At 40.5% G+C, this 1,153,433-nt stretch overlaps 2 protein-coding genes and 2 long non-coding RNA genes across 6 annotated transcripts; 3 read left to right on the plus strand and 1 right to left on the minus strand.

Annotated features, from left to right (window-relative positions):
- The first annotated feature begins 12,456 nt into the window (after window positions 1-12,456).
- Window positions 12,457-907,317, plus strand: NRG3 (neuregulin 3). 2 transcript variants are annotated; one of them, XM_048857225.2, is made up of 9 exons: window positions 12,457-14,044; window positions 389,366-389,495; window positions 694,166-694,239; window positions 777,599-777,625; window positions 860,474-860,576; window positions 866,112-866,238; window positions 877,545-877,672; window positions 893,126-893,296; window positions 904,720-907,317. In XM_048857225.2, exons 1-9 carry the CDS (start codon window positions 13,333-13,335, stop codon window positions 905,225-905,227), a joined length of 1,980 nt encoding a protein of 659 aa, XP_048713182.1. In that variant the 5' UTR covers window positions 12,457-13,332; the 3' UTR covers window positions 905,228-907,317. The 2 variants fall into 2 exon arrangements, with proteins under 2 accessions (XP_048713182.1, XP_048713183.1); XM_048857226.2 differs by lacking the exon at window positions 12,457-14,044 and adding an exon at window positions 20,158-20,356.
- On the plus strand, window positions 115,211-117,147 carry LOC142072890 (myb/SANT-like DNA-binding domain-containing protein 7). The gene is made up of 2 exons (XM_075131172.1): window positions 115,211-115,839; window positions 116,426-117,147. The coding sequence occupies exons 1-2, from the start codon at window positions 115,256-115,258 to the stop codon at window positions 116,481-116,483; spliced, it is 642 nt and encodes a 213-aa protein (XP_074987273.1). The 5' UTR covers window positions 115,211-115,255; the 3' UTR covers window positions 116,484-117,147.
- On the minus strand, window positions 586,041-586,675 carry LOC142072779 (uncharacterized). The gene is made up of 2 exons (XR_012669351.1): window positions 586,508-586,675; window positions 586,041-586,288 (listed from the first exon to the last, which is right to left on the minus strand). It is a non-coding gene; the product is annotated as an uncharacterized LOC142072779 (long non-coding RNA).
- A 180,723-nt stretch (window positions 907,318-1,088,040) lies between the features above and the next one.
- LOC142072891 (uncharacterized) lies at window positions 1,088,041-1,147,165 on the plus strand. 2 transcript variants are annotated; one of them, XR_012669499.1, is made up of 4 exons: window positions 1,088,041-1,088,209; window positions 1,105,302-1,105,342; window positions 1,136,632-1,136,702; window positions 1,146,995-1,147,165. It is a non-coding gene; the product is annotated as an uncharacterized LOC142072891 (long non-coding RNA). The 2 variants fall into 2 exon arrangements; XR_012669498.1 differs by lacking the exon at window positions 1,088,041-1,088,209 and adding an exon at window positions 1,103,738-1,103,945.
- Window positions 1,147,166-1,153,433: the final 6,268 nt, after the last annotated feature.

Here is a 1,153,433-nt window from a genome sequence, read left to right on the forward strand (position 1 = left end):
TAGCCCTAAGATTCAGTGTTTATTTCGTAGTGTGAGATTGCAGATCTCTCTCCAATCTCTGAAATGAACTGTCACTCATTTCACACCTGTACTAAACTGACATAATGCTAACTGGCAGCGTGCTAACATCCCAAATTGCCACCAAACTAGTTAGCTCAGCAGTGGAATTCTCACTCAGATTCTACTCGCAGTGCTCACCACCTGCTGCCAGGGAACGTGTCAATACAGTGCAAGGTTATAATACTGAACAAGCTAGGATTTACAGTATGTTGGGGTACACGGTGCAAGTCACGTAGAACAAACTAACAGGGCAAAGCGTAGTTTGTCTGCCATAGCCAATGTCCAGTCTAAGCAGCCAAGGTGGAGAGAGAAGTAGCAGTTGGGAGCACTGAGAAATGAGATCAGTAGGGAACTAAGAGTAAATGTCACATTGGAAAGGAATAGAATTATTCATAGAAATTTGAATGTGGGGGTAAGTGGCAGCTAAGAACGGAGAGATCAATTCAGGTTATGAGGGATGCATTAACTGTAGCTAGGAATGGGCCATTAGGGAGCCACGTATATTAGCTGAGATGGAGAGGAAAGTAGTGGCTAAGTGCAGAAAAGGAACAGGAATATTGAGGAACCCACTAGGCTGAGGGAAACTGCCCATAAAATTTAATGTTCACATTATTGATAGCACCAGCCATAATTTCAGTGCTTTTTGTTTGTGAAACTAACTTTTGTTTACAGTAGCAGGTTGTCCACACTGTCAGAATCCAGTATGACAGAAATTTATTCTAGGAACTCATGCACTTCATGTTTTCAAGAGACTTTTTCATGCTACCATAGAGAGATCCATAAAGCTGAAAAACTCAAACTCATGCTGCTCACATCATCTTGTACCATTGATGGTATTCATGAACTAAAAATAATTTCAATTGTATTTGAAGATGTCATAAATATAAAGGGAAGGGTAACCACCTTTCTGTATACAGTGCTATAAAATCTCTCCTGGCCAGAGGCAAAGTCCTTTTACCTGTAAAGGGTTAAGAAGCTCAGGTAACCTGGCTGGCACCTGACCCAAAATGACCAATGAGGGGACAAGATAGTTTCAAATCTGGAGGGGGGGGAAAGGCTTTTGTCTGTCTGTGTGATACCTTTGGCGGGAACAGATCAAGGATGCAAGCCCTCCAACTCCTGTAAAGTTAGTAAGCAATCTAGCTAGAAAATGCATTAGGTTTTCTTTGTTTTGGCTTGTGAAATTCGCTGTGCTGGAGGAAATGTGTATTCCTGTTTTTGTGTCTTTTTGTAACTTAAGGTTTTGCCTATGTTTTGAATCTGACTGCCTGTAAGATTATCTTCCATTCTGATCTTACAGAGTTGTTCTCTTATCTTTTTTTTTTGTCCTTCTAATAAAGTTCTGTTTTTTAAGAATCTGAGTGGATTTTTTGGGTCTTAAAAATCCAAGGCTGGTTTGTGCTCATCTTGTTTATTCTCAAGCATCCCCAGGAAAGGGGGTGTAAGTGCTTGGGGGCATATTTTGGGGAAATAGGAACTCCAAGTGGTCCTTTTCCTGTTCTTTGTCTAAATCACTTGGTGGTGGCAGCATCCTGTTCAAGGACAAGGCAAAATTTGTGCTTTCGGAAAGTTTTTAACCTAAACTGGTAAAAATAAGCTTAGGCGTCTTTCATGCGGGTCCCCACATCTGTATCCTAGACTTCAGAGTGGGGAGGGAACCCTGACAGAAGAGTTGGGCCAAAAATGGAAATACAAATCTGAATCTCTTCTACATGTGTGTTTGTTGGATCTGAATCCTTGGATATGAAATTACCACTGTTTGCTTCTGCGTTGGCTCTGCTACTAGAAGGGGATTATTTGGGAATCTACTAATCTGTTTTCTAATTTTGGGTCAGACATGGCTCAATTTCATTTGTTTTATTATTAACTACGTGTATCATTGTAGCAACCAATATGGAGGCGCATTTACAATCAAAAGAAAGAAGACAAACAGCAACAGACAACCAAAATGGCTGAGATATGTTTCCTTTTCTTAAACATCAACCTATTTAAAATAAATAAATGAAGACTCACTCCTTTTTATTTATCCCCTCTCCCAGCAGATGTTAATCTCTCCCTCTTACTCTGAACCAAAATTTTGCCTATCCAGAATTCCCCCCGTCCCCCAGGGCACATCCTCCACATTCCAAAGAGTCCATACAACACTTTCTCAGTAAGAGCATTTTATGTGATAAAGTCACAGGAGTCTGAGCAATCAAAGCTTGTAAAGATGTGCTGACCTTGATGTTGCCATGGTTTTTTGTTCCCTTCCCAGAGGGACTTCAGGGCTTTTTAAAGCTATTCCTCAGGAAGGTGGTGGTTTGGGGACAGATCTCCTACCCACATAGTTGGGAGGCATAGGGAAATCCTACTGAGAGCTACCTCAGAACAACTGGAGTTAAGTTCAAGGTCTCAGCCTTTATCTGATTACCTAAAAGATTCCCTAAATCTCCACGATGAAGACTGTGGTTAGCAGCTCCACTCTCACCGTAAGGATCAAGCTCAGCTGTGCAGGTGTCATAAATATAAAGGGAAGGGTAAACCCCTTTGAAATCCCTCCTGGCCAGGGGAAAGCTCCTCTCACCTGTAAAGGGTTAAGAAGCTAAAGGTAACCTCGCTGGCACCTGACCAAAATGACCAATGAGGAGACAAGATACTTTCAAAAGCTGGGAGGAGGGAGAGAAACAAAGGGTCTGTGTGTCTGTCTATATGCTGGTTTCTGCCAGGGATAGACCAGGAATGGAGTCTTAGAACTTGTAGTAAGTAATCTAGCTAGGTATGTGTTAGATTATGATTTCTTTAAATGGCTGAGAAAAGAATTGTGCTGAATAGAATAACTATTTCTGTCTGTGTATCTTTTTTGTAACTTAAGGTTTTGCCTAGAGGGGTTCTCTATGTTTTTGAATCTAATTACCCTGTAAGATATCTACCATCCTGATTTTACAGGGGGGATTTCTTTATTTCTATTTACTTCTATTTTTATTAAAAGTCTTCTTGTAAGAAAACTGAATGCTTTTTCATTGTTCTCAGGTCCAAGGGTTTGGGTCTGTGGTCACCTATGCAAATTGGTGAGGCTTTTTATCCAACATTTCCCAGGAAAGGGGGGGTGCAAGTGTTGGGAGGATTGTTCATTGTTCTTAAGATCCAAGGGTCTGGGTCTGTAGTCACCTAGGCAAATTGGTGAGGCTTTTTACCAAACCTTGTCCAGGAAGTGGGGTGCAAGGTTTTGGGAAGTATTTTGGGGGGAAGGACGCGTCCAAACAGCTCTTCCCCAGTAACCAGTATTAGTTTGGTGGTGGTAGCGGCCAGTCCAAGGACAACGGGTGGAATATTTTGTACCTTGGGGAAGTTTTGACCTAAGCTGGTAAAGATAAGCTTAGGAGGTTTTTCATGCAGGTCCCCACATCTGTACCCTAGAGTTCAGAGTGGGGGAGGAACCTTGACATGGTGGCATAGTGGTGGGATTAACCTGAAATCATTTTGAGATCCAGTTGAGATTTTTTGAACTAGAAATACAGATTTTAAAAAGGAATTTTTTTTTTTCCTATGGAAAGGAAGTCCAGAAAGCAGCTAAAACTGAAAGCAGCTTGTTTTTTCTCTGCTTTGTGGCCAAGCAGAGACAAAAGGGGATTATCTTTGTGAATTGCAGGTTTTCTTTGCCTGGAGGCAGGGTACTTAACTCCTGCAGGGAAATTCACAGTCTTCCAACCCAGAGGTTTTTTTTTCTTTTCTTCCTAAAAGTAAATAGGGGGTGTGTGTTCTACCCATTTGCTTTTTCTTTGGGCTGGGTAAGCAGGTTTCCAAGTAGTTGGAGGTTTTTTGCTTTAATTTGGGCCCAGAGCAGAGAAAAGGGAATTGTCTTTTTCTGTAGGCTGACAATCACTATCAGAGAATAGGTATTCTATTCCAGCACAGCAAAATTTTACAGCCAAGTTTTGTTTGTTAATTTCTAAACCTCGGGTGTAAAGTTAGTTAAAAACAGAGAGGTTAGAATGACCAAATCCGCAGCTCGACTACAGCTGGAATTAGCCAAATTTCAGGCTGAGGAAAGACAAAGGGAACATGAAAGACAGATAGAACTCATGCGGCTGAAGAAGGAGGAGAAGGAAGAAGAGAGGAAGCATGTGAAGGAGGAGAAGGAAAAAGAGAGGAAGTATGTGGAGGAGGTGGAGAGGATAAAGGCCCGGCAGAATATACCAACAAACCCTAGCAATCCTTCTCCAGGTACCACTTCCCATCCCAGAAAGTTCCCCACCTACAAGGCAGGCGATGATACTGAGGCCTTCCTAGAAAACTTCGAAAGGGCCTGCCTTGGGTACAACATCTCTACTGACCAATACATGGTAGAGCTGAGGCCGCAGCTCAGTGGACCCTTAGCTGAGGTGGCAGCTGAAATGCCTAAAGAACACATGAACAAGTATGAACTGTTTAAATCCAAGGCGAGAGTCAGAATGGGGATAACACCCGAGCTGTCTCGTCGGAGGTTCACAGCCCTAAGGTGGAAACTAGACATGTCATTTACCCGACATGCCTACCACATTGTGAAACATTGGGATGCCTGGATATCAGGAGCAAGTGTTGAATCTCCAGAAAATTTGCCCTTCCTAATGCAAATGGAACAATTCTTAGAGAGTGTTCCTGAGGAAATAGAAAGATACATCCTAGATGGGAAACCCAAAACTGTAATCGAGGCACGAGAGATTGGAGCCAGATGGGTGGAGGTGGCAGAGAAGAAGAAAACTGGTCGCAGTTGGAGCGGAGACCAGAAGGGACCACCCCAGACCACACCCTATTACCAGGGGCCGCCCAAGGCCCCACCTACCTCCCAAAGAACCCTCCAGACCCCTTATCGTCCCACCACCCCATTCTCCAGCAACCCACCTCGCCCCAGTGACCCGTCAGCTGGACGATGTTTTAAATGTAATGAGCTGGGGCATGTAAAGGCCAACTGCCCCAAGAACCCCAACAGATTACAGTTCATTGCACCGGAATCACACCAGAGGTCCACAGGCCCTGATACCTCCCAGATACCCTTGGAGCGGAGGGAAACTGTGAGTGTGGGCGGGAAGAAGGTCACCGCGTGGAGGGACACCGGAGCACAAGTGTCAGCTATCCATGCTTCCTCAGTGGACCCCAATTTAATCAACCCAGAGATCCAAGTGACGATTCAACCCTTCAAGTCCAACTCTTTCAATTTGCCTACAGCCAAGTTGCCTGTCCAGTACAAGGGCTGGTCAGGAATGTGGACTTTTGCAGTCTATGATGATTATCCCATCCCCATGCTGTTGGGGGAAGACTTGGCCAATCATGTGAAGCAGGCCAAGAGGGTGGGAATGGTCACCCGCAGCCAGGCTAAACAAGCCGTGAGGCCTAGCTCTGTTCCGGAAACTTCTATCAGGACCCGGTCAGAGGTGATGGAGCCGGACCCCAGGCCACTGTCTGCAACAGCAGTAGTGGATCCAGTCCCAGAGACCCAGACGGAACCAGTCCCAGAACCGGAACCAGCCGAACAACCAACACCAGACCCCGTGTCAGCACTGAATCCAGTACTTGCAACCTCAACACCAGAGGGCCCCACCAAACCTGAACTGGCAGCAGCCGATAACCCTACACAAGAGGCTCAGCCGGAGCCTGAATCCCAACAGAGTGCACCAGCGGAGAGCGGTTCACAGTCAACAGAAACAGCTCCATCCCCTATATCGCTTCCAGAGGGACCAAGCCTAGGTCCACAATCCAATGAGGAACTGATGTCTCCAGCATCAAGGGAACAGTTCCAGACCGAACAGGAAGCAGATGAAAGCCTCCAGAGAGCTTGGACGGCGGCATGGAGCAACCCACCGCCTCTCAGCTCTTCTAATCGATCCAGGTTTGTTGTAGAAAGAGGACTTTTATACAAGGAAACTCTTTCTGGGGGACACCAGGAAGACTGGCATCCTCAGAGACAGTTGGTAGTTCCAACTAAATACCGGGCCAAGCTCTTGAGCTTAGCCCATGATCACCCTAGTGGCCATGCTGGGGTGAACAGGACCAAAGACCGTTTGGGGGGGTCATTCCACTGGGAGGGAATGGGCAAGGATGTTTCTACCTATGTCCAGTCTTGTGAGGTATGCCAAAGAGTGGGAAAACCCCAAGACCAGGTCAAAGCCCCTCTCCAGCCACTCCCCATCATTGAAGTTCCATTTCAGCGAGTAGCTGTGGATATTCTGGGTCCTTTTCCGAAAAAGACACCCAGAGGAAAGCAGTACATACTTACTTTCATGGATTTTGCCACCCGATGGCCGGAAGCAGTAACTCTAAGCAACACCAGGGCTAAAAGTGTGTGCCAGGCACTAGCAGACATTTTTGCCAGGGTAGGTTGGCCCTCCGACATCCTCACAGATGCAGGGACTAATTTCCTGGCAGGAACTATGAAAAACCTTTGGGAAGCTCATGGGGTAAATCACTTGGTTGCCACTCCTTACCACCATCAAACAAATGGCATGGTGGAGAAGTTTAATGGAACTTTGGGGGCCATGATACGTAAATTCGTACATGAGCACTCCAATGATTGGGACCTAGTGTTGCAGCAGTTGCTCTTTGCCTACAGAGCTGTACCACATCCCAGTTTAGGGTTTTCCCCATTTGAACTTGTATATGGCCGTGAGGTTAAGGGGCCATTGCAGTTGGTGAAGCAGCAAAGGGAGGGATTTACACCTTCTCCAGGAACTAACATTCTGGACTTTGTAACCAACCTACAAAACACCCTCCGAACCTCTTTAGCCCTTGCTAGAGAAAACTTACAGGATGCTCAAAAAGAGCAAAAAGCCTGGTATGATAAACATGCCAGAGAGCGTTCCTTCAAAGTAGGAGACCAGGTCATGGTCTTAAGGGCGCTCCAGGCCCATAAAATGGAAGCATCGTGGGAAGGGCCATTCACGGTCCAGGAGCGCCTGGGAGCTGTTAATTATCTCATAGCATTCCCCACCTCCAACCGAAAGCCTAAGGTGTACCATATTAATTCTCTAAAGCCCTTTTATTCCAGAGAATTAAAGGTTTGTCAGTTTACAGCCCAGGGAGGAGACGACGCTGAGTGGCGTGAAGGTGTCTACTATGAAGGGAAATGTGCTGGTGGTGTGGAAGAGGTGAACCTCTCCATGACCCTTGGGCGTATGCAGCGACAGCAGATCCAGGAGCTGTGCACTAGCTACGCGCCAACGTTCTCAGCCACCCCAGGACTGACTGAACGGGCATACCACTCCATTGACACAGGTAATGCTCACCCAATTAGGGTCCAACCTTACCGGGTGTCTCCTCAAGCTAAAACTGCTATAGAACGGGAGATCCAGGATATGTTACAGATGGGTGTAATCCGCCCCTCTGAAAGTGCATGGGCATCTCCAGTGGTTCTAGTTCCCAACCCAGATGGGGAAATACGTTTTTGCGTGGACTACCGTAAGCTAAATGCTGTAACTCGCCCAGACAACTATCCAATGCCATGCACAGATGAACTATTAGAGAAACTGGGACGGGCCCAGTTCATCTCTACCTTGGACTTAACCAAGGGGTACTGGCAGGTACCGCTAGATGAATCTGCCAAGGAAAGGTCAGCCTTCACCACACATCTCGGGCTGTATGACTTTAATGTACTCCCTTTCGGGCTGCGAAATGCACCCGCCACTTTCCAAAGACTTGTAGATGGTCTCCTAGCGGGATTAGGAGAATATGCAGTTGCCTACCTTGACGATGTGGCCATATTTTTGGATTCCTGGGCAGACCACCTGGAACATCTACAAAAAGTCCTTGAGCGCATAAGGGAGGCAGGACTAACTGTTAAGGCTAAGAAGTGTCAAATAGGCCTAAACAGAGTGACTTACCTTGGACACCAGGTGGGTCAAGGAACTATCAGCCCCCTACAGGCCAAAGTGGATGCTATCCAAAAGTGGCCTGTCCCAAAGTCAAAGAAACAGGTTCAATCCTTCTTAGGCTTGGCCGGTTATTACAGACTATTTGTACCACACTACAGCCAAATCGCTGCCCCACTGACAGACCTAACCAAAAAGAAACAGCCAAATGCTGTTCAGTGGACCGACAAGTGTCAGAAGGCCTTTAACAAGCTTAAAGCGACACTCATGTCTGACCCTGTACTAAGGGCCCCAGACTTTGACAAACCATTCCTAGTAACCACAGATGCGTCCGAGCGTGGTGTGGGAGCAGTTTTAATGCAGAAAGGACCTGATCAAGAATTCCACCCTGTAGTGTTTCTCAGCAAAAAAGTGTCTGAGAGGGAAAGCAACTGGTCAGTCACTGAAAAAGAATGTTACGCCATTGTCTACGCTCTGGAAAAGCTACGCCCATATGTTTGGGGACGGCGTTTCCACCTGCAAACCGACCATGCTGCACTGAAGTGGCTTCACACCGTCAAGGAAACTAACAAAAAACTTCTTCGGTGGAGTTTAGCTCTCCAAGATTTTGATTTCGACATCCAACACACCTCAGGAGCTTCTAACAAAGTGGCTGATGCACTCTCCCGTGAAAGTTTCCCAGAATCAACTGGTTAAAATCGTCCAAACAGCTCTTCCCCAGTAACCAGTATTAGTTTGGTGGTGGTAGCGGCCAGTCCAAGGACAACGGGTGGAATATTTTGTACCTTGGGGAAGTTTTGACCTAAGCTGGTAAAGATAAGCTTAGGAGGTTTTTCATGCAGGTCCCCACATCTGTACCCTAGAGTTCAGAGTGGGGGAGGAACCTTGACAGCAGGAGACAGCTTTCTCAGCAGATGCTATGACATGCTGGAATGTACTCCAATGAAAACTAATGGTCATCACAAACCTCCACAGTACAAACACAACCCCAAGGTCATAACACAAGGAAGAGGCCCTGTTATAATTGTCTTTAATGTGTGCACTGTCACACACAAACAGCTAATGCCCTTGACTGCTAAAGAAACAAATCCATTGCAGAGCTATGCAGCACCACAAGTGTGCACCAATGTTCCCTTTTGCATTTTCAGCAGCTTTACAGGATGTGAAGGTGTCCCTTGGCTCAGGCAGATATCATCCTCTGTCTGCCTGTTGTGCCAAGATGTGTGCACATATGTGATCACTGCTTTCCTTTGCCTGCTGGGAACTAGGACCAGCATGAATGTGCGTGGGATCTGGCTGCCTGTATAGAATTTGTAAACCAGACATGTCCTAAGCCTACGCAGTATGGAAACAACCTCTCACGGATGGTTTGCAGTGTGCAGCAGCCAATGATTACATGAACTGCATTTGCCACACTGGTATCCAGGTGGGTGAAGAGGCAACACCAACAAGCTTTCACCTACCAAATGCTCACTCCATGACATTCTGCACCTACTCACCTTGTGACTGGCTTCCCTTTTCCCAGGGTCAGTAATGTTGGGGTATGTTTTCCTGATTCACAGCAGGAACAGGTATGTGAAATTTCCCAAAATAACAGTAGGCACAGACACTATACAGAATCATATAATTTCTGGAAAATTAAGTCCTTTCTTCCCTCTTCAAGTACAATCCTGATCTTCTCACTGCCCTTGAATCATGAATCTTTCCAGTATTTCCCTATTTTAGTGGACCACAGAGGCAGATTCATGAATACTAAGCTTTGCGAAATGAGCGAATAGTAAGCTTTTCAGTTCTGTTACTCATTTTCCCCTGGGGAGGGCGGGGGGGGGGGGCAAAGTGATAGGGTATAAGTGCCAGCAATGGCCCACACACCATTTGGAAACCCCATGCCTCACAAGCCTGCACAACTACAAGCGTGACAATAGACTTTCCAACCCCACAGTGGTTTGCAATGGACCTATAGTTGCCTGGCGTAGCCACTGGCAATAACAACCCGCTTCTAAACCAGTATAGCTTCCATGAATCAATGGTTATGGCACCAGAGGATTGTGCAAGCTCATCAGACAGCTCCATGAAGGTCTGTTTTCTCAATTCTGAAGCTACTGCTGGTCTTCCCAGGTTTCCAAAATAATGTGATCTCACCACACTGACCTGGTTCTCACACACCAGAAGTCACAATCCATTAATGGGCATACCATGGCAATATTGGCATTCACCATCTCTCTCTCATGCAAGTTGAATGAATTGTCATTGACCCTCAAGGTCATCCACGTTTGACGTGTTAGAAAGTTGTACCCAAATTCCATCCAGTAACTTGTCATTCACCTACTCCACTGCATAAGCGTGTATACTGCGATCAGGAGTAGAACCAGATCATCATCCAGTTGCTCCATGTCTTCCACCCAGTTTTTCAGGGAATAGTAGTGGGGGCAACGTTATCAGGAACTCCCAGAGGGTGGACGATACCAACACAACACAAGAAAATGGTTCCTAGTGTGGCTCCCTGTGATGCACAGAACCCTAGTATGGTAGCGTTAATGTCACATACCTATAACGGCAGTGTGAACATAAGTATATGTGTGTACACAGCGTTTACATGTGTCCACCACAGCATATGTGAACTCTCAGACATGAGTAGGGGAAGCAACCAGGAGCATTTACATGATCCAGTACTTGGGGATGTGCACAGGTGGAGACATAGGCTAAACGAAATATGTAGCATTTGGATATGAATTAATACAAAGTTTAAAAAAAAAGTACACAGTACATAGCACAATGGTCACAACTCCAGGAGAAGGGAGAACAGATAGCCTAGAATACAGAACGAGTAGGAAGAAAGTAAATAAACCTATTAAAAGTATAATTTGTGAATTTACCGAGGATGCTAATATTAATTCTTTCAGTAGATAGGTAATTAAGAAGAATTTAGAGTTTGTGTTTTGTCTAAGGATGTGAAACAACTAAGATGTATGTAAAAAATACAAACTTTCTACTCATAGGGACCTAGTCTTCCCCTTACTTAAAGTCAATAGCAAAACCTTCATTGACTTTAGAGGAGTAGGATCAAGCTTATATTGCTTGAAAAGCATATATTGTAAAAATTATAGGTGAAATCTTGGCCCTATTGGAGTCTATGACAAAATTCCCATTGACGTCTAAGCTTTCACCCTATACTATTTCTTTTATTAGAGATCCATTGCTGAAATGCCTAATCGACAAGTCTACACTCTTATTCATGGACTAATGATTTCTTCCCATTTTCTTTCTAAATGCTTTCTCATCATCATTATTTCCTACTTAATAATTGGCTAAGAATGTGAACATTCAGATTTCTCCAAGGCCACCGTTAGCTCTACTTCACAGTGCTTTCTTATTCGGAAAGATTTGAAAAGCACATCTTCCTCATATGTCACTTCTGCTGCTTTCTCAACTGTTGTCAACCCAGGAACGTCTATCCCGAGACCTCTGTTGCCCTACATGAGTGTAACAAACTACCAGACCTGTTAAATCTAGTCTTAATATTTTATTTTAAATACCACTAAAATATACCATTTTGGGGGGGGGGGAGAATCAAGCAAGACACTGCACAGTTTTAATGTTTTTTTTCCTATTTCCTATATTTATTTACTGCATATATATGAATAATAAATGTTTCCCTATTTTATTGCTATTATATCTGCCAAATTAACTTCCTGTATAAATTTTATAAACATAGTCTAATAAATGGCTAAGGAAATGTCAGTGATGCATCAATACTAACAAAAATTAATGAGAGAAATACAATAAAGTAAAAGATGGTAGTAAAAGCAATATTTTCAAGAGAATTTTCTTTAAAAGCTGGTATTATTGATCTAGTGAAATAAAATTACCCCTTTGTCATTAACTCTTTAACTAGCTTCATGGTTACTTTAAGGTTTTCCTACTGAGAGGATGTAAAGGACACCTTGGTCTCAGCATTGGGTTTAAACTCTCTTCTGAAGGAGTAGATCAAAGAACTGCAGTAGTTTCAATGGAGAAACTTGACAGGCAGCATCTTGATAGACCATCACTTTGTTGTCTGTTTCATCAGCGGCTACTCTGTCTTCTGAAAGGAGCATCCATTTGTTGCAATTCTCTATTACTTTCATTTTCCTTTAGGGAAACCCTCTTAAACAACTACAACCCCTTACTCCTTACTACTTTTCAGAAATTAACAGTTTCAGGAAAGTATCTCTTGCAAACTCCGTTTATGGTCTTTCTCTAGCAATCCTCTATAAAGGTGTCTCCACCTCCTTCATACACACACCGACCCCTGATCTCCCCCACACACGTCTCTTCTACCATGCGGCAACACACCATGATCCTATTGGATTAATACACACGCAAGATAGTTTCAGGATCTGATTGGGAAAACAAACCAAAAAAAAAAAAAAACACACAACCCAAAAAAACCTAGCTTGCCATACACCTCCCGGGGGGATGGGGGTTGCCTGGATCATTTATTTATCTTGTGCGCATTAAGAAACCACCATTAGGCTGTGGTGGGAGGTGCTTTACTTTCTGAGTGCCAGCCTGCCTCTTTTGCACTGCAACAGGAATACACAATCGAACTGAAGCTGCAAGCTTGGCAGGAGCCGCCTGGTGTGTGCGTGCGTGTGTGGTTGTTGGTTCTGTCTATCGATCCAGCTCTCTCTCTTTCTCTCTCTGTGTGTTTTCTGATATATTTTTTGCTGGCGTTTTAGATTATTTTAATGACTATTTTGTTTTTTAAATCCTTGCCCGACTTTGATTGCAGCTTGGACTTAAGTGCAGCTGATCTGCTGCTTGGAGGAGAAAGAGCGAGCGAGGAAGCTCGGTCTCCTTTCCCTCCGCTCTGCCTTCGGATTGGTCTCTCTCCTAAAGTGCTGTCCAAGGGTTGGCTGCAGGGCTGCTGAATAACAGGTGCATTTTGCTGCTCCGTCGCCTCTCAGAGAAGCAGCCGAGGAATGCTGGTGCATCTGATCTGTGGATAAGAAGGAGCAAAAGGGGAGGGCGGGGGGGATCCTAACCCGACCCAGAAAGAGGCGAGCTGCCAGTGTGTAGGAATGTGGCCCGTCGTTGCAGGATCCGGATGCTTGGCATAAAAAAATTCAGGACGCTGATTCTTGTGACTTCTTAAAAACAAAGGGGGATCTGAAGAAGAAAGGAAGTGGGGAATACAAGCGAGCAGGATGCTCCGACTGCTGCTGCTCAAGGCTGGAGCGAGCCTGGCGGTTTAGCTGATTCAGCAGCTGCTGGAGGAGGTTGCATGAGGAGCCGCGGGAGGTTTCTGGGGCTGGAGACATGTCCCCTGACTGACTGACTGACAGACTGGGGGACCGATCGCTTTCCCCTCCCTTTCTCTCTCACCTGTCCGTCCGCATGCCGCTTTCCCCAGCGGCAGCTTCTCCCTGATGCCTTGTCTTTCCCTCTGGGGGTGTGAAAGGCGCCTAGGATGAGTGAAGGGGCAGCCTGCGCCTCCCCACCTGGTGCTGCTGCTGCTGAGGACGGGGCGGCGGCGGCGCCCGGGGGCCCGGACGGGGATGGGGCTCCCGACCCCCCCAGGGAGCTGCGATGTAGTGACTGCATCGTCTGGAACCGGCAGCAGACGTGGCTGTGTGTGGTGCCTCTTTTCATCGGCTTCATCGGTTTGGGGCTAAGCCTCATGCTGCTCAAGTGGATCGTGGTGGGCTCCGTCAAGGATTATGTCCCCACGGAGCTGATGGATTCCAAAGGGATTGGGCAGGACCCCTTCTTCCTCTCCAAGCCCACCACCCCGCCGAAGAGCATGGAGACCACCACCACCACCACCACGTCAAGGACACCCAACCGGATAAGCACCCGCTTAACCACCATGACCCGGGCCCCCACCCGCTTCCCGGGGACCCGGGTCCCCATCCGGGCGAGCCCCAGATCCACCACTGTGCGCCATACAGCTGCCCCCCCTACCAGCCTCTCCACCACGGTCCCCTTCAGCACCACCATCCTGACCTCCCGTCCGCTGCCCGGGACCCCCAGTACCCAGCCAGTGCCCATCTGGCCCACTGCGGCATACGCTACCTCCTCCTATAAAATCTATGTCCACGACTCTGCTCCATCCTGGACCTTATCTCCCTTCCAGGAGTCCACCACCACCACACCAGAAACTAGCCCTAGCCCCAAATTCCGTAAGTAAAGCGAAAGCTGCCTTGCCTTTGGGCACCCCCTTTTCACCGCTCCCCTACACCTGGTTTAGCCTTTGCATGGCTTCAAGAGCCAAGCTGGTGGTATTCCTAGTTTGGATGCTAATGTCTAGTATCGTCGGCAGACAAGGGTTAGCGTGCAATTACCGACACTGCAGAAATGCTGGAAAGCTCTTAGATTAAGTTTCTGCCTCTCTTCCCCGCACCCAGGCAAGTTCCCTGTTTGTGTGCTGGATGTTCACACGGTAGCAGTCATTTGAGGTGGAGATATCTCGCTATATTGTATAGAAAAGCAGCAGAGCCTCTTTCCACACAGCTTGGTCCAGGAAGGGCCGTTGAGAAATCAGTGGTCAGGAGGGATAAATGATGATCCAAAATTTGGTAGTGGATCTGGAGAAAGGCGGTGGCACTGATTCTGTGGCTGCTGAGATGAAGTGAAACTGGTAGACCGATGTTTGGCGCTCCTCGCATAGGGTGTGCTAAGGTGTGGGCGACAATGAGTGAGTTTCCTTTAGCCTTTCAGGTGGTCGTTAAAAAAAAAATCTTTAAATATAAAATGGGCTCCGAAGCAATCTCCCTTTCCTTGGTGCCTGGCTGTTGAAAAGACCCTTAGCCAGCGCTCTCCGAAAAGGACATGAGCCCGCCCCATGAATATGCATAAACGCTCAAATATGATCCAGTTTCATCTATTTGCCATCCGCCACCTCGGCAGATTACTGCCATCAATGACTAGCTGTTAGAAAGGGGGGGGGGGGTTTAATTTCCCTGAATGATGTTTGGTGGCTGACTTCTTCCCACCAGCCAGATCGCAAAGCGAAGGATTCTGGTTTAATTTGAAAATTAATTTGGATCAGGGACCTCTCCCCGCTGCCTGTGAAGGTTATCTAGGACGAACTGCAATCTCTGCCAGCGGAACTTCTGGGCAGGGCCGTTTAGTAAAACGATTAATTATACTGTATTAGAGTCTTGTGTGTTTTCTTGGCTACAGTCTAGGAAACGAGGCGCTGTGTGTCCCCCATTAGTGGCTTCTGCTAGGCAAGTCAATTCAATTGAATGTTATCAGCTGAATCGCTTTTATAGCCCGTGGCTCCCCTTTTTGCATGCTAATCTGAGGTTGTTCCGCTGGAGGATTTGGTTAGTTAGTCATTTAAACTTTTTTTTCCCCATTACATCTATTTGCTGATAAGCCCCAGGATAAAGAGTCCATATGCACAGCAAACTGATGCCGTGCATTGGCGAACCAGGCAGAAGAACGGGAAATCTGAACCGGGGGGTGCGAACACAGCTGCCACTAAATCAGAATGGCAAACAAGGCAATAACTCGCTTCTTCAGCCTTTGATCAAGGTAGGCGAGAGAGAACCTTCCCTTAAAGGTGCACCTGGCAAAAGGAAGTTGGAGGTTACAACCAGGAAAACCTTTTGTGGAAGAGCTCTAGGTCTGTCACTCTGTTTCTCATTTCTGCGTATAGAGCTGTATCTGAAATATACAGGTTTTTTTTTTTTTTCCGTTTCTCCCAAGGGTGCCAGATTTTCTTCCCATGCGCCTGTGTTCAAACCTTGTATAAGGCAACAAAGCTATATATGGCTTTTCAAACTGCATTGACTTCTGTGGGGTTGAAATGCTGCACGTTGGCTCAGGGCTTGTTGGAAGGGATTCTGCCAATATTTAAGTGTTACCATGCCATCTTGTAATCCATTTCCAGCTCTCAGTCCCATCTTTTTGGGTCTTTAAAGAGAAATCCACTGTAATTTCCGTCCCTCCATACTGCCTCCCTTCTATGCACTAAAGCGGACACAAGCCTTATTAATAAATCATGATCAGCTGGCAGGACCAGTCCAAACCAAGACAAAAAATCAACAACAAAATCTTGAGCTCGTCTGAACACTCACACAGATTGATAAGCAATATTTGTTCCCTTAGATTGCTAATACTAGATAGACCAGGGTGTTTCCCCTTATTAAATACCACTCCCTTGCAGGATGAAATGGAAGAAGTGCAAATCCATCAGAAATTGACCCTGTTTACGTGCATTGATAGCAGATATTATAATTAACGGAAGATTAAATAGATTACATAAAAAAGGATTTGAATTTATAGGGCATGTGGATATTTTTTAAGCCCTCAGCTTCATATAAGCTTTCTCTGAGGTTGCAATATGAACTGGGGAGAAGGAAATGTAATCTCTCTTTCATGAACTACTGACAGCGTGTGACCCTATGACCCAATATCTGCATCTTCCACTTGCTTTGATTGTGATTAACAGGTCTTGTGAGAAAAGGAACTCTGACTCTTTTTTTAAAAAAAATTCAGCTTCAGTTTCCAGGTTGAGCTGCCTGTTCTTTCTCTGCCCATTGCCTCAGCTGCTATTAAAATGAAAGTCATGGGTCTTGTTGTATCATGTGAATACAAATCTGATATGACAAGGCTGGTGCCCTGGCTTTCAAGACAAGTGCAGACCCTTGTTTGATCCTCTGCCTTGGAAAGGCACATGTGTAGTCAGGGGTCATAGATCATTTAGCATTTCACAGTTTACAAAAAGAGCTTTATCCAGATTGTTTTGTGTTGCATTTTATTAAATCATTTCAAGATGTGATAACACTGGGCTAAGAATATGACTTTGGAAAACAGAAGGCAAGTCTGGATGTATTTGTTCAGAAAGCTGGATTTATGTCCATTTAGTGTAAGTGTTGTAAAAAGATCTTTGGGGTGGGGGCTGGGGGATGTTCATCTGCAAAGATATCAGGAAGTCTCTCTGTTTTTGTGGATGTGCAGCATGAAAATCATTCTTGGTTCGGTTTTGCTCGCAGACAAGTTATCTATTTGCTGTTTTGAAAGTTCGTGATGAAATTCCTCCAGGTTATGACCAAGCAAAAGCTAGTTGCTTATCAGTTCACAAAAACCACACTCAATTCAGTGTTCAAAATAAAAATCAGTCATTAATCTAGAATGAGCATCTAGCTTGTGGATAAGAGGAACTGACCTCCTAACTGAAACATCCATAAGGCTTCATTTTTATTAAACATTGGTTTCATGTTTAAAGTATCATGCCCTGATTTTTTTTCAATATGCCTTTTGCTTGGTGTTCTGGGTCCTTCAGAAATCTTATTATTTATATGTTGAGATGTTGTACTTGAAATTCTTCATGCATGGATTCAGCTATGCAATGACATGGTGCTTCCTCCTGTATCTATACACCAAGAAGCTCAGGTCAGGCAGCCCTGGCTCCTATAATGCATTATAGCCAAGAAGAGAGATGATACAGAACTCCTAATCAATACCTTTTGTGAAATCCAATTGAGAGCTTTTTTTAAAAAAAAAAAATTGGTGCAGACTGAAACCCAAGTATATTTTGATTTTCATTGGTCTTAATTAGGATTATAAAACTTTTTCTGCTTTACTCAGTTATGTAAAGCATGTCCTTTATCTGCTTATTTTGCACAACATGGGTTGAAGAAACAAGCCTGGCACCTGAACTAGTGCCATCACCATTGGTTTCATTTCACAATGTATCAAGTATTTTTTTCCACATTAAGGGTGGTATTTAATATATGGCATGGGAGGGCTTTTACCAAAGAAATTCCATGTGAAAATGCTCTCCCTGCTATGTGTAGGAGATGCCAGACCCTCATGAAATGTGATCAGCTCTTTCCATGGCTCAGAAATCTTCTACCAACACTTGACCTGATCCTTGAAACACTTACCTGTGCTCTCAACTTTATTACCATGGGTAATCCCTGAAATCAATGGGACTACCCATGGTAGTAAAGTTAAGCAGGCTCACAAGGGTTTGCAGGATCAGGATCTTACTTTATTAACCAGTTTGCAATATATTTAAAGCTGATGAACCAAAGAAAACTACAGCCTGAAAGGCAGTTGCTTCCTCTACCCCTTTTACACACACACACTTTTGTTTTCCCCCAGATGAAACAATCAGTAGATAAAGGGAGACTGCGGTGTAAAAATCATGAATTTAAAAATTACTTAGCCACCAACTAATAATTTGGAGTAATTAAAATTTAAGTTGATTTTCACCAATTTCTCAGCCCTTCTTGTTTTTTTGTGTTTCCATCAACTTGGAGAGTGGTATAAGACTTGTTAATTTCATTTTCTATTTATACATAATTTTCATTTCTGGTAGTTATGAACTAGCACATTGTCATTGTGTCTGAGGTTGATTACTCTGCAGTGGAAGGTTTAAATAAAAATATACAAATACCAACATATTAATGTTTTTAAAATATCTTTAAATTTTGATTTTAATGATACTCAAATTATAGTTTTACACTTAAATAGACACTTAAAATTAGAAGCTATATAGAGCATTTGGTGTTACAAATCCATATAAAACAGTAATCAATTATAAAGCTTTTTGGTTTTGCCATTGAATACCATAAGAATATGTTTATAATAGTTTTCTTATAATAATTTAAACATATATTATATTAATGGATAGTAAGTGAGCATGCAATTGTGTCCAAGTGGAGTAGTTTTAAATGGTTGCGAATTATATATATTTCCTACTATACTATACAATTCTTCTTTTACTCAAATCTTTAACAAAGGTCGTTGGAAATATCGAGATAGAGGAAGAATGCAATAACAATTGTGCAGTACATGCAAATGGAAAACAGATGACTTATGTCCTGTAGAAATTGTTTAGATTCATAAGTCAAACTAAATATTGATTCATTTGTTTGGTTCAGGATTAGTACACTGTATTTCAACCAGTTACCCTAATTATCGAAGGAAAGGGACCGTAACGTTTCAAATTATTATGCTGCCTTTTAAGATCGAAGGACATTTTGAGGGGGGGCTGCAAAGCTATTCATTGGGGTGATATAATCTGTGATGTTTGGTAGAAGTAAATATTTCCTTTTTTCCCCCCATAGCATAAGTCTTCTTATTAGCAACTATGCAAGGATTATATATGATATATGTTGACAACAATATACTGTTATGAAAGTATTGACATATCACAAAATATTACCCTAAAGTAATGATAATGGTCTGTCCTAAACCACAGAAAATAGAAATTCAAAATTAAGGCAAACAAAAAATAAATCCGTCTCTACAGACCTTATTGTGTCTAGCTGTTGCAGCACATATGTGACTTTACAGCATGTAACCCATGGTTCAAAGATCTGCTGAAATACCCAATAAACATAGGGATGGTTATGATTTGGATTCAGCTTTACTTCTGAATTCGTTAGTATTTGTTGCTTTCAGGAGATATTTAACATTACATTTACATAGTTTTGTGTTGTTTAATTTTGTTTGTTTCTCTTACCATTTATTTGAAAATAAAAAAAAAACATGTCAATGAAATTACATGAAGTTGTTAACAATTTGGAGACTCTTATGGATCACTCACATGAAAGACTTCACTGATTACACAATATTAGACTGTTGAGTGAGCACAGTGGCTGTATATGTGGACAACTACCTGCACTCTGTATACCTCCTGGCATTTTTTTCTTAACTCTTCTTTTGCCATAGTTTGAACATAGACTCTTAAGACATGATCTGTCTCACACCACCCTACCCCCAACCACATACACCCATATACACACACACCCATTACATATCAGCAAAGGGCCTTCAGGGTTGTTCTGAACTCAGGGTCAGTCTATGTGAAGCAAGAAACTGTTGCAAAAACATTGATTGTATGAAATTGTTTGTGCTGCTTGTCCTTGCAATAGAGCTGATAAAAATCATCTGTGCTTTCCTGCTTACTAAGCTAATCTGTGGGAGGCCTTGCTGCAGCTGCAATTGGGGGCCCAAATCATTTTACATCAAGCCCCGCCTTCACAGTTTGACAGTTAATGTTTAGATGTGTTGGTAAGTGTAAAAATCAGTATTTCATTACAAAGGAAATGGCATATAGTGAGTAGGTGGGAAGTAGAAAACCAAGCAAAACAGTTCATGTAATGCAATCTATGTAATTCTTATTATGCTGGTACCTGATCCTTTGAACAGTCATGTGAGAGTAACAGATGTCATACCCTGTCCCTTGATAGGGAGGCTATTCTTTAGAATTCTTCCTTACAAAACCCTGGTGACTCTCCTTGTTTAGAACTACATTTCCCAGAATTCTATTCACTCAAGCCTCTCACACTCTTTCTCCATCCCCACCCACCCACTCACTCCTTCCTTCCTTCCTAACATCCAGCCATAGAGTGGAGTGTTTGCTCAGAAGAACAGGTCTCTTCCAGGGTGTTCTCAGATAAGTCTGCCAAAGCAGTGAGTATGTTCACACCCAGAAATGAGAGAGAATGAACACACAGACAGAATTCAAGGTAACAAATGCAGCAGTTCAAGCACAAGTGGCAGGACAATTGTTTTTGTACTTGTTGTTTAGCAACAAGCTCCTTCCCTTGGTGAAAATAAATTCTCAGGAAAAAGAGATGGGTAGCCCTCAAAGAAAAGGGATGGGAAGATGGAAAGGAGAAGTCTTTATTCATCATTCCCACTAGAAGGTGCTTGACAAATGTTGAGTTGTATTGTGCTTTTCTAGCCTAAGCTGGGCCTGGCTGGGAAGAATGCTTTTATTCATGTCATGTTTAGATATGTTCTCAGCTTTTCTGCAAAGGCACAGAGAGATTCAACTACACCCTGTGCCTACCTGTTTCCTGGGATTCCATCAGTTGCTAACTTATGTCTGTCCCCCATAACAGGTGGAGTCAAATTGTGTTTAAAAATACAGATTGTTAAACTTTATATAATTCTAACATGGAAACGTTTGACCAAAGCTTAGGATTTTTAAAAGAAAGTCTTCTGCCTTCAGAAATCTAGTATTATGTGTACTTTCCGTAAGATATTTGGCAGCCACAGTGCTAATAAAATAATTCAAAGACTATTTGAAATTCTATTTTTATAATTTTTATTGATTCTTTGCTCCTGATTCTCTTTGTGCAAGCTCTACCTCACCTATGAATTAGCAATCAAAAATAAAAAAACAGCAAAGTGTCAAAACCCAAATTGAGCACTATTTATCTGGTTTCAGATTTCATTATAATTGAAACTCAGACCAACTAAAGCACAATTCACAAAACTTAAAATACCTGAGTTGATTTTGTGATTTTTGCTTCAGAGTAACTGAAAGTTTTGCATGAAAATAAAATTTGAAACTTTAAAGCAGAGATTAGACAGGGTTCGGGAGCCTAGACACTGCAATGACAGCCTAAATAAATGGGTGAATAGGTGGATATATGGAGGTGAAGTCACACCTCTCTACCTCTGGGTTTACTGAGTTTTAAGGATTCTTTGCTCTACTGAATTTAAACTGCCTGTCTGCCTGATGTAACCCCACCCCCACTTTGTATTTTGCACTCCATGATTGGTCCACAAAACACACGAGACTGGCACTTGATCCTTGATGATATGTGTGGAAAAAGATGTTCCTAGTCTATAGAAAAATGAATTAACATTTTAAAAGCTTGTCTGAACAGATCTCTCCTAGAAGCATTTTGTAACTTAGCAGCACAATCTGGAAAAAATATATGCAGCCAATGATCTATGGAAATTTTGTGCTTATCTGGCAAAAATATGCTGAAGGACCTCAATTTGCAGTCTTTAACATTGAGATTGATATAGCCCCCAATCCTGCAAACGTGTTTTAACTTGACGTCTGTGAGCAGCGCAATATATTTCAAAGTTACACACACACAGTAAAATGTTTGCATAAACACACTTGTCTTTAAATGTAGTTTTCTTACTTTTGGTTGTTTTTAGGCAGTTGTGAGCAATACTTAAATGTGGTTATTAGTATTCAGTTTCCATTGGTGAGGTCGTCTTTATTTTGTTTAGTACTATATTGAAAAAAAGACTCTTTCTCTTCAAACTCCCCCCCCCCCAATAGTTTATAGTAAACTTTCATCTTTGTGTGATGTAATTGATTAGTTCTAGACCAGTGGCTCTCAACCTTTCCAGACTACTGTGCCACTTTCAGGAGTCTGACACAAAAGTGTCACAGGATACTATTACTGAAAAATTGCTTACTTTCTCATTTTTACCATATAATTACAAAATAACTCAATTGGAATATAAATATTGTACTTAAATTTCAGTGTATAGTATATAGAGCAGTATAAACCAGTCATTGTATGAAATTTTAGTTTGTACAGACTTTGCTAGTGTGTTTTATGTAGTCTGTTTTAAAACTAGGCAAATATCTAGATGAGTTGATGTGCCCCTTTGAAGACCTCTACATACCCACAGGAGTACTTATATACTTGGTTGAGAACCACCTGTTCTAGACCACCAAGTGTCATCTTAGTTGTGGATTTTTTTGCATGTTGATTTTAACCGATGCCCTCAAATCCAAGCTTGGTTCTGTATTACAATGGTAAAATACCAGGTGTATGGATGCTACTGCATGCATTTATTATTATTTTATTTTTTTAGTGTATATCTTTCTTTGCTGAGTTTTCAGGCAGAAATATGTTAATACTGACTCTTTCCAAAAGCATTATAAACATGAAATGTCTTTTGAAACTTTAAAGATGACCCGTTCCCTTGATGCATTTTCAGATTTAAGTATTTGTTAAAACTATATCATTAAACTATATTCATATTATTTCACAACATCATTGTTGTTATAAACCTCAGGATTTTAGTTCATTGTGAACTGAGACTTGATTGCTGGTTGTTACCAGATAGAGGGGCTGTAGCACTGTGTAACAGCAAACCCATTAAATTAATATTAATAACAAAGAGCTTCTTTTCCAGATCTGATCATTCTCACTGATGTCAGAACTTGTAACGCAAGCCATTGACATAAGATAGAGTTATTCTGTTGGAGTGTCTTCGTCGGTTTGTTTTAGTGGAATGACAAAGGTTATTTCTTATTTGGTTTGCAACTGATTTATGAAACATGCAAGGAAGCCTGGAACTGCTGTTTCTAAATATAATCAGGATCTTAATGAAATCAATTGTCATATAGTTTGTATCCAACACTGTTTCTAATCTTCAAAATTACCTGGCATTGTGCAACACTAAAATTTTACTCTTTCCCATATATGCATGCAATAAAAAAAATCCATGTGCAATTTATGATAAATGATGAAATGCTGTTTCCTATAATGTACTGAAAATGGCTGACTCTTGTAAAGCGCAAGTATCTCTATTAGGTCTAAGTGACTAGATAACACTCAAAACGTTAACCATAAATAAATAAAATGAAACATCAAATGTGTTAGTATATAAATGGGCTTAGAATTATAGCTAAAATAGCAGTAAATTATTCACTTGGTTGGCTTTTGAACTGTTCAGGTAATAAATAGCTTCCAATGGAATTCTCAAACATTGTATTCTTGGTACAGATTTTAGGGGTGTGGGGGTGTCTGTGGGAGAGTTAATGCCCTCTTTAAATCTGTGAATGACTCTGCGCTAGAGAAACAGGATTTTTGTTTGAACCTTGTGGAGATAAGCTGCACCAAAATGTTATGGTAATTTTTTCTTCATTTAATAGTATCGGAGATAAAGGTTTTGCAAGGGCAGAGTTCAATAGGTAGGAAACTTAACTGAGTGGATTATCCTGATGAAATTTCAGTGCTACTAACTCAAGCTGGAGGTGGTTTTATAATTATTCCACTGAGTGGCTGTTTCCCCAGGTTTCTGTTGTGAATGGCTTATTGCTATTACAGCATACGTTTTATAAAGGGTTTAGCAAATTTTAAAAGACCAGCTGTTTGTTCATAACACTATAGTGTAACCTTTATAAGGTACCCAACTTTTTTTTTTCTACAAAATAATTATAATCAGAGGGATGCTGAACTGACACAATGTTTTCTGATGTTAAACACAAATGGTGTGGTGGCATAATTTTTGCACAGGAAATGTTGTCTGCCTCTACTGGCCACACATATTAGCCTACTACTGCTACCTGGTAAGGAGGTTACACTTTGTAGCTCAAACAGTAGTGTTCTGAGCTATGGAGGCAAAGACCCTGGATTCAAACCTTCCCAATGACTCATATTGAGGGTCATTACTTACAACATGTGACATACATACAAAATACAGAGGATGTTCCATATGTTTACAATCTGAGGGCTCACTTTGTCTCTTCTGTATTGATGAAATGGAGGCACGCTGCCTGAATCAGCGTCGTGCCTTGTATCAATATGCTGTAGAAAAGGAATGATGCATCCCAGGTAACGGAGGTGAGCGGATAGCTGTGAAGCACCTCTTACTCTTACAATAATAAAAATAATAAATACCTAGAGCTTCTTCTCTGTAGATCTGAAAGCGCTTTACCTTGCAGTAAGTGTTATTACACTCTTTTTTGTAGATAGGGAAACTGTATGCTGAAGTGAGTATTGACAGAATATCCTTAGCACAGCTCAGGGACGACGTTGCAGAGATGTAGCTTCTGCCTGGCTCTCCTGTGTTCAATTTTACCCCTTGTTTGTGTAGGTACTGAGGAGGAGAAGGGTTACTGGTACCCTCATCTCTAAAGCACCTCCTAAGGGATGGCATAATTTAGCTCTAAATGAATAGAAAGAACCACAATTTAAAAAAAATATATTTATTTTAATGAATATGAGGCAATTGTAACATCTTGCAGAATTCTAAAGGGTTTAAGTCCTTTGCATAGCTAGATTTAGGCCAAGTATATGAGTGAGATTTAAGATCAATTTACAGTATGTTTAAGAAAGAAAATATTATGCTGGCATAATGATTGTTACTTTCACGATTTTTATTTCAAATTAGGATCATCATGTCCTCTCCATTTTAATAGACTGTTTGCTGGTTAAACTACCTGTCATGGAATGTAAGCACTCTTTGGTCAATTGCTGAAATATTGCCTGTGTCTACTGAAATTTTAGTAATTGGATATGCCACATAGCATGAAAAACTCAGTGGTTACATATGTTTTGTGAGCTTGACAGATTTAGGGTTTTGTAGCCAACTGCACCTCAGTTCCTGAGAAGTGCATATATAAATGTGAAAGTAACCCAGTTCCAGGAATTGTAGAGTAATGGCTTCTGTACTCGCTTCTGGCTTGCTCACAATGTATAATTTGGAAGGATGAACAGAGATATATTCATTTCTGATGATAATTTAAAATACATTTGCCCTGACTTTAGCAGCGTTCTTGGATTCTGAGCGTTGTTTCTTTTTTAAAATGTACTTGTAGAAAATGAAGATGGTAAGTAAGGGTCAATATCCAACAGCCTGATAATAAAGAAATTATTATAGGAGAGAGCCTTTACGATGAGGATAAAGTGTACTGGATTACAAAAAAAACCCCAAAAAACATTCCAATGAAGTATTTAATTTGCATACTGTGAGGTTTTTGTCAATGTAAAAGCAGTTGTGGATTTATTAGGGGGCTTATTTGTTGTTGTTTTTTAATGACAATCCCGCAAAGAAGATACCAAAAGATTATATCCAGGTAATTAAAAAATACATTACATTTGAACTGTTTAAGAAGAAATTATTTAAAAACAAGCTCTTAATATTCTAGTGGATCCTTAATTTTTTTTCTGTTTTTTATTTCTGCTTATTATTGCTGTCTATATGATGGCATACAGTCTTGGCCATTTTTTCTTGTTTTAAAAAAACCCCAAATTTATTATAATTTAGGTATAGTATATTCTGAGATCTGTAGAATTAATATTATTTAGAAATTTCTTGATATAGCAACTTTAATTTACCCAGTACTTTACACATCTAGAGAATTGTTTCCTGCCCCAAAGAATTCACATTCTAAAACAGATCAGATACACAACAGAGCAATGCACCAAAGGATGAGCTAGGAAAATATATTGGCAAAGAGAATGAGGGTCAGGATCCTTGGCAGAAGTTGGCTTTGAGAGGGGACAGGAAAGAGGGAAGACAGGAACTGGGGAACTGTCCCAAATACAGCATGCTCCTGGAAAGACGTAAGCACATGTTTAACTTTACACAGCCTTGAAGTTAAGCATGTGGATAAGTCTCTGCAGGATTGTGGCTGTGGAGGAGTGGGGAGAAGTACGAAGTGGGGCATATCAGAGAGACCCTGAGAGTGTGATCTTGTGAGCCTCAGAGCAGGTTCTGTGAAGTGGGCAGCAACACCTTGCTTTCAATGGGAGTTGCAGGATGTGTTAAAGGATTCCCTTAAGGAATCAGGAGATTATAGTGTGTACAGTCTCTACGTAAAAGAATAAATGGACACAAATCAGATGTCAAGAATTATAATATTCATAAACCAGTCGGAGAACACTTCAGTCTCTCTGGTCACTCGATTACAGACCTAAAGGTCGCAATATTACAACAAAAAAACTTCAAAAACAGACTCCAACGAGAGACTGCTGAATTGGAATTAATTTGCAAACTGGATACAATTAACTTAGGCTTGAATAGAGACTGGGAGTGGATGTGTCATTACACAAAGTAAAACTATTTCCCCAGGTTTATTCCCCCCACCCCCCACTGTTGCTCAGACGTTCCTGTTAACTGCTGGCAATGGCCCACCTTGATTATCACTACAAAAGGATTTCTCCCCCTCCCCCCCCGCCCCACTCTCCTGCTGGTAATAGCTCATCTTAAGTGATCACTCTCCTTACAATGTGTATAATAACACCCATTTTTTCATGTTCTGTGTGTATATAAAGCTCCTCACTGTATTTTCCACTGAATGCATCCGATGAAGTAAGCTGTAGCTCACAAAAGCTTATGCTCAAATAAATTGGTTAGTCTCTAAGGTGCCACTAGTACTCCTTTTCTTTTTGCGAATACAGACTAGCACGGCTGCTACTCTGAAAAGTGCGTACTGAGAGTCTGTATGGTGAGCAGAGAGACGCCAGAGCCTGAGTGCTTTAACAGAGAATTAGAGGATATACTCCTACTCAGACGTCCTCACAGAGGCCAGGACTTGATTCAGTTCCTCCTACAATGTATCTTGGTCCAGTCTGGTAAATGGAGGACCAAGAACTCCACAAGTTCAACTCAGCTCCACATAGAGTAAGATTGTGATGTGCATAAGCAGAGAGTGGGGTAAGTAGAAAGAAACAAGATCAGAGGTGTAGGTGGGGTGAAGATGAAGCAGTTTCAGCAACTATGAGGACAGGGTGATGTGGTCGTGTAGTGAGAATAGAAAATGAGTTTGTATAGAAGGAAGAGTTGAGAAGAAGGGGGAGTGATGTGATGACAAAACACAGCTTGCTTCTGTTTCACTGCCGTTTCTCTTATATTCGCAGTTTTCTGTAACATGAGCCAAAAAAAATTAGCATTCTCTAACCTATTGAAGATGTTGGGTCATGCATAGAATTGATAAAACTCCGTTTGGTCCGAATAATCCTCAAATTTAAAAATGCTTTTAATTATGTTTTGGCCCCAATCCAAATGTTTTGGCCCTTTGGCCCCAATCCTCTGTTGGTGTAAATGGGTGCAGCTCCACTAACTTCAGCGTGATTTCTCCATGCAGAGGACGGATTGTCCCCGAGGCTGCAATGCTGTCGTGAAAGACTGCTAATTACCATAAAAAAAATGAAGCATTTGTAGAAGAGTCTGTAATGGCTCCTAATAAGCCACTGCCATATGTTTTTCAACTCTTTTAAAGTAAAATAATTGATTTGTCTTTCCTGATATTCATCTCAAGAAAACAAAAATGAAGGAAATAGAGTTTATGAATCCAATTTTTAAACCATAAAGTATTTGAGGCTAAACATCTAATGTACTGTATAGTTAAATTTATATAATTGATTGTACCTTCTCTTGAACAATATCCTAATGGCCAGAACTATTAGACTGGGAAATAGCATCCCAAAAGAAGTGATGGAAGTCCCATTGTTTGGGCCATTTAACACTGGACTAGAAAAATCACTTGAAAACTAGGATCGATCCTGCCTTAGTGCAGGCGTATGAATGAGACAGTCTCTAATTCCTGTGATACTTTTGTTTCTCCTGCAGTTAGATCAGGTTACAAGTGAAGGGCCTGATTATGCCAGCAGCAGCAGGCACTTAAGTCCCATTGAAATCTCTCTTATCTTTATTCAGTATTCCATTGCCACGGGCGACATACTAATTATTGCCATTAATATTGCCACCTTATATTTTGGAGTTACAATGTTAATATAGTCACTCTTATTTTAACTAAGGGCTTGTCTACATTACCGCTTAAGTTGGTGTAAGTTACATTGCTAGGGGTGTGAAAAAACACTCCCCTGAGTGACATAACTTACATCAACTTAAAGTGGTGTCAACACTGCACTATGTCAGTGGGAAATGCTCTCCCACCGACATAGCTTCCACCTCTCATTGAGGTGGACTAATTACGTTGAGGGGAGGGCGCTTTCCTGTTGACGTAATGTATCTTGTGGTAGTGAAGACAAGTCCCAAGGAAAAATCTGTTTGAGTAGTCATCTTGTTTGTTAAGGAAGCAGTAATGTGGGCAGCCATAGTACAACTTATGGGCCTTTGCATCAGGCCCTACATGCATTCACTAATATGCTTAGTGGTGTTTCCAATAACCAAACAATTTGCTTGTATATACCAATAAAGGTGTTAACCCTGCTTGTGTGACCTTTGGGTGGGCTAGAGTTGACCTTCTCCGGTGCCTAAATCAACCCAACTCACATAGAAAAGCACCCAGAGACCCAGAATTCAGTCATCGAGGATTTTCAGGAAGGATTGCACAGATTCAATTCCCCAAAATCATTCCCAAAAGGAAAAAAGGAATGAACTTAATTCTTAAGAACCAACTATTATATGTTTCATTAAGATGTTATAAATAACTTCATTTTATAACATAACATGGCTACTTTATAATGCACATACATTGTCTTCACAGTTTATACATAAACATAAATAAAACAAATCTAAAAAGCTCACTCCCCACAGAAACACCGCGAGAAGAAACTCAGAGTTCCCAAAAGCTGCGAGGTTGATTTCACCTGAGTCTCAGAGTCTTTGGTCACCAAATCTATATAGTCTGCTGAGTCAAAAGCAACATCTTCCCTCCCCCCGCCCCCCCTCCCACTTGCTTGTGGGCATCTTCAGTTGGAATCCATGCAGATTCTTTCTCTTCTGAAATCACTGTTAGCCAGTCAGCTAACTGATTAACCAACCACACATTTAAGTATATAGATTCTGAGGGGAAAAAACCCTGCTGCAGAATGCTTCAGGGTTAAGGAAAACAGACAGCTTTCTGCTCCTGGGTTCAGCTTTTCCCAGCCCACACAGGGCACATGGCCTTTTGCATAGCAGCTGCCCTCACTGCTTGCTCGCCTGGAGTCTGAGTCCAGCAACACGGAACCTATTGAGCATATCCAAAACTACTACACCCAATTCCAGAAACTTCTGAGTGTGGAGAGTTAATTGTGCATCTGCCTAGCAGCAATGACCCAGACACAACTCATTCCACCCCCAGATAGATCTCTTAAAGAGATCTCTCCCTAGTAGGCATGTTGATTACACTTGCCTTACTCTGGTATGCTGGATTTGCCAGAAAGTTGTTATTTTTAAAATCTCAAAGATGTGCATTCCATGCCCCTGCACGTCTCTAAGAAAATATTATGAATTCTAATAATAATGGAAAGCAATCCCATATAGCAGGAAGATGGAATAGGTGATAACGCTGATCCCCTCTGCACTTCCCCATACACGTATGTGTTCTTTATGATTCCATGGTTTAAAAGGCATTAAAAAGATACCAAACTCTCTTTTGAAACTGCTGGTATAAATGATTCAATGTAGGCCTTAAAGTTAATCATGGGTGAACTTCCAAAGATGGGAAAACTTTGTATTTCATTCCAGAAATTGTACATTGGAGTAGGCAAACTGATTTAGAGTAAAAAGCAGTATGGAACCTATCCTTCACTCCGAACTTCAAGTGACCCCGAGCTACACTTTAAGGTTTTAAAAGAGTTTGATAACTATCATCACTTTTTTTGTTTGTCTGTATTTTATTTATTTCATGTCTCCACTTCCTAGTTTCAGCTGAAATCAGAAATGTCAATTGTGCCAAAGAAGACTGTGTTTTGTTGCCTGATTTTTAGGTTTTTTTAATATTGCTTATATAATAAAAGTTATAGGCTTGCCAGTGGATCTGATCGGAAGATAATACGGCTCTTGTCCCAGAATCAGGCTACACAGTGTCTTGCCAGGACCCTCAGGATGTTGACAAGTACACTTATGCTGAGAACAAAATACAGCCTTTAAGACTTTGATTGACATAAATGGAATAGTAGTCAAATGAAAAAGTAATCAACCAGAATTAAAAAGGAAATAATACTGTTGTGTTTTAGAGGTACATGTAGTATCATTTACTATAAAACTTCCTAGATTAACATACTCACACTCTTCCTTAATGAACTGGTGGTAAGAGAAAAAGGACCAGCCTCGTCTCTTCTGGCTGCCAAAAGAGCCCGATTGATCCAGGTTCCTCAATTCTCGAGTGGAAGATGGAAAATTTAGGAGAAGCTAGAGAGCTAGAAAGCTATAGAAAGACCCAAGAAAACCTAACCTAAAACTAGTTTAAAAATATGGTGGTTTGCCCCTCTTGTAGAGTTTGAGAACTATGTGTCCACCTTCCTTGTCCTCACTTAATTTCCTCACCCACATAAAATCGGGGCTCTCTAGCATGGCATATTCATACATATTAGTGACAATTAGCTCATTCTCACATCTGTTATTTCTGGCGTGAACTGGTTTGGTGGTGGTGACTTCCATGTTCTTTGTGGTGTTCCTGTTAAGAGGGCAAGTGGTAGGCCATGTATCTATGCCAGAGAACACAAACATATATATGCTAACTTGCTTTAGCTTATACAGGATGAGGCCTGTAGTTCCTTGTGTTACTGCCAAAAATACAGTAGCTCAAAGCTATAAATCTATTAGAATAAAACAAACAACAAACCCATAAGAAAGCATATAATAAAACAAGCAAGCAGGCCACCCTATGGGCTACAGTTCCCAACCCAGCTAGAAATTAGCATTATTGTCAGTCTCACTAGACTCTTCTCCTGAACTAGCCAAACCAGTTTTGCATTCACAGGGTTTTAAAAGATTTAGTTGTTAGCAATTCACATTGTGGTAGCATCTAGAGACCTGAGCCCCAAACTAAATTTTCCTATCTTGGAGGTTCACCCATCATTAATTTTAAGGCATAAACTGAATCATTTCAGTTTCAAAAAATATTTCAGTAATCCTCTTTTTAACACCTTTATGCCAGTATTTAATGACCATTAAATGACATAATCTACCATTTGGAATGGAGAACCAATATTATTCTTGTTGCAGATACAATAATGAAATGAGTGACAAACAAGAAGAAATAATAAATGAATGGAACCGTAGTATTAACATTTTATTTTATTACTGTTCAAGCATCGTTATGTTGAGCACTCTACAAAAGACAGAGGAAGACATGGGCATTCTGTGTTGTGCTTGACATCTTTTACCAGTGAAGCTCAAGATTAAAATTTGTCATTAACTACAAGTAGTAGGCCATCTAGGGTCTGATCTAGCTCCCATTAAAGTCAAGGGCAAAACTCCTATTGACTTTAATTGCACATGATCAAGCCCATACTTTTCCCCAAGGCCCTCATCAGCTCCTAATGAATTCAGTGGAAATTTGGCACTTAACCTGTGTTACACCCTGATCATGTTCCCAGTGAGGTCATTTCATATTCCAGAACATAATCCAGCATAATGTGACGCAAGACTGGAATAGTAGTTGAATATTAGGTGCATCTGCATTAATACAGCTATATGGAAAGTTTTTTCCAGTGCTTTTATGTTATGCCTGACTCCAGGCAATGCTATAAATCCTTTATTTTTAAAAGTTGTATCATTATCTTGTCACCTCAAAATAAAACTGCTAAAAATCAATGCAAAATTGCAGAGGTAGGGAATTTTTGCTACAAGTACAGTACAACATTTAAATTCTCCTCTGCTATTATTTTCCCCTTTGAAAGTGTATTAGTTATATAATGGTGTAATACATTGGCATTACATGCCTTTTGGGTCAATGAATACACGAGTTATTTAGTGTGTTATTATTTACAAGATGACCAACCTATGCATCTTTCATGCATTCAGTAAAGAAATAAAATCACTGATTTAATCACATGGAAAAAATAATGGATTGAATATTTTAAATCAGTAATTCATATGTACTAACTAGTGTCTGATCAACTATTCAAATTTTAGACCAAAATTATCATCAAGAATGATGGGCATATAGAACTAAAGTTTATTTTGTGTTCCTGTCAGTCTACTGCCAAATAATCTAAAGATCTATAGTAGAAAAACTACATAATTTTTAGGCTGAAGAGTCTACACCTGCCTATTGGCTAAACCCCTATGGAAAGAGGATTCATAAGCAGAACCAAGTCGTTCCAGTGAACTTGCAAAGTTAATAAACTTTGTAAATGTAAGACTGAAAATAGTGATAAATTCCATAGTATGAACTGTGGCTATATGAAACTCTCTTAATAATCTTACTGTAGATATTTTCAGCATTTCATTAATAGAGTATATAATCTGAGTAGCTGTGAGAGTGTATTCTATATAATGTGTCTACTTGATTTATATGCCTTGGTGTTAGATTTAGAGTATGTTCTTCTCCTATATGTATTCATTGCTCTGACTGATATTAGTAGTAGTTTAATGGATCCAGTGAAGGAGAAATTTAGCTTTTAGCAAGCTATCAAAATTATGAGCTGTGTTAGGCTAAAGAGCTTAAATATCCAATACACTACTGTATGGGTCATATTCTGCCACGTGCTCAATGATGATCGTGGTATCAGAAACTAGTCAGATGGTTGTGCATGCAGAATGCTGAAGTTCTAGCCTGGGGTTAGCATTTTTAACTTGTGCATCTTTGTTAATGAAAGCGAATATCCACAATACTGCTGCAACTTACTCTGCCTTTTCCCTATTATTACAGTTTAAGAGTAAAAGTTATTCGTTAAAAGTTGGAGTTTACCCTTGGGATATGGTAAGTCTTGTGCAGATAATATAAATTCAAAACACCAATTCCATTGGTTCAAGCCTCAGGAAGACAGAATCAAGAAAGTACACAAGGATACAGAACAACCCATGTTCTGCCTTTTTTTTTGTTTTTTTAGTTTTCTCTTATTTCTTATTTTGATTACAGTAGCACCAGCAATTCTGCTAGGGTTTTCTAAATATATAGAAAGGTGCAGCTCTCTCATTTTATGTAAAGTCTTGGTCTCTAAGTCTTGAATCTTCCAGTTTTTCCATTTTCTGAACTTTGCAGTTCCAGAGGCCTCTTAGGCCTCCAGCTGCACCGGAGGAGCTGCTCGCATGGGGCATTGGCTCCTGGGAGCAGTGGCCCTATGTTCCGCTCCTTTTGCTGCTGTGATATCTGGGAGAACCCTGGGGTTCCATGGATACCAATTTCTATCTTCTGTTATCCGCATCCACAGATAGAAATTTGTATCCGCACAAGACTCTAATGCTTTGGTGTTGTTTCAGCTGTTGATTTTAGTGTGCAGATGCTACATGGTATTGGTGGTCTATGATAAACAGAAGGTCAGAGTAGATCATCTGGTGGTTCCTTCTGGCCTTAAACTGACTCTAGGAATTTATAGTTTTGTAAGTAGGAAATCCATAGAGTATCTGTAATATTAACATATGGATGTAGTGTATGATTGTGTGGGAAAACCCTTTAAACTAAGATCTGGTATTCTATAAATAGGTTAAAATATCTATTTTAAACAAGTTTTGGCTTAATTTTGTGCAGTAGTAAAAGTAAAAAATTAAGTTCCATCTTTATTAGCTATGAACTATGATCCTCAAAATACACACTATTTATAATTAAATATAATCTAAATATAATCCTAATTATAACTAAATATCCTAATTATAACTGCAAAACTGCCAGAAGTCCATTTTTTTGGCTGGAGCTAACTCAGGTTTTACAATCCCAATCAAGCCTCAGTCCCAAGAACTGTGAAGTGGCAGTTTTTAAAGGCTGAAGTTCTGGCTTTCCATTACTATAGGCTGGAGGCTGCTGCTCCCTCTTTCTGCTTCACTGTGCCTTGTTGCTCCTTGGGGGAATGAGGTTTCAGTGAGCTGGGAGACAGATGAAACAGATCATCCCAATCCTCCATTACTTTGGGAGGAGAGAGAAGCATGGAAGCTACTTTGAGGCACTGGTAGAGAGAAAGATGGATTACACACCACAACTTCCCATTGCTTGAGGGGAGAAGCTCCTGAAGATGCCAGAATGACAGCAGAGCAGAACATTGCCCCCAGACAGCTGTGTGTAAGTGGATCCTGTTGAGGAACTGTTTGGAGATATGGGAGTTGCAGGGTCTTTTGTGGTTCCTCTTCTAGATCCAGATAAACATCCAACTTTTTTTGGATGCTTATCTGAACCCTAAACCCCGTGAGCCCTTATGATAAAGAAAATAGTTCTTTGGAGTGATTGTCCAAGTGATGTGTATATATATTTTTTAAATGCTATCAGCTATGTAACTGGTATTACAAGTGCTGGAAATGTAATTATAAACGGAAATATTCCCCTTCCCAAACCTATACAAACAACATAATCAGATGTGTTTCTCATAAAACATTAGGCACAAGTCACGAATGAAATATTTATAGCACTGGAAATGGGGACAAACTGACAAACACAAAATCCCATGGTGTACACATTGCACAGTTGGCATATGTGAGCAAAACTAAATCTTTTTGTGATTCTAAAAAGTTCAATTAATTATTTGACAATTATTTTTCACTTTTCTGAGCCTGGTTGCCTGGTTATAACCAAGATGCACAGTCCTAAAACCACACAACTAGAGTTGCAGTCCAGTTTTGTAGACCCAAGGGATTTGAATGATGCATGTAGGCTAATTATCTGAGCTCTGGGGTGCTTGTTTGATTTCACAGAATCTTAGACATTTTTGATATTTGCATGTCACTAATTTTGTTATGACTTGGAGCCCAGACCTTTGAGGTGCTGAGCACTTCCTGTAAAGTGCAGTGCACCGTAAATGTCCAGTCAGTACATTAGTGGGTTGTAGTCCACGGGAATGAAGGCTAATCATCACCACAAGGAAGCACTCGTATCTGTCAGTATGGGGTCTTTAACTTTAATTCCTAGTTCTTGACACCTTAAGACTGCAGTTGCATAGAAACAAACATTATATGGTCATCCAGTATTCAACATATTTCCTCTCATAATTAAAAAACCTTCATACAGACAAAAGAGATTGAATTTCTTTGCTCACATCAGATGGAAGACATTTACTTATTCTGTATTCTATTTCATTGGAGGAATCTATGGCGTCTGCTAGGTAAGTATGCAAGACATTTCATTTTACTCATGACAAGGGCATCTAGGGTTTATTGCCAGGTGACATACGACTTAGAGTATGTGTAAATGATACCATCTAACAAAATCTTCATTTTCTCATTCCGTTTATATCTGCAATATAATTTTTGTTCTTATTATAATTTATTTGGAAAGCTGTTCAACTGGAATAACAATGAGCATTGTATTCATGCCATTCAATAGTGAACATTGTTTTCAGTGCTCCATTCTTCTGCTTCCATTGTTACAGCTCTGTTTTAAATGTCAATGGAAACAAGTACATAGAGTCCTGGGTTCTTCTGTGTCTGTGACAACGCCTACTGAAAGGGAAATATTATCCTCAAACCCCCAGGTAATCCTCTTTGTGGCAGACAAAGATGGTCTGTTCCCTTTTAAGTAGTGCTGGGGACTGGAGCCAGCCAAACTAGTTTGATGGCATGGTCCCTTTAAGTACAAGTAGTTGAGGGAGTGATCACCAGACAAAACTGGGAATGGGGCCAAGTGCCTGAGTCGTGTTGTCACCCACTGAGAAGTAAAAAGCAAGGAGAGGGATCTTAGAGCGTATCAGCATTAGAAATTGACCAGAATAGCTATTGCAGAATAAAATGTTCAGCAATAGCTATTCCTGAATAAAAGTCCATTTATTCTGTAATAATTAGTGCAGAAGAAATTGTTCTGGAATAAGGTTGCTTATTCCAAAATAGTGTCCACAATAGATGTGCGATAAACTATTGAGCAGTAGCCACCCCACCTCCCCCACAATACCTATTCTGACTAATTTCCTCATGTACACAAGCCCTTAGAGTCAAGAGATACCTGGAGGGAGGCTCTCGTATGGTGAATCAGGATGATGAGGAAAGCTTGCCTAGATTCAAACACAGCAGCAAAAGGAGGGCTCTGGAGACCATGCCTCAAGGGAAGAAAAAGATTGATTCCAAGGACTGGGGTTTAAGAAGAGACCTGGGGGAAGGTCTCTTCAGAAAGGCCCAGGGGCTGGATGGGACTAGCGGACCTTCCCTGCTTAGAGGGAACTAGGGAACCCTGAACTAAGGGAAATGCGAAGCCCTGAGGAAGGAAAGTTTGAATCTGGAATCGGTAGAAGCTATTATGTTGTGAGGACTTAACTTTCCCCCTTTTGGGGCCTAATTTATTATGTTAACTTGAGGCTGTGACTGAATTTATTGTAGAACCCAGGAGGGAAATGAATTGGGTACTGTAGTGCTGCACCAGGTGTGAACTCCAGCATCGCAGCATCTCCCAGCAATCTGATGCATAATGGTGGCACCTCAGAAGGGGCAGGAGGCACATGCTTTAAAGCAGCGTTTCTCGACGGCTAATCCCTGAGAGCTCCCTGACGCAGTTCAGGAAGGCAGCGAGTGGGTCCTTGGTATCAAAAAGGTTGAGAAACGCTGCAAAAAAGCATGCAATAGCCATGGTCTTTTGAAGGGCGGAGAAGACTCTGTTCTTGGGCCAACATTGTGGATCCACTCAGCCTTTTCAGCCTCCCAAAACATGGCAGAATGTCTGACTGCCTCACTTACTTGCAGTTTTCACAAAAAAGATGTTTTGTTTTGAACCAGCTCTGATAGCATCTTTTTTTTGATTTCCAAAATTCAAAAAATTCCCACAAGTTCCACTTGCTATTGTGCCATTTGTCTCTGAGATAATTACCCTTCTCTGAGGGTCTCATGCGATGACAACTGAAGTTAGTGGAAAGATTTCATAGGACAGCTCTGCCCTTAGAGATTCACCTAATGTGAAGAGCACCTCTACGTTCATGGAGGTCTAGTCTAGTGGAATTGGCATAGCAAGCTTAATGGTGGCTTTCCTTGATGGCTGTTTTTCCCCTCTGCCACTTGCTATTTTTCCAGTTTCCATATCTCTGCTTCTCTCTTACTACATGTTGGAATTAAATGTATGGGTGATGAAAATTACAAAATAGTTTCATTGTGTCTGCGTGTGTGTGGGGGGGTCACCACACACAATGGTGTGCACACACACAAAGGGAGAAGGGGAGGATGAGTGCTGACGTTTGTGAGGGAGGAGGGTATTGTTTGGGGGCTTAGCCTTCTGGTTTGCTAGTGAGGATCTGCTACTGGCTTTATTTTTTTTATTGGATTAAATACATTTAAATAAATTTTTGACAAAGATCTTATAGTTCAGAGTAGTTTTTTCTACATATATGTATTGTTCTAGCTCCTTCTCTTTTGACACCTCTGTTTCTGAGAGTGCTTCATCTTCATTACCTGGAAGGAAGAAGCAGGTCTGGGGTATATATTGTGATGTTACACTCCATATTCTTCATAGAAATATGGTTATGATATGCATGTGGCATAACTAAGATATATTTGATGCAAGATGGCTTATGTAAGGGTATCATTGGAAAGCTTGGTTTCCGAGTAGCAGCCGTGTTAGTCTGTGTTCGCAAAAAGAAAAGGAGGACTTGTGGCACCGCAGAGACTAAGCAATTTATTTGAGCATGAGCTTTCGTGAGCTACAGCTCACTGCATCGGATTTTGTTTCCACCGAATGCATCCGATGAAGTGAGCTGTAGCTCACGAAAGCTCATGCTCAAATAAATTGCTTAGTCTCTAAGGTGCCACAAGTCCTCCTTTTCTTATTGGAAAGGTTGTGATTTCCGGAATGTGATTATCCAATCTGTATGCATGTATCATTTCTGTATCTAAAGTTAGGAATATTGACTATGTAACAATTACATCTGTGTATATAATTGGGAAACGCCCACCAGCCAGTAAGCAATCGGCCTTAATGGGCCATTAGAAAAAGACAATGAGTCTTCAAAGATGTGGATCTCCCATCTGTCTGGAGTTCCTTTCTGTGGACATTGCAACTAAATCTGGTTTCATAGTTGCTTTGACGTGCAAGCTCAGGTGATAAGATCACCTGATACAAAATACCACCTTGGACACTGCTGGTACTTTTCCTCTGTTGGAGGATGGGGATCAAACAAAGGTCTCCCACCTTAGGTAAATCCTTTTTAAGGCTGGGGAGGAGGTTAATCTGGTCACTCTCTCGTCCATTGCCAGACTGCTGAAAGTACCTGACAGGACAAAGGAACTAACCTGAGGGGAAAGGCAGGGGTGAGTCCAGACTGAGACAGGGGTCCAGTCTGTAAGAAGAAATAACTGGAACTCTAAGCTACAGAAAGTCTGCAATTTTACGGTGAGAAAACCAGTAGGAGAACACTTCAACCTCTCTGGCCACTCAGTAAAAGACTTAACAGTGGCAATTTTGCAACAGAAAAGCTTCAAAAACAGACTCCATCGAGAAACTGCTGAGCTTGAATTAATATATAAACTAGATACCATTAACTTGGGTTTGAATAGAGACTGGGAGTGACTGGGTCATTACACAAATTAAATCTATTTCCCTAAGTTAAGTATCCTCACACTGTCTTGTCAACTGTCTAAATGGGCCATCTTGATTATCACTACAAAAGTTTTTTTTCTCCTGCTGATAATAGCTCATCTTAATTAGCCTCTTACAATTTGTATGGAATTTTCTAACTTTTCTGTATGTATACATACAGAGATCTTCTTACTATATGTTCCATTCTATGCATCCGATGAAGTGGTCTGTAGCCCACGGAAGCTTATACTCTAATAAATTTGTTAGTCTCTAAGGTGCTACAAGTTCTTCTGTTCTTTTTTCTTGAATCCAGTCCCTTTAAAATCCTAAGCTTAGTATGCCTGTTTTGTTTTATTTGGTCAGTAATCTGCTTTGTTCTGTTTGCTATCCCTTATAGTCACTTAACATCTGGCTTTTGTGGTTAATAGATTTGTTTTGTTTATTATTAAACCCAGTTTGTGCCATTTCTAATGGGGGGGGGGCAAGAAGTTGTGCATATCTCTCTTCACATTGAGGGAGAGGGTGAATTTTTCTGCAGATCTTTTTACACAGCACAAGGCAGTATTATTTTGGGTTTATTCCCCAAAAGGGGTGTACATGTGATTACTGGGTGAATCCTCTCACACAGCGCTGACTTCAGTCTGTGTCTGCAATTGTGTGTGGCTCTACCTTTGTGTGTGATGCAAGAGGCTGGAGAGCCTAATTCAGCAAAACAGGGAGAGGGAATCCAGGCTGGTGGAGCAGGAAGGGCTCAGTGAAATCTCAGTACATCAGGTGGCATCTCAGAAGGGAGGTCCAACCCATCACATATATCTCTCCAAATTACTCTGGGTAAAGAGCAGTGCACAGAAATCACTTAGTTTCTTTGCAATATCCTTAATTGATTCTTTATTCCCTGAAAGTCCAGCAGACCCTCTGATTCTCTGTGTCTTCCTCCTTCTGGTGCACTTAAATGTGTTTTATATATTGTCTTTGACTAATTGCCCTTTAAATTCCCTCTTAGAACTGATCATTTTTCCTTGCCATATTGCATGTTGCTTCCTATTTGAGTTGCTTGGATATGAAAGAATCAAATTTGGCTCAAATAACTTCTTGTACCTTGTCATTTAACCATATTCCTGTCTCCCCTTTCTTGTCCTAAGTCCCTTTTTTTTCCCCTTAAAGGATGCACATAACTTCTAAGATTCAATTGCAATATCCTTAAATTGTTTATATGATTTTTTTTTTATTTCTTAAATTTTGACTTGTCTTTTTGACTAGCTTCTCTCTTCCCCTCCTCCTTTGTATCTCCCTTTCTAAATGTCAGGGTGTTAATGATAGTTTCAGAAACAGTTCATCCTCTGAGGGTGTTAACCTTCACTGTGTTGTGGTCACTATACTACTTGAACCCACTGCCTTCTGTTAATTCGGACTAAGTCAAAAATGATCTCCCTTCTCGTGTGCTCTAGAACTAGGTATTCCAAGAATCAGTTGTTTAAGAGCTGAAAAATTGTTACTCCAAATTTTGGCCCAACATGACAAGATAGTTTAATTTTCTCATTATCGTTACTGCTTTATTATGTTTTGTTGCTTCTTTGATTTCCTTTAGAATTGTGTACTCAATGGGCCCGGTTCTCTGCTTTATCTGTATGCAGGCAATCGGGCAGGCTCTCGGAGAGATGGTCACTGCCCCCTGATGTTTCTGTCCGGCCCCAGCATGTTAGAGAAGCCTGAAGGGTACTCTAAACTGCAGTAGTGCTCTGATCATTCCTCCTGTCTTGAGATATTCCATGTGCTGCAGGGAGTGAGGAAGGAACCAAAACCAGTGGGGCTGAGACTCTTGCCCACTATCTTTATCTTGATCTGGAAATTGGTAGTCTGGATTGTTTATGTTGTGGGATTTGTATCGACATGTCTGTCCAATGTCGAGAATTGGCAGAATACAATTTTAATATAATGTTGATGGGTAATATCGATGTTTTATTAAGCATTTTTTAAATTTTTGATTTAAATTTTTACAATTACTGGAAATTTATGGGGAGGGTCAGACAATTTAATGACACGTTAAGAATCAAAAAGGTAAAGCATTAGACCGTTAAAACATACATTGTCTACATTACCTATAAAAATATACATGGTAAATAGCTTTAAATCAAACGCTAAGCAGCATTTTTCTTACTTTGCCTGTCTGTAAAATTCAGTTATTCTAGATGGAAATAGTTTTTGGCCAGTTTGTGTGTGTATGGTGAAATGGCCATTTACGGATAAAAATCTAACCCTTCAATCCTATCCATGGGTGACCATTCAGAATGTTTATCTCATTAGATTGCACGGAAGCTTTTCATAACAGTGTTTCCCCTAGTCCCTCTCTCCTTTCAGCCAATCTGTCCCTCCTGTTGTATATTTTTGGCATTGCCCCGCATTCCAGAAATACTTATATCAAGGTGTTTTTCCTTTGACAGGCATCATAGGTGACCTGTTCTTGATTTTATGCTGCTTCCATTGCTGTGTACACATTTATAATTTTCCTATGTTTACTTAACTCTTTTATCTGTGTCACATGCTGGCTCATCCTTTAAGGGGAGTTGGGTTCAGCCTTGGCTGTAGTCGATCAGCTATTGCCCTCTCCCCGCCAAGCCGATTCCAAACATCACTTGGCCACATGGCAAGTATTCATACATTCTATGTTGCCTAGTTTACTGCACAGCTTCCATCTTGAACAGTGTGTTGCTCATCTTCTGCTTTCTTTTGTTTATACTGAATTATTTACTTTGGAAATGAATACTAGTTGGACCTAAGTTTTCTCCTTAAATTGGAAAGTAAAGGTTTTATACGTTACCTAATTAATTTTATTGACTGGATTTTCTTTTCTTTAGACCAGCAGTTCTCCAACTGTGGGTTGGGATCCCAAATTTTAATGGGATCACCAGGGCTGGCGTTAGACATGCTCAGGCCCAGGGCTGAAGCAGTAGCCTAAGCCCGAAGGCTTCAGCCCTGGGTGGTGTGGCTCAGGTTTCAGCTTCAGCCCTGGGGACCAGGGCTTAGGTTATAGCCTCCACATCCAGGGCTGAAGCCCTCAGGCTTTGGCTTCAAACCCCCATCCTCGCCTGGGGCAGCAAAGCTTGGGCTTGGGCTCAGGCTTCTGTCAAGTTTCCTCCCCCACTCTGAACTCTAGGGTACAGATGTGGGGACCTGCATGAAAAACCTCCTAAGCTTATCTTTACCAGCTTAGGTCAAAACTTCCCCAAGGTACAAAATATTCCACCCGTCGTCCTTGGATTGGCCGCTACCACCACCAAACTAATACTGGTTACTGGGGAAGAGCTGTTTGGACGCGTCTTTCCCCCCAAACTACTTCCCAAAACCTTGCACCCCACTTCCTGGACAAGGTTTGGTAAAAAGCCTCACCAATTTGCCTAGGTGACTACAGACCCAGACCCTTGGATCTTAAGAACAATGAACAATCCTCCCAACACTTGCACCCCCCCTTTCCTGGGAAATGTTGGATAAAAAGCCTCACCAATTTGCATAGGTGACCACAGACCCAAACCCTTGGATCTGAGAACAATGAAAAAGCATTCAGTTTTCTTACAAGAAGACTTTTAATAAAAATAGAAGTAAATAGAAATAAAGAAATCCCCCCTGTAAAATCAGGATGGTAGATATCTTACAGGGTAATTAGATTCAAAAACATAGAGAACCCCTCTAGGCAAAACCTTAAGATACAAAAAAGATACACAGACAGAAATAGTTATTCTATTCAGCACAATTCTTTTCTCAGCCATTTAAAGAAATCATAATCTAACACATACCTAGCTAGATTACTTACTAAAAGTTCTAAGACTCCATTCCTGGTCTATCCCCGACAAAGACGGACTATAGACAGACACACAGACCCTTTGTTTCTCTCCCTCCTCCTAGCTTTTGAAAGTATCTGGTCTCCTCATTGGTCATTTTGGTCAGGTGCCAGCGAGGTTACCTTTAGCTTCTTAACCCTTTACAGGTGAGAGGAGCTTTCCCCTGGCCAGGAGGGACTTCAAAGGGGTTTACCCTTCCCTTTATATTTATGACAGCTTCAGACCCCCTTCTTGGGATCATGTAATTTTTGTTGTCACAAGGGGGTCGCAGTGTAATGAAATTTGAGAACCGCTGCTTTAGACCATTAGCAATTAATTAATTAAACCAAATCAGTGTGAATTTCAAGGGGAGATGCAGTGAGTTACAAATTATAGCCTCATTAAAAATATTGTTTCCTTTCCTCCATGAGTTATATGTACACATTTACCACTTAGAGAAAATGGATTTTCCTAATTTTCTTTTCTTCTTCCCTTTTAGAGACTTAATGCTCTGTTTTCAAAACATCTCCTTTTCTGTTGGCTATCTTTCTACAGCTTGTTTTTTGCTCTCCACTTCTGCTCTTATTTCCTCCCTGTTTTCCAGAACAGGATTTAAGCAAATGCTGCAATGATCCATGAACTACTAATTCTGAACTTTAGGATAATGATTGTCTGATACTTATTTGTAAGCATTTGGACTAATCAGAAACTTTGCTCTGTAAGTCTGCAGTGACTGCAGTTTCTTTCTAAGCAGACAACGTACTTTAACAACAGAAAATAGATAGCATAATTTTTTAAAAGTGAAGACTATTTCTGTGCTATCTTATTACCTGCAAAATTCAGGAAATGTTAAAGTAATATTAACTTATTTAAAGGAGCATTAAGGAATTTTAAAGAATAAAGGATTTTTTTAATTGATATTGACCTTGTCTTATTCTCCTTAATGTGACACGCAAGCCTTTATTGTTTTGCATGAGAACTTAAAAATTATACAGTTAAACATGTACAAGATGTTCAGTAAAACCTGTCAAGAGCAACTACTCATGGGAGTTAGCAAAAGTTGTCGTTTGTAAGAGGTAGTTTGCTGCCTTCAGAGCTGGACGGCCAGAGAGCAGGGGGTACTGGCCAGGCGCCCAGCTCTGAAGGGAGTAAGAAAATGTGGTTGCTGGTCGTAGATGACAGGTGGTTGCTCTTCACAGTTTCTTCCCCCTCAGAGTAGAGGGGAAAATATTCCATGGCCTCTGCAAGTAGTCGCTTGTAACAGGTGGCCTCTCTTCAGAGGTGGTCGCTAAGGCAGGTTTTACTGTATTTATCCTTTTGGATTTAGACTTGCAGTAAGGTTTGCACTGTAAAACTTATAAAAGACAATTAACTTATGTGTAAGCAGGGGAAATGGTCCTGCTATTGTGGGGAACTTTCCTGGCTTCTGCACTACCCCGGTGAAGTGGGCTAGCGAAAGGATCTGAGTCCTCGCTCCCACTTCGTTTACCCAGAGGCCTCCCTGCCCTTGAGGACTCCCCTTCCACTCTCCTGTCTGGCAGAGTCCTTGTAACCCCGACAAGGCTGGGCCCAGGATTCCTGGGGGCCCGACCCCCAACCTTGCTGTGGTCACCTAGGACAGGGGCTAGGGTGTCCCCACTTCAGGGTACTCTCTCTGCACTGGGCACTTCCCTAACCCACTGATCATTTCATACAATTTAAAGCAAATACAAGTTGTGTAATTAACAATTTAAAAAAAGAACAAGGAAAAATGGGAAAGGTGCAAGGAAAACACATCACCCTGCTCTGTGGCAGGTAACATTACAAACTGTGTCTCTGGAACGTCAGAGTAATTCACAATCTGTTCCTTGTAGGTTCCAGGTCACCTTCTCAGGCCCTGGCTGTGCTGCAGGGATGCTGCGGGTTGGACACTTGCAATGGTGGTGGCCACACACCCCCAGGCTTTGGGTGGTGGGACCCTTCTCCCCAGCGTCAGCCCCCCATTGGGTTAAGATCCCCCTCCCAGCTTGGTCTGCAAGGACCGTTGGCTGGGGGTGTCTTTCTGCGCTGGGCCCTTTGCCTAAGGTCCCCCCCTTGGCTGGCCCCAGTTGCTCACCACACCTGGCTCTATGGTTGAAGCTCTGCTCCCAGCACAGTTTTTGCTCTCTCCCTGGGCTGCTTCTGTGACTCTGCTCCCAACTCTGACCTGCTTCCTGGGCTGCTTTTCTGGCCCCTTTGGATCTGGCATGGCTCTGCTTCCCAACTCCGCTTGGGACCCTCTTTTCTCCTTATCTCCACCACACTCTGTCTGACCCAGGCAATTCCAGGTCACATGGAGGACGGGACCTCCCTGGCCTCCTGACTCCCTGATTAGCCTGCCCTGTCATTCAGGCTGACCTGGAGCATTGGCCTCTCCCCATTGTTCCTGGGGACTATCAGTCTCAGGGTCCTGATTTCCCATTGACTCTTCTCCTTTTAGTACTGGAGCTAGCCAACCAAAACACCCCCACTGAATGTTAGTAAGGGGGCAACAGTCTCCTTACATATGTAAACATCTATTTTATTCTGCACTTTTCCTGTTAGTGCAACTAAAAGTTACTATCACAGAGAAGCATAAAGATTCAACAGTAGTCTTTCAAAATAAATTGCAGGAAAGTTAGACTTGAACTTCTTAAAGTGTCTCTTCCTATTTGATTTAAGTGTTAAGGCCATGTAGGATTAAAAACAATAGGCTTATAAATCCATATTTATGCACCTAAATAAGTAGCCTGATTTTCAGAAGTTCTGAGCACCCAGTAATTCCCACTGACATCAGTGGGATCTGTAGTGCACTCAAGCCAGTTTTTAACAAATGCTAATTTTAGGTTGCAATTTTAAAAAATTTGATCCAGGTAATTTATTTAGGCCACAATTTTCACAATAGAAATTAGGGGCCTGTGTACATTTCTCCAAAGCTGCTCCCAGATTGTAGTTTCAAGTTTGTAATAGATTCATTGGTAGCTGTTAATGTCTCTGAGCCACAGTTTACCTATTTGGCTTTTACATGTCAGAAACTTGGATAAAAAGTGCTATGAAAATGCACACTATTAATACTGTAATCTGTTTATCTCTTTGAGTTACTATGGGTCAGTTACTGTCTGTATTTGACAGAAAAGCTAGTATTTTCAGAATGCTTCATTCCCAGTTATATCATCTTTTTATATAACTTGTTGATAAACTCAAAATCTTATTTTTTTGAACTGCTTTGCCATTAATCAGTTACTTCAGCAGCATCTACCTCACTGAGCAGAATGCTTTCCGAGACTTTTTATTCCTCCCTCTCTTATCTCACTGGGTCCCATGCATTGCATCATTGCAACAGTTTTAATGACATCAAAGTGAATCATTTTTCTTCACCTCTTGCCATCTCTTTTTCATGTGGACCATAAGTTGCGTGTGTATGCACACATGCAAATCTCCTTACTGTCAGCCAACATGCACCTCAGATGCAAAACTCTTATAAGTTTTCAAACGAGCACTAACCATTCCTACCTACTGCATTTGAAAACACCAAAGGGGTCTACTAGTCTAATGATACGTGGGAGAGATGTGTATGTTTTTCCATTACTCTACAGCCATACTTCAAGACTGGTCCTATTCTGTATAGGTTCTGACACTGTGCTTGTCACCGTAGTATCTGAGCGCCTTGCCATAGTGTGTGAAGCAACATGCCTACATATCTATCATGTGGTGTTTGTTTTCTCATCCTCTCCCCAGAGGGAGAAACATATGGAGTGGAATGTCTTTTTGTGTGTGTGTTTCAAATATAAAGGTATCTGTTGCTATGTGTTAAGATTAATGGCCCCACTTCATCTTAAGCCTTTATATATTACTCCTTTTCCTTCCCTACAGTTGTTATTTGGAGTATGTCTATGCTGCAGTTGGAGGCGTGATTTCAGCACGTGTGTGTAGGCGTACAGAAGTTAGCTTTAATCTAGCTAGTTCAGATACCAATAGCAGAGAAGCCCTAGGTACATGGTTACGCACCCAGGCTGCTGGGCACATTTCTACAGCCTGTACTGAAGCCCATGCTGTCACAGCTTCAATGCTATTAGTATCTGGTAAGCTATCTTGGGTATGCCTATGTGTGCGGCGATCACCTGATTGTGGTGTAGACATACCCTTTGGCTTAGGGCCTGATTCTGATTAATTTTCATTAGTTTTACAGCAGTGTAACAATTATTTTAGTGACATTACATCTCATTTACACCAATGGAAATGAGAGAATCAAGCCCTTAGGTCATAGCAAGATAACGAAAATACTTTACCCAACTAATACCTTTCATCTGAGTTCAAAGGATTTTCTGAATAATAATCAAACAACCTTCTCCCATCATTCAATTCTGAACCCATTTGCGGAGATTGCACACTGAGGCAGTGTTGGAGAATGAGCTGGAACCCTGGTGTTCGGGCTCCCCTTTCTTTACCACAAAGCACTCCCTTTTCCCCATCATAACAGTCTCTCCCTCTGCTCATCACATTATACCTTGGTTTGCTTATTTGTTTTGTTCAGGGAAGGGTTGGAGGAGAGGAATATGAAATTAGAAAATTAAGTTTGAATTTAAACTTCCTGGGGAAAATATAGATATTATTTTCTGGTTTCTGTACTACCAACATTACAATAGTCTTGGGAGAAACTCAGACAATGTACATGAAAATCCTGAAAATATAATACATTTCATAGCACACAGGAAGAAAGGTCAGGCTTCATAATATTAGATAATGAAAGCATGGAAGTGAATTTTTTCATCCGTATAAAAAATTTTTGTTCATATCCTTTGGTTAGGTGTGTGTTTGGCTGGGGAAAGCTGCAAAGGTCAGAAAGATTGAAATGGCTTGAGATACGCATTGCCTCAGCTTCCCAGAAATACAAACCAGCCTTTTTTCTTTTTTTAAACGTGCATGTAGGTCATTGCTAATTTTACAGTGGGTCATTTTTGGACAGTTTTTTTTTTCTGTTGGCATCTGAAGCAGATGCGAGTCGTGGATCTGCAAGTGAAATTTTGTTGACTTTCCTATACTAATAGGATTTTAAAGTTTTAGTTCCTTGTACGATCTGCAATGGATTATAGCTTGAATGTCTTTGAGATTATTGAAGACCTCATTTGATGACTAGTTTAATGCTGCTTCCAACAGCAGTTTGCAGAGATTAGGATTTAAACTGAGATATCATTGGAGGATTAGCGATTGCTTTTTAAGACACTCAGTTGACAGCTAATGGATGGTCTAAATTGATAGCTCTTTTGTAGTTGTGTGTAGCTGGATAAAAACATCAATGAGAAAGTGAACTTAACTTTGTTTATCCATTAATTTTGACTTTAACAGATGTCTGGATACCATAGTAACCTGCTTAATTTGTTGTCTTGGTATATCATGATCTAGGTAACCTCAATTAACACACCAATTAGTACTTTAATTCTTTTCCAGTGGTTTTCCTCATGACTACACAATGTGAATGACTCTCTTCTTGGCATGCTTGAGAAGATGGAATGCATCTTCATACATCATCAGATAAACAGAATTTAATTGTAGAATACTTTACTCTTCCCTCTGTAACAGAGCATGGATTCACCACCACAGCACCTCCTGCTGGTTGCTCCAGGAATTTAGTTCTGTCCAGCTGTGGAGCACCCTCTGCAGGTGGTGTCTCACCCGTTATCTGCTCTGCTGTGGTGTCTTGGACCCACATTGCTCCCTGCCTTCTGGCGTCCTCTTCTGGACACAGCCCTCCAGCTGTGCCCCTGCTCTATTTCCCACCCCCCATTCCGGGAGTATCAGCGGGTCCTCAGTGTGCACCTGCCTTTGTGGCCAGCTGCAGCCCCAGAGTCTAACCCCTTGACTAAGAGGCAAGCCACAGTCTGTATCGGGCCATGCTCCTCCACAGCCAGGTGCACTGTAAGGGGGGCAGGGACCCAGGCCCGCTCACTACGCTGGGTCCCAGCCCAGGGACTCTCTGGCAGCAGCCATGTCCTGCTCTCCTCCTCTCCCCAGGGCCGTCCCTAGACATACGCAGCTGCGTACGGCACCAAGAAATTTGGGGCACCAAATTGCCTCAAATTTCATGGGGCCCTAGGCAGCTGCGTGGTGCATACATGGTAGCACCAGCTCCAGGTACCAGCCCTATCCCTCAGCTGGCCCCCCCCACAGGCTGCACCCACTATAAGGGGAAGGGTTGTCCCCAGGGGGGTGTGGGGCCCCGGACAACTCTTTCTGCCCCACCTCTTACCCTTCCCCCCTGCTCTGCCTCTGGCCTGCCACCATTCCACCTCTTCCCCCAGCGACTCCATACTCACTGGCAGTGGCGGGAAGCAGAGCAACCCAGCCCCAGCCTGCTCTACTCCACCAGCTCCCCGCTGCGGTGCTCTGCTTCCTGCCGCTGTCAGTGCGGGGAGGTTGGGGAAAGGATGACCCCCGCACTCACTGCCAGTGGGAAGCGGAATGATGAGGCCCCACCCCCTCCATTTCCCTTGTCATTTGGGTTAGGGAAAGGATCGCCCCCCGCTCTCACCGGCGGCGGGAAGCACAGCGCCACAGCTGGGAGCTGGCGGAGTAAAGCTGGCTGGGGCCGGGCTGCTCCGCTTCCCACTGCTGCCGGTGAGTGGGGGGGGATCCCTTCCTCCAAACCCCCTCCCCTGAGTGACATGGCTGGGGCAAGGGAAGCAGAGCGGCCTCCTCCCAGCCCCCCGTTAATCCCCCAGGCCACTCTGGGTTTGTGGGGCCCCCCAAAGCTCCTGCCTCTCAGACACTGGAGGGGAGAGGCCTGGGGCCCCACACAGCCCCCTTGCGGGGGGGCTGTCTAGGGCGTCCAAATGGCTAGAGATGGCCCTGCCTCTCCCCTCTACTGCTCGTACTCCCTGGGGCCAGTTCCCTTTGGCCCTGGCACCTTCTCAGCCCTTTCTTTCAGGGGTTTCAGCCTGGCAGGTATCAAGCTGGAGCTTTTCCTCTGCTCCCCTGAACCTGCCCAGCACTGTTCTAGCTAAGGTAATATCCCTGGGAGCCAGTCCTCCTCCCTTGCTTGTCAGGGAGATACTCCTCTCTCTTCCATTTTGCAGCCTTTTATATAGGGCCCAGCCTGGCCCTGATTGGCTGGGTTTGGCACAGCTGCTCCAAGGGCTGCTATTAACCCTTTGTCTGCAAAAGTGGGGCAACTGCCTCACTACACACTCCCAGTTCAGACTAGCCCAAACATTGTCTTTGAAATATCTACTTTTTAATAATGAGTAGAATAATAACAATGATACTTTACACTTTAATTGAACCTTCAGATCACAAAGCACTTTGCAAATATCCATACATTAATCCTCTCAATATACATGTCCGGTAAGTATTATTATTCCCATTTGTACAAATTGGTAAATTGAGGCACAGAGAGGTTATATGACCTGCTCAGAGTCACACAGCCACTACTGTGGCAGATTCTGTAATGAATCCTGAGATTCCAAACTCCATATCATCAGTTCTAACAGTGTTCTGGAATCTTGCAGAAGAATGTTGGCTTCCAGTGGCAGGTGACAGCTCAGTTAGAATCATTCACTTTTCAAGACCATCTTTTCCTTCTTCTGTTGTTCCCTGGCAGAAATCACTTTTACCCACCTTATTCCTTCCCTGACTAGCAGCCAAGATTAAGCTGACTATGAATTGAGTGAGGAGAGGAGTTGGAAAGAAAGATAGGTAAAGCTTCTAAACACAAAACCTTGAGAATAGCAGTAATCAAAAGTAGCATCCCAGAAAGTAGTAATTGGCACATAGGATAAATAGCATTTTAAGAGAGAGAATTCTGGAGAAGATGATATAGACACGAATTTTATAAAATAGGCAAATACATACACAGGAAAGATGTTATAGAAAACTATGAAATAAACCATTTTACACTACATAATAATCCATTTTACACTTTAAGTAATAATGATGAACAGTCTTATTTTCTAACCCACCAAAAGCCTCCAGGCTGCCTGTTTGTCACAAGAAACATTTTCCCTTCTATTGTGCATGAGAATGAGCTGCAGCATTTTGTTAGTAGTCATGCTACACGCTGTGTGTGTGGGGAGGGGGTGGGGGGCGATACTTTGATAGGTTTTCATTGAATAGTTTCACTTGTACTTTTAAAGTTCCTTTACTCATACCACAGTGTGCATAATATTTCTGTACAGAATGCATGATGGTCAACTTGAACCAGTATTCATAAGATCTGAATAATACAGTGAAATTAATTTAAATCTACCCATTCTGTTAGAATGTGTTGTCTTCCTTCTTGCTAAGCAATTATTTTCCCTGCTGGTGCTAGACTTTCACATGATGGTACACATATTTTAAACATCCAATAAAATGTTAAGTGAATAAGATAAAATCTTTAGTCATCTTAAACTGGTTATAGCTAATTGTCATTTAGCTTCAACTTTTACTTATTTCTCAAAGCAAACCCAAATCCTTCATGAGATTTGGTAATCTTTCCCTTTCACTACCTCACTGATATTACTAAAGATGGCAGGCACTCTTGAAGAGCTTGTTGACAATAGGAGACTTTGTAGCCATTTTCTGGAAGTGATGCTGGTAAACTACTGCTACCAGTGATGCAAGCAACTCTAGTATAGGGTGGTCTCCAGTATACGCTGCTTCGTTGGTAGAGACAGCTTAGGAGGCAGAGTGGCTCTCTACAATTTTACTGGCAGCAGAAGAATTTAGTCTGGGGTCCTCTTGCAGAAGTTTTCTTTAGATTTAAAAAAATCATATGTTGGGGGGAGAAAGATAACCCTTCCCGACCCCTGCAGATGTCCAGTTGAAATCTTGAAGCATGAGAACATAAGACATAAACCAGAAGTGAGCATTAGGACTGCTGAGCCATGACAGACTCTCTCCCGCCCATGAGCACAAGCAATTCCACCATATAGTTACCTATAATAATAAAGTTCACAGGCAAGATGATTTATTAATACTAATGGGAAATGATATAAACACATAGAAAATTCCATCAAAAAGAGACCCGTTTTCTGTTTCATCAAATTTGTGCCTTTTAACTTCCAACAATAGAATGCCAGCAAGTTGTCTGAGTCTGATTTTTAGATCTTTACCCAAAATCCTTTGTCAACTGCTGAAACCTGCTAGAAGGCATATTTAAACAAACAGTCCAAAATCTTATATGATACAAAGTATAAAAGGAATGAACAATGCAGATAAGGTGAACATACACTTGTTTGCTGCAGGGGATTTATATAAGAACATAAGAATGGCCATACTGAGTTGGACCAGTGGTCCATCTATCCCTGTGTCCTGTCTTCCAGAAGTGGCTGGTGCCAGATACTTCAAAAGGGAATGAACAGAATAAGGTAATTTATCAACTGATCCATCCCCTGTTGCCCAGTCCCAGCTTCTGGCAGTCAGAAGTTTAGGGACACCCAGGGCATGAGGTTGCATCCCTGACCCTCTTGGCTAATAGCCATTGATAGACCTATCCTCCATGAACTTGGGTAGTTCTTTTTTGTACCCAGTTATACTTTTGGCCTTTGTAGCTTCTCCTAGCAACAAGTTCCACAGGTTGACACTTTATTGTGTGAAGTACTTCCTAATGTTAGTTTTAAACCTTCTGCCTATTAATTTCATTGGGTGACCACTGATTCTTGTATTATCTGAAGAAGTAAATAACACTTATTCACTTTCTCTGCACCATTCATGATTTTATAGACCTTGATCATATCCCTCCCTTCCTCCCTCAGTTGTTTTCTTTTCTAAACTGAACAGTCCCAGTGTTTTAATCTCTCCTCATATGGAAGCTGTTCATACCCCTAATCATTTTTGCCCTTCTCTGTACTTTTTCCAATGCTAATATCTTTTTTCCCCCTTGAGATGGGGAGAATAGAACTGCATGCAGTATTCAAGGTGTGTGCATACCATGGATTTATATAGTGGCAATGATGGGGTGTCCACTTTGCACAAGGCAGAGAAGGTTAAACCTGATAGGCTGCACCTGGGAGAGATCCAGGGGTTGAAAGGCTGATTGATGATAGAGCTCAGTTGAGACGGAACAGGCAGGGCTGGTATAAAGCAAGGAAGTTGGCAGCAGAAAGGGGTTGCAGGAGAAGCAGGCTGTAGTCATTTCCTGGCTGAAGAGAGGTGAGTTTAGGACTATGGAATGAAGTAGTCCCTAGTTATTCCCTGGGAGGAGAGAGTTTGGGCTGGTAAACCCAGAGATGGGGAGCCACAAGCTGTAGGAAGGAATCTAGGGAAATAGCAACAGGGTTTGGGAGCAAGCCACAGTTGCCAGTCATAGGTTTCCTGAACTGGAACCCAGAGTACAGGGTTGGGCCCAGGTCACCTTACCAGCCTCTGAGGAAGTGGCACAGTCTGGGCAGTGAAGGAAAGATTGCTGTTTTGGATAGAGACCTTGTCCTCCCATTTGAGGGTATCTATAGTGACCTAGTTGGAGGGCCAAACCATGAAGAGAGAGTACTCTGAGCCACAGAGAGGTTTGTGAACAAGCACCTGAAGAGAGCATTGGACCTGGGAGGAGCTAATCCCCAGAGCAGCCATTGGGAGGAGCCCTAGCAGTGAGCATACTGTTACAGTGGCATTATGATATTTTCTGTCTCGTTATCGATTGCTTTCCTAATAGGTCCTAATATAGCTTTTTTGGACTGCTGTCCTGCAGGGTGTATTATGTTGCATAACACCTGTTGGGTTTTTTCCTACTTTCAATATTATAATGGATGACTTTAAGACCTAGACTACAGGTTAGAGTCTGCATACATTTTTTTATTTGCTTTGGTGTAATTCCATTGATTTAGCATCTGTTTCTTAATTATTTAATTTTGTAAATAAGTGCTAACTGGTAATCAGTTTTCTATAAATCAATTAAATATAAATGCCAGATTCAGGTGATCTTGAGTTTGGCGTTTTTACCTTAAATTTATTTCATGAGCTCAATCTCTTTTGCTCTATGAGTTCCAGGGATGTCTGGATGTGCTGTCTGAGTTTGGCCTAGTATAGTGATATGCTTCATGGTGAAATTCAAGAGTTCAGTGGTGTATTAGCTTCTGGTTTGAACTGTCTCTCTAACAAAAACACTTAACCAGATTTGAAGTAGTAGTTAGAGTGAGGTGGTATTGTATTGTGTACATCAAGAATGTATTCACTTACTCCGAGGTCCAGAAAGAGGTGAGAGGCAGACAAGTTGAAAGTCTCTGGGTGAGGATAAAAGGGATGGGGGAAACAAAGCGATGTCCTGGTTGGGGGTCTACAAAATCAGGAGGAGGAGGTGGATGAGGCATTTCTAGAACAAACAGAAATATCTAAAACACAAGACCTGATAGTAATGAGGAACTTTAATTGCCCATCTGTTGGGAAAGTAATACAGGAAAACAAATGTTTAATAAGTTCTTAGAATATAGTGGAAACAACTTCTTGTTTCAGAAGGTAGAGGAGGTAATTGGGAGGGCAGTCATTTTAGACTTCATTATGACTAACTGGGAGGAATTGGTTGTGCATCTGAAGGTAGAAGGCAATTCGGGTGAAAGTGATTGTGAAATGATACTTCATGATTCCTAAGGAAAGGAAGGAGTGAGAGCAGCAGAATAAGGTCAATGAACTTAAAAAAAAAAAAAAAAAAAGCAGACTATAACAAATTCAGAGAACTAGTAGGTAAGGTCCCACAGGAAGAAAATCTAAGGGAAAAGAGTTCATGAGAGTTGGCAGTTTCTCAGAGATGATATTTAAGAGTGAACTAGCTAAATGAAAAGGACATAGAAGAGGCCAGTATGGGTGCATCAGGAGATCTTTAATGGAATCTTTAAGGAATCCTACAAAAATGGAAATACGAACAAAGTCGCTAAGGAGGAGTGCAAAAGCATTAGGGACAAAATGAGTTACACCTAGAAAAACTTCTGTCAATGCATTGGGAGCAAGAGAAAGGTGAAGGAAACTGTAGGTCCTCATTTAGCAGGGAAGGAGAGCTAAAATGGCTGAAGTGTTTGTCTAGATGGCTTCAGTCTTCTCTAAAAAAAGTTAATTGTTACTGGATGCTTAGCAATTAATAGTAACAAGAGGGAAGAAACAAAAGCCACAATGGGTCAAGAACATATTAAAGAATAGTTAGAAGTATTTAGTTCAATAAGGTGTAATGAAATGAATCCTAGGGTACTTAAAGAAGTAGTTGAATCACTCTCTGAACCACTAGTGATTATTTCTGAGAACTCCTGGAGGATGAGTGAGACCTCAGATTGGAGAAGGGAAAATATAGTACCTATTTTTTAAAAAGGGGAACAAAAGCAATCTGTGGCATTAGCCCAGTCAGCCTAACTTTCACATCTGGAAAGATATTGGAACAAATTGTTGAACAATCAGTTTGTAAGTACCTAGAGGATAATAGGATAAGTAATAGCCAACATAGATTTGTCAAACAAATTACACCAAACTAATTGAATTTCCTTCTTTGACAGGGTTATGGGGGAAGGGAACCAGATAAGTCTTCAAATATCTGAAGGAATGCTATAAAGAGGATTGTGATCAGTTGTTCTATATGTATGCTGATTGGTAGGACAATTAGTAATCAGATTAATCTGCAATCAGGGAGATTTAGATTTGAAATTAGGGGAAAAAATCCAGCTATAACAATAGTTATGTGTTGGTGTAGTCTACCAAGGGAGGCTGTGGAATCCCTGTCTTTGAAAATTAAGAACAGGTTTGGCAAATAGCTGTCAGGGATGGTTTAGGTATACTTGGTCCTGCCTCAGATCAGGGGGATGGACTAGATCGGGGTGGGCAAACTTTTTGGCCCAAGGGCCACATCGGGGTGGAAAACTGTATGGAAGGCCTGGTAGGTAAAGCTGTGCCCCCCAAACAGCCTGGTCCCTTCCCTCTATTCAGGCCCTCCCACTTCCTGTCCCCTGACTGCCCCCTCCTGGAACTCCCCGCCCCAAATTGCCCCCCCCCGGGATCTCACCCCCTATCCAACCCCTCCTGACTGCCCCGACCTAGCCACACCCCTGCCCCCTGACAGGCCCCCTGGGACTCCCAGGCCCTATCCAAACCCCCCTGTTCCCCAGAACCTCTGCCCCATCCAGCTGCACCCCACCCCTAACCGCTCCCTGTCCCCTGACTGCCCGCTGGGACCTGCTACCCAAACCCCACCCCCAGCCACCATGCGCGCCGCCGCCTCCTTACCATGCTGCTCAGAGCGGCAATTGCTTGCAGCCCTGCTGCCTGCGGGGAAGGGGCTGGGGCTAGCTTCCCCAGCCAGGAGCTCAGGGGACTGGCAGGATGGTCCCGTGGGCCGTAGTTTGCCCACCTCCGGACTAGATGATCTCTCAGGGTCTCTTACAGCCCTACCTTTCTGTGATTCTGTGCAAAATATAATCCAGTGTGATGCTGAATATTAGTAATCTGTTTCTAATTTACCTTTTTATATATCTGCATTATTATTCACAGTACAGATCTATGCAACAGTAAGATTACATTAGTTGAAATAATCAGCAGGTTATTTCTACACTTAAGGGCACATCTTCTAGAGCTGTAAATGAATTGCTTACTTGTGTTTACATTAGGTAATATTGTTTCTGTCCTTGAAGGTGAAGTTTGAGATGTGCTCCCTGTAAACATCTGCAAAGCTACCGTATTATCTTCCTTCAAAGTCCTGCTTAAAACTCTCACCTGCCATGATGCCTACAAAAACTTGACAATAGTTAGGCTGCTGGAGTGCTGAGACCATGGCCTATCAAGTTTACCAGTATTGTCTCACTGTTTCCTTGTACACACCTGGTTGTTTATATCCATCTATTGCCTTGTCTTATTCTTGGACTGTACATTCTTTTGGGCCATGGATTTTTTTTGGTTCTGTTTGTGCAGTGTCTAGCAGAGTGGCATCTTGATCCTTGACTGGGACTCCGAGGTGCTATCACAGTACAAATTATTACACATATATTTTCATTGAATGTAGAAGAAAGAAAATGGACTTGGGGAATGTAGGGCTTATTCTTTGCTGCCTTGTCCACTGCATAGTATTTTACACCAGTGCAGTGTGTGTAAATCACTATCAAGTCAAAATGGAAGTGGTTTACTCACTTTCCAGATGTACATGACTACACCTGCGGGGGGGGGGGGGGGGGTCAAGTGGAGAATTAGACCCAGAATATTACTTTAAAAGAGCCAGTTTGCAGGTCACTGATATTCTTTGTATTTAATGGAAGGGATTGTGTACAGCTATGCCAAATGGTGGCAATTTCCCCCTTCCTATGGTGCATGATCTTCTCCATTTCCATGATACCCATAATTTGGTGAGCCACTTACCATTATTAGAAACTGGATTTTCTCTATCCCTGTGCCTTTTGTAACAGCCAGCCAGGGTCAATAAAGGAAAGGCTTACATCCTCCCCTCCCCCTTTTTTGAAAAATCCTTGTTTCTAATATTATGCCACTTGTAGACATAATTATTTAATATTTACATATCAATTAATGTGAGTGCATGTTGTTGTCCATTAAAGTATTTTTTATTTTTAACGGGTGCAGTTTAAAAAAAACCCAGAGTGGGAAGATTACATTTTGTAATAGGAAATTGGTATGGAAGGTGATGGTGGTTAAGCCATTTAAAAAGTAGTAGTAATGCTAGAATAAATATTACCTATTATCTATCAGTGATGGAACTTTTAGAATGGTTCTCTTTTAGAAGCATTTATTTTGGCTTTAGACCATAATTCTCAGGTGTTCCTCAGTTCAAGGGATGTCACCCAATTTTAATATCAAATTATCAACATTCCACACACAGGTTTTTTTGTTTGTTGGTTTGTTTTTGGGTTTGGGGGTTGTTTTTCCTGAAAACTGTTCACATCCAAAGTAAATTCTAAGCCTGAGATTAGAGGTAGAAGTTATTTCTCCTATAGGACTGCCTATAACACTGATTGCCTTTTATGAATTATATATACTGTGACAAAGCTTTGTCCTTGCCTCCGTGGGTCCTGCGTTTCCTGATGGATTTCGCTAGCCTCAGATGCTCACCGTGACCCTCCACGTAACCTTTCTTTCTCTAGAGACAAGGGTCACAGTCTAATGAGCCGTTTTCATCATAAGCAAACAACGAACGTGAGGAGAAGTTATCCATCCTTGCACAGTCTCTGTTGTCTCCGAGTCTCAGTGATTAATCAGGGGGCAAAGGTTCAGGGGGAGCCCAGGCCCACCCTCTACTCCAGGCTCCAGCCCAGGGACCCTAATAGTATCAGCTATGGTAGCTGACCTTTTAGAAACACGACATGTACAATTCCCTGGGCTACTTCCTCAAGTTCCACTTCACCCTTACCTCAGGGCCTCCTTCCTTGTGCCTGATACGGTGTGTACTACTCAGCCTCTCCAACAGTACAACTTCCTCCCACAGCTCCTGACATGCACCCCCACCTGACTGACTGGGAGGCTTTTAACTAGTTTCAGCCAGCCCCTGATTGGCTTCAGGTGTCCCAATCAACCTAGCATTCTCCCTGCCTTCTGGAAAGTTCTGAATTGGCCCCAGGTGTCTTAATTGACCTGGAGCAGCTTCTATTTCACTTAACCTGGTACCAGGGATTTGTTTAGCCTGGAGCTAATATATCTATCTCCCACTACTTTTCTATAGCCAGCTAGCCTTGCCCCGTCACAATACATATAATTTGGTTTCCCTTATTTTGGGTGGTGTCAATATGTTGTGTGTACCACTTTTGGGCCTTGGTGTGTATACTCTAGCCACTTCTACAAACACTAAAAATATACAGAAGGATCAGTATCCATAAATGAAAGTCTGATCTACATTCTTTCAAATTGGTACCATATCTACAAATTTAAGTCATCCAATTAGTTACAACAGCACATAATAAAACCACCACATCTCCCTCAGTCCTCTCCATCAGGAAAACCTAGGAAAAAGGATGACTCTTTAGGGCCAAGTTTGTAGGTTTGATTCTATCTATCTAAACTGGTGGTGGTGAGGGGGAAATGCTTTAAAACCATTGTCCCAACAGATACATGTATGTCAGTCAGTGACAAATGATCCCAGTTCTTAACTTTTGTTTCTCTTGACTCCTTTAGGCTGCTCAGTATTAGTGTTGATGATATAAATTCCAGTGAGTAGAATTTTTTGTTTACATACTGAAGTCCCTCAGTGTTGGTTTTTTACCCTGAGATTAGATCCAGATCATTACCACAAAGATAGTCAAACACCCACTATCTCCTTGGCAAGCTGAAGGACAAGTTTTGTCTTCTGCAGAACGCTATGTCTTGGGATTTATGATTTCCTCCTTTCCTTCACCTCTCCCCATATGGCTTCTGATTTGCCAACATTCCTCGTGATTTATCTAGTTTGCTATCTATTTTGTCAGTCCTACATTATGGATTTTCAAGACAGATACAATTGTTCATCATAAAAATATTAATAAAAATATTTCACTTAATAAGGTGAAATATTTATAATAGTATCCATGTGTAAGTCAGACATGACCATCAAATGATTTAATTTGAATTTTTAATAGTGAGTGTCCTCTTAGAGGCATGATGCTGCAATTAATTAAATGTGTCACTATGCCCCTGGTATTTTCCATTCTGGAGTGTTCAAGAGGCATCTACCTCATGTGTCATCTCTCCTTTGAAGGGGATGAGAAAGGGTGCAAGCATCTCTCTCCTGGGGGCGAGGGAGGGGTCTCAGGCTATCACTAGCAATATCAGTGGAGTTCCTTTGAAAAATAAAAAGAGAAAGAGAAATAACTTTCTAATACAAACAAGTATTGTAGACCAAGATAATTCTGTATTCACCCTCATTCTGGCAGATAGTTGAATTTATCACTGAACAAAAAATTGATGGCTGTCTACACACAATCATGGCCTAATCTCAATTGTTATGTGAAAACAGAATATAATTCCAACCAGTAATATATATTTTACACACACGCACACAGTTGGTGCTTTAAAAGGCCAATTTCCCAAAGCTGAAAACAATCTTGAGCAAAATTAAGTGGGAGAAAAAATGGAAACACAACAATGTGAATAATAATTAATAGTTGAGGAATGCTTTATTAGATGGGGGAAGGAGAAGAAACATCATCCTGATTAAGAAGGGAAGTGAAAGCAGTAATAAAAATAATTTTAAAAAGCAAATGGAGAAGCTGAAAAGTACAAATATGCAGTTAGGAATCACAGACAATTGATGATATGGGAAGTTAAAGCTATCCGTGAAAAATTGTGGTCTGTAGGGTTATGGACAAAAAGAAAAAAATATTTAAATATATTGGGAACAAACAAAATTCTAGCAAAAGTATAGGTCCAGTGCTACATATGCATCTGCCAGATGCTTGAGGTGGGAGTGGAAATGTTTGGATGAACATGAATGGTATCTGGTGGCTGAGTCTTGCCCACGTGCTCAGGATTTAGCTGATCGCCATATTTGGGGTTGGGAAGGAATTTTCCTTCAGGGCAGATTGGCAGAGGCCCTGGGGGTTTTTCGCCTTCCTCTGCAGTGTGGGGCATGGGTCACTTGCTGGAGGATTCTCTGCACCTTGAAGTCTTTAAACTACTATTTTCTGTGGCCTGCATTGTGCAGGAGGTCAGACTAGACTATATAATGGTCCCTTCTGACCTTGAAGTCTATAATTCTATTAATATTATATTTGTAGTCTAAATGTTTCCCAAATACCTGCAGATATGAGCACCATCATGTTTGAATTCTGTACATCTCTGGTTCTGTACATTCTGGACATCTCTGGTTCTGATGCAGCTCAACCTGCTTAGCTAATAGAATATAAGATTATAGCCTGAGGTAGTATGGTGATAGCTTTCACTTGAGTGGAAATAGGTTTGCATTATTCCCAAAATATGCCTTTCTTCATAACTGATGTTCTAGATGTTACAATTATATGTATCTTGCTCACTGTACTCAATTGTCTTGTCACTGTGATGTACCAGAAACATATGAGTAAAGTGTAAAGAGACACTTTTTGTATAATTCAGCTAATACTTTATCATGCAGCTCCGTAATTTCCTACTGGATAATAATAATTTGTAATGGAATTATGAATTAAGACTACAATGATTATTAGTATTAAGATGGACAATTTAATGACAATCCATTAATCTGAGACTTTAAATGTAATTCTTTTATTCGTGTGTGAGAGAGAGTTAAGTGATGTCGAAAGAATCTGAGTTAAACTTTTTTGAAAGGTGTGCAAGGTGCATTGGAAGTCAATAGGATTTATGCACCTAAATAACACTGATACCTTTTTAAAATCCTACTCTCTGGTAATAAGTAAAATAAAGATCCATGTCTGAAGGATTGGGGTTTTTGTTTGTTTTTTAACTAACTTAATTCACTATGCATCTCTTTGCTTATTTCTTCCATCATAACCTACATCCTCCATTACCATTTATATCACTGACTTTAAATGTGGATTTTCTGCTTAGTCAAACTGCGGACCATATGGATTGAATTCAGTCAATATCCTTACAAGTGAAAAGAGTTCAGCAATCTCTAACACTTAAAATTTCTTCTATTTTGCTTCATGTTGTACCTCTAAGCCTGTTGCACTGGAACTGAATAAATGTTATCCTTGTTGAACAGTACTAAGAAAAACCTTTTTCCCTGTGTAGATTGTCTTAACAGTGATACACTGATAATGGGAGAAGGGAGTGGTTGCTGTGTTTGACAGCTGGAAGTGCGGTCTGCGTACGTTAGATATGTCAGTCCCTTTCAGTTGTTACCATAGGAATACAAGATAAGACAGTACTGCTACTTTATTGAACAAGGCCCCATGCAAATTGCTTCTGTAACTAAGTGATTAGTTCGCCTTAAGGAAATAGAAGATGTTATCCCATGCTGATGTTTCCCAGTTGCATGCACCTGCAGCTTAATCAAGCCTTATTTATTTTTCTTTTTAGTTTTGCTTGACTGAAACTTGAGAGCTTGCAGATCATTCCCTTGGAAATATATAAAACTGCATATGTAAAACAGGAAATTCTGTAAACCAGTAATATTTTAAAATTGGCCCATTTGATCATAGATGCAGTGGGACCTTCCAGAAGGGACCAGACTGCAAGAATACCTGAAACTCTTTATTATAGAAACATTATGCAGCTATGTTAACTGGCTAGTTTGAGCATGCCCCTCAATATAATGTATTTCTGACATTGCACTGAAATTTCACAAAAACAACAAGGAGTACTTGTGGCACCTTACAGACTAACAAATTTATTTGGGCATAAGCTAACACCCACTTCATCAGATGCATGGAGTGGAAAATACAGTAGGACTATATATAAACAGTACATGAAAAGATGGGAGTTGCCTTACCAAGCACGAGGTCGAGACAATTCAGTTAAAGTGGGCTATTATCAACAGGATGAAGAATCACTTGTGCAGTGGTAACCATGGCGGCTCATTTCAAACAGTTGACAAGAAGATGAGAGTAACAGCAGGGGGAAATTAGTTTTTAGTTCTTGTACTGACTTTCTTGTCTTGTAGTGACTTTCTTGAATTGTACTGACAACTTTGAGTTTGTCCAGTCTGAATGAAATAGCAGGAATTGTCAGTTTCTAAGAAAATGGTTTCCATTTATTAGATACTCTATCAACATGCTAAGAAATGGTTACTAGATTTGGTTTTCAAGTATTTAAAGAATAAGAGATGCTGCAAAAAGTTGTCCTCTTCTCCTTGATGTAATGAAAGGCAAAGCATAGACTATTGCTCTAGTTAAATATAGCTGTTGTGGATGATTATTGGGTTAATAATTGCACAATTTTAAAATAAAACATTGCAGTTAACTTTCTATAAGTAGTTTATTGAACTATGTCCACTTAATGGAAATTGTATTCCAAATTATAATATCTCTGCTCATGAGGGTGAATCTGGCCTAGTATGTCAAACACCAGCACATTTTTAAACTGGGGGCCCAATTCACAATTGTGTTGCATCAATTTTACACCATGTATCTTCTCTGATATCAATGGAGTTACAAACTTGTATAAAACCGGAGTAATGAGTAATCTGATGATGAATCTGCCTCTATTTGTATTTTGGTTTAATCCAGAAGTGTAATTTAGTCCCTTTGTGTTGGGTATTACACAAATAAGATGTAGTCTGTGTAGGAGTAGATATTTTGAGCATCTTTTGTATCTCTCTGCCATTACAATGTGTGATACAGTGTATTTCATTAGATTTGTATTTTCATTGAGGCATCATCCTAGGAAGAGTTTAAAAATTGTGAAATTCAAACTGTCATGGATGAAACTCAGACCTAAAATGTATGATGAATAATGAGCTCAGTTGGCACTGGATTGTTGGCTGGCTGGATTCTGTTCCCCATCCTGATCTGGCACTCCCTATGGTCAGTAAGGGCTAGAAGCTCTGTGAAGCCAACACAGGCAGAGGGGTGGGGTGGGGGATTCAAAGATCATGTCGTTTCCCAGGAATTGCTCCAGCTGATTAAAGAATGAGCTCTAAAGGGAATCCCTTTCATTCCTCTGCCGTAATAATGATGCCTAACATTTGTGTTATTGGAGTTATGGGTTTAGTTAAAGATAGGGACACTTGACTGATGCCTCAGAACCAGTAAATGTGTGGGGGAACCATTGGAGTTTATTTTTAATTTTGTGTTCTAAGCATATAGTGGCTACCTGGCTTGTGACTTCTAAAGCCATCTGATAGGCATCATATTTACGCCTTTTTCTTATACTCCCCTTCATACAGTCTGCTATACCTCTGGAGGCTCAGAGAAATGATATAGTACTGATTTATCCACAAGAGATTTCTTCTTGTTATATCTCCCTTCTGAGCCCCAAATGTTAAATTTTTATCATTCCTACTAACAACTGCAGTATTCCAACTGAGTTGTGAGAGTTAACTAAACTGAGCCACAGCTAAGTGACTTGTCAAAGGTGTCACAGCTCAGTTGCATAGGTGAATTTGGAACTCTGAATGTCAGACACCAAGTTGTCCCCTTTAAATTGTAGCCTCAGTATCTCCTGTGCATTCACTAAGCACCTAGACACACTAACCAAACTGCATATAGGGCAACAGTAATTCCCAGTTTATAGGTGCTAAGTTCCAACTATTTGTGTTTATAAACTTTGCTACAACAAAAAACTGAACGATGAGACAGACTTCTTGATCGCAGGTTGCATTGTACTGTATTTGAAAGATTTAGGCCTTCATATCTGGCCAGCTGGCTTCAGAAATATGACCTCACAGTTGACCAGTATTAAAGATCAGTTGTCTATCACTGCTCCTTTGAGCAACTGCCTCTACAAAGGAGTGGAGAATAAACTGCAGTAACAATTACATTGGGGTGTTCTGAAGGTTCAGTATATTTCAGTAACCTAAATCAATTTTAGAAGCAATCTGAGAATAAATTAACTAAACTAGTGTGCTCGTTTTCAAAATATGCAGTGTAATTAACAAAAGTCCTTGTGAGCAGTGAGCCCTAAACTTAGTTGAGTTTCAGAAGTACCATTAAGGAGGAGGAAGCCAGCTGAATTAAAACAGAAATGGAGTCAAACTCAGAGCGCCTCCTTTTTCTGGCCAATGTCTTGCCTGCCTTAGGGCCCTGTGTCCCTCCCGGACCCTGGTGTCCCTTTACCTCAAGGTTCTGCCCCAGCAGTACCTCCACGCTCTGGGTCTCCCCTCCCAGGAGGAACCTCCAACCCTCTATCCCCACCTTGCCTCATTGGCTACTGCCAGTCATCATCCAGCCCCCTTTCACCGGGGCAGACTGCAGTCTGCCATGGCTACTCATCATTGGCAAGGAGGTGGACCAGCTGCTTTTGCCTATCCCCAGGCTACCCCTCTGCAGCCCCAGTACCTTTCGTAGGCCTTCAAGGCCTGCAGCCTTGGGGTTTATCAGGCTGGAGCTCCCCAGCTCCCTTTGCCAGCACTGCTCCACTTTAGGTATCTTGCTCCCAGGCACCTAGGCCCTTCTCCCTCCCAGCTAGAGACAGAGTCCTCTCAGTTCCTGGCTCACAGCTCCTTTATGGGGCCAGCTGTGGCCTGATTGGGCTGGCCACACTTGTGGTCAGCTACTTCCTCAGCTGCTTTCACTCCTTTTCCCTGCCGCAGCCCTCTTCAGGGCTGCTTTTAACCCCTGTTCTGTGAGAGTGTGGCAGCCGCCCAACTACAGTTGGATTTCCATGTACATATGCACTTTTTGATTCCAGCTGCCAATGAGGCTAGAGTGGAAGCATGTACTGTCAGCATCCCATAATATATCTTTTTCAGCCAAATTTTGTAGACTGAAGACTTCAAATAAACATCTAGGATGAAATTCTGGTTCCATTGAAGTCAATTGCAAAAATCCCATTGACTTCAATGGAACTAAGATTTCACTCCTGAACTCTTAGATGCTCAAGGTTACATTTGAACTTTCAGTTTCACTCATTGCTAATTACCACCTTGATTGTGTATGCTAACTACACAAAATCAGTGGCTACAGCTAGAAGTGTTCTAAAGCAGCATGTTCACTTTTCAGGTATTGCAATTATGGCTCTTTCAATATTTAACAAAATGATTACCTTAACATCAGACCAATAAACCCTTTGATACAGAATGAAAACTGAAATACATCTTGAACAATTTTTTTTGCAGAAAAAAAATAGTTGTTAACAAACTCATTTAATTCAAAAGGTGACAGACAGATAATCTGGGATCCCATCCATTCAGATTCAGTTTACGAGAGAGAGAGAGAGAGAGAGAAGGGGCAGCCACACTCTTATGTGGTTAATACAGGAGCAGCTTGAACTGTGAGGGCCTATTCTTGTGCCAGAGATGGTAAGTCAGGACTAAGTGTTCCTCTGTGGCTGGCCTCAGAGAATCCACACTTCCATTTCCAGAGTATGGATGCCAGTGGAGAGACAGAAAAGGTTTTTGAAGGCCTTTTGATTCCCTGCAGCCAGATTAGAATGTCCCATCTCTAGAGACAAGAGATTGGGTTCAGGTTCTTCAAAATTGCTTGATTGTAGTCACTGGCAGAACCTGAACCAGAACATCTGTGCGTTTTTTACTACACTGTTGCCAAATCTAGTAATGCCTGCTCTTTTTTTCTTAAAAGCCCTAACTGCTACAATTGAGAAATTTGGCTTTCATTAAACAAAAAAATAGTAAGCTTCAGGAATGTGAAATGGGTGAACCCTATGGGTTCAGGAACCAGAAGGCAAGTAAAAAGGATCTTCTATTTATTATTTTTAAATAGTTGGAGTTGGTGGTGCTCCTCCTGGTAAGTCACATTGTGTGTATTCACATTCTCTTGATGTGTCATTAGCGAAGGTCAATACAGTTGAGATATTAAACTCAAAGTGAGGGACTTTGTGAGTAAACTTAAAGTGAGGGACACTCACACTTCAAATTGAAAAAATTTAACTAAAGTACACCTCTAACCCGATATAACATGATCCAATATAACACAAATTTGGGATATAACGTGGTAAAGCATTTCCCCTCCTCCCCCCTTCCTCCTAGGTTTGCGCAAGCTTGGGAGGGAGGAGAAGAGGAGTGGCGGCATGCTCAGGGGAGGAGGCGGAGCGGTGGTGAGCTGGGGAGGGCCGCAGCAAATAATGGGTGGGGGGGGAGGCCGGTACAGAGGAACCGATCCCTGCTCCAGCTCACCTGTGGTCCACCTCCCCCGAGCACTCCACCGCTCCGCTTCTCCCCCCTCCCTCCCAGGCTTGCCGCACCAAACAGGTGATTTGTGTCAAGCCTTGGAGGGGGGAGAAGCTGGAGCAGGGGGCCGGAGCAGGGAGCTGCCGGTGGATGCTCTGCCCCGGAGCACCCACGGAGTCGGCGCCTATGATGGCAGCGTGTCTGGCTCCGACACGCTGCTCTGAGCAGCGTGTTAAGGGGGCTGGGCTGGGGCCGAGGGGGTTGGAAAAGGAGCAGAGGGTCGGGGGGCAGTCAGGGGACAGGGAGAAGGGTGGGTTGGATGGGTTGGGGGTTCTGAGGGGTCAGTCAGGGAGCAGGTTGGATAGGGGGCGGGGCCAGACTGTTTGGGGAGGCACCTCCTTCCCTACCCAGCCCTCCATAGCAAGTTCAATATAACGTGGTTCCACATATAACGCAGTAAGATTTTTTGGCTTCAGAGGACCACGTTATATCGGGGTAGAGGTGTATATAATTTCAGTCAATTTCAGTTACCAACACACTAAAAGATCAGGAGGAAAGCACATGGTATAAGAGCTTGTCTATCAGAGGATGCGGGGGAGGGGGGAGGTTTCAGACTAGATTTAGTGAAAAGGAAAATGGTTCTTAACTTTGCACTATTTGGGGTTGATTCCCTAAAACCGTTGCTTTATTCAGACAACAATCTCTTTAATACTTCCAAAAGATACTTTTTCACTTAATGGATTTTTTTCATTTACATGATCCAAAATACATTTCAGTGGATGTGATAGCTGAAAGATTTCTTCACCAACTAGTCACTGAATCAACAAGATATGATGCCATTTTAGATTTAGTATTGGTAAGTAGTGAGAACTGGTTGTAGAGGAAGCACTGGTTCAAGTGAGCATTAGCTTATTCAATTTAAACTAAATGGAAGTATAAACAAAAATAGGTTTGCAACTAGGGTCCTTTATTACAAAATGGCAAGTTTTAAAAAAAATTAATGGAATTCGTTAGGGAAGTGGACTGGACTGAAGAACTCAAGGACTGGTATGTGGAGGAGTTAGAACTAAGTCAAAGTTGCAGAAGCTTTCTGAAGCCTGCATTCCATGTAAGGGGAAAAATTGTAGGGAAGGGTTGCAAACCAAACTGGATGAGCAAGCATCTCAAACACATTATTAAGAGAGAGCCTACAAGGAATAGAAGATGGGATAGATCTTTTTCCCTACTTGGTCAGAAAGTGTAGGAAAAAAGTGAGAATTGCCAAAAGCCAAGCAGAGTTGAACCTTGCAAAGAAAATTTAAAACAAATAGTAAAAGGTTCTGTAGCCGTATACATAAAAAGAAAACAAGGAAAAAGTGGGACAGCTAAACATTGAGGCTGGAGTAGAGAATAAAGATAATCTAGACATGGCCCAATAACTAAACAAATATTTTGTCTGTTTTTAATAAGGGTAATGAGAAGCTAAGGGGTGGTGGCAGAATAACTAATGGAAATGAGGAGATGGAAGTAGAAATTACCAAACTGGAGGTGGAAGTCAAACTCAAACAACTTAATGGGACCAAATTGGGGGCCTAGATAATCTCTATCCAAGAATACTAAAGGAACTGGCACATGAAATTGTAAGCCCAAATGCGAGGATTTTTAGTGAATCTGTAAACTCAGGGGTTGTAGTATCTGCAAATACAATACCTTCTAAGAAAAGGGGGTGGGGGGAATCTAGCAAACCACAGGCCCTTTAGTTTAACTTCAATTATTTGTAAGGTCTTGGAATAAATTTTGAAAGAGAAAGTAGTTAAGGCCTTGGAGGTAAATAGTAATTGGGATAAAATACAGCATGGCCTTACAAAAAGTAGATCATGCCAGACCAACCTGATCACCACCTTTGAGAAGATAACTGATCTTTTTTTAGATAAAGAAAATATAGTAGATCTAATCTACCTGGATTTCAGTAAAGCATTTGATCCATTTCCACATGGAAAATTATTAGTTAAATTGGAGATGATGGGGGATTAATATGAGAATTGAAAAGTGGATAAGGAACTGGTTAAAGAGACTGGAGACTGTGATGGGTCATACTGAAAGGTGAACTGTCAGGATGGAGTGGACTTCATCTTGGTCTTGGAACCAATCTTATTTAACATTTCTTTCATGACCTTGGCACACAAAGTGGGAGTGTGCTAATAAAATGTGTGGAGGGCAGTTGTGATGTGTTGCCAATATTTTAAAGGGCCAGAATATCATACAAGAACATCTGGTGGCTGCCATTTTGTGAGAATCACAAGGGGTGTGAAATCTGTATGCAACTAAAAGGAAGTGTTGACTAAACACTACCTAAGGATTAATGATAAGAAGGCTAGACAGAGGCGTAATGAACAGTTCACATTGTTCTGCATTGTTCACTTAAATACTGTCGCTGTGCTTTGCCATAATTTAATCTACTCCTACATTTTGCCGTCCCTCTCTTAGTCTGCTTGTTTCTCTTTGCCTTTTTTGGACACTCCCACACACTGGAACAAACGTTGTATCATTAAACACTAGCAAGAATATATTTTATTATACAAGCATATTGAACTTCAGTGTCAGAAAGAACTGAACTACTGAATTATGTTTAGGATTCTACATCATATGTCAGATAGAAGGAGGTGAGAACTTTAAGGAAAACACTGAGAATGATGATAAAAAACTTTGAATAATGTAGACAAACTCTATTGTAACAATATTATTCTGGAAGACAAATGTATGGCTGTTGTATCTGTAAACAAAAATTTGCCCTAGCTATGTAGTATTTCTTATGTAGGGAAAAACTGAAGGTAAAGTAGTGGGAATGCAATTAAATTTGTTTAGCTGATTTCAAGTTTTAATTAGGTACTGGGTAACACTGATACTCGTTACAGTTGATACTGGATCACAGTACTTGCATTAAATTGAAAAATGCATCATACAGTTGGCTTTAGGCATTATTTTACACAAATATAAATGAAAGTAACAACATAACTGGTTTACTGACTTCCTGGCCAAAAGGTTATTTGGACGTTACTTTAGTCTATTCTGAGAAGGCCTTCAATAGACATTAAAATGATTGGAGATGATGTTGTAAAGCTTCTCCTCATGCCTAGGCTGCAAACTGTTTGAGGAAGAATGACTTCATTATGTATTTGTACAGTACCTGGTGCAATGGGCCCCTGAGCCTTGATTTGGGTTCCTAGGTGCTACAGCCATCAAATTACAGTCTCAAAAGAGAACAGGTATAGCATGACCATGAAGACTGAAAGTACCCTTTTTCCCTTACAGTTGGCCCATCTAGACACACTGACGGGACATTGCTGTGACGCTTGGGCTATCGTTGCCAGCAAAATAGTTGTTCAATAGATAAATAAGCACTTCAGTTCACAGATTTGCTAACCTGGCACCTTTCATAAACACTAATATTTTTCCCTACGAAGCAAGAGCTTCTCTCCATTCTCTATCCATAGCACTATAACTGTTATGAAAAGCCTCACATTTTTAAAAAAGTTTTACCAAACAAATAATTTGCATATACTATTAACTGTGATATTCTAAACATGTTTAATTAAAATGCCTAAACCTGCTAATTAATTTCATTTCACTCCTGTAGAAAAATACATTAGAATTAAAAATTAAATACACAAATAAATGACAGGGGAGAGTGCAAAGCAAAAGCTATGATCAGCTGTTGCACAGTCATTACATGACTCTGTACCCTCTGCCTTTCATGGGTTATACATTTATCTCTTTAACACTCAAAAATAGAAAGTGTATGTTACTTAAAGATGACAGTGGAAAGTGTGTGTGTGTCTTTCACACATCAGACTTCTAAATAATTCCCTTCTTTTTCCCTTTTGGTCAAATCGAAAATACATTTAGTTATTTTTCATTTATCTACACAAAGCAGTTGGAGAGAGATTTGTCCGGGGGCATTATTTGATAGCCATGGTGTCTTTCTGGAAGACCAAAGATAATGAGAAATCCAGTGCTAAGATTTTAACTGCAGGTATCAACAGAACATGACAGTTTGGGTACTGCTTTCAGATGTGTAATATGTGTATTGACTTTTATAGAGCTGTCCTTCTTCTTTTGGATGAGGTTACACATTTCATTCTGTCTTTTCTGAAACTGGGCCCCCAAGTATATGATATCAATGTGACAGTTATTCTCTAGCCCTGAATAAAGAACCATTCTTTCACAGGAACAACATTTAAATGCTTTATCTGGTAGAGTGCTGATCAACCCACACTGATTATTTTCAGCATCTTTTTTCTTTTTAAGGCATAAATGATCCAGAGATTTTGAAGATCACTCCAAAGCATGTGGGGGTGTGCATGGAAATAAACAATTCTTAAGAAGAATATTAACAATACAAGTAATTGTTGGTGTTTTTCTGCATTCTCAGCGTAGTTGTTGGTGGACAAATATGTATGACACATTTAATATATAATTCTGTGTATGACACAAGAAATCAGGGGCATGTACGCCGTACTTTTGTCATCAAAACAATGTGTCTGGCCACAATTAAAAATGACCCTCCATAAATTTGTATAGGTGAGCTACAAGTATAATACTTAAGGCTACAAAGCAACATAGTAAACATGCATTGCCACAGAATATTAGGGGTATTGCTCTGTAAGCAAATCTCCCCTTTCTAAAAAGTAGCAATGAAGTAGATTTACCACAAAATCCAGCTTTCTCTTTTGTCTGTGTGCCTCTGAATTTCCTGTATGTTTTTTATTTTTAAACTCAAAACAAAAGCTGTAAAGGGATGAAATTACTGTGCTCAATGTTGAGAACTCATGATTTTTTATCTTGATTCTTGTGATATTTGATCCTTTCTTCAAATTATCAGCTCCCGAAGTCACTTAAGTGAGACTCTCAATTCTCATATTTTTAAAGTAAGTTTCTAGCCCTCATGTGTGGAGAAAAGTTTGAAAATGTGTCCCGTAAAAGCTCAAAAACTAGAAGGCAAATTAAAAGAACCCAAAATATTCTGTCATTAAATATCATCATGAATTTTAAGTCAATCTAATTATTTCTTTGGGGGGGGGGGGGAAAGGTATCCAATTGGTTTATCCAGTTACCTAGAATTGCTACACACACACACACAATCCCTTTCTATTTCCTAAAAGAAATACGAGGAACAGCTGTGCTCTTTCTACTTCTCAGCAAGAGGAAATGTTAATAATTTCCCTACTAACCCCCAGATGAGAGAGATGCACCATAGCAGATACTATTACTAATGTGACTATTACACTTGAGTAACAAGTAATGGTGCTGATCTCTACAACCTCCTGCTTGAAGTAGGGGTGGACTAAATACTATTCCTAACAATGTCATGTACAAAATGGTAGGTGAGAGGGGTATAGACCCTTCCTGGCATTGGCAGGGAGAATGCTCTCACCTAACTAAGTATTAGAAAGACAAGAGTTGCAGGGAGCCTCAGAATAGCAAGGGGGCAACTTTGGTGAAATAATTAATCTGAGGAGTTCTTCCTGGCATAGGTACTGGAACTAGGGGTTCTGGGGGTGTAGCTGCACCTTCAGGCTCGAAGTAGTGATAACCCAAATACATGGTTTCCACCTTTAGCACCCACACTACAAACATTGATCCAGCACCACAGCTTCCTGGCTGAGGCTAGAAACCTGCTTGTAAGTGTTAGCTAGAGAGTCATAGATTTCAGTTCACAAGGACTCATAGGATGTTCTAGCCTGACCTTCAGTTTAACACAGGCCTGAGAAATTCACTCAGTCATTCCTCCATCAATCCTAAAACTTCTTGTTGAACCACAATATATCTTTTCAAAAGGACATACAGGATGGGATTTGTAAAAGCTCTTAAATCATTAGGTGCATGAACTTGTGTTCCTAAATTAGAAGTGCTTTTGAAAATACCACCCATAGTCTTTAAAGCAAGACTTTTATATGATGGAGATTTCAACACATCCCTTGGCCAGGTTGTGCCAGTGGTTAAATTACTTCACTGCTAAACATTTGCAGCTTGTGGCCTATAAAAGCCCTCTTTTTGACCATTTTAAACTGGCTGCCCAAAGTCATTTTTTGTTATTTGTGTTTAACTAAAGTCAGAAGGAAGCCTTTTTGAACTCTTAATGACCCTTACTGTGTTTTAATTTCTATTTTGTTTTACCCAGGCTTTGAAAAAGGCCAGTTATCAAAAAAATTGTTATAGGTGACATTTCATTTGCACATCACTCCATATTTTTTTTTTATGTGAGAAACTGGGTGGTCCCGGTTTTGTGTGCTAGCATATAAGGAATATTGCCAGATGTTGCACTCTTGAGACTTGTGTTGTATTTTCAGATGGTAATTCTCAGACACTTCAAAAACAATTTAAAATATTGAATCATCATTTGAAACTAACGATTTCCAATGCTGCAGTTAAGATTTTAATGTTTCGCTCTCTGCATTTTAACTTACTGTCAGGCTGTCCTACTCCCACAGTATCTTCCATGTGTCACAGAAATATAAAACATTTGGTTTCATAATATGAATATGGGAAAATCTCTGAGTTATTATCCTAAAGTAGGTTTATAGATTGGTACCTTACACTATGTGGATAGCTGCTTTAGATCATCATTACAAAGCCAGCAGGGGGGTAGGGGTTTCACAGCAGGCATGGACACCAATCAGCATGTTTAAGTGGTTTGAGAGAAGCGGACATTTATTTTGTCTGCTCCAGCAATATCCCTGTATATATGGCTATGTTTACAAATGTAAAAATACATGCAGCTTGTTGAACTAATTAAGAGCTTCTGTACCGTATCACTTATTTCTGCTGCATTGTGATGCATTTCAGGGAGCAATTCTGCATTTGTACAGAGATGGACTGTATGGACTAAAATGTTTTCCATCACTAACATCTGTGGCCTTGTGATAGCAATTTAATGTCAAGTATGTAGACTTTGAACTAATCATTTTTAAATAGTGACTAGAAAACAAACATTTTACAAGTAGTATCTTAACAGAGAAAATTAATATCTGCTCCCAAACAAGTCTATTTTTAAGGATCACTCCGCCCTCTAGTCTTTGGGAGTAGCAGGGAAGATATCAATAAACCAAATCTGTTGCATGAAGCCTCATTGTGCTTTTGTTGTCACAGGTACTTTTTAAATCCTCAATTTAGATATTGAAGTGAACTGATGAAAACAGTGGGCCACATTGTTCCCTCATACATCCATGTATGACGCCTTCTGAAGCCAGTAGGAGCTGCATACATGTATGTTTTGTTTCCTTTAGCGTTTACACCTTAAACTCTGCTCCCTCGGCAATTTGAGAGGTCTTTATTCAGCCAACCATCAAAATGATCATATCAGTCTAGCCACATCATTTTTCTCTTTTCTTGAGCTGAGTCATTGCTACTCAATCTTGTGTTTTATAATGATCTGTGATGATAAAACCATTTAAACACAAGCTGCAGAGATGCAGCCTTTTAGAAAAAACAAGGCTGTTGCCTCTTCCCTTTCAGATTTCAAGCACAGCTTTAATCTAGAGAGGTTTCCCCCAGATTGTAGTTGGAATGACTCTTCTTCACCCTATTACCTCACACTGTACTGATTAAATCTCTCAAGGGTGAATGCAGTCTCTTTCTACCCTTGTTTTGTTCTGTGGTGTTTAACCAAAGCTGCTTGTCTCCTTTCTTTTTGTCACTGCTGAAAGACTCAGTCCAGTTTTGATTTTATCATTGGTTCTGTGATTGTTTGGCATTCTCCATCGGTATTGTTCCTTTTACTCAAATGGTAACTGACTGCTTTCTCCCTTTTGCATCTCCCATCCAAGGAGTGTCCAAAGCTTGCTGCTGCTTCCTCCAAAACTGTCCCCTGGTTCTGTTCCATTTTGATTACTGTAACTTCTCACTGCCACCCATACAAACTGTTGCCAGTAATGTCCTCTTTCTTGCCCATTGATCTAACCATGACACATGCACTTTCCTTTCTTGTTTGCATTCTACTTGTTTTAGCAGTGACCTCAGGTGTGAAGAGGGTTGATGTTAGTTGTTTTGTCCTCCTGTTTTGGATCATTTTATCTCCATATGTTTTAGTGGGCATCTTGTAGCAACTGCCAGTTATAATTAAAGTGTGTTGGGACTTTTATGACAACATTCATTTTCACTGGCTTATAACTTTGTCAAGAGTTTTTGTATAGAATATTATCAATAAGCAGGTATCCTTATTTGTGTGTGCATATGTATTATATTATTTGTAATGGGGTGCCTTGGAGCCCAAGTCATGGATCAAGAAGACCCCAATGTGCTAGGCATTGTACAAACCCAGAACAAAAAGATGGTCCCTGCTCCAAAGAAGTTGCAGTTTGTGTGTGTACACTCACAAATAATAGCTCTTTACAAAAATTGACATTTTAGTCAATCTCAGAAGTGAAGGCTTTAAAGTTCACATCACTAATATTTAAGCACCATTAAATATCCTAGTCACTTTTTAAAATAACTCCAGCAATAGTTTGACCATCCTCCTTTGTAAGAAATCTGTCATCTATCACACTTTTGTTGATGGCTTTATAATTAATATGCCACAAAGTTAGCAAGCTTCTATTCAAGATCACCCAGGGGAGCCACCCTAGAAGTGTGTTTAAAAAAAAATCATATTTTGAATATGATTTCATTGTTTAGCAATACATTAAAAACATATACATTCCAGTCATGATTGTTCAACAGCTACATTCTCATTTGGTATCTGAAAAACTGTTCTAAAAATCTGTTAGAGATTAAGGGAATTATATGGGTACTCGGTGAAAGGCTTGAATACTCTTGAAATACTGTGCCTCATCACATCAATTAAGGATGCACTGCACCTTTTTCCAGTTACAAGCTTGAACAATTCCCCTCTGAGCTTACAGCCATTTGCCTAGCTCACTTTTGGTATCGTAGCTGAATGCAGCTTTTTTTATCCTCAATGAACAGCAGACCCAAAAGTATGAATGTAGAGGTAATGCTGAGCTGGAATCATGAGTCAGTGGAGTTTCTGAAAAGAAAGGGAAACATTCCTAATAAGTTGGCATTGTGATTGGCATAATATATTGGCATTTTGAATTGTAGATGTCATATCCTCAAATGGATAACATTCTGATGATCAGTGCAAACCTTTCACTGCTCCTCCTTTCCTAAAAGCCACAGAAAAGATTTTGAGAGAGAGAATATAAATTGAGTGATAAATGTCTTTGCTAATGATAACCATAATTTTGGATGTTTCTTATTTCCTTGCATTATTTTAACATTGACCTTAATCTCTCACTAGGCTCACAAGTACAACTGATTTAGAAAACCAAGAATATATGGGTGAAAATGTTCACGAAAAACTCATCTGTTTTTGTCAAATTTCATATTTTGAGTTTTTTTCAGTCAGTTCTACTCACAAGTCAAGTGTACTTGAAGAATATGTTAGCTTACTTCCTGAGTGAAGCTTTTTCCATTAGTGACTCTGATGGGTACAATAGTCAACCATTCTACAACAAGAACTCCACAGTCTTTAGCTGAGATTGACCTTGTTTTGAGGTTGTTCATTCTTAGTATTCTGAATAGAGGGTAATTTTCCCCCTTTCTAGCACCTCCTCTTCTCAATACAGATCTCTCACAGACTAACTCACTCTTCCAACAGCCGATTCTTTCCCATTCTACCAAGTCACCTCCCTGACCAATCTCCTTGCCAAGTGTTGGAACATTCACTCCCATGGTAGGCTGGTAAACTTTGTGCTCCCTTCCTCCTGTATGTGTATGTTACCAGCTCCTTCTTCCACATGGTTCCATATGCTTTCATGCCACTTCTGGCCTGGTGTGAACCTCCAAAATAATTCTTCTCTTCTAGATAGAGGATCTGAGAGGGAGCCATAGATGGGGAGATCCGCCCTTTTGGGAGTTCAGGCCTGGAAAATAGGAAGGGATTTCTGCAGCTGGCTTCCAGGTTTGGTCTGGATTCTTAAGTTTGTTGGGACAAAACACTCATCAGATGTTGCCAATCCTCTTCTTCTCTGAGCCTCTAAAGGCCCATTTCTTGATGTAATCCACTTGAAAATTATCTAGCTCTTTAATCTTTAAAAAAAGAGAGAGAGAGCAAGCCACGCTATATAATGACCCATTTAATTGGCTAACTAGGGTAGAATATGTCTGTAAAGTAGACATTTTGGCACCAAAAACAAAAGTGTTATGACTGAAGCTCCTATCAATCAAGGAAGCTCCAATAAATCAATTATTTTTTTAAATCAAAATGTTTTTTTATTTAAATCGGATTTTTTATAGGTTTTTTCCTCAAAAAGCATTATTTAAAGATAGTTTTAATTAAGATACATTATAGCTCAAAGATCTCATCATGGAATAGGGATTATAAATTCTAATTCTACAGTATGAGACAATATATTCATGTAATGTTTAAGAAAAGTTTTTTGTAAATGAGTTCCAATAGTTGATGGATTAGGGACGCAATCTTATGGGTTCCACAGGCTTCTGTATAGATTGTTTAGGTTAATCTTTCTATCTACCCAATGTGACTCGGTGCTCAGTTTAGAAGACACCATCAGAGATGCTTAGTTTTGCAGTTCTCAAACTGTGAATTTGTGTCTCCAGAGGTAACATGCTTGTTAACAACAAAAATGCTTTTAAATAAATAATATATAGAGGTGAGAAATAACAGACCTCCACTCTATTGTCCCTCTGCAAGTTTGTGTACACAGTCAATCCCTTACCTCTCTCTCTAAAAGTGAAAAGTTTCAAAAAGTTCAGTGAATATTAGATTGTTGGGGGCGGAATAGATCTGGACAAGGAGAAGAAGTCTGGAGATAAATGTGAGAAGCAAGGAACATATGCTTGTTTTGTTAAAATATTATATGTTTGCTGTTGAAGAAAAACCAGAATACTTAAAGAAGTTGTTGTTGTTTTAGTTAAATAAAACAATTTAAATGCCTGTCTGGTGATATTCTCCTCCTAATACAGCATGGCAAGAAAATCCTCCAAATATTAATGATAGTTCACCTCCCAGTGACTTCATAAATATCTGCTTCAGTTACCTTTGGTAAATGAAATAACCAAACACGCATTCATTGTCTGATTAGAGCTGTAAAACTAATCTGAAAAGTTTTCAGAATAAATCACTTTTAAAATGTATAGTGTGTACCTTCTAAAAATGAAACCTACATCTATCTAAGAATATGTATTAAGGTTATAACAACCAGCCATGCACTTTTATGTAGAAAACCATGATTAAATTGATTCTTCCTGACGAGTGATTTAAATCATGATTTAAATCAAATCCGCCCTTGGGGCATTACCACAGAATTTGTTCAAGTCTTAACGGTCTTCCTATCATTTCTTCAAGTTGAGTAGTGCTGCCAAAGCTAAGCAGGAATATTGACTCAATCACAAGGCTGTTAAACTGGAAACATTGTTAAGGGTGTATAAAGGAACTGGAAATTTATTTTAGTTTTCCTATTTAATTTTGAATCGCAAACTAACATTGCGCACATTTGCTTGTTTTTGTTGTTTGGAGGGAGGTGCTTCCCCCCCTCCCCCGAACTTGCAGACACATTTCTAGTTGTGATTCATTTCCTAGGGGTCCCATCCCCACCAATAATATCTCCGTTGTGAAATTTGTTGCAAGGTCAGATTTTGAATGACCATGCTAGTTAGCATGTGTAGATGGGCTAAATTCTGTTTAAAAAGGCTTTTGAAACACATTTCTGATGCTTGTTTTAACAACTGCATTAGAATGTGGATCGGATCTATGTACATTAAAAATGATATATAGTACAGTTCCTTTTCCCTAAAAGTTAAGAAACGTATAGCTTCTGTTGAAGTCAGTGGGTATTATGATGGTCAGCATTTCTGAAAATTAGATTCTTTATGAATTTTACTTATGAAATTGCACAGGGGTGTCCAAAGTTTTAGTTAGCATTTTTGTTGTGATTATATGAAATACAGTGAAGCACCCTTTTTTTTTTTTTACAAATCTTTTTCCTTATGTGAATATTGGGAGCACTGATATAAACTGTTGAAATAGATTAAATTATTTTACAGTAAGAAATCTAGACTCCATATATTTATGGATATCTTCCATTGCCTGGTGCTCTTGTTTTATCTCGAAGGTGTTTTCTTTTATTGCTCAATATGTAAACTGGCGAGAGTATTATATTTTGTTCATATACTAGTTTTCTGACAAAACTATAAAATGAAATGTGCACCAAGAATTATTCATTCAGAAATCAGCATTGATCTTGCATTAATATAAGATTAAAGGAGTCTTTGTTGTTTGAAATTTATTGATGGGCATCTTTCAACAAATGACTGTCCTCACATCTGATTCCATATCAAGATTCTGTTGGTTGTTTCAGGAAGAGGTTGGACGAAAAGTCAAGTAAGCTGCAATTTCAGTTATGATTTGAGTGAGACAGAGGGATGAAAATTTAAATATTTATCCGTTTCATTATTTCACCGTAGTTATCCCTGAAGATGAAAGCATTCTATTTACTGTTAAATATTTAAAGTACTGAGCAGAATTCTTTGATAAAACACTTCAATGTTTTAAAATTGTAATTGGAAGCAGTCTGAGACCTTCAAATCTAGGTCACTGATTTGAGCCTAAAAGATCAAGTGATGACTGATCGCAAGGGCACAAAGATCCTCTTTCCAGTGGGATTTAGATCAGTCCCCTAATATCTGCTTCATCTCTTTGGATATGTTGGTGATACGAATCTGAGTTCTAATGGGGAAGTGTCCGTATCACGTTTTTGGCATTAGGTGGCACAGAGAATAGAAACAAGAAATACCAGATGCTAATCACTGTACTACCCACTCACTCCGGTTCAAAACATGTTAACACGCCATTATGGGGGAAGCAAGCACTGATGCTTTCTGTTCTACAGATAAATAAGCAGGCTACATTTGCCATGCTGTCAATACAGCTGCTTTCAAGGGCACTACATTTACTTTAAAAAATGTTTTTTTTTTAAAAAGTGTATGTACCAGAAATGAAATACCAACTGTTCAAGGTAACTAAAATTCTTCAGCCAGAGGTGTTCTATCTAATCTGTTGTTACCTGCCAAATTTTTAGCTGTTGAACAGATTAACCAATTCTTTCAATGGATATTCGTTCTAATGTTTTAGAATGTGTGTGTGCGCACACGCATGCTATTCTAGAACTAACCCTTTTTTAGAAGTGTGGGTTTATTCTTTGAAAACCATTAATTTTACAGTACCAAGGCTAACACATCCCCCGTAAAGGGCCTGATTCAGGAAGCCTTAACTTCAATCGGACTTAAGTATGTGCTTTCTTGAATAGAGTTGTAAGTACATGCTTAAGTTCTTTCCTGAATTGGGGCCAAAATCTCTTGATGGCTAAACACAAGTTTCCAAATTCTCAACTGATGCGATAGATCGACTTTTTGAGGAGCTGTGCTGATTTACACCAGGTAACTATGGTTGAAATGGATTTGCCTCTCCAGAGATTTCCTAATTTTGGACAAAGATTCTTTGGCATGCAATGAACATTGAAATCTAAAGTTTGTAACAAAAATGGGGTGGGTGTGTGTGTGACTTTTTCTGCCCCCATTCCTGGAAAAAATCACTCCACAAGAATAGATTAGGAATGTGCTATGTTTAAAACTATCAAATTCTTGTATAAGGAAGTGACATGATATCTGTCTGTATTCTGTGGAAGAAAGTAAGCTTTTAAAAAACTTATTAAATGAATGGCTAAATCTTCTCCTTGAGCTGTGTGCTCATAATATGGCTTATGGAACATCTGCTATTAAATGGATATGTGCATATAATTTTTTCAAGATGTATAAAGATGCACAGCCATATACATTACTGGAAAGTTCAAATGAACACACAAACATGAATCTTTTTAAATATTTTGTATTTTGACTGGCTAGCTATTCCACCTCTTCTTTGGCAGGTTGTAAACAGAAGAAAATAGGAATTGTCAACAAATCAAATTACAGAACACTGAAAATGTCATAGCTGTAGTGTTCATAATCCTCATTAACAGAATATTAGTTATTAAAATTCTGATGTTGGTTTCAGTGTGACTGAGTTTGTAGTGAGAATGAAAAAAAGACATAGCCTGCTCCTGGTCTTTTGACAATGATTTTTATGAAAATTAAAAACAATACAAAAATTACTCCATATTCATTTTGCGATCTTAAGGTTTTCCCTGTCCTAATGATGTAATGGACAAATGGTTGAACTTAACTTTTGAGTAGTTCAGTATAAAAGGCATACATTTTTGGGGGGTGAAACTTTGAGTAAAAATATTTCTAACTCTGTCATGTATTCCATCACTATTCCTAACCCTGTCAAACTTGATTTATTTGCAGTATTAGTGAAACCATTGTTTTTGCACAGAAAAACATGAACACTTAAATTTTAATGTTTTCAGTGTAGAAGCCATCTTTGATCCAAAACTGGGTCACTTTTACTGGGCGGCTGGTGAAATACTCATGTCCACACAAGCCTGGGCATTTCCAGCATTTGATGAGAAGAAGAGTCAATTCATGCTGGTTGCCACAGTGGTTTTATTTATTTTTAAGACCTGTTCTCCTGGAAATGGATTAACATCATATCTGGTTAGAAACAAGTTTTGGTAGGTAAGAGTGCTACAAAACTTGTTCAAAGGCTCCCAGATCACGTTAATCTGGCTTTGTTTCTTTGCAAACTTTACACTCGGGCAAGGTTCAACAAAAGTTGAACCTGAGCAGTTTCCAGTGAGGCTGGAATGATATTTATGGCTTTGCCCACCCCTGTTGTAAAGCATCCAGCAAATGTTTTGGCCCGATGGCCACATCGGGCTTGCAAAACTGTACGGAGGGCCGGGTAGGGAAGGGTGTGCCTCCCCAACCAACCTGGCCCCACTCCCTTCCACTTCCCACTCCCTGACTGCCCCCCTCAGAACTCCCGACTCATCCAACCCCCCACCGCTCCTTGTCCCCTTACTGCCCCCTCGTGACCCCACCGCCTATCCACCCCCCCAGCTCCCTGATTGCCCCGACCCCTATCCACATCCCTGACCGCCCCCCCAGAACTCCCACACCTATCCAACCCCCCCATTCCCTGACCACCACCCCCAGAACCTCTGCCCCATCCAACCGCCCCCTGCTCCCTGTCTGCCCTCCCCCCCCGGGACCCCCTGCCCCTTTACCATGCCACTCAGAGCAGCAGGAGCTCATAGCCACACGGCCCAGCCGGAGCCAGCCCCGCTGCCCGGAGCACTGGCAGCGCAGCAAGCTGAGGCTGCAGGGGAGGGGGGACAGCAGGGAGGGTCCAGGGCTAGCCTCCCTGGCCAGGAGCTCAAGGGCTGGGCAGGATGTCCCATGGGCCGGATGTGGCCCACGGGCTGTAGTTTGCCCACCTCTGCTGTAGATGGTGGGTTGGAAGCATGGGTGGAGCAGTGCCTTCTGCCAGAAGCAGCAGCCAGGATTCTTTTTGAAGGGTCAGTTTCTTCCTCCATGGCTGGTGGTGCTCCTGCAGTCCTCTCAATCTAGATTTCTTTGTCAGACTTGGAGGTCTCCATATGCATGTTTCCAATGAATTTTTTCCTACGTATAGATGCTCCTCAGCCTAACCACCACCTCCTGTAGCTCTCCTACCTACCTTCTGAAAGAGATTCTACCAGTAGGCACATCTTATACTGCATGGTCTCATTCCCCACCAGCCTGGTTTTCTACGGTGAGGAACTGCAGAGCACAGTATCTGCCAATCTACACCAGGATCTGAGGAGAGGCATCCGTGGTCAAATTCTCTGTCTGGACACGGATGCAGGTGGAGGAGACAGGAGCAGTGTTGGCATTGGTGATGCAGCCTTTCTGAACCATGCTGATTTTTATTCTTTCTCCCTCCTACAAACCCCAACTCTCCTGTTTGCTAGCCCCCCTTGTTTGCTTAACATCTCTCTTTTTTAAGCCCACCTATCCTAGGTCAGCCCTGCCCCCTCATTAACCTTAGCCTGCAAAGGTTTGCTATAGTAATTGTAAACTGTCATTTCAAGTGGACAGAAGTTAAATTCATTGGAAAGGTTACCATTGAATAGTCATTATGTTCATGTCATTAATCTTCACCCAAAAAGGATTTCCCAAGGAATTGACAACTAACAATGGAATGCAGTTGACCATTGCTGAAAAGCAACACTACCTCAGTAGCAATGGTATCAAACACAAAAAATCTTTGTTTATACCATCCGAGAACTAATGGTCTGGTCAAGAGAATGAACAGACTAGTGAAAGTTTCCAATGTACTGTTCGTTAGTGAGGCCATGGAGAGAAGCCTTATGTGAAACATTGTTTACTTACAGGACCACTCCACACTCAACAGCAGGAGTTGTTTGAGCAACTAAGAGGACGCCAGGCCAATACACAACTTCCTACCTGTCAAGAGCTTACACATTTTCCTATTTCAATCAAAACTTTTGATGAAACTATTAGTGAATATGTTAAGAACAAACAGGAGAAGTACATGCAATATGTAGATTGTAAGAAATGTGCTAAATCTCATAAGTTTCAAATTAGAGATTTTCATAGAATATCAGGGTTGGAAGGGACCCCAGAAGGTCATCTAGTCCAACCCCCTGCTCGAAGCAGGACCAATTCCCAGTTAAATCATCCCAGCCAGGGCTTTGTCAAGCCTGACCTTAAAAACCTCTAAGGAAGGAGATTCTACCACCTCCCTAGGTAACGCATTCCAGTGTTTCACCACCCACATAGTGAAAGTTTTTCCTAATATCCAATCTAAACCTCCCCCACTGCAACTTGAGACCATTACTCCTCGTTCTGTCATCTGCTACCACTGAGAACAGTCTAGAGCCATCCTCTTTGGAACCCCCTTTCAGGTAGTTGAAAGCAGCTATCAAATCCCCCCTCATTCTTCTCTTCTGCAGACTAAACAATCCCAGCTCCCTCAGCCACTCCTCATAAGTCATGTGTTCTAGACCCCTAATCATTTTTGTTGCCCTTCGCTGGACTCTCTCCAATTTATCCACATCCTTCTTGTAGTGTGGGGCCCAAAACTGGACACAGTACTCCAGATGAGGCCTCACCAATGTCGAATAGAGGGGAACGATCACGTCCCTCGATCTGCTGGCTATGCCCCTACTTATACATCCCAAAATGCCATTGGCCTTCTTGGCAACAAGGGCACACTGCTGACTCATATCCAGCTTCTCGTCCACTGTCACCCCTAGGTCCTTTTCCGCAGAACTGCTGCCTAGCCATTCGGTTCCTAGTCTGTAGCGGTGCATTGGATTCTTCCATCCTAAGTGCAGGACCCTGCACTTATCCTTATTGAACCTCATCAGATTTCTTTTGGCCCAATCCTCCAATTTGTCTAGGTCCCTCTGTATCCTATCCCTCCCCTCCAGCGTATCTACCACTCCTCCCAGTTTAGTATCATCCGCAAATTTGCTGAGAGTGCAATCCACACCATCCTCCAGATCATTTATGAAGATATTGAACAAAACCGGCCCCAGGACCGACCCTTGGGGCACTCCACTTGATACCGGCTGCCAACTAGACATGGAGCCATTGATCACTACCCGTTGAGCCCGACAATCTAGCCAGCTTTCTACCCACCTTGTAGTGCATTCATCCAGCCCATACTTCTTTAACTTGCTGACAAGAATACTGTGGGAGACCGTGTCAAAAGCTTTGCTAAAGTCAAGAAACAATACATCCACTGTTTTCCCTTCATCCACAGAACCAGTAATCTCATCATAGAAGGCGATTAGATTAGTCAGGCATGACCTTCCCTTGGTGAATCCATGCTGGCTGTTCCTGATCACTTTCCTCTCATGCAAGTGCTTCAGGATTGATTCTTTGAGGACCTGCTCCATGATTTTTCCAGGGACTGAGGTGAGGCTGACTGGTCTGTAGTTCCCAGGATCCTCCTCCTTCCCTTTTTTAAAGATTGGCACTACATTAGCCTTTTTCCAGTCATCTGGGACTTCCCCGGTTCGCCACGAGTTTTCAAAGATAATGGCCAATGGCTCTGCAATCACAGCCGCCAATTCCTTCAGCACTCTCGGATGCAACTCGTCCGGCCCCATGGACTTGTGCATGTCCAGCTTTTCTAAATAGTCCCTAACCACCTCTATCTCCACAGAGGGCTGGCCATCTCTTCCCCATTTTGTGATGCCCAGCGCAGCAGTCTGGGAGCTGACCTTGTTAGTGAAACCAGAGGCAAAAAAAGCATTGAGTACATTAGCTTTTTCCACATCCTGTCACTAGGTTGCCTCCCTCATTCAGTAAGGGGCCCACACTTTCCTTGGCTTTCTTCTTGTTGCCAACATACCTAAAAAAACCCTTCTTGTTACTCTTGACATCTCTTGCTAGCTGCAGCTCCAGGTGCGATTTGGCCCTCCTGATATCATTCCTACATGCCCGAGCAATATTTTTACTCTTCCCTGGTCATATGTCCAACCTTCCACTTCTTGTAAGCTTCTTTTTTATGTTTAAGATCCGCTAGGATTTCACCATTAAGCCAAGCTGGTTGCCTGCCATATTTACTATTCTTTCGACTCATTGGGATGGTTTGTCCCTGTAACCTCAACAGGGATTCCTTGAAATACAGCCAGCTCTTCTGGACTCCTTTCCCCATTTTGTTCACATCAAGCTGCCATAAAGAGTCAAAGGATGCTCAAGATATTCATATTCCTTGCAGATAACAGAAATATGAGGAGATTTTGCTGTATTAATACAGGGAAAGAAATTAAACATTTCAAGATTGTCCACAGCTCTTTAAACGGTTGATGAAGAAGAGTGCTGTTTTCCACATTGGGTTAGAATACATTGATGACCCTGATAGTGATGAACAATCTATAGTAGTAGGAATTGCTTCATTGCGTAGTCTCATTCCTGACTCTCCAGGTATTAGAAGCGTGAGACAGAGGTGACTGCCTGAAAGATGGAAATTATCAGACTCAAGTGACAATTTGGAAGTGACTATTTAAAGTTTTACAATGCTTATTGTAAAGGGGAAAAGAGTGTTGTATCTTAGTTAGGTGCAGATAGCGATCAGTTTGATTTACATTTGTTCATAGACATTTCCTGTACATTTGAGTCCGTGCACTACAATTTCCCAGGATGCACTGGGGGAGGCTGAGATGGGAGAGAAGGAAATAGGAGAAGGAAAAGAAGAATGTGAACTCCATGGAAGAGTGATGGAGATACACCTCACCTTTGCTGTTATCAAGCTCCTGAGTCTTCCTCAGAGACCCAGAAAACAATCTTGAGGGATACATAAATGTAAAGGTCCAAGATTCGTATCCCTTGTGCAGAGGTTGAAGATCAACTCTCAAACTCCCCAATAGAAATTTTATTTTACTTTGTATTGTGGTAGCTCATAGAAGACCAAATCACAGACCAGCACCCCACTGTTTAAGGTTCAAAAAGAATCACCTTATTATCATATACACCTTTTCAGAAATGTGGTTATACAACATACATCCATGCAGGGAAAAATAAGATACAGCATGTGGAATGTTTTGCATGAAGTTTATCACTTTAATTTGCTGCTGGGATTATCTAGATTCACTCAGACACTTTGTATGTGCATTCTTTTGCCAGTTTTCAGTTCTTAATTCAAAAAAACAGCACAAGCTCTTCTTTCTTTTAATACAAGGTATGAAGTTTGAAACTGTCTAACCAGTGGAAGGAGGATGCGGGGGGAAGGATTTGAATTTGTAGCAGCAACAAGGAAGCTTTAGTTCCTTTCCAAGCTGTATTTTGTAATCCAAATAGGTGGTAAGCCCTGTCACTGATTATACCAATCAGCCATCAGTCAGTGCTCCCTATTTCCTATTGCTAATTAACATGTCAGGGTTTGAAGAGTTTTTGAATGCCTGTTTTCACATTTTTTTCTCCGCTTTACGTGGCATTGATTTGATATTTTTGTTTATGTGTTTAATACAATCTGTCCCATCATATTGAGAAATGTATTAATTAAACAAGGTAATTGAAAATCAATCAATTAGCTTAATTATGGATTGCGCCACTAAGAAATTTATCTGGCTAATTTTGGAGCACAGAGTATATTGGACCAAATCATCCTCTGCATAACATCACTGAAGTCGGTATTATTATATCAGGGTAAAATTGGCACTCTCTGTCTGAAGGAGATGAATCTATTCAATCATAAATATTAGCAGAAAATAGATTGGAAGGAAAAAATGAAGGGATGAATGGGATTCAGTTGGAAGGTAAAACCCTTTTTTCTAGAAATTGAATCTGTCTATAGCATCTCAATCACAAATTGTTAAGAGCGTGTTAATCCTGCCACATTCTACTGAGTTGTATTATCAACCTGATAAGAATAGTTTTTTTTTTTCCAACTTGCAATTGAGGTTAGGCTTGAATTATGATAGCAAGAGTGAAATGTCAGTGATCTATCTGCTCTCCTTAAAGAAACATTTCCTAGAAGACTTAACATACTTTTGCTATTTATTGTCCTTTTAGTCTCTAAATTATGTTCTGTTAGTTGATGATTAAAGTTAAGCAGCCTTCTGTTACTACTTTACGAGAAACAATACCATATTGTAAGAACATTGACATTCAAGTAATCCTAAATTCCCAAAATATCTCCAAGCCTTTTGGGTCAATCTACATTATGTCCTTAAACAGAATCTTTCCAAGCTAAGTTCTTCCATTTCACATGTGACTTTGAGGGGGCAACACTCAGAATCCCCTACATATATTTTCATCATTGATTACATGGGTTAATATACCTGTTGTCCTCTCTGACCATGTTTGTTAAAGTGCCTGACTTTGGTTCCATCTTCTAAAGTGAGTCTTGTGGTGCCTTTTTTAAAGCTTTCATTATTCGCTACAAACACAAAAGGAAATGCTTTACATTCATAAAAGCTGGGCTCTTTTTGGAAGCTTTGGAGGATATTTGTGGCTTATGAATTTCTGAAACTCCCCAAAGGATCTTAAATGCAATCTTTACTTGTACTGATAAAGTTAGCAGCCTCCAGTGCTTTTGAAAAGTTGAGTTCAAGCTGAAATAAAAGAAAAGCAATAACTGCAGCTCTCTATTTTTTTTCCCTATGTTTATATATAAACGGGCCATCAACTTGTTTTAGGCTTGAAATTAGACAAAGGTTTCTAACCATCATTGGAGTGACGTTCTGTAACTGCCTCCCAAGGGAGGAGCAGGAGGGGCAAAAAAACAACCTAGCTTGAAAACGGAGCTTGATAAGTTTATGGGAGGGGATGGTATGAGACTGCCTACAATGGCATTCAGCCAATCTGTGACTGCAAATATCCCCAGTGGCTGGAGATGGGATACTGGATGGAGAGGGCTCTGAGTTACTAGAGAGAATTCTTTCCCAGGTGTCTGGCTGCTGCGTCTTGCCGAAATGCTCAGGGTCCAACTGACTGCCATATTTGGGATTGGGAAGGAATATTCCCCTAGGTCAGATGGGCAGAGACCTGGGTTGTTTTTTTTTTCACCTTCCTCTGCATCTTAGGGCACGGGTCATTTGCAAGTTTAAACTCGTGTAAATAGTGGATTGTATGTAACTTGAAGTCTTACATCGTGGTTTGAGGACTTCAGTAACTCAGCCAGAGGCTGTAGCTCTACTGCAGGAATGGGTGGGCGACATTCTGTGCAGGAGGTCAGACTTGATAATCATGATGGTCCCTTCTGCCCTTGAAGTTTGAGTCTATATAAACCCATATGTGTTGTATGTAAACGTACTCCTAGTTTCCTTTTATTTACATTCCTGTGGGAAAATTTGATATTCCTAGTTCTGGAATTTTGAATTTCCATTGTTTTATTCCTAATCTCCTAATTGCCATTAGGTTTATACAAAATAACTATATTGCAGATATGCTAGATTTTGCAGAAAAGATATAGCTTTGTGATATTTGAGGATGTACATTTGGAGGCATTATTGATCTTTAAGTAAAAATTGTACCTGTAATCCTGTCAGGGTCAACATGAGCTTGAGTTATCAGTCTCATAAGTACAAGTTGTTCAAGATGCTCAGGACACCTGATTTTTTTTTTTTAAAGTAAGTTTTAAATTAAAATACCTTTTTAATCTCCTTTTTCTCATCTTTTTCATAGGTGTTTTTTATTTGAGCAGCCCCTCTCTGTAGAGAAACATTCATGTGGAATAGTAATATTTTCACAGGCAAATTTTTCTCTCAAATCTGCAACTGTAGAATTCCAACATTTTTGTGAATAGGTTTGTAATAGTATGTTTTAGATCGGGGCGGGCAAACTTTTTGGCCTGGGGGCCGCATCGGGTTTCTGAAATTATGTGGGCCAGTTAGGGGAGGCTGTGCCTCACGAAACAGCCAGACATGGCCCAGCCCCCGACACTTATCCAACCCCTCTGAGGTGTCTCCCCTCACCCCCCCTGCTTTCAGTCCCCTGACCGCCCCCGGACCCTCCACCCCTGACTGCCCCCCTGACTCCTGCTCCCTGTCCCCTGACCGCCCCCCACTGCCCCATCCAACCCCTCCTCTCCTTCCTGACTGCCCCTCCTCCCCCCGGGACCCCTGCCCCCATTCAACCCCCCTGTTCTCTGCCCTCTGACCGCCCCAACCCCATCCACGCTCCTGACCACCCCCTAAACTCCCTTACCCTCTATCCAACCGCTCCTGCTTCTTGCCCCCTTACTGCGCTGCCTGGAGCACTGGTGGCTGGCGGCGTGGCTGTACCAGGAGAGGCAGCACAGAGAGGCAGCACAGGCCAGGCTCTGCAGGCGCACTGCCCCAGGAGCACGCTGCCCCGCCGCCCAGAGCATTGCGCCAGCGACGCAGCAAGGTGAGGCAGCAGGGGAGAGTCCAGGGGCTCGCCTCCCAGGCCAGGAGCTCAGGGGCAGTGCAGGATGGTCCCTCAGGCCGGATGTGGCCCGCGGGTCGTAGTTTGCCCACCTCTGTTTTAGAGGGTCCATATCTGGATTACTAAACTTCTCAGATTCCAGTATTCTACTGTGTTCTGAAAATTGCAGAGCTCCATGCTCCTGGTGTTTGTGCTCGTGAGTCTCCAAAAATACAGTGCAAAGTGACCAAAAACCACATTACCTATATTCTGAATCTTGAAGTCCATAGAGACATTTGTTTCCTCTTCAAAACGAATCATTTCTGCTCGTGGTCATAATTAAAAGTATGCCAGTAGGAAGCTACCTTGTTGCACGACTGTTTAGTCACCTTTCAGTTAAAGTAAAGATCTCAATAGTGCTCATGAGGATTTTTGACACACCCTAACGTTTTTGTTCACATATCAGTGAAATAATTGCATTCACAGACGCACATTTACAATAGGCTTTTGGTTTTGTTTTTGTGTTTTTGTTTTCTCTCCACTTATGACAAAAGGAAAACTGATGCCCATGTCTGAGGCTTAACTAAATAAATCTTGGTACAATGCAACGAAGATCAACTGAATTGCTAACACCCAGATGACTTCCAAATCAAATGGTACTGGTACTGGTTTGTGGAGAGGGAAGCCTTTGCCAGAGTTAAAAAATGAAATTTACTTTCTATGGCAAGCCAGATTCTACCCTCTCAGGAATAGGTAACTGCTCTTCTATTTAGGTCCTCAGCAGCTCCTATGGACTTTAGAAAGTTTGCATCTGGGAGACATGGAGCAGAAGTCACTTTTTAGAATATAGCTTAACAACTCTGCAAGGTATCTTGTTCCCTGCCTCTCAATGAATATGCAGTGGGGACAAATAAAATGAAATTCTATAGAGATTCAAAGACAAAATATATAATAGATTTTAAGGCTAGAAGGGATTATTATGATATCTAGTTTGACCTCCTAGAAGTGTAGAAAAGCATAATAAAAGTCCTCCAGACATTCTTATTCTGCCCCCAGAGTAATAGTTCGGGAGAAAATAAAACCCTGGAAACTTCAGGCAAACAAATGCACCTGTAAATTATTTAACCAGCAAACACAAATCCTGCTAGGGATTCCTCTTAGCTATACAGTGGAGATACTGGCTGTAGACTACCTTATGGCCACAGGCAATGCACAGATTATGATGTGGTTTTATAAAATCCCGATTAGGCAAATAGCATACTGATAGCACTCATTTCCCTACTATTAATGGACCTGGTAATGGCCCTCACTCATGATACCTTACTTCACACAATGAAATCAGTGGGTCTACCTACCACAGAGCAAAGTCTACTCATTGTAAGTAAGGGTGGCAGAATCATAGCCTAAGTGTGCCATCAATCATACAAGAGTTCATAGCTAACATATCTACTTATGCCAGACCTAGCTTCTAATGCTGTTTTTTGTTAACTACAGCATTCTTTTAAGGTTTTTACCTTGATATGTATTGTCAACATGAATCATAGAAATGTATGGCTGGAAGTCATCAACTCCACACAGAACAAGTATACCTAGACCATCTCAGACAGAAATGTCTCATCTGCTTTTAAACTTCAATAACTGTGATTCTGCAACCTCCCTTAACTGTCCTTATAGTTATAAAGTTTTTCCTAATACCTAATCTAAATCTCCCTTGCTCCAGATTATTTTTTTTTATCCAACCTTCAGTGGACGTGGAGTACAATAGGTCACTGTCTTGTTTGTTACAGCCCTTAACATATTTGAAGATTTATGTAGTTACCGTTCATTTTACTTTCCTCAAGATTAAACATACCTAGTTTTTTTTATACTTTCCTCATAGTTCAGGCTTTCTAAACCTTTTATCAGTTTTGCTGCTCTCCTCTGGACTCTCACCATTTTATACATACATTTTCTACAGTGTGATGCCCACAAGTGGGCACCACACTCCATCTGAGATCTCACCAACGTGAAGTAGAGTGGGATAATTACCACCCATGTCTGACATATGACACCTCTGTTAATACACCTCAGAATATTAGCCTTTTTGCAACTGCATCACATTGAATATGAATCAACAATTTGTGATCATTCTAACCCCCATATCTTTTTCAGCAGTGCTACCATCTAACCAGTTATTCCCCATTTTGTAGTTGTGCATTTGATTCTCTTCTCCCCCCGCTTCTTCAGTGTACTATTTTATGTTTGTCTTTATTGAATTTCATGTTGTTGAATTCAGACCAGTTATCCAATTTATTAATTTATTCCTGTTGCATTCTAATGCCATCCTCCAGAGTGCTTGCAACCCCTTCTAGCTGGGTGTCCTCCACAAATGTCATGGTACTCTCCACTCCTTTATCCAAATCCTTAATGAAAATATTGATTTCTATTGGGCCCAGGACAGACCCCTGCAGGACCTCACTAGATACATTCCCATAGCTGGATAGTGAACCAGGGATGATCATTGTTTAGGTATGGTCTTTCAATCACTGTACACATTGTTCCAGCACCCCTGCATTTCCCTAGCTTTGAGAATGTCATGTGGGACTGTGTCAAAAGCTTTACTAAAATCAAGATGTATCACATTGCAGGGTTCTAAAGCCTGGGCTCCAGCCCAAGCCCAGAAGTCTACACTGCAATTAAACAGCCCTGCAGCCCGAGCCCCACAAGCCTGAATCAGCTGGCACAGGCCAGCCACAGGTTTTAATTGCAGTGTAGACATATCCACAATGGCTTAGAGGGGGATAGAGTACAGGAATGGGACTCAAGAGACTTTGGATCTATTCCAGGCCCTATCACTGGACTGCTGCATGGCCAATGGGCAAGTCACTTCACTGCTTTGTGCCTCAGTTTCCCTATCTGGTTACTTTCCTTGCTTTGAAAAGTCTTTTGAAGTCTACAGATAAGTGTTATAAGAGCTAGGTATTTTTATTACAGTACTGCCAGGTTCACAACAATATTTTAATGATCCAACCACCTCCCTTACTTTCCATTTCCTGGCTGATAAGTGAGAATGGTCTCCAAACAACTTTTCTGTGTGGCTTGATATTAAAATGTTAGTGTTTTGTCACCTTTTATTTAAGATGAAAAGTTAAGCTGTTGGAGAGCCCACTGGAATTGCACGAAACAAAATACGATATGCATAAGCAGGGAACCTTACAAAATGTAGCTTTTGGGGTTAATTTAAACTGTATTGTTCCTCTTTAACATGATACTTATGCTCTCTGCATTAATGTGAAAGTATAGAGCTCAACCCTGCCCTATACACACATCTTATAGTTAGGGCAATGAAAAACTTTTCCATCCCAATTGGTGCACCAGTAAATATTCTGGGTCAGAGAGGAAGAATGCTTCCCGGAGTGCCTGGTCATCCAGAAGCTTCAGCTTCCTGGCTTGCTCCACTGACTGATGCATATGGTCATCTGTGTCATTGTCACTGAGCTCATGGGTAGTAAAGAGGGATCACTGCCAGTGTTTAGCCAAGGATAGGAGGCTTGAGTGATCATTGTGATGCACCTTATGCAGTCACAGGAATTGCTGTCAGACCAGTGGTCCAGCTATCCTGTCTAACAGTGACCAGCTACTTTAGAGGAAGAAAATGCTACAGTAGGCAGTTATGGGATAACCTGCTCTGATACTTCCTGAGGATACCCAGGTTATGTCTCACCTCTCTATCACCTGTGCTTAATGAGAGGAAGGCTTGTCTGTACTTGCTGTGAGTCAGTTCCCTGAAACCCCTAACCTCTAGCAACACATGTACTGCCTTCCAGGCCTCCGCAGGCCTCACTCTCTCTTCAAAAGTTATTGATAGGTGTACTACAACCCCTACATCCTCTGAGTATCCCCCTGGAGTGCCCAGACTCTGGTCCATTGCAGACACTCAGAATTCCCACATCCTCTGGTCCCAAAGGAACAGTACACCGCAGCATACCAGTTACACTGTTGAACACAGCTCTGCTTAATGGACAGCACTTATATTAGTTTAGAGAGAAAGCAAGTGTACGTTTATTTAACAAAGAACAGAGATTTTAATGATAGCAAGCTGAAATATTGGAAATAAAGGGTTACATACAATTTTATTTTATAACATGTATACTAGAGCTTATGACGTTGTCATAAGAGCAAAAGCTCCTCCAAAATCCCTCCAGCATATTACAACCAGGCTTGACTGTGATCTTCTGTTAGTGAAACAGGTCGTACTCTCTTCTTGCTTCCTCAGTGGAGAGAGCCAGAGTTTTTTCTGTGTCTCTTTAGTCCAGAAATCTACTGCCTGCTCTTGTAAATAGGATAACCCTGCTACTTGTGTTTTCCTATCTAGTGTCTTCCCTGGAGACTTGGCAATCACTTGATTAGCATTTTGTTTAAACTGTACATGAGCGCCCATTGTGAACCATACAATACTCAAGTTACATGTAAACTGACAGGTTGATAGGTTTCTTTCAGGCAAGAGAGATTTTTCTTCCCATTTCAGGTAACCCAGCCCCAAGTCAGACCTTAAGAACATAAATGTCAAGTTACGTATATGTACATATATCTGTTTATATTATCCATCTAGGCATTGCACAGTGGGTATGAAGACCAGTATGACACAGAATTTCATTAGAAACCTTAGTAGTTCACCAAAGAGTGTCATATATATATATATAGATAACAGACCCAAAGGATCCCTGTAACCTTTATGTACCCCTGTGCGTTGTGCCAGTTGGCACCAAGAGGTCCCTGGGTCACACCTGCTCCAGGAAAAGTTTTTCTCCTAACACTCAATAGTTGCAGATTGAGGGCATATGCCTTGAAACATGAAAAACTACATCTCTTCCAAAATGCATTTTTAACAAATATTTGCTCTTATAACTCTGGATGTTGTTGCCATCTGTAAAAATGTCCACTCCTTTTCAGAATACAGCTAAGCTCTTGGTCTCAGTGATATCTTGTGGCAAAATGTTCCAGAGGCTAATTGTGGGGGGTGGGTGTGTGTGTGTGTGTGTAGAGGAGGTGTTTCAATATTTTTCCTTTTTTTATTTGCCCCCTTTCATTATAATTCAATCAGTTGCATTTTATGCATGTTTTGCACTTGCTTTCCTCTGATTTATGATGACTGCACAAGATGTAAAATATCAGAATTGGGCCCCCGGGGACTGCAATTTTGCAAGGCCCTTCACTGGGCTATGAAATGAGGATAAAGGCTCCTTGAAGTCTGTCCTTGTGCTCATGTATTAGCTAGGCAGAATTAGATAGATTAACATACCTATGCTGTTGTTTGTTTGGATCCCTGTGTGCTTATGCAATGTAAGTGATTTTATGCATACTTCAGTCTGAGTTCCTGTTACACAACCCAAAAGCTATTGACTATATTTTGAAAAAAAGAAATGAGTAGGCAACAATCATAAGAAATACTTAGCTGTCACTGTGAAGCAGCCCTTAATGCAATATAAGCACTTTTGCTGGGCTTATTATAATTGAACATCTATCTTATTTACTGTTTAAAAGACTTGCACTCAAAGCTGTAAAGCTGGAGGTGAAAGAACTCAAATTATTCATATATGGAGCAAGGACCTGCACGACAGGTGACTTTTTTAAAAGATCCCAGCTTTGGCAGACAAGAACTACATCCCTAGCAAAATCTAGTCCTGGGACTTTGCTTGTAAATATGTATGCATGTCTAGAAGCACATCATTAATGCTGCTATGTGGGTTGCATTCCCAAATTACTCATATTTTGGTTGAAACAAAAACCACAAGATCCTGCCTCTGGGAATCTCTTGGAGGTGTATGCTAACCAGCAACTGTTGTTCCACTTTTCAGAAAGGTGGATTTTGTGCTGCCATCGGTGCTGGTCTCTGAAGCTTTCCATGAGCATAGGACCACAGTCATATCCTCATCTTTGCTTATGCTCTCTGGTGTTCAACATTACTTGCAGTGTCTCCCTTTTGTCCTCAGGTGGTACTGGCCAAAGTGTTTGGGTTGCTTCCTGCCTGCAAATGTTGCTGCCCAGCCAAACTGGAAGAAAGAAAAGGGACAATGGTTTCATTAGGCTGCAACTTCATTCATTTAAAATATCTAGGAGCACCCATGCAGTGACAAGTTGTACAGTGCAGGTCGTCATGCTTTCCTTAATCATTTCCAAACAATCCCAAACAGGTCCCAACTATCCCATTACTGGGACCTTCCCTCATTTGAAGTGAAAAGGGCCTATAAAAGAAAGGGGGTCAGCTGCCTGCTGTTCCAGATGAAGGAGCCTCAAACACCCTTCCTCAGCTCCCTTAGAGGGGGCTATGAGAAGAAAGGGGATCAACTCCTTGCTGTATGAGACGTAGGAGCCCCAAACTTCCCTCTGCTCCCATAAGGAATGCTTTCTTTTAAATCCTCGGTCTATTTTTTCCAATAACCATATTCCTTCTATACCAAGTACCTGCACTGGACATCCACCACAAGGAGGCACTACCAACATGTTTGGCTGCCTGCTACTTACCCAGAGGAGAAATTAACTAGATTCAATAAATTATTTGATAGTGTTATATAATTTCATACAGGAAGTGAGACTTTAGGAAGCAGGTTAATAAAGGGTTCACTTGGTAGATTGCAGTGGGGAGGCTATTCAGTGTGCATTGGGTGGTGTGTGTGTGGGCAGGGGGGGAAGCATTGAGATGGTTGTGTGAGAAGAAATGATGGACTGAAGCACCAAGGCTGAGGACATCGTCAGAAAGGAGGAGGCCTGTGTAATAGGAAACAAGGTCTGTGATCTGTAGGCAAGGGCAATTGTTAGAACTGAATGGGAAGGGCGGGGGGAGCTAAGGCAAGGCATTTAAAGAGGGAGGTGATGTGGTCAGATCAGCAGTGAAGAAGATCAAATTATCAGCTACAGTTTGGATGAACTTGAAGTGTTTTGGTAAGGCCAGAGTCCAGTGATAACATTTATATTTGTTTTAGGATTTTGCAAGTGCCTTTGTGTAGTATAGTTAGGAGTAAAAGTATCTTTACAACCAAATGGGAAGTGATAGTCCCTTGGAAAGGTGTGTTCTAGTTAATATTCACCACCGACTTCAGTCAAAGAACAAAGCTGAGTATTTGACAAGTTTATCTGTCTTGTTTCTGCTCTGTTTCAAAGCACAGAAAATTCTTGGTCTGTAGGGAGCGAAAGATAATATTACAGTGCAGATGTTTCCTGTAAGCACTCTTTACACGGTAATTTTAATCATTTAATTACATGGCAAGTATTATGTAGAAAACAAATGTATAGTAAATACCATATAAATTGGTGCCAGAATATACAAGAGACTTGTGCAGCCTTGGAAGAGGTTATATCTCAGACAATGTGGTTGTTTTCTCTTTGACATGACTACTGCTATTTTGAACATTTCTGGGCATTTTGTAAAAAAAGAGGAGGAGAGAGGTTGTTCTTTTCCAGAGAATGTGCAGTTCTGATGCTCTTTGTGAAGACTGCTTAATGGGACGAGATGTCTGTTCTCTGTACACAGTGAAATGTTAATTTGTTAAGAGTTTAAGGCCAGGAAGGGCTAACAGATCATCTGGTCTGACCACCTGTATTTCACAGACCTTTACATTTCACCTAGCTACTCCTATGTTGAGCCCAATAACTTGTTTCACTAAACTTGCAGACTTTATCTGAAGGCATCCAGAATTCATTTGAAGACATCATGTGATGGAGAATCTACCGCTTCCCATAGTAGTTGGTTCCTGTGGTTTAATCATCCTTACTGTTAAAAATGTGTGCCTGATTTCTCATTTGAACTTCTGTGGCTTCAGTTGCCAGCCACTGGTTCTTGTTATATCTTTAGCCAATAGATTGAAGAGTGCTTAGGACATAGTATTTTCTCACCTTAAGGTATTTAGGGACTATAGTCAAGTTGCTTCTCATCATCTTTTCGATAACTGAAACTCTTTAAAATTGAGCTCTTTAAATTTCTCACTGTAAGGCATTTTCTCTCACCCTCAAATAATTTTGTGGTGCTTTTCTGCACCCACCAATTTTTCAATATTGTTTTTAAAATGTGAAGTCTAGAACTGTCCTCAGTATTGTAGTATCTATCTCAGAGGCCTTATATGGAGGGAAAATCACCTCCCTACTGCACACTCTTCCCTTATCTTATACATCCATGGATTGCATTTTGTCAGAGCATCACGAGGCGCACATTTGAGTTGCTTGCCCTCTGACCTTAAATCCTTTTCAGTCACTATATAGGAATGCTATTGGACAGGACTTCCATTTAACAAGGATTAAAATGGTTAGTTTATTTATTAGGAGTTTAAAAATCAAATTTCTAATGCAATGATCTCAAAATTCCAAAGACATTTATATAATATATACAAATAAGTGTTCCTCCCATTTGTTCTTTTAACTGGGCAGGGGAGTAGAGAAGGGGGAGGTTATCATGTGGGGAGGGGAGACACATATTTTGGATTAAAAATATAGAATATTCTGTGCATTGTGTAACATGCCAGAGGTTTAAAGGACTGCTAGGGTCAGTGTTTCCCAAAGCCAGTAGTTATCTGGCCAGCACACTTTCTGTACTGAAAACAAGAAGCAAAGAAAAATGCTTATGAGTAAATTTTTAAAAATATAAGTAACTTATTTAAAAAGTAACATTACAAGAGCCTGCTCAAAAGCCCACTCAAGTCAATGGGGGTCTTTTCATTGAGTTCAATAGGCTTTGGGTCAGGCCTTACGTAAACTGCAATGGGATGTAGAGGGTTTGGAGAAAGGAAATATGAACTGTATAGTAGGAACACATCCAGTGACGACCAGCTGTGTTCTGTCATCAGCTTTATACGGAGCTCCCCACTGATTTTATTGAAGATTCTGTATAAAAGTCAAAGGTGCAACATGGCCCACTGAGATCTACTAGGCTGGGTAATAGTTTCCCAAGGGAAACTGTGAAAACTCCAATGCTTTACCCATTTGAAACCTAGACTGGACAAAGCACTTGACGACAAATATACTGTTAGTAACTATGTTAGTTATGTCCACTCAGGTGGACAGGATGAATTAATAGATCTTTTTCCATTTCCAATTAATATATACAAGTGCATGTATTCCACTACCTTTGGTTCATGATTTTTTTACTATGTTGTTGTAAAGCAGATAAATATGTATTCTGTGCTATCAAAATGCAATTTACAAAAACTTAATACAGTTCTCCATCTTATTCAGTATAAGCCTGTAACAAAATAAGCAATGGTATCTTATATTCTCTAATAGCCTTATGGCATGACTTTGAGGGGGAATCTCTTTCTAGATCTATTGGCAATAATCTTAGCTACTATAGATACAAGAAGGTGAAATTTCCTTATCTCATATGTTGGTTTTAAGGTGTGCATCTAATGGGCTGTGCACTGAATTACAAAGGTATGCCTGGTTTGTTTAGAAACCCATTTAGAAGTTTGTCTATCTGTCAGACCCTGTTACTTTATTCTCACGCTTCATGAGGAACATAACATTTCATAGCACTAGGTCATGCTTAGCCCCTGTGTGCATGGGCAAGGCACAAGACAAAACACGGCTTGGTCATAACTGCAGCCACTGCGCACCTCTGAGTGTAAAGTGCTGTGGACATCCATGCCTGGATGGAAAGAGGTGATGCTGTGGCTAGTCTTCACCACTGGACTGGCTGGGAAACAGACCAGCCATGGTAGAAGTGCTTGCTGCAACCACCCAAGAAGTGACACAGTGGCCACCTGCATGCTTAGAAGATCTGAGAGGCATTGTCTGCCTTAGGTACAATGTGTCCAATACTAGGCTGTTATTCAATGACACACTTTAGTCCCATGATGATTATTGCTATATAAAGCCTGGTCTGGCTTTTAAGTGAATTCATCCCTTTGGAATCTGGACACTGGACATAGCTCTAATGAAATCAGTTACATTTATTATAATGTTTCCTAATATTATGGTTCAATCCTATTCTTGGTTACACTAATACGGCCCCCCCCCACTGAAATCAGTGACTCTACTTTTATGTGCATTTGAAAGGTATATTTGACCTATAGTGTCCAAAACCAAAATGTGTTGGAATAATAATAAAAAAATGTCTAGTTGCATTATTTTCCTTCAGTTTACTCTGAAGTGGCACATAATGGCCATTGGTAGAAGCAAGTTGATATTGTAATTTTAGCGTAGCATCATTTCTGAATAATGTGGCTCAAGTATAAAAACTTCAGACCCAATTCTGCTTCACTTATGATGAGCAGTATCTTACTCAATAAGTTGTCTCAACTGGAGGACTAAAGTTATTTGGAGATTTTGGGTGCTCAACACGTCATAGAAATTTGGCTACTAACATAGGAGACTAAATTTAAGCTGCCCTTTTATATAATCTTGGCCTATGTGCTTGAGAACATTTTTCTCCTCCCCACTTTCTTCTTTATTTAATAGGATCCTGCTAGTAGTTATTTAAACTACAAGTTTCAGATTATACCCTAGTTGCTTTGGTTCTACTAAAGAGACATAAAGCTCTCTGGATGGCAGAGAATTAAAACAGCACAATAGAAGTGCCCTTGTTAGACTGAATAAATTGACTTTCATATTCTAAATCATTTTTAAGGGACTAAAAATGTTTTACTTGAATTTGGTGGCTTTGAAGAGTCGTCATTTTGTGTAGGCTTTATGATGGTACTGTATATTACTGCTGATGCCTTGCTATGACAATCTTAATATCGGTAAAATTATACTAAAGTGGTAAAGCCATTAATATTATCTGTGTGTTTCTCTACCCGGTTCTTGCAGGTTTCTGTTACGTTAGGGAATTTCATTCAGGTCTTCCTCACATTTACCCTAGTATTACACTATTGTTGTGGGGGAGGAGCTGTGGGGAGACACGCTCTTGGAGCGTAGACCTTCCTTCTAAAAAAAGAAAAGGAGTACTTGTGGCACCTTAGAGACTAACAAGTTTATTTGAGCATAAGCTTTCATGAGCTACAGCTCACTTCATCGGATGCATGCAGTGGAAAATACAGTGGGGAGATTTTGTATACATAGAGAACATGAAACAATGGGTGTTACCATACACACTGTAAGGAGAGTGATCAGGTAAGGTGAGCTATTACCAGCAGGAGAGGGGAAAAAAAACCCCTTTCGTAGTGATAATCAAGGTGGGCCATTTCCAGCAGTTGACAAGAACCTGGGAGGAACAGTGGGAGGTGGGTGGGGGAGGGAATAAACATGAGGAAATAGTTTTACTCTGTGTAATTCAAGCCGAATAAACACTGGGAGTGGACATGTCATTACACAAAGCTTCAGCATGGAGCCTGATCCTTATGAAGGATTTTCCATTTGTCTGGAGCAATGGGAAAACGATGTCTCAGAATTAGCACATCCTCTTCTGTGCTCTCTTCCCGGTGTCTTCAAAATTTCTATGTATAAAATTACAAGGCTAAAAAGAAATAATTTCCAAAACAGAATTTATATAGCATTGAGACCTACCCCTACTCATTGAGATGAGTTCTTTATAATGACTAAAAATCCCATAAACTTGTGATATTTAGATGCAAACCAACCTATGACTTAAGATCGCTTAGTTAAAATCTTGTATTGTAAAGCAGAAATTAATGTAAGCACATATACTTTGTTGTTCTGTCATAACTTGTCACATAGCTCAAATGACAGAACATTATAATGCATTATTCTTTAAATATGAGAGAGACCTGAGCCACAAAGTTTAAATATAAACTTTGGGCATGGGAATGTTCAGACCCAAAGTTCCAGTTTGAGACCATCTGCGTTTTAGATTGTACAAAATGAGGCTACTCTCCTTCAGAGTATTGCATAGGTGCTGGAACTAAGGGTGCAGGGAGTGCTGCAGCACCCCCTGGCTTAAAATGGTTTCCATTATATACAGGATTTACAGTTTGGTTCACTGGCTCTCAGCACCCCCACTATAAAAATTGTTCCAGTACTCCTGGCAGGTAGCTTGGCAAATGTTTCAATGATTTTTGTGACAGGTTTCAGAGTAGCAGCCATGTTAGTCTGTATCCGCAAAAAGAAAAGGAGGACTTGTGGCACCTTAGAGACTAACAAATTTATTTGAGCATAAGCTTTCGTGAGCTACAGCTCACTTCATCGGATGGTGAGCTATTACCAGCAGGAGAGGAAAAAAACCTATTGTAGTGATAACCAAGGTGGACCATTTCCAGCAGTTGACAAGAACTTTTGAGAAACAGTAGGCGGGGGGGAAATAAACATGGGGAAATAGTTTTACTTTGTGTAATGACACATCCACTCCGTCTTTATTCAACCTAATTTAATGGTGTCCAGTTTGCAAATTAATTCCAATTCAGCAGTCTCTCGTTGGAGTCTGTTTTTGAAGTTTTTTGTTGTAATATTGCGACTTTTAGGCCTGTAATCGAGTGACCGGAGAGATTGAAGTGTTCTCTGACTGGTTTTTGAACGTTATAATTCTTGACGTCTGATTTGTGTCCATTTAGTCTTTTCCATAGACAAACTTCAGCTTAGAGGAGTGGAAATGTCCTGAATTAATACAATCTTGAATACTGTTTATCCAACCCCTATTAACTGAAACACCCATCTGAAAAAAACCTCAAAACAAATTTCATTGCACTGTTTAAAGCTGATGTTAGGTAGCTCATACTTCTCTAATCCTTTCCTTATAATATTTAAGAAACTGCTATTTTCCTTCTAATTCACCTCCATTCCACTAGACTAAAAGCAATATTCTGTGCCAGTCACATATTCAGCTCATGCAGTCATGCTCACTCACATGTTCTGTATGAATACAGTGACAATGTACAAAAGAGAATCAATAATAGATCATTCTGTTTTAACAATAGAATTGTGTTTACAAATCTGTGTTCGGTTCTTCCTTAAATCTAGGGGAAAATGATGACTAAAGTAATGTAACAATAGCATTATAAAGTGCCTTATCCAATGTGCTGATGGAGAGAGAGCACCTTCTGGAACGAGCTACTTTTATATTTTTCCATTTAACGGGTATACTGAGGGAAAGAAAGCAATATTTAAATTTAATAAAATATATATTCAGTGTTTTCTGGTTTTTCTATTTTTGTCATTCTATATTTCAGTGTTTTGTAATCAAATAGTCTGGTGCCCTGTATATGCATTATGTAGGCAATCTTGATTTAGTCGTCAGTGGAACTCAGGATCTGGTCCAAGAGGTGCATATAGCTGAACTGCTCAGTAATAGCAACCATCATGTAATTTTTTAAATTTAACATTCTTGTAAGGGGGCAAATGCCAATCCCCTACAGCTGCTTTTTGAAGTTCAATGATACCACACAAAAATGAGGAAGCTGGTTAAACAGAAATTAAAAGGGACAGTCACAAGGGTGAAATACCAGCAAGCTGAATGGAGACTAATTAAAAACTCCATAATAGACTCTCAAACTATAAGTAAACTCCAAAGAGAAAAACAGTCAGGGGACCAAAAAAATGGCACTGTAGCTAAATCAGCAGAGTGAAAGAAGCAGTTCAAAAATTGGAAGTCTCATCCTACCGAGGAAAATAGGAGCATAAACTTGGCAAGTCAAGTGTAAAAATATAACAAGACAGGCCCAGAAACAAGCTGAAGAGCAACTAGCTAAAGAGACAAGACTAACAGCATTTTATTTTTTCAGTACAACCAAGGCAAGCAGCTTGTCAGACATTCAGTGGCCCAATGGACAATCAAGGTGCTAAAGGAACACTCCAAAAAGGCAAGTCTATTGCAAAGAAGCTAAACTATTTCTTCGCATTGGTCTTCGCTGTAGAAGATATGGGAGAGATCCCTGCACCCAAGCCATTCTTTTTTAGATGACAGATCTGTTCCAGACTGAGGTATCGTTAGAGGAGGTTTTGTAGCAAATTCATAAAGTAAACTGTAATAAGTCACCAGGACCAGATGGTATTCACTCAAGAATTCTGAAGGAACTCAAACATGAAATTGCAGAACTACTAACTGTGGTAGGTGACCTATTACTTAAACCAGCCTCGATACCAGGTGACTGAAGGGTAGCTAATCTAACATTTATCATCAGACTCCTAGATAGATAAACACAATATGTTGGGGAAGAGTCAACATGGCTTTTGCAAATGGAAATCATGACTTATCAATCTATTAGAATTTTTTGAGGGTGTCAACAAACGTGGACAAAGGTGATCCAGTTGATACTGGGTACTTGGACTTTCAGAAAGCCTTTGACAAGGTCCTTCATCAAAGGCTCTTAAGCAAAGTGATTAGTCCTGGGATAAGAGGGAAGGTCCTCTCATGGATCAGTAATGATTAAAAGTCAGGAAAAAAAGGGTAGGAGTAAATTATCCATTTTCAGAATGGAGAGTGGTAAATCATGGGGTCCCGCAAGGATCTGCACTGGGTTTGGAAAAAGGGGTCAACAATGGGGTGCCAGCATTTGAAGATGATACAAAATTACTCAAGATAGTTCAGTTCAAAGCTGTCTGTGAAGAATTACAAAGAGATCTCACTAAACTGGATGACAAAATGGCAGGTGACATTCAGTGCTGATAAATGAGAAGTAATGCACATCGGAAAACATAATCCCAGCTATACATACAAAATGATGGGGTAAATTAGCTCTTGCCACTCAATAAAGAGATCTTGGAGTCATCATGGATAGTTCCCTGAAAGCATCTGCTCAGTGTCCAGCGGCAGTCAAAAAGCTATCAAATGTTAGGGAACATTAGGAAAAAGTTAGATAATGACAGAAAATATCATAATTACATGATATAAATCCATGTTATGCCCACACTTTGAATAATGAGTGCAGTTCTGGTCACCATCTTAAAAAGATGTATTAGAATTGGAAAAGGTGTGGAGAAGAGCAATGAAAATGGTTCCATGGTATGGAACAAGTTCTGTATGGGAGACATTAAAAAGACTGGGACTGTTCGCTTTGGAAAAGAGATGACTAAAGGGGGATATGATCGAGGTCTACAAAATTATGCATGTTTCTGAGAGTGTTATTTACCCCTTCACATAATACAACAATCAGGGATCACCCAATGAAATGAATAGGCAGCAGGTTTAAAACAAACAAAAGGAAGCACTTCTTCATACAATGCACAGTCAACCTGTGGAACTCATTGCCATGGGATACTGTGAAAGTTAAAAGTATTACTGGGTTAAAAAAAAAGTCCATCAATGGGTGTTAGCCAAGATGGTCTGGGGGTGCAACCACATTCTCTAGGTGTCTCTAAACTTCTCACTGTTTGAAGCTGGGTGTGGATGACAGGATGGATCACTCAGTTATTCTGTTCATTCTCTCTGAAGCATCTACCACTGTCAGAGACAGGATATTAGGCTAGATGGACTGTACGTCTGATCCAGTATGGCTGTTCTTATGTTCTAGGGTATCACAGTCACTTTGACAGGGGTAGCACCATTCAGCTTTGGCTTTCAGAACTCTCTGAGACAGATGCAAAAAAACCCTTAAAAATATGAGAGAGGTGCTACCTGACCACATTTAATTGCATTTAATCTTTTTTCACAATAATAACACATGCATACTAATCAACATGTATATAATTTTGCTATTGACTCTGAGGGTCCAAGTTCTTCTTCCCATTCACATAAAATGCAATGTAAGAGCCAAATCCTACTAGCTTTTATAAGACTAGTCCTATTGCCTTCAGTGTGAATTATTTCCTGGGTAAGGCCAGCAGGATGTGGTCCCCAAAGTAACACCACAATTAGTATTAAGTATCATGTAATATTAAATATATACCATGCTATTTTGTTTTCAGGTGGTTCTAAAGCATGTCACCCTGGCTCCTAGGCAGAAAAGGTGGATTTAGAATGAGTAGGAGGATTACTTGATCAGTTTTGATCAGCAATGTTTGTGTGTTGGGCCACAGCCCTCTCTTTCTCTGCTTGAGGAATCCCTCTCATTTGCCAGGCTACAAGGACATGAATCCTAGGCTGGGTGGAATGTTGTCAGTGTCTAATCTCCATTATGGGCCATATCCTGGCCATTGTGCTGGCCACTTTGCATAGTTCCAGTGACATAAGGGAGTACTAAACCCAGCAGATCCATCCCTATAGATGGAGGCTTCATGCTCTGTAGAGGCATTTTCAGGTGGCTTAGAGCTGCTGGAAGCAGTTCCTATTCCACCTTTTCTTTTGGCAGTATAAGAGGTAGTAGAAGTCTTGCTGGGGAAAAGAAAATGTAGCCAGGAACTCCTAGCATCTCAGCAATCACTCGGTAACAGGGTAAGTGGCCCCTTAAAGGTAGTAAGGACTAGTGGTCAGTCAACACCTGTTCCGTGGTGTTTTTCTTAAGTCCTGGGACTTTTGGCACAGATGGAGACCTTCTCTCACAGTCAATTGGGACAAGCTCTGAGGAGAAGGCTGTATATATTTTTGTCTCCCTCTGTTCTGAGGGAAGAGACACATCAGGGTAAGTACAGCTACCTGTGGATCTTTCTCAGTCCAGGTAGGTAAGGTAAAGAATGCTAAAAAGGTTCCAGAAGAAAGTGGCTGGGGAAGCTGAGGAGAACCCAGAAACAGGCCCAAAGAAGGAGGGCTGTACAACCTCCAAAAGCCAGAGAAAGAGAGTGCAGGCCAGAGAGACTTTATTTTAAGCCTTTTAGGGGTTTTACTTTCTTATGTCCAAACAGGGGAATTTTGTCCTTACCTTTGGACTGTGTGGTGTTATCAAGGGGCCCTGCAAGAAAGGAAACTGAGGTTGGTAGCTGAAGAGCCATGGGGGGGCTACAACCTGGCTTCCCCAAAGGTCCGTTGATGCTAGACATGAGTTAAAGCAACCTTGAAGCTGGGATTGGCTGGGCATCATGCACCCTAGAACTTCTCTCTCTCTCTCTAGAAATCCAATCCCACCTCCCTGGCATCTAGGTGGAGCTAAGAACTACTTACTTTCTGAGTCAGCAGAATCCAATTAACATTTCCAGCAAGGTCTGTTCCAATGATGAGGCGTTCAGACTAGCACTGACTGCCTGTTGCCCAATAGTCTGTGCAATATAACAACCACAACATATTCATGTTTATTGGGAATGAAGTGCAATAAACATTCATGATTTCTTTTGCATGTCACTGAACAGGGCATTGTCTAAATTGTCATTATATAGTACATATTTTTAATGTACTCCATGACCGTATTTGAAATTATGTTCATTCATGGGATTGCTGAACTTCATTCCTTATTCGTATGTTCTGACATTTGTTTTAGTCCTCCACAGTTGTGGCATCTATCTTATTTCTAATATCTATAAGGTAAATATGCTCAACAAACTACACAAACTCCTCAGGCATAAGAGGGGAGGTGCACAAATGTCTTGCAAATATGAAAAATCTGAAGACTCTTTCATTTCTTCCTCTAAAAAAACCCTTAACTATGATGCCTTTTTTGATAGTAAAAACACTTTTTAAATACACTTTTCAGCATCATGTGGACCATAATAAATATTCCTAAATTTAAGATACATCTGGAGTAAACCTGGAGAAATGCCCAAATGCATCTGAAATACGTTTATCTTGGTTTGGGAGGGGGGCAGCTCTTAGAAACCACACCTCAAGCCTTTTAATGTATTTTAATGCTGAAAGCTTTCAAAAGAGATATGGGCTTCCCAGATAATGGATTAGTTCCATCCACAGTAATAATATAGAACAGGTTAAAAGGTCTACTTTTTTTGTTTTGTTTTTATCTTATTATTCAACTCCTTAAAGAAAGTGGTTGAGAAAATTGCATTAGAAATATTTTTGGGGGGGGAGTGTGGGGGAGCTAACATGGCTCCTGGGGTGGGGGGGGGATACTTTTTAATTTATTCCTAGTGTATACTGAAATATTTTGGTGACTGAAATGAACATTAAGTATAATTGTATTAACTATGTAAGCATCCTATACAATATGATGGATTAGATGTTGTTGAGACGGCTAATGATGGCCATTTATCAAGCAGTATCTGAAAATAATGTCCAAGTACAATATGTGTTCAGAGTTGGTGACAGGACTTCAGGGGAGGTGGGCTCCCATTCTCCATTGGCCGTGTAAAACTCCCACTCTGAGGGTATCCCTGTGAAATTCCCCCAAATCATATTATTGGAACAAAGGGGTTCATGCCCCCAAAACCTGCCTATACCCCAAGGCCTGTAGGAAGCCAGGGTGGGGAAGCACTGTGTGTCTGCCCTAGTTGGTAATCCTCTCCTGTACCATACCCCCAGCTGCTAAGCACATGGGCAAAGTAATAACCAAGTCCAAAGTATATTCTCCTCCTACTTACACTGGCATAAATCAGGAGTAAATCTATTGAAGTCACTCTGGTTTTACACTGGTGTAACTCTACTATTTGAAAAGACTTGGACCCTCAGTTTCTATGCTGTTTCTTTTGGTATATATTGCCTTATCTATAAGAATAGTTTGGACTAGATCCTTGAGCCAGGTTTTCATTGTGGCGTGTTTTTCCTCAACCATTTTATTCTTAACCAATTACAGCTAATGAGAAGATTTCCCTTCCTGTCAATGCCTTTATCCTCCGAGGTATTTAGCAAGCACAGTTTGGGGATGGCTGACACAGACATGTTTGTACTATCCACCAGAATTGCTGTTCATCTTTAACTATTAGTCACGCATGATGGGGGTTGGGAGCATTCCCATTTCAGCTGGAAAAATAAAAATTGTTTGTGCTGCATGGAAGACATCTGTCTGGTTTTGTTTTTAGTCTGCGCGGGTGACTTTTTATGTGTGTGCTGATGGCATGCAGGATTTGTGTAAGAAGAGTATATCAAATTGGGTCTTGCACTAACAGGTATTTTTAGCCTCACTGAACAGTGTCATCCAAGTTTTGTCTACTCTCTCCATTTCTAGGTCAATCTCCTACATGGCTTTCACTTTGAGTTTACTGTCTCTTTACAGCTGTGATAAATTCAGCATACATACTGGTGATCATGTCAACCACTCCTCTATTCCCTTGTAAGCCTTTTTCCTAGGAGAAGCTTGTTGAGCTGCAAGGTCAAAAACCACTTGAAACATTTTGGAGATCAGAAAACTAGTTTTGAGTTTGAAAAATTAATTTGAAGTAATTTATACCCCACACTGTTTTCCTTCCCATGAGTTTCATCTAAAAAAAGAAACAAAAAAAACCCTATCTTTCTTACATGTTAGGGATAAGAAGATGGATTGGGCACCCCCTTCCCCCCAGTGCCAATGTGTACTGTAGTGTCTCCTTTTTAAATTATAATTTTTTTCATCTCCTCTGCTCTTTTGTTCAAACTAACTGTATTTTTGCACTATTCCATTTTTTCAACTGTATTTTTTATTCTATTGTTTCTTTTTCTCTTCCACATTTTCCCCTAAGTGACTATGCAATCAGTTTAATTTTAAACTTATCATATTCAAGTGGGTCTGAAATACAGCTGGTCAAAAGTCAGAAATCCCATTCCATGGGAAATTCCCAAATTCTGGAAAATCATCAAAATACTTTATTTTGAAATTTTTGAAACAAACTCTGAGGCTACTGGCTCAACCATGACTCCCACTCATCTCTAGCCTGGGAGCACTGAGGTCCCTGGAGCTAAGGCAGTCCACACAGTGGGGCTTCTCTAAAGCCACAGATCCTAGAAGCCCTGGCTCCTTTGCATCCCACCAGGTGAGCTGGCAGGAAAGTAGTCAAGTTTCCAGAATCCTGCCTAAGTTTCTTAGGAAGAGCAGCAAATATGGAACATTTTTGCCAAACATCTGTCTTGATAAATCAGCATTTTCCAATGAAAACCTGTTTTGTTGTAAAATTCCTGATCAGTTCTAGTTTGGAATTAGCCAAAAGTAAGAACAACACATAACGCCCACATCACATTTTATATACTTGCAACAAATCCAGTTTCTCCATCTTGGTTTCTAGTCCTAATGGAAGTAGCTAACAAAAGCTGGCTCTACCTCAGCCTGTAACTTGTATTGGATTTGCAGGGATAGCCTAACTCTACTGTTTTTGTTTATGTTCATATTCTGTTTAATTTCTTCAGCACTCCAATGCCCAAATGCTCTGTTTAACTTGAATTCTAGGAAGGCTCTTGTGACTTGTTACGTTCAGCAATTTGGATCCTGAGCCAAATATAGCCTTGGTGTAACTGCAGAAGTTAGTGGAGTTACGCCAGAGATGTATCTGGTCAATTGTTAGTATTTCAATAGAACTTGCTTTATAGTCTAGGTCAGGGGTTCTCACAACAAAAGTTTTGGTGGCCTGGAAGTGCAGCCACCAACTCTTGCTGGTGGCCACACTGAATTTTTCCTAAAATACTTAACTTTAGGAAACACAAATATATGTGCACATACACATGTCCAAATCATTGTAATTTGTTGAATCTTTTTGCAGACTCAATAATAAAAATAACATACAGTTGTCTCTCTTCTTTACAGGACCTAAACAGAATAGAAACAGAAATAAGGTGCTCTGCAGGTTCTTGTCTTTTTTGTTGTTGCTTCTTTTCCTTTTTTTGGTTGCTTTTTAAAAGACTTGCTAGCTAGTAAGTCTGCTGCTGTGAAAAGTGATAATAACAAACATACAAATATCACTTTCCACAGCAGCAGACTTACTCAGTCCTGGCAAGCCCAGGGACAAATTAAGCCTTGGATGGGGAGGTCGGTAGGGGGAAAGTGCAGGGGGAATGCATGACGAGCCAGTGGAGGCAGTGAGGTGGGGAGGATGAGCCCTGCAGCTGGGAGTTGGAGGCCTATGGTCATAGCCTGCTGCCTGTCACTCCAGGGCTGGAGCCCAACCCTACACCCCCAGGAAGGTGGGGAACTCACTAGCTGCCTCCTCCTCCAGCATTTGTCTCCAAAGCAGGGCAGAGACCACTGCTTTGCCCCCTCCCCCATCACTGCCCAGGAGACTGTGGCTGCTTGCGGCCACAGTGGCTGCATTTGAGAAACACTGGACTAGGTGGCTTTTAGTTTGACGGTAGTTTCTTCAATAACTGTCTGGTCACATACTGTACATTCATCCATTTTTGATCCATTTGCATTTGTCCAAAGGCAACAAGTGGGTGGGAGCTAGGACACTTAAGGTAAGTGTACACTGCAGCTAGGAGCATGTCCCATAGCCCAGCTAGACCAACTTACACAAGTTGGCTAAAAATAATAGTTTGGATGTTGCAGCTTGGGTGGCAGTTCTAGTTGGCCCCCTGTGCTTGGCTGTCCCAAACCACCGCCCAGGCTGCAATGTCTACGCTGCTATTTTTAGCATACTAGCTTGAGCAGAGTTAGTGTCAGTCTGTCTACCACGGTTGGGAGGCATGCTTCTGGCTGCAGTGTAGACATACCCTGGGGGTGAAACTGAGGCCCCACTGAAGTCAATAGTAATCCTTCCATTAATTTCAGTGAAGCCAGGATTAAACCCCGCCTCCGGGGCCTATTTCAAATCCATGGCAATATTTCATAATGTGAAGTTTTAAAATTGGGATAATTTTAGCATGAACATTGATACATTTATCCAATTAGTGTTTCATCCCCAAAATGAAGTATTCATAATTGTGTTCACCTGACTATAAGGGAAGCTAGCGCTAATGTCTAAAACAAAGATCCTTAGGGAAACTTTGGAGAATATCTTAACTGAACCAAATATTGTTTGTTCATACCTAGCCTAGGGAAGTAGTGAATGGAAGTTATTATCGAATTGGATTGAGATGTTCAAAACTGACTTGGGGATTTAGACACATATAGCTCCCATAGAAATGTATGTGAACTGTGTGTCAAAATTAGAACTGGTTGGGAATTTTTCAAAGAAATGTCTGTCAGAAAATTCAGATTCATTGAAACTGAAACTTTTTCTGAGATCATATGTTTCTGTGAAAGCTTTGTCAAGAAATAATTCTTGGATCCGGAGGGCATTTCTCATCAAAACAAGAGAAAGAAAGGGAGACCTCTCATTCCAAAATAGCCAATAGCCCAGGGCCTAGGGTACTCACCTGAGACGGTAGACAGGTTCAAGTTACCTGTCTACCACATCCTAGGTGAGTGCCCTAACTACCGGGTTACTGGTGCATGCTCTTGCTAGCTTGCTCATATTTTGTCTCCCCTCCCCTTCACCCTCCAGAAAAAGAGAGGCTGAAGGTTTGAGTTCCATCCTGATGTAGAATGGGTACATTCAAAACAGCACACATGGTGAAGTTGAGTGTAACTTTTTACAGAAGTTTATCAAACACATCATTACGGTATAAACCAATCTTGGATCCTTAGAATTGAAAAAAGGTCTATGCAATTAAAGTTTTATTTGTCTTTGGTTCCTACTGTAGGCAGAATAAATAGATTAGGATTTGATAATGAAGACATTCATGCATATGCTAGTCTTTATAGTACCATAATGTCTGCAGCAAGCAACACTATCAGACGCTTTGCCTAAGTTTTGTTTATTTCTTTACCATCACTGCAAGAAGTCTTTTCCTACTTTTATAATAAAAAAAACTCTTAATAAAAATAAAAAAATTAACTTTCATTGCTAACTTCTAGATGATCATAAGAGATGAAAAATATTTTTTCTCTCTTAAGCTGTTATGGCTCAAAAAGCAGGTGCCATTCTTTTTTCCAATAGAAAAAGGTTTTCAGTGTTTTAAAAACTGGTATAGAGCCAAACTCTCTCTATACATCTTCCTACAAAGTAATATGCCAATATATCTTTGTCAAGCAATGAAATGCATGAAAGTTAAAGCAGATACTCTGACATGACTGTAGATTACTATATCTGGTCACTGATACACGCACAAGCACAAACAGTGGACTTCAGCTGTCATTACTACTGGCAGCACAAATATAGTTGAAGACATGAAATATAATAATGGTAATAATTTCCAGAGTCCATTCTCCCATCAGAGTATAAGGATAACTTTCATGTTATATGCACGCATCAAAAGAACCCATTCCATAGGGCCGTATGGTTTTTTAGTCTACTGTATGTATAGCATTCCTCTGGCATGAAAAGTTCCAGCAAAACATATTCTGATCAAAATAAAAGAAAGAGAAAAGACAAATATTTGCATATAAACACTGCACAGACTGAATTCATCAGTTGCTTCTGTCAAGGCAGTAATTTATAGATTAATTTTAAATCTGTTTGGAGATATTTTGTTTCTTGATTAGTTATTGGTGTAAAATCACAGTAAAGGTAAGCAAAACAATGTCAGGAAAGATCAGAGGTGAAAGTAAGCTGGTATGGGCTGGTACGGCATACTGGTGGTAAAGTGATGGCTGGTACACAGCCGACATTAATGTGCTGCCACTGCAGGGCCTCTGTTGGGGAGGAAGGGGGCAGAGCAGCCAGAGCCCTGGGCCCTTTAAATTGTGGCTGGAGCCCCAGGCCTTTTAAATTGCCCAGGGCTCCAGTAGCAATGTGGGCTGGGCAGTGCTGACAGGCTGGCTGAGGGAGTCTGGCCCCAGCCCTGCCCCTTCTGCCTGAGTCCCCGCCAGTTCCAGGGGCCCAGAGGCTCCCCCCCTTGCCCAGGAGCCCGGCCGACCTGCATACCGGTAAGTCTTCAAGTTACTTTCACCCCTAGGAAAGATGTAACCCAGTGTGCATTCAGAGGAGCATACATACTGCCTCCAGGGCCACTGAAGGGAGTGTGATCACTGTCAGCCTTTGCCACAGTTGAAGGGGGAGAGGTGTAGCATGAACTCCTCTGGTATAGTTCTCCAGGTGCTTGCTGGTGAGATGGCCAATGCACTGAAGATTGAACCATGGAGCACCCAGATCTAAAAGCATGAGATGGTACTGCTTGAGCTAAAGCTCTATCACTGGAACAGTAACAGTTGAATTCTCTGCCTATCGGACATGGGGGAAACCTGTAACATACCCTCAAACTTTGGTTACACTACTGTATAGGGGATACTGGGAAAAACTGACACATCCCACTCTCACATCCGTCATGTGGCATTATGCGCTGCTGTTCCCAGCCTTGAGTATGGGGAGTGCAGGCAGACACACTGATGACCAGGCTCCCTTCTGTGTATGTATACTGCTTGAGAGAAGAGCACAATAATTATGGACAGCCATACATTAATTTGTCCTAGGTCTCCACTTTGCAGTTTTATATTTAGCTTTACTTTTTTTCTCCTCAACTAATCTTCTGGATAATTTCCTACACCTCCTGATCCTGACTGGGAATGAATAGAGTTTGAAGTCTTTATTTATCGTAGCATGTGCTATCTTCTAATGTTGTCTTTAGGTGTCAACAATAGCTTACCTTTTCTTACTGGAGAGACATGTCAAGGATTTGGTCCCTGGACAGCTGTGTGTTGCAGATACCACAAAGCTGAACTATCCACTTAAAAATGTGTATAGCATACAGATGGGAGAGCTGTCAGTGTATACCTAAGAGCTGGCAACTTTATATATACGAAAAGTAATGTTCGCTTTATGTCATCCTTATAAAAGTGAAATGAAGCTGAAAGAGTGAAACACAATGACAAATGATTGTGTAACATTATTTAATAAATAAATAAATAAATAAATTTTGTTAGTCTCTAAGGCGCCACAAGTACTCCTTTTCTTTTTGCGAATACAGACTAACACGGCTGCTACTCTGAAACCTGTCATTATTTAAGATTTCCCCCTCTATTCACATTCATCGCAATACTATTTTTGTTTTGTTTTTATGTGGTCACTAATGTGTGATATGATTGGAAGAGTTCCTATAGGGTGCGTGTTGCAACTGTGCACATCAGGGATCCTAACTATATAATACTTTGAATAATACTGGACTTGATCTTGGGACAAGAACTTGTCATCCTTCAAAATGGGAATTCTTAAGTAATCAATATAATTAATACATAATCTACAGATCAGGTACAGATTTCATTATCTCAGTGTAATATACATAATGTTAAATTATGTCTCACCTTAGGGCAGATTCTGTCACCCTTACTCACCTTGAGTAGAACCTCACTCTGAGTAGTTCCACTCACTACAAAGCACTTTTCAGTATATATAAATATGGCAAAATCTGGTTTTAGATAAGTAGAACAGTTCTTTCATTTCTGCCATTGTAACTAAGAAAAAAAATTGGTTCATTTTGTTAACCGTTAGATGAATTTTGCATTTGCTGAGGTATCTGTAGCAGCTGTCCTGCTTAATATACTGGCTTCATAATATCATAGTGGTTCTCTTGGTCTCATAAATAAAAGGAATGATTCTGATTGTTGAATCTACTTTAAAATGGAGTATGGAAGCAATATTGGTGGTCAGCTGTATGCAGTGAATAAATTGAATGTCTGAGGTTGATATTGAGTGAAGTAAGTGTTTTTTTGTTTTTTTTTTTTTTGGTTTTCATAAAGAAAACCCTTAGCTCCATAATAGATATGTACTGATTTGTTTGAAAATGTTGAATTCAGAAATACTGAAGTCTCTTTGAATAACAATGAGCCTTCAGTCAACCCACCTTTTCTAACTTTGCAAAAATACTGATTTGACCAAGAAATGTCACTGCAAATTACATTAGATACTTAGATTAAACAAAAAATCTTCTACCTTCCATAGTTAATTGCTCCAAGGCCCCGCTCCCGCGAACAATTAATGCACTTATTAATCATGCTCATGTGAGTTAACACATTGACTTCTTTGGAGCCAGGTTTTTACCCAATGGGAATCTTGCCACTGGCTTTGGTGTGGCTAATCATTACTCAATGATTTAAAAGGGGCTCTTCTTATGCTTAAAGTTAGACATGTACGTTGTTTAACAGATTCTAACCCTGAAGGTTTTTCCACATGAGTGATCCCCCGAGCCTGCTCTGAGCCTTCTTGAAATCGGGGGAGGGAGGGGCGCACAGGCACTGGGGTCTAACCAGCATGGAACCACATAAGGAACAGGGCCATAGTGTAGATGCATTGGGGTACAAAGATTTGATCCTGCAAGGTGCAGAGCACCTTCAACTCTCATTAAAGTTTGTTGGAGTCAGGGGTATTTAATGGGTCAGATGAGTGCTCAGTACATAGTGTAACCCACACACCTCCTGGGTGTGGTGTTCTGTCCCATTGAGTGGCACTGAGACCACTTAGCCCTGGTCTACACTAGGACTTTAGGTCAAATTTAGCAGCATTAAATCGATGTAAACCTGCACCCGTCCACACAATGAAGCCCTTTATTTCGACTTAAAGGGCTCTTAAAATCGATTTCCTTACTCCACCCCTGACAAGTGGATTAGCGCTTAAATCGACGTTGCCGGCTCGAATTTGGGGTACTGTGGACACAATTCGATGGTATTGGCCTCCGGGAGCTATCCCAGAGTGCTCCATTATGACCGCTCTGGACAGCAGTCTCAACTCAGATGCACTGGCCAGGTAGACAGGAAAAGAACCACGAACTTTTGAATCTCATTTCCTGTTTGGCCAGTGTGGCAAGCTGCAGGTGACCATGCAGAGCTCATCAGCACAGGTGACCATGATGGAGTCCCAGAATCGCAAAAGAGCTCCAGCATGGACCGAACGGGAGGTACGGGATCTGATCGCTGTTTGGGGAGAGGAATCCGTGCTATCAGAACTCCGTTCCAGTTTTCGAAATGCCAAAACCTTTGTGAAAATCTCCCAGGGCATGAAGGACAGAGGCCATAACAGGGACCTGAAGCAGTGCCGCGTGAAACTGAAGGAGCTGAGGCAAGCCTACCAGAAAACCAGAGAGGCGAACAGCCGCTCTGGGTCAGAGCCCCAAACATGCCGCTTCTATGATGAGCTGCATGCCATTTTAGGGGGTTCAGCCACCACTACCCCAGCCGTGTTGTTTGACTCCTTCAATGGAGATGGAGGCAATACGGAAGCAGGTTATGGGGACGAAGAAGATGATGATGATGAGGAGGTTGTAGATAGCTCACAGCAAGCAAGCGGAGAAACCGGTTTTCCCGACAGCCAGGAACTGTTTCTCACCCTAGACCTGGAGCCAGTACCCCCCCGAACCCACCCAAGGCTGCCTCCTGGACCCAGCAGGCGGAGAAGGGACCTCTGGTGAGTGTACCTTTTAAAATACTATACATGGTTTAAAAGCAAGCATGTGAAAGGATTACTTTGCCCTGGCATTTGCGGTTCTCCTAGATGTAGTCCTAAAGCCTTTGCAAAAGGTTTCTGGGGAGGGCAGCCTTATTGTGTCCTTCATGGTAGGACACTTTACCACTCCAGGCCAGTAACACGTACTCGGGAATCATTGTAGAACAAAGCATTGCAGTGTATATTTGCTGGCATTCAAACAACATCCGTTCTTTATCTCTCTGTGTTATCCTCAGGAGAGTGAGATCTAATTCATGGTCACCTGGTTGAAATAGAGTGGTTTTCTTCAGGGGACACTCAGAGGAGCCCATTCCTGCTGGGCTGTTTGCCTGTGGCTAAACAGAAATGTTCCCCGCTGTTAGCCACAGGGAGGGGGGAAGGTTGAGGGGGTAGTCACGCGGTGGGAGGAGGCAAAATGCGACCTTGTAACGAAAGCACATGTGCTATGTATGTAATGTTAACAGCAAGGTTTACCCTGAAAGAGTGTAGCCACTGTTTTATAAAATGTCTTTTTAAATACCGCTGTCCCTTTTTTTTCCTCCACCAGCTGCATGTGTTTCAATGATCACAGGATCTTCTCCTTCCCAGAGGCTAGTGAAGCTTAGAAAGAAAAAAAAAAAACGCACTCGCGATGAAATGTTCTCCGAGCTCATTCTGTCCTCCCACACTGACAGAGCACAGACAAATGCGTGGAGGCAAATAATGTCAGAGTGCAGGAAAGCACAAAATGACCGGGAGGAGAGGTGGCGGGCTGAAGAGAGTAAGTGGCGGGCTGAAGACAGGGCTGAAGCTCAAATGTGGCGGCAGCGTGATGAGAGGAGGCAGGATTCAATGCTGAGGCTGCTGCAGGACCAAACCAGTATGCTCCAGTGTATGGTTGAGCTGCAGCAAAGGCAGCTGGAGCACAGACTGCCACTGCAGCCCCTCTGTAACCAACCGCCCTCCTCCCCAAGTTCCATAGCCTCCACACCCAGACGCCCAAGAACGCGGTGGGGGGGCCTCCGGCCAACCAGCCACTCCACCACAGAGGATTGCCCCAAAAAAAGAAGGCTGGCATTCAATAAATGTTAAAGTTGTAAACTTTTAAAGTGCTGTGTGGCATTTTCCTTCCCTCCTCCACCACCCCTCCTGGGCTACCTTGGTAGTCATCCCCCTATTTGTGTGATGAATGAATAACGAATGCATGAATGTGAAGCAACAATGACTTTATTGCCTCTGCAAGCGGTGATTGAAGGGAGGAGGGGCGGGTGGTTAGCTTACAGGGAAGTAGAGTGAACCAAGGGGCGGGGGGTTTCATCAAGGAGAAACAAACAGAACTTTCACACCGTAGCCTGGCCAGTCATGAAACTGGTTTTCAAAGCTTCTCTGATGCGTACCGTGCCCTCTTGTGCTCTTCTAACCGCCCTGGTGTCTGGCTGCGCGTAACCAGCAGCCAGGCGATTTGCCTCAACCTCCCACCCCGCCATAAACGTCTCCCCCTTACTCTCACAGATATTGTGGAGCACACAGCAAGCAGTACTAACAGTGGGAATATTGGTTTCGCTGAGGTCTAAGCGAGTCAGTAAACTGCGCCAGCACGCCTTTAAACGTCCAAATGGACATTCTACCACCATTCTGCACTTGCTCAGCCTGTAGTTGAACAGCTCCTGACTACTGTCCAGGCTGCCTGTGTACGGCTTCATGAGCCATGGCATTAAGGGGTAGGCTGGGTCCCCAAGGATACATATAGGCATTTCAACATCCCCAACAGTTATTTTCTGGTCTGGGAATAAAGTCCCTTCCTGCAGCTTTTGAAACAGACCAGAGTTCCTGAAGATGCGAGCGTCATGCACCTTTCCCGGCCATCCCACGTTGATGTTGGTGAAACGTCCCTTGTGATCCACCAGAGCTTGCAGCACTATCGAAAAGTACCCCTTGCGGTTTATGTACTCGGCGGCTTGGTGCTCCGGTGCCAAGATAGGGATATGGGTTCCGTCTATAGCCCCACCACAGTTAGGGAATCCCATTGCAGCAAAGCCATCCACTATGACCTGCACATTTCCCAGGGTCACTACCCTTGATATCAGCAGATCTTTGATTGCGTGGGCTACTTGCATCACAGCAGCCCCCACAGTAGATTTGCCCACTCCAAATTGATTCCCAACTGACCGGTAGCTGTGAATTTATATTGTAAATATAAATGAATTTATATTATAAATTCTGAGTCTACCCTAGGAGCCTACTTTTCCCCCTCCCCATCCAAAGTAATGCGTCTGTTGCCGGCAATAGATGCACTGACGCTGCCGGCATCGAGGCATTTGACTTTTTTTTGTACTTCAGATCGTTAAGAGCAAATACTTTCTTTCATTAAATGAAAATTTATAGTAGCATTGAATAGGCTTATGGAAACATACAAGCTATTGGCTTACCCCTTACACCTATATATTAAATCTGTCACTTAAATTTTGAGTTTAGCTGTCTGGCGTTGCAAGCTTCCACAGGGCTATCGCCACTCGCTTCTCAACTGTGAGGGCTGCTCTCATCTTGGTATTCATGCGCCTCAGGGCAGGGGAAAGCAAGTCACAAAGTTCCATGAAAGTGCCCTTACGCATGCGAAAGTTTCACAGCCACTGGGAATCGTCCCAGACCTGCAACACTATGCGGTCCCACCAGTCTGTGCTTGTTTCCCGAGCCCAGAATCGGCGTTCCACAGCATGAACCTGCCCCATTAGCACCATGATGCATGCATTGTCAGGGCCCATGCTTTCAGAGAAATCTGTGTCCATGTCCTGATCACTCACGTGACCGCGCTGACGTCGCCTCCTCGCCCGGTATCGCTTTGCCAGGTTCTGGTGCTGCATATACTGCTGGATAATGCGTGTGGTGTTTAATGTGCTCCTAATTGCCAAAGTGAGCTGAGCGGCCTCCATGCTTGCCTTGGTATGGCGTCCGCACAGAAAAAAGGCGCGGAACGATTGTCTGCCGTTGCTCTGACGGAGGGAGGGGCGACTGACGACACGGCTTACAGGGTTGGCTTCAGGGAGCTAAAATCAACAAAGGGGGTGCCTGTACATCAAGGAGTATTTCAGGCAGGACTTCACGGAGGGTTCCAATAAGAAATGGTGCACCTAAGTTATTGTCCTTATTGGAACAAGAAGGTTAGCCTGGCCTCTGATTGATACATGGCTAGATTTACCTCGCTGCACCTTCTCTGTGAGTGACTGCAGTATGATCTAGAAGAATGAGTCCCCTAGACAGGGGAGGGGGGGAAGCAAATGAGTACAAAACAAATCTGGTCTATTTCTTGTTTTGATCCACTCCATCTATCTTTTACATCTTTGGCTGGCAGCAGACGGTGTAGAAGGACTGCATGCCATCCACATCTCATGGCTGCTCGGCAGAAGATGGTACAGTACGACTGCTAGCAGTCCGTATCGCCTGCCCGCTCACCATAAGACGGTTCAATCGGACTGACTGCAGTACTAAAGAGAATGACCTGGTCAAGTCACTCCAAATTTAGTCCCTGCGCCCATGTCTGCCCAGGCGCTCCCAGCCGACTTGGCCAGGAGCACCTCGGACATGACGATGACGGCTACCAGTCGTACTGTACCGTCTGCTGCCACAAGGCAAGGGGTTGCTGCTACTGTGTAGCAATGCCGTACCGCGTCTGCCAGCACCCAGGAGACATAAGGTGACGGTTACCTGAGTGGGCTCCCTGCTTGCAGTGGTATGGCGTCTGCACAGGTAACTCAGGAAAAAAGGCGCGAAATGATTGTCTGCCCTTGCTTTCACGGAGGGAGGGAGGGAACGGGGGCCTGATGATATGTACCCATAACCACCCGCGACAATGTTTTAGCCCCATCAGGCATTGGGATCTCAACCCAGAATTCCAATGGGCAGCGGAGACTGTGGGAACTATGGGATAGCTACCCACAGTGCAACGCTCCGGAAGTCGACTCTAGCCTCGGTACTGTGGAAGCGCTCCGCCGAGTTAATGCACTTAATGCACTTAGAGCATTTTCTGTGGGGACACACACGCTCGAATATATAGAACCGATTTCTAAAAAACCGACTTCTATAAATTCGACCTTATTCCGTAGTGTAGACATACCCTTAGAGAGAGATTAATGAGACTGCTCTACAGCCTTAGCTAATAGGCATATGGTTTTTAGCTCCTGCAGTACAGGCTCATGCATTTAGCTCCAGAGGTCCCAGGTTCAATCCCAACCAGGGTCTGTTGGTGTTACAATTGAAGGATTGACTAAATGGGGTCAGTTTAAAATAGCCTCTTACTCCTTACAGGACAATTTTCAAGCCGATTGAATGAACTGTAAAATGTACAATTGTCATTAACCATTCCTTATTCTTAAAATAGAAATATATATTGCTAACATAAATTTGACTAAAGCACAATAACAAAGTATTTTTGAATTATTAAAAAGGTCTTGAACTTGAGCAAAATACCTTACTGGTACTCTAAGCGGCTTACAGAGGTTTCACCTTCAAAAAGTTAAAAATGTGAAGCTGTGCAACGAAAAAGGTTATCATTGATTTACGCTTGTTTCCTTTTTCTAAATATTACCTTTAACATGTTAATACCTCTCTCTCGCGCGCGTGCGCACACACGCACACTTATTTCTGTTCAACCCAGCTTCTTTCTGTTTACTGAATCCAATCGATTACCATTCAGAATCATCCTCAAATCAGTATAGAAAATCCATCTTTTTCACATTCGCTACTTTAATTGGAGCAAACCTATATTTTTAAATATGTCCATTGCTTTGGTTTGAATCATTCTCCACCTTTCCCAAACTAACCACTACAGGAGCTATAACTTGTTAATCAGCATTAAATCTGTCAAATAAAAGGCAAAGAAAAATAGGGCTGAATCCTGCCCTGAGTCTCTGTACAACACTTTTGAACTTATCCCTTCATCATGCTAGGAAGACTACCTACTAACACATACCAGGATGCATACATCCCAGAGAGGTCACAGTCAATTCATTAAATGGCAGATGCACACATCTTTATCTGGATGGGCAGCTAAGTTTACCCCAAAGCTCCACCTTGTGGGAACTTGTCAATAGGATTCCTTTGGAAGAAGATGCACTAGGAAAGCAATTATGTTGATCGTTTTTTCTAGCTAGAGCTAGATTTGACCTATATTTAGGTTTGCATGCCAATGACAAAACTCCTGTTGACTTCAGTGGGGCCAGAATTTCACCCTAGGCATTTATACTCATCCCAAGGTTCAGGGAATTATTATTTATGCATATCTCACACAAGACTGTTTGATCTTTGAGTGTCAGACCTTGTATGTACTGGCCTAGTGAAATCCTAACCCTGTTGAAGTCAATAGCATTTTGCCACTGACTTTAATAGGGCCAGAATTTCATCCAAATTTTTATATATACTAGGTTTCAGAGTAACAGCCGTGTTAGTCTGTATTCGCAAAAAGAAAAGGAGTACTTGTGGCACCTTAGAGGCTAACCAATTTATTTGAGCATGAGCTTTCGTGAGCTACAGCTCACTTCATCGGATGCATACCGTGGAAACTGCAGCAGACTTTATATACACACAGAGAATATGAAACAATACCTCCTCCCACCCCACTGTCCTGCTGGTAATAGCTTATCTAAAGTGATCATCAGGTTGGGCCATTTCCAGCACAAATCCAGGTTTTCTCACCCTCCACCCCCCCACACAAATTCACTCTCCTGCTGGTGATAGCACCAGTGAATTTGTGTGGGGGGGTGGAGGGTGAGAAAACCTGGATTTGTGCTGGAAATGGCCCAACCTGATGATCACTTTAGATAAGCTATTACCAGCAGGACAGTGGGGTGGGAGGAGGTATTGTTTCATATTCTCTGTGTGTATATAAAGTCTGCTGCAGTTTCCACGGTATGCATCCGATGAAGTGAGCTGTAGCTCATGAAAGCTCATGCTCAAATAAATTGATTAGTCTCTAAGGTGCCACAAGTACTCCTTTTCTTTTTTTATATATACTAGGAAAACTATCACAATCAAATTTAATTTTGATCAAGTGATTTCAGTAGAATTTGAGCAGATGCTCTTTCTATGTAGCCAAAGGGAACATATTTCTTCTACAGATTCTCCTTATTTGTCTGGAATATTCATTTAGGACTGTGTACTCTTTGAGCCTTTCTTTTTTGCATTTTCATTGGTTTAGTTATAACATTGAATTCCCCTACCACGCTGTGCAAAACAATATCAAAACTCCAACACTTTATCTCCCTCAAACTTGAGTGCTCATATTAGTCAGTCTATGTGTTTAGTTCTTCAAAAGACAAATAAATGGATTTTATTCTGAAAAGCATATTTATATATATAATAAAGCTGGTCTAGTAAACGATACAGTTAGGACTCTGTAATGCCAAACCTAAATGTTCAAAAATCATGCGACTGGCTAAAATGCCATGAGATTTAAAAACAAATAATATTGGGTTCCATTTATTTATCTTCTGATTTTTAAAACTTTCTTTGTAACTAAGATGGCTAGAAAGAAAAACAAAGTCTCACATAGTTACATGATTCCATATACACTGGTTAGTTGTGCTGGCTGGTGCACTCAGGGAATAGAGTCCTGTCTATCACTGCCCACTTCCTGACTTATGGAAAGGGAGTAAATGGAGGAACAGCATGTTTTACCTTTGCACACCTGGACCAAGGTTCCAAGTAGCCCATGCAGCTGTTTCACTGCACCACACAGGCATACAAATTGCATCTACCCCTTATTTTCTGTACCATCGCAAACACATTGCAACAATCAAGTAATATTTTGTATTTTACCATATAGGTCGTTTCCTTTTACTTTTGGCATTTCAACCAGCTGAGAAGATGACACTAGACTGGTCAGTTTCACTTCACTTCGGTTTCTAATTAATTTCAGCCTCTTCATATGACATGCTGACCCAGTACTGTTTAAATAATTAAAGACAAGCTTATCATTAACTTTAACTGGGAAAGCTTTTCCATGCACAGTACCCCCATTATAATTATATGCAATAAGTGGAACTGATGATGGAGGTTAGGGTTGAGGGCTCTGATCAGCAGTTTAGGTGATACTGGGGTTTTTGGATGATTAAGAAGGAATCTGGCCAGCTTTTTTCAATGTGTTGCTTCTTTCTATTTAGTTACTATTAAATAATTACTACCTCTTGCATTAAACCTCTGATTGTTAATTGGAAATTTTAAAATACCTTTAATATGATTTGAGTAGCCAAGAACAGTTTTACTTCTTTGCCCTAAGAATATAATTATAATAACTTGTTCATGTTTTACTTAGACACATTCATTTGCCTAAAGAATTTATTTGAAAGGTCTCATGCTGTAACATTTTTGGTCCTGTGTGCACTGGATTTTAAACAGAGACTGGGAACTCTGTTTACACTTGGTTTTAGTAGTTAATACTATATATCCTTATTATTGTTAGCCTAATGCTGGAAGGCTACAGCTGAGATCAAGGCAATTGTGCTTGCACTGAACATACACATAGCAAATTGAACTGCTCAATGTTGTTCCAATAATTTTTATGAAAAAATGGAAAAGCCTGGAAATTCTGATGAGAAAAATCACAGAATATTTTTGTTTTGTTTTTTCAACCAGCTATAGAGTTTCTCAAGATTTTGAGAGGTTTCTTTTTGGGGGATCATTGACATTTTGAAAATGCAGACAAATTTAAAAATAATTGAAACATGTTTTACAATTTTTCGGTTTCTTTTTCTACCCGTTCTAAGGGCTTAGAGTTTAAACAGGCCAGACAGATGAATGGAGGGAGAAAGGAAGTATTATCATCTTCACTTTATAGATGGGGAAAATTGAGGCACAGAGGTAATCAATCACTTGCCAAAGGTTGCACAGGAAGTGTGTGGCAAAGCTTCCCCAGAGCCACAGGCAGCTGCCACTGGAGGCTTTCACAAATTGGATTCCACAGCACAGAATTGTTCCTGAGGAAAATTAATAAATCCCAGGCTGTATTAAATTACAGGCGGGGGGGAGCTGGCCCCAGGCCTCCAGAGGGGACGGGGGCTGGCCACTTCCTGCCGCAAGTGGAGTGACCCGACCCTAAGTTGCTCTGCTCCCCAGGCTCGCTGGCTGCGCGGCTGGGAGCCAAGGGAGTGGAGCAGGCTGGAGCTGAGTCACTCCACTTCCCACAGGAAGGGGCCAGCCCCCATTCCCCCATGGAGGCCTGGGGCCAGCCCCGTGGAGGCCGCAGGGGCTGCATAAGGCACCAAAATAGCTAGGGAGGGCCCTGCCTGAGCTCCTGGCCTGGGAGCTCGCCCCCTGCCCCCACCGCTGTCCTCCCTCCCACGCAGCCTGACCCGGTGCTCTGGGCGGTGCGGCCGTAGCACCTCCAGGCAGCGCAGTAAGGGGGCCGTGGGGAGGTTGGATAGGGGATGTGGTCGGGGCGGTCAGAGGGTGGGGAACAGAGGGGTCGGGGGGGGCGATCAGGAATGAGGGGGGGGGTTGGATGGGGCGGTGGGGGCAGTCAGGGGTGGGAGGTCCGGGCGTGGTCAGGGCACAGGGAATGGGGGGATTGGATGGGGCAGGATTCCCGGGGGAGCCGTCAGGGGGCGAGAAGCGGGGGGGTTGGATAGGAGGCAAGGGCTGGGCCACGCCTGGCTGTTTGTGGAGACGCAGCCTCCCCTCACCGGGCCTCCATACAATTTTGGAAACCCGATGTGGCCCTCAGGTCGAAAAGTTTGCCTGGCCCGGATTTAGCATCATGATTCTTCTTCTTTTTAACATTACCCTCAACTTAACCACTGCTGCTCTATTTTCAGCTGGCATTGTTTGAAATCCTTTGCATTTCATAACCCAAAGGATGACTTTGTAATAATCCCATCACTTTCCAGAACCCCATCTTCAAATCAGTGATTGCAGCAAATCACTTTATTTGCTATCTGTCCTGTGAGTTATATCACAAGTGAGCAATTTTGGGTGAAGGAATAAATAATATCTCTTTTTTAAAATATCTGAAAGTAAGCATAGTTTATCCTACAATTGTTTAGACTTTTTCAGAGAAAATGCATAATTAAGCATTCCCTCCTGCTCCCCCCACCCTAAGACCACTCCTTCTCCTATGCAGATCTCAAAAAGCGTTCATGCATTCTTAACGCTACGCTAAAATGAAGGTACTGTGGTATAGGTTTATCAAAATCTGGGAACTTCCACTATGTCTTTAGTATATTTACCAGTAGCAATACCAATACCAATAATCCTGAAGTCAGTTGGTTTCAGTGAGCTTTGGATCTGACTGCAGGTTGTTTGCTCAAATAAAAGTAGAAATTGTTTTAATTAAATAGGGTGCAAGGGCACCATGACATACACGTTCACAAATGACTTTTGTATAACAAGCTTTATTGCTTCAAATAGTCACCAAACCGCAAACACAATTCTTCATAGTGGAGAAAATTATCTTAAAACAGGCTTTCAAGTAACTTTTGTGTAAATGTAACAACCTTTACCAAATGCTTGGAAAAGTACATATATTTCTATTTAACCATAGGTGCTTTCATTTCCTTTACTAAAGAGAGCCAGGTGCCTTTGATGAACCTTTTACAGTTACAAACATCCTTTGTTTCAAGGGAACACATTTCACAGTTGTCTTTGGCTAGGGCAATGAGGTGTACATCAATGCACGGCCTTTTCACTGGTAAAGATTCTTTCAAGAATACAATTCAGTAAACGACTTCTTGGTTTTTTTGAAGCTTTTTGAAGTTAGTCTTGGCACTGCACAATCTCGGTTACAGCTGAAAATTAGGTAAAACAACATAGCAATTCCTGCTACTTTTCCAGAGTCTAACATATTGATGATAGTAAACATGACTTGATAAAGTGGACAGCACATGAGTTTACGTGATCTTTGGCCTTTCTGTAATTTGTGACATTTCTGGAAACCATCTGGGATAATACATCATACAACAGTCTTTCAAATTTTCTGTTGTGATGCTGTTCTTCCAGCATACACACAACAATAAAACAATTCCCAATTGGGATGCTATCCACATCCATTCAAATTAAAAAGGAACAAGTACTGGAGTACTGTGTCCAGTTTTGGGCCCCACACTACAAGAAGGATGTGGAAAAATTGGAAAGAGTCCAGCAGAGGGCAACAAAAATGATTAAGGGATTGGAACACATGACTTATGAGGAGAGGCTGAGGGAACAGAGGATGTTTAGTCTACGGAAGAGAAAAATGAGGGGGGATTTGATAGCTGCTTTCAACTACCTGAAAGGGGGTTCCAAAGAGGATGGCTCTAGACTGTTCTCAGTGGTAGCAGATGACAGAACAAGGAGTAATGGTCTCAAGTTGCAGTGGGGGAGATTTAGGTTGGATATTAGGAAAAACTTTTTCACTATGAGGGTGGTGAAACACTGGAATGCGTTACCTAGGGAAGTGGTGGAATCTCCTTCCCTAGAAGTTTTTAAGGTCAGGCTTGACAAAGCCCTGGCTGGGATGATTTAGTCAGGGATCGGTCCTGCTTTGAGCAGGGGGTTGGACTAGATGACCTCCTGAGGTCCCTTCCAACTCTGATATTCTATGATTGTGAGGCTATCTATTCATTGAATGCTGACCATATGTTTGAACAGGCCAATCTGGACGCTTGATCTTTACAAGGAGATCAGGGAGGATTTAGATGGATGATTTCCACAGACTCATTTGGAGGCTAAAGAGACAGAGTCAACTGGGAGGTCTACCCATGTGTCTCACAGACAGTAGAATGTAGCTGTTAGTGTTGTAACGTGAATGGATGTTGTAGCATAAAGAAATAATTTTGGTTAGTCGGACACTGCAATTATGAGGGATATATCATAAAAAAAAAGAGTGAGGTGATAAAATCACTTACCACAGTAATGTGAGACTGTACACATTGTATTGCATGCAAGATTAGTTCTATGTCATCAAATAAGGGATCTCATCTAAGCAGCTTTAGTTAGTTTCGTGTTCTATAATGATTGACGGCAAATCCTCACACATGTCCAGTCATTATGTCAGAGATTGGGTAATCAAGATTTGCAAGCTCTGAAACAAATCCCTTTAAAAAAAACAAAACTAACCGCATTTTCCTCTGACTAGTATAAATAAATCATTTGCATTTGTTTGGATACCCAGTTCCACTAGTTCTAATGGGAAATATCTAGACTGAAAATGGGGTTTCTCATAATGTGCAATGTTACTCAGGAAGGCGTGCCCTTATTCATATGAGCAGGAAGTGTTGGACTATTGGGCTAAAGCTGTATATAAAAATGAATTGTTTTAAAAAGTTGCAACACAAGGGTCTACTTATGCAGCCATTTTGCACATGGAATTCCTTTTGAAATCAGTTGTGACTTTCTACACAGTTAATTGCAAGATTAGTTTGATTTCTACAACATCTTTAATACTATGTGGTACTGAAACAGCTGAACTGAAGAAATATATTGCACATGGAAAAATATGTTAGAATAAAAACTATTTGATTATTTTTCTCTTAGAAGCTTACATTATAGATGTCCTTGTAAATACCATGATTATGAGGAGGTTTTAGATACAAATTTTTTTAAAATTATGACTGGGCTAAACCCCGAGCAACACTTTTTGAAAATGGACTGTAGGGGCTGTACTGTTCTACACTGGACCCAAGTCAGAATGGTTCACAGTAAAGAACCAGAAATGTTGTTGAGGACAGAGCTGGAGTTTTTCACACTGGCTCATTCCATAGAATTCTTGCCTTTCATGATATGTATCAAAATACTCTGAGTAGCACCTGTGTTCCTGTGTAGTGAGAGATCAAGATTTGGGAGTTAATGTTGGCCTTATTTCCCTAGATCAGTAGGGTGCTTGAGGTAACGCCTGTATCTTCTGTGAAGAGTGAGGCAACGTATAGCATTCCTTAGGAAGAATGAATGTTACTATGATGTCAAGTGCTGATTGTGGGGCAAGTCAAATGAGTAAATGGTGAAAGTCTTGGGGTTCCAATAGGGGCTAGGAAAACGCAAAATGAGAGAAATAGGGGCCTGATTTAAAGCCCTCCGTAGTTAGTGGAAAAGCTCCCATTGACTTCAACCGTCTTTGGATCAGACTCAACATCCCACTTAAGAGTGCACCCGACAAGCGATGGAGAAAAAAATGGTGTACCCTACCAAAAAGTGTGTCTCAGAAAGGGCCCTCTTAAGTAAATATACCTGACTCAGATTGGGCATTTTAGGAAATTTCTCCCTTCTAAATGCTCTGGGTGTTCTTGATAAATCTAGTGATAGCGGTGATGCTATAATTTGATATGAATCATGATTCATTCCTTCTACAGAAACTTTTGCCATCACTGAAATATTAATGATGTCCAATAAATACTTTCCTTCTCATTTTGACGTTGAACCCAGATAGAGGTGGTTGAAAAAAATAGAATATTTTTTCGGAAAACAAGGGACACATTTGTCATGCAAAATTTTCCTCTCCACTTTCTCCTCCCACAACCATCCTTAAGTGTAGCACATACCTACACCAACAAACAATACTACTAGATATCCTTTTAAATGTAAATGAAATGTGAATGCATGCTAGTGGATTGTATGCTATCAGATAATTATATACTTGTATCAGGTATATATTTGTCTCCCTTTTAAAATCAGGTACTGTTACATAATCCAATTCAGCAGTAATTCTTCTGAAAATATTTTGGCAGATTTGTGCATGGTTTTCTACATTAGTCGTAATTTCATGGTGCTAAAATAGAAATTTCTGGGGTAAAAATGCTATGCATAGACCCTGTACCACTGTATTTCTGCTTCTGAAAAGACAGAGGGGAACAGAATCCATTGAAAACACAATATATGTGGGATAGTGTTACAAATCTACTTATTCTTACTGGATTTTATTGGCGAGGTCTTACTTCTGTCAAGTCAAATGTCGCTTTCCAGCTGTGCTAAGTAAACATCCCACTTAAATGATTTCAGAAACATACTTCTGTCTGAAATATTTATAACTTTTTAGCTGTTATAGTTGCAAGTAATGCCTGAAGATTATTATTACTAAAAGAGATTGGAGAGAAATAAAAAAAAAATGTTTTTCTGTTTGTTTATCCATTTGACAGCACTTTATGTCCAGTAATTGTCAATGTTCCCTTAGTTAGTCAGTTTACCCTCTTTGTGTGAGTACATAGAGGGTAAACTGACTAGCTAAGATGAGAAGTGAGAGTAATGTGTAAAATGAGGCTTTTAAAATACAAAACTGGCCTGAGGACTCATGGGAAGATTCAGCAGATACAGTTCTGAACATATTTCCTTTTTTTTTTTTTTTTTGGGACTAGTGGTCAAATTCCTGCACCCCCAAACAAAACAACTTATTGTAAGAATGACGTACACAGAAAAATATTGGGCTTGACATATTACGGTTCCTGTTTTACACGTTTATCTATGTCCTGTAAAATATCTGAATGTATGAATATAGAGTGAAATATGAAAAGCAGACTCTTAGTTGGTCATTCTATGCTGGATATATGAGGAAAAATGCTATTTTCATGCTTCATTATTATTGTGCTTTTGAACTATTGAAAGTGTAAGCTTAAAAACAAAATAAAAACATACCAACCCTGCTGGTTTATAGCAAATCAACCACATATCCCTTTTTTTTCATTATACTAATACCCATCTATAAAAAAAATAATTTCCTTCGGAGTTCAGATGTGGTTAATTAATATCTCTTCTCTCCTTTAGAAATCTTGCATTACCTCTGTTATTTCATTCCAATGACTTTGTCAGCAAATAATGATAATGCATTACCATTGCAGGAACGTATGTGAATGTAAATCAACAACTTTTATTGATAAATACTTTTTTTCTATACTGCCATATATGATTAATGCCTTTCTACTAGTTTGACAGTGTGTGTGTGTGTGTATATATATATACTCAAATTTTTTTAAAATTATTGGGGGGAGAAAAATATTGTAGCATAAACTTGAGATGCCCATTTTTGTCAGGCTTCAAGTCATACTCTCTGATATTCTTAGGTGAAAGAGAATAATTCTCATTTTTGGATGGCAAAGAAAGCACTGGAAACGTCATTCTAAAATTTTTCAAAACTAGGTTTCCCGCTGTTTGAACAGTAGTGCTTTATTAGTGTCCTGCCACATCTTGCATTTTGTGCAGGCACTTGTAAAGACCCTTGAAGGCAGTCAATGAAGAAGTCAGTAAGATCTTGAAAGCGAAAGGAGGGAATAAGGTGGCAGTAGGAGAATTCCATTTAAAAGTGGGGGTGGAGCACGGGAGGCTAATAGGGAAACTGTCAGCTAACTGTATTTTAGACTTTGGCTCATTAACAAAGTTTTGCTTAAAAAAGAATGTCCTGGGGTCATCTTAAGACCATTATTAGCAGAATGCAATTATGAAGTAAAGGCTTAAGAACATAAAGGACTTAGACATTAATATTAGATCAAAGCTTACTTTTCCTATATTTTAAATGGCTTTTCCAACTACAGAGCAAGAACAGTGTTGCGGGCACAAAGAAGGTCCGGAAATTACTTTTGATCCATATTTTGGTCCATACTATATTTTACTCAAATATGAATTAAAAAGCTCTTTAATTTGCAAAGAAGATAACTTTTGTTTGATATGCCAGTGACTGTGGACTTCAGGATTGTCTAAGCCTTGGTAAGGAGCCACGCAGTAACAGTATTTAAAATTCATTCATGTGCCGCAAAGTTTTTAAGGTACATGGTTTAAAGAAACGTACTTATTACTGACTTATTGAAATAAGTAGCCAAAACGATGCTCTTATTTTGCAATATTGCAGCACAGCCACAAATGTGTTTCATTTGTATGTTCTTTACCCAGTTTGTTAGAGGATTAATAGCTGCATGATTTGGCAAGATTTTGATGTTCAGTAAGGTTTTTAAGCACTTTTATAACATGAAGCATCAGAATAATTCCATTCACATCTCAAAATCATTGGGGCTACTCATGTGCCTCAGGGTAAGCACATATTGAAGTACCTTGAGGCCATAATGATTAAACTATGGCCTTGTATTTGTCTCTCACATGTACAGGCAATATAGGCTTATCCCAGCTTGCTCTTGGAAATCTCGCCAGTGGTCTCTAGTATCTTGATTATGTGATCAGGAAGTTCCGTAGTGGAGGATAGTTTCGTTGTTGGAAGGTTGGAGCTGATTTCCTATATACTAAGGGAGGTGGGGAGATCTTCTGTGTTTATTTCTTATGAACGGATGGTCACTGCTCCTGTTGTTTCGAGGTAGGAATGCTCTGGTGTCAGTCACTTGGATATGGTTGCTATTCTCATAATTTTATTTTTAATTCTAGTCCAGCTGAGCCTTTTTCTTGTGCGGGTTTGGCTGTATTTTGTTTGCATTATGTTTTTCCTTTTTTTTTTTTTATTTGCATTTGGTTTTTACTGGTAAGGTATACACATCTTCTTTTTTCTTTTTTTAAAGATAACTTGAAATAAAGGATTGCCAAAATCAGCACTATTCCCCCCATATTATTCTGGCACAAAGATATTAACTGTTTAATGCCTGTATGTAAAAGGCCATTGGTGTTACTGCATAGTGGTGGTGTGAATCTGAACTGATCTTACATTAAGTAGGGTAGGAGTGGCATCATGGAATGTAACTCCCAAACGTAAAACTAGTTACATTACAATTTGTGGGACAAATTGTGTTTCACTTAGTACAGGCAGCAGCATTGTATAAGGGAATTGCATGGAGCCCTATTACACCTTTGTGCCAGCTATGCGCTTCATGGATAGCAGTGCATAAGAGGATGCAGGCTCCACAGACATGCTACTTCGCCCTGGTGCAGGTGGGTGTGAGGGGATGGGGTATGGCTTTGCTCCTCCTCTCCCCTCAGTCACATAGCAACCATGCAGCAATATAGATCCAGTGCCATTTACTCCTCCTCTGGATGAGTGGGGGAGTTGGGAAGGAGACTGTGCCACACTCTGCCAGGCTGACGTTTGTTTAGGTCAGATTGTTGTTTCACAATCTAGTTTTATGTAAATTTGTTGCATTTGTAAATTGTTTTTAAAATGACTGTTGCCATGGTAGCCAAGAATGCCAATAAACATTGACCTCTAGGCTAGATCTGTATAATGGATTTTTTGCTAAGAGTAGAAAATTAGGGGTTCTCTGTTCTGCAGAACACTTGGGAAGAGAATGATCATCTTGTTGCCCTGCCAATTTTTCTCCTTGTTTGTCATAAAGTTAATTCTCTGCGCCACAGCTGATTCATTCTACAGTGTGAGAACAATTGGGTTGAGGGATGTTTTGTCATTGGGAATATCATTTTTCAAATTAGATTTAAATCCAAGATTCTGACTGCATGGAATCATTAAAGGCCTGATTCTACAGGGTACTAAGCACCTTTGATTCCTCTGAGGGCCTGACTCTGATGCTATGCTTTCACTTCCAAAAATGTTGGTGTTTTTTAATGCAGGATAAGCAATGTGTGTTAACTATCTGGCTGTAAATTCCTAGTTGAGACAAGATACAGGTTGTTTTTGCCATGATGCACTTTGGTAAGGTCCAGTGCAGGTGGGAGTATAATGTTCACCTCACCTAGATATATTATGATAAAAAGTACCTGTGCCTTGTCTTCACTAGGATTCTATAACAGACAGGTAACTCACGTTGTTATCTTGCTGTTTTTTCTTTAAAATAAATAAATCTTTTTTGGCAGTGAAGACACAGCCTGAGAAATGCTGAACAACTGTCATTCCCATACTTCATTGGGTGGCAGCTTCCCAGTACCTCCTACAATAGTAAACTCTAAAGGTACTATGACACTTGGCTATGATTTTAGAAAGCGTTTTCTATTCTGTTTGGTTATATACTTCTATTCTTATAATCAATAACACTGTAAAACACAATGGATGTCATTTCATTAAAGTGAACAGCTGTAACTAGCTCAATAACAAGTGTTTCAATTACTTAAATAATTTAGAAGAATATCTGAGAGTTGACTATTCTGTTTGCATGTTAAAAATTTGAAGGCTTATTCCTCTGCAATGTCACTTCAAATTAATTACATTAGAAAAGAACATTATTTGAAGGTGTCAGTTACTGGAATCAGCAGTGAAAAGGTTAATGGTAGCATTTAAATAGTAATGATGATGATTGTGTTTGTTTTAATAACCTATTGAGATTAATGGAGTAGAGCTGGGTGGGAAATGTTTCTCCCCATCCATGAGAATTTTTGAGATGTCAACAGATTTTTGTGTCCCCAATCAGGATGAAAAGTCAAAATCTCAAAAAATGCAAAGTTGGGGTGGGAAGAGAAATTGGGTCAATCCAAAACATTTGGTTTCAATAAATTGGAAATGTTTCATTTAGATTTTGACTTTTTTATATTTTACTTTTTTTATTCTCCGTTAATTTTATTTCTGAATGAAAAGTTATTTTGAATAAAAAAAAAAACCCTCAACTTTTCATTTTGAAAATGTCAAAACGGGATGTTTTGACAATGTCATTAAAAACATTGTCTCAATTTTTTCAAAACAGGAAATATATCTAAGCCAACCCTTTCCCAACAACAGTTTTGGTATCAGTGACAGGCTTTTTCTGACCCCCGCCTCACCAAAAAAACCCAAAAACCCTAAAAAATTGCCAACCAGCTCTAGAGTGGAGGAACTTCACACTTTTCTCAGAATTAGTGTATCACTCAGTGAATGATGTTTTATTCCCAACCAAAAGGCCAGTCAGGATCTCAAAATGGTTTACAAATATCGGTGAATTAAGCTTTGCAACATTCCTGTGATACCTGTGATACATTCCTCATTTTACAGATGAGGAAACTGAAGCTTAGATAGGGTAAGACATTCTCAATGCCAAACAATAAATGCGTGACAGAGTCAGGTATGCTCTCGCCAAGTCATTCTGCAGTTTGGTCCAGTTCAGAGCAAACAGGTCTTCCACAGAGCCACACTGAGGTGCAGCTGTGTAATTCTCAATTACTGTGGGATAAGCATCTTCTTGTATGTTTCCAAGTTTTTGATTTTGGTGTAAACCGCAAATTTGATCATGATTAAATCCCCAGAGCTAAAGAAACATAGAAAGATATTAAGTAATTGTACAAAAAGCACAAGAAATTTTTTTCTTCAGTCTATGAAAAAAATGAGGAAGCTGTAAAGGAATCCTAGGCTGGGCTACAACTAGCAGGAAATTTTAATTGTGGGCATACAGACAGATGTTTCACAGTTGTGATAGATGCAGCTTTGTGGACCACCTGGTAGTACTCCACAGGGACCTCAATTTGAGAACCACTGCAGTGAGTTAAGAATATGTGGGGCTGTCAGCCAACTGTGTGCAACATTTCTTATGTTGTCTTTATTGAATTTTCTGATCTACTTTAACAAGCATAAAAAAGTGAAAGTGTCCTCATGAGACCATCTCCAGTATACATTGCTACCTGAATAGCATGCAGTTTCTTACACACTTGAATGTTATTAAGTTGGGAATTTCTTCTGTGCTAGAGATGACAGACCAGGTCCATTTCTGACTTAGGTCCATTTGGGTGAACCTTAACAAAACTAAGAATAACAAATGAATTCTAGGACTCAGTCAGTGCTAGGGATTCATGATACATTTTTGCAGTAATGTTATCTATGTCAGGTTTCCTGCATCCCAAATCCTTTCGTCAGACTTTCTTGTGTTACTTATTTGATCTACTGCTTATTAGAATACCAACCACGGTAGTACTATTATTACCCTTAAAACAATGTATTTAGTTTTGCCTTTGATATTACCTCAGTATTTGCCTTCATTACTTCAGTATTTACAGTATTCTGTAGATAGTTGAGTACTGCGGATACTAAGATTAATTATCTAAGGTAAATTGTAAAGCAACTACTTAGAGGCCTTAAAGTACCCAAATCATATATATCAAGTAGAAATAAGCCATCATGCAGTAAAATAAGAGGCAAGTGTATGCCTGGACTCACTACTAGCCCTACTGTAGATATGCAATATCACTGTCACAGACAGTAGTGAATATATCCAACATTCATTTACTTTATTGATTACCCGACACAATCTACAGATCATTACTGGTGTATATGTAACCCGCACTCTTTCTGGGTGTGGTGTTGTGTCCCATCTAGTGGCACCGAGACCACTTAGGGAGATAAAATGAGTCTGCTCTACAGCTTTAGCTAATAGCCAGTTGGCTTTCCATTCACGTGGTAGAGGCTCATGCACTAAGCTCCAGAGGTCGCAGGTTCAATCCCATCCGCTGACAACCGGGGTCTGTTGATGTTACATATAGTCACTATGGTTCTTCCTTCTACACAGGAGCAGTCTCCTGACATATGAGAAGGCAATCAATGCTCATTTTCCTTCTTCACTTGACACCCTTGAAAAGCAACAATTTTAATTAGTAACTGTATTAATTGTGGTAATCCAGCATTTTAAGACCATGTCTGTGAATATTCTTCAGTAGTTTCAGAGTTTCATGTCTTCTCCATTTTGGTGAATGGAGCCAAAAATAGTTGTATTTTTCCAAAAGTTTAAGTAGTTTCTTATTGTTTCTGTGGTGATCCCTAACTGTGCAGTGTATTGAGGAGAAGAGCATGAAAAATAGATATAGTGTACATAGGTGTCTGTATAGAACACTACCTTTCTGCATAGTTGCTTGCATTCCTCTCTGCAAATATTCTGAGCTGTCAGACATTAGGGTGGATCAAGCAATGAGGTGAAGGGTAAGGAAACCAGGAAGAGAAGCTTTGTTCCGTCTCCTTTGTGGAGGTGGCCACATGCCCACATACGCAAATTGGAGAGTAATCCATGCTATTCAAACTAGTATTAATTATCCCGGTGCATCCTTTGAGCCCCATCAGAGGCACTGTAAAGTGAAGCTGCAGATTGCCAGACAGTGTCCGCACAATGGTAAGCCGTTGCTGAGCGTAGATTTAAAACTCTTCTGCAAAGCCAAGTGTTGGAGCCAAGGATCCCCAGGCATGTCTGGCATTTATAAGCATTCCCCTGTGCATAATTTTGCCACCATTAGTTCTTCATAGAGAAGGAGATGCTGGACTTCTCCAGTCCAGTGCACCGTTGGGGTATGTGCTCCCTTCCTGTGCTGATTTTATATTCATTGGAGATCTAATCCCAAGTCTATTGAAGTAAATGGGGAAATTCCCTTTGACTTCACTGGGTGCTGGATTGGACTTTAGGGGAATATATGCGCATATGCTACTTTTTTTTTTTTAAGGAAAAACCAAAAATTATTAATGTGAAACCAATGTATTTAGTGAGCCAAATAGCACACACATTTCTGTTGGCAATGTGAAAGCATTTGTGTTGGTGAAGGCAAATTTGCACCAGATAGTGTGTAGTAAATTTGCTCCCTTTGTGGAAGGATATAATTCAGCCCTTGAGTCTCTCAAATGTGTCATCAACCTACCGTGTGTGCCAATAAGAGCTTTTACTCATTTCTTTGTTAAATCAGAAATCTAAATGCTAAATCTATCACTGTGTGGATTTGTAACACTGCACAGAGGACTTCAGGTTCAGAAATCCATGATGGGATTATACTTCTTCATAAATGCAGGGTTTTTTCATCTCTAACAAATATTATATTGATCTTCTTCTTACTTAACTTTGAGAGAATACAAATGACCATACTTCCACAACATGTGAGTGAGGGTTGCAACATTCCATGGCACAATCAAAGTATCAGCTTACCATATACCTTGAATTTCATTAACAAACATACCCCATAAGCATCATTGCAAAACATTGCAATAGTTGTAGTGGTGAGTTTTGGATCAGCATTGGGATTTGTCATAGTTGAGCTAAAACTATAAATGGAAGCTGTCTTTATCCATCATACACTGTCTCTCGGTCACACTTGGATTGCCTGAGTTACTTTTTGATCTGAGGAATGTTTAATTTTCTCACATTAAACCAATTCTAGATATTATCAAGTGTGATAATTAAAGGAAGAGGAAGATCATTTTAGATGGGAGAGTCAAAAAGGTACATAGCTGACTAAAAGAAGAAAGTTTTGCTCTGTTACACCCATGAAGCTTTATTGGCTTCACTGTTGGTTTCACAGTTGTAAATTAGAACATTTTTTTCTCCACAAGCTGTATAGGGACATAAATGGGGTGATTTCTGATTGTATTTTTGCAGAAGCATAGAAATCCCCCACACAGCCAGACCCACTAACACAAATCCATGAAAATTAAAGACTAAGGCCCAATCTTGCAAAGACTTTTCATGTGTTTAACTTTAGTCATATGTTAATAGGATCATGTAAGTAAAGCTAAGCACATGTGTAAGTTTCTCTCGGACTGAGGCTACCTTCTCTTATAAATGTTACTGCCATGGATATGTGCAGAGAGACATGGAAATCTGCTTTAAAAATTAAAATGTTGGTCCTCAGTAAGCATTCTATTTATTATTAATAATTATCAAATTCATTTGATTTAATTAATTTAACTGTTAATTATCAACATGTTTGCTAATGTATGATCAAATAATAAATTTAAATAAAATTGCTAATTGTTCCCATGTTTGTGCATTTGCAGTGTCAGATCTTGTTCACAATTATTTTCAATTTATGAATCTTCATTGAGCAAGCAATCAGATCCAGTTGATACAGCAGAGCCAGCATTTCATCTACTGGAATCTCTTTTGGTTGTTCGCATCTTGGAACCACACATTTATTGGCCTTTAAAGTCTTGGGCCATGTTCACCATTTAATGGTGACCTTTTAAAGAGTTTTATAAGAGCATAGCCATGCTTGTTATCATTAATGGAAGCTCTATACCTTTAAACTGCGCAACGCTATGAAAAAGTGGAAGTTAGCATTAACAAATAAATCTGATAAATACTTTGCGTTCCTCTAGACAATTCAAGGGTATTTGCTTGGGTTGCTTCAGGAAGGTTACAGAAATCCAATACAACCGGCAGGAGCCATGTAGATTATTTGCAATCATCTATTGAAAGACACAAATTGGCATTTTCTAAATGACCGTATTACTTCCTTTAGTGAAGGATGTAAGGACATTAATGAAATCGTCTTTGTATTTGCACAATCTAATCTGAACTTTTGGTCGTATCGTTTTCTAATCAATTTTGGTGTGCAGTGTGTGGAACAAAAACTCTGATTACGTTTCACAGTATGATAAGCAAAAATTCCTTTTGGCTGAAGCTAAATGCAGTTGTTTTTTATCATTGTCATTATTTACAAACAGATTCAAAACTTTGGTGCTGGAGTTTTATGTGTTTGTTGCCAACAAACAAGCTGCTATATGAAAACAGCCCCAAGACATGAAGAAAAAATTGAATTGAATTGTCTATAGTAAATGTATTCATTTCTTCTCAGGAAAAGAAAATCGCTAATGGTAGTGCAGCATTCAATCTAGCTTTGTAATTCTGGAAGCTAAAGAGATGCTACTATCTGAAAGATCCATGTCTCTGGACATGTTCTTATCATTTCAAAACAAAGGGGAAACATGAAACAAAAACCAAACAAACACACACCAGAGCACTAACTCATAAGTGTGGGACAGACCAATCAAGACCCTAAAGTGGGTCTTAGTCATAGTTTCTCCACTGCGCGGTTTCTTTATAAGAAGGAAGGGACATCTTTGTGGGGAGGCAGAAGGTTAGGAACCAAATGAGTTCCCTCAGGAATTCAAGGGAAGAGAGCAGGATAGCCATGCCCAGTTCTCCAAAGCCTATATTAAAAGGAAAGAGGGCTGCTGCTCTATGGAGAAAATTGCTCTCCACCCTCTGGTGGAGACTTCTGGATGCTACAGTGATGAGAGCCAAGTAAGAACCTGAATATAACATAACAGATGTAGGTATCCTAGTCTGCTGATTTTATTCTGAGGACTTACTTTTGAATAAGCATGTTGAGGACCTTAGTGATACTGAAAATATTTTTAAAATTCAAAAAACAAACAAAAAATCTCTCACACATTATTGGGCCTGCCAAATCAGAAACTAATTTTAGGTATAGTTCAGATTTTTAAGCAAAGTCATTATTCGTTTACTTCCATTCTCTAATATTTATATACAGTGTTTCATGGACAGTCATGGAAGTTTCACTGTGATTTAAGATTTCATAATTTTTGGTTGGGATTGAGGTGTATTCATACAATAGGTACAAATGCAATTTGTACATTGATTCTAGCTTTAACAGTTATTTCAAAAACAGCCAATGTCTTGTCTTCTATCCAGGTTGCCATTACATACTGGCTTTTCCCACGGTTGTTTCACAATGTGCAGCCTGTTTCATTTTTCTCCAGTATTAAATCTGAAAGCACTGCTGCTCATAGTAACAATTTCCTCTTTATATTGTTTGTTGTGTGATTCATGCTGATATAATTACAGAGGAGGGGAAGGCCCTCTAATGATTTAAAGTAGTACCTTCCTTCAGCTGTACTGCTGGAAATCACAGCATGAAGACAACAGGGACAAATGAATGTATTCCCATTATTTCTATGGGGAACTCTGAGGCATTGCATTACAAAATAATACTATTCTTGTGAAACCTGGACATCTTGTTATCTCCTAATAAATCAGAACTTATTTACCTACTAAACAGACTAAAATATCCTATCTGAATGCTGGTCAAAGAAAAACCAAATTATGCGAACTTCAGATTTGACCTCTGCAATAATTAAGAAACATAATTATTAGGTCTGTTTCCCTGGATACCTTTACAACAGGCTTGGCAATTCCCAATATGCAAGCAGCTCTAAATCTATGATGATTGAAAGTGCATTGATTAGCATACCTTGTTAAACCCTTTCCTAGGATATACAATGTCCAAACGTTCCTATAAGATTTCCTTCCAGGTAGTGAAAGGTGATCTACAAAGAATTTCTGCTCCTAACAGTCTGTGTGTGTGTGCGCACGCACTCCAGTCTTAATTCCTTCAGAACCTTCCTTTACAGGGGGATAGTAATATCACTAAGAAATGCTCATAGTTTATTTACAATCTGAGCTTCTACTATCCTCATAATTCCCTCAAGTCCTCTCTTCATTGCTCTGAAGCTTGATGGGTTGCGGAACAAATAAAGTAGAAAAGAAAGAAACCCAGCCATTCTCCCCCATTTGAGTCTCCTGCCCTCTTCACCTGCTGTGCTATGTGGAAAGAAAGCACGCGCACACTCCCTCCACTCTTGTTATCCCAGAACATCTGCTCCCCTAAATTGATACATATTCTAACTTCAGTGCACCTATAGTGATTGATGCATTGTTCCCCTCTCCCTGGAGTGTGCTCCTGTAATTGGAGATATGAATAGGTCTGTAATCCCTGATTTGCCACCTCCTGACAATTTCTAGTATTATCTTGTACCAGGGAGGTTGATTGTCCCTCTAGACTCTTGTAACTCTCTCTATATGCATGTATACACAATGCATGCAGTGTATCATCCAAGCCAACCACTTCAGCACTAGCCCAAATAACATAGACATAAGATACCATCTCCCCTACTTCAGATCAACAAGTAAAGCCCCACTGTAGACCTGCACCCCAGCTGTGGCTTAATTTAAATTATACTGATTTCAACTGAGGTAAAGATGTTAACTAGTGAGATTGGGAAGTGTCAGTGTTGATGATGAATTCCTGGGAAGTTGCTGTTCCCATGATGATTTGTTTTGAAGCATTTTCTGCTCATGCTGCTTCTGTTCTCTCATATCTGTTTCTTTTTCAGCCAATTCAGTATTCTTCCACTTCCCCACCCACTGAGCACTACTGTATAAGAACATAAGAATGGCCCTACTGGCTCAGATCAGTAGTCTGTCTAGCCCAGTATCCTGTCTTCCAGCAGTGGCTGGTGCCAGATGCTTCAGAGAGAATGAACAGAACAGGGCAATTACTGAATGATCCACGCCCTGTTGTCCAGTCCTAACTCCTGGCAGTTGGAGGTTTAGGGACATGGGAGATGGGATTGCATAGGTCACCTTTACAGGACTTACCACCGTGCCTAGGGAACTACTGATTGCAAGGTTCCTTTCTTCAAAAAGGTCTGAATCTTCTATGTCATTTGAAAGTTGGGAGTTTTACACTGTAAGTTGGTGTGAGTATGCTGTCATGAGGGGTTGAGGCTGTCTGATTCCTGAGGTAAGATTCAACATACATAACATACCTATTTGCCTGTGTAGCTTCTTGGCCTTACTCTTTGAACAGGGGTGCAGTGTTTTTGTGGTGGAGCATGTGGCATGACTTTGTGAAGTGGAGAACAGGATATTGGAGAACAGCTCACAGCCACCTTCTTTCTTCTGTTTTTTTGTCACAATGTTATGAACAGTATATGAAGAGATGGCCCAGGAAGAGTAGGTTAGTGGAAAGCTAAGAGTCCCAACCCCGACCCTCAACCTGAGACTCTATTTCCAGTATGGTCTTCACTCCTTAACTGCCATCATTAAGCATGGATGGTGAGTTTTGCTACCATATTCACCCCTCAAGTTACCCTGTAGAAATTGTTGGGTGTAAAAGTTGGGCAATTGATTCACAAATCCACTCAATTTTGGCTCAATCAATTTTTTATCTTTATTTATATAATTTCAGACTGAATTGTTGTCACTTACGGCATCTGGACATATATTTATGCCAGACAAATAATAATAGGCAAGACAGAAATTGATCAGTAGGCCTGAGTTATCACATTCTGGGGCACTGGGAAATTCTTCCGCCGTCAATGATAGTTATGGCTTTCTCTGATCCCTTGGTCCGGTCCTTCAGTCCTGTTCTTCCGTTTCTGGTCTGGTGTATCTCCAGTTTTGGCCCATGTTCACTTAGGTCTTGTATACGTTGCTACGTTATAGATTATTTAATCTTTATCCCATTGGCTTTTAGCATATCAACTTTTGGATTTTCAGTAACCTGTACATTATACATGCACAAGCTTCAGTTACCCAACTTCTATATTTTTCCTGCTGTTTTTGCAATTTATGGACCATGTTGTTTTTGTGTCACCCTGCCTTTGGTTTTCCCAGAAAAAGTGGTTTTTGTTTTTAATCATTACATGTTTGTGTTTCTTTCACTTACGTCTTTCAACATGACATTACCATTGTTTTGTCAGCAATAATGTTTTAAGTAGATTAGCAAGTTTATGTAAAGGAATTGGCAAAACCACACTTCGACCAGCAAAGGCTTAGGCTAAGTGTTACTTCATTTGCACTCATTCACTATACATAATTACAAATCATTAAAACTATAGCTTCAAAGCTCATAATTTTACAATTTAGTGGTCCTTCATTGTATATTTCCATGTTATAAATCAGGATATGTTACTCTGTGCTATGCTCTATTAAAAACGGGAGGGGGAGATATGGAAAACATTCCGGTTCTTTAATATCAACATTACTTATCTTCTTTAAACATGGTTTTTGCATTCAAAGACTAATTTTATTTGTGAATCATTACAAAGAAACTTTATTATACATTTTCTTATGAATGCATTTTGAGAGGTGTCTCAATTTTAGGGCTTTGATATTTAGTTGCTTTGGACGGTACTTCAACAAGATGATTTTGTGTGAAATTGCTTATACATGATGCAATTTTAAAATTCAGTAACTATGCTTTCACGCTAAGTTAATAAACATTTAAAGTAACTGATTGTTCTAGAGCCAGTGTTTCAATATGGAAAAACAAGGGATTACAGAATCTTATATACATGGACCTTGGTATAGTCATGATATGCTCACAGCCACCTTCTCGCCTCTGTGTATTTTTGTCACAATGTTAGAGCCTGATCTGCTGAGCAATCTCAGCTCACCTTACTGGGAAAGGGGATGTTTGCTTGACAGTAATGAGGATGAGTAAATGTATCAAGTCTCAAAACACAGAATGGTGACCTAAAAGTTTAGCTGGCCCTGTCCCATTCATCATAAGCGTGCCGGGAGGTGGGAAAGGCTGCCCAATTATCAAGGGGTCTTCTTTTAAAAGAATCTACTATACCAGTCATGGGGTAGGTTGAAGTCAAATTTTATTATTTCTTTTGGTTCAAGAAATTAATCAGTCTCAGTAAAGATACAGGCAAAATACACATTTCCTTTTTTGTTTCATCTTTGTATCTTATTTCACTTTTGCAGTTTTTTTTCCCTGTAATTTTCATCATATTGTCAAAATGCCATAATCTTCTACAGGGATTGCAGAAAACAAAGAGATGCAGAAACAAGAGAATCATTTGATAAAGCTGTGCAATAACTTTAAAATGAAAATACATTCACTTTCATAAATGAATAACAAAATTTATGGCTACGAATGCACACTCCAAATATTGTAGCCTGCTACTGAAGATCACAGCTATGGATATATTATATTAACATATTTTTTTAATTTTTTCATTATGTTGAAGCTCATAGTAAATTATTGGATATTCAGGGAGTGTATAAATGAGTTTTACAGAAAATAAAACAACTTTTCCTTATAACCGATAAGTTGCAGTAGAGTCATTGTTGGGGACAGGACTTTGTGCTTTTCAGTAATAACCTAATGCATCCATTCTTAGTATTAATTACTTTGTAACAATGATCTTGTTTGTCTTTTCAGTATCCTCACTGATTATCGACCCAGCTGACTGGATTTCAGTTGGCATATAGAAATGGGGAGAGAGATTCCATTGTTTTGTACACCTCTTCAATGTGCTGCTTCACTTTGGTTGTTAAGGGCTCTTGTGGCCCTATTGGCACGGAGGTTTTGTTTCAGGTAATGAGATGGCTTACCCATTCATTTAGTAAAAGAAAAAAACCATCAATGCAAGAGGTGTTTTGTTGAGATTAGCTTTATGAGTCAGAGTTGATCATTGTTGAGAATTCGCCTTTCACTTTATGCCTTAAAATGTCAAAAGAGTCTCACAGTAGGATGGAAATCTGTATCTGAAAATAAGCACATTCAGTATCATTTGCATGAATGGGACAATACCAGTATTTCAACAGGCTCAAACCTATATGAGGACTGAATCAAACCATCTCACAAAGAGGCAAAATTCCTTTGGCAGTGCACCGAGGCAGTTTTACGATGTAACTGAACGGAGACACTAATGTGGAGTGTAGTCTAAAAAGTAGTGGGACATAGCCCTTTAGATCAACATCTCAGCTAAACACCGTCTTCATTTGGAGTCATGTTACTTTTTTCCCCATCTACATTAATAGGTTTTTTTGTTTACTTGTTTGTTTTAAAGGTAATAGCACATTGGTCATGAAACTGGAAGATCTCTCTTGCCATCCCCCTCCTCCCCAATACAGACAGGGAAGAATAGGATTGCCTGCATTGCAATGCTTTTGACACTTGGAGAGCTGCATTAAGACAAGGGCTATAATCAAATCTCATGCTTCAGGGCTTCAGCTGGTCATCTCAGAGGTCAAGAATTTTGTTCCTCAGTTCACAAGTGGCCAGATATATTTTGAGAGTTTTTTTGTCTTGTTTTGTTTTATGTTGGTGAGTTTTTCTTTGCTTCCTCTGAAGCATCAGAGATTGGCCACAGTTGGAGACAAGACACTGGATCTGGTTGATCAGTGGTCTGAGATGGTGCAGAGAATCCTGCTTTGGCTGCCTGGCATGCTCAGGGACAAACTGATCACTAGATTTGGGGTCAAGAAGGTATTTTCCTCCAGATCAGAATGGCAGGGACCTTAGTGGTTTTTCACCTTCGTTTGCAGTGTGGGGGAATTGTCACAGGCTGGCCAGCCTCAGCTTTGCCTGTGACCTGGCTAGCAGCTATCCCTCAGGCTTGCTGATGACCTAGCAACTTAGTGATAAATAGTGAGCTTAGCTGAATGTGATAGTGGCTTAATTATAATAACATACCCCAGCTGTGGGGAATCAGAAAGAGAGGAATACTTAGAGGTATGAAATCAGCTTAAGGCACACAACAGTTGGGTTCCCTCTCTGGGAAAGACCTGGGAAAGTCAAGCTGGAAGAGACACCCAGGAAACAGGTTAGGCTCCTGTGGGGGAAGTCCTGAGACTGGATTTGTAAAGGGCAGGGAGTTCCCTGAGGTAAACTGCCAGAGGTTTTTGGGGGTGGCAGACAGTGGAGAAATCCTTCTGGGGGAAGGAGCAGCATGGGAGGAACTCTGTAGGGCTCCTGCAAAACCAGGAGACCATAGAGTAGCCCAAGAGGGCCAGAAGAATCATTAGCTGGAGACATATTTGTACTTATACTTTGACTTCTGGTACCCTGGAAGGAGACTGATTGATTTAACATGACCAGAGGACTGGACCATAGAACAGCTAGACAGAGAATCAGGAGAATGCACTGGCTGGGAAAGGGCTCAGGAAGAGGCCACCAGAAATGAGGACCCCTTGCAATGCCACCTCCAGTCACAAGGGGGCACTATGGTGGTAGGACAAACCTTAGAAGCATGGTGACATATCTCACCTAATCAATTCCCTGCCATTGTGGGGGCCTCTGCCATTGGTGGCACCTCATACTCCCCTGATTTTTGCCTTTGGTACACAACAATTTAGACTACTGAGGACTGAAATGCTTTAGTTTAACTAAAGTCATTGGGCTCAATATAGGGATATTTGCCTGAGATTTAATGGCCTGTAATATGAAAATCTGATGGTTTCTTCTGGCCTTAAACTCTATGAAACCATTGGCATTTTTAATCTAATGATTTAAAAGCATTTAAAAAAAGAAATGTGATTATAGTCTCAATAAATAAGTTTTGAGTATAAGACCTCTCTTCTTAGGTATCTCTGAGGCACCTATTGTTGTATATAAGCTCTGACTATAAAATACGTGGGGGTTACTTATGTGAGCAAATGCTCACCAATTTAAGTGTGGACTCTGAAATGGCTCCATCAACTTTCGGGCAGGGATGGGGCCACGTATTCTGTTTAGTCAAACTCCAATACCACTCACATTGTGGCACTGCAAGGATATTAACTAACAGTAATGCTATTTTGACAATGTAGGTATTTGACTTTTCCAGAGCATGTTGAAAATTAGCTGAATGAAGAAAACAGATGCTACTGACTTATTTTTTTTGAGCATTGCAATTTAGGGGTTAGGAATGTAATTTTTTATTATCTCCTTCTAATGCTGCTAGTGGTTAATTGCGTCTCCTACACACTTGTTGTGCCATACTCCCTTCCTCTCCTACAGACCCTGTTTATCCTGTGCTCTCTACCCCCACTGCTTTTCTGTAGTTTCTATCTTTTTTTAATTCTTTGCTGCTTTCACCTTTTCCTGTGCTATCACAGTCATGTAATCTTTCTGTCATTCTTTCGTTGCCCCTAGCACATTTCCAGTATTAACTGTGTTTTTACTTCAGTCTTGTGTGTTTACCTGAGTCACTAAAGTAGCTAGAATCTGGCATTTTTTTAACCATTTACAAACAAAACTGCTTGTTCAGCATTTTTCTAGAGAAAATGCTGTTTTACACGTTTTTTTATATTTTAACATTTTAAGCTTAACATTTACTAATGACTTTGATTTTGGCAAATCGTTAGCCATGCACAATTTTCTGCACTGATTTATATGTGAGTTATTCAAAATCAAAATGCAGCATTGTTATCATATGGTGGTAATACTCTCTCCATTCCACTAGTATATTTGGAAGATGCTAAACAGAAGCTATGAAAGTTAGACACTTTAAAATCAGCAGGTCCATATAAGTTGCATCTAAGAGTTTTTGAAGAGCTGGCTGAGGAACTCACTGGAACATTAATATTGATTTTCAATAAATATTGGAGCACTGGAAGGAAGCTCCAGAAGACTGGAAGAAAACTAATATTGTGCCAGTGTTTAAAAGGGCAAACAGGATTGTGATGGGTTGGAGCCCCCCTTCTGGGATGCCCTGATGTACTGGGGTTTCACTGAGCCCCTTCTGCTCCACCAGCCTGGATTCCCTCTCCCTGTTTTGCTGAATTAGGCTCTCCAGCCTCTTGGAGCAGCACACATACAGGTAGGGCCACACACAGGTGCAGACACAGACTGGTGTCAGCTGTGTGTGAGAGGATTCATCCAGTACTTGCATGTACACTCCCTTTGGAGAATAAACCCCCCCAAAATACTGCCTTGCGCTGTATAGAAAGATCTGCACAGTGCAAGCTCATAAAAATTCACCCTCTCCCTCAAAGTGAAGAGAGAGATGCACAACATCTTGTCCCCCCAGTTAGAAATTTCACAAACTGAGTTTAATAATAAATAAACAAATGAATTAACTATAAAAGGCAGATTTTAAGTGATTATAAGGGATAGCAAACAGAACAAAGCAGATTACTGAGCAAATAAAACAAAATATTTAAGCTTAAGATCTTAGACACTGGTTTCAAGAAGTAATTTCTCACCCTAAATGATATTTTAGGCAAGTTGCAGAGTTTTTGTAGCTTAGAGTTCCAGTTATTTCTTCTTACAGACTAGACCCCTGTCTCAGGGTTTGGACACACTTACATTTGATAGCGCTTTAATGTGCTGGCTCAGGGGTGTGAAAAATCACCCCCCTGAGCACAGCAAGTCAGAACGCTTTAAAGCACTAGTGTAAACAGGCTCCGAGTGCTCAGAGATAGTCCCCTCGTGGAGGTGGATTACCAGGAGTGCTGGGAGAGCTCTCTTACAGCGCTCGCGCACGACCACACTCGCACTTCAAAGCGCTGCTGCAGGAGCACTCACATGACAGCGCTTTGAAGTTTCCAGTGTAGCCATGCCCTCAGTCTGGACTCGCCCCTGCCTTTCCCCTCAGGTTAGTTCCTTTGTCCCTTCAGGTACTTTCAGCAGTCTGGCAATGGAGGAGAGAGTGACCAGATTACCCTCCTCCCCATCCTTAAAAAGGATTGACCTAAGGCAGGAAACCTTTATTTGATCCCCATCCCCCTGCAGAGGAAAAGTACCAGCAGTGTCCAAGGTGGTATTTTCCATCGGGTGACATTATTACCTGATCTTGTAGTGTCACAGCTACTTTCCAGGACACCTCTCAGGAAGGAGAGAGATTAGTATCCTTACAGTCTTAAAAAGAAAAGGAGTACTTGTGGCACCTTAGAGACTAACAAATTTATTTAAGCATAAGCTTTTGTGAGCTACAGCATCCGATGAAGTGAGATGCATCCGATGAAACTCACGAAAGCTTATGCTCGAATAAATTTGTTAGTCTCTAAGGTGCCACAAGTACTCCTTTTCTTTTCGCGAATACAGGCTAACACGGCTGCTACTCTGAAACCTTACAGTCTTATTGTTTCTTCCTAATGGCCCATCAAGGCTGTGATGGTCAGTTGTCTGGTGTGTGTCTCCCAGATATACACCCACACATAGTTGTAATTGTTACATAGTCAATATTACTAACTTTAAGATACAGAAATGATACATGCATACAAATTCGATAATCACATTCATAACCAGGAAATCATAACCTTTCCAATATACGTAAGCCATCTTGCATAAAATATGTCTTAGATATGCCATATGCATAACAACCATATTTCTATGAAGAATATGGGGTGTAATGTCACAAGGACGTCCCAGGTAATTATAGGCCTGTGTTCCTGATATCGATTCTGTTACAGGACTTGATTAATAATAAACTAAAAGACGGTACTGTAATTAATGAAAATCAACATGGGTTTATGGAAAGTAGATCCCGTCGAGCTAACTTGATCTCTTTTTTTATGAGATTACAAGTTTGGTTGATAAAGAGTAATAGTGTTGACATAATAGACCTATGTGAGGTGTCTGATTTGGTGCTGCATGACATTTTGATTTAAAAAAGTAGAACAATATAAAATTAACATGGCACACATTAAATGGAATATGAACTGGATAACTGAAAGGTCTCAATGTAACGGGAATCATTATTGAGAGGTTCTATTCTGATGGGGTTCTGCAGGTTTTGGTCCTTGGCTTCATGCTATAGAACATCTTTATCAATGACCTAGAACAAAACATAAAATCATCACTGATAAAGCTTGAAGTTGATACACACAGCTGGGAGCGCAGTTGGCGGGGGAAGGAATGGAATATGCAGCAATCATTAAAGGGCTGTCCCTTCCCACTTTCATCCAGACAACAGGAGATCTCTGGAGGGCACTGTGCTTCTTTGCTACCGAATGTGATCTGCTGTGGCAGTGAGACTGACACCAATGCCATGATTCAGCCTTCTCAACATGAGAAGGGATTGAGATATTTTCACTCTGTCCTAGAAAGTTTCAAACCCCAAGAAGCTGATCACAATAACTCCATCAGCCCATCTTGTTGGAGATGAGTTCTGTGGATTGAGAAAATGCTTGTAATGTCACCCAGTGAAAAGTATTTCTTCTTGTGTAAATGAATACTGTAATCATTCTGCATTGCTTAATAAGAAACAGATTAAAATAACCAGCATTTGACTGTATTGTTAATGAAATAACCAGATATGATGACAGACAAAATAATATTTCTACTTCCTTTTGCAGCGTTAGTGAATAGTCAGCACAAAAACCAACAATACTGTGGGGGTAATCAATTGAAGTATATTAATCTTAGCAGCAAACTTTGTAAAAGGGAAATTTATTACAGAAGTTTCTTGGTTAATTTATTTTTTCATAAATTAATATGTTAACAATCAATCTGTTATATCCCATAACAGCTGGGTAATGGGAACTGGTCTATTCATTGACAGAATGATTTTTGTTCCCTGAAAGACAATACTAATCAAAAGAGCTGTTACATGCTGACTAGGGTCCTTTCTTGGTTTGGTGAATGCACAATCAATAGCTTCAAATTTAATGTACCAAGCAGACAAATGCAGCGTCAATAACATATCAGTGAAAATACTAGTTATTTTTTAAAACTTGTGTCAGAACAAATGCTTTCTGCAGTCCCCATCATCTGCCAAAAATCTATATCCTAAAAGGTACGTTTTGAACATTTCTTAGTTACTGACCTTTTAGAGAGGTAATATAAACTAAACATTGTCTAGCACACATTCAAAGGGTATTTCTCATGCGCTCTATAATGAATTACCTTATAGCAAGTCAGTCTATTCACTTGTTCTGTTCATTGCAATTTTCTATTCAATAAGCGCTACCATTAAATGACCAAATCTCTATTAAACCATATCATAGTTTGTATGAATAATCCATCCCAAATCAGTATCTTATTCTATTTATAGACCACTATAATTATGTAAGTGTTTGAATAAAGGCTGCAGAGGTGACCAAATTATGGAGCACAAGCACTCTGAACAAAGGGAGTCCACAGACATTGGGCCAGATGCTCTCCTCAATTAACACTAATGGTGGAGAGCACACATCACAAATTTTGCCCAGAAAGGCCCTGCAGTGGGGAGACTACCAGTACTGAGGCATGATCCTACTGTCACCACAGAGGTTCCCTTGTGTGGTCTCTGTGACTGGGGGGGATTGGGTGTGTTGTGCAGAGTTCTGCCATTTCTCAAGTCTAAGGATCCCATTAGTGCACTTAATGAGGACCCCATCAATGCAGTTAATGATGACAGTCAACTGGTTAACTGTGTGAAATCCTGATTTCAAATTCAAGTTTAATCTCCTTTAAAATAAAAGTAGTGAACAAGGGTGTTGACTGTAAATTACTGTGTCCTTGTTTTGATTTCACATCAATGGGGAAAGAGCACAGGGGTGGGCAAACTTTTTGGCCTGAGGGCCGCATCTGGATATGGAAATTGTATGGTGGGCCATGAACGCTCATGAAATTGGGGGTTGGAGTGCGGCAGAGGGTGAGGGCTCTGGCTGGGGGTGAGGGCTCTGGGGGGTGGCCATAAATGAGGAGTTCAGGGTGCGCGAGTGGTGTCTAGGCTGGGGTTGGGGTGCGGGGTGGGGCTGAGGATGAGAGGTTGGGGGTGCAGGACGGTGCTCTGGGCTGGGACTGAGGGATTCAGAGGGCAGGTGGGGCAGGGGGTGGAAGCTGTGGGGTGCGCTTACCTCAAGCAGCTCCCAGAAGCAGTGGCATGTCCCCCCTCTGGCTCCTATGCAGAGGCGCAGCCAGGCGGGTCTGTGTGCTGCCCCATCCACAGGCGCCACCCCTGCAGCTCCCTTTGGCCGTGGTTCTCGGCCAATGAGAGCTACAGGAGTGGCTCTTGGGGCGGGGGCAGTGTGCAGAGCCCCCTGTTGCTCCTATGCGTAGGAGCCAAAAGGTGGACAAGCTGCTGCTTTTGGGAGCTGCACAGAGCGAGTCAAGCCCCCAACCTCGCTCTGCTGCTGGAATAGGGCAAGCCCCGCAACCCGCTCCCCAGCGGGAGCTCGAGGGCTGGATTAAAACATCTGGAGGGCCAGATGCAGTCCCCAGGCTGTAGTTTGCCCACCCCTGACCTAGCAAGAATGTGTGATGTTTTGTCCTACACCTCCATGTGTCATAAGTCCTGTCACTCCGATACTAGCTCAGTCACGGTAAACATACTTTTAAGATGCTAGGGATATATCTCATTCAGCAGTCCTGGTTAGCAAATTGCCCAGACAAACGATAGTCCTAGTAACCATAGCAAGGGAAGACGAAAAAAACTGATTTTCTCTGGTGTTACTAGAACTGGCATTTCTGCACCCCTGTTCTGCAGCACACTGTTGTAAACATAGCTTTCTCACTCCCGTGCCCACCTTTATTAGTGTTAAATCATATAGGAGAAGAAAGCATAGTTGTTCTCCACCCAATGTTAGCTGGACAGGAGATTTTAATTGAATATCTGCATGGCTGTATTGTGGGTACTCTCCGGAAAGCACTTGTCAAGGTTAATATTGTACAAATTGGCCTTGCTTCCATCAACTCTTAATTATTCCCATATTACAAAGCATTGGAAACTTCTCAGTTGCTGCTGCTTGGCAATAGACTGTGCTAAAAAGAATTATCTTTTTTTGGCTAACTATATTAACCTATTATCTCTGCTTATCAGGCTCAAGCAAATTTTTCTACATAGTACTATTTTTCTTTGCCATTTCCATTTGATTACTGAATGAGAGTGCACATTCCAGTCAAGATAATTTCTTTATTCATTTATCTAGTTTGGATAGACTTTTATGTGATTAGTATAACTGTACATGTTTTTGTTAAGTATGTGTTCTAATTTCATGTGTGTATTAATTTCAGACGTATTTGGGGAATCTGGCAACAGGTGTTGTATATATTGAGTAATAATGGATTGCTATCAAACATTAGATACAAGGTATTTGAGAAAGAAATGTTGTTACAGAATTGACAGTAGGGTTTTTAAATCTTTCCATGTTCCTCTGTACCACCAGCTTGTGCTGCACTTGTATGGTCTTTTGTAGAGTGGTTATGTGCGTGCTGTTAAAGAGGGTACAAGCAGTGCAGTTCATTATATTTCACAGAGGCTCCAATCTAAAAAAGCATCGAAGCATATGTTCAACTTTAAGCATGTGAACAGTGCCATTAATTTCAAGTTAAGCGTGTGCTTAAGTGTTTTGCTGGATTAGAGCCAAGTGCAAGAGCTACTTTACAGATATGTAAGAAAAATCTATAGCCAGTAGAGCTGTGTACTGAAAGTACCAGTAATTTGTGGCTGAAACTTTCAGGACACCTAGGGTATTTGGACATTGAATTTCCATTAATTTCAGGGAACTAGGTGTCCAGATCTCTTAGGCAGCTTTGAAAATCTCAGACTAGATGTTTAACTATCTGATCTGCATGTTCAGCTAATATTGTTATTGCCTCGAGTTTAGGTGGCTAGATATCTATAAAAAGAAAAGGAGTACTTGTGGCACCTTAGCGACTAACCAATTTATTTGAGCATGAGCTTTCGTGAGCTACAGCTCACTTCATCGGATGCTGTAGCTCACGAAAGCTCATGCTCAAATAAATTGGTTAGTCTCTAAGGTGCCACAAGTACTCCTTTTTTTTTTTTTTTTTTTTTTGCGAATACAGACTAACACGGCTGTTACTCTGAAACCTATAGATATCTATAGTCTATGAACTGTGCTTTTACAAACAACGGGGAAAAATCTTTAGCCTTCTACCCTTAATCAAGTCAATCGCTCTGTGTCCCCATGCCCCTGGATAAATTTAATTCCCATTGAAGTTAATGGGAGTTTTGTTTGCATGTTCAATGATAGTATTTGATTTCTCCTCCCTACAACAGGCCTCTTAGTTATATTGTCTCTTGAATCCTTTAATTCTATGTGATCCAAATTTTTTTTTAAAGGATAATTTATTTTCCAAAAAACTCAAGCCTACTGGATTTGAAAAGCAGAACCGAATCTTGCAGTTTAATACTTGTAGAAAAATTCTAATTATTTTTACATGCACAACAATATTCCGGTGAAAGTGCTGTCGATACGAGAGAGATAAATAGTGTGCCAAAACAACGGTGACAAGTGAGAGGGTGCAGTGAAATGTTCCAACTTCCATTACAAAATAATGACCTTCTTGGCTGAGTAAAATTTTTTTAATTAAATACCAACAATTTCTAGTAATCAGTGAACCTATTAGCCATGAAATTTGATTCCCTTATCATGGACTGTTCACTTATCAAATGCAGGCAGAAATGCATGTGCATGCCATTTGCAGTCTAATGTTTATAGTTTTAAAATACTATTGCAATATTTCTGTAGGTCAGGGAAAGTGTAGCATTTATTCTTCTGCAAGAGTTGCTAAATGACTAACAAGAAGAGGTAGCTAATACTTCTGTTCCTTTTTGTCAACAATCTGATGCTTCAATGAAAAATGGATTGACACTGATCTGTATTATGAGTCAGGTCAGCTGATCATCACTAGCAATGTGCTTTCTTTCCCTCCAGTTGGATTTCTTTAATCTCCTACTGACTTTATTAACAGGAAAACTACACATTCGGAGAATTCAGTCTGCAACAATATTTCCAAATGCAGACAACATTTGCATGAATTGCACTACAATCTTGTTAACAATATTTTGAAAGCCATTAATAATTGGTTGTTCTGCTTTATTAGCAAATGGAAATACAAGTAATGTGGCTTTTTATGGAGCCAGAATGGCAATAAGAAAATACATTGTTGGTTTATACAATTGCAGCTTATATACTAATATTTCTAGTTTATTTTTGCTTTCTGCAAACCCAACAGAACTATTAGTTAAGGAGGCACATCTCCTAGTCCGCCTCAGAATCACTGCAAGATCTAATTGATACACGTAACTCTCATGGCAGAGTTAAACTCATAAAAACCACAAGTATTCCATTTTAAATCTCTGCTGTGAGGTTTTTACACGATTCTTAAATTTTTCAGACATGAAACAGAGGAGTCCTGTGCATAAGTGGGTTGTTGTAAAGCCCTTCCATTGGTTAATAGAGAAGTATGGCCTGAGGCACATCTATGGTTGAGCAATTTTGGGCCTAATTCTATTCCCTTCCATTCAGTGGAAAATTTGACATTCACCTAGATGAGAGAAAGATTCAGTCCTTTGGACATGGAGCATATTAACTGTTTTGCTTGCCTTTACAATCATAAGGCAGGTGTTAGGAGAAGCTGCAAATACACCCTGTACCTCTGCAGCTTTCCATACTATATTGGTTGATGTCACTCCAGCTTCTGGTATTGGAACCATCAATGTGTTGTAACCCCCTTTTCCCCGTCTGACTAACCTCTTTGGCCATTTGTTTTCTTACTGCTGCTTCTTCTGCACAAGAGATTTGTTTTACCACTTCCTAGATTTTCTTCATAATTAATTTTGCTACCTCTTTGGTTCTCATTTGTTTTAGCCAGCTGGTAATTTACTCATTTAATTTGCTATTCTAAACTATTTATTAACCCTATGCTTTTCTGACTCCCTTCCCTAGCCACTATGCAAACCACACTTATTCCCTGCTTTCTTTTCTCCTTCTACCTCCACATATTTCCCTTTATTTTCTGTCCTCCTTCACTCATCAGCTCTTCCCCCTTTTATCTGCACTCTGCCTTCACATGCTTCTTTGCCATCTCCTTCTTGCCTGTGGTGACATTTCTCTCAGTCCTGGCAGTCCTTGCACTTTCTTTGTCAGTAACAACCACACCTTTCCCTCCCACCAAATCCCATCCCTTTAATTCCATACATTGGGACTGGGTAGAAATGTCACTCTTCTCTCAGTACAGCTTTTCCTGCTTCTTCTGCTATGCTCATGTGTTCAGCTCCTTCTCCTGGCACTTACAGAACCCTGGATCTCCCTGTCTCACACAGCCTCTGCAGCTGTGCAATATTATGGTGGCTGTTCATTATTACACATGCCACACCTCAAATCATTCCCAAGGGACCATGGTGAAACATTGGATGACTCCTCTCCCATTTCTGCTGATTCCAGGTCTTTTACACTGACCTCTGGCTCCTTTACTTTTCAGTGCAAACATTCTCCTGGCTCCCTATTCTCAAAAAGCTTCCCTTCCACCTTAAGCTTTCCCTTGACCTCTTCAACTATTGCCACAACTCTGCTGTTCTCTTCAACTCTAAACTCAATTAACATGACAAATAACCGTTGCCTGGAGTTCCTCTCCTCCAAAATGGTTTCCACACTCTTATCAGTGACCCACTTTCACTAATGCTTCTAATGACCTTTTCTTTGGCCATATCCTAATGTTGTACTCCTCTCTACTGTGTCTGTTTGGCTTTAGATGGTGAACTTCTTAACACAGGCAGCTACCTCCTTTTCTCATCAGAAAGCACCTAGCACATTGTGGACACAACTGAAAATAAATAATAATGTTAACAATTTTCTCCTTTGTTTGGTTACAGTGCATTCTGCAATACACAGAGCCACGTAATTTATATTATCAAGATTCTTTTGCAGAAAACTGCAGAATGCAACAAAAAACAAAGCAAACAAACAAAAAGTCTCAAGCCACTCCTTCCCAATCACTGCTCCTGGCATAAGGGATGGGTTGTATGCTGCACTCCCAATTTTTCACAGCCATTTTAGCCAGAACATGAGTTAGAGCCTCAAAACTGATGTAACTTCTCCCCAGGTCTGGGCAGGCTCCTAGACAATCTGAAAATATTAAAAATCTGAAGGTGATTAAATTGACTTTTGACACCTCCTTCCACCTCATAGCAATGGAAAATCAGGCCCATTGTTTGCAAATGTGGTCTATGTATCTTGTGTCTGTTAGGATTTGTTTTCTGTGTATTTTGCCTTTACATGGAGAGAAAAGTCCCCTTCCCAGGTAGAAAGGCAGCTACCAATTGAGAGTCAGAGTCAGCTTGCTAGAGAAGAGAGAGACACGTTCACTGTAAGCTTTGTGGAGGAATCCAACTATTCTCCTTGCTTCTTTTTGTGGTTGATTTTTTGGGGTGGGGAAATTTCTCTAGCCTCAGCATTTTTACATCCTTCTTTGCATTGCTCCCTGCCTCAAAGACTCCTGCATGATTTATAACACCTACATCACATTTAGCACGTGCTTGCTTAGAGAAAGGGTCTTGATCTAGAAATGCAGCACCATCAATTCAAAAATGGTAGTTTGCTGTTCTAATTGACAAAGAAAAAAATACTGCAACTTGATATTTAAGTGCAAGACAGGAATGTCTTAACTAGAACACAGTTTGCAAGGGGAATGTTGCCTGCCTTCTTCTGGGTGAATGACTTTTATTTTGTTTTTCATAACTAGCTTATTAGAGTAATTAAGGAGGAGCCTCAAGAACTAGACATCTCTTCTTATTTTTCAGCTTTGCTTTGTTTTAAGTATCAAGGGAGAACGGATTCTAGGTCAAAAGAATATGTTGAATAAAATTACAGACAAGAAAAAAATAGTCTTGTATGGAAATTATATTCATGAATGCCCACTGATGCCTAATGACAACCTTTGAAAAACATTCTATTTGGAGACAGTTCTGCTGTATTTAAAGTATATGTTATGTAATCCTTCCCTACCTTCTGTATGTTTTATTATTCAATATTAAATTTCATATACAGGATCTTTGTTGTTAAGAATGCAGCTATTCTCTCAGTCCTTAGCTTTGTTCATTATGATTAAATTAACCTGCTGTGAAGTCACAATATGAGATTGTACTCATGATATAAGCCCCATACAAGGGGTGTATGATGGTGATATCCAGAGGCTATGCAGCTATCTGAGGTGTTTGTACTATAGAAAAAGTCTCTGTTATCATCTTGTTGGCATTAGCTCTTGGTTGAGCTAGATGAGGGGTCTCAGGTCCATGTTGAAACGGTTCTAGTCACCCCATCAGTCTGTGCGACTGGTACACAAGGGCTCTAGCAGTGGCCATAGGGGGCTGTACAGCCTTGAGTTGGATTTCATCTCCCTACCAGCTTTGTGCTTCACTTCCATATGGCCTGATCCAAAACCCATTGAAGCCAAAGGTTGTGTTTTCCATTGACTTCAGTGAGCTCTGTATCACACTCAGAAAACCTAAGGACATAGCTTTCTGGAGATGTAGTGAATTTTACTCTGAGTTTAGGTCATGATTCTAAAGTTACTTAAACGTGTGCCTAATGTTAGCAACATGAATAGTGTCAAAGAAGTCATTGGTCTCAATGGGACTACAGATGCCAAAATACTTTGCTGAATCAGGGCTATAGCAAATAGCTAATTGAAAATCTCCTGTGCATTTTCAGTTTGCAATTCTCTGACTTTCACACATTCGTTAAATCAAAACCGATCTTCTCCAGAAAACTCAAACTCCTCCTGATATCGCTAATTCCATGTCATATTTCACTTTAGAATTCCCAGCTTTTTATCCATAAAAAGGTGGTGGTGGTGGTTGTTTTTAATAATAGGGAAGGTATACTTTTTTTTACACTTACTCAAAAGCAGTTAAACTGGTTTGTTCATGTTCCAATTCACCTTTAAGCAGATACTAATCCTGGAAAGTTTTGGTTGTTAAATTGAAGATTCAGGAAGTTATGAGTCACAGAAAAGAGTGGGTTGGAATGGAAACTCTTAAGGAACTTTAGCATTGGCATTGCTGCAGCTTACTCCACAGTCATGTATTAACATTACATAATCCACTGAAGATGAATCCACTGAAGATTTGTGGTGACTTGAACTCACCATATTAGTAAATTTTTCTTAGTAGAAACTCTGTGAAACTGTTAGTGGAATTACTGCAGGGTTCAAATGTGATTGAGGGTATATTATTCCTTATTATTTAGTATTCTATTTTCACCCTCTGAATAATCCTTCTGTTTTTATATTTAAATTATTTCCCCCCAAAGGATGGAGTGTTGATGACAGGGAAATGTAGTACTATTGGACCATATTAAGTCCTAACAGGAAAATTAGAGCTGCATCTAATGAAGTCCCCAATGTAGCTTATACGTTTCTGATTAATACCACCACTTTGAATTTACGGCACTGTTTAATATAATAAATCTACTCTCCTTATGAATACTAATCTTGAATGGCTAAGAATGGTCTGGAAATGCAGCACTGAAAACTGTAAGTATACCAGTAAATAAGGTTAGCTTGTCCTTTGTGCTTTGATTAGTGATATTGTACTGATCAAGACCTCTTCTATGTTGTGGGTTGCATAGACTTGCATTTACCACATCTAAGAGTTGAAATGGTTACTGTGATGCTTGCAATATACATAGAATCAGGAATTCACACAAATACCATAAACAATTTTTTTTTTGCCATTTATTATTTTTAAAGGTTACCGGTCCATATTGAGTGTAATGGATACATGGTTTATAAATTAACAGTTCTCTTAAAGAAAAATACAAGAGAATGATGGAAATACCCTTAAACAGTGCTTAATTTGTGCCCTGGCATCTCTAGTTGGAATTTGTGCCCTTGGCAATTCATAGCCCCAGGACCTCTTTCATTATGTTAAGGACTATGGAGCTTATGTATTGAGAAAACAGCAGGAATGTTTGAAAATTTTTAATTTACACTTCAGAAATACCACATGGATTTTACTACTACTTTAAAAACAAACAAACAAAAAACGTGGGCCTTTTGTTGAAAAATTTGGTGATATTCATATTTAGCTCCCTGTCCATATCACTAGAAATGGATTTGTTATTCATCATCCTTTCTTATTGTGAATCTTAGGTTTCTCATAGTTGGGCCAAAGTGAAAAAAAGTGAAAAACAAATCTAAATGTTGAAAAATACCTTGGTGACAAGGAACAGCATGGAAATAAATTGAAAATAACTCTAGCTGAAAAGGTGTAAACATGCTGCTAACAAAATGTATACTGCATTAGACGAAGCTATATTTGGAATGACTATCCTTTATTTCTCAAGACCACTAAATCCTAAGGACAAAATGGTGATTTGGCTTCTGACATGAAGTCATCAAACTTCAATATCAGTGATTGATTTCATCATCTTTTTTGGGAGGATTTAGAAAAAGCTAGACTCTAGATCCTGATTTAGGATTCTAAATGGATGGCCAGAGTTTCAAACATTCTGGACACCCAGCATTTCCCACTTATCCAGGTAGGAGTTCCTGAGTACTTAGCACTATGTAAATGTAGCACACTTATTTAGTTTTGTAAAGAAGGATGTTCAAAAGCATGACACACTATGGACAGGTGGGTATATACATCACCCCACCTGGGAAGAGCTCACAGTCTAAATACTAAATGAGTACTTAGATACAGGATTAAGAACCAGCACATTTTAGAAGATGGGTGTGGGATGGAGGGGGAGCAAACACAATTCAGAGGAGAAAAACATGTTTTAACATTGTTATTTTACCTTTTATCATCTTCCAGTCTATGCAGCTAAATCAATGGAGACATTTTTTTCCTATGATAAATAATACCAAGGATATTTGAGTACTGTAAGGACAGGCTGTATCTGAATTTAGGTCTGAGTCACTTTGGTTGGCCACATGTATAACAAGAGTTAGCATTTCTAAGAGGTGCTTAAAGCAGCTTTTTGTATGTGGGTAAAGGGTTAGTAGGATAAAGGCTATATGCTTGTTCTAGCAACTACCTCACTTCTTAGTGTCATAATAAACTCAGTGTCATGAAAATGTGTGGAAATGAGTGAATGTATGACTTTGAGTAAGTCCTGAATTATATTTAAACAAGCAAGACATTTGAATCTGGAGCCTAAAGGAGAAACTTGCCTTACCTTTCATATCACATGACAATTTACGTCCTGTTTTCAAGAGATGTACGTTTACAGTTCGTAACAAATCAGGTTACAATACCACCACCCTAGCCTGGAACCTTCGATGTAGCTCCTAGACCAAGGTGTCAGTCAGACAGAGAAGGAGAAGTGAAGAAGAATGCTGAAACCAACTAAGCCAAGCCTGAGGTGTAACTGAGAAAAAGGTATAGATCAAAGCCCTACTGCACATGGAACTGCAGACCACATCTTACCGAGAAAGATAGTAGTAAATATCAACTGTTAAGTCAGAGGTAGGACCATCCCTTGAGTTAGAGGCTTTAAAGAGAAGAAGGACTGAAGATCCTTCTGTAGAGCAATCTGAAAATGTGTGAATCATTCCAACGCCCACTAGAGTTTGTGCTCACACAGGTGTCTGTCTATCTCTCTCTCTTTGTGTATTACTAACTATTCCTCAAAGTCGATATGAAACTCTCAAGTCTGGTAATGAAACAATGAGGGATCCCTGGATTAAATCCATGTTCTAAAGCTGTTATAAATCTGGAATTTTAGAAATCATCTTGTTTGTTCCAGATTGTCAGAAAACTACACACATTGTATAACCTAGGGAGGGAACTATATTAGACAAACCAAGCTTAGTATCATCTTCATGAACAGCAAATCTTAATGGGAGAAGCTACAAGGAAATCAAGCTTCCTGCCAAAAGGAAGCTACCAGAAAATCATTTTGTGAGTTGTAGTTCATTAAAATCAAGATGTAGTAAAAGCTTCTGCTTTCAGCAGACTTTGAGTTAAATTAAAAGTTAAAGGGAAATTGATTCTCCCATCAACCTTTCTGTAAAACCTTAAGAAGGATTGTTTTTCTTAACTTACTCAGTATGATTTAATTACCAATTGTAGTAAGTGGCGAGCCAGAAAAATCAAACCATTGACTTACTCATTGTATTTCAACTGTAATATCAATTTGACCATGATAATGTATTTCCTGTAAATAAAGTCAGGAGAACTAAATTCACCTAGCTAGTGGCAGGTTTCAGAGTAACAGCCATGTTAGTCTGTATTCGCAAAAAGAAAAGGAGTACTTGTGGCACCTTAGAGACTAACCAATTTATTTGAGCATAAGCTTTCGTGAGCTACAGCTCACTTCATCGGATGCATACTGTGGAAACTGCAGAAGACATTATATACACCGAGACCATGAAACAATACCTCCTCCCACCCCACTCTCCTGCTGGTAATAGCTTATCTAAATTGATCACTCTCCTTACAATGTGTATGATAATCAAGGTGGGCCATTTCCAGCATAAATCCAAGTTTAACCAGAACGTCTGGGGGGGTAGGAAAAAACAAGGGGAAATAGGCTACCTTGCATAATGACTTAGCCACTCCCAGTCTCTAGTTAAGCCTAAATTAATAGTATCCAATTTGCAAATGAATTCCAATTCAGCAGTTTCTCGCTGGAGTCTGGATTTGAAGTTTTTTTGTTGTAGGATAGCGACCTTCATGTCTGTAATTGCGTGACCAGAGAGATTGAAGTGTTCTCCGACTGGTTTATGAATGTTATAATTCTTGACATCTGATTTGTGTCCATTTATTCTTTTACGTAGAGACTGTCCAGTTTGACCAATGTACATGGCAGAGGGGCATTGCTGGCACATGATGGCAAATATCACATTGGTGGATGTGCAGGTGAACGAGCCTCTGATAGTGTGGCTGATGTTATTAGGCCCTGTGATGGTGTCCCCTAATAGATATGTGGGCACAGTTGGCAACGGGCTTTGTTGCAAGGATAGGTTCCTGGGTTAGTGGTTCTGTTGTGTAGTATATGGTTGTTGGTGAGTATTTGCTTCAGGTTGGGGGGCTGTCTGTAGGCAAGGACTGGCCTGTCTCCCAAGATTTGTGAGAGTGTTGGGTCATCCTTCAGGATAGGTTGTAGATCCTTAATAATGCGTTGGAGGGGGTTTTAGTTGGGGGCTGAAGGTGACGGCTAGTGGCGTTCTGTTATTTTCTTTGTTAGGCCTGTCCTGTAGTAGGTGACTTCTGGGAACTCTTCTGGCTCTATCAATCTGTTTCTTCACTTCCGTAGGTGGGTATTGTAGTTGTAAGAATGCTTGATAGAGATCTTGTAGGTATTTGTCTCTGTCTGAGGGGTTGGAGCAAATGCGGTTGTATCGCAGAGCTTGGTTGTAGACGATGGATCGTGTGGTGTGGTCAGGGTGAAAACTGGAGGCATGTAGGTAGAAATAGCGGTCATTAGGTTTCCGGTATAGGGTGGTGTTTATGTGACCATTGTTTATGAGCACTGTAGTGTCCAGGAAGTGGATCTCTTGTGTGGACTGGACCAGGCTGAGGTTGATGGTGGGATGGAAATTGTTGAAATCATGGTGGAATTCCTCAAGGACTTCTTTTCCATGGGTCCACATGATGAACATGTCATCAATATAGCGCAAGTAGAGTAGGGGCGTTAGGGGACGAGAGCTGAGGAAGCGTTGTTCTAAATCAGCCATAAAAATGTTGGCATACTGTGGGGCCATGCGGGTACCCATAGCAGTGCCGCTGATCTGAAGGTATACATTGTCCCCAAATGTGAAATAGTTATGGGTAAGGACAAAGTCACAAAGTTCAGCCACCAGGTTAGCCGTGACATTATCGGGGATAGTGTTCTTGACGGCTTGTAGTCCATCTTTGTGTGGAATGTTGGTGTAGAGGGCTTCTACATCCATAGTGGCCAGGATGGTGTTATCAGGAAGATCACCGATGGATTGTAGTTTCCTCAGGAAGTCAGTGGTGTCTCGAAGGTAGCTGGGAGTGCTGGTAGCGTAGGGCCTGAGGAGGGAGACTACATAGCCAGACAATCCTGCTGTCAGGGTGCCAATGCCTGAGATGATGGGGCGCCCAGGATTTCCAGGTTTATGGATCTTAGGTAGTAGATAGAATATCCCAGGTCGGGGTTCCAGGGATGTGTCTGTGCGGATTTGATCTTGTGCTTTTTCAGGAAGTTTCTTGAGCAAATGCTGTAGTTGCTTTTGGTAACTCTCAGTGGGATCAGATGGTAATGGCTTATAGAAAGTGGTTTTGGAGAGCTGCCGAGCAGCCTCTTGTTCATATTCCGACCTAGTCATGATGACGACAGCACCTCCTTTGTCAGCCTTTTTGATTATGATGTCAGAGTTGTTTCTGAGGCTGTGGATGGCATTGTGTTCTGCACGGCTGAGGTTATGGGGCAAGTGATGCTGGTTTTCCACAATTTCAGCCCGTGCATGTCGGCGGAAGCATTCTATGTAGAAGTCCAGTCTGCTGTTTCGACCTTCAGGAGGAGTCCACCTAGAATCCTTCTTTTTGTAATGTTGGTAGGGAGGCCTCTGTGGATTAGTATGTTGTTCAGAGGTATTTTGGAAATATTCCTTGAGTCGGAGACGTCGAAAATAGGATTCTAGGTCACCACAGAACTGTATCATGTTCGTGGGGGTGGAAGGGCAGAAGGAGAGGCCCCGAGATAGCACAGCTTCTTCTGCTGGGCTGAGAGTATAGTTGGATAGGTTAACAATATTGCGGGGTGGGGTGAGGGAACCATTGCTGTGGCCCCTTGTGGCATGTAGTACTTCAGAAAGCTTAATGTCCTTTTTCTTTTGTAGAGAAGCAAAGTGTGCGTTGTAAATGGCTTGTCTAGTTTTAGTAAATTCCAGCCACGAGGAAGTTTGTGTGGAAGGTTGGTTTTTTATGAGAGTATCCAGTTCTGAGAGCTCATTCTTAATCTTTCCCTGTTTGCTGTAGAGGATGTTGATCAGGTGATTCCGCAGTTTCTTTGAGAGCGTGAGGCACAAGCTGTCAGCATAGTCTGTGTGGTATGTAGATTGTAATGGAATTTTTACCTTCAGTCCTTTTGGTACGATGTCCATCTGTTTGCATTTGGAAAGGAAGATGATGTCTGTCTGTATCTGTACAAGTGTTTTCATGCAGTTGATAGATAACATTCATAAACCAGTCGGAGAACACTTCAATCTCTCTGGTCACGCAATTACAGACATGAAGGTCACTATCTTAAAACAAAAAAACTTCAAATCCAGACTCCAGCGAGAAACTGCTGAATTGGAATTCATTTGCAAATTGGATACTATTAATTTAGGCTTAACTAGAGACTGGGAGTGGCTAAGTCATTATGCAAGGTAGCCTATTTCCCCTTTTTTTTCCTACCCCCCCCAGACGTTCTGGTTAAACTTGGATTTATGCTGGAAATGGCCCACCTTGATTATCATACACATTGTAAGGAGAGTAGTCAGTTTGGATGAGCTATTGCCAGCAGGAGAGTGAGTTTGTGGGGGGGGGGAGGGGGGGAGAAAACCTGGATTTGTGCTGGAAATGGCCCACCTTGATTATCATGCACATTGTAGGGACAGTGGTCACTTTGGATAAGCTATTATCAGCAGGAGAGTGAGTTTGTGTGTGTGTGTTTTGGGGGGTGGGGGGTGAGAAAACCTGGATTTGTGCTGGAAATGGCCCACCTTGATTATCATACTCATTGTAAGGAGAGTGATCACTTTAGATAAGCTATTATCAGCAGGAGAGTGGGTAGGAGGAGGTATTGTTTCATGGTCTCTGTGTATATAATGTCTTCTGCAGTTTCCACAGTATGCATCCGATGAAGTGAGCTGTAGCTCACGAAAGCTTATGCTCAAATAAATTGGTTAGTCTCTAAGGTGCCACAAGTACTCCTTTTCTTCTAGCTAGTGGCATATTTCACTTAAACTTAAATTTGGTTTATAACTACAGTACCTGTTTAATCTTCTAATAAATGTATAAAATCCCCCACACTGAACTGGTTTATTTCCCAGATCTTTGATGCAAAGTAATCTACATAGAAGAAAAAGGTAAAATCCTTAACAGTCATTTCTGGTCCCATTCTATATTTCAGTAACTTAAAATATAGGTCTATTATTCCTACAACTTCATTCAGCACAAGAAAATAATACAGCTTGCTAGGGAGATTAGAAACATTATCTAACCTAACAAAATGAGAGTCAACTTTAAAAACTGCAAGCTGATACATTTGGGGGAAAATAATCTGAAATACATACTCCCTGTCAGGGAGAAATACAGGAAGCTGTAAAGCTGAATGATACGATTGGACAGCATATTAGATATGAGACTGCAGTACAAAAAGGCAGCATAAAAAGGCCAATATAATTTGGGTCTACATCATTCCAGAGCAAGGAGATAATAGTCTGCTGCATACTGCTCTGAATCAACTACACCTGGAACATTGTATTAATTTCTGGGCACTGCACCAACAGACAGATATTGACAATTTGGAAGGTGTTAAGAGAAGAGCAACAAAAGGAACAGAAGTACGGAGGGACTGACTTATGATGAACAACTAAAAACTAATCTATATAATATGAGAGAAGTTTTAAAATGTTTGGGGCAAGTCCTATCTTTTTGTTATGTGTTTATACACCTAAAACAGTCGGCTCCTGGTCCATGACTGGGGCTGTTGGATTCTATCACAGTATAAATAATAACAATAAGAGCATAACAGCAAAGAAAGAGCAAAGGTAGTCAGATTGTTTGGGGAAGGATAGGGCAACGTAGCTTTCCACAAACAGTGGAAAGGTGTAATGCCAAGGGAGTATTTTATATGGAGGTATAACTACGAATAATGTGATGAAATTAAGAGAGGGGAAACACTAGGCTGAATATCAAGAAATGCTTCCAGAGAGGAAGGGATGTTAGGCTGTTGGATAGTCTCCCTAGGATAGTGATGTATTTCCCATGATCTCTTAAGACATTTAAGATTCAAAACATTTTCTGTACGGAATAATCATGCATAGATACAGAGACGGACCTGCATCAGCGCCCTTTCCAGCCCAAACATTTATGATAACGTGATAAGTAAAATCACTACCACTGTTTGTCCTCCTATACCACATGGCTGGTCTTCCTGTCCTTCATCATATACTTGGTAGTAGAAAAAAAATGTTATTTGTATTGATTCCATAGTGCTGAGAGGAACCTACTATATTGCTAACTCCAATATACGTTACACCTGGTTCATTAAGAAAAAATGTCTAATATAGGTGAATAGGATGTGAAAGGATTTTAGTTGAGTACAGTTCAAAAAACTGAAGATCAAAGAAGCAGTTACTGCACATTCAGCTCTCAGAAATGCCGTAGTGCTTACACATGTGTATGAAAGCGACAAAATGACAACACGACACAAAACAGAGTAGTAAAAAATAATGTTCTCCTTTTTAATTACTACAAATATATATATTTTTAAAAGGATAACCAAGAAAAACTATAACACTTGGCTATAAAATAAGCCTTAGAAATTTGGGTAGCAGGGAGAAGGGAAATCATCTTAATGTCTGGATAGAACTACAATTATCTTTCAACATTCAGCCTTACTTTCAGGCTGTGAACATCATCCTCAGATGCAATGCGAGAATTGGTTTCAACTTTTTGGACTTTTTAAAAAAGATTTTCTAAGAACATAAGAACAGCCATATTGGGTTAGACCAGGGGTCAGCAACCTACAGCATGCATGCCAAAGATGACACAGGAGCCAATTTTTTAATGGAACGCTGCTGCCTGCCAGGTCCCAGCCGCCGGCCCCGCTCAGCCCGCTGCTGAACCCCGGCAGGCAGCAGTGTGCCATTAAAAATCCTTCCCGCCCCGGCCCACTCTTCTCCACCCCCTGTGCCCCCTCCCCGCAGGGGCAGGGTGAAGAAGCTTGGTCTGCGGCTGCTGCTGCAGGGCAGACAAGCTCCCCCTTCCCCCGCCTTTTCCCCTAGCGTGCTGGGTTCCTGCCCCTCCTCCTCTCCGTCCCTGCAGCTGATCCACTGATGGCCCTTGTGAGGAGGGGCAGAAGTGGAGCTGCAGTGAGCTTGCTGCTCCAGGGAGGAGGCGGAGAAGAGGTGTCGGTGGGACCTTGGGGAAGGGGCGTGGAATCAGGGCATAACCCCTCCAGCCCCCTGCTGTGACAGGGGGCTGGGAGCACACCCACGACCCTAGCCCACACCCCTTCCCTCTGCTCTGACCCCTACACCCCCGCACACACACACTCCCAGCCCTGTGCCCTGACCCCTGCACCCCCCACACCCCCCAGCTCTGACTCCACCACCCTCACGCATGCCCCCAGCCCTCTGTCCTGACTCCTGCACTCTCCTCACACACACCCAGCCCCCCCACTCCATGCCCTGACTCTTGCACCCCCCACATTCCCACCCCCCACCCTGAGCACCAAACGGGAGCTCCTGCACCCCCCTCCCCACCTGCACCCCTTGCACCAAATGGGAACTGCCCAGGTAAGCACTCCACACCCAAACCTCCTGCCCCAATCCTGAGCCCCCTCCCTCATTCTAGCTCCTGGTCAGACCCTGCACCCCAACCCCCAGCCTGCTCCTTCACCCCCAGCCCTGTGCTCAGTGCTCTCCCACCCTCAGCTCAGTGCAGAGAGAGGGGAAGAGAATGGGCTAGAACCAGGGAGAAGCTAGGTACCCACTCTGTGTGGGCAGGGCCGTGATTCCAGACCAGCAGCGGGCTGAGTGGGGCTGGCAGCCAGGATCCTGGTTGGCAGGAGCCAGTTGACGGAACCCCAGACCAGCAGTGGGCTGAGTGGCAGCAGGCTGCCTGCTGCCGGCCTGGGGTTCTGGCTGCCAGCCCCTTGCCAGCCGGGGTCCCAGCCGCAGGCCCTGCTCAGCCTGCTGCTAGCCTAGGTGAACGGAACCCCAGGCTGGCAGCGAGCTGAGCGGGCCGGCAGCGTAAGATCAGCATTTTAATTTAATTTTAAATGAAGCTTCTTAAACATTTTGAAAACCTTGTTTACTTTACAATAGTTTAGTTATATAATATATAGACTTATAGCGAGAGAGAGACCTTCTAAAAAAGGTTTAAATGCATTACTGGCACGCGAAACCTTAAATTAAAGTGAATAAATGAAGACTCGGCACACCACTTCTGAAAGGTTGCTGACCCCTGGGTTAGACCAATGGTCCATCTAGTCCAGTATCCTGTCTTCCAACAGTGGCCAACGCCAGGTGCCCCAGAGGGAATGAACAGAACATGCAATCATTGAGTGATCCATTCCCTGTCGCCCATTCCCAGCTTCTGGCAAAAAAGAGGCTAAGGACCCTTCAGAGCATGGTTTTGCATCCATGACCATCCTGGTTAAAGGCCATTTATGGACCGATCCTCCATGAATTTATCTAGTTGTTTTTTGAACCCTGTTATAGTCTTGGCCTTCACAACATCCTCTGGCAAAGAGTTCCACAGGTTGACTGTGCATTGTGTGAAGAAATACTTCCTTTTGTTTGATTTAAACCTGTTGCCTATTCATTTAATTTGGTGACCCCTAGTTTTTGCGTTATGAGAAGGAGTAAATAACACTTCCTTATGTGCTTTTTCCACAGCAGTCATGATTTTATAGATTTCTATCATATCCCCCGCCCCTTAGTCGCCTCTATTCCAAGCTGAAAATCCCCAGTCTTGTTAATCTCTCCTCACGTGGAAGCTGTTCCATACCCCTAATCATTTTTGTTGCCCTCTTTTTTGCAACCACCTCTTCACTCAGTATTCAGATGTGTGTACACAATGGATTTATGGAGCGGCAGTATGATATTTTCTGTCTTATTATCTAACCCTTTCCTAATCTCAACATTTTGTTAGCTGTTTTTGACTGATGCTGCATATTGAATGGTTCAGAGAAATATACACAGTGACTCCAAGATCTTTCTTCAGTGGTAACAGCTAATTTAGACACATTATGTTGCATTTATCAACATTAAATTTCATCTACCATTTTGTTGCCCCGTCATCTAGTTTTGCGAGGTCCTTCTGTAACTCTTTGCAGTCTGCTTTGGACTTAACTATCTTGAGTATTTTTGTATCACCTGCAAATGTTGCCACCTGTTTCCCCCTTTTTCCAGATCATTTATGAATATGTTGAATAGGACTGGTCCCAGTACAGACCCCTGGGGGACACAACTATTTACCTCTCTCCATTGTGAAAACTGATCATTTATTCCTACCCTTTATTTCCCCTCTTTTAACAAGTTACTGATCCAGGAGAGGAACTTCCCTCTTATCCCATGACAGCTTACTTGGCTTATGAGCCTTTGGTGAGGGACCTTGTCAAAGGCTTTCTGAAAAGCTAAGTACACTATATCCACTGGATCTCCCTTGTCCACATGCTTGTTGACCCCGTAATAGATTGCTGAGGCATGATTTCCCTTTACAAAAAACAGGTTGACTCTTTCCCAACAAATGGCATTCCTCTATGTGTCTGATAATTCCATTCTTTACTATAGTTTCAACCAGTTTATTTGGTACTGAAGCTAGCCTTACTGGCCTGCAATTGCTGGGATCACCTTTTTTAAAAATTGGTGTCACATTAACTGTCCTCCAGTCACCTGGTACAGAAGCTGATATTTAAATGTTAGGTTATATACCACAGTTAGTACTTCTTCAATTTCACATTTGAGTTCCTTCAGAACTCTTGGGTGAATACCATCCTGTCCTGCCTACTTATTGCTGTTTAATTTATTTAATCAATTTGTTCACAAACCACCAATAATGACACTTCAATCTAGGACAGTTCCTCAGATTTGTCACCTAAAAGAATGGCTCAGGTGTGGAAATCTCCCTCACATTCTCAGCAGGATTCCTTCTAAGCTGCGCATCTGTGCAACAGTCCATCAAGGGTCACACACTTGATTATTACAGACGCGCAGTGAAAAGGCAGTGGAAGACACATCTAAACCCATCAGGACATGGGGGACAGGATTAAGGAAACTCCCCTAGCCTCATTTGCATCAAAGATGGGAGGGAGGCATCTCCATTAGCATACAGAATGCAGAACAGAGATTACAATACAAGAACCGCACTGAACGATGGGACCAGAAAAGCCGGGAAGCACTGCATGCTGGGGGTTCTCTGCTCCAGCTGTTAATGAACCCACACCTGCACACACCCTGCTCAGTAGTTATCAGACCAATTCTAGTAATAAATCCTTTATTGGTATCCAAAATACTGAAGCTGCCTAATTGCATTGTGACCTCCCTCAGAAGAACACTGCCCATAGCCAGGAATAATCAGTTCCTATTGTCGAGCCTGAACAAAACAACTTTGGTAAACTCCCTTGAGCCATCAGTTTACCCACAAACAAATCAAGGTTTCTCCCTTGAACCATTGTTCTTTCCCTATAAAAACCCCTACCCATGCTCAAGTAAGTGCTCTGATGCCTGCATCCAAAATCTGCATCAGTTCCATTGGGACTTCATCTTCTCCTGACTGATCATGCTGGGGGCTCTGCCTGTCTTCAGCACTCCGGACCCTCAGCTACCACCACCTCCTGGGAACCCCGATCAATTCAAGCTTCACGGAGTGGTGAGAACCCAACTCTTTTTTGATATAGCCTTCTGACCCTGACTTTCTAAACCTGACTTTTTAGTAATCAATTTTAAGTTAGATTTAATAATATAATGGTTTTGTTTGTTTGGCTCCCCTTGAATGGTTATTACTTGGCAATAAATAATTTTCATGGTTAAGCTGGTTGCGTCTCTCTCTCTGCAGCAACGCTCCTCGTACTTAAGCTAAAGATCCCTGCAGCACCCAAAAATCCTGTGAGATTTGCTCATCAAGTGGGTTACTACCAGAACAATTGTAACATGAAAGTGGCAATAAGGACGTGCTGAACCTGGGGCCCATGAGCATGGCAGCTTGGAAGTGCTGCTCAATCCAGCCTGATGAATCCAGGGGCTTATAAAAGTGACGCTCGACCCAGCCTGTTCAGGCGTACTCTATTCCAGTGTGGCACCCATGGCATAGGAGGGTTACAGCTTTGAGGTGCTGTTCGACCCTGCCTACTTAGGCAAGGGACATATAAGGAGTCAGCTTAGGAGTGCTGATTAACCCAGTCCTCTCAGACTTGTGTGTGTGTGTGAGAGAGATTCTGGGGCTGGGAGAACCCAGCCCTGGGGAACCTAGGTCCTGCAGGATAGCTCCATTGGGAGGGGACTTGCAGAAGGAAGAAGTAGAGCTCCGCATAAGAACATAAATGACACAAGCAGTACATTGATAGAATTACGGAACCCACCTCCCCAGAGGAGTAACCCTAATGAATGAGCATATTCCCAAAGTAATGGGCAAATCTAGTAACACTTACCCCCGTCCATGCCCTCCCAGAGCTGAGGTTGGGAGCAGGGCCGTGTGTCCAGGAGTGGGGAACCCAGACAAGGCTGGGGCCATATCTGGGGGTGGGTGTGGGGCCAGGAATGGAAATCCGGGTGTGGAGCTGGGGCATGCGGGCCAGGAGCAGAGCACGGACACGAGGCCAGCAGCTGCTGCCCTCCAACCTTCCCCTTTGTACCCACTGCCCTCCACCTTCCCTTCAGTAGCTGTTGCCCCTACCTTCCCTGCTACCCCCTGCATCCACGGCCCCTACCTGTGTCCTCTGCTTCCCCCCACCTTCCCCTGTAATCATGGACAGTTGCCCTCACCTGGACCCTCTGCTCCCCTTGACCATCCTCTCTGTAATCACTGCCCCCACTTGTAGTTTCTCCGCGGCCACCCTTCCTCACTATAAGTGCTGCCCCAAACTGGACCCTCTGCTCCATCTTCTCAGTTTTCCCACTCGTCTCTTTATATCCACTGCCTTCCATACCTTCCCCGCTGCCCCCCACCTTCCTCTCTATCCCCACCTGTACCCTCTCCATCTTTCTATCTATACTCACTGCCCCGACCTGTACCTTTCTTGCTGTCATCTTCCTTCCTCTCTGACTGCCCATACTTTCCTCTTTGTACCCTCTTCCTTCTCCTTTCCCTAGGGCCCCCAATGTCTTCCTTTCTGCCTCCACATCATTCCCTTCTGTCCCGCCACCTGGTTCCTCCATTTGCCTCCAAATGCCTTCCATTCTGCTCTTACTTGTCCCCCCAAGATTTCACCCTCTCACCGTATCTTTCTCTTTCCCACCTGTCCGCAGAGCTTTTTTCTCAATGTAAACTACTGTCTTCTCCTCTCCTTAGATCATGTTCCTGCTAATATTTTCCATCCATGTGCAGAATGAATGTTTTAATATCTTTCTTTTCTTCTTCCATACCTATGGTAACTTTTAAAAATATATATTATACATAGGACTTTTGTTTCTACTGGTGGCGCACATCGGCACATTACCTCAATATTGGTGCACATAACAAAATCCATTCCACAGATGGATGGAAAAAATTAGAGGGAACATTGATCCTCAACCGTAACGACTGATGCAAAGAATTCATTTAGTTTCTCCGCAATAGCCTTACCTTCCTTGAGTGCTCCTTTAGCATCTTGATCATCCAGTGGGCCCACTAGTTGTTTAGCAGGCTTCCTGTTTCGGAGGTACTTAATATTTTTTTGTGCTGTCTCTCTTCTCTCTTCTTTCATGTTAGTTGAAATCATCCCAAAGGGGGATCTGGTGTTCAGCCAGCAAATTACTTTATTGAGGTCTCTGCTTTAAACCAAGGACGTACTGTTGGTGGCAATAGATCAGAACTGTTGGAACTGAATTAAAATTTCATTTAATACAATGTGATGCAGAGGACTATTAGGACATTGGATTTCTTATTTTAAGCATGCCAACATTCAATGCTTGTGATTTTCTTTGACTATCACTTTGTGAATTTCACTTGACATATGGCAGGGGGTTTAGGGAGGCTGGTTTGCTACAAGCAAGCAGTACTGATATGCAAAATAAAAGGAAAATCAAATTTCCATTCTAGTTCATTGCAGTGAATTTGTTTAACATTAACTTATCACAGTAGCCAAGTAAGTAAATTCCCCTTTAATGTCTGTTTCACTTTTCTGAAAGATGACTTGAAACACACTGACACAGTTAAAAAGAGCATTAGTTTTATTTCGTGTGCTATGCCTTTTGGGGCTGGCACAAAGAGTCCAAACCATGTTGCATGTCTCTATTTGTCTAGTATAGTCTGCATTAACTGGATCAATACGGAAATCCATCCTTTGGGGGTTTATGCTTTTTTCCCCTAAATAATTGACAATACAAAACACTTGATTTTCTTTTCTAACCTGCAAGTTCTTTTACTGTGATTTTTTTTATGCCAGTCATTTTGTAGGACACATGATTTCTATCTTTATAAAAACATAAAAGGCGAAATGCGGCTTTCATTTATGTACCAACACTGATGCAGGTCCACTGAAGTCTAAGGAGTAGTATAAAAAGCAGCAGTATAACTGGGAGCAGAATTAGTCCCTCTAACAACTGAGATACTATCATAATACACAGAGAATGCTGGATAAATTTATTTTTCCAAATGTGTAACTGTCTTATTAATATACACCACTGGACTGACGGATAAAGTAGACATGCTCTTGACTTGCTTGTTTCCTATTTTTGAAGTGTATGGTGATTCTGAGCCGTATATGAATAACAAAATCCAACATGAATAAATAAACTTTCTATTTTAAAAAAAATTAAGCTTGAAACAAGATAGGAATAGACCTGGGATATGTGTGTCACAAGGTTTAGGCTGCAGTTTACTGCAAAGTACAAAACCTGTAAAAATAAGGGTGCATAATGGCAACTTTTCACAGCCTCAACTCAAGCAGCACAAACAGACCGCTACCTAAAGGATATCATTGTACCTGCTCCTCTAATTATATTATTTATTACTGTAATTACCCTCATTAAAACACCCCAGGGCTGATCCTCTTCTTAGATCCCTGAGTTCCAGTGCAGTTACTCGAGACTTGTACTGCTATAAGTGAGAGGTGACTCAGGCATTGTCCGTTTCTAACATAGAAAATACTTGAGCCTGATTCTGGTTTCATTGTACTCTATAGAAGTTTAGCTTCCAACAAAAATAGATGCTGCAGTGATTTACAGGGTATAATTGATCTAGTTATTTAGAATTATTCAACATGTTTGCTTCCCTTCTGACCACCCAAGGGGAGAATGAAGAATCACCTCCACATGAGGAATCTGCCTTCATCTGTTTTGGTTTTGGAGGTGGAGGAGAAGAAGGGGGAGAAGAATCTCCCCATTTTCCTTTTCATTCTGCAGCATGTTGAGTCAATCTGTTATTTCTTCTGAGGAAAGTCCAAGGCAGACTTCTCCAGGTTGTGAAGGCCCCATCTCTTCATTCTGACCACATAGCTCAATTCTGTTCCAAGCCCCAGACTGTTAATGCTGGAACCTAGACATGTGTGGCAGGTGAACCCCCGTTTGGGGAGGCTAGTCTACTGACCCCCACCCCTCCCACTTCCTATGGCTAGAGCCCCAAGCATGCACGCGCATACACACACACCCCTTGGCCGGAGAAGCCCCAGTCACCCTGAGCTGCCTGCCGGCCTGAGTAGCAGCCTGTGACGCTGTCTGGAGCTCAGCCGTCGCCAGCTTCAGGGGAGAGGGAGGGAGAAGGGGTGGAGCATGTAACCCAGGCCATGGCCCTGCCCGGGAGGCTTACTCTCCCCTAGCCTACGATACCTGCCGCCCATGAACCTAGATTCCATTCCACCTCATGTGATCAACACAATGATTAGACCATCAGACTGGTTGAATTATACTTAAAACTATGTCACTTTATATAGATTTTGGCAAGTGTTCAGTATTCTATTTCAAAAGAGAAGAGGGTGAGTGACAGAGTAACAACTAATGGTCCCTTGTGTCTCTGATGCCCTCTAACTAGAAATCCAGGATTCAAAAGTAAAAGACTGATTTGCTGTTCCTGACCATCTTATCAAAGCCCAGCCTTTCTGTCTGAGTAGAGAAGGTTCTCTGCCTAGCGTTGCCTCCATCTTGCAGCCTGATAAATTCTATGTTCAGACTATTACATCTGTAAGCGTCTGAACGTCAGCCATTTTGGACAGAGGCAACCCTGGTGTGATAGATCAGTTCAGTTTTGGATGAATCAGCCTGTCTGAACAGGTCCATCTGGAGTATTCCCATCAAAAGTTAAGTTCCAATCCTATACTTGGGGTTGCCATTACATGACATTTCTAGAAATAGAAAAATAGTCCGTCCAAGAAAGAAATGCTCATACACTATAAGCCATAAATTTTAAAGAGAAATAGCCAGGTGAACTCGGAAAACAAGAAAGAAGTTGCACAGCTTATTGTACACTATTTGACATTATGAAAATAAGCAGCTTTTATAGTCACAAATATGTCAATGTTATGAAAAAAGAACTGGTAGTTGGGAAACTTTTTTTTTATTAGTCAAGTGAATGTATTTGATTAAGTGACGATCTGGTTAGATCCTCATTACCAGCAAAACCACTGAATCTTGAATATTGCATAGTTTGTGTATGTGCCAAGTAAAATGTTGATAAAAGTTGTTGCTGGGAAAACCCATTGAACAGTAATTGGACCTTAAAACTACCACACAGATCTTGAACATTTTCCCTCTCATAGAAGTGTAGCTCAAGAGTAATTCCATCAAGTTGCATGTGTACAATTGGCATAAAGGAAGGAAGACTGTGTATTTAGATCAGCAGATATATTGAAGAAGCATTGGTTTCTGCCAACACAGATCATCATGCTGATTTCTGCTGCATGCCCATACTGTGTAATTTCAATGGCCTCAAAGATATTTTAAGAGTATGGTAATGTTCTGCAAGCACAGTGAAAGCACATCAGTGTGAGAATGTCCTTTGTTACTGCCTTAGGCCTTTAAAGTATTACAGTAAAAGCTGTGTTGTCCGACACTTTATCAATGTGATGTGGCCGTGAAAAAAGCTAATGTGGTCTTGGGATGCATCAGGCGAGGTATTTCCAGTAGAGATAAGGAGGTGTTAGTACCGTTATACAAGGCAGTGGTGAGACCTCACCTGGAATACTGTGTGCAGTTCTGGTCTCCCATGTTTAAGAAGGATGAATTCAAACTGGAACAGGTACAGAGAAGGGCTACTAGGATGATCCGAGGAATGGAAAACTGGTCTTATGAAAGGAGACTCAAGGAGCTTGGCTTGTTTAGCCTAACTAAAAGAAGGTTGAGGGGAGATATGATTGCTCTCTATAAATATATCAGAGGGGTAAATACCGGAGAGGGAGAGGAATTATTTAAGCTCAGTACCAACGTGGACACAAGAACAAATGTAATAAACCGGTCATTGGGAAGTTTAGACTTGAAATTAGACGAAGGTTTCTAACCATCAGAGGAGTGAAGTTTTGGAATAGCCTTCCAAGGGAAGCAGTGGGGGCAAAAGATCTATCTGGCTTTAGGATTAAACTCTATAAGTTTATGGAGGAGATGGTATGATGGGATAACATGATTTTGGTAATTAATTGATCTTTAAATATTCATGGTAAATAGGCCCAATGGCCTGTGATGGGATGTTAGATGGGGTGGGATCTGAGTTACCCAGGAAAGAATTTTCTGTAGTATCTGGCTGGTGAATCTTGCCCATATGCTCAGGGTTTACCTGATCGCCATATTTGGGGTTGGGAAGGAATTTTCCTCCAGGGCAGATTGGAAGAGGCCCTGGAGATTTTTCGCCTTCCTCTGTAGCATGGGGCATGGGTCACTTGCTGGAGGATTCTCTGCTCCTTGAAGTCTTTAAACCACAGTTTGAGGACTTCAATAGCTCAGACATAGGTGAGAGGTTTGGGTGGGTGAGATTCTGTGGCCTGCGTTGTGCAGGAGGTCGGACTAGATGATCATAATGGTCCCTTCTCACCTTAGTATCTATGAATCTGGAAAGCTCTATTAACCGGCATTTCTGATATCTCCCAATACAAATCTTGAATATAGTAACTGGGACTAGTATACTGCCCAGAATGTTATGGAATTGCACATTCTGCACTCTCCTTTAATGCAAAAGACGCAGAAGACAAGTAAGCAAGCTGGTATCAGGGTTTCATTCAGAAAAGCAGCTTCCAGGATGTGTCATAGGGTCATTACAGATTCAGCCCAATCTCCTACATCTAGAATGATAATTGATGTTGATAAATAGGACCCTTAGGAACTGCAAGATCCTGAAGTGCCTTCTGAATCATCAAAGAAAGATTAAATTATGTTCAGTATAGTTTTAGTGTTAAGTGTATTTTTAGTGATCTGGGTGTCTGCCGTGTGCTGCCCATAGTGATATATATTGTCATAAGATAACCTACTGCATAGAAAACTTTACCTGTATACACCTAAGTGCTTCAAGAAACCAATCACTCTGCAGTGCAGTACTACTACTGGATTGATGAGTACCTGTTTACTATTTTATACTTTATTCATTTTATTGTATTCTAATTCTCTGAAATTGGTATTCCATTGGTAAGTATAACTCTTAGTTAACTAACTGGTGCCTCACCCCCCCCCCCGCACCCCCAATTCCCCCAACATGCTGGATAACAAAGCTTTTACTGTATTAATAAATTATAGGAATTTCAAAATCCATGAGTGATGTGACTTTCTCCTGCGAGCTTTTATTTTACATATTAACAGTGAGCACATTGACATCCCTGTGTTTATCAGATTCTAAAAAAGATGTTTGGGGCAAATTTATTTTTTCCTCTCTCTCTCTCTACCTTTTTGGCATGAACACAAAATGTATTTGGCTCCTATGGGCAAGTATCTTACAATAACAAATGATCTCTTCTGTGGAGGCAAGGAGGAAGGCTGGGAATGGAGGATTAATTCTGGAGGCAGACTGGTGCTATGGGATGTCATGGGGGTGGGATGTAGAAGGAAGGCAGAATGAGTCTTTGAGGTATATCTGGTAGAGCACAATGTTGGGATTGCTAGGGAAGCAAAAGGCTTCTGTGGAGGTGTGGGGCCTGGGTGTAGGTGGGAGGAGAATGTGTGGCTAAACAGGATGCTTAGAATAGGTGAGGAGTCCTGGCTTCTATACCAAGGCATTAGCACTTGAAGGACTCCCATGGCATTGCTGCCTTGGTTTCTTGACACGTTGAAGCAGCAGCAACATGGGGAGACTGTGCTCCTCCAGCAATGCAATTTAGGCTTTTTAGCTCACTGGGCAGCATGGGAGCCTAGTATCACTGCATTCAGATGTCAGTGCCTCAAGAGCATTCCATAATGCAGCTGCCTCATTCATGTTTTGTTCAATATCTTCATTAATGATCTGGAGGATGGCGTAGATTGCACCCTCAGCAAGTTTGCAGATGACACTAAACTGGGAGGAGAGGTAGATGTGCTGGAGGGTAGGGATAGGATACAGAGGGACCTAGACAAATTAGAGGATTGGGCCAAAAGAAATCTGATGAGGTTCAACAAGGACAAGTGCAGAGTCCTGTACTTAGGATGGAAGCATCCCATGCACCGCTACAGACTAGGGACCGAATGGCTAGGCAGCAGTTCTGCAGAAAAGGACCTACGGGGTACAGTGGACGAGAAGCTGGATATGAGTCAACAGTGTACCCTTGTTGCCAAGAAGGCCAATGGTATTTTGGGATGTATAAGTAGGGGCATTGCTAGCAGATCGAGGGATGTGATCGTTCCCCTCTATTCGACATTGGTGAGACCTCATCTGGAGTGCTGTGTCCAGTTTTGGGCCCCATGCAACAAGGAGGATGTGGAAAAATGGGAAAGCGTCCAGCAGAGGGCAACAAATGATTAGGGGACTGGAACACATGACTTATGAGGAGAGGCTGAGGGAACTGGGATTGTTTAGTCTGCAGAAGAGAAGAATGAGGGGGGATTTGATAGCTGCTTTCAACTACCTGAAAGGGGGTTCCAAAGAAGATGGATCTAGACTGTTCTCAGTGGTAGCAGATGACAGAACAAGGAGTAATGGTCTCAAGTTGCAGTGGGGGAGGTTTAGGTTGGCTATTAGGAAAAACTTTTTCACTAGGAGGGTGGTGAAACACTGGAATACGTTACCTAGGGAGGTGGTGGAATCTCCTTCCTTTGAGGTTTTTAAGGTCAGGCTTGACAAAGCCCTGGCTGGGATGAGTTAGTTGAGGATTGGCCCTGCTTTGAGCAGGGGGTTGGACTAGATGACCTCCTGAGGTCATATAAGCAGAACCTTGTATGCGCTTTGATCTCTCATTTAAAAAGGTAAATATAATTCTTAAACAAGTGAACAGCTATGATTTAAATATAAACATTTAATGCAATGTGGATTTAACCTTTAAAGCTTTAAATACTCGGGGAGCCAGTTATCTAAGAAACCACCTCTCGCTGTATACCCCATAGCAACGGTCAAGACAGCCTTGTAAAACTGTTGTCATGAAAATTTACTAGCTGAGGCACAATGCCTGCTTGCAGCCCATTACCATGATTGATGCAGGGCATTCTCAGCAGAGAGACCCTTAATTTACTCCAGGGCTGGATTCCCATGGGCCTAAGAACAATCACTAGATTCTGACACAACGTGGGCAGGTATTGTGAAAGCGTCTCTTAATAACTAGGCTAGTTCAACTCAGTTCTGACCTGAACTAGTCTTACATTGCCACAGCAGAGATAACCACCTAATATGCGGAGTTGTTGTACACAAGTGTGTGTTCCTTTGAGGAAATGGACTGATGCCTATCAAGACTATGATGCAGCAACAATACTAATTATTACTTGTGACTCTCAACCAGGACTGAACTGTGACTACCAAAGATGAAATGTAAGCTGCAAGTAGAACAGGTACTCTTCTAAATCAGGTAATTGTAGTGCCATTTTTTCTATGCACCAGACATCACATACTTCTCTATGCCTTAATTTTGTATGTCCTAGGAGTGAGTAATGTTCTTTTCCATGATGTTAAATATGGATGCTACAGTGACTCTTCTTTGAGGGTTATGGCAGAAGGGGCTCAGTAAGGAGAACTCTATTTTTGTTATGTTTTAATACTCAAAACATTGCTCTACTAAATATGAACTAACCAGAAGAGAAAAATGCAAAATCCCGTTGATTTTTTTTTTAAATTATGACAAAGCTAAAGTTTTATGGCATTTGTATTCCATAGTAAATACAGTCCTCTTGGGATTCAATTGTGATACTTGAGCTAATTCTAATGAAATATGCTGGAAAGAGTAGTTTGCAGTTATTGTATTACCTAGCCCCCATTTAAAATGAAAAGTGCCCTGATCAAATATGGAACAAGCTGAAGAGAAGCTGCTGTCATGTGACTTCTCTTAACAAACATTTTTACCTCTCTGAGAAAGAGCATAGGAATAATTAATTCTTTATATTTACCAGTGCTGGAAATCCAGTTGATGTTCTCATAGAAGGAGCTTCAGCAGTTTATAAGCTCTGTCATCTTTCAAAGTAGAAGTCAAAGATCAGTTCCTCTGTCTTTTTTAAATTTAATTTAATTTTACTTATTTTATTGTAGTTCTTCTATTATAATTTCAAGTTTATGGAGTCCTTAGTGGTTTAATTTCACATAGCTTCATGGAGCAATGCTTGTTTACATTCTCTGGGGATCTTGCCTGGGGTATTTTGTCTTGAACTCTTACAAAAATTTTGCTGCATGCAAAATACCACAGAAGTGCATTGTTTGGTATAAACAGACAGACAAGAACAAAAGTATCTAACAGCATGTTTTATACGCTGCTAGTACACTGCTCACAGAATGAATATATAGTTAGAGGTTGGTTTGAGTACACTGTATTCACAATGAAGAACATATTACAACCATCAAATAATGCTCTATTCAGCTATGCATGCAAAGCCAGCATAGAAGTCAAGGTTGGCATTTTTTCCCACATGATCTCCGAAAACAAAAGGTGTGTGTGTGTGTGTGTGTGTGTGTGTGGGGCTGTGGCTGTGTGTATAAATGTACTAATTTAATACAAGGGGAAAAACCTGCTAAAGCCATCACCTGTCCTTTTCACTGCGATGAGGAGCCATAACAGGAGTGGTGGGGTTACGGTGTGTGTTAGGGAAACAGCACAAGGCAGCAATCAGCCTGCCAGTCTCAGGCCATGATTTTTCAATTGAGTCATTTCACCCCATTTGTCCCAAAGGATGACTTCAGTTGGTCATTTGGCTCATGGACGGCTACCTTTTTACTAGAGCTGTTGGGGAATCTTCTGTGAGAATAACTTTCTGCAAAATCAAAATTTTTCATGGAAAAATTTCAGTTTTTCCATTTTAGTTTACATTTTTCCATTGAGAAAATCAAAATTAAATATTTTGTTTTGAGTTGGTTCAACCTGGATCACAATATTTTGTTTTATTAAATTGGCCTGAAAATGTAGTTTCAAATCAGTTTAAAAAAACAACCTAAACTTGATTGTTTAGTGTATGGCTTTATGGGAGTTATAGTTCAGTCTTTCACTATATTGTATAAGCCAGGCTCTCCTGATACTCCAGGCAGCTTGAGTTTGCATTGCATTGTGGGAGATGTAAAGGAATAATGAGATCCAGTGGTTGGACTATTAAGCTAGACAAATTCAGTTGAGAAATAAGGTGCAATTTTTTCAGTGAAGGTCTTGCCATCATTTTCAATTTCTAAAATTAAGACTAGATATTGTTCTAAAAGATATGCTGTTCCTCAAATGGAGGCAATGGGTCTGAAGCAGAGATTACTAGGTGAAATTCTTTGGCCTGTGCTATGCGGAAGGGGAGACTAGATGATCATAACGATCCCTTCTAGCCTTAAAATCTATGAACTCTTTGCCAGCTAAATAAATAAATAATGAGAGTGAGTGATACCTCCACCATTTAGCAACTAACACTATTATACTTAATGTTTCTTTTTAAAAAAATCAATTTTGAAAGCGTTATTGCTTATGAATAGCATATTTAGATTTGAAACGCTCATAAAGTGGCAAGGCAATCTGGCTGGTGAAGAGGCTTTTCAATTCAAATGCGTACAGTTTTTGAGATAATTGCATAGGTGGAAAATCACTTCATCTCCATTCATCCAGGCTGTTTTATAAACATACAACTGTTTCCCCCAAATAGTATGACATACAGAAAATACTCCTTTCGAGGTGGACACCACAGATATTTTCAGTTGAGATGGGGATGTTTTTCCGTTTTGCACTCAGTTGACAATAAGTTAGGAGTGGCACCACATAGTCAAGATGAGTCATGTTGTAAAGTTCAATTTATGTAATCATTACCCACATACGCAATACAGTATGGGCGGGTGATTTTCACAGAATTCAATGTATCAAATGTATGAGAATGAAAACTACTGTGATAAAGATTTTGAGGAGAAATAAATTTGCTTTAATAAGGTCCAAGGTATCTGTCATTGAAAGACGTTAATATGTCAATGGGATTTCAGTTAAAAATGGTGTAACAATTGAAGGTGCAGTCTCATTTTTCTTTGACCTGGCAATACTCAGTACTGACAATAAAATCCAGATGATAATTAATATTATTTAAGAGCTTCTCTAATTTATGAAAATAGCACATCATACAATAATGTCTGATTGAGTAAGTATGCATAATAAACCAGTGTAAATGTAAAAAGACAAAAGGTACAAAGTAATCAAAATAAATATCAATTAAAATAATAGTCTATATGCACCAACATTCAATTGACACAAAAAATAGATCACCCTAAGTATTACATACTACTGTTACACATTTGTTTCTTATAAGAATACAGGACTTAAATATAAAGGAAATGGTAAACAAACAAACAAAAAAATCTCAACAACAAACCAAAATTCTGCCATTTTATTTAGAAAAGTTAGGTAACACTCCGATGATTGTAAATGAAGTTTTACGACTAGTGGAATCTGTGATCCCTTGTCTGACCAAGAAGGAAGGCTTTTAACCTAACTAAACTGGAAGCTGGTCACTCAAAATCCCCCATTCAATATTTGAGCCATAGGCAGAGGTGAAAGTAAGCCGGTCCAGTCCGGTACGGCGTACTGGCAAGAGCCAGTATGCCGTGCTGGATCGGACCAGCTTCCCTAGACTGGCGATTTAAAGGGCCTGGGGCTCCGGCTACTGCAGGGAGCCCCAGGCCCTTTAAAGTGCCATCCGAGCCCTGCTGCCAAAGCCCTGGGGTAGTGGTGGCAGGGCTCCGACGGTGATTTAAAGGGCTGGGGCTCCAGCCACTGTGAGGAGTCCTGGGCCTTTTAAATTGCCCTTGAGCCCTGGGGCTCCCAGCCGCCTTTGCAGCTGGTAGCTCCGGGGGTGATTTTAAGGCCCTGGGGCTCCCAGCCGCAGCCCCAGGGCCTTTAAATCTTGATTTAAAGGGCCCGGGTATTTAAAGGCCACGCCTCCTCTGGTTAAGGCCACACCCCCAATGCTCAGGACTCCAGAGTACCGTTAAATCCTTGAAGTTACTTTCACCCCTGGCCCTAAGCCATCTAGCCCAGATAATTCATTAGATACTGTGCTATCTCCATGAAGAGTTAGAACTACCCATTATGGAAAACTGCAGGCACACTCTACTAGCCTGTTTCAAAACATCTCATGGTTTGGAATAATAATTCCTCACTTCCCAATAAGGCTGGTTGGGAAACATAAAACACTTCTTCTAAGTCATCCACAAAATCAGTGCAATCATTTTGTCATCTGCTAAGTACCACTTTAACTCTTCAATGAAATAAACAAGTTGTGATAAAAGGTTCATGCACATGACAAGAACCAAACCCATAAAGAAATACTGTACCTCTGACTGTATGCTAATCAGGCATTCCTATAACTGAATAACAGAATGGTTAGTGTAACAACAACAACATGCAATATAGCTGTCAGTATTGCAAACACAGTAGCAAACTGGAACACATTGTCCTCATTAACACTAAACCACTGTGTGTTATGACGGAGGTGCTTAGAATGCTTCCTAACAAGGAGAATGACCCCATCTCATGCAGTTTCTTCTATATAAGGAGTAGAGCTGAGCTAAATTAGGAATTTCAGACCAAATTCTGATATTTCAAAATTGGTTTTCATTCCAAAACAGGACCGAAATTTCAAAAAAATTTGCAGAATTTTTAAATGTTTAACCATTTTTATTTCCACAATTTCCATCAAAACATTTTGACATTCCTGTAGTTTAAGTGTTTAATTTTGTTTAGCTAAATTGATCTGAAATATTTCCTTAGTCACATCAACATTAAACTGCATGTCCTTTGCCTTATGGGAGCTTTAGATTATCATGACTGGTGGACCAAGCGCCCCAGAAGACTACGTCTTCTGCAGTGCAATGCAGATCTAGTGAATGAGCTGTGTGATGCATCAGAAATGTCATTATCACTGAAGATACGAATATTTTAACCTGCTTCTTTCCAGATATATAACAGAAATATTTCTTGACTACTACTCCCTTTTCTATAGCATGATTGACAGTTTTACAGTTGGTGATGCTTTACTAATTTGAGAGCCTACATATCATGTTCTGCAGATGTCGACCTTTCTTCTTCAATTTCCTAGTAAATAAAACAAGTTTATGTGACTAGAAAACAACTGCAGCAAAGTAGATCTTTTTTTTTACTTTCCTGCAGTTCTTTAGGAACAGAAATGTGTGATGAAGCCCCTTTTTCCTAAGGAAAAAAACAAACACACATTCTCTTGATATGATATATGTTTAAATGTAATCATTTAAGAAGTATATCTATGTATGACCCGCGAAGATCCATAAATGTAAGCATGTAAGTACTACTATTTACATACTTAAAGTTAGGCATATGAGTAAGTCTTTTATAAACTCTAAGTGCTGTAGGGCCTGATTCTTCATTGCACTGCATCTTGTGTAAAGTGGGCACAGAATACTACCAAATCAGAATAATGTTTGTAGCGCTTGTCTTGAAAAACTTTTTTCTCAAGAAATATTCACAATAATGAGTAACTTCCTCAAAATTGTTGTGGTTTCTGTCAAAAAACAACAAAAACTGGCATTTTTGGAGGGCTTCGATGTTTGTTTTAAATGAAAACATGAACATTTTTGAGGCAGATGTACATTTTCTGTTAATTTTCATTTTTATAAAAACAAATTGAAAGACAAAATTTCTTACAGTTCTAGTGTTTTGCATCCACTTTGTACAGGTATACATGACTACATAAGATGCAGGACAAGGAAGAATTGCACCCTCACTTTGTTGAGGAATTAAACCGTGTTTCCACCTGTAGTGGGGCAGTTGGCCCACACTGGGAAGAGGAAGGGTTAAAGCAGGCCAGAGGGAGCCTGCGCAGAATCCTCCAATTAGAAGAGGGCTCACTAAGCAAGCCAGCAGGGAGGTTGCTTGTTGCAGCAGCCAATCAGGGCCAGCAGGGGCCATATGTAAAGGGCTGCTCAAAAGAGCAGAGGGCAGTCTTTCCCTGGCCTGCTAGGGAGACGGACTAGCGGCTTAGGAGCACCATGGCAAGAGCAGTGCTGGGCAGGATAGCAGAGCAGAAGGAATTTCTGGCTGACTACTGCCAAACTGAGGCCCTGGAGGAAGGTTTGATAAGGTGCTAGAGCTGCCCCCACTTGCTCTGAGGAAGTGGCCAACACAGACTGCAGTTTTCCCCTGGAGCAAGAGACGAGACTGGTGACTGCAGCAGGCCACCGAGGTGAGTGTCTGGACTATAGGCTGCTGGTTTCCCCAAAAGTGAGGGAGTTGTGTGTAGAAGAGGGAGATGCAGGTCCCAGAGAGATGGAGACAGCAAAGCGGGAGTAATGGTGAGTGAGACACCACCAGAGGAGGGTGCCCTGCGGAAGGACTTGAACTAATCCCAAAATGAGCAGCAGGAGGTGCCACTTTGGTGAGTCTCAGTCTGCTACACCACCCCAGCAGGTGCCTTTGAAAATAGTGGAATCCTTTGAAATCCTGTCATGCTGGGTGGAGTGCCCAGAGTGGGTGCTCTCCAGGCATTTCATTTTTTTAATTTATTCATTTTTGAGGCTCTGCATGCACCCATCTAACACATTAAATTCTTTTTTGAATTCTGAGAAGCACTCTAATAACACATTAACTCAAACTGAACCTTGTAACAACTTCCCCAGTAAGCTGCACACTGCACATTGCAAAGAGTACATTATTACAATACTTTAGAATTATGTCTCCATTCCCCTCTTCAAAGGGAGAGGGGAGGAAAAGAGATATTATGTAGTCTTGCTGGTGCAAAATTTAGGCCAAACTCCATTGAAGACGTGATTGGATGATGTGCTCCCTGGCCTAATTCTGAGCTTCCTGTACAGATCTGGAGAAGTCAGTGAGCTTGCATGGGTGTAAGAGAGGAGAGAATTTGGCTCATAGTGCTTTGGGATCTCCCTGGATCACAAGTACATTATGAGTATAAGCTATGCTACAAAGATATCAGACTAAAAGTATAGTTATGTAAATAATATATTTTGTGAGAGAAGGGACTGAGTAACTCACCTGGGGCTTCCTAGGTCACAAGTTATGATCTTTCAACTCACTGAAGAAATACAACTTAAGTGCAGTGCTTGTCTCCACTGGAATGCTCTGTTTGTTGGCAATGAATACACCTTTTAGCTTTCCTTCATGAAAAGGCATTTTCTTTGCCTACACATAGTGTATTCTGTTTGTGCCAGATAATATATATATAATATATATTTTGTACAGTACTTTAAACTTCAGTTTTATAACCAGGCTTCCTAACAGGGCTATGACATAACTCATCCGTGTAACAGTTAGAGTGGGAAAATATCAACTGCAGTTGCCTTCAATAAACAATGCTCATATACAAGGACCTTTGTATTAAGCTTGTTATAACAATCAGTGAAATGTTAAAATAACACAGTGTAAATGAGTGGGATTTCCAAGGGAAAGGTCTCCAAATGTGAATATTTTCCAACAGGTATTTTCTCCAGCTTCCTGTAGGAGGTTTAAGCTGAGTACCTTTTCATGACCCTTCAAAGACTGACTCTGAAGTAGAGACAGGCTAACCCTTTTTTTATAAATATCAAATCTCTAGATAGTCGGTGTTTGAAATGACAAAAATAAGAGCCCAATTCAATAAAAAAGATGTCCAATCTGCCTCACTGCAAAGTCCATGCAAGAAAGGAAAAGGAAATTGATTTCTTGTGTGTGTGGCTGCTTTAGCTTGGGCTTCTTAAGCATGGAAGGAGGACATACTTCTTTATTGATTTGGCTCTGAACTTCTCTAATCCTTGATAAACGCAAATTGAAAGAGCCACCAGAATAGTAGCTCTAAAGATAGAGAGGAAACTACTTGATACAGTTACATTTATGAGACTCCCTTTTATTCCCTCATACTATGACTTATCCATTCGATCACAAGCATAGTAATTACACCAGGGCCCAAATATTAATATATGGCATACAGTCAAAGGGTTGTTCTTGGGGTGACTGATGCCTGCAGTATAGTGATAGTAGAGGAAGAAGTTTATAATTTAAGTGCAGAGTAAGGTTGACAGGAGTGAAGCCTTTAACAGTTCTGGAAGCTTTTTGTGTATCCAGGGAATGTTGCACTAGTTGTTACTGTGAGAAGAATAAATGGAAAAGAACTTGGGGGAAAAACAAAGCTTTAAGAATCATCTTGTTTTCATTTTAAGTCACATTAGGCTAGATTTACAAAGGCACTCTGAACACAGCAACTCGCATTGTTCTGCATGGGAGCAGTTTGGGTGTGGAGTGCTTTTGAAAATCTGGACGCCTCACTTAGGTGCTTAAATGGGAGCTGAGCACTTGTGGCACTGATGGGTTGATATTCAAAAGGTTTGGAACTTTAGCTCATGGAAGTGCCAAGCACCCTCAGTTCTCATTGACACCAGCAGGAACTGAGGGTGACCTACACCTTGCAGGAGTGGGAGCTAAACCTCTTGTAGAAAAGAATTATGGTTTCCCATTTGGACTTTCACAGTTAAATAAACAGAGTCCACTTCTCCTCTCAGTTTTATCAGCTTCACAATAGTATTGGTCCTTTATATTCAGTGAGTTGCTCCTGATTTACCTTAGTGTGTAAATGGTAGGAGAAATTGGGCCCATCTAATATATTTTTAAACTTGTTTTGCTCAGGAGAGGAGGATACTGTGTCATTCTCCAAACCACATTCTTCCAGGAACGCTACTGTTATCTCTGCATACGCTAGCAGATAAGTTGGACTTATTATTTCAACTTTATCATAAACTGGATTTTCTCGTTGGTTTGAAGCAATCTAAATCACATTGTCAGCATGCTGCTTTGTACTATCGTCCTTAAAAAATCTTTATAGCTTTGCTTTACCCAGCCAAAGGCAGAGATAACATTGAGCCATTTCTAGTATGTACGTAATTTAAAAATCAGCAGAGAATATTTCTTGCGCAGGAATCAATAAAGTATGAATATAAACTTGCCAGGTGATGAGAACATGATGCAGGGGATCAGTGAGTTGTCCTTTTATTATCAGGGACCTGAGTTCAAACCTAGACACAACAGCTCGGAAATATTATCATGCCCCAGAGGCTTTAGTAGTCTCAAGGGAAATAAGGTAATATTGGTAAAGGACCCCAGTCTAGCTGGGTAATGTTAAACATTGTACTTATTTTTTATTTCTTCTTGGTAAAATAATCTTTGCGGAAGAGAAGCTCAGCATTCTAAGAGACAAGTCCTGCTTGTTGATCACCTTACACTCACTCCTTCCTGTCAAAGTGAAGCCCACTCCAAAGTAAAGCTAATATCATTTTAGCATATTCAAGATTTTGTTTTGTTTGCATGTGCTCACAAGACAGCGTTTTTGCTCTTAGATGCAGTGCCAGGCCGGATTTAGTCATATGCATTAGTAATGAAGGGAATAAGGTCTGAGCAACCTTTTGCTGGAAATGGGGGCGGGAGGGGGGAGAATAGTGTAACTGGTTCCCATTTATTAGTAAAAGAGATCAACCAACACCTTTTTCTTCAGTCTACGCTAGAGCTGGTTGCTATGGGAACCCTCCTAGCAGTGACCTCCTTTAGTGCTTAAATAAACAAGCTGAAAATCTGTGGTTTAAAAAAAAAAAAATCTGCTTGTCTTTAAGACAAACCGGCTACAAGCCGATTCAACATTTTATCGATCCAACTCTCGGAAATGATATTAAATAAAGATTGCCTGCTGGGTGCATTTAAATATGCTGTTTTACCTCTAGGGCAAGGCCTGGGAATCCTAGCTCACATCGCAGCTATAGTTTGAATTGCACCTCTGAAAAAGTCATGGATTAGTTTGAGACATCAGTTAAGTTATATTTTGGAATTCGCTTGTTAGAGCATAAATTGCTGCTTCTGCATTATCTTGGGTACTGCATGGTACTCGATAAGCAGTAACATCATACATCATAATTGCAATATGAAAAAAAGTAAAAAACTCAGTTTTTCATTAAAATTGGCTATTTTAGCTCAGTTGATTGCGGGAGAAATGATGCATTCTCAGTCACTTTGTACTAACCATTGATCCTTATGCTAATGTCAGCATTATTGCAGTTTTACTGAATTCCTGTTTCTTTTGTATGTAAATCTCAAGAATAACAAAATAGCAGCTATCATATTAGTTGGGAAAACACACTCCAATGGACATGAAATGTGTCTCTCATGGCCAGCCATGCTTTATCAAGACTTGGAATGTGGTGGATACTGCCTCAGTCTCCCCTTGTGTTATAATTTTCACCCAAAGACATAGGGTTTACTACTCCAGAACAAACTGGTGGCCCTAGCCAGTTATTCTACCTTCAGTAGAGGCCTATAACAGATACTGCAGAGGTTGTCAGAGTCAACCCCTCTGCCCAATAATGCACAATACTATACCAGGAGAGAGAAGGATTTATTCTTGATCCCAGGTAGTGATCAGCCTGATGCCTAAGGCTGATGCTATATTCTCAAGCATTAAAATACTCAGTGAAGTTCTTAAATGTCTATTCCTACCCGTCAAGAGAGATGCTAGTAAGAGGGACTTTGACAGAGCTGGGCTTACACACAATGTTTCCCTCCCTCCAAGCAGGTTTTTTTTTCCCACTTAAGCAGGGTTTTCCAAGCTTTGAGAGCTGCTGACCCACTTCTAGAGTAAGAATATTTTCTGATCCTCCTTCCCAAAGACCACTTACTCATGGTTGGAGCTAGAGAAGTTTTGTCATAACATGAGGTTGAACTGAGAAAATATATAGTCGTAGGTCAGTTTTGATTGACAAGCAGTAGGGATACTTCATTTTTTACTGCTACCAAAGTGAAACCAGACTTTCAGAGATACAAGTTTTAAATCTGGTGTTGTTTTAATTTTCCTTTTAAATACTGTCATGGCAACATTGATACATTGTCCTCCCCAAAGACTATGGTAGCACCACATACTTCACTGTAGAAATATGATAGATTGGATACATTCCCAAACACATGTACAACTTATGCATGGGAATCACTTCACCTGCCACTGAAATGCAGAAATCTTTCCAGTGAAACACAGCAATGACCGAAGAGGTTCCAATTCATTTGTATTTATTAAAGCGAATTATTTAAGATGTTAACCAGGACTGTCAATTAATTGCAGTTCACTCATGCGATTAAATTTTAAAAATTAATCACAATAAAAAAAATTAATCATGATTAATCACACAGTTAAACAATAGACTACCAATTGAAATTTATTAAATGTTTTGGATGTTTTTCTACATTTTCATATGTATTGTATTCTGTGTTGTAATTCAAATCAAAGTGTGTATTTTTTATTTCAAATATTTACCCTGTAAAATGATAAACAAAATAAATCATATGTTTCAGTTCACCTCATTCAAGTACTGTCATACAATCTCTTTATCATGAAAGTTGAACTTACAAATGTATAATAAAACCTGCCTTCAAAACTAAAAGAACTTAAAATTTTAGAGCCTACAAGTCCACTCAGTCCTACTTCTTGTTCAGCCGATTGCTAAGACAAATAAGTTTGTTTACTTTTACAGGCCCTCGTCTTACAATGTTGCCCTCTTCTTATTTATGATGTCACCAGAAAGTGAGAACAGGCATTCACATGGCACTTCTATAGCCAGCTTTGCGAGGTATTAACGTGCCAGATATGTTAACATTTGTGTGCCCCTTCATGCTTTGGCCACTGTTCCAGAGGACATGCTTCCATGCTGATGACACTCATTTTAAAAAAAATGCGTTAATTAAATTTATGACTGAATTCCTTGGGGGAGAATTGTATGTTCCCTGCTCTGTTTTACCCGCATCTGCAATATATTTCATGTTATAGCAGTCTCAGATGATGACCCAGCACATGTTGTTTGTTTTTAAGAACACTTTCACTGCAGAGTTGACAAAACACAAAGAAGGAACCAATGTGAGATTTCTAAAGATAGCGACAGCACTCACCCAAGGTTTAAGAATCTGAAGTGCCTTCCAAAATCTGAGAGGGATGAGGTGGGGAGAAGTATGCTTTCAGAAGTCTTAAAAGAGGAACACTCCAATGTGGAAACTAAAGAACCTGAACCACCAAAAAAGAAAGTCAACCTTCTGCTGGTGGCATCTGATTCAGATAATGAAAATGAACATGCATCAGTTTGCAGTGCTTTGGATTGTTATCTAGCCGAACCCGTCATCAGCATGGAGGCATGTCCCCTGGAATGGTGGTTGAAGCATGGAGGGACATATGAATCTTTAGTGCATCTGGCACATAAATATCTTGCAACGCCGGCTACAACAGTGCCATGAGAATGCCTGTTCTCACTTTCAGGTGACATTGTGAACAAGAAGTGGGCAGCATTATCTCCTGCAAATGTAAACAAATTTGTTTGTCTGAGCGATTGGCTGAACAAGAAGTAGGACTGAGTGGACTTGCAGGTTCTAAAATTTTACATTGTTTTATTTTTGAAGGCAGGTTTTTTGTACATAATTCTACATTTGTAAGTTCAACTTTCATGATAGAGGGATTGCATGACAGTACTTGTATTAGGTGAATTGAAAAATACGATTTTGTTTGTTTTTTTAGAGTGCAAATACTTGTAATCAAATATAATGTGAGCACTGTTCACTTTGTATTCTGTGTTGTAATTGAAATCAATATATTTGAAAATGGAGAAAACATCCAAAAATATTTAAATAAATGTATTCTATTGTTTAACCGTGCGATTAATCGTGATTAATTTTTTTATTTGCTTGACAGCACCACTTTATGCCAATAATAGTCTGCTGAATGGAATGCTAAGGGAGAAAGTATTTCCAAACTGTAGGTGACATGATTGATTTACATAGCATTCTCTTCCCATAGTTCAGTAACTTGTCAGAACTCTGCAAACCTATTAAAGTCTGTGTCTGTAGTCAAAAGATCTACACATTGGAATCCTGGGATTAGTAAGGGTGACAACCTTTTTATGGGATTTGTGATGTTTCTGTCATACTTAATTATGCACCTTCTTTGTCCACCTGAGAGCAAATTGTGTACGGAATGTTTATAATTTTTACCTGCAAAAGCTGCCACAGCTATATGTATCAAATCAGGGGAAACAATTGTTCTATCTACATCTCAGTTGAAGAATTTGCTCTAGTTTTGTTCATTCGTACCTTTAAAAATGTAATGAAAAGCATGCACTATTAAATCAAGCCTCTACGTGTCTCTGAGGCTGTGCTTCTGCTATGAGAGGCAGATACAGGATGTTGGATTCCTGCTCACAGAGTCCATGCTCAAAAATGCTGGGGAGCGTAGGAAAATAGGAAATGTCGTACTGGATTGGACCCGAGGTCTGCCTAGTCCTGTATCTTTTCTCCAACAGTGGGTGGCAGCAGATGCTTCAGAGCAAGGTGAAATAAATTCCACAATAAAAACAGTGGTGGGATAATCTCCTCCCCACCCCCAATGGTCTCAACCTAATTCATAATAGTTAGAGATTGGTTTAAGGCCTGCTGTGTGAGATTTTATATCCCATGCAAAACTCTTTGTGTTTTGATAGCTGCTGATATGGAGCTGTGTGCCCCAGGGACCAACTCCAACCTGGTACACCAGGGCCCATTACTGGATGGAATGTCACACCTACGCTGTATTCAGTTGTAACTTCCTTGCTATCTCGTGGTGAGACTGACATATTGGAAAGAAAACTGGACTTACCAAGTTTCATGTTTTGTTACAAAAGCCAAATTCAAAGGGGGTTAATCTCTACACATGTAGAGCTTCGCAGCAGACCAGGACTCTATGTTGAGTGAACCAAGGCTGTTTTATGCATTGAAACCAGGAGAAATTGCATCCTTCCTCCACTAGTAGCAACAGCCTGAGCAGGAATTAGCGAACAATTTCAGTCACCCAGATGAAGTTTGTGGGATGAAGTCCTGATGCTGACGATCAATTGGGTGGAGCAGGTTGTGATAAGAGCAGAAGAAGCACTGATCAAAGCAGAAATTGGACTAAGATGTTTTAATTTTTGGAAACTGTCCCTTGCCCCATCATTGTCAAGAAAGAAAATGCCAACTGCTTTCCTTTTTTAAGGCTATTTGGAATTTGAAAAATGAAAACAGATCAGAATATATTTTAATTGTTTTACATGAATATTGTTCAATAAGTGATGGTCTGAAGTGTTGTACTGACCTGCTTGGTGTAGGAGCTCTGTAGCTATCCTTGCATAAAGTAGTTAAATGGGTTGAAAGCCTTTTAGACAGTCAAATCACATCTTACATCAAAGCCCAATTCAAACTCTGTGTTGCGCTTTTTCATTTTATTTCATTACTGGGGTTTTCATCCTGATATCCTGACACCTTTCTGTGAATGTGGTGGCAGTTACTTTTGGGTTTGGGGATAATTCTGGATATTATATCCTCTAAATAAATTGTACATTCAATATAAATATTTATGTTCATATTCTTTTCCTCTTCCCCATCACTCCACACACACCTTTTATTCATATTGATTAGCATCTCAGTCTGCTATTAGTTACACTGACTTCAAATCATTATTGAACCTGTGTAAGGTTGAAAAGTCTGACCCATAGCTTGCACAGGTTGCTGGGACTTTTTGATTTTAGGTAAAGTAAGAAGTTATCCATCTAATTGTGTTCTTCTATTCTTTACTTTATCTGCACCAAGTAGAAACACTTTAACAGTGTTAAGGTTAAACAATTAAATAGGCCCCTTTATCTTTCTGGTTTGATAGGCTCTTTTATGTTCTGTTTTACTTTTTGAGTTTTAAGAGAAAATTTGTTAAGGGATAGCTAAGAAAGCAAAAACATGTTATATGAAATGTTTAATCTCTTCTTTCTTTGAAAAATCAGGAACTCCAAAAGAACCTATAATACAAGTGTCAATATTTGGGCTTCCAAATTTTATAGGCTTCATCTGTAGTTGATAATTTAGTTAAATTAGGAGCATGTTTAAACTGCACACGTAAAGAAATTTAGTGAAAATGGTTAGCAACTATTCACAGTGGATAATTTGCTCATTCCATTTCTGGAAGCTCCGCTTAATTTAGAAAAGTAACAGAACTTGCAGCCACCTGCTTGTGAGTAATTGCTACCTATGCAAACTTGGATAAGCTCGAAGGTCAGAATCTCTCTTTTTATTCGTAACATGTAAAAGAAGCCTCATCTTGTAAGGTCTATTTATGCGCTGTGGAACAAGATATATCTCATTAGATGTAGGCAAGAACTGGAGCAAGTACTTGATAGGTCAGTAGGTGATATTTAATTTAAAAATATTAAACCACACATCTGGCAAAAAAAAAAAAAAGTAAGGAATGTGAATTAGAGAGAGGGAAAGAAAAAAGATGTAAGTAACCTAAAAGACAGATCCATTAATCTGTTTTGAATTAAAAATGAGAAATTAAGATGTGCACAATTGTGCACATCTTTTTTGTGTGCACGTAAAATTTATGTGCACAAATGCTGCATGAATGCCAAATTAGGTACTGGTGTATATTTGTGCATGACTGTGGGTGTCTGAATGCATAAATTGTGTGTGTAATTGTCTGTGCTTAATGTTAGGAAAAAACATAGCTCATGATATATATTTCTTTTCTTTGCAGAGGAATATGTTAATAGTTATATTTGGGGCCTGATTTTCAAAACAGTTACTTGTTGTTTTCAAAGCAACCCATACCATCAGATAGGCCAGATTATGAAAATGACACAACACTTATAAAAGGGAGTAGTGCCCCAGCAGGAATATTGTGAGGAATTCTCCCTGGGGCAGGAAGAAAAGCTCTTGGAGCTTCTAGGTACCCAGCTCTGTTTGCCTGCTAATATACCCTCTAGCAGCATGCAGCTGTCTCCTTCCCTCATAGCTGGCTGGTTTCACTGGCCAGCACACAGGGTTGGAAGTCATGGTCCCACCCCTTCTGCCCCTTAACACACCATGATTCCTAAGGGAAGAGGGACAGGACAGTCCCTGGCTTCACAAGAAACAGGAGACTAAAATTCTGTCCAGTGGAATTTTTCTTGGGAGAGGCTCCTTAGGCGCGCTCCCCTTACCAAGCATTCATGATAAGGACTATGCACATTCTGGAACTTAGTTAAAAGTTGCTTTGCAGTTATAACTGTAATGCTTTGCAATTTTTGTGTGTGGCTTTATTGAATTTTGGTGGTGTTGAAAAAGTGGCAAATGATGCTGGGTATATGTGCCTTGGTCACAGGGATGAGGTCTTTAGAATGAGGATTGGAAGGTGAGAGAAATGTAGAAAATCTAGGAGAGAGAACATATGTATCAGACTCATTAATTCCTGGTTTACTGCCATTCCCCACTACACCCTCTGGTATTCTGGAAGAACTTAAATGATTATAATACTCTTCTTATCGGTGAACCAGTGGGTGATGACTATAGATTTGGAGACTGATTCGTTACCTTGAGGATTGAACATGCATTTCAGTTTCCAGCTGAAATACTGATGTTTTGGACGCAGCTGGAGATTTTAACAGGGGCATGTTTCTGTTGCAATAAGGACAATGTGCAAAGTTTTCAGTTCTCTTTCACATACAGCATCAACCTCTTGCAGAGCTTGAACATCATATGCTATCTTTCTTCATTGCTTTGGCCCCAAAAGTAACCAATTATGTTAAATATGTTGCGTTTACAATGCAACAAGATCCTGTCTGGGGTCCTTAGGCACTTCTGCTGTAGAAATAATAATCCATAATAAAGTACGTGGTGAGTCCGTCCCAGGGATTCAGCCTGACTTATCAATTAATTTTACTTGTAATATCAATTATTCTGTTATTGGAGCAGCTGAGAACCTGCCCCTCCTGCCAGACAAATAATAATAATTTTTAAAAAAACAACAAAAAACAGAGTGAAACTAAAGAAAATGACCTCTGCCTTACCTAAAATACTAATTGCTGCTGATTTGTTATGTCATAGATTCATAGATATTTAGGCCAGAAGGGACCATTATGATCATCTAGTCTGACCTCCTGCACAATGCAGGCCACAGAATTTCACCCACCACTCCTAAAAAAGACCTCACACCTATATCTGTGCTATTGAAGTCCTCAAATTGTAGTTTGAAGACCTCAAGGAGCAGAGAATCCTCCAGCAAGTGACCCGTGCCCCATGCTACAGAGGAAGGCGAAAAACCTCCAGGGCCTTCCAATCTGCCCTGGAGGAAAATTCCTTCCCGACCCCAAATATGGCGATCAGCTAAACCCTGAGCATATGGGCAAGATTCATCAGCCAGATACTACAGAAAATTCTTTCCCGGGTAACTTGGATCTTACCCCATCTAAAAACCCATCACAGGCCATTGGGCCTATTTACCATGAATATTTAATTACCAAAACCATGTTATCCCATCATACCATCTCCTCCATAAACTTATCGAGTTTAATCTTAAAGCAAGATAGATCTTTTGCCCCCACTACTTCCCTCGGAAGGCTATTCCAAAACTTCACTCCTCTGATGGTTAGAAACCTTCGTCTAATTTCTAATCTAAATTTCCTAGTGGCCAGTTTATATCCATTTGTTCTTGTGTCCACATTGGTACTGAGTTTAAATAATTCTTCTCCCTCTCTGGTATTTATCCCTCTGATATATTTATAGAGAGCAATCATATCTCCCCTCAACCTTCTTTTAGTTAGGCTAAACAAGCCAAGCTCCCTGAGTCTCCTTTCATAAGACAAGTTTTCCATTCCTCGGATCATCCCAGTAGCCCTTCTCTGTACCTGTTCCAGTTTGAATTCATCCTTCTTAAACATGGGAGACCAGAACTGCACACAGTATTCCAGGTGAGGTCTCACCAGTGCCTTATATAATGGTACTAAAACCTCCTTATCCCTACTGGAAATACCTCTCCTGATGCATCCCAAGATGACATTAGCTTTTTTCACAGCCATATCACATTGGCAGCTCATAGTCATCCTATGATCAACCAATACTCCAAGGTCCTTTTCCTCCTTCGTTACTTCTAGTTGATGCGTCCCTAGCTTATAACTAAAATTCTTGTTATTAATCCCTAAATGCATGACCTTACACTTCTCACTATTAAATTTCATCCTATTCCTATTACTCCAGTTTACAAGGTCATCCAGATCCTCCTGTAGGGTATCCCTGTCCTTCTCTAAATTAGCAATACCTCCCAGCTTTGTATCATCTGCAAACTTTATTAGCACAACCAGAGTTGAACTGTTAATTATTTTTTTTATTACTGTGTGTTTCATTCCTGCTGATCTTCCTGGTTACTTTCCTGGAAGCACTGAGACATTGCAAGAAGGCTTGTTCTTATTGTATTTCTAGGCTGACTGTGGAAGCAGAAAAACCAAAGCATGTGTCAGAAGAGCCTGTCCTCAGCCCAGTATTACAGACTTGGGTAACTAGGATAAGAACTGTGAACTGGGAGCTCTAGTCAGTTTGAGATTCAGTCATCACTAATAGACACACTTTGCTGTTCATAGATACCTCTTGGATTCAAAGGGGATGTCTGAAAGACAGAAGTGCTATATCTTCACTTGCTGCTTTAACTATTGGGAAGAAAAAATGCACTGAGCAACAGTGAGATAACAAGTATTGTAAAAATCAGCTGAAAAATTTCATCCAACTCTATTCACACCTCACTCCCCCATCCTGCATGTATTGGATACCCAAAACTTCCAGTGAGCTCCCATTGCACAGATGATGCAACTGCAACAAAAATTTCCCCAAAGTCAGAGAAGAGTCAAAATTAGAGCTAAGATTAGAATTTAGGAGTTCATGGCTCTGAGTCCTGTGCTTCCAAGCCACTTCTCTTAGGGTCTGATCTGATGTCCATTGAATTCAATGGAAAGACTCCCATAAACTTCATTGGACGTTACCAATCAGTATTCTGAGGGTTTTTTTTGATAGTTGTTTTTTAAAGCATCCAAGATTCTCAAAAAGTATTAGTGATTTTGGGTCTCAATGTGAGACTTTTTTAGGTGCCTGATTATGAGAAATTTCTGACCCTTTCAAGGTGTCCTAAGTTGGGCAACCAAAATTGTTTAGAAAATCTTAGCTGATTGATTGAAAACATGTGGCTGAACTGGAATATGCATTTACCTTTGTGCTCTTCTGGTTTTTTAGGTAAGTAATCTGTACTCTATATCCTTCAATGACCGGTTTTTGTTTTGTTATGTTTTTTAAACAATGTTGCATCCAGGGAAATTTTATGCTAGATTTACTATTTTAAGGGAATTATGGTTGGTTACTTGCAGTAATCATCCACAGATGAGAAAACTGGTTGTCAATTTGAATGCCATGTAATTTTATAGAATAATTACCAACATTACCCAGGTATTAAAGGTGAGTTACCAGGAGTTATGAAATTTGAATAGTCACTAGCCTGTTGACCTAATATCAAATTTTAAGTCTGATTTATCACTAGCTAACCACCCTTCTAGACCACTGATTCCAAGCTAAAAGCTTTACAGGCTGTTTCCTTTTTAGGCTTTAAAAACTTTTTAGTCACACACAATTTCAAACTTTATAGCTGTCTCTTTTGCTTAGGAAACGATATATTTTTTGCTTTAAAAAATGTGACAGTTAACAATACTTGTTACCATGACCAGTGCTTTTTTTTAACATGTATCTGAGTATTCATTTCTCCAAATAAACAAGCAATTATTACACAACAAAACAGCTATTTACAAATATCTGTATTCCATTAACTAAAATGAAAGTGTTTACCCCCTCTTTGTTTCTCACAGGATTGATACATTTCGTACCCAAGAATTATTTTGAAATAATCCCAAGACTTTCACAATTTACAATCAGCAAATTGCCTCTGTCACCAGATTTTATTATCCTAATCTGATTATTTCAGAAAAGATAATTGCAAATCATTTTACTATGAATTAACATCTGAACTCCCATATTATTCCCAAATAATTACTCGATGTTGTTCCAAAATGATATGCACTGGCTTTAAAACTGATTTCTGTGAGTTTGGAAAATTTGATATGAGGCAAGACTCTTCTCCCCTCCCCGCCTCAAAAAAACAGAATGAACCATAAGGAATTTTAGTTATTTTATTTACCTTTGCTGCAATCTGTTGCAAAGGGTGGGTACAAAGGCTGTCCCAAAGCATCACAGGTGTGTTCATTTACAAGTCTTTCTGTAATTTTTACAAAGTGCTCTGAGTTCACTTGGCAATTATGACTAAAATGGCATGTAGTCTTGAGATTTTTGTGTTAGATGCACAAGCTTAATCGTTGGCAAAATACTCACTTGATCTCCCTGGTCTCCCAAACCCAATCCCCCTCTTTTGTCTGTCTCCGGGTGGTTGCCGACAGCATTCACAACCTCCACAGTGTGGGAACATACTGTGTCATGATTCCAATCTGCTTCGCAGCACATGCTGCTGTGTTGCCTTCTATTCTCATTTCAGCCACATTCAGAGAACTCCCAATTGTGTTCAGTATTCCTCTCAGACAATTAAATTCCTTTCCTAGTGGTTTAGCACCCTCTAGCAGGGGTTTGCAATGGCTTTTTATTGTGTTCCATCCATTTTACCTCCTACCAACCATCTCTTAAAGGGGCAATGATAGTGTGTGATCTCCATTTCCTTAGTCAATGTCAATTCTTTCTTTATATTTAGCATCTAACCCAAATCATCCACTCCTGAGGTCCTATCTCTATTCACAGAATTCCAACCTGCTGTGAAGCTAAAGACAACTCAGGCTTTCCCGGACTGTGTTTTGGACAGATGAATGCTAGGTCGAAAAGATAATTCAGTTTCCATGTTTATTCAGTGCTTGATTTCTTTGCTGAGATTGCCAACGATTCCACACACAATTGTGTTAGCTTTAAATAAACAAAATGGTAATGTTGTGACCCAAAGTGAAAGTAGCCTGCTCTTTTAAAAGTAAGACTGACAGATTGTTGTTTCCATACAACACAATTTACGGGTGAAGTGTCAGCCTTAACTTCAAATATGGCCCTTTTATTGATTTTTGTCACCACCTTCACGCTATATTTTAGTTTTTTCTCCCTCATGAATTAGTTTGGTTTACTTGCTCAGAATGAAAGAACACATTTTCCTTCCACTTCCAAGCCATTTAATCCTCTCCGTTAAATTTCTTCTCTTGGGATTACGTTGTGGGTTGATAATTCTTCTTTAACTGTGACTGTTCCTAGAATGCAAAGTGACAGAGGGCACAATTAAGGAGTTGGTGTTTGCTTATTTAGAATTAAATTGTGTGTATTTTGCTTATTTTCTATTTAACAAACAATTCTGAAAATAACATGACATTTTGGATTGCACCCTTGTTTTGTGGCTTAGCACCACAACTGATGTCAGCCCAGCTCTTGAAGTAGTACATTATTAACAGGTACTGCACATGAGCAACATGTCATAGATGGAGCACATAAATAAAGATTTTTTCAAGCCATCGTTTTGTGTAGGTGCAGTTTAATAACAATTACTGTTTGAGGTATTTATTCAGCTTTTAAAGATAAATATTCAAAATGTTCCTTGGTTTATAACAGTTTTTTGAGACAGATGTGTTGGCTCTGTTGCTTGACCGACAAGCATGCTTTGAGATCATCAGATGAAAGGAGAAATATTATAAAGTAGTTAGTGTTGTCCAGTAAATAATAATGATGTACGTGTCAGAGGCAGTAGATACTAAATCAGTCTGTGTTGGGTGAAAGGCTCAGTACACAGTTATTGTTTTCAAGACAAGTGATATCTTTTCCTTTCATACCTGGTGGTAGCAAGGCTTTGTACTTGTCCAACTGCCAAAAATCATAACAGTCAACAAAGGATTGAATTACAGTGTTCAATAGGCGAGTCAATGATCCAATTTAAATGTGTACTTGGGTAAGTGTATGAACAGCTATGACAAGTGGGTTATACACTTAAGCAGAATGTACTGTAAGTGGCTAGAAACCAAAACATCTGCATTGTTATTTTGAACCCAGTTGGTTTTAGAGACACCATTTTACTCTGAATATTCACATTATTCTCTTGTTAATTCATAGCTCTGCAGCTTAATGACCTTTTTATTTATTAAACAATTTGACATGATTGAATATAAAAAGACTGGGGGCTTAAAAGAAATGCTTTGTCCTTTTGTACTTTCATTTTTATCCTCAGAAATATGACTTATTTATACTTGTTATTTATTGTTCCCTGTGGCTGGCTTTTGTCATGCAGTGGTGAGCCCTGTGTATTCTTATTGCTTTAAAAAAAACCCAAAAAACTCTTAGAAGGAAATCAGATGCTACAATGATTGGAGGAGGTGGTGGTGGTGGTGGGGGAGTTGGTTAGTCATGTAATTATCTAGTTAGATAAAGGAGAATTAATGTAAAAGCTGGATTTCCATTAATATTTCTGTGTCCTTCTGTAGCAGTAGTTTGGACTCTGTGAAAAATATGCTTGATGTTTAACAGACTCTGATTCTGCCAATCCGTACAGTACCTTACTCAAGTGAGCAATCCCATGGACTGGGATCAGGGTTACTTATGCCAGGATGCTTCTCATCATTCCCATGGACTAGGATCATGGCTGTAAATTGGGGCCCCAATTACTAGCTGTGCTTCTACAGAGCTAGATCATTACAAGGCAAAGTGGTCATATAAGGTGTATGACCACATAGCCAAATACAATATAAGGTATATAAGGTATAAGGCACCCATTGACACTCTTGTGCGGGCAACCTATACCGCAGGTTAAAGATGTGATGGTAGACAGAATTGCCTCCCCCCCGACACCGCCCTGAGCAGAGTAGGCTGAGCAGAGCCTTGGCTTCATTAGGTATAAACTGGGTTCAAATTGCTTTGTTTCCAGACCAGGCAGGAGACTAGAATGCAGATTGCAATTCTCCAATGAACAATCTTCTTTTTGGGCTGTTCCTGGGGCAGCACAACTTGCTGCCCCTTGCTCAGGGCTGATCATAAAATGAGTGATCTAGCCTGCATTGAGGTGCCCATTCAGCAAAGCACTGAAGCACATGTGTGACCTGAAGCATGTGAGTAATCCCATCTTGCTCAGCAAAGCATTAATGCTTAATGAAGTCTCACCCTTATTTTGACATCACCGTGCACCATTGTGCCGTGACATCACTCGTTGCCCAGTCTGACAGGCTGAGAATACTTCTACACTGCAAAGAAAACCCTGCAGAAGCAAATCTCAGAATCCAAGTCAACTGACTCCTGCTTGTGAAGCTCACGCAATGGGGCTAATTATAGCAGGGTAGATGTCCCGGCTCAGGCTTTAGCCTGGACTCTGAGACCTGGTGAGAGGGGAGGGTCTCAGAGCCTGGGTTCTAGCACAAGTGGGAATATCTACTCTTTTTAGCACTATAGCGTGAGCCCCTCCCAGCCAGAGTCAGTTGACTCAGGATCTGAGGCTTATTCCCACAGGGTTGTGCAGCTTTTTATGCGTAAACATTCCCTAAGAGTCTACTACTTGGCAGTTGCTAATAGGATAAATTGCATGAAATGATTGTAAATGGTTAATTAAACCACATGTGGCACATTCTTCCAGAAATGGCTGCCCTAACGTCAGCAAAAGAAGAAAACTCTGCTTCTGAAAAACTGCAGGTCACACAGTTTTAATGTTCAAACACATTATTTTGCTGTTATTGTAGCAATATTCCACATATTTTTGAACTTTTTTTGTGTCTTATAAATCTTATGCATTGTTTGGAGTTTTTTTGTTGAATATTATTATTTATTATATCTTCTCTTCCTTTCTGGATGACATTAGAGAATTGGAGTAGAAGCTTTCTTAGCCCTTTTGTGAAAGAGCAGGGATGTCTGAGTCTTCATCAAATAACTTTTTTCCTCATTATTTTTCTCCAGACAAACAAAAGCAGAAGAGAAGATGTGAACTTACTCTAGCCCCATGAACCATATTTACTTAAATACAAAACTTAATTAAGCAGAGTTATTGGTTTTTCCTCTCATCCTTTTAAAAATACAAACAATTATCCAAAACATAATTATTTTAAATTATTTTAATTAAATTATGCCACCTTAATATTACATTAAGTCAAGGTTCCTTCATCAAACTCAACTCAGCCCTATTCCCCATCCTGTAGGTTTTATGGAATGCATTTGAAATATAAACAGAAATATATTAAATTAGATGTGAACAAGACAAATAGAATGTCACCAAGTTAAAATTTTTGTAAAAGCTTCTCTTTCATTTCCTTACTTATTAAGGAAGGTGAAAGGTTAACATTGGAATAATGAGTTCGGTTTTTTTAACACTGCCTTTGTTTTTTTTTGTTTTTTTGTTGTTGTTGCTTTTTCCATTACTCCAGATTATAACAGTGTGTTCCCCGGCTACGTAGGGGCTGCAGCACTGTCTGGGTCCTTCATAGCACCACCTTCAGAGGTGGTCCCGTTTCCGCATCCTTGGCATGCCACCCACAACAGAGCTTGAAAGGGGCATGGCTGATTTCCTGTCAGAATCATCTCCTGGCTGCTTTTACCTGGCATATAGGAGCCAAGCAGGGGTAATGATCTTACCTTTTGGTGTTTTATTTTTGAAGGACCATCTGGTGCACCTCAAATCTCAGCAAGTACTTTATGTAATAATAAATAGTAGTGAGATCCACCTTCCAATTACTAAAAAGATTCACTTTCTGGAATCTTCAAAATGTTCCTATCACACAATTAGAAAACTTTCTTTTAAAGTCAGGCTAGTTACTGGCTTGTTAAGTGCAATGTTTTCATTCCTTGAAGTTTTCTATTATATTCAGCTGTCCTTTAAACTTTTTTTTCTTCCTTTTAGTTAATATGTTGTCACCTCTCCAGCATTTGTAACTCCTAGCAGTTTAATTGGCCTAAACTGAAGACGAATTCTAAGTGTGTGGAAAATTCCAGAAATGAAATATTTCTGTTCCTGGGAGAGGATCAAATTTTCCTACAGGGTGCTTGCTTACTAGTTGGTAGAGATGGGCCCAGTCTCATACCCTGGATCTGGACAACCCAAACTCTGGGGCTCTTTGAAATCTGGATCTGAATTTTCTTTAAGAGTGGAATCTTAATTCCAGCTCTAAATTTTAGGATATGAATAATCTAAATTTTGCTGCTTGACCATCTCTCTGTTGATAATTTGGGGGAGGAACAAATCTTTCTTAGAAAAAAATCAAGAATGAAACCGAGCCTTGTGTGTGCTAAAGAGAACTCCAGAATTTTCCTAGATTATCCTTCTGGAAGTGTGAGGGATTGTTTATATGTAATGAACAAGCATTTGGACTCTCAGTACTAGCAGATCTTCCAGAATTTGCTAGAAGCCAAAACTATGTATACAGAGAGATCCTTTATCCCCACACTGGTTCCTGCTTTTTAACAGCATAGCTCCATTGGCACCATCTCCTGGTTGTGGCTTTCTGTGGTACCTTTCCCAAAGGGGGTTTAGGAAGCGGAGGGTGGGAATTAAAGACACACAATCAATTTGAATTCTTTTATATTAACTAGTGTATGTAATTTTAAATAGAGGGTTTATTTATATATATATATATAATATATGTGTATGTATGTGTATATATAGTATTTTACTTCTCCTGCCATTTACCTATACTATAGGTAGCAGCATGGAGAGGAGAGAAGCCTCTCGGGGGCTGCTGCACACCTCTCTCCCATGCCCATGTAGATGGGGAATGAGTGGGAAAAGGCAGGGAATTAGTAAGACCTTGGCTCCACTCTGACAACATGCCAGCCAACATTGCTGTGCTGGTGCACTGGGGAACACACACTGCACTAGGGGTGGTGCAGGGAATGTCTCCATCCTGAAGTAGGGGGAATCTAGGAGGCAGATTGTGGTTAAATGCCTCCTGTGCTTCTCCCCAAGCTGTGAAGCAATACACAGAGCTTGTGGCAAAGTCACAATTGATCTGCACATCAATAATGCATTTTATGGTCCTATTGGATGTTTATACACTGTCACTTATACAGAGATCCTTTTCTGCTGTATCTAGAATTTTAGAGTATGGATACTTACATTGCTGCTGTTTCCTGGAGCTAATGATTTACCATGGAAACCAAGATTTTTATCTTCATCTTATCATGAGTTTTGAAACTTTAATGATGCTACAAATGACTCATCTTTAAGAAACAACTGTAAATACTAAAAATTAATTTATTGTAGGGAAATTAAAATGGAGAATGCACTGGTGGCTCAAATGGAGAGTGCCCAGTGCACACTGTTTTCTTTGAACATTTTGTCCTCTTTTTTCCTAAAGGGAAAACCCTTCCACAAATATGCAGCTCAGATAAACAAAGGGGCTAGGGAAATAGAGTAAGGAATCTTCCACAAGGTCATGAAGTGACACTAAGTCTAATCCACAGCTTCTAAAGCCATCCTGAGGTTCCTGTAGATTCCCTGATTCCTGTGGGAGACTGTCTGGTGGAGCCATGTAGTGAGTTATCATGGATTAGGGCTCCAGGGCATACAAGAGGTGCAAATCTCACCCTCACCCGCCCCGCCCCCCCCCGGCTTTAAATTGAGCTGCTAACCAAGTTGCTGTTTCTTTGCTGCTATTTTAACATGAATTAGCTAATGTGGGTTAGATAAAAAGTGTGGTTCTTAATCAGATTTGCAGTATAGATGTACCCTAAGAATCTCCATCCTATGTGCAGTATGAGGTGAGAAATTTCTTAGTGAATTTCTGAGATAGATTCTCCTTCAGATAGCATGATGACAAATTGACATATGGCTATATTGTAGTATTCTGACATTAAAAAAATGCCACTTTTCTAACTGAGCTATGCTGTTTTATTGCTGATTTTGAAACCTGTTATAAGCTTGTATTTTAGGGCTGTTTATATGTGATAGTTATTTGCAGACACACACGATAAAAACATTAGATACAAGTAAGTGATGTTAGCGAACTCTATTCTCCTTGTATTTACAAATCGAGACTGTCTAGAAAATTTTACAATTAAAATGCAGACATGAATTTCTTCAGCTTCCACCCTTTAAATGAAATTTCAAATTCTGATAATAAAAATTGTATTCCCGTGCTCTTAATCAAATCAGCATAATTTACAACACAGGTTTATTGGCAGCTGGGGAAGATAACTGAAGAGATGTTTAAAGCAAGTGGTGAAAGTCTCCAGACTTTCCTTGTGTTTTTGGGTAGGATATGGAAGGAAGAAAAGAACCCAACCCCATGGAAGACAGACGTTTTATCGTACAATTGCCAAAGAAGGGCGATCGCACCAATTGCAGTAACTGGCAGGGAATCCCATAACTCTCAGTGCCTGGGAAAATCATGTGCAAACATCATCCTGGAAAATATCAAGAAACAAACAGACCTTCAACTTAAAGAGGAATAAGCAGGTTCTTTAGACCACTGAGATGATGTGTTGACTATCTTGCTTGTCCAGCTATGCTGGAAAAAGTACAGGAGACACTGGATGTGCTTTAATTAGGCTGCAACTTTGTTAAATGTCTGGGAGTACCCGGCAGATAACAGTCTATGGTACAGGTAATTCCATAATCATTTCACTATATACCTGGGAGGCTTGCTCTGCTTGCTCTGTCCCGGCTGACTGTCAACACCTCCCTATGCAACAATGATTAATATGTCTAAATATTCTCTGCTCAATATTTTATCTTTAGTAGTACTAAGAAGGTGAACTCCCATAGGTCAGTTACCCAGCATAACCATACTTGTGACTGACCATTGGGGCACCCTCAGTGCTCTGTTGCCCCCCAGATGCCCTCGGAGCAGCAATTCTATACCACAGATTTACATTCCCTGTCAATGGATGAGTTGTAATGTCCCCAGAAATCACATACCCCTTCTTAAGGTCCCCCACCCTGTGGCGAGGAGTTTGCCCCACCTATTGCCTGTCTCCCAAACTTGAGCTCATGCTCAAACCATCCTATGTGGTTTATTTAAAACTCCCTAATCTGCACATGCAATCCTAGCATGCTGTGTGTATGCTGAATGACAACATTTAGTGTAATGAAGGCTTTCTGTGTCAGATAAACAGGATGGAACCAGAGAGAGGAGATGAGGGGACACATGAGGGAGGATGAGAGTTGGAAGGGAATAGACGTGTGGGGTTGGTGAACAGGTCAGAGAAAAACAGAAGGAAGGAGACTTTAATATTAGATCTAGGAGACAAGAAGGAGAGGGAAATACAGGAGAAAAAGATTTTAATCTAATTTTGGTTTCCCATTTTCTCTTATCATCCTACTAATCAGGTCACAAATAACACACAAAGTAGGGAAAGGAGAATTGTATAGAACTCAACCTAATTTCAGTTCCTAGTAATGCAGGTTTTCCATTTTTTTAACTATAATATATTAATTGTTGCATTATTGGATATGATTGCTTAAACTTTAGGTTACTCCCACTAAATATTCTTAAAACACTCTCTTTATATGATAGAAAGAAAAACAGTTGGAGAGGCTATCTTGCATGACCTTTGGATACTAATTATGATTACAACACTGATGATAACAGCAAATGTTGTTACATTTGAAGCACAGAAAGCATTTCTGTATATTTCAACCAATTCATAACTTTATCAACAAGTTTCTCTTGAGATTGGAACGTCCCATAATTGGTCTTTAGAATAGTGGTTGGTTGGTTTTGTGTTTTTTTTATTCCAGATTTTGAGTCAAATCATGGTAGTTGTTTTGCAGTTAGCTTAGCATTAACAGATAAATATATTCTTTTAAACAATGTTTTATAACCCCCAGAAAACTAAAAAATGGTTAATTGTGAGAACTCTGAAGTGTACATATTCATAGTCCACAGGGAGGAATAACCATAACTTTTAATCAGCTACAGAATATCAATTGAAAGCATTTACTGTGCTTACACAAATGTCACCTGAGACTGTATGGCACACACAATTAATATGAAGTGAGAGGTGGATATTATTAACCTGTAAGTCATTTCCCTCCCTTTATTGTTGTCAAGAACATCCTTGCATACTTTATTCTGCATTTTGTCATGTGCCTTAATATTTGCTGATAAATGTGGTTAATTTCTCCTGAACAGCAGTGCATCCATACATAACTAAGCTTAACTCTACCTTACTTTGCTTTTTCAGTGTCAATTTTATGTATAAAATTTGGGTTTGGGTGTGTGTGTGTACGTTTGTGTTTTTCCCCCAAATTAGAGAGATTCTGACCTCAAATTAGGAGGTATATTTGTGATTTTCTTTTCAGATTTTTTAATACAGTAGGAATCCATAATAAAGGACTTAGACCAGCAGGCATACGAGGTAATCATGATATTTTTCCTATATTTAAAATAGAAAATATGATGGCTCAACAATTCTTAAATATATGTTGAGTTTTAAATGTTGCTTACTCTATTTTACAAAAGGGGCTGCTTTTATTTTGGGGGACAGAAGTGTGGGTAAAAAAAAATAGCTCATACTGAAGTACAGCATAAGCTACTTGGTTGGTTTTCCCCTTCTGTTCTATGTTGAGGTTTTATGCGTGTCAGTGCTGTAAGTGGAGAATACAGCCTTAGCCTCAGAGTCTAGGAAATATTTCCAAATATTTTTGAGATGCCTAGTTGTGTTTATTCCTTTGGAAGCAATGACTATATGTTGCCTGAACTCCCCCCTAATCAGCAGACTTAAAATTTGATTTCTCAGGAAACAAAACACCTGTTTAATGTATTATTACATTTTCAGCAGGACTTTTTTGTTTCCAAATATTAATTTACGTATTAAATTTCTCAGAAGTCATTAATTTACTGAGCTAACATGAGAAAGTATAGTTGAAAAGAGCTTTTTGGTTTATAAGTGATACCATCAAATCTCAGTGTCGTGCTGTTTAATGGCATTATAATATATTAAAGACAAAGCATGCCAGGAAATTAGGAACTGATTGTATTAGAAATGTTAAGTCACTAGGAATATTTGCAGCATTAATTGTAGTATACTCAATAAATGTGAATTGGCAGTGTAAATAACAATGACAGTGAACCACATCAACCCAGTTCAAAGTTATTCACCCAGGTAAATCTGAACAATAGTAATGAACCCAATGTTAATACAGCTATGAAGTACAGACTCATTATGATCTATATTGGGGGTCGGCAACCTGAAGCACGGGTGCCAAAGGCGGCTCAAGAGCTGATTTTTAGTGGCACTCTGCTGCCAGCCAGCGTCCTGGCTGCCAGCCCCACTTAGCCCGCTTCCGGCCTGGATGGACAGAACCCCGGGCTGAGCTGGGCCGGCGGCCGGGACCCCGGCTGGCAGCGGGCTGAGTGGCGCAGCACGCTGCTGGTCTGGGGTTCCGTCTGCCACCTGCGCTACCAGTCTGGGGTTCTGTCCACCGGCCTCTGCCAGCCAGGGTCCCAACCATCGGTCCCGCTCAGCCCGCTGCCAGCCCGGGGTTCTGTCCATCCAGGCCAGCAGCAGGATGAGCGTGTCTGGCAGCCGGGACCCCAGACCAGCAGCACGGGTGGCAGATGGAACCCCAGACTGGCAGGTTCTGTCTGCCGCCTACGCTGCCGGTCTGGGGTTCCATCCGCTGGCCCCTGCCAGCTGGGGTCCTGGCCGCTGGCACCGCTCAGCCCACTGCCAGTCTGGGGTTCCGTTGCGGGGCCCCTGTAAATGTGAAATTTATTACTGGCATGTGAAACCTTAAATTAATGAAGACTTGGCACGCCACTTCTCAAAGGTTGCCAACCCCTGAACTATATAGATATAAACTAATTGCAAATATCATATATATAAATAAACTGATTGAAAACGTGATAGTAATGAAGCCTGGATTTGCTTTGATTATTCCTAAAGTCAAGACATTTGGTGCATTTTTAAAATTTAGTTTTCTGCAACTCTGTTGGAACTTCAGTAAATTAGGATATCCAAATAAATGAACCCCACTAATAAACACAACCTGCCCATCTAGTTGTAACTCATTTGCTCCTGCTTGTTTTACGTACCTCTCCTATCTGTGGGCTTCATGTGTATTACAAGAATTTATTTATTTACTTGTGCTTGGGCCTGTCGCAGAGCACAGCAGGGCCCCCTTGGCTCCCGCCTCTGCTAGGTTCACATAAGTCATTTTGAGACCCTGGGGTTAGTTACCACTGGTGCAGTTTATTCACTGTCTCGTTCACACCACCATTTCAGTTGACCCTTCACCGTATGCAGGCAGGAGGGAAGAGCTACCTCCCTACTTCTGCTCCCTGCCTTTCCCCTTTTTTTCTGCTCCCTCCCCTGGCTTCCGTCCTCTGAGGCTTTTATAGAGCCCCAGGCTAATTAGGCGGCAGCTGTCTCTGCTTCCCCAGTTAGGGCCAGGTTACCTCCAGTCAGCTCTAATTTATTCCCCTAAATGGGAGCAGCAACCCTGTCACAGGGCCAAATAATGAGTTTGATGGGTGAGCAGAGTATCAGTGGTAGTTCATTTTGAACTGTTGTCATGGTAAACAGAAGAAGAGTAGAGTGAAATCCTGGTCCCATTGCAGCCTATGGCAGAATTTCTGTGGGGGAAAGGATTTCACCCTTTTTTTTTTTTTTTTTGCCTGAGTTTATGGGGCTTTGAGAGTTTACCATGTTTATCAAGTCTACCAAGCACTTTGCCCATTGAAGTCACCAAGTTTCTCACATATTCACTTATCACTAATCTAGTTCTCAGACTATCTTTTAACCTTCTACGGGGGGGGAGTATGATCTGGTGATTAAAATGGAATCAGGAATTCTCGGTTCTGACTGTGCCACAAACATCCTCTGTGGCCTTTGGCAAATAACATAACCTCTCAGTTTCTTCACAGTCCTCCACATTGTTGGAGAGTTGTGAGGATTAGTTCATTAACATTTGTAATGCTTTAAGAACCTTAGATGAAAATTTCTAGAGAAAGGCAAAGTGTTGTTTTACATTTCAAGTTACAATAACAGTTTGCATTCATTTATTAGAATAAACATTTCCTTCAATTTCTCAATATTGTAATTTGTTATTTATTTGTACTGTCCTAGCACCTATGAGCCCCAGTCATGGACCAGGACTTTGGTAGGTGCTGTACAAATACAGAACAAAAAAGACAGTTCCTGTCCCAGGGAGCTTACAGTCCAAGTATTACACAAAAGACAACAGATGGATACAGACAGACAGAGAGGGGTACAAGGAAACAATGAGTTAATATTATTCAAGCAGATAATTCAGACAGGGTGAGGAAAGGGTGAATGCACACACACAAGCAGAGTGAACAATTCGATGGTGGTAAACGTTGTGCTAGTTCCACAATTTTTTTGGGTGGCAGAGGAGGAAGAGGTAGGTAGGTTTATTTAGTAAGTGATCAGCTAAAGGGACAGAATGGAGAGGAAGGGGATAACAATATCATTCCCCTTTATTTCTAATGTGGTTACAAGTCTCTGTTGTGGCTGTTGATAAAGGGATAGAATGGCTAGAAATCTTCCAGTGACTGTTCCCTAAATTCTTTGTTTAGTTTCAGTTGTTGAGTAGAAGTGCTAATCTACATGCTCATTCAAGAGACGCACTCTTTCATGACCTGTACAGGTTAATACAGAAATGTAAGGATCCTCATTACCCTAAAGTTATTGTTACTCTTACTAGTTTTGCAGGAATCAGTTGTGAAGGTAATTTCTTGGTTTGTTGAAGATTTAATTTGGTTTGTGTAATGGGAAGGATGTCTGTGCAAGTCTCAAAAGATGTCTGAATGGTGGTGGGGGAAAATCTCATAGTACCAGACAGCACACAGAATAAAGAGAAAGCATTCAGTATTGATAATACTTCCTGCAAGGCTAATTAAAAGCACTGAGATCACATATAGAGCTTACAAATGCTAAATGTTTCAGGAACATTGCATTTGATTCAGTTTCTTCTGAGGCTTCATAAATAGATTTATCCTCCCAAATCACATTATTAAGAAATCTGTTTCAAGCTCAAATTATCTGTCATTTCTATATTTTTGTGCCAAAGATGGAACATCAGATATCTGGTGTCCATTAAATCCATGAAGATATATATTTTAATGAGTTTATCCCTGACAATATGTACAGGATTGGCATATCTCATTTCTGCCACACAGATTCACCAAGGAGTCCCTAGATACGTATGAATGAATAGCTCTTCAGAAGTTAGAAATAGGGATTCTGATTTTGAAGACATGGAGTCATGTGATTATTTTGTTACAATACCAATGGGAGTGAGGAACATAATCTGTATTTTAAATGATACAGCTATCAATTTTAGATGTTGTTCTAGATTTATTTGAAGAAAATGTGACGACTTTGATCAGCCAAAGCACTAACACTCAGGCTCAAGGAATTGTTTCATCACTATACCTTGTCAACTAAAATTAGAACCAAAAGTATGGCATTTTGTCTGCAGCTTCATTATCACTGCAACATAGAAAACGAAGGGAGAGAATATTTTATCCTGTAAATCCATACTCATCATGTGAGGAAGTGTTTGAAGGATAAAATGAGCAAGTGATTTTTGTTTGTGAATAATCCAAGGAGTGCCCCTACTGAGGCACCGTTCTGTCATTTTCTCACCTTAAGTTGCCAAATGTATGCCCAGGCATTAAGGAAATGTTTTCTGGAAGAGGAAGTGAGTCTTTTGTAAGATGCCCTGAAGGTGATATACCAGGGTATATGTGTGAAAGTCATATTGAGCTTCTCCTGCCACTTTTCCCTGACTGACGTTTGCACTGGATGGGGCCATGTGACTTTTGGAATACGATACTATTTACTATTACATTTTAGGACTCATTCACTTACACCACTACTTTTTAAGATTGTTACAGTGTGAGAGCCTTTTAGTTATTCTTCCTGCATGTTTCTGATGGGCAGTCATCGGAACATCTCCAAATCTATCCATTATGGAAAGTTTATAACTGAATATGGGCATAAGGCTAATTCTTTAATCAGCTATCAAAGTGCAACATCCTCAATTGGTGTCTGTCTGCATGCTTTCCCTTCTGAACATACAATAGACCCATTGACTTAAATGGCATTTGTCACATGATTAAAGTTAAGCATGTGCGTAAGTGCTTGGCTGGATTGGGAATCCATGTATGCTTGAGGATCTGGCTTTCAAACTGGTTGTACAGACTTGTGTCTGAATGCATCATTAAGATGACCTCATTGTTGCATCATTGTGGACTTTTTTTTAAAACAAATTAACCGTGTTTTTATTTGACTGCCTGAGTCTTTGCTATAAGAGAGCATCTATCTAGATTTTTTCAGGTTATTATCTCTGATTATTAGAGACAGAGATAAAGCATTGTAAAAAGTGCTTTATTCCCCTTGCAAGGGTTAACCATCCTCACCAGGATCAGTGTGTTCCTACTGGTTAGGAAGGACCTACTATGACATTTCCTTTTACAATGAAACCTCTATATTATTCATCTGCCGGTGTGAAAAACTAATAAGGTAATCTAGAGAATTTTTTTTTCTGGATCCATGCAGCACACCTTTGTTTTGAATAGCTACTTCTTTTTGAGGAGTTATTTCTATGGCTGCTAATTTTTTTCACAATATTCCTATAAACCACTGAAGGTAGCCACAATTAGTGATGAACAAAAAGTTCTCTTATGGCTACATACCCAATGAGAGAATACCAGATAATGATGTTTTCATATAAACAACTGTTTCTTTATTTTTCAATGAATGAGGATGAGCAGAACTGAACAGAACAATATACACCTACCGCCAACAGACTCTTTATCCTGCCTTGTTAGCATGGGACTGTGAGGTCCAAGTATCTTCTAAATGGCTACAAATGGGGAGAGACCCCCAAATGTCTCATTTTCTTCAGTTAAAACTCTAATATGTAGATTTATTTGGTCATACAGTAACTGCAACTTGTAAACCCTGAAGGATCAGTTTTTACCTAGTCAGAATGAAGGTACTGTACTTAAGGTACTTCACAACGAAAGCATTTCTCCTACTAGAGAGAGATTATTTCCATTGTGGATAGATTACTCCTTTAAGCATCCAGTTGTTCTACCAGCCTGTTAAAAAGTTTGAACATATGTATATAGGGCTTACATCCAGAGTGTTTCACAGCTTTCATTTTACGTAAATGAAGTTTATATCTTTATTATTGTCACCTCATGTGCCTTATAGCACTAGTCTACTCCAATAAGCTAATGCCACATTGGGATCTTTTCAAAATTCTGGAGCTCTCAGCTGTGAAGTTCCAGGGACCAGTAACTGCTAAGGAGAAACACTTTACAATACAGTACTTGTGGTTGTTGCTGGGTGCAGTGCACACTACCACTGGCTTTGCCAATTGTGTTGTCAGTATAATGAAGGAAAACATTGCAGGTAACATACTGAATATAGACAGGGAGAAGAGCTATGGAGTTAAGATGGCGCCATTTTTACAAAGGCCATAACCATACTTTCCTTAGAACAATGTTTTGAAGGACTAATGTAAAAGATTTTAAGTGGGTAAGAGAATTGACTGTGAGTTTAATCCTAGAATTCAGTGAACCCATGGAGTGAATTAATTGTTGAGGTATGTTTTATGAAAAGAGACTTGTAAAGCCAAATCACTGTATATTATTCTTTTGTTTAGCTCTGTTCAGCATTCTTTACATGCAAAGGGTCTCCTCAAAGTCAATGAAACTGTTCATATTTGAAAAGGCTACAGAATCAGGACTACAATTTAAGGTCTCGCTTGTCTTAAAGTATGGCCTGGAGCAGGGCGCTGTGCAAACAGCACCAACCCAGGAGTAGCCCTCTGAAGAATTCTGACAAAGAAATACTCTTTCCCTGCTTTCTCCATGCCATGGTGGTGAATATGGTAATTTGCTAGTAGACTAGATTCACAACTAATTATTTCCTGCCAGCTCAGTGTTGCCGACCAGCAAGTAAGAGAGCCAAGGCTCTGCTCATTCCCCACCCACATATTATAAGTGTGAGGGAGTAGGCAGACAGGTAGATCCTAATTACTCCTTCCTACATACCTGGACTCAAGATCTGGGTATTCTTGTATTGTGGTGTAGGAAGAGCTCTTCCTACTTGAGAGTCACAGCTTAGTTTATTAAATGTAGTGTTCTCCAGCTCGAGACCCCTAAGGTTAGAACATGGAGTCTCAAGGATCAAACAAGGACACATTGCATGAACTGAAAAACGAGGATTTTCTATCTAAAGTTTGGAGTTCTTAAGCAATTTAAGCTTGCAAAATGCAATCACTGAATGAATTTAATCTTCCTGTCAGTTTCTATGAATTCTCAAAACCAGTTAATATTTTTGCATATTTTTAACCAATGTACAAAAATAAAATTCCTCCTGGAGAGTGAAGATAATATCCTAATAAATGTCTCTAATATCCTGCTTTGTTCACAATATATCACTGTAATTATTAAATAGACAGAAGTGAATGCCCTAAGAAACCATCTACCATGCCCCACACTTCACTACATCTCATAAGCCTGTCTTGTAAACTCTAATTAAAAATATATTGCAATAAAAAGAGACATGATTCAATGCTAATAAGTACCTGTTAATTTTGCTTCTTGTTTATGATGGAGCTGCTTGAATCAGAATCTAATGTAATGTCTAAACTGTTAAACACATCCAGCAGGGGGCATCCATGTTTTTTTATAGATTAGAGGTATGAGAAATGAGCAGTTAACTTATATGCAATGTTATTGAGAATGGATACCAGACAAGTTAACTTTATCCTTTCCTCACAATGAGAATTGGTATATGTAGATCCAAGCATGGAGGATTGAATATCAACACTGATATATTTTGATGCCTGTGGTGTTTTATTTTGAAATATTCAAGTACTGAGTCTATTCTAAAGTGGTGATTCAGATTAGAGAGTCAATTTGAGATTATTTACTCAGAGGAATGAAGACTGGGTGAACTGCTTAGGTAACATATTAGAGACTTGGCTGTGGAATCTGTTGGCTGTACAACCATTTAGTTTTTCTCATTTCAAATTTGCCTAAATTTGGTTAGTTATAAAGAAACTGCAACTTCTGGTGCTATAAAAATGAGGTTAGCATTTCTGGTACTGGAATTTAAGCACTGTTTTTGGCAATTGCAATCCACAGAACTTCTAAGTAGCGGTAGTTTACATGTGCACACACAAAAAATTGCCCCTGCCTTTTTTTTCATCAAAACCTTTTGAAACTTAAATTTTGTGCCCAGCTCTACTTCTAAGTTCACATTTTTATGTTGTCTCACAGGTTCTTCATGTGCTATCACATCTTGTATTCCTTTCTGTTTCCTGTGAGGCTTCTGATTTGTTGCTGAGTGGGGCTGTGTATTTTTTCTTTCTTTTGAATGTTATCCGAGGCCCTCCTGTTTCCTTCATTTGGTCCATTATGATAGCTAATTTAAAAAAAAAATGCTGCCCAGTTAATCTGACTCCATATGGGAGGCTTCCTTTTAGTTGTCACCAGCAAATGCTCTCGTTTTTCTGAAGGCCCTTTTAGAGTAGTCTCCAAAAATAGTATGTCAGGACTAGAGATGCGTGAATTAGCTATTAAAACCAAACCAGTCCAAATCTCAGCATGTTACGTAAATCAAAGTGAACCTGAAACTTTTATAATGTTCAAATCAGTTCGACTTCATACTCCCCAAACTCCATTGTGTTGACCTTCAAAAAGCCCTCTCTCTAACCTTCAGTGTGTTTCTCTCCGCCCCTTCTCCTACTGACTGTCTCAAACTTTAGTCTCTTTGACCTTCCTGAATAACTGTTCCTGTCCCAGTTAAAACCTTGGCATAAAGTTGCTAGCCCATTGTGGTTGGTGCTGTACATATATGACAAAGACACTTTTCCTGTCTCAGAGAGCTTATGATCTAAGAAAAATAGTATTCTCTTTATCCACTTCTTCTATGTCTATAGAACCATAATTGTAATGTTTCTGCTTCTTCTATTTATTCCTTTATAAGGAAACTTCAAAACCCGGAATAATCATTGGCCAACTGGCTAAAAGAAACCAATTAAAATAATAATTGTCATAGTGTAGTCAACTTATTAAAATATTACAGTATTATTTCCTCCACAAATTGATAAATATCTAAAGTGAAATCACAATAGTTCCAGATACAGAGCCGTTAGAAAAAGGTAAATAAGTTTGATGTTAATCATGTCTTATTTATGCTCTTTTCTATCATTTTTAATGCACCATGTTCAGAAAAATATAACTGAACAGTGTGTACATTTGTGATGAAAAATCCTCCCACAGCCTCCTTCAAAAACTCTAACACAATTAGTTTTTTGCAGCCTCCCGTGTTTACTCCCAGTTTGCTGCTGTATTGTTTTATTTTTATTTCATTGAGTCTCCACACTGGAGTCTGCACATTTGGATTGGTTTGCACCATCAGGGACGAACAGAGTTTGTAAGCTCATCCATGAATATTTTGTCCATGGTAACGTGCCATGCATGCAGCTGGTGGTTATATGAATAATTATGTTAAGAATTATCGTTGCATAGTTTAAAATGTTTATATCCAATATAGAGAGAAATGCTTATAACATAGACTAACAAAAATCATGCAACAAGAGAGGAAGGCTGATCTTGTCTTGAACCATAGGACTTGAAGTCAAATATAGGCTCTGCTCTCCCTTTGAGCAAGTCACTTAAGCTCTTGTGCCTGTTTCTACCCTTTGTGTAAAACAGAGATAAAAATATCTATCAGATTGGGGTATTCTGCTGCTGAATTTATTAATGGCTCTATTAATCTCTTTTTGAGATTCACTGTTAAAGTTCAAAGTTAATATTTGTTCATGGATTTTAGTCCTATCTAATTATACACGTTTTAAAGTTATTGCATGGTAGAAATGGGACAGCACCAAAACCTTGGCTCTGCACACCACTGGGCAATTCAGTTTGCACTCTGATGCTGATTGGGACCATTACTATTAAACAGCAAAGGCTCCATTTAGGTCAACAGGAATGTTACCATTGTCTTCCGTAGACTGTAAGCTCTGTGGGGGAGGAACTGTCTTTTTTTCTGGGTTTGTACCTACCACAATGTGGTCCTGGTCTGTGACAGGCTCCTAGCTACTATTGTAATACAAACAAACAATAATAATCATTGAAATCCTATAGGGCCAGGATTTCACCTTAAATGTTTAAAATTGGAAATTTTTGGGCTATCCTATTGTTGCTAGGAATATTCTTTCAATAACTATTGCAGTCATAGTTAAAATGCCAACAGAATCAAGCTGTGTTGTTTTTCCATGACTTTCTTTGAGAGCTCCAGTGATGACAAAGATAGTAATAAGGACTGCTGTGGATTACTCAACAGTCTTTGTTACATTTATATTCTATTACATTTCAGGCTACGTCTACACTACAAGCCAGGGTTGTGATCTCCTTCTTTGTGTACACAAACCCTCATTGACTTGCATCTAGCTAGCACAAGCATACATAGCACTGTAGCCACAGTAGCACGGGTAGTGATAATGGCAGCATGGCTCGGTCTTGCTGAGTATAAACCCACCTGAGTACAAACACCTATGCCCTACTGCCACTACCCATGGCTACACTTATATTCATGCTAGCTCAATGAGTATGTTTACACAAGCAGGGGAATCGTACTCCTGGCTCATAGTGTAGGCATAGCCTTAAATGAAAAGGTGGCAAGGATCTAGCTTCAGAAGTTAATTAAATGCTATAAACAATGTACTTCTGTTTATGACTTGAATTAAGGTCATTAGCATTCCAAATGGGGAAAATATTTTGAACTTGTAAGGACAGCTGCCTAGCATGTCCAGGTAGCCATGGCAACAGTTGAAATCTGTCCTTCTAGAAAATTTTGTCTTTCATTTTGTTTAAAACTCTTTTTTTTTTTGGGGGGGGGGGGGGTCACTATATCTGTAGCAATTGCAGCCTGAGATCTATAATGCTTTGATCTGCAGTTCATTTTGAGACAGTCTTTCTAGCATTTTGCTGGAAAATACATTAACTTATTATCTTTATATAGTCTGTTCAGTTAATTCCCTATGAGCATGTTTAGAATTAGCAGATAAAAGTGCATGAGAAGGAAGAAGGAATTTTCTCATTCCTTGTTTCCACAACTTAATGCACTGGTGGGGAGTTGTCAAAAGCTGAAGTCAGATGTAACCCATGAGCCATCTGACTAATAGCAATATGGAGCTAGGACTAAGCAAATTGTTTTTGGATAGAAGATCCTAATTTAATAGAAGTTAGATTTTTCTAACTGAAAGTCAGAAATTGCTGACTTGTTAAGAAATATAAATGAATTGTATTTCATCCACAGTTCATTTGTCTTTCTACCAAGTTTATGTCAAAAAAGGCAAAGTATTATGTTAAATATAGATACAGTCTGACTCTGTTTCATGAATGTTATTCAGGATTATATCAGAGGAACATCGAAGACCTTTTTTATGTCTACGTTTATACAAGAAGAAAGCACATTTTACTTTTGACTGACATTTTTTTCAGAAGACTAAATAAGGGAGAACTGTGCCAAACAAGTTCTTTGCCCATAAGAACTTGTTACTTTAGACCCTGATCCAGTGTTTAATTTAATGCAGTACTAACTGTGTGAAGTTAGTGGAATGAATCACCATGGGTAAAGTTAAAAATGTATTTTTTTAAAAAAGTCTTTGCACAATTGAGGCTTTAGTGCACAGCCTAGAATGGTAAAGTATAATACAAATTTGAGATGGAGAGGAGGGTGGAATGGGTCATAGAAAAGAGGTGCTTTAAATAGTTTTTGAAGACGAGAGGTTGGAGTCTGGGGGGAGGATGTTCCATGAATTGGGGGCAGTATGGGGAAGCAGAGAGACAGTAAATGTGGGGATTTAAGCAAAAGGTGAAATCTGGCCAGATTGATGGGAGTGCAGGATGATGGTGGCATACATTTGAATGGACCTGGACGAATGAGAGATGAAACAGAAGGAGGATGGTGAGTGTGAGGCTGCCATAGATAAAGCAGATAACTCTGGAATGTATTAGTGTTTTAGCAATAAGGATTGAGAGGAAGAAATTTTGGAGATACTGTAAAATTGGAGATAGCAAGGTCTGGTGAATACTAGGATGTGTGCGGAACGAAAACAGAAGCTGATATTTAGGTGATGAGAGGATGGAAGATTACAGAATGGGTAATGAAAGGATGAAACTTACAGTAAAGGAGCAGAATAGATGAAAGGATAAGAAGCTTATATTTAGAAATTGTCAATTTTAGATATGCGGGACCAACTTTTGTGCTAACTTGCACCCTATGAAAAAAGAAAATCAAAAGGGTTGCAAGAGAGTAAGTGAGCATGGAATTTTCCCTGTTGAGTATGAAATGATGAGAAAACATCAAGAAGAAAATATCAGACAGAAATGTGGGACTGGACAGAGGGTGAGAGGTTGGGAGTGTAGAGAAAGATTTGGAAGTCCTTAGCAAAGAAGTGCAATAGTGGTGTCCCTTACAAACTTGCCAGTGTTACCTAAGGAGAATAGATAAAGCTACTTCGGGTATTTTCAGTATTCTTCATGAATGCTGAAAATACTGATGCTGTTCTCTAAGGCAATTGGCAAGTGTTTAGGAGCCATGCTGCAGTAGAGGGCACAAGAATGAATGAGTACCCCTAAGGAGTGAGAAGGCTGACCCCTGCTAGACTGCTTGTCTGTTGGGATAGTGCTAGACTACAGTCAGTTTTAGAAAATCAACCACACCCTATCAGTAGGAAGACAAAACGAGTGGGTTGGGGTGCGGGAAGAAGGTTTGGGTGTTGGGTGCGGGCTCTGGGAAGGGGTTTGGGCGCTAGGTGCGGGTTCTGGGCTAGGCCAGAGGGTTGGGGTGCAGAAGGGGGTGTGGGGCATGGGGCTGGGCCAGGGATGAGCAGTTTGGGGTGCAGCAGGCAGGCTGCCCCAGGGCTGGAGCAGGGGGGCAGAGAGGAGGATTCTCCCCACTAGCAGCAGCAAGCCCCGGGGTAGAGGGGGAGGCCCCGCCCAGCACGATGCTCACCCAAGCCTCCCCAGGCTGCTGCTCAGGAGGTCCAGCCAGGATAAGCCCTCCCCGCCCTCAGAGTCGACTCAAATTGCCTGCTGGGGGATGGGGGGTCTGCCGTGCACCTCCTCCCCTCCTCCCTCCATGGGTGCAGCAGTCACCTCAGCCTGCCCCCAGTGCCGCTCTCTTGCAGCCGGTCTTGACAGTGGCCAGCGAGGGCCACTGCCCAGGGCAGGCAGGGACGTTCAGGGGAGGCACGCAGGGGCGGTCAGCGGGGCTGGGGGATGCTCCAGGGGAGGTGTGCGGGGCTGGGGGAAGCTCCGGGGGAGGCGCACTGTGTGGCAGACAGAGCCAGGAGGGAGACCCTGGCCCGAACACTGGTGGAGCTGGAGCCTGGGCACCATGAGCCCATATAACTTGCCGCTCCTGATTACAGATTAATAATAAATGAGAGAGCAAGAGAGATGATACACAGTACCTAAGATGAAACTTTGAGCAGCAGTCAGAAGAAGGATTACAACAGGCAGAAGAAAGAGAGAAGAAAGATACGGTCATATATACTAGTTTTTGGCAAGGGAAACAATCCTATGAGATGTGAGACTTTTGTACATATAATTTCATCCACAAGTCTTATTCTATCTACTTCATTGTAACTTGGGGCATATTAGTAGAAATTAAGCAGGAAGTTGGTTTATGGCAGGCCAGAAACATCTCAAGTTTGTGCAGCTAGGGACTCAACAGTGAAATCAGACTATAAAGTAGATAAGGTTTCCATGATCTCATGAGGGTGCAATAATCTTTGTTTTGATGTATGCATGGAGGGGAGGGGGAGCTGTATGACTTCACATCAGCTTTCTTTTTTCTTGCAAATTTAAGAGATCAAAATAATCCTTCCTGTTTTTTTTTTTCATTTCTAAAACCATCTATCTATCTTAGGAACTTGTATTGCTCCCATTGCCATCGCAGCAGAACGCCTCACCATCTTTAATGTATTTGTCCTGTGAGGCTGGGAAGTGTTCTTAGCCTAATTTCAGAGATGCAAAACTGAGATGAAGGGAAATAGTGACGTGTCAGTGGTCAGACAGAAAGTCTGTGTCAGATCAAGCTACTGAACTTGGGTCTTGTGAATCCTAAACTAGCACTCTAACCTCTTGGCCGATTGGAGAGATGAGACAGTTTAATTTTCAGTTAAACTTAAAATGAGACCAGAAACTATGTTCAGGAAAGTCTTTACAAATATTCTTAGTTTTGAGGGATTCTGTTTGTTTTGATTTTATAGTAGCAATAACTATATTGTCTTAAGACATTACCTTGGGAATAATGAAAAACTAGGGTCAATGACAATGTGCTTATATCTTGGGCCATCAGTTCCCTCATCCATTCCTTAATCACCAACCAAGGCCCTGTGTCTCCATCATTATTGCTTAATGAATGTGTACCCAAGAGTTACGCAAGTTACCGAAAAATAAACGCAGTGGAAGCTATCCAACCTCAAGCACAGTGAATAAGGAAATACCAATAGTTTGGTTTTTTTTTAATTGAAATACTAGCAAGATTAAAGAATAACTAAAAATCCATAACAGGAAATGAAAGGGAGGACTGCAGAATTTAAATTAGACATACAAATTTGAATTTTGAATACCATTCTATTTAGTAAGTTTTTTTTCTCCCTTGTATTCTATGCTGGAACGGGTTGAATAATGAACAAACAAATTTGTGAATAAATTACTTTAATTCAATGTGCCTTCGTTTGCAGTGGGATCTTAATATTTATTTTTGAATTATTACAATGCAATTCTCTCTCTTCTACACAATTGATCTCTGACAGGTAGAAAACAAGGAACATAATTAAACATACCACAATTACAACTCGGTGTCAGGAAAATATAGAACAGGGATTGGCAACCTTTGGCATGCGGCCCGCCAGGGTAAGCTTCCGGGTGGGCCAGGCTGGTTTGTTTACCTGCCGCGTCCACAGGTTCGGCTGATCGCAGCTCCCACTGGCTGCGGTTCGCCGCTCCAGGCCAATGGGGGCTGCAGAAAGCGGCAGCCAGCACATCCCTCAGCCTGCGCCGCTTCCTGCAGCCCCCATTGGCCTGGAGCGGCGAACCGCAGCCAGTGGGAGCTGCGAAGCGGCGCAGGCTGAGGGATGTGCTGGCTGCCGCTTTCTGCAGCCCCCATTGGCCTGGCGCGGCGAACCGCGGCCAGTGGGAGCTGCAGTTGGCTGAACCTGCAGATGCGGCAGGTAAACAAACCGGCCCGGCCTGCCAGGGGGCTTACCCTGGTGGGCAGTATGCCAAAGGTTGCCGATCCCTGATATAGAAGATCCAAACAGTAGCCAATCAAACAAAACAAATTGTAAATCTGTGGGAGTGTGATGGAGTATACAAACCCCACATTGGGCCAAATGGGTTAAAAGGCAATACTGGGACCAGGTAGCCCAGCCCCTCTGGGCCTTCTGAGCATGCTCCAGCTGAAGAAGGTTAAAAGAAGCTCAGCAGCCCAGGCAAGGGGTGATGGACAGGTTGTAGGAGAGAAGAATCTTTCTCTGGAAAGACAGACAGACAAGATGGAGATTGAGAGGGGACCACAGAGCGGGGAAGGCCCAGGCAGTGCCTTCTCTTTGAGAACCAGCAGGCCTTGCAGAGACCTGCTCATTTAGACTTTTTGTGAAGCTATTGATTGATTGAACTATAGGGACCGTGCCCCAAACTGAAGGCGCACACATGTAGGAAGTAGCCCTACGTGGTAGACTTAGCCTTCTACAAGCAGGAATCTGCTGGTGTTATTACACAGGGCTATGGTCTGTAATTGGTTTTCAAAGAACAACACTTACCCATGTGGTGGTGATTTGAACAAGGGGAAGTATTATTCTTAGTGTTCAGTACATCACAGAACAATGGGCCATATCCTGCCTTACTCATAAGAGTAGCACCAGTGATTAGCTGAGATGACCATATGGGTAAGGCAAGTAGGATTTGGTTCAATCTATACAGCACTTCTTTTTAATAAATAGTTTAGGTCTTGACAGTGTTTCAATGGAGGAAATTTTAATTATCCAATGGACTGTGATTGCTGCTTATTTGCAGTGTTTGGCCATTGGTTGATTTGCTTTACCAATAATTATAGCTGACTTTAAATTTTTAACTTGTGTATGGAAAGTATCTGTTTGAGCTTTAGTATTTTGTGGGGAAGAATGTGTCAATCACTACTGATCTGTACAGCTAATACTGGATTACAAATTATTTAGGAATGAGTAGCACACCTAAACATCAGGAACACTTGAAAGAACACTTGCTTAAAATGCTAGATGTTATTTTTTAACTGAAAAATGATACTTCCTCTAACTGATATGGATTTTTGAAGATAAGAAGCATTGATCTGAGTTACATAAATCAATCCTCATTTCAGCTGACTTTTGAAATTATGTGTTAGCTTTAAGTTTGGCACAAATAAACATTGATTTTTCAAGACTGGTTCAGTAGCTAGAATATTATACATAATGCAACAGTACTTGTAAATTAACACTGAAAGCGAAGGAAATCTGAAATTCTCCATTTTCCCTATATGATTATTGTATATTTAACAAGGTTAAATTTTTAATTCTCAAGTGTTCTTAATAATTATAACTGATGAAAGCCTACCTCCTTCAATATACTTCTTTATTAAGAGGATGTAGAAAGGAGGAATCATAGAATCATAGAATATCAGGGTTGGAAGGGACCCCAGAAGGTCATCTAGTCCAACCCCCTGCTCGAAGCAGGACCAATTCCCAGTTAAATCATCCCAGCCAGGGCTTTGTCAAGCCTGACCTTAAAAACCTCTAAGGAAGGAGATTCTACCACCTCCCTAGGTAACGCATTCCAGTGTTTCACCACCCTCTTAGTGAAAAAGTTTTTCCTAATATCCAATCTAAACCTCCCCCACTGCAACTTGAGACCATTACTCCTCGTTCTGTCATCTGCTACCATTGAGAACAGTCTAGAGCCATCCTCTTTGGAACCCCCTTTCAGGTAGTTGAAAGCAGCTATCAAATCCCCCCTCATTCTTCTCTTCTGCAGGCTAAACAATCCCAGCTCCCTCAGCCTCTCCTCATAAGTCATGTGTTCCAGACCCCTAATCATTTTTGTTGCCCTTCGCTGGACTCTCTCCAATTTATCCACATCCTTCTTGTAGTGTGGGGCCCAAAACTGGACACAGTACTCCAGATGAGGCCTCACCAATGTCGAATAGAGGGGAACGATCACGTCCCTCGATCTGCTGGCTATGCCCCTACTTATACATCCCAAAATGCCATTGGCCTTCTTGGCAACAAGGGCACACTGCTGACTCATATCCAGCTTCTCGTCCACTGTCACGCCTAGGTCCTTTTCCGCAGAACTGCTGCCTAGCCATTCGGTCCCTAGTCTGTAGCGGTGCATTGGATTCTTCCATCCTAAGTGCAGGACCCTGCACTTATCCTTATTGAACCTCATCAGATTTCTTTTGGCCCAAACCTCCAATTTGTCTAGGTCTTTCTGTATCCTATCCCTCCCCTCCAGCGTATCTACCACTCCTCCCAGTTTAGTATCATCCGCAAATTTGCTGAGAGTGCAATCCACACTATCCTCCAGATCATTTATGAAGATATTGAACAAAACCGGCCCCAGGACCGACCCTTGGGGCACTCTGCTAGATACTGGCTGCCAACTAGACATGGAGCCATTGATCACTACCCGTTGAGCCCGACAATCGAGCCAGCTTTCTACCCACCTTATAGTGCATTCATCCAGCCCATACTTCCTTAACTTGCTGACAAGAATACTGTGGGAGACCGTGTCAAAAGCTTTGCTAAAGTCAAGAAACAATACATCCACTGCTTTCCCTTCATCCACAGAACCAGTAATCTCATCATAAAAGGCGATTAGATTAGTCAGGCATGACCTTCCCTTGGTGAATCCATGCTGGCTGTTCCTGATCACTTTCCTCTCATGCAAGTGCTTCAGGATTGATTCTTTGAGGACCTGCTCCATGATTTTTCCAGGGACTGAGGTGAGGCTGACTGGCCTGTAGTTCCCAGGATCCTCCTTCTTCCCTTTTTTAAAGAGGAAGTTTAATCATTTTGATTCATAAATTCACATTGCAATTGCAAGGGAGCAACTTTCCATAAATTATAACAATATGGGACTGGGGCAGAAGGAAGTGAACTGATGGGAACTCTGTGTTCTTATTGCATTGTCTTATTACCAGTACCCCATATGGTGCCTTCTACACAAGGTTTTGGTAGCATGTAAAATAAGAGCATTACTTGCTGTGGGAGAGGGAGTCAGGAAGAGCTAGAAAAGAGTCATTTTATGAGGTTTGTGCTCATTTGAAAGAAATTAATGTTATGTGGTTGACTGCTGCATATATTAATGTTTCTATATGTAGTGTTAATTCTGCTTTCTGTGACTAACAGCAATCACAAAATTAAAGGCACCTCTTCGACTGGAGGAACCAATACCAGCACTAAAGTTGATCCGGATATACTTCTGTTGCTGGGCTGGAGGTGCAGGTAGAGGAACGTGCTATGAACAAATGTCCTGAGATTAGTTAAGTTTTATCTAGATTTCCCCTCCCATGAATTCTGAGGACAGTCTCCCTCCCATTATGCAATGACATCAACCTTCATCTTTTGAGAGCACAAGGTCACTCAGTGTGGGCTACCTGGAAATTGCACTATTTTTTGAGTCAAGAGGCTCACCTTCTGTGGCTTTTGTGATGAATATTTAAAAGATATGATGAACTGATTAGTTTTGTGTACCACTGTGCTCTATTGGTCAGAATCTGAAGTGTGCAACTGTCATAAATTCTCCTTTTGCTCAAGTGGTAGCGTCTTGTGGTTTTGGAGCAGAAAGATTTCAGTTCATTGTTCAGTCCACACAGCAATGAAAACACTAAGATACAATAATACACTTGAACTTCCATAACTTTACGTTAACAACGTTTTTGTGAAGGAATTACTAATGGGAAGAAGGGGGAAGCAAACAATAATTCATGTATGTGAACATGGGGGCTAAGGCTTATGGGTTGAAGACTGGTTGAAAGGCTGCAAAGTGGGACTGCAAAGAAATAATCATAGCTTATTTATTTAATACTTAGCTTCCAGTGTTCCAGGTTCATCTTTCTCTGCCAGGTGTGCAATCTGTTGCTCAAAGCTACAGGAGGCTGGTAAACTAAACAAAAAAACACCTTTGAGTGCTGGACAGAGGAAGCTTGGGTTTCAATTCTATTTCCTCCCAGTTCCAAAAGATTGAATTTTCTCTGGCTCCCCAGTTTCCTTTGCCCTGTACCCTGACCAGCTGCACTCAGGAAAGGCAGTTTCCAGTTCCTGCACCCTTTGCCTCCTATTCACTGTGCCTGGTCCATTGCTCTGTCTAGTTTTCTTCTTGCAACTACTAATGCTTAATTCACAACCATTTCTAAAGACTTGCAATATTTTGACTCCCCAACGGTATTTTACTATTTTTATTAATTCAGATTAAATGAAAGAATTCTGAGGTGGTAACTTTTTAATTATTACAGTAGAACCTCAGAGTTACGAACTGACTGGTCAGCTACACACCTCATTTATAACTGGAAGTATGCAATCAGGCAGTAGTGCGTACGCACACACAAAGCAAATACAGTACAGCATTGTGTTAAATGTGAACTACTAAAAAAATAAAGGGAAAATTTAAAAAAAATTGTCAAGGTTTCTATGCTCATTTAATTTAAATTAAGATGGTTAAAAGCAACATTTTTCTTCCGCATAGTAAAGTTTCAAAATTGTATAAAGTCAATGTTCAGTTGTAAACCTTTGATAGAACCATAATGTTTTGAATATAATGTTTTGAACGGCCATACTGGGTCAGACCAAAGGTCCATCTAGCCCAGTATCCTGTCTTTTGATAGTGGCCAATGCCAGGTGCCCCAGACTGAATGAATAGAATAGGTAATCATCAAGCGGTCCATCCCCTGTCTCCCGTTTGTTCAGAGTTACAAACATTTTAGAATTACAAACAACCTCCATTCCTGAGGTGTTCGTGGCTCTAAGGTTCTACTGTATTTTATTTCAGAAAAGTGGAATAATTGTATCTGTACCTTGATAGGTTACCTGATCCTTCACTGTTTACTTAAGCAAAAGAGTACAGGATTGGGTTGATATGATACACTGTAATAGGCAATCTGTTTTCTCATAGAAAATAATCTAGAGCAGGGGTTGGCAACCTTTGAGAAGTGACATGCCAAGTCTTTGTTAATGTAAGGTTTTGTTTGCCAGTAATAATTTCACATTTACGGGGGCCCCTCAACGGAACCCCAGACTGGAAGCAGGCTGAGCGGTGCCGGCGGCCGGGACCCCGGCTGGCAGGGGCCGGTGGCCGGAACCCCAGACCGGCAGCACGGGCGGCAGACGGAACCCCAGATCGGTAGTGCAGGCGGCAGACAGAACCAGACAGACCAACAGCGTGCTGAGCTGCTCAGCCCACTGCCAGTCTGGGGTTCTGTCCATCCAGGCTGGCAGCAGGCTGAGCGGGGTTGGCGGCCAGGAGCCTGGCTGGCAGCAGAGTGCCACTAAAAATCAGCTCGTGTGCTGCCTTTGGCACACGTGCTGCAGGTTGCCAACCTCTGATCTGGCGTAACATGTCAAATTGTGGGTTGCTGTATTAATATTTTAAGACCCTTTCGTAGCTTTATTTTAGTTACAACACTGAACCCTCTGACGCTGCAGTATTGAAAAAGTAATATGATATGTAACACCATCACAAGCATCAGGTAAATAGATGCAACGTTTCCTAAAGTATCTCATTATAGACCTCTGAGACCAAAGAAATATGTAGGTCTCAATCCCTTGCCACATTCACCTCTCATAACAGACTTTTTGAAAGGCACTAAACAGGGATTGGAGGAATGTGATTAACCATTCATTTCTTGGACAGAGTGCAAAACTGCAGAACAGACTCTTTGCACCAATCGTGGCAACCCATGGTGTAAAACAGCAGTCATTGTAACACTCCATGCTTTACATGAAATGTTAGGATCACTGAATCATATAGTAACAATTCTTACGCACCCTCCCTCCAGCCCACCTTTAAGCCTCCTTTACAATCTTCTGTTTGGGGCTGCTGCAGAAACCCATTCTACAGAATGTAAGGGTGAATATTTCTCCTGGCATGGCCAGTGACTCCCTCCCATATGCTTCTTCATTATAGAACAGAGGTGGGCAAACTACTGGCCCCGCGGGACCGTTCTGCCCAGCCCTTGAGCTCACAGCTCCCCCCGCTGTTCCCCTTCCCCCACAGCCTCAGCTTGCTGCACCGTGCCACCAGTGCTCTGGGCAGCATGGCTGGCTCCAGCCGGGCTGCGTGGCTGCGAGCTCCTGCCGCTCTGAGCAGCATGGTAAGGGGACGGAGGGGTTGGATAAGGGTCAGGGAGTCCCAGGGGACTGGGAGCAGGGGGGGTTGGATAGGAGGTTGAGCGGTTAGGGGTGGGGGTGTGGATAGGGGTCGGGGCAGTCGGGACAGGGAACGGGGGGGTTGGATAGGTGTGGATAGGGATTGGGGCAGTCGTGGTCCTGGGAGGGGGCAGTCAGGGGACAAGGAGTGGGGGGGTTTGGATGGGTTGGGCATTCGGAGGGGGACAATCAAGGGGTGGGAAATGGGAAGGGGCCGATCGGGGGCAGGGGCCAGGCTGTTCGGGGCAGTACAGCCTTCCCTACCCAGCCTGCCATATAGTTTTGCAGCCCCGATGTGGCCCTTGGGCCAAAAAGTTTGCCCACCCCTGCTATAGAACTTCAGTGGTTTAAAGGGCCTTGTTGAATCCCTTTGCAGCACAGGAGAATTTCACCCATAATGATATAACAGGTTAAAAATATTTAGGTGAGTTTGATGTATTCTAGTTGGCAGTCCTGATGAAATTCACTCTAGGGTACTTAAGGAACAGGTTGAAACAATCTTGTTACACTGAAATCATTGAGAATTCGTGGGGGATGGGAGAGCTCCCAGAGGACTGGAGAAGGGCAAACGTAGTACGTATCCTTAAAAGGGGAAACAAATCAGACTCAGGGAATTATAGACCAATCAGTCTAGCTTTGATATCTGGAAAGATTGGAACAAATTTTTAAACAGTCAGTTTGTAAGCACCCAGAGGCTAATCGGGCTATCAGGAATAGTTAGCGTGGATTTGTCAAAGAACAAATCATGCCAAACCAACCTAAGTTCCTTCTTTGACAGGGATACTGGGCTAGTGGATGGGGGAAGCTATATATATATATATGATATATCTTGATTTTAGTAATGCTTTTGGCATGGTCTTTTGTGACATTCTCATAAGCAAATGTGGGATATCTGGTCTAGATGAAATAACTATAAGGTGGGTGCACAACTGGTTGAAAGACCATACTCAAATAGTTATCTCTGGTTCACTGTCAAACTGTGGGGTTGTATCTAGTAGGGTTCCACAGTGGTCTGTCCTCGACCCAGTACTAGTCAATATTTTAATTAATGACTTGGATAATAGAATGGAAAGTGTGCTTAAATATTTGTGGCTGGCTCCAAATTGGAAGGGATTGCTAGCACTTCGGAGGACAGAGTTAGAATTCAATATGACCTTGACAAACTGGAGAACTGATCTCAATGCAACAAGATGAAAATCAACAGAGATGGATGCAAAGTACTACACTTAGGAAGGAAAAATCAAATGGATAACTGCAAAATGAGGAATAAGTGGCTAGGCGGTAATACTGCTGAAAAGATACGGGGATTATAGTGGATCACTCACTGAATATGAGCCTACAATATGATGCAGTTGCAAAAAAGGCTAATATCATTCTGAGGAGTATTAACTGGAGTGTCAGACGTGGGAGGTAATTGTCCCACTCTGCTTGCAGTGGTTAGGCCTCAGCTGGAGTACTGTGTCCAGTTCTGGGCACCACACTCCAAGAAAGATGAAGGTAAATTGGAAAGCGTCCACAGCAGAGCAAGAAAAATGATAAACCTGGCCCATGAGTAAAGGTTTCATAAAACTAGGGATCCTCAGTCTTGAGGAAAGAAGACTGAGGAAGGACTTATAGTCTTCAAGAACATTAAAGGCTGTTATAACATATGGTGATGAATGATTCTCCATGTCCACCAAGGGTAGGACAAAAAGTAATCAGCTTAATCTTCAGCAAGGGAGATTTAGGTTAGATATTAGAAAAAGCTTTCTAACTGTAAGGATAGTTAAGCACTGGAACAGGCTTCCAAGGGTTGTGGAATCCCCATCATTAGAGGCTTTTTAAGAACCAGTGAGTCAAACCCCTGTCCGGGATGGTCTAGGTATACTTGGTCCTGCTTCAGCACAGGGGGCTGGACTAAATGACCTCTCGAGGTCCCTTCCACCCTAACATTTCTATGAATCTGTGTAAGGATGAAAGGTGATATCTGTGTAAATCCACTGCAGCAAAAATGTCTTGGAATAAATATTATAATCCTTTCAAAATACCATTTTTGTTGAGATGAGGTAAAAACAAGAGCAAATAATAGCTACAGCCCATAAGGTTGGAACACAGTTGCCAATACATTTCAAACCTGCTCAGTGGCTTGTGCTGCTTTTCCAACACTCAGTCTTCCAAAGCAAAGATTAGTTGTGCCAAAAGACTAGTTACTGGTAGAACTCGTTAGTTTTCATGTGAATAAATGTTAGAGTACATATTGGAGTATCCCATCTGTTTTAGAGCTTGTTCCAAATGTTGTTTTCAAAGCTTTGAACCATGTTGAGTTTCTGCAGTCTGACTGAGCCTGATGTTTGATATGAGTCACAGGTAGAAACTGGAGAGATTGTGGAAGGTAGCAGGAAGTGTGTGTGTGTGTCTGTCTCTCTCTCTCAAACACACACAAACTCACTTTGCTCCCCCATTATCTTAACAAGAAATAGCCCATATGTCCTTTATGAGTTAGACTATGACAAGCATGCAGGTTATTCTGACTAAAATATGTCATGCAGCCTTCTGAAGTGCTATAGTGAATGTCTTGGGTAAGCTAGAATGAGGTGATGCCAGAGCAGTCCACATCTGGAACCCTTCCCAGAAATCCTAAACTCCACAAGCTTAGAAATACTGGTATTACGGTCAAAGCATGTCTCCCTGGTTCTACTGCTGCAGCACTAGGACACACTTTAATGCTTAGGCAAAATAATAATTTTTCTTTTTTAAAAGTATTATTTCAAATTATGTTCTTAAGAAGAGAGGAAGGTTGGTCTTGTGGTTCAGGTGCAGGACTGGGGCTCGGGCAGACTTCCCATGTGACCTTGGGCATGTCATTTAATTTCTGTGAACCTCAATTACCTAACTGTCAAATTGGGATAATGATATGTCCTTCCTCCCACCCTTTCTCCGTAGTATCGATTTAGACAGTACCTTCCCTGAAGAGATTACAAGCTATTATGTGTAAAGCCTGGCATAATGAGCCCCTGATCTTGGCTATAACCTACGGCTTTGGCCTACTGACATTATGACTGATCAGCCAACCTTATTTGAAGAAGTTGGCTGGTTAAGGTCAGCTATGTTCTGGACCCTGTTGAATGTCTGCTTCATGTGTGTAGAAAATTATTAGCCAAATGACTACTCTCTATTCTTTTTGTTTGTTGGTTTAACTTATTTGAGAGAAGATAAAATAAGTCATCGTGTACTATTGTATTATGATCCCAATAACCCAGTCTGAACTGTCGCATTTTTCACTTTTCAACTCAAGTGATCATAAATTTGTGACCAGTGTGATCCATTGAAGAGTGTACAGTAAGCGGTACAACTACATTTTAATTCCTACTTGGTCCCTCCAATTCACCCTTGCTCTGTTAAACTTCAGTTTTCAGAATGGAGAGAAGTAAATAGTGGTGTCTCCCAGGGGTCTGTACTGGGACAAGTACTATTCAGCATATTCACAGATGATCTGGAAAAAGGGGTAAACAGTGAGATGGCAAAATTTGCAAAAGATACAAAACTACTCAAGATAGTTAAGTCCCTGGCAGACTGCGAAGAGCTAAAAGGGATCTCACAAAAGTGGGTAACTGAGCAACAAAATGGTACATGAAAGTAAATGTTGATAAATGCAAAGTAATGCATATTGGAAAACATAATCCCAACTATCTATATAAAATTATGGGCTCTATATTAGTCGTTACTACTCAAGAGGGAGATCTTGGCGTCATTGTGGATAGTTCTCTGAAAACATCCACTCAATGTGCAGCAGCAGTCAAAAAACTAACAGAATGTTGGGAATCATTAAGAAAGGGATAGATAATAGGACAGAAAATATCACGTTGCCTCTATATAAATCCATGGTATGCCCACATCTTGAATACTGCATGCAGATGTGATCGCCCCATCTCAAAAAAGATATATTGGAATTAGAAAATGTTCAGAAAAGGACACCAAAAATTATTAGAGTTACGGAACAGCTTCCATCTGAGGAGAGATTAATAAGAGTGGGACTTTTCAGCTTGGAAAAGAGACAGCCCTAAGGAGGGATATGATAGAGGTCTATACAATCATGTCTGGTGTGGAGAGAGTAAAGAAGGAGGTGTTATTTACTCCTTCTCAAAACACAAGGACCAGGGGTCACCAAATGAAATTAATAGGCAGCAGGTGGAACTCCTTGCCGGAGGACGTTGGGAAGGCCAAGACTATAACAGGGTTCAAAAAAGAACTAGATAAATACATGAAGGATAGGTTCATCAACGGCTATTAGCCAGGATGGGCAGGGATGTTGTCCCTACCCTGTTTGCCAGAAGCTGGGATTGGGCGTAAGGGAATGGATCACTTGATGACTACCTGCTCTGTTAATTTCCTCTGAGTCATCTGGCATTGGCCGCTGTCGGAAGACAGGCTACTGGGCTGGATGGACATTTGGTCTGACCCAGTATGGCCATTCTTATGTTCACTAAACACTGGTGTCTTTTCCCTTATCTGACTACCACTAACAGGAATTAAACTGCAGGCTTTTGAATAACAGGATACATATATAGTAGTTCTGGCTTACTGAGGCATCTTACAGCCATGAACACTTCAGCGTTTAATGTTTCTGGTGTTAACAGTCTGATAGCATCAGTGTTCTATGGTTAGAACCTGTGAGTACTGTTGCTTGATTATTGGTTCTCATTACATGTTCTTACGGTGTAGACACAAAAAGTGTAGAGTTTCTCAGAAGAGAAACTGTAGGAGGAATGTCAAACCTGAGACTGTCTCCAGACATCTGAGAATAAGTGGGACTACACAGCTAGACAAGCTGCTACTGGACAGAAAGTGTTTTGTGATCCTCAGATTAGTTACTCTTTGACAGTCAGTAGTATTTTCTGTACCCCTTAATATATAATTTCACCACCACAGATGGATGTATACACTGATAGAGAAGCCCAAGGATTGGACTGAGTCACAAAACAGCAAAACATGTTTCTGAAAGCAGATACATCTAACCACATCTTCTCCCTCTTACACCTGTTTGTTCTGTCCACATGAAGGACTAAGTTTGCCTCTGATAAATGTGCCCATTCCCAAGCGACTTCAAAGAGAACCCAAATGAGCATGAAGGACCAAATTTTGGCCTGACACCGGCAACAAATGAGTAATATTTGCTACCAACAAATATCAAGGAAGGGGAAGAAGGAGAAAATCTTTTTTGTTGATATTTTCAGTCCACTGCACTTTTCTGAATGTGGTTCATACATCAAGCATCTTCGATGGAGAGCAGATCGTTATACTTCCAAAAAAATGGAGGAAAACTGGTATAACTGCACAGTGTGAGAGCTGCAATATAGACAGATGAATGCAGGGACCTAGTACTTTATTAGGACTATTAAATTAAAGTATTAAACAGACTTTAGCCTTACTGTCCTTTGGACTTCTCTCTCTCCCAGTCTCACAAACAATTTATATCACTGCCTTGTATGTCAAGCACCACTAAGCTTTTATTGCTTCCCAAAACCAATGATTAGTGGATATATAGCAGAAATAAGGCCCATGAAGATTCTACATACCACTTTTAATACCACAGTATATTACTGAGAGTTCACTTTGCTCTCAAGTTGTACAGATTGTGATTCTTTTTGCTTAAAGTGGAGCTTACTTTTGTATGATGCTGAATCCAAGAGCTTAAAAAACCCTAAGACACCTGAAACAATCAAAGATACTAAAGAAGCTAATGCACATAAAGCTTATTACCTAGACTCTCAGATAATTAATATAAAATATTAAACCGGAAAAAAGCATTGACTAGTGGTAAATCCACTTTCCATATTTTTCTCTTAAATCAAGGTGTTAGTGAAACTGGATCTTGTCTGTGCATCATAGTTAGGTCATACTGTCATGCTTTTGTAAAGATGTGTGTGCATAGAACAGCACATTTTTGGTGTACAGTAATAAAATGTACACTCTTTTGGAAACTTGGATAAAAAGGATTTGATGGCACTTCATGCCTAGCTGTCTTGCAACTCATCCTCATGCGACTGACAGAAATCAATGAGGGCCAATTTAATTATTATTTAGTGGCAGAAAATTATGCTTGCTGCAGATTACCCACTAAATTTAGGATTTAGAATAGCAATTCACATTTACTACTTTTGTCCTCTAGAAGTTCATTCCTAGCGAAATCCCACAACTTTCTACTGGTTCTCACTCAGCTTTACCACCTTCCTTGGTACCTTCTCTTTTACTTTGTGACGAAACAAAGAAACAACCAACCACCCCTATTTTGTTCAAATCAAATTGTAAATTCAAATGCACAAATAGTTATGGACATCACGTAGACACCATGGTTCTTGAAATCTGACAGTTACCTGGGGTGAAATCCTGGCTTCATTGCAGTCGATGGCAAAACTCCCATTTACTTCACTAGGGCCAAGATTTCACCCTAAGGGTATGTCTACACTACGAAATTAGGTCGAATTTATAGAAGTCGGTTTTTTAAAAATCGGTTTTATATATTCGAGTGTGTGTGTCCCCACAGAAAATGCTCTAAGTGCATTAACTCGGCAGAGTGCTTCCACAGTACCGAGGCTAGAGTCAACTTCCGGAGCATTGCACTGTGGGTAGCTATCTCACAGTTCCCGCAGTCTCCGCTGCCCATTGGAATTCTGGGTTGAGATCCCAATGTCTGATGGGGCTAAAACATTGTCGCGGGTGGTTCTGGGTACATATCGTCAGGCCCCCTTTCCCTCCCTCCCTCCGTGAAAGCAAGGGCAGACAATCGTTTCGCGCCTTTTTTCCTGAGTTACCTGTGCAGACGCCATACCACGGCAAGCATGGAGCCTGCTCAGCTCACTGTCACCGTATGTCTCCTGGGTGCTGGCAGACGCGGTACTGCATTGCTACACAGCAGCAGCAACCCATTGCCTTGTGGCAGCAGACGGTGCAATAGGACTGGTAGCCGTCATCGTCATGTCCGAGGTGCTCCTGGTCGCCTGTGTGAGGTCGATCAGGAGCGCCTGGGCAGACATGGGCGCAGGGACTAAATTTGGAGTGACTTGATCAAGTCACTCTCTTTAGTCCTGCAATCAGTCCTATTGAACCATCTTATGGTGAGCAGGCAGGTGATATGTATTGCTAGCAGTCCTATTGCATCATCTTCTGCCGGGCCGGCAAGAGATGAGGATGGCTAACAGTCCTATTGTACCATCTTCTGCCGAGCAGCCATGAGATGTGGATGGCATGCAGTCCTTCTGCACCGTCTGCTACCAGCCAAAGATGTAAAAGATAGATGGAGTGTATCAAAACAAGAAATAGACCAGATTTGTTTTGTACTCATTTGCAAACCACCCCCCCCCGCCCCGCCTAGGGGACTCATTCCTCTAGGTCACACTGCAGTCACTCACAGAGAAGGTGCAGTGAGGTAAATCTAGCCATGTATCAATCAGAGGCCAGACTAACCTCCTTGTTCCAATAAGAATAATAACTTAGGTGCACCATTTCTTATTGGAACCCTCCGTGAAGTCCTGCCTGAAATACTCCTTGATGTAAAGCCACCCCCTTTGTTGATTTTAGCTCCCTGAAAGCCAACCCTGTAAGCCGTGTCATCAGTGGCCCCTCCCTGCGTCAGAGCAACGGCAAACAATCGTGCATCTGAGTTGAGAGTGTTGTCCAGAGCAGTCACAATGGAGCACTCTGGGATAGCTCCCAGAGGCCAATACCGTCGAATTGTGTCCACACTACCCCAAATTCGACCCGGCAAGGCCGATTTAAGCGCTAATCCACTTGTCAGGGGTGGAGTTAGGAAATCGAATTTAAGAGCCCTTTAAGTAGAAATAAAGGGCTTCATCGTGTGGACAGTTGCAGGTTTACATTGATTTAACGCTGCTAAATTCGACCTAAAGTCCTAGTGTAGACCAGGGCTAAGTTAGATAAAATATGATATACTGTTACAGAGGATATGCTAGGAGTTATTTTGTTTTCTAAGTCAAAATAGTGCAATTCAATGTGTTAATCAGGTTATAATCAGAGGGTACAGTTATTTCTGACATTTGGTTGCTTAATCTGCAAGAAAAATACTTTTATATGGAAAAGTGTTGTTTGGCAGAAAGTCAGCATGAGCCAGCTAAGTTTATTTCTTTAGGTTTCTAGTATGCCTATCTCACGCTCCAGGTTCACATTCAAAAGCACAGGATTTAACTACATTAAATCCACCTTAGACAAGCCTACCGACCTTCCTGGACCCAACACCATGTCTCTGATTATAGCAACATACCTGATATGACACAAGGGGAGGAAGTCAGGGACCAAAACACTTTTAAGTAGTGATTTTTAATTCTACATCTTGAACTTTGCTGTGAAACACAACATGGTGCTGGTGGGAAATGTTACTTAATGGGTTGATATTTATATCTTGTAGTATCTGCAGTTTCCAAATGGTTTCAAGGTGTAGTCCAACATTGCAGAGCATGAGACAGGCTTGATGTCTATATTGCAATAGAAAGGAGAAAACCTTTGTGCCAAAAGTCAATAAGGACAGCATTTGGCAATGTCTGGACTTCTGGGAGCACACAAGAATCTAACAGGACTAGCAGATCATAAACCTTAGACACTAACAAGCCAACCCCACCTATCAGGGATGTAGCTAGAGGTCTGACCTTTTCCTCTAGTTGTCTTGCCTCTGTATGCATTATCTTGTTCTCTTTTGGATTAAATCTTGTGCTGAGTCTCATGTAGCTAGCTCAGTGGATACAGTTGGAAAATGTTGGACCAAGGATGATTTCAGTTTAAAAAAAAATCTTAATGAACTGGCAAATGATCTTAAAGCAGGAAAGACAATGAAAGGACTACCGTCTCTATGTATATACATTATAAAGGATTTAATGAGAGGTAGTAGGGTCCAGTGGCTAGCATATTGGACTGGAGCTCTGGAGACCTGGTTTGTATTCCCAGCTCTTCCACTGACTTGCTGTGTAACCTTGAGTAAGTCACTTCACTTCTCTGTGGCTCTTTTTCACTTCTGACCCTTTTTCTGCTCTTGTCTATTTAGATTGTAAATTCTTTGGGGTAGAGCGTGTCTCATACTAGGTGCATTTATGGTATGTAGTACAAAACCCAGGAAAGAATTTTCTGTAGTATCTGGCTGATGAATCTTGCCTATATGCTCAGGGTTTGGCTGATCGCCATATTTGGGGTTGGGAAGGAATTTTCCTCCAGGACAGATTGGAAGAGGCCCTGGAGGTTTTTTGCCTTCCTCTGTAGCATGGGGCACGGGTCACCTGCTGGAGGATTCTCTGCTCCTTGAAGTCTTTAAACTACGATTTGAGGACTTCAATAGCACAGATATAGGTATGAGGTCTTTTGCAGAGTGGAGGGTGAAATTCTGTGGCCTGTGTTGTGCAGGAGGTCAGACTAAATGATCATAATGGTCCCTTTTGACCTAAATATCGATGAATCTATGAAAAAACAGCATCAATGGTGGTTGGGGCCTCTCAGTGTTACCAGAATACAAATAAATACTAACAATAATAGCTGTATCCGAATAGTGGGATATATGAACCCTGGAGTCATCAGTGTGCAGAGTAACTTCAAGATGGTATATTTCAGACCCAGTTCCAGAATATGGCTATGCTTGTAGAATGAAAGAGATTCCTTCTAGAATCTGGTTTAATTAAGAAAAAGGTAATTCTAAAATAACACTAGCCAAATTCAGCCAAAACCTTTCCCTCCCTACACGTGGTAGGGATGGGGATTCTTACCTTGGGAGACATTTGTTTGTCCCAGGGGGTGTTGGAGCAGAATAGTGGTAAACACTGCTTGATATCTTTCAGAATAAGAGATGAGCATGCCACGGAGAGAGGTAGCTTCTGCTCCCTCACGACATGCTGACCCTCAAGCATATGACTTAAGATAGAGAAGCTTGGGTAAGCTCAGGGTTGAGTCAGGAATATGCAGCAGAGCCTCTTCTTCATCTTTCCATTCCCAACCTATTTCTCCAGGTTTCTGATCCTTTGCTCCAGCTACTGGGCAGGGTAAGATAGGCCTATATAAAGATGTGCATAAATAGTTCTCTACCAACACGGAGTTGTTGGTGGTTTGTTTGTTATTTTTACTTCCTAAATACTAGTAGCATTATCTTCCTTTTAAAAATCCTTTAAATCCTCCAGTGTAGTCATCCTCATCCTAACTGCTATGCTCTGTGCATTTTTGAGAGAAGATACATTAAAGTCACTTTATTCCCCCTCCTTCATCCATGAATTATTTTTGGTGCATTGTTCAGAATTATGGAATATTCTCTCTAAGATCCAATTAAATCTTTCTGCAAGAACAGTTAATGAAACTAAATTCTTTGAACTAGTATCCTTAATCTAAATAAACCTAAATACTTTGAATTACTCTCTTTTGAAGTCTGTCAACAAGTACTTCGTATGAATGAATCACAAGTAAAACGATTTTGATATTGAGTCAGAGGGAGGGGCAAAATTCTTGTATTTTATGTTGAAATACAATAGCAGAAGTATGCAGCAAAAGGCATAGTCTCAAACTGAGAGAGATACTGCGGAGAGTGCTGGAGATGCAACGTCTGCATAGGAGTTTGGCATTGAGGGCAGTAAGCTGCTATATACTTAGTTTTTGGAATGAAGTATCATAAATGCAATGGGACAACCAAAATGGAATTTTTCAAAAATGTCCAGGCTGGTAAGCTGGCCAGCTAGACTGCTAGGGAGCATGGGAACCTTGGGGGAGGGGGCGCAGAGGGGGACTGTTATATTAATTAGATGGAATATATGGACTAAAGGTGTTAAGATAATGCAATCAGTGTCGGACATGAAACTGTTAAACAAAGTCTCGGGTTTGCCATACATAGACCTCAACCTATTAAGTACCATGGCAAACACAGTTAAAGATATTATTTTATTTTATTATTTATTAAAGATACAGAAAAGAAGGAAACACAGTTAAAAGCATTTGAAATGTAAAGTATTAAATATGGTTTTCACTTTAACAACATTGCTTGTTCCCTTTCCCTTTAGCTGGAGAGAGTCTTTAGAAGGAAAGAAAACCCTGTTTGACAGTCTCTTCAATGGTAACTGTCCTTTTGGGGAAAAGAGAAGTTAGTTGAGATGGGACAGAGCCATTGCTGCTGCTGTTAAAGGCCAATCCCATTTCATCCCAGGTGGTAGTCAGGTTTCAGCTAGAGCCAGTAGAGGTGGTGATGTCATCTCGCCCCTCTCTCTGGCCCAGTCTGGTCAGGACATCTCTCCGGATCAGGACAGCAAAGGTCTCAGGAGATGATGTGAATGGCAGCTATGATGGGGAAGTTTGCTTCAGTGGCTATTTTTAGTTCCCAAAGACTTTCTTTAAGAACCCGCAAAGGAAATGGTGTGTGGAATAGCCCCATCTCTCATCATTTCATTCACCAATTAAGCCTAATTTCCAACACAACAATTCTGGTTCTCTGATTTCTGCTTCAATACTTTTATTGTTTACTAAGCATGATCTTAACACAGCCTTGAGTTATGCCAGTAGGCCTTTTTTGTTTGGACTAATTCAGTCTGTCTCCCTTTCATTTCTTTTATCAAAATTAGTTTTTATAAGTTACTGTGGCATCTTATGAACTTTACTTAATTTTTACAGTTGATCTCACAATTAGGATATAATTGTACCCCCATTATTAAGGCTGGCTTGTCTGCCTAGTTTCCTTAATGAGTTTCAATGGAATCAACAAATCCCCATGGAATGTTTAGGTTCCACTGAATCAGCATTTTCAGAGTGAAAACTTCTCTTGGAAAATTTTCAGCCAGCTCTACTAGTAACACGTGACACAGTAAAGTCCTAGTAGAGTGTTAATTAGGGTGAAAGCAGCGGTAGATGAATCAAGGTGGGAGCAATCCACTTTACTGCAGAATGTATGACTACTGGCCATGTAGTGTAAGTTTGCACCAAAGACAATAGTTCAGGGCCATAGGAGTCCATTTATTGCATCTTAAGACCAGTGTTGCTAGCTGCAGGAGCAGAGAGAGAGAAAGAGATAATTATTTACAGAGACAGCAAATAGGAACATTTTAGAGCAGATCCACTGGCTACTCAGATTTGCTGTCAAAGAAGCTGGTGTCAAGACATGCCAATTTTTGTGTTTCCATGTTCTTTACATTTTCCTTCAAAATGCTGCTTGCATTAATGTATTTTGTCGAAATAAACATGATTTTAGTGTCTGCAGCACCTGCTAAGACAAAATAAGTGTAAATAATTCTCAGCTGGAAGATAAAACTTTAATTTTCCTAAAAACATTCTGTGACTGAGAATTTGCAGAACTGGTTTAGTGAAGTTATTTAAAAAATAAAATAGACGATACCTAGGAGGCTGGCAAACCTGTTTGTAGGTGGAGTTGTTCCTGATTGACTTCTGATAACATTAAACAGAAGGAAACACATCGATTTTCCTTATTATCACAGCATACGCTAGACTGATGAAAGAAATGTAAGAGTAATTATTTTCTAACATTGTAACAAAATATGCACGCTCACACACGAAAGAAAGGCAGAGCGAGCGAGATTAGGGAAACAATAGACCCATAGGGCCTGGCACTGGTTCTTTCATTTTCCTTCTACATGCAGACATGGATTTTCTGCTAATATACTTTAACTGCTGACAGTAAAATGCATGCTGCTGGATTTGCTTCTCCATGGAGCTTTCTATTTCTCCAAGCTTTGTGTCTGCATAACTCATGCTAAGAAAATGTGGGCCTTCGTCTCCCTGTATTTAATAAGTAAACAAGTCTGCTGCAGCTACAAAGTAGAAGCAGTAGGGACATGAGATTTTTTTTTTCTGCTCTAAAACTGGCAGGTTCAAATCTTGCTGTTGGTCTTTGGCCTCTGTTTCAGTATCAAATTATATTTCAGTACAAGAACTGTCATCTTGGGTACCAACCCCAGCCAATAACAAGGCAATGACAGAGATCTTTCCTGACATCAATTCACAATGCTGGTGGTTCTGTTCTTACTGGACCCCATACCTTATGTTCTCCCTCAGTGGCCATTTTGGAATCCCTGAGGTGTCTTCCATTCCCCTGTTTCAATCACCACCCCAGTCTAGGGTAAGGTTGCCAGAGCATATGACAGATCAGCTTCTAGAGCCACCTACGTTGTAAGGAACAACCATTGCAAGGACAAAAACACCTCTTGGCCACAGTGACAGGACTCCTCTTTGCCCAAGAAAAGTTCTTATACTGCATTGGTCAGGCTTCAGTCATCTCTTCTCCAATTTTTGCTGAACTACTTCTGTAATACCATATGTTATGTTATTACTTTGAGGAGATTCCTAGGCAAGTGAAACTTGTCTTACTAAGTTTTCTGTGATATTGCTTGCAACTTGGTAATTGCTTTTAATAAGTAAAACATTAAAAGGCCTTTGATGTACTAAAATCATGTATAAACTGATTTTTAAGATTGGATCACGCATTTTCATTTTGTTTAATTTGCTTTATTATCTTAAAGTACTCTCTACTCTAGATGCAATACAGAGACCAATATGTAAAATGATAGATAATGGCAAAGTTGTGCCTATTACCCAATATCTCTAGCGATGTTGGATTTTCAATTTTAGTAACTTTACTGAGATGCTGCATCTTCAGTGCATAACCTATCAAAACATAATATTTACCTTAAGTATACACTCCTTTAAAGAAATACAGTGTGTGAAACCATCAACCATGTTGCATCCTGCAGGGTTCAAGCACATTTATAACAATTTTATCTCTATACAACAAATCTCGCTTTGATGCTGAGAAAAGTGAAAGACCCAGGGTCTTATTCTGATCTCACACCAGTTTCCAGCTGGAGTAATCTCACTGATTTCTATGGAGTTACTTCTGATTTACATGCACTTGGGTGCAGCAACAAACCAATAATGTTCATAGACAGCTTAAGTTGAAAACGCTATTCTGATGCAGAATTAATATTTCCAAGTTGCCTGCACTATGCTTCATTCTGATAATGATTGTTTGCTACTGTATGTGCTGTATTCAGCTTAGACTAGCATGAAAAGTCTTTTTCTGAGTTCTCTTTTCGTTAAACTGTCTGCCAGAAAAGTCAATATGTGCTGGCTTTATTCACTCCTGTAAATTTGGCTGCAAGCAAAAAAACTGAAAACAGTCTGCGTAACCTGAAGAGGTGAGCTGTTCAGAACTTTCATGTAATATACCAAATAAAAGCAGCACTAAAATATTTTAAGTCTTAAAATTATAGACTAGAAGCTGATAAAGAGGGTTCCCTGTGTTCAGTTGCATCAAAAATTGGAGGAACGTTTAATGTTCTGCTGAGGGGTATGATTTACTCCCATTTCTTTTTTCTGTGCATGTGGGTTTTTTTGGGGGGGGGGGGGGGGGGGGAGGGGGTTGGTTCCTTTGAGATGAATCCAGCTCACTCCTCTTGTAGGAAAAAAGAATCCTGGATAATTTTAGGTTGAATTACAGAAAACCAGGATGGTGGTGGTTTTAAGAAGCCAGACGGATTCTAAAACATAACTTCAATAAAAGACCATGGGCCAGATATTCTAGATCAGTGCCACTGCTTTGTGCTACTCTGCTGCCTTAAGCTGGTCCAGAGGAGATTGCTTTGGGATATCATTGGTGACACGGAGGTTGTGACTGTTTATTATGGATTTTGACTTTGTAGCCATCATCTATTGCCTTTATCACCTCCAAAATAGACTACAGCAGTGTGGTCTACAAGGAACTGCATCTTAAATCTATTCCAGAACTAAAGGTGGTGTGGAGTTCAGTGTGATCGGGTATATCCTGCTGTGAGCACATTACAACAGTGCTTTTGGATCTTTACTGGCAACCTATTAAGTGCAAGGTAGAATTTCAGGTGTTGGTTTTGATGTATAAATTTTAGGGCTGTAGATTAATCACAGTTAATTCACACGATTAACTCAAAAAAAATCATGATTAATCAAAAATAGCGTTAATTAAATTTGTGACTGAACTTCTGGGGGAAGAATTGTATGTCTCCTGTTCTGTTTTACTCACATTCTGCCATAGATTTCATGTTATAGCAGTCTCGGATGATGACCCAGCACGTGTTCATTTTAAGAACACTTTCACAGCTGATTTGACAAAATGCAAAGAAGGTATCGATGTGAGATTTCTAAGGATAGATACAGCACTTGACCCAAAGTTTAAGAATCTGAAGTGCCTTCCAAAATCTGAGAGGGATGAGGTGTAGAGAATTCTTTTAGAGGTCTTAAAAGAGCAACACTCTGATGCAGAAGCTGCAGAATCCGAATCACCAAAAAAGAAAATCAACCTTCTGCTGGTGGCATCTGACTCAGCTGATGAAAGTGAACATGCATCAATCTGCTCTGCTTTATTTCGTTATTGAGCAGAACCCGTCATCAGCATGGACGCATATATTCTGAAATGGTGGTTGCAGCATGAAGGGACATATGAATCTTTAGAGCATCTGGCATGTAAATATCTTGCGATGCCGGCTACAACAGTGCCATGTGAATGCCTGTTCTCACTTTCAGGTGACATTGTAAACAAGACACGGGCAGCATTATCTCCTGCAAATTGTCGTCAAACTTGGTTGTCTGTGCGATTGGATGAATTAGGACTGAGTGGATTAAGTTCTAAAGTTTCACATTGCTTGATTTTTTTAATGCACTTTTTTTGTACATAATTCTACATTTGTAAATTCAACTTTCATGATAGAGATTGAATTAAAGTACTTGTATTAGGTGAATTGAATTATACTATTTTTTTAACAGTGCAAATATTTGTAATAAAAATATAAAGTGAGCACTATTCACTTTGTATTCTGTGTTGTAATTGAAATCAATATATTTGAAAATGTAGAAAACATCCAAAAAGATTTAAATAAATGGAATTCTATTGTTTAATCGCACGATTAATTTGTTTAATCTCTTGACAGCCCTAATAAATTTCTAAGTGGGCTGGGATCTTTTTACCTTAGAGACCAAGGGTGAAACCTTGGCCCTGCTGAAGTCAATGGGAGTTTTGCCATTGACTTCAGGGGGTGAAGGATTTTTTCCCAACTCTCTCCTCATGTCGTACCTGTAAAAGGGCATAGCTGGGCCCTTTCCGGGTGGGGGTTCCCTAGCCTTTCTCCCTGCCTCCAAGTCTCTATATGGCCGTCCCTCTTTCCTGGGGAACTCTGCCACTGTGAATTCCTCCATCAGCTTCACGGCCCCCTCCACCGTACTGGGTTGATGATGCCTCACCCATATTCGTATGGTTTCAGGCAGACCCTGTAAAAACTGTTCAAGGACCAGCGTGTTCATAATCTCCCCCAGAGTCTGGGTGCTGGGTCTCAGCCAGCAGGTGGCCTAGTCCATCAACTTCTGGGAAAATGCTTGGGGCCGCAAACCCCCCACCCCGCGATCCACCTTGCCAAATGGAACTTTTGCCATTATTTTTCTGATGACAGCGCCACCCGATCCAGGATGGTCTCCTTAACTGCATTGTAGTTCCTGGCCTGCTCTTCACTCAGGGCCATGTAGGTTGCTTGAGCTTCTCCTGTGAGGTAGGGAGCCAGCCTCAGGGCCCATGTTGCCCTATCCTATCCAGCTCCCATGGCTACCCACTCAAAAGTACAGAGGAGCGCATTGAGGTCACCTGCCTGGCCCATCTTACATAGTCCTTGGCCCAACGCCCAGGTGCCATCCCCTCCCGCAGGACTCACCGTCCTCTGCAGGGGCTGTTGTTGTATGCTGGCCTGCTCCCATATGAAGTCCTGCATGGTTTTCTGCTGCTCAGCCTGCCAGGTAAGCAAGGCCTGACTCTCCACCTGGTGGACTTGCTGAAAGCCTTGCATAGCCTTCTGCATCTCCTCCTGCTGTTTCACCAGCCGTTTCAGGGTCTCTTCCATCTCCAGGCCTCCAAACTCTAGCATTGGCTGAGGCTCCAGGACAAGCCCCCACATGTAACAGGGCATAGCAGGGCCCCCGTAGGTCCTGCATCTGCTCCAAAAACCACTCAAAGACCTTCTGGCTCAGCAGTCACCAGTGCAGTTTATTTGCATAGTGCCATCCCACCCCCTTCTCAGCATGTACAGCTTGGAGGTTCCAGCCTTGAGAACTCCTTAGGCTCAGGACCCAGGAGGGCAAAGCTACTCCACTCCTTCCCTTGGCTTCTCCTTGTCTGTCGACCTCCCTGGCTTCCTTCCCCTGAGGCTTGTATGCAGCCCCAGGCTAATCTGGCTGGCAGCTGTTTCCCCTTTTTCAATCAGGGACAGGTTTCTCTAGCCAGCTCCAGTTTACCTCCCTTAATAGGAGCTGGAGTGGCAGAGGACTGGCTCAGCAGTCCCTGCCCAGCACTCTGTCACAGTGCCCCATTCGAACAGTGGGGCACCTGATCTGGAGCTGTACATAAGAGTGGGATCAGCTGGCAGGGTGTTCTCTGAAGTTCTCTGAAGTCCCTTCAGCTTTGGAATTCGTTCTTTCCACCTTCTGGGCAATAGTAGCCCTTATTTATTATTGTTTTTCAGGGGATGATAAGGCCCCCTGGGTTTCCCTAGCTTCAGGGGAATGGGAAGATTCTGGTGGAAGAGACTTAAGTTCTTTGTTGTTTAGTTGTTGCTGGATTACTGTTGTGGATAAATTGACTAATAGTTGTAGGGGCGTTACAGACATTTTAAATCTTAGAAGGAGTTGTATAGGAGTTTCACTGAATGCATCTTTCTCCATAACTGGCTTGGAACTCATATGGTAAAAATGGAGTTACCAGGCTGGTTTATTCTTATTCAGATAAAGCAACAAAAAGTACTTAGCACTAATTTTTTTTTTTTTTTTTTGCCTCTACCAGCAGAAAGGCCAAGAACTGTAGAATCTTGTATATTTTTATTGTACGACTTCAAATTTTTAAAACACAGCTATAGATCTGGGTAGCTATCTCTGTGTAAAATCCTCTTATCCTTGAAGGCAGCTTCTCAGTTAGCATTTTAATATCTTAACAAGACCGTGTAATGAGAACAATTGTTTTTTTTCTAAAATCCACATGAGAGAACCTTCCAGTTTACAGGGTTGTCAACCCAGCACAAAACACAGGCACTAAAAATTACACTGAAATAAAAATAATAGTTGAGAACTCTGGGTTAAAGAAACAAAACATAAAATTTGTCTCCATATTTTCCACCCTTCTCAGCAGTTCTATTTCTATACAACCTGCCTGATTTGGTTAGCCACTTTCTTATACTCAAAAGAGAAATACAGTGCTGGAAAAAACAAAAAACAAAAAAACATGATTTAGTAATAACTGCTCTAATCTCCTCCATGTTGAATTATACAGCAACTCTATCACCACAGAATGAAAATGTAATTGATGTATCAGTCATTTTGTTGAATAATTAATACAATTAATTTGTTTAAATACCTTCTCTATGCGCAGAACAATAGAGCATATCGAGTCAGAAAATCAGCTGTGAAAATATAAATGGAATTTGACTTTAAAGTAAATAGTAAGATTCTCCTAATCCTCATTTTTTTATTGATTTTGTCTTTAAGACTGTAATTTATCATCTGAGCATAGAATCATAGAATATCAGAGTTGGAAGGGACCCCAGAAGGTCATCTAGTCCAACCCCCTGCTCGAAGCAGGACCAATTCCCAGTTAAATCATCCCAGCCAGGGCTTTGTCAAGCCTGACCTTAAAAACCTCTAAGGAAGGAGATTCTACCACCTCCCTAGGTAACGCATTCCAGTGTTTCACCACCCACATAGTGAAAAAGTTTTTCCTAATATCCAATCTAAACCTCCCCCACTGCAACTTGAGACCATTACTCCTCGTTCTGTCATCTGCTACCATTGAGAACAGTCTAGAGCCATCCTCTTTGGAACCCCCTTTCAGGTAGTTGAAAGCAGCTATCAAATCCCCCCTCATTCTTCTCTTCTGCAGGCTAAACAATCCCAGCTCCCTCAGCCTCTCCTCATAAGTCATGTGTTCTAGGCCCCTAATCATTTTTGTTGCCCTTCGCTGGACTCTCTCCAATTTATCCACATCCTTCTTGTAGTGTGGGGCCCAAAACTGGACACAGTACTCCAGATGAGGCCTCACCAATGTCGAATAGAGGGGAACGATCACGTCCCTCGATCTGCTCGCTATGCCCCTACTTATACATCCCAAAATGCCATTGGCTTTCTTGGCAACAAGGGCACACTGCTGACTCATATCCAGCTTCTCGTCCACTGTCACCCCTAGGTCCTTTTCCGCAGAACTGCTGCCTAGCCATTCGGCCCCTAGTCTGTAGCGGTGCATTGGATTCTTCCATCCTAAGTGCAGGACCCTGCACTTATCCTTATTGAACCTCATCAGATTTCTTTTGGCCCAATCCTCCAATTTGTCTAGGTCCTTCTGTATCCTATCCCTCCCCTCCAGCGTATCTACCACTCCTCCCAGTTTAGTATCATCCGCAAATTTGCTGAGAGTGCAATCTACACCATCCTCCAGATCATTTATGAAGATATTGAACAAAACCGGCCCCAGGACCGACCCTTGGGGCACTCTGCTAGATACTGGCTGCCAACTAGACATGGAGCCATTGATCACTACCCGTTGAGCCCAACAATCGAGCCAGCTTTCTACCCACCTTATAGTGCATTCATCCAGCCCATACTTCCTTAACTTGCTGACAAGAATACTGTGGGAGACCGTGTCAAAAGCTTTGCTAAAGTCAAGAAACAATACATCCACTGCTTTCCCTTCATCCACAGAACCAGTAATCTCATCATAAAAGGCGATTAGATTAGTCAGGCATGACCTTCCCTTGGTGAATCCATGCTGGCTGTTCCTGATCACTTTCCTCTCATGCAAGTACTTCAGGATTGATTCTTTGAGGACCTGCTCCATGATTTTTCCAGGGACTGAGGTGAGGCTGACTGGCCTGTAGTTCCCAGGATCCTCCTCCTTCCCTTTTTTAAAGATTGGCACTACATTAGCCTTTTTCCAGTCATCCGGGACTTCCCCCGTTCGCCACGAGTTTTCAAAGATAATGGCCAATGGCTCTGCAATCACAGCCGCCAATTCCTTCAGCACTCTCGGATGCAACTCGTCCGGCCCCATGGACTTGTGCACGTCCAGCTTTTCTAAATAGTCCCTAACCACCTCTATCTCCACAGAGGGCTGGCCATCTCTTCCCCATTTTGTGATGCCCAGCGCAGCAGTCTGGGAGCTGACCTTGTTAGTGAAGACAGAGGCAAAAAAAGCATTGAGTACATTAGCTTTTTCCACATCCTCTGTCACTAGGTTGCTTCCCTCATTCAGTAAGGGGCCCACACTTTCCTTGGCTTTCTTCTTGTTGCCAACATACCTGAAGAAACCCTTCTTGTTACTCTTGACATCTCTTGCTAGCTGCAGCTCCAGATGCGATTTGGCCCTCCTGATATCATTCCTACATGCCCGAGCAATATTTTTATACTCTTCCCTGGTCATATGTCCAACCTTCCACTTCTTGTAAGCTTCTTTTTTATGTTTAAGATCCGCTAGGATTTCACCATTAAGCCAAGCTGGTCGCTTGCCATATTTACTATTCTTTTGGGGTAGGAATCATAGCATAGTGTATAACTGAAGGCTGCAAACAATCTCAGTTAATCTCAATCTCAAACAGTCTGAGTTAATCATCAGAATAAATGAAAAAGTGGTAACATTGTTAACAATTAGTATTTATATTACAGTAGGGCCAGTGGTTTATTATTAGGGACTCGCCACTCTACAAGCATAGAAGTAGACATGATTCCTGCCCCAAAAGAGATGACTGTCTAAGGCCTGATCCTGAGTTAAATGGGAGTGTTCATGATTTTAAAGGTATGCATCTACAAAAATCTTTGTGGGATTAGGGCCTAAGAAAGTAGCTCATATTTTATAATGTCCCATGTAAAGTTTTGAATTCTATTTCTCACAGAAAAAATGATTGGAATTATTAAAAAATGATTGCTCCTACACTACCCCCTCTTTGGAAAGTGGAGGCAAAAACCAGGATCGCCCTGCAGCCCTTTGATTTGTATTGGTCCATCTGGTATGTTGTTAGAGCACATTAGATATATCTGCATTGCAATCAGGGTATTTAGCTTTAATCTCGTGATATTACCCAGTGATCGTGGTGAAGATGGGGCAGCAGATGCTTCAGTTCAGGTCCTGGTCAGGTTTGTATAGTTTGTGCTGGTGTGGCTTCACTGCTATCAGTATGTGAAGTAGCTCAAGCTAGCTCAGGTTTGGTTACATGTTCTGCAGGTGCAGTCACACACACATGAAGTGAAGTGTTGACATACCCTTAGTGCAGCTATATTGCAGCTGTGCTTTCAGCCTTTTGTAGTCTTCCTGACCCAGGATGGAGGAGATACAAAGGGAAGCGTTGTGCCACCAATCCTCAAGTATGCTATGTAATCCTTAGTTGTGGCTGAGGATCGGCCATTCGCTATCTAAATGTGAGGATCTGTGAACACTCCGGAGAGAAAAAAAGACTTAGTTCTTTCTTTAGGTTCATTTGTTTTTCTTTTTCAAATGCACATCTCAGATGTCCTCTTCCTCCAAGAAATGCATAATACCCATGAATAGAGCAGAACAGAATACATTTGCTTGAGCGGAACTGTTCATTCTGCTTGATGGTTCCAGACACTTTGCTTCAACAGTTTTTCAAACAGTGCAGGATATCTCAAGATATTGCATTCAGTGTATTTTGAGATAATGGGTAGGATTTTAAAATACAAGCATACAAATCATGCAAGAGTTATATATCTCAGAATATTTGAGACATAATAGCAAATTATGGTGGGATTAATTATGGAGGGATAAAAATCCCTTTTAGTCTTTGTAATGCAAGCCCAGAGTGTGTGTGTGTGTGTTTTAAATAGTGACGGAATTAGTTACCTATTACTTCATAGTTGATGGCTAATCTCATAAAGAAAACAATGTAAAAATAACTTACTGCAATAAACAGAGAATTATGTTGTTTTGTTTGTTTTTAAAGATGCAATATGGAAAGAAAGTACATTTATAACCACGCGGTGTTGTCAAAATGAGGAATAGGAATACTATAACAGAATAAGGTTATCTTGACCAAAGTGATCAGAAAATACAGTGATAAATTAGTTTCAAAAGAGCCTGTAAAATAATTAATTCAGTGTTCAGAGTTTATTACGAGAATCGAGAAACTTCATACAAGAAAAATATTAAAATGGCTAAAACTTGGGTCCTTATGAAGCCAGTTTCTAGTTTGGAGTTCCGTACAATTAGTGATGAATCATGTTTCTGATAACTTAGTCTTTTTTAAAATGTTTTTTCTTCCATGTGGCCATTCTTGTACACAAACCAGAGTCTAAATCTCAATTGCACAAGGTTCAAGGTCCTGATAGATGCTGATTAGCTGTAGCTTTCATTATGAGCTATCAGAGCCTGACACCTCTCAGGATTGAGCCCTTAGCCACACAACTTGCACTCTCTTTAGTAGGCATTGTATGGCTAACTCCTGTTCAGCATTTTGTAACTATAAATATACTTTTATTTAGATTGTCTAACTCTTCTGTTCAGAAGTCAAATAGCTCATCATTCTCACAGTAATAAAGACCTAATATTTGGTTGTTACTACATGGTAATATTGGGTGAAATTCAACTCTGTGAAGAGGGCCAGCATAATGACTGTGCCTCACTTGAATCTTGCTTAAACCTTATTGTAAAGACTTAAGGCACTTAATTAGCACATAGGTCTTGTGCTATGCTTCTGCTCAGTCCTGAATTTCACCAACTGTTAGGAGAAGGAGAAAGGTCAACATGTACCCTAATTTCATAAGGCTCCCTCTTTACAGTAATTTACATCAGAAGCACTGAGCCCAGGAATTAAAAAGTTCAGTAGAGCACAGAGGGCAAGTGACTTAGAGATAATTTGATCCAAAGTCTTGTAGCAGCAGCTCAGTGGACTGAAACGGACAAAATAACTTTTCATAACAAACACTTCAATTGGATTAGAAATGTTTTTTAAAAGTTATTTTCTAGTTCAGTTGATATTTGTAAATTGAGCCTGGATGTCAACAGGAATAAAACTTATTTACCTGCCTCACAGGGGTGGAATAAGAATTAATTTTTAAACAAGTTTGAAGATGAAAAGCACTAAGCAGTATTATTGTGGAAGTATTGTATCTGCTTCTTAAAAGATGGATTGTAAAATTATTTCCTTTGGATTTCTTAAAGTGGTATTTACACTTTAGCTACACTGAATTATTTATGTAACCCTCTATGTACAGTAATTACATTTCAGAGACACCGTTTCTAGTAGAATGGAAGTCATTAAGTATCCTTCTCACTGAGTTCAATATTTTTTTCTCAGTTAAGTTTTAATGCAGTAACTAGAAAGAGAATGATTTTGAAAAAAGATTCTCTGGAGCGGAGATGTGTGGGAAGTGAAATTTCTGCTTTGCGAACTATTCACAAATGATAAAATTACCCACAGTATGAGTTGCCCAAATGAGATCCAATTTAGTCCTTATACAGAAAGATAATCACATCAGAAATGGTCAGAAAACCCTGCCAAAAGGAAAGATGAACTCCACAGTGTATTTGTAGTTTTAAATACCAGCAAACATATATATTAGAAAATTTAGGACCATCAAAGGGACAAGAATTGTCATACAGAAACTGACCAAAGGAACATCAAGAATGATGAGACTACTTAAGTGAATACATTTTCAGGACTGGGCTTTTGAGGACTATAGCATCTAGACTTTTATGACAATAATCTGATCTGGATCAGGATCCAGTTCCAATTGCCTGCACAGTTCCAATATCCCATCTGCTTTTAATTTCAACTCAAACTTTCAGGGAAGAAAATAATTTAAACTAAAATCTAATGACCAGTGTCTGACTCCTGAGACATCTCAGGACCCATGTGTAAATCTGTGGTAGAGATCATCTTTGAATTGAGGAATCACTGATGATGAGGAGAGATTACCATACATGGGCATGTTGATTAGCTCATTCCAATAATCTGTCAGAGGGAAGGGCTCCAAATTTAAAGAAGCAGATTAGCATGGAAAAATGAAGATTATTTGTCCACTTCATGCTTAGTTTAAAATTGACTTCATACAACAGACATAATAGTTATTAAGATAAAATCAACTCTTTTGCCAACTAACATAGATGTAAAATTAATATTAGCTGACTTGTCATAGACTCCTAGACCTACAAATCCATATCATAGATCTCCCTGCCACTGCTGGATTGATTTCTATTGTACATTTAATGAGGACAATGTTCAGTCTACTTTTGAAGACAATTTGATAAAATTGTCTCCTACAGCATTTAAAAACCAGAATACTACAACTGAGTTAGTCTAGATTTATGAAGGTGTGACAGAGATCAGAATTTACCCCAATAACTCAGAATTTTCATCACTTCTATGCGATGACTACTGTATAGTCAAATTAGACATTTTGTTAAGACATTTTTCTTAAGACATTTTTCTTAATGCCTCTCTCCCGACATGAAATTAGAATAGCCAGTTTGACAACTGTTATCAATTTTTGACTTTTAATGGCTTGAACTCTAGAATCTCTGGTCTGTGCTATGCAAGAGGTCAAACTAGATGATCATAATTGTTCCTCTGGACTTAAAATCAATTAATCTAGATTCAGAATTGATGCTGCTTAAAAAGTCACTGTAAGACTTTTGTGTTTTATGTTAAATACTGCTATAGAAGTAGAATTTCAGACATTTTGCACAAACAAAACAAATCATCTGTAACAAGATATTGGACAGCTAAACATCTAACCTTCCACTCCTTGTTTGAAAGAGAAAAAGACACCGTTTCATGCCTCATAACAATTTAATAAATATCGCTAGAATGTAGCAGTTGCTACAATGGCTCGTTAGCAATCTGCCAGTATAATTTAAAGAAATCTGAAATTGTTTTGGGGGAGTCAGCCGGTAGATATAAGACACAGTAATCTCTGAAGAAGGCAAGAAACATATGGTGTGCTCTCATCAGCTAACCCCAGGGGACTGCACCAAAATCTCTCATCTTACAACTTCATGACATTGAAAGGAGAGATGGGAGGAAAGATTTGAAGGTGGGGGATAGAAGGTTGTCCACAAAAACGAGCAAGTAATAGATGGAACAGTAAGGTGAAGACCACAAAGTTTAAATAGTTAGAGAAGGGGTATATCACAGACTGACATACTAAAAGACTACTAGTACAATTTTTTCCCCAGCCTGTCTAACCCATGAGTCTTGTAATGTTGTTTTAAATATTTGGAATTCTCCTTGCTGATTTCCTAAAACAAATTTCCTGCACTTGCAAAACTCAAGCATAACTGACACTTTTTAGTTCCTGTTTAATACAGCCATACACAATTTTCACTAGTTTTTTTCTGAAGATTACCACTGTATTTTGGTTTCTTCTTAAAACATAAACTAGTTACTCACATTACATAGTGCAGAATACTTACGTGTTGCCTTCCCTATACATAAGGTGACTTGTATCTCAGGTGTTTTAATTTAATGAGTACAAGCCTCATTTGGAATGTAAACTAGTTAGTTAATCAGCTGTTTATTCCAGGTTGAATCAAGGTTTGATTATGTGAATCAAATGCAGTTGTTTCTAGGGCTCATATTAGATATAGCACTGGCTGACTGAGGGGTACATTTCCTAAGAATGTTAGTGGGCATTGCATGATAAACAGTCCATGTATCTCAGACCTCAGATACATCAAACCTCAGGTGAACTTGGGTCCACTATGTGATAAATTAGTTATTCTTTAGATGAAATGGCCGTGGTTCTCTTTTCATTTATGCATGTTTTACACTAGTATAATTTCCACTGATTTCAGTCATTTGCACAAGTGTAAGTGACAGGAGAATCAAACTCTGTAATTTTTGACCCCAAGGGGGCATAATGCTTACTTTTGCAGTTCCCCCATCCTGGACTGGCTCTGTGCTGAACCAGCACCCTGTCATAAGTTGGAGTAAAATAAAGGCTGCTCGGCTGCTCTAGGTTATGTTGGCTTTCAACAGCTCCAAGGGGCTGATAAAGCCTCTGAGAACTGGCAGGATATATGTATGCACCATACATTGGCAGCAGGGAGAATGGTGATGTAGGAGCCAGTTTTGCACCACTTATAAATCTCCCTTGGCTATTTTGTATTTCATTTTATCTGGGTGGGGTGGGGAGGGGAGAATTGGGTCCTGACCCTAGGGGGGATGGGAGACTCTGGGGTGTGTATCAAGTCCTGCCTTTGTGGGTGGGGTAAGGCCCGATGGGGGAAGGGCAGGTTGCAGAGTGAGACCGCAGTGGTGGGTCCTGCTGTATGGCACTGGGCCCAGTTTCCTGCTCTGTTTTTTGTGACAGAAGAGTAGCTGGGCTAAATATGAGTGAGTGGTGCTGTGACCCTGTGTTCCAGTTTGCAACACCACACACTCCAACTTGCCCATTCCGCCTCCTCCCCGTCATGAAGGAGGAGTGACCAGGCCAAACCTGAGTGGTGCTGTGACTCCAGTCAGCAGGTCACAATGCCTGGAGTGTGTACTTTTGCTCCACCCTGCAGGACAGGAGAGGCAGGAGCTGGTGCACTGGGTTAAGTTTTATTTTCTGTTAATTGTATTTGCAAAAAAGACAGGACTCTAAATATGTTCTGAGGTAAAGGTGTCTCTGATAAACGGGTACTCTGTGTAAGAGTAACCAGAGTGATCAATAATATTTAAAGAGGTGCTGATGCTACACAGAAGAGCTACACAGAAAAGCAGCCCATATAGAAACAATTTGCTTTCTACATCAGATTTCCTTTGTTTTCTCTTCCCTTATTCATTTGCTTGAAACAGGATCCTTATTTTTTAAAAAGTTAATCTGCTCCTGTTTTTTGTTCCCTGGTAAAAATCCTAAACATGTGTATGTGACTTTAAAATCTTTTCTGACACTGAATTTTGTGCACCACAGTTGGTGATGGGGAAACTTCAGGTGATTTGGCTAAGCAGTCAAAAGTGAATCTCTGAGCTGCCCACCATGGCCCACACTTCTAGTTCCTACCTCCTTTCATACTGTTGCTGGTGCAGAGGGGGGATAGGATGAGGTAGAAGCTAGCAGTCTATAAACTTTTTAAGGTGGCTTGCAAGTCCTAATTACATTGCTAGCCACACCTGGGCTGAATCAAGTGATCCCAATATCAAAAATAGCAGAAAGCTGGGTGCCTGGTTGAGAGAGGAGCTGAGACTGACAGAGCTAGGAAGCCTGATAGTAAGCTGCAGAAGCCTAGGAAACTGCAGTTTGCTCTGTAGAGAGCAAGAAGGTTCTGGAAAAGGGTAAGAAGCAGGAGTGAATGAAGAGAGCTGTTCAGGCAGGGAGGCTCCGGAGAGACCCTGCCTGAGTAACAGAGGAGACACGGCAAAGGCTTACTTAGAAAGGCCTGTGGAGAAGGATAAATGCCATTATTCCAGGTACTGGGAAGTAGACACACCTGCAGGGGGGAAGGGCGGGGGTGTGATAAACTTTATATAGAGAGTGTGAATATAATGTAACTAGAATATGCTTCATGCAAAAGGTCTCTTGTAAGGTATCATTACAAAGCTTATCTACTGAGTGTAGTCATCATTCTGTTTGTATACATGTATCGCTCTTCTATCTGAAACTAGAAATATGAAATATAACTCTGAGGGCCTATTGTAGTTATGCAAAGTGTGGGCTATTAATGGTGGTTTGGAATCTTGATGGCTCCCATCAACCTGGACAATTGACTGCGGATGGCTCTGTTTGCAGGCAGGCCTTCCTGTGAGTCAGGCTGGGAGGACTGAAGGCTTGGACATGTGATCATGTCATCTGAACTGCTTTTCCACTGAGAAGGAGGAGGGGTGGGAACCCAGAGGGACAAAGGATTCTTGCCTTATGCAAAAGATATATAAGTGGGTGGAACAGAACAAGGGAGGCAGCCATCATGAGGAATCCCCTAGCTACCACCTGTGCTGGAACAAGGGCTGTACCAGGGGAAAGGATTGTGCCCAGACTAGGAAGTTGTCCAGCTCCAGTCTGTGAAAGAAACGTATTGAAACATCTCTAAGGGTGAGATTTTATCTGTATTCAGTTTTTATTACTGTACTAGACTTAAACTGGTGTGTTTTATTTTATTTTGCTTGGTAATTCACTTTGTTCTGTCTGTTACTACTTGGAACCCACTTAAATCCTACTTTCTGTATTTAATAAAATCACTTTTTACTTATTAATTAATCCAGAGTATATATTAATACTTGGGGGGGCAAACAGCAGTGCATATCTCTCAGTGTTATAGAGGGCAAACAATTTGAGTTTACCCTGTATAACCTTTATACAGGGTAAAACGGATTTATTTAGGGTTTGGACCCCATTGGGAGTTGGGCATCTGAGTGTCAAAGACAGGAACACTTCTGTAAGCTGCTTTCAGTTAAGTCTACAGTTGTTAGGGGACGTAGTTCAGACCTGGGCCTGGGTTTGCAGCAGGCTAGCGGGTCTGGCTCAAACCAGGCAGGACACTGAAGTCCTAAGCTGACTGGGCAGGAAAGCAGGAGCAGATGTCGTCTTGGCACATCAGGTGGCAGCTCCCCAGGGGGTTTCTGTGATCCAACCCGTCACAGGCTGTGCCCATCTGAAACTGTCGTGAAGAACTGTCTATTCTAGGGAATAGAGACTGAACTGAAGTTGGGAGCCTACAGGACCAGTGTGCACCCAGTGGACTACATAAACGGGATGCCTTGTGGGGATTGTTTGAACTCCTGTTGAACTCTGAGTTCTTCGGGGTGGGGTGGGGGGTTAACACAGAGGCAGGGTGCTGCAGAGTGACCTCTGACAACAAGTGGGCACTCAGGAGGTGGCTGCATGGTATTGCAGTCCTGTATTATTGAATGCCCCGTTCACGCATTCAGGAATCCCATCATCTCTTCAGCACCTGCTCCCAATGGTATATAGAGAGAGATTCCTGTTATGGAGGCAGTCAGGTAGCCCAATTCCCCACTCTGATACAAGGAACTCTTTATTCTCTCTAACTGTACTACTGAATTTCCACTTTAAAATTTAAGCCAATCTGGAGTTTGTGGCCCATGTGGCACTGCCAAATTGAGACAGTTTGTGAGACTAATAATTCTTGGGGAGCCTGAGGTGAGAGTGTCTGCATGTCAGGATATCCCAACACAGCCATCCACACCTGGAGGAAAATTCCAGAGTGCCTTTCACATTTTAATGTGGCAGATATGTAGACCCAGTTGATTTGCCTCCAAAAATGTTTTTTGATTGGACTGGCAGGAGAAGTTTGCTTGGCCATCCCTTGGAGGAGACAGGGAATGTAAGTCAAAATGCTGAACAGAGAAGAATGTTTAGAGGTAAGAGTGAGAGAGAGATACAGACTGATTGGGAGGGTGTGGATATAAGAACAGAGAGGATTTAGCAAGCCTGTGGAGGGTTCTGGAAATCAAGGGCTTGATCCTACTATGCTCATTAATGTCAATGGCAGAACTACCAATGAACTCAGTGGTGCAGGATTGAGCCCCAGGAAAGCAATTCTGAATTGATAAGAAGGAAATAAATCTCTTACCATAAAGAGCATATCTAGTGTTAAAAATAGATCATGAGTTTAAGTTACAGAAGGGGGCATGGTTTTTGTTCTGATTAATTTGTTAAGAAACAGGCTCCCTGTCCGGTGCAAATTGCACTCCTACAATGTACACTTGCATGTTTACACCTGCAGTTCAGTTGTGGGTGAGCTAACATCTCAGTTAAGTTTTATATACACAAAATCATGGACCCATTTACATGTGCAGGCAGGGACACTGAGCCTAAAAAAAAATATCTAACACTAAGTTCTTAGGTTTGAAAACATCTGTTGCCTCCAGGAAATTACTAAAAAAAGACACTTAATTTAGAAGTAATTCTCCTTTCATAACTAATTTCTTCAGTTAAGCAAGTGGGCATTGCTAGCCCTGTAAAAATACAGTTGCCAACTTTGGTTGGATGAATTCCTGGAGATTTCATCACATGACAATCTTTAATTAAGGACCCCACTCTCCTGCTGGTAATAGCTTATCTAAAGTGATCATCAAGTTGGGCCATTTCCAGCACAAATCCAGGTTTTCTCACCCTCCGCCCCCCCCCCCCAACTCACTCTCCTGCTGTTGGTTTTTTTTTTTAGTTTGGGGGGGAGGTGGAGGGGGAGAAAACCTGGATTTGTGCTGGAAATGGCCCAACTTGATGATCACTTTAGGGTGGGAGGAGGTATTGTTTCATGGTCTCTGTCTATATAATATCTTCTGCAGTTTCCACAATATGCATCCGATGAAGTGAGCTGTAGCTCACGAAAGCTCATGCTCAAATAAATTGGTTAGTCTCTAAGGTGCCACAAGTACTCCTTTTCTTTTTGCGAATACAAACTAACACGGCTGTTACTCTGAAACCTATCAGAAAATAAACTTAGAGAGCGTGTTCGGGCGGGGGAGATGCAATTAAACTGCATAATATTTTCAATATGTTTGTCAACCAAATAAATTCTGAATTAGGAGTTGATTATCATGTAAGTTCTCCTAACCATTTAGTTTGTTTAAAATATGGTCACTTACAGCCTTGCTGGGTTATGATCTCTTTCATTCTAAAGTATGCAAATTAGGCTTGCTACAACTCTTAGAATTTTCAAAGGTTTTTTATGCAATGTCTGTCTACAATGTAAGAGACTACTGGCATTTCTGAGTAAATTTGAGGGCAAAGCTAAAAAAAAAAAAAATAGGGCCAGGTTTTTAAAGGTATGTGGTAGATGCTGTGGTCAGTGTTGCAACACCTAACTGATTTAGGTGCCTGTCTCTTTCAAAAGTGATTTAGGCACTTAGGAGCCAAAATCCCACCGTCAATGAGATTTAGAGCACTAAGGGCCTTTGGCTCCTAAATCAGTTAAGTGCTGTAGCACTGACCACAGTTTCTACTTAAAATTCTGGACCACAGCGTTCCATCTTAATCATGTAATGCACAAGCAAATTACATGTGTTGTGGCCTGTTGATAGCACACATGGAATCAGCCACATACAATGTAATAGGTACAACAGTCTCATAAGGAGTTAAATGATTTCATTTTGTTAGCTCTGCTGCTCTGTTTGCATTTCATCCAAGTTAGGTTTTCAAAGAAAATTAACTTATTAGGATACATATTAAAGGTAATCAAAATACAGGCACAAAGAAAGGGAGTTGTCTGTATTAAGTATCACCTTATTCCTTTTATGGTTGAGTTCAGACATGTAGTATGATGTTTCCTTTTTTTACATCTGCTTCCAAACATAGGCTAAATTCATCCCTGGAGTTAAACTAAGGAAGAGTCTTTCCTAACACATTGCCTTTGAGGATTGGACAGCTGGTAATTTAATTGTTGGGAAGTTTTCATCTCTTTAAAATATCCATCCATCCATTCATTCACGTACCTATAGTTCGGGGTCTATGCACTTTTACAGTCCCCACTAATGCCAATGGGAGTTGTGGTCATGTGCTCGTATCAAGAGAATTCCCTAGTAATTAGTGGGAAAGTAGGAATGGACAAAATATTATCTATTCACTATCACTGTAGTGCATGGGGATTGGATTTGTTTTGCTATGTTGTGCTGAAGCCTGAACATAAGCTTCTGGGAGAGGAGGGGTGATGCTACTGAGTGCACAAGCTGTTTGGACTATATATACACAGGTTTCAGAGCAGCAGCCATGTTAGTCTGTATTCTCAAAAAGAAAAGGAGGACTTGTGGCACCTTAGAGACTAACCAATTTATTTGAGCATAAGCTTTCGTGAGCTACAGCTCACTTCATATACACAGTCTGCCAGGGACTCTAACTGTGTGTGTATTTCAGTGATCTGCTTACATCGCACGTATCTGTTGAATATTTATGAAAAATGAATTCCCTGAAACCTGGAATTCCCAATCACTTGTATCAAGGATCAGAAAATAGCGTAAATCAGTGACTGGGAAACCCACTAAGACCACTTTGGGTATCAAAAGGTATGTAACAAGAGCGCTACCTGCAGGTAAATTGTGACAGTAGTGTAATATAAACAATGGTGCTGAGGCACAAATTAAACCACAAAGCTGCAGCTCAAATAAATTCCCGGGAACAGATGGTGTATTAAGGGCTTGTCTACATGGGGGTTTTAGTTGACATGAGAGGAGTGTAAATTTGAGTTCACCCTGGGAGTTGGCACACTAACTAGCCCGTGTGGACACTGCTGGTGTGCATTAAAAGTTCCTTTGTGCATGTTAACACAGTCAGTGCTGCCAACCTCAAAGCTTGAATTTTTTGCCAATCACATGTGAAAAGTAGCATCAAGACTGGCAACATTGCAACTGCAGCAACCACCAGGCTCAGCCTGTCTGTGGGTCCTGAAGGCACAATGGACCCTAGGCACACTATGCCCCTCCCTCCCTTCCCCCCCCCCCATATAGGCTGCTGTCAAGGATCCTTCCCCACTCTGAACTCTAGGGTACAGATGTGGGGACCTGCATGAAAGACTCCCTAAGCTTATTCTTACCAGCTTAGGTTAAAACTTCCCCAAGGTACAAACTTTTTTTTTTACCTTTTGATCTTGAACCTTTATGCTGCTACCACCAAAGTATCTAATAAAAAAATAACATGGGAAGTGCCCACTTGGAAACGCCCCCCCCCAAAAAAAATCCCCTCAAGCACTACACCCGCTTTCCTAGGGAAGGCTTGATAAAAATCCTCACCAATTTCCATAGGTGAACACAGACCCAAATCCTTGGATCTTAAGAACAATGAAAAAGCAATCTTCTTAAAAGAATTTTAATTAAAGAAAAAGTAAAAGAATCACCTCTGTAAGATCAGGATGGTAAATACCTTACAGGATAATCAGATTCAGAACATAGAGAATCCCTCTAGGCTAAACCTTAAGTTACAAAAAGACACAAACACAGGAATCTACATTCCATTCAGCACAACTTATTTTATCTTCCATTTAAACAAAACAGAATCTAATGCATATCTAAAGTGAGTGCTTACTAACTCGTTACAGGAGTTCTGACCTGCATTCCTGCTCTGGTCCAGGCAGAAGCATCACCCAGATGGAGAGGACCCTTTGTCCCCCCTCCCCCGCTTTGAAAGTATCTTGTCTCCTCATTGGTCATTTTGGTCAGGTGCCAGTGAGGTTATCCTGGCTTCTTAACCCTTTACAGGTGAGAGGGTTTTTCCTTTGGCCAGGAGGGATTTAAAGGTGTTTACCCTGCCCTTTATATTTATGACAGCTGCTCAGCCTCTTTCTTCCCCCTCCCCCGCACAAAACTCACCATGGCTGCGCTTGTTCTCTACATAGGCCATGTCTATACTGGAGCTGGGGGTGTGACTCTCCACTTGAGGAGACATGCTTTTGGTAGCTGTCAAGCACACAAAACACCATGTAGCTGTGGCAGTGCTAGCTGCCCTGAATATGTGCCTGTCAGAGACCCTAAGTACATACTCGGGGGGGGGGGGGGGTCTAGATCATCCTGCAGCTTGTGCTGCGATGGCTACATTCTGTTTTTAGTACATGAGCAAATATCCCTCAAGGTGGGATTCACATCCCAGCTCCAAATGTAGATATTCCTGGGTATCCCTATCTGGATCTTGCCCAGGTAAGCTGCTGCTATTGCAAGACACCTAGACAGAAGACTAAGGGGGAAAAAGGCAAGCCCCTCCCTCCACTGTGTGGGCTATATGTCCTTCATTCAAAGCACAGAGAGCAGCCTCCCCAGGGCCATTGCAGGTTGGCAGGAGTTGGGGATGGTGAAGCCTTGACTCAGTCCCTTCATTATAATCCTCCATCCAGCACAGCATGGAGGGGGAAGTAGATATCTACTAGTTTAATCTCATTCAGTAAAACATTACCTTCTACAATAAAGAGAGAACCAATAAATGAATTGTGATGCTCACAATTAGTACCCTGGCAAGAGGTCCACAGCTTTCCTGAATAAACCCTGCTCTTGCAAGTTTTATAGGCTAGTTCTGCAGTGTGGAGAGACTTAACTAAAAAGCCAAATCCTTGTGTGGTTATGGGATCCAAAATCAACCTCCAAACCTCTTGAGCTTTGTCCATAACAATTATAAACTGCTTCACTTGTAAGTTATCTGTAAAGATGCTCAAGTGAAGAGAAAATTAGTTTTGGTTTTTATTATAAATCATCAGAAAGGACTATCTTTTGATTAATGAACTGAGCTGCATGAATGACCATCAAATTTAGAGTGATCTATTTTTTAAGATTTAGAGAACTGCTTTCCAAATGTTGGTGAGTAAATTTGTTCACGGTATGAGGTATTTATAATTACAGCAATGTGTTCTAGAGCTGTTGCACTGCTAAGTGCCATTGCTAACTTTACAAATAGAACTGCTCTGAGCTGTAACTTAGTTTTCCAAGGTCAGACTGTTCGTAGCTATTATGAAAAAGGCCTTTTGAAATTATTGGGGTGTCAATTATGTATAATAGAAATGATTGTACCATGTATTTATTCTGCCATACCAAACAATTCTGAGTTTTGGACTGAAAATTTGCAGCATACATTGTCAGTCCCCTTTGCTCCAACAATGAATGTGAATAAGGGTTGCAGAATCTGTTCCAAGAGCAATTCATTTAAAGATGAATGACACAAAATAGAGTATAACATATGTATTTGGACACCCAGTGTAGAGAAGGGGGGGGGGAAATGGGATTTTAATATATGAATATATTCAAAATTCTTAAAATCCTTTAAATCTCCTGTGCATATTAGAATAGATGTGAAAAAAGAAATTGAATAATAGTCAAATGTACAAAGATGTTAATATTCCTATTTTAACTTGCAAAAAACAGTTTTGTAGTATGTTAATTAGCAGTTAGTTACAGTAGTAGATTCATGAACGTAATGTCAAAGATATGAAACTTTCATATCTTTATTTATTGTTTTTTGTCCTGTTATTCTGAGGCCAGATCTTGGGCTCAGCAGATCTCCACATAAGAGGTTGGGATGAGGGTTGAAGGAAGATGCATAAGTGCCATAAAGCTCATCTTTGTGCGTTCTGGGCCATTCCCTGCTGGGATGTTCCCATGGCGTAATTTGGAGCATCCTAAAAGTGCTATAACTAGACTTGGCACCCAACGACTGAAAAACAGTTGAGGATTGGCATACTCTCCCACCAGTCAGGATTCCTCTGTGGACCGCAGGGTGTGGGCTGGTTGTGATGGTCACTGGAACCTTGACACCACCAGAGGAAGCCCTGTAGTTTAATCCTTTCCAGAACAAGTTATGCTGGCGCTATATACAGGTTCTGCTGTTGGTGTGGCACAAAGCATCTGCGCTCTACTGTAGGATCTAGGCCCTCATCTTCCTGGTGTGTTTTTTTTTTTAAATTATTTATTATTTTGATTAATTTTTTTAAAGTATGCCCAACCTACATTCCTGTTCTGGGATATCGGAGCATTTCCATCAGTGCCCAGACCGGGGAAGATAATGATCCCAACCAGCGGACCAAATTAGGTGATGAATCCTGGTCACATGCCACCTGAGGCACATTGCACATATGCTAAGAAAATACTGTCGGACTAGCTGGCCTTTTAAGGGGAAATCTCGTTCAGTCTTGCCTGTGACCGACCAGTTAATGCACAGCTGATCCTGACTCAATTACAGTTAGTGATCCCAGCTGTGGAAGGATCAGTAAAAATTTCTTAAAGAAGGAAGAGAACTCAGTAAGAGGGGAGACCAAGGAAAGAGAGAGTAGGGAATTCCCTCTCTGGTAAGGGCAAGCTGGAGAGAACTAGAGGGAGTAGCTTAGCATCCTTGGGGATGCTCTGAGATTCAATCTGTTAAGCAAGGGTACAACTAGAATTTTCCTAATGAGGGAGCCCAGATTGCCTTTCAATTTGGTCTCTGCTATTGAGCTCTGCTGCCTCCTTTCTGACCCTTTATACTACAGAATCAAGAACCTTCTCCTCCCCAGATCCTTTGGGACAGGGCTCTTCTCTCCCTGCTTTGCTAACTCTCTATCTCAGTCCGGACTCACCTGAGCTGCCCCACTGAGGGCCACTCCTTCTCCCCTTCAAAGGTCTCTCAGTGAGGATTGCTCAGGGGACATATTCTGCAGGCACAGTGGGGCACAGCCCTACTGCACAGGCTACCCCACTCCCACCAGGGTCAGATTCCCAGGGGACCATGGCTGGCCCCCTCATGAGGGGGCCATTCTGGTTGGGTGAGGAGTCTGACCCCCACTCCATCATGAAGCAATGATGGATGGTCTGAGCCCTGACAAGACAGGTTGGCACTCAGGAACTTTCTGTGGGGCTCCTTCCCCTAGCTCCGTTCTGTACACCCCCATACAATCAAAAAGGGGAGGCCTAGGCCATTGTAGCCTCAGCTTACAGGATGCCCCCTGACTTCCAGCGTTCTGAGCCCCTGCCCTGCAGAGAGGGAGCAAGACACCCGCCTTCCCTGAGGACAGCGATCTTGACCCATGTGAATTTGAAGTAGTATTTATATCTACAAGGCAGTTGTTGGGCCTTCTGTTTCTTTCTCCCCCCGCCCCACTCCACTTTCATTGTACCTCTGCTGTGAGAAGCTGCCAGAGTCTTTGGGGAGGGGAAACGTGCTAAGAAGGAAAGACCTGGGAGAAAGCTCTGGGATGCAGTGCTCAGCCAAAGGAACAAAGAAGGGACTCTGCAGTCCTCAGAAGTAACAGTGAGGAGTATAGAATTTTAGCGTAGTCCAAGGGGCTGTGGGGGCAGAAGGATTTTCTGTTTTTATGTTGGTCTGGAAGGTGACAGAACTGGAAAGAGTTGGCCAGGCAATAGAAGATGTAGACAGGCCATCACAGTGCCAATAAGTGGTTGTCAGGGGATGCTGGAGATGATGAACCCCTGCAATGAAACTTTCTGTCACCAGGGGATGCTTTGGTGGTGAATGGAACCACTTATACTTACTGAATTACCTCTCCCAATCTGAATAACCATATCAATAAGTGAGCTCTCATTCATCTCTCTCAACATGAGAGTTGGGCCACAGTGACTTACAGGATAACAAATGATAGAGACTTACTAGATCTCCTGGTCCAAACTTTTGCCAGTGCCAGAATATTCCTCCTAATGTACCTGATTCTGCCCCCTTTGAAGTGAATGGTAGATTGAACATCAACTTCAATGGGTGAAGGATCACACCCATTGTCCCCAGTGCTTTTTTCAATCCAGTTTTATATAACTCAAACTATCAAGCTTCCACTGTTTTTGCGTAATAAACCACACTTAGCCAATGTATCTTAATATCCAGTTTAAATTTTGCTTTGCTTAATTTTCATTTCACAATTTCTATTTACACCTCAATGTCTGCTCTTCCTAGATATTGCCACATGTTCTTGGAGATGGTTATCATATCCTCTTTGTCATTTGGACAAAATATGTACTTTTAATCCTCCCCCACCCCCGCTCCCTAAATATCCATCCCATTAAACCCGTGATCACTTTTTGTTTTTGTCTGAATTCCTTCCAGTTTGTTGACCTTTCTGTTCAGGTGTCTATAAATGGGTATAGTGGTCTAGCTCTAGTCCTAAATTTAGTATAAAGCGCTTCCCTGGTCTTTGGTATGTTGTGATTTGTTTGTGCAGCCTAAAATCATACTGAATTTTTTTGCTCCATAATTATATTCTATAGCTTATATCTCATTTGCTATTTTGTAATATATAAAAAAATATTTTCCAATACTACCTCAATAACTTTACCTTCCTCTCTTTGGTAATCTGTGCTTCAGATATTTTTTTCTGGGTATATTTCATTTTCTTTTTCTTCCCCGAGGCTTAAACTTTGCTGTTTCCTGCCTCCATTTCTTATCTCTGTAAGTTATGTCTCTGTTACAGGCATTTGCTTTTGTGCAAGTAAATATGTAATTGGAAAGATGTTGTCAATTCTATTTTTATTGTACCTCTAAAAGTCTGAGAATTTCTTTACCTGTTTACTGGGATCGGCTCCTAGCTACTGTCACACAAAATGCGGTGTTAGATAGTATCTTCAAGGGGACTACTCACACATCGTCAAGGAAGATGATGAATTCAGACTGGAACAGGTGCAGAAAAAGAGCTGCTAAGATCAGCAGAATAGAGGGCCTGCCTTTTGAGAAGAGACTAGAAGAGTATGGCTTGTAAAATGAAGGCTGAGCGGGTTATGACTGCTCTCCGTAAATACAACAGGGGGTAAGCACTGGGGGTGGTGGTGGTGAAGAACAATGTCGGAAGAAGAACAAATGGGTATAAATTGGCTATGAACAAATTCAGGCTGGAAATTAGTAGACTTCTAACCATACGGGGTGACGAATAGGAGTTGTGGGGGCAAACAATTTTATTAGTTTAGAAGAGCGAGCTAGACAAATTTATGAGTGGGATTGTATGACAGGGTTGCTTGTGATGCTGGGGTAGCCAGGGGAGAAGAGAGAGAGCTCAGCAGCCTTGGGGTCTTGTCTTTTTTATGTTCCTAAAATCTCATGCTTCAGAGCTTCAGCCAGTTACCTGTCAGATTTGGGAAGGGATTTCACCCTCTCTCCCCCTGCTTCCCCCAGAATGGACGTTCCATCTGGAACCAGATCTTGGGCTCTCAGCCTAAGGGGTCATGTAGGCTTGAAAGTCTGAGCCAGAATGTCCATGCTTCTGTTTTTTGCATGCTAGCTTGAGCCCTGGTAACACCCATCTGTCCACCCAAGCTGGGAAGTTTACTCCCAGCTGCAGTGTAGACATGCCCCTAGGCTTGAAAATTTTGACCAATATTTTCAATACACTACCTGTTTTTAGGCTTCATTCTTAACTTCACATTTAGTATAATCCATGGATTGGTATGGGCCACTGAATCACCTTGAATGCTCTAAGCTTTGAGAAATCTGCTGCCTTTTAATCACATATCAGGAATGTCATGGCAGTTGCCAGTCTTCATTGCCCATATCTGGATAGTTACAATTTTGCAAGGCAGTACATCTGGGAATGATGCCAGCATCTTGGTTGGCATCATTCATCCATCATTTTGATAACTGGTTGTATAGGCGAAAGACACATCATGTCTGATCCTCTAATATTATCCTGGTCACGGAGATCCCATTCAAGCAGGAATGAATTTTTGCTCATGTCTCCTCCACATATTAGCCTCTCGTGAACTACTGGGTCTGAGTAATATTCAGATAAATATTAAGCCTGATTTAATATTTGTACACTGGACAAAATCATTGGTTAATCATTGCTTTCAGTGTATAAATCCTTTGGTTGGTTTTTTTTAGTAGGCATCTAATTTGACTGAAATTACTCTCACCATTGCCAAAAAAATTCTTGGCCCAAAATGGGGGCTGGGGGAAATAATTAGATCTTTAAATGTAATTTAAAAATTTAATTAATTTTAAAAATACTGCAGCTCCATCCATGTATTCCATGAATTTTCCTTGGTATTTGCCTCCCTTTTTTTTTTTTTTTGGTCATTCAACAAATTGCAGGGGCTGTATCATCAATGTTGTTTACACCTCAAAAATAATCAGTAAAATGCAGCTGTCTTGCTTCTCCTAATGCATCATTTGAATTCAAATGTCCTTTAATGATGTGTTCCCACCCCTCCAGAGCAACAGCCAGGCACACTAATAAGAAAAATTCACCATGTGAACAGAGCAGTAAGTGATTGGAGTTGCCCACCTTGTGAGAAAGCACACTAGTTTATTTAATAGAAAACCTCAAAAGCTCAGAATGTGCTTAATTAAAGTCTATGGAGGAATAAAAGTGAAATTAATAACTTAGAATGAAGAAAAGGGAAAGTTTAGGGAAAAAAAAAGAAAAACAGTGAAAAGTATGTGTTGTGGATTCTTTCTGAACACTTTTTTTTTAACAGTCTGCCATGTGACACAGTTTGCCCATGCAGTAACATATCTGCAGCTGAGCAAATTTCACCCTCCTGTGCCTGATTGTCTTGATCAGCAGGTCTACCTGTTTCAGAGTAGCAGCCGTGTTAGTCTGTATCCGCAAAAAGAAAAGGAGTACTTGTGGCACCTTAGAGACTAACAAATTTATTCGAGCATAAGCTTTTGTGAGCTACAGCTCACTTCATCGGATGCATGCACAAAAGCTTATGCTCAAATAAATTTGTTAGTCTTTAAGGTGCCACAAGTCCTCCTTTTCTTTTTGAGGTCTACCTGGGTATACGCTTTCTTTAATCACATCTGAGTAAAATATCATTCTGGGCCCTGTATTTTCAAACCTGGGTGCCTAAAGTTTGCCTCCTAAATTCTGAGGGGGAAGCACTTCAGAAAAATCAGGCTGCTTTTATTCCATTGCACCCACAAATCTGACTGAAGTCAATGGGAAGTCAGCAGGGTTTGGTTTGGTTTTGTTTTTTGAAAATCAGTCCACTTTGTATTTTAATGCCCCAGTGTGGGAGAACTGCTGGGACAACCTAGAACCCCTCTGAAGTCCACAAAGCTCTGTGTAATTGCTGCTCTCCTCCCATGAGCAATGAAATGCAGGATCGGGGCTTAATTTTGGATTTTGGAGGGGAGAAAATAAAACCACACCGCAGAAAAAACAAGAGCCAATAAAATGGACCAAAACCAACAAATATAGAAGGCTTGTTTAAAGATAAAATATTTATATAGCCATCATTCCAAGAAATATAGTAGTGATACTGATCCTTTTCTAATAATCTGAGGATGCAAAGTGTTGATTTTTCAATTTTTTGGTATGTTAAATTTTTAAAGCTGGTTCAATATACTGGAATTGCTCCTTGACTCCCTTCTTAAATTGAAGTGGTTATGAAAAAAAAATGAAGCTTCTCAGTTATTTTAAATTATTCTACACTGCCCACAGCATTTGTAAAGTGATTGGAGTGCTTCACATTTTTATAAGTTTTTGACTCTAAGTGATTGGGGTTATGGGTATCAGCAGTGTTAAAGTGACTTAAGTTACTGGAGCACTCCTAGTTTTTATAGGTGCTGCTTCGATTTGGTGCTTAGAGTTCTGAATTGAATGGAGAAGGGGAAGAGTAGCAATGGGAAGCTTTTATACGCTGTCGCCGTCCGAGAGAGAGAAAAAGAAAGAGGATTGCAGAACTGGTTTGAGGAGTTATCTGTTTAATTAAGAGGATTAGTTAAATGAATCTGGAAGGCTTTGGACACCAGTTAGTCCTCAGTCATGATCAGAAACACTAAGGTGTTCTGTTAGAAATTTGGATGGTCTGTGCTCTCTGTGGCTAGAACAATCCCCTTTTTCGTTTGGTGTGTTTTCTTCTTTGAGGAATGTTTATGAGAAATGGGGGCGGAGCGTGGACTGTGAATAGATATTTGTCCTGTATTTTGCTGAAGTATTTGTTTTTAATGAGAATATTATAAATCAAAAATAAGACACTCCACCCAGAATCTGTGTAGTTTATGGTAAAAGCACACAAAATCAGATTTCATGGGGGAAGACCAGATTTCACAGTCTGAGACGCATTTTTCATGGTGGTGAATTTGGTAGGGCCTTATTTATTATAATAAAAGCATTACAAGTAAAAAACCCACATACAAAACACTATAAAAGTTCCTACTTGCTTACCTATAGCTTTTCAGAGATCACCTCAACTCCAAAATAGGACTCTGGTAGGTGTCGGTCTTTTCAACTCTTCAGCAAAGGTTGTGGGGAGGAAAAGGCCTGGACCCAAGGTCCTATCAGTTTGTTTCAGAGTAACAGCCGTGTTAGTCTGTATTCGCAAAAAGAAAAGGAGGACTTGTGGCACCTTAGAGACTAACCAATTTATTTGAGCATGAGCTTTCGTGAGCTACAGCCCACTTCATCGGATGCATACCGTGGAAACTGCAGCAGACTTTATATATACACCGAGAATATGAAACAATACCTCCTCCCACCCCACTGTCCTGCTGGTAATAGCTTATCTAAAGTGACCATCAGGTGGGCCATTTCCAGCACAAATCCAGGTTTTCTCACCCTCCACCCCCCCCACACAAATTCACTCTCCTGCTGGTGCTAGCCCATCCAAAGTGACAACTCTTTACATAATCAAGTCGGGCTATTTCCTGCACAAATCCAGGTTTTCTCACATCCCCCCCACCTCCATACACACACAAACTCACTCTCCTGCTGGTAATAGCTCATCCAAACTGACCACTCTCCAAGTTTAAATCCAAGTTAAACCAGAACATCTTGGGGGGGGGGGGGGGGGGTAGGAATAAACAAGAGGAAACAGGCTACCTTGCATAATGACTTAGCCACTCCCAGTCTCTATTTAAGCCTAAATTAATAGTGTCCAATTTGCAAATGAATTCCAATTCAGCAGTTTCTCGCTGGAGTCTGGATTTGAAGTTTTTTTGTTTTAAGATAGCGACCTTCATGTCTGTGATTGCGTGACCAGAGAGATTGAAGTGTTCTCCGACTGGTTTATGAATGTTATAATTCTTGACATCTGATTTGTGTCCATTTATTCTTTTACGTAGAGACTGTCCAGTTTGACCAATGTACATGGCAGAGGGGCATTGCTGGCACATGATGGCATATATCACATTGGTGGATGTGCAGGTGAACGAGCCTCTGATAGTGTGGCTGATGGTATTAGGCCCTGTGATGGTGTCTCCTGAATAGATATGTGGGCACAATTAGCAACGGGCTTTGTTGCAAGGATAAGTTCCTGGGTTAGTGGTTCTGTTGTGTAGTATGTGGTTGTTGGCGAGTATTTGCTTCAGGTTGCGGGGCTGTCTGTAGGCAAGGACTGGCCTGTCTCCCAAGACTTGTGAGAGTGTTGGGTCATCCTTTAGGATAGGTTGTAGATCCTTAATAATGCGTTGGAGGGGTTTTAGTTGGGGGCTGAAAGTGACCGCTAGTGGCGTTCTGTTATTTTCTTTGTTAGGCCTGTCCTGTAGTAGGTAATTTCTGGGAACTCTTCTGGCTCTATCAATCTGTTTCTTTACTTCTGCAGGTGGGTATTGTAGTTGTAAGAAAGCTTGACAGAGATCTTGTAGGTGTTTGTCTCTGTCTGAGGGGTTGGAGCAAATGCGGTTGTATCGCAGAGCTTGGCTGTAGACGATGGATCGTGTGGTGTGGTCAAGGTGAAAGCTGGAGGCATGCAGGTAGGAATAGCGGTCAGTAGGTTTCCGGTATAGGGTGGTGTTTATGTGGCCATTGTTTATTAGCACTGTAGTGTCCAGGAAGTGGATCTCTTGTGTGGACTGGACCAGGCTGAGGTTGGTGGTGGGATGGAAATTGTTGAAATCATGGTGGAATTCCTCAAGGGCTTCTTTTCCATGGGTCCAGATGATGAAGATGTCATCAATATAGCGCAAGTAGAGTAGGGGCTTTAGGGGACGAGAGCTGAGGAAGCGTTGTTCTAAATCAGCCATAAAAATATTGGCATACTGTGGGGCCATGCGGGTACCCATAGCAGTGCCGCTGATCTGAAGGTATACATTGTCCCCAAATGTGAAATAGTTATGGGTAAGGACAAAGTCACAAAGTTCAGCCACCAGGTTAGCCATGATATTATCAGGGATAGTGTTCTTGACGGCTTGTAGTCCATCTTTGTGTGGAATGTTGGTGTAGAGGGCTTCTACATCCATAGTGGCCAGGATGGTGTTATCAGGAAGATCACCGATGGATTGAAGTTTCCTCAGGAAGTCAGTGGTGTCTTGAAGGTAGCTGGGAGTGCTGGTAGCGTAGGGCCTGAGGAGGGAGTCTACATAGCCAGACAATCCTGCTGTCAGGGTGCCAATGCCTGAGATGATGGGGCGCCCAGGATTTCCAGGTTTATGGATCTTGGGTAGTAGATAGAATATCCCAGGTCGGGGTTTCAGGGGTGTGTCTGTGCGGATTTGATCTTGTGCTTTTTCAGGAAGTTGCTTGAGCAAATGCTGTAGTTGCTTTTGGTAACTCTCAGTGGGATCATAGGGTAATGGCTTGTAGAAACTCGTGTTTCTACAGGCCAGTCCTTGCCTACAGACAGCCCCGCAACCTGAAGCAAATACTCACCAACAACCACATACCACACAACAGAACCACTAACTCAGGAACTTATCCTTGCAACAAAGCCCGTTGCCAACTGTGCCCACATATCTATTCAGGGGACACCATCACAGGGCCTAATAACATCAGCCACACTATCAGAGGCTCGTTCACCTGCACATCCACCAATGTGATATATGCCATCATGTGCCAGCAATGCCCCTCTGCCATGTACATTGGTCAAACTGGACAGTCTCTACGTAAAAGAATAAATGGACACAAATCAGATGTCAAGAATTATAACATTCATAAACCAGTCGGAGAACACTTCAATCTCTCTGGTCACGCAATCACAGACATGAAGGTCGCTATCTTAAAACAAAAAAACTTCAAATCCAGACTCCAGCGAGAAACTGCTGAATTGGAATTCATTTGCAAATTGGATACTATTAATTTAGGCTTAAATAGAGACTGGGAGTGGCTAAGTCATTATGCAAGGTAGCCTGTTTCCTCTTGTTTTTTCCTACCCCCCCCCCCAAGATGTTCTGGTTTAATTTGGATTTAAACTTGGAGAGTGGTCAGTTTGGATGAGCTATTACCAGCAGGAGAGTGAGTTTGTGTGTGTATGGGGGTGGGGGGGATGTGAGAACCTGGATTTGTGCAGGAAATAGCCCAACTTGATTATGTAAAGAGTTGTCACTTTGGATGGGCTATTACCAGCAGGAGAGTGAGTTTGTGTGTGGGGGGGTGGAGGGTGAGAAAACCTGGATTTGTGCTGGAAATGGCCCACCTGATGATCACTTTAGATAAGCTAGTACCAGCAGGACAGTGGGGTGGGAGGAGGTATTGTTTCATATTCTCTGTGTATATATAAAGTCTGCTGCAGTTTCCACGGTATGCATCCGATGAAGTGAGCTGTAGCTCGCGAAAGCTCATGCTCAAATAAATTGGTTAGTCTCTAAGGTGCCACAAGTACTCCTTTTCTTTTATCAGTTTGTTGAATCACAAGGAAGACAATAGGTCTTTTAAACTCATTCTTTTATATGAAATGCCCCTTCTTTGTTTCCTAGTATCTTCGAAAAAAACAGCCTGAATGAGTATACGCAAATCACCAGAAGAGGTGGAAAGTCTTTGGTGTTTACAATCTCTACGGTAATTATCCCCTAGTGTTCTAGCTGTAGGAGCTGTGATAACCCTCCCCATGGAGTAGAACACAATCAATATATATAAACTATTCCTAAATTTAATACAATAGTTCCCCCACTAACCCAAAGATACTGCTTGGGAGTGCAATATCTGCACAAGTTTTGGCTGAAAAATTTTGCTCAGCTGTAGTTTTAAATTCAAAGTCATGATCTATACATGTGGCTTGCAGTTGATACATCCGTTAATGGTCAGATTCTGTTACAGTGAGTACTACCTCACCTAGCAGGGTCTCCTGCAAATAAGGAGAGATTACATGATCTCAGGGATCAAGATTCACAAAGACAATAATATTGAAATAGTTTGGTTTTGCAGCCAGTTACTTACTGACTTAAAAAAAAAAAAAAAATTGAATGGCTGAGACTGTCTCTTAAACTGCTTGCTATGATGCTAGTGCTTATTTAAAGTGATCTTGTAATCTTTGCTCAGTCTGTTGTGCTAGCTAATTATATTAAATAGTATCAACTAATTATCTTAACTAATGATAGTTAATTTCCTCATGTCCCAAGTTTAAGAAGATGAATTGTATAGTCCTGTTAGTACTAAAGAACTGTTGTGTACTGAAAGGTTTCCAGAAACATCTGTGGAAAATATCTGAATTACAAGTTTATTTTGGTCATGCAAAAAGTTGAAATAAATATAGAAAGTTAAAGGATCCTAGAGAAGATAAATTTCAGAGAGGTATCTGTGTTAGTCTGAATCAGTAAAAACGAGGAGATTTTTTTTTTTTTCAAATATTTTGGCATTTCGTCTCTTGGAATGGAGTTCTGATAGCACAGATTCATCTCCCCATATGGCGATCGGATCCTGTACCTCCCATTCGGCCCATGCCGGAGCTCTTCTGCGATTCTGGGACTCCATGGTCACCTGTGCTGAAGACAGGTTTCAGAGTAACAGCCGTGTTAGTCTGTATTTGCAAAAAGAAAAGGAGTACTTGTGGCACCTTAGAGACTAACCAATTTATTTGAGCATAAGCTTTCGTGAGCTGTAAATTGGTTAGTCTCTAAGGTGCCACAAGTACTCCTTTGCTGAAGAGCTCACCATGCTGGCCAAACCGGAAATGAAATTCAAAAGTTTGCAGGGCTTTTCCTGTCTACCTGGCCAGTGCATCTGAGTTGAGAGTGCTGTACAGAGGGGTAGACAAGGAGGCACTGCTTAGGCAAATAAAGACAAGCCTGATAGCTCCCAGAGGCCAATACTGTCTAATTGTGTCCACACTACCCCAAATTCAACCCAGCGAGGTCGATTTCAGCGCTAATCCCCTCATCGGGGAGGAGTACAGAAACCGGTTTTAAGAGCCCTTAAAGTCAGGGGAAAAATGGCTTTGTAGTGTGGACGGGTGCAGGGCTAAACCAATCTAACGCTGCTAAATCCGACCTAAACTCCTAGTGTAGACCAGGGCGAAGATACTGGAGAGCGGTAACTTGAGAACCTGAGGGGGGCGGAAGGTAAGGGGGCAGGGTAGGAGCTTTACTGCTGATATCTCTAGGGACTGAAGGCTGGACCAGAAGGGAAAAGTGAGAGGGCATGAGAGAGTGAGGGATCCTCCCCTAGCCAGAATGCTCCCAGCAGGAAGGCTGTTGGGGCTCATGCTGGGTAGAGTGGGGTTGTACTCCAGTTGGAGAGCTGGGGTGGCTGTCCTGGTACAAAGACAGGAGAGGACTGACAGAGTTGAGGAACAGTTGAAGGCACTCGTGTGTAGTATGGGGGGCATCAAAGGATGAGGAATCTTGAGTTTTAATGACTGCTTGCACTGGAGTGAAACATGGACTATGTTTGGGACATTTTGTTATGGACTGACTTGCTCTTTGGTTTTAATAACAAATTGCCTCCAAGGCCAGAGAGCTGTATCGAAGTTACTGGGTTACCTGAGAGGGAAAACTGAGGCAGGGTGCATGTGTCATATCATGGTTTGCTACAGAGAAGTTGCTGTGAGCGGGGCTACCCTATGATCTTGCACCCTGTAGGAAGTCATGAAGCAGCAGGCATGTGCCCCTGTACATCAGGTTGTTTGGAGCACTAAATTCCTTCTGCAGTGCAACTCTGCCTTGCCCCTTGATCTTCCCCTACAGGCCTAGTATATTCCCTGGGAACCCTGCATAAAAGTCCTCACTGACTCTCTCTCTCATGATTTTATCATGAGTCTCACAACGTTTGGTTTCAGAGTAACAGCCGTGTTAGTCTGTATCCGCAAAAAGAAAAGGAGGACTTGTGGCACCTTGGTGTTTTATTTGAAGTCCTGAGAGAGATGTGAGACTGTTTACCTCTATAAAATCTAGTCCTCATAGTTTCAGAGAAGCTTGAAAGTGTGAGCTAGATGAATATAACATAAGAACGGTTATACAGGTTTAGACCAATGGTCTATCTAGCTCAGTATCCTGTCTTCCAACAGTGGCCAATGCCAGATGCTTCAGAGGGAGTGAACAGTACGTGGCATTTATCAAGTGATCCATCCGCTGTCCTCCAGATCCAGCATTTGGCAGTCAGAGGCTTAGGGACACCTGGAATATAGGGTTGCATTTCTGACCATTTTGGCTAATGGCCATTGATGGAACTATGCTCCAGGAACTTACCCAATTCTTTTTTTGAACTCAGTTATACTTTTGGCAAAATTCCTTGGCAGTGAGTTTCACCGGTAGACACTGCTTTGTAGGCAGAAGTACCTCCTTATGTATACTTAAACCTGCTGCCTATTTTTTAATGGGCAACTCTGGGCTCTTCTGATTATATGTAGAGGTAAATAATGCCACCTTATTCACTCACTCTGTACCCATTTTTAAAGGATGCCTTCGCCTCCAACTGTGTCTTACTCTGTTTAGCCATGGTGGCGTTTTTTGGGGAGGCCTCTGACGGTTTGTTTTTAATTTGGGCATCTAGTATGGTGTTTTAAAAAAAGTTTTCCATACAGTTTACAGCAGAAGTGGGCAAACTACAGCCTGTGGGCCACATCCGGCCTGCGGGACCCTTCTATCCAGCCCCTGAGCTTCTGGCCCGGGAGGCTCGCCTCCAGCCCCTCCCCAGCTGTTCCCCCTCCCCCTCCGCTGGCGCAATGCTCTGAGTGGCAGGGCCAGAAGCTCCTGGGGCAGTGCAGCTGCAGAGCCGTGGCCTGACCTGGTGCTCTGTGCTGCGCGGTGCATGGCTGGCTCCAGTTGGGCGGTGCGGCTGCCTGTCCTGGTGCAGACAGGCCGCCAGGCAGCATGGTAAGGGGGCCGGGGGGGGTTGGATAGAGGGCAGGAGAGTTTGGGCGGTGGTCAGGGGCCAGGGTGTGGATAGGGGTCGGGGCGGTCGGAGGGTGGGGAACAGGGGCGTTGAATGGGGGCGGGGTCCTGGGGGCAGTCAGGAAGGAGAGGAGGGGTTGGGTGGAACACAGGAGGCAGTTAGGGGCAGGGGGGTTGGGGATGGGGATGGTCAGGGAGAAGGGATGATTGGATGGGGCAGGAGTCCTGGGCGGGGGGCGTTAGGGGGGCGAGAAGCAGGTGGGGTCAGATGGGGGTGGGGGCCGGGCACAGCCTCCCCTAAATGGCCCTCCATACAGTTTCAGAAACCTGATGTGGCCTTCAGGCCAAAAAGCTTGCCCGCCCCTGGTTTACAGACATTTCACTCTTGTGACTGTTCCTTTTCATTTCTGTCTGTCTAGCTTCCTCACTTTTGTGTAATTGCCCTTTTAAAGTCAAATGCTACTATTGTAGGCTTCTTTGGTAATTTCCACCCAACCCCCAAGGATGTTAGAATTACCATAACAATTTTTACTGAGCAGTTCAGCTATATTCACCTCCTACACCAGATCCTGTATGCCACTTAAATCTATATCAAGAATTGCATCTCCTCTTGTAGGTTTCAGGAGTAGCTGTTCCAAGAAGCAGTCATTAATGGTGTCTAGAAACTTCATCTCTGCATCCTGCCCTGAGGAGACATGTACCTAGTCAATATGGGGATAGTTGATATCCCCCATTATTGAGTTTTATGTTTTTTATAGTCTCTCTAATCTCCCTAGCTTTTCATAAACACCCTCACCATCCTAGTCCGGTGGTGGTGGTTAGTATATTCTTACTGCTGTATTCTTATTATTTAAGCATAGAACTTCTATCCACAGAGATTCTATGGTACAGTTTGCTTCATTTAAAGATTTTTACTCTATGCTTTCTTTCACATATAGTGCTTCCTCCTCCTCCTCCACCAGCACGACCTACTCTGTCATTCCTATATATTGTGAGCCCTAATGTTGCTGTGTTCCATGGATTATAATCGTTCCACCAAATTTCTGTGATGCCTATTATATCAACCTACTCATTCAATATCAGGCACTCAAGTTCACTTAGCTTAGTAGTTAGTCGTCTTGCATTTGTATACAAGCAATTATACAATTTGTCACGTTTTAGTTTTCTGTCATCATGTGATACAATTCAGTGGGACTTTTTTCATTTGACTGTGTTCTCTTCTACAGGATAAAGTATCCTGTACTTTATCAACTTTGATCATCTTCTTTTTACTAGAATATAAAGAATCCATATTAATAGCTCCTCCCCCAAAGGATGTCTCCGTTCTAACTGTATGCTCCTCCTGACCTGTGGGCTTTTCCCCCAGCACTTACTTTAAAAACTCCTCTACAATCTGAATATTACATGCCAGCAATCTGGTTCTGTTTTAATTTAGGTGGAGCCCATCATTCCTATATAGGCTCTTCTTTTCCCAGAAGGTTCCCTACTTCCTAATCAGCCTAAAACTCTCTTCCTTACAATCATTGTCTGATCCATGCTTTGAGACCCTGCAGTTCTAGCTGTCTACCTGGCCCAATGTGTGGAACTGGAAGTATTTCAGAGAATACTGCCATGGAGGTCTTGGACTTCAATCGTTTACCGAGCAGCCTAAATTTGGTTCCAGAACCTCTCTCCTACGTTTCCCTGTGTCATTGGTATCTACATGTACCACTCCCAGTGCTGTACATAAGTCTGACTACATGTCTCGAGATCCATAAACTTTGCACCCAGCAGGCGATTTACCATGTGGTTCTTCCAGTCATCACAAACCCAGTTTTCTATATTTCTAATAATCAAATCCCTCATTACTGTTACCTGTCTCTTCCAGATAACTGGAGTCTCCTCCCCTGGATGGGTATCTTCAGTGTGAGAGAATACCATGACATCTGGAAGGAAGGTCCCAATTATGGGATCGTTCCCCTTTGCTCCAGCTCAGTGTTCTCCTTCCATGAGGTTTTCACCCTCCCCAGCACAGAGGCTGTAAGAGTGCGGATCAGATTGCTCTACTGTGTTCCAGACAGTCTTGTCTATTTTCCCTTCGCTCCTCCTGTTCAGCCACTCTGGCCTCAAAAGCCTGTTCGTGGTGAGCTTCTTGCATCAAATGCACATGCGTGCCCCCTGCCCACAAGGCTGGTAATCATACATGATGAATTCAGTGCAATAAACTGGATAGCCCCCACTATGCTGCTGGTCTTCTACCTGCATTCTTTTTACTCTTGCGGTGTTTTTGTTTTGTGGGATTTGGGGGGGGGAGGGGGAGAGGAAGGGGTAGATGGGTCTTTGGCCTAGGTTTAGACAATATTAGGTATATCTGTCTGTTGCTCACTCTGTAAACTCCCCTGTTCGGAGGTGCTCTTTCCTGCTCCTAAGAGGAGCTAGCAATTTTTAAACCTCTGTTCAACCCGAATAGCCCTGTTCCTTGGTTAAGGGATCCTAAAGGAATTGACCATCAAAGCCTCATTAACAAGTTCTCAACCTTGCCTAGCAAGCTGCTAGACTCACCACACTAACTCCCTCTCTCCAGCAAAGCAGCCATGCTATAAACTTCAGTCAAGCAGGCACACCACAAACTCACCTCAACAGTTCCGAAGTCGCTCCTCCTTCACCTGGAGAATTCCCTCGCAAAACTCCCCTGTTTGCATCTCTGTAAAGACTCAAAAACCTGAAGGCAAATAAAAAGAACCCAAATTATTATGATATTTAAATGATTTTGGGGGTCCTTGCTCATTACTTCTGAATGTTTTTGGGGTTGGCCAGTATTGTGTATGAAGGAATTGCAGTGAGAAGCTGGTTTTAGAAAATGAACCCCTCATAATACACAGGAGTATTTTTGTACACAAAAAGTTTACATATTTTCATTAAAAATTCTGATATACACATCATTCTGTGCCCTTGCTGCTTAACACCACAGGCAAATCTGCAACAGCCAAGGAAATACTTTTGCGGTTACATTTTACACTCAGCTATACTGCTATGTAGATTTCTAGATTGTTCAGGGATAGCGGTTTAATAATATCAGATTTCAATAATGTTTTATGTTAGCACATGCTTAAATACAAAAGTAATCACTTGAAGTATCAGCGTTCATTCTGTACACACAGTTACTAAGATTTCTTTAATTAAACTTTCAAAGCTTTCACTGGCAGTTAGGTCTGAATTCACATATGGTAGCTCTTCATGGAAAATAGTGTCTCCCTTGTTGGCAATGCCAACAGCTATCCAAATGAAGAGAATTTTTTGGTTTTGTTTTACAGTTGTTTAGTGATCAATTTAAAATTGCATATTTAAACTAAGATATTTTAAAATAAAGATTTTTAGCTTGTTTGTGATTGAAAACAATTTTACTGTATTGTATCTCAATCATACAGAAATAGCAATACAGTCATGGCAGTCACTTGAGATGGAAGATATGATTTGCTAAAAATCTTTTTATGAATGGCCTAGATGAATCAGTCTGCCTGTCTGAAATTATGCAATGTCATTTGATACTTCTAGCTGAATCATGATATGCAGTGGTCAGAAACTATAAAAAAGTCTCTACATTGCACTGCAAATATACCTCATTCCTGATCAGTCTTGAGCTTAACCAGAAGTAGCCTTTTGCACAGAATGCCAGTCCTGCCATATTTTTTGCCATGAACAGATGTCCACTGAGGATTACGTTGGCAGTGCTAAACTCATTTCATTTGTCACCTGCAGCATGCCACACTTTATTCCAGGTCACCAAAGGCAAACTGCTGTTGTGATAAATCCCTGCCTCACCACATCTCTGTGCACAGGTCTGCCTCTGCTGTTGCTTTACCATCACTTCTTCAGACACACATTCTGTGCTGTTTTTAGATGTCAGACTCAATAAGCATCAGAGGGGTAGCCGTGTTAGTCTAGATCTGTAAAATCGGAAAAGAGTCCTGTGGCACCTTATAGACTAACAGACGTATTGGAGCATAAGCTTTCATGGGTGAATGCCCACTTCGTCGGATGCAACAAAGTGGGCATTCACCCACAAAAGCTTATGCTCCAATACGTCTGTTAGTCTATAAGGTGCCACAGGACTCTCTGCCCCTTTTACAGACTCAATAAGGTGACAACTGTGAATCCAAACAGAAGTAAATAAAAAAACCTGAAGAGGTGGGGAGGGGACACCTTTGTTGCCTTTTTTTGAAATGAAAGGGTATCCCAGATAAACATGAGTGCGCAGTCTAAACACAGTACCTCAAAATACCTGACAGCATGGAATACACAACATGTTGCTTCATCACGAGACAGCATAGCTGTCCTGGCTTGAAGGTTTTAAAATACAAAATGAACAGCAAGAGCAAAAAACAAACTGCTCCCTCCACGCTACCAGAAATAAGCATGAGACAAAGTTAAGAGCACGATGAATGGGGAAACACATTAGCTTGTAAGGGAGACTTAGCCATGTCTGCTACAATTCAGGCTACTTCGGGGGCTTTTATTATAATCACCAGTTTTCATTTGCATCTTCTTCATTTTTTTTAATCCCTTGGAGATGAGATTTTTTTTGCAGGCTTCAGCAAAGAGAACATGTTGAAGCACAGTGGTGGTTGTTCTCTTTTTTTTTTTTTTTTTTTTTTTTTTTTGAATGGGGGATGGGAGATGGAAGAATAGATGAGGTGGGGAAATGTGAACAATTTTTTAGCTAGCCATTGAGGGATGGTTTGTGCTACCCAAACTGGAAAAGAAGTGTGAAAATGTGAAAAATGGCATTTAAGTATAGACATGTTGCTTATTTGCAAAAAATAAAATGAATACCTGAGGTCTAACTCGGTTTTCATGCATGCACCAGTAGCATGTAACCAGAGGTAAGTGAACGGTTTGTGACATATTGTGTATTTCATATCTGGTTGGTTTTGTTTTTTCTGTACACAAACTTTGTGTTTTCTTGTATATGCTGTCATTTGCTATGGCTCTTTAAAGAGGCTATACAGATATATTTCTGCCTATGGAGTGTACATGAACTGTTCATTTCCCTTTGCTGTCTAACTGTTCGATCATTTTAGCCACTTGGTATTCTTTCTGTTCCCTGATTGGATGAGCATAACTGTAATGAATAGTGGGGAGGGTATAATCCGTTAACTGCATCTTTGTTTCTCCAAGGAGAGTATGAGCCATTTGTGGAGTTAGAGGATCAGGAACACAAGGATTTGAGAAGTTTTAGGACATTAAATCTTTTCTCTTTCACACAAAGCAAATTTTGTTTAATCACAACTCATGTGTCTTTAATCATGAAATGCGGAGCAAATTCGTCTGTTTGGAGCTTATCAGCATCAAAGGATGGAGCCATCTTGCTGTTTATCTCAGGTATGCAAGGCGAGTTTAGAGCAGCTTTGTGCTGGAACTGTCCCAGAACGGTTTTTTAGTTTGTGTTACATATCACCTGTAATCCTTGTATGGATAAGGAAACGGAGGCAGAGAAACGAAGTGATTTGTCCAGCGCCTGGAGCAAATCAGGGTGGGATTTGTAGTTAGGACTTACTGACTCTAAGCCTTGAGTTCATTCCTTACAGACCACATTGTCTCTAAAGCATGTAAATATCTCCAATAAAGCTGCTGCTACTTAGAGTGCTCGCTCATGTCCATTCCAATGTAAGTGTGTGCTCGCCCTGAGCACCGCTCCTGGAAAGTTTTTCCCTCAGAGGTATCTGTTGGGTTTGCTCTGGTGCCCAGTGGAGTCGTGCCCCATAGTACCGGTATATAGGGCCCAGTTGCCTCCTTCTTACAGGCCATGATGGTTATTGGATTTGTTTCTTGTCCTTGTGTTTTCCCGCAAGTACCTCTCTTTGGACTTTGCTTATTGTTAGGGGCTTATTCCTTCACCCACTTACTTCCCTGGTCCTTCTCGCATGAACAGAGAGCAACAATACCCGAAGTCCAAAGGTGCAAACAATTTGATGTTTATTGGGGTGAACTTCCAGCAAGCATGATTCCAGTTTCCTTCCTTAGTATCCTCCTTCCCAGCTCTGACACCACAGAGCCTTACACCTGTGTCCCTGTTCCCATTCCTGCCCTTAGCCAAACATGATTCCAACTTCCTTACTCCCATTCCCTGTTCCCATTTCCCCCTTTAGCAAAACATGATTCCAATTTTCTTACCCCCATTCCCTGTTCCCATCTCACACACCCACATGCCCACCCCCACCCACACCCCGTCACTTCCTCATTGACTACAGATTATATAGTAAAACTTGAGTTCTGCTTAGCTATACCTTAACCAATCATTTTCCTGAAATTTAACTAACCAATCCTAACATATTGTAACATGATTATGTAACCAATTATATCCCACCACCTCAATTAGTTTACACCCAGCAAAATTAATTATACAGCAGACAGGAACAATCACAGAACCAGACAGAGATTATACAGACAAACAACAGCAAAGTGGGAACTATAATGACAAAACAATACAGAAGTGAGGATTTCACATCCCAGCTATTGATAAGTGAGTTCTTGCCAGACAGGATGCTATCAAACTAAGTTTCCTTTTACATTTTCTAGGCACTTCCCTTTCTCTGGAGGTGATAGGAATACAATCCTGTCCTGATAGTGCCTAACAGCCCAATAGCACCTTATTTCAATGTGACTAGTTTGGAATGTGAAGATGTGACCGTTCGCTTCCCAGCTTATGGCTGCCTCTGCTGCTTAGCCAAAGGCCTGAGCCTAAGCACAGGGCCACAAACTGTCACAGTAAGAGAAGGCCCTTACACTGGCAGACAGTGGTTTTGATTCTTTCTTTTATACCTCTATCACTAGCCAAGTGATAAGAATACACCTAAATTCTTAGAGTATAGGCCTTTACAGACAGGCCTGAATATCTATATCCTAACACTTATCTGTAAATAGTTTTTTTTTTTCTAGAGAGTTTTTCCCCCAGTGAGTTAGTAGCAGATCCCGCTCAGTGGGTTTGGACCTTCCCCAGCACTGGGGTATGCCTTGGTACCTGGTTTTCAAGCCATGTGCATTGTGCCATAAGCCAATGCTGGTAGGTGACCCACATTCAAGCTCCCTCAAGTGTCTGGGGGAGGCCCACGTGCAGGAGCATTGCAGGATTTGCAAGGGCTTTAGTATCCCTGTCCTCCTTTATTCTGGGCCTGGAGTCCTCTGGCAGGAGGGAGGCAGTGGAGAAGGCTTCCTGCTGCTGGAGCCTTTCCCTATAGCAGGGAAAGACTTGGGCAGTGGGGACACTATACTGCTAAAAATAACAGTGCAGCTGTGGGAGTGCAACTGCTTGGGCATATGGAGAGCCATGTAGGGTTCAGGCTTATCTTTATTTGCCTAAGCAGTGCCTCCTTGTCTACACTGCTATTTATACTCATGTTAGTGGGGGTATGCAGTGTCTGTACTCTACACACTGTTGTAAGGAGTGTGCAGCCTAGACATACCCCTAAGTCATTTTTATCTTCTCTAACCTTTTCGACATGCATGTAGGAATTGGTTCTCACTGAAGGTAATTTGACATAAGTGCAGGCAACACCAGACCCACTGTATGTACTTGAATTCTTATTTATGCTGCAGTTATTTTCCTTTTTCATGAAACAGTTATGAGGACAAGACAGGAGGTCTCTGGGGTGGCTTATTGGACTTGCCATATTACATGCCACTTTGATATCCGGTTGTCTGTAGGAATTTAAGGAAGTAGGTTTTTGCTTTGGTTTGGGTATTTTTTGCGTTTCTTGCTTGACTTTTTTTTTTTTTTTTTTTTGGACCGAGAAAATGGCACAGCTTAAATAGAAGCAATATAATGCCTTTTAAACAAACCAGATAAAATTCTGATTTAAATTCACTGTAAAAACAGTAATGAAGATGCTCTGGTTCTTTTTTTTTTTTTTTTTTTAAAACCTGTCTGCATTTAAAGAAAACACCAGTTAATTAGCTTGCACTTAAATCTGACCTTCATCAGGAATCTGAGTGTTTTACACAACATTTAATTAACCTCCCCATGCTCCTTGTCTGACTAGAAGTACAATGTATATACAACACATGTAAGCTTCAATTCTGCAAGCTACTTAAGCATGTGCATAACTTTGAATCGGTTTGTCTGTACAAATATTCCATTTTTCAATCGTCCAAAAATGCTTTAGGTGATTGTTCCTTTTGTGACCCTCTGTGGTTGTTTTCAGCTGTTTTTACAAGATGCCATTCATCTCAAACTGAAGACTGTAGTCTAATTTAACTGAAATTATAGTTGTTAGATAACCTGTAATTTCATTTCTAAAAGTAATGACCCAATCTAGGTGGGAGTGAGAGCTTTTTCTAACCAACAGCCTCTTGTTTGATTTCTTTTAGTGGGAAGTGTCTAAATAAGTTCATGCAAGCTATCTGACTTCACAGCTATCCTGTACTGTACAATACATGAGCATCCTCTTTTCCTTTCACTTAATTTTGTTTCTAGCATGAAATCCACTGAGCATCGTAAATCTGTACCAATTCTAGCTTTAGTTGACTATTTTTCTTTGTGATCAAAATTGTTAAATTATTTATTTTGTATGTAGTGCCAGCAGTCTGCTAGATGCTGAACAGAGTGGTAAGAAGACACAGCAGGAAGAAAAATAAACCAGCAAAACAGAAACTTAGACATATTTAAAGAAATAGAGACATAGGGCTCTCCATCCACAGAACTTCCTTTTGAATTGTTGGGAGTCTTACACATTCCCAGCTTTAGAAGGTGAAATCATGGCCTCACTGAAGTCAATGGCATTATACGCTGATAAGGCTTGAGTTTCACTCATAGAATTGGGCCAAGAAACAGGTAAACAAAACAGGGCCAAAAATGACCGAGCAGGTCCCCGTTTCACCCTGACTTCATTGGGACTCTGTAGGGAAAGTGTTTACATATAGCATTGTGCTTAAGTACATTCCTGACCTGGAACCATAAAGAACATCCCATGTACAAAGAAAAATGTGAATTTTCTAGGGAAATTCATGCATTTATTTCAAATGTGTGATCAACTTAAACAAGAAGAAAAGGCAACCAGTTGTTCATAATATAGACTCAGGGTAATTGTCCAGTGTGTTTTTGTTGCAGTGGTACTCATTTCAAACAATTCTATGTTGCAATGTTAGAAACGCTCAAGATAGAATTTTAACTCTTTACAATATGTACAGATTCATGAAGAAACAAGAAATTACAGTGAAATTAAAATAGCATTCCACATTAAATTCTCCTCTGAATCTACTAAATCATTCACATCCTCTACCCTTAACTTTTCCAGTTCTCTCCTGCAGGCATTCAGAAATTGATTTGCATTGTCGTAACCATAAAATAAAAAAATAGGCTTCTTGGAGATAATATGACGTTTTTCCAGAAACAATACAGAGACTCAGTTTAAAATCTACATAATCTATTTTTGAAGAAATAAATCTCTTCTTATGAGCCTGGATAGCTGTAGCGGTGTCTGGATTGCCAAATACAGGGCAACATTGTTGCCAAGGCCTTTTATTTTATTTTCTACAACTTAAGGTTTGATTTATTTATAATATCAGTAAAACAAATTATCGCCCATCAAAACATGAGCCTGTAGAATGATCGAATTCAAGTGAGATGGGCTTGAATCAAAACCGTAGGTTGTGTTTAGGATTTTGGTTTCAGTTTTCACCTTGAACTCAGTTCTGTGTTGGACAAACGGTCTGATTTTGATCATGCTACATTACTATAAACCCCCACAGAGTTAGACCAGTTAAAAACTAAACATTAGAGTGAGGAGAATCAGGCCCCCTGAATCTTAGTGCAGAGTGTGATCCAGTTTTTGAATCACCAAGTGTGGATGGGATTATTGAGATCTGTGATTTTGGTTCTGCCTGTTTATAAATTTATGGGGGAAAATCCTCTTGCAAGTTACACAAGTGTAAATCACTTCCTTGTAGTTACCCTAGATTTACAAAGGTGAGCAGAACTAATCTCATGAAATTTTGGACCTGAAAGGAAATCTCAAATTTGGGTTTGGGGACCTTTCTAATTCAGATGGTTGAGCTGGAAGTGGCTCTTCTTTTCACCATCTTTCCAGATATACATTTTCCTCCAATTTAAATATATGAGGAAGGTTGGGAACGTTTTGGCCTTTAGTGCCTGAGTGGCATGTAAAACACCGAGAAGCAGCTTCCATACCCTTAGAACATTGCATTAATGAATGCCTTGTCCGTGAAACCTAGGCATTTGCACTTGCTGCCATAAACATAAAGCTGCTGGCATTGTGAGGTGAGATGCAGGTTCAGAGCCTCAATCTGAATACATTTAGGCTTCTGTTTAATGTAACTCACGTGAATGGTGCTGGTGCCTTGGGATTCTCCACATCAGTTAAATTAAGAATGTGCTTAAATGCTTGCAGGATCAGAGCCTTAGCCTAGTCTCCTCATATCCCAACCTTTACCGGCTGCAGTCACAGAGATATAAATAAGATTAAATACAGCCAAAATCAATTGTTGTCTTATCTCTAGGGTAGCTTTTTGGAAGTACATTTGGTAGCAGGGTGATTAGATACAGTTAAAATAAAAATATAGATAATCTTCAGTGGAGAGGAGAGGGGAGGAAAAGACTCTTATAAATGACACTGACCTTGTTTTATTTTGAAATTCATCCTTCTACTTTTTTTGTGATAAACCATTGTCATAACAGAGACAGCCCTATAACATGAAGCCAGTAGACAAACATTGTTCGAAATGCATGCTGCCAGAACCTCACAAGTATATGCATCTGCTGATGGATGTGATTTTTACCCTTCTCCCATCCTCCTCCTTGAAGCTAAAGAACTGGTGGATGCAGGGGAAGAAGCAGCTCAGTCAGTGTGGACTTTAAGCTCCTGTAAGCAGCACTGTGTGCAGCTAGATCACAGGTTGCTTTGGCAAAAGCTGCAGCAGCAAACTAAGCTCACTTTTGATTTGTTTTGAAATCTCTGGGGACTGCTGATTAATTCACTTTTCTGTAAGCTCTGTGAATATTTTCTCTGTACCAACCAGTGTTCTTCAGTTCAGGTTTTCTTATTTTCCCTGAGAATCACTGAAATCTCTTAGGGATTTTTGCTTTTTGACAGCCCCACAGCAATTATCGGTGTCAGGGAAAATCTCTCGAACAGTCCCACTCCTCCACCATTTAATTGTTGCTCAGGCCAAGCTGCCAGGGAGATCAATGGGATTTGCTTCATGCATTTAAAAGTAGTCATGTGCTTAAATATCTCAATGAATTGGGGCCTAAGAGCTCCCCCATAGAAGTTGCTGAGCACCTAAATCTCTTGTCTACTTAGCATCTGGCAGAAATGAACCCTGAAGGACTGGGCACATGGTTACAGATTCAGATATTCATTTAAAAGAATTCAGATACTGTACTTGTCTACATATTATTCAAATCTCTTAGGGTAGGAAATAAGACTGAAGCTGCTGTAAAGAAGCATATGTTCCTGTCTGGATTTCTAGTAGTTTCTTGCTTCAGTTACATTGGAAATTGAGGTAGTAGATTAGTTCATGGTATTAATGGTACTGGTTGTGACCCAAACCAATATCAAAATTAAATATAGTCCAAAACTTGTTTGTAGGCCCTTCCCTCATCCCCCCACCCTGTGGGAAAAAAAGACTGAGTTCAGGTCAAGTTGTAGGTGAAAGCAGCTTGGGGTTGGTTTCTGTTTTATCTGTAATGTTTTCCCCCTATATTAGTTGTTCCTAAATCTCTAGTAAATCAGTATACCCTTTTGACATTAGAAAGCCTCTTTCTTTTTGTACATCCTCCCTCTTTGTACATAAGAGTGAATATCTGAATTATTGTCATCCAGTTAACCATTACCTAGCTGTGAAAATTAAAATGAGAACGTCTTTCTTCAAAATCTCTATTGGTATCCAACTCCTTAAACTTCAGTGTAAACTTTAATTCAGGCAGATACAGTACTACGGTACATATAAATAATGAGCTTCATTCAAATTCCATACATACTCATCTCACATTTAGATATGATTCATTGTTAACTTGAGGTTTTTTAAAGTATTTTGGAATAAATTGTTGTGGACACTTGATGTTAGGTTATTGCATCTATTGTGCTTGAGCAGTAGTTAATTTTTCCATAGATTGGGATATACTAGAATCATCGTTGTATCAATGGTTCATTATACACTCTATTAGTGTTATACCCAGAAAGAGAAGATACTGTGAAATCTCCCCTTCAGTGATTGCACATGTTAAATTTATGCCTTCTGCTTGACTCATTTAGTAACTTGTGGCAGTATACAACCCTGCATAATCTGTATTAAAAAATTCTGTGTAGTCAAAGTAATATCAAATTTTAGTCGTTGAGCTCCTGTTAAAGAATATAGGGAGTTGTGCACCAAATAACCTTCATACAGGCATGAATATCAGGGGGTAAAGTTCCTTGCTGCTTACTATAAAGAAATTAAAGACTACTATCATTCATTACACAGCATTAAAAGGTAAGACTATATAGAGAAAGCACATAACTATTCCATTAGGAAAATTGTTTGGAATTGTAGCTGATAAAATTTTGGATCAGAGAAGCAACTGGCTTCCAGAAAAGAAAACCTTACCTCAGAAACCTCTGCATTGTCTTTAGTTATGGATGTTCTTTGGGAAGGCTACAAGAAAACTTTTTATGACTAACACATGAATAGCCATTATTTTAATAGAAGAGTGAAAATGTTGAATCAGGGTTATCGTGACAAGGACTTCAAGGGTTTAACTTCCCTTCCCCCCACTTCAAAGAAATATACTCCTTCACTTGTACGCCCAGGGAAGTGGAATCTTGTCCAAAAATTGGTCTGTACAGCTCATTTAAAATAGGAGTAGAACTAATTTCTGGGAGACATGAGTCATGTGTCTAATGACAAAAGATGCAGTCTCTCCATCCTGGGTTGGCAATTTATGGATTGCTGGGCAATTGGATTGCTGGGCAATTTTTGCAGATCATGGCTCCAAGTCCAGTAAAGCACTTAAGCTTGTGCTTAACTTACGTTTGCTTCAGTTGGGTGAAGCACATGCTTAAAGTTTGCTGAACTATTCTCCTTACTTCTCCCTACATGTCGCTCTTCAGTGTCACTTCATTAAATCAAAGATGCAAGTATGCCTCCTCCAAAAATTAAATTATGGATCAACTCTTAACACAGAGGAGATAAGTTGTTTTCTGGGGTTCCTTGATCTGGGTAGCATACATAACTTTACATATTTTATTGTTTGAATACATTCTTTGTTCTATGAGCAGATGATTACACGAACTATGTCAAACATCTATTTTAAATCTGTCAAGCACAGAAATGTCTAATGTGCTGCTTTCAAAAGAGGGTTGCAAATAACATATTTGTGGGGGAAAAAAAACAAAACTGCCACTATTTCTTTTTCTTGGACTAATTTTTTATCTCTTTAACTATTTACGTTACAGTTATACCAGCCAGGGTGGTTGATAAATTCATCTTGGATTACACATCTAAAGCACAATCATTACCAAACAAGAGGTGGCCAAATCGGGACACTCTGCTTACTCTCGAGTACATCTCAATATAGCACAATATCCAATGGGTAATGTTACCTTCGTTTTAAAAAAAAAAAAAAATCTTGGTGAAAGTTTGAAAGATTATTTCAGTCGCCAACACAGATTGCTGAAACTAGATACTGCTGCCTGTCTAGGTGATGTATGCAAAAGCTAGTGCCCAGTCCTCAACACTAAAATTCTGTATAGTTTGGCCTGTTTAAACCAGAGATGGAACCAAAGGCAGAGAAAGTGATTTCCCCAAGCTCCAGCAAAAATGATGAATTTCCGCTCAGGTACAGGAGAGAGCCACATTTTGTCCAGAATCAAACCAATATTTGTGGAAAATATCATGCCCACTGTATGAAGACAAAATAGTAGTAGTTGACTGTCCCTAGCCTTGTCTTGCCTCTGTGAAGCCCTAATTCAGCAAGGCACTTAAGCAAAAAAACTAATTTTAAGCACATGAGTAGTCCAATGGGATTAGTTACCTGCTTAAAGGTTAAGCATATGCATGAAGTGATTTGCTGGATAAGGACCTATTAGCCTACATGCTCAGGTGCCTATCCAGTTAGAGAGAAAATCACTCAGAATGGACAATTAGGGGACTTGCACTCTGCAGCATTCTTTGGAAAAGGGAAGTACTGCAGCAAATTAAACAGCAATATAGCGTGAATTTTGCTGCATGAGCTATCAGATTGCCTTCAGTTTCAGACCCTGAGAATTTATAAACTTCAGTATCTATCTGAATACATAAAATGTATGTAATTTATGGGCCTGGCAATATTAGACATCTGTTTTTCATATTTAGTTTTTGTCAAAACTGTTAGGGTTATGAATTTAAAAAAAAACAATTAAGCATTCTTTAAAGTTTTGTATAGAACATGCATTATGCTATGTTTCCCAGCTTTTTGTGTGTATATATTTTATATTGTATATGACATGGCATTCACCCTATTTTATTGGGCTACATTACTGGTTGGTTACTAAGAGAAGTGGATCCAGCTACCCTGATGACTAGACAGGTATGCCCACATTGGGTCTGATGAGGGGTGGGATGACACCTGAGTTAGAATGTAGAAAGACAGCTGTAGAGAGGTATTCCACAGTGGAGGAAGCTGCAGAAGGGCAGAAAGGGGCTGCTGGAGGGGCCTCAGAAAAGGCCTTGAAGAGAGTGCAGGAGGGGAGTGAGCTCTTGTAGGAACTGCCCTGGAATGGAGGCCAGAAAGAGTGGCTGGGAAATGGCTTGAAGCCCTTTGGAAAGAAGGTGAGTGGATGTGGAATATGAAAGGACTGTGATTAACCTGGGACAGACAGGTATCATTTTGATGGAATGTTTTATTTATGAAGGAAAGCTGAGGGCCTTTGCCTGGGGAAAAAGGGGTTGAGTACCTGAAGAACCGGGCACAGAGAAGAAAGGGTTGATTGACAACTTTAAATTGGGACATTGATGTCTGCTGTAAGACTGTGGGCATAGTTATTTTTAAAAAAAATAGTAAATATACCTGCAACAAGGGTGCTTGCTAGCTTAAGAGGGGTTGCTGAAATAATTTCCGAGACCCTCACAGAGAGGGTATAATCGTGACCATCTCCTATTGGCCCACAGGGTTCTCAGAGACTATGTTCTTTGTAACAGGTTTGTATAGAAAGTGGAGATGCAGTCCTGTGGAATTACTTTATTACCTGTGAAGGGAGGTGGGGGAGTATATAATTGTGATATATAATGTGTACACACTTGTCATTTGTTTTTATGGTAAACAGCATGCAGGTACTAAATTTATAGCGGAGGAAATAGGAAAATGAGCATGCACCCTGAAACACTTTACAATAATACAATGCTATGTCTGTGTCAATGAGTGCTCAAGTTAACCAGAATCCTTGAAGCTGTACTACTGCCAGAGGTAATTAGTTCCCAGGAAATGTACATGTTACATTCAACACTGTGAAGCCACTCTTGTATAATTTGTAGGCAAAGAATAAATGAATGAAAAATATGATAATACAAGCTATGTAACAACACTTGAGGAATATAGGTTATCAGAAGGTTATGGCTGTGATTGATTATGCAACAAGAAGCTTTTTAGTAAAGTAAAAGTATATTACGTTGGAACCTTTAAGATCTAAATAGATTAGGCAGCACATATCAGTTCTTCCTTTGAGTTAAGTTGTATTACATAGTGTTGACCCGACATCCCCCCTCCCTCCCCAAAAGGGTCAGTCCACTAACCCCTACTTGAAGATAAGACTACTAAGTGTGTATATACTTATGAGAGAATGCTGCATGATCAAACCATATCTTGCTAAGTAGCTGTAGTTGCGACTTATAGAACTTTGATATGTATTACACAAGCATACATTCTTGGCTGGTGTTTGTTTGTTTTTTAATCTCTATGTAAATGTAGGTGCCAAATCTTAAAAACACCCAGAAGTCAATGAACTTTACAACCTGTGAGTGCTCCTACTGAAGTCAAGGAGGCCACTCACAATATGTGAAGTTCCACAAGATTAAAGTCATGTTTATCATTTTACTCTTGTGAGTAATTTTCATTGACTTTTGGTATGACTATGCACATGTTCTTAGGTGTGTTTGGGACCAAAACTTTTAGATTATAAACCCTTTTTGGGTGCACAGGCACTTATAATGCAGTTTTACTAGCACAGCAGGGTCCCTGTCCTGAGTGAAACCTCCAGACACTACAATGATTGAAATAATAATTGGTACACCTTGAATTTTTTGTTCTATCTTAAATTCTGTCATTTCAAAATAATACTTTTTTCCTAGTCTTTTTGAAACACTTATGACCAAATTGCTGTGTCACTGTTTCCCTTAATTAGACTTTTTTTAAAAAAATGGGCAAAGTTATGAGTCACATGCATTCCATAGGTTTAATCTCTGGTCATTTTTCACATGCATAACTCTACTTTTTATTGAAATAAGTTATACATAACACACAGATTTGATCCAGTACTTCCAATGTTCTTAAAAAATTCACTTGTATTTTCTTTTCTCTACACAATCAGATTTCCTCATGGAAGAAAAACGACTGTGGTGAAGCTGATCACTCAATTTTGCATTGTGGGGATTTTTTTAAAGAATGGGACCTTAACCATCTGATTTACTGCAGTTTATCAAATTCCTGTTTTTCTCTGTACACACTGTAAATCATCACCCTTCATTTTAACATTGTCCTTCACACCACGGGGGGTGCAATTCCAAAAGGGTGAACTCAGTTATACTATGATGGACCCATTTGTTTCAAATACAAAATGTACTCTGGGAGAGGGGGGCAAACTGGAAAAGGAGAATCAGTGTTTTACTATAGAATAGACTAACAGTTCCATATTGTACTTGCTGTTTACTTATACTAAATTTACCTACCCGTTTTCTCAAGCTTTAACTGAAAGTCTATTGTAACATTTGCACCACAGTTGCTGCAGTTAAGTCAATATTTACTAACAAACCCACATACATAATATAAATAACCTATTTCCTGTACCACTCTTTGGGAACTGATCTATTGCAATCCTTTTTATATACTTCAGTTCTTACTCGGGTGGTGGTTGTTGTTTAGGGTACTGCCTTACAGAGAAAGCGTGCAAACTTGTCGTATTATAGTAAATGCAAGAGGGACACAGGTAAACAGACTGCTTCACATATTTAAAGAGAAGCATTTTTGTGGTTGCCAGCAAAAATGCTGGGAGATGCCGTCTTGGTGAAATCTGTAAAGCACTGTTATTGGCCTAGAATTTCAAAGGGTGCAGAAAATGCCTGGGTGTGCTTTCACATTCTAAATGCCTTTTCATAAGGCAGAAACCCAAACATGTTCAAATCCAGTAAATAAAAAAATCCATCTGAATATATAGGGATGGGGAAATTCATTATTTCAGAAGCATTATCAAGGCTGAGTTTGTTCCTGTATTTCTGGGCTACATTCACTATAAACAAATCAAGTTAACCATATAAAATAGATTGTTTTAATCGATTCACTGCTCTCTCATTTTCTCTAATTACTGTAATTTCAGTGATGATTGGAGGGGATTAATAATTAACTACTGCAGAAATTCATGTTTCATTTTATTCCTCAGATTAAAGATTTATATAGTTAGCAAAATGCAGTTAGTCGATTTACCATAAATTAATTAACCCTTTCATGATTAATAAAATACTTTTACACACAATACGCAATTCTCTTTGTTCCTTAGATTGAGAGAGACCATGGAAACAAATTACAAAGAGATGGTCAGGGAGTGAGCGAGTGCTGTTAATTGGTCCATAGGTTTATTCTTTGCCAATACTGAAGATGCCTGGCCAAGATTTTAAAATAAATAAATGACACCACACTTTATTAATCCATCATAAATTTTATACTGGGCCCAGAGCATGCTGAGAGAGAGAGCTTTGGAGACCATTTATTTATTTAAATAAATGTTATAGAACACGAATCCCTGGCTGTAGGCACCCTCACAATCAATAATAAAATTCGAAAATATTTTTCAAAACTCCATATAGTAACACCTTTTCCCCTTCTCCTACACGATGTTAGGAGGGCATCTCTTTATACCCACCTTTTCCTGTGGTACACCTTTTCTTATAAGAGTATATAATCTGTCTTATTTTATTTTTTTTTTAGTACAGAGTCTCTCAGACATGGATCAGGTTTGAACTAGTGCAGTGGTTCTCAAACTGTGGGTTGGGATCTGAAAGTGGATTGTGACCCCATTTTAATGTGGTTGCCAGGGCTGGCTTAGACTTGCTGGGGCCCGGGGCTGAAGCCCAAGCCCCACTGCCTGGGGCAGAAGCCCTAGGGCTTCAGCCCTGGGTGTCAGGGCTCAGGTTGCAGCTGCCCTGCCTGGGGCTGAAGCCCTTGGGCTTCAGCTTTGGACCCCTGCACCCGGAGTGGTGGGGCTCAGGCCTTGCCCCTCCTCCCCCCTGACCCCCTGGGCAGCAGGACTTGGGCGGGCTCAGGCTTCTGTCCCCCTTCCTGGGTTGTGCAGTAGTTTTTGTTGTCAAAGGGGGTTGCAGTGCAATGAAGTATGAGAACCCCTGAAGTAGTGGGTCAGCTTTAGTTTAGGATAATCTATTCAATTTTTGAAAGATTAGTTTTAAACTCAGTCTTACATAATACAATACCCTTTGTTATATAGCATTCTTCCTACACAGTCTCACAAATAACACTTTACTGAAAAAAATCACTCATAAGCTACAGAGAAAGAGTGTGAAACTGGCTTTTGAAGGATGGAGGGAAGAGTTCCAGTTAGTGAAGCCCTAGTAAGTGTGGCCATTCAGCTATGGAGAGCTTTAAGGCAAGGGCAGAGACAATGCCAGCTTTGATGGGGTAGAATTGAATGAAGGGGACAATAGGGGTCTAAAAGGGCAAAGAGCTCACATGGAGCTAGCTCATATATGGCAACACTAATAATATGAGACAAGATGTTTTCTGGAGTGGAAAGATGGTTGTTTAGTTCAGGTATCGGACTGTGTCTCAGCACCTTAATTCCTGGCTCCACCACAGACTTGGGGTTGTCTGCATAGTATGGCAAAATGTGCATCAGAGGGGTGTGATCTGTAAGACAAACTGATGTTATGCTCTAGCTGTCCTGCTGGCCTGCTTGAAAAGGTACCTTGGTTGCACTGATGTCCCATTTCTAACAGGGTTGTTTTAATGCATAGTAGGTATGTTAAAGAGCATGCCAGCAGCATCTACATGAGGCAGTTAGAGTGTAATGCATTAGAGCACTCTACAGATAACACCAGTCTAGTGTGCTTTGCTGTGCCTGTAGACAAACTAGTCATGTGTGAGTCTGGATGAGTCATTTGATCTCACTGTACTTTTACTTCTCTATTTCTAAAATGGAGATGGTGGTACTACTATTCTCCCTCCCTTTGTTTTGTCTGTTTAGCCTCTGTAAATTCTTTGGATCAGGGAATATGACTTTTTTATAATGGTTTTGCAGTGCCTAAATCTATGGTTTCCTAATCTCAGTTGGGGTCTTTGTGTGCTCCTGTAATTCAAATCAGTAATATGGAGGCCCAAATCGTTCACAAATGTCATAACGGGAAGAAACTGTTACAGTAATAAGAGAAGAAATGAGATGTGCATATACTTTAATAGGGCAAATTTGAAGCTGCACCTATATTTTGATGTAGCAGGTTAGGCAACAAATATTTTCCACCATTTTGCTATCCCTTTCCATAATGGAGTGAATTTTGCAATATGACCATGTCCATTTCTTTATTTTCTTTGAGTCCAAACTGAGACAATGTGGGTCCTGGACCAAGGTATTGGGTTAGTTTGCAGTGTGAGTACAAACGAGTCGTATGGCATTCTGTCATGATGGCAGCGAGGACTGCTTCATAGAATGTGCCCTGTATGAGACAGGGTAAGTCACAGGGGACTGAAGTTTAATTGGAGTATACGCTCGTTATAAAATAAAAACAAAATAAAGCTCATCCACTCACCCTTCAGCTGACTACCTGATTGTCTGCATGTTGTTAAGCCATTTAAAAATGGTACAGTTATTTCCAAAACACATTGACCGCCATGTGTGTTTTTGGTTTAGGGGTTTTGGATGTGTTTTTTTGTTTGTATTTCTTAAAGGCATTGTTGTGGACATTTTAGATACTGAGAAGCAGTTATTAATTTTGACACTGAACTATGCATATAATAGTTTATAAAACAACAATAATTGAAAGAGCAAGCATATGTGGGGAATAATATTAATTCTCTACTGCTATTTACCTTCCAAAATGTCAAATTATTAGTAAAGGACACAATTATGGCATAGACTGAGTGCTGAAAGTCAAATTTAGAGAAAAAACTCAAATTGATAAATTTCAGATTTTCGAAATGCAACCAGTATTTAGAATCAGATCCTCCCCAGGTATAAACTGGTGTAACTCCCTTGAATTAATAATACAAATTTATGCTATCTGAGGTTATGGCTCTCAAATGTAAGTTGAATGGTGTAAAATAGAGTATGATGTTCCAATTTAAAATTTAACCCATATGTACATTCTGTTACTACATACTTAACTGGTCAAGTGGAGCAGAATTTATCCAATGGTGTCACTTTCTAAGGAACAGATTGCAATTTGCTTTAATGCAAACCTGTTAGAAATGGGACAACATCAGTGCAAATTGCAGTCTATCCTATATAAGTGGAGGTGCGCTCCCCAGGAGCAGAATGGGTCAAAATTCATTCTGCAGAGTTAGAATTGTTCTCTTTTGGTTTTGGAAATTACTTCACACCTTTTAAATGAGCAGTTTATTCTGTTCTGTGTGCCTAGTCAGCGAGTCTGCCCAATGAATGGGGGCAGTGGACCAGAGCTCTGTCCATTCTTCCCATCCTTCCAGTGCCCTTCTCTGCCCATTTCCTTGCATCATGGTGTATTGGGTGAGAAGCTCCTGCTGTTGTCACCACAGCTGGAATCACACTCTGAACAAGGGAGATCAGGGAAGCCTTACTCCATCTTTCTTTACTATTGCTGTTGATGATTGTCATGCATTCATATTACAGTAGTGCCTGAAGGTGTCCCATTGTGCTAGGGGCTGTATAAACAAAAGTGAGTGGTGGTTCTTACCCCCAAGGGCTGACAGTCTCATTAAAGGTTTCAGAGTAACAGCCTTGTTAGTCTGTATTCGCAAAAAGAAAAGGAGGACTTGTGGCACCTTAGAGACGAACCAATTTATTTGAGCATAAGCTTTCGTGAGCTACAGCTCACTTCATCGGATGCTGTAGCTCACGAAAGCTTATGCTCAAATAAATTGGTTAGTCTCTAAGGTACCAGAAGTACGCCTAGTCTCATTAAACTACATAGATAATGGAGAAGGGGGAGCAGAGGAGTCCACACCTCTTAGAAGGCTTTGCAAATACTCACCTTGATTTTTAAACAGACCTATTTTATGAACCCAATTTATTTCAATTCAGGCTAAGGTCTGAGTCCCCAGGCAGGAATTCTGTCTATTGGTTTCAAGTTTAAAAATGCACACCCAGCTATGTTCATAATCAGAGTAGTTAGTATTTTTTTCCTTTAGGAAATTGTATTTCTTTTACCTCCACAAATTGAGAAGTGACATAATAGATTCTGACTAACTTAAATAAATGTGAACACACAAATAACATTTTGGGCAGAGACAACACCAAGAAAATTCTGCACAAAAGGCAATCTTCAGAAACAATTCAACAATGAGGACATAGTTTTATAAGTGAAGCCGCTTTGAAACCTTGAGATAATTGCTCAACTCTTACTATGTAATTATTTTTAAATGTTGTCAGTGGTCATCTACAATTGAGCGTACACATTTTGAACATGGAAACTCAGGAAAACAAAATATACATGAGGAAAAGTTGACGGTGTTATCCAAACCCCCGGGAAGTCCATTGAAAGGCTTTCATTGACTTGAATGGACTTTGGATGTTTATCTGAACCCTATTTAAATCTTTCACATGAGCATAATTATGTAAACCCCAACTACGGGGCACAGTGTTTACACTCTCTTTTATAAGTGTGTGTAAAGTTGAGCCATTTGTCTAGAAAACTCATGCTTCTGGTGGAAGTGGAAAATACTGGATCATTTCAGGAGATCATGAATATGACTCTAAAAATGGTTGACATTTAGTATTAGTAACATGACATTAGTATGGCAGGAGGAGGAGGAGAAAGGTTCTTATTTTACCTGAATAGATTTGTACAACCCTAATGAAAACCAAAATTTAATTTCAATACATAAATGTATAATGCCCATCAGAATCCCTAAACATGCTTCAACAGACTGAGAAACCACAAAAATCCATTTGTTCTTGAAAGGGAAAGTCTACTGATTCCAGTGAGGGATTTTCGTTGAATGCAAAATCAGACCAACCTTCGGCTCTCTAATTGGTCCACGATGAATGCATTTCACTGAGATTTTCAGATTGACTGAGAATAGATTTTGAAACATCATATTTGGCTTCCTCTCCAAGCAAGTTTGGAGAGACATGGATGGAAATCAGCCTTTTGTAAATTAAAAATAATGAGAGAGTTCCAGATGTAAACTTAACCAATACTATAGCTTTTCTGATGTCAGTAGAGGAAGGGGTGATATGGATTTGTTTCTCATATACTTTCACAATACAATAGCTGGAACAAGCAAATCATACAAATGCTTGTTTGGATTAATGAAGGTGAAGATAGAAACCTCCATGTTTTAAAGCCACAAGTGCCTTATGTTTTACCTCACCTCACTGGCATTGTCTTATGTTTTTATGCTTACTCTTTGTTTTTGATTGCTATAGACCTTAAAAGCCAGGCCAGTCTGCCAGTTTTACTGCCTTTTCCAGTAGTTTACTTTCCCCCACCATCTTTCTGGGGGAAACTAAACCAAACTACTAATCTTTATTTTTCAGGTGTCAGGCTGTAGCTCAATAAAGGGAGACTTCATAAGAAATTAATTTCAAGCAATAACTGCAGCACCAAACTCTTCTTAAAAACTAAACAAAATAAAACTTGTGTTACTAACTTCTCATAATTCAGATTCCTTAGATGCTTTTTGAAGACATGATTCTAAGGCACATGCTTCTCATTCCTTGTCTGAATGTATGACAGTTTATCCATATTCATATTCTACTACCTTTTTGGGCAGAGGATGTTGTCAGGCATGTAAGTTACATCATACTTGGAAAAGCAAAGATGTGTAACCAGGGCATGTAAAATATCTTTCTATAATGTGATTGTATTTTCTTTATTCTCTACAGAACCCACTTAATTGTGTCTCTTACTGTTGTTCTTCCTCTATGTCTGTGAAAGGCTTCCAGTGGTTTTAATCTAATGCTGACATCTCCTAATGTTTTGTCTCTTTCTTTGCTCCAGATGGAAGGTGGCAAGATATCCTCAATAAACAGAAATTTACAATTTCTAGTCCTACCACATAGAAAGTAATCAATTTCCCTTCTGGAAGAGGAAAACAAATCTCACTTATTTTCTGCAGTGCCTTGGGCCTGATTCTTCTTTCGTACACTAGCTTTATACCTGTATATCTCCATTCATTGCCTTTAATGGATTTATGCTGTTTTTGTTAGCAATTAGTTTTTATTGGCTAGATAATTTAACAAAGATCTATGGTTTCATGACTGACAAAGAACTGAGTTCCAATCAGTGGAAAAACAGAATCAAATATTAGAGTAGCTACTGATTATTCAAAAATAAGTTCACATGTGTTTTTGACTGCAGTGTCCTTACAAAGCAACAAAACACAGCAGCAAGACTGGAGATTTCTAGGAAGGATCATAAATCCAGTTTTATTTATGTAGCAGAACACAGCAGTTATCACTCAACAGCAGAAGTGAAAGCTTGGGGCTAAGTAGAACTCATAATTATTTTTAGATTTCTAAAATCTTTAAAACTTTAAGCTTAGACACCTAGCACAGATTGTGTCCTTGGTTACACATGTATACAGCTCCTGTTGGGCCTCAATGAGAGCTAAACATACCTAATCAAGACCAGGATTTTACTCAATTTTCATAAAATATGTGGCCAAATGAATTTATGTTGACAGTATTGTATTTTATAGTTCTGAAAAGTATGCTAGGAGTTTGGGGTGCAGACTCCAGCTGAGCTGCGCTTACCTCAGGCGGCTTCTTGTCCATGGTGCAGTGGGGCTAAGGCAGGCTCCCTGGCTCTGTGCAGCTCCCAGAAGTGTCCAGCTAGGACTAGAGGGTAGGGGTGGCCAGGAGGCTCTGTGCAGTGCGCTCTGCCTTCACCACAGGCACTGGCCCCAGAGCTCCTATTGACCGTGGTTCCTGTGGGCAGTACATGGAGCTTCCGTGATCACCTTGCCAGCTGCTTCTGGGAGCCACAGGGAGCCTGCCTTGGCTCAACTGCGCTGCCGCCCAGACTTTTAACGTCTCTTCAACTGGACACCTGGCAACCCTAGTCAGTTTCCTTGTTCAGAAATCCAAGTCTGCCTTTTCAACAAACACTCTGTCTGACCAAAAGGAAGCTTGGTCTCTTGGCTTCCTCCCAGGGTGATGTACACTGCTTCTCCCCCCATCTGCTGGCTTTCTCATGCACACATACAGCCGCAGCTGCTTCCAGTCAATGCCTCAGCCCCTGCGTTTGCAATTGGTCTCCAGAGAAATCCTTTGGGGCACCAGACTTAGTATGAAGAGGCCTTTTCAGAAACTGGCCCATGCCTTGGGTGATGGCATCTGTTTAGTGACAGCTGACATAACAAAGGGGCATTTAATTGCTCCCTCACTTCACCTGAATTAAGAAGTGTTTAGTAAATCCATTCACTTTTACCAGGTCTGTGGCTGATGGCTTCTGTTAACATCTTCCAGTATAACAATGTTAAGTGAGGGTTTGTCTGGTCTAAAAATGATTTATGTAATGGAGACATTTAACTTTCATAGAGATATGCAAACCTTATGCTTGGTGGGCATAAACCAACCACTAATTGAAGGGGGTAAGGAAAAAAGCTTCCTGTGAAGGTTAGCTGATCCATAATTATCCGCTATAGGATTTATTTATTGTGCTTTCATCTGAAGTAACCTCTGTGATTGCTTACATATATAAATACTTGTTTTTTATGAGGGTACTTTCTTGTCTGTCTACTACAGTTCCTGTGATGTACCTTTTTGTGGATAAATAGAGGACTTCAATGTCAGTGTTCTCAAATCTGAAATCGGTCACTTTTCCACAGCACTAAAATTTTCTTTAGGGAAAAAAAGAGACAAGTAATGTTGTTTTCTGCAGTGTATTGCCGTAGTTTTCTCATCACAGCGGTAACAGTAGATTTAAGCATTCTGCCACATAGAAATGAAGGTCAAATATTGCTGGGAGTTTTGTTTTTTTAACTACATTCCATTAATGCAGTACGAGGAGTACTTCTATAGATCTGCATATAAGGTTGTTTATAAATTCCACTATTTCACACTATCGATTTGATTTTAAAAGTAATTTGCTTCCAGAGAAGCACAGTACATATTTTTTCCTATTACGGTGCAGACAACTGGGATTGATGACAACCAGATCTGATGCAACTCTAACTCTCAATTTATGGAGATTAAGTAGTCGTTGGAGAAAAAACACTGGAGGCTAAAGGAATATTTTTCTGGAAGCAGTGTGAAGAGTTGACTAATACACAGTTCTCTCGGTAGTTCCTTTTAATGGTACACGCTACCGTATTAAATTAATATCAACCTTTCAACAGTCCAGATTGGTTTTTCTACCGTAGAAACTTCTACTGAACAACATCATTGTAAGTGTCGCTGGATAATGTTATGGAGATAACCTCAATTAGCAAACCGATTGGTATGTTTTATAATTGCATTCCTGTACTTTTCCACCATCTTTTGAAACTGATAAATTCTAATACCTACACCATGGTGTCTCTAAATAAGAAATAGTAAATATCAAAGTAGTTACATTGTTCACGCCAGTATTCTGTGCTCTGTGGGTGGTGGTAAAATCTTGAAGAAATAAAAGAATGGTTTAGTGCTTAGAGCATTAGCCTAGGACTTGGGTGACCTGTGTGTGGCTTGAAGACTTCCTGTGACACCTTATGCAACTCACTTAGCCTCTCTGTGCTTCTCTTCCCCATCTGTAAAATGGGGATAATGCCACTTCCCTACTTGACTGGTATGTTATGAGGATAAATACATTAAAGATTGTGAGGCTCTCAGTTATTATGGAGAAGGGGGTGTGAGGATGGTAAAGCAGGTGCCAGCTCAGGCCAAGGCTTAGGGTTTCACTGAACGCTGACAAATGCAGAGCTGGAAACCAGTCTGGCTTAGTGATTTTTGGTGTAAAATGACTGTTACTTGAGTGGCAAGATGGACTGGAATGCCCAAGAGGACTGATACTCCATGATAAGGCTGTTGTAATGCTTTAGGAGTTCACACTTTTTACTGGGTTGGTGAAATCTAATTGTAGAACGCGCAACTAGTTTGTGGGTTTCTACCCTGCTTTTTTGAAAGTATACCCTGAGGTAGGCAATCATGACTGTGAGCCATTCTAGACCTCATGACGGGGCGGAAAAGTACTCTATATAAGTTGAAATATTATGTATTTTAATACTTACAGGGGTTTGGTTAATATATAATTTCCAGTAAATTGGCATATAGATTATGTGCTTGATTTCCCTGTATTCTGTCTGTGAATGTTCCTTCCAGCTAAGACTTGACAGAGGGAAAGTGCTGTGTATTGTGAGTTTTTACAGTACTTAACATGTTGGCCATTTTGCTTTTGTTGTAGAGTTTGACTACAAAGTAGTGGACAGTAGGTGTGTGATAGGGTGTATAGAATGTGAAGTGCTTCTTCCTAGGTCAAGCCTTCAGAGGTCCCAAAACCAGGAATGTCAGCTGCCGTGCTGAGTTTGTTCTAGGCAGAGAAGGAGGGGTCCCACTTTTGCTTTCTGCTGATAGAATGGGGACAGTTACTCAGGGCTAGTCTACACTGGCAACGCTAAAGTGCTGCGGGGGCAGCGCTTTGATGTACCTTGTGTAGAGAGCTCTCCCAGCACTCTTAAAAAAAACCCCACCTCCACAAGGGGCACATTGTCTACATTGGCGCTTTGCAGCACTGAAACTTGCTGCGTTCAGGGGTGTGGGTTTTTTTTCACACCCTTGAATGAGAAAGTTGCAGCACTGTAAATTGCCAGTGTAGACAAGCCCTCAGTCTGTCACTTGCTTCTCATTGGTGGAAGCAGATTCTGTGGCTTTTAAAGAGGTGTAGTAGTTTGTGAGGTCATCCGTTTGTGGAAGCTGCTCCTGTAGAGAGGAGTAGAGCAAGGACAGTGCAAAGCAGCCTCTTCGTGTCTCATTTGGGTGTGAATTGCTATTCTGTTCCTGCGAGAAAGGCAGGAGGAGAGAAATGGTCCTTGTTTATTGGTTAAAGTACAGGGTTGCAAGTTGGAAGATATGGGTATCATTTTCTTCTTTGATGCAGACTTTTATTATAGGTCACTGTGAAGGTAATATATTTTCTCCCTAACTCAGCTATCCCATCTATAGGATGAGGCTAATACTTCATTTGCTCAAAGAAATGGTTAGTTCATTGATGTTTGTAAAATATTTTGCACTTCTCTAACGCTTTCCTATTGAAGAATCTCAGACTATCATTATTAATAAATCAAGAGGGGAAATGTCCATTTCAGTGTGTCCAATTATTCTTTAGACTCTAAATAGCATGCTCAGCAGGCCTCTGGCATACAATTCACATGCAATTGCATTTACAATGGCATCTGCAAGAAATGCATGCTAATCAATATCCACTGAAATGCTCCCAGTTTCACTACACTGTAAATGAGAAACATATCTGTTACATTAAACAGACCCATAAATAATATTAAATCTGCCATTTTGAAGTTCTGTTGACATTATTTTGGTTTTGAGCAGGCAAGGGAGGTGAGGCAGTGGTTGGTGCAGGTATCTCCTCTAAAGCTTCTCCTTGAACAGATACCAAAGTTTTAGGATTCTGAAGAATTTGCTGACTACATGTAGAGGCAACATTCCCTTAATTCAAGAGAAATTCAGAATGTCCAACTCTCAGGAAATGTCAACATTTTAACACTTGTTTTTCACCCAAATTGGGATGAAAAGTTGAAATTTCAAAATATTTCATGGAATGGAAAGTCTAAACACTGCACTTCAATTTGGAAATTTCAGAATACTTTGTTTACACGATTGATCAAAGCGAAACAGTTCAACATTTCTGAAATGAGAATCTTTGGAGTTTTTTGGTTTATTGAACTAATCAAAAATGCTTCATTTTGAGTCACTTTAATATTCACCTTCATTTTCCTTCAGTGGCACGCTGCCCCCTCTGGGTTTTAATTCAGGACCTGATGTCCCGATTCTCCCGGCCAAATTATACTCCCATATCGTAATGCACCTCACAGGCGCCAACTCTGTGGGTGTACCAGGCCTGGAGCACTCACGGGGAAAAAAAAATTAGCAGGTGCTTAGCACCCACTGGCAGCCACACTCTCTCCCCTCCTCCCTTCCAGCGCCTACTGCGATCAGCTGTTCTGTGGCATGCAGGAGGCATTGGGGGAGGGGGGGACGGGGACGGAATAACAGGACATGCTCGGAGAAGGGGTCTGAAAGAGGCATGGCAGGGGCAGAGTGGGGATGGGAAGAGACAGGGCAGGGGTGGGGTTTGTGGGAAGGGGAAGAGTGGGGGTGCAGCCTAGGGCAGAGGGGGTGTCCCCTTCCCAAGAGGAAGTCGGAGCCCATGATGCACCTAGTCATGTGATTCCCATTATGCATCACACAGGAAGGTCAGAGGAAAACTTGCATTACATCATGGGAAAATGTAGTTTTCCCTAGAACCTGACCAATAGGAGAAAATGTGAACTTGAATTACAACTCTCATAAGGCAATGATAGGAAAATGTGGTTTAATGTCTTGTTGAATTGATTCGGAACAAAATTGCGATTTAGGTGAAATATACTTGATTTTCAGTTTCCCAATGGAAAATCAAAATATTTTGGCAAAATCAAAATTTTCCACTTAAAATTTGGAAAATAATTACATAAGAACATAAGTATAGATAGCTTGGATCTGGTGGGGAAAAAAAAGGGATGATCAGATGGCCTTCCTTGTTAGGGATTATGTAGTCAGTAATGTCTGGGAAGCGCCTCTTTCCACAGCTGCATAATCCAGAGGCCTGATCTTAGATTAATAGAACCCTGAAATTTTACAGCGTACAGTAAAAGCTGTGTTATCTTTACTAACTTTACTAATTGGAAAGCTCTATAAACCGGCATTTCTGATCTGCATTGAGAGTCCGGTTTATTGTCTGGTTGGCGTGGGGCCAGCAGGCTCCCTACCTGGCTCTGTGTGGATCCCTGGAAGCAGTGACATGTCCCTGCTACTCCTAAGCAGAGGAACGACCAGGAGGGGTTCGGAGTGCATTAGAGGGTGTGGGGTGCAGGCTCTGGGAGGGAGTTTGGGGTGGGAGGGAGATCAAGGCAGGGAATTGGGAGACAGGAAGGGGGCAGGATGCCAGACGTGTGTGGTGCTCACCTTGGGCAGCTCCCCGCAAGTGGCAACAGGTCTCTGCTGCTCCTAGGCAGACACGCAGCTAGGTGGCTCTGCGCACTGCCCCTGCCCTCCCCACCCCAAGTGCTGGCTGCGTGGCTCTCCTTGCCTGGAAACTGCAGCCATTGGGTGCTGCGAGGGTGGTGCCTGTGGGCATAGGCGGTGCACAGAGCTGCCTAGTTGTGCCTCCGCCTAGGAGCAGCAGGGACATGTCGCTACTTGCGGGGAGCTGCCCGAGGTAAGTGCTGCCTGGATCTGGCACCTGCCCCCTTCTCCTTTCCCCCAATCCCCTGCCCTGAGCCCCCTCCCTCTTAACTGGAATTTTTGACTTACCGGCACCCCCCCTTCCCCAACCATGCCAGATAACAAAGCTTTTACTGTACCTTGAATAGAAGAAATCAATGCCAGCATCTTACAGCAAGTATTTACAGTAGAAATACAAATATTCATATACGTATTTTTGTCTCCATACAACCTCTTGTAAGTATCCTTTAGATTAAACAGGTAGAAATATAGGTGTACAATACATTTTCTTTCCCCGATGAGCTCCGAATATTTGTCTGATGGCTTTTTCTTTTCTAATCACTTAAAAAAAACCAAACCACCAGAAATCCCCTCATGTTAAAAAATAAATAAAATATAATAATCAAATGGAAAAATAATAAAAGGCCTACTTATTTAAATTAACACAGTTTGTAAATGATTGAGGAGAATTAGTACATTTAAAATGCATTTGTGTTTTATTTGAAGCTGGAAGAAGTTGATTTAAGTTCTAATTAACACTGACATTTTACTTCTCGTTTATAAAACTAACACTTGTTACACTGAAAAGCAAAAAAAAAAAAATAGTTCATTTTGTAGAAGATCTAATTCATATACACTACCAATTTTCATCAAGCTGGGTTGACAAGTGGAAATGTACAACATTTCAAAATCTCACTTTTGAACATGGTGAAACTGATTCATTGGAATATCACATGTCTTGTCTTATACTTAGATGGTAAGCTCTTTGGGGCCAGGCACAGTCTTTTATCTGTGGTTGTACAGTGCCTAGCACAAGTCCTAGTTAATGACTAGGTGCCTAAGTGCTGTTGTAATAAAAGAAGTAATTCACTCAGTGCAGGTAAGCGGGTCTTCTGTGTTTTGGTTTTTTTTTTTTTTTTAAATTTACACTAATTTAACTTGTTTTAAGTTAGAATTTTTCAGAACTTTTGACTACTTAAACCTGGAGTGAAATTGTGATGTAACTATTGCAGTCAGTGGGTGTTTTTATTTAATCATGGCAGAAGGCTTGGGGTGAAATCCTGATTCCCTAAATACATATAAACAATGCTTCGATACTAATCAAGTGGAAAGTTGCATCTTTTACTGATTCTGATGTTGTTGACCAAACAGCAGCAACAAGGTCATAAAAGGTTTGGTCTGAAAGATAACAAACATTGAATGTGCACTACCATTGGGTCAGATTTTCCAAATTTTTACACATCACAAGTAATTTTAGGAGCCTAGGAATTGCATATTGGATCATGCCAGTGGTCGATCTAGTTTAGTGTCCTGTGTCTGGCAATGAGCAGTACCATGTACTTGATTGGAAAGTACAAAATACCATGAAGCGAAAAACCTATGGAATTAATCTCTCTATAGAGGAAATGCCTCCCTACCTCATTCTAGATAGTAGTTGGCTTTTGGCGCAAAATGAGAGAGTTTATATATCTATTTTTATTGTATTTTATATGATGTAACTTGCAGACATTTTCATTATTCAGAAATGTCTGATTCGTATCTGAAACCTAATAGGTTCTTGAATCAGTATTCTGCAATGGCAAGGAATTCTACATGATGATTATGCATTGCAGAATATAAATGTACTTTTTATCAGTTTTGAAAATAATGATTTCTAATTTAATTGAATCTGACCTATTTGTTTTTTGTATTATGAACCAGTGAAAATAGGAGCACTGGATCTGCTTTATAGTATTAATTATTTTGCATACATCTGTCTCTTTTAGTCCTCTCCTTCCTGCACTAAACGAACAAAAACAAAAAAACAAGGAATCCGGTGTCACCTTAAAGACTAACAGATTTATTAGGGCATAAGCTTTCATGGGTAAAAAAACCCCACTTAGATGCATGGAGTGAAAATTACAGATATAGGCATAAATATACTGACACATGAAGAGAAGGGAGTTACCTTACAAGTGGAGAACCAGTTTGACAAGGCCAATTCAATCAGGGTGGATGTGGTCCACTCCCAATACTTTGAGGAGGTGTCAATACCAAGAGAGGGAGAATGGCTTTTGTAGTGAGCCAGCCACTCCCAGTCCCTATTCAAGCCCAAATTAATGGTGTTAAGTCTGCAAAGGAATTGTAGCTCTGCAGTTTCTCTTTGAAGTCTGTTTTTTGAAGTTTTTTGTTGTTGTTGAAGGATGGCTACTTTTAAACCTGTTGTTGAATGTCCAGAGAGCTTGAAGTGTTCTCCTACTGGCTTTTGTATGTTACCATTCCTGATGTCTGATTTGTGTCTATTTATTCTTTTACGTAGGGAGTGTCCGGTTTGGCCAATATCCAGGCAGAGGGGCATTGCTGGCACATGATGGCATATATCACATTAGTAGATGTGTAGGTGAATGAGCCCCTGATAATGTGACTGATGTGGTTGAGTCCTCTGATGTTGCTAGAATTGATCTGGGGACAGAATAGGCAACAGGGTTTGTTACAGGGATCGGTTTCTGGGTTAGTGTTTCTGTGGTGTGGTGTGTAGTTGCTGGTGAGTATTTGCTTCAGGTTGGGGGTGGGGGGCTGTCTGTAAGCGAGAACTGGCCTGCCTCCCAAGGTCTGTGAGAGAGGGATCATTTTCCAGGATAGGTTTTACATCGTTGATGTGCTAGAGAGGTTTTAGTTGGGGGCTGTACGTGATTGCCAGTGGTGGTCTGTTGTTTTCCTTGTTGGGACTGTCCTGTAGTAGGTGACTTCTGGGTACCCCGTCTTGTTCTGTCAATCTATTTCCTCACTTCTCCAGGTGGGTATTATAGTTTTAAGAATGCTTGATAAATATCTTGTAGGTGTTTGTCTCTGTCTGAGAGAATGGAGTAAATGCTCCAGTTTTTCGGTGTGGACCACATCTACCCTGACTGAATTGGCCTTGTCAGCACTGGTTCTCCACTTGTAAGGTAACTCCCTTCTCTTCATGTGCCAGTATATTCATGCCTGTATCTGTAATTTTCATTCCAGGCATCTGAAGAAGTGTGTGTTTGTTTTTTTGTTTTTTTAACCCACAAAAGCTTATTCCTTAATAAATTGTTTAGTCTTTAAGGTGACACCGGACTCCTCATTGTTTTTTGTGGATACAGACTAACACAGCTACCCTTCTGATACTGTGCACTAAACAGTTATCTCAGTTTTTTCAGTACTCCTAATGCAGAAGTTTTCCATGACTATTATTGTTGCCTCTCTCTGAACTCCCTTCAGAGATTTTTATTTTCTGTCCCAATTTGGGGGAACATGCAATTTCAAAATCTGTTTCCCCTAGTATAGGAATTCCATTTTTTCAACTAGCTCTAATAATTTAGTTTGAGGGCAACTGAACCTACACCACCCTATATCTGTTTCTACTGTGTGACTTGGTAAGAAAGTCAGCATGTACCATATAAAATGTTTGATACCTGAAAACATGGCTCTTAATTAAAAACAAACTCCCCCATGTCAAAGTTGTGTGAACCTTTTTGAATTTGGCAACCCTAAGTGTACTTCCAACCTGCTACTTGCATAAAACCAAACACCTTTGCCCCCCCCCCCTCCCTCTGTTGCTCTCTCTCCCCACCCTCGCTCACTTGCTTATTTTCTCCAGGCTGGATCAGGAGGTTGTGGTGCGGGAGGGGGTGTGGGCTCTGGGGTGGGCTGGGGATGAGGGATTTGGGGGTCTGGGCTAAGACTGAGGGGTTCGGAGCGCAGTAGGGGGTCAGGTGCATGCTCCGGGTGGCATTTACCTTAAGCAGCTTCCAGAAGCAGCAGCACGTTTCCCCCTCTGACTCCTATGCAGAGGTGCAGTCAGGTGGCTTTGCATGCTGCCCCGTCCACAAGTGCCACCCCCACAGCTCCTATTGGCCGCAGTTCCTGGCCAGTGGGAGTTACAGAGCTGGCACTTGGGGGAGGGGGGGGTAGCACACAGAGCGACCTGACTGCCCCCACATATAGGAGCTGTAGCGGGGACATGTCGCTGCTTCCAGGAGCCACGCGGAGCCAGGGCAGGCAGGGAGTCTGCCTTAGCCTCACTGTGCCGATTGGACTTTTAACGGCCCAGTCAGCAGGGCTTACCGGAGCTGCCAGGGTCCCTTTTCAACCGGGCGTTCCAGTCGAAAACCAGACACCTGGCAACCTCAAGAACACACAAATTTCCAGCTATTTATTAATTACAGAAAAAAACCTTTCTTTGTGAATCTTATACCAATAACAGAGCTATATTAACTGAAATATAGAGTGGGTTCAGACATGACTGTTAAGGATTTTACCTTTTTCGCCTACATAGGTTACTTGGTTCATGTTAAAGATTTGGGAAATAAATCATTTCTTTGTCTCTTATATGTTTGTTAAAAGATTAAGCAGGCAGGTATAAAATAAATATGTTTAAGCAAATTATGCTGCAAGCGAAGTGAACTTAATTCTCCTGATCTAATTACAAGAAATACATTACAATGGTCAAACTGATAATACAGTTTGAATACAATTGATAAGTCAATGGTTTGATTTCACCACATACCACAATTAGTGATTAAATCATACTGAGTAAGTTAAGAAAAAGAATCCTTAAGGTTTTAGAAGAGGATGATGGTTCCTTACGTCTAATTAAACTCAGTCTGCTGAAAGCAGCAGCTGTTACTTCATCTTGATTTTTAAGGAAGTACAACTCTCAAAACCATTTCCCTGTACCTTCCTTTTGGCTACCTCTCTCAAGCTTTGCTGGTCACAAAGTTTATCTCAAGCTTGGTTTGCCAATTATATTTCCCACCCCATGTTACACGGTGCCTAGAGTTTTCTGACAGTCTGGCACAAACACAATGATTTCTAAAACTCCAGGCTTACAGCAACTTTAGAATGACACAGGTTTAAGCCTGGGGTCCTTTACTGTTTTAGTAAGGCTATGGCTACAGCTACACTATGCAGCTTTTGTCGCTACAGCCGTGTCGCTAAAAGGCGTGTTTGTTGGCTCTCTTGCTGACAAAAAGCTTCCATACCCAACGAGTGCTGTTAGCACTGTCGGCAGGAGAGCACTCCTGTCAACGACCAGCTGTTCACACCAGCGCTGCTTGTGAGCAAAACTTTTGACTTTGGGGGGAAGGGGGTTAAACACCTTTGAAAGATACAAGTTTTGTCATTCAGTTGCCAGTGTAGACATAGCCTAAGATTTGAGGATTTAGTGTCTGCTTTGGGGGACAGTTAATAACATACCTACCCCAGCTTTGGAGAACTTTGAGTGTTCCTCAGATTGCTGTACAGAGGGATCTTCACACCCTCTTCTCTTCAAAGTCTCTAACTCGCAAGATTGGTCCTAGCTTGAATTTGAATTGAATATTTACTGGTATCTTTGTCAGTGATAAGAGATTATATGGAATTTTGCAAGCAGTGAAGCTTTGGTCTTTACTCCTCTTTGGTTACACTTCAGGCATGACATAGTCAGTGTCCGCATTTTTCTGTTCTCCTTCATTACATCCAGGGAATGGAGCAGAATAGAGCTTCAGGTGTCTTGTTGGTATGAGAGACCCCTGCTCTTTATCACATGGTGCCATCTTTTGTAGGGATTAGTAATTCCTCTACTACTCTCCAAGGGATACTCTTGTCCAATTAGGGGTTGTTGATATGTCTTCAGGGACCAATGACTTGATGTCTTTGAGTTACATTGAAGGATCCAGGCTAGCATGGACGTTTTGTAACCGAGTTCATTACTAACCAGAAACAGATGCCTCTTGAAAATAAGATGCGGGAAGTTGTTGTGTGATATGGAATTGTAAGGCAAGTTTCTGCTTTAGGCTCAAGGCTCCTGTCGGATTCCTTCCCCACTCTGAACTCTCCGGTACAAATGTGGGAACCCTCATGAAAGACCCCCTAAGCTTATTTCTACCAGCTTAGGTTAAAACTTTCCCAAGGCACAAATCCTTTCCTTGTCCTTGGATGGTATTGCTGCCACCACCAAGTGAATGTAGACAGAGATTCAGGAAAAGGGCCACTGGAGTCCCTGTTGCCCCAAAATATTCCTCCAAGCCCCTTCACCCCCTTTCCTGGGGAGGCTTGAGAATAATATCCTCACCAATGGGTACAATGTGAGCACAGACGAAACCCCTGGGTTTTTAGGACACTGAAAATCAATCGGGTTCTTAAAAGAAGAATTTAATTAAAAAAAAAAAAGTAAAAGAATCACACCTGCAAAATCAGGATGGAAGGTAACTTTTACAGGCTAAATAAAAAGATTTAAAACACAGAGGATTCCCCTCTAGGCTTAGCTTCAAAGTTACAAAAAACAGGAATAAAACTTCCTCTTATAGGGGAAAATTCACAAGCTAAAACAAAAGATAATCTAATGCTTTTCCGTGCCTTTACGTACAATTTTTGTAATCTTAGATTCCCATTTCAGGTAGGTTTTTAGGAGATTTTTTTTTTTTCCTGCCTGGTCCCTCCCTCATCCCGAGAGAGAACAGCAAAGAGAGCACAAACAAAACCTCCCCCCAAGATTTGAAAATATCTTCTTTTCTTATTGGTCCTTTTGGGTCAGGTGCCAACCAGGTTATTTGAGTTTCTTAACCCCTTAGAGGTAAAGGAGGGATTTTATGCTACCCTTAGCTGTATGTTTATGACAACTCCAAAGTCTTGATTGTCTAAATTATAATTCATTACTTATTCCAGGTTATGCATTTGCTCTTTTCCACACATTCTCATGGCAATGAGTTAATCTGGACACTGGGAAAATAGCCTAAGGATTAGAGTAATGGCTAGGACAAGTATCTAGGTTTTCTCCTTGTAAGTGTGCCTACATACAAAAAGCTGCTTTAAGCATCTCTTAGCACTGTTAACTTTAGTTATACATTTGTCCAAAGTCGCTCAGGCCTGCATCAAGATATGGCCTATGTTCCTTATAATAATTTCTGCTTTAATTTAAATCTAGAAGCATCATGTTTTCAAATTCACCTTATCTCACAACAGCAGGTCCTTGCCCAGAGTGTCAAGAAAATGGAATTTTCGTGGGTCATTGGTAGGGGGCATCTGCCGCCATTGCAGCAACTGTTTGCAGGTAGGATGAAGCACACGTTGTGAATGGGATGGATTGTTTCCCATCACTTTTTGCAGCTTAGCCCTATTTCTCCCACCCCCCTTCCCTGTGGGTCTGCTATGGGCACTTCCAAAAAGCTGCTTAGGGTGGGAATGGCACTTTATCACCCTACTGATTTCTCCTGAGCAGAATTGGATTTCTACCTTCCTCATGACCCCTTGGCGGCCTCGTTGTGGTGTACGAGGAGAGCTTTGGGTTGAAAGAACCCCGGGTAACAGTGGGTTTTCTTACTCCATAATTTGTCATAACTTTGCTGAAATCCAGTGTGGACCCAAGACCGGGAGGCAGTTTCTCTGCAGGATTGTGCAGGGGTAGTAAGATGTCGCAGTGGGGATGGGTGACACAGATGCAAGGTATTGATCATGATTATTAGGCTACATGCTTAATCAAAGAAGACAGAAAGAAGGAATGGACTGATATGAAGGGCTGTCACTTCTGTTAGTACAGCTAAAGCTATTTTATAACTCTCCTAACTCTGCCATTCAGTACCACCCTCAATGTGTAATAACCTTCAAATTAACAAAGTGTTTAGATACTGAAATCACTGTACAGTCCAAAGCATCTGTAGAATGTTCACACACCATGAAAATAATTTCATACCCAACTCATGATGTGATTTGTTTTTCTTTGACATTAGTGGATAAATGGAGATGCTGACTGAGAATTAAGTGAAGAGGGAGATTGTTCCCTTATTGTTTGTCTGTGTGTTTATTCTATGCACTTCTCATTTAGATTTAATACAGGATTCTTCATATGTAAACCATTAACCAGTGCATTTTTGTTGGGCAAGATAAGTCAGTTTAAGTTTAGCTATTTTCAAAGTCTACGGAGAATCTTTTTAGTTTGTGTGGCTATGTCGATTTTTATAACACCTCACTGGATCTTAGTATGCATTCTGTGGTAATTTACTAAAAAGTTTAACATTTACTAACCATTGCCAAACAGTTACCACATCTATCTATTAATGTAATTACAATTTTGGTACTTAAAAACCTGTTAATTGTCTTGGTTAACTTTGATTTGCAGTTAGCTAGCCTCAATACATAATGTATTTTCTATACCAAAGTATAGTTAAGCACAAGAGAAGATTACATACTTTGGGAAAATATTCGCTATTGTATAGAGAGGAATATCAGATCACTTGGTAGTCCTTGGGAGACACTGATTTTATAATGGCCATCACTCTAAGTGACTAATGCTGATTTCTGTCTCTATGGGTTTGCAATTAGAGTTTTTTTTGGTTTTGCGTGAGAACTGGTAGTCACAACCAAGTACAGGTGAAATTGCTGTATTTTACATGATTTTTTTTTTAAATGTCAAAACAGATGAAACCTGGTGTTTCACACAAACTTCAGTATGATTCAAGATCACTCCAAACCAGGCCCATATGATCATGAAAGGTTCAATATCTTCTATGACCCTTTAAGCAAATGTAAAAATGATGAGTTTTTTGTGTTGTATAATGAAAAGTAAAACCTAGCTGAGCTTGATGTTCTTTGATTTCATAAGTTATTTTTTTTTCTTTTTTTCTTCACAGCTATAGCTAGTGACCATGGCCAAAATAGTAGCTGAGTTTTACACAATGATATATCTAGTCAAATTTCTGTGACCTACATTCTTCTCTGTCAATGAACATGTTTTCCAAGAATTAATAGGTATTGCTACTGGGCGCCTTTTCCTGGCTTTTACAACATCCTGCTATAGTAATAGTTCTTGGCAAAATTGCTCCACAAAGGCTTTGGCAATTCTTGCCTATACAGGTGGGGGAGCTGAGTTGGAAAAAATGAAGTGGCTCATGCAAGACCACTCACTGAATCAGTGGCAGATCTCATATTACAACTCATCACCTCTTGACCCTCTAGTTCCTCCAGGTTACACTGCTTTACAGTTCAGTCTGCTCATTCCTGGGTCTTTATGTTGAGACTGTAATTTGTGACTGTTTTATCTGATGTGATCATGTACCCACTAGAAGCTGGATTGAAAGCATCAACTCATGGAATTTCACCATTTTTGTGGCTATTCGGTCACTGATTTAGATGTGGGTCAGATGTGAAATGGGGACCTAGAGATTAGTCTGTCTTTATTACCAATCCGAGGAATTATCTAGCCCTGATGATATGGCCATTTTCTGGTAAACAGAAAATTTTCAGAAATTTTATTTTAATTAATCCGAAATCAGACCCAGTGTTATCTGGCCTAATTGTAACTGAAGCTCAACTAATAGGTTTTTTTTTCTTTTTAATTTTAGAAATGATATATTTTTTCCAATTATATAGGTTATTAACAGAGGGCTCTGTTTATGTGATAAGGTTGAGAAGCAAAGTCTCTTGGGGAAAATATACTGCAGTCAGAATACCAGTAAGAATCTGTTTTCAGAGTTTTTATAACATAAAAAGCTGACTATTATTAGATAATGAGGAATGGGACTTACACTTCTCTGCTATATGCCTCTTTTGATTCCCTAAATGTGTCCCCTGTTCTTGAAAATGAGAAGTTTTTACTGTGCCTAAGGTGATTTTTGTTGAAACATTTCATTCTATATCACTGATAACTATATCCAATATGTAATTAGAATATTTTATTTTAGCCACTGGCATTTGTGAATGCCTCTTGGAGCAGCTTTGCTATGTAAGGAGATCACGGCGGACCGGAACATGTTGCTATATCAACTGTGGCTAGCTGTGAGCCAGCCATTTGAGTTAATGGAAGGCCAGTGATTATAACATTTAATGAAATGGTGTGATCTGTGTCAGATTTGGCTGATTATTTGTTATTGGAAAAGCTGCCTAATGCTCCTAGTACATCAGACACATCCTTATGTTGATATGCAGTGTACATTACCTATATAATAAGGGACAAAACATCAGTACGAGCAGGAGTCTGTCTGTTTTTGTGAATTCCATCAGTTAGATTAATTAGGATTGAACAGAATATAGACTAAAGTGCGTTGTAAATGGAATTCATAAAGCCATACAAGCACAAGAAACAAATGATCCTGTGGACAACACATCTATTTTTTTGTACTATTCCTTTCATAATATCAGCTTAATCTTTCTCACCAAAAATAAAAATAATTCTAATTTATATATTAAATAATGAGGAATTAACACATAGATCCCAGATTCTTGTTCAGCTGGAGTAAAGTAGAATAGCTCCTTTAACCAATTTTTCAATGCCACTCACAACAAGAGGACCATGCCCAATGTGTTGCAGCTTTTTGTACATGCAATCCACTGTAGCTTTGCACTTCCAAATGGAATAGTTGCACATGTAAAGAGTACTTGCACATGCAGTTACCTGATTTGTGTGCAGTAGATGTTTATGCATAATGCGTTTAGTAAAGCTCATCTTTTCCCAGAGCTTTAGAAGTATGTCCCACCATACATAAATTTAAAGAGCAAACCATAGGATATAACATGAATAGTGATTGCTTGTATTTTCTGTGGTGCAGTGTATTCATGGCTCTTATTCTCTAACTGCAGTGTGAGCCTTTTTTTTTTCTGTTATCATGTTACCTTTGCGCAAATGTAATTGAGCTGTCTGAATTAGTGCCGAAGGATTTTTGACAATTTTTGTAAGATTATATATAGCATGAAACTTCTGCTAGGACACTAAATCATTCTTTCATCTGTAACCTGCTGTTTTTAGCCAGTCATTTAGGCTTTGCTATGTTATCCATTTTAGCTTAAATGAATGTTGCCTAAATATAGGGGAAGGGAGAAAAACAAAAAGCAAACTAAGGGTGGGAATGAAGATTGTCCTGTAGTAGTCAGAGAGACTGGAACAAGGGAGAATAAATCAATCAATCACATCTAAATGGCTCTGCAGATCAAATGCTAAAGTTTATTAACCCAGTTGAGCTGACCTGAATCAAATTAAAACTTAAACACATTTGCCAGATGGACGGTGTCAGTGGGAATGGTGTGTTCAAACCGAAGTACTTCCATAATCTCTTCTCCTAGTGACCAAGGAAAACTGGTGGAAGATCTGTGTTGGAGGTCTTGAACAGTAATCAACTTGAACTTTAGAAGGAAATCACTGAGGGCTTTTTTTTTTTCCCCTCCAAATGGCGTACTCCACACAACCTGTTTGCCTGCCATTCTCAGCAGCCAAACATGAGCACGCAATCAGTTGTATTTCTACTTTAATAGTAATGGTGCCTACTGCAGATGTTTTTTTTTTCTTTCTTTCTTTGACCAGAGTCCTTTGGAAGGTGAAGCAAGACAGTGCCTCTCTGATTCTTCGTATTCCCAGTTTTTATCCCCTTGAAAGCCTGAGTAACTAATCTTTCTCACATCACCTTCTCTAGGATTGGGGAATCGTCTGATGTAAATTATGAAGGAAAAACTTGCAGTGTTTCAGTAATAAAATACATTTTTACCCCTCCAACATGTGTTTTACAACTGAAAAGGAGCAATATAATAATTTCTAGACTGGAACATGAAACTTTAGTCTGCTTTCTGAGACTGCTAGGAAGGGCCAAGTTAGTGCTTTTGATAGTTCTCGGAAGGGGCTGTGCAGGTTTGTCATCCGTGCTGGAAGTAGAAGGGAGGAGATGGAATCACAAGCTGCACAAGACAGAGGCAAACCACCTCACCATTACATGGGCATGCCCAGGGCCAATGCCAAAGCAGCCTACAGGGTTTCAGGGTCCTCACTTGATCAATTCCATCGGAACCTGCCAAAGCTGCTACGATTGTAATTTAACCCTTTCTGAAATCAGATGTTCTAGATGCCAAGTGGAAGGTGAAAAAAATTCAGGAGAAGTCTCAGAGCCTGGACCCTAAATGCAGTGTGTGACATATCCATTCGTGTCCAGCACGAGGAAAGAGGGGAGGGAAAGCAAAGGATCAGCCCTCTGCCACCTTTGGTGAGGGATCGACAAGGGGAAAGAAAAGCCATATGGTACTCTGGCCTCAGCTGCTCTAATCTAAAATTTTCTCTCCTCCCCCCTCAAAAGTAGTGAAGACATCATGGGAGTGGGGGTGGGGGTGAGGGCGGGGGAAAATCTTCTGTTCAACAATAACTGGCTAATTTTGTGTGGCACATAGGTCACTATATACAGTAAGTGCTAAGAGGTATTGCTTATTCCTGAGCTCTAGTTTCCCCTTCCTTCGAGTTGCTTTGAGTAGGGATAATTTATGCGGAATTACATTGTTTTGGTTTTGCTTCTTTGATGTGGATAAATACCAGTCAGTGACTCATCAAGCCATAATAATCTAATATTGATGTGTCCCTAATGCAATCTTAGCAACTCTCTTAAAACTGCTATTTTTTTCTTCTTTTTTTTCCCCAATTATTTTGTCCATTTTTTGAGTCCTTTTGTGAGGAATACAAATTCATCTGTTGGTCCAGGTGTGTCTATATTCCTTCTCAATGAAAGAAAAGGATATCAAAGCTTTCTTCTCTACCTGCAGCAGTAGCTTAAAAGATAGCTTCTCCACAATAGCTCTTTAAACACCCAGGCAGGGGGAAAATTCTGTTAAGTCAAAGGAATATGAGCCCCAGGAGGATACAGGATGGGTTGAAGAGGATTACAAGGGAGAAGAGGAATGGAAAGAACTTGCAGCCAGAGGGAACGGGGGATAGACTGGAGAATAGCACCGTCACCAGGAAAAGGCAGGTCTATGTGATCGGGGACTCTTTACTGAGAAGAATAGACAGCCTGGTAACCAGAGCTGATCCAGAGAATAGAAGGGTGTGCTGTCTTCCAGGTGCTAAGATACAGGATGTAGACCTGAGGATGAAAAGGATCCTAAAGGGAGCAGGAAAGAATCCCCTAATTATCCTTCATGTGGGAACAAATGATACGGCTAGATTCTCGCTGGAAAGTATTAAGGGAGACTATGCTAGGCTGGGGAAGACGCTTTAGGAAATCGAGGCTCAGGTGATCTTTAGTGGGATTCTGTGTGTTCCTAGAGAAGGGCAACAAAGGTGTGACAAGATTGACTATCAACAGATGGCTTAAGCAGTGGTGCTGTAAGGAGGGCTTTGGGATGTATGGCCACTGGGAGGCATTCACGGACAGAGGACAGTTCTCTCGGGATGGACTTCATCTGAGTAGGGAAGGAAATGAACTTCTAGGATGGAGGCTGGCACAACTGATTAAGAGAGCTTTAAACTAGGAATTTGGGGGAGATGGTTGGGAGATGTCCAGGTAATCTTCACGTTGGATTTCAGCATTGTGAGGGAAGAAAACAAAGTAAGAAAGGATACAGCCGTGGGTAGGAGAATGTATATAAGGAGGAAGGGCAGTGTGGATTCCAGTCTAATAGGTTATACTGGCTGTAGAATGACCGTGTCTAATAGGGTACAGAATGTGAGCGAGGCCAAACAGTAAAAACTAAGATGTTTGTACACCAATGCGAGGAGCCTAGGTAACAAAATGGAGGAACTAGAGCTACTGGTGCAGGAAGTGAAACCAGATATTATAGGGATAACAGAAACATGGTGGAATAGTAGTCATGACTGGACTACAGGTATTGAAGGGTATGTGCTGTTTAGGAAAGACCGAAATAAAGGTAAAGATGGTGGAGTAGCATTGTATATCAATGATGAGGTCGAATGTCTTGTCCATTCCATCGCTTCTTATTTCTTTACAGAGTCAGTCTGGGTTAGAATTACATTGGGAAAGAAAACTACTAGAGCCTCCCTTTGTATAGTGCTTGGGGTGTGCTATAGACCGCCGGGATCTAATTTGGATATGGATAGAGCCCTCTTTAATGTTTTTAATGAAGTAAATACTAATGGAAACTATGTGATCGTGGGAGACTTTAACTTCCCAGATACAGACTGGAGGACGAGTGCTACTAATAACAATAGGGCTAAGATTTTCCTAGATGCGATAGCTGATGGATTCCTTCATCAAGTAGTTGATGAACCGACTAGAGGGGATGCCATTTTAGATTTGGTTTTGGTGAGTAGTGAGGACCTCATAGAAGTAATGGTTGTAGGGGACAATCTTGGTTCAAGTGATCATGAGCTAATTCAGTGCAAACTGATCGGAAGGATTAACAAAAATAAATCTGCAACTAGGGTTTTTGATTTCAAAAGGGCTGACTTTCAAAAATTAAGGAAGTTAGTTAGGGAAGTGGATTGGACTGAAGAACTTCTGGATCTAAAGGCAGAGGAGTCCTGGGATTACTTTAAATCAAAGTTGCAGAAGCTATCGGAAGCCTGCATCCCAAGAAAGGGGAAAAAATTCATAGGCAGGAGTTGTAGACCAAGCTGGATGAGCAAGCATCTAATAGAGGTGATTAAGAAAAAGCAGAAAGCATACAGGGAGTGGAAGATGGGAGGGATCAGCAAGGAAAGCTACCTTATTGAGGTCAGAACATGTAGGGATAAAGTGAGACAAGCTAAAAGTCAAGTAGAGTTGGACCTTGCAAAGGGAATTAAAACCAAGAGTAAAAGGTTCTATAGCCATATAAATAAGAAGAAAACAAAGAAAGAAGTGGGACCGCTAAACACTGAGGATGGAGTGGAGGTCAAGGATAATATAGGCATGGCCCAATATTTAAACAAATACTTTGCCTCAGTCTTTAATAAGGCTAAAGAGGATCTTAGGGGTAATGGTAGCATGGCAAATGGGAATGAGGATATGGAGGTAGATATTACCATATCTGAGGTAGAAGCAAAACTCAAACAGCTTAATGGGACTAAATCGGGGGGCCCAGATAATCTTCATCCAAGAATATTAAAGGAATTGGCACATGGAATTGCAGGCCCATTAGCAAGAATTTTTAATGAATCTGTAAACTCAGGGGTTGTACCGTATGATTAGAGAATTGCTAACATAGTTCCTATTTTTAAGAAAGTGGGGGGAAAAAAAGTGATCTGGGTAACTACAGGCCTGTTAGTTTGACATCTGTAGTATGCAAGATCTTGGAAAAAATTTTGAAGGAGAAAGTAGTTAAGAACATTGAGGTCAATGGTAAATGGGACAAAATACAACATAGCTTTACAAAAGGTATATCCTGCCAAACCAACCTGATCTCCTTTGAGAGTAACAGATTTTTTAGACAAAGGAAACACAGTGGATCTAATTTACCTAGATTTCAGTAAGGCGTTTGATACTGTGCCACATAGGGAATTATTTGTTAAATTGGAAAAGATGGGGATCAATATGAAAAATGAAAGGTGGATAGGGAATTGGTTAACAGGGAGACTACAGCGGGTTATACTGAAAGGTGAACTGTTGAGCTGGAGGGAGGTTACCAGTGGAGTTCCTCAGGTATCCGTTTTGGGACCAATCTTATTTAATCTTTTTATTACCGACCTCGGCACAAAAAGTGGGAGTGTTCTAATAAAGTTTGCGGAGGATACAAAGCTGGGAGGTAGTGCCAATTTAGAGAAGGACCGGGATATCATACAGGAAGATTTGGATGACCTTGTAAACTGGAGTAATAGTAATAGGATGAAATTTAATAGTGAGATGTGTAAGGTTATGCATTTAGGGATTAATAACAAGAATTTTAGTTATAAGCTGGGGACGCATCAATTAGAAGTAACGGAGGAGGAGAAGGACCTTGGAGTATTGGTTGATCATAGGATGACTCTCTGAGCCGCCAATGTGATATGGCCGTGAAAAAAGCTAATGCTGTCTTGGGATGCATCAGGCGAGGTATTTCCAGTAGAGATAAGGAGGTGTTAGTACCGTTATACAAGGCAGTGGTGAGACCTCACCTGGAATACTGTGTGCAGTTCTGGTCTCCCATGTTTAAGAAGGATGAATTCAAACTGGAACAGGTACAGAGAAGGGCTACTAGGATGATCCGAGGAATGGAAAACTTGCCTTATGAAAGGAGACTCAAGGAGCTTGGCTTGTTTAGCCTAACTAAAAGAAGGTTGAGGGGAGATATGATTGCTCTCTATAAATATATCAGAGGGGTAAATACCGGAGAGGGAGAGGAATTATTTAAGCTCAGTACCAATGTGGACACAAGAACAAATGGATATAAACTGGTCATTGGGAAGTTTAGACTTGAAATTAGATGAAGGTTTCTAACCATCAGAGGAGTGAAGTTTTGGAATAGCCTTCCAAGGGAAGCAGTGGGGGCAAAAGACCTATCTGGCTTTAAGATTAAACTCGATAAGTTTACAGAGGAGATGGTATGGTGGGATAGCATTATTTTGGTAATTAATTGATCTTTAAATATTTATGGTAAATAGGCCCAATAGTCTGTGATGGGATGTTAGATGGGGTGGGATCTGAGTTACTACAGAAAATTCTTTCCTGGGTACCTGGCTGGTGAATCTTGCCCATATGCTCAGGGTTCACCTGATCGCCATATTTGGGGTCAGGAAGGAATATTCCTCCAGGGCAGATTGGAAGAGGCCCTGGAGGTTTTTCGCCTTCCTCTGTAGCATGGGGCACTGGTCACTTGCTGGAGGATTCTCTGCTCCTTGAAGTCTCTTTAAACCACGATTTGAGGACTTCAATAGCTCAGACATAGGTGAGAGGTTTTTCGCAGGAGTGGGTGGGTGAGATTCTGTAGCCTACGTTGTGCAGGAGGTTGGACTAGATGATCATAATGGTCCCTTCTGACCTTAGTATCTATGAATCTACGAATTAATTTTGCTATTAGTTCTGAAAGTCATGACGCCTGTGGTAATTCTGGTCTCTTTTGAGTATAAATTGTATAGTCTAGATCCAGAACTCCAGAAACGTTCGATCTACACATACACAGGTCTCCTCCTATTGGATGCCTATCTCATAGTTATGGTGCAGTGCATCTGTTGCTGGGAATTTTATAGTTGTAGGTGGAGAGGTGATTTTACCTGGTAACACGGCAGTTCCCTTGAAGGCATAAGATATCAGGACAAGGACTTTGGCTCTTTTTCATTCAGTGGAGACCCAGCATCAACAGAGGAACTGAGCTAATGTTTTCAGGGCGACAAACAGGCTGCTTCATTTTGTATCAGCTGAATCTTTTTAAAAAATTGTTTGGGAGGGTGGAGGTTGTTTTTGTTTTGTTTTGAAGCTGTTTGGCATCATTCCCAGATGCAGAGAGAGAGTTGCAGGTTTGGAGGTCATCTGTGCATGGATCACTGGCCAGATATGTGTCGGAGAGCATTTTGTCTAGCTGTCGTCAGGAGTGTGTTGTTCTTTGCTGCTGTGGCACTTGGAGCATTCCAAAGTATTGAGGAGTTCAAAAAGAATTCAAGTCTGCACAGTGATTTTACAATTGGTGGGTGGATGTCTTTGATCTATGGGGATGTTAAGGAGGCGATGAGCTTCTCAGAGTGCCTCCTCTTTCCTTCTGGCATCGCTTCTGTCTTCCTGAGTTCAGTTTCTGCCAGATGTTTTCCAGCCATGTGCTAATCTTCTCTAGAAAAGCTGGGAGATGGGAATAAATTGTTACCACCATCTTATTGATGACTTATTCATGAGCTTGACTCATCACAGCTTTGGCAAAAGATTCTCTTTGTCATTTCAGAGTGTCTTCAAACCCTGCATCATAAACCTCTTGTACAGATTCCTTTTGTACTTCCCTGTAGGAGCCCCGGAAGCAAGCTGTAGTATTTTCAATATGGTCTACAATAATTCCTTTAAGGTCCAGCCCTTTTTTTGGCCCATTCTTCTGTTAAATGCTTCTGTGACATTCTATTCCTTGGGGGAGCACCCTGTAATCCCCATATTCGTCATTTACATATAATTGTGATAATGCATATAAAACATGTCATGTGAGGTATCATGGGAAAGGTTATGATCTGCTAAAACCCATTGTTCCATCTAAATATGTATATCAATGTATATGAAGTTCTGAGAATGTGCTGTATGGTTGTCACTAAAATATGCTGTAGGTTTGGGAAGCACCCAGATACTAGCTCTCCAGAGACAAGGAAAGTAACCAACACCTTGGTGGGTGTCAAACAACCCATTGACAGCCATTGTCCAGCAAGGGAGCTACAATTCAATGACTCACCTCCCGAAGGCCACACCAGGGGAATTGCTCAATCTTGCCTGGGGACTCAGCAATGCCCACCAGATATGCCTGGACTTGTGTTCTCCCAGTACATAGGACTTAGGTTATAAAACAGATCACAGGGGCCCAATGCTTGGCTTTTCCTGCCCCCATCTGTGCTGCAAGCAACAAAGACACTCAGAAGAAGACTGAAGACTCCAATAGAGGAGACTGGCCCAGGCTTAGGGGACAAACTTGTATATTAAGGACTGCAATATCCAGTGGGGTGAGAAGTTGCCCAGTCTAATCAAGTGTAATAGAGTTTAGACTCTGTGCTTATATTTTTCTTTTGGTAACCATTTTGATTTTTTGCATATCACTTATAATCACTGAGAGTCAATAAACTTTTTACTGCTTATCTTTACCAGTGAGTTCTCCTGAAGTGTGTGGTAAATCTGCTCAGGTTTGCAAATCCTGGTGTATATCCACTTTCCATTGATGAAGTGGTGAAACAATTAATAAATTTGCACTGGTTATCTTGAGCAATGCAAGACTGTATATACCTGTGGTACAAGGCTGGGGCCTGGGGGGGATTTGGCTGGTGCCTTACTCTGTGTGATTCATGGGTGGCTCTGGGAGGATTCATGCAGTCTAGTTGGGTTGGGGCTCGATATGCCATTGGGCTGAGTGATCACAGTGCTGGAGGGGTTTGCTCCTTGTCACTAGCAAAGCATTGTGAGAGACTCGCCAGGCTGGAGAGTTAAGGGGGCACAGCAGTCTAATGGGCCCAGACTGTATCCTGGGGAGCCCGTCACAGCCTCCTGTGCACCCTCAACTGTCATTTATCATAGGAGTTGAAAGTGCTTATTATAGGAGTGGACTGCTAGTTTTGAACCAGTTATGACACATTCCTAGGGTCTTAATATGCTGCATTTAATTCCCATTGCTGTAAACAGTGCAGTATCAAGCCTTCACGGAGTGATATGGTATTTATCCTTTGCAATGCCCATTAGAAATAGTTTGTATTTCACTTCTTAATCTCATGTAATATAAACCTTGGTTCCCTAACCCCCGCGCATAAGTACAGCATGAGTTGATTTTCAATTCTTATTCTAATCTTTCAAGTTTTTATTATCTCTACATAATATATCCTATAAAATTATGCCAGTTGTCAGGTTGCAATCTTACGATCTATTTATGCATCTCTTCCAATGTGTCTTATTCACATTTATATATTTCACGGTTTTCCCACCTGCCCCACACCGTAATTCTGTATGCATGTGACTATATGTGGCACTTGTCGTTGCTGCTTGTGTATCCTGTGAAACTGCAGCTTGTCAGGCTCCATAACAAATTTACTTTAGATGTATGGAATTTGGGAAAGATTGTCTTCCTCTTTTTTAATAGCACTGAGGGCAAGGACAAGTGTGCTAGATCCATAGTGATCTAGATCAAGAAGATCCACTTTCCCATAGTATTAGAGATTAATGTCATCTGCAGATTTATGTGCTTTTATTATTCCCTCTTCCAGGCCATTGATTTACAGTGTAAAATTAACAAAGCTGATTAAAAACCAGAACTTTTCATTCTTTGGGAAATTCTGATTGTTAAATGTTTGCCATGATTTGAGTCAAAACCAATCTCAAAATATTGAACTTTCTCATGCACAGTAAGTTGTGCAAAAAAATCCCAAACAGTGTATTATATATCAGATGTATTCTAGCCAGGGAGCTGGGCCCATAGGGAAGAATGGGGGCATGAGACATCTGAACGACAACTCCCTTGAGACATAATTGCCGCTTAGGCAGACAGATTAATGTTGATCTAACCCGAAATCCAACCATTTTTGATTTGGCACAACAAACTGAAATATTTTGATGTTTTTAGGTCAAAGACTTGAAACAAAATATTTCATTTAGATTTTCCCAAAAAACTGAGGGGGGGAACAAGTGATTTTGCAGACACGGCTCTTTCCATTTTAAAAAAAACCGAGCACAACCTTCAACAAATAATTCCTGACCAGTAAGTTTCAGAGGTGTTTTTAATATCCTTTCTTACAAGCTTCTTAGCCTATAATAAGCTGTGCTTGCTCAAAAGAAACCTACTCTTTTTTTTATTTCAAAGCAAGAATGCCTGCTGCCTTTTCAGCCCTGATTATCATTTAAATAATTTAATCAGGTTTATTAAGATTGACTTCCCCTTTATTAATCTATGCTGACTGTCATAAATATAAAGGGAAGGGTAAACCCCTTTGAAATCCCTCCTGGCCAGGGGAAAGCTCCTCTCACCTGTAAAGGGTTAAGAAGCTAAAGGTAACCTCGCTGGCACCTGACCAAAATGACCAATGAGGAGACAAGATACTTTCAAAAGCTGGGAGGAGGGAGAGAAACAAAGGGTCTGTGTGTCTGTCTGTAGTCTGTCTTTGTCAGGGATAGACCAGGAATGGAGTCTTAGAACTTTTAGTAAGTAATCTAGCTAGGTATGTGTTAGATTGATTTCTTTAAATGGCTGAGAAAAGAATTGTGCTGAATAGAATAACTATTTCTGTCTGTATCTTTTTTGTAACTTAAGGTTTTGCCCAGAGGGGTTCTCTATGTTTTTGAATCTAATTACCCTGTAAGATATCTACCATCCTGATTTTACAGGGGGGATTTCTTCATTTCTATTTACTTCTATTTTTATTAAAAGTCTTCTTGTAAGAAACTGAATGCTTTTTTCATTGTTCTCAGATCCAAGGGTTTGGGTCTGTGGTCACCTATGCAAATTGGTGAGGCTTTTTATCCAACATTTCCCAGGAAAGGGGGGGTGCAAGTGTTGGGAGGATTGTTCATTGTTCTTAAGATCCAAGGGTCTGGGTCTGTAGTCACCTAGGCAAATTGGTGAGGCTTTTTACCAAACCTTGTCCAGGAAGTGGGGTGCAAGGTTTTGGGAAGTATTTTGGGGGGAAGGACGCGTCCAAACAGCTCTTCCCCAGTAACCAGTATTAGTTTGGTGGTGGTAGCGGCCAGTCCAAGGACAACTGGTGGAATATTTTGTACCTTGGGGAAGTTTTGACCTAAGCTGGTAAAGATAAGCTTAGGAGGTTTTTCATGCAGGTCCCCACATCTGTACCCTAGAGTTCAGAGTGGGGGAGGAACCTTGACACTGACTGTATGGGACCAGTCTTTGTCGAAGTGAGTCTTATTTGGTCTCTCATCAATAACCAGCGTCTTTCACAAAGCTTAGGTTTAATTTTTAAGTTTGTAGTTTCCCTCGATCAAGTCTTAAATGTGTATTTTACGTAATTCTATTTCTAATCATAAGTATATCTTCAACCGTCAATGAGATGGTAAAAATCTCCATAACACTGTTTTATTTTTCTCTTAACTTATTTGTAAATGAAAGCAAATATTGTTGAAGAGATGCTCTTGCACAAACTACTAGAGACTATTGTAGGTGCATGGAGATTCATAGGCTTGTTTATTTACCATTCTGTGCTTACGTTTTGTTATACAGTGGTTATAAAGAATAAGAGTAGTAGACATCGATGTGCTCTCCTGGATAATTTCAATGGCACTACAATGGTTTACACCAACTGAAGATCTAGCCAATGAATTTTAAATTCCAGTGGAGCTATTTGGGTAATCGTAAGTATATAAGTCTTGCAGTTCTACTATATTCTATATTGTTGAATGGAATCAGAAGGCTTATTTATGGCCTGATTTTTACACTTACTCTCACTGAGAAGTGATTATGTGAGTAATCCCATTCAAGTCAATGGGATTATGTGTGTGACTATGTAACTCTTAACATAAAGGTTGCAGAATTGTCATAGGGCCCTTGCAAAGCCCTTAAACACATGCTTAATTGTAAATGCACAAATAATATAATTGACTTCAACAGGACTACTCACATACTTAAGGCATTTGTGAACATGGGTGGATCAGCACCGTAAAATGTCTAGCCCTATGCTAGCATTATAAACATAATAATGAATGATGTTTTAATATTTATTTAAGTATATATGCAAGAATGAAATAGTCTTGTATGGGTTAATTATTTGGGTCAATTCCTTCTTCTTCTTTTTTTTTTATTCTGCAGGGTCCTGGAGCTTATTTCCTCCTACTACCTCCCTTAACTTTTTTTTTTCACAACAGAATGAGTGAAATTCAGTCAGTACATATGAAAGAAATCAAAGCTATACACGGAGGACAGAAAAATATAAAGACTTACATGGGATAAGCTGTTTGTTGAAAGGCTAGGGCCATGTGCTCAAATACCTAAGCACAAGGAGATGAGCCTAGTAAGAATGAAGCTTTTTATCCAGAACACATTTGCTTTTGCATATTTTTGTGCAGACATTAAAAAGTATATTGTACTAATTATTTTCAAGACCTTTGGTTGAAGATAGATGTGCCAATCACTCCTCCCCACTTCGTACATAAATTCAGTTTAAGATATATATATAATATAAAGAAAACCTGTTTTGGTTTAGTGCACTGTTTTACATAAAAAAGTAAATAACCATTACACAGCCCCCCAAAAAAACAGGTTCTAACCTGCAGCTCTAGCCCTAGAAATCATAAATTGCCACAAATGTTTTTTTGTCCATAAGGACATTCAACTAATGGTGAATCAAAGTCAATCTTTTTCCAATGCCAAAGATTTTTAGGTTCCCTGAGACCCCTTCCACACAGTTCCTCAAGAACTCAGACTCCAGCCTCTTCACTTAAGGCACGTCTACGCTGGCAAAGTTACAGTGCCGGCAGTTACAGCAGCACTCTGAGAGTGCAGAACAAAAAACACTGTTGTGTGTTCACACTGACAGCTGCCTGCGCAATAGCGTGTTCACACTTGCAGCAGTATTCGGAGCGGTGCACTCTGGACAGCTGTCCCACAGAGCACCTCTTTCTCTTTTGCCACTAAGAGTTGTGGGAAGATAGAGTGGGTTGTGGGGCATCCTGGGTCCTGTCCCAGTGCTCAGTGATGCATTGCTTCACATCCCAGCAATCCCTGCGCTTCCATCCACATTTGGCGCCATCTTTCAATGGTTTGTGTACTGCGTCCCCTGCCTCTTTTGGGCTGCAGGAATGGATCCTGAACTGCTGAACAGTATGCTGCTCGCTCTGACCAATACGTCGTGAGTGGCAGTGGAGTTATTCCTTAAACTACAAAGGCAAAAGGAGTGCGACATTGATCTCGCCACACGTAGCAGCTTTGACATGAGATTGCTTGTGGCATTCCTGGAGGTGCTGACCATAGTGGAACTCCACTTTTGGGCTTGGGAAACAGCACTGAGTGGTGGAATCACATCATGATGCATGTCTGGAATGACCAGCGGTGGCTGCAGAACTTTCACATGAGGAAAGCCACATTCATGGGACTGTGTGATGAGCTCGCTCCAGCCTTGCAGCACAAGGACACAAGAATGAGAGCTGACCTGTTGCTGGAGAAGCATGTGGTGATTGCACTGTGGAAGCTGGCTATTCCAGACTGCTTTTGATTGGTTGCCCCTCCGCAATTAGAGAAGCCCATTTGTGCAAAGCCATCCACAATGTCACATACGCTGCCCACTTACCAGGGGCCTCCTCTCCTGTTCGGGCTTCACCAATATTTGACATCTGTGACTGGCTAGCCTCCTCTGGGGTAGAAAAGAGCTCCTCTGCATGCATCTCTGACTTCCGAGTCATCCTCTGCCTCTGGGTCCCCATCCCCCTCCAAATCCTCGTGCAAGATTTCCTTCTTCTGGCTCGGTCCACTCTTGACTGGCATGCGAGCCACCGAAATAGCGACAGTGGAGGTGGGGTCGCCACAGAGTATCGCGTTCAGCTCTTTGTAGAACGGCAGCTCGTGGGCGCAGCACTGGAGCAGCGGTTTGCCTCCCATGCCTTGTGGTAGGCATTCCGCAGCTCCTTCACTTTGACCCTGCACTCCAGTGTGTCTTGGTCATGGCCCCTTTCTGTCGTGCATCGTGAAATCTGTGCATAGGTATCATCATTCCTACGGCTGGAGCGCAGCTGGTACTGGACAGCCTCCTCTTCCCAAATGCTGATGAGGTCCAGCAGCTCAGCATTGCTCCAAGTGCAGGATCGCCTGGTGGATGGAGGCATGGACACCTGGAAAGATGCGCTGAGACCAGTGCACGCATCACCGAGCAAACAGGAAGGGGACTTTCAAAATTCCAAAGGAATTTATGGGGTGGGGATGACTGTTGGTCACCTGAGAGCAGTGCAGTAGAGTTCAAACCGATGTCCAGAGAGGCAAGAACAGGCATTGTGGGATACTTCCTGGAGGCCAGTTGCAGGTCAGATGGGAGTTACCTTTCCTTCCCTTCCCTTCTCTTCATGTGTCAGTATAATAATGCCTGCATCTGTAATTTTCACTCCATGCATCTGAAGAAGTGGGTTTTTTACCAACGAAAGCTTATGCCCAAATAAATGTTAGCCTTCAAGGGGCCACCAGACTCCTTGTTGTTTCTTAGCTAGTACAGACATTGTGTTCAGCCTACTGATCTGTCTCCCAGTAATTAAAGCCTCACCCATGTTTAATTACTCATGTCAAGAGTCCTTCAAAAGGGTACTTTTTTCAAAAACTGGCCTCTGATGAGCCTAATCTCGTGTATGAATTTTGTGACTGAAGAGGAGTTGGTTCTGCAATAGACCATTTGTTTTATAAGCATGTTAAATATGGTTTGAGAAAAGGCTTCTTTCTATTTCTTGGGAACTTGCCCACTAAATAAGACCATGTTTGTTGTGCCACAGGGAAGGACAGCCTGTGCAATATTTTAAATGTTCAGAGCAGCATGAAAAGAAAGACCTTGAAAAGGCCAGCGGTTTTATCACTGATCTTAGTGCTTTTGATTCCACGTTTCCCAATTCAATCCATACTGCTTTGCTTCATTTAGCAAAGTATACTGAGGTTCTGCAGTGTCAAAACACCTAACAGTACCTTTGGAGCAGCACAAAGTTGATCTTATAATGGTTTCAAAGGAGTGGTTATGGTGTGTAATGATCCATGGCTGCGTACATACACACAACACTGTCGGCCAACTGCGTTCTGCCAGTATGGGGAATAGAACTAATGACATTCAGGTCTCTACCCAACTGCTCCACTAGCCCAGCCAGTAGGAATGATGAGCTGCAGGAACACATTACATCCAGGAAAGGGCAATTGTACAGGTATAAGCTGCATGTAAACCAGTTCATCACAATGGTGTTAGGGCTGTTCAGCATGTACATAGCATGTCTAACTCTTTTCCAAAATTGGGACTAGTGATGCCTACCTACTTTACAAATTGAAACTGAGTTACAGAGTTAAATGAAAAGTCCAGCACAGGCTGGGGGTTAGAAACCGGGTCTTCTGATTGCTAGCCCACTGGGAGAAGTTGCCTCCGCTACTATATAAGTATGATATATCATATTAAGATGCACTGGGACATTAACAGGTGATCTTTGTAGGTATGCCAAATTAAGATGTTATATTTGTGCATAACTTTAAGCGCATGCTTAATTGCTTTGCCGGATAGGGATGGGCTGAAGCACTGGCTTGAAAGTTGAGCAGACACATAAGTGCTTTGCTGAAACAAGATGTGGGATACTAAAAGCTATTGACAAATAATTCCATAATCCTGCACGTTTTGTTTTTGAAGGGGGGGGAGCAATTTTCCTGTATTTTTTTTTTCCACAATAGTCTTCTAAAGATTTGAGCTGAGACTTACAAAAGCTCTGTGTGGACCTAACACCACTCACGTTGAAATCAATTCAGCTTATTTCTACTGGTGTCAATGGTAACATTTTGGCCAATGCTGAGTGCTTTTTAAAATCCTCCCCTGGTGTGTTGACTGACATAGAAACGCTAACTTTACATATGGTGGGACTATCTGCTTTAAAGAATACATCTGTTCTGATCTTACAGTTCACATCTGCTCTTCATGAACATGTCGTGTTTCCATATCAGAGATGCTGGTGCTCAGTTGCTGTAGCAAAAACAATACCATTTTTCATGCAATTATCCACACAATCAAAATATCAAACCACGTCTAAAATGCATGAGGGCAGCCTATGAATTCAAGCAGATTTGTATCAATTTACATGATGCTGTACAGTAATGAAACAATAGTATGATACTACTTATATTTTTTTAATCTAGGGTTTTGAGTAGAAATGAAAACAAATTAAAGTGCCAGAAAAGTGATTTAGAAATCATATTAGCACATGTAATATGTGGCATTTTTGTTACAGTATTTCCATAAATCAGTAATATATACTGAGTATCGCTCATCTGTAGACTACTTTAGATTGTCTTGCATTCCATTAAAACTCAGCTGATACCAATTTAATTACATGTTGATAGGATAACTTAATTTCTAGAACTGTGGGTTCTTACAAAAAAGATGAGTAAACACTGTCATTTGCTATTCATTTAAGAAGCCAATAGTCCCAGCTGTGTTCTTCTAGTGCTAGTTGAAGATATGAGAGATCTATTTGTTTAATAAAAACTAAACGCAAGCCCCACTATTTAGACTGAGAATCATCTCTCTCTCACTCCAATTAAATTACCACGCAAGTGTTCCCAGCACTGAAATATGTTGCAGATTTTAAACTGCAGTTACGGGTGCTTCCATACTAAGCCTCATAGAAGTTCTGTGTTCCATTTGGAAACACAGTATTGTGACCTTGCACTCCATATGTTTTATAGAAATATGCTTGTAAGTGTGAATATGATGTAACTGCAATATGCTTTCTGCAAAAGATCTCTTGTAAGGTATCATTACAAACCTTATAATCTACTGAATATTTTCCTCCTATTTGTATGTATGTATCATTCTTGTATCTGAAGCTAGAAATATGAAGTATAACTCTGAGGTCCTATTGTAATTCTGCAAAGTGTGGGCCATTAATGGTGGTTTGGAAGCTTGATGGCTCCCATTGACTAGGACAATTGGTTGTAAATGGTCTGTTTACTTGCAAATCTTCTGGAAGAAGGGAGGCTGGGGTCTCACAGGACATGTGAAAAAGTCACCTGATACTGGAATCCATCTTAAACCTGGTGCTTTTCCACTGAGAAGGAGCAGTGGGGACCCAGAGAGACAAAAGATTCCTGCCTTGTGCCAAAGATCTAAAAGGATGGATGGAACAGAACAAAGGGGGTTACCTATCATGAGAACACCCCTCTTTTCCACCTAAGATGTCTGCTGGAACTAACAAGGACTGTACCAGGGGAAAGGATTGGGTCCAGACTATGAAGTAGTCTAGTCTGTGAAAGAAGCTTCTTGGAACATCTGAGGGTGAGATTTTTACCTGCAAACAGATTCTTAATGTATTAGGCTTAGATTTGTGTGATTTTGCTTATTTTGCTTGGTAACTTACTTTGTTCTGTCTGTCATTATTTGAAACCACTTAAATCCTACTTTTTATTCTTAATAAAATCACTTCTGTTTATTATTGAACCCAGAATAAGTGATTGATACCTGGGGGAGTGAACAGCTGTGCATATCTCTCTATCAGTGATATAGAGGGCGAACAATTTGAGTTTACCTTTTATAAGCTTTATACAGAGTAAAACAGATTTATTTGGGGTTTGGATCCCATTGGGAACTGGGTGTCTGGGTGCTGGAGATAAGTGACCTGCTGAGCAGTTTTCAGTTAGTCTGCAGCTTTGGGGGCGTGGACCAGACCTGGGTCTGTGTTGCAGCAGGCTAGCGTGTCAGGCTCAGCATGGTAGGGTTCTGGAGTCCCAATCTGGTAGGGAAAACTGAGGCTCAGAGGTAACTTCAGCACGTCAGGTAATAGTCCCAAGGGGGTCTCTGTGACCAAACCTGTCACAAGTATGTGTTATACCATACTGCTATGCACACTCTCAACGGTACCACTTTGAGAAGACAATTTAAACTGTAAACAGTATTAAAGCATATATACTCCAGTTTGCTATTTCAGTAGTTTGGGAGCAGTAAATACTATGTATCTGCTGAGTGCCTGGAAGCCAAGAGTATCTCATTTTCATTTGCTGAAATTAAACCTTTTATTATCCCCACTACCACCTGTCCCCCCAGAATAGTCATTAACTTTGATCTCAGTTTACGCAAGCATATGTCATTTTAATACTGCAAACAACAAAAATAAACCACAAGGCAACAGTCATTCCCCAAATGACCGCAATAGCCAGGCCTTGCTCCTTTGCTGCCTTGATACTCAACCATATTAGCACCCTAACTGTCTAACAATGCAGCCATGTAAAGAAATAAATGTAAAGAAATAAACCAAAGAACTGAGGATCACACTGCAACGCACGTTCTTAACTCTGACAACTGTGAATTGAGAAGTTGAGAGACAGCATGGTCTGGTAAAGAACATAAATAATATAATGGGCTAGGAGTCAGGATACCCGAGTTTGTTTCTGGCTTTGTTACTGATCTGCTGCGCAGCTTTGGGCAAGTCCCTTGCTGCTTCTCCTCCCACCTTTTTGTCTGGGTTGTCTAATTAGACTGGAAGCTCTTTGTGGGAGTGACTATTCTTTAACAATGTGTTTTTTCCCATTTATGTGAATCCATGCTAGCCGTCTGACCATACAAAGTAGAAATAACTTGCATGTATTTTTGTTTGTTTGTGAGGAATCGCAAGTCACCTCAATGAAGCTGCGAGAAAACCATCCAGTAAACAGCACAACCTAAGAAGGCATGCCAGTCCCTGCAGTCCTTTAGCAAACCAAAATATATCTACAGATTAGATGAATAATTGTTCACTACACTAGCACAGTACAGAGGTGCAGGGTTAGGATGAAAAATAAACTTATTTTTAAACTATAAATCGTGTAGGCTAACATTTTCAGGCTTGGACAGCTAAAGCTAAACATCCTCATCTGTAATTAGGCACCTAAATTAAATTATTCCCATGGACTTCAATGGTATTGTGGATGCTAAGCACTCTTGAAAATCAGGCCAATAGGCATACATTCAAGTTTTTAAGCATTCAAGTTTGCAAATACTGACACTATTATACAAAAGAAGGAGATGGGTATATGACTGTTTACCTTGTATTTGTGGATATGGTTTTTATTAAGAGAAACATTTTCCTTTGGTTTACAGTGTAAAAGAAATGGACCATTTACTCCACTCTAGTTTAAACCAGTAAGTGACCCAGGCCCCCATGCTGCAGAAGAAAGTGATTTCCTCCCCCCCACCTTCTCCGGCTCTCTGCTAATCTGATGGGGGGGGGGGGGGAAATTCCTTCCCAAACCCAAATATGGTGTTCAGTTGGACCCTAATGTATCAGCAAGGCCCACCACCCAGACATTTGGAAAGAATTCTCTATAGTAACTCAGACTCCTCCCTATCTAGTGCCTCATCTCCAGCTGTTGGGGATATTTGCTAATAGCAGTTGCATATTGTCTACGATGACATATGGTCCATCTCCTCATACCATCACCTCCATAAGTTTATCAAGATCAGTCTTTGAAGCCAGTTATGTTTTTTTTTGCCCCCACTACTCTTCTTGGAAGGCAGTTCCAGAACTTCACTCCTCTGATAGTTAGAAACCTTCATCTAATTTCAAGCCCAAAGTTATTCATGACCAGTTTATATCCATTTGTTCTTGTGTCACATTGGCACTTAACTTAAACTCCTAGACTTCAAGGGCAGAAGGGACCATTGTGATCATCTGTTCTAACCTCCTACACATTGCAGGCTATAGAATGTCATTCACCCACTCCTGTAATAGATGCATAATTTCTGGCTGAGTTATTGAAGTCCTCATATCAAATTACAGAGAATCCACCATTTACATTAATTTAAACCTGCAAGTGACCCATGGTCCATGTTGCAGAAGAAGGCAAAAAAAAAACCCAGGGTCTCTGCCAATCTGACCTGGGGGGAAAGTCCTTCCCAACCCCAAATACAGAACTCAGTTGGACCCTGAGAATGTTGGCAAGACCTGCCAGTCAGACACCTGGGGAAGAATTATCCGTAGTAACTCAGAGCCCTCCCAGTCTAGTGTCCCATCACCAGCTGTTGGGGATATTTGTTATTAGCTGTGGAGAAATCAGCTATATGCCAGTGTAGGCACTTATCGTACCATCTGCTCCATAAGCTTATCAAATTGAGTCTTGAATTTAGTTAGTGGTTTTTTTTGTTTTGGTTTGGTTTTTTTGGCTCTACTGTTCCCTCCTTGGTATTTATCTCTATGATGTATTTATAAAGAGCAATTCTATCTCCCCTCAGCCTTTGTTTGGTTAGGCTCCACAAACCAAGCTCTTTGAATTGCCTCTCATAAGTTAGGTTTTCCATTCCTCTGATCATCTTAGTAGCCCTTCTCTGCACCTGTCCCAGTTTGAATTCATTCTTCTTAAACATGGAAGACCAGAACTGCACACATTTCACCTGAGCTCTCTTTCCTGTCTATATTGGCAATCCCTTATCTTACCTGATGCACTGTAGCCTTTGCATTAGCCTTTTTTCACAGCCACATCACGTTGGTGGCTCAGTCATAGAACCATAGGATTAGAAGTTTCCACAAGGGTAATCTGCTCTAACCCCCTGCGAAGATGCAGAATTTGTTGTCAGCCATCTGTCTTTTTGAAAACCTCCAGTGAAGACGCTTCCACAACTTCCCTAGGCAGTTTATTCCATTGTCATACTATTCTTATAGTTCGGATGTTTTTCTTGATTCTTAATCGTCCTGTGATCATCCAGTACACCCAGGTCTTTTTCCTTCTCTGTTGCTTCTTATTGATGTTGCCACACTGTCTGGACTGGGTAGTGACTGTGAGTGCCTACAGGGCAGACTGTGGAAAAACAGGGCAGGCACCCCAAGGTGGTGGTATGTTCTATAATTAGGTTTCACCAAGCCAGTGACAAATGTGAACTCCTGGATCACTTAACAGTCTTATCATGGAGTCACAGACAGTCCCCTTAGACTCTCTAGTCTAGCTTGCCACCTAGGCAAGCTGGACTTAGTGATAAATGGTTCCTTACGCCAAAAATCACACCACATTCAGGTTGTTTCCGGTCCCAAGAGACCAGTCACTTACCCCAGATCAATTAGTACCTTAGATCATACACCAAAAACAATGCCTGTAGCCAATCCTGTAATAAACTACCATATTTAAAGGTTTATTAGCTAGGAAAAAGGAATGAGTTATTTACATGTTCAAGCAAACCTGTACACGCAAATTAATTGCAATCTAAATGCTAAGAGTGACAGTGTTTGTTGTAATGACCTATCAATTCAAAATGTCTTTCAGGGTGGACCCAGGGTTCACCCTTGGGGATCTCTGGCTTCAAGTTAGTGTTTCTGGCCGAGTGGGAGTTCAAACAGCAAAGAAATGGAAAATTTTCCTGCCTGTTTTATTTCCATTATTTAGTCTCCAAATCCATAGGAGAAGCTTACTTGCACGCAATAGCCAATAATAATGTAATAGGCCCACTCACCAATCTTTTGAGTTGCAATGCTCCTTGCTGGCCCATCTGATGTTGATAGTTCTTCTGGAGAAGAGGACTTTTCCCATCTGAGTTCACAAGTTTAGGGCAAATATTCCCAAAGTTATAATGCACAACTTACATATTTCCTCATAGGATGACATACAGACATTACAAATAAGAGTAATTCTTGCAGCACCTTACAAATATTCTATAGAGTCTAAACACTAAATACATTCTTATAAGACTCATACATATTTTGAGCAACACTAACACATAAGTGAACAGATCTGGTTTCCAGGTATGAGTTTGTCAGATCTTAGCTAATGCCTACAGCCTTGACCAGAGTTGGCACTTGGTTTATCAGTGTCTCAGATATGTCCACACTCCATAGCAAAAATTCTTGCTGTTAGTCCCTAGGTGTATGATTTTGCACTATAAAATTTCATCCCATTTCTCGTACTGCAGTTTTCAAGGCCTTCCAGATCTTTTTTGTATGATATTCCAGTCCTCCTCTATACTGGAAATGCCTCCTATATTTAACTGATGGGAGATAACTGAAGAGAAGAAGGATGGCTACATTGCATTGCTTTTATGTCAAAATTTCAGAAAAGCAGCAGTGATTTGGAACTCAAAGGTGATTCTTTGTAACATTTTAGCTTTCAAAATTTCTTGGCAGTGGCTGTGTCTGTGGTGGGGGAGTGGAGGGGAAAGGCATTTTTGTAAGAGCCAATGATGTTATACATTTCTGATTAAACCAATGTGTGTGTGAGTATAAATATGAATTGATTACTGCAACTACTTGTATTGGTAGATGAAGGTCCCTTAAGTACATATTTTTAACTTTAAGCATGTGAGTAGACCCATTGAAGTCAATGGGACTAGAAGTCAAGGGCACTTTGCATGCAGATAAACTAATGTGTAGGCTTGGCACCTTAGTAAAGAATAAGAAGAATCTAGGATTTGACCTACATGATCAATAGTTAATTACTTTTTGCTTCTCCCTCACTTCTGAATACTTTGAGTTAAGGAGCTCCTAAATAACCTGTGACATACAAACCAAACCAACATTTTTAAAAAAGTCTCCTACTTACTTATTTTAATTCCGTACAGTCTGGATTAGGAAGGAAGGGGAAGAAATTTTGTTTATTAATTGGAAAGTAGGAAATGGTACGACTAGGATTTTTTTAACCAAGCTTATTTGCAGCAAAGAACCTCTAAATATTATAACCAACCTGAATCGTGCTAAACCATTTTGAAGGATAAAAAAAATTGTTTTAGAACTGACACTGTTGGTTATTTCAGAGACTTCAAATATTTCACTTAGAATGCTTTCTGACAAGCAGATTGGTCTAGTCTATGTTATCTAGCAGTGCTATGTGGTAGGTGAGAGATTACTTGTACCAGTGAAAAGCATAAGTAAGCTTTAAAATAGTTGACAGTGTATCTTTTAAGCGTTACTGGCTGCTTGTCCTGTACTCAGAAGTCTGACTTGGATTCATCCTGTAAACAAACATTCTCTGGTCCTTTCAATACCCTTCCTGATGTGGCAAGAATACGTGAGCAACAGACCGGCTCACAGATCTGAACCAGCTGACTATAAGCTGTTATGCTTGACAACATGTGGTAATTTATAGGTTCTGCCTGAGAGCCAACTCCACTAGAACTTAAACAGAATAACAGAAATATTGAATACACTAGTGAGGGTAGTGTATTACTTTTTTATATACTGCACAGAAATCTAAGATGCATAAACTACAAAGATTCCTAGGGAGAGTGTTCCACAATAGATGCATATTAAAAAGTTTACAGAAAACTACAATTATGCTTGTTTGTCTCCTGCATATATTCCTCAGAGATGAAGCTTCTTGCAAGATAGAAATATTTTTCTTCTTGTGAATAAAATGCAACAAGAACTTTTTCTCTCTCTGGGGAGGAAAAAAAAGAAACGAGGGAGAAATGCACACCACACAGTAAGAAAATTCTTCCAAATATTGTTACAGAAATAACCCTTTTTAATGTGAACCAACTATGTACACATGGAATAATGAATCTTAAATAAAAAATTAGGCCCCAATTGTTCTGCACTGTGCTGTATCCCTGGTAATCATTATTTCAACTAGTCAATTTGCTGCATCCTTCCAGTCTGAGCATCTGAAAAGTTTTCCACAGATAGAACCATGTTGTTAGTTATGTGAATTTGATGATGTGGTTGGGAAGAACTTCTGTATTTTGTCTTCAGTTCTCTCTCTGAAAGCAACAGTGTGGTAAATTAATTTCTTGAATGCATAATTTAACATTAGAATATCTAACCTCCAACTACAAAACCAACTGATACTTGGAGGAATGTAATTGGATTTCATGCCACCTACTGCCTTTTGTCCCTAATGTTCTTAATGCTTTCTCTTTCCCTCATTCTACATATTAGACAAGTCAATTATTTTAACAAGATAATAGGTCCAGCACCACATAACTATTTAATATCAGGTAATGAAATACATATGTTGGTCAGCTGACTTTTTGACTGGGTTCTTGGGGAAGTTGTATTGTTGTTTGCAATGGGTGACCAACCATGGAACTGTTTGAGGGTCAAATTTCTAATGGGATGTCCATTCAGGATGCCTTAAAGTTTACTTCCCACTTTTACTCATTTATTTGTGGTGGTGGTTTTTGCTCCTAATGGAAAGTTGAAGCTATAAATACCTCCTGAGTGCTATGCAGAAATACTTTGGTAGTTACAGGAATTTCTGTAGTTAAATGATTTTTCAAAGAAACAAATGGCACCTAGGTGCCCAGTTCCAATTGGCTTTGTGTGCCTTTTTAAGATCTTCCTAATAGTCTAGTTACATCCTGAAAATTGAGATAGAATGGTGTTGTGACTTGCAATGGATGTGCCATGTTCTCTTTCCTTCCTGAAGCCAGAAGTCCTGTATGTGAAGTGTAAATTGTTGGCTGTGCTGGAGTAAAAGATTCTTGGTTTGGATGAGCACTGTGAGATGCTCCTAAGAATCAGAGAAGCTAAAGAGTTTCTAGAAAACCATGTTTGGGAAACATCAGTACCCCAGTGTAGTGGGTAGAGTGGCCTCCCACGGACCCAGAAGGGGCAGAACCCCTCACTGAGCCCTGGTGGGTAGAGCCAGGCCATTTCACCTCTCCTGCTGGAAGTCAGTGGGCTGGACAGGAAGTAGAAAAGGCGGGTCTGGGAGCTCAGTTGGGCTGCAGCTGCCAGAGCCAGATGGCTCCTGCTTACTCCCAAGCTGGGAGACTGCTGCAGGCCCCTGGTGAGCTGAGGCCTGGCCTGGGCCGCCAGAGCCATATGCGGACCAGCCCACGGAAGGGTTGCCAGGACTGCTGCAGGCCTTCTACACTGATGATTTGGAGAGCCCTCGACAGACACAGGTACAACCTGAGGGGGATTTAGAAAGTGGCCCGGGGCAGCTGAATCTAGTCTGGCTACAGCACCGCCTGAGCATAGGTCAGCGTGTTGCGGTCAGGATCCTCGCTGACCCCATGGCTGACCTTCTTTTCTTCTATACCCCGTTTGAGAAGCATTTCCAGCTGGGAGCAAGGTGACAGGAAGTCTGTGTGAAAGGAAACTCAATGCTGTTTCTTTGTATATTTTTGACCCTCCTCCCTTTCTTGACCAAGAATGGCCCCTTAGCAAGTAATGGCCCATCAGCCTTGTTTACACTTGGCTGAGACATCAGCTTAACCGTCGTTTTTGAGGAACTGGTCTGGCCGCTCCCCAGACTTATCTGGAAAAAGTATTTTTTGTCATGATTTCAGCTTATGTTTATAACCTCACATACAATGCTGCTATGTGCAATTTGCCATGCTATTATAGATGTGAACATGGGTGTATTCTGCTACATGGTTTGACAGGATCTAGGTTTTCCCTAACTTTATCTTTTTCTGTTGAGATTACAAATTTGGTTAATAAAGGTAATAGTGTTGACTTAATGGACTTTGACGTGGTACCACCTGAAACTAAGAAACTGGACAGATGTAAAATTAACATGACACACGTTAAATGGAATATAAACTGGCTAAGTGATAGGTCTAAAAATTTTACTGTAAATGGGGAATCATCATTGGGTGAGTCTGCTGCCTGTGGGGTCCTGCAGGGATAAGTTCTTGGCCCTACTCTATTTTAGTTTGCAGATGACACAATAATTGGGGGACTGGTAAATAATGAAGAGGATTGGTCACTTAAGTTTCCACTAAGCTGCACGGCTGCACAACATCCTCTTAAGCGCCGTGCAGGTGCTCAGGGCTGCGGTTGGGAGAGATTCCTCTTCCCCAGCCCTAGACCCAACCCAGCTTGACCCGGACCTGTCATGGCTGGGGGAGATGCACCTCTCCCCCAGCCCCAGCACGGACCTGCCATGGCCAGAAGAGAGGCGCCTATCTCGCAGCCCCAGCCCCGGAGCTGCTGCAGTGGGCAGAGGCGCCCCCTCTCCCAACGTGCTGCTGTGGGGAGAGAGAGAGGAGTTCTCTCTCCCTGTCACAGCCCTGGGGAAGCCTCCACCCCAGAGCCCTCACCCTAGCCAGAACCCGCACCCCAGCCCTGAGCCTCCTCCCACAATCAAAACCACTCTGTCCCCACCCCCGCCACATGAATTTTGTTATGTGCATCAATGTGGAAGTGATGTCTCACACACCGCCTCCATATTAGTGAACATAACAAAATTTATTCCACTCATGGGTAGGGAACACTGCTGGTCACTGATTCAGAACGATCTCGGTCACTTGGTAAACTGGGTACCAGAAAATAATGTGTTATAATATAGTTAAATGTATTCATCTGGGCACAAAGAAAGTAGGCTATATATTTATAGGATGGGGGGGAAGGCAGTGATTCTGAAAAAGATTCGGAGGCATTGTGTATAATCAGCTGACCGTAACGTAATGCTGAGACCAAAAGAGCTGATGTGAAACTAGGACGTATATACAGGGAAATCTTCTGTAGAGAGGTTATTTTACCTCTTTATTTGGCACTGGAATACTGTGTCCAGATCTGGTGTCCACAATTTAAGAAGGATGTTGATAAATTGGAGAAGGTTCAGAGAAGAGTCACGAGTGATTAAAAGATTAGGAAACGTGCCTTATAACAATAGACTCAAGGAACTCAGTCTATTTAGCTTTAAAAAGCTAAGGTTAAAGGGTGATTAGTCTGTTACTGTCTACATGGGGAACAAATTTTAATAATGGGCCATTCAGCCTAACAAAGGAAGGTATGACATGATCCAATGGGTGGAAGTTGAAGGTTGACAAATTCAGATTGGAAATTACATGGAAGTTTAATGGTGCAAGTAAGCACTGGGGTGGTTGTGGATTCTCCATCTCTGACCATTCTAAAAATCAAGATTGAATGTTTTTCTAAAAGTTATTTTGGGGAAGTTCTATGGTCTGCTAGACAGGAAGACACTAGGTGATCATAGTACTTAGAACGGACAGTGTAGCAATTAAAAAGAGCAGATGTGAGTCAGAAATGGTGATGGGGAAAGATTTGTTTGTTTCTTCCCCATAGTTATTTGTGCAGTTACTTATGACATGTTTGTTTTATTTTGGCTATTAATACAGGGAGTCCTTGGACTTACGATGCCCGACTTACGTCGGACGTCACTTACAATGCTTTTCAGTTGACTGCCCATTTTGCCCCTACAACGCTTGTTTCGCCCTTACCACACTCGATTTGCATAAAGTTCTTTTGAAATCACTTCCCGGTTGCATTATACTGGTATGTAGCTGGAAGGATTTGCTTCTGATTGGCTTTGAGGCAGCAGGGTAGCTTGTTGTCGGGTGGGGTTGCTGCAAGTTTTTGATTGGCTCCTGGCCCAGGGCGCAGCCAGTCAAAAGCTTGAACAGTGATTGTCTGAGGCTCAGCATGTGTGTGCCGTTCTCCCTGGCTTTCGAAGCCTGTGTTGCCGGCATTCTGAGCAGCATATGTGAGTTTATATGTTTGTTTTGAACGCTGTTTACAAAATATAGTAAAAAGAAAAGGAGTACTTGTGGCACCTTAGAGACTCACCAATTTATTTGAGCATGAGCTTTCGTGAGCTACAGCTCACTTCATCGGATGCATACCGTGGAAACTGCAGAAGACATTATATACACACAGAGACCATGAAACAATACCTCCTCCCACCCCACTGTCCTGCTGGGACATGCTCAATGCTCAAATAAATTGGTTCGTCTCTAAGGTGCCACAAGTACTCCTTTTCTTTTTGCGAATACAGACTAACACGGCTGTTACTCTGAAACCTACAAAATATAGTGTACAGTAAATACATTGATGTTACAACATTAGTCATCTATAATTCATTTAGTACAAAAATCTGGGTTATTGTGGTGAAAATAGTATATCAAGCCTTGGTTCAGGAACCAATCCCCCTTCGTACCATTGATTCCTATGGGAAAAGCAGTTTCCACTTGCAATTCTGAGGAACGAATTGTAAGTCAAAATGTTGTATTGTGTCATAAGTCTGAGGACACCCTCTGTTAGCACAGTGTCCAGCAGGTATCTCCTATGTGAGTAAGCAATAAGAATAGTTTGAAATACAAGGGTTTACAGTAAGGGATATATTCTGATGGGCCAGTTGTCTGAGCACTGGACTGGGAACAAGGCCCTCTTGTTCTAACTCTACCTTTCACCCTGACACACACTGTGTTTGGGCAATTCTTTTAACCTTTTGCCTTAGTTTCTCTCTCTGTGAACTGGTGCCAACAATCAGTGGAACTTTGATCTCCTCTAAGCAATGTTGCAAAAACAGATGAATGTCTTAATACACCTCTACCCCGATATAACGCTCTCCTCTGGAGCCAAAAAATCTTACCGCATTATAGGTGAAACCGCATTATATCGAACTTGCTTTGATCCACTGGCGTGCCCAGCCCCGCCCCCCTGGAGTGCTGCTTTACCGCGTTATATCTGAATTTGTGTTATATTGCATCATGTTATATCTGGGTAGAGGTGTACTAGTGCAGCCATGTAAGATGAAAAGTACTGTGAAGGTGCCAAGCAGATTTATTTATTTATGTATTAAAATAGCTTTGGAGAGGTTGGGAATAGTATGCTCATAAATCACTACGTTTATAATATTGGTTTATTCAGTGTATAATAGGTAGATATTTGTTTCCCATGTTGTAAATATTGGGCAGCAGGGGGAAGGAGATAATCTTCCACCTACTGGGGTGAATTTTTATCTAGTTGTAATACCGTCTGTTCTTGGGTTTAAGGTTTTGTCTATAGGTCTTAATGCTGCAGTCATGCTCACATACTAATTCTGAATCTTTAGTCTAGTAAACCCTGCTCTGAAGATTTACATGTGGGTGGACTATGATAGAGGTCTCTAGAGCCGCTCTACTCAAGAATATTCCTTGTGATCAACAGTTTCTCTTCCCAAGTCTAAGCATAAAATTAAGTATTTGTGGTTGGTTTAAGGTGCTTTATTCTAGTTGCCAAACATAGCAGTTTATGTAGTTATGGTGTAAACTGAATATCATTCTAACAGGTACCAATGGCACCTCAAGCACATTTGTGGTTGTACATGAAGATCCAGGTCACAACAGATAAACCTGAAGTATGTTTGATGATAGATTGTTGCAGACAATGGTTTTCAAAATGTCATATATCATTAAAAAGACTAAAGATCTTTAAATAATGTGCTTGAATGCTCTGTCAAACCATATTTACTGCTATGAGGTTAGGCTCCAGAATTATAAAGTACCTTTTTTGTAATAGTTTGCAGTACATAAATGTGAGAAAGTAGGCAGAATTTTTTTTTTTGAAACACTGATCTTAGTAGATGTATGTGATATGTTATTTCTCCGCCTGAAAGAATCAATTGGTTTTTTCACACAATAATCTACCTTTAAATCCAGTTTATCCACGCACTGTGCTAAAAATTCTTACACATTCTTCTGCTTGGGGCTTCCTTAACTACAGAATGAAAACGAGGAGATTGGGTATAAAGCATTGTCTGAAGCATGGAATAATCTTTCTAGGTTTTCAGCCTCCTCTCCACCTCCCCTGAGCCCTAAATATTTAGTTATGCTGTTTATCTGAGATCTGCCCTACAGATCTGGTAGAAGAATCTGATCCTCACTATGTGATTATTTATTAGCAAACAAGCATGTGTGTGAGTGACTAAAAATGATTAACAATCATGTAGATGCTAGCTTTGGTTATCAGATTTATAACCTTAGTTTAGCAAACACAAATCCTGCAAATGGCTGTCAGCCGTCAAAAGGCATAACTAATAGCACCTACATGGCACTATCAGCAATCAAGTACAGGCGAGATCATGCACTTGTCTAAATTTTGGCAACACTTTTAGCATTTCAAACAAGTGACAAACCATGTCAGTTATAACTGAGTCCTGGTCACAGTGGATAATGCTCAGAATGAGATTTCACTGAACCAGTATCTCATTCTGGATGTAGTATTTTAATTTTGTGTGTGAGTGAATGAAGCCTCAGGATAGACTCTGAACTATGCCAATGATATAAGATGGAGCAAGGACAGGGGTATTTGTAGCCTGGCAGGGAGAACCCTGTCTCATTCCAATTTTTACTGTGAGTTTTGGTTTGGATCCCATGAAAATATGCTTGTTCATTGGCAATCGCTTTTTAAGGTCTTGTACTCTAAACATCGTTTTATATATTTTTCTTCTAATCCATCTCTCACATTTTTTTTAACAACCACTCGTGAAACTGATGGCTTAGGGAATTTGATTATGCAGTATAAAGCCTTTTAAAATGTCCTCAAAACGTCTTCTCCTTACTTCTGACCAGACCGTTGGAATGGTTTGTGGGTAGGTATTCTTCGGTCTTCCTAAATTTCACAGAATAGCCAGTGTGTGCACAGACAGGACTGTGGGACTTGCTAGGTACTACTGAGGTGCAGCTCACCTACCATGGATGGACTTAAAATTACTGATTTTTCTTCATTACTGGTAACTGAAAAATTTTGGGATTCTGAGAGCTTAATTCACTGACACTGCAATTTTTCATCTCCAGACTACAAGTTCAGATTTGGCCGAGGTCAAGGTGATAGCTTTCAGTCACAGTCTGTTTGCTTCTTGGTGGCTTGTTTGAAATGTGCTGATATTTTGAGTCAAGTTCCTAGTGGTGCCCCATGCATCTATCATGCCCACGCAGGCTTGGCACTAGTTGCACCAACATTTACCTGTTCTGTTGCCAAATAGTTACCATCTGCCTTGCTGGCATGTTGCCAACTTGTAAGAACATCACATGCTGCGTGAGCGTGAGTGTGAGTGAGAGAAAAAAGAACCCAAAAAACTTAAGTATGCAGTAGGAAAAACACAAATTATTCAACACAACTCATCCCTGGAAATGTTTGTGTGCAATGTGATAAACATGCAGGTAAAATAATAAACGAAAAGCATGTGCTGCACTAGAAACACAGGGAGAAAATGTAATGAGTGGCAAATAGAAAGGGACCAGGTACTTGGGAATGAGCATTTTCAGGCTTATAAGAAGGCATAACTAATGAAATACAGTATAATTAAAAACAAAACAACTCCCCACACCTGTCCATTAATTGGTGTTGATTTTCAGTTTTTCAGAATCCGCTTCCAAAAAGATATCGGACCAGATATACTGCTCTCAGAGTAAGTTCAAAAAGGTGTGCAATGATGGCATTAATTCTACTCTTGCACCTCTTCAGTCTTGGGACCCCTAGACACCAGCCAGGTACTGATATAACCTGAGAACTGCTTTATCTTACATTGATCCGTAGCCCACAGGGATCAGCCAAGCAGAGGGGAGCCCTGATTACACATTATCACCAATGTTAATGGCTCAAGGTGTAGCGCTGTAGCAGCTATGCTGACATGTGCTAATGGATTATTCCCAGGTGGAAGAATCCTCCGCTGCTGGCTAATGAGGCTGCGTGCGCTGCTAAAGCCAGTCTGACCCACTGTACTCAGGACTCAGGGGGCTAGTGAAGTTAAATAAGCTTGGTGACTAGGCATTTTTTTCATGTTTTCCTAGTTCTGCTAAGGCTTTAATTAAGCCTGAACTATCAAATCATCCGTTAAATGCTGCTGACAGTGTTACCTGGGATGTGTTCCCAGTTTATCATTGCTGAACACCAATACACGCTGACACAAATACAAATTACCTATAATTCTGCTTGAATTAAGAGGAATGACACTAATGTTAAACAAAATTACCCCCTTTTGTACTGTTTCCAGGGATTACCATGGCTGGAGAACTGCCAGGGGTAACCAAAACAAAATGTGATTTATTTATTTTTTTTAAATCTCTAAGGGAGCCATTGTTATCATTTTACCAGCCTTGAGTTTCCTGTGCCTCAGAGAGGCATTATCACACCTCATATGATTTTGGGGGAGAGGGGTAGGTGATATTTAACAAATGACTTTGCGTCTATTCTTTTCTTTAGTTTTGCCAACATAGGCGCATAATGCATGGCATGTTATTTCTGAAACTTAAAGCAAATGAGGATTTAAGGGATGAATAACTTAAACATCCACCTCATTTATTAAACTTATAAACACACACACACACTCTTAAGCAAAAAGAAAAGGAGTACTTATGGCACCTTAGAGACTAACCAATTTATTTGAGCATAAGCTTTCGTGAGCTACAGCTCACTTCATCGGATGCATACTGTGGAAACTGCAGAAGACATTATATACACACAGAGACCATGAAACAATACCTCCGCCCACCCCACTCTCCTGTTGGTAATAGCTTATCTAAAGTGATCACTCTCCTTACAATGTGTATGATAATCAAGTTGGGCCATTTCCAGCACAAATCCAGGTTTTCTCACCCTCCGCCCCTCCCCCCTCCCCCCCCCCCCCAAAAAACAAAAACCTCACACTCCTGCTGGTAATGTGCTGGAAATGGCCCACCTTGATTATCATGCACATTGTAGGGAGAGTGGTCACTTTGGATAAGCTATTACCAGCAGGAGAGTGAGTTGTGTGTGTGGTTTTTGAAAAAGGGGGGGGTGAGAGAACCTGGATTTGTGCTGGAAATGGCCCAACTTGATGATCATACACATTGTAAGGAGAGTGATTACTTTAGATAAGCTATTACCAACAGGAGAGTGGGGTGGGAGGAGGTATTGTTTCCTGGTCTCTGTGTGTATATAATGTCTTCTGCAGTTTCCACAGTATGTGTCCGATGAAGTGAGCTGTAGCTCACGAAAGCTTATGCTCAAATAAATTGGTTAGTCTCTAAGGTGCCACAAGTCCTCCTTTTCTTTTTGCGAATACAGACTAACACGGCTGTTACTCTGGAACACTCTTAAGCGTGCACGTTCTGTTGCAAAGCTTCACCAAAGCCAATGAAAATGAATACACTGTTCTGCAATCTTTGGACAATATCAACTATAAATTTAGTAGATAATATGTAGCTTTAACAGGGACTTTTGTCTTCCTTAAGCTTCAAGTGTACCCTTCCTGAAATGAACAATTGTACCCACTTTCCTCAGGAGTGCACTTTCTTTGACTGTAGTGCATCTCCCTACTAGCTTAGCTGCTACCTCACATACCTTTTCTGACTCATGTAAAGCTTTCCAAAACTAGTATCACCAACCTCCCTCCAAAGGTATGGTATCCATAAACTTGCAGAACTGACATAGTTTTATTTTATTTTTGTGTGTATGTTCCTCTCTCCCAGTTTGTGTTGCCGGTAATCAAACAGCTGCTGCTTATATACATGTTCTGGCAAAAATAGATCAATATTTGCCTTGGAAATGTTTTAAATGGGAAATCAATAGGATAGTCAGCTTGTATAGTAAATGTTCTGGATGGTATTTGAGCAAAACCTGAGAAAGGAATGCATATCAATAGGAGTAAGCATTTATCTCAGGTCATTATTACATAGCAGTGGGGGGGAAGACCAGCCTGCCTGGGCTGCATGATAAATTAGTAAAAGGGCCTATCCTTTATTCAATGTCTCAGACATTATTGTGTGTGTGTTTGTGTGAGAACCTACTTTCATGCCCTGTTATAGCCATGATGTTTCAGACCCAAAGTGTTAGCTAACATTGTCTGGAAAACAATGAATAAGTCAGTTATTTGCTGAGGGGTGGGAAAGGGACAATATTGTAGCAGGGCACAATTTGTCAGCCTGGATGGCATTACTGCAGTCCACAAACTTATAATGGGATTGTGGCGGTGTGTGCCTGCCCTGTAGTGATTCCTGCTGACATAGCATGGCATTATCAGTGCTCCCTGCCTCAGTTTCCTTCCCCAAGGAGGGTCTCCTCACTCACAGGTCTGTGCTGGAGATGTGACTTAGCCCTCCAGCCAAGTCACAAACAAAACTTTAACTCCCTTCCAGGGTAGCAAGAGTCCAACTAAAAAGAGCCAGCAAACTAAAAGGTTCTTTGGGGCTTCTTTTCAGCCCACCCTCTGGGGCCTGTTCCCAATCCCTTTTTCAGGCTACCTTGGAGTGTCTTTCTGGATATGGGATAGAGCACCTGGCCTCCAGGCTGATTCCCTTGCTGGTCTGTCCTTGCATCTTTCCCTGCTCTGGTATACTTCACTGGGCCCCCACACTGATTCTGTGGAGCACCCAACCTTTTACAGATCCTGGCTCAGAGCCTTCTGCAGGAACCTACCTGCTTGTGTGTCTGCTCCAGACAGATCTCATTCAGGCCTTTTATAAGGTCCTGGTGTCCATTAACTATCGCTTGACCCTCCTTAGTCCTGCACCCTCAGGCTGGGAAGCACATAATTAATTATGCTACAGGTGGTGCTGCCCCAACTTCCTGTAAAGGGGCCAGTCATATTGTGATTGGGTCATTATTGAGGGAATTCAAAAGCAAAAAGCCCCATGTATTCCCGTTACTCATTATTAACAACTTCTGGAACCAGCTCTAATTCAAAGTTCACAGCATTCTTTCATATCACCAAAACTGGCAATTCTTTTCTCAGTTGAGATATCACTAGAATTTTTTTTGCTACTCCCAAAAATCCTCGGGTACAGATTCACTATCTGAGTCATTGTCTAATGACACAACAAGGTCCGTGACAGCTGCAGCAGTGATATGTTGGCAGGCCTTTGGGCAATTTTGGAATTAAGAATTTCCTGTTTCTTAAAAAGTCCCACTAATGAATAGCCTAACATAATACGAGTTGGTGGGATATTACCTTTATCCTCTCTGTGTCAGAAGGAGAGAAAAGAGATGATAATGGATGCAAGTTAGAGCAGTTTTTGAGCTGTGCAGTGTGTGGCAATGTATGTTGCTTAGTTTAAAAGTATTTTTAGTAGTAATGTCTTTGACAGGATTATAACAGTTCACAAGTACATTTTACAAAAAAGTAGTAATGATGCATTTTCGGCCATATCTTGCAATTTCAGTTGATGTGATTATCAGAGTTGTTGGTTCTATGTGCTATATCTGCCCAGCGATCCATTACTCTCATATCAAATTGTTCTGTAGGTGGTTCATTTTACGGTTCAAGGATTTTTATGTGTACGATGAAACAACTCTGCTGATGGTGTGCTCAGTGTTACCTTTTTAGAAATTTTCCATTTCTAATGTCCTAGTTCATGAATAATAGTCATTTTACACTTTTATAAGTTAAAGTAAATGTAGGGGGGGATTTGATAGCTGCTTTCAACTACCTGAAAGGGGGTTCCAAAGAGGATGGATCTAGACTGTTCTCAGTGGTGCCAGATGACAGAACAAGGAGTAGTGGTCTCAAGTTGCAGTGGGGGAGGTTGAGGTTGGATATTAGGAAAAACTTTTTCACTAGGAGGGTGGTGAAGCGCTGGAATGGGTTACCTAGGGAGGTGGTGGAATCTCCTTCCTTAGAGGTTTTTAAGGTCAGGCTTGACAAAGCCCTGGCTGGGATAATTTAACTGGGGATTGGTCCTGCTTTGAGCAGGGGTTGGACTAGATGACCTCCTGAGGTCCCTTCCAACCCTGATATTCTGTGATTCTATACTTCCTTTGTAAATATACTTTTCTCAGCCTTTCATCCATCTCTGCAATTAGTATCCTAAATCCTATCTTCTTGTATCTAAGTGTAGTGTCTCACACCAATTATTTGGATATCAAGAGGTGGAATTAGGCTGTTAGTTCTGTCTCCCAAATACCTCCTGCACCTTATTTTATGTACATCACATGCCAAATTTACTGATTTGGTGAACATTAAGATATTTTGTCCAGCACTGGCAACAGGTATTGGCACAGCGAGATGCAATTCAGTGTGTATGATAGACTGAATTTCTCATGAGTAAAAGTAGGAGATATCATTTTGATTTTAATTACAGTACAAAAATAATCTAAACAAGAAAATAGGGATGGATTAACATAATATATTAATTATGTTATAATTATTATAATGTTATAATAATTAATCTGGGTTGACTTTGAAATGGCAAGTATTAAGAAAAAGGGGTTTGCTTGCCACTAAAGGAAGTGCTAGTATTACTGGGCCCACATCAGCCAAACGCCAGTACTTTAAAAAAAGAAAGAGAGAGCGAGAAAAGGGGGAGAATGTAATGTTACTCTTATGGGAAAAATACCCACCAATGACACTCGTGTCTTGTGAGAACTTGAACTTGAACAGCACGAGCTACTGAGACTAGAGTACCCTCATACTAAAACAGAAGTTTTGGGGATTCCATTCCTCTTCCTCCCCAGTAAGAAATTTATAACAACTAATGATTTTGCCAGAATATAAGAGGAAACGCAATTGGCTGGTTTTTAGAAAAAAACAAATATTTGTGAATTCATTTCATATCACTGACACTATTTTATTGTACTAGTTGATGGCTTCAGAGAGCCTACTGAAAGCTGTTCATGTTCAGAATTTTATGGGTTTCTTTTCTTTCTTTCACTCTCTTGTTTGTTCAGTGATATTACTGGGTTGAATTTAATTTAACCTTCTCAATTTTTTTTTTAATATGCCATGCAAGCAATTGTGGCCTTATGCTGTTATCCCTTTTCAATAACACAGGTGTGATGAAGAGTGAATGATAAAAATTACTGAGAGCTAAAGCCTTGTGTGTTTCCAGAGGTTTTTCTTTTCTGAAGTTTTTTGTACTTGTTTTGTTTTAGAGCACCTCCTCTTTTTTCTATACTAGACTCATTAAACTACTTTATTGAAGGGCACCAAGCTGTAGAACGGGTTTTTTTGTTTGTTGTTTGTTTTAAAGCATCCGTTCCGAAGAGATAAATACTCAAGTTAATTTTGTATTCATTAGTAACTGATTTACTCTTGAAGGACTTATGGTTCATTATGATTTTTAAGCAGTAATACTTAGTAACTATAATTCTTAAGGGATTTTTTTCTGCATGGACTATAATGGTGGTAAATAATTACTTGGATACTGTTAATTAAGATTTTTACAATTATTTTATTAAAGGGTCACACCGTTAAGAAGCAGACTGGAACATATATAAACAAAAAATCTTGGCTCACATACAGAAAGTTACATTAAGTTTCAAAAGCTAATAGAGAATATTAGTGAATAATATATTTGCCAAGTACAAAATAGTCCTTCAGTATTTGGGGCCAATCCAAAGCCCACTGAAAAGTCAGTGGAAGGACTCCTGGATAGATAGCTAGCATGAATATTTAATAACCTCATAAGATGTGATGGCAGCAACATTCGGAGTCTGGAATAATATTGTGCCTCTACCAGCAAAGAGGGTTGCCAGAGTGTGGAAAGGATGGCTGGATGAGAGATGTGAGCTCTGTATCCACTGTAGTTGCTGTTGGAATTCTACTACAGTATTGTCTCAGAAACTCCCCAGGCATGCAGCATATATTTATGACAGGGAGCTTCATACTAATTTAATCATGTTGTCAGTGTTAATCATGATTTGCTCGCAATACTTTTGAGTGGCTATCTGGCATCAGTTTGAGAGCGGAAAGAATAGAATTTAATAATACTTTAGAATTTTTTTCTTCAAAGCATTTTACAAAATTAATTATCCGCACAACACCCGGTGAGGAAGTGTAGAGGACAAGTACTGCCATAACCGTATTTAGGTGGGAAATTGAGACAGAGATTGTGACTTTCACAAAAGTCAATGGCAGAAGCTGGGACTGGAACTCAGAGAATATGACTAGCAGGTTTATTTTCCTTCCTCTAGCCCAGGGGTCTCAAACATGCAGCCCATGGAGCTATTTCCTGCGGCCCGCCATAGGCGCCAACTCCCACCCCTCTGCTCCCCCCAGCGCGCCGCATCCCTGTTCCTCCACCTACCTCCCAGTGCTTCCTGCTGCCAAACAGGTGTTTGGCAGCACTTAGGACTTTCCAGGAGGGAGGGGGGAGGAGCGGGGATGTGGTGCGCTCAGGGGAAGAGGTGGGGCCGGGGCGGGGATTTGGGGAAGGGGTTGGAATGGGGCAAGGAGGGGGAGCATGAGCTGTATGCTATTCTGGTTTATGTATCATCAACAGAACTTTTGACTAAGAGTCTAATCCAGCCTCCATTGAAGTCAATGGCATTCTTTCCAATGATTTCAATGGGAGTTAAACAAGATCCTAAATTCCATTTGCAGAATATAGTACTGGAGAAGAAGCATAAGTGAGAAAGAACACTGCCGGACTGAAATTACAGGGTACATTTGCAGACCTATCTAAAGGGGTCCATTCACTGCAGGCGCACCTCCTTGTGGGTACTCCACCCTTTTAGGCATCTTGTAAGAATCCCTAATCCAGGACAGAACCACAGGATTCACTCTCCTCTTGACCACCTCATTGTCTCTAGCCAACTCCCTTTTCCTCTAGGGAGTTGTTCCAGACCTCCACCCTGCAGCCTCCTTCCTGTTGTCACTTCCTGGCTTTATCTTCCTAGCCCTGGTCTTCCCCCTGTTGGGCTTCATCTTCCATTAGTTCTTATCAATCCCTGGCTTCCCTCCAGGTGCAACATATAAGATTAATTGGCCCTTTCTTGCCCACATTTACTCACTCAGGGCTTGTGTGGGATGGACACCCCATCACAGGCTGACAGAAAAATATTTTAACTCATACAATTAACAAATTAACTCTGCCAGCTAAGAGGCCAAAAATGAAATGACTGTCAGAATTAGCACTGACTTTTCACATTAGTTTTAAAAAAAATAATACATTGACTTTTAATAGCATACTATATTACTCTTCGTTTTTGGCTATATTTTTGTATCGTATGAAAAGTTTTCAGTGATGCGGCCCTCAGGCCAATGTACTAGTCCTCATGTGACCCTGGTGGTGATTTGAGTTTGAGATCCCTGCTCTAGCCAATGTTACACAGTGTATTTTTGCTGTCAGAGTTGCACTGTCTGCTACAGATGATCACAATATTGCTCCTGAGAATTGCAGATATCCTTTTAATTTTGTTACTGAATACCCTCCACCCACCTGTTTGTCTCATTCACCTATGTTGTGTCTTTCAGACTGTAGGTTCTTTGGACTCCTATTAACTTTCTGAACTATGCTTACCATAATGGTGCCCCCATCCGTTTGGCCTCTTGGTGCTATCCCACATAAATGCTAAATCGTCATCATCTGGTGTCCTGTTCATAAGCATCAGGATGTCCAAAAGACTCAATGCTGTTGCAGTGAACAATTTCAAATTCGGTAAATAAACTATTTCTATTGTATACACTTACAATACTACAGTTTGCAAACTTTTATTTGAATTCTGCGGTCTGTGTCCAAGCCCCTTGAGTTTTTCCTGTTTGTGAACATTGGTGTCAATGGATTTATGTTAGGGCTGTTGATTCATCGCAGTTAACTCCCACGATTAATTCAAAAAGATTAATCGCAGTTTTAATTGCACTGTTAAACAGTAAATACCAATTAAAATTTATTAACCATTTTGGATTTTTTTTACATTTTCAAATACATTGATTTCAGTTACAACACAGAATACAAAGTGTACAGTACTCACTTTATATTATTTTATTACAAATATTTTCACTGTAAAATGATAAAAGAAATAGTATTTTTCAATTCACCTCATACAAGTACTGTAGTGCAATCTCTTTATCATGAAAGCACAACTTTACAAATGTAGATTTTTTTCGTTACACAACTGCACTCAAAAACAAAGCAATGTAAAACTTTAGCGCCTACAAGTCCACTCAGTCCTACTTCTTGTTCAGCCAATCTCTAAGAGAAACAAATTTGTTTACATTTATGGGAGATAATTCTGCCTGCTTCTTATTTAAAATGTCACCTGAAAGTGAGAACAGACGTTCACATGGCACGTTTGTAGCTGGCATTGCAAGGTATTTACGTACCAGATGTGCTAAAGATTCATATGTCCCTTCATGCTTCTGCCACCATTCCAGAGGACGTGCTTCCATGCTGATGTTCATTTAAAAAAATGTGTTAATTAAATTTGTGACTGAACTCCTTGGGGGAGAACTGTATGTCCCCTGGTCTGTTTTCCACCTGCATTCTGCCATATATTTCATGTTATAGCAGTTTCCGATGATGACCCTGCACATCTTGTTCATTTTAAGAACACTCTCACTGCAGATTTGACAAAACACAAAGAAGGTACCAAGAAAGTGAGATTTCTAAAGATAGTTGTGACGGGTTAGATCACAGAACCCACCTTGGAAATTGCCAACTGATGTGCTGAGACTATCTCTAAGCCTATTTTCCCTGGCAGCTTGGGACTTTAGTGCCCTGCCTGGTTTGAGCCAGACACGCAAGCCTGCTACAAACACAGATCCAGGTCTGAACAACATCCCCCCCCAAAGCTGCAGGCTTAACTGAAAACAGCTTAAGTGCTCCTGTCTACAGCACTCAGATGCCCAGCTCCTAATGGGGTCCAAACCCCAAATAAATCACTTATACCCAGTATAAAGCTTATACAGGGTAAACTCCCCCCGGTATTAATACATACGCTGGGTTACTTAATAAGTAAAAAGTCATTTTATTAAATACAAAAAGTAGGATTTAAGTGGTTCCAAGTAATAACAGACAGAACAAAGTGAATTACCAAGCAAAATAAAACAAAACACGCAAGTCTAAGCCTAATACAGTAAAAGAGTGATTATAGCTGAAATCTCACCCTCAGAGATGTTCCAGTATGTTTCTATCACAGACTGGACGCCTTCCTAGTCTGGGCACAATTCTTTCCCCTGCTACAGCTCTTGTTCCAGCTCAGGTGGTAGCTAGGGGATTTCTCATGATTGCAGCCCCCTTTGTTCGGTTCCACCCCCTTATATATCTTTTGCACAAGGCAGGAATCCTTTGTGCCTCTCTGGGTTCCCACCCCTCCTTCTAAATGGAAAAGCACCAGGTTAAAGATGGATTCCAGTTCAGCTGGCAAGATCACATGTCACTGTAAGAATTCATTACCCACTTGCCAGCACAGAGGTACACAGGAAGACTCACAAGTAAACATAGCCATCTACAGTCAATTGTCCTAGTTGATGGGAGCCATCAAGATTCCAAACCACCATTAATGGCCCACACTTTGCATAATTACAATAGGCCCTCAGAGTTATATTTCATATTTCTAGTTTCAGAAACAAGAGTGATACATTTATACAAATAGGATGACCACACTCAGTAGATTATAAGCTTTGTAATGATACCTTACAAGAGCCCTTTTGCATGAAGCATATTCTAGTTACATTATATTCACACTCATCAGCATATTTTCATAAAATCCTATAGAGTGCAACGTCACAATAGTTACGGCACTCAACCCAAGATTTAAGAATCTGAAGTGCCTTCCAAAATCTGATCAGGACGGGGTGTGGAGCATGCTTTTAGAAGTCTTAAGAGAGCAACACTCCGATGCAGAAACTACAGAACCCAAACCACCAAAAAAAAAATCAACCTTCTGCTGATGGCATCTGACTCAGATGATGAAAATGAACATGCATTGGTCTGCCCTGCTTTGGATCATTATCAAGCAGAACCCATGATCAGCATGGATGCATGTCCCCTGGTATGGTGGTTGAAGCATGAAGGGACATATGAATCTTTAGCACATCTGGCATGTAAATATCTTGCAGCACTGCTAGAACAGTGCCATGTGAACCCCTGTTCTCACTTTCAGGTGACGTAAACAAAAAGCAGGCATTATCTCCTGCAAAAGTATCCAGTGGAAAAAATAGGAATAACAAATGCAATTACAAAATTTAAAATACTCCCCAAACACAAAAACAGTCTAATTTGTAACACATGTTATGAACAGTTCAGCTAATTCTAATGATGACCTAAAAATGTATACTGGGTGTATGATATGCCGTGTTTTTATGTGATGCATAGAAACCTATAAAAATATATAGGCTGTATAAAAATAAACATCCATGTTCCTCATAACTTAGATATATGTGTGGTATTTGTATGCTTTCATTTAAAGCCATTTCCTGTTCATATATATTCTCTCATCTTTCTCTTTTCTTTTCTTGTTTTAAAAAAAACCCAGACAAACACAACAAACAAACAAATTTTTAGCTAAGATTCTGATAACCTTATATTGAGTTAGCACCTTCTTCTATGGTGGTCCCATTAGTTACTAAAGGAGTAAGGTACGGCAAATGTGTTCCTTGCGCAAGGTACTATTCATCTATCCAGTCTTTTAAAACTGGTAAATGTAAATGTTTGGCCCTTCTAACCCCTGGTAATTGTAGACATGTTTAGGATTTTGTTTTTTTGTTAGTTCTTTCCAAGATGATGTATATTGGTCGTTGTTTAAAAGTCTTGGAGAATTGGAAATCCAAGATTCGGGAAATGCTGCAGCTAGAAATCGCTTCTGAAGAGTAGTAATTAATTAAGAATATAAATATTTTTACACTAAAAACATGTTCTTTTGTGGGAAAGGAAGAGATTCTGCTTAGGAAAACATGCAGTGCAGAGCTAGACTGTCAGTAGAAGAAAGATTTGAAAATGGTTGACTGGTTTTCATATCAAAACCGTTCAATGTTGTGACTCTCTTCCATAAGGAAATAATTGAATAAGGATATTATTTATTTTAGTATCTATTTGCATCTAAATTATTCACAAATAATTCAAAGTGCCAGCTGTGAAAGTATAAAAAATGGATCATTGAACAGGGATCCTCTGTTGGGCTCAGGTAAGTCAATTTCCTTTGATTACAGAGCATTGCAGGCATTGCTGGAACTAAGTCCTTCCTGTCTTATATTTCTGTTTCTAAATAGATGTTTGTTTGGCTATGTGAATCAGTGTGTTAATGGAAGGCAGTGGTGAGGCAAGGCTATATGGCAAGATGTACAAGATAGGACATGAAGACAAACATTTAATTGGGGGGAAATTCCATTCATTAGATATCTTTTGTTGTTTGCAGTGTTGTAGCCTTGTTGGTCCCCAGATATTAAGAGACAAAGTGGGTGAGGTAATATGTTTTACTGGACCAACTTCTGTTGGTGAAAGAGAGAAGCTTTTGAGTTACACAGAACTCTTCCTCGGTTCTGGGAAAGGTGTTCAAAGTGTCATAGCTAAATACAAGGTGGAACAACTTGTTTAGCATAAGTATCAAACACTTATTCTGAGGTATCATTCAGGCTGAAGTAGCCTATTAACACCACTGCAGCCGTAAGACAGAAAAAAAAGGGGAGTGGGGAGTTAGTGGGTTACAGATTGTTGTGATAAGACACAAATGCAGTGTTTTCATTAAGACCATGATTTTTAGAGTCTAGCAAAGTTATGATTTTAAGCTTGCAGGCTGACCTTTTGAAGGTGGTGTTCATATTTGCTTTGAGGACCAGGACAGAGAGGTCAAATATGGAATGATCATTTTGTGAAAAATGTTTGCCCATAGGTGCTATGATGATTTTACCTATGTATTAGTATGCATGTATAAAATTATTAAATGGTACATAAATGCTGGAGTACAATGTTCTGTTTTTGCTGCAAATGAAGAGGGATGAACATAGCAAAATAAATGATTATTAGAGTTGTTTGATGTAGGGATTAATTGCTTGTCAGTGGAGTCATATATAGAGGACTGAACAGTCTCTGAATAATTATTCTGAAGTAGAGATCTAAGAGATTTATTTCAATAATGTAAGGAACATCTGGCAAAGTGCACTGTAAGCTTTTCTGCCCATATCGTCAATATTTGTACATCTTTTTATTGCCGTGTGGGGGTGTTGGTGGGGAGGTAAGACTCTTCTAAAAGAGACATGCAGTGTGCATCAGTAATAGACAGCATGGGGTAGTGTGGTGTGGTTGTTAAATTTTTTTTTCACCTCTTATTTCCTACAGAAAGTTGAAAATTATACTGATACTTCTAGATGACAAGATGCCTATTTCTATTTAAATAAGTGAGCAAAACTGTGAAGGGTGTAGATCGGGGTGGGCAAACTACAGCCCATGGGCCGCATCTGGCCTACCAGTGGTTTTAATCTAGCCCTCGAGCTCCCGCTGGGGAACGGGGTCTTGGGCTTGCCCTGCTCCTGTGTTCCAGCCGAGGAGCTGGGTCTGGGGCCACTCTGCGCGGCTCCTGGAAGCAGCGGCATGTCCCCGCTTCGGCTCCTATGGATAGGGGCAGCCCAAGTGCTGCCCCCGCAGCTCCCATTGGCTGGGAACTAATGGGAGCTGTGGGGCGGAGCCTGTGGACGGGGCAGAGTCACCTGGCATACCTCCACGTGGGAGCCAGAGGGGGGACATGCCACTGCTTCCGGGAGCTGCTTGAGGTAAGCGCCATCCGGAGCCTGCACCTCTGAGCCAACCCCCTGCGCACCAGCCCCTGACACATCCCTGATCCCCCTCCAAACCCTCAGTCCCAATCCTGAGCACCCTCCTGCACCCAAACCCCTGAACCTCAGTCCCACCCAAGAGCCTGCACCCCCAAAGGGAGCCCTCACCCCCCCTGCCCCAGCCTGGAGCCCCCTCCCGCACCCTTAACTCATTTCTGGCCCCACCCTGGAGCCTGTACCCCCAGCCAGAGCCCGCACCCCCTTCCATACCCCAACCCCAATTTCATGAGCATTCATGGCCCGCCATACAATTTCTATACCCAGATGTGGCCCTTGGGCCAAAAAGTTTACCAACCCCTGGTGTAGATCAACCATCTCACACTGAGTGAAAAAAAAATCACTATTACTAAAAAAAATTAAAAAAAAATTACTAGAATCCTTTATTCTTCTGACCATCTGAATGTATGTCTCAAGATGTAGATGTTTTTGTTCTTTAGTTTTCGCATAGTTTGCCAGTATCTGGAACTTTTACATATGATATTAGAAAGTAATTCAGTGATTGTCAACAATTCATTTTATTCAGAGTGAAATTTGATTTGTTAACTATGCTAATAGTGATAATGATCTAGTTGGATTTTAACTGTTGGTGGGCCCAAACGGGAATGTCTTATCCAAAACTCTTCCAATTATTTAATTTTTTTGACAGGTGGTAGGATGGAGGTGAATTTGTATCCCAGAGCACCCTTACGAGTTTGATTCACTAGTTTCTGTAACCAGAAGGGACTTATGTAAGGGAATGCAATTTGATCCAATGGGATCCAAAGACAGTAATCTTGTGGAAATGGCTGAGATGACATTTCTATTTAAGCTATGAAAATCTTATAAAATAATCATATACCACTTCTGCCATTAGGGATCAATATCTCCTGAGAACGGCTTGCCAGATTTTTAAACCCAGACTCTAGTCCTTCAGTTAGGCCATGAATTCAGAAACCAGATTCCTAATCCAAATCTGAATATTGTTGCCATGGGTCATCTCTAATAAAGTTTAATAATAATCTACTAGGTTGAGTCTCATGAAGAGGATAAAGTAGAGAGTCTTCTAGAGCAAATTGCGATTTATTGTTGTGTGCTGGCAGTAAGGGAAAGACAGTTTATAGCAGTGAATGTCTTATAGCACCATGCTGATCAGTGGCAGGCGGAGAAATGTCCTCATAACTCAGGGGTGGCCAACCTGAGCCTGAGAAGGAGCCAGAATTTACCAATGTACGTTACCAAAGAGCCACAGTATTATGTAATGATTATATAGGGGGTATAAAAAGAAAAGGAGTACTTGTGGCACCTTAGAGACTAACCAATTTATTTGAGCATGAGCTTTCGTGAGCTACAGCTCACTTCATCGGATGCATACCGTGGAAACTGCAGAAGACATTATATACACACAGAGACCATGAAACAATACCTCCTCCCACCCCACTGTCTTGCTGGTAATAGCTTATCTAAAGTGATCATCAAGTTGGGCCATTTCCAGCACAAATCCAGGTTTTCTCACCCTCCCCCCCGCCCCCCAAACTCACTCTCCTGCTGGTAATAGCCCATCCAAAGTGACCACTCTCTTCACAATGTGTATGATAATCAAGGTGGGCCATTTCCTGCACAAATCCAGGTTCTCTCACTCCCTCACCCCCCTCCAAAAACCACACACACAAACTCACTCTCCTGCTGGTAATAGTTTATCCAAAGTGACCACTCTCCCTACAATGTGCATGATAATCAAGGTGGGCCATTTCCAGCACAAATCCAGGTTTTCTCACCCCCCCACCCCCATACACACACAAACTCACTCTTCTGCTGGTAATAGCTTATCCAAAGTGACCACTCTCCCTACAATGTGCATGATAATCAAGGTGGGCCATTTCCAGCACAGTGTATGTATGTGTATATATATATATAGCAGCAGGGCTGTCCTGAGGATTTATGGGGCCCTATGCAGTAGTATTAAACTGGTGCCCCAATGCCTGACAGCAGTCTGGGCTTGCATGTGTATTTTAGATAAGGGTGGTCTTTTGAAGGATTTATTTAAAAAACTATGTCTGAAGATCCAGGCATTTAAGGCTAAAGATGAATACTCAGATTGCGCATTTAAAAATCTACACAAGCATATTTTAGAGATGTGATTTTTATAATCTTCAGCAACACACTAATGAAATATTTTTAAAGCAAATTTTAAACTAAAGTCCTGTAGACTCACATGTTCTGAGTATATTACAATAATGCACAACTGTTTTTGTCAGTAAATTCAAAAACTGACAGTATATACCTGGGGGTTGGCAAATGCCTGTTAAATGGCTTCATTACCACTTGAATGGCTCTTTAACAGTTTCAATGTTGTGCTAATAGGTCGGCAGGCTGGAAGGCTTTTTCACTTTTAAGTACTAGATCCCCTCCTGAGGAAGACTCACCAGGCTGCAGCAGCCAGCTGTGGTGGGAGCTTGCAGGAAGGGTCAGAACAGGGATAGGAAGAGGCGGGAGGATGGACACAAAGACCCCGGGTGCCCCACATTTTCGGGTGCTCTACGCAGCCGCGTATGCTGCTTAAGCCTAAGGATGGCTCTGTGCAGCAGCATGTCTGCAAGAAATGCCAAGTCTAGAACCCCCCCAGGATCTGTAAGCTCAGAGTGTATTCCATAAACAATTTTATTGGTTCCAGGAGCTCAAAAAAATGGGAAATACCTTTACATCTCGAGATCCATTGAACTGTGCAGTGAAATGGAAAATCGGCAGAGAAGTAGTCTTCATCCGGTTCTTCGATTTAGATTTTGAAATTGTCTGTAATTGAGTGCATTTGAGTGAATGAAATTCATAATGTGCAAGACAGTTTTCATGATGTGATCAAATTTGAGATTTTTAGATGTCAGTTGCTCCCGATTAATAATACAGTAAAATGTCCAAAATTCGAGAAAGATCTCATCAGAATTACAAAGCCCTACTAAACCATTCACAGATCACAACGTGGACCGAGCCCCATCCGTTGCAATGGTAGTGAGCTTCTGTAAAGGGAAGTGGTGTTTTGCAACATCTATGCCTCCTTTAGATCTTGTCCATGAGTTCTGTCCTTTAGTGGCATGATATCGAGGAGTCAGACACAGTCTGGACAAATGCCAATAATTGAGGTTTATCCTGTACATCGCACAACTCCTCCATAGTGATGCTCAAATATTCATACTGCTGAAGTTGCAAGTGCAGTTGTGATTTGATGTCTCTATTCAGGTCGGAGATTCTGCGTTCTATTGTGTGGCATGAAAGCTGCAGGCCAGAAATTTTCTTCAGTAGATTCTTATTCTCTGGTAACAGGATTGAAATCACATCAGTTAGGCACATTTTTATAAACTCGCCTTCAGAGTAGGACTTTTTTGCACGGGCTATTTGCCAGGGCATGTAATAGGAGGCTAACGTTACAGTCTGCGATTGGTTGGCAAATCTGGTGAAGAACTGGGCTTCTACATCTGTTTGTTTTTTTCAGACTTTTCAGTTTTAAAGTGTGGAGTTCAGAACCTTGTGGGAATTCTTGATCCATATGTGTATGGCTAGAAGTGACTTGATGCTACAAGTTTGAAGATTTGCACTGAGATACACAAATCATGCAAAGAAGACACATGGCCTTACCATTACATTCAGTGGAAAAGTACTTATTCTCCCACTCCTGTTGAAAGACTCAATTTTCATCTGTGTATTTTCTTTCTGTTTGCACTTGCCTTCCGTTAGATAGTGTAAGAAAAATTGTGATTAAAAATTTCCACACCAGCTAGTCACCGTGTACTTTATTCAAGGAGACACAGGCTCTAGCCAAGGGTTGCTGGACCCCTGGCTCTGCCCCCCACTCCCCTTTCACTAAGAAATGCCAAGTCTAGAACCCCCCCAGGATCTGTAAGCTCAGAGTGTATTCCATAAACAATTTTATTGGTTCCAGGAGCTCAAAAAAATGGGAAATACCTTTACACTCCCCTTTCACCCCACCCCTTTCACTAAGTCCCCACTCCCACCCTGCCTCTTCCCGCCCCATTCTGCCCCCTCCCCCAGTGAGCTGTGTCCTCACTGCTCCTGCTCCTCCTCCCCCTCCCAGGGCATCCTGCGGGTGTGAAACAGCTGATGGTAGCAGGTGGGAGGCAAGGGGACGGAAGAGGCGGCACTGGAGAAGGGGTAGGGGGAGGCTGTGCACTGGGTCCTCGCTCCTCCCTCCCCCAGCGCCTCTCACCTGCCACAATCTGCTGATTTGCAGCATTGAGGAGGCTCTGCGGTGAAGGGAGGGGGGCTGGGTGCCTTGTCCTTGCTCATCCCTCTCCCCCCCCAGAGAGCCGCCTCAATGTCGCGAAACGGCTGATCGCGGCGTGTGGGAGGGAGGGGGAGGCGCTGATCGGGGGTGCGGCGCGGGTGTGGGAGGCTGACAGTGATCCCAGTGGGTGCTGAGCACCCACCATTTTCCCCCAGAGTTGGCTCCTGGCCTGCGCCGCATATTATCTTCTGAAGAGCCGCATGCAGCTCTGGAGCCGCCGATTGGCCACCTCTGTCATAACTAATGCATGTTAGAAGGACAGAAATAAACATTAACAGAGCAGTAGAGTGGGGGCAGAGGTTGAGGGGTGGGGTGGGTGAGCTGTGATAGTAATGCTTTAGACCTTCTCCCTCTCCCTTTTTGGGATACTGAAGTAAAAGATCCAAACAGCCAGTAAGAAGATTAAAGGAGAGAAAATGAGATTAAAAAATAAAATAAAATGAATGATATATAGGTCTCTTTATGTGAAGGGAGTCTGAGAATAATGTAAATGTTTCATAGCCTGATTGTATATCCCCTTGACCATGAGAGTGTCAGAATGATAGATGCTATAGTGAATAATAACTTTTAGATTGTGTGTCTTGGAAGCATGTACCAGTTTAGGGTTAAAATTGCATTATTTATTTCCTGCATTTTTATTCAGGACTTTCTAGCTCTTTGGAACAAGAATATAACGCTGCCAGTGAGAGGAACTAGCAACAGCCCTTTGACAATATCTCTACATTATAAAATATTGCATCTTTGGTGTTAGATTGTATATATTGCCTTCTTATTTTCCCATCTTATAATGTCTTACCCACAGAGATTTGACCCAGCCATGCAGAAAGAATGACAAGATGCAAGGAAAGTGGTTTAATTAGGCCACAACTCTGTTAACTCATCTGGGAACTATTTGGCGAAAACTCGTACAGTGCAGGTCATTGCTCCTTCCTTAATCATTTTCACTTATTTGAGGGCTGCCATCTTCCCTCCAAACCTGGTCCCAGTCAGTTGCTGGGATCCTACTGTCCTCCTGTTGTATGAGTGCTAAGGGGCTGGGGAAACGGGATTCTCTCCTCACTGTACTAGATATTAGGAGCCCCACCTCCATTCCTCATCTTCTTTAGGAGGATATCTTCCCCCTAAGTCTGCTTCCAACTCTGGTTTATTAGCGGACCATACCCCCTGTGGAACATCTGTCTGCACTGAACATCTGTTGTCTGCCAAGTTGACAGCTCGAACTTAACCTCCTACCAGCTCAACTGGTCACTCAGCTGCTGTGTGGAAGGAGGTGGTGGAGAGGAGCAAATCCATCTTGGCCTACCTGGCTGTTGGGAAAAAATTATTTCCCAGTACCTAAGTAGGCAACTAGAACAATGCCCACAGCAGACCACAAAACCCTGTCCTATCCTGATCCCATGGGTGTAAGTTGTTGATCCAGGCAAGAAGAGAGAACTCTGTCTGGAGGAATGGGGTATATATACTCGCTTCCAGGTAAGCAGATCCAGTGGCTAGCCTAAGCCCTTTCTGGTCAGCCCCACGCTCACTGATGTCACACATCACAATGATGTCATGGAAGTGTGTATGTGGGAACCCTTAAAGGAGCCACAACCCCTTTCTTACCACTGACCAGACAAATCCCTCTGTCTTCAAAATTGAAGAATAATTTGTCCATTAAGACACTAAAATGTACAAATGGATGATTTAATGCCCACCTCCACTTTAAGGAATTTTACTGTATTTAGCAAATGGGCCTTAACTATAAAACAAAAGACAATCTTTATACGTGTTTTCACTTGAACTTTCCTATGAGACAATATTTGCAACTTTGAAAATGTGGATTATTTTAGTTACATGACTTAAATAAGCTGCCTTGCTAGTAGGTCTGTCAGCTACCACTGAAGATAAGCCCATGGTTGGCATCAGATTTAGAATTTCCCTCTACAAAAATAGGTTGATTAAACTAAAGTAGATAAGCCCCTGAAGTCTCTGGAGGTTACAGTGGACTGATTTTTCTGCTGAATGTTTTCCAGCAATGATTTGTGGTTGCAGATCCTGGAGGATATTTTTCCTGACCCTAAGGAGACCTTAGTGCAAGTCTTTTAAAATCATAGCATACAAGCTTCTGGAATAATGTCCAATCATTTCAAGAATGCCAGGGCTGGCTTGGACTGGTTGTCAACTTAGGGGTCTGATGCCCCCTAGGGGGGCTGCGAGCAGGTTTCAGGGGGGTTGCCAAGCAGGGCCAGCTTTAGTCGCTGGGGCCGAAGGCAGAAATCTGCGCCCTGCAGCATGGGGTAGAAGTCAGGGACCTGAGTCACAGTGCCCGGGGCTGAAGTTGAATCCTGAGCAATGTAGCTTCGAGGGAGGCCCTGTGGCATGGGGCCCCAGGCAATTGTCCTGCTTGCTACCCCCTAATGCCAGCCCTGGCTTTTATATGCAGAAAACCAGTTATTGTGTGCAGGTGGGCTGTGGAGTTTTTATAGCATGTTGATGGGGGCCTCAGAAAGAAAAAAAGGTTGAAAAACCTCACTGTACATTTTTTATGAGAAAAGCCTAATTGCAGTCTTGTATAGCTTACATTGTACAGAAGGGGTGGAGGGATAGAAATCAATGAGGTTTAATGAGGTTTGTTGTTCTTAACGGTCTGGACCATTTAAACTATTTTCCTTGAAGAACTTAACCAGAATTAAGGCTTGTGATGTTAAAGATAAGTTTATATAAATTGAGATAATCTCTCTACAGTTAGTCTTCCTAACATTTCATAGCCATAAAATGGCTTGTTGTGAACTGTAATTTTAGGAAAAGTATTAATTCCTCAGACAAACATGGATACCTGGTTATATGATAACTTTCTAAGTGATTTGAAATATTCATTCTGGGTAAAGATGATTTACTATCCCAGGCCCCAGATTGTTTTCAGGAGAAGAGAGCTCATCTTACCACAATGGCATGCTAACTCATTGTGATAGTCCATAAATACCCACCATTGTTCAGCTAGCTGCCACCCATAATCTGAATGTTGTGGAAGAACAAAAGCATTGGAGATGCTTGAGCAGTCAGAAGAGGCATTAATATCAGTTTTCAGAGTAACAGCCGTGTTAGTCTCTATTCGCAAAAAGAAAAGGAGTACTTGTGGCACCTTAGAGACTAACCAATTTATTTGAGCATAAGCTTTCATGAGCTACAGCTCACTTCATCGGATGCTCAAATAAATTGAGCTTATGCTCAAATAAATTGGTTAGTCTCTAAGGTGCCACAAGTACTCCTTTTCTTATTAATATCAGTGACTCTCTGCTCAGGTTCATCAATGTTTGTTTAACAAAAACATCCCCTTTGAGGAAATTCAACCAAACTGAGTAGGAGGGTTAAGGTTCTAAAATCTAGTTGGTGCTGGAAACTAAAAGAAAAAAGTGTCTTTGGGCCACAAAAATGAAGAGTTTTTGGAGGGAAAAATATAAATGATTTACTCGGAAAGCAGTGTTCATTTTATGTCCATTTCAGATGACAGTGAGGCATCCTTGCCAGTTGTATCCTCTGATGCAAACACAGCATTGACTTCACTTCAGAGAAGAAATAATATAAATATTTAAAGTATTCTTTGCATATGTACCATAACTTTAAATGTTAGGAAGATCAGCATCTGAGAGGACCTGAGGAAAGGACCTGTTGAAAGCCTGGTAGCAGTAGCTTGCTGTATACCTTCAGAGTTTGTTTTGGATTGACATTCCAGGGAGCAAAATTAGGCTGAATTAGCTCCATTTTCACCTCAGGGATGGAGATGATAAAGTCAGGATTGTGCTCAAAAACTGGAGAAACTTTTTTTTTTTGGTCTGAATATTTGTTTTTAAAAACTTGTTTTACATCTCAAATCAAGTTAGCTGTCACTCCTATTTCACAAGCACCTTCATGTTTTCTCTATTGCCCCTAGGGATAGGAAAATCTCCCAGGCAAAATTCATAAAGCCAACACCTTGTGTTCCTTCGAATTGCTACTTCAAACTTACCTCTGCCATGTTGTCTGCAAAAACATTTTGCCATTTGACAATGGCTTAGCAAGTGGTGAATGGAAACTACTGATTCCTTAAAAACCAACCACACAACATGGCTTCAGGATCAGGGTTTTAAATATTATCTAGGCTTTATTGGTATTTGAGCCTAAATAGATAATTTCTTTTCTCTCTCAGATGAATTGAGGTTGCTTCAAGATACTGCTTGGATCTATAATTAAACCTTACTGTTCAGCATGGTAACTGTCAACTATTTTTATTGTAAATAGTGCCATACACCCACAGATTATTACAAGTGCTACATTGATAATCAAATATTATGACTGTTAATACTGATGTGGAAATATGGCAGCAGTCCAGTCCTATCACTTATACACAACGTTAATGGTAAATGATTATAAAGTATTAATTTTGTTGCTTTGAAATATGGATGGGCTACACTGAGAATGCCACACTCGAGGCAATCACCCATATAAGGTATTTTATTTTATAATGATTCACCAAACCAGTATTAAAAGAGCTTCTGTAAGACCACACTGGTTAACAAGAAGCCAACATAGTCCCCTTTAGGCATTCCAGCCCTTGGCAAACAAAACAGTGAGAGGTTTGAAAGCAAAATTCCAAGATGCACACTCCATTATTTTTAAACTGATGAGCACAAATTTTAAAGCTGCGCATCTCTGCTGCCAGGAGGAAGGTAAAATGAACAAGCAGCAAGGTGACTTACACTGGGCACTGTAAAGAAAAGCATGTGTCTACTTTTTCATTCATGGTATATTGGGATCAGATTATTCCATCTATATGGGCATGACTGCCACATTTTCAAGGGTTAAATTCCACCCTCAGCTATGTGTGCACAGCTCCCACTGATTTCAATGGGAATTATAGAAACATAACAACAGCTGAATTTGGCCCCGAATCACACCCATATCTCGCAAATTGATACTTCTGGGCAGACCTGCTGAGGGCTTTGGAACTTTCTCCAGTGCTAGGAGGAATTAAATGTTAGACCCTGATTCTAGAATAAGTTCTGTATGGCCAAACTCTTGGGCCATACACAGCACCATTAAATTGAATGGAATTCCACGTGCATGCAAGGGTTTGCTGAACAGTTCTGATTGCAGAATCAGCCGTATTTGGCCCAGTTTTATTGCTGGGTAAATAAAATGTTAATGTAAAATCTGTCTTTTTTTTTTTAGAAACAAATCAGGTATAAAGTCCTGTGTAAAAATTATTTTAAATTCAGACTCCTAAAATTTCCATTAAACAAATCCGTTTATATAGAATATTCACTGTTTGTAAAGACTTCATTTCAGGAAGCACAAATTCTTTATCTGTTTTCTTTTTAAAGTTCACTTATTTCAATAACTGTAAGCATTCTTTGTTTTGTGACAGCTTGCCATTTTAATTACTCAATAGAGAAAAGCTTCTAATGAAGTTTTTCTTCTCTTTTAAGAGACAGAATTGGGTATGAAGCTCTGTTGTGCTATGGGGGGAGGGAAAAAGAGGGGGAGAGAGAGAGAGAAACAAATCCAATCCCTTTCTGAAACAATGTTTTTGCCAACAAGGTACCATCTAGTACCCCGTTACACTGCCCATAGTAGTGATTCTCACCCTTTTCATACTTCAGATCATCCTTGGTATCATGAGTGTCTGCTAAATATTGTTTGTAAGACTGACTGAAAGCTCATTGGAATCAGTGGGAAAACTCCTGTTGACTTCAGCGAGCTTTGGATCAGGCCCCAGAGAAGTTTCAAAGGTAAAGAAATTGCTTTGTCCTCCTTAAAGCTGTGTCTTAGGTTGGTTTCTTTTTACCATTCCATGACTAGTAAGTTAATTTTTTTTTGTAATATTTTTATTCGAGTGTGACAACTTGTCTTGATGGCAGGGCTGTATTTGTGGGAGTGGTAACCTTTTTTTAATTATTTTTAAGCACGAGTCTTGGGATCATAACAGTTGTTGGACCAACAACTAAATGAGTGAAGTATATTTTTTTCCCATCAACACTGGGAATTTGGTCGGTATATCTACGTCACTCAGGGGTGTGGAAAATTCCCGCTTCTGAGCGATGCGGTTATACTGACATAAATTCATAGTGTTGACTAGGGCTTATTCTTTTCATGGAATATTCCAGTTTTGACAAAATTTTCATTGGGAAGTTTTCTCAGGTCCTGGATGGGCTTTTGAGAGAGCAAAAATAGCCAGTAATCTAGTAGCCAATCTTCTGAATCAGAGAGTAGGGACTTGAACTTGGATCTCCTTCATCCCACGTTCATGCTCTTAGCTGTTGGCTATTCTGAAGTGTCTCTCTCTCTTTTTTTTGCAAATAATTTTGAAAGGTTTAGTTGTTCTTCTGATGTGGAAGATAAATAAATATAACCTATGAAAAATTTCTAACATAATTTCCTTGAAACACCATACTACCAATTTCAAAGTGTTCCTGAATTAGAGGCAGGCAAGTTCAGATATGTTCAGGGAATTCTTCTTGCCTAGTTATCTTGAAGTTAGTGCCAAATAATTCTTCCCCGGTAGTTAGTTACCTGTTCTTCGGTATTTCCCATCTTTGGATCTGGGTTAAACACACAAAGGATATATATTGTCTTCAGAAGTTTATAGTTAAAGTTCTGGCCTGTTCTATGTCCCACAGATCCTTGCTTGCCATGACATGGGAAACCCCTAGTAAGCATAGGATAGTTCAATTTGTCCACCAAATAATAACTGTTAATATTCATCTTATTATGAATATTTATTTTGATTTATTAGGCATAATAGATGTGCCCATGTAGTACTGTGAGTGCCTTTTAATGTTTTTAAAGAAAGCAATATAATACTAGCAGCAAACGCTGAGGGCTAGTCCACACTGGCAACGTTAAAGCACAGCTGCAGCAGCGCTTTAATATGGCTTGTGTAGTTGCGGCAGAGTGCTGGGAGAGAGCTCTCCCAGAGCTCTAAAAAGACCACCTCCACGAGGGGCGAAGTTAGCAGCGCTGGTGCATGGTCTACACTGGTGCTTTACCGTGCTGAAACTTGCTGCGCTCAAGGGGATGGTTTTTCATGCCCCCGGAATGGGAAAGTTGCAGTGCTGTAAAGTGCTAGTGTAGACAAGCCCTGAGAAAAATCCTCCCTGATGCAACAGAATATAGGCATTTCCCTTCCAACAGCCTTGTGCCGTAGGAAGCATTACATCTCACAAGGCCCCAACCAATCCAAAAGCTGAAGCCAAAAAGTGGGCCTAAGAGTATATTCTTTAGGTCAAAAATTGACATTTTTGGAGGCCAAGGAAAGAAGCATGTCTCAAAACACAGATCCTCTCTGGAGAGCATTCTTTCACCAGCCCCTTCTCTTTCAAATATTTACTGTGAATAGCCAATATTCTGTGGACCTCTGGAAATGAGACTCTATGGAGAGAAAATATGAAGTCAGAGATGTGTAGTCCTCATTCTCAAAGAGAATGACTAGAAGATTTGCACGGGTGAACTTGATGGCTTGTAATACCCACTTCAAGGGTTCTTATACTGTAGCTGTTAAAAACTAATGTGAAAATATCACTTATAATTTGTTACTACCATGTTGTTACTTGCTTGTGTTGTACGCTTGAGTATGACATTGACAGTCCATTGAAGTCAATAGTTTATTTTTAACATTTTACTTTAGTTGGAGTAGGAACGGGCTTCTCAATTTAATTATTCTCTCCTCTCCTTCCCTCCTAACCCCACCAAAAAATCCCACTTTGTCATATCAATAGAAGCAGTAGAGTCATAACCTGGAATTCTCTATTTTCCAAAAGGAGTCCTTGAAATAATAATGAAATTGTTAGGACAAAATTCAAAGTATTTTGTGCCATGGAAATATTACTTGTAGGTATATATATTGAGTTTCTTCATGGACAAGTAAGATTTGCTGATGATGCTGATAAACAAAAAGGGAGATAACATAATTTTCAAATCATTAAAAGCACATCAGTCTTATTCACTTGTACACTGTTACAAACATGCTCTTCTGCAACAGCAATCTGGATTTAAATAGAAGCTTAAATGTAAAGGGAAAAATCATTTTGAAAAATGTTCTTGAATATTTACCTCATTAGTATATTATATATAATACTCTCTTAATATATCAGGGTGCTGAGCAAATACAATTTTTATATTACTGGCACTAATAATTTACGTAGCTTTAAGGTAAGACAGCATTCTTATCCCAATTTCTTAGGTGCCTGCAGCCATTAAAGAAGGATACTTTTCTTTTCTGTACTTTTTTTCATTTTTGTTTTTCAGATTCAGAATTTTTTTAAAAAAAAACTTCAGGCATGGCAATGCTAATAAAATGTCTGTCAATTATTGGCAGATTTTTTTCCCCTTTAGTTCTTCATTGTGTGTGTGTGTGTGAGCACGATGCCACAGATACCAACTTATATAGAATATTATATAATATTCCTCAGAAATCAAAACTAAGATTTTTTAAAAAGTACTTATCTTAATTTGTCAGTTAAAGGCCTTGCAAGAACATTGAAGTTCATAATAATTAAATAATTAAAAATCAGACATAAGGTCACAAATCAGACATACTAATTTTCTAGGCAGAAACGTAGAAGGAAACCACACACAGATTTAGAATAGAAGATGAGTTCTTCAGTTAGCTTCCATTCCAGCAAAGTGCTCAAGTACACTTGGGAATATATAATACTAAGGTATCTACCATAGTCCTCTGGAAGGGAGTGTGGCTTAGTGGATAGAGCACTGGACTGGGACTTCATGGACAATGGGTTATGTTCCTGCCTCTGCCACTGACCTGCAAGTCATTTCACCAATCTGTGCCTCAGTTTTCCCATCTGTAAAATGGGATATGATACCTCTTATGTGCTTTACCAGTAGGTCTCAAAAATACATAAGAACTTTGTAATTACTACTGTCTAGTTTCAGTATTATCAACTGTGTAAATCAATTTTCATTATACTTGATTTTGTGAGAAAGTATGTGATCATGAAACTAAAATCTCTATAATATTGCACAAGACTATTGTGAATAGTGTGCCCTTCACTGGAGTTACTCTTTATTTACAAGTGCAAATGAGAAGAGAATTGGGCTGTGTGTGTATATAGTCAGATAACTAAAATGTGTCTGTACTTATTCATTTTTGGTAAATCAACACTGTTTAGGTGGCCATTTTATTGAGGTGTGATGAGACTTGTTTAGATATGGAAAAAGTATTCTTATAATAGAAAAAGCCAAACTTTGTTATGACAGATGTGACTAGGTGCCTGGGATGGGCCACACTGAGAATGCCACACTCAAGGCAGACTGCAAGAAAAAGGGCAGGCCATATAAAGTGTTTTATTTTATAACGAGTCACCAAACCAGTATCAAAAGAGCTTCTGTAAGACCACACTGGTTCACAAGAAGCCAGCATAGTCCTCTTTAGTCATTCCAGTCCTTAGCAAACAAAACAGTGAGAGGTTATAGTGAGAGGTTACTGAAAACCCAGTTCACCATATGTGAGGTTCTACTAATCCCAAAGGATCAGACACTTAACCCCCAGGTCAATATGTGTTTCAGATCTTCCCTTGGTAAACTAAATTTTTTTTATTTATTGAATGGTTAAAATATTATATACATTACAAAAACTTTCAAGGTCCTTTATATCAGACTTGTAGCAGTGATGGATGAATCTGCTGGCTTGTAAGAGTTTCTCTGGAATCATCCCAAAAGGTTAAAATCCAAATCCAGCTTTGATGTAGAGTCTGTTAGTCTTTCCATGCATTTTCCTGGGTGTTCAAGTAACTACTTAGGAGTTCACAGTCTCATGGCTTAAACTTTTCTCTGTTCAGCAGACTAGAGATGCCGCATCGTACCCAAGGTCCACTATTTATAGCTCTCTAGCAAGCTGACAAGCCTCCTCACAGAAATAGTCACAGCAGGGCTTTCCTCCAAGTAAGAATAGGCAAAGCAGATAGTTTGTAGGACCTTCATTGTTAAACTGACCCTTGGGTTGAAATTAATCTTCTATTTCTTATGCATACACACGTAAACTAGTTACACTCGTTTACATAAGGCAATTAGCTGGTCCTTCATTATAACAGGGATAGATAAGCTGAAGACAATATAAGTAATTATTTCATGCAGTGTCTCACATCTGTGATCTTAAGGTTAACTGAATATAGTCACATACATAATGTGAAGGCAATTAAGACATTAAAAGTATTAAGCATCTAAAAGGTAATTTGGTTACATTGGTAAACTTCTAACAGGATATAGGCAAACACACACAAATACACGTAGCAACTATTCTTTGTTTTTTATCAATATGAAGTGAATGAGTTGGGGATTGCTAGACGAATTAACATTTCTTTGATACCTGTATGTAAGTGCATTGTCTTGATTACAATTGCAATTCCTCTTGTTAAGTTATGGGTCAGACACAGGTTAGTTGGTTTGCCAGCACCACAACAGACACATACTACCAATTTTAAAACCAGCAGCTGTACTGCACAAATGGATTCAGTAAAAGCCTTCAACTCTCACAATAGCTATTTGACTCAATTGAATTTTCAAATGCTCTGTAGGAGACTGTCCGCTTCTCCCATAACAGAAGAGTACAGACTGTCTGTTCCTAAGCAGCTGTGCTGAAGAGAAGACACATCTTGTAGTGCCAAGGACAGATTGCCTCTCTTTTTATACCTTTCTTCTGGACTGTTTAAACCTTTTTTTATAATTACATTTATAGTTTTTTCTGACAAAGTGGATGCTCCAATAGCAGCAGGCAGCAAAGATACATTGGTAGACCATCGTGCACTTTCAATAACATTTTAGACCAGATTTTCAGAAGAACTCGGGGCCAGTTTTCAGGTTATCAGCACCCTTGGGGACAGGTTTTCAAGAACTTGGCTCCCATGTAGTCACCTAAATTAGAGTTTGGTTGTCAAAAGTATTCAGCACCCAGAAGCTCCCATTGTGACTTTCCTGGCTGGATTTTCAAAATAACGTGGCCCATTGGATGCTCAGAACTTCTGGAATTTTAATGACTTATTTTGGTGCATGCATCAGAACTGAGCTCTTCTCAAAATCTGATCCTAATTATGGGTGCTGAACTCTTTAAATAGTCTGGTCAATTGTGTCCACTGGGGGCCTTTTCCTAACTAACTCCTGCACATGAAACTTCTCTTGGTATCAATGGGAGTTCTGTGTAAAGGTACAGGCAAGAACATGGCCTAAGATGCCGAATTTTGTACTCTTAAAAATCAATCACTGAGAATTTGCTATATTTAAATATCCATGTCATAACGTATTCTGAAGTGATAGTTTTATTTCTCATTTCTTCCTGACACTTTCATATTGTGAGACTTTGTTGTTGGACAGACATTTATATGTATTCACTTGTTTTTCAAAATAGGAAAACAGTATTTGGAAGGCCTATGCCTAGTCTAGGAATGTGTAAGTGGACCTGTAATTTAGTTTGTGGCAGGCAGCCTGTTCTCTGACAGCATGTAGTAGTTTGCACCCAGAAAAATGTAGAACTGGCTTGAGACTCCATTAATGTGTTTCGTTGATTTGAATCAACTCTACTCATAAGTTATGTTAAATTGAGAAATGTTATGAAAACATCAACATCTCTTTTTTGGAACAAGGTCACATTCTATTTTAAGTGTTTGATTCTGGCATCAGGCTCTTGGGGGCGGGGGAGGAGGAGGAGTGGGCTGATTTAAAGAGATGACTCAAATTTATCAACATGCCTGGGTCTCTTTGATTTCCTGCAAACAATGCAGTAGCTGTTGCTTCCAGGCAATATTACATAAGTGGTGGTATGGTGCTTGTGTGTTCTGAAGATGAGAGAAATGTATTCTGCTCAAGCATTGTTGTGACTGTGATTGTTCTTTCATTTTCTGCATTTCAGTATGATTGTTTTAAGTGATAATATCATGTGAGCCTCCTTATCACAGAAGGCAAAATTAAAGACAGGTGCATAATTCATACATTCTCTCACCCACTGTAAATATATATAACTTCCCCACACAATCTGGATATTAAGCAAATTAGTATAATTGCTGATTCTGTGATATATCTTGTGGCTTATCACCTTGCTCCCTAACTTATACATTGTGTTTAGACCTAAATTAAAGCAGTGGTTTGGGAGTTCCAAGCATTTCTAGATCTATGCTTCAATATTACTGTAGTTTTACCTCATATCACAATTTTTTAAAGAAAGTGTTAATATGTTGGTACTGATGAGGGAAGAATCTTTGCAGCAGTTGAGATGTGCTCAGGCAAGGAGGGCTGGGATAGTCATCTTTGTACATATCCCTAATTATCTGCTTCATTTGGGTAGAACCGTAAATTCCTTAGTCTTGGGCTGACTCTGGACAAGGCTCCTGTGAACAAAAGTCTTCCCCTAATGTTTGACAGTTGTGACATACCAGGGTACAATCCAGGCTAATGAGCAGTTGTCACCCCTACCCAGCAACCCTGGGTGCCTTAGAGTGTTTTGGTTGAAGCAGCTCCCATCTGGGCTGCTCACAAACAGCCTTTCAGCATCCAAGCCACACCCTGCATGTTTGTGTGTAACTGCAGCCGGCCAGCCACAACTGGGTTAACTCTGGCTCTCACCAGCCTCGGTTATACTGCAGGGTGACCCCAACACACTCCTACTCTTAGATTTTCCCCTAGAGATGTATGTCCTGTTCTGCCCAGCCCTCTCCTGGACAATACAAGTTTATGTAAAGTCCGTTCTTTTTTAAAAAGGAATAATATGCACACAACTTGCCACCCCAAATGGAGTTTCCCAAACACTTAAATTAAAACACACTGGATTAGATAAAACAAACAAGTTTATTAACTAAAAAGAGATTTTAACTGAGTACAAGTAATGAGGCATAAAACTCAGAAATGGTTACAAGAAAAAGAAAGATAAAATGCAACGGATGCCTAACAAACTGTTAAATTCAAAACAATGTCTTCTCTCCACATGCTTTCATCAGTCTTACTGACCAAACTTCTTAGGTCAGGATCCAATGAATGCTTCCTTTGTTGCTTCAGGTGCGGAGAGAGAGAGAGGGGAGGGCCTTGGGGTGTTCGTCCCTCCTTCTTATAGTTTGTCTCTCTCTTGAAAAAACATTTCCAGCTGGGGTACCAGAAGGCAAAGTGTAGGGGAAAGGGTATTCCCTGCTGCTTTTTTCCTCATATGTTTGAGCTTCATTTCCCTTTCTGCTTGATGACTGACTGTTTAATGCTTAAATGCAAATTAAGCAGAGCACACATGGCAAACAGGTCAGTCTTAAAGGCAACTTCAGTTGGGAACATGTGTTAACACCATACCATGGAATCACAATGTTGCCACACACATTTTACCAGGACAATAATGACCAGAAAATGAGTATTCAAATGAAATCCTCACAAGTCATATTTTGTACAAAAGATCATTACCATAGGGTGTAAACATGGGGTATTCTGTCACAATCACAACCGTGGTTCTGTGCATCATAGCTTTCATTGTAGGCCTGATGGACTTTCAGATAGCTGTGACCAGATACATTTAGAATTTTGAAAATCAGCAGAGACCTTGAACTGAATTCTCTGTTCAAAAGGGAGCCAATGTAGAGAGCAGAGCATTGGGGTGATGTGTTCCTGGTGACCTGTATTTCTGAGCAGGCAAGCTGCTTTGTTTAAGGTGGAGCTTTTTCAGGGCATTTGGAATTCATAATGATACAGAGAATAGTAGTAGAGCCTATGTGTTACAGAAATGTGGATTGCCGTGGCCAGATTTGAGTACCATAGAGTCAGGGTCTGATGAAATCTTCTGGGCAATCACAGATGACAGTGAATTATTTTTGCCTCCACTGTTGTTTGAGCATCCAATGCAGAGCCCAAGATAACCCCCAAGACTACAGACTAATTTAACAACATAAGGAGAGATGTCTTTGACGGATGGGATTCCAGTGAAGGAATGGAGTTTTTCAAAGGACATCTCTGTCCCATGGGCATGATGTCAGTCTTTTTTCCAGGGACAATATACCTAATTCTAGAATGATGTAGATGCAAACATAATGTTTAATATATATACTGATTTTTAGCTGTTGTATTTCTAATGAAAGATGCATGTACTTTGCTATGATGTTCTGTATAGATCAAGATATATGGAGCTGTGTGATCACAAAGATTACTGGTCTCCCACTGACAATATTTGATGCTCAATCTTCACTTTTTTTCCCCCCCAAATGAAGGTATATCTGTTTGATGATCATTATAAAAAGTCAATACCAGATTCAGGATACACGTGGAATATAGAAGCTCTCATATTAGCATGATAGTCTTCAAGAAGTATCATATGTTACAATAACTTTATGAGCCATACAAACCAGGCTTTTTAATAATTTCCAATAAAGTTTCATGGCATATCTGAATTCAGAATTTAATGCTATTACATTAAAATGTGATCATTTGTCTGAGACCCTTATGTCTAGGCGATGTGTGTTGAAATCTCCAACTTTCATGGTTTGATTGCTAGCTAATACACTGCTGCCTTTCTAGATAGACACATTTTTAATATTGTTGTTACAGTAGGAGTGATTTTTTTGCATTTTTGCAGGTATTAGGAAATTTAGCTCAAAGAAGCTAATTAAACCAAATACAACTCTTGACTGTTTTCCAGCAGAAGCTTAATTTGTAGAATGCTGTGTTTAGCTTTTATCTGTAATTTATCACTGCAGCGTTGGGGGATTTTTTTTTTTTTAATGAACAGAGCTGTTTTTCACCTCCTGTAATGCCACGAATGGAATGTGTTGCCAAAGAGAGAGAATCTCTCCATTTCATGGCATTTTTTTCTGGCCTATGATAATTGCATCAAAATCACTTTGTTTTGAATATTTTTCTTCTTCATAACTGATTTATTAAACATGGACTCACTCTCATTCAGTAGAATGAGGCTAAACCTTAAACATAGGTCCTTAAAAGATATTTAAACTTGTTAAAAAAAAAAAAAAAAAAGATGACGGGTACTTACTGTCTTCCCCCCCCCCCCCACCCCCACCCCAGTACCCCCAGCATAACTCAAATCTCACTATTGTAGAAGTATTCATATATTTTTATCAAACATACGGAGCATGTGAAGAAACAGAATAATATGTACGCCCTTCTATTTCTCTTGTATGAAACGTAGGCCACAGCAGAGGGTCTGCTTACCTGGAAATGATTACAGAATTGGGGGAATTGTATGCTCCCCCCAAAGTACGTGATCATAAAAGTTCTGGGTGAAATCCGGGTCCCCTTATGTCAATGGGAGTTTTGCCATTGGCTTCAGTGGGCCCAGGATTTAACCCAGTTTTAATTTTTGTGTTTTCTAGTGATTTCAAATTAGGTACAGTTTGTTTGTGTGGCAGTCTTCATGTCTCACTACTCATTTTCTTATTTTAAAAATTGTTGTGGTTGAGAAACTTCCAAGCTTCCTATTGGGAGGTCTTCTGGGGGAAATATGTTTTAGGATTGTGAATATTATTTTTGCCCTGTTTTATTGTTTACTTTTCTACTGTCTTCACTACAGTATTTTACAAAGTTCCCAATGTGCTTCGTGCAGCAAACATACTGTAGCAGCTGAATAGACACTGCAACACACATTGCTGAAAACTTTATAATGCTGGGTTGCAGATGGGTGTGTGTTAAGAGAGAGGCTGGGGGTCTCGATTTGAAAGTGGTTTTTTGGTTGAGGTTTGCTGTCTTTCATCGGTTCTAGAGGTAGGTGCGGCTGTGTTAGGGCTGGAGCTGCATTTAAAACGTTGGCTGATCTTTTGAAAATGTGGACTTGCCTCAGTCCTTCAGGTACTCCAAATATTACGTTTTTTTAAAAAAAATGCGAAGTAATGTAATGATCTGCTTTCTGCTTACTACTTTCCACTGGCTAATCTAAAGATTTCAGTTCCACATATGAGTGAGTGGAGATTTGACATATGGTATTTTTAATCACTTGATAACTATGAGAGGGGTTAGCTGTTCACAACAGCATTAATGGAACAAGTATCTTAGCTTTATGCCACTTTCTTTGCAAACTTACAAACAGAAGTGTTAAAAAGTATTTGTGTATGCCTGTATGTTGGAGGATGAGGGGCACAGGTGTATTAGCCCAGTCTTTCACTACAGTATGTATGGTTTTTAATTCAGCACTTCAGGAGTAATCTGTATTTATTTGAATTTTAAAATATAAAAAAGGCAGACAACCAGTACTCCAGATGTCTATCTCAGAAATTACAATCAAAAATATAAACCAAGAACCATACATAAATTCAGTCACTCCAGCCCACCCCCTTCTCCGCATCCTTAGAGAAAAGAGGAAAAACATAGGCTTTGCCATGTGTCTGGAAGGTTAACAAATCTGGTCTGTGGCAGACCAAAAGAGGGGGAGTGACTTTCAAAACTGACACACTGTATGCATGGGATACATGGAGAATTCCTAGAACACTGTGGGGTTTTTTTCTTAAATTCACCTATAACTAAAGTGGTCTCTCTGGAAAACATTCCTAATGGTGAGCTCTATGCACTGTAGAACAGTCTCCCACAGCAAATGATGGAAGACCTTGCATTTCATTCATTTTAAAACTGGCTTAGATACCAAGCCTGTACTGTTGGATATAGACCCAAGAGATATTTTCCTTTTCCAAGAAAGGAAAGCAACTGATCTGCTTTCCATAACAGATATGTAGACATGTAATGCTGCCTTCCACTGCAGTGTATACATTTAGAATACCAGCGGTCCATCAATACTATGCTTTTCCACTGATACTGTAAATCTTAACATCTGTTTTACATCAGACCGCCTCATAAGAACATAAGAACAGCCATACTGGGTCAGACCAAAGGTCCATCCAGCCCAGTATCCTGTCTGCTGACAGTGGTCAATGCCAGGTGCCCCAGAGGGAGTGAACCTAACAGGTAATGATCAAGTGATCTCTCTCCTGCCATCGATCTCCACCCTCTGACAAACAGAGGCTAGAGACACCATTCCTTACCCATCCTGGCTAATAGCCATTAATGGACTTAACCTCCATGAATTTATCCAGTTCTCTTTTAAGCCCTGTTATAGTCCTAACCTTCACAACTTCCTCAGGCAAGGAGTTCCACAGGTTGACCATGCACTGTGTAAAGAAGAACTTCCTTTTATTTGTTTTAAACCTGCTGCCCATTAATTTCATTTGGTGGCCCCTAGTTCTTATATTATGGGAACAAGAAAATAACTTTTCCTTATTCATTTTCTCCACACCACTCATGATTTTCTATACCTCTACCATATCCCCCCTTAGTCTCTCCTTTTCCAAGATGAAAAGTCCTAGCCTCTAATCTCTCCTCATATGGGATGCGTTCCAAACCCCTAATCATTTTAGTTGCCCTTTTCTGAACCTTTTCTAATGCCAGTATATCCTTTTTGAGATAAGGGGACCACATCTGTAAGCAGTATTCAAGATGTGGGTGTACCATGGATTTATATAAGGGCAATAAGATATTCTCGGTCTTATTCTCTATCCCTTTTTTAATGATTCCTAACATCCGGTTTGCTTTTTTGACTGCCGCTGCACACTGCGTGGACGTCTTCAGAGAACTATCCACGATGACTCCAAGATCTGTTTCCTGAGTAGTTGTAGCTAAATTAGCCCCCCAACATATTGTATGTAGAGTTGGGGTTATTTTTTCCAAATGTGTATTACTTTACATTTATCCACATTAAATTTAATTTGCCATTTTTGTGCCCAATCACTTAGTTTGGTGAGATCTTTTTGAAGTTCTTCACAGTCTACTTTGGTCTTAACTATCATTTGCAAACTTTGCCACGTCACTGTTTACCCCTTTCTCCAGATCATTTATAAATAAGTTGAATAGGATTGGTCCTAGGACTGACCCGCGGGGAACACCACTAGTTACCCCTCTCCATTCTGAAAATTTACCATTTATTCCTTCCCTTTGTTCCCTGCCTTCTAACCAGTTCTCAATCCATGAAAGGATCTTCCCTCTTATCCCATGACAACTTAATTTATTTAAGAGCCTTTGGTGAGGGACCTTGTCAAAGGCTTTCTGGAAATCTCAGTACACTATGTCCACTGGATCCCCCTTGTCAACATGTTTGTTGACCCCTTCAGAGAACTCTAATAGATTAGTAAGACATGGACGGCTCAGGTTTGGGAATCTCCCTAACATCCTCAGTCGTGAAGGCTGAAGCAAAGAATTCATTTAGTTTCTCCGCAATGACTTTATCGTCTTTAAGTGCTCCTTTTTTATCTCTATCGTCCAGGGGCCCCACTGGTTGTTTAGCAGGCTTCCTGCTTCTGGTGTACTTAAACATTTTGTTATTACCTTTTTGAGTTTTTGGCTAGCTGTCCTTCAAACTCCTTTTTGGCTTTTCTTACTACATTTTTAAACTTAATTTGGCAGTGTTTATGCTCCTTTCTATTTACCTCACTAGGATTTGACTTCTACTTCTTAAAAGATGCCTTTTTATCTCTCACTGATTCTTCTACATGGTTGTTAAGCCATGGTGGCTCTTTTTTAGTTTTTACTGTGTTTTTTAATTTGGGGTATACATTTAAGTTGGGCCTCTATTATCGTCTTTGAAAAGTGTCCATGCAGCTTGCAGGAATTTCACTCTAGTCATTGTACCTTTTTAATTTCTGTTTAACCTCCTCATTTTTGCATAGTTCCCCGTTCTGAAATTAAATGTCAGTGTTGGGCTGCTGAGGTGTTCGTCCCACCACAAGAATGTTGAATATTATACTATGGTCACTATTTCCAAGCGGTCCTGTTATAGTTACCTCTTGGAGCAGATCCTGCGCTCCACTCACGACTAAATCAAGAATTGCCTCTCCCCTTGTGGGTTCCTGTACCAGCTGCTCCAAGAAGCAGTCATTTAAAATATCGAAGTTTTGTCTCTGCATTTCGTCCGGAGGTGACATGTACCCAGTCAATATGTGGATAATTGAAATCCCCCACTATTCTTGAGTTCTTTATTTTGATAGCCTCTCTAATCTCCCTCAGCATTTTGTAGTCACTATCACTGTCCTGGTCAGGTGGTCGATAATAGATCCCTACTGTTATATTCTTATTAGAGCATGGCATTACTATTCATAGAGATTCTATGGAACATGTGGATTCATTTAAGATTTCATTTGATTCTACATTTTCTTTCACATTTAGTGCCATTCTACCCCTCCCGCGCATGAGCTGTTCTGTCCTTGCAATATATTTTGTACCCCGGAATGATGGTCATATTGATTGTCCTCACTCCACCAGGTTTCTGTGATGCCTATTATATCAATATCCGCCTTTAAAATGAGATACTCTAGTTCACCCATCTTATTATTTAGACTTCTAGCATTTGTGTACAAGCACTTTAAAAACTTGTCACTGGTTGTTTGTCTGCCCTTTTCTGATGTGTCAGATTCTTTGTGAATGTTTCTTGTCTGATCTGGCCCATACTTTATCCTCTTCCATCCTCTCTTCCTGACTAAAACCTAGAGAATCTCTATCAATAGACTCTCCTCTCAGAGAAGTTTCTGTCCGATCCACATGCTCCTCTGCAGCAATCTGCTTCCGCCCATCTCTTAGTTTAAAAACTGCTCTGCAACCTTTTTAATGTTAAGTGCCAGAAGTCTGGATCCACTTTGGTTTAGGTAGAGCCCTGTAGGCTCCCCCTATCCCAAAAGTTTCCCCAGTTCCTAATAAATCTAAACCCCTCCTCCCTACCATCGTCTCATCCATGCATTGAGACTCTGAAGCTCTGCCTGCCTACCTGGTCCTGTGTGTGGAAGTGGAAGCATTTCTGAGAATGCCACCATAAAGGTACTGGATTTCAGTCTCTTTCCTAGCAGCCTAAATTTGGCCTCCAGGATGTCTCTCCTACCCTTCCCTGCATCATTGGTACCTACATGTACCACGACCACCGGCTCCTCCCCAGCACTACACATAAGTCTATCTAGATGCCTCCACAATCAAAACTACGTTACTACCAGCACACAAAATAGCAAATTGGAAATGCTGAGCACAGAACTTGGGGAATATTTAGTGTACCCAAATTCTGACCATAGCAAAAGCAGCTGATCTCTCTGAGGAACATTCAAGAAATAAGCTGTTTTGGTAGGTGACAGAGGAGTAGATTGAATAATTCAGGGGTTAGGAGAGAAAAGGTAATAAGAGGAATATAATGAATACTTTTAGACTGAAACACTGTACAAAAATACTTCAATTTAAAAAAAGCCTACTAAATGTTTCACTCATTTTTATATTTCAAACAACTTAAGTTTTGAACTAAGGTCCTAAAATCCAAACTGCTAAATGAAGGATCTGAAATTCTGTCCATGAAACTTAAACCCAATTCTGCTTCCCCTTGCTAATCAATGACCTCTGAAAACAGGTTGTTCAAGCTGGGACCACGAGAATCATTCATGCTGCTCCTTGACTGGCTTTGCAGAGAATGTGAGACAAAAAAGGAAAGTGAGAAACGAACCTAGAAATTCTGCACCCTAACTTAGCAGGAAGGGTTCCAGCAGAAATCCACGATCCCTGGCATTTGACATTCTCTGAGTGAAATAGTTCTGTTGGAGATTGACTCTACTTGCAAAGGATTTGTTCAAGAGGCCACAGACTGGCCTTAGCACTAGGAGCTCAGCTTACCCACCACTAGATTACTTTATACTTAATATAAAATAGGCATGAATTAAGTCCAAAGGGGATTAGAAGGATGGAGCTATAGGGAAGAACAGCTACATTTACTAATCTTATCAGTAACTAAGGGGGGTGGCAGCTCAGCAAAATAGAGGAACCAAGCCATGGGTTATTGGCATTTATATATCCCTTATGAGAACATATGGTCTGCATGAGAGCCTTCCAACCCCAACAGTTAAATATTTTTGAATAAAACGAGGAGTCCCTGTGGCAACTTAGAGACTAACAAATTTATTTGGGCATAAGTTTTCGTGGGCTATAACCCACTTCATCAGCTGCATAAAGTGGAAAATACAGTAGATAGGTATAAATACACAGCACATGAAAAGATGGGAGTTGCCTTACCAAATGGGGGATCAGTGCTAATGAGGCCAATTCAATTAGGGTGGATGTTACCCATTTCCAAGTTGACAAGAAGATGAGAATATCAACAGAGGGAAAATTATTTTTTGTAGTGATCCAGCCACTCCCAGTCTTTATTCAGGCCTAATTTGATGGTGTCATGTCAGCTGCCCACAAGAACTTGAGCTAAACCAAGAGTAGGGAACTTCAGAGGCAATTCATTCAGGGGAAGGGAACTTTAGTATTGACAGTAGGGTGGAGAGTGGTAGAGATCAGTTACAAAAGAAGGATCCTTCAAAGTAATCAGCTTAAGGAAGAGTCCAGTTAGGAAGAGTTCAAACATATATTTGTAGCCCCTATAATACTTTCCCACTTCCCCCCTAAATTCCTGGCTATGGTTCTAAACATGTATTTTAAATATATAATGAAGCTGCAACAAAAGCATGTAACATCGTGGGGAAACAAGATAACTAAAATTCTAATCTCTTAGAAACCCAGTCATCCTTCATATCTACAGCTGAAAACACTGAACGGAGAACTCAAGGGACATGATTCCAATTCCCAAAACAGATACAAAATTCTTTACACATTAAGGAGCCAGACTGTTCCTGCCCCTTATGCATGGGGATGTGGAAGATACAGAGATCTTCTTTATGTTAACCTTCCCCATACAAGGAATTTACACATTTGCAGGGACTGCTCCCAGGTGGCACCTCATAGAGCATGAGCAAACCCAATATAGAGAAGAAGAGGTGAGACGATATTCATGAAAGTGGTATATTGTGTATACTTCCACGGCCTTCAATGCAATCCTGTTCCTCAGACACACAGTTTGTCCCAATTAATGTTGCATATGCCAACCATATTGTCAGCTTTCTCTGGTTCTCCCCATGAATATCTCCAACTTTGGGCCTTGTTGCAGAGCAGCTGGAGCTGAAGGTCATTGTTCCATGAGTCTTGCCTCCTCTTCTCTCTCAATTCAGTTAGCATGTTAATCATAATTATTGTGGAGCCTTATACGTAAATTTAAAAAACAAACTACTCTGACCATGAACTTATATTTGCTCGTTATATGAATTCTGGTAGAACTTGCAGCACGCGTGCACACACACACAGTTTACAGTCTTGAAGACCCTATTTAAGTTGGGGCAAAGATCTGAATATAAAATGTTTGTACCTAAACAAGGAACGGGTTTCTGAGCAGGAAGATTTTGCTTTGCAATGAAAATGAACACTGGTCTCACTTGAATTTGGCAAACTGAGAGGGTACAGGATTAGAGCAAGATGTACTACTTTCTGTATATCTCCTTGGAAAAAGTGCATATCCGACTTTTACATGGGGTTTATGTTGGTGCAGCTTCCCCATATTTCCTTTGAGCACTATATGTGGGGTTTGCGTAAGTGTCACTACACTGGTATAAGTATTTCTAATGAAGACACGGCTATATGGTTAAAGCTGACTTCTGTGTACAGTAAACTGCATTAAAATACAAATTAACCGCATAGTGCATTTAAACTTCGACAGTACTTCCCCAAAATGACAGTCATAGTGATATTTCTCAGTACTTCTCTAGAAAGTAGTCAAGACTGTAGTATAAAGTCAATTTTTTTTTCTTTCTTGTGCTTCCTGTACTTCTGAGCAGTTGAATTTAAGTGAATAAATGCTTCAAACTATCTTTTCTCACAAAGGGGGAAAACAAAGAAAGCTAATGAAGCAGTTTGCTGCCAGCTGTAGAATGTTATTAAATGAAAGTTGTTTTGAGCATGGCCAATCTGGAGGGTGGTGGTGGTGGAGGGAGGGGCGGTTAGAGTGAGGGATAAGAAATGTGTTTAAATTGCAAGGGACTTCTTTTGTTTTTGGTCTTAACCTTTTGCAGCAGCGTATTGTAATCAGAAATGCCAAACATGTGAAAAAACTGCAGAAATTGGGCTTGGTTTTTGTTTGTTTTTTTGGGCAGGGGTGGGGTTCTTAAATGGATCCGGCAGCAGAAAGGGAGGCCAAATTTTAAGACTATATTCAATTGTCTACTTCCATGTTTTTCCTTCTATAGCTTAAACTAAGTTTTGTGTTCCTCTAAAACTTAGTCATTACATGTTTCCCATACAGCTGGAAGACTATATCCCTGAAAATGACACAGCTTAGGTGAAAGGGGTCTGAAATCCAGGCCCTTTCTGAATGAGAATCTTGAGTAGGCTCTTTTTACCTCTTCTTCTTAATGGTTGAAGATTGTTTGACTTGTACTGGAATTTTTTTGAAAATAAAAAAGGCCATTTTTCAGAAGAAGAAAAGTTGAATTCAAAAAATTTAACCAGCTCTAACTGGAAATAAACTGTGCCTGTTGTTCTCTCCATAAACGTGGATGGTCTAACAGTGAAACGTTGCTATTTCTGTGATACTTTGCTGCAGAAGCCACAGGTCAAATATGACACATTTCTGAAAGTATAGCAACAAAGGGAAAAATTACTAAATTTTAATGGAAATTGATCAATGCAGTGGACAGTGCAACATCATTTTGTCATTTAACATGGATTTAAATTGGCACTTCTGTATGTAAACATGATTGTTGGACTAGATTCCAAAGGTCTTTAAAGCAATTTTTAATGGCATCCTACATTTTGATGGTAGTCTAATGGCATTTCTTTTCCTATGTTTTGTCCACAGATACCACAACGTATTCCACTGAGCGATCTGAGCACTTTAAGCCATGCAAAGATAAAGATCTTGCATACTGTCTCAATGATGGGGAATGCTTTGTGATTGAAACCTTAACAGGATCACACAAACACTGCCGGTAAGTCACTGCACCAAATGTGTTGGCAAAAAACTTGCCAAAAGATTTGGTAATATCCAAGCATACAACATTCACAAAATAAATATTGACCTAGAAGTCACATGAACATATACAAACTAGTGGAAAGTATGATGATTGGGTCTGTCTTGCTTGAGTTTTCTAATCTGTAGTGTTATTTTTGTAGGACTAAAGTAGGGAAAGAAGCAGCAATGCTTTGATTGGCTGCGTTGATGAGAATAATTCTTAATATCCTAGTGTTTTCCAAAATGACAATCCAGCAGAGATACAGAAATTTATTTTTATTTGGACAATTTTAAGCAATTATCTTAACTTGATGTTTTAAATGATCAGTTTCCATGTATTTGCATAGTCAGATCAGCATTTTGATGCTAGTGCTCAACGAGGGAAAAAAGCTCTGGTCATGAATCTAACGGATTAACAGTAGTTATATCTGACACGCTGCACTGGAGAAAAGGGTTGTGGAGCCTTTGTGAAGCTTATGTGCATTTTGACTCCTTTATTCTTATTTGTCTATTAATTTCTATATAACACCAGAAAGGTATGTGATTTTTGAAGCGATTTTTTGAAGCGATTTTAAAGATTGCTGAAAAAGTGATTCATCGTAATAAATATCAGAGATTCTGGCCAATACAAGTGGGGCAGAGGGAAGAGAAGGAATCCTTTAACTCTGTCCTCAAAATGAAAACAAATGAGAAAATAATGCAGACATCCGTGTTTGTTTTTAAATATCCAAATATTTTAAAAATAGAACCCATCTGAAACAGGATCAGATAACAAGAACATTCAAATCCTCCTTTTTGGGCACTTTAATTGGCATACAGTACAGGCATATAAAATGGATATTTACAAGTGTAAATGCCAAACTGAGACATCCATATATGAGAGAATGCTGTGGTAAAATTTTCAAAAGCACCTACGTAACTTGGAGACTAAGGCTCAGATTTTTAAAAGTATTTAGGCATTCCTGCACTTAGCATTGCAACACCTAGCTAATTTAGGAGCCTAAATATAACTTAGGCACTTAAGGTCTTAAGTCCCACTGACTTTCAATGAGATTTAGGCTTGTAAGGTCCTAAATCATCTAGGCACTTTAGAAAATTTCACCCTTCTTCTTTGAGTGCCCATGTTTGAAAGTTGGGCTGTTAAAGGTTAATGCACCAATCAAATTATCAGAAAGATATCCCTCAAAGCTTTTGATTTTTAGTGTTGTGCTGGTAATTTGTTTTCCCTTTCAATTTGTATATGCTTCAGTGATCATTCATCTCTCTCCATTATTTACTCTTCTCCTATGACACACTTATTAAATTAATTCTTCTGAATCATGCAGCATTAAAAAGGATGACATCTCCTAACCAAACCATCATGAAATTGTATACCTATTTTTAAAAATTGTTTTATTAAGGCAGGTAAGCAATTTGTAGCCTTCATTTGGACATTAAGAAAACTACAGTGTAGGGAATCTGTCAAATATTTGGGTACTTTTCTGTGGAGGCAGATTAAACAAAACCAACAAAAAATAAGCAAGTGGAAGTTAATATGGTCCTTGTTAGCCAGCTCATTTCTGTCAGTGGATATTTGGCACAGTCTATTTTTGTAATTGTATATGGGTTATATTGATTAAATACCATCAGGAATAAATATGGACAATGAACTGCTATTTTCTTTGTTTCACTTTCAAGGTCTTTCACTTGGCTTGTCCTCCCCAAGTTCTTGCTTATTCACTGTGGCCATAATGTCACTTAAATGGTGGTTCTCTCAGAATAATGATATGGCATTGGTACTGCAGTTTTCCTGATACTGGTACTCTATTACAGAAAACCACTATTTCATGTTGTTGTTTCTCACGTGAATAAGAATCACTGGCGGGTCCATTCAGGCTTCTGGCCATGACATACGAGAGAGAGAATATTGAGTTATCCATCATTGTGTGGGTGAGATATCTTCACCTTCCTTCTTCTCCTGCATTGCTTTGCCCACAGGAAAAAGATGCGTCACACAGTTATAAGACTCAAGGGAAATGCTGTAATAGGATTCTGTAGAAATTACTCTAAACCTTACAAAATTTAAGAACGAACAAGGTCTTTTATACATGCTTGGATCTTCTAAAAAAATTCTATAGCATAATAGAATTCTTCATAGTAATCTATAAAAGGTGGTTCAAAAAAAACCTATAGAAAGTTTAGCATGTTCTGTTAAATTCTGTACCTTTTCCATAAGGTTACGAGGTACCCAAAGTATATAAGGAGGCATCTCTCACTAAATATCTGAGACAACAACATCATCTTTGCCCTGAATAAACTGAATTTATTATAACATAGCATCCGATATGGACTCCCTATTTGAACGGGGCAATAATTACTTTGTCCTCTAAATTTTGAGGCTAGGATTCAGGTTTCCTGACATGACTTCACTCGGAAAATTTGTACCTTTTCCCCCCAGCACCAGTGCCATCAATGGTGTCAGCACTAGTGTGGATGGGGTATAGGCATTTTTTCCTGCTGTGTCACATTAGTCTGCTCTGAGACAGTAGTAAACACAACTTCATTAGCACTTATGCCATTGGTAACATTAGTACAGCTGACGAGTACCGAAAAATAGTTAGCAATTTTTCTGGTTTATGAGAGTATTATGTGACTTGCATTGATGTTAGTCATTCTGTTATATCACCATACACCATCTTCAAGATTTAGAGATAAAACTAAGTTATATAATACATTCTCATTAGGGTTTGATTCTGCATCTGATCCATGAGTAGAACTATTTATTTCAAAGGGAGTTAAGCAAGCAGAACATCTGAATTTTGCAGACCTTGATGTTGACACAATCGTTGGGCTCACATTGCTCAGGTCACAACTATGTTAAATATTTCATCTGATAACTTTTTTGTGAGAGTGTATAAGTATAGGAGTGCTGTTTCCGTAGAAACAAATTTTAATAGTTCTTTCAGCAATTATTAAAGATTTTGAGCAAGATGTTTGACCATCCAAGCTCTGCCATTATGCCACTGGCAGCACAAAGGGAGTTTAAAGCTTTCCTGTATGGGTGGCTGGGGATTCCATCAGCATGGGGGAATCCATGAGCTGAGAAAAGCCATTATAGCTCCTTTGTGCCACCCCTCCCAATCCCCACTGGATTAGGGAGCAAAAGAATGCATGGCTAGGGAATGATACACGCTGCCAATCCCTGCTGACATAACTTTTCCTTTGGGATCTGCTCCAAACTGGCAAATTTAAAGCAGCATCTGGGCTGCTCTAAATTGCCAGGGACTGATCTGAACTCCCAGAATGAGGTACGAAGGTGGCTGAAGGCCACTGTTGCTGTGATACACACATGGAGTTTTGTGTCCAGTTCCTCTAGTGTATCTTATACTTAGAGAATGATCTAAAAAAAACCCCCTGATCCTGTTTGGCACCCCAAGGTATGAAAGTATTTGGGCTCATTCCTAGTTACCAGCTGTTAGCTCACTCTTCAACTAAAATAGAGAATGGTAGAAAACAGTAGTTTCAATAGCCATGTTTGGTTGAAATTCTAACTTGTGCCAATACTTAGAGATAGGAATGTGTATAAGGAGGAAAACCACCGAGTTTCTCTTGGATTCTCACATCTATTCATAAACAAGGATGCTCTTTGTGCTGATTTTGCATTCTATTTTCAAATATGTGTGTTTAGTGTTCAGAAATATTAAGGTATGATAGCATTAGCCTGCCCATAAATTGTGTAGATTGGCACTAGAAAAAACTTCTTGGACATAGCTATTCCCTGGGCTGAAGTTCACTTACTGAATAGGGATGCTTTTTCTTAAAACTGAAGTCTTAAGTTGTAAATTTAGAGGTAGCACAAACATATGTTGTCTGATTTTTTATACCTGATTTTTGCAAACAGCTTCATTTGCTGAATCTGTGATAAGGTTATCTGTATATCAGTTTATAAAATAATGGGTCAATTGTTGAGCAACCAACATGCTATTTATCTGACTGTATACAAACCAAGTTAAATGTAGATTCTGGTGTCTGAAATAACGTTTTCTGTGTCTTCCTTTTAAATAAGGTTTTATTTTAGAGCAGGGGTCGGCAGCCTTTCAGAAGGGGTGTGCCAAGTCTTCATTTATTCACTTTAATTTAAGGTTTTGCGTGCCAGTGATGCATTTAAATGTTTTTAGAAGGTCTCTCTACAAGTCTATATATTATATAACTAAACTATTGTAAAGTAAACAAGGTTTTCAAAATGTTTAAGAAGCTTCATTTAAAAATAAATTTAAGATGCTGATCTTCCCCTGCCGGCCCTCTCAGCCCGCTGCCAGCCTGGGGTTCTGTTCACCCAGGCCAGCAGCAGGCTGAGCAGGGCCTGCAGCTGGGACCCCGGTTGGCAAGGGGCCGGCAGTGAGAACCCCAGACTGGCAGTGGGCTGAGCAGCTCAGCCTGCTGCCACTCAGCCCGCTGCCGGTCTGGGGTTCTGTCTGCCGGCTCCTGCCAGCCAGGGTCCCGGCTGCCGTCCCCACTAAGCCCGCTGCCAGTCTGGGATCCCAGCGCTGCCCACGCAGAGTGGGTACCTACCTTCTCCCTGGTTCTAGCCCATTCTCTTCCTCTCTCTCTGCACTGAGCTGAGGGTGGGGGTGCACTGAGCACAAGGCTGGGGGTGAAGGAGCAGGCTGGGGTTTGGGGTGCAGGGTCTGGCCAGAAGCTAGAATGAGGGAGGGGGCTCAGGGTTGGGGCAGGAGGTTTGGGTGTGGAGTGCTTACCTGAGCAGCTCCCATTTGGTGCGAGGGGTGCAGGTGGGAATGTGGGGAGGGGGGGTGCAGGAGCTCCCATTTGGTGCTCAGGGTGGAGGTGAGAATATAGGGGGTGCAAGAGTCAGGGCATGGAGTGTGGGGGGGGCTGGGTGTGTGAGGAGGTGCAGGAGTCAGGGCAGAGGGCTCAGGGTGTGGGTGCTGGAGTCAGGGCAGAGGGCTGGGATTGTGAGGGTGCTTCCAGCCCCCTGCCGGAGTGGCTCATGGCAGGGGGCTGGAGGGGATTGCCCTGATTCCACCCCCCTTCCCCAAGGCCCCGTACCCGCCTCCTCCCCGGAGCAGCGAGCTTGCTGCGGCTCTGCTTCTCCCCCTCCTCGCAGGGGCCATCAGCGGATCGGGGGCAGGGAGGGAGAGGAGGAGGGGCAGGAACCCAGCATGCTGGGGGAAGAGGCCGGGGAGGGGGGAGCTTGCCTGCCCTGCAGCAGCTGCTGCAGACCAAGCTTCTTCACCCTGTCCCTGTGGGGATGGGGCACAGGGGGTTGAGAAGAGTGGGCCGGGGTGGGAAGGATTTTTAATGGCATGCTGCTGCCTGCTGGGGTCCTGGCCTGGGTTCGGCAGCAGGCTGGTGGCATTTAAAAAATGCCAGCAGCATGCCATTAAAAAAAAAAAAAAATCTGCTCACGTGCTGTCTTTGGCACGCATGCCATAGGTTGCCGACCCCTGTTTTAGAGAATATTTGTAGCTTTCAAGCCCCTATCTTCTGGGTTACGTTATTTTGTTCTGCCTTTTCTTTTGCTCAACTCTCAGTAAGGACTGGAAAAAGGAAAGGTCCTGATGGTTCCTTTCCATAGAACATAAACACAAGGAGGAGAGGAACCCCCAAAACCCAACAAAGGAAAAGGTTTGACCCTTTATAGAATGGGCTGAGGTTGTTGACTAGAACCCTTGCAGAAACTAGGGATCCGGGGGAGAGAATTCTAATGCCATCTCTGTGATAAACGCATTTTCAGAGAGATGTAGTCCTTGTGCACTGTCTCCTTCCCAACCTCTGTTTTGGTTCACTCTGCAGATTTGCACACTGCCCCTTTTTAAATATAGAAGAAGCTGCTGTATTATCTCCAGTACACAGGTATCTTGGTGGGGTGGGTGAGTGTGTAAAAATATAAACCTAGGCAGTCTCCAAAATCTGCCTGGTCCTCACATGTGTGTGCCACCCAGTTACTGCTCTTCATCTTGATTATACAGCAGTCATTACCGAGCACCAACATTAGGATAACTTTTTTCTGTGGAGAATAAAGAGGCTGTCTAAATTAGGTGACGGCATTGTATTGAATGTTAAATTTCTAGTGTGTTAATATTTCAGTTGTATGTTAACATTATTTTCATATTGATTCTCTGTATTTTGAAGGTTATGTGAATGTCAATTCTTCTTCCCCCCCCCAAAAAAGATAGTTGATATGACAACTAGCTTAAATTCAAATATTTTAAATATAGTATAAAGCTAGAATTGGCTCTTCATAATTGTTGTACATTTTATAACAGCTGGGAGTCCATGAAGGAAAAGCACTCTACAATGCACAGTAATGGCATGCAACTGTAATAGCCATATGGAGTTAAATGAAAGCAAAATAATACTGTACAACTAAATTCAATTTTTAAAAAGTCCATCTTTATCACTATTAAAGCTCCGAAGAGGATTTAAATCCCCTAGAATAGTGTTTTTATAAGCCTTACAATGTGCAGATGTGTTATATTGGACAATCTCTGATCATTTTGGAAATAAACTAGGATCTAGGCTATTATAAAACTGCAGCTTAGAGAGACTTTTTTAAAAGTGGGATAGACTATGTACAATCCGTACAACTTAAAATTGGTTAGTTGTACATGTGAATGTACAGACAGAAAAGTACTGCAAAATACAAGGGGTCAGTGTGGATTTCCCAGGTGGTCTTTCCTAGCCACTACTAACTTTGATTGTGTGAGGAGTTTCAAAGCAAATTAACATGAGTGATCTAGTCTAGCTGTATTGTATCAGAGGTAGAAATTCTGTGGCATAGGTAGAAGCATGGTCATTTTCCTTTTTACACTGATTTTATGAAAATTTGGTTTTGAACAAGATGTTCTCGCGCCCCTTCCACCCCACATTCAATTTAGATTGTGAGTTTCAGGTTCCATCTCATCCACAATCTCCAGGAACTTCCATCTAAATTGGAAATTGCACCTGGTTTTGATCTAACACAATAATTAGAACATGTTAACTCAAAAGTGAGCCCAGGGTTGCCCAAAGGTTCACTGGAAAGATTTGAAACCTGCAGGTGATAGACTTAAATTCCATGTTGAAACAACTCAGAACTAGGTGAGTGTTAAGTTTCATTGTGAATTTTTTGCACTGCTACAATTGTGATCCAGCTGTATTCTTTGCTATTGACAAGTTAGCAGAAAAAAGATCCAAAAGACAATGGTTTAAACAAGTACTGAGCATGATCTGGCAAGTGTACTTCAGCATGAACTGAAAAACTAGAAGGATAAAGAGAAGTCTGTGTGAAAAAAACTGTTTCTCAGTTTTTGTGAAACAACTTGTCATCTGAGCGAGGATTTTAGTGTCTAACTTAATGGTCTTTTACAATATCTGCTACCTTCTTCTGTATGACTCCCATTGTATATTACACACCATAAAATTATACTAGATTTTTCCAACATAAGTAAAGTGAAATCTGAAAATATATGATTGAATAGCATTGAGTAAACAAATATTTTATTGGTGTCACAATATTGCAAGGTTAGTTTCATTCAAGCAAAATACATTCTATTAAGTTGACAACCTTAAGTAAAACTGCAAGGATTTAGAAAAGAAAGCAATCTATGCCATGAAAACCAAGGGTTAGTGAACATATCTGTAGCACATTGCGTAAATGTAAGTAGTTACAAACATCATCAGCTTGAATGTTTCACTGTTTACTTTAGAAAAACTCACATGGACTTGAAACATCATAAGTTTCTCCAGACTATTGTTATGCCACTTGTAATATGATTATATTACATCAGTGTGGCCCCCATTCTGCAAAGCTCTTAAGCATGTGTTTAACTTTAAAATTAAAATTGACTTCAGTGGAGCCACTTATGTGCTTAAAGCTAATCATGCCCTTAAATGCTTTGCTGAACTGGGGTCTAAGAACCAGATTCTGTCCAGAACTTCATATGTGCATATGACTCAAACAGAAGTCATGAGCGCTGTGCGTGCCTATCCAAGAGCAGAATTATTTCTGAAATGATATCACCAAAACTGTCAGTAAAACAACCCAAACAAAAACCTGATCAAAGGCATGTAAACAGATTATGTTCATAACCCCACTGTGATGGGTTTGGGACTCACCACCGCAGCACCTCCTGCTGTTCACCCTGGGAATTATTTCAGTTCATGTAGAGTGCCCTCTGCTGGTGGTGTCCCATAGAATATCAGGGTTGGAAGGAACCTCAGGAGGTCATCTAGTCCAACACCCTGTTCAAAGCAGGACCAATCCCCAATTTTACCCCAGATCCCTAAATGGCCCCTGCAAGGATTGAAGTCCCAACCCTGGGTTTAGTAGGCCGATGCTCAAACTACTGAGCAATCCCTCCCCCCATTTTTTCTTTTTTTTTTAAGCCAATGTGTCTCTCACCCTAGATTGGTGTCTTGACCCACATTGCTCCCTGCTTGCAGTGCCCACTGCTCCCAGCTTGCAGTGCCTGCTGCTCCAGTCTCAGCCCCTTCCAGGGGTTTGGTGTTATCAGCAGTCCTTCTCTTCACCCCAGCCACAATGGCAACCACACCCCAAAGTCTAACCCCTTTTGGCAGGGGTCTGGTGCAGTCCATGATGGCCACTCCAAACGGCCAGGTGGAAGTGCAAGGGGATAGGGGGGGACCCAGGCCCACTCTCTACTCTGGGTCCTGACCCAGGGACCCTTTGGCAGCAGCCTGCCTGCCCTCCTTCTCTCCCTTTGTCTGTCTCTCTCCCCGGGGCTGTGGCCCCTTTGCACCAGCTAGGCCCTTTTTCTCAGGGCCTACAGCCCGGCAGGTACTGGGTGGGAGTTCCCTTCTGCTCCCCCAACCTGCCCAGCACTGCACTGTCCCTGGTGCTAGTCTCCTCACACAGGAGACAAACCTTCACCCTCTGAAGGCCTGAGAGAGACTGCCTGCTCCCTTCCTGGGCAGCCTTTATAGAGGGCCTAGCCTAGCCTTGATTGGCTGGCTGTAATACTGGCCCTGATTGGCTCTCTAGCAGGCTCTCCCTGATTGGCTGATGCCTTGCGCAGCTCAATCTGGCATGGGGGTGAAGCACCACCCCACCACACCCACCTACTTTTTTGATTTTCTAAATTCATGCAATTCTGTGAGTTTGTGTGTTGACAGATGTTTTATTTAGAGTTGGGCTTGAACCAGAATCTCAATTCCAGAATCCTCACTTCCGCTCTCTTCTCCAGCCTCTTGCCCTTGAATTTTTGATTTGGAGTTAGAAAGCTTTAACTCTATAGATCTATCATAAAATTTTTGTTCATCGTAGATATGAATTAGGAAGGAACCTGATTTCTAGACCCAGTTATGATGGGATTTAAGAAGGTAGAAGTCTCCCAACACACTCAACCTTGTGAGTTTTCTGTTATTCAAGAGGGTGGAAATAACTTCTGCTGTCATCAAATCTTACAAGATTGTTGCCCTTTGGGGCAGAAATTTCACAAGATCAGCATGTGGGATTTGGAGATCATTTGACCAGAACCCTAGGCCTAGTTTAGATTTGGAACCAAATTCTGTGCCCATACTTAAATTTGACCTGGTTAGTAACGCTGCCTCCTGCGCACCTTATGTTTTCAATATCTTTTTCTTAGTATTAAATTAAAACAAAATAAACAAAGCTAGCAGACTAACTCTTGCAAGTAAACTTACCAAATCAACAAATACATGTGGTCGGGGGAAAAAAGAGCAGTAACAAATTTCATTTCAGGCTTAAATATATGTATTAAACAGTAAAAATGACTGAAATTATAAAAAATGTCTTGACTATCCTTTTTGAAACAGTAATGCAGATATGCATTTTGCATATATTTAAGCAGCAGCATGGATAAAATGCAGTCCATTTATACTGTTATATTAGCTATCTTAATTTAGCATGTTCTTAATATAGAGACACCTGAGAATTTAGATATGTGTATAATTGTAACAATTCTTCATCCTGGAGGAGTTCCTCCTGAATTACTCCATTTACATGGTGTTTGGTTCCCTCAGTGTCTACTATAAGATATTTCTGTTTGAAAAAATATGTATCCGAGCTGGAGAAGAGCATGACATATGGAATCATATTCAAGCTCCTCCCACAAGTCCACTGTTCAATTCAGGACCATATGTATGCATCTTTATGCTCCAATTCAGGAAGCAATTGGGGGAAATATTCAAAGATATAAATTTGAGTTAGGTGCTTATCCGCCCTCTGTGCAATTTGAAAAACTCACTCTTAAGCACATGGCTAAGACCCAATGATGGTAATGGGACTTAAAATGTGATTGAAGTTAAGCATATGCTTAAGCAGTTTCCTGAATCATGGCCATAAACAAGGGGCAAGTGATAATTACTGATACTGATGCTAAAACTTCCTGCTAACTGTCCACTACTTCCTCCTTCACACCCTCTTACTCTGGTCTTTGTTTCACTCATGAACATACCACTCTCCCTATTACATCTTCAGTGAGATGCTGGCTCCACTGAAATCAGTGGCAAAATGCCCATTGATTGCAGAGGGGCCAGAATTTTGTCCAACATTAATATAGTTTGAAAGGAAAAACCTGACTCACATCAGTCTGTCAGTATTGTGGGGCAAAACCACAACTTTTTCATTTTAGAAAGAGCAACAAAATTGCTGCCTTCTACAAAAAGATATTTCCTTCCTCCCAGGTAGTACACTCAGTATTCGTAGTGTCTAGCGCTTTATGTAATGGAGTAATTTTACTTTCCACTGAGCACCTTCAGCAGATCAGCTTTTGTTAATGATTTCCCTTTGGACAACTTTGTTTACTAAACTGTTTAATTTTCTGAATCCCTTCCTATTTTTGTAAGCACTGAAGCTTACACACATGGTTCATCTTATGAATCACCAATGAAGGTGCAATCAAAGGATTAAAGATACAGCATTGTACAAATAAAATGGATGCCTACATATTTTAATTCCTCATTTGGATAGTTCAATTGATTTAAACAGTGCCCCACACAGACAGGGGAAATAAAAGTCAAAGTCCATTATTATTATTTGAAATATTCAAATTAATATTCCCCAAAGCCCTGATGAACATATAGATGAGGAAATAAATGCTGTATACACATAATGATCCAAAGTTATTGTTGGGATCCAGACCAGATATAGCGATTATAAATTTGAACCAGTATACATAAATGGAGAGAGACAGTGATATGAGTTACTTTTCTTTTTAAAAGGGCTCCATTTTATTAAAGCACACAATGGGAACATGTGTGTGTATATAATAGTTGCCAAATGAAATCATCATATCCTTACTACCCGAACAGAGTATTTTTCCCAGACTATCAGCGTCCAGGACAATTAATAATCCAATCCAATGAGTTCATGAATAGTTTGACTGAAACCTGCAAGGACACCATATGTAACATTTTGAAGGGGCCTGATCCAATTCACACTGAAGTCACTGTGAGCCTTTGGATTGAAATAAGATATGGATCAGCATCTGGGTGGTACAATGGGCCACTGCCCTGATGCTTCAACCTGGTCTTACAGGGGAGGGCAGAGGAGACATCCCACAAGCATACCTGCCAACTGAGTAGGTGAGGGAGGCTTTCCCTGTGAATGCTAATGATCCCTGGTTCTCCTGGCTGTGGATGTGACTGGGGAGATAAGAAAACAATACTACTTTAAAATTGGCTCATCCCACATTGGCAGGGACTATCTGCTGCTGGTATAAATCCGTCTCTGACCTTATCCTCACATCTGCAGGGACTGAAGGAATTTCTTTATCCATCTGCCAGTAATCCAAGTCTGAGCATTGGTTAAAGCCATTGTGTCTGAGTGACACATGCCCACTGATAGAGATGAATCAAGCTCATGCTGTAGAACATATCAACTTTCTTTTTAAAATGCTGGGTCTAGATCCAGTTTGTTTATGAAAGAAACTAACTGCCTTGTAACTGCAATCCTTCCCTCAAACTTAAAGAAAAATACAATTACAAAAACCTACAAAAAGAAACTACCATTCAGTAGATGCTGTCTGTAACATGAATGGAGAATTAAGAGGTGGGAGACTAGGAATTACCAAGATACAAACAAATGCCAAAAAAGGGCTCCCAAAGATCTTCTTTCCCTGACAAAGATTATCGTAACAGCCCAGAAGAGCCCCATTCACACATACCCTCCAAAGCCTATAATTAAAAGACAAAGCACTCAGCATAGACTCTTTTATGTACAAAAATTAAACATGTTTCTAGAAACAATCCTGAAGAAATCACAGCTGCAAATATCAAGTACACATACTAAGCACATACTTTACTAAACGACACCAATCACACTGCAGCTATGTTCAACCGAACATGTCCAAATGATCAATCAGTAACACATGGAGAAAAAAAACCCTCACTTCCATATGATCCTAGAATGAGGCAGCCTTTTCTTTTTATTTTTATTCCCCTCTATCTCCCTTAGGCAATGAAGGACTTTGCAATGTGTGTCAATCAGACATTTTGAAATCTCTCATTTAAATTCTCCTCTTCATCAGCATGATAAGCACGTTAAAACTGGTAGCAATGCCAAATCTAGTCATTTTCTCACAGACGTTGTCCCAGAATCCTTAGAGGTAAAAGGTTAGCAGGAGATGAAATCTAATTCTCTTGCCAATCAAACTGACGAATTAAAAAAACAAACAAAAAAACAACCAATACTAACTACATGGAACAACCAACAGAAAATGCATCTGAATCAGCCATACACTGAAATTAATTTGGAAGTGAAAACAAACAATATTTTTACGCTCAGTTTAAAAATGAAGAAAATGATGCACACGTGGGTGCAGTGACTTCCCACTGTCACAGAGAGACAGTCAAAGCTCTAACCTCCCCCAGTCCACTGACCTAACCACTCATCTGTTTCCCAATGCGTGCGTGTATGTGTGTGTGTATGTGTATATATATAATATATTCACAGTGAATAATTTCATATATGAAGATGCTATATAGTGAAAATAAAAAAGGCAGATTATCAGCTGATATAAGGTGACCGCTCAATTGTAGTCAATGATTGTGGATTATTGAACATTGTTTTAGCAGGTTCTTATACATCTGTGGTAAACGAGTGCCTGGTCTGTTATTGCATGTCGTAACAAACTCCTCACAAGCATTGTAGAGGCCTTGGCCTGTGACTTTGAGAGACTTGGTAGAGGTACCCACCAAGAACATCTAGTTCTGGCGGAGTGATCACAGAACAATTGCAAAAAAAGGTCTTTGTTGTTTCAACGTCTTGGCCTGTATCTCTGCCTTAGCTTGCCCCTTTGTCCAATGGCAAACCAGGGACTTTACAAGTATACTGTATTTCTAAAAAGCTAGTGTCAAAAGTTTTGCATCATAAGACTTGCCTATTAGTCTCGTGAGATGGCTGTGGAAGGTACAGCATGTAGTTACTAAATGTAGACATTATAATGAACCGCAGTGTTGGTTCAGTATTGTTAGTTGCATTATTAAAATGTAAATCAGATACAACACTAGATGCAGAAGATAGCAAGTGATATCTGGAAATTATTCTCAGAAGACTAGCCGATTTGATGTAACAGAGAAAAGATACATAGGTACTTTAGTTTGAATTCCTATACTCGCAATAATTATTATTGCACATTTTTTTATGGCCTGGAGTATAATGGTAATCAGATGGTTATCTTCAGCTGACAGTTTGGAAAGACATGTGAATGTTTTCAAGCTTGTTGAGAAAAGGCATGTTTCTTTGTGTGTGGGTGCAGTTGTATTTACAAATTGCATTCCTTTTAGACCCCCCACCTCCTCACCTCCTAGGTTGTAAGATGTTGACCCAACAGTATGAACATTTCCAGATTTTGAAGCAAACACCTGAGTCGCTTCAAAACCTTACTAAGGCAAGGGAATAGACGTTGATCCTAATGAGAATGCATGGCAGTGTCTCAAAACACTCTCATTTTTGCTGTTTCAAGTTTGGTCTTACCTTGTAGTTCAGACTTGTGATGTCACTTAGCTGAACTACTGTTGGGGGAAACTACGGGGTCTCTGGGAATTGTAAGATTTATGTGGAGACATTATTTAAATGCATTGCAGCAAAGAAGACGAAAAATATGTTGTCCTTTTGCCTCCCCCCACCCAAAAAGTCCCTGGTGATTGTCTGTATTTTGAAAACTCTAGCAGATTCAATCCACAGTAGTCAATTTCCTTACAGTAAATACATTATGGTAATCTGTTCCTTACTTCAGAAACTCTTCCCTTATTTCTCCCCTGAATGTATTGTTCAGTATCATCTCGGAGAGAGTCATGTTAAAATGTATCTTTTGTGAGCTCTGCTTTTATAAAAAACAATGGGACAAAGCTAAAAGGATTACTTTAAATATCTAAACATTTGCAACCTTCCTCATTATGAAATATTAGTTCTTCTTGAAATCATATTCTTAAATATATTTAACTTAAGAGCAACTGAGAAAAATCTAGAGTTCAGGTTTAAATGTGCACTTTCAATATAAAGGAAAAGTTTGACAAAGCTAAAATGTAATATTTCAAAATTTAAGTCTTTTTGGAATAAATTAAATAGAAACCTCACTGAGTTAGGAATTGATTGGTCACAGAATAATGCTTACTTCCATGAATCCTTCCCAGTGTATTTATTAATGTATTATCAAATTGAGAAGAGCTATTTACAGGGTCCTATATGTGTAACAGGCAAAGTAGGATCGGGTCAAGTTTGCCTTTGATAATGAAAAATACCATGGTGGTGGTAATTTCAGCATGTGGCGCTTTGAGTGATGCTAGGGAGCACTATGCTGCTGGAGGTAAAGGACACATTTCCAGTCTCAGACAAGCTTTATACTTTTGTAATTTATTGCATTGTATTGGTTTTACATTGAAGACAGATCAGAACCAGGCTCAGTTTTCTAGATTAGAGATAAAACTGAGATCCTGGCCATTTCTGGTTGTTAAACCTCCCAGGGCCTTTCTTGAAAGGATAGGTTTGTTACCAGTTGTTCGGTTTGAGCCTGATTTCAATAGGAATATTATAGCTGAATGAAAATCAGAATTTCCATCTCATGGGAAATTCCCATATTTCAAGATTTTGTTTTCATCCCAATTTGGGACAAAAAGTGAAATAACCATATTTTTCAAGGAAAGTAAAGTTCAGAGTAATTACAGTTTGAAAAAGGTGAATTTTTTTAAAAAAAATATTTTAATTGAAAGAAAAGGTTTTGTGATTCTTGAATCAAAATGTTTCTTTTCAAGTCAGTTCAACATTTAATTTGAATCTAAGATACTGTGATCCCTCATGGGGGTTGTAGTTTGTCTGCCTCATGCTCTTGTAACCCCTTATGGTCTGGACTCCCTGGCCAGATTACTCCTAATATAAAATCATTGGATTGGAAAATTCCCAACCAGCTTTAATAAGTATCTGTTCTGCCCATGTCAGTTCCTGCTGCAGTGATAATTGTATATGGTATTGTTGTCGGTTAATTTCAGTAAGCAGGCATTAGGATTTAAATGGATCTTTTATTTAAGCACACTCATAAAAAGTAGGCACGCACACCATAATCTTACTTTGTCTCCACTCCTTCCCTGAGCTGTTCCTACTACTCTCAATTATGTGTTGCATCCATGTACGTAGTTAGTGTTACAGACAACAGATATTCTTCACTTCTTGCCCAAGGAAATAATATTTGAGCTACAGTAAGCAAAATGGTTGGGCAGGGATAGACCAAAAATTATCTTTTTTTCCCTATATAATACTTCCTTTTGCTCCCCCCATTCTCCAGATTAGCAAGAGGAAGCAGGGACAGAGTTGTCATCCCTCCTCCCACAAATATGTTTAAAGATATGTCTAGATAATTAAATATTAAAGTCCCTCCTACATCCAGGTTTAGGGTGATGGACCAAGGGTAAGGGAAGGAACTAGTACTTCTTTGTAATGCTTCATCTTCTCATAGCATCCACATTCCTTCAGCTATAGGGAGCAGAAGCAGGCATCAGGAGTTTAATATGCTTCTGATTAAACCATACAGGTCAGCTACCCCAACTCTGGCAGTAGTAACTTCAGTTAGATTACTTTTTAAACACTGCTTTTCTCTTCATTCTCCCTACTGCTTTTCCTTATGCTATCTTTCTCCAGATAATTGGTGGGTTGTGGAGCATGGAGAGTTGTTAGGCCTGCTCAGATGACTCTTGTAGGACTTCAAAGAAGGAGCTTTCTGTTAAATGAAAGAAGTGAGGTTGTTGGCTTCTTTGGGCGTGTCTACATTAGGATACTTAAGAAAGTTAAGGTAAATCAACTAAATGTGGTAAATCAAGGTGCATAAATTAAAGCACATTACCACCCATGTGGATGCTTTCATTCAGCAGTAAAGTTTCCTTAGTTCACTGTAACTTTATCCTCCAAGACCATTTTACTCCTGAGGGAGATCATCCACACACGGGTTTAATGCACATTGACTTCTCACCTTTAATCATTTTGCCTTTGCTTTCCTGAGTGTCCCCATGCAGAAAATCCCCATTTTATTCCCACCCCAATTGCCTTGAAACACAAGTAGGTAGAAAGGGATGAGAAAAGGAAAGAAGGTTGTGCAGAAGTGGGCAGCGCCCCAGATTGGGATATAGTATAGTGATCTGGTTGATAAAGAATATTTGTAGCTCTAGTGTGTGAGTTCATTGAGAGATAATTGCATGGATTCTATTTAGAGATGGGCCCAAATTAAATTCCTGTGTCTGAATGCCCCTCCAACATTGGGAGGGTTCAAAATCCAGGCCTGAGTTCTAGAAATGGCTCCTATCTTTAAAACAGGCCAAACGAAAACCTGTATATGGACCCTAAATCCAGGCCAGGATCTCAATTTTGTGGCGTGGTACCATTTCTATTTGAAATCCTCTTCAGCAAAGATGAATGCAACTTTCATTTAGACTATTTTATGATCTACTGCAAACTTATCAATTGCTTGTTTTTTCTGTTTTTTTTAAATTCCATTTAAATTTGACTGATATACATATATTAATGCTAAATTATATTGCACACGTTTGTAATGCTACAGCAGAGCTATTAGTAAAAGACAACTTGAAAATGCACCAATAACAAATACTCTGGAAGGCAGTTCTCTTAAGCATCCATGACATTAATATTGTATCATCAGTTTTAAAAAGGAAGGATGTCATGCTGTTAGAATTGCTTTTGTGTGAAAATAAAAATAAATTGATGACATGCATAAAACAAACCATATATGTAGAATATGGTGAAGGGAAATTACCCACCTCGTAACCCCCCCCCCAAAAGAAAACCAAAAAAAAACCCCCCCAAAAAAACCCACTAAACAACAACCATGCTTTTTGCATTGTAAATTTGCTGTGGCCCTCTTCATTGCTGCTTCCAACCTACTACCTTTAGTTGCATATTATTCCTTTTTTACAGTTATGTTGTCTCTGTAGTGGTGAATGTCTGAAAGTGAAAACTCATAATACTTCTTAATGGATTTTAAAGTTAGGAAGGACCATTATGATCATAACACAGGCCATAGAATTTCACCCAGTGAGTGAAATAGTGAGACCCTAATGTTCTGCTGTTCTTTGCTTGAAAGCTTTGGTGTGTGAGATCGTTTAAGTTATGAAACATTGCTTCTTGCAGCGGCATCATTTTTGCTGTGCGTATGCACTGCGTGGTGTATATAATTCCAGCATACCTTTTCTTTGTAAATTGTTCGCTATCAGGAAAAGCTAGTGATGGAAATAGAAAGTTGTATCCATCCGATGGATGTTCAATGGTCGATGTAAAATGAGCTTAGTTGTCCATAGGCAGGTAAGGCTGTCCGTATCACAATATCAACACTGCAGTTTGCACCATTAATTGGCAGTCTCGGCAAAGAGGCCAAGGTCTGAATGGGATTGGAAAATCAACTACTCTTTGTGCATGTGGTGGTGGTCTTCCTAGACACTTTTCATTTAAAAAAATGAACACTTTTGACTGAAAATTTTCAGTTTCCTTGATGAAAACTGGAAAAGAAAAACCAGTTTCTTTTTTCAGTTTGATTGAAATACAGAAATTTTCTGCAATAGGAAAGAAATATTTCAATAAAAGCTATTATAATTGTTACATAAAGCACCTTTGTACTTTCTCCCAAGCTGTCCCACACCCTTCGGAAGCATTCCCCATAAACATCCATACAGATATCTCATTATCCACCTCCTATCTACCGTGAGGCCTACAAAATATTTAACAGGTTAGCTGTTGTTGTGCAAAGACCACTGCCTATCATACTAAGCAGTATTCTCTAATTATTCACTTGGACTTCCCCATCTATCTATATCCTTATGTTGTCTTTTGTCTGATAGTTAGATTATACGTTTTTTGGTGAAGGGACCATGTTGTTGTTCTGTGTTTTTTACAGTGCTGAGCAGAAACAGGGTCTTGGTCCATGACTGGGGCTCCATAGGTGCTACAGTAATACAAATATTAAATGATAGGGAACATTTAACAGAAATAGTTAAACAATGTTTTGCCTATTGTTCAAAATGTATCTTTAGATGATGATATCCTGATGCTTTAAAATTCCCTTTGTCTTGATGAACAGGTTATCCTGCTGTGCACTTCCTCAGAATAACATTAGCAAATAACTAAAACACGTTATTTTCCTCAGGAGATGTGAAAATGTTAAGACTCCAGGTCTGTTTGCATACATTAAAACAAAAACAGCTACAAGTAGATGGAAGGAAAGCAAGTGGAGGAAGGAAATGTCTTCTCTTCTTAACTTCCCCTTAAACCTTTAGAGGTACATTGATATGTGATCCCATCTCTCTTGTTCACTGTAGTCTGATTGGTGTTCTATCCAAAAAGGTATTTTAAATATAAGAGCAGGTGGATTTATCTACAAGGATTCTTTAGAAAGTGATGGATGCAACACGTACACCCTACATCTAGTTTCTTAAGAAGAAGGTTCATGAAACAGAACAAAGGACCTCTTACTTGTGTTTTAAATCTGGACACAGAATAGAGTGAATGCAGAAACATTTCCATCAAACACAAGTTCCTGAACTGAAATCTGAACTTTTAAGGTTACAAATGAGGGCCACAAGTAAATAGTCAGACTGTGTTTTACACCACACAGTATACTGTAGGCATACAATGACAGGCATCATGGTCCATATCTTGCTCTTTATTTTCATGTGAAAGAACGATTCACATAAAAGAAAAAATCTGCAAGTGGATTGATGGCAAGATAAGCTGTAGCCCTATTAAAATTTAAAGCATGTCAAAAATTTTCCGTACTACAAAGTTATCAATGATTCTTTTGTCCAAATGGGTAGTATCATAAAATTCCTGTTAACTTTGATTTGGTTTAATCAACCTGTCCTTTTAGGACTCCTGCCAGGATATTTTATGTAATATATTTGTGTGTGTTTAAAGCTCTGAAAAATATCACAATCAAGGTGATTTAAATTACTTCCTCTTAGTATCAGGAAATTTCTTTGAAAGCTAGATTTCAACTGATTCAAAATGCTGCTCTTAAAATCTCTTAATCATTTATAGAATATATCATCATTAAATGTCTGTTGCTTATTAATCATACTCATATTATGGAAGAAGCACTGATACCATTGGGTATTAAATATAATACATGATCCCAAATTGATTATTAAACTTTTCAATTTAATCACACATTCTGCTAGAGAGAGAAATTAATATGAACAAGTCTTGGGAATAAAATATAGACTATCAAGACTAGACTATTCAGTCTAGAACTGACTTGTAGTTCATATTTTCATTTCTACAGCTACTATCATCATTATTATCCAGGAGAAAAAAGACTAAGGACCCAATTTTGCAATCAGATGCATGGGACAGAATTTTATTCCTGCCACGAGTCCCCTTGAAATCAATGACGATCTTTTCAAGTACAAAGATCTGCCTATGGAGATCTGATTACAGGATTAGGATAGGATAGTTAGTTGTACTACGGACAGTCTAATATTGCTTTTAGTCCATGTCTTGATTAGGGATTGTGGACTTTATTCCTCTGACATGCATCTAGCGAATCCATCTAAATTATTTTAGGAATGCCCACAATGCTCATCACTGTAGTATGTAAGTGCAGAAAAGTACGGAAGATGATAGCCTCAGAATTATGTGCCGTTTGCATGGCTAAGGCAAGTCACAAGTGTAGGTGATGGAAATTTCAGAATGGGGGGGGGTGTCTGCGTGCACATGCTCCTTTGGTTCTCCCCTCCCACTTTTTACTCCTAAATGTAGTGTATTCTGTAACAAAAAGCCAATCTCAAATGGTTCAGAGATTTAATTGAGGCTCCCAAATGTTCAGGTGATTCTAGAACTTCTCGGGTTTGGAATAAAAGAGCTTAGGGCCCTATGAAACCACAATATTTACAAGAAACCTAATTTCCTGTTTCCAGTTGTCTCAAAACAGAACTCACGTGTAGAGGTAGGACACACATACGCACAAAAAAGCACCCCACTAAAAGTAAAAATAATAATCTGGGAAGCATTAGTCTGTCTTTTAAAAAAACTTACAAAGAAGTTTCTATTCAGGTTTCATTCAGACTCCAAATAATTCTAATTTTTTTTAACCAGTTCACCTATTCCGAACAGGAAAACTAACGTAACAGTAGTATTTTTCACTCTTATCCTCTGAGAGACATTATATAAGCTCTTATGAAGGTAAGTACGTACGTGGTGTAAAGTGAACTTCAGCCTGAGGTTACCCCTTGAGAATTCTCCACTGGGTAAGTTAAAGCTAACTCCCTGCAGCTTTAATGTGGGCTAGAGATAGGCAGCTAAGAACCAGTCAGTCTGTGCAACAGTACCATTCAGCGGGGAACCCTCCTGCTGACTCTCTAGCTTCCAGCCTGCCCCAGCCTTGTTCCAGCTCGCTTCGGCCTTGCCCATGTCCTAGTCTCGCTCTGCTCCAGCCCTGTTCCTGCCTTCTGACCCCCTGCTCTTGGATTAACTCTAACCTAACTTTGACGTTTGGCGGGCTTCCAGACTCTGACTATGACACTGATTTGGCTTGTCTACAGACTCTGACCCCACTTCTGACCAATAGGCTGTCCTCAGACCCTGGTTCCGTGCATTCAACCCAGTCCTGATTCTGTCCAGCTTCGACCCTTGGTACCTGTTCTTGACCGCTGTTCTAATGACCTGACCGGACTGCTTATAACCTAAATCCTCACAGTGTCTAGTTCATACCCATTATACCCTTTCCTCAGATTTCCAATCATGTCTTAGATTAGACATATGATTCTGATGTTCGAATAAAGTGGGTAATTTTAATAAAACCATTCTTCAAACAAGTACCTGGTCTAATAGCAAATAAGACTAAAGTGGTGACTTTTTGTTTTTAACTATTTATTCAGACTGTAGGGAAATAAAATAAAAAGAGCATTTGGTTTCCACGTCAAAATTGAGTAGTGTTTTGATCAAGCTTTTGGAAATTGGAAGTGAACTGTGAAACCTGATTTATTCTGTATCTTCTCCTCAATAATTGTTCTCTACACCATTCACAACCATTAAAAGCCTATCCCAAAAGGTCACTGAAGATTTAGAGTGCACACAAGTTTCATCGGGTCTAAATATAAAACTTTCAGGTCTATTATCAGTAGTCTAATATTTTGTCCTTGTGAGTACATTTTTCTGATTTCAACACACGTCTATTGTGCATCTTCAGAAGTATGTGGGTTTCCCCTTTATTCTGCTCTTTCAACATCCTGGAAGGGGTGAGAGGCAACCTATTATCCTAGGATACACTAGACAATTAAAAATAATGGTCACAAAGTGATATTCATTTGTGGTAAAGGGAATACATTCTTGTGTAATTTAAATAAATCTCTTCTCCTACTAAACAAGCTGTATGACCTTGTGCAAGGCATTTAACTTTGCTAAGCCTCAGGGCTCAATTTTCTACTGCTCTGCTTGGGTACAGAGTGCAAAGGTCTGAAAGGGTGCTTGTGGCTCTGTCAGTGAAATACCTGTTCTTGGGGGTCCTCTGACCCAGGCCCTGCCCAGCGATTAGCCTCTGTAGCAAACGTGAGAGATGAGTCACAACAGGCTGTGTTGCATGGGTGAGTCATATCTGAATGAGCAGCCCTTGTCCAGAAGTGGGTTTGGCGCTCAGGCATGAATACATTTAGGCTTGAAATTAAAGGAAGGTATTTAATCACCAGAGGAGTGTCGTTTTGGAACAGCCTCCCAATAGGAGCAGTGGAGGCAAACAGCCTAACTAGTTTTAAGGTAGAATTTGATATATTTATGAAAGAGATTGTATGACGGAGTTGCCTGCAATAGCGGGGATTGGGCTCAGTAGCCCAGGAGGTCCCCACTAGGCCTATGTTTCTGTGAAAATTACTGCACTGATGGTACATTTGTACAGTGCCCCCTACACCCATCAAGTCTGAGATCGTTGGACACTATTGCAATTCACATAATAATGATAATATGGCACTCTCGTAATATTCTAGAGGGAATTCCAACCTAATGATGATTCATGCATCCAGAATGGCAAAATTATCATGACACTGAGGTCATATTGTAGGTTCGATGATGGATATAAAAGAATAATTTCCAAAGTTCAGTACACAACTTTCAGCCCCTAATGCTAGTTTAGGAGTTCTTGTCTGGCTGTTCAAGGTTATTCAAATCCAATCTGAGATATTAGTGAAAATCAATAAGAAATTTACCCTTGCAATGATGTATTTTTTTAATTTTTATTCTAAAGAGTTAGGAGGAATTAATTCAGAATTAGTGAGTTATGAGACTGGTCTGCACACAAAACTCCAGATTACTCCAGTGGAAGTTTTATGTAGGTGTAGTAATCCATCCCTGTGCAGGGAGGTCACATTAAAACCTATGCATTCCTTAAATCCCACTTATGTCTTGGCTTGAAAATTTAAGTAGAACCTAAATGGTGTACAGATCTTATGTTACGCTCTGCATGAGATGCAATATTTGACTTATGCTGTTCTTTCAGGTGCAGGTCCTACATTGAGAAATACAATTTCTCTAAATCCCGGTCTTGAGTTTGAAAGATGTTACAGAATTCCACAGATAGATTAAGACAGTTGCCTTTGATGTAGAAAAGGGCCGCTGTTTTGGCATTGCAGCATTCTTAGATGTTTTTACTTATTGTGTCTGTAGCACTAATCTTTTGAAAGGGGGAGCAAACAAAGAATATGTGCATTTATATACAAAGCACAAAAAGGACAACACACAGAAAAGGGTAAGAAACAAACAAACAAAAAGTATCAACCTAGCAATTGTTAGAGGATCACACATCCAACAAAAATGGCTGGGAATAGTTGTATTCTTCAGTTTGATTTGATGAGGTAACAAAGATTAATTCAAAGGTCAAAGTGGTGAAAGCTGGTATTGCTAGTTAGACTAATGTTGGAAGTGCAACGCTAACTCAGGGACACATCGATTTGATGTTGTCTAGCTGTTTTTGTATGTGTGCGCACACAGTGGACATTTTCTCAGTTACTGACACCAATACAGGCTGCTTTCTTAGCAAAAAAAGATAGTCCTGTCTCCAAGACTTCTTTCCTCTCAAAAGACATCTGAGGTTCTCAGTTTTATTAGTACTATGTGATTTAAAAGCAAACAAACTACAAATAAGAGCAGTATCATCAGGCAAAAAGATAGTTCTCTTGGAATGAAAGGTTACTGAATTTCCGCTGACACGGCATGAAAAAGATCTGTTGCTAAAGTGGGAAGAGTGATATATTGCAATGAGAATAGACAAGCAACTGAGCATTTTACAAGATAAATTATGTGAAATCTGACATCTGAACTGGGTAACTTTTCCAGGCTCAGTGGGATTTTTCTCAGTTTTAATTGAGCATGCCGTAAATCATGTATTTGTAACAAGGTTATCCGTATTGAAGGTCTTGTGGATGAAATCCTCTTATGATCTCAGGAAAGTATATTTCGTCATGGAGGCACTGTTAAGATTACACTGCAAATTACAGTTAAAGGAATAATATCCTCCTTTTTCACATTGTTGATTTGAATTTAGTCCCCAAATTTGTCCCAATATCTTGGCAACTAATTTTTCAATACAACTTTTTTTGGTTAAAATATTATTTTACTAGCTTTTGCAGAGGAAACATCTCACTTTGATTAGAAATCTCTAGCTAAATAACCACAGTCCCTGCACAAATACTCATAACTCCTCAGATACAGGTCACCTTTAAATTTTAATACATAACAGAGTTATTCCTCATAACTGCAGTGGTCCCTGCCAAGAAAAATGGATGGATCTTTAAAGTCCCATTTCTGAGACAATAGGGGCAGCTCTTTGCAGTAGAGCACAAAGCTTTGAACGTCTGACAACTCGAACTTCAAGTCAGTCTCTCTCTCTTTGTCCCATCATAACCTGTCTCAGCCCTGTTGATTTTTTAAAAAAAAAAAGATACGGAAGAGGTCAGGAGCTGGGATGTGGGGGAGGAAGTCCAAATTCTCAGAGGCCTAGAGCTTGCAACTCGGATATAAGACAGCAACCCCACTGCGGAGAACCTGGTTTGTTAGAACTGGGGCTCAACCAGAGTGATATGAATAAATCTGTCCAATTCACTTTGTGCTGAAAGGATTGAGGGATGGGTAACGGAAGAGGCAAGTACATTGGCAGTGAGGCTAAAGAGCAGACCTGGAGAATTGGGGTGCCCAGTACTGCTCTACAGACCTGGTCTTCCCCACAATGTGTATCATTGATTGCTTGTGCCACACTCCTGTAACCCCATTCCAACTGGGAAATCGTATTTCTATAAAAACAAACAAAGAAGGGGGGAAAATCAGTTTGGCATGTTGGTTAAGAACATAAGAACAGCCCTACTGGGTCAGACCAAAGGTCCATCCAGCCCAGTATCCTGTCTACTGACAGTGGCCAATGCCAGGTGCCCCAGAGGGAGTGAACCTAACACGTAATGATCAAGTGATCTCTCTCCTACCATCCATCTCCACCCTCTGACAAACAGAGGCTAGTGATACCATTCCTTACCCATCCTGGCTAATAGCCATTAATGGACTCAACCTCCATGAATTTATCTAGTTCTCTTTTAAACCCTGTTATAGTCTTAGCCATCACAACCTCCTCAGGCAAAGAGTTCCACAGGTTGACCATGCACTGTGTAAAGAAGAACTTCCTTCTATTTGTTTTAAACCTGCTGCCATTAATTTAATTTGGTGGCCCCTAGTTCTTATGTTATGGGAACAAGCAAACAACTTTTCCTTATTCACTTTCTCCACACCACTCATGATTTTTTATACCTCTATCATATCCCCCCCAGTCTCTTCCTTTCCAAGCTGAAAAGTCCTAGCTTCTTTAATCTCTCCTCATATGGGACACGTTCCAACCCCCTAATCATTTTAGTTGCCCTTTTCTGAACCTTTTCTAATGCTAGTATATCTTTTTTGAGATGAGGGGACCACATCTGTACACAGTATTCAAGATGTGGGCACACCATGGATTTATATAAGGACAAGAAGATATTTTCCATCTTATTCTCTATCCCATTTTTAATGATTCCGAACATCCTGTTTGCTTTTTTGACTACTGCTGCACACTGCATGGATGTCTTCAGAGAACTATTAGTGGAAAAGATGAAAGAGAGGCCATGAGAATGCTAACATAAGCCAGGGAATTGGGGTCTGCAGTCGGGCTGGGGTCAAGGAGTCAGTTGGGACCTCTGCTTTTCAGCCCTGCTCCGACATCATCTCATCTCCCTTTGTCCATGTTCCACTTATTATTTCCTCCTCCAGCCATACATCTCCAATCTCTGCACACACTTGCTTATGTACAGAGACTTGCCCCAGTCTAACAGAGACTTCACACCCAGATTGTAACTCCCCTTTTGTGAACCAGTGTAGAAGCTGCATCTGGAGCAGAGTTGGTAGCTGCAATTCCTCAGGCATCTACAGCAGCAAGTTCTCCCCTTACCCCCCTCCACCTTTTCTCCTCTCACCATATTGCAGCCCCTATTACTGGGAGGTGGCAGGAAGAAGGGAATCTTGCAACTCAAATGGCTATGTAGCAGATCCACCAGTTCCATAGTGGAGGCAGCTTCTGCCTCTCATGAGCCTTCTGTGATTCAGTCATTAGTCACTAAAAAATACGCCTATAGGTTGGAGCTGAAGAGTTCTTTTTGAATAGAAAGTGAGAGAAGGAGGAAGCAGTTGTGACTGAGAAAGGAGTTTGAATGGTTTGCTGTGGGCTGTTGAACATTCTACCGTTTACGTTTTGGGCTATACAGTCTACTCACCTTAACTCTAAGTTAGCAAATTTCTTTGTGTGGGAATATAATGGTTTCCAGTGATAAATATGAAATGCCATTGAATTTCATTTCAGTTCACTTTTTTGACAAATGGGGGAGATATTTTTTTATTTATTACATCAATTCTTTGAAAACAAAATAAAAATTTTAACATGAAAAATAGTGAGATTTTCAGACATAAAAATATTATTTTTCATATCAAGCGAGCTCAAATCTGAGATAATTAATAGTGATGGGTGGGTGATTTTATTTTTTTTTTGCATAAATACAGCAGCATAAGGTTAGAGAAAATACATGCTATCTGGTGATCATTATGAAGGTTTTTTCCCCAAAACTTTTCTGTGAAAAAGTGGTGTGTAGCCATGTGTGGCAGGCTGAATTAGTGGTAGATGCAGCTAGAATTTTTGGCTTTCTACATAGCATTTAATTATCAAATGAATATTGCATATTTTCTAGGAAAAAAAAGTTACCCAGCCAGCATGTCATGGTGAAACCTTAGCACAGATTTCATTCACATCTTCCCTGTGTATGTATATGTATATTTACACAATGACTATAAAACCATGCATTAAGATCATCTGTTTTATGAACACAAGTGTGGTAGCACTTGATAAGTAATATGAAGCACTGGTCTCTTCTTGCCCCTCCCTCCCTCCCAAAAAGTCATTCTCAATACAGGGATTTGAATGTTGATTTCTGCCAGAAGATGGTGTTTTATGTCTAAACTTCAGAATGAAAAAAGAATCTATGATAGATTTTTATTTTAGGTACTTTTATATCCACCATTATCATAGTATCTATGCATGTTACAATCTTTAATGGAGTTAACTTCACAACACCCCAGTGAGGTACATTTTACAGGTGCAGAACTGAGAGCACAAAGATTCAGACCAGATTAAGTGTCCACTAGTTGTGGGTGCCTACCTTGTGACACCTAGGGCCTAATTTTTCAGAGTACTTAAGATTTTTATAGCAATATATTTGTTCAAAGCACAGCTCCAGTTGACTTCAGTTGCAGTTGCTCAACGCTTATGCAAATCTAACCCCAAGTGTCTCATGTCTAGGAACATGAGGAATACATAAGTAGGGGAGCCTGTCTTCACTGCAAAGTTAACTCAAAGTATAATTAGTGTTCCCCTAACTTAAATGCTATCCACATTTTAAAAAAACCACCACCACCACCACAAAAAACCACCCTTAACGCACATGAGATGGTGTTATTAACTCACATTGTCCTGCCTGTCAGGGAGAATAGGCTAAAGCTTGAATTAGCACAACTTGTCAGCTGCGAACACAACCATTCTATAGTGTGGATGCAGGCTAGTTCTACTCCAGTTCCACTAGTCCTCCAATGCCTTCTCACAATTCCCCAAACAAAGGAGAGACAAGTACTCCAACTGGGAAAGAATGAATAACATGGCTCAGTGTATTACACTGCAAAGTACCATGGGCTATGCCCCCAGAAGTCTTAACACCAAAGACAAATGAGTATAGCATCACAAGCGGCTAGGCAGCAGTTCTACAGAAAAGGACCTAGGGGTTACAGTGGATGAGAAGTTGGATATGAGTCAACAGTGTGCCCTTGTCGCCAAGAAGGCTAATGGCATTTGGGCTGTATAAATAGGAGCATTGCCTTCTATTCAGCATTGGAGTACTGTGACCAGTTTTGGGACCCACACTACAAGAAGGATGTGGAAAAATTGGAAAACGTCCAGCAGAGGGCAACAAAAATGATTAGGGGGCTGGAGCACATGACTTATGAGGAGAGGCTGAGGGAACTGGGATTATTTAGTCTGCAGAAGAGAAGAATGAGGGGGGATTTGATAGCTGCTTTCAACTGCCTGAAGGGGGGTTCCAAAGAGGATGGATCTAGACTGTTCTCAGTGGTAACAGATGACAGAACAAGGAGTAATGGTCTTAAGTTGCAGTGGGGGAGGTTTAGGCTGGATATCAGAAAAAACTTTTTTCACTAGGAGGTTGATGAAGCACTGGAATGGGTTACTTAGGGAGGTGGTGGAATCTCCTTTCTTAGAGGTTTTTAAGGTCAGGCTTGACAAAGCCTTGGCTGGGATGATTTAGTTGGGATTGGTGCTGCTTTGAGCAGGGGGTGGGACTAGATGACCTCCTGAGGTCCCTTCCAACCCTGATATTCTATAATTCTTTTGGTTGAATGAGTTTACAAATCAACATAAGTTTAGAAAATAATGATTTACTAAGCCAATAAATATGTGAACAGTTGACTGAGTATAGAGAGTGCCCAAATGGTAAACTTTTAGTATATGGACACAGTCAAAAATCATTGTGCAGTTAAGGAAATTATGTATAAGGGAATGTTGGACATAAATTCCTGCTGCTACTTTTGTGCTAAATCACTTTTGTATCCACATGACTTGCTAGCCATAAAATAGAGCAAAAGGCATTAAAACTTTGCCTAACTGTATTTCCCAGGGTCTGTATAATTTTTAACTTGTTTAGGACAATTGCCCATCTATTTTATAAATCACTTGTGTTTGTTGCAATAGCTTTCAAGCTAAGAACACTAAATCATTTTATATTACTCAACAGTGAAAGAATGTAGCATTACAGCTGTGCTGGCAGAACATGTATCAATGAGATATTGATCTAGCCATGCTAAAGAAAAGTCAAGCTGAATGGACTCAAAACTAAGAGTGTTATCTCCATACTGCAGTGTTTGTTCAAGTAATACACGGTCATGGAAAAATAGTAGTATGCCTTTTTATTCTCTCTTTTATCTTTACATAAAGTCTTTTTTGACAGTCCTGACCATTTTACAAATCTGGTATGATGGCTATTTGCGGACCTTTTTGGACTGACAGCAAAAAAAAAGAAAAAAAAAAGAAAAAAAAAGAAGAAAGAAAAGAAAAGAAAAAAACAACTTATGAGTATGCCCACCTAAATAAAATAGCCTAAAAATCAGATAGAATTAAAATACTTCATTAATTACCTTTGACAGTGCAGAATTCAGCCTTGTGTATTACAACTGTGAAATCCTGGCCCCATTGAAGTCAATGGCAAAACGCTCATTAACTTCAATACGATTTCACTCTGTATCTGCAGGGAAATCTATATATTTTTTTACACCCCTGTAGTAACAAATACCCATGAGATTCAAAATTATGGTGATTCCTGCCATGTAAACACAGTGTGATATTTTGGTTGCCTTTACTAAATCACAGAAGACCTAGTAGAGTATGGTATCAAATTTGCTGTGAAGACAGTAGTAAAGACAAAGTAGTTGTGGGATTGTGGGTTTACTTCATTTTGCTGGTTCCCTTTATAAATCTACAGTAGCATCTGTTCTTCCAGCTCCCACAACATGCTGTCTGTGCCAATGCTTGTGTGACATGAATACACAGAGGTTGAAGAAAATTCCTCAGACAAAAAATAAGTCATTGAAGGAAGTATAATGCAGATGCTTAGAAATCTACAGACACTGACAATAGGCTGGTTCTGTAAAATCATACAATATTTTGCAGATCACTTTTTTTAGAGTGGAAGTCTGGGGACAAAAAGAATGATAGGAATAAATGGGTCTTGTAAAAGATGAGTTTAGGTGTAAACTTATTTTAAACAAATGTTCACTTAAAACTGGGGAAGGCAACTAATCTGTCCAAAAAAAATACATTAATATATAATTTCTGAGAAAAGAAAGCCCAGTAAATAGAACACAGTTATGAATAAGAATAAATCTGTGCTCTTTTGAAATGTAGGGAATATGATTAACTCTGTGTTTTTATTTTAAATAGGGAACATTTCCTCTCAAAGAAATGTGTTGCTGATGTAGCTGACAAACTGCCTATCAGACATTTAACGAGAGCCATCTTGCTTTAAAGATAAAAGCCACCATCTGATAGAGGTGAACTAAAAGGCCAAGTGAAGCCACCTGCTGCCAATTTTAAAGAACCTGTTGTTATACTAAACTTAGAAGGGCATCTTTGAGAGCATTGTATCTATAATCAGATGAGCTATGTTATTCATTGGAAGGCATCACTACCTTGTTTTGCTTTGTTTCTAAGACAGCAAAGTTATTCAACTTCCTTCATGGCTACTGAAGTGTGATTAACACTTCAACTCTTACTGAACTTGTCAGCTTGCATATTGAATGGACATTCATAATTGGTAACTGATAGCTTATTGATTTTTTTTTTAAGTAGGAAAAGTCGATGCTGAGTATTTTCTGGGATATCTATCAAAAATGCATTCCTGTGATTAATCTTCTAGCAGGCCAATAGATTCTCATGATGATTGAATTGAGAAAAACGCTTTTGTCTGGAGGCAAACATAGTGACCAAAAGAAGCAGAACACTTCCAGTTCTCAGAGATGTCAAGCATGTTTTAAGTTGAAGATCAGGTTCAGTTTGGACGACAAATGATAATGCTTAACATTTATCCTTTAGAGTGCTTTTTATCTGCGAATCTTAAAGTGATCTACCAAGCAGGTCAAGTATCATTGCTTTACTTTATAGATGGGGAAGCTAAGATATAGAGAGGTTAAGGGAGCTTTTCAAAGGCACAAATGAGTTAGAGACAACCAATTTCTCAAGTTCTCTTTTATGCCTTTTGCAAAATGTCTCCAAAGAGACTTGCCTGACACTACAGAATGATTCTGGCCCTGATTGGACCCTGGAAGTGCAGAAACACATGGAGATGATTGGGGATGAGGATTGGAATAGCCAGATTTTTTCATAACTTCATCTGAAATGGTTCACCATTTCCTAATGTTGAGGTCCTGTCAATTTTATTGGGTAACAAGCAGAATACTCCAGGACAGGTATTGAAATCAAGAACCATCAGAAAAGTGCATGAAGTGCAAAATTCTAATTTGGAGACCATTTGAGGATATCTTTTTTTTTAATGTTACCATAGTTCTACTGCAGATAACAACATATATTTTAAAATGTGTAGATATCAATACATAAAGTACATTTTAAATTATTTAATCCTACTGCTGAGAAAATGAATATAGAAATCTCCTTAGCAATCTTAAGAATATCCCTTTTTCTCAGACATCAGACAAGCACGATGTAGAGTTTTGTCATTGATGCCTATTTGGCTTATTTTAAATATTTTGAATTGTTTGTATTTGTTTAGCACCAGGTGTACTATACCATCTTTTTTGCACTTGTATGTATGTAAGTTTTCAGCATTAGATTCCAAAACACGTAAGTGAAATGTTTTTTTAAAAATGTTATTAAACATTGACTTACATTTTAACTTTCAGTGATAAAAATATCAAAGTGAAGCATATTTTCATATTGGGTATCTTACAGATCAATAAATTACACATATGGACAAGATAAATCCACTGGATTTAGACTTTTCCAGGAAGTGTCACGAACCCACAGGATGTCCTGGAATGTTGGATTTTATGTTTGGATCACTGATCTAGCAGAGATGTATCAAAAGGTCACATGTCCTAGCGTTGTTCCTCTGGTTTCTACCTTGCTGCTGAAATCTAGCAGTAGAGAGTATGCTCACCCATTGCTGCTTGCCTCCCTGTCCAAGGATAGTGGGATCCTGTTGTCATCCACCATTTTTTCTTTTCAGTTTCCAGGTCTCCTCACCCATTCCTACAATGTCTGCCTTTCTCCCTCCCTCTATTCCTTGCCAGCACACATACCTTTAGCTTCCAGATGCTTACACCCCCAAATGAAAGTCTAGCACTTCTCAGGGGTTCCAGCCCCATTACGTGTTTCGTATTATGGAAACGGTCTTCTCAGCTCTTAAAGACAAGTCCACTATACTAGAGGAAAATTCTCCCAGAAGCCATCAGAGCACAGACATCACATTTGGATAATCTTATTAGGGTGTGGTAAAACCAGAACAGAATCTTACACTAATGGTGACATTTAGATATACAGAATAGTTTATAACTTAAGTATGACCTTCTCCAAAACTTCCAGTGTATTAACCCCAGCAACATGCATCTGTAGTGTTAAGTAATGATCTCCCAATCTGGTCAAATTTAACTACTATTCTTATGTACTCATCTCTCTGTACCCAAGCAATAATTAGCAATCACTTTCTGGACTTGTATTTTCCAATTCTCCATAGAGATCGCACAGTCATTCATGCTGACAGTTGAAATCCCTTAAATTGTATCTTCTGCAGTTTGCCGTCAAAGTTTCTTCTACTGCAATATAGAAAGAGAAGCAGATGCATGCAGTATCTTTTATCTGTCTTTGAAAATAATAAATTAATTAATCCTGTGCCATCATTATATTATTCTCACTCTAGTTCAACACCTTTTAATCCATTTTTACTTGCATTTCATACATCTGTAATTAATATTTGGTCATCTAGGGTTACAATAATAAAATAAATTGCAAATTGTAACTCAGATTTTTCTTTCTGATTTAGGGCTAAGGCCAGATTTTTGAAGGTATTTAAGCACCTCGTTCCCTTTGAATGAATGGGAGTTAGGTGCCTATATGCTTTTGAAAATCCCACTTAATTGACCAGAGAATATTATGCTGTCATTTGTAGAAGTGTTCTTAGATCTTTTTGGCAGCTTACGTGTTCATTAAGATTTAATGTTGAATACACACATCAGTGATTTGATAGCCAATTTCTAGGGGATGGATTTGAAGCTACATTTAAGCATTTTTAGAAGATATCAAAGGACACACGCTGTCTTCAAATGCATGTGGCTATCATTGATTTCAAAATCCACACTCAGAAGCTGGTCAGAAATACAAAGAGAAAAAAGAGCAAGCAAGAATAGATACAATAAGTGGTAGGAAAAGAATCAATGTTTACTAGGCTCAGTGTAGGGAATATTTTTACTGACACCATTTAAGGGACAAAGCAAAGCCAAAGAATTATAGGACTGGAAGGGATCTCGATAAGTCATCTGGTTCAGTTCCCTGCAGTGAGGCAGGACTAAGTATTACCTTAGACCATACCTGACAGGTGTTTGTCTAGCATGTTCTTAGAAACCTCCAATGATGGAGATTCCACAACCTCCCTAGGTAATTTGTTCCAGTGCTTAACTACCCTTCAATTAGGATTTTTTTCCTAATGTCTATTCTAAATCTTCCTTGCTGCAGTTTAAGTCCTTTACTTCTTATCCTGTCTTCAGTAGTTAAGCAGAACAATTTATCACCCTTCTCTTTTATTGCCTTTTACATACTTGAAGACTGTTATGTTGCCCTTTAATCGTCTCTTCTCCAAACTCAGTTTTTTTCTATCTTTCCGTGTAGGTTGTTTTCTAGACCTTTAATCATTTGTGTTGCATTCCTCTGTACTTTTTCCAGTTTGTCCAAATCTTTTCTGAAGTTCTGTGTTCAGAACTAGACACAGTAGTCCAGATGAGATCTTATCAGTGCTGCATAGAGTGGAAGAATTACTTCTGGTGTTTTGCTTTAACACTCCTGCTAATACATCGCAGAATGATGTTAGCTTTTTTTTGCAACGGTATTACATTGTTGACCTATATTTTAGTTTATAATCCACTATCTCTCATGGATTCTTTTCAGAGGTACTCCTTCCTAGGCAGTCATTTCCCACTTTGTATTTGTGCAATTGATTATTCCTTTCTAAGTGTAGCACTTTACATTTGTCCTTATTGAACTTCATCCTATTTAATTCAGAACATTTCTCCAGCTGGTCAAAATAATTTTGAATTTTTATCCTGTCCTCCAAAGTGCTTACAACCCCTCCCAGCTTGGTATCACCTGCAAATTTAAAAGTGTATTCTCTATGCCATTATTCAAACTATTTATGAAAATATTGAATAGAACCAGACCCAGAACAGATCTCTGCAGGACACCACTTGATATATCCTTCCAGCTCAATTGTGAGCCCTTGATTACACTTTGAGTACTTTTTTCCCAGCCAGTTGTGCACCCTCCTGACAGTAGGTTTGCCTAGGCTATATTTCTCTAGTTTGTTTGAGAGAAGGTCATGTGAGACCGTATCAAAAGCCTTACTAAAGTCAAGATGTGACATCTACTGCTTCACCCTATCCATAAGCTTGTTACCCTGTCAGAGAAGGATATATATGAGGCTGGTTTGGCATGAGTTGTTCTTGAAAAGTGCCTAGTGAGCGTTACTTATCGCTTCATTTTCTTCTAGGTACTTACAAATTGATTTTGTTTGATTATTTGCTCCGTTGTCTTTCTGGGTACCAAAGTTAAATTGACTGGTCTATAATTTCCTGGGTTGTCCTTAGTTCCCTTTTTATAGATACTATATTTGTCCTTTTCTAGTCCTCTGGTATCTCTCCTGTGCTCCACAAGTTCTAAAAGGTGGCTAATGGCTCAGAGATCTCTTCCGCCAGTCCCTTAAGTATGCTGGGATTAATTTTATCAGGCCCTTCTGACTTGAAGTCACCTGACTTGTCTAAGTAATTCTTAACTTGTTCTTTTCCTATTTTAGCCTCAGATCCTACCTCATTTACTCTGATGTTAATTGTGTTAGTCCTCTAATCACTGTTAACCTTTTTGGTAAAAACTAAAACAAAAAAGTCATTTAACACTTCTCCTACTGCTGCATTTTCTGTTATTGTCTTTCCCTCCTCCTTTAGTAATAGGCCTACCCTAAACCTGGTCTTCCTCTTGCTTGTCGTGTATTTGTAAAATGCTTTCTTGTTACCCTTTATATCTCACGCTAGTATAATCTTGATTTAGGCCGTGCCCTTACTAATACTGGTCCTACATGCTTGAGTATGTGGATGGGTATTTGTTTTTCATCCTTCGTAATTGTACCTAGTTTCCACTTCTTTTTTGAGTCTCAGATCATTGAAGATGTCTTGTTTTAAGCCAGAGAGGTCTCTTAGCATACTTCCTATCTTTCCTATACATTGGTATAATTTGCCCTTAATAATGTCTTCTAAAAAAACTGCCAACTGTCCTGAACTCTCCCTCGACTTAGACTTGTCCCTTCCTTTTCCTTACAAAAATTAACTCTATCATATCACAATCACATTCACCAAGCTGCCTTCCACCTTCATATTCTCAGCTAGTTCCTCCTTGTTTGTCAGAATCAAATCCAGAATACTTCTACCCTAGACACTTTTTCCACCTTTTGTAGTAATAAGTTGTTAACAATACACTCCAAGAAATTGTTGGATAACCTGTGCCCTACTGCATTATTTTCCCAGTGGATGTCTGGGTAGTTGAAGTCCCCAAATCATGTGTTTTGGATGTTTTTGTTAGTTCTTTATAGAAAGTTCATCCACCTCTTCTTCCTGGTTATGCAATCCATGGTACACCCCTGCCTTGACATCACTCTTGTTTTTTACTCCTTTTATCCTTATCTAGAGAGGTTCAAAGGGTCTGCCTCCTACTTCTATCTCAACCCCAGTACAAGTGTAAACATTTTTGATATATAAAGCAACACCTTCTTCCTTTTTTCTGAGGCAGTCCTTCCTCAACTAGCTGTATCCTCCATTACCAATATTCCAGTCATGTGCTGTGATGCCAAGTATGTCATAATTGTGATTATTCACTAATATTTCTAGATCTTCCTCTTTATTCCACATACTACTTGCATTAGTCTATAGACATCTACAATTTTTATTTGATTTTTATTAGATTTCCCCTCTATATTATTTTGTCTCCACTCAAGAAATTGTTAGCAACTGTGCAAAATTACCAGGATAGTAGACTGTGTTAGTGATCTTTTGTGGTACTTTCTCTGTAACTGAAAATGTAGAACAAATATATCCCATAGATTTGTAACTGCCAAAGAGTGGGGCTGCATAAATGGGTTACAAGAAAAACTAAAAATCCCTTTTGTGCGGCAATGACAACTACACATTCTTTATGACTCAAGGTCTTGTAGCTACAGCCAAAACAAGAGCATCGGAAGAGCAAACTGAAAATTGTTGCCTTGCAGTGTGATTGATAAATGCTGAAGATGGTGGTGTTCGAGTGTTTGATCCTGCAAAATGCTGAGTATGCCTGACTCTGACTCTCAGTGGCTTTGGATTGCAGTTGAGGGTACTCAGCACTTTGAAGGATCAAGCTCTCTATATATACTGAGCCACCTAGTCTCTGAGGTTATTGCACAGTGGAATATTCCTGAATGAGGAAAAAAACGTCTGAGATAGCAGTGATGTATGCAACATATTCCTTTAAACCAGACTTCATGAATTTTAGGTAAAGTGCAAAGTTAAAGCCCTTCATTCCTCATTCATGATGGATAACTATGTAAAATCAGTAAAGATAAAGTTGCCAATAAATCATATAATAAGGTGAATTTTAGTCAGCAAGATACTAATATTCTTCTCTGGAGCAACCTTGTTCCATTTTCTTTCCTTGCTTTCTTTATTTTGTCAAAACATGTGTCATAAATATAAAGAGAAGGGTAAACCCCTTTGAAATTCCTCCTGGACAGGGGAAAGCTCCTCTCACCTGTAAAGGGTTAAGAAGCTAAAGGTAACCTCGCTGGCACCTGACCAAAATGACCAATGAGGAGACAAGATACTTTCAAAAGCTGGGAGGAGGGAGAGAAACAAAGGGTCTGTGTGTCTGTCTTATGCTGGTTTTCTGCCGGGGATAGACCAGGAATGGAGTCTTAGAACTTTTAGTAAATAATCTAGCTAGGTATGTGTTAGATTATGATTTCTTTAAATGGCTGAGAAAAGAATTGTGCTGAATAAAATAACTATTTCTGTCTGTGTATCTTTTTTGTAACTTAAGGTTTTGCCTAGAGGGGTTCTCTATGTTTTTGAATCTAATTACCCTGTACGGTACCTACCATCCTGATTTTACAGGGGTGATTCCTTTACTCCTATTTACTTCTATTTCTATTAAAAGTCTTCTTGTAAGAAAACTGAATGCTTTTTCATTGTTCTCAGATCCAAGGGTTTGGGTCTGTGGTCACCTATGCAAATTGGTGAGGCTTTTTATCCAACATTTCCCAGGAAAGGGGGGGTGCAAGTGTTGGGAGGATTGTTCATTGTTCTTAAGATCCAAGGGTCTGGGTCTGTAGTCACCTAGGCAAATTGGTGAGGCTTTTTACCAAACCTTGTCCAGGAAGTGGGGTGCAAGGTTTTGGGAAGTATTTTGGGGGGAAAAACGCGTCCAAACAGCTCTTCCCCAGTAACCAGTATTAGTTTGGTGGTGGTAGCGGCCAATCCAAGAACAACGGGTGGAATATTTTGTACCTTGGGGAAGTTTTGACCTAAGCTGGTAAAGATAAGCTTAGGAGGTTTTTCATGCAGGTCCCCACATCTGTACCCTAGAGTTCAGAGTGGGGGAGGAACGTTGACAACATGTCTGAAAATATATGCTGTGTTTTGGGAAAATGGTATTCCTGAATGTTTCAGTTTACAGCTCTGGAACTGTCCCAAATTCTGCAGTTTGTGGACTTAACTAGTAAAAGAACACTATGGTTTCATAGGCATCCTGTGGTGGTGTTGGATTGCTACTATGGTGGAAAATGTATCTGATTCTGCACTTGTTTCCAAATGTTTAGAATTTAAGGATAGGTGTTGAAGAATGATGGCATTGTTTTTTTGAGAGAACTGAGAGAGAAAATAAACATAAAAGCCTGGCTAATTTCTTGCCCTGTTAGCTATGCATTTTTAAAATAATCATAGAAGAAGAATCAGTGCTATTCCTAAGGAGTGATCCAAAGCCTATTGAGATCACTGAGAGTTTTTCCATTGACTTCAGAGGGCTTTGGATCAGGCCCATTGAAAACAAAATGATTTATGTAACCTGGGTACCGAACACCCTCTGATCTAACTTATTTGGCATTGCATGTTTGTGTTTTGTGTTTTTACATATATTTCCATTGAGATACACAATTTATTAAACAAATATTTAAGATATTATAGTGTTTGTGGGAAGAATAGTAAACCTCAAAGCAGGGGTGAAAGTAAGTTAAAGGACTTACCGGTATGCTGGAGTCCTGAGCAGGGGGTGTGGCCTCAACCGGAAGAGGCAGGGCCTTAAATCCCCGGGCCCTTTAAATCTTGATTTAAAGGGCCCGGGGCTCCAGCTGCGGTAGTAGTGGCTGGGAGCCCCAGGCCCTGTAAATCACCCCAGGCTACCAGCTGCAGAGGCGACTGGGAGCCCCGGGGCTCAGGGGCGATTTAAAGGGCCCAGGGCTCCAGCTGCCAATGCCACAGCGGAGCCCCGGGCCCTTTAAATCACTGAGGAGCCCTGCGGACTCTCGGCTGCCACCGCTACCCCGGGGCTCTGGGCTCTGGCAGAGCTTTAAAGGGCCTGGGGCTCTGCTATGGTAGCGGCTGCTGGAGCCCCAACTCCTTTAAATCCCCGTCTGAGCCGGGCCCTGGGCTCCAGCAGCTGCTACCACCACCAGGGCCCTTACATGTTTGCCGGAGCCCCGCCGCCGCTACCCCAGGGCTCAGGCAGCAGGGCTCAGGCGGGGATTTAAAGGGCTTGGGGCTCCGGCAGCCGCTGCTGCCCCGGCCCTTTAAATCCCCTCCGGAGCCCTGTTGCTGCTACCCTAGGGCTTCAGCAGCAGGGTCCAGCAGGGATTTAAAGTGCCGGGGTTGTAGCGGCAGCTGGAGCTTTGGGGCCCTTTAAATCCCCGTCGGCGCCCCGCCGCCGCTACCCCAGGGCTTTAAATTGCCGTCTGGGAAAGCCGGTCCTGGTACGGCACACCGGCCCTTGTCGGTACGCCGTACCGGGGCATACTGGCTTACTTTCACCACATAGCAAGGGACATCCATTTAGACACGAGAGAACATTTTTTTTTGGTTTATGTGGCTAAAGAGTTACTGATCCAACTGATTTAATTAAAAGACTCAGAGTCATGACCTGAGCTAGTGGTTGGAGCAGGAGTCAACAGGCGGTCAGATACCAGGAGGCCAGAGTCTGAGACAGGCCAGGGGCAAACCAGGAGTCAGGTGCAGGTGTCAGGTTACCAGGAGATCAGCAGCAGGCAATAGGAGCTGGGGTCACTGCCCGAGCTGGGGTCACTGCTCAGGGGGAGCCTCAGAGGGGGGACTTGGGGTGGAGCATGGGTGGGGCCATCCGTGGCTGATTGGGGAGGCACAACCTCCCCTAGCCTATGATAACCACTGCTCATGGGCTTCTGCCCTGTGGCGGGGTAGTGGGACTTGGGGCTTCTGTCCTGCCGGGACAGAGGTCTAAGGGCTTTAGCCTGAGAGGGTGGGGGACATCGGGGTAGGTGCCCCGCACCCTGGTAGGCGCCACCGTATGAGGCAAGTTGTGCGTGTTATTGTATGTGAAGGTTATTGTATGTGGTTCAGAGGGTCAGTAAGTTTTGCCACTCCCGCTACGAATATTTACATTTAATAATTGGGCCACACCATTTGCAGTGCATACACTGAACTCCATCCCCTTTCTCCTGTTTTTGTTTTTTTAAGCTTTCAAATACTTCCTTGCATTGTGAAACGTATGCTGATAAAGATTTTTGTTTTCTTCCTATTTCAGTGTGTCAAATCTTTAAACCATTATCTGCTAACAGCTTGATATGTGTACATGGTAGCCCTGAGATTCATCAGTACGTTCAGATGCGCATGCACTTCAGAAGTTGCGTGCATCTTCTAGACTAATATATAGACTTACTTCAACAGGCATCTTTGCATATACATACAGACTAATGTATTATTGTAGTAATACATACATCTTGTGCAATGTATTGTATTTTCCCAATAAAACAAGTGTTTTTTTATTTAGTTGAATGATACAAAAATAGGGTGAAAATCAGAAAAAAACTGAATAATACTCTTTGTAAAATCTGGGAATTTTTCAGTAAAAATCAGTTTAAACTGAAAACAAAGGGACTTATGGATATTCCAAGCAAATTCACAGGGGGTGCTGTAAGGAGCATTAATGAAAGGTAACTAGTTATTTTTAGAGCTGTCAATTTAATCAGTTAACTCATGCAATGAACTCAAGAAAATTAATTGAGATTAAAGAAATTAATCACAAATAATCAGTTTTAATCACACTGTTAAACAATAGAATACCAATTGAAATGTATTAAATATTTTGGATGTTTTTCTACGTTTTCAAATCTGTTGATTTCAGTTACAACACAGAATACAAAGTGTACAGTGCTCACTTTATATTATTTGTATTACAAATATTTGCATTGTAAAAATAACAGAAATAGTATTTTTCAGTTCACCTCATAAAGTACCATAGTGCAATCTCCGTATTGTGAAAACACAACTTACATATGTAGATTTTTTTTATGTAACTGAATTAAAAAAAAACCCAGTGTAAAACTTCAGAGCCTGCAACTCCACTCAATCCTACTTCTTGTGCAACCAGTCCCTAAGAGAAACAAGTTTGTTTACATTTACAGGAGATAATGCTGCCTGTTTCTTATTTACAATGTCACCTGAAAGTGAGAACAGATGTTGGCATGGCACCTTTGTAGCTGGCATTGCAAGTTATTTACATGTCAGAAATGCTAAACATTCGTGTGCCCCTTCATGCTTTGGCCACCATTCCAGAGGACATGTTTCCATGCTGATGACACTTGTTAAAAAAATAATGCATTAATTAAATTTGTGAATGAACTCCTTGGGGGGGAGAATTGTATGTCTCCTGCTCTGTGTTTTACCCACATTCTGCCATATATTTCATGTTACAGCAGTCGTGGACGATGACCTAGCACATGCTGTTTGTTTTAAGAACACTTTCGCTGTAGATTTGACAAGACTCAAAGAAGGTACCAATGTGAGATTTCTAAAGATAGTTCTTCTTCAAGTAGTGTCCCTATGGGTGCCCCACTGTAGGTGTGTGTGCCGCTGTGCCTGTAATCCGAAATTTTTGGCAGCAGTGTTCGTTGAGCCTGCACATGTGCTCTCCCCCCCCCCCCCACCGTCTCAACCGCCTTTAGCCTTGAACAGAGTGAGCAGTCTTCCCTTCCTTACCTGTGTTATTAGCATAAATAGTAGTTGTTTTTGTCCCCCCCACACACACACCTTTTTTGATACTTCTTTGGGATTAAAAAAAAAAGGAGAAAGAAAGAAAGAAAAATAACTTTAGTTTCCTGCCCTGTCTGCGGGTATTCCCCTCCCCTCCCCCAAGTGTTCAGTCAACTCTAAGTTTTTTTCAGTTGGGGAGGGGAGGAAGGAAAAGAATGCTAGGGGATGATAGCCCCCCACCCTGGGGCATGCCTGGTTCTCCCTGTCCAAGAGTGCCTCTCCTGCAAGGAGTGGATTCCTGTAGTGGCCAGACACTCTCACTGTGCACTCACAGAAGTGCTTCACCTGTCACAGCTAAAACGTCAGTCTGCAGGAACTGAGAGCTGAAGTTAAAACTCCTCCTTATGGAGAAGGCACTTCTGTCTCCAGGGGACTCCGGTGCTGACCCCAGATCATCCCTGGAGCCTTTAACTTCAGAGGAAGTAGAATCATGGGAAAAACCAGCAGACTCCCCCTGTAAAGGTTCATAAAAAGGGCTCTGAGAAGTTGGCCAGCCAGAGGGGCTCCCCAGTGCGGCCACCTTGGTACTGATGGTACCAGCAGCTCTGAAGCACGGTACCCAGAAGGGGGCCTGTCCTGTGAGCTCTGCTTTATGGCACCAGCTGCCCCACTTGGAGAAGTCAGCGGCTCCAGCAGTCAGGCTCTGAGGCAATGGTACCGCCCCTTAAGGAGACAGACAGTTATGGTACTGTCTCTAAAAGAGTGGCACAGAGAAACTCTTTGGTACCAGGTGCGACAAAACTCCCATCTAAGGAATGCTCCGCACCTTCCCAACCATCAGTACTAACAACATACCACAGACACTTCACTGCGGTACCAAGTGAGCCCATGATACCACATGAGTTCTGGTACCCTGGAGACCTGATGGTTGGGGAGGAACCACAATCCCCATTATTCGGTACCAGGGCCCAGGTACTGAGCACATCCCAGTACCCAGAATCGCTCTTGACACTGGGACGTGTACTGCCAATACCCCAGTCGAGCCATCCATACCCAGTGATGAGTCTGACAGTGGCCACGAGGAGCTCATTTCCTTGGGGGTAAGCCCAACATGCATCCCCCCCCCCCACGCCTCCCCTACCTTATCCAGATGCTGTTTCTTATGGTAAAGAAGCAGTTGCATGCTCTATAGCTGGCCTTAAATAGAATTTGCCCAAAGGTCCCTGCCTTGAGGAACTTACTTTTTAAATTAGACAAATAACCTAAAATGACGAGACTGCTGATAATGATAAAGAGAGAACAGCAGAGACAGCAGAAATCAAGGCAAAAGAAGTGCTCTTGGGAGAGCATTATTAACAACAAAAACGTTATTCACAAAGATTCAGATAATCAATTTTGTTTTCCTTGTTCTTTCACATCAAGCACTAGAGAGAGATCAGATGGACCCAGAGTGTATAAATATGCAAATTTTGTGGCAACATTGCATTTAGAGTAGGGATCCTTGACACTATATGTAAAATTTTTTTTTTCACAAACCCCTTCAAAGCTTTATCATATGTCACTTGGTCTAATAGCTTTTATATGCCTGTATTTTCATGGTGTTGACTTAAAAGTATGTTTTGAATGGATTGTAGTGAAAGTCTTAAGAAATATATAGCTTGTCTTCCTATGAATTTTGATCTGGTAAACCTCAAAAATGCTATGTTAAATGTTTTAATTGTGTTTCTGATATGGATAGCCTTATAATTTATTAAGTGGTAAACATTAAAAAGGGCAATATCATCTTATGGTGATGTATATATCCCACTGTGAGGTATGTATGTATATATTATATGAATTCCATATTTATGCATTAACTGAAAACTTAGCATTGTTTTTGTTTTACTTTTTAATCCGATTGCAGCAGAAAAGGCATTTATTCTGAATAAATATGGATATCCTAGAGTAATTTTACTATTTCAAGGCTTTATTCATTGTCTAGAGCTCTCAGCTGTTGTTTGTATCACTGGGTTAGCCACCCAAGCACAAGCTCAGCTGACCCCTTAGTCATGAGTAAGGTTAAGATTTAGTCATGAGTATTTTTACTAAAAGTCGTGGGCAGATGATGACAATAAACAAAAATTCTTGGCCCTGTGACCTGTCCATGACTTTTACTATAAATCCCCCTGACTAAATCTTAGCTGCTCCTAGGGTGCTGGTGCTCTGGGGGGTCCCGGGGGCCAACAGCTGGCCCCTGATCTGATGGTGGGGGCTGACTGCCTCTGATCACCTGCTGCTCCGTGGCTCCTGGGGACCACTCTCCTACAGCCTCAGAAGCTGCCTACCAGCGGCTGCTCGGCCTTGGGGTCAGCTGCGCTGGCCACTGCAGCTGGGGAAATCACAGAATCTGTGACCTACGTGACAGACTCGCGGCCTAAGTCATGAGCTCCAATGGCTAGCCGGAATCTCCGCCGGAGCCGCAATGTCCACATTGCTATTTTTAACATGCTATCTTGAGCTTCACTAGTACGAGTCAGTCTCTCCACACTGTGATTCTCACTCCCAGCTGCAGTGTAGCCTCAGGCATTAGGCTAGAAGGAGGAAGATCAACATGTGGACTAAACAGGTGGCCAGGGAGTCAGGAGTCCCATTCCCTTGGCTTTATTGACATCTCTGAGTTTTCCTGAAAAAATCATTCAAGGGCTAATCATGTAACCCATTTAAATGAAATGTGTTTTAATACAACAAAATTATGAATCTAGGAAGAAGGAATGCCACCTATAGCTGCAGAATGCAGGACTGTATCCTGGAAAGCTCTGAAAAGCGGCTAGGGGCATGGTGGACAAACCACTCAACATGAGCTCTAGTGTGATGCTATGGGAAAAGGGGCTAATGTGATCCTTTGAGGAATAAATAGGGGAGTAGTGAATAGGAGGAGAAAGAGGTGATTTTTACCTCTATATACAGCATTAGTGAGACTGATACAGGAATATTGCATACCATTCTGGTGTCCACATTGTTTAAAAGATAATGAAAAATTGGAGAAAGTGCAGACGAGAACCACAAAGATGATGCAAGGGTTGGAGAAAATACCTTAGAGAGAATGACTTAAAGAGCTCAATCTCTTTAGCTAAAAAGGAAGATTGAGAGGTGACTTGATTACAATGTATAAATACCTTTGTGGGGAGATAATACTGGGTATTAAAAAGCTCTTTAATCTAGTGGAGAAATGCATAACAAAAAACATTGTCTGGAAGCTGAAGCCAGATACATTCAAATTTAGAAATAAGGCACACATTTTAACAGTGAGGGTGATTAACCACTGGAAAAAACTACCAAGGGAAATGGTGGATTCTCTAAGTTTTGATCTCTTCAAGACTGAATAGCTTTCTGGAAGTTATGCTTTAGCCAACCACAAGTTGTTGGACTGAATATCAAGGTAAATGAATTAAATGAAATGGCATGTGGTATACAGGAGTGTAGATTAGATATTCTAATGGTCCTTTCAGGCTTTAAATTCTATGAATCTTTGAATTAACTTGCTTTGCCTCAGGTTCCTTATGCTTTACGGGCATACTACTTCCTTACCTCTAGCAGTGCTGTGTGATTTGTTATAGTTTCTATTGATTGTTATTTTACCCCTACAAACTCATCAGTATAGGTATCTTGGGGACTGGTGACAGCTTTAGCCTCTCCACCCTAAAATGGGGATTGAACTACCAGTAATAAATACAGAAAACACTGAGTTTGGAACAAAAGATCATATATCTCACTTGATTAAAAGTGGACTGATTTAGTCATACATAGTCACTCATTAAAGCAATGTTACCCACATTTTATTTTTGACTCTAGCCTCCCGCAAATTAAAAAAAAAAAGTTGTCTATACCCCTGAAGCATTCCAATGTTTATTTGCTCGGAAGAGCATTTCAAATTTTTTCTCTAGATAATTGAACGTCACTTTGTTCATGGTCAACAAGGCTGGAGTAATACAGGTTTATATGTTTCAAAATACAGTTCGCATTTATAAACACAGAGGAATCTATTATTTTCCTCACTTTCCATTGGCTATACCTGTAACACTTACTTTGGTCCTTTCCTTAAAAAGAACAAAAATATTCTACAGAGAAGCAATAGTGAGGACAAAGTGTGAATGTATTGAAGAAATGTATGAAGTTATTTAAAAATTAGAGATGAAAATCTAGCCAATGCCCAGTACTGCATTTAGGTATAATTCACCACTAAGAAGAGGACCAGCACAGGTGTATGTGTGCTATGTAAGCTCTTAAAATAGGGTATAGGTGGAAGTTAGGTGGTGAAAAGTCCTTTTGCTGGCCCTCTACACAGGGATGAATATCATCCTTTGTGAATAACAAAGGTGCACTCCTGTACTATGAAAAATAGTCTCTTCCTGGTTCTTGTTTTAATGATAGTTTGTTTCCAGCTTGGTGAATACTCTGTAAATCCTTCTGTGAAGTATGACGTCTCACCATACAAGCTCTCTGTACTTAGTCCGTAACTTTCTCGGTTTAGGTAAGATATTAATATTCATATATTCAGTCATCCCCAGTCATCTCTAGAAATAGATTCACAAAACCAGTGGAGATTTCAGCTACTGTTGATGCCCAGAGTACATCTTTGGTACCTGTGAGCATGATGAGAACACGACACTCAGGCCACATGTGTGCACAGGGAAACACCTCTAAGTGCCCTTTGAGTTACCGTTTCTTTCCAAAGGTGTCTGGCTGATCCACATGCTGCCTAATAATTCATGTTTAGCATATTTCTGGCTGTGTCCTTCCCTTGATCACATCTTCAGCAATCACAAAGATCACACTGGGTGTTGCGCATTAAAATTGCGCACAGCATATGGCCCATAGCACAGATTATATGTAACCTCATTTTCACTTTATAGTCCATGTGAGTGAAAATTTGCTTGTTTACTTCAGCACACTACTGAATGTAATTTGATACTTTATAACTCTGTTCACTTTTGATGAGACCCTCAAATAATATGGAGAGAGGCATTTTTTGTTACTGAGAAGGCACCATTGATAAAGGTAGAATTATTGTCTTGTAGAGTTCTGATTTATCTAAAGATGTATATCCACAGCATTCTTGGGCTATTTCTTGTCACAGAAAAGACCTTTGTAGCTTCCTCATCTCTCAGCAGCAAGCTCTCCTAAGCAGATTTCCAGAATTCCCTCTTTAGAGCACTAGTAATGGCCAGAAAAATAACTAAAGCTCCTATCCATTATAACCAATTACAGATATACAGTGTGGCAGGAACTTCTGTTTTGGGGTCCATTGGCTGCCTCACTTCCTCTTAGTGTCACAGCTCAGTTTCCCCTCTCAGATGGTGAAACAGTAGGTGCCAATGCTTTTTAGGTCACTGAGGTGAATTATCCCTCTGGCTAAATCACAAAAGTCCACTCTTTCCAGAGTTAATGTGAGTCCAAAAGGTGTGTCTGAACTCCCTCACATGACAGCATAGAGGGAACCCACACTATCCTCAACTACACTATCCTCAACTACAGGTCTCCAGCTCTGGCACCCTAACAAATGGACTCTCTCTTTCTTGCAGTGGAAACTGCCCTGGGCCTCTTCCTATTTTCTTCTCAGAACCTCTTCCTGTGTGGTGGCTTTAAATCTCCTCACTTGCCTCTTCCTGGCTGGTCTCACACTCTTTAAAAGAGTACATTCTTCCTGGTGTCTCCCCTTGAACTGAACTAAGACTTCCTTCTCGTGCCCCAGGAGGCCTGGGTCATAGTCAGTTTCCCCATCACGTAAGCCTTATTCATGTGGGGAGGTGGTCTAAACCTGAAACAGGTGAGGTTCAGCACCAACCCCCTTCAAGGGCTCCCCAGTAACATGCTGTTGTTGAATTCATTATTGGGCCTGAGAATCCAGCAGATTTATATCTGGCTATTACACACAACTTACTTGTGAGACCAATAATGAGCTTCTTGCCACGCAAATGAAATCGGTGAACATGTATCCCATTCATCTCTTAGTGCCCCATGGGTTCTGTGCTAACCCCACTTTGATGCCTTTGTGCTGCTCAAGCAATGCAAGGGAGCCATATAGCTGTTTTAAACAGCCAACTGCTAGTTCTCCACAAAATCGCCCAAGACCTTAACGGTCCTTAAGGTGCCATCTCTCAACCAGGGATTGTTAGAGCTTGGCACCCCCTTCCTAGTCCCATGTGTCGGGGTGTTTGGCAAGACCATGCTGAATTCTGGCAATCCCTAGTTAGCAGATGCCCCTTTGGTGGGCTGTTACAGCCAGTCATGGTTGGGACTGGAACTGGACACGAGCTGCTCCAAGGATTGCTGAGCGGCAAGCAGCTCCTTGTCAGCTCTCCCACCCGTTTGCTCCAGTGGGTGTTGGGCACAGCAGAGGATTGAACAATCACTACCTCAGCATGGAACCCTTGCATGCTATCAGTCTGGGTCTGTGTAATCATCAGATCACAAAATAACAACGCAAGTCCACTTTTACTTTTTATGTCAGGGATATGTCCGTGGATTCCCACTTCCTATGGCTGACTCTCTTGGAAATCTCTGCCTCCCACTAGTTGCAATATATCACTGAGCTTGGTATGGGTGCTTTGGGTGCTTTCATTGATATGTGATGTGGTTTCTTAAATAAACTGGGAGAAGAATGGAAACATGTGACTAAGATCAGGAATTGTAAATATTGACTGGCTTATAGAAGTACAGGGACAGATTCTAATTATGCCATGAGAAGAACTCAGCACATGTTTCCAGTCTTACTTCAAATTCTCGTGTTGAATTTGTTTCCTAACATTGTTTCCCTGTTATTGTGGTATTGTCTGTCTGTGATGAAAGAAAAAAACATTCAATGGCATAATTACTGGATATTTACAAAGGAGAATATGCATAGTTTAAGATGATCACTGCAAATTTATCATAGGGCTTACACTTGAGGAAGAGGTACCAATTTGGCAAGCTTATGCAGCTGTGCAGGAGTTAGTTATTTGTTCCTAGAGTGAATACTTCCTAATGCATCAGACTCCCAGAATGCCTGTAAACAACGAATAAGTTTATAAGCTGGATGTAAAATGCTACCAGCTTTCCTGCTTAACTCTATCTGTCAAGACTTCTGAAGTGGAAATAAATGTTCAGTATTTCAGCAGTTTATTGTCACTGTATAAACCACTGGAAGAAAAGGAATAAGCAAAATACAACTTCTGGTTTAGCTGTCAGCTCACAAATTGCATTTGATTATCAGCAGCATGTACTGAAGCTTGCTTTTAGCAACAAGAATCACTGAAACCTGTTAGACAAAGTGGTGAAAGGGAAAGATGGGCAGAGGAAAAGGAGTTAAACACAATTCAAGAAAATATTTGTTAGACATTATGTTAGGCTGGTGTGTGTATATTTGGTTTCAGAATGTGCAAGATGAGATGGCAAAAGATACAACTAATTCAATTACTACAGTGTTGTGCATCTCAACCTGGTACCAGTTGAGAAAGTCATAATATGTGATCAATACTCTCTGAGTAGATATGGATATGGCTGCTGTTCTAATTAATCTAAAATCATAAGTATACAGGCATTTGTTTCATAGATATAAAATGTTCTTCTTATAGCTGACATTTTGCAAAAGATTCCATACAACTGTGTGGTGCATATCTTACAAATATCACATATTTATTAGGCAGTATCATCCACAGGTTAGAGCAGGGGACTGGAAGTCCAGACATATCCAATGACTTCCTGGTTCTGCTAGTAAGGTATGGGGAAGTTATTTAGATCCCAGCCCTGTGAGCCCTGGGCTCAGTTTGTTGCAGGGAAGAGCTTGACACATCTCAAAATCAGGCTAAAATGGCAGTTTGTTTTACCGGTGTGAAAACTGAGGCACAGTTATAATATAGCTGCATCGCAGATGTGATGATAATTTGTTCAAGGTCTTTGAAATCCTAAGGTGAGAGGTGCTGTATAAATACACAGTGTTAGATAAAAATCATGATTAAGATCTTTTATTTTCCACCAAGGGCATTTTTCATGGGATAGGGTTTAAGGCACCCTAGTTCAGCAAGTATGTAATCATATGCATAATGTTCAGCATGTGAGTCATATGCTTGAAGTTAGGCACATACTTGGTTTTAATAGGACCTAATCAAACAGGTTGTATTTGTTTTAATTTGGAAGACTAGATAATTGACTTAATATAATGGATATTTTTTTGCTCACCTAGAGTCTTTGGGCTGATCCAAAGCCCATTAAAGGGATTAGAAATACTTGCATTGACTCCCCTCAAAGGGTTTTTAATCAATCCTCTTGTGAGGTATAAATCCAATGCTCAGCCTGGATAGCCAAGTCAGCTACTTGGATGGTGACTGAGGAAAGTAGGAGGAGAGATCTTCCCTCTCTCCTGGTCTATCGAATAGCCAAAGAGACTAACGCAGCACTATGGCTGAAGTAGTCTATGTCGTATACTTACATACCCTTTAACATGGTGGGAGTTGGGAGCTCTGTACTGCCATACAGAGGACTTGCATAGAGAGGAGCTCTGTGCTGTTCAGAGGGTATGTACCCTTTCTGTGTGGCCTACTCACTTCTTCTGTGGAACCATACCAATTCCACTTTGCAAAGCTGTGGAGCAAGGCCCTGGATTTTTTCCTCCACTTGCAGTTTTTCAGCATGTTGTCAAACTACCTAATGGCCATTTTTTTTTTATTGGTGGTACAAAGCTGTGGAGAGGATTGTGGATTAACCTTTGGAAAATATTTGTGTGTGTGTGTGTGTGTGGGGGGGTATTTGTTCCATGTGATGTATAATGTATGGATTTTAATTCAGTTTGCAGTTCCTGGAAGTAAACACAAGAGAGGTCAAAATATGACAATATGTTTTAAAATACACAAAAAAACCCCACAACCTCCTTAGGATTGTGACTTGAGACATAATTCCTGTTCTGTAATGTGCACCGTCCATGGGGTCGCCCTAGAAAAGACACTGACTCACAATCACAATTCCGCCCCAGTTTTATCCTTGCTCCCAGGGAGTAGTAATGCGTTGTTAGTATATATACCAGCCTGCACTTGCCCAATCACCTTTTGGCTATTGACTAGTTCCAAAACTGTACCCATTCTCCTCCCAGTGACCACCCTCCTTGTTCTAGGAAAGTATTAAACACATTACTCCTGTGGGAGTTCTGCACCAGTGCAAAAGCCCATAATTAATGAGCCATGCATAATTTTAATTTGTTGCACAGAAAAAAGGTTCTGCTGAAAAGTTGCTGCAGTTCCACCTTTTACTCACCAGAGGGCGATAGAACACAGCAGCTGCTCCCAGCCAGCTAGAGAAGAGAGAGAGCCTGCAGGGCCTTCTTCACAATGTCTGTAGGGCCAGGTCAGGAGACCGGGGCGATGGTGAGACAGACAGTGTGGTGTGCTGGGGGGTCAGACGGGCTCGTAAGGGCTAGTTTGGGAGGACAGACATGGGGCTGGGGCTGAATGGGAGTAGAAGCATAGGGCCATGGGGGGAGGGAGGTGCAGGGGTAAAAGGTGATGGGAGGGGGGTGCAGGCCCACATGGGGATGGGAGAATGAGTGTCTGAGTGGGGGTGGAGGGACACGTGTCTGAATGAATGGGAGAGACTAGGGTCAGCCAGGCTCTGCATGGGGGAAGCTCCCTAACAAATCCCTCCCTACCTCTGCCCCCTCCCAACCTGTTCCATACTTTTCCCATCCATACCCAACAACCCTCCAAGTTCATACCCAAACTCCTTCCTAGCAATTATTTCCCTCTCTCTCAGCTCCTCCTTTACCCTTGATTTCCCCCCAGCCTTTGCTCTACTTCTGGGGGGTGTGGGAAATATGGTTCTGTATTGTACTTTAAATGAATTATTAGTCAGAGTTCTGTATTAATATGCCTAGTAAGAAATCTATTTGCCAAAAAACATTTTCTGAAACTTTTTTGTTGTCTGTATTGTTACAGACATACTTGCTGACAGGTATTTTGAAATAAATGACCAAAAATAATTGAAGCTGCTGTGATTATATTGTGTTATTTTGACAGCTAAATTATGCAGAATTTTGCAGAATTTGAAAATATTGTCCACAGAATTTTTGTTTTTATTGCAGAATTTTTAATTTTTTGGCCTAGAATTCCTACCAGGAGTAACACATAAGTATGCGAGTGTCTGTGGAGCCTGTGTGGGAGGGGTAAAGTAGGGTAGTTCTTATTCAGTGGAAGGATGTGAAGTGCTAAATTCTCATGAACTCAGTTTTACAGTTTTGCACTATTTCCCTTTCAAGATAATATCTGGAATTTACAGAGAGCAAGAAAAAGGGAGACACATTCACTGTAAGTTTGGGAACTATGACAGACCCTCCAAAGAGTTTCAGGAACTCTTTGCTTGAGAAATTACTAATGGAAGATTAAGAGAGTTCTCAGATTTATAATAACAACCTGCCATAGTTTTTTAGCCGGTGATTATATTGTTTAATCATATACTGAGAGTATTGTGAGCTCCAGCATAAATGAAGGTGAGCTGTAGCTCTTTCTCTACCTCATCCAGAAAATTTAAGCCCTTTGAAAAATTAATCTGAGACCAAACACTGGAGGAGAGGAAGAATTGTAAATCATATAGGAAAAATATTTCCCCTCAGACACAACACGTTGTTAATATGTATATGTGTACAACCTATAATGTGTATAGGTGACACATAAGACACTGTTACCAATTATTTATGGAGTGTATATATACTCATGATTTCTTGAAATCAATGGAATTACTTGTGTGAGTAAAGTTACTTATGTGCCTGGATCTTTGCAGGATCAGATTACTGGTCTTGAATATCCATTTTTGCCTGAGAGAAGTATCTCTGAATGGCAGTATTAATGACAGCTTTATCACTCAGAACTCTCATTTTCAGAACCTATGGGAAAGTATTCCCTTCCCTGAACACAGGCTTTCTCTTTTCTTTATGTTCCCAAATTCCGCTCTAAAATTATTGCTGAACTAACTGAAGGAGCTCAGAGTATCGAAGTGTTACAGAGAAAATTAGAAATGCAGCTAGTTTGGAGTTGACTGCATGTGGCATGTGTTTTCAACAGTGCGCAAAATGTTTATCCAGAAAAATCCAATTTCATTTTATTTTTTTGTCTTCAATGAAGAAGCAATGCAATTATAAAATGAAGAAGCAATGCAATTATAAATATTTTAAAAAATTATCAGTTTAGTGTTCTTAAACTAAGACAGTAGGTGGCCTTAATATATTTAAATGTTTTGTTTTGGCATCAATCTAGAGAATAAGATTATATTACTTCAGTATTTATTTCCTTTCACTTCATATTTAGAATACTGCAATGCCAACATAGCATTTGGTTATCTGGGCACTAAAAGGTTTCTAAAGGGAACAACTCTAGAATTGGCAGGAGTAGAATAAGCTTTTCTTAAACAATTTTTTCTAAGTTAGCCATCTTTTATATATGTGTATGTGTATATGTATGTGTGTGTGTTGTGGCCTATGTCAAGTAATTATGCATTTTTTTTTATTTTCCAAAGTAGATTAATTTAAAATGAGGCTAAAGTGTATACTCTGTGTCTCACATTGGACTGATAGTTGAATTAATTAAGACATATTATTATGCCGATGATGGATTTTTAGAACACACATGATAGTCTAAAAAGCAATTCAGTGCACATCCAAATCTGACCATGGTTATGGATAGAATTAGTGCAACAGCCTCAGCAAAATGAACTGAAGATTTTCACATAAAGCCAACACAGCATTCTACCAACACTATGTAGAAATCAGGGCTAAATCCAAGAGAGTTCAAACTAGAATAACCCTTTTTTCACCAGAGAAGGCATCAGTTGCTTAGTGAGAACACTATTAATTTGTGGATCTCCACCTGCTTGCTTGATCATATAGGCAAAAATTCTGCTCTGTTACACTGTGCACATCTGGAATAAACTTACTGAAGTCAGTAGTTACTATGCATTTATACTGTTGTAGCTGAGAGCAGAATTTGCACTGTGCATTCCAAATGCTGTGCTGCATTGTCCTAATGATGTCAAATATTAAAGATTGTGAAAACACTCAGGAAATCACCTATAAGTGTCAAAAGATTATATGCGTTTTGGTTGGTAGAAATTAGCAATTTTTAGCTTTGCTAAAACCAGCACAACCTTCATTTCAATCAGCAAAATAATATTTACAAGTTAATAATAAATACCATACACTTATAAAGGATCTTTTGTCTGACAACCTGAAAGTGCTTGAAATCAGAGATCACCAAAAGTGAAGGGATAACCATAATAATTAGATGCAGGTGGTAAAAACTGGCTATTCTTGGACTAAAGATTGAATTGTAAGATGAAGTGAGCTGTAGTTCACGAAAGCTCATGCTCAAATAAATTGGTTAGTCTCTAAGGTGCCACAAGTCCTCCTTTTCTTTTTGCGAATACAGACTAACACGGCTGTTACTCTGAAATACTGTACAATAATTCAAGAGTTACAAACCCCATAGCAGACATGTGAGATGAAACCACGCAGTTATAGTAAGAGTAGCACTAGAAGCCCATGCCTTTACTGATTGTATTATCTCCATATATTTTATTATAACTAGCTGTCCATCCATTAATGGGCAGTGGTGCACATACAGCTACCTAATGTTACAAGGAGTTCTGGGGCTTAAGTGGAACCAAAACAAAGGTAGCCCATGATAGTTGTTATTACTCTTGTTTTAAAATATGGTGACATGTCAGAGGATAGACTAGTAATGCTCAAGAATAGAGACATGGCTCTCTTGTCTTTGAACATCAAAACAAAGAGCAGTGACATCTATAATGCATATATCAAATGAACAGAAGCTGTTTGGCAGTAGAAGAGATTCATGCTTGAATGAATCCTCAATCAGTCTATTTGGAAGATTACATTAGGCTTCAGAGCTCTGTGTTGTTGCATTACTGTTAGAAAGATGTAAACAGGGAAACTGCATTCCCAGGCCTCTTCACCCCATGAAAGAGAATCCGATAGCATCTCTGTGAACACATTCTTTCTCTCAAAGGTTCCCTCTCTCAATTATATGGGCAATGGGGAGGGAGAGGGATGCTGACATATTGTACTTTAGATTCATCCTGTGTCTGCTTTGGCACAAAGGTTAGTTTGTATTTTATTGCTTTGTATAGCGTAGCTGTGACAACATTATATTTTTAATGATCTACATAAAGCCATGCTAAAGCAGTTTTCCCCTTTCATTTGTATTCAGCTGAAAGTGAAGAAAGGACTGGTATGCAGGCAGGAGACATACAATAATGTTTCATAAAATTATTAGGCAATTTAAAGCATTGTTAGTGGAAACTGTCCATCATACATTACAACAGTCTGATGTACCAGATTTACTACAAAAGTGATTGTGGACAGAACGTAAAATTAATCTCTCCACTTCAATTATTCAGGTAGATTTGTTTTTGAAAAAGCATGTCTTAAATTACTAGTCTCTGCAGCTGGTACAGTATGTGTATATATAATTCAATTCAGTACTAAGAGCTTATTGCTCTGCTTTTGTGGTTAATACACATAAATGTCATTAAGAATAGTAGTAATAATTTTGTAGTTCTCTAAGATAGAAATATAATTACCTGTGATCTGCCACCTCACCTCTCCAAAATGGAACCCCAAACCATGTAACAGTTGGTGTGGCCCCTGACAAGCAACAGCCAGGTCAACACGGATCTTGATAAGATGCATTTAAAAGGCAAACAAAGGATATAATAGTTTTTTATAGCTTTATCTTCAGGGAACACAGTAGTTTAAAAAATCTTGGTTAAGAACGAGTAAAAATAGTTGTTGGTTCATTGCCCTCAGCCATTGGCTTTGGGCTGTATACACCCTTCCAGGGACTCAAAAAGAAAAGGAGTACTTGTGGCATCTTAGAGTCTAACAAATTTATTTGAGCATAAGCTTTCGTGAGCTACAGCTCACTTATAAATTTGTTAGACTCTAAGGTGCCACAAGTACTCCTTTTCTTTTTGCAGATACAGACTAACACGGCTGCTACTCTGATTCCAGGGACTCCTAATCCCCCTTGGGTAATCAAGGCTGGTAGCAAACATTTTGTTTCCCTCCTTCCGCCATTCCAGATACAAAGCTGTGCTTGGGTGAAGGGTTATGCTGAGGTGACTGCTCCTGGATCCGAGCCACTGTTGCTGGATGAGGGAAGGTGCCCTGAAGACATTGCACCTACAAGCTAGGGTGGGCGGGGCAAAGGTGCAATTAAAAAACTGGTATTGTGAGTGGCTGCCTACATGGTCTGTTCCTAAGGTTGGCCCTTATAGCCAATACACTTGGGATTTTCAAAGGAGTCTGAGGAAGTTAGGCCACAAATCCTACTGAAATTCAGAGGGTGTTGTGTACCTAGTGCTCTTACGGCTCCTTTGAAAATCCCAGCCTGTTTTACCAGTAATGCCCTCTTTGTATATCGGTTCATACACACACGCATTGACACTCTCAAATGCATCACTGGATCTGAGGTCTATATTTTAATTTATCTATTTGTAGCAGAAAACTATTGCTGTGTGGACTTAGATTCTTGGTGTCTGTGTCTCAGCAATATGCAATTTAAAATTATTTATTTTATTTTTTTCTTTGCAAGATTGAGTCAGTGTCATTCTGCCTTATATGAGAAATAGCTTTTAACCCTCTAGTACTGATTAACTGGAAGACTTTCATAGGTGCATCTCTGCCATGCCTCCGATAGCAGGAATGACTGCACATGTACTGAACAGAAGGACCTAAGATTTGAGACACTTACTGTGGCATTTCTGTTTTCAGCAGCTGCTGCATGCTTGTGCTAGAAAAGAAATATCCAGAATCAATTTGGAATGCTATTTCTCCTTTCTGAGGAGCTGTTAAGAACTAGGATGTAGATGGGGTTGCCTAATGGTCAAAGCAGGAGTTGAAGTCAAAAGTCAAGCTAAGGGTCAGAGCCAGAGTCTGAATCAAGAGTCTGACCAAGGGGCAGAGCTGGAGTCAGTAAGGAGTCGAGTTAAGCATCAGAACTGATGGCCATAAGTGACGAATAGGGGCAGGAATCAGAGGTGAGGCAAAGATCAAGAATGGAGCAGGAGCGAGGGAGGAACCTGGAACTGGACATGAATGGAGCAGGAATCGGGAACACAGTTACATGCATGTCATGGGAGACAAGAAAGGAAAGGCGTCCAATGTGACAGCAACAGGAAGTCTGTGCAGTTGCTCAGACAACACACACTTCCTGGCTTTAGTAGTGTGTTCAAGTCAATCAGGACCCCCAGGCTTTGGACATCCTTATAGGACTTCTTGTTGGGCCTGTCCTTCAAGAATCAGTGATCTGCTGTTTCCTCTATCTTGGTGGCAGTGAGAGAGTGTTGGAGACCTAGGGTCCTCACAGCCCTGGGTTCAAGACCCTCTGAAACTGAAGACCTTCACCATTGGATCCTTATAGGAACATATGTGCTGCTATGAAGGCTACTGGGGCAGTCAAGGAGATGGTAACATTGAGTAGACTTCCAGTTAGTATTTAATGCAGCTTTTGAGGCTGAACCCGATAAGCTTCAAAATATCCTGGGGCTAATTATAGAAAGTCTAATTCTTTTCTCAGAAGCACACTGTTTAACACTATTAAGGGTTTAATCAGGTTTTCTCATTGAAGTAACACTGTGATCCTTTGTCTTTGTTTAAGAGTTGACAGCCATTTAAGAAAAGGTGTTGGACATTTCAACCTCCTCCTTTTAAGGAGAATGGACAAGCTTGCTGTGAACGTTTTGGCTAGGTATAGATTCTGAATGTGAAATATGTTTGGCTAACTGGGCCAGTTCTAGGGGTAGGCAAGGAGGGCAGTTGCCCTGGGTATCCACTTCTAGGAGGTGCCATACCACTATGACACACAGCTTTTCTTTTGCCCTTACCTGGCCAACAAAATGCGTAGGGTCATTCCTGTTGGCTAATTGTCCTTAGGCTATACTTCAGTTATTTACAAGTAATTCTGCTTTAGTTACAAAGAGTTAATTTTAATCATACTTGAATCCTATAGTTGGTTTGGTAGAATGTCCATCAACTTACATTTCTGCAGATTAGCATATCACAGTATTAGACACATTTTTTAATACTCCTCTGGTAAGCAGTGTTGTTGTAGCCGTGTTCAGCAGTGCAAGTAGGGCAGTCCAGTCTGGTATGCTGTACCAACAAGATATTTCTAGCTGGTACAGCGTATCGGAAAGAGGAGCAGCAGAATGTGGGGCCAGTGGGCGGCCCCATGCCAGCAGCTCCTCCAATGCAGCTGAACCTCCAGCCCTTCCACACAGGGTCTCCTCCGTCTGTACAGCAACCCCGCCAGAGGACAAGTCTGGGGTTGGGGCTGGGAGTGGTACAGCCGTACCGGAGGAACTGCAGTCATGGAGCTGCATGGTGGCCTCACATTCTGCTTCTTTCACCGCTGTGGTTCCGAAGGTGCAGTGGGAGGAGGACAAAACATCCCCGCCTCAAGAGGTAAGGGGGGTGGATCATGGGGAGGGGATGGGGAGAATAGGGGGCCCCAGGCTGTGGGTGGGGCGGAGAGAAGTCATGTGGATAGTTACTTGAGGAAGTTGCATGCACACCCGCCCCCCTCCCCCCCATACTGGTAAGAAATGGATTCCAGTTGCACCACGGGCCATGTTGGTCCCAGGATACTACAGACAAGGAGGGTGAGGTAATATCTTTTATTGGACCAACTTCTGTTGGTGAGAGAGATGAGCTTTCGAGTTACATAGAGGTCTAATTCAGCAAGCTTGAAAGCTTCTCTTTCACCAACAAAAGTTGGTCCAATAAAAGATATTACCTCCCCTACCTTGTCTCTCTATGACATTTCTCTCTCTTTAAGCACCCACCTGGCAAGAAAGCCAGATTAAGCCAGAATTCACAAGAAATTAAGTATACTTTGGTCACTCACATACATAAATAAATAATCTGTTATCTTGCTTAGATTTTCTGGAACAATTTCACAGTAGCATGCAGCATTAGAACTATGAATTTGAAAGGAAAAGACATCTTCCTAATATTGGTGTTAGAGCCTACCAAGGAAACAGTTTTATAAGTTTAAATGGAGGAAAGATTTTTCAAACCAAGAAAGGTTGAAATATTTTGGGGAAAATTCCAGCTACAATTTAGTACATTCTATATGACACACATTCTCTGTCGTGACTCTCACAGCCTTCTATTTATATTAGAGAGGAGACCTGGGCCAAAATCCATTGCAGGAAGTGGATGTGTACTTTAGAGTGAATTGTAAAGGACTCTCTCACAAGGATTTTAAACCATTTCTTATCCGTATCAATTTCATAAGTAATATCAGCAAGCTGTAAAAGGAGAGCACTTTTTTTTAGATCAAGATCCTTTCTCTCTTGATGCAATCTACTTCTTGTGAATTTCAGATCTGAAAGACTGAATTCTATTATGAAAGGAACTATTCACACAGAGATTGATGAGCATCACCAGGGTCATATCCCCACAAAACTTATTGTATTAAACAAATCTGTAGGAAACTGAGTTTTGTTCTTGTCATCTCTGACATTTTTGTGATATGTCAGGTTTTCTCTATTTTTAGTTACCTGCTGTTCTTTGTGGCCTAACAAGCTTCAAATAAATATTTTTAATTTGGAGATTAGGGCTAAGATTTTGAATCCCCCAATTTTGTGTGTGCCTGACTGGAGACACCTTTAAAAAGGGTCTGCTTTTTGAGACTTTTGGGGCAGAATCTTACTAGATGTGAGGCCCTGATCTCAGCTGGGTCTTGTAGATCCTACGGTAATACAAATATAGCAATAAAACAGTGTCATGGTCCAAGGCTAGCTGCACCTTTGACCCCTGTCTGGTCTTTCCAAGTGCATCCATACTGATGACAGGCCCTGCAATTCTTCCACTCTTAAAGTGGGTCCCTGGGCTACAGCTGTGTACCAACTGTGATTGCCTGCCAGGTCCGACTGGGTTAACCTATCCACAGGTTCTCTTCCAGAGCTGTGACCAATGGTGAATCAAGTGACTTAAAAAAGAGTATTCTTTAATCTCAAAGCTAGGTACAAAACGTAACAAGAAAAAAGGATTTAACACAACAAAAGGTATATGCAGGTATCCATCTTACCAATAGGCTAGATTGGCCCTTTATTCCAGGTATCCCACTCTCTGGGGATGGGAGTTCATTCTGCTCCCCAGCCATCTGTCTCACTCTCCCCTCTAAGAACATAAATATGGCCATACTGAGTCAGACCAATGGTCCATCTAGGCAAGTGGCCAGTACTAGATATTTCAGAGGGAATGAACAGAACATGACAATTATGAGTGATCTGTCGTCCCCTGTCATCCATTCCCAGCTTCTCACAGTTGGAAGTTCAGGGGTATCTGGAGCATAGGGTTGCATTGCTGACCCTCTTGGCTAATACCCATTGATGGACCTATCTAATTCTTTTGTGAAACCAGTTACACATTTGGCCTTATCAACATCCAATGTCAATGAGTTCCTCAGATTAACTGTGTGTTGTGTGAAGTACTTCCCTTTGTTTGTTTTAAACCTGCTACCTATTAATTTCATTGGTTCACCCCTAGTTCTTGTGTTATATGAAAGGGTAAATAACATGTCCTTATTCACTTTCTCCTTACAATTCATAATTGTATAGACCTCTATTATATTGTCCCTTAGTTGTCTCTTTTTTAAACTGAACAGTACAAGTATTTTTAACCTCTCTACATATGGAAGTTATTTGGTACCCCTATTAATTTTTGTTGCTTTTCTCTGTACTTTTTCCAATTCCAATATGCCTTTTTTTGAGATGGGGTGACCAGAACTTCACTCATAGTTCAAGGTGTGGGTGTACCATAGATTTAGATATTGGGATTGTGAATATTTTCTGCCTTATTCCCTATCCCTTTCCTTACAATTCCTAACATTGTTAGCTTGTTTTGACTCCTGCTGCACTTTGAGCAGATGTTTTCAGAGAACCGTCCACAATGAATCCAAGATCTTTCTTGAGTTGTAATTGCTAATTTAGACCCCATCATTTTGTATATATAATTGGGATTATTTTTTCCAATGTGCATCACTTTGCACTTATAAAGTTGAATGTCAACTACAATTTTGTTGCCCAATCACCCAGTTTAGTGAGATCCCTTTGTAACTCTTCGCAGTAGTCTTTCAACTTAACTAACCTGAGTAATTTTGTATCATTGGCAGATTTTGCCATTTCACTGTTTGCCCCTTTTTCAGATCATTTATAAATATGTTGATCAGCACAGGTCCCAATACAGATCCTTGGGAGACCCAGCTATTTACCCTTCTCCATTGTGAAAACTGACCATTTATTCCTAGCCTTTGTTTCCTATATTTCAGCCATTACTGATCCATGAGACTAACTTTCCTCTTCTCCCGTGACTGCTTACTCTGCTTAAGAGCCTTTGGTGAGGGATCTTGTCAAAGCCTTTCTGAAAGTCAGAGTACACCATATCCACTGGATCACTCTTGTCCATATACTTGTCAAGACCCTCAAAGAATTCTAATAGATTGATGAGGCATGATTTCTCTTTAGTAAAGCCTTGTTGACTCTTCCCTGACATACCATGTTTATTTATGTGTCTGATGGTTCTGTTTCTTACCATCATTTCAGCCAATTTGCATGGTCCTGAAGTTAGGCTTACTGGCCTGTAATTGCCAGGATCAGTTCTGGAGCCTTTAAAAAAAATGGTACATTAGCTATCCTCCAGTTATCGGATACAGAGGATGTTTTAAGCAATAGGGTACATACCAAAGCCAGTAGTTCTGTACTTTCATGAGTTCCTTCAGAACTCTTGAGTGACCGTCTGGTCCTGGTGATTTATTACTGTTAAATTTACTTGTTCCAAAACCTGTATTACTGACACCTCAATCTGGGATAGTTCCTCATATTTGAAACCTAAAAAGAATGGTTCGGGTGTGGGGATCTTTCCCACATCCTTTGCAGTGAAGATTGATGCAAAGAATTCATTTAGCTTCTACGCAAGGACCTTGTCTTCCTTGAGTGTTCTTTTAGCATCCTGATTATCCAGAAGCCCCACTGGTTGTTGGGCAGGCTTCCTACTTCTTATGTACTTTAAAAAAATGCTGTTAGTTTGTGTCTTTGGCTAGTTGCTCTTCAAATTCTTTCTTGTTCTTCCTTATTATACTTGTCAGAGTTTATGCTCCTTTCTTCAAAGGCTTTCCCTTTATCCACCTGAAAAGTCTTTTGTTCCAGTTCCCTGTCAGGATCGCCTTCTCCTGGGGTTACAAGCCAGATTGTTGAACTCAGCAGGATCAGAGGTAACAGTTCAAATTGACTGACACCCACACTGTCCTCTAAGTATCTATAAATGGGGGTTATCTGAAGCGTCCCTGTGTACATGCCATCAGCTTCTGCTGGGTTTAACCCCCTGAACTTATATTGCAAACAACACAATAACAGTCAGGCAACCAGAACATATAGTATTCATAGAAATATTACAGGCAGCTCCCACAACCTTCAAAACAAAGTAAATTTGTTCCTGTCAGTTCTCTGCCATTTCACTTATGTATACCAGGATTTGGTCACAAAAACAGACAGAAGTGAAAAATGGGGAAATTCTTACTTGTCTCTGCATTTAAGATTAAGAAATAGAGTAGAGGAGTGTACTTAATAACAATTTTTGCCCAACCACTGAAAGATTCATTGCAGTCGTAGTTCCTTTACCATTTTAATTAGATATGTCCATTCCATGATCAAATGCCTTCCTAATGCTGAGTGAATTTTCTACACGTGAGTTCATATTACTCCCAGATGAATAATACTGAGAACATTCTTGTTTTATCTGCAAAGTCACATTCCTTTAAATCCCACTGGCCTATATATACAAAGCAATAAAATATTTTCTCAGTCTTAACCCAAAGACATTGACTTGGATTTTTAAAACCCCATTGTTTGCAGACTTTGGCTGATAAGTCAGTTAGTCAATAAGGCTCATTTCCTCTCCTGAACCATGGTAAAAAGAAAAGGAGTACTTGTGGCACCTTAGAGACTAACAAATTTATTTGAGCATAAGCTTTTGTGACCTATTGTGAGCTACAGCTCACTTCATCGGATGCATTCATCCGATGAAGTGAGCTGTAGCTCACAAAAGCTTATGCTCAAATAAATTTGTTAGTCTCTAAGGTGCCACAAGTACTCCTTTTCTTTTTGCGAATACAGACTAATGCGGATGCTACTCTGAAACCTGAACGGTGGTAGTAATAACACAGTGCATTGTTTAAAGTAGGATTCTGGAGTCAGATGAAAAATTGGGCTTCTTAAGTAGCACACGAGCAAATGAATGTGAGCATGTATTTATATGGGGACAAAGACCTGCCCTGCAGATTTTGCCCTACCTTAGAAATTTAATTATCTTCATTTCTTCTCTCCAGGCCCCTTTTGTTCAGTTTAAAGAGTAGCCCCATCAAATGGAACTTAGTGGGCAAAATGTGTCATCGGAGATAACAGTCCTTGTAGTCTCTGATTTTACTTCCAGTGAAAATTATTTCCCCTTATTTATATAGGGAAGGTGTGGAGTGAGACTCATTAAAGGAAGTTGTGGCTGACAAATTTCCATCTCCATTTTTAAATATATATATTTTGGTGGCATTTAATTAAAAATGGCGTTTCCATTTGTTCAAATTTGAAAATAATAAGCAATGAATGGTTCTAGTGGTAATTAGTAATTTTGGCATGTATAGAAAATCAGCTACACATGCAGATAATAGTATAAATTAATAATTATGAAGTAATTAATTCCTACAATTATCAAAATTAGATCATTATAATTAGAACTATTCGTTACTTACACATTTTTATTTTTTTACTGTAATTTAAACCCGGAAGATCCCTCTTTGTTTTCCTCATAATAAATCCATCTAGGTTAGTGAACCTGTTTGCTCTGCTAGAGTCCATCTTTCCCCCTGCCTTATCTCTCTATACAATACCTTGGATAAAGCGGGGCAGGGGGCGGGCTGGCTCTGACAGAGGAAACAGATTGCAAAACAGCATACAAATTCTTCCTCTACAGATGCAATAATATTGAACTCATTGCTCAAATTTCAAATGTGGACACCTATGTTAGGGGTTCCTATTCTGTATCAGGGTTCTAAAATCAGTGCTTAGGTACTGTTTATTTTAAGTGGCTGTTTCAGATGCTTAAACACCAGTTAGGGCAACCAAGTTCAATATATAGGTGCTTCATAATCTGTCAATCCTGTGTTGACAAATTATCCCCAATAACTGGGAACACAAAGGTATATGCTGTAGACTAGCTCATCCCAAGGCCTGTATTCATCCCTAGTTGTGCTGACGGGTATAAATTGCATCTTTGTGCTACTTGGGGCCACTGAGCTTCAGGATATCTCTACACTGTGAAATTAGGTCAATTTTATAGAAATCGATTTTATACAGTCGACTGTGTATTAAGTCGGCGGAATGCGTCGTCACTACCATGGCTAGCATTGTCTCTCGGAGCGGTGCACTGTGGGAAGCTATCCCACATTCCCGCAGTCTCCGCTGCCCATTGGAATTCTGAGTTAAGCTCCCAATGACAGATGGGGCAAAAACATTGTCGCGGGTGGTTTTGGGTACATGTTGTCGATCGCCCCTCCCTCCCTCCCTCCAGTCACTGACATTCTGCTGTCAGGGGTAATGACTTTGGGAAATGTGCATGTCATAGTGGATGGCTTTGCTGCAGTGGGGAGGGAGTGCCAGTAGCAACGACTCTGACTGAAAGCATCAAGTATGTGTCTTACGTGAAGACATGTTACTGAGAACTGGGGCCGGGGAGGGATGTCCCAATTTGGAGAGTAAATCTGTAAAACATATTGCTTTAGTCTTCTGTGTCCAAGTGCAGACCCAAAGGTCTAGGCAAATTACTAGCACTCACAATATTTACTGTCTCACTGTGATGGGGTATACCAGACCCTCTAAGGCCACTGCTGAAGCAGAAAGGGGCTGCAGGGAGCAGCCAATAAGGGCCCAGCAGGCCAGTATAAGAAGAGGTGCAGGGCCAAAGAGAGATCAGTTTCTTGCTGGAGGAGCCTGAATGGTAGGTGGATGACTAAATGAGCTACCAGACCTTGGACAGAGCAGTGCTGGCAGAAGCTGGTGTGAGGGGAGTGAGAAGACGCTCTGGGCAGGTTTCTGGGACTGCATCAGGACAAAGCCCTAAAGAAAAGGTGAAGAAGGTGTGCGGCCATGAGAAAGTGGAAAGGATGTTCCCTGCTGCTTTTTCCTTACCCGTTTGAAACTTTTCTGTTTTCCTTCCTGCTTGATGATTCTGTTTACTGCTTAAATGCAAATCTAAGACCTGTTTGCCAACCTCAGTTTGGAATCTTATAACTTCAGATACAATGTTGCCACACATTTTATTAGGACAGTATTGACCAGCAAATCATGAGTTTTCTGGTGATACTTTTTAAGGCATACTTTGTACAAAAATTATTACAACAATATATAAGTGGTACAGCTGGTCAAAAATAGGAATCTCCATCCCATGGGAAAAAACTGATGTTACAAATGTTTTCATCACAAATTAGGAAGGAAATGGAAAGTTTAAAAAGTCATTTAACTATATTGCAGCATTTTGTTTTAGCTTACTTCAAGATTGTGTCCCCATAACTACTGTGGTGACTCACAGGAGTTGTAGTTTGGGTATTGCATGTGTGACCTACACACCTGCTGGGTGTAGAGTTCTGTCTCATCTAGTAGCACCAAGACCGCCTAGAGAACAATTAATGAGTCTGCTCTACAGCCTTAGCTAAGAAGCAGTTGGCTTTTAGCTCATGTGGCAGAGGCTCATGCACTAAGCTTCAGAGGTCCTTTGTTCATTCCCAACGACCAGGGTCTGTCGGCAATACACATGCTCCTATTTTCCTTTAAGGGCCAAGTTCTCTGGCCGAACAATAAGCTGGCTGATGAGAGATAAGGAGTAAATATAGGTTTTCAGATAATATAATGATGGGGCCATATAAATACATACATGGATTTGCTTTTAGGATTGGTGAATTTGACACACACATCTATTCAGTTTTGGGGTTTTTTTTCTTTTTTTTTTCTTTTGGGTTGCTTTTCCCCCCCCCTCATTTGGGTCATGGGTCCTGATCCAGTGCCCTTGAAATCAGTGGGAGTATTTCCGTTCCCTTCATCAAAACCATTATGCACTCATTTATTAAACTTTGGCTTCTTTGGCTATCTTGAAAATCAGTCTAGATCTGCAGTGTAACTATGGCTTACCTTTTCAGTATGGTATCAACAGTGGCTGAGTTGCTCTTGAACAAATGAGACAGGGATGCTATAATTCAAGATGCTGAGTGCTGATTGTATTATATATAATTTTCTGTTATGGATCATCATCCAGTGCTCTGTATCCCACCAAAACTTCTACTTCTTGGAAACAGGCAGAGTCAAAGATCTTAGTAGCTATTAGAGAGGAGAAAAGGCTTTTGTATGGTTCAAACGGAGGCCTTTCTCTTCCACATATGTGAAAACAGGGTAAAAGGCACTCAGCTGGAGAAGCACAGGAAGGCAATTGTATCTCATCCCTGGCTTCCAAAAAACATGTGTGGTAAGCATTCTGACCTCCTGGGGTCAGAGCTCCAAAGGGGGCTGGGCCTGGTTTCAAAGGAAGTGGCCATCACACATCTTCCTGATCTTGACAATGGGCAGACCTTAAGGGCGGAGTGGTCTGCTAGGGAAGCCGCATGCAACCTAGATATTGACTCACCAGCAATGGTGTTTTATAAACATTAACTGAGCTCTCCTTCTGAGGAACATTTGATTTTGTCCCCATAAACACTGGTGGGAAATTCAGCCTCTTTGCTACTATCTGCAAATGCAAAAAGGGAAAAAAACACACCTGCTTCTTCTGCCTTTTAACACCCCATAATTTCTTACCTTGCTATAAATCACCATATTTTTGCTTTTTGCCAATCAGCAATGAATTATTTGATTGCTAGATGGCAAATGGAAAAAAAAATTTAAAAATGCAGGCAATTTTTTTATGTTAAACAGGCATTCATACAGAGCTTAACCTGCTTTTATACCTGCATCTGAGACTTTTAAATTAAGGGGAAATATCTGAGGCAAATAAATGACAAACAACAAAAGGGACAAGCATTATATCCATCTTTGCCATTTATTTTCCTGGGAGATTTTATTTATGTGTATGCATGTATACATTCTCTTTTGACAGATGTAGAATGAGTTTTTGAGGACAATGGAGATGTTAAGAATGTTACTGGACAAAGGGGAGGGAGAAGATGTCGGGAAAGAGCAGTGCAGGAGATTAGGCTGATGTCAGGGAAAAAGTTAAAGGATCAGAGAAACAGGAGTCTAAATTTCTTTGGGCCAGTTCCTAACCTTGGAGTTCTGTGAATGAGTGTATTGTCCTCAGGATTTTAAGGACTAAAGAGTATGTCGTGCTCATTTTGTTGATCAGCTCTTGCTAGTTTTTTAGTTGTTAGCTCTATTTGTTCTTATGTGGCCATTATAATCTATCAACTGAAAAATGATCACACATTTTGTATTTCATCTTTGAGTGCTAAACATTCTAGAGACTGCTTAAATCACTGCAGATTAAGAAACTTGTTAACTGCCTTAGTTGTTAACACAGAACAAATGAACAGATATTGGGAAGCTTCTTCCTTTAAAAAAGACACTGGAAAGAATATCAAAACCTTATCTGAACAACAGATTCAATTTGTCACTTTTTCATTCATTTACTTAACATGTTGGAGGGCTTTTAGAATGATTTTCAGACAAATTAATAGGCATCAGGTTTAAAACAAATAAAAGGAAGTATTTCTTCACACAACACACAGTCAACTTGTGGAACTCCTTGCCAGAGGATGTGGTGATGTCCAAGACCATAATGGTTAAAAAAAGAACTAGATAAATTCATGGAGGATAGGTCCATCAATGGCTATTAGCCAGGATGGGCGGGAATGGTGTTCCTAGCCTCTGTTTGACAGAAACTGGGAATGAGCAACAGGGGATGGATCATTCAATGATTACTTGTTCTGTTTATTCCCTCTGGGGCACCTGGCACTGGCCACTATTGGAAAACAGGATACTGGGCTAGATGGACCTTTGGTCTGACCCAGTAGAGCCAGTCTTATGTTCTTATCATTATTTTGTAAAGCAATCAATGATTAAATTATGCAGACAAACTAAAAAATCTGTGTGTGGAAAACATGAACACCAGACTTCTAAAATGTTCAGCTGAAATGATACACCATCCTCTATCATGTTAGTAAATTATCTGTTTCAGAATGCTGTTCTGTTTTGGAATATAAAAGAAGTCTGTTTGTCCTTTGTTCAAATCAAGAGGTGTTTCTTAAGTGAATAACTACCATCCATCGAAGTTTACCAGTGGTTTTAAAAACTGTCAGACCTTATTGTCCATAATTGATATTTACAACTCAAAAAAATGTTTTCCAGCCATAACTCTATAAAAATGCTTTGTTTCCTTTATGGATCTTTATGTGGTACTCTCATGGATCAGAAAATGGTTAAAGGATAGGAAACGAAGTGTAGGAATAAATAGAAAGTTTTTGCACAAAGAAGACAGGTAAATAATGGGGCACCCAAGGATCTGTACTGGGACCTGTGCTGTTCAACATATTCATAACTGATCTGAAAAAGGGGATGAACAGTGAGGTGGCAAAACTTGCAAACAATACAAAATCAAGATAGTTAAGTCAACAGTTCTCTGCAAAGAGTTACAAAGGGATCTCACTAAACTGGGTGACTAGGCAACAATATGGCAGATGAAATTCAATGATGGTAAGTTCAAACACTGCAGAGCAATGGTAATTGGAAACAGTATCTCAACTATAGATACAGAATGATGGGTTCTAAATTAACTGTTACAACTCAAGAAAAAGGTTGTGGATAGTTCTCTGAAGACATCTGCTTGATGTTCGGTGGCAGTTAAAAAAGTGAACAGTATACTAGGACCCATTAGGAAAGGGATAAATAATAAGACAGAAAATATCATAATCCCACTATATAAATCCATAATATGACCAGACCTTGACTACTGCATGCAGATGTGGTCTCCCCATCTCAAAAAAGATACATTTGAATTGGAAAAAGTATAGAGAAAGGCAGCAAAAATGATCAGGAGTATTTTCGTAAAGGGAAAGGTAACCACCTTTCTGTATACAGTGTTATAAAATCCCTCCTAGCCAGAGGCAAAGTCCTTTTACCTGTAAAGGGTTAAGAAGCTCAGGTAACCTGCCTGGCATCTGACCCAAAATGACCAATGAGGGGACAAGATACTTTCAAATCTGGGGGCGGGGCGGGAGGTGGAGGGGAGTCTTTTGTCTGTCTGTGTGATACCTTTGCTGGGAACAGATCAAGGATGCAAACCCTCCAACTCCTGTAAAGTTAGTAAGTAATCTAGCTAGAAAATGCATTAGGTTTTCTTTGTTTTGGCTGTGAAATTTGCTGTGCTGGAGGAAATGTGTATTCCTGTTTTTGTGTCTTTTAGTAACTTAAGGTTTTGCCTAGAGGGATTTGCTATGTTTTGAATCTGACTGCCTGTAAGATTCTTCCATTCTGGTCTTACAGAGTTGTTCTCTTATCTTTTTTTGTTCTTCTAACAAAGTTCTGTTTTTTAAGAATCTGATTGGGTTTTTGGGTCTTAAAAATCCACTGCTGGTTTGTGCTCATCTTGTTTATTCTCAAACCTCCCCATGAAAGGGGCTGTAAGGGCTTGGGGGAATATTTTGGGGAAATAGGAACTCCAAGTGGTCCTTTCCCTGTTCTTTGTCTGAATCATTTGGTGGTGGCAGCGTACTGTTCAAGGACAAGGCAAAATTTGTGCCTTGGGAAAGCCCCCCCGTCTCCGGCCCCACCCTGACTCCACCCATGCCCTGCACCCTCCTACCCCCATTCCAACCCTTTCCCCAAAGTCCCTGCCCCAACTCTGCCCCCATTCCAACTCCTTCCCCAAATCCCCGCCCTGGCCCCGCCTCCTCCCCTGAGCGTGCCGCGTTCCTGGTCCTGAGGTGGGGCGGGGGGGGGGAGGGGGCAGGGCAGGGAGCTTGGCTGCTGATGGGTGCAGAGCACCCACTAATTTTTCCCTGAGGGTGCTCCAGCCCCAGAGCATGCACAGAGTCGGCACCTATGACAAGAACTAGGGGTCACCCAATGAAATTAATAGGCAGCAGATGTAAAACAAACCAAAGGAAATATTTCTTCAGGCAGTGCACAGTTATCTGTGAAACATGTTGCCATGGCATGTGTGAAGGCCAGCAGTATAACTGGTTGAAAAAAGAATTAGATACATTAATGGAGGATACGTCTATCTATGGTTATTAGCCAAGATGGTCAGGGATGCAATCACACATTGCAGTGTCCCGGAACCTCCAACTGCCAAAAGCTGGGAATGGACAACAGGAGACAGATCACTCGAAATTGCCCTTGTCAGAGGACAGGAGACTGGGCTAGATGGACCATTGGTCTGACTCAGTAAGGCTGCTCTTATTTAACCATACATTGGATATCAGACTATGGTCCAGACATCAGTTCCTTTTTTGCCCTCCTAAATGGACTTGCTAACTTTTGGCTCTGATTCCCATGTGCAGCTGTGTGAGTGGCTTCATGTGATAGTGAGACTCTGAACTTGTGGATCTTTTTGCCATATCAGGTGTTTGTAATATTTGGTGTTTTTTGTAAACTCCCAACTCACCGTTTAGTTATTATGCATGAGAAACTCCTCTTTTTTCTTTTAATTAATTTTCTAGTCCTTATGATTGTGGAGAAAAGCTTGAAAATGTAACTCCTAAAGTCTCAAAAAATCCAGAAAGCAAATAAAAATAATCCACCACTTGTTTTTGAATTCTCATGATTTATTTTAGAAAGTTTAGGATTAGTCATGCTGCTTACATTAAATTAATTTAAAAGTGCAGTAAACAGCAATGTTTGATATACTTGATATGCAGGATTAACTTTAAAATACAATGGTTTTTTTAAAAGGATTCCGTGAAGAATTAAGGAATAGTTTAGCTCCCTCAGTTGTCCCTTATGGAAGATACTTGCTTTTGGCTGATTTATAGTTACTAAAAGATACACAAACATTTCATTAAGAAATTGTAACCTTGACTTAATGTCCAAGAAAATTATTTTGATCAAAAAGATGATTTGTAATATACAAAGCAATAAATACTGACTTTGGTTTGGAAGAAACACTGAAGCAAAGCTTAGATGTGAAATCAATCTAAAATGTTATTTATTGTATTTATGCTACAAAGCAACAAATTATTGAGAATGTCATTGTTGCACATTAAAAATTTGTTCTCTCCGTGAACTGTGGGATGAAATGCTGTGATCTTCCTTTATCAGACTTTCCTCTGACACTATACAAACCATGGCCTAAATGAGTAACTTAGTTAATTACTTCTTACTAGTGTAGTTACTGGGAAATGGAATTATATAACGGTACATGACAGTTTGAAGGTGTTTCTTCAAAGGAAATAACTGCTAGAGAGTGTCATGTGGTGTGTAAAGAAAGCTACATGGCTGGACAATTATTGCACTAAAAAGGATACCATAGATACTTGTGAGGTGGTGATTGATCTTTCTGGGTTATTCTGCCCTTATGTAACATGCAAGAAATAAATCAAGCACAAAACAAATATCTGTTCTCTGTTACTTACAGTGTAACCTGATTTACACAAAGGGTTCAAATTTACCCTGATTGCTGAGTTTGAGATCATGGATGAAGCTGGCTGGGCATCTTACAAAATATTGTGTTCTGGGTCTTGAACCCAGATCAACATCTTTGCCAACTCCACACCATTGACTTCAGCTCAGGCAGTACTCCACAGCTGTCTCCCTAGACTAGAGCACAAGGAGGGCTTGAAAGCTACACCTGAAGAAGAGCTCTGTGTAGCTTGAAAGCTACTGTCTTTCATCAACAGAAGTTCTGACATTCTTGGATCAGCATGGCTTACAACAGACATGTCAACTCTTGCAAATTTATGGCAAGAGATGCGATTTCCAAGTAAAATTAAGCCTCACTTGTGATCCCATAATAAAACTCTCAAATTGCAGGATTTTTTTTTTCACCAGCATGATTCGTATTAAGCTTCTAATAAGTTGACAAGAACAAATCTCATGGAGCGTCCCACTGTGCAGCAGACACGATCTGTTGCGTGAGCAGTGAAGGCTCCTAGTGGCTTAATTGAGTAAGAGGCCCGTGTATAGTCAGCTTTTGTGTTGGACCTGGCGGGATCATAATTGTTGACTCCCTGCTTGTGTCCCCATAGCTGGGCGTGGGGCTGAGATGCTTGGGGGGGGTGACATGGGTGACCCCCCCCATACACACACACACACACACGCTGTGGTCAAGGGGGTGGGGTGAGGTGCTGTCTGCATGCTGCAAATTGGTGGGCCTGGGCTTCTGGAGTGGGGGTGAGAGAGGCTAGCCCTGGCCAGCTGAGCAGGGTCAGACTATGCTGCCCAGAGCTTCCAGCCTGGCGGGAGGTGCAGGCAGCAGGGCTCACACCTGGGTCCCCCCTTCCCACGGGCATGGTGGTCAGGGGCTGTCTGGCCAGGGGAGCCCCTGGGCTCAGAAACTCCTCCCTGTGCAGCCCATCTGGAGAATGCCAGCTGCCCAGCTCTGAAGGCAGCACTGCCTCCAGCAACAGTGCAAAAGGAAGGGTGGCGGTGTTACCATAACATGCCACCCTTCCTTCTGCACTGCTGCTGACAGTGCTGGTGCCTTCACGGCTGAGCACCCAGCCAGCAGCTGCTGCTCTCCGACGGCCCAGGAGTGCTGTGGTCAAGAGGCAGGGATCTTGGGACAACAGTGCCTGAGGGCAGTGGATGAGGAGCCTAGGGAGGTGGTAGGGGCCAGGGGTGATGTGTTGATGGATGTGGAGGAGAGAAATGAGAAAAAACTCATGTGTTAACAAGGACTTCATCTATGCAGAGATCAGTCATTCTGACATTGTAACATTCATGTAGCATTGAAATAGTTACATTCTATTTCTATCAAGTACTTACGTGCGTTGGTCTCTGTTTGCTATCCTCTTTTCATCAAGTGTTCTGAATAGATTTGTCTTAGAATTATTTTGCCATCATGATTCTTGGTATCTTGGAATGTACAGTTGCCTTACTGTTGGAACAGTATCTTAACAGATGTGAATTGACTTAGTCATGGGAAGTTCTAATAGTTATATCTCATTCAATGACAAGGGGAAAATTAAAATTAAAATGTAAGTTATGGTTTTTAGATTCCAGGTAATGGAAAGCTTTAGATCCCAGATTTTAGATCCAGTGATCTTGCTGAGTTGGAGATGAAGTACATTAACTAGGATATCAGGTTGGTGTATTAAAATAGATCTACTATGCTAAGTGCAAGTTTTAATGTTTAGAAAGGGTGAATGTAGGTGCTCACGAAGGTGAGAATGTACCAGTACAGCTCCATTTCATTTCTCCACACTCCTGCTATGCTAGTCCTCGCCTGTTCATGAGCAAAGGCCACCATCTGGACCCAACCATGAGGAAGCTTATAGTGGCTTCTGGACAAGTGGTGACTAGAATTCTAATGCCAAAGTGATGTTCACTGGTGTGACTTAAGACAGACTTCTTAACCCATGCATATGCAGCTGAAGGACTAGTGCACTGGGACTCCTAATCTCCTCTGAGCAGTAGGAAATCAAGGCAATAATAGGAAATGGATGGCAGCTCTCCTGTCTCAGGGGTGAGAAGGAAAGTGAAGTCTCCAGCTGAGCAGCCAGGGAGGTATTTTTTGTACATTAATGAATGATATTTCAAACTGAAATTATCACACCCGTAGCCAGAAGAGTAGAGGTAGGTCAGCAGTAAAAAAAAAATAACGATAATGTTAAATCTCATGATTTGTGGGGCTAATCTCATGATGTTTGTTGGCTTGTGGTTGGCAATCCTGCTACAACAATACTGCAAACAGTTGGCTTTGCTGACCAACTTGCATTTTAAAAGGGCAGCATTACATCCCTGGGGACATGACATAAAACAGGTTAACCAGAGTTTTGTTACATAGGTTACAGTGTAGAGTTAAACAATGTTTTAGCTTTGACTAATTGCCAGAGGATGATTCCTGCAGAGTTCTGTTTGATTTTGGGAATCATGCATCTCAAAACAAAATTTGTTAAGGAAGATGCAGATTGTCAGTGGTATGTCCTGTGACTAAAAGTCACAATAAACCATACTTACTGAATTCTTATGTCAGCAGAGCACCTGTTCAATTGTGGAGTAAGGTGGGGATGGAAATTATATGGAGATAAATGGGTTGGAGAAATGATTTCAAAAGCTACTGGCAGATAAATATATTTCCCCATATGGTGAAAATCAGTTACAAAGGTCAAATATCATGACCACTGTGACATTTTTAGGTGGGGAGCTAAACAAGAGCTAAAGAAGAAAACAAATAGTTGACAAAGGGTTTTTTGGTTTTGTTTTGTGTGTGTGTTTGGCAGTTTCTTGGAAATAATAAATTTCTTGATCCTTTTTACCAATGTTTCATTACCTCTCACCTTAAACTGATGAAAATTAGCAGTCTAAGATAGTATAATGAAGAAAATAATAATAAAAAAAGCCTGTAACTTATCCTTTCTGCATATGTTATAATGTACATTCCGCAGTGTATTATCTAACCCTAGCATCATTTTGCTCACCACAGATATGAGAGAGAGAGAGTGTGAGTGAGACAGACAGGCAGGGTGAAAAAGCTGCTGTTAGATAACAAGGAAATTGTATATGATTAACTGTAAAATACATGCACAAGGTTATACAGTCTTAAGATTGAAAAGAAGCACAGACTGATGTACACTCTGCAGCTTGCCATCATGATTGTAGTCTCATCTTCACAGAACTGGTGGGTTCCTATGAAGTATAGTATACTGGCAACAGTCAGCACCATTTTACCAGTAGTGCAAATTTACTGAAATGTGTAGCATTACCATAAACACTGATATAAAAGGAAAATAACTATTTGGGGATGGGATTGTTTTTATCTGTTTATCTGCTCTCATATTTTACACTGCAGCTACTACGGTATCACAGAACCAAAGAGCTTGCCTGCACAGGAACATCCAGGAAAATTAATCCAAATTAACTAAAGGTGTGTATTAGAAGTTGATTAGCTAAACCATGTTAAACCTGTGTGAACACTCCAGTTTAGAATTTAAGTGGCCTTAATTTGCTTATTTTACTTTTCTTTCAAAGTGAATTATGTCTGACTGAATTAAGGACACTTAAATTTGGAATAAGAATGTTGATAGAGGGGTTTAATGCAGTTGAGCTAATCCACTTCAAATTCACATCTTTAGTTAATTTGGATCAATTTTCCTGGATGTCCCTATGCAGACAAGCCCAAAGACCTCATTTTGGACAATCCACTTCAAATATATTCAGTGCATGCTGTTTCCAACCAATAATTATATCCTGAAAATAGTCAGATGTTGGCTGGAGATAAAATAAATAACTGTGTTGTACAAAGGAATAAGTGACATCCTTTTATTTCCAAATATGTAAAGTAGTGAGGCCTTAATTACAAAACAGAAGATAGCTGCTTTTAGAAATGGGCACTATTTGCTCAAAATCTCAGCCAGGCCATATGAATTGAACAGAGACAAAGATTATAATTAAAATACAGTTAGAGCCAGGATCTCTTTGGATCATACCTCTTTGAATCTGGTGTAAATTCACATGTGTGATTTTGACAAGGATCGTTTGCCTCTCTAGTTCCATTGACTACGCAATTGGGATAATAACATTTAGGGACCTCGTAGTCTGCAAAGTTTGATTAAGTAAGTTTGGGAGATGTGAGGTAGGTTAACTGACGTTTATAAACATTTTGAGACCAAGTAGAAAATACTATAAATGTGCAAATTTTGTGATAGAATAATTTGTGTTTTAGGGTATATATATACAGATAAAAATTAATCCAGACTAAGTTAGTGGGAGTTTAAAGCAGAGCAGCTATTCTGGAATAACTCCATGTGTAGACCAACTCTAAAAGTGTCAATGCTCCTTTATTTAAGTCTTGTTTATAGTCCTTTGAATATGAAAGTTTAAACATAACTGGTTTATGAAGTCACAATTAGAGATGATTTTATGATCACTTGTATATTCCAAAAGTTTTTTTTATTATATGCCATAAACTGTAAGCCAAAATTGCAGAAAGTGATGAGTAGAATATTGCCAATTAAAACTAATTGTAACATTTGTGTTAAAAATGACAGAAATCTTGTTGAACTATCATTTTTAAATACCTTTTAATGTTACTTGTTTTGTAATTTTGTAGCATATATAAATGCACTTCACGACCAAAAAATTGCACCCAATGAACAAAGAAAGAAGCTGTTACACAGAATTGTTATTGCTCATAGAAGTGCTAGAAATGCACTGTGCTAAATTTCTTACAAAGGAACTGAGAAGAGACATTGCTGTAACCTGCAATCATGCAGGCAGTCTTTGAGCTGCAGGTAGGCCCTATAAGGTTGGGGAGGGGTCCAGGGAACGTATATCAATAACAGTAACCAATTGTATGGGAACAGCTATATTTTCTGACACATATTTCCAATGTACTTATTGTCTGTGGGACTGTTACAAAGTCTATTAATGACAATGTAGGGGGATTCTCTTTGGATCAGGCCCTGGTTTTTTCATTTATTACAAATATAATAACAATAGTGGGGTTTTGATCATGAGGGGTGAAACATGGCCCTATTGAAGTCCTGGCCCATTGAGTTCATGGGGTGGGGAGAGAGAGAGAGAGTGAGTGTGGTGTGTGTGTGTATGTATGTATGTGAGCTCGCGAGATGGAGACTGACTTGCTTTTTCCTAGGAGCGGGTCCTATTCTTCTTCAGAAGTGGCAAGATTATTTTCAGTGTCTGTTTTTCTTTTGTTGAATACCAATATGATTAATCAAGAAGGAAAATACATGGATTCCATACGTTTTTAAAGAAGATAGGATGTCAAATGAAGTATTTGTTTCAAGTTGTTTGGTTTTTTTGTTTGTTTTGTGGGTGTTATTTGTAGGGGTTGGTTTTGTTTTTGTGTTGTTTCTTTTCAGGAGTCTTTCACCATTGCATTTTTTTTGGTAAGAGGCGGGGAATCCAAAAAACATTTTCCTCAGGAGAAGTCCGAATAAGACAGGGTTCTTGTGTTTGCTTTTTATGAGACTTGTGAACTGACCGACCAACCAGTGTTTTTGTGACACTCAAGACAAAGAGTAAAACTCTTGATCCTAAACTTACTTCTTCAAAGTAGGAATCTTCCATAAAGGTCACTATCCTAAACCACGTCAGTAATTTTCTGTGGGGCATATCCCTCAGGTAACAGCAATAGTCACCTACTTCTAGCTATTAATAGCATATTTAAAAGCATTGCAAGGTTTAACTTCCTCCTTTACATCACCTATGCTTAATTGACTTTTCTACCATTCTCTGATTGCCATCAGCACTAGGAATTCAGCATTTCCTGGGATGAGGTAAATTTTTCTCCACAGTAGACATGCTGGCTTAAAGCTTTGTTCTGAAGTAGATTTTAATGTTACCAAATGCACATCAACTTCAATTTATAGGTAGTTTTTTTTTTTTTAAATGAGAATGTTAAAATAACAATAGAGACCATGTCATACTTTCCTCCTGTTGCAATTAGTTCATCAGTTCACTTACTGTCCATAATGCTGTACTTATTGGACCAGATCAGCAGCTGGTGTAAATCAGCACAGCTCTATTAAGGTCTCTATGCATACCACAACATGTCACAGTGCAATAATATATTATAATAAAATGATGTAACTATGTCTCATAGCGAAGATATGCATAATAAAACTACAAGCATCTTGAACAGAAAAATGGATTCCTTGCTTTGCTATCCATGTTAATCAAAAAGGAATTTTGGCTATTGCACGTCAGCAGTGATCCAAAGAGGAAGAAATTACAGTTTGTCACTTTTCCACTAAATTCTTAACAGCTTACAGCTCATATTGGAGGATGACATTTATTCTCTTGTCATTTTCCACATTCAAGAAATTAAATCAGGGTTCAGTTCCACTTAATCTGTCCCCATCAAAATGAATAATGAATTTCTAATGTATATAACATACTGTTACTTATGTAGCTCATATAGATAGATCTATGATCACTTGCTGTATCATTTGGATTAAAACTAATATTTTATGGGGCATCTTTTTAAGTTCAAGGGGCATTTATTTTGATACTCATTTTATAAATGTGTGGAGGGTCTCTTTTTTTTTTTTTTTTAAATAAAGTGTATTGTGAATTCCCACATGAAGCCAGGAAGAAAGTTTTCTATGTAGGACAAAAGTTTCTCCAAGGCAGCCTTTGACATGCTAAAGCAGATTAATTGCTCTTCATTAACATGTTGAATCATCACTATCCGAGTGGCATCTTTTGGCTGTCAGAGTAATTCCTAGGATCCAGGTTATTTACATTACAATGATGTGACATCGTATTAATAATTTAATTGATATTTGAATATCTTATCCTGAAGAAAGCTTTGGAGCATTTTCTACCCTGCTTTAAATTTTTTAGACAGATGGTAGGTGCTTATTTTCCAGCCTGTCACTTTTTCATACAATATCTAAAGATTCGAGAACAGATTTTCAAAGATCATCATTTATTCAAATCACAGTGGTTGTATTTTGTTCTATAATACCTTCCTGTTAGTCCTAAATAGAAAAAGAAATGATTATGGTAGCTATAATATTTGTCCAAAATAGCTTAAGAACACAACTGGAGTCTAATATAATGTTGCAGTATTGACTGGAATTAGGGGAATTCTAGAGCTACTACAAAACATTTCTTACTTTCATATTCATGTTTTGTTTATGTGTGTAAGACAGACAGACAATAACTTTAAAAGATTAATTATATTATTCTTGTTCCTTCAAGTCCAAAATCAATATAGGGCTTAGAGGAATCAGAGCTTTGTCTATTATCAATCTATCAAAAGACACTTCTGTAGCACTTTTCATGCCATGACCAGTATTGCAGGGGTGGTGGGAGAGGCAGGAAGGGGTTGGAGCAAAATTAGCAGCTCCAATAATTATGTTTCTGTTAGATCGAATAAATAAACAGTGAGTCTGGAGTTGCAAATTTAAAGGTTGTCAGCCTAGTTGTAACAAATTGTAGATCTGACATACATAACCGCTAAAAGCTCAAAACCCAGAGCTCTTACATCAGTAGGGAAATCCACTAAAATCAGCTTTGCTGAGTGTATGATTGAACCAGATCACAAGCCAGATGAAAAAGACAAATTTAGACTTGATATTTAAGATCCTTTATAGATTAAAAAAGCAAAATGTACAAGATTCAATCAGTAGCTAATTTTCTGGCAAAAAAGGGGTGTGGAAATGACTGTTTGGGATGACCTTTGTGTCAGTGCTCAGCAGAAGCTGTAAAATATATGCAAAGGCCAAAGAGCAGTCAGAAAGTCAATAAAATAAAGCACTTCAGTAGTCCAATATGGAAGTGCAACACATAAATTGTTGCTTTAATGTTCAATCAATATAGTGAACAGATATCCCTAGTGTGGTAAAACATGATCTGAACACAGATGTACAGGACAAAACGGAGTTGAGTGTTCTACATAACTCCGTAGTAAGTTTCAAACCTAATTCTCTAAGGTTTGTTTGTTATATGTAAACTGAACTGTACATCATAATGAGTGACAGTGGTCCAGATACCTTTAGAACCTAGGTCCTGAGATAAGAAACTTGCTTCAAAACATCAGGTTTTACAGAGCGCTAAAGCTGATCAGTTGGGGAGTTTCTTAGGAGACAGCATAGGTCAGATCAGCATCCAGTAGATTTGTCATACTCTGTCCATACTGTCAGAAAAACTGATGTCAAAAAAGACAGTACGAACACCAGCTAGGGGAACTTAAATGGCTCAGGAGTTTTTGTCTCCAATCACAAGTTTAAATGTATCCCAGGCTGGGAAATTACTAAAAGTCATTACTATCTGATGAATTTTCAATGGCCTGTTTGAATGAGATGGGTCTTGGGACAGATCTTTGAACAGGCATAGGTTTGGAAAAAAAATCACCATAACAACTGGCTCTGTTTGTCATTCTCAGAATGGAAGTGAATGAGTTTGGAAATCCAACCCAGTGAAGTGATTCCTCCAAGTTAGCTTTGAGGCCCATTGTTGGAAATATGGGGAAACTTGCACTGCTGGTGCCCCTGCCTACAGCTGTTCAGCTAATAAATCTTAGGACTTTAGTCCCCTGAATAATTAAAAGGCACCTATGGGTACTAAATGTAGTTTTTTTTTTTTTAAATTTAAGTAATAGTGAGGAGTCAAGAGCAAAGCTGCAGAGAACTGTAATTGAGAGGGATTTTTGTAGAGTTCATTCTATAAATAGAAACTGGAAGCAAATCAAATTATTCCACAGTATCTGACAATCTCATCTGTTTGTTCTTGAATCATCCATTGACTCATATTGTAATAAACCACAGATACATGCAAGAGCATGGTAAACCCACAGGAAAAAATAATTTCAGTCATTCTTAGTGGGTAACATAGGGCTTGTCTACACGGCGGGATAATGTGCTCTGTGGGGGTGTTATTTCTAAAGTGCACTAAGGGGCATTAACTGGTCCCTGTAGACCTTGCTAGTACACACAGTAAGGGTTCCCTAGTGCAGAGATTATGCAACTGGGGATCCCAACCCAAAATGGGATTGTGAGGTCAGAGCTGTAACCTGGGTGGGGCAAGAGGGGCAGTCACCCAGGGCAAAGAGCCAAAGGGACGGAAAAATGGGGTGGAAAAAAACAGTAGGGGCGCGAGCCCCGCAGTAGGCATGGTGTTGCCACCCTTACTCCTACACTGCTGCTAGCGGTGGCGCTGCCTTCAGACCTGGGCACCTGGCCAGCAGTTGCTGCTCTCCAGCTGCCCAGCTCTGATGGCAGTGCTGCTGCCAGCAGCAGCGCAGGAATAAAGCTGGCAATACCACAGTAATTTGCTATCACTTAGGAGGAAGGATTAAGGATCAGATTCTCTCCTGTGCCTAGATCTGCACAGCATGGGCCAGAAGGGGAGGGTTCCCCAGTGCTTATTTGGCTGCTCCTGCTCTGGTGTTGGATGGAGCAATCTAACAGATGATGCAATCAAGGGCAACGGGCAGCAGGTCCATCTATCAGTTGAGAACGGCAAAGTGTACCAGCACTCCAGCCATGCTCCCTTCCGTGGCTGACACTCCTCTACTCCATGCAAGTTGGGGACACGTTGCATGGATGCTGGCTACAATAGCTTTGCTCCATACTCTTCTTCCCCACTGGAGAATCTTCAGCTGACCAAGTATGGCCAGTATCTGGCGCCTTTTTGCTGCATATGGGCTAGATCATGGGAGATAATCTAGCCTTTGTTACCCGGCGTTTTTCAGAACCCCCAGCAGTGGTAACTGAATTATTTCACTCCAGGCGGTGCCAGAAATAAAGCAGTTGGAACACAGCAATTCTGTCTGTTCAGGGATTAAATACAAGTAAGTGTGCTCTTGTCTAACATTGCAGTTTATTGGATTTAAGCATACACAATCCTAAGCAATAGGTTTAGAACATCCCAGATATTTACCGAGCATCTGGAACTGTGTCCCAAATCCTGGGCTGTTGCCCTAGTTCCTGAACCATTCGGCTGATATATAATTTTTATCATCAGAATCTGGGAAGGTGATTGATTTTCTGCCCTTAATACAGTTTGTATTCTACCTCCTCAAAAATAGGGTACTGTAATAAAAGCTAAAATAATACTAAGTAGGAACAATCTATTAACATGATTGATTTGTCTGTTGGAGCTTTATTGTATTATACTTCTCAGACAAAGTAAAGTAAATTATCATTTCAATATAATTTTACTTCTTTCTGGTGAAACTTTCTTGCCTAATGATGATTGATTTAGGAAACTATTATTGTTTCTTACTTGACCCTACTTTTCAAAATGTAGAAAAGAGACATTAGTTATTAAAGCAGATGTTGGAGAGCATAATTTTAGCCAGTGTGGTACTGCCATCCATTTGCTGTGTTAATACATTGTCTTTATAACTTTCAACATTGGATTATTACTAATAATCACATTTATTATGGTCGTGCCTATGGATCAACAAAGAACAGGACCCTATTGTGCTAGGCACTTTACAGACACTGACTAGCAGTCAGACACCGCCCAGAAGGGTTTCCAATCTGAATAGACAAGTTGGGGAATGTGTATGATACACAAACAAGGTGAATAATGTGTTGGCAGCAAATGCCCTGTTAGTTCCCTGATTTTTGCTGGTATTTTTAATGCGGGGAGGGCAGCTAAATGGAAAAGAAATGTGAAGGGAAAGGGAATGAGGGGGACAGGGCAGGGGAGAAAAGGGTTAGATGTGGAGTGAAGGTGAAGAGGTGTGGAGTGAGGTGAAGAGACTACAAGGGAGAGGGAAGGAGAGGGTTGGAAATAACAGATGGTTTTCAATCAGTAGAGGGCAGAGAAAGTGCAGGCAAGTCTAGAAAGTTCTCTGAATGTCTGGAAGGTCCCTACTTTGGCTGTTTCAGCAGCTGCCCTTATCAGCTGGAGACTCTCTGTTTGGTTCCTCCCTGCTTTGCTTCCCAGAAGTATAGGTAATCTGAACCTGTATGTTCACTAGAAAAGCACTGTCGCCCTAACATATTACTTATTAGAGAGTAACATTTGTTGTTTATTTTTTAAGGAATAGAAAAATGATATGCTCCCCAAGTCTCCACTAACAAGTTCCTAATACTTGAAACAGATGGACAAACCAGTTTGAATGTATTAAGACCCATCTCTTCTCACTCCCACTACAACTCACACTAAAGCTTTTTTTGAGTGAGAAAACTTTGTTTAACTTTTTGTTTTCATTAGTTGCCATTGTCATGCATCTACAACTTTGGGAGCAGAAGCAAAAGTTGCTCTTCCTGTGGGATTTCTTACCAGACTGGAAACAAAGTACTGGAAATCCAATTACAGAAATTGTGTTCTATATAGATTTAAGTATCTAGGGTGAAATCGTGGCTTCATTGAATTCAGCAACAAAAGAACCAGGACTTCACCCCTAATCTTTTGCCTGCTTTTTAGCTCCAGACCCTCAAAGGAGCATTATGTTATATTCAGCTTTTGTATTTTGGGAAAAGAAGAAAGACAAGCAATGAAAGTTGATGTTTTTCAATATAAACCCGCTGCCTCCTCTTCTGATTTCTGTTCTATAATTGTTCAGGGTCTAGTCTTTCCACTTCTGTAAATAGGATCCTCTTTGCAGTGTTGACTTCACATCTGGACCTCTCTTTATCACTTGCCTTGCCAAACTGATTTCCATAAATAAGAAGTTGTTCTGCATTGTTTACTGCATTCTCTTTAAATTGAAATAAACCTTAACTGATTGTTCCAATCCAGTTTCTCCAAGCCATCAACCATCAAGGTTCTTCCTACATTATTTCTAGGCTGTATTCGTGCATACATTAAAATTCTCTTCATTCTCTGAGCAACTGGCTGGTTGACAGTTACTATCAGGAGAGGAGCAACAAGGGCTAGCAAGTAATATTATGTTACAAGGGGAGACCATTTTTATTTATTTATTTATTTGTTTATTTTTCATTTTGAAGATATGCAGGGTAAATGGTCAGAATGAAATCTGCACTTTTAAATTTATGCAATTGTTTGCGTTTAAGCATGTACACTTTTGCTTTGTGGAATCAGTCTATGAAGTGAAAGTCACATCTGGCTAAACTGGAGTCAGAGTAATCTTGATCGAGTGTGTTACTAGAGAAGAATAGTACAGGTACAGGGTCAGACAAAGCAGCATTCATTTTGAAATAACTTTTTATTTGCTATAAATGTCCCCAAATCCTGGATTTTGGTTTAATTTAGGGTCAATCCTGCAAAATACTGAAGACCTGAGCTACCAACGACCTCATACCAGGGTATGATCTCAAAGGAAATTGGGAGGGTGCAGCACCTTGAAGGATCAGACTCTTAAGAAGCTGTGAGTTTCCTTACTTTATCCAAGAGTATCTTCTTAGTTTGCCTGCAGCTGAAAAAGCGGAGGTTTCGGGGGGTTGGGGGTTGGTTTGTTTGTTTGTTTTTTTAATAAGTGCAAAGTAACTGAGATACCGTAAATTGCATTAGCTGTTTAATGTTCAGTTCATGGATCAATGAACTGAGATGGCATAGAGGAAGGATTAGAGAAAAATGATCTAATATACTAACTATTCAGCAAAATCTGGAATACATTATGAAAATCCAAGTCAAGAATGGGTGAAGGAATTTTATCAAGGAAAAAAGCAAAAGTGTAGAAAATAAATGTGACCCTACTGATCTTTTGTGAAGTATTATATTTAGTGAGGATAGCTTTATAGGCTAATATCCATTAATTAAAGATATATACTGGAATAGAGGGGACTCCCTAACGACCTCTAAAACACATGGGGAAAAGAGCTACCTGAAAGAAATAGGATAGTCTCTCACCCTGCCTTTCTCTGCCACCTTCCTGATCCATCCTCTACTGTACTTATTCCAGTTAGTAACATCTAAGGAGTTGGTTGGAATTTTAGGGAAAATGCCAGTTCATCCAAAAATGGTTTCTCAGAACCAGGATGGAACTTCTGGTCAAAACGAGAGCGAGAGAGAGAGACCCCAGTAAAAATAGCACAGCTGATAGGGTTAAAGTACAATGACCTTTTCATGATGAGGTGTAGGAGGCTATGTCTGGGGGATGGGGGAAAAAAGACTTCACTGTATGAAATTTCAAGGACAACAGAAGAACACCTTAAAGATGAAGTAAGGGGATAAAGACTGACTTACATAGTTTCTGACTTACTAAATAGCTTAATTGTTTTTCTTTTTTTTCTTTTCTTTTTTTCAAGTATTGTACTCTATTTTTATTTTGGTACCATCTAAAGGCACCAATCCTGACTGGGGCCACATTACACTAAGAGATGTACAATGCATACAGGAAGAGATAATCCCAACCCCAAGTAGTTAACAAACTAAAACGAAGCAAGATTCAACAAGTCAAACTCACAAGGCAAGCTCCCTTTTGGATTAGGATAACAATAGAAACAGTAAAAAATATATTTTGCTAAGTAATGATTATATAAATTATTTGTATTATGTAGAATTTTAGCCCATATTTGTTTTGAATATAGTTGTTGAGTTGGGCAAAATTGTTTCCCCATTTGGACATTTCCCTCAGTCTTTGCAGAGTATCTCAGTTTTTTAATATCCGTAGGCTAAATCCTGCAGTCCTTCCTCTCACAAAACACCTATTGGGCTTTAATAGGAATGTTGCTAGATTAAGTACTTGTGGATTTTATCCCATAACAATATATTTTAATTCTATATTTCCTTATGTTAAATGTTATGCATATAAATTAAAAAAATGTGTAATATATTATATTGTCTGTGTGTGTGTGAGTGTAAGCGTATATGTAATATAGACACACACACACACACTTCACAGGTGGGGTAATATAGAATACAGTCCACACCTCACAAGGTATATGAGTGGATTATAATGTGTAGAATAGCACTAATAGTGGAAGGGCAGCTGAATGATGGTTTCCAACCAGGACATTCATGCTGTGGTCAAGTTGCAAACCTAATTCAATACTAAAAAAAATGGATTGCCCTGGTTGTTTAATATCTACACAATGACTAACCAGAATTTCCTGACTTGGAAAGGTTCATTTATTCAATTGATCTTTGTATTGCCATCCCCTCAAAAGATTTGAGGGCACTGAGCTTGTAACTGCACTGGCTGCCTCCTGTGTGCCCCCTTGTTGTGTATGATCAGAGTCTAGCAGTGTGCCTCAGTTTCCTCTCTTGGACTGTTCAAATATACTTCCCATTTATTGATCAAAACATCCCTCATCGCAGACTAGGTTTGTTAATTTAAAATAAACTGTAAATAAAACCTCCCTAAACAAAGTCCATTCATAATTCTGCACTTCTCCCTCCAGGCACTGACCTTGAGCAAAGCCCCAAGCAAACACTTGAACATTGTCAACATCCTTTATTCCCAACAAACTATTGGAGATAAGTAATAGCCCCAGATCTTGGCTGCTCTTTTGGAACAATAATTATATGATTTATGATCTCACAGGCAGGATACATAGTTATATTTAAGATGTCTTGTGTTATCAACTCTCTTTGCTGCACTGTGACCTGATATACAGCCACCAGGCTACCCTGGCATGGATAATCCAAGACAAATGTTGAGGGCTATCAAACACTGCCCATTTTGACTTTGGATAAAGACAAAATTATTTGTCATGCCTTTTTTTTTTTTTCAATTGTCATGCTCTGATATTTCTGCGTTCAATGGTGTTCGAGCTCCTGTTGGCCTGATAGTATGCTGTGCTCTAATGTGTTTGCAAGGACACTGGATGCCTTGTCTCCTGCTTAAAGGTGTTTTTATAAGTACACATTCAAGGAAAATTATCTTTTCAATTCTATGTGACACAATTCAACTCTGATTTTTCTCACTGGGCTGTCTTATGCATGTAGGGAGAACAGAGAATGGTAGTCAAAACCCACTATGTGGATCTGAATGTAGATTTGTACTCTTTACAATGTTTTAGAAGATGGAAGTTTTCCGGGTATCAACTCAGCACTTTGTATCTAACAAAGGAAAAACACAAAATAAATTGTTCATGCAATAAATATAATTAATTTGCTGATGTTTTGTGGATGCATTCAAATCTTGTGAGGTTTGCTTTCTCCTTTTGTTCAACCTCCTTGAGATTTGCTTAGCTTCATTCCTATAGTTCTCCTGGGTTCTTTTGGACCCTTCCATACCCCATTGGACTGTGGGGTCACCACATCCTAAATCAGGGGTGGACAATCTTTTTGGCCTGGGGGCCACATCGGGGTTTGGAAATTGTATGGCAGGCCATGAATGCTCATGAAATTGGGGGTAGGGGTGCGGGAGTGGGTGAGGGCTCCGTCTGCGGGAGCAAGCTCTGGGGTGGGACCAGAAATGAGGAGTTCAGGGTGCAGGAAGGGGCTCCTGGTTAGGGTGCAGGGGGGTGGGTGAGGGCTTTAGGGTGGGGCTGGGGATGAGGATTTTGGGGTGCAGGAAGGGGCTCCAGGCTGGGCCTGAGGGGTTTGGAGGGTGGGAAGGGGATCAGGGCTCGGGCAGGGGGCTGGGGCACGGGAAAGGGATGTGAGGGCTCCGGCTGGGGGTGGGGCTGGGGATGAGGGGTTTGGGGTGCAGGAGGGTACTCTGGGCTGGGACCAATTGGTATAGAGGGCAGGAGGGGGATCAGGGATGGGGCAGGCTGTTGGGGCACAGGGTGGGGGGAGAGCTCTGGCAGGGGGTGCGGGCTTTGGGGTGTGCTGGGGCTGAAGGGCTTGGGGTACAAGAAGGGGCTCTGGGATGGGATCAAGGGGTTCAGAGGGCAGTAGGGGGATCAGGGCTGTGGCAGGGGACTGGGGCATGGCTGGTGGGAGCTGAGGGCCAGATTAAATGATTTGATGGGCCAGATGTGGCCCACGGGCCATAGTTTGCTCACCCCTTTCCTAAATCGGTGCACATCTTGATTAGTCTTGGCTCAGTCCCATTGCTATTAATGGGACTCCCCATGGAGCATTCCAAGTGTGTGTGAGGTTTGTAAATGGAAATATAAGATGATATATACTTTCTGGTCTTCTATTCAGACTTGTTTAGTCTCTTTCTCTGTGTAAGATTGTTCATGAACAGAAAGATGAGCTGGATAGTTTAGCCTAAGTGTAAAATCACTGGTGCCGAATGTTCAATTACATGGGGAAAACAACCAAACATTTTTAAAAAATTCCACATTAATAATGGCCTATCTTAGCCCTGATTCAATCAGACTTAGTTTATGGTACAAATAGCCTGAGTCAGCCTTACACTTTTTAACACAGCTGAGATTTGAACTAAGTCCAAGCACATCCTCAGGGTATGTTGATTCTTGGCCATAGTCTCAAAAGCAGTGGTAATCGAGATCATTCAGACAAACAATAATGTATAATAAAAAAGAGATCTGGTTATAGTGTGTTGCAACAAAAATAAATCGCTTTACTGTAGTATCCAGAACACACTTTCATTGACAATTTAAACAAACAAGCCAGGAAATGTATCTATATAATGTAAAATATATTAACCTCCGTGGATGTTTCAGTGTGCCTGTTCTGAGTCTTGAATTTATAACAATACCTGAAACAAGTGACAGAGATGCATGTGATTTCATTTTGAACATTCTGTATAATTCTAGCTATAATGGTTTCATAGGGTACTGTCGCGGGGCTGATACACCCCATCACCCCATGGGGGCGGGGGGAGGGCTTCCCCATGTCTCGGGGTGTGCGGCTTTGTGGCATTAGTCCTTAATACGACCCTTGCTCTCAGGGCAGTGTGGCCCAATGGACAGAGTCAGTACTACAGCCCTTACAGTCAGGGCAGTGCAGCCTACCGGCCTGAGTCACAGGGTGGGTGGTGGCCAGGATAGTGGGACCCGGGCCTCCCTCTCCATTTTATCCCAACCCAGAGTCATAGGGGTTGTCCACCACCAGCTCCTCAGAGCTCCAACCAAAACACTCAGAGCCTTACTCCAGTTCTATAACTGTTTTCTTGCAACCTTCCCTGGGTTTTTTCCTACCCGAGTCTTGGGGGTTCTCCATCTCTGAGACTCTCCAGTCTCTCCACGATGTCCCGATCCAGTGTGTTGGGGTCCGTCTCAAACTGGCTGGCCTTCGCATCCTGGAGTGCAGGCAGTCTTTCCTCAGGAGCTAGTGACACACCTCCTTTCCTGCGGATGGTCAGCCCAGACTGAGCTGCTCTGCTGGCATTTATATCCTGCTTCCAGCTGGAGCATGCCCAGCGGAGCCCAGGTGTGTGTCGCCTCCTCTGCTAAGAGAAGGGTTGGCCCTTGCTGTACTAGTGCAGGGCTAATATGCCCCGTCACAGGTACATAGCAAACCCGCTCCTCCTTTGGAAAAAAACGTCCTTGGGGGATGTTCACATGCTCATTTTTCAGAAGGATTATGAACATTTCTGCATAGCAGAATGCATCTTCTAATTTTACTTGGTAATTTTACTTGGTAACTGATTTCTGCCAAGGGCATGCAGTGTGATCATCCTGCCATATAGTTTATTTTGGTGATTATTTCTTCCCCGGTAAGTTTCCTAAGAAGATTTCTGAATATAATTTCTGAATATGGTGCTTGAGAAAGCAAAATGAAAAACAAATAATGGCTAATATAACAAATCCTAAAATGTGCTACAATTTTGAATTGAAGTGACTATTGGTAGCAGACTGGAAAAGAAAATGAAGGGACAGTTTTCCTGCGATTTCTTTTCTTTGGTTATTGCAAGGGTAATTTTCAATACATTAAAGACTCAAGCCAACTCCCATTGCAGTAAATGTGGGTCTTTCCCCTGATTTCAGTGAGATTTGGATTGGGACTTAAATGAATGATTTGGCTATTTGTAAATAGATTGCTTCACTCTTAGAAGATATTTTCAATAAACTGAAAGGAAAATAATAAAAACATTTTGCTTTTTTTTTTCTCCTTGTCCTTTCATTCTTAGAGGAAGAAATAGATCTTTCATATACTGTAGAACTGCTTCATAGTACATGTGGCTTATATAATAGTTTGCAAAACACAAACGTTAAATATTTGAATTGGGAAAGAAGTAACTTGTAAAATGAATTCATATTACATATAGTATTGTAATTTTAAATAGAAATTAGTAACGTATCTATCTACAGTAAGCAGCTCAAAACAGTTTGTTTATGGAATAATGGATGCTGTAGTGAATTATTGTGGCTTGGAGTTACCATTTTACTTAGGAAAAATCAGACTTGTAAAGGTAGGTAAAACACACACGCAGTAATCTCGCTTCATAGTTGGTTGGGAAACTATTTTTATTTTGTTTCGAGCTATGAGAGTTCACATGTGCAGCTTTGAATTTGGTGTTCAAAGTCTGACTTTCATGTGGATTAAGGTTGAATTTGCACTTTATTTTGATGCAAACCCATACATGATTGCAGGTTTGCTAGAGGGGCTCATAAACCTTAGTGAAGTTTTTGACTAGTATGATCTAGGATTCAAGTCTGTAACAAAATCAACTGAGTCTCGTGTGGTTTCTATTTTTATTGCAAACACTTTGTACTGTTTCATCAGGCCTGGATGACACTTATGACTTGTACCATCATAGCTATGTATACTAGCAATGTGAAAAAAATCACACCCCTTAGCAACATAGGTATGCCAAAAAATCCTTAGTGTAGATACAACTATGCTGATAGAAGAGGACTTCTGTTGGCATAGCTAACTGCATTTGAGGAGGTGGTATCTACTATTCCAGGAGAACTTCTAAACTCAGGGACTATGATGGCATATGCTCTGTAAAATTGCCGTACATGAGTGTAGCCCTACATGTAGCAAACATCCAGGGGCAAATTCAGTCCTGTTGTAGTTCCACTGTCCTCAGTGGAGTTTCACCTGTTAGCATTGGTGCTGAAGTTGGTACTTTTTCTCAAATGAGAGGACAGCCCCCTATTTGCTGCTGTCTTTCTCACTTAATAAAGGTTCCTCCATGTCAGAGGCCAGTTAATAAATATTTTCAAACTGATTAGCTCACATCTCTGCTTTCACATACATTTTCCTTCAGGGTGTCATGTCCAAATAATACATATTTCTGGTTGCCTACTATGTATGTGAGGACAACAGTATCCTCAGGGGAGACATTTAGATTTCTCCATTAAAAGCTTACTCTATGGGATATGCAGGCATGCTTTTTGCTATAAACTCTCAACATCACTTCCCTTTTCATTCTCCCTCCCAGGGCCTAAGAGCTTCTATGATTTTATTTCTTTGTTTCAAGTACTTGCTATCGATTCTGTCTGGCATTTTAAAACAAGTTACAATAAACAATTTAATAAATTAGTCCTTCAGTAAAGCTTACAAACTTAAGGGTATTTCTGGGTTTTACTGTCCATGACTCTACACATACAGTTAAACATTTCCCTTCTGTGTTTCAATTTATTTAAGGACATGGGCATATTTCTTCAGATAAGTACTGTAAAGACTTTTATCCAATTATACTTAATATAGTTCTCATTAAATTTCTACAGCATTGTTTATGGAAAAAAGAAGCAAATAAAGGAAACACAGCTTTGGCCCAATTCCGTATAAATGTCATAATTTTGTTCAGTAGATAAAATGCACAGTGTGTATTTCTTCTGCATTTAAATAATTCTACTTACATGTAAACAGCTTTTCCCCTTATAAGCACAGACATCCTGGATGCACGTTGTTTAGTGTAATCCCCTCTCCTTACACCCTAACCTATCCTGGGGATGAGGATGGGGAGGAAGCAGTAGCAAATCAAACCATAGGGATAGGCTACGTACACCACCTTCAGCTACACAGATGTTAGACTATCTGGAAATATTCTTCACATATAGCCTGTGTGAAGCACTACTCAAGCAGAATCTGATTTAAAGACTAACTGATCTAATAAAAAGAAAAGGAGGACTTGTGGCACCTTAGAGACTAACAAATTTATTTGAGCATAAGCTTTCGTGAGCTACAGCTCACTTCATCGGATGTATCCGATGAAGTGAGCTGTAGCTCACGAAAGCTTATGTGCAAATAAATTGGTTAGTCTCTAAGGTGCCACAAGTCCTCCTTTTCTTTTTGCGAATACAGACTAACACGGCTGCTACTCTGATCGAATAAACTAATTTGCATGTCAAATATAATCACATAGATGTGTACCTTCCTTATCTTTTTCAAAAAAGTTACAGTGCCCACAGTATGTAATGTAATATACATTTCACAATACAAATAAAAGTAACTAAAAGTGCAGTATGAGTGATATGCTTCCTTATAAAAATGCAAACATATATGCTCGTAAAAATGGGGATGTCTGAGTGAACATAGGTATCTATGGCTCAAATTTTTAAAAGTAACTGGCGATGTTAGGTATCTCAATGTTTGTATGCCCAACTGGAGACAGCATCTGAAAGTATCTGATCTTCGGAGGGCAGGGTGCTCAGCGCTTTTTGAAAATCAAGCCCCATTAAGATATCTCAAGTTGAAAACCCAGAAATTGACACCACCAAAATCCATTGTGCCATCACCCAACTCTATCTGTAGAGTCTCTGTACGACATAAAGGTCAGTGTCTTGGAGTATGACCCCAATGAACAGATGTTGGTAGCCAGGCTGGTGAATCTAGTATCTATTATTATTTATTGAAAAGTATAAATACGTAGTAAATATTTTGTGAGCTGGGGATTGTTAAACAGTTGCCAGTAGCCAGACTAATATTGAAAACTAGTTTCATATAGGCATTTGAACTTTTGGATGCTTATGCGAACTGAACCTGACATTCATCCATCACTAATATATACTGTTATATGAAAAAGGGTAATGCTAAATGTACTCAACTGTGTGATATATTAGCTTTTTGTGTGTATTCATTTGAGGAAATGCAGTTGTCATTTAAAATCAGAATGACAGTGCTATATATCAGTAGCAGTTCTGGCTGTCGAGAAAATAAGTTGAAGGACTTTGACTTTTTATAGTTTGTACTAGTGTCAGCCAAGGCCATAATTAAAAATAATGGAGAAGCACCTTCTAATCTTTGATGTTGTTTTATGTCAAGAATAATTGATTAGTTGAAGAGGTTTTAGCTGAAGGTTTACATTTCAATATTAAAACTGCTTACATTGACAAGAGCTTTTAAAAATCTACCTTTATTATCACTTCAGACTTCTTTTTACTGTTTTTTTTAAATTAATTTCACTCTTCCTAAAGAGGAATTGTGGTTCTTTTGATTTTCTTTTTTTCCAGTGCACAATGTAAGAAGAATCATGGTGCAAAGTTGATGGTTATTCCATTTTAGTTCCTTAGATGAAAGACCTAGCTAAACTGCTTTTGAAGTTAATGAACCTAGATACATGAGACAAAAGTAACAATTTTTTTTGTTTTTTTTGGAGGGGGGGAAGGGGGTGTTTGTTTTGTTTGTTTGTTTGTTTTTACTAGGATGGCACAGTGAAGTTTCAGAGAAATCAATGATATCCAGGCTTGGTTAAGCCTTTAATATAATTAAGACTCTGGCTATCAGAGTTTGCAACATACTTTTGTGAGTATTCACAATAGATGAGACCTGCTCAAGCCTTCATCAGTTGTCTCTTCTGGATGAACTTCTAGTACAAATGCCCTCTTAGCACACAATATAGAGGCTTGTTTTTCTGGAGTCAAATACAAGTAATTATCTCTTTTTTATGTGCTGGCATTAATTCAGGAAGGTTTTGTTTTGTTTTTTTGGTCTGCATTCTGATTGTTCAGGATGCTGAGCACCTCCTTTAGGTTCTGAGCACAGTCAACTCATACTGAGTTGAAGGCGTTCATCTGACACACATCAGAACCTATGTAAGTCCCTTCACAAGCTCTGCAAACATTTATCATTTAAAAGGAACCCTAGGAAGCATTTGCTTTTCTCTTCCAATGCCTTTTTCTTTCTCAAAATGTTTGAAGAAATCTATTTTCACAGCGCACTTTGTTTTTTCAGCTAACAATCTTTTGGTTCCCTTTCTGTAAATCCAAAAGAAAAGAAAAAAATGCAGCATCATCTGGATAACACTTGTTCCACTTTGCTATACAAAGTTATGGGGGAACAAAAAGAAATGTTGTGTTTAAACAGCAATTTTCCTAACCCCCTCTCATGCATTTTTAAGGGCTACCGTAATGTGATAAAACCATTAAAAATGGTTAATTTTGAGTATGGAGATGTGGCCCTTTAGATGGGTTAATGTGTTCAAGTAGCTTGAGAAATCACAGAAGAAGAAACATCCATTCTGCTGGCACGAGAGCTGCATTAATTATCAGCCTCCATTTAGAGGAAGACAAGTGGCTGATATAACTCTTTGGGGAGTTTCCCATCTGTCTGTCCATCTTTCTGTGCTTTGCCGAGTGACATTTAAAGAAAGTTGAAAGGCTATGATGATGATGTACTGTTTTCTACTTTATCCATTTTGGAAAGTAATGCATAGATTTTTCTGCTGCTCATTTGTGCAAAGACAAACCTCTATGCCCAGACACACCTGAGGCATTTATTTTGTTACAAGCAACAAGTACGCCTTTCTGAGAAAAAGTGTGTGTAGATGGTAGATATTCATTCTTTAAATCTGTGTTGTGGTTGTTTCCATAGTGGCACTCAGAAAAATTAATCTGAATTAACTAAATATGTGAATTGAATGTGAATTAGTTAAACAGCATTAAACCTCTATGGGGACACTTTTGTTCAGAATTGAAGTGAACTTAATTTAATTTAGTTTAATTCACTTTGGAAGTTACAGGGAAATGTTTTTTTCTCTCCCACTGCCCTAACTGGGAAGAGTCCGAGACATCATCTGTTTCAGAAGAATCTGGACACTGGGAGCAGACAGTAGCCCTGTTTGCTTACTTCCAAAGATACACGATGAAGGGAGCAACAACTCTTGAGGCTTTATCACCAAAGAGTCAGCAGCAGGAGGGGAGGAAAGAAGGCCACTGGCCTCATTCCTGCAAAAGACAGCAACACTAATTGGAGAACACAATGTTGTCTTCTCAGCGAGAGGGGAGGCTGGAGGTAGAAAGAGAGCTGTGTGTCAGGAGAGTGTGCCATTGTATGATTGCGTTAACGGAGTTTAAACTGTAAGCAATCTGCTGCGGTAGCTTTGCTTCCAACTTTGAGTGCCCCAAACAGCGTGTCATTTGAGACCTCCCCATAATACAGTTTTTGCAGGAACAGACACCTCTGTGTTATTGTTTCTGTTTCTGGTTGGAACAAGGCAGGTGAGAAGCATCTTAAAATTAAAATATAAACATAGTTGTAAAGTTGTGTTTTAAAACTCACAAATGTTTGATTTGTCTTCTACAAATTTTGGACAAACTTCCAAGTTCATTCTTACTTTATCTCAGCCACACCTACACCTGACATGCAAAAAGCTTATCTGTGGCTTTGAGACATCTGGCATTACCATTTTGAGATAGTACATTGGGTCTCATCTTGTATATGGCAGTGAATCAGATAAGCAACTCGGAATGACAATGAGAATTGCCCAGGTGTTCTTTATGATACTTAAATGTAAAGGCCAATTTCGAAATGAAGGAATTAAATTTTAGTGCTTAGCATGAGGTAGGGAATGAGTCATTCAGATATGTCTGAATATTAGAGAATCTCCTTTTGCCTTGTACCCAAAACAATGGGAGCTTGATGTTTGGGAGCTAATCCTATTAAATTGGATGGGAGCATGGTGAAACTTCTCTGAAATGAAAGAAGAGGGAGGATTAATTAAGCTTTGTAAAAGTAAATAATTAAAGATGCAGACAGAGGTGTAGAGAGAGAGACACACAATATCGTGTGTGTTTGCGCATTGAAAATACACATTTTTCAACTTTGATAGGTTTTGCTTTCAATTAAACAAATACAGGATTGAATGTATGTACCTACTTCTTCCATGGTCCCCATCACCAAGTGATCCAAACACCTGTGTTTCCTACCACTTTTATTTATATCAGCAATATGCCCTTTCTCTCTCAAAAAGTCAGTAAAGAGTACGTTAATTAGAACCAAAAATAGATTACACTCATAGAAAGTAGTAAGTACGGGAGTAGAAAGTACGGGATAGTTCTTTTGAGGGTTGAAGATCCATTTTTACACATCTGTTAATGTGCATGGCACAATGATTTTTCCATATTCTATTCATCCCAAAACTGCAACATCAGCATGAAATTTTAGTGCAGTATTTAAGAAGTGGCTCTTATTTTTTCAACTAATGAGCATATGGCTGGGTAAAATAGATAAATACTGCCATACATTTGTGACTACATAGTAACTGGGAGAGTAAGATTTAATGCATGTATGCATGTCAAGTGTTGTTAGATTTCACACACATTCCTCCAACCTCTGTCTTCAGTTTCCAAAATGCCCATGAAGGTAGAAACGAATGAGATGAAAAGTTCCCATTGGATTCAACTTTTGCCCTGCAGCAAAAATAGATTTTGCACTCCTTTTCAACTTGATGGCCATTGAACATACATGTCTAAAAACAGTCTTTTTTGTTGTTGTTGGGTTATCTGTTAGATCATGGATTTTCAAAATCTGTTGTCACTGACTGTAATTTAGCGTTTTCATGCAGACAGTGAAGTATAGTATATACTTCAGAGAGAGATGCAGAAACTTTAGAGGTTAAAGGTTTGTTAACAGGTTATTAATCACTGTGGGTTATGTTTCATAATTCAATATGATTTTTGTGATTTTGCTTTAATTCAGTTTCAGCCTCTTTCTCTGTTATAAATGAGTGTGAGAATCATTGATCCCAGCTGCACAAAGTCAACTTATATATTGTGTCCATATTTTGAGCATTTTCTCTGTAATTATTTAATTGTTCTACTAGATGACATGATGATTGAAAAATCTTTAAAAATATAGAGGATCACATCTGAGCACACGCTGTTATTTATCACGTTGTCGTAATATACTCATTCTTTGTTCAGTAACATCATTTCTGTGATAGTGTTTGCAACGAGGCACTGGAATGTAGAATGCTGCCACCAGGTTGTGTTTAATTATATTTTAAAGATTAACCCCAGATCCTGCAAATCGTTCCATAAGGGTGCAGAGGTTCATCCATTCAGAGCATTTGCCGGATTAGGGCCATAATGAAGCCAGCTTGTTGATTTCTGTAGGTATACCATTACACTATCATGCAATTGTAGAATGAGGGTTGGTAGTGACAACTGGTTTCTTATGCATGTCATGACCAGCAATGGGAGAATCAGTGAGGTGATGTGCTTTGCCTCTGAGCCAGAAAGGCATATTCTCCTTCATGAGATTGTTCACATAAGCATTCCACTGGAGGTGTATGTATAATGCACTTGAGTCAGAGACTTTTACTAGCCATACCAGCAGGCATTGCATGTGCCCCAGCTATCCTTGTGTGCCAAATCTAGGGCATAAAGGGGAGTGTCGCAGTCTCCCTCTGTTTCTTCTTAGTGCCTGTGCAGAAACTTTACAGTCCCTGTCACTGTTTGAGCTTCAGTTAGCCAGTTTTTAGAAAAATTCTCTTTCTGTGTAGCTTAGGGTTAGTTAGTAATTTAGTGAGTTTAGTGGGGTTCAATACGCAGAAATCCCCAAGTTTTAAACAATGTGCCACCTGCAGGTACGTGATATCTGTTAGTGATGAGCACAAAATCTGCTTAGGCAAGGGGCATGTGAGGGACAAGTGTCCTATTTGTACCTCCTTCTCAACAAGCACAAAAAAGAACATCGTCTTGAGAAGTCACTGTGTCCCTCCTCAGAGCCCGACCCTGACCCTGAGCAAATGGAGGGTTTGTCGACGAGGTGTTCTCTGGTTGCCCAGTTTCTAAGCTGAAGTCAGGTGAGAAACATTATTCATCTTCTTCTCCAGTGGCCTACTGAAAGTGCTCAAACCCTTTCTCATCCTCCGAGCCTGATACATGTTTGAAGTCTTATTCTTCCTCTCACAAAAAGCCTTTGAAGAAGTTCTCTGGTGCTGAATCAAGGCCTGGTTGTAAATATTGATGCTCATTGGTATTCTAGGAGGTGTAGCACCACTGATTTTAGCATCAGTGGGATCATTGAGACTGGTGCCCTCACCCCTAACAGAGAGAGCATTGCTCTGGCACTGCTGGGTCCAACACCACCAGCATCAGTGGACAAACACTTACCTTCACTATAGGTTCCATTGATGCTGCAGGCATTCTTTCTGTCAAAAAACCTTCTGTCTCCCTCTCCCAGACTCTCCTTTGTTTCATCATCTTGTCCCAGTGGCTCTTACTTACTTACCATGGTATTGGCAGTTCCATTCACTTTGCCAGTATATACTGCATCAGCTCCATTAATATAGGCTCTTTTATCTGCATTCTGACCACTTCATCCACCGGCACTGTTGGACACATTGTCAACTTCAGTTCCTCTGGGACAGCGTTAGGTATTCCCAGTGTTGAGACCTCCTCTAAAACCTGCTAGGACTGCTCCTCCATTTACTGAGGAGAGTTATCTTCTCCAAGTCTGACTTCGACCATGATAGACTTTTATCTCCATCAAGGTCATTCAGATCTCCATAAGATCAACATTCTGGAGATTCCCAAACTCTAGAGCAAAATCTTTATTGTAGTAATCTCCTCAATATACTCAAAAAAAGTAAAGATTATAAGAAACTATCTGTAGAGCAGAAAGGCATATGCCACTTTGAACCTTCAGCTGAGGGTATCAAATTATCTGGTGGTATTGTTCAAATATACTTTCATTAACTGGTCAGCAATTTCAAAATTTGTGGCCAAGCGCTCAAGGAGTACCAGGATCAGTTTTGGGGCACAGTGTTGGAGGGTCATCTTTCTGCTTGCATGTCCATCCAAGCAGGGGTGAAAGTAATATTCAATTCTTACTGGTACGGGGGCTGGCTTCAGCCCCTGGAACGGGCGGGGCAGGGGAGGTCAGCATCCCCCAGCCAGTCCATCCATGCTGCCTGGCCCCTGCTGCCCGGGGCTCTGGTGACGATTTGAAAGAGCCCAGGACTCTGGCTGCTGGTGCGGTAGCGGTGGCAGCAGCCAGGAGCCCTAGACCCTTTTAAATCGCCAGCCCCGGGGCAGCTGCGCCTTTCCCCAGGGGCACAAGAGGCAATGACGTTAAAGCGCTGCTGTGGCAGTGCTTAAATGTGGGCTGCGTACAGGTCGGTACCAGCTTCTTATACCCAAATTAGGGATCTGGATGTCTTTTTGGAGGCCCCACATTTGAAAATTAGGCATGTGTTGTCTTTTGTGGGCAACAGATCCTTATTACATTATTACAGTGTTACTAGACTGAAGGATTAAAAGTGGGAATCTAACAACACAAGATACTTAGAGTGAGTTAATATCCTCTTCAAGGGTCATTGCATTAAGAGCTGCACAGTATAGTGATAGAGTGATGGACATAACTGTGAAGTGGCCATTGACTCTCTTTTTATGTGGCAGGTTTTTTTGCCCTCCCACTCTAAATGCTTCAGCTATGGCAGCTCACTGAAAGTGTTTAATTACATTGGCCCCAGAAATTACTTAGCTTTCACTTATATAAATTCAGGTAGTCAAAAGAATGAACTATAAAGTAATGCATAGACCAGAAATTTTCTTTTCATCTTTGCTTTTTCTCACACATTTGATTTTTTTGTCTATTTAGCTAGCCCTCTGCTTCCAATAACATCCATTATTTAATATGTAATCACTATATATAAGTATAGATCTCTACCGAGAGAGAGAGAGATCCATTGTGTGTGTGTCGGTGTGTTACATATAAGTAACTCACTAACAGGGCTTGGTGGGAAATGGGTTTCCCATCACATGACGATTTTTGACACTTCACATTTTTTCTCATCTTGAATCAGAACAAAAGCTCAAAATATTTCATGAACTGATATAGATATAGATATGTAGATAGATATAGGGGTGTGTGTGTGTGTACTATATATATAAAATCAGTTTGGGTCAATTGAAATGTTTCATTTTGATTCCCCTCACCTCCCCACCCCCATTGACAGCTACTTCTAGTCTAAATTTATTAAAATTTCTAAACAAAATGTCTGTTTTGACTCAAAAAGCTAAAACTTTTCATTTCAAAAACATTGAATTGGGTCAGTTCAACCATTTGAAAACTTTTTGCCAAAATTATTTCGTCAGGAGATTTGTCAAAATGGAGTCCGTTTCACGAACAGTTTCAGTTTTGACAAAGCTACATTTTCCGTTGAAAAACATGTAGTCAAAAAATTCCAGACCAGTCCTATTCACCATTGATGTCAGTGAGACTATTCCCATGTTTATAGTTAGGTAAATGCTGAATCAGGACCTAAGAGAACATAAAGAAAGATGGTGGATTATCAAAGAACTGACAGACTTATCTTTCCATGAACTGGAGTATGTGTCTAATAAATTCTGTATACATGTATTTTCTCAACTCATCCGTTTTATACCTGGCATATTACTTGAAGATATCTCTATTATCTTTCTGTTTCTTTGTCTCTTCGTATTTCATCTGATCTTTTTCTCCTGTGATTTAAATATTTGTGTAATGTAAATATGTGTTAAAGAAGTCATAATACTCCAGTTTGAGTGATGTGGAATATACACTTTAGGAACACTAGATCTCATTTTGTTTGATCCACTATGGCAAGACAGAGAAACGAAAGACATAAGAGGAGTGAATGGAAAAGTGAGTTCATAAACTAGCACTGGTCTCCAAAGAACGTAAACCTTTTGGCAAGATGAGTAGTAGCAGGAACTCTGGATTCAATTCCATAGTACACGGAGGAAGCTGGACGACCTCTGGGAGAGCATAGGCAGTTGTATCCTGCTGATCATTGATGCATGAAGAGAACTCTAATTGAAGGCTGTGGAGACTTACATAAAAATCAGTGGTAAGATGTGTCTCTTATGCATAGTACTAGGCCAGGAGATTGAAGATCAGAGGCATTTTGTGATAGGAGGTGATTGCCACAACCTACCCACTCTCTTTTTCAGAAGCAAAACAGGAAAATGAAAGATTAAAGAGGGCATAGATACGAACTGTTCTGATTCACTATTCAATTAATTTAATCAGAGATAATTCTGGCATTGCTGGTCAGCTGAAATTCCCTGAAGTAAGCTTTAAAAGAATGCCATGTCTATAAAAGGTGATTGCTGCCTAGTAACTCAGCAGACTTGTCCATTCTGTTGTACAACTTCTATCCCTCTATACTTGGATAGACTATTGTGCATGATTGACCTTGAAATCTCCCTTTCTTGGTAGTGTTTTGATATGGTGATTGTAGCCCCATCCTGCTAAGTTAGCAATATTTATTAAATGAGAAGCAATATGTTTGCTGATTAATGTGAATTGAAATTAAAAAAATAATTTAGTAAAAAAAAAAAAAATCACTGCAATGACACTTTTGTCTCTACAATAAATAAATAGAGATCTATCTGGGCATATCATATAGACCTTGTAAAATGGATTTAAAAATTCCTTTTTTATTGTCCTGAGTTACATTTTATTTTATTACATATTTCTGTCAATACTTTGATTGCAGCCACTTAGTTTATGATAATTAGAGACTGAAAAATTACTAGAGTATTCTGAACACTGTATGTTTCAAAACACTTACCATTTACGTATAATGATATAGCTCCTGTTCTGTTGTATTGAGCATGCATTGAATCAATAGAAAATAATAAGAGTTAATTAAAATTGTATGAGCCCATTTAACTTTGCTCGATGGGAGCAGGGGACATGATTATAAGCTTAATCTTGGCTCCGTAATGAACAGTAAGTATCGCTAGATACAGAGCCAGAGCTGTTGCAGATCACTGTCATTTTGCTTAAGATTAGTTTTGAATCAGAAGGTACTTCAAAAGTTTGAAAAGACTAAATGCAAACAACAGATGATAATGTATATCATCACAGGATATCAGGTTGATAACTGTTTTTGGCGTAACAAGATGAATTTATTCAAGGTCATGCTCAGCACTGTGTGTCATAGTCTTACTATCCTATTGCTTCTGGATTATTTTTAGCAAGAACTCATAAAATCTCTCAGAATTCTCCTTATCACAGCATTACATTGGCTTTTTCATATTTGCTTTTCTCTTTCCATTCATTAGATGCAATTAGTCACAGATAGCTATACTGTGTAACCCCACTAGCCAGGGAATGAGGGTCATTCAGCCCAGAAATATCCTTTTCCCCACATTATACATTCTAGTTCACTGAAGATTTCCCAAAGGCAAAATCATACATCACTGAAGTCTGGTTGCGGTCCATGAGAGTCATGATGTCACAGAAAAGATGTGTTCTGGAATATCTTTTCTGCATCAAGAAATAATAAGGGATTTCACAGAGGGGAATGATTTTTTTAAATTGATTTTTTAAATGAAAGTAAAAGTATATCCAGAAATGCGTTTAGGGTACATAGTATGAATCCATATCTGATTTTGGAACTCACTCGGTATTGGACTAAAAAATCAAGGGTGTTTAGTTCCAGAGTTCTGGTCCACCCCACTGTGGAAAGAGGAGTCAGGTGTGAAATTTGGATGCAAACGCAGATTTAGCTTCTGACCCCCATGCTCTTACCAAAGTTCAGATCCAGGTTTTAGGTTGTGAATGTGCCTGTTTCTGCTTCTATATTTCATTCTTACATTCAACGCTGTACCTTAGATAGTGGGAATGTTCAGCATAGGAATTTGTGCTTAACTCCATGCTCATTTTTGCTTTACATCTTACCTTGAATTCTGAAGAAAAAGTGTGATCAAATGCCATTCACTTTCCTGGGAGTCATATATGTTTAAGCAAGGTCAGGATGTTTCCCAAATTGTTGACTACAAAAGGAGCTGAATGATTTATTTTAAAAAAATGCAGAATTACATATTAATGAATTAATTTGCAGGGAAAAAAATCATTTCCCAGACACGTATAATAAAAATCTCTGAACCTGTCTGAGAGAGTGCACTTCAGAAAGTCAGTTGAATTTTTTATGAAATCCTGAGGGGTCCATTTTATTATAGATCTATAGATGGATGATAAGGCTAATGTTTATTAATCAGTTGCACCTGCACACAACAGATAGAGTGCAATGTTCATGGTTTAAGGCTGTTTACCACACTAGACTAGGATTAAAGTTTACCTTGGCTGGCCAATAGACTGACCTTGGGATTCACTCTGGTAGCTAGCCAATGTTAGAACCCCTGAGACACTGAGGTAAATGAGAACCACACAAATTGGAAGCTCAGGTTCTATATTAATCCCATAGTCAACTCCCCACCACCTCCTAGCCTGAACGATCCATATAGTGGGTGAGAATCAAATGACCAGATTAAACCAGGAGCATGCTCATGCTCGCCATATAAAAGGCAACACTTGTTTAGTGATTACAGGGGGGACTCAAGAAGACAGGTTGTTTAGCATGGAACAGAAGCTGACTCATCAGACACTAGAGGGGGGCATAGCTTTTCACTGTTAGCTTACATAGCATGCTTCTCCTGACTCAGGAAGTTCATCCCTAGCATCACAGGTCCCAAATAGTTCAAGTCCCTTATTGTCATGATTTATAACAACACCCCAGATTGGTCATGTGGGAGCTGGACATCTGTGACCTCCAGATCTAAAACCATTCACCTATACTGATTAAGTTAAAGGGACAAGTCCATTAGCTTGAAGATAGAAGCTGACGCATACACTTTCATATGCGGCCCCTAAAGGGGGAACAAGTGCCACCCTGTGTTAGCACTCGTTCTGTAAATACAGAGTATTCTTATTGCAATGGTCTGTTCAGTCTGGAGATTAGCAAATTACTTTAAAAATGTATATGCTTCAGTGGTGGTATTGAAAAGCTTGCAGATAGTTACATCAGGTACTGCAGTATTCTCTTGGTACTTTCCTATACTTAACATAATAAATGACTTGAATGCTACAAATTCTGAGGTTAACTAACAGCAAATCGTATTCACTTACCTACAAAAATTGACAAGGTATTAAGTATAACAAACATATTTTTAAACTATGGCTTTTTCACACAGGCATTGTGTGCTTTCCATCTTGTAAGTGCAACACCGACAGACCACGGTTGTCAGTGGGATAGAAACTGGGACCTCTGGAGCTAAATGCATGAGTGGTTACTGCATGATCTAAAAAGCCACATGGCTCTTAGCTAAGATTGTAGCAGACTCATTAATCTCTATGTCGGGGTCCTCAGTGCATTGCCCGCGGGCGCAATGGAGCCCACCGGGGCAGCTGTGTGCGCCCGCAGGACACCTTGCCGCCAAAAGACCTCTGCCAAGCGCGGCTGCTGGAGAACCGCAGTATGTCGGCGGCAAAGCTTCTTGCCGCTGCCGCTTCTCAGTGGCATTTCAGCGGCGGAGTGTTTGGCGCCCACCACAGTTTTCTGGGAATAGGAGTATGCTATTCCCATAAAAAGGTTAGGGACCACTGCTCTATGTGGTCTTGGTGCCACTAGATAGGACAGAACACCACACTCAGGAGGTGTGTGGGTTACATAAAAATGACATCCTACTTTGTATAGTTTTGTGCCACTCTCCTGTGCATGTATATAATACTGTGCATATTTCTGTAGATGAAATTGTCTCTTATAGCCAAGCAGATAGCTACTGCAGACAGAACAAGATTCAGAGAAAGAGATTCTAGGTCAGGTAACTTGCATTTTCAGCTACACAAATGCAGTGTGAATTAAAGGGAATACCCTACACCAGAAATAGTCTCACTCCTCAGAAGATGAGGAATGCATTTTGAGACCAAGATATGTTGTCAGCCAGCTGATCTGATGCAGTAATTAACAATGCATTGAAGAAATGTCAAGGTTTGTATCCCTTTCACTGATCAGAGCTTGTGCTATCAGAGGCAGAAGTCAATCTTCTTCAGTGCTGGATTTAAGCTGTAGTTTCAGTTCTCTAGATGAACCAAGAACTTTATTGGCTTATCCAAACTTCTTGAGGTCTGCCAAGTTGAGCTGGAAAAAATTTGAGAAAACAAGCAATATCCTAAGTTTCCTGCTATCAAGACTTAAATGCCTCTTGAACAACCTGTTTCACAGCATTTTGGCATCTCTGCTTTTGATACCATATAGAAACTGGAAGTATAGAGTGTGTGAAAATGAAAAATAACACTGGCTTCAGAGATGAGGAAATATGGTTCCTATATAAAATTATAATGGATAGGTTCCAGTTCTGTGTGAAGGTGTGTGTTGTTTCTTCTGTCTAAACCTCTAAATCTAATCCAAATAAAACAGGGAGTAGGGAACACCTAACTTAAATTCCTACAGCTACACAAGTATCCTGTTTGATATTTTTCTTCTGGAAATACTGGTAACTTTTAGAGTTTAAATATTTTTCCATCATGATAAACAAACATTAACCGATATGCTACTTTTGCTGCTTATGTTTCTTTGTGTGCTTCCAATATGGAGTTATACTATTATGTTTCCACTTTTATTTATGCTTCACATTGGCCATTAATTGCTTACTAGCTGTTTTGCTGCTGCCGGTTACACCAACTCATTTTGTAATACAATAAGTTAAAAAACAGGCTTTGGTATGTTGGTTTTGGTTGAAACTGGACATGACCCAGAGGTAACTGACTAGTCCATTAAGGCGAGCACATTTATCTGCTGAAACCAGCAAGTCTGATTGACCTTTTATTTAGTTTTAGACAACAGTAACTCATCCTGCACTGGTAAGAACTGATTAGCTGTGACTTGCCTACCTTGAGGCTTTTGGTTTCATAGCTTCAGCAGTAACAATCACTGTGGGGTTTTTATTTATTTATTTATTTATTAATAAAAAAGATGCTCGGCTTTTTGCAAACCTTCACCAAGTGACTAGTTAGTTTCAGGGAGAAAAATTAGGCCACATATAGGAACATTAATTTGTGGTAGACAACTAATTACAAAGTAGTATCAAAATTTCCATTATAATTTGTGGTGCAGTTTCAACCAAGTATTTTTCAGCCACTGTTTAATGAAGCCTCATTAAGTTTTTGATACGGTTTTCCACAGTATTCTTACCAGCAAGTTAAAGAAGTATGGATTGGATGAATGGACTATAAGGTGGATAGAAAGCTGGCTAGATCACTGGGCTCAACGGTAGTGATCAATGGCTCCATGCGTAGTTGGCAACCGGTATCAGAGTGCCGCAGGGGTCGGTCCTGGGGCCATTTTTTCCAACATCTTCATTAATGATCTGGATGATGGGATAGATTGCACCTCAGCAAGTTTGCAGATGACACTAAACTGTGGGGAGAGGTAGGTAGGCTGGAGGGTAGGGATAGGGTCCAGAGTGACCTTGAGAAATTGGAGGATTGGGCCAAAAGAAATCTGATGAGGTTCAACAAGGACAAGTGCAGAGTCCAGCACTTATGATGGAAGAATCCCATGCACTGCTACAGGCTGGGGACTGAGTGGCTAAGAAGCAGTTCTGCAGAAAAGGACCTGGGGATTACAGTGGACAAGAAGCTGGATATGAGTCAACAGTGTGCCCTTGTTGCCAAGAAGGCTGATGGTATATTGGGCTGAATTAGTAGGAGCGTTGGCAGCAGATCGAGGGAAGTGATTATTCCCCTCTATTCAGCACTGGTGAGGCCACATCTGGAGTACTGCGTCCAGTTTTGGTCCTCCCACTACACAAAGGATGTGGACAAATTGAAGTGAGTCCAGCAGAGGGCAACGAAAATGATCAGGGGTTGGGGCACATGACTTACGATGAGAGGCTGAGGGAACTGGGCTTGTTTAGTCTGCAGAAGAGAAGAGTGAGGTGGGATTTGATAGCAGCCTACAACTACCTGAAGGGGGGTTCCAAAGAGGTTGGAGCTCAGCTGCTCTCAGTGGTGGCAGAGCACACAACAAGGAGCACTGGTCTCACGTTGCATTGGGAAAGGTCTAGCTTGGATATTAAGGAAAACTATTTCACTAGAAATAGGTAACCTAGGGCGGTAGTGGAATCTCCATCCTTAGAGGTTTTTAAGGCCCGTCTTGACAAAGCCCTGGCTGGGATGATTTAGTTGGAATTGGTCCTGCTTTGAGCAGGGGGTTGGACTAGATGACCTCCTGAGGTCTCTTCCAACCCTCATAATTCTATGGCACAGTAGTCGTATGAACATTTTTCTGAAGGGTAATTTGAGGCATAGAGAGCGAGAATGATTGATCACGGTTGCAAAGCAAGTTAGTGACAGGGCCTAGAATAGAACCCAGAGGCTGGATTGCCTTTCTTGGAGAAATCTAGGAGAATGAAGCAGAAGGGCCATTTAAAAAAAACAAACAGTGATTTTCTCCTTGAGTGGGAGGAGGTGTTTTGGGGTATGTGGCCTGCCAATGCTGAAGAGACTTGTGACCTTGGGAAAATCAACACCCAGATCCACAAAGGTAGAGACCATGGAAGAGCTGTGGGGGGAGTCTGAAGGAGCTGGACATCTTTGACTCCTGCTGGTACATCAGCTGATTAGCTGGTGATAATGCCATGAAAAATAGCTAGTTGCTGGATCTGCTTTTTCTTACTCCCACCCCTTCTGCAAAAAAAATAGTAGAGCACAGTGTCCACAGTGCAGCCATGGGGATGGGCTTCCACAAAGTTTAAAAGGAGAATGATGCAATAGAGGTGCTGTCCGCCATTCCATGCTTCTTGTAATCAGTACTGACCAGATGTCTGTTCACTCCTTTGGGTAATCTAGCCCCAGGAATCCCAATTCCCTATCCTCTGTTCTACCATTCCCTAATATGCGTAAAAGGATTAAAATTTCCAGGAGCTTAAGCTCTGTACCCAGTTTATTTCCTATATTGCAATTGAGAGAGTACTATATCCAGTGTGTACTTATACCCTATTGATTTTAGTATAGCGTCCATTAATAATGATGGCATAGGAGTATGCCCGTAGGCCCAGCTATGAAGAGGTTAAACAAACACACCCAACAGACTTATTTAGAAATATTTTCAATAAAAGCCTGTGGGTTTCTTTACCATGGTGGGTTGCCATCTTGTCAAAAGAATCCTTGTTAATATATTCCTCCTGAAATGACAAACAATTCTATCTGGAATCATGTAGATTGAGGAGGGAACATTGTCTGGATAAATTGCATTCTCTATATGAAATACTGAGAGATATCTCAGCTGGTGGTTTTTATATAAAATTGTCTCCAGACTCCCAGAAAAGAATTATTCAATGTGCTATTCATTTTCATCTACAATAGTCAGAAACTCAAATTGCATTGTAAAGAAGGACCTGTGTTTGTTTACCAATAGTGAACGTCAGAAAGCTGCAATTTAATGTAAGTTAACAAAAATACACAAATACATTTCTGATTCCCTTAATGAGCCAATAATGTCAGGGATTGACTCGTTACTATACTCACTTATGTTTTATTAACTCTTATCAAAACCTGTATTCTCCTTAGGATCTTACATCAGGGATTCGTCTCATGTTGGTTTTCTGATCAGAAATCCATCTTTCCAGTCTGAGATTTTTAGTAACCATGGACCTTGATTGTTCTAAACCTTGGACATGCCACATAAAGGAGATTAAGAACATCCTCAATTCTTCTTGATTAATGCCCTGTCATTTTCTGGAATTCAGATAAATTATTCTCCACATATTTGAGCCGATACATCTTGGGACAGAGTTAAGGTAGTCTGAGGGCATGGCTACACTTGCAGATGTAGAGTGCTGTGAGTTACCAACCAGTCTTCGGAGAGCACATTAGGGAAAACGCTGCAGTGTGTCCATGCTGACATCTGCAAGCGCACTGGCGTAGCCACATTTGTGGCACTTGTAGCAGCATTGGGAGTGGTGCATTATGGGCAGCTATCACAGAAACACCTATTCCAATTCTGGCACTGTGGCTTGTGGGAAGCGGGTGGGGAGTGCGGGGCATTCTGGGTCCTGTCCCAATGCCCCGTGATGCATTGGTTTGCATCCCAACAGTCCCTGTGCTTCCGTCCACATTTGGCGCCATCCTTCAACGTTTTTTTGTACTACGCGCTCTGCCTTCCCTTTCGGTCTGCGGGAATGGAGCCCGAATTGCTAAGGAATAAGCTGACAAGTCTCGCCAGCACATCACATTTGGCAGTCAAGTTACTCCTTAACACCAAACTGACAGTGAGGACTCCGATGATGATATCGATGCGAGTAACGCATACGACACGAGACTGCTTGTGGCATTCATGGACATGCTTGCCACCGTGGAACAGCGCTTTGGGCTCAGGAAACAAGCACTGAGTGGTGGGATCACATTGTCATGCAAGTCTGGGATGACGAGCAGTGGCTGAAGAACTTTTGGATGAGAAAAGCCACTTTCACAGGACTGTGTGAGGAGCTCGCTCCAACCCTGCGGCGCAAGGACATGAGATTGAGAGTTGCCCTGCCGGTGAAGAAATGGGTGGCTATTGCAGTCTGGAAGCTGGCAACTCCAGACAGCTACCGATTGGTCGCTAACTGGTTTGGAGGGGGAAAGTCGAGCACTGGAATCATGTTGATGTAAGTTTGCAGGGCTATTAATCGCATCCTGCTCAGAAGAACCGTGACTTTGGGTAACATGCATGACATTGTGGCTGGCTTTGCACAAATGGGTTTCCGTAACTGCGGAGGGGCAATAGATGGGATGCATATTCTAATTCTGGGACCAGCCTACCTAGCCTCCAAGTACATTAATCGGAAGGGGTATTTCTCTACAGTTCTCCAGGTACTTGTGGATCACTGTGGGCATTTCATTGACATTAACACAGGCTGGCCTGGAAAGGTGCATGACGCATGCATCTTTTGGAACACTAGCCTGTTCAGGAAGCTGCAAGCCGGGACTTTTTCCCCAGACCGGAAGATCGCCATAGGGGAAGTTAAAATGGCCATTGTGATCCTTGGAGACCCCGTTTACCCTTTAATGGTGGTTTGCCTTGCAGGCTTTGCAGTAGGCATTCCACAGCTCCTTCACTTTAACCCTGGACTGCAGTACTTCCCGGTCATGGCCCCTTTCCATCATGTCCCTTGATATCTGCCTGAAGGTATCGTAATTCCTACGGCTGGAGCGCGGCTGGGACTGGACAGCTTCCTCCCCCCAAATGCTGATGAGGTCCAGCACCTCGCCATTGCTCCATACTGGGGATTGCCTGGCACGTGGAGGCATCGTCACCTGAAAAGATGTACTGAGAGCACTCCACGCCTGGCTGAGCTAACAGGAAGGGGATTTTCAAAATTCCCAGAGAATTTAAAGGGTGGGTCTGACGGTTGGTCACCTGAGGGCAGGGCAGTAGACTTCAAAAAGTGATGATCAGAGTGGCTAGAACAGGCATTGTGGGACACTTCTGGAGGCTGATCAGAGCGCATTAACAGAGCAGGGCTTCCACACTCACGCTGCAGCACTCCAGCAGGGGTGCATCAAGTGTTGTTCCACTCGCCGAGTTGGGTTACCAGAAGCACTCTAGCCACAGAGCTGGGCACTCTACATGCCTTGCCAGTGTGGACACGCCATGAGTTAGGGCGCCTGGGACTGCTTTAATGCGCTCTAATTTGTAAATGTAGCCAAGCCGTGAGTGGCTCACAAGATGAATAACTTTAATTATGCATCACTTGGGACACTAACATTTGGATTTTTTTATTTAACGTTTTTGAAAGGTATTACGTACCCAAGCCCCTTATGTATATCTGTAACCTTGACTTTACTTGAATGGAGTCTTCTTTTTTTAAGAAATATTTATATATTGGAAACCTTCTATACCATGGGCTGGATCCTCAGCCTAGCTCCATTCACTTCAATAAAAATTTCCCAATTTTACACAAGTTCAGGATCTGGCCTGGCTTTTTAATATTAAAAATCCATATTAAACCATAAACCTATACCATGGGCTGGATCCTCAGCCTAGCTCCATTCACTTCAATAAAAATTTCCCAATTTTACACAAGTTCAGGATCTGGCCTGGCTTTTTAATATTAAAAATCCATATTAAACCATAAACCCAAAGTAACATATACACCTGCCCTCACAGAATGGTGGTGGGAGGTGGGGAGGAGAAATGGTTTTGACTGTTTCTTCCGTTTTATTTATTTTTGTCCAACACTTGCATTCATTTAACCATTCCTCATGACCATCAGTCTGATGATCTATAACCTTTCCTTTCTTGCACCATTGGATAGCAGGCAAATATCTTTTAATCTTGTGTATTTCTCCTTCCCGACTGTGGTTTTTCTACAGACAATGCCTGTTAGGACTTTACACTTCTCTCAGTTTTACTGTGTTCTGCTAACAGATGAGGAATGTGGGACCAGTAAACACTTTGGGTGACCAAAACTTCTGGTGATGGATCTTAAAACAAAAATGATGGACTACTGTCTATAAAAAGAGAAAAGGTTTAATACTGATTAACTTGTGGTTTACCATTGTCAGTCATATATTGCGCGCGCACACACACTGCCATGTGAGATGTGCTATTTTGTGTGGTTCCCAGTTAGATGGGGACTATGAACTCTTATACAGGATCAGTCAATACCTTAATTCTAAACCATACCTATGAAGTAGGAGCCCCCCCCCCCCCCCACTCCAGTGGGGTTTTATAATGAGGTTTGGATGCATAATATAGTGTAACACAGCAAAAAATATAAAACAAAGCCTATTTGAAGGTGTAAGCTCAGGGAAGTTCAGGCCTCTTTATAGCTTTGAAGGTTAAACATTATCCAGGGCTGTCAAAGCCTCTCATCAGCCTGAAGTAAAATAATCTTATTTGTAAATTCCCTTGGTAGATGCTGCTATCTTAGTTTTTTTTTAAGGCTTGATGCCTTCCTTCTGAATAGTTCAAGCCTCTTGTGACCCACATTTCTAACAACACCTCTGCACATTTGTATCTGCAGTTCAAAGACTGAGCTGTCAATCAGACTTTTTGCTGATATTCAGAGTCAGTTAGCAGATATTTCAATGCTGGCTTTAAAATTCATATTGAATCTTGTTTCTATAATATATATTTCTTTTTTACTTTTACTTTTTTGTGTATTAATATCTGTTGCAGGATATATAGATTAACAATATATAAACTATAGAAGTGTAGAGTGTGTGCTGAGCTCCATGTGTGTAGCTCCCATTAAAGCCAGTTGGAGTTCTTACAGAAATCTATCCATATTTGTCAGAAACATTTTCTTTTTTAAACAGATTTAATGTATGTTTATTTCAAACTGAAGTTTATACAAGACATTCTCAAGTTGTGTCTCAAACTACATGGAGCCATCAGTAACTGCTCCCATACCACATCCCCTTTTGGGAAAAATAAACTGGATTCTCCTCTTATGCCTTCTCCATTATAGCTGATGCTGATGTCTTTGTCCCCGTAAAAGAACCCAACATCATCTGGCAACTCTGTTCCTTCAGAAGACAACTATATTTTTCCAAAGGCAGAAATGAAATAGTCCATGAAATGGGACATTTTGCAAAATCCCCCTTCCCCCCACAATTTTTTATGTTTCATACAGACCTAGGAAGATTATCCATCTGCTCAACTGAAAAAGATACTGTGATAAGAAGCGTGAATTTATAAAATGATACCTTACATTCATTGTGATAGGGAAAGCTCAAGTGATTCAGTGCTCTATAAAAGAAGCAAGCATCCAAAAGATCAGATGCTAATTCCAACTTCCTGGACCCACCTAGGTTTACAAAAATGTCCTCCAAGTGTCACAAGAAACTGGATTTGCTCTGAGAATTTCCTACTTTTGCACAGGTTGGAAACACCACAAAAAAGCTGTCTTCTAACTTTGCATGGGGGAGGGTGGGTAAAGGGGAGGTTTAACTTTGGTTGGCATTAAGATATGAAGGTGAAAGTAAAAATTAAAATTAGGGGCTGTATGAGGGATGTTACTGAAATTTTTTCAAGCCTCAAAACATTTTTGTTTGTCCTGTAGGCAAAAGTTTGGGATAGTTTTTCCTTACCAAAACCAAATTTGCTCATCTCTATCATAATTTAATGACCAGTGGTTGTGGGTGACAAATTTAAGATTTGCAACTGGAATCAAATGATTATTGTAAATGGTGTCAAATAATTACACCTATGGCCATGATGAGAGATCAGGCCCGTGGTGGTAGGCACTGTAAAAATGCATATTAAGAGACAGTCTCTGTCCCAGAGAGCTCACAATCTAAATAGAAAAGACACGCAAAAGAAGGGAGAAAGTGATTTTTATTACCTCTATTTTACAGATGAGAAACTGAGGCACAGTGAAGCAAGTGCCCAAGTTCACACAAGAAGCTTGTGGACAAGGTTGGAATTGAACTAAATCCCAGTGCACTGCCACCCTAACCACAATGCAATGCTTCCCCGCCATTATTTATTTGATTTATTTTTGTTACTTAATAGCATCTTCCTAAAATGCATTTAAAAATAACTTAATTGAATATATATTTGTATGTTTGTTTATTAATCCTCAAGGATTTTATTTACTTATTTTAGTGTGCATACTGAACAAAGTTGTGTATGCATGTATGAATATGTGGGTATTTATATCTTTGTCTCATATACACAGAGTACGAGGCATTGTCTTCAGAAATAACAAACACATCTTGTCTTTGTAACGTTCACCATATCAGGGTCTTTTATTTCAGTTGTTTTAATGTGTGCTAATTTAGGAACAGGGACCAGTGTCATTCTCATTTTGTGTCTCAACATCTGTCAGTAAGCCTTACTTTCATGAAGATTAACTGCTGTTCGTGATGTGGTTAACACATCACTAAATTGTAGTAAAATAGGCCAGTACTTTTTTCCAACAAAACATTATGGGATGCTTAACACTTCGTAAAAATAACAGCTTTCATCTAGGATCTAGGGGCTTGCTTTATTTTTAACAATGCAAATATCAGCTGGTCTTTGATGTTGAACAGCAGTAAATTAAGTTGTGAAATGGGACTAAATTATTTCTTGTAACTTAAACTCACTCCCATTGTGTTTTGATTGAAAGCTACGTTTGTACAGGTTACATGTATGAAATAGCTGAAAATGTCTAAACAGTCTGAATCAGCTTCTGAATACAAGGAGACTTTTACAGGACAGTGGATTGAAGATTTAAGAATAGCCTGACTAGTCTTCAGCAGAGAGAGTGCCAATTTTAATGTTCGGTTTTGGACCTGTAGAGACAGTAGTACAGGATGTAATTTATTCATTTGTACTCTCTCCCCAATAAAGTTTGATGATGTAGTCTGCGAATAATTACTCAAACATTTTACAGCTGCTCAGGTAAGTGTTCAGATATGTATTGATAAAGCTAAAAAAGGAAAATCCTCCTTTAAATTGCACACATTTCTTTTCTGGTCACCTAAACACATTAATACAATTCAGCATTTTATTTAAGGTTGCCTGAGCATTACCGTCAATGGACTAGTCAAAAAAAGCCCTATGATGATAGAAACTCATTCTAATAAGAAACTATGCTAAATTCTGTCTTCATATTTACAAACACAACTAAGTTAATGGAAACTTTGTGTGTATATCTGAGAATAGATTTTAGCTCTTTTACATTAAACGCTTTGTAAGGAGGTACCAAGACTGTTTAAAAGTGATGACAGAAGTCTCAGGAGCCCTGCAACTCCATTCAGGGATAATCCTGTGGGACAAGAAAAACAGCCATTGAAAGAGAGGAAGTAGTCTGGGGGAGACAGTAAGGGTATGTCTACACTACGGAATAAGGTCGAATTTATAGAAGTCGGTTTTTTAGAAATCGGTTTTATATATTCGAGTGTGTGTGTCCCCACAGAAAATGCTCTAAGTGCATTAAGTGCATTAACTCGGCGGAGTGCTTCCACAGTACTGAGGCTAGAGTCGACTTCCGGAGCATTGCACTGTGGATAGCTATCCCACAGTTCCCGCAGTCTCCGCTGCCCATTGGAATTCTGGGTTGAGATACCAGTGCCTGATGGGGCTAAAACATTGTCGCGGGTGGTTCTGGATACATATTGTCAGGCCCCTGTTCCCTCCCTCCCTCCGTGAAAGCAAGGGCAGACAATTGTTTCGCGCCTTTTTTCCTGAGTTACCTGTGCAGACACCATACCACGGCAAGCATGGAGCCCGCTCAGGTAACCGTCACCCTATGTCTCTTGGGTGCTGGCAGACGCGGTACGGCATTGCTACACAGTAGCAGCAACCCCTTGCCTTGTGGCAGCAGACAGTGCAGTACGACTGGTAGCCATTCTCGTCGTGTCCGAGGTGCTCCTGGCCACGTCGGCTGGGAGCGCCTGGGCAGACATGGGCGCAGGGACTAAATTTGGAGTGACTTGACCAGGTCATTCTCTTTAGTCGTGCAGTCAGTCCTATTGAACCGTCTTATGGTGAACAGGCAAGCAATACGGATTGCTAGCAGTCATATTGTACCATCTTCTGCCAGGCAGGGAAGAGATGAGGATTGCTAGCAGTCGTACTGTACCATCTTCTGCCGAGCAGCCATGAGATGCGGATGGCATGCAGTCCTTCTGCACCGTCTGCTGCCAGCCAAAGATGTAAAAGATAGATGGAGTGGATCAAAACAAGAAATAGACCAGATTTGTTTTGTATTCATTTGATTCCCTCCCTCCCCCATCTAGGGGACTCATTCCTCTAGGTCACACTGCAGTCACTCACAGAGAAGGGGCAGCGAGGTAAATCTAGCTATGTATCAATCAGAGGCCAGGCTAACCTCCTTGTTCCAATAAGAACAATAACTTAGGTGCACCATTTCTTATTGGAACCCTCCGTGAAGTCCTGCCTGAAATACTCCTTGATGTAAAGCCACCCCCTTTGTTGATTTTAGCTCCCTGAAGCCAACCCTTTAAGCCGTGTCCTCAGTCGCCCCTCCCTGCGTAAGAGCAACGGCAAACAATCGTGCATCTGAGTTGAGAGCGCTGTCCAGAGCAGTCACAATGGAGTACTCTGATGGGGCTAAAACATTGTCGCGGGTGGTTCTGGGTACATATTGTCAGGCCCCAGTTCCCTCTCTCCCTCTGTGAAAGCAAGGGCAGACAATCGTTTCGCGCCTTTTTTCCTGAGTTACCTGTGCAGACGCCATACCACGGCAAGCATGGAGCCCGCTCAGGTAACCGTCACCCAATGTCTCCTGGGTGCTGACACGGTACGGCATTGCTATGCAGTAGCAGCAACCCATTGCCTTCTGGCAGCAGACGGTACAGTACGACTGGTAGCCGTCCTCGTCATGTCCGAGGTGCTCCTGGCCACGAGGCTGAGAGCGCCTGGGCAGACATGGGCGCAGGGACTAAATTTGGAGTGACTTGACCAGGTCATTCTCTTTAGTCCTGCAGTCAGTCCTATTGAACTGTCTTACGGTGAGCAGGCAGGTGATACGCATTGCTAGCAGTCCTATTGCATCATCTTCTGCTGAGCAGCCATGAGATGTGGATGGCATGCAGTCCTTCTGCACCGTCTGCTGCTAGCCAAAGATGTAAAAGATAGATGGAGTGGATCAAAACAAGAAATAGACCAGATTTGTTTTGTACTCATTTGCCTCCTCCCCTGTCTAGGGGACTCATTCATCTAGGTCACACTGCAGTCACTCGCAGAGAAGGTGCAGCGAGGTAAATCTAGCCATGTATCAATCAGAGGCCAGGCTAACCTCCTTGTTCCAATAAGAACAATAACTTAGGTACACCATTTCTTATTGGAACCCTCCGTGAAGTCCTGCCTGAAATACTCCTTGATGTAAAGCCATCCCCTTTGTTGATTTTAGCTCCCTGAAGCCAACCCTGTAAGCCGTGTCGTCAGTCACCCCTCCCTCCGTCAGAGCAACGGCAGACAATCGTTCCGTGCCTTTTTTCTGTGCGGATGCCATACCAAGGCAAGCATGGAGGCCGCTCAGCTCACTTTGGCAATTAGGAGCACATTAAACAACATACGCATTATCCAGCAGTATACACAGCACCAGAACCTGGCAAAGAGAAACTGGGCGAGTAGGCGACGTCAGCGCGGTCAAGTGAGTGATCAGGACATGGACATAGATTTCTCTGAAAGCATGGGCCCTGCCATCATGGTGCTAATGGGGCAGGTTCATGCTGTGGAACGCCGATTCTGGGCTCGGGAAACAAGCACAGACTGGTGGGACCGCATAGTGTTGCAGGTCTGAGACGATTCCCAGTGGCTGCGAAACTTTCGCATGCATAAGGGCACTTTCATAGAACTTTGTGACTTGCTTTCCCCTGCCCTGAAGTGCAAGAATACCAAGATGAGAGCAGCCCTCACAGTTGAGAAGCGAGTGGCAATAGCCCTGTGGAAGCTTGCAACGCCAGACAGCTACCGGTCAGTTGGGAATCAATTTGGAGTGGGCAAATCTACTGTTGGGGCTGCTGTGATGCAAGTAGCCCACGCAATCAAAGATCTGCTGATATCAAGGGTAGTGACCCTGGGAAATGTGCAGGTCATAGTGGATGGCTTTGCTGCAATGGGATTCCCTAACTGTGGTGGGGCCATAGACGGAACCCATATCCCTATCTTGGCACCGGAGCACCAAGCCGCCGAGTACATAAACCGCAAGGGGTACTTTTCAATAGTGCTGCAAGCTCTGGTGGATCACAAGGGACGTTTCACCAACATCAACGTGGGATGGCCGGGAAAGGTACATGACGCTCGCATCTTCAGGAACTCTGGTCTATTTCAAAAGCTGCAGAAAGGGACTTTATTCCCAGACCAGAAAATAACTGTTGGGGATGTTGAAATGCCTATATGTATCCTTGGGGACCCAGCCTACCCCTTAATGCCATGGCTCATGAAGCCGTACACAGGCAGCCTGGACAGTAGTCAGGAGCTGTTCAACTGCAGGCTGAGCAAGTGCAGAATGGTGGTAGAATGTGCATTTGGACGTTTAAAGGCGTGCTGGCGCAGTTTACTGACTCGCTTAGACCTCAGCGAAACCAATATTCCCACTGTTAGTACTGCTTGCTGTGTGCTCCACAATATCTATGAGAGTAAGGGGAGAGACGTTTATGGCGGGGTGGGAGGTTGAGGCAAATCGCCTGGCTGCTGGTTACGCGCAGCCAGACACCAGGGCGGTTAGAAGAGCACAGGAGGGCGCGGTACGCATCAGAGAAGCTTTGAAAACCAGTTTCATGACTGGCCAGGCTACGGTGTGAAAGTTCTGTTGGTTTCTCCTTGATGAAACCCCCCACCCCTTGGTTCACTCTACTTCCCTGTAAGCTAACCACCCTCCCCTCCTCCCTTCCATCACCGCTTGCAGAGGCAATAAAGTCATTGTTGCTTCACATTCATGCATTCGTTATTCATTCATCACACAAATAGGGGGATGACTACCAAGGTAGCCCAGGAGGGGTGGTGGAGGAGGGAAGGAAAATGCCACACAGCACTTTAAAAGTTTACAACTTTAACATTTATTGAATGCCAGCCTTCTTTTTTTTGGGCAATCCTGTGTGCCGCAGTGGCTGGTTGGCTGGTGGCCCCCCCACCGCGTTCTTGGGTGTCTGGGTGTGGAGGCTATGGAACTTGGGGAGGAGGGCGGTTGGTTACAGAGGGGCTGTAGTGGCAGTCTGTGCTCCAGCTGCCTTTGCTGCAGCTCAACCATACACTGGAGCATACTGGTTTGGTCCTGCAGCAGCCTCAGCATTGAATCCTACCTCCTCTCATCACGCTGCCGCCACATTTGAGCTTCAGCCCTGTCTTCAGCCCGCCACTTACTCTCTTCAGCCCTCCACCTCTCCTCCCGGTCATTTTGTGCTTTCCTGCACTCTGACATTATTTGCCTCCACGCATTCGTCTGTGCTCTGTCAGTGTGGGAGGACAGCATGAGCTCAGAGAACATTTCATCGCGAGTGCGTTTTTTTTTCTTTCTAAGCTTCACTAGCGTCTGGGAAGGAGAAGATCCTGTGATCATTGAAACACATGCAGCTGGTGGAGAAAAAAAAAGGGACAGCGGTATTTAAAAAGACACATTTTATAAAACAGTGGCTACACTCTTTCAGGGTAAACCTTGCTGTTAACATTACATACATAGCACATGTGCTTTCGTTACAAGGTCGCATTTTGCCTCCCCCCACCGCGTGGCTACCCTCTCAACCTTCCCCCCTCCCTGTGGCTAACAGCGGGGAACATTTCTGTTTAGCCACAGGCAAACAGCCCAGCAGGAATGGGCTTCTCTGAGTGTCCCCTGAAGAAAAGCACTCTATTTCAACCAGGTGACCATGAATTATATCTCACTCTCCTGAGGATAACACAGAGAGATAAAGAACGGATGATGTTTGAACGCCAGCAAACATACACTGCAATGCTTTGTTGTACAATGATTCCCGAGTACGTGTTACTGGCCTGGAGTGGTAAAGTGTCCTACCATGAAGGACGCAATAAGGCTGCCCTCCCCAGAAACCTTTTGCAAAGGCTTTGGGAGTACATCCAGGAGAGCCGTGAATGCTAGGGCAAAGTAATCCTTTCACATGCTTGCTTTTAAACCATGTAAGGAATTTTAAAAGGTACACTCACCGGAGGTCCCTTCTCCGCCTTCTGGGTCCAGTAGGCAGCCTTGGGTGGGTTCGGGGGGTACTGGCTCCAGGTCCAGGGTGAGAAACCGTTCCTGGCTGTCGGGAAAACTGGTTTCTCCGCTTGCTTGCTGTGAGCTATCTACAACCTCATCATCATCATCATCATCTTCTTCGTCCCCAAAACCTGCTTCCGTATTGCCTCCATCTCCATTGAAGGAGTCAAACAACACGGCTGGGATAGTGGTGGCTGAACCCCCTAAAATGGCATGCAGCTCATCATAGAAGCGGCATGTTTGGGGCTCTGACCTGGAGCGGCCGTTCGCCTCTCTGGTTTTCTGGTAGGCTTGCCTCAGCTCCTTCAGTTTCACGCGGCACTGCTTCGGGTCCCTGTTATGGCTTCTGTCCTTCATGCCGTGGGAGATTTTGACAAAGGTTTTGGCATTTCGAAAACTGGAACGGAGTTCTGATAGCACGGATTCCTCTCCCCATACAGCGATCAGATCCCGTACCTCCCGTTCGGTCCATGCTGAAGCTCTTTTGTGATTCTGGGACTCCATCATGGTCACCTCTGCTGATGAGCTTTGCATGGTCACCTGCAGCTTGCCACGCTGGCCAAACAGGAAATGAGATTCAAAAGTTCGCGCTTCTTTTCCTGTCTACCTGGCCAGTGCATCTGAGTTGAGAGTGCTGTCCAGAGCGGTCACAATGGAGCACTCTGGGATAGCTCCCGGAGGCCAATACCATCAAATTGTGTCCACAGTACCCCAAATTCGTGCCCGCAAGGCCGATTTAAGCGCTAATCCACTTGTCAGGGGTAGAGTAAGGAAATCGATTTTAAGAGCCCTTTAAGTCGAAATAAAGGGCTTCATCATGTGGACGGGTGCAGGTTTACATTGATTTAATGCTGCTAAATTCGACCTAAAGTCCTAGTGTAGACCAGGGCTATGAGAGGAAGCAAAACCAGAGCCAAATTGCTGTGAGTATTCAGGGCCCGAGAATGGAGCATCTAGGAAGGGTGGGTAAAGGCCTGCCCGTTTCTTTTGGCTTTGAAGGAAAGCTGGGTTGCAAGAGTATGGTCTCCAATAATTTTCAGGACTATAATCATAACAACCAAAAGGCCATTTCAGTAATACCAGGACTTTGGTTGGTTGGATTTAACTTCATGCCTTTTTTAGCATGGGATTTTCATAGATTCATAGATATTTTTTTTTAAGACCAGGCCAAACCATTGTGATAATCTCGTCTGACATCCTGTATAACATGGGGCATAGGCCTTTCCTATATTAATTCCTGCTTCAAGCACAGCTATTGGATCAGAACTACAGCACATCTTTCAGAAAAATATCAAATCATGATTTAAAAATTGCCGGTGGTCGAGAATCCACCACAACCTTTGGTAAATTGTTCCAGTGATTAATTGCCTTTACTTTTAAAAATTTGCACCTTATTTCTAGTCTGAATTTGTCTAGGCTTCAACTTTGAGCCATGTGTGTATAGATAAAGCATAATACAGATCCCTGGCTCAGGGGAAGATTTAGTTGTATTTATTTTTCTGTAAATACAATACAATTTCCAATGTTTCTAATTGTGCCACACTTCATAGGGTTAGAGACTAATATTCTTCAGGGGCTTCCTGAGAGAGCAGCATATATGTTTTTACTTAAGATCTCAGGTTCAGCAAGCAGTGTTTGGAGTGAGAAGCTATGGCTTTCTACATTAACCTACACAACCGCTCCAGGTCTGATGTGTGTAGGTTGAGCAGATGGGGAAGTCTTTTAGATGTTATGCTTTCCTACTTTGGCGTGCGTTCTTTAGTTTACCCAACTTAAATAGTTGTAGGTCAAACACTATAAATAAAGCTGGGAGGAGAAAGGAGCAGCACACTGTCTCTTAATTGCTGTGAAAATTGATGTTATATTAGAAAGTGTCCTAACAATATAAGTACATAGCTCTCATAAGATTAATCTTGCAAAGGACTATATATATCTTTTTTATTTGCAATGTTAATTTGTTTTCATTGTGATAAAACTAATACCATATGCAATGTGAAAGTAAAAAAGTAATACAAAGGAAGAACAAATAATGTGAATTATTTTTAAAATAATAATAGCAAAACCAAAATCTGTTTTTCTGCCACACAGTTTCACAGCGCCCCTTTTTCCTCTTGTTCTGCTTCTCTCATCATATCATATGTGCATTGGATTGTGGCGTAGCATGCCGTTTTAAAGTTTCTTTTAGAACTGAAGTAGTGGCAGAACTATAATATTTTTGATGTAACTGTTAATTTTTGTTCAGTGACCCACGCAATTGGGGTGAATAAGCACTCCACAAAAAATCCATGTCCTTGTCAGATCTCCCATAATGTTCACTTATCCCACCTTCAATGATGCAAGAAGTTTGAAAGGGAACTATTAGCAAGTTTATCCATGGATGACCTAAAAGAGATTATGTAAAGAGGAAGAGGCCAGCATAAATCTGCTTCTGAAGTCCTGATAACTTTTCATGCATCGTCCCAGGGGTCAGGATTAATGTGAGTATAGATCTAAATAGGATCTTCCAAAGTCAGGTCAGTATCTTTTCGTAGTTGGACTCTATTTCCATAATGAACCAAACCTAAATGTGAGATCTATCTTCTTTCTGAATATTTGGATGCTAGAAACTGAATACTAATCTTGCAGCAAGATACATTTCTCATCACAGCCGTAGAAAGGCTACACTTGTGTTTTACCGTGAAATCTGGAGTGTCATGGCAAAACTACTTCTGACTTCAGTAGGTCCAGGATTTCACCCTGGTATTTAAATATGAGGAGTGATAGGTAGGATTAAGAGGAATGTGTGTATGTGAGAGAAGAAAACATTCTTTCAGAAATTCAGCAGATTTGGGGGAAAAGAAACTCTGGAGATTTTTGTCTAAATACTCACAGAGCCTGAAATTCCGGCCATCTATGCACATGACGAGAAATAATTAGCTTTTATGTGAATGACCTGCATAGTGAGTAGCAAAGGGAAATTCACACCTGCACCCTAGAGCCAGCACTGCACAACATCTCCCAGGCATTTGTAAATTTCATTGAACGTCGATCCTTCTCTGGGTGGTACTATCCCATCTTTCTCCTATAGCTATTATCTCTGACTGATTTAGGGTATGTCAGTGCTGCAATTAGACACCCTCATCTGGACCATGCCAGTTGACTCAGGCTTGGGCTAAGAGGCTGTTTGATTGTGGTGTAGATGTTCATCCTCACACTGGATCCCAGGTGCTAGGGCCCTGCAAAATGGGAAGGTTCTAGAACTCCGCCTGCAGCCTGAGCCCCAGCATCTACACTGAAATTAAATAGCCCTTTAGCCCAGGCCTGAATCAGCTGGCATAAGCCAGCCACAGGTATCTTATTGCTGTGTATACATACCCACAGAGACCATGGTGCAAAGGGGCCATACAGAATTGCCATTCATGTTGCTCCAGCATGAGGCATAAATTGTTAAGCAGGCCTTGTGCTGACTCTTCACACCAGGGCAAATTTTAACCGGATTATTATTGTCTTTTTCTCTACATCTCATTCAAAATAGCAATAGCAGTGGGCCCATCCTTGAAGTTGCTTACTGTAGGGCACTTTGATACTATGTTTTATAGTTACTTTATAGTTACTTTGATACTAGTTTTATAACTACTTGGAAAAAGCAAAGTTTGTTTTTTCTTTTTCTTTTTTTGTAATTAAGTTAGACTACTATAAGATTTAAGAGTAGAATATTGCATTTTTCAGATTCATTTGTTATGGCTGTGCCTACCAAAGCAATTACATAGAACCCTGTCTTACTTCCCTATAAGATAATAAAAATGATAATTAGCAATCTGCTACTTCATTCCTCCCCTACCCCATCTTTTGACCTTGCTTTAGTATTTTAGATTTTAATCATTTTCTATATGATTTTTAGAACATTAGCTGAGATTCTTTTTTCAATTATTAACCTTTTTGCTATCTTAATTTTTTTTTAAAATAGTATTTCTAACACTCTTCATATATGTAGTGCCAGATTCAAGACTGGTGTGAATTATCCTGAGCTCGGCCGATTTTCAGCAGCCAAGTATCTTTCTTACAGAATTCAAAGTGATCTCAGGGTTTGTGAGCACATACTGCTTCTTAAGAAGGAAAACATTGTCTGAAGTGACCCAGTGGTAAAAACAGAAGTAATGTGATGAAGCTGAATAAAGGAGAATTTAGTCTCAACAACAGGAAAATTCCTAATGGTGAGATTAATTCATCTATGGAAGAGTCAGTCTCCCTATGATGCAGTGGAGGCCCAAGCCTAGAAACATTATAAACTAGACTGGACAAAGCACTGACCTGTACAGGAAAAGGACTATTTCTTCATTGGCACGGAGATGTGCTATTTAACCCAATAGGGCTTCTAGATTTCTAAATTCTAAGGTCTGATGCTATGGATTGATCTTTATTCTGATGTTTTTATTGTAATCTACTCCTCAACAGAAGCAAAGGTGCTATGGTGCTATACTCTCAATATCAGAAATTGCTCTGCCTTGATAGCAAGTGCTCTTTGGTGCTCTTTTCTGCTGATTAACCCCCCCCCCCAAAAAAAAAAAAAAAGACCAAACACCAGTGCATAGAAGAAGTAATCTTTCCTCCATGCCAACACGTGGAGACAGAGCACTCTGCTACAATTATTTGCAGCATTAGCTTCTGCCTAATGTCTTCTGCTTCAAAAAGTGCTTGTTCTGCAATTTGGAGAACAATTTCTGCACATGAATGGATATTATTCAATGATATATTATTAGATATTGATTAAAAACTTGTATTAAAAAGAGAAAATGGAGTCCTAAAGACTAAAAATAATTTGATTTAGAAAGATCATCTAAGCTATTAACATAACCAACTGTCCACAGCTTAAAATCTAAATTCTAAACCCACATCAATGAATAGGTTGTCACTCAAAGGTAGGGTTGCCAACATTGTATTTAAAAAATAAGGGACTGTTTTCTCAACCCCCACCTCTTCTTTATGTATTTATTTATTTATTTGTTATTATTTTATTAAGAAGAAGACGAAGCAGTACTCACCTATATTCACCAGGGGTATTTCTTGCTGCTTTTTGCAGTACTCAGCAACTCCTGATCTTGTTGAACAGAGATGAAAAAATAAAGGACGTCCCTTGTAATACGGGACTGTTGTCAAGGGGTCAGGAGATCACTCTGTCATGTAGTATGTATATTTAAATGTGTTTTTCCAAATTATTAGAAATTGTCTCAGCACATATGGGTTAATGTGGTATCTTTTAAATCAGTATATTTTAATCTTTGTCTTTATAATCATTTAACTCTTTTAATCATTTAGGGTTATATTGTAGCCTCTGAAATAGGCTAGTATATAGCAAATCCTAATGTTACAACAGTCTACCTTTATGATACCTTTGTGATACAAAGATTTCAGTCTTGTTCTGGTAACCCTTGGTGTTTAATACCCCAGACAAGACCCACTCTTCCACAACCTATGTTAGTGCTTAGGCAGGTCCTGAGAGGAAAGAGAAAAAAAAGTTTTGTCCTTTTTGTCCAGCTTCTGAATGACTTGTAGGCATAGTAGTGATATTTTTTCTGTTCCTCACCTCCCATCCGTCCCACAGCCTGACTAGCGAGTAAGCTCACTTTAAACTTACAGGTTTGATGAAAATGTAGCATGAACATTTTGAAGCTCCTAAACTATCCTTGAAGCCCAAGTCTCATTGAAAGTTAAAGGGACTTCTAAGTACCTAAATTCTTTTTTCAGAATAGGAATACTTAGGCTCCTAACTCACATAGGCACCATTGAAAATTTTATTTGTATGCCTTAGCATTAGTCTTTTCCTGGCAAATCTCAGCTGTTTTGTTCTCATAGCCTCCCAGAAGTCTAAAGGCCTTGAAAAAGATTGTTGTGCAGGCTTCTTTTTAAAAAATCATCGTGTAAGTCGTGCTTTCAAAAAGAATATTCCAGCCAGTCTGCTGGCATTGGTGCTAATTATGTCTCAGCGCTTTAGTAAGATTTTGTGATGGGAATCTTGCTGCAACTGTATATTTATTGGTTTACTCTTCCTGATGTTTTAGCGCATGAGTCTAATTATGATGCCAGCTAAGCAGAACAGCAGGCAAACTTTTCCAAAGAATAAATAAAACGGGACGGTAAATAATAGTCTGTTATGAATGGAATGTGGTTTCCTATTGCAAACAGATTTACTGAGTTAATTGGGAGGGGGGAGAAAAAGAAATCCTTATGTTTTATCTCATCAGTCTTTGGTACAGGCTCTTTTTTAATATGTGTTTTTGTCTAAACTTCTAAACTGCTTTCTGTATGTCAAGTACCATAATATAATTATGAATAAGCCCATCCAGCAGATTATAGTAGCAAATAAAGGATAAAGGCAGACTTATTACTTGGGGGTTATTTTCTTCAGTCACTGGTTAGTAACAGCTTGGTTTTTTTATAAGTAAATTACTGTGGGAGACTATAGAATATAAAACATGTTGCTATTTTCTGGCCGGATTTGAAAATATAACGCTGCTTTTTACATTAGTATAATTCCATTTGGATGCTTTGTGTATAATAGTTTTAGACTAGAGGTACACGGCTATTAAATTATGTGTGGATTTAAATGCTTGTAGCTCTATGGAAGTGACAATGCTGTCATTTAGCAGAGCTGTAGCCTCAAAGTATTTCTGGGAATGGACCAGATAATACGTGCTCTCTTGAGTCCAAAATAGTGTCTGCTTTAGAATATAATTAGAAGTTTAGAAAAAGTACTTAAAGATGTTTATTGGAGGCACAGATCTTGCCCATACACTCCATTGTTATTTTTGGGGCTAGTAAATAAGCACCACATATTTTTAAGGTTGTCCAATCGTTCCCATTATAAGAACCTGTCTTCAGTTGTTTAGACATTTGCCCCACTTTAATTGTTTTGGCTGAAATTTTTCAAGTCAAATGCCTGCCTCAAGCTGATTATTTTGGTTGGTCTTTTTTCTTTTAATCCCAGCCAAGATGTTTTCAGCCATTTCTGAGAATAAGGCTAAGGGAAAATACATTGTTATTTCTGTGTTAAAAAATTCTGGTGACCTTTTCTCTGAGAAATGCTGGTGCCCCCACACTTTGGAGCAGGGACTTGGAAATTGGCAGGAGGGTGGCCTTTTGATATTCCCATGACAATCTGCCTGAATCTGGCCCTATTATATACCACTGAAAAATCTCAGTTCTTTCAAGCACAATAGACCTACTCAGCTACATTCCCTGAAGATTGCATACTCGCTGGGCATGCTGCAGCCTGAGGATGGGCAGAATTTTCCCCACAAATAGTTTCTAGCTCCTTTGGGCTGTTCCAGGTCCAAGCACTAGAACTGAGTAGGGTTGCCGGGTGCCCGGTTTTCGACTGGAAAGTCCAGTTGAAGGGGCACTTGTAGGGTGTCCGGTCAGAAGTACTGACCGGACACAAAAATCCGTTTTCCTCCTGCAGGGGTGCTGAAATGGGGAGGAGAGGTGCTACCTGCAAACACCACTGCCATCCTGCTCCCTGCCAGCCTGGCCCTGGGCATGGGGATAGGGAAGGGCCAGGATGGGGGGCACAATGTCATCAATCTGCACCAGCCCCTTCTCAGCCAGTGCTACTTCCTACCTGCATCTTGTGGGCAGTCAGGCAGGTACTGTGTCAGCTCCCAGCCCAGCTCTGTAGGTGGCAGGTGAGTCCTGGGGAAGACGGGAGTGGGCGAGCAACCAGAGAAAGGAGGGGAGTGAGTGACGGGGAGGGGTGGGGCAGAGGCTGTAGTGTTCGGTTTTAAGAAATTTGAAAGTTGGCAACCCTAGAACTTCTCTCCTCTGCTTGCATCCCCCTTGCTGCTGGGTCCAGGCAGCGTGAAGGAAAAAGCTGCGTCATAGACATACAAAGGGGACAAGGATTGGACTTCAGAGGATGTTTGGGGAGATGAGACTGAAACAAGGAGGCCTGGTGTTGGGGAGGAGATTGAGTCTGGAGGAAAAAGGAAAACTAACGTTGGGAGTTGAGAGGAGGCTGGGAATGGGAACCATGGGAAGGGGAGGAGGAGGAAGTTGGAACTGTTTGGGCAAGAAGACCAGGACTGAGAGCCAGGGAGCAAAACAAGTGAGGGATTTGGAGCCAGTGGGTGTGGGCATCTCAGATTAGATGAGAAGCCAATTGGGGAGACTAGTACTGTCTTGAAAAGGAGACTGGAAACCAATGGTACTGGGGGAAGTGGAGACAGATCTGATGAGGACCCAGGTTGCAGGAAGAAAACTGGAACTTGCTAGACAAAGAAACTGGAACAAGGAGCTGGGGGGAACACACTGAGATTGGACAAGGAGCCTGGAGGTGGGAGGTTGAGATGAAGTCAGAGGAGATAGGGAGTGTGGGCTTGGGGGAGAGGTGCAACAAACAAAGAGCTGGGAGGGGGGGAATTTCAAACTGGCTGGGCAATTAGACCATGACTAGTAGTGGTGGGACAGGGAAACTGAAGGGGTAGAGTAGGATTGGTGGGACAAAGAGGCTGGCAATGGGATGAAAAGCCTGAGGATTAGAAACTTGGACTAGCTAAGTGAGGACAAATGGGCTGGGATGAAGAGCCCAGGGATAGGAAAGACAGGATGGAAACAGGGAGAAGTTGGAAGGGGTGGGGCAGGAGGGGTCTAGTGTTGGGGGAAAGGTGAAGAAGAGTCTGTGTTCACTAGAGCAGTGTCACCTCCGGAGCCTGGAATGGAACCTATTCTACCACTTCTTTGCTGTCAGCAAATACCGGCGAACTTCGTTGGCAAAGTGTGTGTCTCATCCCCCTCTAGTGATGGTCCACATAGGGGATAACAGCCGGCTCTGTTACTCCATTAGTTCAAGTGGCAGAGGTGTGTTCAGTGGATCTAAAGGATCTAACCCTGCTGATGACCCATGTGAGAGTCAATATGATGCCACATGGTGAACTTTCTCTTTTGTTGTTTGTTGAAAACTAGGAAATCACACACACACACTCTTTTTATGTGAAGAGAACATCATTAACATTGCAAAGTCAAGCATTTTGCAGAATTAAGGTTGCCTATGAAACCTGTATTTGGCCCCCTTGTCTGTATTCATTATGGCATTCTTTAATTAAATGATCACATACTGTTTTTTTCCCCACAGAATCCCTATCTTATTCAATGCACAGGATGGATGGCACTCATTCACTGAGCAGCTATTGAGTATTTTTTTTTCCTCATTGGTCAATGCATGTCCCCCATTCCTTGTTTACCGCACACTATTCAACCTCGGCTTTACAAATAGAATTATTAATTTCCTCAAAGGCTTTTCTTATGGACCTTATCACTATAATATCTGAGTGCTTCTCAAATATTAATGAAGTTATTTTGAATGAAATATTGAATAGCTGCTCATTGAATGAGCGCCATCCTGTGCACTGACTGAGACAGGGGTCCTGTTGGAAAAAAGTATGATATGATCATATAATTAAAGACTGTATCATAATACGTATGCACAAGGAGATGACTTAAGGCTGCTCTGGCAACCTTCGATTTGGTGTTTCCTAACTTTGGGGTGCTTAACTTTGCAGCCTTAGTAATGTTCTTTTAACCTAGCATTTTTGTGGGTACTGTATTATATTGTATTTGAATTAATGATCTAGACTGCCTTCCCGTCCTCCAGAAAAGCACATTTTCAAGAGAAGATGTGGTTCTCTTAGACAATCTACTGCTCATCACAGCAGCAATGTAGTTGGTTTAGTTTGACTGGGGGATTTTGGGAAAGAGGCTCTTTTCTCTCCTGGGCACCTCACCTGGTGTTTTTCAGTTCTGCCAACTCTCTCCTCCCCATCTCAGCAATAACATCTTCATTGATGGAGCAAGAGAGTCAAACATCCCTGGCACACTCTCTGATGGGGTTTGCTGCAATTGGATTCAGATTTCACATGCTGTGAGGCTTCATTCCTCAGAGTCCCTTTTTTGTGTGTAAGAGCATGAGTGATTTGGGTTAAGTATCCTTTTACCGCCTGATTAAATATAAGGAAATGTCTGTTAATGCTTTGATTGGAAAATGAAGTCTATGAGCATAAGTGAAATGAGGGGTTAAGTGTCCATAGTCTGAAATATTACAACTGGCAGCTAAGCAGGATACTGCATAGCAGTCAGATGGGGCTCTTCCTTAGATCACTTCCCTTTTAATTAGCATGTGTATATAGAGGATAACCTAGCAGGATTGGAAAGCTAAGTGAGACAGATACCTCTGTGATCCTAAAAAGCACCCCAATCCAGTTGGCACATTGTTTTCGTGATATATACACAAGTGGTGGCAAGTAATATATGATTGGAAAACTAATATCTCACTGATCATTAATATTATTGCATGATGTACCTACGGTAAAAACCCACAAAGGACTTTATAGATATATGCTAGAGATATGGCCTTAAAATGTATTTGGTAAGCGGTGCCTAAGCCACATGCTGTTCCAGACAAACAAATATGGGTCTACCTTCTTGACTGTGTCTCCAATATAAATTAAACAAGGTGTGACCAAAGACAGACAAAAGCACATTTTTACCTGCAAGATGTATAAAGCCATCAGGAGAGCAAGTGGGGAAAGTTGACCGCTTAATCTGTACTGGGGATGGAGACTGCACCTCCCAGGAAGTCTTCCTGCCTCTTGAATCAGGGTCAGTGAACTTTGGGAAGATATAAGCAGAGAGAGAGAGGAGCCATCTTGGCATCCTTCACCTGAGAAGATAGAAGAACTAAGCACTTTGAGATCTGTGAAGGGTCCTGGCATGATAGTCTGGTTAGCCATACTGGAAAAGAGACTTGGTGAGAAACATTTTTTTGAACAAGACACACTAGTTTGTTAAACTAGGTTTTAGTCTTAAAAGGGTATTTTTACTTTTGTTTGCTTGTAATCCTTTCTACTTTTATTCCTTACACTTAGTGTCACTTAAACCTATTACTTTCTGTTTAATGAACTTGTTTTACTTTTACTATAAACCAATTCAGTGCTTTGATTAAAACTGAGTGTTTGTTAATCCCAGTTAAGGTAATAAGCTGCTGGGTACTGTCTCTTTATGGGAAAAGTGAACTTGGTGGGTGCTCAGTGAGAGCACTGGACATTGCATAGAGACATCTCTAAAGAACTCGGGAGTTGGGGTTCACTGACTGTTACCTGCTAGCCAAGGTTTGGACTGGCAGTGTCCTGAAGAGCTGGCAAGGAAGACAAGCTGGTGTGGGAGCTGATACATAGCTTAGCAGCAGCAAAACTCTCACCAGCTGAAAGGAGTGACACAGTAACTCACAATTTTAGCAACCCCAGCAGATTGTCACAATGAGCTATTAGAAAATGAATTTTTTGGACTCAAAGGGGAAGCCTTAAAGCAATGCTTAGCCTGGTTGTCAGAATTCAAGATTTCCCAGCACAGAAGGTTGTGCCAGCTGTGTTCTATTTACCAGGTCCAAAGGCCTTCCATGAAATTTAGAAGAAACATGTAGCATACGATTCCCTGACTGAAGGCTTTATTGCCAGGGGGGAACTGAAAATAAGAAAGTCTTCCTTAAACATTGAGAGGGAGGTACATTATAATTTCCTGCAGGTATTTTTTCTGTCTGGAAGAACAGTAACACTAAGTGGAATGTCAAAATCTGTGTTTAAATTGAGATTCTTTACATGAGAAAGTATGGCATAGAGATGCTTTAAAATTTAGTTAGTGGCATAATTTAATTTCATATGCATAATGCACAATTATGATACTGCATGATATCCAGAGATATGATATAAGAAAATCATTGGAGTGTGTACTAAAGATATGCCTTAATTCATGATTATAAATAAATTAGGTGGGAATGGTGAATAAGAAAGAGAACTCGGATGGAAAGTTCAGTGAAGAATGGATTCTGTAGGCAAACAAATACTATTATTATTATTATTATTTTCTTTAATAGCCGTGCCCAAGGTAAGCTAAATTTGTTTACTTAAAAAATTATGCCGTCTCTTGCCTTGAGTGTAAAATAAATAAATGAATTTCACCTTAGATGCATTTTTTTCCCAAGATGAATTTAAAGGAATCATTACGTTATTCTTTAGTGTACTTTGTTTCTGTAAAAGATTTGGCTGTATGACATGGTACGTATAGGACATATGTCATATTTCCAATTTTGCTAAGTTAAATGTCAGTTTTACTTGTTCTCCTAATGCAAAATAAAGAAATTTTGCACATTTTGTAGATTTGAAGATGGGACCATTCTTGTTATCTACTCTGTATTCTGCTTGGTGCATCCACACAATCTTAAGTTAGACTTCAACTGCTTGAATTCCCACCTCATCCTTTAGTATGCTATTCCAATTGGCAATTATTCTTACTGTTAACAATGTGCACCCTATTTTCAGTCTGAGTTTGTTTCACTTCAGCATGTAATCATGGGATTTTGTTATGACTTTATCTGCTATCTTAAACAGTCTTTTACTCTGAGGTGTCTTCTACTCATACGGTTACTTACAGACCTTGACCAAGTCATCTTTTAACTTCCTTTCTAATTATAGGCAGTGTTGGTAGCACCGTCTGTTATTAAGATTGCCACTTCCCTTTGCAAGACCCTACTTTCAATTGTGATGTCAAACTTTAACCATTTGGGTTGAAATTTTGTGTTGTGTCTGCATCAGACTTTTTTTTTTTAATGTTATCCAGAAAGGTTATGCTGCTTCCAAGAACAGAGCTAGGGAAAAATATTAAAAAAATGTGGCAACCTTTGATTTGAAGTGCTAGAGCCACCCTCATGCTTTGTGGGAGGGACTTGACTTTTTGCCACCCTCATAAGAACCTCTAAATTTGACTGAGTTATTAATCTTTGAAAAATCACAGTTGACACATGTTCTTTAGAGATGTGATAGAGTTTAACAGCTAAAATTTCCTCTACAGCATGCCTGAGGGTCTAATAGCAACTAATGCTGACCAAACGCTGCGTGTGTCATCCCTATGGAGAGACTGAGCAGGTTCCAAACCAGAGCTATGGAGCACAGAAGGACTGTCCTTGTAAAATGGCTTATCCTTGTTTCTCTGGGGTGGGGGCAGTCCAGGACCAGAACTGAGAGTAGACAACCTCTCTCTCATTGCCTTCCCATCCGCTGGCATCCAGACACCATGGAGCAGGAAGGCCATCAGAGGTAAATGAAAACCAGACCAGGATGTGGTAAATGGAAATGAATAGATTCAGACAAGGCGTCTGATGAAAAAGAGAGTGCATGGGGGAGAGAAGTGTTACTGGAAGATAGACTGGGATTAGATGAACAAGGAGAATGGGACTGGGAGCCAGTAGGGGGAAAAGGCTGGGACTGGCACCCATGGTGGGGACAAGAACAGGAAGTCAGTAAGGGGAAATAGCAAAGGGACTGGGTGCCAGTTGGCTGAGGTAGGACATTGATACTGATTAAGGAGCTTGGGGTGGGACCTATCTGGATAAGGAGACTGGTGGGATAGGAAGGGTCAACCATGAGACCCTCCATTCTCTTTCTGCAATCCCTGCCTCATAAACTACACACTTTCCAGCTTCTGCAACAGTTGTGGTGGGGGCCTTACAGACAATATCTTCCTTTACTACACAACCCTGGATCATAGTCAGAGCAGGTCAATCCTGAGCACTGTGTGATGCAGGGGTCCGTTGGAAAAAAATAGTATGTGATTATGTAATTAAAGGTATATTCTAATGTATAAACATAAGGGGGTGTATTAATGTTAGCCTTGGTCTACACTAGGAGTTAAATTGATTTAACCCTGCACCCGTCCACACGACAAAGCCCTTTTTTTTGACTTAAAGGGCTCTTAAAATCGATTTCCTTACTCCACCGCCGACAAGGGGATTAGTGCTGAAATCGGCCTTGCCGGGTCGAATTTGGGGTACTGTGGACACAATTAGACGGTATTGGCTTCCGGGAGCTATTCCAGAGTGCTCCATTGTGACCGCTCTGGACAGCACTCTCAACTCAGATGCACTGGCCAGGTAGGCAGGAAAAGGCCCGCAAACTTTTGAATTTCAATTTCCTGTTTGGCCAGCATGACAAGCTGCAGGTGAGTGCAGAGCTCATCAGCAGAGGTGACCATGGAGAGCTCATCAGCAGAGGTGACCATGATGGAGTCCCAGAATCGCAAAAGAGCTCCAGCATGGACCGAACGGGAGGTACGGGATCTGATCGCTGTATGGGGAGAGGAATCCGTGCTATCAGAACTCCGTTCCAGTTTTTGAAATGCCAAAACATTTGTCAAAATCTCCCAGGGAACGAAGGACAGAGGCCATAACAGGGACCCGAAGCAGTGCCGCATGAAACTTAAGGAGCTGAGGCAAGCCTACCAGAAAACCAGAGAGGCGAACGGCCACTCCGGGTCAGAGTCCCAAACATGCCGCTTCTATGATGAGCTGCATGCCATTTTAGGGGTTCAGCCACCACTACCCCAGTGATGAAAGGAGGCAGGATTCAATGCTGAGGCTGCTGGAGGATCAAACTAATATGCTCCAGCATATGGCTGAGCTGCAGGAAAGGCAGCTGGAGCACAGACCGCCGCTACAGCCCCTGTGTAACCAACCGCCCTCCTCCCCAAGTTCCACAGCCTCCTCACCCAGATGCCCAGCCATGTTGTTTGACTCCTTCAATGGAGATGGAGGCAACATGGAAGCAGGTTTTGGGGACGAGGAAGATGATGATGAGTTTGTAGATAGCTCACAGCAAGCAAGCGGAGAAACCAGTTTTCCCGACAGCCAGGAACTGTTCCTCACCCTGGACCTGGAGCCAGTACCCCCCGAACCCACCCAAGGCCACCTCCCGGACCCACCAGGCGGAGAAGGGACCTCTGGTGAGTGTACCTTTTAAAATAGTATACATGGTTTAAAAGCAAGCATGTTTAATGATTAATTTGCCCTGGCATTTGCGGCTCTCCTGGATGTACTCCCAAAGCCTTTGCAAAAGGTTTCTGGGGAGGGCAGCCTTATTCCGTCCACCATGGTAGGACACTTTACCACTTCAGGCCAGTAGCACGTACTCGGGAATCATTGTAGAACAAAGCATTGCAGTGTATGCTTGCTGGCATTCAAACAACATCCGTTCTTTATTTCTGTGTTATCCTCAGGAGAGTGATATCATTCATGGTCACCTGGTTGAAATAGGGTGCTTTTCTTAAGGGGACATTCAGAGGTGCCCGTTCCTACTGGGCTGTTTGCCTGTAGCTGAACAGAAAAGTTCCCTGCTGTTAGCCACGGGGATGGGGGAGGGATGAGGGGCTAGCTATGTGGTGGTGGGAGGCAAAATGCGAATTTGGAACGAAAACACATGTGCTATGTATGTAACGTTAACAGAAAGGTTTACCTTGAAAGAGTGTACCCATTGTTCTATAAAATGTGTCTTTTTAAATACCACTGTCCCTTTTTTTCCCTCCACCAGCTGCATGTGTTTCAAGGATCACAGGATCTTCTCCTTCCCAGACGCTAGCGAAGAGTAGAGAGCGAAAAAAATGCACTCGCGATGAAATGTTCTCTGAGCTATGCTGTCCTCCCACACTGACAGAGCACAGACGAATGTGTGGAGGCAGACAATGTCAGAGTGCAGGAAAGCACAAAATGACCGGGAGGAGAGGTGGCGGGCTGAAGAGAGGGCTGAAGCTGAAAGGTGGCAGCAGCGTGATGAGAGGAGGCAGGATTCAATGCTGAGGCTGCTGGAGGATCAAACTAATATGCTCGAGCATATGGCTGAGCTGCAGGAAAGGCAGCTGGAGCACAGACCGCCGCTACAGCCCCTGTGTAACCAACCGCCCTCCTCCCCAAGTTCCATAGCCTCCTCACCCAGATACCCAAGAACGCAGTGAGGGAGCCTCCGGCCACCCAGCCACTCCACCCCAGAGGATTGCCCAAGCGACAGAAGGCTGGCATTCAATAGGTTTTAAACTTTTAAACTTTTAAAGTGCTGTAAGGCCTTGTCCTTCCCTCCTTCACCACCCCTCCCGGGCTACCTTGGCAGTGATCCCCCTATTTGTGTGATGAATTAATAAAGAATGCATGAATGTGAAGCAACGATGACTTTATTGCCTCTGCAAGCGGTGATCGAAGGGAGGAGGGGAGGGTGGTTAGCTTACAAGGAAGTAGAGTGAACCAGGGGGTGGGCGGTTTTGTCAAGGAGAAACAAACAGAACTTTCACACCGTAGCCTGGCCAGTCATGAAACTGGTTTTCAAAGCTTCTCTGATGTGCACCACACCCTCCTGTGCTCTTCTAACTGTCCTGGTGTCTGGCTGTGCGTAACCAGTGGCCAGGCGATTTGTCTTAACCTCCCATCCCGCCATAAACATCTCACCCTTACACTCATGGATATTGTGGAGCGCACAGCAAGTAGTAATAACAGTGGGAATATTGGTTTCCCTGAGGTCTAACCAAGTCAGTAAACTGTGCCTGCACACTTTTAAACGTCCAAATGCACATTCTACCACCATTCTGCACTTGCTCAGCCTGCAGTTGAACAGCTCCTGACTACTGTCCAGGCTGCCTGTGTACGGCTTCATGAACCATGGCATAAGGGGTAGGCTGGGTCCCCAAGGATACATATAGGCATTTCAACATCCCCAACAGTTATTTTCTGGTTTGGGAATAAAGTCCCTTCCTGCAGCTTTTGAAACAGAACAGAGCTCCTGAAGATGCAAGCGTCATGTACCTTTCCCGGCCATCCCACGTTGATGTTGGTGAAACGTCCCTTGTGATCCACCAGTGCTTGCAGCACCATTGAAAAATACTCCTTTCGGTTTGTGCACTCGGCGGCTTGGTGCTCCGGTGCCAAGATAGGGATATGGGTTCCATCTATGGCCCCACCATAGTTAGGGAATCCCATTGCAGCAAAGCCATCCACTATGACCTGCACATTTCCCAGGGTCACTACCCTTGATATCAGCAGATCTTTGATTGTATTGGCTACTTGCATCACAGCAGCCCCCACAGTAGATTTGCCCACTCCAAATTGATTCCCAACTGATCGGTAGCTGTCTGGCGTTGCAAGCTTCCACAGGGCTATTGCCACTCGCTTCTCAACTGTGAGGGCTGCTCTCATCTTGGTATTCTTGCACTTCAGGGCAGGGGAAAGCAAGTCACAAAGTTCCATGAAAGTGCACTTACGCATGCGAAAGTTTCGCAGCCACTGGGAATCGTCCCAGATGTGCAACAGAAAAAAGGCGTGGAACGATTGTCTGCCGTTGCTCTGATGGAGGGAGGGGTGACTGACAACTTGGCTTACAGAGAATTAAAATCAACAAAGGGGGTGGCTTTGCGAGAAACAGAATGGCCCCCTCAAGGATAGAACTCAAAACCTCAAGATAGAACTGAAAACTGGGTTTAGCAGGCCGTTGATTTCATGGCGAGAGGAAGGAGAAAATGAATACAAAACAAATTTTATCTATTTCTTGTTTTGATCCACTTCATCTATCTTTATACATCTTGCTGGCAGCAGACTGTGCAGTACGACTGCTAGCCATAGTCAACTCCTGGGTGCTCGGCAGAAGACAGTGCAGTATGACTACTGGCCATCGTCTTCTGCTGGCCGCAGATTAAAAGACAGTACGCTGCCAGTAGGACTGAATCGCCATGAAACAAAACTTAAAAGGGAAATGACTTGGCTGAGTCACTCCCATGTTTGCCCAGGCACCCCTGACCTCATCGAGGTCGGTTAAAAGAGCACCCTGAACTACGTCGACAATGGTTACCAGTCATACTGCACTATCTGCTGCCAAAAGGCAATAAACTGTTGCTGTGTAGCAATGCAATACCGCGTCTGCCAGCACCCAGGAGACATATGGTGATGTTTAGCTGAGCAGTCTCCATGCTTGCCATGGTATGGCGTCTGCACAGGTAACTCAAGAAAAAAGGTGCAAAACGATTGTCTGCCCTTGCTTTCACGGAGGAAGAGAAGAAAGGGGGGCCTGACAATATGTACCCAGAACCACCTGCGACAATGTTTTAGCCCCATCAGGCAATGGGATTTCTACCCAGAATTCCAATGGGCAGCGGAGACTGCAGGAACTGTGGGATAGCTACCCACAGTGCAATGCTCCGGAGGTCGATGGTTGCCTCGGTCCTGTGGACACACTCCACCGACTACATGCACTTAGAGCATTTGTGTGGGGGGACACACAATCAACTGTATAAAAATGCTTTCTACAAAACCGACTTCTATAAATTCGACCTAATTTCATAGTGTAGACATACCCTTACACAGGTAACCTTAATTCTGGCATTCCTTAACTTTTGCGTGTTTGACGTTGCAACCTTACTCACATTATCTTAATATGTGTGCATTTGTGTGTGTAAAATAATCTAAATAGACTGAGCTCCTTAAATCCCTTGCTCTCAAACATTTTTTCCAGTTAAAGTATTCTTTTGATTCTTCTCTGCAATCTCTCTGATTTTTCAAAATTCTATTCTGGATCAGAAGAAATGTCTACAAGTACAAAAACCATTTGTATACATACCTTTCAGGAAACTTTGTATTGCTACCTTGCTTTTTTTATTAAGCGTTAATAACACAAACTCTTAAAGAAAAGATCTGTATGCTTCTGGAGCATGAAGGAATGATTTTTTGGTTAGAGTGGCACAGGATAAAATATTTTAGACATAATGAAGAGGATACAAAGAGCAGTTACACTTTTAAAACACGGCACACTTATATTGGTCACCACAGAAACCTTGGATTTAGGCTAATATATTACTCTTCATACAAATAGAGTTTGGGTATTTTTAAGATTCTAAATCAAATCTGCTCGAAGCTGAGATTATTGGACTGGCAGATACTTTCAGTGAATTGTCATGTGGTAGAGTTCTCAGAATTAGTGATGGAAGAGACATACTAGCTCTATGTACCTTTGGCAAGATGGACCTACATCGTTTGGCATGATTCCCTAGTTTGGCAGGCTAGAAATTCTGCAGCAGCTTGAGAGGTTTTTTTTTAAAAAAACAGGTTTGTACTGAATTAGATAAGAAAATGAATTCACACCAATGGAGTATTCATCACATTACTGATTTTTAGATTAGATTGTCAGACCACAGTAATGGGTAGCATGATGTTCCCCTAATCCTGGAACAGTTCAAGAGGAAGATTGTAACTCGGAATGAGTTGCTTTGGGGCGGAATTTACTGTGACTCTTCACATTGTATGCTCGCCAACAGACTGACATAACTTGTGATTCTGGTGCACTGGTTGGGTGGAGTGAAGGCTCTGTCTGCTCCCTGCCCTCTCCTAGCCACCTGCATGAGGCAGAGCCATAGCAGAACTGCAGAGCCTACTTCCTGCTGCAGACAGGAAGAAGGAGTATAGCACTTCAGTGCAAAGAAGTAAGGGGGTACCGTAAACCCTCTCTGCTCCCTTGTGCTGGTCTGCAGAATAAGCCACAATCTGGCCTTTAGATGTTATATTCAGTTGATGTTACACTGTCACCGATTTTTAAAGTTCAATGGATTTTTTTTATTGGAAATGTAACTTCACCAAACTGTCTTTAATATTCATGAGCAGTGTTACTGGAATACATTGATGGAAAGACTTTCATCCAGAAAAATCCCTAAACACATCAATAGCTGAGTCACAAACTCTAGGAATCATTAAACCCTTCCTTACTAAAATGTAGCTGAAATAGACCATCTGTTAGAGCCCAAACATTAACCTGTAAAATACAGGGACTGACGGCCAGAAAAGAGTATTTATCAAGCTATGCATACCTAACTATTTTAATTACGTTATTTGTGTTGGTGTATATAAATCTATTTAATAAACACCCGATACTGATTTGGCTACATGTACTAATCAGACTTTTAAAATCCCTGTTCTTTTAATGTCTACATCAACTTTCAAAGAAACACAATTAAAAAAAAAAGTAAAATAAGAAAGAGCCTTTACAACTGAATTAAAACAATCATGTCAGTGCTATGACTATTCTATCAGCATGTGACTCTCACTGAAGGCAGGTATACACTAGAAGCACTAGATCTGTGCAGCTGCACCAATGCAGCTGTGCTGCCGTAGCGTGTCCAGTGAAGACCTCTATGCCAATGGGAGAGTGTTCTCCCATCGGTACCATTACTCCACTTCTGCGAATACCGACATAGCACCGGTGTGAACAACACTTAGGTCACTGTAACTTGTGTCGCTCGAGGGTGCCTTGTTCACACTCCTCAACGAAGTAAGTTACATCAACTTAAGTGGTAATGTAGACCAGCCCTGAGATGTGCTCATTTCCTGCTTCTTGTACATCCATAATCATAACTGGTCTTTTTTCAAGTGAGGGTATATGAACAAAAGTTCCTTTTGCCTTTCTTACCTGGCAATGTTGTAGGTGTTCCAAAACCCAATCCAGAAGCTGTGTGCGTATTCTTTTTGAAGTGAATATGCCTATTCTTTCATTTCTAATGCTCGCCATATATTATTAAACTCGTCATCAAATGCAGGGGTAATACAGATTTGCATTTGCATGTATTCCTTTTCCTTCTATATTATTATTATTGTACAAGAACAGACTATAATAGTAAGCTTCATTTTCTCCAGATGGTCTTTTTGGTCTTGCTAGAATAACAGATTATCTAGATTCTTCTTAAAGCACCATCTCAGACTATTCTAATTTACAGTAAACAAAACATCAAGTTTTTTGGTTCATCAGCCATACTGTTTTGATTTGCTTCTCTCTGGGATATACAAGACAAGCCAGACAGAAAGAAGAGCTGTTTTAAAAAGCCTATATGAATATTTTAATGATCCAGGGTGGTCAAGAGAGTAGCTTGTCAGCTTAGAAAACAACCTGTACAAACCACAGCCTTTTCTGTTGTTGTTGTTGAGAAAAATCCGAATCCCCTTCACTGAGATGCAACTGAGTATTCTGACAAATAAAAATAAATAAATAAAATGTGGAGGTAGAATCTGCCTTAATTCATGTTCTGGATGATTTAACTATTTTACACTGTCTTTTAATCATATTTTATCATCTGCAGTAAGAGCATCTGTGAATGAATTTTATGCTTATTAGTGTAGATTCAAACTCTGTGGTTCCATCCTAGATTCATCGAATGCCTCCTACAGTTTCTGCTAGCTTAAAGTTTGGGTGATTTTGTCCGCTTTCTGTTCTTAGGTCTTAATGCCTTTTTTTAAAGACACCAGCTGGCCTAATGACATTCTAACAGTTTTTTGTTAACCCACACATCTTTCTCTATATTATGTGTCTTTCTTAACAGAATTATTGCCAGTTTAGTATTTGGGAATGAAGTATGACATAGTTCAGAAAATAAGTGCTCATTTACTAATGTTCTTAATATTTCTAATACTAGCCCTTCAAGTGGGGAGTCAGATCTTAGATGAGCTAAAGACCTTGATTTGCAAAATGAATTGTGAAACAGAAGACAACACAGATCATGCTGCATTAGTTATTGGATCCAAACCTGTTCCTATGCATTTATAGAATCATAGGACTGGAAGGGACCTCAAGAGGTCATTTAGTCCAGACCCCTGCACTCATGACAGGACTAAGTATTATGTAAACCGGGATTCTCAAATTTCATTGCACCACAACCCCCTTCTGACAAAAAAAATTAGTACACGACCCCAGGAGCGGAGACCGAAGCCTGAGCCTGCCCAAGCCCCACTGCCCCGGGTTAGGGGGAGGCTAAGGGGGGGGTGTCAAAGCCGAAGCCCAAGGGCTTCAGCCCCAGACAAAGACCTGTAACCTGAGGACTGCCACCTGGGGCTGAAGCTCTCAGGCTTCAGCCCTGGGTGGTGGGGCTCAGGCTTTGATCTTGGGCTCCGGCAAGTGTAAGCCAGCACCGGCAACCCCATTAAAACGGGGTTGCAACCCATTTTGGGGTCATGACCCACAGTTTGTGAATCGCTGATCTAGTCCATCCCTCAGAGGTGTTTGTCTAACCTGGTCTTAAAAATTTCCAATGATGGAGATTCCACAACCTCCCTAGGCAAATTATTCCAGTGCTTAACCACCCTGACAGTTAGGATGTTTTTCCTAATGTCCAACCTAAACCTTCCCTGCTACAATTTAAGCCCATTGCTTCTTGTCTTATCTGCAGAGGTTAAGAAGAACATTTTTTTCCTCCCTCCTCCTTGTAACAATCTTTTATGTACTTGAAAACTATTATCATGTCCCCTCTCAGTCTTCTCTTTTCCAGACTAAACAAATCCAATTTGTCCACATCTTTCCTGAAATGTGGCACCCAGAACTGGACACAATACTCCAGTTGATGCCTAATCAGCACGGAGTAGAGTGGAAGAATTACTTCTTGTGTCTTGCTTATAACACTCTTGCTTATACATCACAGAATGATGTTTGTTTGTTTGTTTTTTTAACAGTGTTACACTGTTGACTCATATTTAGCTTGTAGTCCACTATGACCCCCAGATCCCTTTCTGCAGTACTCCTTCCTAGGCAGTCATTTCTCATTTTTTGTGTGTGCAAACTGATTGTTCCTTCCTAGTTTACATACCTATAAAATGGTCACTAAAAGAACACAGATGACTGATATGAAAAACACTGTTGCAGTATATTCTCAATAAACATTATAGCTAATGTTCTTTATTATCCTTCAGAAAGAACCCCCGATAGTATAATAGTCCACTAAAAAGTAATTGTAAATCAAAGGGCATCTTTTGTGACAAAATTATTGTGAAGGAAATACATTGTTCATCAGCTCTTCAGTCAGTAAATTAATCTGCCAGCTGTACTGAAAAAAATAATGTATGTAAATATCTATTAATTATATTGATAGCTGTATGGGGACTCTGGTATATAGGCTCCACAGAGAGTCTGCTTTCATTTTTTAACTAAAAATACAAACAGAGAAATACATTACATGTATTTCTATAGTTCCCTTGACAGCAGTACTGGTCTCTTTTGTCTCTAAATTAAAAGTTATTTTCAGCAATACACACGTTTTCTGAAAAAAGAGCTTCTGCCACTTTCTGCTATTCTAAATTGCAGGTAAAACTTCTGCTAGAGAAAAAGTGCCCACAATCTGCTGGGCCTGCAGTGGAGAATTGCCAGGATCTCTGAAGGTGATGGCAGAGCAGGTACTTCTGCCTCAACACCACCACCGCTCAACACACACACACTCACTCACTAATCCGATGCACAGGGCTCAGTGCTAGAGTATGCCTTCCATCCTGCCCAAGAATCCAAGGAGAAGACATGCCCTAGTTTTCTCATCCATCTCCCTCTGGGCCCTGACTGTCACCTCTGATGGTATTCGTCATGCCCTTTTCTGTCCTGTGTTCCCCGACTCCGAAACTTAAAAAAATTGAAAGTTTTGGTAATCCAATAGTTTTGTAGCCTGTCCAGATTTGGAGAGCACTTCCAGAGAGCCAGGGATCTTTCATATGTTCTGCATGGTTCTATCCTGTTTATTCATATGGGAGGATGTACTAACATGCCATAATTTTGGTCTCATATTTGTACAATGATATCACCATTATAGTATCAATACCTATGATGTAGATAAAAAGGTACAAAAGTACTGTAAAGGTACCAAGTACCCTGTTGTGGATCTATTTTTAAATGTTAATTTCCTTGCTCTTCCAGATTTCTGAGAGATTCTTGAATGTTTCTCTGGGAATATTCTGGCCTTTCTCACTTTTTTTTTGTTATAAAATATGTTGGTGAATTATATTTGCACATAAATGTACATTAATATGTGGGATTTATTAATTAACAAAATCTGTCTTTGTGATTTGATAGTTAACACATAAAACGATTTGATAATTCTGCAAACTTTACTCACATGAGAAATTCCAGAGTCAATGGATTATTCATGCTGGAGTGTCACTTATTTGCATAAGGAAGGATAATTCATGTGGGTAAATGTTGGCAGGATTGGGCACTGTAATCTGATCCTGTGTTTGATTACAGTAGTTTTCTGTGATTAACTATGTGAGTTAGCACACAAAGGCATCAAGATTGAGTTGCATCTCAATAATGGTTAATGGAATCCGTTGCCTAATGTACTCTCATAGAGGTCAGTAAGGTTCAGTTGCTGTTTTATACATCTAATATGGGGAAAAGATAGCTAAAGCATCACCTTGCTTCCATATGCATGCAGTGAAATGTCATAAAAATCTATGCAGTATCGTTGCAAAAGTGTCGGTCCCAGGATATCAGAGAGACAAGATGGGTGAGGTAATATCTTTTATTGGACCAACTTCTGTTGGCGAGAGAGACAATCTGTTCCTCCTTGCATTTAGCTGTGCTCAGAGTACCTTTCCCAGACGATGAGCTCGCTGTGGCTTGAAAGTTTCTCTGTCACCAACAGAAATTGGGCCAATGACATCAAATTTCACAGATTTTAAGGCACAGTTATGTAATTATGTGCCCAAATGTTCAGTGATCATTGTTTAAACATGAATGTCTTAACAATATAGTAGCACTATTCCTGATTATATAGGAAAGATGAATTTCACCCACTGTGCAGAGGGGAACCAAAAGACTGTGCCACTTTAATCCCATAAAAGCCTCTGGTTTTGTGCCAGGGATGAATTCCAACCTAAATGCCTGCTAAAGTATTGATATTTTAAAAATAATTTCCCCCTCCTATGTAGCCAAAAAGAAATTATTTGAAACTACCAAATATATCGACCAAATACTTATTTAGTGGAGTAGTCCCTATATATTTTAGGCAACTGTACTTTTTGAAACTTTTTTCTTTTGTTTGGTTGAATTTTTAGAAAAGATCTCTTTCAAACTTCCATCCTCTTAAGCGGGAGTAATAGTGGCAGTTACAGAATCTTCACTGAAATGCAACAGTATTGTACTTATACTGTGTGTGATAATTTTCTTTCTATTAGTAGATCCATGGATTAGTGGATCCATTATTCAACACAGTGGACAAAATTCTGCTATCCTTATGCACAGTGAGTAGCCATACTCTGTGAGTAGTCCTATTGAATTCCCTAAGGTTATTCAGAGTAAGGTACTACTAATTGTGTATACAGGTGGTAGAATCTTAATAGGATTAATAAAATTATTATTATATCATATCGATAGTCTAGGTTTTTGATTGGGGGGCAGTTGGGAGGGAAGAGAGGGTGGATGAAAAAAGTCAGATATTGAGAGATGCATTACTTTTGGAACTGGATTCCTGTTATCAATTTACATAATAGGCATTCAATCCAAAATACACAAAGCATGTTTTAGTAGAGCAGATGATAGGTAATATTGTGGTTCACTGGCTTTCCAAATTAGATTTGCATGTCTCTTGTGACTAGATACAATAAATAAATGAGACAAACAGGAGCTTTAGTTTGGATAAATGGATTTTGTAATCAAAATTCATAATAAGGACCCTGGGACTTGTTCCCCTACTCCAGACCCTTAACCTCCACATTTTCTCCCTTTGGTCCAAAACAGGCCATACTTAATGACTTCTGTAGCATCCCTAGAAAGCTGTTTGTTTGACATGGTTTGAGGAAGGTTGAAAGTATGTTCCAGAAGGTAGTGGGGATGTAAAGGAGCTTTCCTGTGGCTTTGATTTATTGACTGGTTGTGTAAATGTATTATCGCTTATGATTGTTGGATGCACTTGTCAGGCTAAGTTTGTATGTGTTGTTATTCATGTATAATTTTATAATGCCACTGGGTGGTCATTATTGTGTTTTGAAAAAAAAAATAGTGGCCAGTGCACCTAGAGATTTTGAACATGGCATATGATCAACTCCAAAATGTACAGAAGTGGTACAGGCGTCAGTGACCAGAATCCTATTGATTTTGGGAAAATCACAGAAATCAAACAGGGGGAAAATGTGGGACACGGAGCCCCTGTCATTTATTTAGTGCAGCCACAGCTTCAAATACCTCTATAGTTTTGTTTATAGCTCAAACAACTGGTTGATGTTGGCCTTCCAGCATAACAATAGCCTTGCTCGTCTTCTTGATAGAGTTTACACTCTGAGTGACTTTATCTTCCTGACTGTTAATAATGGTGAGAGGAATGGTTGGGCATGGGGGAAAGGGGGTAGTGGAGGTATGCACAGAGCTCTGAGAATGAGGGACGGAGGCTAGGCTGGGCACACAGAAACTAGCAGGGGAGAAATTTGGGGTATGGGTTAAGGGGACACATGAAGCCCCAAGCATGGAGGGAAAGGGAGAAATGAGGGGCAAAAAGGAAGGAAGGGGGCACACACAAAATCCTTGGCAGAGGAGTGGGGAATGGGGGCATCCCAGAACCCTTGCTGAGGGCAGGGGAGATTGGGGGAACTTGGTATGAGGGGCCTGGAGGAAAGAGGATAATCAAAGTGCACACAGAGCCCCTGCCATCGGGGAGAATGAAGGACACTGGGATGGGGGAACGGGGGGAAAGGAGGGACATAGAACTTCTGTGGGAGAATCTGGGGAAATCTAGCATAGAGTTGGGGGTCACACAGAGCCCCTGGCATGGGGGGAAGATGGATCAATAGGAATGGAGATGCACACAACTGCTGTCATGGACAGAGAATGTGGGGCCCTTGTATGGGAGGAAGTGAAATTGTGGGAGAAGGAAACACAGGTGGGGGAAGATTAGGGGGAATTGCAGGGAGTCCCTGAAATAGAGGGGGAAAGGAAGAGCGTTCATGGTGTGAAATGGAAGAACACAAGGAGCATGGTGTGTACAATGAGCTTGACCTACACAACTACAAAGTGCTTGACCCCCTATTTGTAGGCATGCACATCATAAAATTTGTAAAGGCTTTCCTATATAGAGGTCCAGTATTTCTCTTCACTATAGGGGAATCCTTCCTCCCACTACCCATCCTATTGGAGAGGAGATGGCCATTATTAGACTAATTATAGTTTGTAAGGACCTGATCCTAGAGATTGCTGATAACCCCAAGGCGGGGAATGCCACAGTGTAAAATGTAGGGGGCAGTGAGATGTCCAATGTGGTGGCTGCAAAAACCCATCAAGAACCACATCCTGTTAGTTTGAACAGGTCTATACAGTATGTCCCTGGGATAAGAGTGGCCTTTGGCAAGCTTACTTCATAATAAATAATTGAGCACTCTTTCAGATATTCTTACTGAGCCAATGAAAATTCAAATATTGTATGAGATAGACTTCATTTAATTAGTATTACTCTAATTTTGTTAAAGGTGGGATTGATTTAGAGATATAAGTTACATATTGTGTTGGTGTGGATTCCTCCTCCCCCCCCCCCGCTTCTCTATAAAAATTATTTTTAGAGGCATTCTCCCCCACCCAAAAATAAACTGATTAATAAAACAGATGTTGGCTCTTTATTTAGTCAGCCAAACACACCACTACTCTCCAAAATGTATCACATTATTCATATTATGTCATCAGGATGGCTAGGATATTCTTAAACTGCTTCAGAATCCCCAGAAAAATGAAATGCTAAGTACCATGCAGACTTAATTAATGTAGTTTTAATGAATGATACTAAAAAATTGAAGCAGGCAAACATTTCCCTGCTGTGTTTTCACCTTTAATCTCCTGCTTATGAGAAGTTTTGCTCTTAGGGCTATCTAGTCCAATCCAATGTCTTAAGGGAAGGCTACACTTAGGGGTGGGGTTAGCCCCCCAATTTCCCACAATAGCTCAAACTGGTACAGATGCAGTGGTGGGAGTGTTTGTGCAGGCGACCACCAGCATTTTAATGTTGTGAGTTGTGTAATAAAAGTCTGACACACTGTCTTTAAATATCCCTGTGACTTTGTCCAGCGGTTTGTGGTCTCCTTCATGCTGCCGATGGAACATGTGGTAGGTCTCTGGTCCTGCTTCGTGTAGCAATGTGGAGGATTTGGCACACTCCTGTTTCTCTCCAATGCCACTTGCTTCCAGGATGATGGGGATGTGCTGCAGTGACCTTCCCCAGTTTTCTTCCAGGTACCCTTCTGTACCCCAACTGTTCAGGTGGCTCTTAATCCATTTTTGTAGAAAACATTGTGACACTGTTTAGTAAGGGTCTAATGCACAGGCTACTCATAGGAGAATGTATTCTATATGCTGGCCCTGGTCATGTGATATAGGTCAGGGTTATAAAGATGAATACCTCTGTCAGCAATGACTCCAGTGACTACCTTCAAACAGGTATAGAAGATATGGTGCTTAAAATGACACAGGCCATCTTGTCCCCTTTTGCTACTGCTGGGGAGAAATTTTAGAAAGACAAGTCTAGTATAGACAAGGCCTATGTAATGATAGTATCACTCCCCCCTCCTACGAAAAGTGAATCTACATTGAGTGGAATGACAATTATACCACTCATATCAGAGAACTGAAAATCTGACAATTATCACATTACATTTCTCTTCTTCTAAACGAATTTTATACTGGTATGTATTCCCCCCACACAGAATGTCATCAGTATTGCAATGGTGTCTTTTTTGAAAAGATACCGAGGGTTCAGTTGTGCCCTGTAATGCACAAGGGGAGAATGAGCAGAGCAAGCCTTCCCCTGCCGTTGCACACAGTGTCTGTCTTTGCAATTCCTTGAGCAAAAGGTCTGCTCCAAGTTAGAGCTGCTCCTTGTGCTACCTTACAGAGATCTATCCCTGGGGTGGACTCTACATCAAGTCAATAGGTGGCACTGTGGCTGCACTCCCCTTCAGTCTAGCAGGCATGTGGCAGTTTAAGGCACAATTCCTCGAGGATTTCCTGCTGGGCTAATGCAGCTCCACTCCATTACTAGTGTACGCTCTGTTGTAATGCAAAGAAAATGAGTCCTATATATTTTGTATGCTTTGTAATAGAAACATTCATCATATTTGGGTTTTTTTAAGTAGCTTTGCTACCATGATTAAGCATTGTCCCTTTATAATCCCACAGTAATCTCATTTACAAACGCCAGTCCAGAAGGGGTGCCTTTAGGAATGTGGTGTGGCTGAAGCAGTAAATCAAGGCTTTGACAAAGTGATTCATATACTAAAAGAAGGTGATTTGGAATTCTGATCTGACAGGCTAGCCAGAAACTGATGGATGTTTAAAGTCAATGAAGGTGGTAGGCAGTTCTTATATTCGACTGCCTCTCAAAAACCTTGCACCAGCTGAGGCAGCAAAAGGATTTCTTCAGCAAGCAGAATTATGGAAATGCCTGTATTGAGGTTTGAAGATACTGAGGGGTGCAATCAACATATTTCACTTTTGAGAAAAATCTATTTGAATGCAAGGCCTCTAGTGTATTATTGTCATTGCAATGGGGTCAGCACCCACCTCTTGTGAGTGCCCCCTCTGGTTGGGTGTGTCTGCATTCTTTAAACCAGTCCAGCCCTGGTATGGGGCTGTATATCCAGGGCTTCCTCCCTGGAGACACTATTCTTCTGCAGCCCTCCCCATGCACAGTCTCTGCTCAGTTCCTGCAGCCAGCCAGGAGCTCCTTCAATGCTCCCTCAGTCCCTGCTAGCAAATTGTCTTTGGCTTGGTCCTAGCAGTCAGCCAGGAGCCTCTCACTCCCCCGGTCCCTGCCCCCATTTAGCTGTCCATTGTGCTGCAGTTCCCTCAGCCAGACATACAGTCCTTTCTTCTCCAGCTCCAAGCAGCAACTAACTGCTGCTCTGCTCTTCAGCTCCTTTTATACGGCCCTCCTGGGCCCTGATTGTCTGCTTCCCCTGCAGCCTCTCCACTGCTTCTTACCTGGGATGAGTGTGGCAGGACCGTGAGGTCTCCAACAGGGGGCCTGTAGGCCTAGTCCACCCCATCTCAGCCATACATTTCAAAAATGTAAAATAGCTTATGATTTACAACATTTCAGTAAATTGAACAGAAAGTATATTCCTACCATAGCAAAATTTTCCCTCCCTTCATTCCCCTACCCAAAACCGATACTGTAAGTCAGAAGAAAACCTGTTGTTCTTGGCTTTAACAGGCTCAATCTATTTTGCTTTATTTCTGTGAAAAATAACTCTTGGCAGTCCAAGTAATTTTAAAAAAGGCCATTTATTTTTCCTATGAAAACAAGCAAGATGAGAAACATTAAAATTAGAAATAGCCTTTCCCAGGGGAAAGAGCATTATGTGAAGAAGTTGAGCTGGTTTGTTGAGACTGGTACCCAGTTTTTCTGTTTAAAATCTAGCTGTATTCTTCTTTCTGGATCCTTGGATTTGTAAAATAAAAAAGTTGTTTGCAGTCTGTACAACCTGTGCCTACTGTTGTATAAACCAGGCAAAGTACAAACAACCTTCAACATGACTTTATTTTTTAAAGTGGAAACCTCTTTACCAAGCTGCTGCTGCACCCTCTGTAGCTTTTCCCCAGCCTCTCAACTCCTCCCCACCTCCTTTCTGTTTCCTGTCCTTTCAGACTCCCAACAGCCAGTGCTCCCAATTCTAATAATTACAAGCAACATCTAAACACCACAATTAAACTCTCCCAATTAAAATAAACATTATTGTTCCAACCACAGGAACAAATATGAAACAAGACACTATACTGTTGGCAGAAATGTTACACTGAAAACACTGTAGATACTACATAACATAATCTCTAGTCCAGACAGGTGGTCGTCTGGGTCTGACCGGCCGTCTCTCAAGCCCCGGTTCCAGTGCAATGTCTTGTTGTGTTGGTACTATGTTGAAGTCATCCAATCCAGACTGGGTGTTGGCATAATCTCCTCTTGGTGCATAGGCAGGTGCAAGATAAGAAGCATTCCATACCCACCCATCAGAAAGTCAATAAGTGTAAGGTCCCTTCTTCTCTATGATTTTAAGAGGAGCTGTGAATTTATGGTCCCCTTTGGTTAAATTCCAGGTTTTCGTATTCCAACGAAGGAACCACACTCAAACTTTGGTTCCTTAGCTTCCCGCCACTTGCTGTGAAAGCCTTAGACTTTGCTTGGTTCTGTTCAACTGTTTTTCTCACATCATCTCCGGTTGGGGCATCAGGTCGTGCCTTTAACAATCCAGCAATGTTCAGTTTAGTATTCATCTGTTTCCCATGCAGTAACTCTGCGGGTAACCTTTGCGTTGTGGCATGTCGTGTAGCCTGGTATACTTGCAAGAAATCAGAAGTGAAGGGTATTGTCAAAGTCAGTTTCAGGACTCACATAATTTGTCAGACCCCTCTGTTTATTAGCAAAGCACTTTGCTAATGCACCCATATGTGAGCCCCTCTCTGAGGCTCAAGATAACTTATTTATACAGCTAAGCCAAAGCCAATTTAACATAAGAGACAAAAGAAAGCAGAAACTGACAAATATACATATATATCTTATTTGCATACTAATGTTTACCAATCTCCTAGCTCAGTAGGAGCTCTAAGTTAATTAGTTTGAGGACCCATTGTCTCACACTCCTTAATGTTTCTCTTCCTGACAACTATATTTCAACAAACCCTTCAAGTAGCATTTCTTTAATGAATTATAATTTCAATATAATTCATTCTACTTTCATAGTATCCACAATTGCCCTTCCAGTTTAGCCATTTGCAAGCTCTCTTTCAAACTTCTGTTAAACTGTTCAATTTCCCCATTGGCTTGAGGGTAATATAGGGATGACCTTCTGTGTAAAATGTTCTTCTGTGCTAGAAAAGTTTCAAACTCCAGGGAAGTAAATTGACTACCATTATCTGAAACCAGTTCTTTTGGGTTACCTTCCCTGCTAAAAACTGAAGAGAGGAACTTAAATACTGTAGCAGAAGAGATTTGCAATGTAAACGCTACCTCGGGCCATTTACTGAAATAGTCTATTACAGTGATGGCATAACGGCAGTCAATTGGAGCAGTATCAAAGGGTCCTGCAATGTCCATTGCCACTTTTTCCCATGCAGATTCAGGAAGAGGAACAGGCTGTAATGGAGGGGTACATGTCACTGCTGTCTTATCATGCATTTGGCAAGTGACACAGGATTTTATGAGTGCTTCAGTTTGAGAGTCCATCCCTGGCCACCAACACAGATCCCGTAGTCGTTGTTTGGGTTGGACAATTCCTTGATGGGTATTGTGTGCCAGGTGTATGAGTTTTGACTGTAATTCTTCTGGCACAAGGAGCCGGTGTGTACCTTATAGCACACAGCCATCAAACAAAGAAATTTCATCCCAAGCTCTAAAATAAGGCAGCAAAACTGCATCAAGTTTTTCGGGTGACTGGGCCATCTCTTTGTCAGAAATTCCCGTAGTTTTTGTTGAATTGGAAACACTGAACAAGCAGCCTGAAATTATTCTCTTGTAACTGCAGCGAGGGTGCTTGTAATAAGTGCAACCACTACATCCTCATCCTCTTGTGAAGGTAAAGGCAGGCGAGAAAGGCAATCAGCAACCACATTTTGGTTTCCAGGCTTATATTCCAGTTCATAATTGAAAGAGAATAGTCTTGCAGACCATCTAGCAATACGATATCCTGCTCTTCCCAGTCCTTTCGTGGTGAGCAATGTCGTCAAAGGGCTGTGGTCTGTGCGCTACTTGAACGTGCGGCCCCACAGGTAAGTTCTCCATTTTTCAGTAGCCCAGACATAAGCAAGTGCTTCTTTTTCGACTGTAGAATATTTTCTCTCAGCATTACTTAGTGTCCTTGAAGCAAATGCAACAGTCCTCTCTGTGTTGTCCTCATGCAGTTGTGTGAGAACAGCCCCAAGTCCAAAATCAGAAGCATCAGTAGTTACAATTGTGGGCAATGCAGGACTGAATATGCAAGTATTGGATTATGTACAATCAAGTCTTTCACCGTTTCTAAACTAGCTTGTGCATCCATTGTTCACACTGAGGTTGAACTTCTCCGTAGTAATTCCCGTAACAGTTCAATGACAGAAGCATAATTGGGAATGAATTTTGCATACCAGGAGGTAAGACCCAAGAAGGAACGTAAGGTTGGAATCTGTTGGAAGAGGAGCATTTCAAATTGCCAGGGTATGATCTGGATCAGGTTTTAGTCCAGCCTGTGAAATTGTATGCCCCAGAAAGAAGAGTTCAGTTTGTCTAAATTTGCATTGCGACCTGGTGAGCTGGAGGCTTGCTGTGCTGATGCAGTTTAGTACAGACTGCAGGTTACTACCACAGCTGGTAAACTGATAGGCTTTACATCATCTTACATGCAGGCATTGGGAACAAATCACACCACAATCCAAGTGAATGAAATATGGTCAGAACAATGCTTAGAGAAAGTAAAGCTTCTTTACAAAAAACAAAACAAAACTATTTTCCACCCAGTGAATCTTGCAGCTAACAGAATAATGATAATATGCAAATAAAAATGTTTGACCTTTCAGTCTGCGTGTCTAACAAAAAGAGAGCACAGACATCATAAAGAAACAAACTCTAAGGTGACTATTCTGTAATTCAAAAAGAAGTACATTCTTTATTGACTTTTTTAACTGAGAAAATAGGTGATATGGAGAAACAGCCTCTCTGGTTGAAGAGCATGATAATAAATAACCCTGAAAATCTGAAGGTAGAGATTGTGACACTGTTTCAGAAAATCTACTTAAAGAATTATTCAGTAAAGAAAAATCTACCTTCTGGAGGCTCAGAGGAGAGACTTCATTAGGGCCTGATGAGCCCATGTAAACCTGGACACTGACCCCTGGACTATACTGGTGAAATTCCTAAAATACTCTGTTAATTTACCAAAAGTCAACCAAATGTGTTAAAGTATATTCGAATAAAACCAGGATTCGTTTTAGCAAGGCTTCAGGGGAGAACATTTGAACAGATGACAGAACTGTACAGATATGAAACATAAACACTTCAATAAAACATAATATCAGTTGATCAAAGAGAATTAGGGGCTTCTGAATGTTTCGCTTTCCTTAAAAGATAAGGGACCAAATTTATTACTGTTGTAACTCAGGTAGGTTGTCAAGGCTGACTTTGGTCCAATAACTTGTTATAGTCTCAAGGCATGTGTCATTTTTGAGGTAGGAGTTTACATCTGCTTGCCATTGTTTTACAAGTCTGTGTCCCCACAACCATCGGGTTCCTGGCTCTAACACTCCATTAGGAAATTTGGTGAAATTGCTTTTGGTGAGGGTTTGACAAAGTGGGAATTTTTTGTAATATTTTTATGATCCCTATATGTTCCATTATTACCCACTGAGGGAAAAGGGAATTGAGTTTGCTGTCAGGGCAGACTACTACATAGGTGGTAAGCGTTACCTCAGTGTTTGGGTGGGAGAGTTACTAAGAAACTCGTTGAAACTGAACCAGATCAATAAGGGGGCCAGAGAGACAATGTAAGCTCCAGTAAATCATGGAATTTCCCCGCCTCTTATCAGGGAAGTTGTGTGGAGACCCCTGCTTGATAGTAAAGACTGAGAGGTTGGGGGATAAGTGCTGGATTCTGGACTCTGGAGTAAGCTGGCAGCTCTCTCACCTGTGAATTGACCAAGGAGGTCAGATTGAGAGAGAGAGCTAGAGCCTGAAAATGGAGTTTGTCTTGAGCTCTGGGCTGACCAGAATGGACTATGCTTTACGTTTCATTTATCTATGCTAAGCTAAGGACTTCCACTGCTGTGCTGCAGTTGACTAATAAACCCCACTGCTTTGACAACGCTGCCTGAGTGTCACTGTAAATACTTGGTTTCAGAGGAACAGCCGTGTTAGTCTGTATTCGCAAAAAGAAAAGGAGTACTTGATGAAATATAAAATACTTGATGAGGTGCATTAATCCCTGAAGAGTGTCCAAGTCTCTACCAGGAGTCTATCTCAGTTGGACTTGCTGAACAGAGCCCAGAAGTTCAGTCTCAGGAGGTGGTGAGGCAGCGTGGCCTACCCTGAAGAAAGAGTGAGACACACTGGGGGGTCAGCACATTGAAGGGATCATTCCAAAGGTGGGGGCATAGCACCAATCATGTGGATCTGTCACAAGGAGGAACTATTTGTGTCTCTTCTCAGTTTTCAAGTAAATGATTTCATATGCCTGAAATACCAATTTCAAACTTCACTTAACTACCCCCCTTTACCTCCTACCTCTTTCATTCATGCTCAGCCACTCTCTTGCTTGGCTGTGTCCCTTCAGCATTCAGATGTGCCACCTCCCTTTTATTCTATTTGCCTTGACCATTTTCTCCCTCCTGCCCTTAGCCGCCAACACCAAGATTGTCATTCATAGGAATCTAAGAATGATTCCTTCTTAGATTCAATGGCTCCATGTCTAGTTGGCAGCCGGTATCAAGTGGAGTGCCCCAAGGGTCGGTCCTGGGGCCGGTTTTGTTCAATATCTTCATAAATGATCTGGAGGATGGTGTGGATTGCACTCTCAGCAAATTTGCGGATGATACTAAACTGGGAGGAGTGGTAGATACGCTGGAGGGGAGGGATAGGATACAGAAGGACCTAGACAAATTGGAGGATTGGGCCAAAAGAAATCTGATGAGGTTCAATAAGGATAAGTGCAGGGTCCTGCACTTAGGATGGAAGAACCCAATGCACAGCTACAGACTAGGGACCGAATGGCTAGGCAGCAGTTCTGCGGAAAAGGACCTAGGGGTGACAGTGGACGAGAAGCTGGATATGAGTCAGCAGTGTGCCCTTGTTGCCAAGAAGGCCAATGGCATTTTGGGATGTATAAGTAGGGGCATAGCGAGCAGATCGAGGGATGTGATCGTTCCCTTCTATTCGACATTGGTGAGGCCTCATCTGGAGTACTGTGTCCAGTTTTGGGCCCCACACTTCAAGAAGGATGTGGATAAATTGGAGAGAGTCCAGCGAAGGGCAACAAAAATAATTAGGGGTCTGGAACACATGAGTTATGAGGAGAGGCTGAGGGAGCTGGGATTGTTTAGCCTGCAGAAGAGAAGAATGAGGGGGGATTTGATAGCTGCTTTCAACTACCTGAAAGGGGGTTCCAAAGAGGATGGCTCTAGACTGTTCTCAATGGTAGCAGATGACAGAACGAGGAGTAATGGTCTCAAGTTGCAGTGGGGGAGGTTTAGATTGGATATTAGGAAAAACTTTTTCACTAAGAGGGTGGTGAAACACTGGAATGCGTTACCTAGGGAGGTGGTAGAATCTCCTTCCTTAGAGGTTTTTAAGGTCAGGCTTGACAAAGCCCTGGCTGGGATGATTTAACTGGGATTTGGTCCTGCTTCGAGCAGGGGGTTGGACTAGATGACCTTCTGGGGTCCCTTCCAACCCTTATATTCTATGATTCTATGATTCTAAGTCCATATTTTCAGAAATGCTGAGCACCAAGCATCTCCCATTGTTCGGGCCTCAGTACTTCTAAGGCACATGCCCAAATATGGATTTAAAAGCCTAATGCAAGTCTCCTATTGTTGAATATCTTGGGCCAGCCTTCTGAAAGCTGTGGCCTATTCCTTGGTCCCTTCTCGTCTGTCTTTTGAATCCTGTGCAATCCTATTTTTCTCTCTTTTGCTTCCAGGTCACCAGGGATCATCTCCAGGCCAAAGTGAATAGCCTTTATTTTTTAACTCTCAGCTTTTTTTTTTTTTTAATTTGTTGCTACTGACTGTGTTGATCACTACCTTCTCCTGGATTCCCTTTCCTTTGTGGATTTTTTGAGACATCTCTTTCCTGGCTCATCTTCCTAACTTTTTTCCTAAGCCCTTTTTTTGTCCACACTTTCTGTCAGCATCCCTCAGGGTTCTATGCTTGGTCCTTTCCTCTCCTCCCTTTAGGTTGACCTCAGCTGCTATGACATGTTCAGTTTCCATATCTACACTGATAACTGCCAAATGTAACTCTTCACTGCAACAACTCAACATGGCAAAGTGTAGCCCTTGTCTAACCTTATAAACTGTCACTTCTTGTCCCATTTCCATTAGTTGATAATTCTTCCTGTTCCTGCGGTTTGAAACCTCGGTGGCATATCTGTCCCCTTCTCCTTCTTACACTCCCCTTTGTATGAAGCATTTCACCGACTTTGTCTTACTGTCGTATTCATCTAGTTCAAGTTTCTCATTCCTGCCTTTGCTCTATTCTTGTAAATCTGGCTGATCCTACACAAGTCTGAAACAATGCTGGTCAATTTGGTCCAGTAAGATCTGGGAATACCTATTGCTATGATTTCATTTGACACTTACATTTTTGTCCAAATAGCACCATCTTAGAAGGTATAAGTGAGCACAATTTAATTATTCCTGTGAACTAAGTCTGAATTTTAGAATATACTCAAGGAGATGAGTTAGTATAATAGATCTGAATTTCTTTTGAATGTATTCACACAATTTTTAAATGCAATAAAAAGATGAAAGTTTTCACAATCCTTATATAATTAGGGTGCTACTGGGTCAGCTAATTTACTTTCCTTGATCCTACATTGGAAGAATTTGGGTTTTTTTAATTACTCTTACTTTCATTCCAGAAAATGTGATACAGTATATAAAATACCATAATTTTATATGAATAAATTGTCATTTGGGCTGCTCTTTTTGTACAACCTATCTACCCAAAACAATTATGTAGTGTATTTTGTTTATAGCTATCAAAATTAAATGGAAAAATCAGCACTTTTAATTTAAGATTGGGATTATATTTGCTTGTGGGTTTATTTGCAAAATTAAAGGCTCATGAGACTGAGTATTGAGGCCAACAAACATGATAATGAGAAGAACTGTTTGTATCTTCAAAGTTGATGAAATACTCGCTATAAAATCCCTTGTTCTATACAGACTTTTCCTAACAGTGTCATGCCTTAACAGTTTCTACAAACTCATGAAACAAAAGCTTCATTAACAGATGTTAAGGTGAAAAGAAATCTACCAAAAATTCATGGTTAAAGGGAAACACAGTAAATTATTGCTGTTTGGTAATCACTAAACAAGGCAGTATTCCTTTCATTGGAATTCCCTGTTTCAGAACTTTTACTTAAGTATATTCTCAGCAATAAACCAGTGGAATTTCTGAGCAATGATGGTACATGGTTTCTGAAATATCCACTTCCTTGAAACTTGAAGGGGTTCTATGTTTTATAGATCTCTCATTAACTACTGCACTTATGCAAAGCTCATTTTCAGGAAGTTATGACCCTTCTCTATCATTTTGCTGTGGTTCTCTTCCATCTCTAAATAGTGAATTAAATATAACTGCATAGAAATGTCTTCTTGAGTTCCATAATCACTTTGTGGTAAACATAATCAAAGAGTGCAGTGGTAATCTCTAATAACTTGACTATTTTGGTTACTGAAATATTCAGTGTTGGTCTTTGATTCTTCTGTGCCTCATTTGGAATAAACATTATAAAACTGATTGCTGTATAGACATTAGTGGGGGCAATATACTATGATTTTATTTATGGCACTTACATTTCTTTATAGCAGCAGCATGTGGCCAAGGTTTAGGTGAAGCCCATTTGATTACTCCTGTAAGCAAATCTGAATTTAGAATATACTCAAGGAAATGCAGCTGGTACTATAGATCTGAGTTTATTTTAAATGTGTTCACATACAGCAGCCATCTCAGCCTGATGCAGAATAATGCTATAGAGCTACTTAGGTACATCATGCTGTAGGGTTTGAAGGTGGGCACTCTATTTTGCCTGTCTTTGCTAGTGAGCATGTGACAATGCAGACTACACTACCTCTCCCCAGCCATCCTTACCATCATAGCTGTATCTGACTGAGGCTGTTGCTTTTATTAGTGATGTTCAGAGGCTGATCTTGAGGCTTATTGTTGCTGACCCATTGACTTTGTGTCTCTGGCTTCAGGATCAGAATTTTGCATTTGTCTCCTCTCATGCTGACAAAAAGGGTATTTTTAAAAATAAATTTTGAAACAGAGCAATGCCTATGTAATACTGTCATTTAAACAAACTTATATTCATGCTTTCTTCACTTTGGCATCTTGATTAACAGATCAGCATGTGCCTTACTGCCTTGAACAGGACAAATTAAGAGGCATGTCAGGGAAGGCAGGATGTGTTATTGAAACCTATGAGACTATTTTCCCCCCTAAAGTGGATCAATATTTATGTTTGTCTGGTTCAAGGGACATTGGGTGTGAAATAAAGGACAGAAGTTAAACCTCTTCGGCTAAGTGCTATATGGGACATTAATTGAATTACTAACTTACTTGGTAGTAAGTTCATGGCAGTGTGATCTGTTTGGTGTATTGTTTTCAATTTTTACTTTTAGTGTTACGGTGGTGCTACTGGTCACATGAAAGTTACAAGGACATACAAGAATATTAATGTTATATTTATATAGATACTTTAATCCCAAAAGATCTTAAAGTGCTTTACAAACTACTATCTATATGTATGTGTGTGTGTGTGTGTGTGTGTGTATGTATGTATGTATATATATATATAAAAAATGTGTGTGTGACTTAATTTACCTGCCACTGAAGGTCACACTCCTCCAGGGTTCATCACTAAACAGGGTTTGACAACATAGCACGGAATTGTAGAAAAAGAAGAGGAGAACATTATAGGGTAGAATTTAAGCAGACAGAATATAACTAGTGCCTGCCACACAGATGGCATGATTTAAATGATCCGTTCTAATACTTAAATTCCAAAGGTGATAAATTATGTCATGATTCCTGCAAAAATTGTCATAGCTTCTGTCAAGGTTCCTCCCCCACTCTGAACTCTAGGGTACAGATGTGGGGACCTGCATGAAAAACCTCCTAAGCTTATCTTTACCAGCTTAGGTCAAAACTTCCCCAAGGTACAAAATATTACACCCGTTATCCTTGGAATGGCCGCTACCACCACCAAACTAATACCGGTTACTGGGGAAGAGCTGTTTGGACGCGTCTTTCCCCCCAAAATACTTCCCAAAACCTTGCACCCCACTTCCTGGACAAGGTTTAGTAAAAAGCCTCACCAATTTGCCTAGGTGACTACAGACCCAGACCCTTGGATCTTAAGAACAATGAACAATCCTCCCAACACTTGCACCCCCCCTTTCCTGGGAAATGTTGGATAAAAAGCCTCACCAATTTGCATAGGTGACCACAGACCCAAACCCTTGGATCTGAGAACAATGAAAAAGCATTCAGTTTTTACAAGAAGACTTTTAATAAAAAATAGAAGTAAATAGAAATAAAGAAATCCCCCCTGTAAAATCAGGATGTAGATATCTTACAGGGTAATTAGATTCAAAAACATAGAGAACCCCTCTAGACAAAACCTTAAGTTACAAAAAAGATACACAGACAGAAATAGTTATTCTATTCAGCACAATTCTTTTCTCAGCCATTTAAAGAAATCATAATCTAACACATACCTAGCTAGATTACTTACTAAAAGTTCTAAGACTCCATTCCTGTTCTGTCCCTGGCAAGAGCACACACAGACCCTTTGTTCCTCTCCCTCCTCCCAGCTTTTGAAAGTATCTTGTCTCCTCATTGGTCATTTTGGTCAGGTGCCAGCGAGGTTACCTTTAGCTTCTTAACCCTTTACAGGTGAGAGGAGCTTTCCCCTGGCCAGGAGGGATTTCAAAGGGGTTTACCCTTCCCTTTATATTTATGACACGCCCCCCAAATCTCAGCTAGGGTGAAACACTGGCTGGGATTTCTTCCTGGAGCTCTAGGAAAAACAGAGTTAATAAGACACATGCATCTCTAAATATACTACCAAGTACATAAAGACTAACAATATTTTCCACATCTCAAGGACGATTTTAACCAGTTGACTCCTGGAAACTTTCACGGGAGAGTGCATCAGCCACTTTGTTAGAAACTCCTGAGATGTGTTGGATGTCGAAATCAAAATCTTGGAGAGCTAAACTCCACCGAAGAAGTTTTTTGTTAGTTTCTTTGACGGTGTGAAGCCACTTCAGTGCAACATGGTCGGTTTGCAGGTGGAAACGCCGTCCCCAAACATATGGGCGTAGCTTTTCCAGAGCGTAGACAATGGCGTAACATTCTTTTTCAGTGACTGACCAGTTGCTTTCCCTCTCAGACAGTTTTTTGCTGAGAAACACTACAGGGTGGAATTCTTGATCAGGTCCTTTCTGCATTAAAACTGCTCCCACACCACGCTCGGACGCATCTGTGGTTACTAGGAACGGTTTGTCAAAGTCTGGGGCCCTTAGTACAGGGTCAGACATGAGTGTCGCTTTAAGCTTGTTAAAGGCCTTCTGACACTTTCCGGTCCACTGAACAGCATTTGGCTGTTTCTTTTTGGTTAGGTCTGTCAGTGGGGCAGCGATTTGGCTGTAGTGCGGTACAAATCGTCTGTAATAACCGGCCAAGCCTAAGAAGGATTGAACCTGTTTCTTTGACTTTGGGACAGGCCACTTTTGGATAGCATCCACTTTGGCCTGTAGGGGGCTGATAGTTCCTTGACCCACCTGGTGTCCAAGGTAAGTCACTCTGTTTAGGCCTATTTGACACTTCTTAGCCTTAACAGTTAGTCCTGCCTCCCTTATGCGCTCAAGGACTTTTTGTAGATGTTCCAGGTGGTCTGCCCAGGAATCCGAAAATATGGCCACATCGTCAAGGTAGGCGACTGCATATTCTCCTAATCCCGCTAGGAGACCATCTACAAGTCTTTGGAAAGTGGCGGGTGCATTTCGCAGCCCGAAAGGGAGTACATTAAATTCATACAGCCCGAGATGTGTGATGAAGGCTGCCCTTTCCTTGGCAGATTCATCTAGCGGTACCTGCCAGTACCCCTTGGTTAAGTCCAAGGTAGAGATGAACTGGGCCCGTCCCAGTTTCTCTAATAGTTCATCTGTGCGTGGCATTGGATAGTTGTCTGGGCGAGTTACAGCATTTAGCTTACGGTAGTCCACGCAAAAACGTATTTCCCCATCTGGTTTGGGAACTAGAACCACTGGAGATGCCCATGCACTTTCAGAGGGGCGGATTACCCCCATCTGTAACATATCCTGGATCTCCCGTTCTATAGCAGTTTTAGCTTGAGGAGACACCCGGTAAGGTTGGACCCTAATTGGGTGAGCATTACCTGTGTCAATGGAGTGGTATGCCCGTTCAGTCAGTCCTGGGGTGGCTGAGAACGTTGGCGCGTAGCTAGTGCACAGCTCCTGGATCTGCTGTCGCTGCATACGCCCAAGGATCATGGAGAGGTTCACCTCTTCCACACCACCAGCACATTTCCCTTCGTAGTAAACACCTTCAGGCCACTCAGCGTCGTCTCCTCCCTGGGCTGTAAACTGACAAACCTTTAATTCTCTGGAATAAAAGGGCTTTAGAGAATTAATATGGTACACCTTAGGCTTTCGGTTGGAGGTGGGGAATGCTATGAGATAATTAACAGCTCCCAGGCGCTCCTGGACCGTGAATGGCCCTTCCCACGATGCTTCCATTTTATGGGCCTGGAGTGCCTTTAAGACCATGACCTGGTCTCCTACTTTGAAGGAACGCTCTCTGGCATGTTTATCATACCAGGCTTTTTGCTCTTTTTGAGCATCCTGTAAGTTTTCTCTAGCAAGGGCTAAAGAGGTTCGGAGGGTGTTCTGTAGGTTGGTTACAAAGTCCAGAATGTTAGTTCCTGGAGAAGGTGTAAATCCTTCCCATTGCTGCTTCACCAACTGCAATGGCCCCTTAACCTCACGGCCATATACAAGTTCAAATGGGGAAAACCCTAAACTGGGATGTGGTACAGCTCTGTAGGCAAAGAGCAACTGCTGCAACACTAGGTCCCAATCATTGGAGCGCTCATTTACGAATTTACGTATCATGGCCCCCAAAGTTCCATTAAACTTCTCCACCATGCCATTTGTTTGATGGTGGTAAGGAGTGGCAACCAAGTGATTTACCCCATGAGCTTCCCAAAGGTTTTTCATAGTTCCTGCCAGGAAATTAGTCCCTGCATCTGTGAGGATGTCGGAGGGCCAACCTACCCTGGCAAAAATGTCTGCTAGTGCCTGGCACACACTTTTAGCCCGGGTGTTGCTTAGAGCTACTGCTTCTGGCCATCGGGTGGCAAAATCCATGAAAGTCAGTATGTACTGCTTTCCTCTGGGTGTCTTTTTCGGAAAAGGACCCAGAATATCCACAGCTACTCGCTGAAATGGAACTTCAATGATGGGGAGGGGTTGTAGAGGGGCTTTGACCTGGTCTTGGGGTTTTCCCACTCTTTGGCACACCTCACAAGACTGGACATAGGTAGAAACATCCTTGCCCATTCCTTCCCAGTGGAATGACCCCCCCAAACGGTCTTTGGTCCTGTTCACCCCAGCATGGCCACTAGGGTGATCATGGGCTAAGCTCAAGAGCTTGGCCCGGTATTTAGTTGGAACTACCAACTGTCTCTGAGGATGCCAGTCTTCCTGGTGTCCACCAGAAAGAGTTTCCTTGTATAAAAGTCCTCTTTCTATAACAAACCTGGATCGATTAGAAGAGCTGAGAGGCGGTGGGTTGCTCCGTGCCGCCGTCCAAGCTCTCTGGAGGCTTTCATCTGCTTCCTGTTCGGTCTGGAACTGTTCCCTTGATGCTGGAGACATCAGTTCCTCATGGGATTGTGGACCTAGGCTTGGTCCCTCTGGAAGTGATATAGGGGATGGAGCTGTTTCTGTTGACTGTGAACCGCTCTCCGCTGGTGCACTATGTTGGGATTCAGGCTCCGGCTGAGCCTCTTGTGTAGGGTTATGGGCTGCTGCCAGTTCAGGTTCGGTGGGGCCCTCTGGTGTTGAGGTTGCAAGTACTGGATTCAGTGCTGACACGGGGTCTGGTGTTGGTTGTTCGGCTGGTTCCGGTTCTAGGACTGGTTCCGTCTGGTCTCTGGGACTGGATCCACTACTACTGTTGCAGACATTGGCCTGGGGTCCAGGTCCATCACCTCTGACCGGGTCCTGATAGAAGTCTCCGGAACAGAGCTAGGCCTCACAGCTTGTTTAGCCTGGCTGCGGGTGACCGTTCCCACCCTCTTGGCCTGTTTCACATGATTGGCCAAGTCTTCCCCCAACAGCATGGGGATGGGATAATCATCATAGACTGCAAAAGTCCACATTCCTGACCAGCCCTTGTACTGGACAGGCAACTTGGCTGTAGGCAAATTGAAAGAGTTGGACTTGAAGGGTTGAATCGTCACTTGGATCTCTGGGTTGATTAAACTGGGGTCCACTAAGGAAGCATGGATAGCTGACACTTGTGCTCCGGTGTCCCTCCACGCGGTGACCTTCTTCCCGCCCACACTCACAGTTTCCCTCCGCTCCAAGGGTATCTGGGAGGTATCTGGGCCTGTGGACCTCTGGTGTGATTCCGGTGCAATGAACTGTAATCTGTTGGGGTTCTTGGGGCAGTTGGCCTTTACATGCCCCAGCTCGTTACATTTAAAACATCGTCCAGCTGACGGGTCACTGGGGCGAGGAGGGTTGCTGGAGAACGGGGTGGTGGGACGATAAGGGGTCTGGAGGGTTCTTTGGGAGGTAGGTGGGGCTTTGGGCGGCCCCCGGTAATAGGGTGTGGTCTGGGGTGGTCCCTTCTGGTCTCCACTCCAACTGCGACCAGTTTTCTTCTTCTCTGCCACCTCCACCCATCTGGCTCCAATCTCTCCTGCCTCGATTACAGTTTTGGGCTTCCCGTCTAGGATGTATCTTTCTATTTCCTCAGGAACACCCTCTAAGAATTGTTCCATTTGCATTAGGAAGGGCAAATTTACTGGAGATTCAACACTTGCTCCTGATATCCAGGCATCCCAATGTTTCACAATGTGGTAGGCATGTCGGGTAAATGACATGTCTGGTTTCCACCTTAGGGCTCTGAACCTCCGACGAGACTGCTCGGGTGTTATCCCCATTCTGACTCTCGCCTTGGATTTAAACAGTTCATACTTGTTCATGTGTTCTTTAGGCATTTCAGCTGCCACCTCAGCTAAGGGTCCACTGAGCTGCGGCCTCAGCTCTACCATGTATTGGTCAGTAGAGATGTTGTACCCAAGGCAGGCCCTTTCAAAGTTTTCTAAGAAGGCCTCAGTATCATCACCTGCCTTGTAGGTGGGGAACTTTCTGGGATGGGAAGTGGTACCTGGAGAAGGATTGCTAGGGTTTGTTGGTATATTCTGCTGGGCCTTTATCCTCTCCACCTCCTCCACATGCTTCCTCTCTTTTTCCTTCTCCTCCTCCACATGCTTCCTCTCTTTTTCCTTCTCCTCCTCCACATGCTTCCTTGCCTCCATTTCCCTCTTGTGGGCAGCCTCCTGTACCTCCTTCTCCAGCCGCATGAGTTCTATCTGTCTTTCATGTTCCCTTTGTCTTTCCTCAGCCTGAAATTTGGCTAATTCCAGCTGTAGTTGAGCTGAGGATTTGGTCATTCTAACCTCTCTGTTTTTAACTAACTTTACACCTGAGGTTTAGAAATAAACAAACAAAACTTGGCTGTAAAATTTTGCTGTGCTGCAATAGAATACCTATTCTCTGATAGTGATTGTCAGCCTACAGAAAAAGACAATTCCCTTGTCTCTGCTCTGGGCCCAAATTAAAGCAAAAAACCTCCAACTGCTTGGAAACCTGCTTACCCAGCCCAAAGAAAAAGCAAATGGGTAGAACACACACCCCCTATTTACTTTTAGGAAGAAAAGAAAAAAAAAACCTCTGGATTGGAAGATTTCCCTGCAGGAGTTAAGTACCCTGCCTCCAGGCAAAAAAACCTGCAATTCACAAGATAATCCCCTTTTGTCTCTGCTTGGCCACAAAGCAGAGAGAAACCAAGCTGCTTTCAGTTTCAAAGCTGCTTTCTGGACTTTCTTTCCAAAGAAAAAAAAAATTTCCTTTTTAAAATCTGTATTTCTAGTTCAAAAAATCTCAACTGGATCTCAAATGATTTCAGGTTAATCCCACCGCTGCCACCATGTCAAGGTTCCTCCCCCACTCTGAACTCTAGGGTACAGATGTGGGGACCTGCATGAAAAACCTCCTAAGCTTATCTTTACCAGCTTAGGTCAAAACTTCCCCAAGGTACAAAATATTACACCCGTTATCCTTGGAATGGCCGCTACCACCACCAAACTAATACCGGTTACTGGGGAAGAGCTGTTTGGACGCGTCTTTCCCCCCAAAATACTTCCCAAAACCTTGCACCCCACTTCCTGGACAAGGTTTAGTAAAAAGCCTCACCAATTTGCCTAGGTGACTACAGACCCAGACCCTTGGATCTTAAGAACAATGAACAATCCTCCCAACACTTGCACCCCCCCTTTCCTGGGAAATGTTGGATAAAAAGCCTCACCAATTTGCATAGGTGACCACAGACCCAAACCCTTGGATCTGAGAACAATGAAAAAGCATTCAGTTTTTACAAGAAGACTTTTAATAAAAAATAGAAGTAAATAGAAATAAAGAAATCCCCCCTGTAAAATCAGGATGGTAGATATCTTACAGGGTAATTAGATTCAAAAACATAGAGAACCCCTCTAGACAAAACCTTAAGTTACAAAAAAGATACACAGACAGAAATAGTTATTCTATTCAGCACAATTCTTTTCTCAGCCATTTAAAGAAATCATAATCTAACACATACCTAGCTAGATTACTTACTAAAAGTTCTAAGACTCCATTCCTGTTCTGTCCCTGGCAAGAGCACACACAGACCCTTTGTTCCTCTCCCTCCTCCCAGCTTTTGAAAGTATCTTGTCTCCTCATTGGTCATTTTGGTCAGGTGCCAGCGAGGTTACCTTTAGCTTCTTAACCCTTTACAGGTGAGAGGAGCTTTCCCCTGGCCAGGAGGGATTTCAAAGGGGTTTACCCTTCCCTTTATATTTATGACAGCTTCTTTACAGTCTTTGTTCAATCATTATCGTAGTTTCATAGATGTCAGGGCCAGAAGGAACATTAGGTCTTCTCGTAGGATCTCCTGTAGAACAGACTATAGAACTTCACCCACTTATCCCTGAATACAGTCAAATAAATTGTTTGACTAAAGCATACCTTCCAGGAAGGCATCCAAGCTTGATCTGAAGATTTTGAGATTGACAGTCCACCATCTCCCTTGGTGGTTTGTCTTAGGGCTTTATCACCCTTATAGTAAAAAACGTGTGCCTTCTTTCTAATTTGAATTTATATGGCTCTAACTTCCAGCCATTGGTTCTCTTTTTGCCTTTCTCTGCTAGATTAAAGATCCCCTGCTTTCACAGGACAACATTCTGTCTTGTTCTCAGACAAAGAGGGGGAAACAACCAAGGAAAATAATACCAAAAGGGCCTGCAGGCCTGATCTCAGTCAGCTCACCAGTTCCAGCAGTAGACGAGATGAAGTCTGCATGCCAATAATGCCATAGGAAACGGCAGGCATTTTTCTACAAGTGAGTTTGAGATTGTCAGTTTCCTGGTAACATATATAAGTGGCTGATTTTTAATGAGTTATTTTACCTATCTATAGAATCTCCATTTTTTGGAGAATGTTAAATATAGGTGTTTTCCAGCTGCAGATACCCCAATAGCTTACAACGTCAGGGGGACTGTTACCTATTCTGAGGTAGTGCTTCCCCCTCAATTCATGTCATATTAAGTTGGTGCTTCAGATTCCTGCTGTTATAAATAGTGGGGGGAAATGATGTTATTCAGAACATACAGAAAAGCCTAATTTCTCTAATATCACATTCACTTTCCATGTTAAGGCCCAACCCTACAAATCCATATGAATGTGCTTAACTTGTTAAATATGAGTAGCCCCATTGAAGTCAGCCTGGCTACTCATGTTCATAAAGTTAAGCATGTATATAAATCTTCGTAGGATCAGAGCCTAATTGTATTTAGTTGTTGGTTTTGTTTTTAAAGAGGCTCCTTTGGGAGCCATCTTATTCCCATTTCAGGTTGTTTATTACAGAAATCTAACACTGAAACCAACAACTGGAGAAGTGTTTTTGATACCTGGGAAAGGACTTCAGTGTCCATGCTACTGCCTTTCTCTGGTCTCATTGTTCTAGTTGTTGAAATTGAACACCAAACTGCAATCTGTGTTACCAAAGGCCATAAGAACATAACAGTTGCCACACTGGGTCAGATCAATGCTCCATCTAGCGCAGTATCTTGTCTTCTGATAATGGCCAATGCCAGGTGAATGCACAGAACAGGCAATTATCAAGTGTTCCATCCCCTGTCCTCCATTCCCAGCTTCTGGCAATCAGAGGCTAGACCGGGGTTGGCAACCTATGGCACGCGTGCCAAAGACAGCACGCGAGTCAATTTTTAATAACACGCTGCTGCTTGCCAGGTCCCAGCCGCCGGCCCCGCTCAGCCCACTGCCGAACCCAGGCCGGGACCCCGGCAGGCAGCAGTGTGCCATTAAAAATCCTGCCCTCCCCCGCCCACTCTTCTCTGCCGTCCCCCCCGCACCCGGGGGCAAGGTGAAGAAGTTTGGTCCGCGGCTTCTGCTGCAGGGCAGGCAAGGTCCCCCCTCCCCCGCCTCTTCCCCAAGCGTGCTGGGTTCCTGCCCCACCTCCTCTCCCTCCCTATCGCGGATCAGCTGATGGCCCTTGCGAGGGAAGGGGAGAAGTAGAGCCGCAGCGAGCTCACTGCTCTGGGGAGGAGGCGGAGAAGAGGTGGGGATGTGACCTTGGGGAAGGGGGGTGGAATCAGGGCATATCCCCTCCAGCCCCCTGCCATGAGCCACTCTGGGCAGGGGGCTGGGACCACCCCCACGACCCTAGCCCACACCCCCAGTCCTTTGCCCTGACCCCTGCAACCCCCCCCACACACACACTCCCAGCCCCCTGCCCTGACTCCTGCACCCTCCTCACACACCCCCAGCCCCCTGCCCTGACTCCTGCTCCCCCCACATACCCAGCCCTGCCACACCCTCTGCCCTGACTCCTGCACCCCCCTCACACGCCCCCAACCCTCTGCCCTGACTCCTGCAGCCCCTCACACGCCCCCAGCCCTCTGCCCTGATGCCGGCACCCCTCATCGTCCCCGAGCTCTCTGCCCTGACCCCTGCACCCCCCTACGACCCCAGCCCTCTGCCCTGACTCCTGCACCCTCCTCACACACCCCAGCCCCCTGCCCTGACTCCTGCACCCCCCCACATACCCAGCCCCCCCACACCCCATACCCTGACTCCTGCACCCCCTCACATGCCCCCAGCACTCTGCCCTGACTCCTGCACCTTCCTCACACGCCCCCAGCCCTCTGCCCTGACCTCTGCACACCTCCCCACAACCCTAGCCCTCTGCCCTGACTCCTGCACTCCCCACACATACCCAACCCCCCACACCCTCTGCCCTGACTCTTGCACCCCCCACATTCTCACCTCCACCCTGAGCACCAAACGGGAGCTCCTGCACCCCCCCCCATTCCTACCTGCACCCCTGACACCAAATGGGAGCTGCCCAGGTAAGCACTCCACACCCAAACCTCCTGCCCCTGAGCCCCCTCCCTCATTCTAGTTCCTGGCCAGACCCTACACCCCAGCCCCCAGCCTGCTCCTTCACCCCCAGCCCTGTGCTCAATGCACTTCCACCCTCGGCTCAGTGCAGAGAGAGAGGAAGAGAATGGGCTAGAACCAGGGAGAAGGTAGGTACCCACTCTGTGTGGGCAGGGCCGGGATTCTAGAATGGCAGCGGGCTGAGCGGGTCCGGTAGCCGGGACCCTGGCTGGCAGGAGCCGGCGGACGGAAACCCAGAACGGCAGCGGGCTGAGTGGCAGCGGGGTGAGCGCTGGCCCCGCTCAGCCCACTGCCGGCCTAGGTGAATGGAACTACAGGCTGGCAACAGGCTGAGAGGGCCGACGGCGTAAGATCAGCATTTTAATTTAATTTTAAATGAAGCTTCTTAAACATTTTGAAAACCTTGTTTACTTTACATACGACAATTGTTTAATTATAAAATATATAGACTTTTATAGAGAGAGACCTTCTAAAAAATGTTAAAATGTATTACTGGCACGCGAAACCTTAAATTAAAGTGAATAAATGAAGACTCGGCACACCACTTCCGAAAGGTTGCCGACCCCTGGGCTAGAGACACCCAGAGCATGGGGTAGCATCCCTGACCATCTTGACTGTTAACCGTTGATGGACCTATTCTCCATGAACTTATCTAATTCTTTTTTGAACTTTGTCATAGTTTTGGCCTTCACAACATCCCCTGCAATGACTTCCATAGGTTGACTGCACATTGTGTGAAGAAGTGCTTCCCTTTGTTTTAAACCTGCTGCCTGTTAATTTCATTGAGTGATCCCTAGTTCTTGGGTTATGTGAGGGAGTAAATAACAGTTCCTTATTTACTTTATCCAAAACAGTCATGATTTCATAGACCTATATCATATCCCCCCTTCCATATCCTTCCCGTGGAAGCTGTTCTATACCCTTAATCATTTTTGTTGCCTTTCTTGTGGTGGATTCTCCATCACTGGCAATTTTTAAATCAAGATTCGATGTTTTTCTAAAAAATCTGCTCTAGGAATTTTTTTTCGGGGGGGCGGGGGAGGAGTTCTATTGTCTGCATTGTACAGGACATCAGACTAGATAATTATAGTGGTCCCTTCTGCCTGGAATCTCTGAATCTATAATTGTTTCCAACTTGCATTTTCTAAAACTTTCAATGCATCAGGTAAGCCTTCTTGAAAGATGGCGGTGAGAAAGGAGGTAGGTACAACTAGATCCATACATAGCTTCAAAGAGTTTTAGCTTCGAGAGTTTTAGCTTTTAACTACATATAAAGCCCAATTCAGTGACTGTTGAAGTCAAAGGGAATCTTTCGAGCTTTAAATCTTTAAATCAGCTTTGGATCAAGCTTTAAAAGCCACATAAGTGAACAAGTTTGCAGTTGCTCTTAAACAGCTCAATATTTATTAGCTTCCTTAGTCTAAATTCATTATCATAACCCTGTTGACTTCAGTGAAGTAATACGAGAAGTGATTTTAGACCCATGTATCGCTGTTGTTCGTTTAAATCCCTTTTATATTAGAAACAAATAATGGTGAGACCAGTCAAACAGATGACAATTCTGAGTCCAAAACCCAAGCATTACACTTGAGTTACTTAGATTTTTTTCTTAGAAATAACTCAGTTTACAGTAATGATGTTGTTCCCCAGCTTGCAAACTTGGAGAGCTATAGAAAAGAAAGAGAGAAAGAGCACTAAGTCAAATGGCTCTTTGTTCAGACTGTTTTATTTAACATCCTCTAAATGCACAGGTACAAAATAGTAAATGGGCTGTTTCATCCCTGAACTAAACAAGATGTTTAAACAACAACCTAAATGTCTAAAATGATCAAATCCAATTAGTCAGCACCATCACCGGCTGATGGTGAGTTTGGCATATAGGCAGTAATGTTAATGATAGTGCAAACATGCAAAATCATGCTGCATTGGAAAGTTTCCCACTTTGCCCTTAACAGATTGCTTCAATGGCTTTACCATAAGAAGATTGTTGTTATTATTATTAATAATAATAAATAATTAAAAAGCATGTTAAAGGACTGGAAGTGAGTGGTGGTTTCCATAAAGGGTTTTCGTACATTTTCATGGGTCCTCCCACTATTTAGCATTTGACTTTTTATGATGTTTTGTTGTGTGTATTGATACTGAGGTTCTCACTGCTCTCATTTGCGCTGTTGCAAATCAGGAATGACTTCAATGAAGTCAATAGAGTTACACAAGTATAAAACTTCAGTGAGATTAGAATCAGACCATGAACCTTTACTTCAATGTCTCCTATTCAGTATTTATCCAGTCATTGATGTCAGTTCAAGAATTACATATTTTTATTCCTCTCTCCATTTTTTTGCACTCTCCTGTATTTCTGTTCGTTGAGAAGAGAACCTATTTTCCTTCTGAAAGTTGAAATAAACCAACACTGACTGATTTTTCTCATCCCCAGCCCCACTTGCTTACCCCATTTCCCCCAATTTTCGGCCCAGCAGCTAGGGAAATGAATGGAAACTCAGCCTCTCCTGTGTACTACAGCTATATACACTAAATCGTGCTGACAGACCGTTGACAAGAGTACTTTGGTTATAACAGAATCAAATTTCAAAGCTCCTTCTCGGAACAGTAGTCCAGGCATATCATTAAATCAGAGTTGTTTGGGGGGAAGGTATGGGAATGGTGGAGGGGAAGGGTTGAGGAGAACAGATATGTAAAGGGTTGCAGGGAGATAAATTCAGTACAAGATTGGGAATACATTATTTTTGTAATGTCTTCCTCTGGAAGAAAACAAAGAGATTCAACAGAGAATTCAAACAAGCTACCAGGTCAGAAAGTGTAGACATAAACAGACTACTCATTTGAGAAGGTAGCTTTCCCAGTGAAATGTCCACTCATACAGAATGTCAGCATGACTGGCAGTGAGTTTTAAACCAGGTCTATTTAGAGATTAGATAAATATCCCATGAGTTAACAATGCCTCTCTTCTTCTAGGCATTGCATAGTGGAATGCACAAGGCAGTATTCCTGGGATCACTTGGAATCATAAACTAGCTAATAATTTATGATTTATTTCTTTTAACTAAAGTGATGTGATAAAACTGCAGTGCTAGCTGCATTGTTATGCAGAGAAAGCTTCGGGAGTACTGGAATCCTTGCTAAAGGAAGAGAAGAATGGAAGTGGATCAATATGAAATAGGGTTTGCCAGAGATTTTCATCATAGAGGAGGAGAAAAACAGTGAAGAGGTTATTACACGTATTACTAAAAAAGGAAGTAGACCCTTAAAGGAAGAGAAATGAAATGGAAAGAGAAAATTATGAATGATTGAAGGATAGATTATACCTTTAAGGATGGCCCTGCAAAAGGAATATATATATAAACTGCACCACCCTGTATGGCATTGCATCATCTCTAAATTGTATTGGTTCTTCCCCTTCCCACCTGTTCCAGGAGTGAATAGCCATCACGCAGTGCCCACTTACCACTGCATGCCCAGGCCTCAGGTACAAGAGTGTATTGTTTGGCTCATGATCCAGCTCTAAAAGGACAAGTCCCACAGAAATGTTGACCCTATTTCTACCTGAACAGATGTCTTCCTGATCCCACCTATGGCCCTCCCAACAACTTTGGACCTATTCAATCCAATAAGTGTTCGGAGGATGGTGCGGGGGGAGGAAATGAGGGTGTGTGTGACAATGCTACAGAGGTAGCTGACCCCTGCATAACACACAGATATGTGCAACTCTGCACAGATCTAAGGGGCACAATCTGTCCCTCAGCTATTATTATGCCTGACAGTATCATGATGAGATCTTAAAACATACATAATGGTATTTATTATTTCAGCTGTTGAGTAGCTTTCACACACACACACACACACAGCTCAATATAATACTGCTCCCACTGAAGACAATGGCAAAGGCCCCATTGGTTTGAAGAGAGCAGGATCAGTCTCAAAGCTACTGAACAGCTGAAATAATAAAAATGTTAACATTTTGCAATATGTGTGTGTGTGTGTGTATTTGCACACATACATATTGTAAAATGTTATCTGTTTTATCATTGTAGTTTGTTAGAATATTGTCTTAACTTTATAAATATAAGGAAACACACTTAGCTGGTGTTTATAGCAGAGGGATAGCTAGTTATTTGAGCTGTCTGAGTAGTTGAAAGTCAATGTTTGCAAACGTATGTTCTAATTCTGAATAGTTATTTAATTCAACCATGTTCGTGCCCCTTATTATTTGCTAATCACAAGCATTCACATTTTTTTCGTGTCATGAATGTTTGGAGAATGGCTATGCACTAAAAACTTCTATACATTTGCACGTGAGAGGCTTTTTGTGTATGAGCAAGAAAATTTACTGGCATTGTTCATTATTCGCTATTTCTTGTTTGACTGGTTCATCATTTATTCTCTTCTTCAAAACATTTTATTTTTAATCAGTAGTAGATATGACACATGCCTTAGGTGACTAATTACACACCACAAATAATAAATAGTCAAAATAAACAGCTTGCCAGCACCCTGTAGGCTAAAATTATTTCACTTAAGTTACTGGGCAGATGCTTGTGATTAACAAATGCATTTGCAGTTTCTAGGGTTGATTCATAAACACTTTGCTAATAGGAAAAGACACTAAATTTGTGGGATAATTTATTCCAGACAAATCATTTGACACACTTTAGGAATCATGTAGTGACTTAGCAACATAAAATCTCAAAAATATCAAAATCCAGCAGATATCAAGGAATAGTCTACATGCAGTGCCTGTAAAAGTAATTTGTACTGTCCGTTCTTGTAGCCTAATGGAATGAAACCTCCATTTATGAAAACGAGGCTTATTGAGCTCTTCACACTCAATAAACATCATTAAGAATGTTCATTTAAAGTAGAAGTGTGAAACAGCTAATCAATTACTAATCAGTGTAAGTAATTTAAGAAACTCTTTTTGTCACAGCTTTCTTGTTTAATAAAAGAGAGTAAAATGTATCACGGTTACACTGAACTATACAAAATAATCTGAATGGCTGATTGGTGGACTAGCAAATCCTCCAGTATATGTATTGTAGCTGTCATGTAGATTTCTGCCATTTCTCAGTTCACTTGGCATTAAAGAACACTGCTACTGCTTATCTGACATGAACATAACAATGATGTTGATGTTGATAATATATTGTATTATATTCTGTCATCCTTTATATCATTGTATCATAGTTTAATACCAAATAGCCTTGATTAAAGTGTAAAGTGATTTGAACATGGCAGGTACAATAGAAGTGCTTAGCATTATTATTAATTATTAAGTAATGCTGCTGTCTCTAAGGTGCATATCATGCAAATATCTTCAGCAATCTAGCTATTCAACAAAACAAAGTGGAAGAGGCAATGCTTATCTCTATAAAGAATATTTAGGACTGGTGATTCTTGTTGCTACCTTATTGCCTTGACTTATGGCAACAATACTGAATATATGCTCTTACTAAGCAGGAGACTGAGGGAGGAAAAAATGATATTGGGTGGGAGGTGATGATCATCAAAAAGAAAAAGATCAGTTCAAATCATGATCCAAGCAAATGCAATATTGTGACCTCACCAAAATTGAGATTCATTCTTCTAAAGCTGGTTTTCCAGGGAGAATTGCTCTTTGTGCTGTAGCTTTTTTCTTTTTCTTTTCTATTTCCTGGTTTGGAAGGAATATGAGTACATTTGTTGTCTTTAACCTTTCTGTGTTTTTGAAGAAGGAGTGTGCGTGTAAGTAAAACAGGATTGTAAATGTGAGCCTGCAAACAAAACATGGAAATAAACATTAAGGATATAAAGGTGATTCCGGAGAGTATAGAAGAGATGCCATTCTGTTAGCACAAACAGTTCCTGAGGCTATTTTTAATTTAACTGCCGCTAAGCGTTCCAGAAGAACTCACCTGCTATTCTGCTGTATGTACCAGGGATTTCATCAATTTCAATAGAACGTTAATAGAACGATAGTGGCAAAGCAGATGACATGAAGAGCCACTGGCCAAGGGTTATGAATGGAAGAGGCAGACCAGCAGCTAGATTCATATGCTTCAATTAGGCAGGAGCAGAAATAAAGCATGTCGTCTTGCTGAATTATTGAGATCTAGTTGGGCAGCAACTAACTCTCCAGTCTTCTCAACAATAACAAGCAGTCAGACTGTTGTAGTCCATGTTTTAGAATGCACACATTAGAAAAAACTCGTATCATTATGATAACAAATCGTATCATTATAACAACATTTTTGGCAGGTTCTCAGAGGCCTCGTCTAGGTTGGGTGAGCGTCATTAAGAGTCAGCCCCTGCATTCTCTTGATTTCCAAAAAGCTCATAAAAAGTCAGAAATTAATGCTCTTATATAGCTTTTCATGAGTACATCTGCAAGTGCTTTACAAAGTGCTTTACAATTATCCCCATCAAAATAGTGAATAGACATAATAATCATTCTTATGCAGGCATAGACATTCTTGATAAGACTAGACTAGTGTTTGTCCATCAGAATTTAATCTGAATGGAGAAAACAACTTTTAAAAAATGGTAAATGTTAACATGTTTATGAATAGCATCAATGAAATACACACAAAAGCATGCAGGTGAACATGAAAAACATGGATAGCTATATTCTGTCACTTTCCACAAACAGGAATCAAACAGGGGAAACCCCTATTTTCTTCTATTGCTGCCTTCACTTTCCCCTTTTATGTCTGTCATGTTTCACCATCCTCATCTTCCAACATCTTTTAAAGAAGGTCTCAGATTGGTCACAGAGGAAGGAGTGCCCATAGGTGATGGTGCCACTTATGTGGTGAGGTGATGGTGCCACTTATGTGGTGATGAAGTGGTGTTTGGGTTTGATATTAGGTGTTACCAGAAACATTTTTGGCTTTGTTTTGTTACTGTTACATAGCAACCACACCACAGTAAACAGTTTCAAACATTTTACTAGGTGTACAACAAGAAAATCATAAAAGGGAAAAAATAAAATATTTAGAATTCAAAAGTTAAATGGCTGTTCTGGCAATGTTCCCCTTCTCTCTTTTTTACATGCAGTAAAATCCATGGAAACATGGGGGTGGGAGAGATCTAAAAGTCTCTTGCTGGTACTAAAACCCCTTCTTGGAGGAAAAAGACTCAGTCCACTGCTGGATTTTGGCTCAAGAATTAATTCTTAAGATTATTTCTGATCTTCACACAAACATGAAAAACATAGCCAAGATGGGAAGGCAGGAGGGGCAGTAAAGAAAAGAAGATGTCTGTCTCACCAATAAAAAGAACAGGAGTGCTTGTGGCACCTTAAAGACTAACAAATTTATTAGAGCATAAACTTTCGTGGGCTACAGCCCACTTCATCGGATGCATAGAATGGAACATATAGTAAGAAGATCTCTGTATGTATACATACAGAGAAGTTAGAAAATTCCATACAAATTGTAAGAGGCTAATTAATTAAGATGAGCTATTATCAGCAGGAGAAAAAAACTTTTGTAGTGATAATCAAGATGGCCCATTTGGACAGTTGACAAGAAGGTGTGAGGATACTTAACTTATGGAAATAGATTCAATATGTGTAATGACCCAGCCACTCTGAGTCTCTAGTCAAACCCAAGTTAATGGTATCTAGTCTGCATATTAATTCAAGCTCAGCAGTTTCTCGTTGGGGTCTGTTTTTGAAGCTTTTCTGTTGCAAAATTGCCACCCTTAAATCTTTTACTGAGTGGCCAGAGAGGCTGAAGTGTTCTCCTACCGGTTTTTGAATGTTATGATTCCTGATGTCAGATTTGTGTCCATGTATTCTTGTGCATAGAGACTGTCCGGTTTGGCCAATGTACATGGCAGGGGGGCATTGCTGGCACATGATGGCATATATCACATTGGTAGATGTGTTGGGACATTAGCCATGCCATCAGAGGCTCGTTCACTTGCACATCTTGATTATCACTACAAAAGTTTTTTTTCTCCTGCTGATAATAGCTCATCTTAACTAATTAGCCTCTGTTTGTATGGCAATCTCCATACAAACATAGTTTGTATGGCAACTTCCACCTTCTCTGTATGTATATGTGTGTGTGTGTGTATCTATATTTATATATCTTCTTACTATATGTTCCATTCTATGCATCTGATGAAGTGGGCTGTAACCCACGAAAGCTTATGCTCTAATAAATTTGTTAGTCTCTAAGGTGCCACAAGTACTCCTGTACTTTTTGCGGATACAGACTAACACGGCTGCTACTTTGAAACCTGTCTCACCAATGCTTGCTTCATTCCTGATCTGTAGTCATACACAGATAGGTCTGTCATGACCCTGAGCTTTAGAATTTGGACCTTGGCTCTCTTCCCCCCTTTGGGAACTTATCTGGCTGCCATGCTCTTGTCTTAATCCTAGAAGACCTGTCAGATCCTTTGCAATAAACATACATCTCCTTTTTAACATTCATGGAGGATCCCTTCCATACATGGAGAACCAGGAAAGGCAGTATTACTTTACTTATGTGATCTGTAGATCTGTACTAATGTGTACCTCACCGGCCCAATCCCTGCCTGCCCACTGAGGAGCTGTTCATTACCAGCACAACCAGTTCCTACCTTCCCTCTTTTTGCCATTCCCAGAAGAAATGGAGGATGCTTTCATTGAGGCAGTTGAACCTGCTACCATGTGGAGGTGGGGGAGATCTAGGTGAAGATTGGGAGAGAAGGGGGCACAGTGCGGCACAGATGTTGAGGTCCCTAGTGAGTTTGAGCTTGTGGTAAAATGACTAAACAAGGAATGATTTGGCCCAAGGACACTTGTTTAGCGAATGCTAAGAACTGAGCGTTCCATAGCACCTGCTGGACAAGTCTGCCAGGTACCTGAGACAGATACTGTTTTGTGAAATCCTCCAAGTCATAAGCTGCACTTTGCTTCTGCCATCTAATACCTGTTTTTAAAAAATATGATCATGTAAATACCTTGATACAATATCTTGTGTCCATTCCTGGTCTCCAGCCGTATATATTTTAAAAAGCTGAATGAAAAAAAAGATAGCATTTGAATTGAGTTTCTATGAATTTAGTGTGATGCACAACTCTATGCCTGAGAATTCAGCCAAAGGAATACATTGCTAAACTTAGTATTTTGTTTCTGGGTGCTAGGATATAGCTATGCACATGATCCCGATGAATGGATTAATCTTCCCAGCTCCACAGAAGTGAAATTTCATGAACGTTGCCTTGTTCTTCATTGCTTTTTACATTATAGCTTCTTCATTAAAATAAAAGAGATGTACATTGGACATTTCATCAGCTTATCTTTTATGCATTTTTATTTTTTTAAAGATGATCAGCCTTCACAGTTAATTCCAAAGCAGCACAACTGTTAACTCCTGTTCCTTCTGCCCTTCCCCCCACTCTAGTTAGCTGGATTGTCATTTGGAATATGATGTGACTATAGAACGTACTTGGTAGAAATGGAATTCCCCAAATAAGTTGTGTGTATGTACAAGATGATTATGTGAGTGTGTGTGTCTGTGTGTGTGGGGAAGGGGGGAGTGTTTCTGAGACAAATTGCTGAGTCATGTGATGAATGTCACTTATTGTGCACTTTTGACAACTTCACCTGATCTCTGCCCACCAAGCCATCTCCTTCAGGGCTTGTGTTAGTAAAACCTCTGCACAACTTCCTATTCTCAAAATATTTTAGAAAGTTTGAGTACAATTTTATTTGTAGGTTTTTTTTGTACTTGTTCTGTAAAACCAGGCCCCATTAGAATCCAGTCATATTGGCCTCAGAGGGAATGGGGAAAATATAGAGGTTTCTAAAATATTAGTTCTAAAAATTGCTAAAAATAGCCTCTTCATACATATTAATGAGTCCATGTTAAGGTCTAACCAATATAGGTTAGAAACAAGGGCCTTGTCCCAGTGGAAAAAGCAATATTGCTGATTTTCTAATGGCATAAAGATATCAAACCTTAAAAATGGCTAAAGTTGCTCAAAGATTTGGAATGTTAAAAATGATTGAATGAACAGAGCTTATGGGAGGCAGGCAAGGTACGTGACAAACACCACTTCCCACCAAGCCCTATAATATGTCATGTGGTAAGCAGCATCAAATATATAGAGTATGTATATATTATTTGTTTATATTATCTCGCCTGCTAATATGAAGTCAGGAAAGATGAGCTATGTTGGAATTCAGTAATAAAAATAATTTGCAATATATTTCATTTCTGGACAGCTAGATATGGTAAATAAACTACAGTTGAGTACATTATATAGCGATTTGTTCTTTATGGAAAAGCAGTTCTGAAAGAGCACTGAAGCTCCATACTGAAGTGATTAAAGGAACATGGCAAAATACAGTTTCTTTCTGTTGGGCAAAGTGAAATTCTGCCACGTACAATAGTTCCCATTTCCAAAATACACACTGGCTTCTTGAATGTCACATGATTTTTCAGATGAGAGCAAGAGAATGCTAAACCATAAGGGGGAAATCCTGAGCTCAGCACTTAGCCAGAATAGCTGGGTTTATACCAGGTTGCCCCACCAGGAGATGGGAGATGTAATCCTCCCATGCAGGATGCTGCCATGCAGCCACTACTGCAGTAATGAGGCTGTAGTACAGAGGTGGGGAAACTACGGCCGGCGGGCCACATCCAGCCCGCTGGACCGTCCTGTCTGGCCCTTGAGCTCCCAGTTGGGGAGGCTCGCGCCCGGTCCCTCCCTAGCTGTCCCCCCTCCCCCGCAGCCTCAGCTCACCATGCTGCCGGTGCTCTTGGCTGCGGAGCTGCAAGCTTCTACGAGGCAGCACAGCTGCAAGAGCCACCAGCCTGCCCCAATGCTCTAGACTGCGCTGCGGCGTGGTTTGCTCGGGCCGGGCGATGTGGCATGGCTGCTAGTCCTGGTGCTCTGAGCAGCATGGTAAGGGGGCGAGGTGTGGGGGGGTTGGATAAGGGGCAGAGGGTCCCAGGGGCAGTCAGAGGACAGGGAGCAGCAGGCGGTTGGATAGGCATGGGAGTCCCGGGGGGCATGTCAGGGAGCAGGGGTGTGGATATGGGTCGAGGCAGTCAGGGGACAAGGAGCAGGGGTGGTTGGATGGGTCAAGGGTTCTGAGGGGGACGGTCAGGGCAAGAAGTGGGAGGGGGGTGGATGGGGGCGGGGGCCAGTCTGTTTGGGGAGGCACAGTCTTCCCTACCTGGCCCTCCATATAGTTTCGGAACCCCTATGTGGCCCTCAGGCCAAAAAGTTTGCTCACCCCTGCTGTGGTACCTGGTGGACTTTCACCTGACCTGTTCTCCAGGCCCAACCCCTGACTTGTCCCGGCTAACTTCCTCCTGCAGATTCTTTTTTTCCATCCAGAAAGACTGTACTGGTTCTGCTACCAAACCAGTCTCCATAGCTAAAGAACATACAGGATTTATTCTAACCTCTTTTTGAGAGCTTAAAATACAACGTGTTATAGAGGTGGCAAAGTATTATTTATTCCTGCACCGGACAAATTATACCATCAGTTGCACCTATGAAAACCCTTTGTGGTACATACAATTCTGTTCTCATTTAAGCAGATGCATTAATGTCAGTGGAGGTCACCTGTTTATACTAAATATGAATTTGAAAAAGGGACTTCAGTGGGCTAAGATCCACCTTCATTTAGCCCATTGAGTCCTAGGAGCTGCATGTAAAAAATTATATATGAATATATACACTTTGTTAAAAATAGTATTCATTAGTGATGGGTGAACCTGAAATATTCAGCAGTTTGATTTTTTTATCCAAATACCTTATTAGATTGTCTTTGGCCTAGAAATCTCCTGAGAACAGCTTATTTCTTGAAAATCCATTCCTGCACAGTTTCTAATGCATAGTGTGTATATGCTCATTTCACTCTTCACGGGAATAATAAATCTGTACGAGGGGAGAATATGTTATACATTTGCCTCCATCTGCAGCATTATTCAGGATAATACTCTGAGCCTCTGCAAGACTACTGGGGATCCTGGTGTTCCCCTACTCTGACTCTTAGATAGTGTCGCAGCACTGGAAACCTCTGAGGAAACACACTTTATAAGTTCAGAGCCTCTTTATTAGTATAGTTAGGGCGCTACCAAATTCACGGCCGTGAAAAACACATCATGGACCGTGAAATCTGGTCTCCAAAGTGAAATCTGGTCTTTTGTGTGCTTTTACCCTATACTATACACATTTCACAGGGGAGACCGGCATCTCTTAAAATGGGGGTCCCGACCCAAAAGGAGGTTGTGGGGGGGTTGGAAGGTTATTGTGGGGGGGGGGCGTAGTAGTGCCACCTTTACTTCTGCACTGCCTTCAGAGCTGCATGGCTGGAGAGTGGAGGCTGATGGAGGAGGGCTCAGCTCTGAAGGCAGCAGCCCAGAAATAAGGGTAGCAATACCATACCGTGCCATGCCATCCTCACTTCTGCACCGCTGCTGGTAGCAGTGCTGCCTTCTGAGCTAAACTCCTGGCCAGCAGCTGCCACTCTCTGGCAGCCCAGGTCTGAAGGCAGCGTCACTGCCAGCAGCAGTACAGAAGTAAGGGTGGCAATACCCCCAACCCCTCTACAATAACCTTGCGACCCCCTCTCCTCCCACTACCCACTTTTGGGTCAGGACCCCTACAGTAACAACACCGTAAAATTTCAGATTTAAATATCTGAAATCATGAAACTTATGATTTTTAAAATCCTATGACCATAAAATTGATCAAAATGTAACATGAATTTGGTAGGGCCCTAGTTATTGTGTTTTCTCAGTTACAAACATTCATTAAGCCTCAAAATGCTCCTGTGTGATAATTATTGACATAAACATTTTACAAATGGACAGAGTGATCCCTGGAGAGGTTAAGTGATTGGATTGAAGACATATAGCAGGTCAGTGGAAGAGCTGGGAGTAGGTGGCCTGGGCCTGACTCCCAACCCACGGCTCTGTCTAGATGCCCTGTCTCTAGTGACAGTCAGCCTCCACACAAAATGTCACCCCAGGTCAATTTTAGAATCTTCTGTTTCCAAATCAGTTTCATGTTCATCCCAACATTGCATAATATTGTCTTTTTGCCAATGATCTTCAGCATTTGTCTTGAAGAAAACGTCTTGGTGTTCACACAGATTTCCTCTCTCTGTGTATGCTCTTTCCATTTCCAACCTGAGAAAATGGTTTTACTTGGTAGTTCATTTAGCTGTCAGACACAGCGATAATCTCTCCACTCCCTTTTTCTTTATATACTTACCATGTTTCCCCAGAATCCTTGGATTGTTATTGAGAATTTACTTTTCAGTCCCAATTTGGTGTTCATTATTCTGGGCTATTCTATACTAGGATCATTTAGAGGGTGCCAGTTTTCACGGGCTTCTCCATATTGCAGGACTTAAATTGGTTGTAGGTTTCATGATCCTAGGGAGGCTATGCTAAAGTCTGATGTTTACAAAAATTATTCAGAATTTGGAACCAGAACAATCCTCCAGTTGCAGTAGATTTTTGTGCACCGAATTTTCTGAATTGGTTTTACCCATGTTTTCTGGTCTGGGTTCGACTGTGTTCTGGATCTTAAGCCATGTGTTCCTTATGGCAGTTTGTTTTAGCATTTTCTGGACTTTTGCACACTATTTTCATCCAGGCTTTCAAGCAAAACTTAATTTTTGAAAACTAATGATTCACCCAAACAGATTTCTTGTGTCCTAATATCTAAGCATTTATTTTAAAATATTAAACTCTTCTCTGGGAAAAATAACATATCTGAAGGGGCTGTTTATTCTTTTCACATTTCATTAGCTCCAGTTTGTTTTTCTTAGCTTTTCCCCTTCTCCCTTTTAAACATTTTATTGCTATTAATATTATAGATCCTTAGAGAAATATATGAAAGACAGAAGAAAATCCAAAAGGTAATTAAAGAAAAGAATCTCAAGATCAGAGCAGTAAAACATACCGGAAGAGCCTGCTTAAAAGTCACAGGTAAAAGGGACTGAAAGTGAAGAAAGTGAATTTCTGTATGGATTATTCAAAAAAATATGACAGCCAGCTTCTTTCTTGAGTCATTTTTAATTTTATGTGTATGATTTTTGATTATCTGGCATTAGAAATGATGGAAAGGTTTCCAATGAGTCTGCTGAGAAAGTAGGTAAAAATGATCTGATTAGATGAGCAGATGTCATCTGGTGCATTAAGGAATAGAACAAGTACATGTGTGTGGAAAGAAAACAGAAAAGGTGACTATAGCTGGTAATGGAATAATGTGTCATATTTCCACTAGTGAGATGACCCTTTTAACTCACATCTACAAGTGTATTGTAGTAATAACACCAATTGCTGTGCAACCATTAAAAACATGTATTACATTTAAAATGTTGCTTTATTTCTTCTATTACAAGCACTGTTAAAGTTCACATCTGGCTCACAGATGACAAGGTCATTGTGATTGAAAGCCGAAAGATCCTTGCTTTTGTGCTGCATGAGTTATTTAATTTTAAAGTTTATCAACGTTTAGTGCTGATTTGACATCCTTGGAGGTTTTACTCCTCCATTTACATACCGAATAAATCACATTTCCTGCATGCTGCTACAGCATCGAATCTCACATCTTTCTGAAGAGACCACTTTATGTCAGGACATGGTCATTCATTGTTTATGCTCATTCATTTCTTGGAACCTGTGCTGAAATTTCCAGCAAAGCCATCAAGTGTGGTTTGAGCCCGTTGCCAACTGTGTCCACATATCTATTCAGGGAACACCATGATAGGGCCTAATCACATCAGCCACACTATCAGAAGCTCGTTTACCTGCACATCTACCAGTGTGATATATGCCATCATGTGCCAGCAATACCCCTCTGCCATGTACATTGGCCAAACTGGACAGTCTCTATGTAAAAGAATAAATGGATACAAATCAGACGTCGAGAATTATAATATTCAAAAACCAGTCGGAGAACACTTCAATCTCTTTGGTCACTCGATTACAGACCTAAAAGTGGCAATTCTTCAACAAAGAAACCTTCAAAAACAGACTCCAATGAGAGACTGCTGAATTGGAATTAATTTGCAAACTGGATACAATTAATTTAGGCTTGAATAAAGACTGGGAGTGGATGTGTGATTACACAAAGTAAAACTATTTCCCCACGTTTTTCCCCCACACACACAACCCACACGCTGTTCCTCAGATGTTCTTGTCAACTGCTGGAAATGTCCCACCTTGATTATCACTGCAAAAGGTTTTTTTCTCTCTCTCCTGCTGGTAATAGCTCACCTTACCTGATCACTCTTGTTAAAGTGTGTATGGTAACACCCATTGTTTCATGTTCTCTGTGTATATAAATCTCCCCACTGTATTTTCTACTGCATGCATCCGATGAAGTGATCTGTAGCTCATGAAAGCATATGCTCAAATAAATTTGTTATTCTCTAAGGTGCCACAAGTACTCCTTTTCTTTTTGAGCAAAAATGTAGATGCTCATCCAAAGTAATCAAATGTAGAGGACCTGAGTTAAGGAACTCCCCTCCTAATTTTTCAATTTGCATCAGGCTCCTGTTCCTTTTCCTTACTTTGCTTTCTTGAAGGGGAAGTATCAGATGGAACATTTATGTGAATATGGCCATGGGAGACATGAATGTGAGGAAACGCCTTTCAAATCCTACTTTAGTTTTCATTCTCAATATTACCAAACTCAAGTATTCAAAAATAATGAAATTTGCTTAAAAATCATAAATTTTTAATTTTAACCCCCCCCTTCTAGTCTTCAAACAATACCCCAACCTCTCCAATCTTATCATCACACACAGGCTCCCCACAGACCTGGACACATCAGCCCAAAGTGGTGCCAGACCCTGTCAGAAAAATAGATGCAAAACCTGCAAACATATCTCCATTTTTACAATGATCAATACACCCCATAACACATCTTTCCAAGATTCATGAGTCCTATACATGCCTATCACATGTGGTATACCTCATCCAGTGCATTATATGCCCCAATAAAAGCTATATGGGTGAAACCAGACAATCAGTACACTCTCAGATAGGCTGACACAGAAAAATGATAAAAGACAAAAACACCATATCACCTGTGGGCGAACACTTTTCACAAAGTGATCAACCCATATCTGATCTTTCAGTACTTGTCCTCAAGGGAAATCTGCACAACACCTTCTAAAGGGGAGCCTGGGAACTTAAATTTGTAACTCTGCTAGATGTCAAAAGCCAGGGATTTAACAGGTTTTACGGCTCATTATGACAAGTTTTAACACACTTCACTGCTTGCTACCCTTAATGGCCCACTTCAGACCCTTTATACATAATAGTTTAATCCACAGTTGCCCACTTCATTTCAAGTGACCACCTCTCATATGTTACCCTTTGTTCTTAACCATCTGTTTCAACTTGTATTTGGTGCAGATACTCTCCTTTCTTCCACAGACCTGAAGGAGAGGTCTCTGTAGCTCAAAAGCTTGTACCTTCCACCAACAGAAGTTGATTCAGTAAGAGATATTACCTCACCTAATTTATGTCTCTCACATCCTGGGACCAACATGGCTACAACATTCAGCAAGCATGAAATTAAAGAGAGATGGTTCTTATTTGTTTTTGGGTGTTGAACCATTTAGGGTTGCACTTTCAAGCTTTTCTTTGCAACCACCCGGGCTAGAAACTAACTTTTCTTTTAAAAAAAGTCAAGATTTTTAGGTAATAACCTGATCCCAGGAGCTGAGGTTTTAAGAAAAAAAGAAAAATTGGGATAAAATCATAACTGGAAACACTGATGATAGCCTGCATGGATTTATACTTAGATGTTATATAACATTTCTTTCCCACATACCTCACAGTTTAAAAGTGTGTAAATGTGATTACCCTCAGTTTATGGATCCGGAAATTGAACCATACAGAGGCAAAATAATTTGGCCAAAGACACAGTCAAGAAACAGTGCTAGAACCTAGGATCTTGTTAGTTCTCTATGATGTGCTGAATTTAATGCAAATTAAGCATTTGTCTGACTATCTTTCAATGGGAGGGGGTAGAAATAATTGTTTCTTTTGTTCCAGAACATTCAGAGTTAAATTATGGAGCTGATCCAGAGAAGTGGGAATGAGTTTGCTACCCTACTACTACTTGTAAATTCTTTCTGGGGTACAGAGAACATGTGGTGGTGGCCATATCCACAATCAGCCCAGACATATGCCACTTGCCACTCCAACACCACTGAGTTCAGGAAGTGCTGGCATCTGCATGATAGTCCCTTTCTTTCTGCCCAGAGTGATGGGGTGGGATCCTCCCATAGAGGCACAGGTCAGAGATTGGAATATGGAATTCTCGTGCCCCCCCCACCCCCATTTCAATTCTGAATTGCTACCCCTAGGAATTTTGGGTTTGCTTTAAACTAGTAGCATTTTTCTTACATTGGGCCTGATTCTGCAACATTCTGATGTCCTCAACTCCTATTTTCTTAAATAGGAGTTGAGAATGCAAAAGATGTTGTCAAACTGGGTTTCACTGTTTTGTTTTTTCCTGTGAGAGAAATTTGGTTGAAGAAGAACCAACAGCTGGAAGTTAAAGCCAGAGATTTCTAATTGAATATAAGACTCAAATTGTAAAAGTGAGGATGGTTAAGCATTGCAACAAACTACCAAGGGATGTGGTGGATTCTTCAGATCTAGATTAGATGTCCTTGTAGAAGATATTTTTTTGCTAAACACAAGCTGTTAGGTTCAATATACGGGTAACTGGGTTAAATGTTTTGCCTGCAATATACAGGATGTCAGACTAGATAATCCAGTGATTACTTCTGGCTTTACAATCTATGAATCCAGAAATGTTCAGAGCTCTCAGGAGGCATTTGTCAGCTTATCAGGATCGAGTTTATTGTGAATGTATCTGTTCCTTCATTTTTAGTGATACCCCTTATTAATGAAAACATAAAAATTTACTGACTAGCAGCACAGTTAGACAATGTTGAAATCCTGGGTAGTTGACTGTATTGTTTAGGGTCATGGGAAGTATTTTTTGCTAGTTTTAGGTAAGTCACCTGGGCATTTTGGTCATTTTAGGCCTTTCAGCAGCTTTTGACATAATTTATCATGGACTCTTACTTTTGTATCTGAAAATGCCCTTTCTAGCTATGTTTAGAGAAGAGGAGTTTACTGGTAATACAGAACAATACTTATTATGATCAAGGGATTTGATATGAGGAGTCTTTTATTGATCTGCCCTTTCTTTCATATTGTTCAATCTGTATATGAGGCCTCTTGAGAAGTATATGTGAAGTATCATCTGTATGCAGATTATCAATATTATGTAATATGTCTCTTGTCTTGTGGACTTTGTCTCTACTGGAGAGTACTTGGGCAATATCTGGCAATTGGTTAAATCACAGCTATTTCATCCTCCCTGCCTTAAAATACACAAGTGTTGGTGACTGGTAGAGGTAGCCCTGCATTCTCATCCCTTGTGTTACTGCTCATGAAGGGGACTTAGAAGTAGTGAATTAAGAGAGAAATCATATCACGTGTGATTGTGCTTTTTCTTCGGGGAGCCATGTCATATATAATGCAAAAGTATTTGTATATGTGTGTGTTTTAGTCATGCAATTTGTGCTCGTTGTGTTTTTATTTATCATGTGATGGTGTTGCAGTTGTAATGATGACCATGTGGATTGATCATTGCCATTGCTTTTACAGAGGACTCTGAGCCGTGCTCTCCTTTTTCCTTGTTCAGCATGCTAGCTCACTAAATCGAACAACAATGCTCACATTAAGCTTGCCCTGCATTCTCTGTGTTGGCTGCTTATAAAAATGCAGATTGATTGTAAATGTACATTGTTGAATTTTAAAGCCTAAATAATGAGATGATCTTCTGGAATCTTTTCCTGATTGGTTACTGAATTCTGACACCACTACTCTTGAGAAGAGAAGAGAAGAAGAGATCATTTAGAAGAGATCTTAAAACATGTTGGCTGTGAGTTTGGATTTAATTCCCTCTTGCTATCCATCTTAGCTCCTGACTCATCACTTTCAAATAACACATTGGCCATGATTTTCAGAAGTGATAGTGATATTATTTTTGGCTATGCAACTTTGAAAAAGGCCTGATTTCCAGAGCATGGGTTCTCAGCAATTTCTGAAAATAAGTTCTCTTTAACGTAGCTCTAATTGGTCCCTAAGGATGTGGGCACCCAAAATCACTAGTTATTTGAAAATCTGTGTTTTCTTTATTTCCAAAATTGTTTTATGGCTCGTTGTTTATCTCCTTTCCCCTCCTTGTGCATTTTGGGGCACCTTATAAAATTATTTACTAATGTGGTGAGTTAAACTTAAAACTATTTTTAGAAGAGCCAGTACTGTGGGTAGTGGTGCCTAGACACCATATGTAGAATGATAGATACAGTTGGAAAAAGAGTATTTTGCACCATATGAGCATTGGGGATAGATGCTTCTAATATTTCCACTGTCAGAGTCCCTGATCTTACAAAGACTTACATACATGCTTATCTTTGGGACCACTGATGGTGCATCTTCACTTTGGTAAGTCTACTCACAATGTGAGGTTGAGCATGTGTGTAAATCTTGGTGAAATCAGGGTCATATGCAGGACAAGAACAGCCATTTAAACATCTTAAGACAATGTTAATCAAAACCAGAAATTAACACTTCTTTTTATAAGTGCTGCATAATTTTCTTATGAATTATAAAGATGTAAAGTCTAAATCAGTCAGGATTAAGAGGTACAGTTGAATTCATGAGAGAGAAAAAAACATCTTTAACTCAAATTTTAGTGAACACTAAAGGCATTTCTGCGGGGAAAGACTTTGTTTCATCAAAAAAAGCTTTTTCTTTTCTTTTTTATTCTGAAGAAACAGTTCTCTCGAGCCAAATGAGCAGCTACATATAAAAATACCATCTTTTGCGTGCACATCTTGTATTTTCAAAGTAATAATTGAAAGCTTCCCAAAGCTGTTTACATATGAATAAAACATTTAGTTCTTTCCAAAGAACCTGAGTCCTGCAAAAAAAATCATGAAGAAAAAGTTGACTAAAGAACATGATGAAGTACAAATGGTTCGTGGTTTTCTAAGGAAAGAATACATAGATCAACAGTATACAACAGCCAGGACAGGGTTGTCAATGGGAATCAGTTTCACATTATAGCATTCAGCTTGTTTTGACACCCACAGTGAGTTATTAGCTGGCTGTTCTTGTTGTACATGGTTTGTATTTTCATATCTGGCTTTAGAGATCTATAGAACCTCTCAAAATAGGAATCCCTGGTCTAAAGTTAGTGGGCATTTCAAGTGTCTAGCATTTCACTGTCCATCTTGCTTTCTGACCGACTGGAGGAGGGGCATGTTGCCCTCCAGATGATCAGACATTCTTCTCCCCTACTCAGTGTTTCGTGTGTGCTAGAAGCCAAGCCCTTGGTATAAGTGTAGTTTTAGTGCTGCTGATGGGCTCATCGGCCACTGACACAAAGAATGGGTTTCCCCTGCATGTGCCCACACTACTCATATCTCATCCTCTCTTCTTCTTTCCCCTACCCTTCAGTAGAGGCAGGAAGAAGGGAAATTACTAGAGTTTCTAAAGCACCGGGATTATCCATAAACCAATCCTGTTCACTGAGGCCCTTATCCAAGCCCTCTGAATTTAATGGAAAGACTCTGACTTTAATAAGCTCTGGGTTGGGCCCTGAGAAAGACACATTCTGGGCAAAGGAAACTCATTAATGTATGAATTGCTGGGGTTGCCTAGAAACTTTACTGCCTGGCTCAGAAATTGGCAGTAGTGGGTTTCAAGGCACATCCCAGTGATAAAGATATGGGGAAGAGTAAGAAGAAATGGAGTTGACTAATCAGTCAAATGATCTCCCCGAGTGTGTGACTCATTGCAGGAATCAGCATCCCAGCTTGTCCTTTACGTATGGGATCTATACTCTCATACAGAAAACTCAACTTGCCTCTCTGATGGGGTACAAATGTCATAGGGTGGAATCTGATGCTCTTATTCACATTGACTATGAGTAGTCTCATTGACAAGTAAACCCTTGTCAAGCGAGATGTACTAAACCAGGTTAATACTATCAGACTCTGGCCCATGGTGTTTTAGGTTGTCAGTCACAGGGAGCTGTCCTATGGGAACTGATGGAATTTTCTGAGACACTGGGAATTCTCACAGAATTTTCTTACTCAACCAATTACCCCCCAATAGTCAATATATTTCCTCATAATATTATGCTGAAACAAAGAAAGCAATGCCACTGGACAGTGGGCACTGAGCAGCCAGGAAGACTGCTTTGGCCTCAAGCGTTTTCACCACCTGAGGCCATCACTGATTTTTCCTTTAAGTCTGATATGCAATATAAGCTCTTCAGGATATAGGAACAGTGTTGTGCAAAGTTATGATGCTACATAAATACTTAATAATAATAAATAAATAATAGCTTTCTAAAAGTCATAGCACTGAGAGACCTTTAGTTGGAAGTCTGTGGAATATATGGTCTGTTTAGTTATCAGAGCCCCATTCTTACTTTTCAGGTCAGTAAATACAGACCTTCTTTACTGAATTAGCTTGTTAGTTTCAGTTCAGTGCTTGTAGTCCTCCTTACAGAACAATGCATTTGACCTTATAGGACTGCTCTCTATGATCAAAACAGATGTACAGAACTAAATAACTATTTAAAGGGGAGATCTTCCAATTTAGGATTAGGGTAAAAAAATGCCAGAAATGGTATAATGTTTAATAATTAGAGTAGCTGACAGAAAAGTAATATTCAGAGAGTATTTTTGGTCTGTGTTATCAATGTAGTAATTTGTCATTTTTGAAAGAGAGAATCACGTTGCTTACCTCTACTCTCCATTGCACCTCCCCTCCTATTGGTTCTCTTCCTCTCTCTCCCCACAAGCAAGTGCTATGCATTTTGGAAATCGCTGGATTATATTTTGACATTCAGCTATTTGAAATGCAGAGGGAAAGTGTAAAGGGGAGCAACAGAGCTATTTCAACCCAATCTTCTATGCACTCAAAAATATTTTATTTAACATTCCACCACTGTTTTGGAAACAAATGCATAAATGAACCAAAATGAAGCAATCCAGCTGTTACAAAATATTCATTTGGTATTTTTTAATAATGAAAATTCACTTGGAGTTTGAACTTTTCAAAAAAGTTATTTTACAGCAATTAATACAGTTTGGATAAATTCATCATTTGTTTTGCCATATTTAGGAATAGAAAGTATCCATTGATAAAGGCAGTAAGAATGGTAAAAGATCTATTTTATTATTATTTATTATGAATTACAGTAGTATCTAGAGGCCCTAATTGAAATGGAGGTTGTATTGTGACTGGTGTTCTACACATACAAAGTAAGAGATGATCGTAGACTTCGCAGCAAAGTGTGACTATAGCTGTTCTCCTACACTTTGTCCCAGATGGCAGATCTTGAGGTCAAAATGGTTACAAAATGGTTAGACAGTGATGCCATACCCCCACGCAAGCCAGTACACATACATGACTTGGAATACAAGCCGCTACCCCTTAATCCCCACAGAGAGTGACACAGCCATCAGCGAGACAAGCTCCAGTCAGTCTCTGTGTCACAGGTACACACTGAATCTCACAATTCTAAGACATACGTGTTCTAACCTACTGTTCTGGAGCAAACAGTGGAATAAATTTGCCACCCTGTAGCAAATACATTCACCCCAAAGTTGTGACCTAACATACTGGAACAGCGCCCAAACAGAAGAGAACGTGTTATGGTTAGTCAACATAACATGTACATTGCAATTAAATGCCAAGGATCAGGACCAACCATTTCCCCAGAACCCAGCCCCTCAGTACCAGTGAAGTGAAGAGCAAAAGTATAATATGATGTATTTATTTAGAAAAGATTCTTACAGTATGAAATTCATCAAAAACTATAGAAACATTTTATTAATATATCACTTCTCCATATAAGCAAGTGTGAAGGGAAGAGGTCCACACATTGGCAAATGGGTGAGGAGGTGACTATTTACATAATCTTCTATTATCACTTGGGTCACACTATACAAAGCTTCATAATGCCTGTCCCACTGTATGGTCTCATAATTTAGACACATGCCAAATGTCACTGCAGAGAAACTATATCCCAGAATGTATTTTTGGCAGAAATACGTGAGTAATCATCTCAAAGCACAAATGGTTTTCTCACTCCTGGTGCATTGGAGATAATAGTAAATCTTGTTATTGCCTTGTTTCTTTCTCTTCTGTTGTTATGTGAACTGCATCCACACAAACTACTGTAGCTTTTTTTCCCTCCATGATCAGCAACTGATCCAACCATCTTAGGGGACCAAGCTTACACTTCTCTTCACTTCTTTGAAGAAGCTTAACATACTACTTTAGCCAAACCACCAGGAATAATGAAAAAAAATGCTAAAAAATTAATGCATGCAACAAATCTCCTAAGAATAACTAACGCTAGCAATTGTGAACATTTTATTTTTCTTATATTGTGTATTTTAAGCTGCTGTGTGCCAAATGGCTAAGGTTTTATCCCTTAATTTGTTAGAAAATATATGTGTATATCAATAAGTGCTCAATATGATGCCAAAGAAAGACCAGTCCATTAACAAGTGTTACAAATGTGAAGTATTTCTTGACACCTCTTTGTATGTGTTCCCCTTTTCTGCTCTTTAATATGGGGGATTATTTTTTTCTTTTAGTTCAGTAGACTACAACTGTTATGTATCTTCGGGGATGCTAGATGCATGCTTTTGGCATAGAAAGATTTATTTCATGACAGCAACTTGGCATTTAAGCAAAATGTTCTTGGAGAGCACAGCACCTCATGCATACTGCCTTATTGTGTTAAAACATTATTATCAGCTTATTGCGATTCTAGAGGTTTAAGCATCTTAATGTTAAATTTGCCACCAAATCGTGATCAGATACAGTACATACCTGTTAAAGTTGGCTTTCAATTCATATAGGTGCAGATTGCACTTTCAAAGGGCCTTCAGATATGGATATTCAGTAGAACATTCACCAGTGCATTGAACCACAAGGCACCTGCTGCCCCTTATCTGGTTCACTTATTACACATTGCTCTATAAAATTGAAGGCAGACATTTTATACCAAATAACAAATACTGTCTCAGAATAAAATACATTTCCAAAAGTTTGCTTGGGGGAGGAAATAATTTTTCACTCAACTAAATTTTACTGTCTTGTCACTGTTATTCTGTTCAGCTCACACCAGAGAAGGAACAATACAGACATTCCTAAAATATTCAAAATATGCATTATTTTGCTGGTAATTGCTGCAGTGGCATTTTGCTGAATATATATATTCTTCAAAAGAGTCCATATTTAGGATATTTATGCAGTCACTGATGTTTATATAAAATATGCACTCACCCCTCTGAATTCTTCTCTCCTGATGTGAGTCAGAGGTACTGTAATAAAGGGTTACCGTGCTTGTGTGCTGTCTTAGGAACCTTTGCGGAGGGGTTGCAGACGTTTCAAGCTGTCCTTTATTGACTTTGGTATCCCCAGCGTAGACACTGGTACATCAACATAGCTAACCTCATTCAGGAAGGTGGTGTTCCTATACCAATAGAAAAACCCCTCCATCGGTATAGATTGCATCTGCACTAAGGGGTTATGCTGGCATAACCACGCTGGCACAGCTGTGCGGATATAGTCTCCATATTGTAGAGACAGCCTCAATGCCATTTGTGTTATAGTGCATAGTAATCAAGCAGTGAAGACTTGTGTTAAAAGTCCCAGTCTAGGGTAACTAGGTGTCCCGATTTTATAGGGACAGTCCCGATATTTGGGGCTTTGTCTTATATAGGCGCCTATTACCCCCCACCCCGTCCTGATTTTTCACTCTTGATGTCTGGTCACCCTAGTCCTGTCTGAAGAGCTTCACACCAGAAGCCATTTGCAGTGCACAACATTATCTCATTTAGTCCTATTAAACCTGTGAACAATGCTGCATGTTCTTCAGTGCCATCTAGTGGCACATTATCTTTTAACTATTTAGCTATATACAATCATCTTTTTTGTAGAGTGCCCTCATAACAACGTAACCTTTGATTCATATTGTAGCTGTTGAGAAACCTAGGTATCTTTCAAGTACAGGAATTTAAAGATTCAGTTATTGAGGACTCCTTCAAAAAATGAACATTGAATTCAATTTAGAGCAAATTAGTACAGAATTTTGCTTTTGGATCTGCAATGTGAGGCCTCTATTATACATTTTGCCCTTGATCCCTGCATAAAACTTTGACAACAAATGCAAATTCCCATGCAATCTCCAGGTGTTAAGAATGTGGATATGGATTTGCAGCCATACAGTAAGAAGTTTGCTCCCTTAAAAATGATATTGTCAGCTTTTGACAGACATAATCTGTTCTGATGCTGTATGTCTCATGTTATTGTGAGGGAAACTGTCCTTTTTTCCCTCTGAGCTGCAGTGTGAAACTTAAAAAGATAAGAGGTACATCTCAGAAAACATAAATTCAGAAATGTACATGAAGACTAACTTAGCATCATCTTTTGAAACTTTAAACTTCAGGAATGAACCAAAATGGAAACAGTCATCAGTTACCTATTTTATATCATATAAAATATAGCAGAACACAAACTGTTGGTCAGTTTTTCATTTCTAGTCGGACACTATTTGTGCTGCCAGGCAGTGCAAAAGAGCTAAAACCTAGCTATATCTGGCCAGCCAATTATTCCCCTAGTGGTGAGAAGTTCTCACCTGGCATAAATTAGAGAAGCCACCCTTCTGGGCTGCCTTCTTCCTCCCTTCTTCTCATTCCAGCACCAGTGGGGCTCTGCTCTGCCCTTTCCCAAATGGCATATGGTCCCTTCCTTAGGACCATATGCAGCAGTCACTGACTCACTTTAGGGCTGACACAGACTAGCTTACAGAATCAGGGAGCCGCTCTTGCAAACTCTCCCCCCCTTACTTTCTCCACTCTGTTTCATGTGTCCCTGTGTCTCTAGAAAGTGAGGATGTTTGAAGCTTTTTATGGTATACAGCATATTTCTCATTGAAATTAGAGGGCTGTCACACACTGGCTTTTTGGCTATACTTTTCACTTAACAGCCATATCCTTTAAAATTATGCAATTCAGCTGCTTGATTTTGGAAGTGATAATGATGACAGTAAATATGTTTTGATGCAGAAAGTTCAGCAGAGGAGTTCCTATATTTGGCTTATGAAACTGTGGATAAATATTTTCTGGGACAATTCACTGTATAATAATAATAATCCATATTATCTATTTGGACTCCAATCTTTCAGCACAATTCCGAAATATGCTTTAAGTAAAAAGATGATTGATTCCCTGGATCTTTTTAGCCTGTGGAATGCTTTCCCAAGGGTCACTGGTGGATTCTTCAACACTTGGAACATTTAAAAACAGGAATAGATTTCAGCTGCGGAGTGTACACCAGGATCTAAATTAGGTGGGAAAATTAGGAACAGTTCATTTAACTAATTTAGCCACTTTTTCTCCTCCTGAATTATCTACAGACAGACTCAGATATTTACAAATGTATTAATTTGTCAGAAATTAGCAAGTTGTTTACAAAAGTATTCACAAGAACTGCTGTTTTAAGTATTCAATATTAGCCAATCAATCACACAGCACAAACTGCAATTTAGATAACTTGATAGTGCTTCTACTACTCAGCTGGATGACAAGCAGACCCATAAAAAAGATTTCAAAATGGCTACACAAACACTGCTGTTGTGAGTGCTCCAGCAAATGTTTCTTCAAACGTTATGGCAAACAGAACTTGGATCACATAAATATTTGCGGAAAGTGAACGGAAGGGGTTCAGAATACAAACAAAGGGAATATGTGACAGGGTGTGTGTGTTTGAATGAATGTTGATAAATCATTAGTTTCAATATAAATCCAGTTCCAATCCAGATTCATGCATTCTCAAAGTTTATGATGGGTTTTAGTACTATTGACTAAACATAGACATTGTAAAGGAACAACTTGGGAGAGAAAAGGAAATGGATCACCTTATATTCAGTTGCCAAGGTTTATTAGGAATACAAGTAAGAACTGTCATGTGAAAGCATGTGGGGATTATTCCTTGAAAGAGCAGCTTTTGGATTGAAGTCTCCATTGATGAGTCACGGAGTATTTTTGATGAGATAATCAAACATCAGGAACTTCATCTATTACCATTATTATGCTGATATACCACTTTACTCCACTGAGGCACCCAAGAGGGAAAGTCTGCCTTACATAGCTTTTGATTGACAGAAATTTTACGTTTAGCCCAAAATAGATAAGCAAAGCATAGGCTTCAGTTGCTGAAGCAGTAAAACTAGCATATTGATGGCAATAGGAAACATGAACAATGCCTGCATGATGTAGGAGATAAATAATTACTGTGTGTTTATATGGCTGAATATAACCTTCTCCTGGATTATGTGTAGGTAAAAGGAAAAACACAGGTTAGCTGCTATTTTCCTTGTGAAGATTTTATTGGCACATGTGTATTTATCTGAATACTAGAGTTGCAACTACTGATCTGTTGGTAGAGAATATTTGGATTACAAAATACAGCTTTCATTTGATCAAGGTGTACAGAGCAGCCTTGATGGCAGGGCAGCTGCTGCCATTGGGAGCCCTTTGGTACAGCGCCAGAAGTGTTGTGCTGCAGGGAGCATGTTTCTGTGTGGGCATGCCAGTTCCATCCTCCTGCTGATCCCCCAGATCTGCAGGTCTTGGCACTGGCCCTGAGGCTCATTCCAGGGGATGCAACTGCTGACCCCCAGTGGTGCTGCTAGGTAAGAACTCTCACAATCTAATAGGCTCCCTTACACTAATCATGACATTTCCTTTCTGTTTAATACCTGAAATTCAGAGCCTCACAGAGTACTCTGCTTTCCTTTTGCTTCATTCTCTGGGATTCTCTCTCTTTTTTTGTGGAGTAAAATGTTTGCTGTCTCATGTTATCACATTGCTACTAATGCATAACCCCAACATGCCTTCAAATTGAAGTAACGCGTAAGATTGGGTATTTCTGGATGATCTTGTATGGGTAGGATTTGGCAAGGTGGGAAAAGAAAGGCTAGATAAAAGGATGCTACTTTCACACATGCAAAAACCTGTCTAAAAAAGCAACAGTATATCTTTCTACATATAGTATGTCTGCACTGCATACAGAGGTAGCATGCAGCATCCTGTACACCCAAACAAGCTTTGATCTTGCTAGCTTGAATATCAGTAGCAGTAAAACCATGGCAGCATGGGCTAGTTGCTCAGCTACACAGCCAGGGTCCTAGGTGGGGTTGTACAGCTCATGCTGCTATTGTTATTTGAACTAGCTAGATCAAAGCTAACTTAAGTATGTTTACATGTTGCAGTCATATCTGACTGTAGTGTAGACACACACTTAGAAAAGTTATTTTCTTCCTAAACACCTAAGATGACCAATTGCCACATAATGATCATTATATTTATTTATCAAAATTACAAAGGGCCAATCTATTATTTGTACAGTGCCTAACACAGTGGGCCCACATTCTTGGTGGGCCCTGAGGCACTATTGTAATAAACACAATTAATAATAATTTATGTCCAAATCTTTTGCACCTATTTTTTAAATTTATGCCTCTGGACCTGATCTTTTATGTATATTATAGATTTTCATATTCAGCATTTAGTTTCCAATATATCAATATACCATTGCTAAATTGGGAAGATCTCTGGGTTGTGGGGTGAATCTGACAGTTTGATTTCTCCATTCATAACCAATTAGAGAGCTGCAATGAAGCAATGTAAGGGAAATGATCATCTTAAGTAGTTAACATTCCACAGAACATTATCACTACATCCACTATAACTCACAGATAATATAGACAGAACACATCATATATTGAAAAAAGTAATACACAATAATCATCTTTAAACAGAGCTATTTAATAGAAAATGTTAGGGCTTTAAGGAAAACATATTAGTATTCAGCTGCACATGATAAAACCATGAATGATCCTAACGATTTGTGTAAATGGAAGAGGATTTCTCAATAATGTTATGGAAGACGAGCTTACTTGAAAACAAAAGCCAAGGTGGTACATTTTATGGATCAGTCAGTTGAACATGGTCAAGATGCAAATTTGGGACATGTGTTACGAATTACACCTGGTAGGACACGCACACAACTGCTGCGACTTACACCTGGTAGGTAACGCACAGTTCGAATCTAGGCTGAGGCACATAAACAAAGTCCACAACTGCAGAGTTCCCAAAAGACACTAAGTTTATTACGCTCGAGCGTGGTGCCCCCCTGCTAGCCAGGAGGGGACCCTGAATACAGATTATACAAAGGTTAAATACTTTTTAGCAAAGCATGTTGCCCTCGTGCATTGGAAACCTTAGCCAATAAACAAACCCTTGTCTTATCTACCACCTATCCCTGCTTGGTGCATTCCTCGTGCTATACCAGTATGTTAATTACACAGCATGATCCTAAAGCCATGTATCAGTAACCTTTATTATCAGAAAAAAGAAAAGGAATACTTGTGGCACCTTAGAGACTAACCAATTTATTTGAGCATGAGCTTTCGTGAGCTACAGCTCACTTCATCAGATGAAGTGAGCTGTAGCTCACGAAAGCTCATGCTCAAATAAATTGGTTAGTCTCTAAGGTGCCACAAGTATTCCTTTTCTTTTTGCGAATACAGACTAACACGGCTGTTCCTCTGAAACCTTTATTATCAGGATGGGAGGCCTCACATCAAGGCCAAGAGACAGGGAGTTAGAGACTGACAAAAACCAGATACTGGGAGTCAAGGCAGGCTGGAGACAAGGAGGAGGATTTTCACAGGGATTCAGTCTCTAAGGATCACTCCTCCTGGTGTATGGTGTGCTGGCATTTAAACAAAGGTGGGCCCCAAACCAAAATGGAGTCACATGTGCTAACTTTTCCTTAACACATGGATCTAAATTAATGTGGAAAGGTTAAATACCGTGGGGTTTATTTTGTTAGTATATAAATCACATTTGCTCTAACCTCAGATCTGCTTTGCAATGTGTTATAAGAAATTGAGCTGTTGCCTGGCCTTTGTAGGATAGAGGTAAATGTGACTCCAAGCTGAGGGACATTTCCCATAGGGCCAAATTCTGACACAGCGAGCAATATTATACTTCAGTAGCATGAGGGGTGGGGAGCGGGGGAAAGGACATTCCATATTAAGGCCTTACTCTCCATGAGTAAAAGGGAAGAAGGAGGCAGCACATGGTAACACAATTGGGAGGTATATCATAGAATCATAGAATATCAGGGTTGGAAGGGACCTCAGGAGGTCATCTAGTCCAACCCCCTGCTCAAAGCAGGACCAATCCCCAATTAAATCATCCCAGCCAGGGCTTTGTCAGGCCTGACCTTAAAAACTTCTAAGGAAGGAGATTCTACCACCTCCCTATGTAATGCATTCCAGTGTTTCACCACCGTCCTAGTGAAAAAGTTTTTCCTAATATCCCACCTAAACCTCCCCCACTGCAACTTGAGACCATTACTCCTTGTCCTGTCCTCTTCTATCGCTGAGAATAGTCTAGAACCATCCTCTCTGGAACCACCTCTCAGGTAGTTGAAAGCAGCTATCAAATCCCCCCTCATTCTTCTCTTCTGCAGACTAAACAATCCCAGTTCCCTCAGCCTCTCATCATAAGTCATGTGTTCCAGACCCCTAATCATTTTTGTTGCCCTTCGCTGGACTCTCTCCAATTTATTCACATCCTTCTTGTAGTGTGGGGCCCAAAACTGGACAAAGTACTCCAGATCAGGCCTCACCAATGTCGAATAGAGGGGGACGATCACATCCCTCGATCTCTCGCAATGCCCCTACTTATACAGCCCAAAATGCCATTGGCCTTCTTGGCAACAAGGGTACACTGCTGACTCAGATCCAGCTTCTCGTCCACTGTCACCCCTAGGTCCTTTTCCGCAGAACTGCTGCCTAGCCATTCGGTCCCTAGTCTGTAGCTGTGCATTGGGTTTTTCCGTCCTAAGTGCAGGACCCTGCACTTATCCTTATTGAACCTCATCAGATTTCTTTTGGCCCAATCCTCCAATTTGTCTACGTCCCTCTGTATCCTATCCCTCCCCTCCAGCGTATCTACCACTCCTCCCAGTTTAGTATCATCCGCAAATTTGCTGAGAGTGCAATCCACACCATCCTCCAGATCATTTATGAAGATATTGAACAAAACTGGCCCCAGGACCGACCCCTGGGGCACTCCACTTGACACCGGCTGCCAACTAGACATGGAGCCATTGATCACTACCCGTTGAGCCCGACAATCTAGCCAACTTTCTACCCACCTTATAGTGCATTCATCCAGCCCATACTTCTTTAACTTGCTGACAAGAATACTGTGGGAGACCGTGTCAAAAGCTTTGCTAAAGTCAAGAAACAATACATCCACTGCTTTCCCTTCATCCACAGAACCAGTAATCTCATCATAGAAGGCGATTAGATTAGTCAGGCATGACCTTCCCTTGGTGAATCCATGCTGACTGTTCCTGATCACTTTCCTCTCATGTAAGTGCTTCAGGATTGATTCTTTGAGGACCTGCTCCATGATTTTTCCGGGGACTGAGGTGAGGCTGACTGGCCTGTAGTTCCCAGGATCCTCCTTCTTCCCTTTTTTAAAGATTGGCACTACATTAGCCTTTTTCCAGTCATCTGGGACTTCCCCCGTTCGCCACGAGTTTTCAAAGATAAAGATAAAGATCATATAAAGCTCAGTTGACTAGAGGTATAAATCCGTTGTGAAATATCAGCTTTGACTGCTGAGTTTTCTACTATAACTGAGTTTTACAGGCTGGCCCTTTTACTTTCATGCATTTAGACTGGATAACGCAAGGCAGCATTAAAAATGTAACACAATGTGTATGTGGTGTACTTACTTTTAAGGGGCAAGTGAAGTTAGATTCCCCAACTTCCCCAACAGTGACTTCAGACACACTTTAGTCACACCTTAGTGTAGTTTGGAATGGTATTTACCTTCTCATTCCCTTTCTGTTTCCTATGTTGTTGTTTTTTTAAAACTAGAAGTGGTGCTAACTAAAATATCCTGTGTCTGACTGAATTGACCTTTTTTCACTCACTTAGCACTCAAAACAAAGATTGTCTGCACTTGACACATACAGATCGAAGGCTTGCTGATACCCTTACACTAAAAAGAAATAGGCATCTCTCTCTTCAATATTGGAAGAAACTTAGGAAGAAACAGACCACTTGAAAACTGACAGTATGACAATGGAATTAAGATGAGTATTATTACATCATTTATTGATGATAAAAGGCTGGGAACTTCATACCAGAATCCCTCAGCTGAATCTGAGCAGGTCTGCAGGAGGCTGGGAGAAGGGGATGTAGAAGAGTTGTTTGGAGGGCCAGAGTGGTGAAGATGGGGGTGCTGACAGCTGTATGGTGAAGATGGGGCCAGTGGTGAGCTGGAGCCAGTTCGCGTGAACCGGTTGTTAAAGTTTGAAGCCGGTTTAAAACCAGTTGTTAAAGGGGTGTGCAAACTCCAGCCCGCGGGCCACATCCAGCCCGTGGGACTGTCCTGTGCGGTCCCCCCTTAGCTCTCGGCTGGGGAGGCTCCCCTGAGAATCCCTTTTTAATTTTTACTCACCCGGCGTTCACCGGAGACCCGGAGCGACTGAAGGACCTGCCGCCGAAGTGCCACAAAGACCCGGAGCGACTGAAGGAACCGGTTCTTCAGCTTTTGCGAGCTCATCACTGGATGGGACTACCAGAACTTTTGTATTTTCTACCTTTATATCATAAAAGTCTGTTTACTTTGTTTCTTTGGATCAGGTGCCTAGTTTTTCACCTTCTGTCCCTTGCATCTTCACTGCTCCCAAAACTGTCTTGCACTCCTCCCTTGTGCTATTAACAGCTATTTGCTTTAATCTACTGCAATGACCTTACAAAGCAAAATATAAAGCACACAGCTGGATGACAAGACATGATTTACAGGGTCTTCCCGGGCTGAAACACGAATCTCAAAAAGCTATACTGTGTCTTTTTTCAGAGTTTTTATTATTGCATGAAAAGCACCTCTCCTGAAATTGTTTAAATGTATCATTATTCTATGAGGCCTAGGAGATCAGGCAGCATGAATTTCTTGATTTTTTACTCAGAATTAAAGACCATTCTTTAAAAGTTATCAGTGAACTGAGATAGCACCAGACACTCCATTGATTTCTTCTTTTTAGAAGACAAATCAGTATAGGTCTGCAGTGAGGATATCAATGCAAATTTCTGTGTGCTGAAATAAAATTACTTCCAGTGAATATTACAGCAGTGAAAAATGTTTAGGAATTGGATTCCTTAAATAGAATCTCGGGTGTGTGGTAAGGTTATGGGTTTGCATGTGCATTAGGGTGTGATGGGTATTGGACTCTGTGAATGACATACTCTGAACACCATATTTTTCTCTTTCAAATGTTCTCAGAGCTTTGACGAAATTTCTTTCCTTTCCCACTAGCTCGTTGTCAGTGATGGACAGTGGGCCACGTGGAGGATATCCTTCCACAGAGGTTCTGTTCTATAGACTGCCCTCAGTAATGTAGAATATGAGTGCCTTCCAGAAGTGCATTAAGAGATGTGACTAACATCTGTCATGTGTGGCTCATTCTTTCTCTCATCCTCTCTCCAGGTGGAAAACTGCCTGCAGCGTAATGTTTTGGTAGGATAGTTAGCTGAGGTAACTGTTGACCTGGAACAACCTACCAAATTCAGGTCCTGAACTCTCATCCTATTGTCAACAAAACATTAAGGTGGCACTAAATTTTGAGTGCAACCCTTTGGTAGAGTTTTTTTAACAAGGTAATAAGGGATCTATTTTACAACCAGAGATGTGCCTGGTTGGAAGGAACATTCTGTCACTGGGTAACCTAAATGCCAAGGTGAATTACTGATATTTTGGGACAAATTCATGGCTGGCAGAAGTAAGCACAACTCCATTGACATCAGTGGAGTTTTGCCTGCAGTGGTGAATTTGGTCCTACGTCTTCAAATGCAGTACATTCAAATTCCAGGACCTTCTGACGTTGCATGATGAAATACTGAAAATCTGAAAACTTTCATTTAGATAGAGGTCTTAATGGGAGAGCTACAGCTACATTACGTGACTAAAAAGGCCAACAGGCATGGCATTTATTAATGGTAATAAATTATTTGTATTATATTTTTGCCTATAACCCCCAAGTGATATCAGAGCCTCACTGTGCACTGTAGAAGCACGTAGTAAGAGACCTGTTCCAAAGAGCTTACACTCTAAATAGACAAGGGGAGGGGAGGGGAAACAGCCACAGGAAAGCGAAGCCCAAGGTCACATAGCAGGACAGTTTGAGAGCCAAGAATAGAACCCAGGTCTCCAGAATTTTAGGCCTTGTCTAGATGGCAAGTGAGTGTACAGCAAGGTGAGATGTAAATGGCTTTGAGTCATTCAGATACTTTTTTGGCCCTCATCACAGTAGAGTGTGCATACATTTTAACATAGTGGGAGCAGGAGTTAGTCAGTGGTAGAGCTGGAATTAGAACCCTTGAATGCCAGTGTTTCATTGTGTATCTAGGAATTTCTCTACAATTGCACAGAAAAAGCTGTTCATTCTCTCACTTAAGCTATCATTAATGTCAGTTTTGTTCCTGGCTTCACATGTATGTTTGGGAACTTCTAATCACTTCCCTCCAGCATCTCCCCACTCCTGTATGAGAAATATGGGTGTCAGCTATCTTTGTGGTGTGAGCCACTTCTGTTCCCAGCAGTGCAGAGAGATCACTGCTGTGGGGTCTGCATGGGAAGAGACAGATAATCTGTCTTGTTATTGCACATAGTTTCTCTCCCATGCAAATTATTATTAAATGCAAATTTATCCAATATCTCCCTTCTACTGACTGTCAACCCGTAAGAATTTTGAAATGATACTTTAAAACTATTTTAAATTTACCCCATTGGCTACTCCTAAATTTGAATCTTCTAACTCCCTTAACTAACCTCCAGGTAGGTTTTAAATTGTAATAAATATCCTTTTGAGGTATTTATAGGGTTTAATTGCAACCATACAATGCCTGTTTTATATATACTGTGTGTTTTTGTGTTTTTTGTGTGAGTGTGTATTATTTCATAATCACCAGTAATTCTTATAATCCCAATATGATTGTTAAAAACCTTTTAAACTGCTACCAAAGACTTGATTAATAAGGCTAGGGAATTAAAACCTAGTTTTAAAGATGATCATTGAGTAAAACCGGACCAGTACAAACACTGCTGCTTACAATCAAATATCACGCCTTAAAAAAAATGGACAGGTTTTTGCTTCATGACAGTGTCATCATTGAATCTTATTTTCTTTATTTTTAAAATGCCTTGAAAGTATTTTAAATTTGCATGTCACTGCATGTTTTACAAAGAGACAGAATATACATCCAAGTAAAATATTCTTTGTGACTTTTTCAATGATTTTGGAAGGAAGAAATTAGGTGTTTCCATATGGTCAAAAACTATTCTTTGCGAGAGAGAAGTGCAGATGTAAGCTATTAGCATATCAGTTACAAAGAAGTGGAGAACATTAAACCACAAAACTGTAAATTGGCTTTTTTAAAAAAACAATGGTTAAAACTATGATCGAAATCATTTAATGTGTTTTGTCTAGAGGAAGGTAGTTTGGTGAAAAAATGCATGAACTTTTAGCAGTTTTGAACTTCGTTGAGTTGAATTTAAAAATTGTGGGATAGGGAAGATTAATTCCAAAACAAAAACAAAAACTCTTGGTTTCTTAAGACTGATTTAGACAGTTGGTGATCATAATTAAGGATCCTTTATGATTCAGTACACCTGTACTAGTTGCATCAGAATTTGGAAATCTGTGAGTCCAGATGTCATTGATTTGAAGATGGTGATAAATATTCTAGTACCTTCATAAAGATTTTGTTAATTACCTATCACATGAAAGTCCTAATTGATTAATTTATTATTCATTACTCTTGCTGGTATAGCTGCTTTACTCTGTCTAAATGTGACTAGTGAATTTAGAAATGCATCTGGAGGAACTCTGTAAGACTAATACAATACCTGCACATTACGAACATGATTAGAAATTATATCTTAGCTAATTATATGCCCCCTACTGCTATAGTGTCTGGGTGCCAAACAATGTTCAATATATTTATCGTCATAATGCCTCCTTGATGTAGGCAAGTGCTGTTATCTGATTTTCCAAAACAGATAGGAAACAGAGAGACAGAGAAATAAAAGCTGTATTTTCAAAGTCATTTAGGCACCTAAAGATGCTGGTATGTGTCTAGAGGGATTTCTGAGTACGCCTAAGTGAGTTGTGCATCGTCACACAGGAAGCTTGGTGGAGCAAGGACTGATCTTAGCTGTCCTGAATCCCAGGCAAGCACCATATCCACTGGACCATCTTTCCTCTCTTTCAGCTTTCTTTTCCTGTGAACTCAGAGAATGAAAGGTTTCAGAGTAACAGCCGTGTTAGTCTGTATTCGCAAAAAGGAAAGGAGTACTTGTAGCACCTTAGAGACTAACCAATTTATTTGAGCATGAGCTTTCGTGAGCTACAGCTCACTTCATCAGATGCATACCGTGGAAACTGCAGCAGACTGCTGCAGTTTCCACGGTATGCATCTGATGAAGTGAGCTGTAGCTCACGAAAGCTCATGCTCAAATAAATTGGTTAGTCTCTAAGGTGCTACAAGTACTCCTTTCCTTTTAGAGAATGAAAGGTCATCTAAGTCCATCTGTGGTGCCTGAAGGCTGTGATACTACAGTTCTAAGAAGGCATAACTAGTTATGGCCTCAGTCCTGCAAACCAATCACGCAGGTGGACTTCTGTGCCAATATAGAGCCCTGCTGGTTCAATCCATCTTAAGGCTTGAGGGATCAGGGCTCATGTTTGTTTCTAAATGCTTGCCTCATCTTATCCATATTATGTATGAACTGAGTCATTTATCCTTAACTAGAACTTAAATTATTGTGATTTTTAACAATTAATACTGCAACAGTACTGTTGGCTTCATGACATTTGAAGCCTTGCACATCTATATTCTATCCTTTTTTTAGTTTTGAGACACAAAGTAGTACTTGCACAAGGTTCTGTAGTGTTACAGGTTTGTAGTTCTGTAAGTGGTATAGCACAGGCACATTTCTAGATCACATTTACTTAATGCTCTCATTATTATTTATGTTTTTATTATTTATTTGCATGGTAATATCTTTGAGGGGCCTCAACAGGAGAGCAGGGCTGGATTGTGCTAGACGTGGTACAAACATATAACACAAAGATGGTACCTGCCCCAAAGAATTTACAATCTAGATAGTCCCCTTCCCTCATAATTTAGCTAGTGCAATGGCTGATAACCAAATGCCTTTTGCTTTACAGCAAGGCTTCCTTCCTCCCCCCCCCCCACCCCCCACATATACACACTAAGGTCTTAGTTCAGGAGCCTATATGAGCCTGTACTTAACATTGAGCAGTGGACAGACAGTGGAACTATTCACATGACTAAAATGAGAAACACAATTAAGTACCTAACTGAACTGGGACCTAAGGTGCTGTTCCAAACATTTATGCACATGAGTAACTTTACTCATGTGAGTAGTTTGTTTCATGGGACTGCCCAGGTGAGTAAACTTACTCACAGATTTAAGTATTTGCAGGATGAGGGGCTTAGATTTAAACAGAAAGATATAAAAATAAACACATTCTACAGTGGTGTAGCTGCTTTTATCGTACCTTGTGTAACTGTGGATGTTCTTATCCATATAATACCCTTTTGAATTCTACTAAGCTCCTGGCCTCAATGATATCATGTGCCAATGAGTTCCACCATTTATTTACATGCCATATTAAACAAAAAGAAAAGGAGAATCTATAGATTTTTGAATGTGTTACTTTTCAGTCTCATTGAATGTTCCCTTGTTGTTGTCATATTATGAGAAAAGGTAAAGAAGAACATTCCTTCATTGCTATTACTTCCAAATTATATGGCTAAAATGGATTTCCAACCACAAGAAATTTGATTTTCCAAGAGTGATCGCTTTGCAGAAATCTACAGGGGTGATCACTTTGTTATGAATTACAGAGATGTTCATAAAAGTAAGGCTTGTAATTAGAAAGTAAGGCTATGTCTCTGTAATTTGCAACAGTGTAATTAAAGAATGCCATGAGGAAACAAACAAATCAACATGCTGCAAAATCACAGTAACGTTCCTGGCATATTTAAATTTCACTTTCCTTCTACTATTTCTCGGGATTTGTATCAGAGAAAGGAATTTGTAGTCCTCTGTTTATTACAACAATATTTCCATTACAACAGAAATATAATGATCAATAAAAGTGAAAGCAGTAGGAAGCATATTTTCTTTATACCATGAGTAACCATATGATTTGAGCATGAATCCCTTTTTATTTTTGACTAACGGGCAACAACAAAAAGGAATAAAAGAAAAATCCCTGTAAGAAAGCATGGTGAGTGTGTTTTTCCAGCCTGCTAAAACTCTTGTTTCTCAAAATAGTTGCCCGTTTATGTACTTCACCACCCCTAAGGTATAAAAGGTACATAGCTGATGTATATACATCACAAAAATCTGTGCAGAATCTTTAATTTAAGGAAAAGCAGAATAAAGGAAGCAACAACTGGATGATGGGGGGGGGGGCAGCGTGATGGTGTGATGGGGACTGGTCCACTCACCACACAGTGGTGCCTCCTTGTGACTTATCTGGGGAATTAGCCCTGCCACCTGGTCTGACACCACTTCTGTGATTACTCAGTCTGTCGTTCCCCTCAGTTACTCCATGGCCTCTCATGCACTAACCCTCCAGCTAAATCACATTAAAGTTCTCCCCCTCCCCTTTTCTGGGATTTCATCAAAGTCTGCTTCCAGACTGCTTCAAGCCAGCCCAATGGGCTAACCCTAGTGTGTCACTCCAGCAGTGACTTGTAAGGGAACCCAGGCCTGCTGTCTACATTGGGTTGCAGTCTAGGGACCCTCAACCCAGTAGCTCTGGGCTTTTACTCTCACAGCCCTAACTGCACCTTCCCTGGACTGCTTCCTACTCTGTCCTTACAGTGCCCTGCTCTTCGCCCTTGTATCAGGAAGTATGACTGCAGGTTCCCCCCTTGCAGCATACCAACTTCCTCTCTTTATAGATCCTGCCCAGCTCCTCCCCCTAGCTGGACTTCATCAGCAGTTAGGCCCTAGCACTCCCTAGGTTTCCTCCAGGTGCAGCCTAAGGTTAATTGGCCTAATTTACCCCTTCAGGCCTTGTGCGGGGTGGACACGCCATCACAGATCGACTGTATGTATATACTGGATTATAAACAATGCTATTAAGAGATTGTAAGAATGAGGCAACTAATTTAAATAGTAACCATCAAATATTCAAAGAGCTGCAGATTTAATGTATGCACACTCCAAAGGGCATGTGTGATTTGGGTTCATACCTTTGTGTGTGACATAGTGTTTCTGTGCCTAACTCAGGTATATACAGAAGTGTACCTTCAACTCTTGGAAAATTTCTGTCTGGACGATTCTCACTCATGCACAATACTCGTAGAAGGCCCGCATAGGCACAGTCTCAGAATTAGAGCTGGTTGGTAAATTTTGTTGGTGGTGTCATTTTTTCCACGGTAACTTTTAACCGCTCGTCAAAAAACTGAAAATGTTCAGACACAAACTGTAGATGACTAGAAAATGTTTGGTTTTCCAAAGAAAAATAAAAACATTTCAAGGAAAACAAACTTTCTGCAAACAAATGTGTTTGGTTGAAAGCTCAATATAGTGGAAGCTCTATCACTGGAAGTTTTTCAAAAAGAGTCTGGATAGCTATCTCTTTTGGATGGTTTAGACACAACAACTCCTGCATCTTGGCAGGGGGGTAGACTAGACGACCCTTGTGGTCCCTTCTAATCCTATGGTTCTATGATTCCACTGAAAACAAACTGCAATGTAAAATATTTGACCAGCCCTATTCAGAATGTCCATAAGAAGAAAATGTGTATATTCAGTGTTTAAAACACTGGAAGAAGTTGGAGAAGAACAAATAGATAGAAAGCTATTGTGGATAGAAATCTGGCTAGATTGTCGGGCTCAACAGGTAGTGATTAACGGCTCGATGTCTAGTTGACAGACGGTATCAAGCGGAGTGCCCCAGGGTTTGGTCCTGGGGCCGGTTTTATTCAACATCTTTATTAATTATCTGGATGATGGGATAGATTGCACTCTCAGCAAGTTTGCGGATTACACTAAGCTGGGGGGAGAGGTAGATAAGCTGGAGGGTAGGGATAGAGTCCAGAGTGACCTAGACAAATTGGAGGATTGGGCCAAAAGAAATCTGATGAGGTTCACTGAGGACAGAAAAATCCCATGCACTGCTACAGGCTGGGGACCAACTGGCTAAGCAGCAGTTCTGCAGAAAAGGACCTTGGGATTACAGTGGATGAGAAGTTAGATATGAGTCAGCAGTGTACCCTGGTTGCCAAGAAGGCTAACAGCATATTGGGCTGCATTGCCAGCAGATTGAGGGAAGTGATTATTCCCCTTTATTTAGCACTGATGAGGCCACACCTGGAGTATTGTGTCCAGTTTTGAGTCCCCCACTACAGAAAGGATATGGACAAATTGGAGAGAGTCCAGAGAAGGGCAACAAAAATGATCAGGGGGCTGGGGCACATGACTTACGAGGAGAGGTTGAGGGAACTGGGCTTGTTTAGTCTGCAGAAGAGAAGAGTGAGGTGGGATTTGATCGCAGCCTACAACTAACTGAAGGGGGGTTCCAAAGAGGATGGAGCTCGGCTGCTCTCAGTGGTGACAGAGGACACAACAAGAAGCAGTGGTCTCAAGGTGCAGTGGGGGAGGTGTAGGTTGGATATTAGATAACGTTATTTCACTAGGAGGGTGGAGAAGCACTGGAATGGGTTACTTAGGGAGATGGTGGAATTTCCATCCTTAGAGGTTTTTAAGGCCTGGCTTGACAAAGCCCTTGCTGGTATGATTTAGTTGGTGTTGGTCCTGCTTTGAGCAGGGGGTTGGACTAGATGACCTCCTGAGGTCTCTTCCAACCCCAATCTTCTATGATTCTAAATGATTTGTTTGTATATTATGATTATTTTCCAGATACATAACTTTATATGGTGCTTTATAAATAAGATCCCTGCCCTCACAGGTTTATAGTATAAATTAAAGTGAAAAGGAAGAAAAATAGACAAGGGAGAAGGTAGGACTAGCAGGGATGGAGAAGGCTGAACAATAAAGACAATGGGAATCGTGAATTAATGTTAAGTCCTAGTCTTTTTTTAAAAAATGGGGGCTGGGGAGAATAAAAACAGGAATGAGAGTAATGGGTGGCAAGTTAAACATAAGAAGTGGGATTTGAAGAATGATCTAAAGGAGCAAGTGAAGATTCATAGGAATAGAGACATAGTTTCATGCATAGTTATTCAGGGCTGGCCTTACCATGAGGCGAACTGAGGCGGCCGCCTCAGGTGCCAGACTCTGTGTGTGTGTGGGGGGCGCCACTAGGACCCAGAGTGTAGAAAATTGTGTCTGCTGCTGGTGCATGTGTATTTTCTCTGCTCTAGATGCACAGAAGTGATGGAGTGCTGTGCTGGAGGAAGGAGGGCACAAGAGACTTAACAGGCAGGCAGGAGAAAAGGTGAGAGGGAATAACAGAAAGCGGCAGGAGCTGCAGGGACAGAGGAGGAGGAGGAGCCTCTTATGTATCTCTCGAGCACCGCCAGGAGCCTGGACTGATTAACACCAATTTCTCAGGAAGCTTCCTGTTTCCTTCTGGTTCCCTGAACCCACTTGAGGAGAACAGGCAGTCAACTGAAGTAGTAGGAGACAGTTAGGCCCTTAAGACGCTGATATCTTCTCTCACTCAGGCCCTGCTACCAGCCTGCTTATTTGTCCCCTTCAATTGAATGTTGAGAGCCACTCTAGCTGGCACAGAACAGCAGTCATGAGTGAAAGAAGAAAATGCCCCTCTGGGGCAGCATTAAGAAAAAGAAAGAAAGCAAAGGAAGCTTTTCTATCTAAGTAGGAAGGAGCTCTCCTGAGATACATAGACACAAATGTTCACAGTGAGCCTTCCAGTCCCAGTGAGGGTGTGAGTGGTGAAGAGATGCCAGATCTTCCAGTTAGTGAGAGTGCAGGTGACCTGGCAGCTATTGCAGCATCCATATCTCCATCTCAAATGGATGTAACCATGCACATTCCTGAAGAAAAGTGTAGATCAGAGTAAAGTGTGGTGGAGGTGCAAGAAACTGCTGCTGCTGAGTTTAGTTCCTTAAGTCTAGAAGATCCAGGACTGTGGACCCACTTGAGCAGTAGCCTGAAGGACTTCCTTGTACTGCATGGGCCACAGCAAGTGAAAAACTTCATGTTCCCCAAAGACAATGAAAATAGAAGTTTCCATCCAACACATTACTGGCGTGAAATCCCCAATGATAACAAAGTGGTGAGGCCATGGCTTATGTACTCAAAAACCCAGAATGTTGCATACTGTTTTTGTTGCAAACTCTTCCAGTCTAATGTTCCAGCCACATTGAATTCTACAGGAACAAAACTGGAAAAATCTGGCTAGAAATCTGGCATGCCATGAGAAGGCAGCAAATCACCAGAGAGCATTCCATAGGTGGAAAGAGCTTGAGATGAGACTAAGGTTAAAGGTCACCGTAGATGATCAGCACCAAGAGAAGATTGCATCAGAGTCTTTTTACTGGCAAATGTTCTGAAAAGGCTCATTTGCCACTGTGAGAATGCTTGCTCCCCAAAACCTAGCACTGCGTGGCACTTCAGATCAGCTGTATGTGCCAAACAATGGAAACTTCCTTAAAATTGTGGTGCTGATGGCTGAGTTTGATGCTGTACTCCAGGAGCATCTAAGAAGAGTCACCACCCAAGAAATGTACACATAGATTCATAAATATTTAGGTCAGAAGGGACCATTATGATCATCTAGTCTGACCTCCTGCACAACGCAGGCCACAGAATTTCACCCACCACTCCTGTAAAAAACCTCACACCTATATCTGTGCTATTGAAGTCCTCAAATCGTAGTTTAAAGACTTCAAGGAGGAGAGAATCCTCCAGCAAGTGACTCATGCCCCATGCTACAGAGGAAGGCGAAAAACCTCCAGGGCCTCTTCCAATCTGCCCTGGAGGAAAATTCCTTCCCGACCCCAAATATGGCGATGAGCTAAACCCTGAGCATATGAGCAAGATTCATCAGCCAGATACTACAGAAAATTCTTTCCTGGGTAACTCAGATCCCACTCCATCTAACATCCCATCACAGGCCATTGGGCCTATTTACCATAAATATTTAATTACCAAAACCATATTATCCCATCATACCATCTCCTCCATAAACTTATCGAGTTTAATCTTAAAGCCAGATAGATCTTTTGCTGCACTGCTTCCCTTGGAAGGCTATTTCAAAACTTCACTCCTCTGATGGTTAGAAACCTTCATCTAATTTCTAGTCTAAATTTCCTGGTGGCCAGTTTGTGTCCACATTGGTACTGAGCTTAAATAATTCCTCTCCCTCTCCGGTATTTATCCCCCTGATATATTTATAGAGAGCAATCATATCTCCCCTCAACTTTCTTTTAGTTAGGCTAAACAAGCCAAGCTCCTTGAGTCTCCTTTCATTAGACAAGTTTTCCATTCCTCGGATCATCCTAGTAGCCCACACACCACTACCTTGGAAAAACAATTCAAAATGAGATCGTACAGTTACTGTGTGGCTTAGTGTTGTGGCATGACACACTGTTTGAAATAAATGTTGTAAGCAAGAGACTCCAAGGTGTTGACCTTTATATATGTGGAGGAATGGAACAACTGGACAAAGCAAAGTCATACCTACAGTCTTACCGGTCAGATGAGGGATTTCAAAATGTTCTGAAGCGTGCCCAGAAGTTGGCAGAGGAACTTCACAGTGAAGCTATTTTCCACCCATTCAAGAATACAAGTCACCGAAGAAGAAATTTTGATTACGAGGCATGGGATAATCCCAAAGAGACCCCAAACAACAATTCAAAGTTTAATTCTTTAATCAGGTGCTAGATTGTGCAATACAGTCAGCTGAAGAATGTTTCATGCAGCTCAGGGAACACAGCAGTATATTTGGGATGTTGTATGATATTCCAAAACTCCTCACTATACCTGAAGAAGACCTACACCAGCAATGCAGGGCACTAGAGACAGTGTTGACACATGACGACGTGCGTGATATTGATGCGAGTGATTTAGGTGATGACCTGAAGCCCTTTCAAGATACATTTCAGCAGGATCAACTCCAAAGCCTGTTCTGGAATATATGTGCACAAATAAGATGACCACCCTCTTTCCAAATGCTTTTGTTGCTCTGCGCATACTTTTAACACCTCCTGTAACAGTTGCCAGTGGAGAATGCAGCTTCTCCAAGCTGAAGTTAATAAAAACACATCTATGCTCCACAATGATACCGGAGAGGCTGTCCAGCCTTGCAACCATCTCAGTAGAGAATGAGCTGGCCCAGACTGTGGACCTTCAGCAGGAAGCAGTTCAAATCTTTGCAACCAAGAAGGCACGGAAAGCACCACTTTGATTATTCAAACAGAAAAAAATGCCAGTGTTTACTATGCAGACAAGAAAAGTTACATTTGCTGTTCAGGCATTTGAAAGTGAAGTGTTTCTTAAAATTTTTGAACAAGGCATTTTAAGTTGTTAGTTCTCCTTTATTGGGGTAGGTAGCAGAATGGTACCATGAGAGGAGTAGAACAGGAAGAAGGCAGAATTGAGACCTTTCAAAGTTTTGGCCCAAGCGAGGGGACATGGGGGTGAGCTCCCCGCCTCAGGTGCCAAAATGTTGTGGGCCGGCCCTGTAGTTATCAGTTTGAAAAAAAGATGTGAAGTTGAGAGCAGGAGGAGGAGCATAGGGAGAAACAAGGTGAAATGAGCAGACAGAATAGAGGGGGAACTGAAGTGCAGTAGGAGAGAAGATGCAGATCTTGAAAAATGAGGATGGGGAATTTGAATTTCAAATGAAAATAGGCAGGGACCATTGGATGGAATTAAGTAAGAAGGTGATAGTGTCAAAGGAGCAGCAGTGGAAGCTTATTTCAGTTGAGAGATGAGGTTATAGTAGTAAGTGAAATGGTAGAAGTTACAGTAGTCCGGGAAAGTGAACCACTGCATGAACCTGCATTTTGACAATGGAAATTATGGGTGAAATCCTGGCCCCACTGAGGTCAATTGGAATTTGCCATTTACTTCCGTGGGGTGAAGATTACACCCTGTAATAGGCATGAAGTGACTACATTTGGTGAGAGTCTGGATGTGAGGAGAAAAGGACCTGGAGAAATCAGAGATTACCCTGAGTACATGATCTCAAGTGCCAGGGAGAATAATGAGTGGTCAAGGGTTATAGAGAAAGGAGGAGAAAAGAGATGGTGTGTGAGGAGAGACAAAGATTAAAATATTTGCCATATTAAATGGAAAAAAAAGTAGGAGGACGCTCAAGATGATACTAGAGCAACAAGAATGGATGCAAAACTGGACATTGGCCACAAAGGCAAGGGTGGAAAGCTAGGTTTGAGTTGCTGGCATAGAAGATGTAAGAGGCCACAGGAGCAGGTGAAGTTAATTTCAGTGGGTGAGTGGAGAAGGGGAAAATAGACAGGAACAAGGATGGACCTCTAGGAACACCAGTAGATTGGGGGAGAAGGAGGGACATATGCACAGTGCCTCTAAACTTCTAGGGAAGGTATACACATTTCATCATTAATTATACTTGTGCAACTACTTGTTTATTTGGATTGGTTTTCCTCTTGAAAACTTCTGGTTTCCTTGGGAGTGCAGGATTGACACATAATGGGAAAGTTTATTGATCAAGGTAGTTGATTAGGCTGTACATTTAATATTCTATGGCAACAAAATATAATTACCATTGTTTTAATTCTTATATTCACCTGACTTTGTAACCTGAGTTTAACAAACCAAAAGTACTGAAACAAAATATTAAATGAAGAATAAAAATATATTTAGAATGAAATTCCTTTGACACTATAATAGCACTTAATTGACATTAAATAGCTCCTTAGGAGCCATTATGAATATGATGTGACTGCAAATGTATGAAACACTGACATTATATTGGATCAACATCTAGAGACGATGTTATATCAGTGGAACCGCAAAGAGACGTACTTTAGAAAGCGAGTATAGTGCTTAGGAATAGTGCCAGGCTGCCAGCTCTGAAGGCTGAGGTCCCCTTGATCTGCAGAACTGGAACATCATGAGCAAAATCTATTGTTTTGTCAGTGATGTTGAAATGATTTGCTCTGGAAAGAACTCTGCCCAGCATTCCATGATCTGTCCTGTCTTTCTGATGTCCCAAGACAGCAATTGATCCGGTTTCTTCACATGTATAAAGATCCCTTATCTAGACCCCTCAGCTCTATAGCGCATGAGGAGAACAGCACAGAGGTTGTCAAATCCCCATATACTGAGCCTCCAAATCATGAAGAAGTGGACAAAGAGAGCAAAGGAGGAAGAAAAGTAGCTCTAGGGACCCAAAACAAGCCCTCTATGATCCATCATGCACCCCTCTAATGTGCATCATACCAATTTAGTGCTCATATAGGGAACTCCCTGTAATCAACACACTACTTTCATTCTGTGCATCTGTCTTCAAGAAAAAGCACAGTCCTACACACCATGCAAAAGCCTTTGTTGCACTTTATACTGTAATTATCTATGGAATGCTAAGAGCCTGCATGACTTCAACAGGCTTCAGAAGCTTTCACGCTTTCTGATATGTAATTATTGTCTGAACTCTTGTACATGTGCCTTCAGTCAAGTGACTCAGTTGCAAGCATGCAACAGAATGCATGTGAGAGAGAGAGAGAGTGGAGGCCAGAAGGTGGAGAGACGATTTCCTCAGTAGCTCAAGACAACCTGAGATACAACAGCACCAACATGGAACCGAATAAAACTTCAGCTGAGCAAGCTGTTGGTGTTTAAGGTCTCCTTAATTTAGAGTTAACAGCAGAGGCTGTAAGGCACTATCTTTATTTGTTAAGCAAGTTACTGCGTATGGTCCTTGTCTGGATTTTTCCATAATTTGTTCACTAATAAGCTAGCACATGTGGTACAACAGATTAAGGTATTAGATCTGTTAATTCTGACAAGGTATTTTCCTTCTAACAAGCAGATTAAGCCATACCCTTCTATTGATTAGCATAATGGGAAACAGCTCTTGTTTGTACTCTGTAAATTTTGGATGCTTATTGAATTTACATATTATGCTTAATTGGAAGAGATTTTTAATACAAGACACAAGCCACTTACCCCACTGTCCAGTTGTGGTACCTTATCAGCAAATGCTAGATTTCATTTGATTTCTCCACATAAAATAATTATTAGATAATTATACAGAAACTTTTCCTGTAAAAAAAAATTCAGATATTAAAGCAGTGCTCCTTTCAATTAATCTACAGCATTGAGTCCTTATTTGTGGCACACAGTCTGCTGCAGATGCACATAGTGTTTTAGGAAGAAAAAAATGTACCATCAATAGCAGATGGAGGGTTTCTTTACCTATGTTTTCATCTAAAGCAGAAGTTATATATCTTCACAATACATTTACTGAGCTAGATTAAACTATGCCATGTCAAATTGAATTATGTGATACAATCCTTGTTTTAATAAATGCTGAGCATTCACAAATCCTTCTGAAGATAATGGGAACTGAAGATGCTCAGCACCTTTGAAAACACTATTGGGGGGCCTAGATATAGGATTTAAGGCTGGAATTTTGAAGGAATCCTAAATCCTGAAATTCTGTGGGATTTGGGTGCCTAATTTCCCTAGGCTCCTTTGAAAATCCCAATCCAGGAACATAATTTTAGGTACCCTTGTTTGAAAACTGTCCTTAATCATGCTTGAAAATAAAATAGTCTGATTTCTTGCTGAAGAAAATCAAGTTGCGTCGTCACCTAATTGTGTGTGTCTGTGTATCAAAAGACCATGTTTTTCTAGATGAAAACTGCTTTTCATTTTAGCTATAGGGTTACTTTCCTGTTGTGCAAGCTAAAAACCAGATTCCCTCCGTTGCGGTGATGCTGAGGTGGGGTATCATGCTGTAATGTCATCTCACGTTCTAATGGGATCAAGCGCCTCTATGTTCACTGCTGCTCTAGCACTTCTTGTGGAAAGGTGTTTTGAGTCTTTATAGGCGTTATCATGGCCATGACATTTTCAGTAAAACAGATGACCTATATTTATTTATTGGGCTTTCACTGTGTGGATACATCTTATTGGGTTTATAAGCATCATGATAACCATGTGAAATAAGTTGTGAACTAATTTTAATACAGGTTTCAGGGTAGCAGCCCTGTTAGTCTGTATCCGCAAAAAGAACAGGAGGAGTCGTGGCACCTTAGAGACTAACAAATTTACATACACTTCAGAAGTTATTTCCTCAGCATCAGTTTTTCTCTCAATGCACAATAATTAACTGTATGGCAATATTTTTACAGGCATAGGTATTAAAATGCTTAGTGGGAAGCTGACATGCTTATTGACCCTTGGTCTATCTCACTAGTCAAAAAGAATATGAAATGGAAGTTGTACTGTAGTAAGAAACAGATTATAGAGTTTGGCAAGGGCACCAGGCCTAGGAAATAGATTGCCACTATTATGTTAGCTCTCAGCGCATGCTAGGTTTTGGCTTCCTGAATAAGAAAACTATAACTGCAGTATGAATCCACCGGAGTATCTGGTAGATGTAGTGCCCTTGAGAAGAACTGATGGCTATAAGATACACAGCGCTCTCTAGGCCAGTCAACATGGTAACAAACTGGTATATTTCAGGAACTACAGGATTCATTTTCTTCTGAAAGATTTCCTTTAAACAGTTAATGGCACTTTGCAGAGAAGAAAAAAAAGTCCAGATGGTTAATCCAGCATAAATGCCTCTAGCCACTAATTTACAAAGTTTTTTGTAAAAATAAAATCTTTTCTCAGGGAGTTTGAAGGGACCAGCTTAGGTATTTGCTTAGCCAAGCTGACCGGTGTAAGATTTTTAGTCCAGAAGGCGGTTAGGACATTGGTAAATGAGATCTAATGATAAACGGCAATGCAATTGAAAGTGTCATGGTGAGCAACACTAGAGACATAGTCACTTCTATGCAAACAGATTTATGGGACAAAGGATGAAAGTATTTTAAAAGGATAATATTTTTCTTCGGCCCTTAGCACCAGCAGTTCATGTTCATAATGATTGGGCTTCATGTCATAAACTAGTTTGATTCTTATAAATGTGTAGACCACATAAAAGCTCTAGTCACAGTGTTCAATTTGCAGGACAGACAGACTTGTCAGTTTTCTTCAGAGCACAAAGTAGCCACTTAGATATTTGTAAAGAGAAGAGTAAGTTGTTTGTGTGTTTGAATCCATCTTTTTTCTACATAGTAATATGGGACTAGTATTATAGGCTATTGAAACAACATTTCAAAAATGGGTATCTAAACTGGTTCCCCAAAGTACTTATCTAGCTCCCGTTCACTTTGCTAGAATGACTGGGAGCTGCACCAAGGAACTCATTTAGGTACCTAAATAAAGATTTAGGTTAACTTGTCCTGGCTGCCTTGAGTTAGGCACTTGAAAAACATTGACTTCATTGGGACCTGTGGTTGCTCAGTACTTCTGAAAAGCAAATAATCTTTATTTGGGTGCCTAAAAAATAATTTAGGTGCTCAACTTTAGGCACCCGTATTTGAAAATTTTGGCAAAGATATCAGCCTCTTTCTGCAGAAGAACTGTAAGTAGCTTTGGCAAAGATATTGTATGAAGAAGGAATACATTAGCTGTAGATACAAAAACGCACTTTTGCATCTTTCCTGATTTGAATTCACCAGTCCTAAGTAATCTCCATGTATAACTATATTTTAAGAATATAAATAAATAAAAAAAACATTAAAACAGTCGCAGCTGCTGTTTTGGGATGAGGCTGCATATAGTTACAAATATGCCCTCAGAAAGCTAGTCTGTCCACACTAAACACACTTTTAGCAGGTGCATCGTTCACCTAACGTCAGCGTGTAGCACACCAAAGGAAGTAGGGGTGTTCTTTAAATTTCTGCAGTACTTACCCTGGCTCAGCCACTAGCCTGTCCAGTTAGCTTGGGCAGGTCACTTCACCTCTCTCTGTGCCTCAATTTCCTCATCTGTAAAATAAGAATAGTGATACTTGACCTTCTTTGTAAATTGCTGTGAGATTTAAGAGCTAGCTACCAAGCTATTATTTTTAGGGCTGTTGATTAATTGCAGTTAACTCACGCAATTAACTCAAAAAAATTAATCGCACTGTTAAACAATAGAATACCAACTGAAATTTATTAATTATTTTTGGACGTTTTTCTACATTTTCAAATATATTGATTTCTATTACAACACAGAATACAAAGTACACATTGCTCACTTTAGATTACTATTTTTGGTTACAAATATTTGCATTGTAAAAACAAAAGAAATAGTATTTTTCAATTCACCTCATACAAGTACCGTAGTGCAATCTCTTTATCATGAAAGTGTAACTTACAAATGTACATTTTTTTTGTTACATAACTGCACTCAAAAACAAAAAAATGTAAAACTTTGGAGCCTACAAGTCCACTCGAAGCTACTTCTTGTTCAGACAATCTTTAAGACAAACAAGTTTCTTTACATTTATGGGAGATACTGCTGCCTGCTTCTTATTTACAATGTCACCTGAAAGTGAGAACAGGCATTTGCATGCCACTTTTGTAGCCAGCGTTGCAAGGTATTTACATGCCAGATATGCTAAACATTCATATGCCCCTTCATGCTTCGGCCACCATTCCAGAGGACATGCTTCCATGCTGATGATACCTGTTAAAAAAAAATCATGTGTTAATTAAATTTGTGACTGAACTCCTTGGGGGAGAATTGTACGTCTCCTCTTCTGTTTTACCCGCATTCTGCCATATATTTCATGTTATAGGAGTCTCAGATGATGACCCAGCACATTTCCTTTTTAAGAACACTTTCACTGCAGATTGGACAAAACACAAAGAAGATACTAATGTGAGATTTCTAAAAACAGCTACAGCACTCAACCCAAGTTTTAATAATCTGAAGTGCCATCCAAAATCTGAGAGGGACGAGGTGAGAAGCATGCTTTTAAAGTCTTAAAAGAGCAACACTCCAATGTGGAAACTACAGAACTCAAGCCACCAAAAAAGAAAATCAACCTTCTGCTGGTGGCATCTGACTCAAATGATGGAAATGAATGTGCATCAGTCCGGTCTGCTTTGGATCATTGTTGAGCAGAACCAATCATCAACATGGATGGATGTCTCGTGGAATGGTGGCTGAAGTACGAAGAGACATATGCATCTTTAGCACATCTGGCATGTAAATATCTTGCAACACCAGCTACCACAGTGCCATGCTAATGCCTGTTCTCACTTTCAGGTGATATTGTAAACAAAATATCTTGAGTGGCTCTTAAGTTTCTGATTAGCAAGAGTAGCCAGAAATGTAATTATTCAGCTAAAATTGTCCAAGAGATTGGGTTCTCCCATTTAAATGGGGATCTAGCCACAGTCGCTTTTGTAAAACATGTTTCCTCAAGGCTGGACTAACAGAATGTTCTCTGCCTAGGGGTAACCTTGAGGTCCTCTGAGAAGGTACACCTCGTGCAACATATAACTCCCTCACTGTCCAACAAGGGCACACCAGAAGGAGTATATAACACATATGTTCTAGTCTCTGCAGTAGCTGCCTATTTACTTCAGGTGAAATTCAAGTTTTTTAATGCCATCTGCAAAATCCTAAGTAGTCCACACTGCTTCTTCTTCAGTGTCCTTTCCATGACAACTGTGTCCGGCAGGATGGGTCCCAGCAGTAGGCCATGCTCTGTAGGAAGCCTTCATCTCCAAAATTTTCTCCTGCAGAGAATACATCTGGTTCTGAGTATGTCACATGATTTTGTCCAGGCCGCCTCATAATGGAAAGTTGTGGTATTCCCATGTATATGATTGATGGCCAATATCTTCAGCTGGTGTAAATTGGCATAGCTCTCTTGATATTTACCAGTGATTTACACCATTCCTCCAAGGATTTTGATGTATCTAAACCAGTGGTGGGCAACCTGCGGCCCTCAGGCCGCACACAGCCCATCAGGGTAATCTGCTGGTGGGACGAAAGACAATGTTTACATTGACCACCCGCAGGCATGGCTGCTCGCAGCTCCCAGGTGCTGCAGTTCACTGTTCCCAGCCACTGGGAGCTGCGGGTGGCTCTGGCTGCAGATGGTCAATGTAAACACTGTCTTGTGGCCCGCCCGCGGATTACCCTGACAGGCCGTAGATTGTCCACCATGGATTTCTAAACTATGAAAGTGCTCCCAGATGCTACAGCAGAGCACTCCTCATAAAGGCTTGTAATAAGATAAATAATACATTGGAAAAAGTTGTTCATTTTTATTAAATCATTATATGAACATACATTCATTTTTCATGTCCTTTAATGCTCTAAAAAGTCCCTGTGTTCAATCTTGTGAAAACCTTATTATGAGCTATATCTGTAATATAGTTAAGCTGTGTTAAGGCTTAATATACGCAAAACCAATGGGTTTAATGCTATGCTATTCTCACTGTAGGCTTTTGTCCACATGGCTGGCTCAGTTAAATTTTTAAGTGTCATTCCATTCTTAAAAAGTTAACACAATAACCCTAATACACAGCTGCAGTTGAGGTTGTGTTCCTAGAGGATGGGACAATATTGTAATTAGATGGAAAGTAAATTAAAGTTTTATGCAGTTTTCAGTTAGGAAGCAGATATTGGTTAACTTAGTTAAGTGTCCTCCTGTTCAAAGTAATTAATAAAGAATCCCTCCAATTCACCCATGCTGGTCTGGGAATGGAAATGTGTTTCCAGGTGTTAACAAGTAAAGTATCCATAAAGTAATGAGGTGGAACACATATATGCTAGCTTTGAAGGAGATCTTTCCAAATACTTGGTATGCAAATTTCCACAGATCAAGCTGTTTCATAAGCAATATTATTAGCTAGCAGTTTTCATTAGAAAACTAGGTTTCAGAGTAGTAGCCGTGTTAGTCTGTATCCAAAAAAAGAACAGGAGTACTTGTGGCACCTTAGAGACTAACAAATATATTTCAGCATAAGCTTTCGTGGGCTACAGCCCACTTCATCAGATGCATGCAGTGGAAAATACAGTAGGAAGATTTTATATACACAAAGAACATGAAACAATACCATACACACTATAATGAGAGTGATCAGTTAAGGTGAGCTATTACCGGGAGAGAAAAAAACCTTTTATAGTGATAATCAAGATGGGCCATTTCCAGCAGTTGACAAGAACATGTGAGGAACAGTGGGGGGGGGGGGGGGGATAAACATGGGGAAATAGTTTTACTTTGAGCAATGACCCATCCACTCCCAGTCTTTATTCAAGCCTAAGTTAATTTTATCCAGTTTGCAAATTAATTCCAATTCAGCAGTCTCTCATTTTTGAAGGTTTTTTTGTTGTAATATTGCCACTTTTAGGTCTGTAATTGAGTGACCAGAGAGACTGAAGTGTTCTCCGACTGGTTTTTGAATGTTATAATTCCTGACAGCTGATTTGTGTCCATTTATTCTTTTATGTAGAGACTGTCCGGTTTGGCCAATGTACATGGCAGAGGGGCATTGCTGGCACATGATGGCATACATCACATTGGTAGATGTGCAGGTGAACGAGCCTCTGATAGTGTGACTGATGTGATTAGGCCCTATGTTGGTGTCCCCTGAATAGATATGTGGACACAGTTGGCAACGGGCTTTGTTGCAAGGATAGGTTCCTGGGTTAGTGTTTTTGTTGTGTGGTGTGTGGTTGCTGATCAATATTTGCTTCAGGTTGGGGGGCTGTCTGTAAGCAAGGACTGGTCTGTCTCCCAAGATCTGTGAGAGTGATGGGTCATCCTTCGGGATAGGTTGTAGATCCTTGATGATGCGCTGGAGAGGTTTTAGTTGGGGCTGAAGGTAATGGCTAGTGGCATTCTGTTACTTTGTTTGTTGGGCCTGTCCTGTAGTAGGTGACTTCTGGGTACTCTTCTAGCTCTGTCAATCTGTTTCTTCACTTCAGCAGGTGGGTACTGTAGTTGTAAGAACGCCTGATAGAGATCTTGTAGGTGTTTGTCTCTGTCTGAGGGGTTGGAGCAAATGTGGTTGTATTGTACAGCTTGGCTGCAGACAATGGATCATGTGGTGTGGTCTGGATGAAAGCTGGAGGCATGTAGGTAAGTATAGCGGTCAGTAGGTTTCCGGTATAGGGTGGTGTTTATGTGGCCATCGCTTATTAGCACTGTAGTGTCCAGGAAGTGGATCTCTTGTGTAGATTGGTCTAGGCTGAAGTTGATGGTGGGATGGAAAACTAGTAGGTTTCTTAACGGTATATATGTTTTGCTTGCCTACATTATCGTTGCCAGTGCTAGGAAAAGCCACATTTTAACCTACTCTTACTCATGCAGGACCCTGCTTTGCCATAATTTTTATCATTAAATGAGGGACAACTGTATTAAATGATCAATCTTGTGCACCAGAATAACATGAGCAAAAAGGAGGGATATCTCAAACAAAGTGCCCTTAATTCTACCTTAATTCCAAACTGGATAGTTAAACCAAATTAAGATCACTTTAATGAATGAGAGCATCCACACTGGGGTTAATGTGGTTTAAATAATGCACTTTACAAGTTAGTTTAGATTAATTTTCTTGAGTGTTCCCCAGTAAGGAAGAAGGGCAACATCCACCGGCAAACGAATAAGTCCAACCCTGAAAAGATTGACCACATGTTTAACTTTACACAGTTGAATAATCCTAATCAATTGTTGTAGCAACCAGGCAAGGTACTAACAAACTTCACCAGGACTTTATTTTTAAAGTGGAAACCTCTTTACCAAGCTGCTGCTGCACCCTCTGTAGCTTTCTCCCAGCCTCTCAACTCCTCCCCACCTCCTTCCTGTTTCCTGTCCTTTCAGACTCCCGACAGCCAGTGCTCCCAATTCTAATAATTACAAGCAGCATCTAAACACCACATTCCCTCCTCTCTACAGAAACTCTCCCAATTAAAATAAACATTGTTGTGCTAACCACAGGAATAAATATGAAACAAGACACTATACTGTTGGCAGAAGTATAACACTGAAAACACTGTCGATACTACATAACACAGTCTCTAATCCAGACAGGTGGTCGTCTGGGTCTGACAGTCCGTCTCTCAAGCCCCAGTTCCAGTGCAATGTCTTGTTGTGTTGGTACTACAGTGAAGTCATCCAATCCAGACTGGGTGTTGGCATAATCTCCTCTTGGTGCACAGGCAGGTGCAAGATACGAAGCATTCCATACCCGCCCATCAGAAAGTCGATAAGTGTAAGGTCCCTTCTTCTCTATGATTTTAAGAGGCGCTGTGAATTTATGGTCCCCTTTTGCATAAAATTCCAGGCTTTTGTATTCTAATGAAGGAACCACATTCAAACTTTGGTTCCTTAGCACCCCGCCACTTGTCTGTGAAAGCCTTAGATGCTTGGTTCTGTTCAACTGTTTTTCTCACATCATCTCCGGTTGGGGCATCAGGTCGTGCCTTTAACAATCCAGCAATGTTCAGTTTAGTATTCATCTGTTTCCCATGCAGTAACTCTGCGGCTAAGCTTTGCATTGTGACATGTCGTGTAGCCCGGTATACTTGCAAGAAATCAGTAGTATAGGGTATCTGCAGTCGCCCTTCCAGTTTAGCCGTTTGCAAACTCTCTTTCAAACTTCTGTTAAACCGTTCGATTTCCCCATTGGCTTGAGGGTAATATAGGGATGACCTTCTGTGTAAAATGTTCCTCTGTGCTAGAAAAGTTTCAAACTCCAGGGAAGTAAATTGACTACCATTATCTGAAACCAGTTCTTTTGGGTTACCTTCCCTGCTAAAAACTGAAGAGAGGAACTTAATTACTGTAGCAGAAGAGATTTGCAATGTAAATGCTACCTCGGGCCATTTACTGAAATAGTCTATTAAAGTGATGGCATAACGGCAGTCAATTGGAGCAGTATCAAAGGGTCCTGCAATGTCCATTGCCACTTTTTCCAATGCAGATTCAGGAAGAGGAACAGGCTGTAATGGAGGGGTACATGTCACTGCTGTCTTATCATGCATTTGGCAAGTGACACAAGATTTTATGAGTACTTCAGTTTGAGAGTCCATCCCTGGCCACCAATACAGATCCCATAGTCGTCGTTTGGTTTGGAAAATTCCTTGATGAGTATCGTGTGCCAGGTGTATGAGTTTCGACTGTAATTCTTCCGGCACAAGGAGCCAGTGTGTACCTTGTAGCACACAGCCATCAAGCAAAGAAAGTTCATCCCGAACTCTAAAATAAAGCAGTAAAACTGGGTCAAGGTTTTTAGGGTGACTGGGCCATCTTTTTTTCAGAAATTCCCATTGTTTTTGTTGAATTGGACATGCTGAACAAGCAGCTTAAAATTGTTCTCTTGTAAATGCAGTGAGAGTGCTTGTAATAAGTGCAACTACTACATCCTCATCCTCTGGTGGACCATCTGGTGAAGGTAAAGGCAGGCGAGAAAGGCAATCAGCGACCACATTTTGGTTTCCAGGCTTATATTCCAGTTCATAATTGAAAGAGAGTAGTTTTGCAGACCATCTAGCAATACGATATCCTGCTCTTCCCAGTCCTTTCATGGTGAGCAATGTCATCAAAGGGCTGTGGTCTGTGTGCAACTTGAACGTGCGACCCCACAGGTAAGTTCTCCATTTTTCAGTAGCCCAGACACAAGCAAGTGCTTCTTTTTCGACTGTAGAATATTTTCTCTCAGCATTACTTAGTGTCCTTGGAGCAAATGCAACAGTCCTCTCTGTGTTGTCCTCATGCAGTTGTGAGAGGATAGCCCCCAGTCCATAATCAGAAGCATCAGTAGTTACAATTGTGGGCAATACAGGACTGAATAGTGCAAGTACTGAACTATGTACAATCAAGTCATTCACTGTTTCAAAACTAGCTTGTCCATCTGTTTTCCACACTAAGGTTGAACTTCTCTGTAGTAATTCTCATAACGGTTGAATGACAGAAGCATAACTGGGAATTAATTTTGCATACTAGGAGGTAAGACCCAAGAAGGAATGTAAGGTTTGCAAATCTGTTGGAGGAGGAGCACTTGAAATGGCCAGGATATGATTTGGATCAGGTTTTAGTCCAGCCTGTGAAATTGTATGCCCCAGAAAGCAGAGTTCAGTTTGTCTAAATTTGCATTTGGACCTATTGAGCTGGAGGCCTGCTGTGCTGATGCAGTTTAGTACAGACTGCAGGTTATTGCCATGCTCCTCAGAAGTATTTCCAAACATGATAATATCATCCAGATAGCACTGAACTCCATGTTGATTCTTCAGAATCAATGACATCATTTTTTGGAAGGTACTTGGGCCAGATGCAAGACCATATGGAACACGTTTAAAATGAAATAGTCCCTCATGTGTAATAAATGCTGTGAGGTCTCTATCTTCATAACCTGGTGGTATGTGCTCTGCAAATCAAGAGTAGAAAACATCTTTGCTCCACGGAGTTCTGCAAATACTTTTTCTATGTGAGGAAGAGGATGGCTGTCAATCAAAATAGCTTTATTTGGCTCCCTTAAGTCCACACAAAGCCGAATGCCTCAACCCTTCTTCTGCTTCACTACTATAGGTGAAACCCATTCCGAGGAGTCGATCTCTTCAATAATGCCTTTTGAACAAGTTTTCTAAGTTCCTCTGAAACAGCTTCCTTTACTGAAAATGGTAAGTGCCGTAACTTCTGTCGTACAGGCATTACATTATTCCGCATTTTAACTTTATGCAGAAACCCATAAGCACAGCCGAGTTTCTCCTCAACCTGGTGTTGGGTCCCATCCGAAACTGGTGTGTGTACCGCAAGAGTGCTTTGCTGAGGAAGATTAATTTGTCCATTAACTACCCTGAGATTTAAAGCAGGCAATACATCTCTGCCAAGGATAGGAGTGCTTTTGTGGACAATGTAGAACTCTGCAGTTACACAGCAATCACCAAAAGTAACTATTACTGGCAGGCAGCCATGTACTGGAATGTGGTTTTTCAAATAGCCCACCAAGTGAAGTTTGGGTTCAGTTAGAGGCACATCTCTAAAGTAATGCAGATAGATGGAATCAGGTAGTATAGATACTGCTGAGCCAGTGTCCAGCGTCAGCTGAATAGAGTGTGGTTTGCCTGAGGGTATGGCGGAAATGTTTACAGTGCACTTTATCTGTTCTGGAATATGTGCAGTAGTGATTTTGTCCATGCTCAGCATAGTAACAACTGATATTGTAACTGCATGCACCTGTTGATTGAACTGGCTACTGTGACATACTTTAGCAAAATGTCCAATATTTTTGCAATGATTGCACTGAGCTACTTTTGCCGGATATCCTGTGTAGCTTGCAAGGTGTTGTGGGGATCCACAGTGAAAGCATGCTTTTCCTGTATTTTGAATTTGCTGATTCAGTGGTTTTTCATTAGTTTTCCTCTTGCAGTTGTGTGTCTGCAGGAGTAGTGAACTTTTCTGAAAAGGAGTCACAGCCTGGACTGTGCTGCTGTATCCATGCTCATTATTTTGGCTTCAGCTGTAGCTGACTCAATCTGAGTAGCAATGGTTATTGCTTTTTCTTGTGTAAGTTATGGTTCTAGAAGTAAGCATTCTCTTACACGAAGCATGGTTGTTTTCTTAATGAGCTGGTCTCTAATCATCTCATCTGCCATATTCCCAAAGTCACAAGTTACAATCAGACTCCTCAGGGAAGCAATATACTGCATTATAGTCTCCCCTGTTTTCTGCTCACACTGGTGAAATCTGTAGCGATTAGCTACTACATTCACTTTTGGCACAAAAAAGTTCTTTAATGCAGTGAGTGCAGTCTTATATTTATCATCTGCAAGGGGAAAAGTGTAAAATATACACTGCCCTTCTGCTCCAAGTCAGTGGATTAGCAGAGCACACTTTCTTACTTCAGAAATCTCTGTAACACTGATTACAAGCAGATAAGTCTCAGACATATGGATCCAGGCAGTAAAAGCAATTGGAGGCTCACCTGGGCTTTGCAGAAAGGGTGCGGGGGGTTCAGAGGCAAAAGATCCATCCTCGTCACCAAAATGTTGTAGCAACCAAGAAAGGTACTAACAAACTTCAAGAGGACTTCATTTTCAAAGTGGAAACCTCTTTACCAAGATGCTGCTGCACCCTTGGTAGCTCTCACTCAGCCTCCTCAACTTCCCCCCTCCTTCCTGTTTCCTGTCCTTTCAGACTCCCAGCAGCCAGTGCTCCCAGTTCTAATGATTACAAGCAGCATATAAACACCATATCAATTTATACATTTGTGTAAGTGTTTGCAGATTTAGGGTCTCAAAGCATATTCCTGAGTATTCAAATAGAATAATTTGCAGAGGGTTAGAATGTGGTTGAAATGTTTGTTAAGGGGTACCCTTTCCTGGGAAAATATTTTGAAAAGGCCTTTACCTGGTATTTTCCTACACACCCAACACATTTGGCTGTTTCACAACTGCATGCCCTTGGCACCAGTCAAGAATATTAGCGGTGGAATTCTAAGGAACATACATCTTTCTCAATTATCTGTATTAACTGCTTAATCATGTCTGAGTGCAATTCAAAGTGATTAACTTGATCTCTAATGCTCTGTATGATTTAGGTCTTGTCTACAAAAAAGATTTATTCTCTCTCTCTGTGTTTGAGTCACTTTCATTAGCAGCTTGTAGATTCGAACACCTAAGAACTTAGAAGAGGGTTTTTTTTCCAGTGGAAAACCATCAACTCTGGAACTTACTTCTCCAGTGGTGCTAGATTCTATTGATCTTCAGGGCATGGCATAAAGCTTGTCTATTCATGATGGCTTTTTTCCTTGTGAGGTGGGGATACAGTCTTTTAAGCGAGCTATTTGGGAGAGGCTCCAGTTAGCGTGATACTGTTAATGAGTTGTTTATCATTTTGGGGACTATTTTTACATGTGCTTCAAACTTGCCAGATAAGCACATTTTATAAAATGAGAATGACTTTAACACTCATGAAAAATTATTAATCCATTGCATAGAAAATAGGGTTCACATCTCCACCAATACCTGTAATGGGTCTGAAAAAAGCCTGGAAAAAAATAGCATCTCTGAGTAAAGAATTGTTGCTGTCACTAACCCAAAGTGTAACTTGAACCAATGTACAATTAAACATTTGTTATCCTCTACACTTGTGTGTGAGCACTACAAAATATTGTCCCTGTGAGGGAAAGTCTTTGGCCATTTGACCTCATGAAGCACAGCCTAGTAAATTGTCTAGTTCTTGCAAGCAGTCTAAAGGACTAGACTGCTTCTTACTCTGAAGGCATGGGCAGTTGACTGTACTCTGTCAAATCACAGAGAAAGTCAGGGTTGTCTCTTTCTCTCAGTATCATGACATACAAAGGTACATCCTAGCTGCCCCTCCTCAAAAACCTATTGGCCCTCCAAAAAACCTATTGTAAAAGTTATAATTGTTCCGGTAAGTGAACTGTTGCAACTACAGGGGTTTCTCAACAATACTGAGAGAACAATGCCGAGAGGAAGGGGGGAGTCATCGGGGGTAGGAAGTCAGCTACATTGCATCCCAATTACACCAACTCACTCAGTCATGTGAAATTAGATATGAATGTAAGGTAAGAGAAAATAGCTCTGACACCCACAAATTGAGTTATGTAAATAGAGAGTCATTGACTGAGATTATTGTGAATAATAACTATCAATGTGTGTTATCCATCCATGCACATTTTTCAGTTGGCACGTCCAGTAATGAGTTTCAAGCTTCTCATTTATTATATACGTTATAGAAGGCCTGTAAACCCTAATCTCCTATCAAAGAAGTGTTAAGAATTTAAGACTATAGAAAAATATTCAAATAAATAAAATTTTAAAAGTCCCCAAACCCTGGACCTAACAATATGTGTATTCATTTTAACAGTGCTCAGGCACTTTGCATTTTGTTGAATCCTTTTTAGCATCCTTCAGACACACATTCCCTATCTAGATCTTTTTGAGCAAGGACCACATCTTTGCTTTCTATATAGCACCTATCACACCTTTGGGATGATAAAGATAAGTGTAACAGTTTATAGAGCTATCTCTGTCATCTTTTAATTATTTTTAATGCATCCTATTAATTTCTTTACCATTGCATGCATTATTGAAAATGGTTTCCTTGTTTCTGATTCAATATTCTACTTCCAAGCAGCTGATTTTGTTTTTAGCTGAATATATAAACTTCTGTACCCAGAGTCCCAAATAAAAATGTGCACTTCCAATCTGGTGATTTAGCTTTCTTACTTACTCAGGGAATTCTTAATCAGTGATTGCTTGTTCGCATTCTAAAACCAATCACCTGTAACAGACCACAGCAGTTACTTCAGGATGAGTTAGAGAAGAGCCAATGAGAAAAGAACCTCAAACCCAAAACAGCTAAGCAGAACAAAGCAAAGCTGTCTTCCATGACCTACCTTTCTTCTACAATAAGAATTCCTACATGCATCCTTAGGTTATTGCAAAGGTGAAATTGTGCATTGCAGTGTTCCAGTACAAAAAGAAATAATTAAGTAGTAGGTATTGTATATGGGATGAATAATTGGCCACTGGGTGCCACTGTTCAGTTTCATGTCACCAGATGAGGCAGAGATTCTGTGGCAGCAAAAATGTGTATCTGGAAAGGCCTGTGCATGTAGTAGTTATACAACATAAATAAATGTCTGCAGTTTTAGGTTTTGGAAAACAGAACCACAAACAACATTTTATTTTCTGTGTTTCTCCAGATATTATCATATATGACAGACATCATTGTGACAGGTCCAACATGCCTTTCTTCTTCATGTCCTTGCAGGCAGCACACAGCAGAGACTATGTTAAATGAGAGCGGATTATAAACTCAGTTTATTATTGTGAAGCATTTTCTCTCTCATTGCAAGCTCTTTGGAAAATACAGCTCATTTGGCCGCAAGTTTTTCTAAAATAAAACATTTGCTTGTTAGAGTTATGCTGAGACATGGGAGACCCCATTTTTGCACTGGCTTCAGATGTCACATTTTCTCAATCAGCAGAATTTAAATATGGCTTACCTAGGTCTGGGGGGATGGGAAAAGAAGGGCGAAGGCCACTCACTGCATGATTGCTTAGAGAAAGAAAATACTTCAAATGATTTGCTTTGGGAAAAAATTGCAAAGCTTTTCCAATAGCATCCAAATCTTATAGGTATGAAAATTAGGCAGAAAATCTCATTAAATAGTTCTCTCATCATGTTTCCTGTGTGTCCTGATTTTGTCCAGGATAGAAATATTGTGAGACCTGTTTTTCTTGAAATATTGTAATATTTGCCTTTTAGCCAAAAGAGTTAACTAAACTTTTTTTATAGTTTAAGATGTGAGCATACTTTGAATTTTGGGGTAGGCAGGCATTCAGGTTTTAGGCCTCATTCAATATCTTATGACAACTTTCTATGATGAGGTGATAGGCAATAGTAGTTTTTAAACACTGTTTATATTCTAACACATTCTGTCTATGTTTATATCCTTTTCATTAATCTACTTTTATATAATATGTTTATGGTGATCTTAATTTTTTAATTGAACAGACAATTTTTGAAGCAACTCACATGTTTCAGATAATCATGTTAACTCTTGCAGTTTATCAGGCATATGTTCTAATGTATTTGTGGTACTAGAAGATAAACATTTGTGACAGGTTTAGATAAAAATCATTTAATCAAATGGGAAAGAAGGGGAAATCCATGAAATATGTTCCTTATCAGCATGTTATACTATTATGAAATAAAAATTAAACAGAAAAATAACATTTCACCCTAATTGGTATAAAGGAGAATGAATTGAAGTCAATGGAAAGACTCCCATTGACCTGAATGAGCATTAGATCAGGCCTATAGGGATAGATGTATTTCATATATATATATGAAATGCCGTATTATAGGTGTGTAAATATAGGGTGTACTCTCATGCCTAGAGCTAGAAGTAGAAGTAGTATTCTTGCATTTTATTCCCGTTTCTCTCAATGGCCCTGTGCGAATTTGTACAAATCATTTAAACTCTGTGGTACAAGTTTCTGCTGAAATAAGTAGATAACACCCCTAAATTTGGCCAAGAGACTTCATTGGGTGTTGTATAAGTTCAATGACTACCGTCCGTTAGTCACACAATGAGTGCAAGTGGCAAAGAAATACACTCTTAATTTGGCATTTAGATGCTCTCCTCAACAGACCTGATAATATTGACTTCAAAGGACTTGCTCCTGATTTACATTGCTGTTAGTGAAAGTGAAATCAGACACAACAATGTTATCTAGATAAGGAACATAAGGATCAGGACCGTCAAAGGAAGTGTAATATAAAGCAGGCTCCATGCTTAGCTACAGTACACCTATGTGTCCCAACATAAATAGATACAGATTCTACTGATGTTTCTGGGAGTTGAACCACAAGAGCTGAATATGGTCCCCACGGAACACTGAATACTGTCCTATGATGTAAATGGCATTTTGCGCCCCTATTGAATGGCAAATTAGTGGAAATTTTTCTGCTTTGCTACTAATTGTGCATATATTCATACCTGTTTTCTGACCAATTTACATCTAAATATATAATTTACACTTCCATTTGCGTTGCATTTAAATTTGTTCCTCTGACACCAATCAAGTTACTCCAGATTTACACCAGTAGAGCACAGATCAGAATATCTGTCCCTGCATAAAATATCTCACCGTGATTAATAAATATTTGATGTTCTGTGACACACTTAAATGAAAATTACTATATATGGCAGAAAAGATAATTATTAACACACTAAGAATAGAAGCAGTTCACTTGTACAGAAAATAAAAGTAGGGAAAATCATTATTCCTTTCACAGATATTATTGTCCAGATCTCCCAGTGATAGTTATTTGGCTGAATATTGCTGATTGTGCTTTGTTCTGAAGCTAGACAGGTCTTGTGTCATTTTATCTTCCAGTCAAGTACACTACTTAGACTTCAAAATCAATCTATCGTGTTCATTAATCTTTCAAAATAAATGTTAAACAGAATAATATGTTTTTACCAAAAGCATTCCTCACAGTTAATGAATTCAGCATCATCAACTGGAATTAAATAAAGTAGTTGACTGGTTTCTCTTTCTACCTATTCATAAATTGCATATTAATATATTTTAATGATGTATTTGAGTATTTGGGCTCAGGTCCGAGTTTGTGTAATTGCTCTGTTTCTGGAAGAAACTGAATCACAATTCATAGGAAATGAGTTTTTCCTGTTTTTTTTTTTGTTTTGTTTTTTGTTTTGGTTGAGAATCAACACATGAGATTTCTGATGTATTGTTCGTAATTCAGAATACACCGATATTCCTATGCTTTGGTTTTGTGGCAGGATCTGAATGGGTTAAACAATATTATATACTTCATGGTATTTACTACTATTCTACGTATTACTATTATGAGTTGTGAAAAAAATGCTTTCTGGGATGTTAAATATGTAGTTATGTTGGTTTTATTTACATTTAGTTAATGAAATCCCACCCCTTAGCTGTTTTTATGCCTGAGCCTAAGAGTTCTATTTTATTTCTTCATGGCATCTTACGAAGTTAAATGATAGCTGTAACAGATCCTTATCCCTGTCTATTAGTATTATCTACCCAGTGCTGATTCACAGGATGCATCATGAAGCTCTAAAGGACACCCAAGAATACACTTTGTATAGTCTCCCTGGCCCATCTTGGAATGAGTCAATAGTTTTATTATGCTTTATACTTGTTTCTGTTGGAAATACTCCCCCATGTGTCTCTCTTCTGAGATTAGACAGCTCTTCGCACAATGTATCAGTATGGATTCACTCTGTAGACTCATTACATCCCTTGTTAACACAACTTAAAAATCATACAGCACAAACCCAAAGAAACACAAAATAGAAACAAAATATGAAGTAACCAACTGAGCTGTAACTATATAGCAGATAATATTTGTGCTACGAGAAACCTTTGTTGTGAGAATGTTAATTCTAATAAAAAGTGGTCAACATATGTGCTTTGGTGTCTTTGCCTTGACCTTTGTCTCTCACACTTTGACAGACATCACGATTGGCTTGTGATAGTGAATGTTCCCATCTGATTCCATTACACCACTTCATCCCCAGCTAACATAATGATTTTTCCCCCACTGATCTTTTCTAGAGGACAAATCTCAGATTACCTAAATTTCAGTGTTCCCATTTTATCCTTGGAGCACTGAGATCCATAGTCTGAATATCTCAAAGGTGATTCTGATAGGTTCATTTACAATGACTCATGCAAGATAAGATGACAAGTAACTGAATTTTGCGATGTACTTGGTGTGATGGTGCCCCCCATAAGGCTTTATGGAAATATACTTATCAATGTATATATGACATAACTAGAATGTCTTTTATTCTACATATGCCTCTGTAAAGGTTATGATCTACTGAATCTATTAATCCTATTTGTATGCATGTATCATTTTTGTATTTGAAGTTATGAATATTGGCTGCATACTTGTTTGATTCTCAGTAGGTTTTAGTGAAGCAGTTGGTCAGCTTCCTGAGAAAAGACTATTCTCAGTAAGTGCCCAATCAAGAAGCCCTTAAGCCAACAATGAACTTGGATACGCCAATTCACATCTGGGCTTTCCCAGGAATGTGGCTTGGCTGGTAAGGAACTCAGTCATGCATGGACATGTGACTTGCCCAGGTAACTCCAAAACTCCATTTTGTAGCTGGACTTTGCATAGGAGAGAGGAGGGGGTCTCCATCCACAAGAGAAAGTCTATTTAAACCCCTGGGAGACCCCTCCATTTTTGTCTTCAGCTGGCTAAAGAGAGAGTCTCTCCATCCCCAAGGATACCTGAAAGAAACTGGAACAGAGGACAGTAACTACAGGGGGTGTGCGTGATTGCTGGACCCAGACTAGAAGGAGACTAGTCTGTAAAAGAAAGCTTACTGGAACTGGTGAGGTTTTATCTGTATTCAGTTTGATTAGCTTTATACAGGGTAAAACGGATTTATTTAGGGTTTGGACTCCATTGGGAGTTGAGCATCTGAGTGTTAAAGACAGACTTCTGTAAACTGCTTTCAGTTAAGTCTACAGCTGTTAGGGGACGTGGTTCAGACCTAAGTCTGGGTTTGCAGCAGGCTAGCAGGTCTGGCTCAAACCAGGCATGGCACTGAAGTCCTAAGCTGACAGGGCAGGAAAGCAGGAGCAGAAGGAGTCTTGGCACATCAGGTGGCAGTCCCAAGGGGGTTTCTGTGATCCAACCCGTCACACTTGGTTTTACACCAACTAGGCAAAAATACCAAATCTAATACCAAAATCTCTAATGAGCTCTTTTGTCTGTAAATTGCAAATGGTTTCCTCCTTCTTGAGGTTACGCAGGTCATTGAGGTCATATTTCTTCAACAAAAAACTGCTATGAACAGTTAATGAAAATCTTCCTGTCAGAATCAAATGAATGTTTATTCTATTTAATTCTCCTACTATAAACAGCAGAACAAATACTAAATAAAAAATCATAGGGATAATCTTGGGCACATGAGCACACACTCTGATACACAGTACACAACCTATTGGTATCACTTGCAAGAATATCCTCTGTAGTAATGAAAATGGTGCTTATTGCAAGATTCTTTAACAACTGTTGTTCTGTACTGCAAGGATAAATGCAGATAACATTGCACAGTTTATCTGAATTTTTCACTGACATGAGAATGGAACAACTTGATCTTTCCCCTGCTTGGTTCACAACCTGATAGCAGATTTTTGTGTACCTGTTTGAAATATTTGTTGATTGTGCTGGCTGAAATTAGAAAAAAATGAGTATTAGTGGCAGTCTAATTCCAGAAGAGTTTCTATGCGATAAATGGGAATACAGTCTTACACTGGCTCTTTTGAGAGGTGTTCTCTTGTTAAAGGAGCATTCTTTTAAATAAGTGTGTTACAGGGCATGGCTTCTCCCCAGGCTTCCAAATATACTCTGCAACACCCTCTCTCCTGTAAAACGGTTTATTGTGCAAATATAAGAAATATCACAAACAGAAATAGTCCCGTAACTCACCCTTTGTCCTGGGTTTCACAGCCTCCCTTTCCAAGGTCTCTGGTGATCCTGTTTCTTGCAACTTTCCAGTCAGTCAGCTCTGCTTTCTGGAACACTGACCTCAGGTCTACCATTTTGAGCACCTGGCCCCTTGCTCCAGGGACACACAACAGGAGTTAGCTCCAGTCCTCTGTGCTTCTGTCCCCCAGGCACACTCTGTCCCAATAACAGCTCCTCTTCCTCCATTCTGACAGGTCTTTATAGCCCTGGGTGTAGTCATGTCCCTTTTAATTGGCTCAGTTGGGCCCACCTGCGGACACGGGAGCTGGGTCTTGTCTACTCACAGAGACTAGCTACCCTGTAACATTGTGCTTTTAATGTAAATGGAGGAATACAGATTGGTCTAGGATGTAATCATGGTCCAAATTCTGCTCTGAGTTATAGCTGCTTAAATCAGAGTCACACCCGCAAATTGAATAATGTTACTCTGATAAACACTAAAGCAACTGTGACCTGAAGTTGACCCAAGTATATTCAGTCCAGCAATACAAATTACAGAAAGTATATGTCAAAATGTTGGCTCTTATTGTAGCCAGATGCTGGTTAACCAAACCATAGTTAAAAAAACATGGACACATGGGTATTTAAAAATTCATAGCTTTGAACTAACAAAGTAAGACATGTTGAAGCCTCATCAGCTATATTTTCTGTTCAGTGTGCAAGGCATTACCCACAGATTTCCCATGGAGAGCTTTGTGGTTAATTCCCCTATGCAATAGAATAAAAATGCGCCCATAAAGTCAATAAGTGAAAAGAACAGTACAAACCAGCAGCATGATACTTTTCAGCATTACTGAGCTGATGGTTTTTGAACTTTACATGTTATCTTTCTTTTCAAAATAATACCTTGTATTAAAATGCAACCTTTAAAAATATGCTTTGATGAAAGCATACAAAGAGAGAACGAGAGGATGAATGGTACGGAGGCTGCTCATGGTCACAGTCAAACATGATCAAATTCTGTTCTGTTGAAAACTATCAAAGCAAAACACCGAGGCTTGGAAGTGTTTCTCATGTGACCACAGTAAATCTATCACTTTCCTCACCGCCCCCCCGGTTGTTTATAAAGGTATATGAATTTCAACCAAAGGATGTTTAGATACCAGGTAAACCATTCAAAGCATCCAACTGTGGTGTCATTAGAGGAAGAACCTAGAATATAAGCATTATTGCACAGACTATAATATTGAAATCAAGTGGTTTTATTTGTTTTTAAATAGTAATACCTTTCTGGAGATTGAGGTGCTAATCACAATTTTCCTTACGCTTCTGAGATTCTAACAAGGTGAAGTTAGATTCCTTTGGCACATTCTCTGAGACATGGTCATAGTTTGAGTTGAGCATGAGACACAAATTTCAGATCTCAATTTTGGACTCTCCAAACTTTGTGAGAGTTTAAATCTGATATTTGGTTCAGTGCACTGTAAAAATAGAAGCCAGCTTTCAAATTTGGATTCATATGCAAGTTCTGATTCTAAAGCCTCCCCGAAGTTTGAGTGTATTAAGGTACAGGGTTTTGTTTCCCCTTGCATGCTGAATCCTCTAATAGTATGCAGCATTTATTATATCTGATTATAAAGAGCTAAACCTGTGAGACTGAGGGCCTGAGATGCTTTTGAATCAATGAAATTCTGCTGCACAAGTGGGAGAAAGATGGAAATTTCTGAAGTTCATGATTCACGTACAGCATCCACCTGAGCTCCAATGGGGAACCATCTGTGACCATACTCGGAAGTATTTCACAAATGCATAGATTCAGAGATTATAAAGCCAGAAGGGACCACTGTGGTAATCTAATCTGATCTCCTGTATATTTGAAGGATTGAGCCAATAGGTCAGCTGGCACAGAGATCCATCTGCTCTTGCACCATGTGCTGAAGGCACAGAAGCAGTGAGAGCTTCAATTAGCTGTTGCAGAGTGACTCCATAGTTGTTTCATAGTCTGCGGAAGAAAATGGCTTTCTTAATTTCCACAGAACTCTGCCAAGCCTCTTTAATCAGGGCTGGCACAGGAGGCAGGATTTGAGCATGTGAAATCACATTTACATCTCTTCAGTGAGCAGTGCCTTGTCAGTGCTTCCAAAAAAAACCAAACCCCACCTTATTCAAAGGAGGGACATCCTTTGTATCTAGTCACCAACTGCTGCTGCTGCTTACTATTATGGACACCCAGAAATGTGTATGTTCCCTTCAAATCTATTAATCAATATGATTGGGGTAGATATACTGTCTTTTTTGTTTGCATGAAGGGACCATTATGATGATCTTGTCTAACCTTCTGCATGACATAGGTGTTGTGTATTTGGTTGTCATGGTAATAGCACCTTGTTGTTGCTATGGCAACTGAGTTAGATTATTAGTGGATAGCCCAGCCCGTTTTGCCTGGTTTGGTTAGTTCAGTGTGTGAAAATAAATGGCTGCTTTCATAGCTCACAGCTCTCTGTGTCTCAAGTGATTTCTTCCTAAAACTTCTGCCCCCAAGGATACAACAAAGTGGCGACGAGGGTGGGATCCCTGTGCTGCCTCAGCAACAGAAGGAAGTAGAAGTCAAGGTAGAAAAAAAAAAACCCTACCAAAATCTTTTAGCTGTTGAAGGGGGTGAGAACTGGCTTGGTTGCACTGACTGCTGGCTTGTTGGCACTGACTGTGAAACCTGAAACTAAAACCATGGCTACACTTACAGGGCCACTGGAACCTTTTGAGGAAAATATAGTGCAATGGCATGTGTATACTGAGCGTTTTGAGCTTTTTGTTGTTGCAAATGACATTACAGAAGAGAAGAAGGTGCCAATATTCTTAAGTGTTGTGGGGGCTAAAACCTACTCCCTGCTACGCAGCTTACTACACCCTGTTAAGCCGGAGACCAAATCTTAGAGTGACATCGTGGAAATCCTGGGGTCCCATTTTTCCCCAAAACCACTGGTAATTGCTGAAAGATATAGGTTCCACAAAAGAGACCAAAAAGAAGATGAAACAGTTGTACAATTTTTAGCAACTTTAAAAAGGCTAGCAGAACACTGTGACTTTAAGGAGATGTTAAATGACGCCCTGCATGACAGGTTAGTGTGTGGCCTGTACAGTGAAGCTATACAGAAGCGCCTATTGACAGAGGCTCAGCTTACCTTACAGAGGGCTGTTGATATTGAAGTCTCCATGGAACTGGCTACAAAGGAGGTGCAGTACATGGGTGCATCCCCTAGGGTGCATAAAGTGTCACAAGAACCTACCCACAAAACTGTGCAGAGTCAGGAATGTTACCACTGTGGTAAGCCGGGTCACCAGGCATCAGAATGCTGGTGTAAGGATCTGGTGTGTCGATACTGTGGCAAAAAGGGACACATTGAGTGTGTCTGTAAACAAAAGAAAGAGACCTGTGGTCTGGCTGACCAAAAAGGGGAACCTGTATACCCTAAAGCAGACCCAGGATGACCAAGGTGACACCTCATCACAAGAAGAAGTGCTACTGCACGTTTTGTCTTTGGCAGTGGGCTCACACGAATACTGGGTAACCCCGTTGTTGGATGGCAAACCTATACGCATGGAACTGGACACTGGTGCAGCCGTCTCGCTGGTCTCCGAGACTGTGTATGAAGAAAAGCTACAGCATCTGCTGCTTACGGCAAGAAAAACTGTCCTGAAGACATGCTCAGGAGAAGCTGTGCCCATGTTGGGCACTATTGATGTTAAGGTGAAACTCAATGGACAGGCTGCTAAATTGCCACTCTTTGTGGTGAGAGGTAATTACCCAGCCTTAATGGGTAGGTCTTAGCTTGGGAAGATTCTGCTGAACTGGGCACTAGAGAAGAAGGAAAGACTAAAGAAAAAACTGGTCTGACCACTATACGAAGGAAACATGCTGCTGTTTTTGGAGAGGATCTGGGAAGTATGAAGGAAATCACTGTGACATTGAACATTAAACCTGACAGTCAACCAAAATATCTGAAAGCCCGAACTGTGTCATATGCCATCAGGCCAAAAGTTGAAGCGGATCTGGAGCACCTGGTCACTAATGGAGTCCTAATACCAGTTACCCATAGCCCGTGGGCCACTTCTATCATTCCAATAGCGTAGAAAGATGACTCCCTCCGGATTTGTGGTGATTTTAAAGTCACTGTCAACCCGGTGTTGTGTGCAGAACAATACCCGCTTCCCCACATTGATGAGCTCTTCATGGGCCTGGCTGGGGGTCAAAAGTTCAGTAAGATTGATCTGAGTCAAGTGCATTTACGGATGCAAAGTCCCAAAACCTGTTGACTATTGTGACTCATAAGGGGCTTTATCGATACTGTTGCCTACCCTTCAGAATAACATCTGCTCCTGCCCTGTTCCAGAGGGCTATGGACCAGATCTTGTGTGGCTTGCCAGGAGTTCAGTGCTATCTGGATGACATCCTGGTCATGGAAAGGAATGAAGAGGATCACTTAAAGATTTTAGAGGCTACCCTACAAAAACTGGAAAAGTATGGCCTACGAGTCTGCAAAGACAAGTGTGAATTCTTCCAGCCCTCTGTTGAATATTTGGGATACATCATTGACGCTGCGGGTCTTCATAAGGCCCCTGCAAAAGTTAAGGCTATTGTGGAGGCTCTCCCACCTCGAAATGTTAGCCAGCTGCACTCGTTTCTACTATGGAAAGTTCATCTCACAGTTAGCCACACTGCTAAAACCACTTCACGAACTCCTTGGGAAGAACAAGACCTGGAAGTGGACTGAAGCCTGTAATGTTGCATTTAACAAAGCTAAGGATGCACTGCTAAATTCTGAAGTTCTAATGCACTTTGATCCATCCTTACCCCTACAATTGGCCTGCGGTGCCTCCCCTTATAGAGTGGGAGCAGTCGTGTCACACATTATGCCTTTGGGAGAAGACAGATATTGCTTTTGCTTCACGCAGTCTAAGCAAAGCAGAAACTAACTATGCCCAAATTGAATGTGAGGCATTGGGAATCGTTTTTGGAATTCGGAAGTTTCATCAGTGCCTGTTTGGGTGGAAGTTTACTCTTCTTGCAGATGATTAACCTCTGACGTCAATTTTTGGACCCTACACAGGCATACCCCCATTAGCTGCTAGTCGTATGCAATGTTGGGCATTGTTACTTTTAGAGCACACATATGAAATCAAATATCGGAAATCCACTCTGCACGGCAGTGCAGATGGTCTCTCAAGGTTGCCTTTGCTAGTCAAACATCAAGATACTGCCCAAAAGGAAATCTTCTACTTTGAACACTTAGAGGATACACCTATCACTGCTACTCAGATAAAGAAGGCAACTCTCGTTGACCCAGTATTGTCCCAAGTTATGGACCTGGTGATGCATGGAAAATCTCGATGAACTTCTCCAGTCTGACCTGACCTCGTTACCTACATGTCCAGGAGGACGGAGTTATTGATCCAATCTGGTTGTTTGTCGTGTGGGAGACATGTCATTATCCCACCACCACTGAGATCACAGCTACATTCTGGTCACTGTGGAATAGTGCGCATGAAGGAAATTGCATGAAGCTATTTTTGGTGGCCTAGATTGGACAGTGCTATTGAAGAGAAGACGAGCTTGTATGTCATGTCATGGTGTCAGGAATGCACCCCAGTGGGCATCCCTACACCCATGGGACTGGCCTGAAAACCCGTGGCAACGTATTCATGTTGACTTCTCTGGTCCCTTGAAGGAAGCATGTTCTTGGCGGTGGTAGATGCCCATTCTAAATGTCCAGAAGTCTCTTTAATGCAGTCCACTACTGTACAGAGTACTATTCAAAAACTACGGGGACTCTTTAGTTGTTTTGGTCTGCCAGAACAACTTGTGAGCAACAACGGACCACAGTTAGTCTCTCAGGAGTTTCAAAATTTTATGAAGGCAAATGGGATACACCACATCACTTCAGCACCATATCATCCATCCACCAATGAATTAGCTGAAAGATTTGTGCAGATAATAAAACAAGCTTTGAAATCAGCAAGTGGACAACACTCCATTCAAAAGCGTCTGGACACCTTCATACCTTCCTACAGAAACACAGCTCATGCTAAGACCAAGGCATCCCTGGCCTTTCTAATGATGGGACGACAGCTGCGCACTTGCTTTGATCTGCTGAAACCTTCTGAACCCAGAAAAATTGTGCAATGTCAGCAGCAATATCAAATCATCAAATGTGCACCCAGAGGAAAAGACCGAACCTTTAGCCCGGGACAGCCAGTTTTGCCTTGGAATTATACTTCTGGAGCTAAATAGGTCCCTGCCATGATCATCGCTCAAACAGGACCTGTTTCCTACACAGTCCGGACTGCAGAGAATCTCACCTGACGGCGACATGCAGATCAGCTGTTGCCAGGTCATGCCAGTCCTCAGGACACATCTTCAGTTGAGTTGTCTGACTTCACCTCTTCTGGCAAGACACCGAATCAAGAATCACCTGTTCCTGACTGTTCTCCTCCATTACTGCCGGCGGCTGAGACACCCCCTTGCCCGGAACAAGCTGATACCACCTCCTCACCCATTCGCGCTACGAACCGTGAGCCCATTGTCAGGCCTGCACCCAAGGTACTTTTGGGTGCAACAACACCAGAAGTTTGCCGTAATCCACCTAGAGACAGAAGACCTCTTCAATGGCTGAATCTTTAGCTAGGGCTAACCCATGGTAATGGGGCAAAATAATCCCTGGGGTTTAGCCGGGAATGGAGGCAGTCTACCCTCCTTCTCTAGTTTAGTGTTTGTTTTATTTAGGGGATGTTCTTATTAAGGGGGGAGGAATATGTTGTGTATTTGGTTGTCGTGGTAATAGCACCTTGTTGCTATGTCAACTGAGTTAGATTATTAGGGGATAGCCCAGCCAGTTTTGGCTGGTTTGGTTAGTTCAGTGTGTGAAAATAAATGGCTGCTTTCATGGCTCACAGCTCTCTGTGTCTCAAGTGATTTCTTCCTAAAACTGCTGCCCTCAAGGATACAACACTAGGCCATAGAATTTGACCCATTAATTCCTGGATAAAACCCATATCTTGTGGTTGAACTAGAGCATATATTTTTTGAAAGACATCTATTGCCAGTTTAAAGGCTTGAGATGATGGGGAATCCACCACAAATCTTGGTAAATTGCTCCAATGATTAATCACTGTAATTTGAGAAAAGGAAAGTGCCTTATTTCTATCCTGCTATCATTTCAATCTAGCCTCAGCTTCCAGCCATTAGATCTTGCTATTCCTTTGTCTGCTAGATTAAAGAGCCTTCTACTATTAAAAATCTTCTAGTCATGAAGATACTTATAGAACATGGTCACTCTAATCCTTTCAGATTTGGGGACAACTTATATCTTCAAGTCAGCGGCACTGCTATGGGTACCCGCATGGTCCCACAGTATGCCAACATCTTTATGGCTGACTTAGAGCAACGCTTCCTCAGCTCTCGTCTCCTAGCGCCCCTCCTCTACTTGTGCTACATTGATGCCATCTTCATCATATGGAACCAAAGGAAGGAGGCTCTTGAAGAATTCCACCTGGATTTCAACAATTTCCACCCCAACATCAACCTCAGCCTGGACCAGTCCACACAAGAGATCCTCTTCCTGGACACTACAGTGCAAATAAGTGCTGGTCACATAAACACTACCCTATACCGGAAACCTACTGACCGCTATACTTACCTACATGCCTCCCTTCCATCCAGGACACATCACACGATCCATTGTCTACAGCCAAGCCCTAAGATACAACCGAATTTACTCCAATCCCTCAGACAAACACCTACAAGATCTTTATCAAGCATTCTTAAAACTACAATACCCACCTGGGGAAGTGAGGAAACAGATTGACCGAGCGAGACGGGTACCCAGGAATCACTAACTACAGGACAGGCCCCACAAGGAAAATAATAGAACTCCACTGGCCATCACATACAGCCCACAGCGAAAACCTCTCCAGCACATTATCAATGATCTACAACCTATCCTGGAAAATGATCCCTCACTCTCACAGGCCTTGGGAGACAGGCCAGTCCTCACTTACAGACAGCCCCCCAATACTCACCAACAACTACACACAACACCACAGAAACACTAACCCAGGAACCAATCCCTGTAGCAAACCTCGTTGCCTACTCTGTCCCCATATCTACTCTAGTGACACCATCAGAGGACCCAACCACATCAGCCACACCATCAGAGGCTCATTCACGTGCATGTCTGCTAATATTATAGATGTCATCATGTGCCAGCAATGCCCCTCTGACATGTACATTGGCCAAACCAGACAGTTCCTACGTAAAAGAATAAATGGACACAAATCGGACATCAGGAATGGTAACATACAAAAGCCAGTGGGAGAACACTTAAATCTTCCTAGACATTCGATAACAGATTTGAAAGTAGTTATACTTGAAAAAAAAACTTCAGAAACAGACTTCAAAGAGAAACAGCAGAACTAAACTTCATTTGCAAATTTAACACCATTAATTTGGGCTTGAATAGGGACTGGGAGTGGCTGGCTCAATACAGAAGCAGCTATGCCTCTCCTGGAATTGACACCTCCTCATCTATTGTTGGGAGTGGACTACATCCATTCTGATCAAATTGGCCCTGTCAACACTGGTTCTCCACTTGTGAGGTAACTCCCTTCTCTTCATGTGTCAGTATATTTATGTCTGCATCTGTAACTTTCACTCCATGCATCTGAAGAAGTGAGGTTTTTACCCACAAAAGCTTATGCTCAAATAAATCTGTTAGTCTCTAAATTGCCACCGGACTCCTTGAAGCTGATCCTTAACACTCTCTTTGGAAGAGATTAGGCTGGGATTTTCAAAGGAGCCTAAGGGGGTTAGGCATTGAATTCCCACATAAAAATCAGTCAGATTTAGGTACCTAACCCCCTTAGGTTCCTTTGAAAATCCCAGCCTTACAGTGTAATAAAGATATGATACCACAAGTGACCATTGTAAACTAAAAAGTGGAGGGACTAGAAGCAAGAGTTACAGTGAAAAGATTTTGTAGTTTCTCAGTAAGGTATGTACATATCTTAATGACCACTGCATTCAATTTTTAACAACTAATATTAACTCACTTAACTGTTTTGATAACAGTTTCTGTTCCTTACCATGGCATATCATTAATAATTTTAACAACACAATGTTTTGAATTTTTTGAACTGGCGCAGAAGCTATTTTAATGCTGCTGGAGATGTTGGGCTTCATTCTCATTTATATCCAGACCCCTTTACACTGTCAGAGCATTTTAAAAGGGCTGTAGTGTAAATGAGAATCTCCAGGCTTCTTACTTATAATACACACATTGTATACTTTAATGTCTAAGCACAGGAATATTGTGCAGACTTTGAAATCACATTCCAAAGGTGCTACGCCACTCCAGTTTTGCAAGGTTATTAACCAAGAAGAATAGAATATCATGACCTTATTTGAGCTTTATATTCATAGTCACTCTCGCAATGATGTTACTTGATGGAAAAGTAGCATAGAACATATGTACATCTGACACAAATTTTAGAAGAAGACAAAATAAGAGACACTTGTTGGAAATTGGAAATAGGGGCACTAACTAAACAATTATGGGGCATGAAATAACCCATTTTGAGTATTTTTCCAGTGACACTTACCAACCCTGATTGATTAATGGATCTTTCTAACTGCAATCAATTCAAAAAAAGTTCTAGAAAGAAGTGGTTAACAAGGGTTTATGGTTCCTAAATTTAATTTAGCCCACCCTCTCAATTACTTTTTAATCTGCCTCCAAACTCCAGAGCACCCTAGTAATTTGTACTGGTGTTATTACCAGGTGGCTGCCAGCAGGCAAATTCCAAGCCATAAAAAAGTGTTGCTATTGACAAAAACAGCCCCACAGGGACTTATTCATCAGAAACTTGAAAGCAGATTTAGAAGCTTGAAACATATGGTCTGTTGCTTTTTTCTGGACCTAGCTGAGAAAAGGGGGACTTTTCTAATAAAGAGTTGCTCTTTTTCTATATTCACTTTGTCTCAGTTGTTAAGGTTACATTTGTCCTTTGTCACTTGTATTGAAAGAGGCCAGGGCTGAAGTGAGCATGAATTGCTAATTTGTTTTGTTTAGTTCATGGTGGCAGTAAGTCACACCTAATTACATCTGAGGTAATGAATCCGTCAGAATCTGGCCAAATTAGGAGCCCATTTTCCTCTATTGTTGTTTTTTTTTGGCGGGGGGGGGGGGGGGGGGGGAATTGAAAGAATTTTGGAACCGAGCTTAAGTTTTGAGTAGAATATTATTGGAGTTGAACATGATTTTTTTTCAGGTACAGAGTAAAACAAATATTTAATGAATAATTCATTTTCGGAGTGAAATTCACCCCTGTGCAGAGGGCCAGCAAAAAAGCTTATGCGCCACTTAATTTGTGTTTTGAGGCCAAAAGTGGGATTTAAGTGATGCATCGACCAAGTGTTGACCCCCCCCCCCCAGGGTTGAATTTCATCCCCACCGCCCTCTGTTGTCTGATCATCTCTATTTTTGAGGAAACCCTTCCAAAAATATTCAGTAGTTCCCTTCAGTTTAGCTGTGCAGCTAACAGAATGGTGTGATCATGAAAATCATTTCAAAATGTTATGTTATGTTCTAGGAAATATTGACATAATTGCATGTATGTCAGTGAAAAGGAGCATTGGCTCTTATTTTCAATAGTATTTATGCCATGGTAGGACACTCAGCACTGAATACACCCTAAAGAAACCCCCCCCCCCTTTCGGAAGGATTATGATGCATTATTACAATCAAAGAAAATGAAGTAGCTGAACTGAGGCAAAAACTCATCAGTGTGGCTAAAAAGATAAGATGTCCATTTTGTCAGCTGGGATGCAGTGAAGGAAATAAATAGACCTGGGTAATGACACAAACCAACACAAGTCACAACATTCAAAGCTTAAGCTGATCCTCTTATACTTACAGTCATGGAGGATGTAGCAGAGAGAGGGAAGATCATTTTAACTGAGGCAAACATCAGACAAACAGAATTGATTTCTGTTTCATAAATTATCTCACCATTGACTTAAACCAGAGAGCTAGCTGGCTATAGCTTCCTGAGTTTCAGCGCTGACTCCTGCTGCGGTAGCTTCTGGGCTACTCTAAATCATGCCACTGGACTAGGGCTCTTCATGAACAGTATACTGGAGATTTGGCTCAACTCCACAAAGACCCTGCCCATATTTTGAATGTCTCCTCTTATTCTTCCATGACACACCCTCTATGCCGTGCCCACTTGGGGTGGAGTTAGAGTTGCAGGACCCGATTATGATACACTGACATCATCAGGGTCTTGCCCTCTGACAAGGGAACTCTCTGCAAAGCATTTATGTCCAGATTGTATACCCTTAGACCCACATGATTGGTGAACCAGGGATGCACCACAGTAGAACAGGAGGTCTAGAACTTTATAAAGTAGCGCTCCTATAAATAGATATTAGTTATTTGTGTTGTTTGAATTCACCAGCTACCACTAAATCTGTCCTTGTTTCTTTAACGCATCAACCAGAAAGTAATTGGAAGCAGACATAAATAGCTGCTAAAAGTAAAAATAATCACATCAACACTGAGCACATTGTATGAGTCGCTGTCCCACGTGACACCAGTAAATGTCAGCCTGACAAGTGGAGCATATATGTGCTGTGCTGTAAACTTTTGATTAAATAATATATGAGCTGTTTTATTTTAGGAATATTACTTCCTTAAATATTGTCGTTTCTGTGGGAAAAAATAAGAGAACAGTAGCATATATACAAAACTAATAACAAATGGAAAATTAACATGCACATTAGATTAGAGGCATTTGTAGTGTAGTAAGGTTGCCCACTGGTCCTAAAACTCATTGGTCCTGATTCACACCACAATATATCAGTAGTGAATGAGGCTCTTGAGTTGTTAAATATGGCCAAACATACTTGGAACATATAACATTACAAGAAAATTTAGATTCAGGAATTGAACTAAGGAAAATGAAAAGTATTTAAAAGGTATTAAAATGCCCCTTTTGCTCTCTCAACAATACATTTTGCAGCGTGTAGTATCTTGCAGTCCACCATCAATTTCTTTTCTCTTTCAAATGTACTCCTCGGTGTTGTATCGGGACACCTGAATTGTCTGTCACTTTGATTTTGTTTGTATGGGGGAAGAATTGTCTGAGGAGCAAGGTTTCCCATCTTCTTTGAGGAGGATCATTGATAAAAGAGGTTCACAGCAGAACTTTAGATGATAAAGGTTCAAGGCTTCTGTTATCCATTGTGAAGTGCTATTTTTCTCTAGGGAACTCTCAGGGTGCTATAATAAACAGAAGAGTTTATAGAAAGTTAACATCTACTTGTTAATATCCCCAACCTATTTTATTCTAGGGGAGACACCTCCAAAGCTACCAAACATCAAGAAAACATATTTATTCAGATTTTTAATAATAGCATTAAGAAAATGCATCGGTATGCATTGGTTTAGAAAGAAAAAAAAATCAACAATCACAATGTGGCTACACAAAATAAATGACACTGTGACAGACAAACAATATCCAGTAATCTCCAGAATTAATTTTATTGAATTAAGTTTAGCATTTTTGGAGTTCACTGTATTAAAAATTCAGTGAGATAGTGCTACTATGAGATTATATGGAGTTTCTTTAGCAGGAGGACAAGATTAATGCAATCTCTGGAAGGCATTAGGAATCTCAAAGGGCTTTTTGGAACAATATGTGTGATGTTCATTTCCTAGGAAGTCCCTGAGGTGAGGGGAATGCAAATTCTCCACTCCAAAGCCAACCTTTTGAAGATAAGCCCTGAGGGAGAGACCATTGTATACTAATTACCTGCTTCTGAAAACTCCAGATCAAAGACCCCGATCTGTATAAAAGGGTGGACTAAACTTATCATGAGTGTGCTTGTTCTGAGCTGAAGCTGTGATGAACTGGTAATCGGAAGGACTCCCCTTGGGTGGGGGAATGAAGGACTGATCCTGCCAGAATCCATGTTAAGACTGGGGTTCCTGGTAAGCTTATTAGCATGTGTGTAGGCTATTTTATTGTTTTTAATACTGTTTTCTCTATATTGTTTTTTACCTTAATAATAAAGTAGGCTTGCTCTGTATTGCACTTCTATTTGTTGACCATCACTCTGTCATCAGTCTCTGAAGAGAAAGCAAGCGTCACTGGGCAACATGGCTGTGCTGGGAAATACATGGTGAAGGTAGGGAACTGTGAAACCTGGGATTAGACTCCTGTAAGAAGGGTGAGATAGGCAGGTCTGCACCCAGAAAGGTGATGGTTGGGGAGCTGGAAGCCAAGAATGCATGCCCTTGCTGAACCACTGAGTGGAAATAAGGAGGAGTCCTTGTGGCACCTTAGAGACTAACAAATGTATTTGGGCATAAGCTTTCGTGGGCTAAAACCCAGTTCATCAGATGCATGGAGTGGAAAATACAAGTAGGTAGGTATAAATACACAGTACATGAAAAGATGGGAGTTGCCTTACTGAGTCGGGGGGTCAGTGCTAACGAGGCCAATTCAATTAGGGTGGATGTGGCCCATTTCCAACAGTTGACAAGAAGGTGTGAGTATCAACAGAGGGAAAATTATTTTTTATAGTGACACAGCCACTTATTCAGGCCTAATTTGGTGGCGTCAAGTTTGCAAATTAATTCCAATTCAGCAGTCTCTCATTGGAGTCTGTTTTTGAAGTTTTGTTGTTGAAGAATTGCCGCTTTTATGTCTGTTGTTGAGTATCCAGGGAAATTGAAGTGCTCTTCTTCTGGTTTTTGAATGTTACAATTCTTGATGTCTGATTTGTGTCCATTTATTCTTTTACGTAGAGACTGTCCAGTTTGTCCAATATACATGGCAGAGAGGCATTGCTGGCACATGATGGCAAATGACATTGGTAGATGTGCAGGTGAATGAGCCCCTGATGGTGTGCTGTGTATTTATACCTTCCTACCGTATTTTCCACTCCATGCATGTGATGAAGTGGGCTATAGCTAAGGTGACCAGACAGCAAGTGTGAAAAATCGGGATGGGGGAGGGGGAAAATAGGCTCCTATAAAAGAAAATGCCCCAAATATCAGGACTGTCCCTATAAAATAGGGACATCTGGTCACCCTAGTTATAGCCCACGAAAGCTTATGCCCAAATAAATGTGTTGGTCTCTAAGATGTCACAAGGACTCCTCATTGTTTTTGCTGATAGAGACTAACACAGCTACCCTCTGAAACCTGTCATTATGAATGGAAATACAGGTTCAGTTGTCCTGAACTGCGACAAACAAGTTTCAGATCAAGTTACCATTCACTTATAAATGAAATGAGTTCATTGGATGCTGCAGCTGAAATCTCAAGTGAGTGATGGATCAAAACCCACCTAGTTAGCTTCTGGGTCAAGGAGAGTGTCATACATGGCTGATATTGCTGAAGATCAACCTAATAAACAGATATTTCTCTGAGACAGTAGCATGTGAATGAGAAATAATTACTAGTATTTTGCTGTGTAGAAGAGAGCCAATTGCCCAAGTCGTGACAGCCTGGCAGAATGGAAGTTCTCATTCACTGTGATCCGCATTCTTTCACAGACCAGTGTGAATGGATGCAGTTTAATTCCTAGACCAATGTTTAACAATCTGAGGCCCCAATGCTTGAATGTAAACTTAACCATGGAAGAAGTCCCATCGATTTCAGGATCTGGGCTAGTGTTGTGTTTATGTAAGATCCCAAAGGTGGTTAAAGGCAATAAACTGAGTTAACTGATAGTTTGGGTTAAGCTACAAAGTATAATGCTGACAGAATGACAAAATTGCCTGATTCGCTGTGTAAGAAAGATAGGGTATAAAATGAACCTTAGTAAAGCAATTGCTTAATTATTACCTGCTGCCTCCTTTCTTAGGATTCTTTTAGTTTTGATTGTTAACTAAAGAAAAGGACTTGAGAGTTGAATTTAGGTTTTTTAACTATCCTTATAACAAGGGCAAGTATAGTTTAGAATATAAGAAAATAAAAACAATGGACTGTGATTTGGCAAACATAAACTAGAAAATTGGTCGATATAACCATTCAGGCTTTCAGAATCAAATCATACAACCACAAGAGAAAATACTTTATACTCAATTATTATCTTGGAAAAATGGCTTTGTTTAGATTTTTGACAGAGTCCCTCCGAATAGGGCCTCACTTGTACCAATGGGTTATCAGCTCTGGTGTAATACAACAGAGGAAAAATAATCCAAAAATTGTTCCTAGATCACAAGATAATTTGGTCAGTTACTTACATGCCGGGGGGGAGGGGAGGGTCACTGCTAACAAGGCTAGTTCAATTAGGGTGGATGTGGCCTATTTCCAACAGGTGACGACAAGGCCTCCTTCCCAACAGACCTGTAGTAGTCAACCACTTGTTGCCTATTTCTCAGTGACTGATATTAACCCCCAGGATCTGACTATTTATGACAGACTGCACAGATAGAATGCACTTCAAAAGCTTGTACTCTTGGTCTCCTTTTATGTCTACATACGCCTAGAAGTTGAAAGGCAGGTAAGCAGTCATTAAAGTTTACAATATTTTGCTCAAAGCTGTATCACATATATTTGATTTTCATTTTATAAACATTTTTATTACATCAGATTTCATCATGTTCCCTATTTTACTACTGTATCTGGCACATCCTGTAATATCAGTGTTTGATATTAGTTTAATATGATTTTAATTCATTTACTTATTCACAGACAGGGGAAAAGGGGAAACCTCTGTCACATTTCAGGGTCACTGCATCTGTATTCCCCCTCTATTGTTCACCTTTTTAAAGGTTTCTGGCATCCAGCCATCACCTCTCTTGAGCAGAGACCTGCGTCTTTCTTTCCCTCTCCTAACTAGAGTGTTAAGATTGCACAGCACCCTGATTTACACTCTGATATTCCCAGCAAGCCAGACTGCCTAAACAGGCCAGTGTCTATAGAATCATAGAATTGTGGGACTGGAAGGAATGTCAAGAGGTCTTCTAGTCCAATCCCCGGCACTCAAGGCAGGACTAAGTATTATCTAGACAAGTGGTTTTCAACCTTTACTGCAGACTGCACCCCTTTGATTCTCAAAATACATTCTCGCACCCCTTTCTTTCTCCTTTACGTACCGCACAAACACTAACAGCTGACTGCAGCCATCAACATCAGTTGACTCGTCAAACTGAATACCCACTTTAAGAGGCCTAGCTTTGATATCTTCTATAACTTGCTGCAGGATATCCTGGCTCATCTCATGAATTTGAGAATGGATCACGTCATTTGACAAGGGAACCTGCTGAAGCTTCTTTTGTGCATCTGGTCCCAGTACTATTTTTGCCATTTCCAATGCACAAGGTTTCACTAATTCCTCAGCTGTATAAGGCTTCTTTTCCTTGGCACACAAAAATATGCAACTTGATAGGATGCTTGTAACAAGGGCTTCTCTAGTGACACAAACTCAAACGTCCTCAAGGTTCCACTAAAATCAAATCGTGCCCCCATAGACTTCAGGGTGTCAATGTCATGTCCAGCAGCTGCACCACCATGCTGTTTGTTGAAATGTTCAGACAGCTTCAATGGTTTGAGACTGGCGTTTGAAAATAACGAGCTGCACTGTACACATTGCAGTTGTTGATTTCCATCCTTCTCTGTCATACAAGTGAACCCGTAATGAACATAGTCTTCGTTCCATTTGCGTTTCTTCGACATGGCAAGGGTTACTGAAATGAAAAAAATATATAAATGGAGATGGGGGGCCTATACACTTTTAAATACATACTAAATATATGTAAAATAGTTTTGCTATTACTCCCCACAAATAATAGTACAGTAGGCACACAAAAATATGCAAGTACTATCCAGAGATGTTGAGGAGTTTTGCTGTGGAAGTAAACCGTAACCGATGCGCTAATAGTTAGCGGCTAACTGAATTCACACAAAGCCGCAGCGCTGCCATATCATCATCTGCGCATCTGTCAAGAAATACCCCACAATGTTGGCAGTACGCTATATTTTGTAGCGGGATAATTTCACTACAATTAGCTTAAAAACTAGGAAATAAATTTTTTGTTTGTATATTACAGTAATAGTTAAAAATGTATCATGTTAATAAATACATAGCTTTGATTAAACAAAGTAGTTGTACTTACGTACCTGTATTTAATTTGTGTTTTCGATTATTTACCTTTTAAAACAATCTGGCATGTCTCGCACCCCCAGAAAGGGCATCTCGCAACCCAGGTTAAGAACCATTGATCTAGACCATCCTTGAAAGGTATTTGTCTAAAAATCTCCAGTGACTGAGATGTCCAATGACAACCTCTCTAGCAATTTATTTCAGTGCTTAACTACCCTGACAGTTAGGAAGTATTTCCTAATGTCCAACCTAAACCACTCTTGCTGCAATTTAAGACCACTGCATCTTCTCCTATTCTCAGAGGTTAATAAGAACATTTTTTCTTCCTCCTCTAACAACATTTATGTACTTGAAAACTGTTATCATGCTCCCTTCCCCCACCCTCAGTCTTCTCTTCTCCAGACTAAACAAATCATTTTTTTTCAATCTTCCTTCATAGGTCATGTTTTCTAGACCTTTAATGTTTTTTTTTTTCTCTTCTCTGGACTTTCCCCAATTTGTCCCCATCCTTCCTGAAATGTGGCACCTGGAACAGAACACAATATTCCAGCTGAGGCCTAATCAGTGTGGAGCAGAGTGGAAGAATTACTTCTTGTGTCTTGCATACAATGTCCAACCTAAACCTCCTTTGCTGCAATTTAAGCCCATTGCTTTGTCCTATCCTCAGAAGTTAAGAAAAACAATTTTTCTTCCTTCTCTTTGTAACAACTTGAACTTGTAACTTCCTTCTCTTTTACATACTTGACAACTGTTATCATGTTCCCTCTCAGTCTTCTCTTTTCCAGACTAAACAAACCCAGTTTTTTCAATCTTCCCTCATAGGCCATGTTTTCTAGAACTTTAATCATTTTTGTTGCTTGTCTCTGGACTTTCCCCAATTTGTCCACATCCTTCCTGAAATGTGGCGCCCAGAACTAGACACAATACTCCAGTTGAGGCCTAATCAGCATATCTTGCTGACAACACTCCTGCTAATAAATCCCAGAATTATGTTTGCTTTTTTTGCAACAGTTTTACACTGTTGACTCATATTTAGCTTGTGATCCACTATGAACCCCAGATCCCTTTCCACAGTACTCCTTCCTAGGCAGTCATTTTCCATTTTATGTGTGCACAACTGATTGTTCCTTTGTAAGTGGAGTACTTTGCATTTGTCCTTAATGAATGTCATCCTATTTACTTCAGGCCATTTCTCCAGTTTGTCCAGATCATTTTGAATTTTAATCCTATTCTTCAAAGCTCTTGCAACCTCTCCCAGCTTTGTATCATCTGCAAACTTTATATGTATTCTCTATACCATTATCTAAATAATTGATGAAGATATTAAACAGAACCAGACGCAGAACCCATCCCTGTGGGACCCCACTCAATATGCCCTTCACGCGTGACTGTGAACTACTGATAGCTACTCTCTCGGAATCGTTTTCCAACCAGTTATGCTCCCACCTTCTAATAGCTCCATCTAAGCTATATTTCCCTAGTTTTATTATGAGAAAGTCATGCAAGAGAGTAGCAAAAGCCTTGCTAAAGTCAAGCTATTCCTCATCTACCGCTTCCTCTCTATTCACAAGGCCTGTACCTCATCAAAGAAAGCTATTAGGTTGGTTTGGCATGATTTGTTCTTGTCCAATGTCCAATCACTACTAAACTTTTTGGTGAGAACTAAAACAAAAGTGTCATTTAGCACTTCTGCCATTTCCATATTTTCTGTTATTGTTTTTCCTCCCTAGTAGAATAATTGGTCAACCCTGTCCTGGGTCGTCTTCTTGCTTCTAATGCACTTGTAGAATGTTTTCTCGTTATCTTTTATGTCTCTAGCTAGTTTAATCTTATTTTCTGCCTTGGCCTATCTAATTTTGTCCCTACATACTTGTGTTATTTCTATATATTCATCCTTTGTAATGGGGCCTAGTTTCCACTTTGTGTAGGATTCTTTTTTGAGTTTCAGATTATTGAAGCATGTCTTGCCATGCTTCCTATCTTTCCTATACCCTGGGGTAGTTTTCTTATGTGCCCTCAATAATGTCTCTTTGAAAAACTGCCAACTCTCTTGGACTGTTTTCCTCCTTAGACTTGCTTACCATGGGATCTTCCCTACCAACTCCTTGAGTTTGCTAAAGCCTTCCTTCTTGAAATACATTATCTTTATTGTGCTGTTTTCCCTCCTACCATTGCTTAGAATCATGAATTATAATTTCATGATCCCTTTCATCCAAGCTGCCTTCCATTTTCAAATTCTCAATCAGTTCCTCCCAAATTGTCAAAATCAAATCCAAAACAGTCTCTTCCCTAGTAGCTTTCTCCGCCTTCTGAAATAAAAAACATGTCTGCAATACATTCCAAGAATTTGTTGGATAATCTGTGCCCTGGTGTGTGGTTTTTCTCCACAGATATCTGGGTAGCTGAAGTCCCCCTCCTCACCAAGTCCTGTGCTTTGAATGATTTTGTTATTTGTTTAAAAAAAAAGCCTCATCCAGCCCTTCTACCTGGTTAGATGGTCTTTAGTAGACCCAACCAAGACACCCTTGATTTTTACCCCTTTTTATCCTTGCCCCAGAACTTTGCTTCCTCTCAAAAACTATAAACAGGGTAATTGCCTGCAGTTACATGTTACTCCCAGCTCTTTTTTAGCAAACATAGTTTTTTTTCCTCAAAGTGAAAGTATTATGGAGAAAACATATTAAAAACTGTAAAATAACCCTATATGCATGCTAAAAAGCTTACAAGAGGTCATCCCAAATCCATCCTTGGGCTCTGGTAGGTGTCAGTGTTTCAGAACCTATAAACTGGGTTTTTCCCATGGTTACACATATGTAACTGTCTCAGATTCAGAACCAGAACCCTGACTGGGCAGATCAACCTGTTTCTTTAAACAGCTCAGGCCTTTGATCTCCAACCTCTGGGAACAAGTAATCATCACTCACCCTCTCCTCAGGGCACAGCTTCAAAAGGCTGGGATTTTGCATACCAGATGAAGGGGAATTTGCATCAACTTCTCACAGGAAGTGCACTTCACATGTATTGTCCCAAAAGTTCATTCTTGTCTGGCACCATTTCAATATAGTTTTTAGAATTCCCAAGCCTCATCTCACACCTCCCCCTAGCGAGGTTACATACAATCCCAGCACACAGTAATACGTAAAGTTTGTACTTAATACAATAAGGCTTTTCAAGGATATTGCAGGAAATTGCCTGTCACAGTCTGTTTAGCTGTACCAGCAGTGCAGTGCAGTACCAGCAAAAGGCTGCAGCAACTGTGAATTTCCTCAGACAATTGAATAAATCTAGCATGTGGTCATGGATTTGTATTCTTAGTCCTTCGGTCTTTCATTTTCTAAAAGACCTTGATTCCAGGGAAATTCTTAAAAAGTAATATCCCATCATTTTGGTCCTTAGTTACTACAGCTGTGAGGTGCTCAAATTATGGGACCACAAGAAATAAAGATTGTCTTGAACTAATCAGTCATGTTTTGCACACTCCTTATGGCCACAGTCTTGGTGTCATGTGACAAATAAAGTAAGACCTACCAGGGCCTTGTGTACATGTTTATAACCTTATGTGTGAACACACTTATTCCAATGTAAGAATGTTTTTTTTTCAGTCTAGTTTCACAACAGTTTGGAATCTTGACCAAAAAAAGGCACACTTTCACTGGAATAAGTTTGTCCACAAAGGGGGTTATATTAGTGTAAGTGGTAACACTTCCCCATGTAGGTAAGGCCAGATAGCCGCAGTAAGAGATCATGTAGGAGACAGACTACTTTTTTAAAAAAAATCCAGATTCCTGAACGTGCAATGGGAAGGAAAGAGTGCATGCTGAGATAGGCATTGCTCATTTGGTATTTGAAACCCCATTCCATGCCCGAACTGGCCCCTGAAAGTGTGTGTCGTATCTGTATGACAAAATCCGCCCCAAAATAAGAGGCAGAGACTCCAGAAGTCCACTAGGGAGTTGGCTATTGCTAGTGTATTCAGCATGGAAGGTGCTTATATACTTTGGTGATGGAAGAATGCAGAAACCCTAAGTGCGTATCTATATTTAGAAAACTTGCTCTGGAGTAACTACATCCATATAGATGATCACCATTGGTACAAAATGTGGATTACATCACATTCAATTTAAATCAGATTAATCTGCACTGGTGTAAACCCTCTACATTAGGAATTTGCAACTGTGTAACTAGTAGTTACACAGTGCAAGTTTCCTCATTATAGACAACCACTTAAATTCAATACAGCCAGAATAGAGTGTTCTTTTTTACCTACATATTACAACATTTGAAAATTCCTTCTTCTCATCTATTTACTGTGTCTGTTCCAATGCGGGGGTGGGGTTTCTTTATTCTTTTTCTTTCAGTTACGTTTTCAGTCCCTTGAACCTCCTCCTTCAGGCATTTCTATTAGCTCTCATTTCCCTGACACAGTGGTTCTTACATACTTTTCATGGCCTCTTTTGAAATTATGTACAGAATATCTGTGTCTGAGGATGTTCAAGTAAATATTCTGTTTAACATTTTTGTTCATTAATGTGTTTCTTGGATTATATTCCTCTTTGAAAACAATTAACTTTGTAGATGTGGGGCTCCTTTCATCGTGTTTAAATATGTTTTCCGCTTTCCAAGGCATTCAGGATCAATAGTGGTTGACTTTGAACAATGACTTTTGTTTTTTTATAGTTTGATCCAATTTGTGTGCTGTTTGGCTCTCACACCTCAGAACAAAACAAAAACTTCCATTTTTCCTGTTTGAATCCATTTCTCTTGTTTCTGGGTTTTCCTATGTTGTGGAGTTAACTGCTTTTCAAGGTACTAGTAATGGGTTTTGTTTCTTTTGTAATTTTCACTTAAAGGAAAACCTATTCACTGAGAAGAGCTTGAACCTTAAATACAATCCATTTGTTCTTGTTTTCTATCTTTTCATACCATCATAGAATATCAGGGTTGGAAGGGACCTCAGGAGGTCATCTAGTCCAACCCCCTGCTCAAAACAGGACCAATCCCCAACTAAATCATCACAGCCAGGGCTTTGTCAAGCCTGACCTTGAAAACCTCTAAGGAAGGAGATTCCACCACCTCCCTAGGTAACCCATTCCAGTGTTTCACCACCCTCCTAGTGAAAAAGCTTTCCCTAACATCCAATCTAAACCTCTCCCACTGCAACTTGAGACCATTACTCCTTGTTCTGTCATCTGGTACTACTGAGAACAGTCTAGATTCATCCTCTTTGGAACCCCCCTTCAGGTAGTTGAAAGCAGCTATCAAATCCCCCCTCATTCTTCTCTTCCGCAGACTAAACAATCCCAGTTCCCTCAGCCTCTCCTCATAAGTCATGTGTTCCAGTCCCCTAATCATTTTTGTTGCCCTCCGTTGGACGTTTTCCAATTTCTCCACATCCTTCTTGTAGCGTGGGGCCCAAAACTGGACACAGTACTCCAGATGAGGCCTCACCAATGTCAAATAGAGGGGAACAATCACGTCCCTCGATCTGCTGGCAATGCCCCTACTTATACAGCCCAAAATGCCATTGGCCTTCTTGGCAACAAGGGCACACTGTTGACTCATATCCAGCTTCTCGTCCACTGTCACCCCTAGGTCCTTTTCTACAGAACTGCTGCCTAACCATTTGGTCCCTAGCTGTAGCAGTGCATGGGATTCTTCCGTCCTAAGTTCAGGACTCTGCACTTGTCCTTGTTGAACCTCATCAGATTTCTTTTGGCCCAATCCTCTAATTTGTCTAGCCCTCTCTATATCCTATCCCTACCATCCAGCGTGCCTACCACTCCTCCCAGTTTAGTGTCATCTGCAAACTTGCTGAGGGTGCGGTCCACACCATCCTCCAGATCATTAATGAAGATATTGAACAAAACAGGACCCAGGACCGACCCTTGGGGCACTCCGTTTGATACCAGCTGCCAACTAGATATGGAGCCATTGATCACTACCTGTTGAGCCCGCCAATCTAGTCAGCTTTCTATCCACCTTATAGTCCATTCATCCAGTCCATACTTCTTTAACTTGCTGGCAAGAATACTGTGGGAGACCATATCAAAAGCTTTGCTAAAGTCAAGGAATAACACATCCACTGTTTTCCCCTCATCAACAGAGCCAGTTATCTCATCATAGAAGGCAATTAGGTTAGTCAGGCATGACTTGCCCTTGGTGAATCCATACTGACTGTTCCTGATCACTTTCCTCTGCTCTAAGTGCTTCAGAATTGGTTCCTTGAGGACTTACTCCATGATTTTTCAGGGACTGAAGTGAGGCTGACTGGCCTGTAGTTCCCCGGATCCTCCTCCTTCCCATGTTTAAAGATGGGCACTACACTGGCCTTTTTCCAGTCTTCTGGGACTTCCCCCGATCGCCATGAGTTTTCAAAGCTAATGGCCAATGGCTCTGCAATCACATCCACCAACTCCTTTAGCACCCTCGGATGCAGTGCATCCAGTCCCATGGACTTGTGCTCGTCCAGCTTTTATAAATATTCCCGAACCACTTCTGTCTCCACAGAGGGCTGGTCACCTCCTCCCCATGCTGTGCTGCCCAGTGCAGCAGTCTAGTAGCTGACCATGTTCGTGAAGACAGATGCAAAAAAAGCATCGAGTACATTAGCTTTTTTTCACATCCTCTGTCACTAGGTTGCCTCTCTCATTCAGTAAGGGGTCCACACTTCCCTTGGCTTTCTTCTTGTTGCTAACATGCCTGAAGAAACCCTTCTTGTTACTCTTAACATCTCTCGCTAGCTGCAACTAGCACTCCTGCATGCCTGAGCAATATTTTTATACTCCTCCCTGGTCATGTGTCCAATCTTCCACTTGTAAGCTTCTTTTTTGTGTTTAAGATCAGCAAGGATTTCACTGTTAAGCCAAGCTGGTCACCTGCCATATTTACTATTCTTTCTACATATCGGGATGGTTTGTTCCTGCAACCTCAATAAGGATTCTTTAAAATACAGACAGCTCTCCTGGACTCGTTTCCTCCTCATGTTATTCTCCCAGGGGATCCTACCCATCAGTCCCCTGAAGGAGTCAAAGTCTGCTTTTCTGAAGTCCAGGGTCCGTATTCTGCTGTTCTCCTTTCTTCATTGTGTCAGGATCCTGAACTCGACCATCTCATGGTCACTGCCTCCTAGGTTCCCATCCACTTTTGCTTCCCCTACTAATTCTTCTCGGTTTGTGAGCAGCAGGTCAAGAAGAGCTCGTCCCTAGTTGGTTCCTCCAGCACTTGCACCAGGAAATTTTCCCCTACACTTTTCAAAAACTTCCTGGATTTTCTGTGCACTACTGTATTTCTCTCCCAGCAGATATCAGGGTGATTGAAGTCTCCCATGAGAACTAGGGCCTGTGATCTAGTAACTTCTGTTAGCTGCTGGAAGAAAGCCTCGTCCACCTCATCCCCCTGGTCTGGTGGTCTATAGAAGATTCCCACCATGACATCACCCTTGTTGCTCACACTTCTAAACTAAATCCAGAGACTCTCAGGTTTTTCTGCAGTTTCATACCAGAGCTCTGAGCAGTCATACTGCTCTCTTACGTACAATGCAACTCCCCCACCTTTTCTGCCCTGCCTGTCCTTCCTGAACAGTTTATATCCATCCATGACAGTACTCCAGTCTTGTGAGTTATCCCACCATTTTCCTTGATTTCCTCTGATCATCATTAATTTTTTATTTTTTTTAAATCATAATGCTAATTTGGGAATCTGTCACTTTCATAGTATCAGACTATGATATTAAAAATACAGTTCTTTGACTTCACGAAAGGATCAAATAAAAGGAGAAATTAGGTTGTGAAGAATGATGCTCTCCTTTAATCACTTGGGCTAGCATTTCCCAAAGTATAGGGCATGCTCCCACAGGAGGAAGGGCAAAAAGGACTACCCATGGGAGCACAGAAGATATATCAGATAAGATGAATGGGCCCTTTAATAACATATGCTGTTGTGGAAGGCGGGGTGAAATTGTTTTAATTTTCCTGAAGGGAAAAAAGTTTAAGAAATGCTGATTTAGGCCTTAATCTAGTAAAATAAATAATCACATGCTTGTTTTTAAAATTCTTGAATAATCCCGTTGATTACTCAAGTGTTTAATATTGAGCGTGTGCTATGTGGTTTGCTGGATAGGATCTTTTATTTATTTATTTATTTAAAATTTCAATAGTAAAACGAAACCTATCCAATAAATTAGGTACATGGCTGATCTAATTTAAAACCAATAAGAGAGAATCAACTTCAATTATATTGTCTGTTGATATATATACATATATTCAGGAATAGTAGATGACCTAGAAAATTGTGAACCACCAAGCTCCTGTGGCTGCTGTGTTGGGGGAGAGACCCACCTCCTTCCCAGCCCCAGTTTGGGGGCTGCTGCGGTGGGGGAGAGAAGGAGAGACTTTCACTACGGCAAGAAAAGGTTGCATCGGGGGGCGGCAGTGGGGAACTGCTCCCTACTGCCTCCCTACTGCCGGAGCCTTTATCTATTGCCAGAGCCTTTCACTGTGCTGGCTAATGACTCTGGTGCCAGGACACTACACAGCTATTTTTAGCTGTGTAGTCAGAGGAGGCATTTTTGGGGTGTGCAGAGATCCAAGTAAGACAGGCAGATACGTTGGGGATTCAGGCATTTAGGACATTCCACTCTATTCACATAAGCCATGCCTCACCGTATACGCAGTTGTTTATACTCGTGCTAGCTGGACATGCATTGCCTGTACAGTCCACGCTATCCCAAGTGTAGATATTCCCCAAGAGGTAAAATGTTCCATATTTTGTTTATTTGCGCAGGGTTTTTTTTTGGCGGTTTATCTGTTTTTTGTTTTTTCCCCTCTCCCTGTCTATTCTCTGTATTGTATGAAATGACTGCATATACTACAAATATATATGTATGAAATACATATAAAAGCAAATAAGATGTTCCTGTTTATATGTGCATTAATATTTACATAAATTGTTCCTGTCTTCATTGTTTATAATATTAGGTTAGAGATTTCACCAAGCAATAAAAAGGTATTAACTTGACACTGGCTGATAATGATATTATGATTAGATGCAATGTTATAATTTATAAAGTACAACAACATATATGAAAATGTGTGGGGTGAGAAAAATCCCAATCCTTCAAGTATAACTGATGATGCAATCTAGATCTCCTACCAAGGGAATACATTTCATACTCTGTGTTATGACTGAATAGGTTTGTCCCAGACTTCTGATTCTGGGTACAATAGTCATGACATGCCCATTGTAAGATACTTTGAGAATACTGATAGGATATTTTCCATACTGTGAGAATGTATAAAAGTTAGAAAAACAGGCAAAGATATCCAGACTTGAGGTTTTTACCAAGCACTTTCCCTTAACTAAATATAGTCAAAAACATTTTAAAGTAATCTTAGATTCTTTATCAGATTCCCTCTCTAACCCAATGAGAACTCCATTGGATCCCAACTATGATATTTAATTACTGAAAGCTCCTGTGGAGCCCTGCTCCTACAGTATTGTGTATAGGTGGCTGCCCCTAAAACTCCCCACAAAGTGAGGGTCCACAGTGCAGAGCCTTGGCCTGTTTAACTTTTGTGTGGGTTCCCTGTTGGTCTTGAGTTGGGTAATGCATATTAGCCAGCCACCCTCTTTACTATGCAAGGAAAGGCCTCTGTTGCGTAGGTGAGAGAGAATGGTGCCACAGAGGTGGTTGTGTCCTCATTTTTAGCTGAGAGGGGAGACAGAAAATGGACTCCCCCCCCCACTGATGGATTCTGTCTGAAAATTCCAAACAGTGAATATTGCATTAAGTATTAGAAGATATTTTACAACATGCTATATGTGTACCTAAGAATGAAGAAAAGTCGACCTCTATGGAAGGAACAGTATGTCACAACGTTAAAAGCTGTTTTGTAGCTAGTACATAGAAGGGAGCCAATATAAGGTAGTGCGTGGCTTGGGTGAATTCTCACTAGTGAAGGAAAAGAGGCCATGGAATTTTAATCCTTCACATTCTTGAGCAAATTAATTCACAACTTTTGTTTATTTTAAAAAAAGAGTAAAATATGCACAGCAAGTTAAGGCTGACAAATGAAAAATTTAAATGCAAACAGATGAAATGCTCTTTGCATATTTAATGTATATGAAGCTGAACATGTATTATGATTGAGTTTTCTATAAATGGACTTAATTGGTTAGCTATTTTTGTCATGCTAAAACTCCCCAAGTTTAACAATGGGCGTCAAAAGTAAGAATTTGCTGGTTCTGTTAAGTGACGTGTCCATAGAAATTGCTCACAGCAGCAAAGAGAAAACCATCAATTATTTACATTACTATCATATTATAAAGTGTCTATTTATATTGATCTTAGCCTTTTTTTTCTTTTATTGAGGACTTAACAATTACTCTGAAACCAGTGTTGTATTTTATCAGCTTCACTTTGGAAAAACACTAAAATCTAATCAATAAACCTGGCAGTTCTTTACGCATAACCATATCATCCACAGAGATTTATGCTTCTGGCAGCTGATGGTCAATAATCTCTTATATCTTCTGGGAAACATAAACATAAATAAGCAAGCAGCAAGAGACTGGGAGGTAATCCCTAGGGTCCCATGAGACAGGCACAGCAGTCACAGTTATTTGCCAGCAAACGTGAGTAATGGCTTCCTATCAGGGCGATATGAGCACATTCAATTTAACACACCTGCTGACAAACCCAAACATTTCATCTTCTCAGTAAGTAAACCATGATCAACTCTCAGTCAGCTGTCTTAGACAAATCAATAAGTGTGGTCCTGTGAAGGAATCTCTGTCTATCTCATGGCACCATTATTAACAGCCTTCCTTTTATTTTTGAAATAAAGTTTAAAAACACAGCTCCAACTTGGTTGTTGTACCGTGTTATACTGTAATATCTTGTGAAGTATTTTCTGAAAAAGTCTATTCAAAAGAAAAATTATGCATGGAGTAGTATATTCCTTTGTATGGTTTAACAGATGAAAATGATACTGTAAGATTTCCTAACCAGTTTATTTCCCTTTTGGTCACTGTGTGTGGAATTTGCTCCTGTACGATAGGCCAGCACAAGTCCTATGAACTACTTATATTTTACTTTAAAGGCTTGAGCACCAAATACATCCTGAGGTGGCTCGCTGCACAAAGGTTAATTTCATTCTTTTTTCCTTAATTCCCATGGTTAAATAGCAACAAGTGGTTGAAAGTTTCACTTGACAGTCTTGTCATCAGAATTTCCATTCTCACCACAGGAAAATATATCTGTCCAAATTTAACTGTTCAACCTTACCTTAGATTCTTATTGATGACTGCCCCCCGCTGCCCCATCCAACCCCTCCTCTCATTCCTGACGGCCCCCCTGGGACCTCTGCCACATCCAACCACCCCTTCTCCCTATCCCCTGACTACCCCCGGAACTCCCAGCCCTGACTGCCCCCTGCCATTGCATCCAACCCCTCCTTCTTCCCGACTGCCCCCCTGGAACCCCTGCTCCCATTCAAGCCCCCTGTTCCCTGCCCTCTGACCACCCTAACCCCTGTCCACCCCTCCCCGAACTCCCCTGCTTCCTGCCCCTTTACCGCGCTGCCTGGAGCTCCGGTGGCTGGTGGCATTACAGCCACGCCACCGCGCAGCACAGAGCACCAGGTCAGGCCGGGATCTGCAGCTGCGCTGCCCCAGGAGCTGGTAGCCCTGCTGCCCAGAGCATTGCACCAGCAGCGCAGTGATCTGAGGTTGCGGGGGAGGGGGAACAGCGGGGGAGGGGCTGGGGGTTAGCTTGCCGGGCAAGACGGGCCCGTGGGCCGTAGTTTGCCCACCTCTGGTTTAGACCTGATCCAAACCCCACTGAAGTGAAGCCCACTGATCCTAAAAGTATATTATTTAAAATATCTTCTTATCCCACTAATGGTTTGATTCTACTGTCCTTTCTATTTTGAGTTGTACTTTAACTTTGTCTCTTGTCAGAAAAACATGGTGTTTCTCTACTTGCAATCCATTGCTGGGTGTGGATGATGGAAAAAGAAATTTGGCCAAACAAGCTAGTTACTTTTATTTTCCTTTCCTAAGGTACAATTTATCACTTGATGCATGTGTTACAAATGCCCAGAGCCAAGCCAAATCTAAATATATATTCCCACCCTGGTTCTCCTATTAAGGCTGTTAATTCATATATTCTGTAAATGGAGTTAAAAAACCACACATTGTTCCTCAAACCTGCAAATTTGCAGTAATCAAACTAGAAATAAAGCGGATGTAAAGGATACACATGCTACAGTAAAATGTTAGTATAATTTTAATAAGGAACTTACTATCCATTGTCTAGCAATGTTCATTCATATCAGGAGATCTGTGATTTTACACAGCAATTTGGGGAAGACCAGAGCTGATCTGAGCCAAAAGCAACCACCAAAATCGTAGGAAAACTATTACTGATAAAAGTGTTTACATTGGGTATCTGATTATCTTAGTGCCAGAACCAATGCCCATTGGTGTAGTCTTTGTCTTCAGTGGACATTGGATCAGGCTCCAAGAGAGGCAGCATTGTTCATGGTTAAAATAGTGACTGAGTCATAAGATCTGTGTTCTGTCCCTGATTCTGCTGCTTGCTCATTTGGACGATGTACTTATGGCTAGGTTGTGGACATAAACCCATTGTTGCACTGGAGTAAAGTGCAGAGAGATTGTGCTCCATCCAAATGCTACTCTGGACCTGGAATGTCCAGCTCAAAGCCAACCCCATGGTAAGTGTTCTCCCCCCACCCCAGTACAGAAATACATCTTAAATGATTTAGTTCTAGCTCTGTTGCTTGCGCACATAAATTCCACAAATGATTTTTTTAAAATCATAACAAAATGTATTTACTTATTAATGTTGGTAAGAGAATTTTGACACTGACAAAAGCTTTGTTCAAAAGCTTGTCCCTGTTGTCATAGACAACCTGTGGAACTCATTGCCATGGGATGTTGTAAAGGCCAAAAGTATAAATGGGTTCAAAGTAGAATTAGCTAAAATCATGGAGCATAGGTCCATCAATAGCTATTAGTCAAGACAGTCAGGGATGCAACCACGTGCTCTGGATGTCCTTAAACCTACAATTGCCAGAAGCATCTGGCACTGGCTGGTATCAGAGACAGGATACTGGGCTAGAAGGACCATGGGTCTGATCGAGTATGGCTGTTCTTATGTTCATAAGGACAACTGCCTGGTTGAGATGGGATAACAGGTGTTTTATTTGGAAATGGGAGTGACTTCAGGGGTTTTTATCTACAGACAAGGTAGTTTTTTCCCCTCGAATAGAACAACATATAGCATTTCAATATAGTATTTTTCAGCATATGTATTCAGGGCATTGCTCTCCACATTAAGACTAGACACACTGGTAGGTGTGTGTGGGAAAGTGCCATACTACAGATCATATTGCACCTGTCTCTGTGCATTATCAGGGGACTTTGTTTGCCAAGACTGACTCCCATAAGGGCATGGAATTAACATTAAAATAGTTAGTAATATGGAAGATAAATGACATCCCTGTATAAGATGAAAGTAACTGGAGAGAAAGTCACTACTAGATAAGAGAGGAAAGTTTTCCACATTCCACTTATGCAAAAAGTAACCCTCTTTCATGGTTACCTAAGTTATGGCAGATATTTTCCCCCTGTAATTCAAAGTTAATGAAAGAACAGTAAGTATTTTAGTATCATGAAAAACCAACCAACCAAAGAATCCCTCTGTAGTCATTATTAATTAAGTTTTCATTTTAAGAAGCATAACTGCATTTTTTCATTTAACTGAAAAATAAATATGTTTGAATATGAATTGGAATGGTTGGGTAACCAGTTCGCAATCAAGTGAATTACCAAGGTGGCCACCCAGAACAGATCCAGATGGTCCTTTCTCTATATAGAAAGGAGAACGCTCAACCATGCCTCAGGTGTTTTTAGATAGGATTTTTTTTATGCGAATAACAGTTTTATTATTTTACCAACTGTGCAAAGCTTTTCAAATTGTACCTGAAGTGATACTATAAGCTTTCACCATGGATTATGTCTGCTACCTGGGATGACTAACATTCAGTACAATACATCTCTTCACGCTCCTGTGTTGGGCAGTGTCTGATTCAAAGAGTGCAACTGGATACTGACATAAACACCAATCCTGCATCAGGTTTCACTATAATTGTACCCAGACCCTATTAAATATCCCATTGACTTCAGTTGCATTGTGGTTGGTGTTGGAGTCCATGCTAATAGAATCCAATACATGATCAGAGCTGTAAATTGCCAGCATGTGAAACTTAATATTACAAGTACCAAGCACAAAAATGGAGTGTTTTATGTTCATTAAGAAAGGGCCTTAGTGTGAGAGAACCAGAAAGCAAAACTGGTTAGTCTATAAATAAGAAATAAGATTCTCTGTTTCAATTGTCTAAGCTAAATAAAACGCTAAAAGTAAACAAACAGTAGAAATGGTGAAAAGTATATTAGAATTTTAAAGTTATTTCCCCTTTACTCATTTAGAAAGTATTTAGGACTTAAGTGTAACTAAAATGGTAACATGGACTTAATGGAACTTAAGTGGTAACACAGGTATTGTGCTAGCCCTCTGAACAAGGGGACAGATCCTCGGTTGGTGTAAATTGTTATAGTTCTAGTGCAGACAATGGAGCACCTACTCCCAGTTACGAGGGGTGAATTTCATAATTCCATAATTAGCTATTAGTTGAACGAGTAAAAACTTTTCAAAATTACTGAGTTAAAATTCAGGTTATGCCACTGACTCACGATCCTGAGTGAGCTGTGTCCGCTCTCTGCCTCAGTTTCCCAAGTTATAAAGTGAGCTCAATAATACTTACCTGCATGTCACAAAGGTGTTGTATGGATTAACTAGTTAATGTCTGCACAGTGCTGCAAACATCTCAAGTGCTACATGAATAGTCAGTATTGTTATTTTTTTTTTATTTAGTTGTGATTTCTAGCACTTTTGCAAATCGAACCACAACATTTAGGAGTCTGAATAGAAATTAAGTTGTTTTGAAAACTAGCTAAGAATGTTCAAAACTGCTGAGTAAATTTTATTCAAACTTTACAAAATATTTGCTTTTGGGCAGAATACAAATATTTTAAAAAATAATCAGCCTCAAAGAAATTTGTTTAATAAATTACATGCAACTGATAGCTGGCAGCCAGTTTAATGATGGCTGTATTCAGAAAGCCTTGTTTAGGGACAGCTGTGTTCAGGAGCTCCAGATCAAGGAATTTAGAATCCCTGAAACCATAACAGGTCTTAAGTTATGAAATTACAAATAAATCTTCCAATTTTTTTCTTTGTTCTTACTGAAAATATATTGAAATTCAGCTTTAAATTTCAGTAATCAAGTTCTCAAAAGTCAGACATTTCCTAAAGTTAAATACTCAGCCTGATCTCGGCCTTGCTGTTTACTGTCTTTAAAACATAATTTAACAAATATTATCTGTTAATACAATGTACATTGTAAAGCATGTATACAAACTTTAATTTAAGATAAAGCAGGGGTCGGCAACCTATGGCACTCGTGTGATTTTCAGTGGCACTCATACTGCCCGGGTCCTGGCCACCAGTCCAGGGGGCTCTGCTGTCAGCCTGGGGTCCTGGCTGCCAGCCCGGGGCTCTACAGCCACTCCCCAGCTGTAGCCCACTGGCCCCAGCCTGGGGCAGTAAGGTGTGCAGACAGGAGCAAGAGGGGGCACAGCTCAGCACCCCCACCTTAAAAATTGTTCCAGCACCACTGTACTGGGATATTTTAAAGTCCTGATTTGCTGCTTACATCACTGTCACGCCACGTGGAACAACGCGCTGCGTTTGACTGTGAGATTAGAATGTACATGCAAGAACTGGAATCAGAATTTTCTGACAGATTTCAAGATTTCCATCTATTTGGCCCAATGCTTTCTTTTCTAATTAAACCTGAAAAATTCAATGAAAGCGACTTGGATTTGTCTGTATTTCAGTGAATGGGTGTTGAAGATTTCGAAATGCAGCTCATTCAGTTAAAAAGCTCAGAATTGTGGGCATCAGAGTTTGGAGATCTGCGGAGTGCACTTGAAGCTACTGAGAGATATCATGGGGCCTCTATTCTGACCTGCTGGACATCTCTGCCAGTGAAATGTAACTGTTTGAAGAAAATGGCGTGTGCAATGCTTTCAGCATTTGGATCCACATACCTGTGTGAACAGGTATTTTCACACATGAAATCTGTCCTCTTGTCCCTCTCAGAGCCGGTTAACAACTGATCACGCAGAAGCCTGTGTGCAGCTTAAAGTATCCAAATACATGCCAGATACTGGAAAACTCAGCAAGGAAAAGCAAGGGCAAGGATCACACTAAATTGATAAGATTTGCATTTTAATTTAAATGTAAATGAAGCTTCTTAAACATTTTAAAAACTTTATTTACTTTACATACAACAATAGTTTAGTTGTATATTATAGACTTATAGAAAGATACCTTCTAAAAACGTTAAAATGTATTACTGGCACGCGAAACCTTAAATTAGAGTGAATAAATGAAGACTCGGCACACCAATTCTGAAAGGTTGCCGACCCCTGAGATAAAGCCTTACATGCATTACACATACTGTTAGTACTGTGTTATGTTGCTGGGTAATGTGGGGAATTAGGAAACTCTTTTGATTAAGGAACAAGACTGGAAGTTGGAAGTCTTGTTTCCTAGTTCCATTCCCGTTACATATTTCCTTAATAAGGTTCTGAAATCCACTTAATCCAAATTTTCAAAAGGGACCTTTTATTTTGGGTGCCTCAATTTTGCATGCCCAAACTGAGAAACCTGGTAGAAATTCTGTCCTGAAGTCAGTGGGAGTTTTGCCATTGTTTTCAATAGGGCCAAGATTTCACCCTTATAAACTTATTTTTAATGGGCTCAGTCCTACAAGGTATTAAGCATTCCAGCTTTTGATCTAGTGAAGCACTTAAGCATATGCTTATCTTTAGGCACGTGAGTAGGCTGATTCAAGCCAGTGCAACTGCACACACACTTGAAATTAAGCATGCATTTAGGTGCTTTGCTGGATGAAGGCCAGTGTGCCCAGCATCAAACAGAATCGACCTTAGAGGTGCTAAGTACCAGCAACTCCCATTGACTATTGTTGGAGTTTCAAGTGCTCTATCTGCTAAATCTGGATTTTGGTCCCTAGATGTGAACTAGAAAATGTTTCAGAAAAGTCTGCATGTGATGCTAGTTTGCAGTCTTTGCAATGTTGCAAAGTCTGACATCTGTTCAGTGTTTTAAAATAGTTTGAAAAGACAGCTGTTCTCTTCTGCAGGAGTACTCACAAGTGTATTAAAATGCCATAGGATCTGTATTTACAAAACATAGGTATATAAAAAGAGAAAAGTGAAGTAAAATTGTATACTGCAGAGTAATTTATATTTTTATTTACATATATGAAATATATGTTTACCAAGGTCTAAAATTAGATCATAATAAAAAACAATAACAACCCAAAAGCCCTACCGCCTCTACTAAAAACAAAAGAAAACAACAAAAGACAAACATGCCTTTCACTTTCCTCTGTTGTTTTAATTATTTCTCTTAGGTTTTTCATCATGCTTGCCGAGAGCTAGTATTTATGTGAAATACAGAGAGTGATGTGATGTATCCTGCAAACACAAAAGCAACCTAATTGTAATTGAATAGATGCAACTGAGTTGGGCACTGGTGACCTCTTCAGGGGAAAAGGGGAAAGGAATCTGGCTTTAGAGTGGGACTCGAATTGCAGAGGTTAATCCATCCTAGTGGTTGAACTAACCTTTGTGGCTTTAATATTTCCCATTAAAGCTGCGTGGGAAAGGGGACCTGAGGATTTTCATATAGCATCTATTTGATTTCACCTTTGCTGCTCTCCCCTCCCCCCAGTACCTCCGGTGTGTGGCTATTCATGGAGGCCATACAGAACCCTGCTGTGCATGCTCACAGAATCCTGTCTCCTTCCATGAGCAATGGAACTGCACCGTTTTTACTGCCACATAATCTTGCAAATGCATGGAGGAGGAAGCAGGATTTTCCCCTATGAGAAGATTAAGATTAGATCATGTTGTAAGTGTTGCTCTTTATTTCATCAGTAGAGTCTCAAACCTTTAATTATAGACTCTTTTTAGAATCGGCTTGGCGTGCGAAAGAGTCAGCCCTAAAGGAGACTGTGGGCTGAATTCAGCCCATGTTATGATGTTGTCATTGCCTCTGGCTGATAGCAAATATTTAGGAAAGGATTGTTAGACTGTTTGCCAAGGGTGCTTCAAGTGTGCCCCTCTAGCTTCATTCAAGATGCAGCCCACTCCCAAATACAAGCAGTATAGTCTTGCAGATTTTCCTCTTAGTGTAGAAAGGGAATTTCTAACATTTTACCAGATGGTAAGAGGTCTTGAAATACTGATTTAATTAATGGAAATCCCATCGCCAGATGACAGCTTTTGTGGAATGTCAACCAGTAGCACAATGTTCTGTCATAGGGGCAATACTGTCCTTCTAAAACTGAATTTAATAAGAGTCAACCCAGTTATTTAAAAATAGGTGATCATCTTGGATGGGAGAAGAAAAAGACACTAAAAAAACCCAAGTGCATTTAAATTCAGAACGTCATCAGAAAGTGATTAGTAGGAGACTTGTAGGGATTGCTGCAACTGGGATATGTTGTGTAATATCAGTTTAAGCTTTCAAAGGTCATTATGTAGTTTTAAGGAATTTTCTGAGAGCATAGCAAAGTTGGGCATCGGTGAGAAAACATCCGTTGTATTTAATACAATGCAGAGGGCTTACCTAGACTATTTATGTGACATATTAACACTCAAATGTTATGATACTTTTATTTTAACAAGAACAAACAGTAATTAATTATTCAAATTGTTTTATAATCTCAACTGAAAGTTTTCCTTCCTTACTCATCAGCCACGACTAAGGAGGTGTACCAGAATAAAATATATTGGCCCATATCATCCTTCTCCCCCTGCCTCCTCCACCTGCTTATGACTGTCCATGTATGGAAGGGACCCCTTGCACAAATATCCCCCTCCCATGCAAAAGGAGAGGTCAGTCACTTCTGCGGCACTGCCCCCTTCCAATGTTGTAGATCCAGGATCGACCCAGAGAGAGGGGGTGTGAAGACTGAGGTGGCTGGAAGGAGTGGGTAGGGGAGGTTACGAAATAAGTATAATTCTCCCTCCAACCCCAGTCCTCTGGCCCTGTGGAGTTCAGATGAATAAGGTGATGCTGGATGAATGTCATTGGAGGTCAAGCTATGGGATCTGCCAGGTTTGGGGGCAAGCTCAAGTCAATTCTGCAAGAGGCCAAACCCTTTCCCACTTCGAAATTATAGGGAAGAAACTGCAAGACGATCCACTTTGAAATTCCCCCTGCCTCAGTCTCTCTCTACCCCCTCATTTCTCCCAGCCTTTGGCATGACAGCTTCTGGGCACCTGTGGGGTAGCAGAAGAAAAGTTAATACAATCTGGGCCTGTTTTCTGCCCAATGCAACAACGCTGCCAAATTTTACATAATCTGTACTGTCTTCTCGAGGGAGGTTTAGGACTCAAATACCAAGTGTGTTGCAAACTCGGATTGAAATGTATGAGAACAGATGTTTGAGATGAAATATGCAAATTTCCCTGCTCTACTCTCTCTTCTAGCTAGTGTTACTTCACTTCTATGATTTTTTTAAGCCTCCCAACCCCTTTTCTTGTACTGAAGCTAACAAATGCACATCCTGAGCCAGCTGGGAGATGCAAAAGAAGTTATGGCTATATTTTTTGAAAGAAAAATTCTCTTGTTTGATGAATAAATTTACACTAAGCTTTTGACAGAGGCTGTTGAAAAGTAGAAGCCAACATAATGTTTTACAAATGCTAGTATTGTAATGAAATCATTTTCTGTAGGTGCCGTCTGATAGTCTAATTAGTATAACGTCAGTCACGCTTGAGAACGTTCTCTTTTTTATAACCATCTGTTGTGTTGTAAAGTTCTCTTTTTTGAAGCCATATGCATTCCTAACATTTATCCTTTGTCTCTGATTTCTCTTTTGTTTCCACTTTTTCATCTTTCCTTGGTATAATTTACCATAGCAATTAAACCAGGATAAAAGGGTCAACAATCCCACATGCTATCATACAGAAGTAGGGCATGGAGGAGATTTTCTGTGAAATAATTGATAGGTAGAAAACTTACTGGTGGGGATAAAGCAATCAGACATTTCTAGAACCCCAACAGCTCACAAATGACATTTTGTTTTAAACTCCTCACCGCTCAAAATGCCCTGTTGCCTAAACAATCAAATATATTCACCATTGACAACTTTTCTGAATGTCATGCACAGTCAGCAAGAACCACATACAAATGATCTGGCATTCAGCTATCAAAGGCAAACATTTTGTAATGCAATATAAAAATAATCCCTATTCTTGTGTATCTTAATCATTTCTCCTTGATCATCACATAGGAATATTCTGATCGTGAACTGCTGCTGTTGTTAGTAGTTAGTGTTGTTAGTTCTTTACATTTTCAGTAGCACCTAGTTTCATGGAATGTTGGGGAGTCAAGGCCCTGCACCCCCCACTTCCTGCGATTCACTGTGACTCTCAGCCAGCCAGTAAAACAGAAGGTTTATTTGATGACAGGAATACAGTCCAAAGCAGAGCTTGTAAGTGCAGAAAACAGGACCCCTCAGTCAGGTCCATCTTGGGGGGTAGGGAGCCCAGACCCCGGTGGGGGCCTCCCTCCATTTCCCCAGCCAGCTCCAAACTGAAATTCCCTCCAGCCCCTCCTCTGGCCTTTGTCTCTTTCCCAGGCCAGGAGGCCACCTGATCTCTTTGTTCTCTAATACCTTTAGTTGGCACCTTGCAGGGGAGGGGCCCAAGCCATTAGTTGCCAGGAGACAGGGTGCCGGCATTCTCTGTGCAGACAGCATCACTCCTGCCCTCCAGGGCTCTGTAACAATCACACCCCCTTATCCCTCCACCTAGATACTTAAGAAAGGCATAGGGGAAACTGAGGCACCCACAGAGTATTCAGAGAAAACATTAAGAACATTCCCACTTCATCACACCTTGTGGCCCCAATTGAAACTGAGGCCTAGTTGTGTTAGGCACTGTACACACTTGTGCTTAGTCCCTGTCTTGATGGGCAAAAAGCGGTATGGTTTTTAATCTGTCTGCTCCATGGAGTTAGCAAAATGTGGTTAAAAAATCCCCATCAAGACAAGGCTAATACATTTGACAACATGTTAGCTGGCTCTAAGAGCGACTAGCCTAAATCATGGCCAGCTAACAAGGCTTCAGTCATATTTGCCTGCATCTTGGCATTGCTTTTCAATTGCATCGAAGTAATTTGATTAAACTAATATGATTGAAAAACAGTTCCTTTTTGCCCTCAAGACGGCCTCGGGGAGAGAGTCCCTGTACCAAAGAGCTTATAATCTAACTAGCCAAGACAGAAAAAGGGTAGGAGGAAAGGAACCCTTATTATTATAATCCCAACTGCATTACAGATGGGGAACCGAGGAACAGAAAGATGGTGAGGTGATATGCACAAAGGAGACTGTGGCAGAAGTGAGAGTTGAACCCAGATGTCCTGTGTCAGTGCAATTTCTTAACCATCCTACCTGTTGTGGGTTTTGTGTGGCAAAAAATAAGTCACTAAAAAGGTAATGGGGTCAATTAAACCCCTTTAGGTTAGTCAATGGGGAAAATGGAAGCACTTCCAAGGTATTTGAGGGTGTCTCGGACTCCAAACACACACAAAAATTTACGTGAAACATGATAGGCAAACCACTGCCTCTTCTTTCTTTAAGTAGTCTCAAACTATAATGAGGACAACCTGTTAGCATTGGTTTTGTCTGCATACCTATTGTGGTTTTAGTGTAACAAAAAAAGTCACCCCAAATTAATTATGCAGGCATTCCAGGTTCAGATTGTTTTTGGTCTTTTTTAATTTTGAAGCTGCAATTATGGCATGATTATATGAATCTTTCAGAACTGTTTTTATCATCCTAGTTTTAGTGGTTTTTGTTTTTCAAAAAAATGCACTTAAAGGGTCTTGAAGACCCTAGATAACATGTGCCTCACATATTATCACAATTGTCCAGCAAATTGAGTTTCTTTGAAGATAACACTGTCAAATTGATTTTCTGGGAAGCCTCCTCTAGAAAGAGTTTCTGGGGAAGCTGCAGTTGTCAGATACCTTTTCTAGCAAGTCCACACTTGACAGATACTATTGCTGGGGCAAAGACTTGCTGTTGCTGGGGAAAAGAAGTGTGCAAAGTATAACAGTGTTTGTATGTTCCTTGTATGTGTCGTCTATTTGTTCCATTTGATCAAAGTAGTAGACCACTTACTGCCAGTTTGATGTGTTTGTGCCTTTTATATTGTTGCTGTTGCTATCTATTTTCATTGTCTAACGATGGGGTCAGTTAGACACGGACATCTTTATAGCACGCGGCTTTTTTTTAAATGTGTTTGATCATGGGGTGGACTAGAATCCAACACAAGTACTGCATAGTGTGAATTTGGATCTAGGAAAGTTTTAACTTGTTCCTAGTTTTAAAGTTCACTGGTTACAATAAAGACCCTTTAAAATGCATTGCTCGTGGGCTTTTTCCAATTTGGACATACTAGGCATCTCCAAGACCCCAGTACAGAAATACTTGAGTGATTTTTGATCCAACGCAAGAGTAAACACTGAGTGTTCTTCCTACTATTTTATTTCTTAAATTCTTATTTAATTATTTATTACAAGTTTAACCAGGCTCTGAGTGCTCACAAAACTCTGGCCTGTTTTGATTAAACCTGTTTTAAAATTGATTTCTCAAGTTTGGGTAGGAGCTGAAGTAATATACTGATTCTACTGGATAGGGAATATTTTCCCCCATGCCTTATCACCAATTGTTGTGAAGTCGTTATGCTATGGATAAATTGCCTAGTGAGGCTGTGGAATCTACATTTGTCATAAATATAAAGGGAAGGGTAAACCCCTTTAAAATCCCTCCTGGCCAGAGGAAAAATCCTCTCACCTGTAAAGGGTTAAGAAGCTAAAGGTAACCTCGCTGGCACCTGACCAAAATGACCAATGAGGAGACAAGATACTTTCAAAAGATGGGAGGAGGGAGAGAAACAAAGGGTCTGTGTGTCTGTTTGTACACTGCTTTGCCGGGGATAGAACAGGAATGGAGTCTTAGAACTTTTAGTAAGTAATCTAGCTAGGTATGCGTTAGATTATGATTTCTTTAAATGGCTGAGAAAAAACTGTGCTGAATAGAATGACTATTTCTGTCTGTGTGTCTTTTTTGTAACTTAAGGTTTTGCCTAGAGGGATTCTCTATGTTTTGAATCTAATTACCCTGTAAGGTACCTACCATCCTGATTTTACAGGGGTGATTCCTTTACTCCTATTTACTTCTATTTCTATTAAAAGTCTTCTTGTACGAAAACTGAATGCTTTTTCATTGTTCTCAGATCCAAGGGTTTGGGTCTGTGGTCACCTATGCAAATTGGTGAGGATTTTTACCAAACCTTTCCCAGGAAGTGGGGTGCAAGGGTTGGGAGGATTTTGGGGGGAAAGACGTGTCCAAACTACGTTTCCCAGTAAACCCAGTTAGAGTTTGGTGGTGGCAGTGGTTATTCCAAGGACAAAGGATAAAATTAATTTGTACCTTGGGGAAGTTTTAACCTAAGCTGGTAAAAGTAATCTTAGGAGGTTTTCATGCAGGTCCCCACATCTGTACCCTAGTGTTCAGAGTGGGGGAGGAACCTTGAGAACATTGTTGGAGATTTATAAGAGTAGGTTAGACAAACACCTGTCAGGGAAGGTCTAGATAAGACATATTCCTGCCATGAGTACAGAGGATTGGATTAGATGACATCTGAAAGACCCTTTGAATCTTACAATTCTGTGGTTCTATGTAGAAGTTGTTATGGGTGGTGTTGAGGAGAAAAATATCAGAGCTGCCTGGGTAAGTATCAGAAATAAGGGATTTGCTGCTCCTGGAGTGCATAGCCTGGTCTTGCCCCCACTGATGTCACCTACATGGTTGATTTAGGTTTAAATGTAATATTTGTCACCAAGGCTGTTGCTCTTTGAGAATGTTACCAAGAAGTGAAATAGCTTAAGTTGGATGTCCTAGTATTTATAAGCCTCCACCATTTTTCAAGGCCATTTTTTTGGCTCCTGAATGTTCCATCTCTGAAGACCTCATTCATTGAGTGATTTAGCACTGATGGACTCAACCTTTATTGTGTGTGCTGTATTGATTTTTAGGCAGGATGTGTTCCTTTGAAATCACAGGAGACAAAGCTGGAATTCAAGCTGTGTGGAAGCCTGCTTATTTGTATTTCAGGATTATAGTTCTTTTCTTTAATAAATACCTCTTGAGCTACTAGTATGGTTTCTTTGGCATCTGGTGAGGAAGTTATTGCATTAAACATCATGTAAAAAACAGGATTAGAAATTGGACATTATTTTCCCTAAGACTTTAAGACTTCTGTGGAACAGATGGGTTGGGGGGAAAGAGAAAATCAAACTGGAATTAAATAGTTCCGAAGTATTGCCCAATATATTGGTGTGGGATAATGTCACAACAGGTTGGAGACTCTGGAGAATAGTCCAGGGTCTCCAACCTCTAAGTAATTAACTTTAAAGTAGGACACAACTATTAGAAGAAGTGTTGAGTGAGACAGTCAAACAGAGGCCATTTTAATTGGCTGCCTTTCATGTCATTTGATCTAAGAGAGTGCTGAGCTGCATAAGATGTGTAGAACTTTTAAAAATTACTTTTAACTTTCTCCGTGACTCTGATAGAATTTTCAGAATCGATTAAAAAAGAATTACTTATCAGAATTGATGGGTTTAATTTTTTCCAGATATGGCTCAAGAGACAAACATTTGTATATTAAGATTTAAATCTCTTCAGGCTGAGTCTGTTAAAATGAAAGTACAATTCAATATTTTTCATCCAGCAAAACTTTACATTATACCTGAAACCAAAAAGTACATTTTCTTAGAACATGATGAGGTTTTCAGTTTTGTACTTTTAAAAATTGCCTATGCTATTACCATCAGTGTATCAGGCACTTGAAAAATCTATTGATTTTGAGTGAAGTCTTACCTTCCTGACTTGTAAATTAGCCAAGCATACATATAAAGTCTATTAGGTAGTATAATTGTTGAAGATTGTAGATCCTACGTGCTTTGGAATATGCTTAATATGTTCTACAGGCATTTTGACTAGCTGCTGCCGCTTCTTTATTAATTATTTATTTATGTGTGTGTTTGTTTATTTATTTATTTATTTATAACTCCATTTAGTTAGGCACCTAAATGCAGTGCTCATATTTTTCATCAGAACCATGACAGCTATTGGGTGCTGAGCAATTTTGAAAATGAGATCACTCATTTAGATGCCCAAATAAGGGCAGTTAAGGGCTTTAGGTACCCATTTTTTAAATTTTGGTCTTAAGATTTTATTATGCTACTATATTCTGTGTTGGATCAGGGTGTAAAATTGGCTCTTGGCCTATGTAATATTTTGTGCCTTCTTAAAAAATATTTTAAAATACCATGATAAAGGATGAATTTCTGTTAAAGCAGAGTAAGTTAATGAGATACATGCATTCATTTAAAATATTGATAGCATAGTCTGTGACAAGTTCATTAAGCCCATAAAGGGGGGGGCATTGTTATGAGAATACTTGCATAGTGTTATATTTTAATATGCTAAATAAAGGGTTAGTTATAAGTACTAGCTTCTAAGATGGTTACACTGCTGTTTTGATCTCCGCCACATGTGGTGGTAACTTGTGTGTCAAATCAAACTTATCCATTTTATTAAAGTATCTCAAGTGAGTATTTAGTGGCTATTCAGTACAAAGTACAGGAGCACCAGTTCTCAGGTGTTTTTTGCATACAAATCCTGATCAATCCGAAACTCTCAATTAAGTTAAAAAAAAACAACCTACTTTATTTTCCCCACACCTTTAAAATTTATTTATTTATTTTTCACCTTCCTTAAAGCAACATTCAGTGTCTGCTGATTTTCCCTTTTCCACCATTGGGAACATTAGGACAAAATCTCAGTCCCCTCCATCTGTTAAACTCCACCTGTCCCCTCTCATCGGGACATCTGTGAGGCTGAAGGACTATTCCTTCTTCCTCCTCATGTGGACATGATGACACATTGCATTATCGTATCTTATCCCCCTTCCTTGGCTTTCTCTAAAGAACAGTGTAACATAGTGCTAAAAATCAGGTTGCATTATTCTTTCTCTCCCATTACCACCATAACTGTAGCTTTGTGTTTGAAATATATAAGACCAAGTTAGACAAACACCTGTCAAGGATGGTCTGAGTGTACTTTGTTCTTTGTCAGCGCAGAGGTTTAACTAGATGACCTCTCAAGGTCCCTTCCAGCCCTACATTTCTATGATTCTATGATCTATAGTGCCAGGAAGATTAAATCAACTATTTAAATAAAATAAACATGATTTACACAGAAACACATGTTTTCCAAAGGCTATTTCCAATTTTTTAAATAAAGAATTATATCCTCCTTTCAATAGCATGTTTGGCTGGGGAAAGTGTTGTTTGTGGAAGTCCCTTGCTGCCAATAAACTTTTGTAAAGGGAGGTGGGGGAACAAAAGAGTTAAGATGATAGTTATTATATAGAAGACAACAAAAACAAGCTGTAAATTACTATTTACAAGAGCAAGCCAGGAAGCAAGTTGGGTTTACTGATCTCTTTATTAGCGTTCAGGGGAATTCATGAATTATTTCACAGCAATATAATTAGCATGCTGACATAGGGTATCTAGGCTTAGAACAACAATTAATCTTTAGAATAATGACTGCTGACACGATGCAGTTGATATACAGTGCGATTTATATTCCATTTACAGATGCATGGACTCATAGACTTTATGCTATCAGGGACCACCATGATCATCTAGTCTGACCACCTACACATTGCAGGACACTGAACCTCACCTACTCACTCCTGTAATAGACCCATAACTTCTGGCTGAGTTACTGAAGTTCTCAAATCGTGATTTAAAGACTTCAAGTTACAGATAATCCACCATTTACACTAGTTTAAACCTGCAAGTGACCCAGGTCCCATGCTACAGAGGAAGACAAAAAAAAACAAACAAAAAAAAAAACCAGGTCTCTGCCAATCTGACCCAGGGTAAAAGTCATTCTTGCCCTCAAGTATGGAACTCAGTTGAACCATGAGCACATCATCAAGATCCATCAGCTTGATACTTGGGAAATAATTCTCTGTCGTAACTCAGAGCCCTCCCTATCTGATGTCCCATAATGAGCCATTGGGGATATTTGTTAGTAGTAGTCGCAGGTCGATTACATGCCATTTTAGGCAGTCTCATCATATCCCTTATCAAGCTCCGGCTTGAAGTTAGTTGGGATTTTTGCCCCACTGCTCCCCTTGGAAGGCTGTTCCAGAACTTAACTCCTCTGATCATTAGAAACTTTCATCTAATTTCAAGCCTAAACATGTTGATGGCAAGTTTATATCCATTTGTTCTTGTGTCAATGTTGGCGCTTAACTTAAACAATTTCAATAACTCCTTCCCTCCCTCCCTGGTTATTTATCCCTCTGATGTATTTAAGTTTTCTAATAGTACTGATCTAACTTCTTGAACAATCAATTTATGTGAAAATGAAGTGTCTTATGGAATAACATGATAAATGTCTGAATATACTGATTGGGTGAAAACATTTAGGCTGGAGACAAAATATTTAGGGTGGCCCAGAATCATGAAGCCTCAACAGTGGCAACAGGATGCAATTTTAGCAGGTTATCAGGACAGACTTCCTGACAGTGAAAGATCATTGTAGAATAACCTCACAGGGTTTCATTGCCACCCTCTGTGTCTGGCTCAAATAGAGGATAAGTAACCTACTAGTAAGGGAGAGCTCTTTTTGCTTCCATGTGACAAAGGCTTGCATATTTTGAGCCAATGGGACTGTGGGGAATGTTTCACATATGTGGTTTACTTGGTCACCAATGTTAAGCACATGGGTTTATTCCAAATGACCTGAGAGGTCTTCTCAGTTGCTAATTACTCTAATGTATTGACCTATGCAGAGCCTTTCCATCACTGAACAAGCAAAGATTCTTCTGCTTCTGAGGAACTTGTGTCCTAATTAAAGTGGGCAAAAATGTAGATCTTCACTTTGCTATATAAAGTTGGCAAAATTTTAGAAAGTTTTGTTAAAAAATAAGAGGTTACTGCAAACTTAAGTGAGCACACTAACCTTCCTTTCCTGCCCTATATTTAATTCATAGCCTAGACATTTTTGCATATGGAAAAGTGGAAGAAAAGTGTCCCATACTGTTCCTTCCCTCTAGAGAAACTGTGCTAAATGAACTGTGATTTGCTTTGCCTTTCTGCAACAAAAGTGTGTGTGTCTGTGTGTGTGATATCTATGTACTTTAGACACTTACATGGCCCCCATTATTGCAATATCTGAACACCTGTTACACTTATGTTCACCCCAGAATGACAATCTCAAAACACCAAAACAAAACAAATAAACAAAGGAAGACTTGCAGGTAAGCTGTCAATCAAAATGTGCAATAACCATGAACCGGTTAAGTCAGCAACAGTTTGAGCAAAACATAACCGTCCAAAAGTCAGATATGTAGCATCAGACCCTGAGTAGCTGTGCACAAACGATGCTACATACACACAGGAATAGGTACTGGAACACGGAGCAGGAAGCAGGAAGGCACATACACCAGACATCATAGCACCTCACATTCTCTAATGTGTTTATCCCCAGAACGTTCCTATGGCAGTAAAGTGCTATTATTTCCATTTTACAGATGGGAGACTGAGGCTAAGAGACTTCCCCAGGATCTCAAAGCAAATCTGTGACAGAAAAGAGACTTGAACCCACTTGCCCTGAGTCCTTTCTTCTCCACTAGACAGTCCTTTCTTCTTTATATCCTTCTTCCAATGTATTACAAGTATTTGTCCCTTCTAAAGCAGAGCTTAACTCTGTGGCAGAAAGCAATTGCTTTGTTTTAAATTCACTGAAAATTTTGTGAATTAAATTACAACTAAAAGGTCCTGTTAGAAGAGAAGAAAATTGCTCTGAAAAATGATTTCTCTTGGCCATAGAGTACAGAAATATAATACATAGATAACTGGGTAATCGGCATTGTAATGTTTAACAGTGTTCCTAGTACATCAAAACCTCACTTGTCTTGCAGGGTGAATTCCACTGAATAATAGTGAATTTCTTTTAAAAAATAATCCTTTCTTGCAAAAGGGATTTTAAGTCCTCAGAGCCATCCTAATTTAGCAATGTAATTTGAGTTTTCTCTCACTAAGATCAAGTTTGACATAAAAGTAGTATGAAAAGCTGTAATTCAGTTTTCTGTGTCCTGCACCTTTAAATGTGAGTCTTCTCCCTGACTACCAGGGGGCAGAGTTGAGCAAGGGAGACCCTCTTTCTCGCCATGAAGGTTTTATATTTGTCTTTCTTTGTTTATTATTTTCTTTGAACTAAAAGTGAGTGAGACTGTAAGTACCTGTCTTGATCTTTGTGTATAGAGGCCACAACAGGAATCAATATCACTACCTAGAAGACGTGCAATCTGTGTGGCTTTTTTTTTTAGCCTGGACTTCATAAGCAGAGACTATCATATACACTTAACTCAGTTTAGTGGATTATGAATAGAAACTCAGGTGAAACCAACACATTTATTTCTCTTAGGCCGCAATGCCAATCTACAGATTTTTATCTTAAATGTAAGGCAAGTGGGTTTTTTTTTGGGGGGGTGGGGGGTGGGAGGGTCTGATTATCACTCTCAGCCCTCATTATTTTACAAATGGAATAAGTCAAGCATCTATTCCTATAAAACTGGTATGATATAACAACACTCAGATCTAATCAGTGCTAGTTGTTACAGTGAACTAGTAATTTTAAGAATCTTCTGACACTTCTTTTCTATGTAGGTCAATTTTTTGATGAATTACAGGTCACTACAGCTGCATTTCGTATAAAAACAAGAGCTGGCAAAGGATGCATTTTGTCAGCTACCAGCCAGATGGTGGGAAGTCGTGCGTGGATAGAACTTTTTTGATATTTTTGTTTTTCTCCATCTAGCGCTCAGCCCCAATCCAGCATAGAACATAAACATGTGTTTAAGTGCATATGTACGGGGAGATGTCAGCAAACCAGTAAGGTGCCTGAAACCACTATGGCTTATTGCTAAAAGCAGCCAAGTCATCAGGCTGTAAATTGGCCATGTTGCAGCCTCAGCTGGACTAAGGCAGGAGGGGTGGGCTGCCTCTGTGCCACTTGAGAGCCACACGCAGCTTTGGTAATTATTGAGGGTTGGGGTGTTTTACTCACCTCTTGCAGATGTGTGTGAGTGCTTGAGACTGAGTAAAGTGTAGCTTTAAGTGAAAGCACTCCTGTGTTGTCCTGTTTGTGCCAGCCATCTATCGGTCGGACAGCCAGTGTCTCCCTTGATTTATTTCCTGACACCACCTCGCACAGAGTAAAAGTTACCAAGAGCTTTGGGTTGAAAGAACCCCGGGTAACACATGAGTAGTCCTAATGAAGTCAATAGGACTATTCACATGTTTAATGTTAAATATGTGCTTAAGCTCTTTGATGGATCAGGACCAGATAGCTCAGGAACTTGCAGAATTGAGCCTCTCAGGAGGAATTCATCCTTGTATCCCTTGATGCAGGCACTAAGGGGAAATGGCTTTTAGTTCCCCAGTTCTGGGGCTACTGGAGGCTATTTGGGCCGCTGGTGCAGGCTAAGGCTGCTCTTAGTTGTGGTTCAGTTGCTATGGCCCCCTATGAGCCTTCCAGTCTCAGCAAGAAAGCCAGAGAACTGGAGTGACCCAGCTATACTTCCCCCCAGCCCCATTTAATTACAGAATATCCTCTTCACTACGGGGTAGTATATAACCAGCGAGAGAATTTTGGACCTGCACTGGAGGTATTTCTTATGAGGTGAAACCTTTGAGTGTCTATGGAGCAACAAAGAATTTGGCCCCTGATCTCCACATGTGATGGAGTTTGATTACCTTAAATTCATGCACAGCATATGTTAAAGACAGTCTTAGATATAAAAGCAACCAAATATATATACAGTACTTTCTACTTTTCTATACACTTTTGAAAACCTCAATTTTTCTACCTATATTATCACAAAATATCTTTAACAATAATATTTTTCATAATTAATAATAATTTAGATTTTTAAGTGAATGAATAAAAATACAAAATATAATGGGTGAGATTCTCAGCTGGTATAAATTGGCATGGCTCCACTGGCTTCTATGGAATTATGTTGACTTAGACTTGTTGAGAAGCTGGGAAAATGTTGTAAATAAATGTTATCTTGGTCATGAAAGTTTTGGTCTTTGGGAATGGGTCAGTTCTTTGCTAGGAGGGAAATATATATGCACAAAGCATGCAAATTATACACAGTATAGATAATACATGTTACGTAAATGTAGTAAGTACTCTAGAAATGTGGTGTTTTGAAAACTAATAGCCAATGGGGAAGTGTCCAATTTGATAACAAGGTAATTGAATAGTAATAATAAAATCTTGAATGCATTTACAAAAAAAAGTATCTTCAATGCAGTTCAGTGCTTGAATTGTGTTATTCACTAGCTGCAATTCAATATTTGGCATTCCTTATTCTTCTGTTGAAAAGTTCCATTCTTCCAATCATAGACTCATAGACTTTAAGGTCAGAAGGAACCATCATGATCATCTAGTCTGAACTCCTGCATATTGCAGGCCACAGAACCACACGCATGCACTCCTGTAAAATACACCCATAACCTCTGGCTGTATTACTGAAGTCCTCAGATCATAATTCAAAGACTTCAAGTTACAGAGAATCCACCATTTACACTAGAAGATCTACAGAAGTGTAATAATGCATTATGATTAATCAAACTGATCCTCTCACAAAAAGTTAGTAAAAACCCCTTAGTCTACAAATTATTTGTCTGAAATGTTTGGCAAATATTTACAAATCATGAATATGCTTGCAGCTGGTGGGACTGATGTACGAATGATTTGTGAACCAAGATGTCAGAATTCGTAGGATTTGTGTTTTTATTGATGTTTTTATTTTATTTTCTTTAAATCGGCAGCAGGGAGTTAAGTAGCCAGGTCTTGGGAAGATTCTAGGTAGAAGCTCTCTACAGCAAAGCAGAGAAACAAAGACATCAGAGAATCTATAGGGACAATTCTGTTTACATTATTCTAATAAAAGTATTTGTTCCATACTAGAATAAAATCACTCTTTTTCCTTTTATGTGTTAATTCTGCTTCAATCGAATACTTTCCCTTGCAACTTATTTTGTGGGTTGCATATAGTTGCAGGAGCTGTCTCACTATTTCATGAGGATGAAGTGGTAACTGGCTCCTGCTGCCATAGCCAGCTTCTGCTCCTGAGCTGCTCTTGGTGCTCCTCCCACTATTAAATAAGCTCCTCCAGTCCCATTCCTCTGCAGAGAAAACTCCTCACCCCAAAATTTAACAGGAAAGAATAAAGCAAAAAACTAAAATGGTGAACATTATTCCCCAAAACATCACTGTATTACGCTGCTGCTATAACTCCATTAATTTCAATTAACTGGAATAATGCAGGGGTGATTCCAGCTCTTTGCCTCCAGCTGAACCCTCTAGTCTCAGCTAATTGATCCCCAGAACTAGCTAAAAAGGCAATTCATCTGTAAGAATTCTCTGGGCAGATTATTGTAATGGTAGCTCTAGTCTAGAGCCACTCTTACAATAGATCCATGCTTGTATCAGGTGCTGCTGCTGGCACATAATTACCATCCACATAGTTATATCTTCATATGAAATAATTCTACCCAAGATCCCTTATTTTCTGGTTCTTCCTCTATAGAGTCTGATAACGTTAAAGAACCTTTAGCCATTGGGTCTAAATACCTGAAATGAATGACTTGCTCTGTTTTTAACACCCTGCATTTTCTGTGTTCTAAGTTATATTTAATATGCTAAGTGAATATTATTTTGAAAATATATCTCTCATTGGTCTTTGTTAGGTAATTACTTTGCATGTAAAATTATTCTTATATAAAAAGTGAGATAGGTGCTAAATCTGTAAAATATGGTGGTAGAGGATAACTATCTGAGGGCCTATATGAAATGAGTTAATGATGACAGCTAAGTTCCTAGTATGTAAGTGCCCATGCTACAGTTAGCACTAAGAGGCTAATCCAGTTCCCCTAAAATCAATGGGACTCTTTAGATTGGCTTCAATGGGAACAAATTGACCTTTTTGGTGGTAGTCTCAGCAGGCTAAGGGTTGAATGGACATCAATGCAAAATGAGCTAACCGTGGGGTGCTTAGGCCCAGATTTTTTTTAAATGGGTGCCTTATGTATTCCTAAATCCATATTTCAGCACGTAAGTCTGTGGCTCATTTTCAAAAGTGCTGAGCACTCCTTCACATCACAGCAGCATTCTGTTTACAATGCTTATCTTATTACATCAGATCACCCCATTTTGTGTGGAAAAAATAGTAACTGAAGACTACATATCACAATGCACATGCATAAAGGGCAAGGATTAAGTTTCTCCGGGCAACTTTGATTCTTACCATTCCTAACTTTTAGGTGCTTGACTTTACAACCTTAACATTCTTATAACCTAGCTTTTTGTTTGTATGTTTGCATGCAATTTATTATTTATATTATGGTAGCACCCAGAATGTGCTAGATATTTTTAGAAACAGAGGAACTCATAGTCTCTGCTCTGAGTTGCTCAGAAGCTTGTTTGTCTCTTGGAGCTTTGTATGGATGAATACTGAATGGATACAGCATTGAAGCACCTTGAAGAAGACAGAATAACGACGACTTTTCTGGTAGACTGGATAGATATCCGTGATGAATAAAACTCTAAACCTTGCATTGTACAGATTATCTGAAACTTATCTCAAGTGCTTGAATATGGAAAACTGGGCTGGAAATCTTACATGAACAGATTTTCTCCTTGTACCTTGTGTACTTACATCTGGGCCAGAAAAATCAGACGAACAGCCTTTCACAAAGTATTTTAGTGGTTCTTCAAATCTCAGCAAGTACAATGAAGTACAGAAACAAGCAAAATGAAAAACATTTAAAAAAAAAAACACTTTATTTCAAGATTTGGTTGAAGATTTGGGGCTGTCTCTTTCTTTAAATACCACGGAGCTGGCAAATTCAAATAAATGCACATGACAGATAAATGGGAAGGGTTGGACAAGTATTATACACACTCAGTTCCAGTTATATAGGCACCCACAGAATCTAATTGTTCTACTTGTTCAGTGGTACAGTTTTGCATCTCTCTATTTCATCTGCGTTTCTCTTAGGACTGGTTCTTTTTTATCATAATCCCTAGCTTTAACATGGCCACTTGACGATCAGACAGATCACCATTCAACACTGATAGTGTCTACATATCTGACTTCATTTAGCCCTTTCTCAATTGATTTTCAGACATTTTTCTTCAAAGTCCAGTGCCTGGAAAATATTTTCATTGAGAGTTTTGAAGAGCTTGTATAGAGATGGTAATCTTGAGTAGACATCATATAAAGCAAACTTTTCATTTTCATTTATGTTTTTCAAGTACTGAATGTTGCTTTTATCTATGCCTTAGCCATATAAGGCTTTTAATATGAAATCATTTTCCATTAAGTCAGAAGCTTTCTCATAGCTGATGAATGCCATACATAATGCAAGACTATATTCATTTTATCATCCATAGTAAATCATTTCTCACACAGCAGAAATATATTGTAGAAAAACCTAATCAAAGCATTTCCGTTCTTCTGGTTGGTTAAAATCCAGCATAAGAAGGAGATTGCTCAGTAACTAGGTTAAAAGTTTTAGACATAGAAATTGGATTTATTAGATGATACTCAAGTAGAGTTGGTGCCTTCATATTACTGTGATTAGTGCATTGGAATTGAGATAGACTAGAATGTTATTGTTTGGGTTTTTAAATCCTTTTGTGTCTCTCTGTGTGTGGAACAGTTCTACAAACCTGCAGTGTGAACAATGAAAATCTCTCTTGGCTTTTCTATTTAATTAAGTTTGAAAGCTGCAGGACTTTGGTTTTGGTAGATGCTTGGCCAGTATGCTATGATTAGAGCTGAACAACTGTTGACAGTGACAAATGTATTCATTGTGACTCTCTGGTGTGAAGTGAGCTGAGGTAGCACAGAGAGTCGGAAGTTGCAATTTACGGCTGGTATAGGTCAGCAGTAAATTTTTGCCCCCTGCATCAAAGGAGAACCAGAGAGGGAATTGTCTCTCTGAGGATTACATGCTATGCCTTGCCCATATCTACTCAAATTCTTTTTGCTTTTGGTCACTGTGAGCACTGTTCCCTCTAAACTGTGGGCGTGTGCACGCGTACACAGATCCTAAACTCCGCGCACACAGGGAAACACCGCGTGCACAAAAATTTGCACAGAAGCACAAAAATTTGCACAGAAGAAATTTTTTGCACACACGGCCTGTCAAAAATTAGAAGGAACATTGACAGTGAGGATATCTAAATCATGCTAAATATTCTTCGACTTGAATTTTGTGCATGTGTCCTGTAAATTTCATCAGATGTGTCTTATTTCTTTTCTGGCACTAACATACTTATGGCTAAATCCCAACTCAGTTTTTGCCTAATCTTTATTCTGACTTCGCTTGATGTTTCCCTGAATAAGGACCTCAGGATTTGGCTCTTAGTATGTTATATACAGTAGATCTCATAGTGAAGAAAGATGACTTCAACTTTGTTTTGGTGCAAACCTTTCATAATTACAAACAGACTTTCTGATACAAAGTCACAGCTTACTTTTTGTTCTGGGCCAATAATTGCAGCTGTCTCTTGACTGGCATTGAATCAGGTTTTAATTCTCAACAAGTGGTATTGGATTTTCAGTGTTTTATATGCCCACCATCAAACTAAGAAGACAAGACATGAGATGGTTCATCCAAAGTTCCTCATACCTACACTCTTCCTGCCCAACAGAATGAGAAGGTGGAGGAGAGTTGCTTATTCTGCTTGTATAATTATTATATTATAATTAAAGGATTACCTAAATAGAACTATCTTTTGGAACTGGTTGGGATAGGAATACTGTTTCCTCTGAGAATTTTCAAGAATGTGTCCTTTTAAACATTTCATTCCAATAATTTTGAACCATTTTGTTTCGATTTTAACCTTTATTATTTTTTTTTACATTTTTTACTTTAACTTATTTCTAAACAAAGTTTGCGTTACACAAAAAATGAACTTTTTTCTTGAGAAAATATCAACTTCAAAACTTGAAAAAAAAATTTAATTGGAATATTTATTGAAACTGGCCCTTTCCTGCAAACTGTTTTTGGTTTTAACGAATCAGTATTTTCCAATGAAAGAAATTTTTCATTGAAAAACTCCCAACTGTCTCTAACAGATAGATAGTTGATTATTCTGCTACATGGTCAGACTAACTGGTACAAAGAGTTACCTCAGGAAAACTATCAGAATAATGAAAATTAAATCAGCAGCACACTATGTATTACCTGTTTAAACGAATAAGACTACTCAATGCCTGTCTTATGTACAACATTTTATCATATTAGAATATAGCCAAGAAGAATAGAATTAGCTAACATGATGCTGTCCATGACTTTGCAGTGAATGTAGACAAGGGCAAGACACATTCAATGTCATGTCAGCTAGTCATGGTTAAAACCTACTGGGACCAGGAGTTATCCATGAGTAACTAACATAAAGCTGAATATGATTTGTCCTTGCCTATACTGCCTGCAAAGTCACAGTTAACACTGTGTCAGTTAATTACACCTTTGGAATCATGTTGTGATACAGTTTTGTAGTCAAGTCAAGTCCTAAGGTGCTTTCTTTATGGACAAGGTGTTCACAATCGGTAGTTATTAGCTAGCTGTTTGTTCTTTCATTTCCCTTTCAATTCCTAGCTTTTATTTCAGAATGATGTGTTGCAATGATGTTGCCCTTTTTAACCTATTTATCTATTGAGATGTATTGTGAGCTAATAACTGATCTTCCTGAAGTTGGCCAGTTTGTTCACACAGCTCTTACCATTACTTCTACAGATAACTTATTGTTGACATTTTAAATACTATCCAGTCTTGGCATATACTTCCCCATTTCATTCATTATTTTATGATGACTTGCCAAGTGCCCAATTCTGTCTGTGATACTTCTAATTTTCATATTTCCAGTCATGTTTTTGTAGCAGATAAATTCAATTCTATTCATTTTGAAGTCTTCTGCTTGACAGCACACTAAGTTACCACTCTCTAATTATTGAACTTTTTCTTTTCATCCTCACCTCACTACTACCAATTACTATACATCCCAGCTGACCTATGTCACGTCTTCTTTTCTTATCATTTTAATCTGCTATAGTTTCTGCATTGATAGTGCTTGAGTGTAGTCTTCCAGAAAGAGCATTCTGCAGCAGAGCAGAGGCAATGTCAAAAAATCATTACATTTTTTTCCTCTCAGACTGCGAAGTTTTCATTGATAAAATATCTGATGGAAAAGAAAGGATAGAGTGAAAAGGAATTCATACCTTGAAATCACAGCATGAGGTGGTTCCAGAGCTTGGATATAGTATGTGGAGTCTTTCATTTCTAGGTCACTAGTTCAAAATCCAGCCTAGTTCGTCTGGAACCGAAAGTTTAGTTTTGTTTTTGTTTTGAGGTTTTTTTAACCAGCTAATCGGCATTCAGTTCATACAATAAATGAGTTGATGGTCACAGAAAATCTCCTATAGATGGATGTAATATCCCCATTCTGCAAGTTACTTGAGCAGCTGCCTAATTTTAAGCATGTAAGTAATCACATTGGTTTTAATAGGACAACAAATGTGAATAGCCCTATTGACTGCAGTTGGGCAACTCAGATGCTTAAGTAGCATGCTGAGCTATCCTGAAACACCATCTCATTTGGCATTAATTATCAATCTTTTTATTTGGTTATTTATAATAATTTATAAATGTGTGAACTGGTCCATAGTCACCCATCCTGTAATCTAGGCACCCTGACTGAACAACACTTCATTTTCCCACCCCCCCACCCCAAAATTAATGTAATAGAATAACCTAATGTGACACGTTTGTCAGTCTCATAAGACATGCTAAGAATTTAATGGATATTGAGCCTGGATTACATAGGTACCTATGTAGATCACCCATTTCAAAATAGGGGTGAGACATAATGGAAGAGTAGTGTGGGGAATCTTGTCCTCTTGCTTCTCCCAGTTGTACCTGTTCAGAGGACTAAGGAAGGACTTCATTCATCAGGGTTCACAATCATGCACTTTCATGACTTCTTGAGGTGAAATTAACTCCTTGTTCAGATGGCCAGCCTAAAGCCTATACACTTAAATCCCCAAAATAGGGCATAAGTGCTGGCCCTCTCTGCAGGGATATCTGTCATCTTATGAGAAATTTGATAGCAAAAAATGAATATCCAGCAATAGATGAGATCACTGTACCACTGAGTTTGTTTCTCAGTATACAAATAATAATTTTAGGGTTAAAGGAACACAGGCACCATTCCCATAGTCTATTATTATTATTGTGTATTATTAATTATTATTTATATTACCATAGCACCTAGGAATACTAGTCATGGGCCAGGACCTCATTGTGTGATGTTCTATACCAACACAGAACAATGAGAAAATTTATGCCTTAAAGAGTTTATAGTCTAAGTATGAGACAGGACAAAACAAATGTTCACAGCTGGGAGAGTACAAGTAAACAATGAGGCAGTATTGGTCAGCATGACAGGCATTAGTCTCTGCACATCAGCAGCTTAACCGTTCTCAGGTGTTTTTGTAGGCAGCGTGGCAAAGGAGAGTTTTAAGGTGGAATTTGAACATGAATAATGAGGTAGCTTTGCGGATGTTTACAAGGAATACTTCGCAAGTGCGCTAGGGAGTATGGGAGTGTAGGAGATTGTGGCCGCCACACCCCCTTGCTACTGGCAGTGCTTACTGGGGAATTAGCAGTCTTTGAGGCCCTGGCCCTCTAGGCAGGGACAAGGAGCAAGTAGTCCATGGCTCTGGCCTTGGGCAGGGCAGAGCACCAAACACTCTAGGGTCTCAGGCCCTCAGGCAGGGTGGAGCACCAGTCAGTCAGATTCGGAGGTAGTCCACACCCTCTCACTACAGGGAGAAAACACAAAGTTCCTTGTCTGAAAATCTAACAAGTGTAAAATGGAGGCTGGCATCCTGATTAGAGGCAAACATCAACAGCTCGCCAACGAATGAGCAATATGTGCAGTGGGAATTGGCCATGAAAGGTCTTGAAAGTGAATACAAGCAGTTTGTGTTTCATGCTATAGAGAAAAGGGAACCAGTGGAGGGATAGTCTGGAAGCACGTTAAGCAAACACTCTTCAGGCCAGCAGTGCACTTTGTTGGCTGTGCATACTGAAATCTGTACATCCAACCAAAAGAATGAAGCCTTTCCTTAAGGGAGCACCATCAATTTGAGATCTAGTCAATTTGAAAAATTAACGTAGTTTCAGGTACTGCCCCTGCCAGCTTTTATGGTTTCACAAACATATTTTCTATTTGTACATTTTTCTCTCTCCCCTATCCTTGTGTGAAAGACAGAAAGAGAAGCATTGTGTACAGAGCAAGAGAGGAAGGATAATCCAGTCATTCAGGAGGCTAACCTGGGATTTGGGAGAGAGATGTTCAATTCCCAGTTTTACCACAGGCTTCCTGTATGACTGTGGGCAGGACATTTAGTCTCTCTGTGCCTTGGTTCCCCCATCAGTGTCAGAGGGATTATAGAGCTCCCCTGTCTAATGGGTTTTGGAGAATAAATACATTTTTTAAAAAATATTCAGAGGCCCTCATTGCTAATCAGAGCCATGTAAGGGAGGTGGTGGAATCTCCCTTAGAGGTTTCTAAAGTCCAGCTTGACAAAGTCCTGGCTGGGATGATTTAGTTGGAGATTGGTCCTGCTTTGAGCAGGGGTTTGGACTACATGACCTCCTGAGGTCCCTTCCAACCCTGATATTCTATGATTCTAAGTATAACAGATGAAAATACCTAATTGAATGTCTGTTGAATCCAACAAAAGCGTTTATATTGACTTCAATGGGTATTGGACCCACAATACACAAAATAAATAGGATTAGTTGCTCAAGTTACTTTTAAGAATAGTACCTCTTATGAGGAAAATGAGAGATGAGTGATTTTTAAGTTGATAGTGTCCATTTGGTAGCATTGTAATATTACCGTACATAACAGCAAAAGCATATTTCTATAAACAAAAAAGGTGGGAGTCTGTCCTTGTGGCAGATTCCTGAAAAATCCTAAAATCAGACCTTTGTATACTAATGCTATAGCTCTTATTAACATTGATGTTATATTGCACTTTCTTATTTGTAGAGATGCTCTATGACAGGAGCGGGCAAACTTTTTGGCCTGAGAGCCACATTGGGTTTCCAAAATTGTATGGAGGTCCGGTTAGGGGAGGCTGTGCCTCCCCAAACAGGCAGGCATGGCCTGCCCTCTGACCCCTATCGGATCCCCCCTGCTTCTTGCCCCCTGACAGTTCCCCCCCCCCTCCCTGGGACTCTTAACACATCCAACCCCCCCCGTTCCCTGTCCCCTGACTGCCCCCCACTGCCCCATCCAACCCCCCACTCATTCCTGACTGCCCTCCCGGGACCCCTGCCCCCATTCAATCCCCCTGTTTCCCACCCTCTGACCGCCCTGACTCCTATCCACACCCCCAGCCCCTGACCATCCCCTCGAACTCTCCTGCCCTCTATCAAACCCTCCCTGCCCCCTTACCGCACTGCCTGGAGCACTGGTGGCTGGCGGCGCTACAGCCAGCTATTAACTGTGGTTTGTAACCTGTCCTTTAAATCAGCGACTGTACCCAATGCCGGGGAGATAGCTAATGTAACGCCAATATTTAAGAAGGGCTCTAGAGGTGATCCTGGCAATTACAGACCAGTAAGTCTTCCGTCAGTACCGGGCAAATTAGTTGATAGATGTGCATTTATTTTATTGGCCTTATCCCAAAACACTGAAATCAATGGGAGTCTTTTTAGTTATTTTAATAGGATTTGACCAGGCCTTGTGCATGGGAGTTTCATAGGAGCACACTAGTTATTATTGGATATCTAATACTAATCTCTCAGTCCTACAAAAAGCTATATATTGTAGTTTGAATAGTATACAGATGTACTCTGATGTAATTCCTGAATTACATTTTTTTCTTAAAGTAAACCGTATAATTTTATACCCAACATAACTAAACATAGAAGCATCTGAACTGATCTAGTAAATGGTCTCTAAATCTAGACTAATTCAAGTGTTGGAATTTGGCATCAGTGACCATTTGCTGAAGTTCAGCATCTAGTTATATAAAAATCAAAAGTCCTTTTGCCAATTTTAACACATTCATAACCAGATTCTACTGAAATCTTTTTAAAACTGATTCTGCTGATGATGATCACATTGGAGTAGCATGTTGAAGTCATTGTGGCACTTTAGTAGTACGTCCAATGTGAGTAAGGGTGGCAAAATATGCCATTTAACAAGTAATGTCTTTTTGTTAGGGCTAGCTGCTATTTTCAGAATATGTACCTTTTTGCAGTTTCATTCTGCTGGGAACAAGAGACTGTTCTCTCCTCTAGGGAGAGTTCACAATCAGAGATTATCTGACTTTTTAAAAAAAAATCTAAACAAAACAAATACGTTTTTTTCCCCATCAAAACAAAATTATGTAAGAATCTTACCGTCTTGTCTTTATTTCTTAATATTTCAGAAAAATATAGTAATTTCATTAATGGACGTGTAATGGTACACTGCCAATACATTTAATATAAGATTGAGAGTCCTTGATTAGCTAAAATGCACCACTGTGATATTTTGGGGATCACCCAGCCCAGTAAGGAGGTCTGTCACTGACGGCCCTGTAAGATTAGTGACCATCATGCTGTGCAGCTGTGATTCAGATGCCAGCCCATAACCATAAGATCTCATCAGCTGGGTTACTCCTTATAGGGGGATACCAATGACCCCTCTAGTCCCGAGTATCCCCAAATCAGTCCTCCCTGAGTTCTTAGCTATCGGACACTTGGACCATTCCCCGTGGTTTGTTGCCTCTGAAGGCATGAAACCAGTGCCCAGTTATCTGTTCGTATAGGTGTACACACTCCATGCAGTTTGCATACCAGAGGCCTGCTTGGGATAAAAATAAACAAAACATTTTTTAATAGAAAAGCCACAGATTCCAAGATGAAATAGTAAGGGGAAAGCAAACACACACAAGTAATGCAATAAATAAACATAAAGACACAACCTCAGGCTTTATACTTGCCGATTAGATAAAATCCCTTTTCTCATCCTAGTTACCTATTGCCTTTGAACGGTTTCCCGCATATGCCCTTAGCTATAGAGGGGAATCCACCATTCCTGGACAGCTTCCCACCTGGTGGCTGCCCCTCAGTTTCTTGATGAAAACCTCGGCTTCAAGGCTCTTTTTAAAAAGGCTTTTTCCTTTTTTTTCCCTTAGTTTTTTCTATTTTCCTGGCATGGCAACTCATGGCTATTCAAACTGGGAAAGTGCCCTCTTGACTTGATAGCTGGGATGTTCATTTCATTAAGTTTAATGGTTCACCCCGTTCTTTCCTGGGCTGGACAATGAGTGGGCAATTGAAGTTGGTTTTGGATAAACTACTGACTTGGGAGGTGCCCCTCCATGCCTGACTGCTCACTGCCCTGCTGTGAAGTGGAGCTAAAGTTTATGAGCATTGTTTCTAAGTACACAAATACATACATTCAGAGTCATTATGCAATATGTACATAGACTATGGCTATCCAGTTCTGAACATTACAAGCTTTCATAAAAGATTTTCCTCAATACACTTTTGTGGTACAATAACACAGCATGCAATCAGATGGTTCAACTGCTCATTTGGGGGGCGGTTAAACCTTCTGTTCTCCTTTGGGGTGCCTGGACCCTGATTATCACAACCACATATCTGTTTGTTTAAAATATATATATCCTGTGTTCAAAGAGAATGTGGAAATAATTGTATATAAAACCACATGCAAAAACAAATCAAATGGGGCTCCTGTATAATAGGTATTCCCTCCCGTGCAGTACTACAGAAATACAGAGAAAGATCTCCACACAATCATTTCACCCCACTTATTTTCACTTCCATTATCTCAAAGGAAGGCTGGAATGTAGAATAAGCTCGGCAGCATGCCTTGAAAGTTGTCAAAATTGTGCTGTGTCAAGTCAAAGAGTTAAGTGAGTTCTTGGGTCATCTGCCTCGTTTGCCTCCTGTTTAACCCAAGGAGCGGTTAGGTTGAATGCCTCAAGTGAACTTAGCTGCCATGATGTAGCCAGGTCCAAAGACAAGGTGTAGTTACAGCTTTCCTGCCAAGAACAAATGGAGGTGGGGTGGGGGAAGGGAACTGGGCTGCTGCTGAGATGTTGACATCCAGCCACGAAGTAGTGATCGTGAACTTAAATAACAGAAAGGTGGGAAAGCTCCCTCAATCAAGGCGGCTGATCTCAACTCCATTTTCTTCAATTGCTTCCAGCCAAGATTACTTCAGTTTTGTCTGGGTTGAGCTTTATCCAGCTGGCTGTCATCCAAACCACAATCTCCATTAGACCCTGAAAGAGCTAGTCAACCGCACAGTCTGAGTCTGAATAAATAGAGACATAGAGCCGTGTGTCATCCGCAGGCTGGATGCACTGCAGTCTGCAGTTCACTATTTTCTCTAACAGCCTCATTATACTTTGAACCAGAGGGGTGACAAAATGGTACCCAAACATAAAAGAATACCCAGAGCATATGAGCAATCTTCCAATAACACCTTCTCAGTATTCAAAGAGAAAAAAAAAAGGAATGTTAAAGAAGTTATTAGAAATATAGTAGACTCAAATACTATATTCATAGCACTTATCGACTAATGTATTTTAGCCTGTGCAGATGTTAGCTAGACTAGGGTCCAGATCCTCAGCTGGTGTAAATCAGTGGAGCTCAGCTGATGGCAATGGAGCTATGCTAACTTACGCTAGCTGAGGAGCTGGCCCTAAGTGGCCAAAGGCAGACCTGAAGGAAGATAGGCCCTTCAGAAACACAGCAACTGGAATCCTATAAATAAACTATATATTTAGATAATTTGACTGAGCTCTAAAGGGCTGTTGACTTTGTGTTCCCCTCTCTCATCTTGGGTACAAATGTAGCAACTATGTAGTACATTCATACAAAACTTCAACAAGGTCAGCAATGTTTCTATTCTCAAATCCAGCAAACAAAGTAATTCACAATATATATCTCTCCCTCCCACTCCCCCGGGCCAAAATCAACAGCAATTAAAGCAATAAGAAAACACACATGCATGCACAACACACACACAAACACACCCCACTTCAGGTCTATTTATTTAAAATACGTAATGACATCAAGCAGGACAGCATTGTGTCCACATTCACAAGACAAAAATAATAAGAATATCTACCTCTGATGTAGCACTTTTAATCAGTAGATCATCTTCTTCTTTCATATGGCTGGTGTAGAGTAGCAACTACAATTCCATCAGTAGATCTCAAAGCATGTTACAATGGAGGTCAGTATCATCATCCGCATTTTACAAATGGGGAAACTGAGACAGGGAGCGGTGAAATGACTTGCCTAAGGTTACCCAGCAGGCCAGTGGCAGAGCTGGCAATAGTATCCTGAATCCCAGGCTAGTGTTCGGTTCACTATAACACTCTGCTTCCCTTGAGAAGGGCTTGTCTACATGAGGAAATGTATTGGCCTAGAAAAGTACTCTTATTCTGGGATCAGTGTGTCTACACAGGTAGTTATACCAGAATATCTATAGCAGTAGAATTATACTGCTATTGTTATGCTGGTAAATTTTCCTGTGTATAGAAAAACCCTAAAACACTGAAGTCTCTTCAAACAAAACCATACCAAGTAACTCTTTCTTGCAGACTTTATCTGTTCTTCTTTACAGATACAGGGTTATAGTTTGCACCATGATGTGGCCATTTTGTACTGCAATTACAATGCAGAGTAGCCCTACAGGTGAGGTATCTGGCCACAAGAGGCTCATCACCGAGACTTTCCAGTGGTGCAGAGGCAGTGTATCAATTCCTGTTCCTGCCACTGGAGTAGCTGTAGGAAAAATGGGCTTCCCTTTCATGTTGGCGGATGCAAAGCAGCCTGCCTATCTTGGTCACCTGCTGAATAACATCCACCATAAAGTCAGGAAGGGCTGGTGCTCCCAAAGTATTGTCTCTTCATCAGTCTCCCTACAGAACTCTTCTGTTTTTTTCAAATGTGTCATGTTCATCTGTGATTTTTCTGTGTGCACCACCGAGACTATAGTAACTAACTTTAGAATTTGTTTGTCTGCCAGCAATGCCAAGAGATTGACATTCATAAAAAACAAACATGTTTAACCTACAGACTATGTGGTGGGGAATTCCCTGGACCATCCACAATGAGGCACTGGTGGAAGGGATTGACTCTGAGGAAAGCTTCAAGAGAATTTATTTTTTCAATAATCAGAAACACTAGAAGAGGTAAAAGTTCTAAACAAACAAAATGCTATTGCCTATGGCAGGTTTTTTCCTGTTGTAATTTGGTTCATTGAACTGATTCACTAAATTTTTGAGTACTGCATATAAATCATGGCAGAGTATGTTTCTGAAAATTAGTTATGTGAAGAAAGACACTCTTTAGTGTTAGTAAAGTAACAAATCCACCAAATTTGTTGAGACCCTGTGACTAGCATATTCTGCTACTTAAGAAGCCAGCAGACAGCAGTTCTATTTGTTGTAGTTATTTACCCCGTTGGTAAGTGGGCTTCTTTTTTTTGTTCCTTGTTTTTCTTGATGCTAAGTCATGTTAAAATGTGGGTCTTGTGACCAAGGTCTTATCGTGGGCCCAGATTCACTGGTGTACTCTGGATTCTTTGTGCTGTTCTAGTGACATCGGAGCTCCATACATTCAGTTTAACTGACTGTTTAGCCGGAGTGTATGGCTATTTTGCATCGTTGGCGTCGTAGAAAGCAGCTGAGTCATACAGGTTAATCTGGTCCATGGTTCCTCTGGCAAGTGTAGAAAGGATCTAACTATGACAAACTGATTCCTGAGATTGTGCAATCAACTAGAGTCTTGATTCGCCCCTTTGGTGAAGACTCTACAGTTTGCACAGCTGACTGACATCTGTAGGAATAGTGTCACAAGGGCGTTATTCGCTGCTGGAAAAGAGCAGTATTGCTACTGTAAAGAACAGCTTTAGTTTTTGTCTGCGGCCTTTGGAACCTGCTCAGATGGTGCATTAAATCAGCATATCTCTTGGGAACTCTGAGCCCAGCCCCTCTCTGCCAAGCCCTGCTCATTTTTCTGACCCTAGGTGGCTCTGTGTCCCTGTGATGGAGTGGGGGATGTTGGTAACTTTGCCATTCATCCCTGTCTCACAGAATGTATCACAACTGGTTGCCTGCAACCTTGATTTAGCTGTACACAGTGAATTAAATGCTATGTCTCAGCTCTTTATAAAAGAGTTCAGCCCTATCTACACTGGCCAAGGAAGCGTGATGTCTCCATGCTAGCAAGAAACACATTTACAAATATGGTTCCAGCTAGGGAGGATGGACAGTAATGCCACAGACCTGGCCCAACTGCAACAGCAGCCTTATTTGAAAACTGATGGTTTTTTTGTAACTGCTCTTTAAAACTCAAAAGTTTCCTCTCAGGAAGAGAATAAGACTTACTCCGTGTCTGTATTCAATTATATATACTGTGGTCTGATATTAAGATCAAGAGAGAGGATTAACCCAGGTCAGCATCCTTCGTTGCTATGGTGGCACTCTCTCATAACTGTTAATGTTTTTGGTGCTGTCACCCTTCCTCCTACTTCTTTTCATTTCTCTTGCTTTCTGCCATACATACACAGCGAGAACAGACTGTCTGCTGTCTGAGCTCCCACAGCCCAGTGCCCACGCTCATTCCCACAATTAAGAAAAACAATACGTTTTTCTTTTAACAATTTGCTTGTTAAATTTGGTTACGTGAGCCCTTTATAAAAGAATCTCATTAATTCTGAGACTTGAGTGAGCATCTGTATCACAATGACGAGATGTTTCTGCAGTCTCATGAAAGGAAACATGCCATTTCCATCCACCCTGCTTGATATACACTTTGTGATGAGACCCCTATAATTTCTGGCAAGCCAGCTATAATAATTATCTGATTTGGAGTTTAAATAGTATATTTATGTTGTAATTCTGTAAGGATGGTAGTGGGTGTAAACCTAATTTTATGAGTGCTAACTCCTTCACAGATTTTGACATAACTTAGCATTGCTCATACAAATCACTCATGATACAATGCTATCATCTCAGAAAAAGCCACCCACAGCCAAAAATATGGGTATGCAATCTGTTATAATGAGTCAAATTCTTACAGCACTCTATTAGTCCTAACTGTTTTAGAAACCCTTTCCCTTTCTTAATCCCTTGAATATTGGCCCCGCTGAAGTCAATGGTGAAATCCAGGGCCAGGATTTCACCCCATTTCTTTAAGTAGTAGCAACAGGGGATTCTAGCTTTCAGACTATGTGCAAAATAGGAAACTATGCTTTCTGGTTTATGTCCTAACCCAGGGTAGATTTCTTTGGCAGAACCCAATGGCTGCATAGAATTGTAGTTCGCTACATCTTATTTATTCTACTTAATTCATGTTCTCTCAGGCCAGAGATGAGATATTCTGTGTGGGGAATAAAACATTGATCAAATCTTATAGACGACCGGGACATTTCCTCACCTAGATTTGTGATTCTTGGCTTTGTGAATAAATACGTATCCCATTATAACTACTACTGTTTAGGTTTCCATGATGTAATGGCTATAAGTGCTGTCGTAAAATTAATTAATGTGATATACCATATCCAGCAGAAATTCTAACGTGTTTTTTCTCATTAAGACTACTGCTGAGTGTGTTGTTTTTGATACTTCTGAAGGTATGAGGAAGCTTATGCTGGCTTGGCTATCCTGGGTATATTCAGCCTTTGCTTTTCACTAGGAGTATGTACTACTAATTCACTCTTTTAAATAAGGATGCTTCCAATTTATGAGGTAATAACCTTGTCATTGGTTTATAAAAATCCAGCCCTTTGGCACTGCCTCTTAGAGATTCCCATTAATGCTCATATGTATGTCTTTGGCTCAAGCTATGGTTATTACTTCATTAACAGGGAGCACGCTTAAATTGTTATACAGAAATGTGTATTCTGTCCTCCACATTCTGATTGGCTGCTAAAATTTCCTTTAATTTGACTGAATACTATTTTCAAAATTCTCCTTTTCTATGCTTAAAATAAATATGTCTGCCTCAACTTCTGACCCCTTTCCCACATCTCTCAAACCCATTCAGAATATCTTTCCCTGTTCCTCCTTGATTCTTTAGGTCCTTTCTTCTTTAGGAAAGCTTAGGTGTGCATCTTACCTCCACACAGGGTAATTCTTCTTTTCAAATTACATTGTTTACAGTGCCTGGGTTAGGTGGGGGATAAGGTCAGAAATCAGTTTAACACAGACATGTTTCTTGTGGTCATAGAGATGGGGATTTCTGAGGGTAGCAGCTGATTAAAGGGTAGGATTTTCAGAATATACTTTCACTATGTCTAATAATGGCTATCATTCGGAATTCAGGGATTTGCATATTGCACCATTACTAAGAAATAACTAGAATTATTTTAGTAAATGAAGCCCTCTCAGCCAATAATAGTAGAGGGAGTAACATATTTGAGAAATATCTATAATAAATTCCTGTGCTAACATTGAGTGACATATATATTTCAGTATCATTTAATATTAATCTTAATAATCGATTAAATGGGGAAGGTAGCCCAAACAAGAGAATAAGCATGAGTATCTCTTTTGTCCTATAACATTTATGCGTATGTGGGTGAGTATGTACAGGGAGAATACAGAGGAAAACAACTGATACTCATACCACAGTGGGAAATATATTTTAGCTGTAAAGGATTAGCAATGGAAACTTTGACAACCTTTTAGCGCGCTTGTATTTTCACACAGTGAATATCTTGGGTGACCTCCATAACAATATAATGTAGGACCTGGAGGATATGACCGTAGAGAAAGAAAACTGCCAATAGAAGGATGCAACAGCTAACCTGCTGAATCTTGCCTGAATTAAACAAAATTATGCTTATTTTAAAAGAAGAAGGGAGAGGGACTAGGGGTATTATTTGCAAGATTTTCAATACTCTGCCAGATAGTTTTACTTGTTGTTCTTTTTTCACAGTATTCTGAATGTAAGTCATTCTATTTTCAATTTTTGTTTTAGTTTTCTTCTAATTTCTAGGCATACACAATTACTTTGGATGAAATCCAGAATGCAAAAATAGATAAATTCATTTCCTTAGTTTACTTCAGGGAACACAAGATGAAAACTGAACTAGGTGTTGTTTAGTAAGGCCCTAATTCACCAAAGCACTTAAGCATTTGCTCAAGTCCATTCATATACAGCAAAGCGCCTTAGACTATACATTAAGTGATTTGCTGAATAGGGATGGAGTTTAGCGTGTGTTCTAACTGCTCTGCTGAACTGAGTCTTACATACAGATCTGTACTTTTAGGTCTGTGTAATCAATTTCTTCTGCCACCTCCATTTTTTTTTATAAAGGCATGTTTAACAAACCCTTGCTTATTACATAATAAAATAGTCACCATTGGAACAGTCTATTTCATCTACGTATTTTCAAGATTTCTCTCCTTAATCATGGCTTTCAAACACAGACATAAATATAATTTTGGTCATTTCCACAGCTTGCTGGCAATATTCAGCCAGTTCATTTAGATTTATTTGAACTTATTAATGTGACATGTGTGTGATTTTTAAATGGAACCTTTCATTTGTCACTTTCTTAAAGGCATACTGCTAATTAAGAGTGTTATATGCAGGCATAGCAAAGATGATGGGCACAGCCACCAGTTAGAAGCACAGTGGCTGTTTTAGCACGGATTAGGGTGCCACAACATCATCACGTTTCGTTATCTTTTACTACTCTAACTGTCAAATGAGAGTATAAAGTGGGTCCGCAAATGCTTACTACTTTTTCTGCCATCCCATGAGACATGACTGCAAAGGTTTCAAGATTGGTGTAGTATTCATTGTAGATCAGGTCTCATTGCAGTTTGCAACATGACAAATCTTAAATTAAGCATTTTAAATAATTTGTAAGACATAAGCTACAGCTAATAATTCCTTCTTAAATATTGTTTACTTTCTGTAAGGCTATTTGTATGTGTGTTAAATAAAGGTAGTATATTCTCACTGTGATATGCCTATGAACAATATTTTTTTAAATTAAGAAAGTATTGAAAATACATGAATAATTTGATATGTTATATCACAGGAAAGTGAAAATGAAATGGCTAGTCCCTGTAAATTCAATCAAGTTAAGAGTGTTGCACTTCTCTGTTCCTCAGAGCCCAATGGAGTTGCATATTAATCCTGACACAGAAACAATGAGAAATGTGCACTATAGAATCATTATATGTGGAGGCTGCACCTTTATTAAAGCAGTTATCCAATGGGGAGCCCCCACCACCACCTTCTCAAACTACCAAGCATTGCTGTTCCAGTGTAGACTTCAATTGGGCACCAATGGCCCTGGATTCTACCAACCTGAAAATGGTATGAGGGCAATGCGCCCTCTCAACACCCTCAGGTCTAGCCAGGCTCCCAACCCTTCCTCTCCAATATGCAGGAGGTAAGACACATGAGAGGAGGTGAGCCACACGCTGCATGAAACACCACCTCACCACAATGTTGTGCTCACCACAATGTTGTTCCTCCTCACAGGGAGGAGGAATCAGTGGATGGAGTATATACAGTGTTTGCTCCAGCTGCTTCTGGCTGAGTTTTCCCTCTCTGTCCCATTGTGCCCAAGAAGCCCATTGGACTCTTTTCTAACCCACCAACTATAATGGTAGCCACCCAAAGTTCCAGCTAATGTATATAAAACCCCCAAACCAGACCTCTGGGATGGAAAGTGAAAGAAAAAAAAGCCACACCACAGATTGCCAATTTTGCCATATTGATAAAATCCTTTCCAGACCACAGATGAAAGATTGGCGATCAGCCTAGCCACCCAGAATCACAGGATGTCCAGTATACATGATAAGACTGGGAAAGGATAGTCCTGGAACAGAGACCCCAAAATGGCTATCTGCCTCAACACCAAGCAATAGCCAACCACCACCCTCCTGCTCTGGCAAGAGCCAATCATCTGGCCCATCTCAAACCCCTGTCCAACAGCAGCAAGAATGGGGTGGGACAGGCTCCATTGCCGTAATGCAATGTGAGGTATAGTCTCCCCCACTTCCCAAACAGAATGGGTAAGAAGGGGGATGTGGGAAGAGGGAAAAAGAAAGAAGGAACACCTTCCCCTCTTTCTTACACCCCCACAGACTGAAGGCCATCAGGAGGGGACAGGGAGGAGGAATCAGTGGATGGAATATATACAGTGTTTGCTCCAGCTGCTCCTGGCTGAGATTTCCCTCTCTGTCCCACTGGGAGCGGTTGCATCTCCATTGCTCTGGGCCTCATCAAAGACTCACTCTAGCTAGTGAGGTGAGTATTTGTAGAATATGGCCATGCTAAATATCATTTTTGCAACTTTCAGAGAACAGATTTTCAATTTAATAAAATGTGTATTTTTGCTATGTAACATGACTACATTTACTATCATAGAATGACAGTCAGAGTGGCAAATAAAAATGATTTTCAAAAGGCTAATAGAACATGTTGCCACCAGTAGAAAACCAGCACCCCTTCTGTGGGTTATTTTGGTACTTGGATAGGAGGCACGCCAAATAAACAAGTTCAAGAGTGCAGTGTTTGTAAAGGTGTTAGAGTCTGTTGTTCTCTTACATGAGTCACATTTTGGTCCCTCAGGGTTGGAGGTTAAAAACAAAATACTCTGAGTCCTCTCTCTTCTGTGCTTAGGAACAGTGGTCATTATTCAATTATTTGTGACTCAGCAATAGCATTCTACCTTACAAAATTTTAGCATGTTTGAACACAGTTGAGAAGAATCCAGATCGTTAACACAATTAATAGATTCTTAGATTTTGAAGTCAAAAGGGATCATTGTGATTGTCTACTCTGACTTCCTGCATAACACTAGCCATAGCAGGATTCTGATATCCTTATTTAAATTGAATAGTAACCTATTCCACAAATAGTCACACTGAAGTCAATGGGATTAATGTGGAGTAAGGACTTATTCCATCTGAATAACAGTATTAGAATCTGACTATAAAATAAATGTGTGGAGGCAGCGGACATTTTGGTTTACGTGCGCCAGATTGGTGAGAGATAAATATTGCCCAAAGACATGCTACCCTTTAGGCATGGCAAGAAAGGACCTTAAAATTAATGGCAAGATAAATATTCACTCTTTATTAGGACAGCCAAAGACTGAGAAGTTGTAAATGTGCCATCTGGTACAGGACCGAGGCTCTATAAACCTATAACAAAATGTAATGATAATTTATTTTACTACATATAATTGCTTTTTTACTGAAGTTAAGAAAATCACATTTAAACAGTTTCTTTTGATATAAAATGGTCAAGAACTATTCAGAGGAAGCTTTCTTGAAATGGAGACTATTTTATATCACCCGATTTATTTACAGCAATAAGCTGCTTCTGTAATGGCTCAAATTATTAGAGACATGTAAGTCCTTTGCAGCATTGCCAACAATGTTTCCAGTTAATGTGATGTTTTGAAATTCACTTTTTACTTCCACATGCGTATGTTTGTCATTTATCCCCTTTTTCTCAGGTGCAAAGAGGGCTACCAAGGAGTCCGCTGTGACCAATTTTTGCCGAAAACCGACTCAATCTTGTCAGATCCAAGTATGTCAAATATTTTTCTGCTATCTTGATCACATGCTGGAGGCAACTCTTGCCGTAAGAGATGACCCTTTGCCTATTGTTGGAATTCTATTATGGCCAATTTCAATTGCTTTTAAAGAATGGTATCCCTTTAGTATAAGGCTTATAAATCTTGTTGATCAGGTAATTTTTGCTGGAAAAAGTACATACCCCTATAAGCGATTTTAAAAAGCAAAGGGGGATCTATAGCAATAAAACATATTGGATCAAAATCGGAATAGTTCCATTGATTTTGATGGAATTGTGTCTTTATTAACCAGCTAAGGACCCTAACCTTTATTTTCTGTACTCTTTTCTTTTGTGCTACTAGTAAAACAATATGATTCCAAAGGAACAAAAAAAATGAACTGAAAAGTACAAAATTTTATGTTCCTTAAAGTGCAACATTAAACATTTAGCGAAAATATGGTCCCTTTATTTCTTTTTAACATTCTGGACAAGAATGTGTCCCCAGGCTCACATGAAGTTCTACTTTACTTGTGGGGTAAGGCTCTACTTCCCATGAGCAAAATGGACAGAACGTAGCACTATATTACACCTCCTCTTGTAAAAGCACCAATCAGGCACAAGTTCATTTTTTTGTTTTGTTACTGATTTTCATTCTGTTTGAATAAGAATGTATGTAAAATATCTTAGCAGAACAAGGCATATTTCCTAAAAAGGGATCCCATTTAACAAATAGCACCAAATTATTCATTTAATTTTCTTATCTGCTTTTTCTTTAAGAAAAATAAAAAAGGCATAAAACAAAGGGTCATGTCCAATCCCTTATTACTTTCTTGTACCTTGAAAAAGTAATATATTTCCAGAGTGATTTTTTTAAAATGATGCTTGTTTCTTTCTATTTTCGTGGTTGCTGGTTATTTTTGTTGTTTTCTTCCTTTGCTAGGTGTCGAAAAGGCTATTTGGATGACTGCTGCCAGAGATACCTGTTGCTCTGCAGTATTGTATGTCTGGCTCACTCACATTATAGATTGCTTTGTGTTTGGTCTAGCTTTTCTTTTAGCCTGCCCTTTAATTGTAGTAATATAGTCTACAATGAATAGACTGATTCTAGCCCACTAAGTTGTGTGCATTAGGGTCACCAGCTGTCAGGCAGGCAGGTTCAATGGATTTTAAAAGCAAGGGGCAGAAAAATCAATTATTAACATTAAGATGATGTGATGCTTATTTGACTTGGTTCTATCAGAAGACTGTAGTCTAGTATTTCTGGGCTAGAGGTGAGATGTTGCAATGAAATCCTGTCAAGACCTGATTCAAACCCCATGAAGTATATGGAAAGACTCTCATAGAGGTGCAGTTAGGCCAAACACCACACAGAATATATATTTTGAATGTGTCTAATGTTTCCTCAGATCTTTAAGCATGTTTTCCTGTTGATTTTTGACATTGTGTTGATTGTTCATACTTATTTCCATTAACATGGGAGCAACTGTTACTCCAGTTGGCTTATGTTGGTACTGACTAAAAATAATTATGCAGCCAGCAGAGCCTATCCTGTGTTTTCAATCTCTGCTGAAATCTTCTTGTGATTCTTCTTGATCATAAAGGATAATTTAATTTTGCTCAATATGGGTTGTGTTCAGAAATCTACTACTGTGTTGACTTACAAGCAAGCAGCTAGATCCTCATCTGATATGAATTGCCATAGCATCCAGAGCTGAATTTTGTGGCTTGGGTCCATCTCTGAAGGGAAGGGTTTTAATCACTTCCGTGGTAATTACATTATAGAAAAAATGCCATCTGTTTATAGGATCAGAGCCTTACTGTCCACAAAATGAGCCCTCAGAGCAGCTGTATGCAAATTTTATCTGGAGTTTGTCATTTTCTTTGGCCATATCAATGTCATTTTCAAGACTAATGCCACACCACACATAAGATCATAAAGTAAAAGTCTCAAGGGTCACTGAGGTGAAACGGGTTAACCATAAAACATGTGTTATCAAATGTTTGTGTTCCAGAGGCCAGTAGGATTAGAAGTAGGAGCTGCATTGACCCAAAATGATCAGGTGGAGTCCTTGAAATGACAGGACAAGATTAGATTTGTGGATGTGGGGCAAGTGGGCTTGACATTTCTGTTAGCAATAAGTTGTAGGGTTATATAAACAGAGTGCCCCTAAGGTACATGACAGACATCGCAAATCAGCCTTGCAAAGCGATGAGAGGGCCCCAGAAGCAAATTGTGTGTATTAAAAAAGAAATCCTGATCAGGTATGTGGAAAAAAAAGAAGCAGAATCACTTTAGAGATTTTACTGAATTTGACAACAGACAAGAAAAGGCACATCACATGGGAAGTACAACATTGAGCATTGGATTGCCAGTTCTCCATGTAGACTTATAAGTATTGTCCCCTGTTCTCGTCATCAGGTTCCATGTAAAACTCCATATAAAGACAGTGTTCCCCTTCCTCCTCCATTTTTAAAGGTATTGCATCAGAAGACAATGAGGAAGTTGTGGGTATTTATTTTGTTTTGCTTTTATTTTTAAGGGTGGGGGTGGAAAGAGAGGAAATCCAAACGGGAAGTGGGGGACACATTTTCTTGCTCCTCATGATAACATTCCCAGGATGCATGTAGTAAAAGACAAGACAAAGGCCCAGATTTTAAAGGTATTTAGCCATTCCTGTGCTCAGGGTCGCAATGCCTAACTGATTTTGGAAACTAAATCTCATTTTCAAAAAGGATTTAGCCACTTTGGAGTCTAAATTCTGTCAACTGAACACAACAATACTTACATACTTTTAAAAATCTGGGCCGAGGTGCTTTCACACTGAGGTAGTCCTGGAGCTTTACAATTTCACCTTCCTGGTAGGAAAGGAGACTTTTTTTAGACAGGAACTCTGTAGACTTTATTTTGCAAAACAAGAGTTTTGCTGCTAAAGAGGTGGAATTGTAAGGCTCCAGAACTGTATTACCACGAGAACACGCATTTAATATGATGTGCCAGCTGTGTGTTGAAACACTATAACCAGGATATGACAGAACATATTGAAAAGCCAAGGCCCAAGAGAGGAAAGGGGAATTCATAACTACACTGCCTTCTCAGGAGAGAAGAGAGGAATTCAGAATCAATAGTCTTTCAGCTCAGGTAGCCAAATTGTTCCTCAATTGCTTTAAAAAGAAATTAAAATACAAAAATATTTGGACCTTATAATTTTACAGTTTTACCATCATAGGGCCTAATCACATCAGCCACACTATCAGAGGCTCGTTCACTTGCACATCTACCAATGTGATATATGCCATCATGTGCCAGCAATGCCCCTCTGCCATGTACGTTGGTCAAACTGGACAGTCTCTACGTAAAAGAATAAATGGACACAAATCAGACGTCAAGAATTATAACATTCAAAAACCAGTCGGAGAACACTTCAATCTCTTTGGTCACTCGATTACAAACCTAAAAGTGACAATTCTTCAACAAAAAAACTTCAGAAACAGACTCCAATGAGAGACTGCTGAATTGGAATTAATTTGCAAACTGGATACAATTAACTTAGGCTTGAATAAAGACTGGGACTGGATGTGTCATTACACAAAATAAAACTATTTCCCCATGTTTATTGTTTACTGTTCCTCAGACGTTCTTGTCAACTGCTGGAAATGGCCCACCTTGATTATCACTACAAAATGTTTTTCTCCTCCCCGCTCTCCTGCTGGTAATAACTCACTGTACCTGATCACTCTCGTTACAGTGTGTATGGTAACACCCATTGTTTCATGTTCTCTGTGTATATAAATCTCCCCACTGTATTTTCCACTGAATGCATGCGATGAAGTGAGCTATAGCTCACAAAAGCGTATGCTCAAATAAATTTGTTAGTCTCTAAGGTGCCACAAGTACACCTTTTCTTTTTGCGGATACAGACTAGCATGGCTGCTACTCTGAAACCAGTTTTGGAGGTAAGCTAATTGAGACTCTAACAGGGTATCTAACAACACCTAGCTCTAATATAACACTGAATACAGCATAGCTGACAGTGCATTATAGGTGTCATTTAGTGATTTTTCTGTCAGCATCATCAAGCACAAAACAAGGTTATGGTGATGTGCTCCAAACTAATGTGCAGGGTAAAAAATGTAAACGACGAACATGCTTCTCAAATCTGAAAGTGAAAAAGCTAGCGAGAGAACAGTTTCCAAATACCATTAAGATCAAGCCTCTTGTATTGCTTTTGTGGATAACAGCAGGTTTTTTCTTTCATTTTCATCATCAAGTTCCCAAACCATGGATGGAGAGGCAGAGGCTTCATTTTTGTGCCAAACATTTCCCTTGGTTTTGGATCACAGGTATTTACATCTGCTCTTCGTTTTGAGTTTCAGGTTTGAACAAACCATCAAGCTCAGCTGAAAACCTGAAACTATAAATCATGCCAGGTTCACAGGCAAGGATAGAAAATGCCAGCAAATCTTGCAGTAGCTCTGGGACAAGTTTTAGATTTGTAACAAATGTTTTTCACAGTGTTGCTGCATGCAATATGTATGAGACTGAATAAAAATATGGATTTGAATCAAGTATGTTGGATTTTATCTAAAAGTTCTTACACATTAGCGGCTAGATTGTGCATTTAGGCATATCCCTTAGCAAAGAGTTACACTAACCCTGAGGAAAGTGGGCAGAATGACTCTTGGAGCTTCTAGTTATGGAGTGCATGTGCACCTGCTACAACACCCAATTGTGAAGTGCAGCTTACTTCCCCACCATGTAGCTGGCCAGTTTGGCTCGTGGTGTATGGGGTGTGCCAGGGTCCTGCTTCACCCCTGCACTCACTGAGGTGTCCTGCACCACTGGGGGACTAGGGAAGGAGCTACCTATAGACTGCAGGTTACAATTTTGCAGGCCTTTATACAGACCATGGAAGTGAAGGGGAAGCCTCCTTAAGCTCTTCCCCACGTTTTGCATCTACAAGTGCTAGCAGAATCTAAATTAATTGGCTAATCTGAGCAAAACGTGTGACTATAACAAAACATTTTGAAAAGTCAGCAGTAAGGCAAAAGGCATTGCTATAATTCTCTCTCCTTCCTTCAAAAGACCCAGTTGTGGTGGTGATGGTAGTTTTTAAATCACACATTCAGTGATTAGCTTCAAGGAAGTTATATCCAGTCTATGAAATTCTACTATAACCACAAGAGCACATTACAGTATGTGTAGATAGTTATTCTGATGACCCAATCCAGATTGAAACCAGTGCACACTTAGAGTTGCCAGGTTTCTGGTTTTCGACCAGAACGTCCAGTTAAAAAGAGACCCATTAAAAGTCCAGTTGGCAGGCCTGGCATTCTCCCTACCTGGCTCCACGTGGCTCCTGGAAGCGGCAACATGTCCCTCTGGCTCCTAGGCGGAGGGATGGCTGGAGGGCTCTGTGCACTACCCCCGCCCCATGCACCGGCTCCGCAGCTCCAGTTGGCCAGGAACCACATCTAATGGCGCTCGTGGGCAGAGGCAACAGGCACCATGCAGAGCCGCCTGGCCGCCCCTCCGCCTAGGAGCCAGAGAGATACTTCACTGCTTCTGGGGAGCCCTCCAAGGTAACTGCCATCCGGAACCTGCTCCCTGCACCCCCTCCCATACCCCAACCCCCTGCCCCAGCCCTGAGTCCCCTCCCACACCCAAACTCCCTCCCAGAGCTCAAACCCTGCAAACACACCTGCACCCCAACCGCCTGCCTCAGCCCAGAGCCCCCTCCCATACTTCACCCCAGCCTGGAGCCCCTCCTGCACCCCAAACCTCTCATCCCTTGCTCCACCCCAGAGCCTGCACCTCCACCTCCTGGCCCAACCCAGAGCCCCCTCCCACACCCTGGAATCCTTATTTCTGGCCCCATCCTGGAGCCTGCACCCCTGGCCAGAGCCCTCAGTCTGTCTTGCACTCCTACCCCAGCCTGGTGAAAATGAGTGAGTGAGTGAGGGTGGGGGAGAGAGAGCAACAGACAGGGGTTGTGGAGGGGCTGGGGCATCTGAAAAAGGGTGGGGCCTTGGAGAAGGGGCAGGGCAAGGGTGTTTGGTTTTGTGCTATTAGAAAGTTGGCAATCTCCGCAAACTGTCACCAGATCACACTAGATTGTAATTTGACTCCAAATCTTTTAAAAACTTGGAAAGGATTTTTTCCCCTTTTTCCATCTTCACCTCTATCCTGGAAGATTGGATAGTGTGAAGCATGGAATCTCAAGAGTTGTTTTCTAGTTTCTTTTCACTATGAGGGAGTCATATATAAGTAAAAGGAGTGGTTTGTCCAGTCTCTCTCTCTCTCTCTCTCTCTCTCTCTGTGCATCCCCACCCGCATTCTGTCAGGCTTGCAGCTAATGAAGACTGCATGTCAGTGGAAGACCATGGAGAGAGAAGACTTGGGAGAAAGAAGATACTTTTGGGGAGCAGAGAGAAATCTGGTTCCTCAGCTTTCCTTTTTAAAACTGATTATTCCAGAGAGAGGCCAGTCTGAGCAAGGACAGCAATGGAAGTAAGGAGCTTTGAGACTTTTAGTGGTATATAAATCCCCACAAGCAAGCAGAATGGAGAAATCAAACTGTACAAATTCCAGCCAGCAAGTGAAGAGAAACTTTAATCAATAAATCTTCTTATAAGCCATAGACAATAGAAGGCCGGGAAAAAATCATCTGTAAGGAAAGATGTGGGCTTTCAGACCAAACTACTTTCTGTTTGTTGGCAGCTTTTAAAGGGATTTGGGACCTGCACCTACATAAAGAATCTCTGGAACTTTATATTGCTTTCCTTGTTGTGCACCTTCATTTAAATGATCTTTTTCCCCCTGTGTGGCTGCAGAGAGACATGTCTACTGTTCATTATACAATGATCACAACAGATGGCTGTGAATAAATAGATAGTGCAATATTACATAAGGTAGCCAGTTGTGAAACACTTACTCACACTGGTGAGCATTTACTCCCACGAGTACTCCTGTTGATTTCAGTGTGAATAAAGAGGCAGTTCAATACCATGTTTTGGTAAATAGAAAGACCTTTAGAAGTACTGAGGTTTTGTAATGCTACTTTTTCTCGGTGAAATTTTGAAAACAAATTCACAATTTTTCTGATTCTGTTTTTGCCCACTCCAAGTTTTTTGTTTCTGAGAAAGATAGTGAATATAAATCGCAGCTGGAAGCATAACTTCTGTGAAATTTGGGAACCAGTTATTTTTGTATAGTGGTCCTCTCTGGAGGTAACTACTCTAACTTCTAATCATACATGCATGTATAACATGGTATCTTACTATCAATGTCACTCTCCTAGTCCCTTCCTAGTAAACTCTTCTCTGATTCTGCTTGACTGGACAAGGTGAAATTGTTTCTGTAACATGACAGATCACATTTACAGGCCTCAAAGCAGGAAAGTTCAGCACTGCAGCAGCCATAATTCTTGATGCTCAGGGAAACAGATGAGCAAAATGGGTCAACTGGAGATGGTATTTTGGGATATTGCAAAAAGCACATTGTCCAAAGTGATTAAGCTGAAGAGTGTTATCCACATTTGTTACATCAGTTTCTTTCTTAATCTATAGATTAGCCACTCAGCTGCCTGAATGGTGCTGCCATTTTTCTTTATCTCTATGATTTATACAAGTCTCTTGAGAGAGTAAAGGCTTCAGTATTGACTGAGATGGCATTGATTTCACAAAGGTGTCGTGATATTACGGCATCTTAGCCAGCGAGAGCATGAATACCTGGAAGAAAACCCACGAGTCTCCCTTATTTCTAACTGATACCAGATATTGGAATGCAGCCCATTGAATTTAGATATTAAACAGAGTATGTTGTCTCCTTTCTATTCCAGTTACATTCTAAAAGCTATGCCAGTACTAACCCAATAGAGTCTTAGTGACCCAGTGGTCAGTTGTCAATAAATAGGTGCTAGATCTCACAGTAGCGGTGGTCTCTCATCCGTCAGGACTGGTGGCAGATTTAGGGTCTTGTTTTGGTTTTAAATTGTATTTGACCATACTGACAAGGAACCAGGGACAAATCTGAATCTGCAAATTCACCTGTAGAGAACAGATGCTATTTTTCTACCATAAGATTTGGGTGGAGTCTCTTAGAAAAATCCAAGAAGGAAATTCAGAGGACGAACTTTGGTGGTGATAGTGCTTGAAGTTTCGGGGCATACAGTTAGCTGCAATAACAATGATACTTTTGACAGAACTAGTCTGTGTACTGAGTCACTGCTCTGTCTTCACAGGCATTGCATTAAAATGGCTCAGGAAAGAGCCAGCATGTTTCACTTTCTTGTCATGTGCTTTCATAATAGGCCTCAGTATTGAGCACACTACGTAAATGGAGGGAATGGAATGGCTTTATTTTCTCAGGACGCATCGATTTACAATAATACACCTTGTGCAGTTATGTTGGGATAACAATGGCCAACAGACAGCCATTAATGACTCAAATTTTAGTCCATCCTTCTGAAAGTTTCCAGAAATCCTCTAGCAACACTGGCAAGAAAAAAGCCAAATTAATTCACATTCTGATGCATAGTGACACCATTGTGCTGGAAGGATGGTGATGATTATCAATGAATTAATAAAGCCTCTGGATGATTATGAGAAGGCTTGTAGTACTGGCAGTAGAGAGTGCCACACAGGCGGTGAAGTGCTCTGATATTTAACAAACAGGCAGAGTGATAATACCACCCACGGAAGTAGCCTATAAGGAAGTACAAAAATGACTGATCCTTGAAAGTCAAACTACGACATTCTCTAAACTTATTCTGGCCATGCTAGTCCTGTTTCCACTTCAATCATGCTAGATTATCACCAGAGGCTTGATCCTGCTCCACTTGGTTTCAGTGGTGAAACGCAGGACTAAACACCATGTATCTTCGGAATCAATAAGCTCACTTCACAGATGGCACATCGGCTGTTTGGCATCACTTTAATTCGATCAGTGATGAGCTATACAGTATAATTTATGTTCTGTGGGGAGAATGCATGATGGTTATGGATGAGCCTGCACTCTGTTGGAAGATATGTGCAAGTTCTGCCAATGAATGGTAGCATAGCAGAGCTAGGACTAAAAAATAGAAAGAGCACCAAGGAGAAGAGGAATTCCTTATACTTTGCTTTGAACTTGTCAAAGCTCCACAGCATCCACTTTTATTAGGACAACTAGCATCAAGAACCGTAAATGCCTTCCATCAGTATTTTGCATAGAGTCAGAGAAGAGTTTAATAAAAAGATTAAGGTAAGAAGTCAAGCAGATAGAAAAGTTAGATGGGATGCAACACTGATTAGTAGTGAGACTGAGGTATTGGGATTCAGGAAATCTGGGTTCCATTCCTGAGTCTACCACAGACCGTGTGGAAATCCTGATCCCACTGAAGTCAATTGGAGTTTTGCCATTGATTACAATTAGACCATGATTTTTGTGGGCCAGATTTTTAAAGGTATTGTTGGGATTTTAAAGGTATATGTTGGGATTTTCAGAAGCACCTAGGTATCTGTCATCCATTGATTTCAATAGGTGTTAGGTGCCTACATGATTTTGTTCCTTTGTTTCCCCAGCTGTAAAACTGGAATGTTAATACTTCTGTACTTCAGAAAGGTACTTTGAGGCATAATTCATCAATGTTTGTAGCACCTTGGGGTCTTCAGATGGAAACTGTTGTAGGAATGTGAAAGTATACTAATGATTATTTATCATTATTAAGCTTGTTTGGCAATTTGACCAGCAAATAAAAATCTGGGAGCCCAGGAACAAAAGCTCCATTCTTTAGACTGTTGTATTCGTACTTTTCTTTAGACCATTGCTTCAGGGATAGAGAGATCTCTGCTGACACCAGAAAGCTACTTAGCAGAATTGTAGACTAACATAAAGGATACTCCCTTGGCCAATTAGTTTGAAGAAAAGCATTTAGTCAACACTTTTTAGTTATGGCCATTTCTTATCTTCGGTGGCCCACCCTTAAAAGTGGACATAAAGATAAGCATGTGCTTAAGTACCTCATTGAATCAGGACCTATGGTTTTATCATTAAAATCATTGATTCTGGTTAAGACTGCATTGTAGTGCTTCAGATGTTTTCCAAATACACTTCATTCTGAATTTATTTTTAGCTTGACTGATCATCAGGCCTTTTAACCAGACTGCTTCCTGAGAATCTTACATGTTAGCATTTCTCTAACTATAATGAGTCAGCTATAAACATGATTTCGACTCCGATATCGACACCGCTGCCAACAGTGCAGCACTGCCTACTCCAAGTTTCTAGAAAAAAATAACATTTGAAAGTGTTAGTGGCATTCACCTTTCCCTATAGAGAGCTCTTCAGCTACTTATAGTTACCTAAATTGAATGTTTGGAGATGGGGAGTGTATGTGGATATGAATCCTGTAGGGTTATGCATTGTATTTATCTGTATTTGTATGGAATGTTGTTAAATTTTTTTATTTATTGCATTTAGTTTTTTTAGAGACAAAAAGCAAAGTAGAAAACTAAAGTAAATTAGAGTGGTTTAAATTCTTTTGTTACTGAGACTTAGAAATCAAATATTACTGGGCAAAGCAGTCATTGCGTTGACTGTCACAATTCCAAAGCATTCAAAGTTTGGTAATACCCCACTGCAGTGGTGGCAATTGTACCATTATAGATCCACTGTTTGTTTCTGAACCATGCTAATATCAATCCATCTAGTATGCAGTTGTGACACTATCAAACTCAGTCACCAAAGCCACATATTTTGAATTTCTTAAGGACAGGTGTCTCAACTTCACATGCTGTGGATCACCTTAAAATATGTTTATTAAATTTATGTACTTAGCTTGTATGGAAGGCAGAGATCTGTTTTCTATTTACAATTTCAAAGCACTTTGCAGACTTTAATAATATGTACAGGCCTCAGGGTTTTATGTGGATTAGCTGATTAATCACTGATTTAAATATGTAAATGAGGAAAATTATGAAGAAAAATATAGTAGCTATGGTCAAGTCAAAATAGAGGAAAAAGAGTCTCCATAGAAGCAAGCAATTAGGCAAATATGAACAGTGATGATAACGCTTGTAATATATTTATGATTGATTGTGGCTAAGATTCTTTCATCACATAATCCACTAGAAACATCAGAAAAGAGAAATAGAACAAACATATCACTAACAAATTGTAAGTTGCCATCAAGCATGTTTGTAATTGTTTGTTTCTGATTGATCATTGTCCTCCAGCATGCAGATGGTTGGTACATTGCTGTCTGCATTGTAGCTGGAGCTGTCAGGGAACTTCCAGACATCACCCACACAAGTGGTACCTAGAGTTTAAAGTAATAGGAGGTGAATACCATTCCTCCTCCTCTGGTAAAAGCAGAGGGAGAGTTCCCCCTCCTCTCCCTGCCTTCAGTAAGAAGCATTCCCCTACAGTTCTTCCTCTTCTTTGGGGTAGTGAAAGTTCCCTCTCCTATTTCATCTATGGCAATGGTAACTCCACCACCCTTTGAGATAATGGAGTATTTTGCCTGTTCCATGCCCAGCCAGCTCTTCTGGCCAGTGTGGAGGAGGGCCAGAGGCATGATCCAGTCTTCAGACTGCTTCTCCTTACCTATCTTTAGGCAGCTAGCCAGAAGCAAGAACTACAAATTCCCGAACAAGATTCTGGCCAGTCTTAGCACAAGCGACAGGAAATTACTTGCACTATGTTCTACTTGTACATCTGGTCAAAATCTGGCGTTTCAATGTGACTTCCTTAAAGGTGTCATACAAAGCTTTTGCAAATTCTCTCCCCTGAACAGTAAGTGCTGGAAGCCTCCAATAACCATGTTACAGTTGGTGGTGATCAAGAATGGGAACCAACTGAGAAGCCAGGAAAAGGATGAGTCAGCAGCCAACCAGATGGCCACCTCAGAAGTAAGAATGGCAATCACAGTGAATAAAGGGCCAACTAAGATAATTTCAGTAACTCAGCTGGAACACCAAAGGTTTAACTGGAAGGCTACAGAAACTCAGCAAAAGCCTGAGAGCCAAACTCTCCTCCCAGTTACCCCAGCACATTCCCACTGACCTCAGTGAGACTGCACTGGAGTAAGTGAAAGTCGAGTTTGGATCTAAGTCTCTAACCAAAATGGGGAGAGTTAGGCAAGTCCAGTCTCTCATAAGAACAGACATACTTGGTCAGACCAAAGGTCTATCTAGCCCAGTATCCTGTCTTCCAACAGTGGCCTATGCCAGGTTCTCCAGAGGGATTGAACAGAACAGGTAATCATCAAGAGATCCATCCACTGTTGCCCATTCTCAGCTTCTCTCTTGTCCCTTGACAAAGGCTGGATAACTTTTCAGACTTTTTAAACATTGTCTTGTGTTTGTAAGAAGAGTTAAGAGTCTTCAGATAAACTAGAAAGATATAGGGCCAAAAGCTCTGTCATCCTGTTCTTTATGCAGTCATTTACACTCGTCCAAAGTGGGTGTTTAGCAGTGCTGTCTTGCCACTGTGGCTCCAGGCTAGGTAATGCTGGTTTTCCCTCACTCCGGTTAAATATCCTGCCTTCGTGGGAAGGACACACTTCCATGCCCAAGTTTCCTTCCAGGCACAGTTTTACTCTTCATACATAAAACTTAGGCAAAACACTATGGGGAAAAAAAGGGGGCACAGTTCCCCTGCTCAAGTTGGGTTACCGCTCCCAAGGCTTTCCTCTTGCCTCTCTTAGTGCTGAAATGAGGATGCATCCTTCCCTGCAATCCATCTGCTTTAGGGACTACTGAAGGAGCCCATCTCCCACCTGCAGCTCCTTTAGCTGAGCTCTCTCAGTCCTTTATAGGGCACAACTGGCCCCTTCCCAGTTGGGTCTGATAGCTGAGGAGGGCTGACTGGCCCCAGGCCCCCTGATCCTTGAAGAGGTGGGCCATCCTGTACAGAGGACAGTGCATTACAAAATCAGAATGGTAGCATTTTACATCCATTCTGCTCTGATGTACATAACTACACAGGGCGAAGAAGGAGGATCCTGGGAACTACAGGCCAGTCAGCCTCACCTCAGTCCCTGGAAAAATCATGGAGCAGATCTTCAAGGAATCAATTCTGAAGCACTTAGAGGAGTGGAATGTGATCAGGAACAGTCAGCATGGATTCACCAAGGGCAAGTCATGCCTGACTAATCTAATTGCCTTCTATGACGAGATAACTGGCTCTGTGGATGAGGGGAAAGCGGTGGACATGTTGTTCCTTGATTTTAGCAAAGCTTTTGACACAGTCTTCCACAGTATTCTTGCTAGCAAGTTAAAGAAGTATGGGCTGGATGAATGGACTATAAGGTGGATAGAAAGTTGGCTAGATTGTCGGGCTCAATGGGTAGTGATCAATGGCTGCATGTCTAGTTGGCAGCTGGTATTAAGTGGAGTGCCCCAAGGGTCGGACCTCGGGCCGGTTTTGTTCAATATCTTCATAAATGATCTGGAGGATGGTGTGGATTGCACCCTCAGCAAGTTTGCAGATGACACTAAACTGGGAGGAGAGGTAGATACGCAGGAGGGTAGGGATAGGATACAGAGGGCCCTAGACAAATTAGGGGATTGGGCTAAAAGAAATCTGATGAGGTTCAACAAGGACAAGTGCAGAGTTCTGCACTTAGGATGGAAGAACCCCATGTACCGCTACAGACTAGGGACCGAATGGCTTGGCAGCAGTTCTACAGAAAAGGACCTAGGGGTTACAGTGGACGAGAAGCTGGATATGAGTCAACAGTGTGCCCTTGTTGCCAAGAAGACCAATGGCATTTTGGGCTGTATAAGTAGGGGCATTGCCAGCAGATCGAGGGACGTGATTGTTCCCCTCTATTTGACATTGGTGAGGCCTCATCTGGAGTACTGTGTCCAGTTTTGGGCCCCACACGACAAGAAGGATGTGGAAAAATTGAAAAACATCCAGCGGAGGGCAACAAAAATGATTAGGGGACTGGAACACATGACTTATGAGGAGATGCTGGGGGAACTGGGATTGTTTAGTCTGCAGAAGAGAAGAATGAGGGGGGATTTGATAGCTGTTTTCAACTACCTGAAAGGGGGTTCCAAAGAGGATGGATCTAGACTGTTCTCAGAGGTAGCTGATGACAGAACAAGGAGTAATGGTCTCAAGTTGCAGTGGGGGAGGTTTAGGTTGGATATTAGGAAAAACTTTTTCACTAGGAGGGTGGTGAAACACTGGAATGGGAATCTCCTTCCTTAGATATTTTTAAGGTCAGGCTTGACAAAGCCCTGGCTGGGATGATTTAATTGGGGATTGGTCCTGCTTTGAGCAGGGGGTTGGACAAGATGACCTCCTGAGGTCCCTTCCAACCCTGATATTCTATGATTCTATTCTATGAAAGGTGGAGATTCAGGCCCATGATAACTATTGCTTTATTATCAAACCTTATTTCAGCTGCCCAAGCAGGAGAGGCAAAGTGCTCTCCAAATTTCACAGACAATCCTATGAGCAGCCCACTGAATCAGAGCCAGAACATTTTACAAGTCTCTGCACTTCCAACTTAAGCTTTACTCTTAATATTAAGCCCATTTGTTGCTAAAAAGATGCTTATTAAGGCATTTTATGTTGTTAGACTGCTTACGTCACATGCGGCTTATGTTAGATGTTCATTCAGTTCATCTCAATAATGTTTGTTCATTAAGAAAATCCTGGAATAAGTGCATAATACAGTTTTAATATATGTGCTCTTTGCTATTATGAATAAACAGTACTTTAGGTTCAATGTATACATACCTCCTGCTTTCTAAGATGATAATCTTACTGAAAACATTAGATATCAGCATTACTGTGAAAATTAATTACCTCACTGATGTAATTAGTTGTCTGTAAAGGGAGAAGAAAAAGGGTTTTCATAATGGTATAATGTAGCAACACGTGACGGAAAGCAGCTATGTTAAAAATGCCTCTCCAGTGGCCATTTACAAAATATTTCTCCATGCATCCAGACTATCACAAGTGAATTCTTGGCCTTAGTGAACTCAGTGGGAGATTTGTCACTGACTGACTTGGGGTTAGGATTTCACTGCATGAAATTAAAGCTCATTTTTTGAGAAATGCTTTTGCTATAGATTTGAGGACCACTGCTTGAGGGCTAGATGGGAGGAGTAAGAGGCAGTATATAGCTGCATTGTCCCAGGAGCAGACCAAAGAACAAATTGTGATTCAGCGACAAACCGTTCCTCCCCAGCTCCCCCACTGCTTTGGGGGGGAGGAGTAAATTACATCACCCCTTTTCACGGAGCAGCTTACTCCCACCTGAGCTATGAGTGGAGTGGGAGGCACCAGGGCTTCTCCCACTCTCTGCCCACCTACTTGCTTTAGTTGGGGGAATTCAGCAAATAGCCCCCATTCTTCCTACTGCAGCCAATAGCACAATCTGAGTAGGGAAGTAAGGAGGGTCCATACTCCTATGCATGGTCTATTAAGAACGGTGACTGTCTTGCCCTTAGTGGTTTGTTTAATAGCTTTATATGAGAAAAAATGCAACCTGCTAATTATATTGGCCAAACTCCACCTGTCATGGTTGTCTATTTCTTTTTTTAAGGCCAAGTCAGTTTTTTGGTAGCAACTCTTTCCCTTTCTCTCTCTCCACTTTATAATTTACCCCCATTTTTCCCTCTCAGATAATTTCCTGATTCACATCCGCTCCCTGACCCAGGACTCTCTTCTTCTGCGTCCGCCCTCTTCTCGACTCCCTCCCCACTGCCATATTCCCCTTTTCCTTCACCTCTGAGGTCTCTCCACCCACCCTTTGAGATTTCCCCCTTTGCCATGTTTCTTTTGGTAGTCTCTCTTCTCTGTGGGGTTCCCTCCTCCCCTTTCTGATGCTCCTCACACCTAGTCTGTTCTCTTTATCAGTTCTGGCTCCCCTTCTGCTCTCCTGACTCTATCTGTGATTGAGCTTTTGCCACATAATATCAGAATAAATACGGTTGCTTTTGGAAATGTTTGCTGCACAGTCTGTCCATGAGAATGTAACAATGGTTATACTGAGTCAGACCAATGGGTCATCTAGCTCAGTATCCTGTCTTCTGATAAAAAGAAAAGGAGTACTTGTGGCACCTTAGAGACTAACCAATTTATTTGAGCATGAGCTTTCGTGAGCTACATCTGATGAAGTGAGCTGTAGCTCACGAAAGCTCATGCTCAAATAAATTGGTTAGTCTCTAAGGTGCCACAAGTACTCCTTTTCTTTTTGCGAATACAGACTAACACGGCTGTTCCTCTGAAACCTGTCTTCTGATAGTGGCCAATGCCAGATGCTTCACAGGTAATGAACAGAACAGGACAAATATTAAGTGATTCATCCGCTGCTGTCCAGTCCCAGCTTCTGACAATCAGAAGTTTAGGCACACTGGAGCATGGGTTTGCATCCCTGGCCATTTTAGCTAATAGCCATTGATGGACCTGACCTCCATGAATTTATCTAGTTCTTTTTTTAATTCGGTTCCAAGTATAACTCAGTTATACTTTTGGCCCTGGCAATGAATTTCACAGGTTGACCGTGCACTATGTGAAGGACTTCTTTATGTTTGTTTTAAACCTGCTGCCTATTAATTTCATTGGGTGACCTCTGGTTCTTGTGTTATGTGAAGGGGTAAATAACACTTCCTTATTCATGTTCTTTGCACCATTCATGATTTGTATAAACCTCTATCAAATCCCCTCCTTAGTCATCACTTTTCTAAGCTGAATAGTCCCAGTCTGTTTCATTTCTTCGCATATGGAAGCTGTTCTATGCCCCTCACCCTTTTTCTTGCCCTTCTCTGTATTTTTTCCAATTCTAATGTATCTTTTTTGAGCAGGGGAAAACAGAACTGCATGTTATATTCAAGGTGTGGGCATACTATGGATTTATATAGTGGCATTATGATATTTTTTCTCTTATTATCTATCCCTTCCCTAATGGTTCCTCATATTCTGTTAACTTTTTTGATTGCCACTGGACTCCGAGCAGGGTACCCTCCACAGTGAGTCCAAGGTCTTTCTCTTGGGTGGTGACATCATTTTGTATGTATAATTGGGATTATTTTTTTCCAGTGTGCATTACTTTGCATTTACCAACATTGAATTTCATTTGCTGTTTCATTGCCCAGGCACCCAGTTTTGTGAAAACCTATTGTAACTCTTTGCAGTCAACTTTCAACTTAATTATCTTGAAAAATTTAGTATCCTGTGCAAACTTTGTCACCTCACTCTTTTTGCCCTTTTTTCAGATCGTTTAGGAATATGTTCAACAGCACAGGTCCCACTACAGAGCCTTCTGGCCCCAGCTATTTACCTCTTTCCATTGTGAAAACTGGCCATTTATTCATACTCTTTGTTTCTTATCTTTTAACCAGTTCCTGATCCAAGAGAGAACCTTCCCTCTTATTCCATGACTGCTTACTTTGCTTAAGAGCCTTGTCAAAGGCTTTCTGAAGAGGATCTTGTCAAAGGCTTTCTGAAAGTCTAAGTACACTAAATACATTGGATCACCCTTTTCCACATGCTTGTTGACTGCTTCAGAGAATCCTAATAGAATGCTGAGGCATGATTTCCCTTTATAAAAGCCACATTGATTCATCCCCAACATATCGTGTTCGTCTATGTGTCTAATAATTCTGTTCTTTACTATAGTTTCTACCAATTTGCCTGATATTGACATTAGGCTTACTGGCCTGTAATTGCCAGGTTCACTTCTTGAAACTTTTTAAAAAATTGGCATGACATCCACCATTTGGCACAAAGGCTGATTTAAGTGATAGGTTACATACCACAGTTAGTTCTGCAATTTCATATTTGAGTACCTTCAGAACTCTTGGGTGAATACCAGCTGGTCCTGGTGACTTACTACTGTTTCATTTATCAGTTTATTCCAAAACCACCTCTAATGACACCTCAATCTGGGACAGTTATTCACATTTGTCACCTACAAATATTGGCTCAGGTGTGGCAGTCTCCCTCTTATCACTACAGTGAAGACTGATGCAAAGAATTCATTTAACATCTCTGCAACAGCTTTCCCTTCCTTGAGTGTTCCTTTAATACCTCAATCAGCTAGTGGCCCAACTGATTGTTTGGTGGGCTTCCTGCTTCTGATATACTTTACAAAAAATGTTAATTTTTGTCTTTTGCTAGTTGCTCTTCAAATTCTTTTTTGGCCTGCCTTATTATACTTTTGCACTTGCACTTTGATTTGCCATAGTTTATGCTCTTTTCTGTTTTCCACAGTTGGATTTGACTTCCAATTTCTAAAGGATTTTTTAAACTTTTGCCTCTGAGCACCTCTTTTATTCTTCTGTTTAACCACACTGGCATATTTTTTTTCGTCTGCTTACTGGCTTTTTTTTTATTATTGTTGTCGTTGCTGTTTGGGATACATTTAGGTTGTGTTTTGTGGTGTTTTGAAATAGTCTTCATGCAGCATGCAGACATTTCATTCTTGTGACTGTTCCTTTTATTTTCCATTTAACTAGCTTTGTCATATGTGTGTAGTTCCCCTTTTTGAAGTGAAATACTACTGTGGTGTGTTTCTTTGGTGTTCTTCCTGACCCCCCAACCCCAAGGATGTTAAATTTAATTACATTATGTCACTCTTACCAAGTAGTTCAGCTATATTCACCTCTTGGACCAGATCCTCTACTGCACTTAGGACTAAATCAAGAATTGTCTCTTCCCTTGTGGGTTCCAGGAGTAGCTGTTCCAAGAAGCAGTCATTAATAGTGTCTAGAAATTTTATCTCTGAATCCCATCTTGTAAGGTGACATGTACCCAGTCAATCTGGGGATAGTTGAAATCTCCTATTATTATTGGGGTTTACTGTTTCTGCAGCGTCTCTAATCTGATCAGTTCACAGTCACCATCACCATCCTGATCAAATGGTTGGTAGTATATTCCTGCTGCTATGCTATTTTTATGCAAGCATGGAATCTCCATCATAGAGATACTCTGATTCATTTAAAATGTTTACTGTAGTTGTAGCTATGCTTTCTTTCACAAATATTACCACTCCCCCGCCCCAGCATGACACACTCTTTCATTCCTTTATATTTTGAACCCTGTTGTATTTTATTCCTTTATATTTTGAACCATGTCCTATTATTTATCATAATTCCACCAAGTTTTTGTGATACCTATTATATCGATATCCTCATTTAATACCAAGTACTCAAGTTTACCCATCTTAGTATTTACACTTCTAGCATTTGTATACGAACACTGATATAATTTGCCAATATTTAGTTGTTTGCCTTCATGTGATGTGATTAAATGGACTGTAAACAGTCCTTTGCATGGTAAACTTCAATAGATGTCCAAAAGGCTATTTTATTTTCAAAGGACATGACTCAAGTGGGTAGGGGGGTTGTGCTGGGAAGTTAATTAAAAAAACATTCACCAAGTTTGGTGTCTGTCAAAGGTGCTGCCAAGGGAAGCCCTGGAGACTGAAGTCCATAGAACACGTGCACCATGTGCAGCAGCAGAACAGGCTGCCCTACCAATGTGCCTTTGCCTCCCCCTGGAGGGACCATGTTCAGATATGACAAGATCATTTAGAATCCGTGCCCATTCATATTTGGAGAAGGTGCCAGTCCCCATACGTTAGTGTGCTACTGGTTTAGGCCTTGTCCCTGCTACTTATTGCTACTATTCAATAGAACTACTTACATGAGGAAAATTAAGCACATAAAATCATAGAACCATAGAACTGGAAGGGACCTTGAGAGGTCATCTAGTCCAGTCCCCTGCACTTGTGGCAGGACTAAGTATTCTCTAGACCAGGGATCGGCAACCTTTGGCATGCAGCCCATCAGGGAAATCCGCTGGTGGATTTGTCTACCTGCAGCATCCGCAGGTTCGGCTGATCGCAGCTCCCACTGGCCACAGTTCACCGTTTCAGGCCAATGGGGGCTGTGGGAAGCAGGTGGGCCGAGGGCTGTGCTGGCTGCCACTTCTCGCAGCCCCCATTGGCCTGGAACTGCGAACTGCGGCCAGTGGGAACTGCGATCGACTGAACCGGAAGACGCTGCAGGTAAACAAACCGTCCCGGTCTGCCTGCGGATTTCCCTGACAGGCCATGTGCCAAAGATTGCCGATCCCTGATCTAGACCGTTCCTGACAGTTGTTTGTCTAACCTACTCTTAAAAATCTCCAATGATGGAGATTCCACAACCTCCCTTGGCAATTTATTCCAGTGCTTAACCAACCCTGACAGTTAGGAAGTTTTTCCTCATGTCCAACCTAAACCTCCCTTGCTGCAATTTAAGCCCATTGGAAGTTAAGAAAAACAATTTTTCTTCCTCCTCCTTGTAATAACCTTTTATATATTTTAAAATTATCAGGTCCCCTCTCAGTCTTCTCCTTTCCAGACTAAACAAACCCAATTTTTTCATCTTCCCTCATAGGTCATGTTTTCTAGATCTTTAATTATTTTGTCACTCTTCTCTGGACTCTTTCCAACTTGTCCACATCCTTCTTGAAATGTGGCACCCAGAACTAGACATAATACTCCAGTTGAGGCCTAATCAGTGCAGAGTAGAACAGAAGAATTACTTCTCGTGTCTTGCTTACAGCACTCCTGCTTGCTTTTTTTGCAACAGCGTTACACTTTTGACTCATATTTAGCTTGTGGTCCATTGTGACCTCCAGATCCCTTTCTACAGTACTCCTTCCTAGGCAGTCATTTCCCATTTTGTATGTGTGCAACTGATTGTTCCTTCCTAAGTGGAGTACTTTGCATTTGTCCTTATTGAATTTCATTGTATTGACTTCAGACCATTTCTCTAGTTTGTCCAGATCATTTTGAAGTTTAATCCTGTCTTCCAAAGCACTTCAACCCCTCCCAGCTTGGAATTATCTGCAAACTTTATAAGTGTACTCTGTATGCCATTATCTAAATCATTGATGAAGATATTGAACAGAACTGGACCCAGAACTGATCCCTGCGGGATACCACTCATTATGCCCTTCCAGCGTGACTGTGAACCACTGATAATTACTCTTTGGGAATGGTTTTCCAACCAGTTTTGCACCCACCTTATAGTAGCTCCATCTAGGTTGCATTCCCTAGTTTATCAGAAGGTCATGCGAGACAGTATCAAAAGCTTTACTAAAGTCAAGATATACCACGTCTGCTTCTTCCCCCTCTATCCACAAGGCTTGTTACCCTGCCAAAGAAAGCTATCAGGTTGGTTTGACGCAATTTGTTTTGACAAATCCATGCTGACTGTTACTTATCACTTTATTATTTTTTAGATGTTTGCAAATTGAGTGGTTAATTATTTGCATTAATCCATGACTTTTCAAAGATAATCGCTAATGGTTCTGATATCTCCTCAGTCAGCTCCTTGAGTATTCTAGGATGCATTTCATCAGGCCCTGGTGACTTGAAGACATCTAATTTGTCCAAGTAATTTTTAACTTGTTCTTTCCCTATTTTAGCCTCTTCTGATTCTACCTCATTTTCACTGGCATTCGCTATGTTAGATGTCCAATCACCACCAACCTTCTTGGTGAAAAACGAAACAAAGAAGTCATTAAGTACCTCTGCCATTTCCACATTTTCTGTTATTATTCCCCCCCCCCCTTATTGAGTAATGCGCCTACCCTGTCCTTAGCTTTACTCTTGCTTCTAATGTATTTTTAGAATGTTTTCTTGTTACCCTTTATGTCTCTAGCTAGTTTCATCTCATTTTGTGCCTTGGCCTTTCTGATTTTGTCCTTACATACTTGCGTTATTTCTTCATATTCATCTTTTGTAATTCAACCTAGTTTCCACTTTTTGTAGGACTCTGTTTTGATTTTTAGATCATTGAAGATCTCCTGGTTAAGACAGGGTGGTCTCTTGCCATACTTCCTATCTTTCCTATACAGTGGGATAGTTTGGTCTTCTGCCCTTAATAATGCATAAATCTTCGAGGGGCTGAGGCCTTAAATAATATTTTATTGACCTAATGAGTAATATCAGATTTACCCTAAAACTAGTAATTCAGTCAATAATTCAATCAGGATGAACACATAAGTGTTATTTTTTGCCGTTAACAGGGTGCTTGAAGAAAGACTAAGAAGCTGAACATTTCTAATGTAGGAATTTACTTTCTATGGCCAAAATAGCTCTGTTCCAGCCAAAAGAAATCAGTCTTTTATTGACGATTCAGTGCACAGTAGGAAAGAGGTTATTGGGCTTGGAGATTGACATTTGTATTCAGAAAAAACACCATAGCACATAACTTATTTTACAAAGCTATTAGAAATTAAGGTCATCTTATTGTTGTAAAGGCTAATAAAAGTGGCCACTTAAGTAAACTGCAATACAGAAACTAATCTGAATATGAGTTTTTGTAACATTTCCCTTGCTCTTCTCACCCTACACCAAAAATTGTAGCAGCCAGCCAAGGGTTCACCTAATTGCTTGCACAACTTCCTCTGCCTCTTTCTGGTTTAAGTAAACTTCTCAGACAATTGGTGAGGCTGGACATCTCCCACAGTCAGGAGCTTTGTGGGTGGGCCCCTTTGCAAGCTAGAGTTTTGCTGGCCTCCTTTTCTACCGGTTCAGGTGATCTCCTGGGTGGTGACCATAATATGAGCACTGCTGGGGGACGTGCAATCCCTCATAGGAGCTAGGTTGTCACAATTTGACTCTTCCCCTTTGACTTAATCCCTCAGGTCATCATCAGTGCAGTGAAGGAAGATTGCATGGCCACTGCCCATGCTGTAGCTGTTTTGTGGGATTACCTGAGGAATCCAAGTTTTGCATGAGGACCAATAATTGCCTTAGAGCCAAACATTTGTATTTGGGTTTTGAATTTTATGATGTGGATTGCTGTTCAAAAGTTACTGAAATAAGGCCATCCAACTTATTTCTTTTGTTACTTGAAGCAAACAATGAAGTGCACTTTTGTTAAATTTACAAAAAAGTAATATCAGATGGGCACCACACTACCTGCAGAATAGACAAAGGCAACATTTTTTTATGAAAGGCCAGTGTTTTTGACCTACCATATGTTTTTAGTACCCTGAAATAAGAGAGATTGATGGGTCATCAAAGTTTATTTATAGCTTTGGAATTTGTTCTCATTAGTAACTCTAAATTGGGTTCTTATGCAGCTGAGCAGTGCAGGTTTTTTGTTTAATAAAAGCCTAATCTTCTCATTTATTTTCAATGTTTATTCCCTAAAAGCCAAAGATACTTTAAAAAGATACTTCTAAAAACTGCATGGAAGTGAATTCCGAATGAGTATTTGCCTCCACGCAAATGAAACTAGGCAGGTCTGCTGTATATTTTAACTCCTCATCTGACCTTGTCCTGAAAATGAGAAATACTCCAGTGGAAAACCTACAGAGGTGTCGGGGCAGAGGGGAATGAAAGGAAAGTTAAGTATTGTCTGATCATCCAGTCCTCTAATGCTGTATATGAAGCTCTTGTAATGGTGTGCTTGTGTGTGCGTGCATGCGCACATGTGATACTATTGACAGTCTCTTGTGTTTGGTTTTTCGTTTGTTTGTTTTTTTAATTCTCTTCTGGTGTAAGGCCATTAGAACATAAAGAGAATCTAGAGCAGACCTCAGGCCTGCCATAGACTGTGCTGGGTCTGAACCATCCCCTGAAAAACTGTCTTCCTTGTATCCCTGCACTGATACTGAGTTTTTGTCCTCCCTTGTCTTCCAAGACTCTTAATCTCCTCTGGTTCTCCTCCATCTCTTGTCGTCTTTCGGGAAGTGGGGGAAAGGGGGAATAGGGCTATCATAAATATAAAGGGCAGGGTAAACACCTTTAAAATCCCTCCTGGCCAGAGGAAAAAACATTTCACCTGTAAAGGGTTAAGAAGCTAGGATAACCTTGCTGGCACCTGACCAAAATGACCAATGAGGAGACAAGATACTTTCAAAGCTGGAGGGGGGAGGAGAAACAAAGGCTCTCTCTGTCTGTGTGATGCTTTTGCCAGGAACAGAAAAGGAATGGAATCTTAGAACTTAGTAAGTAATCTAGCTAGATATGCGTTATGCTGTTTTGTTTAAATGGCTGATAAAATAGCTGTGCTGAATGGAATGGATATTCCTGTTTCTGTGTCTTTTTGTAAATTAAGGTTTTGCCTAGCGGGATTCTCTGTTTTGAATCTGATTACCCTGTAAGGTATTTACCATCCTGATTTTACAGAGGTGATTCTTTTACTTTTTCTTCAATTAAAATTCTTCTTTTAAGAACCTGATTGCTTTTTCATTGTTCTTAAGATCCAAGGTTTGGGGTCTGTGTTCACCTATGCAAATTGATGAGGATTTTTATCAAGCCTTCCCCAGGAAAGGGGGTGTAGGGTTTGGGGAGGATTTTGGAGGGAAAGACATTTCCAAGCAGGCTCTTTCCCGGTTATATATCTGTTAGACACTTGGTGGTGGCAGCAATAAAGTACAGGGCAAAAGGTAAAATAGTTTGTACTTTGGGGAAGTTTTAACCTAAGCTGGTAAAAATAAGCTTAGGGGGTTTTCATGCAGGTCCCCACATCTGTACCCTAGAGTTCAGAGTGGGGAAGGAACCTTGACAAGGGCTCTTTCCATTCTATTCTCTCTCTAGCTCTAGGTGATGTCTTCTGTTGTCATGGACTCAAAAATCTGCCTCTGCACTCCTGACCAGCCCAGTTTCTCAGCCTCTCTCTCTGACATCATCTGGATGTCTTGCTGTCTTTCAAATGAAACTTAACATGACTCAAACTGAACTTGTAATTTTTTTCTCAAACCCTCCCCATTCTCTCTATCCCTCATTACCATGGACCACTGTTCCCTCTAAGCTGTGTGTGTGTGTGCGTGTGCACACAGATCTTAAATCCCATGCACACAGCGACACACCGCGTGCACTCCAGCTTCGGCAGCTGATTTTTTTTTTTTTTTTGCTTCAGCGGCGGCACAGAAGAAATTTTTTGCGCACACGGCCTGTTAAAAATTAGAGGGAACATTGCCATGGTCAAGGCCACACATTCTTCTGGTAACCCAGACTTGAAATTTGGGGATAATTGTTGACTCCATCTTCACCCCCAGCCCATACCTCTAGGAAACATTTAAGAATTGGTACTTCTTCCTCCCTAATGTTTCTAGAATCTGCCCCACACAGCCACTTTCATTTTGGCTACTGAAACTTCCTCTCCAATATCGACATCTAATACCTTCACTAGCCACTCCAATATCCACATTACTCCTCCATTCCCACATCCATATAAAACATAACTGCTAAAATAATCTGTCATGACGTTCACTCAGATTATATATCTGTCTCTCAGTGCATGCATGCACACATATACTTTGAATTAGTCCATTGCCTTCACATTTTCCCTGATATCAAATTCAAGCTTCTTGTCCTTAGGTTCAAGGCTCTTCACAATCCTGCCTATTCTTTCTGCCCTGTTGTGATGTTTCCTGGGAGAACCCAGCATTGTGAGGCACTTCGCTAGTGCCTGCCCTTAGTACAAGGAAGTCTTGTCTGTGCCAGCCACGGGTCAGCTCTCCTACCTCCACCAATACAAGCACTTCCCTCCAGGCCTATACAAGCCCAGCTCTCTCTCTACAGGTTAGTGATAGGCACACTCCAAGCCCCAAGCCTTCTGAGCATCCTCATGCAGTGTTCAGCCCCAAGTCCACTGGACACTCACAGTATTCACAGATTCACTGCTCCCAAAGGAACAGTACACTGTAGCTTACTAGTTACACCTCAGATCACTGCTCCACTTAACACACAGCACATAGCTACATTTATAGTGAGAACAAGTAAAAACATATAGAGATTTGAGTGATAGCCAATATTGGAAACAAATGGAAACAAAATAAAAACATAACATATTCTAGAACCTTGGTTTACTTAACAAATTATTGTCCTGTCTTATAAAGCAAAAGCTCACACAAAATTCTTAGAGCATTGCAGCCAGGCTTGGCCGTGATCATCTTTTCATGGGACAAGTCACATTGTCAGCTTGTTGCCTCAGTGGAAAAGATACAGGGTATCTCTCTGTACCCGCAGTTATATGCCCCCAATCCATTGTCTCTACTAGTAAACAGGACAGCTGCATGCTGGTTGTTTTATCCTGATCAGCTCTTGATCAACATTTAGATCAGACTGTAGATAGGTCTCTGTTGTGAAGCAAACAATATACAACACACACCTGACCAGCCAGCGAGACATAAGCATCTCTTCCCTCTTACCTGACAGGAGCACATTTATCACCTTCAAGTGACCTGCCTTAATTTACACACTTTAAGAACATCATTTTCAATACAGATATGTAAACTTAAATATTATCTGTACATCGATGTCACAATGTTTATGATCATGAATGGGGTACTGGCCCTTGGCAAGACCTTATATACGTTTTGATGAATTATTGTGCATATAAACTCTATGGCCATGCCAGTTGGCACCAAGAGCTCCCTGGGTCACATCTGCTGTTGAGACTTGTGAATTGTCCCTCTCTCCCAACTCTACTAATGATGGCAGCTTCATCCTCGCCTTTCTCTACTGCTTCACCAGTTGTTTTCATGCTTTCTTCTGTTCCATTTCTTCTGAACATAATGCTTCCCAGGAACTTCTGTACAAGGACCTTTCCTCTCCTTTTTCAGTTTCCCCCTCAAGTCCCAACTCTACCATGATCAGAAATCAACAAATGAATAGTGGGTTAGGTCAAGAGATGATTCGTTTTAATTTGGCAAACAAACAAAAACTCCCTCTCATCGCTCTCTCTCATTTGTCACATCTTAGATTGTGAGAACGTTGGGAGACAGTGGGGCAGATCCTCAGCTGATTTAAACAGGTGTAGTTCCACTTAAGTCAATAGAGCTAGCCGAATTTACACAATTGAGGGCCTGGTTCAGTCTCTCAGAGTTTTCGTGGACAGCACCTAGCACAAATAAATATTAATTCTGACACGTTTCTATAAGTTTAATTCTTAAATGGCATCCCTAGCCATTTCTCATCATAACTGGAATTAAACAAACAAATCTAGTAAATTCTGATTTTCAATATTTATTTGACCTTCATAATATTGTCTTTATCAATTTTCCTATGAATACAGAAATTACTGTGAAATTAGGCCTACACACATTTGTTAGATGTTTGATATAGGTAAACAGGTATTCCATTTTTCTATTCAAATTCTATAAATGAAAAAAAAAATTCTTTCTTGAGGCTGGCATAGATTTTGCACTTTAGAGATGGGCCAGCATCAAAGTGCGAGGTTTTCACAAAAAGGACCCAAGCAATTTTTGAAATATGCATGTTTTGCTAATGTTTTCCTGGAAAGTTTTTCAAATCACAGTCACAGCTCCACTATGTTTAAATGTTTGCATGTATGAATACCATGTTTGGAATGCTCAGAAGTGAGCATTCATACTGGAAAATGGATTGCGAGAGTTACATGGACCTGTGTGACCTATGTATCTGTGAATTGACTGAGTCCCTAGCCTTTCTTCAACAAAGAAAATACGGCCTGATTTTAAAGGTATTTAGATACTGATTAGGATTTTCAAAACTATCTAGACACTTAGCACCCAATAATGGGAGACAGGCACCTAGGTGCGCTTGAAAATCGCAGTAGGCACCTAAATACCATTAAGAATCTGACCCATGGTCCCTGATGTAGGGTGAAAACTTAACCCTTCCCTGGCATTTGACTTTATAGGTAACGTAAAAACAATACAACTTATAACCTTAGCCTAAACTTCCTCACTGAAGTTCACTGTTCTAGGTGTTCCCTCCAGAATCAATTCTGACGTAGTTTCTTCTGTCCCTAAAATATATTTGCACACACTGTTCTATTTTATTTCTCTGTTCCACTTGTTGAGTACCTCAATGCCGTGCTTTGTAATGCAATTCCTAAGTAGACCTTTACAGTTATTCCCATTTGGGGTGCTTTCCTATATTCATTGCCTCACCTAAGAGGTGCCTAAGCAGGTGAGTGCTCATGCCTGTAGATTTACAACCTTAGGCATCAAAATACTGTACATTAATTTAACTTTATACCCTATAATGACTTATTTTTTTCAAGAAAAAAAATAAATCATTTATAAAATACTCTATATTTTCTTAAGAAATCTAATTGATCACACACTATTAACTTAAATATAGCAAAGATCATTAAAATGTTTCCTGTTGTCTGAAATTCTTAACAGAGTAAGAGTACCATGATTAACTAGACTACTGTGCTTTAATGAATATTGCATTGATTTCCTATAAGTTACTGTGAGGCATGGTAACAGACACATTTTGAACAACTTTTGCTGTTATATATTGTATGGTTCTAAGCCCTTGTGAATGGAAAATGTTTTTGGTTTTTTTACAGTGGTTAAAGATGCTATAAAAAGTAGTAGGGGCCAGGTTTTTAAAGGTATTTAGGCATCTAAAGGTGCAGATAGGGCCTAGTGCGATTTTTCAACGGCGCCTATGTGCCTAACTCTCACTGAAATCAATTGTATTACATTGATGTGAACACACCATAGTAGAGCAGAGAATCAGGCCCCCTAAAATTAAACTTGGATAGATTTATGTAGGCTCTTAGGTGATAGGGCTAGAAAACACTTTCTGGATCATTTAGTTTGTCACCTTATACTATTCCAGGATTTTGAAACAGTAAGTTCCCAAAGGAAGTCAGTGAGGCACCTTCACAAGAGTACATTATTGTCTCTGCTTTTCTGGTCATGTTGTCTGGTTTTTCTTCGTGTTTCATAAGAGTATTATGAATTCTATCAAGTTGATACAAATAGAAGAGAAATGGAAACTTGTAACAATATAGATTTAAAGAGTCAGAAGTCAGTCAAGATTTCTAATGAATTAGCAAGGCCCGATGACATTCATCCTAGGGTACTTAAGGAACTAGCTAAAGTAATCTCAGAGCCATTAGCAATTATCTTTGAGAACTCATGGACAATGGGTGAGGTCCCAGAGGATTGGAGAAGGCAAACTTAGTACCTGTCTTTAAGAAGCAGGAACAAAGAAGTTCTGGGGCACTATAGGCCAATCAGCCTAACTTTGAACCTGGAAAGATACTGGAACAGAGCATTAAACAATCAATTCACAAACATCTAGAGGATAATTGGGTTATAAAGAATACCCAGCATGGATTTGTCAGGAGCACATCACACCAAATCAACCCAATTTCCTTGTTTGACAGGGTTACTGATCTAGTGGATAACAGGGAAAGAGAAGATGTGATAGATCTTGATTTTAGTAAGGCTTTTGACATAGCCCCACATGAGACTCATAAACAAACTAGGGAAATGTTGTCTTGATGAAATTACTGGCTTGGTGAAATCTACTTATGGAACACACTGCTAGTTTGTGCTCTCTGCCCTGTTTTCTAACAGTCTGCCCTAAGGTAGGCACTCATGGTCATGAGCCACTCTAGACAGCGTGACACCATCTATGGACAAAATACACACTCCATTTTTATATAGGTTGGGTTGTGTTTTTTTTTGGAGGGTGGGGGACTCATTTTATAGATGGTGCAGGGCAGTATAGCCGTGGCCATTTTATAAGGAGTGCTGTAATGCGGAGGAGAGGTACATAAGGCTATTAATTGTGGAGTCCCATCCCATACTTACAACAATCAGTGAGTAACTAGTAAAAATTTCATATCTGCTTGTTTAACTTTTTTCCTCTCTTGTGGTGTCCATTTTGAATTCCACATAGGGTCAGAGGGAAGAAGTGGGGGCTCTAGGGGAACAGTTCCGCGTGAATGGAAGCCTCGGCTTATATTATAATTTAATAGGGTCATAAACTAGAAATCCCTCCTATTCATAGATTAGTAAATCTAAACATGGTGACAGAAATTTACCAGGCCCCAGTGCTTGCTCTGATGCCCATCCTGCCCACCTGCAAATCCCCAAGGCCAGCTCCTATGAATATGGCCCCAGGATGTGCTATAGCTGCTCTGGCAGATAAGCCTGTTTGATTACCAACCTCAGCATCAGGGTCACTTCTTGCCTTTCATCAAGCAGCTTGTTCTCCTCAGCGGGGCCTGTGACTGGGGGGTTATTAGGGTGATATTCCCCACTCAGCAAATTTTCATGCACTACAGTGGGCTCTGCTCATCAAAGAGGCAAATTCCTCAAAAAGAGCAGGAAAAGAGGGAATTAATAAAGGTGCTGTTAGCATCCTTGACTTTGCAGGAATCTGTCTTCAGTCACTTGATTCACTCTCTGCATTATTCTGCTGTCCAGTTGCCTCCAACAGTTTAGATATAGGTTTGTATACATGACCATTTTTTATACCCTTGCTAAAGTAAAACGTCTTGCTCACCTTGCCCTAGAGATTAACCAGAATGCAGTTCTGTTCCTCTGGCCAGCTAATAGCGGACCTTGATGCAGGGTGACTTGTTGGTGCTGGCCATAGCTAAACCTATGGGTTAATTGTGTTTCCAGTTGAGCAAGTCAAAAAAAAAAAAAAGAAGAAGTGTTAAGTGCCAAGCAGCTGCATTTGAACCAGGAAGTTGCTTCCAGTTCTTGGGAAGCAAGTGGGAAATTTGGGGATGAAATCGCTGAGAAGCACAACCCCAGGGGATTGTGGGATAACCTAGAACTGTCAAGAACTGAGTCAGGTGACCAGGTGCATCCACATGGCAAAATTCCTGGGCTTTGAGGCACACTCTGACATGGTCCGTGGGCCTGAGTCCAGAGGAGTTCCAGGCCCAAGTCACACTGATTTCTGTGCAGAAGAAAGCACAGATAGGGTTTAAACCTGAGTCAGAGCCAGGGCTTAATGGGCTGTGTAGCCATACCCCTACATCTCGAAGGAAGCTGCTGGTTGAAGGCCCAGTTCAGAAGTCTGTTCCTAGTTGGTTGTTTTTGTAGTTACTCAAACAGTGGAAGTTTTGTATGAATTAGGTCTGAATAATAGCCATATTCAGAGTTTGACCCATGGATAAGAAGCAGCACATTCTTCAAGGAGTCTATTTTTTTCATTAAAAAGACATATACAGTATTTGTATTGTTTTCATTTGTACAGAGCGTGGTACTTACACCAGCAAAAATACAGAGATTAGACATCAAAGTAAATGATGTAACTAGACAAAAAGAGATGCGTGTGCACAGCATGACAACCAATGGTGAGATGTAGTAAAATTGTTTCCAAAGTTGGATATGCTCATACGGTGACAACATTCTGTCATGTACTTTTATTTTTGTGACACCAAGTGATTGATGTAGGTGCCATATTTCTTTGATTGATGCCAGTGCTAAAGGATGACCATTCATCACTATATGTTGTGCTTTAACAGATGCTTTGACTTAGAAAACAGATTTGTACAGGATGCTTTGGCCAATCAGGAGAATACCTTATCCATGTAAGTATGAGGAGGTGTAATGTGTAATTTACTTTTATGAAGTCGTCTGTGTCTGTTTAACTGGAGAGTTTTTATGTTCTACATTATCAGAAAATTTGGATCAACTGTCCAGTGAGTGACACATATTCCATTTGAGAGACAGGCAAACTTTCTTGTTAATAGCACATTCCCTTTATTATCCATAAATCTCCGAACCACTGGGCATTAACAATTACAGCGCTGGCTGGACATTGAACATGTCATACACCAAGGAGAAAAATTTTCACAAGTACCTAAGTAACTCAGACTTAAGTGCCTAAATCCCATTTTCAAAAGTGGCTTGGTGGCTTAAATCCCATTGACATTCAATGATATGTAGGCATAGAAATGTGCATAGAAAGTATGTGCATAGAAAGTAGTAATTATCTTGTGCATAGAAAGTATGTGCATAGAAAGTAGTAATTATCTTGTTTGTTGCATCTTCAGGCATAGTTGGTACATAGTGAGAAAACATTGAGACAGAGAAGGAGGGGGCTTAGGCCTGTTGCAAACAGGACGAGCATATCTGAAAAACACACAAAGCAATTGTGGTTCCATAGGTGTAGAACAACAAGAGCCCTTGGATTATAAGAGGTCAGTTATTTCCTTTACAGAATAAGAGGACCAGAAGGGAGTTAGAGTTGAACCATGAAAGTTAATCTCTGCGCAGAGCATAAACCATCTGTTGAGGAAATTGCCGTTTTCTCTCCTTTCTGTATGTGGGCTGGAAATTTGCAGGTATCATCCCCAGGTTCTTCAAGTCTTCTGTCCCTAAATTTTCTCAAATTCCTGAGTATCCCATCATATTAGATAGATGAGGTTATTCTAGAAATTCTGTGAGAAGAGTCTATTTCAAGGTATTTCTTTACTGCCAGGAACTGCAGGGTACACCAAAATGTATGGTAATTTGGTTTTCAAAAGTGAATCTAAATAAATTATCCTAGAAAAGTATTCACTTATGGTCTGGTGAATATTTCTGGTGAAGGTTTGGGTTGGTTCTTATTTTGTCTGAACCAGTTTGTCTATCCCTAATCTCACCTCTATGTGTGACCTGAAAAATTATATTGCTTAATTTGAGACGGACAAGTAAAGCAGAGTCAGTATCCAGAATGTAATACAGCTGGTGTAGCACAGGAAGTCCTCTCATCCATTGATTACTACCTTCCTTTTCTCAACAAAGGTTTTTCATACTGCTAGAGGATACCTCATCTCTTTTTTCACTTCCATTCAATTTCTGGAATAGATCCCATCTGGCTCTGAAATGTTATCAGACTTTGCACATTTCTCTAGCACCTTTGTTCTGATGTTAACTATGGGTTCCTTTCTGTGTTTACTTTCCTTATACTCTTGAAAAAAACATGTCAGTTACTGGCATCTAATTTCCATCCCTTTGTATTTATTTATTTAATTTTTGATTTATGAAATGGGCCTCTCCTGTCCCCCACTTTCTCTTTTAGATAAGTGTATAAAGCACTAACGATGAGGATTTTCAGGAAGGAGGGGGCATTGTTTTGCAACAGCAGTAGCGTTTATCAGCGTTACCCATTTCAGTAGTGGCATTGTCTCCTTGTCTTACTGCTGACCTCTTTCATTTGTTATGTACTTTACAAAACCCTAGTTTTCAAAGGAGCAGAATGTGACTTTCCAACCACAGCCCTTGGAAGTGGATGATACGGATCCATACTGCTCTAGGAGAGCACCAGAGAGATGTGCCTCAGAGATGCATGACCTCTACCTGTACAGCTCTTTTCACACGGGAGTTGTGCAATCTGCACAAGTAGAATGGAGTCAATTTCTCTCCTCCCACCCTCTTCACAATGCCTCAGTGCACAAACACCACTCTATTCAGTGGTAAGGCCAAGCTCCTGCACTTCCTTACTTCCTTTTCAGCAGCTTGCTCTCCAGAGCAGAGGGCTGCTCTTGTCAAGGGCCCACAAAATGAATGGCCCACCACTGAACAATGCAAGCTCATGCAAAGTCTGTCATTTCATCAAAGGAAAATTGAGTTTCCCACACACTTTAATCCAAACACACACTGGTTATGATAAAACAATAAGATAAGTTTATTAACTACAGAAATATTTTAAGTGATTACAAGTGATAATGCATAACGGTCAACATTGGTTACAAAAGAAAATAAAAGAGTAATATGCAAGCTAATACCTAACTTCGCAAGTTAAGTGAACTTAAAAGCAAAGATTTTGTCTCACCATACACTATTGTACATTTCACAGGCTGGGTCTCCTTCTGGTCTGGGACCACTCTCACTTTAGTTCAGTTCTTTGGGAGTTAATGTCATGAGTAGAGAGATGGGAGGAGGAGACGTGAACTCGAGTGTTTTTCTCTTCCTTTGTAACTCAATTTCTTGTGCTAGAAACATCCTTGCTGAGTCATAGTGACATTTAGTCCATTGTGGACGTGAGGTTTGAAATGATCCTGTGATGCAATGTACATTTCTTGTTGACACCTTCCCATTGCTGAAGCGTGGCTGCTTAAGCAGGTGATCGCTCTTTAACACCTGTTTCGGGTGCTAGCTTGTCTGTGTCTCTGAAATACTGGTTTGGACGTGCTTGTCTTAACCTTGGAGCATGTTATAACAATGATACATTCGAAAATCTAATAACTTCTCATACAGTGTTGATACACACATTTTATCAGGACAACAATATTCAACAGAGTATGAGTTTTCAAATGATATCTCACAAGGCATATGTCAAGGTTCCTTCCCCACTCTGAACTCTAGGGTACAGATATGGGGACCTGCATGAAAGACCCCCTAAGCTTATTCTTACCAGCTTAGGTTAAATGCTGCCACCAGCAAAGTGTTACACAAAGAACAGGGAAAGAGCCCGCTTGGAAACGTCTTTTCCCCCAAAATATCCCCCCAAGCACTACACCCCCTTTCCTGGGGAAGGCTTGATAAAAATCCTCACCAATTTGCATAGGTGAACACACAAACCCTTGGATCTTAAGAACAATGAAAAGCAATCAGGTTCTTAAAAGAGAATTTTAATTAAAGAAAAAGTAAAAGAATCACCTCTGTAAAATCACGATGGTAAATACCTTATAGGGTAATCGGACTCAGAACATAGAGAATCCCTCCAGGCTAAACCTTAAGTTACAAAAAGACACAAAACCAGGAATATACATCCCATTCAGCACAACTTATTTTATCAGACATTTAAACAAAATAGAATCTAACGCTTATCTAACTAGATTGCTTGCTAACTATTTACAGGAGTTCTGACCTGCATTCCTGCTCTGGTCCTGGCAAAAACATCACACAGACAGAGAGAACCCTTTGTTCCTCTGCCCCCCCTCCAGCTTTGAAAGTATCTTGTCTCCTCGTTGGTCATTTTGGTCAGGTGCCAGCGAGTTTATCTTAATTTCTTAACCCTTGATAGGTGAAAGGGTTTCTCCTCTGGCCAGGAGGGATTTAAAGGTGTTTACCCTTCCTTTTATATTTATGACAGCATACTTTGAACAACTTTTATAATAGTCTTTTAAAAGTGGTGACCATAACAGTGTAGACCTCACAGTGTCCCACTTTGATCATTGATAAGGTTTGTTTTAGCACAGAATAGAACATCCTGGCACTGAAACATGAAACTGTTACAGAACTTTAAGCCAGGATATTTTTTTCCACCAAAACAATTCAGTGAATTCAACTCAAATTTGATACATGTTTCGGTCAATCCAAATCTGCATTTTTCAGCCAACAAAGGTTTTTGCAGAAAAATTTCATCCAGCTGTAGAGGCAAAGTATTTTTCTATTCATTTTTTTTTATAGATTAGACCCCCTTTTCCTCAATTTGTTCTCTGTTGGCTAAGATTGCATAGTAGAAGAGAGGATGTCTTCCAATGCTAGTCAACTTAAGAAATTGCACTACCGCTGATGTCATTACCTTCAAAGAAAAAGAATGTTGGTATCATTTGAAGGAATAGAGCAGAAACTGAACTGAATATTTTCTAGTTTACACAAGACATCCATAAAATCTGTTATTTCTTTCAATTTCAGAATTGTGATTTCTAATTAAAATATTTGTAAACAGGATACTTTTTTATTTACTCTGCCCTGGAATGTATTTGGTGTGATTAAAATAAGTCAACATAAATGGTTGCAAGAAAATGGAGTCCTTCAAATGTACAACAGTTAATGAGACTCCATCATAATGTATAATAATGCTCATTTATATCAGATCAGACCAGAGTTGTTCATATAATTCCTTTTCTATTAGTTAGTACTATCTAAAGTGTATAAAGGGCTTAGTTGTTTTGGTTAGGGTGGTGTTGATCTGCTTTGTGGTGTTGACATTTTAGTGGCAATTGGCTCTGTTGCAATAAATTAATATGGTGGTTGTGTGATGGCTCCTGTCCCATGAGTATCTATCTAATCTGTTGAAAATGTCTGTCAAATTTATATTGGCATCGATAGCCATACATTCTGAACACCTTTCAAGAGTGATGTGTACACACAGTGGGTGCCATCTTTCCTCCAAGAACCATTTTAATATACTGTACAATATAGCTGTCTTAGTGTTCTTTTGGGGGGGAAACTATTGTGTGTGTGTGTTATACAAGAGATCAAACTAGATCATCACAATGGGTCCCTTCTGGCCTTGGAATCTATGAATCAGGAGTCAATGAACCAGTTATGAAAGTTATGGATCACCTTCATTGTCTGTCTGTGTACTTAGGCAGATTGACTTCCATATCCCCTTTCACTCTAGGTGTTGTATATCATCCTCTTAATAAGTAATTTCCTTCTCTCTTCTGTAACTCATAGTACATTTGGAGTGTGGTCACAAATATTTCTTCAAATATTATGGTGATTGAGAGACACCAGTATTTTACATCTCTTCTGTCTAGTTGCTACTGTACCTATTAAACGTAAATTAATTTACATTTGCTTGAACAGCATTGTGCATAGAGAAGAGAATAAGCCAGTAATTTGGCATTATTATTATTGAGTTGTTCAAACATTCTGTGTACCATCCACAAAAAACAAAAAACCCTCCAAACAAAAATTAAACAAAACTAAACAAAAAATCCACAACACACTATATATTAATATTATTCTATCATTGTGTTATCTAATAGTGTAATGTATCTATACAGTAGACAAATAGGGAAAAGCACAGTGTATATTTATGTATACATGTGGGGTAATGTAACTAAATATTTCACAATGTGATCATTTCAGTTACTGTAAATAGGTGTTTTCAAATAAAAGATTTTTACATACATTTTATATTTTGTTTTAAAAACAGCAGAATTTTTTCATGAAAATTGCTCCTCTATACTAAATTTTATTTGAAAAAATGAGTAAATATACTTGAAATGGATCAGGTTTCATTCTTTTGCAAAGTCATCAGATGAATATGATGTAGGATTTGTGTAGTTTCAAGAGAGTAAACTGTAAATTGGGCAACAGGGAAGACACTTTCAGTCCTAATGCACCATTAAATACATCCTAAAGTAACTTTAATAAAAAAGCAAACTTGGATATCTTCATCTGAAGGGGGAAAAATAAAAAAAAAAACAATTTTGGTGGCACCATCATGGAAAACATTCTTCTGACACATATTTTATGGGCATATCCACTAGTGAATCTACTGAGCAATGAGAAGAATTAAAAATTTAGTCAGAAAAATATATTAGTGGGCAAGTTAAACTTTATAGTAAAATAGTCATCTCAGTTTAATAATTGTAGGCAAAATCATTTCACTGGGGCTTGATTTTTTTCCTAGCAGACTTGGATTTTAGGAACATTTTTCAGATTTTCTTACAACCACATCAGAAATGGTGTGATTTCTCATTGGTGAGAGTATAGTATATATCCCACATATTCGGCTGAAATTGTGCCTTTAGGCACAGCTTGAGCTGTGGTGTGTAATATGCACCTCTCTTGGAGCATGCTTGCAAAACACCCCTCTGAGGTACAGGTCTCTACCGGTGTTCCTCTTGCTCCAGAGGGTATTTGTCTTCGTATAGTGGCAGTAATTTACAACCCCCACTCCCTCCATGGGGGATTAAATATATTGGCCGGCGTGTCGGGAAGTGAAGGTAATGTTTAGCCAATTCCTTTCCCCACCCTCCTGCTCCAGATGAAGTAGCATGTAGGTAAAGTCTAACCGAGGGGGATAATGTGGTTCTTCCTTCCTATCACTCCCTTGTATTCCAAGTCACAATGTGGTCCATTGCAGGTATGTTTCTCATAATGCAGAGCTGCTTTAGGTTTCCAGCATTTAGAAAGTTGAATATTTGAGTGACCTTTTAAGCATACATGAAACTCTCTCCAATATAAACATTGTAATAATAATACCATGTGAGTTTTTGTATCAAAGACAAATGGCCGGTTATATGTGCCTGTTTCTGGTATTACTAGATTCACGGAAAAAAACAAGATAATGGGCCAGATCATCAGCTGGTGCAAATAAGTGAACTTCTAATATGAGTCAGTGGAGCTGTGCTAATTTACACTGGCTGAAAATCTCACCCGTATTTTAACAAGGTGGCTACCTTAGTTTGGATCCTAGCTTTGCAAAGTCCCAAGATGTGCATCTATTTCCTTTAGTCTTTTTAGTGGCTTTTGTTAGAGTACACACATGAGTAGAAAAATAGTTTCTCCTTACTAGCATGTGTGTGCATGTGTTTATATATAGTATATTTTATCATTTGTTTTGCCCCTTTTCTCCTTCAGGACAGTTTGAAGGAAGGATTCTGCTCCTCCCCCCCAATAAATATATGAATTTTTTTTTCATATATTTATTTCCTCTCAGGTTACAAAACCATGTGACAGTTTTAAAAAGTTAAAAACTCCATTGCAACTATCATAGTCCTGAACTGAACTTCTGTTCATTCATCACCACCTACAAGCTTAGGACATCAACTTTGTGCTGTCCACTTGGCATGTCCCTGGAAGCTGAGATATATTATTTAAGCATTATTGCTTTGGCACATGTCATGTACATCTATTGTCATACTAGCAATGTTAATTGGTAGATGCTGTGATGCTTCTTTGGAAGTTACAGTCTTACCAAATGATGGTCTGGAAATTATGGGATCCTGAAGTTGACACTGCTGTGCTCCCATTCATTTGGAGCCTACAGGACAGTTAATACACTAGTGGCAAAATACATGGCTGACATAAATAGAATGATGGTACAAGTGATATATTGATTTAAATGATCCAAATTATTATTTGAAAGTGCCTGACGGTGTAAGTGAGTGAGATGCACTGCCAGTGAGGGCTGTTGTGCTCCAAGGGGAATTTGCCCCATGGGTGAGGGTAGGCACTAGCAAGCTGTGCCAGGCTTTAAATTGTGCCAGGCTCCATGGAACCCCTATAGGGTTGTAGAAGAGAGATTCTGAATCAGAGCTTTCTGTTTACACAATTGTTTGATATGACTAATTGGTAGTATTTTCAAAAGTTTCTAAGTAACTAAATCACCTGTTCAAACGTGACTTTGGAAGATTTTTATAAATATTTCGGTCCCTAATGATGCAGATAAATGCATTGACATCAATGGAGGTTAGCGCCCTGGGTGTGTTTGAAAATCTTAGTATGTGCCTGTCTGCATCATTAGATGCCTTAATACCTTTTGAAAATCTGTTCATAAGAGACTTTTGTAAATGGGTTGCTAAGTCACACAGGTATTTTGAAAAATTTTCCCAATATCTACTGTGTTACGTAGGCTTACAGAGACAAATTCTGCTGTCAGTTATGTCCACTGAGCTTCACTGAGATTAAGATTCAGTTGGTTGCACTGCTGTAAGTGAGGGCACCATTTGGACCCCTGTTCTCTTATTACTCTTATCCTACTACAAACAGTTTAATTGCAATTTATAGGTAAGTATGTGCATATATATGCATATGCACATACATGTATCAATTTCCGCCAGTTACCAGTGATTTTGGTGCCTCCATTTTTTGACTGTCCAACCTAAGAAAGGTCTGATTTTTAGAAAGTGTTTAGCATCCATCCTCTGAAAATCAGATCCTTTTAAAGTGCTCCAAGTTGGGCACTCAAAATTTATAGTTTTGAAAATTTAGAAATATATCAGCATCCATATTTGTATCTCTCTATATCTGTGCAAAGGAGCTGGCAAGTCTGTTAAGGGTAAACAAGGAAAGGCCTTAACAACAGAAAAAGAAGAGAGTGATGGGCAGGGCACTTTCAAGAGGTCCCACATAAAAAATTATTGGTTTGACAAAGAACTTAAACCGGAGCTAGACATCTCCCATCACAAACAGGTGAAAGATGCAAAAAAACCCTGTAAACCCAGGAAAGTGGCAAGTCACAAGGGAAATATTGAAAGCTTGTGATGATGAGACCATCAATAAAATCACAAAACTTTTCAGCAAAGTATGGGACCAGGAAAAGCCAGCAGTACAATGGAAAAATGGCTTTATTGTCACAATGCCAAAGAAAGGTCACCTAGCTGACAGGCAAAGCCTTCTGTAGTGTCATCTTAAGAAGAATGAAGAAAGTTGTTGAGACAAAGGGGGGAGCAGGTGATTTCAACCTGGAAAGATCTTGTGTCAACCACATGTTTACTCTAACAATAATCATCCAAGAAAGCATCCATTGGCAAAAACCACTCATCACAAACTTCATAGCTTTTAAGAAAGCATTTGATAGTGTCTCCATTGCAATTCAATCTGGCACATCTTGGAAGTGTTATGGTATGCTAATAAAATTAATTAACATACCCAAGGTGCAGATTGCTATGTTAAAGTAAACATAGACTTGAGTGAATGGTTTATTATAAACACTGGTGTCAAACAAGGGTGCACTTTCTCACCTCTCATTTGACATTGTCATTGATTTCATTATGAGAAAAAGTGTAGGGAGGGGCAATACTAGCATCAGTTGGTTTAACAAAGTACACTAGAACAGTGGTACTCAAACTTTTCCTGTCCCCTCTCTCCCACCAGTAGCAGAATCTGTCTGTGCCCCCGCTCCATTACTGCACAGCCAAGGCTTCCTCAGCAACGGAGCTTAGGCTGAAAGTGAAGCTGCAGATGGAACTGGGGATGGGGGAGGAGCTGACAGCAGAGACAGACCTCTAAATGCCTTTGAAAACAAATGCCTTGGGGGAAATATTAGGTGTTAAATTTCAGTGTTTATTATAAATTGATTCTATTTATCAGACTTCAATGACCTCTTATCTCTAAAATTGTCCATAAAAGAAGATGGAAATATCTGAGATGTGTTAAGAATGAAGCCAGACCATCTGCCTTGGCAGGTAGAAGAACCTCGGAAAGGGGCCAACCAAAACAATCCATTTCTCAAACAGTACGTAGGGGAAAAATATGGACTTTAGCAATGTGGAGGACGTGCAAAGAGCAGCCCAGTATAGACAGGGATGGCGGAGCCTTGTTCATGGCCAATATGAAGTTTGATGATGCAGGAAGGATTCAGATATTATGTATAAAATACACACACAAACACACGGAGACATCATTTCTGATATTGGGTAAAAGTGACAGTGTCAAAGGTTTTGTGGCAAGTAACATGAATGCTATTAAATGAAAACTGAAAAATCAAAGGATGAAGAAGCATCTTTGAGTACACGGAGATGATAATCACAGCTTCAGTTTAATGAGAACAGTTAGAGAATGTGCCTTGTATTTAAACTCTGTTAGTCCCCTGTGATACTTCTGTCACCTGTATTTAACTGTGAGTGGCCCCTCTCTTTTGTAACTCATTCACGCTAAAACTGTCATAATCCCATCGTGTGGGAGTAAAAAAAAAAAGCCATGATGAATCCTTAATGGCAGATACATATGGCAAACAAAAATATAGAGACAGCTGCTTCTGTAACTTAAAATATTTTCAGTGGGTGATTTTGTATAGTGCACAGCTGCTGAAAGAAAGAAGAGGACTACAAATTGCCATGGTCACCCTTTGGGGAAAGGAACAGTATTACTGCAGATGACAGGATTCACTGGTGCTGAAGCACAGATTTTAAACCCATTTCAGAAACCTAGCCAGAGGCCTGCTGATCGTACTGGGAGAGGTCTTAAGGGTGCCATTGTAGCCAGGGGTGAAAGTAACATTAAACACTTACTGGTTTGGGGGTCGGCTCTGGGCCCCCGGAAAGGGCGGGGCCTCTTGCGGAAGGGCCGGAGCCTTGGGCAGAAGGGGAGTGGCTGGAGGGTCAGCATCCCCCAGCCAGCCCATCCGCGCTACCTGGTCTGTGCCGCCTGGGGCGCCGACGGTGATTTAAAGGGCCCGGGGCTCCGGCCACTGCCACAGTATTGGCAGCGGGAGCCGTGGGCCCTTTTAAATCATCAGCCCCAGGGCAGCTGCCCCTTTTGGCCCCCCATCAGTGGCCCTGCTGGTAGGGACCCAGGAGGGCCACTGACGGAGTGGGGGGTGTGTGCAAAAGGGGCAGCGACATTTGCATTGGCTGCGTATGGGCCAGTACCAGCGGCCAGTTTTCCTGGTACCCTGTACCAGCCCATACCGGCCTAAGTTCACCCCTGATTGTAGCACACGTGTTGAGAACTGGAAAAAGTGAACTTTACTTTTGTTTTAGAACCCAGGGCCTGGGTGAGAGGACACAACTATGGAGGGCTTTCCTTGAACTCTGTTAAAAGCTGATTTATCTTCAGCGTTAAATTGAATAGCATTTGTATACTCCTATTCTCTGTTGAAAGTAGTGTTGGGAGGCTGATCATCAACTGGTGCAAACTCTCATAACTCCTGATGTCAGTGGAGCTATGCCAGTTTATGCCAACTGTGGATCTGGTCCCTGTGTATTTAGTTACATCAACAATACAAAGGAAAAATAAGTTGGACTCTCTTGTTCAACAAAATGAAACTTGGATCTGTTTAAATTCCAAGCATTTAGGTTTAGGATCAGCATTTGCTTTCAGCACGAAAGCTGTCTAGGCTGATTCCCCACTCTGCACTTTGAGTGCAGAAGGTCGGGGCCTGTAAGGATTTTAAAAATGAATACTGGCCACTCCCAAGGTTAGAGCTTTTCTCTGACCTTGGCTTGGTAAATGCCACCACCCAAATGCAAACCCTTTGGAACCCAGGAAGGCGTACTTGGGAATTCCTTCCTGTGAGGTACCCTAAAGCCCTTTCACCCCCTCCACCCGCCCCTGGGGGAGAACAAAGAAAATTAGCTGTTACCCACAGCTAATTAAACAACATATGCACAAAATCCAACCCTATCCTTTAAAAGGGTAAATTTTATTACGAACAAAAAGAAAAAGAAAATATCTGGAATTTAGGCTTTTGCTAGATTTTAAAAGAGCAATTCCAAAATTTAAGCACCCAAAATAGCTTTCTTGGGGGTTCAGCTTAAAGGTTACAAACAAACAAAAGCATCCAGAGTTAGCACAGAGGAGTCCACAAGCCTTACAGAAAACAAAAGAAATAAACCTAATCACATCTATAAACATTCCCTGTTCCAATGAATCCTTCTAGGTATGGACAATGAATTTTCATACCTGGTCCAAACTTTACACAGCATTCCAGCAGCCCCCATCTCTTCAGCCCAGAGAGAACAACAGAGACAAAGGGAACGCTTTTTCCCCATTTTAAAAAGTTCTAGCCTTCCCATTGGCTCTTTTGGTCAGGTGCCCGGTACTTTCCTTTTACCTGTGGGCTTGTTAACCCTTTACAGTTAAAGCAAGCAGCCGTCAAGAGGGACTTTATAGCTAACTGGCTGGCTGGGTGTCCGTAAAAGGGAGCTCTCTCCACCTCCTTCCCCTCCCCCTCCCCCGCCCTTCATTTATCACAAAAGCAATCAGAGTACACATTATGTGTAGCATTTGTTGTAGAGTAACATGCAATTAAATGTTACAAGTATGTATCTGTTGTAGGGGAGACAGATACAATTATGATGGTACCAGGCTGTAAAAGCACTAACTTCCTACATATTGTATATTAATGGACAGGATGGAAGCTATTTTCACTTGTTTGTTTTTCATAAAAAATGCTAATGAGTATATTATGCATAAATTCTTTTTGCTTGATGATGATGGGATGATTGCCATTGCCATGTCAAACCACAGTTGGTTAGTTCATTGTTTTATGCTTTCTAATCTCCTGTTGGAATAGATATATTCTAAACACGGGGGAGATTAACACCAAACTTTGTGTTTAAAAGCTTCCCTGTTTTTTGTTGGTTCTTACTTTTTATACTTCATGCTTAAGCATTTTCCTTTATTTTACAGAAAAGAAGCCTTTGACATTTAAAGTCAAGCTTTAATTTTGCCAACTTCTTGAGTCAAATCAATAGGGCTGCTCCTGTTACTAAAGAAGTCAGGATTTTCCCTTTCTATTTTTTAGATGCTTCCTGTAACCTAAAAGAATGTTCCACTAGTAAGAAAACTAAATTTCTTGACAGTCCCTTGAAACTCCACACCACTGGGGGTGAAATTCACCCCAAATCAAAGCATTTATACTAGGCCCTGTGTCTTATTTACTACTTTAATATGAACCTTAAATGGGACAGAAGGACTTTAGCAGCCCACTTCTCTGGGATGAATTTCATCTTTCAAGAATATTGTAAGAGTTAGCACTTACATGAAAATTGTTATCTTTAAACTATTTTACAAACTTTTTTAAAAAAAAAAAATAGTCCTTCTCGTGGGAGGGAATTACGTAAATATTATCCTTCCCATTTTATGAAAGGGGAACAGAGGCAGGCCAGTTATAGGCCTAATCCTATTTATTAAAGTCAGTGGTTCTGATCCTGGCCAAGCTGTACCCATTTCCCCTCAAAACCAGCTTTGGACCTGGGTGCAAGTCAGAGCATCCCCGAACTGGATGAATTTTACCCCAGTGAACCCAGAGCTGTTCTAACTTGAGAAGGTTGGTCGCATTCAGAGCTGAGACATAATTGCAAACATTACTGGCCTCTCACACCACTAGATCATGTCTTTTTACACAATTAATTGCCCAGAATTATACTCCTCTCAATATAGTCATATTTTAAAGCTTGAGGAAGCCAAGCTGAATGCTTGGCGAAAGAGATTTATGTCACAGAATCCTTTAAGTTTATAGAATTTGCACCACCGCAGAAGTATGTACTGTAGTAATTGTTCATACATTTTTGAACAGAACCTTAGATATACTTTCTTGTATAATTCAGTCCCTCATCCCCCATTGTTCCGCTGGAACAGACCTCTAGGAGATTCTTTCCCCCACTGTGCCAGCTCAGTTCTGCTGACCAGTGATGCACCCATTCTTCACCCTTGTCTGGCCACTCCTGGCTACTTGCATTGGAGAGAGAGAAACAGCCCTTGGAGGTTGCTGTCCATTCCCCAATCACAGTATGACCCATAGACACCTTGTACCCCCTTACTCCATTGCATGGGTATGTATGGCCAGGACAATCTTGCCCTAAGCCTAATATAGAAAATGTTTTGTAGAAATATGTCCAAACACATGAACATGTTATTTGCAAGGAAAACAGACACACAAAATTGATCCTTCAGACAAAACTTTTGACGGCAATAGGATAAGAAAGAAAAAACAAATCCAAGTCTTGGATTTATTCATGGCCCTCTTGGAATGCTGTATCTTGGATGGAAAGCAGAAAAGCATCAACCTTGTGTAAATATAATGTTACAAGGAAAAAATTAGTAAACAGTTAATACTACAGATGAAAAATTACCTCTAGGTAAATTAATCTGAGCAAATGTTATTCCATTTTTGATAATTGAAGTGTGTGTATATGGTGATATGAGAGCTAGGGAGCTGCCAGGCAGTAGGAACTTTAGACTGTAAATAATTTACTCATGGATAACTTACTGTCTCCACAAACTCCAGCTTTTATGTGACTTCACCATGAATATTTTAGTCAGCTGGTTCCTTCTAAGCCATCTATTGTAAATCTTTATACTCATGTTTGGATAGACAGTTATGTCTCACAGCTCTTCTCTATATCATATTTTCACAGTTAGGTATGACTCTCTTGCCCTAGGTATTATGATACCTACCTCTTCTTCCCTTTGTTTTACAAGGATTTGAAGGCTAGTTCCTGAAAAGAAGGTAGCCTAGTTTTCTTTTCCAAAAAGCAGGATGGGATTTAACGTGACACGATGATCAGGTTAGTGCTGTGACATACTTATGTCTGGGAAGCACTGTCACACTATCCTGTTTAAAACTGTTGATCCCTGACAACATTATTGATGAGGCTGTAATATATTTAACCCTATCCCCATTCCCCAGCTGAAATTCTTTTCTTATGAATTTGTACCTTTAGAGAGTATAGTAAGATGGTTTGATTCAATGGGGATTCAACCTTCTCAGCCTGAGTATCGAATGTGCTATTTCAGATTAATAGAATCAAGGCCCCAACAGGCACAGAGCAGGCATAGCTGTGCTTCCCTCCCGCAGCTCCCTGCTCTTTTGGTGGTGGTAAAAAGGAGTGCCTGGAGCATGCTGCATTCCAACTATTCCCAATTAGCAAATGGTCCTTTTGGGGCATGTCAGAGCAGCATCCAGTCTCTTTTTATGGCTCTGGGGCTGGGGAAGAGAATCAGAGAGCTGTAATTGGTTGTTGGTTCTCAGCTTTTCCTCCTTTCCCCTCTTATAGATCTGCTTGAGTGACTGTCTGGGGATAGAAGAGCAGAACCAGCCTTTGCTAGGCACTTCCCTGGGCTCAGGCAGACCCAGTCAAGCTCCTACTCCGCTCTCTCTCAGGTGTCCATAGCCTGGCAGGGAAGGAGGCAGTGGAGCTTCCATTGCTACTTTCTGGTCCATTGATAATTAGTGTAACGTGTACAAAACTAATTACCTTATTAAATATAGTGGGCTTCCAACTGATTACAGTAGATGATGATAATTATGTAACAGACAACGATCACATATCTACAAACACCACAATCATCAGCATGATTTGAACCAAAAAGAACCAACAGCCAAAGGACATGCCTCAGCCACTTGAGCTAAAGGAGGTAACTCGTTTATTGGATTTTAGTAGTCGGCTTTATCCTCAATGGGATCAGCCATAAGAGAGGCATCATGATCATGTGAGCTAAGCCAATATTTTACACATTCATGTGTGTCTGTCTTTAAAATCCTATTTTTTTCTGGTAAAAATTACTTATTTCTACAGTTTAAAATATGCTGACATTAGCAGATCTAAACTTTCATTTCTCATTAGCAGGGTATAGGTGTGAGTTGCTGCAGAGTGGAATAACTAGTCAATACTGATGACTCCTTTCAGCATGAATTAACATTAATAGCAAGACAAATAAGCACAAACAGGTGATGGAATATTTGCCAGAGCAGTGTGACCTAGATCGAGACCCAGAAGCATAAAAAGAGGTGTGGCAGATGAATGGTTGACTGAGACATGTTTCCTTTTTCACTTCTGATATTTTTCATCATTTAAATGTCAATTCTTCCTTTCTTTCACCTCAGCTGGACAATCTTTTGTTCAAAGGCTACCAATATATTGAAACCCTTGATTGTTATAGTAAGTATATTGATTGAGGGAAATCAACACATGATCAAATATATGTTTAGGAAGTACATCTCCTCTATCACTTCCTTTTACTCTAAATATTTTCCATTTATTCAAAGAGATACCCAATGTGTGCCTCAAATGTATGGTAGTAATTCATTCAGTCCATTTCCAACTCTAGTGTTGGCCTCATGTTGTGATTTAGAAAGTTATAATGAACCCCCACATCATCTTATGTTTTGCTGTCATACGAAGGAAATTGGCATTAGCAAGACAACAGTATCAGCCTGAATATTTTCTGTATGCTCAGGAGCAGATAAGAAATACATTATGACAGTGACCACTGTATTCCTATCTCTCAGCAGGTATCACGATAGAGCATGAATGTTAAGCATGTCTGGATAAGAATTCTTTGTGTTGCTGATGTTTTAAATTAGGGAGAACACACAGGTAATTTTAATCTCATAACTTTGCACATACCAAGGATAGACTACCAGCTATCTCATCATACAGTTCTAAAGTTCACAGGGGACTGCACAAACTTTAAATCAAGTGCTGCAGAAAGAAGCAAGATAAATTATTATTATTCCAATTACAGGGTCCCACAATTTACCTGCCCTTTTAATAGTTCACTAGATTCCAAAAAGTTTTGTTTCGCTGAGCAAGGTAATTACAGATAGAGAAAGTTAAACTCAAGAGGTCATGACATTATGCACAGTTTTGTGGTGATGTGGGTGATTACTCAGCAACATCTGACATCATCAATTTGTAAAAGTAAAGGGCTGGATTCTTGGGTGCAACATGGCTACTCTGAAGTACAGCATCTGTGGAAACTGACTCAGAACTTCAGACTGAATGGAAGTAATCTCGGTTCCTTTTCCTAAAAGCATGTTGAGTCTGTTTACTATGGATTCCATAATGTTGTGTTGATTAGTAACTGCGTCTGTGAAGCCTTGACCCACTGTCCTGGTACAAGCAATTGACCACCTATAACATTTTTATATTGTGGGTTTTAGTCTGTGTGTGTGTTGGTTTGAACTCCTTCCCCAGTTGAAATTATGGAGTGAAATTTTCAAAGGCATCTATGTCCCATTTTCAACAATGAATTAGGCACCTAGGAGATTTCATCTTGTTAAAAGTAAATGAGACTTGGACTCTGAGGTGAGACTGAGATTCCTAAAACAAGAAATTTTTCTGTATGCTGTTTGACTATTTCTGTTCAGGACAGGTATGTATGCATAGATTTAGATTATACCCACACTCCATCTCACTGATTTCTTCTTTACCCAGAAGCTTGTGTCCAAATCCCTGGACATCTACTACTGTTTAATAGAGGGGTGACACTGGTGTAACAACAGGACACTGGTGTCAGAAGAAATGATACACTATCTTCAATATAATCAATTCTTGGCAAAGCAGTGGGAAAAAATCATACAACATTCAATTAATAAAGAATTAAAAGATAGCAGTATAATTAATAATAAAGATAACTAGGTAGACTTAAGCTTTTGTAAGGAGTTTGACTTAGTAACGCATGACATTCTACTTTAAAAATTAGCATTATACAATATCAATAAAGCACAATCCATTAAGAACTGGGCAGTGACAGTCTCATAAAGTAGTCATCAATGAGGAATCACCATCACATGGAAGTATTTCTAGTGGGGTTCCTCAGTGATTGGTACTAGGCATGCTCCTATTCAAAATTTCCATCGCTGCTGATAAAATTTAAGGATGACATGAATATTGGTGGAATGGTAAATAATGATGAGGACAGAACAGCCATACAGAGCGATTTGGATTTGATAAGCTGAGCCCATTTAAACAAAATGTATATGGTCAGATTGAGGATAGAGGAACACAGACCATGCCAACAGAATGGTGGATTGTATCCTGGAAAACAGTGACTCTGAAAAGTATTTAGGGATCATAGTGGACAAGCAACTCAATATGAGCTCCCAGTATTGTGCTGTGGCAAAATTGGCCCATACAATCTTTGGATGTATAAACAGAGGAGTAATGAGTAACGGTAGGGTTATTTTACCTTTGTACATGGCATTGTTAAGTCTGAGATTGGAATATTGCAAACATTTTGAGTATCCCAATTTTTAAACGGATGTTTTAAAAAATTGGAGAAGGTTCAGAAAAGAGTCTTAAAATAATTTGGGATCTGGAGAAAATGCCCAAGAGTTCTATTTGTTCTATTTGTTCATCTTATCAAAAAGATTGAGAGGCAGCTTGATTACAGTCCATAAGTGCCATCATGAGGAGAAAATACTGGGTATCTACGTCTCCTTAAACCAACGGAGAAAGGCATAACAAGAAACAATGGCTTGAAACTGAAGCCAGACAAATTCAAATCAGAAATAACGCACAATTTTTTAACCACTAAAACAGATTACCAAGGTAAGTGATGGATTTTCCATCTCTCGATGTCTTCAGATTAGGACTAGATGTCTTTCTGGAAGAAGCACTTTCGTCAAAACACGAGTTATACATTTGTCAAACGCAAGCTATTAGACTTAATAAAAGGGTAACTGGGTGATATTTAATGGCTTGTGATATACAGGAGGTCATACTAGATTATTTAATGGCCCTTTTGGCCTTAAAATCTATAGCTCTATAAAGCTCTTTGATAATTAGAGGTTTCAGAGTAACAGCCGTGTTAGTCTGTATTCGCAAAAAGAAAAGGAGTACTTGTGGCACCTTAGAGATTAACCAATTTATTTGAGCATAAGCTTTCGTGAGCTACAGCTCACTTCGTCCAGTGAGCTGTAGCTCACGAAAGCTTATGCTCAAATAAATGGTTATTCTCTAAGGTGCCACAAGTGCTCCTTTTCTTTTTGGATAATTAGACTTTTTTTTTTCTGTACTCACCCCGGTGAGTTGAATGAGTATATTCCAAATATTGAATCAACCCAGTCCTTTCCAAGGCAGAATTGAAATCTTCTTCCGTTACTTTCATATGAGGTTTCCATAAATCTGTGTATATAAAATAGATAGTCATACCCTCTCTTTGGAAGATACCAAACAGAAGAAGAATTAATTCTGCCACTATACAGCAGGAAAGTTAAAAGACAGCCTTATAGGGAATGACCAAAGGTCTCATCAAAATCCCACAAAAGTAAATGGAAAGACTCCCATTTACTTCAGTGGGCTCTGGATCAGACCCGAAGACAATATGGAGAGGACATATCATATAAGCAGCTTTGTGGTATCTAACAATTTCAATTTTATGTTTTTCTAAATTTTTTCATGCTTCAGACATACTAATCTGCAATAACTTTGCTAGCTGAATAAATTAGCGTCACCTAAAATCATTTAAAGTGAGTTTCTCAAAAATGCTGTAATGAAAATTTTTAACTTTTGCTTATTTTGCAAACCTTGGTAAAAAATGTACATGTCATCAATTTGGGAAACTATCCTGAAGAAGAACTCTGTGTAAGCTCGAAAGTTGCTCTTTCATCAAGATATTAGCTCCCCCACTAGTCCCTCTAATATGCTTGTAACTACCTTTTTATTTAGTTTTCAGAAAATATTATTTATAATGTATGTCCACTGAAATGACATTTCATCAATTAAACATTTTATGATATATTGGATGTTTTTTCACATCCAAACTCATTAAAATTAATAGAAATGTCCTGCTCGTTTATTCCTAAAAACGTTTAGACACTAAACCCTTGACTGGAAATGTTTGGTTTGTTTTTAAAAAGATAATTAGCCTTCTGGTAGCTAATAAAAATGCATGGGTTTGGTACCCAGGTTTTGAGCTGTGGAGTGGGTGCTGAATTTTATTACCCATCCATTTCTAATTATTTTACAGGTCAAAATGATTCTGTATGTCAAGAAATAAAGAATGGCAGGAATTTCTTTGTGCAACTACTAAAAGAAATGGTAGGAGATTGGCGGAAAAGAATATATCTAAAATAACAATAAAAGGAAAATATAAATCAAAATAAAATTAGCATATTTATTCAGAAAAATGTAGGCTCAGGTTCTCACAGGGAGTACAGCCACTGTGCTGGTGGGTACTAGACTTAATGACAGTGTAGTCAGCCATGAGAGGACTGCCACTGTCTGGAACATACCTGAGACTTTCCTGTGTCCCAGTGATTCCCCAGAGGCCATAGTGCCCCTTTGGGTATGTGGGAGCTGAAACGAGGTAGAAGGGCCCCTCAGACTACTCTAACAACAGTTAATCATATGTGAAAGACATGGTAGCTGCCTGTAATATTTTTGACTATTTTATTTAAAGGTTACTGTGTTGCTTGCTAAAGGATAACTAGGGGTTTAGTCAATCTTAGTCTGCAGGAACCAAAGTTTTGCCTCCACCATGCTCTGACCAGCAAGCTGACTGGTAACCCCCATGAGGCGTGCAAGCAGGGAAAATAAAATGAACAACTTTGGAGGGACTAAAAACTTAAATTCTGAAGCCAAGAGAGAAAGAAGGATGCAGTGACTGCTGGGGAGCAGACTGGCCCTCCACTTCCAGAAACTGCGGTTTCTGGGATAGGTTCGCTACTTAAGGTGGGTAACATGAATGCATGTAGGCTGTTCGTTGTTTTAGTCTTCTTCTCCAATTGTTGTGTTCCTATGGATGTAAATAAATAATAATTTGTTTTGGAGATGCTGTTCTGAGTTGCTGTATCACCTAGAGATCATAGATTCCCAAGGGAATCATGCAGGTGGCCCAACACAGTTGGGCCAATGGAGTTTCAGGGTTGGTACACAGAAGGGCTGTAGCCAAACACCTGGTCTAAAAGTGGGATGAATTGCAGGGATTCCACCCTGAAAGAAGTGAAGATGCGGGCCATGTACATTGGAAAGGTGCCCACAGAGAGAGCTCACAGGAACAGCTGGTCCTGAATTATGACACTGTTTATGTTATGGTGGTAGGCCTGGGCTTGGGAATGTTCCTGGCTTTCTGAAAAATGAGATACAATGAAGGCTTCAGCCCCAATCTGATCCATAGCCCTTCACTGAAGCAATCAGGCTAGGTGCTGGGCCTAATTGTTGAAACAGCCTATACAAGGCAGTTGCATGTCCCTCCCCATGGTGGATGAAAGGATCTTGGCAATGGCAGATTCCTGGCCTCTCCTTTCCTAAGTGCAGTATATTGTGCAAGTGTGCATGGGTCTGATGCCCCGTTAAACAATTTACTTCACAAAAAATGAAGTTAAGATTTTATTTTAGATTTCAAATTTACTGTGGTGGGATCGTTGTCCCTCTGAACTCAATGCAAAGGTTATGCTTGATCCTCCACTGGGATGTAGCCACTTTTCACTACAAGCACAAAAGGACTTGAAGCCTGACTGGCCAAGGGAGTATCTGAAAATGTGATCCTCACATGATTTAGGGGCTGCCACTTCCTAATGCTGCTGCCAGCATAATGGGATAAGTGGAGTGTGGCGCAAGGAGAGGAGTCTGACTGAACTTCTCCCATGCCATTTCAGCCCCATGGGGCTATTTACACATACATGGTGTACATTAGAATAGTTCACAGCTTGCTCTCTTTTAATATGGGGCACGCTCACTGTTCATTGGCTGCAGCAAGCTGATCTAAAGCCAGCTGAAGCCATTGGGGGTCTTCCAATTTACTTCATTGACGTTTGGATTAGGTCCTATGAGAGGCAACTGGTGAGCTTTCTCACCTTTTCAGGCCTCCCCTTACTTGTCCTGTGTGGTCTTTTCCTATAACTGAATTTCTGGTCCTTGTATGAGCCAAGTAGAGGTGCCCCCAGACATTTTTCTTATGTTTTGCACCATACACTGCGTTTGGGCTTCTGGTCCAAAACTCCTGACTGGAGCAAGGAAACAAAATGGAGTCACCCACAAAGAGTGGCGGCCATCAAGCCTAGCACAGGCAGAGCTGGGGAGATCCCAGGCATCACTACCAATTTCTGTGGAACCATCGCTTTTGCAGCTGCTGGACCATCCCCTCATCCAAAGAGACATGCTCAGCCCCTACCTTCCAGCCTGGCTCACCCAGGTGCAGTGTCATTCCCAACCTAAGGTCCCTTGCAGCCATTGAGCATTGCCCAAGAGCAGCTGAAAGCTGCTTCTCTCCCTAGCTCTGTCCTGCCAATAATATGCACCATGTGTAGCGTGCATAGGGCTGCAAGTGCCACCGAAGCCAAGTACAAATACATTGATGGTCAGAACGAAGGTGTTTTTTCCCTCACCCCTGATTTTTTCCCACTGTAGTCATGTTTTTTGTTTGTTTCATACATTTTACAAAAGCCTGCCACTTTAATAACTACCTGCTCCATAATATTGCCAGTCTGGAGAATTGAATTTTCCATTTAGGCTTACAGCCCAGTAGCTACAATATTGCTATCTGAGGTCCTCTCTACCAATTTGTGTCTCAGTCCAGTTAAGCAGAGTATGAGGAAAGAGGTCCATCTGAAAATCCATAGCTTTTCCTACTTAAGTATTTTTAATATCATTGTGTTTTTAATGTGATTGGTAGGGAGCTGCTGCTTTCAACATGGCAGTTGTATGAGAGTAAAAATAAAAGGAAAATACCAACAGGTAACTGGATTGTTTACCTTTTTTCTTGCTATGCAGTTTGATGTATTATTTATTTCTGCTGTAATTTTAAATCACTTTCTTCTGTGTGGGTCATATGTGCCACTGACATTACAGCTTGTTGAAAACGGGGAGAGCTTGCTGAAGTAAGATAGGCAGAATTTCTGCTGGGATGCAGTATTTCTACCTAGGAGGAAATTATTCTTTTCTTACTCCTTGGTCATATGGTCTCATTTTCCCTCTCTGTTTTGTGTCAAGGAGTTAAGCTTGATTCGGCTTCTTCTGAAAGGCAGAAAACTAAGGAATGTTTTAGCTGGGCATGAAGCGGTGCTAGTTGATCTCTTCTTTCTCAAAACCTGGATTCAAAATGTATTTAGACCGCACATCAAACTAAATATATAATCCTAGCCCTAATTCTGCGTAGTCTCCATAGTGTAAACAAACATACATAGTCCAGAGCTTAATTTGTAATGAAAGAGGTGTGAGGGCTCATGCAATTTTTTTTTTTACATTCATAACTGATGTAGCAAGCCCAGTGGTGCCAGGACTGTGAACTGCCAAGCCTAGAGGTATCAGGGCTCAGCCCTGGCGAATCCTGGCAGAAATTAAGCACTGCATTAGTCCTAGCTTTAGACTCCACTGTGATCCACAAAATTGTTGCTTGGATGCAACAAAACCTTGTAGGCATCTAAATTCACTCAGTGTCTGAGTTTTCAGGGTAAAAGTCCCCTAGGCATCTAAGTTTGTGTCTCTCAATATATGCACTTCTGCCTCAGGCTAGACATCTGGGCACCTATTACCCACGGAAGTCCCAGTGTGATCCAGGAACTGGTGAAAGAGAGGTGCTCTCCAGCTATGGTGCCTGATTTACTAGATATGAGTACAGGGTCGGGTCCTATTCAAGATCTGTCCGGAGTTCATACCATCCACCTTATAACTTTTACTCCAGTAGTTAGAGCAATCATCCCGTATGTGTGAGACATGTTCAGTTCCCCCTCTCTGAGGATTTGAACCAGGGGCTCCTACTCCTCAGGACGGTGCCTCAACAACTGAACTACGGATATGCTTGGAAGGCTTAGACTTTTATCTGTAAATGTCAATTTTACTGTATGTGCACAAACCAAAGAAAAAAAATTCCACTAGTAATAATCAAAATGTACAGATAGGCACAGTAAGAAAAATGCTGTTTGATAACTTAAGAGTTTGATTTAAGGATATTTATTTTGACATACAGTGTTGACAATTGGTTTTTTAACTGCTATAAAGCTTTAGCTTTGTAAATCTCAATGTCTACGATCATTAGATAATTATTGGACCCCCCTCCCCAAATTCCCAATTTCCCACAACTATGAAAAACTTAAAAATTAACATTGATCTTATCTGGCAAACTTATGAAAAAATAATGAAAATTGAATTCTCCCAATGGGAGAATATCTCCCATGGGATATTGTGATGTAGGACTCCTACAGGAGAGACTGAAGTCTTTCCACTGTGTATAAATAAGTCATTGGAGAAGGGGGACTATACCCAGGGTCTCCCACCTCCTCTGTGGGTGCCCTATTCACAAGTATATTCTGAGTGACTCTCTAGTGCAATGATTCATTACATACACAAAGTGAAGCAGCTTCAAAAGGAGAAACTGAGGGAATCCTACATATCACTATCCCATAGCTCAGTGGTTAGAGCATTTACCTGGGAGGTAGGAGACCCCCAGTTCAAATCCTATTTCCACCTTCAGGCAGAGGGATGGAACTGAAGCCAGGTCTTTCCCATCCCAGGAGAGCGCTCTAACCCCGGGTTAGAATTTATAAAATGATTGTTACCATCTCCTGCTCCTTCCGTCATGGGTGGAACGGGGCAGGTGCTTAACTTATTCTCACAAGAAACGATGTAGGTGCCTAAGCTGCCTAACTTCAAGAGGGGGTTTCCATTTGTAGATCTCAAAAAAAGATAGGTGCCTCTCTGCAGCCTGGCTTTAGGCAACTATTTCTGTGAGGGGGTGGGGCTTAGAAGCCCTCCTCCCCCTCTTTTGGTATCTCCCCTTGGTTAGCTTAGGTGGCTCCCTGCCTTGTGCGCTGGCTTTTGTGGACTGAATTGTAAGGCACCTGTCTCTTCTCATGCATTGTATAGGGAGTTTAGGCACCTAACTCAGGCTTTGAGAGTCCCATTATTTTTCTTGTGATTTTCTAGGCACCTAGATGTTGCAACTATTTTTCAGTTCTTTTGTGGATCCAGGCCTTAGTTACTTACTAGTGGACCATGATGGCTCATTCTCCTTAAAGAAGTCCATCACATATAGACTGGGCCTGACTCCTTGTAAAGGGGACAGCCACCTTGTGACACAGCCCTTCAGCCTGAAAGTTATAGTAACTAACAAACTCCATTAAACTCAGAAAACAAATTCAGATGTGGTGTGGATACAGAAGTCACATGTTGGTATGTGGTTCTTAGTTTAAGGGAGTCAAGGTCAAGGTTCTTAGTTTAAGGGAGTATAAGAAAGTCTAAGTTTGTATAATTTATGCAGGCAATAGGTTAAAAGAAGATGTTAAAACACCAGTTATACTCCTGTACATTCATTTCCTCTGAATTTGGCCCTTAAACAGATTTTTTCCCCGTAGCTGGTATGCCATTGTTGTGGTGACAAGAACAGCTATGGTAGGGCATGAGGATGTGTTTTAATGCTGTAGCTATTGAGAATTTAGTCCCCATTAACATGTATATTCACTCAGATCTGCAATGAAAATCCCAGGAATATGGCAAAATATGCTCCAAAGAAAAAAATGCATTAAGCAAGTGATTATTTCTTATTTCTTTTAACAGAATCATATTCTAAAACTCATTTACCCATCCAGCACAGATTGGAAAAAATAAAATCCCCTCTTTCTCCTTTTTTGTCAACCTTACAGATATATGCCTATAATAGAAAATTAGAACTTCTCTCTCTATTTTTAAAACATCCTATAGAATTTAATAGAAAGCTATATACTAGTTATGGAACAATATAAGGTTTAAAAAAATAAATAAATAACCTATGAAAGTGCCTGTCACAGGGTGACCCCACCTGGAACGCTTGCCTATGACAAGCCATGGCATGACACGCATGCCTGTCTCAGTTTCCTCTCTCAGGTGACCCAAAAGCTTCACTTCAGGCTTTCTTGTCTCAATACTCTCTCTCTTGTCTCTGCTCTTTGGGTCTGTCTTATTACGACAGCATAGTCCAAATAGTCCATAACAAGAGTCCCAAACATGTAGTACATTTCTCATGTCAGTGCAAGTAGCTGTCATCTCATCCCTTGATGCCCCACATACCAGCACCATTGACCACACCTGTACTCAGTCAATCCTTTCCTATCCTTCTACCAGGACAGCCACACAGACTTTCCATCTGAAGCTGGGCCAGCCACATTGTGAAAGGGCCCATTCTTTATTACATTATATGGGTTTTAGAATAATATCTATACCTTCCTATACATTTTATCCCTATCGTATTCTATAGGGATTTTCCATAACAGTGGAATGCAATTGGGTGGTGAGGCACTCAGTGTTTTCTAGTTAGGTCAGAGCAGAGGACTGCACACTGGGGCTCTCGGTTCTGTTACTGACTCTGCCACTGACTTGCTGTGTAACCAAACTCAAGTCAGCAAACTTAAAATGGGTGTAACCCTCACAGGCCCCAATTCAGGACAGCACTTGAGCATCTGTTTAATATTAAGCATGTGATTATATCCCACTGACTTCAACATATGCTTTAAAGTTAAACCTGGGTTTAAGTGCTGTTTTAAATGGGGATAATTTCTTGAATCATGTCCATAGAGAGGTGTGGTGAGGCTTATCAAGAAGCATAGAATACTTTGAGCTTTCTTGGAGAAGCAAGAAGAAGAGAGAAAGAAGTGTTGCTTTGAGACTTTGTAAACAGAAGCTTAAATGAGATTTCTTATAAAAAGCAGCTGACTTTTTGTTTCCTTTTTCTTCTGAAGTCTCTTGACAAATTACCTTCACATTGCTTATATTTGCTTTGCTTTTAAATAAAGGGGTAAGATTTATGAAGGTTGTGGAAAGAATTCTCTTCCTTTTTTCTCCTTTTAAATACACCGATCATGCCAGGTTATTTGTTGCAATAAATGGTAATTTGACATGGGGCTGTCATGCAAAATGTCAGTGCTGCAGGTACCGGCATGTGGGAACACTTTGATTTGCTTCCATTTGTATCTGAATCTGTGCACAAGCAACACACTTGCAGCTCTTCAATTTACTTACTTTAATAATTTGTATGTGAGGTTTTTTGGCACAGTCCTCACATTAGATTCATATACATTAATTGCAGTGTATGGGGGAAATTTAGGGCAAACATTAGCTTTTTGTTGTTCCAGATTGTGACTGCAGCATGTGACTTTGTTGCAGTTCATTCTCATTATTCTCTCTGTCTACTGCAAGATGATAGGGACTAGAGGTACTTTTTATCTGTAGCCACTGAATTTTAGAGTCTCATATCAGTGTGATCCTAGTTATCCCAGGCCATAAAGATTACTAGAGACCTCCTTTGTTTTTTAAAAACAAATATAATCACTCATTTTGCTCAATCACTATATAATAATACTTTGAAAAAGTTGTTGGGTATTTTGAATGATGACAGTGAAATTACAGGATGGTAACTATTCTTATTATGTGTTATTAATCATGTTGATTACTGTAGTGCCCAAGAGCCAACTAAGAAGAGGGTCCCTTTCTGCTAGGCACTGGACAAACACTGTCCTGTCTGTGAGAAGCTTATGTAATGTCCACAGAACCCGGTTGGCGGCAGGCGGGATCGAACTGGGGAACTCTGGAGCTTAGTGTCGGAGCGTCTACAACATAAGCTAAAAGCCAACTCCTTCTTAGCTAAGGTTGTAGAACAGATTCATTTTAGCTCTCTCTATAAGTGGTCTTGGTGCCACTAGATGCCACAGAACACCACACTCAGGACGTGTGTGGGTTATATACTTCCCCTAGCTGAGGAAACGCATCCTGAGCTTCAGCAATTTCTCAGTTGAATCCCAGACGAGCCCCCACTTGTAATGCCGACAGACCCTGATCATCAGTGGGCAGGATTGAACCAGGGACCTTTAGAGCTTAGTGCACGAGCCTCTACACCGCTTGAGCTAAAAGCCAACTGGCTCTTAGTTAAGGCTGTAGAGCAGACTCATTTAATTCTCTCTACGTGGTCTTGGTGCCACTAGATGGGACAGAACACCACACCAAGGAGGTGGGTTACACTTACAATCTGATGTGATGGAAGCATATGTCATGTTTGCTCCAATATTTATTTATTTATTGGTGGGTTTACTGAGGTGAGGATAAGCTAAAAGTAAAGGGGAGAAGAGGGTAAGAGAGGCAGGCATAGCAGGAAGCTGCATTTTATTTAAAACTCTCCCTTATTACTTATTACCTCATTAATTCGTATTATAACTTTTGAAGGAAGAGTATTTGTTATTTAAATGCAATTAAACTATTTTTAAGGGTTACCAGTGTAGATCTCAACCAAATACCGTAAGTTCTATCAGTGCATCCGAAACTACAATTACTTCATTCAGTTTTATACTGATTTTCTTGAGATAATGACATCTGCTTAGGTTGCATTAAAGAGTATTTCTTAGTGATCCATTTTATTACCCTTTTTAAGCTGTTTGCTGACAGCTTCTGATGTTGCAACATTACTTTACATCTGAATAGTAATCCATTCTCTTTTAAGTATTTTAAGGAGCGTTAGGCATAGGTGAGTTAGACATAAAACCCATTATTTCATTTGCATATAGTATACATGAGTTCATGGTGCATGACATTATTTAATTTAATACCATGGACATTGAGGTTCCTGTGGATCCCAGACACTAAAGACTGATAGTATGTTGCAGGAGCAGGGACAGCAGGCATGCATGCTAAATCTGACAATTAAATTTGAGTTCCAATTTTTTAAATTTAAATTAGGTCTCTAGTAATTAAATTTGAGTTCCAAATTTTTTGCAGCTCTAGATATGGTACACATTTTCATGATGAACCACTTCAGATAATAGGTGCCACACCACATATCTTTCATTGCTTCCACAAATAACTACTCTCAACCCACTCAAAGACCCTTTCCATGGCTAACATTTTTGTAAGATTCACCTGGATCACAGTCCAAATGCTGTCTCTTTGTGCAGTTCAATGTGCTTCTTTTACATACCCACTTAGCGAATTGATTAACTTGGGCAAAATAGCTTCCAAATTATGAGAGGATTTTTAAATCAGATAATAATAGAGCATTTGTGCTCCTTTCTATTTTAAGTCATTCGTTTTTAGGGTCGGGAAAATTTCTATGAGGACTCCTGGGAATTCTTTTGTAAACCATATGTTGATATTATATTTTTGACAATAATTTTGCATTAAATATTTATACCGTGTACTAAATGCAGGATTTTGAGGGTTGATAATTCTTTACTTGTTCTTTTTCTCAGTCATTTAAAGCAAGTGTATGTGTGTTTCTTGGATGCTAGTCGTGGTAATGCTCTAAAATTGTATGTGGAACCAATCATGCAAGGTGCAGAGCTCTTCCTGTGATTCTGAGCATTCCCATAGTCCCCAATACATTAATCATTTAAAGGCATGCTTAAGTGACTAGGTGCTACACACTTGCTTAACTGTAAGTGTTTTGTTGGATCAGGGCCTTAGTTTGCAAAGGAATTCCCAGGAGTTCTCTCAGAAATTTTCCATACTCATTAAAAACAAACAACCCCCCACAACAAGACAGCACCCTATCAGTTTCTACAGTAACCTGATGACTTCTCTGTAAGCTTTTACCCTGCAAATATTTGCACATGCTTAACATTACACCTGTGAGTAGTCCCAATGACTTCCATGCATAAAGTTATGCACACACTTAAGAGTTTGCAGGCCACAATGCATATGTTGGCCAATAAGGTAGATTCTTTATTTTTAAACAACACATTGTATAGTAAAATCTGTACTGGGGGATTAGCATTGCAATAGCACAGGTAGGCTGGAATTCTGAATCAAAGGACTTACTACATGTTTTTCAGTAGTTCAGCCAAGAGATGTTTGTGCAGTACTGGAGTATTTTTGTGAACTGATCATAAGGAAGGAATATACTATTTGGGTGATTGTCCATGAGATCATATAAATTGTCCCAGCTATAGAAGGAATATTATCATTTCATACTGAGTCCAAGACAGTTATAAGTCTTCAAAGCTTTCTGGCTTATGGCTCTGTGAAGTTTTAATAAAAATAATGAGGCCACTCCTCCTCTTCTTCTTCTCTAACACACGGAAAAATCCCTTCCTAAGAAGAGGATGATCTTCTCTCTTTCATGGGCCATGTCTACACTACCTGCCGGATCGGCGGGTAGTGATCGATCTATCGGGGATTGATTTATCTCGTCTAGTGTAGACATGACAAATCGATCCCCGATCGCTCTGCTGTCGACTCCAGAACTCCACCACGGCAAGAGGCGGAAGTGGAGTCGACGGGGGAGGGGCCGCTGTTGATCCCGCTCCGCGAGGACGCGAAGTAAGTGATTCTAACTCGATCTAAGATACGTCGACTTCAGCTACGCTATTCTCATAGCTGAGGTTGCGTATCTTAGATCGATTCCCCTCCCCCAGTGTAGACCAGGCCTAAGAAGAGTTAAAATCTTTTCAGGAAGCCCTATTACAAACTTGCCGGTTATCCCACTGCAGTAGGTTTTGGAGTGTGCAATTTTCATATAAGTGAGGATCTCACAACCAAACCCTGATTAATGTGTTTCAGTTCTATCTTCAAATAATTCTGTCTCCACATAATAGGATATAAAACCCCAACATTATATGGTTTTTACTAATACCATCAATGCAATAAATGACCAACATTTTCAAAATTGTAGGCCTAAAGCTAATCTCCTTAGTTCACAATTAGGCAGATAAATAAATGGCCTGATTTCCAAAAGAGCTGAGTACTCAGTGGCTCCAGAAGTTGAGGAAATTAATTAGGATTTGTGATGTTGATAAAAACCTACCCAATTTCCTATGCCCTTGCAGAATAGCAAACATGATTCCATCTGAACATTTTTGTGTAGGCAAGAGAAGGACTGATTAATGAGCTGTGAAAGGTGTAAAGTAACATTTAGCATGAAAAATATTCATTAAATATCATATGTTTCTAATATGGGAAACTATTAGCGATCCCTTCAGTGTTGCTCTGGAAACTGGTTATATTTTACACAGCCATGTTATCAAATGCTCATTCAGAAATGATGGTGCAAAAGCCCCTATAGATACAGTATTTTGAAGATACTCAAAGGCTTGCTGTGTCTTAATAGACATTTTGTGTTACCCCCATTCCCCCTCCAAAAAAATACTGCATTCCAGTTTAATTTTTTAGCCTGTGGCAAGGTAAATGATCTCATTCATACATGCTTCCAGCAACATTTCAGACAATATATTGTTAAAATGGCTGTATGTTACTTTAGGGTATGTTTCACAACTTTTACTAGTTTCTTGATAACCAAGTAGGCTGCTTCTCCTGACCCCAAACCCCTATCTAATCTTAGGAAACTTCACTATCATATACTGGAAAAGGGACCAATTTCTGTAACCTTAAGGCTGGGATTTTCAAAGGAGCTTAAGGGAAGTAGGTACCCAAATATTTTTGAAATTCAGTGGCAAGTTGGTGTCTAATTCCCTCAGGTGCCCTTGAAAAGCTCAGGGGGCAAGATTGAGGAGCAGCACAGGGGCCTTGCCCAGAGCAGAGCTCAGCTTTGTGGGAGCCCTTAGAGTGGAAGGACAGAGGAAGGGGTAGAGAATTGACCAGTCCTCCTGTCGGCTCCCCAGCAGCTACACTGCGATTAAGCAATTATGATAACTCTGAGCATAGTCTCATAGATTTGAAGGTCAGAAGGAACCATCATGATCATCTAGTTTGACCTCTTGCACATTGCAGGCCACAGAACCTCACACACCCACTCCTGTAATAGATCCCTAACCTCTGGCTCAGTTACTGAAGTCCTCATATCATGATTTAAAGACTTCAAATCCACCATTTACACTGTGTCTCCTTTCCTATCTGCCCCATGTATTTCAAAGAATTGATAGAAAGGGAATATAGTCTGAAGATCAGACAACAGGATTGAGCATTGGGTCTCTCTATCACTGATTCATATCACAACCTTGAGCAAGTCACCTGACTGTATCTTTCTTCCCCCATATGTACAACAATGTAAAGATACTTTTATACCTCAGGTCTTAATTGAAGTGCTTTGTGAGAATCAGATATGTCAGTGGCTGATTTGGGCCAGTATAATGCTATATGGCTCTCTGAGCAATATTATGAGCTGTAATTGATGGGAGGTTTCAATTCTGTAATGTATGTTTATTTGTTTTAATTATGAGAAAAAAAGGCAAGTGATCATCCTTACAGTGGTTGTAATGTGTTGAAAAGTAAATAGGAACTAAGCCAAAAGGCATTTTACTGTATCACATTTATCAACTTATGCAACTATTATATAATTTATATTTCTGAATGAGCGGTGAAAGGCCTCCTGCAGTTCTCTGTCCTTTATATATCACTTACCATCTAAATACAGGTTTGTTAGAAAGGAAAATTACTGGATACAAATAGGTTTCAGAGTAACAGCTGTGTTAGTCTGTATTTGCAAAAAGAAAAGGAGTACTTGTGGCACCTTAGAGACTAACCAATTTATTTGAGCATAAGCTTTCGTGAGCTACAGCTCACTTCATTGGATGAATACTGTGGAAAATACAGAAGACATTTTTATACACACAAAGCATGAAAAAATGGGTGATTACCACTACAAAAGGTTTTCTCTCCCCCCACCCCACTCTCCTGCTGGTAATAGCTTATGTAAAGTGATCACTCTCCTTACAATGTGTATGATAATCAAGGTGGGCCATTTCCAGCACAAATCCAGGTTTTCTTCCCCCCCCCCCATCTCCTTCCCCCCCCCCCAAAAAAACCCACTCTCATGTTGGTAATAGCTTATCTAAAGTGATCACTCTCCTTACAATGTGTATGATAATCATGCCACAAGGGGCCACAGCAATGGTTCTCTCAACCCACCCAGCAATATTGTTAACCTATCCAACTATACTCTTAGCCCAGCAGAAGCAGCTGTCCTATCTCGGGGCCTCTCCTTCTGCCTCTCCACCCCCACGAACATGATACAGTTCTGCGGTGACCTAGAATCCTGTTTTCGATGTCTCCGACTCAAGGAATATTTCCAACACACCTCTGAACAACATACTAATCCACAGAGACCTCCCTACCAACACTACAAAAAGAAGGATTCTAGGTGGACTTCTCCTGAAGGTCGAGACAGCAGACTGGACTTCTACATAGAGTGCTTCTGCCGACATGCACAGGCTGAAATTGTGGAAAAGCAGCATCACTTGCCCCACAACCTCAGCCGTGCAGAACACAATGCCATCCACAGCCTCAGAAACAACTCTGACATCATAATCAAAAAGGCTGACAAAGGAGGTGCTGTTGTCATCATGAATAGGTCGGAATATGAACAAGAGGCTGCTCGGCAGCTCTCCAACACCACTTTCTACAAGCCATTACCCTCTGATCCCACTGAGAGTTACCAAAAGCAACTACAGCCTTTGCTCAAGAAACTCCCTGAAAAAGCACAAGATCAAATCCGCACAGACACACCCCTGGAACCGCAACCTGGGATATTCTATCTGCTACCCAAGATCCATAAACCTGGAAATCCTGGGCGCCCCATCATCTCAGGCATTGGCACCCTGACAGCAGGATTGTCTGGCTACGTAGACTCCCTCCTCAGGCCCTACGCTACCGGCACTCCGAGCTACCTTCGAGACACCACTGACTTCCTGAGGAAACTACAATCCATCGGTGATCTTCCTGATAATACCATCCTGGCCACTATGGATCTAGAAGCCCTCTACACCAACATTCCACACCAAGGTGGACTACAAGCCGTCAAGAATCATAGAATCATAGAATATCAGGGTTGGAAGGGACCTCAGGAGGTCATCTAGTCCAACCCCCTGCTCAAAAACAGGACCCATACCCAATTAAATCATCCCAGCAAGGGCTTTGTCAAGCCTGACCTTAAAAACTTCTAAGGAAGGAGATTCCACACCTCCCTAGGCAACGCATTCCAGTGTTTTTCACCACCCTCCTAGTGAAAAAATTTTTCCTAATATCCAACCTAAACCTCCCCCACTGCAACTTGAGACCATTACTCCTTGTCCTGTCCTCTTCCACCACTGAGAATAGTCTAGAACCATCCTCCCTGGAACTACCTCTCAGGTAGTTGAAAGCAGCTATCAAATCCCCCCTCATTCTTCTCTTCTGCAGACTAAACAATCCCAGTTCCCTCAGCCTCTCCTCATAACTCATGTGTTCCAGACCCCTAATCATTTTTGTTGCCCTTCGCTGGACTCTCTCCAATTTATCCACATCCTTCTTGTAGTGTGGGGCCCAAAACTGGACACAGTACTCCAGATGAGGCCTCACCAATGTCGAATAGAGGGGGACGATCACGTCCCTCGATCTGCTGGCTATGCCCCTACTTATACATCCCAAAATGCCATTGGCCTTCTTGGCAACAAGGGCACACTGCTGGCTCATATCCAGCTTCTCGTCCACTGTCACCCCTAGGTCCTTTTCCGCAGAACTGCTGCCTAGCCATTCGGTCCCTAGTCTGTAGCTGTGCATTGGGTTCTTCCGTCCTAAGTGCAGGACCCTGCAGTTATCCTTATTGAACCTCATCAGATTTCTTTTGGCCCAATCCTCCAATTTGTCTAGGTCCCTCTGTATCCTATCCCTGCCCTCCAGCGTATCTACCACTCCTCCCAGTTTAGTATCATCCGCAAATTTGCTGAGCCCCCTGGGGCACTCCACTTGACACCGGCTGCCAACTAGACATGGAGCCATTGATCACTACCCGTTGAGCCCGACAATCTAGCCAACTTTCTACCCACCTTATAGTGCATTCATCCAGCCCATACTTCCTTAACTTGCTGACAAGAATACTGTGGTAGAACACTATCCCCGATAATGTCACGGCTAACCTGGTGGCTGAACTTTGTGACTTTGTCCTTACCCATAACTATTTCACATTTGGGGACAATGTATACCTTCAAATCAGCAGCACTGCTATGGGTACCCGCGTGGCCCCACAGTATGCCAACATTTTTATGGCTGACTTAGAAGAACGCTTCCTCAGCTCTCGTCCCCTAACGCCCCTACTCTACTTGCGCTACATTCATGACATCTTCATCATCTGGACCCGTGGAAAAGAGGTCCTTGAGGAATTCCACCATGATTTCAACAATTTCCATCCCAGCCCGGACCATCAACCTCAGCCCGGACCAGTCCACACAAGAGATCCACTTCCTGGACACTACAGTGCTAATAAACGATGGTCACATAAACACCACCCTATACCGGAAACCCACTGACTGCTATTCCTACCTACATGCCTCCAGCTTTCACCCTGACCACACCACACGATCCATTGTCTACAGCCAATCTCTGCGATACAACCGCATTTGCTCCAACCCCTCAGACAGAGACAAACACCTACAAGATCTCTATCAAGCATTCTTACAACTACAATACCCACCTGCAGAAGTGAAGAAACAGATTGATAGAGCCAGAAGAGTTCCCAGAAGTCACCTACTACAGAACAGGCCTAACAAAGAAAATAACAGAACGCCACTAGTCGTCACCTTCAGCTCCCAACTAAAACCCCTCCAACACATTATCAAGGATCTACAACCTATCCTGAAGGATGACCCAACACTCTCACAAATCTTGGGAGACAGGCCAGTCCTTGCCTACAGACAGCCCCCCAACCTGAAGCGAATACTCACCAGCAACCACATACCACACAACAGAACCACTAACCCAGGAACCTATCCATGCAACAAAGCCCATTGCCAACTGTGCCCACATATGTATTCAGGGGACATCACCACAGGGCCTAATAACGTCAGCCACACTATCAGAGGCTCGTTCACCTGCACATCTACCAATCTGATATATGCCATCATGTGCCAACAATGCCCCTCTGCCATGTACATTGGTCAAACTGGACAGTCTCTACGCAAAAAGAATAAATGGACACAAATCAGATGTCAAGAATTATAACATTCATAAAGCAGTCGGAGAACACTTCAATCTCTCTGGTCACGCGATTACAGACATGAAAGTTGCAATATTACAACAGAAAAACTTCAAATCCAGACTCCAGCGAGAGACTGCTGAATTGGAATTCATTCGCAAATTGGATACAATTAACTTAGGCTTGAATAGAGACTGGGAGTGGCTAAGTCATTATGCAAGGTAACCTATTTCCCCTTGTTTTTTCCTACCCCCCCCCTTAGACATTCTTGTTAAACCCTGGATTTGTGCTGGAAATGGCCCACCTTGATTATCATACACATTGTAAGGAGAGTGGTCCATCTTAACTAGTCTCTGCAATTCTCCCCACCCGACACACACACATTTCATCTAGGTTTCTATTGTTCCTATGACAATATCATCAGTCACACTTCTCTTGGGGGAAAATAGCCCCCTGAATAGCTTAGAATTTAGCTTGGTATGGACCACATTCTTAGCTGGTATAAATCAGAATAGCACCATTGGGTTCATTGCAGCTACGCTGACTTACACGATCTTAGACCAAAACTTACACCATCTTAGACCAAGACTTACACCAGGTTTGGTCCTCTGTTTTTAAAATATAGCCTGTGAATTTGAGTCTTGTGAAATTGGCTAATTAAATTAAAAAATCAGTTTTCTGACAGAACGTCTTTTAAATAGTATATCCTGATTTTTTTCTGATCTCTTTCTGATGTTCTTGTGACAGTCTTTTTGGCAAGGGAAAAGTTGACTGACTAAGATCCCAATCCTGGAAAGAATATGTGTGTGTGTTTAATTTTCCTCAAATGAGTTTGCTCCATTGAATGTAAAGGGGACTACTCATGGGCATAAAGTTACTCATATAGATGCTTGCAGTGTGAGTTCCTCATTGAGTACACAGAGAACGTTGAAACTGGCTATACACACAGTGCTGTCAAATTATCATTATTATTATTATTTACTTGTATTGCCATAACCTAGGAGCCCTCGTCATTCACCAGGACCTCTTTGTGCTAAGTGCTGTACAAACATGGAACAAACAGACAGTTCACACCCCAAAGAGTTTACAATCCAAATATAAGACAAGAGACAACAAACAGATACAGACAGACATGGGAATACCAAGCAAACAATGAGCCAGTATTGGCCAGCATGACAGGCAGTGGTCTCTCCGTACAAGCAGCCTCACTGCTGTTAGGTTTTTTGTAAGCATCATGACAAAGAGAAGTTATAAGGAGGGATTTAGAAGGATAATGCATTAGCTTTACAGATGTTTAGAGGGAGCTCCTTCCAAGAGCGAGAAGCAGCATGAGAGAAAGCATTAAGGTGCTTGTTTGAAAATATAATAAGTGGGCGATAGAGGCTGGCATCGTTAGCCAGTCAGAGGTGGGAGATGACAGTGATGATTATGTTATACCAGAAGATTCATTGGCTGTGATTAGATGAGGTTAAGCAGGCTATTGGTTGTTGGACAAGTGGAAAAAAGCATAGGAGCAAATGGGTAGCTGCTCAATTTTATACGCTATTGGTAAATATAATACTTGATTGTAAGGTCTTTGGGGTAGGAACTGTCTTTTTGTTACATGCATCTACAGTTCCTAGCACAATGAGGTACTGGTCCATGACTGGGGCCACTCGATGCTGATGCAATAGAAGTAATAATAGAGTGGTTTTTGTAAATACTGAATGAAGCCAAAAACCCAAGACCTACCAGAGATGATGAGTGGACTCAGTAATGATACTGAATAAGGAAGGAAGTTTTCATTTGTTCTGCCAATTATAAACCAATATAGTTGATACGCCGAGACTGCAAAATCTCAGGGAAAATCTTGGCATCCCAGTTAGAAAAATGCCTGCTTTATTAGATGCATATTGATCAGTGGGGTTTAATTTGAAAGAAGCTTTCAGCAAAGGCTCTTGAATTCCATTCATCAAGCTAGTAAACTAGATGCACCATTTGCTGCATGCTCAGATGCAAAAGAGGGATCTGATCATATAAAGTGGTCACATTTGTTTTAAGTTTTTGATAGATACATTTAGAAAGAGCTTCAACATCTCTGTGAATCTTGTTTTTTAATGAACCACATGCAGTGGTACAGATCAATGGTCGGTATATGGATGGCTTCAATTTTGGATAATGCACTTGCGAGTTTGTTCATTTTCATGCAATTCTATTTGTGTAAGCTGAAACTATTAGCAATTAAAATTCAAGAGCATCTTTAAATTGTGTGGATTCAGGCAAAGCATGGCATGGAGCCAAATCTTGAAGTCTTGCTCAGTCCTTACTCATGTGGACAAGTTTGTGACCATTTCTGGGTATCACATATGAAATAAATCAGAAGTAATATGTTTCCATTTTCTCTTCTTTCACAGTGTCCAGAAAAAAAACGATGTATCATTACATTTGGTTGACACCTAATCTTAAGGATTTTGGCCTGGATGCGGGAAAGCTCTTCAGCGCATGCGTCGCTTTTGTCATGTGAAAAGTTCCATTGGCTAACTTCAGTGGGACTATATACATATTAAAAATTAAGTACAAGCACAAGTGCTGTGCTAAATCAAGAACTATTAAACAAAACCTCGAGTGATTTAGTTTATTTTGGGGTGTGTGTGTGTGTATGTGTATATATGTACAGTAGAACCCCTGAGTTACAAACACCAGAGTTATGAACTGACCGGTCAACCACACACTTCATTTGGAACCAGAAGTACACAATCAGATGGCAGCAAAGATGAAAAAAAAAAGACAAAAAAAACAAGGCAAATACAGTCCAGTGCTTGTTAAACAAAAACTACTAAAAAAATTAAGAGAAAGTTAAAAAAAAGATTTGACAAGGTAAGAAAACTGTTTCTGTGCTTGTTTCATTTAAATTAATATGGTTAAAATAGCATTTTTCTTCTGCAGAGTAAAGTTTCAAAGCTGTATTAAGTCGATGTTCAGTTGTAAACTTTTGAAAGAACCATAACATTTGTTCACAGTTATGAACATTTCAGAGTTCCGAATAACATCCATTCCCGAGGTGTTTGGAACTCTGAGGTTCTACTGTACATAAATACACACACAAATAGTTAATATCATAGGGCCAAATTCTGTACTGATTTGCAATCCTAAACACTTCAGTGAGGATTACTTGGATGTAAGTCAAGGGAAGATCTAGCCATTAAAGGTCAACACAGCAGCCATAAAAAATTACTTATTAGCCTTGCTACCTGTAGAAATAACATAATGGTATTAAATGTAGATGATTTATTTGAGGCATCCTTCTTGAAATTGCAGGCTCCAGATGGTGCAGTTGTTTGTATTTCTAGTTTACATAATTCTCTGAAGAGTGGAACATTATTATTTATTTTCACAGATAATCTTTCAGTTCTGGTGGCAGAGTAAAGCAGTGCCACAAGCAAGTTTTGCTTTGTCATCCAAAGGGAAAGAAAATCAATAGTTTATTCCATTCTTCAGCACTGTATATTATTTATACCTCATAAGAACAGTTTTTGTTGGACGTTTGTCAAATCTGAAGTGTTCCTTTGGCACTGGATCGATGGTATTTCAGGACTCCATTTTGCAGCTATGCCAGGGTCAGCCCTTAGGGCACTACAAACAGCTTTGCTTGCAAAGCAAATCCAGATGATATTTTTCCCCTTCACCAATTTTTCTCACAAAAGTGGGGAAAAAAACAATTAACCTTTTGATGGTATCTTCCATCTAATTTTGTGGTTTTGAGGATTGCTGCACAATATAGAAAAACAAAATCCTTAGAAATGTCGGGCTGGAAGGGGCCTAACAAGGTTATCTAGTCCACCTCCTACCCCCCACCAGTGCTGAGTCAGGACCAAGACCATTCCTGCCAGCTGTTTGTCTAACCTGTTCTTAAAAACATTCAACGACAGCAATTCTACAACCTCCCTTGGTAACCTATTCCAATACTTAATTATCCTTAAGGTTTTTCTTAACCTCTAACCTAAATCTCCCTTGCAGCAGATTAAGCCAATTACTTCTTATCCTGTTATCAGTGACCATAAAACCAGCATATCTCGGATGTCACAGATGTGATCACTAGTGACTGTTCCAAAAAAATGAAATAAAATACAAGGTTTACACGTTACAGTGTATGACATTTAAATTTAGGCTCCTAAAAAAATGGCCTGATTTTCAACAGAGTGCTAAGTGCACCCACTACTGCCACTGATTTCAACAGAAGCCACTTGAAAAATCAGCCAATTTATGTAGCATCCAAAGTGTGGATTTAGGACCTTAACTTTAGGAGCTTGTTTTTGAAAATCTTGTATTATGAAATTTTGATTGAAAGTAAGAATAGCTCTACCTGTTTACTCACTGAAAGGTGTTTTTTTTTTAAAACAATCAGATTGCAAAACATCTTTTATTGGTTTACACTGAAAGCACACCAAATTTTGAATGGTTTGATATGAAATGGCTATTTAAAAAAAAATGGATGAATAATGAACGTTTGTTTTACGAAATGACCAAGCACAGCAGGGAGGATACTTGTATGTACATAATTTTTCTTACTTTTATATGGATTGAATGACATATGGGGAACAGGTGAGCTAGCTTGTTGATGTACATAGTGTAATTTAAAGCAGTCTGGGAGTGGTGATGTATGAAATTGTTATACACCATGTAGAACTTCCCCTATTGCCAGAAAATCCCCAGACGGGGAGATCCTGATGCTATCCAAACCCCTTCTGCTACCTGAGAGGTACAAAGTGGTCAGGTAACAACAGAGAATCTGACTCTTGGTATCTTTATGTTCAGAGAACCATATACTGTCGAGAAAAACTAAAAGCTTACAGATAGCCATGTAGTCACTCCTAAGACATAGTGCAATTATTCCTTATGATATTTCTTATTCTTTGTTCTGTCCAGTTTTATTATTCTGTCTCAAATAATATTTCCACCAGTTCTTTGAATGGTAATCTTCTGAAATTTAAATTGTGTCTTTTCATTCCAATTGAATAAATAAGGCAATGGACCACCCAAAGCAATTTTCCCACTGGAAAAAAAGTTGCACTGAGTGTTTTGTGCATAAATACATTACAAAAACAAATTAACATAATATCTAAAAAGATGTATTGTGCCTCTTAAATAACCCGGATACAAAAAAAAAATAGCATGTACTGGAGATGTAAAAAGTCAAGTGTGTTTCTTGCTGATGGGATAGGGTGGAGGGGATAGGAAACAAAACCAATCAAAATCTCCCAAAATGGTTGAGTGGTTTAATAGGTTAATCCTGATAACTCCCTATAGACTTTTGGGGGGAGAAGCTTGGACAATGAGACTCCCTATTGAAATGGAGAAATATCCTTGTCCCAAAACACCCTGGGCTCCATTTAAATCAACAGACACCAATCTGGGTTCAATAAGCCAGTTGCTTTGGTGTAGATATATAACTTGTCATATTGCTAAACATCGTTAAATATACTAAGAGGGTGAACACTATCTAATACCAACCATCATAAAGCATAATAGAAAAAGAAATAGAAAATACTCAGAGAAGATGCTGTTCTTATCCAAGCACCTGTGAATTCTTATTCACTTGAGTGTGAGACAGGTTAGACAGGGCTATACCTATAAAGTTAACTTCACCTTCATCCCTCCTTCCACATGTGGCTACAGCATTTTAGCTGCCCCACTGTAATGCACCACAGATTTGCGATCACATTTCCTCCACCTAGGACAATTTAACTAATCCTATGAGTTAGTTGGTGGGATGCGTTGGGGAGGAAAGTACTTTGCTCTAGCACTGAGAGTTGTCTCCTCTTTGCCAAAGTCAGCCTAACCTTAGAACAGATTATAATGGCCACAGCAGCCCCTGGAGAGTATTTTCTATTCTAGTTCTGTCTTTTATTGGCCAGTGCCATTTAGAGATGTACTTTATATTCTTATTTACTTGGTGGATTAGGGGGCAGCTGGGACAATAAACCTTCTCTTTTGAATTGGGGAAAATATCATTTCAATATGACTGTCAGGAAAAAAGCTCTGCAACTCAGACACAGTGTCACATTTTGTCTTCAAGGTAGTAATAAATTAATCCATTAGTGAGCCCAAGTGTATCCTCTGTTATGCTCATTAGTAGGTGTTCTCACGTGCCTATGTATTTATAAAGTGTAAATTAAAGCGACTTTAAGACTAGCAACAAATACAACAGTGGAAGAACCTTAAAGTACAGAATTTTCCACACATCAGCAACTATCTGTTTAGAAAGGAACATGTAACATTAAATATTAAAATGAATAACCTTCCCATCTTAAAAAGAAAAGGAGGACGTGTGGCACCTTAGAGACTAACAAATTTATTTGAGCATAAGCTTTCGTGAGCTACAGCTCACTGCATCCGATGAAGTGAGCTATAGCTCACGAAAGCTTATGCTCAAATAAATTTGTTAGTCTCTAAGGTGCCACAAGTACTCCTTTTCTTTTTGCGGATACAGACTAACGCGGCTACTACTCTGAAACTTCCCATCTTACTAATATGTTAGGTCTTCAGAACATAATGATTCAAAACAGAGCAGAAATCACAATATAAACTGGGATACAGTCGCATTATTTAGTTAATGACCCACTCTTGTGGCATGATGCCTGGACTTCAGCAATATAAAAGCTGTTGTATAAATTTTTTGTTGATTTGGGGCCTTAAAGTAACTACATTATTTGATGGTGAATTACAAAAACATTTCTGTGGATGCCTCTAGATTTATATCAATCTACGTTAGCATCAGATTAGGTGGATAAAAAAGAATGTTATAAATGTTGAGGGTCTCAGTCATTGCAAACCAACAAAGGCTAAGGAATTCAAAGTTGAGTCTGACAGCTTTCTTTAACTTATATTTCAAGGGGGGTAAATATAAATATTTCAAAAGGTATTGGGACTCTTTTCATTCATTTTTCACACATTTGTCCCTGTAATTTTAAGCCTGCAATATGTTTGCATAAAATATTCTACAAATAATGAATCATTCCATGAACATCCTAATCTCATTGTGGATGAATAACCTGTGAATGAAAAAATTCCTTGCAAATAGTCCACCCAGTTCTGCTCATGCCATTGTGGGCAGAAATATCTAATGAATGTAATTTTAGCCTGCTATCATTCCATCATTTTATCTGCTCTTTGATTCTTCTTTCCCCTCCCCCCTTTCTCATTTCACTTTTATTCCTTTCTCTCTAGATCAAATGTATATATATTATTCTTAGGAAAGAAGCTCTCTAGTATGTCCTTTATTAGTACTGAAACAAAAGAGCAAAGAATGAGGGGACAATAAGACACTGATATAAGAAAGCATGATGAGATGCTAATAACAACATTTAACATACTGTTAAAATAAAAATATACACGTCTAAAGTAACCTATTCAGAGTATGATTCAGCTTCCACTAAAATAAACAGAAAGACTCTAATCAACCTAACTGAGAATTGGATCAGGCCCGATGTGCAAATTCTAGATCAAAGTGCATTGTTTTACGTACATTCCCTTTCATTCACCTCACTAAATCCTGGTAACAACACAAAACACCCTCAAAAATCTATGGAATAAATTATATGCTCAGTTACACTATGCATTGAAGTCACTGCAGTTTCACAGGTTTAACTGAGAGCAGGAATTTAGCCCTGTGTTTCAAATATAAAGTCTGTGGCACATCCACAATTCCTAATGTTTTTATTAATATTGTCCTTGCAAGCATCAGGTGAAATTCTGCTCTTGGTTACAACCATCCTGTATCATTGACTTTCAAAAAGCCTTTGACAAAGTATCTCACAAGAGGCTATTAAGGAAACTAAGTAGTCATGGAGAGACAAAGTACTGTCATGGATTAGAAACTGGATAAGAGACAGAAAACAGAACAGGAATAAATGGTCAGTTTTCAACATGGCAAGTCTTGAAGTCAATCAGACTACTTATGAGCTTAAAGTTAAATATTTGCATATGTGCTTTGCTGGAACAGGACCTGGGACCAGCATTGTTTAATATATTTATTAATGAAAGAGGAAGTGAGCAGTTAGGTGGGAAAATTTGCAGATGACACACAATCATTTAGGTTATTCAAGACTGGAAAAAAATCCAAGGAATTCAGAGGGATCTAACAAAGCCAAGTGAATGGAGAGCATAATGATAAAATTCAGTGTTGATAAACATAAAGTAAAGGATAACATAAGAAATAATCAAAACTACTCATAAATGTTGCTGGGTTCTAAAACAAATGTAACCATTCAGGGAGAAGCCGTCAATATCCAGGTGGACGGCGCAATGTAAAGGAGCACCCCACTACCCAGTAAAACCTGCACGTGGGAGACCTAAGGGATGAAATCTCTATGAAAAATCCCCTGACACAGATGTTCCCACATGGTTCTCTCAGGAGGAAGGGGATTCAGAAAATTTCTGCTGGGCTCCCAGGGAATCCATGGGATGCCTGCACCCAAAGCTGCATTGTCTAGAGTAGGGGGGTGAGGGTTGAAATTGTAAATTGCCATTCCTCTCCCTTTCGTGCCCTTTTTTTACCCACGTCCCTCAGTATGAACCTTGGACTCTCAGAAAACACTCTGTAGCTTCCACGGGGTGGGTAGGTGTGTGCAGATGTGGTTAAGTACCCCCCTTCCATGTGGGAGGGGAGAGCTCTGTGTAAAAAGGGGAGAGTTTTCCGGGCCATTGAAATGAATACAATGGTTACCCTTTTCCAAACCATCTGAGGGACTTACAAGTCTAAGTGCTATTGAAAATCTGTGAGATTTAGACACTTAGAAAATTGGACTTAGGAACATCATATGGAGGCTTTTGAAAAAGTTACCCAATATCATTATAATACATATATGCCTCATCTGGAATACTGTGTTCATTTGTGCTCAATCTATCGCTAAAATGACATAACACAGAACTAAAAAAGGATACAGGGACAGTTTGAAAAGAATGGGACATTTACTGCAGCACAGTATTTACCATTCGTATAGTATTATCAATATTCCCTGTACTGAAAATGAGTTGCCTACACTGTTGCCGTATATTTAACTGTGGGTGGTAAATGTCTGCTAGCAAAGTAATAACGCATTTATACTGTCCTGTGTACATGCAATCATTTTGCAGCAGCCAGTTATTTCATAAGAAATATGTTTCCTTTCAGGCATTCCGAAGGTTCCCCAAAAGCAGAACATTTTGGCATTACTTTAAATAAATTGACAATTCAAGAAGCTAACAACATTTTTCAAAAAAGGACCCACTCTGAGAGGAAATCACAGCATTGTTATTATTGCCTTTGAAATCTGCTTTTGCATTTTTTGTGCTATGAATGCTTTGGCTGCTGTGAAGAGAGAGAGTATGATGTAGATATGAGCACAGGGCCAGTATCTCTTAAGCTGCAAATTAATTTCGATCATTAATATTTTATAGGGTATGTCTGTGTTGCATTGCAGCTGAAGATTGAATTCAATATGTGAGGAGAGTCTCTCTGGTAGGATCATCTACCCACCAGAGCGAAACTGCTGACACTCTGTGTGTGCGCATGCCCTCATGCGTGCACGCACACCACTTTGTATCCATATTGTTGTTGTAGCATACTACTGTCATAAAGCAGCTATTATATAAGACTTATCTTTTGGCTCACAATCAGATGCTCTAGGTTGTTTACGAAATGAAATTAAACAGTGCCCTTATGTTCACTTCTGTTTTCTGGAACTTGGCTTTTTTCTCTTGTGTTCCATGGATGCAGAGAATGAAGAATATTCAGAATAGTTTACAATTGTACATTTGGTTATTTCGTGACTGAAAGAGCAGAGAGTCTAACCTTCATTCGCCCTCCTCCATCCCTCACCCTAATTTTTGTCCCTTTCTGCATTTCAATTTGTTGTGTGATATCTAAATTTAGAATTTAAGCTGTTGGGGGCCAACACCAAGGTCCGGCTTCCCTACCACCTCCCACGTTGTTGTCATTCATAGCTATGCAAAGTGGGTGAAGAATGCTTCCAAAACAGAATAGTAGCATTCCTCCCTTCCCCACCCCAGCCTCTGCATCCTTGTACAGGTGTAAAAGACCACCAAAAGGGTAGGGCAGTGGAGAATGAGGTTCTGTAACTCCGCTAGTTCTTATGATGTGCCCAGCACACTTTGAGTGCTCAGAAATCATAAATACAAATACTATTTACTTTCTAACGGTCAGATTGGCCCTTGTCTATCATGGCCTCATAAGGAACAGGCGGGAGTAAGGACTCCCACACATATTGCATGTACTGTGTTAGGGCTGCCTGAATCAGTCATGATATTTGGTGGAGCGCTAAGATTGCTCTTCAGATTTTATTTCCTCCCAAGGGCAAAACTGGGTGGGGAGGGGCAGGAAATAGGTAGAGTCATGGCTCCACTTTCCATGCATTCACCGGTTGGCTGGACATGTAGAAGGAAAGGGAATATGGTGCACCCCATAGAGGGGTCTTACAAAATTGGTCCTTCCTCATCAAACATGGGGAGCGCCCCTTACTATGGGCTGCATGGTAAAAGCCTGATCCAAGCCTAGGTTCCCATTGTGACATGGACTCTCAAGGTGTAAGTTACAGTTCCCTGATTCTTTGCCCTGGTCAAAGCACAAGTAAGAGCTGCCTGGGGGTGACAGCTACTGATGGCTGGCAATTGCCAGAGCTCATTATGTTTGAGCCACTGCCTCCCTCATGCTCCTCCGTCCCTCTACTATGCCCCATGGTATAGGTTGGTTACACTTCTCTACATATGCTGGGAACTCCCACAGACAAAGGGTTTCCCAGCAGAGGATTTAAGGAAAGTTTCCACTTCCTTATATCACATGAGACTCTAGTCGTATGTTTGCTAGTAGTTAGAAAATACAGTATATTGACTTTATTTCAGTAGCGTCAGTATTTGCCCTGAGCTTTTCAAAAGAGTTATTTGTCCTCTCTTGTATCTATTCCAAACAAAGCCAACCTGAGAAACAACCATTTTGTCTTTTCTTTTCTGGTGTTGGCAACTACACCTCTTTTCCTTTAGAATGTAAAAGTGCTACGGGGTGAACAGTGGGACTGATTAGTTTACTGAATGACTGCTAACATTCCTGAACTCCTAGCCATCTAACGAGTTATTTCATATCCTCAAAACCACAGATTGCACTTCTGGTAAACACCACTGCTGCTGGGGCAGCATTGATATTAAGGAAAATAAGTCCTTAATGTTAGCTGTTGTAGGAGTCTTTGTATATAGTCAAATCCCCGTGTAATGAGGCTTAGAGGGAAGAAGTGTGTGTGTGCATTGGGGGGTGGAGGGGATCTGGTTATATTCAGACTTATGTAAATTGTAGCCTAGATTCTCTTATCTGCTTGTGAAGATTTATGATGGATAAAGAAACCCTTCAAGGCCCAGCAATCAGGAGATTCTGCTACTATTTACAGGTTTCAGAGTAACAGCTGTGTTAGTCTGTATTCGCAAAAAGAAAAGGAGTACTTGTGGCACCTTAGAGACTAACCAATTTATTTGAGCATAAGCTTTCGTGAGCTACAGCTCACTTCATCGGATGCATACTGTGGAAAGTATAGATCTTTTTATACACACAAAGCATGAAAAAATGGGTGTTTACCACTACAAAGGGTTTTCTCTCCCCCCACCCCACTCTCCTGCTGGTAATAGCTTATCTAAAGTGATCACTCTCCTTACAATGACAGGTTTCAGAGGAACAGCCGTGTTAGTCTGTATTCGCAAAAAGAAAAGGAGTACTTGTGGCACCTTAGAGACTAACCAATTTATTTGAGCATGAGCTTTCGTGAGCTACAGCTCACTTCATCAGATGTATGATAATCAAGTTATGGGTGTTACCATGCAGACTGTAACAAGAGTGATCAGGAAAGGTGAGAACTATTACCAGCAGGAGAGTGGGGGGGGGGACCTTTTGTAGTGATAATCAAGGTGGGAAATGGCCCACTTTGATTATCACTACAAAAGGTCCCTCCCTCCCTCGTTCTCTCCTGCTGGTTATAGCTCACCTTTCCTGATCACTCTTGTTACAGTCTGTATGGTTTCAGAGTAACAGCCGTGTTAGTCTGTATTCGCAAAAAGAAAAGGAGTACTTGTGGCACCTTAGAGACTAACCAATTTATTTGAGCATGAGCTTTCGTGAGCTACAGCTCACTTCATTGGATGCATACCGTGGAAACTGCAGCAGACTTAACACCCATTGTTTCATGTTCTCTGTGTATCTAAAATCTCCCCACTATATTTTCCACTGTATGCATCTGATGAAGTGAGCTGTAGCTCACGAAAGCTTATGCTCAAATAAATTTGTTAGTCTCTAAGGTGCCACAAGTACTCCTTTTCTTGCTACTATTTATTAATTCAGGAGTGCATGGCTGCTGCTGCTATCAAGGGGATTAGGAAAATGGGGCTCCTTTAAATCATTAACCCAGAAATATAAACAGAGTGATTATGTTAGAGTATTCTAGAAATATCATTGAAAAAAATTATTGTAAATGCTAAAATGTATCCCAGTAGGGGATATGAATGTTTCTGCATTCACACTTAAAAAAGGGAACACCTGATTTATAGACAGAAAAAGTACAAATAAAAATTGGTGCATTGCAGAAGCATTTCAGCGTTGCTTCTGTGATGTCTAGCAGCCTCCTAGGTCAATTGAAAACATGTAGTCCTTAGGGCTATATCAGCTGTCATCAACAGCAGTTCTCACTTTAGATAGCAGCTAGAATTAGTCTGGGTATCAACTAACCTGCCCTGAATGACTTATCCTTGTAAATATCCAGACAATTCCAGTTCTCTGTGCCTAATTTACCCATTTACAAAAAGTGGTAACAATGATTTTAAAAAGAAAAGGGGTACTAGTGGAGGTGCCACAAGTCCTCCTTTTCTTTTTGCGGATACAGACCAACACAGCTGCTAATCTGAAACCAGTGATTTTAAAGAGGCTATCAAGTGACATATTAATCATCCTACAAAAAGGACTGGTATCCTGTGCTTACGTCCTGGGGGTTGGGGTTGGGGAGGGAGGAGGGATTCATCAAATGCATATTCCAGTGTGGGTAGAACATCTTATGTGCATTGAGTCAGCAAGAGGTTTGCTTTGTTTGTTCTTTGTTTTTTTGTTTTTTTTCATACCCAGATACCTTCTTCTAATTTCTTGTAGAACTAGGAATAAGAATATCATTTGGCAGCTGGGATACTGGTCTGTGAATGCTTATTTCAGATAGACTCCTTTTCCTCATAATCTGCAGAAAAAAGCTTTGTCAACAGTAGATAATGCCAGTAGCTGATGTTGCGTTTTAGGCCTATGGGATGTATAAAATGCCACTACGTAACATTTCTCCACCTCTGTTTCCCACCCCTCACACACACTACTAAAAGTTAGTCCTTCAAACCAATCCTCCATTTCACCGCATTTTGAAGTAGCCTAAATATTTATAATAATAGCTTCTTACTGATATATAGAGAGCCTCTCACAATGTTAGAAAAATCTTTCTACCTCTTCATGTAAGGGTGGATATAGCACATGCACTTTTTTTAAAAAAAACATACCAGCAGACTCTTGAAGGAGACTGCAGATTGCTGATGAAAAACATTGGGGTTTTTTATGCAATATGTTTGACCCAGTTTGGGAAAGATAATTTTTTATCAACTGTTCTGCCATAGACTTAAAGACAATATGTCTTGATCTTTTTTTATAACTTAGTCCCTTGGAGACCAGACTAGAGCATTAGATTTCCACTATAGTTTTTTAAAGTAAGCAGATGATACCTTTATAAATATCTTGATTTAATTTACAGTGTTTAAGGATAAGTATAAAATAAATATTGTGTGATTTGCAGGCAAATAATATATGCAAATTGCATATGTACATGTGTAATGTCACATAATTAAAAGTGAAAATTCTGGAAGGAAGCTAATCTTATTTCTATTAATATAATATATGATGAGATTACTGTCCACTCTTGTAGTTTATGATCCCATATTCATTCATACATTTATACCTTTGCAAACAATATACCCTATCTATGATGTGAATGGCAGTATATAGCACTATAAAATATAAAATGTGTATGTGCGTGTGTGACATATGTATTTCATGCCAATAATGAAAGAAGAGTGTTTGGGATTATCTGCATAAACCATCTGTGGATTCACCAATCCTGAGTAATGCATCCATCCCAAACTCATTCTGATAAGACTATACCACCTGACACTATCCAATGTTCTTTCTCCTAACTATACCACATAACACTATCCTGTGTTCTTTCGTTATAAAATGTATGTTGTGCATTTTGCATAACCATGCTTGTTCTCTGTAGCAGATACTGTAAAGAAGATGTGATCGTAAATGAATTCAACAAACTGGAGTTTAACACATTTTCCAAGAAGTAGTGTAGCAAAACTAGCAGTTCCCAACTATACATATAAAATGGTGGGGTCTAAATTAGCTGTTACCATTCAAGAGAGAGATCTTGGAGTGGATAGTTCTCTGAAAACATCCACTCAATGTGCAGCCACCGTCAAAAAAGCAAACAGAATGTTGGGAATCATTAAGAAAGGGGTAGATAATAAGACAGAAAATATCATACTTCCTCTATATAAATCCATGGTACACCCACATCTTGAATACTGCATGCAGATGTGGTCACCCCATCTCAAAAAAGATGTATTGGAATTGGAAAAGGTTCAGAAAAGGGCAACAAAAATGATTAGGGGGATGGAATGGCTCCCATATGAGGAGAGGTTAATAAGACTGGGACTTTTCAGCTTGGAAAAGAGATGGCTAAGGAGGGACATGATTGAGGTCTATAAAATCATGAGTGGTGTGGAGAAAGTAAATAAAGAAGTGTTATTTACTCCTTCTCCTATCACAAGAACTAGGGATCACTAAATCAAATTAATAGGCAGCAGGTTTAAAACAAACAAAAAAGTATTTCTTCACACAACACACAGTCAACCTGTGGAACTCCTTGCCAGAGGACATTGTGAATGCCAAGACTATAACAGGGTTCAAAAAAGAACTAGTTAAATTTATGGAGCATAGGTCCATCAATGGCTATTAGCCAGAATGGGCAGGAATGGTGTCCTTAGTCTCTGTTTGCCAGAAGCTGGGAATGGGAGACAGGGAATGGATCACTTGATGATTACCTGTTCTATTCATTCCCTCTGGGGCACCTGGCATTGGCCACTGTCGGAAGACGGGATACTGGGTTAGATGGACCTTTGATCTGATCCAGTATGGCTGTTCTTATGTTCTTAGTGTGTTGGATGATTGGCTCCCTGGTTTTTCAGTAAGCACCACGTAATTTCACATCACATTCAAAGATATGAAATCTAGCATTGATGTGACAGAGACAGAGGCTGAACTTAGCTGGTTTTGCTTTTGGAAAAAAATCGGTGCTTGACTTCATTGTGTATAAACACTTCAAGATCAGATTCTTAACAGTTTTCAATTCCTCCTTGTGCTATGATATTTATTTTTAGTTAAATGTGAAAGTTCAGTACATTCAGAACCTTTTAAAAGGTCTTGTGAAGTACCCTACTAAACATATCTGAGAGAGATTTGAAAGCTTACAGGAAACCCAGTATTTTTATTCACGATATTCTGTACATTGCTGCTGTCACTCTGGATAGAAAAGAAAGAAAACACAATGCACAGCTAACTGGAGTAAAGGCCAAGGCCGCAACTTTTACTGAAGTACAATAACGCACATTGCAGTGCTACCTGGCAGAAGCAGTGCCTGTAGGAGTCAGAGTCTGAGTGCATCCAGCATGTGCTCTGGATCCAAGAAGATGTAATGTCCAAGCACAACTTCCAAGCCATATATATCTAAATCCTGAACCTATGAGCGAGTTTCAACCTGATCCATTTTAGGATTGTGAATGCAATTATTTTTAATTCCATTTTTCCTACTTATTGTACTTGCTAAACTACAAACCTTGCCAAATACCCAGTGAGTCCCTCTGTATTGTGATTATTTGCATATACAATGAAAAGAAGCAGACTGCAGTTAAAATCCCTTCCTTTCACATCTCCAGGAGAAGGACAGTGAGATGATTTTCCAGCAGCGTGTGTTATCTCTGTGCATATTTATAGCACACTTGTCTAGAGGTGGTCAGAATTTTTCCATCAAACTGTGATGTGGTGGAAATTTGAGTTTTCAACAAAATGGTGGGTTTTTTTGAAAAGGGTTTGCTTTCTGCAGAAAATTGCTATTTTTCATACAAATAAAACAAACCAACTAAACAGATGGGGGGCGGGGGAGGGGGGGACACCCTGAAAACCTCCAAATCAAAAAAAGTTGAGGCCAAAACCTAAAAACATTTGGTTTTTGGACAAAAATTTTTAGTTTTTGCCATTTCAATGACAAGTTGAAATTTTCCATTGGAGAAAAAAATTCAGATGATCTCTACAACTGGGAGTTGCACATGTGTAGTAACTGAAAACCTGACCCTCTTTTTTCACCTTTTTGTTTTAATTTAATCCTAAATATGGTTTTTGGAGATTAATTTTAGATACCCAGTTTTGAAACTGTTGGTTATAACTTTCTGGGTCTGATTTCCTCTTGCTCTGCATCTAGTATAGTCATTTATATCACCATAAAGTGAATGTAAATATTACCACATCAGAATGGTAGCATTTTAAATCTACTTTGCCAAGTATGAAAGAAACTATAATGAACAAAACTGTGTCACTTCTTCACCACATTCCTTTGCTTGTATGTTGTAGCTCCATCCCCTTCTGTCTAGATGCTTCTCTCTTTAGATTGTAAGCCCTAATTGGCAGAGATTGTCCCTTTTTTGTATCTGTACAGCACCCAGAACAGTGGGACCATGCTCCCATTGGGGGCCCTAGGACGTAAACATAATATAAACATTTAATGATGATGATTTGTGTGTTATTTGGGCCCAATTCTGACATTTTCCTGTCTTTCTTTGTTCTTCTTTTCCATGCTTTCCTCGGTATAGAAGACCACTTAGGAATTGAATTCATGGGTAAGTTTTCACTTTTCTTCCTTTTACGTACTAATGGCGATCTCTTGGGACTCAGTTCATTGCCAGTTGAAGCCAGTGGAGAGGCTGCCATTGACTTCAATGGGCTTTGGAGCGGTCACTCAGGGCCAGATTTTTAAGAATATTATTGTGCCTAGAGGGGTTTTTAAAAGCACCTAGGTGCCTAACACTCAATGATTTCAGTGGTTGTTAGGCTCCTGGATGTTTTTTGAAAATCCTTCTAACAGCTACTGAAATCAGAGTGTTAGGCACTAAGATGCCTTTGAAAATTCAGCTAGGCACCTGAATCCTTTTAAAATCTGGCCCTGGTGTTTACATTTGCAACACGAGTTAGATTTGTTTAGTAAATTTTGGATTATCTCACAATTTCAGCCTCATGCTCCCTGAGTATTGTGGGGGTTAAAAATTCCATATTTTATTTCTGTGTCCTCTAGCACAACATAGTGTGGAAAATCTGCTGTGTTATGGCCATTGAGAAGATAATACTCTATATAAGATTTTAGACACTGGAAAAGATTCAGTAGTAACATATCTGTCTTGCTGAAAGAGTACTGTAAATGCTAAAATGCTTTTAAACTTGATGTTTTACATATAATTAGTGTTGTAATAAAATGGTAAAATTTAACTGAGGCTGAAACAGGCTATTGATTCAGGAAGATAGTCTGAAGCGAAATGATAAGCGAGCTATAACCTTTATTTTTCAGAGAAAACCCTTTATTCAAAGTAGGGGAAAATATTGAATCATGGAAATCACTACGCATAGGTTTAGAAACTGAAAGAAGTACATCCTTTTGACTCCGATGCTTAAACTGTAAAAGAGCCACCAGCCTGAGGGAGTGTTGAGTTTACTCGGTCAAAGCCTCACCTGACAGCTGATGTTCAGCAGATAGCACAGAAAGAAAAGGAGTACTTGTGGCACCTTAGAGACTAACCAATTTATTTGAGCATAAGCTTTCATGCATCCGATGAAGTGAGTTGTAGCCCATGAAAGCTTATACTCTAATAAATTTGTTAGTCTCTAAGGTGCCACAAGTACTCCTTTTCTTTTTGCGAATACAGACTAACACGGCTGTTACTCTGAAACCTGTCAGATAGCACAGACACTTTCTTTAAGAATTTCAAGCTAATCCTTTGCAGAGTTAGAGAACAAATTCATCATTTGTGCAAGGCATTTTGCCTAAGCCAGTAAGTAAGGTTGCTAATATCTGAAATACAAACTTTATACAGTATTCCTTAACTAATCTGTCACTTGCTCAGATTATGCAGCTATGCCTTCAGTTTGTCTTGCTCTAGATTCATATTACAAGTAATATGAAACAAAATATTATTTTGACATAATCATGAGGGAACTTTATTTAAAACACACGCTCACATGCACAAACCACACACTAACCCCACCCAGTCCAAATAGCAGTAAATGCAGGATTTGTGGGTTCAGAAGGGCTTTAAGATAAAATCTGGCCACTGCTTTAGCTTTGTCATTTAATTATCTCATGATTTGGAACTTCTATCAAGGCACATTCCTATTATTTAAAATAAAAAATGTATTTAAGCAGTAACAGGAGGTAAGTTTTTTTTTAAAAAGAATTTGTGTATATTTTTACATCTACATGTCAGTAATTAATAAAACTCCATATTGATAAACTGACAAAAGAAGGGCCCTGCCCAGCAAACGCTATCTCCATTTCATAGAATCATAGAATATCAGGATTGGAAGGGACCTCAGGAGGTCATCTAGTCCAACCCCCTGCTCAAAGCAGTACCAATCCCCAATTTTTGCCCCAAATCCCTAAATGGCCCCCTCAAGGATTGAACTCACAACCCTGGGTTTAGCAGGCCAATGCTCAAACCACTGAGGTGAGCAGCCCTGCTTATGTTAATGCTGTCACTCTCACCTGCATAACGGTTTGCAGGATCTGGCCACATAGTGGGAAAATGTAACTATTTCAAGTCTTCTCAGTTTTTCAAGCCTTCTAAACACCTTAACCAATTTAGATAAGACTTAAGCAAAGGTAATTTAGTATTTAATCAGGTCACAGAAAGGCACAATGTGACTCTGTAAAAATCAAGAAATTCAGAGTGCTGGATGAAACTCAGGGCTCAGTTCCCTGCTGCACCTGAGCAGAACTAAGGCACAGTAGAGAGTGGGATCTGATAGGCGGATAACTACCAGTCCAGTCCCAACATAAGTTAAACTACAGTGTGTCTGTGGGGAGCAGTGTTAACTTCAGAAGACCTTCTGCTTGCAGAGAGTCAGGTGTGGTGGAATCTTGCTCTTCCACACCTCGTCTGCTATTATCTCCTCACTGACATACCCTCTCCGCTTTTCTAAGTGGCCCCCTGCCTCCTCCCCTGGCCCTCGAAACACCTGTCCTATCTTAACCCTTAATCAGGGTGGTGGATCACCAAATGAGTGGTGGTGGTAGAGATGATGTAGGACATAGAGACCCACCTTCTCCAGCTTTTCATAAGGGTGATTCCAGGGGAAATCTCCAGCTCGTGTGTCCCACTGTGCTTTGCATAAGCAGTCCTAAGGGAACTTAAAGGACCAGAGAATTCAGAACTCTGTTCTTAACTCATTCCCTCCCAGAGTAACAGATTCTTTGAGCCATATAAGCAAGAAAGCATGAGTGAAACATTATATATATGTATACCTATAATATGGTTTGCAACTCATGAGTATTAATCGATAAAGACTGGTGGTTCAGTTCATTCAGAAATTTGGATGCTTAAGAGCCTAATGGAATTAACAGAAGTATCTCCACTGAGTTCTAGGTATGAAAAAATCATCAGTATCATACCTAGAAACTTCTCATTTAAAACCCCAGATAAGTAAGTAGATCAGGAAATGTCTAGGAAGATGCGATTAGATTTATCCCTTTTATTTCGTTATGGCTTGTGGATTCCTCTGTGTTAACCCAGGTGCTTTTGTTTTGCTTGTAACCTTTAAACTGGACCTCAAGAAAGCTATTCTTGGTGCTTAATTTTGTAGTGGCTCTTTTAAAATCTAGCAATAGCCTGAGTTCCCAGATGTATTTTCTTTCTTTTTTTTTATTAATAAAATGTACTTTTATTTTTAAGAACAGAATTGGATTTTTGTGTCTTAAGAGGTTTGTGCACGTTTAATTAGGTGGTGGCAACAGCTGATTTCCTTAGTTTTTCTTTCTCAGCTCTTCCCTGGGGTGTGTGTGTGTGTGTGTGTGTGTGAGGGTACCCCAAAGGAAGGAATTCTAAAGTGCGCCTTCGTGGGCTGTCAAAGGGGTTCTGCACTTGGGTGGTGGCAGCATCTACCAGTGTAAGGTCAGAGAAAAGCTGTAACCTTGGGAGTTTAATACAAGCCTGGAGTGGAAAGTATTAATGTTTAGAGTCATTGTAGGCCCCCACCTTCTGCACTTGATGTGCCAGAGTGGGGAATTATCCTTGATAGCCTTAATGTGGTTCCAGTCAGTATAGAACCAGGAACTTCAAAGTGCATGCAAGAAAAGTAAAATATTTTTTAGAAAGGTTGCCTACATTTTTATAGTTCTTTATTTATAAAGTATAAACAATTTTACAAATCTTTACCGTAAGTATATAAAAATACTGTATTAATAATTATAAAAAGGAACTTTCCACTTTGTTTGCAGTGACATGTGCTGATACAGTAGTGAAGCGTAAAAGCTTGACTCGGTCATTCAAAGCTTTTTGCATGTGTTTAACTTTATTTCCGGAAGAAGAAACCAATTTAATCAGTGCATTTGCGTCCATTATTAAAGTTAAACATCTACATAAGTCTTTGCAGCATTCATTCTTCACTGTACAATCCTTTCTACATAATCCAAGACACATTGTTTCTGGGTATTCTTTGTGTATGTGAGTACAGGTATGTTAGGGACCTAGCTCTTTGATCTTCAACTCCATAGAAAGATTTATTTCAAAAGTTTATTTGTATTTAAGAGGCAATATTAGTACCTCCAGCTATGTGAACATTTTCACTGCTATAGCAAAACTCTCACACTTGACATCTTCACTGTGATTTAGTAAAATTGGTAGCATGTGGGAGGCCAGAAAAGGTGTGATTTTGCTTTATTAATACCATTTCATGAGAATTTAGCTGGAAAATCACAAAAATGATGCCACATAAAGGACACTGAGTGAAATTTCTCACTGTGTTACAATTTTGAGAATGGTTTAATAGTTTTGCCACTAATCTGTCATAAAATGAAACGTGGGATTTGTACACAACATTAATAGTGACCCAGTCAAAAAACCAAGAATGAAAGAAGCAACATATAAGCAAGAGCATGACAGGGAAAGTTGGTTTGCATGAGAGGTAAAGATCAAGTCCCATTTTTGGTATTAGCTATTTTCTAGATGATATTGCCTGTACAGATATGCTGAATGTCTGGACTTCAACAGTGTTGCTGGCTTCACTTTACAGGGTTAATATCATTACATATACTTTTAGAATCAAGAGAAATCTTTGTTTAAAAATTGTTAAAATGAGGAAAATTGTGTTTAACAACCTTGACGTATTCCTTTACATGTTCACAATAGAAACAAAATTCTGTTCCTCCATGCACACACGTGCAGCTTCTATTAAATTCAATGGAAGCCATGTGAGCACAAGGGAATAGAGGTTGGCTTTGAAAATGGGCACTTTTGTACTTTGAGCAGAAGTACCAGTTTTTGTGAAACTCCAAATGATGATGAAATTCTTTATGTTCCTCTAACACCTAAAAAGTGGAAGTATGATCTTGTGATTGAGACACTCGACTGGGACTTGAGATCTAAATTCAATTCCCAGCTCTGCTATAGACTTCATGTATGGCCTTGGCCAAGTCAGTTAATCTGTGTGCCTTAGTTCCACATATGTAAAGTTGGATAATCATGTTGCCTTTCTCTCGCCTTTTGTTTGGCTTGTCTATTTAGACTGCCAGCTCTTTGGAACAGATGCTGTTTCTTAGCAGGTGTTTGCACAGTGCATAGCACAATGGTGATCTGATCTCAGTTGGGGTCTCTGGGGGTGCTACAGTAATACAAATATATAGTAATAATCTTCCATCTGAGGATCTCAAAGCACCTAGAAATGGTACTAAATAAATTTCTTAGAACTTCTGCAGGTAGGAAAGCTGGTAAGCAAAGATTAACATGATGAACCACAAACAATTTTGATCAAAATATAGTCTGCATAAGTGTAAATTACATTAAAGGGTTCATGTCAAGGAAGGGCGGGGTGTTTTTTTGTGGTGGTCAGTAGGATATAAAGTGGTAGATGAATGTTGGAGCTCAGAGAGCAGGTATCATTCACCTAATAACAAACCTTAGAGGTTCATTAATAGTACTGAGTAGGGATGGAATATGGATATCATTGTTACATAATACAAATTTAAAATATATAAGTGAACCAAAGATTCTCCCACAGGAACAAGAGGAGACTGACTGCTAATGGAAACAGACTCATGCAGTTGTTTATTGCCACCATTGCTAATACAATAAGTTACAGTGGGTTACAGAATCAAGATCTTCAGAAATAAACAACATACTGAGCCACAATTATCTGCATTGGTGATTGTGATGTCCTATATAGGGACGAATAGGGTAGAGCCAAACTAAGGTGTTCATGCTCTTGATCATATTGTACAGGAGAAAAGGACCAAAGGAAACAGCAGTGAATTAAAGAATCCCTGCAAAGGCAAAGAGAAAGCCAGCCACTGCTGGAAATGCTGTATGACCACCATAACTAATGTCCCATCGTGCAGAGAAGAAAAAATTAAGGACAAAGGATGGAGTAGTGGTTGGATGGAGGAACAAATAAGCTGTGTGAATACTTGAAGACCCAATACCTTACAACAATAAGGCCTTAGCACCTAGTGAGAATACCCACGTGTCCAGACTCCTCAACTCTTGTTATGCCACAGCAGTACGTGATGGGATACAGAGGTAAAATAAAAAGCCTCATGCAGGAACAAGAAGAAATCCATTGGACTACTGATGAAAACATAGTTGTTATGCAAGAGGAGTCCTCCTGCTGGGGCTGTTAGGAGCCAAGCCAACATCAACTGTATAAACAAAAATTATGAAATAATAACAGAAACCTACTCATGTGTAACTGCAAAATAAATATTGCAGCTGCAGAGGACTGTGCGGCAGTGTGTATCTGCAAAACAAATTGGCAACTGGCATTTCTAGTCTGTTATGATTACTCCTTTATTTACACTGGTGTGAAATGTGAATCAGCCCCAAACACCATTTAATTAGGGCCTTGTCCAAAGTAAATGTTCTTCTTTAGGACTGATTCACATTTCACACCTTTGTAGATCAGGAGTAACTCCATTTCAGTCGGTGGAGTTACACCACAGTAAAACCAAAGTGAGGGCAGAATCAGGCTCTTAATTAATCAGGCATAACAACTCACAGGAGTGAACTAAGTAGAGCAACAAACTAAAACAGGCATAAGATACCACTAAAATTATCCTTTTTGGATCTTGTAATTGTGAATATGTGTAAAGAATTTCCATTGTTCATATTCTAAGAATTTAAAAAATTGTCTGTATCAGAAAAGCTGGTGCTTTCATTTGGTTTCTTTAGCTGACACCTATGTAACAGTCCTCTCTGTTTTCAATTTAGGGAATACATGACATGGTTAGCTAATCTATTCTCTGACCTTGAATTTTATCATCCACTGTAACAGGCACATTTTGATTCACAACGCCAATACAAAACAGGTTGTATTTGCTGATGGGCAGTATCAGCTAAACTAAAAACGGAATATTTTTGCTGTTTTGCCTAAATAAATAAAAGGCAAAATGTACTAGTTTCAGCACAGCTCACAATCTATACGGTTTGTTGGCTGGGCTCTACACCTGCAGCAATGTCTTAAAGCAGCAAATAAACAAATGAAAATAAATACCTGGGATAGCATAGAAGGACTTTGCTATCATTGAACATTATCACCCAGATTCTCAGCTAGTGTAAATTGGCATAGCGTTATTGATTTTAGTGGAGTGACATTGATTTACATCAGCTGAGAACCTAGCTGTATGTACTCTAAAGATAATATATTCCAAAGATAAAGTTCAGATTTTCCTGGATTCCAGTTTTTACAAATAAGCATATAGATCCTTTTTGATAGTAATTTCTTTAGGGCATGAACCATGTTTGCTTCTCTGTTTGTACAGTGTCTATCACATCAGGGCTTTGATGTTGGTTGGTCCACTGAGCATTACAACAATATAAATCTTAAATAATTATTTCATCCACAATTGTGAAGTATAACAATTAACGACTTTTTATGATACAATTGTATTGATTTTACTAAGTTGCTAAAGAACTAGTAAATCAGAAGACATCACAGAACAAGTTACAAGTTCCAGGAGAAGGAAGAAATCCAATCTTTAATTGAACCATCAAGGTGTGCATCTGTTTAAATTGAATATCCATGTGACAATTGTAATGCTTTGGGGTTGAACCCAGACCAGTGAAGGGATGTGTCACCTCCTGCCCTGCAACTCTGGATGCCTTAAATGCTATGCTTCTGTGGTTTACAGCCATGATACCAACAGCCAAAATATAAGCATGTAGGTCACACCCTGGCTTCCGTTGCCCAGTTACTTTTTGCAGTAATCTCCCAGTCATGAATTTCCCCAGAAATGTCTGCCCTGCAGTGTTCAGCCCTCACAATGAGCACTCAGAGAAGTTAAATCTGCTGTCTTTTAAGGAGCCAGTACACTACAGTTTATTAACTTAACTGGGGTAAACACCCCTTCCCTTCAAACACAGCATTGAGTTGGTTTGTAGTAAAAATAAAACGAGTTTTATAAACAAAAGAACACTGGGCAAGTGATACTAGGTAGAAGAAATAAAGATAGAAGTAATTACAAACAAAAGGAAAACATGCTTCTAAAACTAAAATTTAATCAGCCATTGTTCTTGTTCAAGATGATTTTTTTACTTACAACAACTTCTCCAGTGTTGATTGTCTGTTCCAACCAGGATCCACCCTTACAGGATCAAAATGTTGGTGTCTTAGATCACTCAAGAGATGGATATCCCAAAGTCTTTCAGCAATTCCTTAAATCCCCAAACTTTATCTTTGACTTCCAAGTCAGAAAGTCCTCCTGGGGGCTCAGCTTTGTTCTGCTTACTGTGCCTTTCAGGGAGCTAACACCAGTCACTTTTGCAGTTTCCTGTGATTTTACAATGCAAATGATGGTCCTATAATCTCTGATGCAAATGAATAGTCCATTGTCCAGGTCTCTGGTCACACCTGGCTTGGTTTGTCAGTGAAACAGAGATATTTGCCTTTCAGTTTGTCTGAAAAAAGTACCCATTTAATCTCTTTCATCTGTTTAGTCTCCAAAAGATAATATGAGAGAGTATCCATAATTTCACCCAAACCACTGTTACAGACATTTCACTGTGATATTAACAATCAATGTGGTGTTAGCTTTCAACTGACAAGATGACACCCAACCAACTATGATGACAGCAACATGTGAGGTGTATTGAGCGGGTCAGGCCTGCTGAGTTTCACTGTACCTACCAGGGATCCCTTTGCCATCTGGCATTGGGGTGCTCTGAGGTCACAACCATATTGCTCCATAAGCCTTCTGCTTCCTTACTCAATCCCTCCCTATTGTTTGTTATCCTTACTCATTGTACCTTTTCTAAAATTAGCACAGAAGCTTTGTTGTAGAGACCATGTCTTTCTCTGTGCTTTGTGACATACTCAGCACTTTTATGGGTACTCCAAAATAATAAATAATAACAATAAAATAATTAATAATAAATAATAGCATACTGAGGCATGGCATAACTTTGGAATTTTAGCCCAAACATGTTCATAAGGGTGGGGTGAGACTTATGGCATTCTCTCCAAAAGCTTTATGCTGAGCAAAATGGCCACCTAGCACCTTTGGAGACCAGAGGAATGGGCATCCACAGCTCAGGAGAGAATAAGATTGAAACGGTTGATGGCAGCAGTGGGGTCATCAGGGACTGTGAGAAACTAGTGATAGTATGTATGGGGCTGAGGTGAAAGGGAAGCCCCTGTGAGTTGAGTGATAAACAACACAGATTGCGTCAGGCTAGGTTGACAAAATGTTTAAACTGGTGTTCAAGGCTGATGCCCGATTCGGGGAAAATGTAGTCCTGTGTGTGTGACTTGCAATCTGTTGTGAGCCTTTTGTTCAGAATTACTCTCTCTATTTGTCTCCATGTGTTATTTTTCCAGTTTGTTTCCATTTTCCCCACAAATGATCTTCAATTACCTTAAAGTGCTTGTGAAGAACAAGAAAGGGATTTACATTCTATTTAGTGTAGGTGGATTATGATAATATACAGCAACTATTTCCCCTATTGACGATTTCACCAATAAAACTGTCACTTTGTGGATTACATAGGCAAAATTATTCTAATACATTTAATTTACCTTGATGACCTTCCTCTCCCACTTCTGACGTGACAATATATTCAGCTTTCTTCAGGAGAAAAACTCTGTGTGGGTGTGGTTGTTCCTTCCTCCCACCCCTGACATATTTATATATATTTTCTTTTATGGTAAAATTTCTGGAAATACAGAAAGTTTGTGTATATAAAAAGCCAAAGTTTGTTAGTTTTGATGTTTGTAAAATGGGTCTAAGTCCAAAAACATAAAACAATATGTCATAATTGATGCTGCATATAGCTCTTACTATTGTATCATTTTCCATGGGCAAAATGAATGTGCGTGGGGGGTGGAGGGAGGGAGCATGGGGGTTTGTATTGAGAACAACATATTGTCTGTGGATAGGAAGGAATATTTGTGGGGCCTTAAACAGTTGGATAATTCATATAAAGTTCCAGGTAAGTGTTTTCATGTTCCTCCTACTCCAAACCTCTTGGCAGTTGTGTCCAACGCTGTGCATTAGAACATGCAATCCCAGGTCGTCACACCCAGATAAAAAGGAATATATACATCTGAGACCAGATTGTGCGAAAAGTACACAAGGAATAATGCATGCCTAATGTGTGTGCACGGTTTATGCAATTGATCGTGTAATTATGTGCACATATATGTAGACATTTTGTGGATATTTTTTGTTTTGGGCTCAGGACTGTGCCCATTGGGCTTCTGCGTGGCTGGTACATCTCAGTGCTGAATACTGTTTATCTCAAAATCCAGATCATTCGATTCCATGAACCGTGAATGCACAGTTGTGCATTTAATATGACCTTTTATGCAGAAACAAGATGGATGAGGTAATATCTTCTATGATACCTCACCCACCTTGTCTCTCTAATATCCTCGGACCAACACAGCTACAACAACCTTTAATGCAGTGAGTTTCACAACTCACAATAGTTGATTTAGCCTGAGAAATCACTGACACAGACAGACAGACACCACAAGACAATATTGATGACATCAGATGGCTTATTATCGGAAGGTTCTACTCCAAGCTTTGCAAACAGTATGTGAAAGGTAGCTCATGTATTTTAAGCATCATTGTAAAATGGCCAGCAGGAAAGACAGTAAATCCTCTTACCACACCGGATGGCATGGCAGAAGTAGAACTGTTCTTGGGTGAGACTGCCTAGCTTTTCTATAAATTGGTACCAAGGGCCTGGGAAGCAGCCTTGGAGGTGGTAAGTACAGCACATTCCACATGTGAATCCGGAGCTCATTGTTACTCAAGTTACTTATTACCTGTTTCACTTTCCTCTAGCTGTAAATTTACCCCTTACCATGCATTGAAGTGTTTCCTGCAGGAAGCTGTGATCCAAAGTTCTGCCAAATTTGTGGAAGTATGAGGGCGTTGGTGCCACTTTGCCCCTTCTCCCCATGACAGGTGCCACAGCCCTGGCAAATGCATCCAGCGGACCATACCAACATGGTGGGTAATCAAGCCTGGGGGCATCTACCTACCACACAATGGTAAGTACCACAATAAATGTTCCCATGACACTGATGCATTTGTAATATATGTAAAAATGTGTAACACTACTGATGTTTCTGAAAGTGAACTGAATCTTTCTGTGTCCTCTATGCCTAGAATGAGTAAAGAGGCCGTTCCTCCGCTAGTTACTGGAAGAGGAAGAGAAGGGTAAGCCGTGTGAAAATGTTGCCAGTGCACTGTAGATGCCTTTGAATTATTACTTTTATGTACACTTCCTTTTCTTTTTCAGGAGCAGCTGAATATGAAAAGGTGGAAAAAGCGCTGAGTGGTAGCTGCTGCTGTTTGTTGTTAATACAGTTATTTGCACATGCATTCTGTAACTGTGTTTCATGGTACCCTTCTCCTGCACTTAACTGTGTCTTCAACTGTGTTTTGAAACTAAACTGATCTAGGCTGGAGGCCATTGTCATTCCATAACCATTGAATGGTTTCATGACAACAGCCTTTGCCTCTGATTAGAAACAAGTGAGTGATGGTACTACAGTTGCCCATATAATATGCAAATTAGTCATGCTAAGCATCAGCCCAGGGAGGCACTACGGTATCTGCAGGATATGTAACCAAAGCTTTAGTAATGATGTTGTCAGTATCACAGCCTTCCTGCATGTTCAGATTATGGAAATGTGCTTGTGTTCTGTAATGTAAATCTTCTCATCTTTGTTACGTGCCGTTGATGACAATCAGGAATTTTCCTCAAAAAGTACGGATACAGCACTTTACAAGTATCATCTGGTGATGCCTATATACTTTGTTCTTTCTGGCCATAGCCATTAAATCAGAAATCCCTTCACTCTTAAGATTGTTTTAATGTTGCCTCCCAATATCTTCTCATAATTTTTTCTCTTCACCAGGCATAAGGTGATGGTCTTGATATCTTCTTGTGACAGATTCTTTAGGTTTGAATACTTTGGTTAGATGGCGTGAAGGCATTTTGTCTTTAGTTTTACTACAAATTATTAATTGTCTTGTCATCTCTACTGGTGATTATAAAGTAAAAATAAAAAAAATAAATGGGGAGACAGAAAATACAATCAGTTTGAAAGCTCCTTTCCCCCCAAGAGTTAATCAAATTATATATAAAATATTTTTAGCATCTGTGACAGTATGATACAATCCAAACCATCTTTAAGGTGTCCGAGACAGGGGGGTTATGAACAAAATCAATTAAAGGACAGAATCCACTGACAGAAGAAAAGAAAGGGGATAAGAAAAAAATGAAGGAGAAGGGGTCCCTTTGTGATTTATGATACTGTATATCAACACGATGCCTATAGCATTAGTAACTGAAGTAAAGAACCTTGGTCTTCAAAAGCACTTGCTTCTCTGTTGAGGTATAGAGCACTGTGCCTGATCCAAAGCCCACAGAAGTCAATGGGAAACTTTTCACTGGGTTTTAATACAGTTTGGATCAGTCCAGTAGGGGCTGATCCATCTCTCATTGAAACCAATGGAAGACCTTCCATTGACTCTAATAGGCATTAGATCAGGCTTCACACCACTTAGAACTGGGAAACTTATACAGAGCAGAGTAACTCTGACACATCCTCTCCTGTATAGGATGCTAATGGTCATATACAAATGTGCACAAGCCAGGCTTACTGTAACTTCCTTTCTCTTCTATTCCCTGGCCAGCCTTCCTCAATTTGTCCTGTCTTTTCTATGCTAATATGTCATCTCCTGCAGTTTTGTAAGTTTATTTATCAGTTGGGTAATTTTATTATTGAAATGATGAGTATGAACTATTAGTAGGGTAACTGGAAATCGTTCCTAAATAACACAACTGTTCTAGCTCTTTTTAATGGAGAGAGAGAGAGAGAGACGCACACATTTGGAAGTGTTGCTCATTTTAGTTATAATGGCTCTTCTTGTCACCACAAGTGATACACTATTTGAAAAACTGGAGTTTCAATGTGACTTGGATTGCTGGGTTAATAAAATATGGATGCTTGGAAAATGAATACAGCAATGTTAACTCAGTTAATCAGCTTTAGAGAAACAAAAGTGCATTTTAGTTACTATAAGATGCAGTGGCATGGGATATTAATGAAGTAATAGGAGCTGCATCTTTTTCTGTGTGCTGCCCTTTAATTTGTCCATTATTTTCATTCAGCTAACTTAAATTTTGTATGCGATCTTGCAACAATGGAGGTTTGTTTCTGACAGGAGAAATGTAGACACATCTCTTGTATGCAGATTTAAAAGGAAAAAAATGGTGTTTTCTTGAGTCTGTAGAAAGGGTTCAGCCTTTCCATACACCACACATGATGTCTCTGTGTTGAGTTTTTCTGCATGTTACAAAGACAATGTATGGACTTTTCAGGATCAAGGAGGTCTATACTTGTAAACACTTAGAGTGGCATTCTCTGGACAATTAAGGCCACCGCACAGTGCTCAAGCAGTGCAAAGGAGAGATGAAGTGGCCAGAAATGGTCAGGAGAGAATTCCCCATCCATATTTACTCCAGTGGAGAATTAGGCATACAGTTACTAAGGGATCCTGTTCCAGTGGTGTAGATTAGAGCTGTTCCTAACCATCTGTACATAATGCCTGAACCAGACAGCATTGACTTTTCACTTGGACATGGATAAAAATCTATCCCTTAATTGCAAATGTTGTTGATTTTATTTATGGGCAATTATTTTAGACCCGTTTTTGCTTCCGGTGGAATCAGTGGCAAAATTCCTGTTCAGCCCTTAATGTTTTATAAGTCTGAAGAAGAGGAGACTCTACCCTTTATGTACTCTATGGTGATGAACATATTGCTGCCAGTCAACAAATGTTGCATGATGAATTTGTGGACACCTGTATTCATGTTGCTTATCGGATGGTGTTAGCATGTGCATTATCTTTGCAATATGCAGAAAAATCTACTACATATTTGACATTGTTCATGTCAATAACGTCAGTTGGACTTTGTGCAGGGATAAGGTTCTGCTTATGTGCATCCCTTTGTAGCACTGGAGTTTTAATCATCGTCAACTATTTGGATTTTTCTCTCATTTTTGCCCTTTGTGTGAAAGGTTTTTGTAATGCAGTCCATTGTCCTCATGGCCAGGTCAGGTGTTGGGGAGGTGTTGTGGCAGCCCATGTTGTGTGTTAGTGTTGGCTACTATCCTGATTGGGTATATAGACAAATAGTTCCAGGTCCCTCTCTGTACCCAGTTGCCTCCATAAAGAATCCCCTTTTTACCACTCCAGCTGAGCACAGTCTTTCTACTACTATAACAGACAAAGTGTGAAATCCTAGATCTATTTAAGTTAGTGGCAAAACTCCCACTGATTTTAATAGGGACAAGATTTCACTGTATATATTTGATATTTATATTTATTTTTAAGTGCGACGGTATATGGGACTAGTTGGTTACAGGTACCTTTTCTACCTCCCATAGTACTTTTTCAGGTGATTTCTGATGTTGATTCCCAGAAGGTGAAACACTAGTTTTAGCTCTGTCATATTATTTGTATTTCCAAAGTGTTGACATTCAGTAATGTATGTTGCTATATAACCATTCACACATCCCATAAGGGTTAATTTGGCTGCAATCCACATATTTTGTGTGTAGTAATGGAGCTTAAAACAAGATCTTGACAGAATTTACTTGAGACCTCCTAAAATGCACACAGTTAGTACATCTGTCACGACTGTTTTATAGCAATGATGGGTTTACAGAGAGAAAAGCCCTGTTAGTTTACTGAATAGTACATTAAATATTACATTCTACTTTTCATTTTACTTGATTCTTATTCATTGTCAATACTGATTTTATGGCTGTATGAGATGAAAAAGGAATCTGTTGAAAAATTAGTGTGCCCTGCCGTACTTTTTTCAGAAGAGACTGTGAATCATGCTGAACTGTGCCTGATTTCTGATAGTTTTGTGATGATAAATAAGAACTCGTATGACAATAGCAAACTCAGTTTCACTCGTGGCCTAAGCCAACGTTTCAACCTAGCTTTTCACAGGATAAACCTAGTCTACCAGGATGGCAACCCATTATAGCCACTCCACAAAATGAGTGAGTTTATCAATGGATTGTGGTATATGCTTTGTGAAAATGTGACATGGCTTATATTAAACATCTCTCCTTGAATGTCTTAGAGCCAATACCATTTGAATCTTTAAATATGACTTCTACTAACTGAACCATTTCATGTTATTCCTGCTTTCTTATGTCTTAGAAGTCATCACATTCATGTTGTCCCACTGATTTTTTTCTATTTTATTTCTCCATTGCACATTCTTTAATTTACCATTTTTTGTATTTTCTAATTTTGGTATCTTCTGAATCTGAATTCTTCTCGCATCATCAAAAATCAATTAGGCACAAAGAAAGCTTCCTGTCTATCATGCTGTTTGCTGGCATGGTGACCTTGTATTTCTATCACTTAACTTTTTTATCAGAATAGATTCTTGACCTATCGCTCAGTCCTCAACCAGTCGACTGCTTTTTTTCTGGTCCCTACACTTTGACCTGTCCAGTGTGGATGGCCCCATTGGGAGTTAAAACTCCAACCAGCATAGCTCTCTGGGTCATTGGAACACATGGACCTTTCCACCACATCAAGATGAAGTCCACAAGGAAGGTTTGGTATCTTGGGGCTAGATTGATATATTTTTTCTTTTTATTGTCATGTGTATTGTGTATATACACATATATAAAATATACACACATACAGTAATATAGTAGAAAAGCTCCTCCATATTTAAAATGGAACCTGTTTGTCCAATTTTATTGAAGCAATGTATAGGACCCAATGGGGTCCAAGAACCAAGCACAAAGTTAACCATAGGTATTCTGTGAGGTAGTGAAATGGGGACAGAATCTGTGTGGTGGTTTTCTGAATGGGACATGTCCTTTTTTGGATGTAATTCCCAATGTTTGTGAAATTGCCCTAGAATCCAGCGAGGACTGATGGGACAATCTGAAAAGGGGTATAATGTTATGGGAAAGGTGTTAATGAACTGCATATTATGAATTACTAGTATGAAACACTCTGTAGAAAGAATTAAGTTGAGGGGACAAAAGGAGTCCATGAGAATCAGTAAAGCAACCACATCCACATTCTGTTCCCATGTCACTTCCTCACAGGATACCTATGGATAATTTTGTGCTTAGTTCTTGGACCCCACTGGGTCCTATATGTTGCTTCAATAAAATTGGACAAACAGGTTCCATTTTAAATATGAAGGAGCTTTTCCACTCTATTACTGCATGTGTGTATATTTTATATGTGTGTATACACATGACAATAAAAAGAAAAAACATATCAATGTAGCCCCAAGATACCGAACCTTCCCTGTGGATTTCATCTTGATGTGGTGGAAAGGTCCATGTGTTCCAATGACCCAGAGAGCTATGGTGGTTGGAGTTTTAACTCCCAATGGGGCCATCTACACTGGGCAGGTTAAAGGGATTGTTTAAGTACTCTCTGGCATCTGGATGGAGACTAGCAGAGGAGCCAACTCCACTAGACACTGGCTATAGTCAAATCCGTCTGAAATTCCTTTCTGTTGTAAAGCAGCTGCACAAAAGTAGAGTTATTACCAAGGCCTGCCTCAATTAGTCTGTTCAGGGTTTTAGAACCTTGCTTTCCATGCTACCAAGGGCAGTGACTTGGGTCGTAGGTGAAAAGTACAGGGCATGGGCAGGCGAGAAAACCTGTGCTAAAAGCAAAGGGACTGAGACCAAGGATGAAAGAGAGAAGAAAGTTGTTTCTGCCAACAGACTTGAAGAAGAACTCTGTGAAGAACTCGAAAGCTTGTCTCTCTTACCAACAGAAGTTGGTCCAATAAAAGACCTCACCCACCTTGTCTCTCTAATAGCCTGGGACTGACACAGCTGCAACAACACTGCATACAACAGGGCTTTACTCAGCTTTGTCCTAACTGGAGTATCTGCAGATGGAATTATCAAGATACAGGTTCCTCTTTTCAGGATAAGCAAGAACTATGTGCATTTTGTAAATAAATACATTACGCTAAAAATACCCTAATCTGGCTTTGCCACCAATTCCTCTTCCAGTTGGAAACCAATAGCAATGCCCAAAAGTGATACCACTTAGCAAAGAGCAAATATACATATAGTTGTAGATGAATAAAATATGTATTTCCCCATGTAGAACTCATTGTTACTTTCACTTTTGGATCATTTTAGCAGAATCCTTTTTAAAATAGGAGAAACGATCTCCTATGAATCAATTATGTCCTTGAGTAATATATGGTAGCTATAAGATGGATGTGGTCTAATATTGGGACTATTGATTATAACCCAATGACATTTTCTATTCTGGTTAATTGAATACAGAGAATACACTGTACTCATACTATTGAGCAACACTGAAAAAGACTGTTTTGGCTTTTCCGGTAGCTTTTGCCACTAAATCCTACCTGACTCTCTCATCTCTATATGGCAATAGGTTGTAGCACTGTTAAAGTCTGTTTAGCTACAGGATATAAAAAAGCTGAAACATTTTACAAGTTTCATATATTTAGAGTAAGCTGTTAGGACTGCTTTATACACGCTGCAGAAATGTAGTCTCTGATCCTGTAAAGACTTAGGCCAGGGGTGGCCAACCTGAGCCTGAGAAGGAGCCAGAATTTACCAATGTACATTGCCAAAGAGCCACAGTAATAAGTCAGCAGCCCCCACATCAGCTCCCCAACCCCGCTCCCAGTGCCTCCCAACCACCAGCAGCCCCGCCAATCAGCACCTCCCCCTCCCTCTCCCGATCAGCTGTTTTGTGGGGTGCGAAGAGTCTGGGGGGGGGGAAGGAGCGCAGGCACTGCAGGTTCAGGGGACGGAGCAGGAAGGGGTGGAGTGGGGGCAGGGCCTGTGGCAGAGCCAGGGGTTGAGCTGTGAGCACCCCCCAGCACATTGGAAAGTTGGCGCCTGTAGCTCCCACCCCGGAGTCGGTGCCTAGCCAAGGAGCCGCATATTCACTTCTGAAGAGCCACATATGGCTCCGGAGCCACAGGTTGGCCACCTCTGACTTAGGTGCATGTTTAACTGTAGACATTTAGGGCTCCATACTGCAAAGTGTTTAGCACTCTATCTCTAATCAAGGGAAGCATTTGAGCATGTGCGTAACTTTAAGCACATGAGGTGTTAAAGAGTTTCATTGACTTCCCTAATGTGCTTAAAATTAAGCATGCTAGTTTGGGGACAGAGTGTTCAGCACCTTGCAGGATCAAACCTGTGTGTGGGCCCTATTCATGTGTATGAGTTTTCAGGATTGGAGCCTTATTTTGCAACCATATTGTAGATTCTTTATAAAATAAAAATGGTCTAAAATATATTTCCCAACTGTTTTGTAAATTGAAGGCTCTGGAATAGTTTATTATCCTCCTCCCCAGCCCCCCAATTAAGTATGTTAATAAAAATTCATGAAACTAGAATTCCAAAGGAAATCATGTGTTGTTTTTCTCATAAATACATTCAATGACACGACATTACTAGACTCTCTCATACTTCATTCTTTATGGCATCAGGGTTGTACACCATCCATCAACTGCTTTATCCTTTTGTCGTCTTTATTGCTTGCTCAATCTCCTCTGTTTGATACTTTCATTTCCTCCTTCATTCTTTTGCTCATGGTGTTCCAAAAATATTGATGGTTGTGTTGATAGTCTAGATGTGCTGGTAGAGATGCCTGTGAAGTCTTCTGCTGTCCAAAGGATGTTATCTCTTGCTGTCATTACTCTTCCATTATTGTTCTTGAGGAAACATCTTTTTAGATATTTACTTCCCTGTATGGTTTTCCTTTTATTTTTCATTGCTTTGCACAGCTCTGTGTATTCAGCCATTTCTTATTCATTGCTCAAGTTGGTATCACCCTTGCTTTCTCTGTCAGTCTTTTTCTAATCTTACAAAAAATCCTACTCCTGATATCCCTGCTTATTCATAAGTGCATGCAGAAACACCTTGCATCTATTATTGAAACTTCCTTGTTTTATTTCTTTTATGTTAGAGCTCAGAACCTGTTATATAGTCCAATAATACATTCTAGTCTTCCAACATTTTTCAGCTTTATTTCTGCTGGTCTCTTCTTCATGTTTTTTTCTGTCTCTAGCAAGATGACCCAACCCAATATGGTCATTCGTGGTACTGATCTTCTTGAGATGAGTACATTGAGCTATGTACTTTATACAGGACTTGTTAGCAGTGGCGTAGCTAGGTGGAGCGAACAGGGGGAACAGACATAAAGAAAGGTGCCACCCGCTTGAACTCACCGGGTGGCGCTCTGGGTCCTCAGCAGCACTGAAGGCCCTCGCCGCCGAAATGCTGGACCGGCCGGCGAAGACCCGGAGCGCCACTGGGTGAGTACAAATTAAAAAAGGCACCAAAAATTAAAAAGGTGCCACTTGTGCTCAGTGGGGGAGCAGCTGCTTCCCCCCCCCCCCCCCCAGCTACGCTACAGCTTGTTAGAATAAAATCAAACTCAGTCTTTGTTTCACCAACTTTATTTTCTCTGCGTATACTTGAATTCCTGTCAAATCTGTTTGGAGTGCTCTATGGTCTGTAATGTGGACATTACTTATTTGCAACACGCAAACCTGTTTCCTCTAATTTCTAACTCTGCATCCAAGATGACTGCTCTTTGTTTATTGTCCTTTTAATGTGCATTGGCACTGTAGCTTCCAAAACAGTTTTCTCTTGCTTTACACCAGTTGTTCTTTTACTTTTGTCATCAAATGCTTCTTTCCATTTCTTCTCTGTGACTGTCTTAAGCCTTGATCCTGAAAAGACATATGGATGTCAGCAATTAGTAGTTCCATTTACTTAAATGGGACTACTCATGTGCACAAGTGTTTGCAGGATTAGGGTCATTTGTATGGAAATCTGAAATCATTTCAAATTATATACTTGTATTGTTTGCTATGTATTTGTAATTTATTATTTCTGTAAATACATATATTCATACTCAGACCTCGGCCTATCTATAGGGCTTTTACCCTTGATTTTTGAAAATGTGCTCACTTAATTTCTGATGTCCTGCCATAACTGTACTAGTCCTGATTTATTTCTGTTGTTATACTGCAAAAAGAGATTGTGATATACTATATTGCTAAAATAAAGTTCCCTCTGCAGTCTCCAATATATCCAAAACCACAGGTTTTTTTTTTTAAAGTTTAATCAAAAGTGGGTTTCTAAAATGAATGGACTATACTTTTTAGTCAGTTCATAACAGAAAAGTTAGAAAGCTCCCTACTTCTGACATCTTTATTTACACAGTGTAGCACTAATGTAAGGGGTTTTTTATCCATTGCCTGATTTCATGCTTAGTGTTAAATTCTGCATTTAGATGTGGAACTCAAGAGAACCTGCGAATATTCCTCCAAGGTCAGAATTCAGTTCTTCATCGGGAAAGTGAGACAGGCTTAAGATAAATACATCAGCGAGCATTATAATTGTCACAAATAAGGAAGGAAGGAAGTAGGGCTGTCAAGCAATTAAAAAAATTAATCGCCATTAATCGTGCAATTAATCACACTGTTAAACAATAATAGAATACCATTTTTATTTCATATGTTTGCACTCTAAAAAGATAAAATAAATAGTATTTTTCAATTCACCTAATACAAATACCGTAATGCAATCTCTTTATCATGAAAGTTAAACTTACAAATATAGAATTATGTACAAAAATACTGCATTCAAAAATAAAACAATGTAAAATTTTAGAGCTTTCAAGTCCACTCAGTTCTACTTCTTGTTGTTTACATTTTCAGGAGATAATGCTGCCCACTTCTTATTTACAATGTCACCTGAAAGTGAGAACAGGCATTCTCATGGCACTGTTATAGCCGGCGTCGCAAAATATTTACGTGCCAGATGTGCATGCTTCAACCACCATTCTAGGGAATATGCATCCATGTTGATGACTGCATAGGCACCAACTTCCCCTCTCCTTGGTGGGTGCTTGACCCCCTTCACCACTTCCTGCCCCTGCACTGCCCTAGCCCTGCCCCCATTCTACCCCTTCCCCCAAACCCCCTCCCTTTTCTGCCTCCTCCCCTGAACGCACCACATCGCCGCTCCTCCTGCTCTCTCTGGGAAAGTCCTAAGCGCAGCCAAACAGCTGTTAGGGGGTGGGTGGCGGGAAGCGCTGGGAGGGAGGGGAGGAGCAGGGACACGGCACACTTGGGAGGGAGAGAGGAGATGAGACGGACGAGGGGGGAGCTTGGCTGCTGGTGGGTGCTGAGCACCTGCTCATTTTTCCCCATGGGTGCTTCAGCCATCAGGAGCTTGGCGCCTATCGATGACAGGTTCTGCTCAAAAACCATCCAAAGCAGTGCGGACTGACACATGCTCGTTTTCATTATCTGAGTTAGATGCCACTGGCAGAAGGTTTATTTTGTTTTTTGGTGGTTCGGGTTCTGTAGTTTCTGCATGTGAGTGTTGCTCTTTTAAGACTTCTGAAAGTATGCTCTCTACCTCATCCCTCTCAGATTTTGAAAGGCACTACAGTTTCTTAAATCTTGGGTTGAGTGCTGTGGCTATCTTTAGAAATCTCACATTGATACCTTCTTTGCATTTTATCAAATCTGCAGTTAAAGTGTTCTTAAAACGAACAACAGCATGTTCTGGGTCATCATCCGAGACTGACGTAACATGAAATATATGGCAGAATGTGGGTAAAACAAAGCAGGGGATATACAATTCTCCCCCAAGGAGTTCAGTCACAAATTTGATTAACACATTATTTTTTTAACGAGTGTCATCAGCATGGAAGCATGTCCTCTGGAATGGTGGCCAAAGCATGAAGGGGCATATGAATGTTTAGCATATCTGGCATGTAAATACATAGCAATGCTGGCCAAAGAAGTGCCATGCAAATGCCTGTTCTCACTTTCTGGTGACATTGTAAATAAGAAGAGGGCAGCATTATCTCCTGTAAATGTAAACAAACTTGTTTGTCTTAGTGATTGGCTGAACAAGAAGTAGGACTGAGTAGACTTGTAGCCTCTGAAATTTTACATTGTTTTGTTTTTGCATACAGTTATGTTACAAAAAAGAATCTACATTTGTAAATTGTACTTTCAGGACAAAGAGATTGCACTACAGTACTTGTATGAGGTGAATAGAAAAATACTATTTCTTCCGTTTATCATTTTTACAGTGCAAATATTTTTAATCAAAATATACACTTTGATTTCAGTTACAACACAGAATACAAGATATATATATATATATAAATGTAGAAAAACATCCAAAATATTTAATACATTTCAAATGGTAGTCTCTTGTTTAACAGTGTGATTAAACCTGTGATTAATCGTGATTAATTTTTTTAATGGCAATTATTTTTTTGAGTTAATCACGTGAGTTAACTGCAATTAATTGACAGCACATGCCTACCTTTGAGTAGTCCCATGAATGCTTACAGTTAGGTACATGCCTGGGTACTATGCTAAATCAGGACCATAATCATGAAGATGGATAGACATTTAAGAAAGAATTACAAAAATGTATCTGGGACCATATAAATGCAATGCACTCGGGTCTCAGCATTGCTAAGAGATAGCAGTAAAAATCTATTTGACATTAAAAATGATATACTCACCACCTCCATTTGAACATTCAAGCAAATTAAAAGACCTGCTTTGTACAGTATATTCCAAATCTCTGAAATCTAGTGATTTTTAATAAATGCTTTAAGAAATAAGTAAAATGGCTCCTTAGACAGTTACGCTACACTCATCATTCAAGAGCTCTATTTACAAATTAACAAAAACAGTATTGTGTCCTAGTATTTCTGAGATTTATTTTACCCAAGATGTTTTATGACATCATTTTTTTAGACTAAGGTGCATCTATTCCATTCGTATGGTGACAGTGAAGAAGCAACTCAATAAATCCAAGTGAAGTTAATAGACTATTCCTTTTCTTCTGCTGTTGCTATGCCAACCCTGTCAGCTAAAGGAAGAAAATACTAATGATGTCCCTTTAGGGACAACTTTTCCTTTGCATTCTCATTTTACAGATTGGCCAAACTTGCTTTTAAAATACTTTTATACAGTGAATGACTTAAATTATATATTTAAGATGCCATGTGATGTATTATTAGTTATGATTATATTTTTATTATGCTTTCCAAACAAAAAAGGAAGCATGGTCCCTGTCCCAAAAAAATGTACAATCTGAAAAAAAGAAAATAAACAAAGTGATAGAGGACATGGTCAAGGTGGTAAAATAGTGAAGACAATAATTAGGCTGATTTCAGCTGAGGATCTGTCTCATAATATTTTAAAACCAGTGGGTTCTTGGTTATTTTAGTAAGTGGAATTCATTATCGTATGTACCCACGACTTTGGCATGAACAGCTGTTTAGTGTCTAATGGACATCCTGGGTTTTCAGGAAGGATTTGAATACAGAGAGAGTAGTGTTTAAGGACTACCTCAGGAAAGCATGTTCTAGTCCTTGGGAGTGGCACAGAAGAAAGAATAGAGGAAGAACAAGGGGACATGCTGGAAGTACAACAAGAGACAAGGGTGGATGAGTGCAAAAGAGTTGTAAAGAGCCTTGAAGTTGAGGAAAAGAACCTTGACTTTGATGTGGTGTAGGAGCAGGAACCAGAAGAGGGATTCAAATATGAAAGTGAGTCGGTAGTCAGCAAAGGAAGATGATCCTGATAGTTGTTTTGAATAGACTGGAGGGAAACATTATGTGGGTCAATGAAGCGAGACGTGGAAAATGCAATAAAGATAATGAGAACATAGACAAGAATGTGAGCTACAGGGAAACAGAGAGAAGGATCGATGTTGGAAATGACTTGAAGGAAGAAGCAGCAGGATTTAGATATAGTTCGGATGTGTGGGGCAAGGGCAAGGAAAGAATTCTAGGATTATCTGGTTATGGGCCTGGATGATAGAGAAGAATGTGATGGCATAACAGAGGATGAGGAGAGTGGAGAGTGTCTGGGAAGGCACATATAATAGATAAGTCTTGTAACAATGAATAAGGGCTCTCTTAAGTTTGCAGACAGTACAAAAGCAGGTATTTTAAAACTAAGAATATCTTGCAACAGAACTCAGGATGATATTTGCTGCTGAGAAAAACTACATTAAAAAACTAAGTGCTTGAATAGGTTTATATTTATACTATGAATTGAATTAATCAATAAAATTGTATCATTTCCCAAACAAATACTCATGGAAATCAGTGTGCAAGATGATGATCCACATCAGCTGCTGTCTTATTTGCATGACAATACAGTTTTTGAGTTTGGAATTTGTAACACTTAAAAAAGCACAATATGTGGGTAACTGGGCAGCTAATTGAATGGCTGGAAGGATAAAGCAGCTTTCAGGGAATGATCAGGGTTAATAAGTAAGATCAAGGAAGGATAAAACACAAACCTATAGGAGTGAAGTAAGTCTTGAGGTCACACTTTATAGTAAGGATACATTTATAAATATTTTAAAGGGTTAATCAATAAATATTTTAATAAATAGTTAATAAATTGCTGGATTGTTGACCAATAATTCAATATATTGCTTAGAACCATCTAAAGCACCTTCTGTTGGTGTGCTTATAACATCTATTAATAATTTATTAACTCTTTATACATTATTCATAAATGTATCCTTAATAATAAATGTGACCCAGTTGGGGTTACATTTTTGTTATTTTCTATTTCCTTTTCCCACCCCAAAGCTATTTTAATTTTCTGAAAAAATCTGCTGAAAATTCCCAGTGAAAATACCCAAGAAGGTTTTATGAAAAGAAACACACAGCATGTACTGCATGATTCAGTTCATTAGTACATTTACTCCAGAAACATAAACAGACACACACACATTGTTTGAAATACAATATTGGCAATGTTGTAAATAAAACATAAAAGCAGAATAATTGAACTGATAAACTTCTACGAATATATTTGATTTTTCAGCCTTTCCGATTACAAAAGATTCTACTAAGCAAATCCAACTTTGCTCAAAATGGATCTGATTGATCCTGAGCTGTATGGAAAGGGGTATAGGTCTTCTAAAAATGGACAGAATTCTGAAGTCAACTGACATGTCTTCCTTGATTTTACTTCCAAAATTTCCCACCATTTTGATTCAGTGACCATAACATAATTTGTAAACACGGATTTGGGGTAGAAACCTGGATCTTTGGTTTTAGATTCCAGAAGTGAAAGAAGGAACAGAAACCACATTCCTTAGTCATGCTTCAGTCTCTTTTCTCTGTTCTGGGTTCAATGTATGACTTTAAAATTTGGGATCAGTCATACTGGCTAGGTAATGGATTGATTCTCTAAATATTTTTTTTTTATTTTGTCCTTTTGTGGTTCCGGCTTCGTTGCTAATTAGTTCACGTTCCTCTGAGACTACGTCAGTAGTGTCACTGGCCTATAGTTTGCCAAGTCCCTCCAAAACCTTTTTTCAAATGTAAGTGTACTGCTTCTCTGTAGTGATCCTTGTTGTGCAAAAGAAGTGCTGTGCTTCATGCAAATTTCAACATACTTATTGCAGCTGTATGCAATATAGAGACGCAGTCAACCAAACCTGAGGCTGATATTTTTTTCTGAAGTTCCACAATGCGCTTTAAGGATTGAATGACTTTCCTTCTCATTAAGATTAAATGGTGTGTTGAATACTCTGATGCCAAAAGTTTATGGAGGGTGCACCTGAGCCGTTCTGTGTCATTTTCTTCCTTTTCCTTTTTGGCTAAGACCTTTGTCATGCTTTTCTCTGTATTTTGGATGGTATCTTCAGCAACTTGGACACAACAATCTGCTGTTTTATGAATATTCCCGTGGCCTGCCTCTTCCCTAGGAGTGGACTCTGTGGCTTTTCTGGTGGTGCTATAGAACAAGCTGATCCTCCCTGCTGCAATGGGCGGGGAAGGGGAGTCTTCTTGCAGATAATATTGGCTAGATGTTTATTATTTTATTTGTTTACTTATTATGCAGATGGCTCTGTCACTGCATATGTCAAAGAACAGAGAACTTGCCCCAGAAATCTTGCAGACTAAAGGCATGATTGGATGTAATGGACACAACAATTTGGACTGGTACCACATAACTAAACAAGAAAAGGGATGTGGTCACATAATAGGCTTTTGGAAGAAGTAGGTTTTGAGAGGGATTTGAAGGAGGAGAGAGAAGGCACTGAATATATGGGGAATAGGAAGCTTTTTCAAGTATGTTTTAATTGTTCAAGGGGGACAGCTGGTCTGAATAGAACTTCAAAACTTTTAAAGGATGCTATCAAATAATCTTAATATATTTTAAATGTACTTTCCCTTATCTATAATAGTCACTTTAAAGTATGAAAATAAGACTGTTTTGCTCCCTATTTTGTTTTTGTTTTTTCTGTTTGATAAGCATTTTTTTTCCTCTGTCATTTGAGTGGGACCTAAACTGACATGGCCAATTTTGTTTAGCATTATCTTCAATTTCTCTAATTTGTTATCATGCCATAAAACCTTTCTATGTGCAACACCATAAGTTAGCATCAATGAAGTGCTATAGTTCTGATTTAGGTGTCTGCTGGGGTGCTGCCAACAAAGTTTATGAAACTCTCATTTTTAATGACTGTACATTGGGTAGGTTTTTTTTTAAAATCTGAGAATAAAGAAAAATTTTCCTTTCAGTTTATTATAACTTTACGGTTTAGGTTATGATTTGTCCCTTAAAGCTGAGAATACCTCTTCCAGAATATAATAGCCCGAGGTGTAATGTACAAAAGGTCAGCTTAGTCCACATGATACGGATCTACAAAGCAGTGGCCCATGTGTTGATGCTGTTTTAAGAAGGGATGAGCCCATATGATGAACATGGACAATGAAAGAAATAGGGTCATTCTTATCACTCCCTGAATGAATTCATTGCAAGCATTGATTCACTTGAGGAAGAGAGAAAATATGATGGCAGCAAAAAAGACCTATTCCTATCAACTGGAAAAAAAGAACCTCGTATAACATTTTGACTTAATGTACTATTGCATATAAGCCAATGTGAGAAGGTTTCCCTTGTGGAGAATGACAAAATGAATTATTACAACTCACTTGGAGCCATTCTTACATTTGGAGAGTGAATCAAGGTCATGTCAGGTAATAGTGGGTAATATCTGCTCTGGTTCTGCATGTGACTGAGTTGTGTCTGGAACAGCATTTTCCAGTGAGTGAAAATGTGGTGAGCAGCATTTTCTCCACCTCGTGCATTTTGTTTGTTTTGTTTTCTAAATTGCCTTAATCAGTAACAAAATACCCAAAATTCAAACTGCTTTAAACAAGTGCAGTAAGTATAGATCTGATGTTAATATACCTTACGATTACTTCCATGGAGCTTCTGCTGATATAAAGGAAAACTGAAAATAATTTTGTGTGACTGTATATTTAAATTTTTGTCAACATATACTAAATTATTAATTATATACAATAATATAGTAGATGAAAATAAGAATGAAAGAAATTTAGTGCATGGTGGAGTATATCAGAGGGATTTGTACTAGAATCAGAAACTTTATTAGTAGTAGTTTAAGATATAAATTCTATCAGATCAATGTAAAGGATGAAGCTTAAATGCTAAACTCTTATGTGTTGTGTATCCTTGATTGTATAAATTGCTGGAAGTGTTAGCTAGAATCTTGTCTCTCTTGACCTGGAGAGTCTGTTTTGTATTCTCCACCCATTAAAGCATCCATTCCATACATGCATACATTTTAAGTCACACAGTTTCCAGACATGTTCTGCTTATGCTTCCCATGCACAGAAAAGCCAGTGAGTTGTAATTCTAATTGGAACTGGTTGAAAGGGGAGCTTTCCTCATTTACCCAGACACAATTAGGGCAAGTCAGCAAAAGGAAATTGTCCTCTCCTGCAAGAAAATCATGTGGAGTCTATTCATAGATTTTGTCAGAAATGGATGGTCTACTCCTGCTTTTGGTATTCTGTGAACCAGTAAAGAGTTACACTTCTTCTATTGTCAGGACTGTATTGTTACGAGAAAAATAATTTCTTATTCATAAATCCAATATGTTTACCTTTGTTTGTTCATATGTTGTTATTCTACAAATCTAAGAGGCCCCTTAGCCCTCCTACTAAAATAAAATATTATAAATAATTAAAATATAAATAGATTTCCATTTATTCAAATAGTTCAGAGTGAAGTGCTTCCCATGTGGTAAAAGATTTTGTGGTTTGCTATTATTATCTCGCTGATGTGGAAGTAGAAGTCACAGTCAGCAAAGTGAAGGACTGGCATTCCAGGGAGAAGGTAGGACAGAAGAGACTGTAATAATTCATGGTACAAATTAGGGAAGGATGAAAAAGTTTGTGTCTGATTACAAAAACACATGAGTCTCATGGGTTCAAAATTGGTCCACAAACTCAAAAATTTTCAGACTGAGAGTCTAAGTTTGAAAAAGATATACAATTATTTCCTCACTGACAGCTTGTATTTTACTTACTGGTCTAAATGTAAGTTACATACAGGGTTAAAATACATATGCCTACCCCTACTTTATTCCCTAAACAGTTTATCTTTCCTGAGTTATATTCTCCCTGCAAAGACAGCCCTCCCATTTCATTAGCTGTTCCACTTCCGCAACAGTAGAGGAATAATATGAGTGGTCACCTTAATGTGTATAACACTGAACTCTTTGGAAATGATCACATGGCTATGCATTGTGGGCAATTACACTATCTGTGCCATTTGTACATTTCTCTGTTTGCTGTTCTGCTGTGTTGTGGGCTGATCTGAAACCCTGACTGAAAAGTTGATAGAAAGTTGCCCATTGACTTCAGAGGGCTTTGGAACAGGCCCTTGTACAACTGCTGCTAGCAGGTTTAGAGTCATTCACTTAATAAAGGCACCCCATTGATCTTGGCTGTGTGTGTGTGATTATATTCCTCTGCCCCTCCCTAAGGTGAACTATACATGTGCTCTGCCACCTGTGGTTTTTGTCTGCCCAGTGCTGCCCAGACAGATTATACATTTTCTGTATCAAATAAGGGCCACTTTTATAACTTCAGAGGGTGTGATTGTGTTCCTCTATCTCTCCCTAAAACGATGCATGAGCTGTCAGTCTGTGTGGCCAACTGCTGCTCTGCCGTCTGTTCGCTGTTAGTGAGCTATGCTCAGTTTGACAAGGGCATGCACTGCTTTTTCAGGCGGTTGCGGGGAGGAATGATGCTCTGTTATCCAAAACACCACATTCCCTGTGCCTGACATCCCTCTGTTAGCTGCTGTGCTGTTAAACAGCTACTGCTAAGTCACTCAGGTAGAAAGGGCTACAATCACTGCTTCTTAGGAAGGAGGAAAGTGCCATCACAAGTGCACTGGCATATGCTGCATTACTTTGCTGTGTTTGCTCAATGTGCAGAATGATGAAGCAGTGGTGATAAAAAGCAGCAGCTCCTGCTGTCGACCTGCAATTTTGGGCCAAGCAGATTCAGTAAGTGTCTGACGGTGGAGATGGTTGTGACAGGATAATGGTTGTTAAAATCTCCATAGCCAATGTAAAGCCCAGCACCTCATTAGGAAAACAAAAAGAAACTAGTTCTGTGGTGGATAGGAAGCACCGAGCACCAAGTTGGCCAGACATGCAGCTACTCATGCTGTTGTAGAGAAAAAAGGCATGCTATTACATGTGGAAATGCTGGAAAGGAAGACAGTACAGGGCAGGCATCTGCTTTTACTGATGATGAGTTTTCTGAGGATGATATCAGCAAGCATTGTTGCTGAATCGGTTTCTGAAAGTCAGAAAAGTAACGAAAAAAAACAGTAACACCTGCTATTGCACTTGCTAAAAACAAAGTTGGTAGCTGCTGTGATTGGTTGACTTGGATTCTGCTAATGTTGGGCAAGGAGGAATCTTAATTAATTAGCAATTCAAACTATCAGCGCTTCTCACATGAGTGTGGGGGTAGCGTTACCTATGGATGAAACAAGTACTCTTTGGCCCAGATTCTGGGCTACCGCCTAGTTATTCTCAACACACATCAGGGAAGAGGTGGTATTAAGTACCCCAGTCATGTGACCCGTTGGCTCAATGCCAGGGCTTGGTGTAAACAGCTTCTACTTTGCCCCAGATGCCAAGAGCACCTTCGGGCCAGGATCTGAGCTATACAAATGAGCTATACAAATGACAGGTTAACAATAAATATCTTGGTGCAGATGAAACAATTAGAGCCATCTTTGATAGCTGCCATAGGCTTTTTCCACGAAGAAACACATAGAGAAATTCTGGGTCATAAAAATGCATTATTGTAAGAAACAGTGCACCAGCATTTTCATGGCTGGCAACAATAAATAATCCCCTTGCTGCCAGTTTAGTTGTACAGTGGAGTGGGTGACACCCATAGCCCTGATTGTTTAATTTTATGTATATTCTGTGTGATGCAGCTGTAACCAGGTGGCTGGGTTCTTCTATTGACCCACCTTGATGGCAGGTGCTGGATCACTGCAGGGAGATGCAAACTGAGCCCTGCTGCTGCCTCACTGGGGCAAGTGCAGCTTGTTGATCCACACTGGGTATAATGGAGATGCTTTGCTTTGTCTGCTCAGAACATACGAACACCCATATTGGGTCAGACCAAAGGTTCATCCAGCCCAGTATCCTGTCTACTGACAGTGGCCAATGCCAGGTGCCCAGAGGGAGTGAACCTAACAGGTAATGATCCAGTGATCTCTCTCCTGCCATCCATCTTCACCCCCTGACAAACAGAGGCTAGGGACACCATTCCTTACCCATCCTGGCTAATAGCCATTAATGGACTTAACCTCCATGAATTTATGAAGTTCTCTTTTAAACCCTGTTATAGTCCTAACCTTCACAACCTCCTCAGGCAAGGAGTTCCACTGGTTGACACTCCGCTGAGTGAAGAAGAACTTCCTTTTATTTGTGTTAAACCTGCTGCCCATTAATTTCATTTGGTGGCCCCTGGTTCTTATATTATGGGAACAAGTAAATAACTTTTCCTTATTCACTTTCTCCACACCACTCATGATTTTATATACCTCTATCATATCCCTCCTTAGTCTCCTCTTTTCCAAGCTGAAAAGCTTTGGCCTCTTTAATCTCTCCTCAGATGGGACCTGTTCCAAACCCCTAATCATTTTTAGTTGCCCTTTTCTGAACCTTTTCTAATGCCAGTATATCTTTTTTGAGATGAGGGGACCACATCTGTACGCAGTATTCAAGATGTGGTTGTATCATGTTTTTATATTAGGGCAGTAAGATATTCTCCGTCTTATTCTCTATCCCTTTTTTAATGATTCCTAATATCCGGTTTGCTTTTTTGACTGCCACTGCACACTGCGTGGACATCTTCAGAGAACTATCCATGATGACCGCAAGATCTTTCTCCTGATTAGTTGTAGCTAAATTAGCTAAATTAGAATCTAATATTCCTGTGGGAGAAACCATTAAACCCTAAAGAGAAAGACTGGGCCAGAGTGAGTTTTTCGGATAGTTTGTTAACAAGACCAAGACTAAAGGATGGGGCCACTTGTGGGCTGTTTCTTGTAGAAGTGGGGTAAACCACCTACCCATAGGAACACTAGCATAGTTAAGATTGTAAGCCTCTTGGGGCAGGTACTGTCTTTTTGTTCTGTGTTTGTAGAGCACTTAGCACAGTGGGGCCCTGCTCCATAACTAGGGCCCGTAGGCAACAATAATATCATAACATAACATAGCAATAACATCCAGCACACTCAGGTAGCTACCCTGTCTCTGAGGGTATGTCTACATTGCAATTAGACGTCTGTGGCTGGCTTGTACTGTGGCTGATTTGGGCTTGTGGGGCTTGCACTAAGCAGCTGTTTAATTGTGGAGTAGACGCTGGGGCTCCAGCTGCAGCCCGGGGCTCTGGAACTTTCCCACATCACAGGGTTCTAGGGCCCGGGCTCCAGCCCTAGCCTGAACATCTATTCCACAATGAAAGAGCCCCTGGCCCTGCCAGCCCAAGTCAGCTGGCACAGGTCAGCTGTGGGTTTTTAATTACAGTTTAGAAATACCCTAAGAGTTCTGGTCAGGACTTTATTGGTTGGGAGAGGAGAACAGGCAGTAGAAAAGGCTTATTGCCTTTAGTTCAGAAAATAGGTTTTTTAACCGAACGGTCATGAGAAGAAACATGGGTTTAATGTGTTGGGGGAGATGGTGAAATTTTACAAAACTTGAACTTGGCTTATGAATTGGAAAACATTTTTAAAGTTTGTGAAATCCGCTGCTTTTGGCCTTCCCTTGATGAAATAGGAGCATGTGAGTCACTGCAGTCAAATTACACATCTCTGTAAGTGTGGGTACAGACAAATGCCACATTAGGGCCCTCTATTAGGATTTAATCCATTTGCATCTTTGCTTTGGATAAAATTTCCTATTCATGAACAAATTGACTAAACTGCAGCTATTGTGCAGATCATAATCATTTCATTGTTATCTTCTCCTCCCCTGTCTGTCTGCTACAGGTTGTCTCTCATCTTATATTTAGACTGTAAAATCTTTGGGAAGGGATTGTCTTTTTTCTGTGTGTTTGAACAGCACCAACCACAATAGGGCTGGAGTTTCTCAGTGCTGCCACAATTCAAATAAGTTATTCTTTATTTAACAGAATAATTATGTGGAGCATCCATCAGACGTCATACATCTGTTGAGTCACAACAAATGAAATAGATTATGTTTGGCCAATTCTTACGCACAACACAGGGCCACTTCTAAGAGAAAACGTAATTTTGAATGTTATTCATCCCTTGTCACATCTCTTCTTTGAAGAAAACAATTGCTGTTGTATAGAGGGATTTTTTTTATGCATATCAATAGCTCATCAAACATTTAGGGGCTGACCCTGAACTACTTATCCAGACAAAACTTCCAAGCAGAAAATGAATTCATTGGGAGTTTTGCATATATAAGGAGTATGGTACTGCAGTGGTACTAGTGGCAGAAAAATGAGGAACATTACAGAAAAATCAGGTAGCCTTTTTTCCACTTATTCATCATGCATTACTTGTATCATGAAAGCATGCTGTGGGGAATATACTATGTACTTTACTTGTAGCATGAAAGAACATCAAAACAAAGGCAAAAAGAGAAATGCCTCTATGAAGTTCTTTTGTGCTAAAAGATGCTGACTAATAAAATGAATACCACAGAGTTTACCCATATAGCTTTAAGTTACCATATACAGGCTTGGCACAATTTGATTGCTATTTTTTTATCATTTCAATGGATAATATTGATGTATATTTTAAAACATTTTTTTCAATGTTTATCAATTTAAATTTTCACAGTTGTGCAAAATTATGCAGGGATCAACATCACATATCAAAATATACAAACTAAATATTCTTTAATCAGACTCTCATAAGTTCTCAAGCAGCATTTTTCTTTGCTTATCAATAAGCTTTGATTATTATCGAAGGATATATTTTTGTCAGTTTATTTGTGTATCGTGATACTGACTCTTACCAACAGCTACCAATACAAATCTAATCCTTCTAAGCCTAGCCATATAGTATGTAACTTGAATTAAAGAGGGAATTTTGCCATTGACGTCAATTGAAGAAGTATTGTGCCCTAAGTGAAGCTTTGTTGATTTACACCAGCTGAAGATATGGTTCTGTAGCATTAATTATATAAAATCAGAGAAACAGACAAAGCCTGATCATGCAAAGGTCCTTTGGCCTCCTGCCAGACAACATGATCATTGCAGATATCTGGTATTAAAATTAAGTATGTGAACTTAGCTGTAATAGTTGCAGAGAGGAGGCATGTTATATACTCAGATCTTGCTATGTAGGGCACTCTGAGCGGTAATATCACGGGAAGAGCGTCTCAGAAGCTTGTGAAGAGGCTGCAAATGAAGCAATTACAGCATTCATTTCCCCCATTTGTTGTCTGAGTAATAGCAGAAATGTTGTTAGTGAACAACATTTAATTAAACTGTTATCAACTTAACTTCAGAGTATTTCATAATCTTACCCTTGGCAATGCTTCTTTATTAGGAAAAGGTTTAAGCAACTGTACAATGTAATGAAAAGCCAGGGAGAGATTTTTGCACATAGTGAAGATGCTAATCCATTCGAGACCAGCCTGTGAAACTTTCATTATTCAGGGATGTAATAAAACTTTGAAAGTGATCTGGAAACTTTACGCTCTTTCCAATGTATCTATTCTGTTCATGTCAACTTAAATTAGTATCTTTGAAAAGTATAGATATGCACATAGTTGGAGTCAGCATGTATTAGATAGAAGGGCTTTTTTCTTAATTGTTTTTGAATCTTTATTAATATTTATTTGTAATGAGGGAGTATGTAGGAGCACAAGTCATGGTTCATGTTATAAGCATTGTGCAAATCACACAAAAAAGGAAGTCTGTGCTCAATAATCTTTCCTTAGGCTGTTTGCAAGTTATTTTTATGTGGGGGGAAATGCTTATCTATTGGTCGCAGCAGGAGTCAGGATGTACAAGTTCAATTTCTGACTAAGCCAATGACTGTATGGCTCTGTGCACTGCCATTGTAGACAAGGCCTATGTGTATCTGGAGATTACTTAACCGCTCTGATCCTCAGTTTATCAGTGTCTAAAATGTGTGCTATAATAACACTACTTGCCGTACAGGGGTTGTGCTAGGTCAGTCTAATGTGTGTGACGAGCCTTTGAGATCCTCAGATGAAAGGTACAATATGAATGCAACATATTATTATTCATTTCTTTTATTGTTCTTGTTTGTTATCTTGAGTTTGGGGTCCATTTGGAAAATATTTAAACCACCACAAGCTACCCTCCACCCTCTTGAGATGCTATTCACAGTAGATTGTGCAGTGTCTCATGTGATCATGCCTTTCCATTGCTGTGCACGTTGACCAGCAATGACATAATATAAGTGGAAACATTATTGGTGATAAGTGTTAGGCTTCACAGGTAATGCCCTATTTATAGGAATGGGTCAATCTCGGCTATTTTGTTTTGGACTCTCTGCTGACTCAGCCAGTTATTACTACCATTAGTTCATATCTGGCTTATATTTTGAAGGTCCTCTCTTCAGCAGCCAGTCACACTTTAGTTTAAAATGGAAGCTTTGATTCTGGAGCACAAAATGGCAGCCTTCAGAAATTGATCCCTGAGTTGAATGCTTCTTTTTTCTGTCTGTCTGCTGAAATGAGAACAACCATTCTGTGGTACATTCAACAAAGCACTTGCATGGCAGTTCAGTGTATTCCTTATAACCACTTGACGTTTATTCTAACGTTGCTTTCTTCCATCGTGCTTTTGCAGTTTTCAGTCACTGAAGAGAATAAGTTAGTTTGCATGTTCTGAAAGCATGTACTAAGCTTGGGTGTGATGATCCTAATCAGAACAGTCCTTACCTGTCCAGATGTGAACACGGCATTAGTTACTAACGCCAAGAGACAAAGGTAAATAAAGCTGAGTGAAATGAGCTTTCTTGTCTTGAATTATTATGGAAAATGTCCCTGGGGCTCTTCTGCAAAAGAAACCGAGAATGGAGGCATATTTTTTTTTCAGTTAAAAAGGGAAACCATTTGTTAGAGATGTGCAGAGCAACTGCAGTTAATACAAATAGATTTTCAGAGTAAAAACAAATCACCTGATGGAAGCTGAAGCCAACTAATCTGCAAACATAAAGCAATTTATTAGTTGCCCAGAAAAGAGATATTCGGTCAAGAATCTCAAATATTGAAATTCCTTAATAGTGGTGGTTTTTCCTTTCTCCTTCCAATCTTGGCCCCTAACTGTCTTGGGAATTGTCACATTAAAGGTGAGAGATGTGTTGTCACATCTGCCTCACCTTAATTGTTATGACTTGTTGCTCAAGGCTGCTTGAAAGCAATAGTGGAGAGTGCCTTAGAACAGCAATTCTTTGTGTTTGTGTGTGTTTGAGTTCAGAGCACTTCTGAATGTGAAGGAGTTTGAAATGAGCATTGTGGAGTGCTCAGAGCTACCACCATTCACTTACTTTCTCCGCCCCACCATTTTTATTTATTTATTGTGCAGTGAGGAACCTGATCCAAAGCCCATTGCCGAAAACAAGGTGCCCGTGAAACTGCTATTTGGCTTTGACAAGGCTCAAGCCAGTGTCAGGCTGATTTCATGGAGCCATACTTGTGATGCAGAAGTAGGGGAGTGTATTTGCTGGGACTAGGGAGATATTAACCCCAATGGCATTTCATTGGATTACAATAAATGGATCTACACTTTCTAAAAATGCATTGCAGGTGCTGGAGTTTTCTATTGCTGAATGGAGCTACAAATACAGCTTAAGACTTACAATTTACAGTCCCCCCCCCCCCCCCGAGTGACTTAGCCAAGAATTGCAGCTTATTAATTGAAAATTCACATATCAGACATTTCAGTAGTGCTGCAGAGAAGTAAGTGAAAACAAAGTTTGGCTCTCTATCCCAACTTCATTTATTGGTGGAAAAGCAAGTAAAAGTAAACGAGGAGATCAGGTACATTTTTCAGTACTTAACAATATTTTTTTGTTCAGCTACAATCTCAAGAAAAATGCAGCACACACAGATCTTTCACAATTCAGACAGTTACCTATGACACTGAGATAACATAGTGTTACCCACCTTAAGAAAAGCTAAGATATTAGTCCTATACTAATGTAAATGTCCCTTTTTTTAGTTTATTAGAGATGAGTCCTAAAGCAGATTTTGAACTGTCAATGACCCTAAAGAGACAGACTGCATTGTAATAGAGAATCTGAGTCAATAAAAAAGCTCCCGTTGACTTCCCTGGTGCAGGACCAGGGCCAGAGAGCACATAACATCATAGAACAAAGGAAATGTGGGGCTGGAAGGGACCTCAAGAAGTCATCAAATTCAGGCCTCTGTGCTGAGCCAGGACCAAGTAAACCTAAACCATCCCCCCATACACTGGTTGGTTTCATGTTACATCTATTTGATCTATACTTATAGATTGTTTCTTGTAGAAAAAAGCCACCCTTGGAGCATTTCCCATTTCAGTGATAAAATCCTATTCTAATAAAATTTTCTGTTTTGTTCTACAGTCCGTGTTTTGCAATCAAAATAATTTATCAGAGAGAGAGAAAGAGGTTTTCTAAAGTGCTGTGTAAAAGCTTCACAGTAAATCTACTAGCTGGTACATTGGGTTAATCTGTGATATTTCATGTATGGAAACTTTGATTCAGATTCTGGCACAGGTGAATTTGGTGGTCTCCTACCTAGGCCTTATCTACAGTGGTGTTGTCATGTGGTACATGTGCTAAAGGCTGCAGTCAAAAACAGGCTGCATCCAAACTGCGGTGTGTCACTACACGCGGCAAGAAAAGGCTCCAACACTGCCCTGTGTACTGTTCCCCACTACTAGAGCCTTTCCTCGCTGCAGGGAGCATCTGGAACCTTTCACTGCTGCGGGGAAAGGCTCTGGCAGATCCCTCTGGTGTGGAAAGGCTCCAGCAATGGGGAGCTGTTGGAGTGTTTCCACACTGTCTCCTCCCGTCAGAGCTTTTTCCCACTGCCAGAGCTTTCCCTGGAGGCATGGAAAAGCTCTGGCAGCAGGACACTACATTGCACTAAAAATAGCAGTGTAGATGTGGGAGGCACTGGCTGGTCTTATAGAGAATATATCCTCAGATTCTGATGTCTTTAATCACTTAAGAGATGCCTCATCATCTATACTGGTATTTATACCTGTGCTAAGGGGACATGTGTCGTCTGTACTCTACACACTGTCATAACCACCTAGACATCTGTTGGGCACTTCAGAAAACTGATACATATTTCTCAGTACTATTTGTTGGAGGGAGACTAGTGCACAGGAAAGGCTGTGTGTCTGCCTGTAGGGTTCAAGTCAATGCTCTGATTCTCTTTATTTGTGAGTGTTATTGCCATCATAATCACTCATATTTTATTAAAATAGAAAAGAAAGCCCTTGAGTCATTCTAAGTTCCAGAGGCAAATGCACAAGGACCAGGATAGAGGCTTGCTCTTGAGGCTGTAATTTTTAAATCTTCACCTGCTGAGAGAGTGCGCTCTATTTGGCAGTATTAACACAAACATTAAGATATTAATAATTCTCACAGCACCATGCTAAGGTGAGGAGTATCCACAGTCTATACAATGAGGGAAATAGGTAGAAATGTTGTGACTTGCCCACCAGTAGAGAATGAATCATTATCCGAACCCAGATTACAGTTCAGAGATTCTGGCCTCATTGAAGTCAATGGGAGTTTTGCCAATGACTCCAATAGCTACAGGGTTTCTCTCCTTTTCTGTGTGTCCACCTGGAAGCATTTGGTTGCAGATTAGGGGCTTGGCTGAATGAAGCTCACATATTCCACATACCGGAGAAGAGCTTCATAAAGAAACACTATTGTTTTCAGTATGTCCATAGGGACAGAGTTTTGTGTTGTGAAGATCGTTATTTTTCCTCAGTTGAAAAGTCACGTCTTTTACGGTCATGTCTGTTTACAGTCTGATTAAGTGGAAACAATATTGATTCTTAATGCCACAGTTTGCAATGATAGGATGCTGAAGATTCATTTGTTGAGGAGAAAACTTATCCCTTACTTTCAGTAGAAAGATAACAAACTTTACAATATCTTACTCTCTGATGGGTAAATGATAAATACTTCTTAGGGGAAGCCTACACTGCAAATAAGCACCTGGTGGCTGGCTGATGTCAGATGTCTCAGGCTCTCAGGGCTCAGGCTATGGGGCTGTAAAACTGTGGTCTAGACCAATGTTCCCTCTAATTTTTGACAGGTCGTGTGCGCAAAAAATTTCTTCTGTGCAAATTTTTGAAGCAGAGTTGAAATTTGTGTGCCATGAGGCAAATGCGCCCAAGCGAGTAAAATGCTTATACATTTAAAAAAAATTAATTTGCAATTTGTGTCAATTTATATGGGTTTTCAGATACAGACATCATAAGTAAAAAAAGAAAAGCAAGAGTTTGTGTTTTAAATTTAAAAATTTCCTAAAAAATATCAATAAATGATTATCAGCCAAGAATAAGATATGTAATTACAAATGCATTTTAATTTCCTTATTGGTCGAAATGTCAAAAACTGCTAAACTAACCTTAATGTTTTTCCCTGTGATCTTTTTCATTTGTCCATTCAATATAAACTCTGTCCAGATCTATCAGTCCTCCATCCAGCTGGTAACTCTTAATACACATCAGCATGTCCAAAAGATCCACTGCCCAGCACCGTCCACACCCTCGCAGCCTAGCACCCCACCACAGACCTCCCAAACACACACTCCATCACGCCCTGCCCCCTTCCCTGCCCGCATTCACCAGCCCTGCTGTGAGGTCTCCGGCTCCTAGGGTCAGAGCGGCGGGGAGGTGTCTCCAGACTCTCCATGAGCTGTGCCCGCCACAAGCGTGAGCTCCATGGCTCCCATTGGCCGGGAAAAGTGCCAAAGGGAGCTGCCTGAGCCATGGAGCGGGGCTTGCAGGCGCCAGCAGCGCGCAGAGACCCTAAGAGCCAGCAGGTCCCTCTGGCTCCTAGGGTCAGGTTGGGTCGGCTCAGGGGGGGCAGAGGGCTCTCTGCCCGTTGCTGGCTCCTGCAAGCCCCGCCCCCACAGCCCTGATTGAGCAGGAGGGAGCTGGTGCAGCACACGGAGACCACTTCTGCCCCTGTGCCTAGGCTCCTGCCAGCGTGCGGGTGTGCCCCCGGGAAGCGCCACCACGCCAGCCCCAGGACTTTGGTGGTGATGGTGAGCGGTCCCCGATATTGGGACAAAGGGCATCCCGAGTGATGTGCAGTTGGAACGTGGGTGCACATGGTGTTTCGCCATGTGTGTGGGGTTTAGGATCTGTGTGCACTTGCACAGCTTAGAGGGAACAGTGGTGTAGACGCTAGCAGGGAGGGTCTCAGAGCCAGGGCGCCAGCCCAAGCTTGAATGTCTACCCCACAGTTTTACAGCTCCACAGTCCAAGTCACATGAGCCTGAGTTAGCTGATAAGGGCCAGCTGCAGGTTTTTAGTTGAAGTGTAGACATACCCTTAGAATATGTCTTCACATTTGCTCTGAAAATGGTTTTGGTGTGAATTCTGCTTACTGTACCCTAGTAATTTCAGAAATATTTCAAATGGAAAATTAATTATGTCAGACATCTGTGGTTTTTTGTCTGCCAATATTTTTAACTTTTCGCAGAAGATAAGTCTTTATTTTTAACCTAGTCCAACTTACTTATAACTTCTGTGTCGGGACCGTACCTTATTAAAGAAGGTAAGCATCTAAAGCAATACTATTTATATTGGGGGGAAATTGAGTGATAATTGTTATGTCTTATTAATTGTACAAAAATTATATGTACCTTTTCATTTCAAAACAATAATTGAAAATGCCATGGATCTGAAAAACAGTTTGTGTCATATCTGTAAATACTAATATGAAAAATACCTTTCTGTTTGGGGTTAATATATGTTAACTCCTGTAATAGTACATAACATTAGGCTTGAAAATTTCAAAATTGAAAAATTTCAACCAACTCCGTATTTGGTTGGGAAAAAGGGGATATTTTGTGGTGAAAATTTAATCATATTTCTACTGATTATTTTAAATTTTAAAATGCAATTTAAAAATCAAAATTATTATTATTTTTATTGCCAATTCTACATACTGTAAATAGCAAGTTTCATTGTAAGCATTTTCAAATTATGGTCTATACATTTGAGATGCCTTCTTTTATTGTGTGTAATTGTGTAGCAACAAGTTTGAGGCCATTTAACCTAAAGATTACCATAATACAGATTTTCTTTATTCTTGTGAATTTTTATTTTAAAAGGCCTTTTCTACAATTAAAAAATTTGCCTCTCTAACTAAGTCAGAAGAGTTAAAGTGGCCAAAATAAACAAAATTAGAGTAGACACAATTATACCACTCTAAAAGTGTTTGAGCCAGAATAGCTTATTCCAGAACAGCAAAGTGAACTAAATTACACCAGTATAAAAAAAAACTGTGTACCATAACTGTGTTGGTAGAAAAATCACATCCTTTGTGAGCATAGTTATACTGGTAAATCTTTTTAAGTGTAGACCAAAATAGAAAGTCTGCTTTTCTTCTATGTTAGAGCCTGACCCAAACCTGTTGAAATCGGTGGGACTTTTCTTTTGATTTCAATAGGCTTTGGATAGGGCCCTTAGGCTGTGATTTAGAAAGGAGCCTAAGCGAATTTGATACCTAAGTCCTAATGAAATGCCTTGGCACCTAAATCTCTTAGCTTCAGAATTATCCAAAAATACTTTTATTAGTCATATATTTTCTTATAGTTGAAAGTACTGGTTCTGAGGCCTTAATTGTACTTTACCATTTATATTATATCTAAGAATAAGGCTTTTTCCTTTGTGGAAAAATTCAGTATCCCTCTTGTTTGAACAACGCTAAAATCCATTGATTTTCACTGCTTACATAAATGTTAGTTCTATTTTTAACTCTTACCGCTGTCCCCTCCATCATAACTCCTAAATGTTGTTGTCATTTTTATCAGACATATATTAATCATGAGAGTTATTGGAAGCTATTGGAAAGCACAAATAGACTGCAAGGAATGTGTGTTTTTCATTTATTATTTATCTGGCATTATTCTCCAATAATAAAGATACATATTTTAACATCTTTCTGCACTCAATTTAACAAATTTGGAGTTATTAGGATTGGTATCTATTATGTTACTACCAAATTGTTTATCACACTAACTAGAGCTGAGTGAATAATTTGTAGGAAGTATTTTACTTTTTTTTTTTTTTTTTAAATTCTGTGTTACTCTATGGGCTGAGTATGAACAATTAGCCACAAAAATTCAGTACATTTAAATTCAGGCATGAGAAATCTAAGTTATCTCAGTTAGGCCTGGCCTACACTAGGGGGGGAGAATTGATCGAAGTTATGCAACTTCAGCTACGTGAATAACGTAGCTGAAGTTGACGTACTTAGGGCTACTCACTGCGGTGTCTTCACTGCGGTGAGTCAACTGCTGCCGCTCCCCCATTGACTCTGCCTGTGCCTCTCGCGGTGGTGGAGTACAGGAGTCAACGGGAGAACGCTCAGGGTTTGATTTATCATGTCTAGACTAGACACGATAAATCAACCCCCGCTGAGTCGATCGCTGCCTGTCCTTCCGGTGGATAGTATCGACATACACTTAGATGTGATTGATCACATAAGTCATATGGTTTCTGTTCCCTGATTACATAAATATAACTTTTGTAAGACCCCATACGTCCCTGTATAAGTAGAGGGAAGCCAGTGTTAGTAGAATGGATAGCTTCTCCACTGCATACACTCTACCATCTTCTTCTCTTCCCCCTCTTCCTCTTCTGTTCCTCTTTGGAGGGCTGCATAGTCACAGAGATCAAGGAAGGGACATCCCAGGATTGGCCAGAATATCCAAGAGCAGGATTTAGCCACCTGTAAAGTCTGTCTCTCTGAAACCAAAACCCAGAGGGCAAACCAGTTCACCTCAAAACAGTTCTGGGAAATATGCATTCCCCATTCCTCTTCTTTTTGGGTGGGTGAGTAGGTGTGATAGGAGAACCAATAGAAACTGCTCCTGCAGGAACTGTGATTTAGGGGACAGTAGGAGCGGTGGAGCACAGTAGTCTGGATTATCAAAGGGGAAACAAATCGCCCTTTAGATCTGGGGTTAAGGGAACAGAAATCCAACTTCTTCCACAAAGGGAGGAGAAGGATGGCAAACCAGATTCCTACTCTTTATGGAAGTATCGAGTCCGAGGAAACCTTGCAAGATATTACTCAGTTTCTTCTCCCTTAGGCAAGAATCACATGCCTTGCAGAGAGAAGGACCTATAATAGTAAAAGGACTTAAAGAAGACATTGAAGCTTTACATGTGTATCGAAAAACATATCAGCATAAGAAAAGGCACCAGATATATTTGGGTACTGGGAATTTTCAAAAATGTTAAACCTTTTTTTTCAGCCACACAGGCCTTACCTCAAAAACACGTTGGCCCTTCATGAAGCCATGCTAAATAATTTCATGATCACATGCGGTACCATTTGCCAAGGATGTGGTCACATTTGTCTGTGGCTTGTTCAGTTACTTCTAAGTTTGTCAAAGGGATCCTTCAAGGGTATTTCAGAAACCTGGTCCATGCATCCTATGAAAAATACCACTTCCAGTGTGAATCCACCATGTACACAAGAGTTTAAAATTCACTAACTTCAGGTACTTGCAAAAGCTGGAAATTCTCTTTCTGCAAGCATCCAAGCAAGTAAAGTTCACTTACTTTGGTGTTTGAAAACACAAAAGTGGATGAGTGCAGATGAAGTTAATTCATTTCTCAGTTCAATCAAATACTTGGAGATAATTTTCAGTATTCGCCCAACTCTTTTTTTTTAAATTAAAAATAGTCTAATACAAATTTACATCCAACTTTGAAAGTGTATCTGCATTAAAATAAAATAGTAGAAGGGAGGTATGGTTCCTAATAAAAATAGAGTACAAGAATTGTTGAATTAAACAAAATAAAGTGGCTTTACAATCAGGGCCAGCACTAGACCAAATGGCACCCCAGGTCAGGAGCATCTTTGGCGCCCCAGCTCCATTTGTTAAACTTTTTAATACCTTATTTTTATTGCATTTGTAGCCCGTTTCACAACTTTGATGCACGACTTACATGTGTGATTTATCCCTGTCATATGAGACAGTAAATTTGCACGCTAGGTTCTGTAAATCTGTATTTATTCATGCTATATATAAGCAAATAAAAATTAGTTTCCTCTAAGCTTATAGAAACTTTTTAATTTTAAGAATAACTGAAATATACCAACATTGGGTGGACCAATATTAAAAAGTGTTACAGTAGGTGACAGCCTTAGAATGTTAACCCTTACACTCTTCAAGTCTTAAAAGAAAAGTACACTTTCACAATTATACAATAAAACAAGGTTCACAATATTACAAGCTCTCACTTCACTTTGTTTTTATATCTCACTGGCTGACGGGTGATGCCCCACCCCTTATATATAGGCGAGGGCATGGCTGAGCCTGAAAACATTCTAGGGGTTCAAGGAAAATGTAGTTCTCAAAAGGTCTGGAAGGTTCCATGAGATTCCACAAAGGTCCAGAACATTCTAGGAGGTTAGTGAAATATAAATCTACAAACAGAATACATGAACCATTGCACTTCAGACATTCTATTTTCCCTTCTGTGGCTAACAACATAAACAGCACACTGAGCACAGCACCTCCCCAAGCCCGGCACCACAGGCAATCAGCTGCGTCGCCTGCCCCTAAATCTGACTCTACTTCCAATCATGAAATAGACTTATGGGAAGTGGCCTGAGTTATGTACAGGAGGTCAGACTAGCTGATCACAATGATCCCTTCTGGCCTAATAACATATGAATCTATGCATGTATTTTAGTACGTTTCTCAGTGAGGCGCACTTATTTGGTTTCTTTCTTTTTTGTACTTTAATGTTAAAAATATTACAATACAAAATATCAACCATCTAAAGGAAAGCCATCCAATACATTCCAAGCGATTAACACCTTTCATTGTATGGGAAAGCAAATAAACTAGTAATCTACAGTTCCCAATTAGCTTATTTGTTCCACATTAGTGGTAATTATTGTTCATTAATAAAATAAGATGTAATCAATGTTTAAAATAGAAAAAAAACTAGAGTGTCTCGTGTGGTGTTAATCTACAATTTTATTCCCTTGACAACTAATTGAAGGAGATTCTTCCACCCAGCAAAGTCTCTATGCCTGACAGCACATATTATAGTTAAACTGCAAAACAGTTTTCTTTATACCCGGTGTTATTTCACATGCTCGTAACTTTTTGAAGCATTCACTTTCAGAGCATAAGTTGTCCATGTTTGTTCTCTGGAAACTAATCCTTTTGGAACGCTTAAGGACCACCAGTGGTCCATACAGCACAGTTTGGGAGCTTCAGTTTTAAAAATATTATGGCCATTTAAAACTGCTCACAGGTTTAGAATGTTATAGGGATCCCCAGCAAAGATGGTTTAATAAGGCATGGTAGCGTGAGGAGTTCAAATTTATTAAGATGGAATTTATTCTTATATTTTTTCCATTCCTTCATCGTAGTTTCTATGAAGGCCTGGCCAGCAGAGCTATTGCTGGCAGTGGGCTATCTGATTAAGAGGAATTGTTTTTCCTTAGTTTCATAGATGAATATGTCTCAGTATCAGAAGCTTTCATTTCATTCTGTTTTACAGAAAAGATTGAGCATATTTGGTTCAGACTGATAAGGATGCATCTAATGAAGACCTTCCATAGCATTTGACAATGGGTATTGCTGAAACATCTTCGGATTCTTTCAGTGGTAGAAAGAGTTAGGGTATGTCTACACTACGAAATTAGGTCGAATTTATAGCAGTCATTTTTTTAGAAATCGTTTTTATATAGTCAATTGTGTGTGTCCCCACACAAAATGCTCTAAGTGCATTAAGTGCATTAACTTGGCGGAATGCTTCCACAGTACCGAGGCTAGCGTCGACTTCGGGAGTGTTGCACTGTGCGTAGCTATCCCACAGTTCCCGCAGTCTCCGCTGCCCATTGGAATTCTGGGTTGAGATACCAATACCTGATGGGGCAAAAAACATTGTCGCGGGTGGTTCTGGGTACGTGTCATCAGGCCCTCCCTCCCTCCCTCTGTGAAAGCAACGGCAGACAATCGTTTCGCACCTTTTTTCCTGAGTTACCTGTGCAGACGCCATACCACGGCAACCATGGAGCCCGCTCAGCTCACTGTCACTGTATGTCTCCTGGGTGCTGGCAGACGCGGTATTGCATTGCTACACAGCAGCAGCAACCCATTGCCTTGTGGCAGCAGACAGTACAATAGGCCTGAAAACCATCCTCATCATGTCCGAGGTGCTTCTGGCCGCCTCGGTAAGGTTGGTCAGGAGTGCCTGGGCAGATATGGGTGCAGGGACTAAATTAGGAGTGACTCGACCAGGTCATTCTCTTTAGTCCTGCAGGCAGTCCCATTGTACCATCTTATGGTGAGCAGGCAGGAGATGTGGATGGCTAACAGTCCTACTGTACCATCTTCTGCCGAGCAGCCAGGAGATGTGGATTGCTTACAGTCCTTCTGCACCGTCTGCTGCCAGCCAAAGATGTAAAAGATAGATGGAGTGTATCAAAACAAGAAATAGACCAGATTTGTTTTGTATTCATTTGCTCCCCCCTCCTCCCTCCCTCCATGAAGTCCTGCCTGAAATACCAGAGGGAGGGATAGCTTAGTGGGTTGAGCATTGGCCTGCTAAACCCAGGGGTTTGAATTCAATCCTTGAGGGGGCCATTCTGTGTGACAGTTGTTTTTGTTTCTCCTTGATGTAAAGCCACCCCCTTTGTTGATTTTAATTCCCTGTAAGCCAACGCTGTAAGCCATGTCGTCAGTCGCCCCTCCCTCCGTCAGAGGGAGCACAGACAATCGTTCTGTGCCTTTTTTCTGTGCAGACGCCATACCACGGCAAGCATGGAGCCCGCTCAGATCATTTTGGCAATTAGGAGCACATTAAATACCACGCACATTATCCAGCAGTATATGCAGCACCAGAACCTGGCAAAGCGAAACCGGGCAAGCAGGCGACATCAGCGCAGTGATGAGAGTGATGAGGACATAGACACAGACTTCTCTCAAAGCATGGGCCCTGGCAATGCAGGCATCATGGTGCTAATGGGCAAGTTCATGCAGTGGAACGCCGATTCTGGGCCCGGGAAACAAACACAGACTGGTGGGATTGCATAGTGTTACAGGTCTGGGACAATTCCCAGTGGCTGCGAAACTTTCACATGCGTAGGGGCACTTTCATGGAACTTTGTGACTTGCTTTCCCCTGCCCTAAGGCACAAGAATACCAAGATGAGAGCAGCCCTCACAGTTGAGAAGCGAGTGACAAAAGCCCTGTGGAAGCTTGCAATGCCAGACAGCTACCGGTCAGTCGGGAATCAATTTGGAGTGGGCAAATCTACCGTGGGGGCTGCTGTGATGCAAGCAGCCAACGCAATCAAAGATCTGCTGACATCAAGGGTAGTGATCCTAGGAAATGTGCACATGATAGTGGATGGCTTTGCTGCAATGGGATTCCCTAACTGTGGTGGGGCCATAGATGGAACCCATATCCCTATCTTGGCACCAGAGCGCCAAGCCAGCAAGTACATAAACCGCAAGGGGTACTTTTCAATAGTGCTGCAAGCACTGGTGGATCACAAAGGACGTTTCACCAACATCAACGTGGGATGGCTGGGAAAGGTACGTAATGCTTGCATCTTCAGGAACTCTGGTCTGTTTCAAAAGCTGCAGGAAGGGACTTTATTCCCAGACCAGAAAGTAACCTTTGGGGATGTTGAAATGCCTATAGTTATCCTTGGGAACCCAGCCTACCCCTTAATGTCATGGCTCATGAAGCCATACACAGGCAGCCTGGACAGTAGTCAGGAGCTGTTCAACTGCAGGCTGAGCAAGTGCAGAATGGTGGTAGAATGTGCATTTGGATGTTTAAAAGTGCGCTGGCGCAGTTTACTGACTCGGTTTGACCTCAGCAAAACCAGTATTCCCACTGTTATTACTGCTTTCTGTGTGCTCCACAATATCTGTGAGAGTAAGGGGGGGATGTTTATGGCTGGGTGGGAGGTTGAGGCAAATCGCCTGGCTGCTGGTTACGTGCAGCCAGACACCAGGGCGGTTAGAGGAGCACAGGAGTGCATGGTGCACATCAGAGAAGCTTTGAAAACCAGTTTCATGACTGGCCAGGCTACGGTGTGAAAGTTCTGTTTGTTTCTCCTTGATGAAACCCCCCACCCCTTGGTTCACTCTACTTCCCTGTAAGCTAACCACCCTCCCCCTCCTCCCTTCGATCACCGCTTGCAGAGGCAATAAAGTCATTGTTGCTTCACATTCATGCATTCTTTATTAATTCATCACACAAATAGGGGGATAACTGCCAAGGTAGCCTGAGGGGGTGGTGGAGGAGGGAAGATCAACGCCACACAGCACTTTAAAAGTTTAAAACTTTAAAACTTATTGAATGCCAGCCTTCTGTTCCTTGGGCAATCCCCTGGGGTGGAGTGGCTGGGTGGCCAGAGGCCCCCCCACCATGTTCTTGGGCATCTTGGTGAGGAGGCTATGGAACTTGGGGAGGAGGGCAGTTGGTTACACAGGAGCTGTAGCGGCAGTCTGTGCTCCTGCTGCCTTTCCTGCAGCTCAACCATACACTGGAGCATATTAGTTTGATCCTCCAGCAGCCTCAGCATTGAATCCTGCCTCCTCTCATCACGCTGCCACCACCTTTCAGCTTCAGCCCTCTCTTCAGCCCCGCCACTTACTCTCCTCAGCCCGCCACCTCTCCTCCCAGTCATGTTGTGCTTTCCTGCACTCTGACATTATTTGCCTCCACGCATTCATCTGTGCTCTGTCAGTGTGGGAGGACAGCATGAGCTCAGAGAACATTTCATCGCGAGTGCATTTTTTTCACCTTCTGGGAAGGAGAAGATCCTGTGATCCTTGAAACACATGCAGCTGGTGGAGAAAAAAAAGGGACAGTGGTATTTAAAAAGACACATTGTATAGAACAATGGGTACACTCTTTCACAGTAAGCCTTGCTGTTAACATTACATACATGGAACATGTGCTTTCGTTACAAGGTAACATTTTGCCTCCCCCCACCACGTGGCTAGCCCCTTCACCCTCACGCCTCCCTGTGGCTAACAGTGGGGAACATTTCTGTTCAGCCACAGGCAAACAGCCCAGCAGGAACGGGCACCTCCGAATGTCCCCTTAAGAAAAGCACCCTATTTCAACCAGGTGACCATGAATGATATCACTCTCCTGAGGATAACACAGAGAGATAAAGAACGGATGTTGTTTGAATGCCAGCAAACATACACTGCAATGCTTTGTTCTACAATGATTCCCGAGTACGTGCTACTGGCCTGGTGTGGTAAAGTGTCCTACCATGGTGGACAGAATAAGGCTGCCCTCCCCAGAAACCTTTTGCAAAGGCTTTGGGAGTACATCCAGGAGAGCCGTGAATGCCAGGGCAAATTAATCATTAAACATGCTTGCTTTTAAACCATGTATAGTATTTTAAAAGGTATACTCACCAGAGGTCCCTTCTCCACCTGGCGGGTCCGGGAGGCAGCCTTGGGTGGGTTCGGGGGGTACTGGCTCCAGGTCCAGGGTGAGAAACAGTTCCTGGCTGTCGGGAAAACTGGTATCTCTGCTTGCCTGCTGTGAGCTATCTACAACTTCATCATCATCATCTTCCTCGTCCACAAAACCTGATTCCGTGTTGCCTCCATCTCTATTGAAGGAGTCAAACAACACGGCTGGGGTAGTGGTGGGTGAGCCCCCTAAAATGGCATGCAGGTCATCATAGAAGCGGCATGTTTGGAGCTCTGACCCGGAGCGGCCGTTTGCCTCTCTGGTTTTCTGGTAGGCTTGCCTCAGCTCCTTAAGTTTCATGCGGCACTGCTTCGGGTCCCTGTTATGGCCTCTGTCCTTCATGCCCTGGGAGATTTTGACAAATGTTTTGGCATTTCGAAAACTGGGACGGAGTTCTGATAGCACGGATTCCTCTCCCCATACAGCGATCAGATCCCGTACCTCCCGTTCGGTCCATGCTGGAGCTCTTTTGCGATTCTGGGACTCCATCATGGTCACCTCTGCTGATGAGCTCTGCATGGTCACCTCTGCTGATGAGCACTCACCTGCAGCTTGCCACGCTGGCCAAACAGGAAATTGAAATTCAAAAGTTCACGGGCCTTTTCCTGTCTCCCTGGCCAGTGCATCTGAGTTGAGAGTGCTGTCCAGAGCGGTCACAATGGCCAATACCGCCTAATTGCGTCCACAGTACCCCAAATTTGACCTGGCAAGGCCGATTTCAGTGCTAATCCCCTTGTCGGGGGTGGAGTAAGGAAATTGATTTTAAGAGCCCTTTAAGTTGAAAAAAAGGGCTTAGTCGTGTGGACGGGTGCAGGGTTAATCGATTTAACGCTGCTAAATTTGACCTCAACTGCTAGTGTAGACCAGGGCTAAGATGGTATTGTTTATTTCTTTTGAAGACATCACACAGGGTGATGGGAGCTTGTTGCTCTTTTACCTTGAGGATTCTTCAGATGTGGCTGGTTTGGAATCAACATTTTTCACTGGGGACAGTAGTGCCGGTGCAATTTTTATAGTGGGGGGGTGCTGAAGGCAGAAACCATGTATTTGTGTTGTTGTTACTACTTCAAGCTCGGGGCCGCGGCAGCACCCTTAGTTCCAGCACATATGATTGGGGATATTGCTTTTATCTTTGAGTAAAACTCTTGCCCATTAGAGAGTAAAGCAAGCAACCTAGAAAGTCCTTTAGCAATGATTTTCTAAGGGCCCTGATTATGAAAGAATGATGTAATTTTATTTCAGAACAATGAGGAGTACTGAGACAAGTATTCAGAATAGTGTGCTAAACACAAAAGCAATCCTAAAAGGTTTGGAAATGTGTTCGAGCATTGGATTAAGCCAAGGCTGATCTTTACAAAGCAGCATTAGGAGTTATGTTTCAAATACATTTTCAGATAGGGAGGTTAACAGAATATTACAGAATCATAGAAATCAGATTTGTCAGTTAAAGAAAGATACCTGGGTGTAAATATGAAATGAATTTGTTAATACAACTCTATAGTGGGATTTTCAAAAGCGCCTAGTAGCCTAGGTGCCTTACCTGCTTAACTTCCTTTGAAATCACTGGGATTTGGGCAACTAACTTGCATAGACATTTCTGAAATTCTCACTACTAGCTCCTATTTTGGCTATCTCTGTGTACTGGCTTGTATTCTGGACAGTGGGTGGCTGGAATTGTAGTCTGTGGTGCGTTGTTCTGTTATCTTGATTGCACAGTCTGAAAACTGGATGATTAGCTGTTTGCTTAATTTGAGCAACTGAAAATCTGTATTGTTTGTCCTAAAATTTTCTAAAGTGGTTGTGTTTTAGGTTATAGGGAGCTACAAGGGATAAGCATTTGATAAATGGAAATAAATAAGTACTATATTCTCAGTAGTGGCATTTTCTCAATGCTGTTTACTCAGTGGGACTTTACTGATCAGATCAACAAGAGCCAAGGGAAAACAATGCTGTAATGGTCTGAGGAACTAGCCAGAAAGAATCTACAAAGATATAAGATAAACAATTTTGTTGTATCTGATTCTGCCACTCCTTTTTATACAGGTTATAAAAGTGAACCCCAAATATCTGTGTTGTCTGATTTTAATTTTATGTATTTATTTTGTTTTACAACAAAAAAGGAAAGAGTGCCTGTCTATCCCTATTTGCATTATTTACAAGCTAACTATTCTATTCAGTTTTATGCATTTCTACACTTCAACATAATATTTGAGTGCCCTGCAAAGGAACATTAAGTGATATGACTAGCACCTCTTACATGCTGTTCTTTCTCTTTTTCTCTATCCCAGGATAAATTGTATTGGGTTTTTTGTATTTTTTAAAATAATTGAATATATGTACACTGTAGTAGGTGCAAAAGCAAAGGTGAAGTACTCCTTATACTTGCAGGGGAAGGCAGTACTGGTTTTTGTGGGAGTTCATTCCCAACTCTTCGACTGGCCTTCAAGAAATCTGTCTCCTGCACAGACAAGCTTTACCCTTACTGTGGACAGTTCCATTGTGCCTGAGGAGCAGAGTTGTCATCTGTAGTCCTCATTCACAAGTGTTAGGTTTTATTTTAGGTATCCTGGGCCAAAACCATGGGGAACTTTAAAAATCAAGGCCAAAACCTTGAATTCAACATGGTGTTTTCTGGGGAGGAACTGTAAGGAGTAGAGGACAGGTTTGATGTGTTTTCGGTAGCCCATGCTTTGAGGAGACCGATTGCAGTGTTCTATATGACTGGAGTTTCCTGAGGGCTGATTTTTATGCCCACATGTAAGTAGCATTGATATAGTCTAGTCAGAAGGTAACAAAAATATATATAATTGAAGCCAGATCTTCATCCACAAGGATAGGACACAGTCTCCTAGCCAACTGGAGATGGTAAAAGTGTTGCTTACAGATATGGCTGAGTGCTTAGTGTCAGTGAAGAATCCAGTAGCATTTCTAAAATGCAGACTGAATGAACCAGTTATGGTATATCTTCAACCAAAGAAGAGTGCAAGATGGCTGAAAACTCCTCACAATGCTTTTCTCAGCCAATCAGTATAACCCCATCTAGCTCTGGTTCAGCTTCATCAAACTGTGCTTCAACTGTGAGCAGAATTCATCAAAACCCTTGGCCAGCTTTGTTATAATGGTTTTGTTATAGGTTGTGAAGGATTAGTATCATTACAGTATATAACACTCTTTACCCAAAAAAACAGCCCTTACTTGGATTTCTCCCTCTTTAAAAGATAAAGAGGTGATCTCTGTAGTGTTCCCTGAAGATCAAAAGACAATTTCAAATTGGGTTAAAGTGTGGTGTTAGTTCCAAAGCTGAGGTTCCCTCGTGGAGAATGTAACACCCCCTCAATAGCCCTCCCTTGAAAGCCACTTAGATCAATTTACTGGTGCAATTAGATCAATGTTCAATTGGTTTCAGCCATGTTTACGCTACCACTTATGTCAGCAAAATTTATGTTGCTCAGGAATATGAAAAAACACAACTCTGAGCGACATAGATTTAACCTGCATAAGTGGTAGTGTGCACAGTGCTATATTGTGGGAGAGCTTCTCCCACCCACATAGCTACTGCCGCTCCTGGGAGTGGTTTAATTACATCAACTGAAGAGCTCTCTCCTGTTGACATAGAGCAGCTACATGAGAGATCTTACAGTGGCGCAGCTGCATTGGTATAGCTGTGCTGCTGTAAGGTCTCTGGTGTAGACATTGCCTTAGTTACACTGGTGCATCTTTTCTAACATAGACCAGGTCTAAGTGAGAGGAGATCAAGCCCTTCTATTGTAACACAAAAGAAACTAATTGAAAAACATCCCTAAGGGATTGGTGGAAGAGTTGAAAAAGAACTGCAGTATGAGATGTGAAAGAGCTATGGCTAAATGGGAGGTGGAAACAGTAGGAGAAGGGCCGTGATTAAAGTGGATTGAAACAGAAGAGGAGTTCACACTGCACCAGCCAATCAGTGGGATGGTGTAAGAGAGTGCTGTGCTCTCAAACTCAAGAGATTTCACCTTTCCTTTAATCACTTCAGTAGGGAGCTGGGATGTGCAGAAAAGAATTATAGAAAGAAATGAAATGGGATCTTCCAAAAGATCTGAGAATCAGTGAGAAAGTCTTCCCTACATCTTTTGTCAGTGTAGATGTTAAACTGGGATATTGTCATGAGTTGAGAAATTGAACAAAATTCTTAAATAAATGATTGTTAATCTAATTGTTGGTTGACTTCCCATGGATTATAAACTATAATCAATAGAGTGTTGTAGTGATGAAATATTAAATATGTGCCCACAAAGGAATATCACTTACTTCCTGGTGGTTTACCAGCCAATAGTCAGATCATATAAGCCAGTGGTTTAGATTTGCAATTTACACTATATATATTTTAAGCTAAGTGAGAACTGCCAAAATTCTGAACAATGGTCAAGGAATAGGAAAAAATGTAGAACCTCTAATCGGGATGATGATGATATTTTTTGCTAAGGCAATGTGATGCATTTTTCTTCTGAAACACATGTGATTTATGATTTATGATTACCCAAATTTAGCCAAGATATAAGACTCTAAAACATCAAATCTAAACCTATTTTAGATATAAGACATCTAAAACATCTTGGTTTGCACATGTTAGAGTTTGGCAGCTAAATTATCTAAAGATTCCATATGCACTGAGCATGCTCCATCTGCTCAAAGCTTCTATGTGCCAACCACACAGTACATGCCCCAGTACCAGAGAGTGAGTGTTTGTGCTTCATCCAGGGCTGAGAAGGACTTTCCCTGCAGTTGATCCTCTCAAGCTTCTGGGAATGAAATGTGCTGGGCACAGGAACTAGCAGGGAGACTCTCTCTCCTGTGCTTTCAATGCTTGCCCTGCTGGCACCCAGGTAGAATTAGGGAGAAGGAGGAACAGCCTGACTCAAATGCAGAGGGTGAGGAATAACGTGGTGGGATGCAGAGGGAAGAGCTCTGGGACAGAAATTTGGGGAAACTGTAGCCTGGGGTTGGGGGTTACAGGCAGGAGCAGAAGAGGGCAGAAGATGGGGGTTATAGGAGCAAGGGGTGGGGCTGGGGATGGGGGAGGATACAGAAAGAGGAACATAGGCAGTGGCATGAACCAGGAGGTGGAGAAGATAGGAGCTGAGGGAGGATGGGGCAGAAGTCCATCCAAAGGGGGACAGACATGAGCTGGGAGGAAAGGAACAGAAAGGAGAGACTGAGGGGAAGGTAAGGACAGGGGGCAGAAGGCTCTGTAACCACTAGAGTTTACTCCCGTGATGAACTTGCAGTTGAACCTATTATTCCTGTGTCTCATCATACCTTTGCTGTCCAACAAATAGCTGTGAAACCCATTGGCAAAGTGTGTCTCTCCATTCTCTTTCTAGTGGCAGGTCAACATACAAGAGAACAATCTCCTAATGCTTCCTGTTACTCTGTTAGCTCAAGTGGCAGTGGTGCTTTGTGCTGTAGAGCTAAAGGTCCCAACCTAGTTGATGACTAGGGTGAAGTACCAATAGGGTCCCACATGGTGAAACTTTTGATAGTTTATTTTTAATAACACTCTGGAAATTACATGATATATTAAGGTTGCAAAGTCAAGCACTCAGAAAATAAGAAATGCTAGAATTAAGGTTACTCAGGCAAGCTTTGTTCCCTCCCCCCCCCCCCCCCCAGTCATATGCATTAAAATAAAATCTTTAATTATGTGGGTACTTATTTTTTTTCCACAGGACCCCATTCAGTGAATTAAATCTGCCATCTCCTAAACTTTGAGTACTTGAGCTTGCAACATTGATAGGTGGTTACAACATTGATAGGTTGTTGGGTTTTTTTTTTTTGATGTAACATGAAATAAATATACACATACCAAAATCCCACTGATGTCAAGGATTCTATGTTGCGATGGGTGGTACAGATATTCTAGGACTTTGGAAGGAGCTTTCATGTTCTTGGTCCCTCTGCCTCAACTTCTTGGCAGAGTGATTCAACATTAAACTAGAAGGAATGTGGGAAGGGGGCTTAAACTCTTTCAGGTGGTCGAGGAACAATAAGCGTCAGCCTTACATAAGGCAGCCCATATGATATTAGAGGCGGCTGCTGCTGTTTTGAGAAACAGCTCTCCACAGGGAAGGTTTTTGTCAGGAACGTGTACAGAGTTTATTTTCCTTGTTTGGATTGTGGTGTCTGTGTAACAGCCAAATGCTGATCATCTCGATTGACGTGTGCATTGTGTTAGCTGGCTGAGGAATGAATCATCAGACCTCTTTCTGAAAAGAGGTTTTTTTCCTTTCCTTATAAAGTATTTGTCTGTTCTGTGAAATCGACTTCTGTGAGAAGAACTGATCTCGGCTGCAGGTTGCTAATATGCTCTGAACTCACTGTTCGCTACTGAACTGGTTTTGTTGGTGGTGATTTGGCCTATGTTCCTAAAAATGGTTCCACACATGCATAACTTTACTTAGATCAGTAAAGTTATGCATGGGCCTGATGGAAAGCCCATTCAACACAATGGGAAGATTCCCATTGACTTCAGTGAGTTTTAGATGAAGCCCCATGTTCATAACTACCTGCAGGATTATAGTCTGGGATTCTGTTTTAAATATTTACTAAAAACACCAAGAACTCTGGGTAGGTACTTAGTTAGATGTGCACGTTTAAATAAGTAAACAAATACATATTATGTAATACAGTTTGTTGTAAAACATGAAAACAATGTCAATGAAAAAAATTGAAGTTGTTTCCATTTCACAGGATTTGAAGTGGACCCACTTTGCATTTTTTGCAGAATTTTCTGGGATATTTGTATTAACATTTTTATGAAAATTGTTTTTGAAACTTTCCGTTTGCTGAAAACTCAGTTTTCCATAAGAAAGAAAAACAAATGTTGAGTCCTTGGTACAGTCTAATGAGTTTGTGTATATGTGAATTTTAGCATGAGGCCAACCAAAATATTTCAGAGAGCATTACATTCAAACTGAATATGATTGAATAACAGATTAATTGACCTTAATTTTTGGCAAAGATTATTAAAATCCTTGATTCAAAATTCAAACTATCCAAGTATTATCCTTAGGGTAAAATCACACAAATATTCACACTTTTACAGATAAAAATCCTAAAGTTAAGTAAACTGATAGATCATAAATATATTACAGGTACAGAATATACCCATAAATCATTTCTTGGTGATTGGCTTGTGCTAGTGAATTTATTGCAGCAAAAATACACACTTTGGAGCATTCTTCTACTGAGGCTTATGTCTCATAAGTGATCTCAATGAGTCAATGAATTTGGAGACATCCATAAAATTTGATTGAGGTGTCAGTCAGTTATGATTATCTCTATAAATTTAAATAAGATAGGTCAGGAATGACTGCTATCTCATGATACTCTACCGTAGGTTCTTTGGCTCCTTGGTGTGTAGTGGCATGATAAATTGGATGAAGTTTTTAATGCATTTAAACCAAAACAAGATGCAGGTTGGAAGCAGAAAAAAAATGTAATTTTAGTCAGTGAATTAATAAATCAGAATGTTGTTATAGTAAGATTTCAGAGTAACAGCCGTGTTAGTCTGTATTCACAAAAAGAAAAGGAGTACTTGTGGCACCTTAGAGACTAACCAATTTATTTGAGCATAAGCTTTCGTGAGCTACAGCTCAGAGGATGCTGAAGTTAAAGGGGAGGAGCAGGAACTAGGATGAAGGCAGATAGGCACTAAGTTCAGTGCACAGAAGAGTCCAATTTTCCAAAATGTTATGATATAGAGTTCAAAAATCTTTGTCTAGGCAAATATACGGTTTATTTCAAACACTGCACCTTCTTCTGTGAAAATATTCCTAAAAGCAGGATATTTGTCATCACTTAATAGGGGACATGCTGAATGGAGTATTTGCTTAATCAGGCCACATGACTGGTAATTGATTTCCTGTGTTATACTTGGTAAGAATTGACTCCTGCTTTTTTGGAACACTTCAGATTCCATGTGGCAGACATCAGGAACATCTTGGATAATCAGTTCACAAAGAAACAGTTAATACAAAGTATATGAGCAGAGCTCAAGTATAGATGATTGATCTTGCTCCAGGCAACATATGGTGACATGTTGTTCTGATTCTGGTTTCTCACTGGTTTTGCAGAGTAAATCTATAAATTTCAATGAAGTTCCTCTTACACTATTACAAATGAGACCAGAATCATTTCACTAGCTCCATCTACTCTCTTGCTGTACTCTCCAAGTGGAACAAAACTTCTACTAATTTAGAAAATGTGGGTCCTAGATAAACATGGCTCAGCTGTAACTAACATCATTTGGAGTAAATTTCAATCTCAAAAACTGAGATGAAGAAAATGAGTCGCAGAAGAGAGAAAATCCTAACACAGCAAATAACCAAATGAAAACGCTATATGGAAGGACTAAGAATTAGTCTTCTTACCTGTTTCTGTCAGGCCCGTACTAAAGTGGCCAAGAACTTCACTGAGAGAAAAGGCAAAAGATCTTGCTACACAGATGAAAATACAAGCTGTTCACACAGATGGAGAACTGAATGTCACCAAGGAAGTTGCACCATGTTGTCTTAAAGGAGGAACATAGTGAGAGGAAGAATACTGATTTTCATGCTGAGTTTAGTTGGTTATCTAACATACTTCCAATATTGCTTGCCAAGATTATGGGCCACTTTTTGTCTGGATTAACACGACCAAAATCAATGGAAATACAGCAGCAGAGAATTTGTCCTTGTGTGTTTTGTTGCAAACCAGACAAAAACAGTCTGTGTTTTCATGGGTGCTCTGGCTATGGTCGCATATCAAAAAAGAAACTGGTGTCAATGGTTTGTTAGATTGTTTGGAGGATACACTTCTTGGGGCAGAGACCTTGTCTCTTCCATGTTCTTTGCAATATTGAGACCACTACTAGCGCTCATCTTCTGGTAGAACATTTTAATCCCACCCACTTTATTATATAGGTTTTGGGGGAAGGTTGGTGTGTTTTTATTGTTGTTGTCCAGTAGGAAACAAATTGATATTTCTACTTGCCATTTCTCTACTTTTTGATGGTCATGGTGAAAATTATATAATGATTATGGCAAGGATCTTGGATCAATACTGTAATTGGTCCTATCCTTTTAGCATCATCAGTATACTAGAGATCTGTTTTGGGTTCCAAAGAGGATAATGATTCATATCTGTCAATTTCCTCCATGCAAAAATGTCACATAGAAACCTGCACTGCAAAAACTCCAACAATTTAGTCTATCACGAACTAACAAATATACCTATTCTTTTTCATTTCTTTCCAGAGCTTGGATATCCTCAATGATGTTAAACAGCTGTAAACTTGGAAGAGCATTGTGAGATTGGCATGGAGATGAATCGATCATGCTGTCCAGAAATTAACTGGACAGCAATGGTCACTTTTTTAAAAAGGGAAAACAAAACCTGATTTTAAAAGAAATCTGAGTTTATTGTATAGGTAACCATTGTGAAGAGGTTGATTCTGGAATATAGCAGCGTTTTATTTTTCCTGTTCATTCATTTTTCCTGGGAAACAATTTAATGGTGAATAGGTCAAAGTTTGAATAGTAGGAAGACTCTCCCTTACCTAGGGCTACCCTCTTGGTTTTAGAGATCTCTTTCTGGTGACATTAGCAACAGGAATAACTGACATATTGTTGACACACAAGAAAAAAAGTATTATTAGACTGTGCATTTTCAGTGGCTTGTACGATACCAGTATCAGAGAGACTATATTGTGTGAACAGTTTACACTGTGTAGACTGCTGGAACCTGCAGAGCATACAGTAGATTTCAAAGTGTAATAGATTATATGTTCAGATATTGAGCTATATCAACAGCTTGGACTCTGCTCCTGTCCTTCATCACAAAGAACACTTTCACCCTTGTGCACTATAAGAAGTAAAACACAGCTTTAAAAAAATTGACAGATTTAAATGTATCTTCTGGCAATGTTTGGATGTCTGAAAGAAGTAGGTTAGGCATTGTGGGCCTGACACAAAACCCTTTGAGGTCACAAGAAGTGCTTTATTGCCTTCGGTTGATTTGGATCAGACCCTATTTTACTAAACATGATGCTAAGAATTTTAGAATGATTAAAACACTTTTTAAAAAAATGCTAGAAAAGGAATGAGACCAACATCCATTTCCGCACTACATAGTTTACAATGCTGCAAAGTGGATTCTGCTTGAATAAAAATGAGCAGTTGGGAAGGATGGGGGAGGAATTAATCTTAAATATTGAAAGCTATTGAATGAAATGTGAAGAGATATACCTTTCACCCAAAAGATCCACATTTAACAGAGACTAGCAAACTACTAACAGCCATATGCAACTGGTCAATCAGAAAGGGAAACATTTTTGACGTTATTTAAATTGCATTTCAGAATGTTTCTTCCCAACCTCCCTCAGCTGTTCCATTGCACTAAAATGGCTCATTGTCTGCTAATATCGTTTCTGATGCCTTCCCTTCTCATTTCCTCTCACCCTTTCCCTCTGTACCATGACAACTGTAGCAGATGTCAGCAACTGCCTATCTGCTCTGCCCTCCATTAACTTAGACCTTCATCTGGGTGTAGTGGCTTTTAAAAGAACTGTATCTTTTCAAATTTTGACACAAAGCTAGGTCAAAGAGACACCTATGAGCCACATTATTATTTGCTACTCAGCCTTCTTCTGTGTGAGTTGTCTTACTCCAGATTATTGGACCTCTCCTAACTGAGTTAGTTTTTCAGTTAGACATGTCCATTAAACTGTACACAGCCCCAAAATGTACTAGCAATGTTTGTTTGAGGCTGCGCACTCATATGACTCTATAGACACAGACTGTACATAAAACTCTGCCACACAAAGTCATGGGGGAAATTAATATTTCTGTGTGTTGTCTGTCCACCACAGTCCTTCCAGATATGGGTATTTACCTTTAGTATGCTACGTAGACAAGTAATTGTTTGGTTAAAAATACACAGTTTATACCGAATGGATAGTTCAAACTGTATCTTGAACAATGTCTAATCTACAAACAAAGAAAATCAAGAGGCAATCCTAATGCTGCAAGTGTAACAAGCCATGGCATGTGCAGCCCACTCAGCATGATATCTGGAACTTTTGGTTACTTGTGATGCAGGTCAGAATCCACTTGGAAACCGACCTTACGCTGGGGTAGTGCATCCTTCAGCTTGTTCATGCAGTTACTGTGAAAAGCAGTTTCCTTCTGTGGCACCTTGAGCCAAGATATTTTCCAGACATTTTGAGGTAGAGGACATAGAGAGAGAGGAGAATATGCAAGCCAGCAGAAGGGCAGGCGCTTTCCCAAATGGTTGCATGAAATGTTCAGTTAACATGCATGTTTTTTTAACAACAGCAATAACAAATAATTTAGGTGGAAGCCTTGATACAGGCTTTTCACAAGTCTTATATAGGAAAAGAAGAGAAATAGAATGAATGTTAACTGTACCAGGGTCCAGCAAAACGCTTAAGCATTTACTTAACTCTAAGCACATAAACAGTCCTGATGATTTCTCTGCTTATAGGTTTAATGTTAAGCACATGCACAGGTGCTTTGCTGGATCACAGCCTTAATGTTTGCGAGGCAGCCTGTATTAAAAATGTTGGAGTAGATCAGATAAAACAAAACAAAATACCAAGTCACCCAAAGTGTCTATTGGAATTAATTTTATAGGCTTGAGCTTTAGTCACAGCTCAGGAACTCATTATAAACCAATAAAGTTCAAATGATTTTCTCAGTAGCTCATAATTTAAAATGATCGATGTTCCAAAGAGTTGTGGTCAGTGGTTTTAACTGTTTGAGCCATTGTGAGAGAGTTCTTTTCTTACCTCTCCAAGGAGGGTCCTTAGCATTGGCTGTGATTTTTGTGATAGACCCAAAGTTTTAGCGTATTACAGATGAGAATGGAATAACCAATAAGAAAGGAGGTGATTTGTAAGAAAGAGGTGTCCTTTGTAAAAAGGAAATATGAAATCACCATTTAAAATATTTTAAGAAGTGATGCTTTTAGAGAAAGATACCAATTATTAAGATCCCAATGACACCCAGTTCTCAAGTGCTGTCTGTGCTCATGGGAGTATGGGGAAGGAGCTACCTCTGGAGCAATGGAGTTCCACACCACACGCATCATTAAGAGCTGTTTCTATCCGGCACAGCGATGGCTGCTCCTATCTGGCACAAGGTGGCCTTAATCTTCTTTTCTGTAGATCAGTCACTTCAGCCCTCAAGCAGTTTCTCTTGATTTCTGTTTGTCCTGGTCCTATAATGTGTTTCCTTTGTGTGTGGAGCCCAAAGACCATTTTAAGGTAGGCATAATTCATTATTTAAATAGTTTTGTTTATGCAAAGGTGGGTATATAGTGTGTCAACATGGTATTAATAGGAGTGATGGAGGAGCTCATATTCATGACAAGTAAATTACTAATGAGGGTAAATGATCCGCCTATCACTTAAAATATTTGCGTCAGTATGGCCCAATTGTGATAAAGCAAGAAATGTTTAACATTTGAAGTTGTGGTTTCTTCAACATCCATAGATACTGATTTAGGCCCCAGTCCTGCAAGTTACCCTACATGGGAAGACCCTGAACCAACAGAAAGCCCCCTAGATTTATGGGGTTTCGTATGGGAGCAGGGGCCTATCCACATACAGATCCCCCAGTTCAGCATGTGGTTAGATCTAAAGCAAAGAGCTCAATGTTGCTTATTTTATCGAAAAGAAGATTGAGAGGCAGCTTGATTACAGTATCTAAATATCTTCACAGAGAGAAAAAAAACGGGTACTAATGGGCTCTTTAATCTAGGAATTGGCTCTTTAATTGAGGAATGGCATAACAAGAACCAGTGGCTGGAAGCTGAAGCCAGCCAGATGTATTCAAATCAGGAAATAGGTACACTTTTTTTTTTTTTTTTTTTTTTAAACAATGAGGGTGATTAACCACTGGAACAAACTATCATGAGCACTGGTGGATTCTCCATCTCTCGATGTCTTCAAATCAAGACTGGAATTTCTTTAAACAAACACAAGTTATTGGACTCAATACAGTGGTAACTGGGTGAAATTTAATGGCCTGTGATATACAGGAGGTCACACTACATGATCTAATGGTTCCTTCTGCCTTTAAGTGTATGAAGCTGTGAAAATTTAACGCTGAAGTTAAACACATGCTTAAGTGCTTTGCTGAATCAGGGCCAGAGGAGCTTGCCAGGACAGGAATTTAGACATTACAAGGAAGTCTTATATCCTTGATTTTGAATCAATGGCATTTTTTCTGTATTTTTTTTAAGTGTAAGGCTTTTGGGGTGGGGTTGGGGGTAGGTCACTGCAATTGACCTATCGTTGTTTTTGTAATTTAGTAAAAGTTTCATGCAGTTTTGACCAAGCAAGTATGTTTTTGTTGTTTTTTTTTAATTTATCTTCATGGTTTTTTTTTTCCCCAATAGGGTATGTGCTGCACCTATTGGTGGTACAAGTATAGTCTGTGCTGTAACTGACGCACCAGGGTATGCACACAGAAATTGACACTAAAGTAACTGTGTGTAAGGTAGCTTGCTCTCTGTAGTCACTGCCAAATGCTTTCAGTGGCTCTCTCAGTGTGGGTGAATAGAGAATGTTACCGGCTGATCATTCTCTCAGACTAAGGGCTTAATTGTGTCTTAAAGCCACCACCCATGTTAATGGACTTATGGTGCTACTGCCAAAGCTCAGCATAAACTCCTGGGTGCATTATCCCTCAACAGGCACAACACCTCCAGGGCTAAAGGAGGAGCTTGGTTTGTGAGAGTTACCCTATGAGCTTAAATATTCTCTCTGCCAGTGTAGGATTGTTGCATTTTGCCCATTGTCTAGTGTTTTGTCCTGTCTAGATTTAAATGTGCCAAGCAATGGGGTTTCCACCACTTTCTTTGGGATGTTAGTTGATAAACTTCTTGTCAGTAGTACATACTAGGCTTTCTTCTGATATCTGTCCCAGACTGTGACTAGCCCTGTGCTAAGAGCTGCAAGTGCGGGGGAGGTCCAGGGACAATCATGGTCCTGGATACTGCTCCCTTTGTGTGCCCCAAAGGGGGCAGGGAGGAGGCAATGCTTCTGACATACTCTGCAGCCCTCAGAACCCAGTTGCACTGGTTCACAAAGTGAGCTGGCCTCACCAGTGGAGCAGGCTGCATACACACACAGATACCTGGGAGCTTAGGAAGGGAATGGCCTTTGGAGGAGTGCAATTCCACAATAGCTTATATGAAGTGTGGCGACTCTTTGGCACAATCTAGCACTAATCTTCCATTGCAATTCAGTCTCTTCAGCCCCTGATCACATTTTGATTCCCATGCTATGGAAGAAAAGGTTAGGGTAAGGAGTTGGGATTTGGAATAAGAGAGCAGCCAATTATATAGGTTTCAGAGTAACAGCTGTGTTAGTCTGTATTTGCAAAAAGAAAAGGAGTACTTGTGGCACCTTAGAGACTAACCAATTTATTTGAGCATAAGCTTTCGTGAGCTACAGCTCACTTCATCGGATGCATACTGTGGAAAATACAGAAAATGTTTTTATACACACAAACCATGAAAAAATGGGTGTTTATCACTACAAAAGGTTTTCTCTCCCCCCACCCTACTCTCCTGCTGGTAATAGCTTATCTAAAGGGATCACTCTCCTTACAATGTGTATGATAATCAAGGTCGGGGGGTGGGGGTGGGGGGGAGAAAACCTGGATTTGTGCTGGAAATGGCCCACCTTGATTATCATACACATTGTAAGGAGAAAAGGAGTACTTGTGGCACCTTAGAGACTAACCAATTTATTTGAACATAAGCTTTCGTGAGCTACAGCTCACTTCATCGGATGCATCGGATTCATCACAAGTACTCCTTTTCTTTTTGCGAATACAGGCTAACACGGCTGTTACTCTGGAACATTGTAAGGAGAGTGATCCCTTTAGATAAGCTATTACCAGCAGGAGAGTAGGGTGGGGGGAGAGAAAACCTTTTGTAGTGATAAACACCCATTTTTTTATGGTTTGTGTGTATAAAAACATCTTCTGTATTTTCCACAGTATGCATCCGATGAAGTGAGCTGTAGCTCACGAAAGCTTATGCTCAAATAAATTGGTTAGTCTCTCAGGTGCCACTATTATTCCTTTTCTTTCTGCTAATTAGATATGCCTTCCTGATGCATGTAGAATCCTGTTTAGCTGTGTCTAAATAATATAAATTTGCTGGTTTACCTACAACAGTGCCCCTTAGGGAATTAAAGAGAATGTGATCCAACAGAAATCTGCGTTGGAGGAATTAATCACACCTCCTCTTTTGTTTTTCCTGAGACTATAAAAGGCACGCTCAGGTAGTGCAATATGCTTCTGTTTTAGTGGGGGAGGAGGAGGAGGAAAGACAAAGGGACATAGACATTTTTCAGGGGTAGCAGAGTCATCTTCACAGGTTCCCATCCAGTGCTAACACTGTGTTTTCATTAACTATTTTGTTGAATACCAACTCAGGCATCCTAGGTATAACAGCAATAGTAGAACTAAAGACAGCAGCAGGGGAATATTGTAGCTTGACTTGATAGGTCAGTGACAGCATGACCATCAGCAATATCTGTCACATTTATTTTTGGCATCTTTCTTTTTGTTGGTAGTAGTAGATTTGAGTCAACTGTTGCATACTAGCAATCTGTAGCAAATGGGCTAATGGGGTGAGACTTCCATAAGATATATTGGTGAGGTTTGCATTAATGTATTCTCTTACAACTTGCAATGGCACAACTTTGTGGGTAACATGCATTGTGACATTTGGAAATAAAACCAAATACCAACACGGCAACACAGGCCATGATATGCTAGATGTTAGCTGGTCTGATGGCTATCACGGGGCTTACAATCACAAAACAAGCACCACCAGTTAAGGCAACATTCAAATACCAAACCTCATATGTCAAAATAAATATAAGTTTATTCTTATACATATACAGTATTTTCCTAATTATCCAGCTAGCAAGAGGGATACGGATTTTATATGGGTAATCAGGAGTTCAGATAATAGGGCAACAGCCATTCAGCAGTGGGAAGGCCTCCCCCATTGCTGGGGCTCATCCTTCCTTCTCATCCTCACAGTCTCAGCCAAGGGACTGCTCCGCCTTGCAGGACCACAGCCTCCCTTCCAACCCTTGGGCCTGCAGGGATTGGGTGTCACTGGCCCTGCAGCAGCTCTGTGTCCCCTCTGCAGCTCCGCTGTTACAGTCCTGCTCACTCACTTCTACAACACTGGAGCAGTGGAGGGATCCCTGAAATGCTGCAGGAGCCGTTAAGCAACAAGGTGGCCTTCCCTGCGGCCAGTGGCTCATCCTCCACCACCTCCATACCTCCACATTATCTGAATCCGTTCCTTGTTCTCCAGTATGAGATACAAGGAAAGGATTCCGATAATGTGGAGGTTGAGATAAAAGAGTTTTGGATAAAAGGGATTTATCAGGTAGTATCTTTTATATAACAAAGGTATCACAAAACACTTTTAAAGTGTTTTTTAAAAATACTAAGAATGTAATGATTGTCACCTGATCCAAAACCCGTTGAAGTCTTGAAAAGGTACCATTAACTTCAACGGGATTTGTATTAGACCTTAAATAGGTAAATAAAACAATCGTAATATGTTCAGCAATAACACACACAGGAAGTGAAGAGCATCTGTATGAATCAGTAAAATGTACTTAAATAACGCTCTCACTGCTTATTCCTTTTCTCACCATAGCAGCAGAGCTGAGCAACACAGGGCCTAGACAAAGTTGCAGGCCCAGCTGAGCCTTTGTGTATAGAATTTTCAGAGAGAAACTGGTTAAACTAAATTTCAGTTTGATGCAGAAAAAAAATGAATATTGCAAGTAAGTTTCTCTAATTTAAATGTTTATGTGCTGATCCTGGCCAGAAAAAGGGGAAAGAAAATTTTAAAAAGGAAGATTTTCAAAGACAGAAATAGCAATTGGTACCTAATTCCCTTTGTCTTTGTGGATGTTTGGTCCTAACTTCTATTTGTGCCTTTGATCATCTCTCCTCGAGGATTAGGGAAATGGCAGGAAGATAAAAGGGAATTGGAAGCGCAATATAAAAAAGCAGAAGAGCACAAATAAAATAAAAATGAAAGAGGCTGGATGGAAGAGAGATGGCAGGGAGGCAAAAAAGAGCTGCTGAGAGACAGCCAAAAAAAAAGAGGGGAGGGGAGGCTGGTTGATTGACAGTTCCAGTGGAAGAGTAAAACCATAGTTTCCCACACAGGAAATATACAGAGCGTTGGACTTCACAACCATCTGCTGAGAGAACAAGGGATAACTCGTTGTCTTTGAAGAAAGCTCAGTTTGAAAGGGCTGAAAGATCAGGCAAATAGTGTGTGTGTCTACGTGTGCATGTGTGTCTGTGTATAGGCCATTGCCAACCACAGCCATTTCCAAAATCATGAGTCAATCCCCAGGAACCATGAAATTGACTTAAAATTATGAAACTTAAAAGAAAGAAAAAAGGTTGGTTCGTTTTTTATTTTTCTTCTGGTTTTTGAGCCTTTATGGTTCATGTTTTCAAACTTTTCTTCATGACTATGGAGGCTAGTGAAGGATCAGAAATGGACACCATTTAGAGTCAAGCACAGGAGTTTATTACGCACAACGCTAGCGGAGTGTCACTTTGCTTATTAGGCTCAGAGACACTGCAGAACAATTGATTAAAATATATTATATAGGGTGCTCATTGGGCAGAAAGAAGCGACAGGGATGGGTTTTCCCAAGCCCCTGGATAGGTTTTAGCAGCAAGACAAGATAAGCACAAAAAGCCAATGGTCTAAAACAGGGGTTCTCAAACAAGGGCCACTGCTTGTTTAGGGAAAGCCCCTGGCGAGCTGGGCCGGTTTGTTTACCTGCCGTGTCCACAGGTTTAGCCGATTGCAGCTCCTGCGGGCCGTGGTTTGCCACTCCAGGCCAATGGGGGCTGCGGGAAGTGACGCAGGCCGAGGGATGTGCTGGACGCCACTTCCCGCAGCCCCCATTGGCCTGGGAGCAGTGAACCGCCACCAGTGGGAGCCGCAATTGGCCGAACCTGCGGATGCGGCAGGTAAACAAACCAGCCTGGTCCTCCAGTGGCTTTCCCTGAACAAGCGGCGGCCCTAGTTTGAGAACCACTGGCCTAAAAGATTACATAATAGATCCGCCCATGGTTCAAATTAACGTATTGTTAACACATAGGTAATTACCCTTAAACTGTTTCTATTAAAGTATATAGGTTAAATTCTAATTTTGGGGTCCAGGTGAATGAGGTAGAAGCTCTCCTGGTTGGCCAACAGGTATATTCCTGGAGATTTAAAGCAAAAAAGCAGTAATTAGTATCTAAAAATAACAATTGTTTATAGTTTTATCCATGCAAGTTTGTGAACTGGATTGGCATACATCTATGAGGGGAGGGTGTCATTACTCATGTCAGTCATGTTAGACCTTTCCCTGAACTCTGTTCTGGCATCAGTACCAGGGAGTTACTTTGGAGGCCCTTCTCAGCGCTTTGTGTGTCTATAACTTGTGATAAGGACACCCAGTTACAGCTCACCATCTGGAGTCATGCTGACTCTGCTCATTGACTTGAAACACACAAGGTTATCTGTTTACTCCAGCTTTCTCTTAGCCATGTATTGTCCTTTGTTAGCTAGTCCTCATCCAAGCATGTATGTAGTTTCTCAGCAGAAACTAGTTAAGATCTTACATCCACAGCAAATGGATTTTGGCCTTTCAGCTAGAAACTTCCTGTCGTTTTCTTTTTAAATGTAAACTGAGATTGTGATGTAATCACATGATTTCAGCAACTGGGGCTTTAAGAAAAAGAAATCACAATAACTGGAATAACTTAATGAAAGCTGATAACATGTGTGCATACACACACGCGCGCAGATGGAGTTCTTTGTGAAGAAAAGCTTTCATTACCTTTTGTAGATCTACATTCCAGGTAGATCCTAATGTAAGGTTATGGCTGAGGGAATCCTGTAAATTCTCTCTCTCAGTGAGAGCTGTGTGAAACCTTCACAATTCACTCGGAGTGACAATATTGTGGAAGTGTCTGCCAAAACCATTTCAGATGTTTTCAAAGCCTCTGGATGACAATGGTCAAGGATGCCACACAAGGGAAATGTTGAAATGCTAGCTGGCTGGTTTGACTTGTTGCATGCTGTGAAAACTGATTTAACATCAGAAGATTCCTTCCACATTTTCTTCATTTTCTCTGTCCTGCACACTCTTTCACCTCACTACAGGCACCGTTATCACTCAGAATGATCACGTGATTCTCTCCGTGGCACTCACAGAGTCAGACCTTTGCCTGTCAGTCACAATTACATCTACTATGCTAAAAACTGCCTGCGGCAGATGCTAGAGGGCAGGTAATAAACAACTGTGATAATAAACAACTATTTGTGAGCCTGATTCTGCATTCTCATCTGAGTAAGGATGAGTGATTCAGGCTATGTGATAGTAAACACTCCACAAAGTACTTTTTAGCTGTTCTACCCTGGCTGGCATAGCAGTAGGGTATGGTGAGACTCTTTCACCATACTATCTGGAATTCTAGGGAGTTGAACATGAGTCCCAAGTCCTCCAACTGTCCCACAGAGACGCTTTCTCATGTGTGCTCCTGCTGTCGACTTTACTGTAACTGGGGCATTGCCATCGTTCAGCCTCTGACGGGTGGATGACTCATTGCCACTGATGCTGCAGATGCTGAGGGGCTTTTGTCTATCTTAGGCTTTCCACACAGCTAAGGACCCTGATGATGCTGACTGCCTAAGGGAGGTGTGAGAGGGATCAGTCCTTGTAGCCTTTCTGCTCCGAGTTTCAACATCATCATTATTCTCTTTCCTGCAACATGAGTCCTTTGTGAGTGTGGAGAAGGGAATTCAGGTGTTAAAGTGGAAGCTTCCTTTCCCAGCCACCAAGGGACAAGGGGTTTTGTTCCTTATCTTAGCCGCTAAGATTTCAATGTCCCTGTTCATCAGTGACTATGCCCTCCTCTTCCACTCCCTACATGTCATCATCCCAGCCATCTTAGGCAAAGAGTAGAAGGAAACAGTATTTCAAAATATGGCAATCAGGAGCATTCATTCTGTCGGCCTGAACCCCAATCTCTATCTCCAATGTTTGTCTCCCTGATAACTGATTAGCGAAGGTTAGTTTGGGTAAGTTAAACATGAACTTTTGGTCAGCATTCTTCTGCTGGTGCATCTGGCGGGAGTTGACAAATGCTGTAGAATCTGTGCAGCCTTTGTTCTTGACTCCCCCCATTCTAGTTATACTGCTGCCCCTTTGGGAGAAATGTGTTGCTTCTTTCGGAATGTTGGGAACATTTCCGATTCTGCTCCCAACACCTTTCCCTGTCTGAGGAATGTGTAATGATGAAACTGAAGTAAGATAGGCTGTGCATACCCCGAGATGATGCTAATATAAATGAATCAGCTTCCTGGTAGAAACAGCAACAATTCCAGCAGGTAGCACATATTTTCCAGTGTAACCTTAGTTCCTGTCCTTGATAGTGGCTGAGGTATCATAAATTAAAATGGTTACCAGTGTCTTAGAGCAGATAAAAATATAGGTGATTTGCCAGACCTGTTAGGTAACTCTTAGCATATCAGGTTTCCAGGGCCAGTCTATCCCTCTCAACTCAGGCTCGTTCAGATCACTGTGCACATTGGCTAAAAAAAGCTCTGTAGCTGCTGGTACTAGTTATAAAATCATAGGACTGGAAGAGACCTCGAGAGGTCTTCTAGTCCAGTCCCCTGCACTCATGGCAGGACTAAGTATTCTCTAGACCATTCCTGACAGGTGTTTGTCTAACCTGCTCAAAAAATCTCCAATGACTGAGATTCCACAACCTCCCTAGACAATTTATTCCACCCTGACAATTATGAAGCTTTTCCCTAATGTCCAACCTAATAGTTGGACATTAGGAAAAATAGTTAGTCTCTGCCAGCTGTTTATCTTTTTTTTTTCTCACAGGCAGCAGGCAGTGTCCTGTTTAGCTGGAAGTTAGCTGGGCTTTTTTCTTCAGATTATTTTGTAACTCACCTCACATTTAAACAAATCAAAAGATCATTTGTATGGGTGATGGCAGGTATTTGTTTGCTGGTACATGGAATCTGCATGACAAACGTTAAGATTGAATTTTTCATGAAGGAAAACAACAAACTAAAACAAGCCTGATGGGACTCAGATAATGAATTTCACTGATAAGTGAATGACATTATCACTCTTAGCAAAAATGGAATGGGAATGGATAAGCCTGCTAATGGAATCATGTTGTCTTAGTGATGGAATGTCAATACATGAAAACTCCTAATCAGTAATATCAGCCATTTTTTTGTAAAGAACGAGTCACCCCTTGATCTCATTAACTGTCTATGAAGCTATTTCAAATCTAAGATTTAATGAATTTATTGCATTGAAACTACCTAATTAAGACTTATAATGATAGTTAGATTTGAGTGCCGATTATACCTGACACAAATTCTAAACTTGCCCTGAGACCAAAGGAAATCATTAGTTTAGAGGGAACCAAATTTAAAATCAATGTAGCTTCAGAATCACAACTTTGTTGTTTAAAAAAGGGTAAATCAAAATACCATGTTACAGTAAGCATCTGCTCTTGCCATTGTGGTGCTGCTGGGACTGTCGGCATTTCATTCCTAGCATACCTATATTTTCAGAGATACAGTAGAACCTCAGAGTTAGGAACACCTCGGGAATGGAGCTTATTCATACCTCTGAAATGTTTGTAACTCTGAACAAAACATGGCTGTTCTTTCAAAAGTATACAATTGAACATGGACTTAATATAACTTTGAAACTTTACTCTGCAGAAGAAAAATTCTGTTTTCCCTTTTTTTTTTGTAGTTTAAATTTAACACAGTACTGTACTGTATTGCCTTTTTTTTTTTTTTTTGGTCTCTGCTGCTGCCTGATTGTGTACTTCCAGATCCAAATGAAGTGTGTGGTTGACTGGTCAGTTTGTAACTCTGGTGTTCATAACTTTGAGGTTCTACTGTATATCAAATTTCCCTCTTTATCTTTCTACATTTAAACGGAGAGGGGAAAACAAAAGAAAGGTGGAAATTGTTTAGGGGACAAGTTTGATAGAAATAATTTAATAGAGGAATACTTTTTGGTACATCCATGCACAGAATACTGTTTTTCAGCTCACTAGCCTGTGCCTGAAATAGCTGAGATGCTAAGGTCTTGAAAGAAAGTGTGCATCTTTGCATTATTTTTCCATTATGATGACTTTCCACCATACTTAATTTATAGTCATATTTAGTATTACACACAAAACATTTTTCAGAGTAACAGCCGTGTTAGTCTGTATTCGCAAAAAGAAAAGGAGTACTTGTGGCACCTTAGAGACTAACCAATTTATTTGAGCATGAGCTTTCGTGAGCTACAGCTCACTTCATCGGATGCATACCGTGGAAACTGCAGCAGACTTTATATACACACAGAGAATATGAAACAATACCTCCTCCCACCCCACTGTCCTGCTGGTAATAGCTTATCTAAAGCGATCATCAAGTTGGGCCATTTCCAGCACAAATCCAGGTTTTCTCACCCTCCACCCCCACACACAAATTCACTCTCCTGCTGGTGATAGCCCATCCAAAGTGACAACTCTCTACACAATGTGCATGATAATCAAGTTGGGCCATTTCCTGCACAAATCCAGGTTCTCTCACCCCCTCACCCCCCTCCCAAAAACCACACACACAAACTCACTCTCCTGCTGGTAATAGCTCATCCAAAGTGACCACTCTCCCTACAATGTGCATGATAATCAAGGTGGGCCATTTCCAGCACAAATCCAGGTTTTCTCACCCCCCACCCCCATACACACACAAACTCACTCTCCTGCTGGTAATAGCTCATCCAAACTGACCACTCTCCAAGTTTAAATCCAAGTTAAACCAGAACATCTTGGGGGGGGGGGAGTAGGAAAAAACAAGGGGAAATAGGCTACCTTGCATAATGACTTAGCCACTCCCAGTCTCTATTTAAGCCTAAATTAATAGTATCCAATTTGCAAATGAATTCCAATTCAGCAGTTTCTCGCTGGAGTCTGGATTTGAAGTTTTTTTGTTTTAAGATAGCGACCTTCATGTCTGTGATTGCGTGACCAGAGAGATTGAAGTGTTCTCCGACTGGTTTATGAATGTTATAATTCTTGACATCTGATTTGTGTCCATTTATTCTTTTACGTAGAGACTGTCCAGTTTGACCAATGTACATGGCAGAGGGGCATTGTTGGCACATGATGGCATATATCACATTGGTGGATGTGCAGGTGAACGAGCCTCTGATAGTGCGGCTGATGTTATTAGGCCCTGTGATGGTGTCCCCTGAATAGATATGTGGGCACAGTTGGCAACGGGCTTTGTTGCAAGGATAAGTTCCTGGGTTAGTGGTTCTCTTGTGTGGTATGTGGTTGTTGGTGAGTATTTGCTTCAGGTTGCGGGGCTGTCTGTAGGCAAGGAAAACCACACACACAAACTCACTCTCCTGCTGGTAATAGCTCATCCAGATGTTCTGGTTTAACTTGGATTTAAACTTGGAGTCTGCTGCAGTTTCCACGGTATGCATCCGATGAAGTGAGCTGTAGCTCACGAAAGCTCATGGTCAAATAAATTGGTTAGTCTCTAAGGTGCCACAAGTACACAAAACATTAGTTCTAATGCAACAGTTATATTGTGAAATTTTGCACTCAAAAATTGAGGCATCCCAAAAGTAAAGGTAAAACACTCATCTTTTGCTGTCTTCTGCATATACACAATATGGTCTCTTTGCTATTTTAGGTAGAGGCCACTCTATCTAGTAATATGGTCTCATTAATATTTTGAAGTATTGGTTGTCAGACATAATATATGAGGACATTATCATGATACAATTACAATATACAGTGGACCCGATCTACTTCATCTTATAAATTCAGGTTCAGACTGTGACATTTACTCATTGGTCCATATTGAAGGTGAATGGCGCCTCACCATTCCAGGGAGAGTGCGGAGACAGTTTGTCACATAAGAAGCACAGTACCTTCCATAGTTCTCCAGCATTAAGTTGAGAGTGTGCAAGGGTTCAGATGTTGCCACAGTCTCCCACTTGTGCCTCCAGATACCTCTGCAGGTTGGTGCAGAGGAAGGGGGTACTGTAGCAGTGCTTTTTCCATCCCCGCAGAAGCACAAAGGTAGAACTGCCCCGGCATTTTCCTGAACAGGGGGCCTTAAATTATTTTTAGTGTTTATATAGTGATGAGGAGTCTGGCTGCCTGTATCATGTCCTCCTCCCTGCATACCCACAAAAGGGACAGAGAATCAGCCCACAATTTATTAATACAATCTAGAATTTCTTATGGGCTATCCACTATACCATGCTGCTGCTTCTATTCTGAGTCACACTTCTTAGGAGTGAAGATAGAATAAGCTCTGAATTTCCTGGCATTTATGTAAAAACTAAAACATAGAATTATTTTAACATAGTTTGCTTTGGTGTTTATATGAGAAAAAACACTTGGGAAGCAAGTTCATGTCAGACATAACAATGAGAAGATATGGGGCTTTTACGGGTTTTTTAAAATTTGTCTTACAGCATGCAGTTATCTTCAGCAAACCCCAGCATGTCTGTTTAGGATGGGAGTGAGGAATATAACAGATCGCATAAGGTTTAATATTTCTAGGAGAAATTACAGTGTGAATATAAATGTACATGTATATTTAAAATTAAAGACCAAATCTTAGGTAAATACTACCTAACATATTTTATTTTAAAATGAATAAATAAAACAAATATCTTTATTTTTCAGTTCTCTTATTTTATTAATTAATTACTCTGTTGGATATTTGTGGGCCTATTTGATTTTGATTTGATCACCATTGAAGTAGGAAGTCCAAGGGGAATACTTTGATGAGTTATTGTTTCTCTATAATTTTATGAGCTCATATGCACAAGGTGGTTCTCCATAGTTATTTTGTGGAAAGTTTTCCAAAGATATTTCAGTAAGTTCCTAAACATGCAAGAGAATAAGAGCATCTCACAGTCATGGGCAGCAAGGCCCAAATTGGTTTGATTACTTACAAATGCAGCACAATCTGTTTTAATTAAATGAGTCACAGTACATCTATTTTTGTCCCAGTCACACAGTTAGTATCATGTATGGTGTTCTCTAAGACCTTGCAACAATGTTCTTTCTTTTCATTACAAAGTACTCATATAATTTGTCTCATTTACACAACAGAAACAATATATTTTAGAACTGATAATATTGAGAAAAATAGGTTGTCAGTCTTAGACCCTGGTCCTGCAAAGACTTAAGCATGTACTCCATTTGCACACACTCAGTAGCCTAAATGAAATCAGTGAGTCTACTCACAGAGCAAAAAGTTAGTCCATGCATAAGTTTTGATCCGAATCTTTAAGAGTGAATTTAACATAGCAGAAAAGACTCAGGAACAAGACTACTTTCTGGGATGTTATATGCACTTTGTTCAGTACCGGATAGGATGAAGTGTGACTACATGGCGTGCTAGTAAGTATTGGAAGAAGAGTTACTTTTATGGATCACTGGCAATCCTTTTTAAGTCTGATGGCAATAGTAATAGTATGGGATAAGTTCAGAAAAGATCAGTAGCCTTGTAAGCACTTTAAAGTCAGGCTGAGTGGGATGAGGGGACAGAAGGTGAGGAGAAAGACATGCATCTTCTCTGGGAATTAAAGGGAGAAAGAGTAGATAACATAAAAACAGAGACATTGATTTAATGTTGCATATGCTGAGCGGGATTTGGTCTCCAGGACCCAAAGTACCAACAATTGTCCTCAGTGGTTTTGTCTGGTTCTTATATTTTAGGAAATGCCTTCTTTCCATACTTTTCATTAAACAAAATGCTCTGAATCACAATGCTTTCCTATTTTGGTCTGGCAAGGGTGTATTTTCTTGAGTATTTTGGAATACTATTTTAATACTATGTAACCCCTAAATGGACTTCTTATTGTAACTTTTTAGCAGAGATATTTATGTTGGTTGATGTGTTGGTTTATAGCTTATGAATCTTTTCTTGTTTGCTAATTAGATGATGTGGCAACTGCCTAGAGTATTTCTTTTAAGAGTATAATTACTGTCGTTTATTTAACAAGGTGTGTAAATACGGAAATACAGAGGGAAGCACCATATTTTCAGTCACACTTTAAACTGAGATGAATTATTAGGTAAAAGAGCGATAAAGAAGAAATACAATAGCTGCCATCCATTTTGCATCCACAGATAAGGTAACCTCAGGGTATATTTATTATTGTTTATTTATGATACATGGATCAAGCCCCAGCTACATTAAAGACGGAATTTCAATTTGTGAACTACCATGAGAGCTGTGCTTCTCTGGGACAATGTAGATCACAAAGCTGAGAAGGTAGCATGTCTGAGCTGGGGACAAAGCAGTCTCAGTTGAGGGGATCAGCCTATGGAACCATCTTCCAGAGGAGATCAGTGTGATCCAGAGTCTGGCCATCTGAAGGAAATGCTGCAAAACCTTCCTCTTTGAAAAGGCCCTTCCATTATAAGAATGACACTCCAAACTGAACACACACTCTTCTCTGCTAAAGAAGTGAATTAATAAAATGTAAACAATCATAACGAAAGCTCCATTTTCCAGAAGAATTTCTACCCTGAACAGGGAGAAGTTTAGCAGAAACTCCATGAAATTTACTGGAGACTTAGCTATTGCTGTAGATTTTACATGGAAGGTATTCCAATACTGCAGTGGCAGTAGTTTAACATTTTTGTATAGAGGTGTGTGTCTGTCTGTATTTGAATTATAGTAGCACCTACAGGCTCCAGCCATGACTGGGGCCCCATTCTTCCAGACACTGTGAAAACATATAGTAAGTAGATCTGTTAAAAATTGTGGGGTTTTTCACAAAAAAAATGTTTTCATTCAAAATTTTGTGTGAAAATTTTCATTTTTCTCACTTGCCTTAATTTTTCTCACTTGCCTTCTCTTAATTGCCTTAGATAGTTAAAGAACTTATCTTAAATATTTTCAGTATTCCCTGTAATTTCCTAAACTTACTATAGGAAATACTGAAAATTCTTAAGATAAGTTCTTTAACTATCTAAGGCAATTAATAAACTTTTAAGGATGACCACTGCAGAAATGTATATACAAACCTATTCCTTTTTAAGGTATTGGGTGTTTTCAGTTTCTGTTCACTCACTCTCAGTTTCAGCTTGTTTTTTTCCTCTGGGGGAGTGGAATGGTTCTTTGCATTATTCAGTCTTAATCCATCCAGAAGATTAAAGTAGCTATTTGTTGGGTTCTTATGGGAACCCTATTCAATACTGAACCAGGAAGGATGATGACATACCTGCTGTGGATGATGATGAGGGTTCAGTCAAGACAACAGTAAGAAGGTCCTCAAGACTCATAAAGAAATGCAGACTAACCCTATATCAATAAAAAAGGGTGTTAAAACAAGGCCTATGACAGAGAATAGAATCTTATTTAACGAAATATATTAAGACATTAGAGAAATGAGTTGAAGTACGTAAACAAAGATTTAATGAATGTACCAAAAAATTAGCTAAGAAAATGCAGTAGCACTAATCAATAAGCAGTCTTTAAACTTATTAACATACTGTAGAAAGCAAACAACAGCAACAAAAAGAAAACATTGATCAGCATGAGTAGAAATCAGAGGTTAAGGGGATTAAGTTTACTATGCAAAGGTCTTAAACATTTTCACTTAGTTATTTCAGCAAGGTGATGCTGTTCAGTCCCTGGAATGCCTTTTCCTTAGAGAGAAAACTGCCTTTGACAAAAGAAGAAAAGGAGTACTTGTGGCACCTTAGAGACTAACGAATTTATTTGAGCATAAGCTTACATGAGCTACAGCTCACTTCATTGGATGCATGCAGTGGAAAATACAGTAAGGGGATTTTATATACACAAAGAACATGAAACAATGGGTGTTACCATACACACTCTAATGAGAGCGATCAGGTAAGGTAAGCTATTACCAGCAGGAGAGGAAAAAAAAACCTTTTGTAGTGATAATCAAGGGTAATCCAGAACCAATAATATACTATATCCATATGAAACACACAATTTCTGAAACAAGTAGCGAAAGAAACAGGAAAGTTCTCTGTGAGGATTTTAAGATTAGCACATTAATGGCAAAGAAGTTTATCACTGCAGAACTGCAGAGTGCCTAATATTGTTGTGATTCCTGTATTTCAAAAATGAACAAGAAAGGGGGCTAAGGAATTTGTATATTTGTGAACTGTGTCTGGGTAAGATATTAGAACCTAATGCCCGGTTCCACAGACTTCTACAGGTTTGGATAAGCATTAAGGAGACACTGGCAAAACAGTTTGGTTAAAAGAAATACAGAGTTGAACCTCGACTCAAAATGTGAGTTAGATCTGCCCCTGTGAGAGCCATATCTGGAGATGTTGTTATAATATTTTATTACATTTCTAAACTTATTGTAATAGGGTATGTCTGCACAGCACACTCCTTTTGGTGGTGTGTAGAGTGCTTACATAGCTAGCTCCCATAGCACAGGTGTAAGTAACACTGTAGACGGTGAGGCACTGTTTAGGTGAGTAAACTGGGGATATATACCTGTCATAAATATAAAGGGAAGGGTAACCACCTTTCTGTATACAGTGCTATAAAATCCCTCCTGGTCCAGAGGTAAAATCCTTTCACCTGTAAAGGGTTAAGAAGCTAAGGTAACCTCACTGGCACCTGACCCAAAATGACCAATGGGGGACAAGATACTTTCAAATTTGGAAGGGGGAGGGGAGTTTTTTGTCTGTCTGTCTGTCTGTGTGATACCTTTGCCGGGAACAGATCAAGGATGCAAGCCCTTCAACTCCTGTGAAGTTAGTAAATAATCTAGCTGGACAATGCATTAGGGTTTTCTTTGTTTTGGCTTGTAAATTCGCTGTGCTGGAGGAAATGTGTATTCCTGTTTTTGTGTCTTTTCGTAATTTAAGGTTTTGCCTAGAGGGATTCTCTATGTTTTGAATCTGACTGCCTGTGAGATTATCTTCCATTCTGATCTTACAGAGTTGTTCTCTTATCTTTTTTTGTTCTTCTAATACAATTCTTCTTTTAAGAACTGGATTGATTTTTCATTGTTCTTAAGATCCAAGGGTTTGGGTCTGTGTTCGCCTGTACAAATTGGTGAGGATATTATTGTCAAGCCTTCCCCAGAAAAGGGGGTGTAGGGCTTAGGGGAATATTTTGGGGGAATAGGACTCCAAGTGGTCTTTTCCCTGTTCTTTGTCTAAAACACTTGGTGGTGGCAGCGTTTTACCTAATCCAAGGGCAAAGACTTTGTGTCTTGGGGAAGTTTTAACCTACGCTGGTAGAAATAAGCTTAGGGGGTCTTTCATGTGGGTCCCCACATCTGTACCCTAGAGTTCAGAGTGGGGAGGGAACCCTGATAGTACCCTACACAGCTTTCTACTAGCCCAAGCTATGCCTCCCTTTCTACTTTTCCCTCCAGTGGGGAAAGGCTCCTATAGTTCCCCACTGTGAACCAGCAGCTGCCCACTGCAGAAGTCTTTCTTTGCAGTGGGAAAAGGCTCTGGCAGCTCCCTGCTACAAGAGCCTTTCACTGACACATGTAGCTACATACTGCAGCATGGACACAGCCTGCTTTTCAGCAAAATCTACCAGAGCTGGTATTTACTCAAAAGCAGTATGACTGGGAGTCATTAAACTGAAAACCTCTGTAATGACTATAGCCTCGCTCTTGTAAAATGATCCATCTGGCCAAAAAAGGTCTGCCTGTATGGATCACTTTGCAGGATTAGACCTATGTACGCAACCGTGGGAATGTACTACATGAACATACTTCAATGTTGAACTTCAATGTTCATGTAGTATGCCTTGCTGAGCATCCATAATACTTACAATTTCAACCAGAGGTATAAAAATGACAGAGGAACTTATTCTTCCAAGGCAAAATACAAGTAACTTCCATTAAGTGCTGAAATTATTAAATGTGTCTATGGAGATAAGCTGGTCAGAAGCTGGGAATGGGTAATAAAAGAGAACACTGCTTCAATGTTCATGTATATTTGCACCAGTAAAACACATAGTTTGGCTCAGCAACATCTAATGCAGATCTGGAGTTTACCCAAGCCTGTTTGGAAATTGGCCAAAACAAAAACCAAAAAAATCTGATGAGAACAGGGTTTACTGCAATTTTCCAGTGTCCTCCTGTCTAAGTCAGTCAATTTCTTATGGAACTTTAGTATTTCCAGGGCGAGTTTAGATGAATAAAGAGGGTATATGTGGACACGTGCTTATGTAAAAATCACTGTTCCTTTTTGAATCTCAGATTTCAGTGGGAGAGAAGTCTATGGGAGTTAACAGTATCTGACTAAATCACTTTATTAATTGTCATTGAATGAGCAATAGAAGTAGTAGAAGAGAATAAATATTTGCATTTGTATTTATATTACAATTAGGGCTGTTGATTAATTGCAGTTAAGTCATGCAATTAACTAAAAAAAATTAATTGCAATTAATGGCACTGCTAAACAATAGAATATCAATTGAAATTTATTAATTTTGTGGATGTTTTTCTACATTTTCAAATATATTGATTTCACTTTCAACACGGAATACAAAGTGTACAATGCTCACTTTATATTCTTTTATATTACAAAAATTTGTACTGTAAAAATGACAAATCAAAGAAATAGTATTTTTCACTTCACCTCATACAAGTACTGTAGTGCAATCTCATGAAATTGCAACTAACAAATATAGATTTTTTGTTACATAACTGCACTCAAAAACAAAACAATGTAAAACTTTAGCGCCTAAAAGTCCACTCAGTCCTACTTCTTGTTCACCTAAGACAAACAAGTTTGCTTACATTTACAGGTTAATGCTGCTCGCTTCTTCTTTACAATGTCACCTGATAGTGAGAACAGACATTCGCATGGCACTTTTGTAGCTGGCATTGTAAGGTATTTATGTGCCAGATATAGTAAACATTCGGATGCTCCTTCATGCTTTGGCCACCATGCCTGAGGACATGCTTCCATGCTGATGGCGCTCATTAAAAAAATAGTGTTAACCAATTTTGTGACTGAACTGCTGGGGAGAGTTGTATGTCTCCTGCTCTATTTTACCCAAATTCTGCCATATATTTAATGTTACAGCAGTCTCAGATGATGACCCAGCACATGGTGTTCGTTTTAAGAACACTTTCACTGCAGATTTCACAAAACGCAAAGAAGGTACGAATATGAGGTTCCTAAAGCTAGCTACAGCACTCAAACCGAGATTTAAGAATCTGAAGAACCTTCCAAAATCTGATCAGGATGGGGTGTGGAGCATGTTTTCAGATGTCTTAAGAGAACAACACTCCAAAGTGGAAACTACAGAACCCGAACCACTGAAAAAGAAAATAAACCTTCTGCTGATGGCATTTGACTCAGATGATGAAAATGAACATGCTTTGGTCCGCACTACTTTGGATCGTCATCGAGCAGAACCCATCATCAGCATGGGCACATGTCTTCTGGAATGGTGATTGAAGCATCAAGGGACATATGAATCTTGTTTGTCTGAACGATTGGCTGAACAAGAAGTAGGACTGAGTGGACTTGTACATACTAAAGTTTTACATTGTTTTATTTTTGAATGCAGGGTTTTTTTGCATATAATTCTACATTTGTAAGTTCAACTTTCATGATAATACTTGTATTAGGTAAATTGAAAAATACTATTTCTTTTGTTTTTATAGTGCAAATACTTGTAATAAAAATAAATATAAAGTGATCACTATACATTTTGTAGTGTGTGCTGTAATTGAAATGAATATATTTGAAAATGGTGAAAGAGCCAAAAATATTTAGATAAATGGTATTCTATTATTGTTTAACAGCGTGATTAATCCTGATTAATTTTTGTAATCGCTTGATAGCCCTAATTACAATATATTATTTCCGGGAGGAAAAGGACCTAGGCAAAGACCTTTAAAGTAATAGATGGTCATGTTTAAGATTTAAGGTGGTTAGTAATGGTACAATAGAGTTGCCAAGGAAGGGAAGTGTTAAAATTCTGACCCCTGCATAACTAGCAATCTATACTGTGAGGAATGCTGTCTGTGTGCAGTCCTCAATAGTTAGCAATGCTCTGTCAATTCTACATAATATATCACTAAGCTGATATTATGTACAAGTCATGGATCTAGGGTTTTACTTTTAGGTATGTACTGTCTCAAAAGAGAATCACTTTTATGTTTTTTAAACTCCCATTCTCCCAATTCTGATACTCCTTCCATGGTTTAGTACACCTTACTCAACACATGTAAGGGTAGCATGATTGAGTCTGTTATTAGTAACTCACACTGCTGTTAGTCTGCACTGAACGACTCTAATCCCAGAAAGAAAAGTAGGGTTTATCTATGGATCACACGTTGCTTGTAGTATGCCTTACTGAGCATCCATAATACTTACAATTTCAACCAGAGGTATAAAAATGACAGAGGAACTTATTCTTCCAAGGCAAAATACAAGTAACTTCCATTAAGCGCTGAAATTATTAAATGTGTCTATGGAGATAAGCTGGTCAGAAAATTAAAAAAAAAATCTTCTTGAAAAAAAATCAGAATATCACACTTGTTTCTATTTTGCAGGTTTTAAAAGAGACACAGTGTATTGAAAATGTTATCAAAACAGTTATTGAAGTGTTTCATTTACCAAAAGTCACGTTCTCTGTAAAGGAAAAAATTCTCCCCAATATGCATCAGAAAACTTATTTTAGCATTTAGATATTTCTATATCTGCATATTTTCCTGTAGGCTTGTGCCCTTATCTTCTCTTGCAGTATGTTAAGGGAGAATGATATGAACCAAGCTATTTGACACCTTGCCAGCCTGGAGGAGGAAAGCCAGGAGAGGGGAGGCCTTAACTTTTAAGGATCAACCTCAATATGTGGAGCTCCAGTTGTATATTAACCAGCTGATGTTTGCACTCATGGATGTGTGTGGGTTTTTTTTTTCTTGTTTTGCTAGTTTGTTTATTTCAATGCAGTTTCTGCTTTCAAATAAATTAGAAAATGATAAAGTTTTTCAAGTATTACTTTAAGAAGCTTCCAGGGAAGTAATGCCCTGTGCAATGTAGCATAGCAGTCTTTGGATTTCATCCAACTCTATTGATTTTTTTAAAAATAGCACTGTAAATCACTCAGTGTTTTATGTTGTTTGTAAGCTTGGAATCCAGGGCATGACATGGGGAGCAAGAGATAGTAGCACCACTTAGTCAAAACAAAAAACTAACTTCATTTTTCGTTTAGAAAAATGCTTGAATTTTAGTGAGCCTTGTGAAACTTAACAAGTTTTGCTCAGTCCTGGCTATGTCTTTAGGCCCAGGTTCTTTAACCACTGAGAAATTCAGAATGATTCCTACAAGACTGGAAATTACTACTTACACCGCAGATAAAATTAAATGTCCTTGGTCTTTCTAATTCTATGTTTTGCAGTGTCTTTGAGAACCATTAGCAAGAAATCTCATGAGAGGCACGTTACTGTAAATTTTCTTAACTGTTTTCTAGACCACAGATTCAGAGGAGCATCAAAACTGTTGAGTGCTTAGCTGAACCAAACTCCCAAATCTCTGAGATTTGTTTGTTATTTGTTAAAATAATAAAATATTGACAACCATTTTTTTCACAAATATTGTTTTTGATGCTATCATAATTCTCAATTTTACTATCCACAGAGAGTGAAGAGGTGTACCAACGCCAGGTGCTGTCTATTTCCTGTATCGTCTTTGGCATAGTCATAGTGGGCATGCTCTGTGCTGCGTTCTACTTCAAAACAAAGTAAGAGCCTTCATCTTTCATGTTTGTTGTCTAGTCTGTCTTATTCCATGGCTTTCCAGCATGTTATAAACTGGTAATGTCTCTAAAGAGAGTCCAGAACAGCAAGTTTCTCCATGGTGATCTCAGAAGGCCCTGTACCCGGGTCTACACACAAAATTAGGCTTTACAAGTGCTACATGTTCTTTTTTCTGATATCAGTAAAGAACAAACTTTGTCTCCCTTGAAGTAGCAGGAAATGCTCTCTTCCTTGAATTTTCAGTATTAAGATGTTTATAGCAATATTCTGATTTCAGTTACACCAATGTAAATGTAGTGCAATATTATAGGGCAATAAATGTTTTGTCCTTTTGGAGAAAAAAAAAGGTTAATCATACTGCCTCCTTTTGTGATTCATTTAATCTCCCCTCCCTTCACTCCCCTTCTGTTTCTGTCAGCTGGAAACAAGGAGCAAAATTAGCAGACATATACAGCTACATCTTCGCAGCCCACCAACAAGTGTCGATAGATCACGAGCATTCTGTGGACAATAGTTTGTGAACAGTTCATCTAACTAAATAACATAGTAACAAGCAAGAAAATATATAAAAGTAGCCTATACAATGTCCATCCCTGCTAATAAAATGCTTTCCAAACAGCTGTATTCTCTTTTCCATTGTTTAATTTTTTTCTCTCCCCCCCTCTCGACCATCATCTTTTAATATTGTTTGTTGTGTGTCTAATTTAAGTTGTAACCACCTCAGAGCATGTACCTGGATGCTTATCTAAACCTCTTGTGTTTGCAAAATCTCATCAAAACTGCCTCCTTTATGATGTTTTGTCATTTCTGTTTTCAGATGAAATCAGGAAGTGCACAAGCATTGTATGAAAATAGGAAAAATAATAATAATAAAGATTAATAAAGGTTTTTCAAACCTCAAGAAAGTTTTGGTTTGAGTTTCAGGTGAAGGTTGAGGTTGGTTCAAATTTCATCAAAGCCCATTCACTCTGATTTGCTACCTTAATTTTTCCAAAGCACGCCTTGAACCCAAAGTCTGAATGTAGTGTTGGTCAGATGGATATAGTGGGAGAAGAAATGGAACTTTTCTCTCCCAGCTCCTCTTTTCATATGGAACTTTTTCCTAGTGAAAATTGTGAGTGCATGTAGCTTTGCCATAGAAAGCAAGGTTTAGCTCGTATTTCAGATCTGCAAGGAATTGCCATCCCTCCAAGGTGAGATTGAGAATTCAGCTCAATCATGGAATGGATGCTGAGAGAAAGAGGAATTAAATGCTGAGTTGGAAGGACATACATACAGCCAATGGGAACAATGAAAGAAACATGCCTCGCTCCTCAAAAAACAAAACAAAACACATAAACAGTTAGTTAACTGTGTGTGTGCCCCTTTGCAGCACTGTGGCAGGATGGTGAGAATCTAGATCAGACAGCACTCCAATCCATTACAGTTCATGGGGAAGAGCGGGGATGGTGACTTATGTGTGGGAGCTGTGGTTGCTACAGTTTGTCCACAGACTTGCGAATCTGAATCATGATTCAGGGGATTGGGAAGGGCAAAGCTGGGATGGGGAAGGAACAGGTGTCTGTGCCTGGATCTGGGATCTGAAGTTTGGAGAGAATTGGGAAGATGGAATAGTACTGTTACTGCTGATTGCAGGTGAATGAACTTAATTCTTCGTTGGTGTCCAGAGCAAGTTGCTCCAGTGGGGCCCTTATATACCTTACATGGAATTTGTTGTTGTAAATCCTATGTAAATGGTGTGTCTATCTACAGTCTCATTTCCCAGAGGCCTTATACACCACACAAACAAACCAAGCCCACCAGCCAGAGTGCCATCCCTAATTCCCCAAAGACCTGGTCAGAGTTGGAGAAGCTGGATGGAGCCCTGTATGTTTTGGAGTCCTTGCAGAGTGTTGTCCAAACTCTTCCCTTGATGGCTGGAAGCACTGTGGATTTGACTCCTTCCTCCAAAACCAGCATATCCTGGAGGATCCGCTCTAGCTACAGGGACATATACATGGAAGCAGCCAACACCCTGATTCTTCACTTCCTGTGGATCTGTTCTTACTCCCTGGTCGCCTGGCTCTGTTGAAGTCACACTGTCAGCTTCACCTCCATTAGTGGTAACCCAAGGGACCCCCTCCTCTGAAAGGGTCATTCCCAGACACAGCAGAGGCGCTCCCTTGTTTTGCCCTCCCCACACATTCAGAGCCCTAGGACCATATATCATTATATGTAGGGTAATATTTAGATTTAAATATGGCATGTCCAAAAAATTAAAATGTCCCTAAAAGTTAGAGAATTTCTGATCTGACCTGAAGAAGAGCTCTGTGAAGCTCAGTAGTTTGTCTCTTTTACCAATAGAAGTAGGTCTTATAAAAAGATACTACCTCACCTCTTATGTCTCAGAGAATCTCTGATAGTGTTAGAAAAAATAATATTTCCTTGAATAAAATCTAGAGTTACTTAACCTGACTATTACACAGTTCCTGCTGCTGGCCTCATATGATATTTCTCCATGTATTTTCAATATAGATATTTAAAAACAAAACAAAATCTTTAAAATACATTGCCAGAAGAATTAAAGGACTCTCATTTGCCAATCTGTCCTTCCAAGTCTTCATTTGGGGGTTATCAGAGAAGTATTTTAAGGGTTAAACATAGAGGGAGACTACTGCAAACAGAACCTGGACTGTTCTGTAGCATTTTGATTTGTAAGGACACTGATGATTTGAATGATCATTTCTTACGGAAGGGCAGAAATAACAGCAGTTAAAACCATCTATTAGCAGAACTTCTGAAAAATAGAAAGAAGACCCATTTGTTTTGCAAATAAAAACTTAAAAATAAATATTTTAATTGTCTAATGACTTTTAAGTAGTAACCAACCAAGGCCAGCTGTTTCTGGCTTTTATAGTTTCTAGTACATCTTACTACTTGTTACTGGAATTTAATATACACAAACCCATAATTAACTCTAGGTTCCATATCCATAAAATAGGATGAAAATGTCAAATAGTAGAGAATTTTTGATTGGTGAATAAGCTTTAGACTCTCAATTAAGTTTATTCCAAATGTTAAATGTTACAAGAGCTTAGCTGAATATCCCTGTGTGTTTAGATAACTGAGAGTGAAGAAACATGGCCATACAGAAAGAAAGCACCAGATTTTCTTTCTTTCTCTCTCTGTAAATATAAAAATGAAAATTTGATTATTTTTGTTTATTATTATTACAATTATATGTTTTTATCCAAAAGTTTAATCATATTGTGCTACTTTTGGTAAGTGGTTTGGCTATCATTATTTAGGTCACATTTTATATGACTATAAATATATGAGTATATTTATAAATAGTTTATAAAAAGTTAACAAATCATATTGATGTTTTAATAAATGGTTTATTGATGGTTATAGAGTCCAACAAGCGAGTAGGTGACCCTGACCCTGGCTTGTAAGAAATTGAAATGCTTGTCCATTGGAATATGTTGATTCATCAAAATCCAAATCATTTGTAGGAAAGGGTTGGTTTTCATGAAAATTCTGTTTTGAAAGTTTTTTGAAAAAAAAAATTCAAAATCATTGGACCATCCCATTTTGATGTTATCAAAATTAAAAACTTCCATTTTTTTGGTTCAATACAACTTTTTGTTTAGGAAATGAAGTAAAAGAAAAACAAATGAAAAAGGTCAAAATAGAAATGAAACATTTAGAATTGATCAAAACATTATGATTGATCCGGTCTGAATTTTTTTCAAATTTTCAGTTTTTAAAAACATTGAGATTTCAACTTTTCATCCCATTTGGGATGGTAAAAATGTCAAAGTCTCAAAAATTCTCACTGTATGGGAAACCCAGGTTTATAACCTCTTCTACTAATGAGCTTAAATTACCTACCACACATACTACTCACATTTGTAAAATGTTTATAGTGTCTGTTAATAAATTTTTAACCCTTTGTACGCTATTTAAAACTGAACCTTTAATGTAAAGTGTTGGCATCCGAGGGCACTGAGTACTAGATTTGTGGAACATTTTCGAAATGTGATGGAGTTTTTCATTGAAACATCATATTTCAACACAAAAAGGGAAGAAAATCGTATTTCCTCCCCTCTGGGTTTTCTATTTCAGTTCAGCACCTTACTGAAAATACTTAGCTTCTTCCAAATTTGGGGTTACAGTCAGCTGCTGTCACAAAGCTATTGCTGGTGTGAAGGATGGTTCTTGCTCTTAGACAGGCTTGGTCTACACTTAAACATTATGTCAACTTAGCCACGACTGTCAGGGATGTGGAAAAACACACCCCTGACTAACACAGCTGTGCTGACAAAACCCCAGTGTAGACGCAGCTCTGTTGATGGAAGAGAGCTTCTGTTGATGTTGCTAACATTGTTGGGGGAGGTGGTGTTCCTACACTGGCAGAAAAAAACTCCTTCTGTTGGTGTCAACTGCATCTGCACAAGGGGCCTATGCCGGCATAGCTGTCTCAATGTAGGCGTTGTAAGGCCACCCATAGAATGCTGCCTGCAGCTGTGTATACTATTTTCTGTAGCAAAAAAAAAAATGTAATTAGTTTTTATGGGTAATTTAAAGTCTGATGGAGTCACTCTGTAGCTTATCAAGACTGAATGAACAGTCACAGAGATAAAAGGCCAAATGTGTCCAGCTAATAATCATTGCCCAGCTGGGCTGTCTGCATTCGAAAGATAAAAGAAATATTTAAAATGCAGATTATTGCATTCCATCCTCAGTGATGTACTGACTTTTAGGACTCAGATTGATGGTACAGTATGGCACTAGATGTAGAAATTCAGTAATAAAATCTGTAATTGTATGCTGAACATTGCTTGTCATTATGGCTCAGCTAGTAGCGTCCTGCATCTCTAGCACATAGGGTTGTAAGTTTAAGTCCCACCCAAGAGTTTGTCTTGTTGCCAGTTGGGCTCATACCCAGTGCTTTTCCTGGGTGTATGGGGAAAACTGGACTGTTAAAGTCATTAAACCAGGATCAAATCTATAATGCTTTTCAGGTAAAAGTCAAAGATCCTATAGCAGTTTTCATAATAAATCGGCAGTAGCAGTGGTTTCTTGGCCAAAAATCTCTGCTACAAATGAAAACATGTTCTTCAGTCTTTCAAAGCTATTTGTGAGCTATGTTGAATGCACAGTGGATGTCTATTTTTTAAAAAAATACTACAATACCAGTATCTAGTTTAATATTATAATGCAGTATTATAATATACTTTTATACATTTATATACATTTAAAATCAGGATCCGTTTTCTTCCCTGCTTTAAACTTCATTGGATAATGTTTGCTGCATTGAAATATATGGAGACACTGGTAGATTAGCTACCAGATTGACATGTTTGTTAATCCACTAGGAGCTATCTGATTTTAATTACCTAAAGTTCTTAGAATCACTGATGAAAGACAAGATGAGGCGGGGGCTGGGGGTGAGGGAGCATGGCTATAAGAGTATCATAGTTATTGTAATGGAGAAAACAAGTGCATTTCTATACGAACTGTATTTCTGCCTGCAGGAAACAAACTAAACAAATTCAGGAACAGCTGAAAGAGTCAGAGAATGGGAAAACCTATAGCCTTAATGCTTCCAGCATGATGGCAAAATCAGAAACCATGGCACAAAGCCGAGTCCAGCTGCAAAATGTAAGTAATTTTGCCAACTGCAATACTTAATTGTCTGGCTGAGTTTGTGGTGTCGATAGCATCAGACTTGCATATTGCTATTACTGTGAACCTTAGTTCACACCCATGATTGGTAGAAGAATGGGGAAAAGATATTTTAGTTTACTTTCAACTGATTTTAAACTGTTCAGTATAATGTATTAAGAATCAAATTGTTCGGCATATGAAGATTTTATGGATTTGTTGTTGTAAACTCCAGTTTCTAAATAATTCCAAAAGCTGGAACTAATGTATGCATGTAGGCCAAATAAAAAAAATAGAAAGATGATGCTCCAATGAAGAAACTCCAGATCATTCTGTGAACTTGACCTTAGATGAAATAATATTAGACCACAACCAAAAGAGGTTAGTTGTCCATAAATAGGATTGTACATAGCTATCATCTGAATCCAGTGACATGTAATTTTACATGCAATCCCACAAGCATCAGATATATAAAACAAACAAAGATTGAAACCAGGAAATCATGTGTGGTAAATCCCAAAGTATTTATCTTCCATTCCTAGTCACTTTCCAAAGGATGTCTTCCCCCTTCTTCCCCCCCCCCCCCGCTCACTTCCCACAAATCGCACACTATTAGTACTGTCCACTTTTAATAAGCAAAGATATGCGAAGAAAGGAACAAAGACATTGGAATAAGGGAACAAAGACCCTGCTAGCATACCCAGAATTACAGCATAATGGGCAATCACATGAGATGCATTAAAGCCTCTCCAAATGCTTAAATCTTTTGGAGTTTTTATTTTATTTGTGAATCTAAGAAATCATCATACAAAATGCAATTTACACTCTGCTGAACAGATGTACCAAGACAATGAAATGTAAAACCCATAAATGAGAATCCTATCTCTCTCTCAAATACTGTTAAGATTCATTTTACCACAGTAGTGGATTTGTTTCTTTTTCTTTGTGATAGATGAAAGAAACAATAGGCTTTCATCATGGATCACAATTCAGTATTCAATAAATTAAGGTTACCTCTTAACCTCTCACCTTCCACATCCGTTCCAGCTGAGGGTTTGTCAGACCTTACAAAATTTGAGGGGTTTTAGTCTAGCCAGATTCCCCCCCAAAACTGAGATGCAGCAGGAAATAGGGAAGAACATTTGTACCTCTGAGTCAATATTAAAACAATGTTAAAACAACCCTCCCCACAGGTTGCTAAGCTCATACTGTAGCCTCATCCATGCTTTGGCTGAAACTTGTTTGCTGAACTGGTTCAAAGGCCTGATCCAAAGCCCAGTGAAGTCAATGGAAATCTTTTCAGTGACCTCCATGGACTTTGAATAAGGTCCTAAAATATGGGTCCAGATTCATCAATACACTCTAGTTGCTTTTGTGTTGCCTGGGTGATACAGAGCACCAATTCAACAGCTAAGCACCTGTCTCATAATTGTGAATATGATGCTCATTTTTAACCAGTTCGTGCTAACTTACTTCATATATAGTTTGGCTAAGCAGAGGAGAAAGGGTCAACTTTGTTTAGATCAAGTTAGCCTTAAACAATATAAAACTGTTTAGAACCAGTGCAGCAAATGCAGATTGAATACAAGTCTAGACAGAACCTCCATTGCTGAAGGGAGGACTTTTGGATGATCACACAATGTGCATTAAAGGTATGGCTCCTTTTTTGTGCAGAGTAGCGCCAGTAAACTGACCTACTTCCAAATCGTGATACCTATCAACTTTCCTCCTGGTTTAATTTCATCTGGTTCAGTTACTCTTCACTTTTCCCCTTCTTCTTCTTCTTCTTGAGTCCTTGTCACAGAAGTGTGCACAAGCAATGTCTTTGTATTGCTTCATTGAGGTCTTCATACAGGTCTCCCCAAAGAATTGGCAAATGAGCAGGTGCTCCATGGTATGCATCTTCAATATATTCCTGTCATTAGAGTGCACCCCATTTGATATATTAGTCTTTGATCTGCTAGTTTGCCTGTGCAAGCAGTTCAGGCAGCACCTCGTTGACCAGTCTGTACTGGCCTCTCTGGAAAGATCCACTTGGGGTTCCAGATCTATTTCAGTGCATCCTACAATGCATAGTCTTTCATTCCATAACCTCATCGTGCCTTGCCAGCTGTCGTATCCAAAGGCACAACATTGGTTATAAAATTCTTTCACAATTTAAGTCATTTGATTATTCCTGTGTGACAATATAATGGATGCCTTGGATCTTCCATCTCCTGTGATCTTTCCCTTTGGCTTGCTACCTTCCTTCTGATATCAGGTGGTTCAATGACAGCCAGTAAGTACAGGCTGTCCTTTGGTGTTCGCTTTAGACATCCTATTATTCCATGACAACTATCATTTAAAACAGGGTCTAATTTCTTAGAATGGACAGATCATTCCTACACTGGACAGGCATACTGTACTATGGAGTAGCACAAGGCAATAGCCGTGCTTGGCAAAGTAGCTGGATTGGCTCCCCACTTTGAGGTAACCAACTTTCAGAGGTTGTTGTTATGGATGATAACTTTCCCTTTTGTCTTCTCTACATGGACTTTGAAGGAAAGTGTCCAGGCCAATGTCGCCACTTGGGTTTCATCCCAGGTGATGTTTAATTTCCTCTTGGCTTCTCGATGGCAAAGATGTGTCTTGGTCGGGTTGACATGAAACCATTTCTTATTCCCCCTAACAAAAGCTAGAGTGAAGGTTGCTGATTCAGAATAGCTATCATCTGTGTTTCCAGCACATTAGCAGGTGAAGTGAAGTTTGTAAAGTGTTTTTTGTGATCCTTTGCTCGAACATATGCTGTATAGACCAGGTCTCGAATATTACTATGTATATTGTCTCTTTCCCTTTCTTTTTAATTCAGTCAAATATATTTTGCTACAACTTTGTAAATAATTATTTAGTGTCTTTTGAGCATTTGATAAACACACCATAAGCTTCACTAATGTCCTATTCTATTGTCATCATAATAATGCTTAATATGTCCCTTATAATGGTCATGATGGCTGAAGTGGTAGTTTGTGGATTGCAGTTTTGGGGGATTTGAAATAATAAACAATAACAATGGTTTTCAGCCAAAGTTTGCTTACCAGACAGCGCTGTTCAGAATGGTGAATACCAATTATGGTAATTAACACACAGTTTTCCAGATCTTGTTGCTGCTGGCAGGGAGATGTTCTAGCCTTGCTTTTAATGCATTTTCCCTTTGGGAGCAAGGACATTAAGGAAGAAAAAAATAGAATGACCTTGCACGGTTAAGGATGTAGCATAACATTGCGGGGTAATCATGGTTTCTATTGTTGGAAAGACTTAGTGCAGGAAGGCACTTCATTAAATATTCATAAACCATTACAGTAAAACGACAACGTCAAAAAAAGACTTTCAAACTAGTTCCAAAACTGGGAAAGTGCAAAATATCAACTCTTAGGGGGAAAATCCTGCCTCCTCCTCAAAAGCTGTAATGGGGTTCTGGTGTGAAAGGACTGGGAACAGGACATTGATGGGGAGGCAGAGCATTCCCGTGAGGAAACAGAAGTATATTCAGCAGTATTTCAGTCACTGAGCTGTAGTAATCTCCATGGAACTTTGCCTCAGCAGCTCACTATCTGTTGATGATGGGAAGGATTCCACACCCAGCCCAGAAACTTCTCTCCAGGACCCAGATCAGCTGGTTAGACAGGGCGCTAGGCTGAGCATTTGGCCCCCTAAGTGCATATTGTTGCCCTGATCCTTCTCCCGTTGAAGTCAAAGGCAAAAGTCAAAGTGAATTCGATGGGAGTATGATAAAGCCTGTGCCATGGCAAAAGATGGATGATGAAGATCCACCCTCCTTCAAAAAATTAGAAGTGCTTACATGGCATCCCTGAGAAGTGTTCATTGGGGATACTTAGCAACTACTGAACCCTGTTAACTGACAATGGGGCAACCTCAAAAGGCTTAGATATTTGATTTTCACATGTCCCCCAAAAGTGTGCTTCTATACATCTTTGAAGTCTTCTCCTTGCCTACCTCTTTGAGTGGATCCCAAAAATCTACCTCCCTCTTTCCTACCTCACCAGCTCTTCCTCTCTTCCCTCCCAGCAAATGCTCCCAGACTTAACTCCTCCTTCTCTAAACTGGGTCTGGTGACTCCAAATTTTATACCCAGATTATTTTCCCTCCTGTTCTCTGTAATAGTTGTGAAATGGGTAAGGTAGACACTGTTTGTGTAAGTCAAATGGCTGTGGTATTTCAGGCCACTGTTAAACATCTGCCGCCTGCTAATCTAGAGGTTGGTACATTTCATTCGTGGGTAAAGTGAACCCAATGCACAGATTCTTCCAGACATTCTATCCTCGCTCTTCCCTTTGGAAGAGGTTGCACTCTGGGTGTCCAGAACACAATTAGTGGTACTCAGCTGACTTTGCAAAGAGGCTGGCTTTAAAGGAGCTTGACCAATTACAGTGCAGGGGTGCCAACCCCCCCTTTTTAAAATTGGAGATTGGTAAATCAGGGTTGTATTGTTTATACTTAAAAAGGCACTTTGGGTTTCTGTTAATGAGAGGTACTATGTTAATGAAAAAAAAATACTATTGTAGGTAGACCCTCTATTTCATTTTGAACCAAGCATTCAAATGGATTACAAACTTGCATTTCACTCTTGCCTAACTTATCATATTTGCAGCTGTTGCAGGAAAATATGGATTAATAAATCTCAATCCTTCTGGTAGCCCACCTCCGTGCCAATTAAAGATTTCTTTAGAACAGCTTGATTATGAAAATCACAAAGAAGGTTAAAAACTCTGGATGTTTGCTTTCAAAATACTTTCCATTTGTAATGCAGTTTCTTGCTGCATCCTAAACTAAATGTTATCTAGTTGGAATTCGTGTTTCAAATTGCGGTGTGGGATGTTCCCCTACATTCATTAAACATTCATATGGAAGGGTTGCTTTTACAGTCATTTAATGAGATGTGAAATAGATGCTCAAGTTAAGCAACATGATATTCAGAAAGCAACAGGGATTGCTGATAGTATGAAATGTAGAAACATTAGAATTCAGATTGTTCACATCCTTTATTTTTGTGTGTCCCTTCAGGAGAATATCCACAGCTAGGAACGGAAGGCTACCTAGCAATATGTGGAGTTGTATTGCCTGGGCAGATCCACATTGTAGGAGTCATGTGCCAGGCATGTGAGCTACAGAACATTTGGTATTAAATCTGTTGGGAGGGGGGCTCAAGTACCCTGCGATCCACATGTTCCAGAAGTTACCCCACCTTATACTTCTCAGTTTCTTAATGCTTAATGAAAATGTTCCGATAATGTCTCTGGAGAAGGGAGAATAAGTGTGGATTTGCAGCTGCAATACACTTGGAGAGCTCCATTTACCAGTAGATTACATGCATTTTTCTTTATGCAAGTCTGCCCCTTTCCTCCCCCATAGACTAAACATCATTGATGAATTCTGTAATTCTATCAAACAAATCAGCAATCTTGTTTGTTAGGGAAGAATTATTATTTATAAACTCCTGCTACTTATGGCTTTCGATTCTATTACCCCCCAGGTGTTTGTTGAGCTTTCTCCTCTTAACACTGCTTCCATTATTTTGTTAGGGATATAGTCTGGATTTATATGATAGTAATGGCCAGGATTACTCTAATTTTCTTGTTTGAACAGTGTTACTACATTTATTATTTCCTGTTTCGTTCCCATTTGTCTGTCACTTTTCAAAAATAACCTCCGACAATACAGTCAGCTAATTCCTGGGTGTCTTGAACCTGGATCAGTTTGTGTATCTATATATATTTTCCAAGTGTTGTAATATTTGACTTGTTATTTATCAATAGTTATTTTTACCTCCTTCCTAGTCATTCAAACTTCTTTGTGATTTTTTTTTTGTTAAAGGCATATTTAAAGAACTCAGTAGTGCCGTTATTATTGAGTCACCAGTGATTTAAATTCCATCCTACTGCTTGTCTAGTACTACTACGTCTCCCATGATATAGTTGTAAAATCACCTTATTCTGCCCCCCTCCCCTAACCCTTAACATTCACTCATAAAGGGCCAGATTGTGTCTGTTCTTAATGCAGCTACTTTGGGGACCCCTCTGCACTTATGTGGCCACATTAGGGGTCCCTCGATTTTAAGGAGTACAGATGCTCATCTGCTATTCCACCCTTGCCCAGGCAAGTGACAGAGACAGGTGGAGACATGCAAAGAGAATGCTCCACCTTTCTTATCCTCAGAAGAAAAAGCTTTTTGTTGTCTGTGTCTACATACCCTGCAAGACTTTTTATACTCAGAGATTTCCTTTAACTCTCACAATTTTGAATAGCCCTTTGTGAAGCAAACTGGCCAAATTCTTGCATTCACCTTGATCAGAGAAACTGTGGGTTGTCAACCTAATTAAAATGCCTTTTAGGAATTCCTGGCCTCTTTTAACACCTGTGGATTTTAAAACTTCCTGCTACTGCACCTTACTCAGTAGATCTCTTAATTCCCCATCACCTTCTTTCCTGATGTCCAGTACTCTTGTTTTGCTGCATTTTGTGGTCACATTCTTCACCATGCTTGGTTCAAGTGCTTGTGGTCACTGATTCCAAACCTTCCTATCATTCTCAATTCCTCACTATCAGGGATAAAAATGCCTTTTCTCAGTCTTGTCACTTTTTGCTGGAGTGTGTAATAAATTATTTATTGGACTATTCTGTAGAAATACAGAGTAATTTGTTGCACAGCAAGATAGTGACATTTAAAGCTCTTTCTTAATTTGTTGGGGGAAGGGAAACGAAATATGTTTTGGCCTATGAGATGATCAGAACCGTCAGAAAGTTCAACAGCAAATTTTCCACTTCCATTTAACCCCCTGAGTGTTTGGGACATACACTGTAGTTTTGGCAGAGCTGTCAAAATAGACACATCTGATTTAAACAAACTATCATGGGAATACTGGCAGTTAAATATTGACCACACTAGACCAGCAGTAATGAGAGAGATACTGTAAACGAGTTAGAAATTCCTGCTCTTATAGGGGGTAGTTCTAAATGTGGGGCTATTCAAGGGGGTTCCTGAGAAGAAACTAGGTTTCTGACTTTGGAACATCCCATGGAAGCAGTTTGCACCAACCTATCTAGTTAAAGAAGTAAAATCATAGGATCAACTGATGCTCTTTGACGTACACTGTAAGACTATGTCTACACTACAAGCTACGGATGTGATTCCCCTGCTTTTGTACCCTCACAGTAGCTTGACGAGAACTAGCGTAAGTATAAATAGTATTGTAGCCATCATAGCATAGGCAGCTGCTGTGCTGAGCATGTACCCACGGGTTTCAGGTGGGTTTGTAGCTGGCTTCCCCCTGCCCTCCCTTTCCGGCATTGTTGCCCCACACGAGTAGATGGTTGCAAATTGTACTCCCTATTTCTGCAAGCTGACCCTCATTTCACCGTCCTTTGAATGGTGTAGTCATAAAGCAGCTCCTTGCTTTTTGTGTAACCCCATAATAATAAAAATGCTCAGCAGTTGTATAGCACTTGTCATCCAGAGATCTCAAAGCACTTTACAAAGGCTGGTACCATTATCCTAGTCTTACAGTTGGTGAAATCCAGGCACAGAGAGATTAAATGATTTGCTCAAAGTCACACAAGTGAGGTGGCAGAGCCATGAATAGAATTAAGATTTCCCGACTCCCAGGCCAGTATTCTGCATATTAGACCATGCTGTGTCCTCAGATTTTAATAGCATATCTAGGAAAGGGGTGGAATATTACTCATGAGAAGCTGAAAGGATGGGTAATTGCCTATAACAGTTAATTTTCACCATGAAACTGTGAGTAATTGAAAATTTGCACAAAGGTTTATTTTTAAACTCTACCATTATTCATTAATTTATTTAGCCACATGTATCAAAGGACTTTTCAGAAAACTGCTCAAACAAGAAGCACAAATAGTCAACCAAGAGACAGTAAAAACCTAAAAATAAAAAGCATAAATAAATCTTCAGCTGTGTTTTAAATCTACCCGAAGAGCCTGCCTCAAATAACTCTACCAAACTGGGCGACTAGCTTGATTATTCAGGTTTATTGAGCATCCACAACTCATTGCAGCCAGAGGAAGCTGTGGTTGCTCAGCACTTGTGAAAATCAGGTTATAAGTGTGTATAGGAATGGTATCTGGGAAATGGAAAGAGAAGGGACATGGAAAGTATGGTCAATCTTGAGCAGCAATAAATACAGCAGTGAGTATAAATATACATAAATATGTGACAAGGGACATGAATACAAACAAATTCCTACAGACAAGATGATATTAAAATTCTCAAGACAAAAAAAATGTAAACCTGATTCTTAGCTTCAAAGGCAACCATTGTAATTGCACAAAACTGTTTAGAGGCTTGTGAAAAGTGCTTATAAACTGTTATCTGACCCATCACAACTGGAGTCCTTGTGAGTTTTGCTCTTGACTTCAAGGAATGTGGAATCAGGCCACATGAGTCTTTTATTATTTTCTGGGTGAATTAGCATCATGATTATGGGCAAGCTGTAAATTTAATAATGAAGAAATAAATTTGTCAGCTGAAGAACACCAACAAAAAACCCCACTAACCTGCAGAGAGTGCCTGTTGAGGAATTTGCTAAATGGGCTGGTATTTTATCCAACCTTCTAGGGCACTTTGAAAGGATCGTGCTTCTCTTCATGTATGGGGAGAACAGATGAATTGTGCCATCTTCTGCCCCAATCCACAGCAATTTTTCACACCAGTCCAGAGGGCAGGACTGAGCCCTAACTATCATTTATGGTTCACTTCAGACTCATGATCTTACAGGCCATTTGGACCTTCAATTTAATCTCATGTAAAATACAAGAAGGGACAGGAATAACTTTCTTGAATTAACACTTCATTCTTTTTGTAGATCAAATTGATTTATTCAGGTCAAAAATCAAAGGCAGTTTCCTTTTTGTATCTGGCAGAGAAACCATTAAAGTTTGAAACCTTTGGGAAAGCTGGCACCTTAAAAATCATACTTCTGTCTGAAAATGTTGTTACCAATGATAACAAAGCTCCCTACGACTGAAAGAGATAAGAACATAATACATTTACTCTAGTTTACCAGCATTTGTGCATTTGACAGCACTTTGCATATATTCAGTTTCATTGTCATATCTCCCCCAGCCTTAGTCATTTTACCCTGTTGTTTGTAGAAAGAACAGGAGTACTTGTGGCACCTTAGAGACTAACAAATTTTTTTGAGACTAAGCTTTCGTGGGCTACAGCCCACTTCATCAGAATGCATAGATTGGAACATATAGTAAGAAGATATATATATACACACAGAGAATTGAAAAGGTAGAGTAAGAGGCTAATTAATTAAGATGAGCTATTATCAGCAGGAGAATTTTCTCTTGCTGACAATGGCTCATCTTAATTAATTAGCCTCTTACTCCATCTCTTCATGTTCTCAGTATGTATATATATTGACTTATTATATGTTCCAGTCTATGCATCCGATGAAGCGGGCTGTAGCCCACGAAAGCTTATGCTCAAATAAATTTGTTAGTCTCTAAAGTGCCACAAGTACTCCTGTTGTTTTTGCGGATTCAGACTAACATGTCTGCTACTCTGAAACCTGTTGTTTTGTGTGGATGTTTCACAGAGCAAGCAGGGAGAGGAAAAACGCAGGGGGAACATGTGTTTGTTTAGCCACAGAAAATGGCCAGGTGAATCAAGGGTGGATGTAATAACTAAAACTATATTTAACTCATTTTTTAAATTGACTAGATCTCAGGTTTCTGTCATCCATTTCTGATTTTGTTGAAGATGGTAGTATGTATGATTAAACCTAAGAAAGGGGATATTTTAGTTTTTATGTGCACTAAATGTTGGGCCTTTTCTATTAGGCTACAAAATAACTATGACAAAGAGATGCATTGTGACAGAAATTGTACCAGTTCTTCACCATGGACAGTTTATATTGAATCACTGTTACTCTTTTTACTATAATGGTTGTTTAATAATATCAGCTGTGACTTTCTAGGGGGCGTAAGTGATTTAGGCATCCTTGAGTTAACTTGTATCATGTCCTATCTTGCACAATATTTTGTTTATTGCAAAAGAAATGGAAATATTGGTGATATAGAGCAACTCAAATTTGGAAAACATAGAGCCAACCAGGCTAACTTTAGGTAATTGTCACGTAGCCTAAGAAAGCTGCCAACTGCACTACTTTTTAAAATCTACGTGAAAAGGCAGATCCATTTCTCATATCTCTGGGATATTACCCAATGAACATTATGGATGAGCAAACTGGTTTGATAAAATAAGAATCAGACTGCACATTCATCCATCCCTGACATCATGCTGAAATGGAATTTATTTTGGGTTTTTAAATGTTCTGTTATTCATTTGTTAATATTTACATATCTCTGCACTTTCTGGTTCCACTTGGAGCCAGATCAGAGAAGTGCTCACTGTATATTCAAAGCAAGACCAAGTATTTAATTAGAAGAAAGTCTGTTCTTGTTTTATTTCCATTTCCAAATTTATAGACTCTAGAGGTTCCTATGAAGATCAGTACTCAAATAGAGAACACCATACCCATAGTACCACTGGAATGCCAATTGCTTTCAGACTGTAAATGTAGACCCCAGGTAGGCCTGCGTCACAAATTGCAAATCGGGATGTAGACTTTCCCCAAAGGATGTTTGGATCCACCATTTCATATTTATTTCAATCCAAGTGTGTTTTTTTTCTTTTGGGTTTGCTGGTTACATCTGTTAATGAAAGGAGACACAGCCCTGCCAGGTCCTAAGGATCTTCTGAGATAGACCATCTTGCAGGGGCAATTCTAAAATCAGGCATGTGACTAAAGGATTCAATATTATAGCATTCCCTAATACTAAGGGTAGAGGTACCTGTATAATACTGCAATAACACTAAATACTTTCAAATGGTAAATGTCAATATTTTAACAAAAAGAAAAGGAGTACTTGTGGCACCTTAGAGACTAACCAATTTATTTGAGCATGAGCTTTCGTGAGCCACAGCTCACGAAAGCTCATGCTCAAATAAATTGGTTAGTCTCTAAGGTGCCACAAGTACTCCTTTTCTTTTTGCGAATACAGACTAACACGGCTGTTCCTCTGAATATTTTAACAGTGAGCACTGTATTTGTGCTTTCCAATATGCACAGGTTATTTAATTCATTCTTTTTCTCCCAGTGACATTTTTACTTTAAAAAAACCGCCCATCCTCCTCCTTTTTCATCTCAGATATTGATAACATGCATAATGTATTCTGCTTTTAATGTATTAATTGCTTTTTATTCTCTGTACCACAGTATTCAAAGACAGACAGGCATCCTGGGCCTGTGATGGGAAAAGTTATGGAGTCTAGTTTTTCAGGCACTCAATCTTTCCCTGAAGCCTTGTCTCCTGACAGAGGAAGCCAGCCTATCAAGCAACATAGGTAAGGAAATGGCTCTCAGACCAGAAAATTGGCAGGCAGAGATGTCACTGGTTTAGTGATACATATACAAGATTATTGTTCTTTGTGATGGGGAGACACTCAAGACAGTATGTACTAACAGAGACCTGATCCAATCATTAAGCAGATGACCAAGCATTTCCTTAGCTTTAGAAATAAAAAGGCATTAAAGATGCTCACAGACTATATCTACCCTCTGTAAAGAGCCTAGAGGAACTATTAAGAGACACTATCAAAGCTGCAGACAGAGACTAGTGAATTAAACAATTGTATTCTGAGAAACCATTGAAAAACAAGATTCTTCCTCTCCTGCCCTATCTTAGTTCATGAAGTTAATGACTCATGCTCCCCTAGGCAGGCTCTGTTGCAAACTTTCAACCTTTCTCAATGTTTCTTTAAACAAATAATACTCTAAATGAAAAATGATTGGTTTTGGTGTATATTCATGAGTAGTAACAGCCAGCAGTGCTTTCAAAGACTAACATTTTAAAGTTTGGATATATAATGCTTCCAAGAGTTGGGGTGTGTGGGAGGAGTCAATTTTTAACATCGAAAGCGATGCCATTTTAGATCAGTTCATCCACTGGTTCTGTGGATGAAGGGAAAGCAGTGGATGTATTGTTTCTTGACTTGAGCAAAGCTCTTGACACGGTCTCCCACAGTATTCTTGTCAGCAAGTTAAAGAAGTATGGGCTGGATGAATGTACTATAAGGTGGGTAGAAAGTTGGCTAGATTGTCGGGCTCAACGGATAGTGATCAATGGCTCCATGTCTAGTTGGCAGCCGGTATCAAGTGGAGTGCCCCAAGGGTCGGTCCAGGGGCCGGTTTTGTTCAATATCTTCATAAATGATCTGGAGGATGGTGTGGATTGCACTCTCAGCAAATTTGCGGATGATACTAAACTAGGAGGAATGGTAGATACGGTGGCAGGTAGGGATAGGATACAGAGGGACCTAAACAAATTGGAGGATTAGGCCAAAAGAAATCTGATGAGGTTCAACAAGGATAAATGCAGGGTCCTGCACTTAGGACGGAAGAATCCAATGCACCGCTACAGACTAGGGACCGAATGGCTAGGCAGCAGTTCTGTGGAAAAGGACCTAGGGGTGACAGTGGACGAGAAGCTGGATATGAGTCAACAATGTGCCCTTGTTGCCAAGAAGGCCAATGGCATTTTGGGATGTATAAGTAGGGGCATAGCCAGCAGATCGAGGGATGTGATCGTTCCCCTCTATTCGACATTGGTGAGGCCTCATCTGGAGTACTGTGTCCAGTTTTGGGCCCCACACTACAAGAAGGATGTGGATAAATTGGAGAGAGTCCAGCGAAGGGCAACAAAAATGATTAGGGGTCTGGAACACATGACATATGAGGAGAGGCTGAGGGAACTGGGATTGTTTAGTCTGCAGAAGAGAAGAATGAGGGGGGATTTGATAGCTGCTTTCAGCTACCTGAGAGGTGGTTCCAAAGAGGTGGTTCTAGACTATTCTCAGTGGTAGAAGATGACAGGACAAGGAGTAATGGTCTCAAGTTGCAGTGGGGGAGGTTTAGGTTGGATATTAGGAAAAACTTTTTCACTAGGAGGGTGGTGAAACACTGGAATGCGTTACCTAGGGAGGTGGTAGAATCTCCTTCCTTAGAAGTTTTTAAGGTCCGGCTTGACAAAGCCCTGGCTGGGATGATTTAATTGGGGATTGGTCCTGCTTTGAGCAGGGGGTTGGACTAGATGACCTCCTGAGGTCCCTTCCAACTCTGTTATTCTATGATTCTATGATCAATTTTTTTTTAATTTCTGGTTTTACATATGACAAGTGTGTATGATGGGTTGAGATATTAGGGGTCAAATTCATACCTGTGTAAACAGCTTTATTTAGCATCACTGAAGTTGTGGTGATAACCTCTTGCACAAAGAATATGGATGATTTGATAAGGGGAACAACTAAAGATCTCAAAAACAATGGCAGAGAAAAATGAGGTCACAATGATGTCCATCATGCAAGTCTAGGGAGAAAAACGTAATGATAATGAATAAGGTCTATTCCTTAAGACAATTATACTTAATTAAGTCTTCCTTTGCCCTACTTTACTGTAACTGTTCTATTATTTGTTTGAATCCCAAAGGGACATTTCATTCTAGCCACTTAGATCAGCCACAGTTTCTCCTTTTTTATATTCTAATAGATTGGAAGGCTAAGAAAATCAATCAAAGTACAGTGTTCAGCCAATAAGGTACCATTGGGTACCATTACATTTGCCTTAGTTAAGCCTTTTAACTTGGCAAAAAATGCCAACTCTCATGTAAAATTCACTCCCTAGAGCCCCAATTTCACAAAGTGTTTATGCACATTCTCTAAGTGCTTTGCTGAATAGAGATGGACACTAAATTTGGTGCCTAGAACATTTTCCATTAAAAGTTTTTAATATTTTAGTTAAATGGAAAAGATATGTTATAACCCTTTAAAAAGAAAATATTTCAAATGAAAGAAATGTCCATATTTATGATCTCTCTATGTATAAAATCATGTTATAAAGTTTCATCGGGAAATGTCTCCTGAATCTTAATTACATAACATATCATGAAATAATAAACGCCCCAAATATTTTTAAACCTCCCAAAGATTACCCTAATATACAAATGCTGTTTAAAATAAAAATCTAATAAGAACTTCCAAACACATTCATTTTTCTTCTACAAGGAAGTCACTATATAAGCCACATTTAGTTAAACTCTTCTAGAGTAGAAGAATTCCTATAAATTTGACAATAGAGTATCCAGTCCAATATTCTGCACTGCTAATGCTGCCTTCTTTGCTGAAATAAAAACAGGATCAAGTGCCTTATTTATAGGGTGCCAGCAATAAATTATATTAATATTACTTGCGTCAAAGATGCGTTTGCACTGATTGATGAGCTTGCCTTGATTTATAAATAATTTCTTTCGTAATTTTATAATTTGCAATTTAATATATCAAGCCTTTGTTGTATAAAACATGCAATAGACTTCAAAATGTCAGTGATTTATAAGCCTATCATTGATTTATGCATCATGCAACTGCTTCATAAGTTACTCTGTGTCACTGGTTTACAAGTACTGCACCACTGATTGATTAGTCATCTGTCTTTTTTTTTTTTTTTTTTTTTTAGTTTGGGCCCTTCCTTTATAAGCCTTAGGTTACAGATTTCAAACTAGTTATAATTAACTTTTGTTTCTATATTGTACATATGACCAATTTAGGAAAGTAATTTGAATTATTAGTGCTAAATTTTGCCCTAAATATTACTTGTGTCAAGCAGTTGAGGTCCCTGGGCCAAACTGAGCAGTGACATAGAACTCAAGTTAGCAGATCACTTAAGCATATGATGAACTTTACATACCAGCTGCTGGTAGATGAAAGTGCTCTTGGGACTTTAGGCTGCTCTGGTGTTGAAATGCCCCCCAGAGTAAATTAGAGCAGCCTAATTTACAGCAGCTTCTCTGGGCCTGCCTATGGGCTTCTCCACACTCTTCAACAACAACTACTGTTGCTCAAGATCTAGTTTATATAGATGGAACAAATGACCACTTTGCAACTCATGAGTCTAGAGTCTGATCCACTTACTCTTGTTGAGCAGCAGCTTGCTCTGCAATTAATTCTACTGATTTCAATTCATTGATTTAATTGGTATTGACTGAAGAGTATACTACTGCTAAATGCAAATTAGGAAGTCAGAAATCCACCGTAAAGTAATTATATTTTCCTATGAAGATGGCAAAATAGTACCCTACTTTAATGTCTAAACTTGCCTGTGTTCTGGCATTTTTATTTATTTATTCTTATTAGAGCTGGAAAAAAATTCTGGAAAAAGTAAGCTCTTTGTAGGTTCAGTAAACATTTCATATATCTGACCAGCCGAAACTAGGACGGCAACGTCACTTATCTGATACCTTTAGCCTCTAGGGGGTTGTGCATGTGTGTAGTGTACGGGTCATGAGCCAAATCTTAGTTATCATATTCAAATAGCATATGAGTCCCAGGGCTAGACAGCTGGACCTCTTGGATATAGGTTGGGTGCTGTAAAGGAACTGCAGCGTATGCAAGAGGATGAGAAAAATGCATGGCCAGTTCTGGAAAAGTGGCCAGATTGCATTCCCTTTCCATCACTCATATTGAGAATCTGGCTCATGATGTTAGACATAACAGTTCAAGGAATAAATGCTAGGAGAAAACTTCATCACCCATGCTTGGATTAGACACAGTCCTGAAATTCTTCTGGTGCCCAGATACCACCTCTAGCACAGTGGCTCCTCAGCCTTTCCAGACTACTGTACCTCTTTCAGGAGTCTGATTTGGCTTGTGTACCCCCAAGTTTCACCTCACTTGAAAACTACTTGCTTACAAAATCAAACATAAAAATACAAAAGTGTAACAGCACACTATGACTGAAAACTTGCTTACTTTCTCATTTTTACCATATAATTATAAAATAAATCAATTGGAAAATAAATATTGTACTTACATTTCAGTGTATAGCATGTAGAGCAGTATAAACAAGTCATTGTCCATATGCAATTTTAGTTTGTACTGACTTCGCTAGTGCTTTTTATGTAGCCTGTTGTAAAACTAGGAAAATAGTTAGATGAATTGATGTACCTACCCCCTGGAAGACCTCTGCGTACCACCGGGGCTATACATACTCCTGATTGAGAACCTCTGCTCTAGCAAAAACACAGGAGGAAAAACTGTTCAGATGCTTAAAATTTACCTCACTACAAATATTGTAAAGAAAGAAAAGAAAGGAAAAAAACCCTGCTAAATACACATGAGCTTTTTGTTATAGTAATATATCTGATTTTTCTATACCATGGCTCCTTGATATACTAAATGTCATTATAATCACACTGTTCTTTTCATAACATTCACAATTTTGTTCAGGTCCCAAGGATGCTGTTAATATTCTCTTAGTGGCAAATATTATAAAGAGTGTTGTTGTTATTTGATTTTTGTGGCAAGCCCATTTCAATATATACAAAACCCAATCTGTCTCTGAATTAGAACTAGCAAGACATACAAATGCAAAACCAAGAGTTTTAAATTTTCATGTTTACCAACAGACTGGAATATGTTTTCAATATGGATCAAAAGGATATCAGATCACAGCTCATATTATATTTACTTAATCTGCTGTATGCCTGGATGAAGATTTAGCCAAGTCTCTTCTTTGGGGGAACCGTGTATAGCATAGACTAGTCTGGAGGCTGATTCACTCTGTGTCATCATTCATAAACAGTCTGACAAAGGTCTTGTTGTACAATATTACATCATCACACAATATTTATTCTGACAGACACTCATGTTAGCAGATATAGCAGATCCTTAATTATTAAAATACTGAAAACTGATCCGAAGTGCATCCCATTGATCAGAATAAATATTAGCAGCAGATTGTCTAAACGTGCTAAGGCTAAAAATTTGGCTGGCTCTTAAGATATATCAGGAGACAATGTCTGGCAACTAAGTGTCATTGGGGTATATGTTTGCTCCTGCTGTCAACAGGGCAAGAAACATACATTTCAGTCTTAGACAGCAGAATATGTATGTTTTTGTCAGTACACAACATAGTATATACATCCTGTAGCAATACTACTGAGCTATCAACTATGTAAAATAAATAAATATGCATAGCACCATCCAGCAAATTATGTGAAAATATACAATTTTTGCAACTTGTCTTCTGAAAATAGACATATCAGGCTTACAACTGTGTGGGCTTCTCATTTTTGCAACTTTCGTGCAGTGCTATTTAAATCTTTACCTTTTTTTCCTAATTAACATTCCCTATCCCTTTAGTGGTATAGGAAATACTGTTTTTATATTGTAGGAACGCCAGTTACTTGCCAGACAGCAATTGTTAAAGTTTTATTTTGAACTGGTCAAAAGTGATAAGCAGTTTTTGCAAAAAAAGAAAAAATAATAATTAAATAATTTTCATTCTGATTGTTTTAAAATAAGCATTTTTTGTTTATTTGAAATTCTTCACAGAAGTTTTTAGAGAGAATTTTCAGGGTTTTGTTGTCTTGTCCCATTTGTTCCTCTCTCTGTTTTTTGTTTTTTCTCTTTCCCCACTTTCTTTTTTCTATTTTGTCATGAGGAAAGGGGAAAAAATGAAAACTGAAAAAACGAAAATATTTCTTTTTCAGGTTCAGGAATAAAAAACATGTTTTCAATAAAAGACCAATGTTCAGCGACCAAAAATTTACTTTTCTTTTTGCAAATTCCCAAACAAGAGCAAACAAAGGCTTCTAAATGCAGTGGGCTCCATTTCAGGCTTCTGTCTGTGCAGTTCTTCTTGCAGGTTTGGCACTAAAGAGTTTCACAAACCTCTTACAGGCAGTAACTCTGCTCTGTCCTGTAGTACTCTCCTGTTGAGCTGCCGCTCTGGGTCTTACCCATGGAAGGCCAAAGAAACCAAGCAGAGAAGGCAGCCCTCATACCAAAGAGCATAAGTAACTGGTCTCTGACTTCATCAGGAGTGTTGGAGCAGAAGATTCATCCTTCTCTTACCTACCTCACTCAGAGCTACTACTCAGGGCATAGGGACTAGAGAAAGGGGGCTAGAAGGAAAAGAATAAAGGCTGGAAGTGGAGGAAAAAGTTGTTGGGGAAACTAGAGCAGGGGAAGGAAAATATGAGGTGGAGGAAAGGTGAGAGAAGACCAGCAGTATGCAAAGACAAGTAACGAGCACTGGTAGACCCAGGAAATAAAAATAGATCCTGTGGGTCAGAGAGAGAAAATGGGGGATCAGGAGAAAAGAAAAAGATATTGAGGCTAAGGGATGCAGGGGAGGCAAAAAGGAAATGAGGGCCAAGGAGAAGGACTGAGGGAAAGGGAAGCATGGCAATGATACTGTTAAAAACGGGAATGGGAAATGGGGCTGAGGAGACAGAAGAAAATGGCACAGAATATTAATGAGCTGAATAAACAATAGTCCAAAAAAGGGAAATGAAGTGAAGGAGAGCAAAGTATTACTGAGAGATGGAAGGCGAGAAAGAGGGGAGGAAAGAAATGAGGACAGTAAACCAGGACACCCTTCTCTTTACACACTCACACACATTTAAGAACAAAATGTTGTTTGTGCAGCTACATTTTGTTTGTGATGTGACAAAGAGAGTGAAGAGATGGGATTCCTGGGATGTACAGGGACAAAAGGAGGGACAGTCATGATCGTATATTAGGGGAATCAGAAGAACTAGAGCCAGATTGTGTGTCTGTACACCTAGTGTTTCCACTCAGGAAAAAAAATGCAGAGGGACACTTGTCTTGTTCCGTTAAACAGTGTCTGAATTCAATCCTGGAAGTGTATGAAGTATCCCTGTCTTCCAGATTTTCTATCAGTTTATAAAGCACTTTAGGATCCATTACACCGGTTGTGATTCTTTTCTGCATAGCTGTAATCAGGTGATCTGCTGAAAAAATCAGGATGGTGGAAGTTCTAATGCCTTCCTATGGATCTCTGCAGTCAGATTAATGTTGCTGCTTCTGAGCCAGTATATACCAGATGAATAGTTGGCAGTTTATGCCTGAATCGCTTTCGAGGTGCTTAACTGCCTATTGCAATAAAGTACCCTTTGATTTTTATCTCAAGTTTTCTCACTTAAATTGTGTCCCTCCTGTTAATGCTTTCCATGTTTCAGTAAACAAAGGTACTTCTGAATGTGCTCATCCATCATGAGATGTATAATCAGTTTTGTTTGGTAACAAACTAAAACAAAAAAGAGCAAGATGGTTCCCAGAATTATTGTAAATTCAATGCAGTGCAATTTTCCACCTTACACACAAGTTTAACTCTTCTGGGAGCTGTGCGTGTGTACTGACAAGGCAATACGCCTCTTGCTGAGTAGGGTTTGGTTCTATTCAGTTGTTTAACCTGAAGAAAAATTCCACACAAAACAACTTGCAAATATGCATTGATAATTCATCATTAAGGTTAGAGATGGTTGAACTATTTCTTCTAAGACATTCATTGATCAGGGCTGTATCTCTTTCTGACTTGTGAATTGTTCATAACCCAGGCATTATTTATATGGATTTGTTTATTAATCATAATTGACTAATAGTTTTTGTTTACTGACATATTAGGTGCATCTTTGAATATTTTGCAATCAGTCTTGTTATTGTTCACCTAAGTCCCCTCAGCATGTTTTCCCCCCTCTGATTGGATGATATAAACTTTATAAATAGGAACAGTGCCTAAAGAAATCTGACTGTCTTAGGGAGAAGAGCACTTTATAGGAGAAAGATAGCAGGAGATAGAGTCTTAGAAAAGTTTCCTGATGTATTTTGGACCAGATGGAATATTCTATCTAGCTACATACATTCAGTCCAGATATTAAAATAGTTTGATTCCCTCCTGTTTGAGGGAAAGACAAAAGACATATAGGTCTGATTTATTGTTGGCTCTCTAGCAGATTTTACATTTAAATTTGTCTTGCCAAATTCTCACAAATCATTGTATGAATACTTAGGGTGGCCAGGTGAGCAATTTCTGTGCAAATGTGTTTGTGCACATACACATGTTTTTGTATATTCATAGTTGTCTGTGTTCACACAATAAAAGCTTCTCATGGCTATGTTAGGAGACTTACCATTAGCACTATTGACGAAAAAGAGTTTTGCCCTATAATTCAGTACAGTTTAAGCTTTATGGATGTGCAAAACGTATTATATTGTTTTTAGGACTGTTAACAAGTATTATATTGTTTTTAGAACTGTTAGCAAGTTGTCACTGAACTGTTGTCAGTACCTAAAGAAATCAAGTGATGTACACATAAGTCTGCAACTTCTAGCCTGACCTATAGCAACAATTGGGCAACTAATGTAAATAATGTTCTGCAAATATTTGATGGAATTTGTTTATGAATTTGCTTTTTCCTGTGTTCATATTCATTTTTTGTGTACATCCCATAAAGATTTGATCAATCAACTTTTACTGGCAAAAATGTTCTAGGAAACAAAATTTCACATGGTTAAATTTTCATATGTAGGTCTTCGCGTGGAAAATCCTGCATTCTCACCCAATCAGAGAAGAGAAAAAATACTATGTAACTTATGAGATCACTCACTACTAAGTGAGACAGCCCCCATTTCAAACATCTGAGATCAGTTTGGAGAATAAAATATTCCACAAAGAGCTAAAAAAAAGAATAACAAATTTGTGGACAAAGTAATATGCTTGTGGATTTCCACAGGCAGTAAAAGTAGAGGTTTCAGTCCACTGTGTATTATCCAGTCAGCTACACCTTTTCAGACTCCCTCCTCAGAATCCAAGCACAGATTGTTGATTGTTTTGTGGTGTTGTAAGGTGAATAAATTTTCACAAAGGAGGAGGCTGAGATCATAAAACTCATTTCTCAGAGAATAAATTTCAAGAGCTAATCCCCAGTCTTTAGAATCAAAAGTATAGTACTTCAATCCACACAACACTCTTTTTAAAAAAAATGTTTCTCTAGAGTTCTGAACAGCTGAGGAAAAATACATTTAAAGAGGTCATTGAAAACCCCTTACTATCACAACATGTTATTGATCTTTCGAATTAAAAAGTTAAAACTGTGGCAGAGTCTGGGATGCAGAACAATATAAGATGTTTGTGAAGAACGGGGACAGAGTTCTTGAAGAGAAAATAAGACAGATGACTTTAGGAGGCAACATCTGTTTTATTTTAGGGAGAAAAAGTTTATTTGATAGTAGAGCATATGGGGAGTCTGTCCAAGATACTTAGTCCAGGTGGGGGCTGTTTAGGAAGGAAGTGTGGCCCTAGCAACAAATAAAGATCACATTGTGTACAAAATGAAGCCGACTTTTAATGCAAGTACTGTGAAAGGAAGAACAAACACATCAGCAGTTGACTGGATTGCAAAAGAGACTGGGTTTATGCATGTAATCAAAGGTAATCCTTCTTACAAATATATGCACACACAAAAACTATATTAAAGTATAAGATCACAAGAATAGCCATACTGGGTCAGACCAATGATCCATCTAGCCCAGTATTCGGTCTTCTAACCGTGGCCGATGCCAGATACTTGAGAGGGAATGAACTGCCCTGTTATCTAGTCCCAGCTTCTGACTGTCAGAGGATTAGGGACACCTGGAACACGGGATTGTGTTTCTGACTGTCTTGGCTAATAGCCATTGATGGACCTATTCTCCATGAATTTATGTAATTCTTTTTCAAAACCAGTTATAATTTTGGCCTTCACAATATTCCCTGACAATAAGGTTCCACAGGTTGACTGTGCATTGTGTGAAGTAGTACTTCCTTCTGTTTGTTTTAAACCTGCTGCCTATTAATTTCATTGGGTGTCCCCTGGTTCTTCCTGTGATGCCCTTCCCCCCCCCCCATGGGTGCAAGCTGGAACTGGGGTACCACTGAGCCCTCTGTCTCAGAAGACTGGGATCCCTCTAACACTGTTTTGCCTTGACAAGCTGCAGACTGCTCCTGGTCCTGCACTCACACAAATCTTTATGGAGGCAGGGACACACCCAGCTGCAGTCACATGAAGGCTCCTCCACAGCCTAGGACCCAGAGCGTACTGTCTTGCCATGGTAAAAAGCCTGATCAATATAAGTTTATTACTGAGTCCGCTCATCCCTCAAAGTGGAGAAGACAGTGCACCAGTTTTTGTTCCTGAGCAGATTCCCCAAGCAATTCTAACAAAACACACTACAGAAAGAGAGATTTTAAGTGATTATAAGTAGTGAGCCTACAGATCAAAGCAGATTACCTAAGAAATAAACAAAAACACAATCTGTGCTTTAGAAACTATATAGGATTTGAATCAAGCAGTGCCTCAGCCTGTTAGCTAGTATAAGCAGGTTACTGCTTTTGCATACACAGGAAGGAATTCTTCTGTCTTGCCTGGTACCCCCCTTCTCCCAGTTCAGTCTTTGTTTCTCAGGTGTTGTAGGGGGAGTAAGGCCAACTGATGATGTCACTTCTCCTTTTATATCTTCTTCCAGCTTTCTGGAAAAATCTTTTGCTGTGACATGAGTCAAACAGTCTCCATTTTGTACATGCTATCTCTGAGAGGTTTCCATTGTACACAGTTCCTGGGGTAATCCTTGTGAGTGTTTTGTATTCTCCTCAACATTGTTTGGTCTTTTTAGTATTGTACCTGAAAGGCTGTTCACAACATGTTTCAGTGGCACATATATAGCAAAACTTCCTATACAATGATAGCACAGAAAATTAACAAGATATTAATGTTCAACAGATTAAGACTTTTAAAATTATATCTCACAAGGCATACTTTGTACAAGATGCATTATAATTATATTATAACCATATCATAATTGTAGCATTATAGTGACTATGGGGTGCAGAGTATCACATTTGTGTTATGGGAAGGGAATGAATCACACTCTTAGGCACTTTCTCCACATCATATCCACTTTCATATGCACTTTCTCCATCTCTATCCTATCCCCCTTTAGTCTCTTTTCTAAGATGAACAGTCCCAGTCTTTTTAATCTCTCCTTCTATGGAAGCTGTTCCATACCCCTAATCATTTTTGTTGCCCTTCTCTGTACCGTTTCCAATTCTAATATACTTTTTTTTTTTTAGATGGGTGACTGCATGCAGTATTCAAGGTGTGGGCGTACCATGGATTTATATAGTGGCATTATGATATTTCCTGACTTATTTTTTACTCCTTTCCTAATGGTTCCCAATATTCTATTAGATCTTTTGACTGCTATTGCACATTGAGCAGCTGTTTTCAGGGAACTATCCACAATGACTTCAAGATCTCTTTCTTGAGTTGTGACAGCTGGTTTAGACTCCATCACTGTGCATGTATAGCAGGTATTATGTTTTCCAATGTGCATTGCTTTGCATTTAAAAACACTGAATTTCATGTGCCATTTTCTTGCCCAGTCACCAACTTTTGTGAGATTCCTCTATAACTTTTTGCAGACAACTTTGGACTTAACTAAGTTGAGTAACTTTTTTACTGTCTGCAAACTTTGCCACCTCATTTTAACCCCTTTTTCCAGATAATTTATGAATATGTTGAACAGCAGAGGTCCCAGTACAGATCCTTGGGGGAGCACTCTGTTTACTCTCTGCACTGTGAAAACTGACCATTTATTCCTACCCTTTGTTTCCTAGCTTTTAACCAGTTACTGATCCATGAGAGGACCTTCCCTCTTATTCCATGACTGCTTCCTTTACTTAAAAGCCTTTGGTGAGGGACGTTGTCAAAGACTTTCTGAAAATCCAAGTACACTATATCTTCTAGATCACCCATATACACATGCTTGTTGATTCCCTCAAAGAATTCTAATAGATTGGTGAGGCATGATTTACCTTTACAAAAACCATGTTTAGCCTTCTCCAACGTATTGTATTCATGGTCTGGTTCTGACATTAGGTTTACTGTTCTATAATTGTGAGGTTGTCTTTGGAGCTTTTTTAAAAAATTGGGATTACATTAGCTATCCTCAAAACATCTGATAGAGAGGCCAACTTAAATGATAGGTTACATACCACAGTCAGTACTTCTGCAATTTCATGTTCCTTCAGAACTCTTGAGTGAATGCAATCTAATCTTAGTGACTTATGACCATTTAATTTATCAATTTGTTCCAAGAGCACCTCTAATGACACCTCAATCTGCAAAAGTTCCTTAGATGTGTCACCTAAAAAAATGGATTGGGTGTGGGAATCTCCCTCCAATACTCTGCAGTAAAGACTGATGCAATTAACACATACAGCTTCCCTGCAGTGGGCTTGTCTTCCTTATATGCTCCTTTTTAAAATGTCATGCAGCTTGCAGGCATTTCACTTTTGTTCATTTTAATTTCTGTTTAATTACCTTTCTCATTTTTGTATAGTTTGCCTATTTGAAGTTAAATGCTACTGTGGTGGGTTTCTTTGGTATTTCCCCCTCTACAAGGATGTTCAATTTAATTACATTATTGTTGCTCTTGGGTTCCAAGACTAGCTGCTCCAAAAAGCATTTGTTAATGCCAGAAACTTTATCTTTGCATCCCATCTTGAGGTGACATATACCAAGTCAATATGGTTGTCAAGGTTCCTTCCCCACTCTGAACTCTAGGGTACAGATGTGGGGACCTGCATGAAAACCTCCTAAGCTTACTGTTACCAGCTTAGGTTAAAACTTACCCAAGGTACAAACTATTTTACCTTTTGCCCTTGGACTTCCACTGCCACCACCAAACTTTATCTGGGTTCCTGAGAAAACGTCGTTTGGAAACGTCTTTTCCCCCAAAATCCTCCCAACCCTTGTACCCCACTTCCTGGGGAAGGTTTGGTAAAAATCCTAACCAATTTGCAGAGGTGACCACAGACCCAAACCCTTAGATCTTAAGAACAATGAAAAAGCATTCAGTTTTCTTACAAGAAGACTTTTAATAGAAGTAAAAAAGAATCACCTCTGTAAAATCAGGATGGTAAATACCTTACAGGGTAATTAGATTCAAAACATAGAGAATCCCTCTAGGCAAAACCTTAAGTTACAAAAAAGACACACAGACAGAAATAGTCATTCTATTCAGCACAGTTTTTTCTCAGCCATTTAAAGAAATCATAATCTAATGCATCTCTAGCTAGATTACTTACTAAGTTCTAAGACTCCATTCCTGTTCTGTCCCCGGCAAAAGCATCACACAGACAGACACAGACCCTTTGTTTTTCTCCCTCCTCCCAGCTTTTGAAAGTATCTTGTCTCCTCATTGGTCATTTTGGTCAGGTGCCAGCGAGTTAGCTTCTTAACCCTTTACAGGTGAAAGGATTTTTCCTCTGGCCAGGAGGGATTTTAAAGGTGGTTACCCTTCCCTTTATATTTATGACAATGGTGATAGTTGAAATCATAGAATCATAGAATATCAGGGTTGGAAGGGACCTCAGGAGGTCATCTAGTCCAACCCCCTGCTCAAAGCAGGACCATTCCCCAATTAAATCATCCCAGCCAGGGCTTTGTCAAGCCGGACCTTAAAAAGTTCTAAGGAAGGAGATTCCTAATATCCAACCTAAACCTCCCCCACTGCAACTTGAGACCATTACTCCTTGTCCTGTCATCTTCTACCACTGAGAATAGTCTAGAACCATCCTCTTTGGAACCACCTCTCAGGTAGCTGAAAGCAGCTATCAAATCCCCCCTCATTCTTCTCTTCTGCAGACTAAACAATCCCAGTTCCCTCAGTCATGTGTTCCAGACCCCTAATCATTTTTGTTGCCCTTCGCTGGACTCTCTCCAATTTATCCACATCCTTCTTGTAGTGTGGGGCCCAAAACTGGACACAGTACTCCAGATGAGGCCTCACCAATGTTGAATAGAGGGGAACGATCACGTCCCTCGATCTGCTGGCTATGCCCCTACTTATACATCCCAAAATGCCATTGGCCTTCTTGGTAACAAGGGCACACTGCTGACTCATATCCAGCTTCTCGTCCATTATTATTGGGTTTTCTGTAGCCTCTCTAATCTCCTTGACCCTTTCGCAATCACCATCACCATCCTGGTCAGGTGGTTGGTAGTACATTTCTATTGCTATACTCTTATTATTCAAGCATGGAATTTCTACCAATAGAGATTCTTTGGTACTGTTTGATTCATTTAAGATTTTTACTATGTTTGACTCTATGCTTTATCATTAAGATTATGCCACAGACTAATAGATAATAAAGGAAATGCACAGATGACATACTGCAAAAGAAGAATAGCTGGAAAACAAACAAATCAGTGATGCTATGCACCTTTGTAACCAGTTAATGATAGAAATAGGTTATGATTCTGGCTTAATCGTGTGTTTCCTTACTTTTGCATTAGCAGCAACTGAATTCAACTCTAACATAAAATAACTTTATGTGGATTCCAGATCCCTTATGATTCCTGCAGTAAATGGAAACAATTCCTAGCTCCATTAAAATATAAAAATAATTTTCAGAAGGTTGCACTTTTCTGATATAGGTAAAACGTATTTAAAAATTACTCAAATTTTGTGCAACCTTACCACAATAAAAAAAGAAAGTACAACTGATTGTTACTAAAAATGTACAGTGCAGGTTGATAAAGCTGTGGTAGATATGCCTAAAATTTAAGGTCCAGATCCTCAGCTGTTGATCTGACACTAAGTACCAGGATGATAATGATGGGGAATAGAAGGAATCTGACCAAATACAAGAGAATTACCAATGTACCTTTCATTTATTTCTATTCTTCCAGGAGAGACTGACATTTAAACATGGAATAAACAGCCAAGTAAGAATTACAGCATTATATTTCCATGGAGAACTACTGCTGACATCACAAATGACCGCAGCAAAATTATAATACCACAGTCCATGTATTATTAATTCTGTAATCTTTACTTTATACATATTTATGTCGGGGGCTTTGGTAATTTTTACCGTACTCTTGTTCTTGTCCCCAGAAGTCTCTCTTCATGCTGCAGCCCAGGACAAAGAAGTGGAATGCTACACAAGAATGCCTTTCGGAGGACTCCACCCTTACCTCGGGGTAGGTTCAATGGAATTACAGGACCAGCATATCAACAGCTAGAAGAGTCAAGGATCACAGATCAGGACACAATGCCTTGTCAAGGGTATGTAATAAAAACAACTGAAGCAAACAAGTACATTATCAGCTGCAAAATAAAATAAATAAAAATCCCTTATCTGGAAAATCTGCTTTGCTATTACAGTACTTGCTAGTTTTGAGACAATTATGCATCCAATGTATAATGTTAAAAGCAAAAATACATTTTCAACATATTGGCCTTTGAGGATATTATATTTTTATTTGGATGGCTGCTTTTTATTTTAATCCCTTCAAAGTCTGAAGAAGAAATGATCAGCACAGACTGCAAGTGATTGCCTGCTTGGCATCTTTTACAGATATTGTTTTTCTCATTTACTGATATCATGATCTGTAATTCTAGTGAGTAGTACACAGCATTGTCTTCACCATCAGTACTGGACAAATATGGGAAAACAAATAGTGCAAAGCTCACATTTTGTTTACAATTACAAAATATGCTACCTTAAATACATTTGGAGTAGACATAAGATGACCTTGTCAGTTGCCTTTTCCCTTTAAAATGCACAAAAAAAGTTGTGGAGTTATTTTCTTTTTCAACTCATCTTCAGTAAAAGATACAGCAATTGAATGCAAGTGCCACTTACTCTTCAGGCTTGACTTTCAGAAGTGCAGCTTCCTTTGAAGTCAGTTGTTGTTGCAGCCGCTGAGCGCCTCTGAAAGCCAATCCCATAATATTTAAATATTCCACAGTTTTCCAAAAGAGCCTCCAGATCTTATACAAATATAATTCTTGTTGAATGAGGAGGAAATGTCTGGGATGTAATGGGTCTGGCACTTATTTCACATAAACTGTTAGAAATCAAGATTAATTGCACTGAAATCAATGGAGTTACACTGATATAAAATGGGCATAAGTTAGAATAGAATCAGCCTCCAATATTTCTGAATTGACTATGTGCAACACCTGAAATAAATAAAATAAACTGAAGAGAAAAGATGGGCTTGTGTATGTGTTTTTAGTTTTGAAGGTCAGAAGCAACCATTGTGCCCTTCTGCTTTTACCTCCTGGATAACACAGACCACAGCTGTTTATTGGAATATATATATATATATATATATATATATATATATATATATATGTTTTTTATACAGTGCTTTTCACCCCCAAAAGATTCCTGAACACTTGACAGACTGCATTATGTATATGTAGTACTATGGACTTACCTTTGGGTTGGAGGCTACCATCTTAGTGGCATATGGTATACTGCATAGCAGGAGGGGAAGATGATATTTTAAACATGGACACTTGGGCAAGCCACAGCTCTAATAAAAGCCTGTATCAAATCTTTAATATCACGGCAGATCATAGAGAAACCTAGTCTGAGCCACATTCAGATAATTGTATCACTAAGGGCTATTGAGAACAGTCAAACAGATTTATTTTAATTGTCTTTTGGGTTTTATTATTTTAATTTATTTTTTACCTAAGTCATTACAATAATCTCTTTAAATTACTTAAGGGATTCATTGGTTAACAAATACAATATCCATTGTGAGGCAGTTTTATTGTACTTCTTTAAAGTATGGCATATTTAAGGAGAATCAGTTGCCATAATTTATCAGGGCTTTCAGAGAGTGTTTGACAAGGTTCCTCATTAGAGTCTGCCAAAGAAATTAAGTTGTCATGGGGAAAAGTATTGTCATGGTTCAAAAAAAGGGGGGCTAAAACAGGAAGCAAAGTGTAGGAATAAACAGTCAATTTTCATCATGACAAAAGTTTAACAGCAGGGTGCACTGAGGTTCCATACCAGTGAAGCTTCAATATATTTATTAGAGTCCCGTAAAGGGGAATGAGTAGTGAAGTAACAAAAGTTAGAGATGACACAAAGTTCTTTAGGTTAGTCAAGTTCAGAGATGACTGAGCGACTTCAGAAGGAATTAGCCAAGCTAGATGAACTGGCAACACAATGGCAGATAAAGTACAGTGATGATAAATGCAAAGTAATAAAATTGGCATTGTGGACAGCTTAATGTGCTACTTGCTAGTCAAAAAAGCAAACATGAATGATGTTAGGATGCATAAGGAACAGTGTGGAGAATAATACAGAAATTATTATAAAGATAATATATAAATCAGTGGTTGGGCCTCTTCTGTAATGTGCGAACAGTACTGGTCAACGCATCTCAAAATAATATTTCAGAATTAGAGAGGTTCAAAAGACAGATGATGAAACTGATTATGGATGTAGAAAATCTCTCATATGAAGAGACACTGAAAAGACTGTGCTTGTCTGCCTTAGAAAGAAGACAAATAAATGGGGGCATGATAGAAGTATGTAAAATAATGATAGTTTAGAGAAGGTAGGTTGGGAGATTCTGCTCTACCTGTCTCATTACTCAAGAATGAGGGGACATTCAATTAAATTAAAAGGTGTCAACTTCAAAAATGATAAAAAAAAATATGAAAGATTTTTTTTTCAAACAATGCATATTTAGACCATAGAACTCATTGTCATAAGGTATTGCTGAAGCCAAGAACTTAGCGAGATTCAGAAAAGGGATTGGATAGTTAGATGGATGACACAGATATATAGATTTATAATAGTCAATGCTAACAACTTTGGAAGGATGTGAAATCACATGGTCCAGGATATAAACAAATATCTGATTATGAGGATGAGCTCTTCCTGGGGGACGATTATCACACATCTGTCTACTGCAGGAAATCCTACACCTTCTCTGAAGCAGTTGGTGCTGGCCATTGCAGAGACGTGATACTGAACTAGATGGAACTCAGGTTTGATCTAATCTGGCAATTCCTATGTTTCGATAAAAAAAAAATGGAGATATGTGGGTGACATTTGCAGGTTTTTGTTATGTATTTTGATACTTTACTGTTTTCCATTGACTACTGTTGGGTACTGCATGTGAGTTTGAGAAAGTCTATGGGGAGCATTAATTTACCTCAGTAGCCTTTGGTTCAGGCCATGTACCATGTTTCTTCCAGCTGTTGTGTGGTGACTGTTGTTGTCAGCAAAACATGAACAGCCTCTCAATGTGCCGGTAGTAGCTCTGGCTTTTAAGTGCATGCACATGCTAGAATGCTAGGACAAAGCTTCCCGGACAAGCATAGCTGGACCCATGGACACAGTCACAGAGGCAGTCTTAGCCAAACAGTAGCCAAAATTTGCACGGGAAAATGACAGCAGGATGAAATCTTTTCATAGACAGACGATTCTGAAATCCCATGGTGCAAGTTTCAGAAGGTTCAGTTACTGAAGGTCTGAACAGCAAAATCCCAGACCTAAGGTTTCTCTTCTCTTGAGGTGATTTAATCCCAACTACATGAATATAAATGCCACTGTCAGAGCAAATCACTGGGGCAGTCACAAAAAGCACGGATTGACAGAGGGAGGTTGTTTAGATAGCCTTCAGGAGATAAGCAGTGACTCTGAAGCATGAACACACTGGTCAGTTTAGCAGGTAGACCAGTAAGTTGTGTCCCCCTTCACTGGGCTAAATAGTTTCTTGTTGAAGTAAATAAAGACAAATAGGTTTAAAGTTAAGGCTCTCATATAGACAGAGATCCAGATGCTTATACAACACACAGTCAAATTTCAAATAGTGCTGGGGTTCTCACGATATGGTGGCCTTAAAAGGACAATTTAAGTACAGGTTGTTTATTGCATGATGAGAACAAAGCCCCCCAGACACTCAGAACAGAGATTTTTCTATTCTGCAGCGTCTTTGAAAAGCAACACCATGCTAAATCAGAAACTGCTATTAGAGCAGGGCAAAGGCAAAAGGGGGCAGAGGGTCACACAATGCACAATCCCCACCTCAAATAATCTGATATGAGTCAATAGCACGTCGAATCTCATTATAAATGTATTTAAATAAGCTCTCTGAGCATTCAAATTTTGTTACAAATTAATGAAAATCCATCACTAGATTTTGGGAGATGCAGCCCACATTTAAGACAAATTCATATCCTTAGCAGGGCAAGAGTAATTAGGAGACCAAAAAAAAAACGTGCACTAGTAGAAGTAATTGTCTTAGAAGGCTGTACCATTTTAAACATGTTGCAATACATGAATTACTCTGCCTTTCACCAGGTAAACAACTTCAGAGCCACCCAGCTGTATTAATTATTTTATTTGCTCCATGCAATACCTCAAACAAAAAGTCAGGTGAATCTGACCAACTCTGATCCCTGTGAGTTCATGTCACCTCTATCTCTGGGCATCCTCAGGCAACAGAAGGCTTTTCTTTTACTGAGGGCTATCAACCAGAAAGAAATAAGGAAATCCATAATCACCCAGGTGTACATATGAACCACTGAAATTCCAGTAAAGTAGCATTTAATGACCATTCTCATAAGGACAAATTCAAAAGTTGTAACTAAGCACAAATGTTTGATGGACTCCAAAGGGCGATCAATTTTCTGGTTTGAGGCACTACAAATAATGGTACAAATAGTACCAATGACAGTCTATCTCTTGTTGCCCAACTTAACAAGAATACATATATGTCCTCTGTGGTGCAGGGAAGAATTGTCAATGCACTTTGATAAAAATAATCTAGCAATGCATTAAAAAAAGTCTTCATTTCAAGGCAGGTTTCAGAGCAGTAGCCGTGTTAGTCTGTATCAGCAAAAACAACGAGGAGTCCTTATGGCACCATAGAGACTAACACATTTATTTGGGCATAAGCTTTCGTGGGCTAGAACCCACGAAAGCTTATGCCCAAATAAATTTGTTTGTCTCTACGGTGCCACAAGGCCTCCTCGTTATTTCAAAGCAGGTGTTCCTTCAACCTTGTAATCCCAAAGATAATTCCTTTATTACTCCTGCTTCCTTTCCTGTGCCCAAAATGTATGGTACAGTCTAGTCTTAAAGCATCAAAACAGATAAAACTATAGGTCCCGCTTTGAAGCCCACCACTCTTTCTTAACCCGCTTCAGTTAATAGGTGAATTTCCTGTGACACTTTATGAATTCCTACCACATTCTCACTATTCAGTACAAATGTAGGGTTAGATTTTGATCTCCCTTACATGGTTGTAAATCTGGAGTAACTCAGTGAAAAAAAAAAACGTTCTGATAATTTTTCACTGAAAATGTGGATGCAATTGATATGTTGTTGCTAATTTTTTTGATTTTGTCAAATCATTTTTGTCAGAAAATGCTGATTTGACAAAACCAAAGAATTTTGCAAGAAATTTATTGATCAACTCTCTGTTAAAGCAACTTAGCTAGCGATGTGATAGATTCTCTGTCACTAGGCAACTTTTAATCAAAATTGGCTGTCTTTCTAAAATATATGCTGTTGTCTAATTCATCCAGAAGTTAGTGGCCTTGACACAAAAATTAGTGGGTGAACTCTATAGACTGTTTTATGTGAGAATTCAGACTAGAAAGATTATCACAGAGGGCTGCTCTGGCCTTAAAATCTTTTGAGTCAGTGGAAAACTCCTTGGGTATCTTTCAGGCCACGGAGCTGAGGGGGCCACTTGGGCCATAGCCCAACCACTTTTTGTCTGAGTAGCACAGGGTCACAACATAACTCACTCAAATTTGGCATGACCTCCTCTCTGTCATGACAGAAGGATGGCCAGGCCAAACCTGAGTGGTGCTCTGACCATGTGAGCCTGATCCCAATACCACTCACTCAAATTTGAAAGAAGTGGGAGTAGGAGCTTATGGACCAAGGGAATCAGGCTGCTAGGGGGCAGGAGGAGGTAGCCCTGAGAGAGGAAGAGGAGGATCAGCAGTGGGGAGGCAAACCAACCCCTCCCCGCCCCTTTAAGCAGCCTCTGGGGTCTCTGGCACATGTCTTGTGACTGAGACCAGGTAAGAAAGACCAGATTTTCACTAGTGCTACTGTGTGTGACTCTTATTATTTAAGGCAGAGTCAGTTTACTATCTATATACGTGTGTGGTTCAAGTGTTGAATTCTATCATGAAACCCAGATACCATAGGAGTGAGTGCTTAAGAATTCCTTGTATTGAATAAAGAAAAGGAGTACTTGTGACATAGCTATTACCAGCAGGAGAGTGGGGTGGGGGAGAGAAAACCTTTTGTAGTGATAAACACCCATTTTTTCATGGTCTGTGTGTATAAAAACATCTTCTGTATTTTCCACAGTATGCATCCGATGAAGTGAGCTGTAGCTCACGAAAGCTTATGCTCAAATAAATTGGTTAGTCTCTAAGGTGCCACAAGTACTCCTTTTCTTTTTGCGAATACAGACTAACACGGCTGTTACTCTGAAACTTGTATTGAATAATCAGCTAGTACCAGCGTGTCAGGGTTCCTTCCCCACTCTGAACTCTAGGGTACAGATGTGAGGGCCTGCATGAAAGACCCCCTAAGCTTATTCTTACCAGCTTAGGTTAAAAACTTCCCAAAGGTACAAACTTTGCCTTGGCCTTGAACAGTATGCTGCCACCACCAAGCGTTTTAAACAAAGAACAGGCAAAGAGACCACTTGCAGACGTCTTCCCCCAAAATATCCTCCCAAGCCCTCCACCCCCTTTCCTGGGGAAGGCTTGATAATAATCCTCACCAATTTGTACAGGTGAACACAGACCCAAACCCTTGGATCTTAAGAACAATGAAAAATCAATCCGGTTCTTAAAAGAAGAATTTTAATTAAAGAAAAGGTAAAAGAATCACCTCTGTAAAATCAGGATGGAAAATACTTTACAGGGTATTATCTATACAGGGTATTCAGATCATTCCCTTTTTGAAGGGGAAGAGCAGTTTTACGTTTTAATCTTGAAAGCTAATTTGATACCAGAATTCTTAAAAGAGAGTCCTTAAAAAGGAGTTGCAATAATGGTTCAGTGTTAGGTGTGATGATACATGTTTCTTTGATTTCCTTTCTATTATACAGTTTCGTTTGTTAATCTGATTTTATTAAAATGAAGTCTTCAGAAAATAACGTACCAGGTCTTTGCAAAGCATGGTGCAGTCTACTGATGAGTTGATCTGTTTGGTTGAAAAAAGTGGGGTTGTTGTTTTTTTGGAGCAAAACCATACAAAAGGTTTACGTTTTAAAAAAACGACATTTTTCGCATGATGTGTTTTGATTTTTTAGTGTTTTGTTTTGTTTTATTTTTAAATCTCTTGTTCTCTGGAGTTTCAGCCTGGACCAAACACAAAGTGACAGAAACCCATTTCTGATCCCAAAAAAAGATACCAGAAATCTCACAGTATGGCTATTCCCTTGAGATTTCCAGTCCAATTGACTGTAGCTCTCACAAGGAAGTCGATTTCTGCAAAAATGTTTAAGTCTCCCCCCCCCCCCAGTTTTTCCAGATAAATATCTGAACTTTTGATTGCATAGCCAAACCTACAATGTACTCTGCATCTTCTGGGGCTCATTCATCAGCAGTTCTGACTACAGGTTAGACAGAAATTGCACATTCATCTTTGGCAAAGGAGAGCTTTTATAATTATTTATTCTGGGCTACACAAATGTACTCCATCTTCTGAATTTTCTTCTCTTTTCTTGCTTGGGGGAAAGTGTTTGCTGCTTTCAAGAAATGCCAGGTTTCATGGTTTGAAATAGGGCCTGACAGTTTAGAGTTTGTTGAGCAGAGTTAATATCGGTTGATTAATTAGTGCACCCAGCTAATTAAATAGTAGAGAAACCTGTTCTAAATTAGATCCATAAACAAACAAAGCATCTCCGGGCCATTCACATCCCCAGAGACTAACTGTGGTCTGAGGGTGACAGTTTATTTTTGATTAAGTGGCCAGCATTTTGACTGCAGGTTATTTAGGTGACAGCTGTTTACCTTTCAGGATATTAACTTTTACGAGATGTATGGAGTCCTGCTGTGTGTCTGTGTATGTGTGTAAATATGCATACACACAAACACACATCAGGTTTGTGTGTGTGTATATTATATATATTATAACACAAACCTGATGCGCACACACACACACACAAACACATGCACACACAAGGCAGCATTTCTCTGTGTGTGTGTATATATATATATATACATACATATACATATATATATATCATTTCTCTGTATTTTTATATATATAAAAATACAGAGAAATGATGCCTTGTGTGTGCATATTTATAATGCCAAATCCAAAGACCACTAAAGTCAATGGAAATATTCTCCTTCATCTCCCCGGGTTTTGGCTCAAATCCATACTTCGAAGAACTAGAGTTAGTTTGCTATAAAGTTATTTGTACTGTGCTGAGATAACCCATTTCAAATGTAGTTCTGCCCAACTTATTTTGTCCATCTTAAAATGTGTCAGGATTTGGAGAGGGTAGCATACTATGTTTTGTTCAATTTTATTCTCACTCAGCACCCTGAGAATTACACAAATAAAACACGTAATTATTATTACTTATTCTAAATGTTTATTAGTTTCTTCTTTTGTCTCTGTTTAAGCAAAGGAGGTGAGGAGAGGAAGGGAGTTGCATTCCAGAAGGACAAAAAAAGGAAATGTAAAATGAGTTTATTTAGGAAGAAAATAATTATTTTCTTTAAGGAAAAGTTGTGTAAAATGTATTTGTTCTGTATCTTTATAATAATGCCCCATTTTCTGTGATCGCTCTGGGTCTAGTTCTGCTTCCAATTAAATCAGTAAAATTCTGTTTGCTGTTTCAAGAGCAGGATCCAGCCCCTACACAAATGAAAGTTGAGCCTCACTTGTTCAAATCTGATTTCCCTGCTATTTCCCTTCATCTGCTCACCCACAAATTGAATGCTTTAGTCCAACTTTGATCCTTGATTGAAAACCACATGGACACAAGGATGGAAATGCACAATTCCCAGTGCAGGATTAGGACATCTGATTGTACTTAAGGAGGATTCACGGGAATGTGCTGAGCATTAAACATGTTTGCCGTTTTGGGGTTCGAAATATCATGACCTGAGTCCATATTATGGACTTGGCAAATTTTAACATTTTCATATCAATATCTGAGTTCATACTTGCTTATGCTAGTGTATCATCACTAGACATGTGAAATTCGTTAAAAGAATTCACTCGCTTCATTTGCAGGGTGCAGCCCAGAAAGTATATTTAGGGACTGAATTATCAATACAAATGTATAATGCAACTGATGAGACCACTCCGGCTATAGTGATTTGAAAATTATTATATAAACAAATGCAAAGGAAGCAAGAGTGGGCACAAGCCAACAGGTCTGCACTATTTTGTTTTTATTTTATTTATTTATTTAAGATGTCCTCTCTACAGATGTATTTCTTTGATCCATATTTAATATTGATTCTTTGAAATGTGCTCTACGAGTGATTTTTGATAAATGGACTTGGAAGATGTCTAATTTCATTCTGTTTTTGCGTGTTTCTTCATCGTTTGCCCAAAAGTTGTTTTGCAACTTTCTTTAATACTTCCACTGTGAAACACAAGAGATATCACATCTCTTCAAGCAGCATCAGAGTTTGGTCCTTTCTCCCATAATTCCCTGGGCATACACAAGGTATCTCAAAAGGCCTTTCAACCCAGAATGCACTGCTGCTGGGAGTAGGGCAGGAACCTTTGGGATACAGACCAGAAAGCACTATTGCTAAATCAATTCAATGTGGTATTAGTGTAAAGAAAGGGTAGAATTGCAGGTCCACTGAACATAACACGTGCCAAAGGTGGATATGCTGAATTATATGTACAACTATCAATGTGCAATAATCAAGTCAACTACAATCAATGGAACACTAGTGAACATGTGCTATGTAAGGAATCTGTTCTTCTTCTTTATTAGTTCTCTACCTACCCATACCAAATGATGTACGTAAGCCCAAGTGACATGAGTTAGTTAAGTACAGGGATTAGTCCTCTTCAAGTCAAGATGGCAACTTTTTTACTTAAGTACCCAGCTGAATCTGAACCTTGAAGTGGAAACTCAGAAACCTAGTAAGATTAAATTACATTAGGGCCAAATCTTGCTTTCCTTGCTCTTGTGTAAAGCATGTAAGATTTAGCCTTTATCTTGTCTAGTTAAATAGTGATGTGATAATGTGACAAATGAAAATGAACTTTCAATAAAGATGTGGGGCCTGAATCTGATCTCACTTTCACTGATTTCACTTTAGTTACTCTTGATTTGCCATGCTGTAACTGAGATCAGAATCAAACCCGTAGTCCCAGATAACCATGGCTAATAGGAATATTAACTGATTGTACAAGCAGATTTGTATTAATGTTTCTTATTAAAAAGGGAGCTGCTGACTTTTGGCATGTTGCTAAGTTTCCAAAGTGATTCAAAATGCACATATTTTCAGTGATGTTTTTGAAGTATTTGCCGCAATTGAAGCTATGTTTACTTTGCACTCTACTGGTGGCAGCATATAAGGTATGTATAGCTATATGCCACAGTAAAAAGCAAGCTGTGTCCATGCTGTGGTATGTGGCTACATTTGTCACTGGACGGCTCTGGCAGGGGAGAAGTGACGGGGAAAGGCTCCAGGAACGGGGAGACAGCAGGACACTACACTACTAAAAGTAGCACTACTTAGTTGTGTAGACAGATGTATAGGATAGGGTTCAGGTGTGTCTTTATTCGCCTAAGCAGTACCTCGCCCCCTACATTGCTATTTATACCCATGCCAGGGGTGTGTGCAGTGTACATATGCTGCTTACTGCCGTGACGTTTGTGCAGCGTAGATGTACCTTGAAAGTCAGTTTTCGTCAGCGCAACTGTATCCAACTTCTAAACAAAATGGAAATGTTGGTGAAATTAATGCAAATTGATGCAATTTGATGTAATTCCATCAAAATTTGAATTAATGGAGGATCTAGGATGTCTTTTTTTAACGGGAATATTTCCCAGAACCCCACCAGCCTTGTGCCATATATGACCGAAAAAAGGGCCAACTTTAGAACCTTGGGTGCTTGAATAAGTGATCTGATTTTCAGAGGTACTGAGATCCTGTAACTCTCACTGATGTCAATGGGAGTGCAGATCATAAAAACACCTGGGTACAGAGTGTAGGATTGCACTCAGAACACGTTTATTGAAGTTAATTTCTCTGCACATTTCAGAACACTACCAAATTCTAATTCATAACAAAATATCCACGTTTTAAAATATTGATGCTTGAGGAAGGTGGGAATCCGCTTGCCAGATTAGGAATGTAATAATAAAACTACACATTTTATTATAAGGAAATAATAATAAAAATAATAATACTTAGCTCTCAAAGCACTTTACAAAGGGAGGTAAGTAAGATTATCCTAATTTTATACCTGGGGAAACTGAGGCAGATAGGGAAGTAACTTGCCCAAGGTCACCAAGCAGGTCAGTGGCAGAGCTGGGTATAGAAAGGAGCTCTGCTGAATTCCAGTCAAGTTCTCTATCCACTAGACCACCCTGCTAGTGACTATTCCTTGCTTCAGGAAGATACTTTTTCAGCAGATGTTTCCTCTCATGTCTGGCTGTCTCACACAAAATGCAAAAGCTAATTATTTCTTTTATTATTATTTTTAGGTATTCATCCACTGATTTAAAAACTCCTCAGAATACTTCAATAAATATGCAACTGCCTTCACGAGAGACCACCCCATATTTTAATAGTGTGGATCGGAAGGACTTGGTTGGATATTCCGCATCAAGGGCCAACTCAGTTCCCATCATCCCGTCGGTGGGCTTGGATGAAGCCTGCATGCAAATGCAAAATGTTTCTGAAGTAACAGGCATCAAATGGTGCAAAAACTCCTATTCAGCTGAACTTGTCAATGTCAGTGCCCCAGTCAGCAATTGTCTTATAGCAGAACAACAGGAAGTGAAAATATTGCTAGAAACTGTCCAGGAGCAGATTCGAATTCTGACTGATGCAAGGAGGTCAGAGGACTATGAACTGGCAAGCACAGAATCAGAGAACAGTGCAAGTGAAAACACAGCTTTTCTGCCCATGAGTCCCATGGCAAAATCGGAACGAGAGGCAAAATTTGTCTTAAAAAGCAAAACACACAGAGACTCAGCATTGACCAAGTGACTTTGAGGAGAGTGGGGGTGGGGAAATAAAGGATCTCTGCAATGCTTTGCTAAACAGGAAAAGAAGGAAATTAAATACAAATTATTTATATGCATTAATTTAAAAGCATCTACTTAGAAGAAACCAAATAGTCAATCGCCCTCATATCATAGTGGTTTTTAACAAAATATTTTTTTAAGGGAAAGACAAGTTCCAGGAGGGATAAAGCATACATCTAAAGCATTTTTGGTTTGGGGGTGTTTTTTTTGTGGGGGTGGGGGGTATTGTTGTTTTTCTTTTTCGGAGTTGCACATTCAGTTGCAGTTACAGTATGTTTTAAAACTGTCCTGTTTGGCTGTTAGAAGGCTTGGGATATGCATATTTTTCAAAATGGCCAAATTCATTCTTAGACTCTTTGGTTTCAAAGTAGAGCTGTGTTGAACTGTCCACCAGGAATTCATTCTCTGGTGAGCAAGTTCTTCTTGAGTAGCCTCAAATAATACAGGCCCATAATTAGCCATCCATTGTACCAGTAACTTGGTCCCAGATTCATAATTTTAAACCAAACCAACACACATACAAAGTCAATCTTTCCTGTCTAAATTCTGAAGTATGGTTCCAAGCCACCTAAAATCTGAAGCAACTGTAAAGCCCTGATTCAGCCAGATGCTTAAGCATGTGGCTTCCTTTAACTACATGAATAGTCTTAGTGAAGTCAGTGGGATGACCCATGACCTTTAAATTAGCATCTTGTTAAATCAGGACATAAGAGCAGGAGATGCAATGATCGGTTGTTGCTCAGAACCACTGAGCAGCCCTATCTTGTGACCTGTGCTTTTGAAGTTTGGATTTTCAGTGAGAAAGGAAAAGAAGAAGAAAAAGGTAGCATGTGTGTGTGTTTCTGCCAATGGGTACTTCAAACACATTATTTTGTCACAAAAATCACAGTATTCTGATAACGTTATACTTTGAAGACATTTTTGAGCACTCCAAAAGAATACGTTTAAAATATATTTTTAGTATGGTTTATTCAGAGATCAGTCAGGGAGATACAAGATGATCAATATTCAGCATATATTTGTTCATGCTGTCCTAATTTGTTTCCACATTCAGTTTTTCCAGTCATTTTTATTAAGCATGACTTATGCTTGTGAACGTTTAAGGCCCCTTTTCTGGAGCTGGTTTGGTATGGGTGGGTCCATGCATTTGTAAAAACCTGTCTTGACTTTAATGAGCAAGGGCACATGGGCTCCACCAAATAGATCCATTTGGCGGCTCAAGGTTTTAGAGAAGAAAGATCATTTGCTGATTGCAGTGTCCCAGGCACTTGCTTTCTTACATTTTCTTTTCTGTTTTCTTCTGTATCCACAGCACATGATACGTCACTAATACAGTGGGCTAAATTCAGCAATGACATATGAACTACTATTTTAAAATACAGTCTGTTTAAATTATTTGTTTAAAAAATTAATGAACTATAGTAAATAATTACCAAACAGCCTTCCCTGTTCAATGCTGGAAGACTGGTCGATTTATTAACAAAATCTACAGTATACACAAAATGTATTCAAATACGTACTCCTTTTACAGCAAGGTAATTGCTAAAGTTATTAGATGTGCCCCAGAGTTTCCAGTTCACCATTCTCAAGAGTGAGTTTCCAAAATAGAACAATCGATCGGTCTAGTGCTGTTGTATGTTGAGTCGTAATAAAGCAATATTTCAACTTCTGTCTAGTGAACTGAAGAAAAGGTAAAAAAAGCTGAAGGCATATGCCATTTATTTTCCCCCCAGTTAGGGCATTAAGGAAAAATTCGTATTCACATAAGAAGTCTTTTTTCTAAAAAAAGCAAAGTTGATGGAATTGTCTCATTTACACAACTTTCTATGGCTGTAATCTTTGCTGTGTGTTTTCAATAAAAATATATATGAGATCAAATTATGATTTATGCCCCTGAATGGAGCATCATTGCTTTGATTCCCTTCTTCAAATGTTACTTTGATACGGCTGGATTTAAGGAACAAGTTCCCTGAGGGGTGTAACTTATTGTTGATGAAAGCTCCAATCCTGCAATTTGATATGTGTGGGCAGTGCCCTGTTCACTTCAGCAGGGCTCCACTCAGTGAACTACAGGATCAGTACCTAAGATACATATTTCAAAATGAAACCTTTTTAAACTAACAGATGTCTGGCCTTATTGCTCCCAAACCCAACTACATCTTGCAATCAGAAAATTCATCCTTTGAAATGTATTGGAAACACACTGCAGGATTTCTGTTGAAGAAAGAGGCAATGCCTTTCTTAAAAGAAAGTGTTAGTTTAACACCCTCAAAAGCAGAAATAGTGGAAGAGCAATGTATTAAAAACTGATGGCGTGTCTGATTGAATAATAGATGAATATCTGAAATGGTGAGAAATCTTCAGCTCATGTTAGAGATGCTATCTTGTACTCAGCAAAGGATATGTGACTGTTATATGTTACCTGTTCTATTCAGTTTCAGCATGTTTGAATAGAGAGACATTAATACTAACCTTATGATAGACTAGTGTATTATTTATTAAGAATATCATTTCAGCACTTATAGAAAGTTCCATTGTTTCAAGAGGAAAAAGTTAAAGAAGATCTAGACAGGTCACTGTAATATGTATTGTATGTTTCTCTAATGTAAGTATTTTCCTCTGACCTGCTATATTTTACAGTGAATGAAACAAAAATTTCTCTGAGTTCTGACACTTTAATTATGTAGGCCGCAGAAAAGACTTCATAAAATTTCACTTACACTACTGAAATACTAGCTCATATTTTTGTTCCATACAATCCCATTGAACCCAAGTTGCTTAGAAGGGATGTAAATCAGTGTAGAATATAGTTCATGCTAACAAAATTACATCTGTTGCTCAGCTGGGAAACCAACTAATAATCCTCCATGGAAGAAGCTCTAAACTCATTGATGTACTCATAAGATAATTGAAATTTACAGCTGACCTGTAAAGATCAAGTTTAGTTAGGTGTGAAAATTCACACGGGTTGTTACACTTCACCAAACTGTGAAAATAGCTAATTAAATGGTTTAAAATTGACCAAGGGAAATCAACATCTCTTAAGCATACTACTATTGAACAGAATTATAAAATATGGCTATCGTGCATCTAGATTTCTTGCTTCTTAATAGGTTTTCTTCAAAACAACCCAACAACTTCTTCCCTACCCCCTATCAGTACAGGGCTCCCAGAAATCTTAAGTGGGAAATGTGGTGAATATAGACCACACTTTGCTTAAAAGTTATTAACCATTGAAAAACACTTTATAATTCAGTAGAGCTATACTGTGGTATACTAATTCATGTTCAATATTCCCTTCTTGAATAGTCCCATTAAGTTCAATGAGTCTATTCATGGATAAGATAGTATTCAAGGTGAGTAAGGCTATCAGAATCTGGCCCTCAAGTAGGGAAAAATGTTAGATAGGTGGCCAGATTTCCCCCCCCCCCCCAACTGATGTGTATTCATCTAGCTCCATTGAAATCAGTGGAGTGATGGCAATTTACATCAGCTGAGAATCTGGCCCAAAATATCTAAAACAAAATTGAACTGTCCAATACAACACCCAAAAAAGTAATCTCTCATGTGATATAAAGAATTCTGCTTTGATTCATGGAGCTACATTTTTTTTAATGTGGCAATTCTATTTATGCCAATGGGAGTCCTGTGCAAACATCATGAATAGAATGTGGTTCACAGTGGTTGACTGAATGGAATGATTAGATTATTGTTAGGGCTGTCGATTAATCGCAGTTAACTCACACGATTAACCAAAAAAAGTAACTGTGATTAAAAAAATTAACTGGGATTAATCACACTGTTAAACAATAGAATACCAATTGAAATTTATTAGGGCTGTCAAGTGATTAAAACATTCATCGTGATTAATCGTGCGATTAAAAATGATTCACTATTAATTATGTGATTAATCACTCTATTAATAATAGAATACCATTTAAATATTTTGGGGTGTTTTCTACATTTTCAAATATATTGATTTCAATTACAAAACAGAATACAAAGTGTACAGTGCTCACTTTATATTTATTTTTGATTACAAGCATTTTCACTATAAAAAAACAAAAGAAATAGTATTTTTCTATTCACCCAGTACAATTGCTGTAGTGCAATCTCTTTCTCAGGAAAGTTGAACTTACACATGTAGAATTATGTACAAAGAACTGCATTCAAAAATAAAACAATGTAAAATTTAGAGCCTACAAGTCCACTCAGTCCTACTTCTTGTTCAGCCAATAGCTCAGACAAACAAGTTTGTTTACATTTGCAGGAGATAATGCTGCCCACTTCTTGTATACAGTGTCACCTAAAAGTGAGAAAAGGCATTCTCATGGCACTGTTGTAGCTGGCTTTGCAAGATATTTACGTGCCAAATGTGCTAAAGATTCATATGTCCCTTCCTGCTTCAACCACATTCCAGGTGACATGCATCCATGCTGATGACAGGTTCTGCTCAATAACAATCCAAAGCAGTGCAGACCAATGGATGTTCATTTTCATCCTGTGAGTCAGACGCCATCAGTAGAAGGTTGATTTTCTTTTCTGATGGTTCAGGTTCTGTAGTTTCCACATCTTAGTATTGCTCTTTTAAGACTTCTGAAAGCATGCTCCACAAAACCCCATCCCTCTTAGATTTAGGAAGGCACTTCAGATTCTTAAACTTTGGGTCGAGTGCTGTAGCAATCTTTAGAAACTCACATTGGTACCTTCTTTGCATTTTGTCAAATCTGCAGTGAAAGTGTTCTTAAAATGAACATGAGCTAGGTAATCATCCAAGACTACTATAACATGAAATATATGGCAGAAAGTGGGTAAAACAGAGCAAGGGACATATAATTCTTCCCCCAAGGAGTTCAGTCACAAATTTAATTAACATATTATTTTTTTAACCAGTGTCATCAGCATGGAAGCATGTCCTCTGCAATGGTGGCCAAAGTAGGACTGAGTGGACTCGTAGCTCTGAAGTTTTACATTGTTTTGTTTTTTAGTGCAGCTATGTAACAAAAAAATCTACATTTGTAAGTTACACTTTCATGACAAAGAGATTGCTTACTACTTGTATGAGGTGAATTGAAAACTACTATTTATTTTATCATTTTGACCAGTGCAAATATTTGTAAGAAAAATAATATACACTTTGATTTCAATTACAACACAGAATGCAATATATATGAAAATGTAGAAAAATATGCAAAATATTAAATACATTTCATAAAACTTTAGAGCCTACAAGTCCACTCAGGCCTACTACTTGTTCAGCCAATCACTAAGACAAACAAGTTTGTTTACATTTATGGGAGATACTGCTGCCTGCTTCTCATTTACAATGTCACCTGAAAGCGAGAACAGGCATTTGCATGGCACTGTTGTAGCCGGCGTTGCAAGATATTTACATGCCAGATATGCAAAACAGTCATATGCCTTTTCGTGCTTCAACCACCATTTCAGAGGACATGCTTCCATGCTGATGATGCTTGTTAAAAAAATAGTATGTTAATTAAATTTGTGACTGAACTCCTTGGGAGAGAATGGTATGTCTCCTGTTCTGTTTTACCTGCATTCTGCCATATATTTTGTGTTATAGCAGTCTCGGATGATGACCAAGCACACATTTGTTTTAAGAATTCTTTCACAGCAGATTTGACAAAATGCAAGGAAGGTGCCAATGTGAGATTTCGAAGGATAGCTACGGCACTCGACCCAAAGTTTAAGAATCTGAAGTGCTGTCCAAAATCTGAGAGGGACGAGGTGTGGAGCATGCTTTCACTTGTCTTAAAAGAGCAACACTCTGATGCAGAAACTACAGAACCCACACCACCAAAAAAGAAAATCAACCTTCTGCTGGTGGCATCTGACTCAGATGGTGAAAATGAATGTGCATCAGTCTGCTCTGCTTTGGATCATTATCGAGTAGAACCCATCATCATCATCATGAACACACATCCTTTGGAATGGTGATTGAACCATGAAGGGTCATATGAATCTTTACTGCATTTGGCACGTAAATATCTTGTGACGCCGGTTACAACAGTTCCATGCAAACTCCTGTTCTCACTTTCAGGTGACATTGTAAATAAAAAGCGGGCAGCATTATCTCCTGAAAATGTAACCAAACTTGTTTGTCAGAGCGACTGGTTGAAGTGGGACTGGGTGGACTTGTAGGCTCTAAAGTTGTACATTTTTATTTTTGAATGCAGTTATTTTTTGTACATAAATCTACCTGTGTAAGTTCAACTTTCATGATAAAGAGATTGCACTACAGTACAATGTGTGCGGTGAATTGAAATATACTATTTCTTTTGTTTTTTACAGTGCAAATATTTGTAATAAAAATAAATATAAAGTGAGCACTGTATATTTTGTATTTTGTGTTGTAATTGAAATCAATATATTTGAAAATGTAGAAAACATCCAAAAATATTTAAATAAATGGTATTCTATTATTGTTTAACAGTGTGATTAATCGAGATTAATTTTTTTAATTGTGTGATTAATCACGATTAATTTTTTTAATCACTTGACAGCCCTAATTATTGTGTCTATCCCCCTACAAGGGCTGGATAGTCCCCAGTGAGACCCAGTTAAGCACTTACACGTGGGCTTAATTTTAAATTTTGAAGCCAATGAGACTTAAGCATGTGCTCACAGTGACGCATGTACTTAGATGTCTTGTTGAACCATGGCCTAAAAGAAGATCTACAGAAGCTATCAGATAGGAAGTCAAATTTTGCTCTGAGTTAAACATGATAGTATAAGTAAGAGTAAAATTTGGCCCCATAAAGAAATACTATATTTCATCTTGCCACAAATTCAGTTTATTAGATTTCAAAGGTTCCCCTAATTTTTAAAGAAATGATAACAAATATGTACTAAGGGAGAGTTCTTCCAAAGTATTAATATTGTGATTTGGAATTCAAACTCATAGGATCAGAGCTGTAACAAAGAGTTCAAGTCTGGTCTAAAAACTGACAGATACCAAAAACAGAGATGGTCTCATAGTAAAGCAGAAAGTCCCCTTAAATACATATGCCTACAAGCAAAAGACTGAATAAAGAAGTTTTTAAGTTGCCCGCTCTTCCTTTCCTTTGTTGATTTTATCATTCTTTTGTACAAGTTTAAATGTTTGCTTTGTTTTATATTTTGAAAATTAGTTTCTGGCCCATCATCTTCAAAACAGCTTAAAAATGTAAGTTCTTTCCTGTTTGTATTTATTGAAATCCAGGGATTTTTTTTAAACTGCCAGGGCCAATGATGCATAAGCTACTGCTCCAAATATATGATCGTTTTTTTCAGAGTCAGCCTGTGTCCCAATTAAAAATATCAGTGCATGGAAAATCAAAGGAGGCTCTTCACCCTATCATATCGTAGGATGTTTTAGGTGCTTGTAACTGGTGCTTTGTGTGTATTGTGACCACGGCAAACTGGGAGTGAAATCCTGCTCAATTTATTCATATGAGTGTTCCCTCTGAATGCACCAATGAATATGATATTTTTGGCCCTTGGTGTGCAGGTTTTGGATTTGACATTTGCATATTAAGCACTTTATATTCTTTTTTGTATTTTAAATAGCAAACTTGAAAAGTTCATTCATTGAAATGTACATCAAATAGTACTGAGCTGCGTCAAAGTTCTAAAGTTCTGATTAGACAGATATTGAAGTTAATGAGTCTTTGTACTGTTGACTTGAATTAGATTGGGCATTGGATTGGACCTTATAGAGCATTATTTTCTAGTTGTTGTTTTTTTTTAAACTAGCTAGAAAGTGTATAAATGAAAGTGGAAAGTTATTATTGCAACATGAAAATACACACTGGATAAGGATACAGTAGTCTGTAGTACCTGTATACTGCACACTGTTAAAATGGTGTAATCTTAACAAATGTATGAGCTATTAGAATTGTGTGTGCATTGAAATTGCCAAAACAAAATCTACCTGAACTTATCAATAACAGAGTTTGTAAATTTTAAACAAGGAGGAGAGAAAAAGCTTTTAACTCCCTGCTCTTTATTGATTGTTATTACACGTATTGATTGTATTGGAGGTAACCATCCTTTGATTCTTCATTTATTACTCAAGCATCATTTCTGAAATTCACAATCAGTTATAAAGACAGAGAGATAAAAGGACTATTGTCTTGGAGCATTTTGCTACTTCAACTTATTTTCTTCATAGAACTTGAAGAGTAATTTTCTTTGCATAAAAGACCTGCAAAGGAGGAGATCTTTCTAATGCTCCAGATTGCTATTTTAGTGAGACTTTTTATTTTCAAATTAATAATAATAATGTAAAAAAAATCACAACAAACAGAATCTACATTTTTTCTATAAAGGGAATTATTATATTTTATATGTATAATTAATACTTTTTTACTGATTATTAAAGAGTGTAAATTAAGTATAAGACATACCGTACGCATATGGCATGTATATTCTGTGTTTGTTGATATAGCCTTGAGCAATATCTAATCTAATTGCATCAGAAAGAGACTTTTGTACCATTTACCTTCTCTATTTCCATCAGCACCAACTACAGTACGTATCATGTCACAATGGATGATCATGCCTTATATAAGCTTTATCTCATCCTCTTTCTTTCCCTTTCACTTGAAGGAGCTCAGGCCCAATTCTTCACTGATTTACATCCCATGCAACATTACTGAAGTCAATGGGGTTGCAATGGCTATGAAACAACACAGAATTTAGACCACAGTGCCATATTCCGACACCCTTACTAATATTGGATATACCTTACCCACATAAGAAAGAATGTCATTCAGGACCTGGCCTTAGGGACAAGAGGATTTAAATTATAAATCTAAAAACTAGTAAACCTAAGCCCCAATCCTTCAAGGACTTAAGTGCTTAACTCTATGTATTCTGTGTAATGTCAGTGGGGGTATTTCTCAGTCTTCGCAGGATCTGGGCTTAAGTGATTTTAAATGGTAGCAAATTCTTAGTATGTCTTTGTGTCATTCTTTCATGATCCCATAAATAACATTCTAACACTGCAGAAATCATGGAGTCCAAATGTCTTCCATTATTTTTCTGTCTGAAGTTATGAAACCATAAGGCTTGACAGGTTTTGATCGCTCATCTGTTTGACACCCTATTATATCTGTGCCAAGAATACCCAATATTAATCTTTTCATAAAATAACAGAAATGAAAGCTGGCAAGGGTCTGACTAAATTAGAATAGATCTTCAACATGACGAACAATTGTGGTCCAAGCATATTCGATTGTTAGCTTTTCTGAGCAAACAGAGCTACTTTTGGGAGCTGATGATTCTAGACTAAAATGTATAATTTTGTGTGTACTACTGCTATCCCCAAAAGTGTGAAATGTTCTCTAGAATATACACTTAAATTAAAAAAAAGTCTTGAATTCCAGCAAGTTTGAGGGGTGAAATAGGACTGCAAACTCAGTCCAGTACTAGCTGAGCTGCATATTTAACTGGATGACAGAACATTTTCTTGGAAAACTAGTCCTTCTGTGTCTTCTCCTCATAAATTAATGTATTGATTGCATGTGTGTTGTTGCTTATGAAGGAATTAATTGTGTGATAGCAAGAAACCAGTGTTTATATTTGTTTAGAAATCATTAACAGTTAAAAGTGTTAGCAGTAAGATAGCTTCCAACTCTTTCAGAAGACCAAAGACCAGTATACACATCTGAAGCGACCTGAGTTTTATAACTTCTGGTGTTGCTTTTTGCCTCCCATTATTATTAAAGTTCCTCCAATGATTAAGATTCCTAACAGATATTGAATCAAATAATTTTATGGGATTAATGTCAAAACACATGAAGGAGCTGTCACAGTAGATGTAGAACCATTTTAAAGTAATCCTTGCTTTGGAAGGTTAATAAACACAGTTTTATCGCAATCGGTGTCATGAATAGTTGGAAGCTACTTATGTCTGACATTTTAAAACCGTATTTTAATGTATTTAAGACAAAACAATTAATATCTATTGCTTTCCAAAATAAATAGTGTCAGCAAAAGGTAATAAGGAAGAAATGGGGAAATGAGAAGATGACTTAATGCGGTCTTTTCTTATTTCTGATAGTGCTCATTATTAAAACCGTATCTTGTACTTCCAGAATTACATGAGAATATACTGAGACAATGTTTCTCACACTGGTCAAAATTCACTCCTGTACAAAGAGTGAGCGCAAGCCCTGTGCACCTCTTAACATCCCAATAAATCTCTCAAAATAGTGCTTAAGTGGGACACAAGTGTGCCATAGACTTTGTGTTGGCTCTCTGCATAAGAATGAACGTTATTCACTCTGAGAGAACTCTGATCTTTTCCAAGGGAGGATCAGTGAGTATGCTCAGAAAAAAATAGTAAAGGGACTAGTTTACTTTCTTTAAAAAAAAAAAAAAGTAAACTAAGGAATTACCAAAATCAGATCTATCTGTTAAATCATGACTATCCTAGAAACAGTTCTGATTTTGCTGATTCTTGACTGGAAATAACCAATCAGACAGAAACATTAGCAGACAACCCTGTATAGCCACTTGTTGAAAAATATGTGTACACAAGATTTCTCCTGTCTCCTTGTAAAAAAAAAAAAAAAAAAAAAAAATTTCACAGGTGAAGCCAGAATGGATTAAAACAACGTTAGGACAAAGTCTGAGAAATTATGCTTTACCATAACCTGCTACTTCATGGTTTCCCAGGCTTAATTGATGCCTCTAGTGATCTCACGTCCTTGCCATCAGAGCTGGTTGAGATTTTTTACATTTCAAAATTTCAAATTTTTCAAAATTTTATAAATTTTGAATTTAAGGGGGGAGGGGCTAGAAAAAAAAGTGTGACATTTCCTCCCTCCCCCCCCCACCATTTTTTCCATCCACCTCTGCTTGCCTTATATATTTTCTGTTAAATTATTGAAAAAATACATAGGAGGAAAAAAATTTCCTCATATAAATGTTCTATGTTTCTAACTGAGAAACCTGAAACTATAAAAGCTCAACACAGTAGTTGCTGTACATGCTAACCTACCATTTAAATCAATGGGATATTTTTGTGTAGGTTGGTGGCAGGTTTGGGCCCTACGTGAAAATTAAAAGAATCTAACAGACAGAAAAAATTCTGTTCAGAACTCCTAGACCTGAGTGTGACCTGGTGTAAATAGAAATACCTCCACTGAAGTGAAGGGGGCTTCAATGATGCAAATGGGGCACCCAGGAAAAACACTGATGGTTTGCAGAAGTAAATCTTAGCCTAAGTGCAAAACTCTAATTGGCTGCAATGAGGTCAGGATTCCCCCCACTGCCCCCCATGTTTAAATGCAGTCTCAGATACCAACAGCGTGAGTTATTTTTTGTCCTCGTATGTTAAGCTATTTATAGAGCCCAAACTATTGTGGTTCCTCTTCTATGGCTAAAAAATGTTTCTAGTAGAGTCCAAACAGAGATTTTCTGAAGGTTTTTCTCCCTGAAAAATTAGTAATAGAGTCTAAAACGTAGGGCCAAATCCCCAGCTGGTGTGAACTGGCATTCAGACCCATGCTGGTTTAGACTGAGGATCTGGCTCATAGTTTGAATTGACCTTCTATTTTATAGGATTTTAAGTAACTGTAAGAATCCAATATTTCTAGATCTATAAGGATGGTTTCTGCACTGTATGCAGCAGTATCTTTCCAGGTACCCTCATCTTTTATACTTAATGCCATATTCCCCTTGACCTTTGTGCAGCTTCTGCTACTGTCTGCAGCCCTGTTAAAAGTGGCCATTGTAGTCCTGCAGTTAGAAGAATAACTGTTATTGATGAACTAATTTAGCTTCAATTCTGCCTTTTGTATGAGGAGCCCTTACTACCCTTCTCTAAGAGCTATATTCTCTCTCTCACACAAACATGCCTGTGGTCAAACAAAAAGAAACAATCTGTAGCAATCCTAGAAATTCAAATCCAGTCCCAGGGGCTGTGATATGTCTGTTAGGTTGGTTTTCAGATACAGAGTTGTGTTTAATAAACACAATAAAAGTATATTTTCATATTGTTTTCTAAGTAGTATTCCTGTATGTGGTACAGAGCAACAGGCCAGTGAGTACACTCACATCCAGCTACTTTTTGTTCTTAAAGAATAAGGGTGGACTTTCCAAGAAGCCTATGGGTAACTAGATGCCTAACTCCCTTAGACTTTCCTGAAATTTCCAGCCCCAAAAGAAGCTAATGGAAGACTTTCTACAAAAATAATAATAGTCTGGAGGGAGATAATTATTCTGAGCAACCTATGTTTGTGTAGCTTTTTTTCTTTTTCTTTTCTTAATAAATTGGGTCTTATGTGAACCAATCTACATGAACAAGTCTTTCAATTTTTTATTTACAAACCGGTGCCTGGCATGAAATCTGGCAGAAAGTTTAAAATTGGGTAGGGGTTCATAGTCTTTTCTTGCAGGTCCAACCTTAGAAAAATTCACCTTTCCCAATCTTCCCTGTCTTAAACTTGGAGTACAGTTTGGCTCAGTTCAACTCCATCCTGCCATGTTGATGAGTTCTGTTCTAAAGGTGCAAGGAATCTAAGAGCTAGCACTGAATACTCACCATTTGCTGGTATGTCTTTGCATAAATGGATCTACAAAGGTGTCCAGTCCTGGAATGTGCTGGGTACGTCCTGTAAGGCTGAGGGTGATCAGCACCTCATAGGGTAGGGAAATATGCAGTGTTTAGCAGCAGATGCTCTCTCACAACTCCAGCACTGAATGAGTACTGGGGATGAATTGGGCACAGTTGCTTTCATGCAGGATTTTAAGTTACTCCTATTGCAAATGCAAGACTAGAAACTACTCATAGATGCGTAAGATTAGAGCTGGTCAAAGCGTTTTCAAAATAAAAGAATTTGTTTATTTTAATAGGATTTTTTTCAAAAGAAAATTTTGCAAAACATGTGACCAACATTTTTTGTGAATTTTTTCTTGACAATATTGACTAAATTTTTCATCAAAAAGGGCACTGACTGTTGTTGAAATGGGTATTGACACTTTTCGTTTGATGCAAACTCAATTTTCAGTAAATTAAACATTTTGATAACCATTTTGATAATGTTTTCAAGAAACAAATTACCCATTTTAAAAAAAATAATTAGTCTAATTCAAACCCCATGTGATCTACATCAATTTTTCTAAACTTTTGCATTCCTCCCCGCTCCCATTTTTTAACTAGATCTACATAAGTGCTGGATTCAGAAGAACATAAGAGCCAGTTGCTGACATAAACAAGTGCCAGGGCTTTAAATAAGTACTATCTCTAGTAGTCAGCTGCTCAATATCTTATGACATGTGCTGGGTCAACAGTGCTCTTATTGGCCTTCCCTCCTGTCACGCTTGCTCCTCTCAGCTTACTTTATTGGATCACGTGAGTAACAAAACACCATGCTCAGCAGCCCAACCACTGTTAAAGCTGCTTTCCAACCACCTCCTGCCGCGCTCCTGAGAGACCGATCACTTGAAAATTACATAAAATGGAATGAAGGTTAGGAATACTTTGTTCCTTCACTGTGTATGTCCAGCTGGTATATGTGGGGGGAAGCATGTTTTCAATACCCATCATTTAATCAACAGGGATACTAAGACATCCTAATAAAATCTGAATGATTTGTTCAGTTGGCTACTGATATCTGTGTTAACCCCCACCCACATCAGATTTTTCTTTGAAATCTTTATTTTTTAATCACATGGTGCGAGTCTTGCTGCATTTCAAGCTGAATTCTCTGAAATGTAGTACTATACCTGATTTAATAGATCTTCCTCCTTGATCATTGAAAATTTGCAATGTCACAACAGGATAAGAACTAAGCTTACCAAAAATGTTCCATAAATATGCATGATATGGAAATTTGAGCATTTATATTGCACAGAGTGAGTGTTGTGAGGTCTTCTCCTTAGCAATTGAAAGCCTTGAACCATTGTTCACCTGTAGCTGAATTATGGATAATAAACTACCCTGCCAAATCACTTCTATTGTTAACAATATTAGTATGGACCATTTAATTGAATTTGGGGGGCTTTTATACCAATATATTTATATAAATAGATAAAGTACTTTATTTGTAAAGAATTCCATGAATATGTGAATACTCCAATTTGAGGTTTAAGGACCTGGGAAATTTTCTTGGTAAAGGATATAAACACACAGCCTAAACATATTAAAGAAGGGAAAAAGCTGTTTCTTTTCAACTGTCTTTGTTTCCCCATCTTCTTTTTCCTCTATTTTTGTTTTGCGGGGAGCGGGGGGAATAATCATAGTGCCTATGACAAAGATTGTGTTTCAAGGAGTGTGCAATGTGATCATTGTTTTATTCTTTTGTTTAATTTTTTTTAATTGCAAATGGAATCCATTCTCACGCTGACAATGGCTAAAGGGAACAACCTTGGAAAAAATGTCACTCGACGTTTCAGCAAATGTTCTGATTCATTATGTTTGGCCTCCACTTTTGTGGAGATGTACATTCTTGTCCATGGTTTTAAAGGATAAAAAAATAAGAACTGATTTTAATTATCAATATGTATTTTGACTCTTTTGTTTTTGGTTTTCAGGCATGTAGGATGGTTTTATTTATTGCAGAAACTACAACTAATCTAAAGAAAAATCATAATTTTTGTATTTGGTTTGAGCAAATCAGTTTTGTTTTGTAAATAACGCAGCCCTTTTTCCTTAAATAGTGCTAGCCTGATTGTGCTTTTTATCTGTGATCTCTATTCTTAAAGCAGGGGTTTTCATTTGTTATTCAGGCCACAAAGAGGGAGACAAATGTTATCTTTCTGAAAGCAAAAGCTTTGTTCATTCCAGCTGAATTAGTGCAAGGATCAACCAGGATTAGTCTGAATAGGAGACAGTAAGGTTCATGACTCTCAGACATCACAAGATATACCATAACATACAGCGAAAGGGCCCAGTCCTGCTAATGAAGTCAATCTTCAGGTAATTCAATTTTTTTAAAAATAATCCAGCCTGCAAACCTTGGAGTTTTCACCAAATTGTGGCTATTATCTGAAGTTATAAAAGTTCCATTTAGAAAGGCAGAAACAGACAAAACTGCGCATTCAGAGGGAAATCAATTGTGATTAAAAAGAAACACAACATACATTCAAAGATCATTGTCAATATACAAAGACCAGCAAAGGCCCTCTGTGAAATGCTCTTCTGTTACAATGAAATGAAATATCATCCAGGTGGCAACAATGCCACTTTACATAAAGGAAAAACTTCAAATATTACTAATACTTTACATGGTAACTTGTAAACTGTACATGGTGCATGTTATCCATGTCATCCTCCATTTATTTCTTATACCAGCCTTAATCATGAACAGTTGGAGTCTGTATGTCAATCTAGCTTTACATCATGTGCTAATTATTCGGCCATTGAGTTGCGGATACCATTAGGACATAAAAGGTTCGAACTATTTCTTCATCAAACCAAATTGCTTCAACTATTTTCTCAAATAAAGCTCATCTTGACGAGAACAAGATGGAGAAAACCAGGGCAAGAGTGTAAGAATATAACCATGCATTTCCACTGGGCTAATAAAAGCCTGGTGCTGCTACTCCAATTCACACAGACGGACCTTGAGCTGCACAACTGGGTGCAAAATAAACTAGTTTTTCCCCATTTAGAACCTGGAAAAGAAGCCATTACTCAGCAAGCTTTTCCACTTGGCTGGAATGGCCTTTTTAGTTTGTCATCCACTCTTCTCTGTTGTGTAAAATCTTTTGTGTTTCATTGTAGTACCTTAGAAACTTGACCATTGGTGCATCTTGAGCAGATGAACAAGGAAATAAAATCAAAGTAAAATCAGTTTTAATCCATCCAAATTTTATGAGGTTAACTGAAATCTGGACACTTTTGTTTGCATCTGAAGAAACTATTATTCTTTTGGACCAGTTTCTGGGAAGTTCCCAGCCCATTTTTCTTCCCTTGCTATGTGGATGAAATCCTGGAAGTGTTCTGCTTGTTCTTTTCTGATTCTTTATTTAGTTGTTTTTTAATTGCAAATGGAACACATTTTCACACGGACAATAGCTAAAAGGAAACAATGTCACTCTACGTTTCAGCAAATGTTCTGATTCATTATGTTTGGCCAAATTTGATGAGGTTAATATAGGTGTTACTTTAACAAAATAGCTTCCCCCTGAAGGACCATGTAGTCTGACAGCTTCAGCATGTATGGTGCACATCTACACAGTCTCGCAGATAACTCCAAAGCAGCAGGAACAGAACTTAATTTAATAACCAGGCCTCATGGGACAGAACTGTCGTCATTTAATAAGTGCACAGATGATATTTCTGAACAGCGCTTCAAAGTGGCCGCAACAACTGGAGCTATATGAATAATTGATTTCTCCAGTACACGTGCAGTATCAAAATATTGCTGGGGAGGGGGGAATAATTTGGGGTCAAATAAACCAACTTTCTGAAGTTTTGGGAAAAAACAAAATGTAGAGAACAAACCATTTAATTCAACCCAAAATAAAATATTTCATTATATTTTTTTCATGGAAGGGAGGTGTTTTGTACTTGTAATAAAATTGAAGTAAATTTCAAAACAAACAGTCATTTCAAATATAAGTAAATAATATGTCTGACTTTTTTTAGACCCAAAGAATTTGGCAGAATCTACCCAAATTAACAAAATGTTATGGTCAACCCCAATCTGCATTTTTTTTGGTAAAAAAAATGTTTCAAGCAAAAAATGTCACCCAGCTCTAGCAGCAACTTACACATTATTGATCTGCTTTTTAGCCACAGCACAACACTGAGACTCTTACATTGTGAAACCTAAAATGTCTGTCTAGCTGTCTGTGGCTATCTAATGATTTTCTACAATGCACATCACTATAATATGTAAGTGCTCCACCTTAATTCTTTGCTGTTCTTGCAGTGACATTAGCTTGTGTGCTTTTGAACATATAGATTGTATACTCGAGAGGTGGTGTCACCCTGTCTGCACTGCTTCACAACTGTGAGTGCCTACCTCAGGGCAGACTGTCAAAAGCAGAGCAGACACCCCAAACTGGTGGTATGATCTGTAATTAGATTTCACCAACCCAGTAACAAATGTGACTCCTAGATCACCGTCACAGTCTTCCCAGTTACAGACATTCCCCCTTGGGCTCTCCAGTCTATCTTGCCACCCGAACAAGCTGTACTTCGTGATAAATGGTCACTAACACCAAAAATCTCAAAATATTCAGGTTGCTTCCAGTCCCATGGGAATAGTAATTTACCCCAGATCAAGTTGTACCCGAGATCTCACCAAAGACAATGCTGGTAGCCAATCCTGTAATAAACTATTTAAGGATTTATTAGGAAAAAGAAATGAGAGAGTTATTTACAGATTAAAGCAGGGAACATATATGCACAAATGAATTCAGGCTACATTTCCAAAAGGGTCACAGAGATGTAGTAATGTCAACACTGAATCTCTTTTCAGGGCTTAACTCAGGACAACCCTGGAGATCTCTGTTCATTTCTTAGCTCCTGCCCTTGGAAGAGTCCAAAAAGCAAAGAGATGAAAAATTTTCTGGTGAGCCTGTTCTACCTTTTAGCCTTCCTGTCAATGAGACAAGCTCCCTTGCATGTAGCATTTCCAAGGTGTGATAGAGCCATTCACCAATCCTTTGTATCATGTTGTTCCTTAAGAGCCTGTTAATCTTCACAGACCTCATTAATGGGGAAAGGGGCACTCTTCCCATGCCTGAGTTCACAAATTCAGAACAAACATTTTCAAAGTTATAAAACTGAACTTGCATATTTCCGTAGAGCATGGAATACAGACATTACAAGTGAGATTAATGCAAGAATGTAAAAGCATTTCATAGAGTCTAGACACTAAATTCATTCTTAAAGACTAAGAACTATTTTGAACAAAACAAACATTCAGGTGAACGGCTTTGGTTTCCAGCTATGCATTTATCAGTTCTTAGCTAACATCTAAAGCCTTGGCCAGAGCCGGCACTCGGTTTACAGATAGGATGAGTTGTTTTAAAATGAGTCTACAGAGCACAATATATTTCACAAGAAATTTGGATTTAGAAATATCAAATGATGAAATCTACTGCAACAAGGTGAGTTTTTCCTGAGGCTGCGAAAAGGGCTTGGGTGAAATCTTAATATAGCTTAAAGAAGGTGCATGCAGATTTGCCTAAAGGGGTGTGTATGCTGCACATTTACTTTGGCAGAAAGAACAGTGAAACACTTTGCCATAACATAAAGTAGAAAAGAGCTGTGCAATCTGAAAGCCCATTTCTGGACCATGGGGAGAAGCAGTTATTACATAGAGGTGGCCCAAATGAACCTGTGATCTAGTAGCTCATCACTGAAAGGGTGAAGAAGGCTTTCTGTTCAGCTTTGGCTGACCTCCAAATTCTAAAGTCCAAGAACCACCTCTGGATACAGGTGCCAGGAAGGGGGTTGGGCATATGGTCAAATGGCAAGCCAAGAAAATCCATCTTCCAGGTAGCTAGTTATGAAGTACGGTGAATGGTGGGTTTTGTTTTTTTAATATATACTGGGATGATTCAGTTCACCTCCCCATCCATTTGGTCCATGTTTGACATTTTCTTTAATGACTTTTCTATTTGTTCCTCTGCATAGTAGCCAAGCTTGGTAGGGTGGGCTGGGAAGGGGAGGAGACGTAGAACAGTATTGTAATAGCCTCCACCTAAGGCTTTCAACATTTTCACAGACTGGATATAAAAGCACCAAGTTGGTGAAAGAATTTCTCTTTCATTCCATTTCCACATGGCAAGCTTGTTGCCTGTCACTTTCGAACTCAGAATTTTGATACTTATTTTGAGTGTGATTTGCTACATGGCAGACAGTTCCTGAGACAAACCAGCCAAGAAAACAGTTGGCATGCTGAGAGCTGTGTTAGCATCAATGGGGCTATTTAAGTTTGAAGAAACAAGAATGTAGCAAGAGTGGTTCATAAAATTCCTATTAAGAATCATGTTTGACACTTGATTAAAATTGAGCTTGCTCATGGAATTGCCATTGTTAAAAACACATTAATTATTACTGCCTTCCGAAGCAAGACTGGAGTGTGCGTGTTATATGGCTTCAAAAACTTCCTGTGACAATTTGAGCCTCATAATTCTAGCCACTTTTCTTGGGCAGTCACGTGCAGACAATAAAACTTTGCTTGGGCATTGAAAGCAATTTAGCGCCTTTAATATATATACCTAGAAATTTGGAAACAGACTTCTAAGAAATGCAAACAACTCCCTCTACAACAGAGGTGGGCAAACTATGGCCCGCCAGCCACATCCGGCCCTCTGGACCCTCCTGCCTGGCCCCTGAGCTCCTGGCCCGGGAGGCTAGCCCCCGGCCCCTCCCCCGCTGTTCCCCTTCCCCCACAGCCTCAGCTCACTGTGCTGCCAGCGCAATGCTCTGGGCAGCGGGGCTGCGAGGTTTTGCCCGGTGCTCTGTGCTGCGCGGTGGCGTGGCTGGCTCCAGCCGGGTGGTGCGGCTGCCTGGCCTTGTGCTCTGGGTGGCACGGCTGTAGCACCACCAGCCACCGGTGCTCCAGGCAGTGCGGTAAGAGGGCAGGGAGCGGGGCGGGGGGGGGGTTGGATAGAGGGCAGAGAAGTTCGGGGTGGTGGTTGGGGGGGTGGATAGGGGTCAGGGCAGTCAGAGGGTGGGGAACAGGGGGGCTGAATGGGGGCAAGGGCCCCGGTGTGGGGCAATCAGGAAGGAGGGAGGGTTGGATGGGGCTGGCGGGGGCCAGTCAGGGAGAAGGGGTGTTTGGATCGGGCAGGCGTCCTTGGGGAGCTGACAGGGAACAGGGGGTGTTTGATGGGGCAGGAGTCCTGGTGGGGGGCCATCTGGGGGCGAGAAGCAGAGGGGGTTGGATAGGAGGCAGGGGCCGGACCACGCCTGGCTGTTTGGGGAGGCACAGCCTCCCCTAACCGGCCCTCTGTACAGTTTCGGAAATCTGATGTGGCCCTCAGGCCAAAAAGTTTGCCCGTCCCTGCTCTACAAGTAACATTTAAAGCAATATTAGTCATAATAGGAAATATTGCCATTATTTGCTAGCTCGAAAATCCATCTTCCAGATAGTGCACAGCAGCTTGCCATGCAGTACCATGTGGACCCTGCTACGGTGCACTGAAATGGACTATCCATGATACTATACAAAATATGTCCCTACCTACTTATTTTTAATGCCACTTTTTTTTTGCTGAGACAGAGAAGACAGTGTGTGTGGTGGTGGATTTTTGGTTACATGAAAAAAACAACAATATTAGCACAATTTGGAGGAGCTAAAATAAGCACAAACTCACTTTTTTTGTAATGGTTGCTGCTGTCACATAGCTACACCCTTTCACCTCCATTTTTATGACTGTGCTGTGTCGTTTCTCTCCTTGAGGATGGAGTTATATGTTTCTCAGAAACAAATCTCTACTCATTGCCTGCAGCTCCCATTGCGCCAATTCCCTCCCCCTTCCCCCCCAAACTCATTGTAGTTAGTTTTTCTGCTCTTAGTTTGCTGATGCACTTCCAGTCTTGCTGCTGTCCACAAATATGAGAAGGGAGTGATTTATACCAAAGAGATGGCTAGTGAAGAGAAAGACATAAAGTAGCCATTCATGGTTCACAGAGGTGTGTTTGCTTGTCCAGGGACCGTAAAAGACAGACTGTAACTAGCCGGCACGTTACATAGCATCTTCATACCTGAAAAGTACTCTGCTATAGTGACAGAATCAATGCTGCAGACTTCCTGGAAATTTTCCACAGACTATAGGTTGAGAATGTTTCTTTTTGAAATGTAACCCTTAGTACAGCCTTTTGTCCACCGCACTGGTGGCTTATACGGGAGATATCGCTGGCCAGGGGAGAATTTCCTAAATGCACGCACAGTGGCTGCCTGCATGAGTGTATACGGCAGGGCTGGATTTAGGGGCAGACAACCACCTGGGGTGCCAGGCTTGGGGTGCAGTAAGGTAAGTTTAAGAAATGGAGGGGGTTGCTGACGCCACTCCTCGCTTGGAACATCATTTGGTCTAGGACTGACCCTGTATACAGCACAAGTGTCTCTATATTGCCTTCTTTGCAAGCCCCAGTGTGAGAAGTGTGCTAGGCCATGAGGGCGCATGGCACATGCCTTATGGGGATCCTGGGTTGCTATATGTTAGATCAGATGGGGATACTCTGCATGCCAGGGCTTTCAGTGCACTGTAGCAGGGTCCACATGGTACTGCATGGCAAGCTGGTGTGCACTAGAGTCACACCCTGGCTTACTAAGCAGTAACTTGCTGTGTAGACAGGCTCCTACACTTGGGGCTGTTTAGCTCCCAAAGCAGTGCAGAATCCAGCGGGTGCTAAAAGTCTCCTTTCTCTCTTGGGCTGCACCTTCTGTCTTCTGCTTCCCGGACACATAGCACAGAATCAGACCTCTAGGGGATTACGCTTTGATAATAGTAACTAGCATGTCATTTATTAGATGTGCAGTGTGACTGGACCAACAAAGATACAGCATCTTTCACACAGAAGTTTTGATTCCCATACCATTTACTGCGTATTTTTTGGCAATATATTTTCTTCGTATTGTAAACTTAAACCAGAAAGCTCTATACAGATGTTAATATTCAATTTCAAACTGAATAAGCCATTCACTCTTACCTTAGCTAGTTGAACCAATAGAGTTGAAATTCTCTAATATAAACTTTCCCCCCAATAAATTAAATAGATCCATCTCCCCTAGAAGGCTGTTGCTAACTATATTACCACAGACGGTCTATTAACTCCTTTTCTCATGAAGTTGTTATTTCTATATGGCTACAGTAGCCTCAAGTAATTTCAACTGGAGTATTACTTGAAGCCATTTGGTTTTGCACTCCATTGCTGAAGCTTACCACTTCTACTAATGTCTCCGAACACCATGAAGCAATAATGTCTGAGAGGAAGGATTTTTTTTTTAATTAAAAACCACCAAACAATCATTCAGGGAATGCTAGAAATGGCAGTATTGGTATCTGTTTATCCACATTACGTCAGAACTATGTCTGTGCATATTTGAGAGAGGGTTATTAAATATATTTTAACTTGTTTTTGAACACTAAAAATCATGTTACCAATCAGCTGATAGTCCAAATTGCTCAGTTCAGTCCTGACATGATCTAATGCCTGTTGACTTCAGCGACTATTGGACTGGGTTCTCAGTTCAAAACACCATCATTTCAAAGTTTCCCCTTTTTGTACTATAGTGGATCCAAAATGTAAAACTGATATTGTATGCAAGAAGAAAAGTCATTTTTAACAACAATTTTCCAAGAACAGATGTACATCACAAAAGTGTTTGCTTTTTGCCTGTCAGTTAATTTCTCAAGATGACAAAAATCTACCTCATGCCATGCACTAGAAGTGGAAAATGGGGACAGCTGATGTAGAAATTAGTCATTGTTGGGGGTTTTTTGGCATCTACAAAAAGAATTCGTTCATGAAACTAACGAAACGAGAGATTATCAGGAATTATTGTGGATTAAATATCATTTTAATCAAGCAGCTGTTTTAAGTAGCCAATTTAATCATTGTCATCATCATCAAAATGATTGAACCCATCATTATTGTAGTAGTTGATTATCAAGAGGTGGAGGTGTTGCTTCAACTAATACTATAGCTGTTCATTAGGAAGGCGTCAGAAGGAGCACAGTATCTATGCTCTACCTGCAGTGGTTTTGTGTAATTTCATTTGAGGTTGTGTACATGTATTTCTTAGGAAAAACTTTGTTCAGTGAACTCCCTGTGCAGGTAATTATTATGTTGCCTCATGACAGACCAGGTGCTTTTCCCAAGAAGATTCATTTATATTTAAAAGACCACATGAATCCATGTCCATCTGATTGTTGTAGGTGGTTTTTTTTTTAACTTGGGGAACACAAATCATCTCATTTAATAAACATAGTTTAAAAAAACATTTTAGTACAGAAAAAATGGGCCTAATTCTCTTCATATTCACACACAGGCATATTTATGGAAGCCAACTGAGTTATCATGGTGTAAAACCAATGGAACTGGAGAGGAATCAGGCATCTTCTTGAATCTTCCAGCAGCAAAGGCAGCAGTTACTAGTGAGGCAGATGGAAACTGACCTCCATGAGCCCTGTATGTACAGACTGTGTCTAATTTGCGTGAAGGAAAAGAGGATTCTAGTCAGATTTGTCACATTTTTGAATGATTGAAAAAAAATGTTAAATTCAATTTGTATAACAAGGGGAAATGGGCAATAATGAAACACATCAGGGATGCAGTTGAGCTAAATGCTAGTAGTGTGAAAAAGTCGGCCACAAAAAGGATTGTTATGAATGTAAGGCAAGCCAGGATAAAGCATCAGACGTGCCTGGTGAGATCCCCTCACCCAGTTCAGGAAATGGGGGAATACCAAGCTGAAGGGACAATAGGACTTAGGCACCTAAGGCTCAGCTCAATAAAGGGTCTTTGGTACCTAAGCCCCAGATTTATGTTCGACTGTAATCTGCAAGACTCCTGCTTATCTGCTGCCTAAGTTTGTAGGCATCTAAACTTACTTAGAGCCTACATTTTCACTGTAAAAGTTCCCTAGGAGCCTACAATTTCTGCTTCTGGGCATGCCCTCTGCTGCCCCACTCTGAGACTGGACCAGGCCCCATTCAATATCCAGCCAGAGAGCATGAGAATGATTCTATAGCTTGGTGGTTAGGGCACTCACCTGGGAACTGAGACACTTGGCTTCCAGTCCCCCTGTTCAATAATTATTTAATCCAAAATGGAACAACTTCAACAGGAGAGACTAATAGCGACCCCCCCCCCAGAACAGAATATTCCATAGCTTAGTGGTTAAGGCATTCTCCTCAAAACAGCTCTTCAAATCATTTCTCTTTGCAGGCAGAGGGGAGGATCAAACCCACATTCAATGTGAGCGTTTTAACCACTAGACTAAAATATATAAGGGTGGTGGTAGTGGCTCCTTTGCGAAGAATAACATAGGAGCCTGATCTGGCTTTTAAGTCAGAGCAATGACTAAATACCTCTAAAAATCTGGACCTACGTCATTTGCCCAAGGTCACGCCATGAGTCTGTGGCAGAGCCAGGAATTAAAATGATCACCTGCCCCTAATTACTGGGTCTGGCCTGCTGAAATAGATGAAAGCTTTCTGGGATTTCACAGTACCAATCTTTTCTTCCTCTCTAACCACCCAGATGAATTCCACAGTCCTCAAAAGCCAGGAAAAGAACTGCAGGCCAGACAAGTGCTTGTGCAATGAAAGTGATTTTTTCCTAGCTTCTGCCTACCTCCATAGCACTAAGGACTGCTGAAGTGCTGCAGCCACAAACGATCACTGATACATTGCTCCAAAGTCTGCAGGAGTGGGCATGTAGCTTGAGGTAACAGAGCTGTAAAAATGATTCCCCAATCTTACTCCTCGGGGTAGGTAGGTGCCATGTCCTTTGGTTTGGTTTGTAAAGCCACAAGCAGGCTTTTGGGGACTTTACAAATAATAAATGATCTTGCAGTGCGATCTCGAGGCAACTGCTTTTGCTTTCTCTGTTCAAGTGACCCTTCCCCATCCAGTGATTCCAACAATAGATACCAATTCACAGATTCATTAGAGCCCCCCCTGAACTTAACATTTAGCTACAGAACCCTCCCCCCAAAATATTTAGATAGAAAAACATGAGGGAGTTCAATTCAAACATTAGACACACAATCCCCAGTGGTACAGGAAATCCTGTGATTCATAGACATTGTTTAGGAAATGGAAGAGAGGGGTTAACATTCTGTCTTGCTGAGTATAGGAAAAGCTGCAGCTGCATGACCTAATTAGTAGGCTTGTCAGTGTAGTGGGGTTGAGCCAGCTGTGGTGAATTAAGTAAATCCCACAGCACAGTATAAGGAGGATGTTCTCAGAACAGCTCAAGTTTTCTCCCCCGGTGAGGGGGGAGGAATAGTATTGTAGCTGGGACAGACTTTTGTTAGTTAGAGTCAAAGTTTAATTGTGCAAAGCCATCTCCCACTAAGGTGCAGGAAGCTACTGGAATTTAGTTTTAAAAGCTGGCTGGGGCAGGATTTTTTTTCTTAGTTTGTTTTTTAAGCTATCTTCAAGAACCTTAGTATACTACATCTCTGGCCTTTAGGACTGTAGGATCATGTTCCCCTGTCTGGCCTGCCATATGGGCCTTCTCTGTATATAGTTACAAAATCCTTGCATGTGACAGGGGACAGCCTTTTCAGTCTCTTAGCTCACCCTGAGCTATAAAATTCCTCAGTATTACAGAGGGCCTGTTTGTATATTATTCACCAATTCAGCTACACGCACACACACACCAGTGTTAGGGGGAACGTGGGGGAAGGGTATTTTCTTCAGCTGTGATTCAAGCATTAGATATAAGAACCTGGTATTGCATTGTGCCTTCAGTACAATAAGGAGTGTCCCTAGTGATATCAGGGTACCTGCTTTGGCCTGGCCTTTTTAGTTATGAAATCCCTCCGTATTATGTTGTGCCCTCCGTGCCCTGTTCCAGCATTCAGTACAAATTCTCTCTCCATATTGCAGAGATGACTTCCCAGCATGTAGTCACAAAATCTCCAGGGCCTTTCTGAGCTTTTGATTCAAGTCTTGAATATCAGACTCCCAAGGAGACTAGAGGGGGTCTTTCCACTATGGAGATACAAAACCCTATGTTATATGGAGGTCTTTCTGAGCCTGGGTTTCCAACACTGGATATAAATTTCCCATCATTACAGGGTCATTTCCCAGCTTTTAGATTTAAAATCTCCCAGAACTACAGAGGAAGCCTCCTAATATTGAGGTAAAACATCCCACAGGACTGCAGAGAGTGAAGGCAGACATGGGAGATTCCACAGTATTATGGTGTGAGGGGGAAGGGGTATTGTGGTCCCAACATTGGAACTAAAATTGCCCAGTGTTATCAGAGCCACTGAGACTGTGATTCCTATATAGATATTTTCCTAGTGTTCTGGGGGAGCTCTGATTATGCTGGAGCTATTTGCTTCAGTGTTCTCCAATAATGTAAGCAAGGCGGGAGGGACGCTCTTAGAGCCATTGTAATGGGACAGAGAATTCACCAGTGTTGTTGTACTCTTATTATATTGGAGCTCTGCTGAGTCCGATTCCAACATATACCAATAGGTCTGATTCTGATCTGACACCACTTTCACACTAACATAATTCCATTGATTCCAGTACAGTTATTCCTGCCTAGTGGAAATGAGATAAGAGTAAAGCCCGTTATTTCCCCAATTACAGGAGAGTCTTAATGAATCTTCCATTTCAACATTGAGGTAGAAAATGTCTAGTGTCAAAGGGAAATTCCTGCTGAAGCTGCTTTTCCAGCATTTTATGTAGAAAATTTCACATTAGTGCACCTTATTGGGGGCACTGTCTTTCCAGCATTTACACTGAGATACTTAATCTGAGCATAGAAATTCAACCATGACATCATCCACTCTACATTGTAATAGAAATTCCACCTGTTCCATTAGGGACATATAGGGTATAGTAAAGAATCAGTCTTTGCTCCCATGCAAAAGGAAAACCAATGACTTCTCGATGTGGCAAATGGCCATTACAGCGGACTGACAGTACAGAAAACAAACATAGTGCCAAAAGCAGCTACGAAAAAAATCTACTCCCAGTGGCTTGTCATCTGTTGGCGATCTTGCATGTATTTTGACAGTTGATCCCAGCTCTGATAGCGAGAGCTGTGCTTACACTGACATTGATTCTGATTGGCCAGACACTCCGAAACTGAGTCTGTCCCAGAGAACACTGAAAAGAAACCAAATCCTGCTTTTATGCAGATGTTAACAAAAGTGGGGCAAATGTGAAGATGCCCAGGAAGTTCGGATCCCTTCCTAGCTGCTTCTGATCAGCAATGATGTAAGCTATCTCGTAACTCATAGTGGATCACAAGCAATGCTTGAAACAATCCACAATGTTGAACAGTGCAGTCCAGTGATATATAGTTCAGAAAGCAAAAGGACAATGCAGTCAGCAGTCATGCCTGTGACATAAACAAAAACTGAGTTGCTGACATAACAGAATATGCTACTTGCATTAATCTGGTGTGTTGACACCAAATTCTTCTGAACCACTTCCTGCTGTAGAGGAGGGTTGAGTGTCATAAAAAAAGAGGTCCAAGTCTTTGCTCCCATGCTTTAGTCAATCTAATTTTGGTGGTCAGAATTAGGAGATGGAAAGGGGATACAGTATTCCCCCAGAATGTTCTGTAATGCATCCATCTAGTGACTTTAGAGCACAACAGAAAATAATGGTAGGTGTCAAAAACTGCTCTCTTTAACACTATTGAGATGACTGATTTTCTTGCACGTAGAATGTACTGGGAATCTGGCAACCTCCTATAACCATGAGAAAGGTTCAGAAAACTTATGAAAATGTTATATTGACCTTCAAAGCAATGTTTAAAGAAGAAAGGTGCAGTTACTTGCTTCTGTAGATTGGTGCAAAAAGAGTCAATTTCTTTTTAACATGGAATATTTGTGCGGAAGATGCTCAGGTTTCTGAAAACTTCTGATATGCTAAAAGCAAATCTAATTTCAGTATAAACAAATTCCATGGAAAAATACAAGGAGTCCTAGAGGCACTTGAATAGTTTTAAATTGACTTACAGCTGTTAGTCAAAGATTGTTGCTGTGCAGACAGCTATGAAATGGTGAGAGACGTTGTCATCTCCGGTTCTAACACTGCTCAAGCTAGGAGAATAAGCTTGTCAATGAAGGTGCTATGTTTTCCCTAAGAAAAAAACAAAACAATGGATTTAGCCGAGTATCACCAAATAATTCAAGCACAACTCAAAGCAACGACTGCAAAGTATTCAAAAAGAAATTCATGCCATGCGGCTAGCCTATGCAAATAGGGGCAAGGCCCCATGACTAAGACAAAGGAGTGCAGAAGCAGATAACCCCACTGACTAACAATAGCAGCAAAGTTCATAAGAAATGTTGTAGATATTATGGCGGAAAGACATATTAACGTTGAAGTCTACACTACAAAAGGGATGTTCCTTTGCAAAATGTAATAGATTCATTTGCAAAGCCCTGAGCTAAGGTGAGCAAAAAAACCCCAAACAAAATGGTGCATATTACTGGGCCACAGATGACAGAGAGCAAAGTTTCTGATAATAATAAGCTTGATATTAATTGTTAGTATGACAGATATGGCAATTTCCTGGAAATATCTTGGGAAATATCACTGAATTAAATGTAAGTATCTGTGGAATCCATTGTATTACAGTCAAAGGTTATGTATTATTGTGGGCCTGCAAGATCAAAGGACTGTACTGAACACGTGGCAGATAATGAACTTTTGGGACAGTACATATGAAGCATATTTCCTGGGAAATATCGAAGATGAGGTGAATGCAAATTTTCCCTCATGCAAAATCCCAGCTCTTTGAAGTTATACACTGAGGAGGCAGTAATTGTCTGCTGAGTTTGTGTTTCCAGGGTCACAAGACCAAAGGCCCAAACTATATAAAGAAGTGACTCTCATATTCATGGGGGTATTTGTTCTGATGTACGTGAACTTAGAATCATAGAATAGAATATCAGGGTTGGAAGGAACCTCAGGAGGTGATCTAGTCCAACCTCCTGCTCAAAGCAGGACCAATCCCCAATTTTTGCCCCAGATCCCAAATGGCCCCTTCAAGGATTGAACTCACAACCCTGGGTTTAGCAAGCCAATGCTCAAACCACTGCTATCCCTCCCCCGCCTTGTAAAACCCTTGCTGGCATTTGAGGGACTGAAGTCTTGTTGGAGTGGTAGTGATCTCCGGTAAGCTTATTAGCATGTATGTAGGTTGTTTTATGGTTTTAACGTAGTTTCTCTGTGATGCTTTCAACTTAAGAATAAATATACTTGCTTAGAAAGGGCTGTGTGGTAACTTCTAACTGTGGACAATTATGCTGTTTACGACCTCTGAGAAGAAAATAAAGTTGGCCTGCTTCGACAGCCTGACTTGCTGCTGAACTCACAATGTAAGCAGAGAACTGCACAGTCTGGAAAAACCCTGGTCAGGAGTGGGAGAGATGTAGGTCTCTACCTCAGAGAGATGATGGCTAGGAGCCGGAAGCCTGGGAGTAGGTGTCTTTGATGGACCTTGGAGGGAAAATACAGGTGCAGTTGCCCTGAAGTGTGACTGTCAGTGCTTACAATGTTCAAGATACAAACAGCCATGCATATTCCAAGCATTTGCTGATATCCGGTTAGAATCTGGTGTGAATATTGTTAGACTGGACTTGGAAAAAAAATAAACACTATATGCCAGCTCTAATGGGGCATCTTCCCCACACTGGGCCACAAGGGATTAATAGGGCCCTAGGAAGGCTGCGCAGGAGGCAGCCAATCAGGGCTGGGCTGAGAGGAGCAGCCAATCAGGGCTGGGCAGGCCCATATAAGAAGAGCTGCAGAGCAGAGCAGTTTCAGTAGCAGCCTGCATTTCATAGAGGGAAGATCAGGTTACCTGCAGGAGGAAGGAGCACCAGCACCCTGCACAGAGCAGTGATGCTAGCAGTGACTGGGGGGAGATAAAGACAGCTCCTGGTTGGCTGTGACCCTGATGCAAGAGCAAAGAGGCCAGGCTGGGGGCCAGGGGGAAGTGGCCCAGGGGAATGAACTGAGAGTCAGAGGGGACTCAGCAAGTGGCGGCCACCTACAGGGTCCCTGGGCCAGGACCTGGAGTCGTGGGTGGGCCTGAGTTCCCCCTCTCACCACTGAGGGAAGTGGCTGGACAGTGGACTACAGTATCCCCTGGAAGGGGGGAAAACAGAGTGTGATACAATCAGGGGGTTATGTTATGAAGAGGACACTGCAGTCCTGGGAGTGACTTGGGTCCTGGAGCCGAAGTGCTGGTGGAGAGACACCACCCAAAGAGGGTGCATAGGTTAGAAGAGCTCATGCCCGGGACAGCCAGCAGGAGGCACCGCAGTGGTGACTTAACCCTGTCGCACCAGAGTATATTTAAACTCCAAGGTGTATTATAGCACGGTAAAAAGCATCTTTCTGGCTATTGTGGTGACAGTTTAAAGAGCTAGGTATATGTAAGCTAGAAAGCAGATCCAGAAAAACACCACTGGATGTATATGTTTTAGATATGAGGGCATGTCTCCATGGGGACAATCAGGAAAGTTGAGCCAAAGAAAGAAAAGGTGTGAATTTAACATTCATTACTTAAAGCTCATGAAAACACTGTGGATGCTCTCTTTCAGAAGTAGAATGATTTTAGTTCTTTTCAGCTTAATCCACTTTCACTGTCCCCAGCCTAGTAGTCACTATTCCACTGGTGCTAGATGCAAGCTCTTGGTACTGGGCAATTAAAAAGACTGAACAATCATCATGACTAACAACTTTCCCCTGTGTTAGCCTATACAAATTCCTTCCCCCGCCTTTTAGCGTAGTCACATGAGAAGATGAATTCCAGTGCAAGATTGTTTAGACAAGCATTGTGTCTCAGAATGTACAGTGTGCCTTGGAAAAGAAATACAGCAAATGCAAACCTAAGATCCCCCCGAATGCAAACTAGCCTTAGAGATAACTAGCAATGACAACAACAAAACCATTGTTATCTATTATTTTTTTATTAATGATTTGTCTTATCATAGCACCTAGGAGGCCTCAGTCATGGACCTATTGTGCTATGTGCTGTGTAAACAGAAAACAAAAAGACAATCCATATCCCAAGGAGTTTACAAACTAAGTACTATGGCACATTTTCTAAACCATTCTCAGGGCTGATCACTGATTCTTTAGTACTTTGAGATGGTACTATGATCTCTGGGTAACAGAGTGTTAGCCGACGGCCAAGGATGTTTGGTGAGGTGCCAGCTATGCCCGTTTATACCATCCATGACTTTAACCGCTAGGACGCACTGTCCCTTTGCGGCGGGCAGCCCGGGCTAGGCTGACGGATGCCCCAAGGTCCTAACCACCCGTGACTTTAACTGCTAGAGCTCAGAGCTCCTTCGCAGCGGGCAGTCAATACTGACTGACAGGTGCCCCAATGGCAGCACTAAGAGCCTCTCCACACCCGTGACTTTAACTGCTAGAGCTCAGAGCTCCTTCGCAGCGGGCAGCCAGGATTGACTGACAGGTGCCCCAAGAGTTTGCCCCGTGGAGGCGGCACAACTCAACGCTAGGCTCTTAGTACTCTCACCTAATGGCCAGGCTTTAGAGCCAAAACGGCTGAGGTTCTTTAATTGTGTTGGCTGCTTTACTGCTGTAAACCAGAGAAAACAAGTCAGGCTTATGCATAAATGATTACCAAAATTTATTAAGCTAGATTCTAATCATGTGGTTACAAAATTGCTAGTGCCTACTTATTTAAATGTAGAGATGTTACACACACAAACAAGTTACAAAACTGAAGCCACAATCCCAAAGAAATAAAACAAAGTATAGAGCTCTATTTCAAAATATGTGTACACTAAAGATAGGAGATCAGGTGTGGGTGCTTCTTACCCTCCTTGCATCTCTTGATTCCAGCGGTGCCAAGCCAGGATCGGTCACTCAATTCCGCAGAAAGACGAATAAGGGACAAGGCTTAGGGACCCTCTTAGCTGCAGAAGCCTTGGGAGGCTGTCACTTATCTGACCAGCAGATAGATAGTGAAAAGCACTCAAAAATCATGGTGCTGTAGGTCCCCTACTTATACCTCTGTACTCCTTTATTCTCTTTCTCCTTTCTTATGCCAAATTGAGGCTGGTCTGTCTGGGTGACGCCAGCTTTCGCAAGAGTAGTTTACACTTGCAAAGGAGAGAAACAATAAGTGTCGACTACTGGACATTTCTTTTATCAGGGTAAATATTTTCCCACCTAGGATGTTGGTGTGTGTGCATCACGCTATTTAGTAGGGGCTAAGAGCCATGTCTGTCACAGGGCCTCTGCCTGCTGTGAGCTTAATCGTTGTATCTGTTCCCAGAGGCACATTGTAGCAGCACACCTGTGCTTTCACAGCTTCAAAGGCTGTGCTGGAATATATGTTAAGTGCCCTGTTCCGGCTTCTTCCTGTGTTTCCAGCAATGCTGGTCTGAGGGGGGGCTGGCTGTCTGGCTACACAGAGACATACTGAAAGCACATATCATGGTTGTACCCGGCATGGATGTAAATATCATTACAATTATTATCATTTCCTTGAGACAGTGGAAAAGCATCAGGTCTCTGAATTTGCTGAGGGTATCCTTACTGTGCATGATTATAAGATGCCAGCAGAGAGTAATGATAAACCCACCAAACTGGTGCTTCCAAACCCAGTATTTCCAACTGCAATCAAATCTGGTGAACTGCTAAGATGAACTTTTGGATAATTATCCAAACTGAAACTAAACTTTCAAGTTTCACCCCATGGTAGTTAACATGAAGTTAGACAGTGCTTAAGGATTGTTTAATTAGACATTATACAGATCTTGTTTACTCACTGTACAACTCGCTTACACTTTTAAGCTACATGGACTTCATTTTCCATGAAAAATTCATACATAAATACTAGCTACTGAGAGTCTTTACATTGGATATTTCAGATCTCACTGTTTGTGTGTTTTATTTTCCTCATGTTCTTATTTTGGCTTGGTTTGATTGTTGCTACCGGTTTCCCTAAAACTTTTGGAAAAAAGCCCATGACTGTTGATTATTTACATATATTTTCTAAGGCGAAATCAAGAGTTTTATTAGCTTTCCATGAAATATAGACACTCCCCATAAGGCTGCACACAGATAATCTGTGTTGTGACTGATTACAACTCACATACAGATATGAACCAGCTGATCCTCTGTCTTTATCAATGCAGGCACTGACTTTCTCTGAAGTTACTATTCCTGCCTTATATCTACCACTTCAGTTTTCTAAGCTGAGGAAACTGAGGGGAGATATACATTCTTTCAGGAAATTGTGTGTCTAGAACATGGTATTTAATACCTACTGTGCAAATTATATGAGAAGGTGTGAAGTATTAATAGAAATAAAAACTAAAGAGAATAAAAATACATGGGGAAATATTTTTATAAATAAAATCCATAAACATTCATAAAATTGTGCTCCTAGTCGTTCCAAGGTGGAAGAAAATCTGTAGATTTAAAAAAATTGTTAGACAACATTTCTCTTTTTCAGCTCCCTGCTTCTAGGAGTGATAGTAATGCATTAATAAATTCTTAATACATCCTACTTACTTCTATTTCACTTTCAAAATTTACTAATTTTTAAGCCTGATTTGCAATTTAGACCTGCTTTTCATGCTTACGTGATCATTGGTGCATATAACTTAAGTGGTTACTAGTAAAAATTGAGCTCAGTGGTCTGATGATGTTACAGTTTTAAGAAAGCAACAAGAAACAAATGCCTCTTATCCAAGATAATTTGTGAGTTATTCAGAAGCAAGCTCAGAAGGGATCAGGCACATTCAATGCTGATAGAAGAGTGAATTTTTAAAATCTATGTTCTGGTCATGTACTAAAAGCATCACGAAGATATAAGCTTTGAAGAGTCTTTTCCACCATTCTCTTCTTTGGGGGAGCAGGAAGGGAAAATAGGGGTAGGGATAAGTACAGATGGTGTAAAAATTAGTATGAATGATTCTAGCATGTTTCTTTTCCAGTCCAAATATGTGGTGTGGGCAGTCTTTAATTCACAGATCGATTTGAGAAGTCCAGGCATATAATCTCAGCTCATACTGAGTATGTGTTATACAACTACAGTCCACCCTATTGGACGTCTCCTTGTTTAGTGTTAGAAACACCGAAGAGTTGTTTAATGTGTGAGGGCTTTATTTCTTTTTTGTCCTATCATATGGGTGCTCTTGTCACACAAAGCCTGAATAGAAATATTGTGCTTTCTTTTCCTACAGAGAGAATTATTAGGAAAGCCACATGTAGTACATTAATAATTAGCTTTTGTACCCAGAGTATTAAAGATGTATTGACACAGTGGCTTCCTAAGTACCACTGGCTTCTGTGTAAGGGGATGTTTGTTCTCCATTTGCCAAAGGGTTTTCACTCTCAATCTTACTAGCTTTCTCTCTCCTAAATCCACAGATAATATCAATAATCAGCTGGCCTAGACATTGCATGGATCTTGCCACTGTCATACATGCCTGTGCTAACTCTAGGCTTGCCTACTGCAATGCCGTGTGTGGGGGTACCCCAATGGGCCATTACGCAGCTGCAGCTGGTGCACAATGGCATTGTTGACCTCTCAGGTAAGGTAGAGCAATAATAGCACACCATGTCAGAGCTGCATGCCCTAAAATGGAGGTTAGTTCTTTTTAGGAGCAATTCAAGGTAATGACCATTAGCTTTTAAAGCCCAGTTAATGTTGGCAATGGGATCCTGCTGTTCCAAAAAGTGCAACTCTAAACCACTTTAGCGAATGAACCATCTGTGTTAGCAGTACGGGGCCAATGATAGTCTTGAGCAATGCTGAATCTAGTCAGCAAAGGGGCGTGGTGCACATATACATAAGCCACTTCAACAGTAAGAATAAAAGAGTGTGCATAAAAAAGTAGAGCATTAGAAGAGCATTTTAAAGCATTAGAGGCTATTTGTAAATGTTCATAAGATATAGAGCTACTGCATAAAAACATTCTCATTTAGATTGCAATTAGCAGAGATTATCAGTGACCAGAAAATCCATTTTGATTAGGACTACAAGAAAAATTTATTAAGGAAGGGATAAATTGGAGTAATACTCAGCTGGTGTTCTGAGAAACAGATGAAGCTAGTTCTATCCATGTAACACAGCATTAAGGACTTCAATACAGGCCAGTATTAAGGTTAACAAATTTTAAAAATGGACTTTATAAGACAATACACTCATCAGCACTAAAATTTTCAGGTATGAAGACAGATCAGTTCAACCTGGGTTTTTGCATTGCTTTCTAATCACTACAGAAATCTACAATTATTGAAAAATGCTTTCTAAAAATGAAATGATAACCATTATTTCTGGTGTTCCACCTCCCTGCTCTCTTAGGAAATACTAGATGCCATTAACGTCCTAAATTTTGAGAAGCCTCCCAAAGTAGATTGATTACTGCTAAAACATTGTGAATATTTTAGGGAGCAATTAACTTCTTTAAGCTCTTAACTGCATGCATGTTTTTCTAGCTAGTGCAGAATAAAGCAAAAAATCACCTCAAAAAGAGAAACACTCTTTTTTTAATTGCTTATCTTGGAGCCCAATATCAACATTCATCTAATACAATGACGAGTACAATAGTTAGAATTCTTGGATAATATATGAGAAACACCCTTGGTCAGCTAAAATTACTCCTACAAAAAAGTTGATGCCTTTGGAAATTTGTAATAAATTTTGGTCATCCCTATTTGGGCTGTAGCTCAACTAGAAGTTATTGGCTTGATGAAGTAATAACTTGGTGAGATTCTGTGGCCTGTGTTCTGCAGAAGGTCAGACTAGATGATCATCATGTTCCCACCTGGCCTTAAAATTTTGGCTCTGCATTTTGGGGAGGGATGTTTGCTGAATATGTTTGCCCATTGACCCCTCTCATTAATAGTATGAAATTTTCTCCTTCTCCAGCAAATTGTCTAAGTGTAATTTGACTGCAGTATATTTGTATATAGAAGGAGTGTTTTTTATATTTATCCTAAATATTTGCTTTTAAAAATGACCCATTGAACCTAGTATGCTCAAGATTGAGGGCTTTCCTATTTCTCGTGCAGAGAGACAATGTTGTTTCCAGGATTTGCATGGGGATCAAAAGCAAAAATAACTACCATGAGAAACCCTGTCAAATTTCAGCCAGAGGATAATTGAAAACACTCACTATTACAAATTTATTACACAAAATTATGGAAAAAGTCCAAAAAGCATTAAAAAAAACCCTAACCTTCTGTGAGATTTCATAAGGAAAGGCCATTTACACACAGAGAGAAAAATGCAGAAATCTGTGCCAGGGCTTTGGAGCTGTGCTCCAGCTCCAGGCAAAAACATGCAGCTCCACTGCTCTGGAGCTGCCCCGCGCTCCAGCTCTGGGCTCTGCTCGAAAGCCCTGATCTGTACTCATATAAGCTTGTTTCAGAATGTAACTTCAGCTGGGGAATTATGACCAACACCTTCATAATTAACCAAATGGCAACAACCACAATGATCACTAGACTTTGTTGTCTGTCAGTGGAAACCAACATTTATGGCCAGATTTTCACACACTCGATCACACCCCTAGTACCTCCAGTAACTTCACTGGTACTGCTGCTGACTTAAGGTTCTATTCAACAAGAATAATGGTATCATAATTTGGACATTATATTCTTCTTCTCAGGATGTTTGAAAAAGGAGGAACTCTAACAGTGATAGGGTAGAGTCTGTCTGTCCACACCAAATAGTATGTCATGTTTGATATGAAAACTGAGTATAATAAAATTCATTACAAATGTAGAGAAATGATGTAGCCATGTTGGTCCCAGGATATGAGACAGATAAGGTGAATGGAGCTGCTTCCTTCCCCAGACCTGATGTAGAGTTCTGTGTAGCTCAGAAGCTTGTGCCTTCCACCAGCAGGAGTTTCTCCCATAAAAGATATTGCCCCGCCTACATTGTCTCTCTCAAATATAGACAGAGGTGAATAGCCTAAAAAAATCCAATGATCCGTTTTCTCTTCTAATAAATGAATTTAATAACAGGTTGATTTATCAAGTGATTTATGACAAATGCAATTATATGGAAGAGTTTGATAAGAAGACATCAAAACTACATTTGTAGAAGTCACAGCCTTTTGAATATACGCGTATGGAAGATTTTCACTGAGTTCCTTTACAAATCACTTGTTCTCTCCTTTTCTTTCTGAAGTGTCCAGCTGTGATACTTGCAGCTGGATCAAAACAAAAACACCCCGGCAGTTTCTTTTTTCAAAAGTCTACGGCATATATGTGTGTTGTGTTGTATTTATTTGTTTGTTTGTTTTGTCCTTTCCATTTGGTTGAAAAAGAATAGTCAGGAAAATGAGACAAAACACAAAAAATGAAACAACTCCATCTATTGAAGTAAAAACCTGTTAAACATAAATAGTGAATACTCTTTTATTCTTTTTTATTTATTTATTTCTGTCTTAACTGCAAATGGCACAGCTTAAATGAAGGAAAAATGTTCAGCTTTACATTGTTAAGCTGAAAGAAGTATTACGTTTATGTCAATAGACAACCAGCTTTGAAAGGCATGGCATAGTTTCTGATTGCAGGCTGTAAAGCCACCAAAGCAAACACGTTCTCAAAAGTCACAAAAACAATAAATTCTAATTAATACACAACAAAGGGCTGGAATATTACCAAGAAATACATTTTAATTGTTCATGTCCCTTCCTTGTTGTTTTGCAAAGGTACATCATATGATGAGTTAGTCCTTTCTTTATGAAGTCTTCCAAGACTTCTTTGGCATGTGCAAATAATGGCTCTCCTAGATCATGTCAACCTTATATCAAAAGTGCTGGTTAGTTCTTTGCAGTTACAATCCATATTCACCCCTGTGTAAATTACATCAAGAATGACACCATTACTGAGCTTCATCTGATGAACTGAGTTATTTTAAGCACAGGGGAAAAAACACAGGTTGGATTTACCTGCACATTCTTTGCTAATGAGTTTACTTTACAGGCACAATTACTGAGCAGAAAATTTGTATCTCTGGAACATACTGGGGGGGTGGGGAGCAGAAGTTCATTAGAAAATGCACTCAGTCTTAATTTTCAGAGCTGCAGATATCCACCATCTTTCCCTGATTACTATCACCACCATTAGGGGAAATGGTCATATTGTTTAAGATAAAACACTGTGACACTTATGGGTTCAACCATTAACTGTGCCCTACAACTCTGGGTGCCTTAAATGCTAACTCTGCCCTACAACTCTGGGTGCCTTAAATGCTATGCTGCTCTGGCTTAGAGCCGTGACACCAAACAATTCATACCCAGGCTTCCACTGCCCAGTTACTTTTTGCAGGGTGGCCCCAAAGCCCCTGCTCAGCACCATATTTCCTCCAAACTGTCTGCCCTTTCCTGGAATACTCACAGAAGTTAAGTTTGCTGCTCCATTATAGATTCATAGATTCATAGATACTAAGGTCAGAAGGAACCATTATGATCATCTAGTCCGACCTCCTGCACAACACAGGCCACAGAATCTCACCCACCCACTCCTGCGAAAAACCTCTCACCTATTGAAGTCCTCAAATCGTGTTTTAAAGACTTCAAGGAGCAGAGAATCCTCCAGCAAGTGACCCGTGCCCCATGCTACAGAGGAAGGTGAAAAACCTCCAGGGCCTCTGCCAATTAAAGAGACAGTAAACATCAGCTCATTAATTTAACAGGGGTTTTATTTCAGTCAAAGTGATTGGCTTATAGTAAACATAAAAAAAGTTTATTAAACAAGAGATCATTGGTTTAAGTGACACCAAGATAAGGCATTAAGATAGAAATGGTTACAAACAATCACAAGTAAAATATGCTTCTAAGACTAAAACTTAATTGCAGCAAGTTACAATCTTTGCCTAACCAGGTGTCTCACCGATATTCCCTGCGACATTAACCCCCTTGCATGAAAGATACAATGTTCGGTGAGGTCAAGAGCTCTGGTCCTTTTAATCTCTCAAGTGATGGATGCAGAAATGGGGTTTTGTTCTTGCTTATATCTTCCAAACTTCAGTGACCTGGCTTCAGGAGGCAGGAAGCCCTCCTGGCAGCTCAGCTTGCCGTGTCCACCAGGGACCTGGTGCTCTGTTAATTTTTGCAGTCACCTCCCCTTCTGCTTCCAGTCATGGTAGTTAAGAGGCTATCTCCCCCACCTGCTGGTGATGCCCGTATGTCTGCCTCCTTAGCTAGCACTATGACACAATCAGAAACTAGGCACTGTTCCCTGGAACATCTGCATCATCATATAAAGAGACCCAGGCAGTGAGGAAAAGCTTTTAAAAAAACACAAAAGTGTTTAACTGAAGTCACTGAGACTGAGTCAAGCAACCTTTTACCTCAAGGGGGGTGAGGGGGTGAGAGAACCTGGATTTGTGCAGGAAATGGCCCACCTTGATTATCATGCACATTGTGAAGAGAGTTGTCACTTTGGATGGGCTATCACCAGCAGGAGAGTGAGTTTGTGTGTGGGGGGGGTGGAGGGTGAGAAAACCTGGATTTGTGCTGGAAATGACCCAACTTGATGATCACTTTAGATAAGCTATTACCAGCAGGAGAGTGGGGTGGGAGGAGGTATCGTTTCATGATCTCTGTGTGTATATAATGTCTGCTGCAGTTTCCACGGTATGCATCCGATGAAGTGAGCTGTAGCTCATGAAAGCTCATGCTCAAATAAATTGGTTAGTCTCTAAGGTGCCACAAGTACTCCTTTTCCTTTTACCTCAAGAATGCAATCATGTCATAGCTCAGCAACTGGGTGACATCCACATCCCTTGGCAGGAGTTGTCAGCAAATTTTGTTAATTTTTGCTATAACCATTTTTTTCATCAAAAACAATGAGGTTTCAGAGGGGTAGTCATGTTAGTCTGTATCTGCAAAAACAACAAAGAGTCCTTGTGGCACCTTAGAGACTAACACATTTTTTGGTGCATAAGCTTTTGTGGGCTATAACCCACTTCACCAGATGCATGGCGTGGATAATACAGTAGGCAGGTATAAATACACAGCACATGAAAAGATGAGAGTTGCCTTACCGAGTGGGGAGGGTCAGTGCTAACGAGGCCAATTCAATTAGGGTGGAGGTGGGCCATTTCCAACAGTTGACAAGAAGGGGTGAATATCAACAGAGGGGAAATTACTGTTTGTAGTGCTAATGAAGCCAATGCAATCATGGTAGATGTGGCCCATCCTCAACAGTTGACAAGAAGGTGTGAGTATCAACAGAGGGAAAATTATTTTTTGTAGTGAATCAGCCACTCCCAGTCTTTATTCAGGCCTAATTTGATGGTGTCAACTTTGCAAATTAATTCCAGTTCTGCAGTTTCTCACTGAAGTCTGCTTTTGATGTTTTTCTGTTGAAGAATAGCCACTTTTAAGCCTGTTATTGAGTGTCCAGGGAGATTGAAGTGCTCTCCTACTGGTTTTTGAATGTTACAATTCTTGGTGTCTGATTCGTGTCCATTTATTCGTTTGCATAGAGACTGTCCAGTTTGCCTAATGTACATGGCTGAGGGGCATTGCTGGCACATGATGGCATATATCACAATGGTAGATGTGCAGGTGAATGAGCCCCTGATGGTGTGGCTGATGTGGTTAAGTCCTACGATGGTGTCCCTTGAATAGATATGGGGACAGAGTTGGCAACACGGTTTGTTGCAGCAATTGGTTCCTGGGTTAGTGATTCTGTTGTGTGGTATGTAGTTGCTGGTGAATATTTGCTTCAGGTTGGGGGGCTGTCTGTAAGTGAGGACTGGCCTGTCTCCCAAGGTCCATGAGAGTGAGGGATCGTCCTTCAGGATAGGTTGTAGATCCTTGATGATGTGCTGGAGAGGTTTTAGCTGGGGGCTGTAGGTGATGGCTAGTGGCGTTCTGTTACTTTCTTTGTTGGGCCTGTCCTGTAGTAGGTGACTTCTGGGTACCCCTCTGGCTCTGTCAGTCTGTTTCTTCACTTCATCAGGTGGGTATTGCAGTTTTAAGAATGCTTGATAGAGATCCTATAGGTGTTTGTCTCTGTCTGAGGGACTGGAGCAAATGTGGTTGTATCTTTGGGCTTGGCTGTAGACAATGGATCGTGTGATGTGGTCTGGATGAAAGCTGGAGGCATGTAGGTAAGTATAGCAGTCAGTAGATTTCTGGCATAGGGTGGTGTTTATGTGACCATCGCTTATTTGCACAGTAGTGTCCAGGAGGTGGATCTCTTGTGTGGAATGGTCGAGGCTGAGGTTGATGGTGGGGTGGAAATTCTTGAAATCCTGGTGGAATTCCTCAAGGGCCTCCTTCCCATGGGTCCATATGATGAAGATGTCATCAATGTAGCACAAGTAGAGTAGGGGTACTAGGGGACGAGAGTTGAGGAAGCATTGTTCTAAGTCAGCCATAAAAATGTTGGCATACTGTGGGACCATGCGGGTACCCATAGCAGTGCCGCTGACTTGAAGGTATAAATCATCCCCAAATCTGAAATAGTTGTGGGTGAGGACAAAGTCACAAAGCTCAGCCACCAGGTTGGCCATGACCTTATTGGGGATACTGTTCCTGACAGCTTGTAGTCTATCTTTGTGTGGAATGTTGGTGTAGAGAGCTTCTACATCCATAATGGCTAGGATGGTGTTTTCTGGAGATCACCAATGCATTATCCCTGGTTACGTTCAGAAAGTGTTGGCGTGCTCATTCCTTCAGCTGGTGAGTTTGCTAGTGGAATTTAATTTTTCATCCTGAAGTGGAGTAATTAATGATGGGGTTCCTTGCTCTGGGGGAATCTTTGATGATAAAGAACTGGCAGATGAGAAGAGGACCAAATTTGGCCTGAGGTAAGCAAGTGTAACTCTCATCAAAGCTAATAGGAGTGGCTGGCTGGTGTCACCTGTACTTCATAACATGGTATAACATGTACCAATACCACACAGAGATGGTAAGAGATGTTCTTCAGAGCAGTGAGAGTTCTGTGTGTCAATGGCTATATGTAGCTAATGAATTTAACCAAGTGGAGCATAGGCACATGACTTTATATTCTTTCATTACTTTCCTATTATGCTCAGTTGTGGACCCTTCAGAAAAGCAGAAAACATGCTGTTGTAATCAATTGAGAGGATATTAGCTATGTAGAAAGAAAAATCCAGTTCAGCTCCTAAATATCTGCATGCAATACTGTGTATAGCTGATAAATTCTGTGTTCAGAAGAGCGACAAGAGTACCTGACTTTTGCCTCCTTTAAAACTAAGGGGAATTTGCTGAGATTCCAGGTCGCATTATGACAGTTCAGTCTTGCTTTTTGCTGTACCAAGCAAACACTGCCATATATTTTGTAGTATTAGCACAGTGATGTAGTTGATGGTATATGCTGCAAAGTGAACGAATAGCACCAGGCGCTTTTTTATAATCAACTATCGACTGGTTTAATAATTTATTACTTTAATGATATTTCATTGTTCAGTTTATGGAAAAGATGAAAAAATGCAGTTTTTCCCTCATAAATTTTTTTCTTTTCTATGCTTCAGTTTTGAGCTCTGCTGAAAAAAAAATTGTTCCTCTGCATTCCTGAAAAAAAAAAAAAAAGCATGAGATTTTCTGGTCTTGTATTGATTTGAAAATTTTATGCTGCTTATTGATGAAATCTTCTCATCACTCTGACCCCAGATCATGCAATGTTTGGGCAAACCTGAGCAGCCATGCTTCAGTTCAGTGTCTCCTGGTCAAGTCTAGCAAAAGGGATTATCCAAGAGAGGACAAGGCAAGATCTATTTAGACTTGAACTTTACTGGAGGGTAAAGATTAAACTTTAGCAATATTGGAGGTAAAATAAATCCCCTGATGGCTAGAGACAGAGCAAATTTCACAAATTAAAAGCCTCTGAATAGATTAAGATGTCTGAAAATACATATGTGAATATTAAAGTTTAACTATTAATGTATAATGAACCTTTACCCCTGGCTAACAAGCACCAACAAATGAAGACCGAAGTGATTAAATATCACAGCGACATACAAAAAAATGAAAGAGATTTCACTAACACCCACTAATTTCACAGTACCAAGTAAAGGTGGGGAAGAATAAACTGCCATAAATATGTTGTACAGAGGGTCTTTGCTATCCAGGAATAGGCTGTGCACTGCAGCTAATGTTACCTCAGGTGTCATGTCATGCTATTAATTTACAATCCATAAACCACTGTTTTGTGTGAGAGATGTCTACTTGCAATATAACCTGGCTGTAAGTAAAAGGTAATAATTAAAGAGTTTGCTACTTAGCTTATTAGGGATGTAGACTCTTACAAAAATTAAATAAAGGATTTGATATGAATTGAAGAATTTAATAATCCACACATCAGTTCCTTCTAGAGTGCCTTTTATGTCGCTTATGCAGGGAAGATTAGAGTTATCTTTGTTCAGCTTGTTTCCCACTTGTCAGACATGCAAGTTGAATGTCCCAAGAACAGATGTAAAGTTCACTGAACTGCCAGTGTGCATCTATGACTGGCCTTTTTGCCTTATTCATTCAAAGAGATCTGCTACAGACTTCTACACATCAGGGACAAGAGAAAAAAAGTAAACTGGGCGAAATTCTGAATGTCTGCTACTAAAGCTGAGACAATTATTCATAGTGATCAATTCAGCCAAATTATCCCTCCCCCCGTTTTTTTTCAAACTGTTTTTGAACAAATTGTGCATTTTCCAAATTGATTCATTATTTCTAACTGTGCAGCATGGACTCTGACCATGATCCAGGAAAGAACTTAACTACCTCGTTAACTTTAGAGGCAGAGGGTCTACTGTTATATGTGGACCCAGCAGAGAAGGACACAAACACAGCAGGAGCAGATCTAAATATCTTCATCTGCTGGCATGGCTTTCTTGTTCTGACACCAAACAAGAACAAACTGAAGTGAGGCTCTGCATTGAGTACGCAGTGCCCAACCATTTAAAGAGGCAGGACATTGCAACAACTCACATGCTTTTCTGGATTGGTGCTATACAAGCATATTTCAACCTATGGGTTTTTCACAAATTATTAATTACATTATTTGTTCTCATTGTGTGCTTGGTCACCTTGCTCACATGGTGTCACATTATAGAATAGTATTTTCTCAGTTCCCTTCTTGGATGAAGGGAGCATTTGACCAAGTCATTGGGTCATTAACTCTTACAGGGAGAAGATAAATAGAGTTGGGAGGAGCTGGCAAGATTGGGGAATTTATAGGATATTTAAAACTTATTTTTTTAGAACACTTTAGTTAGGCCTTGGTATAGTATAGGCTAGGACTAGATTTAAAATTAATTTTCTGCTATCATATATACACACAGTAGTTCCTTTTGATGGCCATGTGTGGACCCAAGAGGAAAAATTGCAGTCAGATATTTGGTTGATTTCATTACCTCTATGCTAGGGCTCTTCTTACAAGTTTTGTACAGTCTTAATTATCAGGGTATGGCATCCTACACTTGGTTTACTCATTTCACTGTATCAGGGCCAGAGCCATGACTCAAGGTCTTGGGGACACAGTACCCAAAGTGCTCTGTTGTTAATCACCTATGACCCATCTTATATTCAGCATTATTTCATATTTCTACCAAGTGCACTTAGGGCCTGATCCAAAGCCCAGTAAAGTCTATGGAAAAGCACCCATTAATTTCCATTGGTTTTGGATTATGCCCCTATGAAATTTAGTGTCCTTTTTCTTTCACTGACCATTCACCACAGTCATTGTCACAATCAAATTTTAATAGCCAAAGCAGCAGGGATGCATGTGGTGTTCGAGTTCAGAAAGGTGTCAATGTGCATAAGAGCTTCCATGTCTGAGATCCTGTCTGAAGGATGATGGGATTAAAGTTCTTTGATATCACTGTTGTTTTCTAAAATGCTAGAAATTTTAAACCTGGACACCTAAAGTTAGACACCTAAATACAAGCAGCCTGGTTTTCAAAGGGGCTAAACCACCCAAAATTCCCATTAAACTCCATGGAATTTGCAAGTGCCTAGCACCTTAAAAATCAGGCCACTTTATTTAGGAACCTAAATATGGATTTAGGAGCCTAAATTTCTAACTAACTGACCATTTCAGAAGTAGTTTGATTGCAGCAAAAAGAAGTGCTTATTTGTCTGTGGAAGTAGCTGGACTATATTCAGAAGAATCAGAGCTAGATCCATCTCTTGGCAGGCACAAGAAAGGATTATATTTCAGAAGACTATAGGAAAATGATTGTTCAGAGGTGAATATCAGTCTGGTTGGGGATGAATGCCCTGCCTATGAATTTCCACTTGAGCAACAATCTGTATGCTGAATCCCACCTTAATTATAAGTAAGGATCCTCTCCTAAATTTGCTGGTACCATAATCCAATTCCCCCCCTCCCCCCAGCACCTACATATACGTTATAGACACCTGTCTGGTGAAGAACATCATGTTGTTACTATGTGTTTGCATGATGTTTTGAGCTCTTTGTTTAAATCAGTCACCAATCACACCAGGGTCTCTGTAAACTATTTTAAAAGAGTGTGATACTGTGTGTGTGTAGAGTTCCATTACTGTAATCTTATCTTGAGTCTGAAGGCTCATCTGGGACTAAGACTCACAGCAGCAGAGAGCCAGGGGTCAGTATATTAAAGCAGAAAGCAATAATACTTTCAGTTACTAGGTGTGGTGTTTAGATGTTGCTTGTAATTATTAGAATTGGGAGCACTGGCTGTTGGGAGTCTAAAAGGACAGGAAACAGGAAGGAGTGGGGAGGAGTTGAGAGGTTGGGAGAGAGTTACAGAGGGTGCAGCAGCAGCTTGGTAAAGAGGTTTCCACTATGAAAATAAAGTCCTCTTGAAGCTTGTTGGTACCTCGCCTGGTTGATACAACATTTTGGTGATGAGGGTGGATCTTCTGCCTCTGAACCCACCTGCACCCTTTCTGCCGAGCCCAAGTGAGCCTCCAATTGCTTTTACTACCTGAATCCATATTTTTGAGACTTACTGCTTGCAATCAGTGCTACAGAGATTTCTGAAGTAAGAAAGCGTGCTCTGCTAATCCACTGCCTTGGAGCAGAAGGGCAGGGAATATTTTACACTTTTCCCCTTGCAGATGATAAATATGAGACTGCATTAAAGAATTTTTTTGTGCCAAAAGTGAATGTAGTAGCTAATCGCTACAGATTTCGCCAGCGTGAGCAGAAACCAGGGGAAACTATAATGCAGTATATTGCTTCCTTGAGGAGTCTGACTGTAATTTGTGACTTTGGGAATATGGCAGATGAGATGATTAGAGACCAGCTCATTGAGAAAACAACCGTGCTTCATATAAGAGAAAATCTCCCCACTGTATTTTGCACTGCATGCATCCGATGAAGTGAGCTGTAGCTCATGAAAACTTATGCTCAGATAAATTTGTTAGTCTCTAAGGTGCCACAAGTACTCCTTTTTTTTTTTACGAATACAGACTAACACGTATTAGTCTGCTACTCTGAAAACTTAGTAATGCAGCAGAAGAAGGGTGGAGGCATTCACCTTTGTGTGGACTTAAGGGAGCCAAATAAAGCTATTGTGATTGACAGACATCCTCTTCCTCACATAGAAGAAGTATTTGCAGAGCTCCGTGGAGCAAAGATGTTTTCTACTCTTGATTTGCAGAGTGCATGCCACCAGGTTATGTTGCATGAAGATAGCAGAGACCTCATAACATTTATTACACATGAAGGACTGTTTCGTTTTAAACATGTTCCATACGGTCTCGCATCTGCCCCAAGTGCCTTTCAAAAAATGATGTCATTGATTCTGAAGAATCAACATGGAGTTCAGTGCTATCTGGATAATATTATCATGTTTGGAAATACTCTGAGGAGCAGGACAATAACCTGCAGTCTTTACTAAACTGCATCAGCACAGCAGGCCTCCAGCTCCATTGGTCCAAATGCAAATTTAGACAAACTGAACTCCGTTTTCTGGTGCATACAATTTCACAGGCTGGACTAAAACCTGATCCAGATCATATCCTGGCAATTTCAAATGCTTCTCCTCCAAAAGGTTTGCAAACCTTACGTTCCTTCTTGGGTCTTACCTCCTGGTATGCAAAATTAATTCCCAATTATGCTTCTTTCATTGAACTGTTATGGGAATCACTACAGAGAAGTTCAGCTTTAGCGTGGACACTGGATGCACAAGCTAGTTTAGAAATGGTGAATGACTTGATTGTACATAGTTGAGTACTTGCACTATTCAGTCCTGCATTGCCCACAATTTTAACTACTGATGCTTCTGATTATGGACTGGGGGCTATCCTCTCACAACTGCATGAGGACAACACAGAGAGGACTGTTGCATTTGCTCCAAGGACACTAAGTAATGCTGAGAGAAAATATTCTACAGTCGAAAAAGAAGCACTTGCTTGTGTCTGGGCTACTGAAAAATGGAGAACTTACCTGTGGGGCCGCACGTTCAAGTTGCACACAGACCACAGCCCTTTGATGACATTGCTCACCATGAAAGGACTGGGAAGAGCAGGATACCGTATTACTCGATGGTCTGCAAGACTACTCTCTCTTTCAATTATGAACTGGAATATAAGTCTGGAAACCAAAATGTGGTCGCTGATTGCCTTTCTCGCCTGCCTTTGCCTTCACCAGATGATCCACCGGAGGATGAGGATGTAGTGGTTGCGCTTATTACAAGCACTCTCACTACAATTACAAGAGAACAATTTCAAGCTGCTTGTTCAGTGTGTCCAATTCAACAAAAACTATGGGAATTTCTGAAAAAGAGATGGCCCAGTCACCCGAAAAACCTTGACCCAGTTTTGCTGCCTTATTTTATAGTTCGGGATGAACTTTCTTTGTTTGATGGTTGTGTGCTACAAGGTACACACCGGCTCCTTGTGCCAGAAGAATTACAGTTAAAACTCATACACCTGGCACGCAATACTCATCAAGGAATTGTCCAACCCAAACAATGACTACGGGATCTGTGTTGGTGGCCAAGGATGGGCTCTCAAACTGAAGTACTCATAAAATCCTGTATCACTTGCCAAATGCATGATAAGACAGCAGTGACATGTACCCCTCCATTACAGCCTGTTCCTCTTCCTGAATCTGCATGGGAAAAAGTGGTGATTGACATTGTAGGACCCTTTGATACTGCTCCAATTGACTGCTGTTATGCCATCACTTTAATAGACTATTTCTGTAAATGGCCTGAAGCAGCGTTTACATTGCAAATCTCTTCTGCTATAGTAATTAAGTTCCTCTCTTCAGTTTTTAGCAGGGAAGGTAACCCCAAGGAACTGGTTTCAGATAATGGTAGTCAATTTACTTCCCTGGAGTTTGAAACTTTTCTAGCACAGAGGAACATTTTACACAGAAGGTCATCCCTATATTACCCTCAAGCCAATGGGGAAATCGAATGGTTTAACAGAAGTTTGAAAGAGAGTTTGCAAATGGCTAAACTGGAAGGGCGATTGTGGATACCCTTCACTACTGATTTCTTGCAAGCATACCGGGTTACACGGCATGCCACAACACAAAGATCACCCGCAGAGTTACTGCATGGGAAACAGATGAATACTAAACTGAACATTGCTGAATTGTTAAAGGCACGACCTGATGCCCCAACTGGGGATGATGTGAGAAAAATAGTTGAACAGAACCAAGCAAAGTCTAAGGCTTTCACAGACAAGCGGCGGGGTGCTAAGGAACCAAAGTTTGAGTGTGGTTCCTTCGTTAAAATAAAACCTGGAATTTTACACAAAGGGGACCATAAATTCACAGCTCCTCTTAAAATCATAGAGAAGAAGGGACCTTATACCTATCAACTTTCTGATGGGCGGGTATGGAATGCTTCTTATCTTGCACCTGCCTATGCACCAAGAGAAGATTATGCCAACACCCAGTCTGGATTGGATGACGTCACCGTAGTACCAACACAACAAGACATTGCACTGGAACTGGGGCTTGAGAGACGGCCTGTCATATCCAGACAACCACCTGTCTGGACTAGAGATTATGTTATGTAGTATCTACAGTGTTTTCAGAGTAATATTTCTGCCAACAGTATAGTGTCTTGTTTCATATTTGTTCCTGTGGTTGGAACAATAATGTTTATTTTAATTGGGAGAGTTTCTTAAGAGAGGAGGGAATGTGATGTTTAGATGTTGCTTGTAATTATTAGAATTGGGAGCACTGGCTGCTGGGAGTCTGAAAGGACAGGAAACAGGAAGGAGTGGGGAGGAGTTGAGAGGCTGGGAGAAAGCTACAGAGAGGGTGCAGCAGCAGCTTGGTAAAGAGGTTTCCACTTTGAAAATAAAGTCCTGTTGAAGCTTGTTAGTACCTTGCCTGGTTGATACAACACTAGGCTACCTTAATTTCCATATAAATAAAGAGAATTACAGTAGATTATGCACCTTTCATGCATGTGAAAATTTAATGGTAAAGTCATTTTTATGTCACTTATTTTTTTCTGTTTTGATGTAGTTATTCAATTAATGGATTTCTTTCTTCAGTGTCTAATAGTCTAGCCTTTCACCTTGTTATATACATGTTTGAACAATGATCATTTGTATTTCTATTCACAATTGTGAATTTGTGGTGTTCACATAGGCCTTTGTTTGCTTAAGACAGTTGAACGCGAATGATATCATGATAAATCAGAAATCCTGGAAGCATCAGGGCTGAAAAAAAAGTTTAAAATAGTCAATGTTGGGCACCAGTATAAGAACACAGGCAGAAAAATAGCTCTGTCCTGTCATATAAAAGACTCATGATTTCTCTGTGGTTCCAGCTTGTGATTCCCTAGGCCAGCAGGAGATGGCATTATGTTCAGTCTGGAGCATAGATAAAACCTTGTGCCAGACTCTGACAATGGGATTTTGCTTGTGGTATCGGTGCCACTATCAGACTTTACTTGAACTCACAATCCCTTGCTGAGTCTGGTAAATGGTACGTGCTTGTATCTGAATTCCTTTGGTATTTGTGGCTCCTAATGGTGCCTGCACCTATATCAGTATAGTCACTACACACCTCTGCTCTATCGTGAAAGCACTGCTGGACCAGATTGGTATTCAGATGAGAGACCTTCATGGAAATGCAGGTAGTGCACAGAATCAGGCTGATAATTCAGTAACTAATGCACATACCTCTGTGAGTGCACTGTGCTCCTGGAAGTGTGAACTTCAGTAGATAATCAGATTATTCCTGCCTAAATTCCCTCTGTAGTTTGAATTGGATGCAATATTCTTCATTTTCTGGCCTGAAGCCGCAATGTTGCTGTGAGCCCTTAAACAGCTGGTTTGTTTCACCCCACAAGTGGCTGCATATCAATGTTATGAAAGTGATCCATCTCTCTGGGGTAAAAAGTGCTCTGTTAATATTAAAATAAGGGATACCGCATTTGTGAAATATTATTAAACTGCTTAAACTCACTGATTCAATTCTTCTGGAAGACCACAACTTTCCAGGCACGAAGAGTTGCACTAGACCTTAATGATTATGAGTTCAATTGTTCTATAAGAATATCTGTACTGGCAAACTTTTTTAAGTGTAGACAATCCCTTTTGTGTCTTGTCCTGGGGATTTTGTTGGGTTGATTGATTATTTTACAAGTCCTGTCATTTGAGATGACCTTAGATTCATACATCCTAGATGGATGAGACTGTTAGCTTGGTGGACCTTTTATGCACTTACATTTAGGTTAATGTGTATGGTGTCTCCAAATTACATATGTCAATTTTTGTCTTTATGAAACAAGTACTGTTGTTCCTACTATTGAAATGCAGGAGAGTTCATTTATTTTCCATTTCACAGAAATGCTTAAATGCATTTACAATTCTAATTGAATTTCATGGACGAATTCCTCCACATACCCCATAGCTCTATGCAATGCTTAGAGTGAGTTCATTTTCCTTTTGTGTTCCTTTAATTGTTTGTCCAATATTTGTTCAGCTTTCTCAACATATGTTTCGTTCTAAATAAGTTCAGCCATCTTTTTCAAGGATATAATTTCATTTATCTTTTGAAGATGGGTAAATGAATGGTTTTTGAATGGGGCAATTTAAAATGGCTTGTTTGAATATGCTGCTTTGACACTTTTTTTATATTCTCGCCTTAGGAGAATTTTCACTTCCACTTTGATTTGGCAAATTGACTCTTTGCCATATTGTATCTATTCTTCTCTGCTTCCTTAGAACAGCTGTGGAATTGCCACAGTCACTTACCTCCTAAAACACACTGTCTAGAATACCCTGAAGGGACAGTGTCTCCCACTGATGTTCACAAAAGGCATTTAACCAAAAGGCATTCCCATAATTACTGATATGTGGTTCTGATTAAAATAAGTGCTGAGCCACTTACAGGGCCAACCTAGCATGAGATCCTAGCTTCTCATGGCATTGCCATCATCCAGGCACAGAAATATTATACAAAGTCCTCAGTTTCATTTTATTTTAGCCCCATAAATAGCTTCCTGTGGCATTAAAATGGCTGTGAAAACTGTTAACATACATAGAAATAAACCACAAGGGCTTAAAAGACAAATCAGTGCATACCTCTGAGGACAAAGAGACTAGTGACTATGGAGTGGAAGAGATAAAGGAGAAACACTGAGACAGAGGAGTAAAATAAAGATAAAATAAAGGTAACAAAATCCAGGCTAGATCAAGGGAGGATTTGAAAAAAGAAAACCAGAGAAGGATAGAGAGCTAGACACAAGAAAGGGGTCCTGGGTTATACCTTTGAATGGTGACCCAAAACAGGTGAAATTTCATGGTTTCAGCTGAGTTTCACTTGGAGTTTTTTCAGGCTCATTCAGATTCAGGGGATGTGAATGCATCTGAACTGCAATGCAAACAACATTTCTGCAAACCCCAGTGAACTGGCCCACCTTGATTATCACTACAAAAGGTTCCCCCCCTCCCCCACTCTCCTGCTGGTAATAGCTCATCTTAAATGATCACTCTCCTTACAGTGTGTATGATAACACCCATTTTTTCATGTTCTGTGTGTATATAAATCTCCTCACTGTATTTTCCACTGAATGCATCCGATGAAGTGAGCTGTAGCTCATGAAAGCTTATGCTCAAATAAATTGGTTAGTCTCTAAGGTGCAACTAGTACCCTTTTCTTTTTGCGAATACAGACTAACACGGCTGCTACTCTGAAACCTGAAAACACTGAGTGTTTCAAAGCTCTACTTCTAAGGTTTAATCCTTCTCTGCTTTTGTTGCAGTGGGCTGAGGCAGGCATGGTCAGCACAGAAACAGAACCCAAACTTCACATATACATGAGTCAGGAAACAAAGCCTTATTTGAGGAGTGACCCTTTCACCAAAAGTATAGATGAATATGGGTTAAAGTTGTGACCTTAATGTATATAATCTCTGGATTTCTGCCTGGTGTCTCCACCTGGCAATCTCCAGGAAATAAAAGAATACTGCTTAATGCAGAGGAATTGCAGAATAAGTAAAACTCTATAGGTGACCAGACTGGGTTATAACAACTGTCCCAGTAGCATCACAAAGCCTGGCACACACATTCGCTAAGGGTAGGAAGAAACTTGGGTCACAAGTTACAGCATGTGCCACAAATGAAAACAAAACACCCTTCGTGTAAACCTCAGTAATTTACTCGGTGCATGTACATAGGATATAGCCAGAGTGTGAGGAGAAATTCAGACCTCAACTAACTCCCTAGAGAAAAAACAAACTATTGGGCTTTGTGAGGGGAGCATGGCAGGATTTGTGAGGGGGAAAATAACCTATCCTCCAGCCTCTTTGTGGCTTCTGTTTAGTCCATAGGCTAGAATAGTTGCTCTCTGTTCCTTCTGTGGGAATTTTGGGGCACTTTGCCATATAAACAGAAAGCCATGTCTTCGGGTTCCTTCCATGGAACCAGTGCAGAGACCTTCTCCACTGTGGGCAAGGGTATGTGTAAGCACTGTTATTGTTATTATTTATTTGTAATACTGCAGTGCCTTGGAGCCCTAGCCACGGACCAGGACCCCTTTGTGTGAGGTGCTGTACAAACACAGAACTAAAAACGATGGTTCCTGCCTAAAAAGCTTTCAATCTAAGTGTAAGACAGGAGACCCATAAGTGGAGTGAAGTTCATTAAAAGCAGATGAAAGTTCATCGGGATTTCACTGTAAACAAAGACCTTCATTCGTTATAAGTGGATTCCTCTGAAGTGAATTCCTTACCTGTAAGCATAATGGAGCATTATCAGTGACTTTACCTCTAAGGAAAGCTCATGTAACATGCTTTAAAGAGGTTTAGTATTTAGGAAATGGTGGGTGATATGTTTAAAAGAACAAGTATGAAGGGGCTATCAGTCAGTATGAACACTATCTTCCTTGCAAAGCAGTGCTTTCTCAGTGCAACTGTGCTGGCAGTCTACAACAAGGTTTGTTAAAGCAGTAGTCAGCTTTAATAAATGATTTCCCAGTAAAGGTTCTCTCATTATCCTGTAAGTGTTTTCCTCTGTTACAGAGGCGAGCCGACTTTCATTAGATAACGGTGATGTCAGTAAGGTATCTGTTGATGGGAGTCTCCCATGCTCTGAATGCTCAAGCAATATTTCCTTTTCTCTGTGAGTGAAGCATGCGGACTTCATTGGGATGTCACTGCTGTGCTGCAATTGTGGCTTTTGTTATTCTGCAGTCCTGTTACAACCCTCCTTTTCAAGAGTTGCTAGAATCATAGTGGAGTTTTCTTTGTGCAATAAGCAAGGTTGTGGCTGAGGATTATTAATCTGACCTGCATAGAATAGGCATTTTGATCAGCGTCTCTCTCTCTATAAACAATGTAGGTAAATGCCAACAAAATCTGGTTAGTTAACAAGTGCAAAATCAAACATCTGCATGTCATATATGCATACGCTGAAGCCAAGAACCTATGATGATGGGTGCACTAGATGCGTTGTGGCTGCTAAGTCTGCAGAATATATCACAGGACGCTTACAGCAGATTGGGATGGCACTCACTTTGAAGGTGCCAATAGCACAAGTTATACTATTTTGTTGCTTTTGTTGTTTCTTCTGACTAAGCTACTTTTTTCTTCTGGTCTTTCACCCAGAATACACGGTTGCCACTGCTAGTATTGCGTAAATTGGAATGCTTCAGATCTTAAATGTGACTGACTCTATATTAATTTATTGATACCTGGATTTAAAAAGACAATTGTTTGTTTTCTTTGTTTTTGTATTCATTAGATTACACATTTAGTTGCTGAAGTAATTGGAGTTATGGAAGGACTATGAATGGTGCTTCAAGGAATGCATTGGGATGGCTATAAACCTATTCAGATCCTTTTTAACTCCAGATATATTATGATTTGAAGATATCTTGTGAGGCCATTCTATGCATTGACTATATTCTGTATTACATAGTATTTCTTGATTTTTTTTTATTTTTAACACCTTAATATCTCCCCTTCTCATATTATTGGGCAGGGTAAAAAGGAAAGAATTATCAGTTTTCATTATACAATTTTGAACATCTCAATCAAGTCCCCTTGTAGCCTTTCTCCTTTCCAAATGTCACAAGCCTTATTTTCAATCATATCTTGATTTTATGCCCCATGTATGTATAACCTACTGGTTACATGACCCCCCTCAGTCCCTGATCCACAGAGGATGTGAATGTGTTACCGCTCTCACTTTAAGAGCCTTTTCCTTTAGCTGAAGCTATAGAGAGAGTATCATGCTTTCGGCTCTGGAGGTTTAGTCCAATCCCTGCTGTGTCTGCCAATATGGCAGCTGTCACATCTCATGCCATGTTTATTGTCCTTTTCACTCTCTGCAACAAATATGAGTTCAATCAATGAGATGGTTGTGGCACAATATTTGAGCTCAGTCCTGAATTTCATGCTTATCCAAACTCCAAAGTAGCTCTAAAATTCCTTTTGTCATAAGAAATATTTTATATATTTTATTTGAATACAAATAAGCGAGAACAGTTTCAAACTCGGACTACATGCAAAACTTGTCCTGAACCACAGATGAGGTCAAATTATCCACATGCATGTTCTTATCAGACATGCCAGATCCGTGGGAAAAAATGCAGAAATTGGCCTTGTTTTTGGCTTAATTGATTTGGTGGCTAGTTGTTGTTGTTTTTTTTTTTGATCGGCTCCTGGCAAGCAGGGGCAAGGGGCAAGCAGCAGCAAAGAGGGGAGAGAGTCAGGGGTGTACAGCGGGCCCACCACAGTCCCAGACTGCACACGGGGAACGGGGGGAATCTGGTCACATAGAGTGTTGGGGTTCTTAGGGATTAGCTTGTTTTGGTCTTGTTTTGAAATGTGATTAGCTTGATTTTTGGCTTATTGTGAAAGTGCGGGTGCTTATTTAATGTGTGAAAGTTGGCAAGAGTGGTTCTTATTCTAAAGTACAATACATAAGTTTCACTTTCGGCCTTGGTATATCATCCATCATATTCTATGCTTCATGATATTATTTTGCTAGTTTCTTCCTTCAGAGCCAGTAAAGGACGACTAGGTCACAATGGAAAGCTGTTCCTTTCCTTGTGGGCAAAAAGCTCCTTATACTCTATGAATCAATTCCCAAATAATGAGAAGTAGGCAGAAATCCTTATTTTTGCTTTGCAAAGTTGTTAATGCACAAAACTGTTCACCAATTCATGGGCCTGTGCCTTCTACTGTGAAGTGAGAAGTCCCAAACCTCTGGGTCCCACTGTCAGCTCTCCAGTGCCTAGTCATCCTGAAGTTTCTCCAGACAGAGCACTACTATCTTAGAAACCACCAACCATTTCTCAAGTCACAACTGAATAAATGTTCTATGGACTGAGGAGGTGCAATGGGATATAGAATTGTCACCCATAAGACATGGAGAGCCACTCTGCAGCCTCAGGGCTGTTTTCACTCCACAGGCCCTGTGTCCCTTATTTGCTTGGATGGGTTTTGGGCTTTTGCTAAGTAATCCACTGGCCCCATCAGACTCCACCCTCCACCCCCATATACAATGCACTCTTTGCACTAAGGTGCACTGATCTTGCTGGAGTTGTGCTCTGTGGGGCACAAAGGTACCACCTTTACAGTTTGCCCATCTCCTACCTCTCTTGCCCAGAAGAACACCTCTGATCATGGTTCTTTTAGGGCCTTTCTTGGTATTTAATTTTGCATAGCTGGGAAATCCACTGTGGATCTGTAAGAGTTTAACATTTTTGACAGTTCCAAGTTAAATGGAACTTCAACCAGTGCTGTTGAAACCCTGCCATCTTCAGTGAGGCCAATGGAAAATATTTTTGCTCATTATTCAGAAAAAAGAGAAGCAGTGGTCACAAAAATATAGGGTGACTATGATGGGGTATACCAGACACTCTGAGGCCCCCTGCTGGAGGTCTCATGGCCCTGCCACACCTCGCTCCAAAAAGCCAGTGGAGAGGGTCCTCGAAGTCGCCAAGAGTGGCTATGTGGGACACAACCAATCAGGGCCCAGCCAGCAGGCTAGTATAAGAAGAGCTGCAGGGCCAGGGGGAGTTCAGTTCTTAGCTAGAACTGGAGGAGAGTGGATGGTGTGCTGGGCTGGCTGCTGGGACTCCATCAGGGTAAGGCCCTGAGGTAAGGTGAAGAATGTGCTGGAGCCATGGGGAAGTGGCCTAGGGAATTGTAGCAGCATTGCAGTTTATTTAAAGGGACATAGCAAATGGTTGCTATCTATCGGGTCCCTAGGCCCCCTACCCAGAGTAGAGGCCGGGCCCAAGTCCACCCCACCAGCCACTGGGAAAGTAGCCTGGAGTTTTGATACATCCCAGAAGGGGAAATGAACTATTTTAGTGGCCCAGCTGAAGAACTGGGGCCAAAAGGGCCCAGAGAGACAAAGAGGGAGAGAGCCCTGCGGGATGTGCCCCACACCAGGACTGCTTGAAGAGCAGGGACAATTTGAGAGAGCCCAGAAGGTGCTGAGACAGTTCAAACCAAGGTAATGTGATAGGCCCTGTTGAACTGATTGAGGAGAAAGCCCAGAGATTAGGGTGACCAGGTATCAGGTTTTCGACTGGAAAACCCAGTCCAAAAGGGATCCTGGCTACACTGGTCAGCACCGCTGACTGCGCTGTTGACTGTCTGGTTGGTGGTGCTGTGCAGCAGGGCTGGCAGGCTCCCTGCTAGCCTTCGCTCCGTGCAACTCCCGGGAAGCAGCTGGCATGTCTCCCACGCTGTCCCGCATGGTGCCCCTGCCCCAAGCGCTGCCCCGCAGCTGCCATTGGCCATGGTTCCCGGCCAATGGGAGCTCCGGGGGTGGTGTCTGTGGACTGGGCAGCGCGCAGGGCCACCTGGCCATACCTTCACATAGGAGCCAGAGCGGGGACATGTTGCTGCTTCTGGGAGCTGCTTGAGGTAAGCACTGCCTGGAGCCTGCACCCCAACCCCCTTCCTGGATTCCAACCACCTGCCCCAGCCCTGATCACCCTCCAAACCCCTTGATCCCAGCCCAGAGCACAATTCTGCACCCCAAACCTCTCATCCCTGGCACCACCCCAGAGCCTACACCCCCAGCCAGAGCCCTCACCCGCTCCTGCATCCCAAGCCCCAGCCCAGAGCCTGTACCTCCTCTCGCATTCCATCCCACTGCCTCAACCTGCAGCCCTCTCCCACACTTTGAACTCCTCATTTCTGGCCCCAACCCAAAGCCTGCACCCCCATCCAGAGCCCTCACCCTCTCCCACACCCCTGACCCAGCCCAGTGAAAATGAGTGAGAGGGTGAGGAGAGGGGGGTGGAGTGAGTGGAGGCATGGCCTCAGAGAAGGGACAGGACATGGGCAGGGCTTCAGAGGAGGGGCAGGGCAGAGGGTGGGGCAAGGGTGTTTGGTTTTGTGTGAGCAGAAAGTTGGCAAGCCTACCAGAGATAGGGCTGCAAAACAAGAGACATTACTGAGGGTTTTGAGATAGGATTGGTTGGACTTATACCCCAGAAGGAATTTGCTTTACTTTTATTACAGACAGACTGTGTGTGGCTCAGCTGGAGGCCTGAGTCACTCAAGAACCACCACAAACACATAGAGAGACTGCAACACATGCTCGGCCAGGAGGTGCTCGCGAAAGGTGAGCATTACAGGGACAGTTATCACTGGCACAAGGGACAGTTGGGTGTCCAACTCCCAGGGGAGATGGGCATTTAGCTCCTATTTGTGTAATTGAAAATCACCCCCTAAAGACATCAATGCATGTCAAAGATAACCAAGTGCTGATTCTAGGCAGTGGTGTTGAGAGCTTTGGGATTTTTTTTATTTTCAGTACGCAGTTTGTTTCCTAAAAGGTCATCACTTGTTTCATTGCACATGTATGAATCTCTTGTGAGTTTGTGTAGCTGTTGGACATCTTAGCTTTCTACTAATTTATTTTGCAAAGAATATTCCATTGTGAAAAGACTTCCAAAGGATATTTATACACTATGACAACAAATTTGAGTTCATGGGAGGAATTTGTGTGGTCAGTCTTTTTTGAAAGTCAGCTTGTACAGAGTGTCTTTGTGCATGATCAAAACAGTGTACATTGATTATTTTAGGAATGTGGAGATGGGTACGACTGAGGGTACATCATCACAGACAGACAGTCCATGTCAGCCATTTATAGTGCATAGGGTGATGGTAAGTGAGTCATCACAGACTGGTGGGAAATGACTAGAGCTGTTCAAAGTCTTCCAGTCTTATTCAAAACAGTTTTGTAATTTTTTGTGTGCCAAAATAGAGTCTCATAAGCTCACAGGCCCTGAAGATAAGTTCAAATGAATCTATTTTTCCCATAGTCAGTTTTGCTGTTAATTAATAGTTGAGGCTCAAGGTTTTATATACGTTCACATCAGTTCACGCTGGGTTTGCAGAGAGCTCACTAGAAATAGCAGTGGGACTAATGGCAATTCCAAGAACCCTGAGTGAGTTATCCTGGAATGGGGATGGGTTAGCAATATTCAGAGAGCGGGATGAACCCTGCCAGATACTTCCCTGTGACCACATTTTTAATTTAACCATGAAACAAAAGGATCCTTCCTTCAGTCTCCCTGTTTAGAAAGACATCAGCTTTTCTTACACCCATTTCTACAACCATTGCTCACACTGAATATTACTTACTCATTCCCGTGATTGCAGTGAGGTCAATGTGGTTATTCACGTGAGTGAGTACTACCTCATGTGAATAAAAGTTGCACAGTTGGGCTCCTTGCAAATGACTCTCTAACATCTGTACACCTCATTTCCTAGCCAGAAGTTCAGGATGTACTATGTTCAAATCTGATTTCCAAGTAATACGTAAGTGCTGACCATTGACTGATCATCCTTGAAAGTTTATATGCTGTTGGAGTTAAGGATGTGATGATTAATGTTTCCCCTGTCCTTGACTATGAACCATTATCTAATGTCCTTATTTTTTTCTTTTTAAATCCCTGCTTGAGGAAATGTAGCCTTGCTTTCAGTATACATGCAAGAAATAAGCTTCATCTTGTGGGGTGGAGCCGGGGAGAATTTTTCCTACGAGTTTGCATCCATCTTTTGAACTGTGGTGAAGAGCAGGTTTGTCATCTATAATACTTAGACAACTTTTGAAAATAAATATATAATCTTAGGTGCAGAGCAACAGTCCAAACTAGCAAGTGAAAGTTTTATCACACTATATTTTAAAGTTGTATTTTGAGAGCAGATAACCCCATAAAACATTTCAGAGGTCTCAAATGCTCTTTTGGTTTGGACAGTGGATAACTTAATGGGGGGAGCACCTGCTGTTGTTCAGCTTCCGCCAGTTGACAACAATGTTTGGCGAATTTGCAGTTCTTGAAGCTTTGCCGTCTCTTCTCTTTGCTCCAGGGATGGGTTTCTGGAGTGAGAACACTTTTGTGTCAGCCTCTTGATCTAGCCTTTTATTTTTTTCTGAGAACTTAGGGGGATGAGTTCCCTAAGGACAATGGCAAAAAGCCCACTGAAGTTAATGAAAAGACTCCCATTGACTAAAATGAACTTTGGATCAGATTTAGAGTACATCAGTCATCAATCCTGTTTGCATAGAAATGTAATCCTATTCCCTGATTCAGTATTCATTGAAGTCAATAGGTGTCCTTCCATTGACTTCTAAGAGCACTCTCCCAAGTTTGCATCTCTCTATGGTTCCTGTTTGGGGTATAGGAGGTGACATGTTCTGTTCTTTTCCTTGCCAATGCTTATATCTGTTGTGGAAACAAAAGATGACTTTGATGTTGATGGGTATTGGATCAATATTGTGTACTATAAACTCCTCTTCACAGGCCACGGAGACTTTTTAAGCCTCCTTCTCCAGCCTAGGCTATGTGGAGGGGATCCAGTTGGGAGCAATGCCAAGTGTGACGGGGGCCCTGCGTGTTGAGTTGGGGCCCAGTGCAGGGTTGGTACACTCCGTCATACCGTCGTTGCGATTCCCCATTAAGTGGGTGGTTCCGGTTGAGTGGGTCCTGGTTCCCTGATGGTGTCACTTAGACAAATAGTCTGTGGGTTCCATGGCAGGCAAAACAAACAAGCAGTTTAGAGCCCTGGGGCAGGCAATATGACTGGAGGGAATAGCCCTCTGGGCAGGGCAAAACATCAGTCAGTCTCTGGCCCCTGGGTGGGGCAAAATAAACAGTCTATGGGTGTTACGTCCCTCTGGGCTGGGACATAAAGCAGGCAGCAGCCTCCTCAGCAGGCGGCAGCTTGGCTTCCCCAGCAGTCTCTGTCATCGGCAAGTCTCCTGGAGCACAGTCTGGGTCTTTGGCCTCAACCACCAGGAGTGTCACAGGAACCAGCAGCGTACGTCCTTCCTCCTCTGTTGCCCGCTCCAACTGAGCTGGGCTGCATCCTTTTATCTGGCTTCTCCACCTGGAGCATGCACAGCAGGGGAAAAGAGGTGTGGCCACCTAGGCCTACAATGATTAGTCCGCTCCCCGTGGACCAGTGTAGGGTTGGTACACACCGTCACACCATGAAAAAAGCAAGAAAGTAGAATAGAAGTAGAATATCTAGGGGCTAGTCTACACTAGAAGAGCTACACTGGCACAGCTGCAGCACATCTGGTGAAGACGCTCTATGCCAATGGAAGAGAGCTCTCCCTTTGGCATAATAAATCCACCTCTGCAAGAAGTGGTAACTATGTCAGTGAGAGAAGCTCTCCCGTCGACACATCGCCGTCCACACTGGCACTTAGATTGTTGAAACTTACGTCACTGGCGGGGTCACTTAGACACACCCCTGAGCAACATAAGATATACTGAAGTAAGTGGCAGACCTGGCCTAATAAAAGTAAGTTTAAAAAAAACCCCATTTAGAACAGACATTAAAGGAAAAATCTCCCCTCCTCCCACTTCTAGGACGGGAACTCCTCCCTTGAAAGTTTGCTGTCCTAATGTTCGTTCTTTTTAAAAAAAATTCTGAGAGGACACTTCATCCCTCTGTACACCTTTTGTGATAACCTCTTTAACACCAATCCCCTGACTTTCAGGGAGTCAGGAAGTATGATTTGGGCCCTTTCAGTTGTGTTGATAAAAACATGCTTAAGCCCAGTTTAAATTCATTTATCACCTGACAAGTTTCTAAAATGGTTTGGTACGGCTTCAGGGAATGTGACAAATCTGTGTTAAAACTAGCATTCAAAAACCTTGCAGGAGCATGTTTTTTAATATAGCTGAAAAGCCATATAGATGGAGCGGGAGAGAAAAGAGACAAGATGATAGCTGAAATGGCTACACAAGCAAAGGAAAATGTTTTCCTACATCACAGTTAGGATATCTACTGTACCTGGGTTAAATGATAAATTCTATGTCTGAGTCAAATCACAGTAAACGTGGTGCCCTTCAGTACCACACAGGTTTCCGTCTGAACTGTGTTTGACAGAGAAACTGTAAGCCTAGCTCTGGAAATATCCTCTTCTCTGTCTGCTTCTTACTGAGTCTGTTCTTGACAAAGCTGTCTGAAGATACTATATAATCATGTCATACATGCATTAGACAAGTATTATGTAGAATATTCTTGAAGGCATTGCATTAGCTGTCTTTTCAATGCTAATACATCCTACCTGCCATATTATTTCAGAAAAGCAGATAAGCTGTTTGTCTTTTTTGTCTGTGGGGAAAGGCTTTTTAATTTGATGCTGTTTTCATCCTAAATATTGCATGAGAGAGAACGTTACTTCAGAAAACATAGTTCTCAGTTCTCTTCTGTGATTAATCTACTTTGTTGAACTGCTTTGGACTAAACTTTGCACATAGAACAGTGTTCAAAATAATATGTAAAGCACTGAACTTTGTCACTGAAGATGAATTGGGTAGTATTAATCAAAGAAAATCAAACTTTTCTATCTTGCTTTGTGTAGGCCTACTTTATTTAAAATCCTGCACTTCCATTACTGTGGGAGCTTGTGGTACAAGAATGTATGTTTCTCTCCACTTACATTTGCTAGCATTCAGTCACAGACTAGCTTAAGTCCCCAAAAACTGTTCTGAGAAGCCTAAGTATTTTCATGCCAAAGGGTAATTTGTTTGAAAAGATGTAAAAAACTGAAGATAAGTTTAGGGCTAGATTTACAAGGCGGATTTAGGTTTTGCAGTGCTAAGCATTGGAATGCCTAACTTTTAGGCACCCTCCATATGTAGCTGAATTTTTAGCCTCAAACTAGGTGACTGGGTTCCCTATACAATGCATAGGGAAAGTTATATCTGAAGAGGTGATTCATAGAAGCCAGCACACCGAAAAGGGAGACACCTACATTTCTGTTTAAAATTCTTTTCAAATTTTCTAGAATAATAGATATCATGAAAGATACTAGCGCAACCCATCAGGAAGGACTTCGCACATTTCTTTCACTTTTAACATGTTGTAGTCACTTTTCTTTCTAATTGAATTCATGGTGCATTTAAAATGTACTTGCAAAGGTTTTTATTATTGTATTGCCGTAAGATTCTGCAGTAATTCTAAGCGTCCATATTTATAGCTTTCTAAGACTTATTTTGCGGGAAAATAGTTCATATCCCATATGGGCCATTTGCTCCATCTATTTGTATAACTTAGCACTTTCCCTTAAACAGAGTTCAGTTTGTTAAAAGAAAGGGGAAATTATAATTTTACACAAAACTGCATAAAACATATTTAATTAACATGAGTAATTTCAAAATTCATTTAGGAACCAACAATGAAATGTTTTATAGACAGCATAGGCAGTAAATTATTGATTGGCTAATCAAATTCTCTTCCTACTCAATTACTGACCAACTGATAAATCGTCATTCCTTCAATAACGGATATTCTCCAAATGCTTTGTCATGGCTAAGTAACTTGCCCACCATCCATTGCATTTTCTAACAAATTAAAAACTTCTTAATACTATTTATGTCAGTCAAATTTACCCTTTTCCAAGCCTTTTGTGCATACCTTTACTGTCTGTCTGTCTGTCTCGTCTCTATCTAGATTAATCCTATCATGCACAACTTTGTCCACCTTGCTTTAAAATGTCCTGTTTGAAAAAAGTTTTCAATTAGGCAGTTTCACTGTGAGCCAAATACAGCCCCTTTGGTAATCATTGATTTTTGTCACCCTTACTCAATGGTTATAGATACACCCAGCACTAACCAGTTTATCTTAAAAGGTTCAGCTATTGAATTCCAGTAAGTTCTCCCTCTCCAAAAAGTTCAGAAGTTTATCTGAAGCATTTATCTATTGTAGAAATCGGGCCAGCAATCTCAAGTGAGGTGGTTGTTTTGTTTTTCTAAGACTTCTACTAACTCTTGGCATTAGTTTGGATAGTGCAGCACTTTCTAGTTATAGTGTGGTGATTTAACTTCTACTTCCAGGAACCAAATAAAAGAGCAAATAATAAAAAAATATTAACATCTTTTCAGACCCTCAAAGAAAGATCCAATTCATCTCTACCTTGGTAAAGGCTCAGGATATTTTATATTTTCACTTTGACCAGTCTTCCCCTTTTAGATGGCCATTTTAAGCAACAAATATGAAGGTTAGTGCCAACTTTGGTATTTTCAATCGATCAGTGAATGGAGAGTAGTTGGAACGTAGTATGCTCTCAAGGAAGAGGTGCTTGGCTCTTGTTCTGAAGGGGGCATTGTAATGCAACTGCAGTTTAAATATAATATATAAAACTTGCATTCTGTAAGAGAAGTAGTACCTGGGATATCTCTGTACCCTTCACATAGCATCCCTTGCAAATTGTCTTAGAAACATACAGTAATAGATCTGATCTTAAGATGATTTCCTTCGTTACCTGTTCATGTGAAAAATATACATCAGTGCAAGAGAGAAACTGGTTCCCATATCACATTGACTGATCTGTTGCTAGCCATTATGTTGATAGAATTGTAATGATTTCACAGCAAACTCACCGATATTAATATTAGAGAGACAAGGTGGGTGAGGTAATATCTTTTATTGGACTGTCCTGTGTTGGTGAGAGAGACAAGCTTTTGAGCTCACACAGAGCCCTTGTAAGCTTGTTTCTCTCGCCAACAGAAGTTGGTCTAATAAAAGATATTACCTCTCCCACCTTGTCTGTCTAATATCCTGGGACCAACATAGCTACAACAACATTACATAAAAATATTAATATTGGTATCTTGAGATTCAATGAACAGATTTAGGACTTAATGTAGAAGTGACCTTGAGCTAAATTCTTCTGTGCATTTAGGATGGCAGTTGTGATGGTATAGATTTTAAATATGGGAAATACATATTTGATCATCCAGTCCATCCCTTCCCACTGCAAGATTGTTCCCTACAGTCTGGCTCTTTTCTAGTGATTTGTGCAGCCTAATTTTAAAGGTCTCATGTAATGAGTGTTCTACCACTTGCCCTGAGAGATTGTTCTGTTGCCTAATTCATCTAAATCAGGAAGCTTTTCTGATCATTTACATTTTCACTTCCTTAATTTTATCCAGGCTCTTCTCACAAATCTGTGCACCACCCTAACTAGTCACTTTAAGATTCTTGGTGTTAATACCCTATGATCAAAAGTAATCTGTTATTCTGTCCCTTGTTAGTTGTTGTTTTTAGCTAATCTACATATAGTCAGCTCTCTTAGGCCTAACTTTTAGACACTGACTTACATCTGTGCAGGAGCCAATAATAAGGGGTGCAATTTTCTGCATTTTTGTGTCTTAATTTAGGCCTGTAAGACCGTAGTCCTGCAAAGCATATGCTTAACTATATGCCTGGTAGGTCGCCCTCTTGAATTCAATAGGACTACTATTCTGATTGGACACTGCTAAAAGTGGGTGGAGAGTCAGGTTTGGACAGTTTTACAACATAGCTTATTGTATTCTCAAGGAATTTTGTATTTTTAAATACTAAAATGTCTCAACAAGCGAAGAGGAAAGTAATAGCTAATTCACCGGTATGGAGACACACATTAAATATTACATCTTTAAAATTTCAACACATGGTTTAGTTTAAACCAATACGTACACCAACAAAAGGCCAAATAATGATAATTGTGTTGACTTTACCATCATGCTTTTATCATACCTGTCCAATGTCCATTTTGTGAGAAGTCACTCACTTAAATCCCAAAATTTCCTCTGTTCTATACATATTTGGCATCCCCTCACTTGTATTATGGAAAATGATTTTCCGTCAGTAATAAAGAATCTCAAAATTGAGGTTAGGAAGGGAGTTATTTACAATTCAGGATTTTTAAATTTCCTGCAACAATCATTTATTTGTGTTGCCAGTTTTGGACTGTTGTGGCCCATTGTGTTCCCATATTTGGGCTTGGTAGGTTGAGGGAAATAAGTTTTATTGAGACCAACTTTCTAAATATCAAGAGTCATAGCTCATAAAGCTCTTTGTAAACCAAGAATATAATAACTAAGAAATTGCACTCTTACAATCTGAAACAATATTCATTTCTTAAATTCAAGAATTTTTTAGGCGGTGGGGGGGTCAAAGAAAGCCAAAGATAGATCACAATCTTTTCTTCTCTTTATATTATATAACACTATCCATTCTTTTTTTCTAATAACTCTAACAATCATTTTTCTTCGCATTCTACTAATAGTAGTCTCTTGGCTAACAACTACCTGAAGCCTCTCCATTTCGGACCACAGGTACTATTCAGTCTGATCTCCATTATGAAAAGAACAACGATGCATGGTTTTGTTGTTTCAAACAATTGGAGTCTCTAGTGAGAAACCTTCCTATGGAATAATGGAATTGAGGTTGTATGAGAAGCTTCAGAAGCACCACTCACATTTACTGTCCATCTGAACAGTACTCTGGAAATCTTACAGAGCCATAGAAGTGAATAGGAGTCTTTGCATTAACTTCAGTGGAAGCTGGATGAGGACCATTATCATGATGTTGTATACAGATTAGAGCTACTTAATAGTTACTCGGTTGTTGTTTAGGTTTCCTTTCCCTCTTTCTCTTTGCACTGGACATGTAAAGTTATCTAGGGAGGCCACAGCTGTTTTGGTATGACCTGCAGAGACCAGTCAGAGTGCAGCTGTTACCTTTGCCAGTTTATATCAGTTTAAGTGTAGAGATAGACTCAGTCCTTCGTATCTTTTGCACACGTCCAAGACAGAGCCCAGACGTTTCTCATGCTTTCATTGTGAAAGAACCGACATACTCCATGTTGACTGTGTTGTTCTTGTAGATACTGATTAACGATATTAAGTTCTTATCTGTATTTATCTATTAAAGTTCTGCTCACAGACATTTTCCCTTGCGCTAAAGACAGAATGTGAGGGGGAAGAAATTCTGTGATCACTGTCCTCTTTCATAATACAAAGTGCTTTCTTAATTTATAATATTTAACTGGGAAGAACTAGAGAAGTTTTGGGAGCTAATTTATGTAGATGATCCTACAAATTAAATTCCATCGGTACCTGGGGACATATGTATAAGAACTGGGATTTTATTACATATTTAAATGGGCTCTTCTGGATTATTTATGGCTATGTGTTTTTAAGTAGGGCTTAAAATGAAGGAACAAAGTGATTAACAAGCCTATTCTGTCTGCATAATAGACGCCTCCAAACAAAAACGTCATTAGCTTTAACAGTTAATGTTGCTCAAGTGCACATCTTACCAAGACAAACAATAAAAAGACAAGGAAACACTTATTGTTATTTATTAATTTGTGTTATAGTAGAACCTCCGGGCATCAAACAGGATGTGCTAGATCCTGCATAAACACATTATAAGACGGTTCCTGCCACAGAAAGCTTACAATTTGAGGCTTCCACTCCTGAAAGTTGCTCCTCATAGGATGATCTCTCTCCACTCATGGAGCAACGGGGCTGTATGTAGGCACAGAGGGATAGCCCATGTGCAGAGCAGCTTGTAGGATCAGGGTCTAAATCACAAGTTTATTTACCGCTTCACAAACCATAGGAATGTAATACTTATGATGCATTATGTAGATTGCCACCTAGTGTTTTCCATGAATGTTATTTACAAAACTACGCCAGACCAAATGGAGTACATTACCATGAGCTGCATAGATGCCTTACAAAGTTCAACTGATTATTTTGAACTATGAGATATGATGACATTGAGTTAACTAAACCATGGACATCCAAATATTTGAGCCAGGAGAGGAGAGAAATTCTTGGGTCTTGTAACATGAGTGGAATGACTATGAATCCCACCCAATCCAGAAATATGCTGACAGGCCAAGTCATGGATAAATACAACAAACTCTTGTGCAACTAAGAGACATTCAAAATGAATTTCAAATAAGTCACAGGTAATGATATTTGTGGGTAAATGAAAGCTGTCTTTAAAGTTATTCCCAGGATTTTAGTCGTTTGGGAGAGTTCCTTCAAACACACACATACTTTCAGCCAGCATAATTTATTCCTTGGCAGATGGGGTAGCTTTAATTCTGCAGAAAAAGTGCCCCCTTGTGGTAAAATGGCACAAGTACAAAAATGTCAAAATGAATCACTCTCTAAGCCTGGCACTATGACAAATGTGGGATTGCACATTTCACTCTTAGTGTCTGTCTGGGTAGCAGAAGGGAAAAAGGTCCTTTCTAAAAGTCATTGAACAACTTATGCTTAAGGATCCTTGAGACCCAATGCCAAAATGAGTAGCATTAATGATTGTACCCCTGTTTCTGGGGAGTATCAAAACAGTCTGAATAAGGTGGGATACAGCAAGAGCCATTCAAGGTTTGTCTTCACTGCAGTGTTAACCGCGGGTCTTCCTTGGGTGTTGCCCCTAGCTCCCCTCCCATCCATAAACAGAAATCTCTCACTGGATGTGGTAGTAGTTTCAAGCCAAGTTAGCAGTCAAGAGCTGATTTAACCCAGGTTGGTAACCCATTCACTTTGCAATGAGGGGGCAGACTAAATAACTTGAATGCTGATAGCCCTCCAATGTCTTCTGACAATCCCGCCCACCCTGCCCATGTGCCCAAAAAGACAGACAACTTCTCCCAGAATTCACTGGGAAAGACTCATGGCGCAGCTTATCTTACTGCTGTAGAAATAGCCATGAGATATGCCTCTAGAAGTCCTAGCAACACACACAGATGAATGCAGCACCAGGGAGGATGCAGTAACTTGGGTAGGGCTTTGCAGTGTGGCTTCTCACTCTTAGGCTAGGCTAATCTCAGTGCTCAGACCCTGGTGGTGGTCACCTGAGAAAACTCTGCAGTAAAGACATGTCCTCAGTGAAGGATCTGGGTTGGCTAGGGGAATGTATGCTGTTCTGATCTTTTCCTAAAACTTAAGGGGAAAGCCTGTCTGTCTAAACTTGCAGAGAAGTGTAAGATTAGATGAGACTAACTATTCATGCAGGCTGTTTGTGGTTGTGTTAAAATCTTGTTTGCTCTCATGCTTTATCCCACCTGCTAAATAAAAACACTTTGTTTTAAGAAGGCTGTTGGCCAAAATCACCTGAGGTTCCCAAAAGTAGGGAACACAGGTGTCTGAAGCCCAGTGGGATGTGCAAGTTAATAAGCATTTGGGATAGGCGGTGTGGTGGAGCCATATCCTAGTGTAAGAGCAGAAGAATCATGAGATTCCATGTTGAGAGATTTAAGGGCAAGAGGCCTAATACCTGAAAGGTGCATTCAGAGAGACCAGAAAGAGCACAGCAGTGCTGCTAGCCCTGGTATACTATACAATATTTTTATAATGTATATAAATAATTTGTATATAAAATATGCCTAGGAAAAAAGGCAAGTTAATATTAAACTAGGGGGCCGAGCCTTTGCTAGTTAAATCAGTAGATCTATGCCAATTTATACTCGCTAAGAACCTGGCCCCAAGATACCACTTTAGCTCTTGAACAAGTAGTCAGAGTAGCTGATCATGGAATTATTTCCAAATACCAGACTAGATTTAAACATAAACATACTCTTGACGATCAGGAATACCTCTGGCACAGAGGTACTGTTCTGTCACTCAGAAGACATTTAAAATGCATTGACAATTTTGATCGAAGTGCAATGAAAAATCTTGAAAGAAAGAGATATGAGAAGAAATTAGCCATGTCAAGCTGGATCATAGCAAAGTCACAACAGCACATGATATTGCTCTTCCAGCGATCTTTGTCAGCAGTAGAGAAGTCTAATTCTATCAAGCAAATCCTCAATATATACCATGAGTTTTGAAAACTTAAAACATGTTAATTAAACATTTATGTGGGTTAAATATCTATACAGTACAGTAAAACAGTGGTCCCATAAAAAGATACCACTGGATCAACAACAATGGCTATAGTACTGCAATGTGAATCTGATAAGCAAACTGGCCAACATGCTGATTTCATTTCTCTATTGCTAATTGCCTATCCCTGAGTTATTGTCTACTTGGCACAGATTTTTTCTTAAACTTCACTCCAAATATTTTATACCCAATCCACCAAGTCAAAATACATTGGGATATTAAAAGACAACTATTAATTCTCTGAGTATCAGTGGCTGAAAAAGCCATAAGGGTTCAGAATTCTCAGTTAGATCATCATCACAAGTTTAAATGTTGAGTGGAAAATTTTTGGTCTGCAAAAAAAGGCTAATCTTACAAAATTTCAGCCAATACACTGGGACCTTCATGTTTGGAAGAAGAGGAGACTGATTCTCAATTGTGTGATCATGTACACCTGCACCAAATGCTACCATCTGTTTGTTTGTCTTCCTCCACAAGAACGTCCATAGAAAGCAAAAGTGTAGTGAATTCTAGAAGAATAACATCCATCAAGCTTACCCACTTGGAAGTGCTCCTATCATTAGTGTGACTGTTCTTTGTGGGTTGGGATTTGGAAAGGGAAAGGCAGGTGTGATGTTTCTAAAGAAGAGCAGGAGGGGCAACTCGTCCCAGCTTGGTATCGTCCACAAACTTTATAACTGTACTCTCTATGCCATTATCATAATCATAATCATTGATGAAGATATTGAACAGAACCGGACCCAGAACTGATCCCTGCAGGACCCCACTTGTAATGCCCTTCTAGTATGTCTGTGAACCACTGATAACTACTCTCTGGGAATGGTTTTCCAACCACTTAAGCATCCATCTTATTGTAGTTCCATCTAGGCTGCATTTCCCTAGTTTGTTTATGAGAAGGAGATGCAAGATAATATCAAAAGAGTTACTAAAGTCAAGATATACATTCACTGTTATTTACATACAGACTTCCCGCTACAGATTATATATCCTGCAGTATATGTTGTAGGCAATGCAGGTAGTACAGGTTGCTTAATATTTTCCATTAAAAGACTCTGTTTTCAGATACTTATTAGTTTGCTGAAATTAAACTGTTTGGGCTGAAATTTTCCATTCTGGGTGTTTGAGTCAGAATGGCTGAACTCTCTCTCTTTTCTTTGTCTTTATTTATTTATTTTTTTTTTTAGCTTTTAGTTAAAACAGTTACATTAAGGAAAATATCTATGTAAATTACAAATGGTTTGATGCCGGCCTGCACAGCTACATACACTTGTATTTGTACAAAGATACAAATTAATATAATGGTGATATAGTAAATTCAGCCCCTAAACCCACTACAGCAGATTCATGGTTTGGAGACTATTAAATGTGCCAGGCAAGGATTTTTATGTCACTAGGACCACGTATGTTCATGATCACAGATGTTGTGACTACAAACAATTGTGAATGTAGTCTCTTAAACAGCCAACATATCTAGCTTATATCTTTCTAGTTTGCTCAATAAGGCAAAAAAACAAGTTATTTTAAAGTCTGGAGTACATGCAAATTGTAAAATATAAACCCCTTTCTTATATAAAAGAAGACAGGAAAATGATTTAAAGATTTAAAAGTCCCCAGGCCTGCTTTCCGCCTTCAATCTATCTTTCCTTAAAGTGCTCCTGAGCGAATGACTTCTTCAAACACTGCTCCAGTTTATAAATCTTAGGTCGTCCCATAATGAAGCACACATACAATCTCATGTTGCTTACGGAAATAATCACACAGACCTATTAGTGAATCCTCAATCCTGACAATGATAAGTTCATAACATAAGAACATAAGAATGGCCCTACTGGGTCAGATCAAGGGTCCATCTAGCCCAGTATCCTGTCTTCCAACAGTGGCCAGTGCCTGGTGCCCCAGAGGGAATGAACAGAACAGGTAATCATCAAGTGATCTGTCCCCTGTCGCTCATTCCCAGCTTCTGGCAAACAGAGGCTAGGGACACTATTCCTGCCCATCCTGGCTAATAGCCATTGATGAAACTATCCACCATGAATTTATCTAGTTCTTTTTTTAACCCTGTTATGATCTTGGCCTTCACAACATCCTCTGGCAAGGAGCTCCACAGGTTGACTGTGCGTTGTGTGAATAAATACTTCCTTTTATTTGTTTTAAATCTGCTGCCTGTTAATTTCATTTGGTGACCCCTTGTGTTATGAGAAGTAGTAAACAACATTTCCTTATCTACTCTCTCTACACCAGTCATGATTTTATAGACCTCAATCATAGCTCACCTTAGCCATCACTTTTCCAAGCTGAAAAGTCCCAGTCTTATTAATCTCTCCTCATACAGAAGCATTTCCATACCCCTAATAATTTTTGTTGCCCTTTTCTGAACTTTCTCCAATTCGAATATATCTTTTTTGAGATGGGGTGACCACATTTTATACTTTACAAATAAAGTATACATAAAGTACAAATAAATAATCCATCGGTTAAAATTAGATCACACATGCAATTCATTAAACAATTATGAATAGCAAACAATTCTGTAAAAAGTCACTTCCTGTCCTGACACACTTTACGAAAAGGACCGGGGACTAAATTTGCTGAATATATCATTTAGTGTTAATTATTCAGCCAGCTGTACTGGAGTTTGCAGTGTGATTCCATAGGATCTCATTTAGATCGCCCATATAATCTGAGTGGGCCACATAATGAATTCAGTCCCATAAAATGAAGTTCATGATCCCATTAGTTGTAAAGTATAAAATGCTGAGTAAGTTTCCATCACAAAACTCAGATGTCAGGCACAGTTTAAATCTAAAGGCTCATTGCAGATAAATGATTCAGACTGGGATTTTCAGCAGAGACTAAGGAGTTAGGTGTCTTTGTATGCCAAATTCTCTTAGGCAAAATAGAAAAACCGAGCCTCAGGCATTTCTCCCAACTTCAAAAGCTGAGTGAAACAAAGTCTGTGGAGTTCCATTCTCCAGTCAGATATTTACAGTACATAAAGGAACTTCAAAAAAGTTAAGTACTTTGTATTACTATCCATTTATAACAGTCAGATAAATGTATCTGAATGAGTACTAAGCCCCTGTGCATAAGACAGTGTGTATCTAATGGTTATGAGAGCGATAGACCTCATTAAAAATAGTGAGCTAGCCTAAATGGATTGATGGATTGTAAAAACCAACGGTGAATTGTTGTATGATCCGATCAACAACCTCTACCTGCATAACTGCCTATGTCAAATGACCAAAATGTTTCAACAGCCCAAGAAGCATTCATATTTGTAACATTAACAGATGGTGCTGTTTTCTTTGAAAGAGATTGCTAAACTAAACTGTGTCATCTTTCAGAAAACAGGAAGTCTTTATGTACTGACCAAAATGTGGGGGGAAATAAATAATTTAATATCCTCAGAGGAGTCAAATATCCAGTCAGCTGTACATTTGGCAAGGCATGGGCTAAAGGTTTATTATCTTTTACTTGTGAATTTGCTTTGCAATATTATATCTCTCAAAAGAAAGCAGGACAGTGTAATATATTATACAGGATACTGCATATGGAAATATTGTAGTTTGGTGCCCTATCTAGTGATACAGCAAAAGAAATACCTTAAAATGTAACTTATGAGATAGAACATACATTCAGGGGATGCTCTTGAGATGACTGCATGCAAGAGACAAGCACATTGGATATAAATACAGGAAATAAAAGCAAATAGAGTGGTGTAAGTATTACAAGCAACGTATACACTTACATCCTCTTTATAAAATAGACATTGATTTAATTTCTTATAAACTTGCTACCCATGCAAGCATTTTTGGTATTGAGCAAAGAAATCATTTTAAGGGCAAGAATTGTTGTATTTAAATAAAAAATCCTCCACTAGGGTTATTTCATGTGTCAGTCAAGTGCTCTTGCATAAGCCTGTCTTTTCCATCACCCATTTGTGGGACTTGCTGATTACATTGCATAAGCACCACTGTGCTCCATTGGCTGGATCTTTTACTAAAAATGATAAAAAATGTAGTACTTAAATCATGACATCCAAATTGGTATCTGTCTGCAGAGAGATGGATTCACATTCCTCAGAGCTACTATTTTGGGCCATCTGCCTGCAGACTCTATATGACCTCATGGCAGACCCTGTTAACATGGATATTAGTTTCCCAGGATGATGAGCGCTCAATTATGGTCACCTTTTTTTATACCTACTTGTGGGCTTTTGTTACCTGGCCTCTTTGAGCCTAGTTTAAAGCCCCCCCTCACTGGGTTGGCAAGTCAGTGTCCAAAGATGTTCTTCCCCTTCTTGGTCAGGTGGATCCCATATCTTCTCAGTGGTCTTCCTTCCCTGAACAGCTTCCCATGGTCGATGAAGCCAAAGCTCCTCCCATTGGTACCATTAGTGCAGCCATGCATTCATCTGCAGGATGCATATGTCCCTGTCTATGTTTAACAGAGGCACCTGGTGACTCTTGTCATAACAGATTCTCCCAATGAATTATAAATGGCACACAAACATGCAGCATGTTATGTATGATAATAGTTAGTCTACCAGCATAGAAAACAACATTAAATGAGAAAAAAAATTGACTTTTCATATGCATTTCCCATTCAGCAAAAGATTTGTACAAAAATCTGGATCCTTCAAAATAAACAGCAGATTCAAAATTATTTAACCAGACTGGAAGACCTTTATTCTGTGTAGTGAAAAACATTTGTTACAGCATACATTTTTACATGGTATTTGGAATGGCAAATACCATGTAAATTATAAATATCCATTAGAAGCAGCATAGAGATCAGTTATTTTCTCATATAGTATTGATTTATACTCATACAGTACAGTATTGCTTTACATACATTATTACATTTTTCATACTATCTTAATTTATTTGCATTTATATTTTTGAATATTACACTTCCAGTTTGTTCAAGAAGTTTAATAAGGGTTTCCACAACAGCCATTTGATTTAACCATTAGAGGTCTGAGCTTTCCCCAAAACTAACACAGAACACAATTGCTTAAGCTCTTATCTACTCTGCTTTACCTTTTAGTTTTATTTTGAATTAAAGATGTTCTCTTAGTGCTGCAGTATCGGAAGGAACAATCATTTTGTTGCAATAGAACACAGTTATGGGAAAATATTAGGGCTGTTAATCACAGTTAACTTACACGATTAACCCCCCAATTTAATCATGATTGAAATGTATTAAATATGTTTGGATGTTTTTCTACATTTTCAACTATATTGACGTCAGTTGCAACATAGACTACAAGGTGTACAGTGCTCACTTTATATTATTATTTTTATTACAAATATTTGCACTGTAAAAATGATGAAAGAAATAGTATTTTTCAGTGCATCTTATACAAGTACCGTAGTGCCATCTCTTTATCATGAAAGTGCAACTTACAAAGGTAGATTTTTTGTTGTTACATAACTGCACTCAAAACCAAAACAATGTAAAACTTTAGCATCTACAAGTCCATTCAGTCCTACCTCTTGTTCAGCCAACTGTTAAAACAAACAAGTTTGTATACATTTATGGGAGATAATGCTGCCCGCTTCTTATTTACAATGTCACCTGAGAGTAAGAACAGGCATTCGCATGCCACTTTTGTAGCCAGCATTGCAAGGTATTTACGAGACAGATATGCTAAACATTATATGCCCCTCCATGCTTTGGCCACCATTCCAGGGGATATGTTTCCATGCTGATGACGCTTGTTAAAAAAAAAAGTGTAAATTAAATTTGTGACTGAACTCCTTGGGGAAGAATTGTATGATTTCTGCCCTTTTACCCACATTCTGCCTTATATTTCATGTTACAGCAGTCTCGGATGATGACCCAGCATGTTGTTTTATTTTAAGAACACTTTTTCACTGCAGATTTCACAAAACGCAAAGAAGGTACCAATGTAAGATTTATAAAGATAGCTATAGCACTCGACCTAAGGTTTAAGAATCTGAAGTGCCGTCCAAACTCTGAGAGGAATGAGATGTGGAGCATGCTTTCAGATGTCATAAAAGAGCAACACTCCAATGCAGAAACTACAGAACCTGAACCACCAAAAAAGGAAATCAATCATCTGCTGGTGGCATCTGACTCAGATGATGGAAATGAACATGCATTGGTCCGCACTGGTGTGAATCATTACCAAGCAGAACCTGCCATCAGCATGGATGCATGTCCTCTGTCATCAGCATGTGCTCTGGAATGGTGGTTGACGCATGAAGGGAAATATGAATCATTAGCGCATCTGGCACATAAATACCTTGCGATGCCAGCTACAACAGTGCCATGCGAACACCTGTTCTCACTTTCAGGTGACATTGTAAACAAGAAACGGGCAGCATTATATCCTGAAAATGTAAACAAACTTGTTTTTTTGAGGGATTGGCTTGAACAAGAAGTAGGACTGAGTAGACTTGTAGGCTGTAAAGTTTTACCTTGTTTTGTTTTTTAATACAGATTTTTTTGTACACAATTCTACATTTGTAAGTTCAACTTTCATGACAAAGAGATTGCACTACAGTACTTGTAATGGGGGAACTGAAAAATACTATTTCTTTTGTTTTTTTACAGTGCAAATATTTGTAATAAAAATAAATGTACAGTAAGCACTGGACATTTTGTATTCTGTGTTGCAATTGAAATCAATATATTTTAAAATATAAAAAAAAACCCAAAATATTAAAATAAATGGTATTCTATTGTTTAATCACATGATTAATCACAATTAATTTTTTAATCACTTGACAGCCCTAGAAAATATAATGCACTATGTAGACACAGCATAACCACATGGTTGCAGATGGAATTATTATACAATCAGAACTAGGGCCATTGTCCACTATGTTTTTGCTTCAAGAGCACACGATGGTGCAAAAAAGCTGTGGGAAGAAGTTACAAATCTTGGCCATGTGTGTGGTTTTACTGATTTCAGTACTTTAGGCACACAGGAGAAATAACTTTATATTTTTTCCCCCAGACAAAGCAATGCAGTGTACTACATGATGTGATCTTTAAGAATCTACCAGTCAATCAGTCCACAATTTTTAGCAAATCCATGCTGCTCTAAATTAAATTGGAATTTAATTGAATGGTATAGAAATAACAGTTCTGAAAGAAATTATGCCTAGGTCCCTGCAATAGCATTAATACAGCTTTGATTAGCACATTTCATTGAGAGAATTTTCATTAAGAGGGAACCTCAATTTGCTAATACATCAGACTCCCAGGACATCTGTAATTGCATCCACAACATTTATGATTCCATCCATTTTCCCTCTCTCTGCCTGTATTATAAGCATTTTAAAAGGCCTGTCTCTGTAGTATTCTAGCAGTGAACATTGATTACAAAAAATGGAGTAAGACGTTTTTGGAAGGACAATCAGTTCTTTAATCTACTCTTGACCTAATCATATGCTTAAGCATATTATCAGATTTCTTTACTTTGCTTCTTTGGTACTGTGGTGAAGACGTGACTTATAATGTGCCCTGAGAATGGTGAAGATAAGTGTCTTCCTGAGGTCCTTTAGCAAGTTCCAGAGTTTTGGATCTGCTTTTGAGAAGATGTTGCTTTCTGTTTCCTCAAATCTACAGCTGATCTCTGTTAAATGTTGTATATCAGATGATCTCAGGTACTCTGAAGAGTCTCAGGTAGTAGGATCCTATTCAATGTGGGCTGTGTAAATCAGTAGCAGAAACTTGAAATTGATCTAGTAATGACTAGGTAGTAAGTAAAGGTTAAAGAGAATCAACATATGTACTGAAGGGGTGTATGTGTCTGTTTTCTTTGTCTTAAGTCACTTAGGAGTCTGAAGACCTTGCATTTCAATATACTAAACAGCTGTGCTACCTAGAACGTTTGTGTGAACTTACCATTTTGTGTGCACATCTATAGTTTTATTCTTAGCATTGTGATGGGGTATCCTCCCCACATTTTCCCTGAAAGGGGTAAGGCAGGAGGCCAGAGGGGCCAATTAGTCTACTAGGCAGCAAGATGGGAGGGAGGAATTAAGACTGTGAGAGAAGCCTTAATTAGAAGAAGCGCACCTGTGAAGGAACAGGCAGGGCCTATATAAGCCAGGAAGCTGGTAACAGAAGGGGTTGCTGGAAAAAGCATTTTGTGACTGCAGAGACATAGGCTGCAGTTTCTGCCTGGGAGAAGAGAGTGGTGAAACTGACAGACCCAGAGAAGAAAGGGAGAGCCCGAAGGTTAGGAAAGGGCTCAGGGAAAAGGTGTCGTGTGAAACAGACCTTGACTGCTGACTAGAGAGTCCCTGAGCTGGAACCTGAAATAAAGTGCAGGCCTGGGTTCCCCAGCCAGCCACTTGGGAAGTGGCACTGGTGGGGCAGTGTATAGGAAGACTGCCTGATCCTGTTTGGGGATAGGATACTTCCACTCTCCTCCCCCCATCAGAAGGGGAAACCATAATAGTAACCTAGCTGGAGAGCCGAGTCACAAAGCAGAGGCTGCATTTCCTAGAGCAAAAGGAGCCCTGGACAGGACAGGTGAAGACACCATCAGAGGAGGGTACAACCCGTGGAAGAACTAATCCCCAGGATGGCCAGGAGGAGACACCACCAGTGGTGAGTAGACCCTGTCATAAGCATGCTAAATGGTTTACCTCTCAAATTCGATGGGCACCATTAAGGCCTGTTAAAAGATTGGCCTTGAAAGTTCATAAGATGCTGTAACACAATGACTCTTGTGGTAGGTTTTCACTTTCCGATAATTCAATCAAAAGACCATTGTTTTCTATTTGCTCTAGACTCACTAATTCAAGTGAACTTTCCTCATCTCTCAACCTCTATACTCTCTCCACTGGAAAGCACAATTAGGTTTCCTAAAATATAGTGTGTCAAGTTTCAATGACTCTGGCTGTCTTAGCCTGTATATTTATTTCTCTTCCAAATAAATAGTTTTCTGTAACCTTCATTTCTTTCTATTTTCTCTTATGTTTGCCTCATGCCTAAAATATAGCCTTGGTTTTTCACTCATCTTGTGAAGTTTGTTGTGACATGTTCACAGCAATTTGATCAGAATCAGCACAGGCCCACATTCTGTGCATCACAGGCACCTTGCAAAGGTTTATACTGAATTCAAAGTGAGCCCAACATGGGTAATCACAGTATTTGGTTTGCATATTAGTACTAGTAGGTTACTAGCACTAGAAAAAGGTATGAAAAGTTTTAACATCTTAATCACTAGAAGATATTATTTGATCCTTCCTATTCAAACAATGCTTTCATGGTTATGGCATGAAAACAGTTAATTTCTAGAAATCATGAATTTATTTATCTGAGATTGGCTTGTCTAAACTAATTGTTATATTGAAATAATTATTAAAGTGACTCTCAAAGTCTTATCTAAAAACATCTTAATCCTTAAATTTGGTGTTATATGCCACCGTTAGGAACAAATTCTGTTCTCATTAACACTCTTGTAAACTCTGTTGAAATTAATTGAATAGGATTGAGAATGTGTGGTTGAAAAGTTTAAACCACACATTTAAACTGGTTGGGTTTTCCACTACACAATTTTTCCCCCTTAGCGTGTCTTCTTGTCACAGAAAAGTTTGAGGTTTTTATATAAAAGTTCTGTATAGAAGGAAAAACTCATTTTCTGGCTGGCTCAAGTATTGAGGGATGAATTAAAAAACACTATTTGTTACTGAACGAGGATTTAATTCATCTGCATTCTGTGGAATCAAGTTGTGGGGTTTTTTTTTGTTTTGTTTGTTTTGGGTTTTTTAGACAATATATGATCATCATTAAAAGATGGATACTTGTGGTGGTTAGTTTGACAGGATATTTGTCTGAAATTCCAAAATGGAAAAAAGTACAAAATTTATAGTATATTTGATTTTTGCAGGTTGGAAATGCCTAGATTTTTAATGGTATCCACTTTGTATTTTTATTATGAAATAAACCCTCCACAAAGATATCTTTCAGTTTCTGAATAATACATGTAGAACAAGCAATTACAAGAGAATAATTTATAATGTAACAAACAGATCACCCTTGAATAAAAGAAGTTGTAGGATCAAACCTAATTAGAATTCTCACATGTGAGATCAGTACGTTTGTGGTATGAGAAATGTCAGGAGGGTTACAAAACCAAGCAACAGCAAAGTAAATCCAATTAAACTTCAAGTTGGGGTTATGTGGTTGTCATAGTCAGAAAATGTCTCATGAAAGTGTTAATTGTTTTATTTCTTTGGTGTCAAAGGCCCATTGTAGGCAGATTTATTAAGAGAAATTACCACAGCAGGAAATATGTGGTTCAAGTAACAAAGCCAGGGAAATTATAGATGGAGAAGACCTGTTAGGTCATTGAGCCCATCTCCCCTCCAGTACAGGATTGCTCAGTACAGTATATTTTCTAGGGCTTTATTCCGTTCAGTATGAAATGTCTCAAATGTTTCTTCAGCCCACTTCCCTTCAAAGACTAAGAAATGTAGTCTTTTGCTGCAGAGATAAATTCTGAAATGTCAAGAAACACTTTTTACAGCAATCATCTCTTAGCCCAGGAGTCTTCCCTAAAAAGAATGGCATAGAATTTAAGAAGTGTCACAGCTCACATCACAGTTCCACTAACTTAACAGGGAACTGGCAATTTATATTATGTCTTCCTTTTTCCCACACCAAGGTTGGGTAGAGCTGAGGATATGAGCTGATTCCATCCATATCTATTTTAAGCCATCATTTGAGCCTGTTGAGTGCTGCCTGGATGGTATTATGTATCCTGTTATACCACTTTCTCCTTGGATGTCCATGGCCTCTCTCTCCTGCAACTCTTCCACAGAGAACAATTTTAGACAGTTGATATGGGGTCGTTCTAGCAATATGGTCAAACCATTGTTGTTCGCACCTTTTGTTGACTGTAGTCACTTACTGCACTTTCAGTCTTCTAAAGATGTCATCATTTCTTAGTCTGTCTAGCCTTGTCATGCCTAGGATACCATGCAGGCACCTTGGTTCAAATGTTTGCAGCTTTTGCTTCAGATGCTTTGTCAATACCCATGTTTCACAACCATGAAGTAATATGGTCACATTCGGCATCATATATAATCTAGTTTTATCTGCCATGGTCACCAGAGTAAGGTTCTAAGCATTTTTATTTAGGCACACATATGTTCTGCTGGCAGTAGTTCTCCACTTGTCAGTCATCTTCATAGTTGTTGTCATGGTATGATGGAAACCAAGTAGCAGAAACTGTCTACTTGTTTAGTGTCTACATTGGTAATGACTAGTTTAACCTGTTTCTTGATATTACCGTTAGTTTGGTCTTTTCATTCATTCATTTTTAATCCCTGTTCTGTCTGTTGTATATAGGTTAGTTGCTGCTTCATGGTTATATTCTTAAGTAGCCATTTTCATTATAATATTGTCTAATGATCGATACTTTGCCCTGATGTCATGCAGCTTCCTCAATATTACTAGGGAAATGGGACAAGATATTTTCTAAGTATAGAGCAAAAAATATTGTATAGAGAATGCATCTCTGTTTGACTCCAGTTTTCACTTCAAACCACTATGTCAACTCACCACTGACTCATACTGCATGCCAAGCTACAGTGTAGAGACTCTGCAGTATTTTAATCAACTTGCTGATAAAAGCATACCACTTGAGTACCTTCCACAGAGCCTTTCTGTTAACAGTCGAATGCTCTTAAAGTCAATCAATATGCAAAACATATTAAACTCTGTCTCTCTCTCTCCAAAATTTGACAAACATATCTCATCTATGGTGGAACATCCAGGTCTACAGCCAGCTTGTGACTTGAGCAGATTAAATCCTTTCTTTCTTTTCATTCGGCTGAGAATCACTCTACAGCTATTCCTTGGTAGTTATCGCAATCTGTCAGGTCACTTTTCCTTAAGGAGTGGTAAAATGATTGAACATTTGCCAGTCTTCAGGGACTTCACCCTGCATCCAAATGAAGTTAAATAGTTTGCAAAGGAACATAACTATGCCTCTTCCACCATGTTTTAACACTTCAGGCAGTATACTATCTGGAGCAGGTGCCTTGTGTTTTTCAGGTACTCGATTTTGGCATCAGTTTCTGCTTCCAATGTTTGTTGCCTTCAAGGCTGACAGCCTCAAGGACAGCTGGGTCAAACTGACTATATATGACACTTTTTTTAAAATTCCAAAACATCTATATTCTTGAAACTTTCAGAGATTTGAATTCTCCTTGTATATCTGCGTTTGTGTGAACATTGCATCACAGGTAAGTGAAGGGAGATTTTTGCTGATGTCAATCTAAATAAAAATGTGGTATTTTTCAGATGGCATATTAGTCTGTCATTATGCTTAATGCTCTGGGGGTCCATCCTGCAAAATGCTGAGATCCTGAGAGGTGCTGAGGGGCCTCCAATGACATTAACTAAGGCTCCAGTCCAGCAAAGACCTAAGCATGTGCCTAACTTAAAGCATTTGAATAGTCCTATTGAAGTTGATGGGACTGCTCATGTACTTGAAGTTAAAAACATGCATCACTCTTTGCAGGATCGGGACCTTATTCCATAATATTTCTTTCTACTACATTAGAGTTTTAGCATGTAAAGGTATTCATTCACTTTAATCTCATTACCTTTTTTTAAAGATTAAGTTGTGATCTCTGCATTCATTCGCTCAGAGTAATATTTCTGTTTCTTTGTGAAATCAAGAAGACCACTGTACATTGAACATACATTATTTAGAACTTTGCAAATACTATGACAAATTTTGTTAAGAATGAAAAAGCTACTCAAAAAGCCCCAGATCAACAAGTTGTTTTTCCACCACCACATCCTAAAAGCATATTGCATTAATACAATCTCTATTTCAGGCTGAGTTTTGTTTTTTCTTTCACAGATGTTGATTCATTAATAATTCAGTGATAAAAACAGTACTAAAAACAAACACACTTGACACTGAAAGCTGAATAAGACCAGCATGAAATTATTTCCTTTGGTTTAATGGCATTCAGTGAATATAAACACCAATTAAATTACAGTGTGTACACACACACAAACAGATACAAACTCACTGGTAGGCAATTTGGACTACAGCGTGTTTCCATGAAAGATCACAGGGAAAGACCAGTCAGTTCGCTGCTTGTCTTATGAATAACATCTTTGGAAATATCCATTTAAAATTAAATACAAGGAAGACTCGTGCAAACTTGCATAGTTTTATTGACTTCCCCTCTCCAGCCCAAACTTGCTATATTTTTTGAGCCATTCTATGGTGAATCCTTTTATAACCTCCTGCTCTATCATCTCTCTCATTGTCCTGATTGGGGAATTTTCTTTCTCCATTTCCCGCCCCCTCCCACACATACTCCATTCAGACATAGGAAGAACTGTCTTCTCCCAGCTCAACCAAACTCCCAAATTGCTTCACCCTGAATAGGTGGCCATTAAGTTCTAATGGCCTTCCATTGTCCCTAGTCTGGAAGGTACCTCTTTAATGCAATGGTGACTACACACAGAGGGGCATTCATGACAGAAATAACTTCATAATATCAACCAGAATTCATAAGTTATACATAAGTTCCTCAAATCATCACACCCACCTCTCAGGAGTTTGGCAGGATCCTAATATCAGCAGCTGTCACCTTTTCTTTAGCTCAGCGCCACCATGAAGTGGTGTAGGTAGCTTTTTCAACTCATGAATATGCAATCTGCTAATGCATATGCAGCAAGGTTGTAAATCTTCTTCAACCTCACGATCATATTTCTTTTTCTATGTGGTGAGAGATTCTCAGAGCATCTTTAAAGTTACGGTCTTAACTCTTCTTTTTTTTTCTGGTCAGTTCAATTCCTTAGCTATACATTTAGTTCCACTGAGGTTTAATAGGAGCTGGAATTCTGTTTCAAATGAGTCCAAATACTCCTATATCAAACTATTTTGGCTTTTAAAAGTATTTTTAAACTTAAATGATTGTTACAGATAGTCTTTGAACATAAAGATCCCAAAGAAGATATTGTTTCTTAACAATTCTGGGAAAGGTGATTCTTGTCTTTGAGTCTGTTAAGGAAGTTCCTGAAGCCCTGCCAGATAACTAATTAATTTTTCAATAATACAAATAATTTATTCTCAAATAGCTTCTTATGCTAGTAACCAGTTATAGCAAGCTCGTTTGATTCCACATTGGTACATAAAAGGCTCACTATTCTCATACCAATGGCATTCAAAAGTTATTACATTAGATGAAAGCATTTAGGTATAAAACATTTGCAAATGAACATCACAAAATGAGCTTAGACCATCTTAAGCATTTCAGGAACAAAGGTCTTCACTGTTAAGTGGAAATATCAGATTAGAAGTAACCAAAACATTTCTGAACTATACTTATTTTCCTTGAAGGTAAATGGAAGGCTTCTGAGTGTTTATAAAAGAAATGTTTTAATTACTATTTCTAGAATTCTTTTGTGTGGATTTAAATCTGAGATTTTTGGAAAGAGCGATGATAAGTGATAAGGAGATCCTAGATCATCTTTTGTGTCCTTGATAAACCAGGTGCTACATAAGATTTCTATGTGAGATCCTAGAGAAAGATCTTCACATACCTTATCAAACGGGAGAGATCCTGCTCTTTGAGAAGACCCTTGCATTCATAATTTGTTACAGTCTACCGTAACTTCCTGTTGTGGGTTGTGCCTCTAGAGTGCCTCCTTGGGGTGAAGATGTATGCTTATTTCACTCTCTATCTTCTTCTGGCTGTCAATTATGTTAGAGTCAGGAGTCTCCCTCTGTCTATTAGTCTCAGGGCCAGTTTCCCCCCTCTTCCCAGGGTTTATCAGTCGTCAAAATGGAAAGAACAACAATTGTCTTTTTGTTGTCCCTTAATCAGTCCGAGTTTACCACATTACCCTTGTAAGGTTTAAGGAATAGTAATCTTTGAGCAAGGGCTAAGTATCTTGCTGAACTGAATATCCCAGGTTCAAAGAGAAAAGAAACAAAGTAATGAAGATCCCGCCAGTATTTAGAGAGTTCATGTAGCAGAGCAGCACCTTTCCTAATCAACCAGTTCCATGCTGTGGATTTTAGGAGGACAGCTCTCTAGCTCTGCTTCCCTCTGATTGCACCCACCTCACACTATATACTTTGATCCTCTCCAGGTGGAACAGGCCTCGCAAGTGTGCCTGGTGTCTGCTGATTGTGTTTAGAGGAGCTTGTTAACCCCTTCCTGCCTGAAACTTGTCCATCACAAACCCTGTCCCTCAGGATGGAGGCCAGGATCACTCTTTCTGTTCCTAGCTTGCCCACTTCCCATGAAAAAGTCTGTGTTCTGTTTTGTTTTGTTTTTCCTCCAGCCCTATGCTGTACCCTAAACGTGTAAGGTTTAAGGGCTAAATACCATTATGTAATGTGGGGGTGTGTTTCTTCCATTGTGTCTAGCTAGCTGAGGGGGACATGGTCCGTAACTGATGTGGTTACTCAGAAAGTAATATCTAAGAACGTCTATGGCCCATTTGACCACTAGAATAGGTCTTCTCCCAGGAAAATAGTTTTCTACTTCAGTACAGAGCTTGTTGTTCTTCACCATCTACCTCTATAAAAAGGATAGCACCCAGGCTTCCATCAGAGGCGTTAGTCTGTAAAAACAAATTCTTTTGAAAAATCTGGACTGAAGAGGACTGGTTCCTTGTACATATAGATTTTGAAAGTTTTAAAGGCCCTTTCACACCTGTCACTCCATTGACTCTTCTTAGGGCTTTTATTGGAGGCAAAACCCTGGACAAATCTCCAGTAATAGTTGGCAGCCCCAAGAAGCATCTTGCCTGTTTCTTCATCCACAGGATGGGACATGCAGACAAGGCCTGCACCTTACTGTTTCAGTTGGCTCCTCCCACATGTTAACCTTGGAAGATGACTTCTCTATAAGTCAGGACTAGCTGTGAGGCCTGTTTCAGCCAAGGACTGGAGCACCATTCTTTCCTTCAGGTGGCTGTTCCAGTCTGTGCTCTATATGAGGAAGTCCATAGGTAGAGTCATAGTGTTGATGAGATCTGAGCAAGTTGTCCATTAGAGCAGTCACAAAAAATCAGCAACTATGTAAGCAGAAGGTCATGGGTTTTGAAGTGGAAGAGATAGCTGTTGAGCAGGCTGTCTTTTATTGTGATGTGGGTGGCAAGGTATCAGCCAATATCCTTTTGTTATATTTAGGCTACTGGTATATTTAGAAGGCCATAAATACTTCAATAATTCATCAGATGGGGTCAAACTTTGAGATTGCATTAACTTTTCAGAAGTCTATGCAAAAGATTCAAACCATCAGGTTTTGGGGAAAGCACAACAAGATTTCACCAGTCACTCTGGGATTCTTTGACAACCCCTCATCTAGCATAGCTTGCAACTCCTCCCACACTGTTTGCCACATCTTCTGAGGTAAGAGTCGAGGATTCTCCTTAACCCACTATCTTGATGTAGTCATTTATCAGTGGTGTCTGGCCGGCTGCAGAGGAGAATGTATAGGGAAAATCCTCAGTGAGACTTAAGGTTTTTCTTTGGATGGGTAGGATTTTGGTGTTCATTTGAACTTGTGCTGGTTCTTGGTAGGTAGGTGCTTGGGGCCCTAATTCCAGCTCTGGTGGGCAAGTCATTATCATGGTTCCTTATTGATCCTCCAAGGCTTGAGTAGGTTCACATGATACAGACTGGTGCCTTTAGGAGAGACTGCCTCTCAGACAGGAGTCCATCTGGCCAACATGACAAATCACCCAAAAAGACCTTGCCATCTGGCAACCAATTTGGATTCTGTTCTGGGCAGTAACAGTAGTATGCTGTCCATGGGTTGGACAGTCCATAGGCATGATTCCTGATTTATAAGCTTGTTCTTGTGCTTGCTGAGTTTCCAATAGATTTTTGTGTGTGTGAATTACCAACATCCTAATTTCAGAGTAGCAGCCATGTTGGTCTGTATCCGCAAAAAGAACAGGAGTACTTGTGGCACCTGAGAGACTAACAAATTTATTTGAGCATAGGCTTTCGTGAGCTACAGCTCACTTCATCGGATGCATTCAGTGGAAAATACAGTGGGGAGACTTATATACATAGAGAACATGAAACAATGGATGTTACCATACACATTGTAACGAGAGTGATCACTTAAGGTGAGATATTACCAGCAGGAGAGCTGGGGGGGGAACCTTTTGTAGTGATAATCAAAGTGGGCCATTTCCAGCAGTTGACAAGAACGTCTGACGAACGGTGCGGGGCGGGAATAAACGTGGGGATATAGTTTTACTTTGTGTAATGACCCATCCACTCCCAGTCTCTATTCAAGCCTAAGTTAATTGCATGCGGTTTGCAAATTAATTCCAATTCAGCAGTCTCTCGTTGGAGTCTGTTTTTGAAGTGTTTTTTTGTTGAAGAATTGCAACTTTTAGGTCTGTAATCGAGTGACCAAAGAGATTGAAGTGTTCTCCGACTGGTTTTTGAATGTTATAATTCTTGATGTCTGATTTGTGTACACCTATTCTTTTACGTAGAGACTGTCCAGTTTGACCAATGTACATGGCAGAGGGGCATTGCTGGCACATGATGGCATATATCACATTGGTAGATGTGCAGGTGAACGAGCCTCTGATAGTGTGGCTGATGTGATTAGGCCCTATGATGGTGTCCCCTGAATAGATATGTGAACACAGTTGGCAATGGGCTTTGTTGCAAGGATAGGTTCCTGGGTTAGTGGTTCTTTTGTGTGGTGTGTGGTTGCTGGTGAGTATTTGCTTCAGGGTGGGGGGCTGTCTGTAAGCAAGGACTGGCCTGTCTCCCAAGATCTGTGAGAGTGATGGGTCGTCCTTCAGGACAGGTTGTAGATCCTTGATGCGTTGGAGAGGTTTTAGTTGGGGGCTGAAGGTCATGGCTAGTGGCATTCGGTTATTTTCTTTGTTGGGCCTATCCTGTAGTAGGTGACTTCTGGGTGCTCTTCTGGCTCTATCAATCTGTTTCTTCACTTCATCAGGTGGGTATTGTAGTTGTAAGAATGCTTGATAGAGATCTTGTAGGTGTTTGCCCCTGTCTGAGGGGTTGGAGCAAATGCGGTTGTATCGTAGAGCTTGGCTGTAGACAATGGATCATGTGCTGTGGTCTGGATGAAAGCTGGAGGCATGTAGGTAGGAATAGTGGTCAGTAGGTTTCCGGTATAGGGTGGTGTTTATGTTACCATCGCTTATGAGCACCGTAGTGTCCAGGAAGTGGATCTCTTGTGTGGACTGGTCCAGGCTGAGGTTGATGGTGGGATGGAAATTGTTGTAATTATGGTGGAATTCCTCAAGGGCTTCTTTTCCATGGGTCTAGATGATGAAGGTGTCATGAATGTAGCGCAAATAGAGTAGGGGCATTAGGGGACAAGAGCTGAGGAAGTGTTTTCTAAGTCAGCCATAAAAATGTTGGCATACTGTGGGGCCATGCAGGTACCCATAGCAGTGCCGCTGATTTGAAGGTATACATTGTCCCCAAATGTGACATAGTTATGAGTGAGGACAAAGTCACAAAGTTCAGCTAATGTTGTCCCTGTGTGGAATGACATACTGGACAGTACTAAATCCCTTTGGGTCCTGATTTTCCCAACCCTCCCTTAGGAGCTCTAATATTCTATGCTGATGCTCCTAAAAGCACAGCACAGGCTGCCCCTCCTCCTTCCCCATCATGCATAAGTTTAGAGGATCCGTTCTTCTAAGGCTTAATTTCAGTGGGAACAGGGCACATAGCTCCCATAGGCTCCTTTGACAATCCCAGCCTTCACCTCTGACATCTTAAGTTTTTGAGGTAACTTTTTACAATAAACATGAAACCTCAGAAGTTATATTCCTCTCCCCAGGCCTACCACTAAGAAATCAGCAACTGGATTAAAAACACATTTGATGAAAAAATGCTACCAGGGTTGGAATGCCAAACACTGCTCTTCAAAACAGCACTCCACAACTGAATTTCAAACTGCTTAAAGACAGGATTTATAGCAGAAATCACCGCAGTTGATCCCATGCAAAAAGTGTGTGTGTTTATCAAAATTTTAATTTCCACTCCTCCCCCTAATACAAATCAACATGTTACATGCATCATTTCTCACATGCAGAGGGAACCGTATCATTCCTTTCAAACTGAAAAGCACCATCTGTTCAGAGAGAGGTAAGGAAGGGGCACTGGGATTTAATGCACAAATTATTAGAAACCAAGATACTTAAAGTTAGGATTAAATAACAGGCTTATATATATATTAATCCTAACTCTATCTTGGTTTCTAATAATTTGTTATATATATATATATATATATATATATATATAAGCAAATAAAGCATTTTCTCATCAGAACTGTACATTAATCCAATTTGGGGAATATGACATGGTGGTTTGCCCCATGGGCTGGAAAGCCTGAGACTAAGCTGACCTTGATTACAGCACAAGCTCCACCTGGGAGGAATCAAGAGATTCCAGTATTAAAGGAACAGGAAGTTACAATAAAGGGGAGAAAGCTCAGGAAGCTGCAGGAATCTGTAGAGGGTAGGAACTTTCTCCAGGTGGAGAGACTCTGACCAAACATAGGAGGGATAGCAAAGCTGTCCAGGGATGGAGGCCTCAGAGACCCTGTCCAAGCAGGGGAGAGACTACAAAAGTCCCAGGCAGGAAGGCCTGGGAAGAGGAAGAGAAACCTTGGGTTCTGTGGGCTTATGAATGGACTTTGTTGTGCAGGGTTGAAACTTATTTACAGTTTCTTATATTAATAAACCCAGCCCTCAAGAAGGAGTGTTTTCTGAGTGTGAAGAAAGGAAAAAAAAAAGCCTGAAGTGCAGTTTATTTGAAGAGTACAAGAGGAGAAACCGAGGCAAGCTGACTCTCGCATGATCCTAGGCTATGGGAAGGTGTACAGGAGGTAGCCAGTGCAGCTACAGAGGACTACAAAGAGCCATTATGTTGTACAAGATATGGACCTTGTTAAAGTCATCAGTCTTGGAATGAAGAGAGCTTATTTTGAAGAGCAATTTTTATGAAAATGGAATGGAAGCTGTATATGAAGATTTGTAATCCATATAATAAAAGGTGTCATTTGGATAAGGTGACTTTTTTCTATATGCACCATGCTACAAAAATCTGAAGATAAAGAATAAAGGAAAGGTCTTCAAAAAGATTAATTGGCATCACTCGTTGAGAGATGCTATAGCATTTGGGTTAACACTTTTGATCAAAGTCCTTCACTATATTGTGTATGTATCTGTATCTTTTTTTCATATTTCAATAATTTAGTTCTTTACAGAGTTTGTGAACGTTGACTAATTGAGCCAAATTATGCAGAATGCCTTATATCCCAGGTGAGCAAATTGTGCTATTTTTTACACTTTTAATGCTATACTGTAGGTAATGTAAACTGCATTGTAAATCCTACTTAATTTAGAATCTCTTAATATTTCAATATTTGTTGTTTGGCAAACAAACTCCAACCCCACTGTCATCCAACAATTACAAAATGTTGAAACAAAATTTACAGAATGGCAAAGGAGGGGGTAAGGTGAGGAGGGAATTTATGATCTATGTTTTTAACTGTATGGTAAATCAGTGTCAAGCTATTTAAAGAGCTGCTAAAATCTCTTTTTAGAGAGAGTTTTAAGGAATATACTGGTAAAACTTAGTTTTATAACACAGTGAATTCTAGGCACTGAACTTCACATGTCTCTAGTGCAGAGTTATAGAAATGTATATATGAAAGTAAGGAACTGGTTTGTTCTGAGCATATGGCTCAATGGAAGAATTTAAAATATCTATTTACTTACATGCTGAGATGGGGTAGGGCCATCTAGGGAGCCCTATGTCACCCTTCTGTATGGGAATTTCAATGTAGTCCAATCCAGCCTTTTTATGCTGCAGGAACAATAAGAAGAGGCCACAGCAACAGCCAGAATCTGACCCAAAGATTTTATCTTGAAGGAGACTAGGGAGTTATAGCACACACTGAATTCGGGGGGGAGGGCGGAAATCTCTATTTACCTGGACTTAAGCCTGGAGACTCTTTGGCAATATAGAGCACAGAAGTGGTTTTGTGCTGAGCGAGCCAAAAAAAACATTTATTGCTCAGCATGGCATGCAGCTAAACTACTGTTTTACAGAGGAGATGCTTTTTCAATGTTTTCCAAGAGTTAAAGGACTTCAATCATTCAAGTCTCTCTCTACAACAAAAACCCCTCCTGGAAAGTTATAAAGATTCATTGGTTCATCATTATCTATTCTAACATGGCGAGAAGAAAATTTGTCATTTAAAAAACTTGATATGTGATTAAATTTATTAACCTAATTTTTAAAATTTAACTGTTTTGCGTAATTAAAATAAAGGTAAGCATTACATTTCTTTCTTAAAAGCCATCTCATAATATTGGCTTAATTCATTATTATCATTAAAAAGTTTCTGTAAGTTCTTTTTATTCAGACCCTGTTCCACTCTGCTGAGAAGTTAAATGAGGCTAACTTTTAACTGGCTAATTTAATGCTAAGCAGAAGTGACGATAATCTTGTTTCATGTGCTTGTTCCTTTAATTCTTAATTCTAAACTTCTTTAATGTACTAATTTAGCCCCCAAACTTGAAAACAAGATACCAACCAAGAGTTGTTCTCATTGTTTAAAAGAGCAAAGTTCAGGGAAAGCTAAACGGAAATTTGGTTAACAGTGCCAATTAAATGGAAATTATGTTCATTTCTTTTAATATAAATATATACAATTCTGGTAATCCCATTCTGCATGATCTTGGCATTGTCTCAATTTACCTAGATTTAATGAGCAACAGTTAAACTATGGCAGGACCCCATTAGGCTGTAAATTTGTTAAAACTATGCCTGGTTTTTAAACATGATTTTTAGGATCTGTTGGACTTCTTGCCCAACCCTCCCCACCCCCCCTCAAGATCTGTCAGTGGTGTTGACCTCAATTCCCAGTTTCTCTGTTTTGATTCTCTTTAGCCCTCTAACCACAGAACATCCTTCTTGAGCTTTTCTGCAAGGATATATCACTTCTCTTCATTCAAATCCTTCCTTAAGACCCACTTCTTCCATGGTGCTTACAAGAAACTAGCCAACTAAAGGCTTGATTCAACACCCCTTGGAGTCAGAGGTGGGTGGGAGGTCTCCCCATTGTTTTTAATGGGCTTTGGATCAGACACTGTCATCACTTTTTAATCACTTTAAAAAAAAAAGGAAAAGCCTACTTTATGGTGTCTTGCATCAGCCTCTGCTGAATGTCTGTATTCTTATTTGTCATTTCCATCCTCCTCCCTAGATCCCTCCCTACCCATTTGTTACCCATTTCTTGCATCAATGTCCTATATTAGGACTCCTACTCCTTGTGCAGATTACCTTACACAGAACTGGATCTTCTGAAATGCTGTATTACATTTGTTATTGATCTACTCTAATAATAGTGCCACCTACCTTTTGTATAGGAAGTGCATGTATGTACATGCAGTACAGATTTAAATGGAGACATGAGTGTCTTCATTATTGTCGTAAATATAAAGGGAAGGGTAAACCCCTTTAAAATCCCTCCTGGCCAGAGGAAAAATCCTCTCACCTGTAAAGGGTTAAGAAGCTAAAGGTAACCTCGCTGGTACCTGACCAAAATGACCAATGAGGAGACAAGATACTTTCAAAAGCTGGGAGGAGGGAGAGAAACAAAGGGTCTGTGTCTGTCTATATGCTGCTTTTGCCGGGGATAGAACAGGAATGGAGTCTTAGAACTTTTAGTAAGTAATCTAGCTAGGTATGCGTTAGATTATGATTTCTTTAAATGGCTGGGAAAAGAACTGTGCTGAATAGAATGACTATTCCTGTCTGTGTGTCTTTTTTGTAACTTAAGGTTTTGCCTAGAGGGATTCTCTATGTTTTGAATCTAATTACCCTGTAAAGTATCACCATCCTGATTTTACAGAGGTGATTTCTTTACTCCTATTTACTTCTATTTCTATTAAAAGTCTTCTTGTACGAAAACTGAATGCTTTTTCATTGTTCTCAGATCTAAGGGTTTGGGTCTGTGGTCACCTATGCAAATTGGTGAGGATTTTTACCAAACGTTTCCCAGGAAATGGGGTGCAAGGGTTGGGAGGATTTTGGGGGGAAAGACGTGTCCAAACTACGTTTCCCAGTAAACCCAGTTAGAGTTTGGTGGTGGCAGTGGATATTCCAAGGACAAAGGATAAAATTAATTTGTACCTTGGGGAAGTTTTAACCTAAGCTGGTAAAAGTAATCTTAGGAGGTTTTCATGCAGGTCCCCACATCTGTACCCTAGAGTTCAGAGTGGGGGAGGAACCTTGACAATCATATTACACTTGCTTTCTCCTGGCAGATTCTATAATGTCTTAGAAAGGTAACGGAAGAAGAAAGGGCAGGTTAGGGATTCAGCACCGTTGGTCATTTTTGGTCTGCTATGAAGCTGACACTTAATGCTTGTGGTCCTTGAGCTCTGGTTTTAAGAGGAATGAAGTCACTTGGATTCCCATATCACTGATTTTTTTCCCCTCAATTAATCTCATTTTGCTACCTCTCATTCTCCATTTGCCATTACCTGGTTCAGCCTTCTAATCTCTAGGTTTCTGGCAGCAGTATCTTTTGCAATGACAAGGCAGCAAACTCTTCAGTGTGACAGAACTTGTTCTCCACTTTGCTTCTCTAGCACTGCTGCATGTCCTTTTGCTTAACTAAGCTGTCTCCAGAGCCCTGGTAATGCAGCTCCTGACTGATCAGTACAGGTAATTGTAGAATGACTCTGGTGAAGATGCTCTGTGCTGATGGCAGAGAACTCTTCCATTGGCATTAAAAAAACCACCTCTGTGAGCCGTAGAAGGTATATCCATGGGAGAAGCATTCTAGCCGACATAGCACTGCGCTCACAAGCACTTATGCCATTGTAACTATGTCTCTTGGGGTGGGGGGTGGGGATTCACACCCCTGAGTAACCTAAATTATGCCGACATAGCATTAGTCATTAGTATTTTGTTTCTCTCCACAAAGATTCTGTTTATCTTCAATGCTGGCTATAAGATATTACCATAACCTCATTGGACATGTACTGGAATAACTCCCCCCCATCAGCTATTTATAGTGACAATTTTATTTGAATATGCAAATAGAAATACTGTGTACTCATTAATTTAAATGTTTCTCATTAAGTAAACGAAGTACTCATTGCATATGGTACACGTTTAAATGCAAGATAATGTTAACAGCAAAAAGCAGTTTGGAAAGTATATTGTCTTGATTTTTGTCAAAGAATGAAAAAAGGCCACATTTTATGGGATTGTTTCCCTAGAAAGTAATTTTTGCTTCGTAGCACAGTGCCTTTTTCATACTTGGAGAAGTTGGAATAATGCCTTTTTAATAATGACAGAGGACAGATGGCCTTGCGGGTAAGCTGCTCGATTGGGGGGTTGGGTTAAGTTCTTGGCTCCACCCCTTTTTGCAGAGGTTTGGCTAATTTTTGAGTTATTTTTCTTTGCTTTTTGGATAATCCCCAATACACATCCTTGTTTTGGCCAGCACTAGAATGGTGCAAATAGTGAAAGGTCAGAAGAGAGCCTATTCTTTTGCAGGGCTGGATTTCCAATTGGGCACAGTAGGCAAGTGCCTAGGAATGCCTAGTGGCATTCTAGGAACACCTTACCTCTCTAAAAATGTGTGCAACACAAAGGTCAGCTGTACGCTGGGTGAGGGGGAGGGCACTGAAGATGCTGTGCCTATGGGTGCGTAAGGTGGAAATCCAGCCCTGGATATTTCTGATCCTATATGAAAGCAAAAACTACAAGAAATCTCTAAAGACAGCTCATACTCGATTCTCATTTTCCACAGGATTGTATACCATTTTGGAGACCAAAGAGATTGTGAATGTGTTAGGTACACTTTTGATAGAGTATCCCAATGTTAGTGCCATGCCCCCTTTTCTATGGCCACACTTCCAGCAATACCAGGTGACACTAGCATGACTTATTACAGTATTACCATTTACTGATTGTTACAGCATTTTGGGGAGGCCACAGTCAAGAGAGGATTAAAGTATATAACTTTCAATTTAGAAGAGTTCCAACACCTCTCAAATGCTAATAACCCAGAATATATTAGCCCCAAATTACATTATTTCTTAATCATTAATTTTCAAAAGTTATTGAAATCCAGCACTGAAACTAATTTTTGCTATTTTCCATTTTCAGGGGCTATGCAATTATAGTCAAGTTCATATAATTTTTCAGATCAGTAATCCATACTTTCAAGGTTGGAATGCATTTATCTATCCACTGGGTCATAATTTGTTTCTTTGCAATCAAATAAATTACCTGGAGTTTCATAGTTGTTCATGTGTCAACTGCTTTTACCACCATTTCCCAAACTACAGAACTCTGGAATCAGCTAAATGCATCTTTTATTGAAAAGATACATGGTAAACTCATAGCCTTGTTTCCAAAACCCCTGCATATTCTCACTATTCTACAAATAATGAACTAACATTGCATATTCATCTCCATACATTACATTTCTGGATGCTTTGCTTACAAAAAGTTGTGGATCAGAGAAGGTGAATAATGACTTTGGCCCTGAGCCTGGGTGGGGATGGATCTCTGGGCCTAGGAGGACACTTACGAAGTCAATTGTTTGTAACTATTATGTATATAATATACAAGGTGGAAATCTGACCACTTATGTAGTTTTCTACTTACATATGGACATTAACAGGACTGAAATCATTTGCAGCAAATACATTTTCTGCTCAGTTGCTACAGCAAAAGGCCTTAGATAAAAATATGATTTTTAAGGATATGTTCTGTGACTTGAATAACCTTATTTAATTCATATTCTGTCCAGTCTGTAAATCAGAGTCCTCAAATGTTTATATGCAAGATAGGTTCCAGGGGAAGTGGGAAGGAAAGTCCTGGCTATGGAGCAATGTGTTGGCTTTGTCTGCTGTTCCTTTGTACCTATCTTGGAAAGTAAATTGGCTCACTCTTTTGGGTTCCTAGGTTTCCTATTAATCAAACATAATTCTGATTTGCAGGATCCATCCTTGAGAAGATAAAAACAAAGCAAAGTAGGTCACAGATGGAGATTCCATTAGGAGGTACAGCTATTAAGCTTTATGTTTTGAAGTAGATTCATAGATTTTTAAGGCCAGAAGGGACCACTAAGATCTGTATTACACAGACCATATAACTTCACCCACTAATTCCTGCCCCAAGCCCAGAACTTCTGGCTGAGCTACATCATATGTTTTAGTAAGACGTCCACTCTTGATTTAAAGACTTCAAGTTAAAGAGACTCTATCACATCCCTAAGTAAGTTGTTCCAAAGGTAAATCACCCGTATTGTTAAACATTTGCACCATATTTCTAATCTTCATGTGTTTAGCCTCAACTTCCAGTCTTGGATTTTGTATGCTTTTGTCTGCTAAATTAAAGATCCCCGTTGTGATGGGTTGGATCACAGAAACCCCCTTGGAACTGCCGTGATGTGTTGGAACCATCTCAGAGCCCATTTTCCCTGGCAGCTTGGGACTTTAGAACCCGGCCTGGTTGTGTCAGACACGCTAGCCTGCTACAAACACAGCCAAGGTCTGAACCACGTCCCACACAAGCTGCAGGCTTAACGTGTTCCTGTCTCTAACACTCAGATGCCCAGCTCCCAATGGGGTCCAAACCCCAAATAAATCTTATACAGGATAAACTCATAAATTGTTCACCCTCTACAACACTGATAGATATGCACAGCTGGTGTCACACAGGAGGTGTCAATTCCAGGAAAGGCAAAACTGCTTTTGTAATGGGAGCCACCCACTCCCAGTCCCTATTCATGGTGTTAAATTTGCAATTAATTTAATTAATGGTGTTAAATTTAATGGTGCAAATTAATGGTGTTAAATTTGCAAATGAATTTTAGTTCTGCTGTTTTTCTTTGAAGTCTGTTTCTGAAGTTTTTTGTTCAAGTATAGCTACTTTCAAATCTGTTATAGAATGTACAGGAAGATTGAAGTGTTCTCCTACTGGCTTTTGTGTGTTACCATTCCTGATGTCCAATTTGTGTCCATTTATTCTTTTGTGTAGGGACTGTCTGGTTTGGCCAATGTATATGGCAGAGGGGCATTGCTGGCACATGATGGCATATATAACATTAGTAGACGTGCAGGTGAATGAGCCTCTGATGGTGTGGCTGATGTGATTGGGTCCTCTGATGGTGTCATTAGAGTAGATATGGGGACAGAGTAGGCAACGAGGTTTGCTACAGGGATTGGTTCCTGGGTTCGTGTTTCTGTGGCGTGTAGTTGCTGGTGAGAATTTGCTTCAGGTTGGGGGGCTGTCTGTAAGCGAGGACTGGCCTGCCTCCCAAGGTCTGTGAGAGACCTTGGGAGGCAGGCAGGTCCGCACAGACAGCTCCCCAACCTGAAGCAAATACTCGCAATGCCCCTCTGCCATGTACGTTGGTCTCTGGGAGAGACCTTGAGAGGCAGGCCAGTCCTTGCTTACAGACATCATTTGGGGTTGAGAGGCTATCTCTTGAGCCAGCTGAAGACCAAAATGGAGGAGTCTCCCAAGGGCTTAAATAGACTTTCTGGTTGTAGGTGGAGACCCCCTCCTCTCTCCTTTGCAGAATCCGTCTCCAAGATGGAGTTTTGGAGTCACATGCACAAGTCACATGTCCATGCACGACTGAATTCCTTACCAGCCAGGCCACATTCCCGGGAAAGCTCAGATGTGGATTGGCATTTCCAAGTTCATTGTTAACTTAAGTGTTTCTTGATTGGGCACTTACTGAGAATAGTCTTTTCTCAGGAAGCTGACCAACTGCTTCACTGAGGCTACTTAAAATTAAACAAGTACAAAGCCAATATTAATAACTTTGAATACAAAAATGATACATGCATACAAATAGGATGAATATATCCAGTAGAGCATAACCTTTGCAGAGATATGTTACATGGCATATCTAGCATAAAACATATTCTAGTTATGTCTTATTTACTTTCATAAGCATATTTCCATAAAGCACTATGGGGTGCAACATCACACCTGTACTATCGGAAATCTCTCCATGTATACTTATAGACTAATCAAGTAATTTCTTAACCTGCTGTTAGACAGACTGAATAATTTGAGCCTCTTTAATTTGTCAGAGTAAGGCAATTTTTCCAGAGCTTGAATCATTGTAGTAGCACTTTTCTGAACTCCTATTTCTTTTCTTTTTTTTTTTTTTTTGAGTGTGGACAGCAGACCTGTGCACAATATTTCAATAAATGTCTCACTAATGCCATACATCTGTAATAACACCTGTCTACCTCTACTCAGTATTCCCCTGGATTTTCCTTCTATGCCAAAAGAAAACACAGTAAAAAATACAATGAAAAAATAAAATAGAAAAATACAGTAGTGAGTGGGGTGATTAAAACACAAATGCAGGCTGTGATTGTGGATCACAAAGGAGATGGAGAGAAACATTCCAATGGAAAAGTAAACAGAGTAACCTAAATATATTATGTTGGGTGTCCACCAGAGAGCATTGTTACATCTAGTCTTACAGGTTCTTTCCTTTAGCCCTGTAGTGTCTGAAGAAATCCTTGTAGTCTTGCTGTTGTGTGGTGTACTTTCTTTGTCAGCAAGCAGTTGCAAATAGTTCACACTCTACCTTAATCTCTCTACCCTAAGTTAACTTGGGTGGTAGTGGGGGGGAGGCATTTTTGCTTCCTGCGAATCAGGCATGAGCATTTTGGCTGAGAGCTCTAAAAGAGGAGATTGCCTCCATGCTGCTTCACTGACTCAGTTCAATGACTAGTGTGTACAGGGTAAATCAAACAAGTTACACTAAGAAAATATCTGACTCACATTAGTGATTTCTTCTCTGTCAGAAAACTGACCAACAAGGCCCTGAAATCTATTCTCTCTCAGCAGAGAGGTGACAATAGATATTTACTGTATACAGGGAACCTACTTTGTGCCAACTTAGCTTTAGAAAGTTCTTCTCTCTCTAGTACAGTTAATAGCAGAGGCATCCCCTTGAGATGAGAATAGTATTGTTGCCCAGTAAATGAAATCACGCAGGGGAAAAATATAGGTTTAAAATTAAACTCCTCAGAAATAACTAGAGAGGTTTACAATATTTCAAATTCCATGAGTTTTCTTCGTGACCCCATTGCTAGGAAGGACTTTCTATTTAGTGTTGGTAATGAGAACAGGACATTGCCTAAAATTAGCTGTTACTATCTGAAATATGAGTCTCCATTTTTGTGAACCTGATCTGTATATATCATTTCCACTATTAATCTCCTTTAGTATCTTTGTCTAGAATGTTTCTAACAGATTTCCTATGCCCGTTGTGTAACCCAAAGCTATTTGTAATATCACTGAACTGCCAAATTTTTCGCTGAAGTTTGGATTCTTTCTAAGAAATTAAGAGTATCAGTCCAGGGTCACAGTAATTACTTTCTTTATAGACCAAGGTGAACAGGAAAGAACATGGAGTCACGATCTGCAGACCTGATGCAAACATTACCGTCTTTATTATTCAGAACACAACTTGAAGTTCTATATAAACCAGGTAGAATTTCTCCAAAGCTGCCATTGTTCACAAAAAGTAGGTAGCCCTTATAAAATCATTGTACTGCGCCCTTGTCTGGTTACTTTATCCACCTTCAAATCTTCCTTGGTGATTTGACCCAGGATAAGCAGGTGAATGGCTCAGACACATTGGATAAGTTTAAATGCTGGGAGGGAATTCGATGTATTATGCCTTTGGAGTGGTACTACACCTCCCCCACCCCCTCTCTTTCTCACACACACATATACCATTCATTTAATTAGCCCAATGAGAGTTACAGGGCTTTAGCCACAAATCAAACAATAACAATGACCCTCCCCACTCTATCTCACAAACTCAGCTCTATTGTGAAACCTCACCCACTACCCTGCCCACAACAGAAGACTTTAAAACTTTATGCAGCTAGATGAACGAAAAACATTTTTTTCCAAATTTTCATACTTATGCAAATCACACATGTCAAAATTCAAATTTGTTATCTGAAATTTGACTAAATAGGAAATGACAATATGCCCAGAAGCCAATCAACAATACCTTACTATGTCTTTGTCACTGCTTTCATGGGAGTTGATTCATTTAGGGTTCAGTTCTAATTTTCAGAAATCTTGACTCCTCATCTGAAAAATGTAACGGACCAATGTATGGCATGGGTATGGCTGGCTATTTCTTTAACCAATTTAGATTATTCTATGCAAATTTAAAATTATCTCAAACCTGAACTTCATAGAAAGTTCCATTTTGCACAGTGCTAAAACATGTTCAGGAATGTGTTTTCAAAGCAGAATAAACACGTGTCCCACAAAGACTGTTAATGAATTTTTAAAAACAAATTTGACCTTTAGCAAGAATAGAAAACTGTATTTCTTTTTTTTTCTTTAATGCAGGATTCTTCTTTATAATATATGTGCCAAACAAATGTGCTGAGTTGGATAACAGTTTTTTCCTCCAGTGTTCCAGCATAAATCAGACAATTTAGAATATATAGAGTAATTCACCAACTCCCATTTTCTCTTCAAATAAGCAATCATCTGTTGTGCAAATCTCAGAAGAAATGTCAAGCTATGAAGGGTCATGCAACAATAAATGCAGGCAGTTATGGGAGCTAGGGGTATGGAAGAGAGAAGTAGTTTCCTGTGTGATAATACTTTGCCATCAAACCACTCTTAAGACGAGGATGTGCTACTGAGCAGCGAAAGGTATGAGAGATGATTTAGATCAGTTTTAGATTATGAGCTTAAAAACACTGCTTTTATTTTGAGCTTTATATTTTGTTAACAACTGGCTTAGAGCATCTTATTAATAGTCATACGTATTCCAGTAGCTCAAAGAAGTGCCAACCAAGATCAAGGCTCCATTGTGCTGGACACTGTACAGTAAGAGAAAATCCCTCTAGAGCAGGCAGGAGGCTTGACCCTTCAAGCTCTGAAGTTTTCTCAGCTACTTAAGGAAGCATATATTGCTCTCTGGAACCCATCCATACCTGTGTAAGCAAGGCTCCTTCAGGAGCTATATTCCCATGTGTTTCTTGCTGGCAGCTGCACCAGCCTGCTCCAAGTGCAGAGTGGGATGAAGGATAAAATATTGCTGACATTCTCAGCAATTTTTTTTTAAGATGAAGAATTGCCATGGTTTTGGGGGAGCTGCTGCTGCTAAGGGAGCCCATATGCCAAATAGGTGAACCCAGATGCTGTGAATTTAAATTAAATTTGAGAAAATAATAGCAGAACATTTGTTTAAGCCATTTGCTCAGTTCTGCTTGGTAACTAGATATAGGTAATATGAACTTAATCTTGGCATGTGTTGAACACTCTGGCCCCAATCAAGCAAAATACTTTTCCATTGAAGTTGAGCTTCTGTTGAGTTCAATGGACTTTGGATCAGGTCCTCTGGTCTGCTTATGAGTAGTATTATTAATGTCACAATTAAGCACATATTTAATGGCTTAGCTGGATCAGCTCCTGGCTGCTCAGATCTTGCAGGATCAAACTACTCTACCAGGTACTGACAACAGTCTCCAGTGCCGTTAAAAGCAGGATGCATGGGAAAGGTATGATACAGTGCTAATACCATCACACAACTGGAAAGGATTGCAATTCCTCATTTCAGATGATTCTCATCCGACTGTAAATAGTTCACTTAAGAGATAAAGAAGTTCCCAAAAGCATCTATGAGCTGCAGGCAAAAATAATAATCATAAAAAAAGATAGAAAAAGCGAAATACCTTTCTGGAGCTGCAAGAGAGACACGAGGTGGTACAAAGAGAGTAATGTATTAACTGGTGAGGGACCCACTTGACTCCTTCATACCTAGCTCTGCTCATTAACTCACCACCTGTGTTATCAGCCAGCACAATAATATATTTTGATTGGTGATGCCTTCAGAAATGAAGGCATATTATGGGAATAGGCATGTGTACAACATATAATTTTCTGTGCACTTAACCATAAGCTCTGCTAAAAGACAATGAATCTCAATTTGTGGAGTAGCTGTTCAAATACTAACATTTTTGGGCACTGTGAGGTAAATTAAAATAGGCTTCCTAAAAGAGACAGTTTCAGATATCAAATCAAAGCATTTATAGTAATAACTGGGAGAGTCCTCTTAAAAGTAAAAGAGGCTCTCCAAAACTAGCTTACTTGCTATGAGAATAAACTTTCTATGCATCAAAATTATGCATTCTCATACACTTTGGCCTAGATTCAGCAAAACACTTTGACACGTGCTTATGTCCATCCCTATTCTGCAAAGCATTTTAGTACATCATTATATCCCATTGATTTCAATGTGATTTAAACCAGGAATTTTGCCCTTTGACATCCATGGAAAGAGTCCTAGCTATGTCAAATAGCTTTAAATAAGGCCCTTAAATCCTATTTATGAAACTAAATCCTTGTTGTTGTGTTTTCTTTCAAAAATAATTTGAGGAATGTGGTTAAGGCCTACTGAACTCAGTTACATGCTTTCCTGAACAGGGATAAAGTTATATGCTCATAAAGTTTCTGAATTGGTAGGAAATCAATGGGTCACTATTGATTGCACTACACTCAGTATTGTTCGCAGGATCAGTCCTTTCATTATTGACAAGAGAAAGTAAACTGGCAGATCCACTAAGATTCAGCCACCCGTCCTTTCACCTACAGTACTTAATGGAACCCAGAGAAACTCTTCATCATGGTCTGGCAGTATTTATTGATGGGCCATAATGAAGACTAATTCAATGAGATCTAGTATGTGCCCTTGGTTCAGTTGAGAGGAAGTTCTAGAATTAAGTGAATGTGTGCATGCTTCTTTTAAAGATGAAAATAAACCCTGTCAACCCGCAGAACCAGACTAGAGTAATAAACCATGAATAATAAATAACCAAAAGAGCTTATCCTTTCTCATTGGATAAGGAACAAGAAATATGGAAGAAAAGTCTTTTGCTTTTGTGTTTGAAAAACAGTGAAACCTGCTCATTCAGATTATTTGAAAATTTGGATGAACAGTTATTGGTTCTAACTTGAAAGTTCCCAAATTGACTGAGCAGTAAAGACCTGTAATGTCTTGTTCTTGCATCTCCACTCCCCAACCCCCAGTTATCAGAATGCATTTTTTCAGTCATTGGGATCTAACGACATCACCTACATCACTGTTATGACAATAAGCTGTGGCCTTTCCTTTACACCAATTACAGCAAAACAAACCTGTCTTCAATTCCTTGTTATTAAATAGTTCAAATCTCCCTATGTTGCATTAATTGTTTTATCTTCTGTCACACCAGTCATAAATGTCTGTTGGGAAATGCATTGTATTTGAAGATATCACCATTTCCTGTTCTAAGGTACTCAGTATTAGAACATCATACCAAAGCTCTGAAAGTTAATCTTATTTCCTCATTGAATTTTACTTTTGACCTACAAGTCATTCAAACAAAGTAATTAGGTAAATCATGTCTGAGACCAAAAACTTTTTGAGGACATCATATGGAAAACACATCCAATACAAAAAAAACAAGTGAAGTACTTCCTGTCTAGACATAGGGGCTTAAACATTCCCCCAGAGATACACCAGAATAGAAGCACTGAGTTCTAATCACATGTAACAAAATAATGTACAGGCACAACATTTTCAAATCAATAGGAGCAGTCATCTTTATAGAGAATATTGAGCATAACCAGCAGCAATTCAGACTGTTGGGAAATGAGAAGTAAATAATATTCCAGCGGCAGCCCAGAAGTGATTACAAATCCTTAAAAATTACTAAAAGCTCTTTGATTACTTGAATATTATTTGCAGCAGTAAAAAGCAAAGCATTGTTTAGAGATCACCACTGCTATTATAAGTGTTAAACAAATTACTTGTTAATTGTTGGTAAATAATGGTTTCTGTGTGGTTAATGCTTAATCATCAGCAAGGCTTTTCCTTGGTAAAAAAATGTGAGACTGGCTGCTTGTGCTTTTCAAATATCCAAGGGAATGACATTTAATTTCACAAATATGTCACACAGCCACAATCTTAATGTTGTATTTTACTCTTCTGTTTATTGAAGCCAAGGGGCCTAGTGAACTGGGCATGGGAGTAGGTAGGGTGACCAGACAGCAAGTGTGAAAAATTGGGTGGGGGTGGGGAGTAATAGGAGCCTATATAAGAAAAAGACTAAAAAATCAGGACATCTGGTCACCCTAGGAGTAGGAACCAAGAATGTTGTTTAGTTTTAATGCTGCCTCTGCCACCAACAAGCTGTCTTTACCTCTAGCCATTTAACCGCTGTCTTGATTTGGTCACCTGAATAATACTTAACTTCATCCAAAGAGGATTTTTTAATTAACGGGTTAATGTCAATACAGTACTTGACAATTATTAATGATAATACTATTTGTAGAGGATCTCAGATGTGCCCACAAGTGAATGGAAAGGTTCCAGGAATCCCTTCTCATTTGCCACTACACAGAGGCCAATTCCAATCACAATACCTGATCTTGTCCTCCTCTTATGCATATGGTACTAGCTTGTCTAAAGGGCCACACGGTCATTTAAGAGAGTGTTGAATAACTGTTAAGAAATAAACTGAGTATTATAAACATTGAATTGCTTGTGCTATGGATGACACAGATACAACTTCATTAACAGAACAAATTCTCAAACAAAACAAAAAAATCTCTCTTCACCTGAGCAATGCTCCCATGAAGTCAAAGGGAGTTTTGCCACAAGGCACTGGAACCCAGATGGCAAGTTACTGTGAAACTTCCTCTGCTATCCATTATGAAATACTCTATCTCTTCTGCAGGGTATGGAAAGGGCACAGCACGTTTTGGCAAGAATGAAGGTACTGGCTTTCTCTCCCTATGTTTGGCAAGTAATTCAAAGAGGTTTAAGATGACTCTCCTCTCCAATGAATGTACAATACTGCTTCATTTCCACACCCTGCACCTCGAGTTTATATCTCATATCTTTCTCTTCTATTTCTTATTTTCAGCATCACCCAAGAAGCTATGTTGAATGCTGAAAAAGGCATTATAACTGTTTGCTAACGTCTGTAATAGGCCAATGCTATTGCAGTGTCCCTTATCGTTCTGTACGTCTGAGTTGTTTGTATTAATATCTCCGAGGGAAGCAAAGGCATCAATGAATGAGCCTATATTCAATAAGACTGTATGAGTAAGTGTATATATGAGAGAATGTGTATTATGTTGGTATGATCAGCTATTGTGGCCAGGTACTATGGCCAATATGAATCACCTGAAAGGGGCTTGATTTTTAGAACTTTGAACACTCATCAAGAAATAATCAGGTTTCTTTGAGATGCTTCCAAAAAACCCAGGTCACTTTTGAAAATTTAGGTCTCCTAGGCATATATATGGTGAGGTGCAACTGCCTTTGCAGCTCTGCAACGTTTTCTTGCTGTCAGTGTTTTTACCAAATTTCCTTCTTACTTCTTAAGAAGTCCTTGACAAACAGGTGTGATGTTTCTTCTAATATTACTCCAAGTGGGCAGGGAGATATTGTCATGAAGTATGACTTTCGGACTAAACTGTTTGTTAGTCAAGTTGCTCAAAGTGTCCTAATTTAAATGAGGATGCCCATCAGAATGAATCCACATGTATGGTGAATTTCACATCCCATTCCCAGTTTAATCTTTTTTGCCTACTACACACAGCTGGTGTAACATTTTAGATTGTCAACTTGTCTGTTTTTCTCTTTGGTTAAGTGCCATGATTGGAATTAACACCTGCCAGTTATCGGTCTGTGCTGATACTTTTTGTCTCATTGTTTGAATGTTGTTGTTTAAGACTATGTCCTGTCTTTTCTTACAACTCTCACTTCCTCTAGTTCAGACACCTCTGTTTTTTGAAATAACTAGAAGTTCTTAGCCACAGTTTATGCTCCCTAAGTGTTGAGCTTCTTGACATTGAGGGGGGAGGGGGGAAGAAGCAGCTTTTCAAAACATTCTTGATAAGGGATCAAAAGCTCTTAGAGAGGGGGAATGACTTAAGTGACTGGGTGGAGGAAAGAAACATTTCTTAGCACACTTGGGAAGACTTGGGGAGTGTGGAGCATTCCTACATACCAGCAATCCCTGGCTGCTGGACTCCTTTAAGGCTGCTTTTATTTATACCGGGGATTGTCCCAGTCACCAAATTTGGGGAGCACAATAAGGGTATCTTAAATCTGTTTTTTTTACTCCATCCTTCTGAGCTGTTCTCAGTGAAGCTTGCACACAACCCAGGTTGTGGGTCTGCTGCATGGCAGAGCAAAGAATTGTCCACAGGACTGATAGACACTGAGAGGTGGCTTTAAGTAATATAAGTGGAGACTTATGCAATGCAAAAATATTTGCAAGCAACTCGCTACAGGTAGCATTAAGCGTAAACAGATAGATCCATTCTATTTCTGTGTTAATTATAAGTTCAAGGAGCTGGTCTCTTCTCAGTCATTAAATTATAAAAATTCTGAGAAGTGCAGTACAGACTAGAAACTTGTGTCTGCTGAGCCATTTTTTTTTTTCCGTTCAGATGTGGCCATTCTAAGAGGTTTTGTTTGAATTGGACGATTATGTTTGCTCCTGCTGGATATGGGAACATAGTTAAGATCTTACTTTGCTTTAGGATATTGTTCTTCTATTATCCAAAGAATGCATTCAACAAACTAGTGGACATGCTCTGGCAAGATGTGGGGAAAATAATACAAAACTAGCAGTGAGCCATGTCTCTTAAACCCTCTGCAGTTAAAGTGATTATAAAACCCCAGGGCAGATTTAAGGATACTCCATATGAATATTGTTTTCATCAAAGCAATAGGTCTTTTGTGGGGTGAAGGCATCTACTTTCTGTTGCCTGAGGACTGACTTTAAAAAGGCATACCATCAAGTGAAATTGGAATTATTTTCCTCCAATTCCCTTAAAGTTCAGCTTTGATCAGACACTGCTTTTAGGCATCTTATGTAAGTAAGAGTGCACACTTTTCTGAACATTCTGTTGCTGATAGATTTTTTTCCCTTTTCAGTTGGGGATTTAGAAACAGGCTGTCTTTGTATCTAAAATACAGCACAAAGTTAAAATGATTTGTTCATTTCCAATATTATATGTAAGTTAGAACCATATACAAAATAACAATATGAAGTAATTTTGAAAGACACACGTCAACCAAATACTGTGAAACCACAGAATAGCTAGGAGAATAACCTCATGCATTAAGGAATCTGCTGAAATCTTGTGTCTTAGGGATAAACCCTCCACATCTCTTATGGGTGTGGTTGTAAATTTTGTCAGCAGAACCAGTGTGGTTCCATTGCAGAGGAGGAGAAGACATGATGAGGTAGCTGGGGGTTGGGATTGGGATGGAGGATTAGCTGAATAGCTGCTGTGTAGCCCGGGAAAGTGTGTGTATATTTGTGTGAGGAGAACGGTAGCCATTCCTTCTCCTTGTCTAAACTCTGGCAATACTCAGTCCAGTATCCAGGCTGGACACTGAATAAAATAATGTAGTAGCTGATTTCTCTATTTTTTGGATGCAATGGGACTCCCAGGTGCTCAGACACTATGGTGACAGGTACCACATAAAAACCTAGAAAGTTAGATAAATAAATAGTTGATCTACAGATTCCTGGAGTGTGGAGAGTAAAAATATCACTTGCTGCGAGCCAGTAAACAGAAGATGTCTGTGTAGTGGGTGAGGGAATTGAGGCTGTCTTTCTGTGCCATGGTACACTCCAGAATAAGGCTGAAGGTTTCAAAGGCCACACATGAAACCAAACAATGCATGGGCATTTTATTATCATGGTCCTCCCTTCCAAAGACAATCTCAATGGACAAAATTCCCTGGGGTGAACTGCGAGCAGCTAGTATAGTATCAACACCTAACTCTCTTACATGCACTTTTCAACAATTTATCTCCATGCACTCTTGATGTTTCTGTTTAGTCAGGAGCAGCACTGACTTACCTGCCCTCCCAGCTCAAATGCATCATTAAATGACTGATAACACATAGAACATTTCCTCCCAACCCTAACGTCCTCTGCATGCTGGGGCAGAGAGAAACCCATGATGCACAGGGTGGTGGGACCACTGCAAAGACTGCATCCTGCTTCCTCCTGGACAGTAAACCTGCCATTGTGTATTGGGTCTTACATATCTTCCAATATACTGTGGGGAGGGATTAACTCTAGACCCTGGATAGCTCCGAAATAATACTGTATTGTGTTGAATGGACATAGGAAGCTAAGAGATTAAAGAACTAGGCAGTGAAGAATTGAGGAGGTATCTACTTATACACAGATGCTTAGAACTGTACATAGAATACAATATCAGATACATAGAATAATGCATGTTCAGAAGTAAATATGATTTCAAATGAGATTAATATTTGGTGCTGGATGACATGAAATACCTTTGGGTAGGACTCAAAAGTGTGAATGGCTATCAATTTTCTGATCTCTATTTTGTCCATAATATCAATGTTGTCATTCACATGAGTACAAAATGGGAGTAAAATGCTGCTAAATCAGACTGGTGATGATATAAAGATATTTTTCACTGGTGTAAATAATTGCACAAGTTGCAGGTCAAAGGAGCATCTGACCCCTTGTGTTCCTCATATATATTTAATTTTGAGGACATAGCTGAGGAGAGGAAATGTAGGTGCTCAAAGTTAGATCAGATAATGATGACAGCAGTTCAACTGGGAGATGTTTATTATCCATACAAATAGAATCAGTTCAGCTAATTTAACTCCATTCACTGTTACTTCAGCTTTGTCCCTGTTACAGCGATCAGCTTAACAGCTTTCCTACTGGAGACGGCATTCCTGGTTTAGGTTTTTTTGGTGTTAATCACCTTTCTCTTCCTTACATAGCTTCCTTCAATGATGTTGTCAGCAAGATGATGCCGAAGTCCCAATTAGAAATGCAATCAATATTCACATAATGAGGGTGCCAGCAAATCTGTGTCATTTAGTTCAAAGACATGGATATTTACTGTAGCTGTTCAGAACTCAAGCAATTTAGGGCACCTTGGTGAAAAAATAAAAAAGATGAAAAGCTTAAAAGTAATTGTTACTGTAGCAGCTTCCTAAATAAGCTTTAGATCCTCGTCTTTATTAAATTTATTTAGAGGCAGAACAGAACCATAAAGAATAAAACCTGATTGAAGATTCAAAATAAGGGTGAAGCTTTAACAACTGTTCCTGATCCTTATACAGCTGCAGAAAGTTTGTCCAGTTCAAATATGAACTCTTTCTGAAAGCTGGAGCCCACCCTTATAGATACAGACGTTCACATATAGCAATGGTCTGATTTTCATTACACCTCAGCTTTTGCATATGCTTTTACCCTTAAGTGCACTACTGAAAGTTTAGGCAAAGTGGTGTGCCCACAGGTTGAAAATCACACTAAAACAATACTGTTCCCCACAGTGTGAGTGCAGTCATCAGTAAGCACCGTCCCTTTCCCAGCCAAGAAACTCAGCATCCCAACTTTGCAAATTGGGTTAGCGTCAAGGACAGATTCTGAGCACCACTAAAGTCGGAAGTGTGGATTTGGATGTAGGCAATGTTTGGGGCTTTTGCTGTAGAATTTTATTTTATATAAAATAATGCCAGAGCCAATGATTCCAGGAAACAATCATGCCTTGCAGAACAGGGCTCCATTAGTCCCTAGGCCCTATGGTAATAAGCATAATAATAAAAGTGTGGAACAAGACTGCCACTTTGTAATCTCATTTTACTAATCATTTTCAATTTCCCTGTTCATGTTCATGCTCACATCAGGAATCAAGAGGAAAAATCCAACTTCAGCAGCAGTAGAGGACACTTTAAGTGATTCTTCTTCTTCTTCTGTGTGCTCAAAGTGTACATGAATTTGTTACAAACAGCCTTATCAGTATACAGGGAGGAGAAAGGCAAATCCTGTATATGGGAATGGATGACAGTTCAGCTGGGCTATGAACGATCCAAACCTCAATTGAATGCTGGTCCAAACCCACCTGAACCTATTGAAGATTTGAATCAGTTTAGAAAATATAGCTGTATCCCTTCATAACCCCACTATTTGAGTTAAATTGGCCGAGGCCCATTAGATACCATACTGCCTCTATGGGAGCCACCACAGTAGTGGCTAAGTAGAAGTGACTTTGTAGCCCCACACCAGTACTCTTGGTAATGCATGGTGGGGTTCCATGCACATCATGTCCTGCTCAAATTATTGTAACTGGTGCTTTGCACACATGTTGTGCAGGATCAAGCTCTAAATTAGTGGTTCCCAGACTTGTTCTGCCACTTGTGCAGGGAAAGCCCCTGGCAGGCCAGGCCGGTTTGTTTACCTGCCGCGTCCACAGGTTAGGCCGATCGCAGCTCCCAGTGGCTGCGGTTTGCTGCTCCAGCCCAATGGGAGCCACTGGAAGCAGCAGCCAGTACATCCCTTGGCCCGCACCACTTCCAGCAGCTCCCATTGGGCTGGAGCAGCGAACCGCAGCCACTGGGAGCCGCGATCGGCCTAACCTGTGGACGCGGCAGGTAAACAAACCGGCCCGGCCCGCCAGGGGCTTTCCCTGCACAAGAGGCGGAACAAGTTTGGGAACCACTGCTCTAAATCATACTTTAAAAGCTAGCTGAATCAGGTTAATCTTTAAAACAGAATAGGAAAGTAAACTAACCTTTCAATTTCCATTTCATTCTGGCTTTCATAACAACATATTCAGTTGTTGCAGGTGGATTGAGTTGTTCCAAATTCCAACTGTCCATCAAAACAAGCACCATGATTTTGATCTCTGCTTCACACCCTGCTATTCTGTCCCAACAGAGAGACCCCGGATTGAAATACACTATGGAGACAAGAGCTGGTCGAGATTTTTTTGACAAAACATTTTGGGGGGAATATGCCAATTTGTTGAAACTGAAACTTTTCATGGAATGGGGTTTGTTTCTGAAAAAATATGAAAAACTTTTCTGGTTCCAAATGATTTTTGTTTCCAAATTTTAAGCTAATCACAATAAAAAATAATTAAAATAAACAAAATGATCAAAATTGGTATTAAACATTTTGAAATTATCAAAACAAAACACTTCAATGAAACCAAACTGATTTTTCCCCATATTTGTAGTTCATGGAAGTTTTTGAGATTTGGACTTTGTTCATGGTTCAAGATGGATATATTTTTTTTTTTTTGAAATCTCAAAAATATTCATGGGATGGAGAAACCATTTGACACTGTGACGCTTCCTCGGGCTGCCCAGAGTTGTGAGGCACATAACCCTACCTGTCCTAGCATGAAGCTGTCTTGTCTGTTCCTGCTGTACCTCAGCTCCCTGAAATCAGCAGTCTCTGGCAACACAAGCCCTACTGCCTCAGATCTCATTCTCTCTGTGCAGGCTAACAATAGGCAAACGCCAATCCAAGAGTCCTTGGAATGCTTCCTGCTGTGTTCAGTCTTTAGCCACTGGACATGCACAGAAATGACCAGGTTCGCTGTCCGCAAGGGGACGGTGTACGCACTAACTTGTTTGATTCAGCTGATGGTCAGCTCCTGTATAACATCACAGCACTGAGATATATTTATAGTGAAAGCAATCATTGGTGTAATATCAAAGCCAAAGATTTAAAAGACAGGGAGTAAGGATAATAATGGAAACAAAAATGGTTACATATAAAACAAAAAGCATAACATGCTTCTTCAAATCTAAACCTAACTTTAACAGACTAAACCCTTGTCTAAAGTAGTTTACCTCATTTAAGCAATTTCCTAGCATCTCCAACCAACATGGTTAGAGAATTTTTTTTACTAATGCAAGAAGTGCTGTCTTTTTTGTTTCCTCAGTGAAGGATGACAAGGTATTCTTTTTCCTTCGCCTTATGCTCAGTTTACATGTGAACTGAGGTAGGCAAGTCAAAACACATCCCTATGTCTGACAGAAACCTATTTGTCAACCCTGCGTTGATACAGACTTTAAAACATATTTTCCAATATATATACATAACTTCTTACATGGTAGTTGTACATACATTTCACAACAATATTTATGACCGGTGTGATCCTGACTTTCATTCAAGATCTCAATGCCATTTTTTATGGATAAATACTGTGAAAGTGGTATGCTAGATACAGTGAGTATGTCAGGCCTGGTAGGACTTGCTGTTACAGAACAGTGAATACTTTGACAGTTGGCACTGAGGGGTTCTTAGGGTTGCAGTCCAGCAGCTATAATGCAGACTGAATTAGCCTCTCACATCTTAGAGGGTTGTGCAACATGGGGGAAGCTTGCACTGCCCATTGCCTGTATTATATTTGTTCTGTCAATAGCTAGATGACTTTAGTTTCTAGGTCTATAATTTTGGAATCTTTCATAAGCACTAAATTCACTTATTGAGGGGGTAAAAAGAGGGACAGAGAAAAGCCCATGATGCCTTGCAGAGGAAGAAGCAAGAGAGAATGTGGTCTAAACCAAATGTTTTTTGTTAAATCAATGAAACCATTATTTATTGCATTCAAAAATCCTCCTTTTTATTCCTTCAGGTTATACAACCACTGCACTATTCTATTCACACTATGGCACAGGGTGGTATTTTCAAGGTTACTATGCATATTCATATTAAAACACGTTCTGACAAAGCACATAAAGAGAAATATGCAATTTAAATATAGACTGCAACAGGAAATGGAGACATTAAACAAAAATTTAGATTGCAAAAAAAATACATGTTATTTACATAGGTAAATACACAGCATAATGTGTGTGATTGTTTACTTGTTTTTAAAAGGGATTGATTTAACCGTCTTTTAAAAATGTTTATTTATGAAGATAAAAATGGAACAAAGAGGACCAGGTGCTGATACGAGAAACTGAACCTTCATCAGTCAGCCTGTAGCTACACCAGCTTGTGTTATGGGTTCCAAAGCCAAATGGAATCAACCTGGGCCTTTAATTGGTTGGAAGGCTGCCTAGTTGCTGCAAGAATTAGCTTTGGTGATTCAGTAGATGGCACTCTTTTTCATGGCCTAGTCCAGGGGTTCTCAAACTTCATTGCACCATAACCCCCTTCTGACAACAAACATTACTAGACAACTAGGGGAGAATGAAGCCTGACCTCATCCAAGCCCTGCCATTCCGGGTGGAGTGGGGCCAAAGCCAAAGGCCTAGGGCTTCAGCCCCAGGCATGGTACCTGTAACTTGAGCCCCGCTGTCCAGGACTGAAGCCCTCAGACTTTGGCTTTGGCACTGGGGCTCAGGCTTTAGCCTTGGGTGGCAGGGGTTGGGCTTCAGCCCCAGGCCCCAGTGAGTCTAAGCCAGCCATTAAAAGGGGGTCATGACCCACTTTGGGGTCCCAATCCACAGTTTGAGAACCACTGGCTAGTCTGTTTAACTAACTCTATTTGGGATAACAGTGAGTTGTGAACATTGGGAACTGAAGTGCGAGCCTCTGTTGCTTAAACTAAAGGATTCAGCCATTCAGGTGGCAACTGTAGCTAGGGTGACCAGATGTCCCGATTTTATAGGGGCAGTCCTGATTTTTGGGTCTTTTTCGTATATAGGCTCCTATTACCCCCCCACCCCCATCCCAATTTTTCACATTTGCTGTCTGGTCACCCTGACTGTAGCAGATGCTTGAGCTTCTTATGTGTAAAGCCAGTAGACAGAAACAAAGACACTCTCCTGACAGGGGTTACATCTCTGTAACGCATTTATTAAATTTTTCTTCTGTTGCTTGCAATGGTAGAAGCATATCTCTAGACTAGGTGCTTTGGTTCAACCACTGTGTCATTCAATCCTGTTCAGATCGAGTCTAGTTAAAACATTAGCTGCGGGTAGAGTACAGTAGCACAGTGATTCCCAAACTTTCTATTACAACAACCCACCCGACTGCGTTTTGTCTTTTTTGTTGTTGTTGTGACCCACCCAGATTCCAAATTTGTGAGGGGCCCAAAATCATAGGTCTGTGTTGTCATCCTGCACCACCAAGGGGGCACTGGCCACCCACAGCAATGCCCTCTGCCCCGGCACCACAACCATAATCGCAGCCCAATAGGGAGAGGGGGCCACAGGAGGCCAGGGATGGAGAATGAGCCCACCCCGCACCCACCTCAGAGCAGTGGCTTCTGTTCCCTGGGGCTGGGCCCAGCTTCTTGTTCTGGGCGTTACAACTGGATGCACAGGGTCACAGCACCATTCAGGTTTGGCTCAACTTCGGGCACATCGCCGAGGGGCATCACATCTTCTTCCATTATGGAAGGGCAGCTGGGCCAAAGCTGCACGTCAGTGTGACCCCATACATCATGTCACAATGCCTGGGGCAGGGAGACAGGCTAATCCCCATGGGCCACTACTCTGGGATGAGCGCAAGGTGGACTTGCTCTCCAGTCCCCATACCTTTCCCGTGACCCACTGTTTGGGAAACAGTGCCATAGCATTCCCACCTTTGCAAGTGCAAATAAAGCTGTATTGGTGGTAATGCAACAGTGGGCTATTGAAGAAAACCAAGAGGTTGGACAAGCTTCTGAGTCAGTACTGAACTAATGCCCCTGCCTGGTATGAGGGGTGCTGTTCTTCAGTTGGTGCCACATTTTGTAGGAGATGCAAAACTAAGGTTTTTACCTCTGGTGATGTGATTGCTGCATGAATAAATATGTTAATCCTGATGTCCTGGCCAAAATCCAGATTGGGCAACTGCATTCTGCATACCTTGAAAATTCCACATCCAGCTTAAATTGTATAAGGTACTCTTATTCACTCCTGTGTTAAACTGCAGGATTTGGGTCTCATTGTTTAAAGTAGGTTTTCGTTAGATTTGTAAAGTGCTTTGAGAACTTGTGGAATGAAAGAAGCTATATTTTGAGATAAGAAATCATTATTTATGATTCATTACTGCAGATACATTTGATTGCTCATTTTAATGATTGGAGCATTGTGTGATGTGAGAAAGGAAATCATATAGGGGTTAAGCTAAGAAGCTTGCAGCATGTATTCACAATGCTATTGCGGCATTCATAATGCAATGATATCCCAAACAAATAACTAACTCTGCTGATACAGAGCATTTATAACATAATTCTACAAGAATGGAAGCAATTCTGTAACAAAATGTCATGGAAAGAAGTGCCTGATTTAAATCAAAAGGGTAGTGAAAAGAGCCCTTGGAGAGGCCAACATTCTCATTGGAAATAGAGCCAGCAGAAGTAGTTTTCATCCCTGTGTGCCAAGTAATGCAGACATGCATCATTTAAAGCACCGAGAGGCAATATAGTTGATGAAATGAAAGCAAGTCTAGTCTCATTGCAGCAAACTAGACATTTTGCAAAACCAAGTGGAGCAGAGAGAACCGTGGATGTCCGTGACTGAAATGACCATGAGAAGACAATACCTCAATAGGTCAGCTGGATAAAGTAACAATGGATTTGTCTGATGTGGAAATCTGATCGAAATTCTGTTGTATCAGGATTCTGGTATTTCCCAAGAGAATGGAAATTAAGAATACAACAGTTTTTCTAAACCTGCTATTTCACTCCCAAACCTTCCCCTCACCCCCCCCCCTTTTTTTTTTTTTTTTTTTTTGGAAATGGTGATGAAGAGAGGATTTGATTTGGTGGCCTTGCTCTGAACCTGTTCTGTTGCTTTTAGACCCAAGTCAGATCCAAGATTACAGGTGTGAGTGTGAATTTTCATTTCCAGTGTGAATCTTTCAGCAATTCCAAAATGAGCAACTGTCCTTGTGGTATTGCTTCCAGCGTGGGCTGAAACCCATTTCAGTCCCATAGAAGGCATGGGCACCACACAACCAATTCCATCATAGCAGCAGAGAGACACTGGGACAGAAATATTTTGGTTCCAATTTACCCTCAGGCAGGAATTTGTAGACAGAGGGAGGTAAGAGCAAAAGATCAATCCCAGTCTTTTACTCACACCTCTTTAATGTAAAAAGTGTCAAGCTTAGAGTGAAGCCCAAAGAATTATCTTGCTGACTGGTAAAATCTGCAAGCTGGCTCTGTGTCTAGTGGTGTGGTAGAGGAGGACAGGACTGGGTTATGTTTGTGGAAGAGCACCAAAAAATTGTTTTGGAGGCTTGCCCCAAAATGCTGTGTCTGGCTCTGTGAATCATAAATATTTGTGAAAAAAATATTAGATCATTGAGCTCATCTGCTTGCACTGCAGGCCAGAGTACCTTTTCTATGTGGGACAGTTTAAAAAGCAACAACATGTAAGGTTTTTTTTTCCATGTCTTGGGGAGAAATAAAGGTCTTGTGGTTAAGGTACTGCACTAAATCTCAGAAGCTCTGGGTCTAGTACTTGGCTCTGCCACACATTTTTCCTGTGTGACCTTGACATTTTGTGACCATGTCACTTAAGGCCAGATTTGTAAAAGTATTTAGGTGCCTAAATATGCAGATAGGTATTTAGTGTCAGGGACCCAACCAGCAGCTGGCCTGCTCCCTCACTAACTTGGCTGCAGGGCAACCAATGAGCCCAGCTGCACTGCCTTGGAACTGACACAGTGGCCCTAGCCCCTGGTTGACTTCTGGTTTAGCAGCTTTGCTTATAAACCAAGCCCCCACAGCAGCTTGCCTGCTGTTCAATGACTATCGTGTCAATAGCTGTGCTTACCCTTATTGCAATCCCTGCTTCAGCTTGCTTCTAATCTCTGCTCCTGCTCCCCTCTGACTTTGGACTTCCAGCTTCAGTCCCTGTCTTTGACTCTGTTTGACCCTCCAGCTCTGGCATTTGGCTTTGTGCCTCTGTTACTGACCCTCAGCTAGTTTCCTGGACCCAGCTGTGACTGGTAGGCTGGATTCTTGCTTCCCCCACTAGGCCTGAGTGCTTGCAGCCTGGTCAGCTACACCTAGTGGAATTTTCAAATAGGACTATACATACCATTACGCTTATGGCCAGCCTTTAAAAATCTGGCTCTTGATCCTCAAACAAGATTTAAGTTCCTAAATACCTTTAAGGATCTGGATGTTTGTGGAGGATAATACTTCCTTTCTCCTTCCCTTTCTCTGTCTTCTTTATTTAGACTAAGTTCTTCAAGGCAGGGACTGTCTCTTCTTATGTGTTTATATGGTGCCTGGCATAATGGGGTCCTGATCTCAGCTGGTGCTTTAGGTGCTACTATAATACACATACTAATTCTCTATTTCCCAGCTACTTCTGATTGTTCTCACTTTCTTAGTGTATTCCACTTCTGCTCTGTCTGCTAATTTTTAGCTCAAGAGTTTTCAAGCATTTTTTTTTAAAGATCTTAATGCATGCTTGCCAGCTTGGCTTTCCTAAACTCATTGACTTCTAGTCCTGAGGAAATTTGCATTCAGCAAAAATTTTGGCCCAAAGACTTAAGATCACTGATGTGGGCAATTGATTTCTCTCCTTGCAGCCTAAAACAGTGCCATCACTGTCCCAGAAATATTAGTCCAGATGAGAAAAATCAAGCCTTGCACTAGAGAACATAGAAAATATCCTGATAAACTTTTTGGTACAGAAACACAATATCTCTAGGTATTTGTGTACAACATTTGATTTATATAAATGACATTTTACTGGTAAATATACAGCCAGCCATTTCATTTCCTGCCAGGAGGCATTTGCACTAAACACAATGAAACCCCACTTAATGCAAAATGTCATGTTCTCATGTGCAGCTAGTACAAAGGTTATCACACACATCAGAAAGTAAATAAAATTTAAATTGTTTGCCAAATAATTAGCTCCACTAATTTTGAAACTTGTCTTGCTGATGCTGAGCTAATTATTTTAAAGAAAATGATCGCTGACGAAGGGTCAAAATATTGGGGCTAACTTCAGACTCTCTGGGCTTGATTTTTCAGAAAATGCTGAACATCCAATCTCTAATGGAAGCTATGAATGCTCAGTACCTCTGAAAATCAGGTGCAAGCTGTCTGGGTTAGCTCCTGCCACAAGATCTGCCTGGGTGTACCCCTGCTTGACTTCAGTGCAACGTTGACTGATCTAGTTTGCTTAATCTAGCCTTACAACTCTGCACTTAAATGACTGAGTCACACACAAAGTTTCAAAAGTGGCCTCAGACGTCGACTATCTATTGGAGATTGGATTTCTTTCCAGGGCAAGATAAGAGGAAATAATGTCTTTATTGAGAGTCTCACTGTCCCTTCCCCTGCAGAAGAAACATAGAGTTCAGTCCAAAGGAATCTCAGAATTCCAAGTTCTGCTGGAGGTCAGGGATGTCCCTATGCCTCCAAATGGATTCCAAGGATTTGTGTCCGTCCTCAACTACCCGGCAGTGTGATTCTCCTGGAAAGGCCCTGCCTCAGTTTCCCCTTCCTCAAGGAGTTCCCCACAGTGTAGACCATGTAACACTTAATATATCCCACAGCTATTGATTCCACATGGCATTAGTGTATGAATGGTGCAGTAATGTGTATCTACTGCCCCTACATCCTCCCCATCTGTAGATTCCCTTCCCATGTAAACAGATGCTGAAAGTATGATCTGGGCCTCCATTACTAGGCAAATTTCTAGCCAGTTGTGCATTCAGATATGCAAATTCAATTAATAGTCAAAATGTCAATCCTCTCATTTTCTGGGGTTTTAAAAAGGAATCAAATGCTCAGTTGGTGGTGTCCCCTCTTGCTACGGAACCCTGCGACACAGGCTTATCTGTGCCAATCATACAGACAGTACTGTATGGTGTGATGTGGCCTACAGTTCACAGAATAACTTTGTTTTCACTTCTAGACAGTCGAATGGGAAGCCAAAGAGTGATTTGTGTTCTCTCTCTGCTAAGTACATTTCCTGGCAGATTTTGGATGGGTAGATTTTGTTTTGTCAAAAAAATACAGGACAATATTGCAGCCTTCCAACACAGCTATGTCGATTAGCTCTTTTTCCTTCCCTTCCCCGTAAAAACCTACTATCCACAAGAATGAAAAAAAGAGGACTGCACTTTTCTTTGTCTCAGGAAATGCACTCTGTTCACTTAAAAAAGATTAGAAAGAAGGCAGGACCAAAGGGATTTTTCCTTTCATTTTTTCCCTTTCTATATTTTGAACCTCTTATTTTAAAAATCACAACAAAAAAGATTTAAAGGAAACATAAAAGGGAAATGTTCTTTCATTTGAAAATGACAATGGAGTTGATGTCTCATTTCACTACAGGTACCATATTTCCATCCTACACAAATTGGTAGTATATCTGCCACAAACTGAGGAACACTATACAAAGATACTATTGTCCAAAGCATAGTAATTTATTTTTCCAGCCGTACCAACTAACCCTTTCCTCTAATCCTTCCCCAATTTTTAGTTATAGGTTAAATGTTGACATCTTGACTCATTTTCTACTCAGGCATACTCCCACTGATATCAATGAGTTTGGGTAAAGACTGAATAATAACAGAATAAGGACGTAAAGTTAGGGGTCTGGAAGAGTATATTCGATAGTCTAACTGCTTGACAGAGATAAGGTCTTGGATCGAAGCCCCACACCAATACTTAAGCTCATAGGGATTCACCTATTATCAGAGGTGAAAGTAAGCTGGTACGCCCCGGTACGGCATACTGGTAAGAGCCCAATTCCAGTACCGTACCGGGACCGGCTTTCCCAGACGGTAATTTAAAGCCCTGGGGTAGCAGCGGTGGGGCTGCGGCGGGGATTTAAAGGGCCCCGGAGCTCCAGCCACTGCTACTGCCCCGGCCCTTCAAATCCCTGCCGGAGCCCTGCTACCAAAGCCCTAGGGTAGCGGCGGCAGGGCTCCGGAGGGGATTTAAAGGGCTGGGGCAGTAGCAGCTGCCAGAGCCCCAAGACCTTTAAATCTCCGCCTGAGCCCTGCTGCTGAAGCCCTCGGGTAGCGATGGTGGGGTCTGGCGGGATTTAAAGGGCCCCGGAGCTCCGGCCCCCACTACCACCCTGGGGCCCTTTAAATCCCCACCTAGCCCTGGTGTTCTTGATTTACATCATTTTTTTTCTTAAAACTATTAAAGAGATTCTTGCATGAAATGTATTTCTTATAATACACAATTGATCTGTGGAAATCACTACCACAGAATATCATTCATGCCAAGAGTCTAGTAGGAGTCAGTAATAATAATAAAAAGGATTACACATTTATATGGATAATTACATTAGAAACCTCCATTAAGGTTACAAAGTCAAGCACCCAAAAGTTAGGAAATGCCAGAATTTGTTTGTACTACCTTAATTCAGCTTCTTTTTCTTTTTTTCTTTTTTCCATACTACTTTTTCCATTTATAGTTGGAGGTACTCACTTCTACAGACAAGGCCCCCAGGTGTCTCAAGTTAGGCATCCAGAAAATGAATTTGGTTAATGGCCACCTATGGAAAGTTTTCGTTTAGGTGACTTGCTCAGCCTCAGATAGGAAGTACGTGGGAAAAACAGAAGAGAATCTAATTTTGCATGGTTGCATTCAGCTGCCTAGATAAGACTGTCCTATCTTTTTCTGCAGTCCCCTGCCTCCTTCACAGCACACTTTCTAACTTCCTCAACAAATGAGGCAGGAAGGCTATAGACAATAATGTATTTCATTACACAGCCCTGATTCATTCCCAGAACACAGTCCATCCTGTGCACTGAAAAAGGCAGAGATCAAATGGAAAAAAAGAATGGTTCATATTAAGGTCATGTCTTGTTGGGTGGATTTTCACAGTAAAAGGCACTTCTCTAACACCAGAATGAACTCCTTGCCAAATTTCAAGCCTGTGCTCAAAATCATGGAGGTGTTAGAACTCCTCAAGGAAACAGGATTAAGAATTTAAGATGGGAGAAACCATGTAATTTTGGTCTAACCTCATGCTTTTAAATGGCTGAACTGTTTTTGCTGAAATTTTTCAAGAAAAACAAGCCCAAGGCAGACATCCAAAATGGGAAATTTCAGCCTGGATGTTTAAAGTCAGGCAAAACAATAAGCAACTCAAAATAGAGACTTATAACCTTAATGAAGGGCTGGGTAAGGGATGTAAACCCACTTGTTTTAAAGTATAAATCAAGATGTGGTAAGAAAAAAGCTTTCTCTGGGTATAGTTCATTCTTTAACTGACTGGATGGAGATTCTTGCATCTTTCTGAAGCTTGTGGGCCATCGTTAGAGAGAGAAATGCTGGACTAGAATGACTTGGTGTAATGCTGTATGGCAATGTCATTGCCCCAGGTGTTGGTCAGTGCAAAAATCTTGGGTTTTTTTATTATTATTTTATTTTTCAATTGAACAAATCTTCATTGTTGAATATATTTCAGTGTTTATCAGTGCTAAGTATTGTCCATGACTTTATGTCAAGAAGAAGACATTATTGTACTTTTTTGAATTTTTAAATATGATACTCAATTGTCCTTTGGGTTAAAAAAAAATTTCCAAATGTTTGTTTAGCTAATTTCACAGAATGGCAGAGTAGCATGGACATGCTTTCAAAAAAAGTATGTGAAAGCAATATTACAGTAATAATAGTTGGTTCAAAGTAATTAACAATCCTAATTTCCCATTTAATTAAATCAACTATTCACTGGAAAAAAAGACATTCAGAAATAGTTCAAGGCAACTCAATATAAAATCCAGGTGAAAGCTAGTAAAATGTAAGCCTTCTCTTCCTCTTTTGTGTGCCTAAACGTACACTGGTATGTTCAAATGTATGTATATATCAGTAACTGAGCCGAGAACAACTTGATTGGTTTAAAGTATAGCCTTAGGAAATGAACTAGAAAAGTGGCTGAGATTTTAACATAATTTCAGATCCTGATAGCATTATTTCACAAAGTACCTTTTTTTTAACTTAAAGCAATATCATAGAATGCTTCCCTAAAAATAGTTACCCTTCAATTTATTGCATGTGTGTATGTATTTTTATGTAATACAATATATGTTGGGTATAGCTTGTTATTTATATAGGGTAATGTAATCTTACTAAAGAGTGCTCTTGGAGGCAGCATATGTACGCTCTGTCATCAGCCACGGTGATTTTTTTTTACAGCATTGTAAGCAGAACTTTCTTTCCTTGCCCCTGTGAAATCCCATTGGTAGCTGAGCTGGTGCCTGCTTTTCCAGGGTGTCATATAAAATATGAGGGATCACATATTTCAACCAGTCGGAACTGAGGGGAAGGAGGAAAGCATGATAATTAGTTTGTAATGTGTAATAATACTGGGTACAATCTGTGACTTTCATGTATTTTTCTATATCAGAATTGTTTAGGAGAAGGGACTTATAGGATCACTGTTATCACCTTATTGTCTTTTAGATGTTTGCAAACTGATTGCTTGATTATTTGCTCCATTATCTTTCCAGGTACTGAGGTTAAGTTGACTGGTCTGCAATTCCCCAGGTTGTCCTTATCCCCCTTTTTTTAGATTGGCACTGTATTTGCCCTCTTCCAGTCCGCTGGACTCTCTCCCATCTTCCATGATTTTTTGAAGATAATTGCTAATGACTCTGAGATCTCCTTAGTCAGCTCCTTGAGTATTCTGGGTTGTATTTCATCAGGCCTTGCTGACTTGAAGACATCTAAGTTGTCTAAATAATTTTTAACTTGTTCTTTCCCTATGTTAGCCTCAGAGCCTACCTCATTTTCACTGGCTATGAATGACATGTGACACTCTCAGCATGGGAAGATCAAAGTATCCTCGTGCTCACTCAAACAAAAATGAGACAGAAGAGAAGTAGAAGGTCATACTTGTATAAACATACCGTTGCACAAGTTAACTGTGCTAAATGTAAGGGCAAAATCAAATTTTCCTTTCATGCGAGCTGGTATGAAAGGAAATGCAGAAGTACTTTTGTCATTTCTGAATGCCAGGAGTATCTGAAATGGAATTTGAGTCTGCCATGGTGTCTCTTTCACAACAAAGAGCAGAAAGAACTTTATAGATTTTTTTTTTCGTCCTACATCTAAAGAAGTCAAACATAAATAATTTCTCTTCTTTCTGGTTTCATCAATAAGGACCTAAATTTGTTAGTACTGTTGGGGATCGAATAAACTGCAGCCATTTTTTCAAGTATCCCACTTGCTGATAAGGATGAAAATTGTCAGCTATTTGACTAGAAATCCTGAATTTCAGCTGTAGTGTATTTCTAAACTTGATGTTAAATAATATTGGAGCGAAATTCAGTCTCTACCTGGTCTTCTTTGAAAGAGCTGTTTCCAGTTCATGCACATGTGTATATATATTTGTAAATTGGATGTCTATTTTTTTAAATGAGATTGTTCAGACAGTCTATAAAGATACAAAATATAAAAATTCTGACTTGCAAAATGGAACTTTGAGATAATCTCAGAGTAGGAGTGTACAGTCAAAAGTTTTTTTTAAGTTTGATATATTTTCTTGATGGGTTGAATTAAAATATTCCACTCATTTCTTATGTAATTTATTTGGAACACTCTGGGAGAAGAAAACTGATATCTTTCTATCTTGCTGTAACCATCAGTGGCGTAGTGGCAATCTTTAAATTTATGTAACTGGAAAATAAGTGCAGTACATGGGCTTGAAGTGAGCCATGTTTCACTTGACAAATTCTCCAATGAATCATTACTGGATTGGAATTAGAATAGAGAACAATTCCAATAGCTGTCTACCCCACTATAAATGCTTACCCCAAATTTGAACTATTAATGTGTTTTGGTGATCAAAGATTGATGTTTTCTCCATATATGTTATCGTTTTTCCTGTTGCTTCTACACTTCCAGATCCTGTTGGAAGTGAAAATTGTGATATACCAAGGAAAAAAAGGTTATTTTCTGGTATTTCTAGTTCCACTGGAATATATAGGACTAGAAGAAATGTTGCATATTCTTACAATGTTTGCACCCTGATTTAACCAGAAGATTTTGATAGTTATGTACATTCTGGACTGAGATGCAAATTGAACAGAGCCTTCTGATTTTTGGAGGCTTGGTTATCACTAGAGGAGACCCACCCACACACAAAAAACCCCAGTTTCCGACAACTTTGAGGAAGTCTGTATGTTTGTAATCAGGCCAACCAAAACCTACAGGATCCAAAAGAATAATAAGCATTGGAAGAATTGAGATTTGGAACATAAACACATAGAACATAGGACTGAAAGGGACCTCTTGGATCATCAACTCCATTCCCCTGCTACCACACGCACCCACATCACATAATTCTTTTTAGAAATGTATCAAGCTCTCTCTTAAAACTAGTTAGGCTATTTGCTCCTCCAGCTCCTATTGCAAGGCTATTAGAGAACATCACTCAGATCCGAATGTTTCAGCTTAGGCTCATCTTTAAAATCACTAACCATATTTTACAATTTGGGGTCCATTGTGTGTAATCATTCTATTCTATTCTTCTTCTTGTATGTGGTTGGAATATGCACTGAGTCTGTGAAATCGTGAATTTCACTTGTTTCTCTGGACAACTTTACATATCTTTTGTAGAACTGATCAATGAAATTGTTTTTAATTGTTCACTTTAATATAACTTCATAAGTAAAGTTTTATGAATGAAACTATATTCATTCATAAAACCAGGTACCCCAATAACTGGCTAATTGAGTTTCACTTTCAATCCAATTGCTGCTTAAATCACTGAAACTTGCACTGCTTCAACATTGTAACTTCTGTTCACTGTTTGCCATTCCTTACACTTGTCCATGTTGTAACCCAAACTCCATTTTAACTTGTCCCAAACTCCATTTTAAAATGCTTACTTCATTTTTGGAAAACCCTGCTGTAATCTTATTTGTTTAGTTTAGATGTGTGAATGAGGTATGGGTGGATGATGGAATCAACCTCCAGCCCCAGACTGTCCTGAATGAAATGAAGTGTAAACACCAACAGCTGAAGATGCGGACAACAGCCCTGACAAAGCAAGAAGAGTCCACCCTAAAAAGAAAAGAACAAAAGTACAACTGAAGAAACATCAAAGCCAGGTCCTAGGCTGAAAGTCATGTCTGCAATTGATGGGTGATCAATCACATCGAACCCAGAGGCAGTGTGACACAGCAAGACCTATAGGCTCTGGATTCAAACTAAAGCCTACAAAAAGGATGGGTGAGATGGAAGACTTTGGAGGGTAACATTCTGCTGCCAACATGGAAGGGCATCAGTGCATGTCCAATAGAGACCTAGTTCTTCCTTGTGCTTGGCTTTCCTGGTCAGTTAGCCACCACAAGCTACGAACTCAAGCTACATTCAGGACTGGTAACTATCTAGCAGCTGCAGAACATTTGGTGTGTGTGTGTGTATACATAGGTATTAGATATCAGTTATTGGTCTTAAATCAGATTGTGTTGTTATAATAAACGTGACATCTTGTCTTGTCCACAGAAACGATCCTGTGCAGTTTTTGTCTGTATAACACTTTCTGTGGTGACTATAAAATGTAACAAAGTTCACCTTTCTGATGCTGCCATTCTACTCTTTTATGGTTTTGGATTTTTTGCCTTTGAGATTCAAAATGTATTGGTCTCTCCTATCTGGTAGCAATGCTCAATGTTCTCATTTGTACTGATTGCCAAAACATCTGCGGGAATTCCAAACTACTAGAGTTGCCCACGTTCCTACTCATTTTGTACACGTTTCGTGCCCATCAGCGCAATTGGGCTTTTCTTCCCAGGAATCTTTGTGGAACAGTTATTCTTCTTACCAATAGCCATATTCCTATGAACAGAGGGCAAACCAGAATCATCATCATTAATTATTTACTAATTATTAAATTGTAGATTAACAAATAATAAACATTTCAATCATCCAATCAGGAAGCAGAAATTATTCTATATAACTTAGCTGACCAGTCACATATTATGAATACTGGATAATAAATAGTTAGTTTACATTTTACAAACAACCCAGATGACTAAAATGAACTTGCACCAATTATTTGAGCAATTACAAAAGATGAAGATTTGTACATATCTTAGTCTGTTAATGATTCGTGAAGATAAAAAGTGGCTGACTGTCCTAGACTGGGACGTAGGTGGTCAGGTCTAGTGGTCAGAGGAGTGCTGGTGAATCCTAATGATCAGCACAGGACCCAGGAACCAGAGGTTAGAGACAAGGTCAGAGCTGGTGTCAGAGCTAGGAATCAAGTTCAGGTCCGGCCCCGCAGTGAGTAGCCAGGGTGGGGAATAGAAGCAGAGATCAGGAACAGGACAGGAAGACAGGGCTCAAGGAATCAGACAAGAAGGCAGGGTCTAATGTAGCAACGAGTCAGAGACTCACCTAGTTGCTTAGACAACTTACTGTGCTGCTTCCTGGCTTAAATCATGAGTCTGAGCCAATTGGGGAGGTTCCAGCTGGGAGCTTCAGGGGCAGTGCATGAGTCCACCAGCTCGCACTGCCTGCTGGTACCAGAGAGCTACAGGTGGTGGCTGCAGTCTGAGGACTGCCTGGGGACCTGTGGATCCCTGTTTGATATCTGCAATCCGTTATGCTGACTTGGTTAGATAATTAATTGACCACTAACAATTTGATTAGCTCCATTGGGCGTCCTGCCCATAACTGCAATGAGACATGAACCAAAATACTCCAAGCCCATAAAGAGCCTCCTTAGTGCGCTAGTCAATAAGAACTGCAAAATTTGTGTTGGGAGTTCTTTTCAACTCTTTATCTCTCATCCACAAGACCTGTCTTCTCCACTGTGGCCTGCTGCTCCCAGTTTCAACTTTGTCATTCATTCTGCTGCTTCCTGAACTCAATGCTCTCTTATGTTACCTTCTTCTGATGATGCCAAGTACCCAAGCCTATTTCCAGTTCCAGGAAAACACCTTTTGCTGTACTAAAGGTTAGACAGGGACCCTTGTGTCCATATGATACCACAGGACCAAACGCGGGTCTCATTGAGTTCAATGCCATAATGCCCAGTGACGCTTAGTGGGACCAGGGTTTGGCTGTATGATACAAAGATGATGTGATGTTAGAATCTGGATATTGTCTCAAGGTTCAGTTCATGACTAAATTTGGAACTGCTGTTCAAGCATTAGGATTTGCAAGTATTAGGAAATGCTCATATTGTCATGTAAAAGATTTATTTTCATTACATCATTTGCAGTTTTGCTCTGTGTTGCTTCACTCATTAGTGTATGTTTCTACTTGTACACAGCACATTTTTGGTAGGAGATAAATTAACTAAATATACATATATATTTCTTTCTACTGGTCCCTCTTGCACTATTTTATTAAATGCTCCTTGGCATTTTGATTATGTAGGTGCCATCATTAATGTGATTAAAGTATAGGGAGAAGTACATAATATGAAATTATGTTGCAGCCATGGAATGTACCTGAAACAATAAAGCTATTTTCACAATTAATATAACTAAGTGCTCTATTGTGTGGGGTTTTTTTTAAAGCTTTTTAATTTCACTTGTCTCTAGTGCTTCAAAACTAGTAGTTCTTCCATTACTGATAACATGAAACATCTACTAGTTCGTGGGACACCGTTTCTGTTTCTATAGTAATGCTAAGAGGCGACTGGATGGATCAAGTTATTCATAATTTGCTGCAAGCCTCTCTAGGTCACTAGTTTGAATCCAGCCTAAGGTAAAAGGCATCATCATCTACGCAAAAGAATAAATGGGACACAAATCAGACATCAAGAATTATAACATTCAAAAACCAGTACGAGAACACTTCAGTCTCCCTGGTCACTCAATAACAGACTTAAAAGTGGCAATTCTTCAAAAAAAACCTTCAGAAACAACTCCAATGAGAAACTGAAGAACTGGAATTAATTTGCAAACTAGATACCATCAAATTAGGCCTGAATAAAGATTGGGCGTGGATGGGTCACTACAAAAAATAATTTCCCTCTGCTGATACTTCTTGTCAACTGTTTGAAATGGGCCACCTTGATTTCATTGGCCTCATTAGCACTACAAAAGTGATTTTCCCTTGGTAGTCACCTCTTCTTGTCAACTGTTGAGAATAGGCCACTTCCACCTTAATTGAACAGGCTCATTAGCACTGACCCCCCACTTGGTAAGGCAACTCGCATCTTTTTATGTGCTGTGTATTTATACCTGTCTACTGTATTTTCCACTCCATGCATCTGATTAAGCGGGTTTTAGCCCACAAAAGCTTATGCCCGAATAAATTTGTTAGTCTCTTACGTGCCACAAGGGCTCCTCGTTGTTTTTGCTGATAGACTAACACGGCTACCACTCCAAAACCTGTCACTACTTAAAAAAAAGTGTATGTTAAAGAAAAATCAACCCACAAGGGCCATGTTTCTGTTTTAGTTCACCCATACCAGGTGCAGGGCTCCTGAACTGCACTTCAAAATTGGTCAGTAGATTCTGCCATATAATCTTAGGGGTACTGTGATCACATGGTTAGATCAGTGAGACTGAAAACTAGGTCATCCGGGTTCTATTCTTAATTCTGACACTGTGTTGGTATGTGGAAATGTGTGGAATCATTTAAACTTTCTGGGACTTGGCTTATCCATCTAAAAAATGAATATCATTATACCCGATCATGAAGTTTTGTAAGGTCTGTTTATTATTTAAATAGCTTTGAGATTTTTTGTCTTAATGAAAAGGTGCTAGGTATATGCCCAATATTTTTATATAAAATCATAGAAGCGTAGGACTGGAAGGGACCTCAGTAGTCATCTAGTCCAGTCCCCTGCTCTCAAGACAGGACTAAGTAATAACTAGATCTTTCCTGACAGGTGTTTGTCTAAGCTGTTCTTAAACCTCCGGTGACACAGAGTCCACAACCTTCCTACATAATTTGTTCCCGTGCTTAATTACCCTGACAGTTAGGAATTTTTTTCTATTGTCCAACCTAAACCACCCTTATTGCAATTTAAACCCATTGCTGCTTCTCCCACCTCTTCCTTCTAACAACCTTTTATGTACTTGAAAACTGTTATCATATTCCTCCCCACCACCCCAGTCTTCTCTTCTCCAGACTAAACAAACACATTTTTTTCAATATTTCCTAATAGGTAATATTTTCTAGACCTTTAATCATTTTTGTTGCTCTCCTTTGGACTTTCTCCAATTTGTCCACATCTTTTCTGAAATATGGCACCCAGAACTGAGGCCTTATCAGCTTGGAGTCAAGCGGAAGAATTACTTCTCATCTCTTGCTTACAACACTCCTTTCTGGGATGTATTAGCAGATTATTTTTTTTTTTGCAAGTGTTACACTGTTGACTCATATTTAGCTTGTGATCCACTGTAACCCAGAAATCCCTTTCTGCAGTACTCCTTCCTAGGCAATCATTTCCCATTTTCTATGTGTTCAATTAATTGTTCCTTCCTAAGTGGAGTATGTTGCATTTGTCCTTATGGAATTTCATCCTATTGACTTCAGACCATTTCTCCAGTTTGTCCAGATAATTTTGAATGATAATCCTATCCTCCAAAGCACTTGCAAACCCCTTCCAGCTTGTATTGTCCAGAAACTTTATAAGTGTACTCTCTATGCCAGTATCTAAATAATTTATAAAGATATTGAACAGAACTGAACCCAGGACCAATCCCTGCAGGATCCCACTCAATATGCCCATCCAGCCTGACTGTGAACCACTGATGACTATTCTCTGAGAATAGTTTTCTAACCAGTTATGCCCCCACCTTACAGTAGCTCCATCTAGGCTATATTTCCTACTTTGTTTATGGGAAGGTCATGCATGACAGTATCAAAAGCCTTACTAAAGTCAAGATATATCACTTCTACCGCTTCGCCCCACCACAAGGCTTGTCACCCTGTCAAAGAAAGCTGTTAGATTGGATTGACATGATTTTTGATAAATCCATGTTGATGGTTATCACCTTATTGTCTTTTAGATGTTTGCAAACTGATTGCTTGATTATTTGCTCCATTATCTTTCCAGGTACTGAGGTTAAGTTGACTGGTCTGCAATTCCCCAGGTTGTCCTTATCCCCCTTTTTATAGATTGGCACTGTATTTGCCCTCTTCCAGTCCTCTGGACTCTCTCCCATCTTCCATGAATTTTTGAAGATAATTGCTAATGACTCTGAGATCTCCTTAGTCAGCTCCTTGAGTATTCTGGGTTGTATTTCATCAGGCCTTGCTGACTTGAAGACATCTAAGTTGTCTAAATAATTTTTAACTTGTTCTTTCCCTATGTTAGCCTCAGAGCCTACCTCATTTTCACTGGCTATGAATGACATGTGAAGTGAGCCATCCACTCTGGCTGGTTCTAGGCTGGCTTCATTAACCAGGAAGGCCATCTTGCTTGGTCCCTGAGGTTGCAAAATATTCACTATGTTTGACATCCAATCGCTATTAATCTTCTTGGTGAGAACTGAAACAAAAAAGTGATTTAGTACTTCTGGCATTTCCACATTTTCTGTTATTGTCTCCCACCACCCCATTGAGTAATGGGCCTACCCTGTCCTTGATCTTCCTCTTGCTTCTAATGAATCTGAAGCATGTTTTCTCGTTACCCTTTATCGCTCTTGATAGTTTAATCTCATTCCGTACCTTGGCCTTTCTAATTTTGTCCCTGCATGCTTGAGTTGTTTGTTTATATTCATCCTTTGTAATTTGACCTCGTTTCCAATTTTTGTAGGACTCTTTTTTTAAGTTTCAGATTATTGAAGATCTCCTGGTTAAGACAGGGTGGTCTCTTGCCATACTCCCTGTCTTTCCTACAGACTGGGTTTGTTTTCTCTTGTGCCCTTAATAATGTCTCTGAAATACTGCCAACTCTCTCAAACTATTATCCCCTTAGACTTGCTTCCCATGGGATCTTACCTACCAACTCTCTGAGTTTGCTAAAGTCTGCCTTCTTGAAATCCATTATCTTTATTGTGCTGTTTTGCCTCCTACTGTTCCTTATAATCATGAACTCATCATTTCATGATCACTTCCACCCAAGCTGCCTTCCACTTTCAAATTCTCAACCAGTTCTTCCCTGTCTTTCAAAATCAAATCTGGAACAGCTTCTCCCATAGTTGCTTTCCTCACCTTCTGAAATAAAAAAATTGTCTCCTTTGCATTCCAAGAACTTGTTGGATAACCTGTGCCCTGTTGTGTTGTTTTCCCAGCAGATGTCTTGGTAGCTGAAGTCCCCCATCACCACTAAGGCCTGTGCTTTGGATGATTTTGTTAGTTGTTTAAAAAAAAGCCTCATCCACCCCTTTTTCCTACTCAAGTTGCCTACAGTAGACTCCTAACATGACATCACCCTTGTTTTTACTACTTTTATCCTTAAGCAGAGACTTAAAACAAGTCTGTCTCCTATTTCCATCTCAATCTCAGTCCAAGCATATATATCTTTGATATACAAGGCAATGCCTCTTCCCTTCTTTCCCTACCTGGCCTTCCTAAGCAAGCAGTACCTTCTATGACAATATTCCGGTCATGTGTATTATCCCACCAAGTCTCTGTGAGGCCAACTGTGTCATAGTTGTGTTTATTCACTAGTATTTCTAGTTCTCCCTGTTTGTTCCTGTGACAAAGTTCGTCCCCTGCTTTGTTGGGTCCTGTGCTTATTGGCGGATTTGCTCACCTCAGAGATTCACGGCAGCCCTCAATTTTGCCACTTTTACCAGTGGCTCAAATCTGCCATTCACTCAACTAACCTTATCACTGGCCAGCATGGGGAAAAGGAGGAGAACAATCCCCACAGTCTCTGCTGATCCACCTAGTGGGTTGGGGGACAGGCCAGAGACCTTCCCCTCTGGTGGGACCCACAGTCCAGGTCAACTCCTCTTATATTATCTGAAGATACTCCTCCCCTTCCTCAATAGGTGGACCCCATCTCTGCTCAGCAATTCTTCTTCCTAAAATAGCATGACATGGTCAAGGAAGCCATATATTTTTGTGTGTATTACAATCACCAACTAAGGGATTAGTGTTTCTCTAGGCTTTTCTGTCTTTTTCTATTAAATAGCATCCTATTTTATTATACTGAAACACTGGTTATTGAAATATGGGTTACATATCCATGACAATTAGTGTGAATTGAGCAAAAAGACGTATAAATGTGCTTTTTTCTCCTTAACTTAGTCTACTGTGTGTACAGGAATAAGAAATACTTGTACATGCTCTATTTAGTCTCTCCTGATGGGAAGCAAGTGAAAAATTTGAACATCTCTTAATCTTTCTGACATCTTAAAGCATACAGGAAACAGCTCTTTCTGTCAGTCACTATTAAGTGTCGCCAAGCTGCCTTTAGAGGTCAGATAAGAGAACCCAGTGTGTGACTGTCATTCAAAAAAACAAAATCCCAAAACAACCTCATGGGCTACCTGGCTGAAAGGCTGAAATGTGACACAGCAGGAGAGGAGAAATGGGGAGGAGGGCCGAAACAAAAAATGCCGAGGTTGGCTAACAGATGTTTGTTATACCTGAATTCAAGTAGCTTCATTTATACCAAAAAAACAGACTATATGGTAGTTGTGGTTAATGCACGTGTTAGATGAATAGAGTCACAAACTGCCATTCAGTGCTTAGAGTACTCACTAGGTACAACTGCAGAGAGGCCACTGACACTACATTTTTGAGTTGAGATTATTATCAATCATCTTTATTGTGGTAGTGTTCAGGGACTAACAAAGAATGGGGCTGCGTTGTGCTAGGCACTATACAAACTCTCAGTAGCAGACGTCGCTGCTCCAAAGATCTTACAATCTAAATAGACACAGGGTGGAGGAAAGGGGTATGACACAGACAGAATGAATAATATGTTGGTGGCAAATGTCGCTTGAATTCCATTATTTTTGGAGAACTGTGGTGGGGTGTAGTTAGGTGGGGATAAGCTAAGGAAAGAAAAATGAAAAGAATGAGGGGGACAGGGTGGGGAAGAAGATAAGAAAGGCAGGTTATCATGACCACAATGGAGAAGAGAAACAAATAACACTGGAAACCACTCAGTGTCAGTGAATCTAATGATTTTTTTTCTATAAGAAGCTAATAGGAAGGTATTCTGGGAAAAGTATCACCTATCTCTCGAGAAGAGTGAGCAGTATAGATACAGAATGTAATAAATAAAAATATGACCTTCTCACAAATAGTAGAAATGCTTTGGAGTGTGATTGTCAGAAAAAGTGATTGTGTAAAAATGGCACTTTCTTATTCAGCAATAGAGCTCTTCGCACTTTTTCAGATTTTCAAATTATAACAAAAACTGTACGGGGAGACTTTGGCAAACCAGTACAGTGCCTGAAACCACTATGGCTTATTGCTAAAAGCAGCCAAGTCAACAGGCTGTAAATGGGCCAAGTTCAGCAGGCTTAGCTTAACAAAGGCAGAAGGTGGGGGGGGAGCTAGGTCTTTGGGTGCCACAGAGAGGGCAGCTTGACCCCATGTCCTTCCTGATAAGAATTGTGTTGAAGTGGCTGATACATGCATTTTAGAAGAGCAGGATGTGCCCCAGGAATGTCTGTTGGGGCATCAAGGCTGCAAACGCTGGAAAAACCCACACCTGGTTAATCAATAATCACAAGGAGCCTCTTGCTTGACCATTGAAACTACTTGTAACAAGTTTTCTTTAAGGGACATGTCTAAGGTATAAATAAGGGGAAAAAGTTTGAGGTAGTTGGACTCTTTTTGGACTCTCCCTCTGGATACATCTTGCAGTCCCCACCAGCAGACGGAAGATTTGGCCACCGGAAGCTTCTGCTCAGAGCCACACTCAGCTTTGGTAATTATCAAGGGTTGGGGGTGTTTTACTAACCTTTTGCGGACGTGTGTAAGTGCTTGAGAATAAGTAAAGTTTAGCTTTAAGTGAAAGCACTGTTGTGTAGTCCTGTTTGTGCCAGCCATCTATCGGTCAGACGGCCGTGTCTCCCCTGATTTATATCCTGACACCACCTCGCACAGAATAAAAGTTACCAAGAGCTTTGGCTTGAAAGAACCCCAAGTAACAAAAGGGGGAAAATAAAGTAATACTTTCAGATTTCTCAACAAGGTCTATAATTTATTTGTATTGCCTTTGTGTCTAGGAGCCCCAGCTGAAGATCAGGATCCTACTGTGCTAGATACTGTACAAACACTCAACAGAGCAGACCAGGTACACAATAGGAATAACAAATAATTAGGAGCAAATATTTGCTTACATCATAAAAATCATTGTGTAGTATGCTACTGCAGAAGCTGGCTGACAGCCATTGCTCAGATGTGGATACAGGATGAGTTGTTTCGGCAGAGCTTTGTGAGACCCTTGAACACTGCTTCCTGTGGTAGGTCTAGCTGTAATCAGTGCTATCATTCCTTCACTGTCATGGAGAAACAGGCATTCCCAGTATTTAAAACAACAACAAACCACAAAGAGAAGCTATACTGGAGAATGTACAACAGTGAATAAGCCACTGCGAAGTGCATTTTGTTTGCTTCACTGGAACTTCTTTGCTCACAATCCCATCCTGAATTAATTCCTTTTCCTTCCACTGAGATTGTAACACTGATTTTGTTTGGCGTGTTCCATTCACTGCTCGGTAACAAAATTCCATCTATCAAAGGTACATATATCTGTCCCCCATTACTCTAGTTCAGAGGTTCTCAAACTGTGGTCCATGGACCACCAGTGGTCCATGAGCTCCATTCAGGTGGTCTGCGGATAGTTCCCTCTAAGGTGTGTACCTGGGCAGCCGCACACGAGAGAATGAAGGGACACCCACCTAATTAGTGGAGCCATGCAGCCATGGCTCCACTAAGTAGGTGCCTGGACCTTGGAGAAGATGCACATATAAGGAGAGGTGGTGGACTTGGGGGGAATAAGGGGTAGGTGGGAGGAGGCATTGGGGTGAGAAGAGGGGATGGGAGGAATTTGAGACGTGCAGGGCTGTGGCTGCCAGGGAGAGAGATTCCTCCTTCCCAGCCCCAGCTCTGTGGCTGCTGTGGCGGGGGGAGAGAGGGCACATCCATAGCATTAGAAAGGTAAGGTTACTGATATTAAAATATGAGTTGTGTGCTTTTATTTGTAGGACAAAAAAAGTTTATTATTAAGGGTCTTTTTTATATTGCGCTTTTATCCAAAGTGCTTTACAATAGTTAGCGAATGGTACTAACAACTTTTAAGTGGTCCGCCAAAACCCTCAGCAATTTTCAAGTGGGCCACGAATAAAAAGTTTGAGAACCACTGCCCTAGGATCGGTCTTTAATGCATTTATTCTTACAACACCTCTGTGATCTCCTGTGTCTCTGGCTAAGCAAGGTACTATCTTTCCTCAAGTCAGCGTAATAACAAAATGTTTTGCTAAGGATACATTATTAACAACATTAGGTGAAATCAGTATACAATACCTAGTACTATTCTAATGCGAGCAAGAGGGATGGGCCCTGGAGGCTTCCCCCAGCCTGAACAGTGGGTACCAGAGCAGGCTCTGTGGCTGCTATAGTATGCTCAGAGCTTCAGTAGTCCTTATGTTTCTTGCACACATATTCTGTGAGGGTAGCAAGAGAGGCTGGTGGATCTGTGTATTGGCAGGCTCCTTTCCCCACCCATAAACCATCTCTAAGTGACAGAGTGCAGTGAGCATATAGGGAGCATGAAGGCAGTTTGTATCAACCGTGTGGGATCCCAGCATCCTGCCCAGGAGCTCTGCTTCTATCAGGACCTTTGTGTCTCCAGAGCTGAGTGAGCAGGAGTTTCCCCATTTTTTAGATGAGTGCTTCATTTTTAGATTGATGGACACTTAATAGTATATAAAATGCAGTGGCTTTGTGCAATAAAATCTACAAATGGGGTCCTACTCAAAGCTCAATAGAATATGTTTGTTACAATTCAAAGGGAATTTAGATCTAAGATTTGCCTTATCTGGACATTATGATAACAAGAATGAAAATACATCCACTGAATTCTAAATCATACTGTTTTTGTTTTATAGCAATATAGTTCTTTATGACAGAGATATTTAGGTTGAAATGTAGGTTGCTAAACTTGGATACCAAAACCCATTCACGGGCTAAAACGTGGCCTACTGTACAGAAGCACTGAACATTTGCAGCTATCACTGAAGTCAGTGAGAGCTGTGGATGCTTGGTACCCTTTGAAAATCTGATCCAACTTTTATTTATGGGTCCCAATGTGACTGGACACTAAGGGTATGTCTACACTACGAAATTAGGTTGATATTATAGAAGTTGATTTTTAGAAATTGATTTTATACAGTCGATTGTGTATGTCCACACTAAGTGCATTAAGTTGGCGGAGTGCATCCTCACTACCGGGGTAGCATTGACTTATGGAGTGGTGCACTGTGGGTAGCTATCTCACAGTTCCCACAGTCTTCGCCACCCTTGGAATTCTGGGTAAAGCTCCCAATGCCTGATGGGGCAAAAATATTGTCGCAGGTGGTTTTGGGTACATGTCATCAGTCGCCCCTTCCTCTGTGAAAGCAACAACAGACAATTGTTTTGCGCCTTTTTTCCTTGCAGATGCCATACTGCTTTCAGCAGATGGTGCAGTAGGACTGCTAACTGTCATCATTCACCGCTTCCGCTGCAACTCTGCTCTGCTGCTATTGTCTCAGTAGCGAATTTCTCCATGTTGTCTGTCGTGGGCTCCCGGGTACGTGTGTTCTTCCTCGAGAAATGTGCATGGTGCTAACGGTCGTCATCCACTGCTTCCACTGCAACTCTGCTCTCATGAATCCACCTTGCAGGTCCTCTCGTCGTTCTCTATAAATATCTATTCTCGCGGCATCTGTTGTCAGCCACCGCTTCCGCTGCAACTCCGCTCTCCTGCAGACTCCATAGCACAGCAAGCATGGAGGCTGCTTAGATCACCATGGCAGTTATGAGCATTGTAAAGAACTCGTGCATTATGCTGCAGTATGTGCAGAACCAGAACCTGCAAAAGCAGGCGAGGAGGCGACTGCAGCACGGTGACAAGACTGATGAGGACATGGAAACAGACATCTCTCAAAGCACGGGCCCTGGCAATTTGGACATCCTGGTGGCAATGGGGCAGGCTCATGCCATTGAATGTCGATTCTGGGCCCAGGAAACAAGCACAGACTGATGGGACCACATATTATTGCAGGTCTGGGATGATTCCCAGTGGCTGAGAAACTTTTGCATGCATAAGGGCACTTTTATGGAACTTTGTGACTTGCTTTCCCCTGCCCTGAAGCACAAGAATACCAAGATGAGAGCAGCCCTCACGGTTCACAAGCATGTGGTGATAGCCCTCTGGAAGCTTGCAATGCCAGACAGCTATCGGTCAGTTAGGCATCAATTTGGAGTGGGCAAATCTACTGTGGGGACTGCTGTGATCCAAGTGGCCAACGCAATCACTGAGCTGCTGCTATCAAGGATAGTGACTCTGGGAAATGTGCAGGTCATAGTGGATGGCTTTGCTGCAATGGGATTCCCTAACTGTAGTGGGGCGATAGACTGAATGCATATCGTTATCTTGGGACCGGACCACGCTGGCAGCCAGTATGTAAGCCACAAGGGGTACTTTTCAATGGTGCTACAAGCACTCATGGATCACAAGGGACATTTCACCAACATCAACGTGGGATGGCCGGGAAAGGTACATGACGCTCGCATCTTCAGAAACTCTGGTCTGTTTGAATAGCTGTAGGAAGGGACTTACTTCCCAGACCAGAAAATAACTGTTGGGGATGTTGAAATGCCTACAGTTATCCTTGGGGACCCATCCTACCCCTTAATGCCATGGCTCATAAAACCATACACAGGCACCATACACATGCACAGTAGTAAGGAGCTGTTCAACTATAGGCTGAGCAAGTGCAGAATGGTGGTAGAATGTGCATTTGGATGTTTAAAAGTGCACTGGTGCAGTTTACTGACTCAGTTAGACCTTGGCGAAACCAATATTCACATTGTTATAGCTGCTTTCTCTGTGCTCCACAATATCTGTGAGAGTAAGAGGGAGACATTTATGGCGCGGTGAGAGGTTGAGGCAAATCGCCTAGCCACTGATTACGTGCAGCCAGACACCAGGGCAGTTAGAAGAGCACAGCAGGGTGCGCTGTGCATCAGAGAAGCTTTGAAAACCAGTTTCATGACTGGCCAGGCTACGGTGTGACAGTTCTGTTTGTTTCTCCTTGATGAAAACCCGCCCCCTTGGTTCACTTCACTTCCCTGTAAGCCAACTGCCCTCCCCCCTTCGATCAGCACTTGCAGAGGCAATAAAGTCATTGTTGTTTCAAAATCATGCATTCTTTATTAATTCATCACACAAATAGTGGGATAATGCCAAGGTAGCCCAGGAGGAGGGAAGCACTAGGAGGGGTGGTGGATGAGGGAAGGACAAGGCCACGCTGCACTTCAAAACTTATTGAATGCCAGCCTTCTGTTGCTTGGGCAGTCCTCTGGGGTGGAGTGGTTGGGTGCCCGGAGCCCACCACCATCCCACGTTCTTGAGCGTCTGGGTGAGGAGGCTATGGAACTTGGGAGGAGGGTGGGCGGTTACACAGGGACTGCAGTGGTGGTCTGTGCTCCTGCTGCCTTTCCTGTAGCTCCACCAGACACTGGAACATATCAGTTTGATCCCCCAGTAGCCTAAGCATTGCATCCTGCCTCCTCTCATCACGCTGCCGCCACCTCTCCTCTTGCTCCCGCAACCTCTCATCTTGCTCATCCCTCCTGTTCTCACGTTCATTTTCTGCTTTCCTGGACTCTGCCATTGTTTGCCTCCACACATTCTGCTGAGTTCTTTCAGTGCAGGAGTACTGCATGAGCTCAGAGACCATTTCATCGCGAGTGCATTTTTTTCACCTTCTTATCTGTGCTAGCCTCTGGGATGGAGATGATAGGGGGAGTGTTAAAACATTTGCAGCTGCAGGAGGAAAAAAAGGGAGAGTATTATTTAAAGAGACACATTTTAGAGAACAATGGGTAGACTCTTTCATGGTGAACCAAGCTGATAATATTACATAGCACATGTGCTTTCGGTACAAGGTCGCATTTTGCCTCTTATATTGAGGGCCTGCCAGTTTGGTGTGAGAGATCTGGTGCAGGACAGGGCCACAGAATTTGGCTTGCAGGCAGCCATGGTAAGCCACAGTCTTTTGGCTTCTTCAACCTTCATAACATGTGGGAATGGTTTCAAACAGCAGCGCCCTCCTTTCCCATACCAAACACTTGTTGGATTGGCCACTTAAAAGAGGGGCTGCGGTTTTTGGGTTAACGTGCAGCACAAACCCAACTAACCACCGCCCCCCCAATTCTCTGGGATGATGGCTTCACCCCTCCTCCCACCACATGACTAGTATCAGGGAAGATCCCTGCCAACCAAATGCGAAGAGCTCAGGGTGAATGGGCCCTCTGCCACCATGTGGCTAAAAGTGGGGATGATTTCTTTTTAGCCACAGGCAACGCGAACAGCCCAGCAGGAACTGCCACCTCTGAATGTCCACTTAATAATGTCCCTGGAAGATTTCTGCTCCATCCCCAGACACGTTAACAGACTTTTCCAGTAGCTGTACTGGCTGCGAATGCATCCCAAGTCTTCAGGGCAAATTAATCATTAAACACTCTTGCATTTAAACCATGTATTATATTTACAAAGGTACACTTGCCAGAGATGCCTTCTCTGGCTTCACGGTCCGGGAGCCCACCTTGGGAGAGTATTGGCTCCAGGGTGATAAACAGTTCCTGGCTGTCGGGGAGAACAGTTTCTCCGCTTGCCTGTTGTGCACTATCCTCCTCCTCATCATCTTCCTCATCCCCAAAATCCTCACACCTGTTGCATGAGACTCCCCCCTTGCAGCTGTTCATGGACAGGGGTGAGGTAGTGATAGGGGCACCCCCTAGACTTGCATGCTGCTCATCATAGAAGCGGCATGTCTGGGGCTCTGATCCAGAGTGGCTGTTTGCCTCTTTGGTTTTTTTGGTAGGCTTGCCTGAGCTCCTTAATTTTCATGCTGTGGGTCCCTGTTATAGCCTCTGTCCATCATGCCCTTGGAGATTTTTTCAAATATTTTGGCATTTTGTCTTTTGGAACGGAGTTCTGATAGCACGGATTCATCTCCCCATACAGTGATCAGATCCAGTACCTCCTGTTCAGTCCATGCTGGAGCTCTTTTGCGATTCTGGGACTACATGGTCACCTCTGCTGATGAGCTTGCCACACTGGCCAAACAGGAAATGAAATTCAAAAGTTCCCAGTGCTTTTCCTGTGTACCTGGCTAGTGCATCTGAGTTGAAAGTGCTGTCCTGAGCGGTCACAATGGTGCACTCTGGGATAGCTCCCGGGGGCCAACACTGTCGAATTGCATCCACACGACCCCAAGTTCAACCCAGCAATGTCGATTTCAGCGCTACTCCCCTCGTCAGGGAGGAGTACAGAAATCGATTTTAAGAGTCCTTTAAGTTGACAAAAATGGCTTTGTTGTGTGGATGGATGCAGGGTTAAATTGCTCTAATGCTGCTAAATTTGACCAAAATGCGTAGTGTAGACCAGGGCTAAGTCTGAAAATTCTGGCCCTGATCAAAGGTGCAGTTCTTCTTGGGAGCATGAAAAAAAAAGTGTGTGTGGGCTCCACAGATAAGTCTTAGCTACCAGACATGATCCTCTGAGCTGTGTGACAGAGTGCTAAGAGAGAGTCTTGAGCCAGCACTCTGGTCACTATCCTCACCAATTAGGTTCCCTCAGAGACAGCCTAACTGGTCAGGAGTTTGCCTGATTACTAGGCCAGACTGGGTTTAGGAAGGTAGTGACCCAGTTAGCCTGTTAACATGCAGTGGTTTGTAAAGAACACAAAAAGGAATTGTTTGTTTGAGGAGAAGGAGGAAGCCAGCCAGTCATCAGAGAGCTAGGATAAATGGAGAGCTTTGCATGAAGAGAGCTCATTCCTCTCGCAAAAGGGGATGATGATTGTCTGACCCTGTAAATAGAATTGCTGCACTGTATGACTGGGACTGCAGGAGGGTGGTGGTTGATATAATACAAAGTGCACAGTGGTGGTTCCAAACCCAGGGTGTCAGAGCCATTTGTGCAGGCAGACAGGAGAAGAGGGTCACTCACCCTGCCACAAATTGACATTCATTGAAGATGCTGGCACTAAATAAGCCCGTCAGCGTAACAAGAAGCCATGTAAATTGGAGAAGCTATTCTTGTTTAACAACAGTGTCATGTTAATTTCAGCTGTGTTGAAAATGTGGGAAAGTAAATAATCTTTATCTTCATGTAGAAAAAGTCTACATTGGTACAGATTTTAAAATATCAAAATTTTGAGAACATTAAAATACAGAGCAAAAATGACTAATATGACTTAATTGTATTCACTGAATGTAGATACGTGTGGTGTGAATTATTAAATGCATAACCACAATCAATACAGTATGTATAAGCAAATAATTGAGTTTTTCATCAAAAGCTAATGAGGAATGAGCTGCATCTAAGTGGCATATGCATGTAAATTTTAATAAAAAAATTACTACAGTTTCCAAATGATACTTTGAGAAATCATTTCCTATATTCACCTTCTCCATTAGACTAAGAATTGGTTATGTATTAAATACTGTTTTGTACAGTTAATTTTAAACATTTAATTCCAACTATAATATGGGTGGTGTGGGGAATAACCAAATGCAGCTGGACTATTCAAATATTATAGTTTCTGCCAGTGAGAAAAAGAAGAATGATAGCCTTGTGGGTAAGAATATTAATTCCCATAAGAATATTAACTCCCTCTTGCTGAAGTTCTGCTCAAATTCTAACCCAAGAAGATTCTCTTTATCATTGTTACTACTTATAACCACTACTGATTATGAAATCAATCCTAAGGTACTTAAGGAACTAGCTGACTCAATTTTGGAACCATTAGTAATAATCTATGAGAACGCATGGATGGGTCAGATCCCAGAAGACAGGAGAAGGGAAAACATAGTCCCTATCTTTAAAGGGGGAAACAGAGGACTGGTGGAGTTATAGACTACATGGAAAGATACTGGAATAAATTATTAAGCAAGAAATTTTTACAGGATTATAGAGTTATAAGGAATAGCCAGCATAGATTTGTCAAAAACAAATCATGCCAAACCAACCTAATTTCCTTCTTTGATGGGGATCTGGCCTAGTGGATGGGGATGCTGGAGATTTGATATATCTTGATTTTAGTTAGGCTTCAGACACAATCCTATGTGACATTCTCATAAACAAAGGAAATGTTGTCTAGATGAAATTACTGTCAAGTGGGTGCACAACTAGTTGAAAGATCATACTCAAAGAGCATAGGCGCCAACTCTGTGGGTGCTCTGGTCAACTCCACCACCTCTCGCCCACCGTGATCAGCTGTTCAGTGGCGGGCAGTAGGCACGGTGGTGGTGGGTGGATGGAGCGAGAGTGGGGCACGCTCATGGGAGGGGGTGGGAAGAGGCGGGGGTTGGGCAGAACGGGGTCAGAAAGGGGTGGAGTGGGGGTGGGGCTGGGGTGGAACGGGGGTCAAGCACCCCCTGGGAACTGACAAAGTCAATGCCTGTGTCAAAGCAGAATTTTCAGTGGTTTGCCCAACTGGGAGGGTGTATCTAGTGGGGTCCTGCAGGGATCTTTTTGGGCCCAGTTCTATTCAGTAGTTTCATTAATGACTTGGATAATGAAATGGAGAGTGTGCTTATCAAATTTGCAGATGACACCAAGCTGGGAGGTGTGGCAAAACTTTAGAGAACAGAATGAGAATTCAAAATGACCTTGACAAATTGGAGAACTGGTCTAAAATCAACTAAATTCAGTAAAGACAAGTACAAAGTATTACACTTAGGGAGGAAAAAACAAATGCACAACTACAAAATGGGGAATAACTTGCTAGGTGGTCATACTGTTGAAAAGGCTCTGGGGATTATAGTGGATCATACTTTGATATGCATCAACAAAGTGATGCAGTTGCAAAAAAGGCTAATCTTTTCAGGTTTATTAACAGGAGTGTCATATGTAAAACATGGGAGGTAATTGTACCATTCTACTTGACGCTGAGGCATGAGCTGGAGTAATGTGTCCAATTCTGGGCAGCATGCTTCAGGAAAGATGTGGTAAAATTGGAAAGAGTCCAGAAGAAAGCCACAAAAATGATAACAGTTTTAGAAAACTTGACCTATAAGAAAAAGTTTTAAAAACTGGGTCTGTTTAGTCTGAAGAAAAGAAAGCTGACGGGGGGACTTGATGAGTCTTTCAATATATTAAGGACTATTCTAAAGGGGGCTGTGATCAATTGCTTTCTACATCCACTAAAGGTAGGACAAAACTTTCTAACTATAAGGGTAGTGTGACAGGGTCGGGCCAGATGGCTACAGGAGAGTGATCCCCCCGCAGCCTAAGAGGGGGATCCACAGGACCTGGACACCAAGTAAATACGGGGGACAACTAATGAAATAACAGGAACAGGAGTGTGGTCAAAGGGTCAAACGAAGGGAACTGGATGGGGACACCGAGCAGAGAACCCCGGACAGTGCCCACTGCTCCTCAAAGGTGTCAAGGGAGTCAGTGGACACCGCCCAGAGAAACTCTGCCTGGATACGTGAACGGACAGAGGATTGGAAATAGGTCCCACAGTCACAGGAGACTCCATCGGCCAACCTCCTCACTCTGGTTTTATAGATGGCCATTTTAGCTAGGGCCAGGAGGGCTCGGGGGTTGCATAACTAGTTAGCATGCCAGAGTGTCGTTCGTTATCAGAATTAACCAGACAAATCGCTCCATCAACTAAGAACGGCCATGCCATCACCATCACCCACAGAATGTGGCCATCACCCACAGAATCGAGAAAGAGCTATCAATCTGTCAATCCTTTTCGTGTCTGGGCCAGGTGAGGTTTTCTGGCTACAGGAGAGTGATAGAAGGCAGATATATTAGCTCCAGGTTAAGTAGGTTCCTTTTCCCTGGGTAAGGTAACAGGGAAGAACAGAACAATCAGGAACTTTCTGGAAACAATTAAGGCAGACAGGCTGATTAGAACACCTGCAGCCAATCAGAAGCTGCTAAAATCAATTAAGGCAGGCTAATCAGGGCACCTGGATTTTAAAAGGAGCTCACTTCAGTTTGTGGTGTGCATGCGAGGAGCTGGAAGCAAGAGGTGCAAGAAGCTGAGAGTGAGAAGGCATACTACTGGAAGACTGAGAAGTACAAGCATTATCAGACATCAGGAAGGAGGTCCTGTGATGACAATAAAGAAGGTGTTGGGAGGAGGCCATGGGGAATAGCCCAGGGAGTTGTAGCTGTCACGCAGCTGTTACAGGAGCCACTGTAGACAGCAGCAAACCACAGGGCCCTGGGCTGGAACCCAGAGTAGAGGGCAGGCCTGGGTTCCCCCACCCATCCATCCCCCCAACTCCCTACTTGATACCGGAGGAGTTGATCTGGACTGCAGGTTCCACCAGAGGGGAAGGTCTCTGGCCTGTTCCCCGATCCACTAGGTGGATCAGTAGAGACTGCGAGGATTGTTCTTCTTCCTTTCCCCATGCTGGCCAGTGATGAGGCTAACTGAGTGGATGGTAGATTTGACCCACTCAAGTGGCCAAACTGAGGGCTGCCGTGAACCTCTGAGGTGAGGAAAATCCGCCAATAAGCTCAGGACCCACCAAGGCAGAGGAGGAACTTTGTCACAGTAGTTAAACTCTGGAATAGACTTCCAAGGAAGTTTGTGAAATCCCTATGTGTTGGGGTGTACCAGGAGGCCCCATAGTCCTACTATACCCTGCCCCAAGAAAAGAGCAGTGAAGGTGGGTCCTTGAGGCCTGCCTAGAGAGGCTGTAGGGAAGTAGAACCAATCAGAACCCAGCAGGCTCAGCTAAAAGGAGCTGCGGGGCCTTAGCAGGTTAGTTTCTGGTTGGGACAAGAGGAACAATGATGTATGCTCCTCACTGGCCAAAGGAGCTTGAGGGATAACCAGAGTTTGCTTCTAGCTCTGTTTGCTTAAGCTGGGAGACAGAAGACCTGAGAACTTTAACCCTAAAGTAGGGGGTGAAGATAAAAGGACAGGCAGGAAGCGGCCCAGGGAAATAGCTGCAACAAATTGAAATGAGCACTATATGACTGCTGTTTATATGGTCCCTGGGGTGGAACCCAGGGTAGTGGGCAGGTCTGGGTTCCCCTGTTGGTCACGGGTGAAGTGGTATAAACCCCAAGAAAGTGGAGACAAGCCTAACCTAAGTCCTGAGAAGAGGACGGGCTTGTTTGGCAGCTTGAGCAAAGGGCTTAATTTAAAAGGGACAAGAGCTGGGGCTGAAGAGTCTGGTGATGGCAGACACAGTTTTGTTGGATTCTTTGCTATCCCAGAAGGGGTTCATTTTGACTGTGACTTGGCTGTAGGGCTGAGCCTCTGATGATCCACCAAGTGAGGTCAACTTACAAGGCCAGGAGCAAGACAGGTCTGCAGAGCAGCACTCAGCAGCAGGAGGCGCTCAAGAGGTGAGTGTCCCCTGTTACACCCTATCAGTAGGTTTACTTGGCTCTTCCCCACCACAGGGGCTGGACTGGGATGACCTCTCAAGTCCCTTCCAGCCTTACATTTCTATGACTCTATGATTTGTATTACAGTAGCACCTACAAGCCCCAACATAAATTGGTGATCATTTGTGCTGGGAGCAGTACATACATGAAGTATGAGACAGTTCCTGCCCCAAAGAGCTTACGGTCTATGTAGAAGAACCAGACAAAGGGTAGGAGAGAGGACATTTTATTTTCTCCCTTTCACAGAGGGGACCTGAGGTACAGCACTATTAATGGACTTACCCAAGGTCAGACAGGAAGTCTGCAGTAAGCCATGGCCCTGAGCCCGAGTTCACAGCCTTAACCAGCCTTTCTCCCAGTGAAGAAATGGGCTGGTCATAGAGAAATTCCTTGCAGGTTGAGGGGAAAGGAAAACCTTCCTCTAGTTTGGGCTCTATAAGGCTGCTCAAGGCACCCTCAGATTGGGCTCTTGAAACAGTGTTTCACCTTGCACACTGAGAGCACATGGTTCTGCCGCTATCCTGGCATTCCCTACCACAAGAAGAGGGACAGCATTTTCCTCTAGAATGTTTGTTTGCCTGTGTGACCAGTCATGTAAATTTCAATAGTCAAGTGCCTGTCACTGTTTTCTTGTGTAGTCCTCCAAGTTGGATAAGTAGAGTTATTTCCATCTTACAGCAGGGAACTAGGGCATGGATCAATTAACTGACTTGGCCAAGGTCACATGCTGAGTCAGTGGCAGAACTCAGAATACAACCTGAGTCACCTGACTCCCTAATCCACTGCTTTCATGGGTGTATGTCAGGAGTCATCCTGCAGCCTGAAAAGTCCGTACATCTCAAATCGGCCTAACAAAATAGTAAGCATTGTGTCCTTGTTTTAAACTGCATTCAGACTAGTGAGAGAAGCTTCTGTGAATCATAGTGAATAGTAATGTATATTTCCTCCCTCGCATGAAAAATATAGAAATGGCAAGTATAAAAGTATTTAATGAGAACAGATTTTGGTTTCCCTTTTTATTGTGACCAAGTGGGTAGCTACATGGGGAATTGTGGGAGCCCAGAGCTCTGGCAGTTCTTTTTTACTGTGCTGTGCATCAAAAAAAAAGAAGTGAAAGCAGTAAGGGGAGGGCCAGTAGTAACTGTAGGAAGCACAAGAGCAGCTATCGTGGACAAATAAAAACCACAGAAAGCAAGTGGGTATCTGCTGTCTGAAGCGCAGTAAGGCAGTAACAGCTATGTCTTTCTGAAGTTGGGTGTATTTTGGTGTGTGTGGGGGGGGGGGGAGATAAAGGTCAGGGGAGATTCTGCTCTGAAATGACAGGGTGCAGGACAGGGAAAGCAATGTCATAACAGTTTCCTAGCTACAGATATTGTACATAGAATGATCTCTCTTGCTGTTGCTTAGTTTACAGCTACAGTTTAGTGGGTTAATGTACCCGAGCTTCATGGTCCCATGCTTGTTTTCCCCTAGCAGCTTCAGCAACTTGCTATTTATCTTTTCATTTTCTCATCTTTGGGCCAAATTCATCAGAATGAACTTCCACTGACTTCAGAAGAGTTATACGAGGGATGGAGATGGCTCTTCATGTTTGTGTGCACAGTTTTATGTTAGAAGTTATATCCACCCCTTTGAGTGTCATTTTCCTTTTGTATTTACTGGCTGACATACTGGCTGATTTGGCTTTTAAATGCATTTGGAGGACAGAAGGTGTTCTGTTTGGATTTGGTTACCAGTGAGTGTGCTTGCCCTAATATGAGTTTAAAATATTATTTCATCGTATAATAAGGCAAAATCAGAATTCTGTAGAGGATGCACATTAAAAAGTTGACAGAAAGATCAAAGAGTTTTATTCTTAATCATCCTAGAAACATAAACAATCTCAGTAAAACTTGCGCTCTTCTGGCATTTGCTGCCAGTTGAAAAAAATGTTAGCACATCTATTGATTTTTATTTTACTACGTGGGACAGAACTGGCTCAAGATGGGCCAGAAATAGACTATTAGCACCCAGAGGATATTCTCTACTAGGGGTATGCTGAGAAATACTTCTAGGACTGCTAGCACTCTGACACCCAATCAGCACATACAAATCAATGACATCACTTTGGAAAGTACAAATTTCATTGGATTAAGGGGAATTCTTACAAGAATCATGTCAAAAGAATGGCAAGTCCAACTCCCTGTTCTGTTGGGGGTTGGGACCTGTGAAAGGGTTAAATGGGCAGGAGATGGTCAAGGCCTGCCTGCCTATCACATGACCTGGCAGGATATTTAAGGGAAGGGTGTAGCCTCCTTCCCTCAGAGAGGCAAGGAAAAGAAACTGGGGCTTGCAGCCCATGTTAGGCATGGAAATTGCTTTGTTCTGGTGTTATGCTTGAGTTTCCTGTGTAAATAGCATATTGTGCCCTGAGAGCAGGTCCTGAAATAGACACATCATTTGTTCCTCCCTAGCCTAATGAGAGAGCTCACCAGTTTATGCAGCTTTATCTTCCTAGATATCGAGCACTGTGAACTCTCACTGAAGCCAATGGTTAAGAGCACCTCACAGGACTCAGCTTGTGTATGGTCCTGTTCCCGTGCGTGTGTGTGTGTGTGTGTATCTATCTATCTATATTATATATAGCCAAGGAAGTCAGAGACACTCCTGTTGACTTCAGTTGCCATTTAGTTATGCAGTAAGCTATTTTGGAGAATATGTAATTATTTACACTATATTTTTACAAAATTATTCATAATGCATTTGAGAGAATACAGCTGTCCCAGGTATCACAGAAAGGAAACAGATTAAAGTGTATGCAACCTTAGATTATAAAGGAAAATTAAAAAAGCCAAACTCTTCTTCAAGATTTCTCTGTCAGTTGTATCCCAAGCAAGCTGGCAGCTCAAATTCATGGCTAGACTTAAGATTCTCCTTTATGTTCCTCTAGCAGTTCCTGAAGTCTACTGGAAGATGTAAGTGGAACATAATTCCCTTTTCAGATCAACCTGTTGTATTGAAGGAATTTACCTGTAATGCATCACCTGAAAGAGCCAAAACTTTTAGCAGATAATTTGTCACCCCATCTGGGTACACATAAATGGTTCTTAAAATCATATTCTTTAACTGAATCAAATTGGAAAACAAAAAAAGAGGCACTGGGAATAAAATGGCCACCTGAAAAAGAATAAAACTACATGTGCTCATTTACATATGAACATGCCAGCCATACTGTAGTGGCCTCTATTTCCTGTTGTGTACAACTCTACAATCAGTAGTACAGACAATTACTGGACATAATCAATATAGACTCCAAGTCTCACAGTGAGCTAACTAGATGTTCCATGCCTCACAATTTCATTACACATTTCTCTTAGCACAAAGCCTAAATATGGGCTCTTTTATTTTGTCAGGAGGTGGAGGCTTTAGTTGTTTTTTGTTGTTTTCCTAATGTGCTGCTACTTCAACTAAGTCTTCATAGTTTTGAATACAAAAGTAACATCTGGTTTGGTTTCAATAACATTTCATGCAGCAAATGCAAATTAAATTTTGTATTCCAACAAAAGAATCTCTGATTGTCATTCTAATGGAAGTTGATGCCTACATTCCAATCACCTTAATGTCATGGATTCAAAGATCTTTCTTTTGCCTGGAAAGAAACATAAATCTGCAAAACATTCAGTCCAAAACTTATCCCTTAGGATGGCTTTCATTTTTAATACCACTGACTAATCTGTAACTTTCAACTTCTTCCATTTATCATATTTTTAAAGTGTCTAGGCAACATGTAAAATCTCTTTGCAAGTCTCCAACACAGATCCTATCAGGCATGGACTATTATTGATAAAGTGATACCAGACATTCTAAGTTCACATGCATGCATGTATAAACACACACACACACACTATGTCCTGAAAAAATGGTGTGGGAAGGAATTTTTAACATGCAATTATTTGGAGGATATTTAGTATTGCAGTGATGTGTGTGTCGAGAAGGGCAAAGGGGTCTTTCAAGCCTTACATATTTTACTTGATAGCCAGTTAGTATATTCTCAAAAAGCAATTTCCACACAGTGAAACATATACTGTCAGTTTTTGTTGGACTTGCTACTTGAATTTGCAGATTTACTATTTGAATTTATATATATGTTATATTCGCTGCTTTGTATATGGTAATTTACTTGACAATTTCTAATGCATTATTCCCGCCATCCTCCATTTCAGATCAGTGTTATATTTCATTACCTTCCAAATACACCCATAAAGAGATGTTAAAAGTGCCTTCATTCTGACTGGGAACCATCCACAATACTCTAATTATCCATAAACATCTTTGGTGAACAACAGGGATGGTGCGTGCTGGTAAAGCAAATTGAGGTTTTATTTGGAAGACTATTTGTGAATAAATTTTTGTTGTATTTGCCTAGATCTGTTTTTTCTTCTTCTTAACTGGAGAATAATACTATTTTATTCATATATCACTTGAATCTTACAAAACCAAACCTAACCTGATATGTACATGGAATTGTATCGCACCTAACTGTTTAATCACAGCAAGAAGCTTATTCTGTAACTATTGAAACAAGATCTGCCTACAATCTAGCCGTGTCTAACCATCCCAAAAAACTAGTGTGTTCTTAACTCAGTTAATTGAGGCTAAGAGAGCAAATTTCCCTGGCTAGGGGAACCTGGGGTTGAGCTCAAGCTGCTAACCTGAGTTGAAAACAGAGTTGCTATGTCTTCACTCCTATTCTAATGCAGGTTAGCTAAACCAAGTTAAGAACACACTTCTTTTTCAGTGTACATATCCTAAGTGAGCTGGTAGCACCAGCTTTTGTGGCCGAACTAATTATTGGCTAATAGCTTTGGCTGTTGTTTGCGACTTGCTCTCTTTCCATCTTACTACCCTATGTTTGAATTATTTTAAGATGGTCCAATACTGCTCTCACATACATTAGAGGAAAATGTCTGAAAATCATTAATAAAACCAAATCTAGCCTAAGAGTGTATGTGAAGCTGCAACTTGACCCAATCTAATATTGGCTTGCCTTATCCATTTTAGTTTTTAAGATTGCCTTGTGTCAAGGTTCCTCCCCCACTCTGAACTCTAGGGTACAGATGTGGGGACCTGCATGAAAAACCTCCTAAGCTTATCTTTACCAGCTTAGGTCAAAACTTCCCCAAGGTACAAAATATTCCACCCTTTGTCCTTGGATTGGCCGCTACCACCACCAAACTAATACTAGTTACTGGGGAAGAGCTGTTTGGACACGTCTTGCCCCCCAAAATACTTCCCAAAACCTTGCACCCCACTTCCTGGACAAGGTTTGGTAAAAAGCCTCACCAATTTGCCTAGGTGACTACAGACCCAGACCCTTGGATCTTAAGAACAATGAACAATCCTCCCAACACTTGCACCCCCCCTTTCCTGGGAAATGTTGGATAAAAAGCCTCACCAATTTGCATAGGTGACTACAGACCCAGACCCTTGGATCTTGAGAACAATGAACAATCCTCCCAACACTTGCACCCCCCCTTTCCTGGGAAATGTTGGATAAAAAGCCTCACCAATTTGCATAGGTGACCACAGACCCAAACCCTTGGATCTGAGAACAATGAAAAAGCATTCAGTTTTCTTACAAGAAGACTTTTAATAAAAATAGAAGTAAATAGAAATAAAGAAATCCCCCCTGTAAAATCAGGATGGTAGATACCTTACAGGGTAATTAGATTCAAAACATAGAGAACCCCTCAAGGCAAAACCTTAAGTTACAAAAAAGATACACAGACAGAAATAGTATTCTATTCAGCACAGTTCTTTTCTCAGCCATTTAAAGAAATCATAATCTAACACATACCTAGCTAGATTACTTACTAAAAGTTCTAAGACTCCATTCCTGGTCTATCCCTGGCAGAAACAGCATATAGACAGACACACAGACCCTTTGTTTCTCTCCCTCCTCCCAGCTTTTGAAAGTATCTTGTCTCCTCATTGGTCATTTTGGTCAGGTGCCAGCGAGGTTACCTTTAGCTTCTTAACCCTTTACAGGTGAGAGGAGCTTTCCCCTGGCCAGGAGGGATTTCAAAGGGGTTTACCCTTCCCTTTATATTTATGACACCTTGTGTGCTTTACTAATTAGAAATCAGGATTACCTCCTCAATCCCTGTGAAGTACCTTCTGCTGTACAGTGTATTTATGTAAGTGAAAAAGGGTTTCTATGGAATGGACATCTTCAAATTGCATATGGCTAGATTTATACTTGCAAATCAAGATCAGCTTCAAAATGCGCACTTTCAAATGTGCTGTAGTTTCTGCTTAGCACATCATCATTCTTTCCTACCTTAATGCAAACATTAGTTCTGTAGTTGGCTACAACCCTTTTCCACTTGCACTTAAATCCATGGCACTCAAACATACTAAAGAGTGGCTAGTTTCTCTGTAGAGAGTACACAGCAGGACTATTCTTGGTTGCAAACCTCATGCTGATCTGCCTGAGTACCAATTTGTACTTTCCTAGTTTCAGAGTAACAGCCGTGTTAGTCTGTATTTGCAAAAAGAAAAGGAGTACTTGTGGCACCTTAGAGACTAACCAATTTATTTGAGTCAAATAAATTGGTTAGTCTCTAAGGTGCCACAAGTACTCCTTTTCTTTTTACTTTCCTAGTGTTCATTTTGTAAAGGTTCAAGGTGTAGCTCCCCCTCATGGACCATATTTTTCCCACAGCAACGGAGCAGCCCTGCTGATGAGCTGTTTGAAGGGAGCCCATTATAAACACAAACACATTAGTACCATAGGGATGTGTTATAGGTGGCCTAACATGGGGCTCTGTCACAGATTACATGTGAATTAATTGAGTTTGCTGTTTTCAGTTTGTTTGAGTGTTACAGTGAGAACTGGTGCAAGCTGTTGGAAAACTGGAAGGATTCTTTTCTCTGAAAGCAAACTAGCAGACTATATTTTGGTCCTGGAGATAAGAGGCTAAAAATATTTTGTCCCCCATTGGCAAACTGTATTTTCACTAGAAATAGCTGCTCATCATTTTGTGGAAACCCCATGGCCTAGCTGAGTGCTACAAAGCATGAGCTTGCTTAAATTAAATCAAGCTATAGAGATGCTCAGTTTCTTATGGGCCCCCAGCGGGCTTGTCCCTTGAGAATCAGGCTCAAAAAATGTATTTGGTTCCCATTCAAAACTCATTTTATTGAAACACTTCTCAGAGCAGTTCTGCAGACCTGATCAGGGCCATGGCATGACAGCATCTAACAAAAGCCTCAATAATGCTTGAATTACATGTCCATCTATGTTACAGCTCTGTGAATAACTGATTGGAGAAACAATTATCTATGACCTTCAGCCCTTCTACATGGCTAAAATCTTAGACTTCAGAAAACTTCACACCCAAATACGGAATTTCATCTCCAGTCTCTGTTTCTTTATATATATATATATATATAATATTCACTACCATGCACTGGAAATAACTTTGAAACTGGCTGAAGAGAGGATTGCCATTGACTGTTATAGACATAGTAATGAGACAACCCTGAGAAAGCTTTTAGGAGTGAGCCATAGTACACAAAAGATGAATGAGTATCCACTGTTAAAGAATACCAAAAACATTCTATCCTAAACTCTCCATGTGGAACTATCTACCTTTGGAAAGAGGAAGGTGTGAGTTTTTGAGGCTGCTAACTCGAATCTCTCAATGCCAAGAATATTATAAACATTTCAGATATAAATGTTTCTGGGGCTCATGATGTTTCCATAGATAAAGGAAAACGTATAAACGTTCAATCTAAAATAATTTATTATTTTAGATTCAACAAATGTGACTGATGCCCAGCACTGTGTTAAAGCTGCTTGGTGCAAATGGGGGGAGCTGACTCCAGTTCTTTGTGATAAAAAGATGTCAATAAAGTTAAAAGGTAGAGTGTCTAAAATGGTAATTCTAACAATTCTATCTATGGAACAGAGACTTGCCCAGCCACTAGACAAGAAATCAATATGCTCTCCACCACAGAAATGAAGATGTTGAGACAGTCGAATGACTGGACAATGATCAGAAATGAAATGAGATTGTAAAGGGCCTAATGCAGATTGCTCCAAATGAAGACAAGTTGAGGGGAAGATAGGCTATGGTGGTATGGGCATATCCAGCAGAGATCAGAGAGCTAAATCGATTGAATGGCTCTTTTAACTATCGTAGTTGGAAGATGACCAAGGGGGAGACCAAAGACTACGTCTATGGACCGGATATCAGCAGATCTCAGAGAAACCAATCTACATGATAGACTGGCATACAATCATGAATTTTGGAAGAAGGTTATAAAAGTCACTAAACCCAAATAGAGAAGAGGCAAGAAAGAAAAACAAAAAAGAACAAAAGTTATGTCTCCACAAGAGAGAAAGTGCATGTCTCCCTTTTGTAACAGGCTGCATCTGCTCTGATGTTGCTTTGAGCGGCCTCCAATACAGCTATGCTATCATTCTCTGCTCTTAAGGCTTAGTTGTGGCTCGTGGAAACAGAGTGATGAACATTATAGTAGGGAGGAGTTGCTTTCCATGAAGCTGGAGAGATGACCTTGTGCTTGCATGAGGCAGGAGCTGGCAAAAACCCTCCATGGAGTAGAAGCTCTTGGTGCACCTTTAGGGACAGTGTAGCTTTCACTTTGCCCCACACTGGCCTCCTGGCACTGAGGAAAGTCCATAGCTTCAGATCACAATTCCACTCAGATGTTCAGTCAACACTGCTGGCTATATTAGCAACCCCTTTAACATTGGCAGTTGGAGGCAGCTTTCAGTGTAAGCATGTTTCTGGGAGCACTGGGTGAGGGATGGGAGGCACTTGCCAAGTTGGAAGGACTGTTGCATTACTTCACTGTACCAGCTACCAGCTGTACTTTACTGTACCTTTTCTAGCCTTATTTCCCAGACACTAAGCATTGTAGGGGTCTGTAGCAGGTGTTCTGTTTACCTCTCAGGCTTGATGGCTATTTATGGCTTTGTGAAAAGTATACGTGCCCGCCTCCACCTTTACGTTCAGCAGTTACCTTGTTCCCTTGGTACTTTGTTACACTTGAACATCATTTGCCTCTCACCTTGTCCTTTCTGAGTCAGTTGTTGCCTGCCACTGGTCACTGTTCCCTTTCACTGCAACAAGAATGGCATTTCTTTGTTTTTCTTGCCCATTTGAAATAGCAGTGACAGAAGTTATGTTACTTTTTCCAGCTCTGAGAGTTCTGACTGATAACTGTGAACATGCCCGAGGCTTCTATAATTGGTGCTATGTTTACATCATCCTAACTCCCCTCCAGCATGAGGCAGTGGATTGCAGTCTGGTTGTGCACTTCACAATCCTTTTGAACTGCCTGACTGTTAGCATAGTTAATGGTGAGCCCTACACCAAGTAATGGTGAGCCCTACACCAAGAAATTAGGTCAGTATTACCATGTCGCTCAACGGTGGGGAAAAATCCATACCCCTGAGCCACAGTTAAACTGACGTTACCCTGGTGTAGACAGCCCTCAGTCAATGGGAGAACTCTCCTGTCGACATAGCTACCATCACTCAGGGAGGGGGAGTACCACCATGCCACTGCAGTGTTTTAAGCATAAACCTGTCCAAAGTCAGAGTTCTAGGCTGTTCTGTAAATTTATTCATTTGCTAACTTTCTGCACCCAGGATATTTCTTTCTGAAGATGTCTCCAAGAATGCTTGACTGCAACTACCAGAGTAGCATCCTAATTTCTGATTGGTTCTGATCCATATAGCACCTGTGAAGGAAAATCCTAGCAAATTCCTGCAAATGTTTTCTACCTTATAAACACAAATCAGCTGAAGCATCTGTTACTGGCGATTGTCAGAGACTGGTTATTTGACTACATATTGTGCTGGTATGATCCAGTATCGCAATTTCTATGTTCCTATCAGGTTTTTTATTTTATTTTATTTAGTGGCACTCAACATCTATTATAAGTAAAAAGAATTGCATTTTTAAATGTAATTCTTGTGTCTGTATGAAAGATTTACCAATGTTCTTCTCAAAAAGAGTACAAGGATTAAATTTATCACCATATTGGTGTGTCGCTCCGATTCCTTCTGCTTGTAAAGAGTGATAGGCCTAAAGGAACAACAGTTATTAATGTTTATATATTAACTACTGTAATTAAGCAATAGAAACTTCAAATTAACAGTAGAAAATTTGCCGTGCTTGGTAAAAAATCTGAAGGGCACATGAATAACAAACTATCATGAACTGTTCTCATTCTTTACTACAACAATGATTTTTTTTCTCAATGGCAAAAGAGGCTTAGACATGTCAGTACTGATTCTTCAAAGGCTTCTTCCCTACCCCAAATTACACATACCCTTTGAAGAGAACTAATTGTTCTCAATAAAATGCTATAATTCTTTGTCAGCTATAGCTTTTTCACAAGACTCCTGTAGGACAAAGGCAATCAGAACCAAGCCAATAGTACTCCGACACATATGAAAAATAAGGCATTTGTTCTGTATTCCTATTTTAAGCGTAACTGCTATCTGTAATGATGCACTGAAGAAAGGTAAAGCGGAAAGGGATACCAGTGTCTAATAGTACAGTAGAGGTGGTCTGTCTTTCTCCAATAAGAAACCAACTCCTTGTAAAAGGGCAGCTTGTTCCCTCATTTCAAGAGGACTTCTATAGAAAAATCTCTAGGACTGCCAATAAGTAGCTGAATTTTTAAAACCTGTATTAAGAAACAGTCTCCCAATTTCTCCCCAGTGCTGTCTGAGTGGCCAGTTAGAGAGAATGAGTTCTCATTAACACAATTTTGAAGAAGATGTTAAAAACATAGCACCACTGTTTGAAGAAGCCTGCTCCCTTTTTACTCTCTTTCCCCACTATTGCCAGACCTGTAGAGGATCCAACACTTGAAAGTAAGTGATGGCTCCATTTCTGATGCACTGAAGAAGGTTTTTTATTTATTTATTTTACTTATTTATTAGTTTTTTTTCTGGAGTTAGAGCATTCCATGATATCCCAAACATCTCATGGTACCGAATAACCAAGAAAGTGGTTGCCATGAGAGTTGAATCACAAAAGAGATTAGTTTGGAGGTGGGCAGAATGGCAAAGTATCACTATGGAGATACATTGAGTAATCATCTATTACTTTTAACTGCTCTCTAAATTGTTAATTCTTGAAGCTTCCATTTTCTTTTTCTGTTAAAACAAGACAGGATATTTTAAAGATCTACCTTTCCAGGAAGTACCAAACCAAGTGGTAGTTCTGGGCTGTGCTTTGATTATGCTAAAATTAACATGGTTCCCATTTCAATACACATTTCTGTGGCATGAAACTAAGATATATAAGAGGGGGCAGGAGAAAAAAGGAGAGTAGGAAGAAGAGTATTTGCAGGAGCATATTTGTATGAGCAAAAGACAAGTGTAACTGTTTGGATAGCAAGTGAAATACGTTGAAGCTCATTGAGCATAGTGATGAAAACGTTGAAGCTCAGGTTAAGCAGGACATCTGCAGCTCATAAATGATTATACACTTCACAAATGACCAGTTGAAAGTGGAAATTGCTTTTCTGTATTTTAACTCTTCTTTTAACTCTGTATTTTAATCAATTCATGGCCATTATCTGAAGTTCTTGTTGAAGGAGAATAGCGACTAAATTCATAGGACAAAATCAATCTGCTGTGGAATTGGCAGACATCATCACAACAGTGGATGCAGTATTCTTACTGAATGCAAATTAGTTGCTTTGACTTTTAGGACCCCTGGAACATTGTCTGAAGATTTTGAAGGAGACAAAACAGAATTTCAAGTGTGGAGTAGGATCATAAATGCCAAGTGCCTCTTCTTTGTTTTAAAATTAACAATATCTACTCAGCCATTTGAATATTCTTACTCTCTAAAAATGATCACATGGACTATGCTCCCACTCAGGAATAAGGACCCATCTCACCTCCTGCTTGTGCAGGATTATAAGTGGCACTGAGCAGGTGGGAAGGGGTAAGAAATGAACAGAACTTTTGTCTCCAATTCCACACCATGACAGCCAGCACAGATGAGTTGGCATGGAGGGTATTCTAAATTGCTGCTACTCTGTAGCAACAAAGGGAGGGAATTGCACTTCGGAGGTTGTCTCTGGCAGAATGGCTCCTGGAGGTATTCATGGGGTGGTGAAACTTACCCACCCTTTCTTGCTTAGGGCTGGGTGCCTCATCCCCAAATCCTTGTTTCCTGATTTGTGATTTGATCTCTCTCCTTTTATTCACTGACCACAGCCTGAAGGTAACACAACTCACTAGGACAGAACATCTTAGTCTGGTCCTCTTGACCAAGGCTGAGTGGATGATGAACTCTTTACCTGTCCTTGAAGGTTCTGGGTTTCTGTATACTCCTTGAGAACATCTGGGTGAAATTGCCCATACAATGGGAATTTTAGCAAAATGGGGTTTATTACAAACAAAGCTATACAATTAAAGTAAAAGAAAAATGGGCTGTTTAATCTCTCTAGATTTATGTCTTACAATAGCTAAACTCATTAAGGCTTTTTCATCTTGTTACAAAGAATAGTTTACATGCCTGCAAGCAATTGCCTCTCTCTGAGCGCTTGGGTCCATCAGCTTTTCTTGCTGACTAGATATCATCTCACCACTGTATCCAGGGATCTATCTCACCAAGCCACCCCACCTGAGTCCCCTTACATTTCCAGACAAGCTTCCCCTGATTAGGATATCCACCTCTGTTATCCACACCAGGTTTTTTTTTCTATTAACCTGTATACACAATAGGGCTTGCAGTTCTCTGCTTTCTCAAAGAAGTGATCCATTTAGGGTATAAAGACCCTGAGTAATAGCTTCTTTTCAAAGGCTTAATGGCTTGGTTTATGTACTGCACCTCACAGGCCGGTCTACGCTTGTCTGTCCCAGTCTGTTTTTGTAGTGTCTTTTCAAATAGGCAGCTTGGGATTTTCCTCAGTGCCCATGTCCTTGCCCCAGTCAGTTTCTGTTTTTCTGAACTATGAGTTAGAGACAGAAGTCCAGACCCTCTCTCATAAGAAAACTAAAAAGCATGTTGACTAAACATGCAGAATTGTCATAACTGCTTGTAACCATAATCACTGGAGTCTATGGTTTTGGATTTTTGTCATGCAACAAGAATACTGAGCTTTTGTCTTCTGTCTCCACTCACCTGAGCCCTGTGTGATGATGCTGGGGCAGAAAGAATGCAGCTTGACTTTCAAGCCCAGTTTACAGCACTAGTAACTAAGAATTGTAAACTATGGGTTTGGTCAACCTGACCACAGGACTCAATCTACAAATGGTGCAGCTGAGGAAATGGCGAGTTTGCAGCCAGGTTCTGTGGTGGCATCTTCACTATCCACTGCCACCCCAGGACACAGTGCAGCAAGAGGCAGCCAATTAGCCCCCAGAAATAGTAGAGGTATCCCAGCAAGAAAAAGAAAGTAACCAAACTGCTTGCCTAGTGCAGATGCAGAGGCAATAAATGAATAAAACTGTGGCCATCAATTCTAGTAAAGAATCATTTGCAGCTACTGTCATATTTTTGCCATTTAAGGATCCCAACTTTGGCATTGTTGGAGGAGCAGCTGCCAAGATAAACAGAACCTGGAAGAACCTCAAACAAAATTGTATTCCTAGAAGGGCATTGCCATGGCAACTAAGTAATTTTAGCTACAGTTAGATCAACACTTCTCTTGCCTTTACATATGTCAAGACTTCCTGCAGTTATATAGATCCACAGAGCAAGCTGAATTTTTAAACCAGTTGCTTACAATTGGATGCTCCTTCCAGATTTTCTTGTTTTTAGAGAAGAACAAGGATTGGTTTGCTAAGATCACTAAAACGCTGTTGAATGACCAGTCACTGGAATGAAACATGTTTCAGAGGAACAGCCGTGTTAGTCTGTATTCGCAAAAAGAAAAGGAGTACTTGTGGCACCTTAGAGACTAACCAATTTATTTGAGCATGAGCTTTCGTGAGCTACAGCTCACACAGGCTCTTGTCTGAAACTGAGAAGGTAGAATTGAGATTCTGGTGGTGTAAGACTGGTTTTGCAGAAAATTGGTATTAGTTACTGAACAATGGGTCTGAAAGAATACTTGCTGGTGGTTGTTGTTTGTGTTGTGGTAATGATTAGGAGCCCCAGTCATGCATGTACCAGGACCTCTTTGTGGTAGGTGCTGTACAAACACAAAACCAAAAAGAGCCTATAATCTGAAGATTTATTTAAGTCCATTTGCTGACTCTTAACCATTCTAGAATTTTCAGTAGAATTACATGTAAATCTTATTTTGAAAGTTTTACAGTGATAACAGCATTGGCTAGAAAGGCAGCAGTATGAGCATAGAATTGATATTCAAGAACTCCTGAACTCAAACCCAGTCTGACACTGACTGCCTCTGTGGGGTTGGCTAAGTCACTTAGTTTCTCTATTGCAGTTCCCTGTCTTTAAAATTGAGAAGTGTTTTATCTCTGAGTTGTCCTGAGGATTAATTGGTAATGTGGTATGTGTAAACATTAGTCTTATTTAACTATTAATACATTGAGTGAATGTGATATGACAGCCACTGGGAAAGGAAAAGAATTGGGGGGGGGAAGATTCTCTGCTTTGAAATGAATGGAGCTACACAAGCCTAAAGCAAGTATAACGTGGAATCTGTTATAGTCATTTTAAAGGAGCCCCTTTTGCTCACTATAACCTCACTTTAAAACTGAATAAACTTAGCATTTACTCTCCGCCTAGGGAGCTACCACAGTAACCAGAGGTAGAGTGTCAAGGCTGTGCAGAAACAGGAACTCTGGAAGCTTCTCAGATCGCTCTGATGATTAGTAACTAACAACATCCCTTGCAAAATCAGATTTGGGCCTTTTGTGAGCAGAGCCAGCCATTGTCATTGAATTGTGCCAAGACGTGGTATTTTTTGCAATGTTATGAATGAAAATACTCACATGTATTAAACTAGGGAAAACTATTATATTACAATATCTTCAGCAACAGTGTAGGTAATTAAAACACCAGAACAGGAGTCCTACTGACATTATAAAACAGCTGTTACCAAACTGTGGGTTGGGATCCCAAAGTGGGTCACAAACCTCTTTTAATGTGGTTGCCAGGGCTGGCATTAGACTTGCTGGGGCCTGGGACTGAAGCTGAAGCCAGAGCCCAGATGTGTGTGTGTGTGGGGGGGGGGGCAAGGGCTTCAGCCCTGGGTGGTAGGGCTCAGGTAACAGTCCCCCACCTGGGGCTGAAGCCCTTGGGCTTTGGCTCCCCCCCCCACACACACACACCCAGTGTGGAAGGGCAGGCTTCAGTCCCACCAGCCAGGACAGTGGGGCTTGGGCAGGCTCAGGCTTTGATCCCCCTTCCTGGGGTTGTGTGGTAATTTTTGTAGTCAGAAGGGGTTGCAGTGCAATGAAGTTTGGGAACCCCTGCTATAAACTGAAGCAACGCTTAGGCCATATCTACACTCGAGAGCTTAGAGTAGCACAGCTGTACTGATGCAGCTGAGCAGCTCCTGTGTAGCCCCCTCTATGCCGACGGGAGAGCACTCTCCCACCGACATAGTGCAGTCGGCACTGGCGCTTCTCTGGTGTAACTTATGTTGCTATGGGGTGTGGTTTCTTCATACCCCTGAGCAACATAAGTTGTACTAACAAAAGTGCTCGTGTAGACATAGCCTGATATGGCTTATTGCTAGAGTCCCAGGACAAAGGCCAAGATTTTCAAAAGTGATTAAAGCTTTTCGTGTGCCTCAATTTTGGGGTGTCTAACTAGACTCCTGATTTTCAAAGGGGAAAAGCCAGACCCCTTTAAAGTGGCTCAAGCTAGGCCCCTAAAATCACTGATTACTTTTTTCAGAGTAACAGCCGTGTTAGTCTGTATTCGCAAAAAGAAAAGGAGGACTTGTGGCACCTTAGAGACTAACCAATTTATTTGAGCATGAGCTTTCGTGAGCTACAGCTCACTTCATCGGATGCATACCGTGGAAACTGCAGCAGACTTTATATACACACAGAGATCATAAAACAATACCTCCTCCCACCCCACTGTCCTGCTGGTAATAGCTTATCTAAAGTGATCATCAAGTTGGGCCATTTCCAGCACAAATCCAGGTTTTCTCACCCTCCACCCCCCGACACACAAACTCACTCTCCTGCTGGTAATAGCCCATCCAAAGTGACAACTCTCTACACAATGTGCATGATAATCAAGGTGGGCCATTTCCTGCACCAATCCAGGTTCTCTCACCCCATCACCCCCCTCCAAAAAACACACACACAAACTCACTATCCTGCTGGTAATAGCTCATCCAAAGTGACCACTCTCCAAGTTTAAATCCAAGTTTAACCAGAACGTCTGGGGGTGGGGGGGGGGTAGGAAAAAACAAGGGGAAATAGGCTACTGTTGTCATCATGAATAGGTCGGAATATGAACAAGAGGCTGCTCGGCAGCTCTCCAACACAAGTTTCTACAAGCCATTACCCTATGATCCCACTGAGAGTTACCAAAAGCAACTACAGCATTTGCTCAAGAAACTTCCTGAAAAAGCACAAGATCAAATCCGCACAGACACACCCCTGGAACCCCGACCTGGGATATTCTATCTACTACCCAAGATCCATAAACCTGGAAATCCTGGGTGCCCCATCATCTCAGGCATTGGCACCCTGACAGCAGGACTGTCTGGCTATGTAGACTCCCTCCTCAGGCCCTACGCTACCAGCACTCCCAGCTACCTGCGAGACACCACTGACTTCCTGAGGAAACTTCAATCCATCGGTGATCTTCCTGATAACACCATCCTGGCCACTATGGATGTAGAAGCCCTCTACACCAACATTCCACACAAAGATGGACTACAAGCCGTCAAGAACACTATCCCCGATAATGTCACGGCTAACCTGGTGGCTGAACTTTGTGACTTTGTCCTTACCCATAACTATTTCACATTTGGGGACAATGTATACCTTCAGATCAGCGGCACTGCTATGGGTACCCGCATGGCCCCACAGTATGCCAACATTTTTATGGCTGATTTAGAACAACGCTTCCTCAGCTCTCGTCCCCTAAAGCCCCTACTCTACTTGCGCTATATTGATGACATCTTCATCATCTGGACCCATGGAAAAGAAGCCCTTGAGGAATTCCACCAAGATTTCAACAACTTCCATCCCACCATCAACCTCAGCCTGGTCCAGTCCACACAAGAGATCCACTTCCTGGACACTACAGTGCTAATAAACAATGGTCACATAAACACCACCCTATACCGGAAACCTACTGACCGCTATTCCTACCTACATGCCTCCAGCTTTCACCCTGACCAGACCACACGATCCATCGTCTACAGCCAAGCTTTGCGATACAACCGCATTTGCTCCAACCCCTCAGACAGAGACAAACACCTACAAGATCTCTGTCAAGCTTTCTTACAACTACAATACCCACCTGCGGAAGTGAAGAAACAGATTGATAGAGCCAGAAGAGTTCCCAGAAGTTACCTACTACAGGACAGGCTTAACAAAGAAAATAACAGAACGCCACTAGCCGTCACCTTCAGCCCCCAACTAAAACCCCTCCAACGCATTATTAAGGATCTACAACCTATCCTAAAGGATGACCCAACACTCTCACAAATCTTGGGAGACAGGCCAGTCCTTGCCTACAGACAGCCCCGCAACCTGAAGCAAATACTCACCAACAACCACATACCACACAACAGAACCACTAACCCAGGAACTTATCCTTGCAACAAAGCCCATTGCCAACTGTGCCCACATATCTATTCAGGGGACACCATCACAGGGCCTAATAACATCAGCCACACTATCAGAGGCTCGTTCACCTGCACATCCACCAATGTGATATATGCCATCATGTGCCAGCAATGCCCCTCTGCCATTTACATTGGTCAAACTGGACAGTCTCTACGTAAAAGAATAAATGGACACAAATCAGATGTCAAGAATTATAACATTCATAAACCAGTCGGAGAACACTTCAATCTCTCTGGTCACGCAATCACAGACATGAAGGTCTCTATCTTAAAACAAAAAAACTTCAAATCCAGACTCCAGCGAGAAACTGCTGAATTGGAATTCATTTGCAAATTGGATACTATTAATTTAGGCTTAAATAGAGACAATAGTTTTTGGAGGGGGGTGAGGGGGTGAGAGAACCTGGATTTGTGCAGGAAATGGCCCACCTTGATTATCATGCACATTGTGTAGAGAGTTGTCACTTTGGATGGGCTATTACCAGCAGGAGAGTGAGTTTGTGTGTGGGGGGGTGGAGGGTGAGAAAACTTGGGCCATTTCCAGCACAAATCCAACTTGATGATCACTTTAGATAAGCTATTACCAGCAGGACAGTGGGGTGGGAGGAGGTATTGTTTTATGATCTCTGTATGTATATAAAGTCTGCTGCAGTTTCCACAGTATGCATTTGATGAAGTGAGCTGTAGCTCATGAAAGCTCATGCTCAAATAAATTGGTTAGTCTCTAAGGTGCCACAAGTACTCCTTTTCTTTTTGTGATTACTTTTTGACATCTTGGCTTGAGGAACAAAGGAACATCAGCCAACTTTCCTTATTTCAAAGTATTATCGAGTTCTAAAGTTTTCCCATTTAAGGATCTGCCTAAAATGTGCAACTGGGAGTCTTCAAAACATTTCCTAAAAAAGGAAGAGTTGGGGAGCTTTGAATCTACATTTCCCCCATCCAACAAGTGCCCCCACTAGCCATTCCCATCCAGCAATGCTTTTTGTCCTATTGCCACCATGCTGTTTCCATCCCCCTTTTCACCTCTGTTTTGTGACAGATGGTATGATATCACAGAGAGTTAAGGCCAGAAGAGACCATCAGTTCATCTAGTCTGACCTCCTGTCTATCACAGATCATCACCACCACTCACCATCCACACAAAAACCCAACAACCGAAACTAGACCAAAGCCTGTAGGAGACTAGACTGTTACATGTACCAGCGCCTGAGGCCCCTGGAATGGCTGGGAAATTATTAAATTATATATATTTATATAACCAGATAATCCCAGCAAGTGATCTGCACCCCGTGAACACAACAGAGAAAGGCAAAAAAATCTGAGGTCCACTGTAAATCTGATCATGGGAAAAATTCCTTTCTGACTCCACATGTGGCAATCAGTTACATCCTGAACATGTGAGCAAGGGCCAAGCACCTGAGAATGCTTGATGCCACCAGTCCTGGCCAGCCCAATGTCCTATCTCTGGCTGTGGCCATCAGAGATGCTTCATAAGAAAGAGACACTCTCCTCAATCTCCCACCAAAAAAAAAACATATTTGGGGAAGGAGAGGAAATCTCCTCCTGACCCTTGTTGGAGGCTTGATGAAACCCTGATGCATAAGTTTTTAGGAATATAAGACACAAACCGGAAATGAGACCCACGGCTGCTGAGCCTTTCCATTTACCATCACAAGCAACCCTGTCATATTATCACACTCATAAATTTGCCCAGCTCTTTCTTCAAACTAATTAAGTTGTTTGCCCTCACAACTCTATTGGGAGGCTGTTCCAGAACCTCTTACCCCTCTACTGGTAAAAAATCTTCTAATTTCAACCCTGAAATTGTTGCTGGCCAGATTTATATCTATTTGTTCTTGTGCCAACATTGTCCTTTAGCTTAAATAGCTCTTCACCCTCCTTGGTATTTACCCCCTTAATGTATTATAGAGAGCCATCATCTCCCCCACTCAGTCTTTTCTTTTTTCTTCTAGACTAAACAAACCAAGATGACCCCAGTAGTATGTAGTGCTCAGTTCATTTACTCTAAATGAAATATTGAAACCTCTGTGATCCCTGCTTATGAATAACCTTGTACTTTTTTTCTCCTTCTTTCATTTGAGGGCAGTGCTGTCTCTTTTATTAAACAGAACTTCAATGAAGTACAAGGCTTCTTCCTCTCTTATCGTTCAGAGGCTCACATCTTGAATAGTCTTGAAGCCTCCTGATTGATTATTCAGGTTACGTGCATTCCCCATTCAGAAAATCACCACAGTCATTTCAGTATTACAAATGGTGAATCCCTCCCCACCCTCAGTGGAGCATTCAGGCCATTAGCATCACTCCCTCCTCGGTAACTGGCTGTATCTGTAACTCAAAACAACAACACATAAATCTGAGCCATGGTTTCCTTACTGGTCTCATCCAAAGAGATTTCCTTCCAGAATTTCCTTTGTTGCCTCAGCTCAGAGAGCCCTTACCACCTCCCTCACATCCATTTTGGAGGTAATAAATCACAGTTGCACAATGTCATCAGATCTTTAGCAGTTCTTAAGCAGGGTTCTCACACCTGTAAATGAGGTAGATTAACAGAAGAGCCCTGTTATTATATTACAGGTATAGCAACTTTTCTTTAGTGCTCTGAGTTGCTTCATTTTCGTTTTTAACAAATATTTGGACTGGAGGATCAAGAAACAATTCTTTTCTCCCTCCAAAAGTGAGTATTAGCCAACAGAAACCAACAATGAAACGTTTTTATAACATAGCAATAAGACACAACATGGTGTGGGCCTACATAGATATTTACAAATGTCATCAACTGACAGGTGACTTAAATGTAAGGGATTTTCTTTAAAATTTGAATTCTGAGTGTTCTCCATATAGCATATTCTTATCTGATCAAGTATCCACCATAACTTAATGCTGTTAAAATTACTCTGTGTGTGGTGGTGGTGGGGACTTGGTAGGGCGTTAAGCAATACAGCTTTAGCTTAGGGTACCTCAAAGGAACTTTGTTAGAAAGGTATAAATGAAGCTAACTGTCCATCAACACAAGAATTTTCTGCTATCTTTGCCAGTGGTGAGGTTAAAGAGATCTATTTCCCCTCAGTTTTGCTGGAGCAGTGGTGTTTTCTTTAACGCTTCAGGCCAACAGATTTTTCCCCGTTTTCTCCATAATAACTTGAAGTCTATATTAGTTTCTCGAGCCCACCAGGGATCCAACTGTCTTCTTTTTCGTACAACAGAAGCCAGTTTTATTTCCTTCATTACTGTGGGTCACTTACCAACACCAGATGTGTTGCGGTTCAATACAAGACAGGACACGGCTTTAGGCGAGCAAGCAGACTGGTTTGCTGATGAGATTGCCCCTGTCAGCTTTTCCACCTCTCTTTTATTTCTCTCCCCCCTGCGCATTACATACTCCGACCGCAAAAGGCATCAACAAAGGAAATAATATGACTTTGATTAATATTCTTATTTACCAGCCTCTATCTACTACAATCCTTGTTCTCAGGCCTTGAGCCCAGTCCATGGAAGCTTCCCACGGTTCATGTCCTCTGAGCGACTTCCCATGGTCCATGTCCTTGGACGGAGCAGTGTGTGCACCGCTCCTACACAACAGTCAGGGTGTGCCCTGAATGTTTCCTGGTGCATGAACTCTACATGAACCCTTCACCAGATGCCTGATTCTGTTGCTTGCCCTTGTACCTCCATTGGTCCAGCCTAGACCTCTGGTAAATACACTTTCCCCGAGTGATAGTGAGTATCTCTGAACCGCTATAGAATGAGAGAGTCTGTACCTCATTTCGTTTGAATCAATCATCTTTAGTTTCTGGAATTTAATGTAGCCTGCTGTACAGAAAAATAATGGGATTGTTTGTTTTTAATTGGGCGCATGCTCCTAAATTATTGTTCTACTCTGTGTTTAATGTGTTGGGCAGATATAGCAAGAGAAAAAAACACGTAATTTAATGTGACAGTGACAAGAAAGCCTTCTGATTTGAACAAACTTCCACCAGCACAATCCAGATTTCTTCAATTAGTAGAGACCATTCAGTATGGCAGCAATTTTTCTCCCCAGTAATCTTGTCTGTTTATCTGATCTGCTGCAGATAATTGTCTCTTCCCCTGACTGCCTCTGCACTCCCCTCTTCTCCCCCCCCCCCCCGCCCCTCCAGCAAAAGCAGCAGAGCTCTGCTCTACAACAACTAAAACATTACAAATTTTGTACAATCACTGGAGCACAAGAAAAGAATGTATTGACATGTTTTTATTACTACTGGTAAAACAACTCATTGAGTTAGACTCCTAAGTATAATTGGAGCTTGAGTTAGTCTCAGCTTCTATTTCTTAAGTAGCTAAGCTTTAGGAAAGTGTCTTTTTAAGAGATATGTGTCTGATCATTTGACATGAAATGCAAGCACTTCTTAAATATAATGGAAAATCACTCACATTCAGTGTGATTATTTTATAGAGGGCCAAAATTCTTCTGTTATTTACTCTAGCACAATCACACTGACTTCAGTGGAGAGGAACAAATTTGGCTGAAGGCAGAATTTAGTCTACTACAGCTGTGTCTGAGTATGTAATTTAAGTTTGTTTTCTTATAATACCCTGTTGTCAGCTGACAGGGATGATGGGAAATCACTCAGAACACTGCATTTCTAAAATCCCCACAATCGACAACATATTGCTCTAATTTGACTGCTCTGTCCTGCCATTCTAGGACAAGTTTGAGAAATACTTGTTAAGATGCCCATACATGGGCATCTTGGATTGTTCCATCTGTGCTTCCTTCTTCTGAGGATGAATGGAGGACTTCAATTCTTGTCAATCAGGAGTGTTTCTTGATTCCTACATTCATGCTAACTTTTTTTTTTTTTTGTAATTTGAAAGAGAAGTGAATATTGCTACATGTTAAGTTATTGTTCCAAATCTCCTGAGCTCTCAAGCACACAAATATATAACAAACAATTATATTCCTTTGTTTTAGCCAGCCATTTGATTTTTCAGCCATAAAGCACAGTCAATGATTTCATTTAACATGCAAGTTATTATATTGCATTATTTGATTCACTATTTTCCCCTCAAGGTGCAGTTTTTCATCATATAGCTGTTTATAAAGTCTCACATTAAGCATAATATTTGCAAGAATTGTTCTGCAGGATAACATTTACATGAAATTCATTCATACACTAAGCTATTTCCACAGAATTCCATCTGGACCATTAGCATACAAGTCACATTCCCTTTCTATACTCACCCACAAAATCCTTTATTAATGGGAGAATGTCATTTTATTTTCTTCATTTTTACGAGATCTGCTGAGATTTATTTTGCCTTGATGATAGGCAACCTTATACAAACCCAGATAGAAAATGAAGCAGTGGAAGGTCTGAAGCATATTGGATAGCAGTTGTCAAAGAATTTGTCTTGTTATCTGCACTGCTTAAGCTTGGACACAGTGTCTGGTTAAAATATTTTGGAGAGTGCTGGAATTCACTCAGGGTTGGATTTGCTATTTTCCCATTTTGGTTTTCCAGTGAAAGTGGTTAATTGGTTTATGGAAAAGACTGAATATACAAAAAAGGCCTTGAAATGGCAACACCATAACAATGAGTGTGAACCAGATCCTGCTGTCATTGAAGTCCTTGGCTTAACTGGGACTCAGAGCAGAAACTACCTCTTCTTTCTTACCCTGTTTTGGTGATACATAACCTATTGATTAGAGACATATTACAAAAGGAAGATACTGATTCTAAATCCTCTCCTGGCGTAGTTCCATCACAAAATAGCTATTGACAGATTCTGCCTATACTTTTTATTCTCTCCTTTCAGTGCTCACTGTAGAAAGGAAACAGCAATGTGTATCATTTTTGAGGTATATGCTAAGGCAGATTCAAAGAGCTCTGGGAGTCAGGTGACAATATCAGGTCTTCATTAGATGATCTGTGATCCTGGCACTTGAAGAAGGAGGTTGTGGGAAATCCTACAAATAGTTTCTTGATAAGTTTCCCACTGCAGTGTTAAGATACTGTAGCAGCATAGTAAGTCTACAAACACCAGTGTGATAATATTAGTAGAGCTTTGTCTTCAGGGATTTGCAATTGTTGAATTTTAATTCTTGCAGATTCCTTTGGGTCACAAATTTCAATCATGTAGAGATGCTAGGGGAAAAAAACCCAGCCTTGAATATTCTTAGTATTTTCATTATTTTGTATTTAGTATAATTGCTAATGTTTTCTTCATTGAGATATGAGCCTTATGTTTACTGATGGTGGAGGATTAACTTTTGTATTGATATTCTGTACATGAATTCATGCTTTTCACCCCCCATACAAATAGCTCCATGTTTCCCTCCACCTAGCTTGATACATTCTTCTTGAAACTATGAATCCCCTTTTACCTCAACCACACACAAATTTAGGAAAGATTTAAAGGATGGGTCTTTGATTCTATAGAACACTTTGGGTCCAAAAAGGCAATATAAGTTATTCTTATTTATTTTTTATATTCCAGTAGCACACAGAGGTCCCAATCAGGATATGGGGCTTCACTGTGTTGTGTGCTGTACAAATAAACAAGAAGTATCCCTGCCTAAAGAGCTAATCTACAGGCAAGCCAGGCAATATGTGGACAAAAGGGAAATACTATCTCATGTAGGCAAAAGGGCAGAACCACACCCTAGGGAAGATGAATAACAGTCTTTCCAGTGGCAGAGATTGCAGCCCTTGCCTCAAGGCTTCCTTTAATTGACTTATAAACCAATGATTCCAAACACAAATAAGCCATTTGGAAGAGTGGGTTGCAACTGCCAGAGACAGGCCAGCTTCTCAGCTAGCTGAAAGGGAATTTGGAATACCCTTTCCTATAGGTAACCACCATCACAGCTACGTCCCCTCTACCTTTCATATTCCCTACCTCCTGATGGGACATATGGCAGGCAAAAGTCTGAGTTAACACCTCATGCACTGGGGCTTGTGGAGTACCTTTTTACCTTGTCACAATCCCATTTTACAGATGAAGAACTGTGGCGCCAAGTGACAAAGGTCACAAGGAAATATGTAGCAGAGATGATGATTGAACCCAGATCTCCTGATACTCAGTTTAGTGGCTTAACTTCAAGATCAGACTTCCTCCTATATAGTTTATTTAGTCTGGACATTACTAATAAAGACAGGTCATTAAGAAGCTTTTAACAGAAAAAAAAATTTAAAAAAGACTTACAAAAGAATAAGCATGGCAGAATAAAAAAAACAAAATTTTAGAGAGAATAAATTTCCCATCATTTGATGCGGGATAAAAAATAAAATCTTAATCACTATTGTGGGAAAAGAAGGGGATTCAATCAATTAAATCTCGGCAGCATAAGTAGTTAAAAACAATTCCAATTAGGTTTGTGTCCAGTCAGGGGTCTACCAAGGTGTGAATTATATTTGTGTTCAATTCATACTGGAATTGGGAGAGGAGAAGAGGACAGATTTATCATGAATATCATGCAGATTGGAGTGTATATAAATTGTCTTGTTTCACCAGTTCTATTTTTTTAACTTCTGGTTCAAGGCAAATTGCCCAGAGCCAAAAACTTAATAATAATAAAAAAGTTTCCCTCTGTAATTCACAGAAAAATCAACAACCTAAGGACATACTGATTTATACTGTATGCTTTTGATCCTGTTTAATACCATCTACCATCATTGCCTTGTCTCTCTTACACTAAGCCTTGGAATGATCTGTATATAACATAGGACCCCAAAACATGTTCTCTCAATTTTACAAAGCTACATGGAATACTGGGAATATAGGTCAGAAAATATTATAAATAGCCCTGCTTTGGGGTCTGGTTTTAGCTGAATCCCAAATTTCTATCAATATTTAAATGATCTTAAAAATTTAGGGGTCCCTTAAAGAGGTACTTTAGTTTCAATTATGCAGTTTCTGAAGAAAACTATTACAATTACATAGTAGTGGTTTCATACTCTGAAATATCTTGGTTTTGCCCTGCAGTTATTCTGATCTGGCCCATAGAAATTCAGTGGGACACAGTGATGCTCAGCACCACACAATGTTGCCCTGAGTGATTTTAATTTAGTGATTTATTTAGCAACTTAAATGAATAATTAACATGTACAACTGAACTCATCTAAACCCCTCTCCTCTTCTTTCTCTATCGCTGTTGACACACACCACTATCCTCCCTCCTATGGAACCCCAGAGGTTTTTGCAACTCTCCCCTTGCTTTTGCTCTGCATATCCAGGCTATCACCAAATCTTGCTGTTTCTTTCTCCATGTCATTTCTAATCTGCTCGTTTCTTTTTTTCCCCTCTCCCAGCCTGCTAAGGCCCTCATCATTATCTGCCCTGATTATTCTAACCACCTCCTCTCCAGTCTCCCTGACACACACACACAAAAAACCCATCAGTCCCCGGAGAAGAGGGCTGCTAACACAATCTTCTTTAGCTATCACTTTGACCACATGGCCCTTGTGCTGGTCACCCCTGAATCAAGCTTAAGCTTCTTAGCCTCAACTTCAAGGCCCCTAACAACTCTTCACCTCCCAATTTACCTACTCTTGTCTCTAGCCCCTCCCCCAGTGCACACACCTCTTCCACTCCAGCAACAATGCTGCCAGCCTTATCCACCTCTTTGTCACCATGTTCGCAAACAGGTATATCCATGCCTTCTTCAGCACTGCTGCTGTGTGTGTAATATTCTCTTATAATTGATTAGTAATGCCACTTGTCTCTTCTCCTTCATATGTAGCTCTCTTCAGAACACTCATTTTACAGGCATCAGAGTAGAAATCAGACAATCAGTGATGGCTAGATTGAGTAGCAACTAGGGATAATTGTCTCTCCCTTATCTAGATATATCTAGTTATAACAACAACAAGCAACCCTCTCACACCCACCCAAAGGATAGGAATAATTCCCTAAGCATCTTACTCTTTGTATGTTGTTTTTTCTTTGAAGACTCTGATCCTGTAATTAAAAGCATGTGAGTAGATTCCTGGGCCTGCACAGAGACCTACTGATGTTGACAAGGTCACCAATCCTTCAACAGATTGGGGCTAAGACTGTAAACATCTCAAGGCATGGTTTGTTTCTTATGATGTGTGTTTACAATAGCACAATGAGTAACAAATCCTGCTTGAGACCCTTTGGGGCTACTATAGTTTGAACGTTGAATAACGATAATAAATTGATGTATCTAGGTAATATAAACAGAAAAAAAGTTTTGGACAGAATCTATGGACACGTTAGATTTGCTCACTAGTTTATACCAGGATTGCATCTTTCCAATAGATTCACATGCTCCCTGGACTAATTTAATATTTAGGGGCAGTACTCTAGAGTGCTGCTACACATTTCAAGAACATCTCAAGGGCTCTTAGCACTTTCAGGAGATGGATCTCCCTACTCTACAGAGTTCTCTACTACAATATCAATACATCATCGCTCTCAGGAAAAATGAGATGGGCCTCACAAATAATAAGTTTTTAGCTCAACTTAGTTCACTGTTTTCGAAAGATTGAAAGCTAGGTGCGACAAATGGACAAGCCTTGTAGTAAGAATTTTACTTCATAGAGCCGAGGTATTGTATTTGAAAAATCACAACTTATATTATCAAAATATATAGGGTTAGCTCACATAAGAGAATAGAACTGACAGAGTTGAAAGTACAACATAGTTGGGAGCATAATAATACGCAATAGAGTATCTATAATATTATTGTGAGACATTTAATAGAAAACATTGAATGCTACCAGTAAAATATCCAGATTACTAAGCTTATGCTCAAATAAATTTGTTAGTCTCTAAGGTGCCACAAGTACTCCTTTTCTTTTTGCGAATACAGACTAACATGGCTGTTACTCTGAAATAGTAATGTAGTATTTCCCAAATAATGTAGTAATGTAGTATTTCCCAAAACGGGAGGGGGGAATCAGTGAAATGTTTAGTTTATTTCTTGGTTGTTGGTTTTTTTACTAGCCATACTTATAAGCTGTGTTTAAATATAGTTAGTAGGTAGTTACTGAAGAAATGCTTTCTGTTGTGGGGAAGGTTTTATATTTCAACAACTAAGCAAAAATTAGTCCTGTCTGACGAGACTCATTTGCAGGTACAGAGCTGCTGCAACCAGGATATACTTTGACAAGCAAACAGAAATATATTGTATGGAAAATATTACATATTATCTTGCCAAATTCTGCTCTCAGTTATTCCCTTACAATACCGTTGGTCTCAATGCAAGTCTTGTTTACATATCTAAATGCAGCACTGGACTTTCAGAATCTAAAAGAGTTGATAGAAACATAAAAGAAAGTGGGTGGAACATGACAAACAAAGAAGAAGAGCAGTGGATACCTAAGGGAATATTGGAAATAAAGAACTTTTAATTTCTTAGACACCATTTGAATTTAGCCAATGTTGGCAGTGAATAAAAGGTGTTGCTGTTACCAATAGTGAGTCTGTTTGTTCGTTTGTTTTTGCCAAACTTCAAGCCCACTTGAGCATTGGGCTTTGACAGTTCATCTCTAACATCAACATTGGTAGCTATTTCCTTGTAGAAGAGAGTGTGAATAAAAGGGGGGGTTGGAGTTAAAAATACAGGTTATGGTATTGTGTATAGATCATCCAAATGCACCAGCCTCACTATTAGAGGATTTCTTTTGTCCCTAAGACACAGCCAACACTTCCATTAGCTCAGAAATTTTATTTAAAACTTGAACTTACCTTGGAGAGAAAAGATGAGTTGTGGAGACAGTGAAAGAGACTCACAGGCTCATAATCCAAAAATTATCCCAGGGTTTGTGACTCCTATCACTCCACAAAGTTCTCCCATCATATCCAATCCCATCATATCCAATCCCATTTCACTAAAACTGCAATCATAGTGTCACCCTTGGCAGGCTCAGTGGACAAGCCCAGGACAGATTAGGATAGATGGAGGCTGAGTGACAGTGAGAGGGCAGTGCGAAGGAAGCTTTTCCTGCTGGCTTACTATGCTTTGCATACTTTGTGGCTAGATAGAGGACCCAGAGTTCCAGAACTCTGAATTCTTCAGCAGCACTAAATTTACCACACCCCACTAAATTCACACTACACCAAAGTCAATGCAAAAATGTAAAAAGAGCAGTAGGACCATTAACAGTAGCTGATCATACAGACAACTTAATATATTAAGGAAAATTCAGTCATGGGCTTGTGTGTGTAGAACACTTACTTTAAATGTTCACATTGCCTTACAGACATTGACTAATGAAAGAGAAATCCATTAATCTTTAGCTGCCCCAATGAAAGATGTAATCAGACTCACCAATGAGTCTTTTTTCCTCTATTAGCTGAGCTTTAAATTTTCTTACTCTGCTTACATTGCATCACATAAGCCGGGGCAAAGAGATATCTAAAGGAAATCACTTCCTCCTGCTCTCAAGGGGCCCAGTATCAATATGCATAAGAAGTATTCTGTCATTATGGCTGTAGATTTTTAGTGGACTTTGGCAACAGGTAATTCCAATTATCCTAGGAACACAGGAACCCATGAATTATTCATTGCCTGCTCACCTTGAATAAAATGATACATTATGAATATTTCACAAATAACTTAAAGGGCAATAGCAGGAAGGCGTATGGCATTTCAGCTTGGGAAAATACTGTCATGGAAAAACTGGGGGTCAAAACTGATTTGTGAAATGTTTTATCTGATAATGATTCAATGAATTTTGACAAATTATGAGGGGCTAGAGGTCCTGAAGGGGACTGTCTGTGGCTCCATAATAACTAGTATAGGATTTTGGAAGAACACATTTGTTACTGGCTTGGTGAAATCTTCTGATAAAGTATACCACCACTTTGGGGTACATGATCTGTTTTCTGTCAATCTGGCCTGAGACTGGCACTTTTAAATGTGTCCCACAACAGGCAGTGTGACTATGCTTTGTATACTAAAGCCCCTGATTTTAAAACTCTCCATTTCTCACTCAGTTCCTCATTCTTCCAAACACAAAGTCTGTGAAAATGGCCAAAAAGAAGAGAAAACATTCATAATTCACTTTACACTCTATTTACCCAGCTCTAATATCAATATAATTAAAATCAAGTAAGAGAAATGTTCTATTTAAAAGATATCATTGGCTTATTTAGTTCTACTCACACACTCAAATGAGAAAGGCAGGAGATGCATATAACAGTAATGCATCTGGCAGTATATTTGTCTCTGACAGTGGCCAAGACATGATTTTTCAAAGGAAAGCATGCAACACACCATAATGGACTTAACCAGTTGCAAGAAACTATGCCATGGGAAGGTGGTGAGGAGGTGTATTTTTAGATCCTTGCACTGGGTCATTTTATACTAGGATTGGTTGAGCAATTGGAAGGGAAAAAGAATAAACCTTATCATTGCATGGTCAAATTCTGTCTTAGTTACCCAGCTCCACTGAAGACTTATTTTAACCCATTCTCTGCTTACATTGCATCACATAAGCCGGGGCAAAGAGATATCTAAAGGAAATCACTTCCTCCTGCTCTCAAGGGGCCCAGTATCAATATGCATAAGAAGTATTCTGTCATTATGGCTGTAGATTTTTAGTGGACTTTGGCAACAGGTAATTCCAATTATCCTAGGAACACAGGAACCCATGAATTATTCATTGCCTGCTCACCTTGAATAAAATGATACATTATGAATATTTCACAAATAACTTAAAGGGCAATAGCAGGAAGGCGTATGGCATTTCAGCTTGGGAAAATTCTGTCTTAGTTACCCAGCTCCACTGAAGACTTATTTTAACCCATTCTCCAATCATTTTGAGATTCACCCATGGCTACATGACTCCCTGTAGAGCAAGGACAGCTTGGCCTTGCAATTTTTTAGTCTTGCTAATGTAATTGCATATGTTTTGCATTACCATTAGACTGTTAGATTAGCTCTGCCAACTACCACTTGGGAATAAGAGTTTCTTGCAACAAGACTGATGTGCAGTTTAATGAGTTTTATGCAGGGAGAACTCACTCACCAGGCAGGTTTATTCAAGGATTTCCTGACTCTAGACAGAAATATCCCTTTCTGAGGTAAAAAGATTGCAAAATGACTTGAAACATTAATGTAAAGCCATGTACAGCAAAATCTAGAGGATAAGCCCACAAAGTTCTGTTCAGACAAAGTTCTTAATGTAATTTCAAATGTACTGGAAATTCCAGCAAATGTCGGATGGGCATTCCTTGCTTTCATATTACACTCTTTCAGATGCTGGATTAAATGACCTAGAAGTTACTTCATGATGAATTGCAAACACTCTCCCAATTGGTATGCAACAATGGTGCCTGGCAGTTTCAGAATGAAAGAGAGTAACTAACCACAAATCAAAGTCAATCTCTGAATGTTAACTTTAAAACTCTGACATGCTGGTAAATGCATTTGATCTGCTGAAACTTAAGTAAGACCAGGTGAAAGGTTTTGCTATGACATCTGTCAAGGTTGCAGACAGTAAACTTCACCACTCCTTGTGTTTCCTTTCAAAACTATATATATCAAAACTATTTATATCAAATTTTGTATATACAGTATGGCATTATTAACTCATATAAATTGTGTGCAAAGTTATTTTTTAATGCAGTGTCTTTTTTCCTCAAACTATATTTGTCTGGTAATGGACGTTGATTTTAATGTTGTACACAACTTGTTTGAATGTGTTCTTTACTGTGGTTTGTTTTATATTTTTGGGAATTCACATAATTTTACAATACAGAGAAAATCAGCATTCATATTAAGTAATATATAAAACATTTCTCTCTGAGAGGCTTAAAAGGAAATGCTGATGCATACTTAACTATAGCATCATGAAAGGTGACACTATATACAAGCGTGTCTGTCAGTCTACATTTATCTAAAATACATACACTCAAATGCAGTCCCTAATTTTACCTTCCCACCATTTTCTTTGTTCATAAAGGTATTGATTGTCTTTATGGTCACCAATGAATTCTTACATATCCATTGAGGAAAATTTGAACTAATGAGGTCAAGTATTCAGTTAAAATTGATTAAAGTTGAAATGTATTCCATTCATTTTAAAACAAGTGTCCATAACAAAATGATCATCATCTGTTCATTTACAATTAAGAAACAGTTTGTGTCTATTGCTTCCTTTCTTATAGTGTCTCTATATATTTCTATAACTAAAGTGTAAATGGTTTATGTGATATAATTTTATATCCATTCTGAGAAGTTTGGGGCTCCTGAACATACATATTGAGACACTCATAGGTTCCTATTAAAAAATTATTCCAAATTTTTCTTTTACTATTTGATCAGAAATATATTTACGAATGTCATCAATGTTGCTTGCACTGTTTCCTTTTTAAAAATATTGCACCAGATCCTCAAATGGTACACATTGGTATAGTTCTAGTGAAGTCAATTTAGCCATGCCAATTTATGAGAAATATGGTCCATTGTGGCACTTAAGCATTTGTTTACATCTATCCTATTCAGGAAAGCACTTAAGCACTATTTATTGGTCTCCTGTCATTGAGTGTCCTGTATGCTGGACAATTTTACAAGGATTAAGAGTGATAAAACAGTGAGACAAGCAGGTATTCTAGCATTTTGTAACTGGAAATAGAAGTTATTGATGGATACAGAAAAACAGGAATGGAATTATATCCAGATGTGGACAGACAGGATTGGGATTTGCCATTCTAGGCACCAAAAGCACTATTGACAAAATAAGAAATATCTATGCACTTATAAAAGCCTTCTTCATACTTCTGATTGGCTCCCCATAATAAAGTGGTGTAAAATACCACAACTATTACTGCATGAGCACACTGGAAAAAATGCCCTTCCAGCTATGGTACAGTGGAAACTAATTTTTTAATGTTCCCATATAATTAAGATTAACGTAGCATTATCATCAAGCTTATTATATTATGAGTGAATTCTTCAATGGTTGTTGGATTTTCTTTCTAATGGAGCCTATTATTCATGCTCTTGTAGCATGTCACCCATTTAACACTGTCAGTAGAGGTACTGTAGCCCACCAGAGGTACACCATTCAATATATTTGTACACCATTCAATATATTTGTGCCTTACCATTGGCTAATAGACAACAAACCAGGGAAAGATAAACTGATAAGTGTTTTTTAATCCTTGGCATTCTTTCAAGCAGTTTTATAAGCAATGTTATGTATGGGCAGAAACTTGTGCAGAAAGACAGTGATGAAGACAGAAAAGGAGAGTTCAGTTACAATGACTGATCCTAACTCATAGTGGCTTTCAGGAATATTCCAATAGGTTAGTGATCTGTATTCATTTTGAGTCTAAGATAAATGTGAGGGAATTAATGGACCTACAACAAGGTCAGGACTAAAGCTTTTCTCTGTCTTTGACTTGAATCACCTGAATGTCCTATGTTCTCTCTCACTCTCGTGGGTTTTTTTTTTTTTTTTTTTTTACTTCACCAAGAGTATTCTATTCTTTTCCTAGTTATTTATTTCTTGTGCTCAAGATGTAGAGGCCACCTTGGCTGCTTTTTTTGGATATCCAAGTAGGAACACTGAAACACTTGTTACCTGGGGTTCTTTCAACCCAAATTTGTAACTTTTACTCTGTGCGAGGTGGTGTCAGGAAATAAATCAGGGGTGACACAGCCGTCCGACCGATAGATGGCTGGCACAAATAGGACAACACAAGAGTGCTTTCACTTAAAGCTAAACTTTACTTCGTCTCAAGCACTTATACACCAGTCTGCAACAGGTTAGTAAAACACCTCCAGCCCTTGATAATTAACAAAGCTGAGTGTGGCTCTCGAGTGGCACAGTGGCAGCCCATCTGTCGGTGGGGAACACAAGATGCATCCAGAGGGAGAATCCAGTCCTGAAGACTCCCACTACCTCAGACTTTTCCCCCTAATTTATACATTAGTAACAGAATGACATGTCCCTTAAAGAAAACTTGTTAAGTAAGCAGTTCCAATGGTCAAGCAAGAGGCTCCTTCTGATTGATTCACCAGGTGTGGGTTTTTCCAGAGTTTGCAGCCTTGAGGCCCCAATAGACATTCCTGGGGCACATCCTGCTCTTCTAAAATGGATGTATCAGCAACTTCAACAAAATTCTTATCAGGAAGGAGACACGGTCAAGCTGGCCTTTCTGTGGCACCCAAACCCCCCTCCCCTCCTTCCTTGGTCAAAGCTGAGTTTGCTATATGGCCATTTTAGGGCCTGCTGACTTGGCGGCTTTTAGCAATAAGCCAAGTGGTTTCAGGCACTTTACTGGTTTGCTGACATCTCCCCGTACACACTGGCCATCAGGTAAGGCAGTGTCTGCTGAAAAAATTGACCTCACAATAATATGCTTCTCCATACATAATCGTGTGTGGTAGCAGTAAGGCATCATTTGTATCTTATCTGTATTGAAGTCAGTTTAGGTCTTTTGTGTGGTTACAGCTTCACTCTATAAACTCATCAGTGAACACTGTTGTAGCAGTTAATCTGGTTTTCTCAATCTCTTCTCTGTAAAACAATCTCATTAATTCCCCTTGGCTTTCTGTAATATGTTCTGGTTAATGCAAGAGTGCTTTATAGAGCTGGTTGGAAAACAGAAACAACATTTCATGAACTGTCTCTTATTTGTCAAAATTTCATTTGGACAAAAAATCTTTTGATCATATCGACATGTCCATTGACATCCTAGCTACCTCCAGCCTTAAGGAAATGTGGGTTCAGCACTACAAGCAATAAAACTCTCTCTCCAAAAGTCAGGTATTCCCAAAAGGACTGGTTAAAATCCATAGCGGTGCATGGCTATTTGTTTCTGCTGCTTCTGTTGAATTTAGAGTGAGTTATCTTCCCAGGCATTTCAGTTTTACTAAGTGATACATTATTATGCTATTTTATTTTTTGTAGAGAATGACCTGAGCTATGAGGCTAAGATACAAATCTGAACTTTCACCAGATTCAGAATTGGGATTTTGGTGAGAGGAGACACTGGTGTAAAGTTTGGATCTGGATGTGGACTCATCTCTATTTTTTACATAGCAGCCTTTATATTAACCATCACAAAAATATTTACAATGAGACGTGGACTAGAGAAATCACTTAACACAGCAGGATATCTCTACCTTCAGACAGGCAGATTGGAGAAGTGAATTAAAAAGATGGGAGATGTTAAAAAGAAAGGTGTCTGAGATGTAAAAGTGATAAAGATATGGAAGAAAGTATTCTAGTACACTAAATATAGTGATATAAGAAGAGAGAAGAATATAGAAATGCGGGACAAAAAGGTGATAGTAATAAAATGCTATTGTACACTGTAAACGGTGAGGACTTCTCTACCTTTAGGCAGATAAAACCTGGTTAACAGTCTTAATTAGACATTCCTAATTAGAGATGTAATTGTGACCACAAAATTATGCTGTTACAATACCTAATTTAAATTATAGGGTCATTGTAACTTTTATTAGTTGCATTTGCTCAGGCAAAAATTGTGAGTGGCAGCTTTTAAGATGTAAGTTATGTTGGCCTGTGTCTTCTGCTAATTCTTAACCTGTTAGTAAAGAAATACATAAGTATAATACCAGAGCTTGTAATTTCTTTTATTTTACAAGGTGTGTTCTTTGAGATCATTGTAAATAAAAATTTCCTTCATTCTAGTTGCATAGCACAGTCACGTCACTGAAGTAAAGAGCAGCAGCTGAGCTTGAAACTCCTGAGAGATAGTATTTCATATATCATAGCAGCTCACAGGCACTAGTTGTCATTGCTACCTCAGGAAATCTTCTACCCACAATAATCAAAAGGGCAACAGGTAGATAATTTATTCATCCTCTCATTCATCTACCTTTGAATTATGATGAAATGCTAATTATTGTATTTCCATAGTTATAGGGACATATGGCGAAACCAGCTCAAGATGATATTTATAAAGTACTAGATTTATATAAAGAAACGTGATTATAAAGAACTAAAATTATTTGCTAAAAATTGAAAATAGAGTGGGGAATTGGATGCTCAGAGGTGGGGTAAGGGAATACTGAGCCTTTCCCTTCTAGATTTCTGGTTCGTATATTGCCTAGATGGTAGTGGTAATGACAAATTTCATTACTTAGTAAGCGCCCAGGAGACAGTGTGGTGGGACATAAGACAGAGCAATTCTACTGAGTGCTCAAGCACTCAGCTCAAACAGAATCTTCCTAGGCTATTTTATACTGGACTTACCACACTTATTAATATAGCCACTCCCATGCTTACAATGTGATACCTAGCTTTACACTTACCATCTGATAGCTGTTCGGCAGGCTATATGGAGTGAGCTTGAGATCTTAGTCCACTTCCTAGTGGGTAGGTTTCAACATCACAACTGTCATCCTTATTGCAAGTCTTAGAGAAGAGGCCAAAGATTTGCATAGAAACTGCGCTACCCTCACTGTGCCCTAGACCAGTGAGTGTCTCTCTGGAATACACCAAGGCACACTAGCAGGAGCAGTGCAAGGACAATTGTGCGGCTGTCTTGGTTTAAATTAAAAGAGCAAATTTCTGGTGGCCTTTCCAGAATGCTAACTTCACTTCTAATAATTCCACCATAAAAAAAAATAACCAACACTACAATCAAAACTTCCACAGTGTTACAGAAATGCACTCCTGATGACAGTGAAGGTAATTTGTGGTTTTGCTGTAAGTTGTATTCTGACTTTGTTGCCATATTGATCTTTTTTAATTTTCACCCACACAGCAGAGAGAGGAAAAAAATGTATTTAACACAGAGGTACAATAACAAGGAGGTAGATATTCAGAGGTATGCTTTCAGAGGTGTTCTAAAGAGACCAACTTTCTGTGGGGAATACTAATTGACAGTTCTGCTCAAAATTATTCCACCACTTTTTTGTCCTTTCAATTTATTTTGAATAACTGTGAGGGGCATGACATTTAATTGCAAAGTAGGTAAAATATTTCATTACTTTTCACATGTCTATTAAGAAATGAGAGAGATATCATTAATCCTTTACTGCCACTGGCTTGACTATTCATGCCTGTGAACTGGGGTTAGGGATTTTTTTTAGTATTATTTATATTTTCCCAGTGGATTCCATTTGCAATATTCTGGAAAGAAGGGAGTTTTGAATGATGGAATTTATTTACTCAGCATGTTCTCTTCAACTTATTTTGAGAAGTTAGCATATGTTTCTAAGAAACCAATTAGCAGCTTTGGTCAATATAGTGCCTAACATTACTGCACACCCAGAAGTTAGGATGGTAAGATACTGAAATTTCTCTCCATCACAATTTCAGATCTGAGGTCCTTCTGTTTATAATGCTGTGCAAGCTTCCTAGGGCTGTATTTCCAGCCTGTTAGGTACTGTATATATGAGAGTGGTAAACTTTTATAAAGGGGCTTCCACACTGGAGCAAACTGAAAAATGTAATGTTGATATAAACAAGAATGGACTTGTCCATCTTTGTTTAATGTTCTCTTTACTATTATTTCTGCTTTATGTATTCATTACTATAGTCGATGAGCCTACGTGCTCAAGGTGAAATTCATACAAGTGTTGGACCTGTCTAAGATTTTCTGCACCACTCAAACCTCATGGGAAAGTGAAAAGGGCTCAGTCACAGCAGACAGGATTCCTCTGCCTCCCCAGCACTTCTCTTGATCTGGTGTGGATGAGTCTGTTCGGTGAAGGCTGTGGGGGAGCCAGAGGATCTGTGCTTATGCCCCAAAACAACTTGCAAAGTCTTGCAGCTCAGTGGCATCTGCAAGCTGTTCCCTTTCTCCTCCTGCTTCCAATGGGGACAGAGCTCACACAATTCTCCCTGTAGGGAGAAGGTGAGAGAATGAACCACATGTGACAGATGTTAATCACATCACTTAATGCTCTACCAGAAGGTGTTCAGATGCTGTGGTGAGGAGGATGGAATAGGAACCTAAATAGATTGCAGTAGAATTCCAGTGCCATATACTGACACAGCTTGTGAGAAGGGGCCTATGTTTCAGTTCTTTTGCATGTCCGTAGGTTAGGGTTTGAATATGAGGTTTGTAATCTTAATGGGAACCCTGTTGGAGATGGATTAGTGGGCAGAGTTTAGCTGAGGTGATCAGATACATGATAAAGGCAAGGTTTTACATGGATACATCACTACAACATGCGAAAGGCACAATGTTATGCTATGTTATGAAATTTGGGGAAGGGTAAACTTAATCAAATTTACTATCTAAATAAATAACAGGGGTACTGTCCTGCCTGGACTGTGCTGGGCAAAGGAATGGGTGAGAGGTCATGGAGGGCATTGCTACAAAATGTAGGGGTCTTGGCTAAATAATTTAGGTCTAACATCCTACATAGAACACAGGACCTTGTTCGTTGTTTGAAATGTATGCCATAAGCTGGCACAGAGCCACTTTCCAATGCAATGCTGAGTTAGCACTTTGGAAAGCTGTAACACCTCATAGCATTTGGGAGAAGCAAGGCTTTTAAAGCATTGGTTTAGCACTCAGGAGGGAATATGTCCTTCTAAGGAATTGTTTTTGACCTACACTCTGACTCGCGAGCTGAAGAATTGTGGTGTTACTATACAAGAACAATAATGGAATATATTATTCTATTTCATCTGTGATTTTCCCAAGCTACTACCTGCTTGTGGGTATGTAAAAAGAGCCTCTGATCCTTGATATAATTATTATTATTATTTATTTTGCTATTACCTTTGTGTGTGTTTAGCAAAGATTTATATATTTTATTGAGTACGTACGAATTAAATGAATGACAGACTAGCATTTACCAAGGTTGGTTTGCTGGGTTTAGGGCTTAAACCCTCTATAAATTGCAGCTTTGTGTAGGGAAAAAATGATGCTGAAATGTCAGCAGCTCAGCTTGAAACTCCTGGGAGACAGGATTTACAATCCTTACCTGAATGCATGCAAACTCTCTGGATTCTGGATTAGCAAAGTGCTGTGTTGTCAGTATAAAAGAGCAGTGTTATATCAGTATGCCAACAACAATAAAGATGTACGCCTTATGCATACCAAATTCCCATGAAAAGTGAAGACAGAGGAAGTTTCACACACATCCCTCACATTAGTCATTCCAGTAGCTTGCTCTTGGCTCCATCTGTAAACATTTCAACATGTCCCGCTAATGTCTAAACTGTGTAGAACAAATTAACATCAGGGAGGAAAGCTCACATAAGTTAATGTGACGTTGTGTGCAAACTTCTCATTGCTTGATCCTAGACTGACATAGGCAGAAATAGTTGTAGAAGCTGTGTGAGTGGCTAAGATCATCTAGAGCGAAGGCATACAGGGGCAAGAGGAAAAGGCCAAGGACAGTGCCCTGCAGCACACTGGTGGAAGAGGAACCAATGCAAGGGAGACTCACCGAATGACCAGATAGGTTGGAGGAGAATCAGGAGACGATCAATACTCCAGGGAAAACAAAGTGGGGAGGTGTGTGAGTGTCAAAGGCACGGAAAAAAGATTGAAGATGGAGGAGGGGAGCTGAGATTTGGTCATTAGTAGCCTTGTGAAGAGCAGTTTCAGTGGAGTTTAGCTATTTTAAAAAAAATCAAAACTGCTAAAACCTGCCTTCAGAAAGAAAACTATCAGACAAATCGCTACTTCTAATTAAATTCGAGTCTGTTGGACTCTTACAGGGGTATCAAAAACCCTGCCTAATCACATAATTAGCCAATACAACAGAAATGTTCTTTTCTATCAGGTACATACAGCAATATGGATTTTAAAAAGCCCTGGCAAATTACATAATGCTAATTACCTGATCAAATGCCTTAGATACATAATATAGTGTTTAAAAATAATGGTATTATACCTTTAAAGAAGTAAAATGAAACCTATTCTCAATAATAGGGGGAATAATTCCAGTGTCCTATTGTCTCATCCCTATTGTCTCAAATCACTCATTAGGCTTTGTACAATCATACATTCTCTCAACTTGTTTTGGATAAAGTTAATTTTTTTTAATCTTAATTTTCTTTTCTTTTTAAAACCGCATTACTCTTAGAAGCTTCATTTTAGTGCATACCAATGGTAGTGCTTCAAAAAAGCACAGTCTGCTAAACTTGCTGGTTTGAAGTTCAAAAACAAAGGCTGTGCTCAAAAAAGCAGAGGGGGGAAAACGATCAGGTGCATGGCTAAAGAGCCACAAGTAGTGTACACAGCAGGGCTAGGTGGAAATATGATTCTGAGGAGAGCAACAGACTTGAGTGGCTGTAACACATTCATCCTCAGGGTGAAATGATGCTGCTGTTCCATAATGGTGGGGAGGGGGGAAGGGATGGGAAGGAAATACATTTGCATAGATTGGACCTGATTCTGAGTTACACCAGTAGAAACCAGAAGTAACTGTATTCAAGTCAGGAGAGTTACACTGATGTAAAAACAGTGTACATGAGATCACATTTCTGCTCTTAAAGTGATATTTGACCCTGTGCAAAGGGCCAGCAATTGGGTCTTCAGTGAGACCCAAGTACTGCATAAGACTTGTGCTGGGTGTCTGCAAAGGGGAGATTTTCATCCTCAGAGAATTAAGTCTCCCTAGCGAACTAATGAAATGATTCTTTACTTACTGATGTGGATTAACAGACCAGAGCATGGCAAAAGTGGGGTGAAGTGGAAGTGGGTGATGAGTTGTATGGAACTTAGTTACACATGTACCTTTTGTAAAGTTTTAGTTCACCTGAAATCCCACCCTTGGAGTTTCACTTGAGTTCTGGGTTTACAAACCCCTCAAGCTTTCAAAGAGAAACTTTCTCTAAACTACCAGGTTTTATTCTGTTTTCTTTCAAATCATGCAAAACCATTGAGTTTGTTGCATGATTCCTAAATCAGGCCAGGTTTACTCAAAACTGATGCTAAGTCCATGAAACGTAATGGTCCTCTGCCCGGCAGAAGAGTCTGTCCTATCTGGGGGCCTCTCCTTTTGTCCCTCCAGGCCCATGAACATAATACAGTTCTGTGGTGACCTAGAATCCTACTTTCGACGTCTCCGACTCAAAGAATATTTGCAACACACCTCTGAACAACATACTAACCCACAGAATCCTTCCTACCAACACTACAAAAAGAAGGATTCTGGGTGGACTCCTCCTGAAGGTCGAAACAACAGACTGGACTTCTAAATAGAGTGCTTCTGCCAACTTGCACGGGCTGAAATTGTGGAAAAGCAGCATCACTTGCCCCATAACCTCAGCCATGCAGAACACAATGCCATCCACAGCCTCAGAAACAACTCTGACATCATAATCTAAAAGGCTGACAAAGGAGGTGCTGTCGTGATCATAAATAAGTTTGAATGTGAACAAGAGGCTGCTAAGCAGCTCTCTAACTCCACATTCTACAGGCCATTATCCTCTGATCCCACTGAGGGTTACCAAAAGAAACTACACCATCTGCTCGAGAAACTCCCTGAAAAAGCACAGGAACAGATCTGTGCAGACACATGCCTAGAACCCTGATCAGGGGTATTTATTTGCTACCCAAGATTCATAAACCTGGAAATCCTGCACGCCCCATCATCTCAGGCATTGGCACCCTAACAGCAGGATTGTCTGGCTATGTGGACTGTCTCCTCAGGCCCTAGGCTACCAGCACTTCCAGCTATCTTCAAGACACCACTGACTTCCTGAGGAAACTACAATCCATCGGTGATCTTCCTGATAACACCATCCTGGCCACTATGGATGTAGAAGTCCTCTACACCAACATTCCACACAAAGATGGACTACAAGTTATCAGGAACAGTATCCCCGATAATGTCATGGCAAACCTGGTGGCTGAATTTTGTGACTTTGTCCTCATCCACAACTGTTTCATATTTGGGGACAATATATACCTTCAAGTCAGCGGCTCTGCTATGGGTACCCGCATGGCTCCACAGTATGCCAACATTTTTATGGCTGACTTAGAACAACACTTCCTTAGCTCTCGTCCCCTAATGCCCCTATTCTACTTGCATGACATTGATGACATCTTCATCATCTGGACCCATGGAAAAGAAGCCCTTGAGGAATTCCACCATGATTACAACAATTTCCATCCCACCATCAACCTCAGCCTAGACCAATCCACACAAGCGGTCCATTTCCTGGACACTACTGTGCTAATAAGCGATGGTCACATAAACACCACCCTATACCGGAAATCTACTGACCGCTATACTTACTTACATGCCTCCAACTTCCATCCAGGACACACCATACGATCCATTGTCTACAGCCAAGCTCTAAGATACAACCGCATTTGCTCCAATCCCTCAGTCAGAGACAAACACCGACAAGATCTCTCTCAAGCATTCTTAAACCTACAATACCCACCTGCTGAAGTGAAAAAACAGATTGACAGAGCCAGAAGAATACCCAGAAGTCACCTACTACAAGACAGGCCCAACAAAGAAAATAACAGAATGCCACTAGCCGTCACCTTCAGCCCCCAACTAAAACCTCTCCAGCCCATCATCAAGGATCTACAACCTATCCTGAAGGACGACCCATCACTCTCACAGATCTTGGGAGACAGACCAGTCCTCACTTACAGATAGCCCCCAAACCTGAAGCAAATACTCTCCAGCAACCACACACCACACAACAAAAACACTAACCCAAGAACCTATCCTTGCAACAAAGCCCGATGCCGACTCTGTCCACATATTTATTCAAGTGACACCATCATAGGACCTAATCACATTAGCCACGCCATCAGAGGCTCGATCATCTGCACATCTACCAATGTGATATATCCCAGCATGTGCCAGCACTGCCCCTCTGCCATGTACATTGGCCAAACCGGACAGTCTCTACGCAAAAGAATAAATGAACACAGATCTGACATCAGGAATCATAACATTCAAAAACCGGTAGGAGAACACTTCAATCTCTCTGGCCACTCAGTAAAAGAATTCCGCAACAGAAAACCTTCAAAAACAGACTCCAACGAGAAACTGCTGAGCTTGAATTAATATATGCAAACCATTATACCATACCAAGATACCATTAACTTGGGTTTGAATAGAGAGTGGGAGTGGCTGGGTCATTACACATATTGAATCTACTTCCCTATGTTAAGTATCCTCACATCTTCTTGTCAACTGTTTAAATGGGCCATCTTGATTATCACTACAAAAGTTTTTTTTTCTCCTGCTGATAATAGCTCATCTTAATTAATTAGCCTCTTACAGTTTGTATGGCAACTTCCACCTTCTCTGTATATGTGTGTGTGTGTATATATATATATATATATATATATAGTCTCCTTACTATATGTTCCATTCTATGCATCCGATGAAGTGGATTGTAGCCCACAAAAGATTATGCTCTAATAAATTTGTTAGTCTCTAAGGTGCCACAAGTACTCCTGTTCTTTTTGTGGATACAGGCTAACACGGCTGCTACTCTGAAACCTAAAAAAAATGAGACATTTCAGTGGACATTGAGAGCATCCACCATCACATAAAATATGGTAAATATATGTATTTTGAAAGGCTGTAATCCCTCATGCTTTAGAGCATAAGTGAGCTACTAATGGATGGAGGTTAGAAGAAACTTCCCCTATAGGAAATTTATTCTATTAATGTCCAGTATGGGGCTCCTTCTACCTTCCTATGAAGCATCTAGCAGTAAGTGCTGTCAAATACAAAATACTGACTAGATGGACTAGACTGATGTGGCATGGCAATTCTTGTGTTTTTGTGCTCCAGGGTAAGATAGGCTTAAGTTTGATGGTTATACTCAGAAGCTTTTAACAGAGAAAAGCTGTGGATAAAATCAGGCCCATTCTAAGTAACAGCAGACAGTAAGGATTCTCTGGTGGATCCCTTCTGATCCGTATTGTACTGCATTTGTGTAAAATTGAAGAAACTTAGCTTATCTAATGATTCTGCTTGCCAGTAACACCACTGAGTAAATCTCAGGGGATATTATACAACCCAAATTTCACAATTATTTTTATATCTTACATCTTAAACTTAATAAAGGACAAATGACTCCTGAGTTCAGATAAACACACATTATACTCCTTGGTATAGCAAATGCATAAGGGGAGGATAAACTATCTATATAGAGAGACCATTTAAATAAAAGCAAATAGAAACCTGAAAGGATCAAATTTTAATATACAATTTTCCAGACACATAGTGTCCAAGGCTTTCTCTGTAAATTCTAGAGAAGGCAATAGGGTATTTAAATAAATACAGAAAAATAAACCCATGCCATTTGGAGGAGGAATGGTGAAGATAATTAGATTTTTTATATTAATTTGTTCTGTGCAATTTCTTTCATAGCCATATTTTCTATTCAGATTTTTAAAAAAACCAAATAGGTAAAAGCACCCTTGGACATTGCATTTAAATTATGAATCACTCTCAGCCATATTATTTCATTTAAACTGTTGTAAATTCAGAGTAGCTCCACTGAACTCCAAAGTATTGCTTTTGAAACCATGTTCTGACTTTTTTAGATGCATGTGCCAGCTTTAACTTTGCATTAGTTTAGCATTTTGCATTTAATGAATACTTTTTTATTCTCCCTTGAGGGATTCCCACGTGGCAGCTAGTCCATTAAGTGGAGAGTGGTGTGAGATGTTAGTCTAGAATGAACACCTAAGCAGGATGCTAAGCACATGAAGTGTTGCATTTTGGACTCACTGTACACTGGGCCTTCAATATTATAGGCAAAGTTAGAGTTAAGCTTGCCTGACACTTCCCGTTCTAAGACCCTGTTTTCAATTGCTTATAGCTTTGCCAAAGTTTAACTTGGTCTGATATTTTCTATGCTGGATATCTGCCACAGGCTGATTGATTGATTGATTGATTGAAAAACTGTATGTGATCATGTAATTAAAGACTCTGTTATAATGTGATTGAATATGATTGAATACCAGGGTTGAGTTAAGGTTACATGGCTCATCTTAATTCTGACTTTCCTAATTTAACTTTGTAGCTGTAAAATTCTTTTTAGCACAGGCTTGGTGCCTAAAGTAATAACCACATATCCTGAAGCCCAGCCCACTTCTCTCTTGCTTTCACTTCTGTTTCTATATGACCTTTCTGTCACCCTCCTTATCTCAGCACTGGTATGAAATGACCAACCTCAAGGGATGTGGAGAGAGCGATGTTTTGCTTTCCCCAAAATCCTAATCCTAACCTGTAATTCAGCCTTTATTCAAACCATCCCCATAAATGCAAATCCTTTTTACTTAGTAAAACCCTGTTTCCCCATGCCTTCCGACATCTCCTCCTCCTCCTCCATCAGCTTCCCTGGCCTCCACCACAAGTTACTTCCTCTTTGATTCTATATCAGCCATTTCCACATCCATGTTGAGAAGTCCTGTCCCATGCAAGAAGCAGATAAAATTATATGTCTTTGATTCTCCACCCATTTCTTCCTGGGATTTGGCCTGTCCCAACCCATGGGTAAGATAATACATCCTTACATCCCAGTGAGTCCCACTCCAGTCTCTACCCATCACCCTACTCCTTCATTTCTCCTAGACCATATAGATGGGGAAGTGGTATTGTGGTGCAGAGGTGGTTGAGGTCTATGCTGGAAAATCGTCTTTGAATGTAGAACTAGAAGGCACAATATGGGCTATAAGAAAAGGAGGACTTGTGGCACCTTAGAGACTAACCAATTTATTTGAGCATAAGCTTTCGTGAGCTACAGCTCACTTCATCGGATGCTGTAGCTGTAGCTCACGAAAGCTTATGCTCAAATAAATTGGTTAGTCTCTAAGGTGCCACAAGTCCTCCTTTTCTTTTTGCGAATACAGACTAACACGGCTGTTACTCTGAAACCTGTCAATATGGGCTATAGTTAGCATCACTGCAACTTCATACAGTGTCTGTTAGGGCTCTTTGAAGAGCACTCCACTAGCATAGGAAAGGTGACTGAGATGGCACTTTGGGATTCAAAATGTCTGAATTAATTTCAAGTGTTCCCAGAAATAGCTGAACTATCAAAAGCCCCCATGGGCATGGGGAAGACACAACAATGCGTTAGCTTTCTGGTGGTGAACAATTCATCAGTACAAGGTGACTGTAAACCACATCTGTACAATTCAGATTTTTATGAGTATGAGGAAGAGGAATAAACAAGAATTATTATTCTCCAGGAGTCTGTAGCCTCTGAAATTATTCTCTTCTGTTTCTTGATGGTGCTGGGTTGGGTTATAAGTTGGTTCTACATGGAAAGAATTTGCTTGTATTTTTTCCCCCAGATATAATATGTGCTAAAAGTGGAGGACTCCAAACATGGGTGTGTGCTGGAGAAATGACTCATGTCAGGTAAAGGTGTCCATCTCACCTTAATATATTATTTTAGCACAGTACATTAGGTGTGCTTCCTAAAGAGAAAAATACCAGAGGGATGAAACTTCCTTGATCTTTTTTATTTGATTCTTCATGGCAGTGAAATATAGCCAATTAAGTCAGATATTTGTAAAATTCTGCATGCCTGCAGAGATGATAGGAATTACAGAATAAACATTTTCAACTCTGCAGCCCCTTTATAAAATACAAATTAATTTTCCTTTGTCAGTTTCCATTCACAGAGCGGGATGTATTTGTTTTTAAGACTAATTTAACACCTGAAAAATCTTGGTCCCTACTAATCAAGGGCTCTGTGCAGTCTGAGGGAGATATTAACTGCCTTTGCTATCGAAGGCAGTGGGTTTTGCCCCTGTTAAGGTTTAGTTTTCATGACAAACATTTTTTTTATTTATATAAGCCTTTCACTCAGTATGATGTGGATAAATACATTTCCCCACTTCACAGATTTTTTTTTAATGTACGACAAAACACAAATGATATATCCCATTAACGTTTTTAACCTGGTTAGAAAGAGAGAAGGGGTGAGACAGGGGAATAGTATGGTATACAACACTGCAGTTCATGAGAAATCTGGCACAATGCCTGCTCATTTTCAAATATGGCAACTTTAATCCATTTTAATTCAGACCTAACTTGCATTAACAGCAAATGCAATAATATATGTTGTTGATAGGATATGTTAGTTCTATAGTTATATGGAATTTAGGCTGAGGTAGGAAGAAAGGTGGTCTTGTGGTTAAGATACTGTATTTAGCCTAAGGAGATGTGGACTCAACTTCTGACTCTACTTTTGACTTCCTGATGACTTCATTCTAGTCTCTTACTCATGGTGTCTCTGAGTTTCCCATCTGTAAATAAGGACAATAATGTTCTCTTTGTCTGTCAATTTAGATTGCAAACTCTGTGGGACAAGGATGATTTCTTACTATGTGTATGTACATTCTGCTGGGGGCCAGACACCCACTACCCCTCCCACCAGAGCCCAGCCACAGTGCACCCCCGCCCCACCCCAGCCAATACACCCAAACCTCCTCTCCTCCAGAGATCAGCCACTGGGCCTTCCCAACCCAGATACCTGCACTCTCCCACTGAGCCCCTGACCCAGATACCTGCACCCTGTTCCCCACCCCCCCCCAGAGCCCAGCCGCAGGGCCCCCCTTGCCCAGATACTTGCACACACACCCCCAGAGCCCAGGTGTGTCCCCTTTCCCCCAAGCCCAGGGATCCAGAGGGAGAAACAGCTTGATGTCATCTCCTTCCCTCGGGACATGCTGGGAACTGTAGCTTCCTCCCCCTTCCCCTGGCAGTGACTTCTAAGTGCAAGCTGGGCTCTGCCGGGTCCAGCAGCCCCTAGTGACAGCCAACAGCACTGCAGCCCATTTCTATGGGGAAAGGAAATTCTGCACACACATCAGTAATTTCTGAAAAAGTCTGCATTGCGCAGTGGCACAGAATTCCTCCAGGAGTAACATACGGCACCAAACACAATGAATCCCCAACTAAAGATGGCTGGAAAATGGTACTTTCCTCCTGTGGAAAATTTTGATTTTGGGGAGTGTGGGGCAGAATTGTCCTGAATCAGAATGAAAAGTTTTTTAAAAAAATTCTGAAAAATTCCATTTCAGGAGAACTGAAATAGATTTTTTTAGCTTACTCCCAGTTGCCCAACTCCCCAGACAGTTGCCTCCTGGGGCTGCCTGTACCCCATGGAGCTGGGGTTCTGCAGAGTGGACAGGCCTGGGAAGCAGCTGCTTGGGCTGTCAGGGAACCAGTTCCCAAAGCAGGTCCCTTTTCAGGCTGCCTGACTCCCCAGGGAGCTGTCTGCTTAGAGAGCAGGGAAGCTAAGGGACCCCAGGCTGGCCAGAAACCAGGATTGTCTGGCTTTCATCAGAAGTTTTGCTGGAATTGACAAGTTCCTGCAGAATGTTTTGATTCTGTAGAATCACCATTTTCCAACAGAAAAGTGTACTGTCAGGAAATTTCCAACCACCTTTAGGCCCAGCCTTAGCTGGGGTCTCTAGGTGCTGCCGTGATACATTATTGTTGCTTTCTTTTTTCTCTTCCTTTTAAGACATCAAAACACATAGAGCCAAATCCTGCACACTCATACCAGTGCAACTTTATTCCTTTCTTTAGACCAACCTGTGTGTAAATGAGAGCAGTATGTGGTCCTTTGTATGTGAAAGTTGATTTTCATACCACTTCTCCTGTATGGAGGGCTTGCTGTGAAGTGCCGAATGCATTTTCTTTTAACTCTGTTGCCCTTATATACATTTTAATGTATCATAATTAATGAATTATTCTGGTACTGACAGTGTCAACATGTTTCTCTTCATTGTAATGTCTGAGTCCTCTCTAGTGGCTAATTAAACATCTGGAAAATCTTGTTATTTTTTGACCTAAAAAATTTGTCAAGCCTGGGGTTAAATGTGTCTGAAGTGACTAGAAAGTCACCTATTAAATCCTACTCAAATCCTCCCCACCTTAAGACAAGCAGCTAGAGCTCCCTTTCTAATGGATAAAATCAGGCAGTGGAACTTTGGGTGTAAGAAAGCTCTTTAAAGGAAACCTTGCAGGGCTTTTGCCTTGATAGTTGCACCATGGGGGCCACTCCCTATTGTGTCCCCATGTTGAATAAGCCGGGGCTTCAGTCCTGAAACAATAAATATCCAAGATAGCCAATGTCCTGGATGGCCAGGAGGGAACAGACTGGCACTCTGCTCCATATATTCCCCACATCAACACAGCTGCCTGAGCTGTGCCAATGGGGCTTTCCCTTCCTTAAAAGCTTTTCCTGGTGAGAAGAGGCTTTGAAGACAGTCTGAGGTCGTATTACCTTTTCAGCAGATTCTATATAGGCTGAAGGGACAATGCACATAGAAAACACAAGTTCTCCCTACCCATTCTTGTGCACTGATCCCAAACCCTACAGAGGGCTGGCTCTGCATAGGTTTGGGGCAGGAGTGGATGGTATTAAAGCAGGTGTCCTCCTTTTCCCTGCAGGCTTCAGGAGCTCTGTTAATGAAAATATCTTCCTGAATGTGGCTCTGTGTGGACATTCTAGGCCAAGGTCCTTGTGTAGGTTTTAAAACAATCATTTCACTGGCTGCTGCTAATAATGGGACTTTTGAGGATTGACATTAAAATCTGTTTCCCAAATTAACTTTCTCCTCCATTGGGCATGCAGACTAGCTGGTTATTTTGGGGTTGTTCAGAAGGCCTGGGTTTGCTGCCATTGATTTTTGTTTGAGGGGAAAAAAATCTTTTGAAGCATTTGTGTGGAAAGCCCTCATTCTCTAAAGAAGAGTGATAGCTGATCAAAACCAGTTAATAGCTACACCAAAAGTCAAGTAAGACAAAGTAAGTGCTAGCCAGGAAAGGAACCACATTAAAAACGGATTAAATCGATATCTAGCTAATGGTTTCTTTCTTCTTATTGGACATCCTGGCACTGGTTTCAGCCCAGAAGGGGTGTGGGTTTCTTGTTGTTGTTTCTTCTTCTTCTTCTTCTACTTCTTCCTTTCAATTTGCCTATCAATTGGGCCACGTGTCTTTATTTTCACACAGCTGAAAACAAATCATTTTACAAAAATCTTTGCCTCCTCACTCCTCGTTCCCCTGCTCTCCCACTCCCCAAAATCAACTACATTCTATAATAAATTGATGGTAAAACATTTTTTTTAAAAAAGAAGGGACACAGTCAGGGTGATCTCAATATTATGCTTAAGAACGCTTCTGCATTCCAAAATGTCATTAAAGTTTATACTTTCTGCATTTGCATGTTGGTATTTTATACTTGTAGGATACACAAAACATGACATCCAGCTAAAGAAGCAAAGCATAGTTCCTATTGGTACAGCTAGAGGGAGGAACCACTTTGGTTCAATGGAGCAATGAAGATACTCCCCTGGTGTATTGTTGCTGTAGGAGTGATATCTGGTTTCAGCCTCTGAATGTTGTGAGAGAGGACAACAGTTCAACAATGGACACACACGTTTGTACAGAGAAACTGGAAGATATCTCACTTGCGTTTAGTAAGACACGTACCATACTCATTCCAGAGCTATTAAAACAATAACAAAGATTTTGTAATTATATGTTTAGCCAGAGCATTTTAATTAAATAAAGAAATCTGTGTACCCACTTATTTTCACATTTGGTTATAACTACCATGGTGTGAAACATTTGACTACAAGTGCATTCAAAATCAGCCTTACCTCTAGTTCAACCAATAGTCACATAACAGTGTTTTATGTATGTTGGCAAACATTTTCTCAAGGGTGGCTGTGAATATTTTGGCTCTGTTTGGACTTCTGTTATCATAGTGAGGCTGCCACTTTTCATGCTTATTGGGAAAGACTGTATGAGCAAAATAGTGCAGAATTTTCCAGTTTGGCTACTAGCCCCACTCATTTCCAGCAACTCCATTAAAATGGGATTATGGTAAAAGTAGAGTGTTAGGGCACCAAGTTTCCTGCCCCTGATAAAAGCAGAGTGTGCTGTCCCTTGCTATCCTTTCCCCAGACTGCTGTGAGAATTGCTCCCTATCCCAATGAACTTGCACCTATCTGCATTGGAGGTTGCTATTTTTCCTTCCAGGTAACTCATTCTCCATAGTGTGGGATGCAGCTTCATGCAGGTGGGTTCAGGCAAGAGGAATAAACAGGAGGCTCTGCTGGTGTTTTCCATGTCCTAGTTTTTTGTGACCCAGTTTCTCCCCAAATCCTGCAAATGGATAAGAATCCCCACACTGCACATCCCACCCTCCAGTCAGGCAGGTTATTCAGGTTGAGGGCTGGCACCTTGGGTGCTCCAAGAGGCCAAACTCCATTAGGCCAAACCATTAGCCTCCACTTATATCTGACTGGTGGATGCCACCCCTATGCCTCACCCCCAGGTGAGTGACAGAGGGCATCAGTGGGAGGTGGGAAAGGAATAGGGGAGAGTGGTGATTGGGAAGAAGGTAGAAAGGAGTTAAGAAGTTATGTTTTGATCAGACCTCATCTGAAACACTGGTTTCAATGTGGGCAGAAAGAAACTGGGAGTTCAGTGAAGTGTAACAATACTGAGCAAGGAGCTAGAGGGATTCACTTACTAAGAAATATTATTAAAAACTAAATATGTGTAGCTTGACTAAGAGGCAACAAATAGAGGACATAACAGCAAGGAGGGAGAGGAATTGTTGAGGATAATACCTGGGGTATAACTACTAATCGGATGGAATTAAGAAAGGAATGCTTGGTACCAGAGAAAAACTTCCTGAAACTACCCTGTGGAGTAGCCTCCATTTCTCTTCCCTTTATTGGGTCCCTGTGACATGGTGGACTAGGCCCCCTGATGGAGGCCTCAGGGTCCTGCCACACTTGTCCCAGGTAAGGAGCAGTGGAGAGGTCCTCCAAGCAGGCTAGAGTGGCTTCGGGGAAGAAGCTAATCAGGGCCTCAGAGGGCCCTATAAAAAGGAGCTACAGAGACAGTGCAGTTCCTCACTAGAGCTGGAGGAGCGTGGATGGTGTGGCTGGCTGAAGGAACTGCAGCAAAATGGACAGCCCAGGATTAATAGGGACCGGGGGAGCAAGGAAGAGCCCCGGGCTGGGTACTGGCCCTGAGCTAATGTTAAGTCATCGGTGAAGGCTCGGGCCCAGAGTAGTGGGCAGGCCTGGATCCCCCAGAGTAGTGGGCAGGCCCGGATCCCCCACATAGACCACTGGGGAAGGGCCTACAATTGAACATCAGTAAACCCCCAGAAGGGGACTGAACTGTCTGAAGGCCCAGCTGAAGACTGAGCCAAAACAGACTAAGAGGGCAAAACCATTGCCTCCAGGGAGGAAGTGCTAGGGGAATGGCCCAATAGCAGGGCTGGGACTGGTTTAAAGATTATGGACACACCCAACCAAGGTGGGCGCTCTCAAGAGGTGGGTGCCGACCCTGTTACAGTCCCATTATCAAATGATAATACAATGTTGGCTCAGTACAATGACATCTACCAAAATCAGTGAGCACCCGCATCCTGACTGGATCTAGTTTAACCACTGCAAATGAACCCCATGCAAGTCCATCCAAATGTACATGCACACCTACAATTCAAATCTTATTGGAAAATTGAGTTTGTTATTTGAACTCAAACCTGTTCCATTTATAGGGCCTGCAAAAGGGTTGTGATATGAAAAATGTACAAGCTTGTTTTGAACCTATCTTGAAAGGTTTTTATACAACTCTAGTTATAAACCATCCACTCCTCCCACTCCTTCTAAGATACTTCAAATATTGTGAGCCTTCTTTTTTTTGTTTATTCCTATAGAATTTCTGTGCTTCAGCTTACTGAAATACACTGGCTTTGCTCTGCTGTTTCGTCACTGAGAAATAACTAGAGTGAAACATAAATGGTCTCTGGACAATAATTTATTTCAGTAAAGTTCTTCCCACCCTCTTATACATTTCTTCAGTTCTTGTTTTTAGGAAAAAGCAAATAGTTTAGCATTATTACTCTTTGAACACAACTTTAGAAGCGTGTTAGCTTTCATCAGATTTTGCTGTGTTTGTCATTCCCGTGCATTTCTTAGGACTAAGCAGAAAGTGGCAATGAAAATGGTCCAATAAAACCTCAGGAAAACTGTGTCCTTTCTATGACATTGTGTAATTTTTACTCCAGTCAGTACGAAGGCAATTCAAATCCTCCTTGACTATGTTCTAACTCCCTCCCTTGACCAGTCTAAAGATTTCCATGTCTGGCTTTATCCTGCCATAGAGCTCTGCTGTAATATTTGCAATCGTGTATCTTTTACTTTAGTACAAATTGGCTATGCTGCTGTAGTCAGTCTGCATACACCATTTCTTTCTTCTGCCATCAACTCCTCCTCCTCCAGTATACTCACACACGCCCTTTCCTTTCTGTTGGAACCTGCCCTTTGTATATGCTTTGTGTTCTGGAAGCTAAATAGTTCTGCCAGTTTCTGATTAGACCAACTCTCTCACATTCCCATTTACTTCACGTTTCTTTCTAAATTCACATGCTTTCCGTTCTTTCCTTCTTATTATTATGTTCCTTGCATTTATGGTGTTGACCTCTGAACCAGGCTTTTATAAGGCCTACAGCTCTCTCATGAACCAGATTCTCATAAACCTCAATGGTCATGCTAAGAAGGGAAGAATACAAGCTTGCCAAAAAATTTTAAGAAAGATATACTGACATTTTAACACAGTGCCCTGCTCTTTTGACTGAGCAAGCAAGTTCTTAAATCGCAGACAGGAATATATATAAACATAACATACCAATAACAAAATGATGAGTAATCAAACAGAAGTCCAAACATGTGCTTGAAAATTTATGAAATCTACCTGACAAATATTTTTATCCAGGATGTGGAAAGAGGAACAAATGGGATTTTAAATAACCTTATTGTAAGTATTAGCAAGGGATAAGCAATTATCAGAACCAGACAGCACTGAAATCAGCCTGTCATATTTGTCAGCATCTGCAAAGTTTAGTTCAGCAGACTTGGTAACATACGTGCCTTTCTATTATGAGCCGTACTAATAATTAGTGTATACATACCAATCAAGCTTGGGTACTAGAGATCTCTTTAATTACTAAGATTGACCCTGAATTAGTAACAAAAGAGAAAGAACAGAGGGTACATTGCTTAGTGTGTCATTCTATTTTAAATGATCATTCGTAATACCATCTTTTGCCTTGCTACCTGTGGCCTCATTATTTCTTTCTGGTTCAATAACACTTATACATCAGAGGCTTTTTTCCTGAATCTGCAGGCCTCCTTTTTATCCTTCTAAATCCCTTTGGTTTTGTCATAAATATAAAGGGAAGGGTAAACCCCTTTGAAATCCCTCCTGGCCAGGGGAAAGCTCCTCTCACCTGTAAAGGGTTAAGAAGCTAAAGGTAACCTCGCTGGCACCTGACCAAAATGACCAATGAGGAGACAAGATACTTTCAAAAGCTGGGAGGAGGGAGACAAACAAAGGGTTTGTGTCTGTCTGTGTGTGCTTCTTGCCAGGGACAGAACAGGAATGGAGTCTTAGAACTTTTAGTAAGTAATCTAGCTAGGTATGTGTTAGATTATGATTTCTTTTAATGGCTGAGAAAAGCATTGTGCTGAATAGAATAACTATTTCTGTCTGTGTACTTTTTTTGTAACTTAAGGTTTTGCCTAGAGGGGTTCTCTATGTTTTTGAATCTAATTACCCTGTAAGATATCTACCATCCTGATTTTACAGGGGGAATTTCTTTATTTCTATTTACTTCTATTTTTTATTAAAAGTCTTCTTGTAAAAACTGAATGTTTTTTCATTGTTCTCAGATCCAAGGGTTTGGGTCTGTGGTCACCTATGCAAATTGGTGAGGCTTTTTATCCAACATTTCCCAGGAAAGGGGGGGTGCAAGTGTTGGGAGGATTGTTCATTGTTCTTAAGATCCAAGGGTCTGGGTCTGTAGTCACCTAGGCAAATTGGTGAGGCTTTTTACCAAACCTTGTCTAGGAAGTGGGGTGCAAGGTTTTGGGAAGTATTTTGGGGGGAAAGACGCGTCCAAACAGCTCTTCCCCAGTAACCAGTATTAGTTTGGTGGTGGTAGCGGCCATTCCAAGGATAACGGGTGTAATATTTTGTACCTTGGGGAAGTTTTGACCTAAGCTGGTAAAGATAAGCTTAGGGGGTTTTTTCATGCAGGTCCCCACATCTGTACCCTAGAGTTCAGAGTGGGGGAGGAACCTTGACAGGTTTATTTCAGATTCCATTTGTATAGAATTGTGAATAGCTGATGTTTCCACTCTTCTTCACAACTTTCCTCTTTGCCTTTTGCTTCACATATTAAAATATTTATGCATTATTTGAATATCCTTTCATGTTCCCTATCATTAGGGCTATTACCAACCCAAGGTGAAAATTGCCATTTTTCTGTAGCAAAAGGGCCAGTTTTACAAACATATATTTTAATGGCCAGTATCAACCATGCAGAGCTTTATAAGGAGCTAGAAAGGTTTCAAGACATAACTGGAGTGAGAAACAAAGAATTTCTACTAATACATTGTATGGGAGTATTGAGAGTACTCTGAAAAGTGGTGAGAAACAAAAGATAATTCAACTTAAATATGCTAGAACTATACCCCTGAAAAGTCTATTATTTTATGCATCAATGTTTATCATTTACCAATGCAGCATACCAAGAAAAGGGTGTTTTAGTACTTGCAATGTAGACTGACACAATAAGGCAAACACTTTGGGTAAATATGCAGCCTGCAAACCAGTGAGATGTTATCAAGACCCAAGTAGGTATTACGTTTCTTTCCCATTAACAGTGCAGAGATAGGCTAGAATAGGATATCAGCTGATGAAAATTCTTCCTCCTCATTAGACAAGATTAATTTTCTTGTTTCTTTTGTTTTCAGTGAAACATACTGCAGAAGAACCAGTCTCTCTCTTCTTCCAGGTATGATGATTGCTCATAGCTTTAGTTTTATGATCAGCTGGAACATTCCAAATAATGGTAGCCATGGGCAAAACTATTTCCTACTTTGGAACCAGATTCTGACCCCTTTACTCATATTTCACAGCAAATAGTCCCACTGAAATAAAAAACTAATAGCCCCAAGGACTATTACATAGCCAGAGCTCAACAGTGAATACTGACATCTGGCCGTTCCTCCTCCCTCCTCAAGCTTATCCCCATGCACCAATGGCTATGCCATCTCCAGGCACAGATTGCCACATGCAGGGGGACTCCCCCCATCATTGTTTAAGTAGAGCAAAGGGGTCAGAGTGAGAACCAGGATCAAGCACTCTGTATTTCCTATTTCACTGTCTTTGGATTAGTTTACGCTCAGTGATTTTTACAGCTGGAACAAGACCCTCCCTAGATTTCCATTTGTGAATGTCTGACTACTAGTGATGGCTGGTGGTAATTACTCTGAAAGTCATGGGATCCACAGTTGAGTTGACTAAATCTATTGTTCCTTTTACTTGTCATTCTTGGACAGGCTTTATAATCTTTTTCATTACTTCCCCCCATCTTTGGTGTTCCTCTTCATGCACAGAGCTCACTCTTGGGCATATCCACTAGCAGGCTATTCTGATACCTACCATATGCTGCATGTGGAGACTCACACTGCGGTGGGGGGGGGGGTGAGGGAGGTCATAGTGATGGTGACGGGTAATACTGCAAATAGCTTCTTCTATGCTTCCTCCATAGGTACTCCTCAAATGCTTGCTTGGGAAATAAGAAAGCCTGTAGTTTCTCCTAAACATGTTTCTGAGTTGAACAATTATACGGGGAGGGAAAAAAATCAAACAAAACTACCTGAGCCTTTAGGAAAAATAATTGCAAATGTATCCCATGTGAGGAGCAAAGAGCACCTTAACACGATATGGAGTGCAATAGAGCTTATGAAGACCCTCTTGGTATACAACCATGGGTCAGGAAGATCTAAAAATAATTAACAGTCTGGGGTTCCAGTATTTTTATAACCCTTATTAGATAGCAGTGTCTGTCTAATAAAATGTAATATTTACATGACAATCTGAGAACTGATGTGCTCCCTGGCAATTGTTTAGAAGATTTCCCCTGCTCCCTAAGTTGATTTCTGCTGAAATGTTAGTTAAAAGCATAATTGCATAATCCATCTAATTGCATGTTACCCTCTCATATGCATTCAGATCTGATTAAAATAATCTTTCCTGCCATCCTGTTTGTATATTCATAAAGGGCAAATATATTATTAGACTTGACTATTCAGCTACAGGGTACAGAGGACTCTGTGCAGCAGTTGTAATGTGATACACACAGAATGCCTTGCTGCTTGCTAAATGCCACCGACTGATCTCAGGGGTCAAAGGCACTGTTTTCTTATCTAGTTGATGGAAAGTTACAGTGCTGATTCTAGCTAAACTAGGGAACAGAGTGCTGACCTTGACTGAATTCTGGAGTATTACCTTGATGATACCAAGTACTGAAATGCTGTTTGTTTTTAGGAACATTTTTCTTTTTTAAACCTTATTCTCTAATCACATGCAAAAAACTCATTTCAATAGTGCCCAATTTATGGGGAAATATATATCAAGGAGAACTCTTGTTCTCCATCTGCTCCCTTTTTTTGCTGAAGAAGCACAACACACAATAAATCAAGCCTTATTGTCATGATATTTTGCACACAGGATGAATCAGGGAGCAGTTTGATCTCTGTCATTTGTGTCTTCAGTTTTTAAAGTGCAAATTTCCTCATAATTCTCTGAATATGTCTGTTTTTCTTGAAGAATATTAGCTCCCACTGACAGCCAGCATAGCACCTCGATGTATGTATTTGCCAGTAAGCAGAGAGCATCTAGACCACTGTGTATCAGATAGAAATATATTTAAGTAATGTTGAGAAATGCTTACTGTGTTCCAGAGAGATCAGAGAGTCTCATTTTAATCTCTTGGAGAACTGTAATAACACAAATACATATTCTGTCAATTTTACATGAAACATACCTTTAGTAAAAAAAAACCCAACCAAACATTAAGGTTGTGGCAAATCAACAAAAGGTCGGATAGCCAAAGTTGTTCAGAAATACTATCCTGGATACCCACTTTTGTTTCTCTTCTGGGTATTGCAGGCATTTCAAGAACTGTGTTAACAATCCTGCAAGATCCAGAGTACCTAGAGTAATAATGCACTGGGCAGGAACTCAGGTGATCTAATGCTAATAAAAACATTGCTTTTGTTATAATTAGAAACAGCTTTCTTTATTCTAACTATATATGAATATATCCATTGATATTTTTAAACTCCTTCACTCTGGCATGAATCAGAATAACTCTGCTGAAGTCAATAGAGATACACTGGTGTAAGTGAAAGCAGAATTAGACCCTTTTCCATCTACTGCCATTGTATCCCTTCTTAATCAAAGACCTTTGCAGAGCACAATTCATCCAATGTCAGAAAAATTCAGAGTGTGTCAACCTCGCTCCTGTCCTCACCACCAAAACTCATTAGAACTTTATATAGAATTTTTCAAATTGAAATAAACTTTCCTTGTTGGACATTGGCTTAGATTTACTCCTGTCTTCATCCAGCACCTTTTACATCTTTCAGGTGTTATATCTCAGTGCTTTAAAAATTAATGAAATGAGAAAATTGAGTGGCATTCCATTCTTCGCCACTCTTGGCAGATAATCTGTTGCATGGCTGCACCAATGACAAACCATAAGATTCTGCTTTTTTACAGATCTGTGAGTTCCACCTCACCCCTGGAGACAAAATGTGTTCTACTTTCCCCTCCAAAGTCCTACACATTTTCCTTCCCATCTAGACACATCATTGATGCACTAGGGCCAGATTCTGTACTTTATCCTGAACATAACTTTACTACCGTAAATAGTTCCATTGACTTCAAGTGTTTGCAGAATCAGGGCCTAATGTATTAGTAATTACTTCAGTGGGACTAATCACTTGAGAAAAGTGATGCACATGTCTAAGTGTTTGTAAGGCTAGACCCGTAGTTCATACCTCGCTATTATAGTTTGTGTGCTTACAAGCCAATGTAAGGCACTGTACACTGGAAGCCATTTTCATGACACAACAGCTTTTATTGTTCCTAGAGAACAAATGAGCAATACTGTATCTTCCCAAGTGCCATCTACTGGCACATTATCTATTAACTAACTAGATATCCACAGACAAACATATCGATTTTAGAGCATTCTAATGGCAAAATGCCCAGGTGATCTCATGGAAATATTAGCAGTAATGATAGACTGAGATTATTAATAATAATTATTATTATTTATTTATTTTATTTATTTATTTAAAGTCAAGCCTTAGTGAGTCCCAAAAGTCTCTCTTTTTTTTCCCTTTCTTTTTCTTTAAAATATTAGATAGCTTGGAAATGAACCCAATGACAATGATTTGCCATGTTCCTGGTAATACAGCCATTCAGCACCTGATGAACAAAAAATTCCATCAAAGGTTATAAACAAAATAGAGACTTTAAGAAAGAAAATAGTGTAAATACTTCAAGGTTTAAGACAGGATGAGACCGAACTGGAGGGGAGGGGAGAGGGAAGGAGGCATATTTTCCCACATATGCCTACAATGGGGTTCTTATCCTTTTCTATATTTATTTTAATTCCTGATATGTGTGTTTAACAGCCTTGTTGGGAAACATGGCTAGTGGGAATGGGGAATGTTAAACCTCGATTTTAGCTATGGAGATACTGTAATGAAAAATTCCCATTCCTTTAAGATGACACACACATACACACACACACAGGTGTACATACATATACACAGATTCAGTGCAGAACTCATAGTATGTATTTTCTTGGGTACTTAGAGATTTACCAAAATTTATAGGAGGTGAAATGTAGAGTGTTTGTCCATCAAGAAAATAAAGGCAAATTCAAAGCTAGAATTTCATGGCTTACCAAGGCTTTCCTAGTTTTAAAGAAATTATTTTTGTGCTAGTCACATTTTTACACACACTATGCATGATGGGAGGATTACTGAGTATTTAGATTGCACTTTGAGACACAGGAAGGTTGGTTCACCTTTAACCTATTCCCAGCCATAGTTGAAACTTGTTCTATTTCTAGGAATGGAATGTGTGATAGGAACCTTTCACGCTTGCAGTCAATATTTTCATAAAGTTCTTCATCCATTGCATGAAAAATGAGGCTTTCACGCTTTCATGTAACCTAGTGGTAATTTAATTCTCCAATTAACATGCACATTTTAGATTATAATCTCTTTGGGCAGGGATTGTCTTTTTGTTCTTTGTTTGTACAGTGCCTAGCACAGTAGGGTTCTGGTCCATGACTGGGGGCTCCTAAGGTGTTACTGCAACATAAATGATAAATAATTATAAAAACAGAACCACAGTTCCCGTGTACGTGCATTTAGAGACCACTGTAAATCACTGCTTTCTCAGGGTTAGACTGTCTATTTTGCAGTCCTCTTACGTAGACACCATAGAAAAATTACCTAAATGGTGAATGAAGAAAAACTCATCAAAATTGTTAATATGCATTCATGGGGAATGTAGCCTGATTTCTGAATAGTTAATAATTGTATTGGTTGCTAATTAATACTGATTTAATTAACTGGGGGTAATAGGTTTCTAGTCCCAGAATCAGACACAACTGAATTAAAACTAACAAGTTCTATATTTTATAGGAAATTCTGGGTTGTATGGCAAAGACATGCACATTGAGGGCAAAGTGAAGCCTTAGCGGTTTTTTATTAACACAAAGAGTAAAGACAGAAAACTCCAAACCACATAAACAAATTGCCGTAATATAATATTGGGGATATCTTTGGTATCATTCCTTGTATATGCTCATACTCTTATGTACTCTCACACTTGCTTGGGATCTGGTTGTAAGAAATAACTTATAGTTTTTACAATGCTAACTCTCAATAATGAGGTGTTCAAGTCTTGGTTTATCTCACAATCCCATCAGTCAACAATGAGCTATTTATATGACAGCAGCTGAAAGTGAAAAAGGAAGAAAAAGGAAGTACAATGATGCCTGATTTTAGGAGGTTAATATTATTATTTTGGATAATATTTGGCTATAGGCTTACCAATTAATCTGATCAGAAGATGATAAGGTTCTTGTCATAGAAACAGGCTACCCAGAGTTTGTACAGGGACCCTTGGGGTGTATGACAAGGGTCTCACACTGAGACAAATGTAGCCTTAAAGACTTTTATTGGGATAAATGGAACGGTAATCAAATAGTACTCAAATGGTAAAATAATCAGAGTTACAAATGCAATAGTACCGTTCTAGAGATACATGTGATGTTATACTATATAAAGCTTTTGATTAGTATACTCACACCCTCCCTTGATAACCTGGAGGTAAGAGACAAAGGACCAGCCTCGCCTCTGGCATGCCAAAAGAGTTCAGGTCCAGGTTCCTCAGTTCTTGAGTGGGAGGTGCAGAGCTTAGGAGAAACTAAAGAACTCAGAGCTAAAGAAGCAAGCTAACTTAAGAATTTTACTTAACTAACTAACTTAAAACTTACAATTAAGAACTAACAGACTAATAGACTAACAAACAAAGAAGCCTTGACACTTGAAGCTCAAAGCTTAGAAACTTAGAAGCTTCCTTGGCATGGTGGGTTTTCTAGAGCTTGGGCACTTGAGCCCTTCTATGTCCAAACTTAGTTGCCTCACCCACAAAATGTTAGGGTACACTTACTCCATAGGCTGGTATATTTGTATGTATTGATGACATATACATACATATTAGTGACATTAGATCATTCTCACATTTGTTATTTCTGTCCTACCCGATTATTTCAGTTCTTTCCTTGTGTGGTGTACCTGTTAAGTTTACAGAGGGCATGAACTTAGGAATCCTGCTTCTATGCATCCTTTATCTGTCTATGTTAAAGGTCGCAGCCATATATGGACCTTATGCTTTAGCTCATCACCACGTATCTAGGTGAAAGGTCCCGAACATATGTATGCTAACTTTGCCTGTAGGTCCCTTGTGTTACAGCAAAAAGATACTGTAATATAAACCTATAAACCTATTACAATAAAACAAATAATCAAACCCACAAGAAAATAAGGAATCTATAAGAAAATGCATATAGGCAAGCAAGCAGGCTAGCCCTATAGGCTACAACTAAGAGTAGCACTGATCGTGTTTGTCTTGTGATTGGCTAAGACATCTCTGATGTCAAAATTGCACTGCTGAACAATGAGCAACAATACTTAGATCATCAGAAGATGGTTGGGATGGGGAGAAAAGCAGAAGTCATACGACTGAATTTTGTCCTGGGTACCAGGCTGTTACATAACATGCATCACTCTCTGCTGCTCTCTTTCTTGCTTGCGTGGCTGGTTTCTCAACAGAATTTCTGATGAAGCAAAATTGAAAACACACTGTTTTAGCCTTTGAAACTGAAATTCAGTCTCATCTCATTCAAACTGAATGGGATGATAAAAAGAGATTGAATCTGAAGCTTATAGCAATACACTTCCGAATGAGGCAACTTAGAGGTTTTGATCTTTGAAAATGCATATTTTTAAATAAAAATCTAACTAATATAGATGTAGGAGACATCATTTCTGGGGAAAGCTAGCAGTGATGCTGCCCATATGGTACCTGTGCAAAAAGAGGGGATGGTAATATGCTGGAATAAAATCCTGGCTCCAATTAAGTCAATGGAGGCTTTGTCACTGACTTCAAAGGGGCCAAGATTTTACCCTAGGGTGTCCATAAAGCACCTTTCCCCTGAATAAATTCATTGAGAGAGAGAGAGAGAGTTGAAAAGAAGAGATGATTTTAGACCTGTGTTTTAGAAGCCCACACAGTATTTCAGGCCCTGATCTTGCAATAAACTCCATTTGGGCAATCCCATGCACTAAAACAGAGCCCTACCAAAGACCATGGGGCTAAGTGTAGGTGAAGGGTTGCCTTCATTTGGAGCTCATTGCAGGATCAGAGCTTAAGGTAGCCAACATCACACACACAATCTTTTGCTATTGGTGGTGGCCAATGAATTGCTGTCACAGGAACGGCAATAGTAACAGCAGGTTATTTTCACAGGCAGCCATATGTCCTTTTAGAACTCTCAAAACAATATTTTCTGGCTTTGAAAAAGGTTCATTCATGCCTGGATTATTCTGAAAAATTATCATGTCAAGCTGTATAAAATGACCTGAAGAATTATAATATTAAATTCTGGACAGGTTCACAAAGAACTTGGAATTGCCCACTGATATACAAGCATGCAGCAGGCATCAGAGCTTTCAGCTTGTATCATTTCAAAGAGCATTATTTCAGCCAGTCTGTGCTCTTCTGTATTTTGCTTTGGGATTTTTTAAAGAAAGGACAGAAATAAACAATCTTTAAAGGAAACACCTCTTTTCTTGTATTAAAAACAAAATAAATACCCCTACTGCCTCCCTAACAAATGAATTAGTTGTCCTGCTCCTTTGCCATCTCCTTTGGTTAAATAATTAATCATGGCCAGGTGCAGCTTGTTGGATTTGTTGTTCCGCAGAAATACAGCAGCATAAAAAAGACAGGGGAAAGCTGGTTTGGGAAAATGTTATGGAAAGGCAGCTGACTACAAGAGCTGTTGATCTTTTGATTTCTCCTATGACTGTTTAGTGTTACATCCTGTAGAAATTTCTAGTTTTACCAAGTGTGTTCCCTGTGGGGGAATTTCTCTTTAATTTATTCTCTGAGCCTGTACGTATATGCCTGTCCTGAGAATAACTTTTAATGCCTGTGGTGATGGGTTCTGCTCTTTCTGAGATGATGAGGAGGCAGGAATAAGGGAAAGAATACGTTAATTTAAAAAACGAGGCATGTAATGACCCACAGGAGAACACACTGGGATTTTCTGAAGAGAGGCTGTTAAAACCCAAAACCTATTGGCCTCTCTTGGTAGGACCACACTTAACTACTCAAGGTGAAGCAGTATCTTTTATAACCTCCTCTGATGGTATGAGTGAAGTCAGGTTAAGCAGCTGGTGCTGAGAATAAAGAGAAAGTAGGCCTGATTCTGTCCTCACACTGGTGTCCATTTATTCTTTTACGTAGAGACTTGCAACAAAGCCCGTTGCCAACTGTGTCCACATATCAGTTCAGGGGACACCATCATAGGGCCTAATCACATCAGCCACAATATCAGAGGCTCGTTCACCTGCACATCTACCAATGTGATATATGCCATCATGTGCCAGCAATGCCCCTCTGCCATGTACATTGGGCAAACTGGACAGTCTCTACGCAAAAGAATAAATGGACACAAATCAGATGTCAAGAATTATAACAGTCATAAACCAGTTGGAGAACACTTCAATCTCTCTGGTCACTTGATTACAGACCTAAAAGTGGCAATACTTCAACAAAAAAACTTCAGAAACAGACTCCAATGAGAGACTGCTGAATTGGACTTAATTTGCAAACTGGATACAATTAACTTAGGCTTGAATAGAGACTGGGAGTGGATGGGTCATTACACAAAGTAAAACTATTTCCCCATGTTTATCCCACCCCACACTGTTCCACAGACGTTTTTGTCAACTGCTGGAAATGGCCCACCTTGATTATCACTACAAAAGGTCCCCGACCCACCCCCACCCCCCGCTCTCCTGCTGGTAATAGCTCACCTTAAGTGATCGCTCTGGTTACAGTGTGTATGGTAACACCCATTGTTTCATGTTCTCTATGTATATAAATCTCCCCACTGTATTTTCCACTGAATGCATCCGATGAAGTGAGCTGTAGCTCACGAAAGCTTATGCTCAAATAAATTGGTTAGTCTCTAAGGTGCCACAAGTCCTCCTTTTCTTTTTTGCGAATACAGACTAACACGGCTGCTACCCTGAAATTGAAATCAGTGGAATTATTCAGGAGCAGAGCTGGCATAAGTGAGATCTGAATCAGGCCCTGACTCTTGTCTCAAACTAGACACCCATTATGAGTTTGTCTGCCTTTAGATACATGGGTACAGCTCTAATTGAAGCCTAATTGAGAGTTTGTATCTGAGGGCATGTCTATACTACAAAATTATGTCAACCTAAATTACATCAGTATAGAGCTGCCACAGTAATGAAATTGCTTTTGCACACTACGCTTCTTGTGGTGGAGGTGTACATCCCCACCAAGAGCATTTGCACTGACTGTACTGTCAGTGCGGGGCATTGTGGGATGGCTTCTGAAAGCCAGTAATAGTTAATGTAAGTGACGCAGTATCTACACTGATACTACATCGCCCTAACTACATCGGCATTGACTCTAAACCTCTCGTGGAGGTGGAGTTATTAAGTTGCCAGTTATGTTGTCAGGAGTGAAATTTTAGTGTAGACACTTAGATAGTTAGATCAAAGTAACCAGACTTGCATTGACCTAACTCTAGTGAAGACCAGGCTTCAATGACACATGGAGAGAATGGATGTGTTTGTCTCAGTCTGAAGGATTGGAGCAAATTCGGTTGTATCTAAGACACAATCCCTCAGACAGAGACAAACACCTACAAGATCTTTATTAAGCATTCTTAAAACTACAATACCCACCTGGAGAAGTGAGGAAACAGATTGACAGAGTGAGACGGGTACCCAGAAATCACCTATTACAGGACAGGCCCCACAAGGAAAATAGCAGAACACCACTGGCCATCACGTACAGCCCCCAACTAAAACCTCTCCAGGACATTATCAACGATCTACAACCTATCCTGGAAAACAGTCCCTCACTCTCATAGACCTTGGGAGACAGGCCAGTTCTTGCTTACAGACAGTCCCCGAACCTGAAAAAAATACTCACCAACAACTACACACAACACCACAGAAACACTAACCCAGGAACCAATCCCTGTAGCAAACCTCGTTGCCTATTCTGTCCTCATATCTACTCTAGTGACACCATCAGAGGACCCAACCACATCAGCCACACCATCAGAGGCTAATTCACCTGCATGTCTACTAATGTTATATATGCCATCATGTGCCAGCAATGCCCCTCTGCCATGTACACTGGCCAAACCGGACAGTCCCTGCGTAAAAGAATAAATGGACACAAATCAGACATCAGGAATGGTAACACACAAAAGCCAGTGGGAGAACACTTCAATCTTCCTGGACATTCGATAACAGATTTGAAAGTAGCTATACTTGAACAAAAAAACTTCAGAAACAGACGTCAAAGAGAGACAGCAGAACCAAAATTCATTTGCAAATTTAACACCATTAATTTGGGCTTGAATAGGGACTGGGAGTGGCTGGCTCATTACAGAAGCAGCTTTGCCTCTCCTGGAATTGACACCTCCTCATCTATTGTTGGGAGTGGACTACCATTGAGAACAGTCTAGAGCCATCCTCTTTGGAACCCCCTTTCAGGTAGTTGAAAGCAGCTATCAAATCCCCCCTCACTCTTCTCTTCTGCAGACTAAACAATCCCAGCTCCCTCAGCCTCTCCTCATAAGACTACATCCATCCTGATCACATTAGCCCTGTCAACCCTGGTTCTCCACTTGTGAGGTAACTCCGTTCTCTTCATGTGTCAGTATATTTATGTCTGCATCTGTAACTTTCACTCCATGCATCTGAAGAAGTGGTGTTTTTACCCAGAAAAGCTTATGCTCAATTAAAGCTTATGCTCCTTGTTGATTTTGTGCATGTGTTTTCAAGATCTTTCACTTGATGGCCTATCTGGAAACTATCATTTTGCTTTTCTTTTTAGTCTCTGACTTGTCTGTGTTTAAAGCTTTATGGCAGAAATGCTTTTAAGGAGTAGATTGTGGTCAAATGGCACTGGGAGCCTGATTTGCCTCTCACTGAAATCAGTGTAAATCAGAAGTAGCGCCATTGCTTTCAATGGCATTAAACATACATACTTAGCGTGAGAGGAGAAGCAGGAACTGCCTGAAGTTGGGAAGGCAGTTCCAGTCATAAGGGGCAAGAAAGTGTTTCGGGTGTTTAGGAGAATAATTCTGCTAATATTTTCTGTCCACGGGAAATAAAATATCACTCTGCTTTTCTTGCACATCCAACATAATACAGCCTGGGTTAAACATAATGAATTGGAGGGAAAAACTCAAGTTTCAGGAGAAAGCAGTTAATTAATAACAACTCTCTGAAAGCAGTGTGAGAATAATGAGTAGTGTGAGAATAATAATAGTGAGTAGCCTGACTAATCTAATTGCCTTCTATGACGAGATAACTGGCTCTGTGGATGAGGGGAAAACGGTGGACATGTTGTTCCTTGACTTTAGCAAAGCTTTTGACACTGTCTCCCACAGTATTCTTGCCAGAAAGTTAAAGAAGTATGGGCTGGATGAATGGACTATAAGGTGGATAGAAAGTTGGCTAGATTGTCGGGCTCAACAGGTAGTAATCAATGGCTCCATGTCTAGTTGGCAGCCGGTATCAAGTGGAGTGCCCCAAGGGTCGGTCCTCGGGCCGGTTTTGTTCAATATCTTCATAGATGATCTGGAGGATGGTATGGATTGCACCCTCAGCAAGTTTGCAGATGACACTAAACTGGGAGGAGAGGTAGGTACGCTGGAGGGTAGGGATAGGATACAGAGGGACCTAGACAAATTAGAGGATTGGGCCAAAAGAAATCTGATGAGGTTCAACAAGGACAAGTGCAGAGTCCTGCACTTAGGACAGAAAAACCCCATGCACCGCTACAGACTAGGGACTGAATGGCTCGGCAGCAGTTCTGCAGAAAAGGACCAAGGGGTTACAGTGGACGAGAAGCTGGATATGAGTCAACAGTGTGCCCTTGTTGCCAAGAAGACCAATGGCATTTTGGGATATATAGGTAGGGGCATTGCCAGCAGATCGAGGGACGTGATCGTTCTCCTCTATTCAACATTGGTGAGGCCTCATCTGGAGTACTGTGTCCAGTTTTGGGCCCCACACTACAAGAAGGATGTGGAAAAATTGGAAAACGTCCAGCGGAGGGCAACAAAAATGATTAGGGGATTGGAACACATGACTTATGAGGAGAGGCTGAGGGAACTGGGATTCTTTAGTCTGCAGAAGAGAAGAATGAGGGGGGATTTGATAGCTGCTTTCAACTACCTGAAAGGGGGCTCCAAAGAGGATGGATCTAGACTGTTCTCAGTGGTAGCAGATGACAGAACAAGGAGTAATGGTCTCAAGTTGCAATGGGGGAGGTTTAGGTTGGATATTAGGAAAAACTTTTTCACTAGGAGGGTGGTGAAACATTGGAATGCGTTACCTAGGGAGGTGGTGGAATCTCCTTCCTTAGATATTTTTAAGGTCAGGCTTGACAAAGCCCTGGCTGGGATGATTTAGTGGTTTTCAACCAGGGGTACGCAGAGGTCTTCCAGGGGGTACATCAACTCATCTTAATATTTGCCTAGTTTTACAACAGGCTACATAAAAAGCACTAGCAAAGTTGAAACAAATTAAAATTGCATATGGACAATGACTTGTTTATACTCCTTTATATACTATACACTGAAATGTAAGTACAATATTTATATTTCAATTGATTTATTTTATAATTATATGGTAAAAATGTGAAAGAAAGCAATTGTTCAGTAATAGTGTGATGCGACACTTTTGTATTTTTATATCTGGGTTTGTAAACAAGTAGTTTTTAAGTGAGGGATAACTTGTGGGTACAAAAGACAAATCAGACTCCTGAATGGGTATTCTGGAAAGGTTGAGAGCCACTGGTTTAGAGCACTGATTCCTATGTACATTATAGCCACGATACATCTCTCTCTGACAGTGTAATAGTATACCCTAAACAGAGCATAAATGTATTTTACACTCATTTAAAGATCCCTTTACACTACTAGAATCATTCAAAGTGGATTTGATATAAGGGAGAATCAGGGACTAGCTGTGAAAAAAACATTTCATTTGTTTAGACTTCTGTGAGTTCACCCATCTTCTGCTTCAGCTTTGGGTATGTGGCGAATTTTTATATTTAAGTCTCATGTGGTTTCTAGTTCATAGGCACTGTGAACCACAATGGACCTATGAGTGAGCCTGCCCTAAATACACATGTGGATAGAAACAAAGTTTTCCCTATTTTTGGGTGTTGTTACACAACCTTTACCAACCACTAGTACACAGTGGGTAAAACCCAGTTGACGGGGATTCCTAACCTGCTGTATCTTTGTGAGAATTCTCCTTTTGCCTGACCCCTTGCATAACGTCTCATAACACTGGGAAGGGCTTGTACTGCTCCTTTACACAAAGTGATTATTGCTGTTCTTCCACTTGTTCCACAAGGACAAGTTCCACATGGCCAACGCAATGCTATCCTTCCAAAAGTGCAGATCTCCCACTTCAGCAAGGCTTCTCCTGCCCCTCACAGCCCTAACTTGTGATATCCAGTTCCTAGAGATAATATTCCCCCCAAACACAACTCGCCTCCCAAACCAAGGGTTGCACACAGATTCAACGACAAAACACACATTTGCATCTACGTTTGGAATGTTGTTTCAGCTGGCATCTTCAGTTAATCTGAAACACAAAGACCAATTTACAACTGAAGTCACACAATTCTCAAGTTCAGGCTTCATTATTTTGGGGTAAATCTATAGGGCAAAATGGATGAGTTTTAAAAAATAAAATTTGCAATTCAAAGTGCTTGGCTTTTAGAAATGCAGAACATTCTGCATGTATATTAATATTTTTAGCATGCAAAGTATTGAGAAATATGAATAACATGTCCATCTTTATTATGCTCTGGGATTACAATACCTATTTCTTTAAAATATGCATGCAAAGGTCATGTCTGTGTTATCGGCTTCATGCTGGCAAAAGCTTATTATTCAAAATTCAGATATATTAGCCTTATAGGTTTGGATTAAAAGTACTTAAATATGAATCCATTGTGTGATATCCCTAATTTCATAAAATCCTTAGCCAGACAGACATCGTACCCTGCAGTGCTACGTGGGACATAATGGTTTGGTTCTGCTCTGAGTCGTTTGCTCCCCAGGCTTGTCATGGGAGATGATACATCTCATGAACTCCCCATACTGGACCCCTATGCCTTGGGTCCCACGTGCCCTTTGCTTGTGGGGGCTTAGTGGAGTTTGCATACTGGGGGAGGTTTAGATTGGATATTAGGAAAAACTTTTTCACTAAGAGGGTGGTGAAACACTGGAATGCGTTACCTAGGGAGGTGGTAGAATCTCCTTCCTTAGAGGTTTTTAAGGTCAGGCTTGACAAAGCCCTGGCTGGGATGATTTAACTGGGAATTGGTCCTGCTTCGAGCAGGGGGTTGGACTAGATGACCTTCTGGGGTCCCTTCCAACCCTTATATTCTATGATTCTAGGTAACACTCTCCAGGCACAGAACCTGTGTCTGACACCCATCTTGGTAGTGGGGATGCCACAGTCCAATTGCCTAGGCCCTGTAATTAGTGCTGGCTACCCAAGCTTATCCAGTAGCTGGTGAATGCTCTGAGTTCCACCAAAGCTGTGAACCCTCTAGTTTAGTGTTTTTCTAGGTCAGGGAGAGCAGATGGAGCATGTAAGGGAAGGAGCGGATAGCCCATATGCATGCGTAACACCCTCAGGCTTACTTTTTCTACATATCCCCTTGGGGTGCTAGGGAATCACTGTGGCTCAGGGGGAGTTCCTGTTGTTCTGGCTCCAATGAAACCATGTTGCTATGGAGCTGGGGGTAGATGTATGCTTGGGGCCAGAGCCAATACAGAGGCACAGGAACTCTCTTTAATATCTGAGGATCTGCTGAGCCTGGGGCTTGGCCCCACAGTCTTTTCTGTGGGACGGGGGAAAGGAGAGACAAACTTCCTCTTCACCCCCTCCCCTAGGATGCTATGGGATAGCTTCCATGAGGAAATCTTTGTAAGATTCCCACTGAAAATGCCCCCCCGCACACACACGTGGTTTTTACCACAGCTGTGGACAATCTGAACTAACAGATTTGTTGTATGAACAAATTGTAAGCACCAAATTGTTGTATGAAATTTAATATTTGTTAGTCCTATTGCTTCCAGGAGAATCTGTTTAATGTAGAGGCATGTGTGAGCAATAGATTTCCATACAGAATCTATTCTGGCTCTTTCACCACAGAATTCAGGGATATTTGGAGCCGGGGTTCCTGTTCTGACCCATTTCTATTTTTAAAAGTGTCCTCAAGGAAAAAAATCTATAATAGTTTTAGGTGCAGCTCAATTGGGGAATAAAGAAAGCACATGTGAGTCATGGAGTGTAGATATAGATTTGTGATTCAAGAAAAAGGGAGCATCTGAGAGAAAGAGCAATGAAACACATGGGAGAGACTCAAAGGAGCAGGAGGAACAAACAGAAACCTGCTGGTGATGAAACTGTCATCAGAGGAATAGAGCAGGGAAGAAATTTCATTTACTTCACTGTGGAATATGGTGAAGCTAGGAAACAAGTGTTATCTTGACAAGAATACTTTGACAAGTAAGACATGGTGGAAGAGGAAGGAGAAATATCAACATTAGGGGGCTTGGCAGTACATATTCCCACAAGGGATCTACAGCACAGTTGGAGGGATTCAGGAGAAAACAAAAAATAATATTGAAAGGTGTTCCGGCCTGAAGAACATACAGCTTGCTTGCCTTAAAAAAAATCAAATTACATTTTCTGTCTAATGACAAAGTTAAAATGTTGAAGTGTTTGTAAATGCAAGACCCATCCCACTGTACAACAATGAATTGCCTTCTCCCTTTGAGCCTCCCTCATTTTAGTAATCATGTTCTTATCTCTGCAACACCACCACAAAGGCTTACCTTTTACTTTTAAATAGCTTTAAAAAGACAGGTGAAAATATGGAGGATGTGATGAGGGGGGAAATCGCTGCAGCTTGCCAATAATGATAATTTAACAGAGATGAAGGTGTTTTGTTTAACTGTGTGCATACACTTAGCAATGAAAAAAGGGGCTGATGAAAGGTTTCTACTAGTGGATCTCAATTATTATGGGGCACATTTTGACATGTTATTATTGATGTTCCATTAAACATTCTAACTGTACAGTTGATCAGGATGATGGGAGAGGTAATAAATTGAAATCGTTTTTGCCATCTGGTAGGTTGGAAGATTCTCTCAAAAATACAATATACAGGATGAAGGTGTAAATTGGACATATAGGCTTGATCAGAATTGACAAAACACTGTGTATTTGCTTTGGAAAGAGAGCAAAATCTTAATATTTTGGTACTTTGTCAATCTAACTCAGTGGTTCTCAATCTTTTGTATTGGTGACCCCTTTCATACAGCAAACTTCTGAGAGCAACCCTCCCCCCATATATTAAAAATACTTTTAAAAATATTTAGCACTATTATAAATGCAGGAGGTGAAGCAGGGCTTGGGGTGCAGTCTGACAGCTTGTTACCCCCTACATAATAACTTCGTGACCCCCTGAGGGGTCATGACCCCCAGTTTGAGAACCCATGGTCTAACTCAAATTCTAATCCATTGCTAATTGTTTTGAAAGAGACAAGGAGGCTGAGGTAATATCTCTTATTGGGACAACATCTGATAGTGGAAGGGATAAGCTTTCACACTTCACAGAGCTCTTCTTTAAGTCTGCAGAAAGAAACTAGAATGTCCATGCTAAATATAAGATGAGACAGATTGTTAAACATAAGAGGTTCACACATGTTTTAGGAGACCACTGAAAATGGCTTGCTCAATTAACACCTGTAGTTGTAGGACAATGCAGGGTTAATAGACAGCAGGGTTTGTTACAAGTTGTTATAATAGGCTATCAAACCAGTGTCTCTGTTAAATCGGTGTTTTTTAGGGTTTGTCTACACATATAGCTCTGCCCATGCAGCATGTCTGGGGAAGATACTCTATGCTGATGGGAGAGAGAGCTCTCCCATCAGCAAAATAAAACAACCTCCGTGAGAGGTGGTAGCTATGTCAGCTGGAAGCTATGTCGGCTGGAGAAGTTCTCCCACCAACATAGCGCTGTTCATACCGGCACTTATGTCGGTGTAACTTACGTCGCTCAGGGAGATTATTTATTCACCCTCCCAGAGTGACATAAGCTATATCTACATTACAGCTTATGTCAACATAACTTCAGTATCCAGCAGCATTATGAGTTTAAGTTCCTGGGCTCATCTTTTGAAGGCGTTCTGCAGATTTCCTTTGAAGACACAAACTGACTGGTCAGATATAGTGTGATCACTTTGTGAAAAGTGTTTTTTCATGGGAGACAGGGTATTTTGGTCTTTTATAATTTTTCTGTGGGAGTTCTTTTGAGAGCATAGTGATTGTCTGGTTTCACCCACATAATTGTTGTTGGGGTATTTGATGCACTGGATGAGGTACACTACATGTTGTGATAGGCAAGTATAAGGCTTGTTTCAGATTAACAGCCGTGTTAGTCTGTATTCGCAAAAAGAAAAGGAGTACTTGTGGCACCTTAGAGACTAACCAATTTATTTGAGCATGAGCTTTCGTGAGCTACAGCCGAAAGCTCATGCTCAAATAAATTGGTTAGTCTCTAAGGTGCCACAAGTACTCCTTTTCTTTTTAAGTATAAGGCTTATGGATCTTGAAAGGTGTGTTGCAGAGTGTATTAATCATTGGAGCAGTGGAGATGTCTCTCCAGGTTTTGCATCTGTTGTTCCAGCAAGGTCTGGTGATGCTTTCAGTTGGTTTATTCTGGTCTCTGGGAATCTTGCTTCTGAGGAGAAATTTGGTGATGTTGGGGGGTTGTTTGAAGGCCACAAGAGGTTATGTGGGAAAGATTTCTTTCAAGCTGTGATCCCCATCAAGCGTAGGTTGTAACTGATGATAAAACACAGCAAACACTCATTGTTTTGCAATTTGATTAAAGTGAGGGAGGAAGCTAAAGTTTTTACGGTGAGAGCCACAGTATAGAAACCTACAGAGAAAGGTTGTCACAAGTTAATTTCTGACAGGTACTCCAAATATTAGAAGTTTTTGAAGACAGACTCCCAACTCCTCCATTAAATCTCCTTGACTCTTGAGCATGCCTCAGCCATGATTCTTCCCCTAGGCCTTTACTTCTCTCATCAAGCAAGACCTTGTGGAGATTCACAGCCTTCTCTCTACTGCCTGATGAGCTATCTAAGGAGGAATGAAACTCTTTCCCTAGCTACCAATAACCTGAAAATATCTGGAGGGATATGGACCACGTTACCTTCTCTCACCTGGCTCAGAACCAGGATCCAAGAACTTCTATTCTGGTCCTATTGCTGCTCTTTTAAATTTATTGATATTCTTAGGCTTTTCCATTTAGTCATGTCCTAGAGTGCATTATTTCAGAGACTATGAGATATAATTGGCTTTTCCCAGCTGTAAATTATCCTACCACCACTGAAGTCAACGGAGCTATTGCAACTTCCACCAGCTGAGGATCTGCCACATAAGAAATAATTAGCTCATAACATAGATGTCGCCACTTTCATAAGAGATATATTAAGAAGTGAAGGACATCCTAATTGTAAAAAGGAGAGAAATGAGAACTGAAACCCAGTAGATTAGATTATCACTTGCAATATCTATCTGAAATCTAAAACTCCATGTAAAGATAAGGAGCTAGCAGATATTTGGGGGTAGATATTTGTCCTAGATTGTAATGTTGATTATCTTCTGGTATCATGTAGGCTGGTGTGGAATATATTTAGTTGTCTTAATCATCATCATCCTGTAGATTTATGGCCAGATCCTCAGCTGGTATAAATTGGCACAACTCCATTGACTTCAATGGACTTAGACAGATTCTCACCAGCTGAAGATCTAGCCATTAATGTTAAAAAGAGATTGCTAAACGGAAAGCCATGCATTTTGGAGCCTTAAATATTCATTCATGAAAGACAACATGATAGTAGCAGATATTCTAAATGAATTGCAAAACTTCTTTAAAGTTAATAAGATTTCCCTAGCAACAGAGGGCTTTGGTATGCTGGAAAGTATTTTCTAAAGATTTTGCAAAGAGAAAAAATATGATAGGAATAATGAAAAGGAGAATTGCAAGGGAAAACACAAATGTTATAAAGACAATGGAGCTGTATTATCAGGGATCTCTGTCTCTCTGTGAAGAAAGAAAATGCTGAAACAGAATAAAAATAAATCCAAACTAAATCAAATATTCCTGTGGAGAGGGGGGAACTAAGTACACACTTTTCTGACAATGGAATGATTATAATTCAGGAAATAAAGTGGTGAAGTTGTTAGCCTGATAGTTAAAAGAGCTGGAAAGCTCTTAAATCTGTTTTGAGCATACAAAGGGAAACAAGGGAATTCTCACAGATCCCTCAAAGATTAAGATTTTTTTAAAAATCAAAAATAGAAATACTCCAGGTAATACAAAAAGATAAACAGAAACTAGGTGTGCACCCCTTAGTGGTCAAGGGTAGTTAAGGAATTTACTTGAGAAGTTTAGAAAAATTATTGGCTGACTAGAGGCTTGCAATCTTTCACTCAGTTCACCGGATGAAGCCTACCCAATCAAGAGTTATTACTGACCTGAAGGCTGTCTAGTGGTCTTGCTATATGCAATGAGTTGATTACCTTTGTCCTTGTTGTGGTGGCCTGTAATAAGGTCCTTGGTGGACTGTGAGGCCTAGTGATTAGCATGAGGCATTGGTAGGGGAGCCCAGGCCTGCCCACTCCACTGGGCTCCAAGCCAGGGCCCTAGGAGGGTTAGCAGTGTTGGATCTCCATAGTGTGGGGGGGACCCTCTAAGTTACCCTCCTTGGATCACTTCCTACCACTGCTTCCCTCCACTTCTGCTCCTAGATAAAGAAAAGGAAACCAAACTATCAGCCCCAATGTGGCTCAGCACACAGTACTGGCATTTCAGGGAGGCATGTCTAGCGCCTTTTGGTAAAAGCCTTCAAGATAGGTATATACTCCTCCTCCACCTTCTGAGCTGGGTTGTTCCCTTTTCAACCCTGTCTCCAGTTGGAGCATGCTCTGCAGGGTAGAGGGGCGGGACTAATTGCCCCCCCGGCACTGTCCTTTAACCCCTTCCATCCCAGTGTGGGATTTGTATACCCCATCACATAACTTAATCATAGGACATAGGAGCCATAGTCATGGAGCAGGAATCATTGTGCTAGGTGCTGTAAAACACAGATCAAAAAGATGGTCCTTCCCCAAAGAGCTTACAGTCTAAATGTACAATGAGATATTAAAGGGATACACACAGATGAATGTGGAATTACAAGGAAGCCATGATAGGCAGTGGACTCAGCACACCCAGAGTCTAACCATTGTCAAATTTTTTTTTGTAGGCATCATAGCAAATGAGAATTTTAAGGAGGGTTTGGAAAGTGGGTAATGAGGTAGCTTTCCAAATGTTTATGGGGTGTTTCTCCCAAGTGTGAGGAGCAGCTTGGGAGAAAGCACAAAAGTGCTTGTTTGAAAATTTAACATGTAGGCTCAGTGGAGAGGTTAAGGGCTGGATTAGCATAGAGACTGTTATACTCTCTCAGCTCTCTATTGGATCCTTCAAATTCCAACTGGGAATTGCTTTCTGAGCCATACTTGTTCTGTGGATAAAGCATTGAAATCCATGTTGCTGCTATTATGCCATTTTTGGTCAATTGTTTTTTCTATGCAGGAAAAAACAAGTAACTCATAAGGAAAGTTCACTTTCTCTTAATGTTCTAGAGAACAAAGCAGTGGCAATTAATTGGCTGAAGATCAGGTGCAGCTGGGAATTATTAGCATTCCAGGTCCACCTGACAGGAATAAAAAGAGGAAGGGGAAAGGTTTGGTGGAAAATGGAGGTTTGGGTTGAGGAGTTTGTAGTGTGTATTTTAATACTTGGAAAGGAGGAGACCTTTGATTTTTCTTGTTACTCTCAGTGCTGGGCAGGAAGAGTTTGATGTGATAGTTAGATAGAATGTCTGTTATGAAACAGTCACTAAGTTGTAGTAAAATTGTCTTACCTAGTGAAACCTTGGTCTGAGGACAACTACCACCCATAGTAAACAGAGCAAAGAACTTCTTTGTACACAGAAAGGGGAAGATATTACATTATAGTGCAGTTAGGATCCCTACTACACCTGAACACTAAAATAACTCAAATTAGACTAATTGTAAGTAATAAACAAAACACTTATGTGGCATTTACCCACTATGAATTAGTTCTAGAACACCTTAGAAGAATGAACTTTTTGGGGGTTGGGAGAGTATTAAAAAGCTAGTTATCAGAATATCTTTATCTCCAGTAGTATTGTAGCTTTTAAGTTTGATAGAAGCTTACCATTGGTATAGAATGATACCTGATCTAGCTATAATCAGATCATTCATATAGATAAAATATTACAACATTTTTCATACTCTGCTCATATAGGTGATTGGTGACCAGGCATGGTACAGTGAGGTTAATGAAACAGATGCTAAAACTTGAGATCAAAAGATACTGTGTTTGAACGAAGTACAAGAGGTGTTAAGGGGAAACAGACAAGTGAGGGATCCTACCTTAGGCTACTCTGCTTGTGGGGGAACATGATCTATAGTATTCCTTACTGCTGCTCCAAACAGGAGTAGCATGCACCCTATCTCCTCCCAACAGCTAATGGAAATGGCATCAGGAAGCCTGCAAAATGGTTGAGTGTACCCCCTTAATGGGGCTCCCTGACTTTGCAGCAGTAGTCCCATATTCTGTTTTTCTGTTGTATAGGTATGACATATAGTGAATAGCTGTGTCTCCTCAATTCTCTAGCCTGGGATGCCAATGTGTCTTTGTCTCTGAAAAACTGGTCTGTGGGTGTTACCCATAATTATAGGATATTTTAGTAACATTCATACAATAGAATCTCACAGCTTCACATATAGTGTTGCTGTACATATTTCAATGGGATTATGATACAATGGGAGCAGATTATGACTTTCCAAATGATACCTCTCAGGGCACACTTTGTACAAAATTTATCATGGGCTTGTACAAGTTGTGACCATAATAGGAGAGAGTCCCTACTGTTTCACTCAATGTTTGGCTCATGCAAGATGGACCAGAACTTTGCTCATAATCTAAAGCTAAACTCCAGCCTCTGGTAAATTTCTTTCGTCCTTTTGTGAGCAGTGGGCTAACCTCTGTCCTAGTTCCCTCCTAATTTTAGAAAGGATCACAGCTGGAATTCAGGCAAGAAATTCAATTCCCATCTCCTTATCTACCTTCAGCATGTTTGTTCACAGGGGACTTCTGCTGGTTGAGGTGATGAAAAAGAAAAACCTTTTTAGAGAAGCAGTTGACAGCATTCTGGATTAGCGTTTCCAGATGGAAAACAAACTGGCAGATTGAAGCTGTCTATCAAAGTGTAGCTGGAGCAGCTGTTTTCACCTTGCTTGTTCTGCTACAAGCATGTGTCAGGTTTTCTTTTGTGACCTACCCTTTAAATCTACAAGGTTGGGAAGAATTTGTAGCTCTCCCCCTTTTCCCTTTACATTTAGAAAGAGAAAGCACGCCAGCTGGTGACAAAAATTTACAACTGACCCTGGTGAGGAGCACCTTGAATCTATTCACAGGTGCCAACTCCATGAGTGCTCTGGGGCTAGAGCACCCACGGGGGAAAAAAATGATGGGTGGTCAGCACCCACCGTCAACCCCCCGTATCAATGCCTCTCCCTTCCCCCAGTGTGTTCTGCCTGCCTGTGGGTCCCGCCAATAAGCTCCTCCTGCTCCTTCCCAGCGCCTACTGCCTGCCGCTGATCAGCTGTTTCATGGCATCAGGAGGCACTGGGGGAGGGATGAGCGAGCTTGGGGGAGGGGGCAGAACTGGGCGAGGAAGAGGTGGAATGGGGGTGAAGCATTGGGGAAAGGGGTGGAGTGGGGGTGGGGTCTGGGCAGGGCCGGGAGGGAGCATCCCCCTGGCAGATTAGAAACTCGTTGCCTCTGAATCTATTGTCAAAACAAAAAGTGCTGGTGTGACGAATGGCAGATTTCAGTTCCATATCCCTCTACACTAACCCTATCGCACTACACAATATTAGGAACACTGATGGTGTAAGATAGAAACTCAAATTAGGAATGAATAAGTTGGAGTTCTGATTCATAAAGAGCACCTGGCTTTAAGAGTTGAGTAAGTTTTATAAAAGTAGTGCTGACCAATGAAAAATGAAGCCCCATAGTTTCCATTCATGCACCAGTCATCCCCAACCAAGTGCTTAGCAAGCTGATGTCTGGACCAGTATAAGAAGGTTTAAATTCTTCCCAATATGAGATTACCTTCTCTCCCCAGGGGCAGAGGAAGGTGCCTTCTAATGACTCACATTCCTGCTTTTAATTTCCCTAGTCCTTAAGGCCCCAGTGTCACAGCAGCTTTCTCTCTTCAGGATTGGATTCTGCCTCTTTGGTCCAGCAGAAGGGTTGCTAGAGAACCAGCTGTGCAATTTACCATCACCATAGTGCTTTCCGCCCAGGTAGCAATGGACTGAGCTATCATCAGCTTTGGACATGTACTTGTACTCTCCTTATGGCAGTACATGGTGCTGCTGCTAGTCAGTCAGGCTACCTCAGAGAATTGTATTCTAATTAGACTTCTACCCCCTGGAATGGAGAGGTGCTTCTGAGTCCCCATCCTCACAAAGCCCCATCTTTCTATAACAACTACATACAGGGAAACAAGTACTTCCTCCCCATTAAGCATTTTCTGATTCTTTCCTAACTGTACTGCCCCAGGCTAAAACAAAAACCCATAACATAGGATTTGGTTTCCTTCCAGAGATCCCCATTTCTAGTCCCCTCCTCACATGTTAATAAAGGCAGGGACGGGAAAATATGAACCCTGTGACTATTGTTTCTGTTCCACTGACATGAATTTAAATTACTCCTTAAGCTTTTAAAAATAAATAAATAGAGGGATGTATAGCCCCTTTTCATTTTACCTTTTTTTCTTATATTTTTTTCATAAGACTTCTCTCTCTCTAATCCCTTTGATGTTGGAACCAACTGCAGCCTTTTTGCTACTAAAGAGTGGAGCATCTTTCTCTAACATATTCTTGTTCCAGTGGAACAATAGCAATTCACTACTATTTTTAACATTTATATTACAGTAGTGCCTTCAGGCCTCAACCAGGTTACGGGGTCATTGAGCGAGGCACCAAAAGTAGCCTCTTCTCCAAAGAATTTACATACAATATAGTAATGCAGATTGAGCCAGATAATGATAATATGTAAAAGAGGGAAAGCAGTGGTACAGCAGATGGACTGTTCTAGCTACTGCTATTTCAAAGAAGGGACCTGTGGGGGAGTGCTGCTTACTCAAGCCAGGAGTAGGAGCAAGTAGGGTTGCCAACTTTCTAATTCTAGAAAACCGAACACCCTTGCCCTGCCCCGCCCCTTCCATGAGGCCCTGCCCCTACCCCACCCCTTCCCTGCTCCCTGCCCCTGGCTCACTCCTTCCCCCCCCCCCCCCGGTTGCTTGGTCGCCCGAGCTGCAGGAGGCTTCCCGTGCCCGCGGGTCCCTCGCCCAGGGGGCTGCAACGCTGCCATGCCCAGTATGAAGGTTGGGCCCCAGAGTGAAGGGGCCAGAGGCAGGCTACCTGGCACTGAGGGGACTCTGCTCTGCCTGGGCCCTGGGCTGCTGGCTGAGTTTTATTGTCTGGTTTTATTTTCTCTCTCTGATTATGATGCTGCCCGGAAGGACTCCACTCTTCCAGGGGCTGCCTAAATCACCCAGCTGGGAAGGGAGGAGGGTGGGCTGGAGGGGAAGAGATGGGCGGGGGGGGCACTGGGTTCATCTCATTCTCCTCCTCTCCCCTCCAGCAGCCCCATTCCCAGCACTCAGAGACGGGGATACATATCTCAGACTCCTGGGTGTCGGCGATGGGGCAACAGATCCGGGGTCGCCACAGGAGCATGCACTGCAGCTTGAGCCCAGCCACAGGAGGAGCGAGAGGAGAAGAGGGCTGGCAGCAGCAGGCGAGGTGCACGCCATAACCCCTCAACTGCCGCCTGCTGAGTAGTCGTGAGTCGCACTAATTTGTCCTCTGCCCTGCCCTGGCCAATGGGAGCTGCGGTGGGGGCACGGGGCAGCACACGGACACTCCCACGGCCATCCCTTAGCCTAGGAGCCAGACATGCTTCCCGGGAGCTGTGCGGAGGCTAGTAGGGAGCCTGCCAGCCCCGCTGCGTGGAGCCACCAACCGGACAGTCAACTGCCCAGTCTGCAGTGCTAACTAGAGCTGTCAGGATCCCTTTTCATCCAGATGTTCTGGTCAAAAACCGAACACCTGGTTCCCCTAGGAGCGAGAGGTGTGGTCGCCCCAGCCTCCATTATTTAATCCTTGGATGTGAGATGCTGGCCATCTTGTTTTTCACTCCAAGGATCTGTAGCTGAAAAATGGACACTCTAAAAAAAATTAACCTGGCATTTGAGTCAAGTTAGAAAACCTTCTGTAAATGCTCAGCAACATTCTCAACTTGCTGGATAATTGCATGTTAATTTGCCTGTCAGGTTCCCTGTCATCGTCTGAAAAGCTGAATGAGTTTGTTTTATTCCCCCCTCCCCGGTAATTAAAAAGTGCTCAGGAATTGATAGGATATTTTTTTTCTTCATCATCACAGGTGAAGCTAATTAAATACGATATCATTGTGAGGGTTTTTTAATCTGTTTACCATATTGTGAGTTGTAGCTTTTCCTTGCCAAATCTTCTGGCTACCAACCAGTTCTACATTCTAAATTATATTAAATACTTTAGGCAATTCCTATGAAATACCATTATAAACATTGATGACATTTTCTTTTCATTTAAGATGGTGAGTCACATAACAATGAATAACGCCTTTATATTTGATAGTGCCTTTTAATCTCCAGGATCCCAAAGCACTTTGAATGCTGCATATACAGGAATCACTGAAATATAAAGATATAATATTACACAGTGTTATGACTTGAGTTCAGTATCTTAGACATCTGCAAAGGAATGAACTGGTACAGTTATCATATTGATTAGACTATAGGCTTATTTAAAATAATTCCAAGCCCCCTGTCCTGCAGTGAGCTATGTGCTCATGGAGTTCCATTGTCGTGGAAGGGGACTGTGCAGCAGGACCATAGTCTGTGTGCCTGGAGCTCATTGCTGGATGCGGAGCAAAATCTGGCAGATTCTGCTCAGTGGTGCACACCAGAAACACACCTTTTTGTATTTGTTGACAATAATATATAACCCCTATCAGGACAGTGCGTGATAAGTAATTCTTTCTGTTCTCTCTGTTAATAGTGGAACAAGTCACCCCGGGCAGTCTATCTTGCAGGCTTTCAGGTTCAACCTGAGCTAAGCGTTGCCGGTGGCTAAATTAATGAGTCGCAGTCCGTGATTCAATAATTTGTTTGTGTGGGGGGGAAATATTGATTTGGCTTGTTTGGGAAGCTGCATGCTGTTTGTGTAAGAACCCATACCGAATAGATATAAGAACTTATATAAAATAGAAAAGAAAAGATCTGTAGAACTTGCAGAAATATTCTAAAAGGAAATTTGGTTAATGCTTTCTACTGTGCAATGTTCTGTGTACGAGCATCAAAGCTGTAAGCCTGGGTCTGCGGTTGCTGAGTGTATTCTGAGGCCTCAGAACTTGCTGTTCCATTCATGATACTTTATTTAGCTTTTCTTGTTAAAAAGAATCTATACGAAGAAAAAGAGACTTTAGTCCTAGTGTCATTTGTGTTCCTTTTCTTAATTAACCACTTCTGAGAGAAAAGCAAAAAATTAGTTTCCTACTAAATGTGGGTTGAGGTTTTCAAAGGTAAAGCAACAAAACAGATCCTAATAAGAAGGGTGTTTGAGTTCACACTGGAGCAAGGTAATCATTTTGTCTAATTCTAAACTCATTCAGACATGGCGAATTTGAAAGTTCATTTTGAATGTATGTGATATTTAGTTAACACTCTGCTTACAGTCAGAGAAGCTCTGAGAAAGAAGCAGAGAGAAAAAAATTCCCATTAAAAAATTACAGGTCAACATTTTCTAACTCTGGTAACCACAATAACGTGAGACTCTTGATTCTAGCTTCAGTATGGAAACCTAGAAATAGATAAGACAGAACAACATTCCATCAATGCTCCCCTCAAGTTTATCAGTTACGTGTTCTATGCCTTCTTTACTTTAATGAATGGTGTCCAATCTGGTGAGCAAAAAGAGAGAAGAAAAAAAACAAGTCCATCCTGGAAATCCCCAGAATTTCTTTGTATTAATAATAATAACTAATCATTAATATTTCCTTAAATGTAAGTTCCTTGGGACAACAGCTGTTTTTCTTTGGTGTGTTTGTACCTATCACAATGGGGCCACGATCAATGACTGGGGATCCCGAGAGCTATCACTGTGCAAATAGATAGGATAGTAGTAATGTGGCCCCAAATTTACAGATCAGACTGTGAGAGTGAGAATCTGTGTAATTAATTATATAACTGTATTTACACAGTCATCACTGTATATGTATTAAAGAGAAATAAGTCCCATAGGACCTGTATGGGACTGAACAACATCAGGCCTACTACATCTTTAAGGAAAAGGATTGGAACAGTATTGGTAAATCATGGTGACACCTAACAGCAGATAGGTGAATTCAAAAGTTAGACCTAAAATTTTCAGAAATGGCTGGCTGAATGTTGACAAATTATGCTTTTCTATTTCCTTCCTAGTCAGTCCAATACACCTTTTTTTAATTATCGGTCACTTGGATTTAGTTAGGTCCCTCCCACATCTTTCTGGGGCATCTGTCTGCAATGGTTTAATAAGAAAACCTGAATGGATAAGAAGCGAGGAGAAGATTACATGGCTGGCAAGCACCTTCAGTTACCGACAGACACATTCTAGCTCAAAATGTTCTGAGGAATGGTAATCTAGTTTACGTTCAATTTATTTGATGTCTGTAGAAAGCCCTGAGGAATTTATGGCATTTGTTATACAAAAGCCATTTATGGGAATGGATTTCCTATAAGAGTCTCAAGATTTTGGAATTAGTTCTTCCTTATTTATCTTTATTTTTTTCAGATGGATGTTGGTCAAATTATTCCTAATTTTCAGCCACTGTTGTCAGAGAGAAGTCACACACACTGCCTAAGATTCTGGGGGTATTGAGGCCAAGAGGGAATAAGCTAACCAACCAAACAAAAATACTCTGTACTATTTATCATGGAACATAGAATAATATAGATGAAATTTATGTTAATGATGTTCCAGGATGGGCATAAGAATTATTCAAATACCGAAGGACTTGATAATAGACTGACATAAACAGAAGCATCTGTCTTACTGAAGGGCTGGCTGATTAAGAAAATGACTGCAAATGTTTAAGCTTTTATACTAACCATAGTCTGGGGGAGGGGGAAGGATGAGATGTTTTGTATTGTTTTTAGATGGGAATTATTAATTTTGTCTTTCTAGAAGTCATCCCAAGCAAACATTGTAATTTACATTCTATGTTGGCCATGAACATGTGTCACAGAAGTGGAAGCTGAAACCTAAAAGCTGCTGTAACTAGTGCTGTGTGACTTTAGGAGTCACTGTAATGTACCTACGCAAAGGAAGATGCTCCATGCGCCAGGTCCAAGGGGTTTTAGGCAGTGATGAGCTGCCAAAATCTTAACAACCGGTTCCCTCCTCACCCCATGTGGCCCACCCCGGGACTCCTGCCCCATCCAACCCCCCGCATTCCTTGATCCCCCCCCCGACCACTGCCCCATCTACCCCCACCCCTGGTCCCTGACTGTCCCCGGAACTGGGCAGAAGGGTCTCGTGGGCCACTGTCGTAGGTGCCCACCCTGCCCCTAAGAGCCAGAGGGACCTGCCAGAGTGAGGTGGGGAGTCCTGGCGGTGCTTACCTGGGGCAGCTCCCAGGAAGCATCCGGCAGGTCCCTCTGGCTCCTAGGGGCGGGGGGAGCATAGCTGGGGGGGAGCAGGGCGAGCTGCCGCTCCCCCTACTGATCCCATCAAAAGTGGCACCTCAGGCGCCAACTTTTCCTGGGTGCTCAGGGGCTGGAGCCCCCATGGGGAAAATTTGGTGGGTGCAGAGCACTCACCAGCAGCTTCCTGCCCCACACCGCACCCGGCCCCAGCTCACCTCCGCTCCGCCTCTGCCTCCTCCCCTGAAAGCACTGCCCTGCTCTGCTTCTTTGCCCCCTCCCCCGGTTTCCATGAATCAGCTGTTCACGCAGGAAGCTGGGGAGGGATGAGACACAGTGGCAGCTTCGCGCTCAGGCCCAGGGAGGCGGAGATGAGCTGGGCGGGGAGCGATTCCCCTGCGCCCCCCCCCCCCCAGGTTACCTGCTGCGGCCCAGACGGCCCTCCTCACGCCCCCCCAAGACCCAGCCTACCTCCTCTCCGCCTCCCTGGGCCTGAGTGCAAAGCAGCCGCTTGCTTCTCAGCCCTCCCAGGCTTTCCGCATGAACAGCTGATTTGCGGGAAGCTGGGGGGAGGGGGGGGTGGAGAAGCAGAGTGGGGCGACGTGTTCAGGGGAGGAGGAGGAGATGGAGCGGAGGTGAGCTGGGGCCAGGCTGGGGGTGGAGAGCTGCCGGTGGGTGCTCTGCATCCACCAAATTTTCCCCGTGGGTGCTCCAGCCCCAGTGCACCCACGGAGTCGACCCACTTTTGGCCGGTGGTTAAATTCAGAAGCCCTTTTAGAACCAGTTCTCCCTCGCAGGACAACCGGTTCTAAAAGGGCTTCTAAATTTAACAACCAGTTCTAGCGAACCGGTGCGAACCGGCTCCAGCTCACCACTGGTTTTAGGATCACTTTGTACTGTTGGTGCAGTCATGACACGGTGCACAGTCGGGATTTTCAAAGAATACGAGCTCCCCAGCTGCAGCCCCCGCTCATGTCAGTGGAAAATGCAGGTACTCTGCTCTTCTGAAACTTAATAAAGATACTGCACCTTGTAACAATTACAATGCTACACAAAATATTACATGTGACTTTGCATGACTTTACAAACTTGGACATTGCAGTATCTGAGAAATAAAGACTGTATTTATTTATTTCTATTTTTATTGTGCTAGTTCCTAAATGTCCCAGTCAGGGATCAGGTTGAGCTAGGTGGTGTTGTACACACATAACAAAAAGTCAGTTCCTGCACCAAAATCCAATTTTCTAAGTAAAACTGTGAAAGTAAAACCAAAAGGAGTAATATGACGCATATAACCTTCACTACTGTTTTCTGACTTTTGCGTGCTTACCCATTATCATGTGCATTTTTGGAGGTGCATTTAATATAGATGTATCGTGTGCACTACTTAAGACTAAATCAAGAATTGCCTGTCCTGTTATAGGTTCCAGGTGATTGGTGCTCCTAGAAACACATAGGAAATCATTTTGACTTATTGTGTACCTGGATTTACTTCCCACAAGACAACAACAGTTCCCCAAAAGAGAACACTGAGTCCTCAAACAGAGACTGGAATTGAGCAAGCTAACTGTGTCTAAAAGTTCCTTTGAACAAGTTTTAGAAAGCCCACAAAAATGTGGCAGTTCTCTGGAGCACAATATATTGAATAGAATAGAGAGAGATCCATGAGAGGGAAATCATTTTTTGTAAACTTCACAGACTAACTATGTGCACAGTAGTGAACATTCTTCTCTTCCTTTAGGGCTTTATTTCCAGTCAAATCAATTTAAATTGGACCACAACTGACCCCATGGAGAGATTCTTCTTAGGCTGATGTAGACACCGAGAAAGTCACTGTCACTTGTGGAAGATTGTTTATGTTTAAACTTAAAAGAATTTCCCTTTGCTCATTTTCCCCCCCTTTAATTAAGTACATGAACATTATCAAACCCAGTAACTTGTTGTTGAACTACACTTTTTTTTTAGAAAGACATCTTCTGCATTGATTTGAGGCATGGCTGGAGTAAGCCATTAGTCTCCATTTTCATCCTAAAAGTGGGAGACATTTGAAAATTACATGTTAGGATGTGTATGTTAATATTTTAGACTGAGTTAAGGTTGGAGGAGATTTTGGGGAAAGGAATGCATGGTAGGGCCTCCAACCTTTAAGGCTTTAGGAAAATTTTTGGTTCACCTTTTAAATATTTTATGCAATAAGCTTAGGATTGCAATGATGAACGTTAAAAAGCTATTGCTTTCAGCCTGGCTTGATCAGCAACATGAACTCAGAAATGTTGAGGAGTGGTGGGGGGAATGATCCAATACCATTTATGCCAATCAAACAAATAAGAAATACAGTTACCAGCAATTGTGAACATAAAATGCCCTGGCCATGTTAGGAAGAGTTGTGTTGAATGCCTTGATCCATTCAGTTAATATTATGTGTAAACATTCTCCCACAGATTCTCTCATCATTGTGATTTTCAACTTGAAATATGCTCCTTGTGGGTGTCATACAGACTCCATTGATATGGTAGGTGATGAAAAATAGTCTTTGTGAAATATAATTTGTTCTGGATCACAAGCTGTTGTCAATGTGTAGACTAGAGAGAGAAATCCAATGAACTAAAAATGAAATACAGCCACAGTACCTCACTTACCTTTGCTCTATTGTTTGTATTTTCTCTTCTTCCTTTCTTATGCCATTTCTCCTTTTGTTTGTGTTTGCTCTTTTGATCATGGAATTATGTCCTAATGTTTTTCTTTTAGAATGGAGCACACATGTCATTGATCTTTGTAAGCTAAAAAAGATAAATACCTGGTCTGGTGGGTTTTTTGTCTGGCTGGGTTTTTGTTGTTGTTTTGTTTACTTCAGTTAAGGGTAGACCCTTGTGAATTTAGGAAAAGGAGGAAGCAGTCCATGGAGGTTACTGTTATATTTTTTTCTGTTGCTTTGATCAGTTATTCTACCTTGGAGGCCACTTAGCAAGTCTTCCGAGGCTGTGTATTGCTTTACACAAGATAAATAATGGGAGGTAGTATAACTAAATGACAAAACACTAACGTGCTGAAAATGTCATTTGATTTATATGGTTATTTTCATCTTGGAAAGTTGCCAATATTTCATATATGGTTGTAATACTACATAGGGATAGCTCAGTAGTTTGAACATTGGCCTGCTAAACCCAGGGTTGTGAGTTCAATCCTTGAGGGATCTGGGGCAAAAATTGGGGATTGGTCCTGCTTTGAGCAGGGGGTTGGACTAGATGACCTCCTGAGGTCCCTTCCAACCCTGATCTTCTATGATTGGTATTGACTGGGCCATGTATACTATACTGGTGCAATTTCATACCTGTTGTGAGATCACACCATGAGTTATCATTTCCATTGGAAAGTTTGTCATATTGTTGCAATGACTTGTAGCACCATGGAGCATATAGAGCCTGTGCCAAAGGCAGATCTGGTCTCACAAAGCTAGTCCTTTTAAACCAATAAAACCTATTGCCATAAGCCTGAAACAAAAGCTTGAGAACTGGTGTTGGGGAAAAAAATACACTAAACTCTACTAATGTATCTATAGTAGCACCCACAAGTCCAGATAATGACTAGTATATCAGTGTGCTGGGTACTACAAATAAATACACAGGAAGAAACAATCCCTGTTCTGAAGACTTGCGGGGAAGGTGCAGGGGTTTTTCCAGACATGGGGAATGGCATGGAAAAAGAATGGAGAGCAAAAGTTAGAGTATAAGGGTTCCAAGAAATTGAAAGAGCTGTCAGAGCATTGTGCATGAGAGGAAGCGTACTAGAAGTCCAGAAGTAGGCAAGGGCTGGCAATTTGCAAGGCCTTGAAGTAAAGAACAAGGAGTAAGCACTTGAAGCTGCAATGGTGCAAAAAGTTACTTACACCATTGCAAATGAATTTGATTTCAAAACTGGGTAAGTGACATCGTTATAGAGAATCTAGATAGTATTTTTTGCACTGGCATAGCTACACCACAGTATAGACAAAAAGCCATTGGCTGCTGAATGAGCTGGAACAGGCAGAGATGAGACGTAAGAGGGAGAGAGGAGTAAGTTACAGTACAGAAGAGTAATGGCAAAATATACGAACAGGCTGGAAAGAGTGGTGTCTGAAACATTATTGTGGTAGAAGTGACAGGGTTTGACAAACGCCTAGATGTGAAGGGTGGAATTTGAAAATGATCTGAAGGTCATAAGCTTTAGAGACAGGGAGGATAGTGGAGTGGGAAAGTCTATCAGGAAAGAAAAGTTTTATTGTAGGTGTGCTTAGACTGAGGAAGCAGCAGGACATCCATGAGGAGATCTCTGTGAGAAAGGTAGTTGAATGTCCCTGGACAGAGTGGGAGGTTTCTAGCACTTGGAGGTTCCCTAGAACCAATATGGAGGTATTTGAGGTACCAAGAAATGGACCTTGTAGTTTATGTGAGGGCCTAGGTCTCTAGGGACGGAATACATAACTTGTTATGTGGGGAAGTGGGAGGTAAACCCACACTCCACTTCTCTCCTGCCTCAGACAGCATGATCTATAAGAAAACTATGAGGTGAAACTAAAGAACTTTTGCCCTTCTCTGCCTGCCTCCCATTAGGGTTCCCCCCGCCCATGGGTGAGGAGATTGGGCCGAAGATGAGCTAGTCTAAATTGATATTGATCAAAATTTAACTGAATTCTTCAGTATATAAAATAACTACCCACTGGGATCAAGGAAAAAAATCTTCCTTCCATGCCCCCTCCCATGTGAGGCATCATAAATAAGCAAGAACTAGTGCAAAAATTATAAGATATTGCCTTTATCATCAGGTATAGAGCAATGCTATCAGCATACTACCAGACAAGATGGACCACTGGTCTGCTCTAATATGGCAACTCCTTATGTTTCTGAGTGCTTTGCTCCAAGAAATCCCACTTTCATTCTCTTCCTAGACACACAGAGACATTTAGCACCACTAAATGCCAAATTCTGGTGTATAGGATTTTTTTTATATACCTAAATTAAATATCCTTAATCTGTCTAGTCAAGATAAAAAAATACATTCTTCAAAGAAAATTACTGACTACTTCATTATTGTACCTGAGCTGTAACAAGACTGAAAATGGAATGAGAACCGTCTGTCTGCTTTCATTTTACAGCCTCAGGCTATGAGGTGAGAGGATTCAGGCAATTTAAGAATTCATAAACAGCACCTTTAAAGTTCTTAGAGCATTTTGATAGGCTGCTTAAGAACTGTAAGTACAGATACATCTTGACTTATGAATTACAACTTTTCAGATACCAGAAGAATTGAAATGATAGCAGGGCTCCTGTGAAAAATATGTGATGTAATTAAAATTGTATCTTAATCTATATACACAAGGGAGTAGAATTAAGATTGTACAACCTTAATTCCTCCTCACTGCACCCCCCAGGTCTTGCTCCATGAAAGGCACATCTCTGACACAAAGGCCATCCCCACTACCCTACCAAATTTCAAGTCCCTGCTCTGAAACATTAGGGGCACTACAGCTTCTCAAAGAAAAGGTTCCGTAATTTTTTTAACATGAGTTCTTAAAAAAATGTGATTTTCCCTTAGTCTCATTTTGGGAAATGACTAAACCATTTTGGCAGAAATTTTCCAAGAGAAATTCAGCCTGAGGCAAACACACAGCGTGGAAAATTTCAGTCCCAAAAATTTAAGTTTGGCAAAGTTTATCTGCGATCAAAAATGTATATTATAATGGGAAGTGTGTGGCAACCTTAATAATAGGTGGTACCACCAGTCCTCTCTGAATACATTGCTTTAAAAAAACATTTAAAATACTTGATGGATGCTAATTGGCAAAATGCCCCCCACCAAACATAAAAACCTTAAACATTACAGTACTCATGCTTATCCTGCCTTAGCCACCACATATCACCACCACTTCCAGATTCTTCATCTCCATCCCTAATTTCCTTCCAGCTCCAACACATGAGAAAAGACAATACAGTAAGTACATACATGTATGCCACAGTTCAGCTGAAACCTTAACCCTGTCCTCAATAACCCAAACATAGATTTATGAAATATCTGGACTGGTTAAAAGTCACATCTGTGATGTGTTCACGAGGTAAGTATGCTGTTGGAGGTTGTTCATGGTAGTGCAGACAGAACAAACAACATGAGAACAGGAAGATCTTGTCATTTCAAGTAGCACAACACAGCGGCACTAGTGCTCATTGTGGTAATACCCTGGGTGGAGAGAAGTTAGAACAGCAGAGACTCAGAAGTGGGGGAGGGATCCTTCTTTTTGCTCCACAATGTGCTGCCCATCCTCCTGTGTGAGGATGGGGCAGGGCATAGTCACTAGAGCTGGTCAAAAAATAATTTGTGACCTAGTTTTTCACAAAAATTCTCACCATTTTGATGCAATCTGGTAGCCACTTTCTGCTGGCTAGTGGGGTAGAATCATCATCCACAGAGCCAGTGGTGAAGAAGCCATTCCACAAACACACAGCCCCTCCTGCTTGGGAGGCCAGGGGAGGGATGGGTTAGTCAGGTCCATGGCATCATGCCCCATTGGAGTACCATGGCACATAACAGGAAGGCAGGTAAAATGGTGATACAGCTGCCCTTCCACTCTGCCCATGAGGGTCAGTTTCCAGCATAAGACAACCTTGCATCACAGCTCCATTGGAGCCATGTTACCAGGGAACAGCTACAGTGGGCCCTAGAGCTGGTGTGGAGCCACAAGGCTGCCTTGTGATGCTGCTAATCTCCAGTGGATTCTAAAAGAACTATAGGGCTTCAATGGTACCCTTCTGCTTTTCCTACAGGGTTGAGGGGGAATCTTCACCCCCTTCCCCTTCACAGACATTATTGGGCTCTCACACTCTCGCTCACAGAAAGAGGAGTTAAGAGGAAGCTCACCAGGTTTTCCTTGCCTTCGGTTCACTGTGTACCATAGAATGATACAATCCGGCCCAAAGCCACTGCAAAAAAGGTACTGCTAACACAAAAGCATTTCCCTCACATCAAGTCCCTTATGCTTACATTTTAAATGTTGTTTCTCTTGCCTTTAGTTCAGGAAACAAAGCAATTGTTCCTATTCAGTATTCATATATTAGAATCTTCAGGTCTGATAAGGGTTAGGTCAGTTAATGGAAGATGGAAGGACCCACCTGGCTGCTCTGTTGGAGTGCATGTGAGAGGAGGTGCATCATTAAAAGGGCAGACAAAACAGGACATTTAATTGCAAGAGCTACATTGGTGCAGAAGCACCTAGGCAGGAGGTGCTCAGACATCCCCATAAAATTTAGCATCTTAAACATCTGCTTATGTGGCCTGTACATAATGCTGGCCCTGTATTTAACTCTTAACTTATATTGCTGAAGTATTACAATAATAACTGGGAATGTTTGCCTAATTGGAAAACATGGAAAATACTTTAAGAATTGTTTTGATATAAAAATATTACTACAGCAGTCTAGATAAAGTCTGGGACAATGCCTTAAAAATAACTCTCTCTTTCTGCTTGTAAACACTGTATCAATAATTCTATTTAATCCTGTACGAGGGTGGGGTTTTGGTGGATATGTTGGTTGACTTTGACTAATGGCCAATGTCCATACAAAACGATAAACTGTGATCTATCTGACTGCTCATTCACCACTCAAAAAAAATTCCTGTCAGATAGCAACACAATAGCATCAGTTGCCAAACAAGAACAGACATCACTTTAATACGCTGAGGGAGAGATCCATAATTCACATCTAAGTTCTTATCTGAGCTTGCCTCTTTCTCTAACAAGGTTTAGGAGTCCTGCTACCACTCCTGAATATCAACTACAGCTAGGCAGAGAGAAGGCTCAGCCTCTTTGTCTATGTTCAGATAAAGTGCAATCTTGCTTGTCCAGATGAATTTGCATGTAATGACCTAATGACAAAGCAGAACTATTTGCTGGAGGTCAAATACTGGGCACCTCGAGACAAACAAACATACAGTCAGAAAATAAATATAATCTCAGTACAAATTGCTACACTTAAATGTAATTTCTTCACAAATTGCTTCATTGGGCTGTGCATCACCAGTGAAGGTAAATGTTCAGAAACACTCATGGAAAAAATTGATAGAATGTATTAAAGATGAAGCAATCAGGTCTCCATGAAAGTTGCACTTAAAAGTCTATGGAATTGAACAGTGAATGACTGCTATCAAATTCTATAGATCACTAAAAATTCTATAGGAAAAAAGTACTATTTTCTGTAAAATTCCTCAGGACTCTTCCATAATGGAATGGCCATTTAGGTAACTGTCCAACTCACAGCACAGAGAGGGTAACAAGTGATGATAGTGGGAAAATCCCTGTGCACTTCTCTGAGATTAGTCCCATCATCTAGTTTGATTATATTTGCATGAATTCTGTACTGTCTTTGGATAAAAAAACAAAGGCAGTGTTGTTGTTTTTTTAAAGATGTATCAAGTACCCTGATTAGTTCTGATCTGGGAATTCAGTGTCATGAGAGTGCTTCTCCATCACAAAGGACTAATACATTATTAGTGTGCTTCTGGAATGTCAGGCTATGGAGGTTACTATAAATAAATGCATTGGGACAGAGAAGAAAACATTAGTGATTCCCCCCACACACACACACATTTTCTTCACTGTCTCAGGAGCATTTCCCAATCTACGTTAATGGAGTGAAGTATACTCAAGGATCTGTTTGTTCCAAAAATATTCATGATTGTATTTTATGCTGGCTGTGTTTTACATATAGCCTCTGTCGCTCTTCTTATTTTGTACCTTTTAATGTACCTTAACACACATGAAATGGAAAAATAATAAATGTCTATCTACCATACTGTCACCCTACCCTAAGTGGCAGTGGATTTTTGTGCCTTTCAGGTCCAATTTCCCATTGGAGGGGAAATCAGTGTTATGGCTGTAAGCATATCTTGACACAAGTAATTGGACATGGCTCATGCCTTATATTTTGGGAGACAGGATTAGGAAGGTAAATGGATCATCAGTCTGAAGACAGAATGTCTGTATTAGCTAAGATAAGGGGGAACACCTGGGGAACCATTGACAATGAACTAGTTTAGTCAGAAATGTAAAGCTAAGGTAAAGAGTAAGTTGTACAGCCTGCTGTCCACACAATCCATGTACAGGGATTGGTTCCTGCAAAATATCCAAGCCAATCCCAAAATGTGTAATCCAATCTAAAGTGAACATTGTATATAAAGGAAGAAGTATGGTGTGTGGTATGTGCTGTATGCCAAATAAAGGAACCTGAGTGGTGAGACTGAGGGGAAGAGGTGTGGGGGGAACCCCACCAAAATTGGTTTTGACACCCTAAATGTCAATCCAACTCCTATTTCTATCTGTTTTAGTTCCTTCTGAGAAGCCACTACATCCTGTTTTAGGTTCTTCTTCACATCTTGTTGAAGTTCCTTCTGGGCAGTTCTAGTGCTTCTTGGGCAGATTTGATTTCTACAAGCACCTCCTGCTCTTTGTTCCATCTCAGTTCACAGGGATTCCAGTTCAGAATTCCTCTCCTTGGAAACTCTCTCCTACTCTCAATGCCAGCAAAGCAAGCTATCTCTTGGAGGTCAGTAATTGTAGGGGAAAAGTGAGAACTGAAAAAGCCAAGCAAAGTTGGACCTTGCAAAGGAAATTAAAACCCATAGTAAAAAGTTCTTTAGCCATATAACTAAAAAGAAAAGGAAAAAAGTGGGACCTCTAAGCACTGAAGATGCAGTGGAAATTAAAGTTAATCTAGGTATGACCCAACACCTGAAGCAAAGTACTTGTTTAGTTTTTAATAAGAGTAATAAGGAGCTGAGCTAAGGGGTGGTGGCAGGGTGGCTAATGGAAGTGAGGTTATGAAAGTAGAAATTACCATATCCAAGATGGAAGTAAAACACAAACAGTTTAATGGGGCCAAATCTGGGGGCCTAGATAACCTTTATCCAAGAATATTATAGGAACTGGCACAAAAAATTGCAAGCCAAATAGCCAGGATTTTTAATGAAACTAAAATTTGGTGTTGTACTTTGACTAGAAAACTGCTAATATAGGACCTATTTTTAAGAAGGTGGGGTAGTGATCAAGGAAACCACAGGCCTGTTAGTTTAACCTCAATTGTATGAAAGGTCTTGGAACAAATTTTGAAAGAGAAAATAATTAAGGACATAGAGGTAAATGGAAATTGGGATAAAATACAACATGGTTTACAAAAGGTTTGCCAGAGTATAGAATATCAGGGTTAGAAGGGACCTCAGGAGGTCATCTAGTCCAACTCCCTGCTCAAAGGGGAACCAATCCCCAATTTTTGCCTCAGATCCCTAAATGGCCTGCTTAAGGATTGAACTCATAACCCTGGGTTTAGTAGGCCAATGCTCAAACCACTGAGCTATCCTCCCTCCCCCAACCTGATCTCATGTCAAAAACAACAGCAAAAAAACCACACACAAAAAACCCTGTTTTTTTTTTTTTAAAGGAAATGCAGTAGATTTAACCTACCTGAATTTCAGTAGGGCATTTGATACAGTTCCACTTGGGAAATTATTAAATTGGAGAAGTGGATTATGATGAGAATTGAAGGGCAGGTAAGGAACTGGTTAGAGGGGAGACTAAAACAGTTCATACTGAAGGGTGAAGTGTCAGGTTGGAGGGAGGTTACTAACGAGGTCCCTCAGGGATTGGTCTTGGAACCAGGAAAGTGTTAAATAAAACTAAATGACCTTCCCACAGAAAAATGGGAGTGTGCTGAAACAATTTGTGGAGGACACAAAGTTGAGAGGTACTTCCAATACAGACGAGGACTGGAATATCATACAAGAAGATTTGGATGACCTTGAAAGCTGGATAGAATAGGATGAAATGTAATAGAGTAGAGTGCAAGCTCGTGCACTTATGGCCCCAGTGTACAGCAAAAATTCTTGTTTTACTCAATATCAGTTGGAAGCAACAGAGGAGGAAAAAGACCTGGGTGTATTGGTCTACCATGGGATGACTATGAACCACCAATGTGATGTGACTGTAGGGAAAAAAAACTATGCAGTCCTAGGATACATCAGATGAGGTATTTCCAGCAGAGATAGGCATTAACATTTATTACCATTATACAAGGTACTGGTGAGATGGCATCTGAAATACTGTGTGCAATTCTGGTCTAGGTTTAAGATGAATTCAAACTGGAGCAGATACAGATAAAGGCTATTAGGATTAGAATGGTAAACCTACTGTATGAGAGGAAATTTTAGGAGCTTGACTTGTTTAGCTTAACCAAATGGAGGCTAAGAGAAGACACTGTTGCTCTATAAATACATCAGAGGGATAAACAGCTGGGAGGAAAAGATGTTATGTAAGGGCCAATGCTGGCACAAGAACAAATGGATATAAACTGGCCGCCAACAAGTTTAGGCTTGAAATTAGATGAAGGTTTCTAACCATCAGAGGAGTGAATTCTGGAACGGCCTTCCAAGGGGTGCAGTGGGGGCAAAGAACATAATTTGTTTCAAGACTGAGCTTCATAAGCTTGCCTACAATGTCTTGTGGCCCATCTACGACTGCCAGTAGCAAATATCTCCAACAGCCAAAAATGGGACACTAGATGGGGACGGCTGAGTTACTACAATGCATTATTTTCCAAATATCTGGCTAGTGGGTCTCACGGATATGCTCAGGGTCTAACTGATCAACATATTTGTAGCCAGGGAGCAATTTTCCCCTAGGTCAGATAGCAAGAGACCCTAGGACTCTTTTGCCTTCCTCTGCAGTGTGGGGCATGGGTTACTCGCTGGTTTGAACTAGAGTAAATGGTGGATTCTCTGTAACTTGAAGTCTTTAAATTATGATTTGAGGACTTCAGTAACTCAGCCAGAGGTTATGAGTCTCTTACAGGAGTGGATGGTTTCGCTTCTGTGGCCTGCAGTGTGCAGGAGGTCAGACTAGATGGTCAGAATGGTCCCTTCTGGGCTTAAAGTCTGAGTCATGGTTCTGCCAAGTGCAGATTTCAGGGTCTTGCAGGTCAGCTTCCAGTTGGAGGAGAAATAAATGGTGTGGACTCTGGGCATTTGGTTTGTGTAATTTGTTTTATTTTTACCAGTCCTTGAACTAAGGTGGTCAAATATCATGCAGGCAATACTCCGTTTGAGGAATGTCAGCCATAACACCAATGCCAGGTTTCCAGGGAGCAATTCTGCCCCAATAATTAACTTACTAGAAAAATTAAGTAAAGAGCAAACTCTTTTGTTTGCAACACCACCTCAAAGAAATTGTGCCACCAAACATACAGTATTTCTTCCAAGTCGGAACTGTGCTCATAACAAAAAAAGCTTGTTACAATGTGTAACATCAGCAGCTTGTGACTCCTGCCATAGCAAAATTAATTCTTGTAGCATAATTAAGCATTAAACTTCCTTCAGAGAGATACTAAAAACAAGCCTAGCTTTGCTGAGCACCCTCAATTGAACTTACCTCATTGGGAGATGAGGGTACATAACATCACTCAGGATGGGACTCTGAGGGTATTAAGCAGGATTAGAGAGCAATAATAGTTCAGGGTCCTTCCACCCTTCTTTTATACACAGGGTTATAAATTTGAACAGATGTATTTGCTGTGGGCTGAAATTCACCACAGAAGATCTCTGAACAGGTGTGCCAGGGATATGCACATCCTTATGTATGAGATTAATTGTCCCTAATATCAGGCCTGTATTCTTGCACATCACACCTTGCTTTCTAAAGCTGTTTTCCAATGTAAGTCGCTGACCTCGGTGAACAGATCTGCTCACCCTGATTTTCCTGTACCCCCACCTATGTTTTCTCTTTCATTCTAGGCCCCCTGACCTCGGCTTTGAGGCCAGCAACCATGATTTCACTTATTTGTCCTGTCTGGAAGCATCAACCTGAATCTGACTCATTTGTCTGCCTTTGAAGAGAAAGGTCTCATGTTTTCCATTAATTTCCTCTTAATTTTATTTCTGCTCTATATCATATGAATTGACAGATTAAAGGCTATTTTATGCCCACACATGCAGAGACAAATATTTGTGTTAAAGTTCATTCCCACTGCTATTAACACCACAGGCTGCAACAGAAATGCCGGGGGAGGCTTTGAGTCTGTGGGGTTTTCATTTATTGTAACCAAGGTTAGCAATGTCTATATGATCAGAAGCAGTAGATCTGTGATTAAAGGTGTGGATTATAATGACCCAAAAGAGGTGAAGAAAGGGCTGGAAGCAGACAATTGCTGTGCAATTAGGCTGAGCACCAAGCAAACAAATTTCCCTAGTTTGCAAAATGTTATGGCCATTAGAACAAACATACAGGATTGAGGGCAACAGTAATGAGCAAGATCCACCCATGCCCACACCTATGTGTATACACAGAGCAGGTGGAAGGTGTTACTTTTTTAACCTGCATTGATCAACTTCTAAACAATTCTGTGAGCCAAAGCAAAAAAATTAGACTGGCATATCGCAACCCTTGTACAGATCATTAATAACAAACAGCTCCTGGGTCAGCAAACCTTGGTCTAGATACAAGGACATAGCTATTGGTCTCAAAATCAAGGGAAGCTGCATACAGCAGATAACTTGAAGTGGAATTCAACCTATTTAAAATATTGAGTCCTCGAATGATATCAGCTATGTCCAGTCTGAGGAGGAGAGTCTTATCAGCTTTCCTGTACATGTGTGTTCATGTGTACTGAATAATTTAGAAAGGTTTGGCACATTAAACCCTACGCTCTCTGGGAGACAGGGGACGGGGCATGTACGCAGGTTTGTTTTCTTTTAATAAGAAGCCTGATACCTAAGGCAATTAATTGTTTGGGACTCAGTTTACAGGTGGTCCAGGACAGTGTGGGTGTGGCCAGTTCATAAGGTGTGCTGTATTAGATGGGAGGGGGTATATAAGGCTATTAATTGTGGAGCCTCAAGTCATACTTACAACAATCAGCAAGTGACTTGTAAAACTTTCACAATAATGGCTTTTAACTTTTTCCCTCTTTTTGCAGTGTTCACATTGAATCCCACATGGCATTGGGGTAGGGGAGGTGCACATGGGGAATGGCATGGGTTTCACCCTGAACAGAAGCCCACCAAAACCCTGGCTTGTATTCATAACTTAATAGGGCCATGAACCAGAAATCCCTCCGATCCATATATTAACAAACATGGTAGCAGAAACTTAACAGCTCCGGCTTTGGCTCCAGCACTTGCTTTGATGCCAGTTTTACAGCCAGATGCTGCCCAGGGCCCTCAAAAACAACTCTTCAGAGTGAGGACCTAGGCTGTGCTGTAGCTGCTTTGGCAGCATAGTCTCTTTGCTTACCGGCTGCAGCACCAGGGTCACTTCTTGCCCTGCGTTTGGCAGCTGGCTCTCCTCTGAAGATTACTGACTGGGAGGTGATAAGGTACCATCCCTGCTCAGCAGATTGTCACGTACCATTGAGGAGCTCAGTGACAGTTCCCAGTACCCAGTTGAATTCTTAATTAAAGAGGCAAGACAGGGAGTTCCCAGTGGTGCCATTAGCATCTTTAACTTTGTGGTGGTCTGTCTTCAGCCACTTGATTCACTCTCTGCATTGTTCTGCTGTCAGGTCACTTCCCAATACCACCAGTCAGCTTTGTAGACATGATTATTTCTTGTGCTCTTGCTGAAGCTGAACATCTTGCTCACTTCACACCAGAGGTTAACCAGAATTTGGCTGTTCTCTGGCAAGCTAGCAGCCCACTTCATGCAGGGCTTCTTAATACTGGCCATGCAAATATACACGAAGGTAGCCTGTCTTTCCTGATGAGAAGGCTGTGTGGAAATGAAGGGCTACCAGGGTAGGGTAGGAATGTGCATTCCACCTGCAGGCCATCCATTCCCCACCCTTTGTGGAGGCCATTGAATCGTCCTTCTACATAAGAAGGGGAGATCTACACACTGAGATCATGGGAAGCATGATCAGGCCTAAAGTTCAAGTTTCAGGGCCAGCTTTCAATGCACTCTTGAGCATATAATTCTTTTGAATAATAAGGTGTTTCATTGTTATAATGATAATATAACCCAGGGCATAGGGACACCTCTAGGGTGATGTCAAAAGGGGGGGCATGGTCTGCTTTCTAGAGAGGATAAAGAAATCTGTGTTAATAAATAACACTCTTTCGGTCTTATATTTTTATAACTCAATATTGAATTAATCAAATTTGTATTAGAAAAATGGTAGGTAAATCTTTTTTATCCCCTAGATATTTTCTTAATTATCATTATATCAGTATTTACTTTAATAGCATAGAATTTCTGCATTGACAGGACAATCAGTAGAGTCAGTTCTGCTGTGAGTTGTCTGTTCCATAATGTTTTACTGCAGTGGCACAATGCCAAGCACTCGCTTGTTGATCTATAGCACAATCCTTTGCAGCCAGATGCAAACCACAAATAACCTTCCACAATGGCTGATATCTGAAAGGCAAACAATTGCTCTGGAATGTGATGCTCCCCATCACTTTCAGGGAATGTGTACATTGAGGTCTTGGCAGATTAATTTGACAATTAAATTTTCAAGTCACTCTGAGGATCACATTCTCCCAGCCACCTCCTACATGGATTTACACCAGTGGATTTTCACTGACACCATCTGGGAATTTACATTACTGTGAACTCTGGGAAAACAAATACTTCATTGTTGCAACATCCTGTTTTTAAATACCCTTTTCTGTATGCTACCAGTTTGCCTTTAATTTAAAGAAAAAAGAATGTTTTAATTGTGAAAGATGCTGGATCAATAACCCTGAAGACCAAAGTCAGATCCAGAATGGCAGTTTCTATGCTCATCAAAATAACTTGCCAGTTTATGTCCTCTCTGAGTCTGGGGGATGAGAAGGGACCACTTTTAGATGTTTAGATGAATTTTTGTGATCTGGCCATTTGTCTACTAGGATCAAGACTGAGATGATCAGTGTATTTCACAGAGGCCATTTGAGTAGTCATCAGATACTGACTTTTGGTCACCACTGACTCAAAGGCAAAAGGCTGAGCATCCAATTTCTAATTCACTGAGTGAGTCTGTTCCCAGCTAGTACTGGATTTTCTTTCTCTCTTTTTTTTTCTTTTTGTTGTTGTTGTTATTGACTGTAATCAGGACTCTATTTAAAGGACTCAGGTGCCTGTGCTTTCCATGGTGCTAGTTCCTTTATTCAATGGGTTACCCAAAGCTTATGCCTTAAGCAGATTTAATATTTTACAAGTTTACATTGATTTTTGCATTTGTGCTACTAAAAATAAAATTTCAACCATTCCACAATGGAAATTATACCCCTTTGTCTGAGTCAAAATGAAAAGTTAATATCTTCCTCTAGGCTGTTTTCTAATTGGAGTTGCCAAATCCTTCCCAGATTGAATCTGATTTAACCTCTACTCAACCTTTCTTTGCATTTATCTGTGGGTATGGGAGAAACCTGTTAAACTTGGAAGTTGAATGGGTTAGCTCAGAGGATGTGTACAATTGAATGTGGTGTCTTAATGTCATCACTGTTCTGCTGTGGAACTGCAGGTTTCCTGTGTGACATGATTACACTGTAAAAACACAGTCGAATGAACATTTTTGATAGTGACAGTACTGAAATGCTTCAGTCGTGAAACTATAGGAGTGTAATATGCTTTCATGATTCCAGCTCTTGAATCATAGCTCTCTCCAGAGACTTGTCACCTGGACTTCTTAAGCCGTTAAACACTGGATCCTGGGGTGAACCATTATGCCAATATCTGGCATTATCCCTGCCTAATTATCACCTTGGTGAAGTGACTGGTACAATTTTAAGTGACAATCCAACCAGACCAGCTTTGTTTTTAGTGTGATCAGAAGAAGCTTATTCTACTCACACCCCCTTTTGTTCTGTTTCCATGCATTCCCCAGCTGATGAATAAACAGACCTCTCTAACCCTATCTAAAATGGAAGTTATTGTACATCCTTGATCATTCCTCCATTGCTTTTCCCCCAGGATTACCTTCCACTTTCCTGGCAAACTATCTGAAGTTATCAAATTGAACAACTGAGAAGCCTTAACAAAAAAAAAAAAATACTGTTTCCAGAAGCAGATTTTCCTCTGCTTTTCAAGAGCACACCAAAAAAAAAATAAAAAAGGGAAAAAGAGAACAAAGGCTATTGCAACAGCTCATGTATTCCAACCTCACTTTCCCTGCCCTTTAGGCCTAATAGTCTGTAAGATTAAATTTCTTAGACTTTGGCAAATGAACACTGATCTTGTGATACCTTCCAAATTTATTACCTCTTTGGAATTAGGTTTATGTGACAAATTCAGGATTTAGCTTTCTTTCATGCTTATTCCAGCCAGTCATAATCTCTTATCTCACAAAGCTTACTCTCAACTGATTCAATTATTTAAAATAACCTTTGTGATAAGAGGCCCAAAAGTGTCTAATTAGACCATTTGCCAGAAAAGTGATCCCTGGATAATTAATCATGTCAGCTTAATACAATATGATTGACTTACAGAGAGGACAGAAAGGACGTAAAGATGTTATCCCATGGGAGAAGTCTTTGAGATTGTTGACTGTGCAGAGAGGGAAAAATGCAAACAAATCTTCCTATGGGCCAGTAAAATCTTTAATTCACAATTCTGTACTCTCCCATTCAACATATTTTCCAGTTTACTACCTTAGCGATCTTGACTCAACCAGCAATGTTCTGGTTTGTTCCAGCTACAGATTTTTCAAGGTTGTCTTGCCATTGATTTGTTTCCTATGCCTGAATTCAGTTGCCTTTATAAAATGCAGGCCACATTGATTTGAACTTGATGAATTTCCCGAGACATGAGTTCACATTTGAAATGTGCTCTTGGAGCTGCTCTGGGACTCCAATGTCACTTTCTCTCTTAGAGAAGTGAATTTCTGATGCAGGGTAAAATGGGCTTTGATCAGCTTCAGAGCCTGTATAGAAATATCATTGCTATTCTCTAAAATTAGGGAAATGTCAAAACGGGTCATGTAACTGAAAGGTGGAATGAATCAAAAGGTTGCGCTTTCACCTTGCCGTTCCCCCGGCCATCATTCCTAGAATGAAAGTCACTGCTAGAACTGACTGATGTTGTTGACAGAGTACTGAGGGGAAGCTCCAGTACCATCTGTATGTACTGAGTCTTTCCCTTCCATAGATACAGGGGTTGCAATTATTGGGATGCCAGTTACTCAAATTCTGGACAATTCATTCAGTACATTTTCTGTCGCATTGCTAGTTCTTAAGGTGTGGAATTCAATTAAACAAGGAAATCTGCAGTGGGGAGAGGTATAGGGTCCATAAAACCCCCCTACCCTCAAGTCTAAACAATTATTTACAATCGGATTTATTTATTTATTTTAATAAGTTTTCCAAAAGGCAAGTGGTATGATGTGGAATCATCCACTTCTAGGTTGCTAATGGGAATACAGCTCATGTCTTCGCTGATTGAAAGTTACTCCTTGATGCTTAACATGCAATTCAGACCAGTAAGAGGTTGTCACCACTTGTATTTTAACGCTGAGTGCCCCAAAATGCTTCTGCTACTTGTGGCTCTCTGCCTGGGACATACACACAGCCATCAGCCAACATGTACTTCATGTTCTGTATGCAGTACAGCCTGATTCAACTACTCTGAATCTAACAGCCTGCCAGCAGTTATAGAGGGACACTTGTTTTGTCTGTACCAGACATTGATTAATGTTAGCAGGTGACGCCAACAAATCTGCAGTCTAGAACTTGGCCAGATGCATGTGCTCTGATATGTCCAATCATCTCCAGCAACGTTCAAAGGAATAAGAAGATCCATTGTCTCCTTCAAGGAGACACAACCCACCAATTTGCCACATTAACTGTAGATGACATTCATTTTAGTACAAACACAGCACTGTTGGTTTAGATTAATTGTAAAATCAGTTTATTAACAAAAGAAGATAGAATTCTAAGTTCAAGTATAAGAGTTTGAAATGGTTATAAGCAAATAAAAGTGAAAATATGCATCTAAAACTTAGTCTCACAAGGTTTGGTTCAAGGATTTGCTCAAGAGGGCTTTTCTCACCTGGGCTTCCGGCAAGATGGTGGCTGACACTCCTTCTCAGAATCTCTTCTAGAGACCCAAAAGTGCAGGTTCCTTTGTCTTGGGTGAAAGAGAACTAGGGATCTTCTACCTCTCTCTTTCAGTGAACCTTTGAAATGGATTCTTCTGAAGGTTACTCTTCAAAGTAAAGTTTATTCAAGCAGTGAGGATGGCATCATGACTTCTGGTGAA

This window comes from Caretta caretta, chromosome 7 (assembly GCF_965140235.1).
Source record: "Caretta caretta isolate rCarCar2 chromosome 7, rCarCar1.hap1, whole genome shotgun sequence".
NCBI lineage: Eukaryota > Metazoa > Chordata > Testudines > Cheloniidae > Caretta > Caretta caretta.

Coding starts and splice junctions, on each gene's coding strand:
- NRG3 (XM_048857225.2), top strand. CDS start 13,333: ATGAGTGAAGGGGCAGCCTGCGCCTCCCCACCTGGTGCTGCTGCTGCT. Junction 389,496..694,165: donor GGATCACACAAACACTGCCG/GTAAGTCACTGC, acceptor CCTTTTTCTCAG/GTGCAAAGAGGGCTACCAAG. Junction 866,239..877,544: donor GCCGAGTCCAGCTGCAAAAT/GTAAGTAATTTT, acceptor TCTGTACCACAG/TATTCAAAGACAGACAGGCA.
- LOC142072890 (XM_075131172.1), top strand. CDS start 115,256: ATGCAGAGCTCATCAGCACAGGTGACCATGATGGAGTCCCAGAATCGC. Junction 115,840..116,425: donor AGGCGGAGAAGGGACCTCTG/GTGAGTGTACCT, acceptor TTCCTCCACCAG/CTGCATGTGTTTCAATGATC.